Below are 1,057,731 nucleotides of genomic sequence, written 5' to 3'. Positions count from 1 at the left end.
CTCAGGCAGCTCCTATAAATTACCCCCTTCTCACTTTAATATCAAGTATGATATGTATTAGAGTGCAGGCTTTGGGCTAGACTCAAGTTGGAAGGCTGTCAAATAAAACACAAAATAGAAAAATAAATCCGAAGTGAAATTTATGACATGATTTTTAACTCCCATTACATTCCACTTAACAAATGCATATGTTTTACAATATCTTTAATAATAATTATTAAACATAGTAAAATACTTCCAAACTTGGCTCATTGCATAATTGTACTTCGAGTGAAAAAAAAAATTATCTGAGGCCTTGTCAATGTGCCACTTCCTCCTCCCCCAGCTTTTAACAGAAGCAGCCTCCAGTGGGATAATCCAAGCTGTGTTCAAGGAGTTGGCAAGTAGGTCCAATTAAATGTGGTTTTACTGTATTCTGGCGTTTGCATATCTAGTTTGCCAAGAAGTAATCTTTCACAAAAAAAAAAAAAAGGAAAGAAAGAAAGAAAAGAAAAGAAAAGAAAAGAAAAGAAAAAAAGAAAAGAGAAGAAAGACAGAAAGATGGGGGGGGGGGGGGACTCTGTACTGGCCCAGAATCAGACTGGATGGTATCACATAACTTTACCCCATGGCTAAGATAATCTCTTCTTTTCTTAAGTAGCTATGGAACACGTATAATCTATCCATCATATTCCGGTGTGAACCATAAACACCAACCTGTGTGGAGCATCTTACATTTATACATGAAAAGACTGGAATTCATCTCAATAGGTCTGTTTATTTTAATTATTAAACTCCAAGGGGTTAGCGCTCAACCACCTGAGCTTGGTGTATTTATTCAGGTGTACTCCAGTCGGATTATTTGAATGAGGCTGTAAATGATCCTATTGACTATTAAATACCCACTTGTCGAAGCGGGAGTTGTGCACATTCACAAACCTGGGGACCTGGACCTGGGAGGGCTACTTCTCTGCTTTGTAGCTGAAATGCTGGGCAGCTCCTTCGCTGGTGTCTTACTCGGCCTGGGGCCTTCATGGAGGAGCTGACTAGAGCAGAGCAGTCCTTTCCAGCTAACCCAGGCTCTCCATGAACGGCCAGCCGTATCCAAAGTCCAGATGGAAAGCTGTCAACAAAGAGACTCCTTCCGCTCTGCCTACTGCATGATTCATCCCTGGCAAGAAGACAGGCCCGGAGATGGCCCCACCACCTTGACTCCCATAGGTGAGCCAGGCAGAGAGCACAGGTGCCCACTCGGCAGGTCAGCGGGAAGGGATCGGGTCCGAAAAAAAGGCTGCAAACCCCACAACCTGGCCTTTGCTACTAATCATGAGCTCATTAAAAACACATGCAGAAATGGTTAAACAAAACCCTCTAAAATCTTTTACAAAATCGCCAGTCTATTAGGGAGACAGAGCCCGCAGCAATCTCTCCCTCCAATGTGTGCAACCGAGCAGCTAATGTCCTTTGGACTCTTGTCTATGGCATCAAGCAGAGGGAAGGTTGTGTCTTTTTTTTTTTCCCCCGGGGGAGGGGTGCTTGTTTGGTTTTGGTTGTTTTTGTTGTTGTTTTGTTTTTTTTTGTTGTTGTTTTTAAAAAAAACCAAATGATTCAATATAGCAACAAAGAACTGTTTTTACCAAACATGTATTGTTATGCTCATTGCCTTTTACAAAAACTGATGAAAACGGTGAGATCAAAAAGGAAGATTGGATCATAATAACAAGAAGGAAAAGAAAAGAGAAGAGAGATGACTGTGGCCCAACTGCTTTTGTGAAGTGGCATGGTATCAAAGAGGGAGGTGGACAGGCTGATTAGGGACTCTGAAGCCATCCAGTGCTTGGCCCTGACACACACACACACACACACACACACACACACACACACACACGTAATGTTGGATCATATATTAGTATTTAAAAGTGTCTGACTAAGCAGAATGCATGGCCGTATTCTGCTGGTTTTCGGGCAGACGCACTGTCCTCCAGTGAATGGACTTACACCCATTTGCATGGCACCATGATATGGCTATGACAACACACAGGGCGCATCGGTGACACAAGGCCTGACACCAAGATTATCTAAGCTCTGACCTGGCATGAGCCACCTTCTCCTGGCTACATGGGACCTGGGCACTTGTCTGTTGACATTCTGTATGACATTTGCCATAGTAGTGTTTATACTTAACGATACTCCAGAGAACATCAGTCACAGGTTTGTTTGGGTTTTTTTTTTTTAATTTTTTATTTCTTCAGCATTAGTGGAGGGGTTGGGGCACTTGACATAGCAGCTTTTCTTTGATGTCAATGAGGTCTTCCTTTTATTTACCCCCCAAAAAAGAAGTGATATGGGTGTGGTACCCTAGATCAATCAGAACAGGCACAGAGAAAGCTGTCAGAAGGGGACAGCAGTGTGACCCCAGTGAGGAAACTTGCACATGTGTTTTTGCACCATGAGCCCACCTGAGAGTGTGTAAGCTTTTCACAATTACGACCCTTTAATTTTCACACAGCATGGAGAAATTGCTTTCTATGAGGGCATGCTGAAAACAAAATAAAGTTGAAACTATTAGTATTTGCTGAGTTTAATGTTTTTAAAAGAAAAATCCACATTGAATAAAAATAAAATAAAAATTGTAAAAAAAAAAAAAATCCACATTGCTGGAGAGGCTTTGTGATAGGAAAACCTTTCACCTTGGTGTAAAACAGATTTTTTTTTGTTTTATAGTAGTACTGTCCCCTAAAATATTCATAGCATCTTTCCTCTGAGAGCTTAGTAGTCTGTACATACGTTCACGGCTGCACTGTGTCAAGGAAGAAGTTACAGGGTATAGTCTTCCTGCTCTTAGAAATGAAGAAACGAATGTGGCAGAGTGGGAGCCCACATTTGTGGCATGGACATGTCTCCCTGAGTTTCCTTTGAGGGTTCTTTCCAGTAGCTGACAGTGAGAGGAGGTGAGAAATATTCTAAGAAAATGGGGCCAGTAAGGGGAAACCCAGAGACTCCCTCCCACTTGGGCAGCAGAGGAGTTTTGAGGTTCCTGGAGGCTGACACCTCAGCACCCCGCCACACTTCTCTGCCTCCCCGGTCCAGCAGCACTGACAACTGTCTGCTCCCTGCCTGTCCCTGCCTGGACTGAGCACTGCCTCGTTGTGGCTGAACAAATAACACGCTTTATGGAAACCCAAGCAGTCCCTTCCTAGCTGGGAGTGTGAGAAGAGAGAGTGAGTGGGGAGGATGCTGCAGTTCTTGAGGTGAAGGAGATGAGGCCAGCAGGGCTCAGAGGGCAACAGAGAGTGCCCTGCTGTACAGAGCTGAGGACTGGGTCAGACTGGAAGGAAAACCCACAATAGCGGCGGCGGCAGCAGCACTCCAATTTAGATTCCAACAGTAACTGTTTGTAGCAGACAATGGGTATGGTAACCCGTGACAAATATTACAGTGAGAATTTGACTTCAGAGGTATAACCAGGATGGAGATTGCAGACTTGGTCTTGATCAAAGATGACCCTAAAGCGAGGGATTTGACCATTGTCAAATTTGGAATCTAAAAGGAGAAGCTAGGGCCATCCATCTTTCAAATGCTACCTACCCAAGGTCTTGGGGAGGTGTGAGATGTTTGCAAAGAGCTTGAACCCTCTTCTCCCCAACACCTTGCTCTCAGCTGTTTCTCACTGACCCAGAGTGAAAGACTTGGAAGTCACCTCTGTGCCAGGGAGCTTCCAGTGCATATGATTCTAGGTTACACCTACCTTGGAGAACACTCACAGCAGCAACCTGTGGGAAGAGGCTATCAGACAGACGCCGCAGGTCTTGACAACGCAGAGAATTTCTGAGCCATTCTAGCTAGACCTCAGATTTTTCATAATGTGAACAAAAGAATTAATTTATTATTTTAAAGACTATCAGCCCAGAATCCAACTATTCAGATCTGAGATACAGTTTTATTTTTTGTTTTGGTTTCTTTCTTCCTTCCTTCTTTCCTTCCTTCCTTCCTTCCTTCCATTCTTTCTTTCTTTCTTTCTTTCTTTCTTTCTTTCTTTCTTTCTTTTTTTCTTTCTTCCTTTCTCTCTCTCTCTCTCTCTCTCTCTCTCTCTCTCTCTCTCTCTCTCTCTCTCTCTCCTGCTTATAAGGCTTAACTATTATTTTTGGAGAGATTAAAAAATATACATACTAGTAAATAAAAACAACATGAAGATTGAGAGCCTCATTCTTCGAGGGTGTTATTTGACTGACTATTAAACAGCAACACATCAATCATCTAAAACCCTTCCATACTGGTCAAGCCTACAGACCGCCTGTCATATTCTCACTAAAGTATTATTTTTACTGCAAGATAAGCACCTTTACATAGCATGCCGAGTAAATGATGACAAGCCTCCCCTCCCTCCCCCTCTGCACAGAAGTGGTTCTAGCATCGCTTTGAGGCATCCCTCAAGTAAAATAACATATAAATAGAACGTGAGAAACCACCACATTTTTCTAGACTTCACACTTACTATGAAAAGCAAAAGTTCTTTGTGCCCCAACATCTACTCTAATTTCTTTGCCTTTCGCTGAAGGTTTTCATCCAGTTTGATGTCATTTATTGTAAGGAGCCCAGAAATGTCTCAGTTCTTTACCTACAGGCTCAGCCCCCCACCTCACCCGCCCAGGTCTGGGTATATGAACACATAGATAGCTGATACTCAGGGCAGTAAATAGGCCAATCTAAATTGGAGTTTTCAAATTTATTTCTCTCCCCACCCCACCCCCCACACCCCCAAATGGTAGAAAGACATGGAGATAGCTTGGCTAGAAAACTCAGTTGTGCCATGGTGTCAAAAATCACTCAACACACAACCTTTACCCTCTTGTGGTGAATAAATGGACATGGAGAAGGCTAGAAAGCAGAGTGAGAGGTGAGAATTTCAGTTTGTGCCCCAGCAATAATCAGACCCAAGGAAACACCCAGCAGACTCAGAGAAACCGAGATCATTCACTTGCAAGATCTTGAGGATTTGGTAGAGATCTTAAATCTACATAAGAGATCTTAAATCTACATAAGAGTCGCCTGTCCTATGACAGTGTGCAGGCTGTAAACCTGTGTCATTTCTCCCTCCTGCCTCATCATGGGGCACCTTCTTCCTCATAGCCAGGTAGCTACAGAAATAACTTTATAAATCTAATTTTCTTGAAATATGATTTTTCTTTTGCTCCAATTTATTCTAACTGAGGGCGATTTTAAGTGATGGAGAACTGTTAAGTTAGAAAATGGGATTTTTTTTTCCCCCACTAAGTACACATAGATGTCACTACCTTCTCTGGTAGTTCCAGCTCACCGAACATAGCTATTTCTCTTCAGTATTTTAATTATGGTACTACTGTGCTTTCTGCGAAATTGTCCACAGCGACCTGCTTAGGAGGCATTGCTGTCTAGTAAACATGCAAATGATGTTTCAGTATTACCAAGCCAAGGCTAGCGTTTCAAAGAACAGGTAGGTGTGTATTTTCAATCTCCAAAAAAAAAAAAAAACCTTTAAGAGATTTGAAAGAAAATGTTAAATACTTTTACTTTGATCAAAGCTCATCTCAGATAATACCATACGCAAAATGTTAGAGTCATTAACAATCCTCCCGGAGGTAAGGTGACCTGCATTAAGTATGTTTTTTTTTTTAAATAAAATGTACATATTTCTTTTTATAGGTTTGAGTAAATCTATTCATATATGATTGATACATTTCTTCTAAATTCTGTCACATACCAAAAGTTTTATTCTGGTATGGCACATGAATAAAATCCTGCTAGTCTTTCCGCTTTGGTGACATCTACACATCTTCTAGATTAGAACAGGTCTAATGTATTTGCACATGCTTACCAATATTAAAACATTCATTCATGCTCCAGTTTAAATGGACTACAAGTGCACCTTTGACAAACTTGAATATTTGGGACAACTACGTTTAAAAATTCCTATAGAGTCACGATAGGCATGCATACTGACACGTAACAAAAGCCACATGATTTAATGATTAACTGCTAAGATCACAAGAGGCTGTGTGCGGGCAGTTTCAGTGACCGGAGTCAGTCTGTGTGTCCCCGGAGCGCTGAAAGCTGTCCTGCACACACTCAGTGGAGCTGTTCCTAAGTGTGCTACCGTTTAAACCCAAATGGGCTTTTGTTTTGTTTTTCCTCTCATTCCCCAAAGAGATGCAGCTTCCTATAGCCTAATGGCAAATCCATTCCCAAAGCTTAGGAAAAGGACATACTTTATTGGGGGGAATAAGTGACCACAAATTCAAGACAGCCTTTGGTTTTAAAGGATATTGTTAAAGCTACCCTTTCAACTAAGGAAGCAGCATCCCACAGAAAGCTCGAAACTGATGAGGTTAGTAAGTATCAGAATAGAATTAGAAAAGGTAACTGGATACTTCATCCCTCCCCCCCCCTCCTAGACACCCCCCAAAAATCCTGATCTTTCTTCCAAAGGCTTAAATATACCAGAGGGAGGTAAAACTGTCCCGTCTGGATTGGTGGGTGAATTGCAATGTCTCTGCATAAGCAGAGGCATGATAAGGTATTTGGATTTTTAAAGAAAAAAGAAAAAAAAAGACTGTTCAAACTACTGGTGCTCGCTGGTCCATTTCTACACAGACACCCGGTCTCTTCATAGCATTTCACATGTGGGGTTCAGTTTCTTCCATAAGAAATCACGATAGTTGGTGAGGACTCTTAAAGGCATTGGTTTGCAAAAAATACTAAAAGCTTAATTTCTGAATGATCTATCAGGATGGATTTCTGAAAGCTCTCAATGGCACCCTAAGATGTAGCTGACCCCTCTGCTGCTATTCCCTAAAAGAGGAGTGAAGCTGAGCAGAGTGGAGAGGGCTGGAGTCTGTCGGAGCCAAGTTGACTTGAAGTCAGATAAGTGACTGCATGTCTAGACCAAAGAATCACGGATATTTTGCCAGGATTCCGCAGGCGAAAGGTAAAAATAAATAAATAAATCGAAATATTCTAACATAAGGGACAAAATCCTGTCAGTGTAATAAAGTTGGACTCTGGCCAAAATTAAATTCCTAAAAGCCATTTATTTGCATTTAAAACCTCAAGCCACTGCTTTATTTTTAAGATGACATTATCTCCAGTATTTTAGAGGTAGAGGACTTTAATCAAAGTGACACAGCTTTTCTGTCCTGAACTTCAGAATTCACACTTACTTCATCCACTCTATCAGCAGTTTCAAACATTGCAATAAATAAATATAATAAAAATTTAGGTCGGTATCTACAGTTAAAATTTTCCTACCCAGAGTTATATGCGATTTCGTTAGGCTAGAACTCAAAGATTTTTAAACGTTATAGGAATGAAAACATATAGGCAAACGGTGCAGGAAATTTTGAGATTAAAAAAAATTGTATCTGATTTTTAAAAATGGGGTTTCTCAAGTTTTTTTTTAATGCATTTTATGTGTATTTTGATCTGTAAAACTAGGAAATCCAAGGTTAAAGAAAATACTGTTATTTCTCTTATAGTAGTTTAATAAAAAAATTACTTGGGGAAACAAGCATTTTTTAAAAATACTTAATGTGAGTAAATATATCATTTTAAATAGTGTTCATCTTTTTCTAACCTTCCAAAAACCTGTTTTTAGAGGCCCACGTGAAGTCCGTTAAGGGTAAACTCTACTTGGTTCACCTATTAATCTGATAGCATAATTAACTAGGAAGGAAATCCCCAACCGGCCTCCTTAGTGTCTTCTACTCCTTGACTATTCCCCAGGGTACAGCTAGCACACAATGCTGGGCCCACAGCAATCTAGGGCCTAATTGATTATCTGAAAGAAACAGATGTTTTCAAAAGTAAGTGAAACCATATTTTTAGCATGTATTTAGGAATCAGCCAGATGTCAAAGGAGGGCCTGATTTTACAGGTTTCCAACCGGACTGCATGACAACTTTCTTTCTTCAGTGCAGTGGAGAACAATGGATTCTTGTGCATCACATGCCAAATGTGACCCTTTGTGTAATAACACTCTATGCCTGTTGTGCGGTATTGTAATACGTTATTTCTAAATCATAGTCAGAATGCTGTTGAGTCTATCCTGTGAAGCCTGCTAGGGTAGTGCTCACTTAAAATGAAGACAATCATGAGACTGAATGATACATAAGCCCTCAGTCTCTTCAGAAAGCTTTAACTCACAGGAAAATGGGAAGAGTCTCTCACTAGCTAGCTGCTCAGGGAATAGCTATGTAGAGACCAAATGAAAATTGCCCCTTCATGTGCAATGTTCAGTTGTTTAAAGCCAATTTTGAGGTGTGTTAGTTGTATTATTTCCTCCATTAAAAGCAGAATGTATCATTCCAAGCTGGAAATTTTTATTGTACTCTATGATAAAAATCTTGTGTGTTTCTAGCCAAAGCCATCGAAGAGCTTCTAAATGGCATGTTTTATACTCTGGACACCTCCCCTCCCACACACACACACACCAAAAAGTTAATCTTACTGTGGGCTTTTTGGTGTAATTATCTTTGACAGTAGTAATGGAAAATTATTATTTCCATATTTGTCTGTAGGATTAGGATTTATGGATAGTTGAAGATTTTAGTATTTATACAACCTCAGGACCTGGGCCCCACTGCTATCTAGGGCCAGTGTGCCGAAGTCCTTGTATATCCATGTGTTCTGTGAATTCCAAGAGTCAGTCAGCCCTTACCAGACACAAACCCAACAAGACAGGCAAAAAATTGAGGAGGGGGCAATGACAAAGGGGAAGGACAGCTCTAATGGTGCATTACTTAAATGTTTTAAAATTTGAACTCAAACACTAAGATCTTTTGAGTGCTGGTAAGAAGAACAGACATACACAGCTCATCTTGAACAACTGAATGCCTGCTAATTCAATTGCCTAGACTTCCACTCATTAGCCAAGCAGTCTTCCAAATTAAGACATCCGGTCTCCTTCAATTTTCCACTTAAAGCCAGAACATGGGAGAATGGATTTGACCAATCAACTTAGGATAAAATCTCGCATGAAAAGTGACTTGTATTGTGTATGGGTTAGTAGTTGTATTATGAAAACCTACCTTTGCCACTTCAAGTTCTTTGCATTTATAATTTCTAGGGAATTATCTCAACAGTCTTGATCTACACTAGAGATGGGTTATATTTTTCAATGTGCATTTAGTGTCTCCTTAAATAGTGAGAATGTGCACATTTCCATTTGGGTGACCCTAAAGCAGTCTAATACTTCATAAGCTGAATAAAACTTGACATTAAAATGAAGACGTCATGCACTATACTAACTCCAAATCTGTTGTGCGACTATAATACAAAAAGCACACAAGGAATTCTCAGTTCATATAATTTATTGCAGTTAGCACACAGTTTAAAAATTCACCAACACACCAATAGTACAAAACTAAACAGCATTATAAGTTATTCCCCCTCAGGAAATAAAACATACTATGATTGTCAAAGCTAGATGTCAGTCTAAGATTTAGAACAAAGGAAGAATGTGAAACTAAGTAAAAGAAAGAGCAATCACTCACAATGACCATTAAAAAAGAAAATCCAAAAAAGTCCGTTCTTCCACAGACATTGATTGTCTCCTCTAGATTAATAAAGATTATTTTAACATAAACTGTATTAAAAAAAAAAAAACTAGAAACTCTTCAAGTAACTAAAGATAATGCTCCAAGGCCATTTTCACAGCTTTGTTTGTTTGTTTGTTTGTTTGCTTTAAATGCCATTACAGCCAAATTAACATACATTTGACCAAATATTTCCAAAACAGTCCAGCAACACACAATGGAGTTTTCCATTCAGTATCTTAAGCACAAAAATAGGCTATGTTTACAGTAGTTAAGGCGATCAAATTTTAAACAAAAGCAATTAAAAAAGAAAAAGGGAAAAACAACCACTGTTTCCCATGCTACTCCCATAGACCTTATTTGTAAGTGCAAGACAGGAAAACAAACAGTGTGCAAAACGCTTCTGCCCCGCGCTGGCCATCAGAACCACACATCGGGCTGCAGCCTCTGCTGCCGATACACAGTCTACTAACCCCCCTCCCCATGTCAATCAAGGCGGTTCAGTCCTTTCAGCCTGGGGCTTTTTCAGTCCATAGAATCTTTTCATGAGTTAGGGGGTAGGGGGAAGGAAAGGAAATAGGGGAGAAAAAGAAAGGGGAAGCAAAAAGGAGGGAGAGAGAGAATGACCTATGACCTATTGTCAATTTGTGCAGTAGTTATTCTAAAAACACTCGGCTGGGTACGTGTGTACACCTAAACTCTGAGCTGGCATGGGTTCTGTGCAATTACAAGTGTGGTATGAATGCACACTGCACATGCAATTCTTTAAGCCGTTTGTAAACATTTATATGTTCCTTGTAATGTAGCGAAGTTATCAATTTGCAGCTTAAGTTTTTATTCAGCTTAACAGTTTCAAACTTAAAGACGTGGGAAAAGTCAATTTAAATTATATAAAATAAAAATAAAAATAAAGACAGTGCATTTATGTTCTTCGTAACACCAGTTTTTTTCCCAAATGGTGCTATTTTTCTAAGGAAATTAAATAATTTTAAACTCACTCGTTAAAGTTATACAATGCAAACAAAGACAAAAAATATATTGAAACTCATGCATTTCTGTAGCGTTAATATTTACTTTTCAAGACTCAACTAAGAGCATCAACACAACCTGTCAAGTTCTTTGACACCCCCCCCAGCCCGTGTAATCAATTACAGTATACAAGAACAGTAATTCACATTTTAAACACACAGTTCAACACTGCTGAAGCTGCAATATCCTTTTTCATCTCAAGCAAACCTTCACAGAGACAGTCCCAGTGACCCAGTGTACTGTCAGATTTCTCTCACTGGGGACCATCAGAAAACCAGAAGTTGCCACACAAAGTTTTAAGTCAACTGCTTGTTTAAAAATAGATAATCCAGCATTTCAGAAATTTTCCATTTGGGTCTAAAAGCATTCAGGTTTCCAACAGCCAGAAAATATTCATGCAATTTGAGACATATAAAGAGGCTAATAAACTGGAGGGGATTTCTACTCTGAAAACAAAACAAAACAAAACAGTGTGGAGCACAGGGAAAGCGCTCAAGACAATGCAGTGTGTACAAAAGTAAGCCATGTGAAAGCGTTTGTGACAGAACCATTTGTTGAGAAGGTTTTATTGGCTAACTTGGCCTAACCCTCAAAAGAAAGACAGCTCTCTACTTGTGACTTGCTCTAGTTTCTTTTATCAGAATGCTAAATTAGTGAGATTCTCATGCTATTATTCTAAAGTGCAAAAACAAGTTAAGATCCCAACTTTTCAGTTCCAGGAAACAAGACTGCTTTTAGACCGTACCACAACTATATAGAGATCTATGTATATATATGTATATATATATATATATATTATTTATATATATATATATATAAAATTATTTCCAAAGTTCTTGAGAGCTATCTTCTAAGGTCCAGTCTCTGACAGTGGGCAAGCTCAGCGCTTCACTTTTGACCGACAAGGAGTTCACCAACTCACAGTGGAACTTGCGGATGTGTCTGTACAGGTCTCCGGACTGCGTGAACCTGCGCTCGCACCACTTGCAGGCATGGGGCTTCTCGCGGGTGTGCACCACGGCATGACGGCTCAGGTTGTGCGAGTACTGGAAACTCTTGCCGCATTGGGTGCACGTGTAGGGCTTCTCCCCCGAGTGAGTCCTCTCGTGGCGCTTGAGGGTGTACATGCAGGAGAAAGTCTTCCCACACAGGGAGCACGTGGGCACATTGACATCGGCGGCAGGCTTGCTACGGATGCCATCCTGCTCTCGGAAGTGCGTGCTCAGGTGGATCTGCAGGATGTGGGGGCTGGGGAAGACTTTGTTGCACAGGGGGCACATGAAGATCTGGCCTGCGGGGCTCAGGATATTGGAGACGTAGGGAAGCAGACTGTTCTCCATGCCCCCTTCCACCTGGACCCGCTCGCTCTCTGGGGTCATCATCTCATCATCGCTGGCTTTGTCCTCCCGATCCAGTTCCCTTAAGACCGAGTCCTCCCTCAGAGGAGCCAGGTGGGCTGGCTCATACTGTACCCTGTTGTTAGTGCTCACACTCTCTTTCACAGTGCTATGTTCCATGTCATAGTCATTAGTGCCAACATCACTCTCATCACAGGACGCCTCTTTCTCCACCTTCACCTGCACCAGGTTGCTTCTCAGCACGTCCTGTGAAGAGAAATAAGAGCTGTTCAGATTTTCAACTCCTGAAAGGCTGGACTTGACAGACAGGTCCAGCACACAGTCAACATCTGCCGAATCCCTCACGGAGGTGACAGACCTCTGGGACAAAGACTCTGTTGAGCTGCAGGGGCTGGCTACTGTTTTTCCAGCTGCTGTGGCGTGTGGCTCGGCCTCTCCGCCAGCCTGGGGGATGCCTGCTGAGTCTGAGGGCAATCGCATCCACATGTTCCCAGGCTCAGCTGCCAAGTCCCTTTTGCTGGGTAGAATGTTCAATTTGTCATCTTCGCCTTCATCTTCATCACTGGGCAGGTCACCTGCCATGTGGCTGCTGCCGTCTGAGAGGCTCTCGACTTTATCCGAACAACTTGAAGCATCTTCTTCTTTTTTGGTGCTGTCCGCCTCTGTGGTAGCTTTCTCTTTCAGCTTCTTTTTGCAGACTTTGACAATGTCATACATGTGGAGATAACTGGCAGCTGCTAGCACGTCCTCAATGGGCAAGTCTTTGAACTGGAGTTTCCCTTCGTACATGAATTCAAGCAGGAGAGCGAAAGCGGGGGCTGTCACAATGTCGCTGTTCAGATGAACAATGTCTCTTTTGTCCAGCTGGTCCTTGTAAAAGAGGTGGAAATACATGCTGCATGAAGCCAGAACAGCTCGGTGTGCCCGGAACTGGGCATCTCCCACCAGAACAGTGCAGTCACAAAGAAAGCCCTGGTGCCTCTGCTCGCTCAGACACTGCAGCAAATGTCTGCTGTGGTCTGGAAACTCCATACTGTCTTCATAACCTGGGGAAAGAGGAGTTTCTCGTTAGAGCCTAGTCAGGAATTTAGACTCTAGTCGCCACTTTAAAAAATATCCGCCTTAGTGGTGGAGAGTTACATGTCTGAATTTTAAATCAGGCTCACACCCCAAGGACTCCCAAGCCACACATTCAACCTAAATGCAATCACCAAGGCTTTGCTCACCCCACTCATAACTCCTGGTCAAGTTTAAAGCTTCCTTTAGCTTATGACTTAGAACAAGAACTCAGACCTCTTCCAGAAATTTAACCAACAACTCATCAAATGACATCCTACAAAACCTAAAAGAGAGCTTTAACTTCAAAGGGAAAGAACTCATAATATCAGGCAAAGTCCCACACAAATTCTGGAAGAGTCAAGAAGACATGTCCAGCCATTCTTTGTAACACGTCTGATACCCAACTACTTAGAAAGCACAGACTGAACACACACATTTGGCTGAAATGAAGGGGAAAAAAAATGAAATTGCATAATTAGTGCAGAAATCAGCAAACAACTTACTTTTAAAGTCAGAGTGTTACAACAACAAAAGCCCTGTGTATAAGAACAGATGTTGGTGCGGTAAGATCTGCAGGTACTACACACACAGAGGAGCAGAACTGTACCGACAGATGGGAAAGATCATCTTTACTATGAACAAATCCAAACATTTTAAAAATGAATGGGGGGGGGGTCCTGTTTCTTTGTAGATCCTCTACCTCAACAACATTAGCAACCAGAGAGTCTGTTAACTCTGAACATTTTCATCTGAACTTTGATCTGCTATAGGGCAAAAGGAACTTCATATTAAAATTAATCAAACTTTTACCACTGTAAAATGAGGTGCAAAAACTTTGTAAGTTAAATATTTTTTAAAGCCTTCCTAGAAAAAATAAAATAAATAAAACTTTTTTTTCTGGCTCTGCCTCAGGTATCCAACAGAAAATACTTTGTTTCAATAATAACCTGATCTATTTTGTTTTCCCAGTACCTTCTATTCTTCCAATTATGCATCTTTCCCATGTTTTTTGGCAAGGGAGAGGGTGAAAGAAGGGAAGGCAAAGATCAGTCAAAATTCATCTGTAGTGGCTAAAACTCTCTTAAGATCAGCGGAGCCCACTTCCCCATCCTGGGACCAAAGGCAGAGCTCGCCAACATCTACCTCTGCAAGTGCATCTTGGATGGATATGAAGCTACTATTCAGAAACTACTTCTCTCCTCCACACTATGCTGAGACACAGTGAAACTTTCATCCTAACCCCGATACCTTCTGAAAGAAAGACACCACCAATAGAATAAACCAAGATTTACAATACAATCACTTTAAGTGCCCTACAGCTAACATCAATCCTAATCCTTGAGAGGGCTAAAAATAAAGATTGGAGGGCAGCTCACAAGGTAGCCGTGATCAAATTAGGAGGCTGAGAGGACAGAGGGACGAAGAAGGAAGCTTATAAACATCTGATCCAGCTGACTGTGGCCATATGGCAGCTGCTGCCCAGATAAAGAGATTAAGAATAGAGGAGTGCGATTACAGCTGTCTGGCCAATTCAGGCAGCTCACATCTACAAGTTCTAAATTAGTCGCTAACACAAAAACTCCTGCAAATAATTATTGTTATGTTGAAATAAAAGATCTCTTAAATATATATTTAAAAGAGAAATGAGGAAACTGGTCAAACTATTCTCCTAGGAACAAAAGTTCTCTTTCTTTCTTCCTTCCTTCTTAAAAAACAAAAAACAAAACAAAACAAAAAAAAAACCCAACAACAAAAACCCTCCGGTTTCAAAAGCACTACAGCTGTATGCTGCTTTCAGTAATGCTTGCCGAATGTTTTGAAGAATAAAGTTTCACAGTGGAATTAATTACACAACCTAGCTTCTTAACCAGAATAATCTTCTCGTGTAAGTTTGAAAGCTGGATTCCAGACAGTTTACTGTTTCTGCCCCCCTCAAGCAAAAGGAATCTAAACAGCAGTGAACAAAAGACATCTTAATCCACAGTGAGCTCCAAAAGCCATATTCCAGAGCGTTTCTTACCATCTGAAAACTTGAAATATTTTTGTGTATTAAAGTTATTTACTTGCTCAAATAGAAGAAATAAAATCGTAAACCAAGCAAGCCCAAGACTTTCAATCCAGTAAGACCATCACTTCATGCTCAATTTCACATATTATTTATAAAGTGGATTAGAAAAGTAATGTGATTTTAAAAAAAATTAAATAAAACACCCAAACACAAAGATGCTCAGCCTAATCTCCTGCTACTCCTACCTTTAGGACACATAAACTTGATTAAGTCCTTCCCTCGGAGTCTTGCTGGCTGCAGGTCTGTTACATCGGTGGAAAAAAAGCAGACTAAGAGAGACAGATGCAAAGTGGAGATGATGTTGGAGAGGAATGAGATACCTTCTCCACCACAGATCCGCACACACTAACTCCCTGTCTGTGTGTTAGAATAAAAGGCTGAGGGATGGCAGGCTGTCAGCTGCTCTGACATCATGTTCAGATGGAAATGCTACCTCCAGCTGTGCTCCTTTAATGCCATATGCTACTCCTCTACACTCCTGCCACCAGCTTTTTCTTAGGAGAACTTTTCTCTTCTGTTAGTATAAACAAAATACTTCAAAGTCTTCCTTTTTCCCCCCAAACTTTCTAACAGAAGAAATTGAAAAGCTCAGCATATGGAGTCCTACTGTATTTATGGAATCGCAACACTTCTGCCTCAAGTTGGTGGACTGGCTTACATATGACAGCACACTCGAGCTCGGTGCTATTCAGGAAACCCACATTCACTTTTATTCAACTCCAACGTCTAGTTTCAAAGGCAGCTTAGGGATATTTTTAAACCAACCCATTTGACATCTCTAGTCCCATTTCAACATTATTACAGCATGTTTTTCCCCCTTCCCCTGCGGAGATAATGGCAGACATCTCCGAAATGTTGGCAGACTTATTAAGAACTATTACTTCAGCGTGGTTCACCTTATTGTTTTACTCTTACCTAAGCAATTTATCTGGATCTACCTCTCAGGAAAATAGTTCACACTGCCACCGTTAGTGCAAATTTCCACTTTCAGCATCAACAAACTCAAACTGCACTTCTGAAATACTGGAAAGTATTTTAGTTCAATGAGGCAAATTAATAAACTGACAAAACCTGCTACAGTCACTTAGAATGGTTGTTTGACCACACAGCTTGTCTTCCTGCTCAGAAAAGTCACTTTTGTCTTGCCCTTGGTCTCTATAACTTTGGGGAAAGGGGTTGTGATCACCAGGAGGGTTGGGAGGCCAAGTGTAGACTTTGGGAACTTTTTTTGGCTACAGTTTGTGGATCTTTTCTAATGGCTGATGTAATGTTAATGTAACCGGGGCTGGGTCGCTGGGTGCCCTGCAAGGTGCTGCGACATCTATGAATATCAGACACATCTCCACCGACCCTTGGGAGGTTGGAGAGTAGAAAAAAGAAGTTGGGGCCTGAGGCACAAGCGTCCCAACCCAGGCGACAACCACTTAGGCTCGCTTAGAAAACAGAGGCAGGGAGCTAGAGAACAAAACCCCAACTGTGTTCTGCTCTCGCTCACGAGTCACAAACCTAACTTTCTCTAACTTCGCGGTGAATGACACAATTCTGAACTCGTTCGGGAGGCACTCTGTGCAGATAGACACATTACTTCCCTGCCACACACACACCCTCTTTTCCACAGATGCCCTCGCCCCATTCCACTATATCCGACATTAATCACCCAGTTTACCCAGTGGGGTGGTGGTGGGGGTGAGTGACAGTTTAATGAGTCCCAAGCACCGCAATGGCCCGAAGACATCCACTCCACGGATCGACCCGTCCACCGCTACCGCGGACCCTCGGAGGTTCTGTGAGGTTAGGGGGTTTGTTTTTCAGAGGTGGGGGCAGGGTGCCCCGGGTGTGTGTGTGAGGTTCAGGGGTGGGAGAGGAGATGCAAATCTTCCCGCAGTTCGCGGTGCATAAAGCACTTCAGGGAAAGAGGAAGGGTGAAACCACGGGGAAGAAGGTGCAGGGCAGAGAGCCGGTGCAGCAGGAAAGCACCTTCCACAACGGCCGAGAAAACAGACCCCGGTCGCGGCAACAACAAAAGAAAAGTCGCAAGAAGCGGCGCGGCGACCGCTCCCCCGTCGCCGCCGCCGCGCGCCAGCCCCCGGGGCCTCCCGGCAACCGCAACCCGGGCGCCGCGCCCTCCCCCTCCCCCGGCCCTGCAGCTGCACCGGCCCCGGAGCCGCGGCCGTCCCGGGCGCTGCAGCTGCGGCGGCCCGGCCCCCTCCCCCGCCCGCCCGCCCGCCCTCCGCACCGGGAGGCGCCGCCGCAGCTGCACCGAGTCCGCCCCGCGCCGCAGCTGCACCGGCCGGGGAGCGCGGCCAGGCGAGGCGAGGCGAGCCCGCACCGCCTGCCCTCCGCCACACTAACTAACTCCGCCCGGCGGGAGCCCACGGTCGGCAGCGGGGCAGGGCGGGCGCGGGGACTCACACGGAGCGGCCCGAGTCGCCGCGTCCCCGCCGCGTCCTCCTCCTCCTCCTCCTCTGCCGCCGCCGCCGCCGCTGGACTTGTGGGCGTCCTCCGCCGGCCCCCGCCCGCCCGCCGGCCCCGGCCCGGGCCCCGCGCGCCCCCGCCGCCCCCCGCCCGCGCTGGCAGCCTGAGGCGCGCGGCCGAGCCACAGGGCCCCACTCTTTCAACGGCTCCCCATGGCAGCAGCCCAGCGGCGGCCGCAGCCTGCCAGACGCACGGGCGGGAGCGGGCGGGCGGGCGGGCGAGCGCGGCGCCGGGCCGGGGGGCGGGGCGGGCGGGGCGCGGGCGGGGGGCGGACGACGCACACGCACGCACGCGGCGGCGCGGCCCAGATGTGGCCCCGCCCGACCGGGCCGCCCCTTGCCGGCCGCTCAGCGATTGAGCGAAAGCGGCGGGCCCCGGTCTCTGGCCCGCCCCCGGCCTCGGTGGCGCCCAGTAGAAGCGCGGTGTTCCGGGAGGGCGGAGAAGCGGCGGGACTGACGGGGCAGCTCGACCAATAGGAGTGGCGGTCAGGAGCTGCCGCTTGCGCGCGCCAATCGCAGACGGCGACTGTTGGGTGGGCGTGGTCTTCTCGGGGAGGGGCGGAGCTCGCGGACCGCGGCGGCGGCGGCGGCGGCAGTAGCGGCGGCAGTGGCTCCCCTCTGGGTGACTTGGCCGTGAGAAAGTGAAAGGAGCCCGCAGGCGGCGGCGACAGCTGCGCGGGGAGGGGCCTGCTTCCCGGCTGGAGACAAGCGCGCTCTGGGGGTGTGGAGCGAGCGAGTCCGCGTGCACCGCGACGGCCATAAGTATACTTTTTCTCGGGGCAGGTGTCCCGGGGAGGCCGAGCGCGCGGGGCCGCAGCTGGCCAGGGCCAGCCTGGGGCCGCTGGGTCTGGCCCTCCTGCGGTGCTCGCCCAGGCCCCGTTCTCCTCAGGGACGCGCCGCCTCCGGCCTGCCGAGTCGGTCGCCAGGTGCATGCGAGCTACAAGCTCCTAGCGGCTGTGAGAGGCGCCTTTCCCCGGCGTCCTCTGTTCAAGTTGCAGCTGCGTTTCTTTTCACGATCCCCGCGTCCCGTCTGTACTCTCCGTGACAAGCAAAGACACTGCCCCGAGACCAGTCTTAGACCTTTCCAGTGAGATTGATACTTGTAGACGCTTTAGTCTGTTCCTTAATTGGTGCGTAAGGAGCCACGGCTTTGTAAGGAAGGGAGAGACCTTATTTTGTGTTGCACCTCTCTCCCTTCAGATAAACTTCTTCCTTACCTGTTCTTTGTGCCTAACCAGCAAAGAGGAAATGTAGAAAATTTCTGCCCTCAAGATAATGGAAGGCAAGAATAACACACAAGTAAAAAGTTGAGTAACAAGCAGGGGAGAGAATGATTCAAGACAATAAGAAAAGTGCATAGCGAGGAAGTCAACACACTAGTAATTGTCTAAATGAAATGTGTTTACTGTTTGCTATGTGAACGCTGACTGGCAAGCCTGGTTGCTAACCAACTCACCAGGAAACCTTGCAGCTGAGCAAAATCTGCTTTCTCTTTCTTCCAGGACAAACTAGTAAAGAAGTTGAAAGTAATTGTGTGGGCAAATCAGACATATTGAATTGCTAATGAACACACATACTACGCCAAGTTCCCAAAACTTTGATATTCTGTTGGAAACAGTAATGGTTTCTACTCTTTCCTCAAATCTCTTAAATCCTCATGATGGATGGGGGCGGGGGGGGGGGGGGAGGGCGGGGGGGGGAGGGCGGGCCTCAGGGGCATCCTCAGATTCAACCCGAATTTCTTACCCCCCCCCCCCCCGTGCTTCCCAGAAGAAAGACCCACTCTCAATTTGTTTAGACATTTTGGGAGTTTACAGGTGGTGTTTGTTGTAGTTTGATTTGGCTGTTTGAGACAGGGTCTCTGCATTAGATGGTCCTTACTGTTCTGGAACTCACATGTAGACTAAGCTGGCCTTGAACTCACACAGATCTGCCAGCCTCTGCCTCCCAAGGGCTGGGATTAAAGGCTTGAGCCACCTCATGTGCCTACCAGTATTCTAGATGAATGAAATACTTAAAAAAAAAAAAAAAAGAAAGAAAAAGAAAGAAACATAAAAAGAAATCTATATGTTTCATGGAGAATTCAAGAGGATAAAAGGAAAAAGATGTTTATATTTATAAAGCCATGTTTCACCAATTAAAAGCTAACAATAAGGGGTTAACAAACCTCTTGATAAATAGATATAAAGTACCTGCTAATGTCAGGATATCAAATCATAAATTTGTAAGAAAACTGGGATTCAGATTATCCATCAAAACTTAGACTCAGTTTTATGGCATCCAGAACGAAATCACAGCTCTAACAACGGTTTTACACAGTGTACCTGCTAGCAGAGCTAACAGTCCCAGAGACAGACAGAAGACACTGGTGGGTCGAAAGTCATAAATATGGCTTGCTCTATTTTGGGGCTGTTTTCCCTGTGAGCCATAACTAGTATCCATTTTGAGAACAGAAAAGTATGTCCAGGATATACAGATTAAATGAATATTTAAGGAAGCCAGTCTGTCACCTCTCACTGCTATGAGAGTTATATCCAAGGTCCCTGGTGCAATTGTATTTTCTCTCCTCCCTCCCCCACCCCAACTTCATTTAAACTCTACCTTTGGTTCCAGTTGGAAAATCAACATACAAACACAAACAATAAAGTATGATTGGTATCAGAGGTGCTGTATACAGAAGGGCTACTATTTCTATTCTCCATCCACTGGATCCAAGGAAGATAGAAGTCAGAGTGCAAATAACTCCCCTTGAGTATGTCTCTGGCCAGAGGTCTGCCCACTCCTATACAGCAGTTTAAACAAGGAGACTTGACAGAGTTCATTGTTGCTTTAAAGCTAATGAACTACTCTCAATGCCCACCTCACACACAATGAAAACAAATTCGGGGAAAACAAAAATCCCACCAATACTAACCTATTGGAGAAACTACTCCGTTGCTTTCTCTTTGAAAGAATGCCATTGCTGCACGGTTCTAATCCACACAAGCTTTCCTGGGAGCCCTGAAATCTAAAAATAAAGTGATACAAGAGATTTCTTGCTAAAGAAAAAGTCTTCCATTTTCATTACATAAAGAGTCAAAAGTGACAGTTTTAACAGAGTCAATGTTGATTTGATGAGTAGCTCCATAAACCCAGTGACTGGTGAATCGCAAGTCAGAGCACTGAAAAACCATTGCTGATTCTATTACAGGTAACGGAATCATGGTGAAAGTACATTTTAAATATTGTGTTTATAAAGGCAACAATGCCATGTATAGTTGGAACATTTACTAAAAAAGTAGAATTAGAAGCAAACAATAACCCAAAGTGTGAGATTTGTAACGACTATTATAGGTATCAAGGTGTGACTAGAATTTAATCTGATTAATAACTTTAAGGTAAGAGCTTCCTATACCGCCTAGGCTGCATTTGAAGCTGTAGAGTCAAGTAACCATCCCTGCTTCTGCAACCCAAGCAGCTACCATGCTTGATTCTGATTTTTTAATCTATAGATTTGTAGAAAAAAGGCACACTAAAATAAAACAGCTCAAGCGTCTATTGAACTCATTACCTTCCATACAGCGTGTGGATGGGATTCTATTCACTTCCTGTTTCTATTTGACACAGACACACTATGGACTGCTTGAACTTTGTAATCCTCCTGCCTCAGCTTCCCATCGTCCCCCAACCCCTTCCATGGCTCCAAGAAAAGAGCAGATTGAAGTGGTCCAAAGGAAAAAATAGGCATAGAAACATAGCTGCAAGCGAGTTTGAAAAAGTAAACGAACTGGAACTCATACCACGATGGTGGACAAGGAGTGTATTCCCTAAAGGCCTCTCTCTCTCTCTCTCTCTCTCTCTCTCTCTCTCTCTCTCTCTCTCTCTTTCTCTCTCTCTCTCTGTGTGTGTGTGTGTGTGTGTAAGAGAGAGAGAGAGAGAGAGAGAGAGAGAGAGAGAGAGAGAATACGTACATTCAGAGCCAGTGGAATCATTCAACAGATAAAAGTATTGGCTGCACAAGCTTGAGAACCCCCCAGTTTTAAAAAGCCTGATGTGTGCATAGGACTAAGGGCACTTATAACTCTAGACCTCCTGAAGGCTGTCTAGTCTGGACTAAGCTGTACGGCAGCAATAGCAAGATTTTTCTCCCAACAATGGACCAGGTGAGAGCACACTCCTGAAAGTTGTCCTCTAAGTCCCACACATACTCACCTGCATCCACACACATACAAAGTAATAAAAAGATTTCTTTTCTAAAAGACAGGGTCTCACTATGTAGCCCTTAGTAGTCTGGAACTTCCTGTCTAGACTAGACTGGCCTTGAACTCACAAAGAATACCTGCCTCTGCCTCCCTACTGCTGGCATTAAAGACTGTATTACCACATTCAGCCAATACATTTTAAAAATATAAAATAAAATAAACTTGCACACATTTATAATCTTGCAGAGCACATTATATATCAAGTCACTCCCCAGGCTATAGATTGTGTGGTATAGGGGCCTACACTATACATTAACTCTCTGAACTATGATTGTCCAGCATTGGAGGTAATTCCACTAGATTGTCAGCCCCAAAGCCAGAACCGGTGGCAGCAGCATTTGAAACTCTTGAGAAATGGCTCTTGCATGGGGTGCAGGGGCAGTGGGGTCACCCCTGTGCAGAGAGCAGAGTGAGCTACACCAGTAATTCAAAGCATCTGAGGGTTAAGGGCAAGGGGAGCAAGCAATGCCATGTTCCCAGAATGGTTTTTCCTGTGTAGCAAGTTCTCAGCTGCCTGCTGTAAATTGGAGCTCTGATAGTGTAGTGGCTAAAGGAGGCCAATAGTTCAGGCTTGCTTGGAACCAGGGCTGTTTACTTCCAAGACTTTAGGAGGGGAGGGAAAGCAAACGTATCCAGTAGCTTTTCAACCCCTTAGCCCGTTTCTCATTTCTTTTCTCTCTTATAAAATACATTATGCCGTAAGGCATTTTGGACGTTTAAGGACACACAGTGGTGCTTTTATAGTCACTCCTGTGCTTGCTTTGTGTGTACCCATCATTTAATACGAGGCCTCTCCACTGTCCTCCTCCCCCCTCCCCAGTTATGCTTGTAATGGAACTCAAGGCCTTGTGTATGCTAGACAACCGCTGTACCCCCCACCCCTGCCATCCCCAGCCCCAATCCCACCCCAAGCTGGCTAAACAAAAGGCCTGGCTACCATCTCTTAATGGGAGTTTAAACAGCTAGCATTTGTTGAAATGCCAACCTAATAAATAGGTACAGACAATGCTACCATCCTTGAAGATTACACATAGCCCCCTGAAACCAAATGCTGAAATGTATGTGTTGTGTTAGAAGGCACATTAATTTAGATCACTGGAAAATGCCTTCATTTTGTCTGTGGGTTTTTCTACAATAATCTTGCATACATGGCTTTTTCAAATGAGTTAAGTTCTAGCAAGAAAGATTATGACATTATTATCCTTCCATTCTCATTCTCTCTCTCTCCTTCTCTCCCTCCCTCACTCCCTCTCTCCCTCCTTCCCTCCGTCTCTCCCTCCTTATTAATATGAATTTTTCTAGAATCCCATAAAATACATAATAAATAAAAGTTATTTGTTTTGCTTTGAAAAAAGAACAAAAGTTCTAAAGATGTAAATACTAGCATTCATGATTGCAATTGGCCACTTCCATTGGGTTATGTTGAAATACAGGGTGCAAATAAACATAGAAGAAGCCAATGAGGTATTTTCTTCACTTTAGAGAGAAAGCAGCTTAGCAGAGTTGGGGGTGTGGTGGAGGTTAGACCACACACTTGATCTACTTCAGGTACTGAGCAAAAGACAAGAAACAGCATCCTCTCATCTGCTTTCCAAACAGGGAAGGAAGGCTCTCTGTGGTCTGCTTTATTTCCGTCATTCATGGACTTGAACAGGCAGAGGAAAAAAGATAAAGATATGTTCCAAAGTTATCAGTTGTTCCAAAGTTATCAGTTATCAGCACCTGCATTGCATCAGAAAAACCAATTGGACCGATATTCTCAGGGGTCCTGCAGAATTTCTGCCATGTGCTAGGTGCCAATGATACATGGATTAATATCATCCCCCTTTATTTATTCTATTATGTATCGATGCCATTGTGAGTCTCATTTCAGTGGCTAATATATTGATGTCTGATAAATATGTAGCAACCCCAGCCATTATTTAAAAAAAAAAAAAGACTTTTAATTAACATCCTTGATGATAAAGACGTTCTAAACATTTACCACAGAAGTCTTGATACTAGTCTCTGTAATAAGAGCAGACAGAAGGTTAAATCTCACTCCAGAATTTACTTTGCCCTTAGCGATCACATGCAATTCAGGAAGTTACTTCCTTTACAAAGAACTAGCATTTATGCTTAAGACTAAAATGATTATTTTTAAAGTACCCATTTTACAATGCAAATGTGTATCTAAATTAAACTCGGTAAAAAAATAAGCATCTTAAATTGAATCTACAGTAATGACTTTATAGGAGACAATAGGGAAAGTGGTTCTTCAGTATGAACTCAGAGCAAACAGATTTTAAATCCCTCTTTTGGAACTTTTTTTTTCTGTCTCTGCAAGCTAATGTCTGGCACAGCTAGTACTGAGAACCCATTGCTCAGAAAGTTACTTTGTAGCACTAAGGCTATTCATCCAGATCCGATCCAAAAGGAAACATTGGGTAAAAAAAAAAATAACAAGCAATCTGTTTTGGTAGTGCATGCCTGTACTCCCAACACTCAGGAAACAAAGGCAAGAGACCCAAAAGAAAGTTCAAGGTTAGCAAAGTCTACATCTTGAGTTCCAGACCAACCAGGACTAAACAGATAGAGTCTTTCTCAAACAAACAACAAAACAAATAATCCTAACCAACGGTCAGTCAGTCTACAATGTCAAGCCATACCTTAGCACTTGGATATGGGACAGTTGCAGAGACACCAGCTCCCTAAGACAGACCAGCCAGCCACAATATACCAGGAAACAACATACTCACAATAGACAGAGACAAATGCAGGCTGAGAAGAGCAGTGTAAGAGGGTAAGCCTTGGGAGGGGGGGGGGGAGCTTTTAAAGAACAAGAAAGCGGCAACTATAGAGTAACTGAAGAGATGGAGAGAAGGCAAGAACGCAAGGAGAAATGAATGGTGGTCCTTGAATGGTGAAGGAGCGTGGAGAAGCAATGACCATCTCAGTATAAACAGAGCAGCGGTCAACACTCCCTACAGGGCTCTCTGCTCATCATTGCCACTGTTTTTTTTTTTTTTTTCTGAACCTTTGTCTTGCTAACTGCCTTGGTGTATGTGTTCATTTGTTCAAACTTGTATGACTTGCTTATTTGTTAGGCTGATTTTTCTGATGAGACCTGCTTAGTGCAATCTAGATTTTCTTAAGATAGCCTCCGAGTTGTCATAGCTCACTGAAGTTACTTTACACTGTCTCTTCAGTGAGGAATGTGAATTTTTGTTAGCATAACTAATCATATTTTAGAATAAATGTATTAATTCGACAGTCACTGAAACCGTACGATCTAGGGTCTGGAACTAGGGACATGGGTGCAATTGTTCAATAGCAGTTGATGAGCAAAAGACAGAAACAGTGTCAACCCATCTGCTTTCCAAACAGGGAAGGAAGTCTCTCTTCTCTGGTTCGCTTTATATCCATCCTTCATGGACTTGAATGGACAGAGAAGAAAAAAAGATAAAGATATGTTCCAAAGTTATCGGTTGAGCACTTGCAATGAGTGCGTCCAAGAAACAAATATGGACCGATATTCTCAGGGGTAGAATTTCTGCCCTGAGCTAGGCAGAACATTTGACCCAGGGGCTCCTATCAGGTGCGTAAATTGCCATTGGAAAGAAATAAGGCTGTGGAGGCTAGAGAGCCGCCTTAGCAGTTAAGACCTTGTACTGTTCTTCCAGAAGATTGCTAACTCTAGCTCCATAGCATCTGATGTTCTCTTCTTTACCTGTGAGGTCCCCTGTACTCACCCGCACACAACCCCTGCCACATACACATATACACTTAGTTAAAAGATCAAATAGATCTTTGAAAAAATTAAAACAAAGAACAAATGTTGATCTACTTTGAAAATACAATCCAGGAAAATTTGCACAATCTAGGATACTTTCCCGATTTTTATTTTCATTTTGTTTTGTTTCAGTGCTGGGGCTTGTTCAAGCTAAGCTGGGCTTTACCACAGAACCACACTCCACACCCAGCTACTCATTTCCTTCCCTCCCTTCTTTGTAGGATTCTTCTATGATGTGAAGATTTGTGTCCTTAGCATGTAGGATGCTGTGTGACACAAAATAAGCACTCAAGAAATATTTTCAAAAGGAAGAGATAAGAACAACACATGGAAAAATAAAACTTTTTCATTTTTCTGTGGGCTTCGGAGAAAAGCAATGTTTTATATGGCCAAAACTTCCTTCAAACTGCAGAACTTGATACAGAACTTACTTTGTAGAATATATATTCAACTTCTTTCCCTTTCTTCCTTTTCTTTCCTTCTTTCCTTCTTTCTTTTTTCCTTTCTTTCTTTCTTTCTTTCTTCCTTCCTTCCTTTCTTTCTTTCTTCCTTTCTTTCTTTCTTTCTTTCTTTCTTCCTTTCTCTGTATCCAAGTGCCCCCCCCCACCTTCAAAGAGCTAAAATTACAAGTATTTATGACCTCACCCAGGCAATTTGCATTCTTAAAAAAAAAAAAACCTGAATTCTAGAGGGGGTGGTTGGGGTCAGGAGGAGTTGGAGGGGGAGGGAGGAGTGTACTTATTCATGTATAAAATTCTAAATTAAAAACAAAACACCTTTATGTGTTATTGTCTGTGTGATATGTATGCACAATATGTGGGAGCGTGCACGCCATAGAGCACATGCAGAGGTCAGACAACAACTTCATGAAGTGGGTTCTCTTCTTCCAGTTTTATAAATGTTCAGGTTGTTGGGCTACATAGCAAGCACCTTTACCTATGGAGCCAGCTTGATAACCCTCCAGTGAACTTTCATGGGTGTGCTGTGATCCAACAGAGCAACCTCCTTATATGAATGGTAGAGATGTGTAGGATCATAGCCTCTCTGTCCTATGTGCTATGGTGCTGAACTCCAGGGGCTCAGGAGACCCAGGCAGGAAGACCACTTAAACTCATGTGTCTGAGGCTAGGCTAGGCAGACTAGTAAAATACCCTTCATCTTTGTGGATGAGTTAGCTCTCAGAACTTAGGGGTGGACAGGGTGTTATTTTCATCACCTGGAGGATAAATGGTTAAGTGACTTTGCAAGAGCCTAAATCAAGACGAGTGGGTCCAAGAGCTAGCTCATCACGGTCATTGAGTCATTGTGTATAGGACCACATGGTGGCCCACACCTGTAGTGCTAGCCATCACAGGGGAGGTCAATGCATGGGCGTTTTCCTGGCCAATAGAGTGAGACTCTGCTTCTTATAAAACAACAGAACAAACAAGAAAATACAAACCTTTATCTAAAACAAACAAACCCAAAACCAAAACCAAAAAACCCAAACCAGAATTTGTTGTACTTTATAAAGAAATTATCTATTGGTTTCCTACATTTAAAGGAAAAGTCCATAATCTCTATTGAACCAGACAAACAAGCTAAAAATATAATAAAATAAATGATCTCCAACATCTCCAGTGAAAACATACACTGTCGGTGGATATAAATGAAGATGTTTTCCTCTCCATAGATGCCGATGAGAAGAGAGGCTTCTGAGAGCAGAGAAAACCACACTGAAGTGTAGTGGATAAAAAAATGCTATCTGGGTGCATCCTGCGACTGTGAGAGATAAAAGATTATATTTTCATTTGCATGGTTTGCTGGCTTTTATTTGGCAGATATAATAACACGGGCTACGCGGAGGCCCATAAAACAAAGTGAGAACAGCAGCTCATTCGGTGGCAGAATGGAACGGTTATGGCTAAAGGGCTTACATAATTCATTTCAAACCCTTATGCCTGTATTTATTGTTGTTTAAATGAAAATTAAACTCTCACAGCCATAAGGAGGGATCCGGTCAGAAATGTGATTGAGACTCTTTCTTCTTGCGTGGCTTCTGAGATTATCCGTCTGCGGTACTTCAAGACAGCCGTGGAGCTAGAAGGAATACACTCGGAGCAAGGGCTCTACTTACCCGTGGTCCCCTTCCTTTCTGCCTTGCTAACCAACTCCACAATTACAGCAGCATTGAAGTGAGGCATGAGAGAGGCACAACTAGCTGTTGTGGAATTTCTAGTTATTGGAGCAACCAGAAGTTGTGGCTAAGAGGCAATGTTTAACATCCACACGGAGTTTCCCATAGGATAATACTTTGGAGAATGGAGAAGTAATGTGAAAGAAAGGATGAAGCAAAAAATACCGGCCCAAACATTTCAAAAAGTGGAGAGTCTCTATTATTAAAAGCATCTCCATTATATCATATCTCCAGAATACTTTTAAATCTATGACTTTGAATCCCTGTATTTTCATAAAAAAACTAAAAGACTAAATATGTTGGCCTTGATTATGAGTGCTTAAGCCCATGAGTTTGCTGTTAAGGAAGAATTGGGAGCTTTGAAGAAACAAACATTAAATGTTACATTAAATGTAATTAAATGTAACATTAAATGTTAAATGAAGATCTAGCCTTTCCCATTCCTCAGCTGGAGGCACTGATCCCAGGGCCTCACACATACTACACAGGAGCCAGGTCTGGATAAGACTGGGAACTATCAATCATTTCAATACCGATTTAATGGAAATTCAACTGCAAGCTTTACAACAAGCATCTAAATTATCGTTTTACTTTCTTCATATCCCATGGAGGTAATCTATACTACTACCATACAAGGGTATAATTTACAATGCCATTTAAAAACTGCATGCCAGTCAGTGTGCTAAAATGTTTATCTTTCTTTTTGAGAAAAGGCCTCACTATGTAGCCCTCTCTTGCCTGACACTTGCTCTGTAGACCAGACTAGCCTTGAACTCACAGAGATCCAACTGCCTCTGCCTCCCAAGCACTGGGGTTAAAGTTGTATGCCATCACATCCAGCTGAACTCTTTTTTTTTTTAATTTTTTAAAAAAAATTATTATTTTTTTTATTTATATGAGTACATTGTCACTATCTTCAAACACACCAGAAGAGAGCATCAGATCACATTACAGATGGTTGTGAGCCACTATGTGGTTGCTGGGAATTGAACTCAGCAGTCAGTGGTCTTAACCGCTGAACCATCTCACCAGCCCCAGATGAACTCTTAATTATTTTAATGACAGTATTCTTTATCCATGCAAGTTGCATCAAACCCGTAGTAGCTTATTTACTTATGAAGCTAATGAAATAATACAGCCTAGGTTTTACTTAACACGAGCCAGTGCACAATGGCTGTTTGTGAAGCTGTGTTGTCTTTCTTGATTTGAGAGCTGCTGCGTTATTTTTAGGTAAATCAGTATGGATGTGAAAGTCATTAGCTTGAACTTTCCAAATCTGAAGATTTTATGCCGTGTAGGTTGTTACTATCTACCTACACAAACCAACTTAGAAAGAAATATAAATACAAAAGAGGAAGTTATTTAAGCCACTATTAAGCATAAGTAAATAACTCATTTTCTAAATAATGAGATAATTGACAGATTTTGTCTTTCTTTGGTAGTAAGCCCAAGCAGTATGTGTGTGTGTGTGTGTGTGTGTGTGTGTGTGTGTGTGTGTGTGTAGCTTTAATTGTATACTCCTCTAATAGGGGTCAACGAGAGGGAAAAAAACTAGAAGAAATATTAAAAGCAAGTAGAATATTTTGCCTTTGCATCTGAGACTAAACTGTTACTGTCATACATACAGTGTGCCCCTATACATCTAACTCTTCCTAGGAATTGTCTTTGGTAATTCAATTCCTTTTCTTTTTTCAAATTCATTTTTCAATCAGCTGACTTTGATAGGCTCCCAGTGGCTGCAAGAAAATCTGAGAAGTAGACAGAAAAGGTAATCTAACCCTAATAAGAGGAGAATTTCAGAAAGCAAAGGTCAAAAGGAGGCAAAGCAGATGGAGAGAACCATAAGGTTAGGCAACATTTAGAAGCAGTAGTTTTGCCAGTTTTCAGTCCTTTCATCTTTCACCAATACACATACATATATACAGGTATCCACATAACCAAATACATACACATACATACATATATACATACATACAGGTATACACACACACACACATGCATTTATGCACATCCGTTTTAGGGGATAAAACCCAAATCATGCGCGAGGCAAGTGATTTACCTAAAACTAAGTTATAGTTACAGTCCCCACATTTTTTTCCATGAGAAATACTATCTCTTATCTTTTATTTTTAGAAAATCTCCATTCACTGAACTAAAAACAAGGGACCCGGTATGGGCAAACCTGAGCATTCAAGAAGTAACATCGTGATCATCAGTTTAAGGGCACGGCGGCGCTAGAATTTGGGGCCACCACTGCATTATGAGGTCTACAAACTTTCGAAACAGGAGGATCTTCTGAAACAAGAGGATCTTTCGAGAAAACAGAGGATTTTATTTTCTTTGAACGACACTGGAGCCTGAGGAAGCATCCCATCCAGCAGGGCCTCTCAGCAACGGGAGTAACGTCGCTTTGCTCAGCGTGAACGTCCAGATCCCATTCCCAAAATGGTTTACATGTTTCTGACCTCCTTGCCATGTGCCTCTAAACCTCACCTCCATCCCGAGTCTTTTCCTTCATGGTTTTTTTCTTTCTTTTCTTTTTTCTTTTTTCTTTTTTTTTTAAATTTGAGTTCTCACTGCTAGTATTATTATTTTTAGGGCTGCAATCTCCCATAGCCCTTATTTTCACTCAAAATTACAATACAGGGGACTATGGCCAATGCTATGCAGATGGCCAAATAGATAATAAAGACTCGGTTCATGAATAATACCCACTCAGAAAGAGGACAAAAGCAACAGGAAAAAAGACCCAAATTGGACAAAATGTGCATGCTATATTTAAAAAAAACCACACACGCGATCATTGTCAGAGATCATTAAGGGTGCCCTGTAGTTTTAATTATATGCCAGTGGCACCAATTTGATGTGACTGTTTGCTCCTATAGTCAATAAAAAAAGTCATAACTGCCATCAAATTTAAATTTAATTTATTTTCTACACAGCCCTTTCTGTTTTCCTTGTTTTTTTCTTTTATAACATTAACACTTTTTTTGTTGAAAAATGTGTGAAAGATTAATTTGTAGAATGAGGGAGCCGTGGGTGCACAGCAAAGGACAGATGGAGTGGGTGGGACATGACAGTTTTTGTCTGTGGCATCATTTTGTTGTTGCTATTGCAAGGGAAAGAGAGCTACTGCTACCACGATCCTTTCTTGGGGTTGGGGACACTCTGAGAAGGTATGCTTCTCTCACCTCAAGCTGGCCACTGCCATCTCAGGGCACAGACCCCTACCAAGACAAGTCATGAGCTCTTCCGTTTCCACAACGGAGATTTTCATAGAATTCCACCCTACTTTTGTAAAAAAAAAAAAAGAAAGAAAGAAAGAAAGAAAAAGAAAAGAAAGCAGAATGAGGCAGACTTGTAAGATGAATATGCTGAAATAAAGTCACCATTTATCTCCTCTGAACGCCATACTGTAAAATCAAGTGCGCACAGGTCTGGTGAAGGCTATCATTTAAATGTAAATGTTTGGGGACAGCAGTCAAAATTCTACTCGTGTTGAAGGGAGTCTTTCTTCTTCTTTTTTTAATGTCAAAACTCACAATGTATAATTTTCAACTTGATTTTTTTTGCCTCGAAGCAGCCCTGGTTTATACGACAGTGTTGTGGGGGTTCACTGTTGTAAAGTTTCTTCTTGAAGAAGGCAATTACCAAGGGAAAATCACTGCCATGCGGCACACACAGACATTCTGAGAAAAAAGTAAGACTTGGAGGAGGAAGAGGGGAATTCGGGACAGCATGTGGGAGGGGAGATGGGAGTTCTTTTTATGCACAAAGGGATCCATTAACAAAATCTTTATCTGTTTCCGTCCCCTTGTGAACTGAACCAATGTGCAGTGCCCAGAATATGCGAACGTGATTGCAAATAAACGACTCGTGTGGCGCGGAGGAAATGAGCGAGCGCATACCGAAACAGACTGGTGTTTGATTCCGTGGCAAGATAAAATTTGCATGGAGGAAAATCTCCCCAACACCTTTGCCTCGAAGGTTCCCATCTGTCTTCCTGAGGCAAAGCAAGGCAAAGTGTCCCACCTACGGAAGTCAGCAGTTCCAAATGAAGCGCCCAGTACTGATTCTACACCTCCCAGGCCACTTCAGCTGATGCTCAGTGCTCCTACGGAGAGGGGATTTGAGAGTCAGGTCATTGTATATCCATCCTTATGCTATTTTTCTAACTAGACAGTAGGCTGTCCTGGGGAGGGATGTGCCCTGAGCATTCTGCGGTTGTGCCTGGTTGGCATGATCCCTCTGCTGGGTTATGGGATGATGTGCGGCCACAGGAAAGCAGTCTGTCTCTGGGTCAGACCACCTGCATCTGACATCCGGCTGGCTGCCTTACAGCACCCCAGGGACCAGTACACCCACGTAGTTTCTGTTTCTGTTGAAAATAGTCATGACACTAACAGCATGCACCTTCAGTGGGAATTTAGATCCTATCTGGTAGGGATATAAGAGTCCAGGTTTTGGATGTCCCCACCATCAGATCGCTGGGGACACTCAAGCCTCCAGATATTTAGTAGGATCTGTGTCATTAGGGAATATATGGTGTTAAGAATAGATACAATTTAAAAACTTACTGCAGTGGGATACAAATTATAAGTAACATTGTAGGACGTGGGAGGGGGTGAGTCTAGTGTGTATGCTACCAACCAGTAAATTACAGTCCACAGAAAGAAAACATAAAGGTGTCTATCGTTTTAACTAATTTAAAGAGAGTTGTCTATGATTTGTCTGTTCTCCCATACTTTCTCCATGGTTCCGTTTGGTGGTCGGCATCCCAGAGATGGAAAATCCAGCAAGTTTTTGTTCATATGAACACATTCACAGACATAAATGGGCTCAGAAGAGATTATCTATCCACAGATCAGTATAACAATCTCAACACTGCTGCAGTCATTGAGACAATTGCAGCCTGTTGTTATATGCCTGTATATGCACGTAATTTTCTCTCTGCACAGCGAGGACCGCAATGCAGAGTGGACTCCTTCTTCTTTTCCTGTAGGATTCATGTAAGTGATACCACACATCGGAGGATGCCTAATTCACTGACTACAGAGGAATTATGATGGGCTAAGAATGGGATGGATATGGTAACCATCTGCATCCCATCTTATTTCTTTTATGGTCCTGAGGATGGAATCTCGAGATCCTCGTTCACACTAAACCAAGAGCTCTGCCCCTGAGCTACACCCTCATCCTGCTTATTTATTTTTAATTATAAACAAGAAAATGGCCATATGTATATGTATACAGATGCATATCTAAAATTGCACTTTGGACAAGCCGACTTTCCCGAGCAGGAGTACGTTCTCAGTGATTAACTTGAGTGATTTCTTTTTTTTCCTGGTCATTACTCTCCCAGCAGTTCTCTTTCTTCCTTAGTGATAAAACTCAAGTACATGATGCCTTCAAATAAACTGTTTCCCAGCTTCCTTTGCAGCTAGATACCCATATGGTGAGCTCTGGGCGTGTGAGTGGAAGCATTTTGGTCCTCATTAAAAGACAGTCCACATGCCTGTGGTGTCTTTCATTTTGTTGCTATCTAGTGTCTGAAATGTACGTGTAATGAGTTGAGCTTGGGCTGATATAATGGACCCCAAGGATGGGATGTACACACCTGGGATGGTTTATATTGATTGTAACGAGATGGGATATAGGAGAAAGTTTCTAGGCATGCCTGTGAGGGATTTTCCAGACTAGAGAAACTGAGGCAGAAAGAGCCTCTCACCATGGATAGCAGCATTTCCCTGGCTGAGGTCCTGGACTGGGTGAAAAGAAGAAAGCAAGCTAACTCTAAGGATTTGTTGCTCTCTGCTTCTGCTACAGATGCAGTGCAAGCAGCTGTCTCAAGCTCTCACTGTCCTGCATTCTCTACAGCGACGGGCAGTGCCCTCCCACCCAGAGCCTGAATGGACCCTTCTTTCCTTACCTACCTTCAGGAACGCTGTCCATCTCACTGACCTAGAGCTCACCATTTGGCTAGACTAGCTGGGCAGCAAGCCCCAAAAAGCCTTCTCTGTCACCTCTCAGTGCTCAATTTACAGGCACGTGCCACCATGGCCAGATGGTTGTATGGGTCCTGGAAATCGAGCGTAAGTCCTCACGATTGTGCACAAGTATTGCATCACCCAAACTATCTCCCCAGACCCCAGTCCTGTTACATACGTAGAGTTTGCTTAAAGAGTAGATCTTCAGTGCTCTTCACACACACACACACACACACACACGTTGAGGCACACACACACGCTTACATACACAATACATATTCTCACATACACACATGCATACACATATACACACTCACTTATATACAAAAACATACACAATACTCATATACACACATACATGCACACACTTATATACACACATAAGTATATACATATATACATACATACTCATACACACATACATATATACACATATACACACCTACTCACATACATAATACACATACACACACACACACATATATATATATATACATACATACACATATACACATGCACATACATAAATACACACATACATGTAATATACATGTAGCTATAAGAGGAGATCAAAATGCTAATTAGCTTGACTACAGTAATCATATCACTATAGATCATATATAGGCTTTACATTGTGCTCGTTAAATATACACAAATTTTACTTTAAAATTAAATAACAAACAGTAAAAAAAAATCAAAAACAAAAAGCAAATGTGCCAACTTAGCTCTAGGTGGGCAGAGTATGGCCGTGTTTAGTTTTGTTTGTACTTTTATGTATTTTAAAGTAAAAATAAGACTTGTTTATTTGAGAAAAGAGTTCATGTGTATCTTGTTGAAGGTCTTGTTATTTGGCATTCTTTACTTGCAGCCCCAAGTATTGCATCTTTGTATATATCGTCTAAAGTGCAAGGGATGCAGGGTATTTATAATCAGGTTACATCTTTAAATGTCATGTATGTTAATATGTCAGCATAACAAAAGGAACATTTAAATAGAAAAATCTAGTATTTTTTTGAAAATATGTATGTGCAACATGTAAAAACAAAAACAAACAAACAAAAAACCCACCAGCTACTAAGGGTAAGCATGTTAGTGAACTCACCATTGCAGTGACAAAATACCTGATGTAACCAACTTAAAAGAAGCAAAGGTTTACTCTACTTTCAGTCTAACTTGACCGTTTACCTTTTGAACTAAGCAATACATCACCACAGGGATTGAGAGCATAGTGGGAAGGCTGTTCAACTCCTGGCAGCCAGGAGGAAGGCAGAGAAGGTGGGCAGCTAGAACCCAGATATCCCTTCAAGACACACACCCCAAGGACATACCTCCTCCCACCAGGACCTGCTTCTCAAAGGCTCTATCTACCTCCTCCCAGTAGTGGCTTCATCTGGGTAACCTTGTCTTCAACACATGGACCTCTGGAGGACAGTTAAGACCCAAACTCTAACTGTGTGTGTGTGTGTGTGTGTGTGTGTGTGTGTGTGTGTGTGTGTGCACAGTGATTGACACTGGGATGTCTTCCTCAAGCCCCTCTCTCCTTTAGTTTTGAGTTGGGTTCTCTCACTGAACTTGAAGCTTGCTCTTTCTGCTATGGCCCAGTGAGCCTACAGGATCCACCTGTTGCTGTTCCCAGCATCCAGTCCCAGGGGTGTAGGTACATGCCAACACACTTGGAGATCTGAACTCAGGTTCCCATACTTGTACAGAAAGCACTTTACCCAGTGAGCCATCACCCCAGCCTATCTGACTTCAGTTCTAAAGGGCCAACTATGAAAGACAGTGTACTCGAAGACATGGAACATAATATTCTTTCAGGTTATCTTGATAAGGAAACATTTCAGACTCAAACACTTCTCTCTTTTGAAGTAAAAACTTACCATTTCTCAAAGTGAACTCCACAGAGGAGTGAGGTAGATGGGTGTGGCTTCAACCCTGTGAGTGGCCACTGCTGTTCTCTCAGCCTCGGCTGCTGCTCCATCTCCTCTTTCATGTACTTCTCCCATGATGAGGGCAAATCTTTTAAAACTCTATGAAGACTTTAAGAAAGCTTCGATGGGGCTTGAGGTTGTGAAAGCCAAGGTAGATAGGATGTTTAAATTGTCTCTCATTATCAGGGTTATATGCTTTATAGGCTATTTTGACTGGGAGATTTCTGAGGGTTGTACAAAATAAAATCAATTAGGATATTTTGGTAGAAGGGTCAGTGAGTCCAAAAATGGAAGGAAGGAAGAGAAAGGGGAGAGAGGAAAGATGAAGGAAGGAAGGGAGGAAGGGAGGAGAGAGGGAGGGGAAGAAGGAGGGAGGGAAGGAGGACAAGAGACAGGTGGATGGGTAAATGGATGGTTGGACAGATAGACGGATGGATCACTTTCTATAGTCCCTGAAAAATCAATCATGTTTTATTGAATCGTTGTTTCCATCTGATATAGGACAGTTATCAGAGAGCCTGTTTGAGAAAATATAACTGAAGAAAAAAAAATCACAGATATAACACAGGAAAAAAAATTCAGGAGTGAAATCCAGGCTTCTGTTTCAGCTTACTATGTCTGTGGCCTGCTGTGGCCTGCTGTGGCCTGCTGTGGCCTGCTGTGGCCTGTTGTGACCATCAGAACAGCTGTGCTCCATCATCTTTAATCATGAGGTGAACATTTTCCCCCCACAGATTAAGTGTTGCCACCTTGGTCCCTAGTTGGTGGTGCTATCTCGGGTGGTGGAGTCTGCAGGAGCAGGGCCTAGCTGGAGGAAGCAGGCCTTCAGCAGGGTACAGGGATCCCAGCCGGCCCCTCTCTCTGCTTCTGGTTGCTGTCGATGAGCAATGTTCTTCGTTGACCTCCCTGCTGTGATACGTTGTCTCAGCTAAAGCACTGAGATAACGAATGACTCAGATTGAAGCCACGAACCAGGATCAAACCCTCCTTTTCAAGTTGATTGTCCCTGGTATTCTGTCACAGCAATGGAGAGCAGACAAGACTCCTGAACTTTAATAAAATTTTATTTCTATGTTCAGAACTATCCAGAAGATATTATTTCCCTTAGCAGTGTGGCTTTTTTGAAGTTCAGCACCTCTCTAGAGGGCTGGGGTAAATGAGATAAAGGCAGGTGATTGGATTGTTGACTGCCTAAACAAAATTTAAAGCAACTTTTAATGTTTTGGTCCCCCTGCCCTTGGAAGTACAAAAATAGACTTAAAATATTTGTATTAACTACAGAAATCTTAGGTATCAGTGTTTATATAAGGTACAAGATGCATGGTACAAAAATACTTTCATAAAACCAGAAAGAGTTCCAGGCTAAAAAAATTTTTTTTTTAAATAACACTTTCTATATATTTGCTTATATTTCAAGGGAACCCATTTTGGGATTATAGGGGCTACCTATGTAACAAGACTGGCATACAGTGACGACTTGATCACTTTTGAATGACGAGTGTGACTGACTGGGACCCAGGGGCCTGCAGGAAGAGCAAGGAAGAGTCTTGGTGGTGTTTGCTCTCAGTCAACAGTGGGAGGATGTTTGCTCTTGCCTGGTCCTGCAGGCCCAGCAAGAAGGCCACCTGGTTTAACAGAACTCCTGTATCTCCAAGAGAATGGAGAAAACGCTTTCAATATGATGTGGTGTGATGACTCCACTCCTCATCCTACAAGGAAACCACCTAGTATCTTCCCTGCTTTGTGTCAGGGAAGAGGAGGAGGAGGGAAAGGAGGAGGGGGAAGGCTTTTTTTTTTGGCTTCCTGACCATATAGCTCATGAGCTATAGGAAAACCATAATGGGTTCTTCAGCCTCTCATGTGCTACAGTATGGAACTCGCCCAGACACTTCTTCAACAACATGTTCAGGCTTGGAGATATGACAATGGATCTATTCCCCTCAGGTCACTCGTTCGCAGCCTAGAATGTTTACCAGAACTCCCTGGGTGCTGTCTACCTCACCCCAGACTTAGCTGAATCCAAATTAACTGAACCCAAGGATAGCATCTGGAATTCTAAGGGTGTGTGCCGTTGAATGCCTCTTGGTTGAGTCTATTACTCACTAACAATCAAGAAATCCTGCCCTGGAATGGTTTACCCTGGTAGTTGAACAAAATGCATTGTTCTCGAGGCAATGCATGCTGCTTCAATACGCTTATGATTTTGATCTTAAATGTCCCATAAAGACCACTGTTGGCAGATGGTAGAACCCTTAGGAGATGGATCCCAGTGGGAGGTTTAGTCCCTGGGGGAGATGGCCTTGGAAAGCATTCTGGGATCCTAGTAGCTTTCCTTCTTGTCTTCCTATCTTTCTACCAGATGCCCTTGTCTTTATGTACTGTGCAGCCAAGGGGGCCAAGTGGCCGCAGGCTGAAACCTTTGAAATAATTCTAAGCTGATGACCTCAGGTATTTTGTTATAGCATCAAAAACTGAATAATAGAATGTAAAAGGACTCAGCCCACATTTTCCCTTGCTGGTGGCCAAGCAATCTCAAGTAGAACATTACCTTACTGAAGTGGGTGCCCACCTCGAACTATGAGGGACAGTCCTGGCACCTTTAAAATATTTCATCAATGTTCAACAACACACCTAACTCCTAAGCATTTGGCTCAGAGTTCCTGTGAATATCTGAACACTCAGAAAAAGAAGAACTCACACAATATGTTCACTAATATATATATAAATACATAAATATATATTCACTAATAAGTGAATAGTAGCCCAGAAACTTAGAATACCCAAGATATAAGATACAATTTTCAAAACACATGAAACTCAAGTAGAACGAAGACCAAAGTGTGGACACTTTGCCCCTTCTTAGAATTGGGAACAAAACACCCATGGAAGGAGTTACAGAGACAAAGTTTGGAGCTGAGACAAAAGGATGGACCATCTAGAGACTGCCATATCCGGGGATCCATCCCATAATCAGCTTCCAAATGCTGACACCATTGGATACACTAGCAAGATTTTGCTGAAAGGACCCAGATATAGCTGTCTCTTGTGAGACTATGCCGGGGCCTAGCAAACACAGAAGTGGATGCTCACAGTCAGCTATTGGATGGATCACAAGGCCCCCAATGGAGGAGCTAGAGAAAATACCCAAGGAGCTGGGGGGATCTGCAACCCTATAGGTGGAACAACAATATGAACTAACCAGTACCCCGGAGCTCTTGTCTCTAGCTGCATATGTATCAGAAGATGGCCTAGTCGGCCATCAGTGGAAAGAGAGGCCCATTGATTGTGCAAACTTTATATGCCTCAGTACAGGGGAATGCCAGGGCCAAGAAGTGGGAGTGGGTGGGAGGGTATGGGGGACTTTTGGGATAGCATTGGAAATGTAAATGAAATAAATACCTAACTTTAAAAAAGAAAGAAAGAAATATTGAATAGTTGCCAGTAGACAATTAACAATCAAGAAATGGTATCCAACATCCGGGATTCTTACTTAACACAATTGGAAGAATTAATGCAATTCTTGATCAACAAAAACCCAAAACATAGATCATATTTAGTTAGGGACAATCTGGTCTATAGACAAAAAAAAAAAAAAAAAGTTTTCAAAGAAGAGACTTTCACACCAAAGGTTGGGTAGCCGTTAGGAGGCTACCAGATGCAAACCAGAATCATCATGTCTTAAACCTCTTTCTTACAGCTAGTGCTCTGCAATCGGCAGGTGGGGGTGCTACTTGAGATTAGTGCTCTATGGTGGCTTTTTTTATTTGGCCTTCTGTCTTTCCACAATACAGGCTTCCATCTACTGAGTCTTTGGATACAAATCAGTTAAGCCAGAATGAATAGAGCCTTTTGGTCTAGTTTGCTTTATCTTAATAGCAAGAATGGAGCATGCTTTTTTTCCCTTCAGGAGTTTATAAATAGTCCATATAAAACCACCCACTACCTTTTCATACACACTCGGCTCGTTATTGAAAAATTATACTCCCTCGCACCTCCAGGCCTTGCTGCGGCTAAAAGTAAGTTTTTTTGCACTTCAATATTCATGGCAGGAAAAAAAATCAGCAAGTACTAATGTTCATACCCCAAGGGGGCAGCCTCCACACAGATGAAAATATGACCAGGCAAGCACCAAGTTTTTGCTGCATGGCACCAGGCCCAGAGGAGAAAGTCAAAGCCGAAAGATCCATCCTAAGAAGTTAAAAAAAAAAAAAAGTCCTCCCCCATATCCCAATCAGCAGTAGCTAACGGCTAAAGAGTTCACAGAAACCCCAACATTGTCTCAGGCCTCAGGAGATTAACAGTGCAGCAACCACATGTGCTCCGTGCTTGATCCCCAGTTACTTAATAATATGTATCATCGACTCTGCTGTCAGATGTCCTGGGAGCAAGAAAAACAAGTTATTTTGGGTTGTCTGGTCAAACAGTATTGACTCTTTCATGACAGTGTAATCTAAGGAGCCCCAAACACCAAGACACCAGGGCTTGCAGGACCAAGACACCTTGTAAGGGAAGCTCTGTTACCAGGGACTTGAAAGAGGGCTGATGTGCAGCTACCTCGGGTCTATTAGGAGTATGGAAGAAAGCAGCAGAGGCATGCATCCAGAGGATGGGGTCAGAGGATGTTACACTCAGAGGATCCTTCATCCAGTGGTTCTGGCTGGAGGTTTGATAAGGGGACAGAACAGGTAGGATTCATCTGAAGACGAATTTTCTTAAGGAAAAAGATTGAGGTTGAGAGACAGTAGCAATTCTGTTGACAGACAGAAGGGCTCGGCTCCCAACTTGATCCCTGGTGTTTCCTAACTGCTTGCAGAGAGCCGTGAGATTGCAGCTCCCTGTTCTCATCAAACCGAAGTGCAGCAAGTCAGCAGTGACTCTCGGGGGCGGGGTGGGGGTGCGTGTTGCAGAACACCTTTCTGGTGTGTTATGCTGGAGGAAGCCTGACACAAGAACCGCCTGGTGAACTTGCAGGCATGGGACGACTCCTCCGCTTATTCCACTGTTCAGCGAGGCTCTCTTGAGCTCCTTCTCCAGTGTTCTATGCCTTGCCAGGTACCAGGGACACCAGGACACACACCACACTGTCCCGAGGAGGTTACATTCCTGTCATTTGTAAATAATAAAAATGCCAGCCGATCCCTCCGTTGGAGTATAATTCCTTGAGCTTACTAGAATAGAAAGGGTAGGAACTGAGTCACTGTGGATCAGTGATTCTCATTGCAGTGTGACAGTATTGCTCACGGAACTTTGTCCTTGGAGGAGTTCTGTGAGCCTCGTAGGTAGAAAGGGAGGTGAGGTACCTCTACCCCTTCAGCTGTCTCCTCCCTCACCTAGGTAGCTAAAGACAAGATCAGCTTTGCTGGTGGAGTAAAGTAGGAAGACAAACACCTGGTAGGGAAACTCAGCTCACCCCAGACCTCACAAATGAGATATAGTCTACTGTGGTGTAAAATCACCAATACTTGCCACTCTTTTTTGAACCACAGTGTAGTATAGCTTGTGCTGGTTTCACTTAGGACTTTTAGAGGAGGCAAGAAATCACAGACTATAGAGAGGAAAGACACTTTGCAGGTTATCCAGGTGGGTGCAGCTCTGGACGAGAAGGGATCAACTTCTCCCCATTGTGTCTCTTCCTTTCAGTCAGTGTAGGTGTCACACTGCCTCTCCCAAGATGTCACCTACAACAGGTGCTGCTGCCTTCACACCTGGTTCATGCAACACCCATGACCTTGGAGGATACTAAGCATTTCCCAGGTCAGTGCCGACAGCGGTGGGATTTTTCCAAGCCAATTTTTATTACTAAGAGGGGAAGATAAAAAGATCCGTATACAGGGGCTGGAGAGATGGCACAGAAGTTAAAAGCAAGTACTACTCTCTCAGAGGATCTGAGCTTTGTCCCAGCACCCGCGGCAAAAGGCTCACTACTCCCTGTAATTCAACTGCAGGATGGTGGTCTGTCTCCTCTGGCCTCCATGGTCTGACTCTTGTTTCCTGAATGCATTCCCTTAAAGTCTACCTGGAACCAGCGGGGTGAGGTTAGAAGCAGCTTATCACTTGTCCAATTGCCGGTTTTTCTTGCCCATCCAAAATGGTGCCGTATAAACTTGTTCTTTTCTGTGGAGCGATCATTTCCCCCATGAACAATATAACTCTTCAAGAGCAATATTCTCATTAGCAATTAATTTGTGATTTTAGAGTGTGTTGTGTGTTCCTTGTGCACTGCAGTAGCGTGAACAATGCCGCTCATCACGGTATTTTAAGTCTATTCACGCCCAGGAAGAGAGTGAGGAAGTGCATTATAATGTAAATTATTCCTAAATTTTAGACATTCAGTTTACCCTGATAAACATCACTTAATTTCAAATTCTCCTATTAAAATATGGAACTGTTGGAGCAACAAGCCCCCTACGTAATTGTCAATTCTTAGGAGCGAAAACTCCGCTGAATCTTGCTTTGAGAGGAAAGTGATCATAGACAGGAAGTTTGTACTTCCAGGGCTTGGATTGGCTCTCTGGAAGAAGCCAGCTCTGTTTCATCCACTCTGTTTTATTTCATTTCTTGTTTCTAAAAATTGAAATGGCTTTCTTTTTCCTCCCTCTCTCCCTCCCTCCCTCCATGCCTTCTTTCCTCCCTTCTTCCCTTCCTCCCTTTCCTCCCTTTCCTTCCTTCCTTCCTTCTTTTCTTCCTTCCTTCCTTCCTTCCTTCCTTCCTTCCTTCCTTCCTTCCTTTCTTCCTTCCTTTCTTTCTTTCTCACTTGTGCATACATGTCTGGAGGGAGGGTAGAGTGTGTTCCTCTGTACTTCTCCATCTTGTGTTTTGAGACAGGGTCTTTCATTGAACCCAGAGCCCATGGGTTGGCTAGGCTGTCCAGCCAGCAAACTCCGGGAACCTTCCTGTCTCTTCCCTTCCGCGCCAGGCTTACAGACCTTGCGGCTACACCCAGCTTTTCCATGAATACTGGGGATCCGAACTCAGGTCCTCATGCCTGAGCCATCTCTCCAGCTCTGAAGTGCTCTTCTTGTGTGCACTGTGTTTTAAGAAGCTACAAATCCACAGTTTAATCGGGAAGTGTGGTGCAAAGGTTAGACCACAGACTCAGAAGTTAGACTCCCGGGTTTTAATTCCCCCTCTGCTAGTGAACTAGCTTGTGAATCTGAGCAAGTTCCTTAACTCTCCAGGGAGCCTCATCTTGCCTGAAAAATAAAAGATTACATTCCTATCCACACTCAGTATCTGGCATGGTATATGCAGTTACAGTGATTATCGAGTTCATGTCTAATTCTAATCTAGTTCTGAAGCATAAGTCTGACCACACCAATCTGCAATACCCCACGTAGAATGAAGAAAAGGCAAGCTTCCTCTGCTGACAATGCACAGAGACTGGATATGTGGAGGCTAAAGCTGAGCACAGCATGCCCTGCCCTCCAGCCTCTCAGATGATGCCACCACGCCCACAGCTACCACAGCTCTTCAGGAAAAACTGAGGAGTCCCTGACAGCACACAATCTTGAGGCAGGCCTTCCTTCAGGGTCTCTCACGCCTCTGTGGGTGAAAGTGACCATTGTCTTTCTCAGAGAACTTCATTTTAATGTCACTGCACTGTTCCCAGCAGGAGCCTGGAGGTGGGGTAAATTCCCAAGGTCCAGCAGTGAATGAGTGTGTCCAGTCTAGCCTCTCAACTGCTCTGAGGAAAAGCCAGCCTCTCTCAATGAAATTCACTAGGTAGATACCATCTCTACCATTATAAATTCACTCAGAGCCTGTCTTCCTTGGAGGTGATTCAGGGCCACCATCCTCATTGATAAAACTGCTTCTGGTGATCAAAAGAGAGAGGCTCAGCTCAGAGAGAAGGCTAGCTCACAATGTGGTTGGGTTAGAGTAAGTAAAGGAAGGTAAGCCCTTAACCCATTCATGTTTTTGTTTGTTTCAAACCAATCACAATTAGGAAGCAAAATAGAAGATTAATCTATCAGCTTTGTTTTGAGCTGTCATCTTAGTCATCAAAACACATGCCCATCACACCACTAAGATAGCAGCCAGACTCAAGAACCGGGACAAGAATGGATTGCTGGATTACTGGGGGAAAAAAATGGCTTTTCCTCTCTATAAATCAAATATTGGTCACTTACTTGATCGATAAAAACATTAGCATTGGGGGTAAGGATTTTATTTAGTGAACAAAATATGGGATATATATTTAAAATTTAATTTCTGATTAATTATTATATATATTTCAATCTTGCCCAAGATACTTTAAATGCAGGGAAATGCTTGGGAAATGCTTATATAAAATAATTATTAAACAGTCTTTCATTATGTTAAATTCAGATTTTAAATGGATGTCTGATTTTTTTTTTAAATCTGGCAGCTTAAATTGCACAGTACTCCAAGGAGCTAAAGGGGTCTGCAACCCTATAGGTGGAACGACAATATGAACTAACCAGTACCCCCTGAGCTCGTGTCTCTAGCTGCATATGTAGCAGAAGATAGCCTCGTTGGCCATCATTGGGAAGAGAGGCCCCTTGGTCTTGCAAACTTTATATGCCCCAGTACAGAGGAACGCCAGGGCCAAGAAGTGGGAGTGAGTGGGTAGGGGAGTGGGGGGGGAGGGTATGGGGGACTTTTGGGATAGCATTTTAAATGTAAATGAAGAAAATACATAATAAAAAATTAGATATTAAAAAAATTGCACAGTACTAGTACTTATGGATGCTAATCTATGTTTTTTCCCCCTAAAGTAGCGTAATAGGAGAGAACAATAAGCATGTAACAGAGGTACAGTCTTGTAGTTTGGGTCTGGCCTGGGTATGGCACCACATATGCAGCAAGGGAACCTCCAGCTCAGGTCCCTGGGAGCCCAAAGGCAGCTTGTCCCCCACCCTGTTGACAGGCTCATACACATACAAGCAGCCATTGCTTCTCTTTTAAAAAGTGTGATAAAATGTATATAATTTTAAATTTACCATGTTAACTTCACTCCCCTGTGTCTGCTCAGCCCCTGGCAAGGCTCATTCTATTTACTGTCTGTAAATATGGCCACCTTAGATACTTCATAAAGGTGGCATCATAATGCAGTTTTTGACTCTCCGTGTCTGGCCTGTTCCACTCAGCTTGGTCTCTCGAGGCTCAGGTCTCATCTATGTTGTGGCATGAACCTAATCTCCATTCTTTTCAAGGCCGAATTGTATAATATATAATAATTATTCCCATTCTTGCTTTTCCACTGACCATTCCATTGACTATTTTCTATTCAATGGATACTTGAATTACATTCAACCTTTGTCTGTTATGAGTGATGCTGCTTGAACAAGTATCTGCTCAAGATCTTGTTTTCAATTCCTTTGGGTTTATACCTACAAGAATAATTGCTGGATCATACAGTAATTATAGTTTTCAAAAAGTTTGTGATTTTAGGGCTTCACAGCAGAATCTTGCACATGCTAGGCAAAATGCCTAGGCTGCTCCCCTAGCTATAGACAGGGTTTTTCATTTTTTGAGAGACCACCACACTGGTTTTTCAGCATGAATGCGACACTTTATCTTTCCACCAATATTATGCATCCTTGACAACATTTGTACTTTCTGTTTTTCTATAGTGTCCATCCTAACAGATACAAAGGAAGATTGCTTATTATTTCCATGACAAAATCAAATGAAACCGTTCAGCTAATTCCTAAAAAAACAATTTGTCTGTTTTGTTGGAGTCTGAAAAGCTAATTTTATGGATCTCTTTACACCTTTAAAAAATATTTATTTTTGTTTATATGTGTGTGTCACGCATGTATATGCCTAGAGAGGCCAGGAGCATCAAATCCCCTGGAGCTGGCGTGCAGGGGGTTGTGAGCTGCCAGCAATGGGTCCTGAGAACAGAACCAGAGTCCTCTAGAAGACTAGCAAGCACTCTTAACTGCTGAGCTAGCTCTCCAACCTCTGGACCTATATATTTAAAATCAATTCCAGATGGCTAACTATATAGTTATTTTAGTATTTTAGAAAATAAAATGACAAGAAGAAAATATACAGACCCAAGTTTTTAAATACTTTCTATTTTTTGTTGTTTTAATCTTGGATGTGGGAAACACTTCGTTTTTTTTAATGGCTAAATAAAATTCCTTTATATTGGTATACTATAGTTTATCTATGGCATTTGGATTGTATCCATCTTTGGCTGTTATATATGTTCATGTACAACTTTTTATGTGGTTATGTGTTTCCATGTCTCTTGGAATACTTTCTTAGTCTCCTGGGCTGCTGTAACAGCTGGGTGGCTGTGGACAATTGAAATTTATTTCCCCAAGTCCTAGAGGCTGGAAAGCCCAAGATCAAGATGCTAGCTTATTGGATGTCCAATGGGGACTCATTCTTCACAGAGGGGAAGGAAAAGGGAGTTCTCTGAGGCATCTTTCAAGAGTGTACTAACCCCACCTACAATGGTGGTGCTTTCGTGACCTAATAATGTCCTGAAGACACCACCTCCAAGTCACATTGAGCTTTTGGATTTAACACACCAGTTTTAGTATAAAAATGGCCAGTCTGAGGTACATATCTGGGAATGGAATAAGTGGATCACAGGCTGACTCTGGGTTAAATGAGTCAGGAGCAAACAGGCTGCTTTTCAGCGACCCTGGACTACTCGCTGTACGTTCTAACCGGAAACATATGATGAGTAAAGTCCAAGGACCTTAATAGTGCTCATACGACACAGTTCTTGGGGCTGGAGAGACGGCTCAGCAGTTAAGAGCACTGATTGCTCTTCTAGAGGTCCTGAGTTTAAATCCCAGCAACCACACGGTGCCTCACAACCATCTGTAATGGGATCCGATGCCCTCTTCTGGTGTGTCTGAAGAGAGTAACAGTGTACTCATATACATAAAGTAAATAAATATATTTTTTAAAAAGGACATAATTCTGATTTGTGCCTACCATTTGAGTTTTCTGTCTAGGAGAGCATCCTGCTTTATCAATACCTCACCAGGTCATAATACCACGGAGAATTAAGCAAGAACTGAACTGGAAGGTTCATCCCAACTGGCTAGTTTTTTTGTTTGTTTGTTTCTTTCTTTCTTTCTTTTTGGAACATGACATACATACTCTCTACTGGAGGAGAACAGTGATAATTAAACCTTGAGCTACAATAATGACTATCCCAGCAAGATATGCCCACAAGTGTTCTAGTTGCACAAATGTTATGGGAATCACCAACTACTTTCTGATTAACTCACAAGGTCCACACTGCAGGAGAAATGCACACCCAGTGTGAATCTGGTAAAAAAAAAAAAAAAAAATCCATGGTTGAAAAATCTCCTACGTCCCAAGGAGAAATCTTTTACTATTAGTTTGCTAAATGGATGTGGTATGCAACTGCTCTCAAAATTCGTGTCTCTGATCTCACCAGAGAAGTTTCTTTGTGCAATGGACACCAGTTAATGTAGAAACTCACAATTGACCAACGTGCAAAGAGTAAGCTTCTGTGGTTTGCTCAACCAGCCACAAATGGAGCATCTAGATTATATAAGTTGCAGGGACCAACACAGAAGAGGGCGTAGATGTGTAAAAGCTAGAGCTCAGGAAGGACTGGTATGAAACAGATTCTGGACACAACAGGACCACATATGCGCTCACAGCAGTTGCCTGCACAGTCCTGTACAAGATCAAGCCAGTCAACCTTCCAGCACGGAGTGGGGAGGGTTTCATGAGCCCTCCCCCTTAGCTGAAGAGCTATTGATAGCTGATAGATTTTTGGTTAGGTGTGGTGGCATACACCCATAACCTCAATACTCCTGAGGCAGAGACAGCATGTTGAAAGTCTACTTGGTGTATAAGTAAGACTATACACACACACACACACACACACACACACACACACACAGAGAGAGAGAGAGAGAGAGAGAGAGAGAGAGAGAGAGAGAGAGAGAGAACAATAATCAACAAACACTGCTTTCCTCCACGGGGGCAATGTAATACACTTTACCTTTAAACTGTGAAACCCCAGTGCTAAATTATTTTCTCCTTCAAGGAAGATGTAATCTCAGATTTAACCAGCACAGCGTTTGCAGGCTTACAATTAAGTCTGTAGAAGCGATTATTATCACCCTTATGGTTACAATCTCCCCCACCAAGCAAAAACCGGAGAAGGGAACACAAAGCCCCACCCAAGGAAGAAGGGAAGCAGGCAGCTAGAGTGAGCCAGGCTGGATTCTAACTTCAGAGAGCCCCATGTGTGCTTGCTATGCTCCCGCGTCTCTCTCACACAGGGACGTTTCCACGTGTCTCGGAGTTGGGCTTTTGCATTTGATTATGCTCAGAGTTCAGTTCTGCCTCATGATCTCTGTTGGCGTTCACACTGAACTTGGCTTTTTCTGGCTGGCTCCATCAAACAATAGAAGTAACCATTTGAAAAGTCCAGCCATGGGAGTGGGGTTTAGAACCACAGCAGCCAAGCTGATGCCCAGGCTGATGCCCAGGCTTGGCTTTCTTTCCGGGGAGGGGGATGCTGCTGGTTGGAGCAGAAGCAGTTCTGGGTGTGAGCAGAATGGAGAGTCTGGTACGGAATGTCTACTGGTGACTTCTGGGCTGGAGTGAGCCTTGAATTAAGTTGGTAATTCAAAGTTGCCATAGAAACCCTGTAGGAATGTCCTAACTTTTTACAGAGTGGATTTCATGCTTAAATGTTAGTCTTTTACATTTAATGGTATACGGAATAGAAGATAAAAATTAGAGAAAGGAAACACACCCCGTCTGAATCTCCTAAGATACTGAGGTCTTCTGACATTGTCACTGTCCAGCTGATGCAGGAAGAGGTGGGTTGCTACCCCTGGGAGCTGTCCAGGAGACTCCGCATGCCTTTGCGTGAATGCTGCATTCTGAAAGGCCCCGCTGTAATTCAGCAAGCCCAGCTTGCACTTGAAGCCAAATGAAATGCAAAGATCTTTTCAGCAGCAAACCTCAACCTCACGGAGGAAAATGCCAGTTAGCTAGCAATTGTGAGAAGTTCCAGCTACTATAATCACCCCTCCCCCACCTCCCATTGGATTTTACCACTCGACACCCGTGAGAAAAACATCGGGAGGCCCTTTTAAAAAATGGTTACATTATCAATTAATCTATAGTATGTTTCAAATAAATATTTCCAGTAAATGGAACAAAACCCAACATTTATATGACTTGCACCTAAATTATCATCATCTCGAAGCAGATGCAGAATGCAAGACAAGGCGGACAATCCACACTGTAATTTGCCCAGTAACATTGTCTTAGATCTAATTAGTGCTTATGCAGATCCTTTACAAAAATGTGAAAACGGCACCAGGATGTAATTGTTTAATGAATTTAGTGCAAAGCACATCTGCATAAATTCCATTTTAGCTGAAAAAACTAAGTTCAACCGCTATTTGCTCCAGAGCCAAAACATTGAGAATTGTGCTCACTGTACTGCTCTGCTGGCTTGGAGATTTCAAATAAATACTACAGAGTTAAAGCCTCCAGCTGCAGACCAGCCCATCTGTAGATGCTCATTATATTTGGCAGTATTCTAGAATGATTGTGCCTTACTGCTCGGACGGGGGCGGGGGGGGGGGGAGAGGAACCAAAAGTTTGTCAAGAAAAAAAATGGGGATATTTGCAATATTTATTACCCAGAAAAAGTTTTGAATCTGACCTTTATCCACTTAGTAAATTTTAAACACCTATTTGTATGGAGCCTTGTATGCAAATTGGAATGATGTTCTTCTCCAACAGTTAGCTGTGGCAGAAAATCATAGAATGTTGAATTTGGACATAAGTTTACTGAAATTGGAATTTGAACCTACCCTTTGCTTTTCTGAGATTTTACTTGACCCATGATCAGGGTTTAATACAAAATTCAGAACAGAGAGAGAGAGAGAAAGAGGACAGGAGGAATCAGGTAAGCTCATTATGTTGTGGTTAGTTGGGGCTGCTCTGAGTTGGTTCTGTTTCTTTCTTCTTTTTGTTGTTGTTGTATTTATTTTTTCATCAGAAATGAACTGTTAAATCAAAACTGCCTTTTCTCTTTGCTAGATCTGATTCAGATGGAGTGGGTGGGGGGCAGGGCTTGTGTATGTGTGCTAGGGAGATGTTGGGGCCTGAGTCAGCAGAATTCTATAAAATGGTAAACTGAATTTGTCCTTATTCACGGCAGTGATCCAGTTTAGGTATAATCAGCCTGAAAGCAGCATGCCCTGGTGTCCTCGCTGAACCAAACAGTATTGTTCTGTCTTTATTTGGTTTCTATGGTAGATCAAGTTTCAGGCAAAGGTTCCTGGGAGACACTCCGAGGAAGAGATGTCTGCAGCACACTCACAGTGAAGTACCTTGGAGGGGTGGGGCCTAGGGCTGTGTAGAAGAAGATGCCTCTCAGAGCAGCAACAGATGCCTCTGACCATGGGTACCTAAGGGCTGGGGGTGTTACTTGATGCTAGGACTGTGTACTGGCTGGTTTTGTGTCCACTTGACACAGGCTGGAGTTATCACAGAGAAAGGAGTTTCAGGTGAGGAAACGCCTCCATGAGACCCAGCTGTAAGGCATTATCTCAATTAGTGATCAAGAGGGAAGGGCCCCTTGTGGGTAGTGCCATACCTGGGCTGGTAGTCTTGGGTTCTATAAGAGAGCAAGCTGAGCAATCCAGCAGAAGCAAGTCAGTAGGTAACATCCCTCCATGGCCTCTGTATCAGCTCCTGCTTCCTGACCTGTTTGAGTTCCAGTCCTGACTTCCTTTGGTGATGAACAGCAGTGTGGAAATGTAAGCTGAATAAACCCTTTCCTCCCCAGCTTGTTTCTTGGTCATGATGTTTGTGAAGGAATAGAAACCCTGACTAAGACAGACTGAACTGAGACAAAAGGGCTGGACCCTATCGCCCCAACTCCTCCTCTCCCCCATCAATCAGGCGTTGGGTGTGCTAGAGAGAGTGTAGGTGCATCTGGGCTCTGTTGAGGGTGGGGTACAGTTCCCTGTGGGGCCGAGGGACACCTGTGAGCTGACTACAACCTATATCCTAGAGGTTGGGTCCAGAGCAAGGACCTTGGCAGTGAATTACCACTCCTATTGCAGTCGCAAAATCCAACCCACTTACTCTGCCTAATAATATTGCCCCAGTTGGGAACAGTGCCTGCAAGAGTCTTGCCATCTCTTTTTCTGGAGAACCTGGAGAGGAAGGTCAGAGGGATGTGTTGAGACCACAGCTACACATCCCTCCATCTCACCCCATCCATCCCACATGACCCTCTCCCTCAGCTGGCACCTGCTCTGCTGGCATAGCTTATGTGCTCTGGTAAACAAACATTGTTCCTCAACCTCTGTAATCCTGTGCTGTGTAAGCTGCGCTTGTTTGCCAGGGGAACATCATCAGAACCTACATGGGTCACCAGGACAGTAAGCACATAATCATTTGCCCCATTACATACCAATAGCTCTACCTCCTGATGATCAGAATACATTTCTCCTGTCAAGATGACGTCTCTTGCCCTTCCTCTATTAGAAGTGAAAACACTTAAGTCTGGAGGTACAAGGTAACCCTTGCTCTGCCCCCTGGTGGAAACATTCTCCTTAGAGCCAAACTTCTAATCTTGCCAAAACTGTTAGTAAGTGGATGGGAAGTGCAAATTGCCCAGGTAGGGCCTCAGGAATAGGGGTGGGACCGTGCCTCCCTCCTATGTTTTGGTTATCATGCCCTTGTATTCCACATGTTAAGGACACAGTGTCATGAAATGGTCATTGACTTAAGGTCCTAGAGATAGGTGTCCCACACTGGCAGCCTATCATCTTCAAGAGGTGTCAAAAACTCCTCCTTGACAAGTTGGTCTCATCTCCCCATCTGATGCTGTAGTCTAGGAAAGATCTGATACTTTCTAATCGTGGTCAAATGCTTTCCCTCATGTCTCTATTGTTGTGAAGTAGGTTGTCTAGTGCAATACAGTGTTCTACAAAGTCTCATGTCAATGACACAAATACCCAGTGGGCCTCCAAACATTGTAGCTGAGGGTCTACATGCTGGAAAACAAAACCTCTATCTGGAATATGCATCAATTCTAATGAATGTAAATCCTTTCTCGTTCCAAGCTAGAACTGTGCAATGTGACCAACTCCTGTCAAATGGCTACTTGTTTTCTCTGAAGGATGGTGCTCCATCCAGGAATTAGTGTTTGCCTCTGGCTTGCAGGTCAAGACACTTATCAGTGGAAATGACCGAGTCAGTCTTGATGAGCACCTGAGTCCACAAGTTCGAGCACCTACAGAGTCTCCGGACTTATGGAAGTAACCACCATGTTTGAGTGCCACCAATTGTTCCAGTACTTAGGTGATCAATGACAAAAGTTGGCTGATACAGCCTGCTGAGTCATCTTAGACAAGATGACTAAGTTTTTGCTAAGTTTTCTGTTCTGCACTAGATGTTCTAATATCCTAGAAAAGGACTCATGCTTGCCTAGGATGAGTGAAGCCCCGAGTTGAGGTCCCGAGTTTTCTCCCCAGAACTGGTTTCAAACTCATGATATTCTTCCTGCCTTGGCCCCTTAAATTCTGAAATTATAGGCAAAAGATGCCGGTTAATGTCCCTGATGTTTAAAGTCTTACTCCTTCTGGGCCCTTGGCCTAGGCTTTTGCCACTGTGCACGGATCCCCACATAAGGCACTTTCCTTTTCTCAAAAGTGGATAATGAAGTCTAAAGCTCTTCATGTTGGGAGGACTTCCCCTTGCCTATTTTTTAAAGTCATTCCTAGGAGGGACTACTATGCAGTCAGTGTATGTGTCAGGCTTGCACTCACACAAACACATATGACTCCTCCATAAATTAAGCCCAGTCTTGTTTTCTTTCCCCCATTGTCCCATAAGGGATGGTGTAACCCTCATTACTCTGCAGACGATCAACCATCACCTCTATGAACTGAGGAAGAGAAGCTAGTGTGAAGCCAATGGTTAACATGGAGACCTGAAACTTTTTTTTGTGCCTGCTTGCCCTGTCCAATTGGGATGTACCGTTGCTGTCTAAAGATGGCTGTTCCCGGGTCCACCTGACCTTATGACTTGATGGATTGGAAAGAACTCAGATTATCATGGACAGTTTGGCCACGTGGTCATTTGATATCCCTTGTTAAGCACTTCATCTCAACCAGGGCCCACTGGCATGCCAAGATCTCTTCTTTCAAATGGTATATAATTCTCTGCTGCAGATGGCATGGCCTTACTCCAGAACCCCAGAGGTTTTCATTGTGAGTCTCTTATTGCTATAAACTCCACGTGGAATCTTTTCCCACCACAGATACCTTGAATCACAGAGTCTCTTGTCATGGGGTCCAACTGGGGTCTCTAATTCTACATTTTGTTCATCTGAACTTGTTAACATGATGCCAGTACCTTAGTGAACCACTGTTTTCCTTAAACAAACAGACTAGTTCTATGACACACAGCAGAAGAATTGGCACAGATCTTGGGCAATATGTAAATATATAGTAGTATCCACTTCATGTCAGTGTAGAGTGCTTCTGACCTCTCTCCTGGAAGGAATGGAAAAGACTACTTTCTCTGGGCACAAGCTAATATTTCCTGTGCTCTGCAAAACAACTACAAACTATATCTGTAGTGACAGCAGGCATTAGGATTATTGCTTGCCTGAGTTTGGCTTGCAGTACATAACATCCTACAAGTCTGTCCAGCTTGTGTGGGTCCAAGACTACGATTGGCAAGAATCCCCCTCTGCATACCTTATGTCTTTATGCCTGGGACTCTTTACGGTGCAATGTCACTTTCATTGTCATTCAGTCTTTGGGCTGGGGAAAGAGCCCTTTCAAAGTCTTCTCATTCAACTCCATTTACTTTGATTTGTGATTCTACAGACTCACACACCAAAAATCTTCATTGGGTTCTGCCAGCAACCAACCATGTCCATTCTAGTGATATATTCAAGACTAAGGAAGTACTCATTTGGTAGGTTCCAAGGTCCAATGAACCTGCTATGAATCATTCAGACCTGGATTTCTACTTAATATCTGGTTCCTGTATGCCCTGTTCCAATAAAGCAAAGCATGAAGAATCTCCTGATCTTGGGTTACGTTTAGAAAACCCAAAACCCTGTGTCCAACAGTCTTGGAGCCTTGTGGATATTCTCTCATGGCTCTGTGTGATGATTTGAGTGAAGGGACATAAGTCTCTTCTGGGAAATACTATTGAGATCATTGTCATCTGTGGTTGCTATGGTAATTCAGGGTGTTTCCTCCTAAGGGCTCAAGTTCTTTTTCAATTAATGGGTTTCAAAGTCTGAAAACTAGCTCAGGTATAGACATTGGATAAAGGATTATCCAATGTGCACACACACACATCCACACATCCACTGCCTATAGCCTAGTATCCATCTATGATTTTTAATAAGATTTAGTGTGTGTGTGTGTGTGTGTGTGTGTGTGTGTGTGTGTGTGTGTGTGCGTGCACTCATGTGCACACACACATGTACATGTGTGCCTATGTCTGTCTGCGTCTCTGTGAAGGTATGTATACATGAGTACAGGTTCCTGCAGAAGCCAGAGGGGTTAGATCCCCTAGAACTAAAGTTACGGGTAAGTTTGTCACCTGATTATGGTGCTGAGAACTAAGCTTGGGTCCTCTGCTAAAGCAATTGTTAACCACTAAGCAATCTCTTCAGCCTAACTTCTTTTGATGTATACATAAAGAGCAACACCCTTGCCGGCTGCCAGCTGTTCTGCTCCTAGGAGCATCAAGCACTGTTAACCATTTGTGCCCAACATTGGAATCCTACCTTCTTCATAGTTGTCAGGGTGTGGGGTTCTGTACCATCATGTTCACCCTCAGCAGGTCCCATAGAGGACAGCCAATTCCAGGTCACTCAGTATTGAGTCCACTTCCATCAATGTGCCACATTGAGGACAATGTCCTCACGTGCCTGGAGTACTGGGTCCCTTTCATTCAGTGATGTGAATGGCCACGGGATCTTTTTTCACTCTTTGGCTCATCTTCCAAGGCTTTCCACGTCAGTAGGTGGACTTTCCTAAGGCAGCCAATCAACCCACTCACTCCTCCGAGCCTTCTGAGCTGTTGCTCCACCAGTTCTCACAGGAATCACTTAGTGCTTCTGTTGCTCTTGCTATAGAGCATACTCTCCCCGTGCTTCTGCGAGTGAATCTGATAATATGTTCCCAGGGCATAATCTCCCAAGGTCCTGGCAGGAGATACAGTTCTGTAGCAAAGGAGAAGGGACCCATATGAACAAGCTTTCTTCTTAGACTTTATCACTCTATTCTGCTTAATCACATGCTCTCAGGGTCCTGCTCTATACATAGTTTCCCAGCATCTGGGTACACATTAGCTAGTTCTATACAGTTTGTCAGTATGTAATCCCTGTTCTTACTTGCCAAACCAGACAGGTCTTTAACCATGTAATGCTATGACTGGATTCTTGGGATAGATTCTGAAGTGGGTGGGGAAAGGGCCACCAAAAGCCCCATGGATTTAGGGACACTTTTGATAGCCCAGGAATCTAAGTGAATTTAAATGTTCAGGAGTGTCTGGAACAGGTGTTCATTCCCTCTCCAGGTCTGAGGTTCTTTATACTATAGTTTAGACAGTGGCTCAGCCTCTTCAAAGGGAGCAGAAGAGCCCAGTTGGTGCAGAGGTTGCCATATGAGACTCAGGGCAAAACACTGGTTCTTGTGGGCTCTTGAGATGGTCTTGTCAGCAGTGGAGCCTCAGGGCAGGTGGATCACAAATTCTGGCCAGTAGTCTCTGGGATAGCTCCTTGGAGGCTTAGTGGCTATCCTCTACAGGAAAATGTCTTATCTTCATGTGTCTCGCTTATTGTGGTCACCTGCTCACAACAGAGATGCCCAACAGATGGGAGCAGCCCACATCTGGAAGCTGAGACGCTGATATTGCTGGTCTCCTCAAACAGCTGTCTTCTGTCCTATCTGCTTTCTCTTTTGAGGAGCTTTCAAAAAAGACTTTTTAAAAGGAAAGTTATACCTACGTAGAAGAATTGAGACTACTGAGTCCCCACATACCTTGTTCTGTTTCCTCATTAGGAGCACCTTGTATTAGTGTGCTACCTTTGTTGCGATTCATAAGCCTATAATATCGTATTCTTATCAGCTCAATGGCTTATTCAGATGTCTTTTAGCTTTATGTAGTGTCCTTTTATGTCCCAGGATACCAACCTGCACACTATATTGCATTTAATACTCAAGTCCCCTTGAACTCCTCAGAGTTATGACATGTTCTCTGATTTCCATTATTTTAAATTGTTTTGAAAATTTTGATAGCTACTAGAAAGAATTTGTAGGACATCTTTTTTTCCCTGGGTCTAGACTGATGTTTTTCTTATTGATATACTAGAACTATAAAGCTTGGGAAAGAGAGCATAGAACAAAGTGTCATTGTTATCATGTTATACTAAGGGCACTGTGTCAGTCAGCTTTCCACTACTGTAACAAAGACTGAGAATAAACCATTGTGTAAAGAATACATTTTTATTTTGACTCATGGTATTGGAGGCTTCTACCTGTGATCAATGGTCCCTGTCGTTTTAGAACCCATCAAAATCAGTATATTATGGTAAAAACAAAACAACAAAGCAAGACAAAACAAAACAAAACAAAACAAAACAAAACAAAACAAAACAAAACAGAGCAATAATGCAGAGTCCCACACTGGCCTTTGTAAAAATGATCCAAATAACCTAAAGACCTCTCGCTGGACCTCACTACTTCCCAGTAGTTCCTCACTGGGCACAGAGATCCTAACACATGGATATTTGGGGATACACAAGAGTCAGATCATAGAGGGTCTACCCTTACAGCATGATTTATCACTGTTGGTACTGGCTCTGACCTCCAGAGTATAGCCCTGTCTGTGATGGTTTTCATACTCTTTTTCAACGCTGCCCTTTGGAAATGGTGCTTACTATGCACAGCCCACACTTGAGCTGAGTTGTGCTCCACCTCTTTGAAGGCTGACTATCGACATAAAGTGCTTGAGTTCTTCTGAAAAGGGGACTTGCCCCTTCTCCCTCGTTCATCTATTCAGTTATCTACTTGAATCATTCATTTACTCAATCATCTACTTGAGTCATTATGAATTCATGAATATTTGTTTTATGTTTTGTGTTATAATCCCATCCTGTTCTAAAATGCTTTTAAAATTGTTCCAACTTCGGTCGTTGGGAGACATACTACATTTAAAAACGCTATATTCACTTGGATTGATTTGCTATTTCCCGACTTAGTAATGTGGTGCTACTAAGACCACAGAATCCCAATCAGCTCCCTACTTCATGTATGGCTCAGCCCCACTAACTAGAAAACAAAAATCATTCTACACAGGAAAGGAATTCTAGTCTTAGATCTACGAAGCATTTGAGAACTGTCATGAGCATAGTGGTCAGATGAATGACAACCAGCAAATCACACGTCATCTGCCTATGCACATGTCAGTGGGAGTAAACCATTTTATTAAACAAACAAACAGACAGACAGACAAACAAAACAAAACAAAAAGAACTCTCAGGGGAAGGCTGAAACGCACCAGCTACTATTATATACAGTTACATTTTAATACCCAACATTAGACTTTTCCTGTAGATTCAGGTGTGTCTGATAACCAGCATTATTAGACAAGTGTCCAAGCCTTCCTGACTCAAGTACTCTTGTCTGTTCAAAGGAAACAACCTAGGGGCTGGAGAGATGGCTCAGAGGTTAAGGGTGTCTGCTGTCATTTTAGAGTACCCAAGTTGAGTTCTCAGCTAGCAACCTCTTGTAGCTCCAGCTCCAGAGGAACTTATGCTGTCCTCTGGCCTCCACCAGTACCACCCACACATGGCATTCAACACACACACACACACACACACACACACACACACACACACACACACGTCACTAAAAGTAAATGAATTTGAGAAAAACTCAAAGACATCTGATTGCCAAATCTATTTAATTGTTATGCATATCTTGTTCATAGTAATGCTCACGAACATTCGGCAAATTGCAGAAACCAAATATGGGGGGCAAAGAAGACCTTTCCCTTATCACATGAGCGAGGGTGACGCTGTTATTTAGCTTTTCTTGGAAAGTTAGTCCCACACTGAAAGTGGGGGATTTAGGAGTTGAATACACACAGGCCCTAATTCTTCTCTTCCTTCCTTCTCATGTTGCTGAGCCTATCAGATATTTCCTAAAAACTGCTTAAAGTTCCCACCTCCCATGTGACCTGGAGAACTGTGAGAGCCTATTTTTGCAGCTTATCATATGTTCTTTGCTCTGTGAGGATGCCTCATTCTGACTACCTGAAATATAGATATGTTTAACCGGAAAGAATATTAGAAAGCATACACAGCTTTTCAAACAAAAACAAACGAGACAAGGAACAGACACTCCCACAAATACTAGCTCTTCATGACAAATGGGTGCGTTCAGCACTAACCTAATAAAAACACTCCTATCTTGGGAAGAGAGGAGGGAGATGCTGTTTTACAGGTGGGGACACAGGGTTTATTTGTTAAAGTAAAAATGGGTTAATAACAGAAGGGACATATGGCTCTATTTACAGGTACCTGTGGTTGCATATCAAAGTTCATGCTGGCCTCCAGGTTCCCATGAACTTCTCCTGGCCCTGTCTCTCCAGCTACTTGCTCTCCTTATAACCTGCTAGTCTCTTTATTCCTCCTCCTTCTCCTCCTTCTCTTCTTCCTCCTTCTCCTTCTTCTCTCTCTGTCTTCTGTCTCTCTCTGCCTCTCTGCCTCTCTGTCTCTCTGTCTCTGTCTCTCTCTGTCTGTCTCTGTCTCTCTCTCTGTGTCTTACACACACACACATACAATGATTTATTCTCTATCTCTTACCATCTCTATATCTTCACTGTTCCCTCCCGCTTTCCTAGCCTTGGCCATGCCTTGTCTGTTTTCCCTTTCCTCTGCTCTGGGCCCTTCTAGATACCTCCTTCATATAAACAATAAACATTTTCTCTAATAATGGAGCAATCACGCTGAGAGTTTCTTCCTGAGTCCCCTTGCTTATGAAAACACATTTCTAAGACCTTATTTGCCTCCATGTTAAATAGATTGACAAAGCTGCAGGGGTGTCCAGTCCCTGGTCGCAGGGCACTTGTGTAGTGCCCCTCTAGGCTATCAGAAACTGGGGTACTAAGGTAGGAGGAGGGCTTTGACTGGGAAAATGGCCCCACCTGGAAGCCCTAGGGATGATAGCAGGCATTAGGAGGGTACTCGGATAAAGAGGACAAAGAGCATCAACACAATCGAGGGCCTGGAGAAAACATTACCTGAGATGAGCCAAACCCCAGCCTTCTCTGCTATAGTGGTCAGGGTGACCTGGCAAGAGCAGAACTGAGAATACCCCCGACCCCTTCCATCCTCTTCACAGCACCGGAAATCCTAGACAGAACACACACACACACACACACACACACACACACACACACATATATACATATATATATTGATTAGATAAAAATGAACATTAAAAACAGGTGAGGAGAAGAAAATGGGCCAGGAAATAGTGCATGTGTGTGTGTGCACATGCTTGTGTCCCTGGGTGTGCATGTACATGGATTAGTACCCATATACGTATGGATCTCCCCTCTCTCCCCCCACCCCTTGTCTGTCTATCTGTCTGTCTGTCTGTCTGTCTCTGTGTCTCTCTCTCTGTCTCTCTCTGTGTCTGTCTCTGTCTCTCTGTCTCTGTCTCTGTCTCTGTCTCTCTCTCTCTCTCTCTCTCTCTCTCACACACACACACACACACACACATACCTCTGCAGTTTGCCATTGCTCCTGCTCAGGTCTTTGTGTGTTTCCCGTTGTTCCCAGTGAGCTGACACACTGAAATGCTCACCTGACCCCAGCCAGGTTTTGAGCCTCTCCCTGATCTACCAAGAGAGGAAAGAGAATACTCCTGACAGACAAGAGTGGACACTAAGGGAGTCGACAGGAGACCTGAGCTGACAGGATTGAGGCTGAAGGGGAAGAAATTAGAATGGAGACACCCTAAGGATGGAGCTTATGAGATGAGGAATACAAAATCCATTATTGGGAAATAATCCTGACTAGAGAAACTTGAGGAAAAAATTGTTAAAGGAGAGGCCCAAAGTTGGATTTCTGTGGTTTCTAATTACATAAACACAAACTATGTGTGCTTTATAATGACAGATTTTATAAACTGAACATTTATAAAATTTAATTAAGGCTCAGGATTCTAAGAAACTCTGGAAAAATTCCTCCCCTTAGGAAAGCATTTTAAAATCACTCAGAGACCATTTTCCTATGCACAATACAGTGGTGGATTCAAATTCTTTGAGTATATTTCAATTTCTGGAAAAAAGAAAGAACCCACGTGCTGTGTATCTTCCCATCTTTAAAAAAAAAATGATTGCATGCTCGTCTTGGAGATTAGAACTGCAAAAAATAATATAAAGAGGAAAATGAGCCCATACACATTTATCTAAGCAAAACATTCAAATTTGATTTAAGCTATTCCAAACAGACCCCCAAAGCTCTTACCATTTAAGAATAAGAATGGGTTAAAGTGAACCAGAGCCACATGTGGTCGGAGAGGCTGACACTGAAATCAGCTAGAAACTGCTGATTTTGCCTCTTCAAACAAAAATGAATTGTTTTGATGAATGAGAACTCTTTAATGAGTTACCATATGACATGCCAGCAATTTTTTCAATGTCAACCACAGAACGTTTTCGTTTGTTTTTTGTTCAGCTACAGCTGCTTAAAAATAATAGAAGGTCAAGGCCACCAGCATAACACTTCCCACTGTGGCTGTGGAGAGGCAAAGACCTGCCCACCCTTCACCTAAGGAGAGGAGGGCAAGGCTCCCTCCAAGCTCCAAGCTTCCACTTGCCCTTCTTTTTCCCCACACAGAGATGTATGTATGAGGCAGTTTGTGCTATCCAAACAGACATCAGTGGAATCACACATTCTGTAACTGAGTGTCGACATTGAACTCTAGGCTCACAAGTTAAGGATAGTGTGTGGAAATCTTAGGAGAGGGTGTGTCATCAGTGCAGGAAACTGAGCTAGAAAGAACAAAAGGGGACGGGGCAGGGCATAGTGAGAAAAACTACAGTCCTTACATCTTGTTCCAAAGCCCTAAAGATTTCTTTCTCTGTACTCACATACACTTCAGTACTGACACCAAATGGGTATTGGGGAATACTTTCCACACCATCCAATTGTGTCCTACAGTTTAACGGATCTTCACAGTGACTTCCTAGAGTTAGCACAAGTCCCATACCCCCATCACTGACTGGGCCCCACAGGAATAGCCTCACTGCAGGTACAGATTGATGTTTTGTTCTGGCCTACCCAACTTGTGATTGATTGACTGATTGATTGATTGGGCATAAATCAAGAGTTCCCTACATCCTTCTTGGGGTAGCTACTAGCCTGGTTATGTTTACTGGTTCACTATAAAGGGTGTAACCCAGGAACAGCCGGAAAGAGGGGGATGCATAGAGTCTGGGGTAAGGGAAGGGCACCGACTTTCTTTGGGGCTTTTAACCTCCCAATTCCTATGTGTTCACAACCCAGAAGCTCTCCAGAGCCTGTGGTTTAGCGTCTTTATGAAGCATGTTAGCTAGCTTCCTCATTACTTTGACCATAATGAAGGAAGGAAAGATTTATTTTGAGCCACAATTTCAGGATGATCCAGTTCACTGGGGGAGGGAGGGAGGGGACCTTGGTGCAGGGTAGCAAGCAGCAAAGTGATAGGAAGTATCCAGAGATAAAACACCTGAAGGAAGTACCCCAGTGACCAGTTGCCTTCATCTAGTCACCACCTCCCAGAATTGTATCAGGGAGTCATTGTTTCCAGCTGGGACAAAGTATCCAAGTGTGAGAACATGGGGACATTTCAGATTCAGGTTGGAACCCAGGGGTTGCATAATCACCATCCCATACTCATGACGGGTGAAACCATTGGCCAAGAGGTACCCGAAGGTGCCAAGCCTCTTTTGTTGGTTCCCTTAGCAACCAGCTCCCATCCTTAAAGTCTTCACTTCAGGTATGGTTGAAAGAGACTTACCTCTTCCACTCAGGAAATTTTAAGGGATTGTTGGATCCCAGCTCTAGGACCTGGGGATAAAGACAAACTTTGTTTTCTTTATTGTATCACAACATCACACAGCATGAAGGCATGAATGGAAAACCACCCTAAAACCAAGAGCATTGGGTTGAAGGTAATATCGTGCTGAGGTGTGCCAAACAATCCACACTTAGAATCTACAAATGTAAGCTGGATTTGGAGTTTGAGTATAACAGCAACTTAGGAGCTGTTTTTTCTAAAAAGCATTGACTCCTCACATGGGTCCACAAAGAAGGAAAAACTAAGTGAAAATCTGGCACCATTGTCTTCTTTTTGTGTCTGTCTCCTTTACCTTGGATCATCTGTTTTCCTCTGTAGAAGACATGTTAATTACTCATAAGAGTGTCTATCAAAAAACAAGTGAGTCCTAAGCTATCCCCCTGACCCTGCCCCAGCCTCAAGACCAAAGGCACAGAGATAAAAGTAATACAGGCATTTCAATGTTCACTTTGTAAAAGTCTTACTACACTCAAGTATCTTAAAAGTCGCCTTATGGTCTCCAGCCACTGCTGAAACATGAGGTCATGTTGGCTTCTAGGAAGAGCAAAGTCTCACAGGTGATGAGATTGGACCCCACCACCTTACCCCATTCCCAGCACAAGAAAAAGCAATCTTTGGAACTAGGCTGCCCTCTCAAGCAATACTTCTTTGGCTCATCATGAAGAATGAATACTGAGCTAATGAACAGCCAGCCCACACTTTAACCTCAACTGCTTTAGTATGCATGCCCTCATCTTCTGTCTCAAGTGTTCCTCTCTTTAAACCCAAAGTTCATGACTGCACCACCCCACCCCCCATTTCCCACCCCAGTGACTTTGAGTCTCTGGGTACTTTTATCTGGCCCTCCCAACATGGCCAAATTAATTATGCCTCTTTCTTCCATTCACTATTTCTGCTTTCTTTAGTTGAGATATTGGGAGAGGTAGCTGGACCTTTTCTGTCAGTGTTCCAAGAGATTAGCCTTTTACCCCCAAGCCCCAGAAACATAAGCAATTGCAATTCTGGAGATACAGGCTCAGACAGTTCTGAACGTGTATTTCAAAGGCAGCTGTACTAGTAGGAGCTTTTTGTTTGTTTGCACCTTGGTTTAAATATGTTTCCTAGGTTGGACCAAATGTCTGGGTTCTAGGAATCCTCCTTCTCTGGCCTCCCCGGTTACTGGGATTTCTGATGTATATTACTACCCTTAAATGACAATTTTTCTTTCATTTCCATGTGCCCAAACAAAAAAAAATTTCCTGGAGTGATCAGAATTCAGTACAGTGGATGGGCACACACAGTATCAGGCAGATTGGGTAGGTACATGCCCAGCCTTTGGAAGACTTCAGGATCAGACCATGTTGGTACTCCAGGGGACATTCGTGGTCTTTCCTGCCACTCTCAGTCCACCTGAGGTTTGTGGGGCTGACCCATCTCTGGCTTACAAGGGTGACACCAGGCCCAAGCTGCTCAGCTACAGAACCAGAAGCCATATCTACAATGAGCTCAGGATGGTCTGGCCATCCAGATCAGGCTGGCTCAGGCCAAATCAGGCCAGCAGGACTCAGTTCCAGGGCTTCTATTGCAACTGTTGGGAAAAGTGAAAGGGCTTCTTTTGAGCTCAGCTGAGCCTGTTTCCCCTGAGTTTAATGTGCACACTCCATCAAGTATCCTTTAATTGGAACCTTCCTGGAAGTCAACTGACTTGAGATCCCATCACTTAAAACTTGGGGATCTGGGATGGCAAGATAGCTCAATGGATAGAGGCACTTTACCATACACATCCTTTACAAATAACAACACTGTAACAATAAAAATTGTAATAATGATGGTTATGATAATAAAAACTCAAGGGTCCTGCATCCTCATCTTGAAACACCAAGACCAAGGGTCTTAAGTGTAGTCCAGAGATATTACAAACAAGAGAAAGAAATTAATAGTAACTGTGAGCTATAAAGATGGAAACACATGTGTCTTGGTACCATGATGTTGTCTCAAGGGATCTGCTTTCTATTGGAAAGAGTCTGCCATCTGAAAGCCTTCACTCTATGCAACACTTGGCTGGCCAATCACTGTGATCTCATCAACGTTAATACTCGACTTGAGTAATAAGAAAGTTCACAAGAAATGGACACCATGGAGTAAGACACAGCCATTACTCAGCCATGAGTTATTTTCCTGTTAGAAACAAGAGTAACTGTTCAGTCAGGTTCATATGTTGACTAACAGAAAGATCCTGATCAGAAAAGCCAGGGATGGTATCCCAGCACTCAAGAACCTGAAGCAAAGCTGGGCACGGTGGCGCACGCCTTTAATCCCAGCATTTGGGAAGCAGAGGCAGGCGAATTTCTGAGTTTGAGGCCAGCCTGGTCTACAGAGTGAGTTCCAGGACAGCCACAGCTACACAGAGGAACCCTGTCTCAAAAAAAACCAAAACCAAAACAAACAAACAAAAAAACAAAAGAACCTGAAGCAAGAAGATCTTGAATTTGAGGCCCACCTGAGCTGTTGTAGAATCTGTCTAAGCAAGAAGAGGAAAAAGGAGATGAGAACGCAATGCCTAAGAGTACTGTCTACCAAAATGCCAGTTTGTATTTTTGATCTTTTATCTTTAAAACCAAACATCAGAACCAAACCTGTGGTACATCTGGAGCCACACGTTGCCAGTTACAAACTTCTAAGCTTCCCGGCCACCACGAAGTGAGCATGCCCCCTCTGCCATGCCTTCTGCACGGGCACTAATAAGACACTTGAGACAATCTAGAAAGAGAAAAATTTGATTTTTGAGTAAGAGTTTTGGAGCCCACAGTTGGTGGCTCTGCTGCTTTGAGCCTGTGCCAATATAACATATCATGGTAGGAACACTGTGGAGCAAAAGGCTCACCACACAGCCACAGAATAAAAGACAGACACGGGAAGGGCTGGGGTTCTGTAATCCCGTAGTCCCTGGGGAAAGAATACCTGAAGTGACCCAAAGAATTCTGATTGGGCTCTGTGGTGGTTTGAATATGCTTGGCCCAGGGAGTGACACTATTAGGAAGTGTGGCCTTGTTGGGGTAGGTGTGGCCTTGTTGGAGGAAGTATGTCATTGTCAGGGTGGGCAATAAGACCTTCTTCCTGACTATGTGGGAGCCAGTCTTTTTCCAATGGCCTTCAAATGAAGGTGTAGAACTCTCAGCTCCTCCTGCATCATGACTGCCTGAATGCTGCCATGCTCCAACCTTGATGATAATGGACTGAACTTGTGAACCTTTAAGCCAGCCCCAATTAAATGTTGTCCTTATAAGAGTTGTCTTGGTCATGGTGTCTATTTGCAGCAGTAAAACCCTAACTAAGATAGGCTCCATCTCTTAAAGGTTCCACTGCCCCCAAATAGCACTAAGGAGCAACCCTTTAACACACACACACACACACACACACACACACACACACACACACACACCCCTTTGGGAGGCATTTCTGATCCAATCTACCATAGCAGGCTCTGTTTTATCTACTATATCATTTATCCAGATAATTCTTTTTTTTTAATCCAGATAATTCTTATGCATAGTTCCTTGACCACAATATTCACCTCAAGTCAAATAGTTCCCTGCACTTGGCTCTCAGTCATGTAGGCCATCATGTCCTACATGTAGCACCCGCATCCTGTCTGTCCTCTTTTTCAGAGTGGCTGTCAACTTGTCTTAGGCGTGTCAGCATTGGCTCATTCATGCTTTTCAGTAAGTACATATTCTCCCAAGGTGTGGGCTTATTCAGTCCTTACACCGGGGAGGTCTTCTTCTAACCACCATCCTTGGCTGATTGGACCCCTCATCAAAGAAGCTTGCTGTACCCCCACCCCTGCCCAGAGCCCACTCTCTCCCAAAAAGAGGACTTAGATACTGAGAGAGAGGGTTTACCAGCAAGGTGGTACTCCTTTGCTACCGGGAGAAGCAGATGATTTATTCTGTAACACCCAAATTGAACCAAGGCTAGCTTGCTTGTTGAGATGAATCATTCCGGGTGTTCTTTGACTGTCAGGCATGGGAGGTACTGATAGCCGCTCATCTCTACCCCAGCTCCCTGCCATTCGTCTCTACTCCAGTTCCCTACCTCGTGTAGAAGCACCAGAAGCTTATTTTCAGTTCCCTGGAAATGTCTTCACCAGAGAACAGTATTCATCTTTCCATCACTGGCAAATACATGGGAGAAAGATTTAAGGAGCAAAGACTTATTTGGACTCGCTCATCATTTCAAAGGGTTCAGCTCATTTTCAGCCACCTCCATTTTTTTGTTTCTACTCTGTGATGAAGTAGACTGTCCTGGTAGATGTTGTAATGGTTACAAGCTTTATGGAGATCAGAATCAGAGAGAGAGGCGGCGAGGCGAGGCGAGGCGAGGCGGGGCGGGGCAGGGCGGAGTGGGGCGGAGCGGAGGGGCTGGGTTAAAACACATCCCCCCAGTTTCTGCTCATGGAGACCCCTGAAAAGCAATAGCATCCACCACCAGTTTCTTCTCAGATGTTTGGAACACCAAGATGTTTTGTTTCTATTTTGGGGGAGTGGGGTGACTTGTTTTTCACTTCTTCAAGACAGTAATAGAGAAGGCTGTCCCTCTTCAAGGTGGCAGTAGAGTCCATGTTTAGAAGCTCAGTAAATATCCCTGTCTGGCCAAGTGTTTTCGCCATGTCAGCCTTTTGGGCTTCTTTTCATAACTCCAAGGCAATATGAAAAGAGCAAAGGACCCTGAAAGCAGACAGTCTCCACTAGACAATGCTCATGGAAGCACACACATGTATCAGGAGAAAACGGTAGTAACAGCTTGCACAGTTGATGTTGGAGCTTAGTAATGCAGGGACATTTTTCTGAGACCAAATTATTCAGAATCTTCCTTTCCTGCCAATCCCTAGGCCAAAATTTTCACATTACTCCTGTTATTTTACCTAAGGGTTTTCCCACACTGGTCACCAATTAGTTTAGAAGCTCTCTTCCCCTTTAGAATTGGATTAGCAGCAGCAGAAGGCAGAGATCACCAGAGTAAATGGCTTAGCTGTAATGACAATTCACCACCTGTCATCTTCTAGTTCTGTCTTTCTGACCAAGCCAGCACTCTAGAGACCATTTCTGGATCATTCCTCTGACTCAAACCTTTCCCTCCTCCATATCCTAATCACCACGATGTCCTACCAGTCGGTTTTACTACCTGCATACCCCTCACATCAGCCTATTTCATGTTACTTCTGCGATGCTCCACTCCAAGCCACAGCCTCTCACCTGCTAACTCCTTAGCCCATGGCTTTGATAAATTCTCCTCCTGTGTCTCCTCCGCATGGGTCTTCCCATATGCCCTCTCATTTTGAAATCTGGCTCTGGCAGTTCAGTCCTGTTATCCCAGTCACTCAGGAAGCTGAGTCACAAGTTCAGAGCCTGCTTGGTCCACAGACTGAGTTCAAGACTAGCCTGGATAACTGAGCAAGACCCCGTGCCAAAAGCAATCAATTAATCATCAACCAGTAAAAAGCTCATATATAACAGATATTGCACCTGCCTAGCATGATTCAACCTAGAGAAAGAGAGAAAGCGAAGAGAGAGAAAATAACAAAAACAAAAACAAACCAGGGTTCCATTATTCCCTTTAAGGGCATACTCCCAATGACCTAACTTCCTCCCATTAGACTTCTCCTAAAGACTCTACCACTTCCCAATACCAAGTCTTTTGGATGTGTGTCTTTGAAGAGTTGATTTAATTAGTTACTTTTCTCATTGTTATGTCAAAATAACTGGAAGATGCAACTTAAAGAAATGTTTGCATCAGCTCATAGTTTGAGGCTACAGCCAGTCCGTCTCGGTAGGAGGGCACGACAATCATGTGAGGTGATTGGTCACATGGTACACATGGTAGTCAGGAGACAGATGAATTCTGATCCTTAACTAGGTCCATCTTCCCCTATTTTTATTTTACTTAGGACCCCAGTCATAGGATGGTGACATTCACATGCAGAGTGGATCTTCTACCTACCCTAAACCTCTCCTGAAACATCCTCACAGAAATACCCAGAGATATGTCACTTAGTGATTCTAAATCCAGTCAATTTGTCAATAAAGATGAAGTGTTGTAGGGGACAGCCCAGGTCCTAACTGTAGTTCTCCAGTCTCTGCCCAAAGTTCCAGTCTCATTAGTGGCCTGGTACCTGACATATAAACCTTCAGTATTTGGTGACTAATGGAAACACTACATATAGCTGTCAGTTACATGTACAAATTTAAGGAATAATTATGCATACCTTCAGAGTTCCCCATTAGGACTGTGCAGTAGTGTCTCCACACCACGTCTTCACACCATAACAAAAGACACAAGGCTCTATTAAAAGTCAGGTCCTGGGCTGGAGAGATGGCTCAGTGGTTAAGAGCCCTGACTCTGAAGGTCCTGAGTTCAAATCCCAGCAACCACATGGTGGCTCACAAGCATCTGTAATGGGATCTGTCATCATCTTCTGGAGTATCTGAGACAGATACAGTGTACTTATATATATTAAATAAATAAATCTTTCACACACACACACACACACAAAGGTCAGGTCCTAATACGTCCCAGAGTTACCATTCAGGTCATTAAGCATTTTCCACCCACCCTACACCTAACCCTTGTCCTGACAAGGATTCCATAATCTTGTACATTTATCTTTTTCATATACTTTGGCTGAATACGTTTAATGAAAATTAATTAATTTAATTTTTTGACTAGTTAATTATACTTCTCTTGATATATATCCTAATTTCTCAGGACATGGGATCTTGGCTATTGTATGAATAATTTTTTCATTTCCAGTGACAGCTCCTATACTGCTTCACTACTATGCATCCCTTGGGGTCCTCCCCTTCTTCCTTGTGTCTGCTGGCCAGAATGCTACCTGTTTCTATGCCATGGGTCTGAATAGGTTATTAGCCATCTCTCTAATACAGTATTCTAGAATCACCAAAGTACTATTGAACTATAGTTGCATAGTTAATACAGAGCAAGTTTTATTGTGGATCCAGAGTTTTCATAAAACCAGATAGTAGGGCCCCTTTTCCTGACTGAATTCCTACCATTATGAAATGTGTGATCAGATTACTCTTTGGTTTTGACTACCATTCACATAGGAGAATTCTGCCACAGAGTAAATCATTTCTGATTTGTTTTAAAGAAATGATTCTAGTTTAACCTTCCCCATCAAATGTACCCTTTCTGGATGTGTTTTCTACTAATTATGTTGTTGATGCAAAATTGCCCCTGATTGTGGGTTTTGTTTGTTTGTTTGTTTGTTTGTTTGTTTGTGAAAAGTTCTTTAGTATAGAGTGACTAGGAACTCAATTTGTAACCCAGTCTGGGCTTGAACTAACTGCAGTCCTCCCGATTCGGCGTCCTGACTACTGATATTACAAACAACGGCCACAGCACCTGCTTAATGGGTTGCCTTTGAAACCAGGGACAGCATTTATACAGACAGAAATCTTCCTGAATACTTTTTATATTTGGAAACTGACAGACAAGCACCAACTAAATTCTGTCTGACTTAGGGAAGGTTTACTCCATACACAGGCTCCATGTCTGATCTGCGTTTCTACTGAGATGAAATATTCAACAGATCATTGATTGGATTTTGAAGTAGTCTCATTTTGTATATAAAAGCTATGAAGGTACATGGAAAACCTCATGGCTTACACATTTCTCTCTGAATGCCCTACCAATCAAATGGTAAAATAGCCTTGGCTGAAATTAAATTAGTATCTCTTTCATATTTGGAAAGCCAGATGAAAAATAAAAAATTAGCATAGAAGTCAATGTGTTAACTTCTTAAAACACTAAAATTAGAGTTACCTTATGATCCAGCTATAACACTCTTGGGTACACCTGAGGGGCTCCAAGCTGGCCTATCACTGAGATTCTTGCACATCAGTGCAGATAGTGCAGTAGTCTCAATGGGCAGGAAACAGAACCAACCTAGATGTATATCAACAGATAAATGGATAAAGCAAACATAATATGCATAGATAATACAATTGTATCTAGCATTATCGGAAATAAAATGAATTTTCAAAGAATGTATGTAACCGGGGAACATCATGTTAAGCAAAATAAGCCAGACATAGAAAGACAAATATCTGTTCCCTTTCGTATGTACAATCTAGGTTTAAGTATGTGTGTCTGTGTGTGTTTGTGTGTCTGTGTGTGTTTGTGTGTGTGTGTGTATGTATGCATATGTGTATGTGCATGTGTGTGTATTATGTACACTTGTATGTGTGTATGTGTGTCTCTTTATCTGTGTGAGTGCATGTGTGTTTGTGTGTGCGCACACGCGCATGCACACACACATGTGTGAGCATGCCAAGAAAGTAGAAAGGGAATTGTGAGAGGAAAAGAAGAGATATTAGGGGGGAGAGAGGAACATGTGTGACAAGAAAGCAGAAGGAGGAACTGTCTGGAAAAGGAGGGACCTTGCTGAGGCTCTAAGCAGACACCCCTCTTCTGAGCTATACTCCTAGCTAGACAAGAGAAGAGATAGTATTAGTTCTTTATTTTATGCATTTTTTTCTATTTTCGCATTTTCTTCATGAATTGCTAGCATATATGCAGTGTGCAAAATAATGAAATCAGTGTGGCATTGCCATACGTGTATATCATTTTATGTTACTATCCAACACACGTGTGATGTTTCTGTACATGTATACCATTTTATGTTTCTAGCCAACACGCATGTGACATTTCCATACATGTATATCATTTTATGTTGCTACCTAAATACACTATCTTCTCTTTTACCCCCCTACCAACTCCTGCTGCTTCCTTTTCTGGGCATATTTATCTAAAATAGATGTGATAGTGCACATTAGTGACTCAAACTCAAGAGGCTGGGGCAGGAGAATGGCATGCTTGAGACCAGCTTGAGCTACATAAGGAGGCTTTGTCTCAAAAAGCCCAAAATATACCTGTCAAACTTTCAAAATGTACTTTAGGTCCTTTCAGTATAACCCAGAGTCATGTGACCATCTCCACTCCCTTCACAGAACAACGCCTTCCCCGTATCCATTAGTGGGCACTGTCCATCCATAACACTCTCCCCGCCCCCAAGGCCTGGCGATCATTACTCTGTTTTCCATCACTATAGATTTCCTAGTTATGGAATCGCCTGCGAATGGGACCACATAAGTGTGGTTTCCACCACTCTCTTTTATTACCGGTGTCTCCAAGTCTCTTCATGCTGTGTTGTCTGGCTTTACCTTTTATGTCCTGAAAACCTTCTTTTTCTCGATGCATGCTTGATCATATCTTCATTCATACTCATGTTTAAGTGGAATATTGGCTAAATATAAACATTTAGAGTCAGAGTTTCTTATTTTCATTATTTTGAAGATCATCTCTCCACTGCTGTCAGCAATCCTGCCATCCACCTGCTCTTGTTGCAGCTTAGGATGCTTCAGTATAGATGATGGAGTCCAGAACCCTGGGAATGTCAGGCGGTCGCTCTACCAGTTAGTTCCACCCTCTCTCTCATTCCTGTTCCCATTAAAGTCCTTTGCCTTTTCCATAAATTTTAAGGAAACCCCCCCCCCGGCTTTTATTTTTTCCATTTGAATGTAACACATCTCATTCCATACTTCCTACCCTTTTGATGGTTTAGCATTGGCTACAACCTTTTACTTTGGATTTTTCTTCCTTTCTCTAATTCTGGAAAATTCTTTCTTATGTTGTTGATGTGACATAGGGAATGAAGAGAGAGTTCCTTTTGGGGTAGTTTAGACCAAGAATTAGCCCAAATTCTAATTCTCTGTGTCTTCCATCTGTCTTTAATTTATGGTCCATGGCCTGTCTAATCTGTCTTTTGTGTGTGTATGATTGTCCTTTGCTGTCCCTATTGCCTGCTCTGTATTTCTTGAACACCACAGAAAACTAGTTTGGAAAAAATTGTGGACACTTTCTCAGCCTGATGACTGCTTGCAACAAGTGATGAACACACACACACATATCCCCACACACATACATGCATGCACACATGCACACACAATTCCCCCTCTGTCTGTCCCTCCCTCCCTCTCTCCCCCTCTGGTTAGGTGCATGGAAGAGTACGTAATTTAACATTAAAGCTATGCATTATCTTACATTGTCAAAGCTGATTACAGGGTAAGTGCAAGGCAGAGTAAAGTTGTTTACATTGTTCTCTTACTGGCAGGTAAACTTACACAGGCTGAACACATAGTAGGACAGCAGGTTAAGAATACAATCATAAGTATTTTGTTAAAATAATGATTGGAGGAGTTACAGAAACAAAGTTCAGAGCAGAGACTGAAGGAATGACCATCCAGAGACTGCCCCACTTGGGGATCCATCCCATAAACAACCACCAAACCCAGACACTATGGCAGATACCAACAAGAGCTTGCTGACAGGTGCCTGATATAACTGTCTCCCGGGGGCTCTGCCAGTGCCTGGCAAATACAGAAATGGATGCTCACAATCATCCATTGGACGGAATACAAGGTCCCCAATGAAGGAGCTAGAGAAAGTACCCAGGGAGCTGAAGGGGTTTGCAGCCCCATAGGAGGAACATCAATATGAACTAACCAGTACCCCCAGAGCTCCTTGGAACTAAACCACCAATCAAAGAAAACACATGGTGGGACTCAGCTCCAGCTGCATATATAATAGAGGATGGCCTAGTTGGTCATCAATAGGAGGAGAGGCCCTAGGTCCTGTGAAGGTTCTATGCCCCAGTATAGGAGAATGCTAGGGCCAGGAATGGGAGTGGGTGGGTTGGGGAGCGAGGTGGTGGAGGGGATAGGGGATTTTCGGAGGGAAAACCAGGAAAGGAGATAACATTTGAAATGTAAATAAAGAAAATAGCTAATAAAAATAAAGTAAAAAATAAAAAAGAACACAGTCATAAATGATCTCAAGGCATATTACTAACCTGTTAGCAAAGTCTCAAAAAACAGCAGTCTCTTTGAAGGAAAAAGGTGTTTTCAAGAAAAGATAATGACAGCAGTTCCTTACTAGTTTTCCTCCCTGTTTGGTTTCATCCCTTTTTTGGGATTTCCTGTGATGCTTTCTCTGAAGGTGATCACTAAACTTCCGTGCCACTGAACCTTCCTCTTATCTTCTTCTTTCCTGATGCTTTCTTTAAGAGTTTCCCAGACTGACCTTCCAGCTTACCGGCTCTACCTTCATCTGTATCAGTTCTGAACGTTATGTCAGTTATGTCCAGTGAGTGTTTCCTTGAAAAATTTGTGTATTGTATTTCTAAGATTTCTAATAGTTTTTATCATAGACATTTCTCTTTTGGGGGGTTATTAATTACATGCATTTTTAAAATTCTCATTGTCTTCCTAGTCCCATATTTTCTTTTTGATGCTAGGGATTAAATATAGGGTCCACTGGGTGGCAGCTGGGCACTTGACAGCTGAGCATACCTCCAGTCCTTTTCTCTTAATTTTGCTTTTCTCTTAGTAAGAACAGGATGTCACTGATAAAGAATAATGTGCAATGATGTGTACATCTGAAAATGCACAAGACCCATCACCTAGTATGTTAACTTAAATGTTTTATTTATGGGCTAGACTAATGGCTGAGTCATTAGTAGGCTAACAAACAAATTTTTCACCTAAAATTTTAAAAAGAGGAAACTAGCACAAGGCGTTTATCAAAGGGGTAGAGGTTAAAGCAGGAGGACCTCAGAGCCTAGTGGGAAGGAAGCCAGCATGGTAGGTGTGTTTTGCAGTGGGAAACAGAGTCCCTTGGTTCTTTCCTTCCATTTCTTCCTCCCTTTGCATGCTCTGTGGGACACAAGTGCAGTGCCTGGGAAAACTGAGGCCAAGAGGTAACTTTAGGACAGCACTAGCACAGGCTGGGACACAAAGCACAGCAAGGCAGGGGTGAGCTGTCAGGAGTCCAAGTGTCTTCCTCTCCTATCCATAACCAAACCTTCCTGGGACAGAAATCCTGGGAGATCCCCCCTGAAGGACAGATAATGCCCCAAAGAGAGAGAAGACACCAGAGGAGCAAAAAGTGGTTCACCCCTGAGACACACCCGCTCCCAAACCAGGACCAGCCTGGAAAGCACAAGTAAGTCTTTCTTCTTTCCTCCTCCCAAAGTGAATCAGGGCGCCAAGGTAAGACAATGAGGTAACTGTTCAGAGAAAGCAGAAGTCACTGGAGAGGAGCTAAAGGTATGACTCAGTAGTCCAGCACTTGCCTGGCATGCAGGGGCCAACACCCAAAAAAAGATGGAGGGATAAGGAGGCAGTGTGAGAATTTTAAGTGAACATAATTGTTAGCCCTGGAAGGAGGAAATACATTTAAGGTCACTGGTTCTTTGTCATTAAGCAGTAGGTCACTGATATAGCACAGTGTGTCTAGTGCAGAGTCTGATTCATGACTTCATTGGATTGAAAGCAGTTCTTGGGCTGGGGTGATGGCTCACTTGATAAAGCATTTGCCTTGCAAACGTGAGTACCTGAGTTGGGTCCCTATAATCCTTGTAAAAAAAAAGAAATCAGAGCAGTAACATAGGTGTGTAGTCAGCACTGGGAAGGCGAGGACAAGTGACTCCTTGGGGCTCACTACCCAGCCAGTCTAACCTAACTGGTAAATCCCAGACTGGTAAGAATGATTCGTTCTCAAAAGTTAATTAATTAATAATACCATGTGTCGGTGCCTTTTCCCTTTGTTAAGACAACCACCTCACCGAGTAAACACCATAACACTTCTAATGTCACATTTGATGGGACGTATATTCACCATGTTTAAAAATAATATTCATGGTAATCAGTCTTATTCATGAGGTGCTATAGGAGTCACTTGTGACTTCTAATTAATTAATTAATAAGGTAGAAAGCTCCTGAAAATGACACCCATGTCCAAGGTTGTGCTTCTGGCCTCTGCACACATGAACACACATGTGCACTTGCATGTCAGCTAACACGCCCACATCCACACCCACACCCAGTTCCACACTCATAGCTTTTAAGGGAAATAAGAAACAGGCCTAAATGTGAAGTAGGAGTGTTGAGAATAGCAAGGAATTACCTCTACAGAAGTAGATTTTATAATAGAGAAATGCAGAAATTCATTTGGGGAGACATCTTTACTTTATGAAGTGTTTTCTTACTTGATAAAACATTCATCAAAGAACTGCCTTAAAACTGAATCTTGAAAATATGACTTTACAGATCGTAAATGTATTTATACTCTTACTTCCTTGAGCTAGTTTATTGCTTTGAATGTGCCTCGTCGGTATTGATATTTTAGGTATTATAATAATGTAAAGGTGGCAAACAAATGTTTCTACTTCACAGGGAAAAGAATTCAGCTTCATGGCAGTGTGAAGTGTTAGTGTGGTGACAAAGAAGAGCACTCATATTATGGGATGCTGCTCACACAGCGACACTCCCAATCTGATTTGTTGTCCCAACACCTTCATAAATAATTAAAGATTCTGACTTAAGAATATCTGTGAAGTGAGGGAGTCAATGAGCCCCAGATAGTCAAAATGTCTATACTTTGGAAATGTATCTCCAGTCTGGTCATTGCACACCTAGATCCGAGAGGGATTCCAACAGCCATTTCATCGAGTCCTCTCCTTCTCACAGGTGTAATCCAGGGCCCTGGGACATTGCACAGACGTGTGCACGAACTTGGTATTTGGAACGTGTTCTCTGCTGTATCATTTCAGTGTTCATCCCACCAGCTGGTGTGATTTATTCTCCCAGTGATGCTTTTACAAGTCTGCATTAACTCAGCTACTCCCCTTTACTCAAGCGCAGTTGAATATCTATCACCTATGTTCCTGAACACTGGGTCCACCATGTGCAGGTAACTTTTCCCGTTGTTGAGACAACCACCTCACTGAGGAAAGACCACAACGCTTCTAGTGTCACATTTGATGTGACATATATTCAACATGTTTAAAAATAATATTTGTGATATTCAGTCCTATTTGTGAGGTGGTACAGGTGTCATTTGTGACTTCTACCACAGAGACCATAATTTTTAGAAATGAGACCAGTCGTATGGGAAAATATTCTCACCGCTGGTGGGGAAAAAAATCACGTTTTCACAGAGTTTGCAAACAGGGAAATATTTGTGGGTTTGTCTCATATGTTTTGCTTTTTTTTTTGGCAAAAGCAAAAGGCAGTTTTCTTTGCGACGAAAACGGCCTTTCTTTTTCGCCAATGCTTCACATCCATTTTTGCCAAAGCAAAAAGCTGTTTTCCCAGGAGAGAACGGCTCAAGCTGAAGTAAGGGGGAAGCACTGTTTGTGAAAAAAATTTCCATTTCTGAAGACAAAAATCACCTCACTCAATGCAAATGTCACCTGAGGGACCTTGCAGAAAGGAAGGGATGAGGAGGGTGGCTACGGCTATGGCACACATTGAAATGAGGAGAACCAGGAAATAAAAAAAATAAATAAATAAGTCCAAGATCACATGGGAGGTAGATTTTAAATAATGCTACACACACACACACACACACACACACACACACACACACACACACACACACACCCCATACATTCAGAATAATAAGGGTTTGTGGGGAACTTTATCTGTGTATTTACCACAAAGAGGGAAAAAGAGTATGCCTTTATTTTAACCAAAGATATGATTAAGTATACCAATCTTAAAAATAAAGTATTTGCCACTCTCCTGTATGTGACTTGGGTTGTTTTGTGTGCAGTGAACATGGAGTCTCCTTGATAAGATTGATTATAAATTTCCTGGGAACTTGAACCATATCCATACCCAACCCAAGTCCATCCAAGACTTAAGTATACAAGTGTGACACAGCAAACCATAAATCGATAATTATTGATAATCTAAGAAGGGTTTTCTTGTCTCTGAATACACTTCAATTTAATGCATTTAAAAAAAAAAGTTTTAAATACTGATGGGGAAGGCAGATTTATGGGAAGTCGAGAAGATCTCAAAGCTGCCCGTTAATAGAATCTCCTCAATTTTATTCGTGTGGATGTGTACAAGGGAGTGAACTGAGAGACCCACGCATGCCAGGCAAGTACTCTGCCACTGGACTTGAACTCCAGGCCTCTTCTGGAGACAGGATCTCTCTAAGCTGTCCAGGTTAAAGTTGAACACTATCTTTAGCTCAGGAATCTTGAACTTGTGACCCTACTCCTCAGCCACTCAAGCTTGGATTGAAAGCCCATCTCATCGCTTTAATTTTTACCACCATCGTCCTTTCCGTGTTTAAGGAGACTTCGCGGAAGCGGAAATGCAGCCAGCCCTCTGAGAGTAAACAGCAATTTGTAGCAACTAAGCCTGATACCTTGGACAGCGCCTACGCGCGCTGGGTGGACCCACAAGCAAAGGACCGGGTAGGGTGTTTGATTAAGTGAGCCTTCGGAAAGCACACCAACCAAGAAAAGAGGAGTGGGCGGGGAAGGAAGCGGCATGAAAAACAGCACACCCCTGTTACTCAATCAGAGAATTAGAGCACTCTGGAAACCCCAAGGGTGCCACTTGGAAGCCTTGGGCTTCCTGTCTTCTAGAATGTCTCTAGAGGCTGGGCACTCCTGTGATTCTACATCAGACAGATGGTAGCAAGACATCTGGAGCTTGTCTGCGGGTGCCGAATTGTCCCTAACCAACAAGGGAAAGGGGCTGTGGCTGGCTTCAACCCCAGTGGCTCTGGTGTGTGTGTGTGTGTGTGTGTGTGTGTGTGTGTGTGTGTGTGTGTGTGTTAATGGCCCTTCAGTGCTCTATGGAAGGGTCTTGTCCATCACCCTTCCCTCCCCAAAGCAAATGGTAAGGAGCTGACATTTATGAACAGGAACAAACACCTGCCGCCAGTGACTGGTGCCCTGAATAAGAACACATCAGGAGTCTATGGTGAGAACTGTTATACTGAGTGTTACCAACAGCAGGCATTCACTCACACTGAACACCGCATTTATTACAATCAGCCCCACAAGGAGGAACTGCTGCTATCCACACTTCACTGTACAGATGGGGAGGTAGGAAAGTGTCCTGTTTCCTCTTGTGGTGTAGCCCAGAGCCTCTGTCTCTCAGCTCTCATTTGTCAGATGCAGCAGTTCATTTATATTCCACTGGGCTTCTGCACATAAACTCCATCTCCGAGTGGGTGGAAGTAGCCCCAGCTCACTTCCATGCTGTTCACAGAGTTATTTTCATTATTGGTACATTACGTGCTATCTCTGTAACTCACTGTACTTGGAGAAACAAATGTTGGACTCTGGAAAGAGGAAAATCAGGCTTAATTGCCTTAACTCTCTGGTCACCGTCAGGATAGGTACTGCTCTCCGTCATCATTCATCAAATGCGTGCTTCACTAAGCCTGAGTCTCAACTGTCAATAATACTGATAGAACTATAATCTGACTGTACCCTGCTCAATGCCCTCCATTTCTATGCACAAATTGGGTAAATTAGAAAATGTGTAAGCTCCATATCTTCTGCTGGAAAACTTACTTGCACATCATGCAAGGTTGCTTTGTGTATCTATCTATGTACCTATGTATGTATGTATGTATGTATGTATGTATGTATGTATGTATCTATCTATCTATCTATCTATCTATCTATCTAACTATCTATCTATCTATCTATCTGGATTAGACTCAGTGCTTTCCACATTAGTGCATGGTCTACCTTTGAGTAACATCCCCAACATTCCTTTTTTCCCTATGTTTAAAACTTTTGTTTCAATCCTTAGTATTAGAGAGAATATCTTAAACATAATTTAAATAATTTATACGTAAGGATTTGGTCTAGTTTCAGGGAGAGAAAGATCACACTTAACTTCTGTGTGCTAAGCATTTCACAGGGGCAATCTCATTAATTGTGTCTTGTGATGGTTAGTGTTAATTGTCGATTTGACCAAATCAATAATCACCTAGGAAGGGGGCCTCTGAAAATTGTCTATGAGGGATTATTGTGATTGTATAAAATGAGATGGGAAGACCTATCCACTGTGGGTAGCATCATTCCTTAGCCAGGGAATCCTTGTCTGTGTAAGAGTGGAGAAAGAGAGCTGAGCATATATGCATGAGTTCATTGTTCTTTGCTCTTGACTGTGGGTGTCATGTGACTACTTTTTTTCACGCTCTTGCTGCCTGAAGCTCTTGCTGCCTATACATCCCCATCATGGTGGATTGTACCTGGAACTTTGATCTAAAATTATTATTTCCTTAGGTTGCTTTTGTCAGGGTATTTTTATAACATCAACAGCAAAGGAACCTAAGGCAGGCCTGCAATAGTCTTGGGTGGTGAATCTTGTTAAGTCTGTGCTAAGGGCAAGGAAAGAGAGGAGTGCAGAGGTGGAGTCCCTTGCCAACACATATGCGAGCTAATAAGTGGTAGAGCCAAGATCTAAATCCAGGGATGCCACTTTTCACATCTTACCTTTTGTACAACCTTCCCTAGTGTGCAGGGCTCATGGGACAGGTGCTAAAGTCCAAAATCTTTCAGAGTGCAGCAGAAGATGACACCCAGACTCTGCGCAGGAAGTTGTGAATGCAGTCTGTTCTGACCCCCACACCACACCCGGCTCTTGTTTATAGACGGCAAAAGCACACCTGGATCACCACACATATGTTCTCTCGTGTTTATCATGTATTTTAATGTCCTGTTAACCTTAAATTACTCTTTTACATCTGATATGAGTTTTCTCCTTCTAGAAACAACAGGATCTAAACTGAGATGGCTACCCAAAACATCCATCTTTAACATCAGGAACTTGGAGCTTGGGGTTATAGCTCAGTGGTAGAGTGTATGCTTAGGCAAGTGGTTCTGAGTTCTAACTATAGCAAAGAGAGAGAGACAGACAGACAGACACACAGACACACAGAGAAAGACAGAGAGAAAGAGACAGAGACAGAAAGACAGACAGACAGAAACAGAGAGACAGAAAAACAGAGACAAATACAAAGACAGACAGATGAGAGACAGATAGATCCTCAGAGATGAGATCTGTGTCTCCATAACCACTTGAGCTTCTATTATAGCCTCAGTTACTTACTAATTAACTTGCTTCTCTTTAGTCACCTCATCTGTAAAAATAGAATTAGTAACAGTACATCCTCCACAGGCTTATCTGGGGACATTATGAATTAATGTACAGCCCTTGGATGACACCTGACCTTAGCTAGGATCCTAAGTCTTTGCTGCCCCCACCAGTGCTAGAAGGGTGCCCTTTCTTCCTAAAGAGCTATGGCATGGCTGACCAGGAGTCTGTGGACACTTACACATACTAGGTTTGGGAGCTGTGATGTTTGGTTTTCTGTTCAATAGACCTTGAAACATTCCTGGAGTTTTTCTGTGTCCTGGGGGATTTTTTCTCACTTTCACACTTCTCTTGGGAAAGGCCAGGGTGTAACTGCAGACATGTTACTCTGGTTATGCTTTATTGCAGAATCTACACCAGCACCTCCTCTTGACTTCCCTGGTATCTGTCTTGGCAACACCTCACTCCACTTCAATGTTAAAATTCATGAGTGGTACATTAATTCATGAGGTGGTTTACTCAACATCCCACACTGTGGTTCTGGAATGTGTTCTGTGTCTTATAATAGTTTCACAGGATCCAAAAGAATTACAGAAATCAAGGTCCTTGGCCCCAAGAGCCTCTCAGAGGTATCCTTTTGTTAGCCTTCCAATTTATTTTGTGTCTATAAGAACCAGTCCATTGGTACGTTGCCCTTTACAATGTAGTACCCACCAGCCACGTGTATATTCTGATGGCTTTGCTCAAGCTCATGGTGCTAACTCATTCTGATAGCTTAGTGTAGTTACAGTTGAAAAATATACTTTAAATGCATGTTTTAAATATGTCTTTAATCTCAGCACTCGGGGGACAGAGGCAAGCAGATCTCTTTTGAGTTTGAAACAAGCCTGGTCTACATAGTTAGTTCTAAGCCAGGCAAAGTTATATGGTGAGATAGAGAGAAAGAAAGAAAGAAAGAAAGAAAGAAAGAAAGAAAGAAAGAAAGAAAGAAAGGAAGGAAGGAAGAAAGGAAGGAAGAAAGGAAGAAAGGAAGGGAGAGAGAGAGAGAGAGAGAAAAGAAAGGGAAAAAGGAAAGAAGGAAGGAAGAAAGAAAGGAAGGAGACTATGTGGCTTCGGGCTCAGTGGTAAAATGCTGAGGATTCTGTCCCCAGCACAGAACCTCCAAACAAAGCAAAATAAACAAATATACAAAGAATACTGGCCCCCCTTTAGGGGCCAAATATCACTCTTGGCCCTGGAGATAATGCCAAGAACACAGCAGACATGTTTGCTGCTCTTGTAAAATGACATTTTAGGGAAGGGAACCGTCAAAAGCAGGTAGCCGTACACACAGTGTTTGTATTGAGTTCTCTGGAAACAGAGGACAGGGTAGAGTAAGCTGTGGGGGTGTGAGTACTAGTGCTGTTTGACATGGAGAGTGTCCCTTTTGCAACAGTGACATTCAAGAATGGACCCAGAGAAAGTGAAGAACCAACACTTAAGATAAAGAGAAGGTGGAGGGGACAGTAGAGGGAGAGATAGAAACAAGCATCCTGTTTAAGACAGGGAGAGCATGCTCATGTAACCAAACCAAGGAAGCCGATGGCAGAGCCTATGGTTCTCAGTGTAGACCCTTGCATCAGACAGGCCATGGTAGCTATTGTAAGGAGTCTACGTGGTGATGATTAACATGCCCAATCCTTGCACTGAGGGCTACACCCAATGACATGAGTGTCCGTCCTTCTTTCCTTTCTTGGGGCTGATACTTCCTCTAACCTTAAACACCAACTGCCTACACCAGAAATTTCCAGCAATGCCACAGGAAACAAAAGAAGCACAGGAAGATTTTCCTTATTTTACTTTATGGTCTTTGAGATAGGGCCTCATTGTGTAGCCCCAATTAGCCTCAAACTTGCACTCTTGTACTCTCTACCTCCTGAGCTCTGGGATTGCAGACAGGGGCAGCCAATCCCCACTCAGGAGCCAAGCTTTAGATACTTTGCCAAGAGCTAGACGAAAAGAGAAAAAAATAAACCTCCAGTTCTGGTGCTCCTATTTTTAAAGTTGTGGTGGCTTTCATCTGGTCTGTTATGAAGACAAAGATGTCCAGGGAACAGCAATCCAAGCTTCTTTGGGTAACGCGTTTAATTGCTTTAACACAAAGTATTGGTATCAGAAAAGGAAAAGTTAATCTGCTACAGACACATTCAAAAATCCCAGACACAATCCATCAATTCTCCCACAGAAGTAACAGCTTTATCCTCGTCTTGCAATCTGAACTTAAATGAAGATGAGGTGGTTGCGGCTAGTTTGGCCGTTATTTGCTGAAAATGCAAAGGCCAACGTTAACGAGAAAACGCAGAATAAGGGGGTGAGACAAATCCCTGTGATGAACTGAGTGTGAATGAAACTTCAGATAGCTGCTCTGTGCAACTCGCTGGCTTAAGCGTTAAGTGTCATGGCCCTGTTCTAACAGGGTGCTGATTTCTTCTAGGACGTGACCCAAGCTGCTAGGTTATGTAACTAGTGGAGGAGTATTTACTGAGGATGAGTGCATTCTGTTTGAGTTTTTCCCTTTTGTCTGCTTTCATTGTGTCTAAAGCTTTGCCTCTGCTCCTCCTAACACCTCAAAAGGAATAGGATGGGAAGACCCTCCTCTCTGGAAGACTACACAACACACTCACCCTGCCACCTCCAGGAGGAAGAGACCCAGTGATGTAGGAATAAAAGCTTCCTCTCAGGCAGATTTAATTAAATACTGAAATGGTAATATAACACTTGTCAGTGATCTCTTTAATTACCTCGAAAGCAACACCTTCCCCCATGTTCATTTTCCAGATGACAAAATTGAAAAATCAAGATTTATGAAATAATCCCTAGGACAATTAAGACAAGGTCCTCTACTATCTCTAGTCTGAGAAAAAAAAATATCATTTCACCTTCCTCCAAGTTTTATGAGGCCAATGCTCATCACAGGAACTTCCCTGTGATTATTTCTTCCTAGAAATAATGACCTCTCCAAACTTCCAGAATGAAATCATTTCTTCCTAATACTTCCTGGAAGAGTGGACTTTAAGTAAAAGCTTAAAAACCACAGTTGCATCGCCATGTTTGTATCTTCTGCAATTATAACAGAGTGACTTTTAATTCAAGAAGCACAGCAGCTTACGTTTTAGGAACAGATTAGCCTCGTCGGCCAATAACAAAGGTTGCTACACCAGCCTTTGTCCAGAGGCTTTTCCCTCAGAGTACGCTGATCTTGTCTGTGCCACCGGAAGTCAGAGATATTTTGGGAGGTCACTCTTCATCATCTTTTGCAGACATCAAGAGAACCAAAAGGAGAGAAAGAGCTCAGCTATCTGAGGAAAGCATTTGGTGGGGACCTCTGAGGAACTGTGTAGAGAAGTCAGGCTCCTGGAAGACTTCTGGGGTTTTGACAGATGAGCAATTTCATTTCATTCTTCAGTGGTGAAGGGTCACAGCCAAGGCCAATCTAAAGACTTTGGAACAAAATGCACAGGAGTAATGCATTTTGCAGTCCCGAGCCTCTGTTCACTCCCTAAAAAGACACCTTAATCGGCTGTTTATCTGTCGATGCCTCAGTTTCAGGAAGTGTTTCTTCCTGTCAGTGTCCACCTTCCAGTGTTATGGCAATTACACTCGAATCATGCACACTCGTGACTTTTTGTGGGAGGGCTTGGAGTTTTAATATTATCTTTTAAGTGTTTAAATGTATCAACATGTGGTTATATATAGTAATGGGTTTTGTGACATTTCCGTACCTGTATATAAAGAATTCTGACGCCTCCATCACCCTCCTTTATCCCCTCCCATCCAACTAACTTGGTTCCTCCTCTCAACTAATCTTCTACTTTCGTGTCTTCGTGTGTGTGTGTGTGTGTGTGTGTGTGTGTGTGTGTGTGTGCACCTGTGTGTGTGTGTTGTTAATGAATTATTTTAATCAGTTGTCTTAGTTAGGGTTACTTTTGCTGTGATGAAGCACCATGACCAAACAAACTTAGGGAGGAAAGAGTTTATTTAGCTTATGTTTCCACATCACAGTTCATCCTGAAAGTTTGTCAGGCACTCAAGCAGGGCAGGAACCTGGAGGCAGGAGCTGATACAGAGGCCATGGAGGAGTGCTTCTTACTGTCTTGCTCCCCGTGGCTTCCACAGCCTGCTTTCTTGTAGAGTCTGGAACCACCAGCCCATAAGTAGTCACACCCATGATAAACTGAGCCCTCCCCATCAATCACTAATTAAGAAAATGCCCCACAGCCTTGCTAACGCTACAACTTTACAGTGACATTTTCCCAATTGAGGCTCATCTTCTCTGATGACTCTAGCTTGTGTCAAGTTGATATAAAACTAAACCAGAATATTAGCATTACCTATAGGAGCATGGAAAGTTTACCAGAAAATGCCTCTCCCTCTCCAAGTAACCGGGGACTGGCTATAGATCATAAGAGGGAAGCAGATTCAGTCTGGCGTGGGACTTGCACAGATGATTGCAGCTGCCAAGAGTTCAAGAGTACAATGGCAATGTCTTGCCCAGGAGACAGCACTCCACAACAATGCACCCTATCCTGGCTCCTCCATTCTCCCTGACCCTCTTCTATGATGCTCCCTATGCCACAGGGGGTAATGCCGATGTTTTATTTAGGGCCAAGTATGAAGTTATTCACAGTTGACCAGCTATGAACCTCCGTGGTAACTACCAGCCACTACAGAGAGGCCTTTCTGACAAAAGCTGACACCATTATTTATGAGGATAAACGAGCATACTTACAAGGCAATTCAACAGCCACGTCTCATCCATTTAGCCTAACAGCAAGAGCAGCCTGCCCACTTGGGTCACCGACCTTCCCAGCCACAAGTTTTTGACCAGGTTTATAGTACCACACATGAATATCCTCCTATGGAGAGAACCTGACATCCAATCAGAAGGTGGTTACCTCATCACAGTCATAACACTAGAGCACTGTGGGCACATTGTGCCTGGCAGGTCAGTAGTGTAGCACCCAGGGTCCACAATTGAGTAAGATTGTTGATGACAATTTCCCCCACGCGATCTGCACGGGGCCTTCTGGCACTGGGAAATCTAGTCAGCAGGGAGGAAGCTTCCAGATGAATTCCATCTTCATTTCCCTATGCTCTGCAACCAAGGCATGTGCTCTCTTCAGCAGTAGGGTCTTACCATCGAGTTTGGGTTGGCAATCAATGGCAGGAGAGATAGCTTGAACTGTTTTAGCAGCCAACAACTCATAAGGAGGCAGCCCCTCTCTGGCATTGGGACTTCCCTCTAATAACCATATGGTTTCTGGGAGCAGCTTTAGCCAACCATACAGGGTACCTCTGATTCAACTCTCTCCTACTTTTTAAGCTTCTTTATATGTTTATGTGAACATATTCTCTCTCATATGCCTGTCCTCTTTTCTCTCCCTTCCTTTGCCCATATGAGTCTCCTTTGTCTCCTTAAACAGTTGTACTTGTATTTTCAGGCCAAGTATAAACACACACACACATTCGTATGTACTGAAGGATATATGTTTTCATGTATCAATATAAAAGATGAGAAACTGCAAATGAGAGAAACATTATAGTATTTGCCTTTTTTGTGATTGGTTTAGTTTCTCTTCAGTCATATCCATTTTTTTCCTGCAAATTATATGACTTTCTTCTTTGTGGCTTAAAAGCTTCATTATCTATCTACCTATCTATCTACCTATCTACCTATCTACCTATCTACCTATCTACCTATCTATCTATCTATCTATCTATCTATCTATCTATCTATCTATCTATCGCTATCTCTATATCTGGATAGATAGTACATATTCCTTATCCTCCTTAGATGGACATTTATAATGATTCCATAATTTAGCTATTATGAGAAGTCTTGAGGGGAAAAAAACCTGATGTGTAAGTATCTCTGTGACACACTGATTTAGAGTCTTTTAGAATAGTCTTAAAAATAAGTGTACCATGCTTGTGACTCCTCTGAGCCGAGTCACGTGGGGAGCGGCACAGTTCATGATCTTCCAGCCAGCACATGTTGACACTTTTGCTGTCCTGTGCTGATCTTACTCTCTTCCTTCCTAGCTACCTCCTTCTGAGAGCTGAGCACAATATTCCAGGGGTGATCTTGCCAAATGCGTTAAATTCCCCCATGCCTCCCTCATGGTGTGATGCTTCTGCACATACAGTCCTAAATCACATTAGCTTCTACAGCATATTGCAAACACGTCTAATGTGTTGTCTTCCACCCCATCAGTCTCTCTGTCTCCTGCACCATTCTGTCTGTGCTTACATCTGCAGGCCCTCTCCCCCCACAGCACTGGAGCTAACCTGCCTGGTTCCCTTCTCACTTCATTTGATCCTCCGGTATCTTTAACCTCAGAAATCCCACACCGTACTCTGAATTGTGAGTTTGCAATTCTTTCTGATTTAATTTCATCTGCAAATCTAATTAACACGCTATTTACTACATCCTCTCTCCCTCCCACTCCCTGCCCCGCCCAGGTTACAAGCAGAAATGCTCAGAAAGACAAAACAAAACAATAAAACAAACAAACAAAAAACACAACAACTAGCATTAACAGGGATTCCCGGAGGCCTCCCCAGTGCCTTGCCTCCTGGGATAGCCTGAGAAAATGCAATTAACTTTCCCCAGCTCAGGGGAGGGTGGTTTCAGCCACTTTTCACCATGTTGATGGGCAGCTGTGTCTCTACCCCTAATCAGCCAATTTGGAGATAGAACAATTACAAAAGACGGCAATTATTGAATGCAGTCTGTCATGGCAAAGATGGGGGCCGAGAAGGGAAAGAGGGAAGAAGAAACGGCCTGAATTCCAGTCAGATGATAAAAAGATCTCAGCTCTCTTAAGGGAGTGTACTCTTTCACAGGGGCACACTAAAAAGACTGTCAGAGAGGGGTGGTAATGTAGCCTGGTTTTCCAGCCCCTCCCCCAGACTACTCCTAATCACAGGCCAATAGTTGCTCTCCCCACGGTGTTTTGTTTTGATTAAAGACTCCTCTCAGAGTTTGTTTTTGTTCTATTTTTAATCACACTCTTGTATTTAAACAATTGCTTGAAAGGCATTTCCTTTGATCTCCTTCTGATTTTTTGTTGCTGTTGCCCAAATTTAACTATCTCTCACTTTGTTTTGTTTTTCTTTTTGTTTTTGTTTTTAAGTACTCAAAACAAGTGGGAAGATCTTTTTGATAGTAATCTCAAGCCATAGAACTCTGAGGAGGAAGATGTCTGCTCCCTTCCCTCCGCAGCCACGGTGACTTCAAGTTCTTCCTCTGAAATTCACCTAAGCAGTTGTCTCAAAACACCATGTTCTTTCTCTGTATCTAATATGGAAGTCTGGCAAATGAAAAGACACCCTTTCCCAAGTTCAATAAGCGTAGATGGCTGTGGTTAGGTTAAGAAAACATCACACACACACAAAAGTGTATCTCTATTACAGCCATTTAAATATATATAATTGGAGTGATTTCTAAGTGCCTTTTTTTAAATACAGGAGCAAGAGAGAGAACAAGGCAATAGAATAACTCATGTTAAACCTTGTGGAGCTTAGCCAAAAAAAAAAAAAAAAAAAAAAAAAATCCTTCCCAGCATAGACTGTCAGAACATCATGAAGGAGAAATGCACAGACGGAGGCCAGGAGAAGCCTTTTCATATTTTAGAGGAGAGATTCACATTAGAGGATCTTATGAACGTTTTACAAAAGCCTTTGCCTCTCTCCAACTTTTTTTCTGTTCTCGGTAGGAAGGGGGGAAAAAATCCACATAAAGTTCCGGTGAGTGAGGGAAAGGGAAAAGAAAAAAGGTGTGGTTAGAGATGCCCAAGGGAGGTAAGAATTACTGAAGTCAACTGCGTGTGTCCTCCATCAAGTAAACTGAAAATAGATCACGGGAAGCTTCTAACACAGAGACTTCCTGCAAGCCTGAAGCGGGTGGAATAGGCTCCGATAGGAGCTCCCACTGTGCTTGTATAGATTGAGCCTCAGAGTGTCCGTAGGTGAAAGCAAGGTTTAACAAGCTGCCTGAAACCCAAATGGGGTTGAGCGCAGGGCTCTCAGTCCCTTGGTCATGTGACCGCGTGCAGGTTATCAGATCCTCGACTAGATCAACTTTCTCCTTTGAGATGTGCCTCCTTCAATCAGGTTGTAGTGGTGATCTAATGGCATGATGGGAACAAAACCTCACAGTTCATATAGACATCAGATACCTCATACTTAAGGTTTCACCAAGCCTTAGATGTTTTATCGTCGTTGAAGGCAGATAGAATTACTATCAAACATCACTGAAAAAAAAATTCAATTTTGTATTCATTAATCATCACCCAGTGATATTAATGCTTTGATTTCCAAACAAATTTGATGGGTTAAGTGTGTAACTCGAGAGTAGAGTATGTGCTTGCATTTTTGAGGACCGAGGGTTAATCTTCAACACCAAAACCATCATCATCATAATAAGCTTAAAAATTAAAATTACTAGTAAGATACTCAATTGCATATACTTTTTAAATTTATCCAGCAGTAATCTAGTTCAAACAATCAAATTTACTAGGTATTTTCCCATAAGATTTCAATCTTGAAATTGAAATTTATACTTTGGAAGTATTCTGCCATTTAAATTCTTAACATTTTGCTTTATTTTCCATTTATTTATCAGTGATGAGAAGTAAAATATCAAACAATTTATTACCTGAAATACTGAAATACAATCAACATTTAATAATCAATGATGAGTTACTAAGTAGTAAGTAACACTGTGGAAGGTTACTTCAGTTCATGAGGGCAGAAGGCTTTATCAGACAACAATATCAACTATTTGGGAAGAGGCTACAAGTCAACTTACTTTGTTTGCAATAATATAGCTGAGATTAACCAGACTACAGATATTCAACGTGAACCTTGAAATTGCTACGTGATTCTTCCGTGACCTCATTGGTCAATTTGCAAATAGCCTGAGCATTTGAACATGAAAAACATGCTAGTTTTTATATTTAGCCTCCAGTGATACACATAAATGACAAATCCACATACACAACATGCTACGGGAAAAAAAAACCCTCTGTGTGTGTGTGTGTGTGTGTGTGTGTGTGTGTGTGTGTGTGTAAAGTTGACACTGTCCTGTCTTAGTCAGGGTTTCTATTCCTGCACAAACATTATGACGAAGAAGCAAGTTGGGGAAGAAAGGGTTTATTCAGCTTACATTTCCACATTGCTGTTCATCACTGAAAGAAGTCAGGACTGGAACTCAAGCAGGTCAGGAAGCAAGAGCTGATGCAAGGCCATGGAGGCATATTTGTTACTGGCTTGCTTCTCCTGGCTTGCTCATCCTGCTCTATTATAGAACCCAAGGCTATCAGCCCAGAGATGGTACCACCCACAAGGGGCCTTTCCCCCTTGATCACTAATTGAGGAAATGCCTTACAGTTGGATCTCATGGAGGCATTTCCTCAACTGAAGCTCCTTTCTTTGTGATAACTCCAGCTGTGTCAAGTTGACACAAAACTAGCCAGTACACTGTCTCTTGGTGGTAACACATCAAATACTTTTCTTGTTGCTAAGACAAACAACCACAGAAACATCAGGGAAGAAGGACTGATTTATTTACTTCGGTTTATGGTTTAAGAAGGGGAGCAGGTCACTGTGGTAGGGAAGGTGGGGGAGCTGGCCGGAATTTAAGCTGGGGCATGTGTGTCATACTGTACCTACAGTCAGAAAGCAGGGGAGATGAACGCTCAGCTGACTCCCACCACTCCCACATTCAGGGTGGCTCTTCTTGTCTCAGTTAAACCTCCCTGGAAACTTTCCCAAGGAAACATCCAGAGGTGTGTCTCCTAGACGACTTCAGATCCAGTGACATTGACAACGAAGAAGAACCAGCCGGCAGCTGCTAGGAAGGTGAATATCAAAGAATTATTTGTTTACAACTAAAGGGCTCCGTGGTGGTTATACGAAGATACTGAGACAGAATTAGCGTGTGTGGAAAGAAGCTGAATGATCAAGACTCCGTGCCATCTGGACTCCCCGAGGAATCTTAACATCAGGGAAAGTGGGAGAATCAGGTAGTCTGCTCCTCGCACAGGGATGCTCTAAGAGACAGATACCCAGCACAAACTATGAGGTGTTCTGGTCTAAAAATCAGCCCTGCACCTAGTTGGCCTCAAGATCTAAACATCAGTTTGCAGGAAGTACCTGCAGAAATGTCATTACAAAAAACATGTGGGATGGGGGAGCAGGCTGTAATAGTTACTTTTCTCATGGTCCAGACAAAAGCTACTTAAGGGAAGAAGGACTTGTTTTGGCTCAAGGTTTGTGGGCATACAATCCACCATGTTGGAGAAACCTTGGCAAAGAGAATACGTAACTGGACTCTAAAATATCAGAAGACCAGGAGAAGAGAGAGCTCAAAACGGGCTATAAATCATAAGCTCCCCTCCATGACTGTGTATCTGTCAGTTGTACCCTGTGTTCAAAAGCGTCTACTACATACCAGCCCGTTACCAGCTGGAAACTGCTCAAACACAGGAGCTCTTGGGGGAGGGTCGGGGGGTTGTCGGGGGGGGGGGGGAGGAGGAAGTTGCAGGGGCCAGAATTTCATATTCAAAGCAACAGACAGTCTTAAAAGCCTAGGCACAAAGACCTGGTACATCCAAGGAATCCATGAATCGAAACAAAACAAACAACAAAAAAAGAAACAAACACTTTGATCTATGGTACATACATAGAGGAGAAAGAGAACTGAGTACCAGAAGTTGTCCTGTGACCTCAGTGGTATGTGTACATAAATACATATACCGCCCCCCCCCCAGGAATGAAGTTATTTCATTAACAGGAAAATGAATACAACTAGAAATAATCATATTAAGTGAATTAAGCGCAGTTCACTGAGGCGAATATCACAGGGCATGCACACCCACACACACTCTAAATAAATACATGAATGAATAAATCAAATAAATAAATACTTTTTTAAAATTTAAATATAAAAGAAACAAACACAAGAAACAGTAAACCTTGGTGGGTCCTGATGGAAACAGCCAGCCACACTAACACACCTTTGAGATAAGCAGGGGCCTAACTCTCAAGGTGGGTCAGAAATCAGATGGTGCTGAAACAAAACAGAACACTGTCTTGTCATCACTTGATTGTTAGGATTTTTAAAAGCTGCCTCTGCTCAGTAACTATGAAGACGATAGAATTTCAGAGTGAAATGACATTTGGAGTTTGGTTTAAAATACTCCAGGGAAGGGGGGGAGGGGAAGGGGGGGCAGGATGAGAAATGAAACAAAGTTACAAAATGTTACATGTTGACCCAGGTGACACTTATGGGATCCATCAATCACTGTCTACTTCTTTTGTGTGTTTAATTTTTTTCACACTGAAACTTTAAAAAAAAAAATGTTTTATGTATGTGAGTACACTGTCACTCTCTCCAGACACACCAGAAGAGGGCACTGGATCCCATTACAGATGCTTATGAGCTGCCATGTGGTTGCTGGGCATTGAACTCAGAACCTCTGAAAGAATAGTCAGTGCTTTTAACCACTGAGCCATCACTCCACCTCCTGAAATGTTTTTAAAAGAGTCTATGTGTTACACTTTATTTAATCTGTTCACATCACCCCCCAAGATACTTATGCCATAGTTTTGGAGAATAGTGGTCCGTTAAACCACTATTACTAAGGTCAATCTAAGCTGGACAGAAAAAATAGCCCAACCTCAATTCTGAACTATTCTGGTGTGCAGTAAAGGATAAATAAGATGTTGTGGTTTGAATAAGAATGGCCTCCACAGGCCTGTAGATTCAGAGGCTTGGTCACCAGGCTGTTGCACTATTAGGAGGTGTGGCCTTGTTGGAGGAAGTGTCACTGAGGATTGTCTTTGGGGTTTCAAATGCTCAATCTGGGCCCAGTGGTTTTCTCTCTTCCGGATGCCTGCACATCTGGATGGAGAAATCGGTTACCTCTCCAGCACTATGTCTGCCTGCCTGCTGCCATGCTGCCCGCCATGACGATAAAGGAATAGACCTCTGAATGTAAGCAAGTTCTTTTATAAGAATTCCTGTGGTCGTGGTGTCTCTTCACAGCCATAGAACAGCGACTAAGACAAGACCACAAGAGCTCATCTCCTGCTCTCTGAGCTTAAGGAAGGTGACACCTCTGCAGAGCCTGGTGATATCAGTGTCAGTGGCCATACCCCAAGTGATGACATGTTTGCCCAATTTAAAGATGTGGTGAGTGTACAGGAAAGGAGAAAGTGCAGTTACCAAGATAGTGGTGCAGTCTCTTCTTCCTCTTTTCCTATCAGTAGAAGGCTCAGCCTTGCTCCCGAATAGCTATAACCACAGCTCGGAATCCCAGACTCTGGGGTGCCCTGCAAAGGAGAAGCCATCAGATTAGAGTAACATGATACATACCCGCTGTATCTAACCCACCTAGAGCTGCACCTGGTGGTGCACACCTGTAATCCCAGCACTTGGGAGATAGAGGCAGGAGGACCAGGAGTTCAATGTCATCCTCAGCTAAATAGTGAGTCCCAAGGCCAGCCTGGAGTACATGAGACCCTATCTCAACAACAACAACAATAACAACATCTCACTTAAGTTTTACTTGTTATTCCTTCCCTGCTTCCAACGAGAGCAAGACGCTTTATAGCTCTGCTCTGTCATTGTATCTGTGTGTACGTAGTGCTCGGAAGTGAATCCTGGGTTGCAAGTGTTCTAGGCAAGATTCCTTCCACTGAGTGACAATCCAACCCCAATCTGTGCATCTTTGTCAACATGCAGCCTTCCATGGTAGATGAAGGGAGGGAAAATATCACTTTCTTGGGAAAGACCTCCACTCTATGCATGAGTTCTTCACTCAGGAGAGCTGGGGCTGGCCGGGGTTTAGGGTTTGTGAGTGATATACTTGGAGAACACAGGGAAGATAGAAGAGGATGTCTGGGTATAAATGTGCCTTAAGTTTTAAGCATAATTTATGTACAGTTTCACTAGGGTCTTTGTTTTCCTGTGCTAACGATTTATTTTAGGTGGCTATGCCATCTTAATTTTATTCACTAGCTCCCCAATACAACAGATTTCTTTTCATACCCGGGAAAACATGTATCTCAAGTTATCATGTGCAGAGGACTAGAGCTGCTGTACATAAAAGGACCCCTACTCACACCTCACCCTGCAAATCCAAGCACACACAGCTCCCCAAACCCTCTAGGGAGGGCAGAGAGGCATAACACAGAGCGACTGTTTGAAGGGTGGAACAAAAGAACATCCCCATGTCTTGGAGCAGACAGAAGGAAAAGGACATTTACATAAGATGAGACGCCAATAAATAGGAAAGTTCAATGTGCTTACAAATAGACAGCGGCGGGGACAGTGACAGAGGAATGAAATCTCTGCAGCAGATTGCATCTTTCATGTTTCATTTGCCTTTAATTCCTAAAGAAGGCAGAGGTTCAAAGGAATGGCTTACCCCCAGCCTCCTCCTCCTGAAAAAAACTTCTGCCCACCCCTCAAATGCCAACGCCCAGAGACACCCCTGTTGGTTGCACTTGAACAGATCATTTTTCATAGGATACTTATTGATTAGAAGCGATGATCATCTGAGTCCCAGCCACAAAGTAGTGTTTCAATCAAGCGAAGATGGACACTTCCAGCCTGTTCCTGTGCGCTGACCCATCTGTCACCATCTCCGTGCCCAGAGGGAACAGCAAGCCCTCTTGCCTTCTCTCCCATCTCTTCACGGCTCTTTGTCATACGCAAAAATATACAGGCAACACATGGATGTATTTTATCTGTTCTAAGCAGAAACTTTTTTTTTTGTTAGCTCAATCAAAAGATGTTTTATAAAATGGGTAGAAATAAATCTCTGAGAAGCAAAGAACAGTTTCACTGGTTCAACAAGAGGTTAGAACAAAGTAGGAATAATAATGGGGAAATTGAAATCAGACATGTTTAAATGGCTTTAGACCATGTTTTTTACTTATATGTAACACTATGCAGAGACATCTGGAAACCAAGACCACATGTTTTTGGTGGCCATGAACTTGACATTCTGTGAGAGACAATTTATCCTTATTGGAAGTGCTGTCTTTCCTAAAATGTCTCAAAATTGTTATTTTGCAGTAGTGATGGACAGAAACTGATTTTTGGTTCAGGGTAAACTGGAAGATGTAAAAAAACTCAGAGCTCAGGGCTTACCCGGGGATATAGAGGTGGTGATGTCAGCCAGTGTCCCCATCTGTGCTTGCCCTTCAGGGGATGAACAGAGCTAAGTGTGAGATGTAACGATTCTTATGATAAAGTCAGAGGCCTTAAGCAAGACTGCAAGCTGGTCTGCCTTGTTCTCTTCTAACAGAATGCTAGTCATTCCTGAGCCTGGTTATTGCTTTTTAAAAATTCTGAATATTGATATTTACTTAAACTATAGGTTCATTTATCCAACAAGAATTCAAGGTGCACCTACTATATTCAAGAAATCGTTATTTAAAATTTAAAACCCAGTATCTACTCCCTTATTACGTCTTTATTATTTACAATTAGGCAATTTTTTTTAAAGCTTTCCTATGAGGGGAACAGATTTGGGTTATAATAAAAAGGACTTGAGGTAAAACATGGATCCTGAGATGGCTCAGCAGGTAAAGACACTCGATGCCAAGCCTGACAACCTGAATTTGATCCTTAGGATCCACACAGTAGAAGGAGAGAAACAACTTTGAAAGGTTGTCCTTTGACCTCTACAAAACTCTATGGCACACACACACACACACAAAGAGAGAGAGAGAGACAGACAGACAGACACACACACATACATATACGCACACACACATGTATGCACACACAGACACACATACATGCATGCACGGAGAGAGAGAGAGAGAGAGAGAGAGAGAGAGAGAGAGAGAGAGGAAGAGAGAGAAAGAGAGACAGACATGCATGCACACATGTACACACAGACATACATACATGCATACATACATACACACAAACACACATACATACATACATGAGCGCGCGCACACACACAGTAGCTACTAATAAGCTGCTTTGTTCTTTCAACTTTTCGTCTGATACAAAGTATCATTCCCCAAAAGATTATGCTATATTGTATTCTTAATTCAAGCCCCAAATTATAGCATTTTAAAATAAAATCAGAGCCAAGTCCCACTGGTATTTGAGACTGTCAAATCATCCTTTCTCCATATTTTCTATTCCAGTGTGGGTTTTTTTTTCTTCTTTTTCCAACCTGTTCTGTAGACAGGTTTCCAATTTTCATACCCCATCTTCAAGTGTGATTCTACAGGAAATTGCATACAAATGGGAAATACTCATTCTGCTCCAGAAACAAATAACCCTCTAATTTGATAACAAATACATTTCACTTAAATGCAAAGCTCACTTTCACTTCCAAAAATCTGACCTTTATTTCCCACAAAACTCCTATGAAGAAATTCCATTCATGAATTTCATCAGTACCAGAACACACACACACACACGCAAAAATCTAATTGCCTCTTCTATGAAATCTGTATTTATCAATTATGGCTTTCTCGGGGAAATTCTAATTTGCAGAAACGGTCTGCATTCCAAGCTCCGACAGTTGGAGGTGGACGTCCTTAAGGATGGAGGGGGGAAAAGTTCTTTTTTAAATGGCACATTTACTAATTATAAAATGCTCTTATCTCGCCGCAGCCCCAGCCAACACGAACATGTGCCTTGCACTCAGAAATCCCAGGATTGTCACAACTTGTGCCAGCTGTTGAGGTTATGACACCTGTGCCAGCATCGCCAGCTCTGCCCACTGTCATCTGTTCCAACTGTTCCATCTGCACTGTTTGTACCAATTCTCCCATTTCTGCATCTGTACCTTCTGCAGAACCGTTTCCAACAATGCCAGCTGTGTCATTGGTGCCAAATATGCCAGATGTTCTATTTGTCCACCCTGGGCCAAATCAATGCAGTTTTGTGCTCATTAGTTAGAGCTGGTAGATTCTATTTTACAATTTTTTGAGACGTATTTAGATTGAATCCAGGCAAATATCCCCCTTATGGTGATAGCACATCTCTCTGTCCATCTTTTTTGCAACCCCAACTTTAATATTTGACAACATGAACTTGGTCAGTGTTACCTGGATCATAGTAAAACAGCTCACCAGAACTGGCTCAGTATTAATTGTGGTAGAGGATCTCCTACAATGTAAAAATTATACACCGACAAACGCCGTGGAACGCAGCATCAGATTTCCAAAGTAATTAAAAGAGAATAAACTTTGTTCTGATAAACAAATTGAGTATGCTCAGAAATCAATATGGTGAGCCGATTAGAGTAATCTGCCACATAATGTCCTATTAGGCTGCCTGTTTATTGGTCTTTTAATGGACAGAGTTTCACATGCAAATTAGTGGATATGTTCTATCTCCCATCCTTCCTGCTTCTGAGTTCTGCTCGGGAGAGTATTAGCCAAGCATGTGCCTGGATGGCAGAGTGAGACCCACCACCCTTGTTACCTCCCAGTCAAACGAAGCAAACTCAGGGGCTAGTCCTCCGGCTAGAATCTAGTTTTTCTACTCTCCCAAATGTCATTTCCACTGGTGCCAACACAAGCCACTCTTATTCATATGCTCTTCCAGCTTTAAAATTGGAAGGAAAAAAAAAGTATTTTCATGCCCACAATCTCAGTGCTCCACATTGCTACAAACCAAACCCTATTTTTTTTTCATTTTTCTCATTTAGGAAGTTTCTATTAAGAAGCCCTGATGCTTAATCTAATGGATCCCGCCCCCCCCCCAATTCTTTCTTCTCTCATCATTCTTGGGAGGAGAGGACAAGCTTGTTGACATTTGAAGACAGATGGCCTACCAGGCATATAGGAAGGAATGTCCAAGAACCATGAAACCACCTCTAATTTGCTGACCCTGGATTATCTAACTTCAGCCTTCAGATAAAGTAAATTGCACCCATTAGCATCAAACTGTTAGTTATGAAATCCTTGACCTCTAGGTAGAGTGTCAGCTCACAATGAGAATCCCAGACCCGTGACCCATCTATGTATGTGATGCCGGACACTCAGAGATTTCAAGAGATTTATTGGGTTTTCAGATGCCATACAGGAAACACTAAGCTCTGAAGTGCATCCATTGCTGATAATCTCACGTAGATGTGATGGTGAATTTCTAGTTATACTTTCCCAGACTGGGGCCTGTACACTGAGGTCCTAAGACCACGGGGCAATGGTCCCTATTATATCACTAGCTGGGGACACTCCCTCCATTCAACATACTCTTCCTTTATAAGGCCTGTGGCTATTTCTCACTGTGGTCTTCCATTTCTTGCACCTGAGTTTGACCTGTTTCTGACTCCTTCCCTCAGAACCTTCCCCTTTATGAACATGGAGAGGACCCTGGACCAACACCAATTTGTTAAAAATGGTAACTTCTTAACAACATATGCCCAGCTCTGAGCTAGAGGGATCCATTCTTGAGTCTGCTGACCCTACTTCTAGAAATGTCATCAACTTCTTAATTCCAATTTTCTGTGTTGTGAGATGCCAGGAAGGAACATCTTAATTAGGATTAAAATAGTCTTCTGACTCGTCGGGGAGTGCACCCTGTACCTTCTTAGAACATTTTAATTAATACAACTTCTGCTCCCTGCTGACAAAGATGTTTCCGATGGTGTTTTGGCCCAACATATTTACCGCCTTCACTGATGTGAGTCACTTGAATACTCGGAGGAGTCCACACACTTCACGGCCTCATGTAAAATAAGTGGAGTGTTAGAACTGTCAGGTGGGCATACACAGCTGAGAATACTTCCAAACATCTCTCTGACCTGTTGGACACAGTTTCTTCATGCAAACACCCTGTGACTCCCGCCCCAAGGATTTGCATATGCCGAATAGAAAACCACACAATTCAAGGTTCTGATGGTGTACTGGCTGGTTTTGCGCGTCAGCTTGACACAAACTGGAGTTATCACAGAAATAGAAGCCTCTCTTGAGGAAATGAGTCCATGAGATCCAGCTGTAAGGCATTTTCTCAATTAGTGATCAAGGGTGGGAGGGCCCATTGTGGGTGGTGCCAACCCTGGGCTGGTAGTCCTGGGTTCTATAAGAAAGCAAGCTGAGCAAGCCAGTATGTAACATCCCTCCATGGCCTCTGTATCAGCTCCTGCTTTCTGACCTGCTTGAGTTCCAGTTCTGACTTCCTTTGGTGATGAACAGCAATGTGGATGTGTAAGCTGAATAAATCCTTTTCCTCCCTAATTTGCTTCTTGGTCATGATGTTTTGTGCAGGAATACAAACCCTGACAAAGACAGACTGAACCTCTGAATCTGTAAGCCAACTCCAATTAAATGTTGTCCTTTCTAAGATTTGCCTTGGTTATGGTGTTTACAGCAGTAAAACCCTAACTGAGACAGATGGCAAAGACCTGGGTACTTTAGAAATCTGTTATTTTTACATCCAGCATCTACTTTGGGTGGCTGCTTTTCTGGAATTAGTAAGTCATCATAGAGGAGAAGACTGCCCATTCTTCCCTAGCTGTAGTGTCCCGAGTTTGGAGTCAATAGAGATCTCCTAAGTTTCTTGAGTATTTGTTTCCTACTGTTCCAATCTCAAGGTCCATACTTTCAAATCTGGAGGTAGAGTGAAACTCTGTTTTTTGTCCTTCACTACTGGGTGCCTTGGTTTAGCATGCTGTGTTCTTCCATACATTAGAATAAGAGTATTTTTTGTTGTTTTTTGTTTTTGTTTGTTTGTTTGTTTGTTTGTTTGTTTAATCAATAGCCATTATAAGATAGTGGTTCTCAAACTGTAGGTTACAAACCCCACAGGGGTTGCATATCAGATATCCTACACATCAGATATTCATGTCATGATTTCTAACAGCAAAAATGACAGTTATGAAGTAGCAACAAAATCATTTAATGGTTGAGGGAGTCACCACAACGTGAGGAGCTGTATTAAAACATCACAGCACTAGGAAGGCTGAGAAGTATGCCATTAAGGCAGGCAGCATGGAGAAGGGTGGAGAGATATCTCAGTGCTTAAGAATACTGGTTTTTGCCGGGCAGTGGTGGTGCATGCCTTTGATCCCAGCACTTGGGAGGCAGAGGCAGGCAGATTTCTGAGTTCGAGGCCAGCCTTGTCTACAGAGTGAGTTCCAGGACAGCCAGAACTACACAGAGAAACCCAGTCTCAAACAAACAAACAAACAAACAAACAAACAAAAAAGAATACTGGTTCTTGCAGAGGACCTGGGTTTCCCCATACCCACATGGTAACTTGAAATTATCTGTGACTCCGGTTCCTCTTTTGACATCTGAGAGCACCAGGCATTTACGTAGTATGCATACCTACATGCAGGCAAAAACAACCATACACATAAAGACAGAATAAATAAATCTTTAAAACATGATATTGGAAAAGACAGCATGGAAGGAGGCAGTGACTCTCCCTAGGGTGCTACAGCCCTGCCCGGTAGGTAATTTGGTTGCTATTGTTATTGTTTTCATTATTTTCTCATTCATTTCTAACCAGTGGTAGTTTCAGGAAGTACCATGTGTTCAGGCACTAGTGTTCTAAGACTTGTACATGGCCCTTAAGTAACAGGTCTCAATTCTAGGTTGGATTCGTGCAGACAAGCTAGCTACATCTAGAAGAGAAGCCTGCCCAAATCTAGAAGAGGTTGAGGGAGCAGAACCAGAGTTGATAGGAGACAAAAGGAGGGCAAGCTTAGGAAAAACACAAGTCAAACAACAGGTAGCAGGAGGTGTGTTTCTGCCTAAATTAAATAGGAAGTCAGACAACATTAGGGGCTAGTGAGTTGCAAATTTGCTAACCCATCAAGTTGAAGGCAGCCAAGAAGACTCACTAATCTAGAACTGTGAACCCAAAAGAGTAAAGAATATAGCCACATTTGCTCAGTCAGTTAGTAGCAAAACCAACTCTAAAACCAACCTGTCTGCCATTGTGCTGGGTCATTCCTATAACTCCTTTTCTTGGGAGGCTAAGATAAGAAGCTACTGTGAGTTAAACATCTGCTACAGCTTCACACCGAGTTCCATGCTGGCCTGAGAAAGAGTTTGAAACTCTAAAAAATAAATTAATTGATTATAAACAATATCTCTGAGTCAAGTGTTGCGATGCATGACTGTAATCCAATACTTGGGAGCTTGAGGCTGTATTGAGATTCTGTCTCTAGAAGCCAACCAACCAACCAACCAACCAACCAACCCCTCTGATCCTTGGTTTTCTCATCTGTAAAAAGGAGTGGGGGAAGGATGCTTCCACCTATCAGATCAAAAGCTCTCAAAATGGGATCTGACAGACACTAACATCACACTATTGTCATCGTCATTATCATTGTTGTTAGGACTCATTTTTTAAAAAAAGTGATAAGTGTGCATTTGTGTGTGTACTTGTGTGTGTGCACACACGCACCTGAATGAGTCTGAATGTATCTGAGTGTGGATATATGACCCACATGCAGGAACCTTTGGAAGCCAGAGGGAGAATCAAATCCCCTGAAACCTGACTTTCAGGAGGTTGTAAGCTACCATGTGGATACTGGGAACTGAGCCTGAGTCCCCTGCAAAAGCAGTAAGTGATCTTAACCCCTGAACAATCTCTCCAGCCCTGTCATTAGGACTCTTGAGTGAACCATGTGATTTTAACTTTTCTAGGTCATACCAGCTAAATCTCACAAGTTACAGCATCAATTGAAAGTGATGCTCTCTTCCTGAATCCCATTTTTGTATTTTTATTTTGATGATCAGGTTTATGACAAAAGATGTTGGGTGAGCATGGAATCACCCATTGACCCATCAGCTTGCTTTTCTGACCATTAATACTCAGGGCAGATTCAACCTATGTAGGGAATGGATTCCAAAGGATCCAAGTTGATAGATGGGAAACCAAGGCACGATTAATTCAGAACAATATGTGGCACCACGCAGTGCCATTGAGCTTTAGAAAAAGACACATCATCCACCAACAGCAGCCTCACCCGGACTTACGAAGACATTTTCCATAAAATTAATGTCTAATTTAAAGTCTTCAAGTATTGTTTGTGTGTGTGGTGCTGAGAAATAACTGAGAATCTCATATACGATCACAGACATAACACCCAGAGCTCCTCCCACACCCTTCAGGTATCTGTGTTTCCAGGCTGCTCTGATGCACTGTGAAGGTTGAAAATCTACCTTGCTTTTAAAATAGATAAATTTTAATATGATTTATTTATTTATTCATTGTGTGTGTGTGTTCATGAGCACCACCTGCATGCAGGAGCCTAGAAAGAGGGTGTCAGAGTCCTTGGAATTGGAGTTACAGAAGTTGTGAGCCATTATGTGGATGCTGGGAACCAAATAGAGGTTCCCTGCAAGAGCAGTAAGCACGCTTAACCCCCAAATCATCTTCACAAGCCTGAAAAGCAACTTTTCTTTTCTTTCTTTTTTTTAAGGAAGTATTTATTTATTTATGTATGTATTTATTTATTTAGTATATGGGTACTCTGTAGTTATCTCCAGATACACCAGAAGAGGGCATTGGATCTCATTACAGATGGTTGTGAGTCACCATGTGGTTGCTGGGACTTGAACTCAGGACCTCTGGAAGAGCAGTCAGTGCTCTTAACCACTAAACCATCTCTCCAGACCCCTAAAAGCAACTTTTCAAAGGCCATTCCATATGCTTTCTTCTTCACTGCAGCAACCCTCTAGCTGGGGGTGGGCTCAACAGTACCCTAGTTGCACTGTATATCTCCATCACCAAAAGATAAAAAATGGCGGCTTCTAATGTTGAATTTTGAGCTTTAGGTTTAAACAGGAAAGTTTTGTTTGGTTCGTTTGGTTTGCATTTTTTTTCCCCAGAATGTTAAATGCTAAAATGGTTCAGAAGAAACGGAGTTAATTTTTCCTGTCTGGGCTTATGTTTCCAGACCCATTTCTTACCTCAGCTCAATCCTTTCAAGCATTCAAGTCGAACTGAGTCACAAAAGCCAGAGACAGAGTTAGAACATTAGTTTGCTCCATATGCTCCTGTAGGAGTTTGCCTCGCTGTTAACCTCGCTATAACTCCAGATCCATCAGAACACGTGTTAGAAGGAGTGATGACACAGACAGAAGTGTGTGAAGGAGATGGGTCATGGTGCTGGTATTTAGTGTGATCACAAATACACAGTGGTAGCTAAACTCCTCTTAGTATGCTAACTCAGGACCCATAGGGATGAGCAACAAACAAGCAAATGTTTCAAATCATGTTAAAAGCAATACATAGCACTTTTGTTGTCCAGCCTGTGGACCATGGCACATATGCGTGGCCCAGATGGCTCATGAAGGTGGACAAAGCTGTGACCCTTTTATTCTGAGGCAGCCAATACTTCTGGGCTAGTTATATTCAGATACTAGCAACCTCATCCATTGGTCACAAGTATTACTATCTCTGTACACACAAAGAATTGTTAGCTGAAGTTCCTGGAAAAAAATTCACACCTACATTGAATACCTATCTAGTAAGCTGATTAATTGATTAGGACGGTCAATGATTGTGAAGAGGTTGGGATGGTGCAGGACCAGAGCCTGATTCGTTTGGGCTATCTTTAATTCTCAGATGGCCATTTATTAGTTACCTCTGGGTATGATCTAGCATCCTGTGTCTTTTGGGTAAATCCTTTTAGAATGTGCAAACAGATCCTGATTGCCCACTCATCCCAGGGCTAAGAACATCATCCCACAGTACCTGAGGCCTCTAGGTGAGGTCTCCTTGCTTTGCTGTGACCTACCCACCTCACATATTATGACTTTCTCTGTTGTGTTACTGTAAAAACTTCATGAAACTGTCACCACATTTGAACACAGTGTTTGGGGGGTAAATCTGTGTAGCTAGACCTTGGTCACTCATATTTGGCTCCAAAATAAATTATCTATTATTTTCTTTGAGATAAGGTGTATATGTGTGTGTGTGTATGTGAGTGTGTGTGTGTGTCTGTGTTTGTGTGTGTGTCTGTGTTTGTGTGTGTGTGTCTGTTTGTGTGTGTGTCTGTGTGTCTGTGTTTGTGTGTGTGTGTCTGTGTTTGTGTATGTGTGTGTGTGTGTCTGTGTGAGTGTGTGTGTGTCTGTGTGTGTGTGTCTGTGTGTTTGTGTCTGTGTTTGTGTGTGTGCCTGTGTGTGTGTGAGTGTGTGTGTGTGTCTCTCTGTGTGTCTGTGTGTGTGTGTCTGTGTGAGTGTGTGTCTGTGTGTGTGTGTCTGTGTATTTGTGTCTGTGTTTGTGTGTGTGCCTGTGTGTGTGTGTGAGTGTGTGTGTGTGTCTCTCTCTCTCTCTGTGTGTGTGTGTGTGTGTGTGTGTGTGTTTGTTGGCTCAATGCTGAAGAACACTGAACAGCATAAACCAAATACTTAGGATTATCATTCAAGAGATGTCTGAGCCTTTAACGTCTGAGCCTTTAAAGAAAAACAAAACAAAGAAGAATCATGACCTATGCCTAAAAGCTCAGCACTTGAGAGGCTGAGGCAAAAGAAGCACGAGTTCAAGGCCAGCCCCCACTGGATTGTTGAAGACCTCAATGTGGTAATGAAATCTAAATTCTTTTCAGGGACATGTATTCACTTTCTCTCTCCCTCTATCTCTCTCCCCTTCCTTCCCTCCCTTCTGCCCCTTTCAATAACAACTGCTTTGCTTCTGATGTACAGAAAGCATTTTAACAAATAAAAGCTTTAAAGAATCACATTGACCAATATTACAGAAGTATAATCAACAGCATATAACAAAATGACTAATTATCTAAATCATAGTATTCTGGCTAAAACTTCAGGGAAAGGATGGTTTTACATTTTTCAAAGGCCTGCTGGCACCCAGGACCACCCTCGTCTCTATTTTATCTCTTTCAACCTTCAAAGTGTAATGAAGTGTGTGCCTTCTCTCTGGTTGTATCGCCAAGCGGTTGTTCAGAATCTTAGGGTTCCACTCTGAAGGCGGGAGAGAGTCCATCTTTTTACCACAGTCTACGTTCTGAGTTCTAGACTCACCCTGTCTTTTCCAGTCTCTAGGCTTCAAACTCACCATGTGTCTAAACAATTCAGAGCATGACTACAAAATGAAGACTTAAACACACAGTTTAGTGCTTAAGAGATCTTTATAATTTTCTTTAAAACAATCAAGTGGTGTAAACCAATGTTTCTCAACTTGTGGGTTGTGACCCCTCTGAAAGTTGCATATCATATATTTATATTACTATTCATAACAGCAGCAAAATTATGGTTATGAAGTGACAACAAAATATTTTTGTGGTGGTGGGGTGTCACCACAACCTAAGGAACTGTATTAAAGGGTTGCAGCACCAGGAAGTTGAGAAACACTGATGTAGACAGTATTTTCTTTTCGTTTTCTATAAGATTATTCAGTGTGCTATTTAATGGCCAGTATGTTTATCTGTTTTTAAAATGGGTAATTTTTGGCTGAGAAGATGAGTCAGTGGGTAAAGCATTTGCCATCAGCTTGACATGTATGAATGCATGTGGGGGGGGGGGTGAGAGGAGAGAGAGAGAGTGAGGGTCATAACTTTTAAAGGGAAAAACTTGGAAAATAGAACAGAATAGAATTGTCATCTAGATGGAACATAGAGATTATCATTTCAGTGGTGACAACAGATCCCTCTAACCATTGAATGGCATCCTCTCCTACCTGAGAGGCAGGTTAGGGGCAGGCAGTAGATAGATCCCCACCTGACAAGTGAACCTTTCAAACCACAGGTTATTATCAGGCAAAAACAAAACAAAGAAACAAAATGCCACCATGTCCTTTAGAGAGGTGTTCAAACAAGTGTTATATCCTGGGGGAAAAAAAAAACAAGCAAGTGTTTGTATCATTATTTATTGAACTCAGACTTTCTGCTGAAATCTCAGAATGACCAATAGATGACTTCTATTGGTAATCGCTATGTTGTCAACAACACGGCCATTCAGTGTTTGCTGCCTGAGTCCGCACAGTTGTTGTGGATAACCAATCAGTGCCATCTTCCTGAACTCTCTCCTTAGGCCATTTCCACTTAGGACTGAAGCTATGGGTTTTTCATTTGCTGATATCCCTGCCCTGGGCTTCTATGTATCCTAAAACCAGAATCATTGATATGATGCAACCTGCCTGTCTAGAAATGAGAACACATATTCATAGCCCTTCCAAAGGCTAACACTGTGCTGGGGACTATCCACCTAAAGAGAAGACACAGAAAGTCTCCAAGGATTAGTGAGCTTATCCAAAGGAGCAGAGCATCACAATTGGAACACAGATGATACAGGAAACAGTGGGTCTGATTGTAGAGATGGAGGAAAGCTTCGAGAGGCAGCAGAAGGAAGGCTGTGGAGGCTCAGTAACTCTTGGACGCAGGCATCACTAGACAGGACATTACTCCAAGGTTGGTGTCTTCAGATGTGTTCTCTGTGGGAGGCTGAGATCCTACCAGACTCTTTCACGACAATTCTCTGTAAAAGGCAGATGCGTGCATGAGATCCCCACTTTGCAACCTGCCACAGTTTGGTTTTGTGCTAGGGTTGAACATGAGCAACTCCATTTTGATTCTGACAGTTTTCATAAGATTAAAAAGAAAAAGAAAAGAAAGCCTTAAATTTACACAAAAACATGTGAGCTTATGGTTTTAAGAGATATCCTTAAACATTAAAAGCTCTGCCTATATAAAAATGTTAGCAACACCATTAATCTTGTTTTGAGCTCCTTGAGTGTTGAGGGCGGAACCACCGTGTTCCACTGAGTCACAACTTAAGCTTCATTTGAAACATTTAACAAGCAGATCAACTGTGTTCGGATTGGTGAAGACTAACAGAGCTAGACATGGGATGCGATGGCACTGGGTTGGAGAACTTTGCTGACATGAAGGTAGAAACAGAAACAGTTCTCTGTTCCCCCCGCAGCAGTAATGCTTTGAGTGCAGACTGCCTTTGCAGATGTGTAGGACCCTCACTGCCGAAACACAGCGCACAGGATAGAGCTAAGTTCACACTGATGTTTACAGCCCAGCAACTGCTCTTGGGTTGAACAGTGGACACACAGTAGGTGCTTACATAACCCAGCTGAAGGGAATCTGGTTTGGATTTTGAGTGTCTCCTGCAGACTCATGTGTGAAAGGCTTGTACCTCAGCACGACCCTCTTGGGAGGTGGGGAAGACCCTAAGCATGGGAACTAGTGAGAGGTCTTATGTTGTCTGTGAGATTCTAGACTCTTCCTCCTCATCTCTTACACATGCCAGTAATAGTAATAGTTGTCTTGCCACATATCCAAAAGCAATGAATCTGTGCCTTAAACTAAGTCCTCTAAATCTGTGATTCATAGTAACCTTCTTTCCTTGCAATCTGATTAGCTTGGCTATTTTGTTACAGTCATAGAAAGCTGACTGCCACTCCTTCAGCTTCCTCAGAACCAGCCTCACTGCTTGCTATGAAATTAGGACTCAGGAGAAAATTGGAGTCACTTTTTCTACCATTCAGCCATGACTCCATGATGTAACTCCAATCTAGGTGCTTATCAATTAAGAGCAAGAAGATAGCCCCTAATGAGCAGTATCAGGGCAGAGTTCTGTGATAAGGTATGCCTTGGTCAAGCCCAAGGTAGCTGGGAGTTTTGTGTATGACCTCTTGTAGAGGGCAACGAAGCTAATGATTTAATGATCCTTGTTTTGTTCTTGATGAATTTTAATTTAAAATGTATTTTGTGTGTGTGTGTGTGTGTGTGTGTGTGTGTGTGTGTGTGTGTGGATGTGGGTGTTGTGTATATGTGTGAGTGCAGGCACACACAGCCACTTCATGCTTGTAGAAATCAAAGGACAACTTTTTGGGGACTGCCCTTCCACCTCTACATGAATTCCAAAGTGCAAACTCAGCCCATGAAGCTTGTGAGACAAGTAACTTTTCTCACGGAACCATCTCACTGGTCCTGCTGATTTTAGAGATGGGGTCCTATTGGCCTGAAACTCACTATGTAGCCCAGGCTGACCTCAAACTCACAGCCATCCTCCTATCTCTATCCCGAGCCTTGGTCCCCGCCGGCAAGAACACACTCAGGACAACCGGAATCTTCTGTGACAAAGCTTTTATTGCTTACTTATCAGGAGGGAAGACCCCGAACCAGGAAAATGGCGCTGCTCATATAGCCTGCAGCATGACGTTTCAGCACCTGATGTGGCGTGACAGCTCCTGATTCGTTGCTCGCCCATCACCCCATTACTATGCCGCGAGATGGGCAGTGACTAGACGTGAGTTCACTCTCCCACTTGCGCATAAGGCTTGCTTACTAGTTAGGCGCAGTGGAAGCCAGCGCCATCTTATAACGGCGATTGCTCGCGGCACGGCTCTCCACATATCTCAGTCTCCCAAGTGCCGGGATTATCTAAGTATAGGCCACCATTCCCAGTTACTCACTTGTGGTTTGTGGTTTAAATGGTATTTTAGGCAATGGGAAAAAAAAAATCATGAATTTTCATGATGTGTTTGTCGTTCCCAAGATGTACTTGATATACAAAAGTTACTCTTTTCTTATGCTGTGGCTAAAAATATTGTAGGTAGGTGTGTGTGTGTGTGTGTGTGTGTGTGTGTGTAAGGAAACAGATCTAAGGTCTTGCATGAGTCTTACACCAGGAAGAACACATGAGTCTTAATCTCAAAACCTACCAGGAAGAAACAGAAAATAAAATAATCAATTCATTAAAAGAAAACCAAACTGAAACACAGCCTCAGAAATCTGATCCAGAGCAAAGTGTAAAGCATTGAGCTGTGCCTGTCCCCAACTGTGCCCGTCCCCACCCCCGCCCTGGGGTGAAGCTCCTCCTTCAGTGTCCTGTCAACTGCTGGCTGCCCCGTGAGCCTCAACATTCAATGCTCGTTCCCTGCCTTCTTCCCAGAATGCTTTTCACAAATGCCCTGAGCATGCCCTACGGATCACCAAATCTACCTTCCCAACTGGGTGAAGGCCACCTCCACATGCAGAAGCCATCTTTTACTTGTCCTTGGACCCCTGGGACCTCCCTCAGTGTCTGTGCATCGCACATGCTCAGTAAACTTTCTAGGAAAGTCAGTGCCTGAGGCTCGCCTTCCCAGTCAGGATCATTCACTCCATTGAGGTTTTTCTTGAAGCAATTGTCTCACAAGTCAGCAAGGGTCTGAGAGTTCACTTGGGAGGCCTATGTTTCCAGAGGAAAAGCAGAAAGGATAGAGCTAGGTTTGGGGATTGACTTAGACAAACCAATCATAAGCAGGGAAGGGGACACGGTTGGGGACAGCTGAGGACACGGGCCCGCGTAGACAGGGCCATGGAAACATTTCCCCATGGTCATAGCCACTTGGGCATATTATAGTATTGCTCTTCTTAGGTGAGGCTGGGCAGAGGTGGACAGGTTCATTTTTCAGTTTCGTTTATTTATTTACCAGATGAAGGTTATATGCATTGTACTTTGTGGAGCTAAGGGCAAACCTATCACAGTGTGACTACCAACAAGGATGGGCTTTCCTTTTTTTTTTTTTAAGATTTATTTATTGTTATATCTAAGTACACTGTAGCTGTCTTCAGATGCACCAGAAGTGGGCATCAGGTCTCATTATGGATAGTTGTGAGTCACCATGTGGTTGCTGGGATTTGAACTCAGGACCTTCGGAAGAGCAGTTGGTGCTCTTAACCACTGAGCCATCTCTCCAGCCCGGGCTTTCCTTTTTATAAAGGAAGCCAAGCAGAATGCTAAGTTAAGCAGGCTGAGGGAGAGGACACTTCACACGCATCACCCTTTCTGCATGCCACAATCCATGGCTGAGCTGGTGGCCTCTCTGGCCTATCCCATTCTACTCTTTGGTGTCTCCCTGTCACCAAGGCAGGGGCTCACCACAGAAAACAACATTTACCTTTTTGTCCTGTTGTTTGGCCTTGAATAAGGGATTTTGCAGACACAGATGACCCAGTCATATGCACACAGAGTAGGAGGAAGACCAAGTTTTAGTCTCAGGGTCCCTTGTTTGCCTAGAAAGCTTGTAAGACTCCAGAAAGATCCTTGGCGATTTTGTATGGGTAACAGTAAGATGCTCATATATTTTTATGAATAGATATACTTTCCAATGTCTGTCTCTGGTCTTGAATAAAGGTCCTATGCATTAACAGTTCTTTTCAGAATAGCAACATAGACCCTCCGAATCCAATTCCTTTGGTTTTTCCCAGCCCCCCTACCCCCTACCCCAACAGTGGTCTTTTCTGCCTCATGTCTACTTATCACACATCAAGACCAGTCTCTGATCTTGCTGGGCTTTTCTTGACCAGATCGTGGGATTGCACAGATAAGAGCTTTGTCTCTGCCTGGACTCTCTGTTTTGTTTTCCTGGGGCATCCTCTTGCTAGTCTTTCTCTCTCCCACTGAGAATACAGAGCTCTCATTCTCACTCTTTCTCTCTCTCTTTTTCCCTCTCAGTTTTTGTTTTAAAGCAGGTGTCCTGATAATCCATCTGTAGTGAAGGGAAGCACACCTCTAATGGAAGTCTTAATAGGAAAGATGGCAGTAAAATTCAAGGTCAGCCCATTTAGTGAGACTCCCGGGGCTTTGTACCTATGTTTGATACAATAACTTTTGACTAAGCTCACAATTTCTAGTTAACTTCTACTACTCGATTAATCTGTCTTCATGTGGGCAATCCTCCCAGCACTGACTGTCAGGGAGAGGTAACTCCTCCGGCCTCCTCTCTATAAGGTTATTAAAGTTCTCACGGAAGAAGGTGCTTTCTTACCACAGGACATTGGAACATTGTTCTCTCTCAGCACAAATGACTCTTAACCCCACATGCAGGCAGAGGCTGGTGCCTTCTGATCCTGCATAACTAAGTATTAAATACCACTTCCTTACAAACAGTCTCCCCACGCTCTCTAAAAGGACTCCTCGGCCTTTCCCTGTGCACAGTGCACTTCCTTCTCAGAATATGTAATTACATATGCATTTATTTACTTTCCCCTCTGTACTTTCCTTCAGACCACAGGCTGCAGAGGTATGCACCATGACTGTCTTTACTGTACAGGAATCCATAATACAAAACACAGTTTCTAGCTCTGGGTAAACCCCTCCCCTGACATCTGGGGGAGAGTTGTTATCACCATGAGAACAGCAGGCATCATTCCTTTTTTCAAGCTGTTCCCACAGTACACAAGAAGGTACAGATCCTTGTCTTGAGCTGTGGTAAAGCACTTATGGCAGGCAGGATTCACGGGGAACTGGTTGTGACAGGAGTCTCCGAGCACAGAAGTTTCCTCCTTGGGCACACAGGGGGTGTGTGTGGGGGGGTGCCACGCCCAATGTTGTCTGCTGCTTATGATTTCTCAAAAGGGCTAGCTCTGGCGCACTTACTCTGTGAGCCAGCACAGGCTAGCCAAGGGCAACTCACCCGTGTCAATTAAATGGTCTTACCAAGTTCATCTTTCCCATGGCGTATTTGGTTCTCAGACATAGGCTCCATTTCCACAAGTCTTCCCCATCCTCAGTGAGGAGGCAGGGCAGTCAGACAGTCCCCTTCAACAGCTTCTCAGGGCCTGAGAGGGAGAAGCAGAGAGACTTCTCCACTTTTTCCTCTGCTATAGCCTTGACCCACAACAGTAACCTCAGAGGGCCATCGGAAGGTTATGTTGCTTTCAGGGCAAATTGTCACTCAGCTCCAAAGTCATGGATGAGAGGATCAACTAACTAAAAGAAGGAAATGGATTATTGTAGATCATGGTTTGAGGCGTTGGTCCATCATTGCTTAGTTCTGTTGCTTTGGGCCTATGGTAGCACAGAACATCATAAGAGGTCAGGCCACCTCACAGTACTCAGGAAGTAAAACTAGAGAGAGAGGATAGTGCTGGGATCTCAGTACCCCTACACTGCCAAGACAGTGATGTGTCACCTGCCTACCTTCAAAGGACCCATTCATCAGTACCATAGGCCAGAGACCAGGCAACTAGGCAGGAGCCTTCTCGGAGGGATACTTCCAGTCGATAGTTGTCCCTCCCTGGAGCCCTTACCAGGAGGCAGCTGTGGCAGGTACCCTAACTCAGGACAGGATAACATCTGTAGACAACTGTGGCAATTGTTCAGCAGGGATTCACCCCGACACCCCTGCCAACTGTACCTAGAAGGAAAATTTTCAGCAAGCTTTGCATTTAATGTAGAAAAATGTGTGTGTGGGCGTGCATGCATGCATGCGTGGGCTCATGGGTGTACGGCCACGGCCTGCATCGGGAAGTCGGAGCTAACTGTCCCCTTCTGCTGTAAGATCTGGAGATCGAATCAGGTCATCGGGTTTGTGTGATTGGCACTTTCACCCACTGAGCCATCTCGCCAGTCCAGAATAAAGGATGTCTTAGGAGCTCTGTACTGCGGGCAGAATGTTGCAACCCAAGGAAATCAGCACCTCTGAGGGCGGTGAGGGAGGGAAATGACAAACACAGACCGGCTCTCAGCTTCGACTTCATCTTATGTTGTTACGCTTGTATTTTTGGCACCCACTGATCAATGGAGAAGACGCACAGTGATAAAAAGCTGTCATGAATTCAGTCATGCTTTTAAATAGAGCCTTCTCTAATTAAATTAGATACAGAAGCATCTACATACACACATTTTCAAAACATAATGAGAATACTTATATAAAGCATTCTACATTGGGTTCCCGAGACAAGGCTTGGTGGGATGTCTGAATTCCTTGCAACACGCCATTCCTGGCTAGGTGCCGACAGCCCTCGTGGTTTAACCATTGGCTTGAGATACTGTACCAAAGGGCCTTTCAGGCAGGATGCAAAAAGCCATCAATATGGTGGCAAACCCAGGCATACCCTCAGTCGGGTACACATGAGTGAGCCCCACGAGGCCAGTCCAACAGAACTCACCACAGTGGTGTGAAGAAATCCATCCAGCAGGCTGGGGCTCAGGGCAGGATAGGGCTTAGTTGACACTATTAAAGAAAGAGGTGGCAGAACAGGCCAGTGGCCTTGGTGGATGAGAGGCACAGGTATAGCTCAGGATGTAGTGGCTGGAGGGCATGCAAGAAGTCAGGAGTCATAGGACAACAAAGGACAGTTGGTCCTGAAAGGTTAGCAGACATGGCACTGTGTTGCATGTTGAGTCTATAGAAGTCTTGACATCCTTCATTCAATACTGCTGAAGTCTACAGTCATCTTTTCATCATCAGGACTGATTCTAGGACCTGGGGCTAGACATTAGAGAAAGCTGAGAAAACAGAACATTGGCCAGAAAGATGCTGACGGGGGCCTTTGCAAGTAAACAAGTTCTTCCAACCAGCCTAGGAGAACGGCAGAACATTCCAGTTCTTAAAGCAGAAGTGGAGGTGGAGCAGGGCAGAGATGGAGATAGAGACCAGCAGTGAAGATCACTTCTTTTCCAGAAGATCAGAGTTCTGTTCCCAGCACCCACATTGGGCAGTTCACAACAGCCTCTAACTCCAGCTTTAGAAAGATCTGACGCCTCTGGTACCCTTGTACACCTATCCAATACTTGCACTCATGTGTGTGCACATGTGTGCAAGCAAACACACACAAGTTAAAGCACATTTAAAAATTAAAAAGAAAACAGTATCACAGGAAGTCAGCACAGACTCCTCAAACTCCTGAGAACTTAAGTTATAGGGTAGGGGTGAAGATGGGGCCGGGGAAAGAACTTTCCAAGTCTCCCCTCTTTGTGTACTCCACTTGCAAAATGAATTCGGGGGTGGGGGTGGGGGGGGTGGGGCGGTAAGACATTAATACTTGGGGCCTCACTTCCCAAAAAAGAAACTGAGAGTGGAACAGCTTTCTGGGCAGAATCTTTGTGGGCTCTCTTGATTCAAATCCTTATTGTAATTCAGGAGCCAAAAGCTTTTCCACACCGCCCCCACAACTCAGCCCGAAGCTGCCTCTCCAGACTGGAGGAGCACTCCTAGAAGCAGCCCCTCCCCAGACCCAGCAGAAAAGCTGTGAAACTTTTGTCTGTGCTTCAGAAACAGGATGATTAATGTGAAAATGGCAATGCTTTAAAAAAGGATCCCTGAGAACCAGGACATTATCTAACTACACTTCTCCAAAATGCTCTCCACAAACCTCAAAGAATTCCCCCACCAAACACACCCACTGGAGCAGCGGAGGACCAGGGCAGTGCAGTATAACGGAATGCAGACACACAATGACAATGTTTAAAATTGTAAAAAGTTCCTACAGTAATGGCCTAGAGTGGAAACAAAGCCTTGTACCAGGGAAAGAACTCCGCCCTGAGATTAGCCTTCCTGCAAGGTAATATATAAAACCTTCAGAACAAAGAGGAAAGGCAAGACCCAGGAGCACAGCAAGCATGTGGGTCACTCTAAGGGTGGCGCATCTTGCCAACTTTCCTCTGAGAAAGACAGACTCTTGGCAGCAGCGGATTTTGGTTAATTCAAGGGGAGAATTTCCAGGTGAAGTCGTTAATCTTCCTTCAGGTCTAGGCTAGCCCCAAATAGTCCTTCCGGGTAGCAATGGTTCCTACTGGAGCTGAAGTTTCCACCTAGCTCATGCCTCAGGCATGCAAGTCAGATCTGAGAGCTTCCTCGTGTTTCTTCCGTCCTGGCCATTCTCAGTGTGAAGAAGAATTTCCACAGGCGCTGTGCTGGTTTCCTCCCCCACTTTGCCCCTTCCTTCCACAACATGGGCCAAGTTCAACACAGGTTGTTAATCCCACAGGTCACCAGGCCCTGATAAGCAGAAATAACAGCATGTCATCTACTCTTTACTGCATGTGGCTTTGTGCCAATGGTCCCTGGGATGGAGTGGCCCATCCCTCCTTTCTTCTTCCCAATGGAATCCTGCTCAACCTCTTCCTCCATTAAACCAGGTGACACATGGGAAATCGAGAGGTGGGAAGGTGGAGTGAGGAATCCTGGAGAAGAGGAATCAGAACTCTAATTGTATTATACTAGAAGGCTGCTTGACTCAGGTCTTCCTGGTGTGTGCAATAATAGATGCAATTATTTCATAAAGCCACTTTGAATTGAGTGTTGTTACTCACAGCCAAAACCATCCTGACTGATATAGTTTATCTCTATTCTCTCCCTCTTCCTCGGTTTACCCTTCCCCTCCTTTTCTCATCTTCCTTCTCTCTTCATCTCCCCCAATCCCTTCCTTCTTTCCTTCCTTCCTTCCTTCCTTCCTTCCTTCCTTCCTTCCTTCCTTCCTTCCTATCTAACTCTGCTCTTTATTCCAGTCACATGACCTCTTTACCCTCACTCGCCTTTGGTGCTTACATGTTTAAAGGAAGAGCTAGACTAGAATAATCTGTAAGATCCTTTCAGATTTCACCTATGGAAGACTGTAGAATTTAGAGCATGTCTACTGAAAAGACCAGTGTCTCACTGAGGATACATGCCACCCAATTGAGCCCGAACACATTCAAGCCAAAAGCAGAGAATTGCCAAGGCATAGAAAAGATGCCTGGAAAGGCTGTGGAGCAAGCTCCTGCTAACAGCAGCCTTCAAGTCAATGAGCACAGGAAATCAATGAGGTGAAAGTTGTGCTCCCCTCACCCCGAGAATGAACAGGGTGAAAATAAACTGACCACAAAATTGTAAGTTCCCTTTTACACTTGGCCAAATATACAGTAGATAACCCATCACTCTGTGTGCCTGCTAGATCTGTTGACCTGGAGGAGACAGGGAGGAGCTTTGACAGCCTGTGCTCACGGAGAAAGGAGAGTGGAAAATGCTAGAACAACCAGAGGGACGGAATGCTGCTGTACGAGTCCAGCGGCTCTGACTGTCTGTCTTAGAGATATTTCTACTGGTGCCTATCACGAGAACATCTTCATAAGTCCACAATGTACTTTGGCCACACTGCCCTCCTCCCCAGTCCATCATTTTTCCCCTTCCATATTCATGCAGATCTTTTGCTTATTTGAGTCTCCAGTTACTGTGTGCTGTAGTCACCAAACCTTGGCTCAATTCAGAGTAGTTTTGCTCCAGTAAATCAAAGACCTTCCTGTTAGCAAGGTTGGGAGTGTAGCTCAGTGGTAGGGGACATGCATAGTATAACCAAGGCCCTGGGTTCGATCTCCAGTAGAAAAATGAGGCTGGGGGGGGGGAGAACTGTTTGTGCAAGCTTTCTGTCTCTGCACAACTACTGCCACCAAGAAGATGAAGATGCAGTTTAAGTATTTATTATTATTATTATTATTATTATTATTATTATTATTATAGGTGAGTACATGTAGGTAGGTCAGGTGACAACTAGCAGGAGTCAGCTCCTTCTACTATGTGAGCATCAACCTCATGTTGATGCAGTGGTATCTTTAACTACTAAGTCACCTTGCCAGTCCCTGACTGACTGATTGATGATTGATTGACTGACTGGTTGACTGAGTTCCACTGTGTTGTCAGGATAGCCTCAAATTCCTGGTTTGAAAATTCCCTTACCTTAGCCTCCAGAGATGCTGGGATGATAGGCCTGCCCCTCCATTCTTTGCTGAAGCACTTGAGCATAGGCAATGGAGTGGCTGTCAACTCATGGATGAGAACAGTGAGTTCTTGGTCCTGAGAACCTAGGAACAAGCATGCCCTTCTACGCCTTAAGTAGCAATGGACGTGAGAGCTTGGGAGCAGAGCTGCTGAGGCCCACATTAGGAGAGGAAAGAATGCTTCTTAACTTTGACCCTACAGAGCCCAGTGCCATAGAGCAAGACCCTGCCGTAAAACCAAAGCCACGTTGAATTGATACATTCAGTAAAAAGGCTTCTGAAAGAAGATGCTTCATAGACACAAGGACTGGAAACCAAACAAACATAGGGACAGATGGGAACTGGGACTGGAAATTATAATAGGATGGGGTCCAGGGTAGCAGCAAAATTTGTGTACTAGTAGTTGTCAACTCTAAGTGACCATGGAATTATGTGGAGAAATTTAAAAATGTCAACCATGACGTTTCAACTCCACTTCAGTAAAGTTATATTCAGCTGTCTTGTGGTGGAGCTTAAGTTTTGAATCTGTGGGAGGGGAAAGAATGGTCCAAACCAGCCCTTACTGCTGGAATTCCCTAAAGGCCCACACACACGCACGCACATGCACGTGTTAAAGGACTGGTTCTCTGCTTGCAGTATTGGGAGGTACAGCTAGTAGGAAGTCTTCTGCTCATGGGGTGTGCCCTTGAAAGACATAACGGTTCAGAGGTTAAGAGCACCTGCTGCTCCTGCAGAGGAACTGAGTTTATTCTCAGCACTCTCACCAGACAGCTCACTACCACCTGTAACTCTAGTCCTAGGGGATCTGACTCCATCTTCTGGATCTGAGAATAGCCATATGCACATGCAAATATGCAAACAAGCACACATATACATAAGTTTTAAAAATAGCATATTTTATTTCCCTAATTTATTAAGATCATAAGTTTTAAGGACAGTGACTAAACTCATGCCTGCATGCTTGGAAAGAAAGAAAGAAAGAAAGAAAGAAAGAAAGAAAGAAAGAAAGAAAGAAAGAAAGAAAGAAAAGAGAGAGAGAAAGAAAGGAAGGAAGGAAGAAAGAAAGAAAGAAAGAAAGAAAAGAGAGAGAGAGAAAGAAAGGAAGGAAGAAAGAAAGAAAGAAAAGAGAGAGAGAGAAAGAAAGGAAGGAAGGAAGGAAGAAAGAAAGAAAGAAAGAAAGAAAGAAAGAAAGAAAGAAAGAAAGAAAGAGAGAGAGAGAGAAAGAGAGAAAGAGAGAAAGAAAGACACAGAAATGCTTTTCCTCAGAACTTTATAAAAGCCCGTGTGTGATGGACACACAGCTTACTCTCACTGCTGTACAGAGGCAGGAAATCAGAGCTGGCAGGGTGTAGAAACTGAAGGCGACTCTTCCAAACATAAATTTTGCAAGAAAAACCAAGGGATACAGAAAGGTGATTAAAGACTCCACCACCCAATAGCCTAGAAGAGCTGCCAATGAGCCCCAAATGTATGAGTCCCACCGCCAGGCTCCAGCCACGAGTGTGCAGCCTGCACAGAACCTGATTCTCATCAGCAGTTCATCACACACCATGTGCTGGGCACAGGGCCAAGGAGTCGCATGTGCATTTTTCATTTAAGTTAATAATCTCTGTAAACCTGCGTAGCAGACTTTTCTTCCTCTTACACGCAGGCCCTTCCCACCTTTAACCTTTTATTTTCTCATCTTCTCTCCTAGAAAATTCTTCCTTTAAGCCTCAGCACAGACATCCCCACTTCCAAAAGAGTCATGCAGAGAATCACTTATTTCAGGGCTCACAAGTATTCTGAAGACTGTACAAGACCTTTATACTTTAAGAAGATATTGTGTTTTATGTAGGTGATATTTACTAATATTTCCATATAAGGAATGCAAAACAAATGAACGTGCCCCTCCATTTAAGATAACAATAAATATTCCATTGTGAAGCGACATATTCTTATGATAAAAAAGACCATATTTGTCCAGAAGATGACTTAAGGAGTTTTTTTCAGTTCTCTTTCTATGTCCATTCAGAGAGGACAAATCTGCAGTCCACAGTGTCTTCACCATGCAGCCTGCTGGAATACATCATGTTAGTTGAAGTAACTGAAGAAAATCTGGCTTTGTAGAGTTATGTGGTTAGAAAAGTAAGTGATATATTCGCCCTTTCAGATAGCTACATATTCTTCTTTGATATACAAGTGGCTGATGGCAGTGTGAAATCTGAAGTCAATCATGTCTATGACTTTTTCTACTTATGATATTAAACTATATTGCCAGGCCCACACTTAGGATGGCTCTTTCTCTCATTCCAGATTTTGTAACATGATGCACTAGTTAAAGTTATTTAGAAAACAGTACTTCGCTGATCTCTCAGATGTTGACACATCTCATTACACCCAGTCAAAATCAAATGCACTAATCTCAATGTCGGCCTCGTCAAGAAAAAGAAAAAAAAAAAAAAAAGCATTGGAACTCTCCAAGTTCAGAGTGGAAAATAAATATTTTCCAAGGGTTTCATGTTTACTTGGAAACTTGATCCTGATTATTGGCAACAAATATTGTCAGTTATTTTTCCTTAGCATGGCAGGCTTGGTATGTCTTTTGTTTTTGAGGAAAAATTATCCAAGTCTTCCTAACAGTAATTTCTCCATCAACCATCTTTTAAAACTATGAACATATAGTTACATGAAGGAAACAAACTAACAAACAAACAGCTGAGCCGGGCAGTGGTGACACATGCCTTTGATCCCAGCACTTGGGAGGCAGAGGCAGGAGGATTTCTGAGTTCAAGGCCAGCCTGGTCTACAAAGTGAGTTCCAGGACAGCCAGAGCTACACAGAGAAACCCTGTCTCAAAAGTAACCAACAAAACAAAACAAAAACAAACAAACAAACAAACAACCCAGCTGATTTATCTAGAAACTCAAATCCTCCGCAGGTGCAGACTAATGTTCTGGCGTGCAACAGAAGTAAGTGGTCCTTTCTGCTAAAATTTAGATCTGGAATGTTCCCAAAGGGCCACATGGTCGAGAGTTGTTTCACAGTCCTTAAAGCTATTGGGCATCACTATGGAGGGGCTAGATGGAGCTTTAGGAGACTGTACTAGATCCTAAGTCCTTATAGGTGTGCCCTGAAAGGGGATATTGGAACACAGTTCCTTCCACTTCCTATCTTTTTCACAGCTTTCCTACAAAGTGACCAGCTCTGTGTACCACCCACTCCCAACGGTACAGTACCACACGAGGAGTCCAGAAGCATCACATGCTGAAGTCTCTGAAACTGGAAGTCCAAATTAATCTACTTAATCAATTAATTAAGTTGATTATTTCCGATATTTGCTACAATGTCAACACACTTCTGATTTTTAGACAAATTATTGTTAAGCATGTGGCAACAATGACAAAATAGAGCAATTATAATAGCACTCTGTAATAGAAGCTACGAGAACACTTCTCAGTCTAAAAAGTATCTTAGTACACTGTCCCCAGCCTTCTTCCTGTGGTAATAGGAGAGGGAGCATGGGAGACAGCACCTGAGCAGTTTGCTAGGGTTACCTGGACACAAGCTCTGGGATATCTCGGCAGCTGATCTGCTAACCAATATGGATACTAAGTAACAGGCAGGTAGCATATACAGCATAGATGAGTGTGAGAACTGTTACCACTTCTTGTTGTTTCCGCTCTGTTGGCCTGGTAACTTCTAGCATGACACTTCCATTATATAGAATTCTCTTTGTCCCTCACTTATTTATGTCCCACACTTGAATGTAAGTTCCTCTTGAATTCTAAATCCCTAGTGTCCGGCTTTGTAACTGCCACATTACAGGTGTTCAATCTTTTTTATCTTTGAAGGTTTTGTTTTTGAAACAGGATCTCAGTATGTAGCCCAGGCTAGCCTCAAACTCACTATAATCCCTTTGCCTCTGCCTCCTGACTGTTGGAACTGCGGGCATGTGATGTCACACCTGATTGACTAATCAATTTTGGTTGATTGATAATTTCCCCCCCAGTTTCCATATGAAGAAGCCCAAACTAGAGGGATGGGTGTTCGCTCAAGTTCACGCTGAAATGAAACTGAGTTTTCTGCTGACTTCTCACTAGTTGCCCGAGGGGAAGATGAATTAGATAGAAGGTTCCACGGAATAATGTTTTATTCTTGGCTACACTACAGAATAGGTTTCATGTTTGTCAGACCTAAAGGATTACTTCCTGGCTTTTGTTGGGTCCAACTGGTTTTATTGTAGCAAATAACATAATCGGGCCCAGTTGGAACATTAGCATAAGGTAGGAATACTTTGTCTTTGTTTATAAGCTTGAAGCCGAGGTATGGATTGTGGAGCAGGACCTCTGCCCAGCCCTCAGCAAGTTAGCCTCAACCCTTTCCTGCCTGCTCCTTGTTCCTCCCCTGCTGCCCACAGCCTGTCATCTCTGCCCTCCTCTCAGGACCTGCTGGAACGTGCCAGGAAATAGGAAGTTATAACTCTCCTACCCTACTCAGACACTGAAAATGTCAAGCAAAAGCCTGAGTGTCTCACACAGAGTTGACACACCTTTTCTTACACTTCCACCCACTCCCACCCAGAAACAGCAGCTCATTCAATATCTGAGTAGCCAGCCAAAGGTGATATTGGGACAGGGGCACAAAAGGACCTGATGTTTCAGCTGTGGCTCCTGCTTGAGGTTCAATGGAAAGAGGAGGCAAAGGCCGGAGGACACGTTGAGCCCAGGAGCTGGAGATGACCCTGGACAACAGCCAGACCTGAAGAGAAAAGAAGGTGTGGAGTTCACGTAGTTCTAATTACAAGCCTTCCATTCTGTTCACTCGCTTGGGTGTAAAAGAAAGCCAGAGACCAAGATTCTAATCCCAGTGCTACTTAAAATTATTTTCTCAACTCATTCTTGTAAAATAATATAGGTCGTGTGCCTACTAGGCCTAGAGCCAAATGCTTTCTTTTTCAGACAGGTCACCTACAAAGGTCACAGCAGAGTGAGGTCATTATCCCTGTGCGATTTACAGGACCTGCCTCTGTTCTCCACCTTTTACAGGAACAGCCTCGAAAACAGCCTGAATTAGCTGTGAGACCCTTTCACGGGAATAGCCTGAGACCATCGGAAAACAGATATTTATTTACATTATGATTCAAACAGTAGGAAAAACTACAGTTATGATGTAGCATCAAAAACAATCTTATGGTTGAGGGTGGTCACCACAACATGAGGAACTGGACTAAAGGGAGGTTGAGAACCACTGAATGGTCTTTGCATCAGATGGCTGCCAGTCAACCCAAGCATTCAAAAAACACACACCGCCGGGCGTGGTGGCGCACGCCTTTAATCCCAGCACTTGGGAGGCAGAGGCAGGTGGATTTCTGAGTTCGAGGCCAGCCTGGTCTACAAAGTGAGTTCCAGGACAGCTAGGGCTATACAGAGAAACCCTGTCTCGAAAAACCAAAAAAAAAAAAAAAAAAAAAAAAAAAAAAAAAAAAAAAAACACACACACCCTCAAACAAAACAAAAACAATAACAAAAAAACATTGGTTGGACCCAGCATCCTCTCCTTGAATCGGAGTTTGGGGCAGTCTGGGTGCTGGGGTGCAGAGAGCTCAGGGGATGAGGCGGGAGGGGTGAGCAGTTCCACGCGGGTCCCCTGATCCCAGTGATTTTCCTGCACTGGCCCCGCGGAAATCTTCAAAGGCACGAGAGGAATGAGCGAGGTTACACAGGGGCGCATTATCAGCCGCTCGCCCCCTTTCACCAGCAGGACCATAATCCCCTCTTTGTGCTCGCTGCAAGCGCAGAGCCACTTGTAATTCCTCTCCCTTTTCCAGGTCCGCCGTGGAGACCAGCCTGACTCTTAAGTCTCTCGATCGTGCACCGGGCAGTGCCGGGCGGGTGGCGAATTCCAGCGAGGCCCTGGGCCCACACAGCAGCGGGCAGCGATTCCCACACTCTCTGCCCGAGGGTGGTGATGCATTCAGATGAGGGGGAGGAAGTGGCTCAGCCAGAGCCTTGGGGCAGGCAGAGGCGACTACAACGCCTCCCATCTGAGTTCTTCAACGAAAACAGCTTCAAGATCTTTAAAAGCGAAAGTGGGGCTGCTCAAACAAACAAAAACCTCTTTGGGATCCACACTAAGGGCGCCCAGGGGAAAGAACTAACGTGAGCTCACGCTCATATTTGCTTAGGGCCCAGGATTCCAGGAATTGGTCCAAAACTCCCTCGTATGAGTAGAATTGGGGAAAATGAGAATTTCCTACTCTAGGGACGACTATTGGTCTGTAATATGGGGGGTGGGGGTGCCTCCCAGTAGGAAAAAAAATGGTAAGGGACTTTCTCTAGGTGCCAGACCTATTTACATACTAACTGCTGTAATCTCACACAATTCCGGGTGTGAAATACACGGAATTATTCCTCTCTTGCTGATAACACTAGAGTATGCATACAGGTGTTTGCACACGTATGCATATATGTACACATATATGTATGTTTACATGCAGACATTTTAGTGTTTATCTGCCCCGCCATGACCTTCACATTTCCAGAATAAGTGCCCAACCTAGAGGTTTCCAGCAAACAGCACTGAAAGGAGAAAGTCCCCAGAGTCCTGTTTCTGTTGTTTTTGCAAAACAAGGCTAGAGGTCAGGTGCTTGGGAACTCCCCTGGTTTTCAGGTGAGTTCTAGCTCCATCTCCTCCCCAGGTCTTTCTTCTCTCTGAGCTCCAGTTTCTTTAGTGTGATTAATGTTGGCTTTGCAGCAATGTAGAAATCAGTGTTTGGAAGCACTTTGCCACCTAGAAAGCACTTCTGGATTGTAACTGGGATAAGAGACACTTCTGCCTCCATAATGGATTATACAGAGGATGGGAAAAATCCCCTGTTCCAAGTTCACCTTTCCCATCCTTTATTATAATTCTTTTTTTCAGTGAGGTGCATATTGAATTTAGGTTGCATTCCACAGGCACTTCTTGTAACTTAGGAACAAATTACTAGGCATCCTGTTGGGTCTCTGGCTAATATCCTAGACTAGAATAGGAAAATGATGTTTTTATTAGGTATGAGGACAGCAGGGGAAGTGCCAGCTCTCTTCATTGTCTGCTTACCCAGGTCATGGCTATACAGCAGTGGGCCTCAATCTTGCTAATGCTACAATTCTTTCAGACAGTTCCTTGTGTTGTAGTGACTCCCCTACCCATAAAATTACTTCATTGCTCCTCTATAACTTTACTACTGTAATGAGTCATAATGTAAGTATCTGATATGCGACCCCAGGGGTTTTGACCCATACAGGAATTTCGGTGAGATTTTTCTCAGGTCCAAACTAGTTTTTAAAATTCTCCATAAGGATGTGTTCATGTACATCCTTCTGCAAAGGTACGGGGAATATGCTCAACTCTGTGCGCAACCCTGGCTTGGAAACCTGTGTGTTCTCTGCACACTGTTGAAAGCAAGCACTTCTCTGGCCTCTAGAACCAACCTAGCCCCAGCACTGGAGTGCTTCTGGGAGAAATGCCTTCTGTAAGGTACAAGGAAGTGGGAGGTGGCAGGGATAGGGCTGGCTGTTGTCTTGCTCTAGTTAAGATCTGAAATATCTCTCAGACACAAGTGTTAAATGCTTCGGCCCCAGCCTGTGGTGCTGTTGGTTGGTGCATGGCTGAGGTTAGTGGGTGTGATCACTGTAGGCATGGAAGGGATATCCATACTCCACCCCACCCACCCCCACCCCCGTTTCCTCCATCTTTACCTTCCTGATACTGGGAGAATATTCTCCAGCAACAGTTCTCAACCTGTGTATCTTTTTTTTTTTTTTTTTTTTTTTTTTTTTTTTTTTTTTTTTTGGTTTTTCGAGACAGGGTTTCTCTGTATAGCCCTGGCTGTCCTGGAGCTCACTTTGTAGACCAGGCTGGCCTCGAACTCAGAAATCCACCTGCCTCTGCCTCCCTAGTGCTGGGATTAAAGGTGTTCGCCACCACATGACCCCTTTGACAAACCTCCATTCTCCCCCCCAAAAAAATTACATTATGATTCATAAGAGCAGCAAAATTAAAGTTATGAAGTTATAAGGAATTAATTTAATTGCTGGGGGTCACCATGACAAGAGGAACTGTATTAGGGTCACAGCATTAGGATGCTTGAGAACCACTGTCCTATGTCATGTTCCTGCCATGATACTGTATCCCCACAGAGCCAAGACAGCAGGGAAAAATGACCGTGACCTGAACCTCTGGGTCTATGAGTCACAGTAAACCTTTCTTTCCTTACTAGTTTGTCACAGTGATGAAATCTGACTAACAAGAATGTTGCCTGAGGCAAGGATATCCACAACCTATGAACTCTGATAAGGTCTGTCAGGAAGAAAAGGTACATCTTTTAGAAAAATAGAATTCTATTCACTGTGAAAATGTAAGTTCGCAAAGAAAGAATAGTTGCTTTGATTTCACAATTCCCATTCCCCATTTCACTCCACAAACCAGAGAACTTTGGCATAAACTTGTAACTTTAACTTTTTTAAAACCTATTTTTAATAATGGTTCTTAAACACTTTAACCTCTCTTCTAGGCCAACACCATACGTAGTGGGAAAGAAAGGATACAGGGGAAGTGGACCTGTTTAGAAAGATTCTTTGGAGCAACTCCCATTTGTGTTGTCTGGAAGTTGGCAGTTCAGTTCACAGGTTAACGTGGCAGCACCATCCACTCACAAACACTTTACAGATATATCAGCAGCCTAGTTCAGTAGAATCAGGAAAGCAAACAGGAATTAGCAGCGGTGGCACTACCCAGTGGAGATAGCCAGGCCTCAGCCTCTCCACAGGTCAGTAGGAAGGACCAAGGTCAACAGAAACACCAGGAAAAGTTCTTCGCTATGCCTCTCTCAGCGAATCAAAGATCGAAGAAGATGTGAGACCAACAAGCGTTGCACAGCTAGCTGTACCAGCAAGCCAAGCTCGGCCTCCGTCACTGTCCATCGAGTTCTATTTATTCCCTCCAAATAAATTTGTCGTTTTTAGCAAAAGTATGAGATTTCATGACGTATACCTCCATACCGTCACACAATGTAATGTTCTGTAGCCCTGGCTCAATAATTTCTCTGTTATTGTACTATATATTCTAGGTGCTATATTTGTGTCATGGAACAACAGCGGACTATACATAAGTAAGATAATAAAGGTTTTTTTTTTTTAAGTCCTCTAGCTGGTACCTTAACCAACAACCCAAGGAACAGCTGCCTGATGCACAGAATTCAAGTGTGAGGATTCTATATATATTTGCACAGAGCTGCATATTAATCTATACTAATTAATATTAATGACATATTTGCTCCCGAGAACTTGAAGCCACTTCAGGAACAGAGTTTGTCAATGAAGCTGCAATGACAGAGGAAGTTAACTCTCTTTGCAAGCCAAACAATGTTCCTTCCATCTCTCGGTGACAGCTCCTGCCCCACTCATCTGCCTCTACCCGGTCCACCCTCTCCACCCACCTCAGCCTTGGGGCTTCTATTGCTTTATGTCCGTAGGGTTGTGTCTGCTTTGCTTACATTTTTAACAGCTTCTAAAACTGTCGATGTAATTGGATGTCACTTCACTTTGACTCTGGATTCTCCACAGTTACCTACTAGGAAGTATACACGAGAACCAAACTGGCATATTTTTCTACCAAAATTTAATATATTATGCACAGTGTCCAGCTATTTCCCCTTCACTTCTTATATCCCTGGACATTTTCCCATGCCAGTACTTAAATTATGTTGCCCTTAAATGGAAATACATTGCTGTGATGACTAACTTAGTTAATCCTCATAAGTCACATAAAATAGTGTCTAAAAGGGATTTTTGTTTCAGATAGCTTACAACATTGTCTCTTGGGGTTCTAAATTCAGAATACCTTCTCAGCAGAGCAGGGTCACACTAATGAGATGCAGAGGTATCTGTGACTATCTTAGTTGTTATACTGAAAAGCCTGCTTTGTTTCATAGTGAAAGCCAGGAAGGAAAATGTCACTGTCCAAATATTTTCCATTATGGAAGCAGGAGACGGGACAGACGGCACCAGGGTTGGTGCCACCTGAAGCTAAATTATCACTTAATATACATAGTGAGCAGCTGATGTCCAGAAGAGAGCATGAAGCCTCTTGCTAACATGATGAGCAATGGCCATCTGTCCCCACAAAGCCAGGCAGCGTGACCTTCAGTCCCAGGCCTTGCCAGCATCACTCTTTCCCCAGGATGAAGGACCAGAGAGAGGGGAGAAAAGGCCTGAAGAAATTTCTATTATCATCAATAGCAAAGCCAAAGTTCTTGTCCCTACTCTACCACAAAATTTCTCAACACAAACTACCAACAGCAGCAGCAACAGAGAAGGACGCAACAGGAATCTAGGCAAAAAGTGAAAGTGGAGAGTTGAATGACTCTATTTTCCTCGTAGGAAAATAACACACATAATTAATATGCGCTCAGAGAGAAAAATGGAATGCATGCGTCACGCTGGAGATTCCTCCCTGTTTCATTAGTCTAAACTACATGAGAATATCGATCTGGAACAAAAGGCACAGATCAAAACCCCTGATCTACTGACAACCAGTGGCTGGCATTCTGAGGTGACTGCTGTTGTTGGCAGAGAGCACACATTCAAAGAAATAGGTGAGAGCAAACCACTGCAGAGATACAACCTTGCCAGGGAGGAGTTTGTACTTCAGAGTGACTTAGTAGATCCATATGTGAATTTAATGCATTCCCCCATCTGTCTGTCAATGGAATGCATTCTTTGATGTGTCTGTCATATAGGAATCATCAACACCACCAGGACATAAAGAGGGGGAGGGGGAGACTACCTCTTGGTGGGAATCTACCACTGGACAGACAGTAAGATAACCACGTCCAAGATCAACATTATCAGACATGTTTTTCAAAGCTAATACTGTTCTCATAAAATCTGGCAAATATGAACATGGCCTGCTGTTTTTGTAAAGAACTCCATTTTTCCATAACCTTTTGCTTAGCTCTGGGGATTTTTCAGATTTTTTTTTTAAAAATGTATGTCATTTCTTCAGAACTTGATTTAATACATCATTTAAAGAGACAGGAAACATTCTAGAAGGGCAGTAGGATCGTCTGGGTTGGTTGACAATTAATGGATAGTTCAAAACAACTATTATAGGAGATTCCCAATGCTCTTAGGGAAAAGAAGTGCTGAATCTCTATGGTGAAAGAAACGTTAATTACTCTGATATGATAATTCCATATTACATACAGTACATGTCAGACTGTACTGACCCATAAGTAAGTAGAGTTATTATGTGTCAACTGAAAACAAAAATACACTTAAAAAGATACCCGTAAGAACTCATAAGAAGGGAGCCCTTTGGGTCTCTTAGCCTGCACTGGATCACGATGAAGAAAACAGTTCATTGTAGTGAAAGCCATAAAGATCAGTCATAGTTGGACTGGGGGTGTAGTTCAGTGGTAGACTGGTAGTTTAGCATGACAGTTCTCTAGGCTTGATCCCCCAGTATTATAAAATGTCGAAGGTTATTCATTATTTCCCATAAGGCTTCAGGAAAGATCTGAGCTCTACAATACACTTCCCATTTTTCTGTTCCCTGTGCTCTAGGTATTGGTTTCCTATGCAAATGCTTGTCATCTCAGACTTCAGAGTTGGCTCACAATGCTTCATGTATCCTAAGTTCTCACTTGCATTTGGTCAAGGAAGGGACATTCTCTGAAAATGTCCCGTGTACTCATTACTTTTCTTGTCACACTGACTGAATACCCAGCAGAAGGTACTTCTCAGGATATAACCACTTCTGCAAATGAACTCTCAGAAACACCCAGAGGTGTGCCTCACTAACCTTCTATGTGCCTCTTAGTCCAATCAAATGGACAACTAACACTAAGCAACACACCTTCTATCCTGTTAGCAAGCGTCTCAAGTCCACCCCACCGCCCCCAACCAGTCACTGACTAGATGAAAACAGGCATCTGCCAATCACAGTTGACTCCTGAGATGAAATCTCTGGCCAGCTTGTCTCTGCCAGGAGAAAAGATGCAGGCAGAGGCTTCTAGGCAGGTGAAGTAACCTATCTCAGTGTCTAACCCAAGAGGCCAGGCCTCATTTTCTCCCCACATTTCAAAACAGCTTCTAGCACATGGGACTGCCTGGGACTTAAAACATGTCCCGTGCATGAGATTTTATATTCAAACCTGTTTCTATGTCTTTTCGGGCATTTCCCTGTGAGTTTTCCATTGTTCTAATGTCACCTTTGCTGTTTTGTTTGTTTGTTTGTTTGTTTTGTTTTGTTTTGTTTTTCTGTCACTTGTCAGCATCTCTCTGTTTAACTATTAGGTCTGTCTCCGAGCCTTCTTTCTTGTTACAACCTATGTCTGAATCCCTTTGCGTGAATAAATATTACTCTTTGCATTCCTTTTCACTAAAATCAGGAAACACAAGTGAGTCTACTTATGGATATTAAACTCAAGGTGATATTGTTGAAACTGTGACTTCAGTTTCTGGGATCAGAACTGCCCATAGCAAGACCATCTGGGTAAACTTCCTTCAGTGCCATCCAACAGAAGAGGCATCCAATCTGGGAAGACAATGGTTTTTGAAAGAAGGGACCTCGTCCGAGCACCTAGGAACTGACAGCTACTTTGCCTCTCCCCCAGACAGGTTCATCTCTACACTAGATGCCAGGTTCTAACCTGATCTATGTCAGATCGTGCTCAAGCAGCACACTGCCAAGCTCTGGCATGTGTTGCTTGCCTCATACTTATAGAACATTCTAAGGAAACTGTTGGCCCTCCCCCAAGGGAAATGAAATAACACCAAATGTGTGACAAATAAGGCAGAGTTTGCAACTTAGATTCTTTTTATCTGTGAATACGCCATGATGACCTAGGTCTCCTGAGGTTGGCTTTACCTGGCAGGTCAGTGGAGAGATCACAAGTGTGGCTACTTCTATCTTGCACTTTGCCTTTTGGGCTGCTGCTGAGGCCAGGCTGCAGTGCACCAACTACACCTTTCCAAAGACGAAATAAGAAGGAAGTGTCACTTACTGTAAGTCTCAGGGTCTATCTCCAGCCTGACACCAACTCACCTTTCTATGTCAGAGGCCATTTGCAACGGCAAAGGTACCTGTGAGGTACCAAGGGCTGATTGCATCTTAAAATTCTAAAGCAGTGGTTCTCAACCTTCCCAATGCTGTAACCCTTCAATATAGTTCCTCATGTTGTGGGGACCCCCAATCATAACATTATTTTCGTTGCTACTTCATAACTGTAATTTTGCTACTATTATGAATTGTAATGTAAAGATCTGTATTTTCTGATGGTCTTAGGTGACCCCTATGAAAGGGTCCTTGGACCCCAAAAGAATTGCAACCCAGAGGTTGAAAACCACTGATCTAAAGCACTCTATCTTAAGCAGGGGTGATGTGCACCCCACTCCTGCCCTCACCCTCTATTCCTATTCCCACCCCAATTCCAGGGAACATGTGGTAATTCCTAGACATGTTTCAGCTGTCACAACTAGGGGAGACGATCAGACGGCAGTGGGGTAGGTGGGCGCTCAGGCGTTGCCGAATCTTTAGTAGTACAGAAGCCAGGACTCATGGCAAGGAATTCACTTGTCCACAAGTGTCTCTGCCCTAGATGAAGACAGTGGCACGGACTGAAGAAAAAGTGTGGACCGGAATCTTAGGAGGAAGAGGACAGGGATGCAGAGATCTGTAGGGATCAACGCAGCTCTAGGATGGGGACACAATATGGCTGGAGTGTATAGTAGAACTGAGTGACAGCTGGAAAACCAAAGGGGAAAAAGGAAGAGACCTGAGACCCAGAATCCCCTTCTAGTGGCCAGAAGGCCTCTCATGAGACATCAGTGGTTAAAGCTTCTACCTACTCCCTACAGCCACACTGGGAACTTACGCCTTCAGCACATGCCTGGGAGAGGGAAGCACACCTAAGAGACAAACGCCAGCGCTTCCTCTCTCTCCTCCTCTGCTTAGTCCCACACTGGTGGCTACAGAACTGGTAAGGTAGGCCCAGGATGAACACAATTATTTCTGCCATTTGTTTTCCTTGCCATTCCAGAAAGTCAATACACAGGTTTGAACAGAGAGAGAGAGAGTAGAATCTATCTTTATGAGTTTTCTTAAAGTGCAGGTATTCTGTATTGCTCCTACCCTGCTGTGTATGGGCACATGACACACAGCTGGGAACCAATACTAGCTAGAGGATAGACCATTGGCTTGGCCCAGCTTCCTGGCTGCTGTACTTGATAGCAAGGCATTGCCTTGAAATCCTTTTGCCTCCATTTCATCATCTGATGAAGAGGCCTCAAGTTGTTAAGTGCATTAAGGAGATGAAATGCTTTGTAAAGAATAGGATTTCCATTGATGTCTGCCTTCTGTGTGTGGAGAGGGGGAACTGGGACAAATATGACTGTACTGGCTGGTTTTATGTGTCAACTTGACACAAGCTGGAGTTATCACAGAGAAAGTAGCCTCCCTTGAGGAAATGCCTCCATGAGATCCAGCTGTAAGGCATTTTCTCAATTAGTGATCAAGAGTGGGAGAGACCATTGTGGGTAGTACCAACCCTGGGCTGGTAGTCTTGGGCTCTATAAGAGAGCAAGCTGAGCAAGCCAGGGGAAGCAAGCCAGTAAGAAACATCCCTCCGTGGTCTCTGCATCAGCTCCTGCTTCCTGACCTGCTCGAGTTCCAGTCCTTACTTCCTTTGGTGATAAATAGCAGTGTGGAAGTGTAAGCTGAATAAACCCTTTCCTCCCCAACTTACTTCTTGGTCATGATATTTTGTGCAGGAATAGAAACCCTAACAAAGACATGGACTTTTTGGTAACTTTACCTGTACTCATGCATGCCCTCAATGCCTAAGAACACAGTTAGAATCATAATACTTTGAGGACATAGTTGGGGACACATAGGCTACTTAGGTCAGAGAGGAAGTAACCCTGTGCAGAGTGGAAGCATATGTCCAGAGGAGGGGTGGGTGGTTCCCTGAGCCCCAGCACTATAGAGGAGCACCTTGGGTAGTATTTTATCTGCCATTACTTTTGTTTGTTTGTTTATTTTATAGTTATATAATCCATGACAGTCATGAGCTCAAACATTTAAATTGCCTGAATTCTCCCCTGCTCTATACCCTTAGTGAAGATCATTCCTTGGTAACGACACTGTGCAAACCCTCAATGCCTTCCCTGATGCTGGCTGTAGTGGCTATTCCGGGTTGTCAACTTGACTATATTTGGAATGAACTACAATCCAGATTTGGAAGGCTCACCAGTGACCCTTATCTGGAGGCTTGGAGATCCTTATCTGGATCTTGGTATGGAGATCTTGAGCCATAGTGGCTATGGAACACACCTTTAATCTGAGCTACACCTTCTGCTAGAGAAAATATAAGGACATTGGAAGAAGGGAGCTCTAGCTCTTGCTCCTTCGCCTGCTTGCTGAGTGAGACTGAGTAACTGCTAGATCCTTGGACTTCCATTCACAGCTGCGACTGAACAATTGTTGGGAATTGGGCTGCCGACTGTAAGTCATCAATAAATTCCTTTACTATCTAGAGACTATCCATAAGTTCTGTGACTCTAGAGAACCCTGACTAATACACTGGCTAAGTAGCCACACATAGGGTGGTGGCTGTATACAGCAACAAAGGTGTGAGTTTAGGGTTGTTTCTCATCTGCTCATCAGAAAAGTTCATTTCCTTTTTTTTTTTTTTTTTGACAGGGTTTCCTTGTATAGCCCTGGCTGTCCTGGAACTCACTCTGTAGACCAGGCTGGCCTCGAACTCAGAAATCCACCTGCCTCTGCCTCCCAAGTGCTGGGATTAAAGGTGTGCGCCACCACCGCCTGGCTTCCTTGGTCTCTTGAATAACCCTTTTCCCATGGTCCTGTCATGTTTCTGACAGATTCCATTTTAATTTTTTTTAAAAGTAATTATGCTTATATTGTTTACTCACTTTAAAGTGAGTGATTAAAAAAGAAACAAAGGAAAAAAAAGCCCACTACAAATCTCACAGTTCCAAACTAATCGATATTAAGATTTGATTAGCAAGACTGAAGACATCTTTGTCCATGTGAAATGAATATCAAAATGGAGAAACATTTAATTTAATGATCTTTGAAAGGAAGAAAGGTTCTTGTCTAACCATCTGAGGACCAACAGTCACTTTCTGCCCTTCCTTCCTTCCTTTCCTTCCTTCTTTCCTTCCTTCCTTCCTTCCTTCCTTCCTTCCCTTCCTTCCTTCCTTCCTTCCTTCCTTCCTTCCTTCCTTCCTTTCTTTCCTTCCTTCTTTCCTTCCTTTTTTCCTTCCTTCCTTCCTTCCTTCCTTCCTTCCTTCCTTCCTTCCTTCCTTCCTTCAGTATAAGTTGCTTTTATCAGGTACTTTGTCATAGCAACAAGAAAAGTAATTAATGCAGTGCCTGAAAGCAGTATCTCCCAAGCTGGCTCGCTGCATTCTTACAGGATTCTTCTATTGGGCAAACTGAATTGATGTCTAGCCACATGCTGTCATTCCTCACTCTGTGCTTTGCTACAGTATTCCTTTCTCACTGCCTAAGCAGGCTTGATCTGGTTTTCAAAGGTCATGTTCAACAGTTTTGAATCTCATCTTTGTCTACTCTCTTACCCTTCCCAGCATCCACCTTATCTCTGGAGTTCTCCCAGAGTTACTGTCTATAGCACTGATTTTACTATTCAATCTTCTAGTCTTCTTGTGTATGCCTGTGTGTTATTCCCCCAAGTAAATCCTAAGTACCTGGAGGACAGGAACTAAATAAAAGCTAGTGAGCAAACAGAAAACTGCCCAGTTAACATGACCATGCATGGAGATATACAAAAGCAAGACACTTCTTCTTAGAAGATGTCAAATGCACAGATACCTACCTAAACCTATCCCCCATGATGGTTAATATCCATTTTCACCTTGGCTGGATTTTGAATCCTACAAGAGACTCACCTCTGGATGTATCTTTGAGAGTATGTCAAGAGATGTTTAACCGATGAGAGAAGTCTCACCTTGACTGTGGTCAACGGAGGCCCCTCTCTTGTCAGCTTTCTATTATTGTGATAGAACACTGATCAAAACCAACTTGAGGAGGAAAGGGTTTATCTGGCTTACAGTTCCACATCACCATCCATTATTGAGGAAAGTCAGGGCAGTGCAGGAGTTCAATCACAGATCAGGAGGCAGGAGCTGAAGCAGAGACCATGGAGGGACACTACGTACTGGCAAGGTCCCCCTGCTTCACTGAACTTGCTTTCTCACACAGCCCAGGACCACCTTAGGACTGGAAATGCCCATAGTTGGCTGGGCCCACCCACATCAATCATTAATGAAGAATATGCTCCCCAACTTGGTCACAGACCAATCTACTGAAGACAATTTCTCAGCTGAGGTTCCCTCTTCAAAGATGACTCTGTGGTTTTTGTCAAGTGAGCGATAACTAACCAGCACAGTGTCAGACTGAATAATGAAGGGAGTGAGGAGGGGGCAGGCTAAGGACCATCACTCAGCTCACTCTGCTTCCTGCCTAAAGTCACAACCGGACCAGCTCTCTTACGCTTCTGTTACCACAACCTCTGTACCATGTGACCCCACCAAACTGTGAGCCAACATAATCCCTTCCTTCTTAAACTGCCTCTTCTATTTGTTTTGGGTTTGTTCTTGTTTTTGGGACACATAGGACCTCACTATGTAGTCTTGACTAGCCTAGAGTTTGCCTGTAGGACAGACTGGCTTCAATCTCATAGATCTGCCTGCCTTTGCCTCCTGAGTGCTGGGACTAAATGCAGGTGCCACCATGCCTGGCCTTAAATGCTTTTGCAAGGCATTTGGTCACAGTAATAAGGAAGTAACCATCACTCCCTGTTTGTTAATCAGAGAGCTGGTGGCCTCCAAGCCCCTCATGCCCTCTAGAAGAAAATATGTCTTTCATCTATTGTAGGGAGACCCTCCTAAAAAAAAAAAAAAGTAAGTCAGGTGGGAGGTGGTGGTACTGCCTTTAATCCTACCACCCAGGAGGCAAATGCAAGTGGTCTCTGTGAGTTCAAGGTCAGCCTTGCCTACATAGTGAGTTTCAGAACAACCAGGGCTACATAGAGAAACTCTGTCTTGAAAAACAAAACTATACCAATGAAAAAATGGATCATTTTCTGTGTAACAGTGAAAAAATTTATATTTTGGTGTATTTGATGGTTGTCTTAGTTTGCAATTTGTTGATGTGAAAAGATATCATGACCAAGGCAACTCCTATACAGGCAAACATTTAATTCGGGCTGGCTTACAGTTTCAGAGGCTCAGTCCATTATTATGGTGGGAAGCATAGCATCATGTAAGCTGACTGTGCTGCAGGAGCCAAGAATTCTATACATCTTAATCCAAAGGCATCTAGGAGACTGGCATCTGCAGGCAGCCAGGAAAAGGCCTCTTCTGCACTGGGCAGAGCCTGAACATAGAATTCAAAGCCCATCCCCACAGTGACACGCTTCCTCCCACAAGGTCACATCTCCTAATAGTGCCACTTCCCATGGGCCAAGCATATTCAAACCACCACAGTGATGCTGATGTTTGAACCCAGTGCCCCATGCCCATTGAGCAGGTGCACTGTCACTGAGCCTCACTCCTAGTCCCAAAAGGTTTTTTGTTTTTTAAGTTATTTGGAAGGATGGTATTTTCAGTTTATAAAATCTCTGAGTTTATTCACTACTTGAACAATTGTTTTTGATAAAGGTTATGTGCTAGGTACTGGGAATACATGACTGAGCTTGATTCAAGTCTCTCCTTGGGAGCTAAGGGGCAAAATGGGCAGACATTAAATACACAAGCACCATTTCCACGGAAAAATTTAACAGACAGATTGCAAGTGTTAATGGGGTCAGAGTCAGAAGGGCCTTGCTGATTCAGGGTTCAGGAGGGCTGTCTAAGAGGGGTCTGCTTAATGTATGAGCAGAGGGAGCTTCCACTTCTGTCCTTTAACTTAAAGATGTTCCACTGGAAGATTAGCTAAAGAGTTTCAAGTTTCATAGCACATGCTAAGGTCTGGAAACCAGGGCCTCCTACGTGCTAACTAAGCACATGCGCCACCACTAAGAGCTACATCCCAGCCCAGAGTTATGGAAACCCTTGCACATACATGTGGCACCGAATGACAAGGGGGATGGCTCGACAGGAGGGATGTCTTCTTTAAAACATTTGACAGTGTGTTACAAATAAAGACCAAAAACATGGGGGCTGGAGAGATGGCTCAGTAGTTAAGAGCACTGACTGCTCTTCCGAAGGTCCTGAGTTTAATTCCCAGCAACCACATGGTGGCTCACAACCATCTGTAATGAGATCTGATGCCCTCTTCTAGGGAGTCTGTCTGAAAACAGCTACAGTATACTTACATATAATAAATAAATAAATCTTTAAAAAAAAAAAAGACAAGAAACATAACTAGAGGTGGTATGCACTGTAGTGGTGCTTCTCTGAACCCGTGGCTTTAATTATGACATAGAATGAAAGCACTGAATATCTCCTTTGATAAGGAAATTAATAACCCTTCCATTTGCTACTCCAGGAGCTCATAGCACTGGTGGGTCTCAAGCTCAGGATGGAAGGGCAAGGTCCTTACACATGTGCCTTATACAATTGCCTATTTGTCAAATGAGTCTTAAATGCTTGGACTTTGCACTCTGCTTGTGTAGAAAAGCAAGATGTTCTTTAACTGTAAAGTGATTACCAAATAAACATTGAGATATTAGTCTAGTTTTCTAAATGTTACCTTAAAAATATTTTTTTATTTTGCGTATATGAATTTTTTTGCCTACATGTATATGTATATGAGTGCCACATGCATGCCTGGGACCCAAGGAGCCCAGAAGAGGGTGTTGGAGTCCACAGAACTAGAATTATAGAGTTGTAAGCAGCCATGTGCATGCTAGAAACTATACTCAAGTCCTCTCGAAGAGTAGTGAATGCTCTTACCTTCCCCAGCCACAAGCAATTGCCTTTTTATCTAACACTTTGCATGTGGTAGCTCATAGTTCCTGGAACAGACACCTCTCATATTAACAATATTTAACATTCCCCAGAAAGAGAAAGAGTGTGAGTTTGTTTGGTATGTTTTATTGGAAAGGGACCCTAAATCAAGTGGTTTGTGTGTGTGTGGGGGGGGGAGGGGGTCTGGGTCTGGGTCTGGGTCTGGGTCTGTCTGTCTGTCTGTCTGGCAACACAACTTTCCAGCTAAGGGAACACATAAACTCTGGAATTAATGCTTCCTGCATAATCATTGCAGAAGTATGAAGCACAAGTTTCTGAGACCAAGGACTATGCTAGTCACCAGCGACAGAGAAGGTCCTAGCCACCTCTGCTGTGTTTACAAACGCTGTCCCACTAACCATCTCCTTCCAACCATCACCCTTTCTGGTATTTTAAACGGAACCAAAGCTTAGCAAAGTACCATAGACTAGGTAAGGTGCTGGGTTCGGTGAATCTCAAAGGAAGAAAGCCTGGGGGTTGGGGGAAACTGGGAAGGAAAATAAGAACAAGAGGGAGTCTGGGTTCCCTCTGCAGATTCTAACTGTACAGAGTAGGGAGTTAGAGAATTTTTGTCAGGATCATTGTTAAGTCATTGCAAATTGGGACCTATGGCTAACAGTCTCTTCAAAGCCCACCCCCACCCCACCCCCTTCCTCGACTTTCCCTAAGCACTATTCTGTCTTGACCCCACCCATCTCCTCCAGGCCACAAGCAGAACCTCACATTACTTTCCTAATCCTAACATGAGTCTCAGACTCTTTTAACCACTTTTAAATGGTTGTAGAGTTAAATAATAAATGTATAAGCCGGGCGTGGTGGCGCACGCCTTTAATCCCAGCACTCGGGAGGCAGAGGCAGGCAGATTTCTGAGTTCGAGGCCAGCCTGGTCTACAGAGTGAGTTCCAGGACAGCCAGGGCTATACAGAGAAACCCTGTCTCGAAAAAACAAACAAACAAACAAACAAACAAACAAAAACAAAAAACAAAAAAACCCAAACAAACAAAAAAATAAATAAATGAACAAAACGGGAAAAATGCCTTCACTCCTCTTTTTGAGAACAAACAAGCTTAGACAGGGCCCATAGGCCTTCGAGAGCCCTCTGTCTTTTTGTGCGTGGGAAGACATCACCAAGCCAGGAGAAAGGAAGTCACGAGTTCTGGCTCCAGGCTCAATTCCAGCATGGTGGTGTGTTTTGTGCCTTCAATTAGGAGTAGGGTTACCTCAAACTTCACCATCTACAAATATTTAATTGCCCAGACTCACAGGCCTGAGATAGTAGGTTTTGAGAGGGATCAAATTCCAGCAAAAGGGAAATGTGTTGTTTGGGATTCTTAACAAGGTCCCACCAATGACCAGTTTATCTCCTGGCTTCTACAAACACCATGAAGACTCTCTTTTGTTGTTGTTGTTGTATTTTGTTTTGTTTTTTTTACTTCTTCTAACAACTCGCTGTTAAATTAGCCGTGTCTAGGTAGTTTCATATTACAATCTTCTGAAATCCTCAGTCCTGGAAGGACTAAACCAGGGAAGCAACTGTGTAAACTCAGAGGACTATTCAAGGGCCAAAGCCGGTTCTGTGTGCAGAAAAGCTGCCTCGATGCGCTTCTGTGTCAGCTGCTCAGCCGCTCTGGGCTGGGACCGAATACATGGGAGGCAACAGTGCCCCTTCCTCAGACTACAAATGAAAAGCAAGCCCAGGACGTAGCTGTTTAGGAATGCCCGCGTTGCGATGCGTATTTACCACGGCCCTGCTTAAGCCTCGCTGCGACGCGTTCACAATATAAACAGGAAGGATTAGAGTGACCCGCGTCCCCAAAGACTGCGGCAGCCCGGGAAAAGCTCCGGTTACCTTGCATCCTGCGCAGCCTGCCCCTTGATGACAAATGCCCCAGATTCGAGCATTCTTTTGTAGTTCATGGGAAAGCAAGCTAATCCGTGCAAGCCCGCCCGCACATAGCCCTGTTCCATTCAGCGCTCCCGCACAATGCGCTCTCTGCGCGCCCGGCAGCCCGCAGTCGCAGCTCCTCCATCGCGACCTGGCCCGACCCGCGCCACGGGTTTTGCTGCTTCCCCTCCACTTGCGCGACTGCTCCCCACCCTCTTGGCAGCGGCGTGGGAAAGTCTGCAAGTGGGGGGGGGGGGGTTTGTGGACAACAAAACAAACCAAACAAACCAAAAAAAACAAGACATGCCGGGCTGCTGACCTCACTTCAAAAACTTAGGCTGACCTCAGTGTTCACCTACCCCCAGACCCCCTTTAAACTTTTCCATCCATTCCCACTCCTTCCCATTCCTTTGCATTATTAGTTCATTAGCTCGCCCCACCCCCACCCCCGCCCAAACTCAGGGCCTTGTGCTCAACCATCTAGCCACACCCCTACCCCTGCGTTAGTGCTCTCAATAAGCCAGGCCATGAGAGCTTTTCTGGAGCGAGGAAATCATCACGGTATCTCTGTGAAAGAGGTACATTTCACAGAAGAGGGAACTGAGGCACACATGAGTCCAGTGGGTACTGAAAATGGAAGCAGGCTCCTAAGGGCATGCCTTTCACCCTTAAGCTACAGGTTGCTTTGACTGTCACACACAGATCAATCCCAACACACACAGATCAATTCCAACCCTCAGCCACTGTCAATCTGCAGGAACACATCCGGGTTTCCGTCTCAACAGCCTCCTTCAGAGAGAAGGAGGTCACATGCCAATCCAAAACCGCATAGGCCCACGGGTTGAGTCACTGCTCACTGAAGCATTTGTCACCAGAAAAAGAACAGCTTGTCTAGGCTGGACATCCTGCTCAGTGAGTGCCACTGCTTCCACCTGCTCCAGGTTTCCCCAAGGGAGCTCCCTCCATAAAGAAGTTGCAACTGTTAGCTGTAGCCCAGCAAAATGGAGCAATCTATGATCCCAGCTACAAGAGAGGCGGAGGTGAACAGCCAACTAGGCAGGCCTTAGGCAACACAGCAAGACCCTCACTGGCACTCAAGCTGAGCTTTCAAAAACAAATCAAGCTCAGCATGGTGGCACAAGTCTAAATCTCTGCACCAGGGAAGCTGAGGCAGGAGAATTGGGAGTTCTAGGTCAGCTGGAGAGAGAGACCCTGTCTCAATAAAACAACAAAGTCATGAGCTGTCTGCCATAGCCCTGTTTTCATTTCTGTGGATGAAAGGAGGTTGCTCTCAAGAAGTCTGTTGATTGGCCTCAGGGTCCTGGAAAATGCCTGAGGTAGCCCATGTACCTGAGCATAAACGAAGAGTACAGGTCAGGATGAAGCTGCATTCAAAAATCCAGAAAGCCCGTGTAGACGTTGAAGGGGATGCTAGAAAACTATGCTGAGTATACTGAGGGCCAGCACAAGTTCATACATGATTACAGAAATGAAATTCAGAGGCACACTCAAGGCCCAGCAACACACACACACAATTTAAACAACAAAAAGATTTCAAATCTTACCTTTGAGGGAAGAAAGGAAAGCTAATAATATCCAGGCTACCCTTAAAGCTTTGATTTTATTATTGAGCCTGGGCATGATGTGCGTGTGGGGTGTCATGGTGTCATGTGGAGGTCAAGGGACAGCTTTGTGGATTTGGTTCTTTCTTTCTACTCTTATGTGGATGCCAGGGATCACACTCAGGTTGCCAGACTTACCCATCAAGTGCCTTTCCCCACTTCATGTGTAGGCATGATCACATACAGGGTTTCATATTCACCTGTGTGTGTGTGTGTGGGGGGGGGGGGGTGTCCATGTAATTGGCAACAGTAGAAGGGTTTCTGAACCCAGAATGACCAAAAATGAATTAAAAACCAAACCATAACAAAGTCAAAGCATTTCCTGAAGCAGTTGCTCACTGAGTATCATATGACATCCCTGCAGCCTTGGTTATAAATACGGAACAAGGGCACTTTGCACCACGCATGCCCTCATTCCATACAGTGTCAGTAAACACTACCCAGAACACCTCAGCTTAGACTTGACATTAGGTTATGAATTTAGGTTATGAATTTCAGTGTATTTGCTGTAAACACAAAGGTTTCTGCTCTTGTAGTAACTTAATGGTGTAATTATGGGGATAAAGTTTTAATATTTTCCTCAGCATGTATCACATTAGTATTGTCTCATTTTTGTATTGTGTTGTTAGAATGTTCAATTGTAAAAATTGCCATTTAAAGGCTGAGAAGATTGCTCATCAATAAAGTGCTTACCTTATAAGCAGGAGAATATAAGCTCAAAGGCATATTTATTAAAAAGCTGGACATGGGGGTATTTGCTTGTAATCCCAGTACATGGGAGGTAGAGACAGGATATCTGGTCTCACTGGCCAGCCAGTCTTGCCTATTTGGTGAGTTTCAGGCCACAGAGAGACCTAGTAGGGAAACAAAATGAGGGGGTGTGCTTAATGACACCCACATTTGTACTTTGACCTCCACAGGCACATGCATGTGCATCGGCGCACGCACGCGCGCACACACACACACGCGCATACACACACATTCCTGTTTGAGTTACTGCCTTGAATTCACAACAAATCACTAAATGAATTTTGGCTTGTGATTAGGACAGAATGTCTAGCAGTTCCTGAAATGGCTCTAAGCATACTTCTGCATTTTTTGTACAATGTATTCATGAGGAGTGGTATTCTTAGTATTGACAATTATAAAATCAAAATATTGATCAGCTCTAAAAATGTTGCAGAGAGGCTGGGGAGATGGTTGATAGTTAAAAGTCCTCACCATAGAAGTGCAAGGACCAGAGTCAGGTCTACAGCTATCCCAGGCGGCTGAGGCAGCCTCTGGAATTCCAGCTCTGCAAGGTGGAGCCCTCCAGAGCAAATGGGCTGCCAGAGGAGCTATGTCTCTGAGCTTCTGGTTTGATTGACAGACCCAGCCCTAACAAGTAAGATGGACGAGCTATTCTTACCATCAACCTAGAGCTTCCACATATGCACACATGTGTACACACACACAATTGCAAGCACATATAAATGTGTAATTGCACAAGTGTGTGCCCCTACAAATGCAAAAGCCTTCATACACATGAAAAAATAGAAAAAAATAGAATTAAAAATTTTGACAGTTTTCTGTCCCGCAGTATTCAGCCAAGATTTCAAACTTTATGTAAAAATAAATAAGTACTAGTATGCAAACTTTCATCTTTAATAAACAATAAAGTTATATTTATACCAGAGAATTGTTTGAAAGTAAATTTCTTTAGGAGCTATTGGCAGTAAATTTTTGATTTGCATACCCATTTTATACACCCACTTTCCCAAGGCTTTCTAAAAAAAATTCTCAAAATCTTCTAAAAAGGAGTTGTGAACAGAAAAAGTTTAAGATCTGTAGGCTTTCTCATATATTGTTATAAGGGTACAAACCAAACCAAAGTTGTGAGATACGCTGTGAATGTGTCTCAAATGTTTTAAATGTATATATTTTTATCACATTGGTTCAACCGACAGTTTTCTCCTAAGGCAATACTTCAAATATGTTAAATGACTTGAATTTAGCAGTTAATAAGATGTTTTTCACAATAGCACAAGAGTAGATCTAGATGTTCATCAACAACGGATGGCTTAGTTAACTTACGGTAATCCAAAAAAGAGAAATTATTTTCGTAACAGGACACAAAGCACATTATAAGGATATCATTTTGCTATATTTTGGGGGAGGGATAAAAAGTGTACAGAAATAAGTCTGGAGGGATAAATAAGCTTGAGCCGAAGGACCAATGCCTGTTTTGGGTTTTTCCTTTTGTGTGTGTTTTTTCTTTTAATATTTCTAAATTGATTTTCAGTGAATACATGTTTTATGGGTATTAGAGAAAAGTAAACGTGCTTTTCAGTTAGGGTTTTGCTATCTTCTGGGCCAACCCCAAACTCCTGGTCCTAAGCAATTCCCCTGCCTCAGCCTCCCAAAGTAGCTGCCCTACCACTGTGTCCCACTAAAGCATTTAAGCATTTTTGACTAGATGTTTCTGTTCCCTGTATGATGGTAAATAAGAACAGTTTCCGATTTGAAAGGGATTCTCCCTCCGAGTGAGTGTAAATGCCTGCCCTGCCCAGCATCAGAACGTTCACAACAAACTATGAGTCTTGTCCCTCTGTATTAATGTCCACAGAATACAAGGCCTTAGATCTGTGCGGGGGCTTCACTGGAAGGTATTGTTGCTAATGCTTGGCAGATGCTTACCCCAGAGCAGTGATGTTTGAAGTGCACAGGTCAATTGGCTTGCAGCTCTTGCAGATGAGTTCAGGCTACTGTAACTGCACACCAGTTAGACCAGTAACTCTACACACAGACATGGTTAAATCAGTGCTTCTCAGAGGCACCTCTGCTGAGCTGTGTCTCCTGCTCTACCCTACAGTGATGATCTCCCCTCCAAAATGGACCCCCAGAAAAGAAGAGTTCCTCTATATTTATTCCTGAAACACCTCTGTCATATCACAAGGTAGTGAACTAATTATCATTCTTACTGTGTTGTTCAAGAAAGATTCCTTCCCCCCCCCCGCCCCCCCCCCCTGTGTTTGTGTTTTACTGTGCAAATTGTGCAAATAATGTCACATTCCAAGGTCCTGGGGATTAGTATTTTAGCATATCTTTCGGAGAGACACAATTAAACCCGTAATTCTGTCTACACAATTAGTTTCCTACTGTCAACTGTCTGGTTTTGTATACGTGACATTTGTGTCTTGAGGTAAAAGGTAAAAGAACCTGTGCATGTTAAGCAAGTACTATATACTACTGAGCTACATCTCCAGCCCTGGGATTTTCAAGACAGGGTCTCACCGTGTGCGATGTCTAGACTGGTTCTGAGTTCACAAACTTCCTCTCCCTTTCTCTCCACTGAGTGGTGGGACTGCACACGTGCAAACATGTACACATGCTCTGCTACCCACAAATGGCCACAAACAACAACAAACCCAAACTCTTTGAAGCCAGTATTACTTTAAAAGAAAGCAGAGAGAGTTAGCTTAGATTTAAGTTGCTTTTTCTAGAGTTATGTCCCCACGGTTGAAATTTTCTGGATGCCACTGAAGCATGCATTTTAAAAGAAGCAATAAAATAAATGACTATGTTGTAAAAAGACCACAGACATGTAGCATATTTGTTTCCAGGACTATTTTAACAAAATACTGAGTGGCTTAAAGTGATATAAATATATTTATTGTCTCCCAACTCTAGAGGCTAGAGTAAGGTGTCAAAACCTTGCTCCCTGAAGGCTGTTGGGGAGAATGCCATTTTAACCCTGCAGCTTCTGGTGTCCACCAGCAATCCAGAGCTTCGTCTGATTCAGTCTACTACGACACATCATGGTCTTTGCCTTGTGTGTCTCTGACCTTTGAGGACAAGTCACAATGGCTTAAGGCTCTTCCCTACCACAATATCATTTCCTTGTAACTAACTACATCAGCAATGACATAATTTGCAAATAATGTCACATCCCAAGGTCTTAGGGATTATCACTTTAGCATATCTTTTAGAGACATAATTAAACCTATAACTCTGTCTACAGAATTAGCTTCCTACAGTCAACTCTCTGATTCTTTATAAATGACATTTGTGACTTGAGGTAAAGTTATAGTGACTGTATAATATGTAGAGCCAAAGACTGCCAAGTCAGGAATATTTTAGATGAGACAAAAATATTACAGATGACTCAAAAAAATCCATTTGATGGCTTGCTTCATGTCGGCCTCAGTTACTATAACCAAAAGTTTTACTTTGGCTCATTGTTCCAAGGTTCCAATCTATGATGTGTTGGTCCTGTTGCTGCTTTGGAAAAGGGGTGGGCCAGCCCACTGTGCCAGAGAACACACATCAAGATAAGCCATTCACCTTGTGGTGGCCCAGAAACACAGGGAAGAAGAAGTGTGCTGCAACAGCCGCCTTTGACAGTTATTGCAGAATAATTAGGCAGCCTCTAAGTAGACTACCCTGTCTTCTCAATGTCAGCACACTGGGAATAGGAAACACACTTTTAACCTTGGGGCCTGTGGAGGACATGCCAGATCCAAAGCATAGCAACACTGATAGTTAAGCTTCATTCAAGCTGGAGGTAGTGACACGTGCATGTGATAGTGACACACGCATGTGATCCTGATGATCACCAGCTCCATCCGCTCTGAACCTGTGTCAAGACAGAGCATCGTACTGCAAGGTGTGGGGCTTCACAACTGCAAACGTCACCACAGTCAGAAGAGGCTAGGGACAAGGTCTCTTTCCAGGTCATGCTCCAGTGACCTACTTCCTCCAGCAAGGTCCCGCCTCCTAAAGTTACAGTCATTTCCCAAAATAGTGCCACCAGCTGGGGACCAAACCTTAGCATAAAGATCTATAGGAAATGTTTTTCGTTCAAACCATACTGCTTCCCTGTTGTAACTCATCAGAAAGACCACACAGCAAAAGAATGTATGTACATATCGGCAACAGAAGCCACCGGGGTTTGGAGATTACATTAATTTTGTTGGTATCAAATATCACATAAACTTCATCCCAACCTCAAAATTACAGTGGTCACCAGATCTTTACCTCTGTCATGAACCCCTCTCGCTCTGCCTCTCCGCCCACCTCATTCTCACTATCGACTTTTGTTTTCAAACTCTAGAATCATAGAGTCAATGTCCTTCTAACGTTAAAACACCCCAAAGTGGGCTCCAGCTCTCTCTCCCCTAATGTTCTCCCGCCATTTATGCAGTTGCTTCTGGCAGCACACTGGAGTCTGGTCTTCATTCTTCTTCCTTTTCTCTCTAATTCCTGTTACCAAAGTCTGTAAGGGCCACCTGCTCTGCCCCTCATCTCGACCCAGCGGCCTCACATAACTCCCCTTCATCTCTGACCTCGCCAGGCTTGCCCTCCTCTAGGAGGTGCTGCACTCATTGAGGCTTCCTTCTGCTTCGCTGTCTCACAAGATTTCTACCTCTATATCCTTCCTCCTCAATTCTGCTGCCACCCATAGCTTATCCTCCTGCACCCATGTTTCATGCCCGTTTCATGTCTCCCCACCCGTTGCACACACACTAAAACATGTGCGCAAGGGTGTTGTCCATCTCATTCTTTGTCCATGTAGTAAAAGAAGAAAAAGGCATTGAGGAGGTTGGGAAGACGTCTTAGTGCACAAGTGCTTGCCACACAAGGGTAAGGACCCGAGTTCAGATCCTCAGAACCTACGTAAAGCCAGGTGTCATAGTGTTCTGTAATCCCAGGGATCCTGTGAGCAAGCTGTGAGATAGAAACAAAGAATCCCACGAAGCTAGTCTAGGCAGCAGTCTAGTCTGGTACATACAGCAGCGAGAAAACAAAGAGACTCTGTCTCAAATAAGGTGGAAAGTGATGGCCAGCACCTGAAGTTGTGTTCAGACCTTCATATGTGTGCCATGGCACACATCTGTGATCACACATGCACACACACACACACACACACACACACACACGCATGTACACATTGAAGGTGCTGGGGAGGTGGCCCAGTAAGCAAAGCTCTTGCTGCACATGCATGTGGGTTTGGTGCTGTGCACCGGTAGCTTAATCACCTACATTGTATATAGTTCTCTCTATATTTTTTAAAAAGATTATCTTATGCATATGAGTACACCGTAGGTCTCTTCAGACATACCAAAAGAGGACATTGGATCCCATTACAGACTGTTATGAGCTACTAAGTGGTTGCTGGGATTTGAACTCAGGACCTCTGGAAGAGCTGAAGTCAGTGCTCTTAACCGCTGAGCCATCTCTCCAGCCCCAGATGTAGTTCTCTTCAAGTGTAATAAAAACAATGCAAGTACATTCCTTAGAGTCCTCTCATGGTAGCAACTGTCACCTTGATGCCGATCAGTGAGGACATAAACACAGGAGGAAGTTCAGCTCGAATCATGGTAAAGGACACTGTTCGTGCAGTCAGAAAGGTATTTGACGAAAATGAAAATAGGTTCAGTATCCATTTAGGACATAGCCAAAAACAGTATGGATTTTGGAGGAAAGCAGCCTGCCTTCCTAGGACTCACTGCTTTCCTTTCTAGTGTCGCATTTTGGTAGTGTATTCCATGCCTCTGGGGTGTATACAGAGGCAATAGTATCTGCCTTACAGGTTGCAAAAACCAGGTGGTAGGCACACCCTATGCAGTACCACTTTCGAAGGCCGCTCTATCAATCTGCCCTTGAAAGGAGAAGTTCTTAGAACTGCAAGGCTCCTACAGAACTCCGATTGTGTCTCTCTTGTGGTATTGAGTGCTAGACATGGTGACATTTTTTGTTGTTATTATCTTGTTTTGTGTTTTAATCCACACACCCTTTGCAGGATAGAGTTACACACAAGGAGAATTTACATTAGATTCTTTTTTTTTCTCTTGTCAGTATTACATTTGAAAGGATTTTTTTCCCAGGCAATCTTGCTGACACAGAATCATGTCTGTATTCAGCTGAGACTCCCACTGTTCTTTAGGGGTAATTTTCAAATCTTTCTACACAAGTCGAAGTGTAGTTCCCATTGATAGATAACAGCCTCAAGCTTTTACCTCCACACACTATTTTGACAGATCACCACTCCAAGGAAGCCTTTGTGTTTGAGAAAACTAATTTGTCTAAAGGAAGAGGGTATTTTCAAATCATACTTCAAAAAAGAAATCATGTCAAAGAATAGGAATAAGGGAACAAATGAGCTCTGGCATAAAACAGGATCAGAGAAACTCTCCAATATAAAAAATAAAAAGTAAACACATAAGGGAAAATATGAGTCCAAATATTTCTTAGATGTAGAAAATAAAGGGACAATAGCATTTCATGCCATTATGAGAGTGTTCAATGGCACAGATGTCAGGGAGATAGGAAAATTCTCAAACCACTGTATTGTAGCTTGGATATGAAAGACCTTCTGAAGGTTCATGTACTGAGGACAAGGTCCCTAGCTGGTAGTGCCTTTTGGGGAGGTGATAGAAACTTCTAGAAGTGCACCTAACCAGAAGAAATGGCATCAGGAGTACTTCCTTAGGGCTCGTGCCCTGGCCCCTGTACTTTCTGGCTGCAGTGAACAACTTTATCCTACCATGTCCTTCTGCCGTGATGTACCTGCTTCACCGTAGCCCAGAAGCAGTGGAGTCAGTGACCATGGACCATCTGAGCCCACGAGACAAAGCCAGCCTCCTTCTGCCTTGTCTTCTCAGATATTTGGTCACAGCAACACAAAAACCCACCTTAGAAAAAGTCTCTGAAGTGTGGCATACCTATGAAATCTTAGCAACTCAGAAAGCTGAGGTAGAATGATCACTTGCTCTTGTTGCATAGCAAGACCTCAGACACAGACAGACAGACAGACAGAGAGGGGAGGCAAGGCAGGGCGATAATTTCCTCACTGAAGCTAAACTTGACTTCATTGTTTTAATGAGCATGTGTTCTAACTTCAAATAACTTGCAATAAGAGGCTCAGCTATCGTCTCATTGCCAACTCCATCAAAATGTGCTTCATCGAGAGCCACACTGCCTACTGAACTGCTGAAAACTAAAAACTATAAGCTCATGAGCCTAGTGTGGTACATGAACCTGAGGTCCCTACTGGTTGGGAAATGAAGCCATGAACATGTCCTGAGCCCAGTAGTTTAAGATCAGCCTGGACAATGTAAGGAGTCCCTGCTCAGAAGAAAAAAGTAAACCACACAATAACTATTGGTGATTGTTTGAATATGCTTAGCCCATGGGAAGCGGCACTATTAGGAGGTGTGCATGACGGTGGGGGGTAAGCTTTGAAGCTCCACCCGGGATGGAAAAGGGTCCCCTTCTGGCTGCCTTCAGATCCAGCACCAAGTTGGTTTGCATAATGCTGTGCTTCCCACCATGATGTGGTGAGGACTGAACCACGGAACTGTAAGCCAGCCCAAATTAAATGTTCGCCTTTATGAGAGTTACCTTAGTCAAGGTGTCTCTTCACAGCAACAAAACCCAAACGAAGGCACTATTTCTATCTGGTTTTCTTCTGCAGATTCCTTCATGATAGAATTTACTTATAGAACTCCAAATGGCCATCCCTTTAGAAAGGAGCTTCTCATTGACCAAAGCCCCTAAATCCACTTTTCCTACTTAAACTTCATCCCAAGCACCCTGTCCCCGTGGCTGCTTAAACCATCATGTTCTGCAGTTGTTGGCCTATTGTAGGTTTTTACTAATCAAGCCCTCTGGGTTTGGTGGCTGGCTGAAAAAGAGATTCATTTGAGAGAAGACTAGTAGGTACCCAATAAAAATATTATTCAACATGTTTCCAAGTGAGCAGATATTCTAGGGCTTTGTTTTTGATGCATTTATTTGCTTTGTTTTTGCCTAGAATCAAGACATGTTATAAGGTTTACAAAATGCTTTCACAGAGTTAATAGTCATGTGCAACTTACAATTACCACACAGACTGTGGGATGAAAGAATCTGGAGAGAAGGGATCAAACTGCCAAATCATACAGTAGCAATCTGCATGACTGTATGGGATCTTCCTCCTCCCTCCTCCTTCTCTCCAATCCCTCTCCATCCCCCTTCTCAGTCCTCTCCTTCGAGGCAGGGTCTCTCTATGAATCCCTGGCTGTCCTGGCACTTCCTATATAGACCAGGCTGGCCACTAACTCACAGAGATCCATCTGTCTCTGCCCCGAAAGTGCTGAGATAAAAGACTCACATCAACATGACTGGCTTGGGATCTTCCTTTTGAATTTTCAAGATGCTGGTTTCAGGCAAAAATCTAGAGTATTAGTTCTACCTCTTTGGCAGTTACAGTCCCTGTAAAGAAACATTCCTACAGGCTAACACACACTAACAATACTGTCACCTCTTATGACCCAGCAATGATTTAAGAAACACCGAATGTGCATTTTCTACCTGCTTTCATACCCCATCAGAGATGAGAGACAGAAGGCTGTCAGAGAGTGAGTCAATTGCCTAGGGTCACTAAGTGTGGATCTTGACTCTATGGAGAGGCTGGTACAATTCTTAGTGTGTGTGTGTGTGTGTGTGTGTGTGTGTGTATGTGTGTGTGTGTGTGTGTGTGTGTATGTGTGTGTGTTTTGTGGGGGGGGAAATAGAATGCTAAGTTTATAACCTTGGAGCATGTCTATCTAGTCATAGACTACTTAGAATTCCACCACCACCACTTTCTTTGGGTACCAGGGATTGAACTCATGTCTTTATGTACATTAGGCCAGCACTTTACTACTGTATTCTCAGTGTTATTTACCCTCTTAACTTTCTGGCAGTACACAGTAAAAACGGAGAGAGCAACGGGCTTCTTAGAGACCAAGTCAGTTTTATGTGCTAACAAGCAAGTTGGAACTTAGTATTGACCTAAATTAAAAACCCAGTTAGGAGAGTGCTCAGCTAGCACACAGGAAACCCTGAGCATGACCCCTAGCATCAAATAAGCTAGGCATGGTGGCACAAGCATGTGATCGCAGAGGTTCACAGAGTAGAGACAAAAGGTTCTGAAGTCTAAGGTGATCTTCAGTCACATAATGAGTTAAAGGACAGCCTAGGCATGCAATCTTGTCACAAACTAAATAAATGAGACATATTGCGGGGGAAAAGAATGGCTAGTTATATCCATCAAAGATAAAAAAGTACTAAAAAATAATAAGCTGTTAATAGACTTTCCGGTATGTCAACAGAAATACAGGAAAGGACTGCATAGATAGCTTAGTGGGCAAAGTGCTTGCTATGTAGAGTCAAGGACCTAAATTTAGATTCCTCAACACCTATGTAAAATTCCAGGCAGGGTGGTGCATACCTATAATACCAGAGCTGGGGTGGTGGTGACTAAGACAGGTAGATCTCAGGGGCTTGATGGCCAGCCAGTCTAGCCAAAGTGGTGAGCTCTGGATTCATGGAGAGACCCTATCTCAAAATATAAGAGAGAGATAAAGGGAAACATTCAATGTTTCTCTGTGGTTTCTACAGGAGTATGTCCTGACCTATACATACACTTACTCGGAAGAGTAGGCAGGAGAAAACACAGGAGGCTACACACATAGTGGTAATACAGATAGTTCCAAATGATGCCATTGAGCCATTCTGCAGATCCCACAGTGAAACCACACCAGATACTAGTCACAGTAGCCCTAGCAGAACCAGCACTGGGCACTGGACACTGCTGCCAAGCACCTACACTCTTGGAACCCAAGGCAACTGTCCTTTGCTACTATTAGGTTATTTTTTTTCTTTTTGGTTTTTCGAGACAGGGTTTCTTGATACCTGCTTTTGAATCAACAGAGCCTCATCAGAAGTCTAGGGCTAGGGACTCTTTTTCATGTGCCAGGGTCCCATGCATCAAAGAGGAATAGGAAATGGTTGTCTAGCCCTTCCCCGTCCTAGTAATGAGAAGTGTGCTCGAGATTCCTCTGGTAACAAATTCCCCTTTGGGAGGAAAAAGACTGTGCTGTTTGTGCCCCGCCAACTTCATACATTTAGCACTCCATTTCCCACCGAGTACATTTGTGCATGTTTTTGGTTTCGGTTTTCATTGTTGTTTGGTTTTTTGTTTTTTTGTTTTTTTTTTTTTTTTGATACTTGTTATGTAGGCCAGGCTGGCATCTACCTACCGCTGTGTCCCAAGGGCTAGGATTAAAGAACTGAGCCTCCATGAATGGGTGAAACAGTTGTCTCTGGGAAGAGACCAAGGAGACATAGAAAACAAAGGAAAGTATTATCGTTGGGTGATAATGCTATGGACAGATAGGAAACTTTCAAGGACAAGCTCAGGAGAGGGGACAAATAGAGCAATACCCCAGAGCACAAAGCCTCAAGGCAGAAGCAAGGGCACTTTTCCTTCCAAAGTGGATATCACTCTTGAGGTTCTGTTACTCCAGCAAGAGAACAGGTCTAAAGAGGCCCAACCCTCTCGTCCTGTGACTATAACTATTGCCAGCCAAAGGAATTGACCTACTTGGAATCAGTGGGCAGCTGCCAGCTGCCCAAAGTTTTATGGACACTACATCAGTAGTTTTCATATGAGAAAATATCTCACAAAAGAAACCAGAGAGAGGATTTAACTGGGCTTACCATTTAAGAGCATATCCTTTGCAACGTGACAGAAGTCATGGCTCAGAAGTGTGAGATCATCCATCAGTTTGTATCTGTAATCAGATGCAGAGAGATGTAGGCACTGGTACTTGGCTTACCTTCTTGTTTTATTCAGTCAATACCCTCCATCATAGGATGGTGCTTCCCACATTCAGTCCCAGACTTCCATGCCCTAATTAATGTCTTTGGCATCACTCTCACAGACATACCGACAGGTATGTCTCCTAAGTGATTCTAAATCCCATCAAGTTGACACTCGAGATAGTCATTATTTCATGTAATGAGTATACAACCTTGAGAACTAGTTACCCTAGTTTTTTTAAGGGGCATCATATTAGGGATAATTACTTAGGGTCAGACAGACCAGAGTTCAAACTCTTGACTTTCTTATCTCATTCGCTGTGCGATCTTGAGTTGTACATTTGCCTCTCTGTGTCTGTTTCCTTCTCTGAGGATGACAGAGGCAAGTAGATAACACTCCTGGACTTGCAAATAAAGAAGAGAGCAATTGAGGAGATCCCCCTTGTATCCATGTTCAGATAGGGCTTAACATCTGAAGTCTGTAAGCCATATTCTGTGGCAGATAGAGCCTTCTGTGCCTCCTTTCCTTGTGAGAAACAGGCTCCTCTATGGGCAACAACTGTTTATTTATCTTGACCTTCTCCTCATACGAGTCATATAAACAGAGAAAAGGAAGCCTCTTAGACAACTGGCTAGGTGGTTGATGGGTATTTTAAAGAGTAAATACACAATCTACATAGTCTACAATAATTTTAAAAAGGGAAGAAAGGGGGGATAAGGCTATTGAATGCAACTCCATTTTACAGATGAAAAGAGCTAAGGCTTAGAGAGGTTGGCTTGCCAAGGTTGTGTTCCTAGGAGCTGGCAGAATCTAGCTTTGTATCCATGTCTTATTGAGTCTCCACCCCCACCCCCTACAGACACTCAAACAACACAATACAACATAACTTACAGTATGAAACTAGGCCATTGCAGACAGTGTTTCTGTCGTAGAATTCACAAGCCTCACTGTCAACTTATCATTTATTATTTCCTCTTTCTCTCCACTCTTTTTTTTTCCAAGAGAAATCCTCCCACGCTTGAGCTGGCTGGGGCGAGGGAAATGGAGGCCTGGGCTTGGTGCTCTCCAAGGTTCTGAAAAGTAAAGCTTGAAATTTAAATTTTAACTGCCAGTGGAAAGGTAGCATCCTTTTATATTATTTTATATTGGCTCTTCAGTTTTTACACTCAGGGCAAAACCATCTGTGAGCGGATGAAAATGAAATAATTATGAAATTTAGGCAGTTCTTAAAAGATGAAGTTTTCAACACACCCACATCCATTCACTAAAATTAAGGGATATGAACTCTGCAAACAGACTTCCTTTATGCAGTTTTGGCTTTCCTCCACAGTTATGAAAGTCAATCCCTGCCAGCAATGTCTAAATTCACGATGGGGATTTTTTTTTTTAGTACTGCAGTGAATATATCCTCCTACTGATGCATCATTGGTCCTGGAACATGGCTGAAGCCAGGGCAAGCATCTGGAAGCAGGTACCTGGCAGCATAGGTAAGAAACAGCCAGTAGAGTAAGGATCAAAGTCAGAATTGGCAGGCGGGAGCCTGGAAGAGGAAAAGAGGAGAGTGGAAATCTGAAATAAAGGGGCATCACAAACAAACAAACAAACAAACAAACAAATAAGAAACCCCAGGAAGCTTGAATGGGGCCAGTCAGAAAGGACATGATGCTGTGGCGAGTCAGGTCCTTCAGCTCCTGGGGAGAAAGGTATCATTCGCTGTCTCTTTCTCTTAATGCCAACTGCAGCAATGCTGTTTCTTTCCAAGTCTTTCTACAGAGCTCCACGGGGGTTGACACGGGGCTGGACTGACATCTGCCGCTACTTCTTGCTGCATTCTGTGCTATTTGGAGATATTCTATTGATATCATCTTCTTTGACCTTGCTTCGCTTCCCCCCTCCCATCTCTCCTTCCGCTGTCCTATTTGTAGCAACGGCTCTCGTCCACTAACAAGGGCTCTTTTATCTACTGGTCTTTCTCTTGCTTTTGTTTCTCTTGTCTATTTGGAGTTAGCTTCTTGATAGAAAGCCAGCACGGATTCACTCTTGTCCTTGAGAAACTGTTGAACGCAGCCGACTTGCTAGAACCAGCATGTGAAAGTATAAATGAATCTTATATTTCGTAGCAGTGTGCCTAGCAGCTTTAAGTTTGAGCTGAGGCAATAACCATTTTCCTCGGCAGAAATTGTCATTGTGCCTTTACAATGACAATCCCAGGCCACCAAGTTGCAAAGACCACATGCATTTAGAATAAATAAATAAAAAGAATCAGCTCCTGTCATATGGATCCTGGCTTCGGCTGTTTGGATGATTCCATAGCAGCTGAAGATGTTTGCTGCTCACAGAATACTAATGGCTCTGACTATTCTGAACTGAGCTTTCTTGTGAAAGGGGAAAAAAGATATAAAAGGGAAGCTTATTTTGAGTTGGTCACTTAAAATCATAAGCTGAGTTGAGAAAATTTCTGTGTCACCAATATATGAATATAGACATATATGCATACATACAGATATATAGACAGAGTTTTTTCTGCGATGGTTTTGGGTTTACACCAAGTCGGAAGTATCACGACTTTTTAGTTATTTAAGTTTTGTGTGCTAACTTTGTCACAGCAGTCTGTCAACAACGGTTACTGACGTGCATATACACAGAACAGGCGGAGGCCGATGTGCTTATACACACAGAAAAGTCGGAGGCTGCTCTTGTTTGTCTGATTCAATTTAGATAGAACAAATTCACCTAAAAGTCCATTTATTAGAAATTCACCATTGGCCACATATCAGGTATGCTTTGGTGTACTCTCCATCTCTCCATCTCTTTGGTGCCTAACGTGCCATGTTAGGAAACTTGGAGATGAGGAGAATTAACCTTCATACCTAGACAAAGAATTTCCTGAGTGGCTCTGGTACTTACAAGTTGATGGAATATAAACAAATCATTCTCCCTCTCCCTCTCCCTCCCCCTCCCCCTCCCCCTCCCCCTCTCCCTCTCCCTCTCCCTCTCCCTCCCCCTCTCCCTCTCCCTCTCTCTCCCCCTCTCCCTCTCCCTCTCCCTCCCCCTCTCCCTCTCCCTCTCTCTCCTTTTTCAGCTCTAGTTTACTTTGCATAAAGGGGGAAAAAACCCAACCTGACCTGACTATATTACAAATAATCATTAGGATTAAGTGAGGCCACGATTGAGACCAGCCTTGTAAGCCACAAAGACTCTACAGTGCAAGGGACTGGGAATCTTGACGGTAGTTTAACACTATGGCTCTGAAACAGTGACTACAATTCAGAAGCTGGCCACTTGAAATTATTGTCACCCTATCCTCCCAAGTACAAGTTAATACGATTATAATAAATTCAAAATGTGCTTCAGTCACCTCCTAGGGGGATTTCATTCCATCAGACGAATTATTTAGGAATGAAAAACATCATTTGTAGGGGCAGGGAGTAACTTGGTTCAACCCAGGTCTTTTCATTTTAACAATATTTTCTTGTGCTGCATATACTGTAAAGAGGATCATTTAAATAATCTAGGAGCTGGAAGAAAATAAAGCAGTACTTTATATTTTTTAATTAAAGGCCACCTTCCAGGCACCAGATTTGTAACAGCACCATTGGGAAGGGCTTGTTGAGAGATATACCCTCAATAAAGAGTTAGCCATCGAAGTTCGGAGACATGAGGGAACACTTGGAGCATACTCTCCATAGGAAGGGAGTGTTCCCTGCTTCAAATGAAGGCGGAATGAGTCCACAGTAGACTGGAGGAAATATTTCAAGAGCAAGGTCAGTTATCTCCAGTTAAGAATTGCTAACCTTTCCCCCAAAGTTAAACAAACAAACAAACAAAAACCAAAACCACAAGAACACAGCATGAACTGTCACTACAATTTGATACACCTTTTCAAACAAAGAGTGATTTTAGCACCCACAAGATGTGGCTGGCTGGAGGGGGTTCTGCTGCTCACTGGTAGAGTGCTCACTTAATGAGTGTGAGGTTTTAGATTCAATCCCCAGCTTCACGATAAGTAAACAGGTAAATAGTGCGATACCCATAATCCCTCATACCATGCAGCCTGAAAACACAATCATTTCACTTATTGGAAAACTGAAATTATTGTCCTGAGAGTTGTCATTTTCTTGCAAAATGGAAACCCTTCCCCCAGCCCTCTGGAACTGGTTGCTGCACTGACTTGACAGACTCAGAGTTGTCTAGACATCTTTTACTCTAAAGTTAACCATGATCACTTCAGTCTATTTAGGCAAAAATAGTTTATTAGCCTTTTAGCTCAAAAGAATACTCTCCAGTTGGAATATATGAACAACTGTTTGCATGGTGGTTGGTACTTTTGTCCTTAAACTGTCATGTAAATTTTGGTGAAAAGACAAAGAATTCATCAAAGAATTTTGGTCATTTTTCATCATCCAGTGATTTTGCTAACCATTTTTTTCCAGATATTACCACAGGCATTTGACATGCCTCCAGGTGCAAGGAGGAGGCATGCTCCATTTCTGTTCAGAAAACCCAGTTGCTCTTCGTTGGGGCTGTGGCTCTCGTCTGCTTCTAGCGACTTCTCTTCATTGAGACAGTCAGTGTTCTACCTGAAAACCTGACTAAACTTAGCTGGTGCCTGAGAGGGCAGCTCTCACTGGGAAGGTGTTACTGGATTAAATCTTGTGATCTAAGTGTCTGGGAAATACACGGTCTGCAGCTTTTCTCATTGTGAAACAGGGGAAATGATCTGTGTTATAATGTGTCCTTGATTTTCCCAAGTTACCATCATATTCTCACTACACTGAACCATTTTCTACAGAAACTCAAGATCAGAATGAAGATGTAAGAAGCAAGCAAACAAATAAACGGACAACCCCAAACCAAAAGATGTACTTTCTGTAAATAGAATGAACAAGATTGCAGCTATATGAAAACATTCAAAACTTTGTAAATATGCTATACATAGCTTTTCCATTTAGCACACAGGCTGCCTCTGCCCGGTAGAGTACCCGAAAAGCACAATAATTGTTTCTGTCCAAAGCTCCTGGAGCGACTGCGTTGATTCCTTGCAGGGACGAATGCAAACTATAGCATGGCCTTTTCAGACTCACTTCTCTGAGAAGAGATGAGTACCCATTTCTAGGTAGTTCTCAGGCCAAGTCAGTGTGGTTACCATGAGTGCCACACCAGCCTTGGCTGATAAAGGGAACAAAGTGAGCAGCAGTTGATTGAAGGCCTGTGGGGAGATTCTGCCAAAGCAGGGGGATTTCTATTGCTTCAGGGCAAAAGTCCAGGCTCAGAGAATCTCAACCTAGGATTGGCCACTCACCAAACACACCAGTTAGAGATCAGAAATAGTCAAAGAAAGAAGATTGTGTCAACACAGCCACATTGGAAGGTACAGACAAAGGGGTCCACTGACCCGAGGGACACATTCCAGGTATTAACACAAGCTTGGATTTTAAAAGGAAAGAGAATTGAGACAGGGACAAGAGGACCAAAGCTAACCAGGCTTGGCTGAAATACAGCTTGACTGGTCAAGATCTCAGCTCTGGTTCTGCAAGCTGGCTAGAGAATGTCCTTACTGCTTGTTGAGGACACAAGCCAGTTCCCTGAGATGGTTGCTCCTGCTTGGGGGAATCTCATCATGGAGTGATATGTCTGTTAAGATTTTGTTGTTCTAAGCCGGGCAGTGGTGGCACATGCCTTTAATCCCAGCACTCGGGAGGTAGAGGCAGAGGCAGAGGCAGAGGCAGAGGCAGAGGCAGAGGCAGAGGCAGAGGCAGAGGCAGAGGCAGAGGCAGAGGCAGAGGCAGAGGCAGAGGCAGAGGCAGAGGCAGAGGCAGAGGCAGAGGCAGAGGCAGAGGCAGAGGCAGAGGCTGAGGCTGAGGCTGAGGCTGAGGCTGAGGCAGAGGCAGGCAGATTTCTGAGTTTGAGGCCAGCCTGGTCTACAAAGTGAGTTCCAGGACAGCCAGGGCTACACAGAGAAACCCTGTCTCTAAAAAACAATATATATATTGTTCTTAAAATCCAAGTTAATGGGAGATTTTTAGATGCCTTTGTGAAGGATGGGCAGGGTCTAGAACATGGCCCTACAAAAACGGAGCATAAGGCATCCCAGCTACTTTTACTTCTGTGCCTTCACCCTTGAAGGATGAGAGAGAGAGAGAGTGAGCATGGGGAAGGAGGGGGAGAGGTGTCATTGGAGTTTAAATAGATACTTCATGAGGGATGTGTATCTCTACATAGAATAAAGCAGGCAGCTTACTGGGAGTGAAGGGGGCAGATAAAAGATGAAGGCAGAAGCCTGGGAAGATGCCCAGTGGTGACAAGTGCTTTCTGTGCAAGCAGGATACTCTGAATTTAGACCCTTAGCACCCATATAAACACCAAGGCATGGGTGCATGACTGTAAGCTCAGTGGCTAATGGTAGAGAAGACAGGTAGATCCTGGTAGCCCACCAGCCAGTCAGCCTTGCCCCAAAGCTTTGGGTTGAGTGAGAGTCCCTGACTCAAGATGGAGAATGGCAGACAAGGACACCGGATATCCTTATCTGGACTGTGTATATGTGTACAGTGTGCATGCAGACATATGTGTACTGCCCCCCAATACACAAAAGAAAGTTAAGATGCATGGTTTTGGTCTTTGAATTATTCTGTGAGTTAGTGCTTTGGGGAAAAGCAGTTTCTTCCTTCCTTCCTTTTCTTTCTTTCTTCCTTTCTCTTTCTTTCTTTCTTTCTTTCTTTCTTTCTTTCCTTCCTTCTGTTCTTTCTTTCTTTCTTTCCTTCCTTCCTTCCTTCTGTTCTTCTTCCTTCCTTTCCTTCCTTTCTTTCCTTTTGTTCTTTCTTTCTTCCTTCCTTCCTTCCTCCCTCCCTCCCTCCCTCCCTCCCTCTCTCTTTCCTTCCTTCCTTCCTTCCTTCCTTCTGTTCTTCTTCCTTCCTTTCCTTCCTTCTGTTCTTTCTTTCTTTCTTTCTTTCTTTCTTTCTTTCTTTCTTTCCTTCTTTCTTTCTTTCTTTCTTCCCTCCTTCCTTCCTTTCTTTCCTTTTTTTTTTTTTTTGTTTTGGTTATTTTGAGACAAGGTTTCTCTGTGTAGCCCCAGTCCTGGACTCCCTCTGTATACCAGACTGGCCTCAAACTCAGAGATCCTCCTGTCTCTGAGTGCTGGGATTAAAGACTGTACCACCCTCGCCTGGCAGGAAAGCACTTTCTTTCTTTCTTTCTTTCTTTCTTTCTTTCTTTCTTTCTTTCTTTCTTTCTTTCTTTCTTTCTTTCTTTCTCTCTCTCTCTCTCTCTCTCTCTCACTCTCTCTCTTTCTTCTTCTTCTTCTTCTTCCTCTTCCTCTTCCTCTTCCTCTTCCTCTTCCTCTTCCTCTTCCTCTTCTTCTTCTTCTTCTTCTTCTTCTTCTTCTTCTTCTTCTTCTTCTTCTTCTTCTTCTTCTGGTTTTTCGAGACAGGGTTTCTCTGTGTAGCCCTGGGTGTCCTGGAATTCACTCTACAGACCAGGCTGGCCTCGAACTCAGAAATCCACCTGCCTCTGTCTCTCAAGTGCTGGGATTAAAGGCATGCCCCACCACTGCCCGGCAGGAAAGCAGTTTCTGAGTTATGGAAACAGCGATATTCTGTACTGGATTAATAGTATTTTCCAGTCAAGTCCTCTGTCTTCAAGAACAGAGGTCACAAAGGGGCCGCAGAAGCATTACCACTGTGTGCACAGGCAACAAGGGTCTGGCTAACATTGAATGTCTGACAAGACTACGAAGGGGCCAGAGCTGTGAACAGCTTTGTTTTCATTTACTGTACAGTAGTTAATGTCATTCCTTGTCCTTGCCATGTTGTCAGTGAATCCAGTAATCCATCTACCTGGACCAGCAAGACTTACTTGCTCAGACACTCTAAAGAGTCTAAAACTGCTTACTTTCTCCAATTTACCTCCTACGTGGTTGCAAATGATTCTCCAAAATACGAACTCAGGGGCATTCATGATTCTTTAAGGCTTCTGCTTTCCCCATTAGACAAAAGCCTTGAGTCTGGAACACGGCATGATCTGGTGCTTGCTATTACCCTGGGTCTCAGCTCCTGCCTTGGCACCAGCCTGGGTAACTCTGACCTAGCAGGGCACCCATGCCTCTTGTTCACCCTCTTGTCCTTCTGATAAACTTATATTTGTCATGTCTCTGCTCAAAGTTCTCCTCTCAAGAATGCTTTTCTTGCCTCCCCAATAGTTCCTTCTACAACGTTCCATGAAAACAATTACCAGGCACACTGTAAATCTTCCAATCTGTATCTAGCCTATCATCACACAGAAAGGCAAGGCAAGAGAATTTCTTGTTAATTCCTAATTTTCTTCATTTCTCTTCTGGTTAACTGTTGTGTGACAAAAAATTTTCTGAAGAGAAGAAATGCCCAGGTCTACTCACTGGAGACAGGGAAGTCACAACAGACCAAAGCACAGATACCACCCAAATCCAATTTGGTGAGCTAATGAGTTTTACTGGAGTTACTTTCAGGAATATGGGTAATGGGTTACTCACAGGAACAGAAATGACTCAAAGACATCCTAAAGCCCACCCTAGCATGGGTGACAGCTCACAAAACAGAGTGCTTGGAGCTCACTGCACAGCCTGCAGGCAGCTCAACAGGTTGAATCATGTCCTTTCATGTGCCTGAGTTGGGTTAAACCTCTTCTAGGCAGCTTGGGTGGTTTCTGCCTTTTCCAGGCAGCTGGTCTGGTCCGAGTCTTCTCTTCTGAGAATCCTCTTCGAAGCTCAGCTGCACTTCACTGAAAGGGATTCTTTCTTTTATCACTTGCTCTGGCAGGGCGGGGCTTAGTGAATCAGCTCAGTTTCATGGACTTCCTGATGTTATTTTGAGTTGTTTGCCTTCCTGCTTAAGGAGCTTCCTTGGAGAATGGTCTATTTCAATCTTAGAGGAGACTATTATACAGCATTAAACAAGTACTTGTTAGCCCCCTTAATAGATGATCCTTTAAAGACACAACTCTGAACAAGTGAGGTGCAATCCTTACCCTCTTCCCACCATCACTCCAGCCCACCAAGCATGCAGCCTGGCAGCAAAGATCAACATTCAGTAAGATGATGTGACATGTCAAGGGTAGAATAGGACCCAATGGGAAGCAACAGTATAATTGAGAATGTCCTTTATTACCTAGTGAGAGTCACATGAGACCTAGGTAAGGAGCAGGGTACTATGGGATAGAGTTTGGATGGGGAAAGACTGACATCAAAGGAAACCATATAAAAGGTAAGACAGAGCTTGCTGGGAAAGTGGCAGGCAGGAAGGTAGGAAAGAACAGTGGTCAGCTCAGTGCTTTGCTTTCCAAGACTCATAAAGAAAAACCTCCATAATATTGACTAGGAAGAGGAGGAGGTCATGATCTCACTTATACCTACTACTATATTTAAGCTCTTAATATGTTTGTTGGCAAAAATAACATACATTCATAATATTTTGACATAATATTTTGATATGTATGTGCAATGTTGGCTGATTAAGCTAATTAACAAGCTAAGTAGTAGAGTAGTAGTATGATATATTTTAAAGTTTTTGTAGTGAAGACCTTACTAGCTAGCTATTTTTAAGTATAAATCTTTAGCTAGACTCACCACAGTGGACAATAGATTTCCTGAATTTATTTTCTTTCCAATTGAAACTTTTTATCCTTGGCCAATGTAAGGCTAGAACTCCTGCTCAACCCTGCACAAGCGGGAAACCCTGTCTGCCCTCTTTCCCCCAACCCCACCCGCACAGAGAAAACTCCAGGCTAACATGTCATCACTCCTTGTCTCCAAATTCTCAGCAACTCATCCTATAGTGCCTATCCAGGGGCTCAGTTTTTGACCATGATGGGAACAGTCCCAGCTCCTAGCTGACATGTCATCACTCCTTGCCTAAGATCTATAAAACCACCTTGCTTTAGCCTGGATGTGTGACTTCACTGACCTCTGCCTGTGAGATTAGTGAACCTGCCGGGAGCTGACTCCTAATAAATCTACCTTCATCTACCCTTTAATCTGGTCTAATCTGGCCTATATATGCATCACTGAGGGAGAGGAGAAAGCCTATTAGCCACCTTCTCCCCATTCCATCCCCCTCCCATTAGAGTCTCTATGTCTTAGTCAATTGTGACAGAATTATTTTCAACCTCAAGACTTTGGGTTTTGGTGCCTCTCTTCCAAATGACAGTCTAGCAAGCAGCATGTCTGAATAATTCTGTCTCTCAAGAAAGGTCTCATTAGTTGAAGGAAATGTTATACATTTGAATTGCAATTGCTTGTTTTTTTTTGTTTTGTTGTTTTCTGTTTTTTGTTTTTGTCGAGACAGGGTTTCTCTGTGTAGCCCTGGCTGTCCTGGAACTCACGTTGTACACCAGGCTGGCCTTGAACTCAGAAATCCGCCTGCCTCTGCCTCCCGAGTGCTGGGATTAAAGGCGTGCGCCACCACACCCGGCTTGCAATTGCTTCTTGTTATATGTATCATTTAGATGCTCTTGAGAATCCTGTGGTTGCTTTAGATAAAAAGTTTTACAGATCATACTGGTATATAATTAGTTTCAATATTAGGATTGTGATGTAAAAAGAAACTAACCCTGAACTCCTCTGATAAATGTTAAGAATTCAGCACAATTAAAAAGCTTAAGCCTTAGGTTTTCTCACGTAAAGCTTTGTGCAGTGAAAACATCACACATGCTCAGGTTCCTCTGTAATACTAGGCTGTCTCTCAATGCTCTGCTGGAGGTAGATCAGCCATGAGCACTCATGCTGTCCAAGGGTACGCAGAAGTTACCTGACAAGTGACTACACAGCAGTGTGTCAGAACTAGGATTTACAGCATTCAGTTCTAAATACCTCGTTCTTTCAAGTCAAATTCCAGCAATAGATGTTACCTATATTACATGTCTGAACTGTAAATTTGAATCTGTTAGAGAATTCAGCTTACTGTTTTGGGCAGTATCCTGGAAAACACAATCCAGAAGAGTATGAATATTAAAACTATAGTCTTTTTACAAATTGAAAAACACCTTAAACTAAATGAGCCTGTAAGGCAATTTTGTTCTTTAATGCCAACCCACAGATGTTTGGAATAATCATCTTAATAATCAATGATGTATGGAGACTCACCTAGCACACATTTGAAGGGATGTCTTGTTTTGAGCAATCATTTTAAACACTAGTAAAATGAAGAATTAATTAGCCTGTACAGAGACTCAGCAAACTAATGCTTTAGTCTGTCAAACCATCTGTTCAGGCCCACCCTTCGCAGATTTTGGCATTGTTCAGGATGGTGGAGACAGTACTTCTGATGCTGATGCTGGAGACAGGCTCTGATGCTGATGCTGGAGACAGGCTCAGATGATGATGCTGGAGACAGGCTCTGATGCTGATGCTGGAGACAGATTGCTCTTTTGTATTTACCATCTTACCTTCCAAAGGCATGGTAAAAAACAAGCATATAAAAGACCTGGCTCCTTGTTGGTGGGATTGCAAGCTTGTACAACCACTCTGGAAATCAGTCTGGCGGTTCCTCAGAAAATTGGACATAGTACTACCGGAAGATCCAGCAATACCTCTTCTGGGCATATATCCAGAAGATGCCCCAACCGGTAAGAAGGACACATGCTCCACTATGTTCATAGCAGCCTTATTTATAATAGCCAGAAGCGGGAAAGAACCCAGATGCCCCTCAACAGAGGAATGGATACAGAAAATGTGGTACATTTACACAATGGAGTACTACTCAGCTATTAAAAAGAATGAATTTATGAAATTCCTAGGCAAATGGATGGACCTGGAGGGCATCATCCTGAGTGAGGTAACCCAATCACAAAGGAACTCTCACAATATGTACTCATTGATAAGTGGATATTAGCCCAGAAACTTAGGATACCCAAGATATAAGATACAATTTGCTAAACACATTAAACTCAAGAGAACGAAGACCAAAGTGTGGACACTTTGCCCCTTCTTAGAATAGGAAACAAAACACCCATGGAAGGAGTTATAGAGACAAAATTTGGAAGTGTGACGAAAGGATGGACCATCTAGTGATTGCCATATCCAGAGATCCATCCCATGATCAGCTTCCAAACGCTGACACCATTGCATACACTAGCAAGATTTTGCTGAAAGGACCCAGATATAGCTCTCTCTTGTGAGACTATGCCAGGGCCTAGCAAACACAGAAGTGGATGCTCACAGTCAGCTATTGAATGGACCACAGGGCCCCCAATGGAGGAACTAGAGAAAGCACCCAAGGAGCTAAAGGGATCTGCAACCCTATAGGTGGAACAACAATATGAACTAAGCAGTACCCCGGAGCTCTTGACTCTAGCTGCATATGTATCAAAAGATGGCCTAGTCGGCCATCACTGCAAAGAGAGGCCCATTGGACTTACAAACTTTACATGCCCCAGTACAGGGGAATGCCAGGGCCAAAAAGGGGGAATGGGTGGGTAGGGGAGAGGGGGGTGGGTGGATATGGGGGACTTTTGGTATAGCATTGGAAATGTAAATGAGCTAAATACCTAATAAAAAATGGAAGAAAAAAAAAAAAAAAAAAGACCTGGCTCCCTTTGCACTTAGAGCCTGGCCACAGGGTAAAGCCAAACTCTAGCAGCAAGGACCAGGAGCATTGTCCGTTTTAAGTAAGTGCTGAGATGGCTCTATTAAAAAAAATCCAAAATTCTTCCATGTAGATCATGTCTTAAAGTTTCATTTTGGGTTTCACTGACATTGTTTTACATACTCATCCTTAAACAGCGGAGGAAAGGATACTACTCTATGTAGAAGGAGAAGACATTTCATATAAAAAAAGTACCTTAAGGTAAATTAATGAGACAGATTTTATGGGTTTTATGGGTTTTAAATTGGCAAACTAAAAATAAAAGTCTAGGATTCCTAAGCCCATGTTGAATGAAAGTCAATGTGATCTGAAGCTGGGCTCAGTGGTGTAGACTGATTGTCTCAGCTACTCAGGAGGAGAGGTGGGAGGGTTGGATGTTTAAGTCTGACTTTAGTTACAGAGTGGATTCAAGGTCAGTTTGAGCAATTTAGTGGGTCCTTGTTGCAAATGTAAGTTCAGTAGTAGAACACTGTGGAATATCCTTGAGGCCCTGGGTTCAATTCCCAGTATGGAAAAAGAAAAGATATGATTTCCATAAGCGTGTGACTTTCTAAGGTAGTTGCCATGCTTGAGTATAGAGTTCTGTAAAAACCATGAGTCTCCTGCTCTTAAGCCAAGTTCACATAGGGCTGGGAGTCTCAGTGGACGAGGGTTTGCTTAGCATGCTCAGACCTTGGAGTCAATCATGCTCACCAAACCAAAGCACCGTGTATTTACCAACTGAAGTATAAACCTGTTGTTTTTTCTGCTCAGCACTAATCCTCTTGTGATGACAGGACTCTGATTTCCTCCAGGGAGCCAGCACTTTATCTACTCTGAGTTCACTTAGCCCTAGGGAGAGGACACAACTTGGACCAGACCAGTCTATTGCCATGGCTACAATCATTGGTTCAGAGATGAACCCCAGACCCAAGCCAGGCTAATGAGATTTAATTTCAGGACCATGGCTTCAATGTCAGAGGGAATAATTCGTTTCCTTTTGGGGTTATCAAGGATGTAAAACTAATTGCTAAGGGACATCAGATGGGGAAATCAAGTTGAGTAAGGCAGAGGCAACACATAATCTTGATGGCTTTGTTTTGGTAGATGCAGCTTTGCCTGAAGCCACATCCACATGTGTAAAGCCACATTTTTTATATGAACCAAAAAATTCATTTCTGGGTTTATATCCATCTAGCGTGTTTCCATATATGTAAGTTCAGTCAAGAAAAGAAAAACCACTAGAGAGAAGTATAGGCTATATACATAAAAACATGGTATATTGTCATTCTTTAGCTTGCTACCATTAATAATTTGCCTATTTTTGAATTTCATAGATACACAAAGTGTTTTTAATTGGGGATTTTATTTACAATTCTGAAGATGTAAGACTGGGAAAGAAAAGGTGGTTAATCTTTAAGGCTCCTTTCATTGTTGAGTTCAGTCAACAAGTTCCTTTTGTTTTGTTTTTGGTTTGGTTTGGTTTGGTTTGGGTTTTTTTGAGACAGGATTTCTCCTTGGTGACTTCTTGTGTTTGGAATGAAATAACTGGGAATAATAGATGTCCAAAGTCAGCAATGATCCCTTACCTTAGAGCCTAAGGGGATGTAAGCAAAATCAACCCTGACGTCTCTGGCTTCCCTGTGTTAGTGCCTGCCCTTTGCCTCACAAGTTAGCAGTCTGGGACCAGATATGCTGTGGCTATCATAAAAGACACTCCTTGTCTGTGACATCCCAGCTCTGAGAAGCCATCATAGGCTGCTCTTAAAAAAAAAAAAATCGGATCAATATGTTTGTTCCCCCCCGGGAAGAGTCAGAGCAAGCACCGAGTTCTGATGAACCGAACCTTCACTGACACTGTTCACTTCTTCAAGTGCTATCCTCAGCACACAGTTAGCACTCCTGCCCTTAGCTATTAATAAGTTCCTCTCAGGGAGAAGCTAAAAGCTCTAATTTTATCCAGATGCAGGCATCATGCAGAACCAAGACACTCACCCCAACATTTTAACAGAGCTGCTAAAAGCATGGCGGGACTCGCTGACTTCTGAAACGGGTCTTCTTGGTCCTCCTCCAGAAAGCCCGGTTTGGAGCAAGATGCCCCTGGCGATTGACTTTTTAGCTACTGTAGTTCATACTATGGCTCTGTGATGTGTTCCTCTGCTCACAGAGAAAGGCAGTTACAGATGAAGAATTCACTCAGGAGTTCAGCACCACATCCTTAAAGTCCCTCAGAGGCAAATTACAATGAGGCTTGCTGCAAACTCTGAGCTTCAGCAAAAGATTTGTAAACAAGTCCTTTGCTCCACTCCTGAAACTTCTACAGGCAGAGTCAGGAATGCCTTATTCTTTCAGGCCCCATGGAGAGAACTAGCATCAGCAAGCAACCTTTTATAAGCCGAGCTGAATCTTCAGACACATGCAATGTCCTGCCTGGGATTTCCATCTGTTCCCCTTTCTGCCAGAAACCCACTCATCCGGTCCCAGGTTGCTCAGAGAAATTGTCCCGTGATCTTTTCTCTCTCCATTCCCTGCCACAGTGATGTTCTGCATGACAAGGGCTCCTGAGAGGCAATAGTTATTAAATAATCCTAGTAAAAAATTCCAAGAGTACTATTCTGGAACTTTTGTGATTGAAAGTTTAAGGGAAAAGATTTCAACTATTAAAAAGTTTATATAAGAAGAACTTAATTATCTCTACCACACCTCTCTTCTTGATATCAGGCTTCATTAATCAAATACCTTTCCAAGAGAAAAGTATTTGAGCACCGGGTCACTTGCCTAGCATGCACAAAGCCCTGGGTTGGTATTCAACACACACACACACACACCACTAAGAGGAGGAAGGAAGGAAGGAAGGAAAGAAGGAAGGAGGGAGGGAGAGGAAGAGAAAGTGAGTGAAGTGCCTGTATGGTTCCAATCCCCAACACCCACATAGAAGTCTAGACATGGCTGTGCACACCTGTAATCCCAGCTCTGAGAGGCAGAGACAGGAAATCCCTGCAGCTTGGTGGCCATGCTGCCTAGCAAGCAGTGAACCCCAGGTTCACTGAGAGACCCTGTATTAAATAATAAAATGGACACAATAGTAGAAGATACCCAGTGTTGATCTCTGGTGTTTACATTCACACATGCATGCATACATGAGCAGAGAAAGAGAGGCAGGAGACAGAGAGGGAGGGAAGAAGGGAGGGAGGGAGGGAGGGAGGGAGGGAGGGAGGGAGGGAGGGAGGGAGGGAGGGAGATGGAAAGCTACTGTTTCTGTCTTGGAATAATTGCTGGTTACTTGTAAAACACTTCAGAAGTTTGAAAGTGGCTAAATTTTTTTTGAGCATCCTGCTCCCAACTATAAGATGGATGTTTATATTAAGTGTTAAGGAAAACATGGCTTGGTCAAAAGCTGAACCTCCTTTTTCATTCTAAAGTACATTCGCTAAGGTCTTTGAAAGAAATGTGTACCTATGATACAAATAATTGGTAAAGTTTTCTTTTACTATTATATAATTTTCAGCATTGAGGAATAGTCTAATACTACTCACAGCTTTCACTAATTATGCAAATCAAACATGAGACCTTTAGTTGTGATGCTCAAGTCACCGTACAGAGTGACTAATTTTTCTAACTTAGTAGAAGAAGGTAGAACTATGAGTCAGTGAGTAGCTCGCCCTAATGAACAGAAATAAAACTTATGCTTCTCCCAGATGGACTGTATTTTATTTTTAAAATATTTATTAAGGCTTATTAGTCTTCTGCTTGAATTTTGTTAATAGATCTTGTCCATATGTGTTTTAACTCTTCAGAATGCTATAGTGTTTAGACATGAATAGTCTAATATTGAGTCACAGGCATGGAATGACTTGGACAGCTTATACACATAATGATCTAATTCATGCAGAACTGTAGACACGCCACTAGCTTCTATTGCCACCTTTGAAAACCATTTTAATATTTAACAGAAACTTTACATTCGGGGAACAGTTCTGCACCATGTGTTTAAATACCATCTACCACACTGTAAATGCAGTAATCAGACCATCATGTGTCTATTGTTCAGACCTTGTTAAATGCCACCCCTAGCAGATCTTACTCGGTGTCAGGAAATAAGTCTCCTTAGAGATGGCAACAAACAGATGAACAATCTTAAGTTATCAATTAACTTGTCAGGTCAACGAACCCTCTTAAGGTCATAGCAAATATTGAAACGAATCTCAAGAATGTCTATAATTTGTATGTGTGTATTACCTGCCAATATCTATTCCATCCTGATGGATTTATATAAGATGATTCATATACAACTACTGCAGGATACTGAGGAGTCTAATTAAAAAAAACAACCCACAGCTTCTACCTCCTAGGAGATGCATTCAGATGTGGCTTTGCTAATAGATGTAATATGGGAGTGTCACAGTAATGGGTTTCCAAAAGTGCTATGTACAGATGAAAAATATAAGGCTCTAGTTTTAAACGTTTTTTTTTAATTTTAATTTATTCATTGTGTGTGTATACATGTGGTGGTCTGAGCACACCATGACACTCCTGTGGAAGTCAGAGGACAGCCTGCAAGGGTCAATTCTCTGCCACCAAGTGCATCCTGGGCATCAAAGGCAGGCCATCAGGCTTTGAGGCTTTACCTACTGAGCCATCTTGCCCACTCCAAGGTTCTAATTTTTAAAGGGCAATAGCCTATGGTCAAGAGAGGAAGCAAGGCCCATGAGGAACTCCTTCTAATTTTAAAAGCAAAGGGTAAAATTATCATGAGTATCATTTGAAGGTTAACAGTGTAGTTGCAGTTCCTCAAAGAGAAACACAGAAGAACAAAGAAAGAGATGCTAAATTCTTTAGAAATTCATGTTCATAGCAAAATTATATAGCAGCCAAAAGCTCGAACAAGTGCTATGAACAAATCCACAGGGAATTGAATAGCAAAGTTTGACAGCTATGTAGAAACCTAAGTAGATGGACACAGTGGAATCAGAGAGAATAATAAAGTCACCTTTTAAGGAAGGCACTTGAGAAATCTTTTAATGTTATCTTGGCAGAACATCTCAGCATTTCACAGAAGTGCTTTGATTCCAAAAGAGATTCGAATGGTGTATTAGACAGGGGACACAACTGGGGTGTGTGTGTGTGTGTGTGTGTGTGTGTGTGTGTGTGTGTGTGAGAGAGAGAGAGAGAGAGAGAGAGAGAGAGAGAGAGAGAGAGAGAGAGAGAGAGAGAGTTAAAATTGGATAGATTATCTTACAGATAAGCAGGGGGATATACAACAGTGGCATGCTGGAGAGACTGAGAACCTGGCAGCTGTTCAGTTTATGAAGCTGCGTTCACTCAGCAAGAAGTAAAGACAAGAAGGTAGTCAACAGTGTGTTTTCCTTAGACATTTCTACCTTTGGGTTATTTATGAAAGTGTCGCTTGCTCTAAGGGAGGGTCTCCCCACCCTTAACCCTTCCTGGGAATGTAATCTTAAACCCACCCAGATCCTGCCCACTTGAAATTCAAGATTAGTTATCACAGATGGATTCTATCTCCCATTTCCTAATGTTTGCTGCTGAATTATCAAGGAAAATTGGGGAAGGGAGATTAAGGATTACGAATAGACTAATTATAAAGGAACTATGCTTGCTGGGATACTTGATTTCTTTTCATATGTATTCTACTATGGTCCAACTGATTCTACTATTCTTTAACAGGCACAAAGTCATTATAGTAATAAAATTATAGTACAACATATCTGATTGGAACTTATATATATTATAACTTATAATATTATACACACACATATTGCCCTTCCAAACAGCTGAGATTACAGGGATACCTTGAAGAAACTAATCATTTAAATTTTATTATGTTTTAATTAATTAATTTATCTTGTGTATGTGCACATGGGTATGTATATACACCAGATCGCACAAGTAGAGGTCACAACATTCGGGATTCAGTTCTCTTTGCACCATTTGGGCCTCAGGGATCAAAATGGTTGATATCAGGCACTATACCCTCTGAGCTATCTCACTAGCTTCGGACAAATAATCTTTTTAACAGAAATAATTATTGCATGCTTAATCATTTAGGAATGTAATACTACTAAATTAACTCCTCTGGATACACACACCTGGATAGAGCAGTGTGGAGAGATGGCTCATGGGTAAAAGCACACACTGCACTTGCAGAGGGTCTAAGTTCACGTTTCAGTGTACAGTGGGCAGCTCACAACAGCCAGCAACACTAGCCCCAAAAGGTCTTCTGCTTAGGACCACCTTTGTGTCCTTATGTGCATGAGTGTGCACACGCGTGCGCGCACACATACACACACACACACACACACAATTAAAAAACAAAACTAATCTACATATAGTACATACACTTTAAGTCCAGCACTTAGAAGGCAGCAGTGGGCAAATCTCTTGTGACTTCAAGACCAGCCTGGGCTACATGGTAAGTACTAGGCCAGCCGGAGTTATATAGTGAGACCCTGTCTCAAATAAATAAACAACCAGATAAATAAAATAAACCTTAAAAAATGAAAAGAATACTTCCTAAATCTATGCTCTCCTTGATATTTTATAAGAAATTACAGTCAGTATATTTCCAGTACATTAGACATACCTGGCTAAACATTGGAAAAGTTGATTACATCTAAGAGTCTGTATCTTTTAAAGCTATTGGAAATTATTGGTCTCTCTAGGCTTTTATGGTGAACTTTTGTATACTGAAAACCATGTTCACTTTTAGACTCTTTTTCTTAATAGAGACTAGCAATTCATTAGCTTCTGAGAACAAACTGGTATAGGATCTTAATGACCCAAAATGGAAGCAGTTAAACACTCTTGGATTTACACGATCTTTTGTGTTTGTAAAATGCTTGTATTTATAATTTCTGTATTTTTGAGAAAATAACTATTTGATATTTATAGGTCTGTTTCCCCCACTCCTAAAACAGAATCTCATTGAATAATATTTAGTTTTGTAACAATTATGAAGCCAAATCTTCAGGCTGTATCAGAGGTACAAAATCTAGAATTTGTATATTCACAAGGATGTGTATTTTATGCCTATAATAACTTTGAAAAGTGTCTCAGGAAATCTGGGGGTTCTATCTTTATAAAAACTTTATATGAATTTATGAAGATGATTATGTACTCTAGTCAATCTTTTGAGCACAACTAATTTATGTCTCTTCATACACATCCTGTATGATCTGCATATAGTACATAAGACTAAGAGGTTTGGCCTAGAATTTAACTTTAAAAAAAATGACAAGTGAAAGATCTGTATGACAAGAACTTCAAGTGTCTGAAGAAAGAAATCGAAGAATATCTCAGAAGTTGGAAAGTTCTTCCATGCTCCCGAATTGGTAGGATTAACCAAGTGAAAATAGCCACTTTACCAAAAGCAATCTACAGATACAATGCAATCCCCATCAAAATTCCAACACAATTCTTCACAGACATGGAAAGAGCAACTTTATATGGGAAAACAAAAAACTCAGGATAGCGAAAACTATTCTCATCGATAAAAGAACTCCTGGGGGAAATCACCATCACAGACCTCAAGCTGTTCTACAGAACAACAGTGATAAAAACTGCATGGTACTGGTACAATGACAGACAGGTGGATCAATGGAATAGAATCGAAGACCCAGAAATAAACTCACACACCTATGGACACTCGATCTTTGACAAAACTATACATTGGAAAAAAGAAAGCATCTTCAACAAATGGTGCTGGTCTAACTGATGGTCTGCTTGAAGAAGAATGCAAATTGATCCATATCTATCACCTTGTAAAAAGCTCAAGTCCAAGTGGATCAAGGACCTCCACATAAAACCATATACACTGAATGTAATAGAAGAGAAAGTGGGAATTAACCTCGAATGCATTGGCACAGGTGAAAATTTCCCGAACAGAACAAACCAATGGCTCAGGCTCTAAGATCAACAATGACATCATGAAACTTAAAAGCTTCTGTAAGACAAAAGACACCATCAATAGCACAAAATGGCAACCTATCAATTGGGAAAAGATCTTCACTAACCCTACATCCAATAGAAAGCTAATATCATATATATATATACATATACATATACATATACATATACATATACATATACATATACATATACATATATATATATATACATGTATACACACACACACACACACACACACACATATATATATATATATATCCAAGAAGTTAGCCTTTGAAAAAGCCAAATAACCCAATTAAAAATAGGATACAGAGCTAAACAGAATTCTCAACAGAGGAATCTCAAATGGCCAAAAAGAGCTTAAATAAATGTTCACATTCTTAGTCATCTGGGAGACACAAATCAAAACTACCCTAAGATTCCACCTTACACCAGAGTGGCTAAGATAAAAAACTCAAGTGACAGAACATGTTGACAAGGAGAAAGAGGAACACTCCTCCATTAAGGGTGGGAGTGCAAACTGGCACAACCACTCTGGAAATTAACCTGGTGGTTCTTTAGAAAATTAGAAATAATTCTACCTGAAGGCCCAGCTATACAGCTCCTGGTCATATACTCAAAAGATGCTCCACCATACCACAAGGACATGTGGTCCACAATGTTCATAGCAGCCTTATTGGTAATAGCCAGAAGCTGGAAACAACCTAGATGTCTCTCAACCAAAGAATGGATACAGAAAATGTGGTTCATTTACACAATGAAATACTATTCAGCTATTAAAAGCAAGGGCATCATGAATTTTCTCAGGCTAATGGATGGAACTGGAAAATATCCTGAATGAGGTAACTCAGACCCACAAGGACATATATGGTATGTATTCACTTTTTGGCTACTAGCCAAAAAGTACAGAATACCCATGATATAATCAATCCATAGTCCATAAGAAGTTTAACAAAAAGGAAGGCACAAGTGAGGATGATTCAATCCCATTTAGGAGGCAGAACAAATAATCATGGGAGGCAGAGGGAAGGAGGTATCTGGGTGGGAGAGGGGAGGAATAGGAAAAGGGGGCAGGATCAAGTATGGGAGGGGACAGAAGAGAAGAACACAGGGCCAGGAGATAGAATGGCAATATGCAGCTATGGGAGTTGGGGAGCTGGGAGAACCTCTAGAAAGTTCCAGAGACCTGAATGTGAGAGGCTCCCAGGACTCAGTGGGGATGACCTTAACCAAAATTCCCAAAAGTGGGGAGACAGAACCTGAGGAGACCACCTCCAGTAGATAGACAGGTGGAGGTAAGGGGTCGCCAACCTACCTTCAAAAAATTTGACCCAGAATTGTTCTTGACTAAAATAAATACAGGGACATAAATGAAGCAGAGATTGAGGGAAAGTCCATCCAGTGACTGGCCCAACTTGAGATCCATCCCATGGGGAGGGGGTGCCAAACCCGACACTATTAGTTCTGCCATGTTGTGCTTGCAGACAGAAACCTAACATGGTTGTCCTCTGAGAAACTCTGCCAGCAGCTGACTGAGACAGATGTAGATATTTATAGCCAACTATTGGACTGAGATCAGGGATCCCTATAGAAGAGTTAGGGGAAAGACTGAAGGAGATTGCAACCCTATTGGAAGACAACAGCATCCACTAACCTGGACCCCTGGGAGCTCCCAGAAACTAAGGCACCAACCAAAAAGCATACATAGACTTCTTTCGCGTGCACCACTGAGTTTCCTTCTCTCCCTCCAGAAGCTCTTTTGCACATGTGAGTCCCCCAAGATGACAGTCTTCTTTGGTGAGCCTTCCCACCCACTCAAGGTCCTGACTTGAATAGTCTGGCTTTCTTCTTCCTCTTTGCCTCTTGTACTTATAGTTCATAGTTTCTTAGGCATCAAGCCCCAGGGACATAAAGGAGGGAAGAGAGATGCTTAATGAGAGGATCATGGATCTCTTGATATCAAAGAGAGATGATTTTGATTAGAAGATTCAATTTCTGGGGTCCTTCAGTTTCTCATCAAAACAGTTTCGAAATTTCTTTCCCCAAAGATTCAAGCTTTTGGGAAAGAAGATATAGGCAATGAGGAGATGTCAGATGGGTGGGAGAGTTTCATTTCCCCCATGTGAAGCCATGTGGAGGCACATGGGGAGGCAGAAGTCTGAAGGAAGAGTGGGAGTGTTGAGCAGTTGTGATTGGGGGTAGAGGCAGCTAGTGGAGGAAGGGGAGGAAGTGACAGAGCTCAGCTGAGCGGTGGGCCTAGCAATCTGGCAGTAAACTGGGAGCTAACAAGGCCCACCTGGAGTGGCTAGTGACAAAAGAAGCATTTGTAGCTCACCAAGAACATTTAATTGAGGAGAAAATAATACGGTGTTTGGCTAGCAGGAGGCTCACGCTGTATCTTGGCCCCAGCTTCTTTTGGAACTTTGAAATGGGCAGGAAGCAACCGACAGGTTTGTGTTTCTGGGATGGAAACTGGGGGGTTTTTTGGTGATGTTTCAGCACCCATGGCAGGAGAGATGCTGTCTTCTCTCTTGTGTTTTGTAATTTGAGACATTTCATTACTACCCGCCTTATTAAAATTGTTCCGTTTCATTCTCTGATTAAGTTCTTGGCACAGATGTACTCTGAGCTAATCATAGATTTGTGCCTTTTAACTTTTTATATTTTTTTTCAATCTTTTTCACGAAAGTTCAACTTCGCTTTTTTTTTCTCCCTTCTGTATATTTTATAAGACCTGTCTTCTCTGTTTAGTCATAAGAGCTTCATTCACCTTAGAGACTCCAGTATTTGTGTTTTTAAAAAGCCTACAATCCATCTGTTACCATCTTCTCTGATAAATTGTATTACCCTTTGTTGTTTCCTCCAACTTTTGGCAGAAGATGCTCTCCAATAAGCCCACTTGCTTCAGATGGCAAGAAGTGCACAAGCTTTTGATCACAAGTAGCAGCTTAAAAATCTCAGGCTTTTATTCTCCCAGGCTTCTGGAGGTCAGTAGTCCAGGTGTAGGCCAGCTGAGTCCTCACATAAAGATCTTGCAAACCTGAGATCAAGGTGCCAGCAATGATGTATTTCTCTCTGCAACTTGCCTTTCAATCCCAGGTGGCAGTTGGTAGAATTCATTTCCTTGTAGCTAAAAGACTGAAGTCCCCATTCTCTTGCTGGCTGTTAGCTGAGCTGATCTGGACACCTTGAGGTCATAAGCAGTTAGTTGCCCAGAGCCTGCTCTCCCAGTCTGACAGTTTCTCAGGGCTATCATATATTCTGATAATAACTCATATGTGTAGGCTGGTGCCACCCAAGATGGGCTGGCCCTCCTCATCAATCACTAATTAAGAAAATGCCCTACCAGGTTACCTGAAGCCCACGTACAGAGGCATTTTCTTACTTGGGTTTCTTCCTCTCAGACTTAACCAGTACATGCAGAAGGTAAAAAAATGTTGGGAGGCATAGAGTTGGGTACAAGGAATATATTGGTGGCACAAGGCAAAGTAGGGATGATAAATCTGATAAGCTTCCTATTGGTGTTAGCAAGTTCTTTAATCTCTTATTGAAGGTACTCCTGATGTCTAGAAGGTTGCAAGAGCTAAAGAGAAACCACAGGTACTGGTCATTGGGAGAGTTCCATGCAGCTAGCAATTCCTTAGGGTCAAGCCAGGTCTGGTCTTTGTAGATGTTGCCAAGGGCTGAGGAATTTCAATACTTGCACTTGCCTAGGCCAACAGTTCTCAACCTATGGATTGAGACCTCTTGGGGGTTTAATGGCCCTGTCACAGAGGTCACCTAAGACCTCCATAAAGCACATTACAACTTATAGCAGTAGCAAAATTTCAGTTATGAAGTAGCAACAAAACTAACTTTATGGTTGGAGGTGACCACATATGAGGAACTGTACACATACATACACACACACACACACACACACACACACACACACACACACACATATACATACATACATACATACATACATGAGGGTCATAGCATTAGAGAACCACTGGCCTAGAAGCTGTAATGCCAGCTGCTACTAAGGGCCAAGGACTCCAGATATGTCAGGTCTACATAAGACTGTAACACCTATAAGGGTGCATGCTCTAGGCTTATACAGAGCTGTAATGCCAGCGGATTCTGTCTGGTCTCCAGTCTATGTTGAAAGGCTGAAGAGGCTGGGTTCCAATGCCAGCAAAGGATAATACTGGTAGCAGCAGCAACAGAGTGGATTCACTCACTAGCAGGGAGTGAAGGGAGGCAGGCAAAAGGAGCATTGCTTTCCCTCCAGACCTCTTTTAACTTGTACTGCTGCTGGAAGGTACAGTCCCCCCTGGACAAAGGTCTTGCCCAGATTCAGCTAATCCCTGCAAGTAACCCCACACACCAACACAGAGGCAAGTCTCTTAGTTCATCTCAGATTCAATCAAGTTGGCAAGTCAAGATTAACCACAAGTTTATATAAAACTTATATAAAATTCATAAGTTCAAACAGCAACATCTTATTATTATATAGGATCAATGCATGAATGTTAGTTTCATTTCTGTATGCTAACAACAAATAATTAGAAGGTCAGGTTTATAAAGAAGTTCCATTTAAGATAGCTTAAAACCAATTAAGAATAAAATTAACAAATATATAAGTTCTGAGCATCAAAAACTAAGGATTATTTGAAAAGAGACCACCTTTTAGGGAAACATATTTTAAAAGAGTCCTTGATATAACATCATCATATAGTGGAAAGCTAAAAGGTAAGGTTGGATGCATAACAAATAGAGAGGGTATAGAGAAAGGTGCTAAGCTTATTTTATCAGGAACTCAATTCTATGTGCTAGATATTGAACCTAGGTCCTCATGCCTGTTAGACAATTGCTCTACCTCTGAGCTATGTCCTTATCACTGTTATGTTAGAGATAAAATTCGGAACACATGAGCTTCATACTTTTAAAAAATACAAGCATATGCCATGATCATGAATTGTAAATGTTAATATTTTAAAGATGTTTTTTCTCTGCTAATTGATTTTGAGATTCTGTGCAGTACTGATAAAAATACCAGTGGGGTGTGTTCATTCATGCATGTGTGTTTGTGTGTAAACTGACAAGATGATTCTAAAATCTTTATGGAAATGAAAATAATCCAGAATAGTCAGAATAATTTTAAAGAGTGGCAATGTTTGAAAATTTACAACTACTTGATTTTGAGACTTATTATAAAATTACCATAATCAACACAGTGTGATATGCACATAAATATGGATGGACATCTGAATTATTGAAATTAGAGACTACAGAAATAGATCCATGTTTCTCTCTCTCTCTGTCTCTCTCTCTGTGAGAGAGAGAGACAGAGAGAGAGAGAGACAGAGACAGAGACAGAGTTTTTTGGATGCTGGAATAATTAGATATCTATTAGTGACAAAAAATAAGTTCAATCAATCTTTGCCCTTACACTATATAGAAAAACTAATTCCAAAGTTGGGCTGGCAAACTATCTCAGTAGATTAAGGCATGTAATACCAAAATGGATGACTGAGCCTGAGCCCCTGGCCCCACATAATGGACTGAGCCTGAGCCCCTGGCCCCACATAATGGAAGGAAAGGACTCACTTTCTCAAACTGTCCTCTGACCATCAATGTGCACTTTATGGGCAAGTATATGCCTCTTGTGTGTACCATAAATAAATATAAAAGAAAATTCAATTAAAATGTGCAGATTCACTCTTTTATAGAAAAATACATACATGAAAGAAAGGCTGAAATGGTAATTAGTATACCCATGACCCTGTTCCACAGAGTAGGATAATGGAATCCAAGAAGCACCATGACCTGTCATATACAAGAAAGAACACCAGGGAAAACACTTTCGTCTGAGTCATCAGGGCTAAGTAAGGACCAGGGGACTGGATGTGACTACCAGTAGGTCTCAGAAGAATTGGGATGTGGGTCTTGGGAAGATGTTTAAGTCTTGGTCTCCAGGCTTGAGAACCAGAAGCAATCATAGATGTCCCAAATTGTCACTTTTATCATGGCTGTTTCAAAATACCTGATGAAATCAAATTTATGAAAGGGTTTATTTGAGCTCAAAGATCAAAAGCACAGTCCTTTGGTTTGGAAAAACACAGTGGCAGAAACGTGAGGCTGCTGGTCACAGTCAGGTAGCAGAGAACAATATGGGCCCTCTGGTTTACTTTCCCTTTTTACTAGGTCCACTGCTAGGTGTGACGTCCGCCTCTGTGAACCTAGTGTAGAAACTCCTTCAATGACATCATCAGAAGTTGAGTCCTAGGTGATTCTAGATTTTGTCAAGGTGACAACCAAGCCAGCCATCAAACAGAGTAAGAAAAATAAGAATAACACACAGTCTGTGTCGAAACATTTGGTCTGATGGGACCTATTAAATAGAAGGAAGTCAGTTCACTGATGGTAGGTATGGTCCTTGGAGGGTATTATGGGTGCCTGGTCAGTTGTTTCCTTTTCTCCTTTATGCTTCCTGAGCTCCTTAAGGTAAGCAAGCCTTCTCTATCATGTGGAGTTTCTTCACCTTTTAGATTCTACCAGGCCTTCATGGGGCTAGATGACAACCACTTACCGTGGTGGGAATCGCTATCTAGGCTATCTAGTCATTGTACTGAATAAGCCCTGGTGATATTCCCACAGATTCACCTAGAAATCGTGGTTTACCTGCTACCTGGGCATTTGTCAGCCCAGTCAAGTTGACATATAAAATGAATCCTTAAAATTATATAAATAATAGTATTTTCTTGGTTTTTATGAATGACAAGATAGCATAACTACATGTTTTGCCAAAATTTCACACAGGGAAGCTGAGATCAGTCACAAATTCCAATTCTTAAAAAAATCTTTCATTAACTCTGCTTTCTTATATATTTATTTACAGACTTGTCTAGAAGACAAAGTAAGAGTCTTGAGTGCTCTCTTACAATACAAATACAAATACAAATACAAAAAAATGAGGTTCATGAGTAAGTGACCTCAGAAAACATCTCATTTCCTGTTTTCTGTTATTCAACATTGAATAGTGGTTTCCTTTGAGTTTAAAACCTTTCCATTTTGGAGGGAAACTTCTTAAGAGACAGGATGTGAAAAGGGAAGTGAAATAAAAGGATATTTTAGGACAGGATGTTTATAAGGGAGATTTTAAAAATCAAAAACCAACCCAAAACAACAACAACAACAACAACAATAACACCTTCTAAGGAGAGATGAAATATTCCATCCTGCAGGGAATCTCATTAATTGAGAAAGTAAATAACTCAAAATAGCTTCCGGAAGTCCCTGAAACCGAGCATAATTAACTAGGCCTGTCTTTCTTCAAGAGTATAAAAACAGTAAAAAGAATGCTGAAAGTCACCCTGAGACTAGTCCAGCCACTTGAAAGAAGCACAAACAAAATGAATCCCTTTGAAGAAACAAAGACCAATTGAGCTGCCTAAAAGAAGCTCAGATCAATTGGGCCACTGGGAAGAGGTACAGTGAATTATTGTTACATATAAACTACAGTGCAGTACATCAGTATTCTTTACTTCCATCTGCCTGAAACTTCACCTGATCATTCGCTGTTTCCCTACTCAGATGGGAGGGTATCCCGGGACTTGGAAGCCCAGGCACCGCTCATCTCTGAAAGGAAGCCTCCTCAGCATTGGCGGTATAGCTCTCAGGGGAGGGTATCCCCAGCTGAGGAGCTCCGGAGCCTCAGCCCTGACCCACTTCGTTTTTTTCCTTCTTCTTTTCATTGTTTCTTGGCTTCTTCCAATGAGAAAGTCACACCAGGCAGAAAAATCTCGTGAAAGATTTATTGGAGGGTTCAGGGTATAGAAGGACGAACCCAGGGTGGCTGCCTCTGCTCCCCCTGAGTGGACAGCAGGGAATTGAACAAAGGACAGGGCTTATATAGGATTTCTTAGTAGGCGGAGCTTTCAGGACAGAGATTTCCCAAAGTGAGGATTGGTGGGATTTCAAGTCCTGAGTTCTGGGAGCTCAGGGATTCATGGATTTTCCTGTTCTGGGGTTGGCAGGGTTTGTGGGACGCTCAGGGATTGGTGGGTTTTCCTGCTCATGGACTGGTGCTTTTTGCACCACTTCCCCCCCTGTATCAGGCCCATGAGTTGGGATGGGAAGATCGTCCCAGCTGAGGCACCATTGCTGCTGAGCTGCTAGGGGAGCTTGGAGAGGTGTCACTGTTGGGCAGCTCCTGTGGGACAGCTCCTATGGTATTTTACCAAAGCCTTAAGCTGAGGAGGGAAAGGAGATGCAACCACTGTGTACAGCTCCTGTGACAGCTGCAGGCTGAGGTGGGAAATACAGTGGTTTTGAGAGGTGTGGCCATTTTGACAGCTCAGGCAGCATAACTACACTCTCTCTTCTGGTAACCACCATTCTATCCTCAGTTTCCACGAGATGAACTTTCTAAGGTTCCACATAGGAGTGAGGTTGTGCAGGACTTGCTTTCTGCTTGGCAGTACTTAGTGATGCTGTAATATTCTATTATGTATGTATGTCACATTGCCACTCACTCGCTGATGGATATTTATACTGTTACACATTTTGGCTATTGTGAATGAGTCTTTTACTCTTTATATCATATGTTCTTATCATGGCAGCCAATATTCTAGCCCCTATGATATGAGTAAAAAAAATCATTAAATATGCAATTAATAATTTCCCCTCAGAAAAAGTACTACCTCTCCATTCTATACCAGTGGAACTGAGGAACTGGAAGGAGTTACTCATCATATGGCAAAATAATATAAAATAAAATTCACTAATAAGACAAATATAACAATTTATCTGTAAATTGTTATACTCATAAATATGTATATACATATGTGCTGCAGAATTACTGTACTCAAAATGGAATTTAGCAAATTTTATCATGAAGTTCTGAATATATTTGTAAGAATTATTAATTAACCTTGAAAATGACACATTCTCCTGCTATGAAATACAAAGTAATAGCATAAGTTCTAGTTTGTAGTAAAGGTAGGTTTCCACATGAGGAAACTTGAACAAAGTCAAATATATATATATATATATGTATATATATATATATATATATATATATACATACATACATACACACACACACACACACACACACACACACAAAGCTAACATTTCTAATTTAGGTATTTATCCCAGAGGAATATTTGTGTACTAAGTGACATTCAAGTATGCTCATAGAAGCATCTTTATAACTACCCCACAATGACAGCAACTTAAATAGCTATCCAAATGGAATAGGTTTTCTTTTCTTCCTTTTTGGCTTTAACATCTATCTATCTATCTATCTATCTATCTATCTATCTATCTATCTATCTATCTATCTTTGTGTGTGTGTCGGGGGTATTCTATGCCACATATATGAAGGTCGGAGGACAGTTTGTAGGGACTGATTCTCTTCTTCTACCATGTGGAGTCTGGAAGCTGAGCTCAGGTGGCAAGTACCTTATCCCTTTGAACCAATCTGCAAGCACAGTTTTCCCTTTTAGATGTGACATAGTCATACATGGGATAGTAAATGGCAACGGTTTTGTATCTTGAATGTTCCCCAAGTCCTGTGTGCCTGTATCAAAGGCCTGGTCCCCAGCCTACCGTGCTATTGGCATACAGGTGGACTCTTTTTTAGGTTAGGAGGATAGGTCATTTCCTAAAAGGGAATTATGAACTCTAGTCTGTTACCCTTTCTGTTTTGCTTCCAGGATCCCATGCAGTGAGTGTAACCATAGAGTCTGTCACTGGTCTAACTCACCAGAGACTAAAATCTACCAAAACATGAGCCATCATGAAGCCTTCATTCCTTAAATGTTTACCATCTCAGGTATTTTGCCACAGACAGACACATTTAATATTGAGAAAAGAAGCCAGACTTTAAAAACATATACAGCATGTTTCCAGCTGTATGAGTTTTGTTTTCAAATGGGTAGCACCAGCGTCTGATGTTAGTAGTTATAACTGTGGTTGCCGTTAGGATGAGAGATGCAGGCAGGGCATGTGTGTGTGCAAGGGATCCTGCTGCTCCGTGTTTTGACCTAGGTGATGATTTCATGAATAGCCCTGCTTTTTCATAACTCACCGAGGACTCGCACTAATTATGCTTCTGTCCAACTAAAAGTGGAATGGTTTGCTTTAACTCAGCCTCAGGTGTGGTCTTGGGCCTTCTTGCTTTGAGCCTGTGTAGCAGCATAGTTTATCATCACGGTAAGAATGGGTGGGAGAGATCTTCTCACCTCGTACTAGACATGAAGCAAGAGAAAGAAAGGAAAGAGGCTGGGATGGAGATGATGTTCTAATATCCCCTGCAAACACACACTTCAGTGTCCTAATTTACTTTCTCTGGGCCCCCCTCTGAGAGTAGACATCATTGCCAGATAATACCACAGTCTGGAGACCAAGCCTTCGGGGGAGGAGTCACTATAGACTGAAACTAGAAGAGCCGTTTCCTTAGTACCATACCCACGTCTCCCTTGGTGCTTTGTTATCTCTCCTCCGCTTTGCTCCCCTCTCCACTTGTCTTCCAATCCCTTTCCTTTCTCTCTTGATTTCCTTCTCATACATTATCAATAAACATTTATTTTTTTAAGTTAAGAGTTAAAAAAGGTAATTTCAAATTCCTAAAAATCGAGGCAACCCACAACTAACAGGCAGTTCCTCACTGAGGGAAAGTGTTGAGCTGAGCTACTCCAGGTGAAATCCACAGACTAACGCAAGTCCAAAAGTGTTTGCGATCAGTCCAGATTGCAGAAGCCCAGAGACTGGGAATAACTATGCAGAACATTTTATAGCACCAAACAGCTTTTATGTCAATTGACTCTAATAATAAACACCCAAGGTCTGTATTGTATATGCCCTTTATTTTTAATGTAATGTTCCTAGTAATTCAAATTGTTGTATTTTCTTACATATTAGATTGTGTTGATGTATGTGTGTGTGTGTGTGTATACATACACATATCACTCTTTCACAACATAGCTTAAGTCTGTTAAAGGAAGAGTGATCTGAGATGAACAGCAGTAATAATGTCCTACACAGCAAGGCACACAATGTATGTCTTAATTCCAGAACTCTGGGGGCAAAGGTAGGATAATGGTAACACCAAGATCAGCCTGAGTGTGATAAGAGTATGAATCCACAGCTCAGAGTCTGCATGCTTGTCTTTGACTAGTGACACATTTTTTTTTTAACCTTGAGAGGTAGAATACAGCTGGAGGAAGTTAGTTTCTAAGGGTCATGTCCTTATAGGCATATTATTTCTGGGTGCTTTTTTTTTCTGTCTTCTTCTCTTCCTGGTCCACCATTTTAATGAACTCTGCTGCTCCACCATACCTTCCCTGAATCTTCTGAAATTATGAGCAAACATCGCTCTCTCCTTCTTTACATTGGCCACAGTGATGAGAAGTAATTAATAAACTAGGTTATTTCAGATGGGAAATGTGAGGCAAGCCCATGCTCCACAGTAAGGTCATGTCTTAAAAACAATAAACCAGGGCAGTATCTTTCAAAGAAGAGGAAAAGAGTCCCAGGGCAGGCAGGCAAATGGAAACCATCAACTAAGATCATTACTACATTGTGCAATGGTTATAGCAAGTGTAAATAAACTATATCCTTCTGAACAAGGCACAAATTGCAAGACTTCATTAAAAAATTCATAGAAAATACAAGTGTATGGAAGAGTGTGAAGAACAAGACACAGCTGTGCAGAAGAGAGCAGTGAGCGCATGTGTGCTGTGCTCAGCTTGCTGTCTCGACGGACGCCTACCTGAGATTCAATCAAGCACAAGAGAAAATCATGAGATGGAGAGACAAGCTGAGCATGAGCTACACGGAAACCCACTCTTAAGTTTGGACTTAACACAGCATGTTGTATTACAGCAAATATTTGAAGACTGTGCTCATACATGATAGCAAATTATAGACTATATAGACACAGTAGCATCAGCTATAGTTGCTGCTGTACATTTATTTACTTACAGTTTTGCCTTGCTGTAGGCAGGATCCAGGACTTCATGCATTCTAAGTAAATGCTGTACCAATAGTTTGTATCCAAGCTTATGTGTTATGGTTTCACACAATGGGGAGTTCAGTTGGTATGTTTACAGGAGCATTACCACAAACACACGAGTAGTATATTGTACTCTGTATGTCAAATAAGGGAGAAAAATTCAAATGTTATAGAACTATATACATAAAAGAGCGGACCTGTTTGTACATATACTTGCATATTGATATTATGCATGCAAATGAATGTAACTACATGAGCCTTTGGTTGTTATTGTTGTTAGTACTTACTCCCATCTTTTTGTCCTTAGGTTTTAGAATACCCTTTTTGCCTTTTTCAGCTCCTGATGCCCTACCTTCCCTGTAATGGTTCCACACCTCCCAACAGTGCCCTCCTGGAGACTTGAGCCTTTAGCACTTATCTCAGCAATGGATATTTGGCATCCATACTGTGACAGTTGTCCCTGTAAATTTTTAATTGAAAGTTTTTGCCTTAGATAAGTATATTCATTAGATATGTGTCAAAGTTCTAATTCCAAAAGAGACAAAATTAGCACAACCTCTGTGACAGTCTATTATATTTTAAAATTAACTTTGTGTTCATGCACGCATGTGTTGAGGCTCAAAACTTAGAACCTTGTATCTGTTCAGTATGTGCTACATCATGGAATTACATCTCCAGCCTACAATTAACTTAGATTGGGTCATTATGGTTGTTTGCAAGAATTGTCATACACATCAATAATTTCTCAAAGTCGCTTATTTTGAACATTTCTGTAATAGGAAAATATGGCTTTTAATTGGAGGGTTAGACAGACCCCTTTTTCTTCTAGATCCCAATGTTGTTCTTATTACTCACCTCCAGTAGGTTATTTAACCTTTTCATCTCCAGTATACTGCAGTAGCTGTTGTAGCACATGGCATCAACAGTCTGGAATTTGTTTCCACAGGCATTATTCATGTATTAAGAACCAGTTGAATTTGAGGAAGTCATTGTGTTAATCGTGAGGAAAATGGAAGCGAATAGAAAAAGCTTTGAGAATTTGTTGTGTTTTATTGAGATATGTTCCTGGAGTCAGAACTAAAGAGTGGGCTTTAAAGATAGTGTTTTTGTTTTCCCAAACTCAAGCTACTAATCATTAATTAGTAAATGGGTTGTAAAAATGCTTTGGGGTAAAAATTAAAGAAACTCTCCTGGTTAAGATAGAACCAAAGATGGCATAAAGGTAAGGCCGTTTGGTGTCAGATCGAACTCTGATGCTTTGTGGAGAAAGCTGGGCAGTTGGGGTGGCAACTCTCTGTGTGGTACCTGAGCAATGGGGAATCTAAAGGCCCAGTTTCACAATTTTGGAGAAGAGTTTGGAAATTTGTAGTGAAATGAACAACTTAGTAGGGTGCTGACTTATCTCCTGTTGTTGCTCATAGCATGAGGATATTAATTTAAAAATAATTGGCACATTCTAGAACGTTTATTACTTAATGTATAACGATTTTCTTGAAGTGATTTGGGTTGATAAATCACCTGTAAATTTTAAAAGTCACCTCTTCCTGTTTCTAAAGTTATGATACTGTGATTTTGGAAAGGCATTGATTGAATTCAGGGCAGTTCTCAAACACAACTGGAGTCAACTGCTGAATCGAGGGGTTGACAAATGAGGACACTGTTACCAGTTTAATCCCCAGATGGGCCAATTAGTTTCACATTGAGAAGAACTCTGTTCCAATGCCACAGATTGCACCATTAACCCCAGTCAGTAGTCTTCAAATTGAGTGTCATTGATCACAAGAGGCCCAGGTTTGAGTGTCAATAGCTCAGCACAAACCCATCGTCACCTCTGAGACAGGGGCACCTCTCACCGCCTAAACCTTCATCTTGGATGTGACAGAGAATATGGTGGTAGGATGAAGAGCCAGGCCTCTCTGTCCTTCTGTTTCCTGTAACCCACTATATCATTATAAAAGGGAAAAGTCACCTCTGCATAGCTTCAATTTTTAAATGGACTCTGTGTGCTATAGTAAAAAGAGATAATAGCATTATTGATTAGCAATACCAAAGGCAAGCAACAAATAATGAATGAATTCATTTTATTGATATTTCAGGGCACCTTAGAAGTTTTAACACTGACCCACTTAGAAGTTTTAACACTGACCCAAATATATATAAAAAAAAAGCCAAATACAAATTTTCTAGTTTCCTGAAACCTGTAACTTTTAGCAAATAATATTAAAAGTAGAATTGTGCCGGGTGGTGGTGGTGCACGCCTTTAATCCCAGCACTTGAGAGGCAGAGACCAAGTTTTGAGGCCAGCCTGGTCTACAAAGTGAGTTCCAGGACAGCCAGGGCTATAGAAAGAAACCCTGTCTCAAGAAAAAAACAAAAACAAAAACAACCAACCAAACAAAAAAGTAGAATTGTATCATATGTGGCATCTAAAAGAGGCAGTGCCCAAAGCACCTGACTGATCCAGTGCATACATTTGGCTTCCTCCTGTTTATTATCAACACAAACCAAGTCATGCCGAATTTTTTGATATAGAAAACTTTCAGAGCTATCTTGAAGTTGAGACTAAGCCTAAAATTATTTCAAAGGGTAATATGGGGTAAAATGAGGTCAAATTAAAGTATTTTAAATGTAGGCATTTGTACAAATAGTGTCATTCTTACAGTTATTTCTGCAAATCCATAATGGATGTTTTGATGTGAGGATTCATTTAGCATACTTATCTTTTAGTAATAAAATGCAATTAAGTTAATGGTAAAACTGATGTTAGCAAAAAGCTGGTTTAGTTATTCTTTGTAACAAAGCCAACACTCTTGAATCTTTATTAATCTTTTGAATAAAGCCAAAAATCTGGAGAATAAGGGAACAATGGTTTGGATGTGAGCCTGGGAACCTGGGTGGATCCCATTTGTGGCTCACTCCTCAAACAGGGACTGCGCTGTCTAGGTTCTTTGACTGTGGGCATTTTTAAACATCGGGACTCATGCTGCTTTCTGTCCTATCTGCTGCAGCACGATTATTTTCACACCTTTCACTTGCTGTCTCTCCCTGTCAGGTGCCATCCAAATACCCAAGAGTGTTTTTTTCCCCTCCCAAAAGTACAGGAGCAAAGGTTTCAATGAGTAAAGTGGGCTCCTGGTTCTCATCTTGTGAACGTGGAACCCAAGTGCGAAATACCAGGGGTACTGGAGATGAAACAGCTTTGCCTTGGTAAAAGCTAGAATATAAACGTAGGCCTGCAGACGGGGGACTGGCTAACACTTCACTAGAGACTCAGAGGACCCAGGCCACCCTATGATTGGGCCTCTTTGGGAGAGGGGAATAAGAAGGGTCTGTGGCGGAGTTTTCTGGGGATTGTTCTTGGGATAAGCAGCTGGGGGAAATGTAGGAGGGCAAATGACCCCACTGAAGGAAGTCTGGAGAGGAACTCAGACTGGACCATAACCTGGAGGCAGAAGCTGACACAGAGGCTATAGTGGGATGTCACTTGCTGGTAGATGGTATCACTATTATAAAGAGGCTGCTGGTCCTCCGACCATGGCAGGTGAAGATTGTGAGGGGCCTGTAGATGCATCACGAGGAACTTGTACCTCCCACCCCATAGTACTATTACTGTTGTGATACAAATTGTATACTATAGGGATTATTTCAGTGGAGTGAAATTCCTGTAAAGACAGGATACCTATCGAGGTTAACATTCCCAGCACTGAGAAAATGTCTAATTTACTCTCCTAAGGAACAAGTTGTAGATGTGGACATGGAGTACAGCAGCCACTAGCATGTTGCCTTAGTTAGGGTTACTATTGCAACGGTAAAACACCATGACCAAAGGTGAGTTGGGGAGGGAAGGGTTTATTTGACTTACATTTCCACATTGTTGTTCATTACTGAAGGAAGTCAGGACAGGAACTCAAACAGGGCCATAACCTGGAGGCAGAAGCTGACACAGAGGCCATAGTGGGGTGCCACTTGCTGGCTTGCCCATCATGGCTTACTAAGTCTTTCTTACAGAATTCAAGACCACCAGCCCAGGGAGAGTATCACTCACAATGGGATGGGCCCTCCACATCAATCACCAAATAAGAAAATGGTTTGCCCACAGCCTGATTTTATGGAGACATTTTCTCAATTGAGGTTCCCTCCTCTCAAATGACTTTAGTTTGTATCAAGTTGACATTAAACTATCTTACACAATATTAACATTCCTTCTGGGGCGGGGGAGGGTAAATGAGAAAGGAAAGCTTCTCACTGAAAAGTAATGTTAGTGTGTCAAGTCAGCAAGCAGATGTACTGGCTAGTGTTTTATGTCAATTATGTCGATTTTTCTTCCACTGTCTGCTGAATATTTTGTATCTATGTAAGTATTTTTGAAGTGGAAACTTAAGGGTTCTTTGGAAAGTCTGTTGGATGGTGTTTTCCTGGAGCAAACATGTGAAGGAATGTTTCCTTCAAGTGATCACAGGTGTGAAAGGCTAAGGCAGACTCATGAAGGAACGTTTAACTGAAGCAGACAAATGAAAGGATGTTCTGCTAAAGCAAGCATGTGAAAGGACACATGATTAAGGATTCTTCAATAATGACACACACACACACACACACATATAATATATATTGGTCTGCCTTACATTGTGTAGTTGAGCTGCATTTGTCATGACTCCATAGAGGGTAATTCACCAAAAAATTTCTGGTGGTGTGCTGCAGTTTCTTGATGCTTCTGAGGACTCGGGCTGATTGGCAGAGTGATGTCAGCTGAGACAGATGCGTGTGCTGAGGCAAGACATGTGTTGAGGCAAGACACGTGAAGGACATGTGATGTTTGGAGGGCTATAAATAGAACACACAGTGATGGAGGCTGAGTTAGGCTTGCTTATAGAGCCAGCTGCTACACTGGTTGGTCTGGAGTCTTTGCTTTGCTGAGAGAGGATAAGCAAATTTCTCTTGGCCCCTCTGGGTCCCTCCTGCTGACTTTCTCTGAGGCTGAGACCTGGCTGTCTCTGCTAGGCAGTGCCACCACTGCTGATTTGTGTTTGCTATCCTGACTCTACTGAACTGGACTGCTGATCTGCCGCAGACTGGCCCCAGTTAGTCTCTCTCAATCTGCGGAAGAAATCAGGGGTTCTGGTTACAGGTGAGCAAGGAGTTGGGGACAAAAAGGGTGACAAACAGACACAAACACAAGGGAGTGCTGTATCTGGATGTAATTTGTCTCAAAGCAAGCACCAGTCTTATAAGTGAGTTTTACACAAAACAGGAATGCGTACAAAAAGCTAACAGGAACCAACTGGGATAAAAATCCATGTTAACAACTGGGATCAAAAGCAGCCCCACCTAAGGTCAGTTTACTCTTAAAAGCCAGGGGCAAGGGCTTCACGCTCTTGCCATAGTTCCAATTCTAGTCTATTGTACCGTCCACCTTCCCCCTAGGCCACTGTAAATTACTGTGTATGGGTGTAATTCAGCTATCTATAGTTCTAAGTATCTATTCTGCTTCCTCCTTAGACCTCAACCTTCCTTCTTCCTAGATAATTGTAAATTCCTGTGTAGTGCAGTGACTCAGCTATCCATTCCCAGGGTCGGCTCAAGGACTGCCTAGGACTGTTGAAGAATCTAACTTAGCTATAAGTCAAAATCAATCCTTGGAGGCACTTATAATAAAGCAATATTGAGGGAAAGCACACAGATCTGTTTGCTGACTAAAGCAAGGACAGATTTGGAGCACTCATTATTACAGGATGCCATGGTTCCAGGAGACGAGTTTTTCCAGTTTTCATGATCTTTTCGCCTCCGGACAGTGTCCAGGTTTCTTGGCCTGTCATGCGGGTCACTACTGGAGTGGATGTAGCACTGGTGTATCTGTGAAATGTTTGCAAGTGGGTCGAGCTGCCTCTGTTAACCTACAAATTGAACCATTGATTTCCAGACAACACAGACAGGAGTTGCTTCTAAGAACCTTTTTAAACAGGTCCACTTCCCCGTATCCTTTATTTCCCACTACCTCTGGTGAGTGGTGGGGTAAAAGGGAAGTTAAAGCATTTAAGAACCATCATTAAAAATAAGGTTTGAAAAGATTTGTTTCATATTTCACTTTAGATTCTCTTTCTCTCTCTCTGTCTTTCTGTGTCTGTCTGTCTCTTTCCCTTTCTCTCTTCCCGTGCTAGAGATGAAATCCAAGGCCTTGCACATGCTAGGCAAGTATATATCCACACTCTCCTAGCTCTCATATTAGCTGTCATGATGGAGAGGTACCCACCAACCCTTCCTTCAATATTTATCCCTTTATTTTTGTTCTTCTCATGACACTTTAAGAAATAATACACTTTCCCCTTCTTTTCAATCTCTCTCTTAGCTCTTCAAGCTCCTGTTCTGTTTTTCTCATTCTCAATAATAAAAGAAATATGATAATATTAATGATAAAACAACATATACCATCTCTTGGATCCCCTGGGGGCCACAACTTAGTTTTCCTTCCCTCCTAACATTTCTGAGGACAGCAGGAAGAAGACTTGCTGTGTTATAAGGCTGACTGTGGGTGAGGGTCCTAGAGTTGTTGTTTGCTGATCTGGGAAAGTTCCTTAACCCATCTAAACTTATGTTGAAATCATAATTCAATAATTATCAAGTTATAGGACTGGAACTTGGTGCTCAGTAGTAGCAAGCTTGCCTCATTTGGATGAAGCCTTGGGTTTAATCTCCAACAATGTAAAAAGAAAAAAAAATCATTCCAAACTATAGCAATTACTATATGTAGTTCAAGGTTCTAGAAGCATATTTAGATTTTATCAAAATAGTTTGTCTTCTTCATTTTACACACATGGGGTAGAGTAGATCTATCATTCTAAAATTTTGCCTCTTATTAACTCTTTCTCTTTTACACAATAAACAATTCTCTCTCTCTCTGTCACACACACACACACACACACACACACACACACAGAGCATGCCTGAATCTAAGGGTTTTTATGGTTCAGTGTCATCCTTGTCTAAGTGATCTTTTCTTCTAGAAAATGTTCCTTTACATTTTCACTCTTTGTTTTATGGCATCTATATCTTGGAATGTATAGAGCTGAAATTCCACTGGTTTCAATGTTAAAATTTCTATGTAGACCACTCACTATGTAGATCAGGCTAGTCTCTAACTCACAAAATTCCACTTGTTTCTGCCTCCTGAATTCTCAGATGATTTTAAACCTTTTAAGAAAAAATTCTGAGGAATCAATCCAGGGCAAGATTCTCTAAAATATTTAATAACATTAATGTAAATAACAATGTACAAAAATAGAAAAATTTTGGCACAATATTTGTCAAACAAAAATACAAATGTAGAGAAGATATTAATTTTGTGCCTTTAACACCTGCTAACATAAATATATTTTATTCTGCATAGTGTAATATTCTGTATATCATTCATGTGAGCACATATGCAAATGAGAGAAAATATTTACACATCAATATATACTTTTGAAGTGGATATGAAAACTCTTCATTTTGTCTTCATAATGAAATCAACCTAGCACAAGATCAGTTGTTGGTCCTCTGCCTTCTTACCTCTGCCCAGTTCACAATGGTTGTATCTCCCAATAGCTGGAATTCTCTTGTGTCTCATTTGGGCTTAACACGCACAAACCTCAACACACCCAGCATAATCTTCTTTGTAGTTTTAGCCTTTTTCTTCCAGAAAATAGGCTTAGACTGCCCACCAAAGCCACTGTGTTTCCTGTCCCAAGCTTGCCTCCCCTGGGGAGACGGGGCATCCTTGCCCTTTGTGTACTGTGTCATTTCATCAGGCTGGTACTTGCCATACTTCTTGCAGAAAACCCAGCATTCTTTAGGAATGTTCTCCATATTGGCAGAAGAATATCACCTCAGAAATAGAGAGGGAGAGCCAAAAACAGAAACACTGATAATCTTCTTTTTAATAGGAATTAAAATTTGAAGTTTCAACAGAGTTTTCAAGATATAAAAGGGACTATTTTTCAAACAACCCTATTATGAAGAAAAATAGGATTCAGATACATTTTTTATTGTATGGATATAAAATAATGGAGAAAATGCCAAATAAAAGAGACTAGCAAGGAAGGTTGGGTCCACCACGCACTGTGGGAAGGAATTGGAGGATGCTTGTGCAGCTCATGCCAGTGGGCTTCCACAGCATCAGGCCAAATGCCCAAGATATGTTCCCCAAAATGAGGGGTTCTGTGGGGTGGGGTCTAACTCCAACTTGAGAATTTATAAATAAGCTTCCTACATGTTTCAATGCAGAAAAGAGAGGGAGAAGGAGACAGAGAATAGGACCTTCTGGCAGAGTGAGAGGATTCAAACAGGCTGAGCAAAGAGAAGCTAAGAGGTGACTGGGAACAGTCAGCTATGTGACACGCATATCACAGGGATTGCAAAAGAGGTGCTGGTTCCAACAATCTTAAGAACCCCAGGACAGACATCCTGAAGCACTTGTTCATGGATGTGCACCATGCAAAACCCTGTGTTTGTTTTAGTGGTTCTTGTTACTATCTTGAAAGCCCTAATTCTCCTTCAACAAAGGGTATGACATTTTAATTTTGTACCTGGCCCTGCAAATCACCTAGCTTCTCCTTCATGCAAAGCTGGCTAACATGTCTCCATGTGTGTAAGGACTGTTTAGTCCCTTACTCAGACTAGCTTTGTGATGGAGGAGGCATATAAGGTAGAAAAGTAAAGAAACAGAACATGTCTGCTTTCCCTTCTATGGCTACTAGTCTAAAGATGTCTCAAATTCAGAGTTTGACTTAAAATCGCATTATGAATTGAGCATTTGAAACTTAAAAGTGGCCACAGTTTTGTCCAGTAGTGAAATGCCAACTGAAAAATTTGCAACTAGATTTTCTTCTATCTAGATTTTCTAAGCAAGCCTTGCCAGAATGTTTGTATCTTTCTACAATGTCAGAATTTACTAATTAAGGACACATCCAAAAGCTATTCCAGTTTCATTGGCTTTACTTCACTGAGTATCTTGGCTTTGCTTGAAAGTCTTGACCATGGCACCTTCCTGTTTTACATTCCACTTCATTCCTAATTAGTAACCTCTGTAACAATTAGATCACAACTCTAAGGTATCACGAAAGCTGAGAAAGGGTTAATTAAGAATGTCCACTGAATTGAAAGAGACTTTATCCAGAACATGGGTGGAGAGCCATGCAAATGTCTGACTACTTCATAACCAATGTCAGATCCATCTAGGGCAGAGCTATCTGGGTGGGGTCAGGCTAGTTTACAGTTTCAAATTGAACAGTGTATGTACGGCAATGGAATTGGACTTAGCTAAAGCCAGGGACAGAATCACAAGCTCAGTGACTGGAGATCCTGTGACATGCACACTGGGAGGTTTAGCAAATGGCATGCAGATGTGTGATATGGGCCACAGTTTTTAGGCCTTCTTCCTCTTCTGTTTCATGTGAGGAGCTTTTATTGTTCATTGCTTTGGTATATTTGATAAACACATGCATGCTGTTTCTGATAAGGTTTGATAACTCCATGTGTCCAAGCACTGTTGACTTAATTAGAACTGTAAGTGGTATTTTACATTTAACATAATAATAATAATAATAATATCAGTTTGTGCCTTATGATTATGCTATGCAGCTGGTGGCTGTTCTCTGTAAGTTCTGTGAGCCCAACATCTTGAAGCGTCTCTTGCTCAGACAAGTTACCAAGTCATCTGTGTTAGCATTTGTACTGACATCAGGTGTGTTTTTTAGACCTGGGACAAGGTACAAGCTTGAAAGCTGATGCTCTACACAGCAAGGAGTACCCTAGGGCAGAGCACAGCCTAGTCTCCATAGCTCCTGCTAAAAGGAATTAACTAGTATTTATTTAATTAAATAGCACAGAATCAACAATTGAAAAATAAATATAATAATGAAGTTGGAGTATATTTGAAATGTTCCATTTGATTCTGTGCATATTTTAACTAATAGAGGTTTTTTTTTTTTTTTTTGAATGAGAGAATTTTCTGGAACAAGACTGTATTTACCTGAAAGAGCTGAAGAGTTTGGGTAACTACCCAAGTGAAGGTTGGAAACTTACTGCTATTATTTCTTTGCTAGTTGCTGCATAGTTCAGTCAACATAGAGTAGACTCTGTAGAAACCAGAGATGCAGACCATTTGAGGAAGATAAGATCATATATTAAAGCAAGGCTCTGGTGTGGCACTATGTATATATTTATTGCATACAAAGATTCCACTGCATTGCCAGCAATAATTATTATGTGTGTTTGTTGCTTTGGAACTAGAACATGAGTTCTAGGTGTACACTCCACAAGCAGTTATTTAATCGTGGCTACTCACTTTCTGTGATATAAGTATCTTGAGAGAGAACTGTCTAGAGAATGCTTAACTTGGTAACAGATTTATCTAAGAGAATGAAAATATAAATAAAAATTCATTTATACTTTTGTAATAAACAAGAAAAAAATATGGAAAGAGGGAACTTCCCATAAAGATTTTAAGTATCACACTTTCATATAACCCCATAATAGTGACATAATCTGTCTTCAGGATTGTTCATACAGGTGAATGGCTTATGCTTTAAAGTTAGAGGAAAGGGCCAAAAGACAACTCAGATTGGTAACTACTGCAACAGAATCTTCTTTAACTCACAGTCAGTCCATGCTGCTACAGCTAAGTCTCACAGACTAGGTGGCTTAGCCAACAGAACCGTATTTTTCACAGTTCGGACAACTATGAATTCCAAAGTCAACCCCACAGCTCACATAGTGACTGGAAAGGGCTTAGCTCCTGGATTGCATTTAGTAATCTTGTCAGAGCGGATACAAGCTCCTGTTCCTTGTTCTTTTATTTTCCGATTTGGTTTGGCAGTTTGAGTCAGTATCTTCTAGGCTGGCATTGACTGGTGATCTTCCTATCTCAGCCTCCTGAGTGCTGGGGTCACCTGTATGTACCACTTTGTTGAGTGTGGTGGGCCTTCTTAGTAGGGCACCAATCCATTCAGGAGGGGACTCACTCATGATCTTGTTACCTTCCGAAGGAATCATAAAGCCATCACATTTGGGTTAGAATTTTAATCCTAATGGCAAAAAGATTGGGGGAGGGCAAAAATCTTCAATCCTTTAAATATTACTTCCATGTTTCTTTTAATCACTTTCTTGTTGATGTAACCACATACCCAACAAAAGCATCTTAAAGAAGAGAGGTATTATTTTGACTCCTAGTTTGAGGGTACAGTCCATTGCAGTGGATAAGTCTAGATGACAGGGGGGCTGGGGTTACATGCAGTCAGGAAAGAGAGAGAGAGAGAGAGAGAGAGAGAGAGAGAGAGAGAGAGAGAGAGAGAGAGAGAGAGAGAGAGAGAAGAGGGAGCTGAAAGATGTGCTTTGTCCTTTCATAGGGCAGGAAATGGTGCTGTCCATAGTTAAAGTCTCTTCACCTCAGCTAACTCAGTCTAGGACCTCCCTCACAAACATGCCCCCAGGTTTCTCTCCTTGATGATTGTAGAACCTATTAACAATTAGTCTTAACCATCAGCCTCTTGTCAATCAAGCCATCTCTCTTCCTCTTGACCTCATGGGCTATGGCCATCTCATGATATAAAATGCATTAAGTACAACTTCAAAAGTCCTCATAGTCTTTAATAGTTCGTCTATCAAACGTGCAAGAGCAGCTTCTCCTTTGAGACAGTCTCTTTATTGTGAGCCCTTACATTAAAAAAAGAAGACATGTACTTCCAACACATAATGATACAAAGTAAACCTTCTCATTCCAAAAGGCAGGGATGGAATAGCAAGCAGATATTGGGCTAAATCAATACCAAAACACAACAGAGAAAACACCAGTTCTTAAAGCTCTGTGCTTAGCATCTGGGAATTATGCTGGCTTTATCTGGACTCCAAAGGTCTTGGATATCCCCTAAAGTCTGTCTTTGCTTCCTGTAACAGCTTCTTCTCTCTCGGTTCAGATCTACTCTGTGCATGAAACTCCCATTGGTGAACACCCCATGGTCCTGGCTTTGCCAGCATCCTAGGGTCTCCACTGAAACTCAAGACTTGCCTGCCTTCACAGCTTCACACAGTGGCTGCCAATCAGTGTTAACCATCACAGCTTCTAGTTATCACCTTGGGAATTCTTTACTAATCATCCACGGTCTTCACTAGTTACACCTTCGGCTGACTATGTCTGCTCTTTCCCCAATGTTTCTCTTGTCGAGCCAATCTCATTTCATGGCTTGTTTTAAGTGGTTTCATACTAGCACAACATCTGAGGGAGTGATTTGCATAAAACTTCTTTTGAGCTATCTTCCATGTTTCCCAAAACTTCTTTCTGAGCTCAATGTTTTTATTACATAGTGAACAAGTCAGTTCTATTATGGAAGAAACTCAGGACATAAATTCTTAGTGGACTTTAAAAGAGTAATGTAGTTTGTTTTGTGAGCCTGGAGATATTTGTTTCTGTGGCAACAGCTATTATATCAATCTGAATATACTCACATTTATAGTAAAATAATTTTAGCTTGTCTACCACTCACTATTTTGGGGTATTTTTTTTTCTAAAACTTTAAGTCACAAAGGTTATTAAAGCAATAGTAACTGCCTTTTTCCAAATGAGGAAATTACATGCTAGGAAACGTAAGCTAGTTATCTGAGATGACAGAGTATATGGAGGGGGATTTGGACTTAAATTTACAAGTTCCAAAGCACCTGTGGCCTTCTCAATACTCCATATGCATCTCCACAGGAAAATACTATATAAACTGCATATGGTATGCAGATCCATTTGTCCTTTTATTTCTTCAGTCATTAATGTGGTCAGTATTCTGTGTCTTGTGCCATGTCTTTTCATAGGAAAAATTCACTTTTTTATTCAAACAGTGAAACAACCACTTGTTTGCTTAGTTTGCTTTGTTACATGATATTCTGGTCTGAATGTTTAAGTCTCTTCCCGCTCCTCAGTTTATATATTTAATTTTGTTTTGTTTTTTTGTTTTTTTGCCACAGGATTTCTCTGTATAGCTCTGGATGTCCTGGAAGTCACTTTGTAGACCAGGCTGGCCTTGAACTCAGAAATCCGCCTGCCTCTGCCTCTATATTTAAATTCTAATCCCCACAGTGATTGCATCTACAGGTGGGATCAAAGGTAATTAACCCCTAAGGTAGGAGCCCTCAAGAATGGGCTCTTAAAAGATAAGCCCAAGATCTACAGAATGAGAAAACAATCTTTACCAGCTATGTATATAATAGGGGATTAATATCTAGGTCATATAAAGAACTCAAAAACTTAAACTATAACCAAATTATCCTAATCCTAAATGTGCAGATGACTTGAACAGAGAGCTTTCAAAAGAAGTATAAATGGCCCATAAATGCATGAAAATGCTTAATATTCTAAACCACCAGGGAAATGCAATTGAGATTCATTTCACCTTGGTCAGAATGGCTATCATTAAGCCAGCAAGCAGAGGCTGGAGGGAGGGATGGCTCAGTGGGTTAACAAAGAGCATCTGCTGGGTCAGCAGAAGAACCGGAATTCACATCCTCAACTGCTGGCTGGGGGCTTAAGTGTCTCACTGTAGCAGTCGTGGGGATGAAGGCATGGAAACTGCTTGTAGCAAGTTCAGAGAGAGTCTGTCTCAGTGGAATATTGTGGAGCTTGTGCATACTGCCCTGCTCCAAAAAAAATCAATCTACTACCAATGCTGGTGAGGATGAATGGCAGTTCCTCAAGACACTAAAAATAGAACTACTGTGTGACCCAGCCTTATCACTCCTGATTGTATGTCATAGAAATACCTGCGCCTATGTTTATCGAACCATTTTTCACAGTATCCAAGACATGGAATGCCCCTAGTTTTCCATTAGTGAATGAATGAAGGAAGAAAATGTAGTGCATATATACAATGGAGTTTTATTCAGCTATAAAGAATAAACATATCAGTTGCAGGAAAATGGGTGTAACCAGAAATCATTGTGTTAAGGGAAATAAGTCAGACTCATAAAGATAAATGCTTCCTTTCCTACGTGGGATCTAGATTCAAATGTGTATATTTGCATATATATGACATGAAAGTGAAAGGAGACTCAAGAGAGAGAGAGTCAAACAAGAGAGGGCAATGACGATGGACAAAGTACCTGAGATACACCTACATGAAACTTTAATGAAAGCCACTATTTTGTATGTTCCTCAAACAGCTTTGTGATGGTGAATTTACAGTAACTGATTCACTACTGAAGGTACAGCAGTAACTATTAGTGCTTAAGATGAAATAACCTTAGGAAAATGCTATTTCTGTGAAGAACACTTGCATTTCAATTAAAAAAACTTGACAAGCTCAACAACTTAAATGGGGACTACCCACTTTGACAGAATGATAGACTACCGAAGGTGGACTGGGCTTGATCTCAGAAGAGGCCCAGGAGTGAGTGATTCCTCACTCCTTTAACCCTTAGGGCATAGCGAGGCATTAGGAAGCAGGAACTGGGCCCACATCAGACACCAATCCCCAAAAGTTATCACCTTGTACTTCAAGGTCTTCAGAAGGACTTTCAGAGGCTTTGGCTATTTTATAAGCTATTGTGTTATTTATGGCAGCAGCCTGAGGACCAGACAAACCTGGTACCTTGAAATTCTGAATGCCCTTCTAGTTTAAGGTAGTCCCAAGAAAAGATGGAAATACTGCAAGAAGTATCTCTTACCATTAAACGTATTCCCCAGTGGGAATGAACATTTTCCTTGCAGTGGATACTCACTACTTAAGACTGCTCTGCCAGTAAAGAATGAGAGCTTTCTCTTCAAAATCTAGAGAGATGTTCTACGGATGGATGTGCTGCTGTGCCCAATACTGCTGGGATGTTGTGACAAGAAAGCCCAGTGTGTCAGCGAGGAGCACCAGCATGTCATAACTGGCAGCTTCTGCCAGACTCAGAACAGCTCCTTGGATGAGAAAGAACAATGACATACGACTGCAGTTCTGGTTAATAATTTGGTAATAAAAGGCTTAATTATAGGAATTTGTGAAACTACAAAGCTCAAAAGCAAAAACAGGGCAGAAATAAAAGTATGCAATTTTTCACAATTATGGTCTATAGTATATGATCTTGTTTATGTAATACTTTAGATTTTAATTTATCTAAGATTTGATATAATTTGAGGAGACTAGTAGTATTTTGAGACAGCTTGGCCTATACATTTAGTTCTTATCCATTGGTTAAAAGCAAATGAAAACCTCACTGATGAAATTCAGCAATTCAGAGTCCTACAATGTCAAACATTTAAGAGTTGGAACTGGATATGGTGGTGCAGGCCTGCAATTCCAGCTATCAGGGTGGCCGAGTCAGGATGATCAGACATTCATGACATAACTACAGAGCAATTTAAAGCCAGCCTGTGGATTTTATGGAGTTCCTCTCCTCCCTGAGCCCCAAACTCATGGTGGGGAGGGGGAAAAGATTGTGTGTGTGTGTGTGTGTGTGTGTGTGTGAGGGAGAGAGAGAGAGAGAGAGAGAGAGAGAGAGAGAGAAATATGGTACGTATGAGCAAGCATAAGCAAGCTCAAGCATACAGTTCCGTGGTCGAGTGCCTGTCTCCATGTACAAGGCTCAGGTTCACCCTCCCTACCCCAGTCCTGGAGGAGGTACTAGGGAGTAGGAGCTTGACATTATTTGTAGCATTGCTATCGTAAGGACTATTTTATTTTAAAAATATTTACTTATGTGTTTGTGTGTCTGTGTATGTGCAGCTAGAGTTACAGCCACGTGAGCTGCCTGACATGGGTGTGGGGAACTACACTGAGGTCTTCAGGAATAGTAGGGAAGTGCTCTTAACCAGGAAGCCAACTTTCCAGCACTATTTTCTTAAAACAAACAAACAAGCCCAACTACATGCCTTGGGCTAGTATAAAATAAAAACCTGACCCATTTTTGTGTTTTATGTATCATGAAACCTGAAACCCCATCATTTTGCTAACAGTCAATGTTAGGATCTGGGAATTGTGGGAATGTGTGCCTTTTGGACAAACTGAACAGAATTAGGACCGACTGGTGCTAATTCACAACTTTTAGGAGCCATGGGGGAAGGAGAAAGGCAGTGAGGGAGGACTTAGACCTTTCTGTTTCCATTTGTTTTGTTTTAGCTGGGGGTTTGGCTTCACATAGAGCTTGCCAAGTTCCTCCCCATTGAGAAAGTTTTGTTTTAGAAATGGCCACAAAAACCACGTTTCAGTTATAGATGTGGAACGGAAAATGAAACAACTCCACTAATCCCCTTTTCTCTCTTATTGGACTTCCATTTCCTGACTACACATCAGGCAAGCATTTCATAAGAAAAAAATGTGGTCTTTAGATGGGATAGATGGACTCGGTTCTTCCTACTTATTTTTCAATAGATAAACATTATTAAATAATGTTAATGATAGGTCTTTACTGTAAGAAACCTTTAATTGGATATACTATTAGAAACCAGGCTGATTTGGTTGACTGCTGTCAAACTTTCCCTGTGCCTCAGAGAGGGGAGGTAGGTGGGCCACTGAGCTGTCAGAGTAGTCCTTTTGGAAACTAGCCAGATTGACTCATTATAAGAGCTGACCTGCTTTGATCAGTCCAAGGGCATCTTGAGGAAACTACAGTCTGGTTGCAGAGAAACTGAAACTGAAGTCCACGATTCCTGCTTTACAGGCCTTTTCCAGTCACCACAGGTCTTTCAGAGATAACCTGTACCAGCTTTGGAAAGCAGTACTCCAGGCAAGACAAAACCTTGGTCAATTCTGTTTTGGCGTGCTGGGGATTGAACCTGCAACCTTGTGCACCCTAGGCAAGTATTTATCACTGAGCTACATCATTCTAAGGGGGTGTCCTCAGGCAAATGATACTGTCAGCATCTCTGTCTTAAAAGAAAGATTTGGTACAAAGTAGCATAGAATAAGTATTGAATTAATGAAAGAGTAAATCAATGGATAAGTCTGAGAATTCTATAGGATTTGGCAAGACAGGATTCCTCTATGCAGCCCAAACTGGCCAGTGATTGGTTCCTTGGGCTTATGAATGGTGGAAAACTAGATGCTGTGTTGGAATTACAATAATCACCTCCTCAGCTCCTGGTGTAATCAGGGTGTTTTGGAGTCATTAGGCCCAATGAAGGATTTCTCAAATGGTCTTTCCCTGGGCTGTTTATCATCGATACAGCGTACAACAATGGTAGCAGGAAGAGGAAAAGGCAGCTCCACCTGTAAGAAGCCATGGCAAGTGGTAGCAGCAGCCAAGTCGTGGGGACAGGTGGGGATGGTCATGGCAGTTAGACCATACAGACTGCAGGACTGTCACAAGGCACCAACACCAACAGCCTAAGGGTTATAATCATAGCTGGTGCTCAGTGCTGCCAATTATTCAGAGAGCCAACTGTTGCACTTGAAGACTTCTAGGCCACTGGCAACCAAAGTCAGAGTAGTAAGTGTCTTAATCCAAGTTCTTAAAACTGTTTGATTCTGGTTCTTAAGATTTGGTAACATAAACTGTAGTTCTCTGGTGAGAGCTCTATAAACCTCTGACGTCTGTCAGCCCAGCCTTAGCCACTGGACCATTAGACCTCCATCATCACCAGTAATTTTCATCTCGATGGAGACCCAGCCAGCTCACTGGTAACTGTGCGGCACACACAGACAGGATACACTATCTCTTGTTCAAACAACAGATCGGGAGAAGAGACACACAACAGAAGAAATGCTACAGGAAGAAGCCCAAGGTACTAAGCAGGTTCTTGCAATGGGAGAAACTAACGGGTTCTTCCCAAAGGCTGGAGCCATTAGAATTAATACCGGTTTGCCAGGTGTTTCTAGAAGCGATGAAACAGTCTCAGAAAAAGTAAACTTTTATGACTTTCTGAGGTACGAGATGTGGCAAGATAAGGGTCATTTTCTAAAAACCAGTCTTTACTGTACTTACAACCATGAACTTCAAAAGCAACATCTTCTTAGTGCCCCCAAGTCCATGAAACCAACCTCCCTCACAAGGTGGTTCTGAGGGACTCGGGATGCCACTGCAACAACCTCAAGCCCACACATGGTGACATCTCCTGGGACTGCCAGATACCTGCCTCGCACTGCCCCCGGGCCCGCCTCGCCCAGGTGAATGTGAGAAGGAGTTTCCTTGCTCTGAGCCCGCACGCCCGCGGCGTCAGGGGCGGTGCGGTGGGTGTGCTGGGGGGAAAGCTGGGCCCCGCCTCGGGTGCCTCGTCCAGGGCCACGCGGCCCGGGGAAGCCCAGAACTTCCCGGCGGGAACGCTGGCCCCGCGGCGCGGACTGCTGGGGAAGGTGTTCTCGCGAGAGGAAGGCGAGGGGCGCGGGTCGCCGCGGGTCTGAGGGGCGCGGGGCAGCCTGGGGGCGAGCGCCCGGCTGGGGCGCGGAGCTGAGGCGGTGAGCTGGACCGGGGCGCGGGGAAGCCGCTCCCGCCAGTCGCGGAGAGCCAGCCCCTGACGTCAGGAGTTTTCCTCAAAGTCAACAACAAGCCCCGCGGCGGCGGCGGCAAGAAGCTTCGGCGGCGGCCCCCGGAGGGAGGAAAGAGGGGGCGGGGAGGCGGCTGCTGGGTCCCTGAGGCGAGGCGAGGCCGCAGTCCGGGGCTCTGCGCGCTCGGCCCAGAGCCTCCGCCCCGTGGCCCAGCGGCTCTCCACGGCCCCCCGCCCGAGCCGTGTTTTCTAGTGATGAATCGAATTTGTAGCCGACATCCGATTCCCAAGTAGAGTCTCCGCCTCCTCCTCCTCCTCCTCCCCGTACCGCCGCCCGCCCTCCTCCTCCTCCCTCCTCCCGCCGCTGCCGCCGCCGCCGCCCGCTCCAGCGCCGCCGCCCGCCCGCCCGGCCGGCTCCCTCCCTCCCTCCCCTGCAGCCCTTCGTCTCCCCTCCCGCCGGCGACACCGGGCTCCAGGGGGCCAGAGGCTCAGCGGGGTGGGGGGGAGGACAGGAGGGGAGGAGGAGGGAGGGGGACCCCCGAGTCGCCCCCTCTCCTCCCCCCGTCCCCCCCTGCTCCATCCTCCGCCACCGCCCGAGCAGCTGCGGGGCCGCCGCCGCCGCCTTTGCAGGTAACAGCCACCGCCCCCAGCTCTCGCCCCCCTCCCCGCCTCGCCCGCACTCCCCGAGGGCCCCGCGGCTCCCTCCCTGCCTCCCCCGGGCGGGGGCGGCGGCGGCGCGGGTGGGTGAGGCGGGGGCGTCTGGGTGTCACCGCGGCCGCCGGGGGCGTGGGCGGGGGGCCGGGGTTCCCCTCCCCGTTCCTCCTGAAGCTTTGGGGCCGTAGGTGTGGAGGCGGAGGCCGGGGGATGCCCCGCGTGGGTGACACGGACATCCCCCTAGCTTTTGGGGGTGGGGGAGCGGCGGCGGTGCGCGGGCGGCCAGGGAGGGGGGTGTTCCTGGCCTAGCGGTACCGTGAGCTGCGCGTCTGGGTTGCCCGGCCCGGCGCCTTTAGGGCTCTTGTTTAGCTCGAGCCGGGTCCCTTCGCCCCGACTCGGTCGGCCGCGCGGCCCGGGGAGGGGGCGGCGGGCCGGGGCGAGGGGCGGGGGGCGGCGGCGAGGTTATGTAACGCGAGCGAGCGGCCGGTGGCGAGTCGGTGTTTGGGTTGGGGGGAGGGGCCGTCTGCGCATGTGGCGGGAGTGCGGGCGAGGATGCACCGGCGTCCCCGGGGTCTCCTTCCTTAGCCAGCTACCTACCCCACCCCACCCCACCGCACCCCGCCGGCGCCCGGGAGAGGACGGTGCTGATGGGGTGCGGGTGTGCGTGTGCGAGGTGGGTAACGTGCAAGTCTGTGTTTTTAATAGTAGTGGGGTTTTGATCCGCTAGGGAGTTGTGTGCTAAGAATAGAAATGTGCGGAAGATGCTGGGTTTGGCTGATCTACTGATGCTGTCGCTGCTGGCGGCGGCGGCGACGGCGGGCGGCTCAGGCTGCAAGTAAACAAACCAGCTTCTTCCTAGTCCACCTCCTCCGCCTCCTGCGCATCGGTCTGCATCAGCCATGATGCTAGTGAGGCCCCTTGGAAGCCCGAAGTTGAAGCTTAAGCTGGTGGCATCCATAGTCCTGATGCTGAGGTGGGGTCGTCCCTTGTTTGAGATTTCCTGGGAATCTACACTTAGGTTAGAGATAACCGAATCTCTCCTTTGGGCCAGTTTTTGAACAGTAGTAGTGTTTACTGTTTATCTTTAGGAAGCAGAAAAAAAATGCTTACCCATAAGTCAAAGCTTGGATTCTCTCAAATGTCTTCATCAGAATAATGTTATGAAAATAAAATTCATTTCTCAAGTGTAATATATTTTGGTTCAAAGCATTGATGGATTGAAATTGATAAAGTTTACAGATAAAAATCCAGCAATAAAATCTCTGTATAGATTAAATTATGGTATTAATAGAATCAACACACTTTTAGCGTTCTGAAAAGGATGTAGAACAAGGACTTCATATGTAATAAAATAACAGTTGTCCCAAATCTTTAATTTAGACATGTCTTCTGTATTTGGTAAAGCAAAGTAATTTTTTGTTAGAACTATAAATTTCCATACAGTCACTGAATTTTATTTATGGTAGGACTCATTCATTATATTAAGTTATATTTGCATTTAGGAAAATGTTGGAAAAGCCAAGAGTGGAAGAGTCTAGTAAAGATGGTTTAGAGCTTGAAGATGAATCTGAATATTCCAGAAGATAGGATGTCTAAAACATGAATTCTTTTTTAAAAAGTATCTTTATAAATTGTTTTCTAGAAACACAATACCAGATACACAGTTAAATTCAAGATGCAGTTCAAGACTGAATTTTGTTCCTTTTGTCAATATAAAATTTTGATTCTGTTTGAAGATAACTTTTTAAAAGCCAGAGATGACCTCAATATCTATATCTTGAGGTTCAAATTTTAAAGTTAGGGAGAACATGTGCTATTTTAATGTTTGTACATTTGCAGTAGCATAGAGGTTATACCTAGTCTAAAGGAGTACTACAAAAAATGAAATTGTTATTCATAGTCATCTTGTCCCCTCTACTGTCTTCTGTAATGATGAGTGATTAATTTTCAACTTAAAATTATTTTTTTCTTTAATCTTGACATTGTTGTTTTGTATTCTATATGGAACAATACTTGAAAATTCTTTGGGCTTTCTATTTTTTGCAATTGTATTTATTATGGTTTTGGAGTAGAGGGTCTCCCTGTGTAATTTAGGCTGCTATGAAACTCACTCTGTAGCCTAGGTTGGCCTGCTAGGGATCCCAGCCTCCTGAATGCTGGGATCACAGGTGTGTGCCACCATTACAGGCTTGTTTGTGTGATTTTTCTTTTTCACCTAAAATATTTTAAATAAAGTTTCATTCACAAAATAAATATTAAGAGGAGGAGTGTGCTTTGGAGGAGTAAGGTTTTTTGACTTCATTCAGAGGATCACTGTCATTAAAGTTTGTACATTTAAAGATCACTGTACATTTAAAGTCTGTTGGTTAAACTTCTGCGACAAATGTTAGCATGGATTTCAGTGTGGGGGTTTAGGAGTTTTAAACTCCAGGTTTTGATTTTAACATGGAAGTTTCTAAATGCTTAGGCTTCTTTCTGAAGAGGAACTTGTTTCATACATTGTTGTAGAAGTTTAGCTTTCATTTAAACTTTGCATCTTCTTAGGAAGTGATAACTAGTTATAATTTACTCTGTAATGCCCAGTAGTTCAAGAATTTGTCCCTGGGATGATGATTCTTGTTAATGTGTTAATTGGATCAGAATCATGATTTGGTGAGAGCTTGGCTTTATAGTGATTATGTTTATGGCATTAAAAAGCAAACCAATTTTAGATTTGTAGAATAAAATGCAAGACAAAAATACTTTTATTTGGTTTATTTTATAATTTGACTTGCATTTTCAAGTTACTCTGAATTAATAATGTAAATATTCTTTATGGTTGGTTTGTGCTTAAGTCTTTGAGTAATTTAAAAGTTGTTGATAAGCTCCAGATTTCAGCATGTGCATCTGTATTCTTAATCTTGTTTCAGTGCAGCATACTCTCTGCAAAAGTAGGCTAATATTAACAGATGTGTTATGATAGTCTTTAAAATCTGATAGAATTAGATTCAGTTTCCAGTTAATTCCTACTATGTGCCTGACCTTGCTATATGTACTTCATATATTGTAATTCATCTACTTCAGGACAATCTTGCTGCAATTTTGAAAGTGAATTTCACATGAGAAAACACTTCATACAGCATAAAAATCGTTTCATTTAAACTTGCCCATTCAATATACATATATGTATGTATATTTCAAATTTATAATTTCAAATGTATAGATATATTTCAAACATAGTATAGTATGATATATAATATGCTATTTTGTAGTATACATTATATTATATATCTATACTCTAAGTTCTACAGAATCAAGTTAATATAGTTTAAAAAGCTATATTGATTAAACTAACATCTCTTTCATTTTAATTGTTTCAAATGCCAAAATATGTGAACTGTTTACATATTTTATTGTGGTATCCCTCATCCAATAAGAGGTAAATTTATTTCTTCAATAAGGAAATCTTCAGATAGTAGTTGGTGAGTAAGCTAGCATATGCTTTTGACTTATAAATATGCTTTTAGTTCTTAGAAACTATCTAAATATACTTAAAGATTTATTGCTAACTTCAGGTATTTTATATTTCTAAATGGGTATTTTTGCTTGTATTCTGAAGGGAAGGTAAAAAGGTATACTAGAAGAAAATAGAAAATGTTCAGATGAGACTTTGTCTCTTCTATATTAATTATATTTGGGTGTCTGGGGGATTTGGCAGAAAGGAAGGTAGAATTTAGCCAATAATGGAGTTTAGCCCAGATTTGGTCTGAGTTGAATGGCTACTTGTTTTGTAGTAGCTGTATATTAGAATTTGAGGATAGGAGCTATATATAACCATGATTGTCATCTATACTACTACTTCTATAAATGAAGTTGATTGTAGATTTCAGTGTAAAGAATCTTACATTTTATTGGCTCTGAAAGAGCTATCAAGCATCTAATGCTACCTTTTCTGAAATCACAGTTAAGGACATTGAGGCAGAGTTGGGAACAATTATCTAAGTTTTCTGGTCTGTCTGATGCTCTTTTTAAAGGACACTTTGAGATGAACTTTATTAGGGATTCTAATCCCGGGACTGTGTTGGAGGTGGTGGTGGGGATCTTCCAGTAATTGTTGGCATTTAGTTTTTATGTGTGTGTATTAAGAATTTTCATTTTGTAGTTTGAGAGGTACCTGAGGCAGATTTTGGAATTGTGTGTGTATTGAATGAAATGGCCAGGTGAGCCAGTGTTCTGTAGTCCCCAGCCTCATACAGTGCTGGGCCACAGTTCACATAGAAATTGAGGGACTCTGCCTTCAACAGCTTGTCCGTTGGTTTATGTGAAGCTGAGGGTAAGCATATCCCCAGCCCCCAGGGTTTTAAATCAGAAAATCAAACATACGACTTTGCACAAAGTTTTTAATAGTGGACATGTTGGTTGAGATTGTACATTGATAATCTAAGAGAAGGAAAAAGGGGGAGATGCTTTGTGGTTTTTTTGGTAGATATAATTTAAAATTATAAAGTGTTTTTTAGGAGTTAGTTAACTTTCGAATTTGAAAGTTCTGATAGTTTGCCTAAAAATTCTAGGCTTTAGGAAAAAATATTTCCCAGGGCGTTATGACTATGTTCTGAAGAGAGGCACTGTGAATAGGGTAACAACTCCTAGTAAGGACAGATTGCCTCAGAAGTGTTTGAGATATAAGCTGTCTGCAATGTTGTTTCCACGTCAGTGGGGTCACTTTTGCACATACCCTTTTGAAAGCTTGATATAGCCTTGTGCATTTGTCATGGCATATAAATGAGTCTTTCAGAGGAGTTAAACCAGGATCTGTGTGTCCTAACCCCTCCCAGCTCCCTCCTTTTACTACTCTTATTTTGAGCCATGATCTTACCAAGTGTTTCGGACTAACCTTGAATTTACTATAGACACCAGAAGCACTCCTGCCTCAGCCTCCACGCTAGTGGGGATTACAGTCATGTGCCACTATCCTGGCTTAGATTTTCCTACAACATAGTTATTGAAATCTGAAACTACCATAGACCCTAAAATAGTTCCTCCTGGTCAACAATTATGTTTTAAAATATCAATTGTATTTGAATTAGCTTCCTTTATTAATCCAGTTTTTCTATTATAAAGTCTATAAAATTGTAGCATAGAACATTACAGCCAAAGAAGATGTATAGTTTAAAGTTACTTTGAATTTTAATTTAGAAATAAACATATAGGAAGCCATGTTGATAATCCCAGCACTAGGGGGAATTGAAACAGGTTCAAGTACATTTTAGTATATATAGATAGCTCTAGGGTAGGTGTGGCCCACGGGTCTCAGGTAAACCCCCTGCCCCCCAAGTAATCAACATTTAGGAAGTTACTAACATGAGAACTTTGCACTTGTAGGAAAAGAGGCTTTTCCACCTCATTTTAATTTCACGTTATTTCGTTTGTGATGGTTTTGTTGATAGTTTCGTTTTATTTATTTTTGGTTTTTTTCAACACATTTTGATAATTACATTTCAGAGTTCATATATAGTATGAAGCAGATGAAGCTGATTAATTTAATTACAGGTGGTTGCTCTTACTGAATGTCCCTATGTATGGAAACTGTGGGGAATATTGTCTTTGTTTTTGGCTACAATTTTCTTAGGTTCATAATTAATAGAGTAATGTAAGTGAAAGATCTTGGATAACAAACACATAATACACTTGGAAAATACTTAAGATGCTTTTTTAGTTCTTGTTTCAGAATAGACATAAGGTATTAACTTACTGAGTAATCCTGAAACATGTTTGATGTTTTATTGTTTTAAATTGCATGATTGGTTGCTGAAGTAAACAAAAAGTCTTTTGAAAACTCTTTAAAATATCAGTAAGAAAATAATCACTTCTTAACTTTTTCTTCCCATAATGAGTAACTTTGGGTAGCAATGAGGTTTCTTTTATTTGGATTTGAAAATGGATGATCTCAATAAAAAGTGCTTTAAAATGTCAAGAAAAAATAGAGTAGTTTTGATGTAATCAAATCTTTGCAGAAGACTATGGAAGGCCATAGGGAGCATGATTTAAAACGTGAATTTTAATTATTTAGATATAATACTTTCATAATGTTTAAATTTAGTTTTGTTTTAAACATGGTGTCATGCCATGGCTGCTGTTGACCTAAACTTGTTTGCTTAGTTTATTTATTCCTTGTTATCCAAAGCTTTTACATCTTTGTTCATTCATCTACTTATTCACTAATTCTCTATTTGTTGAATAAGTGCCAGACATAGTCAAGTTGCTTTAATAATTTATGTTGTGATACAATGGAATTAAATATGGGGAGTGTTTTGTACATTATAAAATGATATTCAAATGAAGTTATAATCATCAAATTCTGTAATAGTGTATCATGAGTGAAAATTCTTTACTATTGAATCTACTATGAATTTTGTGCGTAACTTTTTTATAAAAAGGAATGATAAAAATTAGATTATCTAGCATTGAAATATTAAATGCAGTTGACTTAAAAATAAACCATATTTTATGTTAACTGGAGATCATATTTCTACAGAAGCTACTATGGAAGGAGGGTGAAGCTTGCTTTACCATTAGAAACAGGTGACAACATGGCGCATCTTGTAAACTATTGTTTATAACTGTTGGAGACTGGAGAATGTAGGTGACTGGAACAGGAGAAATCAGTATGTGTACTGTGTAGGAGCCAATAGCATTGCTTTTACATAGAAAAGACAACATACTGCTAATCCAATAATTACATTTTAAAGTTTTGTTTCAAGATGGTACCGTTTTCGCCATTAGACACAGGAATAATTTTAAAAGTTGCATATTGTGATTATGGATAGAATTTAGGAACTGTTTAAGGTACAGTGGAATAAGACGACCTCTAATACTTAGTTAGGGTCAGTGACCTTGATAAAGTTTGTTTTAACTTAGTGTACATTTTAAAAATATAATCCTAATATAAGCATTGATCTCTCTCTCTCTTTCTCTCTCTCTCTTTCTGTGTGTGTGTCTGTCTCTCTCTCTCCCTTCTTCCCTCCCTCCTTCCCAGAATCTAGTTTTCAGAAAAAGTCTATTATAAGATTCATTGATTTGGATCGATCTGGTTCAATTTCAGGAAGACTTATATTCTCTTAGTGTTCTTCATAAGGATATTCCAATATAGTTTATTTTAATTGGAAGTATTGATTGGCTATATCTATTTATTCTACCTTTACTCCTAAGAATGATACAGGTTCTCTTTCCTTCAGCTTATATACTTGAGAGAGAGGGAGGGAGGGAGAAAGAGAGAGAGAAGGGGGAGAGAGAACATGAGTGTGAACAGTTGATCGATCTTACTAGAGATGGAGCTCATTTGTGAAAGTAGAACTGACAACAACTCAGTGCAGCTATGATGGCAGCATTTGCACTAGTCTTTTCTAGTATTTAACTTACAATTCCTTATGCATTATATGGAGTTAGCACTTTCTTTCAAACTTTTTTCCTAGCGATTTTTTTTCTAGCTCTATAATATGTAGTCAGTTGGGTTTTTCACGATATGATGTCAATCAAAATAAAATATTTTGATGCTATACTCTAGAGCTTTTATTTTTTTTCCTGTTTGTATTGTTTTTAATGTGAACTGGGTATTACTTTAAATAATATGACTGCTTCCTCTGTCAGTACTCAGTGTGGGAATTATTGGTAAATTATCTCTTATTTTAGAATATTTAATGTTAGTAGAGATATTTCATGGGGACAAAATTGTAAACATTTCCCAAACAACTTTAACAAAGGACTTACTTTATCTAGTTTCTTTTAGTTCAACACTCTATCGAACAATCATAATTTTGGGAAAGAGACCCAGATTACAGTATCCTTCTTTATTCTGCAGCAACACATCCCCATAATTATGATTTTGAGTAGTCCTGTCCCTGTCTTTATGTATTGTGCATGACATATGTGCAGAGCCCATGAGAGGGTGGTCTTCTGTGGAGCCTTTGTCAGGTTGTATAGAGGATGTCTATTTTTGGTCACTGATTGATGAACGGGTAGAATTTGCACATAATTTGTATTGGAAGAGGAATTGTAATCTAGTTAAGTACTATCTGGGAATTCAACCTTGAATTTAATTCTATACATATTTATGAAGGTCCGACTTCATAGAATAGTACAATTAGTCTATGTACCTATTTTTTTTTTCTGTTTACTTAAAGTTTATGTTGTGTGTCACTTAAGACTGGTTATCTGGCCCATATTTTTGCAAATGTGGAAGCACTTTCACAAAGTTCTGTGGCAACATTTCCCCTCTTAGATTGGTAGGGACAATAATAGTGCAGTTCATTAAGCTTATTGCTCTATGTAAGGATGCCTTGAAGAAACCTTTTACTAAGTTATCATGTAAAGACCTAGGGGATAAACTTCTGGTTAATATCTTAGGAAACACTGTTTTCTTCTCAGCAGCTCTCGTCTTTTTTGTATTACAGACATTAATACTGAAACCTATCATGGTTTTGAATTAGCAGTTTTCCTAAAACATTTCATTCCAAATTTTTGACTTTCACAAGTAGAGTTTTGAAATGAAGAGTGCCAATTTAGGAGTGAGGTACTCCAAATTCAGATTTTGGCTCTACAGCTTACTACCTTGAAATCTAGCAATTAGTTATTCTCTTTGAGCCCCAGGCTCACAGTTCTGTGAAATGAAGGCCGAGTGTCCTAACAGAGTTGTAAAGATTATCAGAGAATGACAGATGAACAATTTTGGCATGTCTTTTCTACTTTTATATTTCCTTTGTTCTACTTTTTGTATCTACCCAAGGAAATAATGTTGTATACTTAATGTAATTTACCTAAAATATTTTTAGAACAAGGCAGATTATATGAATGTTAGTTTCTTGCAACATTGTATTTTACATAAAATAAAGCAATTAAAACTATAATGATTTTTGAAATTAAAGGGATGTGGGCCACTCAACTTTCATTCTTTCTCCCCTTCATCCCAAATACACAGTACAAAATGTGCTTTCTGTATATTTGTAGATCTGACAGTTATTTTGTTAGGACATTTAATTTCAGTCTCTTAAGTTAAATATTTCACTATCATTTAACATCTGCCACAAGACCAGAGCAGTGTATTCATAGAACCATTTATTAATCCCCCCATGTTTGAGAAGCTAGACTTTATGTGCGGTCAGGCCAATTGAAGACATTTACAAAGACTTAGTTGTTTGTTATTGCTATGTGAGTTCAAGAATGGAAAAAAAAAAAAGAAATTCTTTCTTCAATACTTCCTTCCAGGCTGAGTCATCACTAGAGAGTGGGAAGGGCGGCAGCAGCAGCAGCAGCAGCAGCAGCAGCAGCAGCAGCAGCAGCAGCAGCAGCAGCAGCGAATCCAAACCCTAAAACTGACCTGCAAAGCACCATTTCTCCAAGTTGGGGGGCTCAGAGGGGAGCCATCATGAGCGATGTTACCATTGTGAAAGAAGGTTGGGTTCAGAAGAGGGGTAAGTTAAGTGCTGAGCTGTGAGTGGGTGCTGAGAGTTGGTCTTTCCTCTGGCGCTGTTGAATCAAGTGGGAAGTGCTGTCTGATAGGGCTGAAAGAAACTTTACCATGTATGTTAGGAGTCTGCTTATTTAGGGATTTCCTTCTAATTCTTTTTTTTTTGTAGTTTATAATTATGACGTTAGATTTTTGCATGCATGCATGTTAGTAATGTATTTTTCTATAATGTCTTCAGATTCAACAGACTTTACAGAATTTAACATAGAAATGAACTCTTGTGTCTATAAATGATATATTGATATTTAGATAAAAATATGGCTCTGTGTAAATTTGTATGGTAGCATAAAGAATTAATATAGTAAGGCGAGGGCTTACATTTAAACTGTTAGACTAAACAGACCCATAAATTAGGTAAATTAAAGCTCTTATATAAAAATTCAAATGTGGACAGTGATTTTTTTTGTTTAATTTTATATTTTTTGTTTACATGATCTACTTTTACTGTATATTTCCTGTCCACTCTTTTTTGATAAAGGCATTATTTTTATTATTAAATAACTGCTATAAAATTTAGTTTATAATGTGAGTGATCACCTCCTTACTTAATCTATATGTTTATTAGAGATCTGGACTTTAGGCTAGTTGCTCAGCAATTATACCTGTCTACGTACATGGCCAGATTCAGTAGACTGAGGAATCCTTTTGGCCCTATTTGAGAGTTGAAAGTTACCTCTAACCACTGACTTTCATTTCTTTGAAAATCTTTGGTTAATGCTTAGGCTAAAGAGCTGTTGTCAGTTTTTAAATGGAATTTTAAAATAGGCCTTATCAAGTTATAATTTACATACAATAAATATTCCAAAAAACCCTTTTAATGGGTTGTGCCTTTTTATGGTGTACATTTGTGGTGATGTAACAAACACTACAGGCCTAAAATAGAACATTTCTATCACTCTAAAAAGTTCTTTCCATGTTGCTTTTAGTTCACTGCTTCTCTTTCAACTTTGGCAATCACCTGATGTGTTGTCTCTTACTATAATTATGATTTTCAAAGATTTCAGTTCAGTGGACTCATAAAACCCATGGTCTTTTGTGTCTAGTTTCTTTCCTACTCACACTTCACTGCTTTATCCATGTCGTTTATGTGAAAAGAAGAACTACTTCAGGAAATACTATTCTTCATTTATTTGTTTATTTTTAACTAATTTTCTTTTTGAAACAGAATCTCACTTTATACCCAAGTTGCAGTTAGACTTACTATGTAGCTCAGGTAGTTATTCAACTTGATGATTCTCCTGTCTAGGTCTCTTGAGAACTGGGGTTATAGGCATGTTTTACCACTCCTGGCTTTGTCTTTTTAATACTTGGTAGAAATTTGGTTTGTCTCTGGATATTGTGAATAAAGTTTTTATGAACATTGAGTACATGATGTTTCCATTTGTATTGGTAATAACCTAGGATAAGATTGCAGGTTATATGGTAAGTGCCTGTTTAAATTTATAAAACTGCCAATTTATTTTCCAAAGTGACTGACCATTTGTGTCATTATATTTGTCCTTTGCTTTATTCTCTCATGTATTTGGAAAGTATTTTCAGATTTTAGTGTTGTGTTTTTTGTTTTCTTTCTTAACTAGTTTATATTCTTTCACCTTTTTAGAGGGGAGCAAAGGAGAGGAAATGGCAAGTCACTTAAACCTCTAAAAATTTCCTTTATTATTTCCTAAAATTTGATCCTAAGATCATTGTAAGACTCAAGTGAAATAATGAATCTGCCTTTCTGTATACTCATGTCTGTCTAAGGTCTTAGGGTGGTTCTTAATTCTGTAAAATTACATCTTTTCTGAAGTACCATGATGAAAGCTTAGTGTTTAGCTCATAAGATATATAATAGAAAACAAAGAAAATGGTACATAAGAAATTTTGTTGTTCAGAGGTCCTCCCCCAACGTGTATCTGCCTTTCTGCATTCATGTTCGTGCTTATTGAAAAATAATAGCCATCTGAACATATTGTGAGTAGTACTCAAATGTATGAAATGAAATGTAAAGACCCTTCTGTACTTTACCTCTTCAGCTGGTTCTTCTTCTGTTGATCAGTATCCTAATTGTGCATATAATATACAATACTTTATTTTCGGATAGCCATTTTCTCATAATCTAGTGTTTCTGTTATGAAAATGAAAAAAATACCTTTGAAGGCCGGCTTATCCTGCTCACCCCGCTCACCCTGCTCTCCCCGCTCACCAATTCACCCTCCTTTTTTGGGTGGGGTTGGGTTTCCGGCTAAGACTTTGATGTTAGATCATCACTTTTGAGAACTTTTATTTCTAAATTTGCTTCTTGTAAACTATGTTGAATTCCCAACATTCCCTTCATGGATTGTGCCATCATTAATGCTTATTACATATTGTCAAGGCTTATAGTAGTTAAACTTGTTGAATCTGAAAAGCAATGAATAACATTATAATTCTTTAATGTTAGTGATATGATAGTACCCTAAATATAAAAGAGATTTTTCACACCTCAGTTCTCAATAGCATGTATTCTATAGTTTATATAATGACTATTTTTTTTTTGAACTTCTTTTCTTATCTTTTTGATTTTCTTTCCTATTTTGACTTTTCAGACGAGGTCTGACTACATATTCTAGGCAGACCTTCAACTTGAGTTTCTCCTACCTCAGTCTCCCAAGTTTGGAATTGTCGATATTGGCCACAGTATGGCTTTCCCCTGAACATTCTGATGGCCATGTTTTCCCCATGCTGATTGAAGGACATATGCCTTATTGATTGTTTAGCTTTTTTTTTTTTTTGGTTTTTCAAGACTGGGTTTCTCTGTATAGCCCTGGCTGTCCTGGAATTCACTCTGTAGACCAGGCTGGCCAGAAATCCGCCTGCCTCTGCCTCCCAAGTGCTGGGATTAAAGGCGTGCGCCACCACGCCCGGCAATTGTTTAGCTTTTTATTTACAATGTTTGAAGTACTAGTGCATGGTTTTCTGGATATGATACTTACAAATACTATGGAATGTAATTCTCTGTCAAGTTCCACACGTTCTTGAATCTCATGTCATTACTCTTTTGTTTTGGACTCATTTTACACTTTCCTGAGCGTTTCCTGAGCTGATCCTTGTTTCCAGGAGGAATGTGTACGGGTGCTTGTCAGTGTGATATTTAAAACTCTCCTTTGGACTTTCATGTCTGGTACATTTCTTGCCTGTGTATACTTCACATTTAAATTGCTTTCATTCAGAACTTTGAAAGTTGCTTTGTTTTGCTTTTAGCAACCAGTTTTACTGAGGAGAGGGTTGATGCTCATGAGTTATTTCTTCATAGGAAACCCATTTTTGTGCTCTGGAACCTGTTGATGCTTCTGTATCTTTGGAATTATGAAATTAAAGGAGGATGAGTTGCAGTCTAATTTTGTTCATTGTGTTTAAAGTTTTAGGGGACAATTTGAATATGAAGGTTTAGGTTGGTCTTTTCTATTTCTATAATTTTTTTATATCTTTGGTTATTTTTTTCTCTTGTGTATTTTCTTATTTCCTAGAGCCTCTAAATTAATCTGAGATGTAAAACAAAAAATTCTTTATTTCCATGTCTTTTTAGGAAGGAGGAGAGAAACTTTTTCTTGAACATTTTATTTACTTTTTCTTCCAGTATGTTATTTCTGCTGTTTTGATATTTCTAGGAATTGTTTGTACTTTATAGTTGCTTTTTCTTATAATAGTTTAGAACACTTGATTCTATTTTGAAGTTTTTCTTCTTTTTAAGTACTTTGATTAGTTAATTATAGCTCTTTCTTGGTGGCCGTTTCTTTAGGTGTCTCATGGTACTATTTGTACAGTTATGAGAGGATTGGGTTACTGGCAGTGCTCTCTGTTTGTCACTGTTTTCTCTGTATTATTGACAAGTAGGTTTGCTGAGTTAGGAATTGTGATGGTAAGTAACTGTACTCTTGAAAGCAACAGTTGAAACACTAGAGTAACACATGTTGACATCCTCCACTATTAGTTCTTGTAGACAATCTCAGTATTGTATGAGTAATAATGTAAAGTTTCAGTCAAGCATATTTCACAGGGTAAACTGTTGCTTGGAATTTCTTTGGCTCCAAGAATTTCTCTTCCCCAAAGAATTATTTCTTTTTTATCCTGGTCAGATAATTACAACCTGATCTCTGGTGTATTTATTTGGAAATATCTGTCTCCTTCACAGTGTGGTTTAAGCAGTATTAGGTCTGAGTGTAGAAAGAAGATATTAAAATTACTTACTCTAGTGAGTAAAATATAAAAAGTTAGGATGAAGTTAAAATCATTGCCAAGAGTTGCTCTGTGGTTGTTCAGTGGTAGAGCTCATCCTCCAACCACTGAAAAAGCCATAATACAGTTCCTGGTTTGAATCTTAGTCTTGGTTCTCAACCCTGTACATTTGGATCAGTTTCTGATAATTGAGCTCCTTTCTGGATGCTACCTTATTTGTACTTTTAATGTAAGTCGGTTTTTGAGTAAATACTTTCCCAGACAGTGAGGAAAGGGAGCTAAATACTGATGTTTATGTAGGATAAGTTAATCTTGTTTGTTAGAGATTTATCAATAATGAAATTATCTACATAGCAATACTAGTGTAGAATTGACAGTTCTTACTAAGTATGGGCTAAGCTAATACCTATATCTTCTTCTATGGAGGACCTAAGGAGTACCTTCTAGACTAGCTTTGTATTACCATAGGAAGCACCTGTATTTGTAGCAAATGCTTATTGAATTGCTCAAAAAATAGTGTATTGATGATATATTCTGGGTGACTCCAAACTTTTTAAGCTAGATGCAGAGCTTTGCTTCCAGTTTTCTGAGTTTATTATATCTATTGGTAATGTAGGAATATAGTACATTAGTAAATTGGGAAATTCAACAAGTTTACAAGATTTATATAATAAAATGAAATAAACTGCAATAATAATAATAAAGAACTTCTTGTAACTTCTAAAATTTACTTGTTTAATAATACTACTTTTTAAATACCCAAATATTTTAGCCTACTTTTTTTTTTCTTTTTGGTTTTTTGAGACAGGGTTTCTCTGTATAGCCTTGGCTGTCCTGGAACTCACTTTGTAGACCAGAGCCTACTTTTTAAAAATTAGATATTTTCTTTATTTATATTTCAAATGCTATCCTGAAAGTTCCCTATACCCTATCCCCCACCCTGCTCCTCTACCCCACTCACTCCCACTTCTTGGCCCTGACATTCCCCTGTACTGGGGCATATAAAGTTTGCAAGACCAAAGGACCTCTCTTCCCAGTGATGGCCGACTAGGCCATCTTCTGCTATATATGTAGCTAGAGACAAGAGCTCTGGGGGTACTGATTAATTCATATTGTTATTCCACCTATAGGGTTGCAGACCCCTTCAGCTCCTTGGGTACTTTCTCTAGCTCCTCCATCGGGGGCCCTATGTTCCATCCAATAGATGACTGTGAGCATCCACTTCTGTATTTGCCAGGCATTGGCATAGCCTCACGAGAGACAGCTATATCAGGGTCCTTTCAGCAAAATCTTGCTGATATATACAATAGTGTCTGGGTGGCTGATTATGGGATAGATCCCTGGTGGGGTAGTCTCTGGATGGTCCATCCTTTTGTCTTAGCTCCAAACTTTGTCTCTGTAACTCCTTCCATGGGTGTTTTGTTCCCTATTCTAAGAAGGAATGAAGTATCCATACTTTGGTCTTCCTTCTTCTTGATTTTCTTCTGTTTTGCAAATTGTATCTTGGGTATTCTAAGTTTCTGGGCTAATATCCACTTATCAGAGAGTGCATATCAAGTGACTTCTTTTGTGATTGGGTTACCTCACTCAGGATGATATCCTCCAGATACATCCATTTACCCAAGAATTTCATAAATTCATTGATTTTAATAGCTGAGTAGTACTCCATTGTGTAAATGTACCACATTTTCTGTATGCATTCCTCTGTTGAGGGACATCTGGGTTCTTTCCAGCTTCTGGCTATTAATAAATAAGGCTGCTATGAACATAGTGGAGCATGTGTCCTTATTACCAGTTGGAACATTTTTCTGGGTATATGGCCAGGAGAGGTATTGCTGGATCTTCCGGTAGTATTATGTCCAATTTTCTGAGCAACCACCAGACTGATTTCTAGAGTGGTTGTACAAGCTTTTAGCCTACTTTTTAATGCTGTGATGAAATACCTGAAAGCTACTTTGTAAAAAGAAGAGGTTTATTTAGTTTAGTTAGTATTTTGGAGGCTTAAGCGTTTGTCACCTTTATGTACTCAGCATTCTTGTAAGTTCCCTGTCAGGTGGCTGGTGATAACTCTGTGGGAATACAAGCCATCACATTTGAGGACAGGAGACAGGGAGAGGAGAAGAATGGCAGTAGTTGCTCTTTTATAAGTTTTCTCTTATGTGAACTAAAGTGATCTTAGAAGAACTACTCATGAGGAGCATGGCACCGTGACCCTAAGGACTTTGAGTGTCACTCCCAAAGTTTTTACCATATCTGCAAGCTGCCTCCAAATCTAACATCACAAAAAGATGCTTGTCCTTATCACACTCCAACTGTAGCACTAAGTAGTAATTTATTAATGTGGAGAGTCAGTTCTTTGATAAGGATTAGGATCTAATGTCTCAGTAGTCAATTCATAATATGACTTGGTAAGTCAATACGATTTAAGAGATAACTTACTGTAAACATTTTCATTGATAAAATGATACCTGTGTAAATTTGTTACACCTGTATTGTTTTTGTATCTAACAGATTGAACCTTCCTATTGTTTCTCTGTATTGTAACCAGTTGTGCCTTCAAATGACCATTTTTCTTATTTATATTGTATTTATAATATCATCATGTTTGTCAATAGAATACTTGTCTTGCATTATATGAAATGGTTGAGTTAAAGTAGATTTGGTAATGTAACAGTTGTGTCTATAAATTGTTTCATAGGAGCTAAATCCTGTTATGCAAAATACACTGTAGCAACGTAAGGATTGAAAGCAGGCTATATTGTTATTTGTGCTATTGTTGATCTAGAAAATTATATAATTTGTTGTGGAAAGCAAAACTTTCTTTTTAGGTGCAAAAGATTGAGAGTCTTTCATTTTTCTTTACTTTGTATTTGTGTTTCTTTGTTTATGTTTTACTTATGAAATCACTTTATAGAAATAAGCTATAAAGTGGATAAGAAGAATGAAAGCAACAATGTGATGTCCTGATTACTCCCTAGCACAGTGTTTCTCCATAGAGAGTAGATAGCTGTGATGGTGACTGTGTAAGCCATGTGTTCAATTAGAGAAGTATGCTGCAACTATTGAAACAGTGAAAAGTTTTGTTTTTTTTTTCCTTATTTTTTGAGACAGTTCTCATGTAACCAGGACTGGTCTTGAATTTGCTCTATGGTGAGGCTAGCTTTGAACTTCAATCCTACTGCCTCTACTTCCTGGGATTACACATGTGTACCACAACCAATTTTAGATTTATTTCCTAATGGCTGTGAAAATTAGAGATTTAATTAATATATTTGTAATACGGAATTTAGTTTTTTATTTTTTATTTTTTTACAGTTTTCATACACTTATTTTAAAATTGTAAGCAAGAGAACCTAATAGAATACCATCAAGTGATAAGCTTTCATAGTTAAGTTTCATGGAGTTAAGGGATTGTGAAGTTGCTGTGACGCAGGCATATACTTAGGTGTTTCCAATTAAGAGTGAAGTTGTGTGTACTGACTTGCAGCTTCATTCAGTTTACTTAGGAATGTTAGTTTGTTTTTGTATGTACAAGACAAATACTTTACCAGGAAATACTTTACCAGGAAAATATCTCTCTCTTCAAGTTATCTTTAAAGAACCAGGATTCTTTTTTTCATTTCTACAAATCAGGCATAGCCATCTTGTGGCTCAAGGGGTGCTTGTGGCCAAGAATAGTTGTAAACACTGCCCAACATTTTCTGTTATTTAACTTGTGTAGTTTGTGTGTGAACTTTGTAAATGACAAAATTATGCTGAAATATCTAGAGGTTGAACATTCCTGCATGCCTTTTAATTCTCTTTTATGGTCATGTTTTACTGGGAAGGGTCTCTAATACAGTGTTTAATAAGAGAATGTGTATTTTAACACAAGTTTTCAGTTAGCTGTCACATTTCCACTTCTACCATTCATCAGACTGCAGTCCTTCTTTCTGATGTGCTGAGTTTTATGTAATGGTTTTTCAGTTTTTCTGAAATATTTTACTGTTTCTATTGAAATGACCATTCTTTTCTTTTAATATATTGATGTGTGAATTGTCATTCTGGAATAAATCCTCTTTAATCAACATGCACTTTAAAATGTTCCATTTCTTTTAATTTTATTTTTTTCCCAATCTACTATATTTTCTTTATTAATTTTCCAATTGAGAGACATCTAGGTTTTCTTCTAATTTCTGCCTGTTATGAATAAAGCTACAGTGAATACAGTTAAGTAAATATCTTTGCAGTAGGATGGAATATCCTTTGTGTATATGCACAGGAGGGGTACAACTGGGTCTAGAGGTAGATCAATGCCACTGTATTGATTTCCAAAGTGATTGTATAAGTTTGTAATCCCATCAACAATAGAGAAGGGTGTCTCTTATTTCACATTTTCATCAGCATTATTTATTTATTTATTTATTTATTTTTAATTAGGTGTTTTCCTCATTTACATTTCCAATGCTATCCCAAAAGTCCCCCATACCTTCCCTCCCACTCCCCTATCCACCCACTCCCACCTTTTGGCCCTGGCGTTCCCCTGTACTGGGGCATATAAAATTTGCAAGTCCAATGGGCCTCTCTTTCCAGTGATGGCCGACTAGGCCATCTTTTGATACATATGCAGCTAGAGTCAAGAGCTCCGGGGTACTGGTTAGTTCATAATGTTGTTCCACCTATAGGGTTGCAGATCCCTTTAGCTCCTTGGGTACTTTCTCTAGCTCCTCCATTGGGGGCCCTGTGATCATCCAATAGCTGACTATGAGCATCCACTTCTGTGTTTGCTAGGCCCAGGCATAGTCTCACAAGAGACAGCTCTATCTGGGTCCTTTCAGCAAAATCTTGCTAGTGTATGCAATGGTGTCAGCGTTTGGAAGCTGATTATGGGATGGATCCCCGGATATGGCAGTCTCTAGATGGTCCATCCTTTTGTCACAGCTCCAAACTTTGTCTCTGTAACTCCTTCCGTGGTTCTTTTAATTTTCTTTAAGTAGATTTTAAAGAATTATTTTATACAGAATTAAAAATCTTATATTTAAATGGATTAGTTTGCTGTTAATTAGTCTACTACTGCTATACTAGAATCTGCTAGGCATGTGTTTCAAAATATAGATATAAAATGTAAGTTTTGTTATTTGCTCTCTAATGTAATTCTTATAGGAATTATTAGTACCAAGTTTGGGAGGTTGGAACTGTTAGACAAGAAGACTTAAAACCCCCTAATAGTGGAAAAGGTGAAAGTTGTTTTTTTTTTTTTTTCTTGTGGATTCCTCTTGTTTTTTTTTTTTTTTTTTTTTTTTTTTTTTTTTTTTGTCAGTCACTGCTTAGATCCTAGTGGGAAATACAGAGCTGTACCTGTTGAGCTCATATCTTTTCTTGAGTGACTGTCTTTACAGCTTCTATTGTCTTTGCATCAGAAAAAAATTTTTAATTACTTGTTAGCATTCTGAATTATGTCTTATGCTAACTACACATTTCTGCAACTGTATTTTTTTTTCTCTGTATTTTAACCTATGCTAGTTTCTGGTTGGCACTGCTATATTTTTCTTTTTGTCAGTGAAAATCTCCTTCAAGGCTAAATTTTAGTATCATTTCAGTACTTTTCCATAGCTCACAGTCTTTTCAAAGTTAGAATGTTTGCTCTTGTTTGTTAGATTCCAACAATACCTGATCTTTGCCTTCTTATGGCTTTGTATTTGGTCATTATAAACATCTATCTATTGAAAACTTTCCAAGATTAGGAGCTGTTCACTAGTTACTTCAACATGCAGCCTTTTAATCAGTATTTAATGAATGACTAAAGAAAAAAAATCTCTAGAAGTTCACAGGTAGCACAGATTTCAGGGCTGGGAAAGGGCAAGAGCAGATGAAAGGTATGCAAACAATCTGTGTTCTGCACAGCGCCAGGGCAGGGCTAGGATTCTTGAACCATGCTCTCTGTTAAGTGGGTAGCACAATGGAACCAACGGGAGAGGAATTAGGAGAATTTACTGAATAATCTTTCCTGGCCAAGGAGGTTGAGCAGAATGGTTCTAGAAATGGTCAATATTATAAGTTAGGATAGTGGGACACTAGAATGGGACTATAGTAGTGTTTATAATTGTGGAGGATTGATATAAACACACAGGTAGAGAGATAGGCTAGAGACATTGAGATATATATATATATATATTTATTTATAAATATATATATATATGTATGTATATGTGTATATATGTGTGATTATAATTTGTATGTATGTATGTCATGGATACTATTGCGCTACTTATAACACTTACAGTGCACTTCTAAGTTTCTAATAAGTAAATGATCACATTTCAAGTTTGAGAGTAGGTTTTTCTCCTACAATGTGGGTCCTGGTGAGTGAACTTAGGTTGTCAGTTCTTTATTTATTGAGCCATTTTGCCAGCTCTGCTTCTGATATTTTTAATTCTAATATTACAAGTCTAAGAAGAATCTTTTCTAGTGTTGGATTATTCATTTCATATATTGTAAGTGAAATATCATTACATAAAAGAGCATGGTTTTGGCCGGGTGGTGGTGGCACACACCTTTAATCCCAGCACTTGGGAGGCAGAGGCAGGCGGATTTCTGAGGCCAGCCTGGTCTACAGAGTGAGTTCCAGGACAGCCAGGGCTATACAGAGAAACCCTGTCTCGGGGGGGTGGGGGGGTGGTGGCAGGGGTGGAGCATGGTTTTAATCATTGTAAATATGTTTATATTAGAATATTATAATCTATTATAAAATACATTAATACATTAATGATATTTTTATTTTAAAGTTTCATATAAAGTAATGTGTTGTATCATGGCAGTTTTATATGTATATGTTATTATACTTCACTTTTAAGTCATTCCCTAGCCTGCCACCTACCTTTTGACATCGTTTATATCCCTTTCTTACTTATTCCTTCCCCCCAAATAGTACTCTATTTTACTTTAAGGTCATGTGTTCTGTTACTTACACTCCTCTCTCCTCAATCTCTTCCTCCCCAAAGCTTCTTCTATATTCAATACACTAGTCCCCTGTTCTCTGTCCCCCAACTGCCTAGAGGGGGTGGGGGGGGGGAGAGCACAGTAAAGAAGCATGTGTTGGTATCTTTGTGTTTAAGTTTTTACTGCTTATATACAGGAGTTGTGTAGCTGGGTTGTAGGGTATATCTAATTATATGTTTTATTAGTTTTAAAAATTTCAAGCTTATTTACATATATATGTATATACACACATACATATACGTTGAATATATTCCTTTGCATACACCACTTGTTCTCTTTTCTCATATCCTTGCATTTGGTTCCCTTTGCTTTCTGTCTACAGTGTTAACTTGTACATTCATGTCATATTTATTAATACACAAACACAATTTTATGTACCTTGTTTGTTTGGTTTAAGGAACTTCCACAATAGACTTTCATAGTGGTTGTGCAAGCTGGCAGTCTCATCAGTTCTTTTCCCATGTTGTAACTATTTGTTTTCAGTTTTGAAAAATTGACTCATTTTACATATATTAGTATATGGTCACCATGCATGTGCAGTGCCTGTGGAGGCCTGAGGAGGGCGTTTAGATTCCCCTTTCTCCAAATATTATTAATGATTGTGTTCCTCTTTTTCTGTAGCTACAGTAGCTTTTTCTGTAGCTTCAGTTAACAGAAAGCACGTTTTTTTATTCTTTAAATCAATGACCAGGGATTCTAATGTTCTCATTCAAAATGTCTGGTTTGAATTCCAGAAACCAATCCATCCACCTGCGCCTTCCTCTTTCCATCCCTCTCCATCCAGCACTCATTATGTTGCTCAGGCACTCCTTTTGCCTAAGCCTTCTAGTACCTGACCACTTAATTTATTTATTAATTAGTGAATGTTCATTGAGTTCTATCCTATCATATTCTTATTACTGTGTGTGTAGTTACTGTTGGAATGTGTCCCAGGTGCCTACTCTCTAATGGGAAGATAGAGATAATAAACAAGTAATTAACAGGAACATTTCATGTAGTGATAAGTGTTATGAAGGAAGTAAGCCATGATATGTGTTAGAAAGTTGTGGGTAAAGAAGATAACTGCAGGGGTGATCTTTGATGAAAGAGTCTTTGAATAGGCAAGTTTATATACATAAACATATATAATTTGCCTTTTTAAAGTGGTTTAGTTCACTGCCATTTGTTAGTTCTATTGTAGTGCAACCATTCCCTATGACTTTATATAATTTAGTTGTGGGGTTTTTTGTTTTTTTGCTTTTGTCTTAGAAAACTGAAAGTTTGTATTCATTAATTATCAGACTCTTATTCTTCTCCCAGTATACAGCAACCACTGTTTTTTCTGTATCTATGTGTAGATAGAATCTGATGGAAGGTTGTGGTGCTGTAATACTTTGAGGGATTTTCACTCTGGTAATGAGCCCTACAATCTGGATCCTGATCTTAGAGGTGCATTCTAGCAGGTCTGAATAACAGTTAGACATACAATAATAGTAAACATTTATCTCCTTTTCTTTCTCCCATCCCTATCAAAATGGAAGAAAAAGAATGAGATAAGAAGAGATTACCACAGAAGACAGAAATAAATTTCTATCTTTAAAAAATCATGCTAGTGGACAGGCAATGATGGACTCCAGTGAGTAAACATTATAGTCTGTAAGGCACAGTGCTAGCCATATAAAGTACAGTACTATGTTTTTCTCAAGTTTCCAAGAACCTCAGCATTTGAAGACTCCAGATACTAAGGAAGGGAGGAGTCAGAAACTAACAGGTGTAGGCCTCTAGTTCTACTCACTTTTGAGATGGATAGATGGTTTGAACTCAATCCATAGATTTAGGAGATCAAGGTTTATTCTTTGCATAGTCATAGAGAACGTGCCTAGGTTAAAAAACAAGGTAGTAGATAGCTGATTAGGTTAAAACAGGGAAACCAAGGTGAAATATACATCTGAACTGAGGAACTTTGGGCTGTCATTTTCTACTTTTTTCCCAGAACTTCATCTACACCTGTCCTGCCCACCTTCTGTGTACAACTGAAGATAACCAGCATCTTCATATGCTGGTAGCTTACCACTGGAGCTCCCAGTTGCCAAGCCCTTTCTTTATATTAATATTTCAACCATTTCTTTTCAGTGTCTTACGATTAAATATAAGCCCAACAATCCAAGGCCATTGGACATGGGGGAAATCACAAACATAAAAACGAAAGTTTAAATCAACCAAACCAGAGCTGGGAGAGAGACTCACTGACAGTTAAGTGCAGCAGGAACAAATAGACATCGTAAGAGAGAGGGTCAAAACACAAAGCCCCCAAACAATAAAGTGGGTTGGCATAGATAGTTCTGCCGATAAAGCATTTATGCTAGGCTGATTTGAGTTCACTTGCTGGAGCTCACAAGAGGACTGTTGGAGAGCATCAACTTTACAGTTGTCTTCTGACCCCCATATATTACTCCATACCTGATTGCACACACCATATGCACAATAATAATAAAGAACTAAATTTAAAAGAAAGCTGGAAAAAAAACCTTCCAGGATTGTCCAAAAAGACACTTAAATGATATTAAGAGAACATAAATAAATGTGTGAACATCAGCAGAATTAGAGAACTCAAGAATGTTGCTCACAGAGTGGGTAGTTGAGCAACTAAACTTTGATTTTGCTTTAACTTATGCTGTTCTGTGTTGTCCCCCTCCCTCTCTCTCTTTGGCTGTCCTCCCCACCCCCCAGCCCCCGCACCTCCCCGCCTCACACACTTGGTCTTGCTTGGACTTGGCTGAACTGGTAATTAACATGAAATTCAGGCAAACCTCAAACTCCTGCCAATTCTGTGTCAGCCTTCTGAGCGCTGTAATTCTACGTCTCACCATATCCACCTTCTGGGTAGTTTTAGAGAAGTTGAAACCATCAGTGGACTGTCTACTAATGGAGAAATCAGAACGCTTGAAATGTAGGTCTCATTTTCTTCTGGTTATACATTATATACATTATACATTATACCCTTCATGTTGCTTATATGCCAACATTTATTAGGAGAGGATATATAGTGAATGTTTCTTTTTGGATGGTATTGATAGTGAAATGGAAAAGAATACTTGAAAAGAAATTACCATCAGTATTAAATTTATTAATGTGTTCTAACTGTTATTTGTCACATACTTGTCTAAAACTTGATTCTTCCTTTTTGACTTAATTTTAGCTAGATTCTTAGACCAAACTTTGAAAGATCAGCAATGAAGTAAAGCTTTTTGAATTCTTAGAAAGACCTAATAACTTTGTATTTTTTCCTGTAGGGGGAAAGATCTTTCATTTGTGGTTATTAGATTCATTGATTCAGTTACCACTTTTGTGTTGTCACTTTGGTTAAATACTTTACATTTACTGGGTCTTAGTAGAATATATGTAATTAGAGAGTAGTAGCTGTGATGATTAAGTGAAATTAAAGTAGTTTAATCACTCCAGCTAGCTACTGGACCTGAAAGAATATATACATTTTAAGTTTTTGTTTTCATTTTTCCTTTTTTGTAGTATGTGTTAGTAGGGAATATACTGTTTTCCTAGATCTTAAGGCATGTTGTATATGACTTGATGATATATATGTATGTATGTATTAATATTTTTGGAGTGGCAGTTTTGTGCTTTGAAATACTTTCTTTTTTATTATTCATGATACAACTGTTATTTCCTTATTTATCTCTTGTCTTTTTAATTTTTTTTTCAATTTTTTATTAGATATTTTCTTCATTTACATTTCAAATGTTCTCCCCTTTCCTGGTTTCCTCTCTGAAAACCCCCTATCCCCTCCCACCTCTCCCTGCTTACCCACCCATCCACCCACTCCTGCTTCCTGGCCCTGGCATTCCCCTGGCATAGAACCTTCACAGGACCAAGGGCCTCTCCTCCCATTGATGACCGCATCCCACTGCCCCACACTAGGCCATCCTCTGCTGCATATGCAGCTGGAGTCATGAGTCCCACCATGCTTTCTTTGATTGGTAGTTTAGTCCCAGGGAGTTCTGGGGAGTACTGGTTGGTTCATATTGTTGTTCCTCCTATTGGGCTGCAAACCCCTTCAAGCTCTTTGAGTTCTTTCTCTAGCTCCTTCATTGGGGACCCTGTGCTCAGCCCAATGGATGGCTGAGAGTATCCACTTCTGTATTTGTCTGGCACTGGTAGTGCCTCACAGGAGACAGCTATATCAGGGTCCTGTCAGCAAGCTCTTGTTGGCATCCACAATAGTGTCTGGGTTTGGTGGTTGTTTATGGGATGGATCTCCAGGTGGGGTAGTCTCTGGATGGTCATTCCTTCAGTCTGTGCTCCATAGTTTGTCTTTGTAACTCCTTCCATGAGTATTTTGTTCCCCCTTTTAAGAGGATCAAAGTATCCATACTTTGGTCTTCCTTTTTACTTTCTTAATTATCTAACCTCTTATACTATGAACTAGATGTCCATTTGTTTACTATTCTTGTAGTTTTTGTAGTCACTCCTGATTTGCTTTTACTTTTAAAAGTTTTATTCTAAGATAATTTCAAAACATTTGTTCTGGTGTTTTTTGTTTTTTGTTTGATTTGAATCCTGAATTATATGACTGTGATGCATTTTATTTATTTATTTATTTATTTATTGGTTTTTTTGAGACAGGGTTTCTCTGTATAGCCCTGGCTGTCCTGAAACTCAGAAATTCGCCTGCCTCTGCCTCCTGAGTGCTGGGATTAAAGGCTTGCGCCACCACGCCCGGCTGATATGCTTATTTTTAAAAGGATAGCTTAATGTGTTTGTAGGATTGAGGTTATTTGACTGTTTGACTTTATTGTTAGAAAATGGTCTGAGTTGTGAAATCTAGTTCTCAGTGAAAATAAAATAAGAGGTGGTGGTCATTAGTTTTCTTCCCACAGAGATAAAATGGATTTCCTGATGTCTGCTTGCTTTATTCAAGCTGTTGCTTTATTTTTAGAGCCATATGAATTTTGTCCTTTTCTGTACTAACTCTTCTTTTCTCCCATAGTTTGGCCTTTTTATTTCTGGAATGATAGAAAGGAAGGTGTGTGTGTGTGTGTGTGTGTGTGTGTGTGTGTGTGTATACAATTCTGAGTAATGTGCTAAGGATGTAGCTCAGGAGGTAAGGTGAGTGGTTGTTCAGTGTGCACAAGGATCTAGGTCCAGTTTTCAGCATTGCCTAAGCCTAGCATTGTTGCACATGCCCATACTTCTAGTACTCAGTAGGTGGAAAGAAGAGGATGAAAAGTTGAAAAGTATCTAGCTACATACAGCACGTCAGGTTGGAGGCTAACCTTGACTACATGAGACTTAGTCTGCAAAGACCCTTCTCATTTTATCATTAGTAGGTTGCAAAGCTAGTTGTCATTGTTCACTTTTGTTCACTTTTATCTTTTGTATCTAGCATATAATTATCATTCAGGACATTTTAATAAATTAACAATTTCCCACAAGTAAATGAATAGAAATATAATGACAAATAAAAGGTCAAACGTTTCCTTAGGATTATAATCATAGCCTTTGCTTTGGCCAACACTGAGTTTCAAAGGAAAGACTGACCAAGGTGGTTATAGAAATGGCTTTCATTATTGTTTGTCCAAGAACAGTGACCATTCCCTAGTACAGGAAGTGACTTTCAAACACTTTTGGCAAAGCTAAGAAGCAGTACTGTCCTTGACCCTTAGATCAAATGTTATAGAGCCTGAATTTCTTTAAATCTTCTTCAGTCAAAAAAAAGAAAATCAACATTTTGATTAAGTGGAAAATTTATTTCATGTATAAAGAACCTGACTAAGTTTGCTAACAAAGTAAGATTTAATTTTTTCTAGTTCCATTTTAAAAATGTTTTCTTTCAAGTATATAACACTGTAAAATGAGCTCAACGGTAGATTAGCAGCCAAACATGTTGATTCAGCCCATAGCTACTGAGTTAAGTCTGGAGGGGCACAGTTTATTCTTTACCCTGTTCCATGACAGTGTGTATCCTTCTTGTCTGTGTTGAGGGAAGGAGACTGAAATAAGTTACTCTGGACAGCACTGCCTGAACTGTTGAGAGGAGCAGGGAAAAGAATTTTCAACCATTTGTTTTTAATTTTTTTTTTTAGCATAAAGCCAATGTACACATCCCATGTTTATTGTGAAATACCCATGTTGAATAATTACTCACAGCCCTATTTTGCTCATGCTTTTGTAAAGCAATTTGGCTTAATGCTTTGTTTGGAATAGTCTACATAAAGATATGAGTTAGGTGTCCTATGATGTATTACATTTTTAGGGCCTACTTGAGTTGGGAAACAGAATGCACTCTGCTATAATCAGCAGAGTTTTATATACTCACATGTAGAAGGCTATGGTTGGGATTTCATAAAGTTTATATAAACTTGTTTTAATGAGCCAGAGTAAGGTGATCCTTGGTATTTAAAGTAGCTTTTAAAATATAATCGGGATATGTAGCAGCTAGTATAACATAGCCCTATATGCTTTTGCATATATTTTGCTGTGAATTTAAAATGAGAAGAGGGAAATTTTACTGAGTACAAGCTTACTGAACTGTAAGCTGTTTGGTATCATTTCCTAAAGGGCATATTATTAATAATGCCTCTTTAAGAATAGATTGTTTTCTGAGAAATACTTAGAGCAAAGAAAATAAAAGTTTTGAGGTACTGAAATTAAAAAAAAAAGATTATATAATAGAATTTAAAAATATGTTTTGTTAGGTTTTACAGACTTTATTGATTTTTTTTTTTCTGTGAAACTTCTAGAATGGAATCTGATGGTGGATGTGGGAGAGACAATGGGTAGTAACATTTTTAGTTAGAACATAATGGTTATATTTAATTATAATTTTCATTATGCTAGTAGTGATTATAATTTACTGATTAATGTTCTTATTCAACCTGTTTCTCTGTCTGATGTTTGCTGTAGAATCCCTATGCTTAATTTTTTTATTGGCAAAATGAGGACTCTTGGATCTCTTGATTGAATTATTAAATTGAAACAGATTAGTAAATAGGAGATAGGAACATTGCCTCTACTTTAGCCTGACTCAAAATCAACTAAATTTTTCAGAACCATTCTGTGTTGGCTGCTCTGTCTTGGTGTTGCTGGTTTATCTTCTCTAGGTGCCTGGGCTTCAAATCAGTTACTGTTATTTTCCTCACTCAACCCTGCTCAGCTTTGGTCATGAAATACCAAGTAAGGTTTCATCAGTGTCCCTTCTATTTTCTGAGCTAGACATTTAGCGGAAAGTTATATGAAGGGGTGATTAGTAAGCATTAATATTTTTCAAATTATTAGATCTATATTAAATGTTTGTGATATGTGTGCTTTGAAGCTACTAGTTCTGAACCTGTGGGTCACAACCCCTTAAAGGGTCCCATATCTGCTAATCTGAATATCAGATGTTTGCATCACAGTCAAGGACAGTAGCAGAATTACAGCTGTGAAGTAGCAACAAAATAGTTTTATGGTTGGGGTCATTACAATATGAGGAACTGTTAAAGGGTTGCAACATTAAGAAGGTTAAGACCCATACAGAAAATGTGGTACATTTACACAGTGGAGTACTACTTAGCTATTAAAAAGAATGAATTTATGAATTTCCTAGGCAAATGGATAGACCTGGAGGGCATCATCCTGAGTGAGGTAACCCAATCACAAAGGAACTCTCACAATATGTACTCACTGATAAGTGGATATTAGCCCAGAAATACCCAAGATATAAGAAATAATTTGCTAAACGCATGAAACTCAAGAAGAACGAAGACCAAAGTGTGGACACTTTGCCCCTTCTTAGAATTGCGAACAAAACACCCATGGAAGGAGTTACAGAGACACAGTTTGGAGCTGAGACGAAAGGATGGACCATCCAGAGACTGCCATATCTGGGGATCTATCCCATAATCAGCCTCCAAACCCTGACACCATTGCATACATTAGCAAGATTTTGCTGAAAGGACCCAGATAGAGCTGTCTCTTGTGAGACTATGCCGGGGCCTAGCAAACACAGAAGTAGATGCTCATAGTTAGCTATTGGATGGATCACAGGGCCCCCCAGTGGAGGCGCTAGAGAAAGTACCCAAGGAGCTAAAGGGGTCTGCAACCCTATAGGTGGAACAACATTATGAACTAACCAGTACCCCCCTTTCCCCTCCCCCCCCCACCCCGATTGTGTCTCTAGTAGCATATATATCAGAAGATGGCCTAGTCAGCCATCAGTGGAAGGAGAGGCCCATTGGTTGTGCAAACTTTATCTGCCTCAGTACAGGTGAACGCCAGGGCCAAGAAGTGGAAGTGGGTGGGTGGGGGAGCAGGTGGGGGACTTTTGGGATAGCATTGGAAATGTAAATGAAATAAATACCTAATTAAAAAAAAAGAACCAGTGCTCTAGGTTTTACTTACCTGTATGAACTCCTAATCCCCCTGCCTCAACTTTCCCAGTTTTGTGATTAGAGCCATGAGCTACCACATTTGGCTAGGCTTGTCCTATTGTTTTCTATCACTGGATGGCTTATATTAATTTCTACTCCATGTTCTTGGTAGCGCTCTTTTGTTTAGGAAAGTGATACAAATGTCCTAACCTGGCACTAGTGAGCAGCACCAACTACTATTCTAGCTTCAGCCTTCCCCATATTTTGTTTCATAGCATGGCCTCTGAATGCTTTAGTTGTACATTATCATGAAATGTTTACTTTTGTAGCTTTTGTATAACCCTCAGCATGATTTAAATCAAGTGCTAATATTCTGTAATCTTTCCAGCTTAAAGTGCTGTTGTTGTTTCTTAACATTATTTTAAACTATTTAGTGTAGGTATGTATAATAGGTATTAATATACCTGACTAATCTAGTCTAAGAGTTTATGTTTTTTGAGGCAATAGATTATTGAAGTTAACTGCTTTGACCTACAATCATTTAGATAGAGTTATAAACACACACACGCATATAACTTGAATTTATATCTTGCTGAGCAAAGTAAAAAGCAAGTGTAGGAATGGTATACTGGTTCTCCATGGTCCCACTTCTTCTGCAAATGGTTCCTGTCAGTGCATGCTTAGTTGCACCAAGCCAGAATAGGAAAAGACATAGAAGACCACCTAGAACAGATTTATTAGTGGGCCAGCCTAACAGTGGTACTTCTTGCCGTCCACATTTTGTCAGCTACAACTCAAATGGCCATATTGACTACAGTGAATACAGAGTAATATGCCTAGGAAGAGGATATGGTGTATATATGGAAATTTCCAGAGGGCTTAAAAGCTTGTAGTTTTCAAGTTGGATAAATCTGTATCTTAATTCTGGATGTATTTCTTATCAGAGATGTGATTAGGAAATTTTAAGTAACAATGCAAAATATTTCACTTATAGTAATTTCTCAGTAACTATTGGCTGTTACTATCATCTTCAGTAACATAACTTTGTTCAACAGTCATCTTGATATGTATATATACATATTGGGGGTTTTGTTTGCTTTTTGAGGCAGCATTTCATTATGTAGCCTGAGTTTCCATAGAATTCAACCTGTACCTTGGGCTGCTCTAAAACTCATGATTCTCCTGTATTAGCCTCCCATGTGCTTAGCTTACAGATCTGAGTCACCATGAGTAGCTAGTTGTATGTCAATCTAAAATGGCTGCATTGTGTTTCTTGTTTCATAATTACTTTTCTCTAGTTAATATTATGCTGGGAATACCAGAAGATTTATTTATACCAGAAATTATAACATTTAATTATTAGCATTTCTTAAATATACTTTAGAAGAATGGAAATTACTTTTGGAGAAGTTTAAAGATAAAGGAGAAAGAACTTCTAGGAGGTAAGAAAGAAATGTGTACTGGAGATACGACTTAGCTTATAGAGTGCCTACCATGCACAAAAACCAAGCTTTTATCTAACTAATTGAGCATGTAAGTGCACATTATAATGTAGGCACTCAGGAGGTGGAGATTCATAATTAAAGGTGATCCCCTACTGTATAATGAGATTAAAGCTAGCCTGGAGTACTTGAGATACTGTGCCTTAAAACAACCAACCAAGTCACATCAACAAAACCAAAGCGACATATAAACAATCTAAAAGTCATTGTCATGATGGTGTAGTGTACACCTGTGATCCCAGAACTTGGGAGACTGATGAAGGAAGATGGAGATCTGGAGAATAGCTTGAGTTAATTTAAGGTGAAGAGAGGGAAAGGAAGAGAGCAAGAGCAAGAGGAAGAGAAGCTAAGAAAATTTGAAAACAAATGTTTCTAACATCACAACGGCAGGTTTTTGGAGAGAAGTCAGAAGCAGCAGAATGAGGTAATTATTAAAGAACTAGGAACACACAGAGAAAAACCTGTCTTAAGTAAATCAATCAATCAATCAATCAATCAATCAATCAATCTAATGACCAGCACTGAAAGGCTTCATTTGTTCAGGCACATAGAGTATATTTTAAAAAGAGGAGTATCTTTTAGGTTGGCCCATGCCTGTAATCCTACCACTTCACAGGCTGAGTCTAGACAATTTCCAGGAGTTTGGAGACCAGAATGGGGTAGTTAGTGAGTCCTCAACAGCTTTGGCTGCAGTATAAGGTACTGTCTCAAAAAGTGAAGAAAAATAAATATGTCTTGCTACTGTGAATTAGTAGTCTGTTAGCTTATGTCTTTTTATAGGTGAGTTGAGTCCATTAATATTGAGAAATATTAAAGACAGTTGACTCTCGGTTCCTGTTATATTTGTTTTTGTAGGTGGCTTTATGTGATTGTGGTTCTCTCCTTTTGGCTTTGTTGTGAAATGCTTAATATCTTGTCTTTTCTTTGGTTTCTTGTCTTACCTTCCTTGTGTTGGAGTCTTTTTTTCTAGGATCTTCTGTAGGGCTGGATTGGTAAATAGATACTGTTTGAATTTGGTTTTGTCCTGGAATATTTTGGTTTCTCCATCTATGTTGGTTGAGAGTTTTGCTGGCTATTTGTGCTCTCTTAGAGTGTGCATGCCCTCTGACCAGGCTCTTCTGGCTTTCATAGTCTGTTGAAAAGTCTGGTATAGTTCTGATAGGTCTACCTTTGTATGTTACTTGGCTCTTTTTCCCTTGCAGCTAGGATGGCCAATCGGTCTAAGGTGCTGTGTTCAGGTTGAGGTCTCCCGTGGATGCATGGGTTCGAATCCCGCTCCTCACATTTTCATTTTCTAGCTAAAAAGATAATATGAGATGAGATAATTCTTCATAGCAATTATTCTGGGATAAAGTTAACAATAATCTAATCCTACAGTGCTTTTGTTCTGTGTCTCCCACTCTTAAACTTAAACATTCTATTTGTATATGCTTTCAAATCAATTTTTATTTTTAAAATTGAATATTTTATTTGTTTACATTTCAAATGTTATCACCTTTCCCAGTTTCCCCTCTGCACTCCCTCCCAGCCCATCCCTCCTTACCCTGTTTCTATGAGGACGCTCACCCACCCACCTACCCACTCCTGCCTAGCATTCCTCTACACTGGGGGGCATCATACTTTCACAGGACCAAGGGCCTCCCCTCCCATTTATGACAGATAAGGCCCCTTCAGTTCCATCAGTCCTTCCCCTAGCTCTTCCATTGGGGTCCCTGTGCTCAGTCTGATGGTTGTCTGCGAGCATCCGTATGTATATTTGTCAGGATCTGGCAGAGCCTCTCAAGAGACAGCTGTAACAGGCTCCTGTCAGCAAGCACTTCTTGGCATTCACAATAGCGTCTGGATTTGTTGTCTACATGTGGGATGGATCCCCAGGTGGGGCAGTCTCTGAATGGTCTTTCTTTCAGTCTCTGCTCTACTCTTTGTCCCTGTATTTCTTTAGACAGGAACAATTCTGGGTTAAAATTTTTGAGATGGATGGGTGGTCCCATCCCTCAACTGGGGGGTCATGCACAACCTCTGGATATGGTCTCGACAGGTTCTACCTCCCTCTATGTGGGGGATTTTCAGCTAATGTCATCCTTATGGTGTCCTGGGAGGCTCTTGCTTTCTTGGCATCTGGGACTTTCTGGTTGTTATCATCACCCAGTTCCCCATACCTCATTGCTATACACCTCTGTTCAATTTCCTGACCCTCTGTACATCTCCTCCTTCTCTTCCCATACCTGATTTTGTCCCTCTTTTTCCCCTCCCCCTCTTCCCTTCCTCCCAAGTTCCTCCCACCCTGTACTTCCCTTGATTATTTTGTTCCCCCTTCTAAGTAGGACTGAAGCATCTGCTCTTCAGTCTTCCCTCCTCTGGAGCTTCATGTGGTCTGTGAGTTGTATTGTGGGTATTTCACACTCTTTGCCTAATACCCACTTAGAAGTGAGTACATACCATGTATGGTCTTTTGTGACTGAATTACCACACTCAGGATGATATTTTCTCTATCCATCCATTTGTCTGCAGATTTTGTGAAGTCATTGTTTTAAATAGCTGAGTAGTAAATCCATTTGGTTCATAACTTGTGTTATTTTCACAGTGTTTCTGTTTAGTTTCTGTTTCCATGATCTGTCCATTGGTGAGAGTGGAGTGTTGAAATCTCCCACCATTATTGTGTGAGGTGCAATGTGTGCTTTGAGCATTAGAAAAGTTTCTTTTCTGACTGTGGGTGACCTTGCGTTTGGAGCCTAGCTGTACAGAATTGAGAGTTCATCTTGGTAGATTTTTCCTTTGATGAGTACGAAGTATCCTTCCTTATCTTTTTTGATAACTTCAGGTTGAAAGTCAGTTTTATTCGATATTAGAATGGCTATTCCAGCTTGTTTCTTGGGACCATTTGTTTGGAAAGTTGTTTTTGATCCTTTTACTCTGAGGTAGTGTCTGTCTTTGTCACTGAGGTGCATTTCCTGTATGCAACAAAATGCTGGGTCCTGTTTACGTATCCAGTTTGTTGGTCTATGTCTTTTTGTTGGGGAATTGAGTCCATTGATGTTGAGAGATATTAAGAAATAGTGATTGTTGCTTGTGTGGAATTATGTTTGTGTGGCTATCTTCTTTTGGGTTTGTTGAAAGAAGATTACTTTCTTGCTTTTTCTAGGGTGTAGTTTCCCTCCTTGTATTGGAGTTTTCCATCTATTACCCTTTGTAGTGGAGAGATATTGCATAAATTTGGCTTTGTCATAGAATATCTTGGCTTCTCCATCTATGGCAATTGAGAGTTTTGCTGGGTATAGTAGCCTGGGCTGGCATTTGTGTTCTATTAGGGTCTGTGACATCTTCCCAGGATCTTCTAGCTTTCATAGTTGCTGGTGAGAAGTCTGGTGTAATTCTGATAGGTCTGCCTTTATATAATACTTGATCTTTTTTCCTTACTGCTTTTAATATTCTTAGTTTGTTTTGTGCACTTGGTGTTTTGACTGTTATGTGACAGGAAGAATTTCTTTTCTGGTCCAATCTATTTGGAGTTCTATCGGCTTCTTTTATGTTTATGGGCATCTCTTTCTTTAGGTTAGAGAAGTTTTCTATAATTTTGTTGAAGATATTTACTGGCTCTTTAAGTTTGAATTTTTACTCTCTTCTATACCTATTATCCTTAGATTTGATCTTCTCAGTGTGTCATGCACTTTCTGGATGTTTTTGGTTAGGAGCTTTTTGCAATTTGCATTTTCTTTAACTGTTGTATTATTGTTTCCTATGGTATCTTCTGCACCTCTTCTGCACAAGAGATTCTCTCTTCAATCTCTTGTTTTCTGTTGGTGATGCTTGAATCTATTACTCCTGATCATTTTCCTAGGCTTCTTTCTCCAGGGTTTGTCTCCCTTTGTGATTTCTTTATTGTTTCTATTTCTATTTTTATACCTTAGATGGTTTTGTTCAATTTCTTTACCTGTTTGGTTGTGTTTTCCTGTAATTCTTTAAGGGATTTTTGTGTTTCTTCTTTAAGGGCTTCTACCTGTTTACCTGTGTTCTCCTGTACTTTTTAAGGGATTTATTTATGTTCTTCTTAATGTCCTCTATCATCATCATGAGATGAGATTTTAAATCAGAGTCTTGCTTTTCTGGTGTGTTGGGGTAACCAATGTGTTGGCTGAACTGGGTTCTAATGATGCCAAGTAGCCTTGGTTTCTGTTCGTTATGTTCTTGCCATTACCTCTTGCCATCTGGCTACCTGTGGTGTTAGCTGATCTTGCTGTCTCTGACTGTGGATTGTCCCTCCTGTACGCCTGTATGTCAGCATTCTTGGGAGATCAGCTCTCTCTGGGTGGAATTTGGGTATGGAGAGCTGTGGCACAGGGTCAGCTCCAGGGCACATACAGAAACCAGAAGGATCCTATATCTCAGGCTGTTCTTTGGTTTCTGTGTCCTGATGGCTCTGGGCTGGTCCTTCTTGGGCCAGGAATTTGAGCAGAAGTGGTGGTCTCACCTGTGCTCTCAGGTGTGTCAGCACTCCTGGGAAACCAACTCTCTTCATGTGGGATTTGGGTATGGAGAGCTGTGGCACAGGGTCAGCTCCAGGTGCAGATGGAAACTGGAAGGTTCCTCTGATCCACATCTTGAGGCTGGAAGACACAAATTTCTGGCCTGGATCTTAACATGGAGATCTTGAGGCATAGTGGCTATGAAACACTTTCAAATCAAATGGTGTCTCTTTCTCCCTCTCTTAGTTTCTTTTCTTTAGCATTTTAGTAGTAGTGGTCATTTTATAATGAGATGCTTTTGTGCTTCTCTATTATTTGCTATTGTATACTTAAACATTAGGTTCAAGGTTATTAATTGTTTGTAAACAAAGTGTACCTTTTTGTATTTTGCTAATTTAAATAGAAATGAGACTCATTGAAGGTATTGGCCATTCTCTTAACAAAAGGATACAATAGACAATTGATGTTCCGGCCATACAGCTACAGGAAGTACTTAGCTGGTGCACAGTAACTGAGTATCCTGCTTTTGAAGGTTACTGTTTTTTATTACATTAATTAGCTCTTATGCTCTCTAGTGATAAACTTAGAGGTTAGGAAACTTACTACTTATGGGAATTCCTGCTCTGGAGGTGTTGATACCCAAGATTTGTACATTTTGGAATTTAAAATTGAGACTATATAGGAAGAGATCATATAAATTTTCAGGAGATTAAAGCATATCTTTGTTCTTGAATATCCCTTTGTGAGGAGAGTTAGAAGACAGCCTTAGATCAATGAATTCCTTAATGTGTTCATATTAAATCACGATTCAGATCCCTTGATTAAAATTCTCCATTAGGTTCTCATCTTATATACAAGAAAAAAAATTCAAACTGATCTTGATAATCATTATGGTTCAGACTTACCTGGTCAGAGGTAGAAATTCTATGAAACTAATAAGGCTTTTTGTGGGAAAGGACTGTTTGCAAGATGAAAAGAATTGGTTAACTCTAGTTTCACACACCCTTTTCTCTGTCATCATTTCCTCCATCATTTCAGTTTGTATTTGAATGGACATGGGGAATTTTGTAATTCTAAGGAAAGAGTGAATAAAGAAATTTTGTTTTATAGTCACTCTTGTTTACTGTAATTTTTGCTAGTTGGTACTGTATAAGACTACTTTCAGGAGCTGCTTCCAGTTGTCCACTCAGCTGGAACTGTCAAATGAGGGTACAGGCTCAGAGCACACATATAGGTATGGACTTAGGGTGGTCACCCAACAAATAAAGAGTTGGGTAATGGAGGAGAAACATGCAGTCCTTCTGTACAGAGAGATGGGAGATGGAAGCTCTCTCTGGGAGGCAGTTTTTGTTGTTTCTTTGTTTTGTGATAGTACTGACTAGACCACTGTGATTGTTACTTTGATTTTTTTTCTTGACCCTTGAAAATCTCTACTATAGAATGGTCACTATTATTAAATGCAAAAGACAGGATTGGAGAGATGCCTCAGCAGTTAAGAGTACTGGCCACTCTTCTAGATGACCTAGGTTCTATTCCAACTACCTCCATAGTGGCTCTCAGTTATTTGTAACTCAAGTTCAAGGTGATACAGGGTCCTCTTTTGGCATTTGTGGGTCCCAGCATATACACGGTACACAAACATACAGGCAGGCAAACCAGCCATATACAATAAAAAAACATGATAGAAAACATTTTTTATACAGTCAGTACTTTGCAGTTTAGGTAATTGTTTTGTGTGTGCTCTACATGCTTCAATGTAATATCTGCTGTTCCAAGTAGAAAACTTTTAGGAGATTGGATGTGATCATTTTTCACTTTTACTGGGTTTTGAACATTGCTTTCTAAAGTGATTCCTGTTAGTTTACTTTCATAGGCAGTTATGGAAATTACCAGTTTTATTTTCATGCATTTACCATTGTATTCTTCAACCTCTAGCTGTTTAATGTGTAAATTAGCATTTCTCTAGTTAATGGTGGGATTTCTTAATTCTTTTTCCTATTTATTACCACATAGTTATTCTTGTAACTGCCCTTTTGTCATTTATACTCCATTCTCACATGTTGTTATTACTGAATAATTTGTTGTTTTAAAACTTATTTATTGGAATCCTGGTGTTCTAGATATTAACCATTATATTACTTGAATGGTAAATATCTTTCAGTTTGTGGTTTTTCTTTCATTGTTACATATTTATTTTCATAATGCCAAATTTTTTACTTTAGTATTGACATTTTTACCTGTCTTATGGTTTTGATTATGTTATCCCTATTATGATAACTTATGTTGAATTTATAATTTATTATTTATTGCTGTGTAGCAGATTATTATCAAAATCTATTTTATGAACAGAAAAACATCATTTTTTTTTCTCTTTCTTTCTTTCTTTGAGCAAGAGTATGGAAGCAACAAGGCTGGGGATCCCTCTTCAGAGCCTGGTCTCCCTTAGGTTGAAGTTAAGTTGTCAGGCAGGTTACCTGGAAAAGTATTACTGGAGGATTTGCCTGTAAAGGTAGTTCATTCCTCTGCAAGAGCAGTGTGTCTCTTCACTGCCGAATTATTTCACCATCTCTCTTGCTACCATTTTTATCTAGGTGTGGTTGATTAAGTCACTGGCTGTTAATTCATAATCCCTCCTCCCCAAAGGATGAGGATGAGGAGGGGTTGAAAGTAACAACCTTTTTTGGCAGCAAGTCTGCATTATGGAGCTGTCTAGGTAGGGACCCCAGCCACTGATAACCTGATTAACATACAAAAGTCTTTTCACTTGGGGAATTTCAGGGATCCTAGAGACTTTTGTGTTAGTAATGGGGACTAATACAAATATAAGAAAAGGTTCTCCTGTTCCCAAGGGATTTACAAGGGTTTTCTGCTAGGAACTTATGAACTAGGGATGAAGATTATATATGTATTTAGTATTTAATAAGAGGCTTCGAGCAAGAGTGTGAAGATCACTGGAGGCCACCTACTAGACCCTAGTAACTAGAGATTCCTGTTTTTTTTATAATCAGTCTGTAGTTCTTTCATATTTAGGTCTTCTTTACTCCACCTGGATTGGAGTGTATGTGTTTGATGCTAAGGTGGGAGTCCTGTCATACTCTCCTTTCAATGGTATAAATGTTTATTGAAAATCTGCTACCATTGTTTGTTTATGCATGGATATGTTTCAGAGGTTTCTATTTATGTACTTCTCTGCTATGATCTAAATATTTGTGCTATCCTCCAGTTTGTATGTTGAAGCCATGTAATCCTGATGTGACATAGGACTTTATGTTCAATTTATTATAGCTGTCCTGACAGACTCACTTCTTTAGCTCATTTTCTTTGCTCCTTTTTGTATATATAAATTATGTATTTGTTTGTTTAGTTAGAGACAAGGTCTCTGGAACTCAATATGTGGACCAGGCTGGCCTTGAACTCACAGAGATTGGCTTGCCTCTGCCTCTCAAGTGCTGGGATCAAAGGTGTGTGCCACCACATATGCCAGTTCTTAGTAGCAAGCTGTGATCTGATCTTCCTTTTTCATATTTGACTTGCTGCTCTTATCGCTAAAAGTCATCCAAAGAGGAATAGTTAAATACTAAATACATCTATCAATTTTTTCTGCATTTTAGTTTTCTAGGTCCTGTGAAAAATACTGTTGCAATCTTGCTTTTAAAAGAATATGGATCTTGGTCCGGGACCCGCCGAACTTAGGAAATTAGTCTGAACAGGTGAGAGGGTGCGCCAGAGAACCTGACAGCTTCTGGAACAGACAGAAGCACAGAGGCGCTGAGGCAGCACCCTGTGTGGGCCGGGGACAGCCGGCCACCTTCCGGACCGGAGGACAGGTGCCCACCCAGCTGGGGAGGCGGCCTAAGCCACAGCAGCAGCAGTCGCCATCTTGGTCCGGGACCCGCCGAACTTAGGAAATTAGTCTGAACAGGTGAGAGGGTGCGCCAGAGAACCTGACAGCCTCTGGAACAGGCAGAAGCACAGAGGGGCTGAGGCAGCACCCTGTGTGGGCCGGGGACAGCCGGCCACCTTCCGGACCGGAGGACAGGTGCCCACCCGGCTGGGGAGGCGGCCTAAGCCACAGCAGCAGCGGTCGCCATCTTGGTCCCGGGACTCCAAGGAACTTAGGAATTTAGTCTGCTTAGGTGAGAGTCTGTACCACCTGGGAACTGCCAAAGCAACACACTGTCTGAGAAAGGTCCTGTTTTGGGCCTTCTTCTTCGGCCAGGAGGAGGTCCAAATACAAGATATCTGCGCACCTTCCCTGTAAGAGAGCTTGCCAGCAGAGAGTGCTCTGAGCACTGAAACTCAGAGGAGAGAATCTGTCTCCCAGGTCTGCTGATAGACGGTAACAGAATCACCAGAAGAACAATCTCTAAACAGAGTCAACTATAACTACTAACTCCAGAGATTACCAAATGGCGAAAGGTAAACGGAGGAATCTTACTAACAGGAACCAAGACCACTCACCATCACCAGAACCCAGCACACCCACTTCGCCCAGTCCAGGGAACCCCAACACACCTGAGAACCTAGACCTAGATTTAAAAGCATATCTCATGATGATGGTAGAGGACATCAAGAAGGACTTTAATAAATCACTTAAAGAAATACAGGAGAACACTGCTAAAGAGTTACAAGTCCTTAAAGAAAAACAGGAAAACACAATCAAACAGGTAGAAGTCCTTACAGAAAAAGAGGAAAAAACATACAAACAGGTGATGGAAATGAACAAAACCATACTAGACCTAAAAAGGGAAGTAGACACAATAAAGAAAACTCAAAGCGAGGCAACACTAGAGATAGAAACCCTAGGAAAGAAATCTGGAACCATAGATTTGAGCATCAGCAACAGAATACAAGAGATGGAAGAGAGAATCTCAGGTGCAGAAGATTCCATAGAGAACATCGGCACAACAATCAAAGAAAATGGAAAATGCAAAAAGATCCTAACTCAAAATATCCAGGAAATCCAGGACACAATAAGAAGACCAAACGTACGGATAATAGGAGTGGATGAGAATGAAGATTTTCAACTCAAAGGTCCAGCAAACATCTTCAACAAAATTATTGAAGAAAACTTCCCAAATCTAAAGAATGAGATGCATATGAACATACAAGAAGCCTACAGAACTCCAAATAGACTGGACCAGAAAAGAAATTCCTCCCGACACATAATAATCAGAACATCAAATGCACTAAATAAAGATAGAATACTAAAAGCAGTAAGGGAAAAAGGTCAAGTAACATATAAAGGCAAGCCTATCAGAATTACACCAGATTTTTCACCAGAGACTATGAAAGCCAGAAGAGCCTGGACAGATGTTATACAGACACTAAGAGAACACAAACTGCAGCCCAGGCTACTATACCCAGCCAAACTCTCAATTATCATAGAGGGAGAAACCAAAGTATTCCACGACAAAACCAAATTCACGCATTATCTCTCCACGAATCCAGCCCTTCAAAGGATAATAACAGAAAAAAACCAATACAAGAACGGGAACAACGCCCTAGAAAAAACAAGAAGGTAATCCCTCAACAAACCTAAAAGAAGACAGCCACAAGAACAGAATGCCACCTTTAACAACTAAAATAACAGGAAGCAACAATTACTTTTCCTTAATATCTCTTAACATCAATGGTCTCAACTCGCCAATAAAAAGACATAGACTAACAAACTGGCTACACAAACAAGACCCAACATTTTGCTGCTTACAGGAAACTCATCTCAGAGAAAAAGATAGACACTACCTCAGAATGAAAGGCTGGAAAACAATTTTCCAAGCAAATGGTATGAAGAAACAAGCAGGAGTAGCCATCCTAATATCTGATAAGATTGACTTCCAACCCAAAGTCATCAAAAAAGACAAGGAGGGACACTTCATTCTCATCAAAGGTAAAATCCTCCAAGAGGAACTCTCAATTCTGAATATCTATGCTCCAAATACAAGAGCAGCCACATTCACTAAAGAAACTTTAGTAAAGCTCAAAGCACACATTGCGCCTCACACAATAATAGTGGGAGACTTCAACACACCACTTTCACCAATGGACAGATCATGGAAACAGAAACTAAACAGGGACACACTGAAACTAACAGAAGTGATGAAACAAATGGATCTGACAGATATCTACAGAACATTTTATCCTAAAACAAAAGGATATACCTTCTTCTCAGCACCTCATGGTACCTTCTCCAAAATTGACCACATAATAGGTCACAAATCAGGCCTCAACAGATTCAAAAATATTGAAATTGTCCCATGTATCCTATCAGATCACCATGCACTAAGGCTGATCTTCAATAACAAAATAAATAACAGAAAGCCAACATTCACATGGAAACTGAACAACACTCTTCTCAATGATACCTTGGTCAAGGAAGGAATAAAGAAAGAAATTAAAGACTTTTTAGAGTTTAATGAAAATGAAGCCACAACGTACCCAAACCTTTGGGACACAATGAAAGCATTTCTAAGAGGGAAACTCATAGCTATGAGTGCCTTCAAGAAAAAACGGGAGAGAGCACATACTAGCAGCTTGACAACACATCTAAAAGCTCTAGAAAAAAAGGAAGCAAATTCACCCAAGAGGAGTAGACGGCAGGAAATAATCAAACTCAGGGGTGAAATCAACCAAGTGGAAACAAGAAGAACTATTCAAAGAATTAACCAAACGAGGAGTTGGTTCTTTGAGAAAATCAACAAGATAGATAAACCCTTAGCTACACTCACTAAAGGGCACAGGGACAAAATCCTAATTAACAAAATCAGAAATGAAAAGGGAGACATAACAACAGATCCTGAAGAAATCCAAAACACAATCAGATCCTTCTACAAAAGGCTATACTCAACAAAACTGGAAAACCTGGACGAAATGGACAAATTTCTGGACAGATACCAGGTACCAAAGTTGAATCAGGATCAAGTTGACCTTCTAAACAGTCCCATATCCCCTAAAGAAATAGAAGCAGTTATTAATAGTCTCCCAGCCAAAAAAAGCCCAGGACCAGACGGGTTTAGTGCAGAGTTCTATCAGACCTTCAAAGAAGATCTAACTCCAGTTCTGCACAAACTTTTTCACAAGATAGAAGTAGAAGGTATTCTACCCAACTCATTTTATGAAGCCACTATTACTCTGATACCTAAACCACAGAAAGATCCAACAAAGATAGAGAACTTCAGACCAATTTCTCTTATGAACATCGATGCAAAAATTCTTAATAAAATTCTCGCTAACCGAATCCAAGAACACATTAAAGCAATCATCCATCCTGACCAAGTAGGTTTTATTCCAGGGATGCAGGGATGGTTTAATATACGAAAATCCATCAATGTAATCCATTATATAAACAAACTCAAAGACAAAAACCACATGATCATCTCGTTAGATGCAGAAAAAGCATTTGACAAGATCCAACACCCATTCATAATAAAAGTTCTGGAAAGATCAGGAATTCAAGGCCAATACCTAAACATGATAAAAGCAATCTACAGCAAACCAGTAGCCAACATCAAAGTAAATGGAGAGAAGCTGGAAGCAATCCCACTAAAATCAGGGACTAGACAAGGCTGCCCACTTTCTCCCTACCTTTTCAACATAGTACTTGAAGTATTAGCCAGAGCAATTCGACAACAAAAGGAGATCAAGGGGATACAAATTGGAAAAGAGGAAGTCAAAATATCACTTTTTGCAGATGATATGATAGTATATATAAGTGACCCTAAAAATTCCAACAGAGAACTCCTAAACCTGATAAACAGCTTCGGTGAAGTAGCTGGATATAAAATTAACTCAAACAAGTCAATGGCCTTTCTCTACACAAAGAATAAACAGGCTGAGAAAGAAATTAGGGAAACAACACCCTTCTCAATAGCCACAAATAATATAAAATATCTCGGCGTGACTCTAACGAAGGAAGTGAAAGATCTGTATGATAAAAACTTCAAGTCCCTGAAGAAAGAAATTAAAGAAGATCTCAGAAGATGGAAAGATCTCCCATGCTCATGGATTGGCAGGACCAACATTGTAAAAATGGCTATCTTGCCAAAAGCAATCTACAGATTCAATGCAATCCCCATTAAAATTCCAACTCAATTCTTCAACGAATTAGAAGGAGCAATTTGCAAATTCATCTGGAATAACAAAAAACCGAGGATAGCAAAAACTCTTCTCAAGGATAAAAGAACCTCTGGTGGAATCACCATGCCTGACCTAAAGCTTTACTACAGAGCAATTGTGATAAAAACTGCATGGTACTGGTATAGAGACAGACAAGTGGACCAATGGAATAGAATTGAAGACCCAGAAATGAACCCACACACCTATGGTCACTTGATCTTCGACAAGGGAGCCAAAACCATCCAGTGGAAGAAAGACAGCATTTTCAACAATTGGTGCTGGCACAACTGGTTGTTATCATGTAGAAGAATGCGAATCGATCCATACTTATCTCCTTGTACTAAGGTCAAATCTAAGTGGATCAAGGAACTTCACATAAAACCAGAGACACTGAAACTTATAGAGGAGAAAGTGGGGAAAAGCCTTGAAGATATGGGCACAGGGGAAAAATTCCTGAACAGAACAGCAATGGCTTGTGCTGTAAGATCGAGAATTGACAAATGGGACCTAATGAAACTCCAAAGTTTCTGCAAGGCAAAAGACACTGTCTATAAGACAAAAAGACCACCAACAGACTGGGAAAGGATCTTTACCTATCCTAAATCAGATAGGGGACTAATATCCAACATATATAAAGAACTCAAGAAGGTGGACCTCAGAAAATCAAATAACCCCCTTAAAAAATGGGGCTCAGAACTGAACAAAGAATTCTCACCTGAGGAATACCGAATGGCAGAGAAGCACCTGAAAAAATGTTCAACATCCTTAATCATCAGGGAAATGCAAATCAAAACAACCCTGAGATTCCACCTCACACCAGTGAGAATGGCTAAGATCAAAAATTCAGGTGACAGCAGATGCTGGCGAGGATGTGGAGAAAGAGGAACACTCCTCCATTGTTGGTGGGATTGCAGGCTTGTACAACCACTCTGGAAATCAGTCTGGCGGTTCCTCAGAAAATTGGACATAGTACTACCGGAGGATCCAGCAATACCTCTCCTGGGCATATATCCAGAAGAAGCCCCAACTGGTAAGAAGGACACATGCTCCACTATGTTCATAGCAGCCTTATTTATAATAGCCAGAAACTGGAAAGAACCCAGATGCCCCTCAACAGAGGAATGGATACAGAAAATGTGGTACATCTACACAATGGAGTACTACTCAGCTATTAAAAAGAATGAATTTATGAAATTCCTAGCCAAATGGATGGACCTGGAGAGCATCATCCTGAGTGAGGTAACACAATCACAAAGGAACTCACACAATATGTACTCACTGATAAGTGGATACTAGCCCAAAACCTAGGATACCCACGATATAAGATACAATTTCCTAAACACATGAAACTCAAGAAAAATGAAGACTGAAGTGTGGACACTATGCCCCTCCTTAGAAGTGGGAACAAAACACCCATGGAAGGAGTTACAGAAACAAAGTATGGAGCTGAGATGAAAGGACGGACCATGTAGAGACTGCCATATCCAGGGATCCACCCCATAATCAGCTTCCAAATGCTGACACCATTGCATACACTAGCAAGATTTTACTGAAAGGACCCAGATGTAGCTGTCTCTTGTGAGACTATGCCGGGGCCTAGCAAACACAGAAGTGGATGCTCACAGTCAGCTAATGGATGGATCACAGGGCTCCCAATGGAGGAGCTAGAGAAAGTACCCAAGGAGCTAAAGGGATCTTCAACCCTATAGGTGGAACAACATTATGAACTAACCAGTACCCCTGAGCTCTTGACTCTAGCTGCATATGTATCAAAAGATGGCCTAGTCGGCCATCACTGGAAAGAGAGGCCCATTGGACACGCAGACTTTGTGTGCCCCGGTACAGGGGAACGCCAGGGCCAAAGGGGGGGAGTGGGTGGGTAGGGGAGTGGGGGTGGGTGGGTAAGGGGGACTTTTGGTATGGCATTGGAAATGTAAATGAGCTAAATACCTAATAAAAAAAAATGAAAAAAAAAAAAAAGAATATGTAAATATCTCCCTTTCACTAAGAAAGTAATGGGTGAAGATTTGTGAAATACAGTTATATTTTAAAGCCATCTGCATTGCCATCACCCAAATGTCACTGTTGTAAGCATCTGCAATTCTTAAAGATTTGGAACTATAGGAATAATTTTTTTGTATGTAAATAAGGATAGATAAATTATATAATTGTATTTATATTGCTGTTAAATGCTGGGAAAAAAACCTCAAGAAACCAATACTTAACCTTAGGAAAAGAAGCAGGTTGTGAACTGAGCAGTTATTACACAGGGCTCTGATGCTGATGGTACTTTTTATTGTAGACAGTTTTAATATTTGAGTTGTGACAAATGGACATATGACCTGTTTAATCATTTTATGATTTAAGCCATGTTTTGGCACCACACAAATTTAGACTTTAAATTTTTAACTACTGGCCTACAGCGGAATATCTCTAACATAGTATACAAAATCATTACTTTTCTTTATAGGATCATCATTTCCCAGACAAGCTTCATAATTTATATTTTAGAAAGTTGTTGTGTAGTTCTTCTGCATACAACACTATTACATAGTTTTATTTCATGTGTATCTTCTTCATATTTATCTCAGAGAATCAGTTTGTGACTTCTCAAGGAAGCTATCTTAAGATTTTGCAAGATTAAGTTAGGTTTTTGACTATCTTGTGTAGTTTTCTATCATCACTCTTACCATACTGTATTCAATGATTTATTTCTTTATTGTCATTGCACATAGCCACCAAAAAATGCCTTAGTCTAGTGTTTTGGAAAATATTTTTTACATATAGAAGAGGTGTCATATTATAAATAGCCTACAGTGTTTAATAGAGATAGACATGCAGGAAAACAGTATAATAAATGAGGTGATATATAATAGGCAAGGGTTCTAAGTTTCAAAGGAAGTCTTTGATATGAGTAGTGGTGATGGACTTGGAGCCTATCTTGATGGAAGCATTTTAACAGGTCTTGCTTAAAGCAGCAAATACTGTAAGATGTAGAGAATTTATGACTTGTGAACATGAGAGAAAAGGAGGAACAGAGACAGATTGTGTCAGGTCTACGTGGGAAAGTTAAATATTACCGTCTAGGGTGAGTTAGGCTTTCAAATGCTTTTGAACAAAGATTCAATATGATCAGCTCAGTGCAAAATGATAACTTTTATGCTTTGCGTAGTGTTTATTGGGAAAGAGGGAGATAAGAGATGAGGGACCTGTTAAGATATTTTGTATCAATACCTTATTATCTAAAATACTCATTTTGTCTAGGCATGTTGGCACAGGCAGATGGGTCTCTGTGTGTTTGAGGCCATGCTGGTCTATATTGTGAATTCCAGGACAGCTGTGTAGGTATGTAGAGAAACCCTGTCTTAAAAATAAACAAAAAGATATTTTGTGCTGAAAAGTACAGTGTTAAGGTATCAAATATAGATCAGCCAGCCATATTTTAAACATGTTTGTCTATATATTTCACTTAGATTAGATTTTGTTGTTACTCTGTTAATAGAATTTTTAATCTTTTGATAAGGTAATATATATATTAGTGGAATTATTGACTAGTTCATTCCAAGTGTAAATGACTATGTCTTGTTCTAGCTGCATTGGGTTTCTTTATTTTATAACTTTGTTCATACTTTCCTAGTTATACACCCTTGTCTTTAACTTGACAGTTGCTTCCACCTGGAAATCATTGCTTTATACTGTTTGATCCCTCACATAATACTTACTATGTTATCATTGATCATTTTCTCTTCTCTCTCTCTCTCTCTCTCTCTCTCTCTCTCCCTTTCTTCTTTCCTTCCTTTTGTCCTTCCTTTCTTTCTCTCTGTCTCTGTCCCCCCTCTCTCTGTCTCTCTCCCTCTCCCTTTCCCTTCCCTTTTCCCTCTCCCTCTCCCTCCCCCCCCTCTCATTTTAGGCCTCAAGGAACTGATTGTTTATCAGTCCTGCTGTTTGTCTATACTATATGATTAAATAAATTTCATTGGGGCAGATATTTAATTTCTTATGTGTAGCGAAGCTGGTAATATCTTTGAGGCACTGAGTCCTGTAAGAGACAATAGTGGGGCAGCATGGCATGAAAGCTTCATTTAAACTCTGGTTTTTGGTTTTAGTTTCTTTAAGCTATATTTTTATCTTTTATAAATTGTGAAATCTCTCAGTATTTTTATGTTTAGATTGTCATAACAAAGTATAGACTAGGTGTATAACAGAAGCTATTTCTCACAGTTCTGGAAGCTGAATGCTTGTGATCGAGATACCAGCAGGGTAGAGTTTGGGGGAGACCATAGTTCCTTGCTTTGTTTTCACACACTGACAAAAACAGAAGAGCACATTTGGTTGTGTTTAATCTTTCACAGGCCCTACTTCTATCACATGGACCTTATTCTCATGAATAAGGTCCTCTCCCAAAGACTTTCCAAATATATCACACTGAGGATAAGGACTTCAATATATAAACTTTGGGACAGACACATTCATTGTACAACACTGTCTTACGTTACCTTTATAGTAATTTATGGAAAGGATTCCACACTGTGTCTCAAACAGAAAAAGTAATTCAATCAGTTTGTTTTAATTATTTCTCCTTGGCATAAATTTTGCTTCTGTGATACTGGAAGAAAAAAAATCTTTTGATAGTGAGTCTGTGTAGCATTAGTTAAGAAGGGGAATATTGGAAGAAGAGCAAGGTTGCAGATGTGGTCTTGAGAGGTTTTCTTCATGTATCAGTTGACTTACAGATATGTATCATGTAGATACATGTCTACAAATATTGTAAATTTATTTTAATGGACTTAGAACAGTTCTACATTAGATATATTTAGATTTTTTAAACTAGCGCATATGATCTGTTCCTACTTCTAGTCTTTGCATCTATACTTTCTGTTCTCTAAGTTAGTCAAAGGCTGATTTTATTAGCCTCTCTGGAACTGTGAAGAATCTCTATTCTTTCATATTTGGCAATAATTGTCTTCACATTTACTTTATAGAGTCTTCTTTGGTGGAACCTACAGGCGGAGAGGAAGCACAGGATTCATAAGATGGCGGGCGGGTGAGTGATTGAGAAATTGGGGTAGAACTTGGTAGTGGTTCTTTTTTATAATAGTAGGAGTAAAACATTTGGACATTAAAATTGTCTGAGTGAAAACTAAAAGAACAGTAGATGGTATTAAGGCTTTTAAATGCACGTTTACATGGAAAACCTAGTTTGCTACGTATGCTATGATTTTCTTGCATTTCGTAGTGATTTAGCATAGAGCCAATAGTTTGGAGCATCAGTGAGCAAATACTATTTACCAAAGTAGATGTTCTGTTGGTGATGGTGGTCAAAGATATATCATTTTATTGGGGTTTGGGCTTTTCTGTTTCAATAAAAATTTAGTTCTGTAGCAAAAATTCAGTTCTTTTAAGCAAATAAGTTTCTAGAACCAGAATTCAAGCTAGACTAAAAGAAAATACTAAAGTCTTTAATTTATATGAACATAAAATAATCATGATATTTCATTTAGAAGGAAAGTGATCAACTTTTCTATGTTATACAATATATAAGTTGAAAAGGGATTTTGGACAGTAATCCAACCTTAGAGCAATAATATAAACAAAGGGGAAAAGACAGTCCTGGAAGGAGAGCCCGCCCATGGGCTAGAGTGACAGCTCTAGCAGGCCAGCTGTGGTGGATAGTCTAGTAGGCCTGCTTGTTCACATAACTTGAAACACTCCCGGTTTACTCATGAGTTTCTGCTTTGTTTTTTGTTTTTGTTTTACTTCACAGGGTGGTTCTTTTGTAAAATGGAGCTGATTGTAATACTGAAAAAGAAAATGTTTCTAGCCATTTTTCCAAACTAAACCTTGCTCCTTTTTTTTCTCCTCTTTTTCTGTTTTGTTATAAACATAAACATCCTCCCTTTTTTTCTGTTTTGTTATAAACATAATAGAGCCCTAGTAACTTTGTAAAGGTGAGTAAGCACACTAGAACATGAAATTATTTTACATTTAATTGGAGTTCTTGAAATGCAAACAATTTGCACACGTAAAATCTAAACACTGACTTCTCTTGGTTACTGGGTACATTATTTTAGAGAAGTTTTTTGAGTATAACCCTTGACGCAAACCTATTGCCATGTAGGAAAGAAATTAACATTGCTATAGTCCTCTTAAACATATTAGTGACTGTATCTCTAAAACTTTTTATTCAGAGTCAGCTTGTGAGTTTCAGCATCTTTTTAAATTTTTATTTTATTTTTTTACTTGTTCACTTTACATCCTACTCACTGCCTTCCCTCCTGGTCATCCCCTCCCATAATCCTCCCATCTTCTCTCCTCTTCTTCTCAGAGCTGGTTAGCCACCCCCCTTGCCCTAGTATCCCTCTACCTGGCACTTCAAGTTTCTTGGAAGCTAGGCACTTCCTCTCCCACTGAGGCCAGACAAGGCCGCCCAGCTAGAAGAACATATCTCACTTGCAGGTAACAGCTTTTAGGATAGCCCCTGTTCTAGTTGTTTGAGACCCACATAAAGACCAAGCCACACACCTGCTACATATGGTCAGGGAGGTCTATGTCTAGCCCGTGTATGTTCTTTGGTTGGTGCTTCAGACTCTGAGAGCTCCAGGGGTCCAGCTTAGTTGACTCTTGTTGGTCTTCCTGTGGAGTTCCTATTCCCTTTGGGTCCTACAATTCTTCCTCCTATTTTTTTTTCATTAGAGTCCCCAAGCTCCACCCACTGTTTGGCTGTGGGTGTTTGAGCAGCTGCTGGGTGGTGGAGCGGCTCAAAAGACAGCCATGGTCCTGTCTGCAAGCAGTATCATTAATAGTGTCAGGGATTGGTGCTTGCCAATGGGATGGGTCTCAAGTTGGGCCAGTTATTGGTTGGCCATTCCCTCAGTATCTGCTCCATCCCCTGGGCCTACATTTCTTGTAGACAGGATAAATTTTGGGTTGCTGCTTGCTTCTTCCCTCCCCTCCCCTCCCCTCTCCTCCCCTTTCCCCTCCCCTCCCCTCTCTTCCCCTCCCCTCCCCTCCCCTCCCCCTCCCTCCCCTCCCCCCCTTCCCTCCCCTCCCCTCTCCTCTCCTTTTGTTCTTTTGTGCTTTTGTTCTTCTTAGAAGGAGAACAAAATACTCACAGGAACAAATATGGAGATAAAATGTAGAGCAGAGACTGAAGGAAAGGCTATCCAGAAAGGACTGAAGGAGCTGAAGGAAGAATAATATTATCAACCAACCAGACCCCTCAGAGCTCCCAGGGACTAAGCCATCAACAAAGGAGTACACATGGCTCCAGCTGCATATGTAGCAAAGGATGGCCTTGTCCAGCATCAATGGAAGGAGAGGTCCTTGGTCCTGTGAGGGCTTTCTAGATGCCCCAGTATAGGAGAATCCAGGGCTGGGATGTGGGTTTGGGTGGTTGGGTGGAAGAACACCTTCATAGAAGCAGGGAGAGGGAAGATGGGATAGGGGGATTCCAGGAGAGGGAACCAGGAAAGAGGATAACATTTGAAATGTAAATAAAGGAAATATACAATAAAAAGCAAAAAATAAGAAAAGAAAATGTTGGTGCCTATATTCATTTAGAAAACTTAGTAATTTTCTTTTCTTTTTTTTTTTTTTTTTGTTCCATCCTTCTCTGGTTTGGATATCTTTATAATACTTGTTTTTAGACTGAGTTTGGTACCATTCTTCCACTTCTTGTTTTATGGAATAGTCTGAAGAAGACTTGGGGTTAGTTCTTTTAAAGATCTTGCAGAATTGACAATCCATCTAGTACTGTCTTTCTTTTGTGGAAGATGTTATTCATCTAGTTGCTCATTATAGATAGATCTGCTTTCAAGTTTCTGGTTTAATTTTTGTAAGTTGTGTATATGTAGAAATTTCTCCATTTTTTTCTTTTAGATTTTCCTGTTTTGGAGATAGGATTTTGAACTATTTCCTAAAGAACCTTAAGATTTAATTTCATCTTGTAATATGCCTATTTTCACCATTAGTTTTATTAATTTAGTTTTATTTGTTTCTTTTTCATTGTTTTGGTTAGAGGCTTGTGGATCTCAAATGTTTTAGTAAGTTATATTTTGATTTTATTCTGGGGATTTCTAAATATTTTCTTCCTAACTTTAAAAAATGATTTATTGATATATCAGAATTATATTATTCAATCTCCATATCTTTGTATACTTTCTGTAGTTTCTTTCTGATTTCTAGTTTTATTCCATTGTGATCTGATATGACCCAGGAAATATTCTGATTTGCTTTATATTTGTTTAAGTTTGTTTCGTCCCCTTAAGATAATGGTCTGTTCTAGTAAAGGTCATTGGGCTTCTGAAAAAAAATATATACTGTAATTGGATGGAATATTCTATAGATGTCAGTTAAGACCATTTGATCTATAGTATAGTTGATCTCTCAAGTTGCTTTGTTAATTTGTTTTGTACAGGTGAACTATCTATTGATTATAATTAAAATTACCTGTCATTACTGTTTCTGAACTTGTCTGTCATGTTAGTTTTGTCTAGTAGTGTTTGTTTTATGCAGTAGGGTGTACCAATGACTGTTGTATACATACTTGCAATCAGTTTATTATTTCTGTATTAATGTGTAATGACCTTTATTTTCTTATTTTTTCCTTATTTTAAAAATGTTGTATCCATGTGCACATGTATGCATGGGTACATGCCTGTGGAGAGTAGAGGAGAGCGGGCTCTTCTTCCATGGATCTGCCTGATTCCCTTGGTGCAGCATCTCCCACTAGCTCACAGAGTTTGGCTAGACTGGTAACTAGTAAGATCCAGTTTCTCCTCACAGCCCACTCTTCCTCCCCAGCACTGACGTTCCAGGTTACGTGGATGCTAGAGATCTCAACTTAGGACAGTTGTGCTCATACAGGAATCACTTTTAGCCACTGAGCCATCTCTCTAGCCTCTTCTTTATTTCTTTTGACTAATTTTGAGATAACTTTTGCCAGGTATGAGGATAGTCACCCATGCTTGTCAGCGTCCATTTGCTTGATATAGTGGGATTTAGTTTTCTACCTTCACTCTTGGTATTTCTTTGCCAATAAAGTATGATTATTGTAAACAATAAATAGAAATAGTTTTAAGATACTCTATTATTTTTAATTAATTGATTATTATATTTTTTGTGTGTTTGTGCATGCACACACAGGTGTCTTGCTCATGCATGTATGTGCTACCACATACCAGTGGGAGACAGGGAATGGGATTTGGGAGTTTATTTTCTCCTTGTACTGTATGAGCCTTGAATATCAAACTCAGATCATCAGGCTAAGTGCCAGGAACCTTTGCCACCTGAACCATTTTGCTGGCCTGGATTTTGTTTTAATCCAGTGAGTTAATCCAGAAATAGGCAGCATTTATAGGTTATTGTTGAGATGTTTGTCAGTTCCCTCAATTTTTTTTTGCGCTCTTCTTTTGTTCTATTCTTTCTCCTCTGGTCATATAAGAAGTTTTCTGGTTCAGGGAGTTGGGCATTATTCATTCCTAGTGCTCATTTACTATTCCATTTCTTTCATTATTTCATTTTTATTCGTTCCTTGCATCTCTTTTGGGGAAGGGCTGCCTTCTCTATGTATTGGATTCTTGTATGTGTTGTCTGAGCTCCTGGCTTAGTAGCTTGGAATTGCTTTACTTTAAGCCTTTCCTCAGATGATCTTTATTTCAATTTTAAAGGAGAATTTTGCTAGATACAGTAGTTCTGGTCAACAGTTTACTTTCAAGACTTGAAATAAAAAAGTTATTTTTTGATGGCTTTTAGGATATTTGCTGAAAAATTGATGTTATTCTGATGAGTTTGCCTTCATAAGTGAGTTCTCATTTTCGCATCGCTTTTCATATTATATCTTTGCTTCAATATTCTTAGCATTGTGGAGAGGTTTTTTAGCCGCAGTCTCTTAAGAGTTAATAAATGCTTCTTGTGCTTGGATGCTATTTCTTTTCCTAGACTTGGTGAACTCTCTATTACAATCTCACTGAAGAGTTTTTTAAAGATAGCTTTAGTTCTTATTTTGATTCTTTTTGCAGTTCCATAGATTCTTAGGTAAAGTTCGCTCTGTCAGACATCTGCTGTATTTCATTGTCTTTGGATTGGCTTATATTGAAGGCCTGTGACTTTTTCTTTTTAGGACTCATCTTGCCTTGCTTTTTCATGTTCCCAGTGATGCTGAGTTGGAATTTTCACATCTGTTGGATGGCTATCTTCAGTTTATTTTGAGAATATTCTTATTGAGTAGGCTTCTCTTAGTGGCTCAGTTCCTTGTACCACTCACACACAGATGAGAAAACAATTTGTAAGAGCCTCATCATCAAATCAAAACACATACAGAAATATATATGGAGTCAGTTGATTACAGAGGGAAAACAACAGAACTAAAGTAAGGTATGTTGTTGATGATTAATTTTTTTTTAAAGGACAGAGGTAGGGAAAAAGAAGAAGGAAGATCACACAGAAGGGAAAAAGAAATGAGAAGGATCTTAGATAGTTGGTGAAAAAGGAGGGTTGTCTAAAACCCCCTAACTGCCCAATAAAGTAAACCAAACCAAGGAGTGTTAACAAGGTCAGCATTCCTGTACTCATTCTAGGAACTTCTCTTTCAGGGTGCCAGGAGCTGCTGCTAGCCTTGCCTCCCTAGAGAACCTGGGCTCTACAGAGATTGTCCCCTTCTGCAGGTCCCTATTACACTCTGGGTGGCTAATCCTTAAAACAGACTGATGTTATACCAGTTTGCAGTCCCACCAACAATGGAGGAGTGTTTCTCTTTTTCCACATCCTCACCATTGTCACCCGTGTTTTTGAACTTAGCTGTTCTGACTGGTGTGAGGTGGAATTTCAGGGTTTTGATTTTCATTTTCCTGATGACTAAGGATATGTTGAACATTTCTTTAAATGCCTCTCAGCCATTCAAGATTCCTCACTTGTAGGGTTGGTAAAGATCATTTCCCAATCGGTTGGTTGCGCTTTTGTCCTATTTACAGGGTCTCTTGCCTCACAGAAGCTTTTCAATTTTGTGAGGTCCTTTTTTTTTTTCTTCCAGTTCTGACCTGTCACAGTGAAGGCATTGTTACACCACCTCTCCCAGTGGGATTTAAGCCTTGTGCTAACTTTGGGCCTCTCTTATGGAAAGAGCTGTTAGGCTCTTCATTGGATTACCTCATATAAGAGGTTTGGTTTGACTTCAATGCCCTTTCTGTGGAACTGGGGCTCTGTCCTTGGGAATCTATTTTTCTTTCCCTCTCCCCCAAGCCCCAATCCCTCCCTGTATTCCTGTTTTACTTTGTTTCTCCTCCCTCCCTCTTGCAACCTGGGCTGGCCTGGAAATTTGGGCAACCTTCCTTCTCCAGCCTCTCAAGTGCTGAAGTGGAGGCCTGAGCTAGCACACAGCCTGCCTTGTCCTTGTGTTCATTCTTTCTCATTGTTCTATCACCTCTCTTGTGACCTGTACTTCTCTTTATCTAGGGAGAGGATGAAAAACTCAGAAATCAACGGTGGTAATTGCACAATTTTGGGAATGTATTAAAATCATGAATGATTGTATTCTTTAAAGAATGTAAATTGGTTCTTAAACAGTGATTTGGAACTTAACTCAAAACTACTTGTAATAGTCTTGTGATAGAACGAGTTCTGTGGGAAGACACAGGTTTACATTCTGCTCTACAGTTGGGTTTGAAAGGAGATTTCTTGATATATATAATATTTAGGCAAAAAACTGTTAAGAATGATTTGGAGTAACTCAGGTGAATTAACTGGGACGAATACAATTATAGGTACCAGCTAAAATGCAGTCAGCTCTGACAGGTGCTTCCTTTTGTCACTACATGTAAAGACTTTGCTTAGGTAGGCCAGTGGGTTCTCAACCTGTGGGTTGCGGCCCCTTGGGGGTGTGTTTAACAGCCTTTTCACAGGGTCATCTAAGACCATGGGAAAACAGATATTTGCATTGTGATTCATAACAGTAGCAAAATTAAAGTTAGGAAGTTGCAGTGAAAATGATTTTATGGTTGAGGTCATCACAATACAGGGGACTTATTAAAGGGCCACAGCTTTAGGAAAGTTGAGAACCACTGCTAAGGACAATTAAAGTAACACAATAACAGTTATTATTAAAAAAGCCTAATTTTTGTGGGGAAAAGAGATTTTTTTGTATTTCATAGTTAGATTATATATTTTTTTTATATTTTGTATATAATATTTTATAATTTAAATATTTCATGAAACCAGAATTAAATTCTATTACTTGTTTACATAGCCTTTTTTTTTCCTGCTTATTTATTTTATAAGTCAGTTTTTCAACTTTTCACTATGTAGAGAGTCTTGTGTTTAATTCCTTTTGGCAACCTGAGGTTAATAACCATAGAACTTTGTAGATACTATCTGTTGTATCTGTTTGTTGTTAGGTTGAAAACCCATTTACTAAAAAAACATTCAAACAAATACTTTAGAAAAAGAGGAGAGTAGACCCAGAGCCCATGCCGTCACTGCCAGTTTCCTAACTAACATGGGTTAGTTCCTGGCCACTCTTACTTTATCTTCATAGATTCTTACTTCTTTTGCCTATTTTCCATCTAATCACTGACACATATTCATATGGAAATTTTATTTCTCTTCATATGACAAAAATTTTAAAAATATGCTACGTTGATCATTCTTTAAGCATTAAACTTTTAAAATGAAAATATTTTTTAAAAGCTATAGGTAAAAGTGAAGTTATTAATGAACTCCTAATTTTTTACGTATGTATTTCTCTATATATTAAGTATGCTTATAGAATAAATTATGTAACATCAATTATAATGTAAACAAAATGCTAGAAGAAAATAGTTTATGCATTCTTTTTCTTACTCCAAATACTCATTTTGTAACTAATAATAATTTACTAGGACCTTATAATTTTATGTTTTTGTTTACTTGTTCCCTACTGAAATATATACCTTACTTGACTTCCTCATATTTTCCATTCCAGATGCATCTCTTCATTGGAGTGCTATTTTATTGACTTTCTTAGCTACTATAAGATATGAAGAGAGCCCTTTCTCACTCAATTCTGAGCTGCTTTGGCTGTCTGTAAATTCTTGGCTTTTCTGCTGTTTGAATATACATTTTGCCTATGAATCAGTGAATTCCAACTATTTCTTCAAGTGTAGTGTGTTACTTTACATCACTGTAACAAAATACATGAAGCACTTACAAAGAGAAAGAACTTATCATAAATCCTATATAGGAGGAAGGTTGTAGTGAGACTGAGTTAATCACATTCATTTTCCCATCTGATCAGGGTGTCCTACATGATGAAAAAGGCTGCACAGGAAACTGTTTACCTGGAAAAGTAGAGAACAACGAGAATGTGACTAGAATTCCACAGTCTCCTGTGAGAACACATACCCCATTGACCTAAGGACTTGTCATTAGGCTCCTAGAGCTTGCTAGCACTTACCAGTAGTGCCACCTGGGGACAAGCCCTGTAAAACATGGTCTTTTGTGGCATTCAGTAATCAAACTGCAGTTCCCAATACAGAAACTAACTTCTTTAAGTGTTCTGGTGTAATATTTAAAGCTTTTTTATGACTGTCTCATGGTCATTATAAATTTACATCCTCAAAACAGAAACTGTCTTTTTTTGGTTAATGTATTCTTTTCTGTCTTTCCTGTGATAAGTCGCTAGGCTTCTTTAGGTCACTGTGCTAGAAATGCCCAGATCTTCTGATTTCTAAGCATGTGGTATTCTTTTGTGCTGTTAATTTTATAAATGTGTGTGTCTGTTTGTTTGTTTGTTTGTTTTTACCAATTCTAGGAATTTTTCTCCCAAGGAAACTTACAACCTCATGTTGGCTATATATTTCTCTCTCTGATTCTATAAACCCATGTATTTTCTGCAGTCAAGACAAGGTAGTTACTGTTCCTTTCTTAATCTAAACCAGATATTCACTGTAACACAGCAGGATCTTAATAAATACTTACTAAATTTGAATGGGCACTTGTTTCCTTCCTCAGTTGAAAACAGTACACACACATACATACTATACAGATCATTTCTGAACTGTAAATTTTGATTCTGCTATATTGATAGCTACTATACTGATATTTCTGAAGTTTCACTTTTGCTATTGAAAATATAATCAGATTCTTTTTTTTGCCAGACTTGATAGGTTCGGGGATTTCAAAGAGAAATAAGGCATCATTTTCTAGTTAAAAGAATTGTTTTATATTAGGTGTATAAGTGTTTCTTGTGGGCATGCAGTGTGCACAGTGGCTAGGTAAGAACATCACATCTGGAACGTGGGTGGTAGGAACAGAGCTCAGGTCTTCTGTATGTGCTCTTAACTGCTGAGCCTTCTTTCTCTCTCATTTCCCCATTTCTGTATTTAAAAGATGGAATTAGGAATTGTAAAGAAGCAGACATCTTCTTTTGCTTTTTGGAGAGGCCATTAAAAACTTCATAAAGGATATCTGATATTTCTAAAGTTCATTTTAAAATTTTAATTTGGAAAAGTTTATTTACTGACTATATGTGCATATGTATATATATATGCATATTGTAGTGTGCATGTGAAGACCGTCACAGGACAACTAATGGGAATAGGTTCTTTCCTTCTATCATGTGGATCCCTGGGGGATGGACCTTACGCTGTCAAGCTTGGCTCAGGTGTTCTCCACTGAGCCATCTTGCTATCCCTCTAAGAGTCTTCTCCATTAAAAAATAGTGCATATCACTGTACTTTTACCTGGGTAGCTGCACAAAGGAAGAGAATTATCAGCAAGGAATTATTGACAGTTTATGAGGCTGTCTTATTCTGATTAATTTGAACATTCACTTTAGTCAGAATAGTGAAATTTAATTTTAATACTTTTTAAAGTAGAAATTATTTTTAGATTATATATTACTTTGCTACCTGAAATAATTGAAAGGAACATTCAGTTATTTATTTATTTTTTTTTTGTGAGGCCTTACAGAAGATAAGGCAAGTTTTGTAGTCTATGCCCTTCAATTTAAAGGAATCAGTGGGTGTTAGCAGTTAACAGTAAATATTTTATATAATTTATCATTTACTATAAGAGCAAAGATTTGTGAAACACATTCATTGCTCATATGTACTTAATTACTAGCAAACAGTGAAAATTGATTAGAATCCCACAGTCTATAATACTTTCAGAATGAACTCACAAGGAACAATTGATAGGCTTAACAATGTATTTTATATACATTGATGGAAATGAAAGTGACTTTACATGTTTGATGGTAGCCTAACTTTGGTTTAGGATCAATCAGGATGGAGTGTTTTTTTTTAGTTTGATGGCTAATGGGTATATTATGAAAATACTTTTTTCTTAGACTCTTAGTTCTTTCTATCACTGGTAGTTTATTATAAAGTCTGTCACATACCTCATACATAGTATAGGGTTTTTCAATCTTCATTTTAAAATCATTGAGATCATTATTACTGTAAGTCATCTAAACTGATATTACAGGAATTTATTGTTTTGTTTAAGAGAACATGAACATTTCTGGTTATTTTCTTCTTTACTACAGCTGTAAAATGATGGTTTTTAAACCTTAGTTTTACTTTGTAAAACCACCAAATAAATATGTGCCAAGAATAGATATAAGTGTAAATGAATTTACATTATTCAAAATTCTAGAATTAGACATCTGTCTAATGAATGCTGTTCTAAATGTTGCTAAATGATTAATAGTAATTAAAAGGTTAAATACAAGCTGAAGAAAGCTTTGAATTTTGAAATGTTTGCAACAGCTAGAAATCTGACTGATGCAGACGTTTTTGTCAAAGTTGAAAAAGTTAGAGCTAATTAATTTCTTGGGAGACATATGATGAAATTGTAGGTGTGATAGCATATTTGAGGAACATATGGTGGTTGGGGGCACCTTTCTAATGACTGAGCAGCCAGTTACATAGAGACTTTGCTCTCTCTTTTCTCTCATTTCCATTCTTTGTTTCCATGTGTGTTAAAACTGCTTTTGTTTTCCAGAGGTCAGTTTTCAGGATTTAACAGTTTGTATTTAAAATGTTTATTATGAACATCTATTCCTCTTCTAAGTGGACATACATTCTAGCTACATTTTTAAAAAAATACATTTACTCCAGTGTATGCATATATTTTAGTTAGTGGTTTTAAATAAATCAAATGAGTGGAGACTTGTACTGACCAGTTCATCCTGATCACCCTTGAGTGAGAACTAAAAATGGTACCCAAGAAAGACAGCATAGACATATTGATCTTTCTTAGGCATTAACTTTTTCCCTTTAGTGTATAATAATTTCATATGTATGTTCTTTAAGCATTACTACCTAAGGTTCTTGAATACTTCTTGATAAACCAGATTTGGGGATTGAAGTTATTTTGGGCATTTGTTTATTGAAATGCTATTCTATTCTGTTTATATTTTGTAGAATGTATTTTGAAACAAGACTTATGCAATTAAAGTCTACCTAACAGTGACATATAGCTTATATATATATATTTTTTATTTTTTAAAGGTTGTATTTTTACCAAAATACTACATTTGTAAAGTGGCATATGAATTTTCTATTATTCAATGATGCCAAAAGTAAAGTAAGAGTTAAGAGTACAAGAAGTCTATAGGTGCTGCAGAGCCAGCTATTGGAGGATTCTATTCACTTCTCAATATTATGCTGCTAAGGTTGATAAAATGAAAAAGGAAGCAAAGGTTATAAACTTCTAAGTCTTCTGAAATGAATCAAAGCAAAAGTAGCATTTGTATTTAAAATAAATAAAAATGAACAGAAATAAAAATAATCTTAAACTTTAAAGGAAAGTGATGGGTAAATTCTATAATTAGTACATATAAAACAATTTCAGTTTTGCTCAAACCTAATGTTAAAATATTATTGTATTTTAAAATATATTTAAAATATTTGCCTATAGTTATGAAATTCTAGTCAAGTCTAGAAGTGCCCCCAATTGGTCTATTTTTTTGTACCACATAATTGTTTTTATTTAAATTTAATATCCTGTCAAGAATTTTGATATGAACATCTATTGTATTCTATTCTTATTCTAGATATGTTGCAAGATATTCCCCTGTCAGTTGATGTGCTTTTAGCCAGTGAGGTCCTGGTGAAATAGTGTAACCTAGCATGGTGTGAACTCAAGTCTGTAGATAAATGACATGGCGAACTTTCAGATGTAACTTTCAGTTACAGTAAAGCATCAGCAGTAGTCACTTAGTGATACAATTTGTAAAGTTCAGATCATCAATTAATATCTGAGAACTCAGTTTTAAATATAGCAGAATTCTCTGATGTAATAGATTATCAGTTCAAAAATTAACTTTGGAGACTTATTCTGGAGCTGAAGACTTTAAATAATTTTAAAATGATAAGATTGATAATGATAAGAATCTTCTGAGACAAAAATCTTGAACAGGCTTGTTTATTTTGCAGAACTTAACAAGTATTTAAATAGAGCAAAATAGAACTATAGAGCTACAGTAGCTTTCATTATCAAGCTATAAGTTGGATCATTTTTTTCCCTTAAAGTATGGCATTTTTTCCTTTTGCATGGCTAACAGGTGGCATTAAATGAAGAATGGGAGATGACTTTTATTCATTAACATAGTTTAATTTTGAGTTAGTTTTGAAATTTATAAGTCTTGAATGAACTTATGCCTGAAAAATAAGGATTTGAAAAATAAAAAGGGTTTGAGATCAAGTGTGCTTGACTGCCTTACTAATAGGTGGAGAAGTCCATTTTCTTCCCATGGAGCTTTATACATCCTGTCACATAGAAACAGTTTGTCACATGTGTTTGTAGCCAGTTTTAGACAGATCATTGATTATATATCATTCAGGCATAAAAGATAATTCTGACATCCTTCTTTGTTCCTTAAATACCTTGCCTCTATAAAATGGCATATATATTAGCTTGATCAGATCATTATAAACAAGTGCCAAGGAGGCAATTAAAATTTAGTAAACTCACTGTCTATGATTTCATTTTAATATTTGTGGTTGACATGAAAAGTTTTAAGAACAGATGATCCACAGTCTAGTTTGAGAATAAATGATTATTTTTCCCTCTAGGAATGAAAGATTGATTTGAATAAACATATTGTAGGTTTATCCATTTCACATGATTCAAATGCATGCCAGAATATCTCAAAATTCAGATTTGTTATGAAGATACTAAATATTCTTTAGAAATATAGGAGTAAAATATAGGAGTGACTAATTGATTTTATTCATTTCTAGTTGCCAGGTAATCTGAGATAAAATGTTTGATTTTATAAAAATTTCTTAGGGTTGTAATTTTTTCTTTTTCTCTTCCTTCTTTTGAGAGAGGGTGTTACTGTGCAGCCCTGGCTGACTTGGAACTTGCTTTGTAGACCACATTGGTCTTGTATTCATAGAGATAAACATGTCTGCCTCCTAAGCGCTGACATTAAAGACATGCATCACCACATCCGTCTGTAGACCTAGTTTCTTAAGGAACAGTTTTGAGATTTGTATTAAAGTCAGTAGTTGAGTCAACAAGAGAGACTCCAGGATAAAGAAATTAAAATTCTCCTAACTTTTGCTTTAACAAAAGAATACTTACTAGTTTCTTAAAATGCTTTCATAATGTATTCTTTTAAGGATTTTAATATTGTTTTCCAAAGTAGATGAAATATCTTTAAGCTAACTGATACCTCTTCCTAGGTAGCATTTAGTTTTTAATTGTGTATCAGGCAGAGCTGTATGCTTAGCATGAAAAATTGTATTTAAGTGGTTACGTTGAATCAGAGTATTTTTCCTTTGGTTGTCCTATATTTTATAGGTTCATCCAAATGTGGTGTTTATGTCAGAAGTTCACTTTTAGGGCAGAATGGTGGTATGTACATGTACTGTTTGTTGTTGTTATTCATTCATTCATTCATTCATTCATTCATGTCTTAGATTTACATGAAAAGTTATTTATTTAGCTTGAATATTTGAAGTTTCTTTTTTCAAGTAGAGAGTTCTATGACAGTCTTTACTTTGTTAATCCCACACAAGCTGTCATTCCTTTACCTTTGTGTTTGCACTGCATGACTAAGATGCATGTTAGCGTGTCCTGTATTTGGGAGATAATATCCTATTCCTTAGCTTCTTTAAGATGTTCTTTGTTTTTTTTTAAACTTGAAGTGTGTTTGTGTTTCTTTTCCTTTTTCCTCTCTTTCCCTTTTCATTTCATTTAGGTTTCGTGTTTGTTAGTGATATTTATACATGTCTTTCATTGATCCAGGAAATTCTTTGCTACTAACACTTCTGATGTATTCTTTCTGATATTGTATAACGAGGCAATTAAAAACTTGGGAAAAAATCTTTTGTGTATATACTTTACAATTTATGACTTAATGTTGTTGTTGATGATATTTTTATGCTTCTTTAGTTTTTCTCTTTTTTCTGGTTGTTTGATGTGGTACTAGAGTTCTCTGTCAATTCTTTACATGTGTTTTTGAGTTCTCAATTGTTGTTGTCTTTCATATTGCTTACTTATTTGATTTGTGTGTTTTGGGGGACACAGTTTACATGAGCAATTCAGAGGACAAATTTTGGTTAGTAAGAGGATCTGTTCTCTCCTGCCACCTTGTGGGTCCTAAGGATCAGACTCAGGTTTTCAGCCCTGTTCCAAAGTGCCTGTACCTGCTGAGCTGTGTTGTCAGACCTCATGTTATTTACAGTTTTCTCTTTTACTGATGAAAACTCCAAGTTAGATCTTTAGCTTCATTAACATAAGATAAGCACACTCATGTTTAGCTTATACTCTGTCTGATGACTGTGACCCTCTGAAATCTTTGAAAGTGCACTGTTTTCATGGTTTGTTATTTCTGTTTCTCATCTTGCTTCTGGGGTCCTGGCTCCTAAGGTACCAGTTTTAAATGCTGCTGATTCTTGTTACTCATTTATCAGTGTTGTAAAAACTCCACATGCATGCTGAAGCATTGCTTCTAGAAGGAATTTCAGGGGACAGGTTCCTTCAGATTTCTTTTTATGTTTTTGTCAGTTGATCATATATAACATTACTACCTGTTTGTTTCCTTTTAAAGACTCCTTATTTAGTAAGTATTATTTTCATGACATTGAATTTATAGCCACCAATACTTTAAAGTCATGACTGAATGAAGCTTTTTTTAAACATGTATTTTATAACAGCTTTCTTGCACAGAGAAACATTTTTATTACTTAAACTTGTATTTGTGGGGACTCTTTTAGACAATTAAGTCACTGAGAGAAAGCAAAACTGTGAAGAGTGTGGCACTAACCATACTTCACAACAGCATTGGTTATAGTAAATAAATGAAAGCAAGCCTGAGTGATACCTTATCCATCCACATCTGGGAATACAGGGGTTATTATGCTTTCAGAGTATTTGCTTTTTTACATGTAAAAGATGACTCTTAGAACAGCTAGAATGTTACTGAATTTTGGATTATAAAACGTTTTAATGTGTTGATGACTTTGCAAATGCAGAATCCTGGAAAGAAGACTGGCTCTGTGTGCTAGGCATGGTAATAGAAAACCATATGTAGATTTATATGCTTTGAGTTAGGTTACCTCCCCCTTCTCTCCACACTTGGAAAGAAGCTTGATTTTATATCTTTATTATAACTTGAAGGCATTAAAATTCTGGAAACAGAAGCTGAGGGGGTTGGGTAGATTGGGCAGGCATGAGGACTTGAGTTCTATTCTCAAAACTCACATAAAATGCTGTGTGTGATGGTGTTCCCTTGCAATCCAAATGCTGGGTTAGCACACATGGGAATATCTCTGGATCTTGCTTTATTTATGAGCTTCAGGCCAACGAGAGTCCCTTTCTCTCATTGTGTAGGTGGATAGTGTTCCTTAGAATGATTTTCAGGGGTGTTCTCTAACCCTCATATCACATTTGCACATTGACACAGAAACACACACAAACACACACACACACACACACACACACACACACACACAATCCTAGAAGTACTAAAATCCAAGCTCAAGGGTTGATGTCTTTGCTAACTTAAATGATGTGAAATTTATGCTACAAAATCTTGTTTATTTTTTGTTTATTTTTAGCGCCAATAAAATACATTTGTAATACTTGTGTGGGAGTTGGTTTGTCAGAATCATCTTACCTAGCATTTTAAGTTGCTCTTAGTGGACTGTGCCTCTGAACAGCCTACTGAAATACTCTATAAAACTTGTTATTTTGATATATTCTTTAGACTTACACTAAGATATGACCTTTTGACTCTGTTACTAATAGGAGAAATAAATTTGCTGATTTTTAAAAGAAACTTATTCATCCTCATAGAGACCATGGTACTCTTCCCCCTCCCCCATCCCAGGTCTCTGGCAGATATCCTAGAGATTGCCCCTCACTGTTTTCCATTCTTTCCCTTGCACTCCATACATCAAACTTCCCTCACAGCCTACTCCCCTCCTCAGCCCCTTTCCTACCCAGTCCCTTTATCCACTTCTGATATCTATTTCATAAATATATAAGTGTAAATAAACTTGTGTTTTTTTTAAGTACAAAAATCGTACTTAAAAAAGCAGACATCGGACGTGTTTCTGCCCTCCCTTTTTTTCTGACTCTTTGAGCCTTTCTACCTGTTTCCCTCATTCCCTTTCTCCCAGCCATAACCACCATGTCACTTTGGAAAAGTATGATGCAATATATGCTTGCTTTTTAAAATACAATTATTTAGAAGAATTATTTTATATATACATGAGTACACATGAGTAAGGGCCTGCAGAAGCTATAGACTTTGAATCTACCACAGCTGTAGTGGTGAGCTTCCTGATGTAGGTATTGGGAACTGAACTTAGATCCTCTGCAAAAGCAGAATGACTCTTAATGCTTATATCATCAAAGTTGTGAGAAGTAATAATGCATCTTGAGTTTTGGTTTATCCACTGTCATATATAGCAAGCTATTCTGGGAATATTGTGAATTAAAACAGTCAGTATCCTTGCCCTCCGGAGGGAGTTCCTCATCTTCCTCCCCCTTTTAATGGTTTATTTTATTTTATGTGTATTGAGTGTTTTGCCTGCATGTATGTCTGTCTGTGTATAGTGCCATATGTGTACAGAGCCCAGAAGAGGGCATCCGGTCTCCTTAAACTAGAGTGAGCAGGTGATTATGAACTGCCATGTGTTTCCTGGGAGCTAAGCTCCAGTCCCCTGTAAGAGCAGCAAGTGTTCTTAACCACTGAACCATGTATCCAGCCCCATGAAATAATTTCTTAATCTTAGCACTTGAACAGAATAAGGAGGCTGTTTTGTAGACTTTGATATATCTCTGTTTCCTCCTTCGTCCAGCTGCAGAAACAAAAATACATGGAAATACTGCTAGCTGTCCATTGAGTGTGAAAAGCAAAATCATCACTCTTGGCCATGTATTGCTCTTGACAGTACAATGAAATCAGATACATAAATTCAACAACTAATGTAATTCTTACTAATTATAATAATTAAAAATTTGATAAAACTTAAACCAAATGAATTTGGAATTCAAATAGATAAATTTTTTATTGAATATACTTTAAATATTTGATGTTAGAAGAAATGGAAGAAATTATTCCCTTTAAGGTCATGCAAGTGATAATACACTATACAGGTTAGCACCTTCTTTATAGTGTAAGACTTCAGCTTTAATAAATACCATTGGACAATAGTCAGAAATAAGGCAATTCTTACAAAAGGACCTACATAGTCTATTTCTATAATTCCACTGAAGTGGAAGGGTCAAGAACAACATATAAGTACAGAGACAATAAATCAAGACAAATTGTAAATTAACTGTTATGCTTTTGACATAAGAAGACTCATTGTTACACTGACATTGATAACCCCGTGGCATCTTCATCTTAGTTTTAGAGGGTCTCTGTAGTGCCTCAGCATTCCTGTTGTGATAGCACAGTCAGCTGCCTAAGCCTCTGGCTGTTGAAGAGCTGGAGCTTGTGGAGTGGACAGCAGAGTCAGTGGGGTTCTTGAGAAGTCGGACTGCATGGCGAAGCATTCATACGCTCTACAAGGAACCATTCACTTCTGTTCAATCTTGTTAACGTAACAAGATTGGTTTACAAAAGAACAACAATCAAACACACAACGTTAAATGGCATGTCTCCCTCAGATCTTTCCCCTCAGAGCTCAAGGAACTCCATAGAAAGTGTTAGAGCCAGAGGGGATGGAGGACCCCAGGGGAACACTTCCCTCTTTTGAGAGTCAGTACATCCAGGAAAAGGGAAGGAAAGAAATTGCACAGAAGTGAAAAGTTACTGCTTTTGGGTCTGCTTCTGTAGAGTTCCTTCCAGTTCAGTGTTTTACTTTGTATTCTTGACTTTCATTTCAATAAATCTTCTTGAATTTATTCAAGTTAAGCAAGATATTTTATTTTTTATCTTTTCACCCATTCCTTTAAAGCAGTTTGCATTCTTGTTGTCTGCTGAGATCAGGGAGTAGTAAGTTTTCACATGTATGTGCATTTGGGCAAATTAAGGCTGACCAAAGTAGCATGATAAAGTGGAAGAAATAGGAGGAACTTGAAACTGGCATAAATAAAACATAATTTTAAAGAGGAGATATATTGAAGGATCTGTTGGGGAACAAGGAAGAATGCCAAAGGTCCCACCTTGGTTAGTTAGTACCTCCTTGATTGTTAGGCCTAGATATAGAGGTAAGTTAGCCAACCATGGTTAGAAATGTTAACCGAGTTTAGTGAAAGTTTGTGACACTGTCTTCAAATTTCACAACAATTTAGTGCATAATGCTGTGGAACAAAGCTTTCAGATTACCCAGGAGCTATCAGGGAACTAAAGAAACATGAACTAATTAATGTGGTTCTGACATTTAAAAGGTTACTGTTTTATTGAGAAGTTAAAAAGCTGAAAATGCTGAACCTGACTTGTGTTGAGGTAATATTTAGAAAATGTGGCAAGTGATTAATCCTTAAGAAATAATTGTTTAGGAATTAATTTAACAGATCTATCACTTTATGAAATTTAGATAAGGAATGTGGGTAGTGTAAAATTTCTGTAACATTTATAGTATCGATCACAAGAAAGTCTTACTTAGTGTCATCAAATAAAAAGACTGTTCATTTCAGTGTCAAAGCTGTTTAGAAAGCACAGTTCATGGTTACCAAAGTTGAATTGTTGTTTCAGAACCTTTAAAATGTCTGTGTCATAACACTTTACCTCTCATTGCATAAATGCTCAATTTTAGATGTATTCAGTTATTTATGTTTTTATATTTTCCAGATCTGTTAATAATGTGTCAACCAGTGATTATTGGTATTGTACCTAAGGTAAAAGATATCTTCAGTCATGTTAAATCTTTTAAAAAACATCCAAAAAGTTTTTTTTTTCAGACCTATACACAGTACCAAGTCATCTCAACTGTGATAGGCTAAGCAGACACCTGTCTTCACTGGAGTTAGTGAAGGGTTGGTTGGGTGAATTGTAGATTGACTAATCAAAGTCAGTTTATTACGTAATACTAGAGCTGAAGTTTCTGGGGCCACATAACCTCTGGAGATTCCATAAAACAGCTTTGTTACTGCTTGAGCTGTTTCCTTGTCCTTGTCTCTACTCTATAGAGAGTAGTGTGTTCAAAGTCAGGATTTTCAAGGAATAGCAAGATTTGGAAAATAAGGACAGTAGGCTTGCTCTGCTTCTGAAATACTATGCGTGTATAGGAGAGTTTGGGGAAGGTAATAAGAGGACTAAGAAGTTTGCAGACTATAAATTTGGGCTAAATGGATAGGGAAATTAAGTGTCACGCGCTAAATGAGCTACTTTCTTTAAAAAAGGCATCACCTGTAGTTTACTAAAGTATGTATGGATACTATATTTGATTCAGGCTATGTAAGGAGAAGGCAGAGGAGTCTTTTTTTGTTTCTTGTTTTTTTTTTGTTTTTCGAGACAGGGTTTCTCTGTATAGCCCTGGCTGTCCTGGAACTCACTTTGTAGACCAGGCTGGCCTCGAACTCAGAGATCCACTTGCCTCTGCCTCCTGAGTGCTGGGATTAAAGGCGTGCGCCACCACGCCTGGCTAAGGCAGAGGAGTCTTAAAGGAGCTAGAAAGAACAGGAACAATTACTGTGCACTTTCAAAGCCAAGAGAGAAAGAAAACATCTCAATTTGAGAAGAGTGTAAAGAGAACACTAATGATAAGTTTATTGGTAACTTCTAACCAATCATTGTCAATTAAATTGTAGTGATAAAAAGAAAATTGTCAGTGATTCAAGAAAGAAGGAGTATTAAAGAAATGGTAAAAGCATAGATTCATCTTTGCACTGATTTTGGTAAGAGGAAAGAAAGTAGATTGCAGTAGTTCAGAGAGATTTTTTGAGGTGGAAACATGTTGAACATGTTCATAGATTATGGAGCAGGCATCCAGATACAGAGGGAAATTTTGAATATTCAAGAAAAAAAGATACAAGTAAATTTAGAGAAAGAAAAAAAAAAAAACTGGATACCTGAAAGGGCGCTAGCTCTTGAAATGGCCTTTGATCTAGGCAAAGATGTATTCTGAATAGGCTTTCAAACAGTGAGCTGAGACCTTGAACCTTGACGTTACCTACATTTATTTATAAACATTGCCCTTGTTTCCTAATAGTTAAGGAGGATGAAGTATGGGGGAGAAGATAATAATTGTATTGTGTCAACTAGAAATGATAAACAATTTACCAGAGTTGCATGAATTACAGTAGACTCATTTGGCTTAGGTTTCATGACTTAATAGAGTTACCTTCAGAAGAAATATACAGAAAATAGTTTATGAAATAGGGCAGAGAATGATAAAATGTGTACAGTGAAAGAAAAGGTAAATTATAAAATATGGGTTGATCCTAGATTCTGTACAGAACTAGATAAATGGAAAAAAACATAAAGCTTGAAAAAATAAAGAGAAAACAGAATACTAGAGGTGTTGAGAAAATGAAGCAGAAGTTTAGAATTCATGAAGAAATAGGAATGCTTAAAATATCAAAGTAGAATACATAATGAACAACATTGCTCTATCTGCAAGTAATGTACTACCAGTTGCCAATTTACCACTAGATGTCACTCTGACTCATATGGTTAAGTGCAGCCTGGACTTAAGAGGCAGGGTGTTGAAAATCAGACAAGTACAGTGTGCGCAGATACCCCTGGTGGCCTGTAAGGACTGTTCTACTCAGTTTCTCATGCGGGCGTTTTAGTCAAACAGCTGCTTTGGAGAGGATAGTGTCTTTATAACAAAGCAAACCATTAAATCTGGATATTTTGTATGATTAAATGCTGTCTTTATGTTGATTTTTTTTTTGTTTTACTGTGTTAATCACATTAATTTTTTTGACCTGTGTACTTTAAAAAGTTTAAAATTATGCATGAAAATCTATAAAGATATTTTCTCTCAATATTTAATTATTTGTTTGCTAAATTTTTTATGGTTTTACATGGAGTAATAGCTGTTTATTGGTACTAACAAAAGTGTTTATTTGTAAGTGGTCATGATTAAGCATGTTGACACTAAGCCTGCAAATGTAAAACTTGAATTCTCTCAATTTTCTAGTAGAACAAACACTAATAAAACTAAAGGAGTGATGTTTAGAAAGTATGTCAGATTTGTCACCTACCCACAACTTTTTTCAGCTGCTTCTTTCAAAGTCTCGAACTATTTGGAAAGCTTTGCAATATGATTATTTTCAAATATAAAAATACACAAAAGCAAGTATTAATATATCTCCAGAATAACAGTATTCAGGTACACTATGTAGATTATAAAATACATTTATGTTGTTCTTTTCTGCTTATTAATATTTTCCCTTTGATAGAGAGTAGTTATAAAATTATTTTACACTACTAGAATTGCTGAATTGCAGAGTATATGGTAGAAAATAAACTGTCACAGGTTTTTGCCTGTGATTTACCTAATGATATATTTCATTGTTTCCTTACAGTCCTCTTTTTATTGGTAAGATATCACAGTTACGTAAGAAATTGTGATCTGTTACTATATTAAATAATTTTTAGGTGTGTTAGCAAAACAACATTCCTTGTTGTAAGTAAGGCATCTTATACTATCTCTCTTAAGTTTTAGTAGGTTTAGTTTATCAGGAAAGCCCTTTGCACAAGTACAGACTCTGTGGCAGAGATTGGTAAGACACAAGGAAAGAAAAACATACCTTCTTTAGAGTAACTGAGCTGAAAATAGACTGAAGATACCTTTGATATTCAACATAAAATTGCTTATTATACTCGCTGATTAGGAACTTAATTGTAAATTGTGTGTTAGGACAAAATTCTAGGTACTAGTTTAGTATTGTGCTCTATGGAGATATCCTCCTTTAAGCTCTTCATTTTCTCTGGGTTGGTGGAGATGATTTTGCCTTTGGGACTGACTGTGAGCTTGCTGCACTGGTTGAGCTATGAGAGTGTAATGGTAAAGCAACAGGACAAAAGCCAGTTGAACTTTCCCACCAGCGCTCTGAATTCTGCTTCTGTAAAATTGTGTTGAAGCAGTCATTATGAAATCTATGATTCTGATTTTAAAAGAGCATTTTCTATATCAATACTCAGTATTGGTAAATAAGATGTGAAAGTGCTTTTTAAATTAACTCTTGAAATTATTCTAATATCTTTTTAGCCTTAAATTCATCTTGCCATGTAACTTTCAAAATGACGTTTTTGTTATTGTTTTTTTTTTTAACAAGGAAAAAGTATTCGTTTTATTTCTTTAGAATTTTACAGTTAAACTATTATATCTTCCTTTTTACAGTATTTGTCCTTGTTGTGCCAGGAGCAGTGAGTTAGATAGTACTAGCTGTCTATGTCCTCTGTCTCTCATCTCTAAGGGCTTTCACCTTTATTAGGAACAAATCTAGATTTCTTTTTGTTGTTTGTTTGTTTGTTTGCTTGCTTGCTTGCTTGCTTGCTTGAAATGGCTTCCTGGGAATGTAAAAACCCCTTTGACATTATTATTTAGGGCCTCCTATCCTCCCAGTGCACTTATAGTCTTAACACAAAAACTTTGCAGCTGGTGAACTCCCGAAGCCCCTTTTGATGATTGTTGTTTAACTCAGCATGGCAGCTTGCTATAGTTCCTGTCCTATACTGGCTCACTTCACCTCATGTTCAGACTCCTCATGACAAAGAAGTCTCCAGAGGTAAAACACAGGGCGAGATTTCAGATGCTGCTTTGTCACTGTTCTCTGGCTCATTTTCACTTTAACATTAAGCATATTCACAAAGTTTACTGACACAGTCAAGGGAAAGAGCACCCTCTCCACTGTTCTGATAAACTTCTCATATTTTTACAAAACCAAATCAAACTGTTGACAGTCCAAAAAAAAAAAATCAAATATGCAGAAATGGTATGGTACCTCATCTTCATGGAGAGTATGCTAGTAGTTTACTATAAACCCAAGCCAGAGGTTCAACCCACACTTCTGCCTCTGACCTACTACTTCAAATTTTGGAATTTTTCGTCTCTTATACTTCGTTCTCTATGAATAAAAGTGAGAATATGTCTAATACAGATAATAGAAATTATTGACCTAGTAACTTAACAAACTGGTTGACAAGTTTTCTTTGAATTTATTTATTTTAACTTTAGTTCTTTTTAAAAATCAAATATAGGTTTGCTTTAGTCTTACTTACATGAAAACTATTTCTCAAGATAAACATGTTTATTGAAATCTAAATATGGAATCCATTTTCATTTATCAGCTAAGTAGGATATGATATAATTGGTGCTGCATGCTTGCTTAATATAATAGCTACATCTTGATTTAATTGAATTTAAAATTAAAAACACAATATAGTACATTTTTTGTATGGTAAAACTTGCATTTTTAGAGCCAAAGGTTAAACGGACAGAAGACTCTCTAAAAAAGAATAATTCTCATTCTAGAGTTTTGAGGTACTAATATTCCCCATTACCAGCTAGTTTTGTGACCCTGGAAGAATACTTATCTGTTGTTTGCTTTCTAAAATGAGAAGGTCACTAAAATCTCTTTAAGTTTTGGTAAGCAGTATTGTGTTTAAATTAATATTTTAAGGGTCATATTTTATTTTCTGTTTTCTCATTGGAAATTTTTTTTCACACAATACATTCTGATTATGGTTCCCCTTCTCCTGACTCTTCCCAGATCCTCCTCACAGTCCTCCCAAATCTCTATCACCTCAAAGGCCAGAGAGAGAAAAAGAATAAGATAAAGTTAGAACAAACTTCATAAGATAAAACAAATGAACAGAAAAACAAAGGCCAATAAAAAGTGCAAGATACATACATACATAGTTAGTTACATAGGTACATACATAGATACATAGTTGTAGAGATACATTTATTGGCATGCATAAAAATCCCCTAAACACAAAACTGGAAACCATAATATGAAAGCAAAAGACTTTTAGGGAAAGAAAAAAAATATCCAAATCATTATATGACCAAAAACCTTCCCAAAAAGCCATTGAATTCTTTTTGTGTTGGCCATCTACTGCTTAAGAATGGTGAGGCCAGCCTGGTCTACAAAGTGAGTTCCAGGACAGCCAGGACTTCACAGAGAAACCCTGTCTTGAAAAACAAAAAACAACAACAACAAAAAGAATGGTGTTTATTCCCAGTAAGATTCCATTAGAGAAAACCAAATTTTTCATTTGTAAGCAGTTAGGGAACTTGTGTCCACTTCCACTCTGGGAGCTGGGATCACATCAGGTCCAGACGTGTCAGGTCTTGAGCACGTTGTCACAGTTTCTTTGAGTTACGTGTGTTGATCCTGTTTAGAAGGCTTTGTTTCTTTGGTGTTCTCCATTCCCGTTGGTTCTTACAATTTTTCTGTCTCTTTTTCAGCAGAGTTCCCTGAGGGAAGGGTTTTGATAGAGAGATCCTATTTAGGACCAAGTTTCCCAAGGTATCTTGCTCTCTGCACCCTGTGCAATTATCTCTTGATTTATTCCCATTTACTGCAGGAGGAAGCTCTTGCAGTGCAAGACATTGATCTCTAAGTATAGAAGAATATCAGAAGTTATTTTGTCGCTGTGTTCTTTTAAGAACAGTAGTGTTTGGTTTTCTCCTAGGTTCTCGACCTATCTACTCTCAGGTTTAGCCACCCAAACAGTGTCCAGTATGGATTCTATCTTAGGGAGTAGGCCTTAGATCAAATCAGATATTGGTTGGTTACTCCTATAGTTTTGAATCATTATTGCACAGTATCTTGCATGCAGGACACCATTGTAACTCAAAGGATTTGTAACTGGGTTGATGTTTACAGTTTTTCCCTTTTGTTGCAGAATACGTTCCAGTTCCATGAACACTACTAGTCAGTAAGGATGACGGCTGTGTGTGTAGGAATCAGCTTTACTTCTCCATGTTCATTGAGTTTTTACCTCTTCTTCAATAGTAGGGTTTTACTATCAGTTTGTAGATAGCAACCAATAGTCTTGTCAGTAGCCTGGGTTGTTTAGGGTTTCCCATGGGACCATTTTGACAACACCTTGATTAGATGTAACCTATTACTGGGTTTGGTAGCTTCATTTGTTGATAGTAGATGCCCTGTTAGGGCTCTGTCTCCCCCATTATTTGATTGGCGAGTCCATTCAGATAACATTTGTATATGTATATATTTTAGGAAGCTTCTAATATATTAGGTTGCCATACACTCACTCTCTCAAATGGTTCTTAGTTTTAGCTGTTCCTTCCTATATTCCCTCCTTTTTACCCTGACTTACCTTCCACTTCAGTTTGATGCTCTCACTCCAGTCCCAGTGTCTTCCATCTACAACTATCCTATTTTCCTTCCTAGGGTGATCTTGTTCTACCCCAAATCCTTTAACCTATACCTAACAACCTAGCTGCTTATCAAAGATAGAACAGCTTGTATCCATATATAAGCAAATATATGTCATATTTGTTTTTCATAATTTATTTTCTTAGGAACTGATGTGCTTCACACTTTTCAGAACTAAATAACTGTTGACAAATAACACAAGTATTAAGAGTCAAGTTGTAGACGGTTGGTACACTGCTTCCTAAGCATACATAAGGCCCTCCATTCCATCCTATGTGCTATCATCTCCTTGTAGGATAGGGGTGGGAGGCATGAAATTTAAAACTTCCTGCTATATGCAAAAGAACATCCTTTTGAGGAATTTTTTAAAAAATTTATTAAATATTTTCTTCATTTACATTTCAAATGCTATCCCAAAAGTTTCCTATACCCTCTCCCTGCCCTGCTCCCCTACCCACTCACTCCCACTTCTTGGCCCTGGCATTCCCCTGTACTGGGGCGTGTAAAGTTTGCAAGACCAAGGGACCTCTCTTCCCAATGATGGCCAACTAGGCCATCTTCTGCTACATATGCAGCTAGAGACACGAGCTCTGGGGGTACTGGTTAGTTCATATTGTTGTTCCACCTATAGGGTTGCAGACCCCTTCAGCTCCTTGGGTACTTTCTCTAGCTCCTCCATTGGGGGCCCTATGTTCCATCCAATAGATGACTGTGAGCATCCACTTCTGTATTTGCCAGGCACTGGCATAGCCTCACAAGAGACAGCTATATCAGGGTCCTTTCAGCAAAATCTTGCTGATATATGCAATAGTGTCTGCATTTGGCTGATTATGGGATGGACCCCTGGGTGGGGCAGTCTCTGGATGGTCCATCCTTTCGTCCTTTGAGGAATTTATAAAGGCACACTTTGTGCTGGGCATTGGTGGCATACAGCTTTAATCCCAGGACTTGGGAGGCAGAGGCAGGTGGATTTCTGAGTTCGAGGGCAGCCTGCTCTACAGAGTGAGTTCCAGGACAGCCAGGGCGACACAGAGAAACCCTGTCCTGAAAAACCAAAAATAAAATAAAATAAAATAAAATAAAATAAAATAAAATAAAGGCACACTTTTGTTTAAGCAAGGGTAGTGAGTACCTTATTATAAATGATGTATTTTGAATTTTTTTGTTTTAAGGTGGTGTAGTTCAGGATTGCCTAGATCCCAATATTATCCTGCCTTAGCATTTTAGGAGCTGGAATTGCAGGTGCATGGTTCATTGATACTGTCTTTTTAAACCTACATTCACCTTATGACTAATAAAATTGAGCATGTTTTCATTCATTTAGTACTTCCTTGGTGTGTTGACAATTGTATGACAATTGAAATAAACATGAACAATCTTGGGCTGGGTGTGTAGCACTGTGATAGTATGTTACACACACACACACACACACACACACACACACACACACACACTTACACACACACACACACACACACACACACACACATTCACGCATGCGTGGACACACATACTCACACCTTTCTCATGATCAGAAAGAAGATTTTAAATAAAGGCCCATTGGACTTGCAAAATATGCCCCAGTACAGGGGAACGCCAGGGCCAAAAAGGGGGAGTGGGTGGGTAGAGAAGTGGGGGGGTGGGTATGGGGGACTTTTGGGATAGCATTGGGAAATGTAAATGAGGAAAATACCTAATAAAAATAAAGATATTATCTAAACCATTTGACATATCTTCTAGAGCTATATTTGATGAATTCTGAAATATTTTTTATACTTTTTATTTTTAATTTTTGTATTTTATTTATTTATTTACATTCCAGATTTTAACCCCCCCCCCCTCCAGTCCACCCTCCAAGTGTTCCACCATCTCATATCTCCTCCCCAATGCCTTGTCTCCTCGAGGATGCCCTCACCCAACCAGATCTCTAAACTCCCTGGGGCCTCCAGTCTTTTGAGAGTTAGGTGCTTCTTCTCTGATTGAACCCAGACTCTGCAGTCCTCTGCTGGATATGTGTTGGGTGACCTCATATCATCTGGTGAATACTGCCTGTTTTGTGGTCCAGTATCTGAGAGATCTCAGGGGTCCAGGTTAATTGAGACTGCTGGTCCTCCTACAGGGTCCCCTCCTCCTCAGCTTCTTACAGCCATAGGGGTCTGTAGCTTCTGTCCATTGGTCTGCTGCAAATATCAGACTCAGCTGTTTGTTGGGTTCTTTGGAGGGCAGTCGTGATAGGTCTCTCTTTGTGAACGCTTCATAGCCTCAGTAATAGTGTCAGGCCTTGGACCTCCCCTTGAGCTGGATCCCACTTTGGGCCTGTCTCTGGACCTTCTTTTCCTCAGGCTCCTCTGCATTTCCATCCCTGCAGTTCTTTCAGACAGGAACAATTATGGGTCAGAGTTTTGACTGTGGGATAGCAACCCCCTCCCTCACTTGATGTACTGTCTTCCTGCTGGAGGTGGACTCTATAAGTTCCCTCTCCCTACTGTTTGACATTTCATCTAAGGTCCCTCCCTTTGAGTCCTGAGAGTCTCTCATCTCCCAGGTCTCTTGCATTCTGGAGGGTCCTCCCAACCTCCTACCTCCTGAAGTTGCCTGTTTCCATTCTTTCTGCTGGCCCTCAGGGCTTCAGTCCTTTTCTCTCCCTCCCTCCTCCTTGTGATTGTTTTCTTCCCCCTCCCATTTGGGACTGAGGTGTCCTGACTTGGGCCCTTCAGCTATTTGACCTTTGTGAGTTCTGTGGACTATATATTAGGTGTTCTGTACTTCTTTTTTCTCTCTTCTTTCTTTCTTTCTTTCTTTCTTTCTTTCTTTCTTTCTTTCTTTCTTCCTTTTTTTCTAATATCTACTTATTAGTGAGTACATATGATGCGTGTCCTTTTGGGTCTGAGTTACCTCAGTCAGGATGATATTTTCTAGTTCCATCTATTAGCCTGCAAAGCTCAGGATGTTCACGTTCTTCATAGCTGAGTACTATTCCGCTGTGTAAATGAACCACCTTTTCTGTATCCATTCTTCTGTCATGGGACATCTGGGTTGTTTCCAGCTTCTGGCTATCACAAACAAGGTCGCTGTGAACATAGTGGAACATGTGCCCATGTGGCATGGTGGGACATCTGTTGGGTATATTCCTAAGAGTGGTATAGCTGGATCTTCAGGTAGATCTATTTCCATTTTTCGAGGAACTTCCAGATTGATTTCCAGAGTGGTTGTGCAAGTTTGCAATCTCACCAGCAATGGAGGAGAATTCCTCTTTTTTCCACATCCTCACCAACATGTGTTGTCACCTGAGGGTTTAATCTTAGCCATTCTGAATGCAGCTATTCTTTATATTTCAAACAGTATTAATGTCAATGACCTTATGTGCTACTAAGATTAGGTATTCATATGTGATTTGAAGAAAAGCTAACAATGTATTTTAAACAAATGACAACTCTTTTCCTACTAGAAAAAAATAGACATTGTAGATCATGTTTTAAAAGATGATGTGCCTAACTAATTTATTGGTTCTGGTCAATTTCAAACGTATGTCTTAACAGTTTCAGATTTCCTTGGGCAGCATTGTTGACCTATGTTTCTGGTGTAAAAGCTCACATTCCCATTTGCTCTTATCTTTTCTAGCTTCTTATGTAATGGAGCATGAATGGTAGCACTAGCTTCTGATCAAGGGCTGTGTGAATACACATATCGTGTGGCACTTGGCAGCATTTAAAGCTGGTGTACCTTCTCCCTGACATCTTGCACAGTGAACTTGTTAGTATTCCAGCAGTCATGACTAAGTGACCTACTATAGTTTCATTTCTTTAAAGGATCTATGATATATTTTTGAAAGGATACCCTAGAGCCCTTAAAATTATGTTGTGCCCATGATTTCTTGTGATTAGAGTCCTTAAGGGGTAGGGTTTGAAGAATATCCTTAGGAGGAGGAGTAGATCTGTGAAAATAAGAAAAAGGTCAGCAGTTTGATTGCTATATTAGCTAAAGAGAAATATCCAATATGTATCTGATTATTAAAGATTATATTTAGTCTTTATGAAATCTCATAGTTTTCATAACTAATGTAGTTTTAACTGTGAATTTGCCTTTTAATTATTCTTGGTTTAGAAGATTATCAGTTTCAGTGAGGCATGTGACGTAGACTTCAGAGGATTATTAAGTAACAATAATTTACCAAATTGTGTTGGTAAATATTTTTTGAACATTGAGACCGAGAGTTCAGCCCAATTGACATGAAAGATACTTAAGAAAGGGAAGTTCCTTTTATTTTACAATTTCTCTTTTTAGTACTTTTTCTAAAATATTAGTGTTTAAAAATTTAATTTGTGTTTTTTCTTGTCTTAATTTTGTTCTAGAAAGAAATGACAGAACCTAAAATAAACTGAGTTAGTAATAAAGTAAGAAGTAGCTTATGTTGCATCATAGCTGCTACTTCCCTTATACTAAGGCATTTAACCAACTGTAGTAGAAAACATTGAAATGTGAGATTGTTAGCATTTAAAACGGTGACTGAATAGGGCAAAATTGGTTAAGAAGTTGAAATAAACATGAATATATGATGAGTACGGGGGATACTGGCTGTGGGTGATTTGCAAAGCCCCAAAAATTATTGATGAAAGTAATATGCAGCACCTTCATTTTCTGTCTATTGTACGAATTGGTTGGTTGGGTTATTAACTTCCCTGTCATTATTAACAAGTGGTTATTTACTTGTAAGTTTTTCTTGTTGTTGGTTTTTTGCTTGTTTGTTTCTGTTTTGAGTTAAGGGCTGACTAGGCAGCCCAGGCTGGCCTGAAACTCAAGATCTTGTTTCCTCATAATGCTCAGTACAGGTATGTGCCACCATGCCCAGTTTGAGTCTTATTTTTAGGGAAAAATAATTGAAGTATATGTCATAGAATTATCACTATTTAAAAAAATCAGAGAATTTTAATGTAAGAAAAAAGAATGTATTTTAGTAAATATTAAATTCATGCTTGTGTAAATGGTTGATCCGGTACATTTGCATAATATTGGTTCATTTGTTTTGAGGGAAAGATACAGAAACATAAAAGAAACAAATATTGGTTTCAAAGACTAACAACACTTCTACAAGTATGCAAGTTTATGTTATACAGTAGACCAACATGAAATACTAAGTCTCTGAAGAACTAAGCTGGAGTTTATCGTGCTCGTTCTCTTTAGGACTATTAGAAACATGTAGTTAGATATGTGATAAAGTTAACATTATTGATAGAAATTTCTCTGATGAAGAGATAAGATTTGCTTTAAGAACACATTTTTAGAGCTGGAACAGGCATTTGACTGAGACGGTTTCTCTTGAATTTTGTATCTTAGAACTTAACATTAAACATGCACAGAGGGCATTCATAGAAGTATTGGGGTTCCCGAAAGATTGCTGGCCTTCTAAAAGACTATTAAGTACAATATGAAGAGTAAAGATGGAGCTCAGAAGGCATTTGCCCTCTCTTTGCTCTGCATGCCTGAAAAAGCATATAGTCTAGAACCCTATATGGTTTATATTTGCTTCCATACTTACCTACCATCAAGTTTAACTATGAAATTTAGAATAGTAAAAGAGTAGTGACGGTAACGAAAACTAGACCATTTCTAATAATGTACAGTGGTATGTAAACATGGTGTCTTTCCCATAAAATACCCACTTAAAGTGTCTATCAATGTTCCTGTGATAATGGGATGCGTCTGATGAGATAAATTTAAAGTAAAATGACTATTAGAGAAATTACAAGCATTAGGCTATTGAAGGATTACTTGAATACAGGTACTCTGATACCACAGCAATGTAACTACCAACTGAGACAGCTACCAAGTATCTGATGGGTCTATAGTGTGAATACAATGGGGAAAGAAAAGGACGGTTCATATCCTGGGTTTCTGAAGCAGATGGTGGAAGATTTCATCATGCTAATCAGAACAGAACAAAATTTATCAACTCTTTATTTCTTTTTGATATGCCAGACTGTTACTGACCATGGGCCACTGAAACTGCATGGAACGTGAAACCATGTGTAAGGGCATCAGCTGTACTTCAATAACAGTTAAATTGGAGGTTTTAGTGTGAGAGCCAAGTCACCTGTTGAATTGCAGAATTAGGCAGTCTCTCCAGCACATTTCAGGCTATTCGAGCAGGGTAATAGAATAGAGTACAAAGATTGGTAATTACCTTTGCAAATAATATGGTTTTTAAATGAAATTGCAGCTACTCGTCTCTCTGACTGCTGTGCAAGAAAATAGCCATGGACAGTATGCAGAGTAAAGGTGTGTCTGTGTTCCAGTAAGACTTTACCTAGAAAGAAGTTTCCAGGTTCTAGCAGTTTACTGTGCCCTTCATACTGGAGGAATGGCAATTTTTTTCCTACAATTCATTCCTTTCAAAAGGAAGAAAAGACTTTCATATCAAGATATTTTTTTCCAAATTTATTCCCCAGAATTAGAATGAGTAAAGGCATAGGAATCTGGAATGAAACGACTCTTCTTATGTAGAGTAGGGAGAGAGCTTTCCTTAGTAGTTACTGAGGAAGTTTCTCTGATCATCATCAAGAGCACGGATTATGCTCTTCCTGTGGCCTGTAGGAGTAGGAGCATAATGCTATTTTTGTACTGAACATTTCAACTTTGAGTTTCAATGCTGTGGTAATTTGGCAGTTTCCCTTGTGTGTAGTTTATTTTTAGTTAAGTGATAGTAAAACATATAGTGAACTTTTAGGAAGAAATTACAAGAAGGAAAAATTGAACCTCCAAACTCTAAAGCAGAGTTAAAGCATAGTAAACAAATCCATAGAAGTTGAATTGACATTGGGCATGTCAACAAGAGACAGATTAATTCTCAGTGACAATGCTTCTCTTCCTGGTACTTGTGGTCACATGTTCAGCACACTAAAAGAAGCTGAGATCATTTGTAAGATTGATTCAGTTATGAGTACCTAGAGAATGCTTTTCCCCACTCTCATAAAAGCATGGATGTGGTACTGAGCAAGAATAACATAGTTCCTGACCTTCCAAAGAGATAACTAGTATGTTATCTATCTAAGAGAGTGGTTTCTAAACTAAGAGCTAAAGAATGAGCTGGCTCTGGCCTGTTGATAGAGACAGGTAAGAGGAGAGTTATGTGGAACCGACAGTAAAAAAGGGCAGGGTGGACAGAGCTCATCATGACCCAGCTCTGGAAGAAACATTGTATAAAGAGGAAATGTGCAGCTATTGAAGCTGGAAAAGGAAGATTTCCTATGCTAGGAGATCTTAAGTGTTTGAATTTTGCCAGGAGATTAATGGAAAGTAGTGAAAAATCTTTTAAGTTGTAAGGTAATGTAAGTAATGTTTACTTGTAAGTATGTTGAGACTGGTTTGGAAGAGGAGTATTAAAGAGCCATATTGTCCAGCAAGGGAGTTATGAGCTAACCAGTGTGGCTAAGAAATAATTTTAGATTTTATTTTAAAATTTTCTAATTTAAAAATTGGAACAAGTTAAAAATATATTTCCATTTGAATAGTTTTTGAGTAGGTTGACATGTTTCATCGGATGCTGGAAATTTTCTATCTGAGGTAGGCTGTGCTGTAAGTGTAAAAGGCACAATAGATTTTGAGTTCATTGTGTGAAAAAAGTAAAATATTTTTCTGTGAGTGCTTGTTGAAGTCATATTTTGTATATATTTGATTAAACATGACTCAATTTAATCTCATCTGACACCTTTTGCTAGCTCAAATATCTCTGGCTTTTAGAAGCTTTGAAATTATGTTTATCTTTGACAGTATATATTGGTAGCCAGCAGTCATCTTAGAAGCTTTCCCAAGAGGCCAGTAAGGTAGCATTATGTTCCATGCAGGGGCTGTGGCAGCTGGGTAAGGAAGATTTCTAAGAGAACCATCAAGGAACTAAAATTGATAAGATGTGACATTTAAGTAAGAGAATTACTGCTCAATTGGTGGTATGGAAGAAAACAGCAGCCTCAGTTCTCTAAAATATGAGGAAATGAATAGTAACTGAATAGAAAATTCAAATGTGTAAGCAAAAGTTATAAACATCACATTTCATTGACAATTTGTGCTCAGAAGTTCAATAATTATACAACTGGACTTTATTTTGAGTTTTGTTCACAATTGCTATGTGGAAGTACTTTCTATTACTTGGTTCTTTAGTTATGTAATTTTCCATTTTTTTAGATTGTAGGTGATCAGCAGATTTACAATTTAATGGTTTATTGTCTGTTTCTTTGTCACTATTTATTCACCTCCTTTAAGTAAATAGTAGGGTTGGAGGTCTTTAATAATATGGGATCTATATCTACCTATATTTTTATTTGAGATTAAACTTATTTCTGTTTAAAAGAGAGGGTACTCTGTTTTTATATGATTTATTAGATCCTTATTTAAAGTTGAATCTCTGAGGTATCTGATGCTGGTTGAATGTTTAGTACTTTGTGTTGTCAACCTAAGAAATGAGATGCTTCACTCTCTGCAATTTCTAGTCTTTTAAGCTTATAAAAGTAGTCAAGACAGTTTGTTGACCCCCAAGGAGACCTTTTAGTCTTTGGCTTGTTAGACAACAAGGCCTGTACTCTTCATTGGCATTCAGATCACAGGCAGCCATTGGGCTCAGTTCACAGCCAAGCACAGCTTTGGGATTTAGACAAAGCCACCCTGGCAAAGGAACCCAGTTGTCAGGGTAGCTGGCTGGATTGTAAGGACTGTTGCATAATGGAGAGACCAAGTAGAACTATTAGGATGCAAATGTGAAAAAAATGGTGGTGCTAACCTGCAAAAACAAACATTTCTTTTTTTTGGTGAAGAGTATTCATTGTTGCTTTCTTCTGTTTAACTTCTCTGGGCCTTAGATGTAGTTGGAGTGTATTAGTTTATCTTAATCTCTGTCCATAATGCTAATCTACATTTAGAATCAACAGCTAATTTGTGTGAAGAGACCAAAGGACTTCACTGTTTGTGTTCTTTTCATAATATACAAATATGTCCTGGGCCAGTTTTATATGTTGTTTATTCTAGGTTGGGAAAAGAAATCAATCCTTTTTGCTGTTGATATTGTTATATTTATAACAAGTTATTTGTATCATTTCCACCTTGTAATTTCTGATGGTGGCCTCTTAGTTGTCTTATACATAGTGTAGCATCATGATAGATGTTAGGAATAATGCTATTAAATTCTTAGTACAGTAAGACAATTTTATTTTAATACTATTTGAAGGAAATATGCCCTTTCTCACTTCTCAGTTTTGTTCCTTTCTGTATTGATTGCCAGCTTTGCTTTCCTTTTTTTTCCTCCCTACCTCTTTATCTTCAGGAAAATATAATGCTATCTGTGCTTTGGTAAATGCTGTGTTAGAAAATTGGGAATGTGAAAAATGGGAAAGGTGTTTTTTAAAGCCAGAGTCAGAGAACAGCAGTAGTGGCCATGCTTTATTGAATAGTTGTGTGTTACTTTGTAAATTTTCTCATTTGACTCCTAAGCACTGCCTTATGAGGTATAGATCGAGCCCCCATTTTACAAATGAGTATACTGAGTCAAAGAGAAGCAAAATGGTTTGTTCAAGCTTACAGTTTTGTTTACAAGAAAACCAAGAAAAACTTTGAGGATCTTGGAATGTTAATCTGATTGAAAGGAAATAGTCTTGGAGAAATGTGAATGAGAGCAGGACCAAAGGACAGGACAGCACAAAGGGAATCCCACACCTGCCTGAAAGACTGGGGAGGCCACTGCTGTGTGTTCAGATAGTTTCCATATGCTGTTCAGTTGTTCATAAGTTCATTGACTTGGCTCATCTAAAGGGTCTTGGAGGTTGATTTAAAAGTAGATGAATTTTTAGTATTTGATACCTCTTTGGTTTCAGGTGGTCAGATCTTTGACGTTCTTTTAGAAGTTACACTTCTATTTCTTTGTCTTAGCTTTTATGCTTTTCAAGGCTTCTACCTTATTAAAAGTTGTCTTGTATTACTGTTTTTTCTTTTTTTTAAGTTGAAATTGTGGTTATTTTTATTATATGTACAGTTTCTGAGTCACTGGAACATTTTTATCCCTCCAATTATCTCCTTTATACCTATTTTTCATATCCCTTCCACAGCGTCGGCCCCAGAGAGCCTCTTATGTCTTACTCTTATGTCTGTAGTTTTCGATCCTCTGAAAGTTCCATACTCACATAACCACACCCACTGTGTGATCTTATACACTGCACACTTGCAGGAATCGCTTTTTTTCTTCTTCTGAGTGATAGGCCATATTACTGGTATACCACTTACTGTTTTTTCTATCCTTGTTCTGCTTAGCTGTCAAAACACCTTTGACCAAAAAATGCTATCACTGTTGGTTTTCCAGAAAGTCAAATACTAGCTGCTATTTGAAGCTTTTTGTTTTGTTTGGTTTTTCTTTGACATGAGTTTATTGAAAGCTGATTCAGGTGATATGAAAGAAAAATGGGGAGGAGCTTGAGTTTGTGTGTGTGGGGTCAAAACATGATAGAAAGAAAAGAGGGATAAATAATGCTGAAGATATTTGAAAAAGCCACAGTGAATCATATGATTTTATGTTTATCAAGAATTACATATAATATATGTGTTTATTTATGCATATAGTTTAAATGAAGTTATAATACATGGATGATGATATCACACCCAAGGGTCATAGGTTATCTAACAAACTCAGGACCAGGAATGGGAAATCTCCTTTCGAGTTGTTGGTCAGAGGAGTCCAAGAGCCACTGTGAGCAATATAGGCTGTTGCTGTTACCCATGATTGCTTCCCAAAAATTGGAGGTGCTTTCCTATTACTGAAGACAACATACACTTTGTACACAGGACTCAGAGGAATTAAGCTGGGGATCTTACCTTAAGGTGCTATGCAAGCTACCAAGGATGGAAAGCAATCACTACCTAGTTGTGGTACCCTTGAATCACAAAAGTGACCCCGCATGGCAAGATATCCCTAAAGGTACAATAATGACACTCATATCTTGGTGGTAACTTGTGGTAATTAATGGGATTCAAGGCCAGCTCAACAGAAGGAAATCATGGTACTGGAAATTTAGACAACTATTCATGCCTAGTGAGATTATAGATTTCATAGGAGAACCTACTTGGGAGAAAAGGTGGAAAGAGCGCAAGAGCCAGAGGACCAGGAAATCTGCTGTGAGACTGTTTCTTGAATAAACAACAAGGACACTGTACCCATGAGGCCTCAAGAACATAGCTGCCTAAACCAGACCTGAATAAGGACACCATTAACAGAAATGCTAACATGGAAGAGAGCACTCTCATGGACTCCTCCCCAGATGAGGAGCTACAGGCATTAGCTACAGACTGTTCAGAGAAGGAAAATAAGTTTTCTTTATGGATGAGCCTCCCAATTACTTATCTAATACCAAGTGGTCAGCCCTGGAATAATATAATTAGGTACACACAAGTGACACTAAATGGACTCAGCAAGTTTTGTGTGTGTGTATGTATGTATGTATGTGTATGTGTGTGTACAATATGGAGCAATAAGGGTCATTAGGAGTTAGAGGAAAGGGAAGTGACAAAGATGTAATTATATTTTAATTTAAAAATTGCAAATATATAAAAAGTTTGATATTTAAAAATGTTTTTAAGTGATTGAATAACATGATCTTTTTTTAAAAGAACTTGCTAAGTTCTTTTTTTGGGTAAATAATAATATAGGGTTTTGGTTTACTTATGATCTTTGTTGTATATGCCTTCAGTCACTTATGTATTCATGAATATTTTTGTTGATAAAATACTCTCAAGTGCTGGCTAGGTACAGATGATACAGTGGCACACAGAGCTGACAAAGTCCTGGTCTTAGGGTCTTGACAGTATGTCTGTCACTGGATTGGATTCATGAGTTTCAATTCTGCTGTATTTTACAGATATTTATACTTTTTAGGTTGTATATTAATGCATTAGAAAATCTTTGTGGTAGAATTTATGTTTGTGGTCATATAGAAAATTCATTTGGGTACTTATATTTGTTTGTTATGGTTAGCTGTTATACTTAAGTGTTCTAAAATAAACCTTTATTTCATTCAGCAGTATGCTTTCTGCCCTATCCATGCTATGTAATTATAGTGATAGTTACTGACATGCCATGCCTTTTAATTGCTATATCTTGTTTCGTTTGATAACCAGTACCTCATTTACTCAATACTATAGAACTTAAACATATTTTTCCTTCAATTCAGTCAACTACAATAATTTCTGTCTCTTCCAAGGCTATATAAAACCAATTCTAGAAAAGCTTTATCTTTTGACTCATCAATGCATGGTTTAAAATCAAAGGTCCCAGTTTTTCCTTCGGTAATTTTGATTTGACTGTTTGCAGAAGGTTCTTGTTGAATTAGAGTTGAGTTGGCTGTTTTCTTTTGTCATACCATAAGATGTAAGTCCCAACCTGGTCATTTTACTTGGAGTGTGTGGCTTGGCATAGCACAGTAGTGAACAGGTAAAAGCAAACAAAAGTGTAGGAAAGCAGCTAATTATAGTAATTGCAGCTGGTTTCAGAGTACTCCTAACAGTTTGTGCATGCTGCTTGCTTGAAAGCATCAAATGGGTGCTAGTTGTGAAATAGAACACCTGTTTGTTGTTGAGCATGTGTTTATGCAGATGATTGTTGTTGTCAAAGCACCTTGATGTAGAGTAGTCCTGTTTACATTTACATTCTCCCCAAAGGATTAACAGTGTTCTCTCAATAAATTTGCAGTCTATTCTCCTCTCAAAGGCTGCTGTTTGGAGGGTGGTGTGAAAGAGGCAACAAGTGCTTGCTAATCACTTGAATATACATAATTAGCTACAGTCTGGTGCACTGGAGTCTTTGTAGGACTCCATAACAATATTGATTGGCAAATGCACAGAACAATAGCTGTGGCATCATATAGTTGTTGAGAGTAGTGATTGTCTTCTTATTGGTATTTATTCTTTAATTCATTTGAACTTACATTTATTTCATTATAAGCCCCTTTTATGCTTTTTAATGAACCAGCGTGAGATATCTAGCAACTCTGTAAAGTCACCGTTAATAATAATGTTTCATATTTATTTACTAGGGTCTGAGATTGTTATTCAAAAACATATTTGACATATTTGGTAATTCCAAATATCGAGAGCTATCAAACTTGTTGGATAATTCAACTTAATTCCTAGTGAAAACTTGCTTCCTTTCTCACTCTGACCACACCCATCCATTCAGGCAGCTGTCTTGCTCCCATTAAAGTTTCAGGCTGATGGTTCCTAACTTACTTGACTTTCTACAAGTTTAAGTGTGGTTTTCTGTTTTCTGAAAAACACCCTGATTGCACTGTCAGACCTCAGAAATTCTGAAATGGCAGTGTTAGTAGAGAGGACAGTTTCTATACATAGAAAAAAAGCCTGTTTCCTTTAGCTTCCAGTATTGCTGACTAGTTTGCCTGAGAATTCTGCATGAGGCTGGCCACATTCTTGTTTATAAAACCCAGGTGCAGTGTGGTATTTATCAGAATGTGACATTTATCAGAATGTGACATTTGAGATTCTATAGGACACATGAGGGGACAAATAAATGGACATGACATGGGGTATAGTTTGTGACTGCCAAGTTCAATAACATTGTATTCTCTCTCTTTTTTTTTTGAAAACTGACTCATATTTAAATGACGACTGCTTTTTATCACAACTTTTCTTTTCCTTTTTATTTGTTATTTATTTATTTTTATTCTTTACTCTTTTTTTTTTTTTTTCAGTTCAGACTTTATTCCCCTCCAGGTCCACACTCCAACTGTTCCACATACCATACCTCCCCCCACCTCCAAGAGGATGTCCTCACCCCCACCAGACCTCCCCACTTCCTGGGGCCCCAAGTCTCTTGAGGGTTAGGTGCATCTTCTCTGACTGAGTCCAGACCAGGCAGTCCTCTGCTGTATATGTGTTGGGGGCTTCATATCAGCTGATGTATGCTTCATGGTTGGTGGCTTAGTGTCTGAGAGATCACAGGGGTACAGGTTAGTTGAGACTGCTAGTCTTCCTATGGGCTCGCCCTCCTCCTCAGCTTCTTTCAACTTTTTCCTAATTCAACCATGGAGGACGGAGGGCTGTCACCAGTTTCTGTCCATTGGTTGGTTGTAAATATCTGCATCTGACGTTTTCAGCTGCTTGTTGGGCCTTATTTTTATGCATTAGAGGAGAAATCTACACAGACCACCAAAACGACAGTCTGTTCAGAGCTTGCATAGGGCAGGTATCAGGAAACAGCTTTCCCTATATTTGAGTTTCAGAAGTCCACAGATGAGAAAGCTTGACTGTGTGGCAAGGGAATACCTCATATGTACTCTGTGATTGGAGGCTGTGGGCATGGGGCAGGAGAAATCCTTAACTTTCTCTCTGATGAGTTCTGAGTTGAAAGCATGAGCAAGATCTAGGAAAGCTGGCAGTTTTGCTTAGGCCTCCATCAGTTTAAACCCTTTGCTCTCTAGTGCTTGTACTTTGACTGGTTCCCAGCTGGTTGAGTTTAAAGGGATGAGTGCCTGAAACAAGCACTAGCTGCTTGCTAGGACATAGGACAGGTGCACTCTTGTGCTTTCATTTTGGCTTGCAGTGGGTAGTTTTTAATGTTCTGAAGACTTAAATATAAAAATGTATGCTATCAAAAGAAATAATACCAAGATGTTTTTATTTCTCAGACAAATCTGTAATGCTCTCATTCTCACTGAGAAAACTGAAAATATCTATGAAGAAAATTATGTTTTACATTCAGGATAAGTCATTAATGATTTTATTTCTCCAACTTTAGTGTGTGTATATAGTTTTGCATTTTTGAAATCAAATATTTTGTACTGAGAACCGAAGTCTGGTTTAAGGTCTATCATTACTTTGTGTGTGCATGTGTGTGTACATTTATATTTGCTTGAAGATCATGTTGCAGTTCAGGAGTCAAAGAATTTTATAAACTCTTGATAATGTTCAGGAAATGTTTGATGGATGTTTCCAGAAGTTTCTACAATGAACAGTCAAATCATTTGCTGGGGTTATATGTTCTGAAACAGTAAAGTTGTATTGATATATACAGTAAGTTGTTCAGGGATTTAATAGTTTCAGTCTACCGTGTTCAAACTGTGATTTCCCTTAAACTGTTGATATTATAGAATGATATATCACCATGTTAAGATGGAATTTCACAACTTTTATTAAAGAAATTGAGTTGAGTTCCATGACCTAGATTAACTTTGTGGCTAACAAATCCGTATTGGAATTTTTAAAATTTCGTTTGTGTGTCTATGGTTGTTGGAGTAGGGATGTATTCACATGCCTATATACATGAAGTGATGGAGCCAGAAAAGGATGTTGGGTATTTATTAATTTAGTCATACTCCTTTGAGACAGGGTCTCTCACTGAACCTAGAGTGTATGTAGTGGCCAGAAAACTAGTAGTCACTCTATCTCCAGACTTGGGGTTATAGGCAAATATGGTCAGGCCCCCCTTTTATTAACATAGGTGAGTGGCATCCAAACTCAGGGCCTCCTGCTTGTGTAACTTTTTTCTCCACCACTCTAGCCCCATCGCATTCATTCTCTCCTTACACCAGATGCGGATAGATTTTGAGTTTGATATTTATACATTTCTTAGGATATATTTTTTTAATTTTCTAAAAATACCATGAAATACAAGGGTAGCAGTTCTTTTTTTTTTTGTGGATGAAAAAGAAGTTGAGAGCTTCATAAGTTCTGAATATTTCTACACTGTTCTTTGAAGAATAGAGTTTTCAAATTTAATCTTTTGATGTATGTTATAAATAAATCACGAATACTTATACTAATAAACCTAATGTTACAATCTTGCCTTGATTTGATATTGGTAGAATGTGTTGAAGAATGTTAAATGTTTGGGTAAAGCAGATTCTTTTTAAATTCTGTTTCTATGTCTAATGCATATTTATCCCTATTTTCATAAGGATTTCCCAGCGGATTTCCTACCTTTAAGAGCTGGGTGAAATATCATTATATAAAAGAGCATGGTTTTGGCCGGGTGATGGTGGCACACACCTTTAATCCCAGCACATGGGAGGCAGAGGCAGGCGGATTTCTGAGTTCGAGGCCAGCCTGGTCTACAGAGTGAGTTCCAGGACAGTCAGAGCTATACAGAGAAACCCTGTCTCGAAAAAATAAAAAAACAAAAAAGAAAAGAAATGAAACGAAAAAGAAAAGAAAGAGCTGAGTGAATAACAAGGGAGGACTAATAAGACTTTTTAGACCTTGCCCCCTAGTTTTTTTTCTTCTCATTTATTTTGGTAACTCTTTGGCTATAGGATTGTTAGGCTTGGGTTGAGAAAGAGAATATTGGTTGATAAGACTGGAAAACCACAGTATGTTTCTTAATAAATTGAAGCTCATTATTTTGAGAAATTATACTTGTAAATTATAAAAATTGAACTTAGATAGAACTAAGTAACCATATTGAATAAATGACATATTTTTAGGTTGCTATATGTTTTTTTTAAACTTCTTTTTCTTTTTAAAGTTTTATTTATATTTATTTATTTATTATATGTAAGTACATTGTAGCTGTCTTCAGACACACCAGAAGAGGGCATCAGATCTCATTACGGGTGGTTGTGAGCCACCATGTGCTTGCTGAGATTTGAACTTCAGACCTTCGGAAGAGCAGTCGGGTGCTCTTACCCACTGAGCCATCTCACCAGCCCCAGGTTGCTATATGTGTTGAGTTTATATTTGTAAAACATTTCTAGGTTTAGTACTTGTTTGAAATGATTTTAAAAATTATACACAGTTTTTAAAAATTATTATATTTAACTTAATTATCATCTAATATGAACATAATCAGTACCTGCCTGATATTGCTCTGTTTAATCACACATAACCACCTTTCTTTTTGCATTGATCCTAAGACTTTGAAAATTATATACTTACGGGTTTTTAGTATTTGTAAAATTATTTAAATAAAATAAGCCAAATTTTTAGGTAAACATATACTTAAAAATATTTAAATAAGAAAAGCTTTTCATAATAAATAGGTACTGCCTCTTCACATTCTTTAAACCAGTTTTGAAATATTTCTTTTAGCTGTATTATATGGTCCCTTTTATTAATATTGCTAAATCATATAGGTCAGTTACTTATTTATATTACTTTTAAAAAGGGGACTTTGGAAGAATTACATATATTTGAGCTTCATATTCAGAAATGCACAATGCTCTTCAAAAGGAAGGCACAGATACATGATCTCTTCACTGTCTCATTTAGTTGTCATGGAATACCCAGCTTCTTTGGTCATGTCTTCACTCGTAACCCTTAGAAATTCCATGTGCTGTTAGTAATGTCCTTGCTGTAGGGTGTCATTCTTCTCTCTGAAGTGTAGATAAAACTAACTGAGGTTCACTGAGCTGTTAATCTAATAGGCACATCACCTTTTCTCAAAGAATGGCATGGCACTTCTTTCCCCTATCCCTTCAAAAGTAGCACTATGCGTCCATGGATTTAACTGATAGAGTATTCTTTCCCATCTTCAGAAGGTAGTTCACTAGTTTTGATTTGTCCCCTCAGGAAAAGAAGAGTTCCCTATGGAACATTGTTAGCATTTTATCAGAAGTTTTCTTAGCACTCCAGTTTTGCGACTTGTGTCCATGACTGCCTTTCCTGTTATAAAAATAACTTAGAGTAGTACTTGTTTCTCATCCCGCTCCAAGCATGACCAGAGCATAGTTGAATGAGTTTTATCTTGAACCCTCTAGAATATTATTAGCTAATATTTTCAGCTCGGGATAATGGAAGGTGAGCATAAGTAATCTTAGTCATTTATATAAAAATTTGTCTCAATTTATTATAGAAATGAGTAATGATGTATTTTAGTTGAGAGGAATTTATTTATAATTGTTAAAAATAGAATAATTTTTCATAAAATATAGAAAAGTATCCATTTCTATATCAAGACTGATAACCTCTGAAAATTACCATATTGATTTTCATTTTTTTTTTTTTTTTTGCTTGATTACTGATCGGTTTAAATAAGAATTTTCTATGCATTAGGCCTACAAAACTAAGAAATACAATCAGCAGGACTTGTAACTTTTTTGTAAAGTATAAAGAAGTAGTAATCTGCATATTCAATAAAGGGTTAGATTTATTGTTGTTTGAATTTCCTCCCCTTCCTCAATTTTTTCTTGAAATTTCTTGTCGTTTGTATTGCCTTAGGTTTTGCTTCTTCCCAGTCCTACTGAGATGCTGAGTACAAACCAAAAGCCTTGCATATATTAGGCAAATACTCTTCCACTGTCTTACTTGCTTTGTTTACCGTGTGTAAATCTGTGGTGGGTATCAGGGCCCAATTTCCCTCTCCTGTCTGACTGAGCAGTATCACAATGATGCAGAAAAATGTTCTTACATACAATAATGTTTAGAATTACTTACATGTTTTAAAACTGTTTTGGATACTTGGAAAATAAGGGATTATTTTACTCTTTCTATAAGTGTTGATGAGTCTCTACTTTTAAGTATAGGGATCAAATCCTTAAGTTAATAGAATTTCAAGATGAGATATTTAATGCAATATAGTGAATGAGTAAGAATTTCTGTAGAAAATTTAATCTGGATTCTTCGATCTGGAGATGGGGGGGGCACTGACTGCCTTCTATTAAAACATAGAAAAGATAGGCTTAAATCGACCTACAACCCCTCCTTCCTTTCTTTGTCAAGATGTGACAGCCATCTATGAATACTGATGAATTCAAGAAAACTCCTAAGCTAGACATTATCTTGACAGTTGGTGGACAGATGCTCCTTATTTGAGTGTGAGACTGAGGTATTCAAAAAGCACTTCAAAACACTCCTATGCCAGCCAACATTATTTTCCCTATATTAGGATTTTTAAGCTACTGTGTAATAGTAATTATTGATAAAGCACCTAGTTATAGCTGGATAAATTATTTAGGGCATTTTTTTGTGTGTATGTCTTTTTTTTTATTACAAATTTTCTTTATTTACATTTCAAATGTCATTTCCTTCCCTAGTTTCCCCTCTGAAAAACCCTGTCCCTTCCCCCCAACCCCTTGCTCACCAACCCACCCAGTCCCACTTCCTGAACCTTCACAGGACCAAGGGCCTCTCCTCCCATTGATGAGAGACTAGGCCATCCTCTGCTACATATGCAGCTGGAGCTATGAGTCCTACCATGTGTTTTCTTTGATTGGTGGTTTAGTCCCAGGGAGCTCTGGGGGTACTGGTTAGTTCATATTATTGTTCCTCCTATGGGGCTGCAAACCCCTTCAGCCCCTTGGATACTTTCTCTAGTTCCATCATTGGGGGCACTGTGCTCTGTCCAATGGATGGCTATGAGCCTCCACTTCTGTATTTGTCAGGCACTGGCAGAGCCTCTCAGGAGACAGCTGTATCAGGCTACTGTCAGCAGTCTCTTGTTGGCATCCACAGTATTGTCTGGGTTTGGTGGTTGTATATGAGATGAATACCCAGGTGGGGCAGTCTCTGGATGGTCATTCCTTCAGTCTCTGCTCCACACTTTGTCTCTGTAACTCCTTCCATGGGTATTTTGTTCCCCCTTCTAAGAAGGACCGACTTATCCACACTTTAGTCTTCCTTTTTCTTGAGTTTCATGTGTTTTGCAAATTGTATCTTGGGTATTCTGAGCTTCTGGGCTGTCTTAGTCAGGGTTTCTATTCCTGCACAAACATCATGACCAAGAAACAAGTTGGGGAGGAAAGGGATTATTCAAGCTTGCATTGCCATACTGCTATTCAACACCAAGGAAGTCAGGACTGGAACTCAAGCAGGTCAGAAAGCAGGAGCTGATGCAGAGGCCATGGAGGGATGTTCTTTACTGACTTGCTTCCCCTGGCTTTCTCAGCCTGCTTTCTTACAGAACCAAGACTACCAGCCCAGGGATGGTCCCACCCACAAGGGGCCATTCCCCCTTGATCACTAATTGAGAAAATGCCTTACAGCTGGATCTCGTGGAGGCATTTCCTCAAGGGAGGCTCCTTTCTCTGTGATAACTCCAGCTTGTGTCAAGTTGACACAAAACCAGCCAGTACATGGGCTAATATCCACTTATCAGTGAGTGCATATCATGTGTGTTCTTTTGTGATTGGGATGCTCACTCAAGATGATATCCTCCAGATCTATCCATTTGTCTAAGAATTTCATAAATTCATTGTTTTTAATAGCTGTGTAGTACTCCATTGTGTAAATATACCACGTTTTCTGTATCCATTCCTCTGTTGAGGGACATCTGGGTTCTTTCCAGCTTCTGGCTATTATAAATAAGATTGCTCTGAACTTAGTGGAGCATGTGTCCTTATTACATGTTGGAGCATCTTCTGGGTATATGCCCAGGAATAATGGTATTGCTGGATCCTCCAGTAGTACTATATCCAATTTTCTGAGGAACTGCCAAACTGATTTTCAGAGTGGCTGTACCAGCTTGCAATCCCATCAGCAATGGAGGAGTGTTCCTCTTTCTCCACACCCTTGCCAGCATTTGCTGTCACTTGAGTTTTTGATCTTAGCCATTCTGACTGGTTGTTTTGATTTGCATTTCTCTGATCACTAAGGACTTTAACATTTCTTTAGGTGTTTCTCAGCCATTCAGGATTCTTCTGTTGGGAATTCTTGGCTTAGTTCTATACCCCATTTTTGATTGGGTTGTTTGGTTATTTGTTGGTTAGCTTCTTGAGTTGTTTGTGTATATTGGATATTAGCCCCCTATTGGATTTATGATTGGTAAAGATCTTTTCTCAATCTTTTGGTTGCCTTTTTGTCTTATTGACAGTGTCCTTTGCCTTACAGAAGCTTCACAATTTTATGAGGTCTTATTTGTTAATTCTTGATCTTACAGTACAAGTCATTGGTATTCTGTTCAGGATTTTTTCCCCTGTGTCCATCCATATCTTAGAGGCTCTTCCCCACTTTCTCCTCTATACATTTCAGTGTCTCTGGTTTTATGTGGAGTTCCTTGATCCACTTAGATCCGAGCTTTGTACAAGGAGATAAGAATGAATCAATTCGAATTTTTCTATAAGCTAGCCACCAGTTGAGCCAGCACCATTTGTTGAATATGCTGGTTCCCCTTTTAGCTCCTTTGTCAAAGATCAAGTGACCATAGGTGTGTGGGTTCATTTCTGGGTCTTCAATTCTATTCCATTGATCTACCTGTCTGTCACTGTACCAGTACCATGTAGTTTTTATCACAATTGCTCTGTAGTACAGCTTGAGGTCAGGGATGGTGATTCCACCAGAGGTTCTTTTATCCTTGAGAATAGTTTTTGCTATTCTAGGTTTTTTGTTATTCCAAATGAATCTGCAAATTGCCCTTTCTAAATCTGTGAAGAATTGAGTTGGAATTTTGATGGGGATTGCATTCAATCTGTTTATTGCTTTCAGCAAGATAGCCATTTTTACTATAATTAATCCTGCCAATCCATGAGCATGGGAGATCTTTCCACCTTCTGAGATCTTCTTCGATTTCTTTCTTCAGAGACTGGACCAACATGTAGTTACCTTTGAAAAGTTTCTTTAGATCTTAAAACTAAGAAACTAATAGTTTACTTTTTAAGAAAATAGAGGGAATATATATCTTAAATATTTTCCAATACATACTTTAAATGAAAATAACAAATGTTGAATAAAAAGTAGTTTTGATAATTTTGAAAATAGTTACCCAAGGCTTGGGATGTAGGTCCCATGGTAGTATACTTGGCCAGCATGTAAGAAACCCTGGGCTCAATTCCGTGTACCATATTAGTGATGGCATACAACTATGATCCCTGCACTTGGGAGGTACAAGATGCAGGAAGATCCCAAGTTCAAGGTCATCTTCAGCTATATAGCATATTCAAGGCTAGGTTGTAGTACAGGAAACACTTATTTCTTTCTTTTCCATATGAGAGGACAATGAAAACAGTTGTCCAAATTTAATCTTTTCTACTACTTAGGATATTTCCTCTTTAACTTAGGTTATAAACAATTCCTTTATTATTGCTCACATCTAATGTAATAAGATATTAGAGGTGGCTTGCCATATTTGTCTGTCTGTATATCTGTCTTTCTTTTTTTCTTTTTCATTTTTCGAGACAGGGTTTCTCTGTGTAGTCCTGACTGTCCTGGAACTCACTCTGCAGACCAGGCTGGCCTTGAATTTAGAAATCCACCTACCTCTGCCTCCCAAGTGCTAGGATTAAAGGCGTGCACCACCACTGCCTGGCCCATACTTGTCTGTCTTAGTCAAAGGTTTATTGAAGGAAAAAAATCTTTACATAATATTTCTATATTTAGAAAGATAGTTTTCTAGTGAGATTGGGAAGGTCTTCTAGGGTTGTCCATTTTGTAATATCTCTGTGTGTGGGGGGGTGAGTGTGGGTGCGCGCATGTGCGCGTAAGCGCACATGTTCCCACATTGTTTTACTGAAGTGGTTTGTTATTACTGTTTGTAGTATGAAGACTTTCTTTGCCTTTATTGCATTTCTTTATATGCACATGTTGTGTCATGTGTCTACAAAGGGACATGTCTGCCACATTGTGTATATGGAGGTCAGAGGACAGCTTGTAGCATTTAATTCTCTCCTTCCACCACGTGGTTTCTGGGAATCAATTTCAAGCTGAGAGGCCTGGTGACAAGTACTCTTCCCTCCTGGGCCATGCTTGGCTGTAGGTTCTAGTCTAGGAACATTGCAAGTTCCTGAAACTATTTAACATTACAGGTTTTGAGAGGATATTTTCTGTAAACCAAATTTTGGTAATTATGTTGTAACATGAATATAGACAGAAAATGTGCCAAAATATAATAAAGTTCTTAATGTTAAACATTTGGCTCATGAGAATAACATAAGACCTGACCTTTTAAACTATGAAAATTTAATGACTAGAAAATTAAAATTATTAATTATAAAAATGTGTTTAGAAATTAGTTAAAATGTTTAATGTTTAGCTTCTTAGTGATTTTAAGTTGAAAATTGAAATTTATAGACTGCCAAGGTTACCTTTGTCTGGAATCTTTTTTTAATCATTCATTCATTCATTTATTTATTTTCACTAAAGGTTATATTCCTCTCACTGTCTACCCTCTGACAATTCCACATCCTATACCTCTCCTGCTTCCCCCCACATTTCCATGAAGATGTCCCCAGCCCCCACCCAACTAGACCTCTAAAAGCCTTGGGGCCTCCAGTCTCTTAAGGGGTTAGGTGCATCTTTTCTGACTGAACCCAGACCTGGCAGTTCTCTGCTGGATATGTGTTGGGGGCCTCATATCATCAGCTGGTGTATGCTACCTGTTTGGTGGTGCAGTGTCTGAGAGATCTCAGGGGTCCAGGTTAATTGAGACTACTGGTCCTCCTACAGGGTCCCCTCCTCCTCAGCTTCTTCCAGCCTTTCCCTAATACAGCCATAGGGGTCAGCAGCTTCTGTCCATTGGTTGGGTGCAAATATCAGACTCTTTCAGCTGCTTGTTGGGTCCTTTGGAGGGCAGTCGTGATAGGTCCCTTTTTGTGAGTGTCCCATAGCCTCAGTAATAGTGTCAGGCCTTTCGACCTCCCCTTGAGCTGGATCCCACTTTGAGCCTGTCACTGGATCTTCTTTTCCTCAGGCTCCTCTGCATTTCCATCCCTGCAGTTCTTTCAGACAGGCACAATTATGGGTCAGAGTTTTGACTATGGGATGGCAACCCCCTCCCTCACTTGATGCCCTGTCTTCCTGCTGGAGGTAGACTCTATAAATTTCCTCTCCCTACTGTTGGGCATTTCATCTAAGGTCCCTCCCTTTGTGTCCTGAGAGTTTCTCACCTCCCAGGTCTCTGGTGTATTCTAGAGAGTTTCCCCCAACACCCTACCTCCTGAAGTTGCCTGTTTCCATTCTTTCTGCTAGCCCTCAGGGCTTTAGTCCTTTTGTCTCCCCCCTTCCCCATGTGATTGTTTTCTTCTCCCTCCCATGTGGGACTGAGTAATCCTGACTTGGACCCTTCTGCTGGTTGACCTTTGAGAGTTCTGTGGACTGTATAATGGGTATTCTGTCTTTTTTTTTTTTTTCTAATATCTACTTATGAGTGAGTATATATGATGCATGTCCTTTTGGTTCTGAGTTACCTCAGTCAGGATGATATTTTCTAGTTCCATCTATTTGCCTGCAAAACTTATGATGTCCTAGTTCTTCATAGCTGGGTACTATTCCACTGTGTAAATGAACTACATGTTCTTTATCCATTCTTCTGTCATGGGACATCTAGGTTGTTTCCTCCTCTGGTTATAACAAACAAGGCTGCTATGAACATAGTGGAACATGTGCCCCTGTGTCCTGGTGGGGAATCTGTAATCTTATTTTTGATTTTCTTTGTCCAACATCAACTGAATATTTATGTAATATTATACTAATATCTATGACTGTATCATATAACTCTAATACTATTTGATTCTATGAATATAGATGTAGTTATAGAATGTCATCAAACGGATACAACTAGAATAATACAATTTACAAGACTATTCTCTTACTCTAATTTGAGGAATAATAAAAAGTTCAAATTATAAGAGTATTGCTTATGAGAATATTGTTGGTAATTGTATCCATTTTAATAGATTATTGTAAATACCTTACGAATTTATATGCTCACTTTCTGAGATATAGACCAATGTTTTAGAAATGGCTGAAACAACTGGGAGGTTATAAAAAGTAAAGAAGGAATGACAGGGGCTATTAGCAGTTTGATTGGTTCCAAATCGCCTTACCCTGTCATGTTTATCTGTGTTGTAACTTTCAAGGATATTCATACTTAGAAATAGTATCTCTTTAGTTGGTTTCATTTTTAAATTAAGGCAGTTTTATGATTATTTCCAAATCCGTAGTTTTACGTCAAGTCCGATTGGGACTCTAGGATAAAAATATTGTTAAATTTTATGTAATATTGTAAAAAATGATTATATTTAATTTTATATCTGTTTTGACATTAATGATTTAATACTTATATTGAAATTTCTTTTTAATAGTTACTTTATGTATAAATTTTGTCTGTAGTAGAAATATTTAGAAGAGACTGTTCTTTCTCTCTCTCTCCCTGCTTCCCTCCTAAATATGCGTAACACAAAATATATCATTTTAGTATGTTTTAAACATACAGCTGCTTTTATTTCTTATTTGTCATAAAGAAATTAAGAATGAGTCTAGAGACTTACAGTTTATATTAGTATAGCCAGGATTGCCTAGTCATTCACTAAGTCCATTTGTATCAACTATTTTACTTTAAAACCTTACTTTTTCACAGTTTATGCTATCTTCCAGGCATTGGGAAGTTATAGTTGTTATGCTGAGTTGTAGCTACTGAAAATTGAGCAAAGATAATAGATATTTCCTCTAATCTTGGCTCATAGGCAACTCCCATGTTTAATTCTCTTTGTATTTTTCCCTTCTGAATGCAATCAGAAAACTAAGGAGATGTTGGAGCCTCTAAGAAGGTCAAGTGTATGTACTCTGAGTCATTATGTGGGGTACATGATGGCTCACTGAACAGGATGATCTGTTTTCACCTCACCTGAGCCAAAAATTTGTGCTAAACCACTAAGGTGTTTTGTTAGTCAGACTTTGTCACTGTAACACTTACCTGAAAGAACAACTTAGCGGGTAAAACATTTAATATATCTCACTTTTTAAGAGGCTTTCTTAGTCCATGGCTAAATGAATGCATTGCTCTTGGCCCCATGTGAAACAGAATACTATGGCAGGAGCATGAAGTAGAGGGTGTTTCTTCATGACACATATACAGGTAGCAAGGAGAAGAAAGGACACTTATAAGATAGACTTTTTCAGTGTATACCGCAAGGCTTGTTTAAGTAGCCCCACCTCTTAAGGCTCAAATTCTGCCAGTAATGAATGCCATTATAATATATATATTTTGAAAAGAATTAGACCATTGATAAAGTCTGAGCCACTCACTTCCTAAGACCCATCACGTGGCAGCCAAGTCCACTGTACTTGATCTTCTTTAAACACATTTAATATTCAATCATAATACTCATGATTTAACTCCTTTAGCAGCTGGCATTCACTTCATTAATTCATTCAACAGTACTTAGAAAAAAAATACATTACTCAAAAGTAGTTTTTACATGTTTAGAATGGAATGTAGAATTGAGAAAACAAATTTGAATTAGGAAGTAAGAAATTGTGTGTGGCCCCATTAATAGGAGGAGTCAAGTGGAAGTTAATGACAAAAAATGAAGGATAGTGAGAAAAAGTTGTATGCTGTGCTGAAGAATTGGTTTTAGAAAACCTTAGAAGTAATGAGTGCTGTACACTCATAGGAGAACAATATTTTAGAGTTGATAAGGTGGGATATTATGAATAAAAATCTAGTCTCTAAGAATTATATAGATTTTATACACTTGGCTCTTAAATTTGGAATTTGTCATATTCTACATAAAATTTGCAAGAATAAGTTTTGCTTATTATGATGACAATGAGCACATTTGTGATACTCGGAAAATATGGAATGGCTGATGGGTAAAGGAACAGAGCTGTAATCCCGGAGTGTAGGCTGAAATTTCGTCTCATTACTAGAGTTATTTCTCTATTCAGCTATTCTTCAAGGTAAATGAATGAGTTCCAATTACTGTTTTATATGTATATAAAGTAGAATAGCTTGCATTCTTATGCCATAACATAGGCAGTATTTATCTTGTATTTTGAATATATAAAATATTCAAAAGAGTATTTAAAAATTAATCAGCTTATTTTGCTAGTATTATTATTGAAGTTTATAGAATTTAAACTTTTGGGCCTCAGAATTGGATTTTATCAAATATTAAAAGTGGAAAAATAAAACGTTGTATGTTAGGTTGCTTTTAAGAAAAAAAGCAAATTTGTAAATTTGGGTTTGTAATTTTGTAAACTCAGAAGTTTTGATGCAATAATGATGGAATAATTTTGCTAACCAAAATTTAAATACTTGGCAAAATTATTGTAAATCAAGTATATGTGAACGTTTGGGATTGCTATTTTTTGTCAGGTGGAGTCATTCTTCCCACTTCCAGTATTCTAATAGGCTTTTTTCTTTGAAAATTGAAATTCATACATACTTTTAAGGTCTCCAGTGGGTCCCATACCTCGCCTGAGCAGCACAGTAGAGCTGACCCTGGTATGTGTTAGGCAAGGTGAGCCAACCCCACAGCACACTGGATAGCTGGCTCCCTCCTGTCCTTCCTAGTGTGAGAGAGTGCAGGATAATGAGAGTGCTGGCCCCACCACTCACCTGGGCAAAGCTAGAGAGCTGCCTCTGCTGCCACAGGCATAGGAAAGTTGGCCAGCTGACCAACTCAGCTTCCACCTAGGCCCAGATTCAGGTCTCTGAGTAGGTCCACCTCTATACTTACCCCATCTCTGAACTGCTAGAGCACATAAAGGGACTAGTCCTACAGATCCAAAGCTGCAGTAACTCCATGACACAGGGCAACAGGACATCCAAGGTGAGTTCCAGTGATAATCAAGTATTGAAAGTGTGTTAGAATCAATATGAACTAACCAGTACCACCAGAGCTCCCTGGGACTAAACCACCAACCAAAGAAAACACATGGAGGGACTCACGGCTCTAGCTGCATATGTAGCGGAGGATGGCCTAGTTGGTCATCAATGGGAGGAGAGGCCCTTGGTCCTATGATGGTTCTATGCCCCAGTGTAGGGGAATGCCAGGGGCCAGGAAGCGGGAGTGTGTGGGTTGGGGAGCAGGGGGAGGAAGAGGGGATAGGAGATTTTTGGAGGGGAAACTAGGAAAGGGGTTAACATTTAAAATGTAAATAAAGAAAATATCTTAAAAAAAAAAAAAGAAAGGAAAGAAAGAAAATGTTAGAAGCCAGAGGCCTCAAACAGGAGCAATGACTCATTGCAATAAACATTTGCAATAAGGCTGTTTGGGTAAAAAAAAGGATACTGTGTGGGACACTGCAACATACCACAGCTTCCATGGAAAAATTTATTTTTTATTTTTAATTTTTTGGTTTTTTTAGGGGGATTGCAAGGACCAAGGATGGATATAAAGGACCAGATAGACGAGTGAGATTGGGGATATGATGTGAAATTCACAAAAATCAATAAAAAGTTAAACAAATAGACCAGATTCTTCTTACAAATGTATAGTACTGTTAACAGTAAGATTATAAAATAAATTGTAATTATATTGCAATCACTTGTATACTACTTCTACAATATTAATGTTTTTTTCTGAACATTTTATGTGAAGAACTCAGAAGTACAAAAGACATGTTATATTTTAGAATAATGAATGATATACTCAAATTTGTCCTGCTTGGATGCTTTAGTAGTTCTCATGAAACACATATAGTTGGGCCTTTGTTACTAATACAGTTAATGATTTATGTGGCAAAGCCTTTTTATTAGTAGTAAATTTTCCAACTGCTAAGATGAACCCAATAACACAACTAGAAATCTGTTCAATCCCTTTTCCCATAATTTTTACATTTCTTCTAATTCCAACTGTCCCACCCCTTTTCTTTTTTTCTTTTTTTTTTCTTTTTTTCTTAGATATTTTTTTCATTTACATTTCAAATGCTATCCTGAAAGTCCCCTATACTCTCCCCCTGCCCTGCTCCCCAACCTACCCACTCCTGCTTCCTGGCCCTGGCATTCCCCTGTACTGGGGCATATGATCTTCCCAAGACCAAGGACGTCTCCTCCCATTGATATCCGACTAGGCCATCCTCTGCTACATATGCAACTAGAGACACAGTTCTGTGGGGTACTGGTTAGTTCAGATTGTTGATCCTTCTATGGGGTTGCCGACCCCTTCAGCTCCTTGGGTATTTTCTCTAGCTGCTTCTTTAGGGGCCCTGTGTTTCATCCAATAGATGACTGTGAGCCTCCACTTCTGTATTTGCCAGGCACTGGCATAGCCTCAGAAGAGAGGGCTATATCAGGATCTGGTCAGCAAAATCTTGCTGACATAAGTAATAGTGTCTGGGTTTGTCCCATCCCTTTTCTTACCTGTGTATCTTTGATTTGTCAGTGATTATTGCTTCATTCAAGCTTAGCCCTTTCTAGGGGAAGTTGGCTAACTTACTAGTCCTGTGATTTAGGTAGATTTGTCTGTCCCTAGACAAACTGAACCATAGACAATTGACCCAACAACTCTCGGAAGGACGGGTGTGTAGAACACTAAAGTAGCTTAGAGAAGAAGTAAAACTAGCATTTTGGGTAGGATTTCCAGAAGGGTCAGACAATCATTTAATGATGGAATAAAAACCTCAGAGCAAGTTTGGAGTTGGTGGTGAAGAGCTTGTGACTAGAGAATTCATGGACAGATGCAACTGGCCTGGGGGACGAATGAGAGACAGACAAGGAAAGTGATGGACATCAGATCTCACAGAGCCCCAGAGAAGACAATGGGATCTTTTCTATCACTTTCCATATCTCACTTACAGGAAGTTGGCTCTATACTGCCACATAGTGCATCCCATTCCTTGAGTAGTGTGTTTCCTTACAATGAATAGCTCATCATTGCTATCTGTGGTCATCATCAGTAGCTATTGTTGTTAGTCCACATCCTCCTCCTCCTCATGATCAAAAGTACTGAAAGAGCAGTAAGGTTAAAGGCAAAACAGGGTAGATCTCTGATAAGAGGCCGGCCAGCTTTGGGCACTGTTTACGTTGGACTTTTTTCTTCTCGTTAGTTTATGTCATATTATACTAAGCTTTTTTTTGACTTCTGAGTCTTTCAGTATGAGAGTTTGTGATAGATATGCTAATTGCTTAATTTGCCTCTTAATAAAAGGTAAACATTTTTAGTATACTGGTACCTTGTTCAAAATTCTACTCTGGAAGTCAGTGTGAATGTTAACTTTCTTGCATTACAAAGCCTTACATATGCATTTATCAATATTGTTAACAAACCAATAGACCACTGCATTCTTACCTAAGTACTTTGTCACAGTGAGGAACAAATATTTTAAGAGTAGTACCCCACATATTATAAATTGTGTTTGGATTTGTACACCACATGAAGACTTTATTTATATTTAATATGAGCTCTTAGGTATACATTAAGGTAAGTCAAAATTAAAATGTTTTTTATAGTTATGTCCTTTGAAAATTTCTCTCAACATTGTTCTTTATAATGTTTGTCCTCCTTTATCCCTGTGGTAAAGGGTGTCACACATTTCTTACATGAAGGGCACATTCTCCTTAAAATGTTATCTGGTCTCTTGACAAACATTTAGCAAAAGCTTTGAAAGTAGACAATGAAATTTGGAAGTTTTTGTCATTCTCAAAATGTAAAACAGCTTTAGGTAGTTTAGAAATGGATAGATTTACCTACAAACCTTTGATCAGATTCTGGAGCCTCAGTGTTTCAGAAGCCATACTCATCATTATCCCATTAAAATTTCAGAGCTGGCTTTCAATTTAGGTTTTATACCTAATTGGAGCTTTCAGCCTTTAAATATACTCCTAACCTGACTTTTTTTAAAAAAAAAGTTAAGCCAAACTCTTGCTTTTTATCTCTATGTGGGTGATGAGATCAGTCACTTTTTATTACAAGGATATTTTTATTATGGAAAATGGACAAAATTACGTCGTATGTCTCTTTCATATATACAAAGATAAACTTGGGCTAGTGAGATGACCTAGTGAGTTAAAGAGCTTACCACCAAACCTGATAGCCTGTGAAAACAGAACTTATTATTTATTTCCACATGTTGTTTTCTGTCCACCACACGCTACCCCAAAGTAAATAAGTATAAGATAAATTAAACAAACAAAAAAGCCTTTACAAAAAAAATGTAACCTCAAAACAAAATGCTTTCAACTTATATAGTAGAAGATATTTTTTAATTATTTATTTACTTTTTTTTTCTTTTTTACACTCCAGATTATATTCCTCTCCCGATCCACCCGGTCCACCCTCTCCCACTGTTGCACATCTCATACCTCCTCCCACCACCCCCTGTCTCTTCAAGGATGTCCACACCCTCCAGCCCTCTCTGAACCGAACCAGACCTCTAAAACTCCCTGGGGCCTCCAGTCTCTTGAGGGTTAGGTGCATCTTCTCTGACTGAACCCAAACTCTGCAGTCCTCTGCTGAATATGTGTTGAGGGCTTCATATCAGCTGGTATATATTGCCTGTTTGGTGGTCCAGTGTTTGAGAGATCTCAGGGGTCCAGGTTAATTGAGACTGCTGGTCCTCCTACAGGGTCCCCTCCTTCTCAGCTTCTTCCAGCATTTCCCTAATACAGCCATAGGGGTCAGCAGCTTCTGTCCATTGGTTGAATGCAAATATCAGACTCTTTCAGCTGCTTATTGAGTCCTTCAGAGGGCAGTTGTGATAGGTCTCTTTTTGTGAGCACTCCATAACCTCAGTAATAGTGTCAGGCCTTGGACCTCCCCGTGAGCTAGATCCCACTTTGGGCCTGTTGCTGGATCTTCTTTTACTCAGACTCTTCTCCATTTCCATCCCTGCAGTTCTTTCAGACAGGCACAATTATGGGTCAGAGTTTTGACTGTGGGATGGCAACCCCCTCCCTTACCCGATGTGCTGTCTTCCTGCTGGAAGTGAGCTCTATAAGTTCCTTCTACCCACTGTAGGGCATTTAACATGTTTTTTAAAACAAGGTTATTCATTTTTCTGACATTCAATTATACTAGATTAGTTATTATATAATGTTTCTTTGTATATTTTTAGAAAGGAAGTCATTTTATCCCTTTAGTGGATTTATACCTTTTTTGTATAATACCAAATACTGTCTTGATCTTGTTACTGTAATTGTATTTACCAATATAGAAAATATACAGGATCACAAATGTTGCTGGTGAGTATTTTCCAAACAAAACAACAAACCAGTGGTAATCCAACATAATGAACTTTTAAGATTTATTCATATTTGACAGTGTTTAATAAACTGTAAAGCAATATACAGAGATGATTGTATGACCCAGTAATAGTATCATTAAGGGAAGCTACTATACAGTAGTAAAGGATAAATTTTATGTCTTTTAAGCCAAGGTAGAAATGCATTATAGAAATTGATTGTTGGTATTTGCTGGATGGAGTTCCTTGTTTCTTCTGACTATAATTATGTCTAATTTCTAGAATAGGCCAAATCTTCTAGAGTGTTGGGATAGTATTATCACTGATAAATATATTTCAAAGTGTAGTCTAGTTAGAGTTTTTTGGGGAGGAGGTTTGTTGGAATAATGTTTCTTTAAAAATTTTACTTTAAATGTCCCCCACATTGATCAGAAGGATACTTGCAGCAAATTGTAGTCGCTTAGACGGCTGCTTTTACTTCCCTAGAAACTTTGAGGATTCCCATGAGTTCTAGTTGAATAGTATGTGTTTAGAACATAGATGATAGTAGTTAGGTAAACACACTATCTGAAGAGGAACATTGATCCCATTAAAGTAAATTTACCAGTGTTTAAACCAGTAAACTAATGGAACATAATTTTCTAGGTTTTTATTTTTTTTGTCAAAAGAAAAGTTGGATGTTAGAGCTTGATAACAGTTTATTAATGCTGTTAAAGTCTTTTTTTTTTAAGCAGTGAGATGTTAAAGAATTTTGAAGTGGACAAAAATATTAGAGTGTATCTATATCTAAGCATAAATATGCTTATTTATATTTTTATAGTTTATACATATCAAGCATAAATTATATATGTATTTGTGTGTGTGTGTGTGAGTGAGTGAGTGAGTGAGTGAGTGAGTGAGAAAACTATTCTATACTGTATTTTGTCAGTCTAGAACAGTGCTTGGCACAGTACTATGTAATAGCAGAATTTCTAACAAAACAAAACAGTTCTAGGGCACATAGAAGGAAGTGTTTCTTCTAGGTTTACTAATATGTATGAGTGAGAGTTCTATGTGCATTAATGAAATTAAACAGATGAGATTAGTAAAAGGTCATTCTCATGGAGGCCTTATCTCTGAGGTTGCTGTAGAAATCTTATCCACTATCATACTTTATTTTGTTGGAATTTTCTGAATTACTAACAACTTAAAAACACTTCAATGAACTTGTATTTGTTAAGTTTTTTTTTTTTAAGAGTTAAGAAAGACACTTTACAAAGTGGACTCATTGTTTAATTTTGTTTTGCATTTTACTAGATTGCTGTGCTAGGCCAATAAATTAAACCTAGGCAGTTCTGTTGCTAATTACACAAAACTTCTCTTGGTATCAGATATTCAAATCCATTTTATGAATATGGTAGAGAGAATAACAACTGTAAAACAAAGCAGTATGCATGTAAGTGACTGTTAGCGTGCATTTCAGAAAGGATAAATGCTCACCATATGGTACAATTACTGTGTCCAAGTTTTCAAATTAGCTTCTCTCATCCTCCTTATTACTGTCTTTAAAAAGAGAGGAAAAAAACCCAACATGATTTATCTACTCTGCAACAGAACTCTTGACGCAAAACAGCAGCCCAGTTCTGTCCAGTTTTTTTTTTTCCTTAGCATAATAGAGGCTGTCGGACTTTTTTTTTATACTAATTACTGTGTGAGCCTCAGATGAACCCCTTCAATTCACAGGGCTTTGTTAAGGGAGGAGCTGTCAATGTGTCTGCCCGTTTGCAGCTGTGCTGTGGCTTTAGCTTGCTTAACATTATGCTGCTTTTTAGACTTGACAGAAGGGATTTTTTTTTTTTATTAAGGCAAAGCAGCCTTGTAACGAAATGGTTTAAGCAGCTGCATTGTAGGGAAGCACAAAGAAGTTATTATTGTGTCTGTTTTGGGGGGGGGGCGGTAAAGGGGGAGATATTCGGCTGCTGTTGATGCCGATTGTTGACTTGCCATCTGCCAGATAGGGAGAAGAAAAAAATGACAGCTCCAGCAGGGTGTTCAAGAGGTTGTTTGGAGAGACGCATAAACATGTGCAGATGTCGAACTGAATAATAGCTAGAGCTGGAGACGGTTTATGATGCTGCTGATGTTTGTGCATATACAGAATGAATGTATGTGTGCATTTGGTTAACCAAGGGTACATACTAATTATCATTGTTTTCCTGCATGTCCCCCTCCTCTGATTTTGTTAATTAGTTTAGGAGTGTAATACTTCCTCTTCCTTCTCTTGTTCACGTCTAAGCTTTAAAAAAAAACTTTCTTAAATGGCAATATAAACTTTCTTACTTTTCTACAAAGACAGTAGAAAACCCAGTTCATTAATGTTTGATGTGAATTTCTAACTGGTAACAAAAACTTTTGATTAGTAATCTTTTAGTTCAGTTACCATCTTCTTAATGATTCCACTGACAATTTAACTGGGCAGCACTTAAAACTATCATTTGAAAGTGGGTTGATTTATTCTATAGTTTACTACTAGAGTAACTTAATTAACTTAATATCACATTTATTTTCTTGAGTAATTCTATAAAACTTTAAACCCAGATGTTCCCTGTGCTGCAAGAAAGAGAGAGAGAGAGAGAGAGAGAGAGAGAGAGAGAGAGAGGCAGAGAGACAGAGAGAGAGGAGGTGTGAGTTACATTGGCCTTATTTTTAAAAATAATATTCTTTCTCTTTGTTTTTGTGTCTTTTAATGGCTGGAATCCTCATCAAGCATTAATGAGTTGATTTTTTTTCCCCCCTTGGCCTTTTGTGGCATTAGGTCTTAGATTTTTGAATATCTAGAATCCTCTTAGGTACATATGTAGAAGTAAGTGTATTTATTCAAATGTTTTCCTTTCATCTCAGATAATTGAATGATACAGTGATGTTATATAGAGGTTTTCCAAGTTTTTTTTTTTTTTTTAAGAATACTTCAGTTTTTGGTAAAAGTTGAATAGCAGTATGAATGAAATGACTAAAAGAGAGAGCCTCAGTTTTTAAATTTCCCCTTTAAAACTCTGTAGGAATTTTTAATTAAAAAAGAAACTGCTAGAAGAATTAATAAGAAAGATTGCTTATTTTGAGTTTTGGTATACTCTCGCCATTTTAAACATGTAAGGTCTTGTTGCATATTTGTTAAGTAAAAATGCCTGAAGTGTGGTTGAAAGGCCGGCATCCTGATAGCTTTAGGTCCATGATAATGTTTTTCTGAAAGGGTTATTTTCTACTCCTCATAAAGAAGTCAAGTCTGGTCTTTCTAGGGGGAAAATGTATTTTATTTTCAGTTTCTTCTCCAACAACTCTAATCTGTGCTTGCTGAGAAAGCATAGTCACCCGTTTCACTGGACCTCTCCTTTGCCTTTGTATTTCATTAGGAAATGTAGAATTATGCACATATTATTTGTAGTTTCACACTCAGTCCTGAGACCCTTCCTAACTTTGGGACAAGCAACTGACATTTTTCACATAGAGTTTTTGTTAAATTGAGAGTGTGATTTGCCAGAGGTCAGTATGTTAATGAGCAGCTGACTAAAGCAAGCTTGAGGAAAGCAAACTTGTCTGTCCATGCTGTAGTAGTCACTTATTTGCTCATTTCTTCAGAGCCATGTAACAAACCTTAATACAGGCCAGTACACATAGAGACGTGATTGAAATAGTAAAGGCAGATTAATTTTGAAGTTAAAGGGACTAGATTTAAATATCACTTAGATATGTGAGCTTATAAAAGTCACTTAAACTGTTTGAATTTAGTCTACAAAGGAAACAATAGCTGTCATTGCAGGAACTTGAAAAGACTAAGTGAAATAGTACAGTTAGCATTTCGGGAACAAATTCAGGAGTGGCTGTTAGTATGATTTTATTTTCATTAGGTGTTAATGAAAGTCTAGAGATCATAGATACAGCAGTCAAAGTATTAAAGTGTTTTATGGGAAGTAAGTACACAAATTTCTAGAGGCTATGTTAAGGGAGTAGTCACAGGTAGGAGATTTTTATCTTGGAATCCAGTGTTTAGTGACTTATTGTTGTTCCATAAATCTGGAGGGAAATAATCTGTTTAAAGAGAATGTGGAGAAAACTGTTAAACGTAATATTTTAGAGATGTATTGTTCACTGATAGTTTCATAATTTATATATTATAGTCACTTGCCTATTTAAAAATAAGTATGCATTTGTTAAAATACATTAAATTACAACGTCTTTAATAGTAATCTTAAATTATTTTGGGGGTATGTTTTTGTCTGCTATTGCAAATACTAGAACTGAACAAATAACACTAACAATATTGTTTTATCTCCTGAGGAAGTTTAAAACATTATTTGATTGTCCAAACTTTTTATTTTGTAAATGAAAAAAGCTGTCAGCCCCCACTCCCCCCTTGAACAGAAGTGTTTCCTTGGAGGAATTAAGAAGAAATGCTTTTATTGAGCTAATGGAGTCAGTGAATTCCCTAGAGTATGAGTAATCCCCACACAGATGTAGGTGGTGTTTTTAAGCTTTTCTTTTCAAAATGTTGTTTTTCTTAAGCTTATAGTCTATAAAGTATGAGTGAGTAAAATTGGATGATGACTGAAGCAAGGTGTGATGTGCTCTGGAGACTGCCTTAATCAGCAGAGATTAAGATTAGAGATTGCTTCATAGGAGTAGAGAAGTTGAGAGTGGAGAATTTCAAACAAGAAATTGGTTGCACTAGGAAAAGTGGCATATGCCATTAATCCTCATAATCAGGACGGTGAGGCAGAAGCAGGTTGATACTATGAGTTTGAGGCCAGCCTGGGCTGCATAGCAAGTTCCAGGACAGCCAGAGCTACAAAGAGAGACCCTGTTTCTAAAACCCATTAATTAATTAATTAATTAATTAATTATTAATAATAATGACTATGATGATGCTTTACTGACATGACACTTGTTTAAAATGCTAGTTACTTGAAGTAATTTACATAAAAAGAAATGGGACTGCCCACGTGTGCGAACTGTTGTATAACAGATGAAGAAGAATCCACTTAAAAATAACAGTATTTTTATAAATGAGTATAATTGTACTTTGTAATGGTTTATTTTGAGAACAACTAAAAGAAGATTTAGGATCTTCTAGCGTATTTGATTTATGAATGTATTTGAATTACACCTTAAGAAAATGCTACATGAATAGTAATTTTTTAAAATATTGGCCAGTATGTTGAAAACAATATTTCACTATCTGACATACTCTTTAAGGTATCTTGCAAAATGTTTTGGCTTAAAATTTTTAATGAGTTTTTACTCTCAAGAATATCTGATAAAAGATGTTGCTAAGTAAGCTTGATGATGCATTAGAACAGAGGATGTTTACATTAAAGTAGGAAAGGCATCAACTTATAAGTAGTTTGATGGCCTGCCGGCCTGCCTGCCTGCCTGCTTTCCTTCCTTCCTTTTTCCTTCCTTCCTTTTTTCCTTCCTTCCTTTTTTTCCTTCCTTCCTTTTTTCCTTCCTTCCTTCCTTCCTTCCTTCCTTCCTTCCTTCCTTCCTTCCTTCCTTCCTTCCTTCCGTTTGTTTATTGACTATGCGAGTCACTTATTTGAGACTGGAATATAACACATGGAATAGCAGCTGTTGCTTCCTCGCATCTTTATGAAAAGATGTTAGCGTGTGCATGTGTGTGTGCTTGTGTGTATGTTGGTGTACATGTGCACAGGCCCATGAGTATATGTGTGTGTGCACATGTGTGTATGTGTTCAAGTGTGTGTGCATGTGTGTATATGTTTGTGTGTATGTGTGTACATGTGTGCATGCAAGTGTGTGTGCATGCACATGGGTGTGTATGCACATGTGTGTAGGCCATGAGAGTGTTTGTGTGCATGCTCATTTGTGTGTGTATGTATGTGCGTGTGCATGTGTGTGTGTGAGAGAGAAAGACAGACAGAGAGAGAGAGAGAGAGAGAGAGAGAGAGAGAGAGAGAGAGAATATTATAAAATGACCATTATTTCCTTCTTTCTATTTGCCATGTATTCAACATACAAGGTAGTCACACAATTCAATCTCAGGCTACTTTTCATTTTAGTTAAAAGGTATTGGAATTTAATTTTAACTTTTTTATTTACCCTAAAACATTCATAGAATTGTGTAGTTTCAAGGCAATGTAATTGTTTAATTTTACTTATATAACTGTTAAAACCTAGTTTTTTTCAAATTTAGAAAAAAAAAGATAGTTCCTAATTGAGAATTATACCTTAAGTTACAGGGAAAAAAAGGGGCTTTTCTTACAAGTACATGTAAAATCTACATAAAAACCCACTTCTTTTTTATTTGAGCATATAACAACTGATTGGCTGTATAAAATAAATTTTCTGTTACCCGCTGTAGTAATTTTTATCTCCCTTCAGTACGCCAGTTTTTAAAAGCTAGGATTTTTCCACTTTATGTAGTGTGTGTGTGTGTGTGTGTGTGTGTGTGTGTGTATTCATGTTAGTGGTGTGAAGTTTAGGCATGGATAATAATCAATTACCTCATACATCAAGCAGTGATAGTAAGATTAGCACTTTTATTAAGCTAAATAAAAGCTCTTTCACACCATTGGAATTTTCAGGGTTAAGTCTTTTATCAAAGTGATCAGTAAATAAATGATCACATAATATACTTTGTAAGGAAAAGTGGAGCATCTGTAGTGTGACGACCTCGTGTATTAGAGGCATTTTACACTTCTAGCATTAGTTATGAAAATTCTGAGCTTTGATTCTACACTATTAACTTACCTTTGTATTATATTTTATTATTATTGAGTGATTTTTAACAAAAGCTTATTGACTGCTGTTTTCAAGAAATCAAGAGATTTGGGGATTTATCTTAGTTGTTAATCTGTGAATTAGTTTATTCCTTTGAATGTATGTTGACTCTTAATTTAAAAAATATTATAAAACCACTGATCTACAGAGAATAGCATGATAGGATATACATGTTTACATAGTACTGAGCCATTATATTATTTTAAAAATATTTTTGGTGACTTTTATATGAGACTTGCAAACATTTTTCTTACTGGTATCATGGTTTTGTAAAAAGTTAAAACAAGCATTTCAAAACAATCATTTTGATGTCTAAGTATAGATGATGATAAAGATAAAATTACTAATATGTGATGAGCAAAATTTGCTCATTTCTAAATTTTAAATTAGATATTTATTAGAATGGTATGTAATTGCTCTTTCCTGAAATTTCTGACTTTGTGTTATGTAATACTGCCCTCAGAGGGCCAAGGTAAGTAAATTCATTTTTAATATTGAGAAGTGGCTTTCCTGGTATTTATTCAATGTTACAAGCTTGATTTATGAAGGGGAATAAGTCTATTTGAATAGTTGAGTGGTGTTTTATTTCTCATTGCATTTCTTTGATTTGTTCTTTCTTTTTAAACATGTTAAAGATATCTGGGCATTTCAATTTGATGACCACATTTAAGCACAGTTCTCTCTTGAAAAAGTATTTAACAGTTGACCGAATACAAATTGCTATATTAATATATATATAAATAGGATAAGAAAATCACCCACCTGGAAAAGTCAAAGTGATTTTACTTGTGTGTGTTACTTTTTTATGTATTTAACTATAGCTATTAAAGTATTTAAATTATTTGTATTTATAGTAATTTGCATCCCTACATTTGGATCTGTATATATAACATTATACATTGAAATGGAAGCATATTTCTCTCTCAATCAAAACTATAAACATATTTAAAATTTTAATCAAATAAATATAAGATAAAAATAACACACACACACACACACACACACACACACACATATATATATATAATATCAGCAGTTAGAAATGTACTTTTTTCCAAGTAATTTTAAAAGCCAAGTATGACAGGTAGTTTAATGTGTTTCAGAATTCAGAGTGGGAATAGACTGTCCTGTAACAGAGGAAGCACAGGAAAGGAATAATGTCAAAGGAATGAGGTACAGCCTTTCCTTTGTACTTTCTAATGACATTAGAAAGAAATGAAATGTTTAATAATATATCCAATTTATTGCCTTTTCAGGGTCTTGCGATATTGAATTTAAAAAGGATTTCTATGAGAGTATTGGCAGCAATTTTTTGTTATTTTTTATTAGATATTTTCTTTATATACATTTCAAATTTCAAATGCTATCCCGAAAGTTCCCCATACCGCCCCCCCCCACTCCCCTACCCACCCACTCCCACTTCTTGGCCCTTGCATTCCCCTGTACTGAGGCATATAAAATTTGCAAGACCAATGGGCCTCTCTTCCCAATGATGGCCGACTAGGCCATCTTCTGATACATATGCAGCTAGAGACACATGCTCCGGGGTTACTGGTTAGTTCATAATGTTGTTCCACCTATAGGGTTGCAGACCCCTTCAGCTCCTTGGGTACTTTCTCTAGCTCCTCTATTGGGGGCCCTGTGATCCATCCAATAGCTGACTGTGAGCATCCACTTCTGTGTTTGCCAGGAACTGGCATAGCCTCACAAGAGACAGCTGTATCAGGGTCCTTTCAGCAAAATCTTGCTAGTGTATGCAATGGTGTCAGCGTTTGGAAGCTGATTATGGGATGGATCCCTGGATATGGCAGTCTCTAGATGGTTCATCCTTTTGAAACAGCTCCAAATTTTGTCTCTGTAACTCCTTCCATGGGTGTTTTTTCCCAATTCTAAGAAGGGGCAAAGTGTCCACACTTTGGTCTTCGTTCTTCTTGAGTTTCATGCGTTTAGCAAATTGTACCTTATATCTTGGGTATTCTAAATTTTCAAAATCATTGTTAGTGAGGATGGTAGATCAAAACAGGACCAAGTACAGTAAATAATGAAATGGAAGTTTTTTTCATATATCGTGTTGTGTGAATGTGTGGATGTCAGGGGGTCTTTGTCCATCACTCTCCATGATGTTAATTTTTGAGGTCTAGGTAACTCATTGGGAGTTCACATGATTAGCTAGGTTGACTGGTCTGTGAGCCCCAGGGATCACTTGTCTCTGCTTCCCAAGGACTGGAACACCAGCTTGTACATCCTGCCCAGCTTTTGTGAAGGTTTTGGGAATTGTACCTAAGTCTTCATGTTTCTGTGGCAAAAACTTTATCACTATCATCCTAATCCCTAAATTTTTTTATTTGCCTTTATAAAGAATTGAAGACATGACTATCATGTATCTTCATATCCTTCCCTTTCCTAAGTTTTTTTGCATTGGTTTTCTTTTTTTATACCATAAGCCATTTTAGTTTATTAGCAAACAATTTTATTTTTGTTTCTGTTTTTGGTTTTTTTTTTGTGGGTTTTTTTGTGTGTGTGTGTGTGTGTGTGTGTGTGTGTGTTTTGGTTTTTCGAGACAGGGTTTCTCTGTGTAGTCCTGGCTGTAATGGAACTTTGTAGACCAGGCTGGCCTCGAACACAGAAATCAGCCTGCCTCTGCCTCCCAAGTGCAGGGATTAAAGGCGTGTGCCACCACCACCCGGCAGCAAACAATTTTATAATTCTTACTGTGAGCAGATGTTCTGTGTGTATTATAAATATTAATCTATTTTTCTATTACTGCTGTCCCCATTTTACAGAAGAGGGAACTAAGGCATGAAGGGTGATATGCCCAGTTTGTCACTCCCATACTTAGTGTAATAAGTAGCATAACTGTCACTTGAATCTGAACAGTTGTATTCACATCCACTGTGAGGAAGAAGATAAAAGGATGTTATTTGTGTAGCTGTCTGTTCAAGCATCATCTATGTCCTCTACAGGCTTCCCTCTGTGTGGCTCAGTTTCCTGTTAGCTGTCTGTGCAGTGAGGAGACTGCAGTGCTCATCCCTTGTTTGTGTGAAGGGATCCCTTGGAGTGAAACCTAAATACAGACAGGGCTTAGCTGAGGATTTTTAAGCAAAGTCAAGCTTTCTTGTAACCTGATCACAATGGACATAATAGATTATTGTTTAAGGAAAGCAAGAATTTTGAAGGGCATGAATTTACCCTTAAAATGATTAGATGTCTTGAGTTTAGTGATATGTCCTTTTCAGGGTCCCACACCACTAGAGGTTGATCATTGGAGAGATCTTTAGGTGAAGGGGTAAGATAAAGTGCTATACTTCCCACTAATTTTATAAAGCAGAGGTGAAATGACAGCAGGATAAACTAGTTTGACAGTGCACCCTGTCCTTGCCCAGCACAGACTTCCTGATTAGCAAGCTCTCCAGTTGTGTAGTACTTAAACAGTAGAGACCAAAGGGGTGGAAGGGAGTGATCTCAGGGTTTTTTTTTTTTTTTTTTATTCTGAGATATTCTAAGTTTTTATGCCATGAGTGTGGCGGGATAGTGATAAGTTGTGTACTTATACAATTAATAGTTCTTCCTTTGCCTGATCTGTTCTAGGTGTTGAACAGACATGGTGAGTAGGTTTGCATTATGCTTACATTGCTTCCATATTTGATTTTATTAAGGCTATTTCCTAAAATTATATGTAAGATTTAAATATGCAGAGAGTATGAGGTGCTAAAAATAGAAAATGTTACAGTATGGATGTTAATTTTTTCTAATGAAACTATATGTTTAAATAAGTCAGTTTCTTTGCAGAAGTTTTTTCTTATTGTGTTGTTTTGAGGCAAGGTCTCTTTTTGTAGCCCTGGCTGTCCTGGAACTCATTATGTAGTCCAGGCTGGCCTTGAACTCACAGAGATCTGCTTTCCTCTGCATTTGCAGTACTTCTAGCATTTCCACATTATTAAAATAGTATGTAAATGACTTCATATTTAAATGAGGTATGGTGTAGAAATGGAGAATTTTTGCAGTAATGTAGAAAAAGACAGCTCTGCTTTCACAATGTACAAGGGCGTAAGTGAAAGCAAAATAATAATTTAGCTCACATTTAACCCAGCAGGAAGCTTAGTACAGATTGAGTAATTCTCCACAACATATCTTCTTCTATGTAAACTAATCTCATGGTTTATTCTTCATTAAATTGCCAGGATGCTATTTTCTGTTGGCGAGATTGTGTGCAGCATTGAGTGTTCTCCACTCCCCCTTGATTTTTCTGAATTAGATTTGATACTATAATACCGTTAGGATGTTGTTTTGTTTAAAAGAATGATTAAATGTATTATTTCTTGGTGTAAAGTTGCCTGAAAACCATAGGTTTCAGGGTTTAATAAGCTGGGTATCATTAAACAAATACCAGAATGCTTAAAGGTAAGGTGGTAATTGTTAACGATTATGGAACATTTTAAATAAAATGCTGATAATGCACTTCCTTAGAGAAGTTAAAGTTGCCCTTCTAACATCTTACAACAGTAGCCTTAACATTCTAAGTAATGCAGCCTTTACTATAGTTCCACATATTGTGGTGGCCTCCAACCACAAAATTATTTTTATTGGTACTTCATAACTAGTTTTGTTACTGTTATGAATCATAATTTAAATATCTGTGTTTTCTGATGGCCTTCAGAGATCCATGTGAAAGGGTTGTTCATCCTCACCCACAAGGGTCACAACCCACAGGTTGAGAAACACTGCTTTACAGTATTTGGTGCATAGGTTGTTTTTTTTTTAATTTCTTCATGGAGTCTAACCTTCCTTAGGAAGCAGGCATGAAAACTATACTTAAACGACAAGTTCATGCATTATGCAGTGGAAGGAAAATTTCTTGACTATAATATATTTCTCAAAATAATCATGAAGGAACATATGGAAAAGCAGAAATGTGGGTACATCTGGAAAGCTTTTAAGGCATCTTGATCATACATTGCAGGTTTACCAAAATTGTAAACAACTTCTGTGTCGCCAGTTGCATTGGTAATATTGTCAGTCCAGGATTAGACTGACCTCTGAAAGAGGAGAGCAGGCAGTCCCTCCTCATTTTAGAATCTACAGAGAAGCAACAGAATCTTGAAATGTTGAAAGATTGTGTATTGAATATGCCACAGACAACAAATAGTAATTACTACCCTTTCTCTAGGAGCATGTATAGGTATTTGGAAATGACAGAGAGTCACAGATGTTGTATTACATAATATGGTTAAGGACATTGCGTTGATACCCTAGTTCAGCACTGATTAGTTAAAGGACATTACTTATTTGAAGGAATCAATAAAGGAAAATGATACAACCATCGTTCATCAGAAGTGAGTAAAGACAATTTTATTTAGAAAACTAGATTTTGCGTATGTCTGTATCCTAAACTGTTATGTCCAAGCTGATTTCAAGGTTCTGGAATCAAGGGATCCTCTTTCTTCCGCCTCCTGAATATCTGGGACTGCAGATATGTGCCAGTGTTCAGGTTTATATATCCCTAAAATTTTCTCACCTCTTCAGATTCGATATTTCATTCCTCACACTTCTTACTATGTAGGCTTATATTTCTTAAAACTTACTTTTAATAAAGGTTCTCAAATACTTTGACGTCCCCTCACCCACCGCCTCCTTCTAGCCCACTGTCCAAAGGTAGGGGAGAAAAGATGGTAAATAGGACAAGGGGATATGAACCTGTTTAGAAGACGTTGCGTGGGGCTATTCCAATCTCTGTTAGTCAGGACACCAGTAGTCCAGTCCAGTAATGTCAGGATAGCAAACAGGAATCAGAGGTGGCTAGATCTAACAGAAACTGCCAGGCCTCTGACACATCGTGTCTGTTGTCTCCTATTTATACTTTCTCCAAACATCACATGTCCTCCCATGGGTCTTGCCTCAGCAATACACCACGTGAGTCGACCTCACCATGTGAGTCTGTATCAGCAAGACACGGTTTGAGTCTGTATTACTTGACATATCCAGAAACTTCCACTTCTTTTCTAGAATTAATATTTTATGAGGGTTGGATTATACCTGCATAATCCATTTATATTTTAAGTACTTGTATGTATTTCAACACTAAATTATTTAAAAAGTTTTAAGACTTTATTTTCTGTGTTTTGGTGCTTTGTCTGCATGTATGTCTGTCCATCTCAAGTACAGAGGTCAAAAGAGGGCATTAAATTGTCTAAAAGTGGAGTTTAGTTGTGAGGTACTGCAAAGTGTTGGGATCTGAACCTGGGTTCTTTGGAAGAACAGTCAGCACTCTTAACCACTGAGCCATCATCCCTCCAGCCTCAAGTGCACAAGTATGAATATGGGCACACATGTATGCAGGTGAACATACATTATGTGCATATGAGTGTGTATGAATATGGGCACACATGTATGCAGGTGAACATACATTATGTGCATATGAGTGTGTATGAATATGGGCACACATGTATGCAGGTGAACATACATTATGTGCATATGAGTGTGTATGAATATGGGCACAGATGTATGCAGGTGAACATACATTATGTGCATATGAGTGTGGAGGCAAAGGTTGAAGTCAGGTGCCTTCATTTATCGCTGTCCACCTTATTTACTGAGGCAGGATTTTTCACTTGAACCCAGAGCCTTACATTGTACTGGCTTAGCCATATCATTCCAGGGATCTACTGTCTTTGCCTTGCCTGTATTGGGATCACAGGCTAGCATTTTTTGTGGGTTCTTTGGATCTGACTCTGATGGTCAGGTTTGCAGAACAAGTGCTTTTGCTTGCAGAGCCATCTCCTCAGCTCCTAGAAATTCTTAAATTCATAATAATTGTTCATAAACTAGGTGAGATGTGACTAGTGCCTGGGGGGGCTAAAGCCTAAGGGATTACTTGAGCTCAGTTCCAGATGAATCTGGACAGTACACGGACATCCCATCAATAGAAGAAAAGAAGTTCTAAAAGCTCTGAGACTTCTGTTTACTTTTCTGTACCTTTATATTTGTCTTAAAGATAGCATATGATTTTAACTAATGCTGTATTTAGATATTGCATAATTTTTACATTTCTTTAGTAAAAACAAGTATTTCCAGGCTACAGAGAGCGGAGTACTGTGGTGAAAAGCAAGTACTGCTCTTCAAAGGACTCAAGTGTGGTTTCCAGCACCCATGTCATGATGTTCACAACTTTTGTTTTTCACTCCAGGGAACCTAAACTCTCTTCTAGACTCTGGGCGTACCTGCAATAACTATGTAGTGCCCTCTCCACATATGTATTAAAATAATACAAATAAATATTAAAAAGAAAAGTTTCAAAGGCCTCTCTCCAGCTTAAAAGACTGTTTTTGATTTATGATACACATTTATTGTTTTCTAATTATATAAATATTCCTAGATAAGTACAATGTTGATTATAAATTGCATTAATTAGCAATGGTTCCATTTAATAACAAAATCTAGTACCTAATATTATGCCATGCAGAATTTTTAAGAGCTTCTATATTGTGTCCGTACATAATTTGTGTAGGCACTATGATAATTCTCATTTTCTAGTTGGGGTGTGGAGGAGGGCAAGTTCCTTTAGTTAAGCAGTGGCATAATCATGATTCACATATAAGCTTTGTGCCCCAGAGTCTTGCTCCAAGCCATCACATTACATTGTAATGTAACTCAGAATGGAATCAAACACACAATCCTGCCTCAGCCTCCAGGGTATGATCTGCAGGTGTGTGCCACCATGCCTGGCCACTGAGAGAATTATGAAGTAGAGTATTTAAAAAAAAATTCAAAAAAACCCCATCAAACCTAGTTTGCAAAGGTTGGGTATCTTTTTAAATCTGTAAGACATCAACTAGGAGTCGCTACTGGTAACTTAAACATCAGTATCATGATTATATCTTAATAATTTAAGTTTATTTACTGTTACTAATCAGGGTCTTTAATTTTCTATGGGGAAATAGGAATCTAATCTCATGTGCTATCCTATGTTATAGGAGCATATTTTAGTATGATTTTTATAATTGTGTTCTAAATAGTTGATTTATGAGATTTGTGAAAATTAGTGCTATATCAAATCAGTTGAACTAGGTTGTGTCTGTGTTAATAAGGCCAAATTTATTTTACCTATTTGTTATTGCTATATATTTTTAGCCTAGCCCATGTTAGCATAAGGGTGAGGGTAGGTTTCTAGTTTATGAGTATGAATGCAGTGTTCTCCACTGGTTCATCTTTCATCTTGCTTCTAACTTTATCTTTTTTTCTTTTTTTTTAAAGATAAAGCTTCTTCCATAAGACTTAACTTTAAGACAGAATTGGATATTTAGCACCACAATTCACCTTTAAGAGTAGAAGCCTGGATTGTTTAAGCATATTTTCTAGTTAGATATCTGAAGAAATGTGGACATATCCAGTCAAATACAGATCAGAGCCTGTTGGGACATTTAATCTGCATTTGGTCTAGACATATAGGCCCCTAATTCTTACTATGGTACTTTTTGATGTCTTCATCAGAAAGTTTTAAAAACTATAGTGTCAATTCTTAATGAAGTATTAATGAATAATGGAATAAAGTTTTTATATGTAGACTGACTTAAAATGAAGACATTAAACAACGTAATTTGACCCGAGATGAACAACTTCAGGAGACCCGGAGTTGACTGTCTATCACTCCACTCCCGATATGATCCACTTGAATAGGCTGGGAAACATTTTAGGCTTTAGCCAAAACAAAATTATCATTTGTGACTTTTTCTGTAATAGTAGTAATCTCCTCAGAACCATTGGGATTGTTTGTTGTAATATAGGAAGTGAATTATTAATTAAAAGGAAAGTTGGCCAAGACCCCAACTCTAGAATTATAACCTAGTAGAGCTCAGAACTGATAGAAAGAAAACATTTTCTTACAAACCTACAGTTCACAAATAGATTCTCTACTGCTTATTAAAACGGTTTGACGTTTTTCCTTCGCATTTACAAGAAATTGACTGAGTACAGCTGTATCTATCCTTTTCTCTCATGCTAAATGATAATGGATCATTAGATTTATTTTTGTGGTTGTTGTATAAATAAGTCTTTGGGAGCTGGAGAGATGGCTCAGTGGTTAAGAGCACTGACTGCTCATCCAGAGGCCCTGAGTTCAATTCCCAGTGACCACATGGTGGCTCACAACCATCTGTAATGGGATTCAATGCCCTATACTGATGTGTCTGAAGACAGCGACAGTATACTCATACATGAAATAAATAAATGAATAAATCTTTGAATAAGTCTTTGATAACAGTATATATAAAAGCTGTCTTTCATTTCTTAGGGTGGGTATAGTAAACAACTACAATGATGCCTTATAGCAACTAATATATCACAGTCATGGCAACCACAACAGAAAACAAGACATGAGCAAGGTTACTCTTCCTTCAAAAGCTTTCAGAGAAAATCTGTTCTTTATTCTTATTTGTGGTAGATCAAGTTTTTTTTTAGTTTGTACTAAATCTTCTGCCATTGTTTCCATGGTTACCTGCTTCCTTCCTTTCTTCATATGTCATGTTTACTTTTTTATCAAATCTACTATTTTAAGTGTATTTTAAATTTATATGGGGCTAGCTGTTCTAAAATCAGTGACCTCCTTGCCTCTCTTGCAAACTGTGATGATACTCTCTTTTATAGGATAAGCTGATTCCAGAGAGTGGGGTTTGTACTTCTTTTGAAGGTCTATCATTTAGTAATTACTTTACTCCAAAATGCCAGAATCCTTTTGGGGAAAGTAAAAGACCATACATGGAGTGGTGGTCCCATAATAATTGATTATAGAGCTGAGAAATTATATAGTCATTATAAAATTCATTACTTATGTGGTTGTGGTGATTTTAATGTAAACAAATTTTTAGAGCTGGTTGTGCAAAGATATGTCATAATTATATAGTGAATAGTACTTGATAATGATTTGATTGGTATTGGCTTACATATTTTCTATACGATGCTTTCAGTCATTATTTAGAGTCACTTCTACTTAATTAAAAAATGTACACGGTAAGATAGTGCCCTTTGTTTGGACACTAGTAACTTGTGTTTATTTATCTTGGTTTTTGGTTACATCATTTCTCCTTGGTCTTGATTTAATCTTAATATTGTTCATTGTAACCCTAGGAGCAATAGGTTATACACATACACTACAGACACAGGCAAGGGGATTACCTATGTGGTGGCTGTATGATCTAGATTTATTCAGTAATGTTTGCATAGTGACAGGATTGCCTAAGGACATACAACTGGGGACAACTCTGACAATAAGCAAAGCCTGACTATTCATTTTGGAAACACTGGATTTTATAGTGTATATACCTTCTCATCAAAGAGGGTAAGGAAGAAGAAACGCAAGTTATAGTAGATGATAAGTTAGGAAAAGGTTGTGCTGGCCACTTTATCCAGTTGTTCCTACAATGATTGTTGAAATTTAATATTAGCTTTGATGCAAGTACTATCTTTAAAAATAGAATTATGGGGGCTGTGGAATGGCTTAGTCTCTACAATACTTGATGCACAAGTATAAGAACTTGAGATCAGATCCTCAGCACCCATGTTAAAAGCTGGGTGCAGTGGTTCAGACCTGAAATCTCAGTATTTGAGATGCAGAAAGATCCCAAAGCTCCTCTACTCTGCTCATGTGCATGTGCATGAGCACATTGCAGCATCACAACTAAAAGCAACATGGCTGGTTGTTATTGGTTTATCTTAATGACTGATTGTTTGAATTTTTCTTGTTATTCTGGGCATATAGGCCCATAAAATCTAGGATTTTTTTTTTGTTTGTTTCTACTCATAGAACAGACTTATGACATCATCTTTTCTTGAGCTCTCATTGCTGGAATTACTGCATTAGTGGCAGAACTATTTAGATAATTTTTCATGATCACTTGGAAAAGGCCCAGTTGGGACTTCTTAATCTATAGAGACAGTTCTACCCTAGCAGTGCTTAGTATTCACTGTCCTCAGTGCCATGCCAGGGAGTTAGTCATGAAAAAGTTATGTTCTACGTAGTTTCAGGCTAGGAAAGTTTACCCCTATATTGGGCCTAGGGAAACAACAAGAGACACCACCATTTCTGTTGTTCACTCACTTGCAGCCTTTATGCCCTATGTAAGGATCATTCTTCAGAGGCAAACACATTCATTCCATCTGTGGAAATGGAAAAGGTATATTTAATAAAGCCAGCACACCATGCTGAAATATTTTTTTTCTTCAGAATTTTTGTAGAAACATATAAAAAGGTTCTTTGTCCTCTGCCCCCCACTTTCACCTGAAGAAAATATTTAGTACCTTTCTCCAGATGCTAACTAGGCATATCTGAACTCTGGAGGAATACTGGAAAAAGCTCCATGAAGTTAGAGATTTGGTCTTTTTTATTTTGGTTGGTGGGGAAGGGGTTACAACTTGTGTTCCCAGCACCTTTAACTAAGTGACTGACTGACTGACAGACTGACTGACTAAATGACTGAATGACTGACTGAATGAATGAATATATTGCAAGGTCCTTTATGTTGTAGATGTTAAATGACAAAAAAACAAAAACAAAATCTTCATTGAAAAATTGACACTCAGTTTAACTGTGCTGACCAACTCAATTGCTGAGTATATGAATCAATTCAAAATTATTAAAAATATATTCAATAATATTGCTAATTTTTCATTTAGTGGAACAGAAATTTTCTGTTTCTCCTTTTTTTTTTCCTTTGGAGGAAATAAGTTCACCCCTGTCTGGTTGTTGTGCATTTTTCTTAAGGGATATATAATAGACTAATTTTCACAGAACTTTTGACAGCTCTAATTTTTAATTCACTATCAATCTGAACATGGAAATATTTAAGATGCTAAAGAAAAATTCGGTTTAGAAATTAAATTTTGATTTTAATTTTACATTTTCTGAAAGAATGTGTTCACTTCTATTTACATAAGAAAAATATTCTAATTATGATGTGGTCTTTATACTTTTCAAGTGAGTTTGTTTCATTTTATCTTTATATGATTGTGAAATTATCACTTGCTGTTCATCTTGACAGACATGTAACTGTATCAGTATAAATCTGCTCTTGTTAACAACAGCCTTTGGAACCTAAATGCTACCTCATTGATTAGATATTGGCACCTAACAATATAAAATTATATAGTAACACATAATTAAATAGGAAAGAATTAAATAATAATGGCAGTCAACACAGGAACAAAGTTTTGGAGTTGAATAAGAACTGTGAACTTAAGTAAATATTATGTGATTGCCAAGAATGAATTTTGTCTTAATAAAAGTAGATAAGGCATCAGGTATATGTGTGTTGAAATTTATCTACCTATATGCACGTGTGAAATATTTACATTTGCTTATCTCTTTTATTTATTTACTATGACTATCAATCAAGTGATAGGCAGTTTAAGTACAGGGTACTAGAGTATTTCGATGCAAGTCAACAAAGAATGTCAGTAGTTGCTGAGATGATAAAAAATGAGCTCCAAGGACAAAGAGTAGAAGTTTGGAAACCATGTTTGCTATCATAGCTTTACAAGCTTCTCAGTACTTTAAAAGAGTTTTTTTTTAAATGAAATTGATTAATTATAACAAAACTATGTAAAGTGTTTCAGCTGTGAGAGTTGAACTGTTTAATCAGTAAACCAGTATCTGTATGACTAATACATGATTTTTAAAACTGTGTACAGTATGCAAGATTTATTCAAGATACAATCTGAGTAAGCTAACAGCTATTTGAATAGGCGTCCTTCTTCAGTTATCCACTTGAGTTTTATTCTCTTCTTATATTTCAATCTTCTAATAATTCAGTTTCAATACTCTAATAGATTGAATGTATTAACAGAAAAGAAAGTCCAGCTATTTGTGTTTAGGTGTAGGTAGAAATGCTATACAATGATGCTGCTTTTTTACTAAGAGGTCAGGTGTAGTATTAACTTGTCGTCCTTTGCCTTTGCCTTCCTAGTGCTAGGGTTACATGCCACCATGCTGCTCAGGAAAAAACTATGTATGCATATATCATGTATAAACATGATACATATATGTAAATATATGTTACATTAAATGTAGTAAGTTTGCTTTTTTGGTTTTGTTTGTTTGTTTGTTTGTTTTCTGAGACAGGATCTTACCTTGTAGCCTTGGCCGGCCTAGAGTTCACTCTATAGACCAAGATTGGCCTTGAATTCAGAGGGATCCACCTGTCTCTGTCCCCTGAGAGTTGCTGCACATGCCCATCAGGTTGTTTTAGTGTAAAAATATGTTAGAGCAGGATGAGGGGAAAAGCAATGGAGTCTACACTCTGATAAGATTAATCTGGAGGTGATTTGTTAGTAGAAGCTGTGGTGAGGTTTGGGGAAAGCAATTGAGAACATTAACAGGCTGGATGTAAAGCAGTAATGGGTCAGTTAGGTAAGGCTGTCAGGGAGCTACTAAGGAAGTTCTGACTTACTACTAGTAGTATAAGGCATGCCAGAAGTCAAGTGCTAGGTTGAAACTTGGCCGAAAGAAAAGCTGCTTTGTATCAAATGTAAAAATTTCAGATTTTTGTAGTTCTAAAATTCAGCACTTCCTAATAGCAGAAGACCACATGGTTCCCTCCTCCCCTTCAGCATTTTTTTCTTTTTCTTCCACCCTTCTTCCTTCCTCCCTTGCTAATGCACTTACTCCAAAACCCTCCATCCCCAAATCTTGGTTTGGAGCTCAGCATGACCTGGCATTCATGGCGGCTCCTGCTTTAGCCTCCTCTAGTCCTGAGAAAGCAGGTGTGAACTGCTATGCCTCGCTTGCCATTGAGCTATTAAGGCGCTGCTGGTTCAAATTGGGTCTATTTTGGTAGTTAGGTGGAGCTCATATGGAAATCTAATAAAATGCATATTTATACAGAGTTAGTCATGCTTTATAACTATACTGTATTGCATTTTTTTCTGTATGTAACTGTGGTGTGCTTTTGAGCTTTATTAACTCATGTTCTTTCAGTTTTGTGACTGGTCACAGCATTGTGTGAAAGGTTATTTTCCTAGAAAGAGGAAGTTAAGGTCAAGATTAACAAGGAAATACGTCCTATAATAATCCTAGAGGCTGAGGCTAGACGATTGAGTTTGAGGTAATCCTGTGAGACCTTGTCTTACAAAAAGGTAAAGGAGTTAGCTTCTTTCCCCTTGTTTGGAAAACAAAAGCCAAAAAGGAGTATTATTGATCATGAAAGTGGAACATGTATTTCACACTCTGCTTATGATCTGTTTTCCCTGCAATTCATAAATACTGTTCATGGAATTACTAGGGCCTTATAAAATGGCCAAAAATATGCTTTAACAGTCAACTGATAAATTGGAAAACTGAAGAAAATGTGTGTTCAGAAGAATGATTCTCTGAAGGAATAACAGTCCAAATGAATAATCAAAGTATGGAATCATTAAAAACAAAGTGTCTGGGGTTTATTAAATTTAATTGTAGACTTATTTTCTTTTGTAAGTCAAGTTAAAAGAAAATTACATCATTAAAATTTTGCAGGTCAGTGTTAATGGGATGTGTTATACCATAATTTCTTTTCTTACCTAAACATTACTTCGTTTTTGGCATTAACATGTGTGTTCTTCCATGTAGGAGAATATATAAAAAACTGGAGGCCAAGATACTTCCTTTTGAAGACAGATGGCTCATTCATAGGCTATAAGGAGAAACCTCAAGATGTGGACTTACCTTATCCCCTCAACAACTTCTCAGTGGCAAGTAAGTGATTAACAATTGTTAATTCACTGTGGGTTCATTTATCTGCATGATGTTATGTGGCAGGTGTGTGTATGGATCTGAGAAACCAGCATGAAAGTTTATCTACACTTGATGGAAAGAAATGATCAACTCTGTAAGAAATTTCAACTCCTTATGACAGGGACTTATAATCTTATGCAGTGCAATATAGTTTACTGTTTTTCGTATTTAGAGTTGAATGTAATATATTAAATATAATTGCCCACGTACACAACTTAAGTTTTTTTATATAAAATGTAAATAAGGACCTATGATCTGGGTTGTAAGATGTTATCCTCCTTTCTGCATTATCTCACAGGATTCCCTGTCACAGTGTTTGGTTGTTTGTCTTATTATATAAATGTTTGTCTATTAGAAATCATTTCCTGAGATTATTTTATATTTTTAGTTATATTCATATTTCTTAAGACTATCTAAAAAATGCTCATAGTTTACTTAGAAATGTTGTCTTTGTTGAATTTGCTTAATTAAAAGGTGTCCTTGATGATAATAACGATTATTTTCATTTTCATATTTGACCAAGCTTTAAATGGTTTATACCTACTTATCTAAGTAAAAGATCCTCCTGTGTTTATCCAGAACTAGAGCAGTTTCAAGTTCAAATTGGCATAGAGAAGAACTAGGTGCAGTCTGTTCTATGGGGTCAAAATTTGTCATTAGATGACTCTTTTAGTTGGATGAGATATGTTGGAGAAAGAAGGGAGGGGGAATTGATGCTTGTGAACATAATTAAATAACCAAAAGATCCAGGAAAGAAAACATTTCTTAAGTATTATAAAATTCATTTTATCACAAAAGAATTTCAAACTTTATTTTCAGTTTTTAAAGTAAAGCTAAAAGAATATGGAATTACAAATAATCGAGGAAGGATACTATTTTTCTAAAATTTTATCCAAATTTTTATCAAAACAAATTTTATATGCAACATATTTTGATCTTTACCATCCTGGATACTTCTCTGAGAACTTCCTTGGGAACTAATTTAAAAACCTTCTGCATTCATATCTGTTATTTCTTGTGTAGAGAACTTTTATTTTTGAAATGAAAACTTCTTATCATTATATGTTATAAATACATATATGTGCATACATATGTGTGTATTAAGAAAAACAGTTTTTCTCTATCAAAACATGTTCATTATATATTAGTGGTTCTTGTAAGTAAGAAATTAATCACTTTGACAACAGGAATACTATATTAAATTTTTAAATTGCTTTAAGACATTTCAGGCTAAAGGAATTGTGGTTGAACATTTGCTTATTAACGTGGTAGAAATTACCTTTTAAACAGTTGTCATGTCCTACTAAAGAAATGTCCATTTTACCAGCAATTCTATTGGTTTTTCTGAAATAATTTATAAAAGAACAGAAAAATCTCTATCTGCTGATCAAAATGCAGCATTTTTTGACCTTATGAAATTTCACACCCCAACAAGTTTTAAAGACATACTGTATGTCACAGTCTGCCAACATCTGCTCTAACACTTCCACTGGCAGAGGCTGAAATAAATGTGTACTTGTGGAGAGAGATCCTATTTAGTGACTGACAGCTTCTCCATAAGATAAATAGCAGTTGACATCTGTAATTTTTACTTGCATAACCAAATACTTACTGGTACTTGCCTCTTGCAGGTAAAGTAGTAGTTGAATACCTAATTTTCAGGAGTATTACCTTAGATCCTACCATGAGTCCATTAAGTAAATAGGAAGCTAATTCAAACAAAGGAGGAGGTATTATAGGCAGAAGATGACAATGCTTATATGAGGGATCAATGGAAGAAACCGGCATGGCCTGTTTTCTTCGTCTGGCAGTTAGTCCCCCACTTGCCTTGGCCCCCTATGGAATATTATTCTTTAAGAGGCTGGCGAGATGGCTCAGCAGTTTACTGCTAATGGTGGTTTACAGCATGGGTAATCCTGGTTCCAGGGGATCTGACACCCTCTTCTGGCCTCTCTGGGTATCTTCATGCACATGTTACACATATGGACAAGCAGATGCACACACATATATATACATAAAAATAAAATTTAAAAATTAAAAGAATTTGAATAGCCTTTAAAATTACTACAAGGTTATGTTAAATATTATATATCCCATTGATAGCTACAATTTGAGGCCTCTATTTTTCTGCTAATTAAAAATGTTCCTATATCGGCTGGCTTCTAAGATTGCTCCATTTGGCTCTCTGCTTCCTGTGGTGATACAAGTTCTTGAGTTTGGCTGTCCAGCAACCATATAAAATAAGTGCAGGAGATCATGACTTTATTCCTAGTCTCTAGTAGCAGAGAAAGACTAAATCACGGAGCTCATGGCTTAGCCAGCACAGTATAATCTGTAAACTCTAGGTTCATTGAGAGCCTACCTCACAGGGCAGGGTGGAGAGTGATTGAGGAAGGTGACACCTGGCTTCACACACATGTGCACATATAAGTACTAATGTGTATATGTGTGTGGTCATACATGAACAGTATACTTGTATATGGACTTTAATAAAATTTCCAAGAGATAGCCTTTTTACTCATTTGGAAAAATTATGATATGAACCAGAAGGATTTTAAAATTTATTTCCCAATATTCATTATATTGATTTTTCTTCACTTCTTAATAACATTGTCCAGGCTAGGGGTAGAGTATATGCTTAGCATGCATGGTTTCAGACTGCAGTACCAGGGAGGGAAAAAAAACCCAAAGCTTTTTATACTCACTAAATATACCACTTAACTACTATTTGATTGAAACTACTTTTGATGATTTCTCTAGTGGCCACCTCATATTTAGTGGTGATGGAAAGTCAACATTTTTTTCTTCCTATGTCAGCATCATGGCTAAGGACATTATAAACAAAAGAAAATATATGTAGACATCTGTCTAGCATTAATTTTATTTAATTTAGACTTTGGAAACTAAGACTCAAAGACTTACATGTTTTTGTGCTGTAGGTACTCCCACCAAAGTTTCATTTTATAGTCCTGAGTGACCTGGAACATGTCATATAGGCTGGCTTCAACCTAACAGAGACCTTCCTACTTCATCATCCCCCATGATGACATTTATGACATGTGTATTAATGTAAAAGTAGATAATCATGGGAAAATATGATAGGTAATATGGGTAATATAATGGTAATAGGCTGGAAAGGACTGAACATGGCCTGTTAGTTGAGAACTTTCTCTTGAAACCTTCAGAGTTCAAGATTGTTTCAGAAATAGGAAAGACATTTGTCAAAGGAGAGACTAAGACCTGCTTTAAAGGAAAGTCAGAAAGTCTTTACTAGATTTAGTCCTGGCTCAGGGGAAACAAGCAAGAAAACATTGAAAATGGCCTTCTTGCTTTTACGTTTTCCTCAAATGCCAAGGTAACACATTTGGCTAAAATCCTTTGTTAAGCTCAGCTTTAATTTGTTTTCTGGATTGGCTTTGAGTTGCATTTCATTCTACTGACCAAACTTTTGGAATGGTGTTGCCCTCTGTGCTGTCAGGTTCCTCTGTGTTCTTATTTGCAGGAAGTATAATTTGGTATTTAATAAACATCTAGCCAAGGACTTCACACTTTGTACATTACGCCTGAATCTACAGGATTATATTGTTTATAAAACCTTAGTTACAAACTGTGTGCCTTATTCCCACTTTTTCATGTATTCAGACCAGGCTGCTCTCCTGAGAATTGTGTCATATTAATTTCACTGAAAATTATTGCCACCCTATGTGTTTTTTAGCCTTTACTTTTCCTAGGCTGACCTCAAGACAGTTGCCTATTTTCCTTTGTTCAGTGTTTGAGTTCTGTCTCTGCTTGAGTAGAAATCTTGGTCTGTTCCCTCTCTTTTGCTTTCCTTTACATCTTTACCACACTCTCAATCCATTCCTAGTTCTGCTGATTTTATTCTTATGTTCGAACCTATTATGTATGCCTCGAACTATTTTCCTGGAATGACTCACTCTCTTAGTCTTTGATGCATACTCTTAACTAGATTTCTGCGTCTCGTCTGTGCCACTCATGTTCTTTCACTTGTCTGTCAGAAGGATCTTTCTAAAATTACATCTTAACTATGCCATTCTCCCCAGGAAAACTCTGCCTTGGATCTTCATTGCCTACTGGATGGCATCCAGCTTCCTTAATGTTTCATACTAGGATCTCTTCAATCTGGCCGCTCCTTTCAGCTCCTGCTCCATGTCTCTTCGGCTCTGCAGTTCTGCTTCGGCAGTGCTGAGCTGTTTATAACTCCGTGAAAACTTTGCTGCTCTTCTGCTCTTTGTCTTGGCTTCTGGTTGGCAGGTCCTCATCTTCTATTTGCCTGTGTAATTTTCTTTTGTCTAATTAATTTTAAAATTTCTTTTCCTCATTGATTCATTTAAAACTATTCTTCTGCTTTCCTCAAACTGGGGTTTGGTGCATATGTGTGTATGTTTATCACCTTGTTTCTTGGTTATCTGGTTCATGAATAATATGTCTTACTTATTCGTCTGAGTTATTCAAGGTAAAATAGTTTAATCTTATAGAGTCTACATGTTATGACTTTAATAATTATTCTTGAATATCTGAACGCATACTATGTAAATTTCTCCTTTTTAGATAAGAAAATGAAGCCTTTGGAGTCGGTGATTTGTTTAAGGTTATCTTCCTAGATAATGGTATTTAAATACCAGGATTAAAACTATGTGATTCAAGGCTGAAGAGATGGCTCAGTATTTAAGACTGCATACATACTGACCTGAGTTCAACTCCAAGCACCTATGTCAGGTGACTCATTCCTGCTTATAACTCCAACTCAGGGAGAGTGACACATCTGGCATCCATGAGTACTTGCATTCACTGGAACATACCCTCCATACACATAATTAAAAAGAATGATTCTTTTATATAAAAAAAAAATCTTGCAGTACTCTGCTGTCATTTAAATGTTATTCTTTTCCCTCCCATCATACTAGGATCTTATGTTAGTCAGTGCATTATATACTTGTCCTGTTGTGAAAACATGCATAAAAGAAGCCACTGAAGGCAGAAAGATTTATTTTTGCTCCTAGTTTGAGGGGTTTCCTGCATTAGAGGTTAATCTTTTTGCTTTGAGCTCATAGTGAGGTACTGGTTTATGGTGAAAAAGTAGCACAGTAAAATGTTTTTTCTCATGACCAGGGAACAAAAGGAGAAAGGACCAGGTTCTTATAACAATCTTCAGGGATATGGTACCAATAACCAAAAGACACAGGTCACATCTCATGAAGTTTCTACCATCTCCCAAGAGCTCCAGACTAAATGCCAAACATTTAAAATGTGTCTTTGGAGAATATTTAAAATCTATGCAAGCATACCGTTTTCATCTTCAATTTTCATTGATTTAGAATATAAAAATCATTACTTACATTGTTGAGTAGCCATTGCATGTAGAATGGAAATTTATAAAGTACTAAGGGATGTGGATAACAACATTTGACCTTTATTCTAATTTGTGTTTATCAGATCAAATATGGACTCTGAATGAAGTTATCTTCAAAAAGCAGTGAAATAGAAATGTAATTTAGGAATTATTTTTAAGGATGGTATAACCATAACTAAAAATTAAAAGTTACCATGACTCATTTCTGTTAGTCATAGATTGAGAAGACATTGTTGAGAAATACATGCACATTGAGTTGAAAAATACCACTACAAACACATACTGTCACATGGTACTTTGAGTAAAGTAGTTTTTCTGTCCATTAGCCATGGTCTCTGATATTTTATATCTTTTTACTGAATTCTTAGATTATTAAACTTCAAAGAGGGAAAAATTCTTCTATGGAAGAGTGAATAACTGCCCAGATGTCTTTAGGTTCATCCTGTGTTTGCAAGGTCCCTACTTATTCTGTATGGTGAGAAGCAGGGTATGCCAGCACCTGTCTCAAGAAACTCCTCCTACAAGTCTGCCTTATGTGCTGCAAATATTGGTCTATCCTGAAATTGTCTCTTTTCCAAAACTTTTCTTTATTCTCTTTTATAAATGATAGGATTTCTACACTCCTAGCTGCCCCTCTTTTAAATGAATGTTTCCTATCTAACCTATTTTTTACTCACATTGAAAATAGAAAATTATGGTTCTTAAAACCACCCAAATGATCTTTATGGCTGAAGTTAGAGTCAGATTTCAGATTTGGAGACAAATAAGTTCATGGGTTAAATCAAAACATATGGAGAGAGAAATTTAGATTTAGCATTTATCTTATATATCTAGAAGGGTCATTAACTGTCTAGATAGATATGAATTATGAAAATTCAGAATAATTAAATTTTAAAAGTCTGTTGATCATTTAGTATCTAACATGGTACCTAGAGGATTATATCATAGTTTTTTTATATAGGAATTTGACATAGACACTGTATAGTATCATTGGATACATAGTAGATGAAGAGAAAAATGGGTTTAGTGGCCAAAATGAATATTTTATTAGATAGTTTCTTTATTTACATTTCAAATGTTATCCCCTTTCCTGGCTTCCCCTTTGAAAACCTTCTATCCCATCTCTATCCTCCTGCTTCTATGAGGGTGTTCTCCCTCCCACCCATTCCTCCCTCCCTGCCCTGGCATTCCCCTACACTGGAGCATTGAACCTTCACAGGACCAAGGGCTTCTTCTCCCATTGATACCCGACAATGCCATCCTCTGCTACATATGTGGCTGGAGCCAAGGGTCCATCCATGTGTAATCTTTGGTTGGTGGTTTAGGTCCCTGGGAGCTCTAGGGGGTCTGGTTGGTTGATATTGTTGTTCTTTCTATGGGGTTGTAAACCCCTTCAGCTCCTTCAGTCATTTCTCTAACTCCTCCATTGGGGACCCCATGCTCAGTCCAATAGTTGGTTCCAAGCATCCACCTCTCTATTTGTCAGGCTCTGGCAGAGCCTCTCAGGAGACAACTATATCAGGCTCCTGTCAGCATGCACTTATTAGCATTCACAGTAATGTCCATGTTTGGCCACTGTATATGGGATTGGATCCCCAGGTGGGGCAGTCTCTGGATGGCCATTCCTTCAGCCTCTGCTCTTTACTTTATCCCCATATTTGCTCCTGTGAGTATTTTGGTCTTCTTTCTTGAGCTTCATGTGGTCTGTGAATTTTATCTTGTGTATTCTAAGCTTTTAGGCTAATATCCACTTATCAATGAGTGCATACCATGTGTGTTCTTTTGTGATTGGGTTCGGATGATATTTTTTTAGTTCCATCCATTTGCCTAAAAATTTCATGAATTCATTGTTTTTAATAGCTGAGTAGTCCTTTGTGTAAATGTACCACATTTTCTATATCCATCCCTCTATTAAAGGACATCTGATTCTTTCCAGCTTCTGGCTATTATAATTAAGGCTGCTATGAATACAGTAGAGCATGTGTCCTTGTTATATGTTGGAGCATCTTTTGAGTATGTGCCCAGAAGTACCTGGGTCTTCAGGTAGTGCTATATCCAATTTTCTGAGGAATCACCAGACTGATTTTCAGAGTGGTTATACCAGCTTCAAATCCCACCAACAATGGAGGAGTGTTCCTCTTTTTACACATCCTCACCAGCATCTGCTGTCTCCTGAGTTTTTGATATTAGCCATTCTGACTGGTGTGAAGTAGAATCTCAAGGTTGTTTTGATTTGCATTTCCCTGATGACTAAGGATGTTGAATATTTCTTTAGGTACTTCTTGACCATTTGATATTCTTCAGTTGAGAATTTTTTGTTTAGCTCTATACCCCATTTTTAACAGGGTTATTTGATTCTCTGGAGTCTTCTTGAGTTCTTTGTATATATTGGATATTAGCCCTTTATTGGATTGATAAAGATCTTTGCCCACTCTGTTGGTTGCCGTTTTGTCCTATTGACAGTGTCCTTTGCCTTATAGAAGCTTTGCAATTTTATGAGATCCCATTTGTCTATTGTTATCTTAGAGCATAAGCCATTGGTCTTCTGTTCAGGAAAATTCCTCCATATGAGGCTCTTCCCCACTCTCTCTTATTAGTTTCACTGTATCTGGTTTTTTATGTGGAGGTCCTTGATCCACTTGGACTTGAGCTTTGTACAAAGAGATAAGAATGGATCAATTTGTATTCTTCTACATGCTAACCTCTGGTTGAACCAGTGCCATTTGTTGAAAGTGCTGTCTTTTTTCCTCTGGAAGAATTTTTATAGAAAGTAAATGCCATGGAACTTGTACAAGAAGCAGTATGTAATAGTTATCTGGTTATATTCTGTGGTGGTAGGTGTATATCTTCAAACAAACAAGCTATCAGTCAGCTCTTCCTGATACCAGCTAGCTCAGGTCTTCATTAATTCTTCCTGGATTATGTTAACAGTCTCCTAATTGGTTTCTTATGTTCAGAAATTCTTTTCTCTGAAATACTTGGAATAAATGCATATATATGTCAAAACCAAGTTGTCCAAATACCATTCCTTTTCTCAGACAAAGAAATCTTAGAGTTGATCTATCATTTTTAATATGGGGAAGCGGAATTATTTTTTTTTACTTATCCATAAACATTTGTACAAAATTTAAAAATTATATCTATGTTCGTATATGTACACCTCATATCTTTTCAGTATTTCTTTGTATGGCTTAATATTCTATATTTTTGTTTTGGTAGTGTTAGAGATGGAAACCTTGATGACGAGCTACACCTAACTCTCCGTGATGTTTTATGTAAATTGCTACATTCTGTTAAGTTCAGTACTATGCACATTTATAAGTGTTTTTGCTCTGAGTAACTTCCTAGAATACTTTATATACTTAATCTTTTGAAGATTGGATGCATTTTTACTTGTAGTTCTGAGGAAAATTTTAGATAGATGGGAAATTAAGTCTAATAATAGGTTTATCTCACTATAAGTAGTAGATGCCTATTTGAAAATAAAACAGAAAATGACAGTGTAAATTTAGTCAAATGGCTTTTGAAGAAGCAAGTCTCTGTTGGATAAGGACTGTGCATGTTTTAACTGTTGCCCTGTATAGTCAGAAGTTCCCCTTTTCTTTTTATAATCTTCCAGTGTCTTTCTGAAGAAACTCTTGCTTACTATCCATTGGGGAGATACAAAAGTAAGTTGTGTTTTAAATCACCACTTCTTAAAAAGGGGAGACAATGTGGTAAGAGTTTTAAGAGAAAGCAGGCCAGGATTGATAAGCTCCAGGAGCTTATGATCAAACATACCAGAATGGAAGCAAACCCTAGCAGAAGTAGTTTCCTGTATACCTGCTCTTCTCTACCACTGAGCTAGGTCGATCAAGTACGACCATCTATTGCCTGTCTATAATAGATGGTCTGTCTATAATTGTTCTGAATTACTTTCAAGTACTTTTTAAAAAAATTATTGGTTATTTTATTTATTTACATTTTAAATGTTATTCCCCTTCCCGGTTTCCCCTCCACAAACCTCCTATCCTATTCCCCCTACCCCCTGCTTCTATGAGGGTGCCCCTCTTGCCTCACTGCCCTAGCATTCCCATATGCTGGGGCATCGAACCTTCACAGGACCAAGGGCCTCCCATTCAGTTGATGCCAGACAAGGCCATCCTTTGCTACTTATGGGGCTGAAGCCATGGGTCCCTCCATGTGTACTATTTGGTTGGTGCTTTAGTTCCTGTGAGCTCTCGGGCTGTCTGGTTGGTTATTGTTGTTCTTCCTATGGGGCTGCAAACATCATTCAATCCTTCAGTCCTTCTAATTTCTCCATTGTGGTCCCTGTGCTCAGTTTGATGGTTGGCTGCAAGAATCTGCATCTTTATTGGTAAGGCCCTGGCAGAGCCTCTCAGGAGAAAACTATATCAGGCTCTTGTTCTCAAGCATTTCTTGGCATCAGCAATAGTGTCTGGGTTTTGTGTCTGCACATGGCATGGATCCCCAGGAGGGGCAATCTCTGGATGACCTTTCTTTCAGTCTCTGCTCCACTCTTTGTCCCTGTATTTTTTTTACACAGGAATAATTCTGAGTTAATATTTTTGAGATGGGTGGGTAGACCCATCCCTCATCCAGGGGCTGTGCCTAACCTTTGGATATGGTCTCTACAGGTTCTCTCTCCCCTTTGTTGGGTATTTCAGCTAATGTCATCCCTGTTAGGTTCTGAGGCCTCTTGCTTCCCTGGCTTCTGGGACTTTCTGGTGACTACCCCCAGTTTAACTTAACTTTTTCCTTGTTTTCTCTTCTTGTGTTCCTAGATAGCAACCTGGTATATATACTCTTTGAAAGTGCCTATCATGTGTGATAACATAATTGACTTATATATGAAGTTAAGTTTATCATGTGTAGTTAGTCTTTATAGAAACAGAACCGAGAGATTGAAAAAAATATGTGTGTGTGTGTGTGTATACACACATATAAATAAATATTAGAGTAGCTTTCAGGCTTTAATCCAGGTAGTCATTAGAACAATAGCTGACTCACAATGGATAGCCAAAAATCTGGTAGTTGTTCAGTACATGAGACTGGATGTCTCAGGTTCCCAATCTGTTGCAGGAGTCCCAGAGAAATCCTAGAGAATTGCAAGGTCTTCAGTCTACATTGAAATCTTGAACCAGAGAAGGAGTGTCTCAGCAACAAGAAAGATGAACTTCCTAGTGAAAGTGACGGCAAGCAGGCCCCCCCCCCCAAAAAAAAGCTTCTTTTTTCCATGGCCTTTTCTGTGGGTGTCACTAAAAGTTGTGGCCCAGGTTTAGGGTAGATCTTTCCACCTTAAATGGTCCAGTTAAGAAAAATCCCTCCTATGTGTGCCCAGCTGCTCAGTTTACTTGATTTCAAATGTAGACAAGTTGAAAAATCAAGATTAGCCATAATCCTTAAGCTCTAGTGAATATTTAGAAAGTTTTTATTGAGAGTATTATATTCTCAACATTGTACCTAGTACCCAAAGAATTAAAAATGGAAGAAACCAATCTTTAAAAAGTTGTTAGTATGTGCCATACCCTTTCAGATACTGTTATCTCATTCACTTGTTACAGGAATGCTGTGAGTTAAATATTTTGTTTCCTATTTTGAAAAGGCTCAGAAAATTGTGTGATATGTTTCTTGGTAGTTGTTAGAGCCAGAAATTAACTATATGAGTAGCAATACAAACAACAAATTATTTTCATTTTATCATTCCACAGATAATAGTCAGTGGATCTGAAGAATTTGTAATATAGTAGCAAAAATACTTTGTGACACTTGGAATTGGTACTTGACATGTTTCATGATTAAATTCTGGAGTAAGTTTTACAATTAAAATACAAATTTTAGGAAAGGGGAGATTCATTAGAAACTAGAGTATCGAGAAAATCCTCTCTGGAGATTCAGATTCTTTAGAGAAATAGTAATATTTTAAAAGACAGGCTGGATTCTAGGCAAAAATACTATTCTTTTTTTTTTTTTTTTTGGTACTTTCTTCATTCACATCTCCAGTGCTATCCCAAAAGTCCCCCACACCCTTCCCCCCACCCACTCCCACTTCTCGGCTCTGGCGGTCCCCTGCACTGAGGCATATAAAGTCTGCACGACCAATGGGCCTCTCTTTCCACTGATGGCTGACCAGGCCATCCTATGATACATATGCAGCTAGAGACACGAGCGCGGGGGGCACTGGTTAGTTCATATTGTTGTTCCACCCATAGGGTTGCAGTTCCCCTCAGCTCCTTGGGTACTTTCTCTACCTCCTCCATTGGGGGCCCTGTGATCCATCCAATAGCTGACTGTGAGCATCCACTTCTGTGTTTGCCAGGCCCCAGCGTAGTCTCATAAGAGACAGCTATATCAGGGTCCTTTCAGCAAAATCCCGCTAGTGTATGCAATGGTGTCAGCGTTTGGAGGCTGATTATGGGATGGATTCCCGGATATGGCAGTCTCTAGACGGTCCACCCCTTCGTCTCAGCTCCAAACTTCGTCTCTGCAACTAAAAAATTATCAGAAACTCGGGCTGAATATCTTCCCTTTTGAATAAATAGGTATGAAATTCTCAGGAATGAATCAGAGCTCAATGGTATGTCATTTCCTGTAATCTATTGGAAAACTATTGGAGAAAAGTGTATCTTAGTACAGTTTCTGTGTTGAAGCATAATGACCAAAAGCAACTTGGGGAGGAAAGGCATCATTTCACTCACAGTTACAGGTCAAAAGCAGTGAGGCAGGAGCTCAATCAGGGCTGGAATCAACACAGGAGCTGATGCAGAGGCTATGGAGGAATGCTGCCTATTGGCTTGCTCCTCATGGCTTGTTCAGCTTGCTTTCTTCTAGAACCCAGGACTAAGATCCCAGGAGTGGCACTACTCACAAAAAGCTGGGCCCTCCCACATCAACCATTAATTAAGAAAATGCCTTATAGGCTTGCCTACAGACCAGCCTTATGGGGGCATTTTCTCAATTGGGTTTCCCTCTTCTCAGGTTACTCTAGACTGTGTCAAGTAGACATAAAATTAGCCCTCACAGAGGAATACCTGAAAGAAAGAAACGTGCCCCTTGAAAATAGTTAAAGGACTGCTTCAGTCATCCCAGATATTTGTTTTCCCAAAGTCAGTATTAGGCCCTAGGAATTCCATTAGTTTATCTTGTGGATTTTGTTTGTTTATTTGTTTGTTTCTGTAATGTCATTGCTATTTATTGTGTCATTTATTAACTTATAAAATAATTTTATTGACACAGATAAATGTTGCATTTCAAATCCCACCATAAAGGTAGTGCTTTTAGAGTAAGCACTATTTTTCAGGTGTAGTTTTTAGCTTGGAACAGATATGTATCTCTTGAAATGTTTCATTAATAAAACAAAGCAAATCTTTTTCTGTAGGGTGGTGCTGTAACATGGGTAGAGAGAGGATGGGCGTTGTTCATCATCTAAACTGATATATAAACCACCAGATACCAAGTCAACTTTGATGTATAGCTAAGGGTCCTGGTTCTATTTTCTTATCTTACTACTAATCCTTGTCTTGTCTTCTGTGATGCCCTTTCATATTTGAATGCAAAACCGATTCTGCTTGTTGCTTTCCATCTCTAATCAGTTATGATCTGATAAAATTTATAGAAAATGTTTGGTTGAACATATATACTTTTACATGATTTAGTCTTTGACCATTTCTTTTCTGTAAATTACTTTGCAACTTAAAATTTTAGTTTCTAGATAGTAGAGGACTGTGTATGGTTTTAAAAATGATAATTAGAGTCTTGATTAGATGCCCATTGTAATTGGTGCTTTAATCCCATTTTAAAATTTAATAATAGGGAACTGGGAGATTGATGGGAGTAAGGAAAGAGCTGACATTTAAAAACCTACTATGTATCAATTGTTTTACTTTTTATAATTATATTTACCATAAGAAACATGACTTAAATATTATTCTCCCCCTAGGAGATAATAATAAAGCAGATCTATAGAGATTAAAATGTTCTTAGAGTTTCAAAGCAAGTAACTGTGGTCTAATGCTTAGCTTGAAATCATCTTGATTATATATTGAGTTAAGATTCCTCAGGTAAAGAGTAGTCAATACACACAGAAAAATATGATCTTGCAGATCTGATACATGGTACATTCACACATACATGTTCTCAAAGTATATTTTGAGTATGGTGAGCCTGTTTAGGATATATAAGGTAAATGCCAATATAACAATCAGGTCTATTGATTTTATATATATATATATATAGCTTAATTTGAGCAAATGATATAACTGTCCTGCATCAGAATTTTGACACATGCAGAATAAAGCAGAGGCTTTAAGTCCAGTGCTTGTTCTAGTCTTCCTCCTTACTTCAGCTTGTCTACTGCTTAGGGCTTCAGGGTGACAGCTTTTTCCAGTGGGGAATTCAGGAAAGAAGTGCTTACAATCTTCTTAACTAGTTTGTCAGTGTTATTGATCAATTCTTAGCATTCTCATCTAGTATATAAAGATACATCTCAGAGTTGGGGACCACTTCTACCTGAGGAAAGAGTAATGGTGAAGAAAAGTTACTAGTTTGTACAGCTTTCAGCATTGATCTTCAAATTATAATGGAAGCCACAGCACAGACAATAAGTTTTAGAGGAAATATCACCTGGATATTCTTGATAAATTATATAGTTCAACATTTTGGCAAATTGTATTTGAGTTTCACATGTTTGTTGCTTCTCCTGAACTATTAGTGCTAAATCACTGCCTTAGTGTCCCCCAATCCCATATCTGTCTTGATTTGAAAGAATTTGTTATATTTCTAGTAATGTTAAATGAGGCCTAAGGCCAGAGTGAAAGGAGGGGCCTTTCAACCTCAGGATTTAGAAATAATATAGAGCAATTGTTTTGGGTTGGAAATAATACATAATCAAGCAGATGCTAATGGGAAAATGCAATGCAGGGGAAGAGAAAAGAGATTGGGGTGCTGTTTGGAAGTTCCATAGAGGAGAGTACATTGCCCCTTTATTATAACAATGTTTCTGCACTATAATAAGGCCTTTCACTGCAAGTTCAGCCTTTTTCATTCATTTGTTTTGTGCTCTGCTTCCTCTGTTACTAATTGTCAGCACAATAGTCTTCCAACTATGAAGTCTCAGTGTCCTTTTGGACCAATTTGTCATTGTCTTTTTCTCTCACCCCAACCCATGCACTCAGAATCTATTACCATAGTTGCATTTTTAGATATTTTGTATGTTTTAAAATGGCAGTGCTTTTGAAACATGCCAAAATAGTTCATGGTAATTGAATCATCGAACTAGCAACAGTTACTGCTTCCAAATGCATACTGATAGATTCTCTTTCTATAGGCTATTCTTATAACTTAAAATATGCATATAATACATTTAAAGCAATATTTAAGTCATTTTGAACTTCATTATAGTCTATATTATTTGCAGATTTATCGTTTACATTATAAATCAGTCTATGTTTTTGTTACTTTACAAAATTTTATGTCATTTCACCATCAATAATTTTATTGTTATAGATAATTTTATTTTGACAAAGGAATAAACAAAATTGTCATAGACTGACAGAGCTGAATAGATTCTTCTATAAATTTTAAAAGTAGTTTATTTGGTAGACTTCTATCCTAGAATTCACAAAGCCTGAGGTTCAGCCCCAAAACCTTATAAAACTGAGTATGATGGTACAGGGCTATATTCTCAACACTCAAGATGATCAGAAGTTCAAGGTCATTTTCAGCTAAAAACTGTTTGAGGCCAGCCTGGGGTACATGAGACCTTATTGTAAGGAGGAAAAAAAGATATTAAACAGAAAAAGTACTGAAGGTACTAAGTTGCATTTTGTTATATCATCAAACTATACACTTAAACTCATTGTAGATTACTTGTTATATATATTACCACATTTTAAAGTCCAGAGCTAGTATATTAAAATGAATAAATACAGAGTTATTGTTCCCAATTCCTTATTTTGTATCTATTAAATGCTTGTAACTATATTAAAATTCTTTCAGTAAAGGGTTGCACTTTACTTTTGTGTTTGAATTATTATTTCACAGTAAATACAGTTCATTTTTATTAGCAATTTCATGTGTGCAGAAAAAGGTTACTGTGGAACACCTAATACATGTATTTATTTCATGAAAGGTAGGATATGGTGAAAAAATGTTAGTGGTGAAAATGCTGCCTCTCAAAATATGCTTTGAGTAAATAGTGATTTCCATGGCAACCATATACATTAAAAAATATTTGGAGAGGTTTATGATTTAAAGCTTCAAATAGTGTCGGTACCAAAGTAGTATTCTAAAATGTCAGATTTTGAAATACAGATCATAAAAGTGAAGAACATCTACAAGAATAGAAAAATTATATTAGTATCCTGATCATAGGCTCCTAATTATTAACTTTGTTAAGCAATAAAGAATGAGAATTTATTTTATTTTCTATTTCTTTGCATGGAAAAATGTATGTTGCTTTTGTGTAATGTTTTTGGCTCAGGAACAGTAACTAGAAATGTGGTTCTGGGTGTAGGCCATTTTGGGAATCAGTTATTCATCATTAGTAAATAAACATGTTTATTATGCAACGTTATTCATCATAAGTAAACATGTTTATTATGTAATGTAATTGTTAATGTATAGCATGAATTCCAGCCCTGAGAAGAATCCAGAGAGGCTGAGTCTTTCTCCTTGGCTGGACCTAACCTGAGAAACAATCAGTACCATCAACCAAGATTCTGCAAGAGAATGTTCCTTCTCTATTCTTACCTGTGCAGGGCTAGAGCCAGGAGCAGATATCCAACCTCTCTTTTCTGCAGTAAGGTTAGCAGGCAAAAGTTCTTTTCTTTGTAATGAAAAGGTATCATAGATGGAGAGCAACCAAGCTCAGAGAAGGAGTAGGAGGGGCAACAAAATGGACTAGATCTAGTCTTGTTTTCACATATTACTCAGTTTTCATAGACAAATTTTCTAGCACTTTTTTTTTTTTCAGAAGATCTTAGAATTTGGATTCAGATACTATTGAGGTATGTGTTCAAACAGTTTCACGCAAGCTGTGCATTTTGAACAAATTTTTAGATAGTTTGAGCCTTATAGATGTGCTCATTTACAAAATGGAGGGTAATTATACTGTTTATGTTTTTGCTTTAAGGTGGAAACATTTTAGAAACCAGACTGCAACATTTGGCACAATGGTCATTTAATGGTTGTTCTGGAATTGATATCTATTGGCCACAGACTTTACCTATCTTCAGTATATTACAACAAGTACTTTTAGAATGGGATTGTAATTAGACATCATTTCTTTATTTATTTAGTGGAGAGAGGTGGTGTCAATATATAGCCCTGGGTATCCTGCAACTCCTTATGTAGACCAAGCTAGCCTCAAACTCATAGAGCCCCAACTACCACTGGTTCTTGAGTAATAGAGGTAAAGATATGTGCCACCATGCCAAGCCTTAGTAGAATATTTTTAAAAGGATAAAAGTAGTATTTAAAGATTAAAAAGGTTGAAATACAATTTTAAACCTTTAAATAAAAACTGAACAGATGATTTATTGTAATTCCCTTTGGAAATATGTACATATACATGTTAATTGGCTTTCAAGTTTGCAGAAAAATTAGAATTTCGAACAAACTCAATCATCTGTGGGTCAGAATGGTGTCCAGTAAGCAGAGTGTTTGAAATTCAGCTTGTAGTTGGTTACTCTGGAGAGCTTCACTAATGTAGTGTAACTGCTTAATGTAAGAGCCAGTTTAACAGAGATTTGAAAGTGGACGCTCCCTGTCTTGGGAGAGTACGATGGACAGTGCTAAGGAGGACACCCAGTGACCATTTCTGTGCTGCCCAGATCACAGAGGCACAGTCTAATGCATGTGTCATATATACCATGCATCCACAGTGCTGGCCACAAAAATAATCTGAAAAGTTAGTATTTTATGGCATAAGATTGTTATTTTACAGAGCTCTGGGAGTGCTGCTTTCATTTAGGTTAAATTTGTTTTAGGTAGGATGACTTGTCTATAGATTGGACATCTCCATATATTTATTAGTATTTCAGGACCTATGTGACCTTTTATGTTGGTCAGTATTTCATGAAATTAGGAGGCCTAACATTTTATATGTTCATATTTATAATTATTTTATCTTCTTGATAAATTATTCTTATTTAATGTATAGTGGCTTTCTCTTTATCTTTTTTGTCTATTTTTACCATGAAGTATACTTCATCCAGCTATCAGAATAGCTATGGCAGCTTGGTTTTTTTTTTCTGTTTGCTTGGTAGATTGTCTTTTACCTTTTGACTCAGTCTTTGGGTCCTTTTACCAGTAAGATGTATTTCTTGGAAACAACAGATAGCTAGATTTAGTTTTTCAATCCTGTCTACCAAACTGTGTCTCTTTATTGATGAGTTGAGATTATTTATATTTTAAATTAATATTAAGAGATATTTATTCATTGTGATAATTTTGTCAGTTGTTTTTCTGATTAGTTGGACTGTTCCTTGACCTTTTCTCTCCCTTGTTAATAATGGGATGTGTTGGTTTACTGCACTGAACATGATGATGAGTTCTTTTCTGTTGTGAACTTTGCTTTTTCCATGCTCTTATGATTGAGATGGTCTTTCTGTGTTCCATATTCATGTGAAAACCTCCAGTAGTTTCTGCTGGCTTAGTGGCCATGAACTGCTCTCAGGTGTTTGTCTTTAAATGTCTCTTCGTCAATCTTCACAGCTATCTTTGCTGAATATAGCAACATTCCATGGTTCTTAACTTTTAAGGATACTAATAAGAGATCTGATATTATTCTAAATTCTAACATGTTTGTGAGTTGGAGGTTTTTTCCCATAAAGATTTTAATATTTTTTTCTTGAATTGGGATTTTTTTTTTCTCATTTTGACTTTATTGTGTTCTGAAGAGATAGATACCCATGTCTGTCTGGGGTTTTAAACATTACTCGTATTTGGATATCTGTCTCTATAGACTTACGAAAAACATTTTTAATTTCTTAAATGTTTATCTCAGAGCTTTCTTGTTCTGAGTTAATAGATTTGCCCCTTGCTTACTTCTCAGGATTCTGTGAAGCTGTGGTGTTTCCGTTTGTTTACCTTTCCTTATTGACTTTAGTTGTAGTTCTTTGTTGACTTAGCTGCTTATATCTAATTTGTCTTACTCTGTCTTTGGCTTGGTTAGGTCTATTATTGATAGTGCTTTCTGCTCTTTCTTTCTTTCTTTCTTTCTTTCTTTCTTTCTTTCTTTCTTTCTTTCTTCCTTTTTTCCTTCCTTCCTTCCTTCCTTCCTTCCTTCCTTCCTTCCTTCCTTCCTGAATGTTTTTAAAACCAGTATTGTTGATTATTTCCCTCCATTTTCCTGTTCTTTTTGTTTTTATTTTTATTTTTCTTCCTATGTTGCTGACTTTACTTTCTGGTTTCAAAGTTGGATTTGTCTGCTTGTTTTTAATCCTCTTTCATGTTTTTATTTTTACTGATAATCTTTTAAAAATTTCATGTTATATTTTTATATTTTAATATAGTTTGGTAGTTGGTGTGTTTCTAATTGTGTTGAGGAATCTTGATACCTTAAGATTTTTCATATTTCTTATAATTTGCTTGTCTCTTGGTATGGCTTTCTGTTACCTTTTTGGGGGGCAAGGAGCCGCCCCCCCCCCCCAAAAAAAAGAGGCAGATACTGGAAATGATGCAAGCTTTTGAAACCAAAAGCCCAGCTCTAGCACACCTCTTCCAACAAGGCCATACCTTCTAAGTCTTCCCAACTGAGGACCAAGCATTCTAAGAAGTGAACATATGGGGACTATGCTCATCAAACCAATCAGGAACAGGATGGGCAGAAACAGGAAAAGCAAGATTAAATAAATTCACAGGGGATTGAAAAGAATGTTATGAAGGGATAGAAATGAGGAGAGATTAAAGTTGAAAAAAAAAAAGGAAAGAGTAACGAGTGATGACATTTTCATAAACAAGATTATTTAAATGAACGATAGGAAATAAAGAAGAAATTAAAAATGTGTTTGTTAATCTAATGCATTAAAACAGTATTAAATGGGAAGTGGAAGAATCCTGAGAAAGCAAAAGAAAAGAAGGAAAAAAAGAGTGACCACCAATGAATACATAAAAATTAGATTAACATATAAAAAGGAATGACAAATAACATGATATAAAATCCACTAGAAGTATTATTAAAAGTTTAGTAAAAATGAAAAGTAGTATACAAAGATTAAAAGAAAAGGTGAAGTATTGGATGGAGCTCCTCTCTGTGTAGTGAGCCAGGTGCATATATTGGGAGGGTTTGTTGAACTTGAAGACTTTTGTCTTTTTCTCTTGTTGATGCTGTTGCTGATACTGGAAAAGTATCTGATGTCTGCTAGAACTATCTTCACTTCACTAGCATCCATCCTTGTTCACGCACTAGGACCTCTGCATACCGTACTTAAGTGCAGTCTGTGGGGCTAGGCAGGTAATCCTTTTATGGAGATACTACCTGCTTCCTGGTTTGTATGCTTCAGGGGTGGCTAATTATCTAGCTAGTGAATGATTTATAAATGTGTTATAACTTGAAATCTGCTCTAATACTGGCCTGTGTACAGGCAGAATGCCTGCTTTTGTACTTTCTAGATAGGTGGCTTGTGAGTTCTCTCTGCCTGCTGACCTGCAGCCTGGAGCTCTTAGGCTCTCTAGGGTGATTCTCAGTTTAGGAGATCTGGCCAGCACTTCCTCATTTGATTAGAGCCCTTGCTGCATCTGCCCTTCTAATTGCCAGTGTTGACATTCACTGCTCAGTACAACAGCTTTAGGCCTTACCCTGGGGTTAAGGCCAGTCAAATTAAGACTCCCTGGTCTATGTTTGCTTCCTGTGTGTTGTCTCCCTAGAGGAACTCAACTTTTTGGTTTTATGCTTTGTTTTGCCGATCTTTTAACAATTTATTCTCTTTCATGATGGTTCTTTGTTACTGCCCTTCTAGTCATACAGAGCAATACAATGGCACTTCTCTCTCCCTCTGACCCATCACCTGAAGAAATCACTGTCTTATCAAGCCCATAATTGAATTTTCACTTGTGAGGGAGGGTTACAGGATCTTACTAAGGGCACCCATGTCTTACTTAGCTTATTACTGTTTACAAGTGGCTTCTGATTCCTTTCCCTTGTGAGAGAGACATTGAACTCTAATTCATACCATCAAAATTAGACATGTGCTTTGACATCTTCATAGATATTCCCTAACAGAATCTAATCAGGTCCTGGCTGACTGATTCTAGTGACTGTGTTTACTTAAGAATTACAAACAGTTTGTTGCTTGAGAAGATCTCACAGTGATAAAAGCTACCCTTTAAAGATGTTTGATACTATAAAACAATGTCTGGTGAACAAGAAGGGGCATACTAATAAATAAGTGAAACTATAGACATGGAAAAAACAAGTCTGTGCTCAAAAGTAAACAAAACATTTATGGAATGATTATGATTTGATTTAGACTTTAAAGGATTGGTATTGCTATGACAGTTGGTGCTTTAAAATATAAAGGGTTAAAATAAATAGGTGTTTCTGATAGTAAAAGTAGAGAAGCAAAAGTTAAAGATACAGGAAGGAACAAGGCTTGTTTGGGGAAAACTGAAGAGTCTGGTTTAGCAGGTTGAACCAGTCAGACTGAAGATGGGCTCCAAAGAAATACTGAGGTCAGGTTGTGAATAACCTTGAACACATATTTGTGGAAAGCTATTAAGTTGCTATGTATTTTGTTTAGAATAATACTGTGTAGTTGTCAACTATTTATTTAATAGTTTAAGTACTTGTGTATTTAAAGAGATACTTAATTTTATTTATAGAATGTCAGTTAATGAAAACAGAACGACCAAAGCCAAATACATTTATTATCAGATGTCTTCAGTGGACCACTGTTATAGAGAGAACATTTCATGTAGATACACCAGAGGAAAGGTAAGAGACTTGTTCATTCTTATTATGTTAAAACAATAGTGTAAAGATGTATTTGTATCTGGATTCATTATTTGTAATTAGATATAAATATATTTGCAATGTGTTACACTTTATTGTTCTGTTTCTGTTGTCTTGCATGTTTAACTAGGGCTGGAAAATGATAAATCACCCTTGGACTACTTTAAAATAAAGTTCTTCTGAGAAAACGGTACACAAATATTTTTTTAATTGAACACATTTTATATACAAGCTATATTGTGCTTATGTGTGAAATTCAGGATAGAATGTGGTAGTAAAATGTTTCCAGTAAACTGCCTGTATGCATGTTAGTTTCAGATACCAAATGGGAAGGGTTCTGAGATTTTTGTCTAAACTTTAGAATATTAGTAAATAATAGGATTGATTAGTGTAACTAATCAATCTTCTGTGACTCATGAACAACATTATGATACTGATCAGCTCTGTGACATCCATGAGGCTATATTTCCAGTCTTGATAGGCTGTTTTTGTACCTATTTTGCCACTTTCTACTTCTATCTTAATATTCTTTTATCTGATGGCCTGGTAATGAGTTAGGTCTATTATTTTCCTACAGATGTTATTATATTTTATCATAATCAACAACTTAGTAGAATATTAATAGCCTTCTTTTCTAAATGAATAACTTATTCTATCATGCTTCTCTAAGACTTTAATGAAAGCAAAATAATCCTTTAAAATCCGAATAAAATGAACAAACACAAAAGTTTTTGTTTTATTTTGAAATACTCTCTAGGGCTTTTTACATGCTAGGCGAGTGCTCTATCACTGAGCTGCAGACCTAGCCCTCGCCTTTTTAATCCTAAAATATTATTTTAATAATACTTTTGATCAATAAATTGTGATGTATTTTAGGAATATAGAAAAAAATAACAGTGTGGCATTAATAATATTTTATTTTCTATACTTGCAGTATTCTTTGTTTTGAAGTGTATACAGGCTAGTGTGTACACCTTTCTCATGCCTAACTCTCATTCATCTACCCTAGGCTTTCGGCACACTGAGTTCTTCATTCACAACGGAGACCTCAACCTAGAGCTGTGGTCATAATAGCTCTTGTGTCTTTGAGGTCTCAGTGTCAAACAGCAAGTTCCCCCAGTACTTACCCTGATTTTGATAGGCTAGGTAGATCCTCTGGCTACACATTTATATAGCTTTATTCCTTTTTTTTTTTCATTTTATGTATATGTATGTTTTGCCAGCATGTTATATCCATGTACCGTGTTGTATACTTCCCATAGAAATCTGAAGAAAATTTCAGATCTCCTGGAACTTGATTTAGAGACAGAAGGTTGTTAGATCCCCTAGGAGTTCTAGGAATCAAACCTGGGTTCTCTGGAAGAGCAGGCCCTGCCCTTACCACTGAGCAATCCCTCCAGCCCCTTCCCCCCAGCTTTTGAAATAAGTGTATCATTTCTATTACTTTTGTTTGCTTTTTGTAAACTTCTTGACAGCAAAGATCAATATCTTGTTTTGTTTTGTTTTGTTTTAAAATCTTGAGTTCACAGTCCAGGATGTGATGACAAGGTGTTTATTAGGTGATAGATTAATGCAGCGCTCCCTGTCGTTGGATTTCTTTGAAGAATGTTATTATAAATGGATTTTTAACATTTACTGAAGCTTGATTGAGTTTGCCCATTTTTACTCCCAAAGTTGGATATAAGCCATATCTTTTTGATACGAGGTAGAAGGGCTTAGACAGTATCTCGCTCTGCAGTCCAGGTTGGCCTGACACTTACTATGTCACTCTTGTGTCCGTCCTTCTGCTTTGACTCCTGAGGGCTGAGATGAATCTGAGATGTGTGGTAGACGACATCTACGCCAGCTCTTGAGCCTCTAAAGGCCTTTGACTTTCCTTCCCTAACTGTCTACTCATCTGAAGAATCAATTTTCTCTCATTTATTTTTTTTTTAATTTTTTTATTTTTTTTAAGAAAATGGAAATTAACCCATTGAGTTTACTGTTAGAGTATGTGTTTCTGGAGACTTCATAGAGCTCCCATCTAGTGTCAGTAAGGACTTAGAGGTGTCTCAATTCAAATCCTCTCTAATGTTCTGGCCCCGCTCTGAAATTTTTTTGTGTGATAAACTAGATGGATTCTTCCTATGTGTGCTACTTTATTTGAATGGATAATTTAAGATTGGGACATTTTTAAAAAGTGGTGAGTCTAATGTCTCAGATCGTACTAACTTGTTTTTCCTTCACAATCATTAAATTATGAATGTGTGGGTGTGCATGCATATGTGCTTGTTCATGTGTATGCCTGGGTGTGCGTGTGCTTATGCATGCATGTGTGTGTGCATGCCTGTATGTGCTCATGTGTGTGCACGTGTGTGTGTAGGATTTTAGATTTTTATTTTGTTTTTTGACTTTATATTTTCTATTGTTCTTAATAGTAATACTGGTTTTAATTAGAAAAACTTTATTAAATTTTTAACTTGAAGCAGTTTCCTGTATTACCTTTTTTAAAAAAAAATGTGTTTAGATATTTTACTGCATTTGTTTTTAAAATTAAATTTATGTTAACTTATAGTTGAAAACATAAAATACACATATTAGTGGATACCATGTCATATTTTAATATATGTATAAATTATATTTATCTCCTCAAACTTTTATTTAAGGTAATTATTACAATTGCATAGTATGTTGCTATCTGTGGTCTCCTGACTGTACAGTAGCACAATGTAATTTTTTGCTCCCATCCAATTGTACTCATATTCACTAATCAGTCTTTAACTATCCATTTCTCCCCTCTTACAGTCTCTGTAGCCTTTGGCCATCACTGTCTTCTTCAAACTTAGAAGATCAACACTTATATTCCCCATATGCATGAGATAGTATGGTTCTTTCTGTGCCTAGCTTTCTTAGCATAATGATCTCTAGTTCCTTTCATGTTGTCCTAAATGACAGAGTTCTTTTCTTTTTTAAGAGTGAGAAAGATTCTACTGTGTGTATATGTTACATATTCTTTATTCATTCATCAGTTGATAAATACTTCTGTTATTTCTACCTCTAGACTGTGTGAATAGTACTACAATAGACATGGTCAAGTTATTGCCTTTTTGAATGGTTAATTTAATTCTTTTGGGTACATGCCCAGAAATGGGATGGCTGGATCGTGGGGTAGTTTTAAAATTTTTGAAAGATCTGCCATACTCCTTTTCACAGCACCTACTACTGGTAGTATCATTAACACCTGCCATCATCTGTTTTCTTTTTTAATTGGATATTTTCTTTATTTACATTTCAAATATTATCCCCTTTCCTGGTTTCTCTCCCTCCTACAGGCACCCTATCACATCCTCCCTCCCCTTGCTTCTATGAAGGTGTTCCTCTACCCCCGCACTCCCACATCCCCGCCCTCGATTCCCCTACACTGGGGCATCTATAGAGCCTTCATAGGACCAAGTACCTCTCCTTCCATTGATGCATGAACATCATTTATTTTCTAATGTCTTTAGTAGCTAGGAGTGAGGTGTTGCCTCACTGTGGTCTGTGACTTTCATTTGCCTGAGTATGGAAATGCTGAGAACAATCTTTTGTTCATTTTTAATTGGATTGCTTGGTTGTATGTTTTTTGGTTATTGAGTTGTAGTGGTTCCTTATCACAAATTAGGAACTAACTTCTTTTACATCCTTTGTGGGGGAAGGGTGCATAAAGATACAGAGCTTCATTTTGTCAGGGTGTATTTCTAGCTAGCCATTGAACTCTTAAGGACTTTGAGAGAATGAGGGAAAAATTTAAATTAATGGTTTCTGAAATTTTTCTAAATATCTAAAGATACAAAACCCAATATCAGAAGTTCTATAACTTGCAAGTGGGAAAAGTACAAAAAAAATTTCTATGCCAGTAAGATTGTTAAATATCAAAAGTGAATGAAAAAAATAAAGCTTTTTTTCTCAAGGGAGCAACAGACAGAGCAAAAGGTAACATAATAGAAAAAAAATGATATGAGAAAACATTGAGTAAAATAATAATTGGGGGTAATGGACTAATGTACTTAACATGCTGAAACCAAGTAAGTGCCACAAAACAAGAATATGTTCCAAGAATAAAAGTACAATTAAATTTATTTTTAGTTTGAGGCATCATTGAGATGGCTCAGTAGGTAAAGTTATTAAAAATACTTCCTTAAAAAAAGGAGGCATCAAATTTTAGGGAAATAATTTTATCCATAGGTAGGATGTGTGCAAATAAAATTTAATTGTGGTTTCAATAGCTTTTAACTGAATTTTTATTTTTCCATATTTTCTTTTTATAAAATTTTATTTATTTATTTATTTATTTAACACTCCAGATTTCATTCCCCTCCCGGTCCACCCTCCAACTGTTCCACATCCCATATCTCCTCCCCAGCCCATCTCCACAAGGATGTTCCAGCAATCCCGCAGCCCCTATGCCACCATACCTTTCCACTCTCTGGTGCCTCCAGATTCTTGAGGGTTAGGAGCATCTTTTTTGATTGAACCCAGAACCAACAGTCCTCTGCTGGATATGTGTTGGGGGCTTCATGTCAGCTGGTGTATGCTGCCTGGCCCAATGTCTGAGAGATCTCAGGGGTCCACGTTAATGAGACTGCTTTTCCCAAATTCAACCACAGGGGTCAGCAGCTTCTGTCCATTGGTTGGGTGCAAATAGCTACATCTGACTCTTTGGGCTGTTTGTTGGGTCTTCCTGACAGAAGTTATGATAGGTCCCTGTTAGTGAGTACTACATGGCCTCAGTAACAGTGTCAGGCCTCCAGAGCTCCCTTTGAGCTGGAGCTGGATCCCACTGTGGGCCTGTCGCTGAACCTTCTTTTCCTCAGGCTCCTCTCTATTTCCATCCCTGCAGTTCTTTCAGACAGGAGTGCTCCTCTTTCTTCACATCCTCTCCAACATGTGTTGTCTCCTGAGGTTTTGATCTTAGCCTTTCTGATTGATGTAAGGTGGAATCTCAGGGTTGTTTTGTTTTGTATTTTTCTGATCACTAAGGACTTTGAACATTTCTTTAGATGCTTCTCAGCCATTCGAGATTCCTCTGTTGTGAATTCTTGGTTTAGTTCTATACCCCATTTTTTGATTGGGTTGTTTGGTTTTTTTGGTGGTTAGTTTCTTGCGTTCTTTATATATTTTGTATATCAGCCCCTAATGTATGGGGGGTTAGTGAAGTTTTTTCCCAATCTGTAGGTTGCTGATATCATTAATATTTTTAAGATAATAGTTTAATTATATTTATGAGAATTTAGTATATATATTTTAATCTTTTGCTTTTTATTCCCAATCTGTAAGTTGCTGATATCATTAATATTTTAAGATAATAGTTTAATTATATTTATGAGAATTTAGTATATATATTTTAATCTTTTGCTTTTTATTCATCTACATAACTCCTCTCAGATCTAATCTCCCTCTTCCATACTCACCTCTATTTTGTGTACCCTCTTTTCTTTAGAAGATAGTATATAGCAGTAAATGTCCTGATCCTCTGGCTCCTATAGTCATCCACCTCCTTTTTCCATGATTCCCCCTGAGCCTATGTAGAAGGGTTGTGTTGAAAATGTATTAATTGGGGTTGGGCACACACTGATTCGTTTTCTGGATTTTGACTGATTGTGGCTTTCATTAATAGTCTTTATCTGTTGCAAATGGAAGTGTTTTTGATAAGGGAGACGTGAGAGCACACTTACCTGTTATTTTTAAGGATGACTGTTTAGAATGCAGTAGAAGTTATACTGGTTTAGGAAAGTAACAGTAGTAGATTCTCTTGTAAGGTTCAGGACCTCACCAGCCACAAGTAGTTTGTTGAGTTTACAATACCAGGCACAAACTTAACTCCTAATGAATGAAACTTATGTCAATTGGTTGTCTGTTGGTAACCACTACACTGCTACTATTACACCTTTCAGAATATATTCTTCTGGTTGTTATTGTGGACCGTAGGCATTACAGCTAGATAGGACCATTGCTTTCTTGCTTGGCAGCTCACGTAGCTCCTTCTAGTTCTGTGGGAGGTAGTTCTCAGGGGGTGGGCTTTCATGGCAGAATGTGATCGATTACCCCAAACACTATGTCTTAAGTGTGTGGTGTCTTCACTATGGTTTTACCTTCCGCTGTTGTTGGGATGTCTCTTGGACTCTCCTACCAATAGTTCAAAGGAGCTTTTCCATGTCTGGCATTCAAGGTTTTTGTTGATAGTCTATGGGGTTTTTTTGGGGGGAGGGTTATTGTTACCCCAAAACAGCTTCAATTAAATTATGTGGGTGTGTTTATTTGAGTGTGTAGACAAACACATTATGTGCATTATTAAGTGAGCATAAAATAATACAGTTCCCGTGTAAATGCTACTTCTGACACTAGGATTTTAGATTATCTTTAGGGATGTTGGAAGAGACTGTGGCTATGCAGTAGACATTATTTGCATTCATCCCAAATTTTTTGACAGGTTTAAAGTAACTTGTTGTCTTCTGTTAATGAGAAATTGAACTCATTTTTATAGAGAAGAGTGGACGGAAGCTATCCAAGCCGTAGCCGACCGATTGCAGAGGCAAGAGGAGGAGAGGATGAATTGTAGCCCAACCTCACAGATTGATAATATAGGAGAAGAAGAGATGGATGCGTCTACAACCCATCATAAAAGAAAGGTAGATAATAATGATGACTTGTTCTCCCAAGTAAACTCTTATATGCTGAAAGCCATGTTTGAGAGAGACATCAGCCAACTTTCATATTGTATGTATAACTTTGTGAACCTAAAGTGCCTGTTGCTTACAACAGAGTAATTGACCAGCACTTTGGTCCAGGATGTTTGTGGGACTTAGGAAGGAGTGGTAACTGATGTACTTTATTAAATAACATTTTACCTTGTTGGTAACAGCATTTTGGAAACTTGGAAATCTTTGCAACCCCATAGGAAGAACAACAATATCAACGAACTAGACCCCTCAGAGCTCCCAGGGACTAAACCACCAACCAAACAGTACACATGGAGCGAACCATGGCTCCAGCTGCATATGTAGCAGAGGATGGCCTTATTGGGCATAATGGGAGGAGGAGGCCCTTTTTCCTGTGAAGGCTCCATGACCCAGTATAGGGGAATGCCAAGGCAGGGAGGCAGGAGTGGATGGTTGGGTGGGTGGGGGAGCACCCTCATAGAAACAGGGGGGAGGGAGATGGGGTAGGGGGTTTCTGAAGGGGGAACTGGGAAAGGGGATAACATTTGAAATGTAAATAAAGAAAATATCCAATAAAATAAAAGAAAAAAGCAAGCAAAAAAGAAAAACTTCATCTAAACTACAAAACTTCCTTAAGGGAGACAGTGTAAGAAAATCAGGACCTTGTTACTTGGTTCTCCTTTGTGAAAAATAATTTACGTACATGACTACAAAGATCACTTGGCTGGTGTAATTCAAACTTGTAAATAAAAGGACTTTAAAAAAAAAAAGGAAAAATGGCTCTGTGATTTCTGACCTGTGCTTTCAACCTTAACGAAAGCTACCTAGAAAGTGAGAAGTCTATAAATACCTTTTCTTTTAATTGCTGCTCATGAGCCAATGAAGAAGACAAACATAACCTTTTTCCCCTCAGTGCTCTAGATTAGTATATAATTTTATAGGAATTGTAAATAATATTTTTCATTATTACAAAGTTTTAAAATAATTTTTATGTAATATATGATATTTAAAACTAGTCTAAGGGGTTGCGTATTTGAAAATTCTGACATAATAAGAAAAAATGGCCAGAAGCTGCCCAGTCTGTAACCTGATAATTGGTAGTAAGTCACAACATCATTGACATGTGCGTGTTGAATATATATTTGCTATTTACTTAGTAGTTTATATTCAGGTAGGGGGTAAAAACTTGCTTAAAAAGTATTATCAATTATGTTTTGTGAGTTTTGTTTAATTAGTTAATTTTGCAGTATTGGAATTTTGAATTTAGGAGTATGTTAAATGCTCCTATGCCGCCAAATTCCACCACTTGATGTTAGTGTAGTGGTCAGAATTCCTTTCAAGTTAAATTGCCTGGGTTCAAAACCTTTCTCTTTTTATTAATCATTTTATTCATTTACATTTCATATGATATCCTCCTTTCCAGTTACCCCTTCTCCAACCCCCATCCCATCCACCTTTCCCCCCCTCCCCTTTGCCTCAATGAGGGTGCTCCTCTACTGCTCTAGCATCTCCTATGCTGGGGCATCAAGCCTCCACAGGACCAAGGGCCTCCCCCACATTGATAAGGCCATCCTCTGCTACATATGTATCTGGATTCCTGGCTCCCTCCATGTATACTACTCTGGTTGGTGGTTTAGTCCCTGGAAGCTCTAGGTTGTCCAGTTAATTGATATCGTATATGGGGTTGCAATTCCCTTCAGCTCCTTTCGTCCTTCCCCTATCTCTTCCATTGGGGCCCGGTTGCCTGTGAGTATCTGCATCTGTATTGGTCCAGTGCTGGTAGAACCTCTCAGGGAACAGCCATTCCAGCAAATGCTATCTTGACATCAGCAATAGTGTGGGGGTTTGGTGTCTGCAGACAGGATGAATCCCTAGGTGGGGTGGTCTCTGGATGGCCTTTCCTTCGGTCTCTGTTCCATTCTTTGCCCCTGTCTTTCTTTTAGACAGGAACATTTCTGGGTTAAAATTTTTGAGATGTGTGTTCTTCACATGCTGTCAGTGGTTTTAGTGAAATGATATAGTCACAACTTTGAGAATTAATTCACTATGTGAAGTTTTTTCTTTAATTAAAATATCATTCTGTACTTGATGCTTATGAACACTTTCTGTCTTTTTATTTTTAATTTTCCTGCACTTTATTTTGTATGCAATATATATATATCTCCTTTGAATAGATACATCTTCTCTCTTGTGGTGGTTGATTGGAGTAGCTGAGTCATTATTAATTGCTTTCTCAGTCAGGAAGATGAACATAACCTATCTTTACCCATTTATTCACATGAGAAATTTTCTTTTGCATAGATAATATCTAACTTGAAGATTGAGTGTGATAGTAAATATGAATCAAATTCCCCTTTATCTCATCCTTTAGGTGGAACAACAATATGAACTACCCAGTACCCCCCAGAGCTTGTGTCTCTAGCTGCATATGTAGCAGAAGATGGCCTAGTTGGCCATCAGTGGAAAGAGAGGCCTCTTGGTCTTGCAAAACTTTATATGCCCCAGTACAGGGGAACACCAGGGCCAAGAAGTGGGAGTGGGTGGGTAGGGGAGTGGTGGGGAGGGTATGGGGAACTTTTGGGATAGCATTGGAAATGTAAATGAAGAAAATACCTAATAAAAAAAAAGATAAAAAAATAAATAAATAAAAGGCAAGCTATACCAGCTCTGTTCTGTCTAATTTTCTGGAATTCTAAATATATGCTTAACAGATCAGTAAGATATTGTTAAACCAGGAGTTGAAAATGGTATGTTAGTAACATTGTAACTTAATCTACTACATCTGATGGATGGGAGGATATTAAATATAAGTATAGACATTAATCATCAAAAAGAATGAATAGAGATGCATTTTAGCAATATACAATAGTGAAAATATATAAACCTATTTTTTTGTAAAGACTGATTATAAATGTTAATAACTGAATCATATTTTTCCTTTTTATAATTACTAAGTTGAAAGTAATTCATCATTATCACTAATTGCCATTAGTAAGCATCTATTTTATGCTTTTTTATGGTAGACTTTGAGCAGTACTTTTGCACTTACCATTTAAAAGTCATCTGAGGTATGTCTACTAATGTGCACTTTTATAGTTGAGTGATCTGATAAAGTTAAATATCTTACTCAAATATCCAAGTCTTTTAATTGTACATTATGTATAACTTCACTGTGTACACTATGTAGTATTTCTTTAGTTCATATATCAGTAGAAGGTTAACATTGTAAAATAGTAGTAGAATGTGAAATTCCTGAGTTAATACCTGGGTAGAATTTCTGACTCATCCTTTAGCTTCCTCATTACCAAAATGGGGATAATTACAGTATCTAACTCATAGGGTTGTGAGTCCTAAACTGAGGGGCATATTTTGTATTTATGTATACTAAATATAGAATCAGTTTTGATGGTTATAGTTAGCATCCTGCTTTGTCCCATAAAACTAACTAAGCATCTTTCTACAGGTTGTCTTAGAATTATTTACTAAAACTTGATTTTAAAAATAAAGTTTAGGACCTCACACTTGTTATGTGAATCCTCAACTTAGTCCCCATCAAAATTTTAGATATGTTCGAAGTTGTCTCGAGTATCCTTGAACCCATGCTGTTATCCATATTGGCTTTAACTCAGAAAACTCCTGACTTAGCTTCACAAGTACTTGAGAGTACATGTCTCCATTACAGACTGATCTGATAGAAATATTTTCAATATATTTGTGATTTGAGGTCTTAACCATATATAATTTCCATACGTGTGTGTGTGTGTGTGTGTGTGTGTGTGTGTGTGTGTGTGTGTGTGAATAATTTTAGATGTATGTGGTAATTGAAAATACTTTTAAATTACAGGAGTATATAGAAGGTGTTTATACCAAGGGCTGCTCTATAATGATTCCAGTGATTTAAAGTGGTTCAGTATAAAGTGGTCTTTGTATGTGACAACCACATTTAGAACATTTTGGGTATGTGACATGTCATTTTTAGTGCTTTTAGATAAAAAATAAAGAGGGTACTTATATATACCATGTTGAACAAGAAAATCAATTTATGGCCTAATTATGAGCCTTTTACCTATTTATTGTTATAGAAGTACTAGAAACAATAGCAGCATGCTATTTCTTATGGTTTTGTTGCTAGCTGTACTATTCTGCAGTTCTTACATAGATCTTCAAATACATTATTTTAGGCTGCCCATGTTCTGGCCCTGAAAAATCCAAAGAAAACTTTCTGTTATGTCTCAGGGTTTGGTGTTTTCTTTTGCACTTGGTACCTATCTATGTGGTTCTGCACAGTTTCTCTGTGCATGTGATTTATTTGCCAGGGTCTCAGTACATAGTCTTTCCCTCCCACAAGGTAGCCTTAGCTTCCACACAGAAAGAAAGCTGTCTCTTGAGAGTTCCTAAGAGAGAGAAAACATTAATCCCCAGGCCTAAAGGGTAGTTCTATAGACATTTAATCAAAGACAATTTAAGAATTGTGCATCTGAAAGAAAATGGAAGATTGAGATAAGGTACTAGGAAGAAGAAAGGGAATGGGGAAAATTATGTATTTATAATCTTTCTTTAAAATTTATTAAAAATGCCACCCAGATAGAAATTGAGAGTGGGGGAGGGAGAAAGGGAGAGAAAGGGTAGGTGTGAGACAGACTACTACTTACTGGGAATCAGACAGCCATCTTTGGAGTCTCTTACGTTGGTCCTTAACATCTGAGTTTTTAAAGCTGTTAGTGGAATTAAATGTCTAGTTATCTATTATTTTTCTAAATTACTGTATTTGTAACTCTTCTACATGTGGGCAGCTATATGCCTGAATTTTAGTTGAATTAATAAGTATACATTACTTATATCTTTTTGACATTTACTTTTTCCTTTGAACTACATATGTTAAGATGTTATAATTTGACATTTGGATAAATTATCAAAATTTTTGGCAAGAGGTATTAAAATTTCATGTAGGCATTCATTTATGAAATATTTAAAATTTTGTAAGTAGGTACATGAAGGGCAATTAACTGTAGTTTTACTGCAATATCTTTGTCTGGTTTTAATATCATAGTGTGAATTGAACAGTATTTCTCCCATTTCAGTTTTCAGGAAGAGCTTGTGTAGAATTGGTGCCTTTTTTCTCGAAATGGTATAGGCTTTTCCTTATTGTAAAAATGTAATATAAATTCAGCTCTTACACGGAGCTGTTCAGCTTACTTAATACTTCCTCAGAGAGCTTTTGTAGTTTGAGGGTTGCTCATTTCATCTCAGTGTTCCTCACTACCATAGAGCTGTTTGTTCTCTCATGGTCTCTTTAATGCCTGTAGATTCTGTACTGATGTCACCTTTCTCAGTTCACGTTGATAAGTTTTATCTTTGTGTTTATCTTCCTGACCAGTTTACCTGCATGTTTACAGGTTTTTCTTGTTGTTAGGTTGATTTATTTTTACTCCTTTCTCCTATTTTTTCGAAAACTTTTTTAGTTATATTTAAAACTGTGTTTTTGAATATCACTTTTTCTGAGGTAGCACCACTTAAAGCAAGAAAACCTGAGAACTTGAAAATATTGTAATTTTAAAAAAAATCTCCTGTCACTTTACTAATAGTGTAACTGATGGAGAAATTCTAGGTTCAAAATAAATTCTATAAACTCTGAAAATTACATAAATTATTTTTGGTATCCCAGATTGCTGAAGAGACAGTCAATGGAAGTATGTTTTGGTTTGTTTTGGTTTTTTTCTCATTGGAAATTGGTCTAGAAATTGGTAGGAACAGTATCAAGTGTATGGTGCAAGTTTATACAGCAAGTAATATTCAACTATTTCATCATGGTTTTCTAATTTATATTTTTCAGACGATGAATGATTTTGACTATTTGAAACTACTAGGTAAAGGCACTTTTGGGAAAGTTATTTTGGTTCGAGAGAAGGCAAGTGGAAAATACTATGCTATGAAGATTCTGAAGAAAGAAGTCATTATTGCAAAGGTAACTGATTGTAAAAGCCAGTGAATTAATTTTTCTGTAGTGTGAACCTGCATTCATTCTTATAAGTGGCGGTATAGGTATTCCATGAAATAATCAAGGTATTGATTATAAACTATCAATTTTAAGGTTTTCAGTATAGTGTTATGTAAATTATGGTGAAACTGTTATTCTCTTGTGAAAATATTTTCATTGTAAATTTAGAGGAGTTTTTAAACGATACATTTGTGATCCACATTACTATTTTTTCATAGTGTATATGTGCCATATTTTCATTATCTGTTCATAAGTTGAAGGATATTTAGCTGTTTCCATTTCCAGGCTGTTATGAATAGAACAGAAAATGAACCTGGCTGAAGAATATCTGTGGAATGGGCTGTTGAGTCCTTTGTACACATAATAAGAAATGGTTTATGTGGATCATATGGTAGGTTAGTTAATTTTTAGCTTTCTGAGGACTCTCCCATAATGATTTCCAAAGAGGCTCTGTCCATTTACAATCCCACCAACTATGAGTGTCTCCCCTATGCTCATGTTCCCTCCAGAATTTATCTGTTGGCTTGTTGATCTTTGCCATTTTGATTGGGGTTCCATGAAATCTCAAAACTGTTTAGATTTGTCTTTCCCTAATTGATAGGGACTGACAAAATATCTTAACATTTTGAACCATCTTAGACACTTTTGTCTTATTTTGAGAACACTTTTTTAGAGGTCAGGTCCATTTTTCTTTTGAATGGATCATTTGTTTTTGGATAGATTGATTTTTATTTCTTTATGCATTCTAGTTATTAATCCTCTGTCAGCTGTATAGCTAGCAAAGATTCCAATTTGTGGCCCCCTCTTAACCTGATTGATTGTTTCTTTAGTTATGCAGCAGCTTCTCAATTTAATGAACTCCCACTTATTAATTGATGGCTTTAATTCTTGGATAGAGGGAGTCCTATTCAGGAAGTCCTTTCCTGTACCTGTATCTACATTTACCTTTTTCTTATACCAGTTTCATTGTTTCAGGTTTCACATTTAAGTTTGTGAACCATTTGGAGATAGTTTTTGTACTAATTGCAATCTTCTGCGTGTGGACATCCAGTTTCCCCAGCAATATTTAATGAAGATTTATTATTTCCTAGAGCATGTATTTGTCATCTTTGTCAAAATTAAATGACTGAATTTACACATACTCATCTGTTTGTGTTCTTAATCCTGTTTCAATGATCTATATATTTGTTTTTGTGCCAGAAGCGTATTGCTTTTAAATATTTTATTTCCTTTGAGGCTGCTGTGAGAGTATATCCATGACCTTGTTCTCTGTATACTTGTGGTTGGTGTACAGAAAAGCAATTGATCTGTACAAGTTGATTCTTTATCCTTCATCATTGCTGAACTTGTTTATTATTTCTAGTGGGTTTCTGGTAGAATTTTTGGTATTTCTTATACAGTATTATGCTGTGTGCAAAGAAGAATGTATTAGACATTTTTTTTTAATTTTGGATCTTTAATTTTCTTTTCTTGCCTTACTGCTGCAGCTAATACTTCAAGCATAGTGTTGAGAAAGAGTGGGGCAAGTTCATATCTCAGTGTCATTCCTGCCTGTAGTGGTGTAACCTCAAATTTGTCTCCACTTAGGACATTATTGGCTGTGGGTTTTTTATTTACAGCTCTCTTAGTCGGAGTTACTATTGCTATGATGAAATGCCATGGCCAAATTGCAGATTGGGGGGAAGAACAGAATGGGGAAACATCATAGTCCATCCATGAACAAAATCAGGACAGGAACTCCAGCAAGACTGGAACCTGGAGACAAGGGCTGATGGAGAGGCCATGGAGGATGGCTGCCTTATTGGTTTTTCCACATGGCTGCTCAGCCTGCTTCCTTTTAGACCCCAGCACTATATATAGCGGAAGGGTGGCCTCACCCACAGTGGGCTGGGCCCTCTCACAAAAATCACTAATTAAGAAAATGCTCTACAGGCTTGCCTACTGCCTGATCTTAGGGAAGCATTTTCTCAATCGTCTCTGATGACTAACTTATATCAGATTGACACAAAACTAAGCCAGGACAGTAGCTTTTATTATTATGTTGAAGTACGTTACCTCAGGTCCTAGTTTTTCTAGGACTTTAATTATGGAGTCATGTTGGATTTGATGAGAGGCCTTTTTGCATCTTTTGAGATAATTGTGGATGTGTTTTTGTCCTTAAGTCCATTTATGAGGTTTTTAAATTTCCTTTTTAAAAAAAAAAAAAATTGGTGTTTTTAGACAAGGTTTCTCTTTGTTAGCCTTGGCTGTCCTGGATTTTACTTTGTAGATCTTGAACTCAGAGATCTACCTCACTAGTCGTGTACCTGTGTCTATTGACTACATTTATTGACTTGTGTTACGTGCAACTATCCCTACTTCTCAAAGGCAACGTGCTAATAGTTGATAATCTTCTTGACTTTCAAGTGTGTATTTGGTTTGTAAATAGATTATTGAGCTTTTTAAAAATCTATTCATTAGGGATGTTGGTCTCTAGTGTTTGCGGGGATTTGCTGATATTTTTCTTTGCTTGGTTTTGATACTAGAGTCATATGGTCACATAGAAGAAGCTTGGAGTGTTCCTTCTGTTTCTATGTGTTTTAATAATTTAAGGATTCCTTATATATCTTTGATAGTAGATCTATATAATAGAATTCCTCTATCCGTGAATCCGGGCCTGGGCCTAGACATTTTTAGTTGAAAGCCTTTTTGTTACTATTTTAATCTTCTCATGTGTTGTGGATTTGTTTAGGTTGTTTACTTCTTGCTTTAATTTTGGTGGTTTGGTTGAATCTAGAAAGTCATCCATTTCTTTTAGGTTTTCCAACTTAATGAAATGCTGTTTTTAAAAATATTCCCTTATCTTATTAAATTCCTTGGTAACTCTTTAATGTTTTCATGTTCATTTTTGATTCTATTAATTTGGGTTTCCTTCCTTCCTTCTTTCCTTCCTTCCTTCCTTCCTTCCTTCCTTCCTTCCTTCCTTCCTTCCTTCCTTCCTTTGGTTAGTTGGTCCAGAGGTCTGTCCATTTTTCCTATCTTCTCAAAGAACCGGTTTTTAGATTCATTGATTCTTTGTATTATGTTATTTCTATTTTTAAGTTTCTCCTTTTTTTCTCCCTTATTTCTGATTGTCTACTGCGTTTTGATTTGGTTTGGTTTTGTTTTTCTAAATTACTGAGTTGTATCCTTACGTCATTGTTTTCTGAGCTCTGACTTTTTAATGTTGGCCCTTTTGGGCTATTTCTCTGACAGGGTTGCTTCTAGTGAGTACTAGAGGTATCCTGTTGTATTTTCACTTTCTTTTAGGTCCCGAATAATTTTTTTCTTCCTTGATTTTTCCTTATTGGATCATTTTATCTTTCAGTAATTGGTTGTTTAATCTCTGAGTTTGTGTATAGAGATTTGTTTGGTGTATGTCACACAAGATACATGGAGTTAGTCCAGTTTTTCTGAGTATATAAATACTTGTTTTGTACATCAGTGTGTAGTCTGTCTTAGAGAAGCTTCTGTGTGCTGCTGAGGAGAATTCATATTCTTTAATCTCTTTCTTTATTTCTTCCTTGATCAAAGTATCATTGAGCAGAGTGTTATTCAGCTTTCTCGAGAATGTTGGCTTTCTATATTTATGTTATTGAAGATCAGCCTTAGTCCATGGTGATCTGATAGGATACATGAGACAATTTCAATATTTTTGTATCTCTAGAGGCCTGTTTTGTGACCAATTATATGGTCAGTTTTGGAGAAGGTACTGAGAAGAAGGTATATCCTTTTGCTTTAGGATAAAATGTTCTGTAGATATCTGTTAAATCCATTTCTCTCATAACTTGTGTTAGTTTCAATGTGTCTATGTTTAGTTTTTGTTTCCAGGATCTGTCCAATGATGAGAGTGGAGTGCTCAAGTCTCCCACTATTATTGTGTGAGGTGCAATATGTGCTTTGAGCTTTACTAAAGTTTCTTTAATAACTGTGGCTGCCCTTGCTTTTGGAGCATAGATATTCAGAATTGAGAGTTCATCTTGGGAGATTTTACCTTTGATGAGCATGAAGTGTGCCCCTCCTTGTCTTTTTTGATAACTTTGAGTTGGAAGTCGATTTTATTCGATATTAGAATCGCTACTCCAGCTTTTTTCTTCGGACCATGTGCTTGGAAAATTGTTTTCCAGCCTTTTACTCTGAGGTAGTGTCTGTCTTTGTCCCTGAGGTGGGTTTCCTGTGTACAGCAAAATATTGGGTCCTGTTTGTGTAGCCGGTCTATTAGTCTATGTCTTTTTATTGGGGAATTGAGTCCATTGATATTAAGAGATATTAAGGAAAAGTAATCATTGCTTCCTGTTATTTTTGTTGTTAGAGTTGGGGTTCTGTTCTTGCGGCTGTCTTCTTTTAGGTTTGTTGAAGAATTATTTTCTTGCTTTTTCTAGGGCGTAATTTCTGTCCTTGTGTTGGAATTTTCCCTTTATTGTTCTTTGAAGGGCTAGATTCGTGGAAAGATGTTGTGTGAATTTGGTTTTGTCATGGAATACCTTGGTTTCTCCATCTATGGTAATTGAGAGTTTTGCTGGTATAGTAGCCTGGGCTGGCATTTGTGTTCTCTTAGGGTCTGTATAACATCTGTCCAGGCTCTTCTGGCTTTCATAGTCTCTGGTGAGAAGTCTGGTGTAATTCTAGTAGGTCTGCCTTTATATGTTACTTGACCTTTTCCCCTTACTGCTTTTAATATTCTGTCTTTATTTAGTGCATTTGTTGTTCTGATTATTATGTGTCAGGAGGAATTTCTTTTCTGGTCCAGTCTATTTGGAGTCCTGTAGGCTTCTTGTATGTTCATGGGCATCTCTTTCTTTAGGTTAGGGAAGTTTTCTTCTATAATTTTGTTGAAGATATTTACTGGCCCCTGAAGTTGAAAATCTTCATTCTCATCTACTCCTATTATCTGTAGGTTTGGTCTTCTCATTGTGTCCTGGACTTCCTGGATGTTTTGAGTTAGGATCTTTTTTGGATTTTGCACTTTCTTTCTTTGTTGTGTCCATGCTTTCTATGGAATCTTCTGCATCTGAGATTCTCTCGTCCATTATCCCGAGCTTTTGTCCCCGCTGGCAAGAACACACTCAGGACAACCGGAATCTTCTGTGGCAAAGCTTTATTGCTTACTTCTCAGGAAGACCCCAACCCCAGAAAATGGAGTCGCTTATATAGCCGCCAACGTGACGTTTCAGCACCTGATGTGGCGTGACAGCTCCTGATTCGTTGCTCGCCCATCACCCCATTACTACGCCCTGAGATGGGCAGTGACTAGGAGTGAGTTCACACTCACACCTGCGTACAAGGCTTGTTTACTAGTTAGGCACAGCTGAGGCTAGCGCCATCTTATAATGGTGATTGCTCACGGCTCGCAATTGCTTGCAGCACGGCTCTCCACAGTCTATCTGTTATATTCTGTTGCTGATGCTCGCATCTATGGTTCCTGATTTCTTTCCTAGGATTTCTATCTCCAGAGTTGTCTCCCTTTGGGTTTTCTTTATTGTTTCTACTTCCATATTTAGATCTTGGATAGTTTTGTTCAATTCCATTACCTGTTTGGTTGTGTTTTCCTTTAATTCTTTAAGGGATTTTTGTGTTTCCTCTTTAAGGACTTCTACTTGTTTAGCAGTGTTTTCCTGTAATTCTTTAAAGGCTTCCACCTGTTTCGCAGTGTTCTCCTGTGTTTCTTTAAGTGAGTTATTAAAATAACTCCTAAAGTCTTCTGCCACCATCATGAGATATGATTTTAAATCTGAGTCTTGCTTTTTGGGTGTGTTGGCATATTCAGGACTTGCTGTGGTGGCCGTACTGAGTTCTGATGGTGCCCAGTGGTCTTGGTTTCTGTTAGTAATATTCTCACGCTTGCCTTTCACTGTCTGGTAATCTCTGGTGTTAGATGATCGAGCTGTCTCTGGCTGGAGCTTGTTCCTCCTGTGATTCTGTGTATCAGCACTACTGGGAGTCCGACTCTCACCTGGGTCCCAGTGGTCAGAGCACTCTCTGCAGGAAAGCTCTCCTCTTGCAGGGAAGGTAACCAGAAGTCTGGAGCTCAGATCCACTTTTTGAGTACTGGGCTCAAAGCCCTCCCTGTAGGCCGACTCTCCTTTGTCAAGGAAGGTGCCCTGGGGTCTGGGTCTCAGCTCTGCCTCCTGGCTGAGGATGAAGGTCAGAAGGGATCCTGTCCAAGAAGCTCTGTTGCTTCTGCCACCTACGTGCTCTCAAGGGATCCAAAGGTCCTGGGTATGCTAGGGGCCCTGAGGTGTGGAGAGTCCTCTGGGGACCTTGGACCCTCCGCTGGGTTTGCTCTGAAGATGGCTTGGGGCTGGCCCTGACTGGAATGAATCCTAGCCTCTGCTCAGGCAGGGTTCCTTTGTCCATGTTCCTACTGGCACAAGACCCTCCGGGATTCTTTGGAACTATGATCCGGAGGCCCTGGGTGTGTTAGAGGTCCTGTGGTGTGGAGAGTCCTTTGTGGACCTTGGGAGCCTCCACCAGGTTCGGGCCTCCTTTGAGTTTTCTAGTTGGTTTACTAGGCTTTTCTAGCCCATCTTTATTACAGCATAAGTCCTCTTCAATGTTTCTGTAGTTTTATTAAATTTCCTTTAAAAAGTCTGGATTGTTTTTGTGTTTTCTACCAGCCTTCTATTTGTGTTTTCCTGGGCATCACTCATGTATTCTTTAAGTTCTTTCTCTTTAAATTCATTGAGCTACTTCTTTGTATCTTCTGTAAGTTCCTTAAATATTTAAATAAGTGTATGACTGTTCTTTTAAGTTCTGTGTCCTCCAGGTAAGCCTCATTGAGACATACATAACCTTTTTATTTAAAAAAAAAAACAAAAAACAACAAAAAAAAAAACCTCCTAAAGTAGGTTTAAAAAATCTTGAGAGGAGGAATTAAGAATTAATAAAAAAAAGAGAAAGGGAAGAAATATTACAAATTGGATTGGAATCTAGTTCCTTACCCAAACTTTCAGGAGGGTGAGGTTAGGGCCATGGTTTAAGAGCTGTAAAAGTATAATACGCCTACATCAGAAGCAAGCAGGCAAGTGGGACTAGGTTGCTAATACATGGCATGTGGAGATGATAATCTTTGGAAGTTACTGTGCTTTATTTAAAACTGTGTGAGTTCTGCCCTCCTGCTCTTCCGTCCATACTTACTTCATCTCCTTCAGTCTCATTTGCTGCCGTGCTGGGAAAGAGGAAGTAAATGCTTTCAGACACTGTATATCTTTTTTTTGGGGGTGGGGGGGAGTTCAAGACAGGGCTTCTCTGTGTAGCCTAGACACTGTATATCTTAATGCCGGCTAGATGTGATAGAATTAATCACCAGACCTATTGTCAATATGCAGAAAACCATGAATAGAACAAGGAGCTATTTGATGATAGAAGGCAGTCTTGTGAAATAGAAATGACAATTATTATTGGAGCTAGATATGAATTATTAATACTCTTTCATCTGTGCTTGAGAAATTATATTCTGTGAACTTCAATTTACTAAGATAATTCATAATCCTAAACCCAAGTGTCACCTTTGGGTCTTTGTTAATAGTGTAAACATGTTTTCCTGTTTTGTTTTTACTTAATGTGCTATTTTTGTTTTTCTATTTCTCAGTAGAAACAGAACTGTCATAAAACAGTGAGCAAATTAAGGCAGAAGGTTAGGTCATATATCTTGGAGGGTGAGTGATAAGATTAGAGAGAATGATTGCCCTCCCCCCACCCCCGCCCGACTTCAGGAAATAGTCTACCTCTGAAGCTTCTTTGAACGGAATTTGACTTAAAGAGTCCTTAGTTAGTATTTCAGGGTGGCTGAATATATGGAAGTCTATATTTCAAAGGCAATTTTATCAGAACGTTATTCTTCAGAATCTTAGGATTTCTAAAATTCTCCATTTGTAATCATCATTAGCAAATAATTTTTAAATAAGCATTTCATTGTTTTAGCCATAAAATTTTCTCACTGTTATTTTTAATTTCTTGTTTTGACATGCTATTTTTAACTGTAATTAAAAATTATTGGCATCTGTGTTTATTTCTTAGCTTATATGTACCATATCTTCATAGAAAAACTAATTAGTATGTGAAGTACAATACCATTAAATTTGCATTAATGGAAAATTTTCTGACCTTAAATATAAATTATGATAGAAAATACATTTTAATGTATTAAAGATTGATCTAGCTTATTACCTCTTATTTATATGATCATAACAAATAATTTTCTTACCTCTTATCTCTATATTTCTTTGCTTGGCTCTGTACATGTTAAATTGATTGAAGAATTTAAAGGAGGGAAAGTCACAAAATTTCATAAAATTTACAAATTTATGTAATACTATGTGGAATATTACGTGAAATATTATGTGGAATGTGGCTATAGTACCAAAACAGAATGAAATATTACCCATTTTCCTAAAGTACCAGATTATAATTTTCCAATGTTAAATTGGTTTGCTGTTTGCTACTGTTTTAATATTTTTCTAGTTACAGACTCAGATTACTTACCCACAGCAGGTGTTTGCCCTTCAGGAAATATCTTTCTTGCTGCATATAAAGACATATTTCTTTTGATTTACCTTTTTAATTAAGGCATGTAATTTTTAGAATATTTCAGTTCCTTTTAAACCTAAAAATATCTCAAATCACCCCATTGGTCAATGGCATCTTGACTTTATCTTGGGTCCTTTGATGGTCCTCTAAGGTTTCTTTGTGTTTTACTGTACATACCAGGGGAGTACTAGTAAACTGGACAGGTCAGGTTCCATCATGTGAACCACCATTCCCTGCCAAACTTACATTTTTCAGTAGCATTGATTTTTTTTTTTCCTTTTCTGTCTCATTTATAATAGCATATAACCCCAAATTGGTTAGTTATTTATCTTCTTCACTAGCCTGTGAAATCTGTGAACAAAGAAATCTTTTTGTAATAAAGCAGCCTTATACCTGTAATATCATTAGCTTTTTTTCTTTTAAAAATTATTTATTTATGTTCCAGCCATTGCACTCTCCTCCCAGACCTCCCACCCCCATCCCACAATCCTCATCCCACTCCTCTGCCCCCTTGCCTCTGAGAGGGTGTTCCCATCACCAGAGTTCCCCCTTCCCTGGGGCCTCAAGTCTCTTAAGGATTATGCTCATCTTGTCCTACTGAGGCTAGACCAGGCAGTTCTCTGCTATATATGTGCCAGGGAGCCTCAAACCAGCCCATGTGAGCTCCTGGGTATTCTCTAGGGCTCAGTCTCTGGGAGCTCCCTGTGGTCCAGGTTAATTGAGACTGCTGGTCTTCCCAAGGGGTCGCCCTCCCCTTCAGCTTCTTCAATCCTTTCCCTAATTAAGCCATAGGTGTCCCCGACTTCAGTTCAGTGGTTGAGTGTAGATATCTGCTTTTGTCTCAGTCAGCGGCTGGCTGAGCCTCTCAGAGGACAGTCATGCTAGGCTCCTGTCTTCATTCTATTCTCCATTTTTGTTCCTGTAGTTCTTTTAGACAGGAACAGTTCTAGGTCAGAAATTTTGACCATGGGTTGGTAACCCTGTCTTTCCTCAGGAGGCCCTGTCTATCCTAGGTATTTTGTACTTTTTGGCTAATATCCATTTATCAGTGAGTACATACCATGCATGTCCTTTTTGGTCTGGGTTACCTCGTTCAGGATGATATTTTGTAGGTCCATCCATTTGCCTGCAAAAATCATGGTGTCTTTTTTTTTTTTTTTTTAAATAGCTGAATAGTATTCCATTGTGTAAATGAACTACATTTTCTGTATCCATTGAGGTTGAGGGACATCTGGGTTGTTTCCAGTTTCTGACTATTACAGATACAGCTGTAATGAGCATAGTGGAGCACTTGTCCTTGTGTTATGGTGGTATACTCTTTTTTGGGTATATGCCCAAGAGTGGTATAGTTCGACCTTCAGGTAGAACTATGTCTAGCTTTCTGAGGAACCATCAGATTGATTTCCAGAGTGGTTTTCACCAGTTTGCAATCTCACCCAAAATGGAGGAGTGTTACTCTTTCTCCACATTCTTGCCAGCATGTGTTGTTATCTGAGGGTCATTTTGATTTGCATTTCCCTGATGACTAAGGACTAAAGTGTTTCTTGGCCATTCGAGATTCTTCTGTTGTAAATTCTTTGTTTAGCTCTATACCCCATTTTTAATTGTTTTTTTTAATTTGGAGGTTAACTTCTTGAATTCTTTAATATCTTTAATGTTAGCCCTCTGTTGGATATAGGGTTAGTGAATGATTTTCCCAATCTGTAGGTTGCCAGTTTGTTCTATTGGTGGTGTCTTTTGCCTTACGTAAGTTTTTTTAGTTTCCATGAGGTCCCATTTATCAGTTGTTGATAGTAAGATCCTGAGCCATTGGTATTCTGCATAGGAAACTTCGTTCTGTGCCAAAGAGTCCCAGGCTCTTTTCCACTTTCTCTTCTGTTAGTTTCAGTGTATCTGGCTTTATGTTGAGGTCCTTGATCCACTTATACTTTGTGGAAGGCCATAAATATGGATCTATTTTCATTCTTCTATATAAAGACAGCCACTTAGACCAGCACCATTTATTGAAGATGCTTTCTTTTTTCCACTGTATGTTTTTGGCTTCTTTGTCAAAGATCAAGTATCCGTAGGTGTGTGGGTTTATTTCTGAATCTTCGATTCTATTCCATTGGTTGACCTGTCTTTCTCTGTACCAATACCATGCAGTCTTTATCACTGTTGCTCTGTAGAACAGCTTTACATCAGGGACGGAGATTCCCCCCAGCATATCTTTTATTGTTGAGAATTGTTTCACGATCCTGTATTTTTTTGTTTTCCCATATGAAGTTGAAAATTGCTCTTTCCATGTCTGTGAAGAATTGTGTTGGAATTTTGATGGGTATTATATTGAATCTGTGGATTGCTTTTTGGTAAGATGGCCATTTTTACTATGTTAGTCATACCAATCCATGATCATGGGAGAACTTTCCATCTACTGAGGTCTTTTTAATTTCTTTCTTCAGGAATTTGAAGTTCTTGTCATACAGATCTTTCACTTGTTTGGTAAGATATTTTATACTGTTTGTGACTATTGTTGAAGGGTGTTGTTTCTCTAATTTATTTCTCAGCCTGTTTATTATTTGTATAAAGGAAGGCTACTGATTTGTTTGAGTTAAATTTATATCCTGCCACTTTGTCAGCTGTAGCAGTTCTCTGGTGGAATTTTGTGGGGTTGCTTATGTATACTATCATACCATTCAAATAGTGACGTTTTGACTTCTTCCTTTCCAATTTGTATCTGTTTGATCTCCTTTTGTGTTTTAATTGCTCTAGCAGAACTTCAAGTACTGCATTGAATAGATGGTTTGAGAGTGGGCAACTTTGTCTTGTACCCAATTTTAGTGTGATTTCTTCTAGTTTGTCTCCCTTTAATTTGATGTGGGCTGTTGGTTTGCTATATAATACTTTTATTATGTTTAGTTATGTGTATGTGCCATGAATTCCTGATCTCTCCAAGACTTTTAACATGAAGGGGTGTAATGTTTTGTCAATGACTTTTTTTTCAGCATCTAATGAGATGATCATGTGATTTTTTTTCTTGGAGTTTGTTTATATAGTTGATTATGTTAATGAATTTTCATATATTGTATCAATCTTGTATCCCTGGGATGAAGCCTACTTGGCTGTGGTGAATGATAGTTTGATGTGTTCTTGGACTCAGTTTGCAAGAATTTTATTGAGTATTTTTGCATCAATATTCATAAGTGAAATTGACCTGAAGGTCTCTTTCTCTTTCGGCGTATTTGCATGGTTTATGTATCAGAATAACTGATAACTGTGGCTTCATAGAATGAATTAGGTAATGTTTGTTCTGTTTCTATTTCATAGAGTAGTTTGAGGAGTATTGGTATTAGCTCTTCTTTGAAGGTCTGCTAGAATTCTGCACTAAAACCATCTGGCTCCTGAGCTTTTTTTTTTTTTTTGGTTGGGAGGTTTTTTTTAATGCCTATTTCCTTAGGGGTTATTAGACTGTTTAGATAGTTTACCTGATCTTGAGATTCATCCATTTCATCTAGATTTTCCAGTTGTGTTGAGCTTAGGCTTTTGTAGTAGGTTTTGATGATTTGTTGAATTTCCTTAGTTTCTGTTGTTATATCTCCCTTTTCATTTCTGTTGTTATTAATTTGCATAATCTCTCTGTTCCTTGTTGTTAGATTGGCTAAGGGTTTATCTATCTTGTTTATTTTCTCAAAGAATTGGGTCTTGGTTTTGTTGATTCTTTGGATCATTCTCTTTGTTTAAAACTGGATGTTTTCCACCCTGAGTTTGACTATTTTTTTTCCATCTATTCCTTTTGGGTGTGTTTGTTTCTTTCTGTTATACAGCTTTTGTGGGTGCTGCTAAGTTGCCTGTGTGGAATCTCTCCAATATCTTTATGCAAGTACTCAGTGCTGTGAATTTTCCTCAACTTTCATTGTGTCCCGTAAGTTTGGGTATGTTGAATCTTCATTTTTATTGAATTCTAAAAAGTCTTTGATTTCTTTCTTTATTTCTTCCTTAAGTTATTGTTGAGCAGATTTTTATTTCAGTTTGCATAACTATGCGGGCTTTCTGTTGTTTCTGTTGTTGAAGTCTAGCATTAGTCTGTGGCGATCTGATAGAATGAATGGGATTATTTCAATCTTCTTGTATCTGTTGAGTCTTGTTTTGTGTACAATTTTATGCTAAAATTTGGAGAAAGTTCCATGAGGTGCTGAGAAGAATGCATATTCTCTTGTTTTGGGGTGAAGTGTTCTGTAGATATTTGTTAAATCCATTTGGTTCCATGCCTTTGTTTAATTTTTGTTTCAAGGACCTGTCCATTGGTGAGAGTGGTATGTTGAAGTCTCCCACAATTAATGTGTGAGTTTCAATATGTGTTTTAAGATTTAGTAGAGTTTCTTTTACAAATATGGGTTCCCTTGCATGTTCAGAATTGAGACTTCCTCTTGGTGGATTTTTTTCCTTTGATGAATATGAAATGTCCTTCCCCATCTGTTTTGATTCTTTTTGGGTAAAGGTCTATTTTATTGTATATTAGAATGGCAACTGCTGCTTGTTTCTTGGGACCATTTGTTTGAAAAACTTTTTTCCAGCCGTTTACAATGAGGTAGTGTCTGTCTTTGCCACTGAAGTATGTTTCTTGCTATGCAGCAAGATGCTGGATCTAGTTTACATATCCTGTCTGTTAGCCTGTGTCTTTTTATTGGGGAGTTTTTAGTCCATTAATGTTGAGAAATATTAAAGACAGATGATTGTTCATTCCTGTTATTGTTATTTTTGTTACTGAAGATGGTAGTGTGTGTGTGTTCGCGCGCACGTGTGTGTGCCTGCATTTCTCTTCTTATGGGTTTACTTTAGGATGTTTAATTTCTTGGTTGCTGTCGCCCTCCTTGTGTTGGAGTTTTCTTTCCAGTATCTTCTGTAGGGCTGAATTACTAGAGAGATACTGTTTAAATTTAGGTTTTTTTTCATGGAATATCTTGGTTTCTCATTCAATGGTGAATGAGAGTTTTGCTGAGTATAGTAGCCTGGGCTGCCATTTGTGCTCTCTTTGGTCTGAATGACTTCTGTCCAGGGTCTTCTGGCTTTTAGAGTCTCCGTGGAAAAGCCTGGTATAATTCTGATATATCTGCCTACATATCTTACTTGGCCTTTTTCCCTTCCAGCTTTTAATATTCTTTCTTTGCTCTGTGCATTTAATGTTTTGATTATTATGTGACAGTAGATTTTCTTTTCTGTCCAATTTATTTGCTGTTTCGGCTTCTTGAATATTTATGGCCATCTCTTTATTTAGGTTAGGGAACTTCTATGATTTTGTTGAAGATGCTTTCTGGCCATTTGAGCTGGGACTCTTGCCCCTCTTCTATTCCTATTATTCTTAGATTTGATCTTCTCACTGTTTCTTGAATTTCCTGGTATTTGACGTTAGGAGCTTTTTACACTTTTGTTGGTAATGCTTGCATCTGTATCTCCTGATCTTTTTCCTAGGTTTTCCATCTCTAGAGTTGCCTCTATCTGTGTTTTCTTTATTGTTTATACTTTCGGTTTTAAGTCTCAGGCCTTTTTGTTCAGTTCCTTCACCTGCTTTTTTGTATTTTTAATTTGTTTAAAAGATTTATTTGTTTCCTTTTTCAGGGCTTCTAATTGCCCGTGTTTTCCTGTATTTCTTTAACGGAGTTACTTATATTAAGGGCCTCTTTTATCTTCATGAGATGGGATTTTAGTTTAGAATCTTGTTTTTCAGATGTGTTAGGGTATCCAGGACATGCTCTGATAGGAGAACTGGGTTCTGATGATGGCAAATTGCATTTGGATCTGTTACTTATTTTCTTGAGCTTGCATATGGTTCTCTCTGGTGTTGACTGGCCTGGGTGCCTCTGACTGGAACTGGCCTCTGGAGGCAGGTAGAGCTCTGTGACCTGGGTTAGAGCCAGTCTTCTGGAAGGCAGTCAGTGCTGTCTCTGGTTAGGAGGGGCCTCCTGTATCTCTGGTTAGAGCAGAACTCCTGTGTTCCTAGTCAGGGCAAACCTCCTGGGAGACAAGGAGGCTCAGGGCTTCAGGGGCAGGATCTAACCCATTTGTAGATGGAGGTACAAACTGGAAGGACTATGACCCTGGTTAAGGCAGACCTTCTGTGTCTCTGGTTACTGCAGACCTCCTGTGTCTCTGATTACTGCAGACCTCCTGGGAGTCAGAAACATTGTAGGGTGTGGGAGGGTATCATGCTCCTGATCTGGTCTGGGTGGGGAAAGACCAGAAAGAAGGTGGAGCTTATCAGGGCAGACAGGTCCTTTGTCAGCTGGGCTCTGTGGATGTCCCAGCTGGCTTGGGCAGGAGGGACTTTCACCTGTGTTGCTGGTTTCTATGGACCTCCTGAGAGGCAGACAGGCTGTAGGGTATGGGAGTGTATCAAGCCACTGATCTGGCTCGGGTTGGGAAACTGCCATGGACATTTTTTAAGTGCACTGTGTGGAATTTTTAAATGAATTGGTTTAGTTCTATGTTATCACTTGCTTAATTATGTATTTCATGTAATTCATATTTTATATGATGCTTATTATCGAATACCTATATGGCTTTGTCCATTAATACTGATCACTGTTTGACTGATTAGAATGAAAGTTCCATGAGAACAGAGAAATTCTCTATTTCTTTATCCAAGGCCCTGTCTCCAGTGTGTAAATTAGACCTAGATAATTCTGCATAGTTGTTGCAGTAATGGTTGAAAGAATGAGCTTTTGACTTTATGACATCCAGTTCAAACATTAAGTACTTGTTGTATGGTAACCGTTATGCTATGTACTAATGGGTATAAAATCTATAAGTTTTTGTGTTATTTCTGCTTTTATTTACTAAAGTGTTAATTATGATTGACTGAGACATAACAGTGTACTGTAGCAATGACTTTAAAATTGTTTGAACAGTAAAACTTGGCTTCTATAAAATAAGACTGAAATGATTTGCTTATCCTTAGCTTAATTTGCATTAAATGCTACATTGTTAATTCACTTTTCTTTTTGTTCATAATCAGTTGGTAGCCGCTTGCCAAAATGGCCTTAGAATATTAGCTTCTTTGATAAATCTGTTTCTCATTTTTCTTCTAGGTATAAACTAAAGTCAAATATTTTTGTAAGATAATAAATACAATTCAAAGCACTGATGTTATATTCTCCACCTCTTTGGTAATGACCTAACTTTTATTTGCCAACAGTGTTGTTGATGTAGCAAGGCATTTGTGGTAAACAAACAATAGAGATTCCATTATCTTCCTCCCTCCATCTTTAAGATGATGGCCTTTGAAGTTTGAAACATGTTCCAAGATTTTTATAAGTTAAAAGAAAATCCCTTTTAGCTAGTTCACTTTCTACAAATCAAGATGAGATTTATGAGTAAAATTAGGGAAATACATTCTTTTAATGAGATGCACTCACATTTTAAAACTCATTTGAAGCTAGCAGCTTAAGGCATGCTTTTGCACACTCTTGCTTTCTGTTTTGAAATGTTTAATTTAGAACAAACGTGTGTGCTTTGTGGTTCCTCTTAAAATAACTCACTGTGGAGAGTTTATTTTACGGCCATCAGTAAATTGTATCTTTATATCTCCCTGAATAAAATATATTATAACTATGAAGATACCAACTAAATTGTGCTTTAGTGTTAGATGATAAGTTGTTTGTTTTAAGGGGAAAGGCCTTAATTATTTTCCATCTTAAATACTTCTTTTTAAGTTTATTTATTTTATGTATGTGACTACACTGTCTTCAGACACACCAGAAGACATTACAGATAGGGAAGCCACATGGTGACTATTGGGAATTGAACTCAGGACCTCTGGAAGAACAGTCACTGCTCTTAACCATGGAGCCATCTCTCTAGCACTTTAAATACTTTTCATTGTTAATTTTATGTCATTATTGATAAACTTAGATCAAATATGAGTGAGTTACTTAATTTATATCTTCTACCGCTCAGAGCTAAACTTGTAACTTGATTTTTGGGTGTAGTGATGGAGGGGAAGCTAAGCAACATAGGAGGTGTACCAGTGTATTTTAATGCCCTTTTCTATCTGTAAGCACTGTTCTCTGATTTCTGAAAAATGGTGAAATTTTTGTATTATTAGTACTTACAACATGTAGTTATAGTTTGTCTTTTCTTTTTAGGATGAAGTGGCACACACTCTTACTGAAAGCAGAGTACTAAAGAACACCAGACATCCATTTTTAACAGTAAGTGCTTAGAGGACTGCTATTAGGACATTTTAAATTTAGTGGGGTTTTAGCATAGAATGAAACAATGACTGTTTCAAGTAACATTTACTTGTCATTTTTATGGCAGACTGTAACTGACAGACTGTAACTGACAGACTGTAACTGACAGACTGTTCAGTTTCTTTGAACTGTTGAGAGTTGTATATTCTTTATGATATGTATTTATAATCCCCCTATTATCTATGTACAACTTTTTAGAAATCTTTCTCTTTCCTCCCATGTATCTCCCTGACTTTAAATATGTCCACAGTGCAAGAAGGCCATTTCTGGAATTTTAAGGAATTCATTAATAAAATGGTAGACATTTAAAGTTTATTTTTATTGTTCAGCTAATAATGCCGTACAGGCATAATGTTTCATGATTGTGTTACAGTATTGAGGAGTCTGTGACAGGAGGCTCTCCGCATGTTTGAGGCCAACCTGGGTTCTCTAGTGAATCCTAGAGCTACCTGAATTACAGTGTCAGAATTATCTGAAAGGAAAAAAGTGAATGGCCACACAGCTTCAGTTTCGAAGGTCAAAATTTTAAATGAACAGACTTCATAAAAACAAGAACTTTCATGATGGAAATACAGGAATGTAAAATTGTTAAGTGCAGAAGTCCTTCTATCTTTTTATCATTACAAAAAGTATAAACAGTGACTTAATGTATGCGAAATGTTTTCAGACAGGCTATTTTCCATCCAGTCTGGTTATCTGTGTGCTAGATAGTAATTATAAAGTTTATTTTTCTTGTTTGTACCAAGCATATTAAGATTAAAAAGAACTACAGTTTAAGATTGGAATCCTTTATTAATAGTCTACGATTATCTAGACATTTTCGGAACCATCAGTATATACCTGGTCTTTGTTAAAGTGCTTTATGTCTATTTTACAGGGTAATAAGAACATTTTAGTATCTTCTTGAGACTTGAAAACACACTAGGGCCTACCTCATTGAGTCTTGCTGTTTTAGCCTTAGTATATACAAAGTAACACTGAAACTATTTTAGACATAGTTAATAAGAGCAACTATGCTCCTGAGGAACTTTGACTATAATTCCCTGTAGAGATTGCAGAAATTAAAACTAGCACACTGGGTACTGGTAGTCAGTCTCAGGTGACGCAGTATATTGAAAGTGCTCATCACAACTACCAAATATACTTTTGTTTATCATATTCTTAGAAAGCCTACTATGAAGTAAATGTAATCATATGGAACAGTTTCATTTTATCATTTATGTTAACTGTTTCTAAGTGTTTTATTTTTGGTACCATTATATAATCTTTTAAGAATATAGGATTATAATTAACATTGCTTTCTTTTTCATTTCAAGTCCTTGAAATATTCCTTCCAGACAAAAGACCGTTTGTGTTTTGTGATGGAATATGTTAATGGCGGAGAGGTGAGTCAGGAAGTCAATCCAGCATTTGCATGGACTATTTCAATGAAAGTATTACATGTAGTGTGCGTTATGATACTTCTCAGCTCCACAGCAGGTCTGCATAGTTCTTCCTGTTGAGTAGACAAAGATGGCTAATAGAGTGTTTTTATCATATATTAGCAAATCATATTCTCTATTTTACTTTACTTTTGAAAGATAAACATGGTTTATCACAATTTGATTTTTAGAGGGAATATAATCCCCTTTACTTACTGATTTTTTGTTTGTTTGTTTGTTTTGGTTTGATTTTTTGAGACAGGGTTTCTCTGTGTACCCCTGGCTGTCCTGGAACTCACTCTGTAGACCAGGCTGGCCTCGAACTCAGAAATCCACCTGCCTCTGCCTTCCAAGTGCTGGGATTACAGGCATGCAACACCACTACCCGGCTCTGAATTTTTTTTTTAAGATTTATTTTATGTATGCGTGTTTTGCCTTCGTGTGTGCCTGAGTAGCATGTGTGTGCTTGCTGTCCAATAAGGTCAGCAAAGGGCATCAAATCTTCTGGAACTAGAGTGAAAGATGTTTTTAGGCAGTCTTTGAGTGCTGGGAAATGAACTTGAGTTCTGTAAAAACAAGTTCTCTTAAACATTAAAACATTTCTCCAGTTCCCACAGTATGATTTCTGAAATTAGTTAATTATATTTCAGATAACTTTTCAAACAAGTTTTCTGTGAACCTTGTAAAACTTTTTTACATCCCATACCTCTTCACGACCCCACCCCATCTCCATGTGGATTCCCCCCACCCCACCTGACCTTTAAACTCCCTGGGGCCTCCAGTCTCTTGAGGGTTAGGTGCATCATCTCTGAATGAACACAGACCCGGAAGTCCTCTACTGTGTGTGTGTTGGGGGCTCATATCTGCTGGTGTATGCTGTCTGTTTGGTGGTCCAGTGTTTGCAAGATCTTGGGGGTCCAGATTAATTAAGACCACTGGTCCTCCTACAGGATTTCCCTTCTCCTCAGCTTCCTTCAGTCTTCCCTAATTCAACAACAGGCGTCAGCTGCTTCTGTCCATTGGTTGGGTGCAAATAACTGCATCTGACTCTTTCAGCTGCTTGTTGGGTCTTTCGAAGCAGACATGATTGATCCCTTTTTGTGAGGGCTCCATAGCCTCAGTAATAGACTTTGGGACCTCCCCTTGGGAGGATGGGTGTGAAGGGGCAAGGAATGGAATATGGACTGCAAAAAATGAATTACAAAATTAAATTTACAAAAACTTTTTAGAACCTATTTTGAACTCAGCCAACCGTCTTCTATAGATATATTTTAGCTGATGCATTGTTTGCCCTTCCTTGTATATATTAGTAGTGAAGGAGAAGATAATGAAGAAATTTAAGAGATCTTAAAGCTTTGAATAGAAATTAAATCACTTCTAGTATTTTTCCTTTATCTTTTTCCTATTTTGAACAAAATCAATGTGAAATAGAAATGTAATGTATAGAAATAGCAACCGGAAATACTTTAAATATCTAACTTTCTGAAATGTACAATGTAGAAGCTTGAATTTCATAGACTTTTAAATATTCTTATTTTCCAATCTAAATATATAACTGATATTGAATATTTTTGAAAAAGGTATCTGATATTTAGAAATTATGTTATCTAAAATTTCCTTCACTCATGTGATATTTGTATCTTGAATGTAGAGGTAGTACAGCTTTTTTTGAGTGTATTAAAACATCGCCTCTGCTACAAAGGAGTATGTTGTTTCTATTGTGAGCATATTACATTTAGAATGTCTAATCCTCAAATAAAAATAAATTAATAAAAGACAATTCTTCATTAAAGATAGATTTTTGAGTCCACTTTTATTAGTGTACTGAGTAATTTAAAGTGGCAGTTCAAATAGAGATGATAGTGTGCAACCAGTGGATGAGCACAAAACAAAGAAAACTTGAGCATTAGAAGAAGAATATCCTAAGCATAGAGAATGATGAGCTTCAGTCAGATGTTCATGGATATGAAGATGATGGATTGCTTGGCACTGTGGAACTGACATCTTAAGAGCTGGTTTGTTTATATGGGTAAAAAAAGACTATTGCAAAGATTCACACGTAGCTTATTGTTGATCATGTGAAATTATTGGATATACTCAAGTTATGAAAAAAATTTTTCAGAGCAAGACTATAGTGTTAATTTTTATGAAGTTTTTACTATCATTTTGAAGAACTATGTGTTGAATTAGAATAGTAAAGGAGAACAGATTTGGGAGATATTCACCTAAAGATTATAAATTTGTCCATAGAGATGAAAATGAAATTAATGGAATTTCCATGTTGGTACCTGTCAGAATTTAAAATACACATTTTCTTGGAATCTGTTCTCAACTTGATGAGATGTAGAATCTTGAGAGATGGGCTTCTGGACATGTCTGTGGAAGTTATCTAAGGTAACTGAGGTGGCAAGACATACCCTCTATAAGTAGCACTGTCCCTGAAAACATGAGTGACTAGAAGCATTCATCAGCTTTGACATGGAACTGTGGTTGTAGTGTGACCAGCAGCTTCAGGCTCATGTAACTTCCCCACCATGCCTGGTTCTAACCTTGAACTGTGAGCCAGAATAAACCCTCTATATCTTTAGTCGCTTTTGTTGGCATTTTTATCCCAGCAACAGGAAAGCACTCAGCAATTTTTTTCCAGTAATTATAATCCCATGAAATAAAAGTATATGGCCAAATAGTATATGGATAAACACATTTTTATACAAGTATGGTACCTTGAGTGAACATTCAGTAAGTGTCTGCTTTAATATATAAAATGCTGTAAGATGAGAGAGTACAAAGCATGTTAGTTACTATTATGCTGAGAGAGATATAAATCATGAACACATGCACATGCCTTTCTCTGTTAGAGAATTTCTCATTGTCTACTGGAATTTAGAATGGGCTTTGTGACTCAGTACAGGGTGGAAGAAAAGCTTTCCACCTGTGTATTCTTTTTTAGGTTGTGGATTGCATGCAGATATTTTATACTTTATATTTAGAAATAAGCAAATGGAAGGATGACTAGGGAAGAGAATTATAGAGATGAAATAGAACTCTATAGCCAAAACTTAGATGATCATTGAATGCCGTGCAGGCCACAAATCAAGATCTATATAATTAACTTGTAAAGTCTAAAAATGTAAGAAATCACATTGTTACTAATATGCTAAAGTCATGATCAGTAATTTAGGTGATATTAAATTTAATAAGAAGTGGAAAAGTATTGCAGAAATGTAATATCTGAAAACTAAAATAATTTCAAATTTGGTTGAAGAAGTCTCCTCTTAAACCTTTTGCCAAATTGTCTTCAGCTCTATACATTTTAAAACGTACAAATTGACCTTCTGTGATCTCTCACAGGCTCAAATTTCATGAAAGATTTCATGATATGGTAGAATGCTGTGAATCTGACCCATTCTTACTGTTCCTTCTGTAGGTACTAAGTAGCCTACCATGTCTAGAATTGACTACTCAGGTTTGTTAGTACTGCACACAGTTGTATTAATGTCTTTGATAAAATTCATTTTAGTTTTTGCATATGACTTTCAGTTACATGTCATTCTTGAAATCCTCTCTTACTTATTCAAATTTCTCATTATTTGGCTGGCATTTTCTCTTCCGTGAACTAAAATCATCTCATTTTAAATTCACATAAGACAGAAGTGCAGGCAGTCAGCATTTGAATTCTACTTACTAATTTGTGGAGGTGTGATTTGGGTGATTTTTAAGTTAAAAGTATTTCAGATTCATGGGGGTGCTTTTAAAACTTGATATTTTACTAAATTTGTGGTTCTATAAATATCTTTATTACCAGAAATCTGAGTTATTAAGCTTTATGTAGGTTATTTCAGAATTCTATTGCTTTCACTCAAGTCTTTTTTTAAAATTCTCAAGCCAAGAAAACTACATTATAATAATCATATTAACATCTAAAGTTCAAGGCAAAATGAGCTTTATTTTATATTCCATTTTATGATATAATTTTATAGTATTTCAAGGCTAGTTTTGTAAATTATCGTAGGACTGCAGTTAAAGTTAAGAGAAGACATGTCTCATTGTCTAATACAGTGAGCTGCTTAGAACTATGAGCAGTGACCAGGCAGCTCTCAATTGTCATGATTTCTGTGCAGGGGGCTACAGTGCTGATTGGCAATTTCATGGAAACTAGACTTGTTAACAGTTGCTTACCCCAGAGTGATCCTACTAAGAAACTTCAAATAGGACTATGCACAAACACGAGCACGTGCACACACACTCTCACACACTGAAAAAAAAAACAAAAACAAAAAAACAGGAAGATGACAAAAATAATAGGTAAATATTTAAAACCATGATCCCAAAACAGTACATAATCTTTTGTATTATTTTGTATCTTTTATGTACTAAAATAATTTTACAATTCTTTATGATGCTTGAGTTATTCCATTGCAATCATGTTTCTCAGTGTTTGTAGCTAGCTGTAAGATATACATCAGAGTTCTTTTTAGTTTGGAGTTATTAGATATTGTACATAGCATAGCTTGGGTAATATAGCCATTTAAAATATTAATTCTGTTTATTCACAAATTCTGTTTATTCTCTTCTAATGTCTTTAATTTATTCAGCTTTTTAAAGTTTTCATTGTACAAATGTTTACTTCCTGTCTGGATTTATTATTCCTAGGAAATGTTCTTGTTTTGGCTTTTGAGAATGACATTATTTTCTGGTCAACATTTTTGTTACTTGTGTATTAGAAAGCTAGTGATTTTTGTTTGTTGATTTGGATCCCGCTCGAAGTATTTATCAGACTTAAGAGTATTTTAATTGGGTTTTATAGTTTTGTAAGTATAGTCTAGAAACAGATAAATAGTGTTCTTTTCTGCTCATATCTGTTATTTATTTGTACTGCCTTATTGCTCTAGGTGAGAAATCAAAGACTACATAAATATGAGAATAGTGAATAGACAGTCTTATTCTTTATTTTAAAGGAAATATTATAATTCTTGCACATTTGATGTACAGTTGCATATACATTTGTTTTGAATTGCCTTTTTATGTGATGGTATTATACTTTATTCCTAATTTCTCCAGGATTCACATCATAATGGGATATTGAACTTTGTCAAAGCTTTTTCTGCCTGTGTTGAAATGATTGTGTGATTTCCACTTTTTCTTCTCTTTATGCATCTTTTAATATTCTTTGCATATCTTGAACTTGAACTTATGTATCACTTTTTATTTATTGATTTGGATATGTTGAACTATCCTTGAATATCTGGAATAAAACCTGCTTCATCATAATGTAGAATTTCTTTAATATGTTTTCAAATACTTTATTAAGCACTTTTGCATCTTTATTCATTAGGGATGGCATATAACTTTCTGTGTTTTTCTATTCTATTTTGTATTTTTGATGAAGGTAACGCTGGTTTACCAGATGGATTTTGTTAGCATTCCTTTTCTATTTTGTAGAACCTTTCAAGAATATTACTGTTGTCTCTGGAAAATGTGATAGAATTTGGAAGTAAATTGTTTTGGGCTGGAGCTTTGGGGGGGGGGGGGAAATGTTACCTATTTTCTAGAAGTTTTTATGGCTAGCCAAAAACATGTGTTTCACAGCAGTTGATTGGAATATCATACAGATAATATCTTTTTAAGTGTGAAGTTTCTTGCTTCCTTTTTTTTTTTTTTTTTTTTTTGTGGAGGTAGGTTTAAAAAGGATGTCTGCATTTCTTACTTTTGCAACATTTGGACCTAGCTTTAATACCCAGTACTATTTGCTTTGTGAAATTGATCATGTCCATGAGGTCTCTTTTTATTATTGTGCAGTAACTCCTTATATCTCTTAAGACTAAGTTGAACCTGAATCTACATTGTTAGAAGTATAGTTGCTCTTGCTTGCCCCTGTTTCAATTAACTTGGTATCCATTGGTGGTTTTTGTTTTGTTTTCTCTTTGTTTATTTGTTTTTTAACATTCATACACTTTTAGTATTTGTTTTACTTTTATTGAAATGTCTTTCTTGAAGACATCCAGCAGTTGGCTCTTGCTTTATAATCTAGCCTGCTTGTCTGCCTCTTTTGATTGGACATTTAAGACCACTAACATTTAACATAATGATTGAGAGATATTTGCCATAATTTAAAAATATATATTTGTTACTTTTCTTCTTTTCTGTGTACGTTCCCCTTTACATATCATGAAAATGCTGGCTTATCAGTTGTTAATTATTTCACTTTGTATATTTTTGGAATATCTTTAATTTTCATTAAGTAAAACAGACATTACTATATTAATCTTCATTGGTAGTTGTAGTAGTTTGAATTATATTGCTGTGATAAGCTGCATGACCAAAACCATCAGAGAGATGAAAGAGTTATTTAACTTGGAAGTTGTAATTATTGTTGGGGAAGTCAGGGCATGAAGTCAGGTCAGGAACTTGGCGGCAGGAATTGAAACACAGGCTGTGGAGGGGTGTTGATTACTGCCTTGCTTTCGATGGCCTGGTCAGCCTATATTCTTATACAATCTAAGATCATTTGCTAAAGTGTGGCTGGGTTCTTCCACATCAATAATTAATCAGGAAAATGTTCCCCCCAAATTTTTCTACCTATAGGCCAATCTAGTGGAGGCAGTTTTTCATCTGATGTTCCCTATTCCCAGATTAACCTAACTTGTGTTAAGACACAAAACTACAAAAACAACAGCAACAAAACTCCAACCAACCAATGAAACTAGCTAGTAGTCGTTTACTGCCACAGCTTGAAATGATGTTTTCATGTTTTCCTGGCTTTTACAGCTTTTCCTAAGACATTATTTTATATAGGTTAGATTTTTTTCTTGTCTCTTTTAATATTGTCTCTTTGTTTGGTGTTCATAGTCATGTTTATTATAGATATAGATACGTGTGTGTATACATATATTATATATAATGCTTTTTGAGATAATTAGCCTTTTCCTCATTTCCCTTTTCTGTTTTCTCTTTCCAAGCCTCCTTGCTGTTGAAAAAATTCATGACCTCTTTTTAATTAATTGTTGTTCCACACACACACACACACACACACACACACACACACACACACACACAACTATGTAAGCACCACCTGCTCAGTCTGCACGATGCTGCTTGTGTGTGTGTTTTCAGGCTGACCCTGGTGTGCTCTTTCCTGGGAATGACTGTTTCTCCTGTTCTCAGCCTTCCGAGTTGCCTATCGTTCTTTGTGTAGGTTTGAACATTGCAAAAGGAGCACAAAGACTGTAAGAGCCAAAAGACGAGGGAGTTTGCTGTGAGATGATGTCTCCTAGACACACCAGAAGCTACTCCCAAGACTTTCGCAAACATGACAGCCCAAATACAAGAAGAGCAAGGACAAGAGCAATATTTGTAGTCTTATAGCAGGATGTGGAAAAGGTCTTTTTTTTTTTAATCCACTTTAGTTTTAAGTGCCTCCCATGCTCTAATGCCTGTGTCTTTTTCTGATTTGGGAATCTTGTGCTCCAACTTCATTGGATAGATTTTTTAATACCATTGCTCCTGTGTCCCTATCACCAATTTTTTTCCTCTATATTGTTTTCAGCAACATCTACTCAGCCAGCCACAAGAAAACCTCAACATCATTGATCTCTCCCTTGGTCCAAATTCCTCTGGAGTACTGATTCTTCTGAAGGGTGCTTATGGTCTCCTTAGCTGTTGGCCCTCAGAAGCACTCGTCGAGATCCAACATACCTTCTGGTGTTCCCAAACACACACATTCTTCCAAAGCCTTTTATAGTACTTGCCATGTCTCAGCACAGTGTCATGTCCTGTGGGTTAGTGCTTTTCCTTTCATGTCTGAAAGTTTCTATAGTAGGCAGTACTAATAGGTGATGAGTAACTTTTGTGGAATTTTAGAAATTATTTACCTGAGCATATCTTCAGATTCTTTTATTACTTACTTGTCTATCTAATAATAGTTTTAAGAGTATGATCTTTTTGTGTGCAAAATTTTTAACACTCCTTATCTACATAATAGAATCCAGCTATACCAAGGTAGACAACATCATTAACATCATAAATAAGCTGGGCCTCTCTCCATCTCTCCCTTCATCCCATCCCATCCCATCCCATCCCATCCCATCCCATCCCATCCCATCCCATCCCATCCCATCTCATCTCTCTTCTCTCTTTTCTCCTCTTTTCTTTTCCCTCCCTCCCTCCCTCCCCTCCATCCTTCCCTCTGTCCCTCCTTTTCTCTGTCTTTCCTTCATTCTAAATGTATATTATTCTTTAGCCACATAACTCCATGTTCTCTGCTAATATTTGTATTTTGTGGGAACTTGTGGATTTTGTAAAGGGAAATTGGAGAATAACAAGGAGATCCAGGAATGCGAGGGAAGATGAGGATGGTTGGGAATGATCAAAAGCACACGTAACTATAAAAAAATCACAGTGCAAAGCCATTGTTCTATATAGTGGGTATGCACCATAAAAAATGACTGCTTTCTACAAATGATTAATTTTCCCTTACTGTGTATGGTGCTGTGCTAGGTTACAAAGAAATACAAAGATGGATACATTCTAAGTAGTAACCTTTTATTTCTCTTGAGTTTTCCTTTGGTGAAAAGTCCTATCTTTCACAATTTAGGTGAACTTTATCTGTGGCATATCCCTAAACATCCTATGTACCAATGTGTTGTTAATAACCATATCACAAAATATATTACTGCCGGCTGTTTCTGTGAATATACATGCATCTTCCTCATTAAGGTAGAATTCCTTAACAGTGGGGATTATGTCTGCTTTCTGTCATTTTGTTGAGGTTTGATTGCTACATGGAAGGTTATAGGTAGTTACTGAGTTTAGAGAAGAGCCCATAGGTAGAGCTGTAAATAAGGGAGTATGCGTGTTGCCCCAGCGAAGATGGATACTAGAGGGCTGAGGCAGGATGGGGGAGCACCTTCCTAGAGGTAAAGAGGAGGGGGCATAGGATAGGGGGCTTGTAGAGGGGAGATCAGGAAGGGGACAACATTTGGAATGTAAATAAATAAAATAATGTTTTTAAAAAGAAAGAGTTATTATATCGCTCTTTTTTCTTGTCCTAGTGCACTACAGTTACTTTCTATTAATTGATGGTCATTAATGAATATTAGATCAACATGTTGGTTTAACAGCAGGGTAGACAATGATAATCTAGAAAGTTAGGGCATTGGTGAAGAAAGCTGTTAAACCACAGCCAAGAAAGAGAATAAAGGCAGTGTACTAACCTCTAAAACAAGACGGGGAATAAATTATAAATAGACCATTGGATTTTGCAATTGTAGATCACTGCTTGTCTTTACACGAGTGAATTCCATAAAGAAGCAAAAGTAGACATCATATGGCAATGAGTTCTAAAATACAGAGTTCTTCCTCTTAATTATAAAACTTGAGCTGATATTTTTATGGAAGCTGGCTGGCAGACAAACTGTAGCTGTATCATCTATATAAAGACCTAGAATCCTGAATACATTATATTAATTTAGAGAGCCTCTATATCTCTTTTGTCAGTAGATAGCCAGTGGTAGAATTGATTTTTTTTTTTCTAAAGAAACCTAAAGACTTAAAGGACTATTGCAGCAACATTGTGACCATAGCAGCCGTCAACACCATTGGCATGTTAGACTCAGCTTGGCAGATACCATATTTTTCATAATTTTTTTTGATTATCTGTTCTTCAGAAATAAAACATCAATGCCATCTCAGCATGGTGTCCCAGATTTGACAAAACATGGTAACAAAGTAGGGAGCATCGTAGTTTATATATGTCTCCCAAATTGTTTGCTACTAATATAAGTAATTTTTTTTTTAGTAAGATTTAGCAATATCAAAATTCTTCCCTGTCTTTACTTGACTCAGTGATCACAGAGTTGTCTTAAAAGTGATTTAAGTAGAGATAGGTGTAGGAAGAAGGAGTGAAGGCATGATAATTCTAGGTTACTCAGCATCACTGTTTTATGTTGAACAAGCCTTGGTAAGGCATAACTCTTAGCAGTTCATTATGAGTTAGTGATCTTTATGGAAATATCTATATTCTGACCTTACAGTTGAAGGCGTATTTTTTCTGATTGAGTTTTCTTAATCCCAGGTGTGTTTTGCGTGCCCATTGTGACATCTTAGTAGTTTTTTCGGGACTAAACAGCCTTTCATTCTTGCCACATTACTTCTTTTCCTCCATTTGGTATTTGTCCTTCATTTCTACAGAAATCCTTTGAATTTTGTAAACTATATACTGATGTTTATCACCAGCACTACATAATTTGACTTTATGAGCACATATATTTTATTATAATTCATATTTTAATCTCTTAATTGTATTAAATATGTATTGTACAAACACAAAAATCAAACTTGTTGTGCTTATATTTATATAGGATGGAGCTATTTTAGATTAGCAATTTGGCAGATTTCCTAATGTATATTAGTTCAACAAAGATTGACTATCAGTTACAGATCCTCAGACTGGTTTCTTGATGCCTGTTGTTCTAAGAAATTAGATGTTTTTATGATTTGCTTAGTGTTGTTTGTTTAGCTTTTTGTGGTACTGGGAATGGAACACAGGGCCTTGCAAATGTTAGGCCAACACTGTCACTCTGAACTGTTCCCTCTGCTGAGAAATAAGATATAGATGTTAATTACTGAGTGATAGGACTTAGAGTTTCATAAAGCTAGAATTGAGTTTGTGGTGACAGTAAGAGCCCAATAGATATTTTTTGACTATTGGCATACCTTTAATCAATTAGGAAATGAATGGGTTTATACCTACAAGATCACAGATTACAGTTAAAAATGAAAATAAAAGGATTATACTTTACAAACCATATCAGGGGTGATGGAGGCCTCTTAGCCCAGTTTTAGCACTGTAAACATAAAACTTTAAAGTCTTGAAAATTCTTATTTCAGCAAGTGTTATTTCAAACTTTGAAAGCATTTCTAGAAATATGGAAAATAACAATTTAGACTATGACTAGCTTATATAATTGAGTTTGAGTAAGTCCATACATATTTTTCCTTGAAATCAAATATAACTTAAATAAAAACACCAATCTGTGCTTGTATTAATTTATTTTGATAATGTCAATATATATTCCTTGTAAGAGTGGAACAACAGTATACTTAGAAGGAAATGCAATCTAATGATGCATACTTTTTCCTCTGGTACCTGAAGGTTAAATGGGTAGCAAGCAGAATGCCTTAAACAAGATTGGTATATTGATTAAAACGCTGATTTAACAGCTCGCAGTTTCCCCTTGGAAACCTGCAAAAGATAAGCCAGCTGCTGTCTTAGAGTGCTCAGTGTCCACTGAGAGTACACTATCTATCATCACAATATGGTGATGAGAGGTGTTTTATGTTTGTGTTAATTTCCCCCACTAAATCAGTAATTATTACAATCCTGTCCCTGCTGTTTACCCTGCAGCTGTTTTTCCATTTGTCGAGAGAGCGAGTGTTCTCTGAGGACCGCACACGTTTCTATGGTGCAGAAATTGTCTCTGCTTTGGACTATCTACATTCTGGAAAGATTGTGTACCGTGATCTCAAGGTAAAAAAAAAAAGTAATGAAAATTGGTTTTTTGCAGAGACTGTAGGGACAAACGAAGTAATTACAAAGTTACACAGTTTTGAGACAAGTACTTAGGAATGTTGTTTGCTGTAGTTGGTCTGAAATTTCACTCACTTATACGTAAGTGGCTTTTTAATGATTGTGGTTTTTGCTATATAAAAGTTCTCTTGACTATGTAACACAAATTTACCAAGAGTAGTTTTTTTTCTGTAAATGCCCTAATTATAGAAATGGAGTCATTATTATATGAGAAATGCAAGCTCATTATTATTTGCAAACATTATAAAATGTTTATGGAAAAGCTTCAATAACAAGGTTATTGGGAGGAAAATATCTATTTTCATTGTAGTGTTACCTTTTTGATGGGATCGTTTTCCTCAATTATTTATCTATAAACTTGGTAGTTTGCTTAGTTTTTCGTTTGTCAGAACCCAGTATTGGTTGTATTGGTAAAAGAAGCCTGGCCATCTCTGAGCTCTTGTGAGTACCCCTTAGGAGAGCCAGAATCCCCTGAAAGGCCACGTGATAAACACTTTAGTCTGTTCTGCCTGTCGAGGTATTTATTGGAACCATACTGCTCTGCCATTGAAAGGTAAAGGCAGCCCTAGTCATTATGTAAGCCAATATGTGTGGCTTATGTCTACAAATCTTTACTTAAGAAGCAGTCAGTGGTTTAGATTTGGTTTATATACTATAGTTTACTGCTCCCTTCAGGAGATCCTGTAAGCAAATCGTAATTCTCATGATACAGTCATGAGTAAGGTTGACTTTGTTAAGGATTCTGATCATGGCATATTTTCAAAAACAGATTCTTATTATAGCATCTTCTTTAAAATGTAAATTCTAGGGCTGGGAACACAGCTCAGTGACAGGCACTTGCCCAGTTTAAGTCTGACACCCAGTTCCATCTCAGGACATAGGCAGCTAGTTCTGGGGTTAGGATAGGGAAGCTTGAAGTGGCAGTCCACCTGTCTTCCCACCCACTTGAAACAGTCAGCATATTTGTTTTTTATTAGGTTCTTATATCTCTGTCTCCTTCCTAATCCTTATCCCACCCTGATCTCTTCCAACACTCAGCATTACATAGGAGGGAAAGGATAGAGTGGAAAGGGGATGTAGACCTCTGTAGGCCTGCCCCACTCCCAGCATCTCATTGGCTCTCAGGTAGCCAGATGTGATGCTGTCTTTTTCTCATTGGCTCACTCCATTGCCTGATCCAGCTTCAGTGGTCTCTGGCCATGCAGGCAGATTCTAGGTTGGCTAAGGGAGGAAGTAGCAGTAGTGCATTGCAGCTGGGCTACTTGGCTAAGTTCCTCCTACAGAAACCAAAACTCTCACTATAGAACACTGAAGTATAATCACAGATGTGAGGCTGCCCTAGGCAATGTAGTGAGACTCTGCCTCAAAATATAAATATAGAACTGGAAGCTAGCTCTATGGATAAAGTGCTTGCTGTGCAAGCAAGAGAACTTGAGTTCTGACTTCAGTAACACATAAAATCCAAGGGTGGTCACAGATGTCTGTACATCTAGCACTCACAGTGAAGACAAGTGGGCCCTGGGGGGTTTCTGGCCGGCAGTTTAACCCAAATGGCAAGGTTTAAGTTCAGTGATGTCTCATAAAGTAGGTTGGAGAAGTGATTGAGGTAGAAATCCCAGTATCAGTCAGTCTCTGGCTTCAACATGTTCTCACAGGTACACTAAGTACAAATTAACCAAGTGATTATATTTAGATTGGTTACTCTTAGACCTTGAAATGGTAGAATTCAGCTTCTTAATAGGAGTCTCCCCATAACAAACATGTGTTCATACATATACTGCATGCAAATACCAAATGTATGACTTTTAACCTAGTTGGCTTGCTTACTATGGGTTGAAACATCAGTACTTATGGAAAAATTAAAATCATATGGTAATGCTCACCTGTTAAAATTTGATGATTGCCATATTGATCACATACCTAGTTCTTTTAAAATATAATTTGATTATTAAAAAATCAAGTAATTAAAATTTTTATGGAATTCCATTTTATATGAAATTAGATATATATCTAAGAAATCATGATTATCCCCTTATTCCTGTCTTATTCATATGAAACCATTTGTAACTCTTAATTTTTATCTAATTATGTAAGCAGGTACCTAGCTTGTTTAAAAATGTTCCTATCACTCTTTTTTTTATTTTTTAAACAGTCCAGTTGTTACCTACCTCCCAGTCTACCCTCTGGCTTTTCCTCATCCCATGCCTCTTTTCTCCCACCCCTGTCTCCAAGAGGATGTCCCCATCCCACTAGACCTCCCCACTCCCTGGGGCCTCAAGTCTCTTCTCTCACTGAGGCCAGACTAGGCAGTCCTCTGCTATATATATATGTTGGGGGCCTTATATCAGCTGGTGTATGCTGTCTAATTGTCTAGATGTGTCTGAGGGATCTAGGCGGTCCAGGTTAGTTGAGACTGCTGGTCTTCCTATGGGATCACCCCCCTCCTCAGCTTCTTCCAGCTTTTCTCTAATTCAACCACAGGGGTCCCAGGCTTTAGTCCATTGGTTGGTTGTAAGTATCTGTATCTGACTCTTTCAGCTGCTTGTTGGGCCTCTCAGAGGGCATCCATGCTAGGCTCCTGTCTATAAGCACACCATAGCAAATAGTGTCAGGCCTTGGAGCCTCCCCTTGAACTGAATTCCAATTTGGGCCAGTCACTGAACCTTCTTTTCCATTAGTCTGCTCTTTTCTTTTCTTTTCTTTTCTTTTCTTTTCTTTTCTTTTCTTTTCTCTTTTCTTTTCTTTTCTTTTCTTTTCTTTTCTTTCTCTCTCTTTCTCTTCTTTCTCTCTCCCCCCTCTCTTCCCCCTCTTTCTCCCCCATCTCCCTCCTCCCCCTCTTCCCTCTCTCCTCCCCCTCTCCCCTCCCATCTCCCCCTCTTCCCTCTCCTCTCCCCTGTCCCCCTCTCCCCTCTCCCTCTCCCTATCTCCTCTTCTTCTCCCTCCCCTCTCCCCTCTCCTTCTCTCCCCTCTCCCTCTCTCCTCTCTCCCTCTCTCCTCTTTCCCTCTCTCCTTTCTCCCTCTCTCCTCTCTCCCTCTCTCCTCTCCCTCTCCTCTCCCTTTTCCTCTCCCCTCCCTCTCCTCTCCCCCCTCTCCCCTCTCCTCTCCTCCCCCTCCCCTCTCCCCCTCTCCTCTCCCCCTCTCCTCTCTCCTCTCCTCTCTCCTCTCCTCTCTCTCCCTCTCCTCTCCCTCCCCCCTCCCCCCTACCCCCTACCCCCTCTCCTCTCCCTCCCTCTCCTCTCTCCCTCTCCTCTCCTCCTCTCTCTCCCTCCCCTCCCCCCTTTCCTTCTCTCCCCCGCCCCTCCCCTCCTCTCCTCTCCCTCCCCCATGCATGTCCCTTTGGGTCTGAGTTACCTCACTCAGGATGATACATTCTAGTTCCATTCATTTGCCTGCAAAACTCATGATGTCCTTATTCCTAATAGCTGAGTAGTATTCTATTATGTAACTGAACCATATTTTCTGTATCCATTCTTCCATTGTGGGACATCTGGGTTGTTTCCAGCTTTTGACTATTACAAGTAAGGTCACTAAGAACATAATGGAACACACACCCCTGTGGTATGATAGGGCATCTTTTGGATATATGCCCAAGAATGGTCTAGCTGTATCACTCTTGTATATGTTTAAGTAAATGTTTTAAAGAATAACTTTTATAAAATATTATTTCATACAATAATGATAAAATGTATATATTTTTGTATAGTCAATTAAGTTACAAATGAAGGATTAGAGTACTATACTTAAAAATAATGAGCTATTCAGCTATAAAACATCTACTTCAGGGATGATTAAATGTCTGAGTGCCAAAATGAATACAACTCAACCAAATGATTATATTTAGCTTATTTTGGAATTACAAATTTGACATAATTCATCATCTTTACATCTATCTCTATATTGAGTATAGATGCTTTAAAAAGTCTAATTAGATGGCATTATTATAAATACTAATTTTCTAAATATACTTAGAAATTGTTAACTATCTCTCCTGAGTGTGCTCATGCTTCTGAATCCTGCATGAGGAAGTAAGAAGGCAGACGCCCGGAGGAAAGGGAAGGAGCGGAGTCTTGAAATTCCTAGGTAAATCCCTGTTAGTGGGGATACATAGAATTACTCATTTATAGAGATCTAAAGAAGACTCTTCATTTGAATGATGCTATCGATGTTAAATATAACAGTCAAAAGGGTCTTGTTTAGTATTGTCTCCAAACATTTTGAATCAAATGAATTATTATTAAAGTTTTGTTCCCATATAATTGGTGAGGAAATTAGATCTAACTCATTGAAATGTAAGCAAATACTTTATGTGTGAATGTCCATAATGTAGTCATGATACAAAGTCTCTTAACTTTACCAGACATTTAAATGTTCTGGGTACTCTCAAATTTTACTCCCCTTTAAATGTTGCATTAATTTAAACTTTGAAATACATGTATAGTATATGATAGAAAGCATATGACTATATATCACAAGATACATATAATTAAGAAAGCAAAATTTAAAATTGATATGCGTGTTATTTGCATCTGCAGTTCATAAAGTGGTGCGTGACAGAATGGGGTCATTAAGGTAGGATCACAATAATTCAAAGCTGGGGTATATATTTGAGACAATGTTCTGCAAGCCTAAAAACATTACCTCCTTAAGGTAACAGACTAAATTGACACAAGTAAGATTATTGGAACATGGATATGTTAGTCATTTTTCTGATAATGATAATATACTAAAGAGAAAAGGGATTTATTTTAGCCCATAGTTTTAGTGACTCCATTCCTTTCCAAGACCAGGTGGACCCTTTGCTTTTAGACACACTCTGATTTGAAGATGTCACATAGCAATACAGGAAGCACGTGGTAGAAGACCCTGATTTAATTCATCAGTGAAAAAGCAAAGAAGAAAAAGGCCACTCCTGCCTTCCACTAGGGCTCTCACCAGACCCCAATTTCCTAAAGGCCCTATAAGTGTATACAAGCAACTTTTATTCATCAGATATAATTGTCATCTCAGAGGCTTACTGCTGATAAACTCACCCTTTTGAGTTCTTTCTGAACTCTCCCTGGCTGATTCGACTCAGCTTTTCTGGCTCAATCCCCTCTCCAAGCTGACTGATTCGATCTGACTTCTCTGAGCTTCTCATTGAATTGCTTGGCTTGGCCTCAAACCAGCCCTGGTAACATGTTCTAATCTTCTGACTCAGCTTATTCTTTGGGTTCAACTGCCTTGCTGACAAGCACTGAACTGCAAGAAATCACTTACAAACTCCACTCCACTGCACAGTACTCACACCCAATTGACTCTCTCCCTGCACTGCCCTTTAAGTCAGCTCTATTTCCTGTCCTTTCTCTGGAGAGTTGGGTGTATGCTATCTGACTCACTTTGTCAGCTCTTCCTCTGATTTGTCTTTTTTTTTTCTGCCCCTCAGTTAAATGTCATTTTCAGATACAGCTACTTCCCTCAACAAATTTACTTTACCTTCATTGTTTGGGATTAAAGGTGTGTACTGAGGGTGTGTGTGCATTTCAGTCAGATCACACAGACCTAGATCTTTGGATGTTATTTCTTGCTAGAGCAGCCACAAGTACCCTTTCTCTTCTCTCCTAGCAGCACCATTCTGAACATGAAGCCTTTAAAAGTCAGCTAAGGTGCAAAGTACAGTACCACAATCATATTTCCTAGTCTAATGTGCTTTTGCTTATAACATTCTTCCTAGAGTCAAAATGACATCTAGATGAGAAAATGCAAATGCATTGAATTATGCCTAGTTATTTAAAAAATCTCTGTGATGTGTGTATGTGGATTTAGTGTATCTATGTACATGTGTGCATGTCATGGTATACCTTTGGAAGTCAGAGCACATCACCTGTGTGTCAGTCCTCACCTTCCACCTTTTTTGAGACAAGGTCTCCTTTTATTACTGCCTGTGCCAGGCTAGATGGCTCTTGTGATTCCACAGATTTTGTTTGCACTTCCCATAGTAGTGTGGGGCCCCTGAGATTATACTTTCCTTGGATCCCTGGGATCCACACTTGGATTCCAAGCCTTGTACCAACTAAACCATTTTCCCAGCCCTTGTATTTATTTTTAAATTTAATTTTTTTATTTGTGTGTGTCTGTCTATTTCTGTGCCTGTGAATGCCCACAAAGACCAGAAACTGAACTTCAAGCGTTTAAAAGAATAGTGGGTACTGCTAAATTCTGAGCCATCTCTCCAGTCCCCAAACCCTTAGATTTTTATAAATCTAAAAGTTTAAAATCTAAAACAATCTGAAATAAATGAAAATCTAAAATAAATCTAAAATATTTGAATGACTGTTTTAGGTACCAAATAGTTTAAAAATTGCATCATCAAAACCTGATTTAGGACCAAGTGTGGCGCACACCTGTAATCCAGGAGGGTTTGATTTCATTCAGGAGGCAGAGTCCAGTGGATCTCTGAGTTTAGTGTCAGCCCTGCTCTCCATAGTAAGTTCTAGGCCAGGCAGAGCTACAAAGAGAGACCCTATTTTTAAAAAGACCTACCCTTCTCCCCACGATTTAGGTACTCATTTTGATCAGTTTGAGTAGACTCTGATCTTATAATGAATTTGTAAACTTTTATATGCAAATTAATCTGAGACACCTACAGTAGCTGGACTTCTTTTTAAAAAATTAAGATTCATTTAGAAAGTGATTGCAGGGAAAGAGAGAAGGTGAGTGTTGGCATCCTGTGGAAATCAGAAGACACCTTGTGGGAATCAGTTCTTTCTCTCTACCTCAAGAGCTCCAGCAATCAAGTGCCTTTACACACTTGCTGTCTCTGTTCCTGGAGTCCCTTCTTAAACAGGGCTGACACCAGTTTGTAGTGTCTCATTCAGCACTGGGAACAAAGCCTGATGGCACATTAATTTAGAAAGTTTTATTGATTCTTGTTTGGTTTCATTGTCACAAATAATTATTGAAGCTTTTGTTATGTTTTCAGAAAGTAACTTTGTTCAAATTATTAATATAAGTCATTATATGAAATTCCATTTTATTAAGGATCTCCTTAATAAATACATGTATTGCTTAATAAAAATTGATATAATTTCAGTATACCATAAAAATTTAAAGATATCTCTTTCAAGACTCTTACAGTGCTCTCAAATACAATATTTATTTGTAATGATCGTCGTTGTCCATGTCCAGACACCCTTACTCTATACTCTTCTAACCTTTGCCCTATGCTTCATTTCATTCTTCATCTATTAATATGTGATATGAATCTCAGATGAGATATAAAGGCATAAAATTTGGTGCAATTCAAAAAATTTAAAAATAGATTTTACCCATGATTTATAAGAATGTTTATTTTATTTTTGTACCTAGCAATTCAGAATACTTTTTCAAATGCAGAGAAATAATGTTATATTTCTCTTTTTCAGACAACTTTCTGATGCATATAAATCACATGAACAAAATTGGTGTAATATACAAAAATATAAATTATAGTGGGGTTTATAGTATGGAATATTTATCCAGTGTTTTCTTATTGTTATTATTATTTGAGCTTTTACAGAAACCATACAGTTTACATGTGAGTGTATAGAATATGTAAAGATTGATAATCTGTTAACTACAACCACGTCTCTTTCCAGTACCCGATTAATCACTTTTCAAAACTGTTCTCTTGTTAAAGCTTATAGAATAAATTATGCTGTTTTCACACACAGTTGGAGAATTTGATGCTAGATAAGGATGGCCATATAAAAATTACGGATTTTGGGCTTTGCAAAGAAGGGATCACAGATGCAGCTACCATGAAGACATTCTGTGGCACACCAGAGTACCTGGCACCAGAGGTAGGCCCAAGGAAAAATAACACCAGTGTTTCCCAAAACTTTGCAATATTTTTGTCATGTAGCAACATTCACTATTTTTTAAACAAGATTTCAACCAGAATAATTTAATTGCTTTTAACTTAGATGATGGGTATTTTAAGACCACACACATATGAAAATATTTTGCAGTTTGTAAGCATGTGTTTTAATAAAGTAGATTGGATCATACTTTTTCTTTCTATATATTTTATTTTCTGGTTCATTGGTTAAAATAGGATAATGGAGTAACTTCTGTAAGCATATTTATAGTTTTATAAACTATCTTGGACTTTATCTACAAGCAGAGATTATAGTGACTGTTGGTATTTGATCCTTGACTACGGGAAATTGTTTTGTTGAAGAACCTGAAAAAAATTACTTACTTACATTTTGAAGTTCATAAGAAAGGATGAAGAGGAGGTTTCAAACCCTTATTCAAGTATTTGTTGTGTATCTTCTCTATGTTGAGGGTTTTGTAATATGCCAATATAGGAATAAGATGGAAATGACTGTACTCTCAAGGAAATTCTGTTGGAGAGAGTCTATGTATGTATAAAATATATATATGTTCTATCTGTGTGTATAAACATTTATGTGTGGGTATAAAAAATGTATAACATATATGTATGTATGTATATGTGTATATATGTATATATATGTGTATACATGTATGTATATGTGTATATATGTGTACATGTGTTTATATGTGTATACACATACACACATCATAATGCTCTAAGAAAAATGAAAGTAAGATAAAGGAAAAGATGTCCTTTGGTGTAGTAGTTTTCTTAAGTATACCATTAAGCATTGCTGTGTAACAACCTACTCAGATATTCAGTGATGAAACAATTTCCTGTAACCCTTGGCGCTCTTTACATCAAGAATGCACATGTGGCCAAACAGGTGAATTCTTTCTGTTCTGTTCACATCTGTGACCTTAGCCAAAAGACATATCAACAAGATAACTGCTTAGAGACTAAAGTTATCTAGAAGTGTCTTCGCTTGTCTGTGTGCACTGCTGCTAGGTGCCCAGTGAAAGCTATTCAAGTTGTTGACAGAAGCACTTACAGCCTCCCTGTGGCTTAGGTGTCTTCAAAATGGCCAGGGTTCTTTGGCCTAGCAAGTGTCCTCGGAACAAATGAGAAGCAACCTTGTGCTCACTCCCTCCTCCCCTCTCTCCCTTTTATTTTCAATTTAGTTAACTGTTTAAAATTCTATTTAAAAATTTATTTATATTTTATCATTTGGATATAGTTCACATGTCATATAAAATTTTAAGTCAACATTTACTTTTTCAAATGTTTAAAGTTGTGCAACTATCGCTTGTAATTCTAACATGTTTTAATCATTCCAATTATGACTTCACTTTTATTAGCTTCTCATTCTTTCTTTCTAGCTATTGTAAATTATCTTTCTCTTTGAAGCATTTTCTGACCATTTCATGTAAATAAAATTATATGATAAGGAGCTTTGTAGGTCCGGCTCTTTCCCTTAGCAGATTATAACTCTCACCTATATTGTTGTACCTATGGCTTGGTTTTCATGAAAAATACTGCTAAGATCATTCATATGTCATCTCATTTCCTGGCCTTTTTTCATAAGCTCCACATCGCTTTGGTCATATGCTTATTTCTTGAAACAGATGTAACCCTTCCCAGGTTAAACTAGCTCTGGCATAGAGTATTCCTCCCACTGTAAAGAAGTGTGTGAGATTGGAGTCACTGCAGAAGAATTTGAGTAGCAGAATCTTCCACAGAGAGGTGATTGAGGAAAGGGACAATTGCTCAGATCTGAGTGCTAAGGACGAGGAAACCAACATGGAGAGTTTTGCACGCAAGGCAGCCAGAAGGAACAGGAGCCAGACTAATGGGGCACCCCTCAGAGTGAAGCAAGGCACTGTGGTTGATGTTATTGAGAGCCTTCTTAGATGAGCAGGACTTCTGTCATCAAGCATCACTTTGTTTGTTCCTGTGGTATTTGGGATAATAATATGAAACAGTGAAATTCATTTTCATTTTAATAATCCATATACAGTTAGAAGGTGATATGGGGTACAGTAGTGCAGCATTCTGTCTTTGTCTCTCTCTGTCTCTCTCTCTGTCTCTCTCTGTCTCTCTCTCCCTCTCTGTCTCTGTCTCTCTCTCAATTATTCTTTGAGAGTTTCATCTATGTAAATAATATGTTGTGATATGATACTACTCCTCTGTACTCCCTAGGAATATTAAGATTCTAATTAGGGTTTGGTAGCTCATAAAGCCTACCTCTTCATCTATAATCGTATGAACGATGGCCCAACAGGAAACAGTAATCAAAGAAATTAGAAACTAGAATAAATTATGTATGTATTATCATGTTGCCTTACAGTGTTTTTTAAACTAGGAGTTAAATTAACATTTCAAAAGGCTTAGTAATTATAAATAAGTGCTAATATTTAAAGTATATTTCCAAGTATTGTTGTCTTGCCAAACATGTAATTTTCTCTGTTATAGATGCTAGAGTTTAAAATTCTCTGTTTTCATTACAGAGTACATAAAATTTTAGAAATTATGTTTTATTTATTCAAATATAAGATCATATTTTCTGGACAAGTTTTGTTTTTTTGTGAATGTCGTGGTAAACAATGTCTTTGTTTCTCTGGCATTCAGTTGCCCTTGCTATACATTTGTAATGAATGATGGCATTCCATATTTAGAATACCCAAATTAGTTATATCACAATTAGAAGGAATTATTCTGAAGAGGATAAAAACACATTCCAGAAGCAGATGATCTTCTAAGAAACAAAGATACTGTTTTCTGTGCAGACATTATCAACTGAATGACAAACTAGGCACTGAATGCAAAGACTTCTGTCATTTCTAAGAGTTTACAGTATTCAAGAGATTATCCATTTTTTAAAACTCATTAAGCAGTCATTTTTACATATTTAAAAATGTATTCCATTTAATTATTGTATGTATATATATTGGTGAATATAAGCATTGTGAGTGCATTTGTACACAATGCCATGTGCATGTGTGGCAGTCAGTGAACAGCCTTGTTGGAATGCAGAGGTTTGAATTCTGTGGGAAAAGGGGTCCCTGTGAATTGCAAGCCAGAGGTTATAATAGAGTGGGATTTACAAGCTCAGTTAGTGAGAGATTATCTCACGCTGAAACTACCCTTTTTCTTTACTTTCAGAAGATGTTTGTCCCTTTTTGAACCTTTCATTTCTGCTCTGTACCATTATCAGTGTTGATATTTCCTTGATAAGAGGTCAGACATCAGTCAGACCTAGGATGCATCCTTGACTACTGCTCTTGTGTATGACTCGCATCACTGTGCTTCCTTCTGCTCTTTGAACACTTTCTGAACAGACTGGAGTGTGGAGCAGCCTCCATTCCCACTAGCTTGCTCTTTCACCTCTCTTTTACTTTTGTTTACAGTGGTTTGTTATTTAAAGGGAGATGCTATACATATTGAAGATTCCTCAGAAAGGATATGAGATGTCATCTAAAACCAGTTTATTAAATGTCCTATATGTCCTATATGTCAGACTTATGGTTTATTTTTAAATGCTTACATTTACATGGACTCCCCTTATTTTGTGGTAAATACCACCAGAAAATTTACTTCTCAGTAAAATAACATTAGCTGAAAAAAAGAACATCAAAATAAATTTTATCTCTTTACCTGCTTTATGAATAATGAAAAAGTGTAATACCTTTAGTGGCAGTTTACTGATAGGAAAAAAAATATTTTAGGTTAAGTTTTGATGGACCTGTAAACTAGACATTTCACGTGCAGCATCTCTGAAACCGCATTGATTTGTACAGCTTTAAGTGAGTTCATGTTTCTTGTTGTAATTCAAGGAAATAAAACCAATCCATTAAAAAATTATGGACCAGAAGATGTCTTGAACTTTCTATTTTTGTAGTCTGTGCTTTGTTTTAACACCTTTAACTTATAGAAGAATTTAAAAATTACATAGAAACTCTTTTAAATTTGATTATTTAGTTTGGATCCTATTAAATCCAGATGATTTTATGCAGTGCTAATTATTTGGAGTCTCAGCTTTGCTTTTGAGTTAGCAGTACCTGCTCAACTTTCCAACTGTAAAACAGTTTGAAAATCAAATGTAGCTTACATGCAAGACCCAACAAAATTAAAAGTGTTAAGTGCGTTTTGGCAGTTCACTTTTATTGTGCCCAGTCCTCAAATGCACCGGCAGATAATCATCTGAATGTTAGTTATCTTTCACATGCTTATGTGATCACACAAAAAGTACATGCTAAAAAGAAGCAGATGGTGACAGATGGGCAAGGTTGAGGAAGGTGGTTTGGGAAACCCATAGAAATACACTTCTGTAATAGCATAAAAATAAAACTATTTGATAACCAACTTACAAAAAAACATTTAGATTATAGAATGAGTTGGTTTTTGAGAAATATATTATATCAGCCGTGGTTACTGTTGAAAATGGAAGTATTCACGTTTATTTTATCTAAATGCAAAAAGTGGGCCCTGGTGACAAAAAGTGCAGTTAATTCTCTCTTCTTGGTTTTCAGAGCCCATTTCTAAAGCATTTATTGTTAGAACTCTATATAATTGTTTTTGAAATCTGTTTAATATCTGAAATAACTTTTAAAAAATATCTGAAATGCATTTGAATATTGGTAACTTTTGGTAAAGAAATCTTTTATTGTGATAAATCAATACAAATGAAAATTTAACTACATAAAAATTTAAAATCAGAAATATACACTAACTTAATAAGAAGTAGGTAGAGTCATGGGAGTAGATGAGTATGAGGTAATTAATGTAGGTGAAGGGAACAGATAGAAATAACCCTGATGAAATTTTGATTAATGAGGATTAAATGTGAGGATAGCATCCAGTCGACTCTTTAAGTATTGTCTTTAGGAGCTCATCGTGAAAATGAATGTGGCCCGTTACATGTGCATCTATAGTCTGCAGGCAAAACCAGTAATGTCCATAGTCACGTTCAAAGTAGCCCTTGAATAAAATCTGCTGTATTTCTACAAATTGTGAAATTAGTCTTAGACTCCTAAGCTTCATGAAAAAGAGTTACTTAGCTAACATTGTTTTGAACGCTAACATTTTATTTAATTACGAATAATTTTTCAACACCTGCCCTTTTCTCTTTCTGGTAGTCTGAAAATATGTCATCCTAGTATTAAAGGGAAGTTAAGTAAATTTAAGTCTCATCAGGGGCACAGTAATTAGTTCTAGTTGTTGTCTGCCTCATAGTTAGAATTCATATTTAAGAACCTCTATCAGATGGGTTGCCTTGTTACTTGATTTAATTTATTTCTTTACTATGCACCTATTATGAGTAACATTAACAGTTATCACAATTTGTCCAATAATTGAATATTGTTTAAAAGTGAAGTAAAACAGAATAAATGCCCTCCAACTTTTACACCTAGTGCCATTTACTAGTTTAGAAGTTGTGAGTTTTTATGCTAGCTATATTTCATGTAAGCTTCTTCTTAATGTGATGAATCAGACTATTTGGTAGGATTTTAATTGAAGCACAAAATATAATTGTAAATCCTCTGAATGCTGAGGATATAAAACAATAACCTTGAGTGGGAATACTAACGATGCCGATTTTTACTTGAATCACATGGCCCAGTTTTTTAGAATTCCTTAATGTCTGTTGCTGTATGATAAACAGGCAGTATAGAGAACTATAGGAAGATATATTCATGCATGATGAATTTCTGATATTGTATATGCTTAGATTTTTTTCTTAAGGGATTTTCCTGTTCTGACTTTGGTTTGCTTTTGGAATTGTGATGTTAGCTGCATTCCGTCAATTTTACATGAAAGGAGGTAACAAAAAACATAAAACAGAAAAAATTGCATATTATATCTACAGATATTGTATCTTAAGAATTAAAATAGTAGGTCAATAATTATAATGTTATATAAAATAGCAATATGAAAAATATTGACAAACCATGGATCATATGAATTATATGCTCCTCTTTAAACTATAATCTCTTAAAATCTTAATAAGAAAACTTGTCATTTTATCAAATACCATTGATGTGAACATATAAAAAGTCTTTATAAAGAATGAATTATAGATACATATCTCTATATAACATATATATTAGTTACCTGAAAAGTGAGGATACCAAAAAAATTGAAAAAGTAGTAAATTGGTTCATCCAAGTTCACAGTTTACTTTCACAACATAGGTGTGTAGACAGTTTGTTTAGATGTTTGATTTTTCTCCCATCTGTTCTGTCAGGATTATTGATTGAGCAGCAGCCACTGCAGGGCATGCCTTGCTTTCTTATAGCTGCTAGCCTTGGGTGCAAACTGATAAAGGTATGCTTTCACTCTTCCAAGTCCTTCTTGGTAAAGTAAGACTGGAGTGAAATGCCTTTGAAAATTTCTATTATATTAATATGGAAACACTTAATAGATGTTGTCATTCAGAATTACCAGTTACTTAATGTCATCTTTCAAAATTAGTAATTAAGAGCATATTTGTAGATTAAAAATTGGGATTGATGTTGTTGTTTGCTTGTTTGTTTACTTACCAGGCTTTTAAAAATGAGTGCAAGTATTTTCATCAGATGTTACCGAATGTTTGATGTTAATTTACCTGTTTGAATATTAGGGGTTTTTTTGTTTTTGCTTTTGTTTTTGTTTTCTAATGTCTGCGTGTTCTTTCCTGAAGTTTGAGCTGTTTGAGTTGTACTTGATGTGGTCTTTCCCCACTTAGTGGACTGCTTTCGTCCCTTGTATCTGGGAATTTTGTGGAGTGGATAGGCTATCGAACTTTACTAAGGTGAGGATGTAAGTCAGCACTAGATGTCTTCATTCCTGCTTGTGTTTGGAATTTTGGGTAAAGGTCTATATTGCTTTAAGGTAAAAGACACTTAGGTCATTTTCAAGATTACTCTTTTACTGATTTCTTCTCTCAGAGTATGTTCTCATCTGCAGTTACAAACTAATAGTATGATAGATGAAGTTGAATGAGGTAGAATTAGGTTGCCCTATCAGTTTGCCTTTAGACCACTGTCTGTGATACCTTCTCACCTCCACAGTGATCATGAAATTGATGAGCTGGTTTGCTATGGAAAGCCTTCATTAGAAGAAATGGAGAGATTTTTTAACAATTAGGTTAAAAAGCACAAATTTTACTAGAATTTTAGAAAAAGAAGTACTTTGAGTAAGAAAGAAAATTTTTGTCCAAAAAATAATACAAAGGACTTATATTTTAGAATAATGAACTTGATTTTGAAAATTGAGACTGTTTCACAGAACTGCATTTTAAAATCATTCTATATAAGAGAGAAAATAGGTGAATAGTGAACGTGTTTGACATTGTGTGTCTGTGCATATAATGCAACGGTCATTTTTATTTCTACTTCTTGTACATCTCACCTCATAACTTATATAAAATGTTTGTAGTTGATAGAAAAGCCTCTTACGACTGGCTGTGCTTTTACATTCTCAGCAATGCAAAGTCTGCATGTTAGTAACAGAGTGCATTACGTCAGTATTGTTGACCACAAAGAAATACCGCAGACAGTCCAAGTTTCGTCCAAATGTATCTCTCTGTCAGTGACGGTCCACGCGTCAGACGCAAAACTGTCTGTATTGAGGATCAGTGTTTATTGTACAGAGCTAACAAAAATTATTTAGTTTTATCACATAGATTTTCTTACAGTCCAGTTCTGATTTGTAGTTGCCTTTTCTCTTCAGATGAAAACCTTCATTTTATGTACTCCTACCCGTCTGGCTGAAAACCAGGCATTTAAACAAAAATAAAGGATTGCCAGTTTTGCCAGCTGGGGATGAGAACCCGGCTGGTGAAATGTGGGTTCAGAAGGCAGTTAATCCAGCTTTTATGCTTTTTATGGTTTTATGAAAAAAAGAGGTTAAAAACCACATTTGGCTCCTTTTCATGTATGCCACTGTTTTGTTGGTGTTGTAGGAATGCAGTTAAAGATTAGTTAGAGTTTTGTTTTATTATTGGGTAAAATTCTGTATAGGTTAGGTAACTGTCCAGGAAACAATACACCTCACTAATGAGCTATTCAACAGTCAGTGTTACTTTAAAAGGTACAGGCTGTATTTCCTCTAAGAAATGAGAGGGTTCCTTACGCTTCCTGACCCTATTCCTTAGTTTTCTTCTCTTCTCTTTTCGTTTTTTCTTTTTTCTTTTTGTCCCCACTCATATTACTTACTCAGATACAAAAATATGTGAATGCTTTTTCTATTTAAAATTCTCCAAATGTTTCTCTTCCAGAGAATATTTTCTTTACTCACAGTAACTAGATTTGTGATCTTAGGTTACAGAGTATTTTCTTAGGTTCTTGGATGCAATAAAACAATGATTTGATTTGAGTTTTTGAAATTCTCTCCATAATCTTTAAATATTCATGCCTGTCATAGTATTTATAGGTAACTTTAATGTGACTGTCAGAAATATCTAAAAAAATCTACAAAATATTTGATTAATTCAAAATATGAATTTTAATTGATGAAATTCATATGCTAGAACAGGTTTCCTCAAAGCTGAGGAAAGGGTCAAATAAACTGAGGTTTAGTATCAACTCTAATGTAGTTATGTAATTAAAGTAGGATGAGGAATATTCCATCAAGCAAGAATCACATTTGCATTTGAGGGTGTGGTTTAGTGGCAAAACACGTGCATAAGGCCTTGGGTTCTAGTTGCAGCTCCATAGGTTGTCATTGGTGATAGTAAATTTACTTCTTTTGAATAATGCTTTAAAAGTTAATGTACATGGGTTGGACATGGCAGTCCAGAGGCATACAGACAGATCTCTATGAATTCAAAGCCAGGCTAGTCTACATAGCAAGTTCCAGGCCAGTCAAGAATATATAGTAAAGCTAGATGATGATGATAAGAATATATAGTAAAGCTATCTGATGATGACGATGACGACAAGGGGGAGGAGCGAGAGGAGGAGGAGGAAGAAGAAGAGCCAAGACTATAATAGTGAAGTTGCTGCTGCTGCTGCTGCTGTTGTGTTGTTGTAAAAATTTGTCATTTTTCTGGTTTTACTTCTAGGTATTAGAAGATAATGACTATGGCCGAGCCGTGGACTGGTGGGGCTTAGGTGTTGTCATGTATGAAATGATGTGTGGAAGGTTGCCTTTCTACAACCAGGATCATGAGAAACTCTTTGAATTAATACTAATGGAAGACATTAAATTCCCCCGAACACTCTCTTCAGATGCAAAATCATTGCTTTCAGGGCTCTTGATAAAGGATCCAAATAAACGGTAAGCTTCAATGATGGTCCATAAGTTACTGATGAATTGGTTAGAGTGATTTGTGAAATTAATTCAAATATGCCTGATTTCTGGAAGCATTGTATTTGGTATAAACATTTTTCCACTGAGAAACTTGTCTTATTTATGAATGCATAGTACAAAACAGTTTAAAAATTCATCAGCTCTTTTTTAACTTGAAAGTATTATACAAACTTACCATATTAGAGGGTTTTTTTAAATAGAAATTCTTTATTTGTACTATGAAAAAACAATTTTTTCATTATCTTAAATCTTGCTCCTTTGGGATAGGAAGTTCCCTTTTCTCCTTTGAGTCTCTAGGGCTTCCTATTCCTACTGACTCACATCAAAGAAAGAAAAGTCGTTTCCACTCTCCTCCTCCCACTAAACTGTTAACATTCCTATCTTTTGTTATTTAAAATTTAACCTAATACGGATAAAAAATTGATTTTAAAAGCAAGATAACCATAATTTTTTCTTAAAGAAAGCATTTACTGCCCAGTCACTCTATTTTGTTCAGTTTATCAATTCTTAATATACTCACAGGTTACATGTCAAATGTCTTCTGAATACAAAGTACCCCATAATGTCAGAGAGACATATTTTATATATTTTTTTCAATGAGGGGTGGAGGGAAGGATGGAGAAAGGGAGGGAGGGGGAAGGAGAGAAGAAGAGAGGAGAGGAGAGGAGAGGAGAGGAGAGGAGAGGAGAGGAGAGGAGAGGAGAGGGAAATTCTTTCACTCTTTCCCCCTAAGTATCAGAACTTTTTTGAAAGTTCATTAAAATCCAGGCATCTAGAGGATAGACAACTTCATATGTTTTTGATTGTCAAGAATACCTTACCTAATGTTTTGATACAGTGTATTGTGGTTCATGTTTAACATATATTTGAGAGATTCAGTTAGTGAGTGAAAGAAATACGTGAATTCTTAGAATTAGACTTTGTCTATTTTAGTAGTAGTTGCCACTGTAGGTATCTAATTTTAAATTGTTAAGAAAGGAACTGTAGCGATGGTGTAAGTGGTTCAGTGACTAGCTGCTTTGGCAGAGGATCTGGATTTGGCACACACACACACACACACACACACACACACACACACACACTCCAGTTTCCAAGGCTCCTGCACCTTCTTCTGACCTCCTGAGACACCAAACATGCACATGATAAACATGCATGTGTGCAGGTAAAACACTCATACACATAACATAAAAAGTAAGTTTAAAGACAATATGTTTTTAAGAGTGTGTCACTGCTTTCAGCAGAATTACTCACATTGTTTAGCCTTTACTAGCTCTTGGTGTTGTCAGGAACCATTCAAAAATCATACTGAGCATTCTTAGTGACTCTTATGTTTCCTTAGACTTATAAAATGTCTCTGACCATCCCCCTGCATCCAGGTACTTTCTTGTGATTTGCTTTGCTCTTTCAGTGCTTTCCAGAGTAGATCAAGTAGATAATACAAGCATTTCATGTACACAAGTGATTTGTCCATGGTCTCACTGAAAATCCATGTGGAATAAGGAATAGAAAACCAATTTCCCGGTGTGTGCATTATGTTTTTTTATGCATCTTATGTACACCAACTTCTCAGAATAGGTTTTTCATTTAAGATGATTCTGTCACCGTTATGTAATGAGCAGCATTTGCTGGAAAGTTGTATTTAAGCAGAGCTATGCCTACCAGTTCATCTTTTTGACTTGGGGAGAATCTAGTCTTTGACTTGTTTTCAAGGGCAATGAATTTTTATCCTATCTTATTCTAACTCTTCCATCTATCTTTAGTCACTCTTTCTTATGTGGTTGTCTCTATAAGTGACGAAATAAAGTTTTGCTTGTGTTTTCTATGTCTCATTCATTTAGCTACTATGGGGCATTCCCATTCTACAGATAACACATAGTTGGGAACTTTTGAATATATGTTAGATACATTTCAAGAATGTAGGGGCCCTGGTACATACTTTCTCCTTTCTGAGATTGAAAACATGATACAGGCTTATGAAGCCCCTTTGTGTAAAGTACAGAGCAGTCAGACCTCTGTGCTGCTATGTTACATCAAAGTATCAAGAGCTCAAAGATAAATAATAACATGAACAAGTCTTTTTAGACACTTATAGACAAAGGGCACAAAACTTACACTTCATATTCTCAGGCCAAACTATATACAAATGCTCTAGAAATCATAGCCTTGACTAGGAGACGTTGAGAGCCTGAGCTGGCTCTTGGAGGCCTCGAGATCTGCAGTGCCATTTAGGCATCTTTTGCCTGGGAATATAGCTAGAATCTCACCTGAACATGGTCTCTGAGAAGTTCAGTGACTAGGCTGCAGAATATGAGCAGGTGACATTGAAAGATGAAGCAGGTGCATTAGATCATAAGGATCATATGTTTCTTAGAAAATAAACTTTAGTCAGGGAAGGATGAGAAGCCAGGCAAATGCTGTAAAGAGAGAGATGGTGTCATGAGATGCATGTGGTAAGGAGACAACACTGGCAGTTGTGGATTAGAAGAGTAAAGGGCAGCAAGGCAGAACACTTTACAAAGCCTCCATGGCAAATACATAACTTAGGATGCTGAGGCAGGAGGATTTAAGATTTGAGGCCAGCCTGAGCAACATAGAGAGTCGTATCTTTAAAATAAGTAACACAAAAAATTCTAGATAGCAAAGTAGGTTCTTTTTGAGCCAAGGTTTTAAACAATGTATACAGTTTTGAGAGTAAGTAGAAACAGTAAGGAAGTTGATGTATGGAATCTGACATATGGAGCAGGAGCAAAGGCAGAGGCTTGTAGTGATGGATGCTGAGAGTAACCAAATAAACCAAATCTGGGTTTCTCTGGGAAACCTAGATAGAAATGTCAAGTAAGGATCAGGAGGAAATGAAACCAGTGCTTAAGAGCCACAGGAGCCAGCTGTGGATTTGTGTGTCCATTGACATCAAGCGGAAGCTAGAGGCAGAAAAATAGCAAGAAAAAACGTGAGAAGAGGAGGGCCCAGGACAGAAAGCTGGGAAACCTAACAGTCTAGGAAGCAAATAAAGTCAGCCTCAGACTCCAGAACACATAAGCAGACAGTGTGACTTCCTCCGTTCATTGATGGAGGCTACTTCAAGTGATGCCTAAAGTTTTCCTTTACCGAACTGCTTTGAGTTCCTCCAAAGGATCAGCCATCACTGGGCTTGATTTCTTTCTCTGTTACTCTGCATGGCTTACTTTTATCCCTGTGTGCAAATTACATAAAAAGCATCACTTCATGGTGGGTGCAGCTCTATAGGAAATGGCACTTCTGTGATGTTCCTCATAGTTAAGAACACATGGAAGCTAAAGGTTTATTTGGCATTCTGATGTTGGGAGTTTAGTAATTGTAAGCATAAATAAGTCAGTTCAGAGCATATTTTGACATCATTTTGAAGTCTTTAAGTTGTATATTAAGGAGCCATTGACATTGAAATTTTTGACAGCTTCACACTTTGAAGAAGCTTGTGCTAATAGATTTCAGCTTCTAAAATTCACCCTACAACTGTAATCTCAGGCATAGCGTGAGTTCACAGGCAGTATATAATGTATTTTGACAAACATGGTAGCTACATCCTAAGCCAACCTATTGCAAAAGTACTGAGATTTTACCCAAAAATGAATAACTGAATCTGGATTGATATATATATTTTTAAACTTGTAGAATGGCTGCTTCTCTCCTTTATATATCCTCTCAAGTATACATCCAGTGCAAACAGTATTGTAAACTATAAACTAAACTGTGTAGGAAAATAGAGTTCTGATTTTTATGCATATTGGTTTTATTTGTACTTTGAAATATCAAATTCTTTTCAGCAAAAAAACATTTTGGTGTTTTCTGCTTTTCTTGTCTCTTAAGCAAAGCTTAGAATGACTGTTGATCCAGTACTGATCTCTGCCCTCCTGTGAGTTGGCAGCCTACCAGGGGAAAGCTGCATAATTGGAAGAACAGTGAGTGTGGGGGTCAGAGGTTAAACCTTAAATAAAATCACCAGACTGAAGGTTCCAGATATGAACTCTGCTACAATATTATACAACCTAGTGTCCATCTCTGGAGTGGAGTTTAAGAGTTTATTTAAAGAATCCTGTGTAGATTCTAGAGAAAGCTTTCTTGCAATTAACACCAAAGCTAATCATGTATTTACTGATTACTTCAGGGTTCATCCTGACTATGTCGGAAGAGCTAGGTCCATCTTAGACATGAATTCCTTACATCTGGTAGCCAGTATTCCAAAGATTTGGTCCTTATGTACTTTCTCTAGCTATTTGTTTTGTTTTTTCTTTACCTAGTGACATGTTAATATTGGTATGCGTCAAATCACCAGAACTAGCTGTTAAATTTCCACAGATGTTGAGCTATACATTTTATTAGTCACTCATTTTTATCAAATTATGCAAATCAAGAATAGTGAAAGCAAAGTACGAAGTCACACTTTATCACTCTAATGATTTTGTTCCATGTCATTGTTATTTTGTTTTTCTGAGTTGTGTCCATGTGGAAACAATATATAGTGATTTGATTTTCAACTATGTTATTTTGAAATTGGGCCTTAAGGGTATCATTCCTACTACCAAAGTTGGCCAGTCCTCGAAGTCAGTGTTTGATTGGTGCTTTGATTCTTTAGAATTAAGAAAATGTAGGGGGAGCCGGGCAGTGGTGGCGCACACCTTTAATCCTAGCACTTGGGAGGCAGAGGCAGGCGGATTTCTGAGTTTGAGGACAGCCAGGGCTATACACAGAAACCTTGTCTCGGAAAAAAAAGAAAGGAAGGAAAGAAAGAGAAAGAAAAAAGAAAGAAAATAAATGTGGGGGAAAGGTTAATAGTGTAAACTCATTTGAAGAGCTTTTGGTTTCTGTGGCATTGCAAAAGCAGCGAGGTAGGTAAGGTGGTGTTCACTGTACAAAGTCTCTCAGCAGTCAGTGCTCACTGTTGCTGTTTCTCAGGTCATTTTCTTCTCTGCCTTAACAGAAACAAAACAAACATTCCACAACTAATTAGTAATCATAGTCATTTATAGTTGAATTTGGAATTGAGCATACATTAATGTTTACTGTGAGAATTTTGTATCTGATTAATAATATAAACATTCTATACTTTTTGTATATATTATACTTTACATCCCTTATAAAAGTAAAAACTATAATAAGCTCAATCATGTATATGCACCTATGCATGACTAAGTCCAAAGAAAATTCCCTGTGTTAGATCCAATTTCAGTGTGTTCCTTCATTTTTTTCTCTTTTTTTGTTACCCTCCTTCCATTCTTATTTTTCATATGTATTTTCTTTTAAATAAATATATACTAAATTGAACCATAGAAGCCAGAAAACACTTGTTTTTTCTTATCAAGTCACATTGTTTAGATAAAAACAACTTTTAACTTAGGGTGTAATTTTAACTTTTAGTTTTATATTCTGAATTGTATAGTAAATTGGACTATGAGGATATTTCATAGATAATAATACTGTTTCTGTATCATTCTTTTGAAATACAAATACAACCTGTGAGATTTTTATATGGGATGGTGATGTCAGAGAGAGTTTTATTGTTTTTCTTTGTGGGACACTCATGGTCTTGGTCTTTTTCTGTAGCCCTGGCTGTTCTGGAACTCACTTTGTAGACCAGGTTGTCTTTGAACTTACTGTGTAGACCAGGCTGCCTTCAAACTCAGATATGTGCCTGCCTCGACCTCCCCAGTATTGTGAATAACTACACTAGACTCAGATCATTTTCTAACCATTTATTTACTTCAGAATTTACATTAACAAAAGAACATTTTCACTGACTAAAAAAGGAGCAGTGGTAGAAGCACCCCTTGCTTATACGTGGTGCTGCCATGTATTAAATCTTGGCGCCCACAAAGGGGTGCAGTGTCTACCATGCAGTTGGAGCTGCTCGCCTGTTGCTTACCCAGTCCCTCTCTCAAAGGCCAAAGTCCCTTGCCTCTTCAGGCCTCTCTCTAAAGCCTTTGTCTCTTACCTTCGTCTAAGGGTAGTATTACGTAGTAGCATTATTTAATTTTTATTTTCATGGCTATGCATTTCAAAAATTATTTAAACACACTAAATTTTACCTACATAAAACTTATTGTTTGACTTATATAACTTATATAAATGTTTTATACTTGTTTAATGTTTTTTCTTATCCTTACAGCCTTGGTGGAGGGCCAGATGATGCAAAAGAAATCATGAGGCATAGTTTTTTTTCTGGAGTAAACTGGCAAGATGTATATGACAAAAAGGTAAGCTGTCTCTAAGGTTCTCTACACCTTAGAAATTTACCTCAGTAAACTTGAATGATACGACGATATTTTCTGTTTTGCTTTGGAATTGAAGTTATGTTTAAAAAAATTAAAGAAAAAATTTTGTTATTTAACAAACAAATCTATGATTCTATTTATCTCTATTACTTGTAAAATATTATTTCCCATAGAATGATTGCTACCAATTATGTTTCCTCACTCTTTTTTTTTTTTTGGTTTTTCGAGACAGGGTTTCTCTGTGTAGCCCTGGCTGTCCTGGAATTCACTCTGTAAACCAGGCTGGCCTCGAACTCAGAAATCTGTCTGCCTCTGCCTCCCAAGTGCTGAGATTAAAGGCGTTCGCCGCCGCCACCGCCCGGCTTGTTTCCTCACTTTTGTTGTACAGTGTGTTTTTCTTGTGGGCGTTTGTTCATTTTTTTTTTTTTTTAGACTGAGTTACACTTAGTTCAGCCTGTTTCTGGAATTTGCTGTGTGTTCTTGGGCCACCCTCAGGCATAATGGTTCTCTAATGTGGGTCACAGCACTGGACTCCAGATTACCGCATAAGCCTGCCTTTTCCAGTTTTGTACTCTACTTTGCCTTTGGACATTCTTCATACAAATATTGATTTAGATTTTTAAATGCTTGCATAATTTTTATGTGTGCATGTATAGGGGGTGGGGGCATGGAATTGAAGTCAGATGTATACTACCATCTCTTTCCCTGAACCTGGAGCTCACAGATCAGGCTGATCTGGCCGGGCAGAGAGCTCCAGGGATCTGCTTGTCTCTCTCCCTTAGCTGAGAGGAACCGCATGTAGCTTTTTACATAGGTTCTGGAAATATGAACTCACATTCTGATGTTTATGAGCCATGTACTTTGCCTAATGAGATAGCTCTCCTGCCCTTTCTATAAAATTTTAATGTGAAAAGTTGATGAAATACAGTAATTTACTTAGAAATTTTATCTAATTATTTTGTCTAATCTAGCCATTTTACATGTCCTTATTTTTATCTGAAACATTATTTGTTTTGTTCCAAGTATTTTTTTTCTTTGAGCCCCTTTGGAGTATCACAGTACAAATGATATGGGAGATGACTGGTATTTCATTTTTATATAATATTGTTGCCAGTGGGAAATATGATTTTTCTCCCCAGTCCTGTAACTAAGCAATAAAATAATTGTCCATTTAAACACTTTGTTCAAAGCTCCCCTTCCACCCTCCTCACATATAGAGTTTCTCACGTGTGAAAGCACTGTGGTGTGTGCTAGGTCCTTCCCAGCCTCTGTGAGGCTCAGGGGCATTCTGAAATGCTGTAATAGATAATTGCGTCCACTTTATATCGATGGTGGTGTTCCTCATGAGAGCATGTGTGCCTAAAAAGGCTTCTGTAAGCTCTGCCCTGCCTTTATCACAACTCTCCACCACGAAAGAACTGGAAGTAGTGCATGGTCAGGGACTCTCCTTGACATAAAATGCTATACAGTGCAACTTCATATCCCTCGAACAGCTGGGCGTGGTGGCGCACACCTTTCATCCCAGCACTCAGGAGGTAGAGGCAGGCAGATTTCTGAGTTCGAGACCAGCCTGGTCTACAAAGTGAGTTCCAGGACAGCCAGGGCTATACAGAGAAACCCTGTCTTGAAAAAGAAAAAAAAAAAAAAATCCCTCCAACATACCCTGTCCATGAAGTACTCTTTCATAAGAACAAGAGGGCAGGGTGTGTGGTTCAGTGGCAGGGCTCTTGCTTGGCATGTGTGGGTGCCTGCATTCCATCCCTTGCACCATACACACAAAGTGAGTAAAAATAATTGGCACTAGAAAGAAGAAAGGAAATATTCCTTTAAAAGACAATGGTAAGGATGCATTATTACACTTCTAACCTACAGAAGGAGAGCATGGCTTTCCTTAGTGTTTAGATGGTCACACGAAATGGCTGTTGGCGATACTGAAGAAAGATAAAAGGGTTCATATAGCACAAATAAGTAAAACACTAACTCTCAGATCTTCTGATAACAGTAGCAATTTTAACAAAGTTAGTAAGAAGTCTGGAATTTTGGAAATATGAATCATGAAATAAACTGTGAAATTGGAAAATTTGCAGGGTCTTTATATTTTTAAAATGTGTAACTTTGACTAGTGAGATGGCTCAGTGAGTAAAAGGCACTTGTCCCCAAGCCTGGGAGCCTCATTCTGTCCCTATGATGCACATGGTGAAAGGGGACGACCTACTCCTGAAGGTTGTCCTTCACATGTGAGCTGTGCCACATGCAGACCCTTCTGCACATGCTCAAATAAGTAAATGTAATAAAATATTAAAACGGGTTGGCATTTTGTTACTTGCCAATAAACTTTGTGTGTTTATTATTTCATAAATTAGTCCTTAATTAATGCCTGTTTTCTAATTAATTTCTTTTCAGACAGGGTCTCACTGTGTATCCCTGGGTAACCTAGAACGGACTGTGAAAATCAGACTGGCCTTGAACTCATAAAGATCCACCTCACTCTTTTTCTAAATTTTTGTGGTAAAATAGAGATGACATATTTAGTATCTTTAAACTACATCTAAACCATTCTCTGTAAAAGAAAAAATAGAAAATTAACTAATTTTAGAGGAATACAAAAACAAAGTTAGAAGAGCTGGTCATCTATTCTGGACTCTTATCTTGCCCCCTTTTGTAGAAAGGGACAAGCCACATGAATCATAGAAGACTGATAATCTTAGGACCCTTAAGCCGGGAGACTTTTCTGGAAGGGTGTTTGCTAGTATGACTTTGTCGACACACCCTTTCCTCCTGTTTAAGACAGGGTCTTCCTGTGCATGCTCTCCTCCCTCAGACTCAAAATCCTCCCTCCTCAGCCTCCTGGGTAATTGTTTATAGGTATTTTACTTTATTTACGTATTTTAATTTTTTAAGAATCATTTTTTCTATGCATTTATTGCTTGCATGTGTTTGTACTGTGTGTGTGTGTGTGTGTGTGTGTGTGTGTGTGGTGTGTGTGTGGTGTGTGTGTGTGTGTGGTGTGTGTGAGTGTGTGTGTGTGGTGTGTGTATGTGTGTGTGTGTATGTGTGGTGTGTGTATGTGTGTGTGTGTGTGTGTGTGTGTGTGTGTGTATGTGTGTGTGTGTGTGTGTGTGGTGTGTGTGTGTGTGTGTGTGTGTGGTGTGTGTGTGTGTGTGTGAGTGTGTGTGTGTGGTGTGTGTGTGTGTGTGTGTGGTGTGTGTGTGTGTGTGTGTGTGTGTGTGTGTGTGTGTGGTGTGTGTGTGTGTGGTGTGTGTGTGTGTGTGTGTGGTGTGTGTGGTGGTTACAGAGGTTATAATGCTACATGCCATGTGGCTTCTGGAGCCTGGGAATCAAACTTCAGTTCTCTCTAAGAACAGCTTCAGATTTTAAAGGATGAAATTAATTTGGATTTTTATTGATTTCTGTTTCTGGGTTTGTGATCTTACTTGTTTACTGCACATGTGTCTCCATCTGTCTGTATGGTGGCGGGCAGGCCTTCTGTGCTCGGCCACTGCTGCACTACTAGCCTCATTTATCATTCATCAGTCAACTGTTCTGAGTTTACTTCGATGCTCTCCCCAGAGTTTCTTTAAGTTGAAACAATAATTATTGTTGTGAGACAGTGTTGTTATTGTTGCTGTTCTTACCAACTCACCACTCAGTTGGGTCCAGAGCTTTTCTCTAGGGCAGTGGTTCTTAGCCGTGGGGTGCCACCCCTTTGGGGGTTGAACAACTCTTTCACAGAGGTGACTCTTTCACAGAGGTCACGTACAACCATTGGAAGACAAAGATATCTACATTACAATTCAAAACAATAGCAAAATTTCAGTTACGAAGTAGCAATGAAATAATTTTATGGTTGGGGTCAGCACTATAACAGAAAATCTATAAAAGGATCACAGCATTGCAAGGTTGAGAGCCACTGCACCAGGGACTGTTCAGCCGGTTTCTTTGGTTTTAAAATGCAGTCTAATTTAAAAATATTTTAAATATTTTATTTATATAATGTGGGGAAAAGAGAGAAAGAACAACTAAATAATAGGAGCCGAGGAAGAACCAAATGACTGTTCTGAATTTAAAAGTTTATTGAGCTTTCTTTGCATCTTGGTTAATTTCTATTGTGTGACTTTTTTTAATAATAAAGTTTTTTTATAAAATGAAAAGTTTAAATTATCAGGGACAGAGGGGGGAGGAGGAGAAAACACAGATTCTGCTTTTCCTCTATAACATGTTTTTACCAAGATGCGTCTATGGATATGGGACACATGTTCTGTGAAGATGGCAGATGGTGTGGTTCATGTCGTCAGCATCCTTCTGTGTACTGGTACTATCAGTTACTGACAAGCAGTTGTTGAAATCTTCAGCCACGAGTGTAAACATCTTTTTAATTTTGCATTTCTTTTTTGGTTTTGTTTACTTTTTCATTTTTTTCAGTGATCCTCCTCCTCAAGCTCAGTGCTTTATACATGCGAGGCCGGGGCTCTGCAGCTTGTTGCAGTCGAGCCCCCACTCTCTGTATTTTGAGCTGTTGGCTGTATGTACACTTGAATTTAAGATTGTTTCATCTTGGGGAATTTACCCCTTAGCCCTTAGGTTATTTATTGATTTTCTTTTATTAAGTATACAATCTGTGTGTGTGTGTGTGTAATATGTCTTTTCTCATCATTTTTATTCAAATTATAAATAAGTAGATTCTGTTTTAACATACAATTCATTCTTTTTTTTCTTATTCACTGGATAACATGAGAATAAAATGTGATGTATAGCTATCTTCATTTAATTCATTTATTGACATAGTTATCTGTCTGATTTTTAGATTATCCTTTTTTGCCTTTCTCTTTGCACACCTCTTTTGTGATTTGTTCAGTATTTCTGGTTCCATTTTTTTTTTCTGTTATAATCTTACTAGCTGTATCTGTTGTTCTCTTGGAAGTCGTATGTAGACTGCAATGTCTGGCTCACTCCCGGTCTGCTCTCAGCTGGAGTTATGTCATGTAGAGCAGCAGACTTTTCCTCCCTTTGCCATTTCTGTGCTGCCATTTTGTAAGAGTTTTTTTCTTTCATACAATAAATATTACAGTATATGGTAAGTATACTTTTTGCTTATAGATAACTGTTCTGATCTTTGCAGCTCTAGGGATTAAACTCAGGCTGCATGCTTGCTAGGTAAGCTCTTCACCACAGGGCTGCAGCACTGAACTCTCAATAATACTGTCTAAAAGTGGTCACAAAGGCTCTCAATTCATTTCCTTCAGATCCACGTGTCAACCTGATGGTGTGTCTCCTGTGCGTTTTTCTTTAGTCAACACTCTAAGGCTGACTTTGGTGCTACACTTCAGGCACTGACCTTTCTTGCTTTGAAAACATTCATAGGCAGAAAGATTAAAGGAAATATAATACTGAAAATCATGGAAATACCACATTTAAGAAAGGGAAGCGGTAAAGGGATAAAGCAGTAAAGCATGGCAGGCCTGACCTCAGAGGCCAACAGCGGCGAGGGGCCTGCTAACGTGCTGCATGCTCCGAACAGGGTTGCTTCTGGGTTTGGTGGAAGGAAATAGGGTGTGTAGTGCGAAGACCTTCCTAAGTCTTCTTGGTATAGCAGTAGGGAGAAGAATCTAGAAAAGAATCCAGTTACAAGTCTGCTTCACTGATCTGTGCTAACTTTCAGGGGCCTCATAGAACAGATTGAAGGCACCAAGGAAGCAAAAGGGAGTGTGGAGTGAGTCTGTCTGTCTGTCTGTCTGCCTGTCTGTCTATAGATAACCTAAAGAAATAGGCAGTGGTTTTAGACTAAAAATACAAAGAGAAAGACAATAGAGGACTTTTCATTTTAATTCAAAAAGAAATTGTCCAAGGAACCGATATTTGAGTGAGAGCAGGAAAGAATGCAAGTGTCTGGAGTCAGAGGCTGGAGCTGGAGGATGGTCTCCTCTCCAGAAAACAAGGATGATAACGTTGGTGGGAAATGCAAGTTTGGAGTGTAGTATAAGAATATAGATGAGTGGTTCTAAACATTGAGAACATGCATGATCGGGAGTGGAGTTTGATTGGAGAACACGTAATTGCCACATCTACCTAACTGGTGGAATGTCATACAAATGTTATTGTGCAGCTTTTCATTCTGAGTCAGGCAGGGACAGTCTACTACCCCATTAGAATCTTCACTTGAAAAGTTGAGGGATTGATAGCAGTTGTACAGATGTTACTGGCTATGATTGGCTTCAGGTAAGCTAAAGATAGGTCTCTAGGTATTGTCAAGTTGGTGTTTTTCTTACCACACTTATTTTAAAATGTTATTCAAAGAAAGATGTATTCCAAATGTGTGCTAGACATTCTGACATTCTGATGGCTAACATCACAGTTGCTGCTGTCTTTTGATCATGAGGCATTTTACATAGGATATGAAAGACCAGACAGTTATCAAAATTAACATTGGTTATTTCATAAGATATAGCTTAAGCTTTAAGAAATGTTCATAGATAGATAGATAGATTCATTCTTAAAAGAAACTCACCTAAAAATCTGGGGGAAAAAATCATAGTGAATAGAAGCATTTAGTGACCAAGTATTAGAGCAGCACCAAAGGTAGTCTTGCTGTGGCTCTCAGTAGATGTGACAAATGACTTGTGTCAGATAGAAATGCCAGGAGTACAATCTTCAGTGAAAACATACTTTGCACTAAATTACAGCATCTTTATCACAAGAAACACTTAAAATACAATAGACGTGCATTTATTTAACACACATAAAAATATCCTGTTTCATTATTTAAAAGATTCAGCTTTGCTTTTACTTTCTTGGTTGTCTATTTTATAGTTCATTGATTTCTGCTATAATTTTTTTTTGTTCTATCTTGATTTTAACTTGTGTGCAATGCCTACTTTGGTGGTTTTAATTTATGGCATATAAATATTTATGGTGTATAAATATGGTATAGACCTTGATTCCTTTTATATGTTTTACATAGGATTGAGGTCAGATATGTAAACTTCAATTAAATTATATGGTTACAGAAAAAAAATAGACTTATTTCAAATTTCTAGTTCTATGTCAAGAATGCATTGAAAGCATCGATATAATTTACATATAAAGCTTTACATATAACATAGTTAAACAGTATATGACATTGTTGGATTCATTTTATGTATACATTTTATATATTCCTTCTATTTCCAGTATATATACACATGTGTGTATATACATATATATGTGTGTATATATATGTGTGTGTGTATATATATATGTATATATACACATATACATATATACATATATATACACAGAACATTAAGAGTTTTTAAAATGAAAAACGGGGATAAAATAAACCAGAATTCCACATAAGAGTAACTACTAGATCCTGTTGATTTAAAGAGATAAATTTATAGTACCAGATTACTGAATCTAAGGGTACTAAACATTCTTTTGCAAATGTCTATGTCCTAGTGTTTTGATTCTTATATACTAACACATAATAATTGAGATTGGCACAGGTTGTAAGGCAACTAAGACACTATAATCACAGCCTGTCACAGGAAGAGCCAACAAATACTCTGTTTCTTAAACATCTCAGCTTTAAAATAGAAAACAAAACAAACAAACAAAAAACTAAACTTACAGGTCATAAGTGATTCGGCTGATTAGGGAAGTCTAGGAAGACTTACTTTCAAAGATCTTAGTACTACATTCATGTTGCATTCCCAGCCGTAATAGAAATATGGATTGTGATTTACTCTTGGGAATTTAAGAAAACCATCTTTCTGTATTCCTGTACTTAATACTGTAAACAAATATTTCTCTTTAGAAAGATAGTGAATATTAGTATATGATGATTTGATGAAAGGGCAATGTGGAAGGAATATGAGGAATTGTAATTTTTCCTACTTGAAAGGTGATTTTTGCACAAGTAGACCTAATTTTAAACATGCCTTTTCGATCAACTGAAGTTAATATCTTGAACAGGCTAGCTCACTATCACAATAGCAAAATAATCAAGATAATCCACACAGAAAGAGGACAGGATTATTTGACACACCATTTTAGAAGTTTTTACATATGACTGGCTGATTCCATTCCTGTTGGGCTTGTGGTGTGACAGATGGCACAGCCTGGTAGGAAGCTCATGGTCGAACAAGCTGCTCACTTATAGCAGCAAAGGAGAAACAAAAGGAAGGAACCTTAGTTTCATGGTCACCTTCAAGATCACAGTCTTCAGTGATATCAAACAAAGCTAGGCCCATCTCTTAAAAGTCACCACCTTTCTGAAATCAAGTTTATCATATGACTTCAGTGGACATTCTAGAGTTATACTGTAGTAGCCCAGAATCTTAATTGACTGTTTCAGTCATTTAGAACATTTTCTAAAATCACAATTACTTTCAAAGAAAGTTCTGTTTGAAGTGAAAGGCATTAGTTAAGAAAATATATCAAGTTTACACTTAATGATACAGTTGCTATTTATTGAGTTAGCACATAAAGGCTAACAGATGTATAGTTAGGTATTCCTGATTTGCTAGTACCTGCCCTTTTTTAAGGGGGGGGGCGTCTATACTGTTACACCTGATACAGGAATGCCTTAAAAGAGGTGTCTAGAGAAAAATAAAGATGGTGTGATAATATTGGCTAAAGGCATTTTTTTAAATTTTTTTAAAAATTTATTTACTCACTTTACATACCAATATCAGCCCCCCTCCTCCCAGTACCCCCTCAAATAGATCCTCCCCCAACCCCTTTTTACTTTTTTACTAATTATTTTATGTATTTATATTCTAAATGTTTCCACCCTTCCTGGTTTCCCCTCCAAGAGTTCTTTACCTGATCCTTCTTCCCTGGGGCATCAAGTTTCTACAGGATAAAGTACATCCTTTCCCACTGAGCCCAGACAAGGCAAGCACCCACTACATCTGGAGCAAGCCCACAGACCAGCCCATGTATGCTCTTCAGTTGGTAGCTTAGCCTCTGGAAACTCAGGGGTCTGGGTTAGTCGATACTGTTGTTAAAGTTGATATGGGGTTGCAATCGATGTCAACTCTTTCAGTCCTTCCCCTAACTCTTCCATGGGGGTTCTGACCTCAGTCCAGTGCTTGGCTGTAGTTATCTGCATCTATCTCAGCCAGCTACTGGTAGAGCCTCTCAGAGGACAGCCATGCCAGGCTCCTATCTGCAAGCACAACAGTAATAGTGTTGGGTTTTGGTGCCTGTGAATGGGATGGATCACAAGTGGAGCTGCTCCCTGACCCTTCCTTCTGTCTCTGCTTCGTTTTTGTCCCTGCATTTCCTTTACACAGGAACAGTTCTGGGTCAAGAATTTTGAAGATGGGTGGGTAGCCCCATGCCTCAAATGGGGATTATGTCTATCTACTGGAGGTGGTCTCGCCAGGTTCCATCTTCCCACTGTTGGGCATTTCAGCCAAGGTCATCCCCATTAGGTCCTGGGAGACTTGCACATCCCTGGTATCTGGGACTTTCCAGAGCCCCCACCCCACCACCGCGCGCATGCACACACACACATACACACACACACACACACACACACACACACACACACACACACACACACACACACACACACTGCTGCATATTTCCATTCACTCTCCTGGCCATCCGGGCCTGTCCCCTGTCTCCCTGCGTACCTTGTCTCCCCTTTTCTTACTCCTCTCCCACCCAGGTCCACCTCTCCATCCCTCTGTTCTCCCTTCTAAGTGGGATTGAAGTATCCACTGGGGCCTTCCTTCCTGTCATGCTGCATATGGTCTCTGAATTGTATCACGGCTAATATCCACTTATCAGTGAATATATACCTAACTCACTCAGGATATTTTCTAGTTCTATCCATTTGTAAAGACAAAAAATTAAAACATCATATAGTACTACTATACTAGGGTTACCATAACAAAATGCCACAGAATAGGAGGGTGTGTGTCTCTCCTCTCCCTCTCCCTCTCCCTCTCCCTCTCTCCCCTCTCTCCCACCTCTCTGTTCCCCCTCTGCCTCTTTCCCCCCCTTCCCTCCTCCCCCTCCCCTCCCCTCTCCTCTCTCCTCTTTTTTTTTTTTTTTTTTTGCTGGTGTTGGAAGTCAAAGATCAAAGCTTAGTTCTTTGGTATCTTTCTTTGGCTCACAATTGGTCCTCTTTCCCTAGGTTTTATAGTGTCTTTCTTTTAAGTTCATGTATTTCGTTGTTTGTCTCTCTTTTTATAGACACTCCGGAGTGGGTGAAAGGCACTTTTTAATGTTTTTAACTCTCTGAAAGCTCTATTTAAATACAGTCAAATAAGATCCCCATATGTGTGTGTGTGTGTGTGTGTGTATACACACACACACATATATGTAGGGGAAGAATAAAATTTATTTCTTAATAATAAAGAATTAAAATTTATTCCACTGTCTTTTTTTTTTTTTTTTGAGACAAGTTTTCTCTGTGTAACCCTGGCTGTCCTGGAACTCACTTTGTAGACCAGGCTGGCCTCGAACTCAGAAATCCGCCTGCCTCTGCCTTCCGAGTGCTAGGATTAAAGGTGTGTGCCACCACGCCTGGCTCCACTGTCTTTTAAAGTAAATGAAAATACTGAATATTTGTAATCAACTCCAGAGACTTAGCTTTACTGCTGATTGCTGTGGAAGTACATCTGATGAAATATTGTAGCAAAATTTTATAAGTCCAGCCTTCCCCATATACATGATGTGAAGCTTGCTTCTCCCCAGATGTTTATATTTCACTGTATTTTTCCTGATACCACGGTGAGGTGGGGTGCCATGCCTCTTATTGTGAATGTCTTGACTTTGATTTTTGACTAATATTGGTTAAGACTACTTATTTATTTTTATTTCTTTGAGATAGATAGGGTGTCTCTGCATAGCTAAGAATGGCCTGGAACTTGCTTTGTAGCCCAGACTGGCCTTAGGCTCACAGTCCTCCTGCTTCTGTCTCCAGATGCTGGGATTATAGGTGTGCACCACTAAATCTGTTCAGATGGTCATTGTGTTATTTACTTTTGCTGTGCTTGAGAACAGATTCCATTTTCCAACTTTTAAAAATAGAATCTGTCTAGAGAATAAACATTTTAACATAGATTTAGTGCCAGTGAGAAGGGGGAAACATATTTCTATTAATCCAAGAATCCAAGTGTGTTTCTTTCTGTTAGATTTTGGCAAAACATGCCAATTTCTTCATCCTGTTTGTTATTTTCTTATCCCTGTAAAACTTATATTCTGTTCTGATGAGAATCACAAGTCCTGGGGCTGAGCATCTTTTATTCAAAAGGAAACCCATGTGTCTCTCTCCTACCCTCAACTCAAGGCTAGTATGAGGCTTCCCTCCCACCCTGCTCTTGCTTTGAGCCACTCCAGCCCTCAGCCCAGCATAATTAATTGAGCCTCCTTCAGGACACGTCCCCCTGTGAGGGAGGGAGGGAGGGAAAGCTGTGGATGCAGTTTGTCACAAACTTCAAGGATTGCTGAGAATTCTGATTCTAAGGCAAGAGCAGACATTGGTACTTGTTCACCAAAACAGAATAAAACAGATTTTTTTGTTGTTGTGTTTTACAATAAAGGTGCAGTGTGGTCTGTGGTTACAGAGCAGGTGTATTAAGTTGCCTTTAGCTTTTCTTTGTTGGTTTCTGAAGTCCCACTGGGCCAAGGAGCATTGTGATCCTCCTGTATCAACCTTCTGAGTGCTGAAATCAGATCATGGGAGTGCATCACCATTCCCTGCTAAGTTATATATTTAATATTAACCATTGAGCCAGGTACCAGGAAAGAGGGAGAAGAAAACAAGCAAGCTTAGATTGTTGCTGCCATAAGAAGAACCACATTCTCGCTTGGTATCCAGCCTGTGGTGGTCCCTCTACTCCTGCTATCATTTTATGTTTATCAGAAAGCCGTGCACCCTGTCTGCCTTACACAGGACGCACCTTCTAGTTGTTGGGACCATTCATTTCACTATTTGCTTGCTAATTAATCTTAAAAGGTAAGTTTTCCTGAGTTGAAATCCATTGACACTATTATTTTCTTCTTATAGCTTGTACCTCCTTTTAAGCCTCAAGTAACATCTGAAACAGACACCCGATATTTTGATGAAGAATTTACAGCTCAGACTATTACAATAACACCACCTGAAAAGTGTAAGTGAACATGCAGCAGTTGATGGCACTCTGAAGGAGTTGGGCACAGTCTTCTACAGAGTGATTGACGGCATCACAGATGACATTGTCCTGGGATTCTTACTCCATTTCTGTGAGAATTTGCACTGCCTATGAGGGCAGAGCTGAGCAGCAGGAACAGACTTTTCTGGGTAGAACTTGAGGCCACATTCCAGCCTTGCTGCACCCCACTGCTGTCTTAGCAGCTCTGTGCTACCTGTGGGCATGTCTCAAGTAGGAGCATTCCCTAGTCCCAGACTCTTGTTCCCACTCATCACAGCTTCAGAGCCTCACTAGCTCTGCCTCCTCCTTATGTAGTCATTTAACTTTACTTTTAAAATAGCTTTTCCTTAAATAGTAGTATCTTTAAGGGCAATTGAGTTTGCTATTAATTTTCATGTATATACTTTCCATTAAGAATGCACTAGGCTGTGTGTTCACACACCATCTCATGTCATTTCATATGCACTAATACATGCCTCATACTCCAAGAGATGTCATACATAAGTAGGTTTTGATGAAGGAGGATAGGGTACAATTTTGAGGTGATATTTGGAAAGCTCAAAGAATTCCAAGTATAGGTGTGCACTGTCCTTTAGCATCTCTTCCCTTCTTTTCCTTGTTTTAACATTTTCTCTACTGTTGTTGATACTGCTTATACACACTGAATATCTGTGAGACAAAAAAAGAAAATGAAATGCTATCCCTGTAGTGGTCATGGTTACGTAATTTTATTGTTGAAACCTAAGCTGGGACTCATCTGGAGTCAGTGGCCCTGCATCCGAGAGAGTGCATGCCCCCAGGGAAAATGTCTGTGTACATGTATGCACTTCTTGTTCTTTTATGCCTTCACATTGACAAGAAGTGCTTAATTTTTATAAGGAAAGATGTTGAAGCCCGGTATCACATACAGCTAGAGCAGGGTCACCAGCACAGCTGGGATACCAGCCAGGCTCTGAGATGCCTGAATGCCAAAGGGAGCTGCATATATTATTGGTAGACTTTCAGTATCACTAAGAAGTTAGAGACTGTTAAAACTCCTGTGGAGTTGTGGGCAAGTAGTTAAAGGGTTATCTGAATAGAAATTATGGGCATAGATAGGCCTTGGCCTCTGGTCTCAGCAGAAAAGGTAGCTACTGGGAATACTGGGAAATGCCAGTGAGTAGCTGAACAGACCAAGAAAGGTGCCTACCCCAAGTTCTTGCTGGGCTCTGTCGCTTGGATCAAAGGCTGGTTGCATGCCAACCATCCTTCCAGGGTACAGCTCTCCAGTGGTTTCCATTTTTAGTATATATCCATGTTCTCACCCAGAGAACCACCATTGATGTCCAAGGAATAGTGCAGTCTGACCACACTCCGTTCTACTGTGACACTTCTGTATTGACGATGCTTTAACTTGCTATTTTTTGTCAGATAACATGATATTACTGAATCTCATGACATAATGACTCTTTGTCTTAGTCCCTGATAGATACTGTCTCGACAAGTATTTATTAAATGAGTGAACATAAAAGGTGACCAGAGCCTGGGAGGGTTTGGGTCAGGAGGAAGCCCTGCTCTTAGCACAGCACAGCTGTCCTTGGGAGTCTGGACTGCCTTTATGTGTTGGACCTCCACCCAGGCATCCATAGTACACTTTAGGATGGAAGATCTTGGGATCTTTTTGGAAAATAGGTTGGAGGGACTCTTATTAGCCTAGCTTCTTCTGGACTCACAGGATCCTTTATGCCATAACCTCCTGAATGTAGAAATAACACATCTGAGTCTTCTCACCCAGCTTGATTCATGACATGCCTCTGTCCCCAGGGTCAGCCTCTTTAATATGATTCCTTGAACACAAGTTTTGACATTTGATTCTTCTTAAGAGAGCTGAATGCATGATTTTGGAAACAAAATAGAATAGGTAGAGCTTAGGAACAAAGAGTCACCTCAGAAAGGTAAAAGTGAAATCCTGATTTTCAGGATAGAAAATAGAAAAGCACAGATTGCAAGCCTGGAGCCTGCTTCATGCTTCATCTCTGGCACTTAGTTGTTCTGAGACATGGTGCCTCAACTGCCTGCCAGGGAGGCACAGGGACTCTGGGATAATCTCAAGCCCATGCTTCTCTAGGGTGTGCTTAACAGGCCAGCTCCTAAAGAAAGGTTCCAGAGCATTCTAAGCTTGAGTGGCCTGATTAGCTGGTCCTTAGGATTGACATGAAAAGTGAGCTATATAATATAAATAGCTCCAGTATAAAAGTCCCCAGCTAAGTGGAATGAGCATGAAAGTCAGTAGCATAAACAGTTTAAGACTCTACCAAGTCTCAAACAAGTGAAGTTAGAAGCTATTAAACGTACTCTTGTGGTTATTCAGCTGCTGTTTCATGATTAGCTTACACTCCTAGCCTCGGGAGTCAAGGACCAGGAAGGACATCCTCACTTCTCCTGTCTTCCTATTTGTGACTCAGACTTATGGCAGCTGTCCTGAGAATTTTTATGACTATTTCTCAGTTCCTAAGACCTCTGAAATGATACTAAGATGATGACTAGGAGATTCTTCATGTACATTTAAGTTTAATTTCTTTCCTTATCTGCATTAATCAACACAAGTGGGTCAGGTTGCATAAGGCTCAGTGTCTTTGAAAGATGACAGGTTCATTTCTGGAGTTACACAGCATCTATAAAGCAAGCCCTTAGGTTAGCATAATTACCAAAGTAGGAGCTATCAGCCTGTGGGAATCTGACTTCTGTGGACATCAGAAGTACAGTATGACCTTGCTCTGCGGCTGGGCCCTAGACAGTACAGCACCAAGAGTCCAACCAGTCTGGTATATGCCCTACAGGGTGTGCCACAGACTAGAACTAAGGATAGTCTACAGCTTGGGCTCCTCTCTCCTTGCTCAGGATCTCTTGGATGGAAAGGCAAGTGAAAGGGTCTCTGTCCTAGCTTCTGTTGAAGGGGAGAAGTCACAGGAAATGCAGTTCTTGGTTTCTAAGACCAAGGGAAGGGCTTTTGCTTCAGCAGTTCACAGATTCTAAGTTTACCCTATGGGAAGAGAAAAGAGGCAACGAACCATTACTATACTGAGAGTAGCTTTTTTCTGGTAGCCTTGAAAACATTGTTACTCAAAACCCAGGCATCAAGATTTGATTCCAAAGTGCACAGGATGACATTTGTTGGCAGTTGTCTTCCTAGTTGCCACCTTGGTTTTATAAATCAAAAATTTTAAATTATTTTTTAAAGAATAAATCAGTACTTAAGAAAGAAAGCAAAATGTTCCATTTTCTGCAAACAGCTGCAGCAATGTTCCAGATTGTCCTAACTGGTGTTAATTAATTGAGCAGATTTTAGAATGTGTTGTCTTTCACTACCTCCATCAATGGCCCTATGCTTTCCTCTCACAGAAAGGAAATTTTCTTTGAGAGCGAGCTGATCATTTTTGCTACTGTCTAATTACATCTGTTAAATGTTCTGAGACAAGCAGGCACCAGGGGCTGTGTGATGCAGAGATTCAAATACAGAGCTGTAGTCTGTAATTTTGGGTCATGTAAATGTATATTCACAACTGCTGTCATTGTGCCTGCATGGTCCTCCAGAGGACGACCAGATTCACAGATAGTGACTAGGTACCCTGTTTCCTAGTTCCCTTCGCTGCAGCCCCTGCCAGGATAGCAGTGAAGTACCCAAGTACCCAGGGAGCTGCTGCCCTCAATTGGACATAGTCAGAGAACAAGCCCCATTGTAACCAACCCTGAGGAGGTAGTCAAGAGCTGGAGTGGGCGGCTTTGAGGAAAGATAGGCCTGTGTGGGCCTCATAACCAGACTGTAGATTCAGATTTGTTCCTGTTCAGAATTGTGGTGCTATTGAAGCAACAGTGGAGGCTGTCTTAATTCTCTGGAGACTCCCACAAGTTCACCCTCTCTCTCCAAGGCAAGACTAAGACCTGTCATGTAAAGCCCTTCTAGGTCTAGGACAAGGTCTGGTTACAGCCAGGAGCCAGAGCAGTCCCTGTCATCTCTCTGGGGTAGAAAAAGCACACAACTTTCTTACGTAGAGCATCTGGACTCGCTGTAGGTTTGCTGCACAGAAACACTCAGAGGAACCAAGCTCTTAATGGGAAAGTGTTTCTGAGAGGTAATTGACATGTGTCAGAGTTGGAACATTACTACTTCAATTGACTTTTCTATAGAGAGTTTATGCTGTGTGACTCAATGGTGGATACCTCAAACGCATCCCAGCTAGAGAATTTGATCTATAAGATGTATGCTGTTGGCTTAGTTCTGAACTCATATTTTCTCAGGAGGCTGAAATTTCCATCTGCCTCAGCACTACCTAGGATTCCTGCTCAGCTGCTGCCAAGGCAGCTGTCTCTCTGTAGAGGGAAATTTGTGTAGTGTCCTATGCTAACTGTGTGTGGATGGAGTGTGTCTACCTACCGCACCAATAGTTTTTGATGCATTTGAGCTGAAAAAGTTAGGTAATGCCAATACAGCCTCACTTCTGAGGTCCCTGTGAATTAAGAAGAGAATATGGAAAAGATTTTAAAAAATCGTTTTTCAGATGAAGGCAAAGCCTTTTCTATTCATGAAATTAATCCTCCCAACAGAACCTGGGAAACAAAACAAAACAAAAAGGAACTACCCCACTTAATGGATTTAAGGAAATGGAAATATTTTGCTTGAAAAAAAAAAAGATTGTAAAGCTACAGAGAGATGATGGCTTAGTAATTAAGGACTGCTGCTCTTATAGGGAACCTTGGTTCAGTTCCTGGCCTCACATTGTGGGGCTTATAATGTGTAACTCCAGTTTCCAAGGTGTTTTAGTTTGTTTATATTGCTGTGATTAAAAACCATGATGAGAAGTAACTTGGAGAAGATTTATTTGATTTACAGCATCCTGATCACAGTCCATCATCAAAGCAAGTTAGGAGCTTAAGACAGGAACCTGGAGGCAGGCTCTGATGTAGAGGTCATGCTTGCTGGATAGCTCCCAATGGCTTGCTCAGCCTGCCTTTTTATAGAATCCAGGACCCAGGGGTGAGAACACCCAGAGTGTGATAGACCTTCTCATATCAGTCATTCACCTAGAAAAATACCCCTGCAGACTTGCCTACAGTGCAGCCTGATAGAGGCATGTTCTCAGTTGGAGGTCCCCTCTTCCCAGATGACTGCAGTTTACATCAAGTCTATGAATGTGCAGTGTAACCAGCACTCAGGGGATCTGAGGCCTCCTCCAGACTCTGAGGGCACTGACCCTCATAGGTTTTAAATAAACACACAGACACACCCTCCCTCCCTCACACACACACACACACAGACACACCCTTCCTCTCTCTCTCTCTCTCTCTCTCTCTCACACACACACACACACACACACACACACACACACACACACAAATAAAAAATGAAAAGAAATCATGTTTTAGAAGGTTGTACTGACTAGTGTATCCCGATTATAGGATAGTGTGCAGTGGACTTTGTAGATGAGCAAGAGTGTCTTGGATGGCTCTTTATAGTGCTTGGCCACACCCAAGGAAGAGCTTTATAATTGTGAACTGCAGTCATAGAACACTTAGGGAAGAAGGGGCTTGGTTCATTGTGACCCTTCACATACAGGGGAAAAGAGATAAGAGAGGGCATTTATATATGTTGTCCTACCCTCACAGCTTGCAAATTCTTTCTTGTTTTCCTGATGAACCAGGTCTTCAAATCTGCCCATTGGTTTTTCATCTTTTTTCTTGATTTCTCTATTCTAGCTTAAATTTTTACTATAAGAAAATAAAAAATAGTGAGCTAGTCAATAGTAAATGTTGACTAAAATTGCTTAAGAAGATGAGTTTGCAGTCATACCTAGGTCACCAGGAAGAAAAACTACAAGCACTGTGGAGTCCTAATGGGTTCTGTAGAATTCAATGACTTACAGTTTAGAACTTTATGCTTTCCTGAAGTGCAAGATCCTTGAAAGTAGTATTCTGGTTTTTTTTTTTTTTCAGTAACAGTTTTCCTAAAATATTGAATAATGAAATTTTGATTTCTTAGAGATGGTTTTATAATATTCTTTGTTTGTAGACAGACCATGTGTATATAGAAATCACAGTCCTTTAAACTCAGTTTTACTGAGAAGTTAACGAGATGTACTGTTTCTGAGTGTAGGCAGAGTAACAGTAGAAACAGAAATGACAGCGCTGTTTGCTGCCCACAGATGACGACGACGGCATGGACGGCATGGACAACGAGCGGCGGCCACACTTCCCTCAGTTCTCCTACTCTGCAAGCGGACGGGAATAAGTTCCTTTCAGTCTGTTTCTACACTGTCATCTTAGACTTTGCCTGAGACTGATTCCTGGACATCTCTACCAGTCCTCGCTCTTACAGTTAGCAGGGGCACCTTCTGACATCCCTGACCAGCCAAGGGTCTTCACCCTCACCACCTTTCACTCACATGAAACCATATACACAGACACTCCAGTTTTGTTTTTGCATGAAATTGTATCTCAGTCTAAGGTCTCATGCTGTTGCTGCTACTGTCTTACTATTATAGCAACCTTCAGAAGTAATTTCACAATCTTTGGGAGTCATGAGCCCATTGTTCATTTGTGCATCAAGTGTCATCTTTTGGTTTTTGGTTTTCCCTAGCAGTGAAGGCTAAATGAGATACACTGATTCTAGGTACATTGTTAACTTTCTAGGAGATAAATCAAGAACTAATTAGACTAAGAAGATTTAGTTTATATTTCTGAACAAGCAATTGTTGAAGGGTGGTGGTGTGTGTATGTAAGAGTTTAGCAGTGTATGTCTGACCAGCACATGAAGTGTGTATCACTGACATTTGGCTGGAAAATCTTAGGAAACATTGAGAGGACTGAAGGGCCAATGAGATACACATTTTTTTTTTTTAAATCCTGCTGGCTATTGTGGAGGAAGCCCAGTGCCACCCATGGATGCCCAGGTTTCAAGGGCAAATGGACATTGTTCAACCAAGTACTGACGGTGCAGAGTCCCCTAGAGAGTCTTAGGATCTACTTTGTACCAGAGAGTATTTTCCCCTGGGCTTGGCAACCTTTTTCCCTTCTTTATATTTATCACCTCTGATGGCTGAAGAATGTAGACAGTATAATGATCCTGCTGTCGCCAAAATCTATACACCAAGGTGAACAGGTGTTTGCCTTACCAGTTTTGGAGTTTTTACTTTCAGTTATAGGTAAATTAGCTTTTTCTCAGATGTTAAAACCTTGAATGTCCTTTATGGTTTTGTTTATATTACAGTAGTATTTATTTTTTAGTGGTAAGAATTGTGTTGTCATGTTAGCAAGCGCAGCTCCAATTCACAGATCATTGCCTGCGTTTTCTTTTGACCCATGTGCAAGGAATGTACACACCCATTAGAATCATGCACTTTTTCTCCTATGTTAAAAACAATGGTAAGGCTCTGGGACTGTATCTGTTGGTTAGAATCTGGCTAGAATCTCTGGGAGAAGAGATGCTGTGATTTAACCCCTTGGAGCTGAAATGAGAGCATCCCCAACTACCCAGTGCCAAGGGATGGATGTGAGAGGATAGTCTGGCAGAAAGTAATGGAGAAAGCTGAGACCCAAATGATGATGAGAAATGAACTCTACTCGGCAAAATGAACACATCACAAGTATTCACACAATAGGAAGTAAAGGATAAGAAGCTGATGTGTTTATTCTTATCAAGGTACATTCATTACTGAATCAAGCCATCAGGGAAAACAACAAAACAAAACACCTCTAGCTTTTATTTTTCTGTACATATTCATGTCTCCCAACCCAAACATTTCTCACTGAGAGGGGACATGTATGCAAACCTCATCTTTCTCCTTCATTAATGATGATCTTCAGATTAACCCTTTGGTGCTAGGAGCTGACACTTTCCAAAGCAGACTATGACGTCCAAGGATCAAAGCCTCTCTTGCAGCAAGCAAGAGCAACTGCTGCTCCAAGGCGTGATCATGGAAGTGGAAGACCACAGTGTGACACAGTGGTACTGCATTGTCTTTTTCAGTAGGAAGTCATGTTCTCATGCAAGTGTCTTGGCCTCTAGGCTCAGACTTAGAGAAGCAGAGCCGCTGCTGGCAGTGGCTGGCCGCTGGGACTGCTGGGGTGTAAAGGGCATTTTCCTAAGGCAGCTAAGACAGACTCAGACATAGATTTTTGTCCTAATTTTTCATGTTTCTACCTGGGTGAGTTTACCCTCAGTGGGAAGTAGGAAGTTAAACAGGTGTATTCTTACATCTGCTGTCTTCTGTTTTCCTACATAGAAGTATGTTGAATGTTGCACATTGACAAGGAAGTAGATTAGATGGTAAGTCCTTTTAAGTTACCCTGCATCCATTCTGTAAGAAAGGAGGAGGAGAGGAAGAAAAGCAAGCTGAGCCTGGCCGATGTTCAGAACATTTACTCCCTCAGAGGGAGCAGACACTGTACACTAAGCACACAGCTTCTTTTGTTTTGTCTCTCCTTCCAAGTCTTAAGGTAATTTCATGACCTTGGCCAAGGATACTTTGTGAAGATTAATGAGGGGACATTGACAATGCCTCAGGCTGGCCACTCCTCACACTGGCCCTTGGTCCCCAGCCATTCAAGGGGTTACTCATCCCATCCCTGACTACCTGAGTGTCACTACAGGTGGGTTCTTGGCTTTGAGTTCAAGAATTCTTTCCTTACACCCTCCACCAGATGTCAGTGGAAAGGCAGAAGTAGAACCGAGGTGTGGGAGGAGATTCTAAAAGCTTGTGTTGCCCAGGCCTCTAGCTTAGGGTTCTGGCAATTGAGACGGCCTGAAACCTGACAGCATCATGTCCGGGCAGCTCTGGCTTTGTGAGTCCAGCTCCTACCAACTCCACCTTGACCTCTTGTCTCCATGCAGGGCTGTCTGGGAGGAAACTGGCCACTTCTGCTCAGACTGCTGCCAGCGCTCTCACAGCTTTGCTCTCTACACTAATGACATAGATTATTCCAGTATTGTTCCCATTTCCCACCTGACCTCCAGCTTCTCGGAGCTGACTTCTTGCAGGGGCCACATGCTTCTTTCCCTCACTAACTGCAGGGTCTCCACCACACCTCAGTGTACACACTTTGCTGCTACCGTCTGTACTGTCTACATCACGGTTCCCTTAGCTTGCTCCTGGTAGTGCATTACAGGCAAGCATGAAATGTAAAGTATTTATTTAAATAAAAAGGAAACCTCTGAATTGGTCATCGAGTCACCTCCCTGTAGATTTGTAGTCTGTGACATATTTCGACTTTCTAGTCCTGCTAGATCCATATAAGATCTGGTCATCTGGTTAAGGGTTTGAAGCAGACATAGCTATGAACCCGGATGGTATCATCACTGTCACGGCTGGCCACACTACAGATGTTTATGTCCTTACGTTTATGACCCACAGGGTGTGAAGTAACTTCCAAGAACCTGATTTTGTACACTGTCCACTCTCAGTATCTCACACTCTCTGATAGGGACACACATTACTTCCTTCGTACAGACAGCTTAAATAAAGCCCTATGTCAATCTGCTGCTTCTCTGTTTGTTGTTGTTGGATATGGCTCTGTAATTTCAGAAAACTAAATTTCCTCCTTTTCTGGAAAAATGATTATAGCCCCAGCTGTTATTAACCAACCCTGTATGAAGGTGTGATAGGAAAAGAGGTAAATTTCTCTTCCATAAAACACATACGGGGTGTTTTTACTTGACCAAGATGCCAATAGCATGCTTGTACAAACTGATAAAGGGCTAGGTGTGGAGTCACTGGCCACCAGCAGTAGATTTTAAGGCACATCTACTAGGATGCCAGATAAAGAGTAGATTGCAGACCCTAAAGGTCTTAATAAGAAAGGGTGTGGGCCCAGAATCCTCAAGGAATGCAGCTCATCACTAATGTCTTCCTGATAACATACTGTGCCACACCCTTCCTGGCAAGGGTGTCTTTAACCCTTCATGTCAATTTGACTTAGACATGAGTAATTGATGGCTAGAATGTCTGGATTACATGGTTTTGGACGGGGTGTCTTTCTGATTTTTACCTCATAAGCTACAATTGTAGAACTTGGCTTTGCTCTTGTGAGTTCAACAGAGAGAGGAATGACTTTTGGGACCAGTTAGGCATGCATGTGTATTTCTCACAGCCAAATTTGGGGACATTCTTACATGTGCTGTCCTCAAAATCAACTGGGGTTGGCAGATACATGAGGCTGAAATAAAGTGACCTCTACAACTCTCTAAAGGTGCTATTTTTAGAATATTGTATAATTTATTCCTGGTATACATAAAACAATTGAGGACAGTTAAAACCTGTGACAGCTTTATGTCTAGCACATTTGATGAAACCTGAAACTTCTGACTCGGAAGTTGTGCTGTTCTAGGCTTGCACCTTTGGCATGCCCCAGAGATGAGGATGGCCCATGTGCCATCATGCTGCCAGCACACCATGGCCTAAGCTGTATGTTTGTGAAGGGCAGGCTGAGCATGTGGACACCATGCCTCCACTGAGAGCCCTGGGCTGCCGGGCAGCCGGGCAGCTGGGCTGCGGGCAGGGAGAGGTGAGGTCTCACATGCAGGCTTGCCCTTAGTGTTTCATCCCTCCCTCAGACGCCATGACCATCTCAGCATCCGGGCTTTATCTCCATCTGTCTGTTTGGTTTTTGTTTTTGTTTGTTTTGTGGTACTGGGGTAGGAACCCAGGGCCTCACACATGCTGGGCAAGTGCTCTGCCACCGAGCTACACCCCAGACCTTCCAGTGTCCATTTGTATTCCTTTGAAGCATTTGAGGGCTTGACTGTATAGTAGAAATACTATTTTAGACTAAGAATATGATCTGTGTACAGATATTTGATATACTGTTAAGTAAATTTTCTAATTTCACATACATTTGTTTTTAGGCTCCTCTCAAATACTGCTATTGAAGACAAAAATCTGACACCATCGAGCCAAAGATGCCTTTTTGGGGGGAGGGGAGGGGTTTGCTTTGTGTTGTTCAGAGAATGGGAAGAAAAATGCAGAGTGCTTCCTGAGTGCACACAGTTCGATGGGAAATACTGGATGCTGGCTAAAGGTAGACATGGTCATGAGCGGGAAGAAGCAGTGGCCGGCAGGAGGAGGGGTGGTCTTCAGTCCACGTTGGCTGACTTCAAACATGTGCCTTTCAGTGTGTTTTGTCATTGCTACAAAATGAAAAGGAAACGGAACAACTCAAGTCTTTAGGAAGGTCATTTTATTAATCCATGTGTATACTTTAGAGACAACGTAAATCAGTGACTTGAAGCTGTTCTGAGCACACACTCCCAACGAGCCCTAGCCAGTTGATGCTGAAGCAAGCACTCCCTGTCCATAGCACAGGGACAGACCATGGCATGAGGACCAGCCCCCCCTGCAGTCCCTGGTGGTGTCTCCCTGGGGAGGTTTCGGTGCACTGTGGCACATTAAGTACAAATCAGATGAATGTAAATATCTCTTTGTAAATCATTTATTTCACTCTGTTTCATCCAGGTCAGCAATCAGATTGTGGCATGCTGGGTAACTGGAAAAAAAATGATAATAAAAAGTAAGTTTAAATAGATCATGGGTATTTGTTTTCTCATTTGCTGGTTTGGTCAGCTGTTATCACTGAAGTTTTGGAGGAAAAGTTTCTGTTGCTAAAAGTGTGAAAATTATGTGTAGCCAACTGTACTAAAAATTTGTACCTTACCTGCTGCTACCAGAGAGCAAAGAAAGCCCTGTTTGTATATCGGTATCAAGCCATACACTTTGAACGCTTTCCTTCTGAACGCAGCCTGTACTCCAGGCCTGTGTGTACTTCTACCTGTGGACAGTTGACATTGTGACGGTGTGCTGAACTATGTGTTAGGAAACTGATCAGACATTAGATGGGCAAACGGGAAGATTATGATGGCACAAAGTAACATAAAGTGTGTCTGTTACCTGAAGTTTCTTGAAACTATACAGATGTGTTTTTACACTCTCACAGAGATGCTCCACTCACATGCTAGAAGGCAGGGGCCATGATACTGAGTCTCTCATTTCTAAGGTTTTGCACTTGGGTGGGGGTTGGGGGGGCAGCCAAGGGTTAGGCAAGTGATAAACACCATCCCCTGGTGACTATACTGACATTGCACACGGCCACTAGGTCTATTAGAATGTCTCCCTAGTTCTGCGGTACCTTCAGTGGATGAAAGTATAAGGAGAGCTATCTATGGTAGCCCCAGAACTGCAGGTTCCATTGGGCCAGGATGGGACAGATTGTGCACTGAGCACAGGTCCGGGACCACCCAGCCCTGGACCTGGACCTAGCATCCAAGGGAGAATTCTGCTGCCTTGTGGGATCCGTGATTCCCTGATAGGGATTTCTAACTTGGGAGAGTGAGACATGTTGGAAATGCTTTTCCTTTTTTCTTTTTCCACCTTTGGAGAAGGTCATGTGCATTCAGGTAGATGTTACCATGTGTGAATAGCATGATGATGACTTTTAGTGAACTGTTATGTGAGCAGACTGGGTTCTCAAAGGGAATGTGGCAAAAGGCAAAGGACAGTGTGAGGTTAGCAATGAGGAGCTTTTCAGAGCTCAAAGGAGCTCTGTTCTCAGATTCTTCCATAGGGGGTCTGGGACATCTGTCAGTCCAAGTCTGTGACCAATTTAACCAGCAGACAGGTTTTCTGTTAACGCTGATGCTAGCATTCACTGAACAAGCTGATACTGGTTCTGAAAGTGACTAGTTGGGAAACCCCTCTGCCCCATGCTCTGAGGATAGCTAGGTAAGACTGCTGCCTGCCTGGTATCCTGTACCCCTAGGCACAAGGGTTTCTAACCCAAGAAAGTAAGTGACTGAACATGAATCTGCACAAACCATGACAAGTATATTTCAGAAGTCAGAGGGGAATGAACTTGGGCAGAAAAAAGTCCTTCCTTCAGTTCAGATGCGTGAGGCCCTGTGGCAGAGAATGGAGCTTTGCACAGGATCTTCATTAACCCAGAAACGCATCTCTCTGTGAGTCTTTGGGTTCCTGTGATCCCAAGGCCATCTAATAATGTGGTAGCCCTGGGCTCCCTACTGCTGCATGCCCTGCCCTTTTGACTGGGGACAGCCTCTTGGGATGATAGGATGCGAGGCAAGACAAGCACATGTGAAGTCACATGCACATAAGAGCAAGAGTTGTTCCTCTCCAGTCAGTATAGGCTTCGCTTTGGGTAGGCACATTGTTTCTTATTGCCACTGCATATCCTCTTCAAGTCTCGCACTCCGAGTGTGTCTGCCACACTGCCTGCCAGAGTGACATTCTTTAGTGCCTCCTGATCTTTCCACACAGTACCAGAGACACAAAAATGTGAGTTACTATCATAGTCTGACTTGTCTGCAGTCATGTGTCCAAGGTGTTACTAATGTGCATTTCTGTCCTCAACTCTACAGCCACTGTGGTCTCGGTCTCGGAGAGAAGGCGTATGTCTAGGCAATGTTCTCAGCTTGAGCTTCTGACAACTGTCTCTCCATTCAGCCCTCCCCTGTTACCATGGCCACTGGTGTGGCCTTCTGGCCCTGACTGCCCTGGGAACAGAAGAGAGATGCCCTTGCATTCTGGGGTACAGCCTGGTGTAGCTGGCCTTCGTACTTTCCACTTTTCCCTTCTACCACAGCCTTTTCCTCCAAACCTTGGGTTTTGTGCTCAATTTATTTCTGAAGTTTATTTTAAACTTGGCTTTTTATGAAGTGAGATGTATGGGGTGACCCAAAGTGTTTCCCAGTTGACCATGCTTTAGGGTCCCCAGCCCTTCTTCCTGCTGGATTAGATTCTTGCTTTGTAGTCCAGGCTGCCATTTCCTTTGTTTCTTTTCCTTTCCACTGAGGTTGGACTCCTCACTGTGTGGCTCAGGCTGGTCTCACCTCAGCCTCCTAATGACTGCCCTTTAGTGTCTGTCCTACAACTGCTCAAGTCAGCATTCTTTCTGGCTCTCTGTGTGTACCTTACCTCATGTGGTGAGGGCCCCAAACACTCTGTTCCTATACCCCTGGCAGTAGGCATCTACTTTTAAGAGTAAGGGCTTTCTCGGTGGTCCTTCCAAGCTTGTTCTGAGGTGACAGAGGTACATTCAGGCCCTCAGATCCTTTCCATGGCTTGCCTTCCCTTCTGGTTCTATGCACCCAGCTGCTCCACTTTCCCATACATGTCTCCTTCGTTGGGCTACATCATTCCATCTGCCTGAGAGAATATGACATGATTTCTCTCCAGTGGCCCCATGATCCTGTTATGATATTGACAGTGACTACAAAATTCAGTGGCACTTGGCCTGGGCTCCAAATGGGAACTAACCTATACTTAAGATGCAGAGCATGTGACCTCCAGGTACAGATCCTACCATGATTTTCAAGGCCTGCTGTGGTATATCCATGAAGAACTGAGCAGCTGGCATAACAACATTCTAAAGGGCAAGATAGGAGGCAATCCAGAATGACCAACCCAGATGGGGAGAATAGAGTATCCTGTCTGTGTGCTCCAGACCGTAGTGGGTTATGAAGGACATCTAGCTTAGCAAGTGGTAATAGCTACTAAGCTCAGCAGTGCCCACCAGACCCTAGAGCAGTCTCCCCAACATAGGCCAGAGTTTCTGGTAGGAATACCAAGATTCTGGCCACTTTCAGCTATGAAGCAAGGCAGAAATCACAAGTCACCATAAACAAGTGACTCCTTGCTGACCACCTGTCTGAGATTTTGAAGACAGCTGTGGTCCCTTCCATGGATGGCCTGGCTCTGCTGCCTCTTCAGAAGCCAGAGCCAGGGGAAAGTGGACAGGGCAGAGAGGCTGTCCTCAGACAAAGCAGGACTTCAAGGGATGGGAGGCAGCTCTGGATGGGCCAGAGACACGGATGCTCTTGCAGGAGCACCTGCAAAGTGTCTTCTACGCATGCATCTCATCACCAGAGCCCCTCCAGCGGCATGTGTCATTATTTTGGCTCCCAACCACTTTCTCTGCAAAGGGGCAGGTATTTGTTTTATGTGAATCATATTTCCATGGGAAATAAATTTTAAGAATTCCCAAAGGACAGACAGTGTCACTACCAGCAGAGTGGAGCCTCTGGCTGCCTTGTGTTTGAAAGTGTTACAAATGAAGACAACATTGACATTTGGGGTTGTAATGTGACGGAATTGCAGTCTTTTAAAGGCAAGAACCACTTATCTCCACTGCATGTAATATTCAGTGTTTTGTTCACTTGTCTAATTGGATTAAAATATTTAGCTCCCTTTAAAAACTTGATTGTGAATTTATATTGCAAAATATAATGTCTAACTCAGAAAGCAGAAAGAGGAGCAATGCATCTGAAGCAATGTAAAATTCAACATTTTTTACCCACCATGCCTACTCTGGAAGTACACAGCCTTGGACAAAGGGAGCTCTTAGAACAGGCCTCTTAGGTGAAGTCTAGTGTGCTCCTCAGTATTAGTGGCAAACAAGGCGCCTAGATGAACTGCTAAGCTGTGTGCTGTTTCAGCTGCTTGGGGAGGTCCCCATGACTTCCCCGTGATTATGTTAGAAATGCAGCCCAGGGTCTTATGTCATTCTCTAAAAACACCCAGCAGCAGGGAGTTAATGACATCGTAGCTGCATATGTTCAAGTTGATTTAAAAAAATATGCAAGTCACTTTGGTTGACAGTGTCTTGTACACAGTTTTGAAAGAATCAGGGCAAACTTTAACAGAGTCAGTTTTTATTTGAAAAATATTTTCTGGGAATGTATCAGTGTTTATTTTTGAGACTGACAATTCGGGTGAAAATCAGGATAAAAACAAAAAAACAACAATTTGGTTGAAATCAAATTGTTTGTTTTCATCTATTTAGAATTCTTTCCAAAAAATCCTGGTTCAGGAGGAGGCTTTGTAAATTATTTTATTTAGTCTATTTTCTGTTCCATTCATAAGACACCATCTGTCTTGCAGGTAGTTAACTGTGTGTGGGCCCTGAAGTCAGCTAGGCAAAGCCCCTGGGCTCTAGAAAGGACAAGATAAGAGTGACCATCTCTAGATCCCCACTTTGTCTCTCCACTCCCCACCAGCCAGTGGGTCTGGGCTACCCTCACTTGAGCTGCCCATCTCCAGACTCAATCCTGTGTGTGCTTCTACTCACAAGCAGGCCTCTCCACCCCTCCCTAGGATTTGCCTCTCATGCTTATTTTCAACTCTATTCAATGAGTCCTTGGATGTAATGAGATAATGTCGATGATCTTGAATATAATCACATATGGCTGCTCGATCCTTGCACAACTTTAAATCAAATTAGAAAGTACATTCTCTGCCAAGAATGCTTAAAAGTCATAGGGCCAACTGATTAACCACTGACACGGCAGCTTCCGACTCTGTTTTCTAAACTGTGAGTGATTCATAAGAAGGGACTCAAAGGGAATCCCTCCCCAGACTGAATGCTGAGGACTGAACAGGCAGGCTGCTCAGGGTGACAGCTATTGCAGGATGCCAGGCAGCTGAAACCAGAGTCATTACCCAGTAAGTAACTCAAGCCCATCTTGATGGAAGAAACAGCCCTCCCACTGGACAGAGCGTTTCTGTTCTCTTCCCTCTCCTAGACCCATCCTCCCCAGGAACAGAATCCACAATTTCCTCGCCAGCTGGCCCCACCCTTCCTGGCCAGATGTTACTCTTTGGGTTTAGGCTTCTGACCCCAACTCTGCTCCAAGCTTTGCCCAGTCAAGCCTTGCCCCTGGGCCCCATGGTCCTTACCCACAAGCCACCTCCACACTACCACTATGGCATCTCTGGCAAGTCAGGCAAGGAGAGAGAACAGGGATCTAGTCCAGCTCTCATATCAGAGTCAGGCTGAGAGGGCTACCGCCAGGGTAAGACCAAGACAGCACGGTCATGTCCACATCCTTCCAGTGTAAGTGAAGAAGTTAGGAAAGCCACCATTTTTAGTCAATCCTGAGGAAGGAGCATACTATAAACCAGCTGGAGGATTACCCTGCACCCTGCATAGTCACTTTCCTACCACATGGCAGCTGTGTAAGCTCTCCAGCCCAAAGTGGCATTGGTACATAGTCACTTACAACCAGGACAGGTTCCCTTCATGGGCAAGAGACTGTGTGTGACTCAAATCTAAACAGAAGCCATTTAGAATAATCAAGGCTTAGAAACAAGGCATTTCCTGTTGGAGGCCACCATTCTTTCTCTGAGCAGGCCAGGGCTTAGGAAATAGAGCCAATCTGAAGGACGTGACTAAGCTCCCAAGCAGCTGTCTGGGTCAGAAAATACCCACTCTCTTTTGCGTTCTGAGCAGACAGAGATTTTCAGAGTTTGACATGCAAAATTAAGCTATTATGCTTAATTCATCCAGGCAGAGAAAATGGAGGCCTTCAGCCACACCACTGCCACACTGGACACAAAGGCATCTATAAGCCTCAGATGCCCAGAAGTCCAGGTGGAGACAGGTCAGAGCACAGCCTTTCCCTCCATAGCGCTGAGGAGCCTCTTCCCCAACCAGATACATACAGTCAGTCAAACTTTGACTTGCTTACTTCAAGGATTCCACATTTAAAAATCAGTTTACAATTCAGGTTTATTTTGGGCAAAAAAATGATTCACATTAGTCCCAGGCCACCAAGTGCCAGCACATGGAGACCAGTGTAACACTTGTGCCAGAGTGGACTGGGTTAGAGACTGTGCAAAGAGCTTGCAAAACCTCCAACTGCTCCCAGCATTTGCAACAGGGAGCCATTACCTCTGCCAAATTTCTTTCGCCGTGGTCATCTTAAAATAACACGCAGGGTAGAATTTCAATATAAAAAAGCCCCATCAGAGATGCTCCAGACAGCAAGGGGTAGACAAGTCATTTGTGTTGCCACTGGCAAAGGAAGACCTTTTTCCTGCAATATTCTTTTAAGTGCAGTGAATTTGGAAATTCTCAAGCTTTTAAAACTCAGGAAAAGGCTTCTAAAAATACGTGTTCCATGTTAAGATCTGTGTGTGCCATAAAAAAAGGGTGGTGATTAGTCCAAAGGCAAAGCTCACCATGCCATAGATCCCAGTCCATCATATGTCACAATAGCCTAGTTACCAAAGGTGGCTCTGGTGACTTTGGACTTTGATGAACCAAATCTCCCTTGGACCTGCCCACAGACCTGGGTTATGACCAAAATCCAGTTCCTCCTCTAGGAGATGGACTCTGCACTGAGCCCTGAGCACAGTAGAGATGGTGGTGTCACTGCTGGCTCCATGGGAACTTCTCAGGAAGGGGAGAGAGTGACCTCAAGTATGGGGCACTTCAGGCTACCAAGTTCCTAAGATCCCACTGAGCAAACCACTACCCTAACATGCCCAGTTCTCTTAATTCTCATGCAGCAGATGAGGACAGAAGCTCAGGAGAGCCATGGATGCCTTGGCCAAGGTTTTCAAACGGAGTTGTTTCTGGCTACAATTCCAAACTAAGAGGTTCTTTCTGTCTTTACAAATTACCCCAATAGCGTATAAATGGAGGTGCCTGGGTTCTGCTTCCAGACATGCCTGGAGTGTCGGGAGCCACCACAACTGGGTGTTTTACACACATTCCAGATAGTGGTCAGTGTATTGTCAGACCCTGCTGACCTGTGCCCTCTAGCCCTCCAGTGCATACTTCTACCATTGTGTGAGCCCTCTGCCCAGTGTCCAGTTTGGATCTTTCACAACTGTGAACTTGAAGCAATTTACAGGACTGAATAGGCAGAGTTCAAGGCAGGTCAAGATTGTCAGCTCAAGGTCCTTTCGAATGGAGAATAAGAAATGGTCTTTTTTCCTTTCACTTCCAGAGGCTTCCCCACTAACCACTGCAAGCACCCGTATACATCCTTATCTTCACAGATTGCTTAATGGGGCAAAACCCCCAGAGCCTCTCTGATGTGAGGAGAAGTTGCTGAGAAGAACAGTAGTTTGTGCCACCCGTCCAACTTACCTGGGCTCTTTTCCGCCATTATCTAACCTGAATGGGGACAGCTTGGGCTCTGGAGTCAGACTTAGGTTCCATTTGCTGTGCCCCTATTTGCTAGCTGAATATGCTTGTTTGAGCCTCAGTTTCCCTATCTGCAAAATGGAGACAATAATATCAGCCTTGCTGGCTTGCTTAACTGGACAGAGTGAGCACATATTTTAGATAGATACTTATTTGGGCTAAGTCATCTGATTACTCTCATGAGACCTTCCCATCTTCGAGCACCCCTTTCTTCTACTGTTAAAGTCCTTCAGTCCTCAGTAGTAGTTCACAGCTGCCTCCTCCACATGTTGGGCCTGAGCACTGCTCTTCCTCTTTCCCGCTAGTCTTCCCCACCAGTGTTCCTGCATGGTGTGGCTGCCTCTGGTATGCCTGGGTTGATCCATGTGCCTGAGTCTGATGCTTGGCATAACTCTCCCAGCTTATGACCTGACCTATGTGATTCTTAGGGATTTGGGCCTGTGACACTGCAGCCTAGAAAGGGGGAAGGAGAGAATCTGTGTTGCCATGCAGCCCTGGGCCCCCTTGAGCTATAGTGGGCTTTTCGTGCTCCCACACGGCCCACGGCTGCCCTCAGCCTGGCCCACAGAGGTCCCTGTGTGTGTTCCCACCCTACCTGCGCTCGCAGCCGGGCCACTTCCTCAGACAGGTTCCCACCCTACCTGCGCTCGCAGCCGGGCCACTTCCTCAGACAGGTTCTGTCGCTCCAGGAGAAGCTGATTCTGCTTGTTAAGCAACTGCACCAGCTGCTGCGCTGTAGCCTGGCCGTGCTTATCCAGCTGCCTGAGTCTGCAGAAAAGGAATCTGAGATGAGTTCTGAGAGCTGGTTGCTTCGGAGAGCAGAGAGGACAGTGACAGGTGTTAGCTCCATCGGTTATATGTGTTGACGTTCCAATGCTATGACAAAATACTTGGGGAAGAAATGGCTTACTTTGGCTTATGTGTTCATGAGTTTCTGCCCGTGACTGGCTAACTACATTGAGCCCCTGACTCCTTAGCTGTAGCACTTTGCTTGGGTCTGTGGCAAGGCCGTGTTCCTTGTTTAGGCATTTGTGGTAAAGAAAGTCCTCACAGCAAGGAGGATAGGATATGGAGAGAGGAAGCCAATGTCTCAGGACTAAATTCAAGATCAAACCCCTAATAACCCAACTTCCTCCTACTAGGCTCCTCTTAAAGTTCCAGCACCTTCACGTAGCACTGGGGACTGGGAACAAAGCCTTCAAACAGGAACCACTGTGGGACAGTGAAGCTGGAAGCTCCTGAGAGAGTACCAAGGTGCAATAGGTTAGCCATAGCTCTGGGGCCACTGACCAGCACGTATTAAGCTGGATACCTTCCAGCACATGACAGGGGAGGCATCAGCCCCTCAACACACTTCTGACTAGAAAACACTCCAGACAGTTGAGTACAGAAGACTGGAGCCTCAGACTCACAAGAGAGAAAAAATAAGGGGCCTAAATCCTCCACTGTCCACAGGGAAGCGGCTGCGACTGGGCAGATTGCAGCCCTAGATGTGGATGGCTGAGGCTCCAGAAACACTGAACTAAGGGCTTTCCATTATTAATCCCTGTCAGTCACAGGCTGCGGCCTGCTGACCAGATGTCTTCAAAGATCCTAAATTTGTCCCTCTGCTGATAGGCCTTCCTCCCCAGACTTGCTAATTCCCTCCAGCCATTATCCTCATCTGTCCACAGACAGCCCGTGCAGTCACTAGCACATGTGCCTATGGAAGGGAGCTTTGGGTTAAATTTAGAGGGTAGCTGCCACCCAGCTCTTCTCTGGGAGGAGAGGTGCAGTCTTCCTCTGCCTCAGGTCAGGAGCAGCACTGCAGGGCAAGCCCTAGCCACAGGAGAGGGTGTCATGAGCTCCATGATCATTTCAAATGCTCCCACACCTGCTGGTGCCTGCATGCAGCTGCTGACCTGAGGCCTCCTCATTTCAGGCTCTCCTCAGGTCGTGAGTGCTTCTGGTGGGCTCCATCCAGCACAGGCAGCCCCCACACACTGACTGAAGCATGGCATACCCTGTTCCCCAAACCCGGCTTCCTTTCTTTGCATACACTTGACTTGGCCGGAGTTATCTCTTCAGAGTCCCAGCACTGCCACCTCTTGCAAAGCAGGTGAGCTCCCTGCTCTCAGTCACACCACGCATGAGTGTGTCCTCCCCATGCCTCCATGGTCCTCTGATACGCTGCACAGTGGATACACTACACATTTCCTGCTGTGTCTGTAGCACAGGCTTCCTCTGCCCCAGGGGAAGGAAAACTCAAGTTTTCCTGGGGGAAGGCACAGCCAATGCAGCACTGGGATGCCAGCATGTCTGCACTCTGACACCTTGTCATAGGACAGGGTTTTCTCGGGGATCAGTCTCCCTGCTACAGAGGAGACAGACCTGCATGAAGCTGGTGTGGACCGTTGCCTAGGCAATCTGCTGACATATATATATGCACTCCCTCTCTTTGTAACCCCTGCTCTGATGGAGCACCAGTGTAGTTCCCACAGGGCTACTGACAGCTCTTTTGTTTTTCCCTGAGAAGCAATTAACTGGTCCATGTTCCAGTCAGGCAGGTAAGAAACACCATGGCTAGTATTGAGCTGTATAATCCCAAGGTAGCTTCCCTCGGATTAAGTCCTACTGAGGTACTGGCTTTTGGCTTCCTGCTGCTGCGAACAAGCGGGGCGGTGATGTTTATGAGCAATCTGTAAACGTGGGGTGGGGGTGGCAGGTCATGGGAGGCTTGGCTTCTTGCTGTAGCACCAAGCTGAGAGGAGTTAGACCCTGATTCCCGTCCCCACTGGAAGGAGACCCTCCTCTACCCAAGTCTCTCTCTCAGGCTCACTCTCTCGAGCCTTCGGCCCGCGCTCCACTGGTGCTGTAGCTACATACCACGCACCAGACTCGGTGACTGTCTCAAACCGTTGATCACTCTATGAAGCTGGTCTCAGGTATGATTTCCCTCCTTTTAAAAAGATATGCCCCCTACTGTACTAGGGACAGCTCTATACCGTCACTCCATATTCAGCAAGAAATACAAACATAGACCCAGTAACTTAAAACACCCCAACTTCACAGTCACTGAAAAAGTAAAGACAGAATTTAGAGACAAGAACTGTTAAGGAAATACACTCTATGGAAGTTCTCTGGAGATACATTGTGAATGCCAAGAGAACAGATATTTTTTTCTAGTTTAAAAGATATTTTATAAACATCACCCAGCCCAGCCTGTACTCTGTTATTACTATCAGTCAGAAGCAGTTTCTTGGACTGTTCTATAGACACATAAGCTATATTTCAAATTTCTTGGTAGTGGTCATTATACTAATTTTTTTTTTTGATGACTTAAATTGACAGCTGCTGGCAGTCACCATTTGCTGAGTTCCTAAGCTTTTAACTCCATACTGATTATGCAATTATAATCCTCTGAAGTACCTTAGAGTCACCACTCCTATTTCAGAGAGGGAAAAACTGAATGTGATGGGTTAGTTAAGTCCTGCCCGTCCACAGCAGAGACTGTGGACTCAGTTGGCTAAGTCACCAAGCCAGCCAACCAGCAGTGAAGAGGCCAGCACTGTGTTACTCAACTCTGTCTGGCTGTGGCAAATAACTGAGATGACAACTGGAAAGGCGGAGTGCCTGGCCTTAGCTTTCAGCTTCTCAGGTTTCAGATCAAGATTACCCTGCTTTGAGGCAGAGCACCCTGGCAGGCTTGTGGCAATGGAAGCCACTCACTTCATAGCAGCCAGGAAGCAGAAATGTGTAGTGGTTTGAGTAGGTTTGGCCCCCACAGACTCATGTGTTTGAATGCTTGGCCACAGGGAGTGGCACTGTTAGGAGGGGTGGCCTTGATAGAGGAAGTGTGTCACTCTGGAGGTGGGGCTTTGAGATCTTCAGTGCTCAAGTTATGCCCAGTATGAAACACATCCATTCTCCTTCAGCTGCCTTCAGATAAAGGTAGAAAGCTTTCAGCTCCTCAGGCTGCCATACTTTCCACCATGATGATAACTAAATCTCTGAACCTGTCAGCCAGCCCCAAGTGAATGTTTTCATTTACAAGAGTTGCCTTGGTCATGCTGTCTCTTCACAGCAATGAAACCCTAACTAAGACAGAAGTTGTTACTGGAACTGGGATATTGCTGTGTCAGGTCTGACCGGGCTTTTGTTTAGAAGAATGTGCATTTGGGATTAGCAAAGCAGTGGGATGCATTAAGGGGGTTTAATTGGCCATACTAGTCAAAGCATGGAGGACAGTACTGCCGAGGGGACCTGCCTGAAGATGGTTCAGAGAAAAAGAACTTTAGTATGCTGCCTAGAGATCATTCGTGTAGTATTTTGGTGAGGGATATGGCTGCTTTTTGCCCTTATCTGAAGAGTCTGGCTGAGGCTAAAGTGAAGAGATTTAGATTAATTGAATTGACAAAGGAGATCTCAAAAGAGCCTAGCATAGATTCTGTCCTGTAGTTCACTCGTATAAGAACATTTTGATGGAATGTAGCAAGCTTAGAAAGAAAAAAAATACAAAATGTATGGTTCAAGGGTAAAAAGGGCACCCGAAAGTGGAATTGAGCTAAATGCTGTGTTCAGGGAGATAAACAGACTAAAGATATTAAATGAAATTAGGGAGAGGTGACCTCAGGGCAAGATCCTACGCAGCTAAGCTTCCATCTTGTGAAAAGAAATTAAAGAAAAGCTTAGGTCCAGGTATGGTGGTGCACTCCTTTAATCCCAGCACACAGAAGCAAGCAGATCTCTGAGTTCAAGGCCAGCCTGGTCTGCAGAGCAAATTCCAGGACAGCCAGGCATAGGCAGTGAAGGAAACCATAACAAAGAGAAAGCTAGTAAAGATGTAATTGAACAAGGGGACCATGTTTCAGCCCAGCAGGCAGCTGACTTGGCAGCTTTGGCCACATGGTTCTGGCTTTAGAATCAAAGATTCATTTCCCTCTGCAGGTAAAGAAAGCTGCTGAGACCAGGTATGTGGTCAGGGAATCCCCGATGGAGGCCGAGGAGTCTGTTGCATGACAGTGTGAAGGGAAAGCCTGGATTGCCTTGGAGACCCCAAGATGTTAAAGGTGCCAGAGCCATGGGATACCTGCCAAGGAGAGCTGCTAAGAGGAAGTGGGAACAGCCCAGGAGAGAGAAGTGTGCTGTAGTCAACAGAGGTGGAAAGAGTAGAGAGCTCAAGAGCATGTTGACATCAGACGTGGAGATGCAGAGTTGGGAGTCTGCCCAGCTGGTGTTTGCTCTTGCTTTGGTTCAGTATCTGCTTACTGTGCTCTCTTCCCTGCAGTTTGGAATGGTAATGGATATCCTGTGCCATTGTATATTGGAAGTATGTGATCTGTTTTTTATTTTGATATTATAGGGAATTATAGTTAAGAGATTGTATGCATCTTAGAAAAGACTTTGAACTTTGGACTTTTAAACATTCTTGAAACTGTAATAGACTATGGGGACTTTTGAAGTTGGATTAAATGCCTTTTGTATTATTTTATGTCTGTAAACCTATTGGGGACAGGGAGTGGAATGTGGAGTTTTGAATAGGTTTGGCCCCCACAGATCCATGTGTTTGAACTTTTGGCTATTAGGAAGTACCTTATTAGAGGAGGTATGGCCTTGTTAAAGGAAGTGTTTCACTGTGGAGATAGGGTTTGAAGTCTTAAATGCTCAAGCTGTGCCCAGTGAAAAATGCATCCAGTCTCCTGCTGCCTTCAGATCAAGATACAGAACTCTCAGTTGCTCCAGCACCATGTCTTCAAGCTGTGATGATAATGGACTAAATCTCTGAAACTATAAGCCAGCCCAATCCCTATATAAGAGTTGCCTTGGCCATGTCTCTTCATGGCAATGAAACCCTAGCTAAGACAAAGGGCCGGGGTCCCATTTCCTCCTTGTGCCCCAGAGACCTGACTTTCTTCCAGTAAGCCCCACCACTGAAAGGCTCCACCATCGCTCAGTCATGCTACAGGCTAAACCAAACTAGAGCAAGGACTGAGGTAATTCCTGCCCTCAGAGCATGGTCTGTTGCCTGTGAAGATATGAGTTATGCTGAATCCGAGCAAAAACCAAACTACTACAAAGGCATAAAGAGGAATGCTTAAACTGGCAAAGTGCTGGTCTGGAAAGGCCCGTGCCATGCCCATCATTCATTGAGCAGACACTGCCCAGGCCAGTGTGCTCAGTGTTTTGCAAAAGTACAACCCTAGTGCTCTCTGTCATTCCACCGAGTGGGAGTGATAATCCCACTTTCAAGATGAGAATACTGAGGCATGGGCTCAAAGTCGATGGGCTGGCAGGATGTGATATGAAGAGCTGAACGATGCTGGTCTGGCAGGGCCAAACAAAGCCCCTTGGCCTTTGGAGATTCCAACCTTTCTCAGTTCTCACTGGGGTACTTGCACAGGCTCACCCCTGCCTGCTGCTCTCCCCAAGGGGCAGAGCTGCTTTCCAGTGTCAGTTCTCATCTAGTTCTATCATCTGACGCATGGAGTCTCATGGCTTCCGCCCTTTCCTCCTCAAGCTATTCAGTGGTGATGAGAACAAGGTGGGTCATGATTTGAGGCCTGTGGAAATGTGTGTAGAGGGCAGCCCCTTCCAGCAAGGCTTCACAAATACCCAGGCTGCACACTGTCAGGAGAGCCACAAGCTCTCAGAGCAAGACCTTAGTTCAGTATATCTTCTCTAGGCCCACGTCTCATCCTAGCAATGTGTGGACCTTGTGACACCTTGGGAACTGTGGCTGACTCCTGTCCTTGTCCCGTGAAGCATCTGTCCTCACAATGAATGGCTGGTCCATGAGAAAAGGACACTTTTTCTTTCTTTCTTTTTTTTTTTTTTTTTTTTTGGTTTTTCGAGACAGGGTTTCTCTGTGTAGCCCTGGCTGTCCTGGAACTCACTCTGTAGACCAGGCTGGCCTCAAAATCAGAAATCCACCTGCCTCTGCCTCCCAAGTGCTGGGATTAAAGGTGCGTGCTCGGCAGGACTCTTCTTTTCACCAGGCAGGGGCTGGTGTGCCACCTAGGGCACGAGAGGACCTTTGGGACTTGCATGTGTAGGACGACTATTTCAGGACAACAACTGACCATGCTGTGTCGCTGCAGTTCGCTCAGGCTTTCTTCCAAGGCATCTCTAGGAATTCCAGTGTGTAAGGGATAACACTTTCCATGACAACAAAGAATGGAGATGAAGATCACAGGAGACCTATGTATGCTGGGCCAAACACCTCTGTTTTGAACTAACAGCAATGGTCTCAGCCACAAGGCAGGTGCATGACCAGAAAGCGTGCTTTCTGAAAAACGATGTGAGCCATCATGGTAAGACAGAGCAAGTGTACCCTACAAAACAACTCTGTAAAGCTGAGTGGGCTGGGACGAGGGTATGCAAAACAGTGGCAGCTTGGGTCCCCGGCTTCAGACATCCTTCTGCAAGGAATACTGTGAACTCGCACAGATCCATGCACTTAAATCTCTCTGTTGTATGTGAGATGGGGGAGCTACATGTGGTGTGTGAGCTCTGAGGTATCAAAACTAAATGAACACTTGGGTACCCAGTGAGGCGCATCCTGCCCTGCTGTGCGGGTCACCACCGATGTCTGCACGTGTGAAGTGTCAGCTATACACATTCCACGGGCTGTTTCCCCAGACAAAGTGGAGGTGACTTCTGTTTGCTGTTGACTGTTTTGTTGTTGAGTTTTTGGTGTAGTAGTAAAATGTCTTTTGTTCAGAAGTATTCTTCAACCACAGCCGCTTTGCTGTGGAGATTCTGACAGGATCTTCCTCCGTCTTCTCAGAAGCATATCACCAGGATGCTTAGACCACACTTACCCTGGGAGAGGAGTCTACTGATAAAATTAAGGACATTTTCCGAACAGCATATAGAGCTTAAAACTGTAACTATTTGAACTGTAAAATATGCTCAGGTCTCCTTGCTCCCAGTGAGGCTCTGGTATTGAGGAAGCACTCACTGCAGGACTGCAATTGTGAGCGTCTTGCATTTGTTATACAACTCAGTCCTCTGCATGCTGTGGAAGAGGACAACACTTGCAAGCTCAGAGGACTGAAGGAGTAGTGCTGAGAGAGCGGAAGAGAGGAAAGTGTCCACAGCTACATAGGAGGAGCTACATAGGCTCCTCCTCTCTCCCTGTCTTTCCCTCCCATATTCCTGGGAAATCTCTGCAGACCTGCAAGCCCATGCTCCCAGGACAGGGCTGGGCCTCTCCTGTCTTGATGCCTCTGACTAGGCTCTCTTCCAAAACATCTCTGGGAATTTCAAGTGTAAAAGGGACAGCAATCACCATGGCAATGAAGAGTCCCCCTTCCATATCAGATTCTTTTATTTCAGCCCCTGGCTCCAAGTGAATGGTCTGAGGTGCCTTGGCACTTAATATTCTGTCTGAGCAACCTGTCCAAGTGGCCTCAGTCACACTGTGACTCGCTGGACTCCTGCCCTCCCCAGTGCTCATCCCTCTGCCCCTCCCCCACACCTTGTTGGGCACTCCTTCTTTATTCCAACCTTCTGTCCCCACTGCCCATATGCGCTTAGGTATCCTGTAACACTCCACACCTCCTCCTTCTATTCTTCAGATACTCTCCACAGCCAAAGTTCTCAACAGTGCCTGCAGTCCCAGCAGTTGCAGCCAAGATGGAGACAGCAGGATCAAGAGTTCAAGGCAAGTGTCAGCCACACAAGAGAGACACCAACCTGGGCTATATAAAACTCTGTTTCAAAATAACCACACCTAAAATCCCTGAACCTCCTTCTGTGGTAGAGTCTCCATACTAGCTAGACCCAAAGGATCCGTGGTCCTTCTCGATCCACTCACATCATGTCTGTTTGATGGAAATTATTGCTCCAGCTCTGTGGCCATATTCCCTTGCCTAGTAACAGGGTCTTTCACTGTCTGGCCCCTGCGTAGTCCCCTCTCCTCACACAGTGGGTATCTCAGCCTTTCCAAAGGAAAAGTACTGCATACAAATTAAGCACTCTCAGTCATCACTGGGATTTGAAAATCTTACAACAGGTGAATAAACAGGAGACGTGGAAGCAGGGGTGACTATTCAGAATCCATTCATACTGGCTAGTCTACTTCAGGCTGGGTTCCTCTCAGTTCAAGTCCTCCGAAGTAACACTTCCAACCTTATTTCCAAGCACAGCCATCGGACCTGGCGCATGGGCATCCATACCCTGGAAAAGCCAGGAGGAGAAGACTATGAACAGTGTGTGCAACCAGCCTGCATTACCGCAGACTATGAACTGCATATGGGACTCAGCTTGCAGAGAGTGCAGGCCTGCTGAAAGCCATGCACACGCACACTGTTCACCTGTGCTCAGAAACCTAAGCTGCTCAGGGTGGGGCACAGAGCCCATCAAGCACAAATCGAGCAGTACCTGTTGGGGGTGGGGGGAGAAGCCTCAGCCGAGGAGACAGCCATTCCCTTCCCAGCTCCCCATCTTCCCTAAGCACAGCGGCACCGGGTTTGCTACACTCCCATCCCCCCACATCACCAGCTACACAATCCTAACACTGCACTGAGTACAAGTTTTGAAAATCCAATTACCCTAATCACTGTTCGAGGTAATTAATTCTGGCGACTGAACCATGCTAATTTAAAGTTGTATACTTTGTTCCAATACTTAAAAATTGCCACTGCATTTTACATAATTCCCTCTCATTAATGTGGTCAGACAGATTACATGATGAAGAACTCATGCACAGGGTTTTATGTTGTCAGTGGCTGCTTTGCAATGTAAACGTCCTTGGCCAAAACCCACTGTCTTAGTCAGGGTTTCTATTCCTGCACAAACATCAGGACCAAGAAGCAAGTTGGGGAGGAAAGGGTTTATTCAGCTTACACTTTCACACTGCTGTTCATCACCAAGGAAGTCAGGACTGGAACTCAAGTAGGTCAGGAAGCAGGAGCTGATGCAGAAGCAATGGAGGGATGTTCCTTACTGGCTTGCTTCCCCTGGCTTGCTCAGCCTGCTCTCTTATAGAACCAAGACTACCAGCCCAGAGATGGTCCCACCCACAAGGGGTCTTTCCCCTTGATCACTAATTGAGAAAATGCCTTACAGCTGGATCTCCTGGAGGCATTTCCCCAACTGAAGCTCCTTTCTCTGTGATAACTCCAGCCGTGTCAAGGTGACACAAAACTAGCCAGTACACCCACCCTGGTTCAAAAATGATTTAAATGATTCTGGGGAGAGTTACACCTTCCCAGAACTGTTGCCCCTTTCCTTTTCAGAGAAGTTCTCTATTGGTCTGCTGCCCACAGAGACAGAACAGGGTTCTTGAGGGCAGTGATGGTGGTAAATGCCATGCTGGAGCTGAGAGGTTCCTGAGAAGTCATATTTCAGCCCATTATGATGAAAGTTCTGCCAGACAGTGTAAGGTGACTGCCCCAGTGAGACAGCCTGTGGAGGCATTTAGGACAGGGACCTATGGTGTTGGACTCAAAGTCCATCTGTCCTTCCTTCCTTCCTCCATCCATCCATCCATCCATCCATCCATGTATCATCTATCTATCTATCTATCTATCTATCTATCTATCTATCTATCATCTATCTATCTTCTGAGGTGCTCGGATAGAACTCTAGCTTTAGACTAAGCATGTGTTCTACCACAGAACTATAGCCCCAACCCAGACCTCAGGGGTGTGGCTCAGTGGCAAAAGGCTGTCTATCAACTAAAAGCTCTGAGTTACATCCCAGCAGTAAGACAGACAGAAACGAAGGAGGATGAGAGGAATGGGGGAGTCAGTCAATTTGTCTGTCTTCTGTAGAACACTAAGCCTAAGAATTTAGACAAGAGCCTTGAAACAGTGACCCTCTGCAGCATTCTAGAAAACACTGGCTACACAGGTTCTGAGGGCTGCTGGAGTGAGGAAAGAAGAGAAACTTCCTTCTTTGCCCTTCTGCTAGCTCAGGGAGGATAACAGATTTGGTACTGTTTTTAATTCTTTCTCAATTTTCAATCTATTGCATGCTGGTGGTTTTGTGCAGTACAATATGCGCACAGCTGCATTTTAAAATGTCTGTGGTTTTCTGGCTACCCTATGTCAGTTCTTGCCTTGTGGCAGACCAGTAGCAAATCATTTCAGGCCAGTCCCAGTAGCAATCACTGAGACCAAAGAATAGTGCTGGCAGTGGGGGTGGGAGGTGGAAGGAAGCTGCAAACACGATACTGCTCTCAGGATGCTTGCTAAGGTGGCTTCACTGAGCCTTCCTCGGTCACCTGCTAAGCAGCACACCACCAGGGGAGGTATTCAGGCATCCTGAATGTGCCCTGCCACTCCACAAGTCCCCTAAGCGTCCAACAGTGCCACTGAACTCCACCACGGAGTTCCTGCCTAAAACAGTGCTTCCACCAGAGACTTTAGAGCATCGAGGGATGGGCGCACATCCCTCCTTTGTCACTTTCTCAGACGGTTAGAGCTACCTGCCAGGCTGAGCCCCAGTACCTTTAGGGATCTGGTCATGGACGGATGATTGCAGTACAAGGACAAGTGGCAGGCCAAGCATTTCAGATTCTCCATTAGGGATGCTGCTGGGTAGCAAAGTACTTTGTGGCATAATCATGGACCCAGGTTCCATTTCAGTGTCTCAAAAAACAAAGTTGTTTTCTTTGAACCTTAAAGAACCCAGAAACTCACTTGCTTAAAGCCTGAGTTATGCCAACTAGTTCTTCCTAAAGTAAGAGCAGGGTCCTGGTTAAGCATGGCTCTTGAAGACAATAGGGCTGGGAAAAGATGCGGCTGTAAAAGCAGTCTGCAGTGCTGAGCCCAGGGCTCAGGGCCATCTGGAGCTGAGGCAGGAAAAACCCTCCTCCCTCATATCACCTGTCAGTGTCTGCACTCTGTGACACACAGCGTCTAAAGAGTTGTAAGAACACCACCAAGGAATTCCACATCCCTCTATCCCAGTTCTGTGGGGAAGACCTGCTCTACCTGGTTCCTCTCTCCCTCTCACCTCTCCACAGTTGTTCTTTCTCCTTAAAAAGTTACTTTGCAGCCAGGTGGTGGTGACATACACATTTCATCCCAGCACTTGGGAGGCAGAGGCAGAGGCAGAGGCAGAGGCAGAGGCAGAGGCAGAGGCAGAGGCAGAGGCAGAGGCAGAGGCAGAGGCAGAGGCAGAGGCAGAGGCAGAGGCAGAGGCAGAGGCAGAGGCAGAGGCAGAGGCAGAGGCAGAGGCAGAGGCAGAGGCAGAGGCAGAGGAGGCAGAGGCAGATCTCTGAATTCAAGACCAGTCAGGTCTACAGAGTTCCAGGACAACCAGGGCTACACAGAGAACCCGTGTCTTGAAAACACAGAGCAAAACAATCACCCACCCACCTTACTTTAATGTACATATGGGGGTTTTTGCTGGTGGATATGATGTGGTTCCTCCAGAGGCCAGGAGAGGGAGTTAATCCCTTGAACTGGAGTTAGACAGGTAGCTGTGAGCTACCATGTGGATGCTGTGGATCAAACCAGGACCCTCTGGGGGATCAGCCGGTGCTCTCACTGTAGAGCCACCTTCTCCAGGCCCTTTGCTTTTGTTCTCTCTTTAACCTTCTGTTCTTTAGTATATTGGCTGTGTAGCCCAGGCTGGTACTGAACTGGACTCAAGTGAGCTTCCTTCCTCAGTGTCCCATGTCACCCCTCCTGTCCTCTGCTCTACCATCCAGGATTCTTTTTTGAGCACACAGTGAATGGCACGCCCCACTGTCCTTTCCTCTTTGATGTTGCAGTGTTTCCTAAAGAGAAGTGAACCCTTACAGAACTGCTTACTGGCAACTACCTTACTCTATTATTGCTATAGATCACAAGTCTACCTAGAGTAACCACCAGTTTCCTTGCTGACCTAAAGCTATCATCTCTGCCTGCTACAGAAGAGAACCTCTGCACTGTCAGGCTGCCTTTCCAGTCTGGAGCACTTGGTGCTCAGTTTCACTTTGGTGAAGCTCTCCCAAGTTAAGCCAACACTAGTCTTAAAGGAAGGTATGCAGCTATCATGTGTGGGCTCTGCTTAGCCGCTGCCCCAGGGCTTGGAGGCACAGTGCCCTGTTTGAGGAAGATTCTCTTCTAATAAAGTCCTGCTGCTCTAGGGACCTCAGCCCTCATGGAGGGTGTCAAGTGAGGGCCTCCGCCATTTCCTTCCAACTGGACCATCCTTAGGGTGGCCAAATTGGTCACAGAGGTGTGATGGAGGAAGAGTGAGCCCACGGCAGCTAAGTAACCAGATTCAGTCACTACGGTGTACCTACTGGCACACATCTTAATTAGGTTTTAATGCTAGTAATTTGATAACAACTCCTGGCTATGGGCTAGAGAACCTGTCAGTGCTGAAAGCTTTTTATTTAGTTTCTCTTCCCTCTAACACTGAGGCAGCCTCCCCGCTGACCCTTGTCAAAGAACCCCATCTGCTGGTTGCCACGGTAACTGAAGGAGACCAATTGAGCTGAACAGAGCGACTCAGAAATAAAATCTGCAGCCAGAGGAATTCTGCTAAGAGTAATAAATCATTTAGTAAAGGGGGTCCTCCACATGGTGATGAGTGTTGGGATAATATGATGGCATAACTCTTCCAGCTAGAAGGTCCATGACAGATCAGAGTGATTAGACCGGCTGGAGGGCTCATTTGGTTTCTAGTGGGCTCAGGCATCGCAACAGACAGATCCGGCCCAGTTACATGCCACTGTGGGTGGGGGTGAGGGGTAAACTTAACACTTGGACCACAGAATGTTCTTATTTTAAGGAGTGGAAGGCAGCCAGCTGAGGCTCCACACACCTTACTCATTTTTCTTTAAGAACGTGTAAGTTAACCAACTTCCCAAGTGTCTCACCTCAGGTTATCCTCCGCAGCAGCATGTTCCCGCCTGAAGCACCTAAGAGGGCAGGCAATGTACCCTTAGAGGGCAGGGCTTTTTCTTGTTTTCTTTGCTTTGCTTTGCTTTTCTTTCCTTTTTTTTTTTTTTTTTTTTTTTTTTTTTTTTGGTTTTTTTGAGACAGGGTTTCTCTGTGTAGCCCTGGCTGTCCTGGAACTCACTCTGTAGACCAGGCTGGCCTCGAACTCAGAAATCCGCCTACCACCAAGTGTGACCGTGATGGTCTCAGAGGGGCCTAGGGGCTTTGCGCTCTAATTTTGTAAGGCTCCCCTGCACTGAATGATGGGCAGAAGATAAAGGGCCTTGTACCCAGTCCTAGGAGACAGAGGCCAAAGGAGCTGCATTTTCAAAACAAAAGTTCTGGGTTGTGCTAATCGCTAAGCATGTCCCCCTACCTGCCATTTCCTTGTTTGGTGTGGGCAGAGACACAAGGGTCCTGACAGCAGATCAGGACAGGAAGGCAACACCGCTGTACAGGCCGTGCACGGCGCCTTCTCACCCGGCCGGCCACTCCTCACTGGCTGCCCGGCACCATTTTGAGAGGTAATGGTCAGGGACTATGCGTACTCCCTGACCCCGAGAATACACTAACTCACCCTTGGAGATCATTTTCAGCCAAACCAAAGGTAGACTTTGATTTCTCCCTCTGGATGCTGCCAACAAACTGCTTCTGTCTTAGTTTTCAGAGAAGAGGAGCAGCTGTGCACTTAGATCCTGCACCGCCTGCTCTGAACCCAGGCCGCACCCCGCCCAGACAACAGCGACAGCCTCCAGTGCGGCTGGCCACCCCGTGCTGGGCAATTGTCCTCCTGCAGGTGCAGCCAGCCACAGGGCTCCGCATGGGCCACGGGGGCGCGCCCGCCTGTTCCGCCTCTGGATACCGGTGGCTTGGCCAGCACCCCCTGCCCACCATGAGAGGGCCGGCACCTGCAGGGGCCGGCTGGGTGCCTAGCATCTGGCTAGGGAGGCTCCACAGGGGCTCCCGGGGCCTCTGGACTTTGGCAGAAGGAGGGGATTAAAGCGAGCTGGCAGTTGAGGGAGGAGATGGGTGAAAGCTTCATTAACTCCATGCTCGCGGCCCAATTTCATTCTCCTGAGAAGCAATGTGAAAAACAGGTTGATTTCCCGGCGATGCAAGAGGTGCTGTGGGTTTGTATTTGCTGTCTTTAATTCTAATTCCTTATTGGTAAACAAATAAGTGAATCATTGTTTGTTGATGATCATGGACGACCCAATTTTTAATTAAAGAGAAAAAAATCTTGGCTAATAGAGAGGCCAAAGAAATATTACCGCTCGTTTTAATTTCTATGAAGTAATTAAGCTTCTCTTGTGACTTAATTGAAACTGGCAAGACTTAAGAACTCACTCAAAGAGGTGACAATCAAAAGGTGCTGGATGACCCCCCCCCCCAGCGGGTTTTCCGATCAACCCTCAAATGTGCCCTGGAAAACTGTACCCGTGAGTCCTTGAAAATATTTCCAGTGGGCATGCTTTATGCCCAGGCCTTCATTCTTGATTTTTGCCCCTCTACAAAGTTACACTTTAGAGTTTCACTTGTAAGCCCTACTTAGAAATTCCCCTCCAAATGCTTTGTCTGCTCGATCTCCTGAGCTGCCCTCATATTTCAGTTTCCAGACACTCTTGAACTTTGCAGACAGCGCCAGTTTGAGCCTGCACAGAACAATCAGCCAGCGTATCAGTTCCCCTCAGAGACAGTGAGATTTCTCTAGCACAATCTGCCCAACCTGAACTCCTTCCTTCAGAAACATTTTGCGTTTAGAAAGAAACTCGCAGCTGAGCCTCCTAAGAAGCGACATGTAACAGACAGTGCGTGTGGTGCGGGGCGGGCAGCTCGGAATGAAAAGAGAATTTTGTACTTGGTTTCTTCAGCGCCATGCTCATAATGTACACGTGGCCGAAACTGACATCAGACAGGGAAAGTAAGACGCTGGGGGGAGGGGCATGTGAGGGCGGTGGAAAGACAGAAAATATGTTGATAAAAACAGGAACTTCTGTTAATCTACATTTTCCAGTCACTGTCTTAATTAAGAATGTTAGGAAATATGTTACAGTTTAATTGCATTGTTTCAAGAAACTCAGAGGCTGACAAATTCCAGGCTGTGTACACTTGGAAAGAAAATGGGATCCGATTGACAGTTTCTTCTAATTGGCGAATAACAATCAGAATTAGGCTTTTCACAGATACAGGCCCCCAATGAATCCCAAATTCACAAGACAGAGTAAGAATATCCTAACCTTCAATGTGTTAGCAAAAAATGGGCTTGGGGAGGAAAAAAAAGAGAGAAGCTGGCGTGCTCAAGTGTGTAAGAGCACAATTTACAACACAAACACCAATAGTTATTTAAGATGTCCTTGTTAAGAATCTCCACAGGATTTCTAGATGACCCCATTTAACAAGAACAAAGCCAGAAACCATGCCAGTCTGCAGACACATGCCATCTCTAACCGCCTTTCTGCTACTCCAACCTAGTTACACAGGACCTGGCTTCCACCTTCTTTCTGCAGGAGGCTGTGTGTTGCTACAACAGACAAAGAAGAACGCACTGTGGCTGTTCCATGTTCTGAGGGAAGCTGTGCTAGACACACACCTCACATGGCTCTGGTTTTTCATGTTTTTATTATTTTAATGTGCATGTGTACATATGAGTATGATATGTGTGTGCACCTGTGTCTGTGTGTGTGTCTGTCTGTCTGCATGCATGCATGCATGCATGCGTGTGTAATATATGTGAAAATTCAGAAAACAACTTTATGGAGTTGGTTCTCTCCTTCTACCTTGATGGGTATCGAACTCAGAGCACCAGGCTTGCACGGTGAATAGCTTTATGTGCTGATCCAAGTGGTCAGCTCACTATGTCAATTCTACCCTTTCCTTGGTTCTGTGTGTGGGGAGGGCGTCCAGCTGGGGTCAGACATGATAGGCAAGGCATCAATATTCGGTATGCTCTGTTCCCACAGGGCTCAGAAAGGCCAGGAGCTGACTCACCAGTCACTCTCAGAGCTCTCAAAGGTTAATGAAGATTTGCTGAATGCTTCTCTCAGGTCAACCCACTGCTTCCTTGGTTGTTCTCAGCCATTCGACCTTCTATAAGCCAACTTTTGTCACATCTGAGCCTCAGAGTTAGCTATGAACTAACTTTTCCAGCCACTGGCGATTTTACTGCATGTACAAAGTCCTCTTCTCAGCAACAGAGCACAATGCTTGCCTTGCGATGGCCATGTACTGCCAGTACCCTAGGTCTCAGCGCTCAGTTTATGCTTATTCTGAACTATAAAATAGCATCTGAGCTCTCAGATGAGCCAGGGAATGGCAGGTATGGCCTAACAGTGCAGTGACTTCACTGGTAGAGACTGGAAGACCTACAACAGTGGGAGGGTATGCTCTCATGTGCTCACTATGGCCTCCACAGATTTGTCTATCTCCTGGGATCAGGATGGACACACAGGCCCCTGGGAGTTAGACAGCCTTCCTGCAAAAGGCATTTGTCAAGGCCCTGAGAACTGTAGGACTGAGCCTGGAGCCCTGCGGAGGACAGAGGAACAGCACACGGGAGCAGGGCTGCAACATGACTAATTAATTACCAAATTGGGGGCAGAGAGGAGAGTTCACAGGGGCCTAGAGCCCAGAGAACCCAGCCTTGTAATTAATAGTTGAAAAGTTCTAGTCAATTCTCAGAGTTCGAAGAACATTAAAAGAATACTTGATGCTGCGGGCAGGGAGGAAAGCAGCCGCCGCCCCAGGGCCAATTGCCTCTCCAGCAGCGGCAAGGCTGCTCCCCTGCTCTCAGGACCATTTGTTCCATTACACAATCTCCTGAAGCCATTTAGAGAGAGCTCAAACAACTGCCTGTACCAACGCGACACATGGCTCCCCATTCCGACTCTTTGCTAATCCAGACGCTCCAACCATCTTTCTTTAAGATGCCATATGGTTGGCAGAAGCCTGTAGATCTTCTAGCAGCACATCTGTTTCTGCCTTTCTCCTTCCCTCCATCCCCCAACAAAAGAGGGCTAGGAAGGCAGCCTGAGAGGAGGCTCACTGTGCCCCTGCCTGGCTGGAGGCTCCTCTTACTCACTCTGACACAACAAGGCTTTTAAGGGGATGACCAGGAATTATTTGGGACTCCACCATTTTTAACTGTGGGGCATGGCGATTTTCTTTTTTTTTTTTTCTTTTTTTGACCTATTGATGATTTTAAAACAAAATTTGAAAAATAAAACATAGAGTCTTGTCTCCCAAAAAATTGATTATTTTAAAACCACTTCTGAATGGCCTAGTGGGATTCTTTCAATGCAGTCTTCTACCAACGAGCCTCCTCCCTGGCTTGAGTAGTTTCTTTTCGGTCAAGGAAGACAGACACACTGAGAGGAACAGACCCTGAGCTGGCTTTGTTAGCTAGCATAGCGGCTGTATGCTAATGAGGCAGCTCCACAAGGGGCTTTTTTGGTGTGATGAGCAGAGACTGTTGACACTGTTGCAATCCTGGCTCTCCTGGCCTGTGAGTCCATGGGCTGTCTCCTTGGAATCTGGCCCCCAGTGAGACAGTCTATTCAACTGTCTGATGACTGAAACCTGGCTCTCTGTAACCGTGAACAGTTGAGGGTGGGGGAGAGGGGAGAAAATAGTCTATCAGGCCCACGGTCAGAGACACCAGGGAAACTGGCAGATTTCTTCTGCACAGATACGTAGGACAGATTCACGGCCATGATGAAAGCCTTAGGAACAAAGTACTGATAAGTGCAGGCGAGGGGCACAGTGACCGCCTCTGTTTCTGGGTGCCTGGCACTCAGCAGGTGGGGCTGTCTCAGTGCCACAAGAGGAGCAAACTAAGTGTCTGACCTCCGTGTAATTTGGTTTGGACCTTGTGTTGGCTAACCACACGCAATTCCTCGTGTCTGTGGGAATGTGGTAAAGGCAGGAAGGAAGTGACTATCCTGCTGAGGCCAACGGAGAACACCGGAGAACACCGGAAGGGAGAGGCACGCCTTGGGTGCTGTGCATGCTGTCTGAAGCATGTCTTCCCTTGCCTCGCCCGAGACCACGAGAGACAGGTCCTTATTTCAGTTTGACAGAGGAAGAGACTCATGTTTGGAGGGAGGGAAGGAAACAACATCAATAAAAAAGTCTTTAGCAAACATCTATACGTAGGAAGTTGCCAAACTCCAAGGCCCAACACAGGTCTCACAAGGGATGCTAGGTCTGCTTATGCAGGTAGCATTGTTCATAGGGCCCATACTGTGGGCCAGAGAGCAGTAACACCAACTGGCTAGAACCAGTATGCAGACAGGGGAACCAAACTGTAAATCCATTACTTACAATCTACAACAGGAATAAAAAGTTCTTGTAACTGAAATGTAAAGCATGAGGAATGGCCTGAGAAGCAGAGCTCTGAGACAGGAAGTCAGCAGCATCCGTGCACACAGCCGCAGCATCCATGCACACAGCCGCAGCATCCATGCGCATAGCCGCACAGCCACAGTGTCTGCACACACAGCCACACAGCCACACAGCCACAGCCGGCTGAGCCACCTTGAGGACAGGGTTGAGGGTTCTATCTTTAGAAATGTCTTTGCGGCCTAGGGCTGCATGTTACAGAGAGCAGTGGTTTTTAGTGAGCTGATGTTTAATGCTGTGAAGGAATATGGCTTAGGCACATTACATCAAAGCTATATGTCTTACCATGAAATTCATGAAGTAGATGTGATACTACTCAAAGAAAATATAATAACCCAAACTAGATAACAAGAAGTAAATTCTTCCTCCCATGATGATGATGAACACAGCTGACTACTAGCACTCTTTTGGACTAGTCTCATGGAGATGTAGGTACACAGAATGACAGATTTGCAGGTAAAATCAAATGGACCTCAACTGAAATCTGAGCATGATCCTAAGCAAATTCTTGGAAGACTGATTCTTGCTTTACAGTCTAAAGCAATGCTACCTACCCTACAGGACTGTTAGGAGAATTAGAGATAGTACATCAAGGGCCAGGCCCACTGAGCACCTTGAGTGACTTTACAGGCGCTGCAGTTGTTATTGTAATGGCGCTGCTGAGCACAGACAAAGTTCTTTCTACACGCATTAGCCCATTCATCCGAAAAGCAGCTCTGCGAGGTCGGCAGCATCTCTTCCATCTAATGACTGGGGCAACGGAAATTCAGGAACAAAGACAGGGTGATAAGCAGTGTAAAACTCTCCACTTCTTTCTTCTTCTTTTCTCCTCCTAACAGAGTCTGACTATGTTGTTCAGGCTGGTACCAAGTTCCCCGGTTCAAGCAATCCTCCTGCTTCAGTCTCCCAAGTAACAAGACCTGCGGTTGTATGCCACGGTGCTCAAGTGTTTTGCTACCCAGTTGATCTTAACGTTATACATCACTAATGCCACCATGATGCTCATTTTACAGAGGCTAAGGAGCACAGGCAGTATCTTGTCTTTATCTCATGGATAAATGAGCCAGCGTCCAGGCCTGACCACAACACTAGGTTTCTCTCTTACGTCCACACTGCTAACAATGAAAATAACAAAGTGAAGATAGGATTAAAAGTCAAACTTCTGTGAAAAACCCTGGCTCTGTTGTTCATACATTTGCCACCTCATCATCTGATGAGACTGAACCTAAAGCATCTGATAAGGAAATCTATACACACACACACACACACACACATACATATATATATACATATATATATATATATGCCCAAAAAAACAAAAAAAAAAAAAACCCACCTCTTTACCAAATGTCCATATGTGCTACCTAATTCTTGAGCATTCTATAGTCAATGTATGTTGAATACTTTCATTTAGCCTGTGTGCTGGATGCTGTTCTCAGCACAGTTAAGGATTAAAGCAGAGTTCTATATAAGCACGCAGGACATGGCATATGCATGTGAACATATCCCACACTTAAGCGCACACCAGCAAAGCTGTCATTACATATCTGGAACCTGGCTTAACATCGCTATAATTGTCAGAGGTTTCTTTCCATGAGAATAGACTTTCACTAAAAATTAGCTCTTGAAAGACTGGTTAAAAAAGTGAAGTTATTTGCAAGGGAAGTTGGTGTTCAGATGCTGATATGAAGTCTTTGAGGCGACGGTGACAACTGGGTTATGGTGTATACATGTGCCTTGCCAGACCGCACTCTCCAAATAAAGCCACTGTACTTCTCTTCCAAACTGCAGTCCTGTTTCTAGAGGAAAGAGGCAGGAAGCTGCCTTAGGTGTGTGTTCTCAGCCCTTCCTGTGTCTCCTGTGCCTATCAGCCAAGCCTCTCTTCATTTCCCCTCTAGAACCTACATCTTCCAGGGTTCTGATTATATGGCAGACATTAATCCAATTAACAGTCAAATAGGAGCTGAAACAAATGGGTGGCTGTTATCTCCCAGATAAATAACTCTGGGGTCATTCTCAGATCTCTGGTGTCTACTCTAGGAAGGCCTGTGCCCTGGACACTCAGCGGAGCTTAGTACTGTCTAAGTCCAAGGTATCCCATGGGGTTCAAATATTAAGGGTAAGAATGTAGATAACCCAGGAATGTTATCGCAGGCATCTTTATGAAGGAGGGTGTGCCCTCATCTCTAAGATGTCTACACAGTACCCGTCCAGTGGAGGGCACCACGCTGTCCCCAGAGGCAGACATTGAAAATGATTTGTCTTCAACTGATCCTCATGCTGCAGCAGCCCTGCCGTGTTCCAGGAGATCCAAAGTTTATTTCCAATGTTGCTAGCGGTGTGCTCAGGGTGAAATTCCTCCCCATCAGACCTGTTAGTGCTTGTCTTCCCCAGCCTGCCCACTTGGGATGGGACCCTGAGGAGTGATTGCCTACAATGCCCTGCATCCTGACTCACAGAGTACTGTTGACTGAGTACTTCCCACAAGCCAGGCACTGTGCTGAGTATTTCTGTGCTGTGCTCATTCTCACAGAGGAGCATGGACCACAATGGGCTTCTGTTCTAAGTGACAGCATGTAAGTGGCAGGGTGGAGAGCCTCCATTTGAATCAAAGAGATGACGTGTGTGTGTTTGTGTTTGTGTGTGTGTGTGTGTGTGTGTGTGAGAGAGAGAGAGAGAGAGAGAGAGAGAGAGAGAGAGAGAGAGACTATGTAGTCCTGGCTGGCTGGAACTCACTATGTAAGCCAGGGAGGCCCAGAACTTACGGAGATCCACCTGCCTCTGAATCCCGAGTGCTGGTATGCACTAAAGGTGTGCATCACCATGCCTCACTTAGACCAAGTGCTCTTATGTACTCTTCCTTAGGAATCTCAGAGGCATTACACAGCAAACTGTATGTAGTCAGTTCAAAGCCAAATGACTTGTAGCCTGCAGTGGCCTCTCTGTGCCTGGATTTCCTCAAAGTAACAAGGACCCCCATCTATCTCACAAGGTTGACAGGAAACTATACACATTAAATACTGATATGTGCCAAATGTTAGTTATCTTCAGCTTCATCATAGCTCATTTACTGCTATCCTTTGATGCTAACTGGACCACAAAAAGGATCCATGATCCTTTGCTCTGCCAATGAGAGACAGGGCAATACTTACTCCTGCTGCATTTGGGATGTACATACACATGCTTATGCAAATGGTCGCAATTGAACTGGAATGGCAGTAAAAGAGCCAGCCCTGGGGAAAGCAGAAGACAACGGCCACCATACCAGGAAATGACCTCTCTTCTGCAGACCCCTGGGTCAGGCTGGGTGTCTGAACATGGAACAAGGACTGTAATACAACATCACAACAGTGATGAACAAGCCTCAAAGGATGGAGATGAGAGCGGCATTTTATATAAAAAGAAACACTGCCTGTCTTCTAGAGACGGCACAAATTGTTAATGCAAACAAACAGCTGTTTGGAAAGAAAACATTATTTCTAAAACCCAGATGAAGCTCTATTTATTACATTTCAGAGACATTCAAATTATAGTGTCTGAAAGCTATCCTACTCTGGATATCTGTGACACCTAAATTATCTGAAAATTGGAGAGGTTAAGCCAAAACTGAGACTTCTCTGTGAGCAAAAGTAAAAGTGCCTTTGTTTCCTTAGAGGCTCAGGAAGATAGATCTGTGGCAGGGACAACCAAGTCAGTGTGAAGTTACAGGACAGGAGTTTTGGGAAGCCAACAGAATGGTATCCAAAATACCTTCAAATTCTAAATGCAAAATTCAATTGTCACTGCCTCTGCTCAGCTCCTGTCCCTGTGTTTGCCCTGCTTCTCTCTGCACTGCAGGGTGCTAAGCCTCAGGCAGGCACTTTCCAGCAGTCCCCTTCATTCTCCATACTTGCTGCTGCTAGCATTGGGCCAGTCACAGGAGGTGCTGGGCATAGCAGCCTCCGGGGGCAGGCCCTGGAAGAGAGGAGGGTCCACTTCTGCCTTTGACAATGACTAGGAAATGCCTGCCTGTTTTCCAGTATTCCCAAAGACTGGCTGTCACACTTCAATCCATTCTGGGTAAAAGAATGTAAAAGGAACCAGGTTCTCCTGGGCCTAGACAGAGCTGATCTGTGAGTTAAATGACCATGGTCAGGCCAGTGCGAGACTATGCTTGCTCATCCTGTTCCACTCAGGGTAAATGCATGGAGTTCATGTTGAGAATCAACATGCGCATATCTGGAAACACGCACAGGTCCACAGTCCCCTGTCCTCCACACGCTCTTTCCACGTACTCCCTACTGTGCGGCAACCTGAACCTGAATGGCCATTGAGCCACCAGGAGCTGCAGCTCTCTGCCGTGTGCCTGCCCTGTCCTGCCATCAGCGTGTTCTCTCCCGTTCTACCTTCCATCCCACAAACCTTGCAGGGTGCCACACAGCTCCGTTACTTAGTGAAGGCTTGAGATTTTTCTAATGAAAGGTGTTATGGTGTTATGTAAATACACAGTATTATTTTGTCTTTATTCCAACATAACTGGTTTAAAACAGTTCAGTGTGTATAAATATGTCTAATAATGTGTATTTGGGTTTTTTTAGTAACTCTGCGGTATTCCAGTTAACTAAGTCATACAGCCTTGAATGCCCAACAAAATATTCCGGTTAATCTCAGACACAGTTTTTACTGGTTTCTGTCTCTTTCAAATCCAGTTTCTGCTGGATGAGTTTATTAAACGCTGTTATAAACATTTGCTTGACTAAACAGAATTGCCAAGCTGTGACTGTCTGTGACTATCAGCAGAGGCAGATGCAAAGGTTAGCGTCCACAGAGGAGCACTGGCCTGTCCCAAGGGTGCAAACAAGGGTGTAAACGCCCCGAACAGTTAGCACAGAAGATACCTAAGCTAATAGTAATAATAAAATTCAAAAGTTCTGCCAGTGCTACCACATACATTAAACTTCAATTTGTAGAAATTATTATCGCTGAGGATTAGCGGTTAGCCAGGGCCATGTCAGCTATTGGCAACCAGTTTTGTTCCAGTTCACGAGTATCCTTTTGCTCAACCATTTAATACCTTTGAGTTAAGAGGATCCACAGCACCTACCCATCTTCCCATTGAAGGTTGTCAATAAGTTATTTCCATCATTCACCCCAGTTACCTTTGCCTCCCACAGAAATACACGCTAATCATCTACTTGGCCAATCTTCTAAGAGACCTGACTGAAGGAGAGCATGTGGGTATGCGCCTACTTGATGGAAAGGTACCATAAGACCAGACATGGCCAAGTGTACTTCCACACAAATGGCTTCCTAACAATGAGAGGATGACAACGGCATTCAGACAAAGAGTTTAGGAAGTCACATTGCCACAGATGACGCTTTATCTGTCCCTCTTCACAAAGAAAAAAATCTGCCTATGGACTCACACCATGATTAGATTGCACGACAGAGGTAGAATGAGAGCTCGGTCGTTTGGAGGTCAGACATCCATAGAGATGCCCCAAGCTGGGCTGAGAGAAGGCTCAGCAAAGCATAGAACACCACAAAACTGGACACGCATGGCTAGCCGGCCAGAAGGTAGGTTCTACTTCCATGAGAGGAAACAGTCTTGGATCTTCAGTCTAAGGTTGTTTTCAAAAGAAGATGTTGAGTGGAAGTACTTTACCCTGCTCTCCATACATTCTGCACACCCTTAGGAAGGACTTGCCAGCCTTTCTTGTTTCCAGTCTTACCTATTCCTTCTGTGTTCCACAGCCTTGCTCTCTGGGAAGTTGACTGTGCCTGCCTCTTTTCACACTAACATGTGACCTCCTTTAACCACACCTTGGAGACAGCACTATCCAGGTCCCTTAAGTACTCAACAAGTGCTGGGGACACATGAGTGTTGAGTGAAAGTGATGTTTGATGACAGCAGTGGGGTGGCCTTGACTGTGCTTCTAAAGCTCCTGCTTGCTCTGGACTACAAGGCACCATAGCCAAAAGTTACAGACCTCTTTAATACAAAGGCTTTCAAAGAACTACTACCATCTCCGCATTCAGTTAAAATAGAGTTGCTTACATTAGTGGCTGGCTGTTACTTTTGCCTTCCAAAGAACAACCCCCCCCCCAAAGGAAAAACAAACACTAGGGAAAGAAAACTGGATGAAAGAGGATAATGTCTTGGTGCAGAAAGGGTCTTGGGGACTTTCCAGGAAAATCGTTTCCTTGGCAGCAGCTGGGAAGCCAGCAGCATTATGATGCTGCTGACGCTGGGTAAGTGCAAGCCAATACAGATGCTCCTGCTTCCTGACTGACCCAAAATCGGGAGCTCGAAGGCAAAGGCCAGACGTGGGTGCACTCTACTGTCACACCTTCACTGGCTCACCACAGGTTCTCTGAGCAGCCTCCATGTCTTCTCTATACAGTATTGAGATAAGGTGGCAAACAAAACTAGACTCTCTCCAAGGTAGTGGAAGAGCTGCTAGTAGGAGCCAAACTTCTGGAAATTTGCAAAATCATCTAGCAGAGTCCTCATCTTCATAACCTCTATCAAAAGGGCCTCTCTTTCCTGACTGTCTCTCAAGTCCATGTTACCTCACACAGTCATTTATATGCTGAGGGTTATCTGGGGAGGTAAAGGTGATAAAGAGGAGAATTCTGGGCCTTCCCATGGTAGATCATGAAGCAAGAAGCCAGTAGTGAAGAGAGGCGAAGAGGTGAAGCTAAAGCTCTGCTAAGAATCATCTCAGGGGATGCACCCTCCGCTTAAAGAAGCCCTGCCTGCTCCTATTAGAGACTAGCCCTGCTCTTCAAAGAGATCACAACTACTTAGAAAAGACAAACACGTGTGACAGGGAGGGGTCCAGGTGGCCGGGAGGGGCTCAGAACTCAAAAAAGGAAGTCGCATAGAAAGCGTGTCCATTGCCTGCAAAGCATTATGTGTTATTGGCTGAGAACAATGCTGCATAGCTATACTCAGATGCACGGGTAACCTAGGGAGAAGGGAAGTGTGAACAATGAATTGACTGTCTCACTGCTAACAAACACTTCTATGCATTTCCAAACACCCGAACAGTATGACACAGCTCAATGCTGGTAGGCAGAGCAAGAAAGAGAATGTTTCCTACTGATGCAAATGATCATAGAGATAAGAAAGTTGGCTTGCAGAGCTTCTTAAGAACTGCCAATCATGTCACAAACAGGTAGAGGAACTGAGTCCTGAGAGTTAGGCTGTAGAATTAAAACAAAGACTTTGGGGGCTGCGGGCCCCAGCCACACCTGGAGGTCAGAGACGAGCTTCGGGGATCCTGGGGAGGTCAGAGTGACCCGTGTACTTTCCTCTGGATCACCCTTATATCTGACTGTATTTTAGTAAATTATCCATGTACTTCTATTTTGACAGCTCTCTTTACAGCAGTAAAACAAAATGTGTGCATCGCAAATGGCAAAGATTCAAATTTCAGCTATGTTTATCCAAAATAGCACTGAACTGCTTCTGTACTTATGCTATACTGCCTACAGCTTCACGGAAGGGGAGACAGATGGGATGAATTTAGCAGGGAAACAGCTGTGGCTTGAAGAAGAGACTAGCAAAGTTCTGCTATCAGGCTTCATTATGCATCAAGGTACCAGGGAAACGTGTATCCGTAAGGCAGCCAAAAAAGTGTTTCTCATTTGACTCGTGATAATTACCTTTTCTCAACAGCTGACAACGTTCTAAGTAGCATTAAATAGGTATAATAATTAAGCAAAAATACCCAACAGGCACTGCCTTGCTGAGGATGGAGGCTCCCTTCAAGAGTGCTGGGAAGCTGGGCAGGAAGGGCCACAAACACCAGCTGCGGACAGAAGGGGCATGCCCACCATGCTACTTGTGGGAGTCCATCAAGTAGGGGAAGGAGAGGTGGGGCTGCCTGGGGATGCAGGGTGTGGATCTGAGTGGAGGAGATACCACTGAGAGGAAGGAAGGTAAATGGGTCCTATGTGCAGGAGCCTCAGGCCTCCAGCGGGCTGCACCTCTCTGGTTGTTGCATCTCAGCTGGATGCAGGAGACAGTACAGTCTTGTGTTAAGAGCACAAACTTTGCAGTGCTCAGAGCTCCTGGGGTCATCTCCCCTTTTCTGAGCCTCAGCTTCCTCTGCTGTGGACGTGTGCGGACGGCGGGAACGCAGTAATGAGAGCACAGTGAAATGACCCTGAGCAGAAGCCGGTTGTGGCTTTCACTGTGGGCAAGCAGCCGTTCTTGAATTGCCCTGGCCTTTATTCCCTTGTTGAAACTAGTTTCTCTTTTCTCCTCTGTCCAGCAATGTGCCTCAGATTTAAATTAACACAAGCATATCTGAAATGTCAGCATTTTGGTTTTGTCATTTTTTTATTTTACATAACAAACACTTTAAATCTGTTAGTTATTTTAAGTTGTGTAAGGACATTTCTACTAGGTAGCAATACAATTTTCATTGTCACCACAGTACAAATTAAGAAATGTAACTGAATAAATCAAGAAAATCAAAAAGTCAGTTCATGAATGACGGGTCCCAGAGGCTAAAGTAGGATCTCTAGGTTGAGGCCAGCCTGGGCTGCACAATGAGACCCTATCAAGTAAAAAAGGCCACAAACTAAGGGGTCTTAGGCACAAAATGACAGCTGGGGTGTGATCTAAGGGAAACAACACCCTTCTCAATAGTCACAAATAATATAAAATATCTTGGTGTGACTCTAACTAAGGAAGTGAAAGATCTGTATGATAAATCTTCAAGTCCCTGAAGAAAGAAATTAAAGAAGATCTCAGAAGATGGAAAGATCTCCCATGCTCATGGATTGGCAGGATCAACATTGTAAAAATGGCTATCTTGCCAAAAGCAATCTACAGATTCACTGCATCCACACCAGTGCCTGGTGACCATTTGTGACAGAGACAGGTATCTTTGGCACTGCAGCTGCATTTTATTATCTTATTGGAAGAGAGAAGCAAACACATAGGCCAGCCTAGCAGTGTCCAAAGTCAATACTGGCCAGACGCTTTACCTTCTTGCTTTGGAAACAGCAGTAGCTATCCTATGTGAAACATACAAAGCCTGCCTGAGGCTGCAGGTATGGGCGTACAGGTATAATCTTTTTGGAATCAATTCTGAGGGACTCAGATCCAGGCATTAAGAGGAAAGCATGTACAACAGAGGAGGAAGTAGACTGGGGTGCCATGCCTTCGCAGCACCACCAGCATCATGATCAGCACATCTGTGTAAGACTCTGTCAGGAAAAGTCATCTGAAAGGCGTGCTGCCCGTCGATGAGAGGATGTGACGGACCAAGTACCAGACACAGAGTTCCCATATTGCATTTTAAATGGCCAGCACTGGGTGGTAGATCTTAGAAGAAAGGCTGGTGATTAGTACCAATGAAGGACGTGGACACCTGAGTGAATCACTTTTGGTTATGATACCTTTCATTGCTGAAGATGACAGTGAGTGTGTCAAGAGAGTAGACACGGGCTCATTCTGGTTATTTATAATATTTCTACCTAAAGTTACAAAGCAATCAATCAAGTAGTTGTTACAAAGTAAGATCTGTCCCAGAATCTGTCCCAGAAAGAGCTAAAGGCCGGTACTGTGCGTAGCACCTGTGTCTGTGGCACGGGTGACAAACACCTATGCTTCCTCAGCCGGCTCCTCTCTAAGTTCATCACTGTGTGTTTTGTGACAATCTGCTCCCAAAGAATTTTTAATTTGAATAAAACAGATTTGGTCGCTTCCCTCATCAGAGCAATGCACAGAGCCTTAAAAACTTGTAAAGACAAGACAGCCAGATGACAATGACCTCTATTAAAGACAGCATCTACATAAAGGTCTTCAGGACAAACTCCAGCTCATCCAGCCAACTCCCCCATTCAAAGTTAAATATACTCGGAATACAGAGTCAGAGGAAATCACAGTGAGCGTGGGGGGCGGGCGGGGGGGGGGGGGAAAGAAGGCTGCCTTTAGAGTAAAAAGAAAAAACAAAGTATAATCCCATTGCCAAAAAGGGAAAAGCAAATTAGCCACTTTCATGTCACTTAGTTATTATTTTTAAACTTGTATGGTGGCCCAGATGAGAGGACAACTTGTGGGAGCTGGTTCCAGGGATGGAAGGAAGTGACCTTTACTTCCAGAGTGACCTGCTCCAGCTGGGCTGGCCTCAGAAGTATCCCAAAGCATTCACACGAGGACTAAACCAGCTCTGTGAACTCAGGTTACCTGCTTGTCCCAAGCCAGACACAGAGCTACCATGAACCCCTACTGCCCATGGCAGGATTGAGACTCAACACAAGACCTGGTAACTCTCCTCAGACCTTATCTGTGACTGATGTCAACCCAGAGAGAAAGCCAAGGAGTTGGAGTTTCCACCATGTGGCACGCTCCTGGTTCATCCCGTGGATGAAGGGTAGGGAGATTGGAAAGCTAGGATGACATGAGCCAGGGAGGAATGTCTGCGCCGCAGCTCCCTCGGCCCCTTGGCACAGATCAGGGCCCCGCTAATCCTCATTCTCAAGATACATGGCTGAAGTGTAGAGACCTTTCTGACTCATGGACTTATTTCTAGTAAACGCTGGACAAATAGGGAAAGACTGGTTTATTGAGTAACATTATAAATGGACTTTGCACTTGAAATGTGGCCAAGGCAAAGCGTTCTAATAAACTAACTCACATTTATAAGCATTACAAGGGAGAATTATTATTGCAAATTAGGTTGCTAAGTGAAGAATGACCACTTAACTAATCCATTTTGTAAATGTGGATGTAATACATTGGGTTTGCTTACAGTGAGATCTATGACAGCAGCTCGGCCTCCTATCAGCTGCATTTGGAGTCAGACGTTTTGAATCAGGGTCATTCATCACATTTCAGAGCCTCTGGTCTCCCAGAGTGATGAGCAGGATCAAGAAGAGAAAAGCTAAGCTGCCAAGTGGTTACATGAACAATTCTTCAAGGCGAGGCAAACAGACCCTCACAGTTTCCCAGGAATTCTATCCCTTCATTAGACAACAGAAGGATCCTTTCTTCCAAAGCTATTGTAGGTCTCTTTAAAAAACGTGCCCTAAAATTTTCTCCTGTATTATGGAATTTTAACCCTGTGTATTAGATATAAATTTGAAATTAATGCTGATTTTGGTTATTAAAAGTATTATTTGACAGTAGACTGCCATTGTTTGAGACAGGGACTCTTTCAGCAGACTATGCTGACACTAAGGCAGTAAGTGTTTTCCAGCTCATCTCCCCAAGGAAACTAGCAAGCTGACAGTCCAGGTGACACTGAGACAGTGGGGTCTATAAGAAGTTTCCTATGGACACCCAGCTAGCAGTTAGCACATTTGTAATGTGCACTGAAATCTTGATTTGTTGAGTAACGTATGTGTTGTGAAGAGCCACATAGATCACTGTGCAAAATTCAGGGAGAGTGAAAGAATCCTGGTCTAGAGCTATCATTACCAAGCAGGGGACCCAGCAGGGTCCTAAGGAGGCAGTGCAGGTTTCTAGACAGTAGAGTTTCCTAGTAGTGTATCTCAGTTATTGAATAATTTAAATTCTCTGAGTCCCAACTTGGTTTTTTGGAGGAAAATATTCTTCTTATTACTAAATGAGATGACCTGTTGCTTTTAACTGCAGCCAAATCCACAGTGGCCATTCAAAACTAAGCTTTCTTCCTAAGCCGGATCTCTGCTGGTCACTGTGGAAAACACTTTAGATAATCAGCTTAGAGGGAGGGAAGGTTGGTTCTGGTCAAGGATTTCAGGGGTTCAGTCTGTGGTTGCTTCCCTCTGTGGCCATCAGCCTTGGTGTGGCAGTGGCAGATGGCAGGCGGTAGACAGAAAGGTCTTGTGAGAGTCTCCAGGTCTTGTGTTGAGTCTCAATCCTGCCCTCTCATCTCATGCTGCTTGGGAAGCAAAAGGTGGAGGAAGGAGCTTGAACCCCAATATCCTGGCCAAAGGCACACCCCAAATGTCCAATAAGGTTCCCAATGAGGCTCTGCCACCTCCCATTAGCACTGCAGACTCATGACCAAAAGCACAGGGTCCTTTTGAGGACACAGCCTTACCCGCAGGTATGACAGGACACCCTGTTGTGACCTGAAACAGCACTCCCCAACTTCAGAAGGACCAGGCAAGGATTAGGCCTGTCTGCCCGGCTGACTGGGCACAGACAGGAAGTTCTGAACTTAGTCCTATGGCATTAGTACTCAGGTGCTCTGCTTGGCTCCCGAGTCTCAGAGTCGCAGCCTCAAAACAAAGGCAACACTAATAACCCACCATGTACACTGTATGAGTTTCCGTTCTGTGTTTTAAAGGTCACTGAATATATAACAGCTAGATAGCTGAAGCAAAATACCATATTCATCAGTGAAATGGGGAACTCTGCAGCCTTCATCTGTTCTTATTTTAAATTTACCACAGTATGTAAATTAGAGGATTTAAAAAGCATCAGGCAAAATCTCAGCTAGGTGCGAATGAAAAGCACAATCAGAATCGAGTTTGTGCTGCTTCAAGTGTGAGCCTTTGCCAAATGGAAAGGGGCTTAGGTTTTACTACTAATCTGAGCGTGTGCAAAGCCAATAGAAAGATCCCAATTACTGTTAAATACCCAGAGCGGGGATTTGCCGCTAAACTGCCGCAGAGTATTGGTCTCAGGTTGGCTTTTGTGAACATCTTACTTTATGTCCTGAAATCATCACAGGAGAATACCACACACAAAGCTGAACTTTAAATACACAGTGCCAGTCACACCGCCCAAAGAAAACAAACCAAGTGCACTTTGGGTTAGAGACTAAAGCACCTGGTTTGAAAGCCCCCCCCCCTTTTTTTTTCCATGTAGCTGAATCTTTTTAGCCAGGAACAGCAGTTATTCTATCAACTTCACATTTCCAAACAGGATTGATAGCAGAACCAGATAGCCTGCTCTCTCGCAGGGTTTTCTTACACATCCTGAACATTCACACTATATAGAAATGTACAGAGGCGGGTTTGTGATTCACACCCTTGTGGATCTCAGTGGGCCAATATGTTACATTGAGACATCAGCCTACTATTTCAACAACACCCTGTCTGGTTTCCATGGAACAAGCTACCTTCAAAACAAAATGAGCCACATTACAGGATGCCAAGGGGAGAGCAAAACTCAAGTGCCGCCATCTCTTCTCACACAAGCTTCATTAGAGCCGAGTTCCCAGGCTGCACAGATCCTGCAGGCTTAGCAGAGGGCCTGGAGCCATCTGAGCACAGTCTATGTTTCTGAGTCTGAAGCACTTAGGTGACCACAGAGCGCCCTGTGGGGCAGAGACAGACACCCACTGAATCACCAAACCGAACCCTGATCTCATAAATTCTCCGACCCCCTGGCCTGAATTCTCAGTCTTAGAATTATTTTTATTATTTCCTGTTCCACCTAGCAACATAATGATATTTAATCAAGTTTGAAAAATTAAAGTACTAAGATAAATACTTTCTTGGCCTCACAGTGCCCATTTAAAATGTACTGTGCTAGGCTGTGGGCAATCGGTACCCAGAAAGACATGAACTCTGCAACTTGAGGCATTTAGATTCCAGAGTAAAACCAGTGCACACAGAGAGAGCACAGTGAGCAGGCTGACTCCATTCAACCTGAATGTCCTGAAGGCTGGGAAGGATCAGACTGCGAGTCCAGCCTGCACAATGGAGCGTCTAAAACAACAAACTGAGATGCACTTGCTTGCTTCCAGAAATGACTAAGTTCTACATTTTGCCTATGGTTGATGAAGGTGGAAGGCCTGACTATAATTCCAGATTAAGAATCCCACTGAAGGTATGGAGGTGCCTGGCAGCCATGAGGAAACAGAGCAAGGAGGGAGGGGTGAGGAACCAGGTCAAACCAGGAAAAAAACCAACCAAACAAACAAACACCCTATAGAGCTCTAAAGCAACAGCAGAATTTGGAGCTAGGGATAAATCTAAAAAGCCAAATGTTAAAGCCAGGGCTCCAGTTCTGTTTCCCAGATGAGCAACACCCACACTGAGCCTGCTCCTACTGTCTGCATTTTCCTTTGCAAAAGAAACAAATTCAGCACAGAGAGCCTAGACTATTAGTGAGTATAATGGGAGACAACAAGCCAATAATTCCTGTCCTAGAGGCAGACAGTATATTCCTCTGAGTGTGTGTGTGTGTGTGTGTGTGTGTGTGTGTGTGTGTGTGTGTGTGTGGCAAGATGGAGCACCCATACATTTGCGTGTGAATTCACCTGGCATTTGGAAGAAATCATTTGGCCATCTGAGAAGCAGGGTGCTAAAGGGCTGTGCAGAAAGTTCGCAGACAGCTTGGTGGCACAAATATTCAAACTTGGGGTTACAACATATAAGTAAGTCACAAAATTAATTTGGCAGGCAAAAATCAACCTTCTAAATAGTAAAAGTAGGAAATCAATATTGCAAAGTCCATGACAAAATTCAGTATGATTTCATGAAGTCTTCTTTTAGTATGTGTGCATTTTTGTGTGGGTATACTAGGCTTCGATGCTAACTGTATGCAATACTGGAGACCCACACTAGACTGCATATATGTGTGTTTGAATAAAGATGTGAGGGAAGAGCTGAAGCAGAGCTGGGCTACTCTGAATTATATGGCGCAAAGACCTTGTGTTCCCCAGGAACGTGGGAACAAGGGTGGGCAGGCAGGTGAGAAGGGAGTTTCCAGGGTGGGCACAGCCTGGACAGAGCTGAGCATTAGTGGGGAACATCCCTTTGCATAGGCGTATGGTAGCACGTGCTCCAGATTACAGTGCCTCCAACATACACGCTTCAGCAGCATCCTTGTGCATTTCAAGTCTTTGGAAAAAACAAAGAAATCACTGAGTTCCATGTACACACTAGCGGGAGGCAAAGGCTGAGTTCACACCTGTGAGACAGTCACGCTAGAGCACAAGGAATATGTTACCTTGGATACAATCTATGTCTACTTACATATTGTATATGCAAAAAAACAGAGCACCCATACATTTGCGTGTGCACACACACACACTAGTTCTGGTCTGTTCCCTCTTGATATTTTGGTATTTTGAACGTTTGGCAGCTAATGATGATAAAAACTTTTGTGTTCAGCAAGTCATTTTCTTGACACTTTATGATTCCATTGAAGAGAATTCATGCAATTAATGTTGTGATGCTTGACATTTTGGTTTGGTTTGGCTTTGTCTGTCTGTCTGTCTGTCTGTCTGTCCGAGACAGGGTTTCTCTGTTGCTCTGGCTGTCCTGAAACTCTCTCTATAGACCAGGCTGGCTTTGAACTCAAGAGATTCTCCTGCCTTTGCCTCCTGAGTGTTGATGCTTGGCATTTTTATGAATAAACATGTTATTTAAAGATTTTCAATATTCTTTTCAGAACTAACAATCTTGGGGTCATAAACAGTACAACCGGCCAAAGTGAAGGGTGGTTATACTTCTCCCACAGAATGCCATCCTTAATCTTTAGGCACTAGGACAGCTCCTGTGTGTGTACAGTGGAACTCGGTGCAGCTCTACCTGAAGTGCAGGGTGAAGGGTGCTAGCTGGGTGGTGAAAGAAGGGTGGGGCGCATCCAGACAAAGTCAAGATGAAGGACAAGTTGCTAGACAGTGTCTTCTGGATATGGCCAGGACGCTGCCCCAGTGCAGTCACACAGACATGGTCCTATACAGTCTCCCTGGTGTGCCAACAGGGAGAGAGGGAGAGTCTCACAAGGCCTCACTCTCTATGAAGAGCTACAGCCAATATATGGCTGTGAGAGACGAAGTAGTCAGAACTAAACCTCATACATCAAAACAACACTAGCTGAGAGCATGGATTCAAAGACTTCAAAATCACTACAATAGGGAGGCAGAGGTGGAGGCAAAGGCAGAGGCAGAACCAGCACTGGAGGCAGGGGCAGGGGCAGAAGTGGGCATCTGTTTGAGTTTGAAGCCAACCTGGTCTACAGAGTGAGTTCTTGGACAGCCAGGGCTACTCCATAGATTCAGTCTCCAACAAAACAAAACAAAACAAAACAAAACAAAAGCCAAAGAAACAAAAGAACTGTCCTAATTGGGGTTTGTAGATTTCATATACACACAGGCATGTATGTGTAACCATATGTATGTATATGTGTATAACATGTATGCATGTGTAACAATAATAATTACAGAAGAGGAGGTCATGAATTTGAAGGAATATAGGGAGGAGTTGTAAGGGGGAAGAGGAGAGAAGGAAATAATGGATATGGAACTCAAATGAGAAGTATTGCCTAAAACATTAGCCACTGCAACAGGGAGCACTAGAGACTCAGGCACAGAAATTACTTTAAAGACAAGAGACACAGAAGTATGTGTGTTTGGTTAGAATAGGAAATGTGGGACCTCTTTCCAAGTGTCAATTTTTAAAGGCGTCTCTGCATGGTCAGGTGACAGAAGACAAGTTTCCAACCTCAGCTGTATGTTGGTTCTCTTATATAGAAATCATTAGCATTGTGAAAAGTCCCATTTTAGTTGGTTAAGAGAAAAGCTGTCATAATCTGTACCTTAACCATCAAGTGTTAGTGGATCAGGCCACTGAGGAAAGCAAAAGCTAGAAAAGTACTTTACTGCTTCCAAGTGACTGTCATAGACTGGTGAAGTCAGAGTCATTGATGCAACTGCTACCAACCTCAGTAGGTAGCTCCATTAAATGGGACCTACAAAACCTTCCAGACTAAGGGCCAACTACTAACACACTGAGCTAGTACCTGGCCTAAGTCAACAGCAGGCGCCATTTCTGCTCTAATGAGATCAAATCACACCCAACAGCCTCAGTTGCCGCTCAGTGAGGCCCACTGGGTGTTCATTATCGCGCACATACAAACCTTAGGTATATATTCCTTAATGACAGTAACTAAAGACACGTGGGCTGGGCAAGTGCCCCAATGCGAGGTTATAATTAAAAGGTGTAAAAACTTTAACAAATGTTACACATTTTTTGAACAGCAAGTTCCGTATTTTTTTCTCACTTTTGCTTTTCCATAATGTGAGGAAAACTATAAAAGGTAAAGTGTTGGTGCATGTAGACACCTGAGGTCAGCCTTGAGTATCATCTTCAGGAGTCACCATCTTATTCTGACACACAGGCTGTCATTTGGAGCTGGGCTTTAATTCAGCCAGGCTGGCTAACAAGCGCGCTCCAGGGACCCTGTCTCTGCCTTCTCAGCCCTCGGATTATTATGGGGATAATCTGAAAGAAATACGAAGCCTGGATTTTCTTTCTTTTTTTTTTTTTCTTCTTTTCAAATGTAGGTGCTGGGAATCAAACAGGTCCTCACATTTGTGTGGCAAACACTTTACACCCAGCCATTCTATACATCTAAAGATGATGTATAGATAGTGGATATAGGTGTTACAGCATTTAGTGAGGGCCTCCTGAACTCAGGCAGAGTGCAAAAGGTACAGAAAGGACACATTCTTAATGAGTTCCTAGTCTGCTGAGTCGGACATCTTTCTCTTTGTCCGGCTTTTTTGAGATGGTGTTTCTCTCCCATTATAGATGCCCTGTGCTGAAATTCTCAATGTTGAATTTGTCAGTGTGTCCACCACAGCCAGCACAAGTCAGACATCCTCGGGACAGTTAGGATGCCCTGTACATTTCATCAAACTACCGTTTGAACCAACTGCTGAGCACAGGCAGTGATGTCAGAAAGGCTGCCGTTGAGGCCCTGGGAGGATGAGTGACCACAGCACCTGGTATGCAAGTCTAAGGACCTGACTTCAGGCTCCAGACCTCAGTAAGAAGCTGGGTGTGGGCCTGTGGCTGTGCTGCAAGCACCTTATAGCCCCAGAGCTGTGAATGGTGGGCATCCAAGCCAGAGGTAGCTCTAGGGCTTGCTGTCTAGGTTCCAAGACAGACCCTCTGTCAAAGGAGTGAAGCAGAGCGCGATAAAGCGGGATATATTGTTTCTCTTACAGATAGATGTTGCATATGATATTCCTCTAAATCAAAATATGCACTGTTTTTCAAGGCCACCTTTCAAGAACTGGGGGTCTTCAATAAAAATATGTCCCACACCTACAGGCTACAGCAGGTATATCGAAGGAACAGTCAGAGACACAGCACCTTTTCCCAAGTGACTGAGCTATGTACTGTCCTTATCATAATGATAAACACTAAAACCTAAGGAAGGAAGGAAATGGGTGGATGCTTCCATTCATCCTCAACTCAAAGGTGGATCAATTAAAAGAGAAGTAGAAGGAGCGTCTCCACCCAGGAGCCCCTCAGCACACCTGGAGCCCTCAGCACACCTGGAGCCCTCAGCACACCTGGAGCCCCTCAGCACACCTGGAGCCCCTCAGCACACCTGGAGCCCTCAGCACACCTGGAGCCCTCAGCACACCTGGAGCCCCTCAGCACACTTGGAGCCCCTCAGCACACTTGGAGCCCTCAGCACACCTGGAGCCCTCAGCACACCTGGAGCCCCTCAGCACACCTGGAGCCCCTCAGCACACCTGGAGCCCCTCAGCACACCTGGAGCCTCTAAGCACACCTGGAGCCCCTCAGCACACCTGGCTTGTTCTTTCTGCGTTCAGGAAGAAGATTTAACGCCCTGTAAGAATTAACTTCATACTTCCCACACCAGGAATCAACTTTAATCCATGTTGAAGGTTTTTGGCTTCAGTGACTAAAGGCTCTGGCCACCAAGCCAGGCAACTAGAGTCAGATGCCAGGCACCAAAATTGTGGAAGTTGAGATTTAATTCCCACAAGTTGTTCTTTGACCTCTACAAGTATATTCACACTTAATAAAAGAATAAATTATTTTAAAAAATAATTGATCTGGCTGAATGTGGTGCCACATGCCTTTGATCCCAGTACTCAAAAGGGAGAGGCAGGCGGATCTCTTGAGGATGAAGAAGGGAGAGGCAGGCGGATCTCTTGAGGATGAAGAAGGGAGAGGCAGGCGGATCTCTTGAGGATGAAGAAGGGAGAGGCAGGCGGATCTCTTGAGGATGAAGAAGGGAGAGGCAGGCGGATCTCTTGAGGATGAAGAAGGGAGAGGCAGGCGGATCTCTTGAGGATGAAGCAAACCTGAGCTACTCAGCAAATTCCAGGTCAGCAAGAGCTACTTAGGAAGACCCTGCCGCCTTCAAAATAATGAAGTAATCTAAATCCATGTAAAAATTGCAAACTTTATATGCCTCAGTACAGGGGAATGCCAGGGTCAAGAAGTGGGAGTAGGTGGGTAGGGGAGTGAGGGGGAGGGTATGGGGGACTTTTGGGATAGCATTAGAAATGCAAATGAAGAAAATACCTTATTAAAAAAATTTAGATGTAAAAGAAAAAATATATACACGTATTTATCAGGCTAAAAAAAAAACTGAAAATAAAACAAGATGTATTTGAACATAAAAAAAAACTTTATTTTCAACAGTATATTCTTCTATCAAACTTATCCTCCCAAGGCCTTATGGGAAAATTAGCTGAATTTCCTATCAGTGACAGCATGGCTTCTGCGCCTACATTTCTGCCCCAACCACACCTGCACCTATGACTCTCACCCCTAGGGGTGTCAGGTCAGTAGGAACCAATATGGAGTGCTGATGCTTCCTTGAGTGGTGGGGAGTTCGCTTGGTGTAAGATATCTCCACTGGCCCAGCTTCTGGGCAGGATGAGGCTGATATTCTTTTTTTTTTCTTTCAATTTTTTATTAGATATTTTCTTCATTTACATTTCAAGTGTTATCCTGAAAGTCCCCTATACCCTCCCCGCACCCTGCTCCCCTACCCACCACTCCCACTTCCTGGCCCTGGCATTTCCCTGTACTGGGGCAAAAAAGAAACAAAGGCGCTTGTGGAGAAGTCAAATGTCTTACTATGTTTTAAGCTTTCACTTCGACTACAGCAGAAGTGCTCCAAATGGGTCACCACTTCCTCTGATGATGAGATGAGCCAACACTTCCCATCCCTCTCAAAGGAGTGTCACACACACCTGTACTCCTCAGGAAAAGGCTACTGCTGTCAAGCATGGACCGGCACTGGTGCTCTCAGCAGTAATACTATTCTCAAAACCAGCTTTGTTTCTTCCCAAGTGTGGTGATGCTACTTCTATTAAAATAATTAAATACTTATTTAACTCAGAAATATAACTGCTAAAATACTGATTCTATGAAAACAAAGAGGAATGGTTTAAAGATTCAACAAAACTGGATATCCCACACACAAAGAAAGGTGTGCACAAAATAAATACAAAAGACTGCATTGAGAGGGCCACCAAATGGCAGATGCCACACATGCTGCTTACCAAATGTCTGTGTGACTGCAGTTTATTTAGGAAAATCAAAATTGAGTCCAGCAAAGATGCAGTTTGGGTGTGGTCTATCTGAAAAAAAAACAAGCAAGCAAACAAACAAACAGACAAACAAAAAAAACCCAAATAACATTGTGCTTAGAACAGGTTATCCAAGTACAGAGAAACATGTCTCGACTCTCTGTGTTTTACACAGACTCCTGCCCACCCAGTACTTCTCTCTTGCTTATTTGCACCAGTCCAGAGCACCGCTGCACCCTCAGAGCTCACAGCTGAGGGAGTGAGGGCATCAGAGAACACTAGGCTAGAAGTCAGAAAACAGACTTCCCTGGCAGGCCTCTGTTTCCTCATGGACGGTGTGCATACACTGAGAACAGGGCTGAGGAGTGAGTGTGGGAGACAGGAGCACAAGAGAGGCACAGAGTAGATAAAAAATATTTAGGGGAGAATATAAAAATTATTGACAGTAAGTAAAGTGGAGGAAAGTAAAATAATTTAGAAATGTTCATTAAGAAGAAAATACAAAATTAGCCACCTATATAAAATGATTAAAATGAAATTTAAGTTTTCAACATAAAATACTTGTTTGAGAATGAAAAGGAATCTACTTTATTATATCTTAAGGCTCTAATGATATACGAAAACTTTTGTTTAATAATAATGAAAGAATTAAAACAAAAACAAAAACCCAACAACAACAAAATGAAACTACTTGTCTCAGTTTAAACTCTAAAACGAATCCCAAACACAGCCACAGCCACAGCCACAGCCACAGCCACAGCCCTGGCTGGACTCGCAAGGACAGTGCTCCGATGCAAATCCAGGAGCCATAGAAGACAGAGACCTGATGGATCAGAGGGAACAAGCTACCAAAGAAACCTCCATCAAGTCTTTAGTTCTCAAAAAGAAGCAAACTGAAGTTAGGTCGGGTTCAGTGTGAAGCAACACCTCACAAGGCCTGCCTACAATAATCTGGACAGACAGATAACAACAGAGCATTTCATACAAGTTTCACAGGAACTGCTTTGCCCAGCAGTGAGGCTTGTTAAAATATGGGTTTTTAGGTAGAAAGGAAATTAAGAGCAGATTAAGTGAACATCTCGTTCACTAGTGACCAACTAAAGCAGCACCTTAAAGGCATTCTATGCTGACATCATTGCCAACTGGACTCTGCACAAACATCGGCCCTGCATCTAACCTCCCACCATCCTCCAGCACCGCCACTTGCCATTCACGCAGAAGCAAACTAACCCCATGGGATATTAATTCATATGCTGCCTGGAGTCTATATACATTTCAAGTTTCTTTTATAATTCAGCTATTCTAAGAGTCTCAAAATATTTCATTAAAAATTAATGTGTTATCCACACAAATGGCAAATATTGAAAACTAGGAATATAAATAAAAAATAATAAAAATAGTAAGCCTACTAATACTGAAGAGGAAGGGAGACAGGAGGGGGAGAGCATGCGAGAGGAAGAGAGGGCGATTTTAAACATCCGGTTTCTATTCTGGACCATTCGTGGAAACAGACAGACACAGCAAGTGGAGGCCAAATATATCCCTTCTCTGACAGGATTTGTTTTCTATCTTGTCATTATTTTTTACTGCATTCTTCATAATAATATTTCTGCAGTGTTCTAGATTTGCTGACTGACACACCAGCCTCTTTAAGCACTCAGAAGGGAGAAGAACCACAGTAGCTTGAGGCAGAGCCGCAGCTTTGCCAGGCTGCTTTGCAAGGCTTCTGGCTGGGGTCTGAGGCTTTCCCTGGAATGGCTTTCCACACAAAGGCATGCTACACGGGATGCTGCCCCGTGTTACACATAGTTTTCAAATTCCCTTCACCTTCTTTCTTAGAATTCAACATACAAGCCCTGGTCCATGGCAGCAGGCGAAGATGACTGTGTCCGGTTCACTAAGGCTGGGAAAGACAAACAAAGCTCAGCGCGCGGTTGCTGACTGTCCTGTCCGTCTCACAAGAAGTAGCTCGGAGCAAGTAGCAAACATGCTACCATCTTCTGTGCCCATACTCTGCATTAAATAAATGGCTCTGAGAAGAAGTCACAGTTTACCACGCAGGCAGCACCACGGCCCTCACTCGATCCTCCATTGGAATCTGCAACAGAGCTGCACTCCATTCAAGAGAATGCAGGGAGGAGTCTGAAAACATCAAAGATTTGTTTAATACTGACTATAAAAACACCCCTTTGCATCAAAATAAGTGTCCCTCTTTATTGCACTGATTATTTTCTATAGAATTTAAATTGTACATAAAATTATAATCGTGCCTTGTTTTATGTAAATTGATTGTCTCAATTATTGGGAAAGGATTGGAATGTTAATGGACTATTTGGTTGGAGACATGCCAAGCAAATCAGCAAAAACTCTAACAGCTCTAAGTGGAGGTAGACAGCCAAACATTTACATAAATTAGGGAGACCAACGTGGTCTCAAGAATCGATCTTGCAGTCTGAAAAGAGAGGGAGCTTTTCTCTAAGATTAAATTACCTTTAACATTTAATGTTAGAAAGTTCTGTGAATGGAGATTCTAATTTGAATTTATTTAAAACAAACAAACAAACAAAGAAAGAAACAAAAAGCAGGAGCCATATCTGTAGAAGAGCACCTGCAGCCAGCACTGTCCCCTTGCCTGCTGCATACAGAACAGGTTAGCTATGAAGAGCAGGGGTGTCTCCTGAAGACTGAGGAGGAATAGAAGGCCCTGTGGCATCGCAACATGCGTGGATGCTGCAGCCCACTTGATTAGCTGAGGGAAGACCACCTCAGGAAACTGCTGCAGACACATCCCAGCCTTCTGTCACATACTGACTGTCTGACCTATCTCCTTGACATTCATCTGGTATCCATGAAGTCACATACTGAGGATCAGGGGTGTAGGCAGACATTAGCGTTTTGATACTCAGATGGTCACATGGCTTTTACAATTAAGGTATAGCCACGGATGCCACAGCTATGGTCATACATCTGCCTCAGACTGTCAGCCGTCTAGATGACTTCCACAAACTTTCAGCATCAATGCTGTAGATGTAGGTGTAAATATTACCTCTGGGTAGAATATGACAAACTGGTTCCTTTACAGCACGACTCAGAACCCAAACACAAGCATCATGGATTTACATCTATTTGTAATGTTTTAGGAATTGAAAATTTAAACTCTTAATTATCTTAGACTTGAAAAGCACCTCTTTTGCCAAGGAAAATGGGCCTTATTAATATAGGCATGCATATAAATGTATGTATAGAATATAATTTAAGAGTCTTAACCAAAAACTAAAGATTTCTCCTGATGGTAAACTGTTTTAAATGCAGTTCTATAGTGGAAGAAAGCTGAATTTGAGGCTTTTTTTCCCCCCTATACCAAGTTCAGCAGTTCTAGGGGCCATAAGCTATTTCCAGTGAGAGCCAAGACTAGTCTCTTCTAAGTGCTGGCCTGGCTTGTGTAAAATAACTTCAACACAAAGAAAGTCTGAAGTCTATATTACATATCTCAGTCTATAAATCTCAAAGAACCCAGAGTTTCCTAACAACTAGATGGATGATTAAAATTCTATGTATCAAGAGCTGCGGATGTAGTGTGCTTGTCTAGCACACAGGAAGCCCTGGGTTGGATCCCATTCCTAGCACTGCATAAACTAAGTGTGAATCAAGGGTACTTAATGCTGCTGTTAGATATTTATACGAAACGTCTTAAAACACTTGCTTTTTAAACTGCTATTCGCTCACATGGATGAGAAGAAAGTGAACCTGTCCATGTTCACATAAAAATTATTTTATAGATAATATTTATTTTAAACCAATTAAATTTCTCAGAAACAATGGTCCAGAAATGTCCAAGATATCATAATGCCAAACACTTTAATCTGATAACTCTCCACCACCAGCAGGAACTGCTCCCCTTAAGTGCGAGTCTTCACCTGCACACAGCCAGCATCTTTTAGGAGCTGGAAAGGTGTTGATCTCCTTCAGCATCACCAAAGGAACACGGAGAGCGTGGCGCTGGGGACTGTGGTCAGTCCTAGGGCCCCACACAGTCTCAGCTCTGCCTGAGCAGAGGGAGGACTGCTGCATCAGGGCCACACACAGTCCCATGCCCATACCCTCCACTGCAGGAGGCCCCAGAAGTCCAGTGCTGCCCTTCCACATTAGTGGAAATGGGTGACAAAGCCCACAGAGGTGTCCTAGAATTAGAATGTCCCAGAAAGTGAAGCTTTTGCAGTCCTAGGTACCTAACCTGGGAACTTGCTCATTGCCAAGGGCATCCAGATGTTCTGTTCTTCTCTTCCGCTACCTTTACTCACTAATCACTTAATATTAAGTTGGAATGGTAAAATAAAACGTATAAGTTACTATTTTATTTAACAAAAGCATATATTCTCTTCCATACGCCAGACAGTCAGGTCAAAAGGTGCAGAGTTTCTTTCCTCTTCTCTTAGGCAGCTGGTTCTCTGGAGGAAACGTTACTGCCCAAGCTCAACAGCAGGTTTAGAGGCTAGGATCAGAACGCAGGCAAAGAGCCTGCAGAAACTGCCTGAACCACCAGGCACCATATGCCCCGTTAGGAACTAGAAGTCCTTGTAGAAGCTCATTGACTCTTGCTGTAAGCCAGGGAACCCTTGAAGGAGACGTGGCCTGAAAAGTCCCTAGTAGGGAATTTGACTCTTAGATGGGGCAGAAGAGTGGAGGAGCTGATGCTGAGCTTTGTGTAGGTGACTCTGAGACCTGGAGCCATCCTCCAGCTCACTGACTAGCTGAAGAAACAGTGAGGACACACAGTGAGGCCAGAGTGTGAGCCAGGGCAACAGACAACCTTGTGTTCCTAGACTACATATTTCGTGTTAGCTGCGGCTTTAGGCACTGTGCACAAGCTCTCGGCCTCAGCAACTGCTAAAAACAAAGGACAATACCACAGCCCAAGAGAACTAGCCTGAGGTGACTTCCAAAGGATTTCTTGCTTTGGGAGTACACATTTCCCTTCTCATGAGCCTACTTTAACTCTTGGAAGAGCTTTCCTTTTCTTAAAAGAGTGTCTCTATTTCTACTTTCAATATAAACAAACAGACAATTAAATAAATTTTACAGGTTTTTCACTAAGTGCCAGCCTTGCCTTGAAGCTATCTAGGACTCACCTCCTCAAGGGATAACTGCAATTCCACGAAACTTACAGGGAAACAGTTGAGCACTGTAATGGACCATATTTATTGACCACTTTTGTGTTTTAAAGCGTGTGGGTCCTGCTTTGTGTAGGTGGTGTGTTTGTCTAGAGTGTGCAGTCTAATGTTCCTTTGAGACAGGTCCCACTCTAAACCCGGGAATTAGGCTAGAGGCCAATGAGCCCCAGCAATTCTCCTGCCTCATCCCCCACAGCACTGGGATTACTGGCACATGCAGTCACACCAGACTTTTCTACATGGGTTCTGGGATCAGAACTCAGGTCGTATAGAAAGAGTTCTGACCCACTGAGGCAACTGCCTGGCTCTGAGCATGAACAGTTTATAAACATGTTTCATACATGATCTCATTTACCCTGTAACAATTCTCCATGACATTCAGTCTCTATTACTTTAAGCACAAGGAAGTTAAGGTTAAAAGTTCATCGGGCCTGAAAGATCACAAGGTTGTTATCCAGGACAATGGCTGGCTCCTCCCTATCCAAGGTCACTGCCTTCATATAGCTTGCTGCAATACCAGAGAAGGCATGAGTTCTTGCAATGAACTTAAGCTAAGAATGGAGGGAATGAACTAGAATGAAGCATTACAATTCAGTACGGATTGGTCCAAGGTCAGAGGGAAAGGAGAGCGGTCTGCCTGGGTCTTCTTGCACAGCCTGCATGGAGGGAAGTCTCAGGACAGGAGTGTAGTACTCAGGCTTTCTTGGAATTGAGAGACAAACACAAAGATTCCAAAACAAACAAACAGACAAACAAACAAACAAAATAAAACAAAACAGAATGGAAGAAGCAGACACAACAGCAGAAATGCTCACAACCAAGGGAGGACACAGCTCTGCTGGCAAAGAAGAACAAGGGTAGGGGATGAGAAACACACACAGAGGAATGTCTGGGTGACCTGTTTCCCTGGACAAAGACAAGGCAATTGGGCTGTTCTTCAGTAGAGCGTATGAAGGGGGTGTGAGGAGAACAGTGAAGATTTCAGTGACCATCTTACAGTGTGGCTAGAGGCTCAGCAACTCCTGACACAAGAGGACAGGAGGAGCCTACACCCAGTCATGAGTTCTCTTAAGAATTCCTTCCTATGCTAGTCCCTCACAAGAATGGGGTTTACTTCCAGAGAATGAGCAGGGCCTTTCCAAGAATATGGTGGAAAGCAAAATGATGTCTACAGGAGATGGGACCTCCTCCAGCCTGTGGTCCTAGTCACTGACGGAGGTGGAGAAGCAGCCACCTGCCTGTGGTACAGTGACAAATATGAAAGCACAGGCTCTTGGGAGGTGGGGGGTGGGAAGGAGTCCTGATTCAAAGTTTCATATTTCTGTGACATAAATACATCTATCACTGTCAATTTTAAGCTAGAAATGAAATGCAAAGTGGCTTGTGTTTCTAAAGACTTATTACTACCCCAGTATACATTACATCTGTCACTAAGTAGGCCACAGAAAATCCTATTTTCCCCATCTCCACCATATGCCAAATGAGAGTCAAACGGAAGGTCTAATAAAACAAAGGTAGGCAAAGCAAAGCAAAGCAAAGCAAACCCCACACCATCAGAACAACTGTATCCTTGATGGGCTATCAGTAGAGTGGGAGCGGGGGGACTGCATTAGTCATAGTACTGTAACAAAGTAATAAACAACTTAAAGGGGTGGATTGTATATTTTGGCCCTGGATCCAGAACTTTCACTTCAGTCCTAGGCCTACTGATTCCAGGACCATGGTGAAGCAGAATGTCTGTCCTTGCAGCGGAAGTGCTTGGTAAGCTGCTCATTTTGTGACAGACAGGGGACAGAGGAGGGGTTAGGCAGGGGGACTGGACAGGATGGGTCTGGGTATAGGTTTCAAGGGCATTCTTGTAGGCCCCTTGAGGTAGGTGCACTAATGGTCACACCCTGCCCCCGAATATCTCCACCCACCAGGCTCCACCCACAGAGCACTCTAATGGCTATAAAGGCTGGACCCCACCTCTCAAGGTGCAAGTGGGCAAGCTCCATTCTAGAGAGTAAGAGACCCAAGAGCTGTCACAAACCTGCCAATCTCAGGCCACTCTGGAACGTCCCACCCACCCCCAGGAAAGACTGTTTAAAGTCTGCCTTCCACTCAGTTCTTTGCTGCTTCTTGCCGAGGCAATCACTCTCCTGTGTCTCTCCCAACAAATCTCAGGTGAGGCTGTTGTTACAATGTAGGTCTCCTTGGCTCCTGACTGGCAGGACACCTTTCTATTCAAAGCTGTAACACTTGCATTAGGGAGACCTTTTCTCTCAGAGCTGTAACATGGACAATGCTGCCTGTAAGCTTCCCCTAGCCAGGTGCCATCACCTCTCTGAACAGTGCCACCAGCTAGGGTGAAGATTTCAACACACAGGTGGACACCTTTGATCCTAGCACTGGGTTGCCAGTCTAAGGCCTGTCGCATCTATATACAAGTTACAGGCTAGTCAGGGGCACAGAAGACTGTATTCCCAAACAGCAAACCCAAACAGAAAAGGAATTCAACACACAAACCTGTGGAGAACAACTCTTATCTAAACTATAAAAGAGAGAAGTAAGTTTGAAGGTTGGCCACCCGAAATTATCTGTATAGAAATATAAAGGTAGGAATATGGGAGAGAATAGAAGACTGCATTCAGGAGCTGACAGACAATGTGAGGTGCAGCTGGTGTAAAGAGAGCAAGAGGAGGGGATGGTGGGTCTCTTCCTCCTCCTCGTCTCTGCTCTTCTTCATCCAGTCTCCGGCCATGTGTAAAGCCACAGTGCTCTATCCTTGACGGTCCTGAGCAGGTCTCCCTTTTCTGTCACAAGCACTGTCTCGTCTCTTCAGCACTGGGTAGTAGTTTGACCCCCTCGAGCCTCTGGGGTCTATTTACTCGTGTAGCCGGACCCTTACCTTTATGGCCACTCTGCCTCTTTGACTAGACCAGAAGCCGCTTAAAGATCTCATGCACTTTTGGTTTAGCGTTAAGTGCTAGAGAAATGCTAATTAGCATGCTGGTATATTAATAAACTAGAAGAACAAAGGAAAATTCAATGCAGGGAATCAGATTAAGGTGTCAACATTTAACATTTAATCTTTAAAATTACAAAAAGTGTTAGGCAAAGCAATAAATCTGGCTACAGAAATGACAAATAACCCCCATTTAACTGAAAAGTGCTAAATTAGGATAATGAAACTTCTAATCAGAGTTAATCTACTCAAAAGGTGTGTGTGTGTGTGTGCGCGTGTGTGTGTGTGTGTGTGTGTGTGTGTGTGTGAGAGAGAGAGAGAGAGAGAGAGAGAGAGAACTCTTTCAAGAAGAGTTGACTAGAGATGAGCTCAGAAAATATGGAATTCTAGGCAGCCTGAGCTCCAAAGCAAGGAAGGCAGTTTATATTAGCTATAGGGGAGAAATTCCATTATAAAAACAGAAACCCATTTTTCCCTGTAATATAAGAAGAATAGACATTTAAGTTCTCAGAAGCTGGGACATCTGAGGGACAAATAGGCCATGACAGGGAGCTTATAAGGCAGTGACAACAATGACACTGCACTGACAGACATCACAGACAGAATACACACTAAAGACGGAGCCAGAGCACCGGGCTGGCACAAGGTACTTGTCACAGAGCCTGGTGACCTGAGGCTGGTCCTCTGTGCAAGGGAGAATAAGCTCCTAGGAGCTCGCTCCCTACTCCTGCACAGGTACCAGGACTCTGCAGCCTAAAGAATTCAAAACCATAGAGCCGGGCATGGTGGCACACGCTTTTAATCCCAGCACTTGGGAGGCAGAGGCAGGCGGATTTCTGAGTTTGAGGCCAGCCTGGTCTACAAAGTGAGTTCCAGGACAGCCAGGGCAACAGAGAAACCCTGTCTCAAAAAAACAAAACAAAACAAACAACAAACAAACAAACAACCCCATAACTACAAAGCTAATGTAAACAACGGGTTACGTTGATCAGGACCTGCTGATGAAGGTTTATTGACTCTAACAAGAAGCGTCTACACATGCTGGAGGACTGCAGGCACAGAGAAAATCTGCCTTTTGGTTTTGGTTTTTGGCTTGTTTTTTTTTTTTTTCTTTTTCTTGTGAACCTAAAATTTCTTTAAAAACAGTCAAGGAAGAAAAAAAAAATGAGTGCACCTAATTTCCAATCATGATCAAAAAAAATTTTTTTAAACAACTAGGTAAATATATTCCACTTGAAATTTCACTTGGAGCCAGTTTATATGCTGAAAGCCCTACACACTGAGCACAGGGAGTGTGCACACACATTCACACACTAACACAACAGCTATACTCCAAGTTATAGTCTAAAATGTTCAAAACCACAAGTTACATTCAAAATTCAGAAGGCATTTTCCCATAGAAATAACATTATGTAAACATGGTATTTTGGTTCACACACTAAATCACAAGAACCAATCTAACCCATAATGTAAATAAACAACGCTCTAGAATGGAAGGCTCTGTAGTCCCTGCTAACCCCAGAGTCCACCGCTGAGAGGCGGGTGCATAATGGAGGTCTAATGAGTGCACTGACTACAAGAGGTTAGGTAAATTCCATGCTGATCATGGTTCTACAGACTTGACTGGTTGTGTTTAGCAATTTTCACAACCTTACAAGACAGCCCTTTACAGAAAAAAAAAAAAAAAATGAAGACAAAACTTGCAGAGAAAAGAGTTTGCCACAATTCTTAGGGTGAGACAGTAATGAGAGAAAAGCCCAGAGCCTGACCTTACCCACAGTGTATACCCTTTTACTGCTCCACGTTAGGTCTTAGGAGGAGAGCATTTAAACCAGAAGGAGCTTACCCATTTCACTAGGCAGGGATGTGTGCTCGGTCAGCCGTGCATTCAAGCACACCCTAGTAATGCTGTCTATTCAGACACTACACCCATGCTAAACCCATGTGACTGACGCTTGCTCTCTAGGCTACACTACTGGGATATGGTGGAACCTTCAGGAGGTGTGGCCTAGGGGGAAATCACTGGTGCAGGGCATGTTCTTAAAGAGAATTGTGGGATTCCAGGTCCCTCCTCCTCCTCCTCTTCTCTTTTCCGACTCTGTGTAAATGGGTTTCCCCTGCAGTGAGCTCCTGCCCAGCAAGCTAGAGGGTACACTGGTCATGGACCTCCACAACCCAGATCCAAATGAACCTTTTCTTAGTAACTGGGCTGTCTTGGGTGTTCGTTATGTGACAGAAGGCTGACTGACAGAACCAAGTGCTCAGGACACACCTGGTGAGTAAGTGAAGCAGCCTCTCTTCCCATGAGTGTTGGGCTGATTGTAGTCGAAAGTATAAATGATGTAGTTACGCCTTTGGCGTTCTCCTAAGTTTCTCTTGCTGGGTTCCTTCATGTGTCATGTGCTCGCAGGTGGGCTGCTATTACAGCATCTGCCCTGTTCCATGAATGTACTGCACGTGCTGTTTAAAATAATTCATTAACCCAAAATAAAATCTTAGCTCCTGAAAGGTGGAAACATCCTGTCTGCTAGGAGGCGACCATCATGGTTCAGGTCACACACAGCCCCTTGACTTCTTAGTCGTGTTTCGGTACTGCACAGAATAATGTGTTTTAGAGAGATTGTTTGGGAACCACAACTGATTTATAGTTCTGGCAGTTTTAAGAAAATGGTAATGTTTTCTAAGCAATTCTCATTATCCCAACTCCCTCCTTTCTACTACACAACATTCCCAGCTTGTTATCCCTGGAGGCCATACGTGAGGCAAAGATCTAATTCACACAGTCCTGTCAGCTGATGAAAATCAATGATAACGAAAATCTATAAAAACCAACCAACCAAACAAACCCCCAAAACAAACAAACTAGTAAAAACCAAATATCTAGCATATTAATCACTTACCAATTTCTTCATTAAAAACATAATTGTATGTTATAACATAAAGGTATGTAAATCTAAAATAACCCAGACATTTTGTAAATTCACATTTAATAGTATGCTGTCAGTTATAAAAACAGACTCGCAAACAGCATATCCAAAGGAGGCCTCTCTGTGCAAAACTGGTGGTGACAGGATAGAAGGCAAAGATTACACATCCATCTGCTTTCGCAGAAGATTAGATAGACGATCTGCTTCTGAATTAAATTCATACACTGTGTGCGTGCGCGCGCGCGTGTGCGCACTACATTTATGTGTGTGACTATGGACATGCAAACATGGAGTGTATGTGAGGTCAAAGGACCACCCTGAGGTTAGACTTCACCTTGTCCCTTGTTTGAAACAGAGAGTCTGTGTCTGCCACTGCTCTAGACTAGCCAGCCCATGGATTTCCAGGCTTCTGTCTTTGCCTCCCATCTCCCCAAAGCAGGACTCCTGTGATGTTCACACTGGCTTTTCATGGGTTCCAAGGATTCAAATTCAGTTTTTCACCCCTGAGTTGCAAGTGCTTTCTGTCCACTTAGCCATCTCCTCAGCCACCAAAATGTAGTCTCTGAGAAGGCACTGTATTGCTATTGCAAGAGTGTGCTTCTGTGCCACAATGGGCTAACAAAATAGGACAAAGCTAACTCTATAGTTAAAAAAGAACAGAAATGTACGAACATATATTTTCAAAATGATCTCAACACAACCTTGATAATGAATTGTGCCTAAATGTTCTTTTCAGGGAAGACTGCAAGTCAGATGATCAGATAGCTCTGATGATAGTACTTTAATGCAGGAGATCTGTGGGGCAAGGGGATTACCAGTAGAATATCAAATTACCATCCTAAGTAAGTTGTTTTGTCATATAAAAACCAGTTTTCAGACCCTTTAAAATGTTCACCTAATAGGCTTTTAGACAGTAAAGAAGAACTGATAAGACAAGCCTAGAGTTTCAGTTCTGTCTTGTGCTCACCACTACCCAGTGAGGTGTAGCTGTGGTGATCCCTCTAAACTAAGAAGGCCTACTTCAGGAAAGTTTCCCGGGGATAGGGACATATTTTTAAACCTTGTACCCCAAATCAAACATTAAGACTTTGGTTTATATAAGTCAGAGACAGGATGTCTTTCCCAGGTGGCCAATGGCAGCCAAGCCCCTAGAGCCTCATTTCACTTTCTTCCTGTGGTTTGTAGAAACCTTTGAGGAGCCCAGAGGGACCTTCTGGGAGACAGTGAGCTGTGCCACGGCTATTCAGTACTGTGGACTCACAATGTTTCAACTAGCTATTTTGCTCGAATATGTGTTAAAAACCTCACTCCCCAGATTGGCACTCCATGAAGCAAAGCCTCCTGGGAGACCCTTCAGGTCACAGGAGGCAAGCCCATCAGGAGGACAGTGGATCCTCAGCCTCCTATTTGCTTCCATCTCGACTTCTTCATGGCTATAATTTAAATATGAAGGGTTCTCAGATGCTCATGTGTTGAAAGCTTAACGACTAGCTGGTGGTCTACTGCAAAGTAACTGGCTAAAGGCGAGCACACACCTCACCAAAGGATTAGTGCATAACTGACCAGATTACATGGGGGGGGGGGGCTTCTGTACAGAGAGTAGGTTACTGAGGGCCATGTCCTTGAAGACTATATTTTGACTCAGGCTCTGGCCTTCCCTGCTTAACCCCTGAGATGACAGTTTCTCTCATGGTATCCAGCTTTGCCTCATCCCAAAGCAATGAACCTAGCCAGGGACAGACTGAAGCCTCAGAAACTAGGATCCAAAATAAATAAGCTGTCTTCTCAGGCATCTTGTCCCAATGATGAAAAGCTTACTGAAGAGCCACTTAGGGGTAAGCATCTTTTCTCTGTCAGCTTTCACCAGGGCAGCATCAGGCCCAAAGCAAAAGGATCAATGAACTTTGGATAGAAACCTTTAACACCCTGAATCAAAAAGCCTTCTTTCTTCTTCTACAGTGATTACCTAGGCTCTCTACCCATGGTAGTGAGCACAGTAGAGTCACGAGGGAGTCACCTTGTGAATCCCTTGGTGAAGATGGTGCAGAACAGATGAGAGCCCCAATACCCGAAAAGTACACAGATCTGGCCTTGGCCCACCTCACTTTCACCACAGCAGTAAAGCCATCAGGGCCTCCTGCTGTTGCAGGGTTGGGGAAGGGGTTCCTTAAGTCCAGAATTAATCCCTGCTTAATGCCTTGTGGTTAGACAGCTGTCCATTCTCAGAAACTTTACAACCTTGCCTCTTTTTCTAACTCAGCATCCTCAGACTTCTTTCAAACCCTTTTCATAGAAACACAGCTTTGAGAATTTTCGTAGAAATTGCTAAACCCTTATGATGGGATGAAAACATAAGCAGGGAACTTCCAAGTAAAAACATTTCATTTAAAAATATATAAATCTGGATATTTATATTAAAATTTACTATTTCATAAATAATGTTACTATATATATGAATCACTTAATATATTAATTAAATAAGAAAAGTGTCATGTTTGGCCAATAACATAAATACATTTTAGCATCAACATATACTCAAAATGTCAAGATGAAACTAAATCCATATCATAGAATCAAACAAATTAAAATAGCTGTATATATTTTTCTAGAATTCTTGTTTTCTGAATTTATAATATGACATGCTTATAGTATTCATCTTTTGTCTGAAAATGATGCAGTGTAGATTATAATTTCAGGTTTAGATTCTAAGTATTTCTTGGAAAATTATGAATAGTTTTACTTCTACAAAATCAAAATGTTGGCTTATATAAAATCTAATGTTATATTTTTGAATAAAGTTTCCATTAGCAAAACAGAATGTGAGTATTTCATACAGATAATCTCCTGGTTTACACAATTACCAAATATAAATTCTTTATTAGCGCCTCTGTTTCAGCTAGAAGCTTTAATGGCATTATACATTGCTTAAACTGCTCACTTACTATCTGAAGGGAAAGGGTCACTGACTGTCCTACTGTCAGCAGAGCCAGGGGGCTCGGAGCTGGAGAGAGAGTATGGCTACATGAGAGAACACAGCACTCAGCAGGACTCTATTGACCAGGCCCCAGTCCTTCACCATACTCAGGGCTGTGTATCCTGTTTATTTTCTAGATAGGAACACAAGACTAGGTATTTGGTTTAAAACAGAAAAACACAAAACAAAAACAAAAACAAAAACAAAAGCATTAATTTTAACATTGACTTTCAAGACTATAGTCACTCAAGAAGAAAGTTTTTCTTTCTTGTTCACTGAGACTTTATTGATATTTATAACAATAACATTCAATGAATTTACATCTACTCCAACTTAAGACAAAGACCTCTTTGCTCTGAACTGTATATGTCTCCTGTACACACCTCTCTGGGAGCTAGCTGCCCTGCATATATATACTAGCTGCTCTGCATATATATCCTTGTGTCTCATCTCATGAAAAAGTGGTAAATAGCTACTTCAGATTCTCAAATCACTCTTACTTTTCAACTACTGCCTGCACCTATTCTCAGCCAACAATTGCTCTGGCTGACTTGACTGGTAATATGTGCGTCACCAAGGCCAACAGATGTTTTCTTTCTTGCTGTGTGGCTGGCATCTGTTTGAATGTTTCCTCTTTCCCAAGGTAGTTTTACCACTGTGATGAGTAACAGCCCTTTCCATGTACTGCCTAGGCTGCTTTGTGGCAATAGTATCTCTTTTGTCCACTTTTAACTTTATCTTTAAAAGTGTGGTTGCTCCTGAGGGTCAGTAGGCCTTTTTTCTTATTGCTCTCTCCTGATGACCCATGTATCGCCAAGGTTACAAACATTCCCCCCAAAGTCAAGGGAAATTTCTATCTGCAGTCTAGACCTATCTCCCAAGTTCAGCTTCCTAAAAACATGTAAGTTCCACCAAGAGAGTGCCATATCTGCTTTGCTGTTTTAGTCCTGGCTTGTGATGGAGACCTGGTAGCACATGGACACAGAGTACCAATCAATAAATATTTGTTGATGAGATTAATCATTCGTTTGCTCTCTGCCCTCTAGTTGGCATTTTTCTTTCTAAAGACCTTAATTTTACAGCTGGAGATGAAGAAACAATAGCAGCCTCTTTGCAGGTGTGCCTCAAGGCACATGAAATAGTGATCATATATGCATTTTATGAATTAAATGCAGTACACCAGGGTAAAGGGTATGCTTTCAGACTAAAGTATTTACTCCTTGGACCCTTACAAAAACCAAGAATTTGCTCTTCCCTAACATAGAATAGTGTGGGTTCAAGGAGATACTGTGCAAGTTAATGGACTTCCTTGCATTTTGTTATCATTACCTGTACTTTAACATGCTGGCAGGAGATGGCAGCCCACATTCTGGTTGATCCCCCTCTGCTTAACAAAGGGAATCATCAAGACCTGACACACAGCACTACTGTCTCCTCCAATGTCTTTATCTTAAGCTTAAGAAAGTGTGATCAATATACATTTCCACTTTCTCCTAAGTATATAAATGGAGACAGAGAAGGCACAGGTCTTTGAGGGATGGAGTAGAGATGGGAACTTAAAAGCCTTGACAGCATCTCCATGAGAAAGCTGACAGCTGCTCAGTATGCAAGTCCAAGTCTACAGAAATCTACTCACTGATGCTACAAAATACATAGACTTTATTTGCGGGCAACTCTATGATCAGAGTTTAGAAATGGCATATACATAAAAGAGGACAATATTTATTACAATAAAATAAAGTGCCAAGAAAAAAAACTACACAATAGGGAAAAGGAATTTAGAGTCAACCACTCAAGATTTGAGTTTGAACCTTACCATATATCCCATTAGTAACTTTGGGCAAATCCATTACTCTCTGTGAACCGAATGTCTGTCTCTGGAAAGGAGAGTGGTCACCTCTGATGGCACCTTGTAGGTGACTTCTATGAGCCAGTGGCTTACTCCATCTTGTGATAAAAGCATTATCAATCCCAGGTAGTGGGTAGACAAGGAAGCTCAGACATGCTCACCTACTTGCTTAAAGAAGCACCGCTTAAAAGAGCCCACTGGTCTGCACAGTGCAGCCTCAGCTAGGTCCTAACCAGATTCAGCTCTTCTGCACATATTATTTTATATATGGTATATTAGAGCCTAAGAGCTAGGAGGAGAGATCTGAAATCCGGTTATGCTAGAATACTGTCAATGTACACTTTAAAGAGGGATGTCTCACCAGTGTTCTTGAGTAAGTTCAATCCATTGTCTTTTGAAAATAGTAGAAGAGAATGTGTGCCTTTCTCTGCATACAGTGAGAACACCCCAAATCTCAGAAGCAAACTACAGAGAAGTAGTAGGTGTTGAACATATACCTGGTTACTTTGACAATTCTAATTTCTACTTACTCCACAGGGACTCTCCTGTCTCAGCATACAACTGAACTAACCTGGGTCAACAGCCCCACCTTACTGTTGGGAACAAAGTAAAGGGGAGGCCCTGGGGGGGAGGCAGGGGAAGTGGGGGAAGGGAAAGGTGCCTAATGTCAGGCCAGAGCTCCTGTGCTCTGGGCAGGCAGATGCAGGCAGAGCTGCCGGATGCTTTTCCACAGGGTCCTGGGTGAGCATGCCTGACCCACTCGATGGGGGTGGAAAAGGGGCAGCCCCTGACCGGGACCCCCCCCCCAGGGCTACCTTGCTAGTGCCCCAGGGTTGTGGGAGAGAGGGAATAGGGGAAGAGGTTCCCAACACTGACCAGAGTGCGCAGCGGAACTTGAAGGAGCAGAGACTGTGTATGGTTTAAGAGCTTTATTATAAAAATGCAGGGGAAAGAGAAGGTAGAAAAGAAGAGGGGGGGAGGCTAGAGAGAAAGAGAAAGGAGAGAGGAGAGGAGAAGGAAAAGAGAAAGGGAAGAGGAGAGAGAAGTGAGAGGTAAGAGGACAAACGAGTAAGAGTAAGAGAGCATGGTGGGGCTGAACACCCCTTTTTATGGTCTTCACTGTTGCTAGGTAACTGGGGAGGAGTTTAGCCTGAAGGTCAGAAGCTTGGGCCATTGCTGATGTGACTACTGACCATGCTTCTCTTGTGGGGGCTGTGGGAGGTAGTACCTTAGGCAGGGGCCAGAGTTCCAGGAGCATGAGGCAATGCCTACCGTGTCATGTAGGTAAATTATGACCATCGGGGTTCAGACCTCAGCTCGACTGGATACCAGCCTGCAATTCCCCACACCTTACCTTTCCTTCATGGTCTCATGCACCCTCCCATGTTGGATGCATTGCTCTTCTAGTTCGTCATTTCTCTTCTGTAACTTCTCTAGCTTGTCACACAAGTATCTCTTCTCTTGACTAAGTCGAACTATTTGCGATCTAGAGAAGATAGGAACACAGAAATAGTAGATAGTTGAGATTTGTTTTATTAGTATCTATTTTTATTGTATAAATCTTAGTATTATCTTAAACTCTATACTTAAGACATAGTAATAAAAGGAAAGTTATTTTATATAAAAAGATTGCAGAAAATTCGAAATGCTTAATAGAAGGATGGATATTACACCCTAGAGACTCCATTTACAGCACTGGGGAGGTCTGAGAGGTCACACTGGGGATCTAGTTACAATAGGGGAACTGGTGTTACCATACAAGTTTATATTCTGAAAGGTAACCTCCTTGCTCTCTTTCCACCTTGCTCCTAGACTGTGCAGTCAGTGCTATAACAGGAATGGGGGGTGGCCTGCATTGAAACCAGAACCAACAGATGTTTTCTGTGGTGACGGCTGAGGTCTTCCAGGACATAAACTATACATTCAGTGTCTTGGGTGACAATCCCAATTCTTAAAAAAAAAAATCAACTCTTAAAAATTGATAAGAGGGCTGGTGAGATGGCTCAGCAGTTAAGAGCACTGACTGCTCTTCCAAAGGTCCTGAGTTCAAATCCCAGCAACCACATGGTGGCTCACAACCATCTGTAACAAAAATCTGATGCCCTCTTCTGGAGTGTCTGAAGACAGCTACAGTGTACTTACATATAATAAATAAATAAATAAATAAATAAATAAATAAATAAATAAATAAATCTTAAAAAAATAGATAAGAAAGATATCTAAGAAGAGTTGTGTCATTTTAAAATTTAGATTTCCAGCATTGACAACATTTCCTCATGCCTACTTTCTCACCATTTAGAAATCATAGTTTTAATTTCTCCACATCATGAGTAATTTTTAAGTTAACACTTTTCACATAAAATTAGTTCCCTCCCCAGAAAGGAGTACTTCATTAAACAAGGCCATCCTTTGTCCTTTACTCTATAGGGAAGGCTTTAGATTTGCTAAGGGAAATCTCACCCTACCAACTGTTCATCTCAAAGAGCACCCGGCCACAGGGGTGGGGCAGACTCCGCCCACCTAACACCTTACTCCTTTCTCCTGCTGCTCACATGCATCCTAAAGGCACCTTGCTCAGATCAGGACCTTCTCTTTCCACAGCTCAGCAGACTTTGAAACTACCTCTGTTTCCCTAAAAATCTCCTTAGAGTCTGACTTTCTATGCTATATGTCTACCTTTCTTACAGTTTGCAGGTGAGACAGAGTACACCCCTATCCTCCCCCTACTGTGTGTGAGTGTGAGTGTGTGTGTGTGTGTGTGTGTGTGTGTGTGTGTGTGTGTATGTGTTTCAAGACAGGGTTTCTCTGTGTAGTCCTGTTTGTCTTAGAACTCATTCTGTAGACCAGGCTGGCCTTGAACTCATTTCCTCTGCCTCCTGAGTGCTGCAATTAGAGATGCACAGGACCACCAAGAAGCTCGTACTCACTCTGCACTTGCCTCTCCTCGTAAGAAAGCATCCACTCAAAATCACACCCAATACAAAAGTAATATAGAAGCCTTAATAATATTTTGAATTAAGTATTTATTTAAAAACTAGCATAGTTAGTATTCCAAACTATATTAATGTATATGCTGAAATAAATGCTAAAAGGAAAAAATATCCTTAAGCCAAATTAGGAAAATAATGAAACCCATGGAAAAGAACCTGCACTTATTCTTAGGCTGCTTCTAAGAAGAATGGTGCCATTAGCACCATTCTTATTAAGTAGACTTTATAATATCAAAATATAAAATGCTTACATATTAAAAAACCCACATGTTTGAAAAGCCATATGTTTATGTTTAGATTCACTGCAGTGCTACCTATAGAGAGACCCAACAGGTGGAAACTTTATCCAGAATTTTGTCATCAGGACATCAGCTATCTTGCTTACATGACAGCAGAGAAGATCCTGGTAATATGGCTATTTATTAGTCTTATTTATTGACCTACAATATAACATTTTGATAAGAAAGGGGAAACATTAAATATCAGCATGTACAATACAATTCTATTTTACGATTAAGCTATTTTGAGCATGCACCAAATATTAATACTGATAACTTCTGGGTGTTAGAAGTTTTCCCTTTTGATTGTCTATCTTTTTCTGCATTTTATCATCTTCACAGTGGATCTGTATTTTAAAAGTGTCGAGCTCTAAAGGGGTAGTTCCACCTACTGGGCAACGGATGCTCACACTCTTTGTTTGAATATTTCATTTTTTGCTGTCACATATTTATATAGGAACATATGTACAAAAAAGAATTTAATTCAACACTTGGCAAAATTGTACACGTTAGTAGCCTTAAAAAGTGTGTCTGGCTTTTGAAGTAACAATTCCCTTTTAGGCATCTCTAGTAAAAGAGTCATTAAAATGGACAAAGTTATAGTTGTATTATGACTATAACATTAAAAGTTGGAAATGTCATAAACATCTAGTGAGTTATGTAAACAAATGATGCAGTGGCAATTTTCTTTCTGGAATAATTAAGAAAAGTGTTTATTAATGGGACAGGTAGAAATCAACTGTAAAACTGCACAGACTATGTGCCTATCATGATATAAGCCACTTTACATGACACATTTACACACACATAAAAAAATGATTGACAAGAAGCATGTCAAAAATAGCAATAATTATCTTAAGAGAGCAATGCCACAGGAAAATGTTTCCTAATTCTTCTCTATGACTCCCTACAGTGAGGTGTCTTTACTAAGCACAAAAATATAAATGTTATTTTTCAAGTACAGACGACTATAATATGTGCTATTGTAACAATGCTTTCTGTGTTGTATATTTTGTTTTTCCCCCTTTATTTATAATGGCAACTTGCCTACCAGCTTCTGTCATACAATACAGCCTCCTATAAGTGTACATACATCATCCTTTATTTGGGTGGAACTGACAATATCGTGATACAACTAGTGGTTTGCAAAGTGAAAAGAGAAACAGAAAGCCACACTCACCCACTCCCATAGAAAAGGGAAAACGACTCCAATTCATTTTCATAGAAACGAAGGTAATTTCTGTCTTTCCAGAAGCATGAACTTGCCCTGCATTTTATGTAGCAGCTACAGTGTGTAATTGCATTTACATGAATGGAAGACATTTCACTACGATAATTCAGATTACAATGATAATTGCTTTTAAAGGAAAAATATGACACCTTAATTTTTTATTCTTTTGGACTGTGGTTTGACTTTTGGTAACAATTAACAGAAGGCTGATGTCAGCCTCCTTTTGTAGAATATAATTTTTGTAGCAGCTCAACCTAACATCCTCTAAACATGCAAGGGAAAAAAATAGTTCAACCGGGTGTGTGTTCTTTTACTTCAATTAAACTCACACAGTTGGATACCTACTGCTGCCAAAACAGTAATATAATTTATACATTATAGTCCGCATAGTAAAACTACACTAAAAGTCATTTAACAATATTTATAACACCATAAAATACAGTGTTAAAATATATGAACTGCAATATGTACCAAAATTATAAAATTTGTTTCTCATCATCAGTGATTAAAACCAGGATCATTACTCTAGCGCAATACTCACAACCCTGGTGACAGATTAGAATTCAAATCTTAATGATCAATTTACAATTAACAAGATAGAAGTGAAACAAATTAAACCAACCATTATATATAACGAGACCCCATGGACTCCCATTGTTCCTCTTAATTACAAAACGCAAATCACGAATACACAATGGGCAGTGCTAGACATCAATCCACAGGCCTAGCAACTCAGCAAGTCACAATGACAGGAAAACGAAGAGAAGCAAAATCACACAGAGCCAGGTCTCTGCTCCTTCCTGTCCTTCTAGCAGGCAAGGAGAGGGAGAGGGGGGCTGAGACCTAGCCGAAGTATGCTTGATCTCCAACATGCACTGACTCTGTCGGCATGGGCTCCGGCTCATCTCTAGCCAGCACCCAAAATTCCCTAGGTTGTCCCAGAACAGGTTTTAGATCACAGTGCAAACGTGCCTGTAACATTTTAATGTGGATTTTCCAAATGTCTAGGGAGAATACTTACTTCTTTCACTTTGACAAAGAAAAATAAATTGTATCAAAGATATTTAAGTATATTCATTTATCTCCCCCAGCAACCTTGTAAGTATATAAGCTCTCAGTGTACTCCAGAATGTGGAGGGAATGGGTAGCTAAAGTTTATGTTCAACTAAAACCAGCCAGAATGTCTGCCTTGTGCCAATTAAAAACAAAATGGAATTAATTCTTTTGCCTGATGGTTAAAAACAAGCTATAAAAGATGCATGATATGAACCAGGATGTCAGTCTTCATTTTAAAATGGGACATGCCATTCCTAACCCCCGGGGGTTCAAGCACCACTACTTTCACAGTATGGAGTATTCACACTGCTAAGTACTGGGCTGATGGCTACGAAGGCTTCCGAGACAGACACAGTCTTCACTGTCATAATGCGATGTACAGTTTACTTGGGGAGAAATACACACACACACACACACACACACACACACACACACACACCACACCACACGCATGCACACATGCATGCACATGCACACATACGCATACAATTACAATACATTTTCAGAAAGCAGACTTGAAGGAGCCTGAGCAGAAGCAGGCTATGTGGGCCTGGTGAACCCATACTGCACTTCTCTAGTGACTCTTCATGGTTCTAGTCAAATGCCCAGATCTGTAAGTGAAAAAGCACATTTTCAATGCTCTGAATCCATTTGTTTAGTGTGGCCTTCTGAATAACGAAAAAGGCTTACAGAAATTTTAGCAAGGAAAGGGGGAAATATCTTTTTATTATCAACCAAAAAACCCCATGTTTTATTTTTATTAAAGATTTATTATAGTACTTTGAGAATAGCCTGGACCAAAACCACTACATGGATTAAATAATTACTCTGGAGCCTGAATTTCCCCAGTGAGAACTTTTAACCTCAAAGGCCATCAGAAATGACTTAACCCAAGAGCTTGGCACAGAGCACACAGACGTCACAGGTCTTATTACATTATGCTTTGGTCCTTTGGGGATGTATAGGTAGTTTCACATCAGAAGATAATATCCAAATCGAGTGTCAAATGGGCATAAAGGAGAGGGTGAAGTTAGGAACTGGGGGGTGGGGGGAACAAGGCAAGACTGAGGAGAAACGAAAGCATACAAACACGAGCCCTTAACCGCCACTCACTGCCTCTACTGCTATCTTGTGAAGCACAGAACAACTTTGAAACATATAACTCATGGCATGTTCACTACTTGGAAGGCCTGAGCTTTGAAGAACTCAAGAGAATTCTGTATGTTACTATTTGAATCCCTCAGACTCAGAACCAGGTGTTACAGCCTGACCCACTAAGTTGTGAGCGCCACCTTTTTTGGGTTCTGTTTAGCCCTACATATTTTCATCACAGACTTTTGCCCATTAGAAAATGTTACTCATATCTTGCCCAGTTAGTGAAGTTTGCATGAGCTGATAGATCAGCCCCTGTTCCTTAATGTGGGGTGAGCAAGCACTGTGCCGGGGGCTCACAGCTGTCTTCCCCAGCTGTGGGTTCCTCTGCAGCCCAGCCAACCACAGATGGAATGCTGGGTCTATACTGAGCACGAGTATTTTCCTGTGGTTAGCTTCCACCCAGTACAGTTTAATAACTCATCTCATAGATTTACATCGTATTAGCAACTATAGGTAACCTAGAGAGAATTTCGACTATGTGGGAGAGGGTTTAGGGTGTTGCTCGGTGCTGGGCTACTAGACTAGCAAGTATTAGGTCCTGGGCCTCATTTTTAACACCATAAAAATAAGAAATAAAATTAAAAAATGAAATACGTAGGAAAATATGAACAGGTTCTATATAACTACTACATTGTTTTATGTTACAAATGTGAGCATTTGTCATTTGTGGCTTTGGGTGTGGTGTAAATCCTGCAACCAACACCCTGAGGTTGTCAAAGGGTGTGTGTGTGTGTGTGTGTGTGTGTGTGTGTATACGAGCGCATACTTGTGTTTCTCATTCCTGTCATTAAATGTACTTCTAAATCCTATAACCATTCTGCAACATGACTTTAGAGGCACTTTTACAAAGCTGAGGTTTAAGGAGACCGGGCAACATGGTCAAGGTTACATGTACAATAAAATGACTGACAAACCAAGATTCTAATCTGGTTCCTTCTGAATCCCAAAGAGTTCTTTCCTGAACAGTGCTTGTCACCCACAAAGGAACAGGCTGGCACCAGGAGTCAGACCAGCATGTGGAGGATAGCAGCACACCTGTTTTCCCACTCATTTATCACTCATTCAATAAATATGCATTGGGTGCCATCTATGTGTCAGATAGGAAGGAGCATGTTTCGTTTACAAAGTAGCAGTCGGGCCTGAGAGGTACGGAGGTTCAAGTTCACTAGACTAGTATCCTGGGAGGCAGATTAAAGACGGAAAGCAAGGGCCCAGAGACATGTTACAGGTTAGCCCTAGCTCTCGGTCTAACAATTACATCCCAAGAATGTCTACTTTTCTACAGGAATTTAAAGGTTAATTTTCCCTCCCTAGCCTTTGCAATGCTCACCTCTCCTCTCCTTCTCTTTTAAGAGGCAGACTCTTGTTCTGATGCCGAGGCTGGCCTAGGACTCCTCGGCTCAGCTCGGGAAATTCTCCTGCCTTCCCCACTGCAGGTGCATGTGTCTCTATCCAGCAAGCCTGAACTTTCTTTAACAGCAACTATAAATATCACCATGGCTGTAAGAAAGACTCTAGACACTGTGTAACAGCAATACGTAGGCCAAGCCGCTAACTCTCCTACCCACAAGCTATTCAAATGATTATGCTTTTTATTCATATGTAAAAAAAACCTAATTACTTTTGTATGCTGCTGTGAAAGTTAAGAATGTATTATACCAAGCGTGTTTTCTTCCTCAGTGTCCCAAATGACTGGCCTTAAAGACAGCTTTTGTGTGTTCCTGAAAAACTTGGAAATAGACTAAAATGCCATCGCCTATATCAACAGAAGATTGTAGAACTGCTTGACTTATTTGTATCCTTTATTATGCTAATGGTTATCTTGGCCTTTGTTCCTGATTTTCATGGTTTTAAGTTATAAACACTATAAAAATCCAAGTACGTATACATAACCATGAAAAAAAATATCTAAGTTGGGTTGCGGGAGTAGCTTGGGAACAGTGTGCTTGCTTACCATACAAGGCCCCGGAGTCCCTCCTTGGGACAGAAAGGTTGTCTAGATGGACAATCACAAAAATATGCACACAGAGATACCTGGTTTCTCAGAAAACTTATATCAATGCATGGCACATTTTAGTAATAAATTACGGTAGAGTAAAAATGCAATTTTAAAGCCAAATTTTAGCTATCAAATAAAAATATTCTAAAGACAATGTACAATGTTACCCAATCACCTACCTGCTCTTTAGTGAGACCTTTTCCAGTTTCTTGGCTAACAAGCAGCATTCTTCTTTTAATTTTGTCAGAAATGTGTTCTGGGATGTCAGCAGTAAATACTGTTCACTTTCTAGAAATAACAATAACCCACCAATATGAGACATAAGTGGCTTTGCTCTGTAACTCTTGCCATGCACGGTGCTAACGTGCTTCAGATCACTCTGCCCTTCCTACATCCACCAGATCACTGTCAGTGTCCTAAGTGAAGGACTTGTCATCTGGCGGGACACTGAGTCTTGTGAGACATTTATTTTCATAATAAACTTGTATACCAGGAACAATTTTGATCATATCAGCTTGTGTAACATTTTAGCATGCTCATAAACTGTCAAATATCTCAAATGAAGTCATAAATGCTTATATCTTTGAAGTATGCAAGATATTATATTTTTATTTTGACAATTTTACTATAAACAGTGTCAAAAATTATCACAACCAGATAATTCGAAATTAAAGCCGAGGAATTCTCTGCTACACTGTACTTGGTGCTTGATGGTTCTTATCTGCCCATGTTTTACCCCCTTAGAGCTTGTATACACTCCAGTCATTAGGTGGAATACACAACTGTCCTTAGAAATCTTACCATACTTTCATAGTGTGTGTTTCAATAACAGTCTGGCCAGAGACTAAAGAGGGTGTGATTTGTGTGTGCATTTGCAAAATAAATGATCTTAAAGACGATTTTAACGGTCAAAACCTTTCCCAACTCTCAGGTCCTGCCCAAACTCTTGGTCCAGGATTCTACCAGCAATAGCCAAGGACAGTTTCCCCGATGAATTCCTCTTTGTGTTAGTTTAAAAAAAAAAAAATCAACAAAATCTTTTGGATTTTTTTTATTTCTTCTGGCTAAATGCTAAGGAGAAACTCTATACATGAGGCATCAGGATAGCTGACTTTATAAGTAAATAAATCCATTAAAGAACTTCAGGTTACCAATAGATGAAATCATTTTTTAACCATATCTTTAAATATAATATGCATTAAATCCTGTGAAATTCATTTGTAAATAATTTTCCCTTTTCAATTTTTACTAATGTTCGGGGGGGTGAAGCATACAGCAAACAAAGCAAAATAAATCAGGGCTCTAAAATTAAGCAACATTTTTTGTGGAAGAGACAGGATCAATTAAACTTTTGTTTTAATGGTACAATCAGCGTGGAGTATGTGGTGTAGAATTATAATGGCTGACACTGTCTTGTTTTGACTAACACTGTCTGTGAACACACAACTCAAAAGCGAAAGGAACTACATAACGCCCTGACTGCACACATCAAACTGCCTATTTTCAAAGTGCATTTTACTTTCAAATTAAAGGTAAAGAGTTACTGGCCAACTCAGTCTGCAGAATAGTGCCAACGTGATGAAAGATGGCGATTTTGGGCCAAGCTGCCAGCTGTGGTCAATGCCTTGTATTAGTGAATTTTAACAGCAGTTCTGAGAAGCTGACGAATGCAGAGGATTAAGCATCACTCTCGACTGCATTGGGGGAGGTGGGGGAAATCATACAAATGCTAAAAATGTTCGAAGCTGCAAAGATTAAATAAAGGAACATATCAATTTGGAGCCACTGAATTACATCCAGCTGCGACAGTGAATTAAGAACCGATTAATGGGTAAAGCTTTTCTCCAGTTTGGATGCTGAAGCAAACTCATTAGGCTTTTAGAGTAGCTATAATGTGTGTACTGTGGGAACTGTTCAATGCTATTCAGGAGACTCTAACTGTAAGCTCAGAGCATTTCCCGCAGAGCTTCTGATGCTATTTTCTTTATATAACATGTGTGCCTGAAAACCCAGCCAAAAGCAAGCCCTTTGTTTTTCTACTTTGTTGTGGTCTCTCTCAGCTCTACGTTTCTTGAACACAGGTAAATAAACTCATAATCCAGATGGTGCAACAGATGTGAGAGCAGCACTCTCAAGTCAACAGACAGTGGGCAATACTTCCCATTTTCTCTTTTAAACGCTAACTAATATGTAATTCGGAATCTCCGGTGCAGTTAGCATCTGCTCCCTTCGGCCAGCCAAAGGTTACAGGTGTTCCTGATGTCATTTCACAGTAAGGCGTGGGCCTGGCTTGTGAGCAAGTGCCCAGGCTCTAATCTTTCCCTACCACCCACCAGTTTTGTCGTGCTGGGTCTCCATTTGCTGTATCTTCTGTGTCAGCTCCTGTTCTCTCTGCTGGGCCTGAAGGGCTTGGGCCTTTGCTTCATTGCTAAAGCTTTGCTGAATGCTATCTTTTTCCAGTCTGCAAAACAGAGAGGAGACAGACAGAGACGTTATCTGCAGGTGCACAGACCTCCATCATTCCCCCACAGACCACAGACTGCAGACAGGTAGTACACTAAAGCAGCAGTAGCTAATCTTTCTGTAGTCTCCCCATTTTGCAGGAGAGAGAAAATCCAAAGGACTCTCTCTGTACTGTGTAGCACATACATACAAGTCCAGACAGACTCAAGGGTGACGTTTTAAAAATTCAAACAAAATCATAACAATGAAACAGTTGTATTTTATCACCTGATAATTTTTATTTGCATGTGTGTGTGTGTGCGTGTGCGTGTGTATGTGTGTGTGTGTGTGTGCGTGTGTGTGTGTGTGTGTGTGTGTGTGTGTGCGTGTGTGTGTGTGTGTGTGCGTGTGTGTGTGTGCGTGTGTGTGTGCGTGTGTGTGCGTGTGTGTGTGTGTGCGTGTGCGTGTATGTGTGTGTGTGTATGTGTGTGTATGTGTGTGTGTGTGTGTGCGTGTGTGTGTGTGCGTGTGCGTGTGTGCGCGTGTGCGTGCGTGTGTGTGTGCGTGTGTGTGTATGTGTATGTGTGTGCGTGTGCGTGTGTGCGTGTGCGTGCGTGTGTGTGTGTGTGTGCGTGTGTGTGTGTGTGCGCGCTCACACATGCCAGTGTGCAGGTGAAAAGATCACAGATGCACTTCGCAGGAACTAGTCTTCTTCCTTTAGCCCAGTGGGGCTGGGGACAGGACTGGAGCCTTTAGACTTTCACCTTACAAACACCTTTTCCTGAGGAGCCCTTGCCAGCCCTGACTGCATCTTCACAGCATGCATGCTTTCTGTTCTTTCTGTCTTGTAATATCACCAATCTTTCACCGTCCGGATGGTCGCTATTTTCTAAGACTGTGAAATTTTAGGAAGAACATGACTTAATTCTTAGTCTTGGGAAATTTTGCTTTGAAACTAAGCCTCGTAGACTACTTCTGGTTTTCTTCCAAGATGTAAGATATAACTTCAAATATACCGGCAGAGGCTGTTGAGAGGCCAGCACCACATGCCTGCTTTCATTAAGTGCTTTCATACACCAGGCTGCACACCGTGAATGGACAGCAATGTGAACAGGAGCTACTTCCCTCATCTATTCATAATGAAATTTCCTTTTGGGTCATGCTGACAGAATTGCAGCATGAGGACAACATCCTATTGGTGGCTCTCTTTATGAGAGAACTTCTTTTTGTTGTTTCATTTTATTGAGACTGATCCCTTGTAGGGAGGGAGGGTGGCCTCAAACTTGCTACGTAGCTGAGGAGTACCTTGGATTTATGATCCTCCTGACTCTACCCCACCCCCACCCCCAAGTGCTGGGTTAGACACATGCACTATCATGTCCAGTGTTGAGAAGTGCCGGGCACTCACCCCAGGGCTTTGTGCAGGTTAGGTACTTTACCTACACAGCTACATCCCCACCCAGAGAGGAACTTCCTAACAAGCTGAGGCTGAGGGGGAGCACGGCCCGTGTCACCCTGACACTGTGCTCACATTGCACGCCACATCTGAACCCTTGCTGGGTGGGTTCTTCAAGCTCTATGAGAAGCAACATGAGGGTTTCCTTCAATTAAGGGACTCAGTTATTTCCAACTCTGATCTCCTTGTGGGCATTTCTCATCCATGCTGCTTTAGTTTACTAATTGAGATATTTACTGCCTAGCCTTTGCCAAACTAAAAATAAACAGTTTCATAAAGCTATCACTACCAGTCTATGTACCGCTGTGGAACTTCAATTCACTGGCTTCTAATTATATGGCAACATAAGGAAAGCCTGTACTGAGATTGGTCAATGCGTGTGGTAGTGTTGTAGTGGAAAGCTCCAGAATGAAAACACACCCACACCTCACTCAAATGGAACCATCAGGGGTCCATGCTAAATGTGAAATAAGGTCCCTTCTGGTACTTCTAACAACAACACCCCCTGGATGTGCTCCAAGGTCTTGTCTCACACTCAGTTCCAAACTAGTATATCGCAACAAATGGATAGTCAGACGAGGCTACTTTTGCCTCCCCCTTCACACCACGTATTTTCTGGCTAAGGATCACTGCACATGTTTCTTCCTCTTCTTGGAATGCCCCAGCCCACCCAGCCAACCCCCTATATGATACACACTAGCCCTCTTGGGCAAACCTTAAAATTCTACCCTTTTTTCTCCTGTTTCTTCTAAATCAACTATTCTGCCCTGGATGACCTTGGTATGTTCTGTGTCTGCCATATAGTGATGTCATACATTTGTTATCAGTTTAAATGTCTGTTTCCTTTATAACTTTAAATTTTCTCTACCCTAAACCCAGAGCAGGACTCAGAACATAAAAAATAGGCAGGGCATGCTAAAATGACTGGATGTTTTTAAGCCCTAAGTTGCAGGACCAGGATGAGGGAGAACTGGAGGGAAAAGGAGGCAAACGAAGGGAGGGATAAGCCTTTTGGTGAAGCGGGGGGGGGGGGTGGGGGGGGGTGGGGGGTGGGGAGGATCTGTTCAAGTCTCTATAAGCAGGCCAAGCTTTTTAAGGTCTTAGAATAGAGAGCTCACACTAGTTCAGTTCTTAGTAGTACTGCATGCCATCGGTCCTACAGCTAAAAGGCCTGACTTGAGAGCATTCTGTACTCTTCTAGTGAGTGGCCATATCCGAGTCTGAGCACAAGATAGGGGCTAGAGATGTGTAAATGAGATGACTCCAAGATTCTCTGATGACTTTGCATCAGAGAAGGGAAAGCGGCATTACCAATAGTGTGGGAACAGTCAGACAGACATTGCACGAGGCCAAGGACAGACATAAATCCAACACAAGTCCCAGCAGTTAGAAGCTACTCGGTAAGTGACATTCTGAGCTGATTAAAGAAAGAACCACAGGCTAACTGAGCTATCTTCACTAAAGGCTGTTCTTCTGCCCTCTCCCAACTGCCACTCTACTTGAGAGGGTATATATGATGTTTTCCATGGGAGAAGGCATGGTGCATTGCTGTTTTCTGACTTCCAGCCCTCTGCTGTTCTCCTTTCCCCTTATAAGATCTTTCTGATTAGGCCAACTTCTCAAGAAATCTTAGACCATCAGAACTGAAAGGAAATCTCATTTTCTTTCATGTAACCATCTCAGTTTAGACCTGAACAAATAGTAAAACATAATCAACTTTGAAAACCCTGAAGGCCATAAACAATTTGAAATCCATTCATAAGTTACACAGTGAATGATTTCAATGCAGAAGTAAGAATGAAACTATCTTTGCTCAAGGAAAACTATTTTATAACACTCTAGAAATAATGTAGCAATGAACCTAAAGAATTAACTAAAAACTACTCAGGTGTTCAAATGACCCACTAAGTGTTTTTCATTCTATACGTGAAAGACGTTATATATACTGAGCGTCATGTCTACTGAAGATAAGGCTTAGTGGGCCTTGACTCTAGAAGGGATTTCAGACTAGAAAAAGACAAACAAAAAATAACCTCTATGTTATAATAGTCTATGAGAAAGGTAGAGTTGGAAGGCTAAGGTGTAGAAAGCTCGGAGACTAACCCACAGTGGCTTGATTACCTCATGAAGACATCCGCTCCCCCTTGTAAGCTTTCTCTCATTGGGTTTCTCACAGTTACTGATGGTCACATTATAAAAGCTTGTATTTTTCTCTATGTGGTTCTGCAAACCAAAACTCAAGCAATAGTTGTAGGGAATTTCTTAGTAATTATATTCACACTGGCTAAAAACTAGAAACAACCTAAATGCCTATTACCTGCTATATGAATCACATGTGTGAGATAGCCTAGCCAGAGAGAACCTAGAACCCCATCAAGAATGGAAGAAGCTATGGTACACACGACTCCTAGATGAACCCTAAAAGCAGCATGTGTAAAGGAGTCATATTTACCATGTTGTGTACTTAGCACTTGTATTAGTCAGGGTTCTCTAGAGTCACAGAACTTACGGATAGTCTAAAGATAGCTACAATGTACTTACATGTAATAATAAATAAACTTTAATCAGTTTGGCGGTTCCTCAGAAAATTGGACATAGTACTACCAGAAGACCCAGCAATACCACTCCTGGGAATAGACCCAGAAGATGCTCCAACTGGTAATAAGGACACATGGTCCACTATGTTCATAGCAGCCTTATTTATGATAGCCAGAAGCTGGAAAGAAACCATATGTCCCTCAACAGAGGAATGGATACAGAAAATGTGGTAATTTACACAATGGAGTACTATGCAGCTATTAAAAACAATGAATTTATAAAATTCTTAGACAAATGGATGGATCTGGAGGATATAATCCTAAGTGAGGTAACCCAATCACAAAGGAACACACATGATGTGAAGTCACTGATAAGTGGATATTAGCCCAGAAGCTCAGAATACCCAAGATACAATTTGCAAAACACATGAAACTCAAGAAGGAAGACCAAAGTGTGGCTACTTTGATCCTTCTTAGAAGGAAGAACAAAATACCCATGAAAGGAGTTACAGAGACAAAGTGTGGAGCAGAAACTGACCATCCAGAGACTGCCTCATCTGAGGATCCATCCCATAAACAACTACCAAACCCAAACACTATTAAGGAGGCCAACAAGAGCTAGCTGACAGGAGCCTGATAAAGCTGTCTCCTGAGAGGCTCTGCCAGTGCCTGATAAATACAAAAGTGGAGGCTCACAGCCATTCACTGGACAGAGCAGAGGGCCCCCAATGAAGAAGCTAGAGAAAATATCCAAGGAGCTGAAAGGATCTGCAGCTCTATAGGAGAAACAACAATATGAACTAACCAGTACCCCCACCCTCCCAGCTCCCTGGGACTAAATCACCAATCAAAGAAAACACACGGTGGGACTCATGGCTCTAGCTGCATATGTAGTAGATGATGGCCTAGTCGGTCATCAATAGGAAGAGAGGCCCTTGGTCCTGTGAAGGCTCTATGCCCCAGTGTAGGGGAATGCCAGGGCCAGAAATCAGGAGTGGGTGGATTGGGGAGCAGGGGAAAGGGGTTGGGGATAGAGGATTTTCAGAGGGGAAACTAGGAAAGGGGATAACATTTGAAATGTAAATAAAGAAAATATCTAATAAAAATAAATAAATGAATAAATAATCTTTAAAAATATTTGTTTTTTATTTATGTGTACCTGTATGCATGTATAACATGCGTACGTTGGTGCTTGTGGCCAGAAGAGAGAATCAACTACCCAGATGCTGTAGTTACAGGTAGTTGTGAGCCAAGTGCCAATGTGGGTTCTGGGAACAGAACTGGGGTCATCTACAAGAGCTGCAGGCTCTCTTAGCCATGGAGCCACCTTTGCCGCCTCACAAGAGGATGTGCTCAAAGCCACCTGTAGAACTAGTTAACTAGCAGAGCGAGGAGACCTGTCTTCCACCTCCAAGTCCAGTGCCCTTTCCATTCCACAACACCGCCTTATATACAGGGAACGAGTGTTTCCTCAAGTAGTGTAATGCTAATCCAGCAAACACTTAGGCAACTTCTTTATGAGAAACACAAATGTACCAAGATGTGCCAGTACACAAAGAACAGACCATGCCCTGGAAGGATTTCTAGCGTAGTCAACAAAATAAACAATGTTTTTATTCTTTAAAGTGCAAAGCTACCAGAGTGTAGTAAGCATTGAAATAGGGCTAGATCCCGACTCCCTTACTCGGGTCCATGAAACAGGAGTGAGGGAGTGGCTAGGGACAGAGAGGAGTACTGCCAGGAGGCTTATACAAGCAAAGACTCAGTCTGAGTAGAACTTGAACTTACAAAGGCCGGGGAGAACACCGTGACAGGCCAGTGAGTGACTACAGAGTGTGGCCAGCATGTGCACAGACCCGGGGAAGAGGGGGAGCCAGGTGCCTGCGGAAAACCAAAATCATCTGGCACAATCGGAGGCTGGAGTGTGTATGTTGTGGGGTAGCAGTGAGCAGTTGGTGGAGGGGAGATTACTGAAGAAAGATGAGACTAGAGATGGAAGCAGGAGCCAGAACTTGAAGCTATTTTTAAGGCCCTCATCCCGAGGGAACTAGGGAGCCAATGTAGGGTTTTAAGCAGGAGAGTGTTGTGATCACACCCGTGCTTGAGAAAGATCACTCTGGCGGCAGTGAGGGAACAGATGGAGGAGGGACAGCATTAGAAGCAGGGAAGCACTTATTACTACAGCAATAGTAAGAGCAATTTCCACAATGGCTTCTTTAGATGTGGTAGGAACCACAGGTACATACTCAGGCTAAATGGCCATCAAATGTGCACTTGACTAGTTTTCTGTTTCACTTTCTCTCATTGGCCCAGGGCAGGAGTGGGTGGGTGATGCATTAAACGATTGTTGGACAAAGTTACCATGAACTGTGAAGCACATCTCTGGCCTTTTAAAGTACCATGTACCCAAAGCTCCACACTAAAAAATGAATTCAAATCTGCTGCTACATAACAAAGTTAGATGATTTTTTGACTTTGCATCTTCATAGCTTCGAAAATTCCTATTTTCCATCCATAATTTGTCCATTTAAGATTTGTCCAAACCTTTGGTCTGTTTATGCTTTTTTTCCCCCTGTAAAATATCAATGTATTCAGGTATCAATCCATCTGATGAATAACTTTAAACTTTAAAAGGCCCTAATGGGATCATTACATGACCTTTTTCTATCACCAAATAAAGGATGTACATCATACTCAAATAATACTGAGCACTGAATGTTTCCTGCTCTGCTATTAAAATTTTAAATTAGTTTATAGGATATGAAACCACATAGAAAAGATTTGTTAGCTATTAAATTCATTAATATGCCAAACAGCATGAAGTATTATTAAGTAAATTTTGGTAATAACTTATTCATCAAACATGATAGTAATGCCTGGAGTATCAGCACAGATATGAGAGCACGCACCATTCCCAGTAGAAATGTTTAAAATATACTGACTATTCTAATGCTTTCTTAAGCAAATCACACCAAATTCAATGTTCACTTTTAATGCTGGGGGGACATTGTGTCTCTCGACCACTATAGAGCTGAGAAGTACTACACTTCCGTGAGAGGCAACAGAACTGAGTGTCTTCCGATTCCCACTGTCTCATTCAATATGATGTTATGACTGAGAACCCCGAGGCTGACCAAGGTGAAGTTCTGTGTTGACATCACAGTCCTGAGAAGAGACAGGGCTTAAGCCTGGGCCCAGATGTCTTCTGGAGCTCAAATGCACGTCCACGGTTCAACACACTTACCAGGTATTCACTGTTGGGGGGGGGGGGCATGGTGTCACTTGCCCATTGTCACAATGAGGTAAATGGTGCTCTTGCCTCGGTAATTAGGATGTCATGATTTGACCCTTTTTCTGTTTGGCTTCGGAACCATGCTGGTGACAGCTCTGACCTCCGTTCTCCAGTCTCCTCTGCTTGACACTGTAGGGGCTCAGTGGTCCTCCATTTTCTCTAACCACCTTGCTACATCATCCCTCTTGCTATATTCTTCTTCTGTCTCCATCCTGATGACCTGCTCCTTTGTCTATCCTAAAGTTATTTTCCAACTCTCTTCTATATTTCTACTTGTTAGGCATGTCTCAAGAAGAAGAATGTAAGCAACTGAAATTCCATAATACCTCTGAGAACAGTGGTGGGCTTTCATTGTAGGGCTATGCCATTCCTTTGAACACAGGAGGAAGAATTTAAGTAACTAGATCTTGATGTCTACCAGGCTTGGCACCAGAATCCCTTGTCTGTTAGCTATGTGCCCTAAGGAGGTCTAATATCTTACTCAATGGGAAAAAAAAAAAGATCTTTAATAGTACCTTTCCTTATAGAACTAACCAGATATTATACATACAATATTTTTGGTTTAATGATAACATAGTAAGTTCAAAAATAGTAATTAGTTCAATCATTATATGTATTTATTTCTTAAAAGATGACTATTCAAAGTTAAGCAGTAATTATAATAATCTCAATGATAATCAGTCTGAGGGAATAAAACCTTCTGCACTGCAGCTAACAGCTCCCTAGGGAAGGTGTGTTGAACCGTGGACGTGCACTTGAGCTCCAGGTCACACCTGGGCCCAGGCTTAAGCCCTGGCTCTGCTCAGGAGTGTGATGTCAACACGGAACTTCACCTTGGTCAGCCTCGAGGTTCTCATTCACAACGTCATATTGGGATGCTGTGTGGTCCCCACATGAAGCAGTTAGCACAGTCCAGTCTGGGTCACCATTTAAGGTGCCTAAATCTGAGTTATCAAAGTTATTTTCTACAACTTCCAACATGTCAAAGGTGGATAAGCTCTAGGATCTTTGTGCTCTCATGCTGGTACAGTCTGTCTGTCTGTCTGCTCTTTTATCTTATTCCCCTAAAGAGACGGCGCACCAGAACAGGAATAGTCAAAATGAGGCTTGGCTACAGCCAACACATTTTTTAAAAGCAAAAATTACTTCATTTTATTAAGAGACCTTGTAACTCTAGAAATCAGAACCTGGCATTTAAGCTCATACAATGCAACTGTATCTGTGTTATGCAACATGGGGTGAAGCTTAGGAACAAAGTTTACAGCTAGCAAATGCTAGTATAGGAGGCTACTGAGCATCTGAGATGGAGCTAATGGAACGGCCCTGTGCTGTGAAAGAGACTCAGATGGGGAGAGCAGGGCAGGAAGAGAAAGAGGCAAATGTGTCTTTAGTCATGTGTTCTCCTGATCACAAACAGAAATGATACCATGTTCTGACTAGTGAATTAAATAAACCACACCAGTAAAATTAGTGATACCTGCTTTCTTTTACTTAAAAATGTGGCTACTAAGTATACATGTAGCTTATTTGCAATTTTTGTTTTCATGTGTGTTCCATGTTGGTCTATCTAAGGATAACCTCCTGGTCAAGCACTATTTTTAACCCAGTTTCCACAAATAAAAAGAACAGTACTGCTAAGATATATTAAATGTATATGCCTTCTGAGGACATACCTTCAAAATTCAAAACTTTATAAAAAGTAAGTGTTATTAAAACAACTTTTTTTTTTAAACCTTGAAAATGTTCTAACTTAAGTCAGCCATTTTTTAAAGGGAGGAGAAAGGAGAACTCTACGAGGACAGTGAAGACAGCTAAGGCTGAAGGATGTAGCCCATCATATGAGATAAAAGATGAGCCTGGAAACGTAACCCCGTGGCAGAGAGCATGCCTGAGATGTGTGAGCTGCATCCCAGTAGCACCCTGAAACAATGAATGGTAGGTATCCCTTTCGGTTTTTGTAAATTAAATCTGGTTTTAAGTAACTCTCAAAATAAACCTTCACACTTAATATTAAATTACAAACCAAATTACAGAGTTATTCAACAATAGCAAGATATTATTTCTGTACATGGATGCAAACTGAAATACAATTGGAAACTGTTTAGCATTTGATCATCTTTATTTTTTAAGTGAGAAATAACAGGTTATCTGATAGTTTTCTAGGGATTTCTGTACTCAATTTCCAGCAATCATGTTCCCGATCTTCATCATTTGTTCTTAGTAAGAAATGAACTCTTTCCAAGTTCTCCCAGAGACCATATAGATATGAACCTGCTAGCCAGTTTAGTGAACCACCCTGCCTGGTGAGTTAATCTTCTGTCTTCCTAGTTAAATCTCTTATCTGCACCTCGAGGAACACAAATAAGCCACTGAATGGTTTCAAGCTTCCATAAAAAGCAGTGGGGTTGGATTTCTGGAAGAAATCTAATTTGAAAACCCAGAAAAAGGAGGGGGTGGGGAGCTAGGACTACACAGATGAATTCCTCTTGAAAGTCCCAGGTTCAGGCATCATTATCTTTATAAGATGGTTATTTATAGAAAACACACTGGTAGAGTCTCCTTGTAATAAGGATAAATTATAGGCAACTTCCCCTGTATTTGCAGAGAATTAACATGCAGTAAATGCAAAGCTCTGATTGTAAGAGCTTGCTTACTACTCATGGCATGCTGCACTTCTGTGGAGTGCACACACGTAGGCGGGAGGCTGAGCTATGTGCTGAAGGGTAGGGGAAGTATCTCAGAGAACGATTTAGCTGTCCATCCTTTTAAGCCTCAGGCAGAGACTGTTGACAGGTTTATAGACCAAAGTATTCATACCAATGGTTTATTATATTAAATCTCAGAATCAGATTTGAAAAGTATTTAAATTCACCCAAATGCTAAGCTCAAAGTGGGTGGCATCACTGTCCTTTTTCTATGCTCAGCCTAGCACAAATGGACTAGTGTGTGTGGGGGGGAGCAGGAGCTGAGATACAATGACGGGGACTTAGAACAAATAATTGCCATAAGACACTTTATAGGTGCCTGACCATAAATCAACTCAGTTTTTCCTGTGTATCTTTAAAATCTCCCTTCTGGGGGGTATGTAGAGACTTAACAGAAAGTTTTCATGAGGTATGCGTTTTTATATATTTACCTGATAAGTCGCACTGCCAATCAGTCCAAATGAGTAGGACTTGTAGAACATGAGAAGAGCAGTATACATGCTAAGGAGATGGCCACTAAACAACTGTGGCCTCGGGCAAGCCACTTAGCTTTATGCGTGTCAGTTCTCAGCTATTATCCCAAGTACCGAATTAGGTAAATACTTTTATTAACCCATTCATTTAATCTTAAGGCTAAATTTGTAACTGTACAAATTAAAACAATGCTTTCTAGCTAATATGGACATAAATACTGACACTTAAACTTACAAACTTTTCTACTACCATGTCGGATATCTGTGGAAAAGAACTGCAGCTTCTTCATTTTAAAACTTTAAGTGGTGGCTTGTGCAGCTGGAATAGAACACGTGCTCAGTCAATGATAGTTAGCAGCAACCGAACTGTTATCCCTTTACTGGAGAAAACCTTGCAAGACCCCCCTAATGAAAGGTGCTGGCTTAACTACCCTGGGTACCACACACTTATGTATCTGGGGAAGTTACTTGCTCTGTCTATGAAGGACAGGCATTAGCCCAATCTATGGGCTAAATGTTAGAGTGCAGCACTCATTGCCGTAAGGTGGTTTCTGTTTGCAGTTTCAAGCCCGAGGCTACTGTGTATTCCAGTCGTTTCTTCAAAAGGCGCGCCATGCTATGGCACTGACAGAGGAAGACAGCAGTTGCTCTGATAGGAAAGGTGACAAAACCAGCTTGTTACGAGAGAAGCAAATGGACTGTAGTCCATCTCAAGTGGAATTTGAAATCATGTTCTAGCTTCCCTCAGAGACGTAGTTGTGCACAGCCTTACCCAGACTAAAATGAGAGCAAAAGCACTCAAGTCTACAAGCAAATAGGATTAAATAAACATCTTCCTCAGTTAACAAAGTTCGGTTCCTCGTATTTACTGGCAAAAGTGTATCGTAGATCCTAGATTACTTGGAAAGCCAAATCGTTCCAGGCCTCCAGACTTAGTCAAATGCACTCTGCTCGATGCAGGCTGCTCTGGGGCAGACTGTGAACAATTTCCTGTCTCTAGTCTCTATGACCGGGTGCAGACAGTAGGTTCTGAAAACCTGAAACCAGCCGTCCATTTTTGTTGTCATCTTTCATATTGTTTCCCAATAGCTCCTCCTCCACTGGCATCCTCTTACTGGTCACATAATACAGGAAACTTTTCAAACAGTGTGGGAGACAAAGGCTCACGTGAGCAGCACGCACAGTATGAGCAAAGACTATTAATGAGGATGGAAGAAAGTTTAATTTTAAATTGTCCAAGAAAACAAGAAAGCCCTCTCTTCTTGCCCCTCTATATTTTATCCCTATTTCAAGCTGTACCTCAGTGTGCAGGAGTCTGCCTGTAAGCAGGCCACTGAGGGCCACGGGAGCCAGGGCCAGTGTGCAGGAGTCTGCCTGTAAGCAGGCTACTGAAGGCCACGGGAGCCAGGGCCACCCCAGCAGCGCAAGCTGACTCGGGTGTTTGTGGCTGACAAATGTGTATTTTCAAGCACTCTCCTCGCTGAAATAACGTGCTGGACTTCACAAAATGAACAGAGACTCCGAACAAGAGAAAACAACCACAGAGTCTATCCTAACATTGCAGATTCCTGGGATATTACAGATGTCACCCAACACTGCATGCATTTGCTTCCCATATGTGAACAAAACTGAAGCATCATAAGATGAATTTGAATGGAATGTTAACCTTCACTTTATTTATTTATTTTTTCTTTTCTTAGCTGACGACACAATTTTAGCATTATCACAACGGAGCTTCTGGCTGGAAAAAAATAAATTAATGGATGGATTTAAAAAAGCTTGGAGACTTAAAAAAAAAAAAAACACAACAACTTTCAAATATCTATACTTGATGGTGCAAAGAGCCAAGATGAATATATTTCAATTGCAACTTCCAAACTAAACTCACAAATTACTACCATTATGCTAAGTGTTAGCTACCCCACTGTGCAGTTTTGCTTTGTGAATTTTTACCTTCCTCTATGAACACTTTTAGCCACGGATCGCACAGCCTTTCAATGTTTTCTGCCTTTTCCTTTAAATAAACTGGCTGTGGCTCCTTCCATCTGGCTCCCCTTCCGTCAGCAACCCTGCACCTGTTCACACCTCCTCTCCTGTTGGATTCCACTGAACATTTCCTCCTCTGCCAGGGCTATTCTGGCACTGGCAACCTTTCTGTCATTCAATCCATCTGTCAGAAGTGAACTTTGTTTACCGCAAGCTTCTGCTTCCTTCTTCAAGAAGCGAAGCCCCTCAAGGTCATTGTCAAGTGAACTGTCGGCAGGGACTGAAGTCCTCTCCTGCCAGCCAGCAGAAGAGGAAGTTCTGTTGTGTAATTCACTTGTGAAAATTACTTTTGGGTTCGGGAAGACAATAATTTGGAGTTAAAGTAGTAAAGACAGGGTGTTTTAATGATCGTTTGTAAAAGCAGACAGCTGATATGTATTTTCTTCATGTGTGTCTGCACTTCTCATTATATTGAGTAGGAACTATATGCATCAGAAGCAAAATAAAAGTTTTAAAGTGAAATCAAAATATCACAAACAAGCTTACACTATGTAAAAACTGCTCCATAGTGTGCAGCATTAACTCGAGGGGTAAATATTTTCACTAATGAATTAGCCAAGGGAGAAAGTATTCCAATTAAGAAATTTTACACTAAAAGGCTTAAAATGTGCAAACATGTACCATTTCGATATTAAGCTAAGGATTAACACACAGCTCCATCACTGCTTTGAAAAACTTATAACCCAGAATATACACATCAAACCACGCACATTTTAAATCTAACATTTAAAAGTAAGGTTCTGCTTAAATAATAACAAAATAGAGGCTGCCAAGTGAACATACAATCCACCTAAGGAGGTGTGAGCTGCCTGACAGATCAGCTCTGTGAACAGCAGCAAGCACAGAAACGAAGGGGACCGGACACTCGGTCGGATGATTGTTATCCTCAGCGACTGGATACTCGGTCTCACAAGACGAACAGAACCCTCTCAGGTTTAACTGCTATTAGTAGCTTCAGATACTATTATTGTCCAGAAAAGAAAAAAAAAAAGCAGTGACTCTCTTCAAATTTATGAATTCAAATTTAAAAGGGGAAGCTTTTTGTTTTTAGGTGTGTAACCAAAGCCTTGTCAGAAAGCGCACCTAAACATGACACGATGGCATTCAGTCAGGCGGCTACAGGGGATTGCGCAGGGTCACCTAGAGATTTAATCAGGTCTCAGATGCTGATGCTAACCAGCATTTTGCAAAGTTTTTATAAATTCCTTAAAAATTAAAGAATTAAATTTTTTCTTTTGAAAATTGAAAGCAGGTTTTAGTTTTTAACCAGTCAAGAAAACAGAGGGAATTTAAAATTGAAACCTCAGGGTTTTGATTGGTTAAATATGCACAATTTATAAAACAGATTTTTCTCAAAGCAGTTTTCCGGACATGTGAAGGAAAATCATTGTGTTGCTAAATACAAAGCCAAACAAAATTTGCAGCTTAAAATTTAACTGAAGGGATATTTTTAGCATCAATTCCCAATATATTACTAGCCCTAAGTATATTATTTAAATCCTTCTTATGTAATATGCAATAATATTTAATATGTGGATTTTGTACTGAAACTATGAGCTCAAAGGGGAGTACTCTTTTCTTCTCTCTCTGAAATAGAATTTCTACATAGTTTCTGCTATATGTGGAGAAAATTTCAAAACTGCTGTGCCCAGCAAGCTTAATACCTTTCTGCATATTCTTTCTCTTTAGGGAGAGCTGTGTATGATGGGCGTTTGGTCACCTGCGTCCCTGCTGTGGAACGGTACTGTGTTGGGACTGTGTTGGTAAGTGGACCCCTTGGTGGTGGAAGTGCTACATGAGAGAAGCAAACATTAGCAGAATGCTGGTCTAATAGAGGCTGCTTGCACTAGGTGAAGGGACCTTGCCCCTCAGAACACTGATTCGGAAAGACATGTAACCTTCTTTTGGACATTGAAAGGTAAGAACAGAGACAAGAGGGAAAGATCGCTGAGCACCACGGTAGCGTCACCCCAGGCACACACAGGGGCTTGGATGCGTGCTCCCATACACAGCTCCCTTCTGTAAAAGCATACGGCAAAGACGAGGGAGCAGTGTCAGGGCTCCTCTTGCAGAAGGACTCACTCAGGAACTCAGAGAATATTTGCCTGCCTAATATGCAATGTTTATTATATCTTTGAAATAGAAGGAGTAGGAAGGAGAAAGTTTCATTTGATAACAACACCTTAGACATAAATTCTACAGGGAAAAAAAAAGGCAGCACACTTATGTTGCCAGGTTGCAGTAGAGAAGAGGGAAGCCGTTTCTAAGGGCATTACTAGGTGAAGACGGAGCTGATGTCGTTCACATCTTTAATGCCAGTTTTCCTAAAACAGCATATGGGTGTAGGATGCAAGGTAAAACATTCAGCTCCTTAATAAAGAACTGATGTTAGCTTCTCTTCATTCTGAATGTGCCTGCCTAGCTGCTCTGCTTTTCTAAGAACTACACAGGCTGGAGACACTATCATTTTCCCCGCTTTATTGATCTCTGACTGCCAATGTTATTTTGACAACAGAGGATATTCATTTTTCACCCTTTTTTCTCAGTTACCTTTAGGCAAAACCTGCTTTGAGACATGAAAATATTGCAGTACTGTAGGACAAAGACCTGGGAGGTTTTCATAGACTTGATGAGAGAGAAGACGGGTTTGCAAGATTCTGTTTAAGAGTTAGAAGAGACTAAATGACAACTTTAAATCTGCCACAATCATTTACTAATGTGCCGCTATATCAAATAAGTCTGATTTTTTGACAGCACCAAATTAGATTTATTGCAGAAACTGCTGCATAAATAGCATATGGCTATGTTATACCACCTATTTCAAATCCTGGTAATGTTTCCCCCTCCCCCCTCCAAAATGAATAATTTGAGCCAAGCTATAAACCTTCTGGAAAAATAAAAAGGAGAAAGGAAGATACAAGTTTGAAAACAGACGTAGGAGACCTGAATCTTGTTGTCAAAGGCATAGCATTTGAATAAATGTGCTGACCTATCTGGAATTATGGCTCTTCAATGCACAATTAAATTTAACAGGTTGGCTTCTCATTTTTGCACAGTAATTTGATTTTTGTTTTAAGGTTTGGGCTCTAAATTATGCTTAGATTTTGTTGTTTAGTCCACAATTACATGGAGCAAAAAGGACGAGCAAGTGGCTGTAAGTCAACCATAGCTTGAATTAGGTTATTAAGAATTATTAAGGAGAAACATACATATCACCTGGTTGCTTTTAGTTTTCATTTGTGAGAAATCATACCAGGAAGTCTTTTCTAATTTTATGTATAGTCCTGATGCTGCAAACTGTGGATAAAATATAGAGCGATCACTTGGCGTGCTACAGTGGAGAAGAGAACGGCAGAGCCACACATGCTGCAAAAATCAAAGTTCCACAGAAGCTGACATTGAAAACTCATGCAACGAATTCAGAGATGGGCAGTACCTCCATTCCCAGTCTCTCTCCAACACCCAACCCCACCCCCAAGTTTGAGACACTCCAACTCAATTCTCCCTTTTGAACAAAAGTTTCAGTGCGTCCATCGATGGGAAAGGCATTGCAAGGTCTTCCCGCAGACCAATGGGCACACCGCTGCACACACCGTGGCACTGAGCTACCCCGCAGGCTCCCTCTCTGTGGTCAGTCTTCCCAGCTGCCCTATCTGTTACTGTCTGATTAGTTCTGCTAAGGAGCCCCTCCCCTGCCAGCTTTCAGTGCCATCTGTTCCACACAAGATGGCTGCTGCCCAGCAACCTAACACTGCCCTCCTACCTGGCACCCGGCTACCATCCTTACCCCAAAGTGCTAACACAGGTTCTCGCTGCTGGCAGAGTCAGGGTTTCATTACTACTACTTTGACAAGTGCAGGGTTGTTTGTAATTTCTCTTTTATCCTGATTTTGATTGTACAACCACCTCCCACTGATTCAGTTTGCTTCAGTTTTGTTGCTCACAGATTTCACTCTCCACATTAATCTCCCTCTGGCATGTTACTGCATCTGTTCCCTTTTTTATTATTAATTTTCAAATTCCCACCATTTTTGACAAAAAGGAGGTAATCTACACTCTGTTTCTGCCCATTTCATTTTCTTTAATTTGGAAGATAAGTATGAAAGCATGCCAAAGAAGTTAATTCTCCGTTAACAGTTTGTTTTCTGGCATCCCTAAGCCTTTGTATATGAAAGACAGATAGGATAAATGTTGACAAAATCACAGCAACAGAGTCGGACCATTCCTGACTCTAATGGAAAGCAAGCACATAAAGCAACATCTAAGATGTTTTTAGTGCTAGGAGTCGTCTCCAGCACCGTGACTCCCTCTACTTTTACAGATAATTTTTTTGTGAAAGTCAGCCTGGGTGCAGGATCAAAATTTGGGTTCCTCTATAGTTCTGACATGGGCTTTCTTTTTGTTGTAGATGGATTTCATTGTTCCTTAATAGGATTATCATCCTTTCTCGGCTGAAACATTGCTGACCAATTCAACCACTAAGGATTCTGAATAGATGTCTTCTTTCAGGGAGAGAAAGAACCCAAGTGCCAGCAGTGCTCACAGGAGAACTTAAGGAGCCCTGGGCTGCAACGCTGCTGCCATTAGCAAAGGACAATATCAGGAAGGAAAGGATGGCTTTCCCTCTAAAGACAAAGACTAAAGTTAGAAAAGAGGGAGTACTCTCTGTAGCCTTAATTTGTCAACGCTATAACCTTGCCAACAAGGGCTACCTAGAGTAATGGATCATGCCCTCAACTAGCCTCAAGTTTTCTAGACTGAACATTGTGACGGCTGATTACCATCATCATCATCTTTTTATATGAATTCGTTTTAAAGCATTGAAGTCTCTGAACAAGCAGAAGCATAGAAGCACAGCCCCTCTCTCTAATTTACAGAACTTTGTGTTAACATGATTTTACATATCCATGCATCCTCATCAAGACTCAGATATGATTTCTAGAAAATGAAGGGCAGTTGACAGAACAAGGATGTGTCTAAATCAAGGAGAGCCAGCCTGCTGAAGCAAACTGAGTCAGCTTCCAGAAGGCAGGCAAGGGCAACCTGCTTACCCACTAGGGACATGGTACTTTGTTTTTAGATGTCATGTCCAAGTAGAAGTGCAGTCATATAAAATTCCCCTTCTACCTCTGGGTCCATTCTTTGGGTAAATCTTTTAGTCAGAAACAGGCTCCGGTAAAGACAACAATGTTTTCAAGGCTGACTTTTTAAGAGTACCTTTTCTGCAGAAGGAATCCCCCCTCGACCTCAAAACCCAAGCAACCCATTTTTCTTTCCTGGTAAACTCCAGGACATGAGAAAGAGACTCAGTTCTCTCCGAGGTGATGGAAGCATGCTGGAGGCCACACGGAGCCACTGTGGAACAGACTTCACTTAGCTAGCCGTCTGCCTTACAGGCTGCTTCCCGAATGTTGCTTTAACCTATTAGTACTTGCTCCGGCCTGAAACTGACTGCATTCCACCCCCAACCCCAATTGCGGGCTTATATGGTGTAACTGTGAGCAGTGTGTTCCCCATGAGGCTGACTTCAGTCTGTGTCAGGTCACAGAGGAGAATGAAGCATTTCCCAGTCTCTTAAACCATCTTAAGAGTCTTAATAAACTTCATGTCTTGGATTTATCAATCAATGACTCACTGTGTAATAAGCACGTGGTTATTAAATAAAAAAGGAGTGCTATCTAACAACTGACCTACTAAACAAAGCCATGGAGGAGGGAGGAGGTGGGTGAGAAGAAATTAAACACCATTAAGCCAATGACTTGTTCCCTTCCCTCCATGGATCTTACAGTAGTATGGGAGGACAGAACTTTCTTTTAGAAACGCTGACTTGGGAACATTATTTTACCACATGCTGCTACCTTTCCCCTTCTATTTTCATTGAACTTGATGCTCCTTGTTGTTGAGTCAGGCAAGTGGTGTGGGCAATACGCTCTTGGTTTCCTCTGGGCTTCTTCAGAAGATGAGTTGGCTGCCTCAGCCGCCATGCTCCAGGCTGTGGGCCTGTGTGGCAGGGGAGAGGAGAGCACCCCCAGCGTCGATGTTCATTGCACACACATTTGGGCGGTGCAGAACTGAGAGCAGCGAGCCAGGGAACATTGAGCAGAACCTGCAGACACACATTTGCTGGCAGCCTCTCGCTCAAGTCTCTCTGCCCAGGGCCACTCTGAGACCAGGGTGTCTCGCCTGTCAGACAGGTGGAGAGACCACGCATAGGCAGTGTGGGGTCCACCAGAGCAAAATGGAATGCCTCTGTTTTCCTGGCTCCTTGACAGCCTACTTTCCCTGATACTGGGTGGGGGAGGAAAAGAGGATGCAATTTATAACAGCACCAAGGCCATCTATTTTGAGCCTTGAAGATGTTGGTTGCACATATATTCATTTAAAATTATTTTTGACACGTTCTCTGCTTAATTTATTCATGAAAGGAGTACAAGAGGGGGAAATGAGCTTAACTTTTAAATGGAAACTTTAGGCTAAAAATTCTTGAATAAAACGCAAGAGGAAAAAAACTGAAGTTAACCATGCAACATAAAGAAATACATTGATGCTAAGTGTCTTCTTCAAATGAGCCCAGTGGGGCTCAGGGCTGGGACCTAAACAAACTGATAAATGCTATTCTTTTTCCTTTTTTCCCCTTAATAGAAAAGAGCAGAGGTAAATTTATGTTAAACACCTGATGCCACGCTTGGTGTGGGGGGACTGGAAATAAAGAGAGAGCTTGGTTCTGGCCACCAAGCTTAGATTTTACAACCCTAAAAAACCCTTAAATACCTAGCTCTAAACTATGGGTTTTTAAATTTTTTTTATACATGTGTGTGTGTGTGTGTGTGTGTGTGTGTGTGTGTGACTGTGGCATCTACTGGCCAACTTCAAACCCTCCATTTCTTTCCCTTCCTCATTGTAATTCCAAGCTTCCCCTTCTAAGACTCATCTTCTTCATCTATTAAGGGATGTTCTCAATCTAGCTCTATGTTAGCACTGAGACAGAGAGCATCTCAAACTTCTTGTACTCAACCAGATTTCTTTGAGCTCCTGCTCATTTGTAAATCACTAGTTTTGTAAAAATGCAATACACTAAATATATATGCTCATTAATTGAACTGCTTATCAATTGTTTAAAAATGATACCCACTCCAGTTTTAAAAGCTTACTCATTACCTGTTGTGGCCATTTAAATGTACATAGGTGCTATGGGTATGTGTAGCTCAGTGGTCACTGTGTTCATAGCATGCATAAGGCCAGGCTGGAATTCAATCCCTAATGCAAAATAAGAAAAGAAGGGCGGAGGAAGTAGAAATGAAATGTGTCTATACATAGCTATATTGGTTTCTATACTGACACAGTGTTTATGTTTCTCACGTCATAGACTAGCAGCAAGCAGACACTGCTATACGGAACCAGACAGTGTGCGGCACATGCTCACTGCACTCTTGACTTCTTGCTACTTGCAGTCAGAGCTCATTTTCTAAAGTAAACAACCAAGCAACCTCAAGGAAGTGGCCACGCCTCTTTCCATTTATATTGGCAATGGGCAATATCAGGCTCAGATGAACATGAACAGAGAACCTCTCTTTGCTCCCTCTTCCCACTCCAAACTACTCAGGCAAAGAAAAAAATTTGTGATCATATTTTAAAACTGACAGGGACAACGGAGCAGACACCCACTTGCTCTTTTTTTACCCAGGGTCCTTCACACCTTGCCCCCTAGTGATATAACTTCCTCTTGGCAAAGTGTGACTTTCCCCTGGCCTGCAGAACACCATATCCCAAAGGCATGCATGTGCATCTAGACACAATTCGCTTCTAAGGGAGTAATCATGGAAATGGAGATTTTTAAAGTGAAGTTTGGGAAGTCATACTTTTGAAATTTGAAATCAAAGGCATCTCCTTTGTCTTCAGTTTCAGAATGAAGGATTTGATCTGTGAGAGAGAAAAGTCCGAGCAAATGAGCTCTGCCATGGATGGTTCGCTCTGGCGCCACAGTGGTGCTGGTGCCAGTCACCAGTCCTAGAACGAGGAGAGCCAGCCGCACTTGCACAGTTTCTTCCTCTGAGGATTTCTAAGGACTCAGCAAGTCTTGACCCCTGCTGGTAGATTGAGCAGTCAAACTAATTCAAGAAAGCATTTGTAGCAGTTATTATCTGGACGCTGAACATCAGTCACTTCAGCTTCTAGAATGCTCTAGAAAGAAATTCTTAATCACCTTTTGTTCCAGTAAACCTGTCCATGACAGCAGGATAGCCTTGTGACTTCTCTGCTGTAGCATTTTTCAATTTTAAAATGATTTAAAAGCTCAACCTGCTATCAATTTAGGTCAGAGATCAGATCTTCCCATATGGGCCATAAAAGTAGGTCAGAGCAAAATGATCATTTATTAGTCTCTCACTTAGACTGTTGCTCTGAGAATCCTTTGAAAAATTACTTATGCAAAAGGGGACATAAGGACTTTCATGACAGACACACCGATAAAATCAGGAGCCTGCAGGTCTTATGATGGGCACATCTCCCATTAGTACTTAGGGCAATTCAGGTCCAAGGCTTCCTACAGGAACTTCCCTCCAAGTCGGATGTGAGGAAAGGAAACAGAACTTAAAAGAGGGTATGTTAATAAGTATGATAGTTATGTAGAAGAGCACCTACCACTGTGAGTAGCTAGTAAGTCACACAAACATTCAAAAATGTTTGTTTTAGAGTTTTGTTTCAAATTACCATGACACACACACACACACACACACACACACACACACAAAATCATATGGAAGGATTCAAATCTTGTAGTTCAAAAGATGTTTGGATTTATTAAAATTAAATATGTACAGGGATTTCGACTTTTCTCCTTCCTCTTGGTAAAAATCAAGTCTAAGAGGATGATAGTTTCATTATGAACAATTTAAATGGCCAATAAAGGGCTATTAGAAATGGCCCTAAGACTCAACTGTTGTAATGGATATTCATATTGGTATATGAAGGATCAGTGAACACTTATTTCTTTTTCTTTTAAATATTTATTTATTTATTTATTTATTTATTTATTTATTTATTTATTTATTATATGTAAGTACACTGTAGCTGTCTTCAGATACTCCAGAATATGGAGTCAGATTTCATTACGGATGGTTGTGAGCCATCATGTGGTTTCTGGGATTTGAACTCAGGGCCATCAGAAGAGCAGTTGGTGCTCTTAACCGCTGAGCCATCTCACCAGCCCTAAACACTTATTTCTATTACAAATTAGCATTACTGTTTTTCTCAGTTGTCTTTTTGGGAACAATCACATTTATCCGTTTCCCTAGTAATTTACATAGACTTACAGCCTAATGAATAAGTGATTAGCTTGGCAGGCAAGTTCCTGGGGTTCAAAATCTGTTTCTATAACATATCAGTTGAATGACCTTAGATGACTCATTTTATTTCTCCATAAACTGGGAAAACAGGAGTCTATATCTAATGAAGTTCCCACAAGGACAGCATAGCTGGCCTTCTGGCCAGTTCCTGGAGCAAAGCATTGGTGCTCAGTGAGTGCCAGTCTCTGGTGTTAACTTTATTCTAAAGCTATTATGGGAATCATGACACCAAACAGAAACTAAAATGAATATACTCTTAACCCTTAGAAGAGATTATGCTCAAGGGGGATGGAGAAATCAAGAGAAAAGAGCTCTGTTCTACAAGGAGTCACTGCAAGGCTGCAGCAGGGAAATTAGGATTCAGGGAGATGCTGAAAAGAAGATAAGGCTAGAGTTAGGCTAAAGGAAGCCTCTGAGGTGTTTACTTGTAGAGAGTTGTGAAAGAAGAAGAGAGCCCACCACTGTTAGGGTCCCTGCATCTGGCTGCATCTGACTGGAAATCAGCAGTGAGTGGGAAGGCCAGAGTCTGCCAGAATGAGCTACTATCCACACTGAGTGAGTGGACCTTGGTGATGGTCGGTCCAATGGACAGCTTAGAGAGCAGGATGGCAGTCAAGATGCTATAGATTTGACTCAATATTTCATCAGCATCTTATAACATGTCTTCATATTTATTTTTAAGATTTGGCTAGAATGTATCACTCAGAATGTTGGAGAGTGAATGGGGAATGCTTACTTGCAGAGTGGTTCTGGACTTCAGCTGCCGACCTACACTAAAATGAAAGAAAGATGTCCCATTCCCATTTACACTCCTGGGTAGACCAAATGGATAAAGAATGAAGGAATGGCAGGGATAAAAACTGTGTGTATATATATGAAACTCAGACCAACAGCTAAGTTTGAATTTCAGTATAAAAGAGTGATGTGTCTTGTTCCCTGGAGTTTTAATTGTCATCTTTAAATTTATGATTTTGGAGTTTTTAAATTAAACATGAACATAAATGAAGCATAAAATGCTTATGAAAAGTACTACACTTAAAAATAGTCAACTAAGCTTTAGTTCTAGAAAGTGGGCTTGCATTTTTGTAGCATTTGTGCAAGTGAACCACTGCAGAAAAGGCTTCCCAGGGAAGCAGGCACAGTCTTTTCTCTTAGGAACAAAGGACATAGTTAGCACGCGTGCACTGCAGCAGTGACGGCATCTCAATACACTCTCCTGGCGGGAGTTGGTCTTGTCAAGCAGTACAGACAGACAGTGCAGGGGAACTCTACAGACTTTGACTCCAGAAATTAACTCCGAACAAGAGAGAATGCAAAGGGGCAAAAACAGCATTAATATTTATTCACCAGAGCTAGGTCACACCAAGACATTAAATGCTTCCCACTTCTGTAGCTTAGTAGTGCTTAGCACACAAATGGTTGCTTCTCAATAGAAGTCTGACAGGAAAGGAAAACTAGCAACATTATCACGATGAAACTAAAGTTTCACATTCGTAGGAGTAAATAGCCACAGGAACTGGGCTAATCGTGTGTTCTCAGTGCCACAGTGACAACGCTTTGAATGTGCACTAAAAGAGCAGCTATTATTCTGCAATATTAAGCATTTTTCCTCATAAAAGTGTTTCATCTGGTGGGGTTTTCCCCTGGGATCATACATGTCTAAGTGCTTTCTTTTCTCTCTTCCCTTTTGCTCTCTCCTCTCTCGCTGCTTAAATCAGAAGGTGTCAAACCATTTGGAAGATTATCATAACAAAATGTTTTTAACAAAGTTTGATTTTAACAGAACTGGAGGCATCTTAGCACTAACCCAAAACTTTGGGAGGTTCACCAACCTCTAGGATATTTTTTTCTCCAAATGCAGGCTGTTGGAGTAGTGCGTTTCTCCATCTGTCATCAGACCGTGCTCAGAATTACATTGTCATATTTAATGCAGAAGGGATCATTCCCCTTTCATAGTTTAAATTCAACATAGGATTGTAATCGGAAGACTAGTGTTTTCCTATTTTGTAAATTAAATTAAATATCATAAACTTAGGTATATGTAGACAAATTTCCTTCTAAAACCCGAGGAGACACTCTGAGAACCGAACAAGCTCAGAGCTTGACGTTAAACTGAAGGCTGCCCTGGGCGCATGGTAAGAAGACTTCCGAGTGTTGAGTCTGCTTCTCTGGCTGAATTCCTCTTTCTGTGTACATTTATATGTGTGCATATGTATGCACACATGCATGTGCATGTGTTTCTAATTCACCAAACTCACAGTGCATACAACCTAGGGTCCTGTTTTAATTTTGAGTGATCTATATGCTTACTGAAGTTCACAACGATGATGGTTTGCACCACAGCACATAGCTCATGATGAAAGCATTACAATTAGAAACCTCACTGCAGCAAACGTGCTCATAATGTTCTGAAAGCAAGAGGTCCCGATCAGCTTCATGTCTAATTTCACAGCTCCTTCGGAAACACATTCCTTATTTTTGTATCAACTCCATCTCAGTCTGCTGTTAGCATGTCTCTTCCTTTTGTCTCTTTCGCCACTGACAGAATCTGCTTATTTTCTTTTTTTTTTTTTTTTTTTTTTTTTTTTTTTCCATTTTTTATTAGGTATTTCGCTCATTTACATTTGCAATGCTATACCAAAAGTCCCCCATAGCCACCCACCCCTTCTCCCCTACCCACCCACTCCCCTTTTATGGCCCTGGCGTTCCCCTGTACTGAGGCATATAAAGTTTGCGTGTCCAATGGGCCTCTCTTTCCAGTGATGGCCGACTAGGCCATCTTTTGATGCATATGCAGCTAGAGTCAAGAGCTCCGGGGTACTGGTTAGTTCATAATGTTGTTCCACCTATAGGGTTGCAGATCCCTTTAGCTTCTTTGGTACTTTCTCTAGCTCCTTCATTGGGGGCCATGTGATCCATCCAATAGCCGACTGTGAGCATCCACTTCTATGTTTGCTAGGCCCAGGCATACTCTGACAAGAGACAGCTATATCAGGGTCCTTTCAGCATAATCTTGCTAGTGTATGCAATGGTGTCCGCATTTGGAAGCTGATTATGGGATGGATCCCCGGATATGGTAGTGTCTACATGGTCCATCCTTTTATCTCAACTCCAAACTTTGTCTCTGTAACTCCTTCCAAGGGTGTTTTGCTCCCACTTCTAAGGAGGGGCATAGTGTTCACACTTCAGTCTTCATTTTTCTTGAGTTTCATGTGTTTAGGAAATTGTATCTTATATCTTGGGTATCTTAGGTTTTGGGCTAATATCCACTTATCAGTGAGTACATATTGTGTGAGTTCCTTTGTGAATGTGTTACCTCACTCAGGATGATGCCCTCCAGGTCCATCCATTTGGCCAGGAATTTCATAAATTCATTCTTTTTAATAGCTGAGTAGTACTCCATTGTGTAGATGTACCACATCTTCTGTATCCATTCCTCTGTTGAGGGGCATCTGGGTTCCTTCCAGCTTCTGGCTATTATAAATAAGGCTGCTATGAACATAGTGGAGCATGTGTCCTTCTTACCAGTTGGGGCATCTTCTGGATATATGCCCAGGAGAGGTATTGCTGGATCCTCCGGTAGTACTATATCCAGTTTTCTGAGGAACCGCCAGACTGATCTCCAGAGTGGTTGTACAAGCCTGCAATCCCACCAACAATGGAGGAGTGTTCCTCTTTCTCCACATCCTCGCCAGCATCTGCTGTCACCTGAATTTTTGATCTTAGCCATTCTGACTGGTGTGAGGTGGAATCTCAGGGTTGTTTTGATTTGCATTTCCCTGATGATTAAGGATGTTGAGCATTTTTTCAGGTGCTTCTCTGCCATTCGGTATTCCTCAGGTGAGAATTCTTTGTTCAGTTCTGAGCCCCATTTTTTAATGGGGTGATTTGATTTTCTGAAGTCCACCTTCTTGAGTTCTTTATATATGTTGGATATTAGTCCCCTATCTGATTTAGGATAGGTAAAGATCCTTTCCCAATCTGTTGGTGGTCTTTTTGTCCTATTGACGGTGTCTTTTGCCTTGCAGAAACTTTGGAGTTTCATTAGGTCCCATTTGTCAATTCTCGATCTTACAGAGCAAGCCATTGCTGTTCTGTTCAGGAATCTTTCCCCTGTACCCATATCTTCAAGGCTTTTCCCCACTTTCTCCTCTATAAGTTTCAGTGTCTCTGGTTTTATGTGAAGTTCCTTGATCCACTTAGATTTGACCTTAGTACAAGGAGATAAGTATGGATCGAGAATCTGCTTATTTTCATAAATATATTTCCTCATGGTCTTTCTTCAACATTTTTTATTAGATATAGAATTAGTGGTGGTAGTGGCAGAAATGTCATTTGCTTCTATCGATAAGGAACCACTGAAACATTTGAGCACTGCAGACAAACGCTTTTGTAATACACCAGTGAGTCCCTGCCACACTCGTCATTCACGAGTCTGGCTGTTTTGCTTGCCACATCTCCACTTTCCGTAATATGCCTGAAAGCTGTGTGTGAATTGAATGACTAAGAGTAACAACTGTTGGGAGCCTGTGGCAGAGCCCGGTGGGCTGCACTGGGTGCTGAGTGTGTAACGTGATTAGGGCATACCTGGTGAGGTGCAGTTGGCGCTCGGCCTCGCCCAGCAGCTCTGTGACTCGCAGGCACTCCTGTCTGGCCCGAGCTGCCTTCTGCTGCTCCTGTTCCACATGCTGCTCGCTTTCGCTCAGTTCTAGTCTCAACTTCTCTATTTCCTTAGGCAGACAGAGGGAGGAAAAGAACCCATATTAAATATATACACTTGAACTCAAAACTAGTTCCCTTTCATTTCTTCCAAAAATCTTAATACAATAAAAACAATTAGAAAATGTAGACTAGCTTAAGTTCCATGACAAAGAAAAAAAATCACAACTACAAGTGAACATGCATGAAGTAACTATGGATCGTGAGAAATCTGATTGAAAACATGAAACAACTGAATATGAGTCACAAAAATGATTGATAATCTACTTTCATGCAAAGACTTTTTCTTTTTAAAGAGTAACAGCACTTCCTTTACAATGTAATATATCATTTAAGAGATATGATCAGATACAGGCAGTGATCAATATATGACATTTTTACTTAAAAAGACAGATTTACAGTTTTGTTTGGATGCCATAGAAACCAAATTAAAGGTTAAAACAATTTGTTTCTAAGAAAATATGAAGTGCTAGAAAGGCATTAGCATGCTGTCTAATAGTATTTATAAACAATTTAGGGACAGACTCAGCAAGAGGACCGCCAGCCTGCATGCATGAGACTTCAGAGCTTACACACTAGCACCTGTACTGACAGGTGGGCAGAGCACGCCAACATTACCAGGCATAGATAGACATACATGTAGGAACATGAACAGTAGCTTACTATTTGGTTTGAGGAAGAAACTCCTTATCAATACTCAAATGTTTCAAAGCAAAAATAACTTATATTGTACATATTTTGGATAGTTTGTACATTAAAGTAAAAATATTCATCACAGCGCATCTATGATATTAAGCAAACCAAAGGAGTTGAAGATTAACAAAATGGACTATAAAAAGAAGAAAAACTAAAGGCATATTTTCAACTTCATACACAATAGACAAGAAGCAAGTTTGCTATACAAATGCAGTATGCTTTCATTAATCAGACGATTAAGCGCAGTATTACACATGTTTAAAGTGTTTTGGTGTCATTTACCAATATTCTGAGTGACCTCCAGCTACATTCCATTCATCAACTAAGATAAGCAGATGACTCATTTCTTTTCTTTTTTTTTTTTTTTTTTCACTTTTGTAGACCAGGCTGGCCTCGAACTCAGAAATCCCCCTACCTCTGCCTCCCAAGTGCTGGAATTAAAGGTGTGTGCCACCACGCCCAGCTTCTTTTCTTTCTTATATTTATAATGCTATCTTCAGTTTATCCTATCAAAATTACATATTACAATAATATGATAAAGTAACTTGCTATAAGTTCTCAAATATTATTTTATTTTTAAAAAATCCATACACTTATAGGTACATTACTTTCATGTAGAGTAGGTTTTTTTATCTTTCAGATTGCAATACCAAAAAGAATTTATTTTTAAAAAATATTTTAAGTTATTAAAGTTAATACTGACAGTTTTGCAATCTTACAATGAAGTACAGCAAAAGATGTGAAACATAATAGGAAAGTCAGTAAGTTTTATTTGCTTAGAATTTATGAAATTAAGTAAGTCTAGAAGTGGAGTTATGTGTTGGCATTAAAACTTCAAAACTTCACTCAATATTTGCTTTTACATCATGCTATTTATAAAAATCTGTGCTAAGAGCTGGGCGTGGTGGTGTACGCCTTTAATCCCAGCATTTGGGAGGCAGAGGCAGGCAGATTTCTGAGTTCGAGGCCAGCCTGGTCTACAAAGTGAGTTCCAGGACAGCCAGGGCTATACAGAGAAACCCTGTCTCGAAAAAAAAAAAAATCTGTGCTAAATATGAGCAATCCAGAGACTTGCCATCCTTTCTTGATCCAGCAGGTAAGACTCCTTGTGGTAGATGAGACACATACATGGAGACAACTAAAACACAGCATGCACACACCCAAAAACACAGCATGCACACACCCAAAAACCAAATAAGCAAAAGCAGCAAGTGAGCTACAGAGAAAGCACACGTATCATAAAGTAGATAGGTTAGCAAGGGCAGGAAAAGTGGAGAGAATGAAGCCACCAAAACCCCATGGCTGAGACAGGATCACAGCATCAGAGACATGGGCTGCAGGTCATAATTTCTTATGGATAGCAAGAGACAATGGTTTAAACAAGCAATTTGAGAAGCTTAATTTTAAAAATTGGTTCAATGTGTATGATCAACTTTAGGCAGCAAGGAATGACAGATGAGAAATCCTGAACAGATAGCAGCAATGTTCCAGACAGGAGAAGTAGAGAGACGTACAACAGAAATATAAGGGACAAATGGTGGCTGTATAGAAAGAAGAAGATGTAGCTGGTTGAGGAGATACTGCGGTGAATAATCAATGTGTTTGTGATGCCAACCTGAAAACCTGGGCGAGATCCCTAGACCCCATGAAAAAGCCAGGCCTGAAGGTGTCACCCTGTAACCCCAGAGCTTAGGGGACAGAAGGGTTCTAGGAGTTTACTGGCCAGCCAGTCTAGTCTACTTGACAAGCTTCAGGTTAGGAGAGAGCCTGTCTCAGAAAATGAGGTGAGGAGCAATGGTGCAAAATACCTAACATTGACCTCTGACCCAGACACATGCACACACGTGCACACTCACACAGAGACCAAACAGATACACTAGTATATTTCACTAAAAGGATACAAAAAAGTGACAGAGAGAAAACAAATCCCAAACTTCCTTTAGAATAGATTCACTTGGTAAGCATTCCCCAGCAACAACACATGCACTTTATACCATTTTAACTTGACAGCAGCTGTTTTCATATCCTTACATAGTAAAGCAGCTACACTAAAACTCAGTTAAATCTACGGCAAAGAACACAGTTTCCAGAGCCCACACAGTCAGAGTTTTAGCACTTTCTGCCTCTGTGACCTTAGACAAGTCACTCAACTCTCAGATACCTTCTTCAAACCAAAGTCAAAGAGATGACTGGAGCTAGCTCATGAGACTGTGGTGAAGACCAGAAACAATGAGATCAGCAAAGAATGACCTGGCAGAGGTCACGTGGCTGTCCCTGAGCACTCCTGATTGGGGGCTGAGGGTCTAGCTCAAGGTAAAGCACCTGCCTAGGACATGTGAAACCCTGGGTTTGAATCCCAGCACCACTAAGCAACAAAGCAATTCAATCCAACAAACCTCCCCTCTCCTATAAAAGCACTATCTTAGTATAAACCAAATAAAAATTTATCTATTCTAAGTTCAAAATGCAAAATTCCTTTTTGTTAGGAAGATGGAAAACGGCAGCCTGCTTTTGATTATGTGTGCCAGCAAAGGAGCTCACTGGGACAGATAATCAAAACCAACAAATAATCTCACCAGCTGGATGGAGGTTCAACACTTAGCTCTCTGAGTCAGGAAAACCTGCCATGGCATCAACTCCAACAGTTAGAAGAGAAATCTCTTGCCAGAAATGCCATGCTCCCACTGGCAGGATAACCCTGCGCCTCACCCAACTAGGTCAGCGCTGTTTCCTGGCTGCAGATTAGTGGCTTGGGGATGGAAGACCAGTGGTGGTCATAGGCCAAATGTACATTCCTCTCAAAGCACACTATTAACCTGATGTCTGCAGAGCAGTCTGACACAGCCATCTTTTGGCCAGCTGGGTTACAGGAGGCCCACATAGCTTTACACCTCACCAACAGGCATTCCTCAAATCATAACCAAGAGCTGGAAGAGGAGCTCAGGGTAGAACACTAGCCTAGCATGTACTCAGCGGAGACATTATTCTTTGAATCAAAAGAATAAAATAAAACCAAAAGGAAATCATGACTACAGTAACCAGAAGGACAGAAAGTAGAAGCTGCTATGAATGGCTATTTTGAACCTCTGGCTATAGAGGTCACAGGCCTCAGGGGAGAAGTCACTACTGTTATTCTGCTAAATTGAAACATTAAGTCTCCTAATAGTTACCTTTATTTTATTTTATTTTTTTAGAAAGGTGTCTGAGTATTTTGCTTGTATGTCTACCTGGTGACTGCAGAGGAACAAAGACATCTGATCCCGTACAACTGGAGTTATATGTGGGTGCTGGGAATTGAACTCATGTCCTCTCCAAGAGCAGTAAGTGCTCTTAACCTCTGAGTCATCTCTGTAGCTTCTATATTCTTATTTTAAATGGCATATTACTATGTCTTGATTTATAATATAAAAAATTAGCTATCCTCTCTTTGCTAGGCAACATAGTAGCTGGCATGTAGCTACAGTCCTAGCTACTTAGGAAGCTGAGGCAGGAGGACCACTCATGTGTAGGAATTCTGATAGCCTATACATCATTCTAAAGATCCAACTCAAACCCTCAGATAAGTCTAGCTATGAATCAGTATTCATTACTGATACATTAGTGATTGATCACATCATAATAAAAATTTTTCCTCTACTGAGACAAACATTATTTTTTGTTAATTTTCTTCATTAATATTTTATTTATTTGGGGATTAATAGCCTCTTATTGTATACGGGGAGCATAGCTTGCTTGCTTTTGAGCTGGGTCTGTGTTGTGAAGGCTGGCTTCAAATTCTAAGATGCAAATGGCCCTCCCTGTCACTAGCACATAAATACCAGGGAAAAAAAGTGTATAACTTCACTCTGGTTGCCCACTTAAAATAATTTATTTTTCTAAATAACTGATATGTCTCCATAAGTATTAAACATTAATAGTCAAATAGTCAACTAATAACATTTTTGAATACTGAAATATCAAATTATATATTTTAACTTACTTCTGACCCTTTTATCTGTCTTATATCAATTCTTTATGCCATCCCTAATGCACCTTAAGAGGTGCTTGTTGGTCAGGCATAGTAGAATATGTGGTTAATCTGAGCACTCTATAAAGTCAAGGCCAGCAAGGCTCCCCTCCTCTCAATAAAGAGTTACTACTTTTCCTAAGACAGGAAACTTAAAAAACACAACAGTGTGGTGTGTGTGTGTGTGTGTGTGTGTGTGTCCTTAGACAGCTGCTTACAGATAAACTGGAGGTTTGTCTGTGCATGACAACCTCCGACTTTGAAGACTCTCTTCCCTCAGAATAGTAGAGAATCTGCGCTGTCATCTTAGGATCTTAGGACACCACTGAAGAGCCTATCTGATTTCTAATAATTGCTCTGGAATTTGCTTTTTCCTTTCCTGGAAACTTACAGCACTGTTTCCCAGTCACTTTGCAGTTTAATGAGAGCATAACCTCAGAGAATACATTTTCATTCTTTGTGTCCTTGTGCGCAGTGACCCCTTTCAATAGGGAGGCTTGTCTAAGGTTTGGCTTTTAGTTTGGTGACACTACCTTGAATGGCTATTTTAAATGTTTTAATGCCAGACACTTTGTATTTTCTAGATAGCCCTGGCACCATCACTGACCATGCTATCTACTGAACAGGTTACCTAAATTACTAATATCTTCTCCTCAGAGTCTAGCACCTAGAGTTACCTCTTCTATGGAAATTAAGAAAACAATATGTTGTGTCTTTATTCCTGTCCGTTAGTTCCTGCATGCCCTTACACTTTTATATAACATCTATGTTTATTTTTCATATAAAATATCTATTAGAAAGTACAGTGTTTCATAGATTCTCTTATGTTCATTATCCATACCTCCTCAGTTTCACCCAGGTTTGTTACAGGCTACTTTTGCTAAAATGATCAGAGCGAGAGGGTAACCTATAAAGGAAGAGGTTCGTTTGGGTCATGGCTGCAGAGCCTGGGAGCTCAGGACTGGCGGCTGTGTGGAAAGGGAAGCACAGGCTCGTACAGCACAGAGAACACAACTGCAGCCTTGCTTTACAAGACTTCTCATGTGCATATCAAGTCTAGTCCGTGATCATAGGAGCTCAGGGAAGACACTAGTCCATTCCCAGGGCGAGGCCGCCAGACCCAAACACCTTCACTTTCTCCACACTCACCCCTCCCCAAACTGTCATATAGACAACTAAGACTTTAAAACATAAGCCTTTGGGGGGCAGATTTAAGACATAGGCAGATTCCTTTTTGTTTCTGTTCTTGCTTTCTCCCGTCTGCCTGTTTTAGCCCCTCTGTTGTACTGTAGGCAGTGAGTGAACGAACAGATGTGATGAGGCTTGGATAACACATAGTATTTTATTATGTACTGTTGATTCCCTCCCCACTGAGAGAAGGATATACTAGATGTCCCCAACAACTCTGAACTTAACCATGTGACTTCATTTAGCCAATGGTATCTTAATATAAGCACAAATTGGTTTTATCTTCATGCTGTGATGATTCTCTGAGAAAAAGGCAAAACAAACAAACAAACAAACAACCACAAGCAAAAAAACAAAAAGCCATTATCTAGTGTTGCTGCTGCTGCCCCATCGGTCTGAACCATACAGAGAATATACATGAAGACAAACAAAAACCAGACCGTGGCCAGACAAGCCACAGTCTGACGAAGCCACCCCAGTGCTGTCCAGATCAGCCAGGCCTCAGCTGCCTAGCACTTATGAACATAAGTATTTGTGGTCATCGCTGTGAGCCTCTGAGCTTTGTCAAAAAAACATCCTTGACTTTAAAGGAATAAGGACTAATAAACTATTTATTATTTTGGAATGTCATTTGAGCTTTGAAGTTGCTATATAAAACACCTAAGACAGAAATCTCTGTACAGAGAAGAAACTGAGGATTAACAAAGAAATGTATAGGTGTTAAAGAAGTATTCTGGGGTCTTAACACAAACTGGTACTTTGTCTCCAAAAACCCTATCACAGACTATGAAGTAACCTTCAAAACATTTCTACCAAGATCAATAAACATCAATTTGGTATCAATTCATAAACACACACAGAGTATTTTAAAAACATGAATAAATGTAACAGTAATCTCATGAAGGAACTGTCACCTCCACATATAAGATACATGTTCATATTTTCAATCTTTTAATTCTTATTCTCTTTAAAGAATTCTTGTTGTGACCTTATAAAATTAGTTTTACAGTCTTGTAACTTTAAAAATGAAGATGTACTATATTAGTAATTTTTAAATTACATAGATTAAGAACGAATAGAGAGTTTCATTAAGAAAATTCCTATTGTATATTTCTCACAAATTTCTAGGAGAGAAATACAAAAAGGTTATATTGCCTTAAACCCAAAGAATAATTTTCCTGGAAAGCAAATGAAGCAGACAGAGCTTATTAAGCCTGCTCCCAAATATTATTGAATTTAAAATTATTTTGCAGCTGGAGATGCTAGAACACTCTGGTCCTCCCAGCACTTAGGAGGGTATGTATATGTCAGGGGCCTGGCAGGGCTACAGAATAGACTCAGCTAGCCAGGATTACAGAAACCCTGTCTCAAATGTTCTTAAGTGCCCTGTCATCTTTAATATAGGGTGACTTCTTTGTGTTACAGAAGGTAAAATGGAATAAAAGGACCAAAATACAAGAGAGTAGGGAGACTAGAATTTAAAAATCCTTGCACAGCCAGAAGGAAGAGCACGTGGTTTTGAGGCTGACATAATTTGACAATGTCAATTTGTGATTTGGAAAGCAGTGGTCAAATTAATACAATATGTTTTGAAAAGGAAAGCAGTGCATGATGCTGAATGGTAAGGCAGAACCATCTGTCGGATAACGTACGGATAAGAACAGACTTGCTAGCCACTCAGTAGTGACCAATCTACAGTCGAAAGAACTTACCCTGGTAGGATTGATTTCATCCACCTGTAATGCATGCTATCTAGAGAGAATCTAAAGCTCTGCTGGGTAAAGGGCAGAACATGATCATTTGTGTGTAATAATGAATGATGCTGTAGGTTTGCAGTGGTCACAGCTACATTCCAAACAGCAAGGCATAAAATGTCTTCATTATCACAGAAGGTTCTATTGACAGTACCAGAGTTGAGCAAAGAACATTGTATTTTTAAGACCTCCTGAGGAAATGAGTCTATGTGAGTGAAAGGATAAGTGGCCCCTGAATCGTCTTGGAAAGGACTCACAATGGTGCCTTTCACTGCAGCAGATACAGAGGTTTGCTGAGCCCATTCTAGGGATCCTCTTCACAGCTACTGTTGGTGGTGGCATGTAACACTGGTTCACATGTTTTTATTGTAGGCCTGAGAACAACACTGATACCATATGTCCAGGCACTGCTTTAGCATTCTGTATTTTAAAATTTTGTTTTGTGTTCATGACAACCTTGTAAAAATAAGCATTCTATTTCTGTTTCACAGGTGAGAAGACTGAAGCACACAGATGTTAAGGAGCTTATAGAGGATTATATAGTGTGAAGCTGGGATGAAAAATGGGTTAGACTGATTTCAAGTCTCAATCTTTCTATTATACCACTCTGCCTCTCTAAACACGTGATAAAAGGGGTCGTTCTTCCCGGTCTCAGCAATGTACGTAGTTTGGTTTACTCCAGACAAAATATCAGGTCATTTATAAACTCTACATTTTTTTCTTTAAAATTTGTTGCATTTTTACCCCTAATTCTGTCATGTACTTTCATTATCCTAAAAGTTTTAAACATAACAATCTTCCAGGTATGGTACACTTAATAGATTCACATTGTAACCACCACAGGCAGAAAGATCTTGAATGTAGTATTGTTAAAAATAAAGGAACATTAAGATAAACTAGATGAGGTAAATTTTCAAAGGGGATGTGATTTTGAAAAGCTATGAAAGAAAAAAGAAGTAATAATTTTTTCCAATGATGCGTGGTCAAGAGTAGTTAATGTTTTATGAACATGACTGAGAGCGAGCGGGATCACAGATGGAAATGGATAAGGATTACCCAAAAGTGTAGACCAAAATGAGGTAGCATAGACAAGATGATTCTGAGGCGAGAGATGAGTCAGCTGAGAAAGGGTTAACTCTCCCAATTTTGGAAAAAAAAAGTGGTGAAACAAATGAAGAATCCATAAATAATGACGGAATCAGGACTGTGTATCTCCTGATTGTTGATAACACCATTCATCACGAGGAGTTTTGTTTAGTTTTACAGAATCAGTATGAGTTCCCTCCCTATGATACTTTTAAGTTCAGTCTTACAGCTGTTGGTTGGACATATCTTGCCAGAGTAGTCATTACTGTTTGCAAGACTTGCAGGTAGGTAGGGACATTGACAACTCTCTCTGTCCCAATGTAGTTAGCACCTTCTCACACTATGAGAGGTAGCTTCAGGAAGGGGCATCCAGGTTGATACCAGCTTGATTTCTCCCTATCCTGTGACAAAAGTATGCAGAGTGTCTTTTTCTCAAGTTTTGGCAGCCATCCAAGAATAACAACGATACTATCCTGGTTTTTTTTTTTTTTTTGGGGGGGGGGTCTTAGAAGCCAACAACTCTAAAGTAGCTATATCACAACAGGCACCAGGTTTTTTGGTAGTCTATGGACTTGGGGGGCATCATACCCCATATTAGAGGCCCTAGTCCCCAAGAAACATCCTACTATCATTTTAATAAATTGATATGGTATCTAATTGCCACTTAAAAACATATCTTTATATACACAGATCAGCGCATCTCTCATCCCTCAACAAAGAGGACTCTTTGCAATGGATGGAGGCGACTACAGAGAGTCACGGGTAGTACAGAGAATAAGTGTGTATGGAATGTTCGGCCCCAAAATGAGGGATCTGTAACACAACCCCAATACTCAACTCTTATGGGACATCAGGGAAGAGGAAGCAGAAAGGATGTGAGAGCCAGATGACCGGGTGAACTGCTGTGAAAATGTATCCTCTGAACAGGCAAGGATGCTGCACACATGACCACACAGCAGCTGTGGTTGCTGAACAAGGCCTGCCCCAGGCCCCACCAGCCTGCATCCCAGTGTGGATGTGGGAAGAGCTCGCTAGGCACCACCCCTAGTTGAGGGCTGAGGAAGGAAGAATATGTTTTGTGCAGGGATGAGCTCCCTAATAGGCTGTCCATGCCTAAGTGGTTGGCCCTACTCTCCTCATGGGCATACAGGCAACAATGACAGAGCTTGGTAGAATTTTTATATAAAATTATATCATCATCATCATTATACTATTATAGAAGAGGAGGAAATGAATTTAACAGGGACATATGGGGAACATTGGAAGAGTTGGAGGGGAGAAAAGATGAATATAATCAAAATGAAATGTACGTGTGTATGAAAAAATGTGGAGATTTAAAATTCTTAGAATCAGGTTTTCATTGTTTGAATATAAGCAAGTGCTTTGAAATCAGAGTTATAAAAAGACAACTGCCACTCACAGTGATGGCAAGAACCCACCACTTCAGAAGCACACCTGTCTGCAACCTGCCCAGGATGGATCATTCACTTTCTACCTGGAGAGTCCTCAGTTTCTGGCCTGGAGTTGAATGTCAGTACCTTGTAATGGATGCAATCCCACATAATGTTCTAATTTCATTCATTTTGGTGAGGACTGCTGTAAGACATGGCACACACCAGTCTGCTGAGTGTGTCCATCCATAGCACATGCACACCTCCCATGATATGAGCATCTCACAATACCAAATGTAATGTCATCAAAGAAATAAGGCTAACTGTCACATAAAACCAGCTCCATACAAAAACCAACTGGTTTATCTGTTTCTCTCTGAATAAAGAACAACCTATCCCAACAGTAGTAGAAAGAGTATATAAAAATTTGAGAAAGGGTAAGTGTGCTAGTTAGTTGTTTTTTGGGGGCTTGTGGGGAAACTAGATACATACTGAAAGGCATCTGTGAAAAAAGAACCTCATTTTAAAAAATCCTCCCCACAGACCTGCCTATAGACCAATTTGACTAATGACTGATGTAGGAAGCTTCAGCCCACTGTGGGTGGCACCACCCCTATGCAGATGGTCCTAGAAACCTAAGCAAAGCAAACAAGCCATGGTGGGGGGAGGGGGGAGGGCAGGCAGGGGGAGGGGGAGGGAGCTACTAAGCCCTATTTCTCCATGACACCTACTTTATTTCCTGCCTCCAGGTTCCTGCCTTGAGTTTCTTCTATGACTTCCCTTCATGATAGACAGTAAGATGTCAGCTGACATAAACCTTTCCTCTCCAAGTTGCTTTTGGTCATGGTGTTTGATTACAGCAGCAGAAAGCAAACTAAGCCCATATGAATGTTTGCAGTCTAAGAGGAAAATGTGGCACTAGACACAAAAATAAATATGTGCAAGTCTATCTAGACTACTAAATAAGGAGCAACTTAGATTTTTCAAGATTAAGTTTGGTAATATAAAATTTTCCCTTCTTAAAATGACAAGCCACTGTAATGAAGCACATTGAGTTTATTTTAGTAAATATATTTCAATAGCCCATCCTGGCACACTGGAAGAGGTCAGTAATATTAACTATGTTAAATAGAAAAAAATCTTCACTCTTGTCATCTGTGAAGATCTTTGAATTTTCCACCATAAATATCCAGGGTTTGTTGTAACTGCCAAGATAACAGCTTCTTAAACTCCCCAGCCTAGCTGAGTGACACCCAACACTTCAAGAATTACTAAGTTTAACACTTCAGCAAGTAAAAATGCCCTCAGTTGGTGCCAGGGCATCCAGGGCAGTATTTCTCTATTTTGTTTTGTTCATGGCTAGATTATAAGATCTTTGTTCACAAAGTTAATAAACTTCAAACACTCTGGATCTTTGGCCGTTTCTTACTTTATACAGTGTCCTATCTCACATTGACTACCACAGTCTTATGGGGTTGTCTGTGAAGAAACATAACTAAAAAGATTAACTCTGCTTTGTGCTTATAAATAAAACATCCATATTAGAATGCTCAACAACAACAACAACAATAAAACATGAGTTTCTAACTTTCTAGAAAGAATTTCTTAGCAATATATTCAATATTCCAATTTAATAGAGAAATGATTTTCCATTTAAAATGCTAACATATAAAATTAACTTTATATGCATGTTTTACATATAATATCTAAATATAGACATATATTTAAAATATATGTATATTATAAATTATAATACATTACATATGTATGTATATATATAATACATTCAAATTGACTTTATGTTATTTAATGAACTAGTGCCTGAAGAGTGTTAGTTTCTAAAAGAAAGATTGGCATGGTAAGTTATACTTGTAGGCAGGAGCCAGCCAGGCTATGCAGTAAGTTCAAGACCAGCCTGAGCTGCATGAAATCTTGTTTTAAGGAATGTAAAACAAACAAAAGAATAGGAGGAGCCAAGAAGAAATTGTGACTCACTCCTTCTTCTAAGAGGGTAGAGTCTAGTCCCTGGGCAGAGAAGCGGGAGGTTCAGCTGATGGAGACAACCTCCACTCCTAAACAAGAGTAGCCAATCCAAAGGAGTCTTCAACTTGTGTTTTCAGACAAATTAACACAAGTTTTAGGAAGCTGTCAGGATGTCCAGGTGACCCAAGCCAAATCCTGGAGCCTATATAAAGATAGGAGAGCCATAATTCTACAGTGGTGTTCTCTGACTCCCAAATGTACACATGCCCAAACACACACAACATGCGTGCACACGTGAACACTACCCGCGAATGCAGAAAGGAGGAAAACAGTCACTTCAAACTGACATCGTTTTTTTTTTTTTTTTTTTTTTTTTTTTTTTTTTTTTTTTTTAAGTCACACTAAACTGACCTAGTCCTTTTGAAAACATTTCAAAAGCATGCTGGATATACAATATCTACAGTGGAAGAGAAAAAAAATGTCTAGAGTTGTTTCTTTTTTAAAAATCTGAAACAAAAATAGGAAGTTCTAACAGAGACTCTAATTGGTTGACTTGTGGAAAATAAGATGTAGAGAGCTCAGTCCTACTGAGACACACAGAGCACTCTCCTCTTGCCATCGGTCAGATGCAAAGATGGTAAAAGCCAGAGGTGCTCCACAGCATCAAGGAACCGGTGTTCTCCAGCCAGAACAGGGCAGATGCATACATGGACTCACGGTGGCTGTGGCAGCAAGAACAAGACCTTCCCATGCTGAGTTAGACAAAAGCCTTGTGTAAGAGCGGGAAGGTGGGCACAACCCCACCACTAACTGGAGAGCTCTAGGCATTTGACAGCTGCTCAGAGCAAGGAAGGAGATTCTGCTCATGGTGTGACCATACACCAAGATAGGTGCCATTCCCAAGACAGGCTGGGTAACACAAACTAGATTTGGTGGAGAAGTTGGGTGAGAAGGGGTTCAAGGGTCAAGATGGTTGTAATGGGAGAAGTTAAAGGTAGTGGATATGTTCAAAATATGCTGCGCAAGAGTCTCAAAGAATTAATATAAATGCTGTTCAAAAACTGGGTTTCTCTTTTCTGAAAAGACAATCCCCATACAAAAAGAATACACTTTTCATACATCAAGAAATTGTTTTACATGCTTTTCACTAATAAAAACAATCTAGTAAGTACAAATGCTATAAAGAAAACAGCCTACTACCAACAACAACAACAACAACAACAACAACAAAAGTCTACAACTGTGGCTACAATACTTGTTTCACATGTACAGGCCATGAGTCCATGGCTATCTATCTCCAGACAAGGAAAATCAGAAGGGAGGAGAAGTGGCAAAGAGGAGAGAGGGGAAGGAAACCAATGTGAGAAAAGAAGACACTCTAAGCAGTGACTCAGAACACTCCACAGTGAGAAAGAAAATGCTGGCTTCAATTGCTGACTTTCATCACCAATTGCTAAAGTCATACAAAGCAAAAATAAAATACAAAAATTTCAGTTTGAGAGAGCAATGTATTAATTTACTTCTTTAAATATTCCTTTCCTTAATGAAAAAAAAAATCATGGTTCTGGAGACATGGGTCAGCAGTTTTGAATGTGTACTGCTCTCACAGAAGGGCAGAATCCAGTTCCCAACCCCCCATACTTATAGGCTCACACCACCTGTAACTCAGCTCCAAAGCAGCTAATGCCCTCTTCTGGCCTCCACAGGGACCTGCACTCATGTGGCAGACACACAGACAAACAGACAGACAAACTCACATAAATGAAATAAATTTGAAAAAGAAAACTCCTTAATCCTTGATTCAGTACTATCAATGATTATGAATCTTGTAAGTTTCTCCTATGTCTTATATCCCCCAACACACATATATGTAAACATATGTGTGTGCGTACATACACACATATACATATACACATCAGATATCCAATTATATACATATACATATGCACATATGCATATGCATATGCATATACATATACATATACAGATATGCACACATGGATGTGCACTACCCATGCAAAATATGCAATCTGTCTCAGTCTTCTGTCCTTTATAATGATTGCTTATCATTTTGATAAAAAGGGTAAATTCACTGACATATAAATAATTTATACCGCTTCTCCCTCAAATTTACAACCACCAAGCTACAGTAAATAAGAGAAATCAATACAATATTCTGGTTTACTTCTTATAAGATTTATATCAGGAAATGTCTTATAAATAATAACATTAAAATTCTAGAATTCATGCTACATTAAGTCCAACCATGGATTTCATACCTTATTATTCTACTTTGGGATTATTTTATGCCTCTATCAAAGCTATAAATATTTTCCAAAAAGATAATTCTCTTGATAATAGGTTGAAAGTGAGATTAAAATAGTTTGGTGTGCGCTGATCACTACTAACTAGTGCAACTCCCTCCGTTCCCACATGAACAGACAGGGTAAATAGAGAAGCCACGCTGAAGCAGTGCTCAGAGACAACAGTAGACAACAATGTGACAGTATGACAGTATTTCCAGGAAATACCAAGATGATTTTACTACCTATTAATACAATATATATCAGCTGAATATATCCTATCCATAAAGTTATATCTTACTTAGCTATGGCAAAACTTGATATGTAAATTTAAACACATAAGATTTATTATTTTTCAGCCTTGAAAATATCTTTATTATTAGATTTTTAATGCTTTCAATTTTTTTATTATAACCTTTAAAATGACTGAATGATACTATTCATAATAATAAATCAAATAGGTTACTTAAAAGTTTGTTCAAAATTTATAATACTTTAGATGCCTTCTCAGTGTAAAGGTCTTTCAGTGTGGATTTTTAATAGTCAAATATAATTTTTTATAACATAGTTATTAATAAAAATATGTATATTTTAATGACTAAGCAAACCTGATATAGGTATAAAAGTACTAACTATTAAAACAACAATTTCCAAAGAAATGTGAACAATTAGCCATCCTAATAATAAGCAGAGTTTCAGTTATGACATCAGCTATTGAAAATTACTGTTTTAGAGAATTAGTTCATTTACTTGCAAGCAGAAAAGCAAACAAAAATATTTATTCTACTAACAGTGAAATTTTTATTATTTTTATACTACCCTAAATTAATTCTTATATGTGATGTTACTTCTACAGCTGTCTGGAAAATAATCAGTTAAAGAGTCTGATTTCTAAAGCATATATATATATACATCAGAAATCTCTTCGGTTACTTGAGAGCCCCTGTGCACATTTTTAAGGTCATCTGTGCTGGTGATCTATCTTACAAAGTGTGCTCTGCCCATCCCTCAAGATTTCTCTTGTTTGTTTAATAAATATATGTGCATGTAGAAACAAATTCTAGGACTGCAAACAGAACGGGAGCATGGGAGGAAGAGAGCACAGATAGCTAAGGACGGCATTCTTCAGTCCTCGCCTGAACCCTACCCATCACTTCACAGTGGTGGAACCCAGTCAGCCAAGTCCATTCAACCGGACAGGAGCCCAGGCTTCCATCTTTGCTAGTCCAGGTTTTGCTACAAATGTGGAACGATGCCCAATCGCAATGCTAACTAGTCATAGATAGGAAACAAGCTTCAACAGGCAACAATTCACTTTTTAAAGTACTAAATCCACATTTGGTTTCAACAACAACTTTTTCTTCTTCTTTTGTAGATTCTCTTAGCTAAATTCATCTGACTTAATGCAGTTTCTAGCTCTGACTCCTTTAATTTTTACTGTCAGACAATACATATAATTTCTGCAAATAAAAATAGATTTTCTTAGACTTTCATTTTATCAAATTCACTATTTCATGCAAATTTGGGAGCAAAATAAAACAATTCTCCTCTAACAATGAAAACTTTCAGCATTTTACCCACCCAAGACCTCTTAGCCTTTTACTTCAAAAAGATGATTTTGTTTTACAGGGAAAAAAAATAGAATTTGTTCTAATCAACTTCAGCAAGGAAAAATGGAAACCCACTTTTTGGTTCTAGATGATATAGCAGCACCGTAAGACTGGCTCTCTCCATGGTCACCCCACTCCAGTCGCTTTTGTTGTCCAGTGTCCCTGCTCAGCAATGGCTTTGTCACCAAAGGGAGCAGAGGAGGAGCTGTGACTTGAGGCACACTGAGGCATTCAAGCCCACAGGCTGCTGCCTGAATGTTTCTGGAGATTCAAATGCCTGCCCTGACCACACAGTAGTCCTATGTTAACTTACCTCCTAGCTGTACTCTGCCGCGCAGGACCATGGGGGCCTCTGTTCCCTGGAAAACTGGGCAATTTCATCTTATTTTGTTGGAAGGTTTTCACCAAAACTAATGAGATGTTCTTACGTGACGAGGAAACAGCAAATTTTAACAACAAACAGTTTATTTATAGAAACACAACTGATTGGAGAAAAATAAAAACCCCTTCTGTATTGAGCATGGCGTTCATGATCTCACCTTATGGGGAGTTTTTAGAAAAACTGACTTTAGCTATGGCTTATAAAAATGTTTCTGTAAAATTCCATTTGTAGAACTTATGAATTTACTGTACTTGGCTTTAACCAAAAAAAAAAAAAAAAAAAAAAAAAAAAAAAAAAAAAGTAACCCATTTTTTCAGGCTAATTTTAAACAGCAGCCCCAAATGTGAAGTAGATGTTTTTATTAATAAGATTCTGAGTGCAGTTCTTTTAAGTTCAGCAAAGTATAAAGGAATGAATTTATCTGCTCAGTTTGGGGACCATGTATCCACTCACCAGTCCTGGACACATGTAATGGTGGCTTCTCATGGCTACAAAACACCCTCATTTACATTAGTAAGTTGATATTCTGGATAGTTAAGAAACCAACACAGTTTCCTTTATTTCATGTTGATAGAGAAAAATAAAGTCGGCATAGAAAAGCCAGGCGGAGGGAGTGATGAGGATGGAGCACTTGCTCATGACGGGGAGCTTCACGAAGTGAGCACCGCTCCGGACAAGGGCCCCAGATTCTAGTCTGAATTTCCAGTGTAACCCATACACTGAAATACTAATTATATGAAAAATCAGAATTTCAGACAAGTTCCCTTCTACTTTCCTCTCCCTCTGATAACTTCTAAACACATATTTCCATCTTCCCAATTCTCGAGCTATTCATATTTTTAAAGATTACATGTGTGCGTCTGGATATGCACAGGTGAGGGTAGGTGCCTGCTGGGGCCTGCGAGGGCATCTGATTCTGCAGCTACCAGAGGTGTGAGGCACTCAACTGGAGCGCTGGGAACCAGGCTTAGGTCTTCCGTATGAGCAGCACTTGTTCTCCATAGCTTTTGGAGGAACTTTCTTCAGACGTCTATGCTTAATTTGGACAGAATTTTCCACCAACATAATCTATTTCACAGATCAATGGTGCCTGAGCATAGTACACAACAGATACAAAAATGAGGAGACTATTTCATTCTTATGGACATATTTCATGTGAGTCAGAGCCATGCAGGTTTTGTTACTGTGGTTGTGGAGTAGAGCTTGCAATCACACATTGCAATACCCCAGCACTGTTCCCACTGCTCAGAGTTGGTTATTTGGGATCTTTTTTTTTTTTCTACAAATCTCTTTTTTTCAAAATATTAATTCTGCCAATCTTCAAAAAATAATTTGATAATTTTCAATCATGTGCATGTGTGTATGTGAGCGTACGTCACGCCTGTTTGGGTACATATGCCAGCCAGGGGCATGAGATATTCTCAAGCTGGAGCTACAGGTGGTTGTGAGCCTCCTACTGTGTGGATGCTAGGAATTGACCTCAGATTCCAGGAAGAACAATATTCACTGCTGAGAGCTCCTGCTAGGGCTTGAGAATGGAAGGCTTTTCCATTCTCTAGTATTTTCTTGAACTTCTTAAATTTTGGAAAATATTATTTCAATATATTTTTATTGATTATTTGGAAATTTCACACCATACACCCTAGTCACAATCACTCCCCAGCCCTCCCGTCTGTCCCGCCTCTTGTGGCCCCTCAAAAGAAATAAAAGATATACAATTTGTGTTTCTCAGATTCTAACTGGAGCATGGTCAACCTCCCAGGACCACCCATTAAAGAAACTGAGTCCATATCCACCTGTACACTGCCAGATGCCACAATTGTGCAGAGCTACACTTTAGCATTCTTACCACAACTTTTAAGAGTTCTCTTCCATGTTTTCCTATCTAGGCTGTTACTTTGCGGGGAGGAGGAGGGTTGTCACAGAAGCCTTCTCTGTCCCTCATTCTCAGATGTGACTCTTCAGTCATTGATACCCTGCTAAAGTAGCTCCCTAGTTTACAATCAGTGGAAGCACAGATCATAGCACGTGGTTTCTGGTGACAGCAGGGACCACAGATATGCACATGTTCTCCCACCTCAGCATAGGCCACAGACTTCAGCATGGTCTCAGGTGACAGCATAGAGCACTGACATCAATGCAGCCCTCTGCTGCAGCACAGGCCAGGGACTTCCACATGACCATGGCTGCAGCAGGACCACAGAACCAATCATGGCTCTCTACAGCAGCAAGGACCATGGACATTTAATTTGGCCTCAGATGGCACCACAGGCCATTCACATTAAAGGCCCTTAGCTCCTGCAGGGCCCATACACATCAACATCAAAATATGTTCATTGTGAGAACTTTCACTTATTTGATTATTCATATGTACACACACACACACACACACATACACACACATACATACATATATACATACAGGTATATATATATGTATGTGATTTGTATGAAAATATATACACACATGCAGAAACACACATACGTATACAGTAAAGGAGAATTTTTTCTTTTGCTTTTTTTCCTCACAATTTCATTATTGGCATAAAAAGCAGATTTTTGAATATTGGTTTTGTATTCTGCTTCTGTGCTTAGTATTTAGCATACCTAAAAGTGTTCTGATGGATTCTTCAGAGTCATTTATGGATAAGACCATGCTGTCTACAAATAAGGATGTTGTGGCTTCTTCCTTCCCTGCTCTGATCCCTTTTGCTTCTCTCTTATATTGTTCTAGCTCAGACTTTGAACACTAAACTGAGCAGGAGTGAACAGTGGGCATTCTTGTCTTACTCACCATTTAAAGAAAGGCTCCCAGTTCTCCTCCATTTAGAATAATATAGGCTTATAGATTTGCCATGCATGGCCTTCTATGTTGAAGTCTATTATTCTATACCTAGTTTCTCAGGACTCCTATCATGAGGAAGTGCTGAGCTCTGATAAAGATTTTCCCTGCATCTCTTGAGAGGATCATGTGATTTCTGTCTTCAAATCTATTCAGGGGTCTCTTTAACAAACAGTGCTGGGCAAAGTGGAAATCCACATGTAAATGGATGAAACTAGATCCATCTATCTCACACAGTGTAAAGATAAGTTCAAAATAGATAGAAGAGCATAGCATAAGATGTAAAAGAGATACATGTATACAATAGAATTTTATTTACTTGAGAGGAAAAATGAAATTACAGCATTTTCAGGAAAATTAATAGAACTGAAGATCACTAAATGATAATAATCCACAATCAAAAAGGACAGTTTTGCCTTCCGCTCGACTCGTGACTCGAGCCCCGGGCTACCTTGCCAGCAGAGTCTTGCCCAACACCCGCAAGGGTCCACACAGGACTCCCCACGGGACCCTAAGACCTCTGGTGAGTGGATCACAGTGCCTGCCCCAATCCAATCGCGCGGAACTCGAGACTGCGGTACATAGGGAATCAGGCTACCCGGGCCTGATCTGGGGCACAAGTCCCTTCCGCTCGACTCGAGACTCGAGCCCCGGGCTACCTTGCCAGCAGAGTCTTGCCCAACACCCGCAAGGGTCCACACGGGACTCCCCACGGGACCCTAAGACCTCTGGTGAGTGGATCACAGTGCCTGCCCCAATCCAATCGCGTGGAACTTGAGACTGCGGTACATAGGGAAGCAGGCTACCCGGGCCTGATCTGGGGCACAAGTCCCTTCCGCTCGACTCGAGACTCGAGCCCCGGGCTACCTTGACAGCAGAGTCTTGCCCAACACCCGCAAGGGCCCACACGGGACTCCCCACGGGACCCTAAGACCTCTGGTGAGTGGAACACAGCGCCTACCCCAATCCAATCGCGTGGAACTTGAGACTGCGGTACATAGGGAAGCAGGCTACCCGGGCTTGATCTGGGGCACAAACCCCTTCCACTCCACTCGAGCCCCGGCTACCTTGCCAGCTGAGTCGCCTGACACCCGCAAGGGCCCACACAGGATTCCACACGTGATCCTAAGACCTCTAGTGAGTGGAACACAACTTCTGCCAGGAGTCTGGTTCGAACACCAGATATCTGGGTACCTGCCTTGCAAGAAGAGAGCTTGCCTGCAGAGAATACTCTGCCCACTGAAACTAAGGAGAGTGCTACCCTCCAGGTCTGCTCATAGAGGCTAACAGAGTCACCTGAAGAACAAGCTCTTAACAGTGACAACTAAAACAGCTAGCTTCAGAGATTACCAGATGGCGAAAGGCAAACGTAAGAATCCTACTAACAGAAATCAAGACCACTCACCATCATCAGAACGCAGCACTCCCACCCCACCTAGTCCTGGGCACCCCAACACAACCGAAAATCTAGACCCAGATTTAAAAACATTTCTCATGATGATGATAGAGGACATCAAGAAGGACTTTCATAAGTCACTTAAAGATTTACAGGAGAGCACTGCTAAAGAGTTACAGGCTCTTAAAGAAAAGCAGGAAAACACAGCCAAACAGGTGATAGAAATGAACAAAACCATACTAGAACTAAAAGGGGAAGTAGACACAATAAAGAAAACCCAAAGCGAGGCAACGATGGAGATAGAAACCCTAGGAAAGAGATCTGGAACCATAGATGCGAGCATCAGCAACAGAATACAAGAAATGGAAGAGAGAATCTCAGGTGCAGAAGATTCCATAGAGAACATCGACACAACAGTCAAAGAAAATACAAAATGCAAAAGGATCCTAACTCAAAACATCCAGGTAATCCAGGACACAATGAGAAGACCAAACCTACGGATAATAGGAATTGATGAGAATGAAGATTTTCAACTTAAAGGGCCAGCTAATATCTTCAACAAAATAATAGAAGAAAACTTCCCAAACATAAAAAAAGAGATGCCCATGATCATACAAGAAGCATACAGAACTCCAAATAGACTGGACCAGAAAAGAAATTCCTCCCGACACATAATAATCAGAACAACAAATGCACTAAATAAAGATAGAATATTAAAAGCAGTAAGGGAGAAAGGTCAAGTAACATATAAAGGAAGGCCTATCAGAATTACACCAGACTTTTCACCAGAGACTATGAAAGCCAGAAGAGCCTGGACAGATGTTATACAGACACTAAGAGAACACAAATGCCAGCCCAGGCTACTATACCCGGCCAAACTCTCAATTACCATAGATGGAGAAACCAAAGTATTCCACGACAAAACCAAGTTCACACAATATCTTTCCACGAATCCAGCCCTTCAAAGGATAATAACAGAAAAGAAGCAATACAAGGACGGAAATCACGCCCTAGAACAACCAAGAAAGTAATCATTCAACAAACCAAAAAGAAGACAGCCACAAGAACAGAATGCCAACTCTAACAACAAAAATAAAAGGGAGCAACAATTACTTTTCCTTAATATCTCTTAATATCAATGGACTCAATTCCCCAATAAAAAGACATAGACTAACAGACTGGCTACACAAACAGGACCCAACATTCTGCTGCTTACAGGAAACCCATCTCAGGGAAAAAGACAGACACTACCTCAGAGTGAAAGGCTGGAAAACAATTTTCCAAGCAAATGGACTGAAGAAACAAGCTGGAGTAGCCATTTTAATATCGGATAAAATCGACTTCCAACCCAAAGTTATCAAAAAAGACAAGGAGGGACACTTCATACTCATCAAAGGTAAAATCCTCCAAGAGGAACTCTCAATTCTGAATATCTACGCACCAAATGCAAGGGCAGCCACATTCATTAGAGACACTTTAGTAAAGCTCAAAGCATACATTGCACCTCAGACAATAATAGTGGGAGACTTCAACACACCACTTTCTTCAAAGGACAGATCGTGGAAACAGAAACTAAACAGGGACACAGTGAAACTAACAGAAGTTATGAAACAAATGGACCTGACAGATATCTACAGAACATTTTATCCTAAAACAAAAGGATATACCTTCTTCTCAGCACCTCACGGGACCTTCTCCAAAATTGACCATATAATTGGTCACAAAACAGGCCTCAATAGATACAAAAATATTGAAATTGTCCCATGTATCCTATCAGACCACCATGGCCTAAGACTGATCTTCAATAACAACATAAATAATGGAAAGCCAACATTCACGTGGAAACTGAATAACACTCTTCTCAATGATACCTTGGTCAAGGAAGGAATAAAGAAAGAAATTAAAGACTTTTTAGAGTTTAATGAAAATGAAGCCACAATGTACCCAAACCTATGGGACACAATGAAAGCATTTCTAAGAGGGAAACTCATAGCGCTGAGTGCCTCCAAGAAGAAACGGGAGACAGCACATACTAGCAGCTTGACAACACATCTAAAAGCCCTAGAAAAAAAGGAAGCAAATTCACCCAAGAGGAGTAGACGGCAGGAAATAATCAAACTCAGGGGTGAAATCAACCAAGTGGAAACAAGAAGAACTATTCAAAGAATTAACCAAACGAGGAGTTGGTTCTTTGAGAAAATCAACAAGATAGATAAACCCTTAGCTAGACTCACTAAAGGGCACAGGGACAAAATCCTAATTAACAAAATCAGAAATGAAAAGGGAGACATAACAACAGATCCTGAAGAAATCCAAAACACCATCAGATCCTTCTACAAAAGGCTATACTCAACAAAACTGGAAAACCTGGACGAAATGGACAAATTTCTGGACAGATACCAGGTACCAAAGTTGAATCAGGATCAAGTTGACCATCTAAACAGTCCCATATCACCTAAAGAAATAGAAGCAGTTATTAATAGTCTCCCAACCAAAAAAAGCCCAGGACCAGATGGGTTTAGTGCAGAGTTCTATCAGACCTTCAAAGAAGATCTAATTCCAATTCTGCACAAACTATTTCACAAAATAGAAGTAGAAGGTACTCTACCCAACTCATTTTATGAAGCCACTATTACTCTGATACCTAAACCACAGAAAGATCCAACAAAGATAGAGAACTTCAGACCAATTTCTCTTATGAATATCGATGCAAAAATCCTCAATAAAATTCTCGCTAACCGAATCCAAGAACACATTAAAGCAATCATCCATCCTGACCAAGTAGGTTTTATTCCAGGGATGCAGGGATGGTTTAATATACGAAAATCCATCAATGTAATCCATTATATAAACAAACTCAAAGACAAAAACCACATGATCATCTCGTTAGATGCAGAAAAAGCATTTGACAAGATCCAACACCCATTCATGATAAAAGTTTTGGAAAGATCAGGAATTCAAGGCCCATACCTAAACATGATAAAAGCAATCTACAGCAAACCAGTAGCCAACATCAAAGTAAATGGAGAGAAGCTGGAAGCAATCCCACTAAAATCAGGGACTAGACAAGGCTGCCCACTTTCTCCCTACCTTTTCAACATAGTACTTGAAGTATTAGCCAGAGCAATTCGACAACAAAAGGAGATCAAGGGGATACAAATTGGAAAAGAGGAAGTCAAAATATCACTTTTTGTAGATGATATGATAGTATATATAAGTGACCCTAAAAATTCTACCAGAGAACTCCTAAACGTGATAAACAGCTTTGGTGAAGTAGCTGGATATAAAATAAACTCAAACAAGTCAATGGCCTTTCTCTATACAAAGAATAAACAGGCTGAGAAAGAAATTAGGGAAACAACACCCTTCTCAATAGTCACAAATAATATAAAATATCTTGGCGTGACTCTAACTAAGGAGGTGAAAGATCTGTATGATAAAAACTTCAAATCTCTGAAGAAAGAAATTAAAGAAGATCTCAGAAGATGGAAAGATCTCCCATGCTCATGGATTGGCAGGATCAACATTGTAAAAATGGCTATCTTGCCAAAAGCAATCTACAGATTCAATGCAATCCCCATCAAAATTCCAACTCAATTCTTCAACGAATTGGAAGGAGCAATTTGCAAATTTGTCTGGAATAACAAAAAACCTAGGATAGCAAAAAGTCTTCTCAAGGATAAAAGAACTTCTGGCGGAATCACCATGCCAGACCTAAAGCTTTACTACAGAGCAATTGTGATAAAAACTGCATGGTACTGGTATAGAGACAGACAAGTAGACCAATGGAATAGAATTGAAGATCCAGAAATGAACCCACACACCTATGGTCACTTGATCTTCGACAAGGGAGCTAAAACCATCCAGTGGAAGAAAGACAGCATTTTCAACAATTGGTGCTGGCACAACTGGTTGTTATCGTGTAGAAGAATGCGAATCGATCCATACTTATCTCCTTGTACTAAGGTCAAATCTAAGTGGATCAAGGAACTTCACATAAAACCAGAGACACTGAAACTTATAGAGGAGAAAGTGGGGAAAAGCCTTGAAGATATGGGCACAGGGGAAAAATTCCTGAACAGAACAGCAATGGCTTGTGCTGTAAGATCGAGAATCGACAAATGGGACCTAATGAAACTCCAAAGTTTCTGCAAGGCAAAAGACACCGTCAATAAGACAAAAAGACCACCAACAGATTGGGAAAGGATCTTTACCTATCCTAAATCAGATAGGGGACTAATATCCAACATATATAAAGAACTCAAGAAGGTGGACTTCAGAAAATCAAATAACCCCATTAAAAAATGGGGCTCAGAACTGAACAAAGAATTCTCACCTGAGGAATACCGAATGGCAGAGAAGCACTTGAAAAAATGTTCAACATCCTTAATCATCAGGGAAATGCAAATCAAAACAACCCTGAGATTCCACCTCACACCAGTCAGAATGGCTAAGATCAAAAATTCAGGTGACAGCAGATGCTGGCGAGGATGTGGAGAAAGAGGAACACTCCTCCATTGTTGGTGGGAGTGCAGGCTTGTACAACCACTCTGGAAATCAGTCTGGCGGTTCCTCAGAAAACTGGACATAGTACTACCGGAGGATCCAGCAATACCTCTCCTGGGCATATATCCAGAAGATGCCCCAACAGGTAAGAAGGACACATGCTCCACTATGTTCATAGCAGCCTTATTTATAATAGCCAGAAGCTGGAAAGAACCTAGATGCCCCTCAACAGAGGAATGGATACAGAAAATGTGGTACATCTACACAATGGAGTACTACTCAGCTATTAAAAAGAATGAATTTATGAAATTCCTAGCCAAATGGATGGACCTGGAGGGCATCATCCTGAGTGAGGTAACACATTCACAAAGAAACTCACACAATATGTATTCACTGATAAGTGGATATTAGCCCCAAACCTAGGATACCCAAGATATAAGATATAATTTGCTAAACACATGAAACTCAAGGAGAATGAAGACTGAAGTGTGGACACTATGCCCCTCCTTAGATTTGGGAACAAAACACCCATGGAAGGAGTTACAGAGACGGAGTTTGGAGCTGAGATGAAAGGATGGACCATGTAGAGACTGCCATAGCCAGGGATCCACCCCATAATCAGCATCCAAACGCTGACACCATTGCATACACTAGCAAGATTTTATTGAAAGGACGCAGATGTAGCTGTCTCTTGTGAGACTATGCCGGGGCCCAGCAAACACAGAAGTGGATGCTCACAGTCAGCTAATGGATGGATCATAGGGCTCCCAATGGAGGAGCTAGAGAAAGTAGCCAAGGAGCTAAAGGGATCTGCAATCCTATAGGTGGAACAACATTATGAGCTAACCCGTACCCCGGAGCTCTTGACTCTAGCTGCATATATATCAAAAGATGGCCTAGTCGGCCATCACTGGAAAGAGAGGCCCATTGGACTTGCAAACTTTATATGCCCCAGTACAGGGGAATACCAGGGCCAAAAAGGGGGAGTGGGTGGGCAGGGGAGTGGGGGTGGGTGGATATGGGGGACTTTTGGTATAGCATTGGAAATGTAAATGAGTTAAATACCTAATAAAAAATGGAAAAAAAAAAAAAAAAGGACAGTTTTTGCCTCATTTCTTTCTATATGCAGAAAGAGGCACTCTTTCTCACCCCTCTCTTTGTGTACCTGTGTGTGTATGTATGTGTGTATATGTGTATGTGTATATGAAATATAGCATAAATGATAGATAAGTGTATATGTACATAGATAGATAGATAGATAGATAGATAGATAGATAGATAGATAGATAGATAGATAGGCAGCAGGCAGGCAGGCAGGCAGGCAGACAGACAAGAAAAAGGCAGACTATGAGAGGGGATTAAGAGATCCTCTAAAGGGGATAAGAGGACAAGAAAGGGTAATAGAATATGTAGACATAGAGGCAGGAGGGGGTAGAAACTATTTGGGAGAGCAGAGAACCAACAAAAGTATGAGGGGATGTTAGGAGAGGGTAAGGGGACTGGCGAATAAAAAGAAAATATAATATGTAAGAAAATGGTATAATGAACCCCATTGTGTCACACAAAATTTTTTTTAAAGATAAACTGAAAAAAAGTAAAGATTTCTTTACTTAACTAAATTATGTTGAAGGTATATGGTCTGGTTCTTAAAATACAAAAATACACATGATTTTGTTTTTTAAACATCAGTCAGAAATCCTATGGACCTGGGCATATGAAGATGTTCAGAGGCCTTCAAGCACTTGTCACAGGACTCTGCCCTGCTGTGACCCATGCCCTACGGCTCAAGCCTTTGAGGACAACACAGCTAGTGATAAAAATGTGTATGTGACATCGGCCAGAGAGGGCGATTCACTATATGTCAAATATATGTGATATCAGACAGAGAGATGATTCGTTATATGCCAGAAACTGGATGCCAGGGGCTTGACAGAACGGGCCCAAACAAAAATAACCAAGGTTTTGAGAAAGAGCCAAGGACAGGTCACTGCCCAACTCCAGGGCGGCAGATATGTGCCATTAGGGATCTTAACTGTAATTTTCTTCAATACGATCTCACAATGGAAGGTGTGGCTTACACACAATCCAAATGATAACTACCTCTGAAAGCTAGATTAACAGATGACCACCCAGCCATACACTGGTCCAGGCAGCATCATGATCCCTTATCACCAAGAAGCTTGTAAGGAATAAAGAAAGGAACATAGAAGAGAGGTTAGGGAGACAATGTGAATATGAGCGTAATGTTAGTATATACAATAACTTACTAATGTTTATTATGCAACTCTATGGCATGCATTTTGCTGTGCTGGTCAACAGAAACTGCCTCTAATTTTACACCACTTGATAGAGCAGGAGTTGAATTTATTATCATTTTATAGAGAACTAAAAACTGAGAACATCTTAGGCATCTTGTCGAGGCTCACCAGGTAACACAGTAGAATGAGAATTTCACTGCAGGCTGGCTGCTTTGGGGGCCTGAATGCTTGACCATATCCTTCGTCTAACCCTCTACCCCAATCTGTAGGGTAGGCACATTTCAAACAGCTGCCAGTCTGGTTTCCACAGCAGCTGAACCACTTTACAAACCTACCAACAAAAAATTAGGGCTCTGATTTCTGCACGGTCTTGCTGACATGGCACTACTGTCTCATTTCATTCACTGTGTGTACATATATGATGCATGTACATATATGATGCATGTATGTGCATGTAAGTGCACATATGCCAAAGTGTACATGTGGAAATCAGAGGACAACTTTCGGGAGTCTATTCTCTCCTTCCACCATGGGTTCCAGGCATGGGCTCAGACCCCCAGGCTGGCATGACAAGTGTTTCTGACTACTGAGCCACCTCACCAGCCTATTATTATTGTCTTTTAAATTAGAGCTATGTTTATGAGATGTGGTATGGATTCTCACATGAGTTTGGCCATGTCCCTCTGCCAGTTAATGGTAAGTGTCCTTTCATATGCCTTTTACCAATTGGTTATGAGATGTAGTGTGGTATCTCACATGAGTTTTGTTACATCCCTCTGACAGTTAATGGTAAGTGTCCTTTCATATACCTTTTACCATTTGGTTATTTTCTCTAAAGAAATCTCTATGCAAATAATTTCTCTAGGTTTAAAGAAGCCTGACCTTTTAGTATTAAAATTTAAACATTGTTTATATACTCCTAATGTAACATATAGCCAGTAATGTAACACGTGCCTGTAATTCCAACTCCTAAGAAGCTAAAAAAGAAGAACCATAGTGAGATCTAGGCCAGACTGGGCTATACAGCAAGACTCTCGAAACAATATAAAACAAATCAAAATGAATTCTAAGAGCAATAAAGACATTTCGTCTTTTATTGGAATTATTTGGCCTATTTGGATGTGACATATACTTCTTAACAACTATTACATTAAGGGACTGGAGAGATGGTTCAGAGGTTAAGAGCACTGACTGCTCTTCCAGAGGTCCTGAGTTCAATTCCCAGCAACCACGTGGTGGCTCACAACCATCTGTAATGAGATCTGATGCCCTCTTCTGGTATGTCTGAAGACGGCAACAGTACATCATATATGTAAAATGAATAACAATACTATTACATTAATAAATACATAGAAATAAGGTAATTACAGCTCACTTACAGCCTACATTAATAAATACATAGAAATAAGGTAATTACAGCTCACTTACAGCCTAATCACCTATAAAATGTGGCTGGGCTAAGTTATTACTCTTGAGTTTTAAGGGCCCCTCTAGACAGTGTTTATTATTTGAGACTTTTTCTTCAATCATTTAGATGTGGCCACTGACAAAAGAGACACTAATAATAACAGTTTTTTTCCTTTCCTTTCCTTTCCTTTCCTTTCCTTTCCTTTCCTTTCCTTTCCTTTCCTTTCCTTTCCTTTCCTTTCCTTCCCCTTTCCTTCCCCTTTCTTTTCCCTTCCCCTTGCCCTTCCCCTTCTTCCCCTTCTTCCCCTTCTTCCCCCTTCCTTCCTTCCTTCCTTCCTTCCTTTCTTTTTCTTTCTTTCTCTTTCTTTCTTTCTTTCTTTCTTTCTTTCTTTCTTTCTTTCTTTCTTTCTCTTTCTTTCTTTCTTTCTCTTTCTCTCTCTCTTTCTTTCTTTCTTTCTTTCTTTCTTTCTTTCTTTCTTTATTTCTTTCTTTCTTTCTTTCTTTCTTTCTTTCTTTCCTCACTCTGTAGACAAGGCTGGACTCAAACTCAGAAATCCACCTGTCTCCCAAGTTTTTTTGTTTTTGTTTTTGTTTGTCTTTTCTTTTTTCAATGTTGGGAATGGAACCCAGGACCTCTTGTGTATTAGGGAAAGGCTCAAGCAGTGAACATATCTCAGTCTCACTCCATACATCTTATTCCTAGATACCACAAAAGGCATTCTCTGAAAAACCCTAAGTGACAGTACTTGCTAGTAAGCAGCAATAGGAGAGAGAAGAAAACTTTACTAATCAGAGGTTTCAAAGACCACTACTGTGTTTCCCTCTGAACATAACTGCAGTGTTTGTTATCCTGATGGGTTTTGATCACAGTTGCCCCTTCCGAGTCACAGGATTTGAGGACATGTAAAGAATGACCCAAACACAATTCTTAACACAAACACCATTACAAGGTCATCTTCTAAAATCTTTCCCATCTTTTCTTTCCCACTTTTTTCTCTTTTCTACCATGCCTGTTTGCACTCTTGGCTGGTGAGGTGAGTGTAAAGGGTGTTAGATTCAGCATGTGACACTTTAAACTTCAGGGCTTGCCTAAGGGGGGGGGCATTCAGTCTCACTTCTTGGTTACAGATTGCTGAGACATGCTGGAATACATAACCACACATAGACTTTCAAGTGCAGCTGGATCAAAGTCATTAGTGTGTCACTGTCATGGTTCCAAAGTGCCACATGTCACAGGCATGTTCTCCAGCCTAGCTTTACCTGAAAGTGGTAGAGGCTTAAAGAGATAGGGCCCAGTGTGAGATCTCAGGCCATGGGACATGGCCCCAAAGGGGCAGTGAGACTTCTGTGTCTTCCCATTTCTCTTTCTTCCTTCCTGACACAAAGTGGGTCAGTCTGATCTGTCACGCACTCTCAACACAATGTGTGGCCTCACTCCAAATCTATACAAGAGAGCTAATGGGCAGTAGACTGAAACTCTAAAATTATGAGTCAAGAAAAACCCTTTGGGGGGCTGGAGAGATGGCTCAGTGGTTAAGAGAACTGACTGCTCTTCTGAAGGCCCTGAGTTCAAATCTCAGCAACCACATGGTGGCTCACAATCATCTATAATGAGACCTAAAGCCTTCTTCTGAGGTGTCTGAAGACAGCTACAGTGTACTTACATATAATAAATAAATAAATCTTAAAAAAAGAAAAACCCTTTGTCTTTGTAAGTTGGCTGTTGTCAGATGTTCCTTACAGTCAAGAAAAGATGACTGACATATTTGAATCTTCCTTTAGCATAGAACATCTTGTTCTTATCATATAATGATATCATTATGGCTTAAAACACTATACACCTTTAATAGCCCTAAATTAAACTCCTGAAGGTGAGGGAACATGTTGAGGATCCAAGATATCTTCTGTTTTCATTTTAATCATTGAAAACATACTTAAGATAATTATATTATAGCTCACCTGTTTCTGGAACATCCATACTTCATTCTATGGATGCATTTTGAATGTGCCAAGAAAGAAGAAAAGAAAATCAGTTGTGAACACTGTGCTTTTCAAATAGGAGTCACAGATACATCCCCTTTATCATGCGCTCCCACTGTGGCATACTCCGGCTGGCTGAGGACGTTGAATTTCATATGCTCTAGAAAAGCTACCATATCCCCAAGTTCCAACTTTGACAGTTTGCTGATGCTTAATAAATAGTAGCCTTAACTTAGTGTCAGGGTTCAATTCTTATGGAAAATTAAATGATGACTGTTTTATAATTAAATTAAACTGTTAAAAGGCTAGGCATTTATTTCATTATTAATCACAACAAGAATTTGATCTAAAATTGTTGAGAATAAAGCTTTATAATCTCAATACAGGTGTCATTTTTTTCAAAATGAGAGTGAATAACTGGAAAGTGTGGAGTGGCATTTGAGACTCTGTACAGATTCTATTTATTTTATTAATACTTAATTCAAAATTCAAAGTGGGGAAGAGAATATGTTCTGTAAATACAAAAACTTAAAACCAGAGTGGGGGGGGGTGCTTCACTTCTCAGCCTTCTATGTTTACCTGGAAGGGAAGTGCATCTCCAGGAGGCTTCCTCCTTGCCACAGCAAGGAGTTTTGAGGCAATCATGTGGCTGAGAGGTGGAGTCCATACTTTACACACATGAGGTTCTGGCTTCATTAGCCAGCACCAGGGGAAAAATGTTGTCTTTGGGTTCATGGCATACAGATACACCCTGTATAATCTGTTTCATCCCCATCATAAGACATTGGAAATGCTCTATGTATCAAGATAACCCAATTATTTATTTCTAGGAAACAAACTCCTACTTGATCCTAACATTGCCAATAAAATGTTATTGTGTATTTCGAAATGTTGAAAATCTTAAGTTTTCTGGTAGACGTGGTGGAGGCCAAGGTAGGAGGATCACTTAAGCCTGGGAGTCCTATGGTGGCCCCCGAGGCACAGTGAGACTCAGTCTCCAAGAAGGGGACGCTGGTTCAACGGCTGTGCTCTACCACTGGGCTAGTGGGCTAGCATGCATGCAGCCTGGGTTCCCTTTCAAGGTCACCTAAAAATGTGGAGTGGCAGAGAATACTACAAAAAGAAATGAAGAACAAACACACACACTTCTAAAGTGTAGCACCTTACCAGTGCCGGACTCCAGGGCCTTCAGTGTAAGTGCACAATTAGCCGGGAGCAGCACGATGCAGATGCTCCTGCTCCACGGGCAGACAGTTCTAAAGGACCACACAGGAGATGCTGCTAGCTAACTAATGCTAGGAGGCAGAGGCATGTATTTTCCCTGACTGTGTTCCCCTTTCTCACTCCTTTGCTCAAGCTTCCATGTTGGACCTTCTAGCCAAATGCCCTTTTCTCCCATCTGCGCTAAGCAACATCCTGACCACCTTGCAAGGATGCCATCTTTCCCTCTTCCAAGTCCCCAGGTCCTTTTGTAGTTTGCTGATACTGACATGAGAAATGGATTTGCATAGCTACCTTGCCTTTTCTCTTTGACAGAAATTCATTATAGGCCAGCACAATGCACAAAACATATGGCTGCTGGACTAGAGCAGCAAGTGAAGACTAAGGTGGCTGGATTCTAAATGTCAAGGCTTTGTTTCTTCAAAATCTGACCTACCATCTTCCTGCAGAAATTTATGTAAATGGCCATATTACGGTGATTAGTATAAAAAAAACAGAAGCAATACAAAAATGTTTAAGATAATATTCACTGAAAAGGGAGAACACAAGACTATCCGCAGGCTGTGATTGCAACGTGCAATATCATAACTGAATATGAACACAAAACAGAAGGTAAAACAAACAAAAAAACCAGTTTGCTCCATTTTATGATATAGAGTCACTCACTTCTGTCAATGTGTCTGTGTTTGTACCGTACGCACTGTTTTAAATGTATACTCAGGTATTAATTAGTGAAGCTCATGCTGGATACTGGTGCTGGTATATTTCTGAGCCATTAAAGCATAGTATAGCTGTCCCACGTCTAATGCCTGTCAGCTTGCTGGCCTGCAGGGACACATTCACATAACTGCTGCCACCTAATAGTAACCAGACTTGCAGGCTTGGCAGGTAAGTAGACACTGTGAAGGCCCAGCAGGGTAGCCTGGTGAGTCAACATCTAAAGTTAAAAAGTATGCAGACTTCAGCTTATCGTTTTCAATTCCTATCCAATGGAAAGAGTCTGTTAACAAATGCTTAGCTCATATTACTTCCCAATGTGTAGGTTTTGTTTTCTATTGATGCCTTTATCTCTTAGATAGGCTTAAATCAGTATTTTCCATTGATATCAACACGATTTGTCTACTTCTATTTTTCATTTAATTAAAAAAAAATAACTATAGTGAAGAGAATAGTCACCTATTCTGGAAAATTAAATTATAAGTAAAACCCAATAAATAATATGATTATAATATGAATATATATGTATGTTTCTATGTTTTAGTCTGAGATATATACATCCTGTCACCAAAAATAACCAGGAAATTGTTAGCGCACAGCTGTGCAGTGCAGGCAGTGCAGCCAGGAAGGCCCTTGATCTGCTGTCCCCGCCACACTGGCCTGCTGTCCCCATCACACTGGCCTGCTGTCCCCGCCACACTGGCCTGAAGTTGCATCTCTGTGACGACAAAGCAAAAGCACACATTTACTTTTTTATGGCCAATTTTGTGATTTTTACCAACATAGTGTTGACTTAAATGAAAACCTTATTTGGCTTCGTGCTTTAGAAAAATAAGCTCAATACTGTAAGACCTTTATTAAGTAGAGATATGTTAAATTATCTGCATAATCCAATGAATTCTATTTTGTACCGGGGCATCACCCAGGATAAGAACAAAAGACAGAGGCTTATTAGACAGACGCTAGGTTGAAGAATTCTCCCAGAAATCTCAGTTAGGCTGTGATAGGAACACAAATTTCTCTAAGTATGCTGAACACTGCTTGAGGGCATACTTAGGGAAGCTTTATTACATCGCACACGTGGAACCAGATTCTCCCTCGTGGGCTGCAGCCAGCGTGAAGTTCACACTACATTAATTTGCACTTGTCGATATGCTGCTTTGCAAGTATTCTTACGGCATGCTCAAATGCGGATTCTGAGTCCCCAGCTAGAATATAAACTCCCCAAGGGCAGGACCTGGACTTGCAGTTATTTACCCCAGAGTCTAGTAATCTGGTCTGGGTAAGCCATACCCCCGCAAGCTGTGCAGTATGACAGAGGAGAGGGGACAGGAATGTGTAAGACTACAGCGCTGAAAGAGAGCGTGAAGAAGATGGCAAGCGGTGCTGTCATCACCAGGACCACGTGACTACATGTACCAAAGCCATGCCCATGTGGCCCCCTCCCAGGCACTCGGTAGAGGGAGAAGTGTGATGGCGGGTGGTAGCTGGATGAGTCTCTGAAGTCTAGCTCTCAGACTTCCCCATTATCTCAGGCTGCTGAACAGAGTGTACAGCTTCAGAGAGAGGAGAGCTGCAAGAGATTTCCTCTAATCTGTAGGTGCTAACGTCACAAGTAGAAAAGACAAACACTGCAGCTACCCACTTCCAACAAACTCATCGGTCTATGGCTCAGTGTTCCCAGAATTACATAGTGCGCTCCAGAGGCCCACAATCTAGGTCTTGAGGCACATCACACTGTTATTCTATAAAAGAAAAGAAAACTATTTCAGGGAAGCTCATTCCATGGCCCACTGTAAGAGTCGATTCCAATCTTCCTATAGTCAGGAAAGTCTTACTAACTGTGCGCCACCCGTCACAGTAATTAAACTGCTGTGCTCCCGACTTTCCACATTAAACATCGAGATCTGATCCTCCTAGAAAGAATCAGCCCAAAACCTGAAAACTCCGACACAGGGTTTCCGACTTGCCAACCTTCCTTTATTCGTATTCCTCTGGTCTTAAAAGAGCCTGACTTGTAGGAGCTGCAGGGTTTAGTTTGGTCTCTTTGCATCAAATAGACAGATTTCCTCCAAATATCTAGTAAACTGATTTTATGAAGTAATTCCTGCGGTGACACACTCCATGCATAATTTCAGTTCTAAAATGCTGACTCATGCTGGCTAAGAGCAACTTTTAAAGCCTTTTTCTCTCTAATTTTTCCAAGCATAAATTTTGATGTTTTGTGTATGCAAGCATACTCTTAAGTATTGGCTTTGATTACTTCATGAAGGACTTTGAGTTATCCCAAGCTTCCTACTCACTGTTAAGAATCATCCCCAAGATATACCATATGTAGGCAACTAAGCAAAGCCATGCCCATTTTCTTACTTCTAAAAAATAAAATTTACATTAACCTATAAGTAAAATTGTAAAGAAATAATAATGCTGGATTCACACTTTCATCTAAGCCACATGTCGTTATTGTGCCATGCGCTACTAATCAAATGTAGACACAGTCACCAGGTGCTCACCTGGAAGTGCTGCTAGATATTCAAGAGAGCAGAGATATAGCATGCATTGTTTTATGACTATTCTAAGACCAGTAAATTGCAATAAGTTATAATTCAATACTGATGCTCCCCAGTAAGGCATTCTAGTAATATAGAATTCTAGTAATACAGCCCTCGGAGAAGGGCTGGCAAACTCTTCCTAGAAAGGTTAGAAATCATGATAATATCTGGGTTTTGTGGGCTCTGTGGTCTCTACCGCACCTTCTCAGCTCTGCTCTTTTTAAAGATCTGTTTGTACTATTGTAACTAAGTGTCTGTAGGCGGGTGAGTGTGCATGTGAGTGTAGGCTTCAGAAGAGGCCAGGGATGTTGGATACCCTGGAGCTGGAGTTACAGGTCGTGCGCTCCCAGCGCTGGTGCTAGGAACTTAACAGCAGTCTCCTGCAAGAGCAACACGTGCTCTTAACTGCTGAGCCCCACTCCGGAACGAAGCAAATGGAACACTTAAGTATTGTTCATGTTTTTATAAAACTTCACTTGTGAAATTAGGCAGAAGCAGAGCTTGAATGAGTCTCCATTGGCTAACTCTTTTCTGCTACAAGGAATATTGGCATCAGGTGGGAGCATGTCAGGCATGTGTTGATACCATGTTCTCAATGCAGTCCCACAGGACACTTTGAAAAGCCCTTGTAACTAGCTGAGTGAGATCCTGAGCTGAGAAGAGCCTGGGCTACAGAGTATAGCAAGTTCTAGACTAGCCTGGGCTACATGGTGAGACCTTACTTCACAAAACCAGAAATAGCAAAGAAGGGCCTAGTATTTGATCGATGTCTCACAAGTTTTAGTGACTTTTATCTTGGGACAGTCTGATGGGCCAATGGACCTTCAGTTCACCTCTGTGGAAGTCTTTCCCTGTCACTTCAGCCCTGGAACGGTTCTCAGAAATGTGTTCTCCTCCAGTCCCTGCCTTGTCCAAGCCTAACTACTGCTGGGACCTGCACTTGGGTGGAAGGAAACAGGTCCTCTAAGTGGGGGAGCTGGTGATCTGTATTGTCTTTGCCCCCAGCAGGAGCCTAGATAAGAACTTGGGCTGCTGGGATGTACACACACATACATGTGTCAGGACAGGACACAGAGGTGGCCATCCATGCCCTAAGCTTCAGCATAAAGCTTTTTGCTCCCTTTAGGATAAAGGAGAGTGACTCCCACACTACCCTGCACAGGGTGACTAGAAAAACCTGAGGGGGGGGGGGATAGGGTTGGGAGGGTGGGCAGTCAGTCAGGAAAGCACTTGCTGAGCAGGGTGAGAACAGGAATTTGATCCCAGAAACCAGAAAGTGCCAGGCATGGCAAGCACTGGTTTTGTTCTGAAGTTAAATATTCCTTAATTTTTTTATTTCTGGCACCATCACTATACAGCAATTTGCAAGGCAATATACTTGGTATAAAAAGGGGTGGGGGGAGAAGATGAAGCTACAGGAGATAACTGACCTCAGAAATGCATATCTGTTACTGCACTACATTAATTAATAATGTTTTGTAAACCATGCTATGACAGTTGTGAACAAGAGGGCTTCCCTTTGAAGCTGCAGATGTTTCTAACTATGGACCGTCGCTCCCTCTGAGGCTGATCCTTACAGTTCGTCTTGCATTTGGGACGGCTGTCTCAAAGTAACCTGCAGCTTTCCTGGCAACTCCACCTTCTTTTTCTAAGAACTATAGCCATTTTCTGCTGTTTGCTAGACCTTCTGCCAGCAGATCCACCATTTCGACAGCCAGATCCATAGCTGTCACCATAGGGATTGCCTGGGCATCCTCCACCAACCATGCCCCCTTCATGGACCCACAATTTGATAGCTGTTGTCCATCATAATTTTCAAAGTCATTATACTTTCCTCCACCACCAGAGTTACTTGCACCAAAAATTCTCTCCATCATAATCCCACCACAGCCTCCTCCACCACCATATCCACCACCTTGGTTTCCATATCCTGGTCCACCACCGCCTTAGTCTCCTCTATCTATAGCCAGGATTACCACCATAGCTGTCACCATCATCTCTAAATACATTGTATCGACCTCCATAACTACCACCTCTGCCACCATAGCCTTCTTTTCCACCAAGGTTTCTAACCACAACCAAAACTACCACCACGACCCCCCAACACCCAGGTTTCCTCCATTAAGTAGGAAGCCCCCCCCCAACCTCTCTGTGATCAGCAGACTGCATCTCTTGTTTACAAAGAGCCCTTCTCACTTCATAATTATGCTCACTGGCAGTGTGGTATTTCTGAACAACATTTAGCAGCTCTGTTATGGTCATCAAAAGGAACAAAGGCAAATTCTGCTTTCCCAACTCTGCTGCCTTCCAACCTGGATAATTTCAATGTGCCACACTTTTCAAAGCAGTCTCTCAGACTATATTCTTCGCTATCTTGTTTAATTCCACAAACAATTTTTTTCACTATTCAACGGGCACCAGGCTTTACAGATGCCCCACGAAACTGGCTTCTTTCATTCTACCACACACACATTAACTTTGTGTAGTACAGTACACATTGCTTCATCTATCTCTTCGACGCAAAAGCAAGTCACAAAACCAATGAAATGTTCTGGTAGGGTCTCCCATCACCATAGTCTGTCAGTGTGCCCTACTCTCAGAACATTCTCCTAAGCTATCATTTGCAGCTTCAGAGCTCAGACAGACAATGAACAGCTTCCTCAGATGCTCTGGCCTCTCTGGATCATGCCTCCCCATCCCACCTCTATATGTGCCCTTGTGCTTTATACATCCCTAAGTCACATAACAAATTTAAAATACGATGATTGGGGGGAGGAGGAAGAAAAGGAGGAGCACAAGAGACTGAAGAATAAGGAGAGCAAAGCCTGCTACGAGTACCTTTATCAACACATTTCTCTTTTCTGTTTTTTACTTGCCCTGGACCCTGATCAAAGGCGAGAGGCAACAAAGAAATATCTTTGAGACTCAATTATTTAATTCAAAATTAACAAAGAAAATTCCAAAGATGCATCTTTCATTTCAAATGAGCTAACCCTGTAATGTAGCCAGAGTTTCCTGAAAGTTCCTGAACCTGAAATACAGGACTCTGAAATGATGCAGTTTGCATTTCAGAGTTTCTGGCCCCTTCTGGAACGTGAGAAGACACAAAGGCACAACCCGGCCACATGCTCACAGTGTATCAGAGGACGAAGGTGCAGCTCTGGCAGGGCGACCGGCACAGTACGGAGCACAAAGCCTTCAGAGGGAAACCTAATAAAGAAAGCTAACATGCTTACCAAGTGTCCTTTTCACTTACTTTTAAAGAAGACAGTACTGCACCATTTGAACAGACAAAGACACACCTGCTCTACATTTTGGAATAAACCAACTACAAAACACTTTTTGAGAAAAAGAAATGTCAACATAAGCTTCATGCTATTTGCTAGTAATTATTGTTAATATTCTTCAAAGTAACAATATGATAATATGAGCCTTTCCTTCAATAACATATTTGTAGGTAAAATAATAAATATCTGAGATTTGTTTTAAATATTTTTGTGAAAGGAGAGGAGGTAGAGAAAGACAATGAGAAAGGAAAATTAGAAATTAAGATGGAAAAATATGATAATGAGGTGAAGTTAAGAAAAAAACTGTGAACTGGTGGGACAAGATTGACACACACTGAATCTAAGTGCTGGAAATGCACAGGTTGTTTATAATGTTCCTTTTGTCTCATATGCTTTTAAGTTCCTTGATGGGGTGTGTGTGTGTGTACCTGATGTTTATATAAAAAAGAAAGAAAGTAAAAAGAAGCAAAGAAAGGAAAGAAGAAAAAAAAAAAAAAGAAAATAAATCAAGGCACAAAGTTCCCAATCTGCACACAAAATGCCTTTTGTTTTCCGTGGTGCAGAAGCAGCCCCTGAGACTGACAGCAGCTCTCCAAGCCTGAGCGATACAAAAGAGCTGATGGGAAGGGTAATTCACCCATGGGTCCTGACACAATATAAGAAGAAAAGAAGAAAGTGGGCGGAAGAGACAGCCATTGTTCCCCCTCTAACCTTTCTTTCTAATTATGCCAGAGTCAAGGCTCAGGTCGTGAGGAAAATCATTCCAGTGGTCAAGCATTTGCCCGGCTGTGTATACATCAAAGAGGCTCTTGTGCTCACCACATTCCAGCTCAGTTTCCCACCTACTTTCAAAACCTACCAAGTGGCCAGATTAGCTAAAATATGAATAAAATGATGCATTATGGGGAACACCTGTTTGCAACCCAAGAGACAGTCTCCTGGTTATGATGACTGTATGATACACAAGGCTTTAAAATTAAATATGTTTTATATCATGGTAGGTATTGCAGATAAGTGCTTGACATGTCCAGCTTTTCAAAGCTAAATGTAAATTTCTCTCCTGGGTGCAGATGGTGGCCAAGCTAAATAACTCTTCGGACTTACAGACAGAAGGTCAGGTCATGGCTGAGAGACCAAAGAACAACTGCTGCTTTGCTGCTCCAAATCACCCAGGGAATGAGAAGCGACTACGTCTGAAACTGTCTGTTCAGGACAAACCAGTTACAAAGAGCACCTACAAACTCTCCTCACATTCTGTTCCAGGAAAAAACAGGAGCATGCAAACCTCTCCTCACCCTCACAGGTTTACTGCTACAAACTGGGTCCTCCCCGAGGGTACAGCTTCACCGCAACGGCACCACTAAAGATGACCAGAGAAACTTAGTATTTCAGTCCACCAGGGAGCACGGACGCTCTCCTTCAGTTTCAGCCTTTGTAGCATTATGGGCTGATTAAGAAGACAGCATGCTAAAGAAACAGACACTAGAAGGGATTTAATCTAGGTTATTCATTTCCTAAGACACTCACTCTTGTTACTGTAGGGTTTTGCTTTGTTTTTTGTATTGCTAAACATGATAATGTGATTTTAAATCATCCCCAAACTCTTTGCTTCTGTGTTCTATTAGTAGGAAATATTATACTTCTGTAGTTCAGTATAATAACTCAAAAGATATTTAATATTACAGAGTGTGCCAACCTGACTGCAAAACCCTGTAGGATATCAGAAGGAAGAGAGCACTCCACTTGCTTAGGAGTCCTAGGCTTTCAATCCTTGACTGAGGGAACTTTCCATTCTACTATCAGGGACGCCCCCAACTGGACAAAATAAAATCAGTACATGCTAATATGGAAAGATCTTCTAAGATGTAGAACTCATCATAAAGTTGCATCTACTCATATAAAAACTACTTTTGTTCTGGTTGTCTGGGTTTCGGCTGTGATTTGAAGTATTCTGCACAGGGCTTCATTAGCACTTCCATATTTAATACTTTCCCCATTGCATTTATGTCATTTGTCATCAACAGCTGACGGCTTGAAAGGGAAAATATGTTGAAAATATGATAGAAAGCCTTGCTTAGAAATATGTTGTAAAATTATCTGGAGTCACCTACTTCTGAACTGTACGGATATCTCTAAATTATTGATACTGATACCTCAGTCATATTATTTTAATAGAATACACAATCTGCTTTTCTTGGCTGTAAAGAATGCAAACCTTCAATGGCCTATAATGTAACATAAAAATAGAACATCAAAAGTCAATCTGCCAGAACGTTCTCTTTAAAAGCTTTCCCCAGAGTCAATTAAAATTGGAGTATCTATACAATCTCAACAGAGTTATAACATAAAACATCTGTTCAAACTGAAATTGAAGCGAGTAGCATTTTCCCTAACATTTCTAATTTCACTGTATTTAGGCTTCCTGAGCACACAGATTCATGGCTATCGTAGTTAAAACTGGTCCAACTCTGCCAACAATCAATTTGATTGACATATTTACATATCAACTCATCTCATCTTACAAATTTTAAAGTTTCTCATTTAAAATTGGATGCAAGTTGGCATCTTTCAAGAACTTTATGTGCGTATATTTTAGGTTCAAACTGTGCATTAGAACATTTTTTAAAACTTTTTCTAAGTAATAGATACATATCCAAATGTATATTTATGAACTGTCAAATTGGAATTTCATATGCAAGCAGTTGATTCTCACTACTTCATGTCAGGCGTCTATAAATGAAATTCTTTTAATAGTATGAACTGGGTCCTTACATTAGTTAGAAACATTATAAGAGAAATAGTGCCTTAGGGATAAAACCACAGCAACTTCAGAAAACATGTTACTAACAGCTCACAGCTGACTGTGCCAGCGTGCTTCCTTACCTGGACTTTCATTTCAAGATCCTTGTGAGACTTTGCTTTGTATTCTCTGTGTTCCTTTTCCACCTCATCCTTCTCCATTTTGGTTTTATTCAACTGAAAGCGCATTTCTCCACACACCTGTTAGATTGTAAAAACAGATCAGTAGCCTCTGGAATCAGCAGAGAAATATCTACAATTAGATCCTTTGGTGCCCCCTAGAGGACACACAGATAAAGTACACCAAAACTTTTCTAAGACTTGAATATGGTTTAAGATTTTGGAGGCAGTATAAGGAAGCATTGAGAAATGGCTAGCGATGTTTGCCACCAAGTTTGATTACCTGAGTTAATCTAAAGGTCATGCCTGGAATGAGGAAACTTATTCCTTCAAGTTGTCTTTTTAGTTGCATGAATGCCACAATGTACATTCATTACCCTCTCAAAATCAATCAAAATCTATAAAATAATGCAATGTATAACTAAGGAATAGAAGTTAATTTTCAGGATTATATTATATAAAACAGTTTCAAATGAATATTTTCAACGAAAGGCACTATCATCTGAAATCACGCAAGCTAAAATCAGTAATTAAAACAGTTAAAGTCTGTTATTATTCACACAGATGGTCATTCTCTCTATATTATAAAATATCTTTTAAAAAACTTCAGCTAAGATTTTAAGAAAATTTTTGTGAGGACAGTTTTTGCTAATAAACTATATTGTTGCTGTTCAGGTGTACAATACCAGCATTTATTATAAACCATACAGCCAGCATTAACCACACTGTTGTAGGTATGCAATGTGACCTAAATACCATAAAATAACTTCTGGTAAAAGTCATATGCTGGCTTTAAGCATGCTCTACAATTATAACTGTAGCAGTCTACATAAGAGGAAATATACATTAGAAGTGAAATAACTGTGATATTATTAAATAATATATATAACACCTTTAAAATGCTGCAAACTATTCTGTATGTAATTTACTTTTCTTTAGTCCAGGTCACTCACACGGAGAAACATATTTGAGAAATAGAATTATCAGGAAAATCTAAATAAAGAAACGATGAGCCTTTGCTATAACTGAGAACCTGTAGAAAGTTGAGTTACATCACAACGCTTTCTCTGACTTTCAGATCTGCCTTTTAATGGTTGCATGTTATCTAATGGTTATTCCTGCCTGAAACTTTTCAATTTGGCATTTCTTAAAAAATGAGTTTTAGAAGCTTTGAAAAGTTTTGTTGTTCTTGAGTATTAAACTATAGTAAAGTATGTAACCTACATGCCTCCCTTTGCTCAGATAAAAAGCTCTCTAGAAACAATAAAGGCAGCAGAGTTCCAAAGCTCTGACAAGACAGAAACACAGCCAACAATGCTGCTCCATGGGCATCAGAAATGCTCGCACCATACACAAGTCTATCTGTAATGCATGAGAGTTGATTCTTCCATTCAAAACACTATAAACTTAAAATGCTAAATAACCTGTTCCAAACTGTTTAGCTTCAATAGGTGGACAGATGAATTGGACAACCCTCAATTTATAACATCAGAAAAATAACAATTTCTCAATGATGAAAAACAGAGACTTTATCTAAATGTACTCCATGAGAAATGTCTGAGTCGAGTCCTCTAAAAATCACCTCATTCTTTAATTTTAACTCTCACTTTCTTAGTCCTTTCAGCTCATTGCTTACTGTATTCATCTACAACAAACCTCGAAAGTAAGTCTAGGCATTCTACTGAGGCGGAATTATCATCTGAGGACTGGAGGTTTTCTCAAAGTCACTTAGTCTAATGTGTCACTCTCTGAAGTCTGAGTCCTGTTGGGCAGCTGTGGAGACAAACTCATTTTTTCCATCACTACACTTCATTAAAAGGTGTCTCCTATAAGGAATCACAAACAAGTACCATGGCTTCCATCCCCAAACCTGTGTGTCCATTCTTCTACAGACCCATCTGCATCCCTGTCTCCAGACAAACAGACAGATGGAAGTAAATGGAGAATTAGAGAGAGAAGAGAAACAGCTCCTTTTGTAAATTGTATAAGTAGAAATTAATGTAAAGGCTAAAAAAATTATGATTAATTAATTTAAAACAACAATAGAATAAAATGTATTAAAATTTAAGGAGATATATTATTGTATTATAATATTACCTATAAATTTAGTGATAATGAATTGATTTCATTTATATATGATGTTTGGAAATATTTGCTTTCTTACTGGTCAAGGGACTTACTTGAAATCCAGACAAACTAGTATTTCTTAAAATAAATCAATTAAAACCACTATATGTTTTAGTTCTCACTTCACTGGTCAGAGAGGCCCAAGGCACGAATATATAACTTAATCAATAAAATAAGAATATGCCAAATATAAGATGAAATTAAGAATTTAATAGAAAATGTTGATTTTAAAAGTAGATATGAAACAGAAGAGAGAGGAGGAAACTTCTTATATCAAACAAACCTTTCAGCATGCCTTAAGCAATTATTGGAAAGACCGGGCTCATACTATCTACAGAAAAAGAATCACTCCTTGCTAACTTAGACAGGTAAGTTTTGTTAAAAATTCAACAATTAAATAGAACTATTCACAAGTCTGTCTTTGCCAATTGATTTTTTGCTACAAATTAGCTTTGGATTTTCAGTACCATAAAATAAGAGGAGAGGAAGAGGCGATTATAGTAATGGCCGTTGACAGACTCACTAAAGTAACATTTACTATTCTTAAAATAAAAAGACTTTGTATTCTAAACTTCTTTCTAATGACATATGGAGCTTTGGATAATAAGAAAAGTAGTTTCAGTGGCCCACACCATTAATCTCAGCACTTGAGAGGCAGAGCAAGGCTGGATTTCTGAGTCCCAGGAGAGCCAAGTCTACACAGAGGGGAAAAATAAAAGCAAAGAAAAAAAAAAAAAAAGAAAAAGAAAAGAAAAATGGTTTCAATGCAATGAGATTGCTCAGAGGGTCTGAAACCAGAGGTAGATCTCACAGTGGAAAGAGAAAATTGACTCTGACCTCCATAGGAGTACCACGGTGTGTGTGTGTGTGTGTGTGTGTGTGTGTGTGTGTGTGTGTGTGCACGAGCATGCGTGCTCCCGTGTGCCTGAATACAGCACACACATGCACATCACACAACATGCACACAGAACACACACACATGCACACAGTACACACACACATGCACACATAACACACACACACTCACACATACACTACATACACACGTAACACACACACACCACATACACACATAACACACACACCACACCACATACATATACAATACATACATACACATATCAACACCACACACATACACATAACACACACACAATAATAAAAATAATAAATAAATTTAAAAGAAAAATGTTTTCAAAGAAAACATGTACTTAAGCCAATTATTAAAGCAAAACTTTCTCGGACCTTTGTGACGTCCATTTCCTGAGACGCAACGTGGTTCTGAATTTCCTCTAAGTGACTGACAGCTGCAGTCTTCTCCCTGGTGACCTTTTCAACCTGGGCCTCCAGCTTGGCAATATTCTGAGACAGGATCAACATCTGTGAGAGGAAACAAAGAGTCTCAGCAACAGTATTGAGAATATGAAAATTAAGAAGTTATTTCATTAGTTTGTTGTCTACCAGCTACTGGGCTCAACACTCTTTCTCTGTGGGCTGGAGAGATCCACTTCTCTACCTTCTCAGCTCACCTCATAACCTGGAATGCCTCTTTCCTTCCTATTCATTCCCTGGCCTCTAACCAATAGTGAAAGGTGTCAACAATGAAGTCTAAAGGTTGTTTGAAACCCTGAGATAGCAAATATGTTACAGTACAGACTTCAATGGAGTCCTTTCAAAGGGAGAATGGGGACCAGAAACTCTTGGGTCCTTTCCCACATGATCATTAACCATTAGAAAGAATGAGGGGGAGGACAGGGAGAGGGAGGAGAGAGGGAGGGAGAGGGAGGAGAGAGGAAGAGGGAGGAGAGGGAGGAGAGGGAGAAGAAGAAGAGAGAGGGGAGAGAGAGGAAGAGGGAAGAGACAGAGAGGAAGAAGAGAGAGGGGAAGAGGGGGAGAGAAGGGGAGAGGAAGGAGGAGAGGAGGGAGAGGGAGGAGAGAGAGGGAGAGGGATAAGAAAGAGAGGGAGGGGAGGTGGAGAGGGAGAGGGAGGCGAGGAAGAGGGACCCTTCCCCAGTCAACAAGGGAGTTCTCTGCAGTTCCTCTGTTGGCACTGCCCATGTAGCCTCCATTAATGAGTGTTCCTCAGTCCTATCAGGAATCAGCCCTGGTAGATGTGCAATTATCTCCGTCTTCCAGGAATCCCTCCTTGAGGCCAGTGCCCAGCACATAGCCGGCTGGGGTCTTTCACACAGGGGGCTGCTACTTAGCTGCTGTGCATGGGAACTCCCTGCCTGCTCTGTGCCTGTGTCTGTTCTCACTGTTGCTATCCACGCCACCCTGGCCCCTGGCCGTATTCTCACAGTTGCACTGACATGGAATCCTGCAGCACGCTCTGAGTATCCACCTCATCACCCTCCACCTCTGTACACCGCTGGCGTGGCGCTTGATCACACCCGGTCATTGTGTTTAGCTGTCTCTTTGGTTTTTGACTAGAAGTTCCTCAAGGACATGTTCATTAAAAGGCACCAAATGTTCCAAGAGTATATGGATGAATAATTAGGATAAATGGCTTTTCTGAGGGAGTCTGTAGATAGCACCAAGTCCTCCTTATTTCTCCTTGGAATTAGAAACATTTTCCAGTCCTTAGGCTTAATGGTTGAGCTGTGTTCAGTGCTTCCAACTTTTCAGTGCTAACTTGTTAGTTAACACTGAAAGTGAAGGAATGCAGCCCTGGGCACTGTGTCTGTGGAGACAGAGCGAGATGCTTGAGCTCCATCACTGCCCCCAGCACGTGGACTCTTCTATACATGAAACACTAAACTGGTGCCCTATAAATAAGCCCAATAAACTCACTAGTTCATATATCAAAAAAAAAAAAACAGGGGAATCAGAGACATTAATGGGGATAAATGTCATCAAAATATGTTATATACACGCATGAAAACACACTGATGAGGCCCATTATTGTATATAATTAACATGTGGTAATAAAAACTCTTACATTGTCAATACTGAACAAAAGCTTACAGTTAAGTAAGAGCTTTACAGTCATCAGGTGTCTGCACTTGAATTACATAAATAGCATACTTGACCCACATGAAAATAAGAAGCCCTGAAGATACTAAGTTAGAATGATCAACTAAGTGACTTTTCCTGAAAATCACAGAGAACTGTGTATGTGATTTACAGTTATGTCTCAAACATTAAAGGTTGTCTGAAAACTTCCTTGGCACAGAGCTTTGCTAATAACAAACTACAAAGTATCTTTGTGCATATTACAATCTGAACGAATAATTAAAGGTCCAGGAAAATAAACAGGGCAAATAGAGTTTCATTTAATTTCTGTAATTTAAGAACTCAAGTTCATGATTATTCGTATCATAAACCTGTAATTATAGGTCATCTGGACCCAAAGAGCAGTAGCCAATTTTAGTAGCAAGCTAACAAAACTAATATAGTACTTATTTATATGGAGATAAATCTGTTAAGAATACTAAGAGTGCTCCGTGTTTAGAATAAATACGCAGATAGTTGTTTTGTTAATTGTAAACTCTGTGTCCGTTTCTATTACAAGACACACACCAATCCCTCCCTCCGTCCCTCCCTTCCTTCCTTCCTTCAGCCTCCCTCCTTCTACCACCCATCATTTAGCTCCTCTGCCCACGACCTGTCTGCTGCCTCCTGTCACCCACTTCCTGAGGCCTCCCTCCTGTTGTCACACCTTCTTTTCCCCCCACACCCACCATCTGGAAGTCAGCATTACACTGCAGGAGTTTCTCCATCCACATCTGTTGCAGAGCCAGAAGTAACACAGACAGCTGCAGCACAGCTGGATGTCTAAGGCACTGACATCAGGTAAGTCCTTTAAACTTTGACAGGGGCAAGGGAGAGACAAGGACGCCGAGGTTGAGAGAGCTTGATGGAAATGTCTGCACAGTGGTTTCCAGTACACTGACCATTGCATGAAGGGGTAGAAGAGATAGAACAAATTAGGGATTCTGGCAATGGACTATTGTCAAGGGAAGCAACTAAGAAAATGTGTGGACTGTAGGGGGTGATCAAATAAGCATATGATAAATGATGGACTGAACTAACACACCAGAGTGGCTCAGAGAGCACACCGAAGGCAGGAGACAAACTCACAGCAGGTAACATGGCTGGGGGACTGATGCAAATATGGGCAGGTAGGCAGGGGACCTGTTGTCTAGAGCCTCCCACTCAAAGGGACATGGTGGGGAGAGTGGCTAGTCTCTTGAGTCTTCCATTGTTAGGAAGCCAGGAGTGCCTAGTTTTACACTAACTTTACAACGTAATTGTAATGATTAATTGGTCACTTTTCCCATTAGACTGTATTCCTGAGCATAGTAGTGTGTGTGTGTGCATGTGTATGTGTACACGCATGTGCATGTGGGTGTATAAATACATGTGTGTATATTCAAGCTGAGGCCAGAGGTCAGCCCTGGTGTCATCTTCCATCACTATGTACCTTATTTTTTAAGGCAGAGTCTCTCACTGGACCTGGAGCTCATAGGTTCAGCTACACTGGCCAGCCCCCAAGCCCCAGGAATCTTTTTTTGTCTCCAGCCTCCCAGCACTGAGACTGTGGGCACACACAGCCAGGTCTGGCTTTATCTCGTGGGTGCTGTGGATCCAAACTCAGGTCCTAACATCTGCGCGGTAAGCACTTCACCAACTCCACCATCTCCCCGCCCAAGAGAGCGGTTCTGAAAAGCAAAACTTTTCTTTGTGGTTCCACAGCTACAACAGACGATCCCTGCTTTCCGCTTAGCCGTGCGCACACTTTCATACACATGAATTATAGTATTTGAAAATATAATGAGGAAGCTCCCTTCTCATTGTTTCATGAATCCCTCATTCAGTATTGTGCATTGGCAAGTTTTTGTCCTGGGCGTGAATTTCAGATCTGCTTGAGAAGCTGTAAAGGATCCAGGAGGGAAGGCTGAGTAAAGACGCAGGTCCTCTGCAGGCGAGGTGCCTCGGAGACGGAGAGAAGGAAGGAAGGACAAAGGAAGGACAGACAGGTGCTTGCATGCTAGCCCTTAGCACGTATACATGCGTGACTGTGGCCACGGTACCGTGTTTGCGGCATCTCCATCACAACTGCTGAAGTGGTATTATGCAGAGACTTCGGTGAAATGGGAAACTAAGTACTTTGCTTGGGTAACACACACACACGCACACGCAAGCACACACAATGCAACATTTAAGTCCCTTTAGAGAAAGAATTGTATCAGATTTGGATTAATGAAAATTGGATTACTTGTATTGGCTTAATTTTCAGTTCCCCTGAAATGAGATTAAGAGAGCTAAGCTACTTGGCCAAGTTCACTCAAGGAAACACGTAAGGAACGGCTCGAGTTCATCCTCAAGCTTCTCTGTCCGTGCTGACGTAGGCACAAGAAAACTGCCCAGCAGGTCCACAGTGCCGTCCCTAAAATAAAAATGGTAACACGCAGGCTCAATGCCTACCATAAGACAGGCATTGGGACATTTTTTTTTCAAAACATCATCTCATCTAATCCTGTCAAGTGCTTAAAGCATTCATTATGCTTGAAGACTAAATAAGGTCCCAGAGAGGTCAACCTGGGTCACCTCTCACACCATGCTGCCTGGAGCCATTTTCCTTGAGGAGAACAGCATCCAGCTATGAGGAGTCAGTTACTCCTGCCTCTCACATCGTGCTCATCCTCAGAGCAAATCTGCTGAAGCCCACCCACTTGTGAAAAGGGCTCCTTCAGCTGCCTCCTTGGCTCAGGAGATGACCAAGCACACTCCATCATTCTGTTTTGCCTTCCTATTTGAATCCTCAGCGGAATGGTTTTATATTGTGAAGCCACCAAGTCAAACGGTTTCCGTGCAGCAGGCCGCTTCCCAAATGAAAATTCCCTATGTGTGAACAACAGCAGTTTTTGACACTGGTGCTATTTTCTCATACACACAAGAGGCAATTCAAAACTACACCTCCCTCGTGCCTTTTTCGGGTGGAACATAGGCCACTTCCTTCCTTGGAAGCTAGATTCTAAGTCCTACCTATTCTTTGGATCTTAGCTAAACACCACCTTCCCACAAGGCTTGTAATGATCACTTGCAGACAGGACCAGCTCTAACCTCTGCCTTCGCCATGCCTTTCTGGTGCCATGGGCCTTCTATTTCTTCCTAGTATGCTATTCATACTTCATTCAAAAATATGTCTGTGAGCACCTGCTAAATGAGAGGAGTGTGCCAAGCAGCGAGGATGACAGCTCATGTACTCAAGGGCCTCACAGGAAGGTAGAGACAGACATCAACAGTCCAATAAGAATTTGCCATAATATGAGGTATGGGAACCTACAAGGAGGAACCTAGTTTTGCTCTGAGAGGCTCTGGAAGAGACTGCTTCAAGAACTCAGAAGGATCAAATAAAACACAGACTAATTTTCCTGGGAAGGAGGTGAAGTCTGTGAGATTTTTCAAACTTCTTACACAGTAGAGACTGAGAGGATACGACACTGCTGCTGCTGCTGATGATGCTGAGGAGGGCAAGCTGAAAATCAGCAGAGCCTCTGCAAGGACAACGGCAGGAGCTGCCTGAGGGTGGGGGGAAGGGCCAGGAACAGGAGAAAGAGCCAAGAACTGAATGGAAGAACAAGGCAGGCCAATAGTTTAACTGGTTGCCACCTATTGGCTTCAACTCAGTTTCTCTGCTGAGGTTGAGGGAACTTGAGGAGAGTAAATGTGCCCTGAAACCATCCTGAAAAGCTATGACCACGATGCTCTTCCCTCTCCCTGGGTGACAAAACTAACTCCCAGTGACCTTCTAGGACCAAAATGTTATCCCCTCCACGGGATGCCATCACTAATTCTAACCTTATCATCCAGCACATACTCTGGGGTTTCTGGTTCTACTCCAGTTTATTAATGAGGTGACTTCCCTCAAATATAGCTATCATTACCACACCGTCCAATGTGAAGACTCAACATGTGGCTTCATGTCACATTGAGCTGACATTTCTAATCCTCATGTAGATTTTAGGAGCATTAGTGACTTAGTCCCTCTCTACGTCTCCACACTTCACCCTCTGCAGTCTACCCGACTCCCTCTGCTCTACCACGTGGGCGGCATCCAAACCCCACAAAGCGCAGAGCTGCAGCTCCTATGGGTGTGGCTTTTCCTGCACATGACACTCTCCTCCCCTGAACTCCACTGCTCACCTAACTATCCTGTCATCTTCCTAGGCCTTACTTCAAAATCCTTCTCACACAAGTCTCTCATGACTGTCTAGGCTGGACAGACTTGATGCATCTATGAATGTATTTGCTTAAGAGCCACCTTCCCCAAGGTCTGCATGCCTTCTGTATGCTTTCTGAGAGAGCTGCACCAGTCCTATAACTACACCCCCAGAGATTCCAATTCATCTGTTGAAGCTGAAAGGAAGATGGAAAGGGGTGCACAGGACTTCAGAAAGCAGGGGAGATGAGCAGGCGTGAGCCCTCAGGTGTGCCCACCACCACTGCCAGGAGCGTTGTGCCACCTTCCTTGATAGGAAGGGCTAAAACTGTGAGCAGAAGCCTGCCCTTCCCCACTGTGATCTACCCATCAGATGCAGCCACAGCTGTGGGAGAGCATCTCACCCAATACCTTTGACTCTGCATCTTCCCTCTCTCTGGCTACTTCTTTCTTTATCATCTCCTTCTCCACAGCCCTCTTTTCTTGCTGAGAGGCAAGCTCCTTTTCCAGTCTTTCTGTCTGCCTCTCCAGCTCACTCTTCAGCTGCTCACACTGGATCAAAGCCTGCAGGCAAGAGAGCGAGAAGGGACGTCAGGAGTGGGAAGGCACACCAGGGAGAAATGAGGCAATGATACCCTTTCTTATTTAAGATAGTTCAAACACCTTCTACAGTCCACTTGGATGACTGCTTTCCAACACTATTGTCATAGCAGCACCCTGATGCTGCAGTCACTCACTCACTCACTCACTCACTCACTCTCACTCACTCTCACTCACTCACTCTCACTCACTCACTCACTCACTCTCATTCACTCTCATTCATTCACTCACTCACTCACTCACTGTCACTCACTCACTCACTCTCACTCACTCACAGGTTGCCATTTCACCATTAAAGCTACAAGACTAGTCCGGGACCCCTGTGGTTGAATTAGGGAAAGGCTGAAAGAAACTGAGGAGGAGGGTGAACCCATAGGAAGACCAGCAGCCGCAACTAGCCTGGATCCCTGTGGTCTCTCACACACTGAGCCACCAACCACGCAGCATGCACGAGCTGGTGGTCCAAGACCGCTGACAGACACATATACAGCAGAGGACTGCCTGGCCTTGCCTTAGTGGGGGAAGAGTCACCTAACTCTCAAGAGACTTGAGGCCCCAGGGAGTGGGGAGGCCTGGGGTGGGAGACATCTTCTTGAAGACAGGGGGAGGAGGAATGAGATGAGGAACTGTGGGAAGGTGGGTGGGGATGGGGCAATGAATGGACTGTAAAAACCAAAGGAAATAAAAAAGAAAAACCTCCCTCACTTCCCTTGGACATATTCATAATAATGCCATTATCTATAATGTCCAAGAATGAATTAGAACTGCAAACTACATAAAAAAAACCCTCAATCAAATGAACTTCCTATAGAATCTCAGTCCTCTGGCATTTGTCTATGCCTACAGCACTGGCCCAACCCAGGTCTCACATAGCTCACAAGCTATATGATTATAATTTGGACAGTCTAGGATGGTTAAGACAACCACAAGTGACAGTTCATACTGGTAATGATGTGGAGCAAGGGAAACACGTCTCCATTGCTGGCGGGGGAGTGCAAACTTGTACAGCTACTTTGGAAATCAATATGGCAGTTTCTTAGAATGGATCTACCTCAAGACTCAGTTATACCACCCCTGGGCATATACCCAAAGGATGCTTTATCCTACCATAAAGGAAACTTGCTCAACTATATCTACAGCAGCCTAATTTGTAATAGTCAGAAACTGGAAACAATCTAGCTGTCCCTCAACCAAAGAATGGATACATCAAATGGGTTATATTTATACAATGGAGTATTATTCAGCTGATAAAAAAATAACATCATAAATTTTACAGGCAAATGGATGGAACTAGAAAAAAAATCATTCTTGGTGAGATGACCCAGACCCAAAAAGTCAAACATGGTCTGTCCTCACTTCTAAGTGGATGTTTCAGGGAGGGAGCAGGAATGAAATCTCCTATTGTGGGGGGAGACAGGAGCAGGAGGGATCAAGTAAGAGGGAGATGGAGGGAGAAATTATTGGGAGAGACAACTGGAATTGGGGGCTAATTGGGGAGTCTATGGAAACTCCAAAGAATCTACCAGGGTAGCCCTAAGACTCCTAGCAATGGGGGATACAGAGCCTGAACTGACCATCTCTCATAGTCAAGCAAGACTTCCAGGAGAGGAACTGGAACAGTCAGCCACAAAACCTCCTACCTACAAGATGTGCCATGGGGAAGTGGCCAACCAATGTCCAGTCCAGTTTGAGACCCATGCCATGAGAGGGATCTCACCTCGACACTGTCTGGAGGACCAGGAACCAGAGGCCAGACAGCCCAGACACCTAGGACAGAACCAAATACAACCTAATAATATTCTGCTGTACTCCAAGACCAGAGCATAACTGTCATCAGAGAGGCCAACAACAGACGGAAGCAGATGCAGAAACCCACAGCCAAATGTTAGGTGGAGCTTGGGGAATCCTGCAGGAGAGGGGAAGAAGGGGTTGTAGGAGCCAGACAGGACAAGAACATCACAAGCAACCCACAGCACCAACCAGGGAAGCCTGCATGGACCTTACCTAGGCCCTCCTCACATATGTTACAGTTGTGTAGCTTGGCCTTCTTGTGGGTCTCCTAACAGCGGGAGCAGAGGCTGTCTCTGACACTTTTGCCTGTTTTCGGGACCCTCTTCCCACCACTGGGTTGCCTCATCCAGCCTTAATATGAGAGAGGTGCCTAGTCTTATTGCAACTTGATATGACATGTTTGGTGTTACCCCTAAGAGGCCTGTCCTTTCCTGAAGGGAATCAGAAGAGGAGTGGTTAAGGGGGAGAAGTTGGAGGGGGGAGACTTGGGGGGAGAAGAAACAGGGGAAAATGTGGCTAGGATGTAAAATATGAGAGAAAAAATTAAAACTATTTGAAAATAAAAATAAAGCAAACAAACTGCACAGCCACATTTGTTGACAGTAGATATGGAAATAGTCTCCGTGTACACCATTGGGTTTTAGGCACAGTTATGCTGCCCTCTGCTAAAAGCTAAATATAGACAGAAAATATCTAGGATATGCAGCAAACTCTCCTTCCTTCATCTAGAAGGTATTCACTTTCAGGTCTTTATTTTGGAAAGTTTCTGTTATCCTACAGTATGAGAGCCAATTTCAAACGTGTCTGGTTAATCAAAACCAAATTGTATTTGGTTTTGATTAAAACCAGTTCTCCAAGGAAGTTAGCCCCAACTTAAATCCTAGCTGAGTGCCTTAGAAACTAGGAAAATTTTAAACTAGATTGTAAGAGAAATGAGAGTGATTTTTTTTCTATAACTGAATCTGTTGGAGCCTGAAATACTAGGGAATACTGAATTCTGTGCAATTGTGTTAGTTATAACCATTTTCCACTAATCTAGTAAAACACAACCCAGTAACCTTTACTGATATAATGAATACTACCGGTATAAGTAAATAGAACCAGTATATCCAAAGAAATTCCCAACTGAACAAAAACTTAGGCATTAACACCATTTAAGTATGGGAACAGTAAGAACACCTGAGAGCCCAGCCAGCCCAAACAGCAAGAGGGAAAGATTCCAGTTTCCGCGGGAACCAGAGGAAATGGTCCTCATGGTGGCCTAGCAAGAGGAGGTTCAGTGGAAAGCACAAAGTGGAGCTGTCAGTCATATAAACAGAGTGCTGATGACTGACTGCTGAGCCTGAGGCTTCTGTCTCCTGATGCTCATCAGCAGGCGGCTGTGGAGGAGGAATGAAGAGCAATGACTAACCCTTAGGTTACAAATTGTCATGGAGTCTGTCACTAGGTATGTAACCAAGTTCACACATTTCATTTTATACCCTTTTAAATTTTTAACATTTATACTTGGTTACAATGAAAGAAACAGTAAAATTTAGTAACGTGTGAAAATAAAAAATTTAGTCACATATGCACACACATGGAAGCCAAAGTCCACTTCAACCACATCTCTACCTTAATTTTTGAGAGATGGTCTCCCACCTGACCTGGAGCTCACCAGTTACATAGACTGGTTGGTATTATGTCCTAGAGATCCTCCTGTCTCCACCTCCCCAGCAGATCCTACCTCAGGTCTTAATGATTGAGCAACAAGCAATCGCCTTACCCTTGGACCTAAATCAGGGAGCTGGCATCCCCAATCTAAAACGTCTCTAACAGGTGGCCTCACCAAGGCTCAGGACTCTCTAACCCTCACTACAGGGGTCTGCAGGGTACTGGTCCTTGTAGTTCAAGGGCTCGAATTTACTCATTTTTGAGAGCCACAGCTGATGTATAACCCTGAAGAAACAAAATCCTCAGAGGCTACATCACAACTAAGATGATCATGTCCAAGTGGGGCCTGCACCCCATTTTTCCCGGGGGATCTGTGGTGGGTTCTCCTTTTCCTTACTTGGTGGAAATGGCCGCCAGCCTTGAGGAGCTGAGAAATTTTGCTTTCCCAAACCAATGGATTCCACTCATGTGGCTTCCTTTGCAGTCACTGCATGCTGTTTATCAACAGTTATTTCAAAACATAACTTTGTGGGCTTCGTATTTCTATTTCTAGTTTTATTAAGCCAAAGGATAAAAATTACTATCATAAAGAAGTCAAACATTTTCCACAACAAAACTAACATCTTCCAACTGAAGTTTTAAACCAGGAAACCTATTTTATGACATTTCTAATCTTCCTCCCAACTGTTATAGTTTCCTAGAAATTCCAGCAAAAGACTCATGAATAATAAATTAATATACCACAATGATTTATTGTTTACGTTTAGTGAGCATAAAATTTAAAGCTTATAAATATGAATTTATTTTTTTGAAGCAAAGCCCATTAAATAAAAGTGATTATCAATACATTTAAGATTTTTACTTATGAATAAAACACAGTATTGCTTTTAATGTATAAATACTTGCTTACCGGAAACTTATCCATAAGCCTACACTGAGACTATTTGCATCAGTTAATGGCCATGTTCTGAGAAAAGCATACTATATCAGTTGACACTTACATAAGCCTGCATATTGTAGGTCATGTTACTGCTTCTGAAGCAATCAGGAGACCCTCTGAATATGAGGTGAATGAGGCTACTGCTGGTGTGATCACACACACGCAAGGGATACAGTCTAAAATAATGGTAAACAATACAACACACATGAAGGCCAATGACACAGTTGCTTTTATCACTGACGGTTGTATATACTACATAACCACATATGCCACATTCTGAAGCAGCACCAGGCTTGCTAATCCCAGCATCACCACAAACATGCCTGCGAGGACTGCAGCCCGGCTGGGTGAGGGAGTAAGGTGCACTGACAGCTTGGTTCTGTTTTGCACTAGACACTGTGCTGCAAGCGGCATGACGGCCATGCCCAAGTGAAGTCTGGTGCTCAATGCTTTTCTGGTCTTTTGTCCACCCCAAATTTCTTATTTCTGCTTTTTTGCTCCTCTTAAAATCTAAGACACAGAATAAAAATGTTTTTTTTTTTTTTAACATTTACTGAACCTTCTATGTTGCCATTTGTAAAGAAAATTTTCCTCAGAGTGTTCTTTCACCTCTCTTGTGCCTACTGACTTCCTAAGCCCATGCCTGCACACATCACTCAGCCTCTTTGATCCTGAGGCAGGCAGGCAGGCAGCCTGGAACCTTTGCTACCTGATTCTTGAATTTTATCAACACATTCTACCCTCATTGATTCCCAGATTATATTTTTTTTCTCCTTAAAAATCATCTTCAGTTGTAGTTGTTACATTTTTCAAGTGAAGCCCTTCACTGAGTGACCTTATGCACTAAAAGCTTCCTAAGTGGCACAGAGTCCTGTCACCACGTTCACCAGGGCGATTTCAGTGTTCTCCTCACCCAGGTAGGAAAAGGTACAGCTTTCAATCAGGAAATAATTTGCCCAAACCACAGATCTAGAAAGTGGAACACAACCATTGCTGGACAGTACTTCCACACCATTACCTGAAAACAACATTATGAACTGCCCAGGCCTGATATTTGTTGTTTTTTTTTTTTTTCATTTCTTTCTTTTTTAATTAGATATTTTCTTTATATTTCAAATGTTATCCCCTTCCCTGGTTTCCCCTCCGAAAATGCCCTATACCCTCCCCTCTCCCCCTGCTCACCAACCCACCCACTCCAATTCCTGGTCCTGGCATTCCCCTATACTGGGGCATAGAGCCTTCACAGGACCAAGGGCCTCTCCTCTGCTACATGTGCAGCTGGAGCCACGAGTCCCACCATGTGTACTCTTTGTTGGTGGTTTAGTCCCAGGGAGCTCTGGTATTTGTTTCTTATAAACAGGTCAGGAACTTTCACAGCCACTAGAAGGGTAAACAACAGTGCCATAAAGCAATGCCTTCTACTCTGAATGCAATACAAACAATGACCACTGGGTGGCAACAAACACCAAGCAACTACTTCGGATTAAAAAGTGCTTCTGAACTGAAAATATCCACAGTCCCTATCTTTTAATACTCTCCCAAAGCAAAATTCGTATGTTTTATCAGAACATTAGGTGAAAACTCACAGACTCCAACACCATGTTATCACATTTCAATACAGTGTGAATGCCAGGTACATAGCACACAATGTCCACCTCATACATTCTTTTTCCTTTTTTAAAAATTCTTCTCTCCCGGGACTCCGCAGAAAGTTGTCTGCACAGACAAGAGTGTGGACCACAGAAGCTAACAGCCTCTGTGACAGGCGAGAGCCACAGAGCTTCTGAGGCAGCGCCGTTTTCGGGCTCCAGACATCCGGCCACCTTCCAGGCGAGAGGACAGGGGCCCTCCTGGCCCTGGAGGTTTTTGCCTCAGGATCTGCGGAAGCGATCTTGGTTCCGGAACTCCACAGAAAGTAGTCTGCACAGGTGAGAATGTGGACTACTGAAATTAACAGCTTCTGGGACAGGCCAAAGCAACACAGCTTCTGGGAAAGGTTCTGTTTTGGCCCTTCATCTTTGACCAGGAGGAGGTCCAAACGCCAGATAACTGTGCACCTTCCCTGTAAGAGGTGAGCTTGCCTGCAGAGACTGCTCTGACCACTGAAACTCAGAGGAGAGAACTAGTCTCCCAGGTCTGATGATAGAGGGTAACAGAATCAACAGAGGAACAATCTCTAAACAGAGACAACTATAACAACTAACTCCAGGGATTACCAGATAGCGAAAGGTAAACATAAGAATCTTACTAACAGAAACCAAGACCACTCAACATCATCAGAACCCAGCACTCCCACTTCTCCCAGTCCAGGGCACCCCAACACATCCGAAAAGCTAGACCCGATGGTAGAGGACATCAAGAAGGACTTTAATAACTCACTTAAAGAAATACAGGAGAACACTGCTAAAGAGTTACAAGTCCTTAAAGAAAAACAGGAAAACACAACCAAACAGGTGATGGAAATGAACAAAACCATACTAGACCTAAAAAGGGAAGTAGACACAATAAAGAAAACCCAAAGTGAGGCAACGCTGGAGACAGAAACCCTAGGAAAGAAATCTGGAACCATACATGTGAGCATCAGCAACAGAATACAAGAGATAGAAGAGAGTATCTCAGGTGCAGAAGATTCCATAGAGAACATCGGCACAACAATCAAAGAAAATGGAAAATGCAAAAAGATCCTAACTCAAAACATCCAGGAAATCCAGGACACAATGAGAAGACCAAACCTACGGATAATAGGAGTGGATGAGAATGAAGATTTTCAACTCAAAGGACCAGCAAATATCTTCGACAAAATCATAGAAGAAAACTTCCCAAATCTAAAGAAAGAGATGCCCATGAACATACAAGAAGCATACAGAACTCCAAATAGACTAGACCAGAAAAGAAATTCCTCCTGACACATAATAATCAAAACAACAAATGCACTAAATAAAGATAGAATACTAAAAGCAGTAAGGGAAAAAGGTCAAGTAACATATAAAGGCAAGCCTATCAGAATTACACCAGATTTTTCACCAGAGACTATGAAAGCCAAAAGAGCCTGGACAGATGTTATACAGACACTAAGAGAACACAAATTCCAGCCCAGGCTACTATACCCAGCCAAACTCTCAATTACCATAGATGGAAAAAACAAAGTATTCCATGACAAAACCAAATTCACGCATTATCTTTCCACGAATCCAGCCCTTCAAAGGATAATAACAAAGAAAAAAAAAAAACAACAAACAATACAAGGACGGGAACCACGCCCTAGAAAAATCCCTCAACAAACCTAAAAGAAGACAGCCACAAGAACAGAATGCCAACTTTAACAACAAAAATAACAGGAAGCAACAATTACTTTTCCTTAATATCAATGGCCTCAACTCCCCAATAAAAAGACATAGACTAACAAACTGGCTACATAAACAAGACCCAACATTTTGCTGCTTACAGGAAACTCATCTCAGATAAAAAGACAGACACTACCTCAGAATGAAAGGCTGGAAAACAATTTTCCAAGCAAATGGTATGAAGAAACAAGCTGGAGTAGCCATTCTAATATCTAATAAAATTGACTTCCAACCCAAAGTCATCAAAAAAGACAAGGAGGGGCACTTCCTATTCATCAAAGGTAAAATCCTCCAAGAGGAACTATCAATTCTGAATATCTATGCTCCAAATACAAGGGCAGCCACATTCATTAAAGAAACTTTAGTAAAGCTCAAAGCACACATTGCACCTCACACAATAATAGTAGGAGACTTCAACACACCACTTTCACCAATGGACAGATCATGGAAACAGAAACTAAACAGGGACACAGTGAAACTAACAGAAGTTATGAAACAAATGGATCTGACAGATATCTACAGAACATTTTATCCTAAAACAAAAGGATATACCTTCTTCTCAGCACCTCATGGTACTTTCTCCAAAATTGACCACATAATTGGTCACAAAACAAGCCACAACAGATTCAAAAATATTGAAATTGTCCCATGCATCCTATCACATCACCATGGACTAAAGTTGATCTTCAATAACAAAATAAATAATAGAAAGCCAACATTCACATGGAAACTGAACAACACTCTTCTCAATGATACCTTGGTCAAAGAAGGAATAGAGAAAGAAATTAAGTACTTTTTAGAGTTCAATGAAAATGGAGCCACAACATACCCAAACTTATGGGACACAATGAAAGCATTTCTAAGAGGAAAACGCATAGCTCTGAGTGCCTACAAAAAAGAAACTAGAGAGAGCACACATTAACAGCTTGAAAACACACCTAAAAGCTCTAGAACAAAAGGAAGCAAATTCACCCAAGAGGACTACACAGCAGGAAATAATCAAACTCAGGGGCGAAATCAACCAAGTGGAAACAAGAAGAACTATTCAAAGAATCAACCAAAGGAGGAGCTGGTTCTTTGAGAAAATCAACAAGATAGACAAACACTTAGCCAGACTCACTAGAGGGCACAGGGAAAGCATTCTAATTAACAAAATCAGAAATGAAAAGGGAGACATAACAACAGATCCTGAAGAAATCCAAAACACCATCAGATCCTTCTACAAAAGGCTATACTCAACAAAATTGGAGAACCTGGATGAAATGGAGAAGTTTCTAGACAGATACCAGGTACCAAAGTTGAATCAAGATCAGGTTAATGATCTAAGCAGCCCTATATCCCCCAAAGAAATAGAAGCAGTCATTAATAGTCTCCCGACCAAAAAAAGCCCAGGACCAGATGGGTTTAGTGCAGAGTACTATCAGACCTTCAAAGAAGATCTAATCCTAGTTCTTCACAAACTATTCTACAAAATAGAAACAGAAGGTACTCTACCCAACTCATTCTATGAAGCCACAATTACTCTGATACCTAAACCACAAAAAGACCCAACAAAGATGGAGAACTTCAGACCAATTTCCCTTATGAATATTGATGCAAAAATCCTCAATAAAATTCTTGCTAACCGAATCCAAGAACACATCAAAACAATCATCCATCCTGACCAAGTAGGTTTCATCCCAGGGATGCAGAGATGGTTCAATATACGGAAATCCATCAACGTAATCCAGTATATAAACAAACTCAAAGACAAAAACCACATGATCATCTCCTTAGATGCTGAGAAAGCATTTGACAAAATCCAACACCCATTCATGATAAAAGTCTTGGAAAGATCAGGAATTCAAGGCCCATACCTAAACATGATAAAAGCAATCTACAGCAAACCAGTAGCCAACATCAAAGCAAATGGTGAGAAGCTGGAAGCAATCCCACAAAATCAGGGACTAGACAAGGCTGTCCACTCTCTCCCTACCTATTCAACATTGTACTTGAAGTCCTAGCCAGAGCAATTAGACAACAAAAGGAGATCAAGGGGATACAAATTGGAAAGGAAGAAGTCAAAATATCACTTTTTGCAGATGATAGGATAGTATATATACGGGACCCTAAAAATTCCACCAGAGAACTCCTAAACCTGATAAACAGCTTCAATGAAGTAGCTGGATATAAAATTACTCAAACAAGTCAATGGCATTTCTGTACACAAAGGATAAACAGGCTGAGAAAGAAATTAGGGAAACAACACCCTTCTCAATAGTCACAAATAATATAACTCTAACTAAGGAAGTGAAAGATCTGTATGTTAAGAACTTCAAGTCTCTGAAGAAAGAAATTAAAGAAGGTCTCAGAAGATGGAAAGATCTCCCATGCTCATGGATTGGCAAGGTCAATATAGTAAAAATGGCCATCTTGCCAAAGGCAATCTACAGATTCAATGCAATCCCCATCAAAATTCCAACTCAATTCTTCAACGAATTAGAAAGGGCAATCGGCAGATTCATCTGGAATAACAAAAAACCTAGGATAGCAAAAACTCTTATCAAGGTTAAAAGAACCTCTGGTAGAATCACCATGCCCGACCTAAAGCTGTACTACAGAGCAACTGTGATAAAAACTGCATGGTACTGGTATAGTGACAGACATGTAGACCAATGGAACAGAATTGAAGACCCAGAGATGAACCCACACACCTATGGTCACTTGATCTTTGACAAGGGAGCTAAAACCATCCAGTGGAAAAAAGACAGCATTTTCAACAAATGGTGCTGGCACAACTGGCTGTTATCATGTAGAAGATTGCGAATTGATCCATTTCTATCTCCTTGTACTAAGGTCAAATCTAAGTGGATTAAGGAACTCCACATAAAACCAGAGACACTGAAACTTATAGAGGAGAAATAAGGGAAAAGCCTTGAAGATATGGGTACAGGGGAAAAATTCCTGAATAGAACAGCAATGGCTTGTACTGTAAGATCGAGAATTGATAAATGGGACCTCATAAAATTGCAGAGCTTCTGCAAGGCAAAAGACACCGTCAATAAGACAAAAATACCACCAACAGATTGTTAAAGGATCTTTACCTATCCCAAATCGGATAGGGGACTAATATCCAATATATAAAAAGAACTTAAGAAGGTGGACTCCAGAAAATCAAATAACCCCATTAAAAAATGGGGCCCAGAACTGAACAAACAATTCTCACCTGAGGAATACTGAATGGCAGAGAAGCACCTGAAAAAATGTTCAACATCCTTAATCATCAGGGAAATGCAAATCAAAACAACCCTGAGATTCCACCTCACACCAGTCAGAATGGCTAAGATCAAAAATTCAGGTGACAGCAGATGCTGGCGAGGATGTGGAGAAAGAGGAACACTCCTCCATTGTTGGTGGGATTGCAAGCTTGTACAACCACTCTGGAAATCAGTCTGGCGGTTCCTCAGAAAATTGGACATAGTACTACCGGAGGATCCAGCAACACCTCTCCTGGGCATATATCCAGAAGATGTCCCAACCGGTAAGAAGGACACATGCTCCACTATGTTCATAGCAGCCTTATTTATAATAGCCAGAAGCTGGAAAGAACCCAGATGCCCCTCCACAGAGGAATGGATACAGAAAATGTGGTACATTTACACAATGGAGTACTACTCAGCTATTAAAAAGAATGAATTTATGAAATTCCTAGGCAAATGGATGGACCTGGAGGGCATCATCCTGAGTGAGGTAACCCAATCACAAAGGAACTCGCACAATATGTACTCACTGATAAGTGGATATTAGCCCAGAAACTTAGGATACCCAAGATATAAGATACAATTTGTTAAACGCATGAAACTCAAGAAGAACGAAGACCAAAGTGTGGACACTTTGCCCCTTCTTAGAATTGGGAACAAAACACCCATGGAAGGAGTTACAGAGACAAAGTTTGGAGCTGTGACGAAAGGATGGACCATCTTGTGATTGCCATATCCAGGGATCCATCCCATAATCAGCATCCAAACGCTGACACCATTTCATACACTAGAAGATTTTGCTGAAAGGACCCTGATATAGCTGTCTCTTGTGAGACTACGCTGGGGCCTAGCAAACACATAAGTGGATGCTCACAGTCAGCTATTGGATGGATCACAGGGCCCCCAATGGAGGAGCTAGAGAAAGTACCCAAGGAGCTAAAGGGATCTGCAGCCCTATAGTGGGAACAACAATATGAACTAACCAGTACCCCGGAGCTCTTGACTCTAGCTGCAAATGTATCAAAAGATGGCCTAGTCGGCCATCACTGGAAAGAGAGGCCCATTGGACACACAAACTTTATATGCCCCAGTACAGGGGAATGCCAGGGCCAAAATGTGGGAGTTGGTGGGTAGGGGAGTGGGGGGAAGGGTATGGGGGACTTTTGGGATAGCATTGGAAATGTAAATGAGGAAAATACCTAATAAAAAATATTAAAAAAACAGGACACAGGGATGTCTACAAAGAGTGCCACCTGAACTGTGCCTCCTATGAGGATCAAGTGTGCCATCTATGCATGCACAGAGCAGCCTGCACGGGCTCAGAGAGCTCAGGCTAATGCTGTTAGAATTCACATGCTGGATCTGCACGAAAGAGTGTGGTGGAAGATAATGCATGGAAACGTATCTCTTCCTATACTTCAGGAGAGGGATTCCCTAGGGAGATAGTTACAACCCAGAAAACCTAAGATAGTGGAAAGGACACACTGGAACAGGGGGAACCCAGGAGGGCAGTCAGGACGCTACAGCAATAGTCTGCACACGTGGTGTAAACGCTCAGCAGAGTGTGGGAGGGGAACGGTGGGCACATAGGGGACTGGAGTCATGGTGAGGTGTGGGCAGGGGCTGAAGATATTGTAAATGCTATACGTCTGAGTTGCTGGCAAAGTAGTATTAGTGAGCAAACCAACGGCAAAGATGCAGTAGATAGAAAGTGGGGCTGTGTAGAAGATGCTCACAGCAGATGTAGCTCAAGCTAGAGCAGTGACAGGAAAAAGCCACATGTCGTGTTCAGTGGCCATGGATGAAGGAGGAAATGGATGAAGGAGGAATGAATCTCAAGAGATCGGACACTGTGGCGGGCAGGACTGGGAAGCCACACTTGGGTTTAGTAAACCAGACCCAAGAGTTCCTCACAGAGCCACACAGAGAAGACCCACAGGAGGACCGTGCCAGCCAAGCAGGAGAAGAAAAAGACTGCCGTAAAGACAGGACAGCTGACACTTCCAAAGCTACTGCATGAGGGTGAATGTGATGAGGACAAAAGGAGGGTGGGCCCTGGATTGGTACTGAGGAAGTGAACAGTTCAATACGAACACAATCTGGAACTTGCTGAAAGCCCGACTGCACTTGACCAAGGGTGACAAGAATGTTACCCGGAAAGACACCACCAAAAAGATAGGGAAATTAAAGTTGGGTGAGGCAGATGCTGCAGGCACAAATAACTGGAACAAGACCAAGATACCCAGGCTCCCTAGCTTCACTGAGGCTTTTAAACTATAACTTTGAAATCCTAGTTTATGTTTGGATGCTATCGATGATGGTAGCGAGAGAGTTTTTATTTGTGAAAACACATAATAGGCAATTTTGGTTCAAGGAAAATTTTTGGTTTTTTCAATTATGAACTTTTATTGGCATTGTAAAATGTCCATCCTGATAACAGAAAGTTGTTTTCTAGTCAATGGGAGTGGACTAAATTGTAAGTGATACTAAGGGACTTTATTAAAAATGTGTCTGTGTATAATAAAATACAGTATTCAATATCGGTAGATGGGGGTTGAGCTATCTTAAATAAAAAAGGGTATCATTGCCTCTTTTCTCCCTGGTGTGCCTTCCCACTCCTGACGTCCCTTCTCGCTCTCTTGCCTGCAGGCTTTGATCCAGTGTGAGCAGCTGAAGAGTGAGCTGGAGAGGCAGACAGAAAGACTGGAAAAGGAGCTTGCCTCTCAGCAAGAAAAGAGGGCTGTGGAGAAGGAAATGATAAAGAAAGAAGTAACCAGAGAGAGGGAAGATGCAGAGTCAAAGGTATTGGGTGAGATGCTCTCCCACAGCTATGGCTGCATCTGATGGGTAGATCACAGTGGGGAAGGGCAGGCTTTGGCTCAGTTTCCAGTCCCTCCTGATAAGGGAGGTGGAGCTGAGCTCCTTCCACTCCTGGCAGTAGAGGACTGCCATGGATGCTCCTTAGGTCTTGAGAGATGCTCAGGCCAGAAGTGAAGCTAGACTAAACCATCAGAGGCTGCCTGTAGTGACTACCTATCTGTAAACAAGATTATGCACACCAGCAGGTCTCCCAAAGCACTTTCCCACATTATTTTACACTTCTGAGTAGTGGCAGAACAGAAATATTTACAGAAGAATAAGAACTCTCCAAATAATATATATATATTTTAATTTAGAGAAGTCAACATTTGTGGACTGACATCTGTTTTGTGTGTTTGCAATTAGTTCAGTTGTAAAAAATAATCAGAGAAATACACATGTGGAAAGTGGCTGTGTGCTATATCCCTTTCCACCCATCAGACTTGCCTTGGTCTTCTCAAAGTTGGCTTCCTCTGTCATCTGCACAGCATGCTTCACCTGCTCATAGGCACTTGTCTCTCTCTTCTGCGCTTCTGCCAAGCTGCTCCGCACAGAGACTAGCACAGACATTAAGTCATCTCTCTCTCTGTCAGCACAAAAAGAACACACCAGGTAAGAAATGAAGAAAGGGAAGCACTCGTGTGTATTAGAAGTGCTATGGCGGGCCTGCTCAGCACGCATCAAGCACCACCCAGAGAACGACCCTCTGTCCTCCTTCGGCAAGTGGCAGGCAGAGTGGCAGAAGGACTGCGGCATTCCAGGCAGGACCACATCTGCATGGGACAATACCCTTTTTTGGAAATGGCTGGCATATGCAGGACCACAGAGAGAGGCCTCAGCAAGAGGGAATGACTTAGAAAAGGGAAGTGAAGGAGCTGGGACAGGCAACCAAGTTCAGAAGAGTGCGCACATCAAAGGCAGCTTTACCAATGAGGAAGTCTATGTGAAAGACTTAGAATATTTGAAGAGAAACCTTGGTCTCACTCGTTAGCAGGCAGGGGTGGGGGTTCAAAGGCCTTGACGTGCTGTCTACTCTGGCTTGCTAGGACTGGTGGACACACTTCCTTTTAATCCTTCCGTGGCCTCATTTTCATCTCCCCCACCCCCAGTCAAATTCTCTCAGCTAGTTATGAAGTCTGCTGTTTATTTCTGCTTTTTATTTCAGTGGGTATTTTTATGGGACCCCTCAAGCCCTCCAGTTGTATCTTTTAGGAGCTGACACTCTAATTGAACAAAATCTTGGCTACTGGTCTGAATCCTGGGCAAGCTCCACCCCTCCCTTAATAAGCCTCAGATGTCCACTAGGCTGGGCTGCTTGTTGAGTAAGCAGAATACCAATGTTGTGACATGAAAAATTGCTAAGATCCAATTTCCCGGGTTAAACGAATTCCATAACAAACTCTCAGGATATTTCGAAACTTATCACTGTACAACAATCCGTAGTAGGGGGAACTAGAGAGACAGCTCAGGGAGAAGAACTTGCTCTTCACAAGGACCTGGGTTCAGCACCCACACCAAGTGGTTCCCGACCAGATCTACATTCGGTCTCTCAGGACCCCATGCAGCATGCAGACAAGCTAGCACATGTATATGCAAAATAAAGATATAGTTTAAAACTGTACATACCCACGGTGCCAATGAGAGAAATGAGGTGGTAAATTGTCTACATCTACAAAGCAGAGTGAAAAGCATGCTGGACTGTACATGTGCCATCTTGTGCGCCATCAACATGACCAGCTCTCTCATGCAGCGTCAACCCGCTGCCAGATTATAAACTGTCAGAGAAGAAGCAACTGGGATAAAAAGAAAGAAAAAGGAAAGAAAAGCAAGCAAGCAAGCTGCAAGCAAGCAAGCTGCAAGCAAGCAAGCTGCAAGCAAGCAAGCTGCAAGCAAGCAAGCTGCAAGCAAGCACTGAAGAGTGGTTTGGAAGATCGCAAACACTGATTCCAAATACCCTTCTAAACTAACTAATGACTCCACAAATCTCCCGAAGAAAAGATTTTAAACTATCTGTGGTATTTGGAAAATAGTCACACACAGTTTTAGAAACATGTAATGCTGAACACATTCATAAAAGCTCTTTTTGTTAAACCACAAATTGTTACAAATAGCATAAAATTCATGGAATGGTGATGAGCTTCCTGATTTGTTTTAAATCCATGAAAATTACTTAATTTTTATCCTAAGTGAAATAAAAAACAGTAAATTGTTCTGATTGAATATTATGAGGCATAATTATGTGGGAGAGTAAGAGACTCAAAAGCAGATTTATCATTCTAAAGTAAAAAAGGAATGCAAGCAAAACAGAATTTGTACTTATTTGAGTTTCAAAACAAAAGTGTAAATAACATAAACCGGGATACACAAATGACAAGGACCTATGAACCTGGAAGAAAATCACCCTTAGGAGCACAAAGCAGTCTGAGAATCATGTGCTCGCCTCCCTGAGAGCTACTGAATAGCAAAAACGTTATAGCTCGGTGGCATCCTTTCTCTGCCCTGATACTACTCTATCACAAGGACGAGGTTCCCAGCCCCAAAGAGAACGGCAAGCTGCCCAGTGAATGTAAAACAAGTTAACTGACCCTGCGAGGCCAAGAGCGACCACCTCTGCTTCTCACGGAGATAGCTTTAAGCCACTTAGTTTATTTTCAGGGCACCCTCTATCAAGAGTAGTATTTGTCACATAGTAGATCCTAGACAAAATAAATGACAAGAAGAACATATGTACGGGGCCGCAAGATGACTCACTGTGGGGAAAGCGCTTGCTGCTGGGGATGACAAACTGAGTCTCATGCCAAGGACCTACATGGTGGGAGGAGTTAAACAACTCCCGAGAGAGGCTCTCTGCCATGGAATGCATGTGTGCACACAAACACATGCACATAAAAAATACATGTAAAATTAAAGCCACAAATTAAACTACTTTAGAATAGTTTAATCTGTTTATGAGTCTACTATCTTTCCATATTAAAATAAACTAAAAAGCTCAAGTGTATGACTAAGGACATCCATAACAGGAAGACTTCATAAGTGATACCAAAAGAGATTTCCCAGTAATAATGTTGTAAGATTTACATGGAAAAAGTCAAGTTATTATTTAGAAGAGCAAAGTAAACGTTAATTCTTCTAGTTCAAGATGCTTTAGGATATAAATTCATCAACCCTTAAGCCAAAGAAAATCATTACAAATGAGCCCCAAACACAGACATTTCATTAAAATCATCTTTTAGGAGATGGCAAACAAACATCTGCACGGGTGGGAGTGAGCCACTCCAGCGCCTCCTATGGCCATGGGAGGTTATGGAGAGCCATCCTGGCAAGCTCAGGGTCCTACACTTAGCGCTGCATCTCGCCTTTGGCTGTGTTTCAACTCCACTCCTTACCCAACACTGTATACTCAGGAAACAAAGAGCTCTTGGTGGCAGCCTGGGCTCGTCAGTGGGGAGCCTTGGTTCCTTCTACCCCCATCTTCATCTGCCTGTCACTTTCTTAGCTGATCTCCCACTTTGCACCCTACACTTTCCTCTTGCATTTGTCAAGACTACTGGGTATTCAGAAATGTGACAATAGTATGGCAGGTAGCCAGGTGGATTGTGGGCAGGTGCGTCCTCCTTCAGAGGCTGTGTCCAGAGGACAAAACTAGTGTTAGGCCTGAGGACAAAGGGACACAGTGGAACAGACACATGCGACATCATCTTCTGAGGCAAAGTTGTACAAAAACTTAAAAACAGCACATGATCACCCCAGGGTCTCAGCCAGGGCGTTTCCTGGTGAAGGTGAGCCAGCCCCATGAACTGAACTCACAGTACTCCACAGCCCAGGTAGAAAGCAGGCAGGGGTAAAGACAACACACAGAACACAACCTGTGAGGGTAGGGATGGGGCTGTACTGGAAAAGCCCTTGCACACACTATGAGTGCAGCACATCAGAAACTTAATGAACTGTCGGAGCAAGGGAAGCCAGGTGAAGACCCTGAAAACGTCAGCCGTGGGTGTAAATACACATAGGAGAAGGTTGCTTTAAGAAACATGAATCACAAAAAGGGATCTAACATGACTGCCCTCCGAGGGATCCAACAAGCAGCTGAAAGAGTCAGATGCAGTTATTTGCACCCAACCAATAGACAGAGGCTGCTGATCTCTGTGGTTGAGTTGAAGAAGGCTGAAAGAAGCTGAGGAGAAGGGCGATTCTGTAGGACGACCAAAAGTCTTGGTTAATCTGGACCCCCAAGATCTTTCAAACACTGGACCATCAAACAGCATACACCAGCTGATATGAGGCCCCTAACACACACACAGTAGAGGACTTCCAGATCTGTGTTCATTCAGAGATGAAGCACTTAGCCCTCAAGAGAACAGAGGCCCCAGGAAGTTTAGAGGTCACGTGGGGTGGGGGGTAGGGGCATCCATGTGGAGATGGGGTGGGGTGGGGAGGAAGTGTGGAATGTGGAACAGCTGGAGGGTGGATGGAGAGGGGAGGAGAATGGAATATGGAGTGTAAAAAATGAATTACAAGTAAAATTAAATTTAAAAAAAGAAAAGAAAAAAATCATATAATAAATAAATAAATAAAAGAAATATGAATCAACCTCATCTGGAAATACAGAACTACTAGGCAATAATGCTTTAAGTCACTGTCAATTTTATGCATTTGCAGTAAACAGCGTTTTAACAAGCATCATTACTCCTGTCTTTAAGGAAAGTCTAGAAGGCTGATGAAACATTTCTTTGTGCCTCATTTTTGGAAAGCTCCCTGCTGCAGCTGTTTAATGCCAGCTGGACAGAAGCCTGCCAATGATCACAAAATGGACCAAAACCCAGGACAGCACTACTGGAATCATTTCTCCTCAAAAAAAAAAAAAGTATCCAGGATTTCTCTAAAGAATTTTCAACTACCACCTGAAAACTATTAAAATTTGATCATTATGAAAGAGAATAAAAGAAATTGGCGTTGCTTTTACCTACTTTATGGGACAAAGCAGCCTGAGTGGAAGACACTTCAGAAGATTTCAAACCAACTTTAAAAACACAAGCAATATTAACACATCTTAAGTGACTTACTACGATCCCCAGTGTGGAGCACCACAGAAACATGGGTGGTCTGGTCCCCGTGGTATGCCTCACGCCCTCCCTGTCTACCACATGTCACTTACGGTTCACATATCCAGAAGAGATCTTGCTGGAGTGCGGAAGGAGTAGCTGGCGACTGGTTTCACAAGTTCATGTTTCTCAAGGCTCCAGCAAGCTCTTTGGATTTATCACATTTAAGGTTCAGTTCCCAAATCCTACATTAAAATCATGTAGCACGCACTGACTGACATTAAGTACACAAAACTAGAAATCCAAACCCAAGGCATGCTGGATGCTTTTCAAAGTCAGCGGCATGCTCAGTAGGCAGCATTGTGCACTAATAAGTTGGAAAGGTCTAAATATCAGATTACACAAAGGGAGTCTTACAATCCATAAAAATAAGAAAAGCAGAAACCTTTCGCCCTATTCTGTGACTGAAGTGGAACATAAGGCCACATTGCTGACACAGCAGAAATGTGCACTAAGTAGGCCAGCACTTCCTCTCAAAGGCTGAGATCAAATTTAAGATAACAAAAGTAGAATTCATAAATGACAAGAATCTACTTTCTAAACAAAAGCCAGACATCCGATCAATATAAACACTGTAATCTCCCTCAGACACTCAGTCAATATAAATCAATGTGACTCTCATTCGACATGTTCTCTACAGCCTAGAAGGCCAATGCTATAGAGGTGCACGCTGATTTTATTTGTTGGTTGATTCCACTAGACTGACTAGTTAAAACTGCCTTTGACATCTACTTATTATAAAACATCATCGTAATATTTTTTCATAATCTCCATGTAAAATTAGATTAAAGACCAATGGGATTAAAGACTGAAACAAATCTTGAATCCTTGTGGCCCCTTTCTACCTTTTCAGTGTTAACTACTGTTAAATATCTGATGTGCATTCTTTCAAATCTTTTTCTCTATACATATATGACCCTAGAGAAAGTATCTACTATGATATATAGTAGAAAATCAAATGGTTTTGCTTTGCTGTTATCCTAGGTCATTTATTTACTTTGGAGTTAGGCTCACACTAGACCACATGGGTCTTCACATATGTGTATGTGGATATACAAAATCTGTGTGAACTCTGTGTGTGGCTGTGCATACAATTTTTAAGTTTTCACGTTTATTTACTGTGTGTGTGTGTTACACATGTATGTGCCACAGTACCACTGTAGAGGCCAGAGGACAGCTTATAGGACTCAGGGCACTCCTTCCACTCTCTGGGCTCCCAGGGACTGAACTTAGAGCATCATGTTTTGCAGCAAGCAGCGTGCTGGCTGAGCTATCTCTCCAGCCCCGATTCTTCCATAAATCGGCATAGCTGACATATACCACAGTTTAGTTCTTTCTTTTGAAGGATGCTCAGGCTTTTACACCCTTACAAATAATGCTACAAAAGCATTCTCTATGATGCTCTAATGTGTGTACATGACCTTTTCTTTGTAGGAAACTATAACACATAAATTAAATATTAATAGAGAGTGCTACATCATCCTGCAAAGTAGCTGTGCTGATTTCATTGTGCCACCGGCAAGGCACGGAAATCCTGGTCTCAGTGGAATCATCCACCATTAGTCATGGCCAGTCCGATGGAGTAGGCTGCTCTTAGTCGTGTAAATATCTTCTGATAACTGACAGCTTCCTCTCTTACCAGCCTCTTCCCCTTACTCACAGTGCAACTGGACAGTCTGCCATGTTTTATTTCAAAACTGCTTACATACTCTAGTAGTTAGTTACCCGTGGCAAGCATGTTCCCAGTCTTTTACTATAATTGGCAATATTTTACTTTAAGTAAATTAAGTCAATTAATTAAAATTGTCCTGTAGTGCTGCGAATTAGACCCTGGACATGTGGATCAGTGTCACACCGCTGAGCTACACAAGGAACCTTACGCTCTGTGAGACAGGATCCTGCTCTATATTCAGACTGGCTTGGATCCTCTGCCTTAGCCTACAGAGCTCGGTCACCATAGGTGTGGGTTACCACCCCCGATGCCCATGAGGTCATTTTTTAATGACTCAAGGGAATAATCTTTTGCTGTTTATGACTTTCACTTTTGCATGTCATGCTGAGGATACAAGTCCAAAGCTATCAGTTTACTTCTAATACTTTTATAGTCTGAACTACATTTGGCTCTTTATACATAATTCAGTTTGCAAAGTACAGTTCTATTTTATTTTTATCAAATAGAAAGAAAAATTTAATTTCTCTGAGCCACTGCTTCCCAACTTATAAATGCACATAACAGTGCCTGCCTTACACAATGCATTTTAAGATTAAAGGAGACTATGTTTTTCAATTACCTAGCTCAGGCCTGGTCAAATAACACTCACTATTATTTGGGTAGGAAAAATATTATATGTGTGTGTGTGTGTGTGTGTGCATGTGTGTGTGCGTGCATGTGTGTGTTTTATTGAATATATGTAAAAGCTTTAATAATAACTCACAACATACTTAGCAAAATCAAGGCCATCAGCTACCAGTCATCCCTACTGGCAAGTTGGGTTTTGTACAGCAGTCAGTACATTAATCGTGTGTGGAAGTCACCGTTGGCAGAAACATCAAACCTTCTTATGCTCTGTGAAGTGCAGAGGCTCTGGTGTTTAGTATGTAGATACTGCTCAGCAGAAGAACGCTGAGCATTTACAAAGAAGCACTGTATAGATATCATCTCAACTACTGTCCCAAACACCTCATATGCTCTAAAAGTGAGAAGACAGAGACCCAGAAAGGCTAGACAACCCCAGTGAAATTACACAGCAAACAGTGGAAGAACTAGACTATGCATCCAAGGCAGTCTGTGTCAAAGCTCAGTGCTCCTGTTCATAAGGTAAAGATGCCTTTGTATATTTTCCCAGAAAATAGCAGAATAGAAAACTCCATTCAGAGCAATAAAGCAAGTTGTTGTAAAGAATATCTGCCTGCCTTTAATGATCAGTCATTCCATGTTTGTATATCAATTCTGCCTATGGGATCTCTGACTTACCAGTCAGAACATGAACACTGAGTGAACAACAAGGCCAGGGACTCTGGCAGGACCCAGAGCTGAAGCAATAAACAAGACCTCAGTGTGGCTCTCAAGTGGACATGATGTATTCTAAAGATTCAGAGGAAAGCATGAAGTCAGTTGAGGACCTACTGGGTGGGACTTAGTGAGGGAATAACTTGGAAATAAATGCAGTTTGAGCTTCTGAGATGAGCACAGCAGACAGAGATGGGTCAAGACTAATGAGCATAGGAAAGCACAGACTGCAAAACAGCACTGGATTTTATAATAACCAATAATTTTCAATTTCTACTGAATGAAATTTTACAGAAGAGAAAAGACTTCCTTCAGGAGAGTGAAACTAGATCACGAAATGCACATGGGGGCCTGTGGTATTTCAGCCTGGGCAAGAATTTGAACATAGCTTCTTTGTAATCACCCCCTAGTCAGCCTTCCTCTGCTGATGCTGTGACAGCTGCATCCTCTTCCTGTGACATCAGAATATGCTCTGCAACAGGCACGTGAAGAAGATGTGCTGATAGCCCATTCTGCCTAAACCACACTGTAAATCCAAGACACGACGCAATCTAAAGAGGTGCAGTCACACCCATCTTGTGAAGAAGGCTGTTGAGACTGCAGTCACTGAACTGCGTGACCCATGAGGATTACCTATTTCAATCCTCTTACCTCAAATGAGATTTGAACTAAGACGTTTCCCCATGGCTGGCGGACCCGACCTTCGCCACTCTTTCTTCATGAAAGCTACAGAGAAGGGACCATCTAAACTCTGGTTTATTGGGAGTTGAAGTTAACTGTATGTGACTCCCCATCAGATCAAAGGACACATGCCCTTATAGATACAATGTCCTCCGTGGCCAAAGATCCGGACACAAGGCACACTTACTTAGTCAGCCTCTCGATGGTCTGGATGTGCACGTTGCTGTGTGTCTGGGAAAGAACAGCTTCATGCTGAGCACATTTCAAACAGAGGCCACCCACACGGCTGGATGCACTCGCAGCCAGAAGAGACTCTTTATGCTTCAATCTTTCCTTAAGATCCTCACAGGTTTTCTGGTATTCAGCTAAGTCTTTCCTAAAAGAAAGTGAAAAAATTGTAGGCTAAGTCCAGGAAACAGTACAAGTACAGAGAGTATCGTCACCGCCATGCATAGTGTTGAGCACAGGAGACACCTAACATATGTACCTTATTAACTCTTACCATAACCTTGAAGCACAGGACTGATTGCCTTATTTTTTTTTGTACTACATTGTGAAGTGCTATCAAGTAATTCTAATTTTGATTGCATCTATTGTTCATCAACTGCTAAAGTCTACCTTAAGATCCCCACCCTTTTGATGTGTCTGGAAATAGATGATTCATTTACCTCAGAAGCATCAGCTGAGATTCCAGAAGGTCAGTCTTCGCCTCGTATGTGAGTTTCAGCCTCTCCTGCAGAACAAGGCAGGAAAGCACATTTTTGCCATGTCTTGTTTTCATAAAAAATTTAAATTCTAAATAGTAACTCAAGTTTTTCTCTCTCGCCCACAGGGAGATCCAGGCTTCAGGAGTGCGTGCACTAGCTCACTCCACTCTGCTGTTCTGACTATTAGGTGAACGCCAATACAGAGCCATTGGGTCCCAAAATAGTGACTGCCTACCATTCTTATTTTCTTTTAAAACTATGCATATTATACCAAGTCTTACCGTTAAAAGTGTGAACTTTGCAGAAAGTTGATTGTCACTTAGTAGTCTCATAATGGTAAATCTCAAACTTATCAGAATTCCTCTTTGTAAGTGAAATATGTTTGGCGTGCAATATATACATACTTTGAATAGGAAGGTTAAAAGTTTAGTGCCTACCATGATAAGTCAAATGGACAGCCCATCTGTAAGCTGACTCTCTGTGCAATCTACCATTAAACAGGTACTTTTTAGGAATCTACACAAAGGTACCTCAAACCTCAGCAAGAGTCTATACTCTTGTAAGGAACAGAGTGGCACATGAGTCTCTGTGAGATGAACAGGAGGAAAGCAGAGTTATAAAGGCAAAGCTTTCTAATCCAGTTAAAAAAAATAGGCTTCTTAGAGCAGGAGTTAAGGCATGAAGGAGGATTTCCAGGAGAGAATCTGAAGCTATCACATCACACCGTATCTTTGGGCAGCCTGACTGGATCACCAGACAGTAAAGAGCTACGACAAGAGCAGCTGGACGTGGGAGAGACAGGAAAGTGTGGGACACGGGAAGAGGGTAAATGCTAAGACATCTGTTTATCCAACCCATGTAGCTGAGGCACTGGACATGCACTGGAAACTTAGCAGATTGAGTGTAGCATCAGAATAACGGGGGCGGGGAAACACTGTTTATAAAGAACTAATTGCAGATGCATAGGTAGGTCAGACCGTGAAGACAACCCAGTGATAAATACTGAAAAGTAAGTTTGTAGTGTTGAGATATTCAAGAGTCAGGAGGATGGAAGTTCATAACTGATTAGATCTGAGACAGAAAATGACAAAACTCATCTAGGTTCCTGAACTGAGTGATAAGTGAGTGCCAGTGAGAAATACGATTTCAGACCCAGGAAAGAGAGCAAAGAAACCCCCAAAATAATTCAAGCAGTGACACAGAGAACAAACAATAGGACCATAAAAAGAACTCAAAAATCAAGATGACCACGTTGAGTGAAAACCAATGGTATGAATAGTCCCATTAATTAACAATGGCATAGATACTACATTATAAAACTAACACCAGAGTGGCTGAGAGCCAGAACCCAGCTGTGTGCTTCTAAAGGAAACCACCCTCGGCTAGTAAGACACAAACAGGTTAAAAGTAAAGGATAGAAGAAGAGAAATCCCACCATTCTAATGCTAGTTTTTAAAGCTGTATGACTTAGTAAAAAATCTGTAAGCTTTTTAAAAATCATGTGAGGAGTTCAGAAATGAAATATGAAAATAAATATTATATTTATGATAGCATCCATACCAACTAAGGACTGATTCTAATGAAGGGTATTTGAATCCTTTCCTCAGAACCTAAACATAGCCGAGCATGGGGTATACTCCATATCCACTGCACTGCAGAGGCACAGGCAGGATGGTCAGGAGTTCTAGGCCCTAGATTCTAGGCATCCCTGAAATAGACCAGGTCCAGAGCATCCTGAGATATGCTGAAAGATCCTGTTTCAAGAAAGCCAAAGGCCAGGGATGCAACTCAGCAATGTAGTGCTTTGCCTAGTGGTACTTGGCCCAAGTTTTGATTCCCATAATCTCAAAGAAAAAAAAAAGCCTAATGAACGTTAAAGATAACTTAAATACATGAAGTTGTATGGAGTTCACAAGGATGGGTGAAATGGTATTATAAGGCCATTAATTCCCAAATAACATATACTTTAGAAAGACAATCTAAATCAAACTCTACAATGTATTTGGAAATGCAAAAGGCCAAAATAGTAAAGATACTCTTTTGGAAAAAGAGTAACATTCTATGTGACATGGTCTACAATTCAGGCTATAATAATCAAGACAGTTTAGTATGCGCACAATGAAACACATAGAGAAACAGAACACTTGTAAGCCATGGAAAAGGTGCTGAGATGCAGGGGAGGTTCCCAGGTGTGTGCTTGCTCACCTCACATGTGCAGGCTGTTGGGTTGAACCCTTAAAACCACAGGCACAAAACACAACATGTAAATCATGAGGGCACAAGACTACCTTTTCAATAAATAGAACTCTAATATATCGATAAACACACTAGACAAAACCAAAACATAATCTGTGTGCTTCATATCACATACCAAGATGAATTCCAGGCAGATTGTATATCTAAATGTAAAAGGCAGAGCTAAACACTCCAGAAAATACTTTAGGAAAATATCCTGTGTCAGGAAGAAAGGGACTTTTTAAGGTACAGAAAGCGCACACTCTTAAGCTCTCACATTCCTTACTCTCTAGCTCTCTTTCTCTCTTTCCCTTCCCCCTTCTCTCCATGTGACCATGGCCGGCCTCTCCCTCTCTCTTTCTACCTTCTCTCCTTTCTCCCTGCCTTTCTACAATAAAGCTCTAAAACCATAAAAAAAAAATACAGAAAGCACTATACAACGAATAAACAATGAAATCTTTGTAACTAAAGCAAGCAATTAGCTACCAGGAGAATTAAAAAGTAAGATATACTTAGTGAGACTACAAAACTTACTACACATAGTAAAGCATGTGTAAGTATATGTGTGTGTGTGTGTGTGTGTGTGTGTTCCCCAAATCAACATATCAAATAAACATAATATATCAAGGAGCAGAAACACTATACAGCATACTTTGCTATAAGCTCAAGGGTAGCCTGGGCTCATGATGAGTTCCAGACCAGCCTAGAGAGACCTTGTACGAAACAGACTCATTACAAAAAAACCCAAAAAATAAACAAACAAAAAAACCCCAAAAAACCCCAAGCAAATACACACAAGATCATTAGAAAAACTGCCAACAGTGTATAAAAAGGGGTGTGGACTTCAGGATAAGTCCTGTACCATGTATAGGGTATAAACTGGTAAAGCACTTCGTAGAAGACAGCCATTGATAATCAATTCAAGTCGAACACTAACATAGCCTAAGACCAAGAATGTGTGAGGTGCATGCTCACAGACATAATGAATGTTCTCTGCAGAAATACTCACACAAGCACCAAGCTAGAAGCACAACAAATATCCATCAGCACTAGATAAGTCACTTATGGTACATTCATTTGGTGGCTCCTCAATGAAAATTGCTACTCTTTTGCTACATGCAGTAACATGGACAGATCTAGAAATGCAATGGTAGGAAACAAAGACAAATGGTTGGGACATACATGTAATGCCAGCACTTGAGAAGCAGAGGCAGGAGGATTGAGTTCAAAGCCAAATTTGGTACCACAGTGAGTTCAATGCCACCCTGGGCAATATGAGACCCTATCTCTAAAAGCCAAACTAAAGTTAAAAGAGAAAAGGGGTAAGGAAGATGGAGAAGGAGAAAGAAAGGGGAGCTAAATTAAAGAACGGATACCGTTGTAAGGCTCCATCTATATAAGCTTCCCTTAATTCGCACATTCAAGTAGAATGTTCAGTAATGTGTTCTTGGCAAATGCTCATGGAAGTCAGGATGTTGATTAGCTATGGAGTGCAGAGACACTGGGTGGCAGGGAACACAGCAAGGATGTACAAGGATGGAAAAAAAAATCTTGATCCAAAATTTCCTGAGTACTCTTTCAGAGAAAATCACTAGGCTGTAAACTTTTGAGTACTTTAATGAACTCAAATTGCGTTGTGCAGGAAGAATGTTGGGAAAGAGGATGTCGAACTGGTCCATGTGGTATCAAAACTATTACTAGGTAGAAATCACTTGCAACTGTAAAATGAGCAGGCTGAATGTGCTCTCAGGTGTTACAGTGAAAACAGGAGACAAGGAGTACAGATAAGAATATATTCAACTGTCTGGGAAAGTTTGCGGAGTAAAGGAGATAAAAGTGTAGGGTCATGAACAGGATAAATTGAAAAAAGAAAAAAAAAAAACAATCTGTGAGAAACCAGACATCAGACTTACTAAAGAAAAGGCTATAAGCAATTGCCTCCTGTACATCCAAAGAACAAGGGGAAACATAGGCTAAGACCTGGAGAAAGCAGGGGCTGTTTTAGAAGGGAACCGAGAATCTAGAACAGAAAAATCTCAATAACAGACTTGGCAAATCCATTGGAGGGGTTCAAGACTGGATTGAGCAAGTGGAACAGAGAGCGACTGAAATGACTAAGGCCGAAGGGCAAAGGTGAAGAGCGACCTGAGATGAGAAGAAACAGAGGTGCAGAAGCACTCCACACTCACCAGCTCCAGCTTCCATTTATTGGCATCACCAGTGGATGCAGTTTTGCCAGTTTCAGCATCACCATGAGAAAATGGTCTCTTTGCAGCTTCATCCACCCTAGAATCTTCTCGTGTCATAATCCAAGAATTCTGCATGTTTCCCTAAAATAAAACACGCCATTAGCTGCAGCTGATATTCAACATTAAGTAAACATGCAGACTATAAATGGAATCATGATTCCCAGCCATGCGGAACATGTGCACACACAGGCTGTGCTAGACAGTGGGTATTAAAGGGTCAAGTGCCCACATATGCAGGGAATAATGCAAATATCCACAGAGAAGCCTGATGCCTGTGTATTCAACATTCTCAGAAAACAGACACTCTGGAAACTGACAGTCTTATATTTTCCATATTCCATAGATGCTAATAATCATAGTTGAAAACATGTTAGACATTTTTTGTGTACTTCATATAATTTGCTAAGAGCCCCAAGGATAAATTGTAAGGATTTATCTGGCTGCAGTATGTTCATGCTTTTTACACAATGAGAGAGACATGGGTGTTCTCCGCTCTGGATTCCTGATAGTGCTTCCAAAACTCCTGACAATTTTAGAGTGAAAAAGACCATAGTTTGGTATGATACTGGGTATTAGTGCACAACTGTCAATACAAGAGGTCCTAAGACCTTCATGACCGTGAGTGATGGGGACGTTTATGCTAATTAGATGACATGGGTTCCTCCATGGCTTCATGAAGGGGGGCAGGGTTTACCAGAAATCTTGTTAGAAGGGGAAACTCTTGGCCTCCCTGTTCTCTGAGGATAGGAGAGCTGGAGACTGACTTGCAAATGGATACTGGTTTGTTTGGTCATTAACAAATCAACCATGCCTATGTAAGGAGCCTTCTTAAAATTCCATATGATAGGGGGTTGGAGAATTTCTGGGTTGGTGAACACATCATTGTGCTATAATAAACTTTTCTCTAAAACTGACCCTCTGTGATCTGTGTATTTCATTTCTCTAATCCATTATTCTTTTATTTTAGACAAAAACTTGAAAGTCATTGGCTTTTGTGGCAATTGAGGTTTTCAGGATCATAGCTCCAAGTCAAGAAAAGCTCAGTTCTTAAAAGACATTGAAGACTCTGCAATCCTCGTATCTTAGGACCAACTCACAAGAGAGGATGTTGGACATTGAGAGCAATGAGAAATTTCAATTAGTTTTCTGGAGAAGTTGTGGTCCTAGTGTGTCATTTAGATGAACAAACCCTTCCATAAAGGGGCAGCCTCCCAAGAAGCTGGGTGGGGAGAGGAGCCCCACCCTGCAAGAACATTCACAGATTCACAGGCAGTTTGCATCACTGTTTTTTTTCCCACAGAGGCTGTTATGTTTATTGTGCAGACAGTGATAATCCACTAGAGAAGGTATTGCCACAAGCAAGCCATCCAAGCACAATCACAGACAGCGACTCTACACAAGGAACAGAGAAATAAGTCAGAGGGCGCACAAAGGAACAGGGAGAAGGTTGGATGCAGTTAATCGTCTTGATAAGTTTTTCCTGCAAACATACTTAGCTCACAGAAATGGTAGAGAAGTTAGATGTCCAGTTTTACTTAGCTGTGACCAACAACAGTAAAAAACAGTCTTATAAAATTTATCTCCCATAAAAATAAACTATATATATAAAAATTTTATGATGTTCTCACTGTTCCATTGGACAGAAGCCTTTTTTTTCTCTCTTTTTTTCTTTTTTTTCAGTATGAAAAATGAGGTATACTGGGACTTAAGAGGTAGTAGTGTGTTTTGATTGTACAACATACAGGAAATAAGGAATAACTTCATCAGAGATGGAAATTGCTCAGTGTGCCCAGTCTGGCCAACACGAGAAACTGCTTCAGTTTTTATGAGCTGGCCAAAATGAGGTTTCTGTAAGGCACATCCGAAGACCTGGAATGAGAATCTGATATTTATAAGCCATTGTTTATTTGATTATTTAATGCATTGTTAATAGTCACGTTGAGTTTTAATCTCTCCATAGCTCCTTTGGCAACTCACGACAGTGAGCCATCTGCCAGTCTCAGAGCGGCACGTGGCCTTTGAAGTGACCTCCCTGAAAACAGCTGAAAGAGACATGGTTGTTTGTTTGTTTGTTTGTTTCATTTGGCTTCAGTATTAACTTATACTGACACAAGCCACTATGAGAAACCACCTCCTGGCCCAGTGGGTAACACTCTGGAAAGTCAGCACACTTAATAGGAGAGAAAGGCATAGAAACTCTACACAAGAAGCGTCCAAAACAAATCTGCTTGAGACATTTTTTTACAAAAATCACATTGTGTAAAATACATGAAAAAATATCGGTCAAGCATATTCTTCTAGGCAACTAATCTTAGAAATCTATTTTTTTTCCTTTTTCATTGCATTAGGCAAAAGGCTGAGCTGGTTGTAGCAAAATTTCAAGTTTCTTTGAAGGTTGGCTTGATTTTAATTCATTTATTTTTGCAAAAGTATGTAAAAAAATTGTGTTTCTATCAAGTGTATTTTACAAAAAAATAGTTTCGATGAGGGAGAGGTGAGGTTTGAACTCCTTCAAACATGGGGGAAGGAAATCAATGAGCGATATAGGCTGCAAGTTTGTTCCTTTGGAAGTGTGGAGGTAGTTCCTTGCAAATCAGGAAGTCCATTTGTTTCAATAATTCATTTGAGGTACAAACTTGGAGACTTATATTTGAACACTACAGATGTGTGTGTGTGTGTGTGTGTGTGTGTGTGTGTGTGTGTGATACAAAGTAGTGCCACTGAAAAATAAATTCTCCTTAAGAACCTAGGAGCAACTTGACTCAAAACTGTTTCAAATTAATGTAACAATCTAGCAGGAAAGCTGCCACAAGCATTTGTAACATTTTAATTTTAAAAAAAAAAAAGTCATAGAAACATGCATAGCCTGCAGAGACGGAGTAAGAGTACAGACAAGAATGGTCGAGAACTGGGGATGGCTGAGATGCCGACCCAGTAAGGTTTGGTTTGGTTTTGGTGGGTTTTTTTCCCCCCTTTCTCTTGCAGGGCTTGTGTCTAGCAGCGTGTAACAAGGGCAGGGCTGTAAATTAACTGTAGCATTCAGAGGTAGTATTGAGTGTAGGGATTATTGCATCTCTGGCTAAAAGTGCAGCGTGAATGCAGAGATGGCAGTCCGAACCAAGATAATGCACCCGGGCTAGCCATCTTATGTCAAAACGAAAGGTGTTACAGGACGTAACACGCAGGCTTCATCTGAGGTAAGTGGTACTGCGGTCTTTCACGGACACTGGTACACAATGAAGAACAGAGAATATAGAGAGGAGAGAGAGGCGAGGGAGAGAAGGGAGGGAGAGAGGAGAGCGAGCGGGAGCTGTTTTTATTATTATTTTTTAAAAAATAGTGTCCTTTATATAGCAAGAGAGATTTCGGTTTCGCTCCTCCCACGTCATCACTTGGGTGGGTTCATTGGGTACTGTTAACCTTTTCATTAAATTCCAAAAAAGGATCATTTTACTCAGCTAGTTATCTCGGATGCTTCAAGGCTGACAAGTGTCATTTATGGCTAAGTGGCTTTTGGCTGTGTAGATTTCCCGAGGCGGGAAAGAGAGCTTGTGGGCTTATCACTCCTGCTGCTGTGTGTGAGTCCATAAACGGAGGAGTCAACGGTTCTCGTTTACTTCCCTTTTTGAAAAAAACAAAACAAGACAAAAAACGAGCATAACTTATTCTGGTTTGCTAGCTGTATTAAAAGATACACCAGCATTTTGTCTCATTCAGAATTGAAAAGTAAAAAAAGAAAAAAAAATCAAGTAAGTGTCTACAAGATTATACACAAAGGAGAGTAGTGTCTAGTTCTCATCTTTGGTGTCCTAAGCAGATTTTCTATGATCATGGTGGGGGTGGCATCTGAGTGGACACAGAGTCACACACAATGCTTTTCTTATACGAATGCCCCCGGTCACCAGGGTGCCGGTTTAGGGTTTGCATGTAGTGACTGATTAAGCCCACCACAGAGGTTTTCTTCAACCACACACCCTTGCTTATCAGATCCACATACTATTAGTAAGTTAAGGAAAAAGAAAACAGTCATTAAAAGTTGCATTGTTAAACTGTGTTCCCCGTGTTTACAGCAGTTTTTCACTAAACCTGGGACTGTGAAGGGATTACAAAGTGATTAATATAGTCCTTCTCAAGGTTATGCGATTTCTCCCACCCCGGCCCCGCCCCTCGCCCAGCCCCGCCCCTGCCCCACCCCGCAGAAAGTAGAAAGATCGTGGCAGTTAAGAATAAGTGGTCACTGCAGTGTCTTCTCCCTTCAAAAGATCCAACTGATGCTGAGGTAGAAATTGAATGTCGGCGCCCCCTAATCCTCCTCTGCGGACTCTTGGGAGGATGTCTCTTCAGTCTCCTGAGCAGGCTTCTTCTGAACGACTTGTTGTGGCCATTTCCTAGGTCTGCCTCTTGGCCGTTTTTTCTCCAATGGTCTCTGCTTTCTTCTGGGCTGCTTTAGAGGGACTCTTGTTTTTGCTGCCTTTGGGTCTTCCTCTGGGTCTCTTAGGAGAGGGCTCACAGGAGCTTAGGAGGTTGGCTCTTGCTGCTGCTTCCTGGGTCGGCCGCGTCCTCGCTTCTGTGGCACCTGGGCGGCAGGTTGCCCCTGGGCTGATGTGGAAGGCTGCCCGGCGCCCTCACCGCGTGCGCTCATCCTGCCTCCCGCCGCCGCTACCACTGCCTCCGCCGGTACCGCCACTGCAGCCGCTCGGCCTCCACCGCCCCGGATCCGCCCAGCACCTTTCGGTAGACGGGATGGAGAGAGCTGGAGAGGGCAAGAGCAGCGAGAGCAGGCGAGCTGGCGTGTGCGCCTGGGACTGCTGCTGCTTAGGCTGCCGCCGCTGCCACCATCCTGCATCACTGTTAAGGGAAGTGGAAACTTGAGGGTTCTTTGGAAAGTCGGTGGGATGGTGTTTTGCTGGGGCAAACACGTGAAGGAATGTTGCCGTTGCGTTAAAGTGGACACAGGTGTGAAAGGCTAAGGCAGACTCCTGAAGAAACGTTTTGTTGAAGCTGACACAGGAGAGAGGATGTTCTGCTAAAGCAAGAAAGGATACCTGATGAAGGATTCTTCGATAACAACATGCATGTACTGGTCAGCTTTACATTGTGTAGTTGAGCTGTATTTTGCCAGGACGCCATAGAGAGAAATGCACCAAAAAACTTCTGGTGGTGTGCTGCAGCTTCTTGATGCTTCCAAGGACTCGGGCTGATTGGCAGAGTGATGCCAGCTGAGACAGGCGATTGTGCTGAGGCAAGGCATGTGGAGGACACGTGATCTATGGAGGGACTAAATAGAACTTGACGGACAGTGGCAGAGGCTGAGCTTGGCTTGTTTAGAGAGCTAGCTGTGCAACAGTTTGTCAGTCTCGCAGCATTGCTGATCACTGCTGAGAGGAGAGGCACAACCAGGAACTTCTCAGGGCATTCCTCTGGGTCCTTCCTGCTGACTCAAGCTGAAGCTATGGCCAGGTTATCTCTGCTAGGTCATGTCTCCACTGTTGATTCGTGTTTGCTATCCCAACTCTACTGAACTGCACTGCTGTGTATCTGTGAAAAGTTTGTTGCCGCCATCTGCTAACCTGTAAACTGAACTGCAGATTTCCAGACAACACAGACAGGAGTTGCTCCAAAGAAGTTTTCTAAACAGGTCCACTTCCCCCATATCCTTTCTTTCCCACCTTCTGTTGGGTGGTGGGCTAAAAGAGGGTTAACTCATTTAAGAATTTGAAAAATTAAAGTTACAATTAACAGAGGTGTACTGGCTGGTTTTGTGTGTTACCTTGACACAAGCTGGAGTTATCACAGAGAAAGGAGCTTCAGTTGGGGAAATGCCTCCATGAGATGCAGCTGTGGGGCATTTTCTCAATTAGTGATCAATAGGCCCCGCCCATTGAGAGTAGTGCCATCCCTGGGCTGGTAGTCTTGGGTTCTATAAGAGAGCAGGCTGAGCAAGCCAGGGGAAGCAAGCTAGTAAGGAACATCCCTCCATGGCCTCTGCATCAGCTCCTGCTTCCTAACCTGCTTGAGTTTCAGTCCAGACTTCCTTTGGTGATGAACAGCAGTGTGGAAGTGTAAGCTGGATAAACCCTTTCCTCCTCAACTTGCTTCTTGTTTGTGCAGGAATAGAAACCCTGACTAAGAAAGAGATAAAGTAGAGGGTGGGGAGAGAAGGAGGCCAGGGAATGAATCCGGGTCCCAGGCCAACACGTCTGCAAACTATTGTGTAAGTAGGGCTATGTCTTACAAGATCTGCTCATATTCTGTTGCTTCTGAAATCAATCCAGGATGAGGTAATAATTTCTCTAGAGAAGCTGGCTACAGACCACGGATTGCAGGCCCTTGATAGAAATATTATTATTCTTTAGAAATAAGTGCTTGTCTTCTACAGATCACTTTTGAAAACTTGAATAGTATTTAACCAATTTTTTAAATCCTTAAAACCATTGAAAACTTCTTATTTACTTACTGTAGGAAATATTAGTACAGAAACTGACCCAGAAACTTTCTACTTATAAGTCCTATCCTAGATCTTTAAGTTAGTGCCAAAAATCTCTAATAAGTAACATATTTTTTTATATTATACTTTTTAGCTACAGAGAACGCTTTTCTGACAGGAAACTTTCATGGGGGTTAAACTATGATTTTAAAAGATGATTGATGCATACTGTGAATAGTTTTAGTTTTAATAATACCATTACCATTCCTCTATAACATCTAGGTAATGAACCCACCCAGAAGTTTCAAATCTTGGGGGCTTGCCTGCAAGTGCAGAGAGAGAATTGAGGAACACAGTTCTTTCTTTTCTGGGAGAAACCTCTGGGCATTATGGTTTGGTTCAATGCAAGCATCTCTTACTAATTTATACAAACAGGGAACAAAACATGAGCTTAGGTAACTGCATTCAAGGGGGTCAAGACAGCCTGGGCTCCAGTTCTTGCTTCACCATTTTGTAGCTCTGTGACAGAGAGTCAGTTACTTAACTACTACATATTTTAACTTTCTCCTCTTAAACACAAATAGTAGCACTTGCCTTGCATGGCTATTGTGAAACTGAAATAATACAAGGAAAATAACAGGCTTGATGCAGTGCCTGATACATACCCATGCAGTCAGAACAAATGGTAATTACTATATATTATTGCAGTCTTTTACAGAAGAGGATAGTGTGACACTAGGAAATCTAAGTTCAAATTAACCTAAAGCACTGCTGAGATTTAGTATGAATATCTGAGTCACTAAAAAAGCCTATTTTTCCTTGAGGAAGATAATATTCCTAACTCACCAACATTTAAGATATGCTAAAAAGTTTTATTCATATTAATTTCAACACTGTATCAAGAAAGCACTGGAGAAAGACCTGTTTACCTACCCAAGCAAGCAGCAAGCACAACTGTGCAACAACAGTGATGTCACAGAGGCTAAAGGGCTGGCCAGTACACCTACTACAGTTATTCCCGGGTTTGCATGCCTTTCACTACACGGGAATGAGTAAGATCGACATCATAGCCCCTAGAACCTTGTCTTGTCTACGATTATGACTGTAGTTTCCTTTTGGCAAATCCTCTTTGCTCAGACTGAAAGGCAGATGTGCTGCGACCATCGCTTCCTTCCCTGCTCATGCCCCCTGCCTCTTACTCACTCGTCTGCCTGATTTCCTCTCTCACTTCACTTCCTCTTCTTCCCACTTCTTTGTCACTGTATAAATATTGAGGCGATGAATAATTGACTCACTGCTCCATGATTATATACTTACAAGAACAGCACAGGACTATTTTTCTAAGGAGCTATATCCAAGGACTTTTTATTGGATGATACCTTTTTTTTTTCAATTTGACATCAAAATTATAAGCACTAAGGTGGAATGTTTAACCACCAATATTAGTAATCTTATAAAGCTTCAAAATAATTTTATATAAAGGAGTAAGTAGCTTGTCACAAATGTAAATGTCAGCACAGAAAACAAACCGAATACTAATCATCAGCCCACTGATGAGTTTTCAAAGTCAACACAACCAGATGCTTCTGAACAGCCAACACACACACACACACACACACACACACACACACACACACACACAGACCTCAAGGACCAGAAAGGAAATGCTGGGTCCGTCTAGGGGAAGTAAGCTACAAAACCAAAATCAGATGACACTTAACTACATCATCAAGACTCTCACATATTATTCTTCATAGATATGATTTACTAATGATGCCTACATCTAGAAACCACAAAGTCTATGACAAAGTAAGCTGCAACCACAAACATCAGAACTGCCCCATGGAAGGTAGAGTTTGTATAACTTGCAGGGGTCTTTAGACTCTACAGAATCTAAACGGTCTCTAGAGAGTCTAAAGAGCATTGATCCATTCTTCAAAGTCTGGGCCGATGACACTAGAGACAAGAGGCAGCCTGAGGCTCACATTCCTAGGATCTAACCAGACCAGAAAAATCTTGGGGACTCTCAGGGGATGGAGCCCAGGAACTCTCATTGTAGACCCTGACAAGGGTAAAGCTTCTCAAATCACCATTAAAGGAACTAATTACTATGAGCAAGGCTGATCACACTACTTAGTAAATACCAGGACAAACAAACGGTGCAGACACAGAACAGAATCTTGATTCTCAGACTCACAGGCCAGGGTTCTTCCTACCACACAGTGCTGCTCATCTAAGATGTTAGAGCTCAAGAGAAATGCAGAGAAAGTCAACAGATCGGGGTGAGATGCTGAAGCATTCCTAGACTGGCTCAGTGCCTCCTATGTGACACATTCCCTCCTTGCTGGTTCCTCCTTCCATATGGAAGACACCGGGGACCTCCAGGCCCAGGTTCTGTCACCTGAAGACCCACTCCACCACAGCTGAGTCTAACTATTAAAGCACCATGCAAATCTGAGCATGGCATTCTCACCAAATGGAACAAGTATGTCCAAATTATGGATTATGGGACATATGCACCCCAGAACAGCTTTCAGTGTAATGTAGCCCAACACCAAATCATTGACTTATTTAAAGTACCATGAGTTAGTTAGCTTGTGGGGTTTTTTTTCTTTACAACTCAACTTCATAGTTCTTGAGTATGAACTTCGTAAAAAAATACTATTTTGTCAAAAGGTTGGAACAAGTTGAAAAGCTGGGAAAAGGGTAGGAAGAAACATTCAAAATAAAAGATTACGGTTATAAACACCACTCACAGATGCATCCAGGAATGTTTGCTCCCTCAATGTCTCCTCCGGTCTTTGAGATTTCAGTTCTTGCTGGAGCCTTTCATTCTCAAGTACAACTACTTGCACCCTATTTTTCATTCCAGACAATTCATCCTTTAAAAAGCAGAAATCAAAACACATTAACGTTTTAAAGAAACACATATTAATTAATTACTTGGAATTCAACATGAAATAAATTATGGAAGATTTACACCATCAAATTCCTGATGTACAACAAATATATTAAGGTAAGAAAGGAAACCCAGCTCTAGGAAATATCTAGTATTTGGGTTACTTAAGGGATAGTTGACGTCTGCTGGTAGCCATACCACAAGGTGTTATTATTTTGTTTCTACAAGGAATCAAAGAAAAGTCTTAGTTAAAATGGTTATCTAAGAGATTTTTCAAAATGAGGCAATCTGTTGAAAATTAAGTAAAGTACTACCTACCAATGATTAAATGTCAATAACATATGAGGACTAAATGGAGGGAGAGAGCCAAGGCATAGAAATATGCAGTATTTATCAACTGGTACCCAGAAGAAGTACAAATGAAGCAGACTGGAATAAAGTTTGAGCACTTTTATTTATATATTATCACTGGCCTAGCATCATGTAATATAAGCAACTGAGGAAGTCACAACTTGAATAGCTACTGAGTGGTAACTTACTTTCTGAAAACAAAACAAAACAAAACAAAAAAAAACTCAAAAATACAGATATATGTATGCTACTATTCATTGCTACTACAGTCAAAAGCTATTGTGTAATATGCAGATTCCTTTTGCCTACCTTAGGAAAAAAACTGTAATTAAATGTTGTGACTGAAAAAATAAGTTCCAAAAGTCCAGTTCTTAGTCCAACATGTAATTAAGTTAGAAAGTATCAAATCAATCTTTCTAATAAAAATTCTTCTCAGACCCACCTCAGAGTTGAAGTCGCAGAGAAAGCCGTGCCCTTAAGTCAGAGAAAACATGCTTAGAACTACCACACTGGAACAGAAACCTTTACGAAACCTCTGCAGAAGCCAATACTCAGGGAGAAGAATCCAAGTGATAACTGACTCAAGGCTCACTGTGGGTCAGTTTAAGGTCTAAAGACTCTTGGGAGATCTAGGAGCCCTCAGCGTTTGAATTCCCTGGCTACCAAGTACTCAAGGTAAAAGTTAGAAATGAATTTACTCATGCCAGGAAGGGGCAGGCGGTGCCTATGAAATATGCCCAGGACCTGTCTCCTCTATAACAAGGCCTTACTCGGGCAGAAATACTTCAAAGGACCTATAGGCACCGGCTTTATGAAAACGTTTATGGGTTCAGTGAAGTGAGAAAGGGACTCACAGGATTGGACGACACCTTGTCTCCCCCATGACTTTCCATACCAGTAGGGCTCTCTTGTAACAGAGGAGAAATTCAACCTACAGAAATTCTTTCAAAGACTCTCTAGGGAACCCTGAAGACAGCAGAGGAGACAATTCCAAGACCACAGAAGAAATTTTAGTCTGATGTCCATAATAAGAGCAAACCATAAAAATAGCCTAACTTCTAATCATAAAACTGTGAAGCCTCACAGTAAATGCCAGTTCTACTGTGTTAGGCCTTAGTTCTGTGAGAAATACCATAAGCAAATTGGGGGAGGAAAGGGTTTATTTAGCGTATACATTCTGATTACAGTCCATCACTGAAGGAAGACAGGGCAGGAACTCGAAGCAGGAGCTGAGAGCAGGAGCTAGAGCACAGGCCACAAAGGACTCGCTCACTGGCTGGATTTTTATGATTCACTTGGCTTGCTTTCTTTTACAAGGCACAGCACTGCCCACAGTGGACATAGCAACCAGTACTAAGAGAGTGCCCCACAGACATGTTCACAAGTCAATCTGATGGAGGCACTTTCTCAACCAAGGTTCCCTCTTCCGAGAGGGCTCTGCTTGTGTTGAAGTTGACAAACACAAACCAGCACAGCTACTGAAACTAGTTATTATCACTTAGTACACTACGTATAGCATTAACACCAACTTTAACAACAAAATAACAAAACTACTGAGCAATAAACCAATCAGAAATGGCATGACGGACAGTAGACCATAAGAATAGTTATTTTCAGTGGATCACAGTAAGCATGAAAACTACGAACTGCAAGCTTCTATACGAGGTACGACTGGCATGCATTGAGGTCCTGATGAGCAGCTTACCTTGCAGAACTTGACTTCTGCTTCTAAGTGGTGGATATATTGAGACTGGTCGTTAATGATAGGAACGAGGTTGTGCATGGTGGGCATGCTGCCATCGTCACATTCTGACGGCCGCTACAACAGAAAGGACGAATTAAGCTGCTCCAGATTTAGCAGAGAATCATCTGGTTACCCTCTCTACGCACAACTTAGTGCTGGTGCGACATAAGAAAGACTAGACCACAGTGTACTAGATCACAGCGTACAGAGTATTTATTTCTCTAGTCTATAAATTCTCCAAGTATAAGACATGAATATCATTTTTGAAAGGCAGAAAATAACAGTTATTAAAAGCACATGACACATGGAGTTTCCTTTTCAGAACAGGATATTATAACTGGCTTGGAATGGGCTACCTGCTTAACTACTTCACAATGTGACATTTCTTTCATGAATGGTGCCACAGAAGAGGCGTGTCTCCTGAAATTCACATCAGCTCGTCAAGGAAGAGACATCACAAGTCAAAGGCACACCAGGGAAGCAAAATTCTGTTTCAAAGGTCACACTAGAAAAGCGAGATTTTGAGCTTTCAATTTTTTGTTGTTGCTGCTGAATGGATTTTTTAGGCCCAGAGGCGTGTAGAAGTGGAGGTGTAAACACAGTCTAGCAGCAATTCAAAATTATGCATTCTGGTGCGCAGATCCTCTAAGGCTGCACCCTACAGGAGATAAACAAGCTGCACTGTGTAGCCCGAGGAGACACTTCAGAAAAAGGTCTACTGCTGTTGGGTTTTAAGGAAGATGAAATCAGGAAAAGGGAAATGAGAGTCAACCAGTCAGCCTGACCAGAAGGCTTGCAAAGGGAACTTTTCTTCCTCACTCAGTTGATTTTTATAGCTTTGGCAGAGTATTATTCCTGGCTAAAGTATTTTCTGTAGCAAGAGCTGGGCTGAGTCGAAAAGAATCAACTCTGAACCAGATCAAATCATAGTCTAGGCCTCAGGTCCACCCAGTTATGTCACAGGCTTGCTAAAAGAGCACTGTGCCTGAGTCCTGGAATTTCTGCAATCATAAAAGAAGTGATATAGTTAGAATTCTTTAGAAATCCATAAAGTATGACATAAATATTAACACATCATAGTAGCAGTGGCCACCTAATGATTCCAGTATGTGTGACAACTTGCAGATGATGTGGAAATAAACCTGGTGGGGGAACAAGTGGGGCGGAGAGAAATGCTATAGGCTTCTGCAACTCCTCAAGTGTCCTGATCTAGCTACAGATGATCTGAGGTGGCTGCAGGCAAGGCCAGGGCGGTGGCTGCTTTCCCTGACCGCATCACTGGCCCCTCCCCTACAGGCTCAAGGACAGATGAGTCAGATCCAGCTAAACCACACATGCTGTGCCCCAGTTTGTTCTTGAATACATAACCATACCCTAAAAGCTGTATGTCAGCTTATGTGCTAAACAAGAAAGTTAGATCTGCACCCTGATGCTGCTCTCCAGAGTCTGAATCCTAGGAATCTTCATGTGCTCCAACTCTTCCCCCATTTCCTGGTCTCTGATCCAGAACAACTGAGCATGAAACCTGCATGCTGCACTCCAGAAATGAGTGGCGTCCCTCGACTCACACAGTGTCATAATGGCACCCTCATAGGGGCACTGCATCCTTCCAAGCACGTACTTTTATGCTTAATTCTTACTTTACAGAAATTCACTTCACTCGTATATTCAATATTTATAGCTATTGATTATAATTTTATAACAACACATTTTATCACTCAGTGCATTTACTACTGCTCGCTTTTGGTTTCTAGAATGCTCTGAAGAGCAAAAGGTGAATGGAGTGCTTTCAAGTCAATTAGAGGAAGTTGCTAGAGCTGTTGCATACTCAGATGTGCTTATCAGCTTAGAAGACAGAGCTGAGTCCTGGGATGTGGAGCTACTGGGTCAGGTAGGTAGGAAGGTTCTCTACCACACAGAGTGGCTGCTATACAAACGTACAGGTCTATTTACAAGAGTACATATAATAGTGTGGGAACCTCCACTGTGTATTTATACATACTAACTATGAGCTGTGCTAATTAGAAGTCACTACCATGTCAGAATCTACCATTAAATACACTCTCATAACATAATACAGCATGTTAGAAGCATGTGGGTTTTATAAGAGTAAAACCAGGCACCATTGAGATGGACAGTAAATCTAGGTTTTTTAAAAAAAATTTTGAATACATAGATATCCAAGCTTTAACAAACTCTTCAAAGTATATATAATTTCCAAGAAATGATTCATAATTTCTCACTAATTATAACACTAAATAAAATGGCATTACAAGGGAGAGGGCCTAACATTACAATTAGTAACTTCGACAAATGATCAAATATAGACATGAACTTGTAAAAAATATTACGAAACCGTTAGGCCTTTGTATTGACTGTCGCTTTTACAAACTCACTAACTGTTGCAAAATACATTTATCAAGCTGTTCTCTGGACCACGTATTTGAAGAAAAAAAATAAATTGAAAAGATGAAGATTCCTTCAGCTCAAGTGGAAGAATGCTTCTCTAGAGCTATTCTGGCTGTAATCTGGACCTTGTGCAATACACACGACCTTGTGCAACACACACGACCTTGTGCAACACACACGAAGTGGCACAGGAAACTGAAGCTAAGCTGGGAGGCCAGGGCTTTTGTCAGGCTTCAAAGGGTGACACTCACCGAAGGGGACAACTTTCGTCTTCGCGGTGGAGATGTCTCATTTTCCTTATTTGTTTGTTGACGCAACAAAGCTTTCAGTTGATTGACTGCAGGGCGAAAGCAATGGATTTATCGGCCTTGCTTGAGATTCACAGGTTATGCACAGCTCAGGCTATACATGTCCCTCAAAGGCCACACAGCAAAGAATATGCCCTCACTTAACATTAATGGGAGATAAAAGAAATTAGAAGAGGTAGGACCTAGTGAAGAGCTGGGGATTTGATTATTAAAACAAATTATTAAATTAAATTTGATTATCAAGCTATTAAGTGGAGGAAGTCTTCAAGTCACTGGGGAGAGTGGGATCCGGCCTCTTCTTCCTCTTTTTCCCTTCCTGTCGGGAGGTAAGTAGCCTTGCCCATCTGCATGCACCTCCCTGATGGGCTGCCCTGACACATGTCCAGAAGCAAAGCCAATCAATAATGGGCTGAATCGTGCAAAACTAGAACCAAAACAAACCTGTAAGGTATGCTGGCAGACCCCAGTAATATCATCACTTGGGAGACACAGACAGGGGCAAGACCACCAGTCCCAGCCCACCTTGCCTACAAAGAGGGTTCCTGGCTATCCAGGGATTCATACTGAGACCCGACTCAAAAAACAAACAAACAAACAAACAAAGTATATTCTCTATAGGTTTGTTTATCTCAGATGTTGCTATAGTGATAGAAAGTAGACTAACATTTTACTACTAAACATCAATCCAACAAATACTACTTAAACTTCTATTAGACAAGAACTTTGCTATTGGCTGGGACACAAAGAAAAAAAATCAGAACTCTACCTCTTGAGTAAGAATTTAATAAACCAACAGTTATAGCAGTAGCTATAAGCTTTTAATGTAAACCGAGAGCTGCGCATAAGGCTTCAAGGGCAGGGAACACAATTCATGCTTGCTTTCACATAGGCGCTAACAGCAGCAGTGAACAGGAGTTCAGCATGCTTAAAAGAGTGGAAAGATGTCAGGGGTTTCAGTCACAAGGCACTGCAGGTGTCAAGGTATACACGCATGGTCAGGGGTTGCTAAGAGATGGCTGCTTTGTAAGACAGATGGCTCAGATGAGGCTTGTGAAAAGGGTGGCTAAGAAGACAGCATGGAAAAAATAGGACTGGGAAATACTGTTACATTAGGAAAATATTGTTAATCCATCCTAAGGATTTTGGACTTCAGTCTATAGGATTTTGGAAGTTAAAAGAAGAAAGCTGAGTAAAGGAATTTTATTGCTCTTTTGTTACACAGCAATAGAAACGTAGCAGTAGAGTGGCCAACTGGGCGGAGGGAAGCCTATGGAGTTGGGAGAGCCCACTATGAGCCAGGCTCCAGCTGACAGTCACACTCACCAGCATGGCTGTGCTGCAGCTCATGCCAGGCCACCCCTGTGTCCTCATTTTCTACGTTGATGCTGGTGGAAGGATCCAGTGCATCTTCTTCTACAGTGACATCCACTTCTCTCAGGGCACATTTCAACTGGTGAATGCTTCTATTGGCACGTTCTGCAACAAAAACCTGATGAGAGTCAGGGCCACTAAAGTGGTGTCAATCACCCAAATCCTTGACCAACAGGCATCGTCAAAAGGCGGATCTGTTTTAGGGGAACCTTATGGCCCAGAGCAGAACTCTAGCTTCAGCTAGCTAAGAGATAGAGGACAAAAGAGAAGATGAAATCCAGCTAGAAATTAGACTTGGGGATCTCTACAGTCCCTGATCTGGCTAGCATGAACATTCAGTGTGTGTAATACAAGCAGCAAGGAAGACTGAATAGCAGAGCTCCCTGATAATCACTGCCTTGTGGAGGTTTCTTCCTTTTCCTTGGTGCTTGGGACTCGCCTATCCCACCTAGAGATATGAGGTGAGCAGACAGAACCATTCAGGAGACTCAGTCACTCCAAGCTCTGGCCTAGGGAAGCCTCACTTTCTCTACATCTCTCCATGTCCATATTCCTGCCCCACCAAATGATTCAAGCCGCCTGCCCTACGATCGAGAGTTGGCCAGCAGGGTTAGCAAGCACAGTGGCAACCCCGACTGTGCAGTCCTGGCTGACTCCATCTCACACACAGATACTTGGTTAGCAGAAATGACCGCCCCTAGAGCAGAAACTGAAACTGACCAGCACACAGTGACATAAGCTATCTATGATTGAATAAGGTATACTGTTATGATAGCTCGTGTCTAAAAATAGCGTCAGGGTCACACTGCACTTCCTCACACGCCTAAATTTGCACTAGCAGGCTGCACTGACAGTTACAGCTCATCTTTACAAGGGTCAGCAGGTTTTACTTTCTCTGTCTTGAATGACTATTTAAGCACTGGCCACCCTGTTGGGGAGACAGGGGAAGGGGACAGGCTCTGAGACTGCTAGGGGCTCCTCTACTCTACCTGTCTTCCACCTAACTGCTCAGTGTAGCCTTCAAAAGATTCCAGAGATCATTTAACTGTAATGGCATGAAAATGAAGCTGGGGAGAAAATTGAGTTAGTAAAGTGCTTGCTCTGCAAACATGAGGGTCTAGATTCAGATCCCCAAAACCCTTTGTAAAACGCTGCATGTGGCGGAGCACACACGTAAACCCATTGCTGGTGAGGGCAAGAACAGGTAGATTGCTGAGTTTCATTGGTCAGCCAGTCTAAATTGATTTATCAATTTCAGCTTACATCTCAAAAGAGAAAAGAAGAGAGCAATCAAGGAAAGACACTGAAGCTATCCTCTTTCTCCATATGCACACACACAATCATAAGAACATGAACACACACACAATCAGACTGATAATTATCATTATCAGTCATCTATGAAAACACATTTTATGAACATATGTTCTTCATTTTCTCCAATGTTATTAACTTTTAAGTTTTATTACTTAATACTCCATGTTACAAAATATGCAATATGGTTACTTTACTTACAGAAACTCATCCTCTACATGAATAACACTAAAAAGAACCAGCCTTCCTGGTCTGAAATGGAAGATGAAATCCTATTGTCTTCATGGTGAGCTTAGTACCACTCTTCCTCCATTCCGATCTGATTTCCACACAGACCTTCTTCTAAACACAAACCTGGTGCTGAGTGATAACTAGGTCTGGCCCCTTCTTACTCACTCTGGGTTAAAGAAAGTCCGGATTAGATGCAGGCCTGTTTTAGCATGACAAGGAGCAGCAGTGGTTTTCTAAAACTCAATATTTTCTAAACAGACTTGTCAATGGAAAAGGAAAACCAAAGTGTTCTGACGTGCACTGCATTTCGGACATTTAGATTTATGCCCTTAAATCTATAAAGCACTTGGCTTTGTAGCATCCATGAGAAAGGAAACAGAGGGTTTGACTAACATTGAAAGTATTCTCCACAGAGCTATCAAATTACTTCATTTCTAAGACAAAGAATAATTATTTATTTATACCTACTCTGATTAAAAGCTAAAAAGTTATATTAGGAAAAATTTACATGGGAAAAATGCACAACAGTAAGTCCCTGCGAGTACAGTTCTTTCACAAGATGATAATAATGGCAGGCTTATATATTTATTATAATAATGGCAGGCTTATATATTTATTTTGTAGGGCTGGCGTTGAACTCCGGGCCTATGGGATGCTGGGCAAAGGCTCTACCACTGAGCCACATCCCTAGCCTGTGGGCTAACTTGCAGCAACACTTTCAGTCCTGTTTCTAACACTATTCTATTCAGTCTTTCAGAGCCACACCAGCATTGCATGCTAAATCGCATCAAAGATAATACATGAAATTACTAGGCACTGAGCTCAACAATTAACCTCCCTCTAAAAGAGAATTTTGGTTGATCTGTTCTGTTTTTGCAAGTACTCAATCAGTAGTTATAAGGGTCAGAGAAGAGATCTTTGCAAGAACTAAAACCTAAAACTAAGATCAAGTTAAATGACATTTTAAAATCATTTTAGCATAACATTTCAAAGCACTCTAAGTGTTTCAATTCTTGACAGCAGCATGACAAACTGACTTAATCCTGAGGGGTAAATTAAGACAATTCAAGACAAATGAAATGCCATGACTCTTCAGCTGGAGCCACTGCCACAGAACTGCCCATCATCTACCACTCACCAGCTGCAGCTCACTGGGGCCCATAAGTGAGGAAACAGATTAGACAGGAGGGCCCTTTATCATTTCCTACCCTGCTGCTCATGGCGACAGCTTTATCTAACAGAGAGCCAGAAAGAATATCCATTTCCTCTGTTCTCTGAGGCCACTCACCTATTTCAGAATACATCCTGATTTCTTCTCTCCAGCACCAACTGCAGGCTGTATATAAATTTAACTATGAATATAAATGCAAACAAAACTGCTGCATCTGGCAAGTCACAGGAATATAAATGCAAGTGAACATTATTTCTGTCCCATTATCTAAACATCAGTCAGTACAATGAGCTCCTAAAAGGTTTTTAAGCCGAAGACTTAAGTCAAAGTCTGTCTTACTCATTTCTCAGTCCAATCTATCTTATTTTAACCCCTGGCACACCAGTGAGCCTCTCTTCATAAACGTTAACTTTTTAAAAGATAGCTTTAAGCCTTGACAATTATGTGCAATTATGGTTTTGATCATATTCAACATCGACTACTCTCCCTTACCAACTTCCACTCGCTCTAGACCCCTTCCTGCTCCCCCAACATCTTCTCCTATTTACAAGTGGTTTATTTTGTTGTTGTTGCTTTATAAACCCACCGGGAGTTTAACTAGGACTGCCTGCATGAGTATGGGTGAGGAGCTATTTAGGAACATTTAACTTACCAGTAGCTACACCACTGAAGAAGAAGGACCTCTACCCCACCCCACCACCAAGCCAGCACAGCATTTGTCAATAGCTCCTCGGCTAGGGGTAAAAGTAACATGTTTTTGAGAAAAACACAAGTGTCCCTCAGTGTTAAGACCAAAGACTACATTCATCCAATCAATTATTAATTTCTATATTTTCCATCTGCCAAGGAGATATGAAAGAGAAATGTCCTAGTGTCAGGGGAGGGGACCCATCCTGCAAAGTGCCCAGCTGTCTCTGAGAAAACATACAATGAACCATTTCCTAGCCTGATATGTGAGCGGTGCTGCAGTTCCTGACACAAGCTTAGACTAGGCAGACAAGCAGGAAAAAGAAAGAGAGAGAGAGAGAGAGAGAGAGAGAGGGAGAGAGAGAGAGAGAGGGAGAGAGAGAGAGAGAGAGAGAAGCCAACCAACCACAGGAAGACAAGAAAAACGTGTCTGTTTATACCTGACGGGACTACAGCCCGGTTTAGAAGATGACTATCATGGTTTACTAGGGAACTAGCAGGTAGCAAAATCATGAAAAGAGCAGTCTCCTCCAAAGATGGACAGAGCCAAGTCTGTAAGCAGCCAGCACAATAGTCAAAGTGGCTAATAGAACTATACAGAAATAAAAATGTCTCAACAAAACTGTGATCCTAACTCTAATGGCTGAAAACGTGCTGAAGTGGATGGCCCCAGTGGAAAGACAACCTCAGTGACAGTGACTGATGTAAGAAAGCGGGGCCTAGAAGATTATCAAGGAGAGGTATGATGTGGAAAGTCTGAGACTGGTTATGTCCATCCTGTGACATGCACCTGACACCTCACTGGGACCAGTCTGGCAGACTAATGCACCTTTTGCCAATAGGGCATAAATTCCAGCTGGCCTGGCAGAGATGTGGGGTAGATGCACCAGACAATACAATCTATATTCATAATTACTCTTTCTTGAGTCTCTTGCAAAGCCTTGCAATGGCTACATCATTGTTTCTGAACACAGTGCCATTACTGTTTCAGGCCTGATAACTCTGTCTTAGGAACTGGGCTATGCATCTTTGCCAGTGTCCCTGGCTTCTACTCATGAGCTGTCAGTATCACTCCTTTCTACCCCCAATTGTGATGATCAACTATGCCTGTAGATATTACTAAATGTTTGCTTGCCAGACAAATTATCCCTAGTTGAGAATCCCTGGTTGAGCTCAATGCAGCTCCTGCTGAGCCTTGAAGAGCTAGTCCCACTGTAAGTGTTAAACCCACCATGCATACCACACTATTACTGCAGCAGTAGCCGCCTTTCGATGAGGTAGGCAGCATTAATAATAACACGCTGATGTTACTAGTGCTGGTAAGGCAGAATATAACCAAAGCCTGATCCAGTATCAGCTCTAGGTCTACTCCTTCGAACCTTTCAGTGGACTTAATGATCCAGGTTTCTGGGATGTGTGCTAAAGGGATCAGGATACTTTCTTTACCTTTGGACTCATGTGAAAACTTTGTCATGAGCAGTTAATGTCACTGAAGTTCAAATCCTCAAAGACACCAAGATAGAAAGAATAAAATTTTTCTCATTTTCCCAATAGCTTGTCATCTTCTTTCTAGAAACACAGTAAAGTACCCTTATAATTTTATAACACATTGGAAACAGTTATGGTTTCAGGGCTGCCTCTATGAACACCCTTTCTGTCTGTTGTAGGCTGACTATTGTGAACATCCTTTGTCTGTAGTTGGGATGACTATTGTGAACACCCTTTCTGTCTGTTGTAGGGTGACTACTGTGAACACCCTTTCTGCCTGTTGTAGGGTGACTACTGTGAACACCCTTTCTGCCTGTTGTAGGGTGACTACTGTGAATACCCTTTCTGCCTGTTGTAGGGTGACTACTGTGAACACCCTTTCTGCCTGTTGTAGGGCTGACTACTGTGAACACCCTTTTTTGTTGTTGTTAAATCTCTTTTGCCTATTTTGCCTCAGTAGTGGAGGAAAAAGGAAGTTGGGATTTTGTTTTTAACTTTTGTTTTCAACTACCCTAAGTAGCCTTGAACTAGAAATCCTGCGTCGGCCTCCTCAGCACTGGAATGGCCTATTTCATCATGCCTTGCTTTTTGGGTTTTGTTCTAGTTAAAAAACAAACAAACAAACAAAAAAACCCATAAAAAGCTAAAAGTGTTAAAACCAACATGAATGTATAAACAAAAATGCTCATAATTTTTACACCCTCCTAAAGTGCTTACATATGTATGTGTGTGTCTGTGTGTGTTGTGTGTGTACCTACAGACATATAAATACAAATAATACATGGCAAATAATAAAAAGAAAAACCAAGCAAATGTTGATGGAAATAGAAAAGAAGAAATGAAAGTTTTGTAAGTAAATCTGAGAAAAAGAGTAACTTTCCCCGAAATTAAACATGTGTGCTTAAGTAGGCCAAAGGTCCAGATGACATCACTGCTAGCTGGCACACATACAAAACTCTCCATTAGTAGTGTTATTACACAACCCTTCGGCAGATAGCAGGATCTAGAGAGCTGTGCCGTTCACACCCAGTAAGTCATCCACCATCAACACTATCTCCAGCTGTTCCCAGCTGCATCAGGCACAGAAGGAAGCACCGTCCTCAAGGTGTTCTTGCCATGGCCCTGCTCCCTTCCCAGGCAGCAGGTCAACTTCTCTTCCGTTTCACAAGGCACGAGCACAATCCCTACCCTTCTTGCAGTCTGACTCAGAGCAGGAAAAGGGCACTGGCACTCGAGGAGACAGAGGGGGATCTCGGCTCTTAGGTAGGCTAGTGCTTGGCTTTCTTCTTAGCTAAAGAGCAGAAAAATAGGGAAAGCAGGGGAGAAGAAAGCCAGAAGAAAATGAAAAGCACAAAGTACAGCACACCCACACTCCTGTTCTTTTCTGAGTGTCTTTCACCAAGTCCCATACACACTTTGCCATCTTGGCTCCCACAGGCAATAATTCTCACATCTGGTTCAAGCTTTTAATTGTGCAGATAAGGAAACATAAATCCAAATCCAACTTATTAACTGGTCCAAGGTCACACAGATACTAATCAGCAAATCAACAGGAAGTTCCATGATCTGCTGCCTAGTCACACATTCTCTCCTGACTCGGTCATGTTCTCCACAGATTCCATCCACAGGCTGAGAAACCAATGTGGTGAAAGCAAAGGGGGAAGGTGCACACAGACTGCACGTAAGAGAGACAGAGTGTGTTCCTGTCAAAGCACAGGCTTGGTTGAATGGTAAACCTACTCAGCCAAAGGTGGGGAGGACTCTTTTGGTCAGGTGATACCTGGGTTGCTGATAAACTGCATCCACACCCCAGGATGCACAGGACGGCACATGGCTCTGGTAGTAGGGAGAGATAATCCATTACCTTGTGATCTCTGTCCTTTTTAACACTAAAAGTGCATGCTCAAATGTGTTAACACTTAAAACATCTAGTAAATAAACACGTGGCCACCTGCCAAGAGGCCTTCCCAATCCCTTCTAGTCCCAGATTGAGTGGTGGCTCCCAGGACACCGGCGATATGCTCGCTTTGACTATGCTGGAAGCTTGATTGCAGCTATGGTTATTTCATAAAAAGAAAGAATACTAGCAATTAGTGAATATACACTTGTTTTAAAATCTCAGGAAGAAATAGGAAGAAATACCAATACTTTATTATTCTTCTAGTACGCATAAACTAAGGAGGACAATTTATAACACAATTCTTAAACACTGGGCACTCTTGAAATAACAAATGGTGTTATATTCAACACAGTTTGACCTCTTGGAAACAAAGGTTTAGTTTAAAGGAATTATTCTCTCTAGAAGTGGTAACAGATATTTGACTATGCTCAAGGTCAGAACTGACCCCATTTTGTGGCCTCCTTCTAGATATGGCTGCATATGCTAAGAAACACATGAAAGTAAGTCACTAAATCAAGAAACGATACATCCTGAAAGCCAGGAGGAATGATGCCTTAATTTTTTCAAACGTTCATCTCTTTTTCTCAATGGCTCTTATTTGCCATTGGTCAAATGTTTTTACCTCAAATGGTTATCACCCCAACTATAAATTTTAAAATTATCTTAATTAGAACTTCATGTTATTATTACTGGAAGCCATAGCAGTACAGCCACACAAATCATTAAAAGATTTGTCTTTTATGGTGCTGGGGATTGAACTCAGGACCTTGTCCAGGCCTAAGCAAGTGCTACTCTGTCAAGCTATACCCACTTCTATAAAATTAGTTTGAAATTAGCCCTATAACTATATTAAACGCTTAATATTAAACAATCCCCCAATGTATGGGAGGAAATGAAGTCTTGAGTAACTGTGTGTTATTGACATGAGCACAGTCATGTCAGGGACCCAGTGCCTCAGAGTCATCAGAGCGGCAAGACCTTCCCCAGGTCAGGCTCTGGAGAGCAGCAAGGCTTGCCCTGGTAAAAGCATGGATGCACCTAACATTTAGCTGGAACCAGTAAATGCAGAAACTACAGACCACAGCTTCCTCATCCCAATTGACTGCAGCATCAGACTGTTCCCCTGCAGAAACTCCCGACTGAGGCGGAGTTTGCAGACTTCTGCTGCTGTGTCTCCATCTGAGACGGTGGCCCACTGCATCCCAACTTGTTGTTATTTGTCTGCCATTTCTTCATTCCATTGCCCTAGTCAGATCAATCATGTGACTACATCAAAATGATTAATATTAAACAGCCACTTCCAGTGGTTAAATAGAGGTCCAAAATTATTTCACAGAAGAACTAGATGAAAAAACCAACTAACCAACCAACCACCACCACCACAACAAACAGAAAAACTTAGCCAATCTAAAAAAATTGTAACCATGTATATCATTGAGCACAAGAGTTTTTCTTGATTCCACAAAAAAGTTAGGAGCAGTTACTTTAGAATCCACCAACTCTTAAAATATCAGTAGGAGGAAGAATGCATTTAATTACACCATCCTAGAGTTTGAACACTGAGGATGCTAACAATCTGTACCACCACCAATGGATACAGATGACAAACAATAGCCTACAAAGTCCTACGGAGATAAACTTTCTAGTCTTCTCAGAAAAGGATTTAAATTTTAAAGGAAGCAAATGCTAGCAGCTAACGTTCAATAAGCATTTGTGTGCCAAACATTGGTTACACCCTTATTTTGAACTATAGCAATCTGCGATTGCTTTGCTTATTGTCTCCCTCATTAATCCAAAGACTCCACACCATAGAGACTTGTGGCCGATTCATCACCTAATATGGCTAATCCAAATCAGGCATTGAGTTATCATTTGCTGAATAATTCAGGTTATAAATGATTCAAATATTTTATCTGTTGGCCATAGCATATGGGGTTATGAAAATGCAGAATAGGAAAAAGTACATCATAACCCGTGGAATAAAGTCTTTAGTGAAATCTTTCTAAGTCCCACATTAACTTGCCCATCTCTCCTTCCTTCTTTTCCACACACCAGACAAGCATTCTAATACTAAGCCACATTCCCAGCCCCTAGCACACATTTCTTGCTACAGATTTCTTAACTTCTGAAAATAAATCAGTCTTATGTTCATTATTCTTTTGGTTAACTTGTTCTCCATAATAATCATGTTGTAGTTGACACCACGAATTCACTATAACAAAGTCTCAAGTTTCCGGAGATTTCACATGTGGTCAAAAGAACAGAGCTAGCTAGCTATGAGTATGGAGAGCACTTTGCCAGATAATTATTCTTCTGGTTCTTTGCTCAGAAAACTTGAATTAACTAAGCTAGGCTTCGATTATAGTAATTATTACTTGATTAATAAGAAAGGCATAGGCTTTGAAGGTGGATAGGCCTGAATTCTGTACATGCCTTTGCCGCTACCAACCAGCTGTGTGAGTTTTGGCTTTGGTTTCCTGACCAGTAAAATGGAGTCATTAGTGAGATAAAGTTTTAAATACTTTGCTATATGAAAATAATGTAGATCAGTAGATATTGTATTATTTCAAATAACTATTAGTGTTTTCTTTCTGGACTTATACGTCAGATTTGCTATACTACACCAGAATTTGCATGTGTAAGAAATATAAATAAGGAATTTATTGAATTAAACAGCAACAGTATGGCAACAGGGTAAAAGTGGCATGGAGCTGCCCATGAGTTTGTGCTGGCACTGGTTGATAAGACACTTAAATCAAGATGTAGGTTCCTTGTTGGGTCAGGTAACCAACCACAAGGATAAGGATAATGCTGCTTAATCCTAAAAACAAAACTAAAAGATTTCATCCATAAGGTCAGAGCAACATCGGTCGTCTTCCTCCACAGCCTGGCTAGTGCTCAAGGAAAGTCTCTGGAAAAAACAAAACAAAACAAAAACAAAAAAACAAAAAACAACCCACTATTGCCCGTGGTACCTAAGAGCTACTAGGCACTGAGATTCGGAGCAACTCACCCCGGAGACTCCGTTGGTATTGCCCCAGACTGTCCTCCAGGGTAGAGTTCCCTGGGGACTTCGCCATGGGGTCAGAGATGGGAGTTATGCGGGAAAGTATCCAGTGCACCCCTCCGAGGACAGGCCTAGCGCTGGGGATGAGGGGATGCCTGCCTGCTTCCTGTCGCTGCTGTCACTAGGGAACCAGGAACCCCGGACCGAGCTCCTAGGGGCTCTTCCTACCCCCTGGCCCTCATGGTGAACGTCGGGAATTGTAGTTCTCAGGCTTAAAGCCTGCAGCCTCGAGAGTCCTATGAGCCTTCCAGCTATACTACGCTTCCCAGAGGGCTATGCGCTCGGAGCGCCACTCCGACAGTTTAGCGGCCTGAGGCTGTTGCCAAGAGACGGGTTGGCGCGCCGCGCCCTTTCCCTTTTGCATCGCTTGGATTAGTCCCGCTGTCCTGCCATCCTCAGCCAGCTGGATAGACTCGCTGACAGAACCGGCCCGGTGAAGGACTTAAGACTCTTCAAAACGGGCCGGTGTGGAGTTGATCCCTGAGCCCTCGCAAGCATTCACTGCAAACTCGGTTTTAGTTAGGAGTTCTGTCAAAACTGTTTTTCTCTAGAAAATGAAGTGTAAATCTTCCAAACAGCCAAACTGTGAAAGTGACGGACACTGCAACTCCTAGCCTGCTCAGAGCCCCGCCCTCCGCGTGGAGTTGGCGCGCTGCCCGCTGGGAATCGTAGTCCTGGTTGGTTGCGGTCCCACTCCAGCCAAGCGGCTCTTTATTGTTCAAGACTGTCTTGAGGGCACGCCTGCGCAGTGGGCAGCTGCGAGAGCGTGTGGGTGAGACCCTCTGCAAAGCCCCCTTTCATTGTCTGGGTCTGGCGCCTGCGCAGTGAGGCATCGCTGGGCCCTGGCTGGAGGAGGGAGAGGACCTGGCTCGCTGCCCTTTGCGAGGCGCCTGCGCACTGAGCTGCCGTTCGCTGCCGTTCCCGCTATGTGTGGGGCGTGTGTGGAATAACGTTATTGCCCAGCGGAACCGAGGGGCCCCCAGCTCCACGGCGGCGGCGACGACGACGACGACAACGGCGAGGGGGTGGGGGGAGGACAGCGTGGCAGAGACAGACGGGACGCGCCGCGCCCCGCCTCCCGGTCCGGTCCCTCTCTGCGGTGAGGGGTAAGTGATGCGCTCGGGGTCGGCATGGCCCGGGATTCTGCACATCCATAGCTCCGGCGGCCGGGGCCGGGGCCTGGGCGCGGCCCGCGGCGGGATGGAGTGCGGGCCTGGAGGGCGAGGGGCGCCACCGGGACGCCCCGCGCGGCCGCCGCCCTCCCGTCCCCTCCCTCCCCTCCCCCATGGGCTGCGGCCGGCTGCACAGGGCCGGCTTCCCTTCAGTGCGCCCGGTCCTCTTCTGTTCACTCCCGCTTTGTGTAGCCGCCGCCTGAGCTGCCTGGGAACGCTGCGGGCGGAGCGTCTAAGGAATGGCTGCGCTGCCGCTGGGCAAGGGAGTTTTCCAGGGCGCCCATCCCTTTTGTAGGGTTGGTTTCGGGGTGTGAGGAGGGTGGCGGCGGTGAGGAGGGGGTGACGGACGACTAGCCTTCAGATGGCGTTGGGAGGGCGTGGAAGACGTGCTGTCACGCAGGCTGCCGGGCGACAGCACACCACGTAGCCTCCAGCTCGGTAGTAAACCCACGGGAGGAGCGAGTGGCTTCCTGTGGGCTTCATTGTCCCAAGATTCAGTTGTTGGGTTTGGGTCTAGTTCACTTCCATTTTTATTCAAGGGAGAGAGAGAGAGAGAGCAGCTGCGTGACATGTACGGGAAGACAAGGAATTGTGTCCTAAGTCATATGATCTCTGTTTTCTGATTTTGAGTATAAACTGTCGTCCTGACCCCCATCCCCAAAGAGTATAAAGACAGGCTGTACAGGCTAGAGTCCCAAGTCTGCCAAGCTGATCAATTTAAAATTACTAGGTGACAATGAGGGCTGGGTTTAGGTAGGGCCTGACAGCGAAGCTGTTGTTTAGCAGGGAAATGAACCAGCAGAATTATTTTTTCCACTGGGTGGGTAATGCGTTCATGTTCCTAAGGGAATACATTAGGATCTGCTTAAAGCAAACAACAACAACAAAAACATAGGCCACCTATGTTTTAGTTTATGAAATTGATTGGTTTTTATTCTGTTAATGAGAATTCAACCACTTGGAGAGGAAGGAATTTATTGAAGCAGACAATACATTTACTTGAAAATGCATCCTTTAAAATCGTTTGAAATCTTAAGCTTATGGTATTTGCAGTGCTTTGCCAACCTTTTTGCTTAAAACAAGCCGACGATAGGATGAAGCAGGATGAGGAGGAGCAAGTGGAAGGATAGTGTGAGAGTTACATTATAAATACAGAACCTAAATCTTTACTGATAAAGCCCGATGTATTTAGGCTGCAGGGACTGAGGAAGTCAGCCCTGGGAAATAGCAAGTTACAAACCAAGCAATCTGTATTTTTGCCATTGTTTTAAAAAATAAAACTCGCACAGCTTTTAGTTTTTCCTTCTGTAAGTACTCTAAAACGTTGGTGTCCTAAAACAGGAGTCTTAAGTGGGCTTAACATAAAACCAAGAAGATCCTAAGGTAGGCAAAGTTGGATGACTTGTCTGCCAACTCTGAGGCAATGGAAGGCAGAGCCAAACAAAACCAAGATCAGCATTTCAGTGTGATCTCTCCTATGTGTGTACCCTAGTCCCCTTGTCCTGCACACACATATAGAACATATTCTACATGCTCCTTGAGTGGTCTGCTTCAGTTAACTCTATTCTCACAGTTGTATTAATTTAATCCTTGTGACATATATTATTAATTATACTGAAGTGGAGCTTGAGTTTTATAGACTAATGGAAAATGTGCCTTTTCTTAAAAAAATGGCTTCCCTGCTTATTAATAACCAAAATGTAATACATGTCTCCTAATATTTTCTAGCATGGTAACCCTATAACCTGTGTTAAAAATAAAATATACACACAAGAACTTCGTTTTTTTTTTTTTTTTTTTTTTTTTTTTTTTTTTTTTTTTTGGTTTTTTGGTTTTTCGAGACAGGGTTTCTCTGTGTAGCCCTGGCTGTCCTGGAACTCACTTTGTAGACCTTTGTAGTTCAAGGCTGGCCTTGAACTCAGAAATCCGCCTGCCTCTGCCTCCCAAGTGCTAGGATTAAAGGCGTGCGCCACCACGCCCGGCTACACACAAGAACTTAATGTTGGTTTTTCTTCAATGAATTGTACTCTTCTCAACTTATTCTAGAACTCACCTTTTGTTAACATTTTTTTGCTAGAGTGGAATTTTTTATATTTAACTTTTGTTTAATTCTACTCTTAATGTTATTTTATATCAGATTACAGCCAATTTTTGGTTTATCTGGGTTGTTGTTGTTGTTGTTGTTGTTGTTTTGGTCTTTTCTTTTTTTTTTTAACACGGTTTCTCTGGTTGTCCTGGACCTTGGTCTGTAGACAGGCTGGCCTTGGTCTGTAGACAGGCTGGCCTTGAACTCAGAGAGATTTGCTTGCCTTTACTCTCCTAGTGCTGGGATTAATGGTCTGCTTGACTTGGCTTTGATTTCAACCACATTTTTAAAAAATTCATAATCAAATTCCATGTGTGAATTTTATTTAGTAAAATTTTAAATATATCTTACCAATAAATTTATTTCATAATTAGTAAGTTGTTTCACTTTCTTATTACTCTTTCTTTACTGGGGGAGGGGTCAAAACTCAATTTTATTATTGCATCTGGTAGAGATCAGATATTGCACCTGTGGTGGTAAAAGCTTACTATTTGAACTTTGCATAGGTATGGGTTTGCTTTCTCTTCTTTTCCTTGTACGTGTGGTGTATTTACATGTGTTGGGGCATGCATGTATGCCTGCGCACATGGAGGCCTGAGACTGAAATCTTCCTTGATTGCTTTTCTACATTGTTCATTTTGAGGCTTCGTTGAACCTATAGCTTATGAATAAAGCTCATCTCACTAGCTAGCTTGTTCCAGAGAGCTCCTATCTTTACTTTCTGAGCCTAACTGTACATTCCTCACAGAGGTCACCAAGCCTGCCCAGCACTTACATGGGTTCTGCCTATCTGAACCATCTGCTCGTCTTGCTTACTCAATAAGTCCTTTAACAGACTCTGTATGGCTTATTCACTTAACAAAATTCTGTTCCTGATAAATATTTTTCACTATTTAATATGTAGTGGTTTTTCTTCGGTCTTAAACATCAGACTGTTAAGTGGTGTACTATTCTAATAAGAATATGATAGGTGACACTAAGATGTGAAATACCTGTATAGTTGCAAGTTTTCCTAGATTAATTAATACACCAATGTTTGATGGATTGATGATGATTAAAGCATTAAGCATAGGCCTCTTTTACCCAGTAATAGGGTCCTGTTTACTGGCATAAAAGCCTCATCTTTTCTCCTTTAATTTTCCTTAACTATGAAAATTTTGAGTAACTACCCTTGGCAAAGTGAGCTTTGATTGACTTGCTCTAATATTTTATGAGGGATGTCTTCAGAAGTGAGTTCACTTTTTTTGTGGCATAAAAGAACAAGAAAACATCTGTAGTTGATTAAACTGGTTATATTGTCCAGTTTAGTTGAAATTATTGTGCAACAGGATATGTATTTTTTTAGGCAAAGTAACATAGCAAATATGAAATCTATCTTCATGTCAAACAAAAGCATAGAAGAAACTCACAGGAGGAAAGCTAATGCCTTATAAATTACTTCCATACAATAGTAACAATTCAAGGGGGAAGAATTCAAGCATTGTAGAGAACTGAAACCAAGTGAAACATAGCAGAAAAATAAGCAACCATTTTAGTGCACTAATCATTATTGAGTGCTATGGAGAATATTTCTCTTTGGGGGCATGGTATTATTGGAAAAGTGAATAATACATACACTGTATAGAGCTCTTACTAATGGCAGGGTTTTTTCCTTTCAAAACACCCTTATTTATCACAGTATTATCTTACGCATTTAAAGTTTAAAACCTTGGGATTGGAGAGATGGCTCAGCAGTTAAGATCACTAGTTGCTCTTCCAGAGGACCTAAGTTTAGTTCCTAACAACCAAGAGGTAGTTCCCACCCTCCTATAATTCCAGCTGCAAGGAGCTAGAGACACTCTTTTGCCCTCCAGACAACAGAAAAGTTAAGCATTGTAACAGGGCTCCCAGGAGGAAAGACAGTTTCTGTCCCAACTGATCTCAATACACACATGGTGAATATTGTACATGCAAGCAAAACACATAAAGTTTTACTAAGCTCTTAAAAAAAAACTTGAAGCACAAAGTTAATAACTCTTTCTACGGCACATATCACAGAATTGTTAAGTCTGTAACTGAACCTTTGTATTTTGACCAAAGTCAAAATTCTTTTGACTTATCTTTTTTTAGTAAGTTAAGTGATAATACCTGTTCCTTTATTGTCATTAATAAAATGCTGGAATTGGATGCATTTTACAAGTCTTTTGTACAATGTGCCACATGTTGCTAAAATTCTTGAGATTCAACTTCACCTTGAGCTCTTCTATGGACTTGAAAGGAAGTCCATTTAACCTTCAGAAAGTGTAATGAAAGGTTGTTACCAGAGTCCTAGGCCAAAGGAGGTCCCAGCTAATGAGTCTGAGCCATCTGCTGCATGAGGAGTAGAGAGGAGTGAGATGCAGAGAAGGCCTTTATTCTGTGGCCACACTTGGATAGAGACAGTAGCTCTGGGATTCTATAAGAGAAGGAAAAAGGTAGGGAACCAGAGGCATTTATAATCAAATATAAACAGCCAAACTGTGATCCAATAGATGATTGATTACCTGCTTTTCCTAGGTCTGCTAGCACCAAGAAGTCATTGTTGCTTGAAGGGAGATAATTGGCTCACACTTAGGAGAGCAGCCTAGGATCCTTCCAGAAAGTGTAAAACAACGGGTTTGGTGTTCCTACAATTCAAGATAGAGTGTGGAAAAAGGGCTCTTAAGAATAGGCTGGAGAAACAAATTGAGATCAGTTGGGACAGAAACTGTCTTTCCTCCTGGGAGCCCTGTTACAATGCTTAACTTTTCTGTAGTAGCACTTATTAATTATAATGGCTTTTGCTATGACATTTTCATACAAGATTATAATATATTTTGATCATCTCTTTGTGTCTGCTCGTCTCCTCTTTCAAACACACACACACACACCATGTATATAGACCCTAGGATACTAGAAAGGAGCCCATAAGAGGGTAACATAATTCTTTAAGGGACAGGAAAGATAAGAACACATATGAGTTGGGAAGGAGAATACTGGAGATGGAGATTTTAGAGTGGGGGAGAGAAGCAGAATGGAAGTGATAGTCAGCCATCACTAAGGACTTTTTAAAAAGCATGCAATCTAATGCTGATTTTACTATCTGAATTCTTCCTGTGAGCTGTAGTTCTCTCTTAAGAACAATACAGTAAGATTCTCAATAAAGTTTTTCAAAATTACCACTTGCAACTTCATATTTATGTAGTTTCCTTTACCTTTCTTGTTTCTGATTTGAGACACTTAAGTCAATGTGGTTTTTTTTGTTTGTTTTTTGGGTTTTTTTTGCAGTATAACTTCCATATTTAATGCTGCAGTTATAGTCTGGCTGTATACCTATTGCTTATTTAAAGCCCTGTCCTTTTTTGTTTGTTTGCAGTCTGACGTTGTGTCATGTCCTTAGCAACAGTAATGTTTTTCTGTTCTGAGACATCCAGGGGAGGGGAATCATGGTTCTTGAAAGTTACATTCTTGTAATAGAGGGTGAAATTCTGTACTGCTTTCCTAATATTAAAGTACTCTTTCTTATGAACTGATATTCTTAATAAGTCATAAGTTTTCTTTGATACTAGTTGTAGTTTTTATTGTTTTTAACCATTAGAAACAGCACCCTTATATTGGTTCTCATTTTGTTTTCTGAAATTTTTTGTCTGAAAATTACTGATGCAGTCTATATAAATATCCTTATGTATATTTACTAGTCTCATACTTCATTTATAACATGGGTGATATTTCTGAAGCAATGATTTACCCTTACTGTCTACTCAGTTTTATCTGTTTTAATGTGACTATAGTACAAATTCATTGACGTTTTCTTGAATGATGATTCTATCTTCTCATGTAAGGGATTAGCTTCCCTTCCTGGCTTTTGAACATTTATAAATTCAATAAACATCTCTAATGTCTTCATCCTGTCTGAGTAATTGTCATAGCCAAGGATAAAACCATCCAGATTTATAAATAGAATCAGTGCCACATAAAATGTGCTGGGGGTGGAGAAGTGATACAAAGGTAATGAAAATTATTTGTAGTTTGGTTACTTTTCTCTTTTCCTTGATTAACAAAGGAATTGAATGAGACTAGGAGTTTTGAAGATATGAGTGATATCACTATATGATAATAAAGTTGAGTAAGGAAAAGTGCTATGAAGCAGAATTTATCAGCACCAAGAAAGGCATTGCTGTTAAGTTTGTGACAACTGTAGACTCCAAACACTACAGCATGGGCTTAAATGAGGACAGTGGTTTCACTACAACTGTGTTTAGACCATAGCTGCAGAATTAATCATGAAAAGTTGGCAGAATTTTTACAAATAGCATTGATAAATCCTAAGCCGGTTGACAGAAGAGAAGGCAAAAGAAAGTGAATAAAATTAATCAAATTAGAGAGTGAGGGATGGTAGACTTTCCTTTTTGATTTTCAATCTGTAAGTACATACAAATGGTTCAAGTGGTTCAATGTTTTTAAATGGTGTGTAAATTCCTTCCTACCACTGTTTTGTAAATACTGAATTACCAGTTTTGCTAATGCAGTGAAGCACCTTTATTATATATTATGTATCTCAATTCAAACAGTTACAAATAATAATCTTAACCCTCCTTCCATCTTTGGCAGGAAAGAGAGGCTCACTGCACACTCACTGTATCTTGAATGCTGTTACTTCTGAGTGTTTGAGAAATGAGTCTTCAGAAACAGTGCTCACCACCCCACCCCGATATTTAACATTCCAGTAGAAGTGGGGGAAGACACACGTAGGTATCTGGGTAGAGAATATTCTCATATGCAGTGTGGTTCTGCAAGGAATGGGATAAGTGAATTTGAGAACAATGAGGCCACTGTGACTGGAGATGAGTGAGAGAAGGGAAGAGGAGGAGGAATTAAAATGGGATGGAGCTTTTATTGGTTGATGTTATTTAAGTACCGTGGGAATTTATTGAGGACTTTGAAAGGATTGTTTTATATGTAGCAGTGACAGGGGTGCAAGTATGGAAATAAAATGAGCTAAGAATTAATTGGAGTGATATAAGCAACTGTACTTGAAGTACTGTGATGGTGATGGTGAAAGTTGTCCATGTCTGGCTTTACAGAATCAAGAGTTTCTGTAAAAGCTAGGAATCTCCTTTTGAACATCTAAGTAAACATATCAAGTGGGTAATGGGATGCATGACACAAATTCTGAGGAGGAGATTTATGGATTCTTAAAATTAAAACACTACCAGTAAACTGGAAGGGATCAAATTGTGTGGTACCCCAGAAACCAAGGGAAGAAAGGAATTTTGGAGGTAAGAGTGTCCAGTCACTGTATCAAATTTAATTACTTGAGAAATATATATATGTGCATATTTATTTATTTATTTATTTCAGCACCAAGAAAGGCATTGATGTTGTTAAGTTTGTGATAACTGTAGACTCCAAACACTACAGCATTAAATGTTTATTATATGTTATATGTTATATGGAATAACACATCACACATTCAAGCCTCAGAGCTTAAATAGGAAGGAATCTTGCATTCCAGGCAAACATCTAGAAATCTGATTTGAGCCAATCATAGGAAAGAGGCATAAAGTATAAAATAATTTGGTGGAAAACACATTGGAAACAGACTTCCTGTGGAACTGTAATTTAAAAATATAAGAGCTGAGGGTATAGCTCAGTGCGAGACTCTGTGCTTAGCATATGAGAAGCCCCATCTTTTGTCCACAGAATAGCAGAGCACACACAAGGCAGTTATCCCTTGGTATCTAAGTAGAATAAAATCTTCCAGTGCTTGAGACCTTTAAATAAAATTGGAATAGTATTTGTATATAACCTATTGACATCTTCTTAAATACTTAGAAAAAAGCTACAATTATTTGTGTACATGATATGCTACACAAGAGGAGGCCAAAGGATATCTCGGAGGAGTCAGTTCATTCCTTCCACTGTGTGAGTTCCAGGGACTAGCTCAGGCCATCAGGCTGGGCAGCTAGTGCCTTTCCCCACTGAGCCATCTCTGATTGATCCTCCTATGTACATTATCTAAATTATCTTTGTGTTACTTACAGTGCCTAATACAATGCAGTATTCCACAAATGCTTAATGTTCTCTATCACTTGAGGAATGATGGCAAGTGAAAATATCTGTGTATGTTTAAAACAGGCATAATTATTCTCTCCTTCCAGTATTTTTCATCTGAGTTTCTTGGATCCATGAGTTTGGAACCCTTGGGAATATGTGTTTGTATATGTCCATATATATATATATATATGTATATGTATATATATATTGAGGACTTTAGTGTTATTTGCTGTGGTTGCTCAAGAGAAATCCTCCTAATTGTACAGCTAACACATTGCAAAGTGAAGGCTACTTATTTTTTTTACAGATTTAAATATAATTGTTACATATTTTAAAATTTCTAAAAGCTCTGAGTCAAAAAGCACACACTTTGATAATTCACCAGCTATTATTATCTCTGTCACATAGTCTTGCCTAGTCTTGTTTAATTTGGCACGATTCTATCTTAGACTTTGTCACTAATTTTTTTAAATATTTTTATCAAGTTAGAAAAATTATAAAATATTTGTATAAGCACGGGAGTGAGGAAAAAAATCTCATTTTGAAATTAGTGTGAGTTTTAGAATTCTGCATTTGTATTTGCATCAGATCTGATATATCTCTTTCAAACCAAGGGAAAACAGTGATTTCCACACAGATCTGTGAGAAATGTCCATTTTAATGTTTACAATTTTAAAACCAATTTAAATAAATTACAGGTTGGTAAAATAAACTTCTATGCCACTATATAAAATCTGAATTGAAACACTGGGAATGTAGTTCAGTATAGATACTGCCTAGCATGTGTGGGCAGTTAGGTTTGGCTTTGATCAGTAGCACCAGGGGATTGTGCAGGGGGATATTGAGAATTTTTTCTTAAAAATAAAGTGGAAGCCATAGGAAAATAACTACAAAAACTGTATATGCTTTTGTCAGTGCCTTAGTTAAGGTTTTTTACTATTATGACGAGACACCCTGACTAAAGCATGTGTGGTCCAGTCAGGAACCTGGAGGGAGGAGTGGATGCTTAGGCCACGAGGTAGTGGGGTGCAGCTTCCTGACTCGCTCAGCCTGCTTTCTTATGGAATCAGGACCACAGCCCAGGAATGGCACAAGCTACAATGAGTTGGACCCTTCCCCATCAATTAGTAATTAAGAAAAGGCTTGCCTACAGCCCTATGTCTTATAGTTGTGAAAACTCCAAGGGCTACTTTTAAAGTTTTAGCAAGTTAAATATCTGCTGAAGGTCTTTTCCTTAGAGATAGCATCAACTAAGTGTGCAATGGGATAGATGAGCAAGAAGCTCCTTCTTAGTTTCTGTGTCTTTTGTATGAGTACTGATTCTGCTCCCTCCCAAAGGCTGCATCTCATCATCATCATCATCATCATCATCATCATCATCATTATTATTATTATTATTCACTTTACATCCCACTCACTGCCCCTCCTCCTGGTCACTCCCTGCCACAATCCTCTTCCCCTCTCCCCTCCTCTTCTCCTCTGAGAGGGTGAGTCCCCCACCCAGCATCCCAGGGTATCTCCCAACCCTAGAACATCAAGGAAGGCTAGGTGCATCCTCTCCACTGAGGCAAGACAAGGCAGCCCAGCTATAGGACTATAGGTATAAGAACATATCCCACCTATAGGAAACAACTTTTGGGATAGCTCCCTGCTCCAGTTGTTTGGAACCCACAGGAAGTTGCATATCTACTACATATGTGTGTGTGGGGGGGTTAAGTACAGCCCATATATGCTCTTTTGGTTGGTGGTTCAGTCTCTGAGAGCCCCAAGGGTCCAGGTTAGTTGACTGTTGGTCTTCTGTGGAGTTCCTATCCCCTTCAGAGACTGCAGTCCTTCCTCCTGTTCTTCCATAAGAATCCCCAAGCTCCATCCACTGTTCAGCTGTGGGAATGTGCATCCATCTGAGTCAGCTGCTGGGGGGAGCCTCTCAGGGCAGCCAAACTAGGCTCCTGTCTACAAGCATAACAGAATATCATTAATAGTGTTAGGGATTGGTGATTGACCATGGGATGGGTCTCAAATTGGACAGGTTATTGGTTGGCTGTTCCCTCAGTCTCTGTTCCATCCCCCATCCCTACATTTCTTGTAGATGGGATAAATTTTGGGTCAAAAGTTTTGTGGGTGCATTGGTTCCTCCACTAGGGTTCCTGCATGGCTACAGGAGGAAGGCCACATCTCTTAATACAGTTGCATTGAGGATTAACAATCAACATGAATTTTGAAAGAAGTACTATATTAGTTACTTTTCTCCTTGTTGTGATTAAATACATACTAGAAAGAATCTGTAGAAAGGTTTTACTTTTTGGTTTTCTCCTTGGTTTTACACAGGGTATAGTTCTAGCATGGCAGGGAAGGCCTGGTAGCTGGAGGGCCTGCTCCATTGGTAACAGGGCGGTAGGGTCTGCCTGACTTCTTTAAAACTAGGCAGATTGGAGAGCAGAGAGCTGGACCATAAACAGGGCAAAACTATTCATCTCAAAAAGCCCATAAGTCTAGCCATCAAGGCTTGATGCCTCAAAAGCTTCATGAACTCCCCAAACAAGATTCAGACACATTAGGCTATTGGATGGCATTTAAGGTCCAAACCACAACAAATATCTTCATTTAAATCATACCATAGAGCCAAAGAAATTAAAGGATACTACATAGGCATGCTACATAGTGGTGTGTAGCGATTGAAGTAAGAAGGGTGGTGGTGGGTTGGACAGGAGGAAAGAAATGTAGAGTTGGAGAAATTCCATTTTTGGAAGGGAAACACATGTGTTTTATTGGAGTTAGGGTTGGCATATGAGTTCACCCAGGGAGTATATCATTTCCTAACAATAATTGTTCTTAAAATTACTAACATTTGGAGCTAAGGAAATAGCTCACTGATTTAAGCACTTACCAAGCAAATGTGAAGACCGGAGTTCAGATCCTAGAAACCCAACATACACACTGGATAGATATGGCAGTCTACTCATAATTCCAGCCCTGAGAGGTGAGATTGTCAAAACTAGCCATGTTGGTAAGCTCTAGGCTTAAATCCAAGACCCTGCTTCAATAAATACTGTGAAAGAGTAATTGAAGATGATTCCTAGCTCCGGCATCAGCTACCACGTGAATGTGCATTCGTGCATTTACATGACTCCACACACACATGCATACATTTTATCATCTTAAGCATTTAAGTCTAGTATATATACACAGTACTGTACAGCCAGCACCACTATTCATCCATAAAACTGAGATGAAGAACTACTAACCAGTAGCTGCTTCAGTGCTCCCATCTCCAGGTCCTAGCATCTACTTTCCTTAGTCACTATAATTTCTGCTATTGAAAGTACCTCATATAATTGAAGACACATAATGTTTATATTTCTGTGAATGGCTTATCTTAACATATTACCTTCAAGGTTGATCCATACTGTAGCAGGTGTCAGAATTCCCTTCTAACAATGAACAATATTATATTGTGTACCATATTTTAGTAATTCATCTGCCCATGAACACTTGTTTCCTATGTATTGACTATTGGTAGTAGTAATGATTTATCTATGTTAGCTGCTTTTCTGCCTCAAAATTGCTGAAGTTGTTATTCAAGTAAAATAATAGTTCCAAGTGTTTTATGCTGGTTGTGTTTGAGAATTATCCCCTTTGACAAAATCTCTGTATTTCACATTCTCAGAAATTATCACACATTGTACTGTTTTTATTGAATTCTTAGGAACCTTGTGGAGTCAGGTAATGATGACATAATTATCTTCAGGTAGAGAGCCAAAAGAGTAGAGTCTAGACTATAAAAGAACACAGGTGATTCAAAGGTTAGCTAAAGGATGAGAGTTCATTGTTTTCTAATTTACTAACTTAAATTTGCTGCTACCTTTATAAATGAAAGTACAAATCTCTTTATGCTCCTTTGATTGCAATAAATTATCATCTTATCCATATTGCCTGCTATGAATACAAAACACTTAACTGAGGTCATCCCTCATTTAAAAAGCATATGGTCTCTGTTTGTGGAGCTGCAGTAACTAGGGTAGCCACTAACCACCTGTTTAACAAGTTACTCAGTTCTACAAAGGAAAGCAAGTCACACTTTACATTTTTCATAAACTGGCAGAGAAATCTTGGTAAGAACTCTCAGTGCCTCAGCCATGCAAATGTGTAGCATTTTTCTGGTAGGACTATTGAGGACTTAATAAATGTGATTTTATGAAGGAAGTTTATTAAGTTGCTCCCTTTTCTCATTGAATTGAAGTTTTCTTTTGAAACTGTATAGTAAAGTTCGATAGAACATGAGGCTTCATACTTGGAATGCCATCTGGTTTGGGGTGGACAAATGCTAAGTTGTTATATTTGGTTTTGGTTCATATTTATTTTAACTGCTTTTAAAGAAGAGTTGTTGATTTATATGGCAGATAATAAAGGTAAAGTTAGGCATTTATTTCAAAATAATGAATATGAGAACAAAAGTGTTCCCTCCCTGCCCTCCCCCTCTCTTACAAGCATCTTCTTCCGCTGGATGTTCATGTGAGCATAGAGTCAGTACCTTGGCAGGAGTCCAAACCAGCACAGCTGCAGATTTAGGTTTTGTGAGGAACTGCACAAATGAGGGTGGGGATTAAAGAAAATGAAGTTTTCCCAAGAACAGCATTTTTCATTCTCTGTCCCAGATCAAGTTAATTATACAACAGAGTTGAAATTTTCAGTGTGTGTGTGTGTGTGTGTGTGTGTGTGTGTGTGTGTGTGTGTGTGTTACTTTCTCAGAGATGCTTCCTCTGACGGTCCATCTTAAAGTGTACCACCCTAAACTATTACATCACCCTTTTCTCTCTGCTTTATTTTTTTCCCTCTTCCACTGTCAGGGAAACTACAAGCTATTTGTTTATTTTAGCTTCTTTGAGATTAAATACTTTTTCTACCTTAATTCTCTACTTTCTTCCTAGTATCTGTAATATTTAAAACTTAAAAATGAAAATGGATTTTTATCAAATTCCTATAATGTTGGAGTATTCTTTGGAATTGATGTATAATATTTGTGTTCATTTCCAAGGAAATACAGGATTTTAAAGATAATATATTTATACTTATATATGTGTGTTTCACATATGAAGTTTTTAGAAAAACGTCTAATACATGGTTAATGGTTAATAAATTCTCTTATATACAGGATCACAGAAAATTATGTGCTTGCTTTTTCAAACCCCAGTGGCATTTTGTTTGATCCTTAGTCCATATGTGAAATGAAGCTATAGCTGTTTCTTTCATTTTCAAATTCAGAGCATCAAAATCAAAGACATTAATGTCAAGCATGCTAAGCATATCTTTGTTAGAGCCTGACATCAGTGCAGCGATGAATAAAGAATCTTTAATTTGTGTATTTAGTTATAGTTTTTCCTGTTTCTTTTAAATGCTTTCTATGATAGGGAAAAGCATGATACAAGTTATAAAGTCTTATGGGCTCATTCATGTAGCGGTTTATTACATTTGTTTAGTTTATGAATCTTACTGATGGTCAAAGGATAAATTTGAAAGGAGAAATTTATCACTTTATTGTTTTTTAACCAAGTCTCAGTCGTTCTGTTTAACCAATGAAGACTCAAGAGCTAGATGTGAGGGTGAAGGCCTGCTAACTCAGAGGCAAAGAGAACAGCTGACCTTCCTCCTCAGTTGACATCCCAGAAGGAATCCCCTCTCATTCCCTCCATCCTACTTCCTGTGTGTCTCTGTCCATCCTTCTGACTCCCCCTCACTCTGTTTTTCATTTCCGTTTTTATTATTTATTCACTTTACATCCTGATCACAGCCCTCTTTTCTTCTCAGTTCCATCCTCACATCTGTCTCCCCTTCTCAGAGAACACTGTACCTGTGTGTTACTTTCTCAGAGATGCTTCCTCTGACTGTCCATGGGTACCACCCTGCCCTGACCTCAAGTTGCAGCTGGTCTATGCACATCCTTTCCCCAGCTAGAGAAAGGGGATCCAAAGGCAGGCAACAGAGTCAGAGACAGCCCCTGCTCCAGTTGTTGGGGGACCCTCATGAAGACCAAGCTACACATCTACGAATATGTAGAGGGCCTAGGTCTAGCCTATGTATGCTCTTTGATTGGTGGTTTAGTCTGGGAACCCACAAGCCCAGGTTAGTTGACTCTGTAGGTCTTCTTATGGTGTCCTTGACCCCCCTTCCATTTCTCTCAACCCCTACCATACTCTTCCACAGGTCTCCCAGGGAGTGCTGCCTAATATTTGGCTGTAGGTCTCTGCATCTGTTTCCATCAGGTTCTGGATAAAGCCTTGCAGAAGACATGTACATATTCAATTCCTGTCAACTTGTTGTTTGCTCCACCTCTTGACCTATAGTTCACTTTATTTAATCCTGTTTACAATCTTCAAGCAGAAAGCCTTTGAATTAAAGGTGTGTGCTGAGGCTGAGCCATACCACAACTCAAAACAGGTTTCTCCAGTAAATAACACAATTTCAGGGTTCACAGTGTGATAACATATCCTGCAGCACTTTATTCCTCTTTGTTTAAAGTTTCACTTATTTTATTAGAAAAAACATACTCTGGAAACAGTTAGGCAGTGAGTCAAATCTTTAGAGGTCATTATCTCTCATACTTCCTGGTAACTTGAAAAAAAAAGAGTTGTCAAATGATATTTGATCATCAAATAAGGTTAGAGAAAAGCCCTTTCCACTCTGAAGAGTGATAGTCCTATTGTGAAGCCAGCTATTTATTTCTCTGCAATAGCAGAGATTATAGGGTAAGATGAACCTTATTCTGTGTAAAGCCATCTGGTGATGAATCAGCCAGCTGATTGCAGAGCATAAGGATGGACTATCCTTAACATGTGACCTAGTTCAAGTAATTCCATGCATTAATTATACACTAGGTATATAATGTAAGGAAGCAAGTTTTTTTGGCATGGATTATGCAATGCACTGTTTCCTAGTACTGTAGCAATGCCATTGTCTATCTCAAAACTCCATTATAATTTACATCCCTCAGATCCCTCTTGACATCAGTTCTCAGTTGAGTTACATGTAACTACAAGCAGCACTTCGAAAAATGTATGTTTAAAATAACAATACAGTTGGGTTTCCCTCTGGCATTTTCATACACACCTCTTTTTCTTTATCTTTTTTTTTTGTTTGGTTGGTTTTTTGTTTGTTTGTTTGTTTGTTTTTCGAGACAGGATTTCTCTGTGTAGACCTGGCTGTCCTGGAACTCACTCTGTAGACCAAGCTGACCTCGAACTCAGAAATCCGCCTGCCTCTGCCTCCCAAGTGCTGGGATTAAAGGCGTGCGCCACCACGCCCGGCTTTCTTTATCGTTCTTTACTTCCCTCCTCCACCCCTGCTCTTTCTTTATCTTTCTCTAACCATTAGATCCCATTCCACATTTTTAACATATACTCTAGTAACCGCTTTTCCTCTTCTCCTGAAGACTCCTCTCCACTTCATAGTCCTCTCCTAGTCTTATGAGCCACCTACACACTCAAAAAATTAAACCCCAGAATCCACATATGACAGAAAAGGTGAGATATTTTTTGCTGCGTCTGGGTCACTTAATATAATAATTTCCTTAATATAATAATTTCCAACTATATTCATTTTCTTAGGAAGGATATGGTTTTATTTTTTATGGTTGAATAAAATTGCATTGTATATATGTACCACATTTTCTTTGCATTCATCTGTTTGGATGCAAAAATGAACTGTTCCCACAGTAAAGTCCAATTTTAAAACTAGTCTAGGAAGGTGAAGGTGTGACTGTGGTGCTAGGTAGGTTTACACCTGCTAGCCTCTAAATGTTGGAATGCTAAACTGTTGTAACTGCTGAAAAGCCAAGCCCTGTGTGACAAGAAGATAAGCTGTAAAAGATTGCTAAAGAGGAGCATAACTGGGAAATAAGGGCCAGATTTACTCAGAAACAGGTTAGGTGACCCTAGAGAGTTCCAGGTTACCTGTAAGCCAAGAATTCTAGTGGAGTTGTCCTTTATTCATTAAAAATACCCTCTGCATTATATTAGATTTGATCTCTTACAGAGAGAGGGGTGAAGTGGGCAATGGTGGGAAGAAGGGAGGAAGGTTGCCAAAACAATTACAGTGGGTGAAAGGTTGTTCTAGACTAGAACCTAGAGATGAAGAAACTGTATGACCTTCTACTGGCATAGGTGAGATCATCTCATGTCCCCATTCTAGTCTGGAATAAGAACAGCTTCCTGTTTCCATCTAACTTCCCAGCATTCTCTACAGGATTTAGTTCCCTGAGGCAAGATTCTCTTGTTTGTTTCCCCTAGCAACCCTGGATTTGGTAGGTGGCTCAATAGGTGTGTGTGTATATATTTAAGTGTATCTTTTTTTTTTTTTTTTTTTTTTTTTTTTTTTAGTACATGTATACTTGGTTTAGCATTTAAATGAGTTGAACTTGTCTGTCTCATTATTAACTCTTTTTCTAATGTTTTGGGATCCATTGTATACTATCTACAGTCACATATGCAATAGCAGAGCTTTGCTTCTACTGAACTATAAATAAGTTGATCATTGGTCACCAGCCTCTCCTCATCCTCCCTCTCCTAGCCATTCCCAGATACTACCATTATACTCTGAATTTCTATGACAGCAACATTTTCGAATTGTACATACCTGTGAGGTTTTATGTTATTTCCTTTTTCTGTGCCTAGCTTATTTCATTTAACCTGAGAGTCCCCATTTTCATCAGTGCTGTATCGAATGGCAGAATTTCGTGCTTTATTATGGTTGAAGCATATTGCCTTCATGAGTATATGGACACTTTGCTTGGTTTCTTGGCTGTTGAGGTTAGTGCTGCAATACACTTGGGAATGCAAATGTTTCCCTCATTATATCTACCTCCTTTGTATATACCCGTGAATAGGGCTGCAGCATCATACAGTGGCTCTATTTTTGTTTTAATTTTTAGGAATTTCCAGAATGACTTTTATAGTAGCTGTGCTAATTTACATTCTCATTTGAGTTCCTACCAGCACTTGTTATCTTTTAGGGTGTTTGGATAGTACCTATAAGGCCATAGTTCATTGTGGTTTTGTCTTCCATTTCCCTGATGTTTACTGCTGGCCACTTACATGTCTTCTTTTAAGAAATACCTGTTTGAGTCTGTTGCCTATTTTGGAATTGCTTGGGAGCCCACATAGATGACTTATTTGTAATCCCAGCACTCAGAAGGTATAGGCCTGAGGTCCCTGATGCAGTGTATTTTCTGTCTAGCTGGACTAGCTGGATCAGGAAGATACCCATTGTCAATCTCTGGTCTTTTCATCTTCTCTTGCCACATACCTGCAAACAGAAATATACCACAAATACATATACACTTGAAAAAAGAGTACCTGAGGAAATGATGGGAAAGCTGTCTTAGAGATCCCTGTAGAAAAACAGAGAATGTGGCTTTGTATTACATTGCATTTCTAAGAAGAAACGATACTGAGTGGACTCAAGACCACTGCCTTAGCCCAAAAGGGAATGTAATACCCTGCATATTAAATATTATATTTTTATTTCATTTTAGGAAATGTGTATTTTCTAATTTTAAGCTTCATGAAAAGCCAAATAAGATTTGTAAAAAGCTATTATAGTTAAAATATTATTTTATGTAATTATAATTATATAAGTACATTTATATATAAAATTACATGTTATATAGTCACAGTATTATGTGTTGTGCTCTATAAATATTTAAAGGCTGTCTTATAGCAAATGAAAGTTAGAGGATGCTTTATAGCATATGAATGATATTTGTTTAAACTGATTTTTTTTCTACATTAAGAAGTTGTTCTTTTTGACCATGTGTGGTTCTTGTGTTTAGATTGCCCTGTTTAAGATGAATGGATTTTCTTTGACTATATCTTACAGCAGTTTTCATTTTTGCTCCCTTGAAAAAATTTGCAACTATTGACCTACTTACTATGTTTTAAAATTGTTCTTCTGTGTAAATGGAGTGCGTAAATTATATAATATATTTACAGAATTTTTCCTTTAGTTCTGGTTCTCTATTGACTTGACCGTGGAGACTGTATTCTAAAATAGAGAAAGAAATGCTGCAACTCCAATTTGACAGAAAGTGTATGTAAGACTAAGATCATCTGTATTAAATAGTTGGTTGACGTGGGAGACTTAATAAGCCACATAAACCAGACAAACTGATTAAATAAGCTGAGAAAGTAAAAAAGACTTGTTTTAGCTTCACACAAAGTTATTTGTTTATTGTGGTAAAAGTTGTGTGTGCCAGGTATGTGTAGATGACTGTGGGTTATTTTTGTCAGCTTGACACAAATTAAGGTCACTTAGGAAGAGAGAACCACATTTGAGAAAATGAATTCCTCAAACTGGCCTGTAGACCAGCTGTGAGGCATTTTCTTGATGAGGAACAGATATGGGAGGGCCTATCCCACTGTCCACCCCCGGGAGAGTGGCCCTGGACTGCATAGGAAAGCAAACTCAACAAGCCAGGATGGTATAGCCCCCAGTGGCCTTTGCTTCCGTTCCTGCTCCATTGTTTTTCCCTGAGTCCCTGCCTTGGCTTTCTCCAATGATACCCTGCAGCCTATAAGCCACATAAACCCTTCCCTACCCAAATTGCTTTTCATTATGCTATTTTATCACAGAAACAAAAACCAAATTAAGACAGTCACATTTAACATAAAACATACAGAGTTCTTACCAGGACATTGGACACTGTTGCCTTTAGCATATACATCTATTTTATTGTAGAATACTTCATCCCATGATAGTAAAGTTTACTTTCTAGTTAAGAGCAGCACAGTATACATCTTAGGAAAAGCTGAACATAATCTTTGGATTCCCAAGACAAAACTTGAGTAGATGGCATCATGACACTAAGTAGGAGAGGAAGCTAAGGAGCATGACACTTTTACGGTGCCTGTGGCCATGCAGAGTAAAAATAGTAAAATAGGATTCAGACTTAATCTAACTGACTCAGAGTCTGAGATTGTTACTGACTATGCCATAGCCCATAGGACAGTAATCGTTCAAAGCTCAGTCTACAGGTCCTTGGGTGTCTGTCCCTGAAGGCAATCTTTTCTGCCTCTTGTTGCATTTCTATTAGCATACATGATACAAAAACAACTATGGTAGCTCAGTAGCACAGATCAAGGCAGTGAACCAGACTGTATGCTGTACATCTGCATTAAAAACAATTTTAAAAATCCACTAACTTTACCTAATACTATCTCACAAAATGGTAACAGTGAGTGACTTTGTTAAGAGTGGACTTTGAAGTCACACTTTCGTAGTGTTCTGCAGGAGTAGAGGAAAGTACTTATAGAGCGCTTACACTCGGTGCCAGACTACAATGGCTGTCTCCAAGAAAATGAGCTGGGTCACTGTGTGACTTGTAAGCTGAATTAGGCCCATGCTTTCATAAAACATCAGTTGTACTTCAGTGATTGGCAGATTGCTAAGTAGAACATTTGTCAAAATGAACCTCAAGAAAAAGTGACAGGATTTTAATTTCAGTGATAAAATTTTAGGTGTCAAGGATCTAATTTGAGAGCTTGTTTGGAGGTTCTAGCAGGGTAGCACAGCCACTCATATATCTTTGACAGAGGACTGGTCCTCCTCTGTTCGGGGAGGGCCATCCTCTTCGACCTAGCTGGTGAGGGAGGAAGGGGACACCTGCCTAGCCAGCCAGATCAGCCAAATCAACCCTGGCGATCAATGAGGTGACAGATGTCACAGCCAGATCACCCTCACATCCAAGGATATAATTTGAGATAATGAATTCTGTCTGAGCTTAGTAGTATCCTAATATTTAAAGACTTTTCTGTTGACATGGGTAGTGATATTTTTAGAATTGTAATAAAAATTACTAATAATTGATCTCCTTTTTATTTACCTTCAATCTTTCCTTTTAACTGTACTCTGGAGTTTTCTAGATTCTGACACTGATGAGAGTGTGGTATATTGGGTGAAAAGGTTGAGGGCAGTTCTGTGTGAGGCCTACTTCCAGGGCTGGTGACTGGATACTGAAGGGTTTGTAACGTGTTCTTGTTCACATTTGCAGGATAATGTAGCTTTGCTAAGGATTCAGAAGCTAAGCAGAAATGAGCCTAACATCCTGGTTTTTGGTGAGCAGTGGAGGCACTCGCCACAGGCTGCCACGAGAAATGATTTTCGTTGGAAGAGACGACTGTGAGCTCATGCTTCAGGTGATGTATCCGCCTTCTCTAAGCAAGTACTCAGCTTGGTACTCTCCTCCTAGAGCCAGAACATTCAGCTGGAGGTCACGTAGACTTCTTACATTCAGACTTACATTTTCTTGCTAACCTAACTCTCATGTCAGTTTGATTAATTTTCATCCTAGTATCATTTACAGTAAATTCTGTGTTTTGAGGATTATTTTTTTAAAAAATGAGAACTTAGAGTAGAGAAGTGTGTGTGTGTGTGTGTGTGTGTGAGAGAGAGAGAGAGAGAGAGAAAGAGAGAGAGAGATGTACATATAGGTATACTCACCTGTATTTGTGGGGGGAAAAGTAGTTTCTTAAAAATTCCAGTTTTAAAATTCACATTTTAAGTGATAATTTTGTTTATAACGTGACACATTATGTTCCTTTTTATCATCTAAGTCTTTGGGTTCCTTGTGCAATTTGTGTTGTAATATTCAATAATAAAAAAAGAAATCCTACCTACAAGGTAGCAGTTTTTAACAATATGATAGGTAAACCATTAGAAAATAATTCACTGGATATCTGAGTATCAATTTCACAATTTTTAAACAATATGCACCTTTATACACTCAACAAAATAAGTGAATTTAAATTCTCTCAGAATTTAAAGAAGTATGGATATAATACAAAGAGTATTTTAAATATTTAGGTACTTTCCTTATTCGGAAATAATGCCAAACTTATTCTGTATCATAACCAATTTAAATTTCATTTAATCTATGTTTTTGATTTATCCCTCTATTTATCAGCTATCTATTAACATTGTATGTATAATTAAAAATCTTTTTTGTTACTTTAGTATTTTTTTGTAGTTTAATTTTAAGCTAATTTAAAATTTAGCTTAATTTTTTTTTCTTTTAGTCCCGAAGTGTGGATAAACAACATGCAGTAATCAATTATGATGCATCTATGGATGAACATTTGGTGAAAGATTTAGGCAGCCTAAATGGGGTAAGTTAGCCAGTACTTTTTTTTGAATATTTGATTAATGTTAATAAAGTTTCAGTACTTGTTTGTCTGCTTTCCTTTTTCTTTAGATTGTGTTTCCCTCCTAGTACATTGAAGTCACATGTAGCAGCAGCTGAAGGGACAAATAGAGGAAATGAGAAAGGCATTTAATTATGTGACCTGTGATAAAGATTTCCCTAAGATGAGACTGAAGCTTAGCCTCCACATGTGCCTGCAGTTAATGTGTGGGGGAACAGAAAAAGGTCCTGGCAGTAAGAAGGTAGAAAGTACCTTTGGGCACAAGAGATATGTTCTCGGTTTTATAAAGTAAGAATGAAAAGGTAGATTGGGTGCCAAATCCTGGAGGACCTCCTATAGTCTAGGGCTGGGGCAAAACCAAGAGATTTAACCATTTACTTTAACACACATACTACTTTATCTGAACACTAGGATTCAGTCTTGCTACTTTCTTTTTGTCTTTGTAGGTATATTTTGTAATTGTAGTAGATTTTTTTTTTTATTATTTCTATCTGATGTTTTCACATTTTTTTGGACTTAATTCATTCCTTTTTTCTTTTTTTATTGAATATTTTTATTTACATTTCAAATGTTATGCCCTTTCCTAGTTTCCCCTCCAAAGCCTCCCTAGCCCCTCCCCCTCCTCCCCACCCACCCACTCCCATTCCTGGCCCTGGCCTTCCCCTACACTGGGGCATAGAACCTTCACAGGACCAAGTGCCTCTCCTCCCATTGATGACCGGCTAGGCCATCCTCTGCTACAAATATAGCTAGAGCCACAAGTCCCACCATGTGTTTTCTTTGATTGGTGGTATAGTTCCAAGGAGCTCTGGGGGTACTGGTTAGTTCATATTGATGTTCCTTCTATGGGGCTTCAGTCCCCTTCAGCTCCCTGGGTATTTCACTGGCTCCTTCATTGGGGATCCTGTGCTCCGTCCAATGGATGACTGTGAGTATCCACTTCTGTATTTGCCAGGCACTGGCAGAGGCTCGCAGGAGACAGCTATATCAGGCTCCTGTCAATAGGCTCTTGTTGGCATCTGCCTAGTGTCTGGGTTTGGTGGTTGTTTATGGGGTGGATCCCCATGTTTCTACATTTTACAGAATGAAAATAATCACAGGTGTACTGAATTGTTTCAGCTTCTCAGTTTTCCTGTGGCTCTGGAGGCTCTTGTGGCACTTGAGTGCTGGGAATGGAACCTGCCTCTTCTAGAAGAGGCTCCAATGCTCTTTATCTCTCTGGTTCAGTATACTTTTGATACTATTGTAATTCCAGAATTTTCAACATCAAAATAAAGATTAATGTCAGAACTAGGGGAAACAGTGAAGTGCTATTTGTGAGCCCAGTTTTAATTATAGCAAGTGGTATAACCTTGGGAAAATTAACCTCTGTATTCCTCGGTTTTTGAAAATAGAAATAAAATTATACCTTACGGTTTGTTGAAAAGATGAAAATAAGTAAATCATTTTAAACATCTAAACCAATACGCAATATAAATATTCAAAAAGTATTCATTTAATATTATGATTTAGTTATTTTAAAAAGATAGCTAAGACAATTTTACTACTTAGGAACCTATGTACTTTTCAACAAATCCATTGTTGCACATGCGTTGTTTTTTAACTGTTTATTTCTAACTTATGTAGATGTGTGTGTGGACATGTGAATGTGAGTGAGGGTACTCACAGAGGCCTGAAGAAAGCTTTGCATCCTCTAGCGCTGAAGTTGAAGTTGTTTAAGTTGTTGGATGTGTGTTGCTGGATCTAACTAGTCCTCTATAAGAGCAGCAGGTGCTCTTACCCACTGAGCTGTCTCTCTTGCCCTCATTATTTTATATTTAAGAAACATATTTAACCCTCTGTCTTAGCTTATTCAAGTCACTACACTCTCTAAACTGAACCTCAAAATATTACTAGCATTCTTGCTCCTTTTACCCCATCACAAATATTCCCAAGGGACCTGAATATATGTTTTTACCACCAAAAATGTTACTAAATAAAGCAGAGAAAATTGAAACTAGTTTTCTTGCTGGATTTTGGTGGCCCACATTGCTGGGAGCTTGTTGAAGCTTTTCTGTGAGACCCTTATTTGCTGTCGTCAGTCCTCCTGCCTCCTCCCTCCACTGAGCACTTGCCCCTGCACCCTACCATCCCACTCCTGGCTTTGTTACTGTGCTACTGTACACAGCCTACATTCTAGCCTAGGCCTGTCGTTTCCCTTTTTTTCAGACTAGAGTTCCATGAGAACATGGGTTCAATACCCAGAAGACATAAAATGTTGGGTGTGATTACCTGCATGTTTGTAATTCCAGTGCTGGGGAATGAAGGCAGGTGATTCCCAGTACTTGCTGGCCAGAAAACCTAGCCAAACTGGCAAGCCCCAGGTCCCAGTGAGACACTCTGCCTCAAAAAACAAGATAGATAGATGGTGAAGAACACTGTCTGAAGTTGACCTCTGGCTTCCACAAACAGGAGCACTGATATGTGTGTACAGTCATGCACCCCCCCAACACACACACACACACAAAAATTACTTATGTTTTTCGGAAATACCGCATGTTCCTTCTCATTGAATGAATCTGACTGACAGAATGAAAGCATCCTAGTTTCTTTTTGTCCTTAGAAATACTCTTTTCTCATTGATTCTGGGTAAAAGAAAAGTGAGCTAGAATTGTCCTCATTTCCTGGAGAAACAGAATGATAATTTTGTGGATACTGTGATTATGTCATTATTGTCATATTCTACAGTGCTCCAGTCTCTTCACTGTATGATTGAGTTTTGCTTTTTTGGTTTGTTTGTTTTTTCCTGTCTGTTTGCATCTATATCTATAGCTGAATGTTTTCAGCCTAACAGTATCAATGTCCTCTGATAGCATAACCAAAAGAAAAAGGAAAAAGAAAAAAAAAAAAAAACCTTAAAAGATAATATCTCCAGATGTCTTCTTGGAAAGCTGATGCAGTACGTCAGACATTGCAGTAAGAAACTGCAGGATGACAGCGGGATGACTTATGTCTCTGCCGCTGTGTTCTGTGTCCGGGCCTTTCACTACCATTAGTGACCACTGAATACTTGAGATGTGACTAGTCTAAATTCCAATGGCTTCACGCGCACACACACACACACACACACACACGAAATACCTTACTAATTTTTACTTCTTGAGATAGTTACTTTTTAGTATACTGGATTAAATTTAAAATGCATTATCAAAATTAATTTCAATTCTTGTTACAAGCCTACAAAAAATTATTAAGTAGTGTATATTGTTTGGGAAATTGTGACATATTTCTCTTGGATAGCTGTTCTAAGTAATTCTGCTATTTGTCTTGATATTTCGGTGATTTTTCAGCATTGTTACAAACAATTGAGTAAAGATAAAACATCATGACGAGGATATAGCAGAATTCCAATATATAGAAGGATCCATTCACTAAAACACCATAATGTATCTTAACTTTAAAAAAGATCCAAAGAACCATTATGACAGTTGTAAAGTAGCCCACAAGATGACCTAGCAGTTAAAGATGCTTGCTGGTAAGCGTGATGAGCTGAGTTTTAACTCTCAAAACTGGTGGGTAGAGAACTAATTCCAGCAAATTGCCCTGGCCTCCTCATATAGTGTTGTACAGTGTGTGTGTGTGTGTGTGTGTGTGTGTGTGTGTGTGCGCGCGCGCGTTCTCTCTCTCTCCATAAATAAGTAAATAAATAAAATGTTTTAAATAGTGTTTCTTTTTCCTTGGAATGAGCTTTTTTGGCTTCATTTTTAAGACAAATTACAAATGCCAAAATTCAACCTGGTCTCATTGTACTCTGTGTGACCAGCAATATTGACAAAAGGGTTAGTATGAAGTAAGTGTCATGTTGTAGGACGCTTGACAGGTTAGGATGCAGTTCACAATACGTACTTTAGTAGTAGGTTGCTGAATTTGACTGGAATGTGCTATGCAGAGTAACCTTTGTCTCTTTCCTCGTAGACCTTTGTGAATGATGTAAGGATACCAGAGCAGACGTACATCACTTTGAAGCTTGAAGATAAGCTGAGATTTGGATATGATATCCTTATATAATTTGGTGCATTTATTAAAATGATTACAAATTTAATATCTTGTAATATAAAAATTAATAATACTGGAACTTTATGCCTACTGTTTGTCTTCAGTTTCTGTGTTCCTAAGTGTGTTTCCTAGAAAGCTTGGTAATACTCAGCTGTTGCCCATCTCTGTGGTGCTACTTTCCAGAATTTGGGTGTTAGAATGGAGCTCGGAGGAGGACTGTGGCTGTCTTAAGCACTGTCTGCCTAGGATTCTTGCCAGGTGAATTACAAGGTTCCAAGTCAGTCTATTAGGAGAATATGGACATTAACCTGCCTTCGTGCCCGTGCTATATACTGCTGGTTTAATTCAAAGTTTAACACATTCTATGTTTTCTGACACCAATATTGCATGACTAGCACATTTTCATTTCATGTGAATTCAATTATTTGTTTAAAACTTAGAGTCTAACAGCTGGACAAGTATATGATTTTACTGCCCAATAAAGAGTAGTATAAAGGAACCTAGTAAAATGAAGTAGTAAGAGTAAGCAATAATAAAACCATTTCTATTTGTACTAAATTAAAATAAAAATATTTCCCATTATGTAGAACATTTCTCTTGAGATTTAGTTTTTAAACATATGCTGAAACTCTGATAATTTAAAATGCTAAACATTAGCAATCTGGTAGACTTAGATCATTTTATCAGAGAAGGTAGGCTCGGATAACTTAAGTTGATACTCAGATGTACTATTACATATAACAAAAGATAGAATTTTTAAAGTTTAAAATTTAAACTCAAATAGTTTTACACCACATATTTTACACTTGTACTTGAAAAACTGAGAAATATATGTTAAATACTTGTTAAATATTTTAAATCTTTTAAAAATATGTGTGGTATGGCTGGTGAGATGGCTCAGTTGGTAAGTTGTGTGCTGCCAAGTCCAGCAACCTGAGGTCAGTCTCCAGGACCTACACAGTGCTGTGAAAGGGTGAGCAATCTGTTGTGTGCCACACCTGCACTTGGTGTGCACATAAGCACACATACACCAAGTAGAGAAATGTAAGGGCTTTAAACTACATATTAGACAAACTAGTTTAGAGTTATCTTTATTCAGCCTAAGTGTTAGCAAGCATATTTTGTATACAAGTACCTCCTGTAATTAATGTACTATTAGATGTCTTAAAATAAGAACAAATCCTAAGAAATTCAGATTTTAATAAAATTTGATAAAGCTACCTTTGAGTTTGAGTTCCAGAAGAAACAGTAGCATACTCAGTAGAGCACACCTCTAGTCCTAGCTTCTCTGAGGCTGGAAAAGGGAGATGACATGGGCATGACATAGGAGCACTTTCAAGAATAGGAGGAAGGCATGAGAGAGGAGTCAGCTTAAGAGATAGCCCATATTTTTGCAGATTGCACATTGTAATATATGAACGGCAAACTAACCTTTCCTAAGGTCAACTCAATACCTCTAAAACTGGCTGGGGCCTTTAAGTTTTTATCCCTAAGGAATTCCTCAGACTCACAGCCAGGATTGAACTAGCACTGCCGCTCAGAGGCCCAGGGGAAGTGCATGTAGTCTCACTGTTCATGGAACAGTTCATGCTGAAATGGACATGTCAGAAATTGTATTCCATGGGACAGAATTATTTTTAACCATTTTATGTGATGGCTATATTTATTTCTGTATTAGCTATACTAGATTGGGGAAATTGTCATGCTTTATTCATATATAAAATTAAGTTTATAGCCAGTCTCAAATACTGTACCTTGGAGAGGAAAGCTCTGATTAATAACATGTTACCTTAATGGAGAGACAATTTTAATATGGTTTAAGATTTTAGCTAGAGACCATATTGTATATGCTATACATCTGTTTTCTGACTAGAGAACTTTTTTTTTGAAAAGCATGAACTCAATAAAATGTTCTGTTTTTCAAAATGACCATAAACTTAAAGCAGCAATCAGTAAACACTCAGAAACGTGTGCTCGTTCAGATGAGGAGGCCAGAGTGCTTTCATTGCACATGTTAGATTCCCCCTATTGCACAAGGGTAGTTGTGGTGATCTGCGATATACTAAATGGTTTTATAAATAATATTATTTTAGTCTTTGAAGATGTCATGCAATTTTGTGAATATTTATTCACTCCCTCTCCCAGCAATTCCTTCTGTAACTATGCTTCCACCGTCCTCTCCTTCCTTCCCACCCAACTTCCAGGTTTTGTTATTACTATTATTAAGTCTACCTGCCACCTATGCACTCCACCATTGAATAGTTTGTGTGGCCTACTTAGCTAGACTCAGGAGTGGTATAATTAACCTACCAGGGGTTGCACCATTAAAGAAAACCATCGCTACTCCAGTGATTGGCCTTAAACCCATAATCCTTTTGACTCAGCTCCCTGAGTGCTAAGAGTATACGCATGTGCCACCATTTTTTTCTCTTAATATTATTAACTGCCAAACACAGTTCTGGGTTTCAAACAGTTTGCTTTTGTTGTTACAGCTTACAGTTTTACATCCCAGTGACCTCTTTTCTGCTTTCATGTCATAAATGTCCTCTACAATACCACTTATTCCACTCCCTTGAACTTCTTTCCAATTTTATTACCTGTACCGTTACCCTTCCCCTCCCCCCCCCCACATACATGTACATTAAAATCCAAAGTCCGCATTTAAAACAGTACGTAAAGTACTTCACTGAAAAAGTCTATTTCCCTGATTATAGGTGTATCACTGAGAATTTTGTTCTGACAGATAAATGGGATGCTTTTCCCTATTTTTTTTCTCAACAATTATTTTTGAAAGATTTATTTATTTACTCTGTGTATATGAGTACACTGTAGCTGTCTTCAGACACACCAGAAGAGGGCATCAGATCTCATTACAGATGTTTGTGAGCCACCATGTGGTTGCTGGGATTTGAACTCAGAACCTTTGGAAGAGCAGTCAGTGGTGCTCTTATCCGCTGAGCCATCTTTCCAGCCCCCTACTCTTCTGATCCATCTCTCCAGCCCACAGATTTTTTTTTAGTTGAGTATTAAAACCCTACTTTTTACATGTTGATTTTATGCCCCATAACTTTTCTGAAATTGTATAAAATCTGAGTTATTTGATAGAGCCTGTAGAGCCTTCTGCATATAGAATAACATGTGCAAATAATAATATGACTTCTTCCTATTTTTTGTTTTTTGTTGTCTTTTTGTTCTAGCTAAAACTTTGAACATTATGACAAATAAGAATGTAAAAAGTGCTACATTTATTGCACTGGATTTTAGAGAAAACTCTACATTGTTTTGCTGGTTGGTAAAATGTTGTTATAGCTTTGTTGTATATGTTATTTGTTATTTTGAGTTAAAGTTTTCTTTGAAAGTTGATGTATACCCAGTGATATCTGATACTTATGTTTTAAGGTCACAGCTCTTTTAAATAACTAAAACTATTTAAAATTTTACTTTGCTCAGTCATAATTGTTATTAAGGTAAAATGTGTCTAAAAGCATACTCCTAGCATGCAGGTGAGTTTCTATGTCCATTTTAGATAAATACTTATTGAATAAGTTATATAGGGATGGTTTAAATTAACTATCATAGTCTTATAAAGCACTGAAAAAATAAGCTTCAGGATTTATTCACATGATTTGTAGATTTAGCCTTGTCTTTCCCATTACACCCCCCAAAAGTTTTAATTTTTAAATAAGCTTTAAATTTTTTTATAAATTACTGACATCATAAGTAACTGCATTTCTATCATTTTTCTTGATTGGCAAATTGAAAACTACTTGTGAAGATTTATACAACTGAGAAGAAATAGGTTTTAAGATATAAAAGCTGGACCATCATGTCTAGTTGCTTTTCTATTGCTATAAAGATGCACCATGACCAAAGCAATGTACAGAAGAAAACATGAAATTAGGGGTTCACTTGACCATCATAAGCAGGGAGCATTGCAGGAGCCAGGCAGACCGTGGCACTGGGACAGTAGCTGAGAGCAAGTTGGTGGCAGGGAGAAGCTGATCCTGGCGTGGGGGCCATTTCATTCAAACCACCACACCGTAGCAGTCTCAGATCCCACAGGGGAAGGCTTCTGATTTCACACGTAGAAAACACAAAATATTTGAACATAAGAAACAGGACCCCTGTCTGAGGCCCCGAAGAAGAGGTGTGCATGTGTCTATTAGAGGTAGCGCTAAAAGTCTATATTCATTCATGTTTTCATCTGAAAACATAGGTATCACTGTCAACTTTTTAAATGCTAGCATTTCCATTGAAAAGTAGTTAAGCTGTGAATTTTCTCCTAAGCTTTTAATTTCTGAGGCCAAAAAAAAAAGCTAGAGCCGTGGTTCTCACCTTCCAGTGCTGTGAACCTTGAATACATACAATTCCTCATATTGTTGTGGCCTCTAACCATAAAATTATTCTCATCATAACTATAATTTTGCTATTGTTATGAATCATAATGTAAAGCTTTGATTTTTTAGGATATCTGATGGGGTCACAACCCAAAAGTTGAGAACCAATGTACTAGATGATTTTTATTAAATGTTCAGTTATATGAACATTTCTATGTATAACAACAAATATACATATTAAAAAAAGAGAAATTCCACAATTCAGAGTCATAGAAAGCTTCTTTATTGACAAGAAACTTCCACACAGAATTCAGGAACTAGATTCTTTGAAATCACAGGATTCTGTCCACTCACTAAAGTATTTGTTGCAGAACAGAGATTAATGGAGTTGAATAGAGTTGTTTATAGGTCTAAGAAGTTCTGTTCATAAATTTACTGATTTTATTACTCACCCTCCTTCTCACACACGCACATGAACACACACACACATCATGCTGATTACAGCTTTCTCCCCTTGAAATGATTGATGAATGCTTTGAATTAGTAAAGGATGGTAGTAGAATTTAGTACGTAATTATAAAATTGCTTTCATTGTAGGGTTAAATAATGGTAGGAAATAGGACCTCTAGAGGATTGATCTTTAATAAGAAGCCTTGTTGTTTAGGCATAATAATGAAAGCATTCATTATATCTAAGTACTTGTTCTCATGTGTATAGAATCATTGTTTGATAATGTAACATGACCTTATTGCAGTACATGTAGGGAAGGGGGTGGTGAGGTTACATATGAACCCTAATTATAGCATTCATTTTCTTTGTACTTGCAAAATGAACCCCATTTTTATCAAAGTTCATGCAAATCTAAGTAATCAGTCCCTTAAGGATTGATTTTTGGCTACTGACTCATGAGATATTTTTACACTTTTGTGACTAGGTATCTATAATTTTCTTCTTTTGGTCCTGTCATATTGTTGCTTATGAAAATTAAAAATGTTTGTGTTCTAATTATTTAAAGGCCAATATTGTCTAAGATTATATTTACTAGATTTTAAAGGTTAATATTTATCATAATATTTATTATGTATTTTAAGTATTTTTGTTATTAAAGGGAATATTCCAGGCTCAGGCTACATTCCAGGTACTCTGGAGCTACCAGGAGAATCTCAAATTTAAAAATAGACTAGAGACCTGCTCTATAAAAATATTTTTGTTTAAGTGTGGAGATGTGGTTTAGTGAAGTATACATATCTAGCATATTCAGGGTCCTGGGCTTAATTCCCAGTACTGTACTATAATAATACTATAAGTTACTCTTGAAATAGGACAATTTCTAAACTATATTTGATGACCTTTTTGCATTTGTTCATTTTTTAATTTTTAATTATTTTATTTATTTACATTTCAAATGTTGCTCCTTTCCTAGTCCCCCTCCAAGAGTTCTTTACCCCATTTCCCCTCCCCTTTGTCTCTGAGAGGGTTCCCCTCCTCCCAGCCATGCCCTTTGCCTGGAGCATAAGTTATCAGCACAGTGACCAGAACTGTGGAGTTACATTCTTCCTTAGCTCTGTTTACATACAAATCTCTTCACTGTAGTACGAGGAGAAATGAGGGTCCCTGAAGAAGCTCTTAAGGTAAGGGTTTCTCCTGTTGCCAGCCTTGAATTGCTAGACTTGACTTCTTTCATGAAAGCTTCACTTTGATTTTAAATGTTTTGTAGCACGAGAAGTTTACCATTCAGCTTCAATTGTCCCAGAAGTCTTCAGAATCAGAATTACCAAAATCAGCAAGTGCCAAAGGCACAGACTCAAAAGTGGAGGCTGCTGCAGAAGTGCAGCCCAGAGCCACAGAAGCACTGAAATCTGAAGAGAAACCCATGGGTAAGTGGTCTGCATGATCTGGAGAGTGATCTACAGTAGCCATATCGATGGGTCTCTACAGAGGGAGGGAGAAGAGAGAGGAAGCACACACACGCGCACACACACCATCATACCATCGTACCATCGTACCATCACACCATCACACCATCACACCATCGTACCATCAAGTTGGTATGTACAGAAACTGACTATGTAAGCACCTAGAACGTAGGTAGCTGATGTTCGCAATGCAAAGTCCCAGGGGTCCCTGGGTGTCCCTTGGAGTGAGACTTCCAAGTAAAAGCAACAACAAACTAAAATATAGAAAGGTAGTATGTTGCTCACAACATCTAACAGAATCTGACTGGGGAAACTGAGGCAGTTAGCTACAGTCAGTCCTCAATTGAACTGTCCCCTGGTGGCCCAGATTCCCAGAGCCAAGTTTCCAACTTCTCTCCTCTGCAGATACTTGCATATTAGTGGACAAACAATAATAATCTCTGTGAAAACAGTTTGTCTTTTAGCTGTTCTCAAGGACACACATTGTACTTTTGGGCTGTTTTGTTTTTCTCTTCTCTCCCTGTCATCCAGCTAAGGGGACTAACCCATCCCCTGACCTTGGAGGACACTTTGAGACAACCATCCTTGGGGTCTGACATAGGGCTTGCTCTCTGTCTCACTTCCAGAGATAGCTTCTCACTGAGCTCCAACAACACACAGTAGTTTGTCAATATAAACACAATAGTTGTCAATATAACATATATTGCAATTAGTCTAACTTCTTGGGAAATTTTTGAATTTATACTCAGTCTTAAATATTTTTGTTCTCATACACCTATCTGTACATGCATAAAAATAATATATATTAGTGACTGATTCCAGAGTACATTTTAATGTAGCCAGTTAACCCTAGAAAACATTAACAATGATGTCTAAATATACCCCATATCTTAAATATTTAAGGAAAGTAGTCTGAATACTTGAAGGAAATAATAGTTTAAAACTGCATCTTATTATTTTATATTATCTATATTTCTCTGAATTATAAACAAAAAGGAATTTTTTTAAAAGATTTATTTATTTTTGTATATGAATCCTCTATTTGCATATATACCTGCATGCCAGAAGAGGCCATCAGATCCCAGTATAGATTGTTATGGGCCACCATGTAGGTGCTGCGAATTGAACTCAGGACCTCTAGAAAAGCAGTCAGCGCTCTTAACCTCTGAGCCATCTCTCTAGCCTGCAAAAGAGAAAATTTTAATAATACTGCATTATCCATATATCATCTAATACTTACAGTGTTAATAATTACAAATGCTTTACATAGATAATCCCTTCAAGTAACAACTGTATTAAATTGATAAATAATACATCTACTGAAACCAAAGATTTGCTAGCATTGAGCGAGCACAAATGTAGTTATTATTTAATACCCATTGTGTCATTTCTCATGCCAAAATTTGCTTTAGTTTGATCTTTTATATATTTAGACTTAATGACATTCCTGATCAGACTTTTTGTATTATTCCCTTGGTAATTACTGTTTAATTCCAACAAAATTCTTCTGTGTAAGACTTCTTCTGTCTACATACTCAATGATCCTTTTTTACAGAGTTACAGATCTCAGTTATGTATCAGAGAGGGCTCTAACACTTAACAAAAAGCTGTTGTCACACGTAGCAAGTTGCATCACTTAGTCATTGCCAGTGTGCATTCACTTAGTCATGGCCAGTTCTGTTTAAGCTCAGGCACAAATGCTACATTGCTGAAACTAGAGTGCTTTTAATCAACGAAGTAAATTTAGCATCACATATAATATATTTTCTTGTCTCATCTGCTTTAGAAGGATTTGTTTTAACCCACTTCTTTTTAGATGTCTCTGCTATGCCCCGAGGCACTCCATTATATGGGCAGCCGTCCTGGTGGGGAGACGCCGAGGAGGATGAACAAAGAGCTTTCAAGGCCAATGGCAAGCCTGAGGGAAAAAGTCAGGAAGCTGGGGCTTCAGGTAAAAATACCTCAGTGGCTGTGGCATCAAATTCATATTGGGCAAGTATTTATAGTCTAAACAAAAGTCACTCTACTCTATAATGAAAAATGATCTACACTATAGCTTCATTCTTAAAATGGCTTTGCTATTGTAGTGTATTATGAGTCCCGCATAAAATACTAAATACAATGTGTATATAATACAAAATCTTATGTTTTTCTTGTTTATGAAATTGTTTTAGAAAACAAGTTAATAGCATTAACTGAACATTTTAAGTATTTCAAAATGATTATTAAAATAAATTTATAAAAGTAGGTACATATGAGTTACATGTTTTTACTTGATTCATTCTCATATATTCATTATAAAATAAAAATTCTGTTACATTCAGAAATATGATACAAAGTAATAAGTTTCTTAAAGCCTTATTACTTTGCTTATTTTTATTGAGATAAGATTGCAGTATGATTCAGAGTTCAACAGCCAAAGGCCAGAATCAATTATGGTTTAGATCCTCACATTAGTAACTAAGGAACATGTTTTGTTCTTGGTGGTGTACTTAAGTGGTGACCAATATGTAGAAAAATCAAGATTTCCAGGATTAATGGAGATAGTGTCACATAAAGTTGTTGAAAAGAAATCAGAGCTGAAGAAACCAGTTTGTTTAGTAACAGCAGATAAAGATCTGAAACTGGAGGAATTAACTACAGATACCAAGGATCAGTTTGAAAGACATATGATGTGTGACTCTGAGGCAAGGACAGTACCCACCAGAACTGTTACAAGTTCCCTTTGACTTTATTTACACAAAGTAAGCATGGCAGTTTTCTCAGCTGGAGAATTATGAACATTCTGTCTTTTGACATAGTCTACTTAAACCCGTGTACAAGTCTAAAAATGCTGCCAACAATATGTCTGATGATGATGCTGAACTTTGCAAATAACTCTTCATCACAACTTTGTTTCTTCCCCAATGCTTTTTCTTTATATTATTTAATATGCCTCCTGTCATGTTAATGACAGAATGGCTGCCTGATACAGACTAGGAAGGGAATGTACTAGCTCCCATACTTGATTCCTCTCATGGCTGTGCAGTGCAACAGACAGGATTGTTAGCTAGTCTTGCCATCTCTGCCTTGGTATCCACACTACTTACACACTGATGCAGTTACCTTCACATTCAAAGCTGCTGCCACCAGCATTCCAAGTTACATAGTTTTTGATCAAACCAGCAAAAAAAGAACAAAAGTTGTGTACAGAAGACATTCTAGGATTTGGAAGAAGACCTTTCCCAAAAATCTTCAACACATCTCTCATCAGCGTCTCACAGATTCAGAAGGTCACTTGCTGTTCTAACCAGTCTCTGGCGATGCATGTGAGATTATCACTATAAAACCCTTGCTCTCCTCGAAGCATCATGTAGAGTTATTTGTCTCTAGGGAATATGAGCAGTGTCAGAGAAAAGTGATACTAGAAATTATTGAAGTTCTTTTAGGAAATGTTTCTTTAGGAAGGAGAAATAGAAAGAGTATACCAGAAGTCAAGAATATCTGCTTTAATTTTTAATTTCTTCTTCTCTCCATTTTATATATTAACCATTTCTGTATCTTTCCACTGCTGAGTCATAATTTAACTTTTAAGTTTTAAGTTTCAACCTCATTGCTGTAAACTACATAGCAAATATGAACTGATCTTCACTTCCGAAACAAATACAGTGACTTTGTTTTGCCTGCCAAGTAGAATTTGAACTTTTTGATCCCTGATACACCTTGTATCTCATTATTATTTTTTCAGTATTATCTCCCTTTGTACCCCCACATAAATTGTGCTTAATTCCTGCCTCCTCCCACAATATGCATGGTATAAATGATACTATACTGCTGGTATGTAATATTGTTTCATTCACTATATTTGCATCTTGACTGAACTCTAAATTCCTTACTTCAAGTTCCATACATTCTAACTTCATGTTGCACTAGAGCGAATTACCTGATATGGGGTTGGGGTGGGGGAATGTGGGGTGAATATAACCAGTTAGATGGGTTAGAAAACACAGATCAATTTAACTATTGCAGTATTCTGAAAATAATTACATGGTACTGAAAACTAAGGAACCATTAAAAAAATGTGTCATTTACCCTCACACAACTTTAAAATTCTGAGTTACATAACTTGTAAAATCCAGTGGTGCACGCATATGGCTAGTAAGAGTAGAAGCCTGAGAAAGAGCGGCTGGCACCAGGTTTGCTCACTTTGTTCTTCTCTTCCGCATGCATGCTTTGTATGCATCTCATCATCATGGCAATATCCAGAGATAGCACTTACTGTCATGTTAGTTTACTTACCAGAGATAGCACTATTCATGAGATTCCCAAGATAAACAAACACACCAAGTTCCCATGCAGCAGGTGCAGGGCGTGCTTCATTCACCATTGAATTTGATGAGATTATGTCAGAGAAAGTAACTATTAGAGACCATGTGACAGAATTTTTCATCCGGTCTACAAGTAAAACCATAGTGAAATCCTCTCTCAAATATAGATGGATGGGTGGGTGGGTGGATGGATGATGGATGGGTGGGTGGATAGATGGATGGATGGATAGACAGACAGACAGACAGAGCCAGCCAACCAGCCAACCTGGGCTATATAAGCCCTATCTCAAATAAGCAAAACCAAACCAAAAATTATATAAATTGTTAGCTGTTAATATCTTCTAGTTTATGCATATAGAATAAATTCTAGCTTAGTTACTAAATTCTTGATAATTGAGGTTAATTACAAAGTATTAACACAAACAAATATACTATCTTCTGTAGTTTAATTTGGTTTAAATAAAAATAGATGTGAATAGAAATTAACATCAAATTTATGAACATCCATGTATGTTCTACCAATGTTATAAGAGAAGAAAACTGTTTAACTTTTCTAACATGATAAAATTCCTTAAAATTAGAGACACGAGCTCCAGGGGGTACTGGTTAGTTCATATTGTTGTTCCACCTATAGGGTTGCAGATCCTCCCCCCCACCCCCCAGCTCCTTGGGTACTTTCTCTAGCTCCTCCATCGGGGGCCCTGTGATCCATCCAATACCTGACTGTGAGCATCCACTTCTGTGTTTGCTAGGCCTCGGCATAGCCTCACAAGAGACAGCTATATCAGGGTCCTTTCAGCAAAATCTTGCTAGTGTGTGCAATGGTGTCAGCGTTTGGAGGCTGACTTTGGGATGGATCCCCGGGTATGGCAGTCTCTAGATGGTCCATCCTTTCATCTCAGCTCCAAACTTTGTCTCTGTAACTTCTTCCATGGGTGTTTGTTCCCAATTCTAAGAAGGGGCAATGTGTCCACACTTTGAGAGCTCGTGTCTCTAGCTGCATATGTATCAGAAGATGGCCTAGTCGGCCATCAGTGGAAAAAGAGGCCCGTTGGTCTTGGAAACTTTATATGCCTCAGTACAGGGGAATGCCAGGGCCAAGAAGTGGGAGTGGGTGGGTAGGGGAGTGGGGGGGGGGGCGTATGGGGAACTTTTGGGATAGCATTGAAAATGTAAATGAAGAAAATACGTAATTAAAATAAAATAAAATTTTAAATTAAAAAAAATTCCTTAAATTATTCCACTATGAATTTGAAAGGGACCACTGGTCTTGAAATAAATCTCTATCACATACTAAAATTTCCACATAATCTAACTTTAATTTTATAACTGCTATTAAAAAATTAAACCATTTGTCTTAAGTCACTATGGAATGTAATATCTATATCACTACCTTTTTAGAGAAATCTAAGAACAATTTAAGTTTTTCCTTTATTATTGAGAATCATCATTAAGTTATTGAACAATACCTTACAGTAGTGTTCCCCAGAGCCTGAGCCTCTCAGGTATGGGGATACTATGTTTTCAAGGCCAATTACCTGCTCGTGATTTTCATCTTACCTCTCTGCTTGCTGTAATAATTTCTCTGAGATACTTTGACTTTTCATTGGTAAACCCAATGGAATTAATTTTGAAAAGAATAATTTTTACTTTGTGTATTTCTATTCTTAAATATTCTTAGACTTTTTATATTTTTTTGACAGTATGAACATGGCTATCATGATTATTACTATTTTAGTAATGGAGCCTTATATCCTTTTACCTTATATATCTTATATATCATACCCCACATACTTAATGACAAGACTATTGCTCTCATTCTGTAACATAAAAGATTTTTATAATTTCATATTTAATATATAATGACATCAATTATAGCACCTAATGAATTGTACAGAGATGTAATATTTGAAGATATTTCAGAAGACTAAATACTTTGTGTAATTTTTAAAAACTGATTAAAAACAGCCTACTTTGTCTGTATTACCTTTTCTCCCCAGTAAATTGTAATTGATTTACTATGAATATGATTAAAATAAAGTTGATATTTGAGCCTTAGGCAAATTTATTTTAATCCAATTCTTTTATGATTGTAGGCTATTTTGGTAATAGATAGGCTTTTATTTTCTCAACCAAAGGATAGGTTTATCTTCACCTCCTTTCTTGTACATCTACCTTAATGCTTAAGAACAGCTTCTCACAGCTTTATGCAGTGTCTTAAGCAATGGAGGAATTGTCACAGTGCTCTGTGTTTGTCCCCCTTGCCACTCACTGGTTGCTATGCAGCTTTCACCCACGTCCTTTGGGTTTTGTACACACTCTGCTGTGCAGAGCTGTAAACTAAGTCTCTTCCAGACTTACTGGCTGACAACAGAATTTTCTGTTCTTGCATTGTTTCTTTCATACTGCTGCTTAGATGGCCATTGCTGCAAGCAAGCCACACGTTTTATCACTAACCACTTTCACCTAATAATGTGTGTCATCTCCCAAGCTTCCATAATATCAGTTTTGTCCTAGAGTGGGCTCTGAACATTATAATTGAGACTGGTAAGTGGAATTGTTAATTCCAAAGCATCGCTTATGTATTAATTTCATATCTCCATCTTCACCTGACTACCTCTTCACTATTAGAGCCCTACATTATTCACAAATGTTTCAAATAGCCCATTCGGTGACGTGTTGAGGCTATTCATGCTTTTTCTATCAAACAGTGTGTGTATATGTACAGAGCATCTCCATCCATACTTTAATTCTTTCTCACCTTGAGTTTTCCTGCTTTGCTTTTTTTTGGCATTGCTGCTGTTCACCTTGCATCTCCTGATCATAGTCAAGACCGTTCCTTGTCTGTTACATCTGTCTAACATACGAGTGCAATTCTTTTCATCCAGGCTGTTAATCTGCCTTCTGATTCTCAGAATAGTAATGGTCATTACCAATGACCCTCATGCTTCAGGCTTCCAAATATTTTGAATTCTCTCTCCTTTTCCTCATTAGGGTGCAGCACAGAGGCCAAGCACGTGGAGGGACAGTCTGCGGCTGCAAGTGAAGAAGCACTTTTTCCCTTCTGTAGGGAGCCAAGTTATTTTGAAATTCCTACAAAAGAATTCCAGCAGCCATCACAAATAGCAGAGAGCACTATTCATGAGATTCCAACAAAAGACACACCAAGTTCCCATACAGCAGGTGCAGGGCATGCTTCATTTACCATTGAATTTGATGACAGTACGCCAGGAAAAGTAACTATTAGAGACCATGTGACAAAATTCACTTCTGACCAGCGCCACAAGTCAAAGAAGGCCTCTCCAGGAACTCAAGACTTGCCAGGAATTCAGACAGGAATGATGGCACCAGAAAATAAAGTAGCTGACTGGCTAGCCCAAAACAACCCTCCTCAAATGGTGTGGGAAAGAACAGAGGAGGATTCCAAGAGCATTAAAAGTGATGTTCCTGTGTACTTGAAAAGGTTGAAAGGTAAAGTGATCTTCAGAGATTCCTATTGTATCATAAGTTACCAGACAGACTACTGTTACTTAATTATACACTGGAAAATATCTTTTTCAAAATTTACGTTTAATTTTAAAGCTCAAGAGCAAACAGCACTGTTTATGTCCAGATTTCTCATTCATATTAGCTTTTCTTTGTTTTCTTGCCAAAACCACATTGGTTTGGGGATGGCAGGTTACTTATGTCATTTAATCTCTTTACCTGCAGAAATAAAAATCTATTAATTATACAAAGCAGAATTTTCCTGAAAATAATCCCCATCATTTTCTTGATTTAAAGAAAAGATATGTACAGTTCTTTTTCTCTCTATCATGCTTCCAATATAGCACCATTTCTAGGTTTTGAAAACAAAATTAAGCTACTTACCTGCTTACACCAGAAAGTCAGATTGCGCTGGAGTGAGTGCTTCACACTGTCAGCTGTGTGCAGAAGCTCCTCACACACAGACGCTTTCAGCTGAGATACATTCACTAGGTATCTACAATTCTAACACAAAGTTTGTGCTGTCAACTGCAATTTGATGTTCATTTGCAGAAATTAATCATATTATATAGTAATATTAGCTATTACATATACTTTATTCAACACTTAGTTACAGTCATTGCATGTATATTGATTGTAACAACTAATCAGCTTTCTTCCCACTGGTTTTGTGAATTGAATTTCTTTTGGAATTTGTGTTATTTTGTTTTGTATTTTAATATGCTATCAATAAGGGAATTGCTTTGAACAAATGATTGTGAATTTGACAGTTCTGTGGCTTTTATGGGGAGATGATTAATTCTATTCTAAAAACTGCTTTTTGGGGTCAGGGAACATATATAGCCTACTGTATTCCTTAACCCTGCATCTGGGACTTCAGCATAGGCTATTATCTAATGGCTTCATTGTTAATGACAGGACTGACTCTGGCTTTAATTATAGTGATCAGCAGTTACCTAGCAGAAAGATAATTGAATTCTGATTGTGATATATTTACTCCTCCTACATGTTAGTTATATCATAGTTGAATCATACGCATGCAAAGGTTAAAGATAACATGTAAAATGACTGCTAATGTAAATTTGATGAAAAATAGTGATAAGCTAGTAGTATATCAGAGGTAGTATATGCCTTGAAAATGAGTCTTCTTAAAACCCATACACTTACTGCATAGATGAAGGATGAATTAAAAAGATCCTTTGGCAAGATTCCATCAAAATATCTTTGTTAAGGAGCTGGAGAGGTAGCTTAGCAGTTAGGACCCAGGTTTAATTTTCAGCATCCATATGTTGGCTCCACACCATCCATAAAGAGGGGATCCAGTGTCCTCTTGTGACTTCTTCAGGTATCAGGCACTCACAGGGTAAACTTACATGCTTGAAGGCAAAACACTCATAGGCATAAAATAAAATAATACTTAGAGAAATACTGAAAATCCTTTTATAGCAGTGTAATTGTTAAATGTTTTCTGTATTAACAATTATCCTTAAGCCATCATTTTAGTATATTCTCTGCTCTTCACCAGGACCTATTTGAGCCAAATTAGAAGTAGAATCATTAATACCCATATGAACACTGTCTTTATACTGATCAGAATATATTTTTAAATTTTGCCAAAAATTAGTCTAATCACTATTGACCTTGAATTATTCTTTCATACTTGACATTAGCCTATTTTGAAAGCCATCCAAAAAAAATTTTTCCCAGCAATAACTCACTTTGTATCCCAAATAGAGCCATGCTATTTATTTCTTCATACTTATTTACAAATGACATTAACTTTCTTCAAAATTCAGAGCTGTTATCAATAAATAAGTTTCCCATTAGTTTATAAAACGGATACATTCAGATTTTGAATAACGGAGGTAGATAGTAGTTAGTAACAATTTATTAAAACTTGGACTTTGAGCAACTGTGAAAATCAATTGATATGAGATATAGATAGATAGATAGATAGATAGATAGATAGATAGATAGATAGATAGATAGATAGATAGATGCCTTGCTCCTACAAGAGTAAAGTGCATGCGCTTTGGGACAGTGAGGAAAATAATGTTCACAAAGCCCATACACTTTCACCCTTTAGGAGAGTTGCAGCTTGCTTTATACCAACTTCTCACAAAGTACAGCCAAGCTAACCTGAGGGATAGCAAGTGAATGTCTGTATTTAGGATAGTTAGAGATCAGCAGAGGGGTTAAGAAGTATGCTGAGCATTTCTGCGTGGTCTTTTTACTGAATAGAAACATAAGATTACAACTCTGATCTAATCATGCCTCAACTTTTCCCCTTGGGTAATACACAGAAGCACTAGAAGGACTAATAGCTTTATAAGAAAGAAAATGACTAATCTCCAACAGATTAGTAACAATGAAACTTGTGTTTTCATTAAAAATTCTGAAGTAAATTTACAGTCTTACTTACAGGTCTAACAGTATAGAAACTATTAGTGTTTATTCTTTTGGACCTTAACAAACTGAATTCCTATTCAGTTTATCCAACCCAGTATGTTTTAAACAGTACTATAATAAAATGTGTGTCTAAACTAGTAGTTACATCTCTGTTTGTTTTCCATATACTACTCATGATTCCTAAATTATCAGTGTTGGAGATTCCACTAATTAAGCACATTGTTGGGTTTTTTTTTCTTTTCATAGTACTTTTTGGATAGTAAATAATTTGAAGAATTTTTACATTCATCTCATTTGATTTTTATGTTAATCTGTCACTTTGAATCTGCCTTATCTTTACCATAGTAGTGCCCTCCGTTTCTCCTCCTTTTTCAAGATGTCATTCAGTTCTACCATTCCCTTGTCTGTCCTCATTTCTTTTATGTACTACATTTTACAGGTAGTTCTCTTGTGTTATATTTCACTGTTATTGGGAGCTTCCAGATTTACTAGGAACAAACCCATACACGTTATAAATCCTTTCCCCTAGACATACATCTCATTCTTTCATACACAGCAAGCCTTTTCTTTCTGATTGCTCTCTTGTTGACAGATGTTTACTTTAGAGTAGACAGCGTGGGAATGTTTCAAAGTCAGATTATTTCTACAAGATTGGATTCTGTCAATGTACATTCTAATATACTAGATTCATTTATAACTTTGAAAAGATTTTTGTTAATCCTTGATTGGTGATCCATCTAAATCATGCTGTCTTAGGGTTCTACTGCTATGAACAGACACCATGACCAAGGCAACTCTTAAAAGAACATTTAATTGGAGCTGGCTTACAGGTTCCGAGGTTTAGTGCATTATCATCAAGGCAAGAGTATGGCAGCATCCAGGCAGGCATGGTGCAGGAGGAGCTGAGAGTTCTACATCTTCATCTGAAGGCAGCTAGAAAACGGGCTCCCACATGGTTAGAGTAGGTTCTCAAAGCCCACCAGCACAGTGACAGACTTCCTCCAACATGGCCACACCTCCTCCAACAAGGCCATACCCCCTAATGATGCCACTCCTTTGGTCAAACATATTCAAACCACCACACATGCCTAGAGTAACTCTTGCTCTGATCTAGAAAAACCTTTATTGGGAGGCTAGTATAATATTGGACATGGTATCTACCTATATCTGTACCATGTAGTTTATTAGAAGGAAGGGTATAGTAGAAGTCTTTGTAGTTGGTAGGATGTCAGCATCATTTAACTCTTTGAAGCCACTAGAGTTCTAAGAAAACATTTGTAAACATTGGTTGTTACTAATAGTAGCTACAAATTTCAGTCTTTTTATTGAAAGGTGTGTTGAACTTTTAAAATTATTGAATATCATAATTTAGATATACTCCATTTTAATGACATTCATATTGTGTTAAATAGTGTTTCGGTTACACCAGTCTTTTAAATGATTCCTTTTATTTGTTGCGATTATAATCATTTTACTTTCCCATTTCCTTTCCTCTGTACAAACCCTCCCATAAACCTCTTCTCACTCTTTTTCAAATTATTGCTCACTTTTTTCATTAATTGTTCTTACATACATAATTTCTAAACAATCTACTGTGTCTATATAATCTTGCTTTTCTGATGTTTTCAGGCAGGGCTGACCATTTGATATTGGATAATCAGTTGGTGTGTTCTTCCTTGGGGACGACTGTTTCCCCCACTCTTGGCATCCCTTAGTTGCCTGTAGTTCTTTGTGTAGGGTTGAAACCTTGGAGTCTGGTCTTTTTTTTGTTTGTTTAGTACCAAAGGTTTACGATTGAGAGGCAGAGCGAATGTGTATTAATGTTAGAAGTACAAACTATGACAGGTGATGGAACATCGCTTATTCTTTTAAGGGATTGAGGAATCTTTTATAAAGTTGAGATTTAGAGAAAGAAAAGTAATAACTCAGTTGTTTATAAAGGGCCTCATTGACGGGTGAAATATAATTATAACTGTTGTGCAGGAGGGCAGTATGCAGAACCTGTTACACTAAAGGACATACAACTCTGTCTTAGAAAGGGGAAGGGTAGCAAAACAAATGACACTTTTGTATGTGCTTCTGATTTTCTACATGGAATTTTTTTCTTCTCTATTATATCATGTCTTTTTTTGTGTCCAGGAAACAAACATGATGATGGTACACAGAGTGATTCAGAGAATGCTGGGGCACACAGGCGCTGTAGCAAGCGTGCAACTCTGGAGGAACATTTACGCCGCCATCACTCAGAGCAGAAAAAGAAGGCCCAGTCCACCGAGAAGCATCAAGAACAGGCTGCTGTAAGTCAAACTGCTTTTATGATTGCATTCTTTGATGAAGATCATTCCAGAAAGAGAAGGTCATATTCTTTTACTCAAAGTTCAGGCATCTTATGTCAGGAAACTACTTTCTCAACACCACATAAAAAACTTGAAAAAGCAAAATCTCCACCAGCAGATGCCAAAGTGGTTTCTTTGTCTTTACAGACTAGCTCTACGCATCACAGAGGGGGGCATGGTGTTCCACATGGGAAATTGTTAAAACAGAAATCAGAGGAGCCATCGGTGTCACTACCCTTCCTACAAACTGCATTATTAAGAAGTTCAGGGAGTCTTGGGCACAGACCAAGCCAGGAGATGGATGTAATGTTAAAAAATCAAGCTACTTCTGCCTCTTCAGAAAAGGATAATGATGATGACCAAAGTGACAAGGGTACTTATACCATTGAGTTAGAGAATCCCAACAGTGAGGAGGTGGAAGCAAGAAAAATGATTGACAAGGTAAATAATTGAAATTTGAGTATGATGGTAGTTGTGGGGGGCTGTTGACTCTTGGACCTTATTGGAGAGGTGGTGCGAAATGTTCTCATGCAATAGGTGGAGTTGGGACTTTAGGGTTTTGTTAGGGACCTAGAAGACTAATAGCAAGCAATTCACTTATATTCTGAATTTTCCTAAATTTTAAGTCTTCTACACTTAAACTACCTGGGCCTTTTTAAGGTATATAAATTTCATTGTCATTTCATGTTTATTTCTATGGAAACTGAACAAGGAAATAGATTTCTACATGAATATAAATGTTAACTGATTTTCTACCTACTAATTTCATTTGGGGAGCAGATGAATAGCATTTGCTTTGATTAGCTTTACCCATTTTCTGTTTGTTTCTCTTCACTACTATCTGTGCTGAATCAGAACAAAATCAGTGTTTATATGTTTTGTTCATTTTAGTCAGGTTTATCCAGTCCAGTCCTAATGATTTGTCTATATTTCAGATATTTCTTTGATGTTACTTATTTATTTACAAGGTGATTGTTGTATGATTTATAAAGTACTTCCCAATTTGTTATGATAGTAAATGGTGGACCTTAGAATGAGCTATTTATTTTACCACATGGAAAATAGCAATCTAAGTTTGACTAAACATAAATCTCTTGTTTAAATTCTTGTTACTGAAAATATGCTCATGAGTGAACAACATTGATATCACTTAAGTGGCTAATACATATATATTCAATCAGTTTCTATATTAAAAACAAGATAACCATGTGGTTCGTGTGTACATTAACATTTAGAATATTCTAATTTTAAGAATTGTCCGTCAAAGAACGACCAAGATATAACCCTCTGGGATGTAGGCAAAAATAGTATGACTATGTTCACTTTTGATTCTCATTATATTATTTTTATTTTAGTATTTGTTCTGTAGTATTTGCAATGCATTGACTGATATACATGTATAATTTGTAAGCATAAATGTATTGAGTCTGTACTTATTCTACTGTTAGAGTGGCATTGTGCCTGACTTTTAGAGACGTGTTAGTCTTGAAAATAAGTGTTATATGTAAGCAGTACTTTGACCATTGTTAAAAAAGAAGTATGGACTTTAAAAGGCCATAGACAGTTTACTCCACAGTTGAGTAATATTTTTTATTAAATATTATTTTATGATTATATATATTCATTAAGAACATGGCTGTTTCCAAGCATCTGGAATTAAGTGTCTAAACTATATGTACTACTTATCCTCTTGGGTTAAATCAATCTCTTTAAGCGTAAGTGTCATTTGTTTAAGAAATTAAGACTTTTTAGGCTCAACAGGTATTTAAAAAACACATAGGAAGCTTGTCATGTCATATAGCTGTATGAAGAGGACCTCTTAATTATTAGTTTTTATATTAGTCATTTCTACATATGACTCTCTACCCAAAGTCTGGTGAGTCCTGTAAAGTTTTTTCAGCACTAAAGGGGTTAAATAAAAAAAAAACCCAAGGTGGAAATTATAGTACAAGGGACAAGCCTGGCCTGGTGCAGTGTGCAGAAAGAAGGCATTTCTACAGATAGGCCTACTTAGGAAAGTGATAGGCAATGGGGAGTTCACAGAATCTGATCATTAATTGTTGTCTAAAATTATCATATGCATCATTTTCATTCTCAAGGAGCCCTTTAATACATCATCACTTTCAGAATGGAGAAACCCAAGATTTTAGAGCAAGGACCATTAAAAAGAATGGTATTATGCAACTGGATAGCTAATTTGTCCATTCTTAAGTTGTGTAAACCAGAAAAATCTAAAACCAATACTGCTTCAAAGTCACTCCATTGTCATGTGTCTGCCACAGTAAGAAAGCTGAGAGTTCAGGAGGTATGGTTAAAGCTAGACGCCGAGGTCAGGCCAGCTTAAAACTAGGCTTTGCTAGAACAAACATGGAGAACTGGATTTAGACATCTGAAGAAGATGAAGTGATAAATGGATGATTGCAGAGAAAATAAAGGGCAAAAAAAGCTAGACTGAGGCATAAGCAGAGACTTGAAAGGTCTAGAGTAATAAACAGACATGCTCAGTTATCTGTAGCTCCCTCTTTAAAGTTGGAGTATGTATGATAGAAGTTGGAGCAGCTGTTGTCCAACTAAATTTGTTTTGATCTGCAAAACTCCCATATAGTTTTATTTCCTTTCTTATTCCTTCATTGAAGAAGTAATTTCATTGATAGTGTGCTAGCCTCTGTATGAGGAAAAGATTATTCAAATTGAAAATTCTGTGTATTCTTTGTCTCAAGATGTACATACTTAGTGGGATATACTTACAAATAAAGTTATATGTTAAATGCTTTGAGAAGTGTAACATGTTAAAGGAATGTATCAGGTTAAAATTTCATCAAAGAATTAGTCACTTAATTTAAATAGTTAAAACTCTCTAAAAGGGTCTGTAGACACTATGGTCTTGTTGCATTCTAGTCTTAAGCATAGTCATTGCTTTACTAGTTCTATGGTTTTGTCCTTATTTACCTAAGTGGGAAAGAACTATAAACTCCATACTATAAGGAACTGTCCTCAATATTCTCAATGAACACTAGATTTAACTGCCAGCTGAGTTAATTTTGCAGCACATATAATTAACTCTGTAATAGAGATAAGAGTTTATTATATTCATATGTGTGTATATATATATATATATATATATATATGTACACACACACACACACACACATATATATGCACCAGTCTTAATCAGAAAATGAAGGGCAAGAGTAGAGGAGAAAGAAAGGACTGTTCAGAGGACCACAGTTACTTTGCAGAGAGAGAACTTTTAAGTTAAGAAAGAAAACAAAGAATTTAAACTATTTTTATTCAGAAAGAAGCACAAAGAGAAAGATAGAGTTATATGGTACCTTATTTTTAAAATCAAAGTAAAATTCCTATAACATAAAATTAGATATTTTAGGCATTGAGAATGTGCAGTTCTGTTAATAGTCACCTATAATTACAGTACTTGGTAAGCTGCAGCAGAAGGATGACCAATTGAAAGTCATCTCGGAAGTGTCTTGGATGCTGTGGTACATTCATACTGTTGTGTGACGATGGCGATGTCTAATTCCAGAATGTGTATCATTCTAAAACGAAATTGCACTTAAGTACATCTTTTCCCATTGTTCTGACACCTTAGCAACTAACTATCTGCTTTCTGTCCCTGCATTTACTTAGTCTAGATATTTCATATGAACAGAGTCATTCTATATGTGGCCTTTAATGACTGGCTACTTTTACTTAGAATATTGTCGTGAAGTTTCATCTATGTTATGGCAATGCTATGCTACTTAATTCTTTTATGTCACTGAATCATAAATTATTCTATTATAGAAACTTTTATCCATCCATTGACAGATGTTGAGTTTGAGTCCATTTTTGACTATTGTAAATGATGCTATTAACAAGAGTATATCTGTATTGGGGCTGGAGAGGTGGCTCAGCTATTGAGAGCACTGGCTGTTCTTCCACAGGACCTGGATTCAATTCCTAGCACCAGAATGGCAGCTCACACCTGTACTGCCAGTTCCAGAGATCCAACACCCTCATACAGACATAATGCACAGGCAAAACACAATGTACATAAAATAAAAATGAAAAAAAAGAAAAATTTATCTGTATGTATATGTGTATTACAATGAATGGTAAATAATTTCTCCTAACCTCTTTCTGAACTCTTGTAACAATTTTGTTTAAATTTTAGATTTGAAAGGTTAGTTACAAATATCAAAATCATAACGTTAAACACTTATATTTATTCCATTGAATTTTAAGGTACTTATCTTTTAAAAAGTTGTTATATTTTCCTGGGGAAAATACTACAGATTTAAAAACAAAACTCCTTTCTTAAATCATCTTCAGTTATTTGACTCTATGCACTAGGGTTCAGCATAGTTCTTGAGTTTGTGCTAGTGGTTAACTTACAGAGGCCCAACTCATCTTGCCCAACAGGGCCTTGTTCCTTAGGGAAAGAAATGTTCAGATCTGAGACTTGACTATTCTTATTTTGACACCTTGATAGGATTAAAATGTGAGTGCATCACCATTCTTTAATTAATATAGCCTACAAAAGCTTGGTGTTAGCTTTCTTATGAGGAGATGAATCCTAAGTTTAGTTGATTAGGACTTTTTTTAGTGCTAAAACTCATTATGTTAGATATGCACTCTGCCACTAATAAGCTATACTCACGGTCCTAAATATTGATCTAATAAATTAAGTATTATTGCTATGAAATTATCATTTTGTCTAAATGTGTACTGTTATAGTTATGACATAGCTCTCTCCTCTCCCTCCTCTCACACTGGGCTCTGCTTCCTGCTACAGTGAGCTGATCTCCTGTATCTGATATTACTAGGTGTAATTTTGATCTGTGTACCTGATTAATAGATGGGATATAAACATCCATGAAACTTGATTCTGCTCTTTAGAATGGAGTACAACCAGTCCCTAGCCCCACCATCCCATTTTGAATGGAAAGGTGTGAAACTTTGGCCATTGTAGTTTGGACTTTTACATAATGACAATAATAACTTGGGAGTAGAAAAAAAAAACCAAAACCAAAGGTTTCTGTTAATAACTGAAGAAATTGTTTTTGTTTTCTTTTTGTCAACTAAAATTGAGACTGGAACCTAAAAGTATAGTCTGATATTCACGGGGATTTGGTTTTTATAATAAAGTGTCTCTGTGTGGTTCTTTTGGACTCGTGTGTGTGTGTGTGTGTGTGTGTGTATTAGACTTTGGTAGTAAAGAAGAAATAAGTCATATAGATTTTTCAATATCCTGTAGTACCTGGCCTAATTGCCTACAGTATTAAGTACCATGCCTCAGTAACCAGTTGTTCAATTTGTTTAGAGTAGCCACTGAGCTATAAATGGGAATTCTATAGTGAATATGATATGTACCTATTCTGAGGTAAAGAATGAGAAGGTATTCAAAGAACATGCAATAGAGTAGAGCACATGCAGTAGTGAGACAAAAGGTAGTGACCTCTTTCCCCAACATTAAAATCCTCAGGTAGAGATTGGTATGGTATCTACCTGGATCAAGGACACAGTGGTAGGTGGCATGTGAATGTCACTCCTCTCCTTAGACACATGAGTCATCTCAGTCATGTGTCAGTCCCTAAAGAGTTTCTTTTACATCTGCCCTGGGAGAATTAAAAATGGACTAGCAAACTTCTGTGAAGATTTTAGAAAGAAAGGATACAGATTAGATATCTTTATGTCCTTTTTATCTTGTCGAAGACCAATCTAAAGAAGTCCTGCCTAGATGAGAGAGCCAGATTTTGTTGTGAACAAATTTGGAATTGTGACTGACACCAGGTCAGAGGAGGACAGGGAGAAAATAAAAAACTTAAGGCTAACAAAATGCAAGTACCTTGAGGTATTCATGATAATAATGACAGGTAAGCCACTTTCTATTCAGGTGGTAAATCAAATAACGAAGTACATATGGATGAAATCTAGTGACAGAATCTAGAATCAAAAATGGAAACCCTTGCAAATTTGGTGTCTGAAGCACTCCCAAGTTCTAGACCATTATCAGATCACATGTCAGAGTGTAGTATTTTAGAAGTGAAGAAAATTGTGCATGCCTCAGAGTATGCGTGTAGGCATGTAACTAGCTGTGCACTGTTTCCACATGCAGGATGTCACAAGCAAATGTCTGTGTGCCTCACACAGAGATGAATGCATTCTAGGTTAAACTGGACTATCCATTGTTATCTTAATTTTTTCAGTATGTTGTAAAAGCTGGCCATGGTGGCTTATTTATCCTATAATTACAGCTCTTGTGAAGCTGAGGCAGGAGGAATGTGGTGAGTATGTAGGTCAGTCTGGATTACAGTATGAGATGCTCAAAAATAATTAATAAATTAATTAACTAAATCATAAATGTGAAACCTAAAGCTTTTTGCCACACTGGAATTCTTCCTGCCCTGTATGGGAAAGAAGTAATTTGCAGTTCTCTAAAAGATAGATGTATAGGTGTATCTCTGATAAGAGGATGTATAGAAAATTGCTAGGAGTACTATCTGTTGCCTTCAGCTCCCACTAGAGCTGAAGTATTCAAGCTATAATTTGTTACCTTTTCAAAATAATAGTCTATTAACAAGGTACTATCCAAGTCATTTTTACTAGGAGTATTTTGAAGAGATCGACCATATTCTTTGTTGAAAACCACTGATGAATATATTTTAAGAAGCCAAACTTATATCTGATGCAATTAAATATCTCCAAATCAGAAACTATAAATTGGCATGCCATACTGATGCAAAATGTAAGAAATTATATATGGTTATTTTTTTACCTTCAAATGAGTTAGATTTTTCTAGTTATATAAAAATAACAAAATGAACCAGTAAATTTGAAGTGAACCATTTTGTAAAAGTCACACATGAGCCACTTCAGCAGCTAGTGTTGCTTTCCTTATAAATCAGGGTAAAGTGACAGAACACAGGTATACCTTCTTTGTCATGCTTAATCCACTCTGTTGTTTAGGAAGGTGAAGCAAAGAAACTGTACTCCCATCTATACCCTGGTTTCCATGTACTATTAAAGGTCTTATTTATCTTAAAGTTAGTAACGTGCAGCCTGTACGTAAAGCAAAGATAATTCTAACCAAATTCTTGGGGGAAAAAAACTTGTCTTTAAATTAAGCCATAAAGCCATCTAGTGGTAAAATTTTCACATTTCACTTATCAGATCACTTTATGACCATCAGTTTCTTTTTTCTGTGTCTTGGTGTAGCAGGCATGCCCAACCTACAGCCTTTGCACTATATATGTGCCAATATAGCTATGAATACACTCATATGCAAATGAGAGTCATGTGTCAGTGTGAAAAGAGTTGGCACCACTGAAAGTGGTATTCTCTTATAAAAAGTGGAGGTCCTAAAGGTTATTTCTACAGATTACTAGTTCAATGATATATGTTTTTATTGTAATAAACAAGTTCAAACTGAATAGTAAAACGAAATGTTAAATGTGATTCACTATAGCTTTTTTTTTTCATCTGTTTGCAAGGTCTAATATCCAAGTCCCTTCATGTGCCAGAAAGTAACTAACACTGAGGTCTTGCCTGATGGGAAAATAAATTGGCATGGCTATTGTCTCTGTGCTGAGCTTTTCAAAGTGCTGACCATTGATAGTCACTAAAGTTGATCTGTGTGAGTAGGTCAAGAACCTGCATTTCAGACAAATTACTATACTCTGTTTGAAAATCATACAGTGAAATTTGTTTGGAACCATAGGAAATTATAGGTATAAATGCAAGTTATATATGTAAATAACCATTTTAGTGAAAAAACAAATAAAAAGAGGCATGTGTTTCTGCTCTCTAACGTGCTTCTCCAAAATGGAAACAAGAAACAAGCTGAGAGTGTGCTCGAGTATTTTCTTGACTCGTTCCATGATTTTAATGTTTAATGTCAAGTCCTTTAAACAAATCTAATGTAGTATTTTGAATATTTAGTTTCATCAGCTGGAATATTTGCTAACTATTAAGGATAGTCACATCTACAGCTGCTGGCTTCATGTCCAGTCCAGCTGGAAGTCACCCTGTCATTACACAAGTTTCCCTTGTTTCTGAAATTGCCAGCTGAGGGTAATTTAGAATTTTTTTTTATTTGCTTTTGATGCTGTTGATATTCACACACTAATCTGGTGCCCACATTTATTTTCATTTTGAAACAAATTTTTCCTTCTAGGTATTTGGAGTAGATGACAATCAGGATTATAATAGGCCTATTATCAATGAAAAGCATAAAGGTCTCATAAAAGACTGGGCTCTCAACTCTGCTGCAGTAGTAATGGAAGAAAGAAAGCCATTGAGTACACCTGGGTTTCATAACTCAGAGGTATGCAATTCTTTTTATAGCATAAAATACAAGTTTTCATCATTTGGAAGTTATTTTAAGTATATATATCTCCCCTTGTGAAATGCTTAAAAAACTAAATTTGGACTTTTTTATAATTTTGAATGAAAATGTAAAGCAATTCTAGTTTTCATTGTCCTTTCAGTGTTAGTGAGTGAAATAATTACAAATCAGCAAACACGTAATAAGCTCCATATTCCACTTTGTAAGTAGCACAATGAGACAAAACAAGAAATATACCCTGCTTATATTCTGTGGGGGTTATGTGTTTGCAATTAGAAGACTGAGCAGGAAACATGAGAGGGATACACTTGATCGCTGCAGTAACAACCAGTGTGGTATCCTGGATGTAAGGAGAGTCATGTAAGAACAACTGATCACTGATGTAAGAGCCAGTGTGGTACCCTGGATGTAAGGAGAGTGATGTAACTGAGGACAGTTTGACCACATAACTATGACATCAGAATTCCATTCCAGTCTATGTAGCAAAAGGGAATATACTTGCATAACACCTATGTTACTGGTTCAGATAACAGGCAGTGACTTCTAGTGGAAGCAGCCTTCAAGCTGTTTTAAAAATAAGGAAAATGCAGTGCAAATTAACTTGGCTGCTATCTTAAATCTTGTCATTTGTAAGGCCAGAAACCTTAAATGACTTTGATTTTTTTTTTTAAGTTTGAGGTGAGCACTGTGTGTGCATGTGCGTGTGTGCATTCACGCGTGTATGTTGCACATGCATGTGGGAGCCAGAGGAGCACATGCATGTTTTCCTCTATTACTGTCTGCCTTATTCCTTTAGGACAAGGACTTTGACTGGGCTGCCCAGCTGCTTGCCTTTACTGTTGCTGCTGATGTCACAAGCACACACAGTCATGATCAGCTTTTTATGTGGGTGCTGGGAATTTGAACTCAGGTTGTCGGGTGCTCTTAATCACTGAGCCATCTCTCCAGCCTTTTTCTTAATTCATCACTTTACTCTTTAGATTAATTTTCTCTAAGGAGTAAGTGAGTGATGAATAAATATAAAATGTAAATAAAAGAAAATCCAAGTTACATAACATTACTATTTCATTTATATTCCTACAAATATGTTTTTAGGGACAGATAAATAGATCTGTATGCTCAATAGTGTTAAAATTGTTACCCTGCGGTTTGCTATTTTCTGAAAATTGTTAGAACAATTACAGGCTTTTAGTGTTCTTTATTTCTCTTAAACTTAGGGAAGTTTTATTCTAATTTCTGTTTAATTTACTCACTGAAAACAGATGATATTAGTAATGATATCAGGCAGTGTGTTGGTATTTTGATAAATCCAGGGAAAGGTTTTTGTAAATTACTTTAGATTCCCTCGTCTCTCTTCCTCCATCTATGCCAGGTAAAATTCATATAGTTCCAGTAAGTTACTGTCTTTGTAGCCATCGTGTAACAGGCCATTAGAACAAAGCACAACATGCCATAAGTATATAATAGTGAAGCCGCTCTGTTGTGGATGCTCTTTGCACAGTGCAGGATCATCTGGTACTGTCTTTGGTGCTCAAGAGTTATAGATGGGGATTGTAAGACCTTGGAAGGGAGTCCAAGAAGTCTGCTAACTTTGGTGTCCAGTTTGTCTATATACATCTTTCTCTACATTTATTTCAATCTATTCTTGATACCATACAATATATTGTCTACATGAATCATTACTTTATCAGTATCTAGCATCAGTTTGCTCATAATTAACACAGTAACTTTTTAAAAAAAGGTATATTTAAATAGCTCAAAATGAACTTTTGTAGTTTTATATTTTTAGTGTGAATGGCTGCCTGAGTTAAGGTTTGGGTGAGAGGTGTCTTTGTTCTTTACAGTACTAGGGATTGAACCTGCCTTGTACTTGCTAAGTGAGTCTCTACCACAGAACTATATATCCCCACGCTCCCTTTCTGTACGTCACTAGGTTTCACAGGCTGATCCCACCTCTGATTTCAGCTTGAGATAGATAACTTTTATATTACCCTCAGCCTACAAATGCTAGGGTATGTCCATGAGTTAAGGGATACACACTTCACTAGAAGGGTTCAAAGACAGATAAAAACATAGATGGGTCTGGGTACAGACTGGGTATAGCAAATTTCATAGTGTGTTATTTTCAGCTTAAATATCATAGAAATACCAGGCTTTGGTTTCCTTTTTTTAAGATTTATTTATTTTTGTTTATATGAGGACACTGCAGCTGTCTTCAGAGACACCAGGAGAGAGCATCAGATCCCATTACAGATGGTTGTGAGCCACCATGTGGTTGTTGGGAATTGAACTTGGGACCTCTGGAAGAGTAGTCAGTGCTCTTAACTGCTGAGCCATCTCTCCAGCCCAGGCTTTGGTTTCTTGAAATCTATTAAAATATAACCTAGTATATTTGATAAGTCTTGAAACCCTGAAGCCAGTCTGATTTCTTAGAAAGTATAGGACTAACAGGTAACTTTAATTAATAACCCTTTAGATTCTCTTCCTTTTAATGGAATAAAACCAATTGCACTGGGCTAGCTGCAAAGCTGTGATTTGTGTCTGTCCTCCTCTGGCAACAGAATAACTGTTGTACCTAGTACCATGTTAGTGTATAAGAAGCACAGGAGATTGTATACTCCGTTCATAATAAGAATACATTGTGGTTGAACGGAACAGCTAGAGAGCCTTGATTGAAGAATCAATGCATCATAACAAGCTGAGCTTGAGACATGGCTTCTGTGTCACATGCTGTGACTGAATGAAGTTCTCGCTCATGAAAATGAGCATTGGCAGGGTTGTTGCATTCTCTCTCTCTGTTTTTCTCCTTTAGGAAGCCATATCTTCATCTGGAAGCAAACGTTGGGTTTCACAATGGGCTAGTTTGGCTGCTAATCATACAAGGCATGATCCAGAAGAAAGGTTAATGGAATTGTCTGCAACTGTAGAAAACGGTAATTTCTCTCTCCTCCTCCATGTTTACCTCTTTTCTCTCCCCTCCCTCCCTCCCTCCCTCCCTTCCTCCCTCCCTCTTTTAGTGGACCATGTGTATTTAAAAACAAAACAAGCTAAACTTAATACAGTTAGAAGTAAATTAAGCTTAAATGAAGTAAACTGAGGACTAGTGTATATATTATACAAGATGCTATGCTATGCCACCTAACCCCAAGTCCTTTTTCCTTAAAAACTTTGGTGTAGTTCATAAATTGAACCTTCCAAAGACAAAAGGATAACTACTAAGATTTAGTATTTCATTTTCAGACACTCTGCTTTTTTATTGTAAATTTTTGCTGTTCAAGTACAATTTTAAAACTTCAAAAAATTAACCCTTCTTGATATGCCAATCTGTTAGAAAAATATGTAATTACCATTATAGTGTAATCATAAAGATAAGGTAATAATTTGCACATGATTCATATATGTATGAATTTATATTATAAATTAAGGTGTCAAATATTGATTTAATTATTTTCTATTTCATTTTTTAGTAATAATGTTACCTTGTACTACATAAGTATATAGTATTCTAAATTATCAGTTTACACTTAAAAAGCTTTACAGTTAATTTTACACATTAAAATGCAAAACAAAGACTCACATATGATCCCTTCATTTTTAAATTCTTTCAAATATGATCAAATTTTTTTGTCTCTGTCTTATCACCTCAAAAGTATTCACTTTTGCATTGGGATCTACTAAATTGAAAAAAAGAAAGAAGTCATTTATTTTAATAAGCTGCCTTACTTAATATACCAGAAAATTATGGTTTAACAGTCCCTTGGTTATAAAATTATGACAAGTCCTGTCACTTTTTACTATTTTCATATTTTCTATTGATACGGATTGTCTTAGGGTTGTCCTGCTGTGAAGAGACACCATGACCAATACAACACTTACAAGGACAACATTTAACTGGGGCTGGCTTACAGGTTCAGAGGTTCAGTTCATTATCATCAAGGTGGGAACATGGCAGCATCCAGGCAGGCATGGTGCAGAAGGAGCTGGGAGCTTTACATCTTCATCTGAAGGCTGCAAGGAGAATACTTGCTTCCAGGCAGCTAGGATAAGGGTGTTAAAGCCCACCCCACAGTGACACACCTACTCCAACAAGGCCACACCTCCTAATAGTGCCACTCCCTGGCCCAAGCATATACAAAATATTACATGGAATTTTTTTTTAATGCCTTGCTAAAAGCTAAGATATTTTGCCCTTTTTTCTTTTCTTTTTTTAGGAAGTACAAATTTTTCACAGAAGGCATTCATTTTATACTGAGGATATTTTTAAACTTATGCTGTAACTAGTAGACATTCCTTTTATATGTGTCCTTTTGCTCTCATGAATTTCTGCTTTGATATTTTTATTTTAGAGACAGATACTGGTGACGCTGGTGTTTCCCTAAGAAGTACTAGTTGTACAACTTCCTTGGCTAGTCAGGGAGAGAGGAAGAGGCGAACTCTTCCCCAGCTCCCAAATGAAGAGAAGCTACTCGAGAGCTCCAGAGCGAAGGTCGTTCCACAGAGGTCAGAGATAGGAGAAAAGCAAGACACGGAACTGCAGGAAAAAGAAGCCCAGGTATACCAAAGCGAGAAGCACGATGCAGACCGAGGCCTGAGTAAAATGAGCAGGGCAGTCAATGGTGAGAGTCCTAAAACTGGTGGAGATGGTAAAGCCCTCCTTCACTCAGGAAGCTCATCTAGCAAGGAGAAGAGTGAGACGGAAAAGGAAACTTCTTTGGTAAAACAAACATTGGCTAAAATGCAGCAGCAAGAGCAAAAGGAGCAGGCCCAGTGGACTCCTACTAAGTTTCCTTCAAAAAATGCTTTAGGCCATATAGATAAATGTAGGGAGGAATCTTCTAAGCAAGAGTCCCAACTCTTAGAAAAAGTTTCAGGACATTCTACGAGCAAAGGAGACAGAGTAATACAAAATGAAAGCAAGAGAAGAAAAGCTGAGGAAATTCCAAAATGCCAGGCCTCAAAAGGAGACAAGAAAGAGTCTTCCAAATCGTTAGTGCGCCAAGGGAGTTTCACCATAGACAAGCCCAGTTCCAACATCCCCATAGAACTTATCCCCCATATCAATAAGCAGAATTCATCTGTACCCACTGCCTTAGCACTGACGTCTGCAAGTAGACTCCGAGAAAGGAGTGACTCTTTGGATACTGATTCTAGCATGGACACAACCTTGATTCTAAAAGACACAGAAGCAGTGATGGCTTTTCTAGAAGCTAAACTGCGAGAAGATAATAATAAAACTGATGAAGGCCCAGATACTCCCAGTTACAATAGAGACAATTCAATTTCCCCAGAGTCTGATGTAGACACAGCCAGTACAATTAGTCTGGTTACTGGAGAGACAGAAAGAAAGTCCACGCAAAAGCGGAAGAGTTTCACTAGTCTCTATAAAGACAGGTGTTCCACGAGTTCCCCATCCAAAGATGTTACTAAGTCAGGCAGTAGGGAGAAAATTGAAAAGAAAGCAAAAAGCCGCTCTGCAGATATAGGTGCAAGAGCAGATGGTCGCAAATTTGTGCAGTCCAGTGGAAGAATCCGGCAGCCTTCCATAGACTTAACAGACGATGACCAGACCTCTAGTGTGCCTCATTCTGCTATTTCTGACATTATGTCATCTGACCAGGAAACATACTCCTGCAAATCTCATGGACGGACTCCACTTACCTCAGCCGATGAACACAACATACATTCCAAACTGGAGGGAGGCAAAGCAACAAAGTCTAAGACTTCTCCTGTTGCCTCTGGTTCAACAAGCAAATCCACTACTCTCCCAAGGCCACGGCCCACCCGGACTTCCCTCCTGCGAAGAGCCCGGCTTGGTGAAGCTTCTGACAGTGAACTTGCTGATGCTGACAAAGCATCTGTTGCTTCTGAAGTGTCCACTACAAGTTCCACATCAAAACCACCCACAGGAAGGCGAACCATCTCTAGGATTGATTTATTGGCTCAGCCTCGAAGAACAAGACTTGGCTCATTATCTGCCCGTAGTGACTCTGAAGCAACAATTTCAAGAAGCAGCGCATCTGCACGCACCGCAGAAGCTGTCATTAGGAGCGGAGCCAGGCTAGTGCCATCAGATAAACTTTCTCCTAGAACTCGAGCTAACAGTATCTCTCGGCTCTCCGACTCCAAGGTCAAGAGCATGAGCTCCACTCACGGCTCTCCTTCAGGTAATTGGTTCTAGATTTTTAATAACAGCAGTATGTTTTCTGTATTGGCTTTTTATATTTAAGAATTATATTTCTAGCTGTCTTAGAAAAATAATTCAAGAATAAGGTTAAAATTAGTGAGTTACTATCTCCTCCATTAAAATGTAAAATTCCAAATAAAGTCTTAGACAAAGTAGTGATTTCAAAATAAGATATTAACTAAACACATTTAGGAGGTTTTTTTTTAATTTGATAGAATTATATTAGGAATTACTATTTTAAAAATAATGTTATGCTCCTAAAACCAGGTGTTTCAGATTTCTTATGAACCTGAAGAGAAATAATATACCTTTTTCCATCCTTTTGGAAATAAATATCTGATTAAAAACTGTTTCATATACTTACACATTTATAGTTGGAGCTGTTGAAAATTAACTTCATTTATTTCAGTGGAAGATCGTGGATTCATGGGGCAATCACTAAACATGTGTGGGTCAAATTAAACTGGAAAGTTAATTGTGAACATTATCTTGTACTCTTAGCGTTTAACTGGAGTGATTATCTGTCACTACAATCACTACTCATTATCTCTAAGCGCTGAAGTGCTATTGACTTACTTGTCTGCACTTCGTATTTAAGCTGAAGCCATGGAGACTGTGTGGCTACAGCTGTGAGGCAGCTAGCTATTTGTGTGTATCCTCCAAGCGTGCTCTTATTACCTCACAATCAGCTGCACGTGTGGGTGTGGCTGCAAAGGCCAGTAAGGGTAGACCAGCTGTTCCCAGACTTAAAAGTTTATGATTCTTTACCAACAAGCTAAGTGAGCCCTAAGTCTTGAGTTAAAAGTAGAGGAACATTGGTGTGTAATCTTGATTTTACTTTTGCTTAATTTATAATACATCCTTCACGACTCAACACCAAGCCAATCGTGCGTTGTAACTGTGTTTCCTCCTTCCCCACTTTCTGTCCTCCTTTCACTGCTGCTCTTGTCTGCTCCTGTTCTGTCCTGTCGCTGCTGCTCAGTGACTGTGTTGATGACAGTCAGAGCCTATGGTAGGACCAAATGCAGACTGAAGCTTAATGGAGGATAAATGATGCTTTCTTTGTTATTCTGGCCTGTTTCCACACATCAGTCTTTGATTATTAATCAGTTGATTACCAGGTATTGTTATTCAATTATCTCTTACGGCTCTTACGGCTCTACCTTCTTAGTTCAATCCCTTTGTGCTGCTGCATTCTGAGCTGTGTTCCCCGATTTCTTCTGCAACAGCGCTTGTTCTGCCATCTTACCTCCATTTAACACATTAAGATATGTTTCCTTCCGTCCTAACATGAGCTGTGATGTAAGTTATATTTTACAAAGAGCATAATGTCGCTTCTTCTCTGATCATTGACTAGCTCTTACCACATGATTAGTCTGATTTTATTCCTTACTCTTTAGCATGAAGTGGCTTATTTAAAATGTGGTCCAAATAGAACCACTTGGCAAGTCTAAAAAACAAATATAAGATTTCATATCATATACAGGTAGTGATTTTTATTTCTGCTTTGAATACAGATCTTGGTACTCCTCTGTATCTAAACAAATAATAAATCCTTGAATTTCTTAATGAAAGTCCCTAGAGAAAATTGAGTTAAATGTTACTTTTATTCTTTATACTTAGTAGTTGGATATTACATAATTACAGTTACAGAATTTAAGATCTAGAAAGGATATTTAGAGAACTGGTACCAGGAGATGAAATAACCTGCCCTGATCAAATCTTAGGGCAGAATGAGAATCCAGGGTCTTTTACTAGCTGTTGCTACTCTGTTAAGAAATGTTACTGTATCCTAGGTTCCATAAGACACTAGTATCTGTTATGTTATTACTAGAAATATATACAAGGTAGATGTGACATAATTTTGGTGGTGATCACTAAAGCATCGAAAGGCTATTTTATCCAGTCCAGTGAAGAATGTACTAAATAGTTGTTACATGGTATGATTACTAGAAAATTTGATTGATTTTTAACAATTGAATGTCTTCGATGCTATAACATTTTTATTTAAGATAACTGTATTATCTTGAGTGAGAATGAAAAGAAAAGAAAAAAGAAAAGAGGGCTTTAATAAACATAGAATCATACTGGCCAGGGTTTCTATTCTCCATGTAACATTAAAAGACCTTGGAGTTATCTACCACCTGTGATACTGGCCATATTGACATATGTAAAAAGTATTCTGTAGTATTTTGGACTAAGTCATTAATTTTTTTTCCTTTCATTTAATGTGTTAAGCATTGATGACTCAGAATGTCTAGTAACATTGGTAGCAGTTCTTTTATGCAATTTGCTTCCAAGGGTTTAATGACTTTGTTTTACCCATATTCTTTTGTTAATTAAAATCAAGGACCCTAAGTTATCAAAATAAGAATATGGGTTGCTTAAACAAGGGGACTTGAGTAAGTTCCAGGCCAGCCTGGCTACTTACTGTGTCTCAGGCTTGGACTGTATAGCAAGATCCTGTTTTACACTAGCTAGTTAATGAAGTAGCTGGTGTTCATTGTTTTAAGTACATAGTTTAGAAAGTGTTGTTAAAATTTTTAAGGTTTTATTTCTTAAATATTTTCCTTATTCTAAATCTCAAAATTCAAACTGGAAATTAAACAGTGGGCATTTACAGCTTGTGTTAATTTTTCTTTTACATGAATGGTGAAAATAGAAAGCTTTCCCAGAGAAATGTTTCTCCCTGAATAATCTTATTGCTAAGTGCTTATAAATATACACAACAAAACTTGTTTGTACTTTAATTCCTCTCTTAAGTCCTATGATATATAATGAAAATGTGTATTTTTCTGATCTTTTTTTTTTTTTTTGCTAAATTGGTAGTTGTATTTTAAGATCGACATAGTTTTGTTACGTTAAAAAGAAATAGTCACAGTTAATCATTAATAAGTCCTTTTTTATTCTAGACATAATAAATAATAGTATGTTTCTAGTAAAAATACTATTTTATACCTTCAGTAAAATAGAAATATTGTATATTTTATAACTAAAGTAAATTTTATTTTGGGTAAAATAGATAGTCTATTATCTATTGTCAAATTAAAGTTTTATATAGTTTCATTTCTAAAAAATATAAAAATACATATATGGATTGTAAGACATGATTCTGTGTGCTGTGTTAAAATAATTTATAATGTTATAAACAAATATGTTTCTTATGGCCTACAAGATTAAAATAATCTTGAAAGTTACTTTCATTTTAATATGTATTGATAACTAGTGCTTCACCAAAGAACAAATTAGACATTGATATTTTAAAAGTCCCCAGTATGGATTTTCAATTTAGTGATCTATTAAGTGCCTTAGTAAGATCAGTCTAATTATATAAATTAAACATATTTTTGTAAATAGAAAATTTAAGAAAGTGAAAGTGATTTTTAAATTTAATCTAGATAGGTAAAAAATCTGAAAACCTTATATGATCTATTTTCCTGTCATTATACTTTCTCCTCCTTTTTTCCTTCTATACGGAACTCCAGGCCCTGGGTTCAGTCAGTCTTCCCTGCTCAATTAAACCTTTCTAGAAACATGCTCATAGGCACACCCAGAGTTGTATAACCATGATGATTTGAAATCCTGTAAAGATAATGATGAAATATTAACTATCACATTCCTCTTCAGAAAAAAGAAAAATATTTATATATGCTTTTTACAGAGACCCATGAGCTTCCTCTGCATATTCCTATCTTCCTGTACCCATTAGTCTAGATCCTAACCCCAGGAGAGCAAATAGTTGTGTGAGTAAGTACAGGCTCTGATTTATACATATTGCCCCTATAGATTCCTCTGCTTTAAGCCATCTTCAGTGGCGATGTGTATAGTTTTATCTAAGAGCCAGCCCACTTCAAGGAAAGTACAGTTTGAAGAAGTATCAGGAAAAGTATGAAATTCTAATGGAGGATGAGGAAATTCTGGGCTTCACTTACCTACTATATGGAGTAGGCCACCCTCGTCATTCAGAACTATTCTTAATCACTTGCTAGCCAGACACATCATCTAAATGCTAGGTACACATTAGTTGTTAAATAACATTTTCTGCCCTTATGGAGTTTACCATGAATTAGACATTAACTTCTCTGTTCTTTTCTTGTTTATATTTTACAAATTACTTGTATGTTTGATTTTGCTATTAACAGTAAAATGTCTACATTAATTTGTCTTCTAATTTTCAATGTGTCAGCAATAACATTTGTAAAATGTCTTTACTAACTGTAAATGAGAAAGTAATTGCCACTTTCCTTAATGACAATCTGAATTCTCTCTTGTGCCTTAAATGTCAGTGATTGTGAGGTTTTGTAGTCTCATGCTTTGTAGAGTTTACACCATTGTCTAGTTTGACCATATGTTTTTGGTGTTAAAGCAGCAAAGAATTGTACTGAAGATGCTTTGTTGTGTTCTTTTACCATGTAAAGAGACTTTTTCCAACCATAGCATAACAGGATGTTGAATGACAGAGGTAATGTTTTTTTTTTCCGCCATAAAGGCATAATTTCTGGACAGGAATTATGCACATATGTATGTTGGGAAAAGAGGGTTTTCTTCATCTCTGTGTTCAAAGTCCATGTGGCATGAGGAAGTCTTTTCCCTTTTTATTTTTGTCTTGTTGGTGTTTTTGCTGTCATTTAAAAAGCATCCATATCTCGACTCAAAAAGTATGTGCAACTGAAAACACCCTTGTTAAGCATTTATGACTAGAGCTTGTTTATCATTAGTGAACTTTTTCATCTGAATGTTTATTCGCTACACTATGAAAAACACGGTCTTTTGATTGTTTTTAATCATTGTTTTTAATTCACCAATGTATAATGTTTCAATCTTTAAGGAACTGTAGACTTAGAATTTTTTGTGAGGTATGTGTGTCAGTTACTGAAAATTGTGCTGTGTGTGAACTCTCGTGGTGATCTTGTAATCATGATTTTTATTTAAAAAGTTTAAATGATAACATAATAACTCTTTTTTTAATAATTAAACAAATTTAGTAAATTCAAGATGGAGGCGCTTTCCTACTGATTATGCTTCCACCTCAGAAGATGAATTTGGATCAAACCGTAATTCCCCTAAACATACTCGTCTACGTACTTCTCCAGCCCTGAAAACCACTCGCATGCAGAGTACTGGATCAGCAATGCCTGCTAGTTCTTCATTCAAGCACCGAATTAAAGAACAGGAAGATTATATCCGAGATTGGACTGCCCATCGAGAAGAGATAGCCAGGTTGGCTTTTATTTATTTTTTATCAGCATTGCTGGTTATTGGGGGCTGGAGAGAAGTGACTCAGCAGTTAAATGCAGAGGAGAAGAAAACCTGGGTTTGGTTCCCAGTACCCACAGAACAGCTCTCACTGTAAATCCAGTCCCTGAGCAGCCAGTGTCTCTTCTGACTCCTCAAGCTCTTGCTGTATATGCTGCCCAGACATACACTCAGGAACACCCACATACATATAAAATAAACCAAATGTTTTTTAAAAATATCAAAAACATTCCAGGTTAATAACAAAAATTTGCTTCTTTATACAAATTATCTAAGAAGTAAAATCCTCAGGTCTAATTAAATGTTTTATTAAAAGAATTACTCTTTATCAGACTTTTGTTTTCATTTAAATTATTTAATGTTCATGCTGTTGATATAGAGCAGAATACATCACAGAATACATTCATTTTGGTTCCCTTCCCACTGTCTAAGATTTCTAGTAGAGATGCCAGGAATTATAACTTTTTAGAGTTACTTAAACTCCATATAGTTAAGATTTGTTTGGTCAGTATACAGATTTTTCTCCTTTTAATCTAATCTAAAGGAGCAATCTTTGTTACAGATAGGCTACTAATGTTACTGGCAACTTTGAGACAGGCATATTTTTACCTTTTTTGTTGTTGTTTGGTTTTTGAGACAATTTTGCTATGAAATCTAAGGTGAATTAGCCATTAATTTGGGATTCTTCTTCTAGGCCTCAAATGTTGTGCTTACAGGTCTGCTCTACCTTGCCTGGCTTTGCTTACATTTTTGTAAATTCATTAAGTGTAGTTCAACTCCTTAGTCATCATGGTTATTATGGATATTAAGTGATTGCTTATTATTACTGTTAAACACATAAAGTAAAACTCACATTATGCATGTGATTAATTAATAACCCTGCAGTACTGTTAAACACATAAAGTAAAACTCACATTATGCATGTGATTAATTAATAACCCTGCAGTTAAACATTTTAGACTCAACAAAAGCCATAGTAGCTAAAAATCTAAGGAGTTTAATTCTAAGATTTTAAAAATTTTTTTATTTTGATTTCTTTGATTTCTTTAAATTAATATACATATAAAATATTTAAATTATTTTAAATAATTTATTTTATTTTAATTTCTAAATTTTTTAAATTTACTCAGAATGCTTATGTTGCCTAAACACTTTTACTATGTTACTTGCTAATTGTTTTTTGCCTTTATATTAAGACATTAGATTTTATTCTTGCAATATTACAAACAATGTATGTACTATTATCCACAATGCTTTGAGAGCAGCATCAACTTTTACCATAATTTGATGTTGTTTTTCTTTGTTCAAGTCTGTGATCAGGTTTTTTTTTTTTTTGGGGGGGGGGGGGGGCGGTTTTCGAGACCGGGTTTCTCTGAAGCCCTGGCTGTCCTGGAACTCACTCTGTAGACCAGGCTGGCCAGAAATCCGCCTGCCTCTGCCTCCCAAGTGCTGGGATTAAAGGCGTGCGCCACCACGCCCGGCTAATGATCAGGTTTTTAATGAGAAACTTACTATAGTTTTTAAGGTAGTTGCTCTATATCTTAGTTTGGATTTTATTGCTGTGAGAGACATCATGACCAAGGCAACTCTTATAAAGGACAGCATTTAATTGGGCTGGCTTACAGGTTCATAGATTTAGTCCATTATCATGGTGGGAAACATGGCAGTGTCCAGGCAGGCATGGCACTAGAGAAGGAGCTGAGAGTTCTACGTCTTGTTCCGAAGGCAAACAGGAAAACACTGTCATCCAGGCAGCGAGAAGGGTCTCAAAGACCACTTCCACAGTGATGCAGTTCATCCAACAATGTCACATCTACTTCAAAAAGGCCACACCTCCTAATTGTGCCACTCGCTGGGCCATGCATATTCAACCACCTCAGTCTAATTAGAGAAAAGGAATCTGTGAACCATGTGCTCACATGCACTGGCAGTCAGATAATCTTGACGCGCTCTGTGCTGATCTCTCGTGCCAGCAAGTCTTGCTTTGGTCCTGTCATTGGCCCCTCTTGCTGTACACAGTAAAGGACAAGTGGTACCAAAGACCTAGAAGAACAAGTCTGTCTCCTCAGAACATTGTCCCTCACACAGTGCTATAAACTATTAGGACCAAAATCCTTTTACTTTTGGCAGTCAAACCTTTCATTAATCCAAATAGAGAAGAGTGAGCACAAAATAAGAAGTCCAGAGGGCTCCAGACATTGTTTCCCCATGGTTTTATTTGTTATTCGGATTGGTATTGCTTTTGTCTCTGTTTATTCTATAAGAGACTCTAAACCCAAACCATTCTAGCAATTTTCATCCCTAGCTATCTCTATTTTGTCAGTAGAACTATAGTAATAGCATTCAACCTTTTGGATTTTATTTTTTAAAAGAATATAAGCAAGAGAACAACTGTTGTTGATAATGATGATATTGATGGTTTTTATAAAAATGGGAAAGGAAGAACAAAACTATGGGGAGTGTTGTTCAGTGCTCTAACAGAGTAGTAGTAAGTTGTGGTAATGTGAGAAAAATCTTTTCAAAGGCCTTAAATCTGACTAGATAACTAAAATCATTCTATTTTATGGAATATTTTTGACACCTAAACAAAACTTACTAAGCATTGAAGAATACTTGAAATATTTGTAATTGAGAAATGTAATCTTAAACTTCATTACAAAAAGTGATTTATGCTCTGGTAGATCCATCTTTTCATTTTCCAATGTAGACCTGTTACATTCATAGTTATTAACCTGTATTTAAAAACAAGATTAATCCTGAATATATAACGTATACACAAAATAGAGCATGCTGGTCTTTTAGTTTGTAAAAGAAGGTTTTTCTTACAGATATTCCCAGTACATGTTCCTCAATACAGACAGCATAAGATAAATTTCTTTCTAGTGGGAATTTGATAAGTGTTAGTAGTTTTATAAATACTGTGGTACACAGTACTAGACCTTTGCAAATGACTAAATACTTTCAACATAAAAGGTTATACTAGAAGATTATATAATTCACATTGGAATCACATGGAACTTAGCAGTATTATAGTGTTTTAAATTCATTATTATATATATGCACTGTATCATTTAATTACACTTTAAGAAGAGAATTTCAGTTAGCAGGATATTAAGAGAAAACAACCAGTTCATTATATTAAAATATTTAAAAGTAAAGCCGATATATCTTCTCTCAGCTGCATGATTTGCAAAGATACTATATTCTTTTTTATGTACACTTCTAGAGTGATACTTTTCATTGTATTTATATTTACTTGAGTTCTTTACATATGGTGTATTAATTCAAGATTTTTAAGTGTTCCTATAGGATAACATAGTTATATTTTAGTGCTGAACATAAGATTCAATTGGAGCTAGAATCATAGTTATATTCACAAAGAAAATACTTAAAAGCCATCATATTACTTGAGATTGTGAACAGACTGAATACTGCTGACTCTAGGTAGTAACCTAAATTATGGTGCTGAAGTCTAACCAAATGGTGCAGAAATAAACTCAGAGTCAGGCCTGGATCCATATCTTTTTTAACTATAAAGTCTGTGTAAATCTGTGGTAGACATAATACTAGTGTTAGCATTAGTGTTTGGCATTGAGATAAGTTACTAATACATGTCAGATTTTAAGAACAGAAAAAATAGTGATAATTGAATTTCTTTAGAACTTAAGTTTTCTATATATCCCAAAAATTTTATGAGAATTTACTTACAAGTAGAGTTTAAGGCCACCACTAAGTTTTTATCACTTCTATAAAATATTTTGCTAAACTGTTGTAGTCAAGAATCCCAACCAGTGAAGATCCATATCTTCAGTGCAAACCCAAATAATTTTATATTGTTCTCATAATAAAAATACTTTATAAGTTTTCTGTGGTTTCTTAGTACTAAAAGTTCTTAGAAAGTGTTTTCTTGAACTAACATACTTGTAAATCTGTAATGTATTTTACATCATACATCTCTACAGATAGATCTTTAATTTATTGAATAAGCTAAGCACATGTGTGAAAATCATAAACTTTCTGATTTTAAGTACATTTTAAAACAGATAATTCATTTTTCTATAAAATCTATGAAGTTCGATCTCAGCTTCTGTCATTTGGGTGGAAGGCCTAGCAGTATGCTGGGTCTTTACATTTGATTTGTACTTTAGATCATTGGGATTGTCTTTCCCTTACAATTTTGTAATGAGGAAAATAGAATTAAATACGGATTGTATATTAGGCTTTGAAATTGGCAAGTAAAATTTTGATACTTGCTAAGGAAGTATTATTTCATAGATCTCCAAATAAGATGAGTTTACTCTTTTGGGGTTTCTTCTTGCAGATTTGAGACAGAAGGAAAATGAGAGAAGGAACAAAGATTGTAGGCTGAGAGGCTAAAAGCAAAGCAGAGCACTGCATGGAAAGAAATGTGTTGGATTATAATCCAGTAGATGGAACCAAGAAAATTAAGTCAGAAACTCTAGTTTAGTAACCACGTAATTTAGACCCATTATCTGGATTGAACAGACGCCTTATTTTATTGGAATATTTCTATAACTCTTTTCTGGTTTTTTATTTTCCTTTCTAATTTTCTTGTAATAAATGTTCAGGGCTCAAGTCTGTGTTTTTGAGTTAGGGTTTCATGTAGTCCAGGCTGGCCTCAAGCTTAAGCCGAGGATACCCTGGAATTCATGATTTTGTTGTATCACTTCTCAAGTGCTTATATTACAGATATGTGCCACCATCCCTGACCAGCTGCTTACAGTTTTAGTAATAGGTTATCATTGAATCAACTTTCAGACAGGACTTGTCTGTGTCAGGATGACATGTTTAATTTTGGTTGGACAAATTAGTTACCATGGCCAAAGTAGGGCAGGGAGGGTGTCTTGGTTGCTGGGCTTCGATACTTTGATAGCTGGACCTTGGTAGTCAGCCTCAGGAGGAGGAAGTAGCCAAATAAAGGACTAGACCTTGGTGGCCAACTTTAGGAATATAATCTAACAGTTTTTAGCAGGGCAAAGGAGTTGGGAAGAAGGACAAGGCCTGCAAGAGTCATGTTTGCCATGCTTGGCCTGGCTATAGTCTTTCAATTTATACCTTATACACATAGCCTGAAGGTAATTTTATACATTTTTAATATGCCTGAGGTTAAATGCAGCCTATAATGTAATATCAGCTAGAGAATTTTCCATTTGTTTTGTTATGTTGATACTTAAAAGTTTTATTTCGAAGCATTTTAGATCCAATAATTTCAGTTTAGGAATATTAAACCTGTATTACATAACACATACCCCAGCTTACTCTCGCTCACATCAGCAATTAAGTTTGAAAAATTGTATGATAATGTGGTATAATTCAAAAGTCTATCAATGTTCTTACTCTATCCTTAGCCTACAAAGTTTACATTGACTTCTAAACTTAATTTTTATCGTTTGTAAAATATGATGATAAACTCACTTAGAGAAGGCATTTGTGAAGATTAGATAAGATGATTAATATAAAAGTTCCTTATAATGGTACTTGAGTTATTCTAAGCTTCAGAAGAGCGAGGGACCCTATCTGTTTATTCATTGCTATCCTCTCAGGATGCTGAGTACCTGGCAAGTAACAGGTGATCAGTAAATATTAACATTGTCCCTACCTTTTTGCACTGGTATAACAAGGTTTCAGTTTCTTACAAGGATTATATGTGTGTACATTAAATCACCTTACACATTGTCAACTCCAAAACTTAACACAACTTTATTTTAAAGTTGGTCAGATTTTTACACAAGTGTACTCCTTGAACATCCTTTAAACTCCCATTTTGGGACTAGAGAGATGGCTGAGGTTAAGAGAATTTGTTTCTCTCACAGAGGACTCAGATTTGGTTCGCAGCTCACCCATGGTGCCTCACAGCCATCCATCAACACCCTCTTCTTACTTCCTTGGGCATCAAGCTCTGCATGGTCTGATACTCCTATGTATCAATCTAAAAGAAATTTATTTTTAGTTTTAAGTCCACATTTTATATAACTTTTAAAAAATGTTTCTTAAATATATTCTATCATTTTAGGTCCTTCTCTATGAAAGAAACCAAATCGAGTCTTATGGCAACAAATATATAATGTGTAAAAATTCTAAGAATTGCAATCTCTTTTAAGATGTATGGGAATATCAATAACAGAATTCTGTTATTTCTTTCTTAAAGATTTTTGTTTTAATGCTAAGAGAAAACTCTTTTCACTTTAATGTGACTACTAACTAGAGGTGACCTGGAGGTGTGACTGGTAGACTAGTGCTTGCCTGGCATGGTATTGTGGCACACACATGCCATCCCAGTACTCAGGAGCAGAGGCAGGAAGATTGCTGAAAGTTTCCAGCTATCCTAGTACATGTAGCAAGACTGTGTCTTAAAAAAAAAAAATCCCTAAACAGTGATTTCATGAGCCCATATGAATGAACACAAAGCTTCATAGACTTGAGTAATAAACTGAGATCTGGTCCTTCTTGTACAGTCATAAACTGGTCTCTGAACTTGTCTAGTGATGTCTATTAACAAATCCACTTAATCCTACTTCAGAAGAGCATTATGGTCCTCAGATGACATCAGATAGAAAATGCTGTGCATAGTGTAAAACAGCGCTTCAGTCCATAAGTTCTTGGTATCATAGAACCCGCTTGGTGAAGCTTAGGAAGATATCTTAGTGTTTCCAATTTCATGAACATGAGTAAGTACTTAGAATTACAAACAATTTCAGTAATGCTGAAATACAGTTATCAGAATATTTTGCAATGTAGTAGCTGTTGATTCTTTTATTAACAATTTAGTAAATGTCATTAGTTTGGGTAGCTGTGTATGTTTGAAACAGTAGTCCCTGTAGATGACTGTAAGCAACTATCATGCGATTTCTGTTGGTAACAAAGACCTAGCCTTGTTAATTTCACTGTAGTGTGTTGCTGCTTATAGTTATAATTGAAACACTAAGCATCAGTTCAGTTAGTGAAAATGTTTTTGTTTCTTGTTATCCAGGTTCAGATACTTTCTGAATTCTGTCATTGCCAAATTCATAATGTAATTTTTAAAGTTATTATCTTATAGATTATTTGGAACTTAATTCATATATTTTTTGTATCAGAATAGTAAAGAGCTTTCCGAAGAGTCTTAAGTTTGGGATGTCAGTCTGCAATTAGAGTTACAAGTTACATGACTGCCAAAATTGATTGTTTCTAGAACTGTTAACTTAAAGGAAATTACATTTCTTTTCTATAATTATTGCCAGGATCAGCCAAGATCTTGCTCTCATTGCTCGGGAGATCAACGACGTAGCAGGAGAAATAGATTCAGTGACTTCCTCAGGCACGGCCCCGAGTACCACAGTAAGCACTGCAGCCACCACCCCTGGCTCTGCCATAGACACTAGAGAAGAGGTAGGAGATCTTCATGGAGAAATGCATAAGGTTCTTTCTTTTCTTAATTTCTTTTGCTTTTAGCTTTTTGCTTGGTTTATTTCAATCATGTCCACCCTCCCTGTCTGCATGCAGCTCTGCATTTTCCAACTTTGCTTAACAAATTTATTTTTTGTAACAATTAGTGAAGACTAAAAGGCTAATATTTGGTCTACTATTAACATAAAAATGGGAAGCTATTTAGCTATAAGCACTTTGCCTATTGATTACTGATCTTACTTGAAATGTGAATATAGAAGTAAACCGAAGTTCAACAAATTACTCTATAAGGTTTCAATGAAGTTTGACAGTAAAAAGAAATGGTCTCTACTAGTTAATAGCAAAGAAGGAGACAATTTCTAAACTTTTTAAAATAGGAATTTCATTGACAGATATCTACCATATTGTTTTTAAAAACGGAAATGTCTATTATACAAATACTATTACTCATATATACACATAAATACTCAAATAATCTTATAAACTCTGGAATATAAATTCGCATGTATAGAGTGTTGATCACCTAAAACCATGGCTTCCAACAGTACAGTTCCATGAGACGCCACTTGCATAACATTGTTCCACACAGTACATTTAACTTAAAGTTAATGATACAGTGGTCTTTCCTTTTCTATGGAGATTAATTCTAAGACACACATCAAAACCTGAGAATATCCCAGTGTCTTAGATTAAAAGGTATAGAGTTTACATGTAGGCTGTAGGCATCCTTCCCCTGTACACTCATCTCTGGATACTTAGAATACCTTCTAATAGCATGAAAGTGCTTGGGCTATATTACTTACAGAACTGTGACAAGCGAGAGGTCCATATATGGAATTTACCATTTATGTATCTTGTTAAGAAATTACCTCTAGTAAACACACAGCATTTTAAAAATATTTTCAGTACTTAGTTGAGTCCTCAGATGAGAAAGGTTGACCATAGTTCTCTAGCCATGTTGGCTATTTTTATCTTGAGTGAAAGTATAAACCAAAAGTCAGCCTTTTAAAGGAACTAATTTGTCTCTATATGGCCTAAAATCTAGAAATAGATTTGTTTTTTTAAAGGATTGAAAATATAAAAAGAATAGTGATTTTATAACATGAAAATCATTTTAAATTCACATTTCAGTTTTGTTGCAGTATAATCATTCTTGTTTGCCTACCTGTTGTCTGTGGCTGTTTCTGTGTTGCAATGCAGACTTGAGTTCTCAGGCAGACCGTAGGGTTGCAAAGCCAAGAACACTTACTGTCTGCTACTTTATAGAAAAATGCTGCTAGTTCCTCATACTGATAACTCGACTTCTTCAATTTATTAAATTATAAATAGTAACCAAAAATGCCTAGCCTTTTGGACATTTAATCCTGGCAAATTGTGCTGATAATCTTTTCTTCCATTGCTTTTTGTCTCATTTTTTTTTCTTATAAAGCTCCTTAATGGTCACTTCTTGTGTATTTTTTGTTTGTATGTTTTCTAATTTAATAAATGATATTTCATTAATTGTGTAGAGTTTTGTTACCACACTGATCAATTATAAATGTATATAAAAATTGTCTTTGTTGGTTAAAAAAAAACAAAACCAAGAGGATCTTCATGGTGGCAAGACATACACATGTCTCTGGTACATTTAAATGATATTATTTTCTCAGCTTTCTAACTGAATTGTACCTAACATGGTTATTCATTCACTGAGCCCTGGTAGAATTACTGAAACATTTCATGGAATAGACTTTCATTCCCCTTTTGTTTTATTTAAGACTGTTACCCTAGTTATTCTTTCGTCGGTAAACCTGTTACTTGGTGTTGCATGTCCATAGTCTGCACTGTAGATGGTAGGACATTAGTGCTACTGGCAGAAGATGTATGTTCTCTATCATTGTTAAAAGTTTGACTAAGACAAAATACTTACTATATGGATTAATTTTGTTTCCTTTTATAAATTTAATTGAATTTACCATTCATGTATCTTGTGAAGAAATTTAGCACCTGGATTTGGGGAGGAAAAAAGGAAAAAAAAACAAGATAGAAAACTAAAAGAAAAAGAAACAATATTTTGTGCTGGTAAGGCAGTATGAGTAAAGTGAACCCATTGTCCACTCCATGGCCCAGGGTTTTTCTCGTAAAGCATCTATTTTTTTTTTCCCTATGGAGAACATCATGAAAACAATTGTTAAATACTTTCAACCCTGAAAATAAGATTAGCATAGATGAACATCTACTTTATAGAAGAGACCTATTTGGCGTGCTTATTTAAAAAGTAATTGGTTTATTGAAGATGTCATGCTTCTGTTCGAGAATGAAATAATTTCTCTCTAATCATAAAAATTATAGTACCAGTATTTCTACACTTCTCACTATTCTGTTCTCATAAGGATTTACTTTTGTCCCACTAGTTGGTTGATCGTGTTTTTGATGAAAGTCTCAACTTCCGAAAGATACCTCCATTAGTTCATTCTAAAACACCAGAAGGAAACAACGGTCGGTCTGTTGACTCGAGGCCTCAGCCAGCCGAGCATCCTGATCACTTAACAATTACAAGACGGAGAACCTGGAGTAGGGATGAAGTAAGTAAACTGCAGACTTGGAACAGATGGCGAAGAGGCATCTCTGCTGTGCCATATTAGCTAATGTTAGGTTCCAGGTACTTCACGGGTACCAAATTCATTATTTTGTTATTAAAGAGAAAGAGTTGTTCAAACTAAACTAGTAATGGATACAAGTCAAGATTAATTCTAAGTTAACCTAAAAGCCAGTGTTTGTTAAAACTATTTAACTAATCCTTTAAAAAAATAAGGAACTTGAAAGATAGCCCAGCATTTAAGAGTTACTGCTGCTCTGGCCCAGGACTCAGGTTTGGCCTCTAGCCTCTAGTTTTACCCCATTCTGAACTGAGGCAATATCAACACCCATCATGACAATTTACTCCCTCACTTGTCTCTGAAGAGCTGGTGGTTGCTCTCTTTCTCATCTTTGTATTTGTATTATTTAGTAAATAAATAATATAGTACTCTACTTCCATTTTCCCTTTTATGATAATGTAAATTATATATATGAGAGGCAGAGTCATGATAGTAATTAAAGAGGATAAAATTGGTTGTTTTTAAAAATGGGATGACCAAAATAATAGGGAACATTGACAATTTTTTTTAACAAAGGAACTCTGTTGATGTTTCTTCTGCTCTCTGGAATAATTACATCATCCGTATATTTTAAGTTAAAATTAGCATCAATAGTTTGAGTATAGTGAATTGCTGCTAGTGTTCTTAGGAGTTATTCAATAACTATATGTTACTACACTTTTTCTCTGTTTCAGGTCATGGGAGATAATCTGCTATTGTCATCAGTCTTTCAGTTCTCTAGGAAGATTAGACAATCCATTGATAAAACAGCTGGGAAAATCAGGTACTTGTGTTTCTCTAATCTCTACTTCTTGTTTCCTGTCCATTCTCTTCAAACCTGTGGCCACTGCTGTGAGGAGCTAGAGACGTCACTGATGTGGGTTCTTACACTGCTCTTACCAGTTACTTCAGATATAAAGAGCACTAACACTTTCAGTTCCTAGTACTAAAACCATTTTCTTTCTTCACAAAATATTAGTAAATATTTTAAACTTAGCAAACTCTTGAGGTTTCTTTTATTCAGACTGGACTCTAGTGTCTTTGGATAAGGTGTTAGACTGAGCTGTTACGACTCTGGAAGTCTATGATGCAGCAGCCTTAAAGATTAAAATGTATGTAGACTGTTCAGCCATAGGTCCACATTCTTAATAAAAACAAGTAGCTACCAGGGCTGGTGATAGAGGCCAAAGCCTGTGACAGTTTAATCGCAGGGCCAACCTGTCACTTGTGAGGCCTTGCAATCGATTCCCAGCACAGAACATAAATAAGTAAATAAACAAATAATGTAATTTTTTTAAATCCCTATTTAAAGTGAGATTTGTACCATTTGCTTTCCTCTTTAATTTTAGTAGTGTTTAACAGTATGTGAGCCAGGTTCAAAACTCCAAATGTTTAAGATATATTTACATTATACATACACTATTTAGCATGCTATATGTATTTTTTTCTCCCTTTAAGTTCAAGTCTCAACAGACAGAATCCTGATCACTTGTTCTACATCTTGGGCTTTTTATTAACTGAATACCTTTACTTTTTCAAATGTATCTAAAATATTGATAGGTCCTTAGTATTTGCTTGAAATTGGGGCATACAGCCACCTGACTCACTGTTCACTTGTTGTGGAACCTGCTCACATTCCCAGCCAACTCCTCACCCCCACTCCCCACCCCCGTGGTTAGCTGTCACAAATCCCTATAACCCAGTGAAATCAAAACTATAGAGACTTGTAATTTATCAGTCAGATTTATATCAGTAAATTCTCAACCCACAAAATGAACTCAGAGCTAATTACTGATATAAGCTGCCCACCTAGATTGTACAAATTGTCCTATATTATTCTGTCCATTCTGAGATATTCATAGCTACCTGTGGCTACTGAAAGCCAGGTGGATTGGGTTTGTACTCTTGTTCTTCCATCTTCTCTGTCTTTTCTCTCTCTCCTGTCCTGTCTCTGAAACTCTCAGCCCCACCTTCCTTTTTCATTGTCCAATCATAGACTCTAGTCTTATATTACTCCTGCGCTCACCTGCATATTGACAGCAATCGACATTTTAGTACCTATTGAGTTATGTTTTTAATAGATTTTCACAAGCTTGAATCAATAGTGTTCACTATTATACATCTGAGTTCATTGAATGATTATTTTTCTTAATATAGTTTTGAAATTACACAAACTATGTATGTAGTTTTTGATATCATCAACAAAACCATGAACTTGAAATGCTTGTGTTTTTTGACTGTAGAATATTGTTTAAAGACAAAGACCGGAACTGGGATGACATAGAAAACAAGCTAAGAGCTGAAAGTGAAGTCCCTATCGTTAAAACTTCAAGCATGGTATGGTGGTTTTTCAAGATTAAAACATTTCAGCTGCATGGCTTCATTTGTAGGGAAAAGCATAGTTTTGAATATTTGTTAGTTTACATTCTAAAAGACTGTATAAATGCATAGATTCAGCTACAGTCCATCCAGTGGTGTTTAAAGTCTCTGTTGTTTCGAGGCTACAAAGAGCATTAAGGAGGATCTTGTGTTTATTAGTTACTGTGATGCATCTTGTTCACATGATAACTTTACATTATGAAAGAAGCAGCTTTAAATTTAGAACTTAAATATTAAATTGACATACAATTTCTATTTTAAAGGCACAGTTTTATCAGATTTTTCTCCTATGTTGATGTTTCACTTTTCATATTAAAAAAAAAAAAAACCTCAAAGGCACAGTTTTAAAATGTTGCAAAGTTAATCAGAACAGATGTTTCAAAACTGTCCTTTCTTTATTAGTAAATTGCCTTGAAATTTTATTATTATTGTTGTTGAAAAAATTTCATTATTAACGATTATAAATTGGATCTTGCTTGATGGATGTCTTGTGTGTAGCTACGAGTGCAGTACCATAGAGTTGCATTGCTGTAACAGGAGAATGGTTTAATTTGGTAAGAAGCTAATTTGGGGTATTTCTTTCCCTACAGGAGATTTCTTCTATTTTACAGGAGCTTAAAAGAGTTGAAAAACAGTTGCAAGGTAAATGTACTGCTAGATTAAGTAGTGCTGCATCTGGATAAGGTAGTGTGCGGGGTTCTGGGATGCCTGAGGCCCAGCATTCCAGAGGATTGAGTTTGAGACCAGCTCAGTGTATTCCATTTCTGAAAATATATTTCTTACATTCTTAATTATTGAAACAGTATTTGACTGAATATATCAACCAGTACTTATAAAAGTATAGAGTTGAATATATCCAAGTTATTCATAAAGGGAAGTTTTACAACTCTATATATAAAGGACTAGAGATGTGTCTCCATCCTAGGATATCTGCCTAGCATGTGTAAGGCCCTGGCTTCTTTCCTAGCCCCATAAACATGGATACATAGATATAGATAGTTCCCAATGTAAAATCTTTTTGTTGTTTCCCTCTATCGGAAGTGGTCTATGCAGATTGGTCTGGACCTCACCAAGTTGCTGGAGCTCTTGATCCTCCTCCTCCACCTCTGAGGCCGCCACAACTGGCATAGAGATAATGAACAATTGTTGATATTTGTATTTGATAAAAATCTGGATGTTGAAAACATAACCAGTATTTTTAGTAATCCTCTATGATGGTAAAAGCAAGTTTAGAAAGCTCTTGGCTTTTTCCCTTCCATGCACTGTTTGCAGTCACCTAAAGTGTCTGTATGGACTGCAGAGTCCTAGGAGAAGCACTCAGATATGTATAGTCTACAATGTAGACTTAACCACTGGTTACTGAACCAGGTTATGTTAGATCTAGCTCACTTAACTAGAGGTTACTAGCTTACTTTAGCTAAAGTCTCTATTAATGATAAGAAGTATTCATATCTGCATCTTGCTAAAAACAGAATTACCTCTCTTTATTTTTTGTTTCCTTTAGTGATAAATGCCATGATTGACCCAGATGGGACTTTGGAGGCTCTTAACAACATGGGATTTCCCAATGCTATCCTGCCATCTCCACCAAAACAGAAGTCCAGCCCTGTTAATAACCACAGCAGCCCTAGTCAGACGCCAGCACTTTGCCCACCAGAAACTAGAGCCCTACACCCTGCTGCTGCGGGAGTGGCAGCAGCAGCCTCCACTGAGTTTGAGAATGCTGAATCTGAGGCTGATTTCAGTATCCATTTCAATAGGTTCAACCCTGATGGGGAAGAGGAGGATGTTACAGTACACGAATGACGTTTCCTTATTTGTTAGAGACATTACCCATGGAGTAAGTAGGGGCATTGGAAGCAGCATAATGTTGACATACAAAACAAGAGAGCTTGGTCAGCAACAATCTTGTTATCTTTGTCTTCTTGATTTATTTATTTATTTTTACTTCTAATGTGTCACACCAGTCTTTTCAAACCACTCAGACAGCCACTTGAAGCACACTCAGCAGAGGCAGCTTATATCGGCTTCGCCTTTTGTGGTTCTGTGATTTTCAGATGAAATCATATCATTTCATCCTTTCCCTTCATAGTTTTTTTTTGTTGTTGTTTGTTTGTTTTAAGCCATGCTGTGACCTACAAACAAACTAAAATATCCACATTTCTGAGCCCCTGTGTCTCCTGTGCCAAGCTGCCCCCTGAGATGAACTTTGGCACCCGCTGTACAGATTGTTAAACCTTTCAATTTGCTTCTTAATACTAGGGTTTATATTATTCCTCACAGTCACTGGACACAGCGCCGCCCTGCTCTGTAGAGTGAAGCAGACCCTCCACAGCAGCCGTCCTGCGTTCTAAGACTTTCCAACATAGTGTGATTTATAACTGTTGCTAAGTAACTTGTCTTGGGGTTTATGGAAATTAATTATTATGTTTGCACTAAGATTTACTGGGAGTGATAGATGGGCGTATGCATATATCACTAAGGACTGACATTTGTACATAGGAAGTTGACAATACTGTATTGTTTTAACCCCACAGTGTTTTACTCCACTTTTCATACAAAGCTATTTGGCACTTTTCTTTTTTTCCTTTTTTTCTTTTCTTCTGTTTTTCTTTTTAAGGAAATACGATTTTGTCTCTCCTTTTAGATTAAATTGCTAGGAAGGTTAAATTTGACAGATAGTTTAGGTGGAGTATATTTTTAAAATTAAGAACATGTATATTTGTCCTGTGTTACCAAGTTTTTATGTTACAGAAATGCCCCTCAAATGATCATGAGGTTAATTTTTCTTCATTAGGAGACGTGAAGATCAGTAGTTGTGAGAGTAGTTGATAGTTGCACTCCCAGTCATTGAATTGCTTCTGTGTTTCCCTGTAGGTCCATAGTAACCCTTTGTCAGTCTTACACATTTGTAAGGACCCTGCAAGACAGCAACAACGACTAAGGCTTTGGGCTTATCGCTACTAAAAAGAAAGCCTGTGAAAAATATCTTCTCTAAACTTGGTTTTTGTTACTGTTTTGTTTTCTTTCCAGTAAGCTCACATTTCAATAAGTTTTTAAATAAAGGAATTATTTTTGTGTTTCCAGAACACTATAATTTGGGTGAATCTTAATTCTTTTAAATATATTAATAGGCCTGGATTTACTCAAAGGCTCTAAGTCTATAAAGAGTAAACTGCAGCTTTGTGATGTGGTCTTTGATATCTTAGCAATAACCTACGCTACATTTGTTTTAAGGAAAAGGTAACTGCTCTTCAAGGTTTTTTTTTTTTTAGGATCTAAGAAATCCTATGATGTTGGATCAGTTAATAAAAATGCAAAATGTTTTTGTAAGATGTAAAACATAAGTCTGCTGTGTAATGGATCTCATATTTTTCTTTAAATTAAAAAACAGAAAAGGATTTGTTCTCCTTGTAAAGCTAAATTCACAGCTCTCATGAAGTAAAACTTCAAAAGGATTTTAACAAATGTAAAAGGGAAGTGAGATGCTTTGAAGGAACAAACAAAACATCGAAGCAGGGTCAGTCCATTTCAAGAAAAAGTTATGCATAATAATCATGATTGTTCCCCCCTTTAGTTAACGTTTGGTACTGAGTCTATCTACATGAAGAATACAAGATAAGGAGTCTAAGAAGGTATTAAATTATCTACTTACGTTATTGTTTGTTTACACAGTTTTGTTCAATTATAAACATTTGGCCTTTTACTATGTTATTTTTATTTTATATGAATACATTCTCCTTATTTATTTTTGTTACATTTATTACTTTATTTTGTTATGCATTTACAACTCCATTTTTAAATAAAGTGTTTCTGGAACTTTATGCAATGATCATAGATTTCATGTCTTTTACCATGTGATATATTTTCATTTATAAATTTACCAAACAACTTTTTATAAAGGAACCTTCCAGTTTTAATAACTATATGATCATCCAAAACAGTATTCTTAATGGATTACTAACAAATGTAATACAATAGCTTAATACTCTAGTGTAACATATGTTCATGGATGTGTGCATGTGCACATACAAGCACACACATGCATGCACACAAACACACACACAAGTTATTTGTAGTCAGCCTTGAGTCATCCAAAAGCTTTCTGACAGTAGTATATCGGGGAAACAAAGGAGAAGTTTAAATATCTTGAACATCTTCAATTTAAAAAATATCAATTTAGACTTTTTTTCATTCTCAGTGGGTCTCAAGAGTCTTGAATGTCTCCGTTATTAATCAATAGCAAGAATTTCACAGCTTGATTGTGTGGCTTTCCATATTCTAACCCTGTTACATGCTGCTTCTCAGTATAATTTCTGCCTGCTCTTCCACCCTGCACTGTTTACCCACAGCCCTGCCATTCCTCAGACCCTACCTACATCTTCACAAAACTTCCTTCTTTGATACCATAGCAAGTGTCTTGTATACTTTCATTTCCCCTCTTCATATGACACATGTGTATGTACTTCTCTTACGTCACTGCAGGTGTTTCCTGGGTAGAACGCCATACTTCTGTGCCATTGAACTTCCTTTGTGTCCTTGGCCTTGTCTTTTCCAGGGTAGACATCCTGTTCAGCTTCTGCATCCTCTAACTTCCTTCTTGTCCTTGGACCTGTTTGCTGTGTCTCTGGCAGGAACAACTCTTGAGGGATTTCAGTTGAATGTTTTGAGATCCAGACCTATTCCTGTGAATGTGGTCCTTCAACTCTGATCTATAAAATGAGAGCTTCATCTTATCTAAGGTTCTTGTAGTTCAAGGGACTATGAAATAATGCTTCAAAAACACTGCAAGGTTCTTATATATAAACTCACTGAAGTCGCCTAACCCATCAGATTCAGTTTTGCCCAGACCTAATCCATTCTGTAGCTACTGTCTTAACATACTAAGCAGTATACTCATCAGAAGTAAACGGTCCTTGATCCTACACTGAGAGGGTGAAAAGCCCATTTTCCTCTAGTACCATAAGTCATACTCCTGTTGCCCCTTGGCTGATCTTAAAGGGAATACACACTGCTCTGTATGCTCAGATTCCTTTTGATTCATTTTCATTCTCATCAGGTTGTAGGAACTTTGTAGCCCTTCTCTTCCCTGTTTGCTTTCCTGTGTGCTCTTGATTCACTGACACCTGCTATGCCACAGTCCAGTTAGGTCTTAAACACGGTCAGAGGCTCCCCAGAGCTGTGGTGGTACCACCCATGTCTGAGATACTCTGTTGGACCTGTAGTTGCATGCAAATTACAGATCTCCAGGAAATAGTCCACAACATGTCTAAGTTTGGGAAACCTTTATGTTATTTGAATGTGAGAGTGGCCAGTACAACAGGAATCTAGAAGGAATATCTGAGCCTCATAGCTGTATATTCAAAGTTTTGTTTAAGTTCCCTGAGCCGAGCTAAATCACTTCTCCCCCCCCCCCTCCCTTCCAAATGCAGTTTCCCAAACCATAAAGCCAGTCCCTTGCTGATGCCTATATGTAGCTGATGTTGCCACCTGGAGCCATTGCTTGTTGGAATGTTCACTGCTCTGCATTGCTCATATGCATACGGAAACATGCAGTAAACATTTGTTCCCTGAAATCTTCTTAGTTTCACCATACTGTTCAAGCTATTGCAAAGTCCTATTCTGAAGTGGATGGACGTTTGTAGTTTTAAGGTATGTAGTATTAGATCTAGAATTGGCAGATATTACATTTAATTCAACTGCTTCATATTTGAGGTAGTTGAGGCACAAATGTAGAAAAGAGTACGGCCCTGTTGGGCAGTTTACCAAGAGTGTTAGCTGCATTATCCCCACGACTCTTGAGTTTCTCTGTTAGAGATGAAGGAACCTGCAATAAGAGAATAAGTTTTGCCAGACGGTGGTGGTGCACGCCTTTAATCCCAGCACTCGGGAGGCAGAGGCAGGCAGATTTCTGAGTTCGAGGCCAGCCTGGTCTGCAAAGTGAGTTCCAGGACAGCCAGGGCTATTCAGAGAAACCCTGTCTTGAAAAAAACAAAAACAAAAACAAAACAAAACAAAACAAAAAAACATAAAAAAAAAAGAAGAAGAAAGAGAGAGAGAGGATAAGTTTCCCCAGTAGTCCAATTAGGATTTGACTTATGTATTCAGATTGTTCATGGTCACCCACCACTAGTTTTCAACTTAAAGAGCTGCTAAACTTGAGCAAGCTGACCCAATACTCAACCACCCTTACATGCCACAGCCCCAGCCCCAGAAAAAGTCCTTCTTTTGGAACAGAAGCCGGAAATCCTGCTGTTTCTTATAAACAGATGAAAGAGTGAACCAGCTCCTACAGAGCTGAATGTTGAGTCCTACAGAGCTGAATGGTGAGAGCTCTGTCTGTGGAGGAACTACCTCTTGTTTTAAAAGTGAAAGCCAGAACTGTGACAGAAAACTGGTAGCCCTGGATCAAGGCTGTCACCAGAAATGTGCTTGCAGCATTTCCCACATATCCCTGGACAAGGTGAATTAAGAGGAACTATCCCTTGGGACTAGGTGAGATGCAGCTAAAACTACTTGGAGGTGGGAGGAGGAGGAATTAATGCCAGTGCTTCTTGCAGATACAAATAGCATAGGGGTTCCAGTGTCACTTTACAATACTCAGGGTAGTGGCAATAGATTTTCATTGAAAAAAAAAAAAAGTTTTGAATGAGATTAATACAAACACTGTTACATCGTTTTGTTTACAGCTTCTATGCCCCACCCCCAAGTCTCCAGAGCTTTGACTTTGCCTACTTCCTTCTTGAGTAGAGCCTCCTCGGTAACCAAAAGAAGTCCCACTGCACTCAGTCCAGTTCCTCAGACTTGAGTTGGCCACAGGATGCATGGGTGAACTGCCATATCTGTGCTCCATTGCCAGTCCATGATTGTATACTGAGTCTCTTAAGAAAAACACCAATTGACATTGAGTTACCCTGCAAAACTTCATAATGTGCCCAGTTATCATGGCACACACCAGAGGCAAAGGTAGGAGAATCTCTGTGAGTTTGAGATCAGCCTGATCTACAATGTGAGTTTCAGACAACCAGGGCTACACAGAGAAAATAAACAACAAACAACAAAACCTTCATAACGTATAACAGGAGGAGGGTTTTTTTTTTAAGACAAAGATGGTACCATGGTATCAGAAAATAGTGTATAAATTCCTTTTAAAATTGTAGTTTGTCCTACAATGCAGTCATTTACTTTGCAAGAGGAATCTCTCATCCATGAAAAGGCATACACAGTGCTTATAGGAATAGTATTTATAATAGCCAGAACCTAGAAATGTAATCCGTGTTCACCAACAAAGAAGCAATTACACAGTCATAGAATGAAGTTCTGTTCAGCAATGGGAAGGAATAAGCCAGCTACAGACATATGTGGTGGTATCAGTTTAAGAACATGCAGAAAGAAGCTGACCCAGCAGAGAACAGGACCTAGCTCATATAATTCTAGGAAACTTGAAGCCAGTAGCCACTGAGCACAGATAGGAGATTGGAAAAATATAAAAAAGGAAATAAAATATAAAAGAGGAACCTATAGGGTTGCAGACCCCTTTATCACCTTGGGTACTTTCTCTAGCTCCTCCACTGGGGGCCCTGTGTTCCATCCAATAGATGACTGTGAGCATCCACTTCTGTATTTGCCAGGCACTGGCATAGCCTCACAAGAGACAGCTATATCAGGATCCTGTCAGCAAAATCTTGCTGGCATATGCAATAGTGTCTGGGTTTGGTGGCTGTTTATGGGATGGATCCCCAGGTGGGGCAGTCTCTGGATGGTCCTTCCTTCTGTCTCAGATCCAAACTTTTTCTCTGTAACTCCCTCCATGGGTGTCTTGTTCTGCCCTTCTAAGATGGATAGAAGTATCTATGGTCTTCCTTCTTCTTGAGTTTCATGTGTTTTGCAAATTGTATCTTGGGTATTCTAAGTTTCTGGGCTAATATCCACTTATCAGTGAGTGCATATCATGTGAGGTTTTTTGTGATTGGGTTACCTCACAGGATGATACCCTCCAGATCCATCCATTTGCCTAAGAATTTCATAAATTTATTGTTTTTAATAGCTAAGTAGTACTCCATTGTGTAAATGTACCACATTTTCTGTTAGATTATAGTTTTTAAAATCCACTTAACTTTTTTTTTCCTTAGGCAGGGTATCATGTAGCTCAGGCTGGCTTCCAATTCACTATGCAGCAGAGGCTGGCCTTGAACTCGTGATCTTCCTTCCTTCATTCCCAAGTGCTAAGATTACGGGTGTACACACCACATGGAGTCTAACTGCCCCTTCCTCAAACAAGAGACAACACTGGACATCTGCATGTCCTATATCTATCATCATTTGGGGAGCAAGTTATAGACGTCTGGTTTTGGGTGCTGTTTTTCATTCCTATGTGAAAATGTTATATGAAATAAACACGGTGATTAAAGATTGCCTCTGAATCCTCGGTGCATCAGGAGGACATGCTCCACTGTGAGCTATTAGAAGTGTTTCTTAAAGTAATCAGCAAAAGGGGACATGATACGAAGATTTAAAAGCACTAACAACTGGGCATTCATTAGGGCGATGTGTTGCTCCTGCTGCCTTATTTACATTGGTTTTCAACGTTAAACTTTCTAAGTAGCTGTGTTAAGCATCCTCCCTTCCATTTCTGTGAAAAGCATCTGAAACAGACAGGTTTATGATTGGTTCACAGTTGGAGAAGACTCTCCACTACCCAGGATCAGGTGATGTTGCCAGGGGCCTGAGATGGTACCTCCTGGCACAAGTGTGTGGTGGAGGCCTGGAAGCAAAGGAAGAAGAAGATCCCCATGGTCTTCATCAAAGACACCTTCTTAGGATTCTGGGCACCTCCGACGTGGCCATTCTTCCAAAGTCTCCACCACCTTCCAGTAGCCCTGCCCTGAGGCCCAACATTTTTATTATTAGTCACATCCCAAATACGGAACTAGCCAAGAGTCACTCTAGCTGGGTTTAAAGAGTGCAAAAAGTAGAAAATGCTTTTCCTCTTAGACTCCAAGATGCTAATGTTGACGTAATTAAATTTGTCTTCTAAATGGCAGAGATAACCCACCTAAACCTTCATTCACAGGCTGTGTCTACACTTACCCATTTGTTACAGTGGTGGGCTGCACACCAGAAAGAATGGGAAGAAATTCCAGGCAGCTCACTCCCCCCCCCCGCCCCCCCCAGATTACTGGGCCAAAGAGAAATCCCCTCCGCCCCCAATGCTGACCTTAGTCTTCAAACAAAACAAACTGGCACCACTTGTTTCCCAGGAGACTTTAGGGTAGCTTCAGTTTTCCCAAGAGAATATATGGTCTGAGAATATGACCTGCTTAATTGCTCGATGAAGGAATTCAAGCTGTCCACAGCCATCAGAGTCATACTTCTCTGAGAGGAATGAGAGACCTTTGGGGCCTATGGAGACTGACACTGGGAGTTAATGGTATGATGCGCCCACAAAATGCGTCAGTGACTCCCAAGTCAGAGAGTGTTGCCATATCTGGGCTGAGCAGCAGCTTGCCTGGGGCTACTGAAAGCTAATGAAACAGTGTGACAAGCCCCCTCTGTCATGATGGGCTAGCAGTGAGCCACAGCAAACCCTTTCTCCTTTAAGCTGCAAACCGGGGATACTTTATCATATAAATGAGAAAAATATCTAAGACCGTCATGAATTTCTGTAGTTACCCTTGTGAGTGTATTGACATTGAAGATCTATTCTTAGCAACGTTTAAATATATAATAAATTATTGCCCACTGTAGACTCTGTGCTGTGTATTAGAATCTCAGACTGTAGTCATCTGATCTCTGAGCGTTTGTACTATTTCACCAACCTCATCTCTCGCCTCATACCTTCAGTCCTAGCTTCTTGTTTCTGTTGCTTTGACCTTATCAGATTCCACAGTAGGTGAGGTTGTAAGCTGACTCAGCACAATGTCCTCCAGGTTCATTCTTATGTTTAATCTCAGAATGTCTTAGTAGTACCTCATTGTACTTATGCCCCAGATTGTCTTATAAATGCAGTATTGTGACATTTTTCCTTATATTTTCTTCTATGAATCTTTTAGTTTTAGCTCATCTATTTATTATTATTATTATTTTGACCTAGTTTTTTGTCAATAAAAGCTACTGTACAACTGTAACTATTCCAGCACCATTTGTTGAAAATATTTTTCTTATTCTTTCCTGTCCCTCCATATCTTTACAAATACAAATTTTTGCCAGTCCTTTTAGCTTTAGGAATTCCCGTAGCTTTGAAAACCATGATGGTTGCTTTTAGATGTCAAGTTTGTCAACTGAGAATCACCTAGTGTCTTGATTGAATAATGTCTTTATCAGATGGGCCAGTGGGCATGTCTCTGAGGAATTATCTTGACTGTTATCTGACCTAGCCCACTAGGAATACTGCCATTGCATGGGCTGAGTCTTGACTGTAGAAATATGAAGAGAAACAGGCAGCAAGGGTGTACTCGTGTAGATGTAGACGACAGATATAGTGTGGCCAGCTGCCTCAAACTCCTTCCTGCAGACATGGACTGTAACCTGAAACGATACAGCAAATAAACCCTTACTTCTCTAAGTTGCCTGTACTCAGGGTATTTTTATCACAGCCATAGAAATGAAAGTTTAAAAAGAAAGACATATGTTGTTGTGGACTCTATTTTTTCTAAAGCTGTCTTGGCTTTCCTTTGTTTCCTTATTGACTAACGATTCCGGGCATTTATTTTTCATGATCTATGTAGTAAAGTTTAAAACTAACTGGGGTGGATTAAAAATTAGGACAGGGTATCAGATGTACTTTAGAATGAACTTTGCTGTGATAGGTTCTTGAGTCGTGCTTAGTGAGCTCATCAGGGGCAGATTGGCCTTTCAGTACCCAAGTCTGTCTTCAAGGGCCTTCATGGTTTTCCTCAGTGTATATGTAAAACATTTATATATACACAGGAAGACACAGACACTCACACACACACACACACAGAGACACACAGATTATACAGACATGCACATGTATATTTAAAAAGATATATGAAGAGTGGTGGTCTTTGAAGTAAACTATACCTAAATATTATGCCAGCTGAGCTGCCCAGACAGCATTATGCTGAGATGGTATCTTGATAAAATAAAATAAGATTATTTTACCTATCCTATCTATCTATCTATCTATCTATCTATCTATCTATCTATCTATCTCTTCTCTCTGCTGTCTCATGTAGCCCAGACTGACCTGCAATTCACTGTGTGTTGGGTCCAAAGCAGGCTCCCAAATGGCGGTGCCACTGACAATGTCCTAAATGACAACCTGGGCTCAGCTCAGCCTGCCTCTGACTGGATAAACGAAGGATTGTTAGGGGGTAAACAAAAATCCTAAACTCTCAGAAGTCTTGGAAGTAGTTTTCTGTTTGTCGGGAAAAGCCAATACTTGCCTAGTCCTCCTCCCAACCCCTCCTTAGCCAACTGCTTCAAGAGGTCATTGGTCCCTGGTTAATGAAAACAAGCCTGCAACAAATCAAAGCCCCCCGCCCCAATCAGGCTGTTCTAACCTGCATATCCCCGGACCCCACACACACTGCTACCTGTCCCCTTAAAACTGGCAAGGTTTTTCATGCCATTTGCTGTTCTCTCTGCCTTTAAGAGACAGCCTGGCAGTTCGGTCCTCCATAAACCTTCCCTTCTTCCCACAGCGTGGTCTAGTCTGCTGGTTTCACTGCACCCACATTCACAGTGTGTAGCTGGAGATGACCTTGAATTCAAGACCCTCTCTCTTTAGCCGGGCCCCTTTCCTCTCCCTTGCCTAGTTCCTTTGTTCACTGGTTTCTCACAGACTTGCTTCCTAACCTTGCTTCTCCCAGTACTGGCATCATAGCTGTGTGCAGTCATGACCAGTTTAACAGCACTGCGGACTGAACTGAGACCTTGCTAAGAAAGCAGTTGACCATCTGAACTATATCCCCCAGTCCCCTGCTTATCATTCTTGTCCTATCTAAATCCCCAGCTCAGCCCAGGCCACAGGCCACCTGGCTTTGAACTTTGATGCCCATTCTTTATTATTACTAGAACACCATCTTCTCCTGGGGGGCAAAGGGGGTAGGGTGCGGGAGAGAAGTAACAAGAAAAAAATGTATCCATGCATTCCAGCCCAGTGGCCTGGAAGCATACTTGTAGGTTAGAACTGTGTTTGTGAGAAACCAATGAACAGGGGACTGTAAGGTCAGAAAGTCGCCGAGGGAAGACCCCAGACTCAGATAGCATGCAAAGACCAAGAGCATTTATTCTGCAGAAACCAGCGTGCGCACGTGCGTGCGTGTGTGTGTGTGTGTGTGTGTGTGTGTGTGTGTGTGTGTGTGTGCGTGCGTGCGCGCGCGCGCGCGCGCGTGCGTGCCTGCGTGCCTGTGTGCGCGCCCGAGTGGAGTTAGTCATTCTCTAAAATGGCGACCCCAGGCAAAAGCACGCAGGCCTTCTTTAGGGAACTGGTGGAACTGTCTAGAAAGATTAGGTAATCTGAAATTTCATTGATGGTTGCTAGGGAGTCACAGGTGTGGTCCGCATTCCAGTCTTGAACATTTAACCATGCGATGAAATAGGACCACCCAGTGCATTCTGAGATGTTTCCTCATTTTTGTGGTTATCCCCAGGCAGTTCTTTGGGTTTTATGATCTTGTTCTGGATTTTATGGTCTGTTCCTAGAGCTGGTGTCTTATGACTTAGTTTCTGAGACCTATGGCCTATTCCTGAAGCTAGTGCCTTAGGGCCCTTTTTGAAATCAGGCCTGGTCCTTAAATGGAGAGAAATGGGGTTTATGTTGCCCTTTTGGAAGGAACTGGGAGAGGGAAAGGAAAGGGACCCAGCAAAAGGTGGCTCAGAAGCTGAGTCACCCTCATGGGGCAGGGGACTCGGTTGCCCCAACCCTGGGGCGAGCATCTGGACTCTGAGCTCTTCTTCCTAGTTAGTTGTTGCTTAAGAGCTGCCAGTGGTGAGGGTGGGGCACATAAGCCTCCAGGTCCTCCCCTTATGACATTTGCTGGCCAAACATGCAGCTCCTGCCAACTGAGGACAGTGTTCCAAAAAGTCAGACACATGGAACACAAGAAGTAGAAACGTGCAAGCAAGAATGGGTTACAAACATGGTAAAAGGACCCTAGGGACAGTAGAGACAGCAAGGTCTACGCAATGACTGCTTCCTAATCCGAGCTTCTCCAGTTCTGCTCTCTGGGATAAGCTTCCCTTTCCCTCCCAAGTCCTGGCATTGTTATGCAGATTATCTCAGGAGGCTTCACCTTGATCAGCTATGCCTTTGCTTCTTTTCTTGACTGGAATGTGAGCCTCAACAGGACATAGATTGTGAATGATTTATGGGCTGGCCCATAACAGGTGCTCCAAATGTATCCAAAGTCGTGGATTGTGTTCTTGTTTCTGTTTTCTCCGGCAGGTTTCACAATAATGAGGTTCTGATCTAGCCCTTGACTAATACTGTTGACAGTTCCTGAGTAGGCTGGCCACTGCCTGTGTTTCTCTTCTCTCTCTGTTCTACACAGTGTGCTGGTCTCTCTGACAATGTATGGGATAAATGTTAGCTGTCCTAGAAAATTCAGGGTAATGTCACTTACCACCAGAAGACCCGTCATTCTTAAACATGGTTAAACCTTTTCAAAAGCTGATGCATATTTTCATTTAAAATTGCCTCTTGGTACCAAAGAAAGGCATACATCCCTTGGCTTATGTATTAAACAATATAAATTGCTTTTATATTGTTTAATGTACCCTCAAGATGTTCATCCATTCGACAAACAAAAAGTTCAAGGCATGAAGCAGGTGCTGAGAGAATTCAGTTGTCAGTTGCCTGCACTGGGAGAATATGGAGACTGACTATTCAGAGATATGACCGAGCTATCAACAAGCATTGGAGCAAATCCAAATTAATTCTGCATCCAAAACCATGTTCTGAGCATTCTTATTTAATTTGTACTTAGTGTAATGTATACTTAACACACATACTACAGGCGAATTTTCAGCTTTACAAAAGTATTTTTTATAGGAGTCCTCTAAATGATAACCTTCCTGATTGAATTAAAACTGTCATTTGATCTATCATACTTGGCTTTTTTTTTTTTATGAAACTTGTTCTAGTTAACTATCTGTCACTCAAACAAAGTACCCAGGACACTAATAAATTCAAGTAGAGGAAAGGTTTATTTAGGTACATAGCTTTGAGATTCTAACCCAGGTCTGGTCGGTCCTGTAGCTTTTGCTCTTGCAGTCGGTTGGTCACACACCAAGACAAAAAGGTGAGAACAGGACCAGTTACTTCATATCCAGGAAACAAAAGAGAGGGAGCCCCACAGCCTTTGAGGATACATTCCCAGTGATATAAAGACTTCACACTCGGATCTGCCACAATCTGCCAACAGTGAGATGCTGAGAATTAACCTTTATTACATGAGCCATTGGGAAAATTAAAAATCCAAACAGTAGGCTAATTCTTTGGGATTCAGTTTACTTGGAATAATGTCACTTTAGAGGCCCCACTATTTGTCCTCTAATTGCACTGACTTCAGTGATAGTTAATGTTAACTGCCCTCTAGATAAGGCAAATTCCCAGAGGAGGCAGTGACAAAAGAGAGAAGTTGCTTCACAAAGCTAAGGAAGGCCAAGGTCTACTCCACATCTGAAAGTGGTTTCTAAGCATGCAGGTCAGACTTGAATCTCATTTTTTCTTAAGTCTCTTCAGAATACTCTTTGGTGCTCCTGGGATAGTGTCTAATCCTTTTAAGACAGGCAAGGAAAAACTATAACCACATCAAGTAGCTGGCATCTGATCAGCATATGAACACCAAGTTACAAATGGCGATGTAATTTAAATTCACCATGTGCCAGAATTATTTATTGATCTTCACACCAGCCAGCGGCTCTGTAACCTGGAATGCACCTCAATAATTCTAATCGGTTTTGATGTGCATTGTAAACCTGCCTATTGTACTGTGACTGTTGACATTTCTAGGATGGCATTTGATTCTGCTTTACCCGGGTCTATTCCAAGGCAGCAAGTCATTTATTACTGACAGATGGAAGTTGGGTCTCAGTTACTCCTCCTCCTCCTCCTCCTCCTCCTCCCCCCTCCTCTTCCTCCTCCCCCTCCTCTTCCTCCTCCCCCTCCTCTTCCTCTTCCTCCTCCCCCTCCTCTTCTTCCTCCCCCTCCTCTTCCTCCTCCCCCTCCTCTTCCTCTTCCTCCTCCCCCTCCTCTTCCTTCTCCTCCCCCTCCTCCTCCTCTTTCTCCTCCCCCTCCTCCTCCTCTTCCTCCTCCCCCCTCCTCCTCCTCTTCCTCCTCCCCCCTCCTCCTCCTCCCCCTCTTCCTCCTTCTCCTCCTCCTCCTCTTCCTCCTCCCCCCTCCTCCTCCTCCCCCTCTTCCTCCTTCTCCTCCTCCTCCTTCTCCTCCTTCTCCTCTTTCTCATCCTCTTCCTCCTTCTTATCCTTTCCCTCCTTCCTTCCTCCTTAAGATGGGTTGAAGCATCAACCAAAATGAAGGTTTGCTCTATCAAAACCATAGAAAAGAAACTGGTCTGGGGTATGATCTCCCATTGGCTGTACTTTTCAATGGATGGTTAGTGAATTGGAGAGTCAAGTGAAGTGGCTGTGTGTGGAGGAGAATTCTAAGTCCTGATGTAAAGGCAGATGACTTGCATAATACTGAGGGCCCTGGGGTTTAAGGGAGTCAGTGAACCAGGAGAAGCAGGTAGGGTCAGGATCTAGACAGTGGTAAACTGGTCAGTTCCTTCAAAGTCCACTCACTGATGACCTATGAAGGTACAGAAAAATATCCAGATGTTCAGGGTGGTCCAGACAAGAGATTGAGAAGTGGAACAAGATGGCCTGCAGAGCTTAAGACCTAGTTAAACAGTTCTTCCTATAAGTTTCCAAGGATGAGATTCATGTAAATTTACACCAAATTATTTTTTAAAGGACCCTAAGAAAAGCTTGACCATTTTTCTTTTGAGACAGAGTCTCACTATGCTGCTCAGACTATTTTTAATTCATGGGCTCAAAGAATTGTTTGGCTTCAACCTCCAAGTAGCTAAAACTTTAGACCTGCCCTAACATGCAGAGAACATTTGCTGTTTTGGCAAGGCTTATCAATTACTGGTCTATAGACTATTGATGTCATCATTTTGTGAGTCACAAATGGAAGAGATTGGACATGAACAATTCAGAGACATCCAGCATCCTAGACAAAGAAAATAAAAACACTCAGTTGCATGGAGATACATATGCAGCTCTTCCAGAACCTCGTGTTTAAAGTGATCTTTTAATGACTTTGATTTTCGGAGAAAAGAAAGCATTCTTTGAAAATCTGGCTGCCAAACATTAATGAGAATTTCCGTAATGGGTTCTTAGCTTTCTTGATTGGCACTGTGACAGCCACCAATTAGGAGAATGCTATGGAAATTATGACCTAAGATGATGATATTGGAGCAGGAGACCGGGTAGCCTGGGAATCTGTTCTATGAGGAGACAGAAGAGAGAGCTCATCTGGTTGAGATGAGACCGTCAGGAGATAAGAATCTACTTTGCATATCTATGTAGGCCCTGATACTAATCCTTGTCTGGAATATCACAGAGACTTGGAAAATTATTGAACTGTTGGCTTTGTTTGGCTGCCTAACAGACAGCATAAACGACTGGCATGCTTGGGAGCTGGGATTAGCTCAGGATGGGCTGATCTCAGCTCAGCATTGCTTGGCTGGGAACTGGAGGCAGTCCTGTAAATCTTTTGTCTTCCTTGCACTAGAGGACCAACTGAGTCATGTTCTACTCCAAAAATGGCAGAAACCCAAATGGAAAAAGGAAACACATGGGCCTTCTTAAAGCTCCTGTGCAGAACTCCAAAACTCTCATCTTTACCCCTATCTAATCAGCACAGGCAGTTCCATGCATGGCCAAGTCCAAATGACTGAATGAGGGAAGTTCATACTGGGAAGAACTGCATATTTATAGTCTAAAATGGGTAGCCTGGAGGAAGACTTACGGCCAATAACCTATCACCAATCTCTGAAAAAAAGAGCACATGCTTGTATTTTCTTGGGTGCAGAATTGAAGGAATAGGAAAAGTAGACAATTGCAATGTGGCAGGGAATTGCTTGCATCACAGATTCATTAGGTGCCCAATGTAGAAGACTTATGGAGGCCTACTTGTGCTCTTCATGACTGATACTGATAATACAAAGCATTTGAAATTCTCCAACAAGCCAAATAAGATTATCCAAGGCCAATCATAATTTTAAGCAGGGGCAACAGGGAGGAAAAAAAATCTTTTTTCTATATTTTAATTTTTTTCCATGTGCATGGATAGGCCTGTTGACCAGCAAGCCCCAGGGATTCTCCTGTCTCTTCTTTCCTTGCTGGGACAATAATCACAAACAACCAAGACCCAGATTTTTATATGAATCCTGAGGTTTGAACTCAAGTCCCCATGCTTGCATGGAAAGCACTTTCCTACCTGAGCTATCCCCAGCTCCCAAAGCATACTCTCCATCCTTTATACTGCAACTCTCTACTCTTTGTCTTAGAAAGGCTTTGGCTGTCTCTCACCACACATTTCCCTACACCAAACCTCAAGCACCAATGTTGTTCACATCTATAAGTTACTCATTTGTTATTTAACGCTTCATGGGTAATAGTAAGACCTCATCAGTCCTCAATCAGCGACAAACAGGCACCTCATATCTCATCCTGGAGAATGAAAAACGGTTAGTCATTCCTGCACAAAAGCGGTTCTGTCACCAGGTTGAGATCTCTCTGTGCCTCCTAAGTGCAGCTCTTCAGCGCATAATTATTTTAAAGAGGCGGGCCACTGAAAGGAAATAAAACTTGAGACCTGTGATTCATGTAATTTATGTCAAATAGCCCAAAGAGTTGTTTGTGAGCTTTGAAATCTGGGGCTGAGAACATAGCAGAACAGGCCAGGACATGCCCGGGCAGGTCCGTCGTTACATGTCCTGACTGGCCTGGTGCCTCCCTATCTCCCGCTCTTCTGACAGTCTGTTGATGTTTAAATGGACCAATCATGTGAAACCGCGCCAATTTCTCCCCCAGCCCCACCCCTTTTCTATAAAAGTCCCTAGCTTCCAAGCCTCGGGGTCAAATCCACTATTTCCTACGTGAGATTCGGTTCGACCCGGAACTCTGCCATTATGGCTCCGCCATATGGTCGACACCTCTGTCTCCTGTGGCTCCATCATTAAACTACCTCATGCTTTTACATCAAGATGGTTGTCTGTTCATGATTCTTGGGTGCACGCCGAATCAGGAATTGAGTGGGGGTTTCCCCACTAGGTTCTTTCACCACCCGTGTTTTTCAGTGATGTTGGTTGAGGACCTGGGTTTATTCTGCCTTGCATGGATCCTCAGCCTGTCCCCATTCTTGGTTTGCTTTTTTATCAGGTTGATCCTTCCCAGAATGCCATTCTCTTTTTACCGAGTACTTCAAGGATCGAGGAGGTATCAGTGATTTTTATATGCATGAGGAACCTGACACAGAAATATGAGTTTCTGAAACTCCTCAGAATTAAGAATGTAGATATGGAACTATATGTGGAAATATGTCTTCCTGTCAACCCCAGCCCTGTGCTCTGCTGCCAGCTGGTCTCTACCATGTCCTTCAGATGCACCTTGATTAAGAGAAGGTTTGACCAGGTTTATAGAACTAGCTTGCTTTAAAAAAAAATCCGTAAGTTGTCTCATCAGTGAAAGGCATCACGGGCCACTTGCGCATGGCAAATTTATCACAGTGTTCAGGTAGAATTTCTAAACACAGGGAAGGTGATTACCAAACAATTCATTATTTGACAAGCTTCGATAGACGTCCCACAGATGCATGTCTGATTGATAACACTAATTGGGACCAGAAAGTGCATGGGCAATTGGAAAATCTCGGTTACCCCTACAAATGCCATTATAGTTGCTGTGGTTTAGTTGCTGTTGTTAATGAGTCAGTTTAGCTTGGGCAAATTTAGCTTGAATTACATTTAGCTAGATTCCTTTTCTTATTGACTGGATATCTGGTAAGGATAGACCACAGCATAAAATTCTATTGAAGCTTAGTGAGGAAGCAAGTCACGTAGTTTATAAGGCACTTTAAAAAAAAAATTATCTTTATACATAAGTATACTGTTGCTGACTTCAGATGCACCAGAAAAGGGCATCAGATATCATTACAGATTGTTGTGAGCCACCATATGGTTGCTAGAATTTGAACTCAGGACCTTTGGAAGAGCAGTCAGTGCTCCTACCCACGAGGCCATCTCGCCAGCCCTATAAGGCACTTCTTTTCACTTACCTGCTGGCTCACTTTGTTAAAAAAAACAAGACAGGGCTCTTTCTATGGTCTCTCTTTCAGTTTTTTTCCTGCATTTATGTTCAGCTCCACAATATCATTGACTTTGGCAGTATAACTTTGTAGGCTTAGAGTTTTTAAAGCCTACTTTATTTAGGGTTCTTGAATACTTCAGCCTCCTTTCTAGCCTGTTGTGGATAGCCCTGGGGCTAATTATATTTGATGTTAATTCTATCCTCCTGTGAGTGGATTCGAACAAGGAATGAGTCAGCACTCAGGTGATTTCCTGTAAACCTGCTTCCCACCTTAATAGGTAAAATAAAGGAGAGCTGATGATTGGGCAGATAAAAGGGAAGTTGGAGTGGAAGGTGAGGAGGGAGAAGAAGGAGAAAATGGAAGAGGGAGAGGATGCAGAGGAGGAGGAAGAAGAAGAAGAAAAGCATAGCAGAAGCACATGGCCTGAAGAAACGGTGAGTTCTAAGGGGTCTCATGAGCTGTGGAAGATGGTAGTATAGCAGTAGATCTGCCCAATCTAGGCGCGCAGCATTTATCATATTAACTGTGTCGTGTTTTCATTGCTGGGGTATATTTGGAAGGAGATTTGCTGCAACACTAGCCCACCAACCAGAGTCACGCACCTGTTTAGAACTAGTTCTTTGCTATAAAAAACAATGAATTTATGAAATTCTTAGGCAAATGGATGGATCTGGAGGATATCATCCTGAGTAGAGTAACCCAATCACAAAAGAACACACATGATATGCACTCACTGATAAGTGGGTATTAGCTTAGAAGCTCAGAATACCCAAGATACAATTCACAAAACACATGAAACTCAAGAAGATGGAAGACCATGGATAGTTCAATCCTTCTTAGAAGGGGGAACAAAATACCCATGGAAGGAGTTACAGAGACGTGTGGAGCAGAGACTAAATGACTGCCCTACCCGAGGATCCATCCCATATAATAAATAACCACCAAACCCAGACAGTATTGTGGATGCCAACAAGAGCTTGCTGACAGGAGCCTGATATAACTGTTTCCTGTGTGGCTCTGCCAGTGCCTGACAAATATAGAAGTAGATGCTCACAGCCATCCATTGGATGGAGCTCAGGGTCCCCAATGAAGGAGCCAGAGAAAGTACCCAAGGAGCTGAAGGGGTTTGGAGCCCCATAGGAGGAACAACAATATGAACTAACCAGTACCCACCCAGAGCTCCCTGTGACTAAATCACCAATCAAAGAAAACACACGGTGGGACTCATGGCTCTAGCTGCATATGTAGCAGAGAATGGCCTAGTCGGTCATCAATGGGAGGAGACGCCCTTGGTCCTGTGAAGGTTCTATGCCCCAGTATAGGGGAATGCCAGGGCCAGGAATCAGGAGTGGGTGGTTTGGGAACAATTCAACTCTTTAATATCAGGATACCAACAGTCTACACCAATAGTAAACAGCAAACATGCATCAGTAGTGGCAGTCCAGTCCAATAACAGACACCTAACATGAATCAGGGGCAGTGGCTCAAGCGGAAGCAGCAAGAATCAGTCGGAATAACACGAGGAATTCCTTGGTGTGTTTCTTTCTATGAAGACCAGCAAAGCGTTGCATGGCCAGTGAAGACCAGCAAAAAGACCAGCCAAGTGTTGCACGATGTCACAGTGCAAGAGCACCCTGTCACTGTCTGTGGGGTTCTACTTATACTCTTTCCAAACAACACGTGCCTACTTCAGCATCTGCTCCAGCAAACTGTCACATACCCTCTCATGTGTCTGCTTCAGCAAAACATCCTCTCACAAGACAGCTTCCAGAAACCATCACTTGACACAACTGGGTTTCCAAAGAAATTAGAAATTTCCACTTCATACCTACACCATCAGGGGCAGTGCAGTACGGGTGTGGACTTCAGTCCATTTTGTGGGCTCCAACACAAGCTTGTGTATTTCATGTCTTCACTGTCTTCGTTGTACATCCGTCTTTTCTCCCAGTTCTGAGCTCTAGGGACTGGAGACCCCAGCATCAGAGATGAAAATAACAGCCTTTCAGAGATGACGTCACCAGTAATGAACCCATAACTGTGTAAGGTTAAAATCTCTGTGTTAAAATCCCTCCTGTCTCTTTTCTATCTCTGCCATCATTATCTGTCTGGATCCCGTGTTTTTGTGTCTACGTTCCAACATCCATCACTACCATCCCTAGTTCTTATTATGTCATCTCTATTTCTATCATCTCTGTCTCTCTCTTCACCTCTCCAGTCTCTGTCTCCCTCTCTAAGATCTCCACCTCTGCCCCTATCATACTTGTCTCCATTTCTAAATTTATCTCTGTCTGTATCTCTCTAGCATCCATACCTGTATTTCTGTCTTCTATAAAACCTTCCAGTGCTTCTGGTCCTCTGGAAATCCTTCATTATTATGGTTGCTATGGGCAAATGCTTCCCAGTGGAATGGCAGCAGTTGGGAAGAAAAGTATTACTAAGCAGGAGAGGCCGGGGCACACTCTGGAGCCCTTGGTTAACCGTGAGAGACATGGTAGGTACAGAAAGGCAACCTGCACTTTTTTTTTCTGAGTTCTGGAAGGATTTTCTTCTATTTCCCAATTCACAGACTAGCTTTATTTTATTTATTTCTAACTAATTAATTAATTTATTCACATCAAACACTTCCCCTTCCCAGTCTCCCCTCCCAGACACCCTCCATGCATCCCTCCCCCCTTCTTGAGAGGATGGGGGTTCCCTGGGTATCCTTCTACCCTGGGACATCACCACAGACTACTTTTAGACTTTTCAACTGTGTTCAGCAGTTTGATTATGTTGTACCTTAATGTTGTTTTCTTCCTATTTCTGGTGTTTGGGGATTTAGAGCTTATGTCTATAAGCTGATCATTTACAAAGGTTTTGATTATGACTATTTCAAATATCTTCCCCCATTATTCCCACTCACCTCTTATTCCCAGGATCCAAATAGACGGAACTTAGCTCCCTAACTTTGCTTTGAGGCTACATTCGTTTTTAAGTGTTTTCCCCTTGTACTCCTCTTTTAAGCTAGCTTCTATTGTAGTCTTTAGGTGGACTAATCTTTCCTTCTGAAGTGCCCATCCACCACTAATCTCTCTAATATCTCTTTCATCTTAGACTTTACAGTTTTGATCTTCAGTAGTTTGATCAATGTCTTTTTAAAAAATACCTTTTTATGGGTTGGTGAGATTTCTCAGTGAGTAAAGACATCTGCCCTAAGCCTGACATCCTAAGTTTGATCCCTGTGACTCTCAGGATGGGAAAGAAATCAAATACCATCTGCATATAGTTGACCTATGCACACATGGCAGGCATGTGCCTCTTATAAATAAATATAAAAGAGCTTCTAATATCTTTCACAACTACTTAATATGCTTCATCTCTTCTTTACTATCTTGAATAAATGGGCCATAGTATTTATAACCAGTCTGATGTTCATTGTCTAACAGTTCTACTCTCTTTGCTATTTCAAGGTCTATTTCTATTAATTTGTTTTTCTGCTCACTGTGAGTCACACTTTGCTGCTTCTTGGCATGCCTAATAAATTTGGCTAGATGCTAAACATTTTTTTTCTTGAGTGATGGATAACTTTGTATTCCTAAAACATTCTTGAGCTTTATTCTCATAAGATTCTTTTTAGGCTAATCTTCATTACATGGGATCAGCAAAGTCTTTAGTCTCAAGTTAATTTTATCTCTATATTGATGCAAAATCCTTCTATTGATATACACAGTACATGAATTATGATGTTTTTCTAACCTAGTTAGAAGTATTATATTTTAGAATTTGAATGTACTCAAAGGCCCATGGTGGATACACTGTGGCACTATTGGGAAGTGTTACAACCAATGGAAGATAGGCCTTAGTAGAAGGAAGCTAGGTGGCTGGGATTATGTCCTTGAAGCTATTTAGACCCTGGTGTGGCCCGCTACATGTTGCACAAGATTGCTCCCTCATGCATTCTCCCCCATGGTGCCTGCCTTGCTTCAGTCTTGCACTGAAACAGGAAAGCCAAACCAACCATTTGTTTAAACCCTGGAAACTGAGAGACAAAAAATTATTTATCTTGAATAGATTATATCAGGCATTTTGTCATAGAAACAGAAAACTGATTAACACCAGGGGGAGCAAAAACCCAAAGTATTCCTAGACAATGACCCTAGGATCCTTTCCTTAGAAATGTATTCTCAGGATTCAGAAGAAGGCTCTCCAGGCATCTTTACACACACACACACACACACACACACACACACACACACACACACACCGTCTCTGTTAAGTTCTCTCTTCCCTGTATACTTTGTAAACATTAGCTGCCTGGATACCAAGTTCTGATCTTGCTAGGCCTTAAAGGAAGCCTTCTCTCTAGGCCAAACCCGGAAACTCCCTCTGGGGAAGAAATGGGGACAATTTTAGAACATATCTGCATGAGCCTCTCAATCACCCTCCTTTATGTCTATGTACATATGAAACTTACTGCTTTGTATGTTGTGTCTGCTGCTTGGGAATGATAAATTTGGCCTATGTTACTGCATCTTGGTAGAAATAGAAATTATAGGTAAATTACTTCAGGGATAAAGGTTTCCATGTTAAATCTGCTTAATCTGAAAGTATCTTTAATTACAAGTCAACCTCTAAAATACACATATACAAATATACCCAAAGCTCTGATGCTAAGTAAAGTCATTGATATATACAAGCTACAATTTTTTGATATTTTTATAACTAAAATAAAACACAAAAATTTAGATAGTATTCTCCATCTGAAAAGTTTGAAATTTTTAGTTATTTTCATTAATTACTATGACTATAAACCAATGTCTACAAACACATAATGACAAGATCTTGTTTTGAATCATTATATCTGAAGAGTGTTCCATTTTTTTCTTCTATAAGAAACCCTTTAAAAATACGCTCTGGCTGGCAGTGGTGGTGCACACCTTTAATTCCAGAACTTGGGAGACAGAGGCAAGAGGATCTCTATGAGTTTGAGGCCAGCCTGGTCCACAGAGAGAGTTTGATGACAGCCAGAACTACACAGAGAAACCAATACAAAATGACCAGCCAACCAACCAAACCAAAAAAAACCAAAACCAAAAAACAAAAAAAAAAACAAAAACAAAAACAACAAGAAAAAAAAAACAGAACAACATAAAAACATACTCATGTTTAAAGAAAAATTTAAACTAACTGTTTTAGGTTTTAAATTAAAACTTTCTATTAAGCACAGCCACAAATGATAACAGGGTGAGGTGGTTGAGGGCTAAGAAGTATGGCTTGTGATCAAAGAAGACACCAACTTCAAAATAACAAACAGCCTTAAGTTCCAGTCCTGTGCAGTGCTTACATTTCAAGCAATAAAAAACAAACAAACAAACAAATAAGTAAAATTAAAGCCTAATTCTTCAGTTACACAAGACGCTAGTATAGACTCATTTCAAAAGTAGTTCTGTGGGGATGGATGGCTTAGTGGTTAAAGTCACTTGCTGCTCTGACAGAGGATATGAGTTCCTAGTACCTGAGGCATTTCACAAACATCTGGCGCTTTAGCTTCAGAAGTGGAGGTGTCTGTTGCCCTCTTCTGGATTCTGAAGGCACTACATGCAAATGTACATACATACACATGCATACAAATAAAAATAAATATTTTTTAAAATGTAGTACTGTATAGGTTCAATATTTAAATTCCATTGTGTCTTTTTATCCAGCACTGATATTTCCCAAACTACTTTCGTGGTATCTCCTGACACATTTTCAGGAAATACTAATATAGACTCTGTGGATAAAAAGAATCTAAGGAAATAAATAAGTTTGGGGTAAATACTGAAAAGATATGCATTGACGTCCTATTTTCAGATATGTATAATGCACAGTCATGTTAAATATGTGACAGACACTGCTTTGGTTTGTTTAAACTAATACTTTATTAAATTCCACATGTCTAGCCAGGCGTGGTGGCGCACGCCTTTAATCCCAGCACTCGGGAGGCAGAGGCAGGCGGATTTCTGAGTTCGAGGCCAGCCTGGTCTACAGAGTGAGTTCCAGGACAGCCAGGGCTATACAGAGAAACCCTGTCTCGAAAAACCAAAAAAAAAAAAAAAAAAAAAAAAAACCAAAACCAAAACCAAAACAAAAAAACAAAAAAGCCAGAACCTTTAAAAAAATTCCACATGTCTTAGGAGAAATATGTTATTTGAGAAAAAAAAGGTATGGAGTTGGGTGGGTGGGATACAAAGGATCTGGGAGGAGCTGGGGAAAGGAGGAAGTGTGATCAGAATATGTTGTATGAAAGCAAATGCGGTTTTTTTTGGCAAGCTCTATTCCAGGTATTAAAATATTTATAATTATAATGTGATGTCATGGCTCTTGTTATTACTAGGACTATGCCATAGGTTGGATTCTTTGCCTATTAAAAAATTTCTATTTGATGATTATTTTAATGTTATGGTACATAAAATGTGGTCACTAGTCCTTTTCAGCTATGACATTTCAGTCAGTATAAAAAAACCCTAAAGCCCAATTCTTCAGTTCCACAATGTGCCTCATAAGAGTCTTCTAGTTCGTATTTCTGTTTTGTAGGGTCCATACTAAATATCTCAATAATTATTTCTAAAACACGCCATAGCTTTCCAAAGTTCCCAGTCACCACTGACAACATTAATTTATTAGTCTTCATAAAAGCTTTGTGACTTAGAAAACAGAATGCCTTCCTGCAGGGAAGCCTGTGGTGTTTTCACTTAAGGGAAACTTGAGTTGTTGGGTTTAACTGTACTGTTCCCTTAGGAATTTGCTCAAGTCCCCCATCGTCACCTGCATGTGCTACAAGCTGCAGCCTGAAGTCTCACCATTTCATGATAGGAAGGGATGGAGCCACAGAGACGCACTTATACAGGGCCTGTGAAGTGTGTCACTATCCCAGGTATCTCTCAAGAAAGAACAAGCTTTCTCCTGTCTCTGTCGTGTTATTTCTACACCACTCCTTTCAGCCAGTGTAGCAGGATACTAGGCCACAATAAGGGCTGGAGAGATGGCTTAGTAGGAAATAGTTCTTGTTTTTGCAGATGTGAAGACAGAGTTTAACCCCCACCCCCAGCATCCATATAAAGCAGTGGGCATAGGGTTATGTGTGTGATGTAATTCTAGATATTGGGAGTGAAGACAAGTGGTGAGCCTCAAGCTCAGTGAGAGATTTTATCTTAAAAGGAATAAGGCAAGAGTGACAGAAAATACCCCTGACCCCTGTGTGAGCATGCACACTGGCACATTCACGTGCACACAACACACATTGGTCCCACATACATATTTTCAAATGTATGTTTAGACTATACAAAGGGGAACACAGCCCCACACTTCTTTATAATGAACAGGAGCACCAATTGCAGGTTGGAGTGGAAACAATAACCCTAAGCTTGTTTCAAACGGTGACAGAAATCATCTCCCTTTTAGATGACTGTTTGCGTAACACTGCCTTCTCAGTCCCTCTCCAGGACAGTGCTGGGAAGGAACAGGACAGGGCTTGAAGGTGTACCCAGAGAGGGGTCTCTGCAGGTTGTTAGCCTGGGTGAACAACACAGGATGCCTGCTTACATTTGAATTTCAGACTACTGACAACTTTTATCCTAGTGTTGGGCATTAACTTTGCCTACTTTCCTGTAATGTTTCCTTCTCTTCTGATTTTCTTCTCAGCATGTTTTCCTTAACACTTTGGCATCCCCTCCCCCAATATGATGGGCTTCCTCACTCTTTCTCCACATCTCTGCCCCATCCTGTGGTTGCTTGTTGGCCATGGTGTCTAACCTTCGTGGCCACTTAAACAGTGTGGCTTTTCCCCTTCCCTCCGCAAGCCTCCACTGTAGATTATAGTCTGATGGTCCTGGAGTTATTCCTTTAAAATCTAATAAAAGAAAGGGATTTCGGACACATATCTGTGTTTCACTCACTTTTTCTTTCTTAGATGGGAATTAACACAGAGACCCCTCCAACTGGACGATATGCAGAGAGTGAGAGACATTGGAGCACTCATTCCTAAATAGCATGTCTTCATCAAACTCTTCACTCAGGGATCAGGATGAGGAGACAGAAAACTGCAGAGGTGGTGGATGACTCTAAAGAAATTGTCCTCCAGATGCAACAGGACTGATGCACATATGAACTCACAGAGATACGGCAGCATGCACAGAATCTGCACACATTCAAGGCAGACAGTTCCCAGCTCTGAGAGAGGGGAAATGGATACAAGTTTCCCTTCCTAATCAAGAAGCTATCTGCAATGGATACCTACTTGTACAGGAAAAGTTGGTCTTCTTCAATGAGGTTCACTGGCTATATTAACCAAACTTCAGAATGTAAGGGTCCATGATTCTCCAAAGAATGAAACCCCAGACTCAAATAATATGTAAACACAAAGAGTGTTTTATTCTACAGAAGTCCAGCATGCTGGGGTCTCCCATTACCAGAATAGAGAGACATCCAAATGAGCTTTCAGCCCTGATTTTAAAGCACATTAGGGAATTCTGAGGTAGGTGACCTCTATGTTAATTTTTTGGGTCGATTGATTCTACCGACATTCCATTAGGATATTCCATTACCGGGGTGTGGGGGCTGGAAACTTGCTTTTGGGGGTCTGGAAACTGCTGCTGACCCATTGTCCTTGCCTCAAGCCAGGTGGCTGGGCAGCCTGTGAGGCCTGGTCTTGCCTGGAATTGCTGAGTTCTTGGAAACAGGAATTTAGGCCTAGTCTCCTTCACTGCCAATTTGAAGCCTGTCATGGAGTCAGCCTAGCCTTCTCAAGAGTAGATCTCATGCTCAAGAGCAGATGGCCAACACAAAATGAGTGCAATGGTATTTTTGTAGGGTGTTTGTTTGTTTGTTTGTTTGTTTTGTTTTGTTTTTGTTTTTTGTCTCCTATAGCTTTGTTAGGACCTTTTGTGTCTTATTGCTCTTTTCCTCACACATTTTTGTTTCTGATTTTGTGTGTTTCTTGGTTTGTTTGTTTTGGAGAAAGAGAAAAAAGGTATGGGGTTGGGTGGATGGGGGGTATGAAGTAGCTGGAAGGAGCTGCGAAAAGGAAGAAATGTGATCAAAATATACTATATGAAAGCAAACTTTTCAATTAAAAATTTTAATAATATTGTTCTTGAGCTTTTACTTGGGTTCATTCTTAAAATCTTTTATTAATGAGACTAAGAACCCCTCAACAAGGGACTTCTAATTTCCCTGTATCATAACTTTGAGGATGTGTGATTAATTTTTTTCCCAGTAAGGCTTTCTACTGAAGTTGTAAAAATATCCTGAATTTTGGAATCTAATGTCTTTGGGCTTGGCCCTTCTTGTACCAGCCATGTGGTTTGGGGGAAAGTTGTGTGATTTGTGAGCCTTACTGAACTTACAAATCTGACGTAGGTGATTGAAGGGATTAAGTAGGCATGGCCATTACTATTGTCAACTTGGCATGATCTAGAATCACCAGAGAAGCTGCTTGCTTAGCCTGCCCTTGAGAGAGCAGGCTACCGAGTAGACCAATGGCCATTAGTCTGAACGTGGTTGGCACCACTGGGCTGGGGGCCCAGACTGAATCAAAAGGGGACAGGGAGCTGCTTACCTACTTATTCTCACTGCGCCTGCTTCTTACTGCAGATCTGATGTGACCAGCCACCTCATGTTCCTCTCCCCCCGACCTCCTCACTCCATAGTAGTCTGTACCCTCAACCTGTGAGCTAAAATAAACCTGTCCTTCCCTAAGGTGCTATGGTTAGAGTGTTGAAATAGCTAACAGAGCAGAGTGATAATACAATATTCCCCAAACCTCCCTGGAATGAATAAAGTGGGTAACCCACAAAGTTCAAAGAACTACAGTTAGAAGAAATTTGTGTGTTTGGCTCACCTTGATTCTGACTCAAATTTCAGTGTCTATGAACTGAAAAACCTTGAGATAATCTGATTTGCCGTCCCTAGGTGCCGTTGACTGGTATATTTCTACCCGAGGCCAGAAGCACAATGAGAAGGAATTGAGAAGAATAAGGTCAACCTTCTCATTTTGTAAGAATTCCAGGCTTTGCTTTCCAAATTGTCCAGGTCACTCAGAGGGCATAAAGAAGCCTGGAACAGAGGAAAGGCATGGGTACAGATCCTAGGCTGGATCCAGCTGGATGAACTCAAAATGCAGTGGGCAGCTTGGTACAGGACCACTGGTAATAGCCATCCCCTAAACTGGTTGCTCATGTGCCATGACCTTCTGGGGCACTTCTCTTACTCTTGGATTTATATTTTCCAAGTCTAGCTCTCTAGACTTCCCATCAATCCCATCAGATACTAAATATTCTCCTAATGAATTCTTTGTACCTATTATTTGTATCAGAAAGTGCCCATATTTTGATATTAAGTAGAACCCATATTTTAAAGAGGTCTGTTAGGCTGATGCGATGACTAGTACTTGCCACCAAACCTGAAGACTTCTAACCCTAGGATACAGTGGAGGCAGAGAAAGGATTCCTACAAGTTGTCCTCTGACCTCCACACATGTGTGGTCATGTGTGAACACACACACACGCACACGCACACGCACACGCACACACACAAATACATATACCCCTACAGAATATATATATATATATATGCTTCTAGAAACATTCAATCGTTTTAATTAGTTTTATTTGTGGTTCTAGTATTCCTTTGAACTAAAATGATCTTCCCAGGCAACTGCCTTCTCTTTCATGGAAACTGAACTGTCAAAGGAGCAGTGGATTTAATTGAAATAAATTGTCATCTCCCAGGAATTTCTGAGGCCAACAGAGAGAGGGCAGACATTTATTATGGGCTAGCATTACCTCTCTGCAAAGCTTAACCTAATATCTCCCCAAATTAATGTTCTGAGACAGACCAGCCTTCCCAGCCTACTTGGTTTAATCCAATTCCTCTCCCCCCTCTCCCTCCCTCCTGGTCTGTTGAAGATGCTCTGACCATTTCTCACTTGCCAATTACTGAGGAAGCCTACATTCCCTTTGAAAGTTGGAACCATGCTCTTTTTGGATATTTCTGACATTCTGAGAGCCCCACATCTGTTCAGGTTACTGTCCTGTCCCCAGGGTCATACTGTGGTGAGCTGTGTATTCTGATTTTATCACATTCTTATGCTACTTCCTGCCCATCAATCATATTGACAGTTAGTCTAAGAAATATTTTTTCTTGGGGTTTGAGTTCAAAGTATGGTGGGCCTTTAATCCTCTCCTTCATGACTCTAATAGAAAAATGTATAAAATGGAGGTGAATGAAGGGAAGCGAAAGAGGAGTACAGCTCATAAGCCTCCAGTGTTCACCAAGGGTTGGAGTTCTGATCATGGCTATGTGAGCGTAGACAACACTACCATTTATTTAGCAATTGCTCTAGGTCATACAGCCCATAAAGTGATAATCTTGGGCATGTAATATACTTTAAGACTATTAATGACTTAATGAAATTAATATTACCCTGTTTCACAAACTGGGTCATTTCATAAAAGGAGAAGGATTCCTTACTGGCTGTGCTCCTCACGGCTTGCTCTGCCTGTTTAGGAGGCAAGGGTGGCAGAGTCATAAACCAGGGGAAACAAATTCCCTAGACCAGCATTGAGGTGCAGATCTACTGTAATGTGCAGCAGCAAGCAAGTATTTCTATACAGCCTTTGGACTAATGGGGAATAGATATGAGCTCTGGAGTAGACAGTGGGGAGGTGCCAGGCTGCCAGCACCCAAGGGACTTCTTAAAAGACGGGGAAGCAGCCACCATCCTGTTTGGGGCCTATTCTGAAGTTCTACTATTTTCCAAGAATCCTCTATTTTGGGTCATGTGGTATGCCAGTGGACATGGGCACTCGTATTATTAGAACTGTGTAAAAACCTCCCTCACTACCCACTGGGCCCCACCTGGGGCGGCAGCACTCACAACCTAGGACCACTAGCCCAGGGTACCACCCACAATGGGGTGGGCCCTTCCCCATCCATCACTAATTAAGAAAATGGCCTACAGGCTTGCCTTCCTAAAGCCTGGTCATATAGAGTCATTTTCTCAGTTGAGGTTTTCTCCTTTCAGATGACTCTAGTTTGTGCCAAGTTGACATAAAACTAGCCAGAATACACTCTATTATTCATTAACTATTTATGAACATTTTAAATGCTTATTGTACATATTTAAGGTATACAACAATCTATTTTAGTGTGAAGAAATTAACATATCCATCTCCCTTCGTGTGTGTGTGCACACATGAGTGCATGATCTCTATGCATGCATGCACATATAAGGGCCCCCAAAATCTCTTTTCTCAGCATATATTCAGTATATAGTGCAACATTATCACCGACAGTCCTGCTAGAGTAAATTAAAATGTAGACAAAGCCTAGCTAGTTAGGCCTCACGAGTGACCTTAACCTGTGTTATTTACAAACACAAGTAAAAGTGAACTTGAGCAATTTCTTACATATGCCTCTCCTAAGGGAAAATGAAACTCCAGACTAACCAATCAGAAGCTACCATCTACCTTCTAGTAACAGCATTTCTCTATGGTTTCTGCATGAAGTTCCTGCTTGGGTTCCTTCTGTGTTTAATAACATGTTGGCAGCTGGAAAAGGTATCTTATTATCTCTAAGTAAAAAAAGTGCTATACAAATTTGTTTTCAAAAGGAGTCACAGCTGGGTGCAGCTAGATTCCAGTTCCAGATTTTCCAAAGTACTTGGGGTTCCCCGCAGCTACATGTCATCTTGGCATAGTGGAGTTGGTATGAATCTACCAAAAGCACCCCTTCCTATATCTCCATGCTAATGCAGTTAAAATGAGACCAAGCCTATTGAGGTGGAGGAGGAGGAAGTCAACAAGAGAGCTGTTGCTCTTGGTATTCCCCCTGCACTTGGGATTCAACTGTATTGGAAAAGAACTTCACAACTAAAAATACCACTTGAATGAAAATGGAGAGCAAGCATCTGTGAGCATGCTTCAAGCTCTAGCATTCTTTGTCTATATTAACCTCACCCACTCAGAGATGTAATAGCGAAAGTGCTTAGCCTTGCAGTGTCAAAGCTATACAAATCTAAATAGTGTGACGGCACAAAACTGCTTGGATGTTGGTAAAATAATACATAGTTCATGCAAGATGGAATTTGTCTGAAGTGTTTGTCCTTGGGTAATCAATTCTTAACGCTTGGAAAACACTGTATGCTAATGAAGGAGTCAGGAAGGAAGAAAACCTAATTTTTCAAACAGTAGGAAATTTAGGGGACTTCTAAATGAGGAAAAAGCAAAATGAGTCTAAGATCCAATTAAGCTGAAATATACAAACGAAAGAACATGCAGACATTGTCTTGTCAAGATCTGGTTCTTGCCAGGGTCTTGGGACACAGGTGATCCATTGACTATCTTTAGTGAAAGGAATATAGAGTCTGCCCCCAGTAAACAAACAGATATATGTAGGAAGAGGAAGAGAACTGTTAAGAAGAGACAAATGCAAAGAAAGAAAGGAACCACTAAGGTTTATTCTCTCCAAGACTAGAGAAATTTGTCCTCTTCCTACTATGGAATTCTCCACGGGGTTGTTTATGGGTCTTGAGCTGAGTAGCAAGGGCAGGTGTCACGGCTGACACATAGTGATCTGTGAACAGTAGATGCACTTTTTCTTAGTTGTGCTATTCCATTTTTGTCATGCTAGGATGGAACTGGCTATCCAGGGTCATACCACCTTATAACTCTCTTCTAACTTTAAACACTAACAGTTAACTGTAATTATAATAATTTGATTCCCAGAACTAAAGTGATTCATTTTTTTTTCCAGATTCTTCTATGCTCCATTGTCCCCTAGTAAATGGCCAGCCAGAAAAGATGTTAACTGGTCACCCTATATTATATATTCTTAGAGAAAACTGAGTCTTCTATCGTCTAAGGATTGCCAGTAGCTCCTCATCTCAGGGTGGAACTTCATACCCAACTCCCTGTCTATGATGGTGCTTATTCCTGATTGAGTTTGCAAAGGTCTTGTCATACTGTGAGTTCACATGTTCAGTTGCTCTCCTGTGTCCTGAAGATACTGTTCCCTTGTAGCTATCCACTGCCATTAGCTTTTACACTTCTTCTGCCCCTTCTTCCTCAGCGACCTTTGGGGGAGGGCATGTGGTATATATGTAACGTTTAGGACTGAGAATTCTTAATTCTCTTTTTCTCTTGTCCTTAGTCAGTCATGGATTTCTGTGTTGATCATTAGCTACCTACTTTAAACCATGTTTCTCTGCTGGGGGTTGAAAGATACTTTAATCTATGGGTATAATGATATGTTAGGAGTTGGTTTACTTTCAGGTCTATTTAGGAGAATATTATCAGTAAGTTCTATCCTAGACTCTTTCATCTATCCTGACAGATGGTTCCTATCTTGCTAGTAGTGACAGATATTGGCTTTATCTTGTGAAGAATATTTTAAATTCAAGCGAAAAGTGGTTGACGACTCCCAAGCCATTCATGTCACTATTACACCAGCAGTCAATGTCTTATCCAGTTGAATATTCTTGTAGCTCGCAGGGTTCACAGCTGGGTAACTGATGATTGTATTTCTCATTCAGTAACATGCATAGCATCTTCCAGTACTCTGAAAGCTAGCCAGTAGAAATGTTAGCTTTGAATATTTAGATATGCTTCATCTGTAACACCCATCAAGGCTAGGACATTACGAAGGGCATTCAAGGGAAGAGAGATAGGATGTACTGGTATAGTTAAATGGGAATTATGGGACAATAGAAGATAAATTAGGGTGAAGGAGGAGAGGATAAAGGAAGGAAACTGGGAGGATTTAGTAATACTAGTGTTGTCCAAAAAAAGTCATATGGAAATTATGATTGCTGAAACTTCCTAAACTAGATCTGTGTACATACATAAAAAGAGTTAAAAATGAAGTTGCCTTATAACAGCCAACAGTGTCCCTACTAGACACCAGATGCTAACAATCGAGCAACTAATTCATGATTACTTTTTAGAGTTGTTGGCAAGTGAGATCCCAAAGACAATCTTCTATGTGTTGTCCACATCAAGACTGCTACCATTGTTCTTGGTTGCTCTCCAGAGCCTACAATAAGACCCCATTGCTGAAGACACTACATACTTGAGTCCTGGAACATGGAGAAATCAGACTGGTACTAACCTTACATCCTTTGACTGACTCTCACTGGTTGCCCCCAGCAATGGCAGAACAAAAGGAGAAAACTTTTTACCTCTTTCCTAAGCCCTTCTTCTAAAACCTACAGGAAACGTGACCCCTGCAGTCTCCTCAGAGTCCTCCTCGTGCTGCTGTCTGTGGCATTAGTAACCTTGAACAAATCTATTACCAAAAAAGACAATCTAGGTCAATGTCCTCCTTGAACCACAAACCCAAAGGCTTTCAGAACACTGGGTCTTGCTCACACTAAGTATGTGTTCTACCACTGTCCTGTGCTTACTAACTTAAAAAAAATTTCCCTACAGATGAAGTCCTGTTGCTTCATTTGGGAGCTGTACCCCATGTGTGGCTTTTGGGCACCTGATGCCCTTGTGTTGTAGGAAACAAACATTTTTCAGCTTATAATTTCACGAGGGAATTTGGGGAGCAGAGTATAGCTGCATTCTAGTGTATTAAAGGTGTGTTTTCCAAGGGCACTGGTGTTCCTGACTTATTCTATTTTTAATGCCCTCAGCCTTGGAGTGCTTTGCTGTCTGCTTTCAATGCTTGTATTTCTGAAGTGTGGGATCCATGGAAAGGATCCAGAATGACAGCAACACCCCTAACATGGTAGTCCAGTTTAACAGTTCACTTCCACTCTAGGTCATAATCCAAACTATGGAGAAAATCAGGATATTTGATCTCTATTTTGCAAAGCACTTTAAATTTTCTCAAAACCTTTCTAACTACAAAATTAAGTGGATGTCAGAGACAGCCTCTGCTCCAGTTGTTAGGAGGCCCACATGAAGACCAAGCTGAACATCTGTTACAAATGCACAGAGGGCCTATGTCTAACCCATGCCTGCTATTTGTTTGGTGGTTTGGTCTCTGTGATCCCCCATCAACCCAGATTGGTTGCCTCTGTGATGTCCTTGATCCCTCCGGCTCCCTCAATCCTTTCCTCAACTCTTCCACAAGACTCTGATCTCTGCCTAATGTTTGGCTGTACGTTTCTACATCTGTTTCCATCAGCTGCTGGATGAAGCCTCTCAGAGGACAGTTATGCTAGGCTCCAACACTGGGTAGGAAGAAAGAAGGATAGAGAGGAAAGGAGGTGTAGGTCTCTTTAGACTACTTACTGCTGATCAGGGTTGCTGGGTTCTTGGGGCAAGTCTAATCTAGACAGGATATCTCTAACTTCTTGTCAGATCACAGCAGCAACCAGGAGCAGCCTCTTCCTCCTCTTTCTCTTTCTCCTCCTCCTCCTCCTCCTCCTCCTTCTTCAGAGTCCTCCCCCTCAAGTCTGTCTCTGGGCTTTGGCATTTATATCCTCTCCAAATCTCCAGAGTCCTTAGAATTAAACTGTGCAGCTGGCAGAATCACACCCCTGCCAGGGCACCCATGAGGCAAATAGTCAGCTGCTGTAGATAATCTGAAGCAGCCCCCATGTCCTACAGGTGGGATTAAAATAAAAGCATGTTCACATAACATAACTGGGTTTTTTAAAAATTAGGTATTTATTTCATTTACATTTCCAATGTTATCCCAAAAGTCCCCGACCCATTCCCCCACCCACTCCCCCACCCACCCACTCCCACTTCTTGGCCCTGGCATTCCCCTGAACTGAGGCAGATAAAGTTTGCATGACCAATGGGCCTCTCTTTCCACTGATGGCCGACTAGGCCATCTTCTGATACATATGTAGCTAGAGACACGGGCTCTGGGGGGTACTGGGTAGTTCATATTGTTGTTCCACCTATAGGGTTGCAGATCCCTTTAGCTCCTTGGTTACTTTCTCTAGCTCCTCCATTGGGGGCCCTGTGATCCATCCAATAGCTCACTGTGAGCATCCACTTCTGTGTTTGCTAGGCCCCGGCCTAGTCTCACAAGAGACAGCTATATCTGGGTCCTTTCAGCAAAATCTTGCTAGTGTATGCAATGGTGTCAGTGTTTGGAAGCTGATTATGGGATGGATCCCCGGATATGGCAGTCTCTAGATGGTCCATCCTTTTGTCTCAGCTCCAAACTTTGTCTCTGTAACTCCTTCCATGGGTGTTTTGTTCCCAATACTAAGAAGGGTCAAAGTGTACACACTTTGGTCTTCGTTCTTCTTGAGTTTCATGTGTTTTGCAAATTGTATCTTATATCTTGGGAATTTTAAGTTTCTGGGCTAATATCCACTTATCAGTGAGTACATATCATGTGAGTTCTTTTGTGATTGGGTTACCTCACTCAGGATGATGTCCTCCAGGTCCATCCATTTGCCTAGGAATTTCATAAATTCATTCTTTTTAATAGCTGAGTAGTACTCCATTGCGAATTTGCGTGTTATCCTTGCGCAGGGGCCATGCTAATCTTCTCTGTATCGTTCTAATTTTAGTATATTTGCTGCCGAAGTGAGCACATAACTGGGTTTTAAAAGAAACCCAAGTTCTCACTACAGGTGCTCTCCTTCCACCTCAGGTGCGCTAGCAGATTCTGTGGCCAGCACTTCAATCCTCTGTGCCATCTTGCTGATCCAAAAGACTTGTTTTTAAGTCACAATCTAAAACTTTTCAGCCATGGTTACTTATTCCTGGTGCTTTGGGCCTGGCAGCACCATGGCAGAGGATGTTCATCTCATGGTGCCTATGAAGCAAGGTGGGGAAGGGGCTGGAATGCCAATAGCCACTACAAGTGCCCACCCTCCAAATATGTCACTTCCTCTCCCTGAGCACTTCCCCTGAAAGGCACCCACAGAATAGGTACTGCATCTTAAACACTTGAGCCTTTGGGGGGGGTGTATTTAAAATTCAAACAACAGCATGGGAGAATTAGTGGTTTAGTGCTCATGTTGCCATAGCAGAGAAAATAAATTAGGAAATATAGACTTTGGGGGCATACCTTCATAGGCTGAAAGATGGTTGATTGCCAACATGGGTCTTGGTTTGGCTCTGCCATGGGTATGCTGGGTCAGAGTTTTAGAGTCCTCTGCTCTCTAGCCTAACATTCTGCCCAATTCAGACATTTCTACTGCAGCAGCCCCAGCAGCAGGTGGCAGTCTTGCCCATGACTGAATTCTCTTGGTGTCAGGAGATCATTTTTCCACCTCATTCTTTGTCACTGATAGATAGATCTAGACATCAGGTTTTTACTAATTATGTTGAAGTAAACTCTTCTGCCAGACATTCTCTTGTGTATTCCATGTCTGCTTTCTGGACTTCTTCAATATAGTCTTTATTCTTGTTTTACCTGAGACATGAAGCTGTCTGTTCTTCCTGACATTAGTCTCATTAGCTTTTGCAGTGGTTGGTGGACCAGCTGGCTCTTTCCATCAGCCAATTGTGTTCTGCTTTGTAGAGAGACTCACAAAATTGTGACTCCTGACAAACAGTGATGCAGAACATAGGACTGAAAACACTACTCAGTGGAAGAACACTGACCCAACATTCCCAAGGCCCTGGGTTCTATTCTAAGGCGGGTGGAGTATACAAGAACAGCACATGAATAGATACCAAGGCAGTGTTAACATTGGGTTTCCTTTTGGAGTGCTTTTCCATCTAATGAATTCTTTCTACCTTTGTCCTCTGTGCAGGACACTGCAGGAGGCTAATCTTGATTTAATACCTCCCTCAGGTGCCCTTGCTTTTTTATCCTGGTTGATATGGGTCAGTGGGAGACCTCTATAGAAGCTTTGGGGGGCCAGGGAGGAAAGATGGAGAAAGGCAGGGAGGGAGGGAGAGAGAACAGAAAAAAAGAGGCAGACAGACAGACACACATACAGAGAGAGAGACAGAGAGGATAAACTAGCCAAGGAGCTATTCCACAGAGCTGTCCCTAGTACCTGCTTCTTGTTACTTCCCTAGCTCTGTAATAGACCTGTATTCAAGTCCACCTGGCCCTTGGAGAGTGCAACCACTTCCTCCGGCATCATGGTGGGCACAGAAAGCACAAAGACCACAAACATGCTGAAGCATTTGAGCTGTACAAGGGCAGGTCTCCTGAGTCTGCATGTGTAAACCTATTTGTCTTAAGCTCCTAGATACATGATTTTGAACTTGGCCCCAGCGAGGGATTCAAGTTGGTGTCGAGGACTTGTGGCTGTTGGTTTTTATAATTAGCCTTCCTTCTCCACAACTGGTCAACAGTGTGCAGGTTTCATAAAAGTGTGATCTCTATCTTTGTCCATGGAGAGGCAGTCTAACATCATGAGGAAAGCTCAACTTTGGAGCAGAGAATGAAGTTTGAAGCAGAAGCCTCACAATACTGAAAACGAAACCTAAAGTCTATGAGCCCCAACTTCTGTATATACAGAGAGACAAAGATTATTTATAGACAAAAAAAAATCTTTATAGATAAAAAGAATGTCTGAAAGACATGTTTAGCAAATATGTCTGCCAATCTCTTATTCTCTGTTTAACCCAAAGTAGGGATTCAATGGATGGTGGTTTCATACATAGAAGGGGAATGATAACTATTTCAAAAAGATATGATGGGAATAAGGATCCTATCTGAGCTATGCAATCTGAGAATGGAAGAAGCATAGTCCACCTATGAATGGTGTGGGGTGAACAGGGAGTAGGAAGAAGAATGTTCCCTCAGGCTCCCAGAGAGGGCAAAATATTCTTACTGGGGATGGCAAACATTTGAAAAGATATGAGTGGGACCTTTCTTGGAATCGTGATTGTCTCCCTGAATCTTTGTCTGTCCTGCTGAGTTTGTTCATTGAGTGCTTTCTGTCTTCTCTTCTCTACTTCCAACACACACACACACATACACACACACACACACACACACACACACACACACAGAGAGAGAGAGAGAGAGAGAGAGAGAGAGAGAGAGAAAGAGAGACAGACAGACAGACAGACAGAGGCAGACAGAGACAGACAGAGACAGAGAGAGAGAGAGAGAGTGTATTCAGAATCCCCCTCTTTGCTAAGGTATAGTTTTTATGCACAGATTAGCCCTATTTGTTTCCTAATTCATTAGTTTCTGCTTCTGTATTTATTACAACCCTAACGCCACTTTCCTCATGACAGTTAATGTTTTATTAGTTGGTTTTTTTTTAAAATCTTAATAACCCGCCTTTATTCTGCTGTAGTTGTTTTTCAGGAGTCTTTTATTTTCTGCATTCTCTAGACAGTCTGAAAATTTGTTTAGATTTCTTTTTAACACAATAATTATTTAGGAAGGAGTTCTAAAATGTCCACGTTGTAATTTCTAAGTGCATTACGTTGTAATCAGAGGCTATTATAGGTACAACATTTTTGTCTAAGTTTGGTGTGGAGTCCAGGAGGCCTTGGGTGCTCTATCTTACATAGGGTGAGCTCAAACTCCCAACCACCTGGCTTGCAAGTATACACCACTGCACATAGATAGAGGAAGCATTTCTATGTGTTTGGATTTGCTTAAAAATTCAGCGTTTTCATTTTCTGGTTGTAGGTTCTGTTACATAAGGGCTTTCCATCGAGTTTGGTTACCTTGTTGCTATGCCACAAAATTAGAGGGCAAATTAAGGTCTTCTTTTATTACATTTTTTTCCCTTCATTTTTAGCTCCTTGCATTTCAGTGTGTCGCCCTTGTGAAATATTTTATAAATAGCCTGTGGGCATCTTGTTGGTGCATCAGTGTTTTACCTTTTGTAAAGAGTTTTTTGTGTCCTCCTTGAACCCGGTCTGTCCTGGTGTTAAACACAGGTTTGACAAGGAATCTAGAGGCTCTCAAGGGCGAGGATAGCGATTCAGCACCACGGACAGCTCTCACGCGGTCCAACTTCCACTTCTCCAAAGGCTCCAAGTGAGAACAGCAGCATGGAGAATCACCTACAAAAAGGAGGATTGGCTTCTGTGTTTGTGTAAGACTTATTCAACAGTTAATAGACCTTCAGAGATGTTGTGGCTTGAATGTGAACTGTCCCACATTGGCTTACCTGTTTGATGACTTGGTCTGATGTCTGTGTTTCAGGAAGTTGTGGAACATTTAAAATGTGGGTAGGTAGGTGTCCCTTTCCTCTCCATATACATCGCTCTTGAATCTGTTTGATCAGCAGAAGAGGATGGCCTTCTTTCCCTAATAGGAGGATTGGTCTTTGGTCAAGAGCATCTATAACCATACTCCCTGGCTGGAACCTCCAAACAAGCCTCGGATTTATCCAATCAAATTTTCTCCTGGTTCATCATTCACCAAACATGATTCTGATTATAAATCAGCATCCCATATAAGTACATCTGTATTTAAAGAGTGTTCAATGTATAATACCAATAATAACAGTTCACTTCCAGTGACTACAGAAAGTCCCAGGACAACGCATTACCCTGCTTCTACAAATCCAGTGTGATGATGAGTCTGCCTCCAGAGACACCATCCCTTTTCAGCATCAGCTGCATCTGTAAGGTTGAGAGACAGAACTTAACACTTCATAGCTTTGCTCAGACACTTGCTACATAGCCTTCTTCCAGTGAGCTCCACCATGAGCACTCTAATGTCATGCTGTTCTTGCCATAAAAGCCTGACAAGAGGGCGTGTGAGCCCCGCAGTGCTCCACCCAAACCCCGGTCTCCTAGCTCACACATTCCCACTGACTGGCCATCCAACTCACATGGTCCTGACTAAGCGTCACTGCTCCTGAATGCCTGGCAGGATGGAAGGCTGGCACATTCAAGCTGCCAGGTAGGAATTAAAACATCTGCTTAATTCCTGAGAGAAATTATTTGGTTAAAGGAAAGTATCTTTTAACAAATATTTGTACTTAACTAAAGAAGAGAGAACAAACAAGTAATTTGCAAATATGATTATTTGCTTTCTCAACTGATAACAGCCCAGTTGATTATTTGTTATCATCCAGATTTAGCACAGACTAAGCCTTGGGCAAAATGACAGAGGGCATTCAAGGATGGCTGTAAAATAATTGGAAGGCCACCAAAGCTCCGGACAGCAGCTACTAGAAAGGTTTATAAGTCCTCTTCTTCTATCTGATCATGATCAAGGCAACTCTGCTTTCTTTAAGGTAATTCCTTACATATTTATTGCCCCCCAAAAGCTATCCTCATTCTTTTTTTGAAGTGTGTTTCTCTATGAAGTTAAATGGTCCCAGTAGTTAGTAGTCAATACTATTAAACACACGCACACAGTCATACACACAGACAGACAGACACACACACAGACAGACAGACAGACACACACACAGCAGGAGTGAAGATAAAAACTACATTTTACAAAGCTTCACTGGACACCTAGCCTGCCATTTCCTAATATTGATTGTATTTTCCTTCTTTGCAGTGCTTGGTCTCCTGACACCAGTTGTGGGAATTCAAAAATTCATATAGCCTGCAGAAAGTGACCGCTGATGTTCTCAGTGAGGTCTCCGTGTAAAGATGATCTTTTCAAAAACATGAAATGAGTCAGCGGCAATAGCAGGAGGAGAGCGAGGTCTCTGTAAGAAGCGAGCTGGCACACAGAGTTCTGAGGGAAATCCCTGGCTTCAAAAGCACAGGGTTTGCCTTAGTTACATTAGAACGAGATGGTAGGAGGCTGGAATCCCCAGAGAATAAAATTGGTCTGATTTCCTATCTAAAATCCTGAGGACTACCTCTACACAGACACTCAGACAGACAGACAGACAGAGACAGAGATCTCATGGGGCTCTGCCCCTCACAAATGAGGTTATTCATTCATGGATTTATTAGTTGTGTCAAAAAATACCTCTATCAGTACAATATCCAATGATTCAGCAGTGTGTCTTAGTCCAACTTGTGTTGCCGTGTCTGAACACTGGGTAGTTTTATATTCAGGAGTGCCTTTGAGTAAGGGTCTTCTTACTGATGGGGATTCTGCCATGTTCTGGGGTGGCACAGAGCATAACATGGCAAGAGACACAAAGCTAAGAAACAAAGTCCAATTAACTTTACAAAGATGGCGCTGGTGTTTTATAGAGCTTGTGTTAGGCGGACAGCCCTGGAGCATGCATCCTTATTCCTTATACCTCCAGTCTTTACCCTGCCCTGTACCCCATTCTCTTTCTCTCTTTCTGTCTCTCGCTCCCTCCCTTCCCACCTCCCTCTCTCCCTCCCTCCCTCCCTCCCCACCCCCCTTCTCTCTCTCTCTCACACACACACTCACACACACACACACACACACACACACACACACAGAGCACAATTTATACAACTTTAATTTTACTTGTAAGCAGGTTTGCTTCTACTGGGGATTAGCCTACCTACCAGATTTCTCATTAGAGAAACTAAATGAGAAGTGAAACACAATCAATTTCCACCCACTCATACCCCCCCCAACCATACCCACTGTAATAATGTTAACACAATGAAACAAAACAAAGCAAGAAGATATGAGTTTGTTTCATCCTCATGTCTGTAATTTGGGGTTCACCTCTTTTTTAGAAGAAGATTTATTTTTATTTTATGTGTGTGAGCGTTTGCTTCCATGTATGTAAGTGCACCACTGCTTCGTGTCTTGATGGCCTCAGTGTGGATGTGTATGGAAAACTCCTGCAAGAACTGCCTTCTTCCATGTTTTCTTCTTTAAAATTATTTTAATTTCTTTTCTTCCATGGTTTCAAGACTACGGCCACATTAGCCCCAAAGGAATTCCAATTTTCAGTCATTTGACCGTCCCCTCTACTCCCTCCCCACCTTGTTGACATTGGGTGGGGAATCTAGGCCTCTTGCTAGGCTAGTGCTCTACTACTACACTGAGCTGTATCTTGTCTCAGCCCAGGATAGCCTTGAATGCTTCAGCCTCCAGAGTTGCTGGGCTTATAGCCTGTGACACTAGGCCCAGCTCAAGGATCCATATTATATTAAGATAACATTCATGTCCTTATCATCTATATACATTTTCCCAGAGTCTATAAATCATGGTATCTGTGAAACTGTCCTGTTGATGTTGATTTCTCTGTGAAGCTCTTTGCCCCGTATCCAAGATAGAGTGGGCCCATAATGTAGCAGAGAGCTGTAGCTGAATATCGATTGTCCCCATCCTCCCTGTGGCAGGTAGCTCTCCAGCTGTGACAGAGAAGACCCAGTTCTGGCTGGGCGGTCTCCCTATGCTCCTTCTGAGGGACATAACAGAGCTGGTGACAAGTGTGCAGTGCATTTCTTGAGGCCTCCATTGGTGTACTGTCCTTAAGCATCCTTGGATGTGTCCAGTGTGACTTGGGCAGCCTGATGGCTTATCCTGAGGTCTAGCCTGACTTAAAGCAGACGACACAGGCAATAGACCTCTGCAGCTTGGGGAGGCTGGAGATGCAGATGTTACATGTAGGGAGTTTGGGAGGCTGAGGTTTCTGATGGATGTGTCTTTAATAGGTAGCTCCAGGCTATGGGTTTCTTAGAGACATTTCTTTTTCTTTCTCTTGATTCTTTTGTACTTTCTGCAATGATGTGTATCAATAAAACATGGGATGCAGTTCAGGAACTGTTGTCTCATGCTGCCTTTGTGGATGTGATATTTCTGATTAATGGAAATCTAGGCCCGACTCTCCAACCAAGCAAATGGCATTCATTCCGATAAGCATTCTTATTTTTTAATTCTCGGAAATTCTAAACATGTTTAAATCATGTACTCCATGTGATTAAATCAAAAGACTCAGAGATTGGATGAATATTCTGATTACTTCCTGGTAGCTGCCTAAGCTTATTACACTTTGAAAATGGAGATGATTCGGTCATGGGGGCTGGGGATGTGGCTCTGTGGGTAACAGCACGTACTGTGGGAGAACAAAGACCTGAGTTCAAATCCTTAGTACTCATGTAAAAGCTGCATGTGGCCTGCATGTGTATTTGCCTGCAGCGTCCAGTGGTGGGAATTAGAGGTAGGTGAACCATGAGAGCTCATGGCCAATAAGCCATAATTCAGTGAGCTTTTGGTTCACTAATAGACCTTATCTCAAGATGATAAGGCAGAGAAGGATAGAAGTAGACACTCAACATCCTCTGGCTTCTGTGTGGAACTGGCCTACAGGTTCAGAGATTCAGTCCATTATCATCAAGGCAGGAGCATGGCAGATTCTAGGCAGGCATGGTGCGGGCAGAGCTGAGAGTTCTACATTTTCATCTGAAGCTGTTAGCAGAATACTCACTTCCAGGCTGCTAGGACTAGGGTATTAAAGCCCATGCCCACAGTGACACACCTACTCCAATAAGGCCACACTTCCTAATAGTGCCACTCCCTGGTCCAAGCATATACAAACCATTATACTTAGGCTTTCTAGATTTGTATTATAAACAAATGAGTGGTCAGAGTTCCTTTTATCTACACTCTCTTTGGAAAGCATCTACTTTATGTCCACATTACAGGTTGCTAAATACAGACAGGCACATGACCTTAGGGGCAGGCAAATACAATTTTGCCTCTTTTCCCATGAGAAAAGAAACTTATCCACCCTGGACTCTAGCTAGGGCTTGACATTAACATCTGTGCACACACAGTCACACAGACATGGAGGAAGCAATATTAGGGAGCTTTCAAGACTGAACCAGAAGAAGCATTGGAGTGTTTGCTCTTACTGTCTCCAAATTCATCCTGAGAAGTCTGCATGTCTAAGCTGCTGGATGATGAGAAGTTGGTGGAGAGAACCCGAGGTGCCTTAGGGTTTTACTGCTGTGAACAGATACCATGACCAAGGCAACTCTTGTAAAGACAACATTTAGTTGGGGCTGGCTTACAGATTCAGAGGTTCAGTCCATCATCATCAAGGCAGGAACATGGCTGCATCCAGGCAGGCATGGTGCGGGAGGAGCTGAGAGTTCTATAACTTCATCTGAAGGTTGTTAGTGGAAGACTGACTTCCAGGCAGCTAGGAAAGGGGTCTTAAAGCCCACACTCACAGTGATACACCTACTCCAACAAGGCCACATGCCCTAATAGTGCCATTCCCTGGCCCAAGCATATACAGACCATCACATGGGGTTTCTAGCCAAAAGCCAGTCACGTGCACAGAGCTTACTGTCCTTCTTTACTCTCTGTTGCTGTGATAAACACCATGAGCAAAAGCACCCAGGAGAGACATGAGCTCATTTCCTTTTATAGGTTATACAGTTTATCACCAAGGAAAACCGAATTGCCCAGATTGCTTTGTTATATAGCCCATGCCTGCCTACCTAGGGATGGCACCACCCACAGTGGGCTATATCAATTAGCAATTAAGAAAATGTGTCCTAGTCATGGCTACAGACTAATCTGATCAAGGGAATTCTTCAGGTGAGGTTCCCTCCTTCCACATGATTTGTGTCAAGTTGATAGGTGAAGCTATGGCACTCACCATAGATTAATATATCCTTCCACACAACACAGCTGGATGAGATATGGGTGTCATGTGGTGTGTGTGTGTGTGTGTGTGTGTGTCTGCCTGTCTGTCTGTCTGTGCCTGTCTCTATGTGTAGGCCAGAAGACAATGTTGAGTGTCCTACTCTATCATTCTCTGCCTTGTACCTTTGAGACAGTCTTTAACTGAAAATGGAAATAGGCTGCAACAAGCCCCGGTAATCCTCTTGTCCTTATGCCTTGGAGTTACAGTGATGTGGAAGTTACATGTAGCTTTGCTACCCTGCCTAAGCTCCAGGAACGGGCGGCACTACCAGCCCCCATCCCGATTCCCTTGAATCCACGGATAAAAACCACAGAGACACAGAGTTAGTCAATTTCAACTTGCTTTTTCGGCTCAATTGCTGGGTGCTACTTATCTCCCACCTGGAGAAGCACGCGCTCATCCGTACTCTTGGCTCCGAGCCTCTCCACCTGGCTCCTTTGTGGCACGCGGGTATGTTTAGCTTTTCTCATGGAAACTGGGATCTAAACTGAGGTCTTCATACTTGCCCAGAAGATCTCTCTAGCTGTCAAATTCAGGTTTTTAAAAGAATGTTGTTCCTGAGTGAGTTTGGATGGAGAATGCAGAGGGGCAGGTTCATATAGAAGACCACATCTAAAGAGGGCGGAAGTGATTGTATATTAAATTGGAGGATGAGCATTGTCAATCATAACTAGAATATATTTTCTTTTTTTTAAAAAGATTTATTTATTATTATATGTAAGTACACTGTAGCTGACTTCAGACACACCAGAAGAGGGCATCAGATCTCATTACAGGTCTTTGTGAGCCACCATGTGATTGCTGGGATTTGAACTCAGGACCTGCGGTCAGTGCTCTTACATGCTGAGTCATCTCACCAGCCCACCTAGAATATATTTTCATTTCAGCTGTAGGCAATATACTCATAGTCAGAAAGCCAGTGTTCTTTTTTTTTTTTTTTTTTTCTGGGCAAAGATTCTTGCAGAATCTATAGAACAGAATGTGCCACTGATCTTTAAAATTAATCCTAAAGTTCAAATGAGAACAAGGAAGATTGCATTTCATAATTTACGATGGGGAGCATTTCAGAGTTGATTTCGTAAGAGAATTCATTAAGCCAGTTTCAAGCCATGCCATTTTAACTGTAGTGTTTAAGTATCTTTAATTCTGATTATTTTAATTAGCAGAAGCAAATAAAGAGAGTCTCTTTCTCTCGCCGAGGACTCATGTTCCTGTAGTTCAGGTGAGTTCTAATTTGTCCTGGTGATGCAGCCATTCTGATAAACACAGTGATTACCAATATATTGTTAATTCTCTCAGATGTCCACCCAGTGCCTCAGTGTTTGCTCTTAGATGATCAAATGGGGCAAAGGGCACAACACCAGAACAAGCATGATGGAGAAAAAAATTATTTCAGTGCCGGAAGAGGCTTTATTGATTGGCTATCTACTGCTTTCTCTCTCTGTTATACACGTGCGTATGCACACATTCTCACATCCGGAGTCTTAAATGTCATCCAAAGGTTAGTGTGTTAAAGGCTTCATCTCTGAGGTGGGGCTATTTGGGAAAGATTCCTTTTAGAAAACAAAGTTTAGGAAGACATTTTAGATAACTGGAGGCATATTCTTGAATGGGCTAATAGTCCCCCGGCTTCCTCTGTGTTTTTACTTCAGAGTTGCCATGAAAGGTGGCTGTTCGCCACAGAGTATTCCTACTGTGATGGATTGTGTCACCTCAGACTTGAATCTAGAGGGCCAAACATGGACTAAATCCATAATTAAGTTGACTGTGACAAGTGTTTTGTCACAGTGATAGATGCTGACTAACATGGACACACACACACACACACACACCAAGGCACATAGAGTATTAATAAAGATTACATCTGTGTCTTTTACATCTCAATTATGGCTTTTAAATATTTTGTATTAGCCCATTTAGTGCTGAAAACAATCCTGCAGACTAGATTTTCTTACTATATGTCACTTTGTTTATTTGTGAGACAGAATTTCCCACAGCCAAGGCTGGCCTTGACTTAGCTTTGTAGCCAAGGGTGACCTTGAACTCCTGATCCTCTTGCCTTCACATCCCCAATGTTTTGATTATAGAGATGTATTGCCACACCCAGCTGACACCTCTTCTTATAGTAGCTGGGGAACCCAAAAAAGTGCAGACCAACATCACACAGGAATTCAGGTCAAACCGGATGCTGCCTGAGCCCTAACTTCCCCTGGAGATGCTGTCTATCCTCCTGCCTCACCCTAAACCCATGAACAGAGGCCTGAGCAGTTCTCTGTACAGCACTTTTCTGTTTCTAGCCTCAACTCAATCTTGGCTGGCAATAACCCTGGATGGCGGTGGTGAGCCAAGCCATGCTTGATAGAGCATATGTCCTTTTTATATTATTCAACTTTTAATTTATTTTTCTTTTTTTATTATATTTTGAAATTAATGTCTTTTTGATAGTTTCGCACATAGATGCTAGGAATTGTGACCGTATTTATACCCGTTACCAGTGTACCCTCCTCTCACTCCTATTGACTTGCTTCATGTTCCAAACTGGTTTCTTTCCTACATTTAGTTCATGCGTTTTCTTTTGGCCCACTGAGTTCACTTAGCATTGCTAGAGTGAGAAAGGGTAAAGTGTGATTTACCAGAGCATGGGCCACTTACTAATGGCTACAGCACTGAAGAAAATGGTACCTCCTACCCACCCCAGCAACTATTAACTACCAGGAGTACCTCAGAAATGGATCGAAACTCCTGAGCTCTCCCCACTCCTGTTCGTGTCGAAGGGCCTAGTGTCTTACACTGTTTTATTGGTCCCTGCAGCTGCTGGGTGAACTTAGGGTCTATAGAAAGTATTTTGAGAAATACTGCTTTGAACAAGGACACTCAATCTTGACATATCTAACATATTATATTAAAACGTTGGGGGAAGGGTGAGAACCGTTGACTCAGTTTTAAAGTGCAGCTGAGTAAGCATGAAGTTTGAGCCCCAAGCTAGGCATGGGATGGGCGTGGCTGAGCATGGCGGCAGTCACCTTTGATCCTACACTGGGGAATTAGCAAGGGTGGGGCTGGGGACAGAGGGCAGAGACAGGCGGATTTCTGTGAGTTCAAGGCTAGTCTGGTCTACGTAGCAAGTTGCAGACCAGTCAGAAATAGGAACACAAAAGTGTGAATCCTGGTTCTAAACCACCACCACCACCAAAACAACCCAAAAGCTAGGCATAGTGGTGGCTGGCTCTTATACTCCCAGCACTGGGGAGGGAGGCAGAAACAAGTGGATCTCTTGAGTCCTCTGGCTAGTCAGCCTAGCCTAATGGGTGAGCTCCAGGCCAGTGAAGCAAAATAAGGTGGATAGATAGCTCCTGAGAGTCACATAAGAGTGGCTTCTGGTCTATACATCTGTGCACACATCTGTGTACCCACAAGAACATGTACACACACACACACACACACACACACACACACACAGAGAGAGAGAGAGAGAGAGAGAGAGAGAGAGAGAGAGAGAGAGAGAGACCAAAGAGTCAAGAAGAGGGCTGGGGTGTACTTAGTTGTGAAGCATAAGCTTAGCATGCTAGAGGCTCTGGGCTTGATTCCAGCATCCAAAATCATCAGAGAGTACTAGACAACCCAGTAAGCTTGAAGAAAGCAATGAGTATTCCAGCTACCTGGTGATTGCTGCAGCGGGATTTCAGCCCGAGATGTCACATGTTTCACTTTGAGTTAGACATACACATCCATGCTCCCAGAGACATGCACACGCACAGACATGGGTGCGTACACATACACAAATAAAATTTAAAAGAATATGACTACTCTTTTCTTAGTGAAATCAAAGCCAGAAGATTGAAATTTGTAATCTGTGAGGTAGATGCTGTGAGGCCCCAGGAAGGGGAGACTCGTCAGGGAAGGTGGGAGGAAACACAGCAAGTGGGCATGGGAGAGTGTTACCAACCTTCTCACCTTTAGAAAGTATCAGAGATTCAAGGCTCTGTCAGCTCCTTCCTCAGCAATAGATGTCGTTTCATAAGAAGAACTGATTGTTGGAATTGATTTCCGGAGAGGGCCAAAATTGAGGCCTTTCACTCAGAGTTCTGCTCATTGGCACCTAGCTGCCCCATGTGGGGTCTGGAGTGGAGGGAATGCCCTCTGACTGTAGAGAAACCCAACTCTGTGGATGGGGTCAGTTTTCCCTGCCAGGCCTAATCTCAGAGAGCTACCCTAAGGAACCTAGCCCAAAGATCAAGGTTTCTTCTGTGTGTGAGAGCCTTGTTTGTCTTACCTGGCTAGCTTCCTGCCTTCGACATTGATTCTTCAGGGTACCAAGACAGAAGCTGGGAACAGAAGATGAATGATACACCGTCTCTGCCTGCTAGGGGTTCTCAGATTCCACACATGTGCACACTGATACCAAGTTTCTAGCCTATGGCATCTCAAGGTTCTAGCCATGGCAAATACAGTCTGTGTCTTCCTAACATCTTTCCCTCAAACCATAAACCTTGAGACAAGGGTAGCCTGGAAGTAGCCTTTTCTAGGACATTCTCCTCAGCAATGGATGGTTGCTCTCCTCTGGACTGAGAACAGTACTGCCCTGATGGCCTCTGGCCAAACTTGGGCTCCACAGTTCAGACACCATCATTTCACCTCTTTGTGTCCTTGGGTAATTCGTCCACAGAGATACAGTTTTTATCAAGTTGTTACTGTTATTTTACAAAGAAGGAAAAGGAGACTCAACACAGAAGAGGGCTTTCCCTCACAGCTAGTCCACTGCAAAATCTAGGAGTTTGTCTGCCCCTTATTGTCAGTCTTCCCTATTTGTCTTCCTTCCGTGTTGATGCCCTATAAGCTGATAGCTTATGGGAAGTGTGTTCGGAAACGCAGCCTATTTCATATGCTTGGGAGTTGGAACTGGCCAGAGCCTTTGAGAAACAAATTGCCCAGACTAAACAGTTCCCACCTGACTTTTGAAAGGGTTTCCTTTCTTACAGGAGTGGAACCCCATCCTCTTTGGTTTGAAGGTTTTTGTTGTTTGCTATATTGGTGCAAGTGGGCATGTGAGTGTGCATGTGTGTGTTTTGGTGGCTTCGTGTACTTTGCCTGCTGGCACTGCTCTCCTCTGACACTCCGTTGATGAATGTCTCGAGTCACTCCCCCAGCCTCACCTCATATAGCATTCTCATGCTTTCCTATTTAAAGGATAAAATTAGGGCTGGCAGGATGGTTTAGCAAATAAAGGTTCCTGTTGGCAGCCCTGACCACGTGAATTTGAGCACTGGGACACACAAGGTGGAGAGGAAAGAACCAGGCCCTCCAAGTTGTCCTCTGACCTCCACACATACATAAAGGTCAAACTTAACAAAAAAAAAATACCGCTTCCTGCCCTCTCCAGAAACCATGGGCTCAAGGTGAGGTGATGCTGTGTATTCTAAGCCCCTGTGGTAAGTAGGTACAGTGCTGAGGGCTCTGTTTGCATTAGAGATTCCCTTTTCCCCATAGAAAGCTGTTAGAAACTGTCGCTGAACATGAGGTGCTCATTGGGGACACTGATGACAAGACTAATTCTATAATTACACTTTGTACTTCTCATCTCCTCCTGAAGTCACAAAGGGATTTAAACATCCTTACTCTGAACAGAGCCAGTAGTAAGGCTAAGACAAAAAGGTCACAGATAAGGTACCTGTCATCGGAGCCCAGTGGGGAGACAGCCAAGTGGAACTAGAGAGCCCTGTGCACTGGCCTCTTCTCCTGAAAATGTTGTTTATTGAAACTCCCTAAATGGTGGTTTGGGCACAAGGTCTACATTAGATTGTGAAGGTTGATGGTAGCTGATTCTTGTCTACATGAGTTCATTCCTACATGAGGATGGGATGGATTTCAGATTTCTCCTGTGGCTGCTAAGAAAGAAGGCTGCCCTGGGATTTCTGCCACTCAGTACATGCTGCCTTCTACTGGAACAAAATGGGAAAAGAAGAGGACTTGATTAGGGTGCTCTTAGTTCCTCTTGAAGCCTCTTTCATATCCCAGCCTCCCAGGCTGTTCCCCTTCTTATAGAATGACATTGTAGTTGAGAAACTGAATGTCCTCTAAGACATGAAATGATGAAAACTTCCAGAGTGAGACCTAGAGGAAGGCCGTTAAGGTCACTGAGGCCATGCCATTGAGGGGAAAAAAGGGACCCCAGACTCTTCTTGTTTTTCCTTTTGTGTCTTAGCTGTAAGGGGAATAGCTTTGGTACACCAAATACACCCATTGTGACATGCAGGCTCAACCCCAGCCAGAAGCAAGAAGACCAACTGAAACCTCCAAAGTCATAAGGAAAGTGTAACCTTTCTGCTTTATAAGTTAATCACCTCAGGTGTTTTGATACACCAATGGTGCACTAACTAACACAGAAGCTGCCGAGAAGGAACAGCCCTACACACTTGATAAACATGCCTGGGTATGGCTGAGTGGGCCCAGAACTATCTGAACAGACAGTTTCTTCAGACAACAGAGAACTAGCAGGAAATGCCTGTCCTGTACAACAGTACTTTCACATATTGTAGCAACCTTTACTGGACTTCCGGGAACAACTCTATTATGGAAAGTAAGGCTAGATGTTGAACCTGGGGGTGTAGCTCAGTTGGTAGAGTGCTTGCCTAACATGGACACAGGACTAGGTTTCATGTCCAGCTCTGCTTGAAACAGACATGGTGGTACATGCCTAAAGTCTCTGCACTCAGGAGGTAATGAGTGAGGAGGGGCAGAGGTTCAAACTCATCCTCAGCTACATAGTAAATCTCAGGCCAACCTGGGGCCTCAGGAGAATGTTTGAAAAAGAAAGAAAGAAATCCCAAACTGCATGTGTTCCCAATGCCATTCTAGAACATTCTGGAACGTTGCCTACCAGCCCCAGAGATCTTTAATTCTCTAGGGAAATAGTCTCCGGTTTACTATTTGCTATCGATTATGGTCCAGACTCTGTGAGGTTACATGGTAATTTTTGTCTGGCAAAGATGCTAATGGCTCTCCTTGCAAAAAGATCCTATTGCCTCCCAGCACATTAACCAGTGCGATCTGTAAATTAGCATACGTTTCAGCTGCTCCTGATGGACTGTTGAAATCTTTGCCCTCCAAATTGTTCTTGCTATAGCATTCTCATCTTATGGTCCTCTCTCCGATGAAGTCAATAAATCTTCACAATGCTGGGAGGAGGATTGTTGTTACCTTTTGAAAATTACACTTTGACAATTTAACCAAAGGCCCCAGGGGGGGGAAAGTCTAAGAATTGATGAGTCATGATCAGAAGTGAGGAGGGACAAACCAGGCTAGGCTGGCTTGAGGTTCATTCTCAAGTACTGAGAATTCCCCATGGAGGACACATGAGGTCATGTGTGCCATAAGAAACAGTGGAACTCTAGTCAGAGAACCAAAGTATGGTCGATGAAAGGAGGGAGAAAAGAGTATCACGTGCTCTGAACTTGGCAAACAAAGAAGAGTGGTGGTATCAATGCGTGGGGAACAGCGGGACAGTGCTCAGGCAACCTGGGAGCATCCTCACTTAGGATGTGCCAATGGTTGCTCAATATTCATGTCTCCAGATCTAGAATGCCACTTAGTACAATAGTCAGAAGTGTGGAAATAATTAATGAGGATCAACGTTTTAGTTGCCCAGAAGAACTGCTAGCTTTCCACCTGTGATTGCTTTTTGTCACCTCAGCCATTGATTCTGTGAGGAAGACACTCCAGGAAAATAAGTAACCCATCCCTTGTCTGTTTTGACATAGGATATGAACATGAACCCCTGGCTGGCCTGGAACTCACTCTGAGGACCAGGCTGGCCTTGAACTCACAGAGATCGGCCTGCCTCTGCCTCCATACTGCTGGGATTAAAGGCCTGTGCCACCATGCCGGAGCCTTCATCCATAATTTCGCCCAGCTATAATTACTATAAAAAGATTTAAACTCAAGTTGTCTTATTTTAAATAACTCATTAGTCTGTGACTCCTTTCCCTTTCTTCCTCCCTTTTCCCCGGACCCCCTTCCCTCCCTTCTGTCTTCTCTCCCTCCTTTCTCATTTCTCAAACACATATTTAGGGCATTGCATAGGTTCCTGAGTTACAACAATAGACAAAGTTCTTGTTCTCTGGGAGAAGGGGACACACACACACACACACACACACACACACACACGAACAGACTCAAGAAAGAAAACTCCTTCATGACAGTAAAACAGTATGGAAGTTATAGCCTTCCTATTTATTGCCTTGCAACACCACCACCAAACAACCCGTTCCTCTGGCCTGGAGAGCAGGGAAGATGTCACAGACACATCTGCGGTTCTCTTCTTCCAAGGACTTTGGCACTGGAGCTTGTGACAGACAAAGCCGCTGGAGGCAGCCATGCTGCTGGCAGCTGAACAACTCCACACTGGTTCATTCCCGAGGCAGTGACTGAGACCTGGGCTGCTGTCATTGTCGACAGGGTGGCATGAGACAAATGGCACAAATGCAAAAGAGCAGCCCCAGCTCATATCGGGGTTACTATGTATATTTAATAGCATAACTTCTTGCTGAGAAAAAGTGGGTGTTCTTATCTATTAAGTGCTAAGGAAATGCCCCCTTATCACTAAAGCAGGGGGCAGAGCTGGAGGGCAGCTAAGGGGTAGAGCTCCTGCTCAGCTAGGGCTGGGCAAGCAAACCTGAGCTGCTTACCTGCTTTAACTGGCACAGTGGCTCTTTAGAGGCAGAAGTGAGTGGGCCAGAGATCAAGAGCCATACAATGAGACCCTGACTCAAAGAAACAAATGAACAAATAAACAAGCAGGCAGGGATCATAAAGGCTGAGCAGGAGAGAGCGAGGAGGGAAGAGCTAGCTGGGTCACAAGGTAAATGACTGGGGCCCTTTTTGCTTTTTCCAGGTAGGTTGGAAGAAGCTCCTTGGGTGGTGGGCTTTGGCCCTGTTTGTGTTTCTTGGTGTTTGGCAGCAGTGAATGAAGGTGGCAATGGACAGGTGCGGACAGCAGAGGTTTGTGTCTGTTAGTAGCATTCTTGTGTAGGCTTCAGCTACGAGAGCCCTATGCGTGTCATAGCTCATGCGTCTTAGTTGAAAGTGGAGATTCCTCAACTCTTGGCTGGGTGGCCTAGGTACTGGGGTTCCCCAGCCATTGACAGAAGTCAATGTTAGCTCTTGGTCTGGCTTAGGAGAGCGTTGCCTTTCTTAACACTGGTGACATGAAGGCTCTTGTCCCTAAGACCTGTGGCCCTCGACACTTGACATCCCCCGGGAATTCTGAAAACTCTTGAAGCCTCTTTGCCGTCAGCTCTTCAGCCTTTTCTTTACATCTCTCTACTTCCCCGAACCTTTCTCCTTCCAAGGCTGTTCTCAAGCTGTTCGGCTAACTTCCTCTTCAACTGTGAAGCCGCCGACTATCTGGCCACGTTCACAGTTTGGCCTGCCAACTGCTCAGCTGTCACTGCCAACTGCTGCTCCTTTGACTCTGCCGTCACCTCCACGCTGTATCTCTGTTGCTTCTTTTCTGTGTTACTAATTGAGTTCACAGCACTGAAAGAAACCAAGAGATCCCTGGAGCAAGCCTTATGGGGCTTCATGTTGCCACACCCAGAGAGGCAGCTCAGGAGTGCGCTTCCCACGTGACTCACTGAGTATCCTGCTTGCAGGCAGACAAGAGCTGTCTGGTCCAATCACTGCCTTGCCTCTTGAACACCAATCATAGTCACAGATGTTTACATTTGGACCAATTACTGCTTTTCTCAGCAATCCTTCTGCTGGGCAACAAGGGAAGTGCTCCTTGTCCAGGCATAGGTAAAAAGAGTTCCAAGGTCTAGAGTTCTCAGAAGCTGGTGGTAACTACAAGGAGGCTGGTGCGAATTGTTTTTAAGTAGCCCTGGCTTAGACTGTACCTTCTGAAGCTGGGGCAAGCTGCTTCAATACCGCAGTTTTCAAAACGGGTCTGTAGAAAGCCCCACCCGGTTGTGTTTCTACAGAGATTGGCTGGCCAGCTGCTTGAGTGACAATCTTTTTGCTCAAGGCTTCTTGGAGGAGCGTGGGGAGTGTAACAGCTACTAATTAGGGGATTGACTTGCTTCGTTCTCACCTATCTCTACTTATGTTCAAGAAAATGGACACAGGAATCTTTATAGTATAACTTTAAAGAACTTAGCATTAACACTAACAGTGATTTGGATAGTGCTTAATGCTTATCCAGGGGTCCGGAGGAAAAGAGGGTCCTTCTCTGTCTCAGTCAGAGTTGGGGTGTATGCCCGTGGACTGCTGGTGGCAAGACATGACTGGCACAGAAATTCAGGTAATACAGATAAACCAATAATGGTGCACTAACTAACACATGGATAGTGGGGTTTTAGGGGCAGAGGTAGCACATGTACCTTTGAGAGTCAATAAAGCCTTATGTACATGCTATAAGGAATCTATACAGTTATGAAAATATGCATACCCATGCTCTCTGACCAGCCTTCTCAAATCTGCTTCCGAGAAGGCCACTTCAGTGTGACTCTTCCATGGCGTTCTACAGCATAGAAAGAATGATGTCCAGACCTTGGATTGAACATGAAGCCTTTCACACAATTCCACCAGCTTCTACCTTTCTGAAAATATTAATCTATTACCTTGGTCTTTACAACTTTGTTATCATCACTATGGCCTGAACATTCTCTGAGATATGATTCCTGCTTCTGACTGGTTCCTCCCAGACAGCTCTACTCTCCATGCTGTGGAAGCTGATACTGTAGCATCACCACAGCTCCGCTCACTGTTCTCCTGTTTGTCAGGGGTGTGACCTCTGACAACCTCTGATTCCACTGATGTCTCTCCTCTTTGGGACGGTAAAACAGAGCAAGCACAGCCTTGCTTAGGTGTAGCTGTCTGTATTTGCAAGCCTGTCTAGCTGCTGACACAGACAGACAGACATGCAGGAACATTAAGTGCAAAGCTTTCACTCTTTCTTTTTTTTTAATTTATTTTTATTACATATTTTCTTCAAATACATTTCCAATGCTATCCCAAAAGTCCCCCATACCCTCCCCCCCACTTCCCTACCCACCCATTCCCATTTTTTGGCCCTGGCGTTCCCCTGCACTGGGGTATATAAAGTTTGCGTGTCCAATGGGCCTCTCTTTCCAGTGATGGCCGACTAGGCCATCTTTTGATACATATGCAGCTAGAGTCAAGAGCTCCGGGGTACTGGTTAGTTCGCTTTCACTCTTTCTAAGAATAAGCCCAATACTATCCTAGAAAACCCATCAGTGTGTATGATTATTCATTTCTTCCTGGGGATAAGCAACTACCATAAACTTGGTGACTTCAAACACTGCTTTGTTCTTCTGAAGTTTTTTTTTTTTTTTTTTTTTTTTTTTTTTTTTTATAGTTCAGAAATTTGGGGACTGCATGGCTGGATTCTCTGCCTGGGAATCTCACAGGGCTAAAAATCAAGTAGAAGTCACTGTTGCCCCATGTCTCCCCTCAAGTCCACTGCTTTGGGAGATTCAGTTCCTGGGGTTGTAAGAATAAAATTCCCATATTCTTGTCATCTGTTGGGGTGCATGCATTTCTATTTATCTGTCTGACTCTGTGTGTGCATGTGTGTGTGTGCGCGCACACACACACACGCACACACACACACACACACACATTTAGCTCCTAAACTGTGGATGGATGAGCATTCATGACATGAACATGGTCACGCCAAAGATACCAATGCCTCAGACTCATAGGAGTGGCCAGGCTCAGGTGAATGGCAAAGACTTCTGGCTCAATATTGATGTTTATAATTGGTTGATCTTTAGCTAAAAGGAGTATATGCAAAAAGTACAGAAGCCATCTTCTTTGTCAGGAATTACTGCATGACCACACTTGCCTGAGACTTCTTCCCTACTGTCTTAGTCAGGGTTTCTATTGCTGCACAAACATCATGGCCAAGAAGCAAGTTGGGGAGGAAAGGGTTTATTCAGCTTACACTTCAATACTGCTGTTCATCACCAAGGAAGTCAGGACTGGAACTCAAGCAGGTCAGGAAGCAGGAGCTGATGCAGAGTCATGGAGGGATGTTCTTTACTGGCTTGCTTCCCCTGGCTTGCTCAGCCTGCTCTCTTATACAACCAAGACTACCAGCCCAGAGATGGTCCCACCCACAAGGGGCCCTCCCCCTTGATCACTAATTGAGAAGATGCCTTACAGTTGGATCTCATGGAGGCATTTCCCCAACTGAAGCTCCTTTCTCTGTGGTAACTCCAGCCTGTGTCAAGTTGACACAAAACTAGCCAGTACACCTACTGATACCTCACACTAAAACCTCCTTCCAAGTGTATCTAGCTCCTAGCCCACTTCCACATTCATGATATATATATATATATATATATATATATATATATATATATATATAATAAACTTGCTGCTGGTGCATCTCCATTCACATACATGGCTTACTTGCTCCCAGCTTTATTTTACATGTATCTTTTTCTTAGTCTCCCATCCTTCGCAGTCAAATCTCTAGGACCCAGCCACTTGGGCTGAAGCACTGAACTGGGTTCTTGTCATAGGGTCTCTTCATGGAATCTCCTTTATGTGTTGTGTTTCTAACTTGCCCAGTCTCTGATCCAGAATTGAAGGGTGAGAAGGTTATTCTGAGTACACCAAGGGCATCTCTCTTTTGCTATATGCTTGACCCTAACTTCATCCTGGGATTCATTCATGGCCCACCCACACTTAGAGGGGTTTGGTGTAAGCGTGAGAGACATCAGGGGCATCTTTGAATCATGATTACTACATGTATTTAATCAACAGTGAACTTGGTGGCTATAGGCAATTTTAATTCACTTCTTAAATTGTATTTATAATTTCTTATGCTCTGATGTGAGTCCCCCTTTCTTAGAAGAGGACCTATCATTTTCATAAGATTCTTTAAGAGCTGTGAGATTGTTGGCCCAGCACAGAAATCCAAACCCAGAGAAGTAAATTGGAACTCTGGTGACTGGATGAATTGTGTGGAAAATCCACCTTGATAGAAAGAGCATGGGCGGCCTGGAGAGATGGCTCAGCGGTTAAGAGCACTGACTGCTCTTCCAGAGGTCCTGAGTTCAATCACTAGCAACCACATGGTGGCTCACAACCAATCTGTAATGGGATCTGATGCCCTCTTCTGGTGTGTCTGAAGATAGCTACTATCTATCTATCTATCTATCTATCTATCTATCTATCTATCTATCATCTATCTATCTATCTAAAATAAATCTTTAAAAAAAAAAAAGAAAAAAAGAAAGAGCATGGGCTCGGGAAATAAGTGACCTTGGTTTTGATCTCATTCCCAGTGTCTTGGTCATGAGGCTTTAGGTGACTCAACTTTTTCTGGGCCCTATTTGCAAATGGATACAATAATAACAGAACTTACCTCTCATGATTAGAAGGTTGAAAACTGTGCCAAGGTCCTTTGCAAACTGTGAAGTGCTAGTAATTGTTTGTCTTATCATTGCGAAAAGACATTGAGGAGTTAGTGGGTATTATGGTCGCATCGGAAATGCCCCCCACTAATGCCTGAGCTTGAACACTCGGTTTCCAGCAGGTGGTCCTATTTTTTGAGGTTTTTGCATACTTAGGTGATGGGACCTAGATGAAGGAAGTGAGTCTGTTCATGGTCCTTAGAGATGTATAGAATCTACCCTGCTATGCTCTGCATTCTACAATGGACTGTACTCTATCAAACCATGAGTCAAAACAAGCCCCTCCCCCCTCCCCCTTAAGATGCTTTTGTCAGGTGTTTGCCCACAGTGATAAGAAAAGCAACTTGTACAGTGTGACAGAACATTGTTAGTATTGAGAGTGGAGAGAAAACCCCTTTCATCAGAATTAAGTATTAGATCCTATGTACTTTGCAAAGTTTGTTGCTTGTGCAGACTAGAGACATTTTACAACCTTCATGGAAGGTTCAAATATATACAGCAGGAGTTTAAAAACATCTAAGCCATTTGGACAGGAGAGACCATTTTTAGAAATGTCCCTTAGGGATATAGTTAAGGTTATATACAAAAACTGTAGGAGAACAAAATTGGAACTAATTAAATATTTAGCAATAGAGATTATTTAATGATACTGGAAATATTATTTAAACATTAACATTCCATTGCCTTTAAATATTTAATATGGAAAAGATGCTAATAATAAATAGTTTAGCATAAAAATAACATATCATTTGTTTATTCTTCAAAGACATTTAGAAAGATTTACATAAAAATTTGAAAATGTTTGACCTCATGTGATGAAATTTTGCAAAATGCACATTTATATATTGATTTTCTATTATTTTTCCGTTTGAAAATGATCTCCAGGTAGTTCTAATTACTGAGTCCTATCTTCATATTAATTATCAGTGATAATTAATAATTATCAATGATCCATCAATTAACCCATTAGGGGTACCAGGACTTTGAGAGTCAGGGTGAAGTCCTACCCTTCTGTGGTGTGATGCTCTAACTCTAAGCTTACTGCTTGCTTGTAAGCTGCAGGATTTCTGTGCATCTCAGTCAGTCTCCGAACTTCTGCTTCCTTTGTTGTCCCCAAAGCCCTGCTCTGAGTTCTCTCCAAACATTCTGCTCTCAATGTGGCTCTTTCCACACCCCACTCCTGGAACTAAAAAACAAAAACAAAAACAAAAACCTTTTACTATCAGCTCTGAGTAGTATAGAATGGGGTCTCCTATAGTGAACCACTGTATCATCTGCTCCAAATTGCTGGGTACTGGTTGAAAGTCAGATTCCTGGTTCTCACTCTAGACTCAAGGCTGAGTACTGGCTGTGGGGATGAATAAATATCTATGCCATTGTTACATTTTGTATGTGGCTCTTTTGTCCCTAAAGATTGAGGTCAGCAGATCACAGCCAAGAGGTTGGGCATAAGCCCAGAGGTTGTCAGCTTCTTTGCTTCTACAACTAGGGGAGGTTTGGGGTACTGTTACTTCCTACTTACACGCTGATACATGCCTTGTAATCTCTTGAATCATTAATATCCTTTCACTTATGAGTAAAAAAAAATCAATCTAAAATGATTGAAACAAAAATAGTGTGTGCTGTAAAAGTTCATAAATAACTACCTTTAGGCCTGGCTTGAGCTAGGGTCACATATTCTGTTCTCAGGAGTCAGTTTCTCTCTGATCTCTTACTTGACTATACCTGGTTCCTTGTTGGCTCTATTTCTGATAGAATTGGGCCTGTATCACAAAATTATTGAAAAGCCTGTAACTCCTTGTGATGGTTTATATATGCTTGGCCCAGTGAGTGGCACTATTAGAAGGTGTGGCCTTGTTGGAGTAGGTGTGTTACTGTGGGTGTAGGCTACAAAACCCTCATTCTAGCTGCCTGGAAGTCAGTATTCTGCTAGCAGCCTTCAGATGAAGATGCAGATCTCTTAGCTCTTCCTGCACCATGCCTGCCTGGATGCTGCCATGTTCCTGACTTGATAATGGACTGAACCTCTGAACCTGTAAGCCAGCCTCAATTAAATGTTGTCCTTTATAAGACTTGCCTTGGTCATGGTATCTATTCACAGCAGTAAAACCCTAACTAAGACACTCTTTTTAAGTTTTGCTTTAATTTTTGTATGTGTATTATACCTCTGTACATGTTTGAAGTGTGTGTAGGTAGAGAACAAAAGTTAATGTCAGATGGCTCTCCACTTTATTTTTTGAGGCAGAATCGCTGAACTTGGAGCTTAATAATTCAGCTTTGCTGGTTGGCCAGTGGCAGGGTATATGCTTGTCTCCATCTTCTCAGTACAGGGAATACAGGACACTTGGCTTTTTGTGCTGGAGATTCAAACTCAGATCTTCATTACTTACTTAAAACCCTAGCTCTTAACTACTTACTTACCTAGATTCAGGAAAAATAGATACACCCTTCTGCAAAAGTGGGTTCTGCATAAATGATACTAATGCAGGCAGTACTTGCTGGCTTCTAATCCAACCTTCTGTGTCAACTCCTATGTCTAAGATGGGGAGGCCTGTCCCTGTGTAACCCAGGGCATCCCATATTGTTCTACTTGTAGTCATGTGCCACCCATCTCAGGAGGCCCTGGTTCCTAAGTACCACCCACTGTCAGCCAGTCCCACACCCAGAAGTACAACTGAAAATTCTTTTGAAATCCAGAGTGGGAGATGATCAACTGAACTGAGAAAGAACCAGACATAAGAAAACCTCTTTTATTGAAGCCTTTGTCACTGCCAGAGAGGATTTCAGTCCAACTCTTAAAAGCAGGGCTAATTCACCTCCTACAGGCTGTGCTGCCAGTTGGGCTCAGGGCCCCAAGCAGAGAGTGGATTGGAGATAAGAGGCTGGGCTTTGTTCCTGCAGGAAAAAGCTTTCCCCACTGTGCTGGGGGTAAGCTGACAGCTCCTGCTGGAGTTGGAGATAATGAAACAGGGAGGCTAGGTGGGAGCCAGCCTGGGTCAGGGACCAGCTTTTGTTGTCTGAACCACAAGCCAGAATGGGGGCAGTGAGGGGATCCCAGTGTAGCTGGCCTTACTGTGTGAGGTGTAGATGGGCTGTGTCCTTCTCTTAACCCACTTTTGAGCTGAGACAAATTTTAGATAACATGCCTCCTGAGTGGAGACTGTTTCACTAAGGACACATGCAATGAGAGAAAAGCAGAGCTTTGAAACCCTGATAAAGGGACAACTCCAGACAGGCACACAGAATGTGTGTGCACCTCAGCCTGCTGGGCATGCACCTCAATGCCTGGGCATGCATCTCAGCACCCTGGGCATGCATCTCAATAGCCTGGGCATATATCTCAACACCCTGGGCATGCATCTCAATGTCAGGACATGCACTTCACTCTGCAATTTGCTTATGTTTTCTGCATATTGAGGGCAGAGACCTAACTGTCCTTGAGATGTGGATTATTTCAAGGAATTAATGCAGAATGCCAGTTAAGAAAGCAAAATATGGGCATACCCTCCCACCTGCCCCCACCCTACCCCCACCCCCAATAGAGCCTAATGGAGATTGTCACCAACCTCAGGATTTCTACAGCCCTAACCTTCTCCCAAGAATGTGGGTTAGTCTGAACTCTCTGCTGTTAGAAGGTTTAACACTGTAGACCACTGGGGCCTGGAACATGGGAACACATTTCTTTGCTTTGCATTCTGGAACTTTCTACCATATGCTTGGGGATGAGAGTTTCTAGTCTCACTGAAGGTGCATTCAACATGGGTATGAGACAATTCAGACAGCTGGGGAGGGCCTGGTTTTTCGGATTAGCCTGTCTCATTCTTGGAGTGGGATTGGTTTTCCCATAGAGCCAGGAAACATGCTGGAAGTGGCCTTCTGGTACCATGAAGATCCCAAGTTCAGGGCCCGGCTCTGTTTCCAAGTCACTTCTTTCGTTCTGCTAAAGCTTGGAATATCGGTAAGTACTCTGGTAATGCTACCGCTGATCTTCTTGCCAGAGAATCAACATTGGTTATGAACAATAGGGGCACATCTGGTGTGGGGGAAAATGAATTGTTAACTACTGCTTTGTGGAATATCTTAGGACCTTACAGAAAATGACACATCGAATGATTGATTTAGTCATCTAGAGAGCTAGTAGAGGACAGCTGTCAGATGAAGGTATGGGAGTGTCTGAACTTTCGAAAAACATTCAGGTTGGGAGAGACCTCTGGCCCCTTGCTGCACGCCATGCATGCCATGGGCCATCGAAAGTACTGAAGTCGGTTTATATGTATGTGATATATGCATGGATACACATTTATGTGTGTGTGTATACATGTGTATGCAGGTATACAGAGGGCAGAGGTCAATATCAGGTGTTTGTTTTTTGCTATTGCTGTACATATTCCCCTCCCCCCACCTAAGGCAGTCTCTCACTAAACCTGTGCTCACCAATTGGTTAGGCCAGCAGGCCCCAGAGGCCATTCTGTCTCTGCTTTCCTCAGAGTTGGGGCTACAGGTGTACACTGCTATAGTCGTTTTTATTTTTATTTCATTTTTTTTTATGTGAATGCTGGGATCAAACTCAGGTCCTGATGCTCGCACGGCAAGCACTTCACCCAGTAAGTTGGTTCCCTAGCTATTCTTGGTTGGTTCTGTTGTTGCTCACCTCCTGTTTCTAGCTCTGGTCTAATGTAGCCATCAGGGACCAACATCTGCTTTCCCACCACAGGACTTCTTTTACTTGGAGTCTAGTGGACTTTGTAAAACCAACTCAGAACAAAACAAAAAGATTCAAATGGACAGGCTACAAGGCAGTTTTCGTAAATGTCACACCATTATTTGTCTGTCCCCTCGACTAAGTTGGGTTACTGTAGAGCTCTTCTCTATTTGAGAAGTTTTGCTTGGAAACTTTGAGTTAAATGTAACTATTTTGGGTTTTATACCTGCAGCACCTAAAGCAAATGAATCAACGCCAAGAAATTGGATCAGCTATCAAGATGCTTAGTTAGTTATGTCATGCAAAATAATCAACTCCACTAAGTCTTTAGGGAGTTGAGTGGTGGGGCTGGGGAGATGTCTCAGAGCTTAAGGACCTGTCTTGCTCTTGAAGAGGACCCAAGTTCAGTTCTGGGCACTTTGGTCAGAATGCCCATGCTATCTGTAACTCCATCTCTATGGTGTACACACACACACACACACACACACACACACACACACACACACACACACACACACACAATCAAACAAAACAAACCTAAAAGGAAAAAGTTGAGTCATGTGATGATATTGTTTATATTGGTGCAACTTTGAGTCTTCCTATTAAGTCTTAGTGAATGAAAGGGCCCTGGAGTTAGCTTTCTGCAACTGTAACACTGTCTGAGACAATCAGCTTATAAAGAGGAAAGTTTGATTTTGGCTCACAGTTTTGAAGGCTTGATGTTGAGGTTCATCAAGCATATTGCTTTGGGCCTGTAACAGCTCTGAAGCACAGGAGGGAGTAAGGCTACTTACCTCATAGCTGGTGACAAAAGAGAAAGAATGATAACTCTGTCTCCTTTGGCATTATACCTTCAGTGATCCAGAAACATCCTGGGACTCATCTCTGAAAGGTTCTCCTCAAAGCATCAGACCTTTGACACAAAGACCAATCCTTTGACACATGGACCTTTAGAGGACACGTATACAATTCACAGCAGCCCTTATCTTTGAAAGATCGGTTGCCTTTAACTTGACTTGATTGTGTGTGTTCTCTGAAGAACCAGGCTGTGGTCCACAAGAGAAGGTTTTCTCTTAGGAGAAGATAACTCTGTCCACGTACAAAGAGGAGAAAACATTTTTCTTTGTTTTCTTTTGAGGGAGAATCAAGCATCATTTGACATCATCCCTGAGAAATAATTATTGTCTAAATCTAACTAGCATTTGAGGAAGCAGGCTCTATCTCTGGAGTCCTGCCTCTGCTCATACTCATGACTCGTACCTAACACCACTTTCTATGATGCCTCTGTCAACATGACATTTAAAACCCCGCCCCTTGAGCTTTCTCACAGTTCCACAGTGTACTGGGACAGTTCTGGTGATGAGGATGTGCACCCGGGTCCATACATCTTTAGAAAGCAAAGCATTGTCTGCTGAATGCAAACACAGGGCCAGGAATGTTTCTCTAGGGCCTTCCTGCTGTGGGTTGCCCTGGTGCTGTTTGTATTTTGGTGTTAATTCGGCTTCCTCAAGAGGGGTTGCTCCCTATGTGGGGTAGATTCTGTACTCAGGTGATCACATTGAACCTTCTCCCCATTTTGACTGATCAAATAAAGGCTAGAGCTGATGACTGGGCAGGGAGAAGGAAAAGATAGGACAGGAGGTCTCAGAGAGAATGGAGGAAGAGAAGGTGGAGGGAAGATGGAACAGAACCACATGGCCTGGTGAAGCCACAAGTAGCAAGGGATCTCATATTGGGGGAATAAATTAGTATAGTGATTGATCTGCCCAATCTAGGCATGTAGCTTATAAATATAATAACTGAGTTGTGTGTTTTTTATATGGGCTTATTGGGGTAAGACATTACCTCAACATCTTCCAGCATCAGGATTTAGTCATAGGTAGGACTACTCATTTTAGGATACCCATGAAAATGAATTCAAGTGTGTCTAGAAGAAGCCTGGCTTTAGGAGTCAGGTCTGTGCTGTCATACCAGCTCTTGCTACTATCTCTATCTTTATCTTTTTGCTTTATGACTTTGGGCCAAACCCATATTCTATTCCAAAGATTTGAAAATAGATAAAATAGAATAAAATATCCAAAGAAAATATCTGAATTAGGTATTTATTGTGTCCCAGTTACTGTGTTGGCACCTGCCCATTTCAGCCACTATCATTCTCCCAATGGATCCACTAAGGCACCTGTCACTGTCTTTGCTTTTTGCAGGTACTGAAGGCAATGCTGAAAGAGTCACTGCCTACATGCACACTGTCAAAGAAGGTTTCTAGCAAGCCTCCAGCGTTGCTGCCCTTGGGCTGTTTCTTACAACCTGGAACCCCTGGACAGTCAAGGTCAAGGATAACTCTTCTCAGACAAGCCATTCTACTGCCTTTCGGAGTTTCCTCCAAGTGCACTTTTTATTGTCCCACTTTCTTAGTCGTTGCTGCTACTCTTACTGTGTGTCATTCATCTTTGGTGCCTAGAGTGACACATATGTATATATCTAAAGAGCAGTGTTCTCCCATTCAGTTTCGTTGTTAAATTAGCATAAAATAATAGGTTTCCTTATGCCCTCATACATACATACCTTGCAGGCAAGAAATCTGAGGCACAGAAAAATTCAATGATTTATTCTAGGACACCCCACTAAGGGACAAGAAGAACATAAAAAACTCCAGAGCATCCAACCTCCACTTCAGTAATTTTTCCATCTTAAGTTTGCCTGAACTTGATTAAAATTTAGTTGCTGTCATTTTTCTTTAAGAGTCTGACTTTCTCTCTCACATGGCCTCCAGTGTAAAAATACATATGTGTTTTATATACTGAGTTTTATACACAAGTATATATATTACTGCTTATATAATATATTATATATTAGAAATACATAAGGTAAATATATATATTGCTGCAGCAGCCACAGGCTGAGGGGTAAGCCATGTTATCTGGCAGGAACAGGAATGTTCCTATCAGAGCTGAATTGATTTTTCTGCAGATAAAGAGCCAGATATATCTTGAAAGGAATTTTCAATTGCTTTCAAGAGAGCAATATTTTGAATCTAGATCTCTAGTCAGTTTATTGGCCAGATAACTAAGAAGCCAGAATTATTGGTTTTACCTTTTGAAAACCAGCTTCACTAGTTTGAATTGTTTGGGTATAGTTTTAGTAAATCTAGAACTCTGAGTTTACCAAGTTGTAGTTTTACAGATAGCATTGGGTATAAAGGATATATATATATATATATATATATATATATATATATATATATATAAAATATAGTATAATAATTATAATATGTATTACTGTATTATATAACATATTGTGTTGTATATATTATATAGTATATTATATAACATATTATACAACTATATATATACATATATGTGTATGTGTGTGTGTGTGTATAACATTAGTGTTGAAATAACAGGTCCCATTGCCTATTATCAGACTGTCATCAAGACAGACTTTTGGCCCTCACAATGCCCCACCATGAGGTGACAGAACCAAAAGAGCCACAGAGCCACTGTCTCTGAGCACTTTGCTGGGCTCTGCTACTTCTTGCTTTCCTTTTCTCATTCTGTTAATGAGTAGTCCCAGCACACAGCTACACTGGTTCACCCAGTCATGCAACATTCTTTTTATAACTGGATACCTAGTCTTTACCCACGCTGTCTTAAACAGACATGAGGACATGCTCTGTGCTCATCCAATGCCAATGGACCAATAAAATAAATGATCTGGAAGCAAAGATAGCTGTTACAACAGCAAACCGCTATATAAGAGGTTCTCCGGAAGCAGGAGGGGAGAGGTTAATTTGTCTTGGGTTGAGGATACAGGTAAGCATGCAAGTGGTTCAAGAAAGGGAAGTGAGTATGGAGATGAGCTATGGTCATACAGAGGTGAAGGTGTCATTACTGTGGCGAGGACTGGCTGGTTGTTCAGGAATTCTGTCTTCTAGGCTTCCTACGAAGTTATCTTTCTCTGTGGTCTGGAGCTCCTGGAACCAATAAAATCTGTTAGAAATGATGCATATTACCTCAAGGCCTGGCCTGTAGATTGTTTTTAGTGTTTGGTTTTTCATGGGTCTTACAGATAGTACAGCAATTATAAGCCATGAGTAAAAGATGGTTACTATGGTTTGGATCTAGAATGTTCTCTAAAGGCCTATGTGCTAAGTGCTTGGCCCTAAGTTTAGCTTTATTAGAAGGTGGAAACCTTTAAGCGGTAGGACCTTATAGGTGGTTATTACATATTACATCACTGGAGTCATGGCTGGGAGGGAGTTGGTGGGATCCCAGCCTCTTGCCTTTCTTTTAATGTGTCCTCCTCTTTTGAGACAAGTGGCTTTACCTGTCACTGGGACAAGGCGATGAAACCAACTGCTCATGGACTGAAGCCTTTGAAACTACAAATCTTTGTGTGTGCACGCATGGTGTGTGTTCAGGGGAAAGGGCACATATGCCACAGTGCATATCTGGAGGTCAGAAAATGACTTTACAGAGTAGACTCTCTCCTTCATCCTTTACTCGGATCTGGGGATCAAACCCAGGTGACAAAGCTTTTGTATCAAGGGCTTTTAACCACTCTTCTAAATTGGGGTATGTGTGGTTTACTGAGGGAGTCAGTATTATTTTTTGATTATTGCTTAAAAATCTATAATTTATTTTATGTACAACAATAAAGTTTATACAGGAAATAGCACTGTTATAGAATGATTTGATACAGTTTTAAACACAAGAAAATAAAGAAAAGTTCCAGGTTATAAACCCTTCCTCCAACAAATTAAAATATCCCTTTTTCTATCTCGGTCAATGTGACAAATGTATTCAGTGACTAGCCATCGTAACAAGTCATGTCTAGTTCTTATTGCATGAGTGGTCAGTGGAACTGCAAAGAAACTGTTGCATCAAAGGAATAACGTGTGTTGGATTCATTTGGGATTCAGAAACTGTTCTTGCTACTTCAGTTCCCAGAAAGTGAAATTTACATATCCACCCTGGAAAAAGAAACCTATGATGAGGTTGAAAGTAGGGGGGAAAGAGAGCATTATGTTTTTTTTGTTTTTTTTTTTTTTCCTACCCGGCACTATTTCTAAAACTGTAATTTGATAAACTCAGAATTCTGGATTTACTTAAACTACACCCAAACAAATCAAACTATTGAAAAAGATACAATCAATAATCCAGGCTTATTTGTTACCGGTGAACTGTTACCCAGTGAACCGACTGGGGAGCTAGATTCAAAATCCATGCTCTCTTGGAAAATTCCATTTGCGATATATTTGGTTCTTTATCCGTAGAGAAATCACTTCAGCCCTGATTGGAGCATTCCTGTTTCTGCCAGATAACATGGCTTACCCCTCAGCCTGTGGCTGCTGCAGCAAACCCAGTTTGCCTTTTAGTGCATTAGCAAAAAGGAGGGTGTGTGTGTGCGTGGGGGTCGGGGAAGGGGAGACAAGCTTGCTCCCTATAAAGGCAGAGAGGACTGGCAGCAGAGCCAGGAAAAAAACGGAGGAGGAAGTGTGCTGTGTGTCTGGGAGACGTTTCTGGGCTTTTCCATCTGTGCCTAGAGCTCCCATGCCCTAACCAGGTCACATCACATTCTACATTGTCATTGCCACATCAGATGGTTCTGACACAAAATAGAACTTTATGGTTCCTGACACAATACATTAGTAGAATACATTAGAGAATTAAAAACAAAACAAAACAAAAACGATGTCTAGACACTGACATTTCTTTGGCAGCTCATTTTGAGCTTAGGCACCCATATTGGTTATCTGATGTGTAACAGATGAGTCTAAGGCTTGACAGAGGAAGCTGCCTGGGATGTGGCTGTGTGAAAGCTGGACTGGCTATGAGGGTCTGCTCTGAGAAGGTTCAATCACTGTAGCTCTAGGCTTGAAACCTCAGCCTCTCATTACATAGGCTATGCTGCAGGGATCTGCACAGGATGTCAGCTTCCTTCACACACAGTGAGAGGTTCAGGAGAGAGTAAAACAGTGCGGAGTAACTGTCATGAACGATAACTATTTGTATGTTATGAACTATGGTACAACTATTACATTGTTACAAGAACTGTGTTATAGTTTGGCTTAGAGATATTTTCTCAGCTTCCCCTCCCCATTCTACCTACAGTATCAGTCAGGAAGACAGTTATCTTTGAACTGGTTGAGTGTCTTCAATATCCCAGACCATAAAAAACAACCAATCAACAAACAATCCTTGATGAGGTATCTAGTTGAGGACATCCTAGCCTTCCCATCTGTGTATTTATGAGTATCAAATAGACCTTCATGCAACTAAAGATTGACATTATTTTCTTTGGAAATTTTGTTTTCTGGCCAGCATGCTTGTTGATAAATTGCATGGGCCATAAAAAAAAAAGTAGAAAGCAAAGAAAGCTAATGCAGCCATGCACATATGATTTGTAGGTAGTATTAGTGACATAATGTAAATTACATACTCACAGTGGGATTGACTTATTCAGGGGCTTCTCTTAAACTGTTCCCTTTGATTAATGGATAAGAGAAGGCACCTTTGAGGAACCTTGGGTGATGTGTGTTGACTTTGACATCGGGGAAGCATTGGCTCTAAGAACTGACTCTATAGCATGTCACAGCTCTGAGTGGAAGGCACTGGCTTCAGCAATCAACTTCTGGAAAGACGTGCTCAGGGACGGAAGGGCCCTTGATCATGGGCCAGTACAATCTTTTCATTTTTACATCACAGAGACTGAGGCTCATTCTGCATTTCCCAGTAGTTGATGGCAAAAGTGAGATGGCCAATCACATCTGACTTCTTTCCCTGGAGTTCTTATCTCCTCATGCAGTAGCTGTCCCCAGCCCACTGATAGGTGCCTAGTGGCTGTCATTAACTTTCCTAGCACTCTTATGTAACTTTAACTTTTTCAAAGCCTATTTTTAATGGTGGTACTTAAATGCTTTAACCTCTCTTGTAGCCCATCATCCTCCAGAGGTGGTAGAAAAGAAAGGATATGGGGAAGTGGACCATTTAGAAATGGTTCTTTGGAGCAACTCCCATTTGTGTTGTCTGGAAATTGGCAGTGCAGTTCACAGTTTAGCAGGCAGTGGCAGCTTGATCTACTTGCAAATACTTCACAGATACACCAGCAGTTCATTTTGGTAGAGTCAGGATAGCAAACATGCATCAGCAGTGGTGACATGACCTAGCAGAGACAGCCAGGCCTCAGCCTTGCAGGGTCCAGGGCCAACAGGAATGATAGGAAAAGTTCTTGCCTGTGCTTCTCAGCGAAGTGAAGATCAGCAAAGACTCAAGACCAACAAGTGTTTAGCTATGCAAGCAAGCCAAGGTCAGTCTCTGTCACTATCCCTTCAGTCGTTCTTTATACTCCCTTCAAACATCATGCGTCCTTCATGTGTCTTGCCTAAGCTTCTGTTCTGTCTCAGCTGACGTCATTCTGCCAATCAGCCTGAGTCCGTGGAAGAGACAACAAACCGCAGCACACCACCAGAAGGGTTTTTGTGCATTTCTCTCTATGGAGTCCTGACAAATGGAGCTCAACTACGCAATGTAAGGCGGCCCAATACATTGCCTGTCGTTAGCAAAGAATCCTTTATCACATGTCCTTTCACATGCTTGCTGTAGCAGAACATCCTTTCTCCTGTGTCTGCTTCAGTGAAACATTCCTTCATGAGTCTGCTTTAGTCTTTCCCCTGTGTCCACGTCAGCTAAACCTTCCTTTGTGTGTTTGCCCCAGCAAAACATCATCCGACTGCCTTTCCAAAGAGTGCTTACGTTTCCACTTCACTCTTATCCTATCCAATTGTTCTTCAGACATTTGCAGAATGTAAGAATGTAATGATAGACAACTTATGTGTACATGTGCGTGTGTGCATGCATGGAAGCCAGAGGACACCAGAGAGCTCTATCTACTAATTTCTTTTTCTCTCATTGATCTGGAACTTGTCAGGTAGGCTAGGATGGCTGGCCAGTGAGCCCTAAGACCTAAGAACCTGCCTGTCTTTGCCTCTCTCATCTTCAGCCTCAGAGACAAGACTTTTGTAGGCATACTACTTTTAGGAATTGATCTCAGCTTCATTTAATTCTCTAAACCCTATGAGGTTGTTACTACAACCATTCTCCTTTGATTGCTGAAACATTCAACCAAGGTTGCATGGGTAACTAAATATTAGCCATGACCTTGAAATCCCGGCAGTTCAGCTCTGGAGCTCATGACCTTTGGCAGTAGGTTAGAACTGATTGTGATTTTACCAACAAAGTTTTTCTCAGAGATGAGGCTGTTTGGGCAGGGCAGGAGTCTTGTGCTGCACATAGATAGAATCCATCTATGTACTCCTATGTAGGCTTCAGGACCCACACGAGTCCAACTCCTTTAAGGATATCTTTCAGGACTGCCTTTAAGATGGGAGGCTATTATTTTGCCACCAGATTCTGAGATTATGCCTCACTGAACATTTTCCTACTCCACAATGAAGGAGATGTTTTCTTTTTAGCCAGCCCCAAGGCAAGATATAACCCAAGGCAATGGCATGTAGTGGGCTAGAAATGGCAGCTGTGGGTTCTGGTCCCAGGCTAGCATTTGGATTGGCTGCCAGCTTGCCTGGTAACTCTGGAAAAAATCCATCAAACCATCTGAGCTTTGAGTCTGGAAAAAGAAATGTTGGCCATCTCATAATCCTTGGTGAAAGTGTTGATCCAGGGGAGACTTGTTAATGTATGCTGAAGCCCAGTATCAGATGTTAGGGGAGCAGCTGTCACATTAACCCCAGATTGTTCACAGCATGCAGACAAAGCTTACTCTTCTACCATAGAGACCCTATGTTAGCTGCTTTACCAAGAATTCAAATGGAACTTTATTCACCAATAAACTACCTGAACTCACAAGGTTTCACAATGAGTTACAAGGCAAAGCACTGCTCCATTCCTGGAGGATCTTCCTCCATGTTTTCTGCAGCTAGGTGAGACCTTAATTCACACACAATGGAATTTGATGATTTGAAGCACATGTCTTAATTCTCTTTTACAGCCATAAAAGTATAAGGCACCATCACAAGATAGATGGGATAAAGTTCTTATTTTTTTAATTTTATTTTTAGAGTTATGGTTGAATTAGGGGCCTAGGTGTTATATACATAGCTTACTAAGATGGTTTGAATAAAAATGGCACCCATTTGTCCATAGGGATTGATACTTCTAGGCCTTGTTGGAGTAGGTGTGGCTTTCTTGGAGGGTGTAGATCATTCGGGGGTGGGCTTTGAGGTTTCAGAAGCTTAAACCAGGCCTAGTGGCTCACAGTTAATGCCTGCTGCCTGTTGATCCAGATGAAAGGACTCTCAGCTCCTTCTCCAGGACCATGTCTGCCTGGATGCTGTCATGCTTCCCGCCATGATGATAATGGACTAAACCTCTGAAACCCTAAGCCAGCTCCAATTAAATGTTGTCCTTTATAAGAGATGCAGAGGTCATGGTGTCTCTTCACAGCAATGGAAACCTCAAGACACGTTTGAGTTGTAACTTTTGTTTTTTTCCTGTCTGCCTTGTTTCTCTCTGTCTACCCCTACCCTTCTTGTGTATATGAAGCAAAGCTCCGCAGCTATTAGTGACCTCAGTAAATAGAAGGATTTTCAGTGCATACTCTGGAAGCTTTCCTGACTATTGACATTTTTTTTCTCATTAAAAAAAAAAAGTTGGGCAAGAAAGAGATTATTTGCTCCATGATTTACAGTTTAGGCATGTCACCTCAGGGAATGAATTTGAGATCATTCCAAGGGCAAGGACCCTATGTTGTATGGCTGTAGCCCTTTTACCAGAGCCAGTAGTCAGGGCCATACAGGTGTCTGTTGTTAACCAAGGCACTAGAGAAATTCATGCTGATGTCTAATTCTAACAGTGTTTCTGGAGTGGAAGGCACTCCGACATCCTTCACTCTTTATAGCCCTAGCTTGGAAAATGAAAGGGTGGTAATTGCAGTCATGTTCCCGATGCCTGCCAGCAAAACAAACTTTTCTAACTTTGCTCCCTGAGCAGTTGATGAAAAAGAAAATAGAAATCAGCCGCTCTCCCAATTAGCATCACTCAAGTTCACTGTTGTTTCTGCCCAAGCTGAAGCAAATCTGAGAAGTAAAATCCTGAAACAATACATAACCCCCCTCCCCCCCTCCCCCTCCTCCCCTCCCCCCTCCTCCCCCTCCCCCCTCCTCCCCCTCCTCCCCCTGGGCTGCTTGAATGCTTAGTATTGTCCTAAGGAGAGGGTTTGGAAAGCTCCATTCCATCACTCATGGGTCACTTAAAAAACCAGCCTTGGTGGGAGGTGGCTTTCTGGGGACTTGCAGAAATATCAAAGACATCTGAAGTAAGGAAAAGCAATATTAACCAAGTATTGTTTTCGTCATCTGTTCTCCCATTCTCCCCTTGACTGCCACTATTAGGAGATGGGAAAGAACTACTTCTGCCACAACAGTTTTCATTTTGAAATACAGGCTTTGTCATTTCTTCTCTGTAGTGTTGGCTTTAGGACAGTAGAGTAAATACTAGAATTGTAACATGTACCCTGGGAGGTGTTGAAAAGCCAGTGTGGACCTGAGGGAAGTCTAAGAGGCCATTCTTCCTCAAGGCAGTGCATCTCAGCCCCCCAGAAGATGTCTGATTTCAAGCATTTGCCTTGGTACCTATAAACCAGTGAAGATTGTACAGAAATCCATACTTCTCAGATATCTTATTTCTTACTTGTGATACAAAAACAAGCAAAGCAAAACAAAACAAACAAACAAACAAAAAACCCAACAACAAAATAAAAACCTTTCCTTTACACAACAGATTTGATCAGGTTTTGAAAAACAGTCTCACAAAAGTTGTTATATTGGGAGAATGGGCTGTTTCTCCAAAAGAGAACAGTTTGGTTTTTCTAGAAAAGTCTAGCCAGAGGCTCATTGTAAGAACAAGGTTGGTTTCTGCACTCTATGCTTTTGCTAAGTCTCATGTTCCAACCCTGTGTCTGCTGATGCTACATTTTTCTCCCTCCAAATGTGAGTCCACTAGGAGTGGCCTCTAGATCTGTAATCAGACTTGAGGTTAGGCAGGCTCCTACAGGGGAGGTAGAAAGGGCCGTCCATGAGGAGGTGGCCACACCACTGAAGAGTTTGATGAGTTTGCTACTTCATTCAAGCAGAAGTCTGGGGAGTATGTGTGGGACTGGATCTTGAGGCTGTGGAAGGAATATAGAACTAGACAGGCCGAGTTTATCAACATGGGCCCACTTAGTGGAAATTCTAAATTTAATAAAAGCTCCCACAGTTTGAAAAGGTGTCAAAAGTTTGATAGATTGGTGGTCTGAAGCACACTTCAAAGATAGCCTACTGAGAAGGAGCTAGGGGATAACCGATATCCCTTGGCTGGCTGATGATGATGATGGTGGTGATGGTAGTGGTGATGATGATGAAGAAGAGATTTTAAGGCTCAGAGGAACATGCTAGCTCTATAACTATTGTCTTGAAATCACCATTTGGTAAATGGCATTTCACCTTTATAGGAGTGGAAATGGTCCCCAGTAAGATTTTGAGGACAAACCAGGCTTGATGTATGATGTCTTAGATATTTAGGAAGCACAAGCAAGGTTATAAAGTCAAAATCTGTCTGGGCTATAGAATGATGTCAAAGCCAGTTAGCAAGAACTTTCTCAATAAATAAATCAGTAAAGAAATATTAAACATAATTTTAAAAGGCTGATATGGTTATATTTACTTAGCATGTGGGAAACTTCAAGTATAATCTTTAGTATTATTATTAAAGACAAACTGCCAAAAGCTCTCTCTCTCTCTCTCTCTCTCTCTCTCTCTCTGTGTGTGTGTGTGTGTGGTGTTGTGTGGTGTGTCTTCTAGAACAGGGCCAACCCCATTGGAATTCATACAAGAGGAAGCAAAAATTAAACCACTGGTCTGTCAAAATATTTCTTAAGATCTAATCCAGGAAGAAGCATGCTCAGAACAACCCAATCAATAAATAGGCAAATGAATTGAACAGACACCTCAGAGAAAAAGGCTGAGTGTGAAGGTGCACACCAGTAGCCTTAGTACCCCGAAGTTGGAAACAGGAGAGTCAGCAACTTAAGGCCCAACTTGCTCTGTAAGGAATTCAAGGCCAGGCTGGCCTATCCCATCAGCCCCTATAAGAAAGAAAGAAAGAAAGAAAGAAAGAAAGAAAGAAAGAAAGAGTACAAGTGGACAAAAAGGACATGAAATCATGTCTACCATCTTTAGCCACCACAGAGATGCAAAACTACAGTGAAAATTCTACCTCAGTTCAGTCAGGATGACTGCCATCAGGAAAATAAATAATCACTAATGACAGCCAATAAAGTGTGTCAAGAGAAAGGCACTCCTTTTACATACTGCTGGTTTTTGGATTAGCACAATTGCTGTGGAAATTAGAATGAGGGTGTCTCAAAACAGTGAAAACGAAATTACCACAGAATCCAGCCATCCCATTCCCATACGTACATCCCTGGTAGAAGCTCCCTCAGCAATACCCGCATACCTATACTATCCATGGGAAGATATTTGGAAAAAATGATGACTTAATAATTACCACAAAGAAGAATATGGTGTTCAAACAAACAAAAATATTAGGTGGCAATCGTTTAAATGCTGATTGCATATTTGATTGAATGGGTGATTATTAAATTTTAAAGTGTAATAATGAGGTTCTGGTTCTTCCTTTTCCTTGACATTGCATGCAGAAATATTTACAAATGATATCGCTTATTATATGAGTTCTGATTCCAAATCATGCAGAACAGAATAACTTGGAGTACATTGCTCCAGTGCCCAACATGAAACATTGTGTGGTGCCTAGTCAAAGTGTACTTTCTTTATTCAAGGACACTGTCATGTTTCAAAGTTTCTTTTCTAATGGTGGAGATCGGAGTGTGTATTTTGATATTAGGAATGTGCCTAGGGAATTACCTCCATATGACTTCAAGCCCAGAGTTAAGAGTGAGACAGTTGACCCAAGAAGATGCTAAGGAATCGGAGGCTGAACACCTGCCAGCACTCGCTTGGAGCTTTCCTCATGACTACCCGCACTTGCTTGTTGGCACACTGACTCAGTAGAAGAGTTGATGCATCTTACTCACACACACACCTCATTTCCTTGGATGACTGTGCCTGGATGGCGTAGCGTCAGGAGCCAGCTGTCTAAAGATCTGGTTTAACAAGTTCTGACAAGGAGTTGCAGGGTTTCTCTGCAGCATGGTGAGCTCCAGGGACTCAAAGGAGCAAAGAACATGGGTCTAGAGTCTGACTAAAGGATTAACCTATTAGCCAGTCACTGTGTAGCTGGTGGGGTTTGAATAAGATACTTTGGTCCTTTCTTGCTTCTTCTTTTTTTCTTCTTCTTCTGTTTCCCCATCTATTAAATTAGACTAATAGCAGCAATGATACCTTCCCAATAAAGCAGTTGTGACTATTAAATCAGATGCTGTAATGTCCTTGGGGACTGCTTAATAAGTATTAGTATCATTATTACAATCAACCCATCTTTCCGGCTCTTTGCTTGCAAGCATGCATGGCTCCCTTTCAAATGCAAGTCCTTGCTTTCTAACAAAGAAAGGGAAATGTATTGGAAATAAGTGGAAATCTATAGTTCCCAGGCAGTCACAACATACTCTCCCCCAAGAAGTTAAGCACCTTAAAAATTGCATAATATTATGAGCTTTTCAGAACACGGGACGATTTCTTCAGTTTTAGAACCCAGAAAATATGGTTTAATGTCCTATTAGATTGAGGGATGACAGTTCATTTGTATTAAATATATTAAGCCAAGGGAAATCCCACTTGAGTTGAAACTCAAAAGAACATTATTCTCTTGGTCACAAATTAGAGAAATAGGATTTCTAAGAATCTCAAAGCAAGCTTGTTGCCTGATGCACACATGAAATATCTGGGTTGATTTGTTTCTGGGATTTCACTTAATATTGAGTATATGAATTTTCTTATATCATTGGAATCGGAGAATTTATTTAGAATATTTTATAACTATGTTAGAAAATATGTCGCCCCTTTAAAAGAAAAAAGACCTGTTTTTGTTTGTTCAAATGAGAAGGGCAGATGATACTACCTCAATTTAGTTTATTTAAACAGACATTGGCTTTAAAATTTAAATAGTAAGCCATTATCAATGGAATATTAGAGACAATTCCTGTCTTAGTCAGGGTTTCTATTCCTGCACAAACATCATAACCAAGAAGCAAGTTGGGGAGGAAAGGGTTTATTCGGCTTACACTTCCACACTGCTGTTCATCACCAAAGGAAGTCAGGACTGGAACTCAAGCAGGTCAGGAAGCAGGAGCTGATGATAAGGTCATGGAGGGATGTTACTTACTGACTTGCTTCCCTTGGCTTGCTCAGCCTGCTCTCTTATAGAACCCAAGATTTCCAGGCCAGGGATGGTACCACCCACAGTGGGCCTTCCCCCCTTGATCACCAACTGAGAAAATGCCCCATAGCTGGATCTCATGGAGGCACTTCCCTAACAGAAGATCCTTTCTCTGTGATAACTCCAGCCTGTGTCATGTTGACACACAAAACCAGCTAGTACAATTCCTAATCTAGATTAATCTTGCTTTAAAATTTTGTAGTATTCCTAGTAAAAGCAAGTATGGAGTGAACCTTTATATTAAAAAAAATATTTTATTTATGTGTCTCTCTGTGTATATGTCTCATGTGTGGGTGCTCTTGGAGACCAGAAGGGGGCAGTAGACCCTTGGAGCTGGAGTTACAGGGGACTCTGACTTGAGTGTTGGGAGATGAGTTCAGATCCTCTGAAAGACCAGCAAGCATGCCTAACTGCTGAGCCATCTCTCCAGCCCCAACATTTAAAATTATATTAATATGCATGCTAAAATTAATATGCATGCTAGAAAAAAACAGAGAGAGAGAGAGAGAGAGAGAGAGAGAGAGAGAGAGAGAGAGAGAGAGAGAGAGAGAGAGAGGAGATTCTGCAATGAAGAGTCCAGATTCCAAAATATTCCTTTCAAAGAACAGCTTGTTTTAATGGACTTTTAATTTTCCTTCACAAGTCCTTTAAGAACTCAAAAAAATCAGCTGGAAGACTGACTATATTTTAAAAGTCCATAAACTTTCAAGCCATCATGTTGTCACCATAAGTTCTTTGACCTTGAAAGGAAATCTACTATATATATTCAGGAAAAGGAAACAGTCTATGTGTATCCGGACTTTAATCCTGTGAATAGTTGTGGAGAAGGAACTCAGTTTGGGCTGAAGGGTCTGTAGACTAGCTTGTACTACCAATATTATTTCACTTCTATCCAGGTTTTGTTTTTGTCATTTGTAAGAGTTTGCTGTGAAAGTGTCAGAGGGGAATCCATTTATTTGTATGTTGACTAAAACAAAACAAAAACCCAACAAAACAAAACAAAACAAAACAAAACAAAACAAAACAAAACGATCTGAAGTAGCAAATTCAAGAACTGACAGGTATAGAATCTGGAAATGTTTGTATAGCACGTGGGAAACATTAGCTGTTACTCTTAGTTGTCAATGAAGAATTGTCAATGACTAAAAGGTTTTTTGTGTGCTTGTTTGTTTGTTTTAAAAGAGGGTTCACCTGGTAGAATATTTGGAAATGGAGATTAAACCTGTCAGACTCTCTTCTCTCTCCTCTGAGAGTCAACCCTCTTTTGCTCTGAGAGCCAGACATAAAAGAGTTCTGTGCTCTCTTTCTCTGGATTGCCATGACTTTATTTAATTCATTAGGTTGTTTTATAACCTAAGGTCTCTGAGGGCCTGAAAAAGGTGTTTGTTCTGTAGCATCTATTGCTCCCTCTGGCTGCCAGTGTGGAGTGGCATTGTACATGAGTACTAGTTTCCTAACACCAAACGGGGTCATATCTTGTCCCATAACGTGGCTCCCTTTGACGTTCTTCAGGGTGGCTCCCCTAACCACCGCTGAGAGACACACAAAGACCTTGGTCAGTTAAACTGGACATCTCCTAGGTATGTGAATCACTCCAGAAATGGGCATTTTTTTTTAAAAAACAGATGCCTCTTAAAGGTTCCTTTAAAAATATGAGGAAGCTTCTTTTGGCCAGAAACCAGGTTGGTGGACATGTTCCTGAATGTGTCTCAAATCTGGAGCGCCAAGTAGTATGAAATAGACATAGCCAAGAAGAAGATGGTCCTGCCTGCCTTCTGTTCTCTCTAGAAGGACGGTGTACTTTTCTTTTCTTCTCTTCCTTTCTCCCCTTTTTGTTTCTTTGGGAAAAGCGAAGGGTCCGTCAGGAAACTTTGTATGCATTGAAACAAGTGCCAACAGGTCAGCTTCATTTACCCGAATAGCGTGAATAGTGAATAGACAAGGTTTATTTTCTCACTAAGGGAATCATCCTATGCTGTAAAGAAAGATGAAGGAGTGTGCACATCCACAGCCTCTTGACGGGTGACATAGTGACTGCCTCTAAGGAAATATCCTAATCAGTTTAGTCCTTAAGATTACAAGTGATCCCTCTTGATGTTAAACAACAGGGAGTTTATTACACTGTTTTGTTGCTCTGTTAGAATGGCATTATATAATCTTAACAGCGTACATTCTCTTTTTCCCCTTGACTCCCTTATTCTCCGGAGGAGAACATTTAGAGTAGAAATAAATTAACTTAACTGGTAAACATGCCACCACTTTTATTAATCCTCCATTTCAGGCCTGAAGAGGAATGCTGTATAGCCCTGTAATTTAATGTTAAGAGTAAGGTTATACAGAAAAGAAGCGGGGGTTCAAAGTGACTTGTGCCTCGCAGTGTATTATTGTTGGAACTTGTCTCCAGGTAAGTTGAGAGCTGACAATCCTGGCCTATGTCAGGGATGTAATTCTTTCCAGAGATTGGGAAGAACTGATACTCATTCAAATAGGTTAAGCGGATGATGAAAATTTTTAGGGCCAGCCTAGAGTCAGAAAGAAAAGACTGAACCTCTCACAGCGAACACAGTGAGGTCTGATGATTAATGAATGACAGCTACATTTGTATCTTCTAAGATCTCCTAGATACCCATTCCCTTCTGTTCCGTTGACTAAAGAATAAAGAGATCTTAGTCAATGGCATGTGAAAGACCAGCATTTTAGGTGTTTAATTCTAAGAGTACTAAAGTCATTGATTGACTTAAGGCTATGGTATTTTGTTTGTTTGTTTATTTGTTTGTTTGTTTTTGTCCAGTCACATAATTAAAAAAGGCTTGTATACAACCATAGCAATGTTGCAAGGATCTGGAAGGAGATTTACACAGAGCTATGGTAGAAGCAATTAGAAAAAATAGACTCTATTCCATATGCACATCAAGGACTGAGAAATAAGCTAAGGCCCAAATAAGAGCTGGAGAAAATCCTTTCTGTTGTGCAGCAAGGCATCTGCTCACTGTGAGTATTCACTGGTCTGGATAACAAGTGTCATGCTGTGATGCAATATGCATCCACACAATTCACCAAAGGCAAGGTCTCAAAAGAGCTGTATCTTAGCGTTTTATCACCACGCTAGGTACCATTGTGGTATCTTTAAGGAGCTGGAATGTCTTAGTGTTACTGCTGCTGGCATGGTGATGTGTAACCTGTCAGCCACTGGGTAAAGAGCAATGAGAACTAAAGCTTTGACCAGGATGAGAAACACATTGGGGTTCTATATAAAGCATGTCTAAGTCCTGGGCTAGAGCTATTAGTCTCAGGCCAGTGGTCCAGGTCTGTTGGTTACTCTTCCCTGAGCTGGAAATGGATCCACAGATGCTGAACAACATTGAAAAAAGAATCTGAGAAAGGCTGCTCAAGCTATAACTGTCATTTACACTGTTTGCTATGTCCACACACAGAGGCCTTTTATTTTCCTGGTTGGCACATACAGAGCTCCAGCATGTGATTAGAGTGGGCTGAGGATTAATGCCCTTTGTAACAACACCAGTCAGACGCATGAGGCCAAGAGATAATTTCTTTTTAAAGTGTGCTATCAATCTGAGTGTGATGTGTGACTGACTTTCCAGTTGGAGTTTAAGCCTCAGCTCCCCACCTCCCTCACAGGGGATTTAGCAATTGAGTTTTGACCAAAGAGTATCCAGAAGCCCAAGAATCCCAAGGCTGCCTCTCAGGCTTGATGTGCAGAGACATGGAAGGGCTGGATGAAGGGTGGGACCAGCTAAGCCTGCTCCTCCATGCCAGCACCTGACGCCCACCCTACATACAGTCAGTTCTTGCCGTCACTTGATGAAATCATGATTATCAGGGACAGCTGAACCAGTGAAAATACACATTTAAGAAATAACTTTAAGCATTTATAAGCTTATTAGTAAATCTCCAACCAAAATTTTCTATCACTTATGTGTCTTCAGAGTTTCCCTGAGAACATTAAGGAGAACAATCACTGAGAAAGAGGGGTCATATGGGAAGACCTTTTTGTTTTGTTTTGTTTTGTTTTGTTTTGTTTTAATTGGAGAATAAGTCTTTAGTTTTGCTACAATGTCAAAAGCAGTAGTTCTCAAGTCTATATAATGCCTAAAACATTTAAAGAAAAAAATTTTAAAGCTGATTCTTTGTAATTCTTAGATATTCCTAATTCATGGTTTGGGTTGGGCCCTGGGAATCTAGATTTTATTACACTTTATCCTAAGATGTTCTGTTGCACAGTTTTAGGACCTACTATCCCAAAGGTGTTTGAAAACAGACAGTTGATGTTAAAGTTAAATGTGTTTAGTCATCATATACCTTTGACATCCTAGCAGGCGTGAGGCAGTGGACGTGCACTGTTTTGTTAACAAATGTAGTTAGACTGTGATAAGTGCAGTTGGAGAGAGTGTGTATGAAGTTCGATGAGGGAAAGCCATGGAGATGTAGCTGCAGACTGTCTTAAACGTCATAGGGGTGAGTGGGCATGCTATGTGATGTGGGAAAGCTAGCGAGAACATTCTATTTAGAACAGAAATGCAGAGAGGAGAGCTGGAAAAGTTGACAATAAACGGAGAACTGATGAGTGAGTTGTCATTGGCCAGAAGAGAGAAGTGGGGAGAATCTTCCATTGAAGGTAGTGGCCATCGTGCAGATCATAAAGTAATACTCACTTCTGAGATCCAGGAGGCAGTCAACATGGCTGGGGATGCAGTGTGCAGCTGAGCAAAGGGGAGGAGGGAGGGGACAGGGAATGGGGATGAAGGACAGGGGACATGGCTTGCTGCATTAGAAATCCATTAACGTTATGGGTTTCTCTCTTCTAGTTCCTTCTCTTTCTTCTTAGAAGGAAGATGCCTTCTGGTCTACCTATCCTCTCCCCTGCCTAGCTCATACCTGCCTTGAGCTCCTTTAAGCAGTCCTAAGAGCTAGTCAGCATACCCTTAGGTAGCTAATCCTGCATGTCTTCAGTCTTCTCTTTCTTTTCATGTAGCCTTCTCTCATAGAAGAGAGGATGCTTAGCTGAAAACAGTACATTTACAACCATAGAAAACCAAACTTTTGGTAATTTCCAGACCTAACAGAATTTAATCAGGAGGTTTTTTTGCTTGTTTGTTTGTTTGTTTGTTTTTAAACTCACAACATGATATCTATGTCCCATCCTTGACCATAAGCTACTGGGGCAGGGTACAGGTTGTTCTGTACTCAGTACACCAGCCCAACCACAGAAGCTGGGCTAAAGTCCCTTGGGTTTTCTTCTTGCTCTTCCCACCTGCTTGGTCCAGCTGCACTATCTGCACAGAGTACAGGCAAGTGCTGGAACTGACCAGTGTGAGTCTGAAACAAGCGCGCAAAGCCACAGCGAAGGCACCTTGGTCTGAGCTGAGGTTTTTTTTCGTGCCAGTGTTTTTGCCTTATTGAAGCTGGTGAATGGCATGTGCTGTTTAGAGTCTTGATTTTGGTTTAAAAAGAAACAGATCAATTAAGGTAGCAATCTGATACCTGGTTTAGAGCTCAGCAAAGACACTGAATCTTAATTGGACATTGTTGACTGTGCCAGTGTGCTTTACACGTGTCCTTAGTGTGCCTAGGAGTAGTGATGGATTTAGTTTATGGTTTGCTTTGGTTCTCTCAGAACTAGACCACTTTCGACAGAGTTTCTGTCTTATTTCAGTCACCAAGTGCATTTAACTCATTTTAAGGCAAAGGTTGTATCATATATATAATATATAATATATAATATATAATATATAATATATAATATATAATATATAATTATATAATATATAATATATAATATATAATATATAATATATAATATATAATATATAATATATAATATATAATATATAATATATAATATATAATATATAATATATAATATATAATATATAATATATAATATATAATATATAATATATAATAAATATATAATATATAATAAATAATATATAATATATAATATATAATATATAATAAATATATAATATATATATTCTCTCCCTTAACTTTATTCCCTTCCCTCCAAACACTCTCACATACAATCTCCCCACTCTTTTTCAAATTCATGACCCCATGTTTACTAATTGTTATGCATGTGTATATGTATATGCATATATGCATAAATCCAACCTGTTTAGACCACATAATGGTACTTATGTGTGTGTTTTCTAGGCTGACCATTTGGCATTGGACAACCAATTGGTGTACTTTTCCTTGGGAAAGGCCACCTCTCCTGCTCCCAGCTTTTCTCGGTTGTGCAGAGTTGGAGCCTGTGGGATTTCCCCTGTCCAGTTTGACATGTTCATTGGAGTCATCCTTGCTTAGCTCACATTGGAGCAGTCATGTTGGTGAGACTGAGTGTAGCTTCTGAAGTTACCAGGAGTCACAATCCCACAGCATGTTTGCTGATCTTCTGCCCCTTCCACTATTTCTGCACCCTCTTTCACTATACTTCTTGAGCCTTAGTTGTGGGAATGTTTTGGAGATGCATCCACTAGGACTGAGCTCCATAATTGTGCTGGATTAGTAAGTTAGAGGTTGTAGATTCTCCTTCAAAAACAATGATATTGCTAGCATTGAGCATTTAGCAAGGTTCCCAATACCAGGCATGATTTCTGTCTTGTTGAACAGGTCTTAAGTCCAATGAGAGAGCTGTTGGTGGCCACCATCAAGGTGTTCGGTGCCACTATGGCACCTGTGTGGTTCTGGTTTCCATTTAACCAGAGATGTGGGAGCTCTGCTGGGCAGAAGAAACACAGAACACTAGAGTGTGTTTCCCCTATACCCACCATCAGGTGCTGGGCTTGTGGGAAGCACTGATACATGCTCAGGGGGTGAGAGAATGTAGCCTAAGATGGGGAAACTCAACCTGGGTGAGAACCAACGCAGGCTCAGGCCAAAGCTAGGGTTTTCTAACTACCAGGTTGTGGGACACTAGACCTTGCCAGGAAACTTGGTACGTTGAGTAGGTTCAGAGTCCCTGGCACCCCACCTGAGATGGTAGGCAGTCCCCTGCTCCCCACCAGATTCCTGGCCTGGAATGTATGCCACACTTCCCACATAAGGGAATGTGGCCTATTGGTCACATAGCCAAAAACAAGAGTTCTCTATGCTAATGAAATATCTAGAGTCCCTGAGGTTTAGCCAGTAAGCTTCCCTTCCTGCAAAAGGTGTTTAATCTCTGGTCCACCCTGAGGAGTTTGTAGCATCCATTTTCCATGATGAACAGTCAATAAGTGATATGGATAAACAAGGACTGGCTGACTCATGGAGAACTGCCATGGGGAACATGGAGAAGGCCTTCTCTACAGAACCAGGGAGTCTGAAGGGAGTGGAGGGGTTGGGGATTGGGTGGAGGCTGCTGCTGTGGTTCTGGAGCTACATGGAGCCTGCCTTGCGAAGTATACACTTCCCTGGACACAGTTCTCCACCAAATCTGGATCTTAGAGAATGGTTGACTCTTCCTATTGTGATGGCTAATCTTTTTTTTTTTTTTTTAATTTTTTTTTTTTTATTTTTTTTTCCATTTTTTATTAGGTATTTAGCTCATTTACATTTCCAATGCTATACCAAAAGTCCCCCTTACCCACCCACCCCCACTCCCCTACCCACCCACTCCCCCCCTTTGGCCCTGGCGTTCCCCTGTACCGGGGCACACAAAGTCTGCGTGTCCAATGGGCCTCTCTTTCCAGTGATGGCCGACTAGGCCATCTTTTGATACATATGCAGCTAGAGTCAAGAGCTCAGGGGTACTGGTTAGTTCATAATGTTGTTCCACCTATAGGGTTGAAGATCCCTTTAGCTCCTTGGGTACTTTCTCTAGCTCCTCCATTGGGAGCCCTGTGATCCATCCATTAGCTGACTGTGAGCATCCACTTCTGTGTTTGCTAGGCCCCGGCATAGTCTCACAAGAGACAGCTACATCTGGGTCCTTTCAGTAAAATCTTGCTAGTGTATGCAATGGTGTCAGCATTTGGAAGCTGATTATGGGGTGGATCCCTGGATATGGCAGTCTCTACATGGTCCATCCTTTCATCTCAGCTCCATACTTTGTTTCTGTAACTCCTTCCATGGGTGTTTTGTTCCCACTTCTAAGGAGGGGCATAGTGTCCACACTTCAGTCTTCATTTTTCTTGAGTTTCATGTGTTTAGGAAATTGTATCTTATATCGTGGGTATCCTAGGTTTTGGGCTAGTATCCACTTATCAGTGAGTACATATTGTGTGAGTTCCTTTGTGATTGTGTTACCTCACTCAGGATGATGCTCTCCAGGTCCATCCATTTGGCTAGGAATTTCATAAATTCATTCTTTTTAATAGCTGAGTAGTACTCCATTGTGTAGATGTACCACATTTTCTGTATCCATTCCTCTGTTGAGGGGCATCTGGGTTCTTTCCAGTTTCTGGCTATTATAAATAAGGCTGCTATGAACATAGTGGAGCATGTGTCCTTCTTACCAGTTGGGGCATCTTCTGGATATATGCCCAGGAGAGGTATTGCTGGATCCTCCGGTAGTACTATGTCCAATTTTCTGAGGAACCGCCAGACTGATTTCCAGAGTGGTTGTACAAGCCTGCAATCCCACCAACAATGGAGGAGTGTTCCTCTTTCTCCACATCCTCGCCAGCATCTGCTGTCACCTGAATTTTTGATCTTAGCCATTCTCACTGGTGTGAGGTGGAATCTCAGGGTTGTTTTGATTTGCATTTCCCTGATGATTAAGGATGTTGAACATTTTTTCAGGTGCTTCTCTGCCATTCGGTATTCCTCAGGTGAGAATTCTTTGTTCAGTTCTGAGCCCCATTTTTTAAGGGGGTTATTTGATTTTCTGAGGTCCACCTTCTTGAGTTCTTTATATATGTTGGATATTAGTCCCCTATCTGATTTAGGATAGGTAAAGATCCTTTCCCAGTCTGTTGGTGGTCTTTTTGTCTTATAGACAGTGTCTTTTGCCTTGCAGAAACTTTGGAGTTTCATTAGGTCCCATTTGTCAATTCTCGATCTTACAGCACAAGCCATTGCTGTTCTGTTCAGGAATTTTTCCCCTGTGCCCATATCTTCAAGGCTTTTCCCCACTTTCTCCTCTATAAGTTTCAGTGTCTCTGGTTTTATGTGAAGTTCCTTGATCCACTTAGATTTGACCTTAGTACAAGGAGATAAGTATGGATCGATTCGCATTCTTCTACATGATAACAACCAGTTGTGCCAGCACCAATTGTTGAAAATGCTGTCTTTCTTCCACTGGATGGTTTTGGCTCCCTTGTCGAAGATCAAGTGACCATAGGTGTGTGGGTTCATTTCTGGGTCTTCAATTCTATTCCATTGGTCCACTTGTGTGATGGCTAATCTTGACTGTAAACTTGATTGAATCTGGAGGACAGGCTAGGCTTCGTTGGTTCTTGTGAGAGCATTTCTAGGAAAGGTTAACTGGGAAGAGAAGATCCTCCACCAGAGTAGGCAGAACCCTCCTGTAGCAGCCCAGCTGTAGAGGAGTGAGGGCAATCAGAGTCACCTGCTGGCCTGCCTTTGATCCCTGCTGGTGAGCCTGTCTATCTGGTCATTGTTTTTGTTGTTATTAGAGTTGCTGTTGTTATAGTAGTTGTTGCTGTTGCTACCATCCTTTTACTGACATCAGCACTCAGTTTCTTTGGCCTTTCTGTGTAAACTGAGCCAGAAATTCTCCAGGAGCTCCGTGGGAACTAAAAAGGGGCTCTGGGGAAGAAAGGGGAGGAAGGACCCACATCCCACCAGAGTTCCACCTATGCTCTGGACAGGCGGATGTGGGAGGGCTGCCATACATTTTCCACTCAGCCCAGGGTGGGCATACAAGCCTCTGACCCACTCTTCGGGGAGTGGACAAGGGGCAGCCCAACCTGGGGTCCCCAGAACCACACCTGTAGCCCCAGAGTTATGAGAGAGAGGGAAGAGGGAAGAGAAGTTCCCACACTGGTGAGAGTGAGCGCAGCGGATCTTGATGAGCAGAGACTGTCTATGGTTTTAGAGCTTTATTATAGAGAGGCAGGGGAAAAGAGAGAAGGTAAAAGAGAGAGAGGAAAGGCTAGAGAGAAAAAGAGTAAGAGTAAGAGGGAGAGAGAGAGGAGAGAAGACAAAGAGCGAGGAAGAGGAGTGAGAGAAGTGAGAGAGAAGAGAACAAAGGAATGAGAGAAGTGAGAGAGAAGAGAAGACAAAGAGAGAGAAGTGAGAGGGTGATAGTGAGGAGTAAGAGAGCGAGGTGGGGCCAAACAGCCTCTCTTATGGTCTTTACTGTTGCTAGGTAACTGGGGAGGAGTTTAGCCTGAAGGTCAGAAGCTTGGGACATTACCTATGTGACTTCTAGCCATGCTTCTCTTGTGGGGGCTGTGGAGGGCGGTAACTTATGCAGGAGCTAGAGTTCCAGGAACATGAAGGAATGCCTACCATGTCATGTAGGTGAATTGTCACCCTTCCAGGGTTCAGACTTCAGCTCAACTGGAGACCAGTCTGTCTGTGCATAGCCCAATGCCTCACAGAGCCCTCCAGGCCTTCAGCACCACATTGGAACTGCTGAGGTATCCAGTCTTGTGTATCGATGAGCTACCAGGTTCTCCAGCATGGAGCTACTATTGTTAGACTACCTGGATTCTACTATTCTACTGAGTTATTCCTTCCTAGCTTCATATTTTTCTTGGAGTCAGACTGTAAAGCTTCCATCATCACTTGGCCACTGTAAGTATCTTGACTTAGCTCTTCCAATTCACCAGTCAAAAGGGATTGAACATATACTGTAGGTGGGGATGGGTTCCTCCTCAGCTGGGTTGCCACTTTGATGATCCTAGCAGTCTTGGCAACCCAAGCAATGTCAGAGATTCTACATCATACTTCAAACACGAGAAAGCCCTCCAGCTCCTGGGAAACAATTTCGGAAGCAAAGCCAGGAAAGCCTTGACTATGGTGGGACCTATCAGGTTGCTGTTAAGGTGATGAAGAAAGCCCTTGATACCCTCCCCATGCCAGCAAGCCCACAGTTCTCAGTACCTCTAGCAGACAGCAAAGACCAAGGAAGGACTCTTTAAAGACACATTTGCTAGTAAACACTGGCAGGGGTTAGTTTGGATAATGTATGGAAGATTCTGGGTGTTAAAATCCTGCACTTGATTGATAGAGTGAGTCACAGCAGTGGGTAATAGCAGGTCATGATTAGGGGGCAGTACTTAAGAATGAGAGAGGAGAGAGTGGGAGAAAAAAGGCAGAGAATAGATGAATGTGGAAAACAGTCATTTTCATGTTAAATGATTAATGAGACCTAAAGAAATCAGAATATTATATTTGTATATGCCTTCATCCCATGCTTTTTTGTTATTAAACCTTAATGTGATGAAGGGTACAAACACACTATATATCTGAGTTTCTGTTCTTTCAACAATCATCCCAAATTAGAGAGTGGGAATGTATTTGCTTTGGTCACCCTAGGTACCTACTTGGGCCAGGTACCTAGTAGGATCAGGCTGGTTCTCTATCAAAAATTTTCAGATGAATTAATATCAAGTGTTCATAAATGGTTCCAAAAACCAGAATGGTAAGGAACATTTCCAAACTCATTCTTTGAGGTCAGTATCTCTTGGGATGCCAAACCAAAAACATCAAAGAAAATGAAATCACAGACAACTATGAATATAGACATAATAATTCTCAGTACAATGCTAGAAAAACCAGAGCACACAAAGCATTATACACACAGTGAAAGGGCTTATCCTAGGGAGGTAGATTTGGTTTAACATTTGCAATCAACTTAGTGCAATTCACTACACCAATAGAAGGAAAAAAACCCCTTATCATCTCCGTTGAGAAAGCGTTTGATAAAACTCAACATCTTTTCATGATTGAAAATAAAGCAATGAAAGGATTCAAAAATTTTTTCTCAATTCAGTAAAGGGCAATTTTACAAAACCTTACCACTATGCAGGGGAGATACAGCAGCAGGAACCAAAATCAAAGGCACCCAGAAGATGCAGGAGGAAGAGGGAAAACTGCCTCTGTTCATGGATGACCTGATCACTCATGTGCAAAATTCTTAAGCGATCCAATAAAAAATTATTAGAAATTATCAATGAGTAAAGATTAAATGTATTTTCAGATACAATAAACAACACAAGAATGAAATTGAGAAAAATACATGCATAATGGCACCAAAGAGAATAACATATGTGAGAAAAGAAGTGCAAAGCTTGTGCTCTAGAAACTATAATACACTCTTGAAGTAAATTAAAGAACAGTAAACTGAAAGATATTCCATTTGTAGGGACTGGGATATTGCCAAGATGGCAGGGCTCCTCAAACTGACCTCCAGTTTAACATGATTTCTGTTCTGTTCAGTTAAGGACTGTTGTCCTTAGACAAATCAAGTGTCTATCAGCTGATGAATAAATAAACAAATGTGGTATACTCATACAAAGAACTAGTTGATCAAGAACTACATAAAAGTTACTCACAAATTAAAGCATGGACAATCCCTGAAAATAGTTTGCTAGTGGAGGAAAATTATGAAGGGACACACATTATCATCCTATATAAATGTCCAGAACACATAAATCATGGTCTAGACACAGAATGTAATCTAGTAGTTGCTTACAGATGAGAACAGGGTGGAGAGATGTATTCAGTTGCAGGGTGACAGCTGTTGGGTTGGAAGTGCCACTTGAGTCCTGACAGTCCACACCAGGCCAAACAGTTCCATGTGAGGTTTATTGTAGAAGAAAAGGGCAAAGGTGGTGGCCAAGAAGCAGGAGGTGGGAGGAGAGGTCAGAAGGGTCTGCCTGTTATTTGGATATTGATGTACCTGCTGGTAGGTAAAGGTGGGAGGTGAGCCAAGTGGATTCTGGGAATGCGTGTCGGTTGCCTTGGCAACAGATGTGTGGGTTCTTGTTGCTGATGTGTGATGTCACTGGGTTTGGAGCCCATCTGCAGTGCTGATATCTTGATACCAACAACAGCTAGAGTTTGGGTTTTCTTTTGGGAGTTACAAAAGTCTTCTAAAATTGATTGTGGGGTGGTTGTGCAAATTGGTAAATATATTGAAGACATTTTTTAGTACTTTAAGTGTGGACTTTGCTTTAAATGGGTGAATGGTATGGTATGTGTACTATATCTTTTTTTTTTTTTTTTTTTTTCGAGACAGGGTTTCTCTGTGTAGCCCTGGCTGTCCTGGAACTCACTTTGTAGACCAGGCTGGCCTTGAACTCAGAAATCTGCCTGCCATATCTTAATAAACTTTTCCCCCCAACCAAAACAAAAAGATGTTAATGAGTTCACTTATGGATTTTAATCCAGTTTACTATATATGGAAATAGGTTTAAACGATGCCTTTCAAGTTCTAAGATAAATTTATAAAAACTTTAGAAACAACAGAAAATTTCATCTACATTAGAAAATAATCAAAGTGGGATGTGATGATATAAACCAGTAATCCAAGTGTCTGGTGGCTGAAACAGGAGAATCCTGAGTTAAGTAGTTCTTATCAAAGTGTGTGTGTGTGTGTGTGTGTGTGTGTGTGTGTGTGTGTGGATATTTATAACAACTGGGTCAGGTTTATTCTGAAACCCTGTCCACTTTCCACATTCTGGGGATGAAGCTTTCACAGGGAGCTTCTTATTGTCCTGGGTTAGGGCAGTAAACTAACATTGTATGTTTAAACACATTTCCAACTGCGTAGGATTTGGATGCAACTGTGGCAATCCCCTTAGTTCACACAAAGCTGAGTTCCCTGGTGTCTCCTGTTTAGCACATGTGACACACTGACATTTAACAACAATATCTGGAAAGCAATTTTCATGCTATGAATATTTCCCTAGATCGTTCTTAATACGAAGTGAGTTTATTAAAAATCTCTTTCCTGTTTACTTCTCTTTCTTGGCATCTCAGGGACACAGTGGTTACCCTGACTATTCCCTCTGCTCTTGTCTGTACTCAGTCTTCCTTCTGCTTCCAAACTTTGCCAGTCCTATCCTGATAGCTCCTGTCATTTCTATGCCGTGTCATCCTTTATGTCTGCCCTCTACTCACCAACCCCAAATTCTGTCATTGCCAGAGGAAACCAATTCAGCCTCACTTTTACTCTCCCGTCACTTTTAATCCTATTTTTGCTCAAGAAAGATCATAAACACGGTGTTCACATTAATAAACAAAGGAAGCCAAGAAGCTGTGTGTTGTTGCTACTGGTCACAGGGTTCAAAATTAAAAACCAGGAGCGACAAGTTAGGACTGGAGGGGTTACTGGGACTAGTGGAAGACTAAGTGGATCTCATGCTGTGCATTCTGGAAGCTTCTACCAACTGTGGCAGCTGAATGCCATTTGCTTATCATTCTTCATCATCCACCCATCCACGGGTCTGAAGCAGAGTCTCCCTCCGGTTCAGCCCGGAGTACACCAGCCTACCTGCCTCAGTTTCTCATCTCACATAGGCATGCTTGAGTGCTTTCACAAGTGCCTTTATTTTAACCTTCTAGGGATCTGAAAGGCCTGGTCCTCCTGTTTGCACAGAAAGCACTTAATCTCCTGGGCCAGCTCCCCATCCTCAGAACATCCTTGGAAAATTAAGTCCTTTGTGTACTTGGTGACTGGCATTGTTTTAAACCTCAGAAGCCATGACTCCATTTGCATTGATGTATTGACCCCTCAGATGTATTGACTTTCAAATCTCCAAGGTCGATAGAATACAAAGACCTTTAAAGATCTAAAAGAATCCTAAATGAGCCCAGTCCTTAATACAAAAGCCTCAAGAGAGACTCTTTAAATACCAGCCCCCAAACAGGCTGAAAGGAGCTAAGTCCTCAGTTCTACTGCATTCTGATTGCTTTTCAAGTCATTTGCCAGTCAATAGTATTTATTGAGTGATTGCCCTCTGTGTATCAGGCACCAAATTAGCTTGCAAATTGCATGTTCTGCAAAGAGAATGCTCTGTCTTACCCCTTGGCCAAGGCAAGTATATCTCTCTCTGCAAAAGAACTCCTTCTGGGAGTTGTGTGGCATTTTGGATGCTCCTATGGGAGAGATGAAGATATTGGTACTCTAATCTCTTATAAATAGAAAAGGCAGGCTGGGTTTAGTTGACCTTGGCAACCACACCCCTCCCCCATTCACTCTCCTCTAGGTTGAAAGTTGAAGTACAAATGTGAAATGCCCTCTGGGTCAGCCTAGGCTGACCACCAGTTTCTCTTCATGGGAGATGACTTTCCAATCTACCATCTGCCTCTTCAACTATCTAAGGGTTATCTTTGTACCTTGGTGCCCATCTTTGAGAAAGGCTGACCCTAGGAGTACTGCACAGATGCGTGGACATCCCTCTTGGAAATGTCAGTTGAGTTCTCTAAGGAGAAATGTCAGGTAAGGTCTCATCAACTATTGAATCAAAATCATTTGGCCCATACACTCATTGAGAAAATAACTGTTCTTTTTAAGAGGCAAAGAATCGATGCTTCCAATTTGAATTCCTTCTTACTCTCTCTCTCTATTTTTTTTTTTCCTCCAAAAATTCTTTGGGCTATTTTTTGAATTTGTTAGATCCGGTAAAAAAAAAAAAAAGTTGAGGGAGAGAGGAAAAGAACAGAGAATCTTGCTTAGTCATATGTAGGAGAAATGCTCTGGGGAGTGTTGACTTAAACCAAATGGCAGAGTTTCAAAAAGTTTGACTTCCGTACTGTACTTAGATGGGTAATGAAAGGCGGGGGTATGTAGCAAGATTGATTTTTTTTTAAAAAAGGAATGATTAAAAAAAAAAAAAAAGAATGTTTTGCCTGTATGTATTTCAGTGCATCACATGGGTGCCTGGTGCCTTTGAAGGCCAACAAAGGGCATCATATTCCCTGGACTTGGAGATACAGATAATGGTGAACTGCCACATGGGTCCTGGGGATCAAACCAGGGTCCTTTGCAAGAGCAGCAAGTGCTCTTCAATTTTGAGCCACATTTCCATCCCCACATACAGCAATACTGAGAAATCTGGCTCCCCATTCTAATCCTGCCTGGGTACCCATATGCAAACTGCCTGGTCTGCTCCCCACCCTGGGGCCTTCCAGACCCCGAGGTGTTCAGCCCATTCCTCCATTCCTCACATAGCACTTGGCTAAGGCTGACTTGAGATGGACATACTTACTGACATTGAATTCTGAGCCCAAATGTCTCTTCCAGAACTCTTCTGTGCAAGTCCTCATCTTGTTTTCTTGTCAAGAGAGAAGGGAAAGTCTTATCTGCAAATGAAGGGAGACTGTCCTGTCAGACAGGGCTCACACTGTGGACAGGATATCAAGTTCAATTATTTCTTGGGACTTTTCCAGCTGTCTAAACAAGATCAGACTCTCGTATGTGTAAGCTCTAAGCCCAAGGGAGAGGCTCAGATATGTCCCAATTTTCTCTTTCCTAACATCGCCATGCATTTTCAGTTTGATTGGGCACCTCAAAGGATGACACCGAATCTCCACGTCTGAAAAGTGGGTGCTGTAGAAAATACATAGCTGGGAAAACAGAAGAAAAGAAGGGACTTTCCTTGGGAAAACAATAAATGGTGGCTCTCTGGGACTTAAGCTTCTGGGGAGAATTAGGCAGTGGTCTTAGTCAAAGACAGGAAAGACTGGATCCCCCATCGCTAAGCTGGGCTGTCTAGATAGCAACATGAAGATCAAGTCCCTGGAGGAAATATCCCTATTTTCTCTAGTAATTAGGGAATCTGAGATTACTGACTTTCCCCATTGCAAGCATTGAGATGGCCAGCTGATCATGTTCAAGGCTTTTTGACATTTTTGGGAATTACAATGATCATCATGTTGATTTGGGTATTGAACACTCCAAGGAAATAGTTCCTGGAGGAACAAGGAAGTCACATCCTTGCACCATACAAGGTGACAGGCCACTGTGGCATTGTACTGATGAGCCATATCCCTGCCCACAGAGGCACTGGCATCACCTCTGCTCCTGTGATCAAGAGGCTACTACTGCTGGCCAGTGTTGATGACAGCCACAAACCTAGGGGCAACACTGAACCTGGACAACTTCACCAAGGGCTCCTCTGATGCCATTTCCAAGACCTACTGCTAACTGACCCCTTATTTGTGGAAAGAGAATGTGTTCATCAAGTCTCCCTATTAGGAATTCACTGGCCATTTATTTTTTATTATTATTATTATTATTATTATTATTATTATTATTATTATTTATTATTATTATTGTGGAAACTCATACCAGAGTCTCCATGCAGAACACTCAGACTTCAGTTATGGCTACTACATAACATTTTTATACCAGAAAAATTAAGTGAATTAAATCTGGAAATAAAAGGAACGGCTGTCAACTATATCTTTGGAGATCATGAAGATTCTGTAAGAAGAAATTTCATTTTAAGAATACAAAGTACTCTTAGTTCTGGCAGGCAGACTAGGAATCAGAATCCACCCAGACCACATTAACCATTGGCCACAAGCAGTGTGGTCCCCACAGAGCATATCATGGTCACTGCCAATAATAAATGTAGCCAAGGCAGGGACTGTCCAGTTTGATTGTCCTGTGTTTGGAGAAGTGTGGGGGAAGAGATAAGAGAATAAGAACAGTCCACACAGAGGACCAGACTCTCGCTGTCCCAGGAACTACCCCAATAACCACCTTCCAATTCTCTCCAACATAGGAGCTCCTGGATATCCTAAAGCAATATTTAAGGAAAGGCATAGTTTCTGATAAATGCTTTCCATTTCCATTCTGTGGCTAGCCACGGCAGCTAAGGCTGCTGCTTAATAGCTATCTGCTGTTGGTGAGATTGGATAAAACCAGTGGCTTATCCACATAGTGCTTCTTTCCAGACTTCCCTTGATTTTATCATTTCCAGTCATTTCATTATGGCTATTGTCTGAATTTATTGTGGCCATTGAGTATTCGTTACTTCTTAAGCATCTGTTGGACATCTAATCATGAATAAAGCATAGGCTGTGCCCCCAGGAACCTATGGTCTAGTTGGGAGGGAGAGAACTAGATTACTGAAAACAGAAGGATAACACTGTGTGGGGTGTGGACAGATGATTCTTTAAAAACCACAGAGGAATAGGTTTGCTTAAAGACGAGGGCCTCTTAAAATCCAGCCATGCAGGGATGCTTGAACCATCAGGAAACAATATCCCCATATCAGGGTGCACGGTGTTTAACCAAACCTTCCCTACTCAGGGATACCATTGACACTCCTCAGGCCCTGGAGGTGTATGAAGTCACTAGTTAATTTAGTTATTCAGATACATGTATCTTAGATGCACTATCTATGTGCAAGAAGTTCTTTTCCTATTCTGGAACATTCTGTCCTCTCCGTTCTCAGTCATCAGAGGCTAACATGTTAAATACTTGGTGCGTAACCTAGTAATGGATTAGCTCTTCTTGCCAAACCAGGAAGCTGTGATCTTGCAGCTTGAGATGATGTTTTAATTCTTTCACCATAGCAACGCTAGTATAACAGGATGGTCATGCTTTTATTGATATTCACAGAGCCTCAGCAATTGGGGTTATAATTAGATGCAGTAAGCAAGGAACTGATGGCCAACACAGCAATTGAAAGTATTATGGGAAACATTATGCCCTGTTAATCAGAAGTTTCCTTAGAAGTGCTCCTATCGACCTGTCCTAGAAGAGAGATCCTCTTGGTGCTGATTTAGAGAGAGGCTACCAAGTAGTTCCAGGTCACGCTCTGTTTATCTTGAGGCAGCACTTTCAATCACTGTAAACCTCTTGTACCAGGGAGGGTTTCCCTTCATCCCTGAACAAGAACCCTTCAGAAACTTAAAGGCTCAAGCTCTTCTTCTACAGGTTCCTCTGCAATTCTGTGGGCCATGCCCAGTCTGGGGTTACGGCAAGGGTCAGTTGCAGCCTCTACCTAGGTCAGGTTCTAGACCTACTGTCATCAAAATGACAGTAGGATGCCTCTGGGAGAAAACTAGCCTTGGCCTTCGTGCCATGCAGAGAGGCTTAGAAGTAGGTTGGCTAGTAGCTGGGACTTGTAGAAGTATTTTGCCTCTGGCTATAATTGTTGAATATGAGGATGTTCCCCACTAACCCCCAAGCACACCTGAGCATATTTGCCCTTGTCAAGCTCAAATAACCTATCCATCCATCCATCCATCTATCCATCCATTCAACAAATATTACTCAACAGTATCAACAGGTATTATGACTATTCTTTTTCCAATCTTTATGTCTCCCACTTGGTTCTAGAATGTTCTTCTCTCATGCACATATATTGACCCCCATCATTTTTTTGGTTTCATGTCAAGCCTATCTTCCAACTAGAGCTTGATTTTACTTACTTTTCCTTGCTTCCAAGAGTTTAGCATTTCCTGGTGGTCAGTATGAATCACAGGGCATTACTTCAACTTGGTCTACCTTGCATCTTAGCAGGGGCTAAGCGCCCTTTAGTCACAGGGGCTATTGCTTCTAGACTTTGGGGCAGTGTTTCTGTGTGATCATGTTAGAGATCAGAAGTATGAAACATAAAGCTGGCTTAGTTGGAGTTTGTGTGTTTGTCACAATATAACTCATACATGAGCTGAAGGCAGTTTACCCTCATGGTTATGATTGAGTCCGAAGTGTCTCATGTGTTTCAACCCTTGGTCTCTAGCTGGTGGTGCTGTTTTGGTGAGGCTGTGGGACCCTTAGGAGGTGAGTCCTAGCTAGAAGAAAGGAATTTCTTTTTTTTTAAATTAAATTAAATTAAATTTTTTTACTTATTTACTTTACATCCTGTTCACTGCCCCACTCCCAGTCAACCCTAATCCACAGTCCTTCCCCCATCTCCCCTCTCCTCTCCTCTGAGCGATGGAAACAGAGACCTGGGATAAGGGAGGCACCCAAGAATCAATGGGGGTGACCTTAGCTGTGACTCACAGCATTGGGGATATGGAACATGAAGAGGTGACTTCCTGTAGCCAGGCAGGAACCCCACTGGAGTGACAGAGACACCAACCCACCCACAAAAACTTTCAACCTAAAATTTATCCTGTATACCAAGTGATGCCAGCACTGAGGAGGGAGCAAAGACTGAGGGAATGGTTACCCAATAACCAGCCCAACTTGAGACCCATCCCAGGGGCAAGCACCAATCTCTAACACTATTAATGTTCCATAGTAGATGGCCTTCTCCATGGCTCCCCACAGTAGATCTCAATGAAAAGAGAAGGTCCATGATACTCCATTATCCTGGCAGACAGGAGCAAGTTGTCCTCTGAGAGGTTCTACCCAACAGCTGACTCAGACAGATACAGACACCCACAGCCAAATGGTGGATGGAGCTTGGGGACTATGGAAGAATAGAAGGAAGGATTGCAGGCTCAAAGGGGATAGGAACTCCACAGGAAGGCCAACAGAGTCAACTAGCCTGGATCCTTGGGGCTCTTAAAGACTGAACCCCCAACCAAAGAGCATACACACAGGCTGAACCTAGGCCTCCACACACATATCTATCATAAGTGCAGCTTGGTCTTCATGTGGGTTCAGAACAACTAGAACAGGGCATATCCTAAAAGAAAAGGATTTCTAGGGGGAAGATTTTAGCAGAATAGTCATGTTGTGTTTCCAGCCTGATCTCTCTTGGCTCCCTGGTCTGTAAGCTCTGGGGCTGTTGTGTTTTATAAAAACAGAAAGAAAGCCAGGATATGCTTGGTAGAATCAAGGTATGGTGTGGGGGAGGGGGAAGCCTCTGCGGGCCCATGCTGAGACATCCCTTACCCCAAGGTACCAGCCATAAGATGGACATAGTATGGAATAGAGTTTACTTAGGACAAGGGAAGAGGAGTTGAGAAGGGAGTAAAGATAGAGAAGGAGAGAGAGAGAGAGAGAGAGAGAGAGAGAGAGAGAGAGAGAGAGAGAGAGAGAGAGGAGAGAGAGAGAAGTGGGAGGGAAATGGGGAGGGAAGGGACAGAGAGGGTAAGTAAGGTAAGAGGGTGAAAGAGTGAGGAATAGCAAAGAGCCCCTTTTATAGGGAGTTAGGCATATCTGGCCGTTGCCATGCACCGTGGGGCAGAGCCTAAAAGAAATGCTAGCACCTGCCACCCTGCTTTTCCTGATGTGAAGCTCTGAGTCAAAATTAATCTTCCTTCCCTTAAGTTGTCCCTCCTTGTGTGTTTGGTTGCGGAGAGGAGAAAACTAATTAATACTTTTTCTTTCCATTCACCTAGTAGAACTAGGCAGCGATGGTATAAAAGGGGAAGAGGTTACGAATTGCAGTTCAACCCAGGAACTTCACATAAGAAGCATTTCCCTAAGTTCTTAGACAACAACAGCTCTCTAAAGACAGATATTTAAGACTCAGTGTTTATCTCAAGGGAGAAAGGTCACCATCGTGCTGGCTCTGGCAGATGACATTGCTCTCATGAAAATCGAGAGCTGACTGTCAGAGAGAAAACATTTTCTAAAAAGTTTCTTTCTTACTGGGCAGTTTGCAAATACCCCACAAATTGGTGTTTAAATCGAACAGCCACAAAATGAAAGGCACTAGAGAGAACGGAGGCTCCAGTGCGGTTCCATCTGACTCCATAGACAGTGTCTCTCATGGGCACCATCCTGCAGCCCATCTACACCAATCTGTGTGTGTGGGTGTGGGTGGGTGTGGGTTGTATTTACTGGTTCTAGTGTGATGCTTACTTATAATTTTCTCTTCTCCTATGATTCTTCTGTAAGATGTTTTTACTCCGCAAAGTAGGCAGATCTCAAAGTGGCCTCTTGGGAAGCTCACTGCCATCCTGCAGCAATAGGGGGAGGTGGGAAAGGAGCAGCTACTAACTCAGTGGGCATGATGGGTGCTGGGAACTGCTGAGCCCTGGACTGGGAGCTGGGAGAAGTGCCACGAGGAAAGCAGTTCCTGACCAAATGGGCACCAGGGGAAATTACCAGAGTCAGAGTGATGAATTCCAACAGGGGAGCTTCCCGCCTCTTTTTTTGTGTATTTAAATCTAGCTATCTGTAGGAATGAGCCAATGTGTAACTCTCTCCTGTGATGTGACATATTTGCCTTCTGAGAAAACTTCTTGAGATTGGTGAGCTCCAAGATTCTGTGCCTGAGGGATGGAGTTAGAGAGAGCTGGAGCCGATGCTGCCTGTGGTACTTTGGTTGTGACCATGAGCAGGCTACTTCGCTCAGCTGAAGTGTCCCCACCTGTTCATGGAACCCCTCCCCCTCCAGTGCTCTTCACATATCTGTTAGGTCTTGTCATTAGTATCAGGATAGGAAACTGCCCCAGCTTTAGTGGGGGTTCTCACTTGATGACGTTTTTTGCCAAGTCCCTGGACTTAACTCAGACAGTATTAGGGACCCCCTCTTCTCCTTGACCTTATTCTCCATCTCCCTTCTCAGCTTACTCTATCCACATGGAGACCAAGGCCTCTCTGCTGGGTGATTCCAGCTGTCATGGCAGTGCTTCTAGCTTCAGGATTGTGGACATATGGACTTTGGGCTTTTACTCTCTGTAAACTGTAGCATTGGAGCTGATGCTCAGAGGCACCAACAGTCACAGACTTTCTGGCTCTTTAAGTCAGGTGCTCTTTCAACTCAGCTGTGAGGAAGGGGTGGGTGTGCAAGTGTAAAAAAGGAACTTGAATGCCAGTCTTCTACATGTAAAATGGGTGGGGTGGAAGCAATATGTCTCACAGAGCCAGGCACACATCAGTACTTCAATAGCTATTGATTATAATGGCATCTTAGCTAGTCCTTACGCCTAACCATTAAGGACTCAAAAGTCATAGAGAGCTGAGATAGCTCAGTGGTAACTCATCTTGATTCTCTCTTGTAATTCTCTTCAGCCATTTTAAAGCTGCTTTGCTTAGGCAATAGCTATCCCTGATGTAAGAATTGCATTCATTAAACTCTGTTGTTTGCTCATTTGCATATAACATTTTATATATAGTTTCACTCTGGCAAAAACTATTCAGAGGAATCTCTTTAAGGAGAATTGAGGTCTCCTGTAGGTTCCAAATAGCAGAGCCCTGAAGACTGAGAGCCTTTGTGCTCCAGAGACTTAAGCAGACATGGCTTTGTGCATCTTTCTCAAATGAATTCCATCAATGTGACCTGAATTCCAACTCTCTGTGCCAACAGTTTCCTCATCTGTTAAATAGGAGTAATATATATAATAAATGACACACAGCACATAGATTGGTTGTGAAGATGTAAACAAGTTAGTCTTTATAATTGTTTATAATAGTTTCTGGCACTCAGTATGCCCTGTGGTTGCATCATCATCACCACCACCACCACCACCACCACCACCATCACCACCACCACCACCACCACCAGAGCTTATGTTGGGCTAAGTGTCTCCTTAGGATGCATCAGTTGTAGCAGGTATGGAAATGCCCTGGTTAGTGTTTCACTGTGACAGAATCTGGGAGATTAGTCTTTGGACATGCTTATAGGGTGTTATATTGGTTGTGTTAATTGAGGTGAGAAGATTTGCCCACCATGGGTGGCACCATTCCCTGGCTGTCATCCTGGATGGTATTAATGGTGAAAGGAATCTTGGGCAGCAGCAGGCATTCATTGCACTATGTGTGTGACATGCACAGCTGCCTCAAGTTCCTGCTGTCTTGACTTCCCTGTCCTGATGGACTTGCACCAGGGACTATGCGTGAGCTAAGGAAAACACCCTCTTTCTTGAGTTCCATTTGTCAGGGTGTTTTATCATAGCAACAAGACAAAAAACAAACCAAAACCAAAATCAAAACAAAACTAAGGCAGACACGGTTTGTGGGTACAGTTGTGACCCGTTGGGAGCTATACCCCTGTTTTTATAAAACAGACAGCTCTGAAGGAGGTGGCTATTGCAGTCTCTGCTCCCATTTTCAGATGAGACAAGGAAGAATCAACTATGCAGGCTACCTGCTATGCTCCAGGTCACATCTCGTCATCGGGGAAATGGAGAACTTAGGTTGAAGAAAGGACCATCCAGAGACTGCCCCACCCAGGGATCCATCCCATATACAACCACCAAACCCAGACACTATTGCATAAGCCAGCAAGATTTTGCTGACAGGACCCTGATATAGCTGTCTCTTGTGAAGCTATGCCAGTGCCTGGCAAATACAGAAGTGGATGCTCACTTGTCATCTATTAGATGGAACACAGGACCACTAAAGAAGGAGCTAGAGAAAGTACCCAAGGAGATAAAGGGGTCTGCAACCCTACAGGAGGAACAACAATATGAACTAACCAGTACCCCCTCAGAGCTGTGTCTCTAGTTGCATATGTAGCAGAGGATGGTCTAGTTGGCCATCAGTGGGAGAAGAGGCCTTTGGTCTTGCGAAGATCATATGCCCCAGTACAGGAGAATTTCAGGGCCAGGAAGCAGGAGCGGGTGGGTTGGGGGGCAGGGTGGGCGGGGGGGGGGGAGGGAGGATATACTGGACTTTTGGGATAGCATTTGAAATATAAATGAAGAAAACATCTAATAAAAAAATGAAAAAAAAAAGTAAATTTCAGTGTCTTTTAAAACCCAAGCCTATAGCCATCTGCTAAGCTCCCTGGTGTTCTTCTGATCCATTTTAAATAGGTATTTTCAACCCAAACATCGATATGGCCGGTTCCTCTCACTGGAAGAAACTATAGCTACAAGACAATAAGATGCTAATATGGCCACTTCACAGTAGCTGTGAAGTAGGCTGAACAGAGAAAACCTGAAGTTCACTTTCCCACTTTCAATCAGGTTACACAGGCCATTAAGCCAAGCAATAGAAGCTTTCTGGAGCCTTTGGACAGAGTGTACATTAGCCAGATCTTATTGTTATGCAAAGAAAAACCGGACATTCAAGGTTAAAGGCCCAGAGTCCAGCTGAAACTAACCTCATCTCCAACACTAGCCAGGCAGGAGAGAACGGAAAAGGCTTTTAGACTTTTGTCTTGGCTCTTTTTTCTTTAATCACATAATTATCTTGTGTATGCTGTTTGTAATGGAACTATCTAATTGATTTCTTAAAAGAAACACTGTCAGTAGTAAGGTTGTCTTAGCTTTGGAAAATGTGCTGGTGATGGGCCATTTTAATTATGAAAACCATTATCTTGGTGTAACTTTGTTCCTTTATTTTAATTATGTGATTACACCCCATTCAGCCTGATGACATGGAGTTGAATAGATTTCAGGAGGTTATGTGCAGAATCCTGCAACTTCTGCAGTCCATGGATTCTTTTTTAACTCTCTAGATGACCAAGGAGCGTTCTTGAGCAGTTCAGGCACACTCCTCACAGATAGGGCAGTCCTTCCCTGTCTTGTTCAATACTGTTGCTCCAGTGCCCAGTAGAGCTTTTGTCCTCAGCCAGTTTCTTTGGGTGGATTGGATTCCACGAATCCTGGCTTCTGTTGCCTTTATAATCTCCAGCACATAAATAAGGAGCTATGTGGGTCAGTGATGGTTTTCAATGAGGCAGAATATAAAAGAAAATGGAAGGAAAAGAAGTCCTTACCCAGGAGTCTGGTTGGAGTCTCCCCCCCCCCCCAGTAAAGAACTAAGCACCCACCTGCTTATAACCCTTTACCCTTTCCAGTCACAAACTTAAGCCTTCCTAGGACCCTCACTGGAAACCTATCCATAGGGAAAGGATAGGTACCAACTCCTTTGTGCAACTCTAGGATTTCTCGGTTTCACACTGTTAGATTATAATTCCATGCAAGGCATCTCCCTCTAAATGCATTTACAAAAGAGAAAGAGAGAGAGAGAGAGAGAGAGAGAGAGAGAGAGAGAGAGAGAGAGAGAGAGAGAGAGAAAGAGAGAGAAAAGGATTTTTAGGAAACTTTCGAGGTATGTGCTGACTGGTTTTGTTTCAATTTGGGAAGAAGAAACCTCATTTGAAAAAGTGCCCCTACCAGACTAACCTGTGGGCAATCCTATAGTGCCTTTTCTTGACTGATGAAGTAAGTGCCATTCTGGGCTGGTGGTTCTTGGTGCTACAGAAAAGCTTGCTCCCTTGCATAAATCCACACACATATGGACAGGCTGTTTTTAATAAAGAAGTCAGAAATAGATACTGAAAAAAGACAGCATCTACAACTGGATAGCTGCATGTAGAGGAATCCAAATAGAGCAATACTTCTTACCCTGCACAAAACTTAACTTCAAATGGATCAAAGAGACCAACATAAAGTACGATACACTGAACCTGACAGAAGAGAGAGTGAGGTATAGTCTTGAAGTCATCGGTATAGGAAAAGACTTTCTAAATAGAACACAGGCTCCAAGATCAGCAGGTAATAAATGGGACCTCATGAAACTGAAAAGCTTTTGGACAGCTAAGGACACCGTCATTTGGACAAAGTGGCAGCCTACAGAATGGGACAATTTATTTATTTATTTATTTTTTACCAACTCTACATTTGATAGAGGGCTAATATCTAAAATACATAAAGAACTCAAAAAAAAAAAAAAAACTAGATACCAAGAAAACAAACCAATTTAAAATGAGATACCGCTTTAGAATTCTCAAAAAGGAGATTCAAATGGCTCAAAAATACTTAAAGAAATGTTCAACATCCTTACTCATCAAGGAAATGTAAGTTGAATCTACTTTGAGATTTCATCTTCTGCCTGTCGGAGTGGCTAAGGTCAATAAAACAATGGCAGCTTATGCCGGCAGAGATGTGGAGTAAAGGGAACTTATCCATCCCTGGTGAGAGGGAGTGCAAACTTGCGCAGCCACTATAAAAATCAGGAGGATGGAATCCATCTACTTCAAGATCCAACTATATCTCTCTTGGTCATTTGCTCAACTGTGTTCATTGCTGCTCTATTTATAATACATTGAAAATAACCTAGATGTCCTTCTACGGAAGAATGGATAAAGAAAATGTGATACACACGCGCGTGCGCGCGCGCACACACACACACAGACACCAGATATTAAAAATGAAATCATGAAATTCACAGGTAAATTGATGGAACTAAAAATAAAAAAAAAATCATTCCGAGTGAAGTAACCTAGACCCAGGAAGACAAATAATTTGTGTGTTCTCTTACATGTAAATATTAGCTGTCAAGTCAATAATAACCAAGCTGCATTTCATAAAACCACAGAAGTTAGTATGGAGTCAGGGACTAGATATCTCTCTAGGAAAGGGAAATAGAGTAGATAGTTATGATGGGCTGGGGGGGTGGGGAGACTGGAACATGAGGATCAGGTGGAAAGAGGGAAGGAAGAAGGGGACAAGGGAGGGAATATGGAGAGAGACAGCTAAAAATAAGGGCCATTTGAGGGATAGTATGGAAACCTAGTACAGTAAAAACTTCCTAAATATATACACATATCAAGGTGATCTAAATGAAATTGCCAAATAATGGGGGAAAGAGATCATCAACTGGACATCTTTTATCACCAAAGGAAGCTTTTAGTACCAGGATTGGGTTACAACTAACCAAATTGTTGGCCCAAGGAGTCCTTTGGGAATCCCCAAACAACTCAGGCTGTTGCTCTCAACAAATCAACAGCAAGATGCCATTGCTGAAGACAATGCATACTCAACTCATTGAACCTGGAGATGGTACCTACATAGATCTGAAAGACCCACAAAGTGAGGACTCCCCCACATTCTGACTCAGGAGAGCCAAAATGTGACTCAGGAGACACCACAAATCACTCACAAGAAATGACCTTGATGCAAACCGCAAAAGGACTCTTTATTCCAGGCACGCTCTGGGGCCCACAGTCGTATACCACGCAGGGGAGAGGACCGTGGACTCCGAGTAACTGGGAAAGGGGTATTTAAAGGAAGAAACCACAATCAAGGGGGTAGGGAGGGTGTTATTGGAAAAATACCGAAAATACCAGTTAAGAGTCACGAAGAAGTGGAAAGTCAGAAGGAAAAATACCTGATAATTGTGTGGTTATTTCTCAAGACAGTTTCTATGAGCCTCTAACAATAGCACATTTGCATAGCGGGTTCCAGGAACAGTCAGGGTGACATCTTCTTTTTTTTTGAACAAACACTCCCTGAACCCAGGAAGCGGGTGGGTGGAAGAATGTCGCTATCTGTTTTATGATTAGCATGCCTTGGAGCATTGAGTCACAAAGGTCACATTCTCAAGCCTGGGCCTAAAGGCCTAGAAGTTTTGTTTTTATGTTACACTTTTTCAGATCCTTCATCCCTATATGCTAGCATTTTTTGGTATAGAAAAGTACTATGCATGCTTGCAAAGGAGAATTATAAACAGCAACCCAGCCACAACCCCTTTAATCTACAGTAGTGTCCTCCCTGCAAAATATGCAAAGCTTGTGGGAGTAACCAAGCAGCATCCAATATGAATTAAGGCCCACTCCAGGAGATGAGACCCATCCCCGGCATTGCTTAAGTGATCAAGATCCTGAGAATGAAAAGCTCAGGGTCCTGGGGAAAAGCAATGACTACTGTTCTACCAAAAGGATGTAGCAATAAAATGACTCTTAATGACGTTCTGCTATGCTCATAGATCAGTGCCTTACTCAGCCATCATCAGTGAAGCTTCCTCCTGCAACAGATGGGGACAAATACAGAGACTCACAGCCAGACATTTTGTGATTAGTAGAAAGCATCGGAACACTCAGCCCTAAAGGGGAAATCTCCATAAAACCTGTTCCTGCAGGGTTCAGGGAGCCCCATGGAGAAGAGACAGAAAAAGTGTAAGAGCTGGGGATGAAAGGGAGAGATGGAGGACACCAGGGAAACAACACCCTCTGAATTGATACAAACAATGTCCTCTAAATCAGTCGGACACACAAGAGACTGGGGCAGCATGCAAAGGGACTGCATGGGTATGCACCAGATGGGGTCCTAGAGCTGAAAGCAGAAGTGGACCATCCCTAGCCAAGAAACAATCTTCAGTTGGTATTCACTTGCAAATAGAATTTAATGTTCTCCGAGGAGTCTTACTGGTGACATGAACTACTCTTAGGGTGGGGCTGCATGCCTAGCAGTAGATGGCCAACAGAAAGCAAACTCAGTGGCATCTTTGATGCTTCCTTGTTTTATAAAAGTGTCACGTCTGGGTTTTTCCTTTTTAAAATTATCTTACTGCGTTTTTTGTTTGTTTCATTTAAAGACAAAATTTTATATTTCTATAAAATATATTAAAAAATTAAAAATATAAAATGTTTTATAATATATAATATACAATATATTATGTTGTATATTCTGGCTTCCAGTTGAGTATATATGGGATTCCTGAGTGGGCAAATGAGTGGGTCTGTTTATTGTTCCTTTTCTTGGTCTCTTTTTGCTCTGTTTGTTTTGCCCTATTTTGATGTGTTAGTTTTGTTTTAGCCTGTTATACTTTATTTCATTATACCATGTTTTCTCATTAGCCCTTAGAAGCCTGTGTGTGTTCTAATAAGAGATAAAAAGGGAGTAGACCCTGATGAGAAGTGGGTAGTGAGGATCTTGGAGGGGTAGAGGGAGTGGAAACGGGAATCAGGATAGCATGTGAGGAAAAAAAAATCTATTTTCAATAAAAGGGGAAAAACAAAAGGAACAAACCGGTATTCTATTACAACAATAGTAACCCTAAAACAACAAATGAATTGAATGTCATTAAAATGGTGCAGAAGACTCCTGCTAAAATAATCAATTGCTCCTTGAGAAGCCCTTCATCCTTCTAGGGTGAGGTTTTCTATTAAGGTTGGAAATGCCTTCACTCATGCTTTTAAGTATGCTCTTTTCTCTTGAGTGTTTATTTAAAACATTTATTATAGGTGTGTGTGTGTATGTGTGTGAACACTGTGTGCCATAGCACACATGAGGAGGTCAGAAAACCACTTTCAGGAGTGGGTTCTATTTTTCTGCCATGTGTGAATTTCAGATCACCGCAGGCTTTGGGGCAAGTGCCTTTACTCTCTAAGCTCTTACTGCCCACTTACCATTTAAAACGAAACAACTCTAACTCAGCTTCATAGGGTCTAATTCTGTTTGTGTGTTTTTGTTGTAGTTGGTTTATTTTATTTTATTTTATTTTATTTTATTTTATTTTATTTTATTTTATGCATGGAAGCCATGAGCCATGAGTAGAGATCCTGGACATGTCCTCAGGATGTTGGGGGTGACAGCCTGTACTACCTGTATCTCTACCTCTTCATGTTAGACCATCAGGGTTTGGGGCAGGTGTGTAAGTTGTCCTCAGATTAAAGTGGAGAGATAGGGGGTGGGACCCAGGGCTTGTGCCTTAGAGCCTATGCTTGCTACAGGCAGTCTTTCTTCCTCATTTTGGTCTCTGGTGCTGCCCTGTGACAGTAGGGGTTATAGATGCACTGCTTTCTTCTAGCCCCTGATACCCTGGTGGGAAAATTTGGGGAAGACAGTCAGTCCTCATAGCAATGTTTCAACATGAAAATGTTGAAAGTTTAATAGCAAATTAAAGAGTATTTGGCATTGTTACAGTATCTTTTTCTCTTCCCAAACCAAGCCAACATTTTCTAAATTCAGAGAAATGGTGGTCATTGTTATTTCATGTTTTGTCTTCATAAGAAGTTATTATACCCATATTGTGCTTATGACTTGGCAATGATCAATAAATAAGCAAGCACACAGTTCTCTAATCCTTTTGTCTACTGAACCAAGTTCAGAACTCAGGATGAATGTATCCAAACCCAAATGTAATCATATTGTTTAATATAAATCCTTTGCCTCTTCCATCTTTAAGTCCCAGCTCTTTGAAGTGTTGCTTTTCTTCTGCACAGAACACATTTCTGATTTTCTTTACATCCTAATGCTGTTTCCTTCCCTACTTCCTCTAAATCTGGATTATAGTTATGAGCACTGAAGAAGGAGTTAGCTGTGTATTTAATAGAGTAGCTTGTATTACTCCATTAGAGTCAGTTGTTAGAATTCTGCAGGCTGGTTATTTATTAAACACAGGTTTTTTGAAAATTAAAATTGTTTATACTGTGAACTAAATAGCATTTTAAAAACAAATAATAATATTCCTTTTGCTGTACTTTATTACTGTCTGTGTCCTTGGGATTATTGGTCTGTTTTAATTCTGGTGGATTCATTTGCTCTTTCTCTTTTCCTCTACTCTGTATACAGTGATGTCTCGCTGATGGTTTGAAATTGGTCTTGTGGGATCTGTTCTGGGTACAAACAGGACTTTTCCTTGTGGAGTACAGCCAGCCATTGAAGAGCTGCAGGCTATTATTAATTTTTTACTTCAATTTGTTCTTACCTTACCTCTCAGAATTGTGGAGCCAATACAAAGACTGAGCAGTGAGGGAGGTTTTCAATTTTAGCCAATAACCGGGGAAGCGCAAGACAGACTCTTAAATCAGCTTCTCCACATGGTAAAGGTCAGGAGGGCACAGATTCAAGAAGGAAGAAAGGGGAAAGCTGGTTAGGCTAATCAAGAGGATGGAGTGTTTTGTCTTTTCTGGGTATGGACAGAGATTCTTCAGGAATTCAGTTGCTCCTTCTCCTTGTTGCTCTTTGGTTCTTTCTAGTCATGCCACAGCAATTGTCAATTGCTGCAGCAGTGTGGGGGTGGGGAGGTCATTTGTCATGAAGATGGGACTACAGTGGAGTTGCGATAGTTGTCTGGGGACTAATGTGGCAGCCTGTTTTGCTCTAACAAGGGCCATTTCTGTGTCTGTGTAATGATCCTGTTTCCTCGGGAAAAGCACTTCATCTTTCTGAACTTCCACATCCTTTGCTGTAAGGTGTGTCTGTTGTGAAGTCATTGACCTGTCAAACAAGCCTAGTTGTGAATAAAGGAAATCACATTTTAGAGGCTAATTAGAATTGCCATCTGGGAAAATACATATTTAACCAATGTTAAAAAATGTGCTGAGGTTTCCTGAAAATGGTGGCCATATTTATAGCTTTAGACCACAAGCAGGCCTTGACAATCCAGAAACAGCAGCAGTTGCTGGCACCACAAGTTAAGCTGTTCTGAAAAAGAGGGACTGGGCGAAGTCTCCAACTCTGATTATTTCAGGGAGGATTCCCTTGTTCCAACAGAAGTTAACAATGCTCCAAAGGTCAATTTATGCCTGGAGTTTGGTGTATCTGTGGCCCCTTAAAGGTCCCTCTGCTCACATGTCTGAGATTACTTAGTGCTGACTCCATTTTCAGTCCTCCAGCAATGTTACTCCATCTTGATTTTTTCCTGGGATACAATCAAAGAGATCCTCTTATAGGATGTGCTTAAAAAAATGGTGGCTCTTACAATCACCAGCGTTACCCTTCTTTCCTTTTTCTGTGTAGCAGGGAGGGATTCGTCTGTCCACAGGCGGCAGCTGCTACCTTGCCATTTGCAAAAATAGTAATCCCTATCTCATGCTGCTGTTTTTCTGTTGAAAACTACGTCTCGATGGGGCTTTAGAGATCTTAATGGACAGGAAGACACCCCACATGCCAAACTTCCTTGTTTTAACTATAAAACTGGACCAAATCCACCTACACACTAAATGAACAAGAATTTTGAGATTCATTAGTTCAAGGAAGAATGGACAATAAAGCAGAAACAAGCAGAGAAGTGTAGAGTTCTAAGTGGTGCCTGCAACTGGACAGGGGACAGTCATTATCTCTAAGAGCGAAATCTATCCAGGGAGACATTTTCCGCAATAAGATTGGGGTGGGATGCAAGCATACTTTGTTTCTGGTTTTCACTCATCACTACTACAAGTAATAGTGGAAGTGTGGGATACTGTCTTAGTGGTGAGATGCTGAGCCAAAATGAGCCAACTAAGAGCCGTAGAGAAACCTAGTGAGAGGAAAGAAGCCATGCACGAAGAAGCACCCCTCATACCTCATCCCTTGGGAATTCACAGACAGTGTGGGGAGGGAGCCAGCACTGGTTAAAATCAATTGCCACCAAGCCCAGTGACCTGAGTCCAATAGCCAGAACTCACATGGCAGAAGGAGAGAATGAGCTCTCACAAGTTGTCCTCTGACTTCCATGAGCCTTCCATGATGCTGTGCCACATGTACATATAAGCTCAGCACTGGGATTTCTGTAGATACGAGACAGAAGCAGTGTACTTTGTTTAACCATTAAAGGTAAAGTCAGAAAGCCGAAAGGTATTTCGGCAGCAGAAGGCTGGGCCATGGGTGTCAATCTCATCTGAGTTCTACAAATATTTATTCACTTACTGCATGCATTGTGCTTCATGCAGGTTCATCTTTATCTTTCTCAAACTGCTCTACCAATCCAGCTGCCTGATGTCTCGTCTCCCTCTGCCTCTTTCATTTTCTCCTCCCAAGCTCCTTTCTAGAACTGGTAGATCTCCTAGCCATACCTCAAAGGTATTGAATGAAAACTGGGTATTAGTAACCTCTCTCTAAGAGTATTAGCACACTCTTTGGGGCTGTTCATTTTTGTGTCACTTCTCCCTATGGTGTCTGCAGAGAGAACGACTATAGGTGCTCCTTGACTCATGGTGGGGGACCACATCCTGATGGACTGACCTATCATCACCTACCAACACAAGACTGTTAGAGACTCCTTTGTTGATCCTCGAGATCTCACAGCTGACTGGGTGCTGGGTGTTGCCCAGCACAGAGTATCACTTCAAATCTCAACTCAAAACCTTGTAGTGTAAAAGAGCCCTTTCCTACCAGAAGGAGTGGTTTCCTGAAAGGGCAGGATCTGGGTTATCTACCCAGAGATTGATCCTTGAGTGAAAATTTAGAGTAAAAACTTGGAGCTCCTAGTCTGGTGTCAGAACCAGATGGCAAGAATGACCAGTGTCTGCTGTGTATTTACTCATTGGTGCTGGCCCCCTATACCTGCTCTGTCTTCTTACCTGCTAGATATTTATGCCCCTTTCAGACTGAAACCCCTGACCACCTTTTCTGAGAAGTCTTCTCTGATTTATTCAGGTCCAGTAAGCCTCTTTTATTGTATTCCTGTGCCATCCTACAATATATTTTTCTTTCACAAGGGCTGTATTATTGCTATCATTTCATCTAGGTGATGGGCTTCTGGTGGATAAATACAATCCATTCTTATGGCACAAGGGCTTTCCAGTGTCTCCCATATGGGAAACGCCCATAGCATGGCTGTTTGGATGGCTAGGTGAATGAATGAGAGGGTCGGTCAAGCCAGATGGAAGTATGAATGTGTCTGAAGACCCAGAGAAGCAGAATCCAAACAGCTATGGGTGTGTTTTTCCGAGTTAAAACTTTATCTTGAAAACTATTGGTTTTGAGTTGGGAGGAGAAAGCAATGTGTGTACAGTTCAAAGGGTCCTTAGGAGTCAATCTTACAGCCATTAAATGTCAGGGCTTTGTGTGGATGTGACACTATGATGCTGCAGTAGTCTGAGAGAAGAGAAAGCAATGACAACCACTCTATCCATTCACCTAGAAATATTTGCCATAAAAGCTACCCAAGACTCACACAGCTTTCTCAGGTGAGGTAAATAATGGCATTTTTCTTGAGAGACATGCTGGAGAGATACATTTACAGTTAAGAACACAGGCTGCTCTTTTAGAGGGCTGGAGTTCAGTTCCCAACACTCAGGTGGCTGAATAACACCTGGATCTTCAACTCTCATGGACCTTCAAGGTGCCCATATGTATGTGTATGTGTATGTGTATGTGTATGTGTATGTGTATGTGTATGTGTATGTGTATGTGTATGTGTATGTGTGTGTGTATATATATATATATATACATATATATATATATATATATATATATATATATATACATATATATATGTGTGTGTGTGTGTGTATATGTGTGTGTGTATATACATGTAAACACACACACACATGCATGCATGCACACACATTAGTGATAACAGCAAAGAAAAAGAAATCTATTAAAAGAAAAACCCAAGAGAGTTAGATCCTCTTAAATGACCTGGGTAAGGAACAGAGAAAGTCAGTCCCCAGACCAACATATTGATGCAAAATAGCGTTCCTGTAGATCTCTTTAACTGTTTTACTCTATCATCATTTTTGGCCTGGGCTGAAGGGTGGTCAGAATCAAGAATTTAGTATGGTAACTTGTAAGAGATGGTTTTAACCTAACATCTGAAGAGACTGAGATCATTCTGATGACAGGCCCAGGTGACAAAAGCCAACATCCAAGACACATGGACTTGATCATCTGTGCTTGATCAGGGACTAGAAAAAGAAAAGGAGATGGCTTTCTGTTTCTCTCTTCTTTGGAGACATTTAATTCCTGTCTTAGATTGGAGAAGAGCAGATAGAAGGTCTTACATCCTGTTGAGACATATAGAGGGACCCAACTCTTTCCAAGACACTGAGACAGTGGTTCAGCACTCTTCAGGCTGTTGAATGCTATGGAGTATGATAAAGGGGATAGAGAGAGTTGGCTTTTCATTAAGATTTCTATATCTTCACTGCGAGGACTTTCAAATGCTATTATTCCATGAAGAAGGAACAATCACAGGAAACAGGCCCTTCAGGACACTGAATGGCAGCGGGTAAATCCTTCCCTATATCTGAAAGCTATTCTCTGGCAGCAGGTCAGATGGCCCTTGTAATAAGCAGACGGCTTGTGGATTCTTTAGAACTGCTTTGTGAGTGCTCTAGCTGACACAGGGACCACTACACCCATACTTGCTACCAGGGATATGTCTCCCACTCCATTCCTAGTAGCTTTAGAATTTATGATTAGAATAGCTGAACTGGCCTTGGAAAATAGTACTCCAGACAAGAAAGGCCTCAGTAAACTTCAGATGACCCTGAAGCAATTCAGCAACTCGGGCAAGTCATGATTGGTGAAATGAGGGAGCTGTGACTGGTCCTTATATGGAGCAATTACAAAGCTTTGGTGCAAATACAGACCTTTATTTGCATTTCCATACCCACATCACACGCTAGTCCTTCCAGGCTGTAGAGCCAGACTGTTTAGTTCTCTTCACGTGAGGCTGAGATGCTCCGATGCATTACTCCCTTTGTGACAGCATTATACACAATAAAAGTTTCTCCTAAATGGTCTTTTCTTGCTTCATCTGATGTTTATTATGGGTAGAGAAGGCTGAGTGGTTGTTAATGGTTGTAGTAGCTGCAGAGGCAGAGATGATGTAGACAGTAGAGAGTCATGCCATCAGAAATAACAGAAGATAGTGGATGTGTAGAGAATATGAAAGGTTCAAGAGCCTCTAGTTCTCACAATGGAACTGTCAGTTTCTGGTTTCTGGCCTGTAGATTAGTAGGCCAAAGCTTTCCTCCAAAGCTGCTTAACAGGAGTGTCCTTTACGCCATACCTGGGCATCTATGATGCAGGTCAGACCATGGTCCTGATGCTGGAAAGTGAGACTAACAAGGGAGGCCTTTATTGAGACTTCCTGCTCAAAGCTGTAACAAATCATAGATGCCTTCATTCAAAAGCACTTTTAACCCTTTCCCATAATCAAGTTAAATACAGAGTGTTCTGCTCAGGGGAGGGATGAGGCTGTGGCAAGGGCAGCAGGCTGCAGACATAGAACTTTGCCTTACTCTGTCTCAGTCTGTTTTCACCAGGACAAGCTAAGAGGTTCTTTCTCATGGCCAGATTGCTTCTTTCTGCAAGTGAGTTTGGGCTGGATCGCTCCCTCAGGATCATGCAGAAGTTGCAGTTTTTGGGAACAAGGGTGCCAGTAGGGCTGTGTCTCAGGCCAGGCCAGTCTTTCACCTTTAAGAGAGCCTCATTCACATCTACTCATCATTGAAACGGTGCCGGGTTGCTTTGCTGACTTATATCAAGCCAGCTTACTTGGGGGTGAGATTGCAGAGAATATAAATTCACTTTTTAAAAGCTGCCAAACAAGGGCGTGATTCATTTTCCGATTTTTTACATTTACCTCTGCATGTGGGAGAAGACATATACAACAGCGTTCTTTAAAAGGCTGACTCATTCATCCTTGCTTCCCACTGGTCTGTGGATTTCTCCTTTGGCTTGGAATTTGCTCTGTCTTATGCTCATCCACCTGTTCCCCCCCCCCTTTCTTTCTTTTTCTTCATATGGATCCTGTCATTGGCCTTGAACTTGATAAAAAAAGAAGGCTAAATTTTCAGGTCAACAAGCCCAGGAGTCCACCTGTCCCTGCCTTCCCAGCACTGGGATGGCATATGCATGCTGCTGCTTTGCTTAGCCTTGTGGGTTCTAGAGGAGCTAACTCAGATCCTGTGATTGTAAAGCAAAAGCCACACGGACTGAGCTGTAATCAGAGCCCACATTCACCTGAATTCCTAATTAAAAATCTTTACTTTTCTGGCTAGGAAATTTCTGCATGCAGTATGTGTGATACTCTCTCTCTCTCTCTCTGTATGTGTGTTTGTGTGTGTATGTACGTGGCTGTGTGCACCTCTGTGTGTGTGTGGCTTGTGTATGTGTCTCAGTGTGTGTATGTGTGTGTGTTTCCCTGGTGTGTGTCTGTGTATGTGTATGTGTGTATGTCTTCTGTGTGTCTGTGTGTTTATGTCCAGTGTGTGTGTGTGTGTGTGTGTGTGTGTGTGTGTGTGTGTAAAATGGTGTTTTGTAACCTCCAGTTCCCATATGGAGAATAAATTACCCCAAAGTTGAGCTTCTTCTTCACAGAGACATATTTCCAGCAAAATGCAAACCAAGACTGTGTTTTATGATTATATATGTTAGGATAATACTATATTCTATAAACTATGTTTTCCATATGGTATATCATGGCAGCTTCAAACAAATTAATGGGTGGAGGATATAAAAGGAGGCAGGGCAAGAAGTAGGGCCAGATGTGATGTTTCATGCTCACTTCCGATGACTAGCAATGCGTAGTTTGTGGTTTAATCTTTAGATGCACAAAATGCTTTGCTTTCACTCCTGCCTCACCCATGTGATTTCATTTGATCCCATTCTCTTACAGATAGGTTAATGTTTATTCCCATTCTGTAGGCTATTAGGTGATAAGTGGATTGGGCAAGCTTTGTAGAGGAGGCAGGATGAAAAGCTGGGCTGCATCAATTGAATATTCATCTTTATCCACTGGTCTCCCCCACCCCACCTTTGCCCATGTTCATCTTGGTCTCCATTCAGAAGTCAAAGTATCACTTTAAAGATTTAAATCATCTCATGGAACCCCCCCCCCCCCCCAAGCCACATACCCTATCAGTGTTCTTTGTGTTCCCTATTGTAGTGTCAATTAACCAGGAGTCCTGGTAGTCAGGTTCCTGGATGCCGCTATCTCTGGCTGATTCTGCCCCCCTCACCTTCTATTTTCTTTCATTATTCTCCAGTCCCTTTGACCTTTCATTTCCTAATGTTGCAAACACTTTCAGGCCTTGGGCTTTTGCTTGCACTTCCCCTTTTCTGGGATTCTTGTGTGGCAAACTCCTACTCGTTACTTGAATCTCAGCTCAACTCAGAAAGCTCTTCCTTGGTTTTCCTAAGAGAGCACCCCTTAGCCCATCCATTGTAGTTTAAAGCTTGGATCAAACCACACACCTCAGTAAACAAATGTGTTGCTATTGGCTTTAAAGGTTTTGCCACAGTGAACCCACAGCCCGAGAGAAGGCCGAGGTTAGGCAGTCCTTCAGCTGTATACAGCTTGTTATTTCCCCCTAGTGATCCACAAGATCATGAATTTTTATGTATATTATCAGGTGAACATGTTTAGCATTCACAGCTAGCAGCAACCTGTTTTATTTTTCCTGTAGGTTTTTATGACTTTCAAATTCACCAATTTGTTTATTTATTTCATCTCCCTCCATTGTATGCAGCCAGCTTTATTTTGCTTACCCTGTGTCTTTTGCATTGGTTAAAATAGCACCTGGTACACCAAAGGGGGTTGGGATATGTTTGTTAAGATAATGAGGCTTCTCTTGTCAAGAACACAGTAGTTGGAACTGGCTAAGGATTCCAGATAAAATCAAAGCCTCAGGAAGATGAAACAATCTCACAGTTGTTGATGAATACCTTAAGATGTTAACTCTTATAGGTCTTTAAACTGCTGCTACCAGCCCCCAAATAAAGTAAATGTAATAATGTACCATGATTCTCGAAAAGATCACAGCCGTAGCAGAATCATCAGGTTTAAACGTTGGGGAGACCTGTGGAAGTTCCAGCCAAAGTCAGTGATTGTCATCTGATAATGTTTATTTAATATTTCCTGCCAGGACCAAACAGCAGCCATTTACTGAGCTGATAGCTCCCATCCTTTCAGGAACGTATTCTAGCCAAGACACTGGGATGCATACTTCCTGTGAATTTCTGCTTCCTATAAACTTCAGCTCTTGTTCAGTCATTAAATGAATGAAGACCAAACCTCCTGGTAGTCCCCACCCCCACCCCTGCTCTCATCCTTATAGCAGACCAAGGTTTGCCCTCTTTCAGAAAAATCACAGAAGTTCCAAGGGAATCAATACCAACTCGACTGGCTCCGGAATCAATTCAGAGACAAGCTGCTGGATACACCTGTGAGGGGTCTTCTTGATTACATTAAAGCAAATAGCAGAATGCACCCTAACTGTGGGCAGCAGCACCTTGAATGCTGGAAGAAAACTTTTGAATGCCTTTGAATTCTCTTTGTGTCTTGCTGCTGAGTTCATCTGCTCTGCTCGCCAGACCATCTGCCATATAAGCAATGCCACCACCCTCCACTGACACTCCATTGACAATGCTATGCTCCCAGCAATGCCACCAATACACGCATGGCATTGCAATTCACCATCTTTTCCTTGACTGGAGACCGATGCTTTCTAGGAATTCTCCAGGGCCATGGGGCCAGATTAGCTTTGGACCAGATGTGGAAGCCACCAGTTCTAAGTACCTCTAGTATGAAGCCAGGAATAGTTGGATTATCAAGGTTGTATCATGTAAATCAACCCAATAAATCTCTTTTTAAAGCATATTTGTTTCACTGATTCTGTGACTCTAGAGAACCTGGACTAACACATATGCTAATAAGATCATATTATATTCTACCTGGTGAATATTTTCTTTGTGAGTTTTAGCTTCAATAAATGCACACACACACACACACACACACACACACACACACACTCCCTAAAGGAATCTGTTTTTCCTACATCTGAAATTTTTTCAATGACTCACCCACCTACTGGGTCCTTAATTCACCCACTACATACTGGAGCAGACGGCACAGCCCCCTTTTAGATGCCACCTCTCTTGCCAAATTGGCCAAAAGCATTCATACAGCACTTTCTGAATTGCAGCTTCAGTTACAACTGTCAGGCTGGGAAGCTAGGAGGCCACCGAGCATCTCAAATGCCTGGTCTAGTTAGCAGCCTATCTTTCTGTTGTTCTGGAGCCTAGTGAGGGGAATGCAGTCGACTTCAACATGGTCTGGTCCTTTCTATTCATTGGTATCGATTTCTTGGAAATAGCTCCCAGTCTTCTGGAGGCAGTCCCAGCAGAGCAGGGACATCAGGAAAAAGGAAACAACCCTAAGCCACATCGTCATGAGCTCTCTACAATTAGTTTCCAAGTGAACCATGCAGTCATCACCCTTTCCTTTTAGATAGGAAACCAAACGGCAGAAGTTACCGACTTTCCTCCACTGAGGAGTTTCAAATGAACTGAATCGACTCCTGGTTAAAAAAAGAAACTTTCTGCCTAGCTCGAAGATCAAGGGGGAAGGAAAAGAAGCAGAGGAATTAGATTGTGTCGAGGGTGGGGTGGGGTGGGGGGAGGTTTGTCCACAAGAGTGTCACTTTTGTTTTGTTGTGATTTGAAGTCACAGTCCAGGGCTAGGGAGATGGCTCAGTGTGTAACTGTGTTTGCTGTACAAGCATGAAGACCCAAGTTTGGGTTCTTCCACACCCACATAAACCTTGGGTGTAATGGCATGTGGTTGTAACCCCACTGCTGGGAGGCAGAGACAGGCAGATCCTTGGGCTGGCTGGACAGCCTGGTTAGCCAAATCAGCCAGCTTCCGGTTCAGTGAGACTTTGTCTCAAAAATAGTGCAGAGGCCTAAGAAAGACTTTTTATGACACTCTATGGCCTCTGTACATGTATATGAGTACACACACACTCACGTACACACGTGTGAGAGGATGCATTTACATGTGACACACACAAATACACACATATACACATGACACAAGTCATAATCCTTATAGGTTCTGCTAATGCCAGAAGTCAGTTTATTTGTTTAAAAATTTAAATTATATTTATTAGCTCTACCTACCTACCTATCTATATCTATCTATCTATCTATCTATCTATCTATCTATCTATCTATCTATCTATCTATCTATCTATCTTGTGTGTTTATGTGTGAATGGTGAAGGTCAGAAGAGAATTTGTGGAAGTTGGTTCTTTCTTTTCATCACATTGATATTGGATCTAGGCCATCAGGTTTGATGGCAGGCCTCTTTACCAACTGAGCCATGCTTCCCAGAAGCCAGTTTTAGACACAGCACAAGTTGGCCTGTTCTTTGTGACCATAGTTTGAAGTTCTTCCTTCCCTTGGCACTTCTTGGCTTTTTTTTTTTTTTTTTTTGTATTTAAAGCATTCCCCAAAGGTCTATATGTGAAAGGTGTGGTCCCCAGCTGGGTACTATCAGGAGATGGTAGAACCTTTGAGGTAAGGTCCCAGTGGGAGGTTTTGGATCATTGGGATATGCCCGTGCTTCCTCTTTTCTTTCTCCTTCCTGTCTGCCAAGAGGTGAGCAGCTTGCCCCACCATGTATTTCCCAGCCAGATGGGATGGGTTTCCTCACCACAGGCTCAAAAGCAATGGGCCAATTGACCAGGTATTGAAAACACTAATATTGCAGCTGATATAAACCTTTTCTCACTGTCAATTGATTGTCTCAGACATTGCAGCCCAGCACAGGACAGCCAGGAAGCACATTCCTCTGGGGGCATCCTCTTAGTTTCCCTCTTGTTGCTGTGACAAAATGCCTTGCAGGCAGCTTCAGAAAGTAAGGACTGAGAGCATGGGAGATGGCTCAGTATAGGGAAGGTGCTGGCCACACAAGCATGAGGACTGGAGTCCGGGTCCTCAGTATCCGTGTACAATGCCACTCAGGCGTGGTAGCCTGCAGATACCAGCAGTTGGGAGGCAGAAGCAGGGGGTCTCAAGGACAAGCTGGTAAACTAGCCTAGCTGAACTGAGCACTGGACACAACAAGAGACCCTGCATGTGAAATAAGCAAGAAGATAGATATTCCACCTCAACCTCTGGCCCCCTCATGATGCACATGCCACATACTCATATGCACCTAGACACAAGAACACATACATACATACTGACGTACAAAATAAAGAAATAGTTTATTTTAGCTCATGGTGTGAGGGGACATAGTTTATCACACTACAAGAGGCATACAAGCTGGCTGTCTCCCTTTGCCTTTTTATTCAGTCTCTTTTTATACCAGCCCATAGGCTGGTACCACCCACATCCAGGATAGGCCTCTCTTCATATAAATTTTTGGGAAACTCTCTCAAAGATATATCAGAGGTGTGACTTGTAGGTGATTCTAAATCCAGGCAAAGACGATGAACCCTTAAGATAAATGTGGGCAAAGGCCAATGACTAAAGGCCCACGAGGGTCATGTTTTCTGCTTTCCACTTGAAACAACATTAGCTTCCAACATAGAAAAGAGATGCTATTTTAGGAAGTGTACATGATATCACATAATATCCTTTAGCCAGTCACACTGAACAGTTTGATGGAAGGAAACAGAAATGTATCTTCCCCTTCCCTTTGAGTTGAAGGTAGATTGTGCACATGATCGGGAAGTGGAGGGAAGTGTTGAGTTGCCCATATGAAGCCTCTTCACCATTCAGGGAAGAAAGATCACCAATGCAGTGAAGACCTATGTGGCAGGTATTGCCTCATTTCTGATGTGGCCTCAGTTAAAAGTCCTTGCATTTAAATGTAAACCTGGCATTTAAAAAAAACGAACAGTTAGTAGTGAGAGGGTGGGGGAGGAGAAGGTCTTGTTTGTTTAGCTTTGCTTTGCTTTGCCACGTGACATTTCTTCCAGAGATGAGCAGTAAACGCCTTTTCCCTCAAGATCTTTTCTAAGAACATAACTCTCAAGGAAAAAAGACTTTGTGGAATGGAAAGGAAGGGGGAGGGGGAGAGGGTGTGCAGAGTGGAGGGGAGGAGAGGGGAGAAGAGGACAGATTGTAGAAGGTAGAATAAAGCTTTTTCTCTTTTGACGCTCTTTTAACAGAATGTTAGTTTGGGGTTTTGGAGAAGTAGCTTAGGTATTCATTTGCACAAGGTTCTCAAATTATGTTGCTGCCCTGACCCCAACTCTGGCAGTGCCTACATCCTTAGCTTCCAACACAGTGCCAGTTGCCCCTCAGGGCCCAGTGAAGGGCAGAGAAGGAAGAATGAATGAAGGCAGTGGTACTAGCAGCCCTCAGGCATAATGATGTCACTGTGGTTTCTACGAGAAAAACTCCATCAGCAGTTCTACCTTGGTCTCCATGGAAACAGGTAATGGATTAACAATGAAAAGTTGAAATATCTTTTGAGGGATCTGCTTCTAAGAGGGAATCTCCTAAAACTATTCACTAAATTATGTTAATAGACGTAGCCTGCTACTCTCTTGGCAGACATAATGGGGCATAGATCTGTCCAGAGCTTCAAAAGACAGATGCAGGACCCAGTGCAAAATGAAGCAGTTTTCTTGAGTCTTTCCATCCAGGAACTAAGATAAGAGAAAACCAGATCCAACCCACTGCATTCTCCTATCTGCCTGCTCAAGGCCTTTTGATAGACACATGAAATGGAACCTTCTCATTCCTAGATTTGTTCGATTGTACTTTCTTATTTAGCTTTGATCTGAAAGTAAAGACCTTTTGGAAGGCTTATTTATTATTTAGTCTAATAGGGAAGATTGCTCTCTCTCTCTCTCTCTCTCTCTCTCCTCTCCTGCATATGCAGTGAACAAGGTGAAGAAGGTCAATCCTATTAGAGCTGATGGCTGTCCTCATCTATGACCTGGGAAGGAGTAGCCCAGGGTGAGCAATCTACAGCCTTTGTTGGAGCATTCTGAGCTAGCTCTGCCTCTCTGGCTATATATGACCAGGAAGCCACCAGTCATTCTGATGAGAAGAGGAGGTAGGAACTTCATCCTTCTGATGAGCCAGGGGGTATACCAGTCTCCTTCTTGTCCTTGGATAGGAGCTAGAAATGTCATTGGTTTTGTCTTGGCCAGAGGCAAGAAATGCTAGGAGGGAATTCACATTTCTTATATCGCAGCTCTACAGGAACACCTGTGCCTGTACATGAAGCTATGACTGATATACCAGCCCGGACACCAGTCCCTTCTGGACTACTTGGGAACTGTATATCTGAATTTCCCTCGTAAAATTGGGTTGTATCTAACCCCCAATTTAAACTCATCTTCTAAGTGATGTTAGGCTCTTACTTAACTCTTGAGGGGAGAATGTTGCTGGGATCAGTAGCCTTGGAGGCCATTGAGGGTGGACCCTACTTCCTGTTTCCCTGGTAACACTAGAAAGGTAAACAGTAGCTTGGCTACTCTTTGGTCCTAGCGATCTAACGAGTGGAATACCTCTGGCTTTGGGTGGAGACAGGATATTCAGGCAGACAGGTTAGAAAACTATATACAGTGGTTACTCCTCTCTGAGGTAATTCAGCTAAGCCTGTCAGTCACCTGGCCAGGAGTCCACCCCACAGGAAGTCTGATCCATCTGAAGACATCTACAGGCAGGAGAATAGTAATTATCCCTTAATGAGATGAGGTACTTATCTATCAGAAGTCCTTTATCTAGGCCAATGGTTCTCAATGTTCCTAATGCTTGGACCCTTTAATTCAGTTCTTCACGTTGTGGTGACCTCCAACCAAAATTTTATTTTGTTGCTCCTTCTCTAACTATAATTTTGCTACTGTTATAAATTTTAAGGTAAGTATATGTGTTTTCCAATGTTTTTATGTGACCCCTGTGAAAGGTATTACTACCCCTCCATGGAGTCACAACCCACTGGCTGAATATGGATGCTCTAGGCAAACATATGGAGCTCTTGCCCTGTGGTCTACATGTTTTTCCTCAAGAAAGCATAACTTCTTTTTCCTTCTCTCTTTTTCTTTAGGAGCCTACCCAAATCATAAGCATGCGAAATCTGACACTGGGATTTCTTGGTCTGTGTTTCCTTTTCTTTATAAATGTTGCCATCTCTCCCTTTCTGCTATGTGGTCACTGGGTAAACTAACTTCACTGGACCCCAACTTAAAAGCATAGCTTTCTCTTTCCCTCTTCTCTATCTCCCTTCTTCTGGAGCTGTCAAGATTCACAACTCACCTACCTTATTATTCTTTCTCAAACTCTAATATTGTCCTTGAACTTCCTTCCCAGTGCAGTTTAAAATTCTACCATTAATGAGACTATGAAGCTCCCCAAAATGGAATCCCAGTTTTCCTGGTAACATTTGTAGGGAATGCTAAATTCGCTCCCAAAGAAATGCATAAAAAACCTCTCCTCATGAATATGGGGTAACTGGCCTCAGTTTTTCAAGAATGCTAATGTCAAGGGCTGTCAAAAGCATCCTTGTTTCTGAGACCTGGCCATCTTCATCCTCCAGTCACCTTGAATTCCCTTCTTGATGTAGATGTGGAAATGGAGGCAGTCAGGTAGACCTTCTTATAAAACTTGCCTTAGTCCATGACACAAGCAATAGTGTGCTATCAAACAAAGCAAAAACAAAAGAATGGTTTCTCCTTGAGCTTTCCAAAGGGGGACACACTAGAGTTGAGCTGTGCATCTGAGAGCCTGCCCTACAGGAGCACTGGTCTGTATATGCTCACCTGTGCAGCTTTCCTTGCTGGGAAAAGAAAAAAAGGCACACTGACCGGTGCATCTCTGTGGAGAAGAGATAAGTACCCTCATTAGGAAGGCTTCGAAAATGAGGGATTGGGACATCATTTGATCTGATTTGGGTAGCACTACACTCTCAAGCCTGCATGCATTAAACCAAGGTGAATTAGAGCAAAAGCGCCGGCTAGGGGGGTAGGGAATGGAAGAAGCCCGCTGAAGACAAATCCTTAATGAGTTTTCTATTGAGGAAGCCAATAAACAGCTTGTTAGAAGCAGGTCAAGGGAAAATACATATTTATATATTCATTCTCCACCTATCTTTTGTGTCCGGCTTGCAGTCGAGAAAGCCTTAATTCTGTGGTCTATTACCACCATCAGAGCGCGTGAATAACAATGACGCCCGCAGTTAATGGCTTTCAACATGACAGAGTTGTCTGGAAGTGGTGTATGCTGGGAAGTCAGGCTGATTTCTTTACAGGGGTCTTTACACTGTCCTTCAAATTCCTGCTGAAAAAAAAAAGCTACATGTCTGGGAAAGATGCCACCCCACCCTGTATGGCTACCTCCTATGCCAGGTAAGTTAAGTTGACTTTACCTGGACAACTCTGAATAAACCAGGGGTGGTAATGCTTACCTATGAGCCCAACATTCCAGATGTGGATGCAGGAGAGTCAAAAGTTCAAGGTCATCCTTGGTTATATGGCAAGTTTGAGGGCAGTCTGAGCTATATGACCCTATCTAAAAAAATGACTCTTAGAAAATGTCTACCTTTTATCTTCGGTTCTGTTACTAATTTATGTATCACACAGTAGAGGAAGTTTGGGGACACTGAGTCAGACAGTTCCTCTGTTATTGGGGGCAAGCTATGACTCAGATTCTCCATCTGCAAAGCAGAGGTGATGGTAATGAGCAGCTGGAACTGTCTGTTATGTTTTAAAAATAAGGTTTAAATGAAGTAATATATGTAAAATGTAGACTTTGCATTATCTAAGAGTAATTCTAAACTAATTATTCAAGGAAATCACTTGTGCTGTTATCATAATTTTCCAGTCCCTCACACTTTCTAATTTGTTACCTTACAGAGTGAAATGAACTTGGCAGGTGTGATTGAGTTAAGGACCTTGAGACAGGGAATTATCCTGGATTATTTTTGGGGGGCTCAGTGTAGTCACATGGGTCCTTTAAAATGTGAGAGTCCAGTTGGCTGTGTGCTTGCCTAGTGTTCACAAAGTCCCAGGTTGGATCCTCAGCATTGAGTGGGCATTGTGGCACACCCCTGTATTCCCAGCACTCCGGAGGTGTAGACAGGTGGGTCAGGAGTTCACAGTTCAACTTGGCTACATAGTTCAAGGCCAACCTAGACTATATGGGACCTTATCTTGGGAGAGGGGTTGGGAGGAGAGAGAGGGAGGCAGAGAAGAAGAGAAGGAGGAGAGAAGGAAGAGGGGAGAGACAAGGCAGAAGAAAAGGCCAGAATAATGACCAGTGAGGTCTTCCCCATTTTGCTGCTTCTATCTTTAAAGGGCAGTGGTTCTTAACCTTCCTAATGCAGAAAACCCTTTAATACAGTACCTCATGTGGTGACCCCTAACAATAATATTATTTCATAACTGTAATTTTACTACTGTAATGAATTGTAATGTGAATATCTGATATGCAGGATATCTGATATACAACCCGTAAAGGGATCACAACCTACACGTGATGGGCCCATGGCTACCTCTCAGATTAGTCAGGTTCCACATGTGTCAAGGTCCATCTCCACTGCAAGGCCTTTGGGCCTTTGCCTCCACTCAGGTCCTCTCCACCTGCAATGACTCTCTCTCAGAGAGCTGCCAGGGCAGGAGGGTGAGCATGCAGACACAGTCAGCTTGCTCAGTCAGGTGCATGCCTTGCTGCTGCCATTTGCTAGATAGGCATCCCAGACAAGTCCCTGAGTGTCTGGTGCTCCATTTTCCTCACCTGTGAAATAAGAATAGCCACAGCACCCACACAGAAAGAATTACTCTATGTCAACAATTCAGGACTGTACTGTGTTCCACAAGGCCAATGATTTCGGTAAAAATCAACTTTGCATATTTTTGACTTGTGCTTTTAACCTTAGTTCAAGCACAGTATAAGGCACCCAGCATTTGAGAATGGCTCAACTCCCAGCAGGCATATTAAAGAAGAGATATCTTTAGTGAACCTGGGATTGAACTGAGACCTCCAGGTTTATTTCTTTTTCCAAGGTTGAATGTTCACCAAACCAATAAGAGGCAGAATTACTATTTGAATGCTGGTTATTTGTTTGATGTCTCAAAGCTTGTCATAGGTAATGTCCCATGTCCCTTCTAGCTGATGCCTCTCCCAGCAGGGATCTCCAGTGAGGCTTCTTGGTTCCTCCTTTTTCCTGCTCATTGGAACATATTTTATTTGCCTGATTGATAATGAGGACAACAACGATGACGACGATACATATAATGTCACCTGGTCAAATATCTCCAGAAAGCATGGGCCTAGGACTAATAGAGCTTAAAATGTATGTTTCTTCAGAATACCTATCAACACTCAAAGGGTTATCCATGAGTCAGGTGAGGGGGAAAAGTCAGCCCATAGAGGATTCCTCAAATCATGCAATATAAAGATTGTCATTTGTAGCTCTTACAATTGGGCTGTGACTTACAGAAATTGCTGAACTGTAGATGGTAGCCTAAATGTAAGTGCATTGGTACAAGTCATTGATGGTTATCATATATTATCTTATTTGAAGATATTTGTCCTTGGATTTGGTTGGCATTTTGCTGCCACATGCAGACTATTGACTATTCAAATACCACTCAACTTAAATTATAGATTTAAAAACATGGAAATGGATGGCATTTCATTTAATCACATTGCAAAAGTCAAGTGGGGGCTAGGGAGATGATGAAGAGCACACACTGCTGTTGTAGAACTCAGTTCCCAGGACTCACACAGTGGCTCACAGCCAGCTGGAACCTCAGTGTCAGGGGATCCAGTGTCCTTCTCTGACCTCAGAGAGTACATGCATGCACATGGTGCACATACATACACTCTGGCACACGCATAAAGAAAAATAATTATTAAAAAAAACCCAACTAACCAACCACTTGTCATAAATCAACTGGGGTTTTAATGCAGACAATAAATACTCTTCTGTTTTTCCAATTTTTCTTTCTTGTGTAACATATATATATATATATATATATATATATATATATATATAAAAATCAAAATTTCCATGTTAACAACTATTAGAGCTTTGCTGATTTCTATCCACACCCCCTTATCATTTGCTCTACCCAGATCTTCAAATACTTTATGGAATATAGAAGACAAATCACATGTCATTGATCTTTCCTGATCTGAAGGAATAAGGTTCTGATTGACAGCTTCTGGTGGGTTAGCCATGCTCCAGTGGATGGCCATGCATCTGAGAGTGTAGGGTAGCACCAACTGTACTTGGTGGGTATATAGAAGGAAGCTGAGTAGGAAGTTGGGTATGAAGGGAAAGGAGGTTAGACCTGGGGAGCATGGAGAGAGAGAGGGAATATGATAAAAAAATACATTGTATAAAATTCTCAGAGAACTAACAATGAGAAAAAAGATTTCAATTTTTTAACATTGAATGTGATGCTACCTGTGAGTTTTAATATACAACTTTTGTTGTGTTGGGGGAGTTCCCATCTATTGGAGATCATGAAGTGAAAATTATTGTTTTTATCTTGAAGGGATAGTGAGTTTTGTCAAATGCTTTTCTGCATGGAGATGATTATCTGTTCTTCTCCCCTTCTTTTTTCACCTCAATGTTCACTGGTGATATTGATCAATAATTTTCTTTGCTTGCAGTGTTTTCTCTGGGTTTAATAGCAGAGTAGTGCTAGTCTAAGAATGTCTAAGTTAGGAACTATCTTTACTCTTCCAACAGTGTCCCCCTTTGGAAGATTTTGAGAAAGAATGCTTATTCTTTAAATGGCTGGAAGGGGTCAAAATGAAGCTGTTGAATTCAGGGGTTTTCTTTGTTGGGTAACTTGTAATTACTGACTCAATTTATCACATATATCAGGTTACATTTTCTATTTCCTGATGATTCGGCTCTAGTAAGCTATGTACTTCTAAGAATGTGACCATTTCATAAAGGTCATTTACTTTGTTGGTGTGCAGTCATTCCCAATGTTTTCTCATAATTCTTTTTATTTTTGTAAGATTGGTAGTAATGCCCCACTTCCACTCCTTACTTTGGCAATCTGGGCTTTGGTATTGTTGGAAGTACTGGGGGTACACAGGGCTTTGCACACTCTAGGTCCTTGCTATAGTCCAGAGTTCTAGCTCACAGCTCAAGGTAGTATTTTTTACTAGCCAGTCAACTAAAAGTTCAGTAACTTTTAAAATCTTTTCAAAGAAACATTGTTACAAACCTTCCCCTACTTTCTACTTCATTTATTTATTAATTATTTTTCTCTTCATGTTTGTATAAGGTTCACTTGTTAATTGGTCACACTATAAAGTTATATAGAGAGTTAGACCTGAGGTTTTGTTTGTTTGTTTTTTTTTTTCTACTGTAATGTATGTGCTCGTAGTCACAATTTCTCTCTCACTGTTCTTTCAATCATTTCAACAATTAGTTACCTAACCTCCCACCTGCCTTCTACTGAAAAGGTCAGCTAAAGAACTTTGGGAAGGTCATGAAACACTTGCCCCTCAGGAAGGGCATTCCTCAGACCACAGGGTGGAACCAACCTGCAGGTGGGGATACATTTCAAAGGGCAGACTATTGTCCACCCTCAGACAAGGGAAGTCCTTGCCACCTCAGTCCCTAAAGACAAATCAGCTAAAAGGGTGCACTGTTCCACCAATCATATTGTGCCTAGATGCTGATTGCTCTATTCTGCCCTTGGAAACCGTATAAAAACTCACTGATCAGGCACCAGAGGGTTGCTGCTTCTCCTTCGGGTCTGGGACGACCCCAGTGCACTGGAACAATAAATTCCTCCTGCTTTTTTGCATCGACTCCAGCTCCATGTGGTTCACTCAGGGGATCTCCGGTAAGCTAAGGCTCCACTACCATCCATGTTCATTCATAAGTCCTCTAGATTCATGCCTTTTCACTTCTTGAATGTGCTTTCTTCTTTATTTGTCATTAGTTGGAATTACAATAAGGCTTTCTACTGTGCTGTCCCAATATCATCTCCTCTGGTTTATTTTCCATATTCTATAACTGTTCTTAAATAACGACATGATTTTCTCCTTTTTATGATATGGACATGCTGCTGTTTCATTTCTCTCAGCCTTCAGTAAAGTCTAAACTTTGACCATGACTCAGAAATGTCCAACCCATATCCCATAGGTCACGTATGGCCTAGGAGAACTATGAAAACAAACCAACACAAATCATAAGTTTACAATATTATGAGATTTTTTGTGACTATTTTAAAAATTCAATTGTATGATTCCCAAGTATGAACTCTGTAGATGACATTTTTTTGGGATGTCAAAAAGTTGGACATGCCCAAAGGATCTGTTACACATGGCCTCTAGCCTCACCACCTGACTGGCCTCTTCATACAGTTTCATCAAGCTTAATTAACCACTTATATTTCCACAAAAGTGCATGTGCATCATTTGTAACCTTTTCTTGAAAACATCTTTCCTTTCCTCTTCCTTGGTTAAGTTGTACTCACTACTTAATACTGGCACAGGATGCAATCATCTGGAATTCTCACACCTTTCTCTTTCTGCTCTGGGTTAAATACTATTCATGCTCTTAGGACCTTTTATATACAAGTATTGTAAGACCCCTGACCCTCAGTCAGTGGTACTTACATCAAGACTTCCCCAAGTGAGACACGGAGACACTGATCGATGCAAAAGCAAGAGGTTTATTTTCTGGCACGTTTGGCACATCAGGATTGACCTTCAATTAGTCCCTCAAGGAGAGTGACTAGAAGGCCCCAATGGCTATTACAGGTAGTTTTAATACTTTTTAGGGGCACAAGTTACATCAGCAAGGTTACAGCTCAAACTTATTGACTAAGCATACTGACTTTTAAATCTATTGGTTAACAGGCATGGACAGATCATGACATGCATTTGAACTCTACCTGGGACTTTTCAGAGGGTCGGGTGACTATCAGTCAGTACATCCTGTGGGGTTTTCTGAGAATTTTTTACTCAAAAATGTTCCTGTGGGTGGAGAATGGAACTTGGCCTAGCTTTGACCCCAGGCGGGATGGGGAAACTAAGGAGGGTATGGAAAAAGCCCTTAGGGTCCCCCACTATCATGACCCTGAGCTCATCTTATCCTACAATCTTTTGTTTATGTAAGACTGTGCCCACTGTACAACAGGGAAAGGAAACTCTGGTTTCTATGTTTTAATGCCTATGAGAATTAGGTATTAAATCTTCATAGAATGAATAAATGGGTAAATGTCCACCACCCTTATAAGAAAAATATCTCTTCTTATTCTGCCAGAGAAATAAAAAGCTACATTATTATTAATTATTTAGAGATGACTTGGCAAGCCTGGGTAGGTGTGGAATGACATGGTTCCTGCCCCTGGAACAGGGCCAACAGGCATGGACCTCCTAGGGTGCTGATGGTTACTGTGAGCATAAGACTTGTTTGTATAATTACGTACATATTTTCATGTCCTGCCTTTGAGGAATGTCCTCCCTGTTAATGCTAATGACTCAAAGATAATCAGAGACCAAGAGTTGGAGGCAAGGGTGTGGCTAATGTCTCAGCAAAACAGTAAATGCTGGAACCTTCAGGACAGTCCTTAAGGCTGTGGAAAAGAACTCTAAACACATGAGTTCAAAAATATATAATTTCTCAACTATGCAAAATATAAGGATGCAATATGAATTACATGAGGGGCTTCATGAACCTAAAGGAATATAATAAACAGTTGCACTGTGAGCTAACGTGTCAAAAAGATACTAAGAAGGAAATAAAGAGATTTAGGGAGTGGTGATCTCAGGAGAGACCACATTTCTCTCTCTCTCTCTCTCTCTCTCTCTCTCTCTCTCTCTCTCTCTCTCTCTCTCTCTTTCTCTCATGCTTACAAAGGCAAATGGATTCCTGAGTTCAGGGTTGGCCTGGGACAGAACAAGGTTAGGACCAGGTGTGGTAGAAATGGTAATTCCAGGGTGGGGTCCCACCCAACTGTCAGCTGTCTGCTAAGAATCAAAGGGCTGGGGTGGTGGGATGCTTATGATTTGCAAGAGATGAGCTATCCAGAGAATTTTTAGAATACCAAGGCAGAACTACTTTGAGAACTGTCTGGAGCAGGAGAGAGAGAGACACACACACAGAGAGACAGAGACAGAGAGAGAGAGAGAGAGAGAGAGAGAGACAGACAGACAGACAGGGAGAGACAGAGAGAGAGACAGAGAGAGAAGAGATACACACAGAGAGACAGAGACACAGAGAGAGACACATACAGAGAGAGTGAGCTGTCTGGAGATCTCTATAGAAAGTAGAACACAGAGAAAGCAATCTGCAAAGGTGTCTCTAGCAGGACATAGCCACCAACTTGAACCCATGGTTTGACTTTGAGTTGTTTGTTTTTGCAACTCTCAGATACTCCTTTTTTTAGAACCCCTCTCCAAGCCAAGGCTGGTCTTTGGTATAGAGACACTGAATAGATGAACATGTAGATAGAAAGTGTTTGATGGATTTCTATACTCTTTTAAGAAAAAAGATAAAATTAATACAATACAGGTGGCTTTTTCTTAAACATTTATTAATATAAAATTTTTTCCTTTTCTCCCATTTTTATAAGACACAAACTGTATTTTCCTCTCAGTTAATTAGATGTTATAGATTTGTGGCCCAGTCACATCTTTCACTTGAAACCATTCTACCCTTCTCCAAACTGCCACTTTTATTACTTTCCATTTCCACATCTTCCTGCCAGCTCCATGACCAAGTGTACCCCGAGGCAGTCATTCTTTTCCCTTTACTGAGGGAAGCTTCACAGAAGATGCAGGACCAGCAGTTTTCCCAGCATGCAATTTGCTATTACTTTAGATAACATCCTACTCCTGTCTTTGTGGAATATTTTCAGGGATGACTTGAACTGTATAGTTCTTCCTTATGAGTGGGCTGTCTTTTGACTTTGGTCGCAATAATAGTTGGTACTATATTATATTGAATCACATATTGTATTGTATTGCATATTGCATTGCCTCATGTAAAGGGTCAATTTAATCCATCAGAGTTGGAGAATGGCCAGGGAAGAGAGGCCAAGTCCACTGAGAGGCAGAGAGTTTGTACAGCACCTCTATAAAGTGACCAGTCATTCCCACAGTGTTTATTTTGTTTAGAGAGGGGAAACAGAACTTGACCTTAGAAAAGTTGCATTGTCTGGAAAAGTAATTTCAAATTTCTTTGGGACAAACTGGCAAATGCTTCCCTTGAAAGATGTTAAAAGAAAAATGTGCTCCTGCAAAATTTATGTTGAACCCATTCTTCCATCGAATTCTCATCCTGTTGCTAGCTTGGGTATCTCATCCTTTTCCAACTATTTTCATTTTAGTTAACTAAACACATTTTTTTTTTTTTTGCTTTTCAACTGTGCAGTGTTGTTTTTTCTTGACCATACTCAATAGTACTACACTTCCCTGAATTATGTCCCCTCTAAAATGTAGCTTGCTTCAATGAACTTGTGCTTTCCTATGAAACCCTATCTTCTTTCCTTTACAAGCTCAAAGGAGTTCCTTCAATTTCCCTTTCATTATCTACTTTACACTGTAATGATTTTTTAGTATGTTTTGCACTGTCAAAATATCTGTGTTGACTCCTAACATAGTGTCTTGGGTCTTGTTCAACAAGTCACAGTTGAGTGTACCTTGAGAGACACTTGGTTTAGAACATCACTTCTCAACCTTCTTAATTCTCCTACCCACTAACACAGTTCCTCATGTTGTGGTGATCCCTCAACCACAAAATTATTCTCATAGCTACTTTATAATTGTAATTTTGCTACTGTTATGAATCATAATGTAAATCTCTTGTGTTTTCCTATGGTCTTAGGTGACTCCCCAAAGGGATTATTATGACCCCATAGGTTAGGAAACACTGATCTAGAAGAGACAGAGAGAGCTGGGAATTGGGAAGCCCATAGAGACATAAGGGATGTCAATGCTGAAGAGACACTTCCACCATGAAGGCTTAGAATGGAAGGTGCTGACTCAAAAAAGAAGCTGCATTAAACATGTTCAGAACAGGCATGTTTTGCTACCCTCTGGGAGGTAGTGAAGGATGTAAAAGACAGAGGAGGTTCTGCTCCTTGGCGCCTTATACTGGATCAGATATTCTGGGAAGACAGAGAACGTGACTCTTAAGTCTCAAGGAGGGTGAAGATGCTCTCAGCAGGATGAAAGTTCTATGCTGGAAAAAAAATGACCTCAGCTTTTTGTATAAAGAGCATTTAACTTATTTTGGCAACCCCAGGGAGCCACTGGTATTTGGAGAGGGAGTTCAGATAAAAATAATGTCAGCCATTTGCACTCCGTTCTTCCAGTGGGCTCAAGGTCTGGGTAATATTTGCTATTACTGATGGAGGTTTGATTTACAAAGTCTACCTCTACAGTGCTTCAGACTCAGACCCAGAGGATCCAGGGCTGTTTGTCACATCTGAAACACCCTGAAAGAACACATTTACCCACAACAGGCTCCTCAGGCTGACTAGCATAACAAGCAATTCACACTAGAATTAAATTCCATCCATGTAGGAACACTCTTATGCTAATCTGAAGTTGATTGGTAAAGCGTACAGTAATTAAAAATGCAACATCTTGGGCAGATAAGCACTTAGAAACACGGATTTTCTACATTATGGGAACAAAGGCTTCAGAGTACTCTCTTCCATTTGGTGATGAGATGCAGGGGATATTTTAATTCTTTAGCTCTAGAGTAGTCTGAGTCCGTGTGGTGTTACTATTTGCACAGGTTTGACTTTCTTTCTGTCCCCCCTACCTCCACTTACCTTCACCTGCTTAATAGCTAATTAGCATCAGACGACTCCTTCTAGGTGCAAGTTTGTCAACAATTGTGTGCTTTCTCAAGCCGCTGACAAATCAATCATGTAGGTGTGCCATTTCCTGCTTTCTTCTAAAAATTTAAAACGTGTCTGAATCCAACATGGTATCCAAGGTGCACCCAAGCTTTCAGTTGGCTGTTTTCATCGTGTTTGTCAGGAGGCCATGTTGTGTCTGCTGATCCTCTTCATTCAGTTAATTGTTCACGGAGAACAATCCCAAGAGAAAATGATGACAGATGATCTGAGGATACTAGTAAAATAGTCTCCCATCGTGTCTTATCCTCTGCTGCTTGTCTACCTGCGAGTCTTAAAGTAGTTTTCTTTTACTGTTGAGATCAATGTATGCATGTTTTGGTATTCATTTAACTAAAACCACATAGTATCAAAATTATGCTTTATGACAAGTTGATAGGCTGAGGCATCAAGAATGTGATAACAAAACATGTATACTGAGAACTGGGGAGAGGATAACAAAGGGGTGGAAAGAACCCCATAAATTAATATTTTGTTAATTAAGCTATGCATATTTATTTAAGTAACACATGTATTTTATTTTGAGACAGAGTATTAGTCTATAGTCTGTCTTTCCACCCTGTGCATCAGCCACCTAAACATGGGATTACAGGTTTATATTACCACGATTAGTATTATAGTTTTTATTTCTAAATAACATTTAGCATTTTTTATTGGTTATTTGGGAATCTAACATCATGCTCCCTGATTGTGGTCACCTTCCAGTCCTCTCATGTCCATCTTCTTCTCCCTATGATCTCCCACCCTCCCCCCCCCAAAAAAAAAGGAGAAAAAAAAAGAAAGAAGAAGAAAATAAGTCAATTTTGTCTTGTCTATACGCTCACTGGAGCACAATCACATTCCTAGTGGCCTGGACAAGGGAAGGTGAACCTTTGTCCACCTGCACCCATGCCAGAAGCCATTCTGCAGCAAGGGGCAAGGCCAGCTCTCCTGTGCCCACGAACATCAACATGACTTCCGTTGGCAGCCCAGACCATGGGCTTCAGAGGTAACACGGACCACACACATCAATGGCTCCTGACCATAGCAGGAACACTGACTCATGACCCTTAGCAGCTGCACAGACCACAGGCCTAGATTTGTCCTCAGGTCACAACACATGCCAATCACATCAACATGCCCCGCCCCTCACTCAGCCAAGCATCTCTAAGGTGTCAGTCAGAGGAACAGGCAGCTGGTTTATAAATGCATGTGGCTCTCAGGCTTTATCGGGACCTGGTCAAGCAGCATGGACTGTAGTCACCAGCATGACTTCTGGTGACATGGTTGACAACTGTGGTCCTCCAAGGAGGTCCAACCCAGAAAGTGGCCTTTGCAAGAGGAATCTGGTGGCTAGGAGGCATGTCCAGGGGCCGAGTGTGCATCAGCACACGCTCCAGGTTGCTGTACGCCATTCAGCTGACTCTACTGGGCACAGCATGGCAACCTCAGTCTTCTCTCATCCATCACTGCCACCATGTCTTCAATTTTGCCTCTCTCCAAAGTTCACCTGTTTATCTATCTTTCCTACCTCTCCATCCATCACATATTTAGTCATTACAGTTGTTGTGTTTATAAAAAGATAAGGAGAGAGAGAATATGTTTGTTGGATGTGTGGGGAACAGGTGTACCTCCGTGGGCCCATGCTGAGGTATCCCTTCCCCCGGAGGAACCAGCCACATGATGGTATAGTTTAGAATAGAATTTATTCAGGGCATGGGGAATGGAGTTGAGAGGGTAGTAGAGACAGAGAAAGGGAGAGAGAGAGAGAGGGAGAGAGAGAGAGAGAGAGAGAGAGAGAGAGAGAGAGAGAGAGAGAGAGAGAGAAACTGGCCATGAGTATGTGGAGAGAGAGTGAGGAAGAGAATAGGGAGAAGGGGAAGGGACAAGAGGACAGAGGAGAGCAAGAAAGCAAGAGAGCAAGAGAGAGGAGGGGGCAAGCGTCCTCTTTTATAGTGAGTCAGGCACACCTGACTATTGCCAGGTAACTGTGGGGTGGAGCTTAGATAAAATGCTAACAATGGTGGCACCCACTGCCCTGAGGAGGCAGAGGAGGCAGGTGGACCCTGGGTGTCTTCCACCCACCCAAGTGGCAAGGCAGCAGTCATAAAATAACATTTGAGAATACATGATAATACAAATAATCTCCACATAAGTGTAAAGTTAATAACGTAATGAATACCCAAAGCCTATCACATAACCTAGGTTCTTTAACACAGACCCATGATTTACACATCAAACACATTGTTCTCTTAGTTTGCTCCACTACTTTCCCCTCCTGCTATCTTCCCATAAAAGTTCAGGCATTTTTGGGTTAGTTTTTCCCTTCATTTCTTCTTCTTTGTCAAAAATTGAAGTACTAAGTACCCCCACTTTGGGCATAAAACTTAAAATTTTTCAGTAACTACATAAACAACTTAATAATGTACACACCTACCTAAAGCCTAAAGGAAAAAAACCCCAAGAAAATAGAAAAGTATAAATATAAATAATCTCTAGAAATATGAGATGAAATGAATGTCAAAGCTAAGCTAATTAGTTTTTCTTGATGGGAGGAGACCCACCTAACATAGAAACATCCCCAGAATGGATTGAGAAACAAACATCTGGCAATGTGGCATCCAAAGGAGCCAACGAAAGTAACTTAAACATAGCAGTTTGGCAGAGAAACATGAAACAAGGATATTAAATAGTTAAGAATTCTGTTAAGGAGTTTAGTCCTCAATGATACTGTTAAAAATAATGACATTCTACAAGCCAAATGAAGTTTTGAAATACAAAAAGCAAATAAGTACAAGTAAAAATTAATTTTGATACAGTAGTTATGGCAGGTATTTTATCCTTACCTCCCAGGCGTTGATAAGATTTTTGGAGACAAAAGAAACCAGGACATGAGTGCTTTATCTGTGGATGCTGATGTTAAAATCTAGGCACCAAACTTTGCACATTGCAAACACATTTGTATAAATGGTTTATTTTATTTAACTTATGTGTATGGTGTGTGTCTCTGTGTGGGTATGTGCACACACGTGCAGGTATCTATGAATAAAAGCTTTGGATCACCTGGAGCTGGAGCCACAGGTGGCTGTGAGCCAGTCAACATGAGTTCTGGGAGGCAAACACAGGTCTGGTGCAAGAATTGTACATTTTCTTTCCTGCTGAGCCATCAGTCTCAGAGAACACATCTTTTTTTTCCCAAAACTCATTCAGTTTTAAAACAAACATCGACCATATGTGAGATGAAACTAGTTAAGTTCCTCACAATAAAAATAGTATAGTCTACATAATTTGGAAAAAATGAATTGAAATTAAAAATAAATGTCAAAAGTAGAATTCACAGCCTTACCACAAATGTAATTTGTATTTGTAGTCTAGAAATAATTTTTAGACTACAAGAGTAGTTTCATTTCTGAGAGGTCTAGAAAATAATGAGAATATCAAAACCTATAGTCATGACTACAGATACAAACAGAATTAAATTCATGCCTTGAATACTTTCTATTTGTTTTTTTTTAAAAGCAATAGTAAAAGTCAGTTAACTAAGCACTCGATTTCCATAGTGAGGGGGACTCCCAAGAAATATAATTAGAAGGAATTGCTTGAGAAATTTTGACAAATATAGTCTAGAAGCTAAATGAATTACAAATAGTCAATCAAGAGAATCCAAGCACAAAACAAAACAAAACAGACATTGGTACTAGCATCCAGGCTCACGGGCCCTGGAAATGGGAGAAATGATTCTGAAACCAGAGCAGGGATACCTGCTGAGAGCAGTGACCACCAGCTAAGCAGGCGGTGGCTCTTCAACAGGACCAGGGCATCTTGTATAGGAAACTTTGTCATTCACAGTGCCACCCAAGGCATCATCTCAGAGAAATAAGAGAACCAGACTTGTCGGGAGCATCTGGTCCTGGCTGGTCAGTATTTGAGCTTAGTCCCAGGCAGGGCTGTGGTGAGCTCTGAAAGCCAGGCTGTGGTAGACCAGGAGGCTGACTCTGGCCTATGGGTGGGACTCCCTTACAGCTGCATGGGAGCACTGGGTCCTTGACAAGAAAGTGCCAATCAGGCATCACCCTGGCAGGATCCTTTCCCCAACACGTAGCCTGTTTGGGTTTGATGTGGTACCCAACCATCTCAATAAGAAGTCAGTTGAAACCCTTGTTAGTTTAACTGAGAGGCAAGACTGCTAGGATCATATAGATGCAACACTAAGAACAGAAAAAGGAATAATTATTTTATAGGCAAAATCAAAGTAGTTTAGAAAGAGTCTCTTATTAAGGCTATAACTTAGTGTGAAGGAAGGTGGTAGGTTTTTTCTTTTTTTTTCTTTTTTTCATTTTCCCCCCTCCTAACTAAAGGTAGGCAAATTGGTTGGGGAAGAATTCAAAACTTAATATAGCAGGAGTTGTAAGACCCCCATCAGTTGATAGGTCTGCACGGAGGACTCACATGATTGAGGGAAGCTGTTTATTGCACTGGAAATATACAGGCCAACTCAACAAAGATGCAGAGGGTGGAGCCAGGAGAAGCTGTGGTAGGTTTGTCCTCCTTCCATGGAGTCACACTGTGTTGCTCACCTGAAGGTAAGTGTCCAGGGACTTCTCTGAGGCCCATTGTTGTGAGGATGGAGAGCCTACGCGTTCATCTTTCAGTTTTTCAGTAGGTCAAACAGACAAACATTGCCCAGGAACCCAAGTGAACAAAAACAGGCATTCACCATAACTGTTGCTATTAGCATGAGCTGTCAATCATGGGCGGGTCCCAGGTAAACTATTCCAGGGCCTTAGAGAAGCTGGGCAAGGGTCAGTCTCAAAGTCATTTAGAATGTATAACTTAGACAATGTAGGTATGCTAAATTAATCACTCTGCGCATATAAAAGAAGTGAATTACTCTGAAAGACATTTTGAAAGTTGTCAGGATTGGCCATTAAAAAAAAATAACTGGGCCTCTTTACCTTCATAATCAAATTCAATAACATTTTAGAACAGGTCATTGCAATATGATTAGAACTTTCCCAATGTCTTAGAAAGGAAGAGATCCCATTTACATATAATTTTCGCATAAAGACATATAAAAGGCAATGATAGTATATCAAAGTGAACTATAGATGAACCATGCTTTCTAACATGAAGGTGAAAAGTCTCCTTAAACACCCGCTCATAGGGACTTGAAGCTCCTTAAAACAATGAGTCTCCTGACTCTGTGGGATCCATTCCAGGAATTCAAGAATGGGGCAGAAGAACCCTGTGAGGGGGAACTGGGAGGAGGGCAACATTTGGAATATAAATAAATAAAATAATTCATAAAAAGAATGCCTTACTATCTAAAAATGAGTGGATATATAGCATTGCTGTTTTGTGTTTCATGAAACACAGATCACACTTCTCATTACCCAGAAAAATGCTCTTCAACAAATTTATTCTATTTATGACTTTAAAATAAAGCAAAAAACATTTTCTCACCTCAAAATCTGAAAGTATGCATTTCAAGTTGTTAATGAGACAAGACCAGTCAATTATCCTCTGGATTCATTCAGCTACATTTCAGTAATCCTAGAAGTGGCCATTAAAATTGAGGGAAAGAAACACAAAAAGCATAAACATTGCAAAATAATTTTGAAATGTTTCCTCTCAGATGATATGATTCCCACCTGATGAGGCTAAGGAAGCCAGCTGGAATATGGATGCAGACCAGAAGAGCCCAGTGAATGGCAGTTTAGGAACACATCCAGTACTGTTGTATACCATCAGTGTCTGAGCCTGGATGTGTGTATCACCAGCCTCAGATGTCCCCTTGCCTGTGTAGAGAAACACGGCTCACCTGTAAGCCGGGAGCTGTCTACTGTGACAGGTGTGACAGCTGTGTAACAAATGTCTTTGTATTTAGAAATAATAAACCTACTTTTGTTTAAATGACAGATGTCTAGAATTGGTTTCTTTGTTTTTCCAGAGTCTAGAAGAGGTGTAGTTTGTTGAGTTGCTGAAACAAACTGCAATCCCCTGACTCACTGTGGATTGGATGTGAAATGTCCCTCCACAAGGACATGTTCTGAACACTTGGTCCCCATCTGGTGGTGCTGGTTAGGAGGTGGTGGAGTCTTCAGGAGGCGGGGCCTTTGGAGGTTATAGCCTGGGTCTCTGATTCCAGCCTTTGTGTTTGCTTCCTGGTCCTTTGTACTGTGAAGGGACTCTGCTGCACCTTGCCATCACTGTCCACCCTGCCATGACTCCTCACCTCCCTGGGACAGAATGAACCTTCTGAAACCATCAGCCCAAACAAATCTTTTCCCCCATTAAATTCAATCAGTTATTTTAGTTACAGAGATGGAGAGATAGTACAAACACAAACAATGGGAATTTATTTCTTATAGGTCTGGAGGCAGAAGTCTAAGATCAAGGAGCTGGCAGATTGTGTGTCTGGTTCATCAACAGCACGTTCTGTGTCCCATGAGGTAAAGGGAAAGGCAGCTCACTGGGACTTGCTTAATAAGGTTACAGATCCCATTCATATGAGTCTGGCTTGGTGTTCTGATCACCTCCCTGAAATCTAACTTCTTTGTGTGTGAGAGAGAGTGAGCACATGTGCATGTGCGTGTGCGTGTGTGTGTGTGTGTGTGTGTGTGAGTGAATGTGTATAGGTGTTCATATTTATGCACATTTGAATGTGTGTGAATGTGTATGTTCATGTGTGCGTGTATGCATGTGTGTGTACATGTTCATATTGATCCACATGCCTGAATGTTCGAGTGTGTATGTGTGTGTTCCATGGTGTGCATGTGGAGGTCAGAGGATAACCTCAGGGGCTGCTTCACCTTCCACCTTGTCTGAGACAGGATTTCTTTGTTGTTTTTTGCATATTCCAGCTTAGTTGGTCCCTGAGCTGCAGAAGATTCTCTTATCCCCACCTTCCATCTTCCTGTCAGAACACTACAGTCACAGACACTCACCACCTGCCCTGCTTTTTGGGTAGCTTCTGGGAACTTGAAGTCATGTCCTCACACTTGTGTGACAAGCAGTTTTACCTATTGGGCCATCTCTTCAGTCACAATCTCATTATTTAGCTCTATCACATTGAGTATTATGTTTCAACATATGAATTTTGAGAGACATACAGATATACAAACTATTGCAGTAAGAAAAAAAATACAAGAGCCAGAGAGATGGTTCAGTGGTTAAAAGCACTACCTGCTGCTCTTCCAGAGGTCCTAAGTTCAATTCCCAGCAACCACATAGTGGCTCACAACCATCTGTAGTGGGTTCTGATGCCCTCTTCTGGCATGCAGGTATAGATGCAGATAGAGCACTTGTGTACATTAAATAGAAATAAATCTAAAAAATAATAATCTATTTTTAGAAAAAGAATATATCTATATCTATCTATATCTCAGATTTACATTGATGTTGTGATAGGATGAGATCGTTTTGAAACTGAAAGGAAGATAATGTATTTTGTATTTCAAAGAAGCATAAAGCATTGAGCCAGTGGGCTTCTAATATGTTTCTCCTCATAATGTAAGCACAGATGATAAATATAATGGGAAGTTATCCCACAATTAGATTACTAGTCTGTTGATATGAAATTAATAGAAAAGAAAATTCTCTTAGATGGGTGTTTTAGTTACTTTGTCTGTTGCTATGGCAAAGTACCCCAGCAGAAGCAACTTAAGGAAGAAAGGGACTGATGTGTCTCATAGTTTAAGGGCCTAGTCTATTATGATGGGAAAGCAAAGGGCCAAGAGCTTGAAGCAGGTAGCTACAACACATTTATAATCAGCTACAGAGAGCAATGTTGCCATTTCTCCATTGATGAGGTCAAAAATCCTTGCCAGGGAATGGTACCACCCACAGTGGATAGGTCTTCCCACCTCAATTAATGTTATTAAGATAATACCTACAGATGCACCCAGGGGCCTGTCTTCCAGGTGATTCCCAATTCTGCCAAATCAACAATTAACACTAATCTTGGCAATGGGTCTGTGTGAACAGGAGCTTCAGACACCTCCTGGACCAACTTGTCATTTGCAAAGGAGCAGGTATGATGCTCGTGTGTCCAGCTCACTAATGGTGAATTCCTGTTATGACTCCTTTGTGACTCCAAGGCCAGTGTCTTCCAGTTCCCTAGGGAAGACAGTAGTGAGCATTTCCCATTGAGTATTCTCCTGCTGGCTTTGAAATGAGTAATGTAAGCCTCTAGACACTATGAGCTGAATTTTGTCCACATAGCAAAAGAGATGGGACAGGAACCCAGCTTTTGATGGGAACACCACAGCCCAGATCAGCTGTTCACTATAGCCTTGTGAGACCTGAGCCATCTGAGCATTTCCAGGACTTTTGATATGACCAGAGGGAGTTTCTGAAAGCTACCACTTGTGGTCATTTGCTGCCAATCAGCCACAGAACACTTGAGCACACAGCCAGCTTTGCTTTGATTCATTTGCAAACGTATTTTCAACTTTTGTATTCATAGCACTGTTCTGGTTTCCTTAGCTTCCCAGTCTCCTTTCCCTCCCTGCCTTGCTCCTTGCTGTCCCTCTGAAAATTTCCTTTTGAAGTTTCTCTTCCTAGTCACACTTTGTCCCTGTATCTATCAGAACTTTCTGCTCTGTGACAGCCAGACACATGGAGCAATTTAAGGATACTGACCCAGGAGTTGTAAAGAAGTCCTAGGAGAGAATTCACCCTTCCTTAGCTAGGTGCATGAGCATCTGACATAGATGCTCCTTTGCAACGACAGGTTGGGTGAGAAGATGTCTGAACCCTCTTCTCACAGATGCTCTGTGATCCCATGAGTCGGTTGTATCTCCATGGAGGCCTGGAAATGCTAGTAGCAATGTTCCTGGTGTGCTTTAAGGAAGGATGGCACAGATGGCTGCAGGCAGTAATTTGTCTTGAACTTGCAGCTGTCTCCCCTGGATCAGGCTCATGATGTTCCTAAATCATCACAGCCTCATTTGAGAGCCCCATTTAGGCTGAGAGCATTGGACTCTCATTCCTAGCAGCCTTCTGATTTATATTTCCTGGGGCATTGTTTCATTTTCCTTACCAATAATGTGAACAAAATAAAAAAAGAACAGATGCCAGAAACTGGGGAATTCATTCTGACTGCGATTCTCCCTTAGATTAGAAATGGCCTCAAGAAATTACATCAGTGTATAATCAGTACCACTCTGAGTTCTAGAGATGAACAGAGGAATAAATCAGACCTTCCAATGGCTGACAGTCTAGTTGGCCATGGTTTATACACGACCAGGAATAACTGTAAGCAAATCAGATTCCAAAATGATAGAAAAAATATAATCACCAGGTTGTAAATATTTGGAGGGGGGCAGTTTGGGGTTGGGAATGTACAATATTTTTCAATCACTCATCACCTTCTGGACAGTTGAGCAATGTGGAGAAATGTTGGGGAGAGGGAAAGAATTTGGGGAGAAAGCCATTCAGTTCCATTAACTCTTACCTGTGGGAAGATGTGAACTTACTTTCTATTTATGGTTCTCTCTCTCTCTCTCTCTCTCTCTCTCTCTCTCTCTCTCTCTCTCTCTGTGTGTGTGTGTGTGTGTGTGTGTGTGTGTGTGTCTGTGTTTTGAAGGGAACTGTGGTGTAGTGTCTGATTCACCCTGAGAAGTACAAAGGGACAAGAACAGAGTCAGGCTGGCTTCTGTGCAGCTGCAGAGTGCCGGGAAAAGTGTGTGAGAGCAGCCCATGTTACCCTTGCATGATGTAAAATGTGGCTCTGGGCCAGAGTGATCAGACAAGACTGTCAAGAGTGATGCTTCTTCACAGTTCTAGTTCAAGAGCTCAGGGGAGAGGCAGCTCCAATCTCAACAGAAAGTTTGGAGGTGCTGGGTAAATGGTAGGGCTAGAGAAGTGATTCTCAATATTTTTGGTTTCAGAACCTTTTATGCCTTTATAAATAATTGCAGGCCCTAAATAGTTTTGGTTGACTGGGCTGATAGCTATCAATTCTCACTGTATTGTAATAAAACTGGAACAATTTTAAAGATGTTAATTTGTAAATCCATTAACAGCAGCAATAAGTTCACTATATGTTAACACAAGCAAATTCAAATTGAAAATGACAAATTTTAGCATGAAATTTTTTTGGAGAGGAGTGATGCTCCTGTCTAGCATTCCAACCCTGGTAGAAGTGTAGGAAAGAACTTCAACTTGACATCTTTGATATCTTCCTTAGACAAACCCAGGTACACCATTTAATCCCTGAATTATTCCACTGTGTGCTTATGAGAGAGAACATGAGGATATGAAGTCAAATCTTGTGTATTGTGATAGTGGGCTTGGCCTTGCAAAGTCCCTGAAACATCCCAGGACTTCCCACACATCTGTGAACCCTGCCAGGATTGAGATATACCAATCTCCATTGCTAAGTACTCCAAACTTGAGAGGATTGAAAGTAGAAGTCACCACAGTGGGTGTCTTGGGGCTAGAGAGATAACTCACTTGGCAAAGAGCTTGCTGCTCAAACATGAGGGTTGGTTTGATCCCAGAACCCACAGTTTTCAAAAGGGCTAGGTGTGGTGGATGCACTTGTAATTCCAGTGATGGAAAGGCAGAAACAGCCAGATCCTTGGGGTTAACTGACCAGCCAGCTTAGCCTCCTTGGCCCATGAGAGACCTAATGTCAGAAACAAGTGCTTATGTAGAGATGACACTCAAGGTTATCCTCTGCCACCCACCTATATATGATACATGTCAATGTGCATGTCCACTCACACGAACATGCATATATGTATATACTCACATATATCTCACATATGTGTCAATATATATACAGCTAATATAGTATGCACCTGTATACACACACAAACACACACACACAGACAGACACACAGACAGACACACAGACAGACATACAGACACACAGACACACACACACAGACACACACACACACACACACACACACACACACACACACACACACACACAGAGGTGTTCTTTCCTATAGGAAGAATAGAAAATAAAAAGGACCAAGAAGATTTAAGCATCCTTCCTCAGTCAGCAACATTCTTCCCATAAGAGATCAAAGATGAAGAAGGAAGAGAAGAGAAACTGTTTAAAGACTGTGAGTTTTAATTGTCACTTCATCACAATCTAGAACTGCCAAGGGTGGAAGTATCAACCTAGAATAGGTTGGTTTGTAGGCATGCTCATGGTGGATTATCTTGATTATGTTACTTGAGATGGGAAAATGTACCTACTGTATACAGCATCATTACGTAGGCAGGAGGTATTGGACTGTATACAATTGGAGAATGTTACCTGAGGACTAGCATGGGGATACAAATTCATTGCTCTGTGTTCTTGATTGTGAACATAATGTGTCTAAATGCTTCAAGTTTCCACTGCCTTGACTCTCTCCAGTGATGGATTGTAATTTGGAATTGTGAGCCAAATAGGATTTTTCTCCTTTAAGTTGTCTTCATCAAGGTGTTTTATAACAGAAAAAGGAAATGAAGAAAAAAACTAACCCTTTCAATTTAGCATTTGTGAAAGCTAACCTTGATTGTTAACTTGACTGGCTCTGGACTAGACTAAAACATGAACTGTTGGGCCCTCCTGTAAGAGACTAACTGGATCATGTCATCTGTAGTGAGAAGAACCATAAATGTAGGCAGCATCTTTTTAGTGGTATCCCGGACAAAAACACATGGAAAAGAGGAACTATTGCTTTTTGCCTGCTTGCCTTCACTTTTGCTGGCAAGTTCATCTAGTCTACTGCTGCTCTGTTCCTTTGCTGATATTAGAAGCAGCTTTTCCAGATTTCTAACATATATTGAAGGCTAGCTGCTCTCCAGGAACGCTCTAGGCCCTCAGTGACATATTGAAACTTCTGAGACATCCAGTGTCAATCGACTGAGTGACTATTTCTCAGGTGTGAGACAGCTACTGTTGGCCTACTGGGACCATATCATCCAAGCTAATCTAATAGACTCCTACTAATACTTATTAGTTTTATTAATTTTTTTCTACTAGACAACCTTGACTAGTGCAGTATTTTTAGCTAATCATCAGAGGATCCTTTGGTTACCTAAAGTAATGAAATAAGACACGATGCCTACATGCATTTTCTTCCTTCCTTCCTTTTATTTTATTTTATTTTATTTATTTTATTTTTGGACAGGATCTTGTCATGCAGCCCAGGGTGAACTATTTATCCTTTGCTCCAGTCCCCAGAGTGCTAGGATCCCAGGTATGTGCTACCATATCTCCAGCAGAATTTCTACTCAAGTGACCTGAGAAGAAGGAGGATGGGGAAAAAGAGAAGAAAAGGGAGGAAGGAAACAAAGAGGAAGAGGGTACATTCATTGAATGCATAGTGAGTAGAAAATAATAAAAATAAAAATCCCTGCCTAGCATATTGGTTAAAACACACATTAAGCAAATACCATGGACTGAGATGTGTCATTTGGGTTGATATCCAGGAAACAAGCTCAACTGCCCATAGGCTGCACAGCCTCATCTCGGCATAAATAAATGCAGCATGGCTTCCCCTTAATTTTTCCGCTGCTTGTGAGAGAAAGAACACAGAGAGGCACCATCTGTCTTCTCATAATATCTATGGAGAAGTGTAAAGAATACTGGCATCTGATGTAGACTTGGGAGAAAGGGTTTGATGGAGCCAAGATGACAGAGAAAGGACTGGGGTCTTATTGGACCACATTCATGGCTTGTGCTTAGCTTCAATTCTGAGAAGCTGTGTGAACTGTGGGAGATGGATGGATATGCGCTGCCTTTCCCCCCCTTTCTGAGGAGATTTGAAGCTGCTGGTACCCAGGAGGGGCAGGCATGTTTAACAAGGCTGTTCTTTGGTCTCATGGTAGTATTCCCCAGCCTTTCAACCATATATAAAACCTGTCTTTCTAACCTCCCTTCAGATACCGGGCTCACTCTGCAGGTCTGTCCATGGCAAGCTCCGTGCTAGCAGATTTTAAATGATGCTTCCAGAAGGGAAACCTACTCTAGATTGAGTTAAACTCCAGGCAGGCAGCCTCATATCACAGCCCTGGGTCTCTTCTTTGTTCTCTTCATTCTGCATCTGGGAAAGTAGCCCTTTTTGTCCTTGAGTTCCCCTCATCCCCTCTGTGTTTGCCTCCCAAACCCCATGGGTTTTGATAAAAGGAGCATCATTACAGCTACGGGGACAAGAAGAGGATCCAGAGCTGAACAAATAAGATATTAGGGTATTTGGTCATAGAGAAGAGACGTGCCCTGTCAACACTCTAGGAGACCCACGAGGGCCAAAGGAACTCATGGGGAAATGACCTGAGTGGCCCAGCTTGCTTCCCAGAGGAATTTTGTCTTATAGAGCAAGTGACTGGTGGAGAGTTAAATGGGGAGGGGGATGTGCTCACACTTGTTACCTTATACCAGGTTCTAAGGGCTAAGGTATTCCTGGCCCTGAATAATGCAGATAAGGGGGTGGGGTGAGATGTAAGGACTGCCCAAGTCACCACTAGTACAGCAGGCTGCTCTTCCTACCCTGTGGTGATGCCTTTACCTCCTGGGACCTTGACCTGCTGCTCAAGTACACAACGTTCCCTACCACTCTGCCAGTTATTTTGTTCTGAAGGAATCATCTAAAATCAAGAAGACCAAATCTAGGACTTTCTTTTGTTTTAGTCCTCTGCTGGTGATCTTTCATATTTATTATTAAGTTTGAAAGGTCATAGAGGAAAAAAATTGATTCTGATTTTTTCCCCCCCCTAGGAAGAAGTGATGTGTAGAAAAATCAAAATCTTTTTTTTTTATTTCTTTCTCATCTTTTCAGATTTCTCTACATTCTTTAGATGTAAGAAAGTCCACGTAGTAATGAATATCCATGTAGCCATAAATTCTCCTCTGTGGGTTAGAAACAAATTATTCCTAAAAATACTTACCCCATTCCTTTACCACTTGTCCCCCAGAGGAGACAAGTCCTCTCCCGACTACAGCTTTGAATTAAGATCTGGTTTTAGCTCCTACTGAGCAGTTGCCCGTTTCTAATGAGATAAGGTCTTCCCAGCATTTAGCTCTCTCTTCTCTCAGTCCACTTCCCCTTCATTCTAAGACAGAGGAAGCTCCTTGGTGGCCATCTTTACAGAATGTTTCAAGAGTTAATGAGGCAAGAAAGAACTGCCATTTTTTTAAAGCTTCTTCAGGAAGAAAAAAAAGTACAGCCAATTTCTCCTCCTTCGATGTATTTTTAGCATCAGAGGCTGTCTTATCTTTTTCTACACAGCCACATCCTCGACAGACTCTACTCCAGGGTTTGCTGAAGGATAGAAACTGGGGCATGGTTTTTAATTGAATAGTGATAATGGGAAAAGATTCATGCCCCTTCTTCCATAGTAGGAAGTCAGAAGCATAATTAACTGATAATGATAATAATAATAAAGTAGAATTGGCCCATCCTATTATCCATCAGCAAGAGAAGCACAAAGTAATATCAACTTGTTTCCTATATTTGTATGCAAGTTGTTTGCTAACTTGGGGTCTCCACAGCAAAACAAAAGGGACTTACATGATGCCATAAAAGTCAGAAGAAAAGTGTCCCAGTTTTGTGACTTGCTTGGCCTTGGAGATGGCACTCTCTTTTGTAAGCCTTTCTTTCCTGTGTGTGGCTTGGATTAGCACTCACTTCCTTCTTAGTGAGTGCTCAGAACAGTACCTGAGGGGCTGGGGATGTGGTGCTGTGGGGTAGAACACTGTGGAAGGCTATGTATGGATTCAACCTGAAGAAGAATAATGCATCTGGCTTGCTATTCATCAAAGTTTATTTAGTGAGTGGCTGTGGCTACTTCTGTTAACAATAGTGTTGTAGATGGAATGAAATCTGCAAGAAACTCTTTTAAGCTCCTGCTCAGAAGATTAGGAAGTACCACAGGGATTCCAAAAGAGCGTGGCTCACAGCAAACAGGACTATAAGCAAGACTGCCCAGATTCCCTTTCCACTAAGAGTTGTCCTAGCTGTAAGGAGGTGGTTCTCAATCAGCCTCCAGCTGTTAGCTCTGCCTACAATTCTCACTCCCCAGGGCAGCTTGCCTCTGGGACTGAATGACAGCTTAAAGGGCATAAAGGCTGGCCCGTCATGGGACTACTCTGATAGGTCCTGCTGGTTCTCAAGATCCCCACAGGACACTGAAGTTTTATGGGTTCTGACTGAGTGCTTTTCTGGTGGCTTTTTTTTTCTGCTTTTCTGAGTGGGGTGTCTTTAAATGACTGCCTCACTAAGAAAGTAAACAAAGCTATATTTCCTCCTGCAGAGACAGAGAGGCTAGTACCATCCACGGGGAGGTAAAGATGGCAGGGATGGTGGTCACATTTCCGATGCTGTCGGCAGCTTCTTTAATATTTGAGATGTGTGTGTGTGTGTGTGTGTGTGTGTGTGTGTGTTTGAAAAGCAAGAAAAAGTAAGATTTTGATATTTAAAAAAATTAAATGATCTGTGTGTGTGTGCACATGTCTCAGCACATGAAGACAACCTACAGAAGTCAGTTCTCTCCTTCTACTATGTGGGTCCTGGGGTTACAGTTTAGCTCAGCAGGCTTAGTGAAATGCTTTTACCTGCTCAGCCATCTTGCTATCCCTTCTTCAGTGTTTGAATGGAGGCTTGTTCTGGACTTTAGTCGTGGATTAGGACAGCAATGTTGGTTTCTTTCACCACAAAGCTTCATGTCCTGGCTCTCTGTCCTCTTTGTGAGTATTGTGCTACTTTTCAGCCTCTGTGACTAGGTGGACCAATCTAGTAAAGTTTTTCTTGTATTGAACACAATTAATTCTATTTCTCTGGAGAATGCTGACTACTATACATTGAATGCCAAGAGGCAAATGCCTTGAATCTTATAACCCCCTGTTTAGAAGTGGTTGACCTTTTTGTGTTTGTGCACAGTCTACATCACACTGGGTGATGGCCAGAACAGGAAGGTGGTCTGCAGCAGGAACCCTAGCAAAGACTGTTAACATAGTGGGGGTGGAAGAGAACTCCAAGTGAAGTTGGTAGAAGCCCTCCAAACAGACTTACTGTACAGGTCACTGGAATTCCTGAGCATTCCTAGTTTTATTTCTTGTGGAGAGCTGTGCCATGAGCAATTGCCATTATAAGATGGCCCTGGCTTCCGCTGTGCCTAACTAGTAAACAAGCCTTGTGCGCAAGTGCGAGAGTGAACTCACGCCTAGTCACTGCCCATCTCGGGGCGTAGTAATGAGGTGATGGGCGAGCAACAAACCAGGAGCTGACATGCCACATCAGGTGCTGAAACGCCACGCTGAGGGTTATATAAGCAGCATCATTTTCCGGGGTCTGGGTCTTCCCTCCTTAAGAAGCAATAAAGCTTGCCGCAGAAGAATCCGGTTGTCCGAGTGTGTTCTTGCTGGCAAGAATGATAGCTCAGGACAAGTGGCGCCCAGAAACCCGGGAACTGCATACCATCACCGGCGCAAGGGAGATCCCCAGTTCGCAGGGCGGGTTCAGAACTGCGGGACACGTAAGGCTCTGTAAGGTATGTTCAGTCTTGAAATTTCTCCTGTGTTAGAGGCCTTTTTGTATGTTTTCACGGGGCTCGTTCTTTTTCTTTTGATCACGTACTGCTTCCACCGCTGGAACTGCTGACTGGTTCTCAGTCTCGATCAGGCACGGTTAGATAACAGGGCAGCAAGCAGTGTGGGAACTTCCCACTCCGTAGTGACCGCCTTACGGTCGGTCTTGAGGCAGTGTGGCCTAAAAATCGCCACTAAGACAATAGAGCGTTTTGTTAAAGAGATAGATCACGTAGCACCGTGGTATGCATGCTCAGGGTCATTAACTATAGCCTCTTGGGAGAAACTGAAAGGAGATCTAGTTAGGGAACAGCAGAATGGCAAACTTAAAGCAGGGACCATGCCATTGTGGAAACTGGTAAGATCGTGCTTAACAGACGAGGATTGTCAGCAAATGGTTGAGGCGGGGCAGAAGATACTGGAGGAGGTTCAAGACAGTCTATCAGAGACAGAGCGGGGAGAGAGATTAAGAGTTGAAACGAAACAAGGTGCATCGAAGAATAAAGGCCTTTCCACGGGCCTTGAGCCTGAGGAAAAGAGAAATAAGGGAAAAATGCCCTGGGAGAGCTTAGAAAAAGGGATGGAAAGGGAGAGAAGAAGAGAGATCGAGCTGGGGAAGCACATAAGGGAAGGAGCCTCTATCTGCCATTAGACGAGTTCAAGGCACTGTTAGTAGCTCAGAATCGGATAAGGTACTTAGCTCCTCTGAGGAAACAGACTTAGAGGAAGAAGTGGCTTGCTATGAGGGAGAAAGATACCAGCCAGATGAAGGACGAGCTAATAAGTCACAGAATAAGACAGAAGCAGCTAGAGACAACTGTCAGTTTGCTGCGCTGTCTCCGGGCCCTCGACCTCTGGGTCCTAGTGCACCTCTGCCCTATGTGCAGAGGTATCATTCAGACTCATTCATTCCAAAAGAGGAACAGAGAAAAGTGCAGCAAGCATTTCCAGTCTTTGAAGGCGCCGATGGCAGACACATTTACGCTCCGGTGGAGTATATACAGATTAAAGAACTTGCGGAGTCAGTCCGTAACTATGGAGTCAATGCCAATTTTACTATAGCGCAAGTCGAAAGGCTTGCTACTCTGGCAATGACCCCCGGTGATTGGATGACTGTAGTAAAAGCTGCAGCTCCTAACATGGGAATGTATCTAGAATGGAAAGCTTTGTGGCAAGACTCCTGCCAAGCACAGGCAAGGGCCAATGCCACTGTTGAAGGGGACCAAAGAACATGGACTTTTGAGTTACTTACAGGTCAGGGACAACATGCTACTAACCAGACAAATTACCATTGGGTGAGCATAACCCAAGATACTTCCAACGCAGATATAATCATTACAAATTGGACCTTGTGGCAGGAGGCAATTTGGGTTAATGGTACATTTCTACCACCTAACTTTTCAAACAAAGAATGTCCCCACCAACCAAGAATAGCCCCCCATTGTAGCTTGGAAGATGAAGGGCTGATCCTGCCTTGGTCTGATTGTCAATCCTCCATCACTCGTTGGGCAGATCAGAGTAAAACCTTTTCCTTTTCTCTCAACATGATGGTTGACCCAGAGAAAGAATCTGCTATGAGACAGGGACTTTTCCTACAGGACTTTAGAATGCATCCCTTTCACAAGTGGGTGCTCTGTTGAGTCAATGGCAGTTGTACAGAACTCAATCCTTTGATCTTTATCCAGGGAGGAGCAGTTGGGAAGGCCTTTTTTACTGGCATCTCAAGATTTGTTCAGTATTGGGGAATAAATGCTCCCTCCCTGGACTCTGATTGATATACCGGATATACTAATTCCAGTGTAGAGATCACTGGGTTCAATAAAACTTTGGTAAACCAAATTAATTATCCACCTACCCCAGTCTGTGTTTACCCCCTTTCTTGTTTATCCTTTCAAATGATTCATTTGAAGTCTGTTCCAATGATTCATGTTGGATTTCTCAATGTTGGGATGCAACAAAGGACACCCGTGCCATGGTGGCCTGGATCCCACGTTGGATCCCTATTCCGGTGGAAACACCCTCCACCTTATCCCTGTTTCGACAAAAAAGAGATTTTGGCATTACTGCTGCTGTGATCATAGCAATTTCAGCCAGTGCAGCTGCTGCTACAGCTGCAGGGTATGCTATGGCTAAGACGGTCCAAGCAGGCACAGAATTAAATCAGCTTTCAGTCGATCTGACTGATGCCATCAATGTCCAAACTTCTGCTAGTGCCCAGTTGAAGGGAGGGCTGATGATTTTGAATCAGCGCCTTGATCTGGTTGAGGAACAGCTAGGCGTCCTATACCAGTTTGCCCAGTTGGGTTGTGAAAGAAAATTGGGTGCTCTGTGTATTACCAGTGTCCAATATGAAAATTTTACTCGTGCAGCTAATCTGTCTAGACAGCTCTCCTTGTATCTGGCAGGAAATTGGTCAGAGGGGCTCGATGAGACTCTTGAGGCCCTGAGGACGGCAGTTTTAAGGATCAACTTAACTCGAGTGGACCTGTCATTGACAGAGGGCCTCTCCTCCTGGATTTCATCTGCATTTTCTTATTTTTAAGGAACAGGTGGGGGTAGGTTTGTTTGGTACTGCCATCTGCTGTGGACTTGTGTCCATGCTCTGGTTGGTTTGCAATCTCAGAGCCCAACAAACATATGACAAGGTCGTGATAGCTCAAGCACTTGCTGCCATAGAGCAAGGGGCCTTCCCTGAAATTTGGCTATCTATGCTCAAGAATTAGTCGGCATTTGTCATTTTTTGGCTGGCCTCTTTTGTAGAGTTCGCCCTAGGTCATTTAGTAGTTACTGTCACATAGCACTGCGGTATCCAGGGATAGGCAACTTTCCTCATGCACAGATTAACCTAAGACACGGGGCCTGGTGGCGATAGGGTTACCCTATGAAGGGAAAGGCTGTGACATTAGAAGAACGACCTAAGACAGGAGCCACAGCGGATGGACATAATTACACAGACCTAGTCCAGCCTCATTTTAATAAAACAAAAAGGGGGAGATGTGGAGAGCCGTGCCGCGAGCAATCGCCATTATAAGATGGCCCTGGCTTCCGCTGTGCCTAACTAGTAAACAAGCCTTGTGCGCAAGTGCGAGAGTGAACTCACGCCTAGTCACTGCCTAGTAATGAGGTGATGGGTGAGCAACAAATCAGGAGCTGACATGCCACATCAGGTGCTGAAACGCCACGCTGAGGGCTATATAAGCAGCACCATTTTCCGGGGTCTGGGTCTTCCCTCCTTAAGAAGCAATAAAGCTTGCCGCAGAAGAATCCGGTTGTCCGAGTGTGTTCTTGTCGGCGAGAACGATAGCTCGGGACAATTTCTTGTTGCTATGTTAAACAAGCAAGCAACCAAGCAACCAAGCAACAACAATAACAATAACAATAAAAAGAAAACAAGACAAAAGCAATGGAAGAGAGAAAGGGTTACATTATCCTCCAGCTTGAGGTTGCAGCCTACCATAGCCTACCATAGCCTACCATAGCCTGCCATAGCCTACCATAGCCTACCATAGCCTACCATAGCCTACCATAGCCTACCATAGCCTACCATAGCACGGAGTTCAGGGACCGCCAGTGGCATCCTCTGCCAAGAGCAGAGAATGAATAAGTCTATGTTTGTCAAAACTCAGTTTGCTTTCTATGTCTCATTTGATTCAGGGCTCAGTCCCCCAAAATGGGACTGTTCAAATTCAGGGTATGTCTTTCCACCTTGTGGTGGTTTGAATATGTCCATGGGAAGTGGTACCTTTAAGAGCTGTGGTCTTGTTGGAATAGGTCTGGCCTTGTTGGAGGAAGTGAGTCACTATAGGGGTGGGCTTTGAGGTTCTATGCCTTGTATCTTAACATTCCCCCTCTGTGAAAAGAGGGACAGCTCAAGGTGAAGACCAAAAAATGTGTTTGAAATCAGGAAGGGTGAAGGGTTTGCAAGGACTTGACTAACTGGATTGTGAGTGCTTCTGATCTGAGAACACAAAAGAAAGTGTTGGGGTCCCATGTCTGAGGAGGGACTAGAGGTGAGAAATCATTATAGGACAGACAGCAAATGGTTCTAGGAGGTGCTTATTTCTTTGGGGGATGTGATGGTTGATAATGCTTGGCATCTTGATAGCATTTAGAGTCACCATGGAAACAAACCCCTGGACATGCTTTTAGGGAGTTTCTGGAGTAGGTTAATTGAAGGAGAAGACCCATCCTCAGTGTGGGCTGTACCAGCTTGTGAGATAGAGTCCTGGGCTGAATAAAATGGATACAGTGAGCTGAACTCCAGTGCTCATCCCTGTTTCCTGACTGCAGATGAAATGTGACCAGCTGTTTCAAGGGCCTGCTGCCATTACTCCTCTTGCATGCTGTACTGGACACTGGAAGTATAAGCCAAAACCAACCCTTCCTTCTTCAAGTTGCTTTGCCAGGCATTTTGTCACAGAAGTGAGAAAATGCTAATAAAAGGTGCTTAGTCAATGAATGGTAGCCATAAGTCTAAGGACAAATTTAGTTTTCAGAAACTTCAGTTGCTGAGTTAGAAAACTATCATAAGGGTGTATTTTGCTGTTTTTTATCTAGTCTTGATACCTTCTTTTCTTGGTTCTGCTAGATGGGTGCATGGTCCTCTGACTTTTTTGATGTTTAGCTTCCTTGTTTTCTACAGCCATATGGACATGCATTAGACAACCAGTTTCTCTTCCCACATCACTGAGCAACTAGAATTTCCCAGGTCATCCATCTTAGCTCTTTGCAGAAATGATTCTGAGGATCTTCTAGGATCTTTCCCACTCCAAGTGACTTTGAGAGAGAAGCTTTATTTCTAGGATTTCTTTTGTATCTAGTGTAATTATATTTATGAGAAGAAACATAATCTTTTCATAGTGTCACAAAAGAGGAGCCAGGCAACCTCTCTCTGTCTCTCTCTGTCTGTCTCTGTCTCTCTCTCTATCTGCTGCACAGAAGTCAACAACCTTGAGTGTTGTTAGTCAGGCTTCATTAAAATTGTTTTATGAGATAGGGTCTCTCATTGGCCTTGAACTTCACAACTAGGCTAGTCTGAGTGGCTAGGAAGACTTATCGATCCTCTTGTTTCTGCAAACCATACCCCCCAGCCTTGGGATTACAAGCATGAGACACCACACTCAGCATTTTCTTCCTTCCTTCCTTCCTTCCTTCCTTCCTTCCTTCCTTCCTTCCTTTCTTTCCCTCCCTCCCTCCTTCCCTCCCTCCCTCCCTCCCTCCCTCCCTTCCCTCCTTTCTTTCTTTCTTTCTTTCTTTCTTTCTTTCTTTCTTTCTTTCTTTCTTTCTTTCTTCCCTCCTTTCTTTCTTCCTTCCTTCCTTCCTTTCTTTCTTTCTTTCTTTCTTTCTTTCTTTCTTCCTTATGTGGTTTCTTGTGGGGAGCGGGTGTGGCGGCAGTCCCAAAGGCGCCAGGGACTGCAGCTAAGTCATATGACTTGCACCTGACTTCCTCATATAAGACACAAACATCTTGAGTGCTGCGCAGGTGTACCAGGATACAGGTGAATCCAATTTGGTGGAGATTTGCCCCTGCTGCCCTGATTAGCTGAAGCCTCACGACTGGCGAGGGGGCGTGGCCTGCGGTGCGTGGATGAGAGAGAGTATAAAAGGAGTGAGAGGCCCAGGGTTCGGGGGAGATATAAACAAGGGAGATATAAACAAGAAGAAACAGGACTGAATAAACGTGTGCAAAAAGATCCTGTAGCAGCGTCGTTCTTCCTGGCCTGTTGAGTGCGTGCAACAGTTGGTGCCGAAACCCGGGAAAAGAAACATCTTCAGGCAAGAGCGAAGACCCCCTGCTACAGGAAGGATTCAGAACTGCATAACGGGGAAGAAGGGGTTAATAAAGGTTCCCGTGAAACAGACTGTTGAGAAGGATCCGGCGTGGATTCAGAACTCTTCAGCTGGGGAACGGTACTGATGAAGAGAAAGAAGAGAGAATCAGGACGGAATAAACTGCTGTTAGAAGGACTGGTGGTCGCGTCGTTCTTGCTGGTCGAGAGCGGGCGCGACAATTGGTGGCCCGTACGGGGAACCGACTCCCCCACCGAGTTCAGAACTTTCAGCAGTCAGTGGTTGCCGGCAGGGTAAGTTCACGGTGAGTGAAACTTGCGACCCCAGGAGTTTGGGAAGGACCTCGGATAAAATAGAGGTGAGCATAAAGTTGCCAGGAAGTAGGCACAAAGTAACCCAGGAGTTTGGGAAGGACCTCGGATAAAATAGAGGGGAATATAACGTTGCCAGGAAGCAGGTACAAGGTAACTAAAGGTTCATGGCTTTGGGACAAGTTAAGGTTCACGGTTTCAGGATAGATTAAGGAAGTATGATAACCTCAGTGTAGTGATCAAGAGATCCTCGCTGTGTAGTTATGCTTTTTTCTCCCATTGACCCTTTGTGGGTAGGTCTGATAGTTTTGGTCTTGTTTGTTCTGATATATGGACTCTGTTACTGTTTGAAATTGTGTGTAAAGGTAGTCAAGACAGGTCAGAAAATCCTTACAGAGCAACAAGAAAGTATGTCGGAAGAGAAGGGCTTAAAAAGAAAAAGGAAAAAGAAAGGAGACACAGTGTTATCAGGTGGACAGAAAGGACAAAACAAAAGAGCCGAGGCGGAGGAGGAAGGCGAATTAGCTTCTGTGCCTCCTCCCTATGCCTCCTCAGCAGTGAAAACTTGACTTTCATATTGACTTCCCAGATGGACACACAGGTGATTGAGTTTATGGTCTCATCACCACGAGGTATTGTGTCCATCCCCCCTGGGGATCGAGTAGATCAGTGTTGACGTGGGCGAGAGGGTCTGTTTGTGTGTTTCCACAGGACCAGACGGAACCTCTTTGGGTGCCGGAGAGATTGGTGAGACGCTGCAAGAATGAGGCTCCTGATCCAGTTGCCCCTGTGGATGTGGTGGATGATCCCACAAGCACAAAGGATGGAGCCGAGATGAGAGATCCTTTCGGTGTTCCAGAAGCGCCAATACCAGCTCGACATGACATTCAAATTTTTCTATGCCTTTTTGATCCCTGAATTCCCCTTAAAGAGATAGCCCCTCTGGCTATCTATCCCTTGCTTCAGGGAAGATGAGCGGGGATGAGAGCCCTGGGATGTATGCTTGTTATAGTGTGTGTGTGTTTTGTGTTTGGCACATGTGTTAGGTGCAGAGTGTGCGGCCCGCACTTTCGCCATGGTAGCGTAGGCTTTTGCTGCAGTGGAGGCGGGACAATCTCCTCAGATTTGGTTTGCCGCTCTAAAAGAAATTATGCTGCGTTATGCCGTGGGGTGCGAGGCTAAGCACTGCACAGAGGATAGCTTGCTGTTGGCATCCTGTGGAAGGCACGTCTGATTGCATGAAGGTTCAGTGTCCTAGTTCCCTTCCCCCAGGAAAAACGACACGGGAGCTGGCCAAGACCTCTCTGGGTGATGAGCCTAAGGGATGGTTTTGTGTAGGGCCCCTATGCTTGCACACTGGGGATCAGACCTCTACCTTCACCCATGAGGCTTGCTTGCAGCAATTAAGATCTGGCCATAGATTAATCAACATCCTGGCCTTTTGATGCACCTGCCGCAAGCAAAACACAATCTCCCCAGGTGTGGCTTGGCATAATAGAGAGGTAGTCAGTGATAAGACTCCCTGGGCATGTCACCAACCTAAGACAGGGATCAAACCAATGCTGTTTGTCACCCAAGGACGGGTAAGGGGCATGGCTGCTGGGGGCTATCTACAGACATTCTCTCTGCCAAAAAAGAAAAAAGGGGGAATTGTGGGGAGCGGGTGTGGCGGCAGTCCCAAAGGCGCCAGGGACTGCAGCTAAGTCATATGACTTGCACCTGACTTCCTCATATAAGACACAAACATCTTGAGTGCTGCGCAGGTGTACCAGGATACAGGTGAATCCAATTTGGTGGAGATTTGCCCCTGCTGCCCTGATTAGCTGAAGCCTCACGACTGGCGAGGGGGCGTGGCCTGCGGTGCGTGGATGAGAGAGAGTATAAAAGGAGTGAGAGGCCCAGGGTTCGGGGGAGATATAAACAAGGGAGATATAAACAAGAAGAAACAGGACTGAATAAACGTGTGCAAAAAGATCCTGTAGCAGCGTCGTTCTTCCTGGCCTGTTGAGTGCGCGCAACAGTTTCTGAAAAACAAAGTCAAGTTTTCCTGCCTGTAGGTCAAGTCCTTTATGGACTGAGCTATCACTCTCCAGCTACCTTTCATGGATAGAACATTTAGTGCTATAATTATCCCCCAGTTGTGGGAATTTGTCCCCCTGTCACTGCCATTAGCACCAACTCTATCCTCTCCTTCCTGAAGACATATTTTTGTTCTGTGCTTAAATGTCCATTGCATCTTTGTTCAGTTGGCTTTATGACCTTGTAGAAACATACAGTATATAAATCTTAAATAAATAAGGATAAGCCATCTTCCTCCTCTTCCTTCCAAAATAGAAAATAACCAGGATGGTTCATTGGAGAGATAAGGAGATGGAAAGATTGTGAGAAGAGAGAAGTGGTTAAATTGAAGATAAGTGTTAGGCCTTCTGGAGATTGAGATCAGCATTCACAGAGAGCCCACAGGCTCTTGGCCCCAAAGAGGAGGAATTTAAAGTGAAATTGCCTTCACTAGGTTGCCTCTGGGATAGAAATGACCATTTCCATCTGACGTAAAAATGCTCCTGTGCCTGCCCTTTGGATTTCTTAGATCTGCTTGGCAATATCCCTTGCCTGCATGTACCTGCATCCTTCACTTCATTGCTGTTGATGGCCATCTGTCTGAAAAGGGAACATTTTGGACTGCTATCCCCTGCCCCCAAGTAATCAGAGTATATTGAGATCTCAGTTTCTCCATGATGAGGAATTTCTGGTTTTAGTTACATTTAGAGAAAATGCTAGCTCAGATTTCCCTTCTTTTGGATTGATAATCAGTGTGGAGCATCAGTTTAGATTGTGTCCATTTGGTATTCAGGAGCATCTGCCTGAGTCTCTCTCTACCTTTCATATGTGACAAGGAGTAGTCTAGTGAAGGCATACATTCAGTTCTCTGCACTTGTATGCACAGAAAAGCATGGCAGACGAGCCAGCTGTTGGAAGCAAAGCACACTGAGGTGGGAGCTACTGACAACCTTCAAAAGGAGTCAAAATATGGCGGGGTTCCTCAAAATCCACATCTTTTATTATCAGATCTACCACTCACATACTAACAATGAGTTCTTCCATCCTATTGCATCTGCTAAGGTGGCTTTTGTTCTTGAACAAAAGGTTACAAGTGAAATGATGCCTAGGTATATCCATTTGCTGGGACTTTCATGTCAAAATATCATGCCTTGGCTGGTCTTAACAGTAATTTATGGTCAGATTCTGGAGGCAGGAAGTTAAAGATGAAGGTGTTGTCAGGCTTGGCCCCTGTGAGGCCTCTTTGCTCATCTTGTCCTCTTAGTGTGCTTTCAAATGGTCTTGCTCTGTATACACGCATCCTTTGACTATCCTCATGTAACTCATTCTCCTTGCAGGCATACCAGTTAGATCACAGCATGCCTTAATGTCATTCTGTGCTTCTGGCCACCGACAGGCCACTCAGGGAAGGTGGAAACACAGTCTAAGATAGGCATCCCAGTCCATGTTTCTGTTTTTACTTAAGTATTTGCTACATTTTAAATCTTGAGTACTTGTCAAAGCCCATGTGTTAAAGTCGGGATTGGAAGGTTGTAGGATCTTTAGGAAATGAGACTTTGAGGGAGGCCCATTAGGGTCATACCATTGAAGAGGATTATAGGACTCTGTCTTTTTCTTCTCCTCTGTCACTTGGCTTGAGACATGAGCAGGTTTTCTCATATCCATGCTTCTGTCATGATGTACTGCCTTCTTGGAAGCCCAGAGTCATCCTGGCCCCACCCAGCCTGGGCTGGGAACTCTGGAACTGTGAGCCAAGATAAGCCTTTTCTTGTATAAGTTGATTATCGCAGGCATTTAGTAACTAATGCTCTACTCTGTTGAATATAGCCTCATTCTCATGGATTGGTTCCTTACTGATGGTACAGTGTGGCCCCTGCTACCATACCTTCCCTACGATGGACTGTATTTTTTCTTAAACAATGAGTAAATAAATATGTCCTCCTTTGAGTTGCTTTTGTAAATATTTTGCCATGGAAACAAAAAGAGCAACCAATACAGGACATATTTGCATTTATTATTTGTCCACAGTCAAAATTGGGCCTGAGAATACCAAGAAACCCTGCAATATGTTCCTGAGTTCTAGATACATTGCTTTCTGCTTCTGGTGAGAAGAAAACCATGGGCACACTCTGTATAGGACAATTTTTCATGTACTAAGGTATTGAAGGACTGAGTCATACTGGTATTTACTGGACAGATTATTCTGCCTGCTTGAGGGTTGAGCATCCCATCACAGTGGATACCTACTGATAGGATTAATGAGCAGTACACAGAGTCACATATTGTCTTAGCGTTTATATTGCTGTTATAAAACACCACAGCCAAAAGCAAATTAGAGAGGAAAATGTTGATTATTTCATCTTATACTTCCAGCTAACAGTCTGTCACCGAGGGAAGTCAAGGCAGGGACTTAGAAGCTGGAACTGCAGCAGATTCCATGGAGGAATTTTGCTTACTCTTGTTCTCTTGGTTTTAGGACAGCTGACCACAGTCAGTGACTATTATTGTATGTGCTTTGCTTAATAATTGCTTCCTTGGTCCAAAGTTATATTCAGTGAATCCCGTTTCTATAGTCAGGCATTATAGTATCACATTGACCTTGATTTCTGTTGTCGTTAAGCAGGGCAGTGCCGATGGTCACACTGGTTCTGATGAGGGAGTCCATGGCCACATTCACTGTAAGGCTATTTTTCAAGTACTGCGATCTATTCCTCATGGTCTGCCCATCCTGCTTTTGTGTTCAGTTCAGGACTACCTTGCCATAGGTGGTGCCACTTAGAGTGGTCTGGGCCCTCCTACATCAACCATTAATTAAGAAAAATGCCCCACAGGTTTGTCCACAGACCCATCTTATGGAAGCATTGTCTCAATTGTGGTTTCCTTTTCTTTGATAAGTCTAGTTTATGTCTACTACTACTACTACTACTACTACTACTACTACTACTACTACTACTACAAAACAATCAAGGTCAGCCATTATACACACATAATTCTACCTGTAATTTGTGTTTTTGTGTTTCCAGACTCTCTCTGTTTCTGGATGAATTTTCTGACAAAGCAGCTACAGCTTCGACAGACAGTGCTCTGTGTGTATGTCCTGAATGGATGACCAGAGGTACATGCTGCAGCATTTGTTACTGGGTCTTAGAGCTGCCCTTGAATGAAGCCATAGTGTAGCAGTAATTTTTCCCCCATAGCTTATAGTAGCATACCCAGGAGATCCTTTGCAAACCAACCCCAGAACTTGTCTACCCTAGTCAACTGGTTGTAGAGAATTCTGTAAAGTGTGGGTGTGAAAGTTATTGGTACAATAGGACAGGTAATGTTAAAACTTGATTGCTTGCTTGTGCAACCTATTTGTGCCCGATAGCCCTTAATCATGACTGATCCTAGGTATGTAATCAAACCTGTACAAAGAGGCTTGCTGCTGTGCCCACACGGCTGCTTGAGTTGATTGGTCTGGCCCATCCAGCTCCTGATTTGAGAGCTCTGGTCCCATGGAAGTGTGATGACCTAAAGTCAGAGCTCAATCTCTGCAAAGATACAGGAGTCTGAAAGGAGAATATTCTCAAATGGACTTACTCTAAAATCCTGGGACATTCTAGAAATTCTAAATTTCTGGAAATTCTACAATTCTGGATACTTTTCAGGTGTTCTTACCACCAGCACCATGGGCTTTGCCAGCTCTGTTGCAGAGTTTCTGCGTCTATCAATCCCCAAGTTGAGGGAATTCTGTAAGTGGTAAGAATGTCAAGATTCCATACTTTCTTTTCTTTTTATTATTTTGGACAAGATTTTTGGCACGTCTCCAAAACTTCACCAATGCAGTAGATTCCTCAATTTTTGCAGAGTTTGTCAACCATTTTTGTATGTATAATATTAGGACATCCAAAGTACTTGCCACTTTTTGCCCACCAGGTCTAGCTACCATGATGTCCTGCCCATAGCCAGCCTGCATGCTGCTCTTTGGAATGCATGAATGAATGTCCTCTTCAGACAACACAACAAAGACAGCAGGAGGGGGTACTTGAACCAGTGGCACTGAAGGTGAAACAGCAGTGTGTATCCACTCCTAATGCACACTGTCTGGGAGCCTGCTTGTGTCTCCTTTCTGGAGAATTCAGGAGAGCCCTGGGATGCTGATTTCTGATAATGAGGGCTGAACTCTTTTTTGAATGGGGAGTCTTCTATGTGCTTATCTTCTGAGGTTCTCTTTTGGATATAGCTGCCAGTATTGATTAGAGAGTAAGAGGTAGACCATTTGAATTGGGGGGACCCCTCACTTTCTGCAACCCCTGGGGATTGGATTCTAAATGTCGAGTGTTCTAAACACTGAAAATTTGCAGTGGCACATCACAAACTTCAAAATATTGTTGGTGAGATATTTGGAGTGATGTTGGAAAGCCCCCTTTAACTCTACAGGACATCTTCAGACAGCTTCCAGAGGGACCAAGTGCTTGCATCCTTTTCCTCCCTAACCCATTTTACCAGTCCCATTTTATTTATTGTCTCAGATAGGGTCTCCTTGGCTACCAGAGACATTAATAAGCTTACATTTCTAGGAGAATTTAATCTGAAGGAGTCTATTGCTATTGGAGCCATTAAAAATCGAAGACCAAATGGCTTTCTTTTAATCCTTTCAGGCCTCTGTTTCCTTATCTTTTCTACCCACATAAAGCTGCATCCTCAGATAGAAAGCAGTGTGAACAGAGAGTATGTCTGCCGCCAGAAGCTTAGAAAGGGCAGGAAAACAAAAGCTATTATCTCCAGTCAGGGAAGCCTCTAGTTCTCACTGGCAGGGACCCCAGTGGATGTGTTTCTCATGCCAGATAGCTTTAGGCAAGCAAATGCCTTTGTCCTGAACTTGTATCTAATCTTGGTGAAGCAGCTCCTGGCCAAGACCTGTGTACACAGAGCCTTGAGTGGTTATTTATAGTGGATCAAATCTAGGTGGTTGATCTGTAAAATGAACTTCCATGTTCATTCTTTCATGACCTCATCCCCCAAAACTATGCACTAGGGACTTGATTCTGAGAGCCCCAGAGGACTCAGACGAACAGACAAAATAGTCCCCTAGTCCCCTCCCCCATGGGACATCATTCTCTGCAGAGTTGAAGGCAGACAAAGCAGGGGGATCATTGCATCCCATGAGTGAGCCACTTATGTAAAGAGGCCCATCCAGGAGAAGGTGGCTTGTCAGATGCTCTCTATGTAGATTGGTTCTGCAGCTTTCCAGCTATTCTAGGATTAAACTAGAGGTGAGAAAATGTCATCGTGCTAACTCAGTTGTTCTGGTAGCCTGTCAAATCCAGGTTTCCATCATGGCTGTCTCCTCAGGGGACAGACATGGGTGTTGGGGATCTAGCAGCTCAAAGAACCCAAGAAAAATAGTGACAATCAGAGTTCTGTGTACTGTCTGAGTGGGAGACAATACAACTTTGGCTAAAATCAAGACTTTGCTGACATGTGTATCTTTCTTTTAAGTCTTCTAGAAAAGCTCAATTCAAAGATTTTCAATCCAAAGATTTTTCTGATTTACCTTTGAGACATTCTCCTGTGTTTGAGCCAAGTTCTCCTCCTCTATGAATTTTATTTCTTCTATGACACATTTATATCTGAGTTGGGCTTTTTCTCTTCTCTTTGGTAGATTTTTATAAAAAAATTTCTGTGATTTTATATCCCAGCTTTTCTTTTTTCCTTCCTTCCTTCCTTCCTTCCTTCCTTCCTTCCTTCCTTCCTTCCTTCCTTCCTTTCTTTCTTTTTTTTGTGGTTTTTTAAGACAGGGTTTCTCTGTGTAGCCCTGGCTGTCCTGGAACTTACTTTGTAGACCAGGCTGGCCTCGAACTCAGAAATCTGCCTGCCTCTGCCTCCTGAGTGCTGGGATTAAATGTGTGCGCCACCACACCTCCTATATCCCAGCCTTTCAACAAACATCTAGAACACCCTTCAGTTTGAATCTGAGTGTTCTGTGGTAGGATTTCTCATTTCTGCTCCTTTGTCCTGGTTCTAAGGGTCTCATGGTTTTTGTCTGTCTGGGTTAGTGTTTCTCCAGGCTAGAGTCGTAAGCCTGAACTATGACTGTGCCTCTAGATACCATCCAGTTTTTCTCTTTACTCCATCTGCTAGAGCCCTCTTCAAATACTCAGCACTAAATCCATCCCTTCTCTGATTCCCCACAAGGGTCAATACAGCTCTCACTTAAAACAGAGGAGTTGGAAAAGCCTCAATTGCACTTGTCTTATTTGTTAAAAGGTGGAATCAATCAACCCAATTTGCTCAAGCATTAAATGATTAGAACAGACATAGTGTATAATCCAAAGGATTAAGAGCTACCTTTTAAACAAGGGCTGATACTATACCAAAGAAAGCAAGCAGCATCTTCTGGCTGAGTTTCTGACAATAAGACTAATTGATGAAAGGTCCAGGTTAGGGCAGAGTGCGGACTTCACAACTGAACTGTCAATATTTTTCCTCATAGAGCTGGCTTTTAATGGAGAGTTTCCAACCATAGATCTACTTTTCCTCAGCCTTGATCATCCAGATATGTAATTCATGCCAAAGAGCTCATCCATGCAAACATACATTTTAGTTGAGTGAAGTTATAATACAGTGGACATTGGTTCATATACAATTTGATAGGCATGTCTTTGTGTGAAGATTGTTTACTGCTACTGCTAGCGTGTGTGTGTACCAAGAAGGAGAGACAAATGATAGAATTGAATGTAATGGCATGCTTTATCTGACTGTGCTAATGTTGGTACCCCTGCTGTTATAGTAAGTATTCACTTTGGTGGTTGAGTGTCTGTCTGTCTATCATCTGTCTGTCTATCAGTCTGTCTATCAGTCTGTCTATCTATCTATCTATCTATCTATCTATTTATCTATCAACATTTTTTTCATACTCTGAAATAGGGCCTGGCACCAGATTAGAATTCAGTAAATAGGTACAGTCTGGCTGAACTAAATAGCAGAAATATCCTAAGGTTATACAGGACCTAAATAACCTCCTAGCTTACAGTTCACATTTTACAGACGGAAAGAAGTGCAGCTAATAATGTGTTCCCATCACAGCTAGATGGCAGATCAGAGATCAAACCAAGATTTTCCTGACTCTAAACCCAGAGCATATTGTTTTGCTTTACCTGCTCTGGATCTGATGACTTTCAAAGAAGCGATTTGCCAAACTGTTAATCAGATGTACTATGATAAAGGTTGACTTTTGTTAATTAACCTCTAAGAGTTTCAAATTTGGGGACTTTTAAAAGACATTGAAAACAGTATAGTATTTTAAATTGCTCATTTTCTTGCAACTGAGACATTTCCTTAGGGAAGAATACTGGAAATACTAGCATCTCCTGCCTAAATTGCTTCCTGGTGCTGTTTTATATTGCCTCCTAAGTCCTGGAAGGTGGATTAATGGCTTTTGAGTGACTTGACATTAACAACTTTCGGTGACCCACTTTTATATAAAGCATCCTACTTAAGAGTGAAGAGGGGAAAAAAAACAAGAAAAGAGTGAAGGAAAATATCTAAACGGAGGAATTTCTATTAACGGAGAAAAGTATTTGAGTTCATTTTAAATAATATTAGAGGAACTGCAAACCAAAAGGAGACAATGTATATAATATTCTGAGGAAAAAGCCTGAATATAAATGAAAGTCACCCAAATGACATTCTATGTCTTTCCTGCTTGGTAGAGTGACTTGGGATATTGGGAGTCTGGTGATATTTTCCTTGAAGTAAACCTCCCCTCCCTTTATATGTGAAAGGGTGTGTATATTAATATGTACATGTATATATGTGATTAATTATGTACAGATATATACACATGAAAGTGTGGGAATGACTAAGGACTGGAGTGAGATTTTATTTTCAGGATTTTTCTTTGAAAGATACTGTGATACTGTTAAAGTCTAGCCAAATCACTGTATAACATTGCTAGGATTAACTATATCTACAAATATGGGAATTAAAACAAACAAACAAACAAAGAATATTCTTGATACTAAACAGGAAAATCTGGATGAGGACTTTCTAGCTTTGTCTTACTTTCTGTGGTTGGGAAATTCTCTCGGTACCTTTTTCTTCCTGAGGTAGGAATGGAACTCAGGTCTTACAGACATAGGCAAAAGGCTCTATAGCTGAGCTTAACTCCAGACTCTTAGTAATTCTGCTATTGACATTGATTCATAATGAACTTAGATTCAAATGTGAGAATATAAAAGATGAAAACAATTCTAACGTCTTTTCCCCAAGGAATATAAAATACAAAGAATGACTTTAAAGTCTTCGTGTGGTGATACATGCCCAGAATCTTAGCACTTCAGGGATACTGTGTTACTTTCCCTAGGGAGACAGAAAAACATCGACTCACCCAAAGAGTGCATTGACAACAGATTGAAGAAGTGATTCCATCCAAGTATGTTGTAGTGAGCCAAGGGGGCTTGTTTTAGAGTTTACTTACAGGAGTAAGGTGAGGAGTTACTTGGAGAAACACGAATAGGTCAAAGGCAGCCGCATCTCTGAAAACCCCACTCTGGCTTAGGTGATGACACACTAAGGCAGAATCACCCTGTACAACTAATATAGCCCCATAGATCAGAGTTTCCTCTCTATAGCTGTTACTGCTCCCCGACCTTAGTGGGGATCCTTATGAATCTAGCAAGTTTCTTAAGCTTCCTAAAAATTATAAGTTTTATTTACTTCCCGAGTTTGAGTCTTAAGGAGACTTCCTCCTCCTTCCAGGTAATGGTTCAATTCGAAGATAGCTACACAATAAAAAGCAGCAGCTTCCCAAAGAAGACCAAACGTTTAGGGCCAGCATGGATTACACAGTACATTCAAGGCCACACTATGCTATGTAGTGAAATCCTTTTCTCAACAAATCCAGACTGGGTATGGAACTCAATGACGGATCTGGGGTTTGAAACCCTAGTACAGAGGAGAGAAAGATCTTGAATTATTGTTATTATTTATTATCAATTATTATTATTATCAATTATTTTTTATTTTCTTCTGACTATGGTTTTCTAAAGCTGTGGATGAAACTGAAAACTAATGTAATTAGGTTTTTAATCCTGAACAACTCATAATGATCACTTTTTCATTGGTAGCTTAAAAATGAGGCTTTCATGTTTCTGTTGACTCTTCCAAGTTCTGGTGGCAGACTAACACTGTCCCCTAGCCTCCACATACACCTGCACACATGGGTGTACCTGTACACCATGCCTTACACACATATAACTAGATTCAACCTGAACCAAAGGCCAACTTAGCTTTTCTTTCTCCTCACATAAACATTATTTCAGGCCAGGCTATTAAAAATATACACCCACAAGACAGAAGACTGGAAGGAAAGTGTTTAACATTGGATGGAGTGAGATGAAACAAACAAGCCTTATATTTACAGTCAAACCCAAGGGAAGCCTTGGGTGCATCTGGATGGCTTGGGTGATGGCTTATAAGATACCAGCATGGGAACTTCTACTCGATAGAGAGAGACCTTGAGAGGGAAGCTGGTACTGGGACGTCAAAAATACCCAAAAGATTATTCCCATCGAAAGTTTGCGTCTTGATCCTGCAGCTCAGCCATGCTTGTAACAACATGGGTTGAAAGGAAAACTATTTCCTAGCCAACCTGGAGTTAACTGAGCCATTCGATTAGCTGAGATACTCCAAGCATCTGGATTCATTAAATTTTTAGTAGAAGAGTGATACTTATAACCAAATGCGCCATTTGATTACACAGTGGGGTTCAAAGCAGGGTGCACCATGTCCTGGATCTGAATACAAAACTGTCAATCAGGGGCTAAGTGTCAGCAGAAGTTGCCATTGGGGAAGATTCTAGAAGCATGGGGTGGGGTATGTAAGTAACATCATGATCATTAGCCAATCTGTAGAAGATCCGTACTTAGAACAGAATACAGGCCACTGACTAGTGTGAAAACTTCAGTGAGCTACTTGGGTGTCCAAAAGCAGTGAAGCCATATGGTTAGTTCTGACATATTTTATTTTTAGTTCTCCGAGTGGATGATTTATTACCTTGGGAACTGGGTTGACAGACGATTTCATCATCCATCAACATGAACATTACTTTGGACCTCAGAATGGTGGAGGACCTGAGCTTCTCCTTCAGGTGGGAGCTGAGTTTGCCACTCTACATTTGCTTCTGGAACTCTCCAACTTTACCCCCTGTAATTCCTACAAGAAAAAGCGTGTCTGTCTTTACGTCATGTTCAAAAGACAGTGGGTTGACATCCTTTGTTGCCGTAAATTTTCTGTCAGATTGCTTGACTTGTATAGTTTCTCTTTAATTATAGCTGAACTGAGCATGGTTTTGTGCATGTTAGATAAGGAGAGTGTAAAACTGGTGTCTAACTGTCTTAGTCACTGTCCTATTGCTGTGAAGACACAACAGGGCCAAGGTCACTCTTACAAAAGGGAACATTTAATTGGGATTGGCTTAGTCCATTATCACCATTGCATGGTGCCATGCAAACAGATGTTGGAGTGGTATCTGAGACTTTTACATCCTGAACCCTTGACAGAGAGAAAACCTGGACCTGACATGGTGTTTGAAAGCTCAAAGCCCACCCCTACTGACATACTTCCTCCAACAAGGCCACACCTCCTAATCCTATCAAAGAGTTACATCCCCTGGTGACTAAGTATTCAAATATATGAGCCTATGGAGGACATTCTTATTCAAACCACTGAGTGAAAATGAGGACATGACCACCCCTAGGTATGGTTGTGGAGAAGGGTTTCATGGTAGATATAAGGAAGAGTACTGCCAGAGGCATCTAGATGGGTCCAGACTGAACTGAGCCATGAGAGGAGGGGGTGGGGAGCAAGAGAGGACAAGAAGAGAGGGGGAGAGAGGGCAGGCAGACCAAGAGAGGAGCCAAGGTCCAAGAGGACCAAGAGAGTGCATGGCAGGTTTATATAGGAATGAGCAGCTGGGGGAAGGGAAGCCTAGCCCCTGTTTTAAAGAGGTTTAGGGTAGAGGGTGGGGTGAGAGGCTCTGAGGGAACTGAGTTTCTTTGGGACCTGACAACTACCGCAGTAACATTGGCACTATATGAAGAAACTATATTCTTTTAGAACATAGACCTGTGTGGTATTTGGGCTGTTTCTTCTTGAGAACAGTACTGAGGTAGGAACATAAAAATTAAAAGCAGAGTTGTCTAGTTTTCTGAGTATCCCTCCTGTGGACTCCATCTCATTCTTACTGATACATAACAGGCCAGCAAAGAAAAATTTCATTATAGTAGGTGCCAGGCTCCTTCTCTGGCCTTGCCTTCTGCATCAAATCTGTGAAGCACTCCTGCCATGCTGACTCTTAAAAAGACCAGCTCCATGATGGTCCTTGAGCACTGCTGTCGAACACAGTCAGTTCTAAGTACACTACTGTGGTTGGGGTTTGGGCTGGACTTAGACTGGTTCTTAGACTGTATGAATAAAATCAAGGTGTATGCACATGGAAAAGCAATAGAAAAACTTTATTCAAAGTGAAATGGCATCCAGGTAAGACAGGAATCCAATATCAACAGCAACAGTGGGCCACAGGAGTGAAGGTACTCAAGGACTCTGGTTATTCTGGGGGCCTCCCTTTTACAGGTCCATGAGAAGGAGAGGTTTTGTTTCTAAGGGCATGGGTTGGTGGTTCTCTATTATGATTGACATATTAAGGTATATAAAATACTTTCTCACAATGCATCTGATCTTACCGTGTGTGTGTCCATATGCATGTGTATGATGATAGGCAGGAGATTTTCCCTGAAAGTTCACTTTGAGGACACAGTTTACATGCTACAGCATATGTATCCCAAACTTGGTAAGTCTGGATCGGCCTCCCTACTTTCAGGGCCAGACATAACTATAGGACAAAGTCTAGCAATTATGTTTGATGATTTTGTTAATGAAGAAAGAAGCCTTTCATTGTTCAGTGAAGGGTATACATGCAGCTCAATGCAGCTGTGGGGTTTCAAGGTTGCTAGGTACATTGATTGGAGTGGAATACATGGTAGTTGTAAAAACAGGTCCAAGATTGCCAAATACATTATTAGAAGAGGAGTATGTGCAAAGCCCAGATCAAGTGGAGTCTTAGGCTGCTAAGCTATTCCCTATACTCAAGTATATCAAGTCAGGTCCTGCTTAGCAATAATGGTAGCAAATGATTGCTAGCATGGAAGGACAAGAGGGACTGGATCATAATAGTAGGCTTTGGGATTAACACCTTTGTGTTTCTTTTGTACATTGTAGAGGCAGGGTCTGGAAAGTGGGAACAGTTGTTAGTACTTCTGAAAGCAGAAGTTATGACATGGCCCCTCACAAACAAGTTAACTGATACAAGTCCTTGTCATTAGTATAGACAGTATCTAAAATTCCATTCTGATTGCCAGTTTCCCAAGCATGCTTTAGTACAGAAACTAGACCCTTCCTCCCATATTATTAAACTGTAGAGAAAAACTCATTTGTCTCTGGTATATTTTCAAAGTTATAAAAAGAAAGAAAGAAAGAAAGAAAGAAAGAAAGAAAGAAAGAAAGAAGGAAAGAAAGGAAGAAAGGAAGAAAGGAAGAAAGAAAGATTTCTTTGTACCACATGAGAATCACAGTAAATGCTTTCAAAGACTTTTAATAAGTAGCAAGGCTAGTCATATTAGGGAAAGAAACTTAAATTTAGCATTAATAAATCTCTTAAGCGTCTTTCCTGAGAAGGTATTAGTATTCAAAACACATAAGGAACCCCATACAACTCAGTAGCATAAAAACAAATAATACCTTTAAGCATCAACTGACTATGAAAGGATTGAAAATGCAAGCTAATCTGTAAAAAAGTTTCCCAGGTTTGGACTTGGCTCAATGTGGAATGCATGCATAAGGCTCTGGTTTCAGTTCCTAGCATGGGGCAAAAACAGTTCTCAAGGGTGATATTCAGGAGAACACAGATCAGAATCACCTAACATTTATTTAAATGGTTACTATATTTTTTAAAAATTAATTCTTGATGAACATGTGGATGAAAGTATACCTGAGTTCACTCCTGGTAGGAATGTAAATTGGTGCAACTTTTGTGGAAATAGTACAGAGATTGCTCAAAAAATTAAGACTAGAACTACTCTGTGACCCAGCAACCTCACTGCTGGGTATACATGCAAAAGAAGCGAAGAGAGGATCTGAAGGAATATCCGTAATCCTCTGTACATCACAGCAATACTAAGGTATTGAAACATAAATGTCCATGGTGGGATGAGTAGCTAAGTCAAGTGTTCTATGGACAGTCTTAGGTAACTAAGGAAACCTCGTGATGGGATGCAGACCAAGATGGATGCTTCTTTTCATCTTTCCTCTGCCCTTTGCCCCCTTTTGTTCAATCCATGGCCCCAGCCCATGGGACAGTGTGACTCATCGTCAGGGTAGGTCCCCCTTGTTAAACTCCTCTGCAAACATTCTCAAAGACACCTGCAGAAGTGTACCTCATTAACAGATTAGATTCTTCTCAGGCTATTCAAGTTGACATTCAAAATGAACCATCTCAGAGGGAGTGCATGACAGAGCAACTTCATAGTCAGGTAGTGAAGGACAAAAGAGGATAAAGCCCCATCTTATCTATCAAGGAAATGTCCCTAATGACATAAGACCTACTCTTAGACTCTACCTACTAAAGGTCCTACCACCTCCCAGGAAGTCCACTGAGGAGGCCAAACCTGTAATGGGCTTTGGGAGATATTCTACATACCACTGTGATGCCTTCCAAAGCCCAAGGTTCAACAGCTATAATGACAGTGGAGTAACTCATCTGCAGGATGTTGGTGCTTACAGCCACCAGCTTGGTGCTGCTTTCTTATCTATAACACCTCATCTCTTCTTGTATAGAAAGGACCCAGGATTAGAAGGGTGCATGATTTTAGAAGAACTAATTAGTTGATTGTGTTTATTTTAAAAATTCACTTGAGTGATTTATTTGTCATTGGCAGCAATAACAGTATTGTCTTTGTAAGTGCTTAAAGATCAGGCACACAACACACACACACACACACACACACACACACACACACACACACACACTTTAACCAGCTTTCCTTTCTGCTTCTCTGCACTTCTCTGCACTGACTACATGGATAATTCTTCATAGTTCAAAATATGGTTCAGATATAACTCCCTTGGGAAGCCATTGCAGGTAGAGTACATTTCAACCAGCAAACATTACATTTCTTAGTCAAGGATTTGGCCTTATAACTGTAACAATAGTATTCAGAGGCTACTTACCTTGTGCAAAAGGAGATGACTCATGCCATAATATTTATATGGTAATCTGTGGTGAGGATATATTCATTTATCAGTTCCCTTGGATATGATGTGCTATATGATATGATATGATATGATAATTAGTAGTTCTCTGATTCTAGAGTACTTAGAATACTGTTTTTCATTTGGGGGTTATCCTCCTTCAGGCCACTATCTAGAGACATTTCTGATTGTCATAACTTGGGAAGTGCTGCTAACATCCTAGTGAATCAGATGCTGGATTTAATTCTGTTCTAAATATCCCACAATGCACATGGAGTCCTACCCGTCAATATGGAAGTATTTGAGTCAAATCATTGCCTTCTGGGAGTAAGAAATTATCACTGGCATCAGCAACATGAGTTTGAGAGGAGAGGGTCTTAGGATGATGCTGGGAGGCCTCTAGTGTATGTACTCCAGAAGTTGGAGGAAGCTCTTAGAAGCTGATTGGATGCAAAGGATGGGATGTATTAGGAGTGGGCTGGCCATAGAAGTCAAATTCCCTAAGCTGGTATCACCTCCTGAAGTCTTTAGAGTCCACTTCTCTGCTTTGCAGATCCGAGTTCTATGTGTAGCCACTTTATTAAGAGTTATTTGAGATCTAGAGTCCTAAAACCAAGATTGACAATCTCACATGATATTGATGTATAAACTAGAGGATGTCACTGTACTTTATAATTGGACATACAATTATTGAATAAACCAGACACTTGAATCAACCTAGCCAGATAAGGTTCTAACGAGATATTGACAGGTATACAGATCCAATACATCTGGAATCAAGTTTTTTTTTTTTTAATTTTTTTTTTTTTAGTTGTGTCTTTGACCATGCACAGGCTTTTCCCCTTAAACATTTCCCTTGTCATTTTCCTTAAACAATATAGTATGTGTGATAGTTTATATTGACTTCCAATTTGATATGCTATCCTTGGAGTCAAATCTGATCATATATATTACAAATTTTCTAGATTAGATGGAGAACAACCATCTTAAATGTAGTTAGAAAATGACATGAACTAGAATCTAAGACTGCACAAAATGGGTAAAGCTTTGTGGGTACCAACATCCATCACTCTCTGCTTTCTGACTGTGGGTCCATATGACCGTCTCATAGGTCCACCATGGCTTCCCTACCATGATGCGCCTCTCAAATCAAGGGCAAAAAGAACCTTTCATCCCTTACTGTTTAAGTATTTTGTCACAGAAGTGGATGCTCACAGTCAGCTATTGGATGGGTCACACGGCCCCCAATGGAGGAGCTAGAGAAAGTACCCAAGGAGCTAAAGGGAACTGCAACCCTATAGGTGGAACAACAATATGAACTAAGCAGTACCCCGGAGCTCTTGTCTCTAGCTGCATATGTATCAAAAGATGGCCTAGTCAGCCATCACTGGAAAGAGAGGCCCTTTGGACTTGCAAACTTTATATGCTCCAGTACAGTGGGAACACCAGGGCCAAAAAGGGGGAGTGGGTGGGTAGGGGAGTGGGGATGGGTGTGTATGGGGGACTTTTGGGATAGCATTGGAAATGTAAACGAGGAATATACCTAATAAAAAAAAAGAAAAATGCTTTAAAAGGTGTTAGACCTGATCAAAAATATCACAATCACAGGGTACAAAGGTTATGTTAATTTGAAGGATGTAAATTACTTTACTATCTTCCTATAAGTCAGAACTTTAGAACAGTATCATTGATAACACCTTCAGAAAACATCAAAACTCTGAGTCTATGACTGTTGAGAGAAAATGCTTCTTAAATTTATGGTCAGTTACTTCCAATTTTACTTCTATTTGTTGATAATAAAATTAAAACTGCAGTTGGGTTAAAAAAAGTATTTTGTCACAACATCAGGAAAAATAACTGATAAAGAGAATAGATATTATGGGGGGAGAGGCCCTTGGTTCTGTGAAGGCTCAATGCCTCAGTGCAGGGAAATGCCAGGGTAGTGAGGTGGAAGTGGGGTGGGTGGGTAGAGGAGCACTCTCATAGAAGCAGGGGAAGGGGGAATGGGATAGGGGGTTTGTGGAGGGGAAACCTAGGAAAGGGGATAACATTTGAAATATAAATAAAGAAAATATCCAATTTTTAAAAAAGAGAGAGAATAGATACTGAGGAGTGAGAACACTGTAAAAATTGACAATGTTTTTCTGAGACCTTTAGAACTGAAGTTCAGGTTTTCTGAACTTTTCTTTTCTGGTTTGAAACTTTGAGCTAGAAAATCCTAGGACGCTGTAAGCAGAGCTTTAATGGGTCGATGCTGGCAGGAGCTTGGAAGACCAGAATGCCAAGAGAAATGTGGACAGTGGCTCTGCAGTCACTAAGGTTTCAGAGGGAAATGAAGACTCTACTGAGTCAGGGGGCTAGGGACATTTCTTTTACATTCTGGCTTTACTCTGCCTGTGTCCTGAGAACTTGAGTGAGAAAGAATTAAAAAGTACTTTGGCAGAGGAAATTTCAAGACAGGCTAGCACTCAGGCGGTGGCTCTCATCTGGGTGTCTAGTGAGAGAGAACAAAAGGTAGAACATAAAGATAAAAATGTGCAGTTGATGAGGAAAAAAATGTGGATAGATTTAAAGCCAGAGACAAGACAGGTTGGAATCAGATATAATTGTTAAACAGTATTAAAGAGAAACCTGGCCCTCTGTACTGGAACAATATAAAAAATGTAAATTAATTTGAAAGGGGAATGCTTAAATCAATAATACAGCTGGTGGAGGTCTCTGTCAGAAAACAACTTTGTAGCAAAGTGCTTCTCCAGTGTTGGCAGATGGAACCTTTGTCTGAGGGTAGCACACAGATGTGGATGGAACATTAGTCTGAGGGGACCAAGGTCTATCTCCAGTCAGCAGTCTTACCTGGCGCTCGGCAGTATTGACAACGAGACACTGTTTTATAAGCATGAAAAATGTAAGAGACAGGGCAATGAAGACTCTTCCTTCACAATTTTGGTGAGTCACAGAGGTCAGGCAATGTATAGTAGATTCAGAGACCTTAAAGAAAGCCCTGAGAGGCTGTATTGGTTTTGTGTGTCAACTTGATACAAGCTAGCACCATAGAGAGGAAGGAGCCTCAGTTGAGGAAACACTTCCATGAGATTCAGCTGTAAGGCATATTTTTGATTAGTGATCAGTGGGGGAAGGCCCAGCCCATGGTGGGTGGTACCATCCCTGGGCTAGTAGTCCTGGGTTCTAGAAGAAAGCAGGTTGATCCCAAGCTGTAGGGAGCAAGCCAGTAAGCAGCATCCCTCCATGGCCTCTGCATCAGCTCCTGCCTCCAGGTTCCATCCCTGCTTGAGTTTCCATTGTGACTTCCTCCAGTGATGAACTATGATCTGAAAGTGTAAGTGAAATGAAGCCTTTCTTCCCCAGCTTGTTTTTTGGTCCTAGTGTTTTATCGCAGAGGTAGAAGCCCTAAGACAGAGGCCACTTAGTAAAGCTGTGAATAGGAAATCTAAGTTGCAATGCAAACACCAGGATGGCGAAGATATCAAGACTATGGGACATCACTGAGGAAAGCTACAGACAGCAAAGCACCAAGGCCTTGGAGCTCTGATGATTCCATTGCAAGCCCTAGATTTACAACGTGGAAACTGTTGTTTGCCCTTCTAGCTTAGGACTTACTTTTGTCTGATATTCCTTTCCTGTGACCTCATTCATCCACTTTAGAAAGAAAGAAAAAGTTTATTCCATGCCATTGCATATTAGAGCTATGTAACTTGGTTTTTTATTATATAGGGGTTCATATTTAAGAGATTGCCTGAGTTTCAGAAAAAAAAGATACTCTAATTCTGTTTTCGGGCAGAAATACAAAATTCAAAAATCTGGGGATTTTTGAAATTGGATAAATGAAGTTTACATCGTGAGATGGCCTCAAGTCTAGGAGGCAAAAGGGTAGAAGATCATGACTTAAAAGTGATAGTTTGAGTGTCAACAGTATAATTTGGGTGGACTTGTGTTGGTTGTATTTACTGTCAACTTGACAGAACCTAGAATCACCATGGAGACAAATCTCTCTAGGTTTTCTGTGGGGGCTTTTCTGCTATGGGCTGGAGTACCAGACTGTATAAAATGTAAGAAATTCATGGACCATTGCTGTTCGACATTCTCTGCTTGCTGACTTCAGATTGATGTGACCAGAGCATCGTGCTCCTGATGTGTGTGTCTTTACTGGTATGACAGACGTCACCTTGAACCATGAGCCAAACTAAAATGTTCTTTCCTTCAGTTGCTTTGTTCAGGTATCTCCTTGTCACAGAAACAAGGAAAGCAACTAGTAGAGTATACCAATATTTGTATAATAGCTATGTTGGGTACAATATTGGCAGTAGTCTACAGATGGCTTAAACTACACAGGAGGATTTATGCTGGTTAATGTAAATGTCATGCAATTATGGAAAAGACTTGAAAATGTGAGGGCTTGGCCCATATAAGCAATACCCTGTGGAAATAAGGAGCGAGTGTTTTTGTTTGTGTGTGTGTTAGTTAAATGCATCTGTCAAAGGACCAAGAAACCCTTGACATGTCAGGGGAGAGACTCAGTAGGTGGATTTCTCATTTTTGGGTGCTGTTAAAACAGCTGAAGTCACAATATTTTTAAAAGTTGATTAGCAGTTAGTTGAAAGCCCTAAGTTGCTTTTTTTTAATGGTATTTTTGTAAGGTTTTGTTAGGAGGAAAAGTGGATCTATTCCTTGTAATGTTAGCACATCCTGTGTCACACGTTGACATGGCTGCTTCCTTGCCTCATCAACCAGTGTTTCTGCTCCAGGCTGAATCTGGCTGTGGATAGAACAACCTTCCTTAGGGGTTCTGCATGCACTCAACTGCCTTTTAGCTTCCTAAACCACACTACCCTATTAGGGTTGAATTGTGTCATCCCACAAGATAGTCACGGTCACAGCTCCCAAAGCCCCAAGGACTGTGACTTCATTTGGAAACAGAGGTGAGGATGATCATTTTATGTAAGACAGCGTAACTGTGTAGTCAGGGGACATCTGGAGCCAGAGGCAGGCAAGTACCTAGAAAAGACCCTATGAGAAGATAAAGGCAGAGATCAGAGTGATGCTGCCCCATGCAAAGAGTGTCAGTGACCACAAGAGTTGCCAGAGAGGCAGAGGCATGGCACCAGCTCTCCCTGGCAGCCCTTGGAACTTAACTCACTCGTCAACTCCTCCATTTTGTACTCCAGAAACAGAGAAGAATACACTGTGTGTTGTGTAAGCCACCTCCCAGTTGGTAGCTTTATTTTTGTTCAGCATCGGCATCCCTGAAATGAGTCCCAGAGCTCGCACCAATGACTCTAGGATTATTTTTACCAGCAATGATCTCATTCATCAAGGGTGGGTTTCTTTGTCTGTTATTTGTTTAATTAGATTCATTCCAATTAGTAGCCTCATTTCCAAATTCTTGTGGGGTTATAGAGTGCACATCTCATAGGTTCTGCCAACAAAGCTTCCTATGTCATGGTTTGTTTATCTCTAAAATGAGGAAGGTGGTGATCAGTGAGAAAACCAAATGGCAAGCCCTCGGGGGCCAATAGAAAGGAACAAATCGTATCCCCATGGGTTCAGGCGCCTGTCTAGATGAAGTCACTTTAGCCTTTTCTTTCTAGAAGGGGATTTGAGGATTATTAGCAAATATCAGGAGAACAGGGAGATCAGAGCCATCTTAATCATTTAATATCCCTGGTTAAACTGAGGAGTGAGAAAATAAACCTTGACAGTAGGCAACAGTTCAAGTAAGTTAGTGCGGGAGGAACAGTGTTTCTAATTACCGATTTCAATGCAGAAGTAGTTAAGGCGATAAACGTTGGCACCCTGAGAGGCTGGCTCATTTGCATTGATTTTTCTAAGGCCCTTGGCAGTTTAGAAAATATTCCACTTACTTACTACACAACAAATGTGTAGTCCCCCTTTTTGCTGGGACTCGAGAACTTTCTCTAAAAAAGACTTGACTCCCAGAGTATCCTGGTAAGTTCACTGTCAAATCCAAGAAGCACCACCAAGGCACATTTCCCAAGATTCCTATGTTGTGCTCTCCTGAGCTTTTGATTGACATGCTATTCAACAAGTTGATCATGGGCTAGGGAAGCATCTTTGAGACCACCCTTATTCTGTTTGTCAAGACCTTATCATGTGTTTTCCTTGTTATTCCTTGCTCCAACCCACTTCTGATAGCCACGCCTCTCCTCCAGGAGTGCCATCATACTGTCCCATTTGTAGGGTAGCAATATTCTGCTAACTGCACTCTCTTCACTCCACCCGCTCTATTCTGAGACCCCCTGCACCAACACGTAGCCTGAATAAACCCAATTCCACACCACCTGTTCAAAGACTCTTAACTCACTTAAAAGGCTTAAACTGCTTCACCTAAATTTAATCAACTGTTTACTGAGCGGCTTTACTCTCAGGAGCTAGAGGGAACAAATAAAACAACATGAACCCTTGGGTCCAAGGAGCTTAGCTGGAAGTAGAAAGGAAAGACACTAGTAAGCTCATATACTTTTTCTCTCTGTGTATATGGACCTGTGCAAAATGGACATGTTCATATGGGTGTTTGTACATGTGTGTTTGGGTGTGGCTGTGCATATACACATGTGTGACTGCTTCTGGAGGCCATACTTTTCATGATTGCTTTCTATCTTAATTTTGGTAATCCCTTACTAAGCTAAGAGCTCCTCCATTGAGCTAGGCTAACTGGCCAATATGCTCCAGGGATCTTTCTATCCTCATCTCACTTCTCACTCATTCCTTAACCTCCACTCCCATCCTGACTGGAGACACAGACTTCAATTTCTGCTGCTTTAACTTGTGTCCTGGGGTCTGAACACAGGTCCTCGTGCAGTAGGAACTTTACTGACAGAACTATATGACCAGCCTGCAATCTCATATCTTTGTATAGAAGGAAGACACACAGCAGGCATAGATGCTAGGGAGAGGTTTATGAGTATAGGAGGTCATGTTAGATCACAGGTGAAGGGACAGGTCCCAAGAGACCACATGGCAGACTGAATGCCCTCTAAAACCATCCCTTGTGTGAGAGAGCAAAGCTTGGTGGAAGAAAAGAAAGACAGTGTGGCTGGTGCACATAGAATAGGCAATATGTAAAGCCAAGTATTTTGTCATGTGAAGGCTTTGAGTTCTGTCTGAGGAGGGGCAGAAAGAAGGTGAGAAACAGTTTAATAGAGGAGTGTTCCCGGGTACATACCAAATAGGAATCTGATAGTGTTTGACTAGAAACGATCTGTGTGCTTGGGAGAGCATTTCAGAAATGTTCTCTGTCACTTGCAGCGATCATGAAATCAGACACCTATCTGGTATCACGGATGAGAGGCGGTAGCTGATACAGAATTTTATTTTATTGCCAGCATTGAGCTCAGTGCCGTCCTTGGGGCTTGACATAGCTGAACTTTGGGCTTTTGTTCTTCCTGGGGGACAGCCTTAGGAAGACAGCCTTCCTAAAAATTTAGAGTCACCTTCAGCAGTGTCTTTCAAGTGCTTTGGAATCACAAGCCAATTTAAATCAAAGACAAATAAAAAATTTAGGCAAATAAAAATTTTTAATAATTTCACAAATTTGAGGTACAGGTAAGATATAATATTTACAATTTAAAATCAAATAACATTAAAACAACTAATAAATATTCAAGTAAAGCATTTAAATATTTCTTTTCTATTGGATATTTTATTTATTTATTTTCTAATGTTATCCCCTTTCCCGGTTCCCTCCCCTCCCCCTTCATAAATCTCCTACCCTATCCTCTCTCCCCCTGCTTCTATGAGGGGGTTCCCCCACCCACCCACCCACTCCTACCTACCCACCCTGGCATTCCCCTACACTGAGGCATTGAGCCTTCAGAGGACCAAGGGCCTCTCCTCCCATTGATACTTGATAAGGCCATCTTCTACTACATGTGAGCTGGAGCCATGGGTCCTTCCATGTGTACTCTTTGGTTGGTGGTTTAGTTCCTGGGAGCTCTGGGAGGTCTGGTTGGTTGATATTGTTGTCCTTCCTATGGGGTTGCAAACCCCTTCTGCTCCTTCAGTCCTTTCTGTAACTCCTCCATTGGGGAACCTGTGCTCAGTCCAGTGGTTGGCTGCGAGCATCTGCCTCTATTTGTCAGGCTCTGGCAGAGCCTCTCAGGACACAGCTATATCAGGCTCCTGTAAGCAAGGACTTCTTGGCATATGCAACAGTGTCTGGGTTTGGTGACTGTATACAGGATGGATCCCCAGGTTGGGCAGTCTCTAGATGGCCTTTCCTCCAGTCTCTGCTCTACACTTTGTCTACATATTTCTTTCCATGGGTATTTTGTTTCCCTTTCTAAGAAGGACCAAAGCATCCACACTTTGCTCTTCCTTCTTGAGCTTCATGTGGTCTGTGAATTGTAATTTGGGTATTCTGAGCTTTTGGGCTAATATCCACTTATTAGTGAGTACATACCATGTGTGTTCTTTTGTGACTGATTTACCTCACTCAGGATGATATTTTCTATTTCCATCCATTTGCCTAAGAATTTCATGAAGTCATTGTTTTTTTAATAGCTGCGTAGTACTCCACTGTGTAAATGTACCACATTTTCTGTATTCATTCCTCTGTTGAAGGTCATCTGGGTTCTTTCCAGTTTCTGGCTATTATAAATAAGGCTGCTGTGAACACAGTGGAGCATGTGTCCTTATTACAAGTTGGAACTTTTTCTGAGTATATGCCCAGGAGTGGCATAGCTGGGTCCTCAGGTAGTACTATGTCCACTTTTCTGAGGAACCGCCAGACTGATTTCCAGAGTGGTTGCACTATCTTGCATTCCTACCAGCAATGGAAGAGTGTTCCCCTTTCTCCACATCCGCGACAGCATCTGATGTTACCTGAGTTTTTCATCTTAGTCATTCTGACTGGTGTGAGGTGGAATCTCAGGGTTGTTTTGATTTGCATTTCCCTGATGACTAAGGATGCTGAACATTTCTTTAGGTGCTTCTAGGCTATTCAATATTCCTCAGTTGAGAATTCTTTGTTTAGCTCTGTTCCCCATTTTTAATAGGGTTATTTGATTCTCTGGAATCTAACTTATTGAATTCTTTGTATATATTGGATATTAGTCCTCTATCAGATGTAGGGTTCATAAAGGTCTTTTCCCAATCTGTTGGTTGCCATTTTGTCCTATTGACAGTGTTCTTTGCCTTACAGAAGCTTTGCAATTTTATGAGGTCTCATTTGTCTATTGTTGATCTTATAGCATAAGCCCTTGATGTTCTGTTCAGGAAATTTTCCTTTGTGCCCATGTGTTAGAGGCTCTTCCCCACGTTCTCTTCTATTAGTTTCAGTGAATCTGGCTTTATGTGTAGGTCCTTGATCCACTTGGACTTGAGCTTTGAACAAGGAGATAAGAATGGATCTCTGTGTATTCTTCTACATGCTGATCTCCAGTTGAACCAGCACCATTTGTTGAAAATGCTGTCTTTTTTCTACTGGATACTTTTAGCTCCTTTAAAACTATAATAACATGGTTTCACATCGCAAATGATGATGGCTCCAACTTTCACAACATTAACTGTCTTCATCCCAAAGGTGGATAACTCAAGTCACATTTCATATCTCCTGCTTTCCTGGTTTTCCATTCTATTGAGATAGAGACTGAATTCCCAGTTAGATGTTATCTAGAACACTCAGAACTAAATACAATGATATTCTAGAAGATGCAAATACATCTTTTGTGGCACGGCAGGCAAGAGATGACTAATTACATCTCTGTTACAGGCTGTCCTCCACACTGAAAGTATTTTGTTCAACTACTAAGACTTACACGATCTTGGTCCGGGACCCGCCGAACTTAGGAAATTAGTCTGAACAGGTGAGAGGGTGCGCCAGAGAACCTGACAGCTTCTGGAACAGGCGGAAGCACAGAGGCGCTGAGGCAGCACCCTTTGTGGGCCGGGGACAGCCAGCCACCATCCGGACCGGAGGACAGGTGCCCGCCCGGCTGGGGAGGCGGCCTAAGCCACAGCAGCAGCGGTCGCCATCTTGGTCCGAGACCCGCCGAACTTAGGAAATTAGTCTGAACAGGTGAGAGGGTGCGCCAGAGAACCTGACAGCTTCTGGAACAGGCAGAAGCACAGAGGCGCTGAGGCAGCACCCTGTGTGGGCCGGGGACAGCCGGCCACCTTCCGGACCAGAGGACAGGTGCCCACCCAGCTGGGGAGGCGGCCTAAGCCACAGCAGCAGCGGTCGCCATCTTGGTCCCGGGACTCCAAGGAACTTAGGAATTTAGTCTGCTTAGGTGAGAGTCTGTACCACCTGGGAACTGCCAAAGCAACACAGTGTCTGAAAAAGGTCCTGTTTTGGGCCTTCTTCTTCGGCCAGGAGGAGGTCCAAATACAAGCTATCTGCGCACCTTCCCTGTAAGAGAGCTTGCCAGCAGAGAGTGCTCTGAGCACTGAAACTCAGAGGAGAGAATCTGTCTCCCAGGTCTGCTGATAGACGGTAACAGAATCACCAGAAGAACAATCTCTAAACAGAGTCAACTATAACTACTAACTCCAGAGATTACCAGATGGCGAAAGGTAAACGGAGGAATCTTACTAACAGGAACCAAGACCACTCACCATCACCAGAACCCAGCACACCCACTTCGCCCAGTCCAGGGAACCCCAACACACCTGAGAACCTAGACCTAGATTTAAAAGCATATCTCATGATGATGGTAGAGGACATCAAGAAGGACTTTAATAAATCACTTAAAGAAATACAGGAGAACACTGCTAAAGAGTTACAAGTCCTTAAAGAAAAACAGGAAAACACAATCAAACAGGTAGAAGTCCTTACAGAAAAAGAGGAAAAAACATACAAACAGGTGATGGAAATGAACAAAACCATACTAGACCTAAAAAGGGAAGTAGACACAATAAAGAAAACTCAAAGCGAGGCAACACTAGAGATAGAAACCCTAGGAAAGAAATCTGGAACCATAGATTTGAGCATCAGCAACAGAATACAAGAGATGGAAGAGAGAATCTCAGGTGCAGAAGATTCCATAGAGAACATCGGCACAACAATCAAAGAAAATGGAAAATGCAAAAAGATCCTAACTCAAAATATCCAGGAAATCCAGGACACAATAAGAAGACCAAACGTACGGATAATAGGAGTGGATGAGAATGAAGATTTTCAACTCAAAGGTCCAGCAAACATCTTCAACAAAATTATTGAAGAAAACTTCCCAAATCTAAAGAATGAGATGCATATGAACATACAAGAAGCCTACAGAACTCCAAATAGACTGGACCAGAAAAGAAATTCCTCCCGACACATAATAATCAGAACATCAAATGCACTAAATAAAGATAGAATACTAAAAGCAGTAAGGGAAAAAGGTCAAGTAACATATAAAGGCAAGCCTATCAGAATTACACCAGATTTTTCACCAGAGACTATGAAAGCCAGAAGAGCCTGGACAGATGTTATACAGACACTAAGAGAACACAAACTGCAGCCCAGGCTACTATACCCAGCCAAACTCTCAATTATCATAGAGGGAGAAACCAAAGTATTCCATGACAAAACCAAATTCACGCATTATCTCTCCACGAATCCAGCCCTTCAAAGGATAATAACAGAAAAAAACCAATACAAGAACGGGAACAACGCCCTAGAAAAAACAAGAAGGTAATCCCTCAACAAACCTAAAAGAAGACAGCCACAAGAACAGAATGCCACCTTTAACAACTAAAATAACAGGAAGCAACAATTACTTTTCCTTAATATCTCTTAACATCAATGGTCTCAACTCGCCAATAAAAAGACATAGACTAACAAACTGGCTACACAAACAAGACCCAACATTTTGCTGCTTACAGGAAACTCATCTCAGAGAAAAAGATAGACACTACCTCAGAATGAAAGGCTGGAAAACAATTTTCCAAGCAAATGGTATGAAGAAACAAGCAGGAGTAGCCATCCTAATATCTGATAAGATTGACTTCCAACCCAAAGTCATCAAAAAAGACAAGGAGGGACACTTCATTCTCATCAAAGGTAAAATCCTCCAAGAGGAACTCTCAATTCTGAATATCTATGCTCCAAATACAAGAGCAGCCACATTCACTAAAGAAACTTTAGTAAAGCTCAAAGCACACATTGCGCCTCACACAATAATAGTGGGAGACTTCAACACACCACTTTCACCAATGGACAGATCATGGAAACAGAAACTAAACAGGGACACACTGAAACTAACAGAAGTGATGAAACAAATGGATCTGACAGATATCTACAGAACATTTTATCCTAAAACAAAAGGATATACCTTCTTCTCAGCACCTCATGGTACCTTCTCCAAAATTGACCACATAATAGGTCACAAATCAGGCCTCAACAGATTCAAAAATATTGAAATTGTCCCATGTATCCTATCAGATCACCATGCACTAAGGCTGATCTTCAATAACAAAATAAATAACAGAAAGCCAACATTCACATGGAAACTGAACAACACTCTTCTCAATGATACCTTGGTCAAGGAAGGAATAAAGAAAGAAATTAAAGACTTTTTAGAGTTTAATGAAAATGAAGCCACAACGTACCCAAACCTTTGGGACACAATGAAAGCATTTCTAAGAGGGAAACTCATAGCTATGAGTGCCTTCAAGAAAAAACGGGAGAGAGAACATACTAGCAGCTTGACAACACATCTAAAAGCTCTAGAAAAAAAGGAAGCAAATTCACCCAAGAGGAGTAGACGGCAGGAAATAATCAAACTCAGGGGTGAAATCAACCAAGTGGAAACAAGAAGAACTATTCAAAGAATTAACCAAACGAGGAGTTGGTTCTTTGAGAAAATCAACAAGATAGATAAACCCTTAGCTAGACTCACTAAAGGGCACAGGGACAAAATCCTAATTAACAAAATCAGAAATGAAAAGGGAGACATAACAACAGATCCTGAAGAAATCCAAAACACCATCAGATCCTTCTACAAAAGGCTATACTCAACAAAACTGGAAAACCTGGACGAAATGGACAAATTTCTGGACAGATACCAGGTACCAAAGTTGAATCAGGATCAAGTTGACCTTCTAAACAGTCCCATATCCCCTAAAGAAATAGAAGCAGTTATTAATAGTCTCCCAGCCAAAAAAAGCCCAGGACCAGACGGGTTTAGTGCAGAGTTCTATCAGACCTTCAAAGAAGATCTAACTCCAGTTCTGCACAAACTTTTTCACAAGATAGAAGTAGAAGGTATTCTACCCAACTCATTTTATGAAGCCACTATTACTCTGATACCTAAACCACAGAAAGATCCAACAAAGATAGAGAACTTCAGACCAATTTCTCTTATGAACATCGATGCAAAAATCCTTAATAAAATTCTCGCTAACCGAATCCAAGAACACATTAAAGCAATCATCCATCCTGACCAAGTAGGTTTTATTCCAGGGATGCAGGGATGGTTTAATATACGAAAATCCATCAATGTAATCCATTATATAAACAAACTCAAAGACAAAAACCACATGATCATCTCGTTAGATGCAGAAAAAGCATTTGACAAGATCCAACACCCATTCATGATAAAAGTTCTGGAAAGATCAGGAATTCAAGGCCAATACCTAAACATGATAAAAGCAATCTACAGCAAACCAGTAGCCAACATCAAAGTAAATGGAGAGAAGCTGGAAGCAATCCCACTAAAATCAGGGACTAGACAAGGCTGCCCACTTTCTCCCTACCTTTTCAACATAGTACTTGAAGTATTAGCCAGAGCAATTCGACAACAAAAGGAGATCAAGGGGATACAAATTGGAAAAGAGGAAGTCAAAATATCACTTTTTGCAGATGATATGATAGTATATATAAGTGACCCTAAAAATTCCAACAGAGAACTCCTAAACCTGATAAACAGCTTCGGTGAAGTAGCTGGATATAAAATTAACTCAAACAAGTCAATGGCCTTTCTCTACACAAAGAATAAACAGGCTGAGAAAGAAATTAGGGAAACAACACCCTTCTCAATAGCCACAAATAATATAAAATATCTCGGCGTGACTCTAACGAAGGAAGTGAAAGATCTGTATGATAAAAACTTCAAGTCCCTGAAGAAAGAAATTAAAGAAGATCTCAGAAGATGGAAAGATCTCCCATGCTCATGGATTGGCAGGACCAACATTGTAAAAATGGCTATCTTGCCAAAAGCAATCTACAGATTCAATGCAATCCCCATTAAAATTCCAACTCAATTCTTCAACGAATTAGAAGGAGCAATTTGCAAATTCATCTGGTGTTGGGAGCCGCGCCCACATTCGCCGTTACAAGATGGCGCTGACAGCTGTGTTCTAAGTGGTAAACAAATAATCTGCGCATATGCCGAGGGTGGTTCTCTACTCCATGTGCTCTGCCTTCCCCGTGACGTCAACTCGGCCGATGGGCTGCAGCCAATCAGGGAGTGACACGTCCTAGGCGAAGGAGAATTCTCCTTAATAGGGACGGGGTTTCGTTTTCGCTCTCTCTTGCTTCTTACACTCTTGCTCCTGAAGATGTAAGCAATAAAGTTTTGCCGCAGAAGATTCTGGTTTGTTGCGTCTTTCCTGGCCGGTCGTGAGAACGCGTCTAATAACAATTGGTGCCGAATTCCGGGACGAGAAAAAACTCGGGACTGGCGCAAGGAAGATCCCTCATTCCAGAACCAGAACTGCGGGTCGCGGTAATAAAGGTTCCCGTAAAGCAGACTGTTAAGAAGGATTCAACTGTATGAATTCAGAACTTTTCAGCTGGGGAACGAGAGTACCAGTGAGTACAGCTTTACGAGGTAAGTCTGATCTTGAACTTTCTAAGGAAATTCAAGACAGTCTATCAGAAGTAAAGTGGAATATGTTTGGCCTTGAATTTTTTCTAGTGTTAGAAGCCCTTTTGTTCCTTTTCACATGTTATCAAGTGGTTAAGGCAGGGCGAATTCTAGACGAAATTAAAGTCAATCTATCAGAAGTAAAGTGGGGAGAGAGAGTAGGAGCAAAGAGAAAATATGGTACACAAAATAAGTATACAGGCCTTTCCAAGGGTCTTGAACCCGAGGAAAAGTTAAGGTTAGGTAGGAATACCTGGAGAGAGATTAGAAGAAAAAGAGGAAAAAGGGAAAAGAAGAAAGATCAATTAGCGGAGGTCTCTAGGAAAAGGAGCCTGTGCTCATCGCTGGATGGGCTCGGGGAGCCAGCTCTTAGTAGCTCTGAAGCAGATGAAGAATTCTCCTCTGAAGAAACAGACTGGGAGGAAGAAGCAGCTCATTATGAGAAAAAAGGGTACCAGCCAGGTAAAGTGCTAGCTAATCAGTTAAGGAAGCCAAAAGCGGCTGGCGAAGGCCAGTTTGCTGATTGGCCTCAGGGCAGTCGGCTTCAAGGTCCGCCCTATGCGGAGTCCCCGCCCTGCGTAGTGCGTCAGCAGTGCGCAGAGAGGCAGTACGCAGAGAGGCAGTGCGCAGACTCATTCATTCCCAGAGAGGAACAAAGGAAAATACAACAGGCATTTCCGGTCTTTGAAGGAGCCGAGGGTGGGCGTGTCCACGCTCCGGTAGAATACTTACAAATTAAAGAAATTGCCGAGTCGGTCCGTAAATACGGAACCAATGCTAATTTTACCTTGGTGCAGTTAGACAGGCTTGCCGGCATGGCACTAACTCCTGCCGACTGGCAAACGGTTGTAAAAGCCGCTCTCCCTAGTATGGGCAAATATATGGAATGGAGAGCGCTTTGGCACGAAGCTGCACAAGCGCAGGCCCGAGCAAACGCAGCTGCTTTGACTCCAGAGCAGAGAGATTGGACTTTTGACTTGTTAACGGGTCAGGGAGCTTATTCTGCTGATCAGACAAACTACCATTGGGGAGCTTATGCCCAGATTTCTTCCACGGCTATTAGGGCCTGGAAGGCGCTCTCTCGAGCAGGTGAAACCACTGGGCAGTTAACAAAGATAATCCAGGGACCTCAGGAATCCTTCTCAGATTTTGTGGCCAGAATGACAGAGGCAGCAGAGCGTATTTTTGGAGAGTCAGAGCAAGCTGCGCCTCTGATAGAACAGCTAATCTATGAGCAAGCCACAAAGGAGTGCCGAGCGGCCATAGCCCCAAGAAAGAACAAAGGCTTACAAGACTGGCTCAGGGTCTGTCGAGAGCTTGGGGGACCTCTCACCAATGCAGGCTTAGCGGCCGCCATCCTCCAATCTCAGAACCGCTCCATGAGCAGAAATGATCAGAGGACATGTTTTAATTGCGGAAAGCCTGGGCATTTTAAGAAAGATTGCAGAGCTCCAGATAAACAGGGGGGGACTCTCACTCTTTGCTCTAAGTATGGCAAGGGTTATCATAGAGCTGACCAGTGTCGCTCTGTGAGGGATATAAAGGGCAGAGTCCTTCCCCCACCTGATAGTCAATCAACTGATGTGCCAAAAAACGGGTCATCGGGCCCTCGGTCCCAGGGCCCTCAAAGATATGGGAACCGGTTTGTCAGGACCCAGGAAGCAGTCAGAGAGGCGACCCAGGAAGACCCACAAGGGTGGACCTGCGTGCCGCCTCCGACTTCCTACTAATGCCTCAAATGAGTATTCAGCCGGTGCCAGTGGAGCCTATACCATCCTTGCCCCCGGGAACCATGGGCCTTATTCTCGGCCGGGGTTCACTCACCTTGCAGGGCTTAGTAGTCCACCCTGGAGTTATGGATTGTCAACATTCCCCTGAAATACAGGTCCTGTGCTCAAGCCCTAAAGGCGTTTTTTCTATTAGTAAAGGAGATAGGATAGCTCAGCTGCTGCTCCTCCCTGATAATACCAGGGAAAAATCTGCAGGACCTGAGATAAAGAAAATGGGCTCCTCAGGAAATGATTCTGCCTATTTGGTTGTATCTTTAAATGATAGACCTAAGCTCCGCCTTAAGATTAATGGAAAAGAGTTTGAAGGCATCCTTGATACCGGAGCAGATAAAAGTATAATCTCTACACATTGGTGGCCCAAAGCATGGCCCACCACAGAGTCATCTCATTCATTACAGGGCCTAGGTTATCAATCATGTCCCACTATAAGCTCCATTGCCTTGACGTGGGAATCCTCTGAAGGACAGCAAGGGAAATTCATACCTTATGTGCTCCCACTCCCGGTTAACCTCTGGGGAAGGGATATTATGCAGCATTTGGGCCTTATTTTGTCCAATGAAAACGCCCCATCGGGAGGGTATTCAGCTAAAGCAAAAAATATCATGGCAAAGATGGGTTATAAAGAAGGAAAAGGGTTAGGACATCAAGAACAGGGAAGGATAGAGCCCATCTCACCTAATGGAAACCAAGACAGACAGGGTCTGGGTTTTCCTTAGCGGCCATTGGGGCAGCACGACCCATACCATGGAAAACAGGGGACCCAGTGTGGGTTCCTCAATGGCACCTATCCTCTGAAAAACTAGAAGCTGTGATTCAACTGGTAGAGGAACAATTAAAATTAGGCCATATTGAACCCTCTACCTCACCTTGGAATACTCCAATTTTTGTAATTAAGAAAAAGTCAGGAAAGTGGAGACTGCTCCATGACCTCAGAGCCATTAATGAGCAAATGAACTTATTTGGCCCAGTACAGAGGGGTCTCCCTGTACTTTCCGCCTTACCACGTGGCTGGAATTTAATTATTATAGATATTAAAGATTGTTTCTTTTCTATACCTTTGTGTCCAAGGGATAGGCCCAGATTTGCCTTTACCATCCCCTCTATTAATCACATGGAACCTGATAAGAGGTATCAATGGAAGGTCTTACCACAGGGAATGTCCAATAGTCCTACAATGTGCCAACTTTATGTGCAAGAAGCTCTTTTGCCAGTGAGGGAACAATTCCCCTCTTTAATTTTGCTCCTTTACATGGATGACATCCTCCTGTGCCATAAAGACCTTACCATGCTACAAAAGGCATATCCTTTTCTACTTAAAACTTTAAGTCAGTGGGGTTTACAGATAGCCACAGAAAAGGTCCAAATTTCTGATACAGGACAATTCTTGGGCTCTGTGGTGTCCCCAGATAAGATTGTGCCCCAAAAGGTAGAGATAAGAAGAGATCACCTCCATACCTTAAATGATTTTCAAAAGCTGTTGGGAGATATTAATTGGCTTAGACCTTTTTTAAAGATTCCTTCCGCTGAGTTAAGGCCTTTGTTTAGTATTTTAGAAGGAGATCCTCATATCTCCTCCCCTAGGACTCTTACTCTAGCTGCTAACCAGGCCTTACAAAAAGTGGAAAATGCCTTACAAAATGCACAATTACAACGTATTGAGGATTCGCAGCCTTTCAGTTTGTGTGTCTTTAAGACAGCACAATTGCCAACTGCAGTTTTGTGGCAGAATGGGCCATTGTTGTGGATCCATCCAAACGTATCCCCAGCTAAAATAATAGATTGGTATCCTGATGCAATTGCACAGCTTGCCCTTAAAGGCCTAAAAGCAGCAATCACCCACTTTGGGCAAAGTCCATATCTTTTAATTGTACCTTATACCGCTGCACAGGTTCAAACCTTGGCAGCCACATCTAATGATTGGGCAGTTTTAGTTACCTCCTTTTCAGGAAAAATAGATAACCATTATCCAAAACATCCAATCTTACAGTTTGCCCAAAATCAATCTGTTGTTTTTCCACAAATAACAGTAAGAAACCCACTTAAAAATGGGATTGTGGTATATACTGATGGATCAAAAACTGGCATAGGTGCCTATGTGGCTAATGGTAAAGTGGTATCCAAACAATATAATGAAAATTCACCTCAAGTGGTAGAATGTTTAGTGGTCTTAGAAGTTTTAAAAACCTTTTTAGAACCCCTTAATATTGTGTCAGATTCCTGTTATGTGGTTAATGCAGTAAATCTTTTAGAAGTGGCTGGAGTGATTAAGCCTTCCAGTAGAGTTGCCAATATTTTTCAGCAGATACAATTAGTTTTGTTATCTAGAAGATCTCCTGTTTATATTACTCATGTTAGAGCCCATTCAGGCCTACCTGGCCCCATGGCTCTGGGAAACGATTTGGCAGATAAGGCCACTAAAGTGGTGGCTGCTGCCCTATCATCCCCGGTAGAGGCTGCAAGAAATTTTCATAACAATTTTCATGTGACGGCTGAAACATTACGCAGTCGTTTCTCCTTGACAAGAAAAGAAGCCCGTGACATTGTTACTCAATGTCAAAGCTGCTGTGAGTTCTTGCCAGTTCCTCATGTGGGAATCAACCCACGCGGTATTCGACCTCTACAGGTCTGGCAAATGGATGTTACACATGTTTCTTCCTTTGGAAAACTTCAATATCTCCATGTGTCCATTGACACATGTTCTGGCATCATGTTTGCTTCTCCGTTAACTGGAGAAAAAGCCTCACATGTGATTCAACATTGTCTTGAGGCATGGAGTGCTTGGGGGAAACCCAGACTCCTTAAGACTGATAATGGACCAGCTTATACGTCTCAAAAATTTCAGCAGTTCTGCCGTCAGATGGACGTAACCCACCTGACTGGACTTCCATACAACCCTCAAGGACAGGGTATTGTTGAGCGTGCGCATCGCACCCTCAAAGCCTATCTTATAAAACAGAAGAGGGGAACTTTTGAGGAGACTGTACCCCGAGCACCAAGAGTGTCTGTGTCTATGGCACTCTTTACACTCAATTTTTTAAATATTGATGCTCATGGCCATACTGCGGCTGAACGTCATTGTTCAGAGCCAGATAGGCCCAATGAGATGGTTAAATGGAAAAATGTCCTTGATAATAAATGGTATGGCCCGGATCCTATTTTGATAAGATCCAGGGGAGCTATCTGTGTTTTCCCACAGAATGAAGACAACCCATTTTGGATACCAAAAAGACTCACCCGAAAAATCCAGACTGACCAAGGGAATACTAATGTCCCTCGTCTTGGTGATGTCCAGGGCGTCAATAATAAAAAGAGAGCAGCGTTGGGGGATAATGTCGACATTTCCACTCCCAATGACGGTGATGTATAATGCTCAAGTATTCTCCTGCTTTTTTACCACTAACTAGGAACTGGGTTTAGCCTTGATTCAGACAGCCTTGGCTCTGTCTGGACAGGTCCAGACGACTGACACCATTAACACTTTGTCAGCCTCAGTGACTACAGTCATAGATGAACAGGCCTCAGCTAATGTCAAGATACAGAGAGGTCTCATGCTGGTTAATCAACTCATAGATCTTGTCCAGATACAACTAGATGTATTATGACAAATAACTCAGCAGGGATGTGAACAAAAGTTTCCGGGATTGTGTGTTATTTCCATTCAGTATGTTAAATTTACTAGGGCAGCTAATTTGTCAAAAAGTCTTTTTCAGTATATGTTACAGAATTGGACGGCTGAATTTGAACAGATCCTTCGGGAATTGAGACTTCAGGTCAACTCCACGCGCTTGGACCTGTCCCTGACCAAAGGATTACCCAATTGGATCTCCTCAGCATTTTCTTTCTTTAAAAAATGGGTGGGATTAATATTATTTGGAGATACACTTTGCTGTGGATTAGTGTTGCTTCTTTGATTGGTCTGTAAGCTTAAGGCCTAAACTAGGAGAGACAAGGTGGTTATTGCCCAGGCGCTTGCAGGACTAGAACATGGAGCTCCCCCTGATATATGGTTATCTATGCTTAGGCAATAGGTCGCTGGCCACTCAGCTCTTACATCTCACGAGGCTAGACTCATTGCACGGGATAGAGTGAGTGTGCTTCAGCAGCCCGAGAGAGTTGCACGGCTAAGCACTGCAATGGAAAGGCTCTGCGGCATATATGAGCCTATTCTAGGGAGACATGTCATCTTTCATGAAGGTTCAGTGTCCTAGTTCCCTTCCCCCAGGCAAAACGACACGGGAGCAGGTCAGGGTTGCTCTGGGTAAAAGCCTGTGAGCCTAAGAGCTAATCCTGTACATGGCTCCTTTACCTACACACTGGGGATTTGACCTCTATCTCCACTCTCATTAATATGGGTGGCCTATTTGCTCTTATTAAAAGGAAAGGGGGAGATGTTGGGAGCCGCGCCCACATTCGCCGTTACAAGATGGCGCTGACAGCTGTGTTCTAAGTGGTAAACAAATAATCTGCGCATATGCCGAGGGTGGTTCTCTACTCCATGTGCTCTGCCTTCCCCGTGACGTCAACTCGGCCGATGGGCTGCAGCCAATCAGGGAGTGACACGTCCTAGGCGAAGGAGAATTCTCCTTAATAGGGACGGGGTTTCGTTTTCGCTCTCTCTTGCTTCTTACACTCTTGCTCCTGAAGATGTAAGCAATAAAGTTTTGCCGCAGAAGATTCTGGTTTGTTGCGTCTTTCCTGGCCGGTCGTGAGAACGCGTCTAATAACAATCTGGAATAACAAAAAACCGAGGATAGCAAAAACTCTTCTCAAGGATAAAAGAACCTCTGGTGGAATCACCATGCCTGACCTAAAGCTTTACTACAGAGCAATTGTGATAAAAACTGCATGGTACTGGTATAGAGACAGACAAGTGGACCAATGGAATAGAATTGAAGACCCAGAAATGAACCCACACACCTATGGTCACTTGATCTTCGACAAGGGAGCCAAAACCATCCAGTGGAAGAAAGACAGCATTTTCAACAATTGGTGCTGGCACAACTGGTTGTTATCATGTAGAAGAATGCGAATCGATCCATACTTATCTCCTTGTACTAAGGTCAAATCTAAGTGGATCAAGGAACTTCACATAAAACCAGAGACACTGAAACTTATAGAGGAGAAAGTGGGGAAAAGCCTTGAAGATATGGGCACAGGGGAAAAATTCCTGAACAGAACAGCAATGGCTTGTGCTGTAAGATCGAGAATTGACAAATGGGACCTAATGAAACTCCAAAGTTTCTGCAAGGCAAAAGACACTGTCTATAAGACAAAAAGACCACCAACAGACTGGGAAAGGATCTTTACCTATCCTAAATCAGATAGGGGACTAATATCCAACATATATAAAGAACTCAAGAAGGTGGACCTCAGAAAATCAAATAACCCCCTTAAAAAATGGGGCTCAGAACTGAACAAAGAATTCTCACCTGAGGAATACCAAATGGCAGAGAAGCACCTGAAAAAATGTTCAACATCCTTAATCATCAGGGAAATGCAAATCAAAACAACCCTGAGATTCCACCTCACACCAGTGAGAATGGCTAAGATCAAAAATTCAGATGACAGCAGATGCTGGCGAGGATGTGGAGAAAGAGGAACACTCCTCCATTGTTGGTGGGATTGCAGGCTTGTACAACCACTCTGGAAATCAGTCTGGCGGTTCCTCAGAAAATTGGACATAGTACTACCGGAGGATCCAGCAATACCTCTCCTGGGCATATATCCAGAAGATGCCCCAACTGGTAAGAAGGACACATGCTCCACTATGTTCATAGCAGCCTTATTTATAATAGCCAGAAACTGGAAAGAACCCAGATGCCCCTCAACAGAGGAATGGATACAGAAAATGTGGTACATCTACACAATGGAGTACTACTCAGCTATTAAAAAGAATGAATTTATGAAATTCCTAGCCAAATGGATGGACCTGGAGAGCATCATCCTGAGTGAGGTAACACAATCACAAAGGAACTCACACAATATGTACTCACTGATAAGTGGATACTAGCCCAAAACCTAGGATACCCACGATATAAGATACAATTTCCTAAACACATGAAACTCAAGAAAAATGAAGACTGAAGTGTGGACACTATGCCCCTCCTTAGAAGTGGGAACAAAACACCCATGGAAGGAGTTACAGAAACAAAGTATGGAGCTGAGATGAAAGGATGGACCATGTAGAGACTGCCATATCCAGGGATCCACCCCATAATCAGCTTCCAAATGCTGACACCATTGCATACACTAGCAAGATTTTACTGAAAGGACCCAGATGTAGCTGTCTCTTGTGAGACTATGCCGGGGCCTAGCAAACACAGAAGTGGATGCTCACAGTCAGCTAATGGATGGATCACAGGGCTCCCAATGGAGGAGCTAGAGAAAGTACCCAAGGAGCTAAAGGGATCTTCAACCCTATAGGTGGAACAACATTATGAACTAACCAGTACCCCTGAGCTCTTGACTCTAGCTGCATATGTATCAAAAGATGGCCTAGTCGGCCATCACTGGAAAGAGAGGCCCATTGGACACGCAGACTTTGTGTGCCCCGGTACAGGGGAACGCCAGGGCCAAAGGGGGGGAGTGGGTGGGTAGGGGAGTGGGGGTGGGTGGGTAAGGGGGACTTTTGGTATAGCATTGGAAATGTAAATGAGCTAAATACCTAATAAAAAATGGAAAAAAAAAAAAAGACTTACACGGCTTGACATTTTTTCATGTACGTGACTACTTTCTTCCTCCTATGAGTGAAATACCAGATAGCACTGCAGAGAGGACTTTTCAATGTAGTTACTGAATTCATTATATGGCCTTCTTACAAATCTAAGGAACATCTTGATTTTTGAGTCCTGATGTGATAAGTTCATTTTACTTATGATTCCATATATATTTTGGAATTAACCTATACAACAAAACTACCAGAGATTAGAGAAGCAGTGTTTATTATAACTGTCATATTGTAAAGAAACACTTTTCCCTCCCTCCCCTGTGTTGGGGAACTCACAGAAGTATTTTGCCAGGAGTCAGTGAGGTCTGGACTCTGTCTGTTTCTTTCCCACCATATTCAAACCTGCACCGAGAGGAAAACCAAGTGCTCCAATTGTTCTGTTTTCTTCAGGACTGGTTCAAGGTCAAGGGATAAGTTATTGATCATCACCTACTACATGCTTAAAAAGCAGACTATGAATTGAAATTCAGTGACAGCTTCAATTTAGAAGACTTACCCAGTCACACTGGCAACTGGGGCTCTACTTTCCAGTCTAAAAACCATTCCAATCAGTAATTGTTATTATTCTAATCAAGTTGAATTGTAATGGACAGTTGAGCCCACCTTCTTCTCTGTTGTGCACACTTGCCAAGTGTGATTTGAGCTTTACACTTGACTTGTGTGGTATCATCCCTCCCCAAGGCAGGCTGCTTTTTCACTCATAATTCTGATAGAGCCTTTTTCCCATGCTGAAGACAATTTCATTGCTCAATTTTTCATTTTACGCACAAAAATGCTGTGCCCATAGCAATTTGAGTGTGCTTGACCTTCTTCCTGAAATCTTTTCATAAGCTTTGCTCTCATCTCATGACTCCTGGTCATCACAGAACCCACCACACTTTGTGCTTATCAGATACACACACACACACACACACACACACACACACACACACACACATACACACACACACAAATACATGTTTGAATGATGGCTTATTGGCTTTGCTCTCTGCTTTTGGAGAGGGAACTCATTATGCTGGTATAGAGGAATGTTCTTGTGCAGTCATTTCTGGATATTTTAATTGGCTTGGGAGTTAGGGGACTATTTCTGAAAATGATGCAAAATTCCCCAATGGTTTCCTGCCAATATTTGACAAAGCATGATAGACAATATGCCAGAAACAAATACCTACCAAATATTGTCTTCATATATTCATGATTCTGCTTCCTGCTCACGTGCTTCATTATTAGCTGATGTAGAAATCTCCATTTGTCTCAGAACATCCACTGCTCCAGAATTCTTGCCCCCTCCTATGTTTACTTTCCTATTTTGAGCTATAGCTATATTCTATTTTTATCACTATTTTCATACATGAATGCACCATGTTGGAGCCAATGATGCTTTTCTGCATCTAGGCATGTGGTGTATCCAGATGCGGATGATGAAAGAGCAGAAGTTAAACAACCTAAAATATTGTATGCTTGGAGCTGGAGAGACAGTTCAACAGTTAAGAATATGTACCACCTTTTCAGAGGACCCAAGTTGGGTGGCTTGTGACTGCTTGTAACTTCAGCCTCAGTGATCCAAAGATCTCTTTTGGCCTCCATGGGCACTTAGACTCATAGCACATACTCAAACACAGATGCACAAATACACAAAGCCAAAATAAACAAGTAATTTTCTCTCTCTCCCCCCCACCCTGGCTTTTCAAGACAGGGTTTCTTTGTGTAGCCCTGACTGTCCTGGAACTCCCTTTGTAGACCAGGTTGCTCTCCAACTCACAGAGATCCATCTGCCTCTGTCTCCTGAGTGCTGCAATTTAAGGCATGCACCATTCTGCTCGGCTTAAACAATTAATCCTTTAAAAACCATCTTTGTATGCTGTTGACATGAGAGTATATTAGATAAGAGGCCTTAGACCTAGTAATAGAATGATAACCAAGATAATCTGATTTACTTGTTATGTTTAGTATTAACATAGAGATATATAACGTAAGAATACAATCACTATTAAAAATACAAGAGAGTTTGTTAATATTTTCATTATCTTGACATTTGAATGTAAAATAGATGGCAACGTGATGGCTATCCTTGTCAACTTGACTACATCTGGAACTAAAAACCAAGTGGCTGGGTACAGCTGTTAGGGATTTTTCTTAATTAAATCATTTTAAGTAGGAAGAGCCTCTGTAAATCTGGAACTTTTGAGGTGGGAAGATCTACCTTAAATCTGGGCCATGCCTTCTACTGGTAGCCTATAGAAAGAACAGGGAAGATGGAAGGTCTTGCTCTGCCTCCCTTTACTCTTGCTTTAAAATGCATTCATCCAGCTGGGTGTGACGGCGCATGTCTTTAATCCCAGCACTCGGGAGGCAGAGGCAGGCAGATTTCTGAGATCGAGGCCAGCCTGGTCTACAGAGTGAGTTCCAGGACAGCCAGGGCTACACAGAGAAACCCTGTCTTGAAAAACAAACAAAACAAAAACAAACAAACAAACAAACCAAAACAAAATGCATTCATCCACTAGCATTAGACCTACTTCTTTGGATCCTGGTGTATAGTATAGTGAGGAAGAGTCTTGACATCTAATCTTGTGGACAAGAACAATTGCTGAATTCTTGGAATGTCCTTTGGTAGACTGCTATTGTTAGACTAGTGTGAACACAGCCTGTAAACCACTCTAAGAAATTCCTCCTATCAGTTCTGTTCCTTTAGAGAACCCTGACTTCAGAGGATGCTCAGCCTTTCATCTTTCAATTAAAATTCAAATAAGAGGTTTGAATGGACCACAAGGAGATCCACATGATTTAGACTTCAAAGAGATTCAATAAAGAGTTACCCATTCCTGTCTTCAATTGTGCTTGTGTGGTGAATTTTTTCAAATGGGAAACCTTTCTGTTTGTTTATTTTTTAACCAGATAAAAGCATGATTGGAGTATGTGGCTTCCTATCCTTGAGCGCAAGCCATAGATAGCATTTCCTTGCCACTTAAAAGCAGATCTTCCTCACAGGTTCTTGCCACTCCTAGAGGAGCAGAGGCAACCTGTGTTTCATCAGAGAGCAACTCCCAAGAGTCCTAGAAGAAAAAAGAGCTTGCTCAGACTTCCATCTAGCTCCTCCAAAACCAACAGTTGAGGAAGATGGGGTAGCAGGGTAAGGAAGATGTTCAGTGTCCAGGGAAGAAAATGCTCCCCACTATATTAGAACTTTCTGGACCTGCCAGTGCTTAAATAATGACACAGAGACTTATGAATTTTTATTATAGCTTAGACCTTTAGCTTGGGCTACTTCTCAGCTAGTTCATCTAACTTAGTCATATCGTAGCCCATGACCCACTAGTTCTTTAACTCTCTCTCAGTTCCAGGATGTCTGACCACCTCCCTGTCCTCTGATTCTTCTCCCAGAGACCCCCTTTCACCCAGGAAGTCCTGCCTTCCATTTCCTGCCTAGCTATTGGTTGTGAGCTCTTTATTAAGCCAATCAACAGGTGAGGGAGGAAAAGTGTTTACAAAACACTGCAGCAGGTGGTGACCCATAAGGATAGCAATAGCAAGCTCAGCTTTCTGCGGGTACAGAAATTAACAGCTGAAGATGCAGAGACAACCTTTACACAGAGTGCCCCAACACCCCTCACAGCTGCTATCAATGCTATCGAATTTATTGTAGTAGGCAGCTTGAAATTTTGATAGGAGGCTAGGGATGCTAGCACATGTCTGCAATACTAAGATGGCAGAGACAGGAAGATCATGAGTTCAAAGCCAGCTTTGTATACAAAGTGAGGAACAACATCAAACAAACAAAAGTCAAACAAATGACAGGAAAAAAAATAACCTATAAAGCAAACAAAAATTTGATTTCCTTAAGCACCATTTTAGGTTAGCTACAGAGAACTTGATGCACAACCATAGACCATGCTCTTATTTTGTCTCAACAGTTTCACTGTGTCCCATCAGGGTACATTGGTTATAGTGCTGTGCCATGGCTCACAGTCTAGGCTATGTTTATCTCCATGTCATGCATTTTTATCACCTTTGAAAATCTATAATGATAAATCAATGGTTATAAACATAAACATTATGACCCCCACTCCCCTTCTACCATTTCCCAAGACCTTGTTGCCCACTTAGGTAAATCAGTCTCCTGGTTTCTATCACTAGGAATTGATTTCACTGTTTTGACCATTATATAAATGAAATTCTTTACGTAAGACTACATACATGTGTACAGTTCAATGTGGCTGATTTTTGACTATCTTTCATCCAGGGGGATCATCTACACTGATACATATGTCAGTAGTTCGTCTGTGTGAGTTGCTTAATGGTTGCACAGCAACCCTTTGGATATTGTATCACAGATTATCCATTATCTGGTTGATGGACACATGGATCATTTAACTTTTTTTCCCGTCTTTGTTGAGGTTAGTTTTTATGAACAGTCTTTTTGTGGATACATGCTCTTTTCCTAGGCTGTATCACAAGGGATTTAACAGATGAGATCTATTCTGAGCTTTAATGGAAAGATTTTGACAACGTGGTTAAGCCAATTTCAATTGGCAATGGAGATGACAGGGACCACTGCTGCTTTGTAATCTCCATAGTGATATTTTCTCTCTTTTTCAGCTTAGTGATTATGATGGTGAGGTCTAGTTTATCAGAGTGATTTTTATTTGCATTTTCCCAATGGGGACTTATTTTAAACACATTTTATTTGCCTATTCGGATAGCCTTTTTTTTTTTTTGTTAGGTGTTTATTTAAATATTTTCCTGTTTTTAAAAATTGTGTTGGTTACCAATTTTATAAGTGCTCTAGAGTTCTTTATGTATTGTGGATACAATCTCTTAGAACATGTTGCATACATATGTGTATGTGTGTGTACATGTAGAGTATGAGAACATAAATACACATGAGGCTATGTACTTAGAAGATAATACAATATCAGATTGTATGAGAGTATTTTATACATACATGTATGATTATGAAGAATGAGGATACCTTCATGCATATATGTTTTCAATCCAGTGGCTTGCCTATTTAAATTCTTATATATATATATATATATATTTTTTTTTTTTACTATTTTCTTTAACATTATATGCACGTGTGTGTGTGTGTGTGTGTGTGTGTGTGTGTGTGTGTTGTGTGTGTGTGTGTGTGTGTGTACATGAGTGCAGGTACCCACTGATACCATAAGGGGGCATTTTGATCTCCTGGAGCTGGAGATCCAGGCACTTGTGTGCTGCTGGGTGAGGTGGGTGCTAAGAACTGAAGCTGGGTCCTCTAGAAGAGCAGTGCATGCTCTTAACTACTAAGCCATCTCTCTAGCTCCTTAATTTTTCTTTATTTTTATTGAAAATTAATATATTTTTTACCTATTCACTTTATATCCTGCTCACTGTTCTCCCTCCTGGCCATCCCCTCCCACAATCCTTACCCCATCCTCCCTTCCTGTTCTCCTGAGTGAGTGGGGATCCCCTGGGTATCCCCCCCCCCAGTCCCCCACACATCAAGTCTCTGCAAGACTAGGTGGATCCTCTCTCACTGAGGCCAGACAAAGCCTCCCAGCTAGAAGAAAATATCTCACATACAGGCAACAGCTGTTTAGGATAGCCCCCCATTCTAGTTGTTTGGGACCCACATGAAGGCCAAGCTACACATCTATTACATATGTACTGCAAGGCTTAGGTCCAGCCCATGTATGTTCTTTGGTTGGTGGTTCAGTTTCTGAGAGCCCTAGGGTCCAGATTAGTTGATTCTGTTGGTCTTCCTGTGGAGTTCCTATCCCCTTAGGTAGCCCCTTTATTCTTAATGATGTTTTCAGTATATAAATAGCATGCACTTTCTTTTTAGAAGAAGATTGTTTTATCTACCTACCTACCTACCTACCTACCTACTTATTTATCTGTAGATGTCTCTATGTGTGCCTACATTCACATGCATGCAGAAGTCAGTAGAAGTTATGGAACCCCTCAAGGGATTACAGGTACTTATGGGAATTAGGGTGGTAGGATCTTACCTGTTCTGTATTCTTTGAATTTCTATGTCAGCTTAAAAAAACCAGTTTACCAATTTTTATGAAAAATCCAACTATTAGGACTTCATTAAGTCAATACATCAATTTCCTAAGAATTTGGAGTTACCAAGTCTGCAAACAATACTACAATATCACTCTTGATATTTCTTAATTTCTATTAGCAGTAATCTAAAACTTTAGCGTAGAGGTCATGAATATTTTGTTGGGTTTATTATTAGGAATTTAACAAATTTTGATGCTATTATAAGTAGCATTTTTAAAATTCAACATTTCAGTTTTTACTTGTACATAATTAAACAGGAATTCCATTTATTTTAGCATATTAGCTTGACATTCAGCATCCTTGAAAAAAATCATAGTTTTGGGGTGGAGAGAAGGCTCATTAGATACAAGCACAGGCAGATCTGAGCATCCAAGCTTGAGTCCTGGAGCCCATGTGGAGTGTGGGCTGTGGTGGCATGTATAATCTTGGCACTGCTACAGAGAGGTGGGTGGCAGAGATAAGGAAATTGCTAGAAATCTCATGGGCCGTGTAGCTTGGCATATACAATACAACAGCAGAAATGTGAGCGACCTATGTCAATACGACAAAAAATAAAAAATGACTCGTGATTTTTCTCTAATCTTCACATGTGCACTGAGGCACACATAACTCCATGTCTGCACACATGTGCGCATGTACACGCACACACATACATATACATACTTAAAATCAGTTTAATTTTAATAGACTTAGATGTTTATACAGACTTCTGTCATTTTCAAATAATAAATTTTACTACTTCCTTTCTCATCTGTTCCTTGTGCCTGCTGTGACAGAATACCATAACCCAGGTGTCTCAGGTTGTCTGGATGACTTTAGACAACATGTAGGTATTTTTTCAACTAGGGTAGGTTTTAGGTCTGATATCTAGGAATTGGCAGGACCATTCTTCCGTTGGCTGAAGATAAAGCCTCTCACTGTGTCTTCCATGTCTGATAGATCTGGCATCCCCCAGCCTATGATCTCATCACCAAGGGATCTTCCTTTGGTTGTCACTTCCTCTTCCTTTGGTATCATTGGATACTAATGATGGCATTTAGTGATGTTTACCTGGTTAATCAGGGTAATCTCCTTGTAGTGGCCATTCTTGGTTGTCAACTTGACTATATCTGGAATGAACTACACAATCCAGAATTGGAAGGCTCACCAGCGACCCTAATCTGGAGGCTGGGAGATAGACATTTCTGACCTGGATCTTGGTATGAAGATCTTGAGGCATAGTGGCAATGGATTCCAGAAGATTAAGACAGGGAGATCTCCAAGTTCAAGGTCATCTGGAATTAAAGGTAAGGTGGTACACACCTTTAATCTGGGCTACACCTTCTGCTGGAGACCATATAAAGACATTGGAAGAAGGAAGGCTCTCTCTTCTTTGTCTGCTTGCCTTGTGGACTGAGCAACAGCTAGATCCTTGGACTTCCATTCACAGCTGCTACTGACCATTGTTGGGAGTTGGACTGCAGACTGTAAGTCATCAATAAATTCCTTTACTATTTAGAGACTACCCATAATTTCTGTGACTCTAGAAAACCCTGACTAATACACTCCTCAAGATTTAACTGTTCAAAAGAGGCCCCCCTTCCTTATTTGGCAACATTGTCTAGTTTCAGAGCTTAGAACTTGGGGTCTGTAAGTGATCACTGCTCAATCTATTATACCTTTTAATTTTTGTTCTTTTTGTTTTAGTTTTATGGAATAATAATGACTGCTGAATCTACTGATAGTTATCGTCTTGACTACACATATGTGTGTAATATTTTAGCACTTTGTTAAATCGACAAATCTACTTTCAGTTTTCTGAATGTCTTTCAGTTTCAATGGATGCTAGATCTTATGAAATGCTCATTTTCCATTTACTGAGATAATTTTATGATTTTCCATGTTTATTTTATTAGCAAAATTTATTATATTGATGGACTTTCAAATAGGAAGCTAGCTCGGTGATATGTCCTCCAGAAATATCCCTGAGTAACAATTTACCATGTACTTTGCATTCCTTGATCTGATTTTTTTCAGTTTGTACAGATTTTTTTATTAAGAACTTTTTTCTTCTCAAAATGAACTGGGAAGATGTTCTCTCTGTCTCTATCTCTCTGTGTCTTTCTCTGTGTCTTTGTCTTGTTCCATCTGTCTACATACATGCTCTCTTTCTCTGTGTCTGTCTCTGTTTCTGTCTGGCTCTATCTCTTGTTTTGAAGAAGTTCACACAGGATTGGAACCCTTTCCTTACTATGAGCTTTGTAAAGCTCTTCTCTGAAGCCAACTGGGCCTAAAGTTTTCTCTGTGGGGAGGTTTTAAAACATTTGATTTAATTTCTTCCATGGTTGCAACACAATTCAAAATTTACCTTATTCCTTATGCTAATGTTAAAAATGGTGGTTTTTAAATGTTCATTTCACTTAAATAGTCCAATTTATTGGCATAAAATTATTTATACTATTTTACTTTTTTTGCCTAAGAGATTTGTAGGAAATTTCTGGATTTTGATATTGCTAATTTTATTTTCTGTTTTTATTGTTAAATATTACTGGGATCTGTGTTAATCAAGGTCTTTCTCCTGCTTCCTATTTAGTCATGGTTTTGCTCTTATTTTTAAAAATTTTCCCTTCTGTTTTTTTTTTGGACCTAATTTATTGTTCTTTTCTTGCTTCTTGTAAGGATAAAAGCCTATATGTTTGATTTTAAACCCCATTGCATTTTAGATACAGAATTAAAATCCCATGTTTCTCTCTGTATACTATCTTGCTTGCCAGTGGCCTTGCACACAGAGCCTTCATTAGTGGATATTTAACATTTTCTAATTTTCATTGTGAATTTTCCTCATGTACAGGTTCCCTTTAAGAATGCTGTTTTATTTTTGCACAGCTGGGACTTTAGAGTTATCCTTTTGATATTGATCTTTAATTAATTTCCATTCTGGTCATGAAACATTCCTTGTGTGGTTTTCATTCTTTTAAATCTGTTGAGATTTTCTTTATGGCTTAAATAATAGTAAAAAAAAAACCCAAGATTTATTTTCTCTTTAATTATGTGTACATGGGGTGGAAGGTGGGTCTGTGTACACAAATGTAGGTGTCTGTGCGGCGGCTAAGGCAGAGGTGATGCTGGGGGTCACAGGTGGCTTGAGCTGACTGACAGATTTTACCAATTTTGTTGTATGTTAACTTCGAGCACAATGTTTGATGAATCAATGTCTGCCATATCAATTAATTGTTTTCCCTTCTGAGATCTCCTGTGTTCACACTGCTATTTCATCTGCATCTTCTGGGAGTCCTTGAATAAGTAATATTTAGATATGCAACTGTGAGTTTGAGTTTGTCTCATCCTCTTTCTATTTTACTTTATATGTTTTGAATCAATATTGCTATGTGCCTATGGTTATAGACTACATCATGGTTTTTTCTATTGCTGTGATATCACCTTCTTCCTGCAGCCCTTCCCTACTTAATGTCATATTCACAGTCACACTGTCTACCCTTTAGCTACTATGCTTTATATTTTTTAATTCTTTTATTAATACTATTTTTAATTAATTTAATGACATCTCATAAACAAAATAAAGCTGTGTTTTGGTTTCTTGACCTGTCACCCAATTTTTGCTTCTAAATTATGAATATCTGTACCATTTCAAAGAAATTTTAATCACTGGCACTTTGCTATGTGGCTGCTGTTGTTTGCTGATCCATTTGATCTTTTCTCCTCATTGCCTTTTTTTTTTTTTTGCAATAATCAAGTATTTCTTTACACACAGTTTTTATCTGTTGGATTTTAAATCATACTTTTTGTATTATATGTTTATTAGCTACTATAGATTACAGTATGCATCTTTGAAATAATTTCATAAACTTTCAGTTACTATGTTTCATCATTTCCTACATAATATTGACTTTTAAAATAGTTAAATTCCATTCACCATCTCTTTATGTTGGTACTCTCCTGGCTCACATAAATGGAAGACTGTAAGTTCTTCCAAGTGCCAACCTTGCCAACTGTGATTCATTTGCATTTTTCTGACACCCTTTTGGGTCAGTTCAAGTCACAGCATTTAGAGTGTAGCTGGTTGGACACAGTACTAGTCCACGAGGGCAGCCATAAGAGATCACCACAGGCAGGGTGGCTTAAACAAATGAGATGTGTTTCTGTACAAGTCTTGAAGTAAGAATTCAGAGACCAATTTACCAGTGGGCTAGTTCTTCCTGGGGCCCCTGACTGGCAGGTGGCCATTTTCACCCCATGTCTTCATGAGGTCTTTCTGTGTCTATGTCCTAATCACCTCTTCTCAAGATACCAGCTGTATCAGCTTGATGCTCACCTTAAAGCTTTATATGTTGGGAAGGTGAGGCCAGGGGCTCTAAAGTTCTGGGCCAACTTAGGTTAAAAAGTAAATTCTAGGGCAGCCTGAGTTATATATAGAGATCTTGTCTGCAGATCAAGCAAGCAAACAAACAAATCAAAAAACATAATTATCTCAACAATGGTAGAGCTGTCTAAATATAGTTATGTTCTGGAGTAATAGGCATACGCATTCAGCATGTGGATTTGAGGGGAGGACACAGCTTAGAAAGGATACTGGCTGCTTTTGATAGACGCCTTTTACATAATGACAGAAAACCTTGATGAGACAGGACCTAGAAATGGTACGCACATTAAATAACTGTGTCCTGTTTCCGGTGTGTAGTAAACCAGAAAATAATAACGGCCAGACATTAAAAACCAGTATATTCTAGTTCCCAAGTGCCAAAGTATGATTCTCACATCCACGTGCTCCACCTAGGTGATGCTGACATGAAGTGAGATGCTCTGAAAATTGAGAACATTTATGTCTGTAACATGAGACTAACAGTATTTCCTGTATTGTAGCATTGCCTTATTTTGAGGATGAAACGAGCCAGTGTTTGTAATGTGCTTAATATGTGTTGTGAAAGAAGCACACAGTTTAACCACACTCTTCTCCAGCTGCTTGAAGCTCAGCTCTACCCTATGAGGGCACGCTCAGTCTCCCTCTGCCTAGCTCGTCAGAGTGGGGTTACCTGCATGCTGCAGTGACTGGTCTCTTTTCTTCATTCTCGAATCTGCTACTTCCCTCTGCATTATTTCCCAATGCTGTTTCTCTTGGATCCTTCTGGAATCCCTTTGTTGTTGGACTGCTTGCATCCTAATCCCTGATGGACCATGCCTGTTCCTAGCCTTCTATTTTCTGCTATCGTTATTTAAGCCTGAGCTGTGATGTAATCCAGCCTCAGTCTCCCTCCTCTTGGAATAACTGAGAACACAGTGGACTGACCATGGCTTTGGTTTCCATCTGTTGAGTTTCTCACATCCATTGTTTCTTTTGTTCTCACTTTGGCTCCTCTGTCTAGAGAGAAGACAACGAAGGACTCATGACTTGTGTCCCACATTCTGAAGACCCCCTTTCCAGACAATGGAGGGCACAGGGGCATGAAGCTTGCTTCATTGGCTTGCTTCATTTCCTGCCTCTTGCATGGTATAGTTAGTCCTGACTACTCTTCATGAGAGCATTTTCCTTCTTGAGGATGGTATTTATAATTCCTCTTTGCCCAACTGACAGGCATGAATGAATTAATATTTGCCACCCTGAGGGGGTGAAGCTGCCAGGGAAATGCCCCATTTTGTGAGCAATGGAGGTTTAATGTCCCAATGTCATTTCCATTTGTCTTCTCCGGAGACAAAAAAAAAAAAAAAAAAAAAAAAAAAAAAAAAAAAAAAAAAAAAAGCTAGGCAAGATGATTCTGACTTTGAATTCCAGCTCTGTGTGACCTTGAGCAATTTCTTATCCCTGCAAGCTCCAGCACTTGTAAATAGGGCCAGCCCCGCCCACTGCAAAGGCCCCTTTGTGTGCTTACACAGTGCCCCTAGCCAGACTGAGAATTCTCCACAAACATTACCTATTGCCATTATTGCTCAGCACTTGACTGCTATTAATGTCCTTTCTCTTGACTTTCACAGAGAGCCATTGTGTAATTTTATTCCCAGCTTTTGCCTCACTTGGGCTTTGAAACAGAGTTGTATACGTGAGAGCTCACGGCTTCGATGTCACGTGACTATGACATCATAAGATTCAGGTACGACTGATGGGCCTCTGGGCAGGTAATGTTAGCTTTGACAGAACAGGAAGCATCAAGAAAATTCTGATTCCCCTCTTCAGTGTTGCTGAGTTCATTGGAGCCTGGTGAGGCTCGTGTATAATTTGACAAGAGCTGCGTCCTACAAATTCTGGAGTTCAAGTTCCCACAGCTGTTCCCCTGTTCTCATCTTTGTACTCTTCACAGGGGCTGGAGGAAATTTTGCTATCTTGTTCTAGTTTCACTCCTTAATATAAGAAATAGATCATGTTAAATCAGAATTTTAATTACTTTTATATCAAGGTTGACAAATTTTATCAGCTTGCTTTTATTAGTCATGAGAAATTGGTATCCTTTGCAGAAGAAGATTTGGAGATGTTGAGTCATGTTGGGAAAGAGTGTCTCCTCCATTGTGAATGTCTGTTTCAGGTGTGAGGATGAAGTGGGACTAGGCGATGGTCCTGCATTTGCTGGCTTTCCCATTTTCCAAGCCTGTCTCTTTTATCATCTCTGGGCTGCATCAGGCATCCTAATTGCCTCTGCTCTGCCTGAGTGTAGATGCCAGGGGTGACATGCATCTAAATCAAAAGACAGCTCAGGTAGACACAGATGTGGACTCTGCTTCAAGTTGAGGAGGGCGGAGATGTAGAAGAAACCATATCCCATAAAGCCAGATGCAAAGTGACAAGACGTTTCTCCCTCCGCCCCTCAAAACAACGTAAGACATTTTTATAACAGCAAATGACTTTTGTGACAGATTTTTTTTTTTTTGGCCTCTTCTCATGTCATTAGTGTCACACTGGCATGCATCCATATCCCTTATTTCCTGTTTTTAGAGAGGAATGGAGAAACTGAAACATTAGTGCTGTTAACATATTCCATGGTTTGTAGGGGCAGAGGGAAGAGTCAATCACCCCTCTTTACTCAACCTGGCTTCTGACAATGGATGCTATGCTGTTAACACCCTTCTCAACCACCCATGTGACATTTTCCTCACTCCATCAAACTCTCATATACTGTTTGTCATTTGCTCATTTGAGACAGTGTCCCAGTGAGTGCCACATTAGCCTCAAATTCTCCATGTAACCAAGAATGACTCTGAGCTCCTGATCTTTCCTCTACCTCCCAGGTGCTGGGATTGCAGGCTTGCACACCACATCCAGTCTTATGGGTTGCTGAGAATTAAACGTAGGGCTTTATGCATGGTAATCAAGTGCTCTACCCACTGAGCTTCACCTAGTTCAACTGTGTTATCTTCTTCCCTTTTTCTGTATGCAATACTAGGCATGTGAAAACAGATCTGTTATAATGACAGCAAAGCATGATTCATTTTCTCTAGCTCTACTTTTGCTGTTCAGGGAGAGAAAGCATCAAATCTATGTCTTTTGTAGGCCAGTGAGAAGCAAGGTGGGGGCCAGGACTCAGGGTTCTGAACTCAGATCTGAGCCAGAGGAGTATGGATCCAAAGCAAAATTTGTAGATGAACATCTACTGAAATCTCCATCTCACCTCAGTGTAGGAGAATGTTCACTTCGGAATTGTAGCTGGAGGAAGTGATTCATACAAATTCTGGGAGGAAACTCAAGAGCATCAAGTGTTTGTTAGCTATAAATCACAGAGATGGTAAAAAATAGCTGGCCCCCACTCAAGCATGGGTGGGCCTGTTTCCCACAGGCTGCTGTCAGCAGGACCCAGGCCTGAGCATCCCTGTTTCTTGGGAAGCTCTAGGGATCCCTGTTTGTGCAAGCTGTTCCTGATGTTCCTTCCAGGCATCTCATCAGCTGGATCAGAACGTCTCTCCCTTTATTAGGTACATAAATATTTATACCACTAAGTGTCAGAGCCTCAGGGTTCTTGTCATTTGTCACCCCTGTGATGCCTGTGCTTTGTTTTTTGTTTTGGGGGAGGATACATGAGTGGGTGATGCATGGGGGTGGGGCTGCAGAATTAGGCATGGTCTCTGAGCATTAGGAAAAGATGCTCAATGTGTACATGGTGAAAGCTGGAAGGGAGGATGGGATCTAAGCAGAAGAGATTTGTGCAAATGCCCTCTGTTTGTCACTTAGCACCTCCTAGCCAAGTACCAACTTTTTTAAGTTTTACCTTCTCAAGACTGAATGATCTCTGTGTCCTATCTACCCAGCCGAGCCCTGTGGCTCTCTGTTTTCATCCTTCTTGGATTTCTAAAGGCTGTGTGAAGGTTAGGCTTAATTACAAAACGCTAGAGAAATTTGGGTGAATGACTGTATTTATTATTCTATGAATTCAACAGCTAAGGCAGCACAGCCTACCTGTTCAGACTGCTTGGTGCATACTACCGGGGTCCATTATAGGTCTGAGCAGGCAACTGTGTGGCAGAACACTTGCTTAGTGTTTGTCTAGCTATAGTTTCCACCCTAGTACAACAGAAGGAAAGAAAAGAGGAAAAAGAGAGAACGGAAGAGAAGGAGTGAGGCAGAGGCAGATGAGAGGGAGGAGGAGGGAGGTGAAGGAGGATGAAAAGGAAGAGGAGAGGGGGACAGAGGAGGAGGAGGAGACAGAGAGAAAAAAAGAATATCTGTAACAAATACAGACTGACTCAGCTTTGCAACTTTCTCTTCCTGATAATTCACATCTTGGATAGCTCCATGTCTATATTTGTAGACATTTTCAATAATTATAAAATATTTAGAATATCTATGAATGTTGTACAGCTTGCCTATTTTAAAAATAAATGTCATCTAAAATTAAAACATCCCTTCAGCCAATTTCCCCGTCTACCCAACTCACAGCGCTCACCAGTAAGGGATCCTGAGGCTGTAAGCACTTTGTCCTTCCAGCTCCTGGTGCTAACAGTTCCTTCCCATGACCCACCGAGGAGCTGCTCTTGAGCTATGATCAGAGAAGATTCTTTTAGCAGTTGACAGCAGTCAATGGAGAGATGAATAACTGGTCAAATTTCTGAGAATGCGAGACTCAGTGGTCAGGACCTAAATAGGACATCTGTATTAATCCCATTACTACCACATCACAGGCAGCAAGAATGTAAGTGATAGAGGATGGGGAAGAGACCTGTGAAATGCTGTCTTCTGGATATGATGTAGTTATTACAATTATACACTCACAGCAGCTGTGGTCACCTGCAGAGGATCAAGCCACCAAAAAATCTGACAAAGGTAGGCTAGCTCTCCAGGCTCCACTCCTTACAAAGCTGTTGGTCTGGATAGTTGCTGGGGAGGTGGTAGTCATGCTGTTTGGGAAGGTGGCTACTGATGGGTTTTCTATACTCCAATGGTTGGCTCCACAGCTATGCATAATAGCAGCACTGACTGGACTCACTGGATTATTAAAAACATTTGAAGTCAAGAAGTAGCATGTGTGGAAACGTAGAGGAATTGGAGTGAAAAAGTGGATAGATAGGATCACATATCATTGTATACATGTAAAAAAATCCTCAAAATAAAATATTTATATGTATAATTTTTGGAGAAATTGCCATATTTTCTTCCCCTGTCCTTGTTCTAAATCTAAGCCTTATAAAGTACATGTAGCATTCACAACATCAAGAGAGGCTAAGTTCCTCCATCTTTAATTCATAGGTTGTTTTCTTCCTCCTCTCTCCTGTCTTCTCTCCTCTTCCTCCTTCTCTGTGTTCTCATCTTCTTCTTCTTCCTCCTCCTTCTTGATACCTCTAAGTCTATGCAATTAGTTCATATTTTTAAAAAAGATTAAAACCTGTCACAAAGAGTCTACTTGGAGCCAAGGAGAAACTATTAAATTAATTTCTGGCTTTCAAGGAGTTCAAGGGACTATAGAGGAGGGCCTGGCCCTAGAGCAAACTGTATAGACATTGTACAATGGTCTACTCCTGAAAGAAAGGGTAAGCTTACTTGCCTTCATTCATAATGACATCATATAACCCAGTAGGTAAGGTATCAGGAGAAAAAAATTATTGTCACTCATGGTTCTAGTCCAAGCCCAAGTGACCAGCATGTAGTGATGTCTTTCCTTCTGACAAAGTCCTCAGATGGCACTGGGTATCACACAGCCAAAGACAGCAAGGGATGCTGGAGAGCTCTCACCAAGCTGGCTTGCATGTGTGACCCACCCTTGAGATAACCCATCCATTACATGAAAAGATTAGTCTATGTGTGAAGGCAGAGACCTAGTCACATCTTAGCGGTTCACCTGATCCCCCTTCTTAATTTCTCATAGTGAAAACTATATTTAACCATGACTCTAGGGTGGAAAAAGCAGACTCAAGCCCTAGCAACTGCATAGACATTGGGTATTATCAGAGTCGGCAGGAAACTATGAATGAGATGCTGAATGAGAAGGCGTGTACCCAAAGTGTGTGCTTTTTCTCATATTTTCTCAAGGCCTTGGTCTGCTTGCAAAAGCTTATGCTTCGTATTTTGGTATTGACTTAGGAAGTCTAAGCCAAACCTTCTTAAGCAGGATAGAGGACTTACTGGTTCATGTAAGAGAACACATGTAGATTTCAGCGAAGGCTCAATCCTTCACTCAAAAACTCTGGCCCTGAGCCTCCCATTCCTGCCATGTTTCCCCATTTTTCTCCCTGGTTTGATCCTGGGCTTAGTGCAAGATTTTTCCTGGTGGCACTGTGGTATCTTCCAGAAACTTTGGAAACATTCTCCATCTCGAAGACATCCAGCAAGATACAGAATGTTGTGGTTGAATCCAAATAAGTTTTTTTGTTTTTGTTTTTTTGTCTCCAGTGAGTCACATACTAAGTCCTGAACTAATTACTTTTTTCTTAGATATGTTCTTTATTTACATTTCAAATGTTATCCCCTTTTCCTGTTTCCCTCCTGGAATTCCCCTATCCCATCACCCTCCCTCTGCTTCTGTGAGGGTGTTTCCCCACCCATACACCAACTCTCACCTCCCAGCCCTGGCATTCCCTAACACTGGAGCTTTCACAGGATCAAGGGCCTCCCCTCCCACTGATGCCTGACAAGGCCATCCTCTGCTACATATGCGGCTGGAGCCATGAATCCCTCCATGTGTACACTTTGGTTGGTGGTTTAGTTCCTGGGAACTCTGGATAGTCTGATTGGTTGATATTGTTGTTCTTCCTATGAGGTTGCAAACCCCTTCAGCAACTTCAGATCTTTCTCTAACTCCTCCATTGGGGACCCCGTGCTCAGTCCACCTCTGTATTTGTTAGGCTCTTTTGTTAAGGCAAAGGGTCCATAAAGCTTGTCTTAAGTGAATAATTGCCAGGTTGTAAATGCAGAGGACTGAGCGACAGCTACTCCTAAACTGGCTAAATTTTATACTGTACAGTGGCAAAAGATTCAGTCTTTGTAGCCAACCTATCTTGATTCTAAGCCAGCCCCATCACTTAACACTGATATCCTTTGGGAATCCCTTGAATTCCAGGCCCTTCGGCTTCCTTTTGTTTTTAAAGCAGGGATGATAATAGAAGTTACTGAAGGACTGTTGTGACATTTCATCTTGGAGAGCATCACAAAGCTCTCTCAGTGTTTCACATACTGTACACTTCACTGGAAATCCAGTTTCTTTCCTTCATTGTCCCTCTGGGCTGTGAACCGTTTGAAAGATGATGAGGCGTCTTCTGTTTGGAAAACTGGGGAGGAAGCTGTCATTTAGTGTCTGATGAAAACCTTACATTAGTTATGAACAACCTTACAGCAGAAGCCCTCTGATGTCTGAGGCTGATAACTCAATGTCTTAGCCTCCTGCTACAGTAGACCTCACAGGCTACTCTGTGTAGACACTCCCATAGCTTGGATCTTCCTGATCTTGTCTTTTCCATCAATATCTCCTCTGTCACTCTGCTCCTTCTGTCACTCTTGTGCATGTGAGAAATTAAGGACTTAATGAGTACATTTGTGGGTATTTTAAGCTCTTGGGCTCTCTAAGTCTTCATCTTCAACTGAGGTGGATCCCTCTCGTTGCCCGAAACATTCCCATCTCTGAAAATCTGAACCTCATGATGATATCACAAATTTCTACCTCTTTTGTTCACTTTTTACCCCCATCTGCTCTTCAATTTCATACAAATTCTAATTCTATACTGTTTCACATTTGTTCCACTTAGTAAATGCTGTTTTCTGCACCCCTGGCTTATCTAGCCATTTCCTGATACCTTTGGTCACTATTTTGGGTGTGATCCCCAATCCTGAGAATAAAATCCCACAGTTGTGTTCTCTGTTCCCACATCCACATTGCTAAGAATTTCTGAGTCAAATCCAGGACATTCTTTCAGTGGATGTCATTACAATTCCATTGTCTCTGATCACAGAAGAACTCCCGGCGATGCCTTCCAACCTACACTATTATTTGTACAATCTGCTGAAAAGATTCCTCATTCTTTTGAAATCTACTCACTTCATCTGACTCGCATCAGACATTTGCTTCACAGAAAAGACACACTGTACATTTCTGATCATTTCTTTACAACAATGTGCTGAACCTACATCCATAATCCATCATTCCCCTCCCTGAGCTAGACAAGGCTCACCTGGATCTTTATCCTCTCACATCAGCACCTTCTATGCTTTTGTGTCTCATTCCTATCAGCAGTATCTGGATCTTTCCTATATATCCATGACCCAGTCACAGACACAGTTTCAATGCTCATTTAGTTTTATGGGTTCACAGTTATTTAGAGGGATTTCTCTAAAATTTATTTATTTATTTATTTATCTATTTATTTAATAAATGTTTTGCTTCTCTGTATGTCTGTGGGCCAAGTAAGTACCGGTGTCTGAAGAGCCCAGAAGATTCCCTGGAAGTGAAATCAAACAGATGGTTGTGAGCTGTCATTATGTGTTATGGGAATCAAACCAGTGTCCCCTGAAAGAACAGCAAACACTCTTAACAACTGAGCCATATCTCCAGCCCTTAGAAATAGTTCTTGAAGAGTCAAGGAAATACTTCCTATCCCTATTGTGTGTGTGTGTTTATGTGTAGTTTTAAGAGTAGGCAAGTGTATATGAAGTGTGTGCAAATATATGTGAAGGTCTAAGTTCAAGCTTGGTGTTGTTTCCCAAGAGTTATCCATCTTTTCAAAAAATATGTTTTATTTTTAATTGTACATATATGAGTGTCTATGTAGGAGTATGTGCACATTAATACAGTTACCCATGGAAGCCAGAAGGGGGTTTTGGATCCTCTGTAGCTAGAGTTTCAGGAGGGTGTAAGATACCCAATGTGGGTGCCAAACTCAAGTCCTCTGTGAGAGCAGTATGTGCTTTTACCACTGAGCCATCTCTCTGTCTCTCATTGGGATCTGGCATAGACTCCTTTGACTAGGCTGGCTGGCCATCACCCTAGGTCTAGCCTTGTTTCCATCACTCTAGAGAAGGAATTGCAAATGCATGTGTGTACCTGGCTTTTTGCTCAGCCTCTCATGTGCATCTTGGAGATCTAACTCAGGGCCTCATGCTGGAACAGACAGCACTTTGCTGGCTAAGCCATCTTCCCAGGTCCCCAAGTCCTCACTTTAAACTCATTGTGGCATTTATCAGACCTCATTTTGATCTGATCCTCTAGTTCCAATATATCATTTTTCCTTTACCCCCAGTTTGAGATTTTATTAGTTCTAATTAATACATAATTAAAAGTTTATTAAATCAGAATTCTTCAGATACATCTAGTTTCCCTCTGTATTCATTTAAGTGTTTATAAATGTACACAGTAGTTTATAGTCTTATAAAAATTATATGAAATTTTTCTGATGAAAATTCATACAGAAGACAATAGGCATTCACTAATTCATTTATATGTTCACTCATTTATCAAGTATCTAGTCAATAGACACTCAATGACCTGAGAAATAATAGTACAATTATTAAAAGGTAGTTATACATAATCCTTTTTGTAATATTTGTGATAGGCATATATATGTATATATATATACATATACATATGCATATACATATATGCATGCCAAATTGATATACATCTCTGTTGTGAGGACTTAGGTCAAGCCTTCTATTCCTTTTTCTATTTTACCTAAACCAATTATTTGTATGACCTCATTCAGCCTCATGACGTTAAATGACATCTACATACTGAGGACACCTCAATTGCTATCTCTAGTCCAGACCTGAAGTGGAAACTTCTGGTTTCTTTGGAAAGTCAGTTATGTCAAATGATGTTTTGCTGGGACACACAGGTGAAAGGATGTTTTGCTAAAGCAGTGGTGTGAAAGAATGTTTCACTGAAGCAGACACAGGTCAAAGGATATTTTGCTAAAGCAGACACCTGAGTGTATGCTTAATGTTTAGGTAGAATATAAATATGACCGCATAGACAGTGGGAGCTCAAGTATTGCCTTGCTCTGTCTCACTGTTCTTCACTGATAGCACACATGTATTGACTCACTTTACATTGCGTTGTTGAGCTTCACTTATGGTGACATCATAGAGAGAATCTGCAGCTTCTTGCTGCTTCTACAGACTCTGGGCAGTTGGTGAGCCTCTTGGTTTCTTGCCCTTGCTGATTTGTGTGTGGTGTCTATTGAGTGAGGCTGGACTGTAGCTGCTGATTCACGTTTGGTGTTTGCTAGTGGACTGGACTGAGAACAATGAAGATTGCCCTGAATCACCTCAAAGGAATATTTCTAAACAGATCCACTTCTCCCATATCCTAATAACCTTTCTTTTCCACTATCTCTGGTGGTTGGTAGCTAAAGGAGAGGTTGAACCCTTATGAAAATAGGTTGAGAAAAATATACATGAAGACATCTTCTTGAATTCCAGACTCATATATCCATTTATTTATTAGACATATCTCCTTCAATGCATAAGACTATCTCATATCTTACAGGTTCAAAGTCAAGCTTCTGCATGTGTCCTGTATGTGTGTGCCTCCAATGGTCAGTGCCACTGCAGTCAATAGTAACTCTGGACTTGTGCTCATCAATCATACCAATCTCCTTAGGTCTTTCTCCTCACTTGTCACCCCACTTAATTATGCATCTTGTGCTCCTACTTCATATATATATATATATATATATATATATATATATATATATATATATATATATATGGAAACTACTTATTACTGCTTATGTTATCAGGTTTCTACAAAGAACAGTCCTACCTTGCTTAAGTAACTATAAAAGTTCCTATCCACTTCAGTTGACTTCCCCTCCTACCTCTTATGGTGTATTTACAGCCCAGCAGCAGAATGATCCGTTCAAAGCCAACTTGCAGCACACCACTTAGATGAACACAATTCCTCCAGTGGTTCTTGCCTCACCCAGGGTAAGAGGTCACAGCCTTCCATTCCCACAGCAGCTTGTTCTCACTGCTCTCTTACCCTACTCTGGCCACTCTTATCTCATCACTATTCCTCATACACACAGTAGGATTCTTCTCTAGGACATTTGGACTAGATGTTAATTTTGTGTGCATTGCTCTTGACCTTGATACTTTATAACCAATCTCTTACTTTCAGAAAGTTTTGTTTAATGGTAGTTTTTAGTGAGGCTTTTCCTGACCACATTACTTAAACTATCTCTTTATTTATCTATATCCATCTATCCACCCATCCATTAATCTATCTATTTATCTATCTATCTATCTATCTATCTATCTATCTATCTATCTATCTATCTATCTATCTATCCACCATCATCTACCATCTCTTCATCCATCTACCTATCTAGCATATAAAATTTTCCTGCTTCTCTTCTCTCAAACTAGAACTAATTTCTGTTAAGGTAGAGCTTTTGTTTGTTTGGGCTTCTGATGAATACCAAGAGGTTAATATCTAATAGGTGCTCAATATTTCACACCATGACAGTGTTTATATACTTGTCTATTCACCCATTTTCTTATGGATATACATTTTGTTGTTACAAAGTTTTTATGATATTTCTACAATTTGATTATGTATTGTGGTGTAAATTGGGTGGAATTTTACTCTAGAGCATTATCTCGATTTAGCTCTTTAGGAAAAAAGATTTGACATGTACATGTAAGGAATTTAAAAAGAAAAAACTACTCATTGCCTAAGTCCTAATGGGCAGAGTAATGATTTTAGTACCAATACTCAAATGCAATAGAGGAAATGTTAGATAGCTGAGTGTGTATATTTTAAACCTTACAAGATTTTGTCAAATTATTTTTCAGATTGGTATTTTTTAATTGGTCATTTTTTGTAATGAGATATGGTTGGTTTTTGATGTATTCATAAATCAGAAAATTCTACCCCAATACTTTACAAGTCCTGAGGAAAAATAGTTTGGGGGTTCATTTATGTTTTTAAAATGTTGGCATGTCTAAAACTTGAGCTTAATATATTCACTTATGATAGCTATACAAACACAGGTAGACACTGAATTGCAGTAGGCCAAACATTCTGTCTCAGAAATGAGAGAGACTAGACAACAGGCAGACATCATTCTCCCACAGGTCTGCACTGAAAAGCACATTAAACTATGTGATGTTCTTCGCAGTTTAGCTATTTATACCTTGCCTTTGCTTCTAGTTCATAGCTCATATTTTGCCTGTTGTAGATCATTCACACTCAGTTAATCTGCCACCAGCTTTGATGGATCAGGCAAAGTGCTCTGCAGAAGGGAACATAGACATTCATAAATCTAAAACCTTGAGGTATTGAGATGTCCGACACTGAGTGTACTTGTCCTTACCAGGGTGGGGACAGAGTCTGCTTACGTTTGCTCCACTCACCTTACTCTTCTCTTCTCAATGCAGAATGCACTCCTTTAAATGGAAAAGATGGTACCTTGCGGAGTAGCTTTAAACCATTGAGGACTTACAGAGTCCCAGGCACTAAGGTTAGTGATTCATGCATCTCATTTCACTTGTGTTTAGTTTTCTAAGGATGTGAGGTGGGTTCACAAGAGATGGGAAGGGGAGAGGCTGGAAGAGCATACACCTTTCAAACTATCAAGAGGAGCCTGGCAGAAAAGTGTCATGGTTTGGAATGATGGTTCTGGACTTGGTCCTTCTAGAAATCAACCCTTGCTTTGGGCACTCAGTATATGATTATGAGCAGGAAATGAAATCTCTCTCTAGTTTTGCCCTCATACATATTGTAGGGAATTAGTAAGTCTTACAGAATACCATGACCAGAGCCCAGATGTTGGAAATGCTTATAAAGCCAGAGACATACTCCAGAACAAGGAAAAGGCTTCAATCCCAAATTTATTTGATTTTTGTCTCTCATATTCTTAACCACTTTTTGTATGTGGTCAGCATGTTTCTAGTTCCTTGGTACTAGAATTACAGAACACACCTCCACACTAAAACTCCACATTTAAAAACCTCCACAGTTTTTAAAATGGATATCTGGGATCCAAAATTACTCATTTTTGAGTGGCAAGAATTTTATCAGCTGATCCAATCTCTTTTGCTCTTAGGTATAACAAATTTTAAAGGAACAATAGAAACTCAGTGTCATCTCTCACTGCAATTTTTTTTTTGTTGTTGTTCAATTGTCCCAGAGAAATAAAAATTCATGTTCATACAAATCTGTAAACACTTGGTCAGATCAGGTTTTTTAAATACAGGAATTAAAAATAGCCCCTTTAAGAAGGAAGCCATCTAAAGAAACTATTGTACATACCTGAGAAATCTTAACAATAAAGCCCATCAATATGAAAGAGCAGTAAGTTAATGGCCATAACTTTTATGAATCTCCAGAAAATCATGGTGAGTGGGAAAAAGAACAGGCTTTAGAAGTTAGATGTTGTATGATTCCATTTGTAGAACATTCTTGACATGACTGAACAGACTCTATTCTTTACAAATAGAGAAGAGATAGGTAGCTGCAAAGGGTTAGGTGTGGGGAACAGGGATCAAGGGAGATGAGCTTATTTGTAAAAGGGCATTGTGGGGGATCTTTGTCATGCTAAAATCGTTATCATTACTGGGCTGGTGAACACATGAAAACCTACATGTGGTAAAAAAGAGTATAGTGTCCATATAGTATCCAGTTTTCTCTGTTCTCTCTCTCTTCCTCTCTCTCTCTCTCTCTCTCTCTCTCTCTCTCTCTCTCTCTTTCTCTCTCTGTTTCTCTCTCATGCTGTGATATCATTAAAGCAAGAAAAACAATATACATTTGAATAACATCAGAGAGTCATCATCTCAATGTATTTATTGTATTCTATTATATAACTGTAAATTTTTCTATTAGAGGTGTGGTGGTTTGAATGAGAATGACATTCACAGGTTCATATATTTTGTATTCTTGACTCTCAGTTAGTGGAATTTTTTAGCAAGCATTAGGAGGTGTGGTCTCATTGAAGTAGGTGTAGTCTTGTTGGAGGTCATTTGTCACTGAGAGTGGGCTTTGAGGTTTCCAAAGCCCATGCAAGTCTCTCTCTCTCTCTTTCTCTTTTGCTCTAACCCCATGCCTGTCTGCTTCCCTCCATGATGTTCATGGACTAACTCTCTAAAACTAGAGGTGAGCCCCAATTAAATATTTTCTTTTATGAAAGTTGCCTTGGTCATGGAATCTCCTCATAGCAATAGAACAGTGGCTAAGACAAGGAGAAACTGAATCTAGTATCTGAACACACATTTCTAACTTCTTTTGCATCATTTCCATGATTATCTAGATGAAGTTTACAGTAAAGCCTGGAAGGAGATTATTTCTCTTCTCAGCCCTTTTTATTCTAGTGACCTCTATTTATAAAGAGAAAATCTTCCATGGAAACTCCCAGAGAGGATTGTTAGAACTTTAGTTACTTTTCTTATCATTTTGAGAAAACAATGACAGAAACAATTCAAGAGAGAAAGGATTTATATTGGTTTACTCTTTCAGAGGACTTGCTTCCATCATCACTTGGCTCCATGTGCTTGAGCAAAGTGTGACAGCCATGGCACTGGGAATGTCCCCGAGAAGAAAGCTGGTTACCTCACAGTAAGAACAGAGAGGAAACTAGGGACTAGTGGCCACTGATTACCTCCGAAGACATATTTACAGTGATCTACTTCCTTCAGCTATGTCCCAGCTTCCCAAATAACACTGTTAGCTTGGGCCCAGGCACTCAACAAACAAGCCCATTAAAGGTGCATTTCATATTCTTATTGCAGCAGTCTCTCTTGTCTCTTCATCAGAGGCCACAGAGGCTGAGGAGAATGAACTCAAATATATTAGTAATGGAGGAGAGATTTCCTTCCACTTCAAACCTCCTTCTCCTCTGCTTGTTAGAGGAAGAATAATTTGTGTTTTTAGGAGATTTCTTCCTTACGCTTTCTGTGCAATTGTTTAAGAAGCATAGCACTTACTCAGACCACGTGTTTAATTTATTTTAGCAATATATAAAACATATAAAAACAAGGATGTGCCTAATCCTGTAGAGACTTGATGCCCCAGGGAAGGGGGATGCCTGGGGATGGGGTGGGGAAACCTTCTCAGAGGTGAAGGGGAGGGGGGAAAGTGTGAAGAACTCTGCGGGGAGACTAAGAGAGGGGCAACATTTGGGATCTAAATAAATTAAATAATTAGTTTAAAAATTGATAAAATCAAAACCATATAAAAGCATACCATGCAGCACTCCAATGTCAAGTATTATCTTTGAATTCAAAGTTCAAGTTGCCTTCCCTTATCTTGCTTTTTACCATCTTCTCCAGAATTCAGTGTGTCTGGGCTATAATTTTCTTCTTATATTAAATGCAAACATATACAAATATATACGATGTATAATACAAGTATTACACTATCTATGCAATTCTGTATTTCCTTGACAAAACATTCTATTTTTAATATTTACTTATGTGTATATATTTGAGTCTACTTCATTTTAACTATAGGGTATTTCATAATTCACACACTCCATATTTTTTGCGCTTCTGATGATAAACATATACTTGCTCTCTAGCTTTTCCTATCACAAGTGTGCAATGGCTTTTCACTCTCAGCAACCCCTGCTTTCTCACAGCAACTGGTTACAGCTGTCAAAAGCTGATCTTTGCCTGTGAACTTGGATAGCTATCGTGTAACATCAAGACATCTGTGATTTGCTTTCTATTCTTAGAAGGAATACATAAGCACTAGAACAGGTTTCAATCTACTCAATCAAAGGATGATAGCTTATGTGGCTAAGAAAACAAGCAAACATCAGAACTGGTTTCAAATATCTCCACTAAATCAGAGGTAACTTACTTCAGTAAATGAGCCCTGGCAGCTGTCAATCAGGGATAGCTTCATCCTTGGGATGGAAGCAGTCCTATCAGCCTCATTCTGAGCAATGTTATTTCTACCGCTGATGTCAACCTAATACTCCCGTGTAAGAAGCCACGCTTCCTAGAAGAGAATGTCATCCTGTCCCTCCATGATGCTGTCATTGGATAGAAGACCTTTCCCCAAAATATTTTGTATGGGATGAGTAGTTGGCTTTGCTTAGGGAGTTTCCTGGCCATACCTGGTCCCTTATTTAAGGAACAACTGGCTCATCTTTTTTTGTTGTTGTTTTGTTTTGTTTTAGTTTTTTGTTGTTGTTTGAACAGGAATGTATTTTTTAATTAGATATTTTCTTTATTTACATTTCAAATGCTATCCTGAAAGTTCCCTATACCTTCCCCCACCCCGCTCCCCTACCCACCCACTCCCACTTCTTGGCCCTGGCATTCCCCTGTACTGGGGCATATAAAGTTTACAATACCAAGGGGCCTCTCTTCCCAGTGATGGCTGACTAGGTCATCTTCTGCTACATATGCAGCTAGAGACACAAGCTCTGGGAGTACTGGTTAGTTCATATTGTTGTTCCACCTATAGGGTTGCAGACCCCTTCAGCTCCTTGGGTGCTTTCTCTAGTTTCTCTATTGGGGGCCCTGTGTTCTTATAGATGACTGTGAGCATCCACTTCTGTATTTGCCAGGAACTGGCATAGCCTCATACTAGACAGTTATATCAGGGTCCCTTCAGCAAAATCTTGCTGGCATATGCAATAGTGTCTGGGTTTGGTGGCTGATTATGGGATGGATCCCCGGTGGGGTAGTCTTTGGATAGTCCATCCTTTCGTCTTAGCTCCAAAATTTGTCTCTGTAACTCCTTTCATGGGTATTTTGTTCCCTATTCTAAGGAAGAATGAAGTATCTACATGTTGGTCTTCCCTCTTCTTGATTTTCTTGTGTTTTGCAAATTGTATCTTGGGTAGTCTAGGTTTCTGGGCTAATATCCACTTATCAGTAATTGCATATCTAATGACTTCTTTTGTGATTGGATTACCTCAGTAAGGATGATATTCTCCAGATACATCCGTTTGTCCAAGAATTTCAGAAATTCATTGTTTTTAATAGTAAATTCTTATAATCAGATGTGTATAGATATGCAAGATATGTAGTCATTTTATCTCATCTGGAGCAGAAGGGCTAATAATTATAACACAACATCTGTGATTCTTCTCTGTTTCCTCCTTTGAGAAAAACTTAGTGAGAATCTTGGTTTATGAATTTCTCTTATCAGGCAAGTAAATAAATTACTGGCTACTCTAGTGGTCATTGTCTTCTCATATAAATAATCTTGCAATGGATTCTCCTTCCTAAGCCCTCTGCAGTTGGAGAAAGATCACAGAGAGAGTAGTCTTTTCTAGAAACTGTGCACAGTGTTCTCAATTTAAAGCCACACTATTAGTTGGGTTGTTCTTATCAGAACTCTAGGGCCAGGCTAAGGGCCAGAAAACAATAATAGCTTCACATTTTAACTCAGACATCCCGAGTCCTGTTTGATTCCTTTGGCTATTCTCAAAGCTGTGGTTTGGATGTTTGTCCCCCAGAGTCCATATATAAAGGCTTAGTTCCCAGGACTCAGTGTTGGCTGGTAGGTACTGTGGACCTCACAGGGGTGTGGTCTGATGGAAAGCCTTGGTGTTACTGAGGGCTTTCCATCTAATGAAAGCACCTGTGCTGGCTCTTGTGTATTCCTTCAGGAATAGAAGCAAATCATGGATTTTTTTTGATGTTACAGGATAGCTATCCAAGTTCACAGGCAAAGATCAGCTTTTGACAGCTGTAACCAGTGGTTGTGAGAAAGTGAGGATTGCTGGGACTTAAATGTCTTTCTGCACTTGTAATAGGAAAAAACTAGAGAGAAAGTATATATTTATCATCAGAAGAGCAGAAAAAGTATGGAATGTGTGCATTCTTGTGGAGTTATATGCTCTTCTATGAATTGTTGTACCTCGGTTTCTCTCCCTTCCAGTTGCCTCTATTCTTGCTCTTGCTCTACCCCTGGCTTCTTCCTTTCTTGAAAGGAGATCACACACTATGACTTTCACTCACCCCAGGATGTTTTAATTACACCTAAAATTCAGGGTAGTAGAATCATCAGATTTCTAACCTGCATTTTCAGAACTCAAGAGTCAAACTAAACCTCACTTTCTCTCATAAGTAGCCCATGTTGAATGTCTTATTATGGTGACAGAAGGCTGGCTAATGCAATAATTAACTTAGTATTTTACTATATAAGTTTCCTGTTTTTAAGCTAGCTTTTAAGGTAATTTTCCTATGAATGCTTTATAAATTCTGTATATTAGTCTTTTGTTATCAGATATCTATAGCAGTTACTGCCTTTGTCACCTTTATTATTTTTATGATCTTAGCTGAAAGGAAGACATGATAGCTCAGGTCTATAATACCAGTACTTGGAAGGTGGAGGAAAGAGAGCCAGACATTCAAGGCCTACTTTGACTATCTAATGAGTTAGAGTTAGTGGCCATCCTGGGCCTCTTAACTGGGGCTGTGCATATGAAAGGAAGCTTCTTGTATTTAGGTGTTAAAGATATCACTTTAATTTCCCAGCAATTTCCAGTTTTTTAGGATGCCTCCTGATCCAGTCTTTATAGGGTGGGTATTATTGATAAAATTTTTAGAATCAGTAATAAACCTGTGAATTTTCAGTCTTTCTATGGCTCTAATAACTTAGCTCTTAAGAAAGAAGGACATTTTCATTATTTTTCTCTCGGGTAGGTTAAGAGTTTGATTGAAAAATGACTTGAAGTTGAACTGAACAGATGAAAAAGAAACAAGCTATTGAGTGTCTTTTTGTGTAGGCCTGTGTCTTCATTGTGCTTCAGATCAATCCTGACCTGGACACTCTGTATTCTAATGTATTGCTCACTGTGTTGGCAAATTAGTGCTTAATTGAACTTAGACAACCCCTTATTGCTAATTATTTTTTGCCTGAGGAAGAAACCCATTATTTTCTCATCACTCCCAGGGCTGCTGTCAGAGAACACCCTATTTAACCAATTTTTAGCCATTAGCCAGAACTGATTTGCTGAAACTATGAAGCTAATGACGTGTTAGGGTTGATGACTTACTGCCCATAGGACAGCTCTTGCCAGATAACGAGGAGATGGCAACATACTCCTTGGGCTATCTCCATCCCTAATTAATACCTCATTATTTACTGAACTATACCTCAATATAGTTGAGTGCTCAATGATAATACAATGTAAGCCCAACAGCAGGCTATCGGGGAACCATAGATTAGTTTTACTTTTGTATTGACTAACCAACTCTGAATTGTGCTATTTTCCCTTACAAGGGAAGTGAGAGGCCACAGGATGATCAAGGAGGGTGTGTCAGGCTGCAGCTGATGGTCTCGGCAGGCTGTTCATAGTCCAGCTGTCCACACAGTCCACACTAGGACTGGAGAGCAGTAGTCATTATTACAAGGGTCAATGGGTGTTGACTTTTTCCCAGAGTGTTTCAAAAACACAGAAGAATTGACATTTGGATTGCTTTTAAAGGATGAGTAGAGAGTTCCTAGTAAGTTAAAGGAATTTCTTAGATAAGCAATGTCATCAGCTTCGTGAGCAGAATGATATGAACCGTTTCCTGGGACTTAAGAGGATTCTTGAAGGTGATTTGACAATGGTGGGGTGGCTAACGGGAGGGCCTAGGATTCCAGACTATTGTGAAGAACTTTGTACATGAGGATGAAGAGCTAAGACTTGACCTCAATAATAATAGCGGATCACATGAAGTTCTGAAGCAGAACGTGGAGTGATGTTGAGTTGTTATTTAGATGAATTTTTTTTTTCTGTCTGGTGGAGAGCAAGCTAGCATGAGGAGAGTCTGCCAGTGGAACAGTCTATTGGGGAACGGTTGGACAATGATCATGCTGTGGTCCCAGAGGGAGACAGTGAGGGCCTAAAGGCAGGCAATAATAGTCACAGAGGGGAGGGAAGGTCATAACCCAAGCACGTTGCTAATGTGGAAGATTTGATGTCTGTCTGCATGCTGGGCTGAGGGAGACAGGTTAATTTTGCAGATTATAACGTTGAGAGATGAGGATTCCTACGTAGTCACAGGCTCAGTCTAGCCAATTAGCCAGTTCTAGATTCAGTGAGAAACCTTTTTCAAAAGGTAAAAGAGGGTAATTGAGGAGGACTCCTGATATCCTCTGTATGCATATATGCATGTACATATCAATGTTTATACACACATAAGCACACATATATGCATGCATGCATGCACATGCACACACAAACTAATAAAAGTAGTTAACTTTAAAATTCCAATTTTTTCCCTCTAAAAGATTCAATTATTTTGATTCTTCCACAGCTAACTTTTTAATACTTCTGAACTCAGTAGTACATGAAAACTCAGATATTTTCCTTTAAAGTGTGTGCATGCTCACGCACACTCACATGCCCATACACCATTTCTCATTGCCTTTAAGAACCTATCCGACCTAACAGTTATTGGAAATGTTGAAGACAGCTTGCCTCTGGCATTTGACCTTGATAAAACAGAGCATCATAAAGAGATTCATGAGGAGGCTATGAGTGGATCTCAAATAGAAGTCAGGAAATATGCATGGGGAAGATGATTAAAAATTGAAAACTATTCTCACGTGCTGCATTTGTTAAAAGCTCATGGGCTATAGAAGACATTGAACTTCAATGTTTGAACAGAGTACATATTGAAATCAATTGTTTTTTTTTTTTTAATGTTTTTAGTTACTTGGTCATTAAGATCATCTGGAAAGTCTCTGTTCTTTGGAGTGGAGTGGATAATTTATGAAATCTTTAAATGTTACTCTCATAGTCTGTGGTACAGTTTCTAGGCCTGCAACAGTAAAAAAGGCCACAAACCACAAGCCACTGTCAACAACCAAAGTCACAGCCCTTCCCTCCCTCATCTTATGGCTGGCCCTCCTGCTCAATACTTTATGTTAATGGGCAAGCAACTCCTTTGGTTCCCTTCATTTTAGTGAAACATCCTGAGACTACTTCATGCCACATCATAAATATTTTCTCTCAGGGATACTGAATAATAAAATCTGTGTTTCTGCATCCTGGAAAGTGCATCCATTTACTGATAAAGCAACTAATTTTGTAAGCATCACATTATTGAAGGTTTTCTTGGGTGAGGGGAGATCTTTCCTACCAGGGTAAGGATATAGAGTGAGTGGAATTTGGCCTTTTGCCTTTTAATTATTTTTTCATCAGTGGAATATTAACCACATATGTCCCTCAAATCCTTGATAACAAAATACAACTAAAAATATGAAGCGTTTACCCATAGACCTTAGCTCTTAGCCTTTAATATCTTCATCACTGGCAATGGTCTTATGCTAGACATGGGAGACAAATACAAAAAGAACTGAGAGAAGCATCTTATTTTTAATGGACTGGTCAATATTAATGTCAACTTAACACAAAATACAGAATGAGAAAAACCTTACCAACTACACATCTGATAGAGGGCTAATATCTAAAATATATAAGGAGCTCAAAAAACTAGATATCAAGAAAACAAATAACCCAGTGGGGGGCAAATCTAAACAGAATTCTCAAAAGAGGAAGCTCAAATGGCTAAGACATACTTGAATGATATTCAGCATCATTAGCCATCAGGGAAATGCACATCAAAACTATTTTGAGATTTCACCTTACCCCTATCAGATTGGCTAAGATCAATAAAGCAAGTGTCAGTTCACACTGGCAGGGATGTGGAGTAAAGGGAACATTCATCAGTTGCTGGAGGGACTGCAAACCTGTACAACCTCTCTGGAAATCAGTGTGGTGATACATCAGGAAGATGGGAATTGATCTATCTCAAGATCCAGTTGTACCACTCTTGGACACACACTCAAAGGATGCTTCATCCTACCACAGGGACACTTATTCAAACATGTTCATTGTTTATTTATAATAGCCAGAAATTGGAACTACCTAGATGTCTTCCAACACATGAATGAATAAAGAAATGTGGTACATTTACACAATGGAATATTACTCACATGTTGAAAAGAGCAGCATCATGAAATTTGCAGGTAAATAGATGGAACTAGAAGAAAATCCTCCTGAGTTAGGTAACCCATACCCAGAAAGACAAATATGGTGCTGTTTGCTTATATGAGGATATTAGCTGTTAATGATCATCAAGCTATAATCCATAGAATCAGAGGTTATGTATAGAGTAAAGAACTGAGATGGGAAAGGGGACAGATAGATCTTCCTAAAAGGAAATAGAATAGATAATTATGGAGTAGGAGGTGGGGAGACTGGAACAGGAGGATCACATGAAGGCAGAGGGAAGGAAGAGGGACTTAGAAGAAAACGCAGTGAGAATCAGGTAAAATTCAGGGCCATTTGAGGGGTAATGTGGAAACCTAATATAGTAGAAGTTTTCTAAAATGCATGCATATGTATATGAAGGTGATCCAAATAAAATCTGCAAATAATGAGGGAGACAGAGCTCCTACTATATATCTCTTGTCACCAAAGGAGGCTTCTAGTAACAGATTTGGATTACATCTAATTAGGTCATGGCCAAAGAAATCTTATGGGCATATAAAGCAATGCAGGCTATACACTGCTCTCCAAAACCTATAGCAAAGCTCAGTTACTGAAGACAATGCCTACACATCTCATTGAACATGGAGAGGTTGAGGTGGAGTCTACATAGACCCTTCCCCACAATTCCCAACATTCTAACGTCTTTGTACAGGAAGGTACTCTACATGCTACAAAAGGAGAAACTTAAGCCTAAAGACAAAACCAGCCACAAACCATTTGATCTACAATATTGTCCTGCCTGCAAGAGATGCTAGTGTAACAGCAGCACAAAGCTTGTGGGAATAACCAACCAATATCTGATTTGACCTAAGGCCCATTTCATGAGATGGAACCCATATCTGACACTGCTTGGGATATCAAAAACCTGAGACTGGATAGCACAGGGTAAAACAAATACTCCCATTCTACTAAAAGAATATAGCAATAAAAGACTCCTAATGACATTCTGCTCCACGTATAGATCAGTGCCTTGCTCAGCCATCATCAGAGATGCTTCATCCTGCAGCAGATGGGAACAATACAGAGACCACAGCCAGACACTGTGCAGAGAGTGAGAGACCATGGAACACTCAGCCCTAAATGAGATCTCTCCATCAAACCCCTCCTCTCAGGGCTCAATAAGAGTATAACAGCCAGAAGGACATATGACACCAAGGAAGGGAGGTCCTCTAAAACAACATGTTAAAGTGCGCATATGAACTCACGAACTCACAGAGACCGAGGCAGCATGCACAGGACCTGCACAAGTCTGCACCAAATGAGAGCCTAGAGCCATAAGGAGAAGTGGACACAAACTCCCATCCCTAACTTAGGAGCTATCTCCAAATAATAACCACTTGCATGGGAGTCTCAGTGGGGAAGAAACTACTCTTAAGGGTAGGCTGCAGGCCCAGCAGGAAATGGTCAAGAGAAAATGAATTCAACTGTACATTTGGAGCTTCTTTGTCTCATAATGTCATGTCCTAGCTTTTAAAAAATTATCCTAATTTTATTTTATTTATAAATTGTCTTTTATCCTTCAGGTCCTTTGGGAGTATATTATGGCTTTCAGTTTAGTATTTTATGTGATCCTTGAGTGTTGGCATGAGTGACTTTCCACATTTATATCCGTTTCTTGTGGCTTGTTTTGGTCTCTTCCTTCTTTTTCTTTTCTCCTATTTCTGTGTGTTGGTCTTTGTCTTATCTTACTATATTTTATTATTATCCTTTAGATAATTTTGTTTGTTTACTAGTAAGAAACAGAAAGGGATAGATATGGATATGGATGGATGGGGGGGGGGGCGGGGGCGAGGAAGAGTAGAAGGAGTGGAAGCCATGGTTTTATAGGACATATTATGTGGCAAAACCCTGTTTTTAGTAAGATAAAAAGTGAGCTTCAAGGTGCACACCCTAGTTTGTGAATAAAGAACCATCCAGCCAGAGAGATATTACACAATAACTCCATCTCCACCTCACAGGTCAGACCCTGGTCCTCCAGTGAAATTCAGGTCCCCTTTTTCCTTGTTGAACTTTCCAGAGACTCTAGCTCTAGTGAGTGAGTGGATGCTGTTAAAAATGGTCTATTACTTAGAATTTTTAGTGTTTGCTTATTAAACTGTCTTGAGGTGCCAATGATGGATTGGGGTGGGTATTTTTGAAAATGTTGTATTAGTTCTTTGAGAGTTTTATACAATGTGTTTTGATCCTATTCACCCCCCCCACCTCTTCCCAACTCTGTTCTTCCTCTTTCCTACCTGCCCAACTTTTCTTTTTAAACTCTCTTAGATGGATGTTTTTTAGTAATAATAATAAAAAACAATGAAGAATTAAAAAGGCTTTGATGGGCTGCAGGAGGCTCGGTGAGTAAAGCAGCTGTTGAAGGACTGAGTTCAGATCCCCAGTACCCACAGAAAAGCTGGATTCAGTAGCACATGCATATGCAATCCAAGCAAGCCTTTTCTAGATGAGGTGGGAGGCAGATACCAGAGAATCACCAGAAACTTTTGGCCAGTTTGCCTGGTGTATTTAGGGGCAGCGAGCAAGACAACAGATCCTGTATCAAATAATATGGATGGTGGGGACCAGTACCCCAGATTGTCCTGACTATCACATGTGAATGGCACATTTCCTCCCCCATTCACACATGTACATACCTGTGCACATACACATGTACACATACACACATGTCCACATGCATGCACATAGACAGGTACACACATGCACATATGCGTGAGCACTCACATACAAGGCTACTGAGTATTTTACTGACACCGCTAATCCTGAATAAGCTTAAAAGTTAGCATATCATCTGTCCCCGAGGGGCCTTGGATGATGATTTAGTAATGATATTAGTTTCCTTGGATGGAAATTTCATCCACTGCATTTGTGCAGTGAAAGATGAGCAGATAAATTAATTTTTTTTATCTACAATCTTGCTTAGAATTCTGGATAGTAAATTTCTTTCCAGTGATCCAAAGTAAACAAACACTTAAGCACTTTATCAAGGGTATCTTCTGAATGTGACAGATACAGGGAGGTCATCATAAATTGTCATTTTAGTGTCAGATTTCACAGAGAGAGAGTTACATGATCCGAATGCTGGCAGCCGCCACTGTCAGAGCCTGCGGAGAGCTTTCAGTAGTAGTGCTAAGTTTTAATCACTTGTTACTTCTCAGTTCATCACATTTTCTTGGTCAGAAATGCCCTTTGAGGTTGTGATTCTCAAACTATTGAATTCCTCAGCTAAGCTAACACTGGAAGAAAGTAGGGCTGCATCTAATTACCACCATATTGTAGAAGGAAGTCTGAGTCCCAACGTTCTTGCCCCAGCAAGCAGTCTGGTTTTATAGTCACAACTCTGGAATTGTACAATTGTGAAATTGTACAATCTACAATTGTGGATGGTTGGGGAGTAACTTCTGACCCCTTGTTTTGGGGGATCAGCTACATAATTACCCTTTAGCAAAGGGAGCTATAGATTTGCTCTTTTGTTTTTCTGTCATTGTGGTGCAGAGGACATACCCCAGATAGCATACAGAAGCATGAGAAGCCAGTGGATCAAAGCCACCATAGTCAGTCTATGTACTACCAAGGAATATGAATTTGCTTTCATTGAGACTGAGTTTGTTGAAAGCTAACATTAGGACTGAGCGGGAAGTGGGTGCGGCCTCAGGCCCCGTGAAACCCACTTGTTTACTACCTTGCCTGAGCATGCGCAGTGAGGCTGCATGCATGGGCTGCCTGCCAGGCTGGACTGTTCCTCGTGATCTGGACTTGTCAGCCTATCTGTCAATGACCTGAGCTCGTGCCTGGAGTGTGTGTGTGTGTGTGTGTGTGTGTGTGTGTGTGAATTCTGATTGGATGAGGTGGGGTGGAGCTAGAAGGAGGTGAGTAGTGAAGAGAGTAGTTTTAGCCCTTGCAGTGAGTAGAAGTAGAAGAGAAGCTGTTATAATAGGAGTAGTTTTAGCCCTTGCAGTGAGTAGAAGTAGTAGAAGAGAAGCTGTTATAATAGGAGTAGTTTTAGCCCTTGCAGTGAGTAGAAGTAGAGTAAGAGAAGCTGTTGTAACAGGAGTAGTTTAGCTCTTGCCCTAAGAAGAAGCTGCTGGGGAAGAGAACTGTAAAAGAAAAAGCCCGAAGTAAAGTTGCTGCGTGAACCGACTTGGTGTCCCTGTCATTCATGTCTCTGCGGGCGACAGGGCTGGGGAAATAGTTCAGTTGGTAAGGGTTTGCTTCCCTGCAACTGAGAGGACTTGAGTTTAGGTTCCTGTAAAAAACATGTTGGGTGCAATAACACATGCTTATAATAACAGCACTAGGGAGGCAGAGACCCAGAGTCCCGAGGCTTGTTGGTCAGCTAGTCTTACCTACTTAGTGAACTCCCAGGCCTATAAGAGATCCTGTCCCAAGCAAGGTAGAAGGCACTTAAGAAATGCAAAAGAGGCAGTTAAGAATGCAGAATGACGGTGTCTTTTGCCTTGCAGAAACTTTGGAGTTTCATTAGGTCCCATTTGTCGATTCTCGATCTTACAGCACAAGCCATTGCTGTTCTGTTCAGGAATTTTTCCCCTGTGCCCATATCTTCAAGGCTTTTCCCCACTTTCTCCTCTATAAGTTTCAGTGTCTCTGGTTTTATGTGAAGTTCCTTGATCCACTTAGATTTGACCTTAGTACAAGGAGATAAGTATGGATCGATTCGCATTCTTCTACACGATAACAACCAGTTGTGCCAGCACCAATTGTTGAAAATGCTGTCTTTCTTCCACTGGATGGTTTTAGCTCCCTTGTCGAAGATCAAGTGACCATAGGTGTGTGGGTTCATTTCTGGATCTTCAATTCTATTCCATTGGTCTACTTGTCTGTCTCTATACCAGTACCATGCAGTTTTTATCACAATTGCTCTGTAGTAAAGCTTTAGGTCTGGCATGGTGATTCCGCCAGAAGTTCTTTTATCCTTGAGATGACTTTTTGCTATCCTAGGTTTTTTGTTATTCCAGACAAATTTGCAAATTGCTCCTTCCAATTCGTTGAAGAATTGAGTTGGAATTTTGATGGGGATTGCATTGAATCTGTAGATTGCTTTTGGCAAGATAGCCATTTTTACAATGTTGATCCTGCCAATCCATGAGCATGGGAGATCTTTCCATCTTCTGAGATCTTCTTTAATTTCTTTCTTCAGAGATTTGAAGTTTTTATCATACAGATCTTTCACCTCCTTAGTTAGAGTCACGCCAAGATATTTTATATTATTTGTGACTATTGAGAAGGGTGTTGTTTCCCTAATTTCTTTCTCAGCCTGTTTATTCTTTGTATAGAGAAAGGCCATTGACTTGTTTGAGTTTATTTTATATCCAGCTACTTCACCGAAGCTGTTTATCAGGTTTAAGGATCTTTACCTATCCTAAATCAGATAGGGGACTAATATCCAACATATATAAAGAACTCAAGAAGGTGGACTTCAGAAAATCAAATAACCCCATTAAAAAATGGGGCTCAGAACTGAACAAAGAATTCTCACCTGAGGAATACCGAATGGCAGAGAAGCACTTGAAAAAATGTTCAACATCCTTAATCATCAGGGAAATGCAAATCAAAACAACCCTGAGATTCCACCTCACACCAGTGAGAATGGCTAAGATCAAAAATTCAGGTGACAGCAGATGCTGGCGAGGATGTGGAGAAAGAGGAACACTCCTCCATTGTTGGTGGGAGTGCAGGCTTGTACAACCACTCTGGAAATCAGTCTGGCGGTTCCTCAGAAAACTGGACATAGTACTACCGGAGGATCCAGCAATACCTCTCCTGGGCATATACCCAGAAGATGCCCCAACAGGTAAGAAGGACACATGCTCCACTATGTTCATAGCAGCCTTATTTATAATAGCCAGAAGCTGGAAAGAACCTAGATGCCCCTCAACAGAGGAATGGATACAGAAAATGTGGTACATCTACACAATGGAGTACTACTCAGCTATTAAAAAGAATGAATTTATGAAATTCCTAGGCAAATGGATGGACCTGGAGGGCATCATCCTGAGTGAGGTAACACATTCACAAAGAAACTCACACAATATGTATTCACTGATAAGTGGATATTAGCCCCAAACCTAGGATACCCAAGATATAAGATATAATTTGCTAAACACATGAAACTCAAGGAGAATGAAGACTGAAGTGTGGACACTATGCCCCTCCTTAGATTTGGGAACAAAACACCCATGGAAGGAGTTACAGAGACGGAGTTTGGAGCTGAGATGAAAGGATGGACCATGTAGAGACTGCCATAGCCAGGGATCCACCCCATAATCAGCATCCAAACGCTGACACCATTGCATACACTAGCAAGATTTTATTGAAAGGACGCAGATGTAGCTGTCTCTTGTGAGACTATGCCGGGGCCCAGCAAACACAGAAGTGGATGCTCACAGTCAGCTAATGGATGGATCATAGGGCTCCCAATGGAGGAGCTAGAGAAAGTAGCCAAGGAGCTAAAGGGATCTGCAACCCTATAGGTGGAACAACATTATGAGCTAACCAGTACCCCGGAGCTCTTGACTCTAGCTGCATATATATCAAAAGATGGCCTAGTCGGCCATCACTGGAAAGAGAGGCCCATTGGACTTGCAAACTTTATATGCCCCAGTACAGGGGAATACCAGGGCCAAAAAGGGGGAGTGGGTGGGCAGGGGAGTGGGGGTGGGTGGATATGGGGGACTTTTGGTATAGCATTGGAAATGTAAATGAGTTAAATACCTAATAAAAAATGGAAAAAAAAAAAAAGAATGCAGAATGAGATTTGTCTCTGACCTTCAGGTGTGCATGAACACAGACGCAGGCAGAGGCAACAGATACATAGATAAAGCCACACACACACATACACACAGACACACACACACACACAAGCAAAATACAAAAGCTTTTATTATAATCATTCAATAATAAAAATGGTGTCTAATTTTATCCTCCAGATGTCTGATTTACAATAAAGGCTAGTCCTTTAAATTCAAATATTTGACTACAAAAATCAGAATTCTCTCTCTCTCTTTTTCTCTCTCTCTCACTTTTCTGTGAGATACTAGAAAGTTCATCACTGGCTTGTAGCCATCTTGTGGGGATGCGTCCCTGTCGGGGCACAAGTGGCACTTGTGAATCAGAGTTCTTTTGTATATCTTTTCTTGTGTCTCACAATGCCATTTGGCTCCATTACACACTCTCTCTCTCTCTCTCTCTCTCTCTCTCTCTCTCTCTCTCTCTCTCTAAATCCAGAGTAAGCAGCACACTTGTATTTCTGACAGTGGAAGTGTGCTCTGATGGCCAGGTGGATCACACTTGGGGATGGGTTACCTCTAGGGCACGGGTAGCTCCCTTCCTTCCTTCGGTGGTTCTGGCCATGGCCACTCTAAGTGTCCCCACCCATCTCTGCTCAGGGGTCTTTATTAAAAGTTGTGTGTGGTGTCAACCTGGCTCAAGCAGCTGAAGTGGGATTTGTTTTCTGCACATGGCTTTCTTTTCTTATTTTTAGCAACATTCTTCACAAAGATAATCATCCAAGAGATTGAATATCGAATTGAGAATTACGGGCTGCAGAATATAAATTATAGATCCAGAGAGAGAATTCAACTTTTCCTCTTGTAATAATGCATGAAGGTGGCTATTGACACAGGAAATCATAGCTGGGGGACAAGAAAAATACAGAAAATTCAAGCGAAAGACCATCACAAGGCAGGCAGAAAGCTGAGTTGTACTCTAGGTGAGTCAAGCTCAGGGCCTGTTAGTTTTCACCAGCCTGGTACCTCACAGTGTTCACTTGGCCAGGCACGTGGCAAAAGACCATCCTTTGCTGGACAAACAAGGCTGCTGGTAGGTACAATTAGACTTTAGTTTATTTTTATTTTTAATTTTTTAAATTTAATGTATGTGAGTACACTGTAGCTGTACAGATGGTTGTGAGCCTTCATATGGTTGTTGGGAATTGAACTTTTAGGACCTCTGCTCGCTCCAGTCAACCCAGGTCACTCAGTCCCTGCTCACTCCAGCCCAAAGGTTAATTTATTATTTTACATAAGTACACTGTAGCTGACTTTGGACGCACCAGAAGAGGGTGTCAGATCGAATTACGGGTGGTTGTGAGCCACCATGTGGTTGCTGGGATTTGAACTCAGGACCTTTGGGAGAGCAGTCAGTGTTCTGTACCCTCTGAGCCATTTCGCCAGCCCCCACAATTAGACTTTAAATGTCCACAGAGATGTTTTTCTGTCTATCTATCTATCTATCTATCTATCTATCTATCTATCTATCTACCATCTCTGTGAGTGTGTGTGTTTGTGTATATCCATGCTGATGCACATGCATAGCGTACAGAAGTGTATATAAGCCATAGGTCAACTTTGGCTGTCATTCCCTAGATGTCATCCACCTTCTTTTGCTGGGACAAGGTCTCCCACTTGGTCTGGAACTTGCTGATTATCTCCAGCTGGCCAGAGCTTCAGGGACCACCCTGATTCCACTTCCATAGCACTAGAATTACACATACATGCCCCTGTGCTTGATTTTTAAGATGTGGGTTTATTCTTGAAATTAAAACAAGGATCTAACTGTATATCCATATATACATGAATGGACGTGTGACTAGTGGGAAGGAAAGAATTGTCTGTAGTTTTAGTGTCCTTTCGTATCTGCTACCAATACAAAAGCTTCCTCGTTTTGACAGGATAATCATGGTTGACAAATTTAGCCAATAAAAATACAAAGCATCTTGTCTCTTAAACTCAGAGAAGCAGCAAGTAATATCAAGACATATTTATACTTGGATTACTTATTGTATAAAATTCAGATTTAACTGAATATCTAGTATTTTTCTGGCAATGTTAACTGGGTTGTAGCATTTTACCACGGAGCAATTAGAACAAGTTGGCTGAAGAATACGTGTGACTTGATGTACTAATGTTGAGATTTTCTACAGTCCATCATTATCTCAAAATATAAAGGTCTTCAGAAATCACTCTCCCTCCCTGATCACTGCATACCTAAGATTATGGGAAGATGGACATTTTCCGCTAACCTGGAGATGAGATAGGGCTGCTGCCTCGGTGATTCCTGTGTCATTTATTTGGTTACAGTGGTTTGCAGGAGGCTAGGTTCTTTTCCTTGGGCTGTGGAAAATAACCAGATCAGACAATTGGCCAAGACAAATTGTGTATGGCAAGTTCTCCTTCCTATTGAGCTCAACCTTGGAATGCAGCCCATCTTCGGGTGGTTGGACAGCAAACAACATTTATGTCTGAGTTTGAAAATGGGCTGTCTTCGCTGTCTCAGGTCCATAACAAACTGTCATGCTTCCCAGAGAAATCTGGGTGAACTTTACAAAGATTAGGCTAAGCTGAAATTGAAAGACAAATTCATGTCTCTTAGCATAGGAAAACTGCCTCCAACAGCTAAATATGCTATGGTGTTTTGTGGACCAGTATCACTTGCTTCTGGAGTCCTCCGAACTCAGTGCCAAGGTTGCCAGTCGCCACAGTCCAGATGCCCCTCCCTGAATATGGGTAGAAAGATGAGTCGGATTCAGTAGAAGAGAGGAGGCAAGCTTTGTCCAAGCAATGCTCTGTGGATTCTCCCTCCTCATCTTCCTGCTTGCTACTCAAACATTCAGTCAACATATGTGATTCAGAATTACCCATGCCCCAAACATCTCATTCTTGTGTTTTTAATCTGTATTCTCTGATTGCTTCATTGTAGGAAAAGCCTATATTTCAACAGAGAGAATAAACTTCCCAACTAACAAGCTTAATTTTAAAAATGATTAAATAGTATCAATAGTATAAATAATATAAAATTCTCTTATTGCCATAATTGGCAAGATCATGGGCATGTTCTCTTCTCTTCTGTTTTGTTTTGTTTGCTTGCTTTTAGAATTACTGTAGGATTTGAAAAACACTTAAAAATTTTCTTTCAAAGATGATTCAGAGATTTCTGGTGTTTCTTCTTGAATGATTGTTCTTAAGTACTCTGATGGCTGACATTCATTAAAGAGATGTTGAAGAATAAATGCCAATGTAGGTACTGTGGGAGTGTCCTTGGGGACCAACCATACTGAATAACTAGTAACAATCAAAACCGAAACAAACCAGACTACCATCACCACCACCACCGCCACCAAAGCCACAGTTGGTAGTGATTTCCAAAATCAGAAAAATAGTCTATTAAAATCAGGTTGAAAGGTCTTCAGTTCCATATTTTAATACTTTCAAAAATGATGTGAAAAACTTTTCATCATTTTTATTCATATTTGAAGATCAATGTTTGCAGGTAAACTTTTTATTTTGAATCAGATTTTGGCCTTTTAGTCAGGTTGTAGTAAATTTCCTTTTAATATTCTTTGCCAATTTATGCTTTGTATATGCCAAGAGATTTTTTTCTATTTGCATACTAATGTTTTTTGGTGCTCTTTACTTCAGAGAAAAATTTAATTTTTATAATTAAATATATAAATCTTGCCTTTTATAGGTTCTGTCTTTGTTCTCCTGTTAATAAATCTTTCTCTATAAGACTGAAATATTGACCAAGTAATTATAATGAGAATGCTAACAGCTTTTACAGCTGTTTACTTAGTTCATGTTATTTTCTAGAGACATTACAAGTCACTGAATTTAATGGAATTTGACTTAATTTTGTCATTGACCTAGCAGCCTTGGTGGCCTTACCTTATAGAAGAGGACACTAAGGCTTGGGGAACTGAGATTCCTTCTTGAAGGACCTCATGATCTACTTAACTCTCAAGCTCTGTTAGATGTTGGCAGGACCGACAGGGAGATGGGGTTGGAGTGTAGTTCCCTTGCAGGCCACAGAAAAGCCTGCAGTCATTTCATGGAACAAGTAATCCATATTTCAGGCTGGTGACAGCAGCAGAGGATATGTACCAACCCTGAATCAACTTGTTCTGAGCATCCTTTCACAGTGTATTTGAGTGAGAAGATAATTGGAAGAGTGCACGAGAGACCCACAGCCAAGAACATCAGAAAGGAAACAAGAGAAATTGGAAAAAAATATTGTGGTACCAGGAAATAGGATGTAATGTTTGTTAGTGCAAGATGCCTCTTCTGTGCAAAAATAACTCCTACTAAAAGCAAAGAAACATGCACACACATATACACACATCATGCATGCACACACCACATACATATACATACATTTACACACATGCACACATATCTGTGCCTTTCCATACACAGACACAGTCATGTACACACATAGACACATGCACACATACCACCACAACCACCAGAAACTATATTTTGGAAAAGGTTTAAAAAACTGCCCAAGTGAGAATAAGAAAATAGTTGAATTTTCCACAAACCAAGGTACAGACTGAAGGAAAAAACAGAGGCGGAAAGAAAGGGGCAGAGGGAGTGGTGGCTTACTCACTTCTGTGACTGATCTCAACAGTTTTGTGCGAGGATTTATTGCTATTTGACTGTGGGACTGTAATAGTCCTTTTCTCGTTCATCTCATGTTAATTCTTTGAACACTATGCTTAAGATAGTTGCATATCTTACATAGCTCATCCCACAACATCCATTTTGGTCAGCTTTGTTATTCTTCTTGACAATAGTACAGTCAAGGCAAACTTGCATCATATTCAGGGCCCTGGTGGGCCTGAAAATAAAACCCATAAAAACACACTGTCAGGGGAAAGCACACACATTTGTGAACGTAGGTTTTATGTGATGTGGCGACAGTTTTGGAAATGAAGATCCAAAGACATGTGGACAACTGTGCTTTCTGTTTGTGCTGGTTGGGAAGATGGCAGAAGGGGATATGCTTCAGGAGAGAGACAGATGCATAGCCTTTGTGCTCAGATCACTCTTAGTGGCTGTGTGTCTTCCTGCCCTTTTTATGGGCACAGGTCAGGGCACCTGTCACATGAAGCTCTTTATAGAGTGAAGGGAGAGAGGAGGTCAGAGACACCATGTTGATTCTGCAGTTTTCCCAAATGACAAGATATCATATATTGTCACTGTGCCCCAAGCCAACAGTGTGACTCACCTGAATGGTCTTGCCTCCAGATACAGCTCGAGTCAGTCATCAGGGATGTGACTGGTTGCTAGAATTGCCTTTCCACCTGCCATCCTTGAGGTATCTCATCATGCCCGGGGCCGTAACTGCTGCACAGGTGTTTTATCTAAACCAATTCAACTTTAAGTTGAGCAAGTTATCTTCAACTGCTGATTGGCACTGATTGGCACTAAAACAAAGGCAGGACTGTGAATGGTGTTCTAGAGAACTGAGAAGACAAATATAGGGTTAGGGAGCCATCCCAAAGCTTTTTGTAGCCACCTACTCTACTGACTGATAAAATCCTTTCCACTTAAGTGCTTTAAGAACAGATTCATAGCTCCAGATTCAAAGTCCAATTCCAGGGACCAGACCCAGAATCATCAGAAAGCAAAAACAGACAAACAAGCATTATCTTGAAACAGAGCCAAATAACACACGAGAAGTAACTTAAGGGAAATTATGTTGAGTTATGGTTTTCATGGCTGGGAAGCCATTAATGCCTTGGGCTCACCTCCAGTGACAGGAGCTTTCAGTGTGGCATCAGCAGACCAGGAAGCAAAGAAGCTGGCATGGAAGAGAACCTTACTCTGAAAGGTTCTACAACTACCCAAGGCAGCACCATCAGCTGTGGACCAAGTGTTTACATATATCATCCTCAGGGGACATTTCACACTGAAATCCTAATACCAAACTAGTGACAGTGTGCAGTTTTAGGGGAGCTTGTCAGCTGAGCTATCACTGTATATGAGTGCATCTTGGGGCTCTGATTTTTTGTTGGCTAGCCTGGCAGTAGTTTAAATTCCTTTTCTCTTGAATCTTTCTCTTTTGCTTACAGAAGTTGGGATTTTCTTAGCAAAGCAGAGTTGTCAATTTCTGCTTCTTTACTTATTAAGTAATATACACCCCAATGATATGAAGTGCCATATATATCAGCCACATTTATTCTTTTCTGTATTTTATTACTTTGACAGTGGTTCTCAATCTACGGCTCATGACCCCTTCACAGGGGTCACCTAGAACCCTCAGAAAACACAGATATTTACATTACGATTCATAACAGCAACAAAATTACAGTTATGATGTAGCAATGAAAAAACTTTATGGCTGCGGCTCACCACCACATGAGGAACTGCATTAAAGAGCCATAGTATTAGGAAGGCTGAGAATGATCTAGAACCTGAGGAGAACGCCCCCTCCTCGGTTGATACACTCACAGAAGGCTAAACCTCTCAGATCTGAGTGTGTTTTACAAATGCAGACAGGTTAATCTGGAGTCCATGTCCTCAACCCCCCTCTGTACGGGGCTGTCACATTCTAGACATCATTTAGAGCCTGTCTGCACCAAACTTGCCTGCAACTTTAGCTGGGTTCATACACCTTGCCCTGACAAACTGTGTATCTGACATCCACTCAGCACCATGCATGGGCTTTCTCCTATTTACAGGAACTCTCAGTTGTTGCTGGTTAAAACTTTGAATCTTGGCTTTGTCCTCTGTCTGGTACCCTGTCTTGATGGTCTTTCTCCGCCTCTGCAAATGGATAACAGTTCTTCAATCTCATCTTCATGTCTCACTTGGAAAGACAGTGGCCTCTTAAGGCTAAATATCACTGTTTCACTCTGCAGTTGATGAGAGGCGGGGGCCTAATTTTATCCTTCTCGTTTGACTTCTCCCATTTCTCTGCTCCATCTCTTGATGGGACTGACCTTTCTCCAATATGTCCTTAGTACCTTCATTGAAAATCAGTTGATTGCAGGTGAGTGGGGCTATTTTGGAGTACTCAATTCTATTTCACTGGCCTGTAAGCTCTTTTGTGTCAATGCCGTGCTGTTTAGTCACTATGTCTTTGAAGTCAGGTAGTACAAATCCTGATTTTTATTTTTTCAAGATTGCTTAGATTTTAGCGTTATATTATGGTGCATAATATATTTGATATATAATATAGAATATGCAATATGTGATATGTAATATATGATATATGTGATATACAATATATGATATTATATAACACATGTTCACATGGTACCTCATTAATATGTAACATTTTTGTTTGCATGTAATTTAACCTTCAAAATGCTTCTCTCTGCATGTATCTAAATTTTTCTTTGAGATATGTATTTATTTAATATGCCTTGATCTCATTATGGAATGGAGGTCACCTACAAATTAAATTTCTCCAAGAGCTCCAAATGGAATAATAGATATGATAACCTACGTAATTTTCTCTTTCCTTATCTTGTTTATTTTTCCCTTGGCTTGACCACAGGTGAAGCCAGGGTAATGCTCTCCAGTTTTTCTCCTTTGTGCGTCTTTCTGGTCCCAGGCCAGAAATGAAAAGATTTGTATGAAACTTAAACTTCATTGAATGTTTTTTATTTCTATTTTTCTGCTCAAAAGAACCCTAGCCATTTTGTAAGCTAGAGAGTTTTTCCATTTTTCTTTTTGCAAGATCATATTATAATCTCTATCTCTACTTGGCTGTTAAAATTTAAGGACCATTTATTGAATGATTTTTTTTCAAAACTATACAATTTCAAAGTCATTTTTAGAGTTGCAAGTATGTTTTGGTTTTGCCTTTTCTTTGGGACTTGGCTTAGTGGAGTGGCCAGGGACCAGAAAATGTTAGATAATAGGGATGCTAGATAGAACGTAGCTGTACCCTCATGAAATCACTTCTAAAGCTTTGCTATTGTATGGTGATACATTCTTATATTTGAAGAAAACCCTTTATAGTGTAAGATTTTTAAGATGGTGGCCGATTCCTGGGATGAATCATTCTTCTCGGAGCCTAAGCTTCCTAAGTAAGCTGCAACTGCAGGCACATGCCACTATAGCCAACTGACACTTTTTTCCCCTCCAATTAATAATCAACATTGACTTTTGGGGAGTGCTTGGGTGTTTTATTAGTGTAGTTTATTACCTTTCATCTATCCAGGTAAATAAATTGTATTTCTAGAGCTAATGTGAATTTCTCTAGTGGTAAAAACATGGAAACTAGTTATTGAATAAAAATAAAAGCAGGGCAGAAAGTGCTTGGGGACACTGTAAAGAAAATGAGAGAAACAGTGGTTTGGGAGAACAAAATTCAGTAGTGCTGACGTAGGAGGCAAAGGCAGGGAAGGAGAGGGCAGCTTTGCCACCAGCATGTCTTACAATTTCTCTTTAAATGCCTTCATTACCTTGTGGCCTGTTGTGCCAAGCAGAGAACACCCTACCTGGTCTGACCGGGGTTACAGATCTTCTTCATTGTTGAGCATGAACCATGAGGGTTGTTTTGACGGGGGGTGTGGGGGAGAGGGGGGGAATCACCCCTTAAGGTCAATGGTGGTATTTCAAACAAGTTTAGGGATCTGTGTCAAGAATGAAAAATATCAGCAGGAAAATCTGTTTGACTACATCAACCCTCACCCAGTCCCTTTCATTCCCAAATCTTACAGATCGCAAGTGGATGCTAAGGATAATGGATTGATGCTCCATCAGCCTGTCAATAAAAGGCGAGCCTGGGAAGCTGACAGCTGAGGTCCACAGGTGCTGCCTGGCTCAGCTTCTTTAGGGATCTGCTGTTCTCCCATCTTTTTTCATACCTATGGTCTAAACCAAAGCCAGGAAATGGGTTAGAAAATTAGAGTTAGCTCAAGCAAGCTTCTCCAGAATTAGTTCCATTCTCTTTATATCATTCTAAGCTATAACCACAATTCAGCCACAAAATACTGGGGCTGGAATAGCTCTTATGGGCAACCTGTTCTCAAGCTTTAATAAATCTGATGTAAGCACAGGACTTACTGGGCAGGTTTTATAAGAAGATTGTTTCTCTCTCTTGGTCATATCTGGGAAAATTGGGCTAAGCCTTTGCCTTTGGCTCCTGGATCATAGCCTCAAATGTCAATGTGGGAGGGGGAGCAATTTACTTGGTGCCCCTTCCAGATATAGACAACTCTCAGGAACTCTTATCTGTATTATCTGACATCACAGTGATGGTGCTGTAACTTATTTCAGGCAATCCTTCTTCCCTGGACACTCACCAGCCATTGATTTAGATCCAGCAATTTTACTGTGGTCTTTAAATGCTCGGGAAATGGTCTAACTTGTAATGTTGCTAGGACATTAACTTGAGTAATGCTTTCTATGGGTCCAACATGTAGAATCGAATCACTTAGCTTGGATATAGACCTCTATGGAAGGCAATTGTTCATTTTAATTTTTTCCTCCTTTTTATGTTTATAGTAACCCCCATAAAAGGAGCAAACTGCTATATAAATGACTTTGTTCCCATATTTATGACTTTAAAGGACTCAGAAAGACCCATTATAGTTTTGAGCTATATGTATTCTATTTCATGAGAATATAGATACTTTGGTGTATTGTGCATTGGGTATTTTAAGGCCTTGTGAGGTCTTTGTAATCAATGCCATGATCAGGTTACTTCTTCCTGGACATTTTCCTGAAGAGCTCTGGCCTCGGCCTGAGCATGATTTTATTGCTATGGAGACGATGTGATTGAGGAGATCTGTTGGAACCCATAAAGAGTTTGACATGTCGAAAATCAAATCAAATAATACTGTAGAGAAAAATAAGGGATTATTAGCATTTAATGAAGCAAGCCAGTGGCATGCCATGATTGATGTGTGCCTCAATTTGGTGCCTAGGAATCCTCAGGACTGATGTCTGGGAGGGAGATTTGGCAAATAGCAACTATTCTTCACCAAGTGAAATGGTTACTTCGTTATTTTCTGTGGGTCCTCTTTTGCTCCAAAATTAACCAGTGCTAGCTTCCGAGGCTGTTGAATGGTTTGATGATAGAGTCTGAATTATAGGTAATAACAATGCATGCAACTCATTCACAGGGAAACAGGAAAAACGTATTTGTGTATGTCTGACAGAGTTGGCAAGCTATAGTTCATGGGTTATAACCAGCCCCATTTACCTGTTTCCCCACAATTTCCCTGCATGTTGAAATAGTTTTAAACAAAAAAGGGGGAAATCAGAATATTTTGTGGTATAGAAAGATCTTATTAAAATATAGGTTTTGGTGTCCACAATAACATTTTATCAGGACAGTAACCACAGTCATCAATTCACAGTTCACCTACATTAGTCAGCTTTCAGTTATAGCAAAGAACTGAGCATATAAACTTTTATTTTGGCCCACTGTGAAACCTGAAAGGGGCTGGTTTGATTTTGGTTTTGAGCTTTGTTTTGCCTTATGGTTTCCGAAGTTTCAGTCCAATAACTGGTTGTTTTCATTGATTTGAAACTAGCACATGGTAGGCAAAACCTGCTATGTCATGGCCAGAAAGCACTAGAGAGAGAGAGAGAGAGAGAGAGGTCTCTCACTATCTGCTCCTAGGATATGATCCCAATGACCTGAAGAGTTTCTACCAGCCTAATGGTTCTACTACACCGAATAGCACCACAATAGAGCCAAGCCTTCACCATGGGCAACTTTGAGAGAGGACCTTGATCTAAAGCACAGGATTGATTCTGTGATGTTTATGCCACATGTCAGAGGTGAGCAGTTCACCAAAAACTGGATTATATGCAATACCTAGAGTAGCTGGCTCTTCACAAGGGAACAATTAGTGATCCATGGTGTAGGTCGAGGCTTCTCAAACATCTGCCACTCTTGACCCTTTGTGCCTGAGAAAAACTTGTATGTGAATCTGAGTATCTAGGTATGTGAGACAGGTATACAAGGAAAATACTCACTGAGAATAAAGAAGTATTTTATTGTAAAATAATTCTTTGGTATACATGTAATTTTACCATTTAATAAAGATGAAAGGAAGCTCATTTTCTAATGAGAAGGATGCAGCTGTTTATTTCAACATAAAGGATTAACTCTTGGCTGAGTATTTAATACATTAGGGTGTGGTAGAGCAGCAATGGTTTTCAGAATTGATTGATGTTTGATTTGATAATCACATTGCAATGTGCACAAAGATGGCAGAGGTATATTTAGGGACATTTCAGAAATTATTAGAGACTTTGTGCTAATTCTAAGCCAAAATTCATTTAATGATTTTGTTTTAAAGTGAAACTCAAGTCAGAAACTCAAACAACTTTTAATTCTAACATGGCACAAGCCAAGTGCCACGCTACCTTGACACTCACACACTGAGGATCGTGAGTAGGGAAGTATCAGTGGCCTCTGTTGTGTGCAATTAAACTGCTGTGCTCCTCTAAGAGCCACAAGCTTTTTATGTGCAGCAAAAGCCATGCAACCCTTAACACACATTGTCTTGAGCCTGAGCAAGGGTGTTTCCAGAAGTGTTCATAGGCATAGCCTGGCTTGACGGCACACACACTGCAAAACATTCATACCATGGGTTCAGAACCAGGGCAGCAATGGCATCATTCAGAGGAACATAGTAAGTGCTGTCAGATATATCCTAGGTTTATAATTTTGTCCTTATGTGTTCTGAAACCTTTTATCATTGCCAAATTTTTCATGACTCCCCCCACTAATCCCCCCCCAACACACAGTTTGAGGTGTATCTCTCTTTGAAAGAGCTTCATGTAACTGTGGGCTTTGCACCCATGCCTACAATCCCTGGAATACCAACTCTGAGATTTAATTGATTGTGAATAAATGTTTAGGCCATAAACTATGGCTCACTCCAGCTAGCTTGTAACTCAATTAACCCGTATATTCTAGAGTAAGTCCTGCTATGTGGTTGGTTACCTCTTCTTCAGTTTCATGCTTCTGTCTCCATGAGCATTAATCCCCAGGCGAATCTCCCATCCCTGACCATTTACCAGAATCCTATTTCTCTTTGGCAGCTGTCCCATCTTCTAATCCTACCTCAACTTATTGGCCGTAGGATTTTTTTTTTTTTTTTATTGACAGGTGAAGCTTCCACAGAGTGCACAAGAGATTCTCTCTACAGCTTCTGCATGAGGAAGGCCATGAAGAAGGGGGACCCAGAAAACCACCTGCTCTCTGCTATCATGCCCCTTTCTGCTTCACTGATTGTGATGGGTGATAAGCAAGGCTTAGCTGCTTTATTAGAAGGTCGGACCAGGAAGGTGGTAGAACCTACACAGTAATGTGTCCTGGAACTCGGGCATACTTACTGATGTCTAGAAAATGCACAGCAAGCTCTTAGGACTTTAACCTGGCGCACCACTGCTAGGTCTGGCACATGAACTTGAGAGAGCTAGGAGTGGAGAGAAACAGTGATGGGGAGGAGTGGGAAGGAAGCTTGGGTGGAGGAAGAAAGACAGAATGTGAGAGATAAGGCAGGCTGCGCTCCTGATCATCCCTGCATTTCAAGGAAAGGACTGGTCAGAGTGGGGTGGGGGTGGGGGTGGGTGGGGGGGTGGGGGGGTGGGGGGGTGGGGGGGGGAAGAAAACACATAATGTTAATGACTCTCTTGTAATCAATTTCTGTTTAGACTGACTCATTCAAATGACTGAATATTGTACAGTCAGATGAGCTGGCCCTAATGTAAAGAGAAATGTCAGCATTTTCATATGTTTCATGACAGTAAGAGTAGAGAAGCAGAAACACCCATAGCTTAGCTCACTTATAATTGCGGCTTCATTCTACCCTACTCTATTCATCCCACCTTAGCCATGGACAGTCTGCTCTATCAGTTACACCGAGCACACAGAAGGCCACTGAGCATGGAGGCAATGTACCAGACTCTGAATTTCTAGTAGAGACAGGAAACTGAGTGGTAGAAGGAAGCCTAAGTAGGCAGCCTCAGTGAGTCCTGTTTACCCTGCGCTAAGCCAGATGGCAACTTTGGGGTGTTTCCATCTTGAGATGATAGAGGTCCTGTAGTAGAAGTTTTTACACATCATCGTGTGTGTGTGTGTGTGTGTGTGTGTGTGTGTGTGTGTGTGTGAGGGGGGGGGGGAGGAAAGAGAGATTCCAAGTTTTTTCTTTTTAACACACTCTCATTCAAACAATAAGTTCCAAATCAGAAGAAGGATGCAATGGCTACTTGTCCCACTCCATTGAGGCAAGCCTAGCTTAATTTGCTCACAGACATTTGCAGAAGATGTAGGAGGCTAATGGCTCACGTGTTCTCTAATGTTTTGTGACCACATGTAACAGGGGAAGGACCACCTCAAAGACTTAAGCTCTTGGTCAATTAAATTAGGTGTATATCCTTCACTGCAGATTTATGGGTTGGAAGGAGAGTAAAGCAAAGCAGGGGGAGAATATCAGGCTCCTTACAACAAATATTCCTTTTGTTGTTGTTTACAAATGAAAGGGATGAAACATAATTGAGTCATTGTCTTACTTAAACATTCACATTCTACTACTTACAAATGAGAACAGGGCTCCGAAATTCACTCTCTTCCTCTTTGGCATAGAATCTTCCCAAACTTCTACTGATTTCAAGCTTGATGCAGAACAACATGATGCCAGATTATGTTCTCAATCTCACTCTGATGTATTCCGAAAGGGCACACTTCACACGGGTGCAGTCACACTGACCAGCGGGGATACTTACAATTCAAAATCTCCAGGCATTGCTTTTAAGTGCCTCTCAGAAAGTATAGGTTTATCTCAGGTTCTCACTCGGAGGATGCGACAGTGACCAACGGCCCCACGGCCACACTTTCCATTGCTTAGGGGAATGACGGTAACCATAAGACTTATATTTGGCTGCAATAAAAAACAAACAAACAAACAAGCAAACACACCAAAAAGCTTAAATAAGTTAGATGAATGCTTATCCTTTATACAGAAGGAATCACAAGATGGGCTGCTCAGGCTAGTGGCAGGTTCCACAACCATCTGGGCTGATCCACAGTGCTGTTCCACCATCTTCTGCATGTTTTCCCCAACCTTACCCTCTCTTTATTTTCCAAAATGGCCGCTGGTTACCAAAGGCTGTACCTTCCTTTTGGGTCAGCTTTATTTGTGTTTGTGGTATTTTCTTCTGTTTTGAGACAGGGTTTTATTCTGTAGCCCAGGCTAGCCTCAAGCTCACAGCGATTCTCTTGCCTCCACCCCTCATTTGCTGGGATTACAAGTGTGAGGTAGCACCCCTGGACAGAGATTGCTGTGTTAAGCAGTCCTGTGTTGTTATTAGTTGGATCTCACGGATCAGAACTTGATGAAATGGCTTCACAGATGCACAGGAACGTAAACAAAGCAGAGTCCCCATTTGAGCCACTGCTGTCTCAGTTGTTAACTTCTCTTGAAGACAAGGAAATTGGATGTCAGCTATGAAGCAGCTTATGCCACTCGATGAAGCAACCATGATTCATTCCTATCTGCTTCTGGACCATACTCAGATGGACGTAGAAAGAAAGTTCTCAGCATAATAGACACTGCAGGAAGCAGAGGCTCTCTGGCTGCCAGGTAAACTCTAATTTAGAAAAAGCCACTCCAGGGCTTCAGGTGGAGTCTGGCCATTGTTAGGAGGAGCATATCTGAGTATATTTCCTTACTTAAAAATGGAGGATGTCATATAGATTCCTGTACCATCTGCAAGGCTCAAATAGACAATGAATTAACATTTTTCTGAGCCCTCACTGTGCCCTGGTCATGAGCTAATTCACATGCCTGATTGCTGGGATTCACACAAAAGATTTTCCATAATTTACCAATGACTTTAATGACTTGAACACACGAGCTGTCAGGATTCAAGCCTGGTGCAGTAGTATACATTTCAAATCTCAGCTGCTCAGCAGGCTGGGACAGTGAATTGTAAGGTCAAGGCTAGGCTGGACTGTATAGTGAGTTCAAGGCCAACCTGAGCAAGTTAACAAGACCCTTTCTCAGGCTAAAACTTATAAAGAAGTGACTGGGGATATAGCTCAGCGGAGGAGCACTTGTCTAGTTGGCACAAGACCTTGGGATTCATCTTCTGTTGAGGGTGTAGGATGGATAGGAATCGATTGGAATTCAGTGATAAATATGGTCGATCTTGTGCTTACTCTCCTGGAATTACCTTCTATCAGTGTGCCAGATACTAAACCACACATCATGGAAGGAAACATGATTAAGGAGGGGGTATGACTGACAGCAAAGACTCTGGGCTGGCTTTATTGGGGACACACAGAGGATTCAGGATGGGGGTGGAACTGGGAAAACTGGGGCAAAGGTTCCACACATGAGACATTTTACACAAAAAGTCACAAGGAAAGAATCAATCATAGTGATTCATTCAGGAATGAGGACACACTACACAGCTCTTACTTTGAAATGGAAGTGGTGCTTGGGATTGCTGTCCCCCCTGCCCTCACCATCTTACCAAGTATGCACACACACATCCTTCCCACACAGAAGCGAAGACAATTTAAATCTTTTCAGCCTGAGCTGGTACTATCCTGTCAAAATCCAGTGAAACTGCACTAACTAATGGTCTAAGACGTAACACCTTGGACTGCCTCTAGTGTAATCAGAAGGCCCAGAGGCCCTGACATTGTGTAGGTTGGGATTGTGCCCAGGACCAGGGCTCTTCTCAGTTTTCTTTTACCCATAAGGCCAGGGTCCAGCGAATATCATTTTCACGAAATAAACTGCTCTGCCAACTGATAACTTTCATTGTCAGCAAAACTCCACGTTTGGCTTGTTCAAACTTGTATCTCAGCCAAGAAAAAAACGGGAGGAAAAATTGGGAAGCCAAGTAGAACACCTCCGTTCTTGCTCATGGATAGCTTTATCGTCATATCGGATAGAAAATATCTTATTTAGATTTTTTTCTGAGTATTGAACATTTTCGAGGGCATATACTCTTTAAGCAACTCTTTAAGATGTTGTCGATAGAGTGACCAGCCCCTTCCCCAGTCTGCCATCTTCAAGGCAAGTCCACATGTGAAATAATCTTACTGTATATATTTGTTTTATTATTATCTGTAATTAACAGACAAATTGCATGTATCCATCATGTGCAGCATGATGCTTTGAAGTGCACAGAATCATGGAGTGATTACATCTAGCTAATTAGCACGCACATTCCCTCATATGGCTCTCTGAAGAGTCTTGCTTGTGCTAGGCAGCTGTTCTACCATTGCTATGTTAGCCAGACATCCTTGGTCCTCATTTTTTGTGGCCTGATTCTTTGCTTCAATTCCTTTAGCAGCTTGTCAAGAGTACAGCATACCATTAACTATACTCAATATGGGTTATGGTAGATCTCCTATATTTATTCCCTTTATGTAACTGAATATTTGTTCCCTTTGACTAATCCATTCCCAGACCTTCATTCCCACACTACTAACTACCCTAGCCTTTGGAAACTGATATTTGATAATTTCTCTGATTCTCTCTTTTAGACTATGTATGTGAGTGAGACCATGCAGCATCTGGTTTTGTCTTCATTCACTTAACAGAGTTCTCCAGGTTATAATTCATATTGTCTCAAATGACAGATTTTCCTTCTTTTTAGTCTTTTCAATGACTGAATAGTATCCTATTGTGTATGTCGATTACTTTTAAAATCCACTCACTTGTTTTTTTTTAATGACTACATTGTTTCATATTTTATACTACAGAGAGACCTCATTTTCGTTTTAATTCACCCACCTGTTGATGCATACGTACGTTTATCTCATATTTTTGCTCCTGTGAGTGGCGTTATAATAAAGAAGAAAGTAAAGGATCCAGTCCACATGACCATTACATTTCCCTTAACTACATTACATCTCTTATAGTAGGGAACGCTGGATGGTGTGGTAGCTCTCTTTAACGTCTTGATGACTCTCTGTATTATTTTCGACAGTACATTCACTAATTTACATTTTTGCCAAAATACCAAGGCTTCCCTTTTCTGTCCATACTTGCCAACACATCTTTTTTCTTCTTAATAACAGGCATTCTAACAGAAGTGGGTAATATGATTGTGATCTATAGTTTTGAGACACAGTCTCACTATGTATTCCTAGCCTGCCTGAAACTTTCTGTGTAGACCAGATTGGGGTTGAATTCACAGAGATCCACCTGCTTTTGTCTTCCACATTCTGGGATTAAAGGTGTGAGCAACCCCACACAGCATGATTATGATTTTGATTTTAAATTGCTCAATGATTTGTGATGCTGAGTCTTAATTGTGCTATTCATTAGCATCCCGTTCATTGTGCTTGGTATTTCCTTTAGCATTGCTTGTGGAGCAGGTGAGGGAGAAATGAGAGCCTCCAGCTTTTGCTCGCATTGGGGGAAACTCTTATTGCTCCTTTCCTTTTTTTATGGTCTTTCCCTTTCCCTTCTTGTAACACTGGGGATGGATCCAACCAAGGAGCTTGTGGATGGCAGGCTGGTCCTCTACCCTTGAGCTGCGTGTCAGCCCTGCTTCATTTTGAAGAATGGCTTTACTGTTTTCTTTGGGGTTTTGTAGGCTTTTTAAATTCAAAACTTCAAATACAACATCTGTTCTGCTCTGGCCTAATCCATCTCTGCTGAGAATTCTGCAGCTAGCCATATGGAAACTCCCTCGTACAGGACTTTCTCTGTACATGCTGCTTGATCGATTTTATACTTGATACTTACATTGCATCCCCCTCTCTCTTTTCTATTGCAGTTTTCAGCTCACCCCCCCCCCCATCAGAAACTTTCATTTTAGCTGCCTATTTTCGTCTCTTGTTGAAACTCCTATTGGTATTTTCTTGAGGTTGTCAACAGTTATTTTGGTGTCTTTGACAGACAGTGTTCATAAAGAGTTTAAATTTGTATTTGCTTATTCAGTGTGTATGTGTGTGCATGTACGTGTATGGAGTGTGTGTGTGCATACGCGTGCGAGAGGGTGTACCACCATGCATTTGTGGAGGCCAAAGGATCAGCTGTTTCTCTCCTCCTTCTTGCTGAAGCAGGATCCCTCTTGTTTCTGCTGCCATGGTGCATATTCCTGTCTAGCTGCCCCACGGACTTCTGAGTGATTGCCCCTTTCTCTCTCTCCCATCTCGCTGTAGGGGTACCAGCACTTACAGATGGATGCTGCCACAGGCAACTTTTAAAAGTTAGTATGGGTTCTAGGAGTAAACTGAAGTTGTAAGGCTTGTACACCTAGTGCCTTTCCCCACTGAGCCACCTCCCCAGATCATATTCTTATTTCTTTAGAGTCAGACATTAAAGTCCTAGATTGTCCTTCCCCATGGTCATGCCTCAGGGTTGGCACTTGTGGATAATTAGCTACATTCCTCTTAATGTGTTGTAGCCACAGAGAAAAGAGGGCTAGGCTAACCTTCCTGCATGCAAGTTCATTAGTGAAAAATTAAAAGTCACTTTGAAGTCACTGAGCTTTAAAGTTGTGCCATATGCCTGTTTTATATATATATCTATATCTTTCTATCTTTCTTTCAATCAATCTATCCATCTCCCCCTCCCTCTATCTTCCCCTGTTATAACCACAATATATAATTACAGTCTACTTTGCTTCCAGTTTCGTCATGACTTTTTGCACTTAGTTCCATCCCATTTACAGGAAAACCTATTATGTGTTTCTTATTTGTCAATTCTGAAATTCCATAGATTCATGTATATATGTGTGTATAGGCATGCTTTTATATATATTTATACATATATGTGTAGATAAGTATCTATGTATAGAAAAAAAGAAACAGATGCTGAGATATGGATGCCCACCCCCCATACCCCAACAGAAAGATGAGAAAGAACTGGACCCGTGGTCAGGGACCCAGAATCAGATAATTAGCAAGATATTTTTGCTACCTTTGCAGAGGTCCTTGGCATATTAAATAGAATGCAAGTGAGGCTTTATCAATAGCTTGAATCAGTTGACTAAGGGACCAGATTAAGCCCAAGTAACCCATAAAACCTCTGAGATGCCTTTGGCCTGCGTGTCAAGGCACACACCATGCTTAGGATAGTGACAGTACTTAGTATTAACAGTCATTTTAGGTGGGGTTTCCCTGTGCCAAATAAGATGACAGGGGGTAGTTACTTCTATTTGTCTAGTTTTTCTGTAACAATGTAAGGAATTTTACCCATCTGTCTCTTTTGTCTCTAAATGGTTGAAAACAAGAGAAAGAGATGTTTACTTCTGTTGTGTTGTTTTGTTGTTGTTTTCTTGAAAGGCCAGGAAGGAGAGTGCCATATGTCTAACCTGATATGCTGGTGGGTTCATTTGAGAAATGGAAACAGCTGGACCAGGAAACTTCTGAGGTTTCTTTTTGCTCTAAGATTCTGTGATTGTGTGATTAGGAAAGCACAACTTGTCAAAAGAGGATTCAACGGCGATTTAATTTGCCACCATAATTTTGTGACTTTTGAGCCTTTGGGCATTCTGGATGATGTTTTAAAATACACCATTCTCAGGAGAGGAAGCTCAGAGTCTGTCACAGACACTACTTCTTGTCAACAAGCAGAGATGCCTTCAAGGTCTCCTGGCTCTGGCTCCAAGGTTGGGAGTAGATCCGCTGCAAAGCTGATCGTTGTGTTTCTTCTTCTCAGCTGTGCTCTGGCTTGAACTTCCTGCCATATTCATGGTTTTCTTCCACGACATCAAGAAGTGAGCTCTTGGGATGCTGCTTCCACTGGCAACACCAAACACAAAGAACCTGTTACTTTGTGATCTCACAAACAAACAAACAAATTCGGGGAACTGTTACCCTGCTAGCAGGCATTCCCTCCCATCATTTCCCCCAGTATCTGGAACTAAGGGCCCTGCCTCCAACTGTGGGAAAGATGTGACAAATGCATGCTTGTTGTAAGGAATGTAGTCAACAATATCTCCACTTTAAAATAATGCCATTTAAAATAGGCCATATAGGAAGAGATAGGCTCCAGCACCGTCATGTGAGACTCGGATACATTATCAGCAAAGGGGTACAGGGGTTGAAAGGTGGAGAAGGGCGTTAAGATGAATGAATAGAGGGGTAAAGGGATGAGGGGGTGGTAAAGTGGAGTGGCAGAAGAGTGGAGGGATGATAGGAGGTTGAGCGATGGAGGGGATGGTGGGTAGGAGAGGTGGGGGTAGAAGAATGGAGGGGGTAGTAGGGTGGAGGGTTGGTAGGGTGGAGAGGTGGAGGGGTAAAAATGTAGAGGGGTAGTAGGGTAGAGGTGTGGTGGGGTGGAGGGGTACAAAGATGGAGGAGTAGTAAGGTGGAAGGGTGGTAGAGCAGAGGGGTGGATGGGTGGAGGGGTGGTAGGGAAGAGAGGTAGTAATGTAGAAGGGTGGTAGGGTGGAGGGGTGGAAGGGTGGTGGAGTGGAAGGGAGGAGGTCGTCTTAGCAGTCCTCAGCTCTTGAAGCAGAGGATCTGTGTAATATGTCTAAGTCTGACTCTCCTCACTAGGTCTAATTCCATACAATTCAGTCTCTGATTAAATCCTTTAGACCACCTGTTGTTTCATAGACCTCATAGTGTCTATGAAAACATGCAAGTTGGCTGCTCCAATAAACAGACTCTCTCTTGGACAAGATTGGGTAGTTCCAGGTTTCTGTCTTTTCCTTGTTCTGATTTTTGTTTTAATTACCTTCCTGCAAAACAGGCAGATAAAATGAATCCTCCATTTTAATAGCAGTTCTCATTATCCTAGAAAAATCCATCGGCCAGGAACTTTATTCCCTCCCAAACCTAGTCATGACTTCTCAGGATACACCTCCCAGGCAGACCGTGCCTCTCTATCAAGCATCATCTCTGTCCGACTGGAGCTTTGGGAGGCCTCTAGCCAGTTTTCAGTGAAAAACTTTATTACATATTACAGAATCACTAAAGGCTAGTAATAAAATCTCACTGTCTCTCACTCTAACCTATCTAGAAACCAGAAAAGGAAAACAAACAAAATGTCATTTCAGTTGTTTGATGTAGAGTTTTAGATATAAAACAACAGCAAAAGAGCCACAGTTTAGTAATGAAAAGAAATAAAACCAAAACCAAAACCAAAACCAAAATATGTCTAGAGTCAGGAATTCATGGTTTAAGTTGCCAATTAAGTGACCAAGTGGCCACAAATAATTAATTGGTCCCTGCATGCCTGTTCATTCATCAGCTAAGAAACAAACAAGAATAGCAATGACAGAAAATAGAGGGAAGTTATCTTCTATTCTGTTAGCAGTAATGAATTACAAGGATTAAAAACAAGGGAAGACACAACTCCATGTGCCTATTTCTACTACACAGTTTTCTTTCTTTCCTTTGCCCTGTGCCTTTCTCCTTGAAGCAATGAGAGGACAGAGTTTTGTCCCTGAGAAATGTGACTTTCCAAAGAGCTAACAATGAATTTAATCCAGTGGATATTAGAGTAAAAATGTCCTTCTGTGTGTCCTAGAAAATACCAGGAATAGAGTGTGAATTCAAAATAATCACAAATTATATACCTCAAGCACACAAAACTACTTAAGCTCATGGGAAAAAGCGGTGTGTGTGAGTGTGTGTGAGTGTGTGTGTGTGTGTGTGTGTGTGTGTGTGTGTGTGTGTGTATCTAACTGAGAACAGCACATGGTCTTGAAGCCTTGGATGTACTGCTTTCATTTTAGTATGAGGAGACAGAATAGGCATGGTTCTGCATCTAAGTAGACATGTCCTTTTCTCTGTGAGCAGCACTTACAGAATTGGATGGGCTTTTGTATAAGTAGTAGTTGACAGACAATGATAACTGTTTCATTGCAAAAGGGAAAGTGTTATTCTTTTTGATTCTGTCATCGTAGGCTGCCCTCTCACACCTGCCCAACCACCCATACTAACACCCATAGTCCTATCATGACTTGTTCCAAGTATTGTTGGCGGTCACATTGCTCAAGTTATAGCTTGGTTTTCAAGTGAACTAGTAAATGTAAGATAATCAAGTGATTCAAGTTTAATAGGCATGGATGACGGTACTGATATTGTTTGGATATTGAATATCACCAATATGTTAAAATAAGTCTTAATTTCCAGTTTAGCAAGCACCATGGGAGAGGTGTTGGGAGCTGAGAGCTGGAGCCTGGAGAGGTCCTTTGTCATCGTCTTTAAGTTCTCTGGCTGCTGAGGAGAACTTGCTGTATCTTGTTCTCCTTCCACACGTGCTAAAACACGTGTAGACCTAAAACATGAAGATGAGACAAGTAGCCATGACCTGAAGCCTCCAAAACTATGAGCCCCAATAATGTCCTCCTCTTTATAAGTTGATATTGTTGGAATTTTGCTATTGCAATAGAAAGCTGACTAGGGCAGAAGACATGAAGTGAAGTTAAATGAAATTCCCAGAAAACATTAAGATAAAGGATCATACTTACGATGAACCCAGTGCACTGTAAAGGGCTAGAGAATGTTTAAAAGTGTTTATGTTTAGCCAGGCTTTGGCTACTTCGTGGGTTCTTCTTTCTTTCACCCCTCTCTACCTGTTCCTACCCTTTCAGTCTCCTAACACTAGATAGGAAAGAAAACAGGATAGAAAGGAAAGGGAACAATACTATTGTTAGACTACTTCCTACTGATTAAGGGTGAAGAGTTTCCTGGGACAAGCTTGATCTTCACCATCAAGATATCTAATTTCTTTGTGTTGTTACTTCTTTGTGCATGACTACTAACAAACTGCAACCCACAACAACCAACAATGAACAACCAACAACCCACCTTGCCTCTTGGAGCCCTAACATTTATATACACTCTGAAAAGTACCCAGAATTTCAAACATTACACCATTATAGAAACTATCTGCTGCTGGCAAAATCACACCCCTGCTAGAGCATGAGACAAATCTTAGTCAGTTGCTATGGAAAATCCGAAGCAGCCACGTATCTCATACCTGGGATTAAAATGAAACATATTCTTATTCTTATTCATTTCTGTGGTTTTAAAAGAAACCAAAATTCCAAAATTGTCACTCCATTCATGGGTTTGATGAAGAGCAGGGTGAGGAGACAGTGCCTGCTCCTCCACAGAGGGAAGCTGAAACACAGTGGTCCTTGTAGAAGCCCTTGGTGTCTGCTGCTTGGATTCATTTTCTCAAGTGGTCTGTTACAGCATGTTTTCTCACTATGCTCTACATCAGTCATGTGCATGATCGCTTACTATAGCAGGTTCTCTATAAACAAGTTTTTTTTTTTAAACAAATATTTTAGGTTGAAAATGTTTTCTTGCACTTAATTGAATTTTAACAGAAACATTAAATTTCTTCTTGAAACAACTACTTCTTCAAGGTAAAGAATTAAATGAGTAATGAATTTATTTGTAGTGAACATGTTTTTTAAAAAGTAAGTTCAAATTGAGAATCTATCTCAAAATCTATTTTCTGCTCATTTGCATAGTAATTTTTTAAATAAAAATAATGTTATAGATACATTTATGTCTGTGAAAATTCACCATGTTGTATACCTAAGAGTTTCACACTGTGGAAAACTATTCTTACAAGTAATATGGGCTATAGTAAATATTGAAAGCACAAAGATGATAAATAGTAGCTTCTAACTTATCCTCCAGGTTGCCAGCCTTCTCTAAGTGGCAGAGAGCCCCCTCTTTATGCATGACTACACCCTTTGTTCCTCTACTATTCAGGAAACAGGAGTCCAGACTGTTATGCCCATTTTCTTCATTTTTGTAACTATTTTATCCATGTGTCCACACTAAACAGCATTATTTATCTTGAGTCTGTGATGAACACAAATGGCTTCTCACTCCATCTGCCCTTTCCCCTCAATGTAAGAGTTACCCATTTTGACATGAAGAACTGTTGTCCTGTGCTAAGATGGAAATCTCTTGTCCTCCTAGAGTAAAGGAACTAGACTCCTTGTAGCTGGAAATGACTCACCTTGGGGTCTCGAACATTCCTTGGCCACTTTTAAAAGGTCTAAGGACCAGACTAGCAAGATGGAGAAGCAGGTAGAGACACCTTCCACCAAGCCTGATGACCTCCATTCAATCTCCAGGACCTATATGGTAGCAGGAGAGAACTAAATCTCACATGTTGTTCTCTGACCTGCACATGCATGTCTGCACATGTATTCCTGCATCAGAGATGTCTGTGTGTGAAAGAGTATGCAAGATGTGGAGATGGTTTTGTTTATCTCATAGAATGGATAGAGGATTGATTATTATCAAGCAAAATTAATGAACTATTGGAATGACCTTTTACAGACCACTTTATAGCAGTCTGTGAAATGTTTTAGCTTAGTAATTTTTTATTGTAGAAAGAGTTAAAACGGACCTGGCTCATCCTGGGTTTCAGCTGTGGCTATGCAAGCTTCCTGTTTTGTCTCACCATGGATTATCTTTTCTAGAAATTTATATTGATGGTTGTTCGTCTAAGTCATTCATAGTCTTGTCTTTTTACTCTTGGGTGATTTTTAAAATAAACTTTATTATAATAAAAAACCCTGACAAATAAATAGAAGATACACACCAAAATTAATCAGAACTTATTGAACTTAGGTTCAGTTAAACTTGACATCCAAAATGGAAGCTCCAAAGTTTTATTATATATTATATATATATATATATATATATACATATATATATATATATATGATATTAGATTTATTTATTTTTGTGCATATGAATGTTTTATTTGCATGTGTGCCTATGTACTACATGCATGCCTGCTACCTGTGGAATTCAGAAGAGGATGTCATATCCCCTCTAACTGGAGTTACAGACAGTTGTGAACCACCATGGGGGTGCTAGGAATAGAAACTGGGTCCTCTGCAAGAACAAAAAGTGCTCTTAACCTCTGAGCCATCTGTCCAGCCCCACTATCAAGTACATTTTCTGCACTTACCTACCACCCAAACCAAACACTCCATGACAGAATTAGAACTAGAAAACCTTCTCTTCCTATCACCATTCAAGTTTGTGACCATCGCCTGTGTTTAGTCCTTCCTCACCTCCTTATATTTAACCTTTCTTGTTCTCATGTCATTCCAAACCCACATGTACATTTCTTTACATGTGCACATGTGTCACTGGCTGGATTTTATATATGAGAGAGAACATAGACACTATCCAACTCTCACACCCCAAATTGTTCATTTCATTAGAGATTTGTTAATTTTATCAGTTTTTTTCAATGTTTTTCTTTGTATTGTTTATGAACATGTATGCTTGAAAACAATATGTATTGTACATTTCCTTGATAAACTTACTTTAAAGTTGGTATTCAAAGTAGTGGGTTTTATTATGGTGTTTTTATAATATATCCCCTTGTGCTTTGTTTTTATTTAACCATCTTCTTCAATGATTCCTGACCGTTGAGAGGAGTGGGCTGTCATCTGTGTGTATCTGTATGAATGTGTGCCTGCCTCTGAGTGTGTACATACAAGTGTACATACATGTGTGTATATGTGTGTGTGTGTGTGTATACAGGGGTGCACACTTGTATGTATGTGTGTGTATGCCTGTAAATGTATGTGTGTGTACACAAGTATTTGAATGTCTAACAAAAGAAGACATTGAGTCTCCTCCTCTGCCATTCCCTGCATAGCACTTTTAGACAGGGTCACTCCCTGAGCCCAGACTTCTCTCTCACTTCAACTGGAAGCCTGCAAGACAGTGATCCTCCTGTCTCCACACTACTCAGAGCTGACATACCTGGAATTTTTAAGATGTCTGGTTTGGGTACCTGGAATCTGCACCAGACTTCTCTCTCACTTCAACTGGAAGCCCACAAGACAGTGATCCTCCTGTCTCCATACTACTCAGAGCTGACATGCATGGAATTTTTAAGATGTCTGGCTTGGGTGCTGGTATCTAAATTCTGGTGCTCATGACTGTGGAACCAGTGCTAATAACCACTGAGCCATTTCTCCAACCCTGGTTTTGTGCTTTCAAAGCTTTAATAATGCTATTAATTATTGGAGACTTGTTTCTATTCTCAAACCTTAAAATGATAAATTATTTATTGAAGAAAAACTAAAATTAATATGAAAGTAGAACAGAAAATGATCTTTAATACACTCATTCAGAGATAACCATAGTGAATATTAGTTTTTAATATAGTTTTGAATCTTTAAAAACACACAGATGTGTTATAATTGGAATTTTTAACACTTATTGCACTTAGAGCCAGAGATCCAAAATTTTAAACAGTTTCTAATTTTATAATTTTAAAATAGCTTTAATAAGCTCCCATTTAAAAATATATTCTTAGTACTTGTATATACGGCAGCCAATATTATATGTCTGGAGCTGGGACAATGGATGCTGCAGTGCCTTTAGCCATAGACCATTAACAAAAGAGACCTAACATTACAGAATACACATATACCTGTGATCTGCTGACGGTGCATGGTAGTGAGTGATGGGCATGTGGGTTAAGTGTTTCTTGTAGAAGAAACAGCATGTTGCACACCCTGAGTGCAGGATGCTGCCCAGTGTTCCTTTCCATCCAAGGTCCAGAGGAAAGACAATGGTTTCTGGACTGTGGGGCTAAGTGGGACAGATGTGGAAGAAGTTGTGTGTGCTATTTGCCAACACAGTGGGGAACTACATGTGTGGCATGTGTGGGGATGTCCTGGCAGAAGAGCATATGGCTTCTGTGGGGGAGAGAAGAGAACCAGAGGACCCACTGTCACTGCTGTAGTGGGCAAGGGTCGAGCTGAAGATTGTCTGGACTGAACTTGGAGTAGTGGATGTGTGAGAAGCTAATTCAGGGAGTGTTTCAAGTTGGCATCTGCAGTACTCATGGATAGATTGGTGTGGATGGGAAAGAAAAGTAGGAGCAAAGAACGTTTTGGTCCTTTTTCCCTTGGGTATGAGTGATACACTTGTTCTCTAAGACAGGAAATAGCAGGTTAGAATGTGCATGTATGTGTGTGCATGTGCGTGAGCGTGTGTGTGTATAGGAGCCAGAGAGAAAAGGTGGCATTGATAGAAAATAAACATTTATTTTTTCCATATTAAATGTGAGGCTATGCAACTATGCAAATGAGTGTTGTAATAATGCCAGATGTGATGGAGTCCCAGAACAGAGGAGGCTGTGGCAAGAGGATTGCAAGGTCCAAACCAGCTGGACCACACAGCAAGTCCTGCCTCACAAACAGACAAGCAATACTACCCCTCCAAGCAAAGCACAAAACCTGAAAAGACAAACAGAATGCTGTGTCCAGTGGCTGCTGTTTACACAGTTCTGAGGCTCTGAGAGGAGCAGGCTCAGTGATACATCATGGCTTGAGACAATGGAAATGACTGCTTCTATTTTACTTAAGTTGATGTCAGTGAGACCTTTTAGGGACTTCATTGTGTTTCAGGGGATACTGTGCCAAATGCCATGCATTTATTATTTCATAATGTTTATTATTCATTTTGATGTCCTGTGGGGAATTGCAGGCTGGTTTCCTGTTGAGCTGAGGTCTGAACCCCGATGGTCATAATTTACCTACATGACACGGTAGGCATTCCCTCATGCTCCTGGAACTCCGGCCCCTGCCTAAGGTGCCACCTCCCACAGCCCCCACAAGAGAAGCATGGTCAGTAGTCACATAATGGCCCAAGCTTCTGACCTTCAGGCTAAACTCCTTCCCAGTTATCTAGCAACAGTAAAGACCATAAAAAGGGTTGCTCAGCCCACACCTCTTTCTCTTATTCCTTTGTCCTCTCACCTCTCTATTCTCTCACTTCTCTCTCCTCTTCCCTTTCTCTTTGTCTTCTCTTCTCTTCTCTTCTCTTCTCTTCTCTTCTCTTCTCTTCTCTTCTCTTCTCTTCTCTTCTCTTCTCTTCTCTCCTCTCCTCTCCTCTCCTCTCCTCTCCTCTCCTCTCCTCTCCTCTCCTCTCCTCTCCTCTCCTCTCCTCTCCTCTCCTCTCCTCTCCTCTCCTCTCCTCCCCTCCCCTCCCTCCCTCCCCTCCCCTCCTCTCTCTCTCTCTCTCTCTCTCTCTCTCTCTCTCTCTTTCTCTTCCTCCATTCTACCTTCTCTCTTTTCCCTTCATTTCTATAATAAAGCTCTAAAACCATGGCATCTCTGCTCTGCTCCTTCAAGTTCCACTGCACACTCTGGTCATTGTTGGGAACTTCTTCCCTCTTCCCTCTCTCCCACAACCCTGGTGGCTTTAGCAAAGTAGCTCCGGGGGAGGGGGGTCCCCAGGCAGGGCTGCCCCTTGACCACCCCATGAAGAGTGGGATAGAGGAATGCCCACCCAGGCATGAGTGTATAGGGTAGATAGCAGCCTTTCCACACCTGGCTGACCAGAGAATAGGGAAACTCTGGTGAGGTGTGAACATCTTTCTCCTTCCATTCTTCCCCAGGGCCCCATGACCCCCCTTTTTATTTTGTTCCCAACAATGTCCCTCAAATTTGATAGGGGACTAGAGTCTGGAATGCTTTACCCTGCTGTGCCTTGTAGAGGACTTGAAATCAGGAGCTGTATTCAATCTTTTAGAGGCAGAGTGGATAGTGGATTGAGAAATTGGAAAAGTGTTCTCACCTTTCCCAGCGTAGATGAGGAGGGAAGAGCATGGTGATCAGAAAACAGAACAGAACCAAAACAACAACAGAAACAACAACAACAACAGGAACAGGGACTGGGGAACATACATGCAATGGCATCAGCAATCACCACCACACAACAGCAGGAAGCTACTAAGTTCTCACTCATCACCACCACAACGACTTCATAGAAATAAGTACAATGGTCTCTCTCATGGAGTAGGTAAGGAAATGGAGCTTTGTTAAAACCCCAGGTTTCAACACAGACCGGCTCCTCAGGCTACTCCTGGCCACAGTGCTCTCTCACATTCTACCACCTACGCTGCTCTTTCTCATGTTATTCTCTTCAGTCTTTAGCACAGTCACAGGAAGAGTGGGCAAGTGGCTGCCAAACTGAAGTCGATGAGGAGGGTGTCTGTCTGGTGGCAACTCAGTGTTGTAGAGATACAACTCGTGACACAGACGTTTGCTCGATGGAAAGGTTGAAGAGTACACTGTGCTCTCATCACTTATTAAATAAGATCTTATCCTATACTGTTTGCTATTAACACTCTGTCTTGGTCCTGCCAGCTTCAGGCTTTTGTGAGATTTCCTTCTTAGTGCTTTAGGTGGACCATTTAACTATACCTTGTTTTTTTCACCTTAGTGTATCATGTATATCAAACTTTGCTGTGCTGTCTTTGGGATTAGCTTATGAGGTTGTTACTAGACTGAATGATAACTTGTAATAGTTGGCATCTATTAAGTATTTACAGTGAGCCAGGCTGTGTGCTATGAGCTCGCCTTCCGTGATTTCATTAACATTCTAAGACCATCTTAGGGCCTACATGGTTCTATCAACTTTCTGTAGATAGTGAAACTGAGATATACAGTGAGTAGATGATTTGACCAATGTTGTAAATCTAATAAGTTCCAGAGACTGGATAGAACCAAGAAAATGGCCTTTCCCACACTTCCTGCCTTCTGTGCAGCAACCTGCCCCTGTGGTTGCTGAATAAATCTGTTCACCAGTCACAATAAGGGAAAATGTGGATGTATACACATTTCTGGATGGCCCATTTATTTTCTTTCCTGTTTCTCACTCTAGAATTTTATCCACCCAACCATGTGTGTTCATCTTCTTTGTACTCTTCAGATAGCGTTCACCAAACATTCCTCTCAAAATGACCTGGCCCTTCAGACAAACTGGTGGTCCTTTACTAAGCATGTACATGAAGTCGAGAAAAGTATTTCCTGGGGCTGGAGAGCTAACCCAGTCAGTAAACCCTTGCTATGGAAGCGTAAGGACCCGAGTTCAATCCCTAGGAGCCATGTGAAAGGCTATAACCATGTACCATGCTGGTACATACTTGCCACCCCAGAGCTGGGCTGGGAGACCCAGGTCTTAATAAAAGAGTTTGTCTCACAAACAAAAACAAACAAAACCAAAACCAAACCAAACCAAAACAAAACACCCCTGGGGTCAGCAAGATGGCTCAGTAAGTAGTGGTGTGTCACTAAGTCTGATAATGGCAGTTCAGTCACTAGAAGCCACATTATAGAAGGAGAAAATTGACTTCACAGGCTGCTTTCTAATTTCCACAGGCATGCCATGGCACATGTGTGCTCACATGAACACATAGGTAACCAGTAAATAAATGTAAATAAAATGAACAATACAAAATTATAAAACAAGGTGGTACCCAAGGAGCGATGCCCAAGGTAACCTCTGACCTCTGTACTTTCCTGACTATACACACACTCACACCCAAACCAACCTACATCAACACTCAGGCACACACACACACACACACACACACACACACACACACACATTCCACAGGCAGAGAGTAGTCTAGTGCATCTCTTCTTCCTCAGACCTACATGGGGACCACCTCCAAGGCAGGATAGACTCATGCTTGGAAAGGTCTCTATAGCCTCTGACCATAGAGGGTGTTAGATGCTTCAGAGAGGATAGTATCTGTCAGGGTCCCAGGGCCTACGGAGACACTGTCTCCAGGCTGCTACTTCACAGTGATGTTTGTGTGGTCATTGTCGGCTCCATTAGAAAACCTGGATGAAGAATTTGCCTTATTTTTTTTCCTTTGTGTTGGTGTGAACATTTTTTTCTCTCTACTCCCAGAGAAATGTATATCTCCAATTTCCAAGAAGCTTATTTCTAGAGAAGCAAGTCATCTCTGGATGGTCCTGGAGTGATGGATTGATTCAGAGTGATGGCCAGCCAATGGTGTATCCTCAAAATTCTCAATCTCGATTGTTCTGAGTGGCTTTTCACTGCCTGAGCCTCAGAGGTCAGAACCTAGAGTGGCATGTTCATCACTGACTTCCCAGGGTCCCCAGCTCCTTTCCTTAAATAGACTATACAAGAATCACAGTGGCCATGCAGGAAAAATATCTACTACCCTGGTCATACCTGAGAGGTACCCATCAGATTCTCTTAAGCTTGATGTAGACTGTGTATTTTTCCAGGTCTTCAGATTTAAGACATCTCAGTACTGTCCATCGGTCTCTGAGGCTCCTCCTTGCTCTTAGTCACCCTACTTGGGTCTTCTCTACCACAGTAGTGTGCCCTGAAATTCTAACCAGGAAGTTTAGAAGCACAATGACCTCCTGTGCATCCACTGCCCTTTCCTTGATCCTGTCTCCCCTTTTATTCTTGCTTTGTTTTGATTCCTGATGCTACAGAATCCTTGCTACTATACAATCTCAACTCCTGACATCTCTTCTCTTCTGAACTGTCTCTGTATCTCTCCACACATAATAAACTTTTCAGAAAAAAATGCTAATTCTGCATTTGTTTATGAATCGCCCTATTAGACACATACTCTCAAAGCTGAATAATTTGGACCACAAAATACACCCATGACTCACATTTAATTTGTTATCTTGCTTTCATATGGGTAGAGAACAGCCCTTGCAGGCACTTATGTAAAAAGCTGGCTTGGCAGAGATCATCTGTAATCCCAGTGCTAAGGAGAAGGACAAAAGTGGGTCCCTGGATCTGATAGCCTCACTGAATCAGTGAGAGACCCTGCCTCAAAAATGAGAGAGGGGTGCAGAGAATATACCTTCCATTGATCTCTGGCCTCCAGTGCTCACATACACTTGACTGCACACACACATGAACATACTCACAAATATACGCAGACATAATATCCCTAGAATCACTTACACATTTTATCTTGAATTTCCCCATTTTCTCCCACCATCCCAGTTTCCACTAAGGCAAAGTTTTGGTGAGATTTGACTGAGTTTTCTATATTACCTTTTCATATTCCTACCTTATTTTTCATCAAGACTTGAGTCTAGCTACACATTGCTGAAGTATCAACTACCACGGTCTCTGATGAGGTTATCTCAACAGGATCCAGTGCCACTACTTAGCCCTGTCCTTGTTCTCTATCTCCTGGGTGAGGCTGATAGAACTGAAAGGTTTTGTCTCCTTTATAATCCCTCTTGAGGTTCCACCATGTGCTGGTTTCCCTTAGACCGTGGATTGGATTTTTCTTATTAATCTCTTGTGTCAAAAATCAAGGAGCAAAAGTTGGGGTTTGTGACCAATCATAGGAGGTATGGGAAATAAGACACGCAAGTTTTTGTCACCAATGGACAACTTTGCTTCATAATCAGGGACAGATGATATAATAGAATGTTTTGGGGAGAAATAAATAACATTTTGACATGGTTCCTATGGTACCCTGTGTTAAGAATTACCTAAAGGAGTAAGGCTGTGGTCTCAAGCATATGGCTCTTGTGTGTCTGGGAGGGCAGTAGCAGTAGACATGCTGAGAATGATCACTGCTGGTACATTTTGGAAGTGGAGTGGGGATTTGCTCACAGGGTGAACTTAGGGTTTGGAAGAAAGGGAGGGCTATAGTGTAGAGGGCACAAGGTCCTTGTACCCAAAGATAAGCATTAAGGAACCCAGAAATGTTAAACACACATGCTGTCTCTTCAAAGAAAGAGATGTATAACCTGTTTTGTTTGTTTGTTTGTTTTTTGTTTTTTCCAGAAGGCTGGGGAATGGGCATGGTTAATAGCCTTCGTGGTATCTGTAGGTCCAGGCCACAAATGGCTTCCCCAGACTGTTATGTTCATCCCAGTCATTCTCCCTAGACCTTTAGCTTGACCATTGCTTCTCAGTCAATAGAATCCATCTTTATGGGAGAGATCATATTATAGAGTTTCTTAATGTTTTCAGCTCTGTTATACACACACAGAGTTAGGTTATTTATCATTGGGAAATTTTCTTTCCAAATCGTGCTATACTTAAATATGCCTAAAATAAACTGCCTGATTCTAGAAGTTTGAACCAACACCGGCTACTGAGTCATGTTGAACAGACTTTTTTCTTATCTCACCTGGATGGACTCTCTGCTAGCCCTGCTGGTCTCACCACTAACTCAGCATAGGATGACTCTATTGATTGATTGATTGATTGATTGATTGTCTGAGTAACTAGAAAGATTGAGGAAATGTCATTGGCGGTATTGAGGAAGTTGTACAAAGGCAGCTTACTGGGGGCAGAGCAGGAGCTGTATCTCAACAAATGCTGTTTTAAAGACATATAAATAGTGTCTTGGCCACTACCCAGCTCTTTGAGGAACTTCAGCTCAGTGATATCATCCTGGCAAGCCTTATGGAATGCTACAGCAGGAGGCCTAGCTAAGCCAAGCCCAGACTCCTGAGCCACAGGCACTAGGAGATGATAAATCACTGCTAAGTCTGATAGCATCCTTACACAGCAATAAAGGCACCTAGTCTAGAGACTGTTCTGAATCACAGAAGGATTTTGTTGTTTTATTGGAGTAGGTCTTCAGTATGTTTAAACTGTGGACACACCAGCATAATACATATGACAAAAAGTGAGGTCTGGTTTCCTTGAGATCTACATTTCAGGGGTGTTAGGGCTTATAAAACAACCCTTCTTTGGAAATGTCTACTTCATTTCTTTATCTTCTTTCTGCTTTATCCTTGCTGAAGGTCATGAGGTTCTATCAGCTCTATTTTCAATGTTGTATATCTCATACTGGTTTAGTCAAAGGTAACTCACAAGGCTTAATCTTGGAAAAGGAATTTGATCTGACAATTTGGAGAAGTGAAGATTTGAATTCTTATGATTCTTTTTTTTTTGTTTTATTGATTCTCTATGAATTTCACACTATGTACCCCAGTCCCACCCATTTACCCATCCTCTTATCTCTGCCTTTCACCCTTGCAACCTCCCCCCAAAATAAAAAGCACACAATCCAACCAACCAACCAACCAACCAACCAACCAACAACAAAAGAAGGCATAGAAAACACCTCTTTTTAGAGGCTGTGGTGTGTCCCTGTGTATCCCACAAAATATCTCTCTACACACATCTTCCCTTGCAAATGTTCATTGCAATGAATTTTTAAGATCTGTGTGGAGGAAGGAACTGGGAACATCTAGTCACTTTTTAACTCTAAGGAAATGTCTATAATGATGTCACAGAAGTATGATGAGAAATGATGCTGTGGTAAGTGACACTTGGCTCATGTAGGCGACTATGGGCTGCCAGGGAAGAGGGTGTCATGCCTGCATTCTTACAGAGATGGGCAGGCACAGATAGCCAGGCTCTTTGTTTGCTTGTATGTTCTCACACATTTTGTACACACAAGGGAATTTTAAAGCACATAATTAAATGAAAAACTGTTAGCTACCATCAATCATCCCAAATGTCTTAATTTAATGATGGTAAACTGTCAGATTGACAGACTTTCACCTGCACTTTTATGTATTGATTTTGCCAGAAGATGAGATTTCCCTTTCTTCTAACCCCAATTTGAAAAACAAAATTTAGTATTACTAATTTTTAAATAGTACATGATTTTCAAAATTATGTCATTGAAAGGAGATATAACATTATGACTCAAGCAGGAAGAGTTAGAAGCTTTTGTTTTGTTTTGTTTTGGTTTGGTTTGGTTTTCTTCTTGTTTTATCTAGAGGCTTTGTTCAAGGTCACAGTGGGCCATCCATCAGAGGAATTGGTCCTTAATCAGTCCAATGGTTACTTTTGTGTGTGTTGCTGCTGAGGCATAAACAATTTAAGGGTGGCAGCTTTATCTCTGCTCACAGTTTCAGGGGGTCATCATGATGGGGAAAGCATGAATTGGCAGCCCAAGGAAGCAACTCCTTCACAGCAGACAGGAAACCAAGGCTAGGCTGTAACCCCCAGAAGCCAGTTCACAAAGACCCAGAACTCTAACTCCTAAGGGCCTGCAATCTCCCAAAACAGCGCCACCATCTGGAGAGTACGTGTCCAAGTAGTTGACCTTATTGGAGAGGCATTTCAGACTCATCATAAAAACCACACATGGGGCCAGGTTGACAGTTGTCCCCAAAGCAGAGGATGTACTTGAGAGCCTTGGTTAGGATGAGAGGTCAGAAGCACAAGAAACCACTTATGATTTTGTAACCCTGTGATTTAAAAACAAGTGACAATAATTTGAAATAGTAAACATCTAATTGAAAACAGACAAGTCTGAGTCATAGCCATATAGAGAGAAATATCATCTCTAAGTAAACAGTTGTGAGAGTGTGTCACAACCCCAGGGACAGCAGTTGGCATTTCAGCTATTGCTGGTCTTTAACAGGAGAGTTCTGTGTGAAACCCTGCATCTGTCTCGGATGTCACATGCTTACCAACATGGCAGACAATTACTAAGTGACACATTTATAAAATACATATTAACATAATCAACAGACACTTCTAAACAGCTGGCTCAGAGGCTGAATTTGACCTGGATCTTTCCATGCAGATGGCAGAAGGCACGGACATGCATAAATATGCTTGCTTGATTGGTTTTAGGTGGCTGTACTTATAACGATGCTGTCTGGGAAAATGTTACCTCCTAAAGGACTTTTTGCAAAATAACTACTGAAGACATGCTCAACAAGATGCACGGGGCATTTAGCAAGCACTGTATTGATGAGAGAAATGCATGGCCATGTACGCAGATGGAGACATGTCTGGAAGAGCTGAGCTGAGAATGAGGCCATCTCACACCCAGACTGGCAGTACACCCGAGAAGACAGACCCTGCCAGACCTTTGACCAAGACACCTCCCCTGAGAAGGAAAGCTTAACAAATTTCCCATGTGTCCATTTGGAAGTGTGGGGACCTAGATCATAACTTCTCTAAAAAAGGCTTGCTTAAAATTTTAATCTTTTAAGGAAAATTTGTCAGAAACACTGAGAAAGGCCTTTGAAAGCTGGCATAGGCAGAGGGAAGATTTTATCAGAATTTATTTTCCTTAAATGGACCCCAGGAGTGTAATGTTGGTGAATCATCACCATATTTCATGCCATCTTCTCATCTTTAATTTACCCATAAACCAATTTTATGTTCTTTAGTTAAGAACTTGTGCTAATTATAGACTAGATACCTATGAACTTACCATCCGATGTAAGGATGGGAGTTAACAAGCTGCATCTGCCAGTGTGCTTTGCTTCAACTGGTTGTGCACTTTCTCTAACACATCCTAAGGTTTGGGAGTGCTCTTACTTGAAAATGAATCATATATATATATATATATATATATATATATATATGTATATATGTATATATATATATATACACACATATATACATATACATATACATATACATATACATATACATATACATATACATACACATACACATACACATACACATACACATACACATACACATACACATACACATACACACACACATACACACACACACACACACACACACACATATATATATATATATATATATATATATATATATATATGCACATATCTTTTGAAACTTGGTCAGAAGCATGCCTCTACCCCCTGTTTGATAATCACAATGTTTTTCTGTCATCCCAATATCAATATATATTCATTGTCTTGGTAGTCCTAGCATTTGGGATGTTTAAACAAGACCATTGCTGCTGAGTGTTCAAGACCATCCTGGGCTATATAAGGAGAACCTGTCTCAAAATCCAAAGCAAACAAAAACCTTGGTTAAAGCTGGGCCCAATGGTCTAGGCCTATAATCCTAGCTACTCAGAAACAAGAAGCATGAGGATTATAAGGTCAAGGCCAGTCTGGGCCATTGAGTGAGACTGTTACAAAAAAAGGCTAGGGCTCTCACTCAGCAGTGAGGCTCCTGCCTACCATATGGAAGGCTCTCGATTTAATCCCCCAGCATGGAAAAAAACCAAAACATATTTGGTTAAGAGCTTCCTCACTTTTAGTTTGACAATTGATTTCCTAATGAAACCCCACTGTCTGGGTGTCATGGCACCTAGAGAGGCTAATTAACTTTTCTGTTTTAACTAGCTGCTTCTGAAGTCATCCTGGTGGGGGCTGGATGAAGATGAAAGTTGAACCTCACTCATTCAGTCCCTAAGGATATTCTTAGGATGGCACTCCTGCTGCTGTTGTTTGGGACAACCAGAGTGTTGGACTTTCATTTGACACATGTGTGGGTGGGTGTCATCTCATGAATGTAGTTGCTCAGCATATCACTCTCTTCCATGGTTTCTACTCCACTGACATCCTAGATGCCATCTAGAGAGGATGGAAGTCATGGCTACAGTTTTAGCCATCTCTGACCTTGTCTAGAAAGAACTGGAAACCTCATTATAGCATTATAAGGGATTCTACACATATCACCCAGTCATTGCAGAAATGGATGGGGTAAGAAGACAGGGCATTATTTTGGTCCACATTCTCACCCTGTAGTTTTTGCCCAGCCTAGAGTAGTTTTTGTCTAATAGTTTTTGGCTCGCTGCATTGCATCTTCCCTATTCTTTAAGAAAGCAGGCTCCTGTTGGACTGTTTTGTCCATGTCTGTGAGCATCCACACATTTTGTGAACTTTTTTAAGCTTCAGGAGGAATCTATTGAGCAGCAAAGAGAAAACCTGTGGCGTGTACCACTGCACCGTTCCTTCGATGGCAAGATCCACACCCGCTCTGTTGCAGCGTCTCCCTCTACCTGCTCTCAGTCAAATATCCAATGGTTGCAAAACTTTCAGAAAAAGGGATAATGGAAACACAGCAGCTTCATATTCTTTTAATAAATTGATTTCTTTGGAAAAATTGTAGAAGTGAGAATACATCTCAATTCTTTTTCTCAGCCCCATATTACCTTGCTAACAAAATGAGACAAAGATATTACAAGAGAACTGGAGATAGTATTCCTGGTGAATACAGATGTAAAAATTCTTCACCAAAATGCTAGCGAGCCAAATCTAGTGGTAATGAAAGGGATCATACTCTAGGGCAAAGTGGAATTTGTTCCCACCATGTCAGGGCAATCTGTAGTGTCTTAGTTAAGGTTTCTATTGCTGCACTGAAATGCCATGACCAAAAAGCAAGCTGGGGAGAAAAGAGTTTATTTGGCTAACATTTTCACAAGTAAGGAAGTCAGGACAGGAACTCAAACAAGGCAGGTTCCTGGAGGCAGGAGCTGATGCAGTGGCCATGGAGAGATGCTGCTTGCTCCTTGTGGATTGCTCAGGTTGCTTTCTTACAGAAACCAGGACCATCTGCCCAGTATATTATCACCCACAGTGGACTGGGCCCTCCTCCATTAATAACTAATTAAGAAAATGTTCTTGCCTACTGTCCAGTCTTATGGAGGAGTCATTTTCTTAAGTGAGACTTGCTCCTTTCTGATGACTTGTGTCAAGCTGACCTAAAAACTAGTCAGGATATAAATACAATATTCAGGATATGAGTAGGGCAAAGGGCAAAAGTCACAGGAGGGGATCTCAGGACACACAGAAAGAACAGTTAACAAAAGCCCAACAGCACCTTTTCAAGTTAAAAAAAAAAAAAAAAGCTCAAAGTGTGGGAAGAGAAGGGACTTTCTGTGCTGTGAAGATCCCCTAGGAATACACTTCTCAGTGAGAGGCTGGCACTTGCCCAGTAACCCAGGACAGGACAAGGGACTGTCACCACTTTGTACCAGCACACTGAAATGCAAAACCTCAAAACCAGAAAAAATGAAGTCTCTCTCTGCAGATGGCACGATCCTGTACGTAGGCAACACGAAGGAAAACCCATTAAGAAAAAGTCGGAAAGTTCAGCTTCTTGCACGCATGACCATCACTATACAAAAGTCTGGGTTTTCTTAATTTATTTGTGTGTACATGGATGCTGTGTACATCGGGGCTTTGCTGTGAGCATGTGTGATGCATCTCAAGGATGCATGTCGGGTGGAGGTTGAAGGAGGATGGCAGGTTCCTGCTCCATGACTCTGCTTTATTCTCTTGAGAGAGGATCTCTCACTGGACCTAGAGCTAAGCTGTAGACCAGCAAATAAGCACTAGCAACGAATTCTTCTGCTCCCCTGCCCCACGACCTAGCGCTGGTTACAGGTGCTTGCAACCACACCCGGCCTTTTATATGGGTTCTGGGATTTTGAACACAGGTCTTCATTCGTGTGCAATAAACACTCTTAACTTGCCCAATTTCCCCTGCTCATGAACTTAACATTTCTATGTTCTAGAAATGGACAATATAAAAATTAAGATAAATTTTACATGCAATAGGACCAAAGTAATGAACTTTATAGGAAGGAAATCAGCAAAAGAAACGAAATACTAAGACACGTGGTTGATAAAAACGAAATATCCAAGTTAAAGCAGACAGAGCTCGCTGTGTTTATGGGGTAAGCAGTGACATAATTATGGTGACAGAATTTCTTACATTAGTATGCAGATTTAATGTGACATATGTAACTTTAGTTTTTTTTCAAAACCTACTTTTTAATGATGGTTCTTAAATGCTGTGACCTCCTTGTCTAGCCCACAACCCACCAAAGGTAGTGGGGAAAAAAGGATATGGGGGAAGTGGACCTGTTTAGAAATGGTTCTTTGGAGCAAAATCCTATCTGAGTTGTTAGGAAATCAGCAGTTTAGTTCAGAGGTCAGCAGCAGTAGTTCAGTCCACTTGCAAACATTTCAAGGATACACCAGCAGTCCAGTTCAGTAGAGTCGGGCTAGAAGTGGCTGTGGCATGGCCTAATTGGAACAACCAGGCCTCAGCCTAGTTGGCATGGGTCAGCAGGAAGGATTCAGACCAGAAGGAATGCCAGAAGCTCTCTGCAGTGCTTCTCTCTCAGTGAAGGCAGTCTTACCAGCAAGCCCCTCTCACAGTCCGCTGAGTCCTTCAACATCATGTATCCTCCACAGGTCTTGCCTCAGCCTCTTAGCGGTCTTAGCAAAACTCCACATGCTTCTGTATCAACTGACCTCACTCTGTCGATTGTGCCGAGTCCAAGGACTGGCAAGAAGCCACATACTTTAGCAGAACATCTTTCACCTGTGTCTGCTTTACTGAAACATCCTTTCAGTGGTGTCTGCTTCAGGAAAACACTCTTCAATGTTTGTCAGCAAAACACCATCCAACATAACTGACTCACCAAAAACCCCTTAAGTTTCCACTTCAGGCATACATCACAGACCACTGTTTTTTTGTTTGTTTGTTTTGTTTTTTGTTTTTTGTTTTTTTGTTTTTTGTTTTTGTTTTTGTTTTTGAGGAAATCAATAAGATGATCTTGAGTGAAAATCTAAGAGCCCTATCAGCCCTTGAAGACAATCCTGTTGAAAAAAAAAAGAAGGAATTTGGAAGATATACTTTTTATTATTGTAACTGAATAAAATGGTATTCTACTCAAGGCCAGAAAACTGGCATAAAAATAGATGTAGAGATTAATGGGATGGAATTGAGAATTCAAAAATAAATTCATTGTCTATGGATAACTGATCACACACAAGAATACCAAGACAACTAATTAGGGGGGGGAGGGGGGAGTGATGTTTTCCAGATGAATGATGTCGAGGTAATTGGACTTTCACATAGAGAGTGAATGTTGAGGGCTTTCTTCCACATAAAACTTGAAATACATCCAAGATCTAAATGTAAAGCCCAAAACTCTATATATCAAAGGAAAGAGTGTCATGTAAGTAATTATGATCTTCTTAAAAGGACACTGAGTAACAAGCAAAGCGCGCGCGTGTGAGAGAGAGAGAGAAGAGATTTCATCAAAATTTAATTTGTACTTCAACAAATTCAAAATTCATGATTAAAATAAAAAGGCAACTCAAAGAGTAAGATAGCCAGGTGTGGTGGCACAAACTTTTAATTGCAGCACTTGAGAAGTAATACTTTTGTGACTTTGAGGCCAGGCTGGTCTACATAGAGAGTTCTAGGTCAGCCATAGCTACATAGGGAGACACTGTCTCAAATATCTGTGTACTCAAATACGTACATATGCATATATATTTGAAATCATCCCACAAGAATTTTACATCCAAATTATATAAAAACTCTTTGATCCACTTGGACTTGAGTTCTCTGCAGGGTGATAAGTACGGATCTAGCTGCATTCATCCACGTGCAGACACCCAGTCTGCACTGTTTGTGGAAGATGCGCTCCCTTTTCCATGGTATGCCTTTGGCTTTTTTTTTTTTTTTGTCACAAAACAAGTGTCCATAGATGTGTGGGTTTATTTCTGGGTCTTCAATTCGATTCCATTGATCTACCTCTCTGTTCCTATGCCAATACTGTGTAGCTTTTATTACTATTGCTCTGTAGTACAGCTTGAAGTCAGGGATGATAATACCTCCAGAAGTTCTTTTATTGTATAGATTTGTTTTATCTATCCTGGGTTTTTTGTTTTTCCATATGAAGTTGAGACTCTTTCTTTCTTCCTTCCTTTCTTTCTTTCTTTCTTTCTTTCTTTCTTTCTTTCTTTCTTTCTTTCTTTCTTTTCCTTCCTTCCTTCCTTCCTTCCTTCCTTCCTTTCTTTCTTTCTCTCCTTTCTTTCTGTCTGTCTGTCTGTCTGTCTGTCTGTCTTTCTTTCTTTCTTTCTCTCCTTTCTTTCTTTCTTTCTTTCTTTCTTTCTTTCTTTTTTTACTTTCTATTAAATTATTTTATTTATTTATATTCCAAATGTTGTCCCCCCTTCCCAGTCCACCCTTTCAGAGTCCTTCACTCTATCTCACCTCCCCTTTTTACCAGAGAGGATGCTCCAGCATTCACCCCCAACCCCTCACACACACACATACCCACTGCCCCCAGCATTTCCTTTCTCTGGGGCATCAAGACTCTACAGGATTAGGCATATTTCTTCTCCCTGAGGCCAGACAAGGAGTCCTCTGCTACATATATGCCAGGGGCCACAGACCAACCCATATATTCTCTTTAGTTGGTAGCTTAGTCTCTGGAAGCTCTGAAGGGTCCTGGTTAGTTGATACTGTTGCAATTCCTATGAGGTTGCCATCCCCTTCAGCTCCTTCAATCTTTCCCTAACTCTTCCATAAGGGTCACTGACCTCAGCCCAATGGTTGGCTGTAATTATCTGCACCTGTCTTAGTCAGCTGCTGGTAGAGCCTCTCAGAGGACAGCCAGGATAGGTTCCTGTCTGCAAGCACAACATGGCATCAATAATAGTGTCAGGGTTTTGTGCTTCTTTCAAGGTTTGTAAAGAATTGTGTTAGAATATTGATAGGAATTGCATTGAATTTATAGATTGCTTTTGGTAAGATGGTCATTTTCACTAGTTAACCTTACTGATCCATGGGCATAGAAGATCTTTCTATCTTATGATACCTTCGTTGATGTTTTTCTTCAGAGACTTGAAGTTCTTGTCATACAGGGCTTTCACTTGCTCGGTTAGAGTTACACCAAGTTATTATATAAAAACTCTTATGTCTCAATAATTTAAAAAAAGACAGAAGGCTCAATTAAAATTTAAGAAAGCCAGTTTAGGAATCAATACCCAAAATAGAAAATAAGTATGTTAAAATGTTCAATAGTGTTAGTCATTGGGGAAACAACTCAAAAGCACACCGAGGAACATCTCAAACCCTGATGGTGTTTGAAACTAGAAGAACAGACTAAATTTTTGGAGAATCTAGAGATATCTGATGCTTTAAACGTTGTTGGTTGGAATATGGAAAAAACAAACCAGTCCAAATATGAATAGAAGGCCCTGTAGGAGATTTCAGAAACATGTAGTTACCACAGGGTCCCAACTACTCCTTTCTTCACATGAAACTTTTACACAAGTGTTCTTAGCATAGTGGATACAACCCAAATATCCATCAGTCAATCTAGTGGAATATAATTTGGCCATAAAAAAGAATGAAGCAGTGTTACAAGTCACAGTTTGGATGAGCTTTGTAAACACAGAACCAAGAGAAAAAAGCCAGACACAAGTCACATGTACCTCCTGAGCTCACCTGCGCAGAATGTCCAGGAAATGAATAGATGTTCTGTAGTTCTTATTGACCAATGAGTATTGAAAGGAAGCGAAGGGGAGATGCCAGACTATCTATAAGCCATCGGGATCTCTACTGGTGTCAGATCAATTAAGGTCTTTTTGCCCTCTACTTGAAAGTATATTTTTTCCAGAAGTGTTTGGGGAACACCATACTGGTTCAATCACCCTCCATTCCTGACTTGACATCATAGCTGATGCTGAATATTAGATTTAGGAAGATTTCTTTTTTGTCAGAACATTTTTTTAGATATTTATTTACATTTATTTATTTACATTTCAAATGTTATCCCCTTTCCTAGTTTTCCCTCCCTGCTCCCTGCTCCACAACCCACCCACTTCCATTCCTGGTGCTTTAGGAAGATTTTTAAGCTTGTCTATATTAATGACTACAGATTTCATATTGTACATTGAAGTAGTTTTGGTTTTATTCCCCAATTTCCCTTGATGCCCTTTCCTAGTTTCTGTCTTCTTGATACAAACATAGACATATCTGGGAAGAGAGAATCTCATCTGAGGAATTGCCTCTATCACATTGACTTCTGAGAGTATCTGTTAGGCATTTTTAAAGCTGCTAATTGATATGAGAGGGCCTGTTCCCATACCTAGGCAGATGGGTCTAGACTGTATAAGAAAGATGGTAGGCAGATCAGGTTAGAGGGAACAAGCCAAGAAGCATGGCTCTTCCAATGTCTCTGCTTCAGTTCCTGCCTCTGAATTCCAACCTTGACTCTTCTTGACAATGACTGTAAGCTATAAGCCAGACAAGCCCTTTCCTTCCAAAATTGTCGTTGGTTTTTATAACAACATCCAGGAAATGAATAGATGTTCTATAGCTCTTATTGACCAATGAGTATTGAAAGGAAGCAAATGTTTCATAACAGCAACAGAAAGGCAAACCGGGATAAGCTAGCAAGTCATTCTTACAGTTCAGATTTTAAAAATCATATTTCCTCCATTTCCATGGCTGCTTGACTATGGCTTCTGATCCAGCTCCACTGGGGCATTTGTTTTAGTTTTTAAATGTGGGCAAATCAAATGGTAGTATGTACAATATGGTTTTCAAAAAGTTCCCATTTCCTCTTTTGTAGCTTAGCAATATTCATCTAAATATTTGGCTTTATCACTTTGAAAGGTGGTGACGTGGAAACCACACAACTTAGAAATTAGTCTCAAAATATTTATTTCAAGGGAGAAGGGAGCGGGTGGTTTTGTGGCAGACATTTCTGGAGATTACTGCTAATTAAAATTTAAAACCGGATTCTCTAACTTTCCCATCTGGTACATACTGGATTCATCCCACAAATACTAACTTTAATGAAACATATATTTTCAGTGTAAAATACCATCCAATTTTTTCCCTGACTAAATGTTGACTCTGGTGAATGAATTGTTACACAGCTGTTTGGTGCTATGAGTTCTCATGGCCACAAATTCTCATTTCCACCTTTGAAATGGTTTTTGCAACTTGCAGGAACAGCAATTGGTTTTTAAGTTAAGCTGATCACTGCTAATCTCATTAACAATCTGGATACTCACTTTCATAGGTGGTTTCTCTGTGCATCCTGGGAAGCCCTAGGAATGTGTTGTCTACTCAGCTTTCTGATGACAGATCTCTTAGATAAATTGATAAGTCTGTGTCCTGCACATTCATGTGAGTCTGTGTTCACAAAGGACTCGGCATCCCTGAGGGTGATGAAATGGAGTGTACCCCATTAGTCACTGTTTGTCACAGTGATACTATTGTAATAGATACCCCTTATCTCCAGACCATTAATGAGAAGGACTTACCTATGTTTCATAAATATGTGAATTGGTCCTCAACTGGACTTGGTTTCAAACCTTGAGTGTGAATATCTGTATACAGTTATTTTATTTTTCTGAGACAAGTGAGACTGTCTCCCTTGTCTAGCATATTCTTTTCATATTGATGTCAAGAAGCAAGAGGCTAAGCCTAGTCATGAAGATACAGAATATGTAATAAATGACTGATGCATTAACCAAAAGGGGTGGTTTGAATGCTTGGGTCAGGGAATGGCACTATTAGGAGGTGTGACCTTGTTGGAGTAGGTGTGGCTTTGTTGGAGGAAGTGTGTCACTGTGGGAGTGGGCATTGAGACACTCCTCCTAGCTGCCTGAGGAGTCAGTCTTTTCCTTGTTTCCTTTGGAACAAGATGTAGAACTCTCAGCTCCTCCTGCACCATGCCTTGTGTAGAGGCTACTCTGCTTCCTGCCTTGATGATAATGGACTGAATCTCTGAACCAGTTAGCCAGCCCCAATTAAATTTTATCTTTTATCATAACCTTGGTCATGGTGTCTCATCATAGCCAGTAAAATATAATTTGCCTTTAATAAATTTATTTTTTATTTTAAATTATGTGTGCACATGGGAGGGAGTATGCACACATGAGTGTAGGTGTTCACTGAAGCTAGAGTTGACAGATCTCTTGCAGCTGAAGTTACAAATGGTTGTGAGAACTCCTAATGTGGGTGTTGGAAGTTGAACTCAGATATTCTGCAAGGAAATCGGGCTCACTTAACCACTGATCTATCTTTCTAGCCCCTAAACTGCCTTAATATGAAGAACTATAAAACCATGGGGCAAAATTGCGGGGATACAGAAGGCAATAACCTGGGGCCAAAATTCAACATACAACTTGCAGATTATATTTAAATATATTAAATGGTAATAAACTATTTTAAGTTTCTCATTAATAATACACTTTATAACTTTCTTTTTTAATATTTTTATTAGGTATTTTCCTCATTTACATTTCCAATGCTATCCCAAAAGTCCCCCATACCCTCCTCCACCACTCCCCTACCCACCCACTCCCATTTTTTGGCCCTGGCGTTCCTCTGTACTGGGGCATATAAAGTTTGCAAGTCCAATGGGCCTCTCTTTCCAGTGATGGCCGACTAGGCCATCTTTTGATACATATGCAGCTACAGTCAAGAGCTCCGGGGTACTGGTTAGTTCATAATGTTGTTCCACCTATAGGGTTGCAGATCCCTTTAGCTTCTTGGGTACTTTCTCTAGCTCCTCCATTGGGGGCCCTGTGATATACTTTATAGCTTTCAAAAATATGGCTCTTCACTTCTTTCTGCAGGATAGTGACACCGGAGAGGCACAAGTTTTTCTTGTCATACACAGATGCAACAGTCATCAGCTACTATGTAAATAACTGTGTTCTGCAAGAACTCCTTCCTTTTAAAATGTTTTCCATGCATTAGAACTTCCTTTAAAATAATTTTGTATACTAGAGATGTGTTGGAGGTACTTCAGCAGGAGAGTAGAAGGACATAGGGACCAGAGTGCCAGAAACAGAGTAGGATGCTCAGCTGAACTTGAACCTCAGATAAGAAATGAATGATGTTCTCATGGAAGCATATCCCACGATGTCCTTTTAGATTCCCTTTTCTTCCTCTACTTCTTGTTGACAGCCATGCCAACCTATGTTTATCTCACCTTCTACTACTTCCTTGCATGGTCAAGAATGACCTTGAACTTTCACCTTCTCAGTGCCAGGATTACAGACATGAACTATCTCAGCAAATTTATGCAGTGCTGGGTACCTAATCTGGGGCTTTGGGCATGTTAGGAAAGCCCTCTACCAACTTCTACATTTTCCAGCCCAGAAAGATTCATCTTTGCTAGAGGTGGGTTTGAGATGGTCAGAGCAATACATATGCCTCCAGCTCCCTTCCTTCTCCCAAACCCTCCATGTTTAGCAGCTCTTTCATCATGCGCCTTGCATGATGAGACACTCAATACTCTGTCTGAGAAGATTATGGGTTCTCAGTAGAAGAGACAAACTTCTGAGGTAGAGCTTCTTGCCTGTCAGAAGCATGGCTCTGCAGAGTCCTGTTTATATGCTTTCTGCAAGACAATGAGCCTTCTCTATTTAGTCTGGGAAAACCCACACTGTTAAAGTAGGTGCTGTGTGAGCTTTTAGGTTCTAAGGAGTCACAGAGAAAGCTTGAGCCTATGGAAACAGGAGTTGCTTACATTTGTGGCTCCTGGGTCATAAGTAGGTGGGTCATATGTAGACTCTTGTGTTAAAATATCACCTCCTTTACTAGCATGCTTATTTTCCCAAAGGTTTTAATGGGTGCTAAGCATTGAGTTCACTGTCAGGCAGGCAGCTCTAAATTTGAAAGTTCTGAACAAAATGCCTTGAATTCCTTTGTTTTGGTTAGTTAAAGTCTAAAGGAAGACTGGAGGAGAGTAGTCTCTGGAAACCTGGTGTCTTAGTTAGGGTTTCCATTGCTGTGAGGAGACACAATAGCCAAGGCAACTCCTATAAAGGACAACATTTAATTGTGGCTAGCTTACAACTTCAGAGGTTCAGTCCTTTATCATCATGTCAAGAAGCATGGTAGCATCCAGGCCGATGGGGGGCTGGAGAAGCCAAAAGTTCTACATCTTGATCCAAAGGCAGCCATAAGAAGACCCTTTTCTGCCCTGGGTGGAGCCTGAACATAGAGGGAAACCCCCAAAGCCTATCCCCGCAGTGATACATACACTTCCTCCAACAAGGCCACACCTCCTAACTATATCACTCTCTATGGGCCAAGCATATTCAAACCACCACACTTGAGTAAAGGGCTGGCTGCAGTTAGGTCTGGGTCTGAAGGCAGACGGGATGGAGGAACCTTTGTAGCCCCTCCTCCACCTCCATCCTTTCTCAGGGCTCAGCTGATGCCATAGGCACTGGTATGACTTTTGGCTTATTTCTATTTACCCCCTACAAATAAATAATGCATTAATGTTATTCATTTCTTTATGTAATAACTGCAAAGGGAAAAAGCCAAAGCCATTTTCATGTCTCAGAAATGACAGAAAACTCTATGTCCTTTGGAAAGAAAACTCTGAGCAATAAATGCAAGCATTAGAACTGAGGTAGGAACCTGGTTGGAACACCAGAGAATAATCCAGTAGAATCCCAGTCCAAAGCAATAAGCAGTAACATGGTCCCTGTCCCTTCACAGATGTGCCGAGAAAACCCAAGCTCCTTGTGTTGTCCCCTTGTGTCCTACCTGATAAGGTGAGAGGATTATATTTTATTTCATTTTCTTTATTTTAGGAGCCATGTCTGGCACTGTTATCAAGGCTAACAGAGGTAGGTTCTCTACTTTGCAGAAGATGCAAAGTGCTCAGGGGATAGCCACATGTTCCTTCTGTTATCTCATCAGCAAAGCCATTCATCATTGCATTTCACTCATACATCTTCCTCTGGGGAGGATCCCTGGTACACCAGGCTCTACTTGCTGAATGCCAAACAGTTTCTAGAAGCATGTGACATATGATGTGACCCCAATCAAAGAGGTTCAAGAGGTCTGGTTACATAAACATAGCCATACATACCACTTATGCCCACAGTATAGGGATCAAGACCCTCTACTACGTCGAATGGTAGGGAACCCTACATATATCATATTTTTCTTATATTATGGCTCTATGACAATAGATTAGATGAAGTAAGAAAAGAACAACTGCTAGTCATCTAACAGAACTGTTATAACACTATATGGAGAAAACACATGAATGGTCATTCTTGATACATCAGGGTGAATAGCAATGTTTTATAGAGCTGGGGTAGGGCTCATTGCAAGAGCACTTGTCTAATATGCACAAAGCTTTAGTATTGTCATCACTATGTATACAATTTATATACATTTACTTATTTTATGTAGTTGTACTTTTTCCTTAATCGTGGCCAAAAAGACAGAAAATCATACTGCAAATGAGGAAACACTGCAATAGTTTGAAACTGTAGTTGCATTATAATTGTTAATGGTTTTAGTCTCCCAGTGTGTACTGGTACTAATTATTATAAGAACAGCAAAGTCCTTGACCAAACCATGCTGACTGCAATGTAGTATGGTGATGAATGCATATCTGACGAATGTATATCACAGTCATCTGGTAGGAATAAGATAGGGTAGGAGGAAATTTCAGTTTGGTGTTCATCCTGAGGGTTAGTGATATTCTTACACAGCTTTTAAAAGCAGACCAGGCATGTTCTCACATACGACCCCTTACTGAAGATGCTAATGAGAAAAGGCTGTTTGTCAAAGTGGAGAAAGCAACTAATTTAGTTTGTTCACCTTCCAGACAGATATCACTTATAACACATGTCTGTAGGTACTTCACCAGTTCATATTTTGCTCAAATCTCTTATATCCAAAGGTTCCCTACAGCTAGAGCATCAATAGGCGTGGACTTTGCGTTGGTCAGGGTTCTCTAGAGTAAGCCTGTGATTTATGTAACTTTGTTAGATGGCCCTGATGCCATTTTTTTCTGGGAGAAAAGAAGTTATGGGTACAGCTGCAGAGAGGATACAATTATAAAGGAAATTATGTATTGGATTGATTTTTACAATTGGAAGTTGGATAGTCCAATAATGACCATCTGCACACTGAAGATAGACAACTCGGCAGTTGTTTAATCCCAAATGCTGGAACCCTAGAACTAGAAGGACCAGGGATACAGTCAAGTCCAAGCCTGAAGGACTGGAAGCTTGCTGGAGATTCACTGGTGTGAGTCCATCCTGTAGGATAAGAGAAAAGCTGGAATCTAATGTACACAGCTGTTGCAACAGTAAGGGCTACTCTCTCTGGAAGAATGGACATTGTCTGAACTAGCCAGTTTCTTCTTCCTCCATGTTGATTTCACCAGGGTCCCAGCCTGTTGGATCTCACACTCAGAACAGGTGGCTCCCTCATTTGCTATTCCACTTGTCAATCCTCTGGAAACACCCTCAGAGACACAACCAGGGTAGGATTTACTAATACTCTTAGGCATCTTTTAGTCCAGTCAAGTTCACAATCAAGATTTATAGCCACAGACTACTACGTGGTCACCAAGGTAAGAATGGCCTTAATTGGCTTGATGTGAGCAGCTTATTAAAGACTTTGTAAAACATTGAGAGAGACCATTCACAGAGTGAAAATTTATGCATAGAACACAGATATATATATATATGTGTGTACACACACACACACACACACACACACACACACATATATATATATATATGGCCTAACTTAGGTCTGATCTCTGATCTTTTCCCCCCTTAGCACATATAACATATCCACACACATATATAACATAAATTTTATATAATATATATTACATTTAACATATCATATATATGATATACAACATATGTATTATATATCATGATTATATATCATGTCATATAAATATTTATCATTGTATATATATATATATATATATTATATGTACAACATATGTATTACATAAGTTACCATATAAGTGGTAACTTATACATATAACCTCATATATACATTTGTATATATATATGTATATTATATATACATATATGTATATATGCATATATTTATAATCAATATAATGGAATATTGAGGCAGGTGGGTTGTCATGAGTTCAAGGTCTGGGAAAACATTTTATTTCAGTACACAACAAAATTACATGTTAATTTTTACCTCTTCATATTCAAATGGCACTGTACTTAAAGTCATCAGACTGTGAAGAAAAGAAGTATGCTCTCCAAATTTATATAATCTTGCAAAAAACTGTTCAATATTGATTAGGAAAGTCCCATGCCAGATGTTTTTCAAAGACCTAGACTCTAGGGCCCTGCCTTTCCATTATCAAACTTGCAACTTTCAACAAGCCATTTTTCCTCAGTCGTAAGAGGTGGCATCTGGTGGGCGGCCTGGTTGGTGTCTCTAGGGCTTGATGTGGAGGCAAGCTCAGGGTCAGAACCTAGTTCTAGGTGTGGTCCCAGGAGTGTTCCAGAAGCAACTTATCTTAAGAGGGGAGGATCTCTGATTTCTAAACCCAACCTAAGCCAGGCCACACTCAGAAGCAAGTTTCAGAGGAAGCAGGAATGTTGCAAACCACAGCCAGAGAGCATGTAATTAGAGACAGCATTGCTCTCGGCTTGGTTTCTTGTTTGGTAATTCCCCTTCTTTCATGTGCCTGCCTAATGACCACTGTTTCTAATATTTATTCTCCAAAGACCCACTTGATGGATGTGGCCTGAGTTTTGTTGATTATCGGATTTTCATTAATTGTGAGAGAAGGAGAGAGAAGCCTGCCTCCCCTGGACTGCATCTGAGATGCAGCTGGGGCCACTGTACATATATTAGTTTCTGGAAAATATTTTTAGTAAACAGAAAAGCAGTGGAGCTGCTGAGATGGTTTAGTGGGTGAGAGAACTTGCTCTGCAAAGGTGAAGATCCAAGTAGCCACATCTACTGTCCCTTTCCTGGGTCCTCTCAGAGGCGCTCCTGGTATCCCTCCCCTGTCAGCACATCAAGTCTGCAAGGCTAGGTGCATCCTCTTCCACTGAGGCCAGACAAGCCAGCTCAGCTAGAAGATCATATCCCACGTATAGGCAAGAGTTTTTGGGATACCCCTGCTCCAGTTATTTGGGACCTACATAAAGACCAAGCTGTGTTCAGGGAGGCCTAGTATACTAGTATACTTTATACTAGGCCTAGTATAAAGGCTAGGTCTGGCCTTTATACATTCTTTGGTTGGTGGTTCAGTCTCTGAGAACTCCAAGGGTCCAGGTTAGTTGACTCTGTTGGTTGTCCTGTGGGTTTCCTATCTCCTTCAGACCCACAATCCTTCCTTCTACTCTTCCATGACCCAAAGCTCCATCAACTGTCTGAGTTAGCTGCTGGGTGAAGCCTCTCAGAGGACAGCCAAGCTAGACTCCTGTCTGCAAACATAACCAAGTATCATTAATAATGTCAGGGTTTGGTGCTGGCCCATGGAATGGTTTTCAAGGTAGGCTGGTTATTGGGTGGCTGGCTATTCCCTCAGTCTCTGCTCCATCCCCTATCCCTACAATTTGTATAGACAGGATAAATTTTGGATTTAAAGTTTTGAGGGTGGGTTGCTGTCCCTTTTGCTCCACTGGGGTTCCTGCTTGTCTATAGGATGTACCCTCTTTAGCTTCCATATCCCCAAAGCTGTGAGTCACAGCTAAGGCCACCCTTATTGATTCTTGGGTGCCTCTGTTTTCCCAGGTCTGTCTTGTCCTGGAGATGTCTCTCACTTTAAGAAGCCTCTTACTGTCCCTTGCCTTCCATGGGCTAAGGATGTCTCCTTGTGGCTGTTGGTATCCTAGCTATGACCTTTGAATAAAACTTCCCACTTTTGTATTGCAATAGCCTGCATGATTCCTTGTGATTCTCTTCCACTACCTCAGGGTTTTTCCAACCTCAGACATAATACTGAGCTAGTAGGCTATGATTGTGGTTTGGTTTGTTTTTTAAAGAGTGGGATAGAATAGAAAATAGCAGAGTTTATTTTCTGACACTGTGGTTAATATTGTTGGGGAAAATCAAATTTGCTTTGTTTTCATACACACACATCAATACCTACCTTTGTAACCATATGCATTATGTCATGTGAAATTACCTCACACTGTGAGTGAAAAATGGTCTCTGTAGATATTGTCCTAGACTACAGGCACGTGTGAGACCTAACACAGTATCTGATCTACTGATGTGAATAATTTGTGTTGAGAAGGGCAAAGCTGGAGTTGGAGGTTAGAGGTCATAGTAGGAGGTAACTTACAAGTGTCCGTGACCCTAGCCAAGCAGGCCTGGTAAGCATAAAACATTATAAGTTCAGGTATAAACGTTATGTTGATGGTAGTCACTCTTATGATCTGTGGCTATTTCTGGGTCAATATGACTATCATCTTTAGGGTGATAGCCAAAGTCAGAGGCAAGGCAAGTCTGGAGTCATAGATTCTGCTCTGCCTTGATAAAAGAAAATGCTGAGACTTGAGTTTCAGGAGTCAGGGTCAGCCAGTTACTATGGCCATGCCTTGCCCAGGTCTCACACCACCCCTTCCCTCCAGTCCCTCTCATAGCAGCAACTCTCTTCTTTGTACTTCCCAGTATCCCTCTGCTGCCTTGGCAACACCGGGCTCCCCACTAGGACTCCTAGCTGATTGCTTCCATCGCATTCTTTACCAAGTGGCCCATTTCCAATCCCAGTGTTTCTCTTCCCCCAGGTGAGTGTCTCTTAGATCTACTTTACTATACTACAGTGGTCTCACACCTGTCCCTCAGTCTGGTCTGTCAGCTGGAGGAGGCCTTTCCCTGGGTTCTTAGCATGTGGCAGTATAGGGGCAAATAGGAAGGATTCAATTCAGGAGAGTACCTAGGTTTCTTAGGGTAGCCACAGTCGCCCAGAAGCAGGCACTGCCGTGGGGTTGACCCAGGCCCAGGGCTCCCTCAGCAAGTGTATTGTGATGTTTGCTCGTGGCCTTTACTGTGGACAGAATATTTTTAAGGGAGAATCCAAGGCATCTTTTCTTAGGTGAATGGAGCCAGGTAAGGACCAAGAAAGATAAAGGACTCGTCCTGGGACGAGCACAGATACCTTCCCTGGTGCATACAGATGAACACATAGAAATGATCAGACTGGAGTTCCCAAAAGCTTTGCAAGATATTACAAGGCTGAGCTTCTATCTCTTCCTGGGCATGAAGCCACTCCATGTACAGACTAAAGTGGTGGGTTGGCCTCTATCAGGAACGCTGGGATGCTGCAACTAAGAACAATGTTCTGCCTCTTTGAATGGGTGTTTGTTTTCTGTCTTTTGCATTCCTGGAAAGAGGTGTGAACTGCCGCTTTCTGAGTGCCGGCTTTGTACCAGGGATGGTCCCTGACTTGGCTTCTATAATTCTTTTCAGCCGACTTTTCAAGCTTTGTCCTCTGGGTGGAATGGACAATGATACCGTGAGTTAGTTGCAAAAACTACATACTAGGGGCTCACAGTAGGACAGAAGCCAAAGCTGTGGCCATCATTATCACCCCACACTGCGGAGAAGGAATCTGAAAACTATACCTTTAACATCATTTCTGGGTAATAGAATCTGAATTGAAATAACAGTCTGACCCCGAAGTCAACATTCCCAACCATTGTTGCTTCTTTCAACAAGTATAAATTGGATATCTTTTGTACACATGGTCGATGTCAATAGAGCAAGCAAAACTCAGCCTTTAGTGGTGAACATGGTGGGAGTGGGTGTGTGGGGCAGGAACAATACATTAGCAAGCAATAGTATGTTAGATGTCAAGTGCTTCAAGGGTAATCAAATGGAAAATATAGTAAAGAATATTGAGAGTTAACATAGGTCTTAGCATTGGCAGAAGTTTCATTGAGAAGAGGTAAGTCATTATATACCAGATAGATTTGAAGGTTAAAACAAAACAAAACAAAACAAAACCAAAACCTTAGTTCTTGTAAAGGAAGATATTCTTAAACAAGAAATAGATTATAATGATTAAATTAGGTAAGTGGTCAACATAGTCTTGAAAATAAGCCATCTAGTAACTTGTGGGAAGTAGTCAACTATTCATATGATCTGAGATGCATTAAGAAATGGGCATGACAGTGACCATGACAGGACAGAGCTGGTGAAATGGCTCAGGGGATAAAGGTGCATGCTACCAAGTTGAAAGGCGTTGAGTTTGATCCCTGAAACCTATATGGTAGAGGTAAAGCGCTCTTGCAAGCTGCCTTCTGACCTCCACACATGTGAGCACTTAACAACTCTCAATCCCCTATACACACCAATAAAATAAGGTACTTAAAAAAATGTATGAAAAAGAGTTTAGTAGATTCCTTTTGCCTGAGGGGGCAGTCCAGCCAGTAAAGTGCTTGCAGTGCAAACATGAGAATTTGTCAGAAGCCACATAAAAAGCTGGATGTGACAGAGAATGTGTGGAATCTTAGAGCCAAGACAGTAAGAACAGGTAGATTGCTGGGGCTTGACGGCCAGGTGCTTAACCTACTTGGCAAGTGAAAGACTATCTAAAATCAAGGAGCATGGTATGTCTCAAGGAATAACACCCTAGGTTATACTTCTTGATTCTACACATATGTGCACAAATGGACATATGCACACACAAGAATGTGTGCACACACACAAACAAACAAAATGAAACAAGCAAGCAAACAAACAAAAGCCCAACACACATAAGTAAATAGAGGATTCCTGGTACTGACATCTTTCCCTGGAGACTGGAACCTTTTCTTCATATGAAAACTTGCTTGTAGACATGAGTTCGGAATCTCTGCAAAGCCTCCAACGTGGGACGTTCCCCAGAGCAGAGGCAGTTTGCTCAATGTGTGCTCATTGGGATGAAACTGCAGGTTTTAATTAGGCAGGATTTCCTTGCAGGTTCAGCAGAACGTTGATGCATTCTGTTCCTTCACAGTTTGCTTGGCAGCTGTTCATTCTCTTTCAAATCCAAGTGAGATCTGATAAATTTAGCACTGATTAAACACTGAATCCTTGGGCTGTAAGATGAAGCACAGTCACCTAGCACAGTTGTTTTTCTCTTCCTCATAGGGAAATTATAATTTCTCTCGGAAAGCCTGGTATAAAACATATAACTGAACTTTTAAGTTGCACATGAACTCAGACAACTATTTGTTTGGAAGAAAATTCTGGTTTTTGTTTGTTTGTTTGAGGCCATCTGACATTGTCTGCATGTCACACATAGAGAAATTATGACAGTGGACCAGGAAGCCATCACTGAAAAGAAGTAAGACTTGAATTTGTGCCTGGCTGGAAGGTGATAGTTTTATAAGCAAAAGAGGTTAGCAGTTAGCAATTAGAAAGCCCTTCCAAAAGACCTCACATGATATGTACTCACTGATAAGTGGATATTAGCCCAGATACGTAGAATATCCAAGATATATGATACAATTTGTGAAACACATGAAACTCAAGAAGAATGAAGACCAAAGTTTGGACACTTTGCCCCTTCTTAGAATTGGGAACAAAACACCCATGGAAGGAGTTACAGAGACAAAGTTTGGAGCTGAGACGAAAGGATGGACCATCTAGAGACTGCCATATCTGGGGATCCATCCCATAATCAGCCTCCAAACGCTGACACCATTGCATACACTAGCAAGATTTTGCTGAAAGGACCCTGATATAGCTGTCTCTTGGGAGACTATGCCGGGGCCTAGCAAACACAAAAGTGGATGCTCACAGTCAGCTATTGGATGGATCACAGGGCCTCCAATGGAGGAGCTAGAGAAAGTACCCAAGGAGCTAAAGTGATCTGCAACACTATAGGTGGAATAATACTATGAACTAACCAGTACTCCCCGGAGCTCATGTCTCTAGCTGCATATGTATCAGAAGATGGCCTAGTCAGCCATCAGTGGAAAGAGAGGCCCATTGGTAGTGCAAACTTTATATGCCTTAGTACAGGGGAATGCCAGGGCCAAGAAATGGGAGTGGGTGGGTAGGGGAGTGGGGGGGAGGGTATGGGGGACTTGAAATGTAAATGAAGAAAATACCTAATAATAAAAAGAAAGAAAGAAAGAAAGAAAGAAAGAAAGAAAGAAAGAAAGAAAGAAAGAAAGAAAGAAAGAAAGAAAGAAAGAAAGCCCTTCCCTGCCTGGGTGTGAAGGTTGAATTAGGATGCCTAAACAAACAAACAAACAAACAAACAAACAAACAAAACAGTACATGTGGGCAAAACAGAGCATCCCACAAAGTCAAGTTCAATAAACTACTGTTGAACAACTACCGTATGTCAGGCCTGGGACAAGGTGCTAGACTCACAGCAATGGCAAGGTAATTATATGGTGGTTGAGCATGCTCATCAAAATGTCAATTCATACAGGCCAAAGAAAAGGCTATAATATTCACCACTGGGATAATTTCTTTGTATTGGAATGAATTCCCCTGAAAGTCATATTGAAATGCAAATGTATTGTTTGGGAAAGGGTAAATAAAGTACTATCACTCACACTGCTGCTTAGACATTTGATAAAATGGGTGATTAGTTTATTTTGGACATTTCTGTTGAGCACCTACCACATGTCAGGTGTCATTTGAATAAAGCAGACAGTTATTGCTCTCAAAATATTTACCTTTTATTAAAAGGAGAGACTACAAAGGAGCCTAACATATACTGAGTGGATGTGTCAGATAGTGAAAAGAAACCATGATATAGGGAGGGAAAGGGTAGGAAAGGGGCCTTTATCTGGGGTTATCAGGACAGCATTATTTGACAAGATGGAGTTCCAGTAAAGATGGAATGGAATGAAGGAACGCCATAGCGGTAATCTCAGTAGAATGCCCATGGAGCCTGGATCCTCTGATGCAGGAGCTCAGGATGGGATCATGGAATGTGGCAGAAATGAAGAGTTCCTGGGCAGATGAGGGCAGTGGAGGGTGGAGGTAGCAGCAGGAAAGCCTGGTAGGAAATACCCTGAGAGACGTGAACAGGAAGATAGGCTTTGGTGTTGCCATGGACTGACAATTGGGGTTGAGGTGGCAAAAGAAAAGGAGAAGCTGAAAGAAAAGAGTAGTTTGTCCCCCAAATCTACTTAGTCTCCTGTGCTCTCTGCCCAGGACCAGCACCCTTGCTGCACATTCCAGCAAGGAAACACAGCAGTCTGGATTTGCTAGTGTTTTCTTTGCCTTCCTTTCCCTGGACCAGCTGCTTAGAAAACTAACTAGCCCATACAGGAAGTTGGAAGACACCATTTCCAGTCCCAGTTCAGCCATTTGCAAACATGGAAGTTGGGTGTATTCCTATGTGAACAAATGTACACATAGTCTGTGTGCAGTGTAGTCTTTATGCATCCTATTAGTTCTGTTCTTACTTTTTGCATTGACATTGTTGATACTCAGTGGACTCTAATCAAATGCTTTCACTGTTGAGGCTTCATGAGACACTCAAGTAATCCCATCAGGTCAGTTAGGCATCTTTACTTACTAGGAACAAGTTCTTAGATTAGTGACTTCCTGTCTTACCTACTGGAGAATCAACTGGAATCTTGCTTAAAAGTAGACTCCTGGGGCTGGAGAGATGGCTCAGCAGTTAAGAGCACTGGCTGCTCTTCCAGAGGTCCTGAGTTCAGTTCCCAGCAACCACATGGTGGCTCACAACCATTTATAATGATATCTGATGCCCTCTTCTGTCATACAAGCATACAGGCAAATAAAGCATTTATCTACATAAGTAAATAAATCCTAAAAATAACTGGAGGGGCATTCCAGGAAAAAAAAATTCAACTTCTGGAGAATACTTACAAATTAAAGATTCAATAAATTTGGACTGAGACAGAGACTGCTAGAATTTGAATGAGAGCCCTAGAAGACTCTGAAACAGATGGCGACTGTTCATCTTACACACACTGATATGCTCAGCATTATAGCTCTTGCTTCATTGAATGCTGGAAAAGTTTAGAGTGTCTGGAAATAGTAGTTGGAATGCTAACAGTAGCAGTGGTGATGCCAATAGCATTGATATAGATATTGCTGGTGATGATAAGGAGAAGGGAGATAGAGACACATTGATGATGATGAAAGACTCTGAGAGGAGCCCCTTGCTCAGGCCTCAGGACAATAGCGGACACCCAAGAACTCACGATAGACCAAGCTTGATGCAAACCACATGAGACTTTATTCGGGGAAAGCCAGAGCTCTGGGGACGACTCATTCCACGCAGGGGTAGAGGAGTCGACTTCGAGGGGAAAGAGGTCCCAGTTTTTATAGGTCCTCAGGGGAGAAAGGAGAAGGGGGGGGGGGAGTAGGGGATTTCCAGATCTAAACAATGTCTTTTCTCAAGAAATGGGTATGGGAGGGGTACAAGGAAAGAGTCTGGTGCAGGTGTAGCAACTCAGGATTGGCCAGGCTGTGGTTGCTGGGGAGATTTTCTGACTCCTTCTCAGCAACCAATATCACAAACACCTAGCAATGGGCTTCATCAGTGGGCACACACATGGGTTCAAGGAATGGTCAAAACATTGGTAAACACACAGGTTCAAGGAGTGGCCAGAGCATTGTGCACCTCTATTTTTCTAAATCAGTGAAGCTAGTTCTGCCAACAGTGACATCTATCTTGCCAATTTCAGGGCTTCTTTTACATTCTGTCAGGATCTTTCAATGACAGAGATGGTATGGGATGGTGATGGTGACAGAGATATTGGCAGTGATAGTAATGGAGCTAGTGATAGAGATGGTGATAGTAGTGACACTGATGATGATAAAGATAATGGTAATATACTAGTGGTAATAATAAGGGCAAATGTTTAAGATAGAGCTGGCAGATGCAGCTATGGTGGTATTGGTAGTCATGGTGATGTTGGTAATGATGATAACGGTAGTAGATCACGCAAAGATACAAGGCTACAGCTGCTGTTGTTTAGTTTCCATGGAAATTTATTACATGGATGGGGCAGAGTTTACCATATTCACTGGAGCCCAACTTCTACTTCTCTATAACCATAGACTTCTTTGGCTTCACCTCTTTCTGTAATGTATTTCCCTAGGTTTGACCTCAGAGTTCTCCTTCTAAACAGCCATCGGCATCATTCCTTTCATGTAGCAGCAGCCTGTACTGGCTGGTTATGTGTGTCAACTTGACACAAGATGGAGTTATCACAGAGAAAGGAGCCTCCCTTGAGGAAATGCCTCCATGAGATTCAGCTGTAAGGTATTTTCTCAATTAGTGATCAAGGCAGGAGGGCCCATTGTGGGTGGTGCCATCCTTGGACTGGTAGTCTTGGGTTCTATAAGAAAGCCAGCTGAGCAAGCCAAGGGAAGCAAACAGTAAGTAACATCCTCCATGGCCTCTATATCAGCTCCTGACCTGCTTGAGTTCCGGTCCTGACTTCCTCTGGTAATGAACAGCAATTTGGAAGTGTAAGCTGAATAAACCCTTCCCTCCTCAATTTGCTTCTTGGTCATGAAGTTTGTGCAGGAGTAGAAACCCTGAATAAGGCATAGACCCAGCTCAGCTAGTGTATATCTTATGCTATTTTCTCATTAAGTACTAAACACAGCCTGATCAGCTAGATGCTGTTCTTATGCTTGATTGAAAAGTGGGGAAACCAAAGAGTAGAAGATTAAGTTCCACCCAGCAAGTGCTAGAGTCAGACAACCTCCAGGAAGTCTTCCGTGGACTCCAGAGTTGGACTGTTAGCTATGCAACCACCTTCCATGTAACTGGCACATGGCAGAGAGTCACTGAAATATGGTGTGAATAAATGAAGCAAGCTGCCAGGTCACAAGTAAACTGGACAGGACCAAATGCTTAGTACACACTAGATTCCTTAACATATACTCAGAAATGAAGCCACACTAAAAACCTTAGCTGGCGGCATGCGGTAGTTTAGAAAAATCTAGCATTGTACCCGAGTGTGAGTATTACAGTTTGGATCTGGAATGTTTTCCACTTCTGTGCTGAAGTGTTGTCCCCCAATCCAGCACTATGCAGAGGATGGGTCTTGAGGACTTTTGGATGCCATCACTGGGTTAATCCACTGATGGTTTCTGTTGGGAGCTGGTGGGAACTTAGGAGATGAGTCTCAGTCACATAGAGGATAACTGGGGACTATATCTCTCCCCCAACCATTCCCCTGATTACTTTTGCAGCCCCATAAGGTGAGGTCAATAGATTTGCTCTGCCATGCCCTCTCCACACTCCATATGATGAAGCCAGGCCACCTTGTAAGTTTCAGCGCAAACTCTGAAACAGTGAATTAAAATAACCACTTTCACTTGGGCACTTTGTCACAGCCACAGAAAGTCCCTTCCCTGGCAGAGTCCACATTCCTGGTAAACATTTGTTGTCAATGAACAGAGCATGATTTTTGGCCTCCGGGTTCAGTGATAACAGGTGACAAAACATGGATGATTCAAAGAGCATTTGGCTTTGTATGTATGGTTTGCCACAACTGGAATCCGAGGAAGAGGCTTTGTGAGAGAGTGAAAGAGGCCATTTCCTAAGCCCATATCAGAGTAGATATTTTTAAAGGCTGACATTGTCCTATGAGGGTGGACATCAGAATGGAACACTGCCTTCTCAGCCTGAGGGAAGTTAATAGCAATGGCTCTCTTGCCTTCTCCCTACCACTTTGGAACCTTCTCTGAGAGGGCAGCCCTGATCCCTAACTAGGTTTACAGTCTCAAGTACACCGGACTCCTAAGAAGACAGGCTTAGATTTCAGTTTTTCTCTCAAAGGGACTGTCTCTCCCCTAGAGGACATTGGTGTGTGTGTGTGTGTGTGTGTGTTGGTTGTGGGGTATAGAAATACCACTGCAGTAAATTGATGTTTTGTTTGTTTGTACCAACTGAAAGTCTGCACAGATATTCCATGTATCCCAGTATCTTTTCTCTTTTTAGAATTTTGGCTCCACCCCACCTCTGTAAGTCTCCAATTTTACCTGAAGGTAAGAGGACATCCACTGAAGAGTGAGACAGCTTCTGTCCTTGCCGGTTAGGGTGACAGAGGGATTCATGGATGCTTCCCTTAAACTGTGCCCAGGGCTATGTCACAGGCAGAAAGCTCAAGTGCATGGTGCCCTCACAGACACACTCTTAGTTCTGCAATAACAAGACTGGCTGGGTCCTTTCCTCAACCTCTTATTCTTGGAATTTACAAATCAAGCAACACAGGAAGCTCCCCTGCAGAAGAAACAGTGGAACAGCTAGACCATTATTAGGAAGGGGAATCCTTAAGAAAATTACACTTCAATATTCAAGTCCTGGCTCCTTTCTCTTTTCCTTCAAGAAAGATATTGATAAACAGCTGAGAGGCAAAGGACCTCAGCCATCAGAGAGACTCAGCTCTGGCTTGGCTCCCAGCCCAGCTAACTGCTGGTGCCTCGTAGCCTGACTGTGGGCTGATGGAGCATATTATAAAAACATTTCAGTGTATACAGTGCTTTCGTCTGTGGGCCTTGGTGGAGAATATAACCCCATTTAAAACATAGCCATTAGCTTCCTACAGGAATGATATCGTGAGCATCTTCATACTGCAACTGTTCACCAATCACAGTGATGTTCCAGGGACCCAGCAAGGCATAAGAGTGATGAGGCTGAGGCTGAGGCTGAGGGGGACTTTACTCAGTGATGGACATTCTCAACTGGACTCCAATCAGAAATGGTGTTAGGACATCTGTGAGTAGCTTAAAAGCCAAATGAACTTCTTCATTTTCTCCTCAGGGAATGCAGCAATAATGGGCTGAAGCTTCTTGTGTCATGGATGGGTACAGGCTGCTCTGCCATTTTAAGAAAACATTCATTGTGTATCTGCCCTGTTCCAGCCTCTATATGGGTGACAGAGTAAAGCATGGACTGGAGAAAGCCAGTGCCCTTAGGAACATCTCTTGTTGGTAGGAGAGACAGAAATGTACCTCGTGCATTAGCAAGCATCTGTGCCATGGTGGATCTGGCTGTTAGCTGCTTCTCTGAATCCTGATGCTCCCCCTACTTGCTCTGAAGTCTATTTTAACCTCCAGAGCCTCAACCAAATGTTCTTCCTGCCTTCGCAGCAGAAAGTTCAGGTCCTGATTCTAGCCTGGGGCCAGTGGACACCCAGGGCTTTAGGAATTCGGGGACTGTTATCTTTTTCTTTTGGATTCAAAAGTAGATAGCAAGAAAGCAACAAGTGTGATCCCTTCACCTGGCAGATGATCACCAGGGACTTTACGTAGCACCCTGCCTGTCTGGTCTTGAGGAATCAGAAAGAGCTTCATATAAATTGAGTATCTGTCTCGAAAGTGTGGATCGCATTCTTCACAGTGACAGCGCTGCCGTGCCTCACTGTCCTCAGCCACAGTCCTTAGCATGGGCTGCTCAGCACAGGCAATGCCTTTCCTTTTCTGAATGCCATGATACTCTTTAATTTAACTACACTCACGTCTTGACTATAACTATAGGGTGGAAATACAAGTCTCTCTCTCTCTCTCTTCCTCTTCCTCTCTCTCTCTCTCTCTCTCTCTCTCTCTCTCTCTCTCTCTCTCTCTCTCTCTCTCTCTCCCTCTCTCTCTCCCCCTCTCTCTCCCCCCTCTCCCTCTCCCCCCCTCCCTCCCCCCCTCTCTCCCTCCCTCTCTCTCTCTCTCTGTAATAAATGGGTGTGAATGATACAGACAAGCAAATGGATGGTAGGGTTTCTTTGTAACAAGCCAATAAAAAGAGAAAGCAAGAGCTCCAATAAACGCCTTGCTGTGCTCCTAAATATCCGAGTAACTACCAGCTCAAAATTCTTAGGGCTGCAGGTAATATGCCAGGAGTCTAGAGTGGTCCGATGCCTGTAATAAATCACCTGGCCTCAAAAGCTTTACACACTAAAAAATGTAATTTCAGTCAAGCCGTTCCTAGTATGCACTTTACCTTGAACAGCTCATACATAGGCCACTCAGTTTATAAGTAATGGAGAATGTGCCCAACTTTCTCTGCTTTCCTTTATCCCATAGTCTTGGTGGGTGAAGAAGGTGGGGGCTAAAAAAAAACAGAGGCCATTTGCGGTGTCCCATATTGGATGTCATTGTGGTTTAAAAGCCTCTTTAAACATCCTTTTGAGTGGATGCATATGATGTATCTGGGAGTCCAGCTGGGAGTGCATGTGTGGAGGTCAGAGTACAAACTTGGGGGTTGAATCTCACCTTCCACTCTGTTCAAGAGAGAGTCTAGAGAGTCTCTTGCTTGCCTCTGTATGCAGCAGGCTAGCTATCCACTGAGCTTCTACCAAGTCACTTGTTTGAGCCTCTCATCTCAGCATAGGAGCACCGGGGCTATTAACAGCACCCAGATCTACTCAGGCTCTGATAACCCAAACTCGGGTTCATGCTTGCCAGCCAGCACTTTATCTACTATGATACCTCCTCAGCCCCTTCAAAGCTTCTAACACTTGTGGTTTCTCCATCTCCGACTCTGAGCAGGCTCAGGCCTCTGTCCTTCCTGAGGATTCTGGCTACCACCCAGGGCTCCAATCGCACTGTTAATTTTAATAATCTGCCTTGTGATGATCAAAGAGGGCGATGTGGGGGGAAGAGACTATCATGGATATCTCCGTTTCAGAGTGGCATGCTCTCTGCTCCTTTCTCTGGAGAGTGAGGATCAAAGAGATTAATATTGCTCAAGTTAACAACATCCCTGGAGCTCCCAGCACAAAGGCAAAGACCTTGGAGTCAGGAATAAAGACAGCCCAGGCTTGAATAAAACTATCTGTGCCTTGCCACACAGTGACCTAGCTAACTAAGATGCCCAGTCTGTGCCGCAGCTTCTCTTCCGACAATATATACATCTACCACAAGCACTGGTCTTAAAAAATCTCAGAAAAAGAATTCACTACAAGAATCTGATATAATAAACATAACCAACATTAGTACAACCCTTTAAGCAATGTAAAATAATCATTTGATGCTTTTTTTGTTTCTGGTTGAGGAGAGATAGTTAAATTCAGAGCAGCAAGTTAAATTGTAATATTTATTTTTAGGAAACAAGACCTTTAGTTTCTTATTTTAAATTTTAGTGCTTCTGGTTAGAAAAGGTGGGGGGAAATCATTGATGGAAACCAATTCAGAGGTAAAGTAAATTAAAATAAACTGACAATAGTGTGAACAAGGAAGGGAGAGAGGGAGAGAGGGGAAAGGGGGAGAGGAGAGGGGAAGGGAGAGGGAGAGGGTGCCAGGGGTTGGAGGAAATGTTAGCTGGAGGCTGGAGGAAATGCTGTGTGACTCCTACAGTCTCTGAGCATCTAAATATTATCAGTCTTGCCTTCTGCCTTTTCAAATATTCTTCAGGCCATTAAACATCATTTGTAATACTTAATTATATCCCAGATAACATCAAGACATGAAAGCAGCCAGCCAGCTGTTGGCAGCCAGCGCTGAAAAGGTGGGGAGTTGAAACTGGAGAGAGAACTGTGTACGTGGAGAGTGGGGGAGAGTATGAGACACATCCTTTCAAAGGTGAGAAAATAAGCCCAGACGTGGACTGCAGCAAGCAGTGTACCTAGGCAAGAAAGGGGGTGGGGGGGGGAGGCAGGTTAGGCAGGGAGTCAACCAGAAAGCCAAAGCCAAACATAGTTTCATGAGAGAAGACATTGCTAACATGTCAGACCTCCTAAAGGTCAGGCAGGATAAGGGCTGCAAACATAAAACTCTGTCTAAAATAAGGTCTACCCTTGGTATTGCCAAAAGTGAAGTCTTCCCATGGAACAGCTGAGCAAGGTGTTGGTGTGGTCTGAAGGGTTCACATCTGCAGAGCTGTAGCTAAGTTGTGCGAAGTTGTGCGATGTGTAAGGTGCTGGGTTCCATCTCTAGAACACACCGGAACTCTCATGTGACCCAGCACCTCTGTTTCCAGGAGCTCCAGAAAATAGGCCAAGATTTTTAGAAAGGTGAAACATGTGCACCATGAGAAATAAATCAACAGCAAGTTTCTGATAGAGTATTACAAGTTGAATATCTTACATGGACAGCAAGAATAAATAAGTTAAATAAACACGAACCCATGGGCAAATGATATAGTCTTAAAATTGTATTTTAAGTAAACTTTTAAGAATAGAATTTATACAGAAAAACCCACAACTCATAAAAATACTATTCTATGAACTTTTATACAGAGACCATGTCAATAACTACCACCCTTAAGAACCAGAACACAGCCAGCATCCTAGAAGTTTCTCTCCTGAGAATCCCAGATTATGATACCAAAAGGCTCATTGTCATGTTGTATGTTCTCAGGAATTAGGCTGTATATTTCAAAACTACATATATTGGATCATCACATGGATACTTGATCATATTTTCTCACAAAACAAACAATGACAGCAATAAAAGAAGTAAGAAAAAGTAAAAGAAATAAAAATCTTTTGAACAGGTTAAACCATCAGCCAAGTTCCCCAAAATATCAGCCAAAATCTGGTTCAGGAACAATTGTTTCTTTAGTTTGTTTTGTTGAGCCGAGATCTTCACTGCTGTGTTCCATATGGCTGAGATCCCGCCCCATCTTCCTCTGGCGTTCTGGGGGCCAGCTCTATAGATGCCAATGGGGCCAAGTGGCAGTGAGTCCTTGCAAAAGAAATAAGGTCTTCTTCCTTCTGCACCTGAACCCCTGGTCCAGTTTTGCTGTTGGTTGCCGAGATACTGTGAAGGTCCACCTAATGGAGCGACATGGGAGGGTCACAGCATGGAGAAAAGTCTTAAACCCATCTATAAAGAGTGGTCCAGAAGGTGTATGCATGGTGTCCAGCCCAGCGGCCATCAGTGGCCTTAGCAGGGGAATTGTCGAGGGACAGGAGAAAGGAATGTCTTAGACTGGACTGGTTACCCTGAAGCCAGCCTTCTTAGTGCCCTAAGTAAGGTAGGGCTTGGCCGACCATGGCTCTGCCTTTCAGCTGCCCCATACTTGGGGTAGTGCATGACTGGTGTAGGTGAAGTAATAAGAGTGTTTGGTGAGAGCTGGGCGGGGGGGGGGGGGGGGGGGGGGGGGAGGTGCATGCCTTTAATCCCAGCACTCCGGAGGCAGAGGCAGGCGGATCTCTGAGTTCAAGGCCAGCCTGGTCTACAGAGTGAGTTCCAGGACAGCCAGGGCTACACAGAGAAACCTTGTCTCGTAGAAACAAAACAAAACAAAACAAAACAAAACAAAAAGAGTGTTTGGTGAGGACGATGATGAAGACCCTGATGGAGATGAGGAAATCTGGTCACTGTTTTTCTTGCGGAGTCCTAGAATGCCCTTGGGCCCCGGAGTAACACTGACCACTGATCCTGGCAATGTTGTGGAAAGAATGTCTGCTTGTGATTGTAGGCTGCAGCAAAGGAGTGCTGGGCTCAAGGGGGCATCTCATCCTAAGGGCTGAGGGACCTGGTGCTGCCTCTTCACCATTTACCCCACACTGAACCCAGGACCCTCTCCTGACTTTTTGTACTTCTGGGGCCCCTCCAAAGCTGGGAGTGGGGTGTCAGGGTGTGTGCATGGTTGCAAACTGGAGTTGAAACACACACTCCTTGCTTGGAAAGGCTGTTTTTATCTTGTGAGAAAAGGATACCAAAGAATATTGCAAAAGAGAATGAAGAGATGATGTCCTCCTCAGGGGCTACCCTGGGCAGAGTGTCCTCTGACAAGAATTCCTGAGGGCCATAAAAGATTGGGTGACATACAAAGGAGTCATCTGGCTGCAAAGGGAGCTTTCAGTATCTTTTGTGGACTCGGGGGCAGTGGTGTGTGTGTATGTGTGTGTGTGTCTGTGTGTGTGTGTGTTTCTGTGCCAGCATGCACGTGCTAGTAGATAAGCAAGGATCATTTTGACTTCATCAGCAAGTCTGATAAGAGCTGTGGCAGTCAAATGCAGTGGAGGCCCCTTAAGTATTCTTCCTTGAGTCATACTAGTCCCTCGATCTCTTGTCTGGGATATAAATTCTCACACTGTTTCCCTGTTGGAAATATACTACCCCTTCAGGGATGGATAAGTGCATCTGAGGAAATAATTAAAGCTTACTCTCTGTGCCTTTCCCTTTTCCAGGGAAAAAGAGAACTGTGACGACAATGTCTAAAGTGTATCAACTTTTTGGAAGTGTCCAGTGTCCTAGAAACCCTGAAACTGTTGAAATTGAAACCCCTGACTTTCTTCTTGTGAATTATTCCCCAGTAGACCTGGCACTGGGTAGCTTGCTTATTGTGGTACTGTCTGCTTTTATTTTTTTCTAAGTTGGACTGGTGCCAGTACCACGAAATGTCTCTATTTCCTCTTCAGAACTGACCCAAGTTTTGGTAGATTCGGTGCCGAGTGGCTTAGTGTTGAAGCACCTGGTTTCTGTGCCAGAGAACACGAGTTCAAACCCCAGCTCAAATGCTTACTGCTGACTGGTTAAGAATGACTTATTTTTTTCTTTTCTTTTTCTTTTTTTAGATTAATTTATTTTTTACACTCCATATTCCATTTCCCACCCCACCCCCAGATCCACCCTCTGACTGCTCTACATCCCACACCTCCTCCATACCCCCCACCCCTGTCTCCACATGGATGCCTCCACCCCCTACCCCACCAGACCTCTAAAACTCCCTGGGGCCTCCAGTCTCTTGAGGGTTAGGTGCATCTTCTCTGACTGAACCCAAACTCTGCAGTCCTCTGCTGAATTTGTGTTGAGGGCTTCATATCAGCTGGTATATATTGCCTGTTTGGTGGTCCAGTGTTTGAGAGATCTCGGGGATCCAGGTTAATTGAGACTGCTGGTCTTCCTACAGGATCACCTTTCTCCTCAGCTTCTTTCAGTATTCCATAATTGAAGTACGGGCATTAGCAGCTTTTGTCCATTGGTTGGGTGCAAATATCTGCATCTGACTCTTTCAGCTGCTGGTTGGGTCTTTCGGAGGGCAGTCATGTTAGATCCCGTTTTGTGAGCACTCCTTAGCCTCAGTAATAGTGTTAGGCCTTGGGCCTCCCCTTGAGCTGGATCCCACTTTGGTCCTGTCACTGGACCTTCTTTTCCTCAGACTCCTCTCCATTTCCATCCTTGTAATTCTTTCAGACAGGAACAATTATGGGTCAGAATTGTGACTGTGGGATGGCAACCCCATCCCTCACTTGATGCCCTGTCTTCCTGCTGGAGGTGGGCTCTATAAGTTCCCTGTCCCTACTGTCTGCATGTCATCTAAGGTCCCTCCCTTTGGTTCTCAAGAGTCTCTTACCTGCCAGGTCTCTGGTGCATTTTGGAAGGTCCCCCCTCAACCTCCTATTTCCTGAAGTTGCCTGTTTCCATTCTTTCTGCTGACACTCAGGGCTTCAGTCCTTTTCCCTCTCCCAATACCAGATCAGGTTCCCCTTCCCCTCCAACGCCCTGTCCAGTCCACTTTCCCGCCCAGGTCCCTCCTTCCCTCCCTTCTGAGGTAACTCAGACCCCAAAGGACATGCATGGTAGCATGGTATGTACTCGATAATAAGTGGATATTAGCCAAAAAAAAGGTACAGAATATCCAAGAATGAGTTTGAAATGTCTATACTGAACTGAGCTGTGTGTGGGGAGGGAACAAAGCTGAACTCAGTACCAGTGGTTATTATCATAGGAAATTAAACAATCCTTTGTGCCTGCTACTCGTTGGAACAATTGCAAGGGGAGTCCACCTTGGTAGGCAGCTTGCCTTTCTACATCTTATTTAATTTTCAGAACTCCATGACGTTGTCAGGGAGATTCTAATATCACATTTTCATAGAGAAGCGGTAGATACAGGTTAAATTTAGAAGTCCTGATGATATCTAATTCTTCTTACTAATTTTACAGTCATGAAAAAGGATTTCAGTATTACCCCTTTCATGGATCTTGGCTTCCTCTCGCACAGCTTGGAAAGCACAGTATGGCACGTGGTCTCTCACTTAGCCAAATCAAAGGAATACTTTCCTGTTTGTATCTGTCTTCTCTTGCATAGGCTTTTACACAGTCAAGTAGTTACTTGTTTTTAGAATGTCCTTTCTCTTGGCTTTCACTTACCCTGATCTCTTTGATTTCCTCCCACATGGCCAGCTTACCTTCTCCACCTTTTATGTGGAGACCTCCTGCTTTCTCTGACCTCTGAGTGCTGAGTTCTGTAAGTTCAAGCCTGGGCTCTTTCGGCTACCTAAGGTTCTCTAGTCTCAGTACTTTGAAAGCCACCTTTTGGACAATGATTCTTACATTGAAGTTATGTCCCCAACCTCTACCCAAAGCTCCAGATTCCTGTGTATATATAATGTGCGAGTGGTTCAATAGACACTCAAACTTACAGTTTCTGAAACAAATACCTAATTCTGCCTCACAGGAACCTGGATTCTCTCTTCCTCCTCTATTTTTATCCATCTAAGTAACTGTCATTTCATCCATGAAATTAGGAGTTGAAGGGCTTTGCAACCCCATAGGAAGAACAACAATATCAACCAACCAGACCCCGCCTCCTCCAGAGCTCCCAGGGACTAAGCCATCAACAAAGGAGTACACATGGCTCCAGATGCTTATGTAGCAGAGGATGGCCTTGTCATGCTTCAGCGGGAGGAGAGGTCCTTGGTCCTATGAAGACTCAATAGATGCCCCAGTGTAGGGTAATCAAGGGCAGGGAGGTGGGAGTGGGTGGGTGGGTGGAGGAACACCCTCATTGAAGCAGGGGGAGGGAGAATGTGACAGGGGTTCCCAGGGGGGAGGAAAATGGAGAAAGGGGATAACGTTTGAAATGTAAATAAAGAAAATATCCAATAAAAGAAAGCCCTACATGTAAAACTAAGTAAAGGAGCAAATGAATGAAACATGCTTTTCCCAATCTTTATTACCTCTCTCACTTGATCCATTGTCTGATGCCCCTTACTCTCTCCACCCTCCTACTGCTTCTTTATCCCCCTTATTTTGGGGTTGTTTTGTGTCATGGTGTCTAATACGACAGATATTAAACAGATATGAAAGTCTGGTGTATCTTCACGAAACAGATCATAGCGTAGATCCTTCTCCTCAGCTTCTTTCAGTCTTCCATAACTGAACCACATATTTGACTGTGTGTAGATATGCAAGGCAGACATCAATCAACACATAAAACTGTAAAATTTTAAATGGTCAATTCTTCCTATACAATTTCCTTTTGCTTCTACTAAAAAACAAACCAAAAAACAGAGTCAGGATCCAGGAAAGCTGGCATATCAAGGAAAAGTACCCTGTGCCACAATAGGTTTGAAGCCATAGGCATTTCCAATTATGATGCTCATATTATTGGCAACCTAACCTAAGACTCAGAGTGACTTAGCAAAGCCATGCAATTAGTTGTTGGTTCAAACAACTTAACAACGAGGTTTTCTGGTTGGGGATGGTGGCCCTGACGAGAGAGCCCACTGAGCTTCAGGAGAGGCATGCGTTCTCTCTGAGACACCCTCATTGGGTAGATCCAAACACTGTGTGCTGTTCTGCTGTCTCCTTTTAACTATTGACTCTTAGAACCCATTCTTGGCATTGGTGGCGCACCCTTTAACCCCAGCACTTGGGAGGCAGAGGCAGGTGGATTTCTGAGTTCAAGGCCAACCTGGTCTACAGAGTAAGTTCCAGGACAGCCAGGACTACACAGAGAAACCCTGTCTCAAAAAAAAAAAAAAAAAAAAAAAAAAAAAAAAAGAGCCCATTCTTGGAGGAAGAATCACCTCACTTTATGTCATATATGTGCTGATGAATCTGGTCTCAGAGTAGGTTAAAATTTGAGACAGGGAATTTTCAGGTTAATCATATGCTTTGGGGACATGCAAACATTTCATAGACACATGATGGCTCTATGGGGGAATTACCGGAAATATAGGCATTTGCTGACTTTGAGTTTTACTATGGACCATACATACTTTATTGAGTGAAGTGAATAAAAAATGGATGGTTGATTAATGTATTTAATTCACTATGCATTTATACCAGATTTTTTATCAAAGGGTCAAGTTTTAGAAAATTTGACTATATATTTTAAAAAGTAGATGACTCTATATTGGAGTTCAGTTATAAAACTTAAAGATATCTGTTATCTCTCTTGTCTTTTCAGCACGAGCTGCTAAAGAGGAAATGATTCTTAAAAGCTTTTTTTTTGTTGGAAAATATTCAAGAGACTATTGATCGCGTCTCAATTTTATGCATCAGAATCATTACTTTCAGGCCACCAGGACAAAAATAAGTGAGGACACAGGCAGAGTTTTCATCTTGCTCAATGTGGACAGATTGAAAATTACGTTACCTAAAATCATGCTGACTACACAGAGACAAGTTTATGGCCAAACTGTCACGTACAGCTGACGACAAGACATTAGAGCACCAGTCACCTGGACTCCTTGGCAGCAATCTATCATTTATATGGAGGGTCTGGATGGCTTGCTGATGGCGAGTTCAGGAAGACATGGCGGGGGCAGCAAGGTGCTCAATCCGGAGTCGACGGGAGGCGTGGCCACCTGTGCATCAGCGTGGAGTCTCCTTTTCTCCAGATGATGCACGTGTTAGCACAGATCTCACCTTTCCCAAGAAAAGTTGTTACATCTTTGCTAATAAGGTCTTTTGAGGAACTTGGTCACACCTCTTCAGTTTAATTATCATACCACACTGAAATGACTTCTTTCCTTTTCCTGCTCTCCTACTGAGAACAAATATCGACGGTTGCTTCCCATTATGACTTCAACACTGCACTAATAGATCTGTTAATATCTGTGGATGGCATAAATATATAAGAAAGACTCATATATGCTTGTGTGTGTACACACATTAATAAAACACTTATAGACAGTACCTAATACTGTTCCGGAAGTGCTGAGTGGTCAGGAGCAAGGCGCGCCTCGGGAGTTCCTGTGACGCTGGCAGGAGGGCGGGCTGGGTGGAAGGGAGGTGGGAAAGGGAAGAGGAGACATACCTGAGTGATGGGGAAATAGCAGGACTTTGGCAAGCAGAAACAAACTGGGTCAGGGACGGAACTGAGAGGAGCAGCAATCTCAAGCTTCGTTCTTGATTGTGCCTCTTCGGTTTTTATCTCGTGTGTGTGTGTGTGTGTGTGTGTGTGTGTGTGTGTGTGTGTGTGTGACTTTTACTCTAAACTTCTTCCTTTTTTAAATACAAGTTTTAATGTTTATTTATTTGTGCATATGTATGTGTGGGGGCATGCGTGTGCCACACAGAATGTGTGGAGGCCAGAGGACAACTTAGTAGAGTCATTCCCCTCTTTCAATATGTGGGTCTCAAGGTCATTGGTCTTGGCAGCAACCATCCCATCCAAGCAGGCTTCTTGCTGGCCCCACCCCTTCCTGCTCATCCTTCTGCTTAGCTATCCATGACACAAGAAGCTTCAGCCCATTATTGTTGCATTCCCTGAAGAGAAAATGAACAAGTTCATTTGGCTCTTAAGCTATTCACAGATGTCCTAACACCGTTTCTAGTTTCTGATCAGAGTCCAGCTGAGAATGTCCATCACTGAGTAAAGTCCCCCTCAGCCTCAGCCTCATCACAATTATGCCTTGCTGAGTCCCTGGGACATCACTGTGATTGGTGAACAGTTGCAGTATGAAGATGCTCACGATGCCATTCCTGTAGGAAGTTAATGGCTATGTTTGCATATATGATGTCTGTATTATGTGTGTGATACATATATACGACGTGCTTGATAACTGTGTATAATTTATGTATGTTGTTTATGTGATGTATGTGTGTTATGCATACATTTTATTTGTGTATGCTGTGATGTGTGCAATATATGTGTGTGTGTTTGTGTGTGATATATATATAGACATGGACATGAGAATGTGTGTGTATTGTCCTAGCAATGTTTTTTGTTTTGGGATTTTTTTTTTTTTTTTTTTTTTTGCCTAAAAATGGGCTTTGTTCATCTCATCACTTCAACTGCTCCATGTCATTTTGAAACAACTGAAATGTTTTCTCCTTTGCATTGCTTCAGTTTTCTTTTCTCTGTCACTCACTCTCAGTGATCATATAGCTCAGAAAAGATAAAATTGTAGCACAGGGAAAAATGCTAGGAAATAAAGTTTAATTATCATTGTTTCTATTTTATAGAGCAGAGAAAGTCAACATTTCAAAAAAAATGACTAAGATGATGTCTGCTAATAGATAATTGCCTCCCTGGAGGATTTAAAAAAAAAAGGCAACACACCTCTGATGTCCTCCATGCGCACTCCTGGCAGACACCTGGCTCACCAGCAGGGGGTGAGAAATGAAGTGTTGTCAGGGGACTTGGTTCTGAATGAAAAGCATCATTATGTATAGTCCTGGGATAGCTGGACAGGTTTGTGGATAGGTGCTATGGAGTGTCTGTGTAGAAGAATCAGGTTGGCCCCAACCCTCTGTGTCAGACAAACTGACCTCTTTGGAGGGCTGAGTCAGTGGATACCCAACAAGGAATTTGGCAATTAGTTGCTAGCGTTACACTATAGACTATATTAATTGGCACATTATATACATTTATTATATACATTTATACATTTTCCCTTTCCTGATCCCTAATCTTAATCTAGTAATTCAGTTGAGTTATGCAAAAATATGGGTTTCTGTGTTTTGACTTCCCCTTTCGAGCAGCAGATTGAGTGGCGAATGCAGACCTGAACTCTGATTCTGCTATGGCCAGGGGTCCAGAAGGAAAGATCTGAGAGTGAGCTGAAGCCAGAAGCCACGTCCACATTTGCAAATCTTTTAGTGAACACTGCCAGACACTGGTGGGGAGGAAGAGAGTCTCTTCAGCTGGTCCCTGCCTCCGCTGGAAACCACAATCTTGGACAGTCCCTGGGTTTGCCTTCTCCACTTTCCTCCGTCACACCTCCTGGCTGCCAGCATGGGGTAAGCATAATATCCTGCACCGCTTTAGAAAAAAGGCTAGGATGGGTCAGATTGCATTTACTCAGCAGACAACTACTTAAGGTCAGTTGAGGTAACAGCAGCTTCTGTATGAGAGCCAACACATCTTGCCAATTAGGCTCAAAAGAAGTAAGCACCATTTTTTCCCCCTTCTTTGCAAAAGTGATAGCTCATTTATTAATGCATTGATTTGAGCCAAGATGTAAAGAATTCTAAATTATGCATGGATTTGAGGTAAAGGAAACTTTTCTATTTTAAAGTCTCCATCCATTCAGTAACATCTTCCTTTGACTGTTCTTATTTGGTGCCTACTCTTTGGCCATAAATATATTTTACTTTGTTCTTTTATTTATTTATTTGAAATAGAGCAGAGACCGCTTTCTAGCAGGGGTGAAAACATGTTTGTAGCACTTAGTAGGTAGTCAGGTAGATGAGCTTCTACTTGTCATCCTTGAATCAGTTAACCTTGATCTTAGTTTCTTACACCAAGAATGTGTCTATGTAATATCAGGCATCCCTGTCTACAGAACAGCGTCAGTATTTGCTTGGCTTGTGCTATTCATGACAGGTGGATCATTGCTGAGAGTGCATTATTGCTGTGGCCTACCAAGTATAAATTAATAAGCAATGCGGTCCCCCCAAGATTCAACTGGAATCTCTCCTGGCTGTCGACCTCCTGAGCTTGACATTTTGCTGTGTGGTGGAAAATGTCCAGAGTGGCAGCCTCTGAGGGACCAAGGATCCCTGGACCAGCCCTGCTCTATGACCCAAAATTCTTGATGCCAGGACCTTTCTGGCAGAGGCTTAAGCAAGAGCACTCAGCAGCTGTTGGCACAAGCCTGCACAAGTCTGATCTGTGGGCATCTGCTGGGACACAAAGAAGGGCAAGGAGAGAATTGGACTTTTGGTAACTCCAGAGACAAAACAAAAACAAAAACAAAAACAAACCAAAAGACCTTGCTCTTCAGACCTGGGGGAAGATCTCAACTGAGCCCAGTTGAATAAATGGACCTGCTGCTGTGACTCCCAAAGAGATTTTGGCTCTCATTTCCCCCTGTCACCAAGATTTGAGGACATCCTAGTCTGTATTTGAAAAGACCTTTTAGCCACCAGTAGAGAAGGAAGCTTCTAACGGACTGATATCTATGAACACATTCTGCCATCCTTCTCAAGGACATAGAGAACTGATTCATGACCTGCTTTATGCTCAGGGGCCTCCAGGGCTCCGTGCACAACAGAAAAACTGGACAGTCACGAAAGGATGTGACCAATGATGGGAAGGGGGTAGCCAGGGGACAGCCTCAGGGAGGTCAGCTTAGTTAGAGACCTAACCTCTGATCCAAGGCTATAGGAGAGTCAAGAAAGGGAATAAAACAGTACAATGAGGCTTTGCACATGAAAGGAGACAGACACTAGACTCCCAGCAAACTTAAACCCCTCCCTCATCCCTTGGCCTCTGCAGATAGACCACAGGAGGAGGAGAATGGTGTCATAAGTGTGTGTTATGTTTAGGGCACAAGTAAGATATGATCTCTTTAGTCTTGTGACTCTAGTACTTGTTGGGATCTTAAATATCCAGTCTGGGGCATCAACACTACAGCCATTTGTGTTCTGTGCCAGGCAAGTCTGGGGTACTGAGGTAATCTAGGAGAAAGTTTGGGGTTACCAGATATGTCTGGATTTGGTGAAAGTAAGGAAAAAAAAGACACTTCACAGAATGATGCTAGATCAGCGTTTAAATGACATTTCTGGCATTTTCTAGAATTTAAAGGGCTTGATACTAAAGTTCTCTTTCTTACAAGTGGTAGTGAGCCCCAAATAGAATGATCTATCTCATAGTGCTCTGCATACCATAAGTATACAACTAAGCTTCAGGTATTACACACAGCATGTAGAGCCACATAACTGTACATTCATCTATTAATGTTAGGCTATGTATGCTTTACCTCAATACAAAACTACTAAAATAAATTCTCATTATCTTCTCTTGGGATAAGTAGAGAGAAACACTTTAAAATCGAAGTCCCAAACTCTTGGAACTACAAACTTTTAGTGTCAAAAAAGGAAGTCATCTCTCTTGGCTGCCAAACCTGTTAGTACCAAAATCTTTGGGTTTTTTTTTTTAAGGTATATATACATATATATGGGTGTTCTGTCTGCAAACACATTTGCATAATAGAAGAAGGTACAAGTTCCCATAGCACTGCAGTTATAGACAGTATCTAGCCACCATGTGGGTGCTTGGAATTGAACTCAGAGCCTCTGGAAGAACAGCCAGTGTTCTTAACCACTGAGCCATCCTTCACTACCCAAAGTTCTTTATACCAAAATTTTATAAGAATAGAAATAGTACCAAGCATTTTTAAAATTTTTTATTATTAATCATTCTATTTCAAGCATTATTTTTATGAAATATTTTTTACTATAGCATACATTTTTCTCTTTAAGATTAGTTATTCTCATTTATTTATTACCTTGATAAAGATGGGAAAATTAACTTTTTATTTTGTCTTGGGTTTTTATTGGTTAACACAACACTAAACTCATCATCACAAAATGGCTAAACATTTGAACACACCCGTTTTGTTTTGTTTTATTTTGTAAAAGAAAAGCATATAATGCCTTATTGTCAGTATTCGGTTCATGCAGAAAATATTACTAATTATTAATTTGGGATAATATTTGGATATTATGTAGGTGTGAACATTGCATCATCTGCCGCTGTGCTCTAGTGATTCAGGAGTCATCCACTCTTCCTTTAAAGCCACCACTCTCATTCCTGAGGAAGGGAGAGCCTTCCTGCTGATCTGGAAGCCAGAGGATTGCGACCATGCTGTGGCATGCAGCAGTCAGGTTTGGTCCTAGTTCTCTCCTCATCTGGCTGTTCTCCAGACTGTATTTATTCACTGATATCTACAGAACCACAGACTTTGGTCAGAATGACAGTTTCTTTTGACTCACTGACCACCCTCATCGCCAACTTCAGACTCTAGTTCTCTATGTAGGTTTTCCAGTTCTCAGAACTTTGTATATAACTTCCTAAACGTTTATTCACCCTGAAATAAGAGCTGAAGTCATCTAATTTTGGTGAGTCCAGCATTCCTCATCTTTCAGAGAAGTGCATTAGGTTGTCTGGATGGCAACCCTGGGCCACAGGCAACCTGTGAGAGTCAGAAACCCCTCTAAACTATAGTTCAAAGATCTTTTCTGTTCTTAAAAATCTAATTTTTCTGGCTAATTATATCAACCAGCAATTCCTCTGAATCTTTGCACTAGCTTCTCCAAATTATAAATATTGTTTTTATATTATAACTATTTTTTGAAAATATTTATTGTCAAGCAGGGAGAATCTATGATCTTCTTTTCTTGGCATTATTGACTAGTTTAATGCATTCTTAAGTTTGAAACAGTTAATCAATGGGTTTCTTGTTGCAACAATACATCCAAATTCACCATCCATGTTCTTGTTTATGATTGATATGACATTTTATATTATAAATTGGCATTGCAATTGTTTGAATGTACAGAATTATAGCCTCTGCTATTGGAATTCTTAGAGTCTGGGCAGGAGAAAGCAAATGACCAATCACAAGAGTTCATCCTTCAGCTCTGATGCGGGATCTGTGGGGTGGTAGTAGGTGAGTTCATTTCGATGTTGTTAGTGTTCTAGGAAGCATAACTAAAAAATAATTATTTAATGAGGATTTACTTCAAGGTACCAAATCATGGGCATACAAATATTTGTTGAATCAGTAGGTTAGGTACCTAAAGTGTTCCATTCCAGTATAGATATAATTACCTATATATAGTATGGTTTTAAGTGTGATGTGAGACTCATGTCTTTTCGAATCTATATGAGGTCAGAGGAACCTGGCTGTTGTAACTGACTAGTGGAAATTGGGAGGCTTTTTGGTTTGTTGTTCCAGCTCCTTGGAAGAGCAGGCAGGGAGTTGGATTAGATGTTACCATCCCCCCTACGTTTTAGCACTGAAACCCTGAACCCTGGGGATCCTTCTATCTCACACACACTGGGACTGACGAGTCACTGAAGTTGAGGGTTTGGGCATAAAAGATGTCATGAAGAGTTATAAGCTCCTGCTGAATCAGCTCATATTTCCCAGTCCAGCATAATGACACTTACCTTGTAAATAACTTCCATTCCCTCGTCCCATAATTGTATTTACTTGGCACAACTCCAAACTTAGATGAGCCCAGCCACTGCACATTTGGGCCCCAGACCCTGGAGCTTGATGGAGACAATCACATAAACTTTATTGTTCTTGCTGGAACCCATAAATGGGTATTGATATTCCATTCTATTCTCCCATAACTTTACTTCCTCACCATCTCATTCATCCGATTTACCTTCCAATATCCTATATCCATTCTCAGCTGTCATCAACTGATGGCTAATAATTCATTAAAACAATAGATGCAGCCATGGGTCGATAACCTTGTCCTCTCAGTGCCAAATCCAGCAGCCTACCTGGCTCAGTGTGTCTGCCTTTTCTCCCTTACACCACACAAGGCATCTTGCTCCTGAGGGGTTGGCCCTTTACTCCTGAACTGTAATCTCATCCTTTCTTTCCTCTTGCAGTTTCAGAAAGTTTTCTATTGATTCATCGTTTTTTCTCCCTTTACTCTCTCATTTATAGCAGCATTCAAGTTCTAATAACCATATAAACAACTGCTTCTTCAAGCTGGAATGCTCTTTTGGCTACAGCCATCCTCTGTTCGCATTTATGGAATAAAAGAACTAAAAAATTGTGTGTGTGTATGTGTGTGTGTGTGTGTGTGTGTGTGTGTGTGTGTGTGTGTGTGTTTGTAGAGGCCAGGGTCTTATATTGGGTGTCCTCTTCTCTCACTCTCTACCTTATTTTCTGAGACACTACTCATGGAGCTCACCACTCTGTCTAGACTGGCTGGCCAGCAAGCCCCCATCTCTATCCACTCATAACCTGGCTTACAGACATAAACTATTATACCCTGCTTTTACAGGAATGCTGGGAACCTGAGCCCAGGTTTTCAGTTTTGCATAGCAAGCATGTTACCTTTGAGCCATCTCTTCTACCCTGACTAAGTACACGACTTTGCTTTTCTATCTCTTACTGTCTTCTCATTTCACTTATTTAGAACCAGTCTCCACATGTCTCTAGAATGGTTCTAAAATACTGGGTTGGTACTAGTAAGTCTTAGAAATATCATTTGTATTTTTCTGAGTGTCATACATTGCTTTAATTTTTACTACTCAATGGCATTTAATGCACATGCATCACCTGCCATCTTGAAATAATTTTCCTGGAGCGTTCTTGGACTTTGGAGCCTTTGTATTTCTTCCTGCCTTGGTTTCTCTTACTGTTCACTTGGATATGACTGGTTCAGTTCTCTCTTCTTCCCTGTCTACACTGTGGCCTTGAGTCCCTCCCATAAGCAGATGATGCCAGAGCATACGTGTTGGCCATATTTTCCAGCTAAACTCCAAAACAATTTTCCATCGGATCTCAAACATACATCTTAAAGCAGGGGAAAAAAAAACAAGCAAGAAAGCAAGCAAGCAAGCAAGCAAGCAAGCAAGCAAGCAAGGCATCTCAATGTTTCCCTGTAATCTAAATCCTCTTACTGAACTATGGTGCCTTCTACCTGGTTCCTTAAAATATAAAACATGGAATAAACCACAGCTCTCCCCTTCCTCTGCCTTTGTTCTCCTAATAAACAGAAAAGGATCAGCCTCATTTGGCCCAACATCAGGGCAGTCCTGAACTCACTTTCCTTTTTCTATTTAATTAATTTATTTTTTGAGTCAGGGTCTCATGTATTCCTGTCTGGCCTTGCTATACAGCTAAGGATGGCTTCAGGCTTCTGTCCCTCTGCCTTCATCTTCCCAATGCTGGGATAACAGTCTTGTGTCACCAGACTAGGTTTTATGTGTAGCTGGAGATTGAATCCAGGGCCTCATGCATATTAGGAGAGCACTAGAGTCCCAAACTCACTTTTCCAGTCCTACTCCTGGTCTACTCATAGTCTGTTCTCCACATAGACTTCTGGGAAGTATATAATCTTCCATTGTTAATTAAAACACACCAAGGACATAATTTTCTATGTCTAAACATCCACAATGCCTTCCCCACCCAGCATTCATCTCTATATGAGGGCTTTTCTAATCCTCCAAAGAAGGATTATACATGCTCAAATTAGAGTGTCATTGTCTTATTCACAACATGTTTTCTCAACTTCACTCTTTGGGAGAAGAGTTCCAGACCCCCATAGCTCTCTACCATTGGGTTATAGCCAAGTACACATGTTCCTTGGTAAACTATCTCATTCAATCCCCTAGAAATCCTATTGGCTTGATCATCTCCTTGTTGCATACTAGAATTTCCTTGATACAAATTTTTGTTAGTTCTGTTTACAATTATTTTTCTTTAGTATATAGCTTTTCCTTCTTTCATCTCCTCCCCTCTTTTCCATTCCATTCTACTTTCTTCTCTTCCCTTCTCTTTAACCTTCATTTTGTTTTCCCTCTCTTTTCCTTGAGACAGTATCTCATCAGCTCAGGATAACTTCCAACCCACAATCCTGCTGTCTTTGCTTTCTAAATGTTCAAATTGTAGGTTGTTGTCAACTGGACCTGGTTTTAATTTTCTTCATAATAACTTTTATAAGGGTATATTTCAATGTTTGAAATTTCAGCTTGTTTTTTAAAGACATGTATGTATGTATGTATGTATGTATGTATGTATTTTATGTATGTGAGTACACTGTCACTCTCTTCAGACACACTAGAAAAAGGAATGGAATCCCATTACACATGGTTGTGAGCCATCATGTGGTTGCTGGGATTTGAACTCAGGACCTCTGGAAGAGGAGTCAGTGCTCTTAACTGCTGAACCATCTCTCCAGCCCCCTCATCTTGTTTTTAATATAAAGTTTGCATCCTGTTAGGGACCCTGAGCACAGATCATGACCAAGACCATGAAGATCTCTTGTAGGAATTTTATAATTTTGAAACACACACACACACACACACACACACACACACACACACACACACGTATACACGTATATGTCTATGTCCATGTATATGATGTATTCATTTGTAGTGTGTAGAGTTGAGGAACAAAGATTCATTATATCCATCATTCCAGAACCATCTGTAAAAAAATAATCCTTTCTTTTTACTAAATTGACTTAGCATCTTTGTTAAAATTAAACTTTAGCTAGGTATAAAATAACCACATAGTATGCATTTACATTGTTTTTACTCATTTGTAGACACACTCCTTCACCCCCAATCTGTTAGCAGAGGGAGTAGTTGGGATTAGTGCCTGAAAATGATAGGAAGAAAAGGACACAAACCAGCTATCCAAGCAGTATTAAACATAAATAAGACAAATCTGTTCAGCCTCTCATTTTGGTTAGTTTAGTTTGGTTTATTTCTTGAGATGAAGTCTCACACACTCACCCATATTATTCTGGAAGTCACTTCATTCTTCAATTCATAGGAATCCTTCCTCATGCAGACTCTCAAGTGCCAGTACTACAGGCATAGGACATCATCTCCATCTGTTATGGTAATCTTACACCTAGTAGATAATATAATCTACAACCATCTAAGATATATACTAAAATAATTAGAATGGGGGAAGGTACCTAACATGTAAAAGTATAATTCAGGAGATGAAGATTTGATATCTGATCATTATATATTGTATTTCTGCATCAAATCCCCAAACTTTACCCCAAAAATATACATACAAGTGTCAATAAAATAGCCACTTTCCTGATTAGTAATGTCCACTAGAACTTTCTACAATGACAAGGATATGCATGATGCTACTAGTCACTTAAATTGTGAACTCTTTAAGTCCAACAAAAGCTAAAATTTTAATTTTATTCATTTGCACTTACCTTAAATTTATATTTTAATAGCCATGGAAGGCTAGAAGATGCCATGTTTCTTAATACAATTTTGGAAACTTTTATACACTCCACTGCTGTTTAACCTTGTACCAAGAGGAGAAAACTTTTCTAACCACTGTCGATTTATGATAAACCCTACAGGACAGTTGACTCCTGCATTTTGCTTCTGTAATTTCCTGCTCTTATCTATTTTGAATCATTCACATGGCCATATACATTTGGCAGCAGCTTGTTGGTTTTTACAACAATGTCCAGATTAGGTTTTAATGTTATTTTATTGCGTTTTATTTATTTCCTGTCTGTGTATATGTGTGAATGTGTGCATGCAATTACTGTGTGTGTGTGAGTGTGTGTGTGTGTGTGTGTGTGTGTGTGTGTGTGTGTGTGTGTGTGTGTGTAGATCAGAGGACAACCTAAGGGACTCACTTCTGTCCTTCTACCTTAAGGCTTTTTGGGATCAAACTCAGCTTGTTAGGCTTGGTAGCAGATGTCTTTAACTGTTGGGCCATCTCATTGGACCCTGCAACTGAAATTATAGTTGTGACTACATTGAATCTATGTACAGTTTTTGGATGGTGGTTCATCTTTAAACATGATACCAGATCTGAATTTTTCTTTAAATTCTCATAGAAACAGTTTTAATTTTATATAATTTGTTAATGAACATTTATATCATTTAAGTTTTGTAAGTGATGTTGTTTAAATTTAATTTTTGAAATGTTTCTTGCTCACAAATATAAAAAATTACTGATTTCTTTTATGATCTCTGATGCTATGAGATTCCTAAATTCATTGATAGTGTCTAATAGTTTCCATTGATTAATCAAAAATTTCTAAAAATACAGTTAGTTGATTAGGAGTAAAACAACAATGAAAAAAAAAAGCTTTCCATATTTTTAAGAATGTTCATGGAGCTGGAGAGATAGCATAGTAGCTAAGAGACTGATAGTTCTTTGAAAGGACCTGGGCTTCGTTCATAGCACTGGAATGGCTCACAGTTCCAAGATCTGGTACCCTCTTCTGACCTCCAGGAGTAGCAGGCATGCAGATGGGGACCAGATATACATGTAAGCAAAACACCCATATACATAAAATAAAACAAGTGTTTAGGGTGGGAATTAGGATGGTGGTTCAGTATGTAAATGCCTGCTGTGCAAGCATCAAGACCCATGTAAAAAGTCAGGCATGATAGTGTGCTTCTATAGTCCCAGAACTGGGAAGGGGTGGGAAGGCAAGAGAATCTTTGGAGTTCAATAGCCAAGTTTGAGAGTGCTAAATTTAGTGAGAAACCATATCTTGAATGGAAAGCAAATGAAGAAGATTCTCACAGTCAACTTTTGCCTTACACATTTATGTGCATTCTTACATGCATTTATGTAATGCACACACACACACACACACACACACACACACACACACTTGCACACAGTCTACGTGTCTTTTGCTTCTTACCTTAAGCTTGGTCCAGAGAGGTGAAGCTTTCTGCTCTTACCTGCGATTGTATATGATGGTAGCTAGCTGTAGGTTGATGCTTCTCTGTTTTGCCTTTGCTACAATGGGGAAGTTCCCTTCTATTTCTAGTTTTCTGGGAATTTTTTTTTCATGAAAGATTGTTGAATTTGTCACATATTTTTTGTATTTATGGAGACAAGATTTTTCTTCTGAATCCATCATTCTTCTTAATTTATTGTTAAGATGGTAGATAGGGAGTGCCTGCTGTCCTATTAACAAACCAAGTTTGCATTCTCCGTGTATTGGCCCATACATGTTGGAAATGCTGTACCTTTAAATATTTTCCCTGTCTTTACAGAGGAGCTATTGACCAGTGGTTCTTTTTCTTCTGATGTTTTGTGTGGTTTAGGTATCAAGACAAGGACAGTGTTAAAAGCTGAGTTGGCAAATGTTCCCCCCATCACTGATACCAGAAAGAGCGACTGTATGATCCACGTTGCTTGTTTCTTAAGTGTTTGATAGAACTCCCTGGTGAGGTCTTAAGCATGCATTTTAGTTATTCTTAATTTAAACGATCTTTTCAGGTAGTTTAGGGCATTAGTTCTCTCCAAGGGAGAATTCTCTTCTGAGGGAACAGTTCCTAATATTGGAAGACATTTGGGCCACATATTGAGGAGCTATTGCTGGCATCTGGTGGGAGGTTGCTACACTTCTATGTGTACACACAACCAAGGCTCATCTTCCCCTATTGTCAGTCATACCAAGACTGAGACTCTATCGCAGAGCTACTTGTCAATGTCAAATGTAATAGCCTGAATCTATTTGCAATATTCACTATTTGCTTTCTATGACATCTATAGCATTATTGTCTATTTATCCTTCATGATATTGGCAGGTTTTTTTTTTTTTTTCAATTTTTCCCTTCTTGGCTCCCTGCCTTCATTTCTTCCTCCTTCCTTCACTCATTAGTTTAATGAGGTTTACAATTTCAATGATTTTTTTTCAGCTCTTAGGTTTCATTGATTTTTTTAGGTTCATTACTTTTCTCCATTGTTTTCATTGACTTTTCTATTGTGTTTAGGTTTTCAATTTCATTGACTGTGCTCCTTGCTTTTTCTTCCTGTGCTGACTGTAGAGAATTCAAAAATAACCAGTCACCTCCCACCACACACTTATAATCTTTCCCCAGAGTTTGTCATATAAAATCCTGTGCATACGACTCTCCATATGCATATGAATATGTATGAGAATGTCCTTTTTAAATTTATTAAGATAAAGTCTTGCACACTGTTTTTTGAGTTTTTAATTTCAGTGAATAATTTCTATTGATTAGGCTGTCAGATAAAGAGTGTAAAACAGAATAGATTCCATGGAATTTGAAGCAGGGAACAAGCCTTTCTAAGATTAATCATTAAATTATCCATCATGGTAAAGAAGGGTATTTATTTGGAATAATGTGGGTCATGTTATCATATGAGAGTAGGTAAAAAATACTTAATAGGACCAAACCCAACAACAATTAGATATTAGATACAGGTTCATTATTATTGTTGAGAATGGGAATGAAATACTAAAATTGTAGGACTTAGTGCAGATAAAAACAGTCTCCCAAGCAATTGGGCTCTTACAAGTACTTTATCATGGCTGAGGTATGATTACAACTGTCTTAATATATTCAAGAGTATCAGGTAAACACTATAAAAATCAATTTTAATTAATTGTGAGTTGGAAATAGGATGGAAATACATAATATTACTAAATGGGCTTTCAAACTACGTACTTTCTAATTTACATTTTATTCCACAATTTGGTCTCATGTCAGCAATGTCATTTTCCTTGATTTCATACTTAAAAAAAAAAGCTCATTTTTCCATTTTTGTTTTAAGAAAAGAACCCAATGTAAGCTAATTCATAAATGGTTAATTTTGCTTTTGGTGGACACACACCCTAATTTATGAAATAGTAATGAAGGAATTTGATTAATTAATGGGATGGTTTTTGTTGTTGTTGTTTTGTTTTCTGTTGTTGCTGCTCTTGGATTTTTGAGGCACCGTGTTAAATGCTTCCAAATACATATCTTTATACCCATAGATAAGTGCTACTGTCAGTCTATGGCAGAGAAATGTCTTCATGCAGAGAGTAGAAGTTAATACAAAAACTTAGAGCTGGGCAGAATGAATCCGTAACTGAAATGCTTGGCCTTAAACAGAACATCTGTATTTCCTTTCTCCCAGGGCTCAGATAATATTGTGGAAGATGGGCTAGAAAGAAGCCAGAGATTGGAAAGGAATGTTGTCAAATGATGCCTTCTGGACCTGCCGTAGCTGCTTCATTCATGAACACCCTGTATCTGTGGGTCCAGGAATTGCCTCATAAACCACAGGACCACTGATCTCAGTCAGGCAGGGATAGTTTATTGAGCATACACCCTAGAACTGATTGATTAGGGCCATGGTCCTAATTTGGGAACTGAACCATGACCCCAAGTTAAGATTGTACATGATTTTTAAGCCCCAAATCCACAAACAGCTATGCAAAGTAATTTCACCAATGGGGATTCAGGGATAGGGGATTTCCTTAGGAATGTGTCTCTGTTGTACATTGATCCTGTTGCCTTTGGTTGGGAGATTCAACTGTGGTAGCCACTACTGCTGAAACCCTTCATCTTTCTAACACCTCCCTCCTACTTTGATTTCTTTTCAACCCATTGAATTTAATTAAGGTTACTTGCATGAGCATGAGTGGTAGTTGTACTGGAACAGGGTTAACATATCAGTGGTTATCCCATTGAGGTAGGAAACAGGTTAATTCTCAACTAAACTATAAACAAATTGCCTGACTTGACAACAAACCTAGTCTCTACAGCTTGAAACCTGTGAATTCAGTTCTGACACCTTCTGTGACCATCAAGGAGGCAAAGTCTTGTCAGCTGCACCCAACCCTTGATGACCTATCTTTGTAGCATCTTCCATCCTGTTTCTGTTCAAACGCTAGATCTTTATATATTCACATGTTTTTCTTGGATTTTCTTCCTTAGGTAGCCATTTTGGAAGACGGACATTTTGCCTTTATTTCTTCCTCGAAGCTTCTAAAGCTCTTTAGCTGGCTGGAACAAAATGAAAATAAAAACTTCTGAAAACTAGCCACAATGTCGTCTGTGATTTGATGAGACACAGAGCCTGTCTCGTTATAAACTTTATTATACCTGATCATGGTATAATTTAATGATTATCCCATTAATATGAGTACATAGCTCATTTTAAATTTTCTCCATTTTCTGCACATGCACCACCTGCCTTCAGGACTTAAACCAGTCTTAAAGACAGGGAAGACAAAGAGATTTCCTTGAGGCTGGATTGGCATGCTCTCTCTCTATTTTTTTAACAGTTCTAATTATTTCCTTTCCTTTTTTTTTTTTTAAAGATTTATTTATTTATTATATGTAAGTACACTGTAGCTGTCTTCAGACACTCCAGAAGAGGGCTTCAGATCTCGTTATGGATGGTTGTGAGCCACCATGTGGTTGCTGGGATTTGAACTCCTGACCTTCGGAAGAGCAGTCGGGTGCTCTTACCCACTGAGCCATCTCACCAGCCCCATCCTTTCCTTTTTAAATAGAGCTTACAGAAGACTATGCTATGGAAATGTTTTTCACCCAAGCCATTAGAGAAGACATTGTGAATGTGATGGCTGCCACTGTTGTCTGATATACTCCTTATTTCTCACAGATATGGGCATTCTTTCATACATCCACAGCATTTACCATCAGGAAAGTAACAAATCCCTCGGAAGATCTGACAGTTGTTACAATAACAAAGTGTTCCGGGTTGGCATTGTAATTTTTCTCACCTCAGCCTTTGTTCCAAATTCCCCAGAGCTTAAGTTGAGGAATGGTATTTAGGAACCAAACATTGCTTCTCATTGGTGCTCAGAGATTATGGTGTTGGCTCTCTAGAGCCATCTCAGGGGACAGATCTAAGTTATGTTTAATATACATGACCTTTATATCTATGTCATCTATATCATGTCTGTCATCTAATGTATATTATCTATATGTATCTATATACCTATATGTATCTCCCTATCTATATCTACCTATATCATCTATATCTATCTATATCTTTCTATTTCTGCACATAAAATTAGTAAGTTCACATCAATACCACCTAGATCAACCCAAGACTTTTTGCCTTTCTATATTTACTATAGCGAGAAACCCAGCTCTTATTTCCCTCCGCACACTGACTTAGTTGATCAAACCCCAAAGGCTCTGTGATAATCACACCACACATCTTCCTCAGTGATGCTCTCTTCACCTTAAGGTTTGATGGATTATACTATGCTTTCTCTGTCCCACCTGTTTCCTCAAATCCTACATCAACAATCTCTCTGGCACATACCTTTCTCATGCTACCTGTCATTATAATGGCTTCCTGTAAGGTCTGTGCTTTGAATACTTCATCTTGATTTCATGGACTTTCTAGAGATCCCTCCAAGCTCATAAGTTAGACTGGAATAAAGAACAAGCACAAAACAGCAGCTGCAAACAGCAGCATACAACCAACCAAACAAACAAACAAACAACCCTTCCCCCAAAAAACAAAACCAAAACCAAAACCAAATGGATTCAACAGCTGTATCAAATTTAAAGTGGGCTTTGTTGAGAAAAGAGGAAATGTGCTATCACTAGTCATTCTCCTGTTAAGGAACACTGAGGGTCTAACACCATCTTGTTTTCAGGATCAAGTCTTCATGATGCCTCTTGTATTCTCCTTCATAGTTGTGCTGATGTGTTGCCAGTGCTAGAAGACAGAACCAGAAAAGAAGTCAGGGAGTCAGTGAGGACCTATGTGTACCAGTAGGCCACCGTGTACCAAAAGGAGGTAAGGGATTGTGGTCCAGGGCAAGGGTGATGTTTTCTTTCTGGCATCATCCACAGGAGTTCAAAGCTATTTATTCACAATTGATGTTTGAAAACTATTCCAAATGCACTTTCCCTGGCAATTGCTCCCGTCAGGTTGAGTTTGGAGTGTTTCCCATCTCTAAGGACAGAAATTCAATGATACTTTTGGAGGACAGATTTTGTTGATTTGTGAACTAGGTGTAGGGAGTTTTGTATTAAAGACTGCAGTATGAGTAGGAGCCATGCCTTTGTATTTCCTGTGGAAATTGCCTAATAAATTCTTCTTTCTCAGCGCTGCCGTGCCAGTGTTCACATTTGATTCGTTTCTTTGGTGGCCTGTTGCCATGGTGTTTGGAGATAGCTTTCAGAATAAAATCCTTTACATTGCTTCCTTGGTGGCATTGTTCAGAGTTTGGAGAATATAAGTCCTCTTCTACTGTTTCCTGAGGTCGACTTCTGGGGCTTTGACTGGAGAAGTTCCAGGGTCTCCTTAGCATAACCTCCTAATCTTTCATGGCATAAAATTAGCATGTGTCTTATAGTTTGCCAGGGAGTTTGGCAAGTCCCCCTCATTGCAACTTTCAGGCAATGGTGAAGCCTACCCCTTCCCTCAATGGGCCATGATTGGAACTTCACTTCTAGGAAAGGTAATTGATATCAGACTCTTCTGACTGGAAAGGGGACACATAAGAACAAACTCAATTTAATTTGCTTCTGTAATGTTGAATTCTAAATCAGATAAATCTCACCTCCCATACACCTTCTAATCTCTACAATGAGAGAATTAACTCATTGTTGTGTTTTGTTTCCAGTCTATGAATCACCATCAAGTCTTTAGAAATGGCCCGCTGGACTGGTTCTGACCCTGGACATCTTTTCACCCTCTATGCACTGTGGGACGTGGCAGGCTACAGAGAAAATAGGGGAGACTCTCCCACAGAGTAGACTTCCTTCAACTAGCTTCTACCTGAACTTGGGGGAGATGCTGCTGGCTTCTTGAGAATTAAAACATGCAAACTCTAAGCAGCAACTTTCCCTATATCTCTTATGATATTTATTTGTTTGGTATGTATGCATATGTCACAGCACAAATGTGGAGGTCAGGGGACAAGTTGCTGGAATAGAATCTCTCCTCTTATCATGTGGATCTTGGGGATAGAACTGAAGTCACCAGGTATGGCAGCAAGTCCTCTTACCCACTGATCTGTCTCTCTGACGCAGCCTCCCTGATTCTTAAAGAAAGGAAAGATAACACAATTGAAGACTTCTCCCCTTGTGTTAGCTTCATAATTACATTGTGAGCGGGCAGCATCCTTTGGGCTGGTGAGGTGCAGAGTTCCCTGTATCCTGCACTAATGGACCAGTTACCAAGCTTTCCTTTGTTCTTACATTTGCTCTTAATTTCCTGGCTCATTCTTCACTGTCAGGAAGTTAGATGGCACATCTTGCTGTTATTCGGCTCTTCCTTCACATTCACATTCTCTTTTAATTTGCCTTGGCCAAATAACTCAATGAAACCTGATTTTGTAGATGTGACTTTTAAAAACAATGACCTCAAAAACCATACATTTTTTAGCTAATAGACTTTAGTACATGAAATTGGACTGCCAGATGTTCATAATGTTTTAGATTTAATTTCATGTTGAGCTGAATAGAGAAGAGATTTGAGGTCTGAGCTCCAGATATGATGCTAGATGGCTGCTATGTAGCAGTTTCATTAACTTGATTTCACAGCAGAGTTACTCTTAGTCAACACCCCCCCCACACACACACAGAGACAGACGGACGGACACACACACACATACAGACACATACATACACACACAGAGACAGACACACACACACACACAGACATACACATACACAGAGACACACACAGAGACACACACACTTTGATTCATATTTTACTTAAAATATCAGGGGATTTATAGAATCATCACAAAGCCTAGAAGAGCAAGCTGGAGCTGGAGCCTCCTGCACCAGCTGATGACCTCTAGAAATATTCTGCTTGTATCCTAAGTGGGAACACTGACATATCAGGAAGCTGATGACACTGCACCCTAAAAACTGTGCTGTCTCCAACACAAGCTCTATCCTCCTCCTAGTGCCATGTTCGGTGTGTTTCTTCATCTCAGGTCTCTTGAGCAGTTGTGACTTCTGATTAGTGAGTGGCCATTTGCAAGCCATTGAGAACTGTAGCTGCAATGAAGCCTGGAGACAGGCAGTTTTACTTTAAAAAAAAACAAAACAAAACAAAAAACATTAACAATACAATAAGTAACTTCAGAAAAGGATTAGAGCATGTGTTCAGAAACTAATCTATAGAAAGTTCCCTCACATCTAATAACATTATCATACAGCTGTATACAAACTAATCCAGATTTAGCTCACACTAAAGAGATCTAAAAGAAAATTCAAACAGTGTGTGAAGGCTCACATCTGATTTTCTTATAATTATATTTAAATTTTCCTTGTATTTGTATTTGGGAGTAGGTTTGTATATTTATATCAGTATGGAACATATATGTGTGTGCTGATACATTTTCCTAAAAGTATCTCTTGCTTTTAGAGGCTAAACTTTTACCAGACTTTACAGTGAAGTTAATAATATGCTTTGAGACCATCTAAGACTGTGTATTTAGCCTGCTTTCATACTGTGCAATTAGTTTATTTAAGTTTAACCCTCCTTTAAAAGGACAGCACAAGCAGCCTTCCTATGCTTTGGATTTCTGATATATCATAGGGTTTTATTGCTGTGAGGAGACACCATGACCACAGCAACTCTTATAAAGGAAGGCTGTCTATAGTTCAGAGGTTTACTCAGTTATTGGCATGGCAGGAAGCATGGTGGTATGCAGGCAATCATGGTTCTGGAGAGATAACTGGGATTCTACATCTAGATCTATAGGCAGCAGGAAAAGAAAGAGCCACCACTCCTGTCTTGAGCTCCTGAAACCTGAAGCCCACCCCTTGTGAGAAGTTTTATCCAACAAGGTCACAACTACTCCAACAGGGCCATATCTCCTAATGGTGCCACTCCCAGTGAGCCTATGGGGCCATTTTCATTCAAACCACCATGCCATTCAATCCCCACTTACAACTTGTCTTAGTTAGACTCTCCATTGCTGAGACGAGACAACATGACCAAGGCATCTTTTATAAGGAACAACATTTAATTGGGGTTGGCTTATAGGTTCTGAGGTTCAGTCCATTATCATGGTGGGAAGCATGACACTGTCCAGGCAGGCATGGTGCAGGAGGAGCTGAGAGTTCTGTATCTTGATTGGAAGGCAGCCAGAAGACTGTCTTATGGCCAGCTAGGAGAAGAGTTCTTAAAGCCTACATCCACATTGGCACACTTCCTCCAACAAGGCCACACCTCCTAATAGTGCCACTCCCTGAGCCAAGCATATTTAAACCACCTCATGGCCTAAACTAAATACATAGATTTAATCTTAACTTATACACTCTATGCCTCTGAACCAGAATAATGTATGCATCTATAGTGTGTGTTGTGGTGATCACTTGCTGCAGGTTTTCAACCTACAGGTTGAAAGCAAGCATAAGCAAAATAAATACTCTGTAAGTGTTGGAAGCAGCATGTAGATATGAGTAGGTAATACTTGTTTGTGTTTTTGAGTGTTTCTGGATCACTTTGGGGTAAATAAAGTCACTTCTTCTCTTGTGAAATTCTGTTAAAGATCTCTGTCTGAAACAGATGTCTCTCCATTCCTTTTCCATACCATGTTTTCGATGCTGTTCAATAAATACAGACCAAAGCTCTGTATTAGGGAGAAGCACAGAATAGGCACAACACAGACAGGCAGACAGATTAGGCATATACAACAAACAGCTATAGTCTGGCCAGTCACCACAGACAAACAAAAGACACAGGGAAAGACGTAGAGAATCCCATTTTGACTCCCTCTTGGTCAAACTAATCCAAGAGGAAGTTTTCTGTGTTTATTTCATAATATGGAATCCATACATGTATGCAACATTTATTTGCAAGTGTAATCATTTATATACAACATATAAAACAGAGAGAGTACATTAAGGCTGGAGCAGAGTTATGTACCAAACATGACTGATCACATATCCATTGAGCAAGTCTCTTTAAATGCTTGTGATACTCAGGCATCTATGAGATTTTAAACCAGGTTATGACTATATAAACAATTGAGACAGTATCCTCCAAGGGGTTCATATGAAAGAAGAACAGAAAAACAATTGTAAGATAACAGGATAAATTTTATGGTAGGGACATATGACTAATTTTTAATTAAAATATTCCTGAATTATAAACAAATATGCAGATGCAGCTTAAGTTTGTTTTTTGCATGTTGAGAGTGACATCTAGGCTTGGTGGCATAATCTAATAATTCTGGCACTAAATACTGAGTGAGGTAGGAGTATCAAGAGTGTGAAGCTAGCCTCAATTATTTGTGGGGAGCGGGTGTGGCGGTAGTCCCAAGATGGCACCTGGGACTGCAGCCAAGTCTTATGACTTGCACCTGACTTCCTCATACACCCAAAAATAAGCCACATCCATCATGAGAGCTGCGCGGGCTCACCATGACGCAAGATTAGGCCATTTGACGAAGGCCAATGAACTGAGATTACGCGGACTGAGCTGATGGGGCATGGTTGAAGGGTTATATAAGGGATTGTGATTCGGGGCTAGAGAGAGATTCCTGCTTGCATGTTGAAAGGTTCCTGAGTAAACTGCTTTGAGAAGAATGCTGTGTCGTTGCTCTTTTCTGCTGGTCGGAGACAGAAGCGACAATTATTTACAAAGATCTTATCCCAAAGAAAAAGATGAAGCTGGGTGTGGTGTCACACATCTGTAATCTCAGCACTTGTGAGATAGTAGTGAGTGGCTCAGGATGTCAAGGACATTTTGGCTACACAGAAAATCTGAGGTCATCATGGGTTTCATTAGATCTTGCCTAAAAAAAAAAAACAAAACAAAAAAAACCCAAAAAACCAGAAAAGTTAACAAAAAAGAAGAAAAAGAAAACATATATTTGTTGCTCTAGTTTAATTTTTGAAAAAAATACTTGTTGGGGGTTTTGATCTTATTTAATACTATAATTAATTTAAAGTATGCATTCTTGTTTAAAATAACTTTTTATTAAAGTATTATCTTTTGCTTATAAATAAAAATATTATTGTACTGGGTCTATTTTTCTTAGAAAATGAAATTAGCATTTCATAGCAGAGGGTTGATGCTGGACTTGGAAATTTCTTCTCAATGTCAGGATTTTTCTGAAATCTAGGCCCCACCTACGTCCATGCCTATGAATAGCAACATTCTTCAGTATCGCTTTGTGAATTATATTTGATTCTTATGATTAACAATTAACACATTCACCTCACTCAAGGTTTTCTCCCTTGTAATTTTTCTCAGGATGGAAACGAATGAGGCCATGTGTCCATCACTCTGCAAGCATTCCCTCCCAGCTAAGGCAGCATCCAGCTGAAGAGCAGTAGTGTGTGGAGCAGGGCAGCCTGGGAGGGAACAGAGGTATCTGTCTGTCTGTCTGTCTGTCTGTCTGTCTGTCTGTATACGTGAAATCCTTGAAGCTACCTAAGATTTCAGGATGTCGAGTGATAGCAGTAAAAGGCCTAATTTTAGTAAGCTTTGCGATACAGAGGAATCTTATTTAGCTATAAGAAAAAAAAAAAAAACAACAACAAACTGGATTTGTGAAAAATTCAGGAAAATGGGTAGAAACAGAAACAATTGTATGAAGTGAAATAACTAAGGCCCAGGTAGGCAAATATTGCATTTTTCTCCCATGTATGTACACCCATCTACCCCCCACCCCACCCCGTGCACACACGAGAGAGTATATGGATAGAAGTTAGGTAACCAGAAGGGGAGCTAGGAGACTGGAGCAAATGCCTGAGGGAAGAGTGTAGAAGAGGTGCTAGAAGACAGGTTTTATTTGAGTGGAGCAGGAATACTTGGGGGAGAAGGGTATAAAGGGGACGGTGGATAGGCAGATTGAGAAAGAGGAGAAGATGAAGGTGGTGGTCAAGCAAGATAAGTATAGAAGATGAGGCTGCAAGGAAACTTACTGTTATTAATTTAGCTTAAAAATTAAATGAAAGAATGTTAAATTCTTTACAAACAATTCAGCCCCTTGTTACGTCCCTGTGACAGATGACTTTCACTGCCCTAGTTAAGGAGTCATTCTGGACAGTATGCTTAACTCTCAGTAATTCTATTACAACTTAGCTACAAAAATAAAAATAAATAAATAAATAAATAAAAATTTAAAGGTATTTACTGTACTTACAGTCTGGCTCCAAAGTGATTATTTAATGCATTATTCCTGTGTAAAATTTATCTTTTTTTTTTTACCACCTCATTGAACACATACAAGCACTCTATAAACATCATTTATAAACATGAAGGAACAGTTCATCATGCCTATGTGCTCATTCAAATATAACATCAACCCCTGGTTAAATTTGTTTTCTACCCAGTTGTAAGGATATTGCTAGACAACAGCAAAAGAAATATTTCTTTGTCTGAATGGTACCTTGTATGTTTGTTACTGCCTCCTCCTCCCCCTTCCTTCCCCTCCTCTCTCTCCTTCCTCCACTATTCTTCTTCTCTCTCCTTCCTCCACTATTCTTCTTTAAGAAAGCTTGAACACAGCTTCTTCACTTCTATCTCCTTTGCTTGACTCTGCAAAGTGTGTCTGAAATTGGCTTGTATTTGGTGTCCTGGTCTGGACAAGACTGGATTATTTTGTTTGCAAATCCTCTTGGAGATATCTTTAAAATTATTCACGGTTAATTAACAGACACCTCCATGGTAACAATAACTGTATTGCTTGCCCAGGATATTTGGTAATATGGAGGAGTACAAGTAAATGAGCCACAATACTGGATTTTCTGATAACCTCAGTTACTAAGCTTTTCTCATCATTTCTTCCCAACAGCAATGGGAGGGTACTAGGGTGTTCCCTTCTCTTCCTTTCACTACGTGAGTTAGTTTTGTTCATTGTAGACAACCCTCAATGTGGGAAGCCCAAAAGACTAATCATTGGTACAGCTCATGATGTCATAGGGCAGCAATTTTGGCTGAGTTCAGTTCGGTAGTTCTTCTGTTGTGGACTAGACATATCTCTCCTAGGGCTCACTCAGATGTTCCAGTACATATATACATACATACATACATACATACATACATACATACATACATACATACACAGACCCCTCTTGGAGCTCTCTAACAATTGCTTGGGGTTATGGGGGTATCCTGGTTCTATTCAGGGCCTTTTGTTCTCAGGCAAGTTAACTGCACTTCATGCTCTGGTGAGAACAAGCCAGTGCACACCACTCTCCAAATCTTAGGCACCATCGCATTTACAACATTGAAATTCTTCCAGACTTGAGGGATAGATGAACACTGTAGCACTTGGTATAAAAATACTAGAAAGTCACAGCACAAGGATGTGGATCCAGGGATGGAAGAAATTGTGGCCATCTTTGGATATTTCTATAGACATATGCATGTCTAAACATAGAGATACTTCCAATTTGAAGTAGGTCACCATGGAAGAAGACGACTTTTACTAATATGTACTTTAACATTTAGATACAGACCAAAATTTAAGGGATTAAAATATTTTCCCAACCTTCAAGTAAAATTCACACTGAAGAAAAGCATTCTTTTCGCCTCACTGGTTTGGATTGACATTTGACCTACCTCCACATATTCTTGGGAGGGTATATTTGAGAATGAATTATCAGAATTATATTCACAGCAGTTCTTTGATACCATAAAACACAAGCACTCCTCACGGTGTCTGAGACCTGGGCTAGGAGTAAGATGAAGGAGGTCATGAAGAGGTAATGCTTAAATTCAAACTTGATGGTAGGGAGATGGAAGGGACCGGACACAGAAGATGGAAGAATAACCCTATAAAGCTAGATAAATGTCAAAGAAAAAAAGCAGGATAGAAATTTACTGTATTATTTCCTTGGCATTGAGGATTCAGGGCCATTCACACAGTACCAGATAAATCAATACAATAAATCTTTGTTATCTGTCACTCTGCAGAGCCTGCGACTGAGATTTCAGATATCTCTCTAAAATGTTTTTTAGAGAGTTAATTGAATTAGAATAGAAATAGGCCAACTGATGATAGATTTTCTATCAGCTTTTTTAAAGGATTATAACCCGTTGGTTTATGTGGCTAAGGAATACTTGGCAGTAAGCATACATAAATGCAATGAGAGAGCAGGATGCAACTCTGCCTAGAGAGGCAGACGCTGCTTTAGAAAGCTCCTTGGAGACATATTGGAGCTAGGACAAGGTGAGGGGTAGATGAACGAGAACCTCGGCCCTTTCAACCTGGAGTCTATCCAGACTGGAGAGAACAAATATAGCCAGCCAAGTTGATAGCTTGGGCTGCACATCGGGCAACCTCTCTTATGAAAACATCAGGGCTGCTTTCATTCATTTGTCCTGGCTTGAGTCCAGTCTACTATAGCCTCTGACACATATGGGGATCTTTCAAGGTTTGGTCATTGTCCATACCACTCTATCCTGCAATTAAACACGCAGAGAAAACAGCAAAGAAAAGGATGCACATATGATATTGCAGAGACTGTGACACCATGCACAAGACCTTTAGGGGTTCAAACCAGATAAAATTCCAGCGCTGAGAAGGGGAAGTTGATTCAAGGCAATGTGTTTAGTTTTTTATTATTTCTCAAATTTCAGTTTCCACAAATGCACAGTGGCTCTGATGATTGTATTCAACTATGTGACATTGCTATGAATAAACAGAGGAAGTACCAGGAACAAGACTAACAATTAGCAAGGATATTAGGTAGTGTTAGTCCTTAAAGATTTCTTTTCTTTTCCCAGCATCTCACAAGTCCCATACAGGCCACTATGGCTACCTTCCCAGGAGCTCATCAGATATCTGGACATCAGTCTGGGGTTGAACCCACACTGCCTATTCACGAAGGTCACTTATTGCCTTTGAGTATATATCACAAACTGCTTAAAAACGAAGTCACTTACAATGGCTATTCAGATATCATCAGATTAAGATATGTCGGGATATCTTTTGCTATTGTGATGTTTCCCAAACTCTAGATATGAGTTTGAAACTTCATATCTAGAGTAGCTCATAAATGCAAAACTACCTGGATTCCTCAGTGACAGTCAATTTCTGCCACCATAATAAAATACCCATTAATTAATTTATAAGGAGAACAAGTTTATTTTTGTCTCATAGATTTGAAGGTTCATGATGGAGAGAACCTGTTACCTTCAGACCCCCTGCGATGGGGTTTGATGGCATTGGCAGAGTTTGTATGGTGGAACAAACTGCTCATCTTATGACCAGAAAGCAGAAGAGAAACACAAAGGAACTCAAGTCCCTGCACCTCTCCTTGGTAACCCAATAACATAAAGACTTCTCATAAGAAGCCACCTCCCTAAGGTTTCTTACCTCTCCATGTCGTCGCCCTGGAGCCAAACCTTCAACACAGGCCTTTGGGAACATTTAATATCTCAAATGTAGCAACTAAGAGTGATTATACAAGCTATTCACATATCCTTTCAAACAATATTGCTTAATTTGCTAGAAATGAAATCATCCCTGTGGATGAAGTGATGGAAAAATTATATTGTAAATGATCTACTGAAGTTTAAATTCTCTACGGTAACCTCTTGCAGAATAATTTGAATATGGCCTCAGGTGTTGATTTTTGGCATGCAAACACAGCTTCATTAGGCAAAGCAGCTGTGGCACCACCTCTCTGGGCTCCACCGAAGGTTAAGTGAAATCTAGCTGTGCCTACATTTTGGAAACAGTTGCTCAGTTTTCTGACCTCCATATTCTGCCTCTACCCGGTTCTTTCAAAAGAAATGACTCTCCCACCCAGCCCACTGGTGCATTTTCAAAGTAGTTCTCTTGGGTTAAGGTGATGGCTCATTTGGTAAAGTGCATATCTTCCATGCAAGCAGGTTGGACTGAGTTGGATCTGACCCACAGAAGAAAGCCAACCGTGGTGGCATAATCTTAGAATTCCAGTGCTGGGAAGGCAGAGACAGAGAACTTGGGGGTTTCTGCCCAAACTTTGTTGATGGGCAAGTCCCAGGCCTGTGAGAGACCTCGTCTTGAAAGACAAGATGGAAGATGGACAGTGATTGAGGAATAACACTCAAAGTTATCCTCTAGCCTTCACACATACTCACCTATGTGCACAACAGGAACACTCACTCACTCACACACACAAACACACACACACACACACACACACACACAGAGAGAGAGAGAGAGAGAGAGAGAGAGAGAGAGAGAGAGAGAGAGAGAGAATAAATACCAAATCCTTTTTTAGATAAATAAAAAACTACTCTATAATTTTAATCTCCCTAAGTCTTTACTATATCTAGCACTTGGAGGGTACTGTTTTAACATTTTTAGTAAATACACCAATAATAGAAATGTAAATTTATGAAAGTTGAATTTGACTAAATTGTATATATATCTTACAAGATTATCTACAGAGAAGCCACTGTCTCAATCCAGTTATTATATTGTCACATTTTATAAAGTCCTTGTACTCTGTAGGTGCAACAACCTCGAGAAGGTGGTCTGAACTGATTATCCCCTTTCAAGGGTGAAAACCTTCCAAGTAGGGTGTTCTAATGACTTGCCCCAGATTACCAAGGCAGTGATTGGAAAACTACAGAGCCTGTGTTCGTTTTTAGCTTTAGGGCGCTTAAGACAAATTACAGGCAAAACTATTTCATCAGTAAACATCCGACTGCTAGAAATAAATGGAAGAGGAGAACCTGAAGCAATTTAGAAACTGTCAGGGAAATCACTGATTGGAAAATGTAGTCACAAACTGTTCTGATGAGCAGTGCATCCCATTATTTCCCCACAGTCCCTTTTCAGACAAGGCATCAACGTTCTACTTGGGTGTAGGGGAATTCTAAGGAGGTGTTTAGGGATCAGCAGGCGATAGTTCATTCAAACACAAAGCAGTGGTTCTTTTAACTTCTTGACATTCCAGGCATCTTCTTCGTCAAGATGTCATAGATCATGCCTATCAACTACGTTCTAAAGGTCTTCTCCCAATAACTTCTATTTGGTGAAGCTCCTACTGAAAATTCTCTGAACTACTTTGTCTGTGTACCTGTCCCAACCAGACTGGGCTCTGATAAAGCTCTGTAGTAAATGAGGTGCTCACTCAGAGCCCACCCATTCATTCTGGAAGTACAACTTTCTTGGCCTACTTCCTGCTGTATCTAGAAGAATGCTGGTTTTTACAAACAGCACAAAAATTGTTTTGCTCAAATGGCTTTGAGAGATGATAGAAATGGAATACCAAGGCTC

General features: G+C 40.7%; 4 protein-coding genes, 5 long non-coding RNA genes, 2 other non-coding genes and 2 pseudogenes across 79 annotated transcripts in view; 8 read left to right on the top strand and 5 right to left on the bottom strand.

Moving 5' to 3' along the window:
* The window catches only part of Gm29856, a 5,445-nt gene extending 1,493 nt beyond the window's left edge, over positions 1 to 3,952 (bottom strand). For 2 of the 3 annotated variants that reach the window (XR_373736.4, XR_001779554.2), the window contains exons 1-2: positions 919 to 3,952; positions 1 to 95 (exon numbers count right to left, since the gene is read on the bottom strand). The exon at positions 1 to 95 is cut by the window's left edge. This is a non-coding gene — a long non-coding RNA (predicted gene, 29856). Of the gene's footprint in view, positions 96 to 885 lie in introns of all 3 variants that reach the window. The other variant, XR_373735.4, reaches the window with a different exon arrangement.
* Positions 3,953 to 9,305: 5,353 nt separating this feature from the next.
* On the bottom strand, positions 9,306 to 17,719 carry Zbtb18 (zinc finger and BTB domain containing 18). Of its 14 annotated transcripts, XM_030254851.1 has the most exons (6): positions 17,475 to 17,708; positions 16,729 to 16,846; positions 15,978 to 16,085; positions 15,248 to 15,331; positions 12,294 to 12,981; positions 9,306 to 12,181 (listed from the first exon to the last, which is right to left on the bottom strand). In XM_030254851.1, the coding sequence occupies exons 4-6, from the start codon at positions 15,258 to 15,260 to the stop codon at positions 12,172 to 12,174; spliced, it is 711 nt and encodes a 236-aa protein (XP_030110711.1). In that variant the 5' UTR covers positions 15,261 to 15,331; positions 15,978 to 16,085; positions 16,729 to 16,846; positions 17,475 to 17,708; the 3' UTR covers positions 9,306 to 12,171. The 14 variants fall into 14 exon arrangements, with proteins under 14 accessions (XP_030110711.1, NP_001342030.1, NP_001342027.1 ...); NM_001355101.1 differs by lacking the exon at positions 15,248 to 15,331 and having other exon boundaries at positions 9,306 to 12,981; positions 17,475 to 17,719; NM_001355098.1 differs by lacking the exon at positions 15,978 to 16,085 and having other exon boundaries at positions 9,306 to 12,981; positions 17,475 to 17,719.
* Positions 17,720 to 89,321: 71,602 nt separating this feature from the next.
* On the bottom strand, positions 89,322 to 202,389 carry Gm36904. Of its 9 annotated transcripts, XR_001779550.1 has the most exons (8): positions 202,264 to 202,389; positions 187,502 to 187,700; positions 182,849 to 183,013; positions 180,954 to 181,113; positions 151,248 to 151,429; positions 150,254 to 150,327; positions 92,007 to 92,113; positions 89,322 to 89,630 (listed from the first exon to the last, which is right to left on the bottom strand). It is a non-coding gene; the product is annotated as a predicted gene, 36904 (long non-coding RNA). The 9 variants fall into 9 exon arrangements; XR_865749.1 differs by lacking the exon at positions 202,264 to 202,389 and having other exon boundaries at positions 187,502 to 188,064; XR_865753.1 differs by lacking the exon at positions 202,264 to 202,389 and having other exon boundaries at positions 89,322 to 89,627; positions 187,502 to 188,064.
* On the top strand, positions 198,289 to 439,994 carry Akt3 (thymoma viral proto-oncogene 3). 7 transcript variants are annotated; one of them, XM_030253917.1, is made up of 15 exons: positions 198,289 to 201,924; positions 211,189 to 211,394; positions 250,033 to 250,094; positions 328,974 to 329,099; positions 350,332 to 350,443; positions 356,964 to 357,108; positions 362,972 to 363,103; positions 379,804 to 379,869; positions 381,228 to 381,296; positions 392,737 to 392,859; positions 400,608 to 400,736; positions 409,818 to 410,032; positions 416,208 to 416,295; positions 428,318 to 428,420; positions 434,621 to 439,994. In XM_030253917.1, the coding sequence occupies exons 5-15, from the start codon at positions 350,343 to 350,345 to the stop codon at positions 434,704 to 434,706; spliced, it is 1,257 nt and encodes a 418-aa protein (XP_030109777.1). In that variant the 5' UTR covers positions 198,289 to 201,924; positions 211,189 to 211,394; positions 250,033 to 250,094; positions 328,974 to 329,099; positions 350,332 to 350,342; the 3' UTR covers positions 434,707 to 439,994. The 7 variants fall into 7 exon arrangements, with proteins under 7 accessions (XP_030109777.1, XP_006496881.1, XP_011237107.1 ...); XM_006496818.4 differs by lacking the exon at positions 250,033 to 250,094; XM_030253910.1 differs by lacking the exons at positions 198,289 to 201,924; positions 250,033 to 250,094 and adding an exon at positions 202,109 to 202,167.
* On the bottom strand, positions 439,632 to 645,410 carry Sdccag8 (serologically defined colon cancer antigen 8). 17 transcript variants are annotated; one of them, XR_003947261.1, is made up of 20 exons: positions 645,015 to 645,253; positions 635,166 to 635,318; positions 633,786 to 633,871; positions 631,087 to 631,200; positions 628,888 to 629,013; positions 619,645 to 619,785; positions 615,182 to 615,246; positions 614,701 to 614,889; positions 606,168 to 606,306; positions 591,706 to 591,858; positions 585,372 to 585,506; positions 581,964 to 582,080; positions 571,283 to 571,309; positions 540,384 to 540,526; positions 513,835 to 513,962; positions 511,681 to 511,789; positions 504,147 to 504,278; positions 448,055 to 448,181; positions 447,357 to 447,484; positions 439,872 to 439,955 (listed from the first exon to the last, which is right to left on the bottom strand). XR_003947261.1 is itself a non-coding variant. In NM_001357390.1 (19 exons), the coding sequence occupies exons 1-19, from the start codon at positions 645,079 to 645,081 to the stop codon at positions 439,926 to 439,928; spliced, it is 2,181 nt and encodes a 726-aa protein (NP_001344319.1). In that variant the 5' UTR covers positions 645,082 to 645,410; the 3' UTR covers positions 439,632 to 439,925. The 17 variants fall into 17 exon arrangements, 8 of the variants coding, with proteins under 8 accessions (NP_001344319.1, XP_006497088.1, XP_030099361.1 ...); NM_001357390.1 differs by lacking the exon at positions 447,357 to 447,484 and having other exon boundaries at positions 439,632 to 439,955; positions 645,015 to 645,410; XM_006497025.4 differs by lacking the exon at positions 447,357 to 447,484 and having other exon boundaries at positions 439,633 to 439,955; positions 448,009 to 448,181.
* Gm15423 lies at positions 519,068 to 552,047 on the top strand. Of its 6 annotated transcripts, XR_003948788.1 has the most exons (5): positions 519,068 to 521,183; positions 523,001 to 523,163; positions 528,142 to 528,215; positions 548,651 to 548,818; positions 549,936 to 552,047. It is a non-coding gene; the product is annotated as a predicted gene 15423 (long non-coding RNA). The 6 variants fall into 6 exon arrangements; XR_003948787.1 differs by having other exon boundaries at positions 548,651 to 552,047; XR_001779553.2 differs by lacking the exons at positions 519,068 to 521,183; positions 523,001 to 523,163 and adding an exon at positions 523,299 to 527,385.
* On the top strand, positions 623,937 to 625,446 carry Hmga2-ps1 (high mobility group AT-hook 2, pseudogene 1; annotated as a pseudogene). The gene has a single exon (NR_037996.1). The product of NR_037996.1 is annotated as a high mobility group AT-hook 2, pseudogene 1 (transcript).
* Positions 645,411 to 646,090: 680 nt separating the features above from the next.
* Cep170 (centrosomal protein 170) lies at positions 646,091 to 730,998 on the top strand. 17 transcript variants are annotated; one of them, XM_030255566.1, is made up of 21 exons: positions 646,098 to 646,174; positions 652,935 to 653,071; positions 666,421 to 666,565; positions 667,445 to 667,534; positions 671,525 to 671,603; positions 677,515 to 677,573; positions 677,660 to 677,819; positions 679,675 to 679,809; positions 685,160 to 685,636; positions 690,200 to 690,357; positions 690,544 to 690,837; positions 698,570 to 698,719; positions 701,553 to 701,673; positions 703,087 to 704,904; positions 709,910 to 710,144; positions 717,422 to 717,599; positions 719,981 to 720,151; positions 720,901 to 720,989; positions 722,449 to 722,542; positions 723,175 to 723,226; positions 724,089 to 730,998. In XM_030255566.1, the coding sequence occupies exons 3-21, from the start codon at positions 666,461 to 666,463 to the stop codon at positions 724,388 to 724,390; spliced, it is 4,767 nt and encodes a 1,588-aa protein (XP_030111426.1). In that variant the 5' UTR covers positions 646,098 to 646,174; positions 652,935 to 653,071; positions 666,421 to 666,460; the 3' UTR covers positions 724,391 to 730,998. The 17 variants fall into 17 exon arrangements, with proteins under 17 accessions (XP_030111432.1, XP_030111431.1, XP_030111430.1 ...); XM_006496940.4 differs by having other exon boundaries at positions 717,422 to 717,569; positions 724,089 to 726,417; XM_030255572.1 differs by lacking the exon at positions 652,935 to 653,071 and having other exon boundaries at positions 646,091 to 646,174; positions 710,018 to 710,144; positions 717,422 to 717,518.
* Positions 687,647 to 687,745, top strand: Mir350 (microRNA 350). The gene has a single exon (NR_029775.1). It is a non-coding gene; the product is annotated as a microRNA 350 (primary transcript).
* A 28,345-nt stretch (positions 730,999 to 759,343) lies between the features above and the next one.
* On the bottom strand, positions 759,344 to 759,453 carry Gm26104. Its single transcript, XR_003949184.1, has one exon. It is a non-coding gene; the product is annotated as a U6 spliceosomal RNA (small nuclear RNA).
* On the top strand, positions 817,512 to 818,049 carry Gm17966 (predicted gene, 17966; annotated as a pseudogene).
* On the top strand, positions 845,306 to 862,561 carry Gm36586. Of its 2 annotated transcripts, none has more exons than XR_373729.2 (3): positions 845,306 to 845,377; positions 847,078 to 847,174; positions 862,293 to 862,561. It is a non-coding gene; the product is annotated as a predicted gene, 36586 (long non-coding RNA). The 2 variants fall into 2 exon arrangements; XR_373730.2 differs by lacking the exon at positions 845,306 to 845,377 and adding an exon at positions 845,387 to 845,528.
* A 70,239-nt stretch (positions 862,562 to 932,800) lies between these two features.
* Gm36536 (predicted gene, 36536) lies at positions 932,801 to 1,029,959 on the top strand. The gene is made up of 4 exons (NR_151528.1): positions 932,801 to 932,934; positions 941,822 to 941,904; positions 1,005,949 to 1,006,004; positions 1,029,278 to 1,029,959. It is a non-coding gene; the product is annotated as a predicted gene, 36536 (long non-coding RNA).
* Positions 1,029,960 to 1,057,731: the final 27,772 nt, after the last annotated feature.

The sequence above is a fragment of the Mus musculus genome, chromosome 1 (assembly GCF_000001635.26).
Source record: "Mus musculus strain C57BL/6J chromosome 1, GRCm38.p6 C57BL/6J".
In the NCBI taxonomy this organism is placed as follows: Eukaryota; Metazoa; Chordata; class Mammalia; order Rodentia; family Muridae; genus Mus; species Mus musculus.
This window is presented reverse-complemented; position numbering and strand designations above follow the sequence as displayed.

Coding starts and splice junctions, on each gene's coding strand:
- Akt3 (XM_006496818.4), top strand. CDS start 211,349: ATGAGCGATGTTACCATTGTGAAAGAAGGTTGGGTTCAGAAGAGGG. Junction 357,109..362,971: donor CAACCCATCATAAAAGAAAG/GTAGATAATAAT, acceptor TATATTTTTCAG/ACGATGAATGATTTTGACTA. Junction 392,860..400,607: donor TTGTGTACCGTGATCTCAAG/GTAAAAAAAAAA, acceptor TTTCACACACAG/TTGGAGAATTTGATGCTAGA.
- Sdccag8 (NM_001357390.1), bottom strand. CDS start 645,081: ATGGCGAAGTCCCCAGGGAACTCTACCCTGGAGGACAGTCTGGGGCAA. Junction 614,890..615,181: donor TCTCAGCTGATGCTTCTGAG/GTAAATGAATCA, acceptor ACTTTCTTTTAG/GAAAGACTTAGCTGAATACC. Junction 591,859..606,167: donor CCAACTTTGAGAAGACCAAG/GCAAGTCTGATG, acceptor TCTTGCCTGCAG/GCTTTGATCCAGTGTGAGCA.
- Cep170 (XM_006496937.4), top strand. CDS start 666,461: ATGAGCCTAACATCCTGGTTTTTGGTGAGCAGTGGAGGCACTCGCCAC. Junction 667,535..671,524: donor ATTTAGGCAGCCTAAATGGG/GTAAGTTAGCCA, acceptor CTTTCCTCGTAG/ACCTTTGTGAATGATGTAAG. Junction 720,990..722,448: donor AAAACAGCTGGGAAAATCAG/GTACTTGTGTTT, acceptor TTTTGACTGTAG/AATATTGTTTAAAGACAAAG.